The sequence below is a fragment of the Mobula birostris genome, chromosome 25 (genome assembly GCF_030028105.1).
Source record: "Mobula birostris isolate sMobBir1 chromosome 25, sMobBir1.hap1, whole genome shotgun sequence".
Lineage (NCBI taxonomy): Eukaryota > Metazoa > Chordata > Chondrichthyes > Myliobatiformes > Myliobatidae > Mobula > Mobula birostris.
This window is the reverse complement of record NC_092394.1, coordinates 12655950-13680088: the sequence shown is the minus strand read 5'-3', so window position 1 is coordinate 13680088 and position 1024139 is coordinate 12655950. Positions and strand designations below refer to the sequence as shown.

Genomic DNA, 1024139 nt, shown 5'->3' with positions numbered 1-1024139 from the left:
CCACTCTGCACAGTCACTTGATTCAGACGGACGATACTTCAATATTCAGGTCATTGTTATAATTTACCCAGTCTCATATTTACTGTTTACAAACTTGGTAGTTACTTGCACTAGGTTTAATGGAATCATTAGCAGTCTCAATATGTTGTATTTAATGTAAAAAATGAAAAGACATTGTATGGTTTATTCTTATAAATATTTTTTATTGTGAATAAGATTTATTTTGATAGTCAAATAATATGTTGTAGTAACAGTAGGGCTCAGGTCGCAAGCTAGGATCCATTAAACAGATTAAATTTTAGGCAGGCATCTTTAACCAACACCCTACTCCATCAGAAGCTTGATTTGCATGCCAAACCCTGTGATAAGATTCTTGATGTGTCTTGGTGAATACTTTGAGCATGAAATCTGATGAATAAAGGCAAATATTCTTTGAAGCAAATGATCTGAAATGTTCTGAGGGAAAAAAGATTAAAAACTGAAATCTATTTCCAAAAAAACTGCGTACTGGAAATAGGATCGATCAATGCAAATTTTGAGGATGCTTATTCATGGAGATATTGTTAAAGAAATTTGAATTGTTAATGTAAAGTTTAAGGGTAATGTAAGTCTCTGCAATCTATTCAAATTAATGTAAAACTCCATCGATCAAATAGATCAATAATGCAAACATTTAAGAGTAGTGAAAGTTTGCATTCTGAGTAGCATTCAAATTAATGCTAATGCCAATTTTTAAATTAAATCCTCATTTCATACTTAGGCAAATGCTGCCATCTCCCCTACATGAAATAGCCTGTTGCCGCCATTTTCGGGGGAGTTTTCATCATTGAAGCAACTTGAGCCTTAACTATTTTTCAAAGATGAAATTTTTGAAATACCAGAGAGCATTGTCACCTCTGCTTTATTCCTGTCCTCAACTCTCGATCAGCTCTGAACATGATAGCAACAGCTGTTTGACAGGTGCAGCAGTGAGTGGAAATTAATGAATTTAGAGGAACATGTGATCAGGTTCATAACTGCTCAATTTGTTAAGCAGAGGCTTATGAGCCAACAACAGAAACTAAGCACCTGGGACACAATGCAACAACGATAATTGACTACTCTCTTGCCATTGTAGTTGTGGCGCCTACCACACGGATTTCCTGTTTATTCAGTAGACTGTCAGAGGTGGAAATGTTTTCAAGTCAGAAAATTATGTGATTGGAATGTTAGATTTACAATATTGTAAGTGAATTATTCACTCTAATAGAATAGCCTGTTCACAATGAATAAGAACATTTTCAGTATGGTACTTAATTCAGGCAATGGTGATGTGCGTAACCATACAGATTTTATCAGGAATCTGTGATGTAATCATGATTTTCACAACATTTTAATGTGAAATTTCAGAATTTGAGCTTGATTCCTGTCACCTCTGATGACATTCATCCAGCAGGCTGACTGAAATCCTACTGATTTGGAGGTGTGGGTCTTCACACATGTCCGCTGCTGATATTGAGCTTGAAGTGTGCCTTTGGCTCTAAATCCAGAGCCGCACACACAAAGTGCTGGAGGAACTCAGCAGGTCAGGCAGCATCTGTGGAGAGCAATCAACAGTCCTGGTGAAGGGTCTCGGCCTAAAACGTCAACTGTTTATTCATCTCCGTGGATGCTGCCTGACCTGCTGGATTCTTCCAATATTTTGTGTGTGTTTCTGAGGATATAGACTGCCCCTTAGTTTATACAAGATAGCACAGTGACACAGTAATTAGTGGTGTAGCCTCACACCTCCCGGCATCTATGTTTAATCCTGACCTTGAGTCTTGCCTAATGTGGTGTTTGCATGTTGTCCACATGACTGTGTGTCTTTCCACTGAGTGCTCCAGGTTCCCCCCACACCCAAAGAAAAGCTGGCACTTAAATTGCTTTCTGTAAATTACCCCTTAGTGTAAGTAATTGGCAAAAAAAAAACAAAGGGTAGTTGGCGGGCATGTGAGAGGGAGTAAATTGCAAGGGGATGGAGAAGAGGTTGAGATGGCTCAATTAGGAACTGCTTCCTTCTTGGCATAATAAATAGATAGAGAGATAGATAGACAGACCGCCCATTCTGATCAAAGAAGCCAAATATCAGGAAGCAACTACAACAGGTGACAAATGGTCACATCTCTGTTCAGCATCAGTGACTGGACATGAATTCCATCCCTCAACTCTTTGATTACTTATTTATGATACATTTTGATTACTTGCCTCCAGCGAGTTTTATTAGCTTTTGATGGCTGCTATTGTTGTCAGTGTCACATGAAGAGAGCCAAAATGGCATAAGTGCTTCAGTACCCAGTAGCACTCAGCTTTTCTCATTTGGAATTGGTTTATTATTGTCACAGGTACCGAGGTTCAATGGACAGCTTGCTTTGCATACTGTTGCTATAGATCAGACCATTCCACAGTGCATTAAGGTAGTGCAAAGTAAAACAATAACAAAACGCAGGATAGAGTATAATAGCTACAGATAAATTACAGTGCAGGTGGACAATAAAATGCAAGATCATAATGAGTGTGAGGTAAAAATCCATCTCATCATACTGGGAAACCACTCAATAGTCTTTTAACGGCAGGGTAGAAGCTGTCCTTGAGCCTGGTGATACATGCTTTCAGGCTATTGTATCTTCTGCCCAATGGGAGACAGTGAGAAGCTGCTGCCCTTAGAAAGTGAAACCCTGGAAACAGCAGGTAGGAGCTGAGAATCACTTTCTTGGGTCTTCCCAATCACCAGTGCTTCTCCAGCCAGATGATATTATCCTCTGCTCCTTCAGCAACTGGACCTGAATGAAGAGCTCATGCTTTGCTTGACTATCCTCTTTATCATCGAGCCACTTTTATCCATTTAACAAAGGGAATGCCATCCTAAACAACAGAATAAATACTTATCTTAACCATGTTAGCAATAGGTATTTCAGAAATAACCAGTGCATTTTTGTTCTGATTATGTTCTTTATGGTATAATTATGTATACTATATGTTTAATTTATGTTTTTCTTGTGAATGTTGTGTCTCTAATGCATGTGCCAGTGCTACTACTTCAGTAAGATTTTCATTGTATGTGTGCATGCATGTACTTGTGCACCTGACAAATAATTTGAATAAAAGTAAAAAAGAGATAAATAACAAACTCCATGTTGAAGTTCTTCAAATATTATTGCCAAACTTGATGACCATAGTTTTCCCACCCTTGACACTGTCACGCCGGAGATCTTAATTTCATAAATACCTCATCTTTAATATTAGTCATTAAGCACCACAACACAGAAAAAGATCCTTCAGCTTCTCTATTTCATGCCGAACTATTATTCTGTGTCGTCCCACTGACCTGCCTAACCCCTCCAATCTATGTACTTAACCAAATTTCTCTGAAATTTTGAAATTGCATCTGTATCCACTACTTTTGCTAGCAGCTCATTCTATACTCACACCACTCTTTGAGTGAAGAATTTCCCCCTCATGTTCCCCTTAAACATTTCACCCTTCACCCTTAACCTAAGACCTCCAATACTAGTCTCACCCAGCCTCAGGGGAAAAAGCTTGCTTGCATTTACCCCATCTATCATCATTATGTGCTTTTTTGTATGACATAGTGATCATGGCCTTATGACCATGATTGTTCTTGACAATTTTTTCTACAGAATTGGTTTGCCATTACCTTCTTCTGGGCAGTGTCTTTACAAGATGGGTGACTTCAGCTATTATCAATACTCTTCAGCGATTGTCTGCCTGGTGTTAATGGTCACATAACCAGGACTTGTGATATGCACCAGCTGCTCATACGAACATCCATCATCTGCTCCCATGGCTTCACAGGACTAATCAGGTGCTACACCTTGGCCAAGGGTGACCTGCAGGCTAGCAGAGGGAAGGGATACTCTACACCTCCTTTGGAAGAGACCTATCTCCACCCCGACACCCAACACTATCTAAACTCCTCATAATTTTGCATATGTATTATTATTAGCTTTGTTTAAAAATATCTGAACATATATAAAAAAACCCTGATGCATGAATAACACACACAAAATGCTGGAGGAACTCAGCAGGTCAGGCAACATCTATGGAAAGGAACAAAAAGTCGACATTTCGGGCCAAGACCCTTCATTGGAATATGAAAGTTAATTTGAAAAAATTAAGAACAATTTTGAACCCAATGCTTGTTGTCTCTTTCTGTTTTTGATGTGTCGAATGGCTATGGTATTTTAACATTAATTCTTTGGCAAGGACTATGTTGGCATAAAAGGGATTTTCTGTTGCAAACATTGTTCTGGATGTTGAAAGAATATAGACCACTCTAAGATGTCAAATGGGAGAAAGCCTGAGTGACAGCAATGAGTGGTGTGACAAAGTGCAGACATTTTTCTCTGGTCCTGCTGTATCCCAAGTGGATTATTTTGGGGAGAATACTTCCTGCACACTATCCACAACATTTGTTCTACACAAATCCAAATCCTCAATGTCAAATGGTAACTCTACCTTTGAAATATTGTTGAAGTTTCACTGTGCCATTGCAAGAAAAAGCGGAGTTCTGAATTAGGGCTCTGGGAACTAGTCTTTTACTGATTGATCTCAAATGTGGGGCAGAAGGAACTTCTGGACTAGAGAGGAACAAGAGAACTAAGTTTCAAAAGATAGATTCAAAATTTCTTTGAAGCCTGGCTTTTCTTGTTATATCAGAGGAACATGTGCTTCAAAAACAAAATATCAATGTAATGCTACCTGACTGTAGGTTGTGGAGATAGATGTTGGTAGTGGAATATCTATCAATATTTTGCTAGGTGATTCAAGATAACAAATCACTTTAGAAACATTTATGTTAACAATTTGATTCTCTATCTTACTGGATCATATCTATCTGTAATAACCCTTCTCTACTGCAGTTTGCACTTCTTGTTGTCTCCATTTTTATGTCATGTCCATCTGATTATTCTCAGTGGGGCAGGGGCAGCAGTGTCAAAGTATTTGCAAATTGAAAATGAACTGCAGGTGCTGGAAATCTGAAATAAAAATTCTAGCATCTTTTCTGTTTCATTCAAGGTACTGGTATGAAATTAAAAATGCTGAAACATACTTATGCAAATTGAAAACAGGTGATAATGAATTGATGATTTGTTCTGCAGCTTGCCCAGCTATCAGTGTGAATGAAGTTCACAATGAGTAGTCAAATTACTGTTGCCTCTTTGCATAACCAACAGAAGTCAGCTTTCATTACAATGACTCTATATTGGTCCACAGCATGCTGCAAATTTGAATCAATAAATCTGATGGTGAAAGCTGATTGGATAAATGCCTCAAATGATCTTTCAAAAAACCAAACCCGTACCATCAGCCCTGTTGTGGATTATTTGACTATACCGTGCTGCTTCAATAGCTATACAACTCTTTAACAAGGAACCTTACCACTTTCCCAAGGCAATAAATTTCCAAGGTCACATATCCTGAGGCTTGCAAACATGCTGGAAATCCAATGCAACACACACAAAATACTGGAGGAACTCAGCAGGCCTGGCAGCATCTGTAGAAATTAAACAGTCGACGTTTCAGAACAAGACCCCTCATCGGTACTGGAAAAAAAGATGAGAAGTCAGTGTAAGAAGGTGGGGGGGGGGGGAGTAGAGGAAGAAGTGCAAGAGAGGGAAAGAGGAGGGAGGTGATGGGCAGGGAAGGACATAGGAGAGAGAGAGGGAAACGGAAATGGGGAATGGTGAAAGGGGTGGGGGGTAATTACCGGAAGTTCGAGAAATCAATGTTCATGCCATTAGGTTGGAGGCTACTCAACAGAATGTAAGGTGTTGCTCCTCCAACCTGAGTGTGGCCTCATCACAGCAGTAGAGGGAGGCCATGGACTGACAGGTTGGAATATGAATGAGAAGTGGAATTGAAATGGATCCTGCTTTTTCTGGTGGACAGAGCATAGGCGCTTGGTGAAAGGGTCTTCCATCCTGAAGCTGCTGTTTCTTTCATTTGTAAGCTAATGCAGTTCTGTGTATGCACACATGCATATGTGGGTTCAGATCTTCTGGGCATTGTTGTTCTTGTGTGCCTAATTGGTGTGAATTTATTTGTGTGCATGTGTGTCTGTGTGCTTCTCTTTAATTGTTTATGGCTGTGGGAGCCGCTACTCAAGTCGGCATTTATTCCTCATTAACACAAGAGATTCTCCAGATGCTGGAAATCCAGAGTACCACACAAAAAAATGCTGGAGGAATTCAACAGGTCAGGCAGCATCTGTGGAATGGAATAAACAGTTGATGTTTATGGCTGAGATGCTTCATCAGGACTGGGAAAGGAAGGGGGAAGAAGCCAGAATAAGAAGGTGGGGAAGGGGGATGGGGAAGGAGTACAAGTCAGAAGGTGATAGGTGAAGCCAGGTGAGGGGTAAGGTAGGTGAGTGGCAGAGGGGGAGAGAATGAAGTGAGAAGCTGGGAGGTGATAGGTGGAAAAGGTAAAGGACTGAAGAAGAAGGAATCTGATAGGAGAGGAGAGTGTACTATGAGAGAAAGGGAAGGAGGAGGGGCACCAGGTAGAGGTGATAGGCAGGTGAGGAGAAAAGAAGGGGTAAGAGGGAACCCAGAATGGGGAATGAAAAAAGAGAGGGGAAAAGGGGGAAGAAATTACCAGAGGTTAGAGAAATCGATGTTCATGCAGTCAGGTTGCAGACTGCCCAGACGGAATATGAGGTGTTGCTCCTCCAACCTGAGAGTGGCCTCATCATGATGGTCGAGGAGACTATGGACCGACATATCAGAATGGGAATAAGCAGTGAAATTGAAACTGGAACTGAGTTGGACTGGAACATTCTGCTTTTTGTAGATGGATCAGAGATGCTCAACAGAGCAGTCCCCCATTTTATGTGGGATCTCACCAGTTTAGAGGAGGCCGCATTGGGACCTCCAGATGCAACAGAATGCCCTGAAAGATTCACAGGTGAAGTGTGAGCTGGAAGGTCTGTTTGGAGCCCTGAATGGAGGTGAGGTAGGAGCTGAGTGGGCAGGTGTAGCACTTCTTCCATTTGTAGGGATGAGTGGCAGGAGGGAGATCAGTGTGGAGGGATAAGTGGACAAGGGAATCTTGGAGAGAATGATCCCTGTGGAAAGCAGAGAGTGGGGGGGATGGTAAAGATGTGTTTGGTGCTAGGATCCCTTTGAAGATGGTGGAAGTGGCAAAAAAATGGCTCCTTCACCCTTCCTTTTCCAATCCTGATGAAGAATCTCAGCCAGGAAAGTCAACTCATTCCTCTTTGTAGATGCTACCTGACCTGCTGACTTCCTCCAACATTTTGTGTATGTTATTTATGCCAATGTACCAAAAAAAAGTCAACTGTGTGCAAATATGAAAAGAAAGAGAAAAAAAGAAATAATAATAAATAAATGAACAATCAATATTGAGAACTTTCTTACAGGCATATATAGTAAATCCAAGAAACACAATAGAATCAATGAAAGACCACACCCAACAGGATGGACAAACAACCAATGTGCAAAGGACAGCAAACTGTGCAAATATTAAAAAAGGGGAAAAATGTAAATAAATAAATAAGCAATAACTATCAAGAACATGTGATGAAGAGTCCTTGAAAGTGAGTTGTACAGGTTATGGAAACAGTTCAGTGATGGGGCGAGTGAAGTTATCCCCTTTGGTTCAAGAGCCTTTTGGTTGAGGGGTAACAACTGTAGAATCTTTGCAAACTTCTAAGAAAGTAGAGGCACTGCTGCTCTTTCTTTGTAATGGCATTTGCATGCTGGACCCAGGATCAATCCTCTGAAATGCTAACACCGAGGAATTTAAAGTTGCTGACTAAATTGACCTCTGATCCCCGATGAGGACTGGCTCATGGACCTCAAGTTTTCTCCTCCTGAATTCATTAATCAGCTTCTTAGGCTTGCTGATATTGAGTGAGAGGTGGTGGTTGTGGCACAATTCAGCCAAATTTTCAAACTCGCTCCTATATCAAAGGATATAGAAATCCAATAATCCTAATAGAATCAATGAAGGAATGCACCAACTGGACGGACAACCGGTGTGCAGAAGAAACAAACTGTGCAAATACAAAAAGAAAGAAAAAAAGATAAATAAATCAGCAATAAATATACTGATTCATCACCACCTTTGATTTGGCCAACCGCAGTAAAGTCAGCAAACTTAGATATGGCATTCAAGCTGTGCCACACAGACATAGACAGACAGACAAGCTGTAACCTCACAGACATAGAATAAAGTGATTAGAGCAGGTGGCTGAGCACACAGCCTTGTGGTGCACCTGTGCTGATGGGGATTGTGGTGGAGATGTGGTTGCCATGCCGAAATGACTGGTGTCTGCAAGTCAGGAAATCGAGGATCCAGTTGCATAAAGAGTTACTGAGGCCTAGGTTTTGTTGCTTATTAATTAGTTTTGAGGGTGTTGAATGTTGAGCTGTAGTTAATGAGGAGCCTCCTGATGTAGGCATATTCACTGTCCAGATGTTCCAAGATTGAGTAAGAGCCAATAAAATGGCAACTATTGTTGAGCTGTTGTGTCAGCAGGCAAATTGGAGTGGGTCCATGTCACTTTTCAGGCAGGAGTTGATATGTTTCATGAGCAATCTCACAAAGCACTACATCACTGTGGATGTAAGTACTACTGGATGATAGTCATTGAAGGAGATTTTCACATTCTTCTCAGGCACTGGTATAATTGAAGCCTGCTTGAAACAGTTGGATACCTCAGACTGCCAAAGCGAGAGGTTAAGGATGTTAGTGAACACTCCAGCCAGTTGATCAGTACAGATCTTTAGTAATCGGCCAGGTATTCCACCTGGGCTGGATGATTTCCATGGGTTCATCCTCCTTAAAGTTAGCCTTAGAGACTGAAATCACAGAGTCAGCAGGGCTGTGTGTGTTTGTGAAGGTTCCTCCATATTTTGATGATCAAAGTGAACAAAAAAAAAAGGATTGAGCTTATCTGACAGCGAAGGAAACTCTCCTGGAAACATTTCACAAATTCCACCTGTCCAGGCCTTTAACACTCCTGGTGGTCCAGTTGATACGGGGTAAATTAAAATATTCCACGAATATAATACGATTATCCCTATAGTTGCTTATGTAGGTATACCTGGGAAGTGCAGGCTCAATGGGCTGGATGGGCCTGTACCGTGCTTTTTCTCCAAATAAAATAGGATAAAACTATAAGCAATTTATCTACATAGCTACTGTTTCTACTGACATTGAGGGGTGCATATACAGTTTCACAAGAGTTCAAAGTAAATGTACTATCAAGGTACATGTATGTCACCATATACTACCCTGAGATTCATTTTCTTCCGGGAAATCACAGAAAATACAAGAGACACAATAGAATCAATAAAAATCACACCCAACAGGGCAGCGAACAACCAATGTACCAAAAATAAACCGTGCAAGTACAAAGGAAAAGAGAAAAAAGGAAATAATAATGATCAATAAATAAACAAACAATAAATGTCGAGAACTTTCTTATGGGCATACATAGTAAATCTAAGAAACACAATAGAATCAGTGAAAGACCGCACCCAACAGGATGGACAAACAAACAATGTGCAAAGGACAGCAAACTGTGCAAATATAAAAAAGGGGGAAAATATGAATAAACAAATACACAATAGATATCAAGAACATGAGATGAAGAGTCCTTGAGAGTGAGTTGTACAGGTTGTGGGAACAGTTCAGTGATGGAGCGAGTGAAGTTTGGTTCAAGAGCCTGATGGCTGAGGGGTAATAACTGTTCCTGAACCTGGTGGTGCAGATTCTGAAATTCCTGTACCTTCTTCCTGATGGGAGCAGCGAGAAGAGAGCATGGCCTGGATGATGGTGTCCTTGATGATGGATGCTGATGGAGAGTGTCCCTCTCTTTCTTGTTTTTGACTTCTACCCATATAGGCTCAGAGGACAATATCCCAAGACTAGCATATCTAGCACTGCTGTTAACATCCTCCTTTATGAAAAATGCTACAGCACCTCCTGCCTTACCTGTACCTGTAGCATCTGTATCCTGGAATAAGCTACCAGTTCTGCCTGTATATTAGCCATGTTTCTATAATGGCTGTAACAACCCAATCCTCAGAGCCAATCTATGCTCTGAGTTTATCTGTTCAACATCAAGTACTGAAATAAATGCAGTTTAACTAGGTATTATATCTCTGGCTATCCTGATTACTAGACTTGCTTTCACTGACTACTGCTTTATCCCATAACTTGCTCCTGATCAGAGTCCTAGCCCTCTGTCAATCTAGTTTAAAGAGATTGTTGAGAGATATTTAACCATATAACCATATAACAATTACAGGACGGAAACAGGCCATCTCCGCCCTTCTAGTCCGTGCCGAACTCTTACTCTCACCTAGTCCCACCGACCTGCACTCAGCCCATAACCCTCCATTCCTTTCCTGTCCATATAGCTGTCCAATTTAACTTTAAACGACAACATCGAACCTGTCTCAACCACTTCTGCTGGAAGCTCGTTCCACACAGCTACCACTTTCTGAGTAAAGAAGTCCCCCCCTCATGTTGCCTCTGAACTTTTGCCCTTTAACTCTCAACTCATGTCCTCTTGTTTGAATCTTCCCCACTCTCAATGGAAAAAGCCTATCCACGTCAACTCTATCTATCCCCCTCATAATTTTAAATACCTCTATCAAGTCCCCCCTCAACCTTCTGCGCTCCAAAGAATAAAGACCCAACTTGTTCAACCTTTCTCATTATCTAATGGATTGTGCCAAGTTATGAAGAACCATGCTTATTGATCCAGAAACAGCCGCATCCCCTCCACCATCAGATTTCTGAACAGTCCATGAACCCATAACATGACCTCATAACACTATCCAGACTCTTCTGAGTTAGAGGTGGAGAGGCAGTCACTAAACAAACTGTTATCCATTATGGACAATCATGCCCATCCTCTCCATGACCTACTGAATAAGCAGCGGAGCACCCTTTCAAACAGGCTCATTTCATTACAGAAAACCTTCCTACCAGATGCAATTAGCATATACAACAGTTCTTCTCTGTGCGATAGGAGAACACACATCATAGTACAATAGTCTCTGTTTTATTATTTCATACATTATTATTGCACATTGGTAAATTATTATTGTGTTTACCATTATTCTGTACTTTATTATTTGTTAATATTATTATTATATTATTATTGCTAAGTTGTGTTTTTAAATGTTGCTCTGTAACAAAATAATTTCCCTCTTGGAATTAATAAAATACTTTTTTTTTTGCCTTATTTGTTTATTTCTGTAATTTATAATAATTTTATATCCATGCTCTGTACCGCTGCTGCAAAATAACAACTTCATGCCATGTAAGTCAGTGATAATAAATCTGAATCAAGTTCTGAATAGCATGAATGTTATTTGACACTTAACATCCATTTCCCAGTGTTATCCAGATCTTAAGCAACACCCACAAAATGCTGGGGGAAAACTCTGTTTATTCTTTTCCATAGACGCTGCCTGACCGGCTGAGTTCCTCCAGTATTTTGTGTGTGTCGCTTTGAATTTCCAGTATTTGCATATTTTCTTGTTTTTGCTATCCAGATCTTGCCATGTGTGGCTATGAATTGGTTTAAATTTAGTTTATTAACAAATGAGTTGTGAATGAAAATTATTCAGTTTTTGATCTGACAATGGAAGTTATTGATGGAACAGCTGGAGGGTAGGACAAAACTAAAAGGAGTTCCTGCAGTGATGCCCTGGGGCTGAGTTACCCCAGGCTCAACAAGCATCCTTCTTTCTGCACAGTCACTCCAGACTGAATAGAGTTTTCCTCTTCATTCTCAGTTCTCCTCAATACCTCTTGGTGAAATGCTGTATTGATGTCATGTTCAATCACTTCCACATTCGTCTGTATAGAGAGAGATTTGATGCTAACAACTTAAACAACCACGTCCAAGATCAGTCATGCCTTGTAACTTTGAGTTGCCTAATGCCACTCACTTTGTCATTCAGTATTTATTTAAATGGCTAGCATATCGCCCAAAGAATGTTACATCAAAGCAAATTTCATTCATTGTAGTGTTGTGGCTATGAAGATGTCAATCAACAAATGTCCTTGCAGTGACAGGTTTATGCTGCTGTAGGTGTATATGTACAACTGATCTATTTGAAAAGCCCTACTGCTTGGAGAGTGAGATTCTAATAAATAGGGTATGTAGGGCATGTTGGATTTAATGTCCATGATTTTGTTGCATTACTACAATGATTCCAAGTGCATTTATTATCAAAGTATGTGTACCGTATACAATCCTTAGATTCATTTTCCCCACAGGCAGCCATGAAACAAAGAAAAACCATGGAACTCATTCAAAGAAAAGCATCAAACTACCTCTGACATGTGCAAAAAAAGACCTAATTTGTGCAAGTGGCAACAAAAAGAATGAGCAAAAATCACGGAATATAAAACAGAAAATCAAAAGAGTCCATATTCAGTTCAACGCAACACACACACGTTATGTTGGAGGAACTGAGCAGGCCAGGCAGCATCTGTGGAAAAGAGTGAATAGTCGACGGTTCAGACCAAGACTTTTCTTCAGGACCGGAAAGAAAGGGGAGAAGCCAGTATAAGAAGGTGGGAGGAGAGGAGGAAGAAGTACAAGGTGATAGGTGATAGATGAAACTGGCAGGGGGGAAGGTGTAATGTATGGTTCTATTTCTTTTAGTGCAATGATATATATCTATATATCTAAAGCCGCACTGCCCAGCAATGCTTCGATCTAATCCGAGCCTAATCACAGAACAATTTACGATGACCAATTAACCTACCAACCGGTACGTCTTTGGACTGTGGGAGGAAACCAGAGCACACAGAGGAAACCCACACGGTCACAGGGAGAACATGCAAACACCTTACAGGCAGTGGCGGGAATTGAACCCGGGTCATCTGTACTATAAAGCGAACCACTATGCTAATGTGTCACCCTGATAATATTATAAATAATATTAATTATAGTTCAGCTCAAAAACAATCTAAAAACTGAGATACTCTCCATTATCATTATCATTGTAGTCTTCCTGAAACAAGCAACTAAGCTTTTTGTTTTAGTTGTGTTCTGTTATAAAAATGGGTAGAATTTATGTTTAATTTAAGTTTTCTTGTGAATGTTGCTTTTATGGTCTCTGTGCCTGTGATGCTGCTGCAAGTAAGTTTTTCGTTACGCCCGTGCCTATGTGTACATGTGCATATGGCAACTCGACCGACTTTAACTCTTTGGTTATGAATCACAAGGTCCTCCACCGTCTTTTATTTCACTTGAAATCTGGTGAGTGCTCATGTGAAAGAACATATTACAGGTACAAGATTTGTCAACATTTCCCAGGGTAAAAATGTCTATTATTATAAATGCACACAGTTATCTATCATTGCTGTTCACTCCTACAGAGCTGCTCTACTTTGTTGCACTTTAATATGGAACCTTTAATATGGAATTGCCTTTTTGTTTTCACGATGACCTTCTGTAGGTCATACCTGGGCTTCTTATAGGAGTTCTGGATCACTGGCTTTGAATGATAGGTCTTGATTGTCTCCATGAGCATGCCTGTTACACCGCTAGTATGTAGGACAGCAATGAAGGTCCTCCATCTCAGTCTGTCTTTGGCAACCTTCTCTATTGTTCCCCAGGCATAGTTCAGGGTCCTCATTTCTGCCTCTACAGTACGGCACCAGGTTGTATTTGGTGTCCCCCATTTCCTCTCCTCTTCAGGGGACCAATGAAGTGCTGACTTGATGATGGAGTCGGCATCCTCTTTTTACATCACATGTCCGATCTATTTCCAACATTTCCTTGTGATGATTATGGCCATGTCCTCTTAGTAACATATCAGTAGGGGAATGTCTTGATAAAATCTTTCAAATGAAGGGGAAGATCAAGTAACCAACGTCATCTTCATCTTGTAGGCCAACATCCCCAGCACTGAAGTTCTAATTACACCCACAATAACCTACGCTAAGCAGCTGCCTCGCTCACATGCTTGCCACCACTCTTCTGGAACAGATACTCGTTCAAGATCTGCAAGGGAGGTCATCTGAGAAAACAATGCAAGAAGTTATCAACACCTTGAAGAAACGCTGCATCGCTAATGACTACTCAATAGGTCTGAAAGGCCTAGACAGACAGGATATTTCCATTAGTAGGAGTGTCTAGTACCTGAGGCCACAGATTCAGAATAAAGAGACATTCCTTTAAAACTGAGATGAGGAATTACTCCATTGATGTTAAGCAGAGATGCTGTCTGCTGCATATTTACAATGGAGCTATGTTCTGGATCATAGTTATTCCTCATCTAAAACACCTACAAAAGATTGATCAAAATTTGCTACTCAGATCCCCTTTAAATCTTCTCCCTTCCACTTACACCCTCTGGTTTTAGACTCTCCTACCTTATGAAAAAGACTATGATCTATGCCCCTCATAATCTTAATTTGAGAAAAATCCAACCTCCCACATCTCCGATCCTCACGGTCTTGCTGTGCATATTTGGCTGCTGCTGTGTTTTCTATGTTGCAAGTGTAACTACATTTCTTCAAAAGTACTTCATTGATTGCAAACTGCTCTGGAACATCATGACAGCATAACAATCACTTTGTAAATGCAGCTCTTTATTTCTTTTCTCTCACACATTTGTTCACTTTATTCACAATTGCCAAAGAATCATCTTGTCATTATCACTTCAATGAAACTTGGAGAACTTGATGTGGGCAAAACTGGGTGTTGCATTTCCTTCATTACAATATTGATCACACGTTGAAAGTACTCTTTAGGTTTGAGGTTCTTTGAAACTCCCTGACAAGGATTTGCAAATGTCTATATATAGAGTGCCAGCTCTTTTCTTTCAATCTGTATTTTTAAAAATCTTTGTCTTCTCCTTTACCACTATAAAGCATTTATTTTGGGCTGCAGTAATACTCTATTCTCCACAACATAGCAATTTATTTTTGTGCTTTTTCCAAAGTTTTCCTCAGACCAAAATCCTCGGTAATGATTGCAGCCGTGCGGAGGGGTTGATTTCTCTCAGATCAAGTTTATCAGAGGAATATATAGGGTAGATAGTCACTGTCTTCTTTCCAGAATAGGAGAGTCTAAAACTAGAGAGCATAGATGCAGACATCCCACCTCTCCCGGAAGTTCCGGGAGTCTCCCGCGTATTGATGGCAGCTCCCCGACACCCGCAAATTATATACAATATCCTGGAAATGGATTTTTTTGAGAGGGAGAGCGAGAGCGAGAACAAGCATCCTGATTGGTCTCTTTTTGTGCTAAGTAGACCTATCAATTTTCTCCGTGAGCGGACTTTACAGTTGACCTCTGTCTCTCCATCAGTTCAGTTTAGTGTCCTGCACCGCCATGGCAGAGTGTTTAATAAAAAATAAAATGCACTTCACCCCAGACTACACTAAAGTGTACCCCTGCCTAATAGGGGTCAAAAATAATGACAGTGTTGCTCACTGCACTGTTTGACACAGTGACTTTTCTATTGCCCAAATGACTGTAAAAGACATGTTGAGGTGAGTTTAACAGGTGTCATTCGTTCATTAGCATAGCTAACGTTATTTAAACTAGCTGGCTAGCTGCTAAGGAGCTACTCTATTGATGTCCTACGTGATGAGGCCAAACTCCCTGTAGGCGTGCTTACAGTTGTAATAGAATAAAAAAACGACTCCATGATAAAGATAGCGGAGTCAAGTGATATGGGGAGAAGGCAGGAACGGGGTACTGATTGTGGATGATCAGCCATGATCACAGTGAATGGCCTACTCCTGCACCTATTGTCTATTGTCTATTGTCTATTGATAATATAATATAAGTACAGAAATAGCAAAAAACTATGCCTGCTCATCAACCAAGACAGCAGCAATTGTGAACATGGCACTGGAACCTGAATGTTCAGAGGATCTGCACAAGTTCATCCGGACAGAAAAAAGGCCAGACAGTATTTTGGTTGATGAAAGCAACGATATCATGTGTGAGAAGGAATGTGCCATTTTAGCCAGGTACTAGAATGAAACACAGGATAAGGTAACAGTTGGATTTGTAGACGTGCCAGTGTGCAATGATGACATAGCTGAAAACGTATTCAACTGCATTGCATCATCCATGCATGACAAAGGCCTTGAACGGTCTAATTATGTAGGATTTAGCAGTGATAACTGCAATGTGATGATTGGCAAAAACGACTCTGTCTTATCAAGAGTGAAAGCACAGGCCCCTCATATTTACAGCGTTGGCTGTCCAAGTCACCTGGTCAACATTTGTGCCAAAACTGCTGCTAAGGAGCTCTCAATGTCACCTGAAGAACTGCTCATAGACATCTACTACTACTTTGAGAAAAGTTCCAAACGAAGAGAAGACCTAAAACAGTTTCAAGAGTTCTGCAATGTTGCCCAGCAGAGAGTACAAAAGCATTGTCCTACACACTGGCTCTCTTTAGGAAAAGTTTTGGACGACCTGCTGCACCAATGGCCAGCCTTTATTTCATATTTTAAGTCAAAGAGTGAGAATCAAAAGTCATCTCATATTGAGAAGAGGCTGAAAGACCCCCAAATGAAGATATACACATGCTTTCTCCATAATGTCACACAATGTTTTGACAAATTCAATTTGATTTTTCAAAACAAGGCACCTATCCTCTTCAAGTTGGATCAGAGTGTAGGAGAGCTCCTGCATGACATAGCAAGCAGATTTATTGAGCCAAAGGTACTGAGAGAACAGAACATTCAGGAGATAGATGTGAGCAACCCTGAAATTCACCACCCAGTGAAGAGCTTTTTACTGAGTACCTGGCAAGGAGGCAGTTGCTAAGCGAGAAAGCACAAGAGATCCCCCTTACAAGACAAAGCAGTTCTTCAAAGATGCCAGAGCATTCTACGTCAGGTGCTTTCAAAAAATCTTGAAAAATCTGTCAGTGGTCAATACAGAGAGCCAAGATGAGGTCAATCCAGACCAGATTTTGACTCTGGCAGAGAGATTTCCAAATGTGATCAAGGCAGATGCAAGAGAACAGCTCTACTTGGAAGTCCTGGATTATGTCTCAACTAACCTTGAAGGACTGGTGCCAAACTACAAAAGTTTGCCAGTTGATGAGTTCTGGGGGAAGCTGTCCAAAGTAAAATCTGTGAGCACATGGCAGTTGAGATTCAAAGAGCTCTGCCAGTTGATGAAGCTGCTTTTGGTGCTGCCAAATTCTAATTGTGATGTAGAAAGGGCATTCAGCATGGTGTGTCACATTAAGACAGAATTCAGAAGTCAGCTGTCTCACAAAACACTTGCAAATCTGATGTCTTGCAAAATTAACAAATTCATTGACACAGACTGCTATGAGGTTGAGACTTCTGGCAAAATGCTCAAATCTGCCAAGCAAGCCACATCATAGTACAAGGAAAGTTTCCAAAAGAAATAGAAAAGCTATTTGTTAACGTTTAGCTATTAGCTTTGAGACTGCCATCAAAATACTCAACAAGGAATATATATATATATATATATATATATATATATGTATGTGTGTATGTGTGTGTGTGTGGAAATAGTTTCAATGTGTGATTAAATAAATTGTTGCATTCTTTCATAATCATATGTCCTGTATACATGCACCCTTGGATGTCGACTGGAGCGGGGGGGAGGAATATGGGGTTGCGGGGCGGGGGTGCTACCTCCCTGAAATGAGTTTTTGCAGGGTGGGATGTCTGTAGATGTAAGGTGTGAGTGGAAAGATTTCTAAAAGGTCAAAGTGGTAAATATTTTGCACAGGTAGGATATGATGCAGTAACACATGCAAAATGCTGGAGGAACTCAACAGGTCAGGCAGGGTCTTGGCCCAAAATGTTGACTCTTTATTCCTCTCTATGGATGCTGCCTTACCTGTTGAGTTCCTCCAGCGTTTGTGTGTGTTGCTGTGGATTTCCAATACCTACAGAACTCTTGTGTTTGATATGTAGTAGATGGAACAAAAAACACAAAGTGCTGGAAGAACTTAGCAGGTCAGGCAGCAACCATAGAGGAACATACACCAGTCCTCATCAAGGGATTAGCAATGTAAAGGGTGAGCAGTTTCAGGTTCCTTGGTGTCAACGTCTCTGAAAATCTATCCTGGGCCCAACACATTGATGCAATTACAAAGAAGGCACGACAGCGACTATATTTCATTAGGCATTTGAGGAGACTGGTATGTCACCAAAGACTCTCACAAATTTCTGAAGATATACCCCGGAGAGCATTCTAAGTGGTTGATTCATCATTTATAATGAAGGAACAACCGCAAAGGATCGGAACAACCTGCAGAAAGTTATAAACCTAGCCAGCTTCATCATGGGCACTAGTCTCCCCAGAGTCAAGGACATCTTCAAAAGGCGATACCTCAAAAAGGCAGCATCCATCATAGAGGACCTCCATCACCCAGGACAAGCCCTCTTTTCATTTCTGCCATCAAGGAGGAGTTACAGGAACTTGAAGACCCACACTCAACATTTCAGGAACAGCTTCTCCCACTCTACCATCAAATTTCTGAATGGACAATCAACCCACATACACTACCTCACTATTTTTTATTCTTTTTTCCTTTTTTTTGCTCTCTTTTTGAACTACTTAGTTAATTTAATTTTTTAATATATTTCTTAATTATTTTATTGTTTTTTTATTATTATGTATTGCAATGTACTGCTGCTGCATAACAACAGATTTCACAACATATGCCAGTGATTTTTAAACCTGATTCTGATTTTTATGTAGTTCTTGGTAGCATTCTATTTATTGATACACTCATGGTAATGTAGCAGTTTGTGCACACGCTTTACAGCGCTAATGATCACCGAACAGAATTATATCGCGCCACTATCTGTCAAGAGTTATCCCTGTGATCATGTGGGTTTTCTCCTAGTGCTCTGGTTTCTTCCCACATCCTAGGGGTGGTAAGTTGTGGGCATACCAACACGAGAAATTCTGCAAATGCTGGAAAGCCAAAGCAACACATACAAAATGCGGGAGGAACTCAGCAGGTCTGACAGCATCTGTGGAAAAGAGTAAACAGTCGACGCTTTAGGCCGAGACCCTTCAACAGGACTGGAAAGGAAGGGGATGTCAGAATAAGAAGGTGGAGGAGGGGAGGAAGAAGTACAAGGTGGTAGGTAATAGGTGAAACTGGGAGAGGGAGAAGGGGTAAAGTAAAGAGATGGAAGTTGATTGGTGAAAGAGATAAAGGGCTAAAGAAGGAGGAATTTGATAGGAGAGAATAGAAGACCATACAAGAAAGGGAAGAGGGAGGAGCACCAGAGGGAGGTGATGGGTAGGTAAGCAGATAGGATGAGAGAGGGAAACAAGAATGGGGAATGGTGAAATGGGGTGGACAATTACTGGAAGTTTGAGATTACCATCAGGTTGAAGCTTACCCAGACAGAGTATAAGGTGTTACTCCTCCAACCTAAGTGTGAGCTCATTGTGGCAGTGGGGAAGACCATGGACTGACATATTGGAATGAGAATGGAAAGTAGAACTGAAATGGGTGGCCACCAGTAGATCTCGCTTTTTCTGGCAGACAGAACGTAGTTGCTCGGCAAAGCTGTCTCCCAGTCTACGTTGGGTCTCATGGATATACGGGAGGCCACACTGGGAACGCTGGATACAGAAGATGACCACAACAGACTCACAGGTGAAGTGTCGCCTCGCTTGGAAGGGCTGTTTGGGGCCCTGAATTGTAGTGAGGGAGGAGGTAAGGAGTAGTTGTTACACCGGCAAGGATAAGTACTGGGAGAGAGATCAGTGAGGAGGGACAAGTGAACAAGGGAGTTGAGTAGGGAGCAATCCCTGTGGAAAGTGGGGGAATGGAAAGATGGGTTTGGTGGTGGGATCCTGTTGGAGATGGTGGAAGTTATGGAGAATTATGTGGTGGATGTGGAGGCTAGTGGGTGGTAGGTGAGGACAAGAGGGACCCTATCCCTGGCAGGGTGACGGAAGGAAGGGGTGAGAGCAGAAGTGCGCAAAATGGAAGAGCTGTGGGTGAGGGTAGCGTTGATGGTGGAGGAAGGGAAGCCCTTTCTTTGAAGAAAGAGGATATCTCAGTTGTTCTGGAATGAAAAGCCTCATCCTGAGGGCAGGTGCGGCAAAGACGGAGGAACTGAGAGAAGGGAATGGCAATTTTACAAGTGACAGTGTGGGAAGAGGTATAGTCCAGGTAGCTGTGGGAGTCAGTGGGTTTATAAAAGACATCAATAGAATTTTTTATCAGTAAAATATATCAGTAGCATGCTATGTTGGTGTCAGAAGCATGACAACACTTGCAGGCTACCCTCAGCACATTCTTGACACAGACTTTGCAATTCACTCTATGTTTCAACGTATATGTGATATATAAAGCTAACCTTTAATCTTTGCATTTGTCAAATGAGGAGGCTGATAAAAGAGAGAACTCTGAAATATTCAGATGAAACTATGTTTCTGGATAGTTTATTTTAGAAATAGAATTCACTGAGATATTCAGAGCCTTTATAAACTGCTTTTAAACATTTTAATGTTGTCAATTGAGTAGCTCAAACTAGCAAAAGAGAAAATGCTGATGGAGTGTAAAAATATTTCTTATATTAGTCAATACTTCTTCAATGTGTGCCAGACATGCCTTGATACAGTTTTAAGTGGTTCACAGGGCTCATATGTCCAAGGATAGGTTAGCACATTTTTATTGCCATATAAATCCTATTTGTGATAGAAGTAATCCTGAGGTAGCTTCCTTGACACATATGTTCTGGTCTTGTCCTCTTTTAGAAAAATATTGGAAAGATATTTTTGATATTATTTCAGCAGTTCTGTGTATTTATTTACAACCTCATCCTATTACTGCAATTTTTGGACTACCAGTGATATTCTCTAGTCTTTTATCCATGTCAGCTTGTCGTCTAATTGCATTTGTTAGCTGTGTACATACATCTATTGATGCTTCTGGACACATCTTCAGTGATGTTCCTGGAATCATCGGGTGTTTCGGGTCTTTCAACATCATACAACCTCCTCCAGGTGACCCAGACAGGGCTGATCAAACCCCAGCTTGTGTCCAGATGGCTAGCTACTTATGACTCCATGGCTCTCCTCTTCCTCTCTCCCTCGATGCCCAAAATGCTGAAGGCTCTAACTAAGGAACAGGCTACGAATCCCCTACAACCAACCTCCACTTACATTAATAGCCAGAAGATCCATTTTATCTAAATGGAAAGATTCTAATTCTCCACTACATTTCCATGGTTTTCCCAAACGATAGCATGCCTAAACTTGGAAAAAATTAGATCCTTCAGTTAACTTTGAAGAAACTTGGAGGCCATTTATTTAATATTTTCATATGATGTAAGTTGACCCTTTCTGAATCCTTGGTAGTAATTTTTTTTTTGTTCATGTATAGAGGAGTGGAGTTAACGACAAATAATTTTAGTCGAGGTAATATGACAGCCCAAGCTTTGTTTGTTTTTTTTTAGTTTAGTTTCTTTTTAGTTTAGGAGATTTTCTTTTTCTCTTTATAAAATATCTTTTTCATGGTCAATTACTATGAGGTTGGGAGGCTAAACTATATTTGCTACTTGGAATTTGTGCTTGTACATCTTAACTGTTATTATTGTAATCCCGGTCTCTATGTATCATTACTATTATTGTTATGTTTAATTTTGAAACTTAATAAAAAGATTGAAAAAGAAAGAAAATATTTCTTATAAAATTTCATAGTTTAGAGCTATGGTAAGAATGGCAAACTCTCATCAAGTCATAACAATCTGTGATTTTAGGTCACTATCTTCAGAATAGCACGATTCACATAGCCACCTGTGATGAAGATAATGATGGCACATTTTGTTGAATAAAAGAATATTCTCTTTCTATATCTTTATGTTTACAAGTGAGAGTCAGATTTAACATTGGGTTTGTAATTAATTGGTAGAGACAACAGTGCGATAATAAAGTCATAAAGACTAGGGTCTGGGCAGGAATTTATATTGGACAGCTTTGGAGGAGCATTTTAAACAAACATGTATTGAGTGGGGGTTCTTGTGCCACAGCTGTTCTCCAGCTCAAGTCAAATTAATGGAGTATGATCTTCTCACAGGGTTTTTTGTCTATTTGGGTAAAATATAATTTTATTTTTAAATACTGAATTGCAACTAATAGGGACCCTCTAATCTGTAACACAGTTACTGCAAATGTGCCTTTAATCTTGCTACCCATGCACAAGTCATAGAAGCATAAAACACTGAAATAGGCCTTCTGGAAGATCCTCTGTATTTTCTGGCCAAAAAAGATCTCCAACCACACTCTACTCCTTCAGTGTTATCATGGCCACAATCATCATGAACAAACGATGGAGATGGATTGGTATGTGATGAGAAGAGAGGTCAACTCTATCATCAAGACAGCACTCATTGGACCCCTGAAGGATAGGGAAAATGCGGTAGACCAAAGACAACTTGATGCCTTACCATAGAGTCAGAAATCAGGACCCTGAACCACACCTGGGACACAGTAGACAAGATGGCCAAGGACAGACAGAGATGGAGGACCATCATTGTTGTAAACACCAGCAGCATAATAGGTAGTAACTATGGTACATAGAGTCCATGTTGACCATAAAGTACCCATTTTGTTTTACAATAATCCTACCCTAACTCATTTCATTCCACTCATATTTTCATCAGCAGCGCCCAGAATCTGCCACTAATCAATATACACAAAACGCTGGAAGAACTCAGCAGGTCATGCAGCATCTACGGAGGGAAATGAACCCAAAACTTCAACAGTTTCTTTCCCCGCACAGGTACTGCTCAGCCCACTGAGTTCCTCCAACACAATGTTTGTTGCTCCAGATTCCAGCATCTGCAGACTTTGTCACACTCACAGCTTACTGGATAATAGTCACATTGTAGTTGGAGGGAGCCTGCTATATATATATATATTATCTACTCCATTTCATACATTAAAGCAGTATGAAAAGGCCTTCCTCAGTTGTAAAATGTCGTATAGATATTGATTGACTTGATTGTTGAAAAGGTACTTTAACTACCCCTTAAAGTGTTAAAATATGAACAGGACACTTGTACAATAAGCACTACTCTCAGACTGATAATTCTTAGTTAGTTGGTTGGCACCTAGAAGGGAAAGATGGTTTATCTTCCCCTCCTAGGACATGCATTGAATGTGAGAGGGATAAGTCTTTTACTCAGTGAGTGGTGGATGCCTGGACTGCGCTGCCTGGTTTTCTGTTTGTCATTTTGATTTTTGGCCTTAGGGGTTTATCTTCCAATTATAAGTTATAAACATAGTTGAACCCTACTGTTGTGGGATTCCTGTTGAAGAAAAGTCATTGAAAACTTCTGTGAAAAGGGTCACTTGTAACTCTGCAGCCTCTTTTGCAACCTCAAGGTTCTTTTATATATGCCCATAAAGCCCCCCTCAGTTTTCCTACCAGCAACCTACACTGGGGGCATTTTACACTAACCAATTAACTGAGCAACTAGATTCCTTTGAGGAGTGGGAAAAGCGGACCCACATATTTACAGAGTGATCACAAATTTCATACAGACTGCACTGGAGGTCAGGATCAAATCTGAGTTGCTAGAATTGTGAGCCAGTTTCACTACCTCCTCTACTTTACACTTTATAAGCTGGGATACTTTGAAGGTCAGCCGCAAATTTTTTATACAGCAAACTTGCAGGGACAGTAACAAGACCGTGGGTCAACCTGTTTCAGTAATACAGGTTGAGGCATTAATGTTGCCCAGTTTACCACAGAGAGCACTTCTGCTATTTTTGGATCTGACACCATGGACTCTTGCCCTAGCTGAGAGACCATGTAGTTTATTAGTTTGCCATTTAGGATACTTTTGATAGTGAAACTCACTCTCGTGCCTGTTTAGGATATAGACACAATACTTTTGAGCTAATAACTAAAAGGCACATCATTTGGTGGAAGAAACATACTCATCATCCTTGCTGTATATAGATCACATTTCTTCTTCCCGAGAAACTTATTTCTAATCTTTGTTATATTTCTACTTTATACTTTATTGTCGCCAAACAATTGATACTAGAATGTACAATCATCACAGCGATATTTAATTCTGCACTTCCCACTCCCTGGATTACAAATCGATAGTAAATATTAAAAAATTAAATTATAAATCATAAATAGAAAATAGAAAAGTGGAAAGTAAGGTAGTGCAAAAAAAAACTGAGAGGCAGGTCCGGATATTTGGAGGGTACAGCCCAGATCCAGGTCAGGATCCGTTCAGCAGTTTTATCCCAGTTGGAAAGAAGCTGTTCCCAAATCTGGCCGTACGAGTCTTCAAGCTCCTGAGCCTTCTCCCGGAGGGAAGAGGGACGAAAAGTGTGTTGACTGGGTGGGTCATTATTAATTAATAACTTCATTGTTATTAATCTTTGCTATTTTGTTTTGTTGCTTTTTGTGTTGTTTTGTTGTGCTCTGTGTTATTCTGCTGGGCATTGTGGGCATGCTATGTTGGCACTAGAATGTGTGGCGGAACTTGCAGACTGCTCCCAGGACACCCTCTGGTGCACTGGCTGTTAATACAGACAACCGTACTGTATGTTTCGATGTATGCTTGAGAAATAGATTTGAAGCTTGAATCTTGAATCTTAACTATCTATATCAGGTTGACCCTAAAGCTTCGATGTCTGGAGGAAGGAATCCCATAGGTTAATGTAGTTCATTGTCAGTGCTGTGTATAATAGCTGAACAACCCAGTTTCTCCCACCTCACATCATTGCTCAGCAGGATTTTTTTAGCTCCCTGCCTCCCCCGATTCTGATTGTGAGTAATGCTGGGGGTCTTCAGCTTATCTGTAATATGTCCTTGACAATCTAATCAAGGGGAACAATAACCAGATGGGAGATCTGGCAGGTAGAATAGATGTTCTATTGTAGAATAGATGGGAGACAGATAGAATGTGGGAGGTAGCATTCTATAGGAACTGAGGGTACCCATTCTTTAGTTAGGTCTCAATATAGTTGATGGTGAGTATTTCAGTTCAATCTATTGTGAACCTGAAAATATAAATGATAAATAAATCATACTTGCATTCACTGCTGCACTCAAACCCAAGGAAAAAAGGCACAACTTTCTGATTGATCAGAGAAATTGTACAAAAGGTCTGGCCAGCAGATTCAACGAAGTGTTAATGAACAGGATAAAGTCATTTGCTGATGGATTCTTGGTGAGAACTGTATTTCCTTAAAAGCAAGATCATCTGCATATAGGAGATGCTATATCATTGTGAGGGAAAGTAGGAATTAGCAGTACATGCACAGACTTCCAGACATTTACTACATGGTATTTGTACATAGAGGGTCTCATGAGCTTCATTTTCCAAATTTTAAAGATGTACAGTACTGTGCTAAACTCTTAGGTACATATATATAACTAGGGCGCCTAAGACTTTTGCACAGTACTGTATTTGTCAACACGGAGCAGAGAATGAGTTTGTAAATCTGGTGGGAATGAAGGATATTGGAAATGGCGAGGGTGGAGCGCTGTGGGAGGAGTGTACAACAGGTGGCAGAGATGGAGTGCCAGGGACAGGAGTTGGTGCGGTTGCAGATACCCCCAGTCCCAAGACATCAGGCAAGGTCATTTGATTCTAAACAATTGGTTTATTGATCATTATGGAATTTCTCTCTGGTGCTTCTCACTTCCTCCCCCCTCCCTTCTCATCTCCCTGCCCTTTTTCCACTTTCAGTCCACAAAAGAGACCCATATCAGAATCTGTTTTTTTAGCACTCACATATGTCATGAAAATGTCAGCAAATTTATAGATGGCCCTTGAGTTGTGCCTAACCATGCTGTCGTGGGTGTAGAGAGAGTAGAACATCCTTGAGGTGTTAATTGTCAGTGAGAAGAAGATTTTATTACTGATCCACACTGACTGTGGTCTCCCATTGAGGAAGTCAAGGATCCAGTTGTAGATGGAGGTACAGAGGCCCAGGTTTTAGAGGTTATTGATTGGAACTGCGGGTATAATTGTGTTGAACACTGAGCTGTAGTCAATAAACAGCAGCCTGATGTTGATACTGATACTGTCCAGGTGACCTAAGGCAGACTGGAGAGCTAATGAGATTGCATCTGCTGTAGACCTATTGTGGCGGTAGGCAAATTGTGCATTACAATGGGACCAGGTCCTTGCTTAGGCAGGAAATTATTCTGGCTAGGACCAACCTCTCAAAACACTTAATCACAGTAGATGTGAGTGCAACTGGGCGATAGTTGTTGAGGCTGCTCAGCTTACTCTTCTTGGGTACTGGTATGATTTTTTGCCTTTTTGAAGGAGGTGTAAACCTCCAGCTGCAGCACTGAGAGATTGAAGATGTCCTTGACTACTCCTGCCAGTTGATTGGCACAGGTTTTCAGTGCCTACCAGGTACACCATCAGGGCCTGATGCCTTCAAGCGTTCACACTCTTGAAAGACGTTCTGATATTGGCATCCGAGACAGAGTTGCAGCATATCCCCCCGCTCCTAAATTCAATCCTTCTAGCAATGAAGGCCAACATTCCATTTGCCATCTTGATAGCCTGTTACACCTGCAAGCCAACCTTTTGTGATTCATGCACAGCCACTCCCAAGTCCCTCTTCATAATAGCATGCTGCAATCTTTCACCTTTTAAATAATAATCAGATCTTCTGTTTTATTTTTAACACTCCAAAGTGGATAATCTTACATTTGCCAAAGTTGTCCTCCATTTGCAGACCATTACCCACTCACTTAACCTATCAATATCTCTCAGTAGACTCTCCACATCCTTTGCACAATTTTTCTTTTCCACTTAGTTTATTTAATTCAAATGCGTTGAGGTTATTTAACAGTCTGGCAGAACTTTTTGGTATTCATAATATTTCACACCTCAATCAGTTAGTTAGAGAATCATATGAAAAGGTGCAAACCCCATGTAACCTGCTGTAGGGGCATTCCAATATTCCATTAATGAATGATTTTAAAGGAATGCAGAGTCTTTTTGCTCATTTTTTTTTATTATGTCTGAGCACTTTAAAGCAAAGGACAAATATAACCACACAAGACAAGGATTTGAGAGAACTATGATAGAAGTTGCACTGGCTTCTTAACGTTTAATTTCTTAGATTGCTCTTTTTGTGAAGATGAAGCCATTTATTTTAGTATTTTAATGCGGGCAGAGTCCTAAGCATTGTCAAGGACCCCTCCCATCCACGCCCCAAGCTCTTTGACCTCCTACCATCAAGCAGAAGGTACCACAGTGTAAGAACAAGGACTGCTAGGCTGGGTAACAGTTTCTTCTCCCAGGCAGTGAGACGTCTGAATACTCTGCTATCACCCAGTACACATTATTTATGGCAGTGCCAGTTGCACTAACGCTGTTGTATATTTAACTATATGTTGTATATGCACTTTATATCAACTTGTACATCTATACTTTATTAAATCTGTTAATATGATTATGTTAATATTATTTTATATGCACCTCGGTCCAAAAATGATTCTGGAGAGGTAGTAATTGGGGATAAGGATATGGTGGCTGAACTAAGTAAGTATTTTGCATCCATCTTCACTGTGGGAGATACTGGGCTATCCAGGTTGGTAGACTGACTGATCGCTGTAAGTTCTCCTAGTGTGTTGGCCATGGTTTGTTATTGTCATCTATATTGAAACACAGTAGAAATCTCTTTGTTTTGCCTGTGATTGTGCCCTACAGAGTACATTGAGGTGGTAGGAAGAAAACAGAATGGAGAATATAGTGTTACATGCAAGGGACAATGAGGGAAGTTCGAGAGTGTCAGGGGCTAGAGGTGAGTGCAATTGCTATTATCAGGGAGAAGGTGCTTGGGAAGCTGAACTTGAATTGTATCTAGGCAGCTGAAAACTTGAATAACCTAAAGGGGTGTGGGATATGTTATCAATGGGTAAAGTACTCGTGGACACATTCTTGTAGGAAGGCAGTGCTGTCTCATTAATTGTTACCTGTAAGGTGTCAATGTAATAGTTCATTTTTAAAAAATAAATACTTAAAATAATGGATTTTCCCAACATAAGAATAGAGAAGGGGAACATCTTAAAATTTTGTTCCTTTTTCTTGTTTTATTATTGAAGCATTATGAACAAACAATGGCCTGGATATGGACTGGGCAAATACTTCCAGCTTCCGTAAGAAAATGAGTAAGTACCAGTTAATTAAAATATTTAGAAAATGCAGTATATTGGCTATATTGTACATGATTATGTTGTGTAACATTTTGAACCATTTTAAAAATATTGCTTACGTTACAAATATAGGCTGGCATTTATGTATTTTGCACATTTTATTCCATCTATACTGTAACCTCTAACTTTATTTTTTGTATAATTCTTTATTCTTTACAATTGTTGAATGTTGTTTTTTGTTGCATGTGACAAAAAAAAAGCAATATAACACAGCAAATTCCTAATACATGTAAATGTATATTGTGACTGAAGTTGATCCTTGAGGATCATTGGATTCTCCTCCCATTGTATCAAAGAGTCATACAGCACAAAATTAGAGCAAAATATCCAGATGTGGAACAGTATAAAATGTCCAGAATTGTATAAAGTACTCCAGCTGTGAACATCTTCTGTTTTCTCAATTGGTAGGACATTAACCTAAAGAAACTAAGGAGTTATTCATGGCAAATATACTTTCCTTGTCATTAAAAAGAGACTTTCATGTCGTGACTATATTATAGTTTGTAGGAGCTTGCTATGCACAAATTGTTATTTCATGATAAAGGTGACAACACATCAAATGTATTTCTGTGCCTTTAAGGTGTTTAAAACAAAACACTAGCCTAGAACTTCCTGGGAGTGGCAAGATATGCACTTCGTTATACACAAAACCTGCCTTTAGCTTGCTTTTGAATTCCCCATTGACTTATCTTGAACAAAACCAGCTGTGATCTTATTGGCAAAGCCTTGTGCAACCAATCGTAAATCCCACAGAAATCCTTAAACAGTCACTTAACCCACAAGTTGAGATGGCTGTCAAAGCTCACAAACAGCTTAAGTTCACAAATATTCAAAATCTGTTAAGAACTAAACATCCTATTAATGATATTTTAACAGTAAGCTACAATTTTAAGAATAATTAAAACATTTAACAACCATAAGAACTGCCAATAAATAATTTGGTACAGCGAATTTCTGTTAATTGGACCATTGGTTAATCGGGGCAGCCATTTATTTGGGACAATTCTTAAAGAATAGAACCTAATTGAGAAAATAGCTGGGATTTCCTTTGTTTTTTGGGACACTATGCTGCTTAGTTGGGATAGGAGACTGTTGTGGAACAGTTCCTAACTAGTGTCAGTCACATGCACTTGTTGTGACCATTAGACGCTACACCATGCTTAGAGTGAACAGTTTTTGAATGTCGTCTGTTGCACATGTTTGTGTTCAAAAGGCAGTGATTTTTGTTACTGAAAGTTAGCAAGAAATAAGTAGTGAGATAATTCAGATCTGTTTTGCTCACTGTGGTTTCAAACATTCAGGCTTGGAGATGTCAGAAATGGCCGGGAGTGAAAATGAAATAATTTCGCTACTTCAGCAAGTTGGGAACTACGAAGAATTTGAAGGTATTGACAATCATCTTGAATGTTACGATGAAAATGAAGATTTGGAGGATGCAATTGACAAAAAGATTGTATGAAAGCAATCCATTTTCTGCACTAGGTGTCTGTGCTGATAGTGTTAATTTACAGTCAGTCAAAAGAACAGGGCAGAGTACACTGGATGAATTCCTCCATCGATAACTATTCGGAATTAATACAGTTTTATAGTATTGTAGTAGTATTGATAGTGTTCTAATTTGTTCTGTGTTTCATTTAAATACATAAGTATTTAAGTCTTTAAAGTCTTTAAAACCTTACAAAAGGAAACCAAGAAGGTCATTAAGAGAGAAAAGATTAACTATGAAAGGAAACTAGCAAATAATATCGAAGAGGATACTAAAAGCTTTTTCAAGTATATATAGCTTTTTCAAGTAAGAGACAGGTGAGAGTAGATATAGGACCGATAGAAAATGATACTGGAGAAATTGTAATGGGAGATGAGGAGATGGCAGAGGAACTGAACAAGTATTTTGCATCAGTCTTCACTGAGGAAGACAGCAGGATACCGGACACTCAGTGGTGGCAGGGAAGAGAAGTGTGCGCAGTCACAATTACGACAGAGAAAGTACTCAGGAAGCTGAATAGGCTAAAGGTCGATAAATCTCCTGGACCAGATGGAATGCACCCTCGTGTTCTGAAGGAAGTAGCTGTGGAGATTGCGGAGGCATTAGCGATGATCTTTCAAAAGTCAATAGATTCTGGCATGGTTCCGGAGGACTAGAAGATTGCAAATGTCACTCCGCTATTTAAGAAGGGGGCAAGGAAGCAAAAAGGAAATTATAGACCTGTTGGCTTGACGTCGGTGGTTGGGAAGTTGTTGGAGTCGATTGTCAAGGATGAGGTTACAGAGTACCTGGAGGCATATGACAAGATAGGCAGAACTCAGCATGGATTCCTTAAAGGAAAATCCTGCCTGACAAACCTATTACAATTTTTTGAGGAAATTACCAGTAGGCTAGAGAAGGGAGATGCAGTGGATGTTGTATATTTGGATTTTCAGAAGGCCTTTGACAAGGTGCCACACATGAGGCTGCTTAACAAGATAAGAGCCCATGGAATTACAGGAAAGTTACATACGTGGATAGAGCATTGGCTGATTGGCAGGAAACAGACAGTGGGAATAAAGGGATCCTATTCTGGTTGGCTGCCGGTTACCAGTGGTGTTCCACAGGGATCAGTGTTGGGGCCGCTTCTTTTTACATTGTACATCAACGATTTGGATTATGGAATAGAGGGCTTTGTGGCTAAGTTTGCTGATGATACGAAGATAGGTGGAGGGGCCAGTAGTGCTGAGGAAACGGAGAGTCTGCAGAGAGACTTGGATAGATTGGAAGAATGGGCAGAGAAGTGGCAAATGAAGTACAATGTTGGAGAGTGTATGGTTATGTACTTTGGCAGAAAAAATAAACGAGCAGACTATTATTTAAATGGGGAAAGAATTCAAAGTTCTGAGATGCAACGGGACTTGGGAGTCCTCGTACAGGATTCCCTTAAAGTTAACCTCCAGGTTGAGTCGGTAGTGAAGAAGGCGAATGCAATGTTGGCATTCATTTCTAGAGGAATAGAGTATAGGAGCAGGGATGTGATGTTGAGGCTCTATAAGGCGCTGGTGAGACCTCACTTGGAGTACTGTGGGCAGTTTTGGTCTCCTTATTTAAGAAAGGATGTGCTGACGTTGGAGAGGGTACAGAGAAGATTCACTAGAATGATTCCAGGAATGAGAGGGTTAACATATGAGGAACATTTGTCGGCTCTTGGACTGTATTCCTTGGAGTTTAGAAGAATGAGGGGAGACCTCATAGAAACATTTCGAATGTTAAAAGGCATGGACAGAGTGGATGTGGCAAAGTTGTTTCCCATGATGGGGAGTCTATACGAGAGGGCATGACTTCAGGATTGAAGGGCGCCCTTTCAGAACAGAAACGCGAAAAAATTTTTTTAGTCAGAGGGTGGTGAATCTATGGAATTTGTTGCCACGGGCAGCAGTGGAGGCCAAGTCATTGGGTGTCTTTAAGGCAGAGACTGATAGGTATCTGAGTAGCCAGGGCGGGGCAGTGGGACTAAATAGGATCAAATGGATCAGCTCATGATAAAATGGCGGAGCAGACTCGATGGGCTGAATGGCCTACTTCTGCTCCTTTGTCTTATGGTCTTATGGTCTTATAATTTGTTACTCAATTAAACAATAGTTTGTGATTTTGGTATTTTTTAACCATTTCCATGAACCTTCAGCTAATTGGGGCAGCAGCTTAATTGGACCAACATGTACTGGTCCTGATGTGTCCCAATTAACCAGAATCCACTGTATATCTAAATATACACCAAGTGGCCACTTTATTAGGTGCACCTGTACATCCGCTTGTCACTGTGAATATCTAATCAGCTAATCATGTGGCAGCAACTCAATGCATAAAAACATGCAGACATGGTGAAGAGGGCCGATGGTTGTTTAGGCCCAAACATCAGAATGGTGAAGAAATGTGATCTAAGTGACTTTTACTGTGAAATGATTGTTGGTGCCAGATAGCGTGGTGTGAGTATTTCAGAAACTGCTGATCTCCTGGGATTTTTATGCACAGCATTCTCTAGAGTTTACAGAGAATGGTGTGATAAACAAAAAAAAATTCTGTGGGCAAAAACACCTGGTTGATGAGAGAAGTCAGAGGAGAGTTGTCAGACTGGTTCAAGCTGACAAGAAGGTGACAGTAACTCAAATAACCACGTGTTACAACAGTGGAGTGCAGAAGAGCACCTCTGAACGCACAACACGTCGAACCCTGAGATAGGTGAGCTACAGCAGCAGAAGACCACGGACATACAGGAATAGACTCAGCGGCCACTTTATTAGGCTCCTCCTGTACGTAGTAAAGTGGCCCATGAGCATATTTGAATCAATGACTTGTGAGTTTCCTGGAACCTGTACCACTTCCTCTTCATTGAAATGAATGATGTCAGTCAGCAGACAAACTTCCTTGTGTAACCACTGGGAGACTGCAAAAAGCTGATGTTCCACTGCCAATATCAGCATCTGAGTTTATAGCAGCAATGAGCTGTCAGGAGGTATGGGACTTCCATGAGCAGACAGTTTCATGTGGGAGCCCTAAACCGCTTTAGCAATTGCTGCAATTTCACAAAGAACTAATGGGATTTATCAAAGAGAAAAACACATAGCCCCATATTTATAGTCTTTTTCTCCTTGGAAAATTCAATGTAAACTTGTTTATCAGAATCAAACTTACTATGATAAAAAAAATTAGTTGTTTTGCGGAAGTAGTACAATGCGAAGACAGAAAATTTGTGGCCACTTCGGTGATGATATCTGTAATCTGTCAAGTAGGGGACTGTGCACAATTCTGATTTGATGGAGACAGACGTGAGAGCATGGAGGAACATCTGGAAAACTTCTGAAATGCTCGCTTCGCTGCCGCTGCTACTATGTGGTAACCGGAATCTCCGGAGCTGAAGGCCCCAAAATCCTCGGCTTTGCGTGTTTCAGCGGCCAAGGAGAGGTCGAAGGCGCTCGGCAGAGGATGGCGCTCAGGAGGCTGTGTCGGAGAGTCTGGTCGGAAGCTCGGAGTTTTCGGACAGATGGACTCAGTGTTGGCTGTGGTCGGCTGCTTCCAAAGTATTGGCAAGTTGACGGTACCTGCAGGTTTATGGCAGGGAGTTTCTCCCTTTTGCTGCCTGCTATCGGGGACTCAGGAGTCGATCGACTCAGGACTTTGAGGCTTTTTTTTACTGTGCCCATGGTCTGTTCTTCATCAAATTATGGTATTGCTTTGCACTGCTGTAACTATATGCTATAATTATGTGGTTCTGTCAGTGTTAGTCTTTGGTCTGTCCTGTTTTCTGTGATATCACTCCGGAGAAACATTGTATCATTTCTTAATGCACGTATGCATTTCTAAATGACAATAAAAGAGGACTGAGTGTTCTCATAATCTAAAAAAAAATTAGAGAAATACATAAATAGTGCAAAAAAGGGCATAATGAGTTTGTGTTCATGGGCTCATGGACCGTTCCGAAATCTGATAGCAGAGGGGAAAAAGCTGTTTTTGAGTCACTGAGTGTGAGTTTTCTAGCTCGGGTACATCCTTCCTGATGTTAGTAATGAGAAAAGGGCATGTCTTGGATGGTGAGGATCCTTAGTGATTTAGACATTTCATGTCTTTGAGGACAAGGAAAATCATAATCAATGACTGACACTATAAAGCATTTCAAAATGGAGTAGGAGGTATTCATTAACTGATAAAACATGGAATGATTGAGAAATCTTGGTGGTAATCATTGGCTTTATGTCAACCATTGAAGTTGACAGGTTTTAATCTGATTAGATTAGCCATCAGTACACAGCGTAATTACTTTTTATTTAGAATATTATTTTAGAATTCTTGGTACACACAAAAAAAGCCCTTAGATCAGTGCTGTGAGAACTGTTTCTGTTGTCAGATGTCGGGGCCTCAGTTACCACTAATGGTTCGCCAGATGCCTAAGGGTTTAAGCACATGACTTCAACTGAACAACGATAAAATAAAACTTTGCTTCCATTTGTCTTCCGTATTTTCACAAGTTGAAGAAAATACTTTAAAGAAAAGGAAATAAACTTCTTTTTCCGAGTGCTCCAATGATTAGATTCCCAATGAGCTTTTCAGACATGTCCTGAAAATAAATCGTTAATTCTAGGTGAGGCTTTAACTCCAACTTAGACCTCAGGTCTGCTGTGTCTTCAACAGTTCGTTCTCGAAATTCAAAAGCAAATATGATGGGAGGGTCCATTTCTTGAAAATTTATCAGGTGAATAGTTTCCTACTAACATACTTGGCAGGATGTAATGCTAAACAGATGAACCATATCTTTAAATTCGGCATGGCTAGAGATATTGATTTATTTTGCACTGGCTGAATATCTTAAGACCATAAGAATCGGAGGAGAACTAGGCCATTCGGTCCATCAAGTCTTCTCCATAATTTGATCATGGCTTATTTATTTTCCCTCACAACCCTATTCTCTTGACTTCTCTCTTCAGCCATTGACACCCTTACTAAACAAGAATCTATCAACCTCTGCTTTAAATATATCCAATGATTTGGCCTCCACAGCTGTCTATGGCAATGAATTCCACAGTTTTTCCACCCTCTGGCTGAAGAAATTCTTCCTCATCTCTGTTCTAAAGGGACGTTCTTCTATTCTGACGCTGTGCCCACTGGTGCTAGACTCTCCCACTATTGGAAACATCCTCTCCATCTTCAATCCATGTAGGCCTTTTAATATTGGTATGTTTCAGTGAGATCCCCCATCATTCTCTAAGCTCCATGAGTACAGGCCCAGGACCATCAAATGCTCCTCATACATTAACCCTTTCACTTCTGGGATCATTCTCATAAGCTTCCTCTCTGATGCCAGCACATCCTTTCTTAGATATGGGACACAAAGCTCCTCACAATATGCCAAATGTGCTGCCTTATAAAGCCTCAGAATTACATTATTCCTTTCATATTCTAGTCCTCTTTAAAATGAATGCTAACATCTTAAGAAAAGAACTGCATTCACAGAGGATATTTCAGGTGTTGAAATGTTTTAAAGTTGGTTGCACTTAATGAAAATCTATTATAATATATTGAAAACCTTGAGGCTAGGAAAAAGCCCTGTACAAATGGCAGCAGGAGAACTTTTGCCTCAAATGCTGGCCACCCGCCTGTCCGATCACACACCTCCTGTCCTATCTGCGGCAGTTCCCACATGCTCCAGCCTCAACGGCCACTTGAAGAATCCGCAGAAGCAGAATGAAAGCAAGTCTTCATTAACCTGAAGTTCTGCCTATAAGCAGAAGGAAGAAGAACGGAGGGAACACTGAAGCCGAAATGCATTTAGCAAGCTGTAATTCCAGACAGTAATTCATGAACAAACAGGAAATTCTGCAGATGCTGGAAATCCAAAGCAACACACACACAAAATGCTGGATGAACTCAGCAGGTCACACAGCATCTCTAGAAATTAATAAACAGTTGATATTTCGGGCCGAGACCCTTCTTCTGGAAAGGAAGGGGGAAGCCACCAGAATAAAAAGGTGGGGGGGGGGGGTAGGGGAAGGAAGATAGCCAGGTGGGTAGGAAAGGTAAAGGGCTGGAGAAGAAGGAATCTGATAGGAGAGGCAAGTGGACCATAGGAGAAAAGAAAGGAGGAGAGGGCCCAGGGGAGGTGATAGGCAGATGAGAAGTAGGCCAGGGGAGGGAAATTTTTTTATATACCTAAGGGAGAAATCAATATTCATGATATCAGGTTGGAGGCTACCTAGACAAAATATAAAGTGTTGCTCCTCCATCCTGAGGGTGACTACATCATGGCACAAGAGGAGGCCATGGACAGACATGTTAGAACAGGAATGGGAACCAGGGTTAAAATGTTTGGCCAACAGGAAGTTCTGCTTTTGGTTGATTCTGGGGAGAACTTCACCGCTCTACGTTGAAACAGTACCATGGGTTCTGCTCAGAATTGTGGGCATGCTATGTTGGCGTCAGAATGTGTGGTGACATTTGCAGGCTGCCCCCAATGCACCCTCAGGTTATGTTGGCTATTGAGACATATGACACCATTCACTGTATGTTAATATGTGCATGTAATTAATAAATAAATCTAATTTAAAAGCTACCTGAAAGGGCAGCCAGCACCTGAATTTAACATTTCTTCAGAAAGATGCCAGCCCTGACAATGCAGTGCTTCCTCAACTTTGCACTGGTGTGTATCTGTCAGGAAATGTTTAACTTTTTGCAATGAGACTTGGACACATAATCTCCAGATTTATGAGTGGAAAGCTCTGTAGGTTTAGTAAGGTTTTGTAATCATAAAATAGGAATGAATAAGAAAAAAAGAATAAAAGAAAAAACGATGGCACATTTAAAAATGCAGATTGTGGTAATCTGTGATTCCCCAGCAATGCACAGATAATGTTTTTGGAGCCGGAGAGGCAACAGCAGGAAATCATCAAGTCATCCCTTTACCAGCAAGGCTGCAAAGGTCATTAGAATAAATTGATAGCTAAGGGGGAAGCTTATTTTGCATCCTACTTCAGAGAGAAATTTCAGCATGAGAACACTCGGGGAATGCAGCTTCTTGGCAACTGAAACTAAGAATAGCCAATGTTGATTGAAGCCTAAAGTTCAAGACATTCAAAGTAAATTTATTATCAAAGTACATGCACCACACCATATACTACCCAGAGATTCATTTTCTTGTGGGCATTCACAGTATATACAAATAAACACACAGGATCAATGAAAAACCACACAGTTCAGGACAAACGACCAATGTGCAAAAGACAAAACACTGGGCAAATACAAAAAGAAAAGAAAAAATAAATAAGAAATAAATGTCAAGAACACAAGATGTAGAGTCCTTAAAATTGAGTCCAGAATCAGTTTAGTGTTGGGGTGAGAGAAGTTATCCACTCTGGTTCAGGAGCCAGATGGTTGAGGAGTAAAAACTGTTCCTGAACCTGGTGCTGTGGGACTTGAAGCTCCTGTACTTCCTTCTCGATGGCAGCAACGAGAAGAGAGCATGGCTTGAGTGGTGGGGTTCCTTGACGATGGATGCTGCTTTCCTGTGACAGCACTCCTTGTAAATGTGTCCGAGGGTGGGAGGGCTTTACCTGTGATGGACTGGTCCATATCCACTACTTTTTGTAGGATCTTCCATTCAAGGGCAATGGCATTTCCATATCAGGCTGTGATGCAGCCAGTCAATATACTCTCCACTGTGCATCTATAAAAATTAGTCAAAGTTTTAGATGACATACTGAATTTGTGCAGATTTCTATGACAGTAGAGGTGTTGCTATGCCTTCTTTATAATGGCAGTTACATATACTGGAAGACCAGTTTGGGGTCCTGTCAAGAGAAATGAGACAATTTGAGCTTGTATTTTTCAGAGTTTAGAAGAAAGAGGGCTTCAGTCATGATCCTAAGGGGTCTTGACAGGGTAGATAATGTGATGTTTCCACTGATGGGTGAGTCATGACACAGCTACAAAATAGTGCCACTTATTTAAAACCGAGGTGTGTAGAAATTTCTTCTCAAAGCTGGTGAATGTCTGGAATTGAGGGTGGTGGAGGTCAGGTTATACTTTAAAGTGGAAGGTAAATAACTAGATGAAAGATCAGGAATTGAAGGTTATGGGGAACTGGCACAAAAGAGGGGTTGAGGCCAGCAGAGATCATCAGGGATCATACTGAATGGTGGTACAGGCTTGATGGGCTAAGTGGCCTTCTGCCTCTGTTTTCTTGTGCATTCCCATAGTGTCATACTGCACAAAGGTGGCCCACCATGTCGAGATGATAGATGTTGCTGCATGTACAGTGTGTTGTTCTGCCTAGCAATGGAATTGAGTAATGCAGCCTACAGTTTCAATAATGTGGGCTATTGCTTATACTAGTATGCATTAATGTTTTATGGCCAGATAAAAGTAACTGCTGTTAAGTATATCCTGTCATTTAAATCATTGATTCCTTTCTCCCACAAAATCAAATCTTATCCCTAGGTATGAACTGAACTCAGTGCTGTCAGGTTCTCAGAAGAGAGATAAATAAAGAAAATGCTGAAAACACTTAGCAGGTCGGGAGATAATCTTTATTTCACAAGAGGAGAACCCTGTAAAAAGGGAATGCTGGTCATTGATCGACCTGTTAGTTGAAAAAAACAGCTACCTGGAGCCTGAAGACACTCACTCAATACTTTAGGAACAGTTTCTACCCCTCTACTATCAGATTTTTGAATAGACAGTAAATCAATCTTGAACGCTACATCACTATTTTTGCTCTCATTTTGAACTATTTATTTATGTTGATTTTTGAATATTTATTTCTTATTGAAATTTATAGTATTTTTATGTATTGTGCTGTACTGCTGCTGTAAAACAAATTTCACGACATACACTCAGCGGTCACCTGCTCGTTAGTGCAAATATCTAATCAGCCAATCATGTGGCATCAACTCAATGCATAAAAGCATGCAGACATGGTCAAGAGGTTCAGTTGTTGTTCAGACAAAACATGAAAATGGGAAAGAAATGTGACCTTAGTGACTTTGACCATGGAATGATTGTTGGTGCCAGTTGGGGTGGTTTGAGTATCTCAGAAACTGCCAGTCTGCTGGGACTTTCACGCATAACAGTCTCTAGAGTTTACAGAATCATGCAGACAAAAATCATGCAGTGAGCTGTAGCTCTGTGGGTGAAAATACCTTGTTAATGAGAGAGGTCAGAGGAGAATGGCCAGACTGGCTCAAGCTGACAGGACGGTGACTGTGACTCAAATAACACATTACAACAGTGGTGCACAGAAAAGCATCTCTGAATGCACAGTACATTGAACCTCGAAGTGAATGGGCTACGGCAGCAGAAAACCACTCCGGACTCCACTCCTGCACCTAATAAAGTGACCACTGACTGTATGGCAATGATATTAAACCTGATTCTGAAAAGAATGTTAACCCTGCTCCAGAAACTGTGACAAAGGTGCTGATGGAAAAGGCTAAAGAAAACTTGCTTATTAAGATTATTAGAGAAATTGAAACTGTAGAAGTTCATAGCACAAGCTTTAGAAAACAGAAAAAGCATCTGTTAATCATCAGTTGGAACAATTTTATTCATACAGGAAAAAATGGTTTAACTACATAACACCTCATAGGCCTGATTTTATTCTCACAAGTCAATGAATATGCTGTAAAAAAAAGATCACTCCCTACTCTGTACATAGTTTTCTTCTTTCGATTGTTCCTTCTTTCCTCTCCTTTCTATAAGTGTATACCTCAGATAAATATTATGTGGAGATTTGTGACAAATATGATTATATGATATGTATGTACAGTATCTGAAATACATTCACAATGCGCTGGAGGAACTCAGCTGGTTGGGCAGCGTCCGTGGAAAAGATCGGTCGACATTTCGGGCCGGAACCCTTCAGGTCCTGACGAAGGGTTCCGGCCCAAAACGTCGACTGATCTTTTCCACGGATGCTGCCCGACCTGCTGAGTTCCTCCAGCGCGCTGAGTGTTGCTTTGACCCCAGCATCTGCAGATTATTTTGTGTATCTGAAATACATCTTATGGAAATGTTTGTTTGATGATGAAATTCAATAAAAAATAAATTACAAAAAATCTTTTGCGTAGAAAGAAAAGTCATGAACATTTAATACACACATCTATGCTCAGAGAAGCGACTCTATGATCAGGAAATATAGAAACAACGGTAGAGAGCTAGAAAAACAAGTTGGAAAAAGTTCAGGAAGAGTTGTAAAGAGAGTAACATGGAAGAAAGTCTTCACATTATCTCAAGACCAACAATGAAGTAGCTGTTGTGTTGATGTCAGTAGTTTAGTAAAAAAACAGGTTAGTGGAATTGAGTGCAATTATAACACAACAAAAACAATTTGCAAGAGATATTTTAAGAGAAATGATTAACTGCCTGAATGGGGAGGTGGATCACAGAGTGCAGGCATAAATACTGTAACAGCAGGATTATCTCAAATGAATGACATAGGAATGAGAATTGTTTTGATCAGACTTGATGAAGATCTAAATCAAAAGATAGTAGATAAAGATAAATCAAACTTGAAACTTCAAATGCAACTGATGATCTATGGTAACCTGATGAAAAGATGAGATATGTACAATGTGTGAGCAAAATTTAACTTGTGGCCTTGGAAATAAAGAGGTAAGGGAACAGAAAATGTAACACAGGAATACAGCAGTGGGTGTTCATTAAAACTGTTAACATTTATCATCATTGTGGTTTAACAGTTTACAGGTCTAATCGGTTCTAATGAACATGTTGGAGAAATGGTGTTGCTTTGTAGAAGTATCAGTTGTGTGCAATACTGGATTTTGATTGGTTTTAGTTTATGAAGTTTGGTAGTTAGGAGAAGGGAAAATAAGCAAACTGCTGAAGGAATGCAGTGGGTCAGACAGCATCTGGAGAGGGAAATGTACAGTGGATACTGATGATGAGTCTTGACCCAAATTCTTGACCGTTCGTTTCATACTGCAGCTTAATTTTTTCCTCTGATTCTAGCATCTGCAATCTCCTGTCTCCACCGTAATAGGAGCATTAGTTGGAGAACAATTTTTTAATCAGGTTAAATTAATTGAGATTTAGCATTGCTGCAGTTAAATATATTATTTATATTTGTATGTATTGATATTCTTACTGCTTTATTAACATTTGAATACATAGTTTCCATCATTAACAATTTTTTATTAGATGATATTAAACGTTCTCTCTATGAAACTTGTTCCAATGCTCTGCATTTTGATTTTTTTTGTACCAATCCGTGACATTTTAAGTACCTGTTCGCGTACCCAATGATAAATGAACAGATCTTTAAGAGTGGGGTGGTAACATAGTGCCAGTGACCCAGGTTTAATTTCTGCCGCTGACTGTACATTCTCTGTGACCGCGTGGGTTTCCTCCGAGTGATCCGGTTTCCTCCCACATTCTAAAGACGTACAGGTAAGTAGGTTAGTTTGTCACATAGGTGTAATTGGGTGGCACAGTCTCACTGGGCTAGAATGGCCTGTTACCATGCTGTATCTCAAAGATACAAAGTACATTTATTACCAAAGTATACATGCAATATAAAACCTTGAGATTCGTCTTCCCCTAAATCAAAGTTTCAAAGGTTTCAGAGGTACATTTAATGTCAGAAAAATGTTTACAATATATATCCTGAAATTCCTTTTCTTCGCAACTATCCACAAAAATAGAGGAGTGCCCCAAAGAATGAATGACAGTTAAATGTTAGAACCCCAGAGCCCCCTACACAGCTCCCCCCTCCCATGCATAAGCAGCAGCAAAGCAACAACCCCCCCACCAGCAAAAAACAGCATCGCACCCCCCCACCGAGCACGCGAGTGTGCAGCAAAGCATCAATAAAGACATAGATTTGCAGTACCCAAAAGACTACTCTTTCACCCGGTAATTTGACATACCACAGGCTCTCTTTCTCCCTAATAAGGGAAAAAGAAATGTCCCCATTTCACAGCGAGAGGGGAGACATAACAAACAACTCGCTGATTTATGATGTTAAAAGTCTGTTGCGTCGCTTTTTCTGAGCTCTGTGCCCAAAGATCTCAGGTCTCTGGGCACACAGCCAGCAGCCAGTTTGCTGCTTTTGACTTTCTGTCTCCCACGACACACCAATTTCCTGTGGAGGCACTGATCTCGAGTCCACCCGCCTCCAGAGCCACTAGATCCTAGAACTCTGAAGGTGCACTTGTCTTTTAGGCTGCGTCCTTGATATATTGAATAGCAGCCAGTCGTGAGACCCCGAGACCAGGTCCCATTCACGCAAAGAACTGAAATCAGTGTGTAACTCTAGGTCAGGGTCTTCAAAGGAACCCTGAAAGGGAAAAATAGAGATATTAAATATAGAAATAAAATATCTCTAAATAAAAATAAATAAAATTATCCTTCGGTTCCAATTTGAATGCAATATTAGCATGCATTTTATTCAGAAACAATGGGTTTGTGACATGTTATTGAAGAAGCTACTTACATCTACTGGAAAAGGTTGCATGCATTGTTCTGGCGGGCTTTTCAGGTTAAACTGGCATTTAATTGCCCATCTCTAATTGCCATTGAGGTGAGCTGCCTTCTAGAATCTCTACAGTGTTTGAGAAGTGGGTACGTCCACATTGCCTCTGGGGAGGGATTTCCAGGATTTTGACCCTGTGACAGTGAAAGATGGTATGTGGCTTGGAAGGCAACTTCAGGCAGTGGTGTTTCCATGCTTTGGTTGTCTTTGATCTTGGGTTTAGAAGGTTCTGCCTGAGCAGCCCTGGTGAGTTGCTGGATTGCATCGTATGAGATTGAAGAGACGGGTTAGACGTCAATCAATATTGGCTCCTCTTCGTTTCTAGTTGCTCACCAGTTCTTAATTACATTAGCTATTTTACTGCTGTATAATTTTACCAAAGCAAAACAACAGATGACAAATTTCTTTCAGTCATAACTATCAATTTGTCCTGATAACTCTGGTCAACAATTTCATCCTTACTTGTAAGAGGAAGACTTGATGTGCTTTACTGCTGCTTCACTGCCTGTTGCAAGTGTTTTGAGATCAAGAAATCACACTTCACCACAATCTGCATTTTCAAGTATGTCATCTCTACAAACTTGGATTTCTGCATCCACACCATGACCATGAGACTCAAAAGCAGTTACTTCCCCCATGCCATCAGGCTGATAAACACCTCCACTCATTAACCCAACCCATGACTCCCCACCACGAACTACATATACATGACCTAAACAACAGGAATTCTGTGTCCTGACGAAGGGTCTCGGCCTGAAAAGTTGACTGCACCTCTTCCTAGAGATGCTGCCTGGCCTTCTGCGTTCACCAGCAACTTTTATGTGTGTTGTTGTATACATGACCTAATGTCACTTTATGTATGTACATACAATCAGTCTATATATATTACAGTTACGTGTACATGGAGTTTCATGAGATTGCTTTTATATTCATAATTATTGTGTTTTTCTTTCTGGTGTTCTTTATGCTTGTTCAGTTTTTGTATGCTGTATCAGACCAAGGGTAACAATTGTTTTGTTCTCCTTTATACTTGTGTACTGAAGAATGGCAATAAGCAATATTGAATCATTTCCCAGAATTGCATTCACCAGCTGCCACTTTATAGTTATAAGAATTCACATTGCGTGTTCTTTCAAAGGCCACTACTACCTGAATCTGTGTCACGGGGGTTCATTGCTACACTTTGAAGTCCTGTTTGTTTCAGGTTTTGATGTGGTGCAAAGACCTCTCTTTTCTTCTTTCAGGAACTGAACTATCAGAGGTTGATAGGGTTGTAAAAAACTTATGGCACACTGGCCTTCATAAAATCAAAATATTGAGTACAAGGGATACAATGTTATATTGAAGTTATATAAAACATTGGAGAGGCCTAGTTTGGAGTATTGTGTGCAGTTTTGGTCATCTCCGTACAGGAAAATGTAAATAAATTGAAAGAGTACAGAGAAAATTTACAAGGATGTTGCCGGATCTGGGGGACCTGAGTTATATAAAAGTTTGAATAGGTTTGGACTTTATTCCTTGGAATGTAGAAGATTGAGAAGTGATTTGATAGAGGTATACAAAATTATGAGGGGTATTGTTCGGGTAAATGCAAGTAGGCTTTTTCCACTGAGGTTGAGTGAGACCACAACTAGAGGCTATACGTTAAGAGTGAAAGGTGGAAAGTTTAAGGGGAGCATAAGGGGAAACTTATTCACTCAGAGGGTTGTGAGACTGTGGAATGAGCTGCTAGCACAAGTGGTGCATGCAAGCTCGATTTTAATGAAACAAAGGATCGGCTGGAGGCACCCCACGTGTGTCACCACACATTCATGCACCAAAATACCCACCACGCTCAACAGAAAAACACAGTACCCAACAATACAGAACATAATAAAATCTTTTCTCAATATTTATTGGCTGAACCTTCAGTTGCCTTGGGCCAATTTTTCAGCCCCTCCCTTTATTACCTTTCTACTACTCTCTTGCAGACAAACAATCTTAAGACAATTTTTCCCAACATTAATTTTTTAATATATAACTGCAAGTCACTGTAGTTGTTCACACCTTCTGTAGAATATAACAGGCAACTCTTTTTCAGAGAGTTTCATTTCACAGACTTTCTGTATTGAGCTCTTCAGGTTTGTGTGGAAAGCTGGAGAGTATCTTCTTCTGTATCTTGTTTTACGGTGTGTTAGGCTCTGAGGTTTTAAGAGGGCATGAATTGATTAATTGTTGTTTAATGAGAGTCATTAACCATTTAAAGTTCCTTTGTGTTTTTTTCCTCAAGAGACTCACTCAATGCAATCTCCTGGTGCTTCCTGTGTTACTTGTATTATTTAAGTGGATGGCCAATTAGCACTAATTCGGGGTCCTAGTTTTGAGAATGTTACATCTTGCAGTGTCGTTCAGCTGAGCCACTGACGTTCTGTTGGAATTATTATGAATAAACTCTGGTCACTGTCTCTATATTGGAGTCTGTCTTGCCTCCACACTTGGGTTCTGACATTACCAGCCCAAGTCGTGACTCTTTCTGTCCTTCTCTCTTGAAGGTGATGATGGCCACATGGTGCTCCATCGCTGGTGACAGTCTTCCCCTATCTCGCCCAGTAGAACACTCAGTGAGATGAGAACACGCTACATAGACATGGAGGACATCAAAATGAAACCTATTTCTGCCCCCAGTGGACCTCATTTGTTGGTGGAAATGGCAAAAGAAGGGAGATGACAAGGATAATGATCAGGAGTGGGTATACATGATAATTTTACTTTAATATGGAATTCTCAGAGTTAGTAATAACAGATGTGCCTTCTTAAATGATGATTCTACATAGCACAGACACAGGAACAAAGATCAAGTTCAAATTCAAATTCAACCAAATATTGTACATGTCTATCACCTCTCGACCAAGGTGCACAATGCCGTATGTATTACTCACCCACAACATATAGAGTAACACTACCACAAGTAAATTAAGAAATAATAATGTGCATTTACATCAGAAGCTAGAAGCTAAACAGTATAATGCTACTGCCGCTTTATTCATGGTGAGACTCGATTGGTGGCAAGGAGTTCAGTTGTCTCGGAACCTGGGGGAGGAAGTGGTTTCCCATGCTATGGTACCTTTTGCCTGATGGTAAGGGGTCAAATCTTGCTAACAAATGTTAGTTCTGCATGCAATAGTTCACTACATCCTCTGAGCCATTTAGTTTTCATCCATCCTTAACCAGTTTCAGGGTTATCTATGGAAAAATCAAGAATTAACTTGGAGACTGCCTGACTGTATGTGTTCCTTGAACTCCTAACTGGATTTAAGATGTTGATATAAGCTGGTGAAGCCACTGAAACAAATCCCTGATTGGCTTTCCTCCCACTGGGGAAGATTGGTAACGGAACGTGTTACGTCTGCGAGGACCAAGAATGACTGTGGAGCAGTAGGATTAAACGTTTTTACTCCATACTGTAAATTGCCCAATGGGCATGTGACACAGTAAAAACGTTTACTGCTCCGTTGTAGTTCTTGCTCCGCACATACATAACAGAAGGCAATGATTCATTGGTTTAATAAAGCTGTCCCACCTCAACCCCAATCAACCATTAATCAAGTTGGGCAAAAGCAAGCATCATATAGTACTAATACTGTGACTGCCGGTATTCCCATTTCAGAGGTACATTTTCCCTCATTAATTCACTTCTTTTCTCACTCATAGTCATAGAAAAGTACAGCACAGAAACAGGCCCTTCAGCCCATCTATTCCATGCTGAACCATTTAGATTGCCTACTCCCATCAACCTGCACCGGGATCATGGCCCTCCATACCCCTACCATCCACGTACCTATCAGTGTCTAACTAGACAGAGTGTTTCACAACCAGGCAAAACATTAGCTGGAAGAAGAAAGGCTTCATATCTGTTGCCACATTGAACAGAAATGTTTATGTCATAAAAATTTGAAACCAGGTGTAATTCTCTGTACAGGGACATTTTTATTAAGGCAGGGTCCATCACAGCATCAATAGGAGGGAGATGGAAAACCTGGGTGAGTGGTGCCACTTCAACAACCTCTCACTCAGTGTCAGCAAGACCAAGGAGACATTTAGTGACTTTGGGAGGAGGAAACCAGAGGTCCATGAGCAAATCCTCATCAGGGGATCAGAGATGGAGAGGGTCAGCAACTTTAAATTCCTCAGTGTTCTCATTTCAGAGGATCTGTCCTGGGCCCAGCACATAAGTGCCATTACGAAGAAAGCACGTGGTGTCTCTACTTTCTTACACCGTGCCTATAAAAAGTATTCACACCGCTCCCCCCAGCACCCCCCCCAGAGGTTTTCATGATTTATTGTTTTACACACCATTGAATCACAGTGGATTTAATTTGGCTTTTTTGACACTGATCAACAGAAAAGACTCTTTCGTGTCAAAGTGAAAACAAATTTTTACAAATTGGTCTAAATTTATTACAGTTATTAAACACAAAAAAACTGATTGCATAATTACTCACCCCTTTCAAGTCAGTATTTAGTAGGTACGCCTTTGGCAGCAACTACAGCCTTGAATCTGTATCAGCTTTGCACATCTGGACACTGCAATTTTTCCCCATTCTTAACAAAACTGCTCAAGCTCTGTCAGATTTTACGGGGATCGTGAGTGAACAGCCCTTTTCAAATCCATCCACAAACTCACAACTGGATTGAAGTCTGTACTCCGACATGGTCACTCCAGGACATTAACTTTGTTTTGTTAAGCCATTCCTGTGTAGCTTTGGCTTTATCCTTGGGGTCATTGACTTGCGGGAAAACAAATTTTCTCCGAAGTCACAGTTCTCTTGCAGACTGCATCAGGTTTTCCTCCAGGAATTCCCTGTATTTTGCTGCATTCATTTTACCCTCTACCTTCACAAGCCTTCCAGGGCCTGCTGCAGTGAAGCCTCCTTCAGCATGATGCAGCCACCACCATGCTTCACAGTAGGGATGGTGTGTTTTGATGATGTGCGGTGTTTGGCTTATGCCAAACATAGGTGTTTAGACTGATGAGGGTCAAAAAGATCAATTTTGGTTTCATCAGACCACAGAACGTTCTTAGAACCTTTGGAGGGCCAAAATACATCTCCGATCTCTTGTATTTTGCATTATGAACCTTCCTGAGCTCTCAGGTCATCTAGGGCAGGTCTGCTTACTGTCCCCAGGGTCAAAACTAAACATGGTGAAACAACTTTTAGTCTCTATGCTCCACATATCCAGAATAACCTTCCAGAGAATCTGAAGTCTGTCCCAACTTTAAGCTCTTTTAAATTAAGGCTTAAAACATTTCCTTTTGCTGTAGCTTTTAGAATCTCCTGAACTGTAACTTTTATTCCTTTATAAAATCTATTTATCATTTCTATTTTTTGTGTGATTTTATTCTGTTTTATATTGTATGAAATGTGATGTTTTATTTTTAAATCTTGTTCTATGTAAAGCACTTTGAACTGCCTTGTGTTTGGAAAGTGCTATACAAATAAACTTGCCTTGCCTTCTTCCAGCTGATTTCAGAGTCTCCCACATGCCTTCTGGCAAACTCTAGCCGAGATTTCATACAAGAGAAAATTTGCAGATGTTGGAAGTCCAAGCAACACACACAAAATGCTGGAGGAATTCAGCAGGGCAGGCAGCATCTATGGAAGAGAGTACAGTTGACGTTTTGAGCCGAGGCACTTCATCAGGATGGGTGAAGGGTCTCGGCCTGAAACATTGACTGTACTCTTTTCCATAGATACTGCCCGGCCAGTGGAGCTCCTCCAGCATTTTGTGTGTGTTGCCAAGATTCCACGTGAGTTTTTATCAACAGTGGCTTTCTCTTTGCCATTCTCTCACAAGGTTTCCCATGCAAAGCTCGTCAGAAAGTAAGGAGGCATGGGATCCAAGGAGACCTTGTTTTGTGGGTCCAGAATTGGCTTTCCCACAGAAGGCAAAGGATGGTTGTAGATGGTTCATATTCTGCATTGAGGTCAGTGACCAGTGGTGTTCCACAGGGATCTATTTCAGGACCCCTCCCCTTTGTGATTTTTATAAATGACCTGGATAAAGAAGTAGAAGGGTGGGTTAGTAAATTTTCTGATGACACAAAGGTTGGGGGTGTTGTGGATAGTCTGGAGGGTTGTCAAAGGTTATAGCAGGACATCGATAGGATGCAGAACTGGGCTGAGAAGTGGCAGATGGAGTTCAACCCTGGTATGTGTGAAGTGGTTCATTTTGGTAGGTCAAATTTGAAGACAGAATATAATATTAATGGTAAGACTCTTGGCATTTTGGAGGATCTGAGAGATCTTGGGGTCCGTGTCTATAGGACACTCAAAGCTGCTGTGCAGGTTGGCAGTGTTGTTAAGAAGGCATATGGTGTATTGGCATTCATCAACCATGGGACTGAGTTCAAGAGCTGTGAGGTAATGTTACAGCTATATAAGACCTTGGTCAGACCCCACTTGGAGTACTGTGTTCAGTTCTGGTCACCTCACTACAGGAAGGATGTGGATACTATAGATAGAGTGCAGAGGAAATTTACAAGGATGTTGCCTGGATTGGAGGGTGTACCTTATGAGAATAGGTTGAGTGAACTTGACCTTTTCTCCTTGGAGCAATGGAGGATGAGAGGTGACCTGATAGAGTTGTATAAGATGATGAAGGGTATTGATCATGTGGATAGCCAGGGGCTTTTTCCCAGGGCTGAAATAACTAACATGAGGGGGCATTGTTTTAAGATACTTGGAAATAGGTATCGAGGGGATGTCAGGGGTAAGTTTTTCCACACAGAGTGTGGTGGGTGCGTGGAATGTACTGCCGGCAGTGGTGGCAGAAGCGGATACTATAAGGTCTTTTACGAGCCTCTGAGATAGGTACATGGAGCTTAGAAAAATAGAGGGCTATGCGGTAGGGAAATTCTAGGCAGCTGCTAGAGTAGGTTACATGGTCGGCATAACATTATGGGTCAAAGGGCCTGTAATGTGCTGTAGATTTCTATGTTCTAAAGCTACGACTGGTGAAACACCCAGGCAATATTTGTTGTATGTGCAGTCTCTCCCATCTCAGCCACTGAAGCTTGTAATTCCTCCAGAGTTGTCATAGGTCTCTTGGTGGCCTCCCTCACTAGTCTCCTTCTTGCAGAGTTACTCAGTTTTTGAGGATGGCCTGCTCGAGGCAGATTTACAGCTGTGCCATATTCTTTCCATTTCTTGATGATTGACTTTACTGTACTCCAAGGGATATTCAGTGACTTGGACATTTTCTTGTATCCATCCCCTGTCTTATGCTTTTCAATAACCTTTTCACAGAGTTGATTGGTGTGTTCTTTTGTCTTCATGGTGTAGTTTTTGCCAGGATACTGACTCACCAGCAGTTGGACCTTCCAGATATAGGTATAATTTTTACTACAATCAATTGAAACACCTTAACTGCACACAGGTGATCTCTATTTAATGAATTAGCTGCACTTGTGATGATTTGGTGTGTCATATTAAAGGGGTTGAATTGCAATGCAATCAATTATTTTGTGTTTCATATTTGTGATTATATTAGATCACTTTGTAGAGATCTGATTTTACTTTGACACAAAAGAGTCATTTTCTGTTGATCAGTGTCAAGAAAGCCAAATTAAATCCACTGTGATTCAATGTTGTAAAACAATAAAATAAGAAAACTTACAAAGGGGGTGAAAACTTTTTATAGGCACTGTAGGTTTCTGAAGATTCAGCATGACATCTAAAACTTTGACGAAATTCTATAGATGTGTGGTGGAAAGTATATTGATTGGTTGCATCACAACCTGCTATGGAAACACCAATTCCCTTGAATGGGGATGCCAACAAAAAGTAGTGGATATGGCCCAGTCTATCAGGGGTAAAGTCCTCCCCACCATTGAGCACATCTGCATGGAGCACTGTCACAGGAAAGCAGCATCCATCAGCATGGACCCCCAACATCTATGTCTTACCCTCTTTTTGTGGTTGCCATCAGGAAGAAGGTGCAGGAGCCTCAGGACCCACACCACCAGGTTCTGGAACAGTCCGTACTCCTTAACCATCAGGCTCTTGAATCAGATGGAATAACTTCACTCAGCTCATCACTGAACTGTTCCCACACCTATGGACTCACTTGCAAGCACTCTTCATGTTCTCAATATTTATTGCTTATTTATTATTATTATTATTTATTTTTTTTACCTTTCTGTATTTGCACAGCTTGTTGTCTTTTGCACGTTGGTTGTTTGTCCGTCCTGTTGGGTGTGGTCTTTCATTGACTCTCTAGTGTGCGTTGTATTTACTCAGACCGCCCGCAAGAAAATGAATCGCCGGGTTGTTTGTGGTGACATATATGTACTTCGATAGTAAATCTACTTTGAACTGTGAACTTAAAGGGCTCTCAACATCCAGGACATGCCCTCTTCTCGTTACTACCATCAGGGAAGAGGTACAGGAGTCTAAAGACCCACACACAATAATTCAGAAACAGCTTCTTCTCTACCATCAGAATGGTCTATGAACCCATGGACACTACCTCGTTATTCCTTTTTTTGCACTATTTATTTATTTTGTTATTTATAGTAATTTTATATCTTTTTACTGTACTGTTACCACAAAACATTTCAGAAGGCAGTGATAATAAATCTGATTCTGTTTTAAAAACTAACACAATCTCAACTCAGTTTAAATTGATTTTATCTTTTAGTTCACTGTATGTCCATTTGATGTGTGGATTTCTGACTTGTTTATTAGGGTTTTGGACAGGAAGAGGTGCTCTAATTGAGGACAGTCAAATGTTTTTGGGTCAGGCTTGAACATAGTTGATTCAGTGTCTCGCAACCTGCTGAGAGAAGCTAAACTGAAACTGATTTGTCAGCAAGCTTGATCCTTGAGCATTTAGAACTAACAGTTGGAATCTTAACAGCAATGTGGTAAAATAAAACCACTGCTGGATTGCACGTGTTGAAATGCTGTTTTCATTGTTCAGTAAAATGGACAGTGGATGCTTCAAGTCAAAACCTTTCACCAGGACTGATCCAGTTGAAGGATTTTGATTGCCTATTTCCCTCCACAGATTCTGTCTGACCCACTAAGTTCTTCCAGCATTTTGTTGATCAACATGCTGGAGTCATCTTATGCTTGACTCAGGATATCTAAGCACTTGTCTCACTAATTCCCAACACAGCCAAAGAACATCGAACAATATAGTACAGAAACAGACCCTTCAGCCCATAATGTTATGCTGAATTAATTATTCTAGCCTCTTTTTGGGTATTTCAAAGAAGAGGCTGTGTGGGCAAAGCAGGAGATAAGCAATGATTTGTTACTGGAGCAGCAATCCAGAATCCTGAGCCTGGAAGTTGGCGAATACGCTGCTTATTTTTATGCAAAAATTGCACATAAAGTCTGCGTGGCACATTTTAACATAATGTTGCCCAGTTCCAATGGAAGTTTTGCCCTTTGGAGGGGGTCACTGCTGAGTATGATTCGCCTTGGTGTGCCTGACATTTCTTCATCATTATTCAGTTCACCACGGTAACATAACGGATGTAAGACCATAGGATATTGGAGCAGAATTAGGCCATTTGCCCATCAAGTCTGCACCACCATTTCATCATGGCTGATCCATTTTCCTTCTCAGCCCCGGTCTCCAGCCTTCTCCCCGTTTCTCCATTTAAAACTTGCGGTAAAACAGGAAGATCAGAATCAGGTTTAATAAAAGTTTTAAAAAAGTAGTGAGGTTGTGTCCATGTCCATTCAGAAATCAGATGGCAGAGAGGAAAAAGCTGTTCCTAATTCATTGAGTGTGTACCTTCAGGCTCCTGTACCTCTACCCTGATGGTAACATGGGGATGGGGGTCCTCAATGATGGATGTCGCCTTTTAGAGGTACTGCTCCTTGAAGATGTCCTGGATGCTAGGTAGGCTAGTGTCTACAATGGGGCTGACACAAGTCTCTGCAGCTTACTTCGATACTGTGCAGTAGCCCTCCCACTACCTCACACCACCGACCCCCCCATACCAGACGTTAATGCAGCCGGTTAGAATGCTCTCCATGGTACACATTTAGAAATTTGAAAATGGAAGCCATTTATCCACCTTTTTGCCTTTTCACACATTCAATGAAGAGACAGTGATTGTGATCAGGTGCTGTTCCATAACGTACTTGCAAAGGGCTGCATATTTGTAAGAGAAAACCTTTCTCCCGCTTAGACCACAAAGTCCATGGGATTTTACCTGAATGTACATGGAGCAGCCTGAAATTAAATTTAAGTTTTTCTTCTTGTAGGTGTTATCATTTTGGAGGTCCTGTCCTGAGTCCAGCACATAGGTGTAATTACGAAGAAAGCATGGGAGCACCTCTACTTCCTTAGGACCTTGTGAAGATTCGGCATGACCTCTAGAACTTTGACAAACTTCTATAGGTGTTTGGTGGAGAGTATATTGACAATACATCAAACCTTGAAGTGGGTGGACTACAGCAGCAGAAGACCACACCGGGTTGAAAGGTGTGCCTAATAAAGAGGCTGCTGAGTGTGGATCCGATTATTGAGGAGCATCCCAAGGAACAAAGCACACCAGAAGACAATGCTTCTATATCCATGTGAGTAGGAGGGAACATTGCAGAATCCTTAATGAGGCAGCTCTCTGGAGATCTAGTAGCTCAGAATTTTCAAATTAGTCAATACTGTTCACTTCACAATGCTTACCTCTACGTTGCAGAGGACAGAAACGATACCCTAAATTTAATGGGGGTCAATTGCAAGTAGATTGCATGTAATTGCTTTTCCTACACTTTACAGTGAGCCATAATTAATGACTCTCCAACCAAGAAGCACCTCAGGGCTGAAACATGAACACTCTACAAAATTAATTCACACTTAACAACTTGGAACCTGTATGATTCTCCCTGTCTGATCATATTTGATATTTAACAGTTTTGAGGAATGTTAATAGGTTCTTATTACCATCAAATTAATATTAGGAAGCTATGGGATGAAGTCTCAGCATTGAAAGAAATGGAATGTTACCACCATCACAGGTTTTTAATTGATGTAAGAGCACAGGTACTTACTTATCAAGACTGAATTGTTCTGTAAAGGGTAAAAAAGTTCCTTTACATGACAGTTCATTCAGTATCTTACTGTTAACTAGAAACGTTAATCAACCAAGCAACACACACAAAATGCTGGAGGAACTCAGTAGGCCAAGCAGCATCTAAGGAAAAAAGTACAGTCGACATTTTAAACATCGATTGTACCTTTTTCTGTAAATGCTACCTGGCCTGCTGAGTTCCTCCAGCATTTTGTGTGTGCGCGCGCACGTGTTCGTGTGTGTTACTCTGGATTTCCAGGATTTGCAGAATCTCTTGTGTTTATGTTTTTTGTTGTGTGTTTTATAGTTTTATTCTTTCTTGGATAATTTATATTTTACTTGTGAATCAAACACAATGTGCCTGTAATGCTGTTGAAAGGAAGCTTTTCATTGTAGCTGTACACTCAAGTACTTGAGCATATGACAATGAACTTGACTTGATCTTTATTTGTCAGTGCCTAAGACAACCTTTACAGTCCATCCTCAGCTTCCCTTGTAATGAACAGCTTGCTAGGCAGTTAAGGACAAGGACAGTGACTGCACATGGGCCAGATCAAACGAAGACAGCAGATTACTTCTCCTGAAGAACATTAATAAACTAGATGGATTCTTCAGATAGGTATCGTAGTTTCTTGCTTACCGTCACTGTTACAAGCTTTTTTTTATTCCAGGAATTGAATTTACATGAACTTAAATTCTCCAGTTCCCACAAGATTTGAATTTTTCAGTCCAAGCCAGAGTAGACGAGATACCCAATCCAATTACTTAGCCATTCTGTTCATGTACCCCAAAGTACGATGATTAATATAAGGCCCTGAAGGATGCTAGTGAATCAGATAGGGACATAGTGATTGAATTGCAGGCATACGTTCAACTTGAGAAATGTGATGTGGTATGCATTACTGAGACACAGCATTAATATGGTCAAGACCTGTACTGGATATTAAGTCATTGAGTTTACTGGGATGGTAGACGCAAGGCTAGGAAGGAGCATTATTAGTAATTTGATCATAAAACAGGGCAGGGAGGCAACAGAAAATTTATTCACAGAGACTCACAAGACAGCAGATGCTGTAATTCAGAGCACCAAACAAACCGCTGGAGGGACTCAATGGGTCAGGCAGCATCTGTGGAGGGAAATGGACATTTGACATTTTGGGATGAGACCATAAAATCATAACCATAAGATATAGGAGCACAATTAGGTCATTTGGCCCATTGAGTCTGCTCTGCCATTTCTTCATGGCTGAGCCATTTCCCCCCTCAACTCCCAATCTCCTGCCTTCATGCCCTGTCTAATCAAGAACCTGTCAACCTCTGCTTTAACTATACTCAATGACCTGGCCTCTACAGCCACCTGTGGCAGCAAATTCTTCAGATTCACCACTCTTTGGCTAAATAAATTCTTCCTCAGCTCTGTTCTAAAAGAACGACCCTCTATTCTGGGCTGTGGCCTCTGGTCCTTTCCACTCTATCAAGGCCTTTCACCATTCAATAGGTTTCAGTGAGGTCACCCCTCATTCTTCTGAATTCCAGTGAGTATAGGCTGAGAGCTCCTTATATGACAAGCCCTTCAATCCCAGAATCATTTTCGAAAACCTCCTTTGAACCCTCTCCAATGTCAGCATATCCTTTCATAGATAAGGGGCCCAAACCTGCTCACAATACTCCAAGTGAGGCCTCACCAGTGCTTTATAAAGTCTCAACATTACATCCTTGCTCTTATATTCTGGTTGTCTTGAGACTCTTCATCTGGAATGAAAGCTAGAGAGGAGTTAGCTGATATAAGAAGGTGAGGAGAAGGGGTGTAGCAAGAGCTGGCAAGCGATATGTGAATCCAGATGAGGTGGGTGATAGGCAGATGGAGGAGGGGTGGATAGAAATAGTGACGGAGGCTGCGGGTGGGTGGGTGTGTGTGATAGAGACAACAAAGATCTGCAGGTGATGGAATCTGACAGCAAAGGAAGGTGGTTCATATAGGATTTATTCATGTTTGCTTATGACTGAGAAGGCAGCTATTTGGCCCATCAAGTCCATGCTTGATCTCCGAGCAATCCCATCAATCCCGTTCCACCACTTATATTCCCGACGATCTATTCCTTTTCAGATGCAGACTGATTCTCCTAGCACCTGCTTACATTAACCAATTAACCAGCACATTACTGAAATGTGGGAGGAAACTGCGGCCTGCGGAGAAACTCCCCATGGTCACGGGGGGTATCATGCAAACTCCACACAGACAGCACTGCAGGTTTGGTTTGAACATCGGTTATTGGAGCAGCGCTACTTGCAGGGCCAATACATTTTCCGAGAACATACGTCCTGTAAAAGATCTTTGAATAAAATGTCTGGATATCTCCCTTTTCCCACTGCACTTACAAAAGCAAGAGAGTTTCCAGCATTTGAAGGTCACTTAATGTCATTTCCAGTACACAAATGTAAAGGAGAATTAAATAACTGTTACTCTGAATCTGATACAGCACAAAGAAGAAGGCCAAGGACACAATAAAAATCTACAATAAATATAAGTACATAAGAGTGCTGATATACTGAGACTGATTGTATGTCCATAAAGTGACGCTAGGTGCAGGAGCAGAATCAATGAAAAACTACACACACAGACTGACAAACAACCAATGTGCAAAAGAAGACAAACTATGCAAATGCAAAAGAAAACACACACAAATGATAATGAATAAATATATAAATAAATAGTATTGAGAATATGAGTTGTAGAATCTTTGAAAGTGTGTCTATAGGTTGTGGAAGCAAGATGTTTTGGGTCAAGGTCCTGCATCAAGACCTGGCATTTATTGCCCCACTATGAAGTCTCATTAAGTTATTGAAGATGTTCTCCTGAACTTGGCATGAGTTCTGTGTTTTCCTTTCTCACTGCTGCTTTGACTGCCAGTTCTGTTCCATGGTCTTGGTTTGAAATGCCGGCCATTCCTTTGCCTTTGGAGGCATCTTTGATGCTGCCTGACACATTCGGTTCTTCCAGCAGTTTATTTTTGCTTCAGATTCCAGCCTCTGCTGCCTCTAAACTCCCAATAAGGCCAACTAGATACCATTACCCAGACTTTACAACTTTTGTTATACATGACGCAGACAAAGGGCCTTAACTGCCCCGAGTTTTATTATAGACAATAAATAGACTTCAGTTAACTAGAACAATTAACAGAACGTAAAATAAAGAAGCACTTCCTTGTGTCTGCAATCATGAGGCCTCCACTGGACCTAATCTAGGAAGTGAATGCTGAAGGGTTACAGAAACTGGAATCCCGCATCTGTAAGTAAAAAAAAGTCCACCTATTTACAATGTTGATTCCTAGCTGAAGAGAAACAGAAAATTGTTTAAATGATAAAAAAGGGATTTAAAATCCCTTTGAGGTTTATATACCAGACCTCTAGCAGGAGAGGTGCATTCATAAGTACAGCAACTAGACAATTGTGTAGTAAGGGAACAGTGGGAATAACGAGGACTTTTAACTTTAATAAATGTTGGGAAAAGCAGATTAGAGCTTGTCTGAAATATATTGAATTTCTGTTTAATACTTGATAATTGACTGCAAGTAAGCCTAGAACCAATAAGAGAACACAACTTTTTAATTGTGTAGGCCAGGCAGCATCTATAGAAAAGAGTACAATTAGTGTTTTGGGCTGAGACCCTGCATCAGGACTTCGGAGGGCAGCAGAGATCACAGAGGGAGAGCAGTGAGAGAGGGTTTCATCGAACTCCCATTGAAGAGAAGATTTAAATTTCTTCAGAGTGGGCATCCCTGGAAGAGACTTTGCAGTAGAGTAGTCCAATCACAAACAAGAATAAATCTGCAGATGCTGGAAATCCAAGCAACACGCACAAAATGCTGGAGGAGCTCAGCAAACCAGGCAGCATCTATGGAAAACAGTACAGTCGATGTTTTGGGCCCGGTTCTGATGAAGGGTCTCAGATTGAAATGTCAACTGTGCTCTTTTCCATTGATGCTGCCTGGCCTGCTGAATTCCTACAGCATTTTGTGTGTGTTGCTTGGATTTCCAGCATCAGCAGATTTTCTCTTCTTCTTTTTGTTGTGTAATGACTTAGACCAAGCTAACTATTTTGCAGTGGGTGATTATTTATGAAGTTGATATAATTTGATTACATTCAATTTGAAAGGGAAATTGCAAAACAGCTGCCAGGTCTTAGCAGCAGCATGTTAGCATAGCAGTTGTAGGTTTTCGCAAATAAAAATGGCGGAGGTGTTTTATATTTAAAAAAAAGCCGTAGCAAGTCATTTTTTGCACTCCAAAACACTGAACGCAAAGCGTTGTAAAAACTCTACGTCATTACATCATCACATCAGTCCAGCCTCTTAAAGAGCAACTAAATGTAGCGGTTGTGAATGATGTACATTTCCATCAATTACATTACCCTACACAGTTAGTGCAATTGTGATCACTGATTGGGGTTTGATTCCCACTACTGTCTATGAGGAGTCTGTATGTTCTCCCTGTAACCCCGTGGGTTTCCTCCAGGTGCATCGGTTTCCTCCCACATTCCAAAGAAGTAAGGTTAGAATTAGCGAGTGGTTGGCATGCTATGTGGCACACTGGAGGCGTGGTGAGACTTGCAGGCTGTCCCGCATAATCCTCGCTGATTTGATATGGCACAGACGACACACTTCACTCTGTGGTTCGATGTGCATGTGACAAATAAAGCTAATCTTTATCTTTAATCTCTAGGGTCTGGATAAGGCTGATTTTCATGTGACAAGATAGAGCTTGTCTAGGATAAACTAGGTCAATCAGCTAAAGGGCAAAATCAAAGCAGTGGGAAAGGTTGAAAAAATAATTTTCTGCAAAACAGTGTGTGATAAAGCGCCATAGAAGGTAAGGTGTGATAAACAACTACAAGACAATGCCCACAGAGGGTGTGTAAATACTACTCCTGGGAGAGATATAACAAAGAATAAAAGATCACAGAACAGGGAAAAAAAACAGAAGTATGAAAAGAAATTCATAAGGGATATCAAAATCAACAATTGCTTTTACAGTTATAGTACCAAACAAGAGGATGGTCAGGAGCAAGGTGAACCTTTTAACAATAGGTAATGGTGACAATCAAGACCCCAGTTTGTGACGCTTGTTTGTACCTCTGGACCCGGACTTCTGAGGTTGAGAGAGTGAAACTGCCCCAATGCAACAGCTTTTCCGCTTTAAAAGCTCTCCCACACGGATCTCCAGTCATTGCCGAACACGACTGACAACTGCACTTATAGTGATGATAATGTAATTGAAGGTAGAATATCAAACCTATGGATCAATTACATTTACAACAATGACAAAAGATCATATCCATAACACCATAAGACATAGGAGCAGAATCAGGCCATTCAGCCCATCGAGTCTGCTCCACCATTCCATCATGGCTGATCCCGGATCCCACTCAACCCCATACACCTGCCTTCTCGCCATATCCTTTGATGCCCGGACCGATCAGGATATGATAAACCTCCACCTTAAATATACCCAGTCTGCAGCAGATCACCGCTCTCTGGCTAAAAAAAATTCCTCCTTACCTCTGTTCAAAAAGGTTGCCCCTCGGTTTTGAGACTGTGCCCTCTAGTTCTGGATACCTCCACCATAGGAAACATCCTCTCCACGTCTACTCTATCTAGTCCTTTCAACACTAGGTGGGTTTCAATGAGATACCCCCTTGCATTCTTCTAAATTCCAGTGAGTACAGGCTCAAAGCTGCCAAACACTTCTCATATGTTAACCCCTTTATTCCCAGAATCATCCTTGTGAACCTCCTCTGGACTCTCTCCAATGACAACACATCCTTTCTGAGATATAGGGCCCAAAACTGTTGATAATACTCCAAGTACGGCCTCACTAGTGTCTTATAAAGGCTCAGCATTATCTCCTTGCTTTTATATTCTATTCCCCTTGTAATAAATGCCAACATCGCATTTGCCTTCTTTGCCACAGACTCAACCTGTAAATTAACCTTCTGGGAGCCTTGCCCGAGGACTCCCAAGTCCCTCTGCACCTTTGATGTTTGAAACTTCTCCCCATTTAGATAATAGTCCACACTATTGTTCCTTTTACCAAAATGCGTTACCATACATTTCCCAACACTGTATTCCATCTGCCACTTTTTTGCCCATTCTTCCAATTTGTCTAAGTCCTGCTGCAAATGCATTGCTTCCTCAGCAGTACCTAACCTCCACCTATCATTGTATCATCTGCAAATTTTGCCACATTATCTAAACTGACATTTGGATAATATCAATTCCATTATCTAAATCATTGACAAACAATGTGAAAAGTAGCGGTTCCAATACTGACCCCTGAGGAACACCACTAATCACTGGCAGCCAACCAGAAAAGTCCCCTTTTATTCCCACGAGCAGCCTCCTGCCTGTATCCGTACCAGTATCTTTTCTGCAACGCCACAGGATTTTATTTTGTTAAGCAGCCTCATATCAAATGCCTTCTGAAAATCCAAGTAAGTGACATCCAGTGCCTTTGTCCTTTCTGCTTGTTACTTCCTCGAAGAACTCTAACAGATTTGTCAGGCAAGATTTCCCTTTACAGAAACCATTGAAGTATTTTATCATTAGTCTCCAAATACTCCAAAACCTCATCCTTAATAATGGACTCCAACACTTTCCCAACCACTGAGGTTAGGCCATCTGGCCTATAATTTCCTTTCTTTTGCCTTCCTCTCTTCTTAAAGAGTGGAGTGACATTTGCAATCTTCCAGTCCTCTGGGACCATGCTAGAATCAAGTGATTCTTGAAAGATCATAACCAATGTATCCGTTATCTCTTTAGCATCCTCTCTCAGGATGCTGGGATGAGGTCCATCTGGTCCAGGTGGACTTCTGAGTTTTGCCTAGCACTTCTTCCTTTGTAATAGCAATGGCACTCACTCTTGCTCCCTGACACTCACGAACCACTGGCACACTGCTAGTGTCTTCCACAATGAAGACAGCTGCAAAGTACCCATTGTTCATCTGACATTTCTTTGTCCTCCATTACCACATCACCAGTATCATTTTCCAGTGGTTCAACGCCAACTCTCACCTCCCTTTTACTCTTAATATGACTGAAAAAAATTAGTGTCCTATTTTATATCATTGGCTAGTTTGCCCGCATATTTAATCTTTTCCCTTCTTATAGCCTTTATATTGCCTTTTGTTGGTTTTTAAAAGCTTCCCAATCATCCAACTTCCCATTCACTTTTGATACCTTATATGTCCTTTCCTTGGCTTTTATGCAGTTTTTAACCTCCCTTGTCAGCTATGATTGCCTACCCCTGCTATTTGAAGACTTGTTCTGTGGAACATATCTATCCTGCGCTTGTGAACTATTCCCCCTGCTCTGCTGTCATCCCCACCGGTATCCTCCTCCAATCCACCTGGGAAAGCTCCTCTCTCATGCCTCTGTAATTCCCTGTACTGTATTCCATTGCAATACTGATACATCTGATTTATCCTTCTCCCTTTCAAATTGCAGTATGAATTCAATCATATTATGATCAGTTTCCTAAGGGTTCCTTTACATTAAGCTCCCTAATAAGATCTGGGTTATTACACAACACTTAATCTAAGATAACCTTTTCCCGAGTAGGCTCAAGCACAAGCTGCTCTAAAAAGCCATCTCGTAGGCATTCAACAAATTCCCTCTCTTGTTATCCACACCAACCTGATTTTCCCAATCTCCTTGCATATTGAAGTCCCCCATTACAATTGTGTAATTACCCTTATTACATACCTGTTCTAGCTTCCTTTGCAATTTCAACCCCACATCTTGGCTACTATTTGGAGGCCTATATATGTTTCCATAATTTTTTTTACTCTTGTAATTTCTTAACTCCATCCACAAAGATTCAACATTCCCTGACTCTATGTCACCTCTTTCTAAAGATGTAATTCCATCTCCTACCAACAGCTACACTTCTGCCCTTTGCCTTTCCTGCCTGTCCTTTCCATACAAAGATGTTAAGCTTCCAACTATGGCCTTTCAGCCACGACTCAGTGATCCTGGGCATTTTAAGAAAAATAATATTAAATCTGAGATAGATACTTGCCACAAAATAATATTAGCAAAATAGTGATGTTGCTAGAAATAATCACGAAAAGAAGGCACAAATCCCCAGGACCTGATGGTTTTAACCTAGTAGTTTAAATGAAGCATGTGAGAACATTGCAGCTAACATTCCAAACGTACCTTATTATTGTAACAGTTCTTTAGTTTGCAAAAAAGCACATGCCATTTATTAGAGAGAGCAAAATTGATAATTATACATCTACCATCCTAAAATCTGTTTTAGGGGAATTATGGGAGTTTACAAGGCTAGAATGCAAACTTCACAAATTTAAGTCAATTAGGGATACTTAGTATGGATTTATAAAGAGTAGTTTATGACTGATCAAACAGCTTGCAATTTTTCAATGTGGCAAAAACAAGGATATGTTTATAGATATAACTTACAGAAAAAGAACGATGAAGTTCTTCATAAGACACTGTCAGTCACAACAGAGGCTCACGGGACTGTAGGCATTTTATTGACTGCCTAGGAAATTGGCTAAGCAGTAAGAGACTCTGCTGGAGTCCCACAAAGATATATCTGTGGCTGCAGCTTCACACTTGATCCCCATGTCACGATCATTTATAAATAGGAAGCTATGTAGCCCAATTTGTCCATCATGAAGAGACTGATTGAAGGAAGGAAAGATCAACTTTATTCATGATATACATTCACATGTATAAATAAATTGATGTGGTTACATAGCACCCTATGTTCAAAGTGGGCACATGGCCAAGTGGTTAAGGCATTGGACTAGCTGCCTGAAGGTCATGAGTTCGAGCCCCAGCCGAGGGAACATGTTGTGTCCTTGAGCAAGGCACTTAACCACACATTGCTCTGCGATGACACCGGTGCCAAGCTGTATGGGTCCTAATGCCCTTCCCTTGGACAACATTGGTGTCGTGGAGAGGGGAGACTTGCGGCATGGGCAACTGCTGGTCTTCCATACAACCTTGCCCAGGCCTGCGCCCTGGAGAGTGAAGACTTTCCAGGTGCGGATCCATGGTCTCGCAAGACTAATGGATGCCTTTTTTAAAAATTTATGTTCAAAGTGAATTTATTATCGAAGTACGTATATGTCACTAAATGCCACCCTGAAATTCCTTTGCTTGCCGACATTGACAAGAGAACAAAGAAGTACAACGGAATCAATGAAAAACTACACATGCTGACTAAAACTAATGTGTAAAAGAAGACAAACTGTGCAAATACTGTACAAAAGTAATAAATAAACAACTAAGTAAACAAACAACCAACTGAATAAATGATACTGAGAACGTGAGTTGTAGAATCCTTGAAAATGAGTCCATTGGTTGTGTATAGTGTTGTGGTGAGTGAAATCGTCCATGCTGGTTCAGAAGCCTGATGGTTGAAGGGTGTTAATTGATCCTGAACCTGGTGGTGTTGGTCCTGAGGCTCTCGTACTTCCTTTCTGATGGTAGCAGTGAGAAGAGTGTATGGCTTGGATGGTGGGGGCCCTTGATGATAGATGCTGTTTTCTTGTGGCAGCGCTCAATGCCTGTGATGGACTGGGCTGTATCCACCACTTTCTTGGGCACTGGCGTTTCCATACAGGCCATGATTGAACCAATCAGGTTACTCTCCACTGTGTATCTGTAGAAGTTCGCCGAAGTTTTAGATAACATGCTGAATTTGTGCAAATGTCTAAGACGGTAGAAGTGTTGCATGCTTTCCTTGAAATGGTATTTACATGCTGGACCCCAGGACAGATCCTCAGAAATGATAACACCCAGGAATTTAAAGTTACTGATCCTTTCAAATGAGCACTGCCTCATGGACCACCGATTTCTTCCTCCTGTAGTCAATAATCACCATGTGTTGACTGGATTTAAAAAAAAAAGAGGAATAATGGTTGTTTGACTATATAGATAAAACTATGGCAAATGGATTTCTTTGTCTTTAACCTCATTTTTTCTATGAGACCATTCTGGGCACAGAGCTCTCTGTTGATCATTTTCTTATTGCTTTCCTGCAACGGTCCATACTCACTGAGTTACAATAATATACATTAAAACAATGGTTCCATTTTTAAAATTCTCATACTTTTACAATTGCTTCCCTATCTCTGTGAGCACTTCACTTTCACCTCTGAAATACCTCGGCTCCTCCAGGTTTATCCTCTTAAATTCTCCATGGCTTCAACTAGTCCATCACTGATATCCATGCCTTAAACTTCCAGGGCCCTAAGATCTGAAATTCATTCCCTAAAGTTCTCTTTATTGCAGGGTCTCAATATGATACATCATCATCATTTTTCCCCCGAACCGCCGAATTTCTCCAGCGGTTTATTTTATGGCTCAGTTTCCAGTTCCTTGTGTCTCCCTCAAATTCTCTACTTCTCTCTCTTCCTTAAGAACCTGACCTCAAGCCTTTTTCTTTGATTAAGCTGTTTGATCACTTGCTTTAATGTCCCCTTATTTGCCTAGTGTTAAATTATTTTTTGAAAAATCTTCTGGGATAAACCTTTATTATGTTAAAATGCCATCATTTTATTCCAGATTCTAAAATTGGGAAATTTCAAAATCATTCATTTTTGTGTAAATAATATTATCCCCTGCGTGCTGTATGTTGTACAATATGTTAATGAAACTTAAAGAATGTGATTAGGTTTTTTGCACCAAACCTCCACTCACAAAATGTGGTTCCCCCAGCCTCATGTTCAAAGTGACAACTGAACTTAATTTAGGGACAACAAGAACATTGATTCTGTCAAGGAAATCATCCTTTATCTCTTATCATGGGTAAAGCCACTTCAACCATTGAGCACATCTACATGAAACGCTGTCATAGCAAAGCAGCATCCATCATCAGAAATCCCCACCACTCAGGCCATGCTCTTTTCTCACTGTTGCCATCAGGTAGAAGGTACAAGAACCTCAGGACTTGCACCACCAGGTTCAAGAACAGTTAGTACTCCTCAACCATCAGACTCTTAACCATCCATTGAGATGTTCCCACAACAAATGATCTAACTTTAAGGACTCTGTATCCCATTAAGTCATGTTCTCGTTATTTATTGCTATTTATTTATAATTCCATTTGCACGGTTTGTTGTCCTCTGCATTCTAGTTGATCTTACATTGATCCTGTTATAGTTACCATTCTATAGATTTGTTGAGTATGACTGCAGGAAAATGAATCTCAGGGTTGTATGTGGTGAGGTATGTATACTCTGATAATAAAATTTACTTTCAACTTTATCAAAATTGATTCTTCATTTAAAGGATAAATGTAAATGGGGATTAAACTGATTTGAGTTAAGTGCAGCATGAGCTATTTGCTATAGAGAGCTTCAGGCTTTTCACTAGAGTGCCCTGGCAGTATCCTTTAATAGTTAATGCTATAAATACAAGAGATTCTGCTGATGCTGGAAATCCAGAGCAACAAACACAAAGTGCTGGAGGAACTCAGCCAGTCAGGCAGCATCTATGAACAGGAATAAAAAGACGACGTTTCAATCTGAGACCCTTTCATTAGGACTGGAAAGGAAAGGAGGAGAAGCCGAAATAAGGAGATGGGAGTCGGAGAAGGAGTAGAAGTTGACAACTAATAGGTGAAACCTGATGAGGGGGAAGGTAGGTGTGTGGGGAAGGGTGGATGGAGTAAAAAGCTGGGAGGTGATAGGTGGAAGGGATAAATGTCTGAAGAAGAAGAAATTTGATAGGAAAGGACAGTGGACCATGGGAGTGAGGAATGGAGGAGGAGCACCAGAGGGGAGTGATGGATAGGTGAAGAGAATCCTATCAAATTCCTTCTCCTTCAGTTCTTTACCTCTTCCACCTATCACCTCTCAGCTTCTATCTTCATCCCACCTCCCTCACCCCGGTACCTTTCTCCTCATCTGGTTTTGCCTTTCACTTACCAGCTTGTGTTCCTCTCTCTACCCCCACCTTCTTGTTCTGGCTTCCACCCCTTAACATTTTGGGCTGAGACTCCTCCATAGATGCCGCATGACCTGCTGAGTTCCTCCAGCGATTTATGTTTATTGTACTTAATACTATATTATTTTTGTTCTTAAAACAATTAATTCCCTGGTCTATCCAATGGACATTGTCTAATTGGAGCCAGTTATTGGCCCAAAATCAATATTTTTTTTGTAGGGCCTGATTAGTTCATTTCACTAAGGCTCTTTGCCAATTGCTGGAGCGAATGGTTTTGTCTCATCAGACTGGATCAAAACCCAGATTCTAGGGGAGGAAGTGAAATCCTCTCATTCACTCTGTCTACTAATAAAGATTCTTCTAAATTCCTCTATTTTCTTCACAGAAATTAGATTTTTAAAATCCCCATAGAAACTTAACGAATGTCCCATTATTGTTAATTTGTAAGAGGTTAAGATTAAATCAGAATCAGAATTAGGTTTATATTAACGACATATGTCATGAAATCCGTTGTTTTGCAGCAGCGGTGTATTAATATAAATATTATATAATTTCTATCGAGACAGTGCGGAATAGACCATTCCGCCCCTTCGAGCCGCGCTACCCAGCAACCACAGATTTAACCTTAGCCTAACCATCGGACAATTCACAATGACCAATTAATCTACCAGTCTGTACATCTTTGGACTGTGGGAGAAAACTGGAGCACCCAGAGGAAACCCACACTGTCACGGAGAGAACGTACAAACTCCTTACAGACAGCGGCGGGAAATGAACCTGGGTCGCTGATATTGTAAAGTATTCTGCTAACCGCTATGCTACCGAGCTGCCCCTACAATATTATTTATATTATAAATAATATAAATCACAATAAGAAATATATATTAATATTTAAATTATATTAAATTAAATAAGTGGTGCAAAATTAATTGTGCACAAGAGTTGGTAATGAGCTGTCCCCTTGGCTATTACAGCCTGTGTAGTGAATAAACTCCTGCAGTGCTGAGAAATATAGCATCTACACCCAGAAATGATAAAGGAATGGTGAACGGTATGTGACTTTGGAGGGACATTTGGAGCTGCCTTATCTGAAGCATGGCAGTCAGTCAGTGTGTGTGTAATTGAAAAACTATGCATGGAATCAAAAGCCTGCTCACGTGATCTGGAGTTCTAACAGATGGAAAATTCAACGATTAGGCATTGGCTATTCAGGTGAAAATAAGCAAATGTTCTTTTGTTAATGGAAGATATAACTGTACTTAAATATGACATTTCAGTGACTTACAGATAAGAAGGACTTTCTGTTCCATATTCTCCACTGTGCGCAGTTTTAACTGTAGCATGAGGCAGTTTTCCCATATTAGGCAGTGCCAATTTCACTCTGTGCACCTCCAGCTGGCTTCAATATAAGTAGGACATGAGCTGGTAAAGGTAGCTCGCTTAATAAAGACGAAACATCTTGCCCATCATGCTAGGTGGTAATTAAAATTATGTTGGTAACAGTTTTACCTACACAAGGCTGCTGGTTATTGATTACAGCTCAGCTTTCAGCACCATCATCCCCTCAGTTCTAATCAACAAGCTTCCAAACCTAGGCCTCTTGTGCCTCCCTCTACAACTGGATCCTCGACTTCCTCATCGGGAGACCACAGTTAGTGCGGACTGCAAATAACATCTCCTTCTCACTGACAATCAATACAGGCACACTTTAAAGATGTGCGCTTAGCCCACTGCTCTACTCTCTCTACACTCATGGCAGTGTGGCTAGGCACAGCACAAACACCATCTATAAATTCGCTGATGACACAACTGTTGCTGGCAGAATCTCAGATGGTGATAAGGAGGTGTACAGGAGTGAGATAGATTAGTTGGTTAAAAAGTGGTTGCACAACAGCCAATTTCTGCAAGACTGAGGAAATGATTGGGAATTTCAGGAAGGGAAAGTCAGAAGAACACAGACCAATTCTCATCAAAAGGTCAACAGTGAAAAGGGTGAGCAGTTTCAAGTTCCTGGGCATCAACATCTCCGAAGATCGATCCTGGGCCCAACATATTGATGTGAAGAAAGCACATCAGCGTCTATACCTCATTAAGAGTTTGAGGAGATTTGGTATGTCTGCCAGATTTCTACAGATGCAGCGTGCAGAGTGTTCTGACTGGTTACGTCACTGCCTAGTATGGGGGCATCCATGCACAGGATCGGAAGAAGCCGCAGAGGGGTGTAGACTCAACCAGCTTCATCATGGGCACTAGTCTCCCCACCACCGAGGAGATCTGCAAAAGGTGATGCCTCAAGATGGCAGCATCCATCATGAAGGGCCCTCACTATCCAGAACATTCCCTCTTCTCATTACCACCATCAGGGAGGAAGTACAGGAGCCTGAACACGCACACGTAACAGCTTCTTCTGCTCCGCCATCAAATTTCTGAACAGCCCATGAACCTGCGAACACCTCCTCACTAGTTTGCTCTCTTTTTTGCACTTTTATCAGAATCAGAATCAGGTTTATTATCACCGGCATGTGACGTGAAATTTGTTAACTTAGCAGCAGCAGTTCAATGCAATATATAATCTAGCAGAGAACAAAAATAAAAGATAAAATTAAAGTAGTAATAATAATAATAAATAAACAAGTATATAAATTACAGTATATGTATATTGAATAGATTAAAAAATGTGCAAAAAGCAGAAATACTGTATATTTTAAAAAAGTGAGGTAGTGTCCAAGGGTTCAATGTCCATTTAGGAATCAGATGGCAGAAGGGAAGAAGCTGTTCCTGAATTGCTGAGTGTGTGCCTTCAGGCTTCTGTACCTCCTACCTGATGGTAACAGTGAGAAAAGGGCATGCCCTGGGTGCTGGAGATCCTTAATAATGGACGCTGCCTTTCTGAGACACTGATCCCTAAAGATGTCCTGGGTACTTTGTAGGCTAGTACCCAAGATGGAGCTGACTAGGTTTACAACCCTCTGTAGCTTCTTTCGGTCCTGTGCAGTGCCCCCCCCCCCACCCCACCATACCAGACAGTGATGCAGCCTGTCAGAATGTTCTCCACGGTACAACTATAGAAGTTTTTAAGTGTATTTGTTGACATGCCAAATCTCTTCAAACTCCTGATGAAGTATAATCGCTGTCTTGTCTTCTTTATAACTACATCGATATGTTGGGACCAAGTTAGATCCCTAGAGATCTTGACACCCAGGAACTAGAAGCTGCTCACTCTCTCCACTTCTGATTCCTCTATGAGGATTGGTATGTGTTCCTTCGTCTTACCCTTCCGGAAGTCCACAATCAGCTCTTTCGTCTCACCGATGTTGAGTGCCAGGCTGTTGCTGCAGCACCACTCTACTAGTTGGCATATCTCACTCCTGTTACAATAATAATTTATTTATTATAAATTATTATTGTAATTTACAGTATTTTTTTAATATACTGTACTGTACTGCTGTACTGCCTACAAATTCCGCGGCATACATCAATGATAATGAACTTGATTCTATTTCTGAAGTTTTATGAAAAATGAGCTCCTGACAAAAGTATGGCACAATCCAAGTATTCCACGGAGCATTGCAGTTGCAGTGGTGAAGAGAAACTCCTACAGGTGTCTCAGAAGACATATGATTTGATATGATGTATTACCAAGGCACATGCAGCAGATAGATCCAGTCAACAACTGAACTGTTCTGTGTTAGCCCATTGCAGCTTCATGGTAATGGAGGAGCTTAAATTGATCAAGGTGACATTATGTTAGCATTTCTGGCACAGTTAGCTTCTCTCTCATCTGCAGTCAACTTCAGCTCAATACTGTATGTACATTCTAGTCAAAACATACGAGGGCAAGGGATTAAGTTTCTTGATTTCTAGCCTTTAGTGCTGCGGATATTTTCTTTTGGTTTATTTTTGAACAAACTTAAAACCCATCTGCCTGTTCAAAGTCATGTTTATTTTCATATGCACACGTACACAGGCACAGGTGCACTGAGAATTTACTTGCAGCAGCATCATAGGTGTTATGGTTTGTAAATCCAAAACATAAAATTAATTTAAAGAAAATTGCAGAGCTGGGAGATGCGTGTCTACTTTGTTTCGTTTTAATTTGGTGAGGTGCACAGATATGACATGGTGGTGTAATGAGATATGCCATTCACATACTTCTATATATAACATGTAATGAATTATGGTGACAACAAAGAATGCTTAATCAAACAATATTTTTACAATATTACTCGAACATTAAATACACAACAAGAGGCACATATATTATAGATTCAAATACTTCTATCATCAAATAATGTATAATTTAATTTAATCATAATAATACTTTATTGTTGCCAAACAATTGATACTAGAGCGTACAATCATCATAGCAATATTTGATTCTGCGTTTTGCGCTCCCTGGAGTACAGGGGAGAGGAGGGAGGGAACATCGACTCAGACCATGAGAGGCCTGCGTCGGGCATTTTCATGCCTTACAAGGCGCAGATTGGAAGTCTGTGTGGGGCGCCACTCCTCGCACAGACTAGAGCAGTGTGTGATTAAGTGCCTTGCTCAAGGGCACAAACACGCTGCCACAGCTGAGGCTTGAACTAGCAACCTTGAGGTAACTAGACGAACGCCTTAACCACTTGACCACGTGCCCAACACAAATCGATAGTAAATATAGTAAAAATTTAAATTATAAATCATAAATAAAAAAGGGAAAGTAAGGTAGTGCAAAAAAAAGTTATTAAAATAAGTTATACAACCTTGAGATTTGCTTGCTCACAGGTAGCCACAAAGCAAGAAACCTGAAAAACCCAATTAAAGAAAAAAAAATGAAAATTTAAAAAAGACCAAACGCTTGATGCACAAGAGAAAGAAAAAAAAACAAATCATACAAACGATTGAAGTGAACAACAGGAGCATTCTGAACCAAAACTGAGTCCTCATATCTGAACCCCAGAGCAGCCCAGAGCAGGCCCAAAGCCTTGCTTATCAGTTCATCATATTATGGGGCACGGAGCACAGCAGCTGGGGCAGTCTTCATAACCTCAGCACCATGCTGAAGACCATCGTGGAGGACGAGCGAAATTGGCTCTCGTTCCAACCTGTCTTTTCAGTCTATCTGGGCCGGCATTTAGATTGACCAAACAATAGAACAGCGAAAGGGTCCAGCGACCTGGAGAGAGGAGTGAAGATCACGGGGAGCTAGCGAAATTGGCTCTCACTCTGATCTGGGCTGGCGTTACATAAGAAACATTCAGAAGAAAATGTAAATTAGACATAAGTTATGTAGACATGAAAATACAAGTGAGCTGTTTCACTGAAGAGCAGAAACTCTGAGTCTCTCGGCCAACATTCCTCCCTTCATCCTTCAAAGTTGATGAATGCAAATCAATTGTAACTTTAAATAAGCACCTAAAGAGAAGGAAGAGGATATACGGAAAGAGTGAGGAATGGGATAAATTGGAAGAATTGGTTGCAATACAAGGAGTGGTTGATAAGTTCGTGGCCTAAGGTAGAAGGAGATGAGTTATATGGTTCTCGTTACATGCACATACAGTTCAACTCTTTGAGTGATTATGCAGAAAGTTTGAAGTTAATAACTCATCAGGGGTGATTGATAAGTTTGTGGCCTAAGGCAGAAGGAGATGAGTTATTCCCCCTCCCCCTTCCACTTTCAAATCTCTTACTATCTCTTCTTTCAGTTAGTCCTGACAAATGGTCTTGGCCCAAAACGTTGACTGTACTTCTTCCTATAGATTCTGCCTGGCCTTCTGCATTCCACCAGCATTTTGTGTGTGTTGCTTGAGTTATTAACTTCAAACTTTCTGCATAATCACTCAAAGAGTTGAACTGCACGTGCATGTAACAAGAGCTGTATTACTCATCTCCTTCTACCTTAGACCACAAACGTATCAATCACCCCTGCTGTGGACACTTTCTGGAGGTCCAAGATCCGTATGCTCCATGACCGCTGGACTAAGTGTGTAAATGTAGGAGGGGACGATGTTGAAAAATAAATGTGCTAGGTTTTCTAAAATTGACTCCTTCTACCTTAGGCCACGAACTTATCGATCACCCCTCATAAGCTGGGACAGGCTTCATAGCTCATTCTGTGTTGTACTGTAACTGTCCTATTACCTGACCAGATAATGTATAGCTAACTAACTTCTAAGCTTATAATTAAATGATGGCTATCTGTACCTTAGTTCTGTTTAATAGCTTTTTATTCACGTTCCTTAATATCCTTAATGAACCGAAATCTCTTTTACACTGGGGAGACCGAGTGCATGTGACATTACCACTTGCAGAATAGCTCTATTTAATCTACCAGTCTTTCCTGTCAACTGCTGCTTTAGCTCTGCATCTCACTTCTGTATCACAAGGCTCAAGGACAGCTTCTATCCCATTGTTATCAGAGTCTTGTACAATAAGATGGACTCACAACCTCACAATCTACCTCACTGTGATCTTGTACCTTATTGTTTACCTGCGGTGCACTTATTTGGTAGCCTGCATTGTTATTGTTTTACCTTACTGTGGATCAATGATCAGTGCTTGATCTTCTGGTCAAGATGGCACCAGCGAACAACGATTCCTTGGCCAACATCTTCCAGATAGTCCATCATTTCAGCTTTTCTACGTCTTCTACTTATTCTTTACATCTTAATTTTGTGTTTGAAACTGTTGGAGCCTGTGACTTATAATCTATAGTTCGATTGAGTGAGCTAGCGCTCTGCTGACCTTGAGAAAGCTCCAGGAGAGAAGCGCTAGCACGAACTACCACAAGGAGAATCACAGAGATGAGCTGTGGGCTATGATCAACTACATTTCTTGCCAATTAAAGCATCGTGGAAGATTGAAATATTGAGGCAAATGTGGAGGAGAGCGAGTGGTTCTCAGAGTGGCCGCTTATTTGAGTCGCTTCCCTCTGAGAGGCTGCAGGTTCGTGTCGCTTCTCTTGGAGGTGCCGCTGGTTCAAGTTGCTGCTGTCACAGGGGCCACTGGTTTGAGTTAACATTTGAGGAACGTTTGTCCACCCTTGGACTGTATTCCTTGGAGTTTAGAAGAATGAGGGGAGACCTCACAGAAACATTTCGAATGTTGAAAGGTATGGACAGAGTGGGTGTGGCAAAGTTGTTTCCCATGATGGGGAAGTCTAGTACGAGAGGGCATGACTTAAGGATTGAAGGGCGCCCATTCAGAACAAAGATGCGAAGAAATTTTTTTAACCAGAGGGTGGTGAATCTATGGAATTTGTTGCCACGGGCGGCAGTGGAGGCCAAGTCATTGGGTGTACTTAAGGCAGAGATTGATAGGTATCTGAGTAGCCGGGGCATCAAAGGTTATGGTGAAAAGGCGAGGGAGTGGGACTAAATAGGAGAATGGATCAGCTCATGATAAAATGGCGGAGCAGACTCGATGGGCCGAATGGCCGACTTCTGCTCCTTTGTCTTATGGTCTTATGGAGTTGCTACTGTCAAAGGGGCTGCTGGTTTGAGTTGCAGCTATTGGAGGTGCCGCCGTTTCCATTTGCTGCCCTTGGAGCGGCCATTGGGTCCCAGTGCTCTTGGAGATGTTATCAGAATTCTGAGATTTATGGATTGGACTGTAGTTCGTATTGGCCTCTTTCAGTTCTGTTTTTTTTTCATGTACTCGCCCATTCTTTCTTCTTGTGGATTGGCTGGCTGTGGGCTTGGGTGATCCATTAGTTTTTTTGTGACGGAGGTGTTGGGGGTCTTTGGGGTTTGTGAGTTTTAACTTCTTTTTACTAGGGAACAGCATCTCATCTTGTCAGGAGACAGGTTACAGAGATCCAGACTCAGTAATGAGTGAAGTAACTCCAGATGATCAGCATTCGAGTGATTAGTCCAGATTTTCTTTGTTAATTTCAGATAATTCTATTTTTTTAACCTTCTTTAGGTTCTTATTGCCTTCATAGTATCAACTCTTTTATCATCTATCCAGACAATGCTTGTCCTCACTCCCCAGCATCAAGGATATCTTCAAAAAGTGATGATTCAAAAAGCCAGCATCCATCATTAAGGACCCTCATCACCCAGAACATGCCCTCTTCTCATTAATACCATTGAGGAGGAGGTACAGGAGTCTGAAGACACACACTCAATGATTTAGGAAGAGCTTTTTCCTCTCTCTAAACTTCTGAACAGACAATGAACCAAGCCACAAAAACTATGTCACTATTTTTTTGCTCTCCTTTTACACTATTTACTTAACTGGATAGTTTTATTTTCTTATTGCAATTTATTCCTGCTGCAAAAACCAAAAATGTCACAACATACTGTATGTCAGTGATAATAAACATGATTCTGACTCTGATTCCTCTTTCTGTGCATCTTAAAACATGTATCTCTAAAATTCTGACGGCAGGTTATTGCTTTGAAACTTTCACTCTGCTCCTCTCTCAACTGATGATCAATGTTTCTGACCATCACTCTTTTTAGATTTCCAGCATCTGTAACTTTTTCCTTTTGCAAAACCTGTCAATCTTAGTTGTAAAAGTTGTTAGTTCTCTTCCTCCCAATATCTCCTACTTTCCTGTGCCCAATGTCATAGAAACTTCTTTTCCACTCCACCATCTACAGCCTTTTAAGCAAAAGAGCTTCAGTTTTGTGTGACAAAGGGGCTTCCAGATTGCACCCATAATGGTTGGGAATTAATTGTATTGTTGAACACTCCTGCCCTGGTTTGACCAGCAAGAGAAACTCTCTTTCTCTCTGGAGAACATGGAGTGGATATTTCCTATAGTGGAGGAGTCCAGGGCCAAAGGGCCACAGAATAGAAGGATGTCCCTTTAGAAAAGAGATGAAGAGGAATTCTTTTTGCCAAAGGATGGTGAAATTGTGGAATTCATTGCCACAGAAAGCTGTCGAGGCCATGTCATTGGGTATATTTAAAGCAGAGCTTGATAGGCTCTTGATTAGTAAGGATGTCAAAGATTACTGGCAGAAGGCAAGAGAATGGGGTTGAGAAGGATAATAGATCAGCTAAGATGGAGTGGTAGAGCAGACTTGATGGGCCAAACGGCATAATTCTGCTACACACATCAAAGTTGCTTGTGAATGCATCAGGCCAGGCAGCATCTCTAGGAAGAGGTACAGTCGACGTTTCGGGCTGAGACCCTTCGTCAGGACTAACTGAAGGAAGAGGTAGTAAGAGATTTGAAAGGGGGAGGGGGAGATCCAAAATGATAGGAGAAGACAGGAGGGGGAGGGATGGAGCCAAGAGCTGGACAGGTGATTGGCAAAAGGGATATGAGAGGCTCATGGGACAAGAGGCCCAGGGAGTTGGAAAAGGGGGAGGGGGAAAAAAACCCCAGACGATGGACAAGGGGTATAGTCAGAGGGACAGAGGGAGAAAAAGGAGAGAGAGAGAAAGAATGTGTGTATATAAATAAATAACGGATGGCGTACGAGGGGGAGGTGGGGCATTAGCGGAGGTTAGAGAAGTCAATGTTCATGCCATCAGGTTGGAGGCTACCCAGACGGAATATAAGGTGTTGTTCCTCCAACCTGAGTGTGGCTTCATCTTGACAGTAGAGAAGGCCGTGGATGGACATATCAGAATGGGAATGGGATGTGGAATTAAAATGTGTGGCCACTAGGAGATCTTGCTTTCTCTGGCGGACAGAGCGTAGGTGTTCAGCAAAACGATCTCCCAATCTGTGTCGGGTCTCACCAATATATAGAAGGTCACATCGGGAGCACCGGACGCAGTATATCACCCCAGCCGACTCACAGGTGAAGTGTCGTCTCACCTAGAAGAATTGTCTGGGGCCCTGAATGGTGGTAAGGAAGGAAGTGTAAGGGCATGTGTAGCACTTGTTCCGCTTACAAGGGTAAGTGCCAGGAGGGAGATCAGTGCATAATTCTGCTCCTAGTTCTTATTGTCTCTCATCCTTAAATTGCTTTGATGTTTCAAAGAGTTGGAAGAGATAATTTCTCAATGGGTACACAAACCAAGTTGTACAAAATGACTGGTGCATACATCCCCAACTCGATAACTGTACTTCATGTTGGGATGTCTTTGAAAATCTGTCTTATTACAAATATCTTATTTTTCGTCTTAGAAGTCAGTGCTTAGATGCATTTGTGGTCAGCTAGGAACCTGGTGTAAAAGAAAAATCTCTCACTTCATCACTCAGGAAGTATAAAGTGGCTTTCACAAGGTAGTGTGAACTAGTCGAGTTTATTGAAACTGAAGGTGAAGGCTGTGAACCATCTCAGATTACACCAGGGAAGTGAAACCCAGCCAAATACACGGAGTTCAAAAGTAAGTAAATGCCTAGGAGGTGGGATTTAATTCTCCCCCCCTCCCCTGGAGTTGAGCTCCAATAACTCCAAAGGTGATAAAAAAGGCTTTCTACTATGTCCGATTAGCATTAAACCCCTTTACACATTGGGAATCAGGAAGTCATGACATTAATCGAGACCAGTTGTCAGTTGATTGTCCAAAATTCAGGTTTGATTGCACTTTGCTGACTAATCCAGTGCTGGCTAAGCAGAATATAATAATTTTAAGAAGGGATAGGTTGTTAGGCCCTTGTGCCTGTTCTGAATTCAACAGGATCAAAGCTGCTTTATTTTTTTCCATTCCATTTTCTTACCCTCTGTGCCCAGATTCCACTGTTGTCCAAACAAAACATGTATCTATTTCAGCTTTGAATGGACTTAAATCACCAGGATCTCACTCATCCTTAAATCTCTAGCAATAAAGTTAGACAGTGCCAGCAATTAGTTACCTCAATGAGAAAGATTTAAAGATTAGCTTTATTGGTCATGTATTTTGAAACAGAGAACATTGAAATGCATCATTTGTGTCAATGACCAACACAGTCTGAGGATGTGTTGGGGGAGGCAGCCTGCAAGTGTAGCCATGCTTCCAGTGTCAGCATAGCTTGCCCACAACTTACTAACCCATACATCTATGGAATGTGGAAGGATATTGGAGCATCCAGAGGAAACTCACCCGGTCATGGGGAGAACTTAAATTTCCTTACAGACTGCGATGGGAAGTGAACCCTTGTTCCATTAGGTGGAAAACATGTGGCCAGGATAAACATTATCGAGTGAGGCTCCTCACCACAGAAAAGGCCTGAAATAAAAGCCGAGAATATTGGTAAGCCACTATAGTGTTACCTCCAAGAGGACCACAACCTTGTCAAAGGGCTTGGAGGCTTGCGTGCCGCAATTATCTGGAGAACTATGTTGTCTGGAGTCAGGGCCTTGTGCTTTGGCTCTTGGTAGGGTCACCCATGCCAAACAGATCTAAAGGTAGATGCCAGACTAAGAGTGGTCTACCGATCCTCCAGGTTTGGAGGTTCTGCTCAGGGCTAACAAACCTGAGTGGTCAGAAAAATAACTGTTACAGAAACAGCAATGAAGAATCCTTCTACACAGACAGAGATGGAGGAACCTTCACTGCTGCCCTAAACACCAGTGACATAACAGGCTGTAAGTATGACAGTGTTACGCTGTAAGGCTTCAAGTCTTGTCAGTACACTCCAAAACATTGCATTGCCAATGTTTTTCTCTTACTTTGATATCAACATCTTACAAAATACATCTTGTGAGGTGTCTGTGCCTCAGCCAAAACACACCCTAAAGCATCTGCCAGTGACACATACCCCAGAGACCACCGCTCCAAACATGACACAAGCTTTTGTGTCAGGCATTTCCCAGAAACAAGAGGTTAGTCGTGATGAAACTGATATACTGACACCACCCCAGCGCTATTCTGCTTTTTGAAGGTGAGAAAATAACTGTAAGATTCTGTTCCACACTAAGGACTGAAATGCCTGAGATATCAAGGATTCTCTCATCCAGGTGTCAATTGTCAGCTGCCTACCAAATTTCTCCTCCAACAATTGGCTGCTGCTTTTTATAGGCTATTTAGAATTTAGAACTAGAATTGATTTAAATCTTACATCCATCCCACAATGTGAGGGAGTAGAAATCTTAATTTTGGCTAGCACACCCCTATCAACTAACAGGGATTAAAATTCTTAAGGCTGACTCCTACATCTGTAAAGTCTGTCACTTTCTTCTTTCACAATTATTTTCAAGTAGGTCAAGTGTTTCAATTTAATAAAGGAGAATTTATACAGTATACATCCTGAAATTCTTACTCTTCATAGAGACATCCACAAAACAAGGAACCCCAAAGAATGAATGATAGTAACGTCAGAACCCCAAAGCCCCCCTTCGCCCCCACACACAAGCAGCAGCAGAAGCATTGATCTTCCTCCTCCGCCTGCCCCCACGCATCAGCAGATGCATCATATAAGCAATAACAAAAAACCCCAAAGAGACCTTGATCTAGAATCCATCAACTGCAGTCTATAGCCCAGCACTCTGGTATCTCAGACAGGCTCTCTCTCACCTGCAAGGGAGAGAGAGATGGCTTTTGTAACAACAACAGCGGGAGACTGGCAGCTCGCTGGTCTGATGTTACAATCTAATTTTCCTAATATAGCACTAATGTAATGCGAAGGCTTTAAGAGCACTGATGAGGTCTAATTTGGAGTATTGTGAGCCGTTTTGGGCCCCTTATTCAAGAAGGGATGTGCTGACATTGGTGAGGGTTCTGAGTAAATTCATGAGAATTATTCTGGATTTGAATGGCTTATCATGTGAGGAGTGATTAATGGCTTTGAGCCTTTACATGCTGGAACTTAGAAGAATGAGGAGGGATTTCATTGAAACCTATCGAATGTTGAAAGACCTCGATAGAGTGGATGTGGAGAGGGTGTTTCCCATGGTGGGGGAGTCTAGGACTTGAGGGCACAGCCGCAGAATAAAGGGACGTCCATTTAGGATGGAGATGAGGAAGAATTTCTTTAGCCAGAGGGTGGTGAGTCTGTGGAATTCATTGCTACAGATGGCTGTGGAGGCTAGGTCACTGGGTGTATTTAAGGTGGAAGTTGATAGGTTCTTGATTAGTCAGGGCGTGAAAGGTTGTAGGGTTAAGGCAGAAGGAGCGGGATTGAGAGGGATCTGGTTCAGCCATGATGAATTGTCTCATTCTGCTCCTGTGTTTTATTGGGCTTATGAGCTATCCAATAAACTCCTATCCAGTATTATTGGAGCAGAAATAAAAGGAATGAGAGCAATTTAATCACAAAGTGAGTGAAATCAAACACTTGCAGATGGGTCAAAGTTCCAATAGAAGGTTATTTTCCGATTATTATTTAAGAAGAATGCTCTAAAAGGTTGTCATTTTTGCAATAAGTATGCAAAAATGCTGAGAGTTCCTGGATGGCTTGTTCTGACATAATCCATGTAACAGTTGTTGGACCCTTTTAAAGTAAGGATGCAGTGAAGAAGGAATCTGACAATGAGCCTTATAAATCATTGGTCAATATTGGGCCAAGTGATCTTGGAAAGAACATTATTGGGATATCATCATTTGCTTTCGTGTGATCTAAGATTTGAGCCTTTTTTTCTGTAACTGCCCTTGCCCCATTCCCCAAACATTGCCATCTAATAGCCCCATTATTGTTTGGCTTGATGCAATATCTGCTCACAATGTACAAAAACTATGGTGAACTATCGGGACAGCAGAAGTGATTATTGGCTGCAGTCTACCATCACTGCAGTACCTGTATGTGTCCAGGACAAAGAAACAGGCAGGAAAATCCATGTGAATATTACCCACCCTGCAAACTGTCTTTCTAAAAGCTCTGAAAAATGCGATAGGATTATCAAAACAAAAACCTGAATTGAATTAACTTTATTTCTTACGTCCTTCACATACATGAGGAATAAAAATCTTTACGTTACATCTCCGTCTAAATGTGCATTGGGCAAACTATAGTAATTTGTAATAAATAGTATGTACAACAGGACAGTCAGTATAGCATAGAGGTACAATTGTATCAGCGTGAATTAAGCAGTCTGATGGCCTGGTGGAAGAAGCTGTCCTGGAGCCTGTTGGTCCTGGCTTTTATGTTGTGGTACTGTTTCCTGGATGGTAGCAGCTGGGATGACTCGGGTCCCCAATGATCCTTCGTGCCCTTTTTATACACCTGTCTCTGTAAATGTCCTGAATAGTGGGACGCTCACATCTACAGATGCGCTGGGCTGTCTGCACCACTCTCTGCAGAGTCCTGTGATTGAGAAAAGTACACTTCCCATACCAGGCAGTGGTGCAGCCAGTCAGGATGCTCTCAATTGTGCCCCTGTAGAAAGTTCTTAGGATCTGGGGGCTCATACTAAACTTCTTCAACCGTCTGAGGTGAAAGAGGTGCTGTTGTGCTTTTTTCACCACACAGCCGGTATGTACAGACCACGTGAGATCCTCGGTGATGTGTATGCCGAGGAACTTAAAGCTGTTCACCCTGTCAACCCCAGATCCATTGATGTCAATAGAGGTTAGCCCATCTCCATTCCTCCTGTAGTCTACAACCAGGCTCCTTTGTTTCTGCGACATTGAGGCAGAGGTTGTTTTCTTGACACCATTGTGTCAGGGTGATGACTTCTTCTCTGTAGGCTGCCTCACTATTATTTGAGGTTAGGCCAATCAATGTGGTATTGTCAGCAAATTTAATTAGCAGATTGGAGCTGTGGGTGGCGACACAGTCATGGCTATACAGAGAGTAAAGGAGGGACTTAGGACACAACCCTGAGGGGCTCCTGTGTTGAGGGTCAGAGGGGCAGAGGTGAGGGAGCCCACTCTTACCACCTGCTGGCGACCTGACAGGAAGTCCAGGATTCAGCTGCACAAGGCATGGTGAAGGCCGAGGTCTTTGAGCTTCTTGTCGAGCCTGATGAGAATTATGGTGTTGAATGCTGAATTGTTGTCTAAGAACAGCATTCTCACGTAAGCACATTTCTTCTCCAGATGTGTAAGGACGGTGTGTAGAGCTGTGGCTATTGTGTCATCTGTCGATCGATTGTGTCAGTAGGTGAATTATAAGGGGTCCAATGTGGGAGGCACGTGGCCAAGTGGTTAAGGCATTGGACTAGCGACCTGAAGGTCGTGAGTTCGAGCCCCAGCCGAGGCAACATGTTGTGTCCTTGAGCAAGGCACTTAATCACACATTGCTCTGCGACAACACTGGTGCCAAGCTGTATGGGTCCTATTGCCCTTCCCTTGGACAGCATTGGTGTCGTGGAGAGGGGAGACTTGCAGCATGGGCAGCTGCTGGTCTTCCATACAGCCTTGCCCAGGCCTGTGCCCTGGAGGGTGAAGACTTTCCAGGCGCAGATCCATGGTCTCACAAGACCAACGGATGCCTTTGAATGTGGGAGGACCCCCTAAAACTTCAGGCATCTTAAAGTTTTTTCCCCCAGGCAGTTCATCTGATCAACTATTTTAGTTGGTATACCCCAACCTCCTCTATCTATTACCTCAGTCACTGCACTGCACTGTAAACACTTCAAACCACTTTTTATACTGTTGTTTACATTGTATTTATGTATTTATGCACATTTTATTCCAAATCTGTACTTCTAACTTTATTTTTACAGCATGTAATTCTTTAGTCTTTATAATCATTGATTTTTTTAAAATGTTGTATGTGGTGCCAACACACAGAGCAAATTTCTAATACATGTAAATGTGTATGCAGATTAAAGTTGATCCTTGATATGGTAGTGCAGAGAAAATTTACAAAGATGTTGCAGGACTTGAGGACCTGATTTATAGTGAAAGGTTGAATAGGACTTTATTCCTTAGATCATAGGAGAGTAAGGGGAGATTTGATAGAGATATATAAAATGATGAGGGGTATAGATAGGGTAAATGCAAGCAGGCTTTTTCCACTGGTTGGGGAAGAGACTAGAACTAGAGGTCATGGGTTAAGGGTAAAAGGTGAAATGTTTAATGGGCAAATGAGGTGGAACTTCTTCACTCAGAGGATGGTGAGAGTGTAGAGTGAGCTCCCACCAAAAGTGGTGGATGCAGGTACAATTTCAAAATTTAAGAGAAATTTGGATAGGTACATAGATTGGAGGGCTACGGTCCGGGTGCAGGTCGATGGGAGTAGGCAGAATAACAGTTCAGCATGCACTAGATGGGCTGAAGAGCCTGTTTCTGCACTACAGTGTTCTATGACTATACTTAGATATACTACTACTACTATGTCAACTGAGGCGTCTCTATATTTAGATATAGTGAGATATTAAAAGCCATATGACATTTAAGAAAGCTTATAAAAGAAAGTTAACGCTCATTTAATGATAGCATAATCCCATTCAGGGAAGTGTTGTTGACTCCTGAGTGAACGGACACCAGTTTTAAACTTATTTGACTAGTACTGTGCCAGTATCATATTCCCAGATAGCTTAATCTGGTATTATACATAGAGAAATCTGTACAATTATAACAAACAATTGTACCTGAATTTTGCTTTACAAATCAGAATAACATTAAAAAAGTATTTTATTTGTGTCATACCACTCATCCTTGTGATCTCTCAGTGCGGCTGGGTGTTCCATGTCAATGTGGCCCAAGTTATTAACTTGCTGAATGTTGACTCTATAGAACTGACAGACGGAGGAATTTTTCATGCCATCGTAGAAATCCAGTGAAACATTTAATTACTTATTAACTTTTGTCTAAGGGAATACCATGCACGGGGGATGAAAGCGTTCCTTCACGAGTGGTGCCCAATCTATGCAAGGATGTCAGTCACCAGTTACACTCACCTCCACTCGTTCCATTCTGTTGCCTCAGAATCCCGTGGGCAGGGGGTGAGCACATCTGTGGGCTGACACTCCTACACATTTGTGTGACATAAATCAAGCCTCATTTCTCCCCTTATTTAATTCCATGGTACTAATCTGCTATCTGAAGGTCTTCTAGGAAATGTAATGTTTCCACCCAGGTGGAGAACAATATAACCACTGATTAATCTTTACCACCTGCTCCCATAGAAAGAGTTTACTTTGCAATTCTACTGAACTATCAGCTTAGTCATAAATCACTGATGTTTCTGTAAAAGTACAAGTTATGAACAAAGTACAATCACACTATGTTTAGGGAGCTTGAATTTGAATTTTAGCCTACTGTGTGCTGCTCACTGGGAAGAGCAGTTCCAACTTCTAAATATTTTAGATACATTCGATAAGAAAGCATATACCACGTATATCAACACAAGAGATTTTGCAGATGCTGGAAATCCAGAGCAGCACACACAAAATGCTGGAGGAACTCAGCAGGTCAGGTAGCAGCTATGGAAATGAATAAGCAGTCAAGGCTTCGGGCGAGACCCTTCATCGGGACTAGAAGCCAGAATAAGAATGGGGGGGGAGGGGAAAGAGTATAAACTAGAAGGTGATAGGTGAAGCCAGGTAGGTAGGGGATTGGGGGGGAGGGAATGAGGAAGCTGGAGGCGATACATTGTTGCAGAAGGTAAAGGGCTGGAGAACAAGGAATCTGATAGGAGAGGAGAGTGACCATGGGAGAAAGGGAAGGAGGAAGAACACTGGGTTGAGATGATAGGCAGGAGAGGAAGAGAGAAGAGGTCAGGGGGCAGAGTGGGGAATTGAAGAAGAGGGGAGGGGGAGGGGTAAATTGCCAGACGTCAGAGATGACATTCATGCCATCAGGTTGGAGGCTACCCAGACGGAATATGAAGTGTTGCTCCTCCAACTTGAGAGAGGCCTCCCTGTGGCAGTGGAGGAGGCCATGGACTGACATGTTGGAATGGGAATTGTAATTAAAATAGTTGGCCACCAGGAAATCCTGCTTTTTGCAGATGAAGCGAGGGTATATACTGTTTATTATCAAATATATTACTCCATTATACCTCAGGTGGAGGGAACTTTATTTTAATCCCCTCTGATTTCCTACAATCCTCCTCTCAGATAATGTGATTCCTATTATTTGTGCAATATTGGTGTAAAGATAGGGTTAAATCTAAGTAAGGGGAAAGGTTAGTGTGGAGCATAAATAATGGCAGAAATAGATAGACCAATAGGTTGGAAGTTCATTGCAGTACCACATTAACCAAGAAAGCATTGTTTCAGAATAAGAAGTTGCCTATTTATGATGTAGCTAGGGAATAATTTATTTTTTCCCAGAGTTGCAAATCCTGGGAACTCTGGATCCCAAAGAGCTGTACTCAATGCTAAGAAAGACTGGGGGTGGGTTAAGGATTATGGCAATCAGGCAAAAACAGGGAAGTTTTAAGTCAGGATCTGACCAGAATCAGAATTGGGTTAATTATCACTGACAAACTGTATGCCATGAAGTGTGTTGTTTTGCAACAGCAGTACAGTGCAATACTTAAAAAAAATACACAAATAAATACATGGTGCAATAAAGGTGAATAATGATGTGGTTAATAATGGTCTGTTCAGAAATGTGATGGCAGACAGGAAGAAGCAATCCCTAAAGTTGAGTGTGATCTCTTCAAGTTCCTATAGCTCCTCGTTGGTGATAATAATGAGAAGAGGGCATGTTTTAGATGGTAAGGTCTTTAATGATGGATCCTGCCTTCTTGAGGTACTGCCCCTTTAAGACGTCCTTGATGGTGGGGACAGTTGTGCCCGTGATGGAACTGCTTGAGTTTACATCCCTCTGCAGCCTCGTGCGATCCTGTGCATTAGAAGCTCCACACCAGACTGTGAAGTGACCAGACAGAATGCACCCCACCACATAGGTGTAGAAATTTGCAGGGGGCTTTTTGTGACATACTGAATCTCTAGTCACGAGCTTATTCAATAGCGGACAGGGTGAAAGAGTTGTTTGGCTTACTCCTGCGCCTATCTCTAATGACTTTACATTGCTAAAATAGGAAGCAATTCATCATTAATATCAAGGACAACATCAGTGCTGCTATGTCAAGATTCTGATGTGCCAAAGCATTTTACTAATTTAAGATCTTCCATGGTCTGGATATTAATATGACGTGATTAGAATAGCTTTTGTTTGTCACATGTATATCGGAGCATACGGTACAGTGAAATGTGTCATTTGTGTCAAATCAAATCAGTGTGGATTGTGCGAGGCAGCCCACAAGTGTCACTACGCTTCTGGCATCAACACAGCATGCTCACAACTCACTAACCTTAACTGTACCCCTTTGGAATGTGGGAGGAATCTGGAGCACCCGGAGGAAATCCATACAGTCACGGGAAGGACTTACAAACGCCTTACAGGCAAAGGTGGGAATCTAACCCCAGTCGGTGCTTGTTGGCGCTGTAATAGTACTATGCTAACCGCCTTCCCTAATTAAAAATTATACGAGTTATCAATTCAGAAAGCGGATGAAGTGGTGGGAGAACTCAGGATAAATTTCCTGGCAGGAAGTTTGAGAATCACATGTTGCCCGAGGCAACTGTTTGAAAGAGGTTGTCTGCTTCAAATGTGCAGGATGTTTCAATCAGAAAGGCTCTAGATGCCACTCTTGATCTGGTTTATTCCTTGTGGTTGCAGACACAGCTCTTTATCAAGGATAATGAGGACAGATGTATCTATCTAGGATCTCCGAGAGTAGTCCTGGCTCAGGAATACACACGTAAATCAATCACCCAGCATCATGTGTGTGGTGTATTGGTATCGGTTTATTATCATCACACGTTCCAAGATACAGTGAAAAACTTTATCTGCGGGCAGTCCGTACAGTTCATGCCAGACGATTTTTTTTCTCTTTTATTATGTATCGCATTGTACTACTGCCACAAAGTCAACAAGTTTCATGACGACATATGCTGCTGATATTAAACATGATTCTGATTCTGAAAAAGTTATGGGGAAAAAAGTGCAGATTTAGTATTATTATTATTATCTTCACATGTACAAGATACAGTGGAAAAACTTTTCTTGCATACTGTTTATAGAGATCAGATCATTACACGGTCAACGAGGTAGAATAAAGTAAAACAATGACAATGCCAAATGAAGTGTAACAGCTTCTGAGAAAGTGCAGTGTAGGTAAACGATAAAGTCATCGTCATTGTGTGTCGTGTTGTATGATGTGGGCGATCATGGTCTTTCCATGACCATGATTGTTCTAGGCAAAGTTTTTTTCTTCAGAAGTGGTTTGCCATTGCCTTCTTCTGGGGAGTGACTTAACAAGACGGGCCATCCCAGCCATTATCAATACTTTTCAGAGATTGACGGCTTGGCCAGGATTTGTGATATGTACCAGTTCCTCATACAACCATCCACCATCTGCTCCCATGGCTTCATGTGACCCTGATCCGGCGGGTGAGGGGGGGATTTGCTAGGAGGTGCTACAACTTGCCTAAGTGACCTGTAGGCTAGCAGAGGGAAGGAGCGCTTTACACCTCCTTTGGTAGAGATGTATCTCCACCCCACTAGCTAAACGATAAATTACAAGATCATAGTGAGGTAGATTGTAAGGTTCAGAAAGTTCATTCAAGAGCTTGATAACAGTGGGGTAGAAGCTATCCTTCAGCCTGGTGGTATGTACTTTAGTAGCCTCTGCCAATGGGAGTGGAGAGAAGGGAGAATGTCCAGGATGAGTGGGGTCTTTGATTATGCTCGACTGAGGCAGAGAGAAATACAGAGAGGGTTCATAGAATCAGAATCAGAATCAGGTTTAATATCACTGGCATATGTTGTAAAGTTTACTAACTTGTGACAACAGTTCAATGCAATACATGATAATATAGAAAAAATATAAGTAAATCGAATACAGTAAGTATATACATGTATATGAAATAGTTAAATTAAAAATAGTGCAAAAACAGGAATATTGAAAGTGAGGCAGTGTTCATGGGTTCAATGTCCATTTCAGAATTGGATGGCAGAGGGGAAGAAGCTGTTCCTGAATCGCTGAGTGTGTGCCTTCAGGCTTCTGGACTTCTTTCCTCACGGTAACGAAGAGAGGAGGGCATGTCATGGGTGGTGAGGGTCCTTAATGATGGACACTGCCTTTCTGAAGCATCACTCCTTGAAGACGTTTTGGATACTACAAAGACTAGTATCCAAGATGGTGCTGACAATTTTACAACTTTCTGTAGCTTCTTTCAATCTTCTGCAGCAGTCTCCTCATACCAGACAGTGATGCAGCCTGTCAGAATGCTCTCAACGGTACATCTGTAGAAGTTTTCAAGTGTTTTAGGTGACAAACAAAATCTCCTCACCCTCCTAATGAAACAAAGCCGCTGCTTTGTCTTCTTTATAGCTGCATTGATATGTTGGGACAAGGTTAGATCCTCAGAGATCATGACAGCCAGGAACTTGAAACTGCTCACTCTCTCCACTTCTGATCCCTCTATGAGGATTGATTCATGTCCCCTTGTCCTACTCCTCTGAAGCCCACAATCGGCCTCAACGTCTTACTGATGTTGAGTGCAAGGTTGTTGTTGCGACACCACTGAACTAGCTTGTATATCTTGCTCCTGAACGTCCTCTTGTCTGCATCTGAGATTCTTCCATAGAAGGAAAGCTGGATTGCAAAGGTTACAACAAGCTAGACTGGAAGCTCAAGATTTCCTCCTTAGCTTATGAGAGGTCGTTATGAGAGGATAATGGTGGAAAAGAAGCTGTCCTTGAGCCTGGTGTTTTATGCTTTCAAGCTTTTGTGTAAGACCATAAGACACAGGAACAGAATTAGGCCAGTTGGCCTATCGAGTCTGCTCTGCTATTCTATCATGGCTGATTTATTATCCCTCTCAACTGCTTGTCCTCCTGCCTTCTCACCGTAACCTTTGACATCCTTACTAATCAAGAACCTATCAAACTCCAGTGACCTCCACAATTGGCTGTGACAATGAATTCCACAGATTCAATAATCTCTGGCTAAATAAATTCCTCCTCATCTCTGTTCTCAAGGGATGTCTTTGTATTTTGAGGCTGTGCCTTCTGGTCCTGAACCCCCCCCCCCACTATGGGAAACATCCTCTCCTCATCCACTCTATCTAGTCCATTCAATATTCAATAGGTTTCCATGACATTCCCTCCTCATTCTTCTAAACTCCAGTGAGTATAGGCTTACAACCATCAAACATTCCTCATAAGTTAACCTTTTCATTTCCAGAATTATTCTTATGAACCTCCTGTGGACCATTTCCAATGCCTGCATATCTTTTCATAGTTAGGTTGACCCAAAACTGCTCACAATATACCAAGTGCAGTCTGACTAATGTCTTATAAAGCTTTAGCATTACGTCCTTGCTTTTATATCCTAGTCCTCCCAAAATGAATGCTAACATCTTCTGTCTGATAGAAGAGGGAAGAAGAGAAAATGACTGGGTGGGAGGTGTCTTTGGTTATGTTGGCTGCTTTCCAAAAGCAGTGGGAAGTGTAGAAGGAGCCAATGGAGCAGATGCTTATTTTTTGTGATGGCCTGGCCTATGCCTATAACTCTTTGCAATTTCTTGCACCAGTTACGAGCTGATTGAATGTAGAACTTCCAGAAATGGCACTCCTGAGCTACAGGGCATTTGGAAGGTTTCCTGTAGTGAGAGCATCACCAGCAATGAACCCCAGGGCCAGGAGGGATGTATTGAGAAGATATAAAAGCACATGAGCTTCTAGTTTCTCCTTCACTGCCCCTGTTTTTCTTACTAATTATCTTAGCTCAGTTCCTTTACATCAGTGGCTGCCTTCCAGCAGCAATAGCTTCTTCTGATTGCTCACAACTCTCTGGAACTTCTTGCAGTCTTGTGCAGAGCAGTTGCCATGCCGAGCTGCAGTGCATTGTGGTTCCATTGTGCAGGTGCATCGTGGGATCAGGAGAATCTGCAGAGGGGGTTGTAAGTTCAGCCAGCTCCATCACGGGCAGTAGCCTGCCCACCATTGAGGGCATCTTCAAAAGGCAATACCCCCAAACAGCAGCACCCATCATTAAGAACTCCCATCACCCAGGACGTGCGCTCTTCTCATTACTACCATTAGGGAGGAGGTACAGGAGCTTGAAGACACATATTCAATGTGTTAGGAAACAGCTTCTTCCCTTCTGTCATCTAAGTCCTGAATGGACAATGATCCCAGAACACTACCTCACTATTTTTGCTCTCTTTTTGCACTACTTATTTAATTTTTAAAATATATTTTGTAATATAATTTATGATATATATTATGTATTTCACTGTACTTCTGCAAAACAACGTTTCACAATGTATCAGCAATAATAAACCTGATTCTGATTATGATTCATAACTGGATGAATAATTGTGATCCCTGAACTTACGTTCTAAAGACATGAATCAAATCCCAACTCAGTGGACTGGCAGGGAAATTTGAATTCAGTTCATTGCGCAAATCTGGAATTAAAAGATTAGCATTTCCAGAGAAAAAAAAATCTAGCTTGCTAATATCTTGTGATCAAGGAAACTTGCTATGTCCACCTGTCTGGTCCTACGTGACTCCAGACCCACAACAGCATGCTGAGCTATGACTGGTCCAGAAAGTCAAGGGCTACAGGAGATGGGTAAGAAATGCCAACAGCTCCCACATCCTGTGAATTCATTAAAATTATTATGTTATGCGTGGAACACAACAGAGAGTATATTTAGCTCATTGAGTCTTGGAGCCTGTAGCTTCTGTTAAGGAAACCATGTCATGTTGACCTCAGGGCTTTGAGCAAAGTTCTGGAGATGTTAACTCAGATAAGCACTAAATTTTAGTTAGCATCATTAACCCTTTCAGGATAATACTAGGAATTTTACAGTGAAATAATAATCTTAAAGATTAGCCAGTTTTTCACCTGCTAATCCTCCATTTGATTCTCTTCCCTCCCTTCCCAAAGGCGTCGAGTTATACCCAAACACTGCTCGTCATAAGCCAGGAGTGAAGGGTGCGATCAACACTGTGTCACTGGAGCCTGGGACACCAGCTGAGACTGAATCCCTCACTTAGACTAATTTAAGAGCTGATTGAATACAGAACTTTCAAAAAAACAGGCTTTAGTGCCATGCACTCTTCAGCTACAGGGCATTTAGAAGGTCTCCTGTGGTGAGAGCATCACCAGCATTAGACCCCAGAGCCCAGAGGAGATGTAAAGACACACAGGGTTTGAGGTTGGAGGGGGGTAGGGCTGGAACATCTGTGCTGAAGGAACCTCAGCGGATTAAAGATTTACAAATGTCTCTGCTTTCTCCTTCTGAATGGTAACACGACTCACAAGAATATCCCTGAAATTAAAGATATACTTCTTGGAAATTTTTATGACAGCTGGATTTTATAGAATAAAATAGTTACGTTGAATACAATAGTGAAGACTGTCATCTGTAATAGCAGCAGAAATTTTCTTTGCCAAGACTAAGTATTATTAAGTTGACAAGACAAGGAATGAAGCCATACTAAAACAACCAGACTGACAAAGCCCTCACACAATAAAGCTCAGATCTGCCAGTTGTATTATGAGCCATTACGTTCTGACAAGCGTAAGATCTAAAGAGAAATCATAATAACAGCTCTTGGCCCAAACCAGGGCCGACAGTCTGGGCACTGATGTTAAGTGGATTTGTCAGCAGTAGCTGCGATGGGATTTGTTATGCTTGGCAAACAGAGGATTTATCTCTGTGCCTCTTTATAGATTATATAGGCAGTAACTTCAACAATATTCATCTTCTAATGCACAAAACCAGCCTCCCTAATGGCTTTCCACTTCCTTTGGTTGCCCAGCTACAGGCAAAATACCCGGGCTTCAGTCTGGATTTACAGCTGTTTATGTTCTAACTGTGATTTTAATGAAAAGCAAACTACTGTAGGAATACAAGGGTCTGCAAGTAAATCAGAGTTTGTCCCTCTTTCCAATTGCACCTCCTCCCCTCTTCCTTCCTTTACTACCAGATATTGAGGATACTACTGATGAGGAGAGGGATGGGGAGGAATTTAAAAACAGATTGCTAGCCAGATTGTTCAGCAACTGTCCCATTCCTTCCCACTTCCCAGACTGTCTCTTGTTAGATTCCTGAGAAACAGGCAGCTCTGTTGAAGCTTGTTTGATGCATTCAGGGCCGAACGCAGGAGTGAATCAGGTTCATTATCACTGATGTGTGTGGTGAAATTGCCAGAACAGTGCAATGTATAAAAGTTACTACAAGAAATATAACAAAAAACTAATAAAAGAGGGCAAAATAGGAAGGTAGTGTTCAAGGTTTCATGGATCAATCAGAAATCTAATGGTGGAAGGGAACAAGGTGTTCCTAAAACATTGAGTGTGTCTCTTCAACTTCTGGTATTTTACGTGTTCTGAATTCTGAATTCTGAATTTTAGGAGGTTATGTGCCTTTGTCCTGAATTTCAAGGAGCAAACACCTGTACAAGGAAGCATCCATGACCTCATGTTTTACATATTTTTGGATGCATCCATATTGCCAACCCAATTACTGCATTGCGTCGTTATAGCCCCTAATACGAGCAGGTCCCTGGCACCCTGGGTGCCACAGTAGTGTAGTTGTTTTTAGCGTGGCAGTATTATAACTCGGGGCATTGGAGTTCAGCGTTCAGTTCTGCTGCCGTCTGTAAGGAGTTTGTATGTTCCTCCCCGTAACTGTGTGGGTTTCCTTCGGGTGCTCCGGTTTCCTCCCACAGTCCAAAGACGTCCCAGTTAGTAGGTTAATTGTTCATTGTAAATTGTCCTGTGATTAGTCTAGGGTTAAATAGGTGGGGTGCTGGGCAATTTCAGCTTGTTAGGCTGGAAGGTCCTGTTCCGTGAGGTATCACTAAATAAATGAATATAAATAAACACAATAAGTCAATCAACCATACACATGTAAACATTGTTCCTCTGGGGGCCAAGGTGCAAAACACAGCATGTATAGGCAAAAGCATAACTTCCTGGTGGCCAAGCATTTTAATTCCAATTCCCATTCCTGTTCCGACATGTCGAGGCCACTCTCAGGGTGGAGGGGCAGCATCTCAAATTCCATCTGAGTAGCCTCCAACCTGATAGCATGAATTTTGATTTCTCCTTCCAGTAAAACAAATTCCCTCCCCCCTCTCCTCTTCTTCTATTCCCCACTCTGGCCTCACACCTCTTCTCACCTGACTGTCACCAGCCCCTGGGTCCCCTCCTCTCTTCCTTTATCCTGTGGTCCACTCTCCTCTCCTATCAGATTCCTTCTTCTCCAGCCCTTTAGCTTTCCTACCCACCTGGTTACACCTATCACCTTCCAGCTATCCTCCTTCCCCTCCCCACACCTTTTTATTCTGTCGTCTTCCCCCTTCCTTTCCAGTCCCGAAGAAGGGTCTCAGCCCAAAACAGACTGTTTATTCATTTCCAAAGATGCTGCCTGACATGCTGAGTTCCTCCAGCATTTTGTGTGCATTGCGCTGTATTTCCAGCAACTGCAGACTTTCTCGTGTTTACAATCCATGTAGTTACAATCCAGCGCCTACAGTCACCAAGTAAAATTAGCACAAATCCCTGAGTGCCATGGCCTGAAGATTGAAGGTTGCCATAAAGTGCGGAGGTGTATGTTTATGTAGGACAGTGTATAGTGTTACTGCAATTATTATAATAAAACAATCATATAAATATGTGACACAACAGCAATAAAAGATGAAACAAAGAGTTCTCCTGATTACACCAAACTGTGCCCTTCAACGTCCAGCTTACCAGAAAATGATAGCTTTACTTTCTCAAGCTGGCTACAGATATCCTGTAAGATGCTTAGAGGGAGAGGATGGGAAGAATCAGAATTAGAATCAAGTTTAATATCATCGGCTTATGTCATGAAATTTGTTGTTTTGTGGCAGCAGTACATTGCAATATATAATAATTTAAAAAACTATCTTACAATACACACACACATATATGTAATATATATATATATATATATATATATATATATATATATAAAAAATTATATTAAATAAGTAATGCAAAAAGAGAGCAAAAAAAATAGTGAGGTTCATTGTCCATTCAGAAATCTGATGGCGGAGGGGAAGAAGCTGTTCCTGAAACACTGAGTGTGTGTCTTCAGGCTCCTGTACCTCCTTCCTGACGGTAGCAATGAGAAGAGGGCAGGTCCTGGATGAAGGACGTCCGTAAGGATGGATGTCGCTATTGTGAGGCATCGCATTTTGAGGATGGCCTCGATGCCGGGGAGGCTTGTGCCATGATAAAGCCGGCTGAGTTTGCAAATTTCTGCAGCTTTTTCTCATCCTGTGCTGAGGCTATTACTCCATGATAGAGTGCAGGTTCTTTAAAAGAGCTATCTAATTTTCCCATGTAGTTTTTTTCCCCTGATGTATTGCAATTCACTTTGAAATTTACTACAGAACCTGCTCCCACCATAACACAATCAGACGAAGAGTTTCTCCTTCATCGCTCCTGTTTTTCTTGCTAATTATCTTCAAACAGTTTCTATACACCACTGGCTGCCTTCCAGCGGCATTAGCTTCTTCTGATCGAAGCCATCAAAACACTTCATAGTTTTGAACATCTTCATTAAGTCTTTGCTTAATCTTCTCCAAATAATTTCAGATTTCCTGACTCTCCACAGAAGCGCTTTGATGCTGGGGCCTTTCTAGTAAATCTCTTCGGCTTCCTCCAGAGCCCTGGCATCCTTCCTAAAGCGAAGAATCCAAAATTTGACTCAGTTCGGCTGAGGAATAATCTGTAATTTATAGCGATTTAGCATATCTTCGTTGCTGTGTACTCATTGTGTCTCCATCAATGAATTCCAGCAGCCCATATCTGTTTGTAACAGCTGCTCCTATGATGCTAAAAGCTGTCTTATTTCTCATCTTGTATGGCTCAGTGAGTGCTTATACTTTGATCTGCTCTAGGCTCCCCCCTTCACCAGTGCCTGTTTATGATGACTTCTCCAGTATTTATTCAGGGCTAGATAAAGTATGCTGGGGTATGTGTTTACAAGTAATTCAGTCTGGCTAAATATTCAAAGTTCAAAGTAAATTAATTATCAAGGATGTATATGACACTATATGCTACCATGAGATTCATTTGCTTGCAGGCATTCACAGTAGAACAAAGAAATAAAATAGAATCAATTAAAAATTACATACAAAGACTGAGAAACAGGCAAATAGTATAAACAGTGCAAATACAAAAATAAATACCGAGAACTTGAGTTGTAGAGTTCTTGAAAGTGAATTCATAGGTTGTGAATTCACAGAATATTTTGCTTTTGTACATCCAAAGCAACAAAGGGTGTCCCAACATTATGTTCCTAGAGTTTATGTTTCTGCACTGCATGTTCTGAACTACAAGAGATTCTGCAGGTGCTGGAAATCCAGAGCAAATGCACACAAAATACTGGAGGAGCTCAGCAGGTCAGGCAGCATCTATGGAGGAGAATAAACAATCGGATATTTGGGCGGCAACCCTTCATCAGGACTGGAAAGGAAGGGGGTAGTAGAATAAGGAGGTGGGGGGATGGAGCACAAGCTGGCTGGTGATAGGTGAAGCCAGATGAGGGGTAAGGTAGGTGGATCAACTGTATACTCCCCTGACCTGCTGAGTTCCTCCAGCATGTTAAGTGTGACAACACACCCAAAATGCTAGAGGAGTTCAGCAGGTTAGACAGCATCCATAGAGAGGATTAAACAGTTGACGTTGTGGACTGAGACCCTTCATTAGACTGATCTGATTAAAATATTTACCCCATCTTTCGTTTGGGACCCCTGCTTTATAACCATGGACTTAAAAAGACTGGTTACTTCAACCCAGCAACATATGATTTTTTTCACAAGTTTAAAGTTCAAAGTAACTTAATTATGAAGTACGTGTAGGTCACCATATACTATCCTGAGATTCATTTTCTTGCAAGCATTCACAGCAGAATAAAAAATATGTAATAGAATCAATGAAAAACTACACACAAAGACTGACAATGTGCGAAAGAAGACACACTGTGCAAATACAAAAATAGCAAATAATAATAATAAAAGATAAATAAGCCTTCCTCTTCCCCATTATCCTGCAGTCTCCAGGATATTGCCTTTACAACACATGTTTCTAAACACTTTCAGCAGAAGAATGCAGCTCTTATCTTGTGCGAGGCCATGGAAGCAGTGAAAAAGCCAATTTGCCCCGGGAGCTTCAGAGCTCTGCCTGTTCCTCCATCAGCACACCACGTGACCTCTCTCCTAATTAGCCGCTTTTATTTTGGAGACAATTTGGGGGAAAATGCTTGGTAATGAGCAGCGTGATTTGATTTCGAAAAGGTCAAAAGAAAATTTAGCTTACAGATGACTTAAATCACCAGAATGCATGAAGATGCAATGCTGATTTAATTTATCATATACATTATTCAACAGGAACACAACCCAACTAAACAAATTTCTGCATAAAAAGCCAAGGTCATCCAACCATAAGCCCTTGAAATGCTGCCAGAAAATGATTTAGGTACTCAGAAGTACAGTGCATGTTGAAACCCTTCACTAGAAGTCAAAAGCTTTCTTGTGGTTGGCCTGAAGTCCATGTGCGAACAGTCTAACCTGCTATAATAGATATTTAGAAGCTGAAAATGAAATCAATAAACTTTGAAGCTAAATCATGTGCCTGCTTCATATGTGGCATGCAGAAGTTTGGGCACCCCAGTCAAAATTTCTGTTACTGTGAATAGCTAAGTGAGTAAAAGATGAACTGATTTCCAAAAGGCATAAAATCAAAGATGACACATTTCTTTAATATTTTAAGCAAGAAAACTTCTTTATTTCCATCTTTTACAGTTTCAAAATAACAAAAAAGGAAAAGGGCCCGAAGCAAAAGTTTGGACACCCTGCATGGCAGTACTTAGTAACACCGCCTTTGGCAAGTATCACAGCTTGTAAAGGCTTTTTGTAACCAGATAAGAGCCTTTCAATTCCTGTTTGGGGGATTTTCGCCCATCCTTCCTTGCAAAAGGCTTCTAGTTCTGTGAGATTCTTGGGCCGTCTTGCGTGCACTGCTCTGTTGAGGTCTATCCACAGATTCTTGATGATGTTTAGGTCAGGGGACTGTGAGGGCCATGGCAAAACCTTCAGCTTGCGCCTCTTGAGGTAGTCCATTGTGGATTTTGAGGTGTGCTTAGGATCATTATCCTGTTGTAGAAGCCATCCTCTTTTTATCTTCGGCTTTTTTACAGATGGTGTGATGTTTGCTTCCAGAATTTGCTGGTATTTAATTGAATTCATTCTTCCCTCTACCAGTGAAATGTTCCCCGTGCCACTGGCTGCAACACAAGCCCAAAGCATGATCGATCCACCCCCGTGCTTAACAGTTGGAGAGGTGTTCTTTTCATGAAATTCTGCACCCTTTTTTCTCCAAATATACCTTTGCTCATTGCGGCCAAAAAGTTCTATTTTAACTTCATCAGTCCACAGGACTTGTTTTCAAAATGCATCAGGCTTGTTTAGATGTTCCTTTGAAGCTTTTGAATAGGGTCAAATTGGAGGCCAAAGAATACAGCCAGTCTTGGGGTTAGAAGAGTGTGTGTGTGTGTGTGTGTGTGTGTGTGTGTGTGTGTATAGTGGAGCTTGTTTTGTCATGGATTTGTCACTTGTTCTACTCTGTTTTGTTATATTCTGTGTTATTCTGCCAAACATACTATGTTGGTGACGGAATGTGTGGTGACAATTGCAAACCGCATCTGCACACCCACGGTTGTGTTGGTTGTTGACGCAAATGATACATTTCGCCGTATGCTTCGATATACACGTGATAAATAAATCTGAATCTTGAATCTTGATCTTGAACTCTCACTCAACAGCCCTTGTGCTTGCTGAGCCATGTTGGCTTCCAGTAAATCAGTGCCAAAGTTTTATCACTTTTATTCACGTTTTTTAATTCCTATGTCTTCTTGCTCCTACCAGCCTTTGTAACCTCCTCCAGTACCATAGCTGCCCAAAGATCTGCACTCATCCCATTCTGGTCCCTTGATCTTCCTTGAATTTCATCGGCCTATCAATAATAGCTTTGCCTTCTCCTGTAAAGGTACTCAGCTTCCTGGACTTACATATCACTCTGCCTCCATGAGCTCATACTTGAAAGTCTACCTCATTGACCAGGTTTTTGGAACAAAAATGTCTGTACGATGCTTGACATTACAGTTGGTTTTATATTCCTCTGTGATGTGCTGTTCTGTAAGACCATAAGAGATACTGTAGGAGCAGAGTGAGGACATTCAGCCCATTGTGGCTGATTTACACTCCATGTCCACTTTATTAGGTACACCTGTACAACTGCTCCTTAATGCAAGTATCTACTCAGCCAATCATATGTCAGCAACTCAGTACATAACAGCAAGCAGTTTTGGTCAAGAGGTTCAGTTGTTGTTCAGACCGAACATCAGAATGGGGAAGAAGTATGATCTAAGTGACTTTGGCATGGAATGATTGCTGATGCCAAGATGGGGTGGTTTGAGTGTCTCAGAAATTGCTGATCTCTTGGGATTTTCACACGCAGCAGTCTCTAGAGGTTACAGAGAAAGGTGCAATAAACAAAAAAAAATCATGTGATTGGCTATTCTATGGACAAAAAACATCTTGTTAATGAGAGAGGTCAGAGGAGAATAGCTAGCCTGGTTCAAACTGACAGGAAGGCAACAGATAACCATGCATTACCACGGAGGTGTACATAAAAGCATCTCTGAATGCACAACATGTCAACCTTTGAAGTGGATGGGCTACAGCAGAGCACCACGGACATTTACTCCGTGGCCACTTTATTAGTCACAGGTGCTACCTAATAAAGTGGCCACTGAGTGTACATATCCATTTTCCATTTGTTTGCCACACTTGAAGAACAAAGCCTCACCCAAAGAACCAAACAAATTTATTTCATTAAACATTCACAACTTTAAATGAACTTACAATTTCCTATTAATGTTTCATCTCTTTCCATAAACCAAGCACTTTTAAAAAAATCAGCTCACATTTAATTAGCTCTAAGCATGATTTTTGCATAATTTATAGTACAGCATACGTTCCAGACATTCATTTTGTAATCCTTTCTGAAATATTTGCTAAAAAAAAGTCAAAGGTAAATTAATACCAGTCCTTTCATTATAAACGTTCATCCATTTGATTCTGTGCTTTAATTCTGTATTATTAAAGATGGTACTTGTGGCATACAGTCTGGTCATTAATTTTGGTTCATCTGGTGGAAGGGAGGTGAAGTGCATGTTTAATCATCAGGAGGTTGTGTGAGGACGTTGGTGGTCCATTACAGGATATTTCCCTTTGTCTTATATAAAATGCATTTGCATAATAGCCATACCTTCAGAATAAAAAGTCATGTAATGAAAGTGAACAGATACAATTTCCAAGCCTGACCAGCCAGTGGACTAATGGAAAGTGTCAGTTTCATGAACTGTGAAACTAACATGTGAATCTGCTATCACACGTCCTGTATGTCTGCGAGTGAATATATCTGGCTGCTACGGGCAAGGTTGCAGAATGAGTTGAACCTTTCACTAGAGAATAATTTGAGCAGGGGGGTGTGGCGTGCAGCATGAAATCTGGTCCATTTAGCCGTTATTCGGTCATTTAACTTAGAGCTACCCATTCTGATCCCAGATCGCTGACCTGTGTCTTTACCCTTTCACCATCCTATCTGAATCCATTTCAAATATTTTCACCCTCCACCTCAGTAGATGGGTCATATTACAGTGCATGATCCAAAATACTCCGTGTGAGAAAAAAAATCTTAGATCCTTTCTTTTCTTTTCTGTTGGGAAGGGTTTAATGAACCAGAAGCTGGGAGATTGTTTGCCAAGTATTGAATTTGAGACTGTATTCTCAGAATAGGAGGTTGGCCGTTTAGGAGTGAAGCAAGCAGCAATTTATTTGCTCCAAATGTCCCAACTCTAAAAAAAGCCGTGGATATTCATGTGATGAATATATTCGGAACTGAAATCAATGCATGGAAGTGAAATAGAAGCTTAGCCGTGATCTTATTGAGTGGCAGGAGAAATTCATGATATCACATAGCTGATATTTGGAGCAACTCACACAAGACACTGGAGGAACTCAGCAGGTCAGGCAGCGTCTATGGAAATGAATAACAGTCGATGTTTCAGGCTGAAACCTTCTTCAGGACTGAGAAGGAAGAGGGAAGATGCAAAAATAAAATGGTGGGGGGAGGGGAAGAAGGTTAGCTGGAAGGTGAGAGGTGAAGCCAGGTGGGTGGGCAAGGTAAAGGGCTGGAGAGAAAAGTAGAGGAGGCTTCATTTGGGGCGTTAGACACAATAGACAACCCCAGGGTATTTGCAGGTGAAATGTTGCCTGGCTTGGGAGGAGTATTTGGGGCCCTGAATGGGGGTGAGGGAGGAGCTGTATGGGCAGGTGTAGCATTTAGACCGCTTACAAGGATAAGGGTCTGGAGGGAGATTAGTGGGGAGGGACGAATGGACAAGGGAATCATGGATGGAGCAATCCTTGCAGAAAGCTGAGAGGGTGAGGGAGGTAAAGATATATTTAGGGTAGGTTCCCTTTGGAGATGGCAGGAGCTGCGGAGGATAACACGTTGGATGTGCTGGAAGCTGAAATTTGTTTTTTTACAGGATTTTACATGGAGAACGGTGAGACCGTGTGATGGTGGTAGAGGCAGATACATCAGGGATATTTAAGAGCCTCTTCAGTTGGCACATGGATGAAAGAAAAGTGGAGGACTGTGCGGGAAGGAGGGATTAGATTGACCTTGGAGTAGGTTATAGGGCCGAAGGGCCTGAACTGTACTGTAGTGCAATCACTTTGGTTTTCTCCAAAGGGGTTGTCTAGGGGCTGTAGAGACCAATCTGGGATCCACGTAACTGGGATGTTCGGGTGGATTCCTTTAATAGAGAATGCCTGTGCGTGACTTTGTTTAACATGGGGTGGCTGATGCAAGGGCAGCCACCATACAGTCCTTGACAGATCAGGATCAGGGATCGGTGGCATGGAGCGCTTGTTAGCTATAACCTTTCTCTCCCTTCACTGCCTTTGTGATGTGTCTTCATCTTCCACTAGCTCCGCTGCTGAGGTCTTGATTGGACCACTGTTTGTCCGGACCCCCCTCCTTGACCATACCACCATGGGGCTAAATGCCAGATGGCATCACTGCATATAAAAAAAGTTAATGTAACTCTCTTTCAAATAACTCCATTAAAGCTTTTCAATATTCAATAGGTTTCAATGAGCTCCCCCCTGCCCACCCCCCCATTCTTCAAATCTCCAGCAAGTGCAGGCCCTGAGGCTTCAAACACTCCTCATACATTAACCCTTTTATTCTGGGATCATTCTCGTGAACCTCCTCTGGACCCTCTCCAATGCCGGCACATCCTTCCACAGATATGGGCACCAAAACTGCTCACAATCCTCAACTAAGGCCTTATAAAGGCTCAGTATTACATCCTTAATTCTATCATTACTTTAATAATACAGATTTTACCTTACTGAGGACAGAGTGGGACCTTCACTCAGCTTCTTAATTTTGACACGTTTCGAATTATAACTGGCTTGAGGCATGAATAAGCAGATTGTTTAACTTGGGACTGTCTGCACTTCTTTGATTTTCAACTGGATAATCTTATTTAATGTAGAAAGGAGATTAGGTTTGTATGCAGCCGTCCTATCGACAAAATACATCAGAAAATACGGGACTGTTGAGAATAATGCAGTCTCAGGCTACTGAAATGTAATGTCCCCACCATTGTAATGAAATTTTAGATAATGAATATTTCTGTTTTGTTTTGATTAATAGGAAGAACACAGCACACTGATTGTAAACACGTATTATAGAACCTAGAATAGTACAGCATGGGCCCTTTGAGCCGCAATGTTGTCCTGGATTAATTTAATTAATAATCAAATGCCCTAATGAACTAATTCCCTCTGCTTGTACACTGTCCGTATCACCCCATTATCTGTACATTCCTGAGCCTATCTAAGACCCTATTAAGTATTTGTCTCCACTACGAATCCTGGCATCACACTCCTGTCACCCACCATTCTCTCTGTGCAAAAGAAAACTTCCCTGCACATCTTCTTTGAATTTACGCCCTTCGGTCCCTTCAAAAATACCTGCCTAGCACAGTCTAAGTGTAAAGTAGTACTAAACTGAAGAATATTTCCTAATCTGGTGACCTCTCTGTATACGGAACAAGAATGGGAACGAATGGGAAGTGACTTATTGCTGAAATTCCATGCCATTGTGTTTTAAGGGTTACAGTGTTGAAATTCTGCCTAGTGGGACTAGAAGAGAAAGGGTTAATATATCTGTAATTCCATCTGTGGGAGACATTGGTAGTTCTTCATCATTGTGCAGAATCTCATTGGCCAGCTTATTTTCTGGGATGGTAGATGGTAGAGCAGAATATTTGCAATAGCGTTTGCAATCATTGTTAGGTCATGAAGGAGCAGAATACTCATTTCATAAATGACTGAGAAAATAAACGGAATCTTTAATTTTCTGATAATTAAATAAATGCAGTTGCTATATTGAAGTTGCCAGAAACTCAACTGCTGGCCTTTCAGCGGCTGTATAGAGATCAATGCCATCTATCAAAACAATTGATAAAATGTTAGAGGAACTTATTACTTAGTACAGTCTACTCAGCAATATTTCCATGTCATAACAGAGACATCACTTCACAATCAACATGAGATCTCATCCTGAGATTAGGAAAGGCTACTGTGTAGAACAAGTATTTCCATTTGAAATAAAGGGTAGACTACTTGGCCATACCACATCGAATTTGACATGTATATATGCATTGGGAGAACAAGTCACCTTGCCTTGTGGGCTAGGAATGCCACACATGAGGCCATACTCTAGATTTAAAAAAACATGATGGATCACCCTCTACTGGTAGGAAGTCTATACTGCAAGATGGAAATCCATAAGGTCCCTGGGCAGAAGTCACTGATATTTCCATGCCTCCATAAAAAAACCCATGATTAATTCCACCAGAGATCCATTAGATATCTTTCTTATTAAGTTGTTGGTTTCTTCTTGCATTCATGAATCTTTATCAAACATAATATTTCAGAGTTAATGTATCTGAAAATTAGAACACCTCATTCTTTTAAATAATATTCATACAGGTTGACTTTAGTATAACTATATTTAAGGGTTTAATTTTCCATGGATTTTCCAGATTATCAGCTGGTGGAGGATCTATGGCAACCATCGAGTATTTATGCATATGGGAAACATTTACTGAAACCTAATGGGCAACATCTTCATGAAAGTGTTTGGCAAGTCGCGTCATTTTGTTTGCAAGCACACTGCTGATTCCGTGACCAGACCATCCCAATGTCGATCTCTGGGAGAAAGAGCTCAAAGATTTTAAGATACACTATTCCCGAGTTTATATATCCATTGGGATTGGTCTTTAGGGACTGTGCACCAGAGGAAAGAATACAGAATGTCTGAAGGATCTTTCATTTCTTCAACACTTCCCAATATCTTACAGATAAGGAAGTGTGGATACTGCTGTCATGTAGTAAATGCTGTCCAATTTAGAGACAGTAAGATACCACAACATCAATGTGATAATTGTTTGCTTGTTTAGCCCAACACCCCTATTAGGGAATAGGCCACTGACAGGAGCTCAACAGCCCTATAGCCTAGGCCAGTCTTTCAAGATGTCCCCAGGTGTAGCCCATCTTTTTGGTGTAAGATCCTTCCTTTCCTAGGAATGAGGTCTTTGGAACTTCTGTTAAGATTTCTGTAGCTCTGGGTTTTTTTAGGAATGGGGTTGCTAGACTCCATGCCCAAACCTCCTCCTTCCACATCTGGGCCTGGCCATCCATGGCAGAGTTCAATGTGATAATGCCGAGCCAATATGCTTTAATATAGAACATACAACAATATAGCAAACGATTCAAGATTCAAGATTCAAGTTTATTTGTCATGTGTACATAGGAACATGCACGCATTAACCACCAACACAGCGGAGGGTCTGCTGGGGCAGCCCGTTAAGTGTCACCACACATTCCAGCACCAATATAACATACCCATATGCTTGGCAGAACAACACAGAACATATAAACAACAAAGCACCAACAGCAAACCAAGTCCTGTTCCTCCCTCCCACCCATGGACATGCACAACCTTTTAACCCCAGGTTAGGCCTCCAACTTCCACCGGACTTGGACGTGGGCTTGCAGGCATTGGGCTTTGATTTCCTCAGAGAACTTGCAGTGACTGGCAGACTTGCCTTTTGTACTTCTGATTTGACCGTCAGCATCGAACCCAAAGGAAAAATCTGGAGCTGGTGTCCCTAAGGCAGTCCTACTTTGAGCTCAACGCTAGCTGGCAATCCCTGTGATGCTGCTGGTGCCAAACTGTATTGGACTCTGCCATTCCTCTGGGTTCATCAGATGTGTGGAGAGGAGGAGCTTGCTACATGGGCAAAAAGCATGCTCTCGATATCGTACTGCCCAGGCTTGTGTATCTAGACAGTTGAGACACAACATCCCTGGTCGACTGTGACCAACAGAGGCTCATTCCTTACCCTCTCCTCCCAGAAGGTAGAAAAAGGAAAACAGAATGGCCAGGGTGGCAGGCATCCTTGATGAAACTGTTAGCCTTCCTGAAGCACGAATTGGGTGTCAGGAAATGCAGAGATGCACAGTCGTGGACAACACCCACGACCTGTTTATCACTGTGATCCAAGGTGAATGTCTTCACCTTTGACCTTCAAATTTACATGCATTTGCAAGCACATTAAATGTAAGAAATGCTAAAAAAAGATTTATTCTCAGCTCTTTAAAATCCTTTACAGTAGCTAAGCATAAGCCGTTAATTGTTCTGAACAGAACCCATCATCTCTAATAAGGCAAAAGGTGTTGGATAAAAAAAAAATGTCTTCAACAGTTTTGCTCAGATTCTGTGAAAAGCTTTATTTTTAGAAAAGATTAAACCTGATACTTAGGCATCTTTCATTTGGCTCACCATTACTCTTTCTTGCTTTTAATCCAAGTCTTGACAAGGTTAAATTATATGAATCCATTCAGTTAAAGAGATTGATTTGAATTGTCAGTTAGTCACTAACGTTTCAGAGGAGGAGGTAACGGAAAACTTGTAGATTCTACCTGAGCTGATTCCTTTGTTCAACAAAATGTTTATGTCAAGAAGGAAATGGGAAATTAAGAAGGTTTGATAAATTATCCTAAGTAAGATTAATTTAAAATCAAAATTATATATATAAAAGGTAATCTGATTGTACCTTAATCAATTTAAAATTCAATATAGAAACAATTTATTTAAAAATACTTTCAAATGCTTTTGATATGGAAATATTAGAATGTTCATTCATGGATTATGGGTTTGGTCTTTTTTTTAGGAACATATTGGATTGCTAATGGAATGAAAGCCATATGTATTGAGTGCTGTTTTTTTCTTAAACAAGGGGTCGAATCGGAATAATTAGCTCTGCCTGCAGGCAGCACAGTGCAGAGCATGGCCTCCTCCTGTACAGTGTAGCATCTGTAATCCTGCACATCCTGGAATAAAAACCAGTGCATCATTCAACCCCTATGACAGATGGTTCTAACAAATCAAATAAATCCTCGAGCTGACGGATTAAGCCTCAATATACCGACACGTCTGAGATGTGAGCGTCAGATCCCTGTGCTATTTGGGTCAAATCACTTAACTGTTTGAGAGCAGCAGGGCTCGCGGGGACTGGCCTGTTACCGAGAAATGGTACGTAGCTTTGCTTTCCTTGTTGATGGGCGGCCAGAGCTCACACTTCATGCAAGGCCGAAGAATATGGAAGACAGGGAGCAGAGGGTGAACTGAGATGCTCAGATAAAGTGAGCACCAGTCTTAGGTTTCACAAACTTGCATGTTTTGGAGAAAAGAAACACACCCTTGGGTGGGTTAGTGTTAATGTAAATAACACATTTCACTGTGCGTGTATGCTCGTGATCCTCAGCTGCTGTAGCCCAACCACTTGAAGGTTCGAAGTGTTGTGCATTCAGAGATGCTCTTTTGCGCACCGCTGTTGTTATGCATGGTTACTTGAGTAACTGTGACCTTCCTGTCAGCTTGAACCAGTCTGACCTCTCTCATGAACACAGCATTTTCACCCAATACTGCTGCTCACTGGATTTTCTTTTTGTTTATCGCACCATTCTCTGTAAACTCTGGAAACGGCTGTGTGTGAAAATCCCAGGACATCATCAATTTCTGAGATACTCAAACCACCCCATCTGGCACCAACAATCATTCTACAGTCAAAGTCACTTAGACCACATTTCTTCCCCAGTCCAATGTTGGTCTGAATACTAAACCCCCTTGACCATATCTGAAGCTTCTATGCATTGAATTGCTGCCGCATGATTGACTGATTAACTATTTGAATTAATAAGCCGGTGTATAAGTGTACCTAATAAAGTGGCCACTGAAGATGCATTTCAATGTACATGTTACAAATGAGCTTGAATCTTGAATCTTGGAAGGAAATTAGAGGGTCTTGTGGAGCTCTATTGCCATGAGTCCTAGGAACTACTAAACGAGTGTTTACAGGTTGCAAAGTCACAGTCATTGCATTGGGGGAAATGTGACAGTAGGAAATGGTTTGGTGGATAATAATTGACATTAATGCAAGAAGGAGATGGCAAACTATGAGAAGTAAAATATTCTCCAAAAGGAACCTCCTGCATTTCCCAGGGTTACAATCAGGCCTTGGCACAGTCAGCTAGGTCAATGTTCAAAGTTTGAAGTAAATTTAATATGAAAGTGCATATATGTCACTGTATTGCAGCTTCTGGATTTAGAAGAATTATAGATATCAGAGTCAAAACCTAAGGAGTCAAAAGTCAAAGTAATTTATTATAAAAATATACATATGTCACTATATACTACCCTGAGATTCATTTTCTTGCATGCATTGACAGTAAAACATAAAAATACAGTAGAGTCAATGAAATACTACATACAAAAACTGACAAGTAATCAATGTGCAAAAGAAGACAAACTGTGCAATAAATAAATAATACTGAGAACATGAGTTGTGGAGTCTTTGAAAGTGAGTCCATAGGTTGTGGGATCAGTTCAGTGTTGTGGTGAGTGAAGTTATCCACGCTTGTTCAGGAGCCTGATGGCTGAAGGGTAATAACTCTAAAATCAGAATCCGAATCAGGTTCAAATTCACTAGCATATTGTATGCAGTGAAATGTGTTGTTTTACACGGCAGTGCATTGTAACACATAATATATTTTTTAAAAACTATGAATTACAATAAAATAAAATTAAATTAAGTAGTGCAAAAGGGGAACAAAAAATAGTGCGGTAGTGTTCAAGCATTCATTGTCCATTCAGAAATCTCATGGTGGAGGGGAAGAAGCTGTTCCTGAAACATTGAATTATGTGTCTTTGGGTTCTTGTACCACCTCCTTGATGGTAGCAATGAGAAGAGGGTGATGGGGGCCCTTTGTCTTGGATGCTGCCTTCTTGAGATATTGTCTTTTGAAGATGTCTTTGATGCTGGGGAGGCTGGTGCCCATGATGGACCTGGTTGAGTTTACAACTTTCTGCAGCTTTTTCTGAACCTGTGCAATGGCCCATCCATTCCAGACAGTGATAGAGCCACTTAGAATACCCTCCGGGGTACACCTGTAGAAATTTGCAAGAGTCTTTGGTGACATACCAAGCCTCCTCAAATTTCTAATGAAATACAGCCGCTGTCGTACCTTCTTTGTAATTTGCATCAGTACATTGGAGCCAGGTTAGATCTTCAGAGACGCTGACATCCAGGAACTTGAAACTGCTTACCCTTTTCACTGTTGATCCTTCAATGAGGACTGCTGTGTGTTCCCTTGACTTCCTCTTGCTGAAGTCCACCATCAATTCCTTGGTGTTACTGACGTTGAGTGCAAGCTGTTGTTGTGATACCGCTCATCCAGCCGAGCTATCTAGCTCCTGTTTGCCTCCTCATTTCCATCTGAAATTCTGCCAACAATAGTTGATAGATGGCATGTGAGCTGTGCCTAGCTACACAGTTGCGGGTGTAGAGAGAGTAGAGCAATGGGCTAAGCACGCATCCAGTGTTAATTGTCAGCAAAGAGGAGATGTTATTGTTGATCTGCACTGACTGTGGTCTCCTGGTGAGGAAGTCAAGGATCCAGTTGCAGAGGGAGGTACAGAGGTCTAGGTTTGGAGCTTATTGATTAGAACTGAGGGTACGATGGTGTTGAATGCTGAAGTGTAATCAATAAACAGCAGTCTGACATAGATACTGGCATTGTCCAGGTGATCCAAGGCCAAATGAAGAGCCAGTGAGATTGCTTCTGCTGTAGACCTATTGTGGTGATAGGCAAATTGCTGCCAGTCCAGGTCCTTGCTTAGGCAGGAGATGGTTCCGGCTATGACCAACCTCTCAAAGCACTTCATCACAGTAGATGTGAGTGTAACTAGGCAATAGTATTTGAGGCAGTTCACCTGCTCTTGGTGGGCACTGGTATGATTATTGCCCTTTTGAAGCAGGTGGGGACCTCTGACTGCAGCAGTGAGAGATTGAAGATGTCCTTGAACACTCCTGCCAGTTGGTTGGCACAGGTTTTCAGAGCCTTACCAGGTATGCCATCAGGGCCTGACGCCTTGCAAGGGTTTACCCTCATGAAAGATATCCTGATATTGGCTTCTGAGACAGAGATCACTGGGTCACCAGATGCTGCGGGGATTCGCACAGGTGTAGTTTTATTCTGACTTTCAACTTATGCATAAAAGCTGTTAAGCTCACCTGGGAGTGAAGTATTACAGCCATTCATGATGCTAGGTTTTTCCTTGTAAAAGATAATAGCCTACAAATCCTGCCAGAGCTGACATGCATCTTTTTCCATCTATAACTCCATCGGAATTATTTATTTTAGCCTTCCATAGATTGTACCTGGACTTCTCGTATAGTTCTGGATCATCTGTCTTGAATGCCACAAATCTAGCCCTCAACAGTCTATGAATCTCTTGATTCATCCACGGCTTTAGGTATGTCTGGTATGTTCTTGACATTCATCCACACCGGTCTTGATGAAGTTGGTGACAACGGTGGTGTATTCATTGAGATCCGAAGATGAGTCTCTGTATATTGTCCAGTTCACTCAAAGCAGGCCTGTAAGTGCTCCTCTGCTTCCTTTGACCATACCTTCTTGGTCCTTACCTTTGACCATACCTTCCTGGTGCTGCTGTCTTTAGTCTTTGCCTGTATGCTAGGCGTATAAGTGCAGCCAGGCGATTGGACTTTCCAAAGTGTGGGCATGGGATGGCATGATAAGCATTTTTGATGGTGGTGTAACAGTGGTCAAGTGTGTTGGCTCCTCTGGCCCTACAGTTGGTATATTGTTGACTTCTTCAAGCTGGCCTGGTTGAAATCCCCCACAATGATAGGAAAGGGACCAGGGTGCGCTGTTTCATGACCGCTGATTATGATGCTCACCTCCTCCAGAGCCTGTCTGACATTGGCCTGAGGCAGAATGTACACCACTACCAGGATGATAGTGGGGAACCTGCTTTGCGTATAAAATGGATGAGACTTGACCGCTAGATGTTTCAGGTCGGGTGAGCAGGTCTGAAAACGAAACCACCACATCTGTGTACCCCAATAAGCTGATCATAAAGCATGCTGCACTTCCTTTACCTGTAAAAAACTGAGCTGTCCTGTCTTTGTGGAGAATGGTGAAGCCATCAGGCTGCAGAGATGCATCCAACATAGTAGGGGGAGGGGTGAATGTTTCCATAAAGCAAAGTACACAGCAATCTCTGATGTCCTTATGGTACTGCAAACTTGCTCTGAGGTCTTTATTTTTATTTTCCAGAGAGTGGACATTTGCCAATGGAATAGTCGGGAGTGAGGGATGAAAGCCTCTACGTTTCAATTGTATCTGTAGCTCAGCGCACTGTCCCGCTTCCATTTTCTTAAAGGGGAACTGCACTCACAACCTGAGTCTGCAATCCTGGATGCGCTGATGTCGCTAAATTAGATGTTTTAAATGTCTTAAAGCAATGTTGCCTACTGAAGTGCCCACGGCTGTGTCTGTGGATTTCAACTGTATTAGTCCTAAATGAGAATATTTAATGATTCCATTGGAGATACACACAAAGAGTCACCACTTAATGGCCACTTGTAGGTCCTTCCTTTCACATGAAAGACACTGCAGATGCTGGAGCAAGGGACACAAAATGCTGGAGGAGCTCAGTGGGTCAGGCAGCATCTATGGAGGGAAATAAAGAGTTGACACTTTGAGCTGAGATGAAGGGTTTCAGCCCAAAACGTCAACTGTTGTTTTCTCTCCATAGATGCTGCCTGACCTGCTGAGTTCCTCCAGCATTCTGTGTGTGTCGCTCTGATGTCATTAATGCCTAGTTGGGGTACTGCTTTTTAGGGGCAAGTGTCTTCCAAAACCTCAGGTCTCTGCAAACTATTTCTAAACAGTCACAAAATGCAGAGTGGGGAGTGCAGTGTAAAAACCCCAATTTGTGATGAAGCACACTCTACCCAATATAGTATTTTAATGGCAATCGATGTTCTAATGTAGGAGCCATGAGATAAGTTTCAAGATCACCCGAGCAACAACATGGTAGTGGCTTGATCATCTGGTTTTGAGATGTTAACTGAGTGTCCAAAAATTGGAGAAGATATCACTGATCTTCAGAACAGAGCATCAGAAGCTGTGCCAGCTCTTGAGATGGCGGACAATTTGACACCAACCGCTCTAACTGTGCAGCACTCTTGCATTGGTGTGTTAGCTTAGATATTCATAGTCAAGTGTCTGGTGTGGACTATGAACCCATAAGCTTCTGCTTTATCCAAAAAGGAAACCAAGTGTGACTTCCCTTTTCATCTCAGTTCTAAATGATCTTTACTGTACCTCTGACACTTCTCCCTTACTCTAGAGTCTCTTCAATCAGAGTACCACATTAACAGGATCCATCCTGTCAAACAGCCCTAAGAATTTTATAGATTTTATCTATTTTATATATTCAATAATTGTACAATTTCTCTTTATTTATTTATTATTTGCACAATTTGTTTTATTTTGCACACTGCTTGTTTGTCAGTCTTTGTGTGTAGTTTTTCATTGATTCTATTATATTTCTTTGTTCTACTGAAAATACCTGCAAGAAGGTGAATCTTAGGGTAGTATATGGTGACATATACAGTACGTTCTTCAATACTGTGACATTTGACTTTGGTTTTGACTGCTATATCCAAAGCTGTAATATCAAAGAATTCTGCTTAATCTCTCCTCAAAGGACAAGCCCTAATTCTTGGGACCTTACAGTGAAGCTTTATTACATCTTTAAGTCATATACATTCAGTGGCCACTTTATTTGCTCGTTAATGCAAATATCTAATCAGCCAATCACGTGGCAGCAACTCAATGCATAAAATTCAGTGCAGACATGGTCAAGAACTGTCTCATTCAGACCAAACATCAGAATGGGGAGGAAATATGATCTAAGTGACTTTGGCCGTGGAATGATTGTTGGTGCCAGATGGGGTAGTTTGAGTAACTCAGAAACTTCTGATCTCCTGGGATTTTCACTGACAACAGTCTCCAGAGTTTATAGAGAATGATGCAAAGAACAAAAATCATTCAGTGAGCATCAGTTCTTTAGGCATTAACACCTTGTTAATGAGAGAGGTCAGATGAGAATGGCCAGACTGGTTCAAGCTGACAGGAAGGCGACTGTAACTCAAATAACCACGCATTGCAACAGTGGTGTGCAGAAGAGTATTTCTGAATGCACATTACATTGAACCTTGAAATGGATGGGCTACAGTATCAGAAGACCATGAACATATACTCAATGATTACTTAATTGGGTGCAGGATGTATCTAATAAACTGGCCAATGGGTATATGTCCTTAGATTTGGAACTCAGAAAGCACACCCCTGGTAGGGCATCTCTTTATTTCTACCCAATTGCCGCAAGAGAATCGAAAGAACTACAGATACTGGAAATCTGTAATTGTTGGAAACACTCAGCAAATCAACTAGCATCCATGGAAAGATAAACAGAGTTAACATTTCAAGACCAAGACTTTTGAGAGAAATACGGCAAAAGTAACCCATTCAAAATGCTGGAGGAACTCAGCAGATCATGCAGCATCTATGGAAAGGAGTTAACAGTCAATGTATTGGGCTGAGACCCTTCTTCGGGACTCCGGAAGAAGGGTCTCAGTCTGAACCATCAGCTGTTTGCTCTTTTCCATGGACGCTGCCTGATCTGCTGAGGAATAAACAGTCAATGTTTTGAGCCAAGTCTCTTCATCATGTGCAGAATCTCTTGTGTTTATGATATGGCAAGACAAATTTTTTCTCACAATCCAAATCTTTGCATTGAAGGCTAATCAGTGAGGATTAAGTGCAGACCCTTCCCTACATAATTATTAGAGGCACTATACCATTTTAACCTCAAGTTATTAAAACAGTGGAGATTTCACTTTGAAAGGTGAGGTGCATAATTTGAGAGGTTAGTGCTTTCATTCCAGCATTTGTACTGGGTTTAAGTTGGCCAACACCATCAAACATGAGTTCCTCAATGCCATTCCGAATTATCCCTCTCTACTTTGGGGATTATAGTTTGACAGATCTCAGAGAAGGGTGCCCATTTCAGGGAGTCTGGTGTTGTACAGGAGAGGTGGGTTGTTAAAGAAACTTTGACCTGCAGGTATTAAGTTCAAGAGGCATTGTCTGGCATGTTTTGGTTCACAGTGACTCAGCAGCAAGAATAGTCACCAATTGGGGTTTGTAAACACAAAATAATCTGCAGATGCTGGGATCAAAGCAACACTCACAACACGCCGAAGGAACTCAGCAGGTTGGGCAGCATCCATGGAAACGATGAGTCGACATTTTGGGCCCGAAACATCAACTCATCGTTTCCACGGATGCTGCCCGACCTGCTGAGTTCCTCCAGCGTGTTGTGAGTGTTACCAATTGGAGTTTGATACCCACTGCTGTTAGTAAGATGTCTGTACATTCTCCCTGTGACCATGTAAGTTTCCTCCAGGTGCTCTGGTTTCCTCCTACATTCCAAGGACGTACATTTAGGGTTAGGTTTAGTAAGCTGTGAGTATGCTATGTTGGCACTGGAAGTGTGGCGAACTTGAGGGCTGCCCTCAGCACAATCCTTGCTGATTTGATTTGACACAAACGACGCATTTCACTGTATGTTCCAATGTACAAGTGACAAGCAAAGCTAATCTTTATCTCTTAGTTGAGGACTTGGCTGTGGGGGAGACAATCATGAAACACATTGGGGAACTAAGCCCCACTCTGTCAGTGTTCTGGTTGGTTCTTTCACAGAAAGGGTTAATGCTAAAGTACTCAGAGCTTTAATGGAAGGCTGCAATATGCAACTCTGGAAATTAGATTTGAAAGATAAATTCTAGTCACACAGCACACTCAGTAATACCCTGACCTACATATCTAATGATTCCCCTCTTTTCAGGAGGAAATCAGGCATTGGCTTCAATTAATTATTTGCAAAGATCAGATTTAAATGCCACAAATTAAAATGACATGTAGACAACTGTTCCCCTCCCCTGTCTATGGAATGTTATAATTTGCATTAACAGTGGTATTGATTGACACCCTGAACTCATTATTAATTGTCGCTAACTCATGGCCAATATTTTAGCTACAATGGCAGCATGTTCTGGGGGATATTAATGTCTTTCCATTACATTCAAATAGCTTCTGCTGAACTCAAGCATTCCAAGGCCATGAGGCTCACCCAGAGCAAAATTCCCCAGAACCTGTCACACATTCTTTTTATTTCAGGATTTCATTGTAAGAGTGATTTATTCCCCCTCCCTAAATGCTCTTGAGATATCCACAACCACCCTGAACCACTATAGTCCACCCTCAGCTTTGCTGGGTAAGGATTTCCAGTACTGATATTTCCAGTCACAAACAAGAGAAAATCTACAAATGCTGGAAATCCAAGCAACACACACAAACTGCTGGAGGAACTCAGCAGACCAGGCAGCATCTGTGGAAAAGAGTACAGTCGACGTTTCAGGCCGAGACCCGTCCAAGTCAGAACCTGATATTTCCAAGTCAGGATTATGTCTTCCTTAGAGGAAAACTACACCAACCAAGGTTCAAGGTTCAAGGTACATTTATTATCAAACTACGTATGCAGTATACAACTCTGAGATTTGCCTTCTCCAGGTTCAGGAGCAGTTATTACCCCTCAACCATCAGGCTTCTGAAACAGAGAAGTTAGCTTCACTCGCCCCATCGCTGAACTGATTCCACAACCTACGAAGTCACTTTCATGAACCCTACAGCTCATGTTCCCAATATTATTTATTACTTATTTAATGATTATAATTACTATTGTATCTTTTTTTTTGTATTTGCACCATTTGTCTTCTTTTGCACCTTGGTTATTTGTCCTTCCTTGTGTGTAGTTTTTGATTGATCCTATTGTTTTTTTGAATCTACTATGAATGCCAGCATGAAAATGCATCTCAGAGTAGTAGATAGTGACATATATGTCATTTGATGATAAATTTATATTGAACTTTGAACATTAGCAGGTGGCAGTCTTCCAACGTACGTATTGGCTGCCCTTGCCTTTGCAGTGGAAGAGGTCATGTATCCGGGACATGAAGTCAGATGGCACTCACTGCAGCTGTTTGCAACAATCGTGGAGGTATGGAATGTTTAGAATGGTGCCAGTCAAAAGGGGAGTTTTGTCCTGGGTCATCTGAAACCTCACGAAGCAGTTGCTTTCTCAGAAACGTGGTTGACGGATAAATATTTGACAACCATAGAAGGGATAATATATGAGTGGAAGAGCCTGCAGAAAGTAGTGGATACAGCTCAGTCCTCCCCAGCACTGAGCGTCTCTACAAGGAGTACTGCCACAGGAGAGCAGCATCCATCATCAAGGACTCCCCACCGTAAAAACTGTGCTCTCTTCTCACTGCTGCCACTGGGAAGGAGGTACAAGAGCATTAGGTCCCACGCCTCCATCTTCAGGAACAGTTATTACCCTTCAACCATGAGGCTCCTGAACCGGCATGGATAACTTCACTCAACTCAACTTTGAGCTGATTCCAGGACCTATTGACGCACTTTCAACAACTCTACATCTCATGTTCTCAGTATTATTTATTTACTGATTTCTTCTTCTTCTTATTATTGTTTTATTGTATTTGCTTAATTTGCCTTTTTTGCATGTTGGTTGTTTGTCAGTCTTTGTGTGTAGTTTTTCATTGATTCTATTGTATTTCTTTGTTCCACTGTGAATGCTTGCAAGAAATGTCGTCACCCACAGCCCTAATCTGCTAATTAAATTTGCTGACAACACTACATTGATTGGCCTAATCTCAAACAATAATGAGGTGGCCTACAAGGAAGAAGTCATCTCTCTGACACTGTGGTGTCAAGAAAACAACCTCTCCCTCAATGTCACAAAAACAAAGGAGCCGTTCATGGACTACAGGAGCAATGGAGACAGTCTAACCCCTATTGACATCAGTGGATCTGGGGATGAGAGGGAAAACTGCTTTAAGTTCCTCGGCATCCACATCATTGAGGACCTCATGTGGTCTGTACACACCAGCTGTGTGGTGAGAAAGGCATAACAGTGCCTCTTTCACCTCAGACAGTTGAGGAAGTTTGGTATGGACCCCCAAAGCCTAAGAACTTTCTACAGCAGCACAATTGAGAGCATCTTGACTGGTTGCATCACTGCCTGGTATGGGAGCTGTACTTCCCTCAATCGCAGGACTCTGCAGAGAGTGGTGTGGTCAGCCCAGCACATCTATAGATGTGAACTTCCCATGATTCAGGACGTTCAAAAAGACAGGTGTGAGAAAAGGGCCCAGAGGATCATTGGGGACCCGAGTCACCCCAATCATAAACTGTTCCAGCTGCTACCATCCGGAAAATGGTACCACATCATAAAAGCCAGGACCAAGAGGCTCCGGAACAGCCTCTTCCACCAGGCCATCAGACTAGTTAACTCACGCTGATCTGAGTGTATTTCTATGTTACATTGACTGTTCTATTTATTATAAATTATTATAAATTACTATGATTGCACATTGCACATTTAGATGGAGGTGTAACGTAAAGATTTTTATTCCTTATGTATATGAAGGATGTAAGAAATAAAGTCAATTCAAAATACATGTCAGGATACAATATAGTGACTTGTATGTACTTTGATAATACATTTGCTTTGAACTTTGAACTTTGAAATATAGTATTGCTAAGTACACCAGGGATAACTCTCTGTTCTTCCTCAACATGGTATAATAGGGTCTTTAACATCCTTCTGACAGGGCAAAAAGGGCTGGCTTAACACTTCTTCCAAAAGGTATCGTCTATCCCAATAAAGCATTTGCTTAGCATGACACTGAAATGTTACTCTAGAAAGAAGAGACTGGAATGTTTCCTATCTACACAATCAGAGCAGTGGTAATTGACTGTCAGAGTGTAACGACATTGACTGAATCATTTGAAACAGATCTTATTTGGAAGGGAAACCCTCCAGACATTGGTACAGACCAAAGATCCCCGCTGTCTGGGCCATGTCTTCATGTTGCAGCTACCAACGGGCAGGAGGTGCAGAAGGCTGAAGTCCTGCATAAGCGTGTGTGAGGTATAAGTGTGAATCTTAATGCTTTCTTTAATATGCAGTGCACAGATTTTCAGAACTATACCCCAGCATTGCTACTGCCCTGTAAATGGTAACACCCCCGTATATTGATTATGAATTAGATTTCAGTGGTTAGATTTCATTGGTTGTTTTAATTTTAATCTAAGTTGTTGCAGAATCAACTGATGTGCAAGTTAATGAGTTGCAAAAACAAAATCCATTTACTGGATACCCTCCTGCTTGCAAAGAAGTTGTTCTGTTTGACAACATGGTTATAAAGCGACAGTCTTTTCATGTGGGCCTCCCACACATGCCTTGCTGTTGTATTGCACTGTGGAGGACATTACTCACAGGAAACTGGTATTGAAAGCAGCCTGAAACCTTGCAGGCTGTTTGGCATTGAAGACAATGCCCACCATTTCACTAGCAAGCATTGCTTGTTTTTTGCCAAGATGGTTTTAGGTCCAATGGTCAATTGGTAGGAAAGTAATTTACCTTTACTGACCCTTATATCACTTAAAGTAGATGCTTTAAAGGTAATTAAGTTGGAGTTCTATCGCTGTGATTATGTAAACACTGGATAGACATTGCCATTCCTTCATTGTCCTTAGAATTCCTCACTACCCCCACTGTGAGACGACATCATAACAAGTATGGAATGGTAGAGCAGGCTTGATGGGCCAAATGGTCTAATTCTGCTCCTGTGTCTCTTGTCCTGTGGTCTAAATACTGTGGCAGTTCAGGGAAACGATTCACTGACAGCATCTCGATGCACCTTTTGGATGAGACATCAAAGTTGAAGTCAAAAGTCAAAATCAAAGTTGAACTAATTGTCGCATGCTCAAGTACCTGTATGCCCAACAGTTGAAGGGTAATGACTATTTCTGAAGCTGATTGTGTGCAACCTAAGGCTCTTGTACCTCCTTAGCATCCATTTCGAGAGGACTATAATACAAACGCAAAAATGTAATGCAGAAGCTTTATAAGGCACTGGCGAGGCCTCACTTGGAGTATTGTGAACAGTTTTGGTTATGCAGGAAGTTTGAAGTTAATAACTCATCTCCTTCTACCTTAGGCAACCAACTTATCAATCACCCCTGATGAGTTATTAACTTCAAACTTTCTGCATAATCACTCAAAGAGTTGAACTGCCATGTGCATGTAACAAGAGCTGTATAACTCATCTTCTTTTACCTTAGGCCACGAACTTATCAATCACCCCTGCTGTGGACGCTTTCTGGAGGTCCAAGATCCGTATGCTCCACGGCCACTGGACTAAGTGTGTAAATGTAGGAGGGGACTATGTTGAAAAATAAATGTGCTAGGTTTTCTAGAATTGACTCCTTCTACCTTATCAATCACCCCTCGTATATAAGAGTAAATACAGTGCAAATCCCTTTAAAGTTTGTGTGTTATTTGGTCAATGAATTTATTTGTGTTAACATCTATTTTAGCACCATTGCCACACAAGGCTCCCTGAAGTGATGAACCCTTGCCTTGTTAGAAGGGCTTCCCTACCCAGCTGAGCCCCTTAGTGTCCGGTTACAGAAGGAGCCTGCACTGACAGAGCCCATACTCTCTTTAACAGCTCACTTCAAAGCCAATGGAACTCTCTCTGTATAGATGTGGTGTCAAGTACTGAAATAGGCTGTACAACGCACAGGCTCATGAGGACTTTGCCAACAGACCCAACGTTGATGTCCCCCTGACCCTGCTTGCCTGGCAGGCGCTATGCTTCAAAGGAGACACGTCCACAACACTCCAGTGGGCCACTCTGTGCACAGAATTATAACCAAGATGGGCAACCTCAAATCCCACAGATACTTTGATACTTCAAGCAAATGATGGAAGTCTGAGTTTAGTGCACTTTGATGCCCAAGGCTCTCAACCTGTTGATTAGACGTCTCAGGTTATTGAGCAATATTGTTTTGCCAGGTTGCACTTCCTTTGTTTATTATGCCTATGTGTAAATTATGCATAATTTATGCTAATTTAAGTATATGTTAATTTATGTTTGTCCTCACCTTGTACTACTGCTGCAAAACGCTCTTTTTCACAGCATTTATTCCCAGTGTAGGCACACCCATGTCAACAATAAATTGGAATTTGAATGAGGCAGGAGGACAATCATGCCAATTTTTCTTTGCAGTTTGTCTTCTTCTGCACATTGTTTGCTTGTCAGTCTTTTGTGTACACTCAGTAGTCGCTATTAATTAGACCTTACACTTGTTCATTAATGCAAATACCTAATCAGCCAATCACATGACAGCAATTCAATGCATAAGAGTATGCAGACATGATTAAGAGTTTCTGTTGCTGTTCAGAGCAAATGTCAGAATGGGGAAGAAATGTGACCTATGTGACTTTGGCCTTGGAATGACTGTTGGTGCCAGAAGGGATGGTTTGAGTATCTCAGAAACTGCAAACCTCCTGGGATTTTCACACACAACAGACTCTAGAATTTACAGAGAATGGTGTGAAAAACAAAATAAAAACATCCAGTGTGTAGTGGTTCTGTGTGCGAAAACGCCTTGCTAATGAGAGATGTCAGAGGAGAATGGCCAGGCTGGCTCAAGCTGACAGGAAGGTGACAGTAACTCAGATAAACACACGTTACAACAATGGTGTGCAGAAGGGCATCTCTGTTTGTACAGCATGTCAAACCTTGAAGTGGATAGACTACAGCAGCAGAAGACCACGAACATACACTCAGTGGCCACAGTGACAGAGTAGTTTTTCATTGTTTCTATTGTATTTCATTGTTCTACTGTGAATGCCTGCATAAAAATAAATCTTAAGGTAGTATCTGGTATCATATATATACTTTGGTAATAAATCCACTTTGACTTTGATGGTATGTATCTCTTTGCGATGTGCCAGAGTAAACTTTGAAAAAAGTTTAAGTCCTGCAGCAAAACCACAGAGTTTTGGCTGATTTTTGCATGTCACAAATTGAACTGTCTTCATGCAGAAAGCTATTACCTATTCAGCTGAAGGACAGAGTTTGCAATTTGAAAAAAAAAATCCCAACAGCTGAGGTTTCTGTTGCTCAGTCACTTACGGACACTAGACTTTGATAAGATCAGTGATGTACTGCACATCCTTTGTGAAGCTTCTGCTCAGATGTGTCATGTGTGACTTGTTATCAGCGCCTTGAGTCAAAGTTATCTTTATCTTGGGATGATGACAAAAAAACAGGCGGTGTTTGAACAGAGTGACTGAAAATGAAATTTTGCAGTTAAGGTTAAAGAGTTGTTCCTTATCTGAGTGATCTTCACCTACTGCTGATAGTTTCCCACAGGTGGCTCACTCTCTGCTCCACCAGAGATTAGCTTTGTCTGCCTCATGTATACTGAAGCAGCGAAGCCTACGGTGAAATGCATTGTTCGCATCACCGACCAGCACAGTTTGATGAGTTGCTGGGGGCTGGCCTCAAGCATTGCCATGTTTTCAGCGACAATGTAGCATGCTCACAACCCACTAACCTAACCCTTTGAAATGGGGGAGGAAACTGGTGCCAGGGAGAATGTACTAACTCTGTATGGGCAGTGGCAAGGATTGAAGCCTCGATCTTACAGCTGGCACTGTAAAGCATTACGCTAACATGTATAGCAATTAGATTTAGCATTTGTAGAAGCTCTGTGAACCATTAGACAATAGCCTAGACATGATACATTTTACTCTAATAATACACGCATCATGTTATATCTATCCCATGGTATTACTGATGGATAGGTATACACTAAAGGTTGTATGCTATTTAAGTGTTCAATATAATAGGTTGAAGAAAGTTACACTTTCATCTCTGTCACAAATAAGAATAACAGGAGAATAAGCATTCCTCTCATAGCATAAGTAAGCATATAGGGGTAACCATATCTATCTAATGAGTCTGGCTTCTTCCTCCTTCCTTTCCTGTACTGATGAAGGGTCTTGGACAGAAATATTGACTGTTTATTCGTGTCCATAGATGCTACCTAACCTGAGTTCCTACAGTGTGTGTTGCTCTGGATTTCTAGCATCTGAAGAATTTCTTGTGCTTATAACCATTCCTAGGATCTTATAGACAGAAATATGGTTCTCAGCATATATATTTATATCATTGATTCAAAAGCGTGCAAGCTCTCTGCTTCCTCGACTTCCACAACCTGTGCGGATCAGAAATAACATCTCCACCTTGCTGACAACCAACACTGACACACCTCAGGAATGAGTGCTTAGCCCACTGCTCTACTCTCTCTACCCCCATGACTGTGTGTCTAGGCACAGCTCAGATGCCATCTACAAACTTGTTGATGGTACCAACTATTGCTGGCTGAATTTCAGATGGTGATGAGAGGGCATACAGGAGCGAGATAGGTCAGCTAGTTGAGTGGTGTTGTAGCAACAACTTTGCAATCAACATCAATAAGATCGAAGAACTGATTGTGGATGTCTGAAAGGGTAAGTTGAGGAACTCACACTAGTCTTCACAGACGGATCAGAAGGGAAGAGTGAGAATATCTCTGAGGAACTACTCTTCTCCCAACATATCAATGCAACAAAGAAAGTGTGATGGTGGCTATATTTCATTCATAGTTTTAAAAGATTTGGTATGTCACCAAAGACTCGCATATTTCTACAGATGTACCATGGAGAGCATTCTAACTGGCTGAATCACTGTCTGGTATGGGGGGGCGTGGGGGTGTTGCACAGGATCAAAATAAGCTGCAGAGAGTTGTAAACTTAGTCAGCTCCATCATGGGCACTAGCCTCCATAGTATCCTGGTCATCTTCAAGGAGTGATGCCTTAGAAAGACGGCGTCCATCATTAACGAACCCCATCACCCAGGACATGTCCTCTTCTCATTGCTACAGTCAGGGAGGAGGTACAGGAGCACTCAATGATTCAGGAACAGGTCCTTCCCCTCTGCCATCTGATTTCTGAATGGACATTGAATCCATGAACACTACCTCACTACTTCTATATTTTTAATTTTGCACTACTTATTTAATTCAACTATTTAATATATATAGTTACACTTACTGTAATTCACATTTTTTTCTATTATTATGTATTGCATTGTACTGCTGCCACAGAGACAACAAATTTTCACAGCATATGCCAGTGATTTTAAACCCAATTCAGTTTCTTATTGGCACTCCACCCTCCATCAAATGGACCGTGCTTTGACTCCGTGGTGTTCCTGATGGCTTTCCTCTTCGGGGCTGCTGATATGCCCACCCGGCTGTAGGCTCGGCAGAGGGATTGACTAGCAAATCCTCTGGAGCCCACCTCTATGGGCATGCAGTGTGCCCACCAACCCTCCACCAAATCTTGGTACTTTGTCGTTTTCCTTTCATGGGCCTCCTCCATCCGGTCTTCCCAGGGAATGATCAATTCCAACATGACCGCATGTCTAGCACTATGTCTGGCCTAAGCATGGTCGAGGAGATGGGCTCAGGGAATCTGAACTGTTTCTCTGGGTCAATTCTCAATTGCCAGTCCTTTGCTGTTCCTAGGAGGCCAGCATGCTCCTTGGATTGGGTATGAGCCTTCTCCCCTAACTTGATAAAGACAATTGCTTGCTTTGCACTCCGTTACCTGGTTCCATCTTGTCCAGGCACCTTTTTGCTGCCTGTGCTGGCGCGTACTGTAGCTTCTCCACAGCAGCTCGCACCTCCTGCTGGACCAACTGGCACCTCGCTCTTCCCTGTACCTTATCGTAGCGGACTGTTGGGAAGCAACTCGAGCTGCCCGTCCCAATGCCACTGAGCCCACCAGCACCCTGTGGCATAGCCATGCTTCGGCTTGTTCAACTGCATCCTGTGCCCTCCACGTCCTGTCGGTCCTCACCTCAATGCTAGCGTGTGAGACCTTTGGGTCGCTGGACTCTCTGTATAGCAGCACTGCTCTTGCACGGGTGACCATGAACTCCTCACTCACGCTGCTGACGGGGAGTTTCAGTGGAACAGGTCAAAAGCTTTAAGTTCCTCGGGGTCAATATCACAAATGACCTGACTTGATCCAACCAAGCAGAGTCCACTGCCAAGAAGGCCCACCAGTGCCTTTACTTCCTGAGTAAACTAAAGAAATTTGGCCTGTCCCCTAAAACCCTCACTACTTTTTATAGATGCACCATAGAAAGCATTCTTCTAGGGTGCATCACAACCTGGTATGGAAGTTGTCCTGTCCAAGACCAGAAGAAGCTGCAGAAGATCGTGAACACAGCACAGCACATCACACAAACCAATCTTCCGTCCTTGGACTCACTTTACACCGCACGCTGTCGGAGCAGTGCTGCCAGGATAATCAAGGACACAACCCACCCAGCCAACACACTTTTCATCCCTCTTCCCTCCAGGAGAAGGCTCAGGAGCTTGAAGACCCGTACGGCCAGATTTGGGAACAGCTTCTTTCCAACTGTGATAAGACTGCTGAACGGATCCTGACCCGGATCTGGGCCATACCCTCCAAATATCCAGACCTGTCTCTCGGTTTTTTTGCACTACCTTACTTTCCATTTTTCTATTTTCTATTTATGATTTATAATTTAAATTTTTAATATTTACTATCGATTTGTAATCCAGGGAGCGGGAAGCGCAGAATCAGATATTGCTGTGATGATTGTACGTTCTAGAATCAATTGTTTGCTGACAATAAAGTATAAAGTTTTTCTTCCTGTACAAGGCAATGCTGCTTAGTCTCCTAGGCAGACCCAGCGCCCATGTAGGTGTTGGCTGATTTTTCTCTCAAAGGTCTCAATTGTTGACAGTGGGACATCATAGACTAGCAGAGGCCACAGGATCCAAGGGAGAATACCATGCTGGTAAATCCAAGCCTTGAATGTATCTGGCAGCCCTGACTTGTCCACAGCAGCCAACCATTGCTGCAGCTCTTCCCCGGCTGCTTTGATAGATGCTGTGAGCTATTAAACACCTTGTCAAGGCTCTTCACCGGCTTCTCTGATGGGCTTGGAACTTGGGTGCTTCCCAGGTTTAAGTGGAATTTGTTAACCACCTTTCCTCTCTTAAGTACTAAGGATGTGAATTTCTTCGGATTGAAGCTCATCCTTGCCCAAGCAGTGAGTTCTCCAGACCGTGGAGGGTCCTCCTGCATCCTGTCACTGACATTACTATTACGGTCAGGTCATTCATAAACGCTCTTATAGGTGGTTGACAGATACCAGACCCGGACAACGGGTCTCTGCACTCCACCTCTGCTGACTTGGCCAGCATGTTCATCACCAAGGAGACGGTGATCACAGACACCGTACATCCTGTAATGATCCCCTTCTCGAGACAATGCCAATCAGATGTGACTGTCCCAGGGGTAACTCTTCGACTGAAATTACTGTCGTAGTACAGAATGAGATCCCTGGTCCTGATTGGGGCATGGTGGTGCTCGAGAGTTACTTTAACCAGCTTATGCAGTATGGAACTATAGGCATTTGTGAGGTCCAGTCAGAGTACAGAGAGATCTCCCTTGCCTTATTGTGCTTCTCTGATCAACTGAACGATCACTCCTGTATGCCCCAAGCACCCTGGAACCTGTGCTATCTCACCCCTCTTCACTGAGGTGTCAATGTAATGATTCTTCAGGAGGTACTCTGTTAGGCGTCAGGCAACGACACTAAAAAATATCTTCCCCTCAACAGTGAGCAGTAAGATGACTTGAACCTTCTTGATGTTCTTGGAGTTCTCCTCCTTGGGAATCCAGACATTATCTGTTTACTTTGCTGGAGTGTTTCCTGTCAAGCTGGAGTCCATGCTGCTCCCCAGTGTTCGCTTGGCAGAAGACAAGCTGTATTGTGGTAGATTGCAGATTTCTGCACCAGTCATGGACTCAGAGTCTTAGACTGTATTTTTTTGTGTGACTGTATTTTACTGATATCTTACACGTATTTGCTACCTTATATGCGCCTTGTCCTGTGTGTGACTGTTGGTACTGTGTTTTGCACCTAGGCCAGAGGAACGCTATGTCATTTGGCTGTATTCATGGGTATTCATGAATGGTTGAATGACAATTAAACTTGAACTTGAGCCAAGTAATGGTCTCCCTTTCCTTTTGATTCCACTTATGAAACCAAAAGTGTTCTGCAATCAATAGTTTAAGTTCTGGTGTAAATGTTCCTGCATTACTTCCACAATATCAGCAAAGCTCATTTCGGCTGGTTTTGCTGAAGCATTTAAACTTCTAAGCAAACTGTATGTTTTCCCACATATTGCATTCAGTGACACTGGCACTCACTTTTCATTGGCTGTTTCATTTGCTTCAAAATACTGCTTAATTCATTCAGAATACATCATCCAGTTATCTGTTGTGCAATCGAACATGTCTTTCTTTCTGATATAGGCAGCCATTTCAACTTTATTTATTTATTTATTATTTTAATCAAGTACTCACTGTTCATGAACCTGTGGCCATACTCGTCGCTTGTTGATTTCGTCCCTTTTCTGCCTTTTAACTGGACCGTCTCTCTCCCCTTCCATAGAAAAATGTGCTGTGCTTCAGCATGTTGATAGTTGTCTTGGGTTCATTTTAAAACTTCCTTGTCACCACTGTTATGCTTTGTAACTTCTAAAACAAATAGAAAGGAAAACCCAGGAGCCGAGAGACTTGTCTACTTAGTTTTTCTTTCTTTTGTTTTTGTGAGGTGCTCACATATGACGTGGCAGCATAATGCTGTACATCATTCACATATTTTTACATATTATGCATAATGAATTATGTAAACAATATATTTACAATATGAAACAAATATTATTGACATATTAAATACACTACATACTTATCACCCCTCTGAAGATGACGTGTGTGTGGGGAAGTAACAAAGTGCAAGGAAGTTACCGCCTTGAAACACATCCTGCAATTAGAAAGTAATAGGGAAGATTCATTTGCAACACACACAAAATGCTGGAGGAACTCAGATGGTCAGGCAGCATCTATGGAAAAAAGTACAGTTGACGTTTCAGGTCAAGACCTGCTGAAGGGCAGTTCTTCCATAGTTGCTGCCTGGTCTGCTGAGTTCTTCCAGCGTTTTGTGTGTGTTACTTGAATTTCCAGTACCTGCAAATTTTCTCCTGTTTGCAGAAATATTGCTTTGAGTGCTTACTGAAATAACATGTTTATAACATTCTGCTGAAGAGCCATGGTTGTTTTCCTGGTTCAAAGTCCCACATTAATGCATTCAGGAACAAATTTGAATCATTATGCCCTTGAGCTTCCAAAGAGTTTCAGTGACAGCCATGTCACCAAGAAAGTGTCATTCAACAAAGCAACAGGCCATTTAGCCCATCATGACTGCACTGGCCAGCAAATACCTACCTGCACTAATCTCAAGTATCAGCACTCAGCCTGTAGCCTTTTATATCATGGCACTCCACACTCTCATCTAAATATGTCAAGAATTTAATCAGACTACAGAATTCCACGACTTTCTTTGGTAGTACACTCCAGATTTCAACACCCAAAGGCAAAAAAAATTCTTCCTCAATTCTCCTCTAAATTTCCTACCCTTGAAATTAATTCTGCGCCTTTTGGTTTTAGACACCTCTGCTAAGGAGGAAACGTTTTGCACTACCTACTCTATCTATGTCCCTCACTCTGTAGTTGATAATGAAGTCCTCCCTCAGCCTCCTCTGTACAAAGTTTTAGGACAGGGGGTGGACCACAAAGTACTAACAAGCAGAGAAGTGTCTTCTCAGTGAAGGTGGGAGATAGAACATAGAACACTACAGCACAATACAGTCCCTTTGGCCCATGATGTTGTGCTGACCTTTTAACCTTCTCTAAGGTTAATCCAGACCTTCCCTCCTGCATATCCTTCCATTTTTCTATCATTCATGTGCTTATATAGGAATTTCTTAAATGTCCCTAATGTATCTGTCTCTACCACCACCCCTGGCAGGATGTTGCATAAACCCACCACTCTCTGTGTAAAAAACTTACCTCTGACATCCCCCCTATACTTTCCTCCAATCACCTTAAAATTATGCCCCCTTGTATTAGCCATTTCTGTCCTGGGAAAAAGTCTCTGGCTGTAGACTCCTATCATCTTGGATCTACCCATGATGAAATGGCGGACCAGACTTGATGAGCCAAGTGGCCTAAAGCTGCTACAATATCTTACGGTCTTAACTACCTCAAACTCCTAAGTTCACTCAAAAATGTTGATGAGAGTTTTCTGGATATTAAGTGAATCAAGAGATATGGGATCCTGTTCTGAGGTCTTATTGTCCAATGAGATGATGCTAGAAGATTGTGAAAGATCAGCCATGCTTTGATTTTGATAAATGGCAGAACAGGCTTGAAGGGCCAAGTGGCCTCTTACTACTTCCATTTCATATGTTCTTGGCATCCTGCATGGTATCAAAGTTATTCAACTTTATCTGAGGTTTAACTCACTCCATTCCAGCCTTATGAATTAAACAGTGAATTCTACAATATTTGTTAATGCTTCAATGATTCCCATTTATACCTCTTCTCAACTCACTTGTTGTTTCTTTACTTATCCCAATATCACTCCTTTTTTTAAAATTTAATTTCTCCTGTCTTCAGCTAACTCAGACTTTTCCTGTTCTCTTCCAGCTCTCTGGCTCTGCACTATAAAGCTTGCTCTGTCTCTAATATTTTCCCCCACCTGTGTTCATTGACCTGAAACATCAGTTTGGTTTCTCTTCCTGGCCTGCCATATATCTTCGTCAGTTTCTGGTTTTATTTCAGATTTCCAGTGCTTGCAGGAAATTGCTTTTGCAGCTCCTACTAGGAGGAAAGTAGCAATGATATTTGTGGTGATTCTGCAGGGAGAATCACCACAATGGGTGATGGCTGTTGGAAGGAACTCAGCTGGAATATTGGGACATTGGTAGCAGAGTTAGAAAAGGTCTGAGGGATCTTTTATCTTCATGCAAAGGGCGATTGCAATCTGGATTGTACTGCCTGAGAAGACGGTAGAAGCAGGTACTCTCACAACATTTAAAAAGGATCTGGACAAGCACTTTAATCACCAAGGCATAAAGGCCTCAGACCAAGTGCTGGTAAATGGGATTTGTATAGACAGGTACTTCATGGTTGGCAGGGATGTGATGGGCAGAAGGCCCTGCAGTATGACTCATTGTTGAGATGAGAATTTAAATACACTGATATTTATGAAAAGAGGAGGGTAATTGGTAAGTGGGGACCAAAATGATTGAAGTGTTAACAATATGCATCAAATGATAGTTATCCAGACAACTCTCTCACTTGAAGGGAATGTCTTTACACTGGGACTAAAGGGCCTGAGTTACAAGGAGAGACTGGATAGGCTGGAGTTTATTTCCATTGAGAGTAGTGATGCGCTATCAATTACTCCAAAAGACTGGAAGTAGAGTAAATACTGAAGGTTTTTATTAACAGTAAAATGGACCAACTTCCATGCTGAGTATCTGCCCTGGACTGAGGGAGGAGCAGTGACACAATCGGCTTTATTCAGGGGTCTGTGGGAGGAGCCACAGGAGCAGTCAGCAGAGGGGCGCATCCACAGGTAACCCAGTATATATATATATGGTTTACCATAAGTAGGAAGCTGTGGGGTGACTTCATAGATGTTTATAAAATCACAAGAGGTTTAAATAAGGTAAATAATGACAATCTCTTCCCCAGGATAAGGGAGTCTAAAACTAGAGGGCATAGATTTAAGGAGAAGGAAGAGAGTAATGACCTTTTCTCACAGAGGGTGGTGAATATGTGTAATGAGCTGCTAGAGAAAGTGACAATACAAGCTGGGTTGAAGGGTAGGCTTCCATGCAGTACCACTGTATGGCTGTATAACTTTATTGTCTCCTTTTCGGGTTGAAATAATGAATCTCTGAAATGAAAAGGAGGCGCAGAGGTGAAAATGAGTGCAAGCTCATGTCTGAGTGACATCAGTTGGCAGTTGAGGCTGGTCTGTAGATCAAGATTCAAGATTGTTTAATGTCATTTCCAGTTCACAAGTATAAAGGCGAATAAAATAATTGTTACTCCGAATATGTTGCAGCGCAAATGAAAGCACAATGAGATAAAGAACACAATAATAATACAAGAACCCACAATCAATATAAATACGCAAGATCGCTCAAGTACGTAGATTGATTGTATGCCCATAAAGTGACGTTAGGCACAGGAGTGTCTGTACGTAAGGCGACTGACAGGAAATGATAAAGTAGTGGTGGAGGGGTGGGTTAGTGATTGGAGGTGCTGATCATCCTTACTGCCTGGGGAAAGTAACTGTTTTGGAGGCTGATGGTCCTGGCGTGGATGATATGTAGCCCCCTCATGGTGGGGAGTGGGTCAAACAGCCCATGAGCAGAGTGGGTGAGATCCTTCATGATGTTACTCGCCCTTTACCAGCGCCTTTCTATATATGTCCTTGATAGTGAGTAGGCTGGTGCTGGTGAATCATTGGGCAGTTTTGACTACCTGCTGTAGACCCTTCCTGTCCACTGCAGTGCAGTTTCCATACCAAGCAGTGATGCAGCTTTTTAGGATGCTCCCTACTGTGTATCTGTAGAATGACATGAGTACGGATGTGCATAGTCCAGCTCTCTTCGGCCTCCTCAGAAAGTAGAGACGTTGGTGAGCTTTCCTGACTGTGTAGGATGTGTCTCTGGGACTATAAGAGGTTGTGCGAGATGTGCACTCCCAGGAGTTCGAAACTGCTTGCAATTCCCTCTGCTGTGTTGCCAGTGGAAAGAGGGGTGTGGGTGGTGCAAGTTCTTCTGAAGTCGATAATCACCTTTATCTTGTTGGCATTGAACGAGAGAAATTTCTGGAAGAGGAATTTGGCCCAAAATGCTCACCTGTCCCAAGAGTCTCAGGTGTCTTTTGTAATGATTGTTTCCTGATTGGTCAGGGCATCAAGGGATATGGCAAGCAGGCAGGTGTATGGAGTTGAGTAGGTTTCGGGATTAGCCATGATAAAATGGTGGAGCAGAATCAATGGGCTGAATGGCCCAATTCTGCTCCTATGTCTTATGGTCTAGTGACTTTTTTAAAGAAAGTAATTTGCTGTATTTATGTAGCATCTTACATCTATCAAACATGACTCAGGATGCTTCAGGTGCAGTGAGTCACATTGAAAGAAAGAAACTTGTTATACCATCAAAATTATTGGTCATTTTGCACTCAACCTCACAATGTCTTGTTGATGTTGAGTTAGAAGCACAATGCAGGAGACGAGGAAATTTTCCCTGCTCTGTTTATACATAACCATATTGTTGCCTTTGTGATACATGGAAACAAACACAGTAAATCAAGGACACGACCCACCCAGCCAACACACTTTTTGTCCCTCTCTCCTCCGGGAGAAGGCTCAGGAGCTTGAAGACTCATATGGCCAGATTTGGGAACACCTTCTTTCCAACTGTGATAAGACTGCTGAACGGATCCTGACCCGGATCTGGGCCGTACCCTCCAAATATCCGGACCTGCCTCTCGGTTTTCTTGCACTACCTTACTTTCCATTTTTCAATTTTCTATTTATGACTTATAATTTAAATTTTTAATATTTACTATTGATTTGTAATCCAGGGAGCGGGAAGCATAGAATCAAATATCGCTATGATAATTGTACGTTCTAGTATCAATTGTTTGGCGACAATGAAGTATAAAGTATAATAAATAGAATCTAAATACTGCTTATTAACCTGCATAGATGCTGTCTGGCCTGCTGAGTTTTTCAGCATTTTGTGTGTGTTGCTCATGATTTCCAGTATCTGCAGAATATCTTGTGTGTCAATGTAACCGGTAACTCCTTTTACAGTTTCTGCTCTAACCCTCAAGACTCTGACTCACTGCCAAGTGAGTTGCTGGACTGACTACTGTAGTGTGTATTATTCAGCAGCTTGTTACCCGCCACTTCTAGGGTAAAGCAGACTACTGACCCATGCTCGAAGTGTTAAAGCAATTATGCTCATGCATAACGCTATTTCAAAAGTACGAAGTACATTCATTATCAAAGTAATGGCAGTACACAACCCTGATATTCGTCTTCCTGCAGACAGCCATGAAACAGAGAAACACAATAGAACACGTTCAAAGAAAAAATCAAACACCCAATGCACAAAAAAAGAACAAATCATGCAAATGGCAAAATGAGCGAATAACACACAAAATATTAAACAACAAGCCATAGAGTCCTTTAAACAGTCTAGGAGTGTACAGGCTAGTTCAGTTCAGTTTAATTTAGTGCTGTGATGTTTGTTGACTACAGACTGCAGAGCCAGTCCACCCCGCTCAAAATCATGCAAAAGTAGCAAGAAAGAAAGGAGTAACCAGAAATCAGAAACTCTTAAAACATGAACTGCAGAGTCCCCTACAAACGACTCCAATCCACAACCTTGATCTCACCCAAGCCAACTTCCTTCAGAGACAGCAAAAACACCAGATTGCTCATTTGGCCCAAAAACATATTATCAAAATGTAAATTACAGGCTCCAATCTCACACAGATTAGTAGAAAAAAGTATATTTTAAAGAAGAGGAAGAAGAAGTAGTTTTGTGAACTGCCTGCAGGATGTCGCCGTTAGCTGTGTTGTTTGCTGGCACCACCTCGCAGGAATTAGGGCCATGTCTTAAATCTAGAGTCTTTAGTGGACTCCTATGTTGGGCAATTGTAGTTGGCCTGTAAAGATTTCAAAACAACCTTATCCTTGTCAAGCTATTGGCAAAACAAAATTTTGGACTGCAGTGCTATCAAAGTTTAACTCTAACCTTCAGGAGATATCAGAACGGATCAAAGAAACATGAAAACTGGAACTAATTTTAATATTTTACCTTTGCCAAAGCTGGAGCAGATGTGGATCAGTGTGCCCAGGACAGATCCGTGCTCAAATAAGGAGCTTTGTTTCAATAAGACCAAGTTTTCATTGCATGCGTTTTATAGACAGAAATCAGAACTTATCTTTAATGTAGAAAATTTCAAAGCCACATCAGAATTTGGCCCCGAGTCATTTAGAACAGAGAGCCTAAAGCTTCATGAATGCTTTTAAAGAATCTCTGAAGAGGGAAGTAACCATAATAGAGAATTAAGCCATTCAGCCCATCAAATCTTCTCCACCATTTGGTTATGGCTGACTTATTTTCCCTTTCAGCCCTATTCTCCTGGCTTCTCCCTGTCACATACTTACTAATCAAGAATCTATCAATCCCTGCTTGAAATACACTCAGTGGTCACTTTATTAGATACCCCCTGTAACCAATAAAGAAGTCAATGAGTGTATTTTCATGGCCTCCTGCTGCTGAAGCCCTTCCTCTTCAAGGTTTGATATGCTGTGCATTTAAAGATGCTCTTCTGCACACCAGTGTTACAACACATGGTTGTTGAATTACTGTCACCTTATTGGCAGCTTGAACCAGTCTGGCCATTGTCTTCTGACCTCTAGCATTAATAAGACATTTTCATCCACAGAAATGCCATTCACTGTATGTTTCTTTTTGCACCTTTCTCTACAAACTCTAGAGGCTGTTGTGCATGAAGACCCCAGGAGATCAGCAGTTTCTGAGATACTGAAACCACCCCATCTGGCACCAACAATCATTTCACAGTCAGAGTCACTTAGATCATATTTCTTCCACTTCTGATGTTTTGTCTCAACAATAATTTGAACCTCTTGGCTATGTCTGCATGCTTTTATGCAGTGAACTGAAGCCACATGATTGGCTGATTAGATATTTACATTAATGAGCAGGTGGATAAGTGTACCTAATAAAGTGGCCACTGGGTGTAGAAGAGGTTCATGGAGAGAATTACGATGTTTCACCGTAGTATTGGTCTAGAAGGGAAAATGGAGGGTTATGTAGGAGGGAAGGGTTAGATTGATCTTAGAGTAGGTTAAAAAGTTGGCACAATATCATGGCCAAAGTTCCAGTATTGAGCTATAATGTTCTATATTCCAGATTCTAAATCAGAACAGAGAAGAATGGACAAATTGGTCAGTTCATCCCTGTGTTTGTGTGTGTGTGTGTGTGTGTGTGTGTGTGTGTCTGTCTGTCTGTTAGGTCAGACCTGTCGCTATGTTTTAACTTAGATTTAAGTTTAAGTGCAACGTAATCTCAACTGGTTTGTACTGTTTACCCCTAAATCCCCTCTCTGGTGCTTGTGAGCCTTGTAAGATATATTTACCATCAAATAGTGCCTTGATATAAAATGTACACAAAGAGGAGCACTGGAGGCCGGAGACTGTTGTATACACACAAGCAGAGCGAGGTTACCGCTGAGCCCTGAGCATACACAGCAGGCACTTTCACTACAAGACATGGAGTGATTGCCCCTCCTGCCCGCCAGTTTGTAACTCCAAAGCATAAAACTGATTGAAAGGAAGACACAAAACTGGGAATAACGTCTCTACTTTGTTCCTTACTTTTAGTGAGGTGCACACAAATGATTTGGTGGCATATTGACATATACCATTCACACATATAACCCATAATGAATTACGTAAACAACAAAGAATGCATAATCAAACAATATTTTTAGAATATAACTCAAATATTACTGAACTATTAAATACATAACACAGCCCCTTTCCCCATTCCTGCTGTTCCTCACACTCATTACCATCCACAACCTTACTTAGACTTTACCAATAATTTCAGAGAAAGGCAAGAACATTCAGAATGCAGATTAATGCATGGTGAAAACCCAAAGATGAAGTTTGTTGGGAATCTGAACTTGAAACAGCAACTGCTGGAAACACACAACAGGGCAGGCAGCTTCTGTGGAGCAGGAAAGAAATAATAATAGGGTCATAGGCACTTTGTCAGAACTGGGAAAACAAGCTAGTTTTAACGTGCAGGGAATGTGGGAGAAGGATGGATAAGACAAAGGCAATAGGTGTAATAAGGCAAAGTTAGGGTTACAGTGATAAACTGTTGATGGCTATCTGGTTGATAGGTTAATGAAGGCTAATCCAGATAACAACTCTATCCTCATCTTACCGCAGATATTCCCTTTGTCCTGTCGACATCTCCCCCACTTCTCTGCAACTTATCCAAAATGCTCGGGGCCAGAAGTGTTTCGGATTTTGGAATATTTGCATCTATATAATAAGATGCCTTGCGGATGGGACCCAAGTCTAATCACAAAATCAGTTTACATTACATATAGAGCTTATACATATACCATAAAGTCAGTTTTAACCATTTTTAATAGCTATCATTACCTCAGCCACCCAGATGAACAGTCAGTGGCTGTTCGGCATTGCCATCATTCCTAACTCTGAATCTTTCTGCTACCGGTAACCAGTCTTTGTCTTATTCTTGGTCATCACACACGTGTATTGATGCAGCTGTTCAGTGTGTTAAGGTTTTCATCAATAACAACCTTGGCAAACTCATCAGTGAATGTCTCTGCTGCTTCGTGATCCCCAGATGCTTTAATATGACAAGTCTTTAAAAATTTAACGCTGTGCCTTTTCTTAAATTTCTGCAGCCAGCCTGCTGAATATTCACAGCTACCTTCAATTTCAGTTTGTCATGATAGATCTTTGCTTGTTTTATGATCAGCGTACCATTTAGGCAGCATATGTTCACTCTGACACTGAAAGATGCACTCTATCAATACACATTCATGATCTTCATTTTTCGCTTTATACACTGTTTTTCTATTTTTCATTAACTTCTGTTCTTTACACACATGAGCGCACTTTTCAGAACTATCTGCAGTGTGCAGAGGCCTGTGTATCGCCTGGGAATCTTCCCAGTGCCTTGTGACATCAAGTCAGCGCTCAAAAAAAGTTTGGATTCTGGAATTTTGGATAATGGATACTCAACCTATATGTGCACAAGTCCCTGAGTGGCATAACCTGAGGTCTGATGGTGCATGAAATGTTGTCCTGGAGCCATGCTTCTGCAAGAACAGGCACACAGCATTGATATATAGACATTGATGACTTCTTTCTATGTGTTTCTTAAATAAAGGTAATAAATACTTGCTTCATATTTATTTTTTCTACAAAAATTTGTTAACCTAGACACACTTATTACCATTGAATTGCAAAGTTGTTGCAAACAACTTTTCTGTGACTTTTTTGGTGTGGAATCAGTCTTAAAACGTGTGATCAAAGTGGAGAGTTCCTTCTGTCATCCAAATGCCCAAAGCTTTCACAAGTCATGGGCCCAGATTGACAGGTCTCAGGAAATCCCAGATATTCTGCCAGATTGGATGAAAGACGTCAACAGAATGGACATGGGAGAACCAGGAAAGAACCTTCACCATTTTCTGCCTGTTGAAATTACTGGAACGGCACTCATGGAGTGAACTCCATTATTATAGGGGGCGAGAATCTGTGCACATCAGCGTTTGTGGATCTCAGAGATCTGGCAATGAAGAATGCAAATCGTCGACCAAAGTAAGTAAAGAAAGCCTTGGTGTTCACAATTAATAATTATTTGTCCTTCCTATTTCATTACATAAAGTTGTTTTGCTTTCTTGAAATAAAATGTGACAGAGAGGAAAAGTGTCAGTCGTGGCTCAGTGGTGATGCTGTCACATGAAGTCACAGTCCAAAGTCTGGAGCACAAAATCTAGTCTGACATTTCAGTGCTGAAGCGTTGGAGGGGATTTCTTTTGGATGTAATATTAAACCAGAGCCAAGAGGTTCCTTTTGGTGATTGACATATCCAAACGCCTCCTTTCTCCCTATCTTATTCCTTGTTTTTTTTTTAAGTAATCCATTAAGCTAAGTCCATTATAAAGCTCATAAAACTGGTATGTCGTCCAAGCAAGATTTGCCAATAAAAACAAGACTTGTGTGAACAGCATCATTTCCAGTGAAATACCGTTGAAGTGCAGATTCAATTGTTATGTCGGAGATGTGGCAACTACTATGTGTATTAGAATTTCAACTGGTTTTATTGTAGTCACTTGTACCAAGTATCAGAGAAAAGCTTGTCTTGCAATCTGTTCATACAGTTCAGAACAGTATGTAGTGCATTGAGGTAGAACAAGTAAAACAATAACAATGCAGAATAAAGTGTACCTGCTACTGAGAAAGTGCAATGCAGGTAAACAATAAGATGCAAGGTCAGAATGAGGAACATTGTGAAATTGAGAGGCCATCTTATCATATTTAGTTCATTCATTGTATGCCATGTCATATGACGTGGATGATTGTGGTCCACCATAGCCTGGCCACCGTGTTCAGCAGAGCAACACAGAACAAAGCAAATCAGAACAGGACAAACAACAAAACAATACCACCTTTCCTCCTCCACACACGGACAGCCCTCCAACTCCAAGACAGGTCCCTGGGCCTCCAGTCTTCAGGCTTCGGCCATCGGGTTTCGACTTCCACACTTCCAGGATGGCTGACTTTTAAAGGCCCCCTGAAATGGCTCAGCAGGTCACTCATTTCAAAAGCAAAAAGGGATGGTCAATATATACTGGCATTGCTGTCAGAGGGAAGTGCAGGAGGCTTGGGTTCCATGCTGCAAGGGTTGACCAGCAAGGCTGTGGACTCATTTTGGGGTCCATGGTACATATACTTCTGGATTCTGGTCACTCTTTTTTTTGCTGTTTCTGAGCTGTTTGATCAAGGTGATCAATACGGACCGGGGCGCTTCTGTGAAGAATGGCTCTGTGTACAGCATGCAGTGGGCTAGCGGTGCAGCACTGGGCTGAACTGAACTGAATACTACTGGACTCCTGGTTTGATGTTAGACATTGCATGCATTCTGCACAATTTGCTCTTTTTTCGCACGTTGAGTGTTTGACGTTTCCTTGAATGGGTTCCATGGTGTTTCTTTGTTTCATGGCTGCCCGCGGGAGGACATGTCTCAGAGTTGTATTCTGTGGACATACTTCGATAATAAATGTACTCTGAATCTTCGGATCTTTGAAGTGCTCTGTCCTATAAAGGACTTTGTTTAAAGTGCAGGATTTTCAGAACACATCGGACTGTGATGTCTGCAATCAGTGCACATTATGCAAGAAAACATCTGGAGTGCAAGCACATCATAAACAGAAGCTCCGTCAATTATTAGCGCTCGTGAGCTTTTTCGGTTACTTGTGCTGCGAGTAATGAGGCTTGTCAGTTACAAGAACATGGTGTGGACCAATCTCGTCAGTTATAGGTGCAGAGAGGATAATGAGTAATGCCAGTCACTGGTGTACAATGACTGACAAAACTTGTCTTTTTCAAGGACAAAGGGAGCCTTGAACCCCTGCTATGAGCTTATAATAATAAATATCACCTCCAGACCAAAGGGCGGTAAGTGTCGTCCCTCACAGACAAAGCCCTCCCACCACTGAGCACATCTAAAAGGGGTGCTGTCACAGGAAAGTAGTGTCCACTATCAAGGGCCCTCCACCACCCAGACCACACTCTATGCTTGCTGCTGCCATCAGGAGGGAGGTACAGGAGGTACAGGAGCCTCAAGTCCCACACCACCAGGTTCAGGAACAATTATTATCCTTCAACCATCAGGCTCCTGAACCAGTGTGGGTAACTTCACTCACCTCAACATTAAACTTACCACTGAACACAACCTATGAACTCACTCTCAAGGATTCTCAGTATTATTTATTTACATATTTATCAATTATTACTATTAATAATTGTCTTTTTATTTGCACAGTTTGACTTCTTTTGCACATTGGTTGCTTAGTCTTTGTGTAGTTTTTCATTTAGTCTATTGTGTTTCTTTGTTCTACTGTGAATGTCTGCAAGAAAATGAATTTCAGGGTAGCATATAGTGTTTCACTGGTTGGCAATCAGTGGTGAGCAGTGTGCCTCAGGGGTCAGTGCTGGACCCGTAACTGTTTGCGGTATACATTAACGATCTGGAAGAGGGGACCCAGTGCAGTATATCTAAGTTTGCTGATGACACTAAATTGAGTGGAAAAGCAAATTGTGCAGAGGATGCAGAGAGTCTGCAGAGAGATATAGATAGGTTAAGTGAATGGGCAAGGGTCTGGCAGATGAAGAACAATATTGGTAAATGCGAGGTCATTCACTTTGGAAGGAAACATGGAAAATCAGATTATTATTAAAATGGTAAAAGATTGCAGCAGAAGGACTTGGGAGTGCTTGTGCATGAATCGCAAAAGTTTGGTTTGCAGATGCAGCGGGCTATCAAGAAGGCAAGTGGAATGTTGGCCTTCATCGCTAGAGGAATTGAATTTAAGAGCAGGGAGGTTATGCTGCAACTGTACAGGGTACTGGTGAAGTTTCACCTGTAATATTGCATGCAGTTCTGTCTCCATACTTGAGGAAAGATATACTGGTCTTGGAGGCGGTGTAGAGAAGGTTCACCAGGTTGATTTCAGAGATGAGGGGCTAGACTATGAGGAGAGATTGAGTTACCTGGGACCGTACTCACTGGAATTCAGGAGAATGAGAGGAGATCTAATAGAAACATATAAAATTATGAAAGAGATAGATAAGATTGAGGCGGGAAAGTTGTTTCCACAGGCAGGTGAGGCTAGAACTAGCAGATATGGCCTCAAGATGGCGATGAGGAGGAACTACTTTTCCCAAAGAGTGATGAATCTGTGGAATTCTCTGCCCAATGAAGCAGTGGAAGCTACCTCAGTAAATATATTTAAGACAAGGTGGGATAGATTTTTGCATCGTAGGGGAATTAAGGGTTACGGGGAAAAGGCAGGTAGGTGGAGATGAGTCCATGGTCAGATCAGCCATGATCTTACTTAGTGGTGGAGCAGGCTTGAATGTCCAGATGGCCTACTCCTGCTCCTATTTCTTATGTTCTTATACATGCTTTGATATAAATTAACTTTGATTATTATTATCATCCAGGATCCTCACCACCCAGGCCATGCTCTCTTCTCACAGCTGCCATCAGGAAGAAGGGTATAGGAGCCTCAGGACTCTCACCAGCAGGTTCAGGAGCAGTTATTACCCCTCAGCCATCAGGCTCTTGAACCAGTGGGACAATTTCATTTGCCCCATCACTGAACTGTTCCCACAACCTATGGACTCATTTTCAAGGACTCTTCATCTCATGTCCTTTATTTTATTTATTTATTTATTTATCTATCTACCTTTTGTATTTGCATAGTTTGACGTCTTTTGCGCATTAGTTGTTTGTCCGTCCTGTTGGGTGCACTCTTTTATTGATTCTTTTATGGTTCTTGTATTACTATGAATGTCCACAAGAAAATGAATCTCAGGGTTGTATATGGTGACATACTGTATATATACTTCGATAGTAAATTGACTTTGAACTTTGATTGTAATTAGACTCCAAGAATATACTGCTTGGAAAAGTATATTCTCAGTGGACCATCTACCAACAGAAGAAATGGTGGGCCATTCTGCCCATCGTGCCTGCTCTACCATTCTATAAGAATGCCATTGGTTGTTATATGGTTGTAAGACTATGGCTGATCTTTTAGCTTGGTGCTGCTTTCCAGCACTAACCCCCTCAGGCCTAAATTTCTACAAAGCTATTGATCTTTATCTTGAAAGTAATGCATGACAAATCCTCCATGGCCTTATGGGTAGAAACTCCCAATAATTACCAAGTTCTGGGCGCAGAACTGTCTCCTCATTTCTGTCTTGAATGGCCAATCATTTAGGTTGAGGCCGTGTTCCCTAGTTCTAGATGTGCCAGCTAGAAGATACATCAAATTCAGATTGACCCCCTTAAGTCCCATTAGATTATTGCATGCTTAAAAGATCTCACCTCTCATTCCCCCAGATGCTAGGCCCCTGTAAAGCTCTGCAGGACAGGCAGCACAGAAACATAGAAAACCTACAGCACAATACAGGGTCTTCTACCCACAATGCTGTGCCAAACATGTCCTTACTTTAGAAATTACCTTGGGTTGCCCATAGCCCTCTATTTTTCTAAGTTCCATGTACCTATCCAAGAGTCTCTTAAAAGACCCTATTGTACCCACCTCCACCACTGTCGCCGGCAGCCCATTCCACACACTCACATAAAAAACTTACCCCTGACATCTCTTCTGTACCTACTTCCAAACACCTTGAAACTGTGTCTTCTCGTGTTAGCCATAAACACATGTAGAAAGAGAAGCAGTCCACGTTTGGGGTTTGTGATCCTTTGTCAGAATTTCAAACTATGGAACATCTCTCCTCACATGGCAACGCAGCCACCAAGAGCTATCATGAGTTTAAAATGATCTTAGGTTATGAACTACTTCCTGATCTCCAATTCTGAGTCCTTTACATACATAATGACAATGGAGTGTGTTTTCTAATTGTCTGAATGAATACCAAAATCCAGTGATCAAGAATGAGATTTAGACTGTGATGCTTAGATTACAAGAACCACCACTTTGACCAGTGTTCCCTCTAATTTGTAATGACTAGTGTGTTTGTGTGTGTGTGTGTGTATGAGAGAGAGAGAGAGATGTTTCCATTAGTCACCATTCACCATACAATCCAATTCTGTCATAGTCCAGTCCGTGAAGTCCGCATTCCGGTTCACGGAGCGGTCCATCAATCCTTATTCCAGGTTTTCCAGTTTTCCCTTGTTCTGTTGTGTGTCTAAATTGAAGCACACGATTCTCATTTTGGGCTGGCTATATAAATAGCTCCTGGGTTCAGCTTCAGTTACTGGACTGTTCCCTCCCCTTCCCCTTCCTTCTGAAGCCTCGCCTGCTACCTTTGTCCGTGTCTTTGCTTGTAATGCCGTCAGGTTTAACCTCCAGGGCAAGATTGAGGCCTTGCTGTGTCTAGATAAGGAACTGTCTTTCATTGGTTGGAACTGTCTCTTTGTGTCCTTGCCTTCGCTAGGTAGGTCCGGCCATTTGCCGCTACCTTGAGTTGGGAACTGTCTCTGCGTCCATGCCTTCGTAGGTAGGTCTGGCCGTTTGCTGCTACCTTGTGTTGGAAACCATCTCTTTGTGCCCTCGCCTCTGCTGGGCAGGTCCGGCTATTAGCCACTACCTTGAGCGGAGATCTGTCTCTCAGTGTTCTGTGTATTAGTCCCGGCCCTATGTCCTGCTCCCAAGGAGGGGTCCCGGCTCTGTGTTCCATGTTCCTGTTCTCCCTCGACCAAGGCTCTGCGTTCCTGTTCTTGTCCTGTCCATGTGCCTCGCCCAGCCCGGTGCTGGGGTTCCCTCGTCCTGGGCTGGGTTCCCTCGTCCTGTCCTGGGTTCCCTCGTCCTGTCCAGGAGTCTCGCGTCCAGTCCTGTTGCCACTCCTCATCTTGTAGCCATGTCTTGTGGTCGCCGAGATCCGGGATCCGAGCCCAAGTCAAGACCCAGGTTCTGGGTTCCTGTCCAGTCTCTGGCTCAGAGTCCTCGTCCAGGTTCCAAGTTCCTAGTTCCTCATTGAGGTCCCGCTTTCTTAGTCTAGTCCTAGCCTAGGTCCTATATCCTAGCCTCATCCAGGGCCTGTGTCTTGTCCAGCGCCATTTCTTCCCCACTTCCCTTGCTTGCTTGACACACCTAGTCCTGTTCTTGGTACTTCAGCGTCTGTGTCTTGCATTTGGATCCGCTCCCAGCGCTCCCCTTATGACAAATTCTTGCTCATTTCTGTCATCTGGCACACCCTTTTTCCTCTCCCTGTGTTTATGATGAAACTCATCTCCACCTTATTACCTCCTGGATCAAACCTGTTGGACGTCTGCTCCCCCCCCCCCCCAGAAAAACAGTAAGTCAGCAATTACCCCTCATTGGGTTTTATTTATTTATTTAAAAATACAGCGCAGGACAGTCCCTTTGCGTCCAATAGCTGTCCACCAACCCACCTATTTAACACTTGCCTGAACACAGGACAATTTACAATGACCAATTAACCTACCAACCGGTATGTCTTTGGAATGTGGGAGGAAACCAGAGCACTCAAAGGAAACCCACACGTTCACAGGGAGGACATATAAACTTCTTACAGATGACATTGGAATTGAATTTCATACTCCGGCACCCCAAGCTGTAAATAGCGTCACACTAACTGCTATGCTACTGTTCTTTCCTCTAGAGCAAGGATTCCAATCGGGAGAACATGGACCCCTCGGTTAATGGCAGAGATCCACGGCATTAAAAAAAGGTTGAGAACCCCTGCTTCGAGCATCAAAGGTTGAGGAGGGAACCGATGGTTCATGAGAGGCACAGGGTGGCCATAGACTTTTTCCCAAGGTACAAATATCAGATACTAGTGGACGTGTATTTAAGGTGAAAGCGAAGGGCTTAAAGGAGATGTGTGGGGCATGCTTCTTTACACAGAGTTTGTGGTTTGTGCTAGGGGCGCACTGGAAGCAGATATCATAGTGTTGACTAAGAAACTGTCAGATAAACACATCAATGTGCAGGGAAAGGAGGGATATGGATCATGTGCAGGCAGAAGAGAAGTAGTTCAGTTTGGCATCGCGCTTACCGCAGAGTATGGGTCAGAGGGTCTGTTCCTGTGCTGTGATGTTCTGTGTTCATCAACGTGACTGAAACAGCTTATTTGCTCATTAGCACGGCTTGCTGTGTGCAAATTAATTGTTCAAGTTCCTGCATTGCAACCGTGAATCCACATCGAAGGTATGTCGTTGTCTGTAAAATGCCTGAGACTGGAAAATGGCACGTGAACACAACTCTAAAACGCTTCTAAAACCAGAAAACTAGCCTCTCCTCCGTGAAAGATGCATCACAAAAACTAGTCTCCTCCCCCATCCCACCCACCACCCAACACATGAACTCTGCTTCTTGCTGTCTTTTAAAGTAGCCAGTATGATCAAAGACCCAGCCCACCCTGGACACTCTCCCATTGTGTATGAGATACAAGAGCCTGAGAGCACATATATCAGCTCAAGGATGGCTTCCATCCCTTCGTTATAGGGCTATTGACCAGCTAGCATAATGAAATGGATCCTTAACCTTACAAAATTCAGTACCTCTTTATGACCTTGGCCTTTACTGTCTGCCTGCACTGCACTTTCTCTGTAACTGTAACACTCTATTCTGCATTTGTTATTGTTTTCTCTTGAACTACCTCAATGAACTGTTGTAATGAATTGATTTATAGGACTGGTATGCGTGACAACTTTTTCCACTGAGCTTTGATGTTTTGGGCCAAGACTCTTAATCAGGACTCTGTTTCTCTTCCCACAGATGCTGCCTGACCTGCTGAGTACTTCCAATGTATTCTCTTTTTTAAAAAAATATTTTAGATCTCCAGCATCCGTAGTTTTTATTCATTTCCACGGGTTTGTGAGTTGTTCAGTTTACCTATTATTTTCAGAATTTTTCATTCAATTGCAATTTTGATGCAAGTAAAAATAATTAATTAATTGAACTAAAAATACATTTCTCTCTCATTTTCATATGAGAGTAAAGGAGGCTGTTTGGCCCATCAGGAGGCAATGCACAAAGTTTTATCATTAGTTCCTTTCCTCCATATTTACTCAGAACCTACAGTACTGTGCAAAAGTCTTAGGCACATATATAAAGCTAGGGAGCCAAAGACTTTTACATAGTCCTGTGGTAATTTTACGTATTGCACTGTACAGCTGTCACAAAGACAAATTTCATGACATATGTGAGTGATGATAAACCTGATTCCAATATGGGTCTCTATTATCGACTGAGACTGGGAAGTGGGTAAGGAGAGAGGAATCATGGTTTGGAAAAGGGGAAGGGAGAGGGGAGGGAGCGGGAAGCACCAGAGAGACATTCTGTAATGATCAATAATGCAATTGTTTGGAATCAAATGACCTTACGTGGTATCTCAGGGCTGGGTGTGTCTGCACCCATGCCACCCCCCACCGCTGGCACTCCTTCTCTGCCACCTGTCCCACACCCCTCCCGCGGCGCTCCACCCTCGCCATTCCCAATGTCCTTTACTCCGCCAGATTTACAAGCTCGCTCTCCGCTCCATGTTGACAAGTACAGTACTGTGCGAAGGTCTTAGGCAACCTACACAGATGTGACAAGGACTTTTGCACAGTACTGTAGCTGGTTCTTCTACCACTCACCTACTCTTGGGTAAATCACAGCAGCCAGTTAAGCTACCAAGCAGCCACATGTTTGAAATAAGGGGGAGAACCTGGACCGTCTGATGGAAACCCATGCAGACAGGGAGAAGGTGCACAATCCACACGGACACACTGGAGACCAGCAATGAATGGGACTGTACTATCTTATTTATCAGCAGTCCTCTTTCTTACTGCCAGTATTCAAGATGTCGGAGTGAATATAAGAAGACAAGAGAACAGAGATGAGGAGGTTGGTGAATCTGTGGAATTCGTTGCCACAGGCAGCTGTGGAGGCCAAATCATTGGCTATATTTAAAGTCGAGGTTGATAGCTTCTTGATTAGTAAGGACATTAAAGGTTCTTGGAGAAGACAGAAGAATGGGGTTGAGAAAGATAATAAATCAGCCACAATGGAATAGCAGATAAGACTTGATGGGCCAAATGGCACAATTCTGCTCTTGTGTCTTATGAAAATAAAAATGGATGTGGTCAAATAGGAGTTGATTTTCCACAGAGATTCACTCAAGGTGAAATAATTTGTAGGGCAAACCTGGAAGCTGCTGTGTGTCATGTCAGACTAGGGCATAGATTGTGGAGTTACTTTTAAGATAGCTTTATTTGGTCTTCTGACCCCTAATCTGAGAAGTAGTACAGCAATGCCACAGTAACACCACGACTTTGATATCAGACATTATCCTCAGTTGGACTCTAGCAAATTCCCACAGATGCAGCGCAGAGAGAATTTGGGTTGGTTGCATCACTGTAGGAGAAACTGCAGAGCACTGGAAAAAATTGCAGAAGCTTGTAAACTCAGCCAGCTCCATCTCAGGCACTAGTCTTCCCATCATCTTCAAAAAGCAATGGCTCAAACAAGGTGGCATCCATCAAGAAGGACTCTTGCCACCCACAATATGCCTTCTTCTCATGACTACAATTATGCAGGAAGTACAGGAGCCTGAAGATGCACATTCAACATTTTAGGAACAGCTTAATGGACCGCTGGAAAATGATACTGCAGTGGTAGTAATGGGGGACAAAGAAATGGCTGACAAACTTAATGAATACATTGCATCAGCCTTCACTGTGCAAGACACTAGCAGTATGCTAGAAATTTGAGAGTGTCGGGGGCACAAGTGAGCACAGTTGCAATTACTAAGGAGAAGGTGCTTAGGAAGCTGAAAAGTCTAAAGGTTGATAAGTCTCCTGGACCAGATGAACTGCACCCCAGGGCTCTGAAAGAGGTAGCTGAAGAGACTGTCAGAATCAGAATCAGGTTTATTATCACCGGCATGTGACATGAAATTCGTTAACTTTGAAAGATTATGGAGGAATTAGTCATGATCCATTAGTACTGATGGAAAGTTGCAAATGTCACTCTAATCTTTAAGAAGGGAGGGAGGCAGAAGAAAGGAAATTACAAGCCAGCTAGCCTGACTTCAGTAGTTTGGAAAATATTAGAGTCAATTATTAAGAATGAGCTTTTGGGGTACTTGAGACATAATAAAGTAGGCCAAAGTCAAGATGGTTTTCTAAAGGGGAAATCTTCCCTGACAAATCTGTTGGAATTCTTTGAGGAAATAATGGGCAGGATAGGCAAAGGCGTATTAATGGATGTTATACACTTGGATTTTCAGAAGGCTTTTGACAAGGTGCTGCACATGATGCTGCTTAACACAATAAGAGCCCATGGTATTACAGGAAAGATAGTAGAAGATTGGCTGACTGGCAGGAGGAAAAGAGTGGGAATAAAAGGGTTCTGGTTGGCTGCCGGTGACTAGTGATGTGCCACAGGGGTCTGTGTTTTCCAGGATATATGTCAATGATTTGGATGATGAAATTGATGACTTTGGGGCCAAGTTTGCAGAGGATAGTGTTGAGGAAGCAGGAAGTGCTGAGGAATGGGCAAGAAAGTGGCAGATGGAATACAGTGGTGGGAAGTGTATGGTCATGCACTCTGGTAAAATGAATAAAGATGTGGACTATTTCCTAAACAGGGAGAAAATTCACAATCTGACGTGCAAAGGGACTTGGGAGTCCTTGTGCAGGATTCCCCAAAAGGTTAACTTGAAGTTTGAGTCAGTGGTAAGGAAGACAAATGCAATGTTATCATTCGTTTTGAGGGGACTAGAATATAAAAGTAAGGTTACAATGCTGAGGCTTTATAAGACATTGATCAGACCACACTTGTAGTACTGTGAGTAGCTTTGGGCCCTAATCTAAGAAAAGATGTACTGGCATGGGAGAGGGTCCAGCAGTGGCTCACGAGCATGGTTCCAGAAATGAAAAGGTTAACCAATGAGGAATGTTTGATGGCTCTGGGCCTGAATTCACCAGAGTTTAGAAAAATGGGGGGGAGGGGGAATTGATTGAAACCTATTGAATGTTGAAATGCTTAGATAGAGTGGATGTGGAGAAGATGTTTCCTACAGTGGGAGCAGCCTCAGAATAGAGGGTCGTCCATTTAGAACAGAGACGAGAAGGAATTTCTTCAGCCAGAGGGTAGAGAATCTGTGGAATTCATTGCCACAGGCGGCTGTGGAAGCCAATCATTGGGCACATTTAAAGCCGAGGTTGATAGGTTCCTGATTAGCCATGGTATCAAAAGTTACAGGGAGAAGACAGGGAAATGGAATTGAGAGGGATAATAAATCAGCCATGATGAAATGGTAGAGCAGACTCAATGGCTGACAACCTAATTCTGCTCCTCTGTCTATAGTCTCATAGCTTCTTCCCCTTCACTATCCGATTTTTGAAGGGCTGATGAGCCTCAAACACCACCTTGTTGTGTATTTAATGTTTCAGTTATATTTGAGTAATTTTGTATATATATTGATTGTTTAAGTATTAATGTTCATTTAAATAATTAATTCCAGGTTTTATGTAAGAATAGTTAATTGCATCCATCATCACGTTACCACGTGATAGGTGCACACCTTGCTTAATGTAAACTCGAACCTCACCCGTATTTTTGGACTCTCATGTTTCATTTGCATTAATTTAATGTTTTGAAGTTACAAAACATAACACACCTCACTATTCTACTCTATTTAGGCACTTTTATTTATTAATTTTTATATATTCTTTTTATAATTTATGGTCATTTTTTTATGCATTGCACTACCGCCGCCGCAAAACAACAAATTTTATGACATATGTCAGTGCTAATAAAACTGATTTTAAACATTCATAAATCAATGCTAGGTCAAATATTTTGACATCTGCTGCACAGTGGCCACATCATTAGATCAAGAGTTAACAGGAACTCAGGAGAAAGGACCTCGTCACTTTAGGCAAACAACTGGGCAATAAATGCTGGGGAAGACAGTATTGCCCAGATCTATAAACCAAATGAGAAACTTGTACAGATCAAGGCATTAACAGTAAAGCCCAGAGCATTTGTAAGATAATAACATGCCCATTAGCTGCACAGTTATAAACACACCAGGAAATAAGATGGGTTTGTTTTGAAGCATGAAATCCACCTGCACAGCTCTTGGAAATGACTGCCTAGCAACCAGCCACCGTGAACACTGAGGATCTCCATGTTGAACTACAAAGGTTTGAACATCAAAGCAAGGTGTATAACTTATCAATATATTACTCTGCAGATGAAAGATATGTAGAATAATCAGCCTAAGATCTATACTGTAGTGCTGCTTTCATTTGCAGAGATTTGCATCCTTCACAGCTTGACCTTATGGAGGAACATAAAATGGCTGATTGTGAATAGCTTAGTAGAATTTTATTTCTTTGGAAGTTCATCCTTTTGGGGATTCAAGTGAAGAACTTTATGAAAGAATAGCATGGTTTCCTTTCTTTGTTTTGGCTGTTATTGTAGTTAGTGCCACCAGAGACATGCAAATTGATCATTAATATGTGCAGAACTGGCTTATTCACTTGATAACATAGCCAAAAAATAGTACAAAGTAAATGGCAGGATACTTGATAGTGTGGAGGAGCAGAGGGATCTGGGGGTACATGTCCACAGATCCCTGAAAGTTGCCTCACAGGTGGATAGGGTAGTTAAGAAAGCTTATGGGTGTTAGCTTTCATAAGTTGAGGGATAAAGTTTAAGAGTCGCAATGTAATGATGCAGCTCTATAAAACTCTGGTTAGGCCACACTTGGAGTACTGTGTCCAGTTCTGGTCGTCTCACTATAGGAAGGATGTGGAAGCATTGGAAAGGGTACAGAGGAGATTTATCAGGATGCTGCCTGGTTTAGAGATTATGCATTATGATCAGAGATTAAGGGAGCTAGGGCTTTACTCTTTGGAGAGAAGGAGGATGAGAGGAGACATGATAGAGGTGTACAAGATAATAAGAGGAATAGATAGAGTGGATAGCCAGCGCCTCTTCCCCAGGGCACCACTGCTCAATACAAGAGGACATGGATTTAAGGTAAGGGGTGGGAAGTTCAAGGGGGATATTAGAGGAAGGTTTTTTACTCAGAGAGTGGTTGGTGCGTGGAATGCACTGCCTGAGTCAGTGGTGGAGGCAGATACTCTAGTGAAGTTTAAGAGGCTACTAGACAGGTATATGGAGGAATTTAAGGTGGGGGGTTATATGGGAGGCAGGGTTTGAGGGTTGGCACAACATTGTGGGCCGAAGGGCCTGTAATGTGCTGTACTATTCTATGTTCTATGTTAAAACATAGCTAACATAGCTATAGGGCGGCACGGTAGCGTAGTGGTTAGCACAACACATTTTCAACGCAGGCGACCCGGGTTCAGTTCCTGCTGCTGCCTGTAAGGAGTTTGCACCTTCTCCCCGCGACCGATAGGGTTTCCTCTGGGTGCTCCGGTTTCCTCCCACAGTCCAAAGCTGTCCGGGTTGGTAGGTTACTTGGTCATTGTAAATTGTCCTGTGATTAGGCTCAGATTAAACTGGGGGATTGCTGGGGGTTGCGGCTCAAAGAGACTATTCCACACTATATCTCAATAAATAAACTTCAAAATACTTCATTGAACACAAAAATTCTACGAAGGATCATGAAGGATGTTACACATCAGACAGATTAATTATGGAAGGAGGTTACTCAGGCCCATAAGTTCTAGCCCTTCAGCTGAACAATTTTCTATTATACCATTTCCCAGTCTTTTAGTTTTAAGTCAAGTCAAGTTTATTGTCATTTAACTTTTTACATGTATACCGCCAAACAAAACAACATTCCTCCGGACCAGGGACTGTAGTACATATAGCACACAATAAATTATGAAAGTAAGGGTGAAATCTACAGATGGATTATGCATTAATAAACAAACTAAAATGTATAAAGTAAATATTGTAAGGTATGGAACGGATTAACCGGTGACACCACGAATGCGATGCAGCAGGGAGTTTGGAAGCCTAATGGCCTGAGGGAAGAAACTGTTCCCCATCCTGACCGTTCTTGTTTTTATGCATTGGAGTCTCCTGCCTGATGGTAGAAAGCCAAAGAGGATGCTGGATGGGTGGGTGGAATCCTTAATAATACTAAGGGCCCTGTGTGTGCAGTGCTCCTGATAAGTGTCCCCGATGGATGGTAGGGAGACCCCTATGAACCTCTCAGCCATTCTCACAGTCCTTTGTAGGGTTAATTGAAAGGTCTATGCTTTAAAATAGCTTAAAATAAAGCAACCCCATAGCATGATGGTACTTCCACCGAACTTTACAGTAGGGATGCCGTTACCAGCTGTTGTGCAGTATTAGAGTTATGACACACGTAACATTAAAAAAAGCATATCTTTGATCATAAATACTTTGCAAAGCATCACTTAGAAGATACTGCACGGATGTGGAAGAAGGTCTTGTGGTCAGATGAGACTAGGAACTTTTTCACCTCAACACTAAGCAGTATGTGTGACATAAATCTAATACTGCACATCAGCCAGGTAACACCATCCCTACTGTAAAGTATGGTGGAGGTAGCATCATGCTATGGGGATACTTTTCAACAGCAGGGATCAGAAATCTGGTCAGAATTGATGGGAAGTTGAATGCTGCTAAATACAGCGAGATCCTGGGTTTTAAAAAACCTACTAGCCTCTACCAGAAAGCTTAAACTGGGGAGAAATTTCATCTTTCAGCAGGACAATGACCAGAGCAACCATGGACTGGCTTCAAATGAAGAAAGTTGATGTCCTTGAGTGACCCTGTAGAGTCCTCACCTTAACCTGATTGAACATCTCTGGCAAGACCTCAAGATTGCTGTCCACCAGCGCACGCCAACTAACCTGACACAGCTTGAGCAATTTTGTAAGGAGGAATGGGCAAATCTTGCTCTATCATGTTGTGCAAAGCTAATCCAAAAAGACTACTGGCTGAAAGAGGTGGCTCAACTAGGTACTGAGCAAAAAAGGGGGAGTGTACTTTAGAACTGTTGACATTTCAGCTTTCGAATTTTTAGTTTTTCATGCTTTACAATTTTCCCTGTTTTTTGGACTCTACTGTGAAAAAGGAGCATGTGTTTCAGAAACAACAGGAATTCTGCAGATGCTGGAAATTCAAGAAACACACATCAAAGTTGCTGGTGAACGCAGCAGGCCAGGCAGCAACTGTAGGAAGAGGTGCAGTCGACGTTTCAGGCCGAGACCCTTTGTCAGGACTAACTGAAGGAAGAGTGAGTAAGGGATTTGAAAGTTGGAGGGGGAGGGGGAGATCCAAAATGATAGGAGAAGACAGGAGGGGGAGGGATGGAGCCAAGAGCTGGACAGGTGATAGGCAAAAGGGGATACGACAGGATCATGGGACAGGAGGTCCGGGAAGAAAGACGGGGGGGGGGGGGGGGCGGACCCAGAGGATGGGCAAGAGGTATATTCAGAGGGACAGAGGGAGAAAAAGGAGAGTGAGAGAAAGAATGTGTGCATAAAAATAAGTAACAGATGGGGTACGAGGGGGAGGTGGGGCCTTAGCAGAAGTTAGAGAAGTCGATGTTCATGCCATCAGGTTGGAGGCTACCCAGACGGAATATAAGGTGTTGTTCCTCCAACCTGAGTGTGGCTTCATCTTTACAGTAGAGGAGACCGTGGATAGACATGTCAGAATGGGAATAGGATGTAGAATTAAAATGTGTGGCCACTGGGAGATCCTGCTTTCTCTGGCAGACAGAGCGTAGATGTTCAGCAAAGCGGTCTCCCAGTCTGCGTCGGGTCTCGCCAATATATAAAAGGTCACATCGGGAGCACCGGACGCAGTATATCACCCCAGTAGACTCACAGGTGAAGTGTTGCCTCACCTGGAAGGACTGTTTGGGGCCCTGAATGGTGGTAAGGGAGGAAGTGTAAGGGCATGTGTAGCACTTGTTCCGCTTACACGGTTAAGTGCCAGGAGGGAGATCAGTGGGGAGGGATGGGGGGGACGAATGGACAAGGGAGTTGCGTAGGGAGCGATCCCTGCGGAATGCAGAGAGGGGGGGGAGGGAAAGATGTGCTTAGTGGTGGGATCCCGTTGGAGGTGGCGGAAGTTACGGAGAATAATATGTTGGACCCGGAGGCTGGTGGGGTGGTAGGTGAGGACCAGGGGAACCCTATTCCTAGTGGGGTGGCAGGAGGATGGAGTGAGAGCAGATGTACGTGAAGTGGGGGAGATGCGTTTAAGAGCAGAGTTGATAGTGGAGGAAGGGAAGCCCCTTTCTTTAAAAAAGGAAGACATCTTCCTCGTCCTAGAATGAAAAGCCTCATCCTGAGAGCAGATGCGGCGGAGACGGAGGAATTGCGAGAAGGGGATGGTGTTTTTGCAAGAGACAGGGTGAGAAGAGGAATAGTCCAGATAGCTGTGAGAGTCAGTAGGCTTATAGTAGACATCAGTGGATAAGCTGTCTCCAGAGACAAAGATAGAGACAGAAAGATCTAGAAAGGGGAGGGAGGTGTCGGAAATGGACCAGGTAAACTTGAGGGCAGGGTGAAAGTTGGAGGTAAAGTTAATAAAGTCAACGAGTTCTGCATGCGTGCAGGAAGCAGCGCCAATGCAGTCGTTGTTTCAGACATAAAAATTCCCAAAATATTGATCAAAATGCCTGATTGTAATACTCATTTATGTGAACAAAGGGCTGGGGGCTGTATACTTTTTCAAGGCACTGTATGATGGCTAAGAGTTTTGCACGGTACTGTATTTGTCAAAGTGGAGTGGAGAGAGAGTTTGTAAACCTGGCGGGAGAAAAGAATGTTGGGAATGATGAAGGTGGAGCGCCTCGGGAGGGGTGTGGGACAGGTGGCAGAGGAGTACCAGGGGCAGGGCTGGCTCAGGTGCAGGCACGTCCAGCCCTGAGAGAACCAGACAAGGTCATTTGATTCCAAACAATTGGTTTATTGATCATTACAGACTGTCTCTCTGGTGCTTCCCACTCCCTCCCCTCTCCCTGCCCCTTTTCCTAACCATGATTCCCCTCTCCCTGCCCTTTCCCACTCTCAGTCCACAATAGAGACCCAAATCAGAATCAGGTTTACTATCACTCACATATGTCGTGAAATTTGTTAATTTTTTTTGCGGCATCAGTACAGTGTAATACATCAAATTATTACAGTACTGTGCAAAAGTCTTAGGCACCCTAGCTATATATATATATGCCTAAGATTTTGCACGTGCACAATACTGCATACATAGAAACACACAGATGAAATGCATCATTTTGCATCAAACCAAGTCAGCGAGATTTGAGCTGGGCAGTTCTCGAGTGTCGCTACACTTCCAGCGTCAACATAGCGTGCCCACAACACACTAATCCAAACTATATGTCTTTGGGCTGTGGGAGGAAACTGGAGCATCGAGTCATGGGGAGAACATACAAATTCCTCACAGGTAACGCTGGCAATTAAAGTGATCTGCTAACCACGACATTACTGTGCCATCCAAGACTACTTAAACTAGTTTGTACCTTAACAAACAAGTGTGGTTCTTACACATGGAAAAGACCATCTCAATATGGTTTGTGTTTTTCTTAATCTACATCTTTAATGGATGAACCCTCCATCACTCCCCACCCCATTCCACCAGTCCTTAGGTCAAATATTAAGCGGAACAGTAAGATTTCATCTTGAAGGCTTGTATATTTATACTCCTTTGGATATATAAAGATGAAGGATTTCGGTTATGTGATAAAGGAGCTGGGATGGCTATGAACGAAATACGATTTGCATATGTGACTGAGAGACATAACATATGACATACTGTATGTGTCCAGGCAGAGGGAAGCAGGTGAATCTGTGCCCTTTGATGGCCTCACAGGTTGAAAGTGTTTGATAAAAGACTCTGAACACAAACTCGCTCGTGCTGCAGGTTACTGCCTGATAAGGTGACGGGAAGGAATCCGACTTCCTTCCTTGCCTTATGAGGAGAGGCTGAGTGAGCTCGGGGCTTTCTCTTGGGAATGACGGAGGATGAGAGGTGACGACAGAGGTGTACAAGATTATAAGAGGCAAAGATCGAGTGGACAGCCAGAGACTTTTTCCAAAGGTGGAAATGAAATACAATATTGGAAAGTGTATGGTTATGCACTTTGGCAGAAAAAATAAATGGGCAGACTATTAATTAAATGGGGAAAGAATTCAAAATTCTGAGATGCAACGGGACTTGGGAGTCCTCGTACAGGATACCCTTAAGGTTAACCTCCAGGTTGAGTCGGTAGTGAGGAAGGCGAATGCAATGTTGGCATTCATTTCTAGAGGAATAGGGTATAGGAGCAGGGATGTGATGTTGAGGCTCTATAAGGCGCTGGTGAGACCTCACTTGGAGTACTGTGGGCAGTTTTGGTCTCCTTATTTAAGAAAGGATGTGCTGCCGTTGGAGAGGCTACAGAGAAGATTCGCTAGAATGATTCCGGGAATGAGAGGGTTAACATATGAGGAACGTTTGTCCACTCTTGGACTGTATTCCTTGGAGTTTAGAAGAATGGGGGAGACCTCATAGAAACATTTCGAATGTTGAAAGGCATGGACAGAGTGGATGTGGCAAAGTTGTTTCCCATGATGGGGGAGTCTAGTACGAGAGGGCATGACTTAAGGATTGAAGGGCGCCCGTTCAGAACAGAAATGCGAAGAAATTTTTTTAGCCAGAGGGTGGTGAATCTATGGAATTTGTTGCCACGGGCAGCAGTGCAGGCCAAGTCATTGGGTGTATTTAAGGCAGAGATTGATAGGTATCTGAGTAACCAGGGCATCAAGGGTTATGGTGAGAAGGCGGGGGAGTGGGACTAAATGGGAGGATGGATCAGCTCATGATAAAATGGCGGAGCAGACTCGATGGGCCGACTGGCCGACTTCTGCTCCTTTGTCTTATGGTCTTATGGAAATGTCTAATACGAGGAGACATAATTTTAAGGCGATTGGAGGAAAGTATAGGGGGTATGTCAGAGATCATTTTTTTTTACACAGAGAGTGGTAAGTGCGTGGAGTGCTCTACCAGGGATGGTGTTAGAGGCAGATACATTAGGGACATTTAAGAGACTATTAGATAGGCACACGGATGATAGAAAAATGGAGGGCTATGTAGGAGGAAATTGTTAGATTGGGCTTAAGGTAGGTTATAATGCTGGCTCAACATCGTGGCCTGAGGGGTCTGTACTGTGTTGTGTTCTGTGTTCTGTCTGACCTGCCTGAAACTGAACTTTGAGATATTGAAAAGATTAAAGGAGAGGAAGAGGCAGGAATGAAGAAACAGTACAGTAATGGATTTACCTTTGGAGAGGTAAAGTTGAGAAGTGTAACCCTTGTTATGTGGGAACATTGCAGATGTGCATCTGACCCAGACCATGCAGGGTCTCAGCACACGTGCCACCCAGTCACTGCAAAACACCTCGTGTAGTGCTATCACTCATCACTGCAGTGATTGGGAACGCAGTACTGTAACAGGAACAGAACTTGCTGAAGATACCCTGTCACTGAGGCTGCATCTGCGGGGAGAGAAAAATTAAACTGAACTTTGAGCTTGGTGATCTCTGGATAGAACTGATAAAAGTTAGGGTGGAACAGATCTGAAGTGAGTTCCGACACAGAGGAAGGACTATAGGGAAGAAGGCAAGAGTTACTAAGCAACAAATGGAATGTTTGTTCAGGGAGTTTGGAATACTGGCATTTAACTTTTGAAAAAGTACATATAAGAGTGCGTGAGCACCGTGGTCCAGTGCGGTGAGCCATAGAGCATTGGGCTCTGAGGTTTCTAGAGCACCTGTATTTGTTAATTGTTGTATTACCCAGAGTTGTTTAAGCCCTTCTGCTTTCTGTTTAATTTTATTAAGTTTATTTTGACTGGCATGGGTTTTCCACGTGCTGATTATTTAAACCAGACTCCGGATTAATGCTTCTCACGTAGTCCTTTTTTGAGTATGGTTTGTCTCGCAGTGTGGCTCGGGCTGCCACTGATGTTCTGCAGGAATTCCTCTCGTTTCCGTCTCTACGTGGGAGTCTGTCATTCCTCCGCACCTGGGCTCAGTTGTTGCCAGCGCGCGCTGTGACAGGCAGAGGTAGCAGAATTGTTTCTTGTTCAGGCCGTCTGTTGTTAAATCCAAGATCAGGACTTAACTGCGTGATTTAAGCTGACACTGCAGTGCTGAAAGGGAGGAGGAACTTATTCCAATGCCCTAAAAATTATAGTTCCTGCTCTACATTACAGAACTGCCAGGTATGACGTCAGACTCTCGTCATCTGGGACATGCCCTCTTCTCATTATTACCATCAGGAGCCTGAAGAAACACACGTAACATTTTAGGAACAGCATCGTCCCCTCTGCCATGAACACTACCTTACTATTTCATTATTTATCTATTTATTTAGCTACCTATTCTTTATATTGTAACTTACAGTAACCTTTTGATGTCTTGCACTATACTGCTGCCCCAAAACAAATTTCACGACAAAATAAACCTGATTCTGATTCTTAGACTGATGTTAGTTCTGTGCCTTTATTTTGTGATTCTAAGTAGTTTTTGTTAAAAGCCCCCTTATTGTTGGAACACAGTGCACTTTCTGATTGGTGATTCTATTGGGAATTGAAATAGTAACTAAATTTTTTTTTAAAACCTGTGGATGTTGGCTATCTGCAATTAAAACAGAAAATTCTGGAATGTGTTTTGGCAGCGTTTGTGGGCAGACAAACAAAACCTGTGGGACCTTCACAGAACTGGATTCAACTCGTCACTATTCAATGCTTGCAGGTGAATGAGTGAATTGCCACTACGCCCAGGTCCTGTAACACAGCTATTGAACAATCCAATAAAGAGTGTAATCACAGATTTGTTGCAAAAACAAACAATAACTGATAACAGTAAACATATTGAAGATGGGTGGTGTAATAGTGAAGAGTCTCAAATGATACAGTGGAACAAAAAACGGAACTTAGTGGGTCAAACCACATCCACAAAAGCAAAAAAAAATGAAGACAACATTTTCCAATGCATTAGCGGAGAGTTAATTATTTTTACATCTACACAGATTGTGATCACACAGACCAAATTTGATATTCTTTTCTCACGCTTCTGTGATGAACTGGAAGTTATTTTTTATATGGTGAATGAGAGTTATCAAGAACAAGTACAGGTTACATAAACAGATAGAATGATTCATTTAGGCAAGTTCTGTCATTGTCAAAGGCAAGGAAATACAGTTCAGAACAAGGATGTACCAAACCCATCCTTCCTTTCAATGCAGACATTACCAACTTGGGGTCCACAGACCCCTTGTTTAATGGTGTTAGTCCTTGGCATAATAAAGTTTGAGAATCCCTGATCAAGTGCCTCATATTTGGACAGTTTTAACATAGAACATAGATCATAGAACATTAAGTGTAGCACAGGCCCTTTGGCCCACAGTGTCATGTTGATCCTTTAACTGACTCAAAGATCAGTCAAACTCTTCTCACCTACAGAGCCTCCATTTTCCTAACTCTCATGTGCTGATCTAAGAGTTTTATTATTTCACTTTTATTTTAATGCAATACAGTGCTAAATAGGCCCTCCTGGCCCTTCGAGTCGTATCGCCCAGCAATCACCCGATTTAACCCTAGCCTAATCACAGGACAATTTACAATGACCAATTAACCTACCGACCGGTACGTCCTTAGACTGTGGGAGGAAACCAGAGCACCCAGAGGAAACCCACATGGTCACGGGCAGAACGTACAAATTCCTTATAGGCAGCGGCGGGAATTGAACCCAGGTTACTGGTACTGTAAAGCGTTGTGCTAACCACTACGCTACTGTCCCGCCCATTCTTAAATACCCCTAATGTATCTGCCTCTACCACCAGCCCCAGCAGGGTGTTCCGCACCCTCGCCACTCTCAGTGTAAAGGACTTGCCTCTGACATCCTCCCACTCTATACTTTACTCCAATCACCTTAAAATTATGCCCTCTCATACTCGCTACAGTACTTGAAAACTTCCATTCTCTGCCACAACTAAAATATCAGTTAAGATCAGCAAATTCCCTGCCTGGATAGGTAAGATGGCAGTGCAAATGCCTTCAATCTATGGTAGCATCTATGTTGAATGTTTACACAAAATAATCTGCAGATGCTGGGGTCAAAGCAACATTCACAACACGCTGGAAGAACTCAGCAGGTTGGGCAGCATCCGCGGAAAAGATCGGTCGATGTTTCGGGCTGGAAACCTTCGTCAGGACTGTAGAGGGAAGGGGCAGAGGCCCTATAAAGAAAACTGTAGAGGGAAGGGGCAGAGGCCCTATTCTTTATAGGGCCTCTGCCCCTTCCCTCTACATGTCAGACATCCCACCTCTCCTGGAAGTTCCGGGAGTCTCCCACAAATGAATAGTGGCTCCCTGATGCCCGCAAATTATATACAATATCACGGAAATCAATTTTTTTGAGAGCGAGCGAGCGAGAGAAAGCAAGAGAGAGCGCGCGTGCGAGGGAGAGCGAGAGTGCGAGAGGGAAAACAAGCGAGAGAAAGCAAGAGAGAAAGCAAGCAAGAGCGTGAGAGAGAAAGAGCGCAAGACAGCAAGAGAGAAAGCAAGCGAGAGAGGGAGAGAGAGGGAGAGCGCGCCATGGCTGAGTGTTCCAAAAAAATATAAAACCTACGTCACCCCAGACTACCCTAAAGTGTACCCCTGCCTAATAGGGGTCAAAAATAATGACAGTATTGCTCACTCACTTTTTGCAACAATGACTTTTCTATTGCCCATAGTGGGTTAAAATGTAAAAGACGTGTTGAGATGAGTTTAACAGGTGTCATTCATTCATTAGCATAGCTAACATTATTTAAACTAGCTGGCCAGCTGCTAAGGAGCTACTCTATTGCAGACATCCCACCTCTCCCGGAAGTCTCCCGCAAATTGATGGTGCTACCTCCCTGAGTGAGTTTTTGCAGGGTGGGATGTCTGACATGTTGAATGCTTCATGCTCATTAATAATAAATTTACCAGATCATGTTTCTTGGATATTGCACATTGCTTATTGTTATTGTTTTGGATTATTGATGCGGACGCATCAGCCTGCTTTATATCCGAAATCACCCGAAAGTTTCACAGGCAGGGGATCTGCCCAGGGAATACTTCTCTTTTGGGTAGCATGGGAAAGACATGGTCTGCAAGCTAATTGCCGAGCTCAACGGACACCACAATATCTATGAAACCCTAACAGCCAATGGAGTGCAAAGGTCAACTGAAGGGGTAGCCAATCGGGACCGAGGCAAGCAAACGGGTGGTGGGGAGGCTCTATAAACGTGAGCACTCCCAGAGAAAAACACCAGCTACTCCGCACTGAGGCTGTCATCTCAACTTGTGGTGAAAAGTCTGCAAGCTAATTGCCAAGCCCGGCAAACACTGCAACATCAAAAGGGATAGACGTCTCTGACGAGATTTCTGATGGTTTACTGCCTTGGTGGTTTCTGACAAAAGACTCTTGTCAAAAAAGGCCTTTCTCCTTAATTTTCCATATTTTCTAACTTTTCTTTACATGGATAGGATGTAATTAACAGCTGCAAACCCAGTCAGGTGCCCTGGGCAGAGTCTCTGCTTTATATCTCATTTTCTTTCTCATCTGGAGAGCATCTGGTAGCGTGGAATGGAATTTTTCTCCCGCAAAGGACCCACAACTAACTCTGTGTTCAGAGTATATCTTAAACGTGAGAAATTCTGTAGACGCTAGAAATCTAAAGCAACACATATAAAATGCTGGAGGAACTCAGTATTCGGGTAGCATCTATGGAAATGAATGAATAGTTGATGTTTTGGGCCGAGACCCTTCTTCAAGGTATATCTGATATCCTCAGTGCCGCAGTAGCCATGTTTCTCTCTGGGGGAGCTCGAGACCCTCCTTCAGGCTATATCTCACCTTTCTTCAACAAAGTATTAGAAATTGCAATGCTATTAAAACAGTCTTGTGGAGCGCCCTATTACTATTTACAGAAAGTTGCATAAAGATCAGGCTCCTCAAGTGTGAGGTTCACAGGATAGGACCTACTGGTGACGGTGTGAATCATCACAATATGAAACATTCTTCATCATGAAGGTCCCAGCAGCCCCAGGTCTGACTTTGAAAGGTTGGAAGACGATGTCCAAGTTCATATGAGGGTTTGCCGAATGGAATAGCGGGGTCTCAATCAGCTAAGGGAGTGGTCTGAAGATTGGCAGATGCCTTTCAATTCGAATAAGATATTTTACACTATTGCGCGGAGTCAACGTCTACATGGGCAGCTATTTCATATCTTTGTGCTTCCTAAATATGCATTGTATTCTCTTACTAAAACATGTGTTAAATAAATTCACCTAAACAGTAAATGAGAGTAGTGTAAATTCTTGTTGGTGCTCATTCTGAAAATGAGCCTCGCTCATGTTTTTGATTGAAGACAGTGTGGGACTTGTGCTTGGAAGATTTTCCTGAGGTTTCCAGTGAGGAATAGTACTGCAACATAGAAACATAGAGAATCTACAGCACATTACAGGCCTCTCGGCCCACAACGTTGTGCCAACTCTGTAATCTACTCTAGAAATTGCCTCGAATTTCCCTACTGCATAGCCCTCTATTTTTCTAAGCACCATGTAACTATCTAAGAATCTCTTAAAAGACCCTATTGTACCTGCCTCTACCACCTTTGCTGGCAGTGCATTCCATGCACCCTCCACTCTCTGTGTGAAAAACTTATGCCTGACGTCCCCCTTGTACCGACTTCCAACACCTTAAAACTATGCCCCCTCGTGTTAGCCATTTCAGCCCTGGGAAAAAGCCTTTGGCTAGCCACAGGATCTCATCATCTTAAACGCCTCATATACTGCCCGGAAAATGAGTACACACTGCTGGATTAAATGATGCCAGCCCATCTTGGTAACCCTTCAGTGATGGGGTGGCGCAGTAATGTAGCGGTTACCACAATGCTTTACAGCGCCAGCAGGCGGAGTTTAATTCTTGCCTCTGTCTGCGATGAGTTTGTACAGTCTCCCATGACTGGGCGTTCCGGTTTTCTCTAATATACAATCCAAAGACATACGGGTTAGTAAGTTGTGGGCATACGTGTTAATGCCGGAAGCAGGCCGACACTTCCCCAGTGCACCCTCCAACTGTGTTGGTCGCTGATGGAAAACGACACGTATTCTTACAGTGGATAAATAAAGCTGATCTTTTTTTCATATTCCAGGTGTAAATGGGAGTTAGAGAGTGAATGAAGTTAGACAGTGGGAAGCCACTGTGATTCCACAAGCGAATCATTCTTAACTAAGCAGGTATGTAGACATCTTCATTGTTTTTCATAATAGGTTCTGTAGCAGTGATTCCACACTCCCACGGTTTCTAGAGGAGGCGGCAAGGGTAACCTTAACAGACGGGAATATTATGAACATAATATTTTGATACTTGTGGAGTGCTTGAAACATTTTGCAAGGTTAAAAGCAACACAGAACAGCAAATTATTGTCATTAGTAAGGCCATCAGCCTTCTGTTGTGTGGCCTATGAAGTCATTTCAGAGAACATGTAGGTCCTGTCAGCTTTCTTACTATTGCCGAGTTACTCATAGGCCACGTGTAAGAACGGCAAGTTTACGTTCCAAAAACAGATGGATATATCTTGTGATATTTTGTGCACATATTAAATCTAATCGTACACATATTCCTAATTATGTGTACAATTAGATTTCCTGTACATTGACATTGAACGACCAGTTCATACAGTGTGCAAACAGGCCCTCCAGTACCTCAGGTCTACAATGACTATTAATCCTGATCCAAGTTCCAAGTGCTCCTGCCACGTTTTGTCACTCTGCAACCTTATCCTTCAATCTCTTTGAATTATGGAGGACAGCATGTGTATAAATGTCTCTCTCCAGCAGACTTCATCATGACTCCAGTATTTCTACTGTTTTTTAATGTTTCTTAATTGTACATATGATTTTTTTTTTGTGTTTTATCGCTGAGCAGCAGTGAACCATCTGATTGGCCTATCAGAGTTCTCTTTGGGAACTAGTTGACTTGATCAGCATTTCTGATCTGGCTATTGTTCACAATTGCACTTAATAAAAAAAAATACCAGATTCTGCAATTCATTCAATATACAAGTGGTAATTTACAGTGTCAAATGAACATAGCAATCTGAATGTCTTTGAGCTGTGGGAGGAAACCAGATCACTAGGAGGAAACTCACACTATCTGGAGGAGAGCCACAATGCCTGTAGTTGGGATTGAACCTGGTTCTTTGGTGGTGTGAGGCAACAGCTCCACTAACTGCCATACTGGTAAAGAACTCCAGATAGCAATAAGCCTTCATATGAAAGTTTCCCTTCACCTTTCCTTTGATTTGCCCATGAGAAGGCCATTCCACATTTTACTCTATTTTGGTACCCAATAAAATAACTGTTCTTCATCTTCTTTTTCAAAGCTATAGCAAATTTTAGATTCACCACTAAAATTTGAGCTTTCTGTCTTTTCTCGTAATTTTAACTTCTCACTCAGCCATATCTTTGCTGCATTCCAATGGGATAACTACAACTGCATAACTTAGCGGATCTCATTTAGTCCGGTCAAAACTCACACAAAAAAAAAAACAAGCTACGGGAGGAACTCAGTGGGTCCTGCAGGATCAAATAGTAAAAAAAAGTAACAAAAAAGGCATAAACCGCAGAGTCCTCCAAAAAACAAGTCTGCAACCGTGGAGAGCGTTCAGTGCTGAGGATATCAAACAACAAACCGGAGAGTTCCCCAAAAAAAGAGTCCCACAGCATCTTGCTCGTGTGATTAATTTCACTTGAGTAAATTCAATGTAATGAAATCTATGCTACAAATTATTATTATGGCAGGTTCCTGCTGCAAACTGTTACTGTGATAATTTTTATACACTAGGCTAATTTATCCATGTTGCGATAAGATTACATGCAATTTATTGTGACTGTGGCAGACTCTGTAGAAAAGGCTATGATGTACTCTGTATTTTATGCTGAGCAGATTCTTTCCAATAGCTGCTACTGTGACAGATTCTCTACTGTGAATGGTATAAATTCCAGCCGGTAAACACCACTGTGAAGATTCTGTGATAGATTATATACGGTCGAGTGTTACAGTGATTTCCTGCAGTAAGATGTTACCACGCTAGATGCCCTGCATAAACTGTTAGTGTTTCAGATTTTGTAGAGTAAGCTGTTTCTGTATGTAGCTGATTGCTCCTGTGACAGGTTCTCTATAGTGAGCTTGTTGTAGTGACAGATTCTGAACAACAGACCGTTATTGTGACAGTTGTACACAGCAAATCTTTTCCCTGGAGGGCTCTGTACATCAGCCAATTCAGGGCAGGAAATTGTTTCTGTGAGTATTTAATTACTGTTGCTGCTGTAAAGGTCTCACTGTAAAAGAATGCAAAGTACCTCAGTGGGTCTTATTTACTTAAGGAATCAAAGAAGGGAGAATGATGGAAATGCAGATATTGTGAAAACACACGAGGGAGAACATCCCCTGATACACCTTTGGACAAATTCATCTGCCGTTATCAGTTTCCATTTTTTTTAAAGATTATGTCTTTTCAAAACATTATTAAACAAACCAACAAACTCACAAAATATAGGAAGGACTCAGCAAGTCAGGCAGTATGTACGGAGAGGATTAAACAGTCAATGTGTCAGGCTGAAACCCTTCATCAATACTGGAAAGGAAGGGGGGGTTGAGAAAGACTGGAGAGGTGAAGGGAAGGGATAAGAGGTGAGCCAGAAAAAGAGAGGTGGGGGGAGGGGCAGAAATTACCAGAAGTTAGGGAAATCGATATTCATGTCATCATGTCAGACTGTGGTGGGATACTTCTGGGATGCTGCATCGGCAAGTTTGCGGTGCTGGAGGTTCACCATCTGCGTGAGATGTTGGGACTTTCGAGAGACTTTGAGACTTTTACCGTGCCCATGGTCTGTTCTTATCAAATTACGGTATTGCTTTGCACTGTTGTAACTATATGTTATAACTATGTGGTTTTTGTCAGTTTTTCAGTCTTGGTTTATCATGTGTCTCTGTGATATCATTTTGTATCATTTCTTAATGCATGCATTACTAGATGACAATAAAAGAGGACCGCGTGTCCTCATAATCTAATCTAATCTAATCTGGAGGCAAACCATACGGAATATGAGGTTTTGTTCCTCTAACCTGAGTGCGGTCTCATTGTGGCAGCAGAGGAGGCCATGGGCTGGCACGTCAGAATGGGAATGGGAAGTTGGTTTGAAAGGGGTGGTCTTTGGGAAAGCCTGCCTCTTGTGGTGGGCTGTGGATGTGACAGGCAATGACACTATTCATTGTCCATCCATTATTGCACCAGAACTGGGGAGGCACCTGGAGTAAACAATGCTAGTGGTTCTGGTGTTATGTCAAGGCTCGAGTGGGTAAGCACAAACAGATTTCCTTCCACAATTTAGTGAACCGACCAGGTTTTTAAAACGATCAGGAAGTTTCATGGTAATCATTACTGAGACTGGTCATTTTAACATCCCAAAGTTATTTTTGCCAACACACTTTTCGTCCCTCTTCCCTCGGGAGAAGGCTCAGGAGCTTGAAGACTCGTACAGCCAGATTTGGGAACAGCTTCTTTCCAACTGTGATAAGACTGCTGAACGGATCCTGACCCGGATCTGGGCCGTACCCTCCAAATATCCGGACCTGCCTCTCGTTTTTTTTGCACTACCTTACTTTCCCTTTTCTATTTTCTATTTATGGTTTATAATTTAAATTTTTAATATTTACTATCGATTTGTACTCCAGGGAGCACGAAGAGCAGAATCAAATATCACTGTGATGATTGTACACTCTAGTATCAATTGTTTGGCGACAATAAAGTATAAAGTATATTTAATCCCTTGAGTATAAATTGTCCACCTGTGATGTACAATTTGAACTCACATTGCATGAGGTTAGTGTTATGTTTTGTAACTTCAAAACATTAAACTAATTCAAACGAAGAAAACTGAGTCCAAAATGATGGGTCTAACCAAGTTTACTTTAAGCGAGGCACACACATGATTGCACGGTGACTCATGTAGTTCACAGATTTATACATATGACCTGTAATGAATTATTTCAATGACCAAGAATGCTTAATCAAAAATATATATGCAAGATTACTCAAATGTTAAATACACAACAGTTAGCTTTATCTTTCAATGGAGCTTGTTTGCCTCTGCAATTCTGCACCGAATCTGAGGAATGCATTTCCCTTTCTCCGTAAAGTTTTACAGAACATACAATCTGGCCTGTAGAAAGTTCAGAAGTGAGGTTGTGCAGACTGCCAATGTGCAACTCTCTGAATGTCAGTGATGTACCGGATACAGAAGGTGATGTCCTTCTGTATATGCTAAATCCCTACTTTTGAAATAAATTTCTTCCCAACAAGCCAGTTCCCCTCCTCCTCTCATAAAGGCATTGGAATCATGTTGTGTCATGTTTCCTTGTCCCCAGTAGTCACCCCACAATCCTATCCTCAAAGGGAGCCGCACAAACCTTAATTTTTACATCCACTTGCAAATTTAAAATAACCTCAATTCTTTCAAAAGCTTTTACCCTTGCAATGAAAAGATTTCAGATTGTCAGTGGGCACAGTGAAGTGCAGATGGCTAAAGTGATTCAGAACTTCAGAACGATGGCATGATTTATAGAGGCTTTGTTTAGCTGTAATCCAGCAGCCCGGAACCATAAACAGAAGGTGATAAATTGCTCCTTACAACTGCCACACTCAGATCAATTCACAGTAATGGGCAAGAGATCATCAATCTAATCTGAAGGTGCAGATGACCACCATAAACTGTTGAAGTTCGTTTCCACAGATTATGGTAGTGGATGAACCTCAAGATTACATTATCTCCTTGTAAACACCCTCAACTACCCATTGTTTCATGATAGTTCCTTCATTTGCCCTACCCTTTTCACAAGTTACTGTATTTAGAGTAACACAATGTCTATTTACTGAGCGCTGTCATCATGTACAGAAACTCAAGAACACTCGTTGAGTCTCTAAGACAATCAATATATTTAGGCTTCACAGTATTAACTATTTAGCACTTATTGAGAAATCTCAAGTTCTGTCCAACATTTCATTAGAGGTGTTGAGAATAGTGGTGGAGGTTGTCATCGATTACAATGGTGCTGAGCGGGGCTGAAAAGTGACCTATGGAGTTCAGCCTTGAAAAGAGTGAAGCGATACACTTTGGAAGGTTGAAATTGAAGGCAGAGTATAAATTTAAAGGCAGGATTATTGGAAGTGAGGAGGAACAGAGGGATCTTGGGGTCCAAGTCAATAGTTGCTGTGCAAGTTGATAGTGTGGTTAAGAAGTTCTATGGTGTGTTGGCCTTCATGAGTCAGGAGACTGAGTTCAAGAGCCATGAGGTAAAGCTGCAGCTCTATAGAACTCTGGCTAGATCACATTTGGAGAACCGAGTTCAGTTCTGGTCACCTCATTATAGGAAGGATGAGGAAGCTTATGGAGGATGCAAAAGAGATTTACCAAGCTGCTGCCTGGATAACAGGACATGTCTTGTGAGGAAAGGTTTAGCAAGCCAGCGCTTTTCTCTTTGGAGCAAAAGAGGATGAGAGATGATTTGATAGAAGTGTATATAATTATAAGAGGCATAGAGTGAACAGCCATTGCCTTTTCCCCAGAGTGACAAAGGCTAATACCAGAGGATGTTGTTTTAAAGTTATTGGAGGAAAGTTTAGAAGAGATGGCAGAGGTAGGTTTTTTCACACAGAGAGTGGTGAGTGTATGAAATGTACATCCAGAGTTGTTGGTCGAGGCAGATACGTTAGGGACATCCATATGACCCATATATAGGCATATGGATGAAAAGCAATGGAGATCTATGGGCTATGTACTCTAGACTGACCGTGGAATAGATTAAAAGATTGGCATAACATTGTGGGCTGACGGGCCTACACTATGTTGTACCGTTCTATATTTATCTACTGGCTGTCACGTAGGCAGTGAGTTCAGCCAAGGTACAGTATGAACTTAACCATATTCAGGGATTAACAAGAGATGCACATTACTCTTTATTATGTCTTTCCAGTTATCAAATAACACAATTCTATTGAGCTAATACAAAGCTAAATACGCTTACTTCTGTTTCCCCAACCACCTTTCTATTTTAACCAATATATAGTACTGTGCTAAAGTCTTTAAAAAGTACTGTACTGGAGAATTAGCTCCTGATCATTTGCTTAGCATGCGAGAGGTAGTGGGATCAATGCCTACGTTCTGCATTTCTTGTGGGTTTCCTCTGAGTGCTCCAGTTCCATACTACAAAGAAATGCAAGTTGGCAGGATAATTGGTCGTTGTAAATTGTCCTGTGATTAGGCTAGGGTTAAAGTGGGGGATTGCTGGGTGGCACGGCTAAAAAGGCTGGATTCAGTACTGAATCTCAATAAATAAAATAAAAAATATGTATAGCTAGGGTGCCTAAAACTTTTGTACAGTAATGTAGTAATAATATGTATTGTACTATACTGCTGCCACAAAAAAAATCATGACATATGTGAGTGCTGATAAACCTCATTCTGAAGTGGGAAGGGGACAGGGAGAGGGGAATCATGCTTGGGAAAAGGGGAAGGGAGAGGAGAGGGAGCGGAAAGCATCAGAGAGACATTCTGTAATGATCAATAAACCAATTGTTTGGAATCAAATGACCTTGCCTGTTATCTCAGGGCTGGGTGTGTCTGCACCTGCACCACCCCCCACCCCTGGCACTCTTTCTCTGCCAGCTGTCCCACACCCCTCCCACAGTGCTCCACCCTTGCCATTCCCCAAATCCTTTGTCCCCGTCAGGTTTACAAATTCGCATTCTGCTCCACATTGACAAATACAGTATTATGCAAATGTTTTAGGTGCCCTAGTTTTATATATATATAATATATAAGACTTTTGCACAGTACCGTCGATCATCGATCATTCCTGGAATCACTTCTAAATGGGCCTTGAAATATAAACTGCTTATGTTAGCTGCTAATCTGAAGATCTCCGCCCCCGTGATCTTCCAAAAAAAACTCATCCCTAAGTGGAGTGCTAAATAGCTGTCCATTGAGGAGCATCTTATCAAAGTATTCTCCAGTCACCAACTGGCTTCAAACTAAAACGGCTTCATTTGGAATATGCAATCTGTTTAAAAGATAAAGGTTGGCTTAATTTGTCACAGGTACGTCAGGATATTCAGTGAAACGCATCGCTTTGCATCAACGGCCAACACAGTCAAAGGATGTGCTGAGGGCAGCCCACAAGTGTTGCCAAGCTTCTGGTACTAACCCTACCTGGTACACTTTTGGAATGTAGGAAGAAACCAGAGCGCCCGGAGGAAATCCATGCGGTGTCAGGAAATGTAGAGGAGGTTTGACCCAAACCAGGGCACCTGGAGGACACCCATGTGACGTCAGGAAATGTAGCTTATCAAAACAAATACAAGTTACGCTTTTTTTGGAACCTCCAAAGCAAATCTGAAGTAGAACTATGGGTAGACCCACAAGTATGCAGATCCACTGATATCAGTCGGTGGCTGTTGAGCACACAGTAAATATGCCTACAAGTTCGTTCTCAAGGAAGCAGAATATGCTCATTGGCCACTTTATTAGGTTCACCTGTACGTCTGCTTGTTCATGCAAATATCTAATCAGCCAATCATGTGGCAGCATTTCAATTCATAAAAACATGCTGACATGGTCAAGAGGTTCAGTTGTTGTTTAGCCCAAACATCAGAATAGGGAATAAATATGATCTAAGTGACTTTGACCATGGAATGATTGTTGGTGCCAGATGGGGTGGTTTGAGTAACTCAGAAACTGCTGATCTCCTGGGATTTTCACACACAACAGTCTCCAGATTGTGAATGGTGCGAAAAATCTTAAAAAAAAATCTAGTGAGCAGAGGTTCTGTGGGCGAAAATGCTTTGTTAATGAGAGAGGTCAGAGGAGAATGGTCAGATTGGTTCAAGCTGACAGGAAGGTAACAGTAATTCAAGTAACCACGCATTACAATTGTAGTGTGCAAAAGAGCATCTCTGAAGGCAAAATATGTTGTACCTTGAAGTGGATGGGCTACAGCAACAGAGGATCACAAACATAAACTCAGTAGCCACTTTATTAGGTTCTACTTCAAAATGAATTCAGTGCTATTAATCAGGATAGATTTCTAAGCATTAGGTTCTCATTGGTGTAATATAACTAGTAGACATGAGTGTTGAACCATTTAATTCTTCATTTCTCTCAGTTTTATCAATAGATGTTAAAGGTTGAAGGATGATATCAAAAGGACAAAGCATTTTTCATGCTGCTTATCAGACAATCCTAAAGGCCTACAACGTAACCATTACTGATCATCGGTGTCTACTAGATTGGCATATCAGACTCACTGTAATGGGATAATGCTTAGAAAAGGAGATTCTAAATTTTAAATTGAGCATACATTTAAATTTGGGGCGACACAGTAGCGTAGTGATTAGCATAAGACTATTACAACACTAGCAACCTGGGTTCAATTCCCGGCACTGTCTGCAAGAAGTTTGTACGTTCTCCCCATGCCCACTTGGGTTTCAGTCAGGAGCTCCAGTTCCCTCCCACATTCCAAAGATGTACGATGTACTGGATGTACGATGTACTAGATGTACGATGTACTAGGTTACGATGTACTGGATGTACGATGTATTAGGTTAATTGCTTACGTGGATGTATTTGGGCAGTTCAGGCTTGTTTGTCTGGAAGGGCCTGTTACCATTGCTGGGAAGAAAACTTGATATAAACATTTTTGGAAGAAAGGAATAGTTAAGGTAGCAAAATAATTGAATGTTTACAATGCACTTAAGGCTGAATTTTGGATCAATTTGACTAGGAACCATGAAATAACACGTGTGTTTTAACACTGAGCAACAAATCATCTTCTGAACTGTGCTCAAGACATGATTAACTTTGTGATCACGGGACTGAGTGAGCAAAAGAAACCATTTAATGCACTTAAGTAAGGCAAATGGTAAAGTGATGGGAAATAAATTTACCACAGTAATCCAAGATGAGCTGTTAGTAGGTAAATTTATCAACAACTCACAGAGTCTATGTCAAAGTAAATTTATTACCACTGACTGTGTCAAAGTCTTAGAGGCACACATGTATATGTACAGTATACGTAACTCTCAGGCTTGCCCAGCTTATGTTCGTCTAAGGCAGGGGTGGTCAACTTCTTACATTCCATGCGTCATTTTTTTCACACACAAGTTCAGATGCGATTTTTTCACACGTGAGTTCTATACTAACATTTTTACAAGAATTGAATGGGGTTACAGGAGTTGTATGGCACACCTGAACTCGTGAGTGAAAAAATTGACGCATGGAATGTAAAAGGTTGGCCATCCCTGGTCTAGGGGAAACAGCCTTTGGCCTCGCCAAACTGGGAAATCACGTTTGTGTGGATGCTGTGTAATGTACCACCCAGTTACAAACCCACAATGCAAAATATCAGACAGTACACCATATGCAATTAGAATCTTAATCTGAATATAGGGTTAGTAACGAAAATTTTTAAAAGGCCCAATTCAAGGAAAAGTCCAAAGTTCACGTTGGAGCTCACTCAGTAATCATTCTTCCACCATCAGTCTCCTCCGAGCATTGCTGACCTTTGGACTCTCAGATCCCCGTCCACTCCGTCCGGTGGTCTACCAGCCCTCCCCACACGTGTCATCCCTCTTCATCTCTCCTCGACAAAAGACCACGGAAAGAACATCCTTCCAGATACACAAGACAAAGCAACAATCTCCGATTGGCTAACATGCATAACCACAGTCCTGTTATCTCCAGCCATAACCCAAACATTGCTGCTACAGAGAAACACCTCAGCAGTGAACATTACAGAGAAGTCATTACATTAGCCTTAGCAGTGAAACATTACAGAGAAGCCATTACATTAGCAGTAAATCCTTACAGCGTGTTACATATATACATACACACACACACACACACACATATATAGGGTACCTAAGACTTTTGCACAGTACCGTATTTGCCAACATGAAGCAGAGACCGCGTTTGTAAATCTGGAGGGAGCAAAGGATGTTGGGAATGGTGAGGGTGGATCGCCATGGGAGGGGTGTGGGTCAGGTGGCAGAGAAGGAGTGCCGGGGTGGGGCGGGTGGTGGGTGCAGACACACACAGCCCTGAGATACTAGGCAAGATTATTTGATTCCAAACAATAGGTTTATTGATGATTACAGAATGTCTCTCTGGTGCTTCCCGCTCCCTCCCCTCTCCCTTCCCCTTTTCCCAACCATGATTCCCCTCTCCCTGCCCCCTTCCCACTCTCAGTCCACAATAGAGACCCATATCAGAAGCAGATTTATCATCACTCACATATGTTATGATTTTTTTTATTTTTACAGCAGCAGTACAGTACAATACATAAAATTACTACAGTACTGTGCAAAAGTCTTAAACACCCTAGCTATATATATGTATCTAAGTCTTTTACACAGTATTGTATATGTCGGCATATACTACATTGAGATTCATTTACTTGCAGGCATTTACAGGAAAATAAAGAAATACAATAGAATTTATAAAAATCTGTATATAAACAAACACTAACAAACAACCGAAGTTCCAAAGTAGACAAATTGTGCAGATTAAAACAAACAAACAATTATATAAGTTTTACTGAGAACATGAGTTGTGGAATCAGTTTAGAGTTGTGGTGAGCAAAGTTATCCACACTGGTTCAGAAGCCTGATGATTAAGTACAATGTTTTTAATGCAGTGAAAAACTGGAGCCTATTCCTCAAAGGTAACCTCTACATTTGCAGTTATATTAGCCAAGCTGAATGAACATGATAGGAAACAATAGAGGTATTTAAGATGGTCTTAGACACATGAATATACAGAGAATGGAGGGATTTGGACCATGTGTACAGAAATAATTAGGTGTCATTAACTTAATTAGTTTAGCACAATATGATGGGCCGAAGGACCTCGTCCTATGCTGTACTTTCTATATTCTAATGTCAAGTTAAAGCAAAAAGTATACACCAAAAACAGGGAAGAGGGTGGAGGAGCAAGCTGGTGGAAAAGTAAATTAAAGAAAGTAGGGAATATGAAAAGAATTTTTAGGTGTGTATTAAGAAGATGAGAGTGGCAGAACAAATCTGTCTTTTTAATCCCCATTCACCACCCTTCCCCAGATCCTTTAATGCTCTTAGTTCTTAATTAAGCATTTCTTAATTTTAAACAGCTCAATTGTATTCGCCTTTGACCTTCCAACAAGTGCAGTCCGTGATTGCAAACCTCTTTGTGTGTGCTGGAATTAAAGGGGATTGAATTGAGTGATTTCCATTCATCCCTCCCAGTTTCCTAAATAGTCGGATCTTCTGCCTGATTTACCCTTTTCCTCTTTATTCCACTGACTTTCGCTGTTTCTCTACTTGCCTCAGAGATGTGAATCTGAATTCCACCAGGCTACAATTCAAGTAATGAAATGTATTTGGAATTAATGGTGGCTATGAACCAATCACACTGTTGTAAAATCCCGTCAGGTTTACTGCAGGCCCTCAGAGAAGGGCGTTCGCTATCTCTGGTCAATAACTTATACAAAATGCTGGAGGAACACAGCAAGCCAGGCAGCATCTGTGGAAGGGAATGAACAGTTGCTGTTTTGGGCCGAGACCCTTAATCAGGAATGGAAAGGAAGGGGGAAAATGCCAAAATAGATGGTGAGAGGGGCTTTTGGCATCTTCTAAACCTTGTTTTCCAGTCCTGGTGAAGGGTCTCCACCCGACATGTTGTTTGTTTATTCCCCCATAGATGCTGAGTTCCTCCAGCATTTTGTATGTATAGGTTTGTATTTCCAGCCTCTGCAGAATCTCTTGACTAAGTTTACCTAACTGTGTCTTCAGCTCAGGGAACATTAGACATGGGCAATAATTGCTAGAATTCCAATGATTCCTACATCCCAAGAAGTCTTAGGCAAGTATATATAGCTAGGGTGCCTAAGACTTTTGCACAGTACTGTAGTAATTGTATGTATTGCACTGTACTGCTGCCACAAAAAAAATTATGACATGTGAGTGATGGTAAACCTGAGTCTGACATGGGTCTCTATTGTGGACTGAGAGTGGGAAGGGGGTAAGGAGAAGAGAATTATGTTTGGGAAAAGGGGAATGGAGAGGGGAGGGAGCACAAAGCCCCAGAGAGACATTCTGTAATGATCAATAAACCAATTTGGAATCAAATGACCTTGCTTGATGTCCCAAGGCTGGGTGTGTCTGCACCCATGCAGCCCCTTGCCCCCAGCACTCCTCTGCCACCCACCCCACACCCCTCCTGTGGCACTCCACCCTCGCCATTTCCAACAGCCTTTGCTCCTGCCAGATTTACAAACTTGTTCTTTGTTCCACACCACAGATCACTCATCAGATTAGGGAAAAAATGTACGTTTTAAACTTTAACATGTAATTTTGTTTTAATTTATAGTACAGTGCGTAAGTCTTAGACACCCTAGCACCCTAGTTGTATACGCAGTGTATATGCCTAAGACTTCTGCACAGCACTTTAAGTTAAAACAAAAATGCACGTTAAAGTTTTTCCTAATTTGATGTGTGATCAGTGGTGTAGAACGTTCACCCGTCATGTTCCAAAATGGGGCTCTGTGCATCAGTTTTCCATCCTTTGTTTTTAGGAAATTTGCTGGTAACTGGATTTGTTCGATTTCCCTGGTTCCCTTATCCACTGCTACTCACTTTGAAATAAGTCAGATCACTCCTTAACCTCCTTCTCCCTGGGGAGCTCCACACTAATTTGCACAGTGTCTTGGAGTGCATTTCCTGCATCCCAGGGACATCCTGATGAATTGTGGCTGGATGTTGCTAGTTTTAATGTAGGCAAATTTGTGATCCTGCTGTGAAAGTAATTGATTATCCAGAGGCTTTCTTAATATTATTTTAACTTAACGGATTTGCTGTGCTTCTACTAAAGCGCAGGCTTGCGATTTGTCTTTGAAAGTCAGTGCTCCTGGCTATTTGCCAGTCTCAACGTCACTAACCATTGAGAATTCAGCTGGCGACCTGTACATTGCCCAGAGTGTGGATTATATCCTGACCCCTAGCACCTGTGTTGATGGCTGCATCTATCACAGCTTCCATGCTTTCCAAGGGTTCCTCTGTAGTATCCAACTGAACTGTACCAGCGTTTCTCCATTATGGCATCTAAACAAGGACAATAATGAAAGAATGCAGCTCATTTTAAGCCAGCGAGTGCCAGGAAAAGTTCAAGGCAGCTGGCTTGTAAAACCAAGATGATACAGATAGACGATGTATCATAGAAACAGGACTTCAACCAACTGAATCCAGGCCAGCCATCAACCACCATTTACAATCATCATACGCTAATTCTATTTCTAATTCTCTCCACATTCCCATAAATATCCCCTCTCCCATTCCCAGGTTATACTAGCAATCCTCACACTGGGAACTAATTTCAATCAATCTACCAATCAGATATTAGCTTTATTTGTCACATCTTCTATAGACGTCTGGTGGAGAGTATGTTGACTGGCTGCATCACAGCCTGATATGGAAACACCGACACCCTTGAACGGAAGATCCTACAAATGGATTCAGCCCAGCTAAAGCCCTCTCCATCATTGAGCACATATACGTGAAGAAAAGCAGCACCACCCATGACATGCTGTCTTCTTGCTGCTGCCATCAGGAAGAAAGTACAGAAGCCTTAGGACTCACATCACCAGGTTCAGGAACAGTTATTACCCCTCAACCATCAGACTCTTGAACCAAAGAGGATAACTTCACTTGCCCCATCATTGAACTCTTCCCACAACCAATGGACTCTTTTTCAGGGACTCTTCATCTCATGTTCTCAATATTTTATTGCCTATTTATTTATTATTATTAGTTCTTTCTTTCCGTATTTGTAGTTTGTTGTCTTTTGCACACTGGTTGTATGGCCAGCTTAGTGTGGCCTTTCTTTGATTCTGTTATGGTTATTATTCTATAGATTTATTGAAAGATTTATTGCAAGAACATGAATCTCAGGGTCCTGCTGAAAAGGTCTCGGCCTGAAACAGTGACTGTACTTTTTTCCATAGATGCTGCCTGGCCTGCTGAGTTGCTCCAGTATTTTGCGTGTGTTGCTGAGGGTTGTATATGGTGACATATATGTACTTTGATAATACTTGAACTTTGTACCTTGCAACATACCGCAAAATGTGTTGTGTCAAATCGAATCACTGAGGATTGTCGCTGGCAGCCCACAAGTGTGGTCACGCTTCTGCCGCCAGCATAGCATGTACGACACACGAGGAATTCTGCAGATGCTGGAAATCCAAGCAACACACATCAAAGTTGCTGGTGAACGCAGCAGGCCAGGCAGCATCTCTAGGAAGAGGTACAGTCAATGTTTCAGGCCGAGACCCTTTGTCAGGACTAACTGAAAGAAGAGCTAGTAAGAGATTTGAAAGTGGGAGGGGGAGGGGGAGATCCGAAATGATAGGAGAAGACAGGAGGGGGAGGGGTGGAGCCAAGAGCTGGACAGTTGATTGGCAAAAGGGATATGAGAGGATCATGGAACAGGAGGCCTAGGGAAAAGGAAAAGAGGGAGGAGGAAAAACTCAGAGGATGGGCAAGGAGTATAGTGAGAGGGACAGAGGGAGAAAAAGGAGAGAGAGAAAAAGAAAGTGTGTATATAAATAAATAACGGATGGGGTACGACGGGGAGGTGGGGCATTAGCGGAAGTTTGAGAAGTCAATGTTCATGCCATCAGGTTGAAGGCTACCCAGACGGAATATAAGGTGTTGTGGGCATGAAGGGAAACAGAAGCACAAGAAGGAATTCCACGCATCACAAGGAAAGTGTGCAAACTCCACAAAGGCAGCACTGGAAGTTGGAATGGGACCTGGATCAAAGGGACTGCGAGGCAGTGGCTCTGCTATGTGCACTATTGTCCCGGTTTGAGAAACTGCACTGATATCTCCCCAATATACCGAGTTTCAATGCAATTTTTTTTTTAACTCTACCATGGACAGCCCCAAGCCCAGCTGAGAGAGGAGGAGGGTTGGGCACGGGGCTAGCAACCCCATCCCATTAAAAACCAAGTGCTACATAAGTGCCAACAGAAGCTCCAAAGACTCCATCCCTGGAAGAGGAAGGATCTTCGCCCAGGACAAAGGACTCTGGCAAGCTGCTGTCGGTGGCCCATGCCCCGGTGGGTGTGATGGGATTAAGTCAGTAATGTGTGTTTTGCCCACCTTATTTTGACAGTTGCTGCCAATGTTAAAGTTGGTAGAACCATGGTAGCTTATAGCCCCAAAGAAGGCCACTCAGCCCATCATATCTGCATGCCCACTCAAAAGCCCCAACAGTAGCGATGTTGCTTTCCTATGTAGAATGCAATTCTCTGCCATCAGCACTCAGACATTTAGCTGGTGAACCCTAAGATCTGGAATTCTCTCCTTAAGCCTCTCTGCTTTTCTTCCTCTCTCTTCTCCTTAGCATTGCTCTGTAAGGATCTAACACTGACTAAACCTTTGCCATTCTGTCTGAAGCTCTTCTTTTGTGCTCACTGTCACCCTTTGTCGGGATAACCATCATATGGAGGATGGGTCAATATCACTAGGCTTAAATGTGCTACTGGAATGCAACACTTGATTAGGTAAAGCAATTCGCGGATTTGCCGGGGGCAGCCCACTAGTGTTGCCACGCTTCCAGTGCCAGCATAGGATGCCCACAATTTACTAGCCCTAACTCATTAGTCAATGAACTCCCTTCATTGTGGACTTCTATCCAGATGAATGATCCTGATCCAAAATATCGATTGCTCATTTCCCTGCAAGGATGCTGCCTGACCTGCTGAGTTCCTCCAACATTTTGAATCTTGCTCTAGTTTCCAGCATCTGAAGAATCTCTTGTGCCTCTAGTATTTTTTGTTTGAGTTTTGTGTTTATAATTAATTTAGAGTTTAATGTAATTAAATGTTTTAATGGAATGTATTTTGAGATTCCTTAAGATTGTTATATCTGGGGGTGCGAGTGGGGATAAGATTCTGCTACCTACTAAATGCTCCCAAAGGCTGCATCTCGAATAACCTCAGACAACCAAGTCCAGCTCAAGTGTGGCTTAGCTACTGACAGGAGAAGGGGCAAAGGCGGGTTACTGGTGCCCTAACACCAGTCACTTTGGACAGATGGTGTTCATCAGCTGTCATTGGCAGCTCACCTAGGAGAAGAAAAACTCTGATCTCCAACCTCCACTGCCTTGTGGCCATACCCACTCATGGGGAAGGCTTCGGGAGTAAACCCTGAGGAAAAATCCAGAGCTGGAGGCCCTAAGGCAGTCCTACATTGAGTTCAACGCTGACTGGCAACTCCTGTGTTATGCTGGTGCCAAACTCTGTTGTTCCTTTGGATTCATCAGCTGTGTGGAGAGGAGAAGATTACTGCGAGGGCAACAGCTTGCTCTCCATATTGTACTGCACTGGCTTGAATTGAATTGACTTTATTTCTTACATCCTTCACATACACGAAGAGTAAAAATCTTTACGTTACATCTCTGTCTGAATGTGCAATGTGCGAATTATAGTAATTTGTAATAAATAGTATGTACAGTAAGATAAACAACAGAACAGTCAATATAACATAGAAATGCAGTTGTGTCAGCATGAATTAATTCGTCTCATTGCTTGGTGGAAGAAGCTGTCCCGCAGCCTGTTGGTCCTGGCTTTTATGCTGCGGTATTGTTTCCCGGATGGTAGCAGCTGGAACAGTTTGTGGTTGGGTTGACTCAAGTACCCAATGATCCTTTGGGCCCTTTTTATGCATCTGTCTCTGTAAATGTCCTGAATGGTGGGAAGTTCACATCTACAGATGCGCTGGGCTGTCGGCAGCACTCTCTGCAGAGCCCTGTGATTGAGGGAAGTACAGTTCCCAAACCAGGCAGTGATGCAATGAGTCAGGATGCCCTCAATTGTGCCCCTGTAGAAAGTCCTTAGGATTTGGCTTTTGGCAGAGGCTTGCGTATCGACTTCGATGCAGACAGCTCGGATGAAACATCCATGGTTGACCCCGGCCACAAGGGAAGCATAATTTATTTTAAGCTTACTTTAGCTTTTCTTTCTCATCACGTTTGTAATGTACTGTGCTGTAGCACAGAAGTTCACTTTCATGGCATTCACACGCTGTGTATGCGTTCCTATGACAATAATCTTGAATTTCAGCTTTCGACAGTGTTGAAGCACCTTCAATTACTCCAAAAGACTGAGGTTTGGTAAAATACTGAAAGGCTTTTATTCGCTGTACAATACGACCTCCACAGTGAGTGTCTGCCCCCGGACTGAGGGGGAGGGGCAAGGCGAACACCTTTATACAGGACTCTGTGGGAGGAGCCACAGGGGCAGTCAGCAGAGGTGTGTGTCCAGACAGGTAACCGAGTTACAACATATATACATGGTTTACCACAAGTATGAACTGCCTATTCCATGCTGTATCTCAATCAATCAGTCAATACACGAGTAACAGCTTGCTCTGCGCATCGTACTGCCCTGGCGTGTGTACCACATTGACAGCTGGAACGCAGAATCCATGCTCATCGCCGACCAACGGTGGGCCTCATTAACTTTTGCCTTCAATTACTTTTAGATCATATTTTTGTAAATGTTCAAGTACAGCATAGAACATAAAACATTACAGCCTAGTACAGGCCCTTCGGCCCACAATGTTGTGCCTGCCTTATACCTACTTTGAGATTAATCTAACCCTTCTCTCCTACATAGCCCTCCATTTCTCCAGTATCCATGTGCCCATATAAAAGTCTCTTAAATGTCCCTAATGCATCTGCCTCTACCTTAGGCAGGGTGTTCCACACACCCCACACTCTCTCTCGCTGTCACTAAGCCCTGGCATTCCCACTGTACTATCCTCTATTGGACTTTTAATAGAGGATAGTAAATCTATTAAACTTTTTTTTAAAAATACAAAGACACTTAAAAGCAGCAAGTTGTCAAAAGTCACTAGGGGCAGAGTCTTGCATTCCATTGCCTGAGGCCTTTATTTTTACTTCTTTTTTTTATACTTTCTTGTCGCCAAACAATTGATACTAGAGCGTACAATCATCACAGCAATATTTGATTCTGCTCTTCTTGCTCCCTGGAGTACGAATCAATAGTAAATATTAAAAATTTAAATTATAAATCATAAATAGAAAATAGAAAAGGGAAAGTAAAGTAGTGCAAAAAAACCGAGAGGCAGGTCCGGATATTTGGAGGGTATGGCCCAGATCCGGGTCAGGATCCGTTTTATCACAGTTGGAAAGAAGCTGTTCCCAAATCTGGCCTCAAGCTCCTAAGCCTTCTCCCGGAGGGAAGAGGGATAAAAAGTGTGATGGCTGGGTGGGTCATGTCCTTGATTATCCTGGCAGCACTGCTCCAACAGCGTGCGGTGTAAAGTGAGTCCACGGACGGAAGATTGGTTTGTGTGATGTGCTGGGCTGTGTTCATGATCTTCTGCAGCTTCTTCCAGTCTTGGACAGGACAACTTCCATACCAGGTTGTGATGCACCCCAGAAGAATGCTTTCTACGGTGCATCTATAAAAATTAGTGAGGGTTTTAGGGGACAGGTCAAATTTCTTTAGCTTCCTCAGGAAGTAAAGGTGCTGGTGGGCCTTCTTGGCAGTGGACTCTGCTTGGTTGGACCAAGTCAGGTCATTTGTGATGTTGACCCCGAGGAACTTAAAGTTGACCTTTTAAAAAGCTTTTAAAGCTTTTGGTCGGGGATGAGCATAGATTCTGCTTTCCAGCTGTCAACATGATACACAAGCCTGGACTTGCAACTCTCCCTGCTTTATGGAAGGGCTGTGGTCTAGGGTCCCCTGGTACATGGAATCCCATAGATCAGGGATTCCCAAACTTTTTTATGCCATAGATCCCTGCCGTTAACCAAGAGGTCTGTGGACCCCAGGCTGGGAACCCCTGCCTAGATGAATAGGTTCCACTGCAGGGTTAATCTGGCTCTGAGTGCAGGTGGCGTGATTGGGCAAGTCGGAAACAATAAACTCTCACGAATGACATTGTTGTTGCAAGTGTTCAGCTTGAGAGAGCAGGGAGGCAATTTATCAGCTGAGACGACAATTTCCCCAAAGCGTCTCAGGTTGCTAACTGTTGCTTCACTCATCCTGTTCGCATTCAGTAAACCAGCTCACTTTATGGCGTTTAAACAAAAACTCATCCGGTGTTAATAGGAGAGAGACGTTAAGGATTATTGCGGTCCATTCCAACTCTTGAGAAAGAGCGCAGTCAATGAAGTTTGGAACTTAAAAGCAAGAACAACCCAGGATGTTAAAAATCTACCTTCATATATAAAAGCACACACCTGCCACAAGTGTATAACTCTCACAGTTGTTCTATTCATTAGGAATTCTTCAAGGATTCTCCTGATTGCCATGATAAAGCTGTCAGAAAGAAAAATTCCATGTTGTGGCTAAAATGGCAGCTGCTGACATGAAGCGCTTGGAGGCTATTACTTGGAACTTGTGCTTGGGGAGCACAGGGGTGGACTAGGGTGGCTAGTTGTTCTCACACACTCATTGGACCACTCGTTATTCTTGCACATTCATTGGACCACTCGTTATTCTTGCACACTCATTGGACTATTCGTCGTTCTTGCACACTCATTGTTCTTGCACACTCACTGGACCATTCGTTGAGCAGATCCCACACTGAGTTTCAGTGCAGCGCAAATTCAACATATTTGTCATCTTGTCAGGCTTGTTCATCCCACTAAATGTAGCATGTCAGCAGCTTGTACTTATTAGCTGGCTGACTTGTGGATTTAATTCTTTCCATGTGCTAATTACAAGGTAGCCAATAATCTTACAAATTACTGTCCTTTACACGGCTTGTCATCTGTGAAAAACCAATACAGAAGAATTTACTCAAGCACTTTTAATAAATGCAGTGATTCTCGTATTCATCGATCTATTCTTAAAATTCTCTACAAGAGTAGTATATGTTAAATCAAAGTCTATTGTAACAGACATCCCACCCTGCAAACACTCATTTTAGGGAGGTAGCACCATCAATTTGCGGGAGACTTCCGTGAGAGGTGGAATGTCTGCAACAGAGTAGCCAGCTAGTTTAAATAACGTTAGCTATGCTAATGAACGAATGACACCTGTTAAACTCACCTCAACATATCTTTTACATTTTAACCCACTATGGGCAATAGAAAAGTCACTCTTGCAAACAGTGCAGCGAGCAACACTGTCATTATTTTTGACCCCTATTACGCAAGGGTACACTTTAGTGTAGTCTGGGGTGAAGTACGTTTTATATTTTCTTTTTTTGGAACGCTCTGCCACTCTGACTTTTTTTGGAACTCTCTCGCTCTTGCTCTTGCTCTCGCTCTCTCTCTCGCGCACGCACTCTCTCGCTCGTGGTCGCTCTCACTCGCGCTCGCTTTCTCGCTCTCACTCTCTCTCTCTCTCTCTCTCGTGGTCGCTCGCTTTCTCGCTCTTACGCTCGCTCTCAAAAAAAAATCAATTTCTGGGACATTGTATATAATTTGCGGGCATCAGGGAGCCGCTATTAATTTGCGGGAAACTCCCGGACCTTCCGGGAGAGGTGGGATGTCTGTTGTAAGGCCAATCAGAAGTCCAGAAGTCCAGAAGTCAAAGGCCAATGGTTGAAGCCTGGAGAGTGAAGGCCCAGGGGCCTATTCTGGAGCCTGTGTGTGTGGCTGGGGCTGGGGGGGGGGGCTTGTTTTGCTGTTGTTTTCTTGTTGCTTGTTGTGTTCTGTGTTGTTCTGCCGAGCATTGTGGGCATTGTTGGCTCCGGAATGTGTGGCTGCTTAGGTAGTTAACCTAAACGAGTCATTTCACTGCATGTTTCCATGTACTTTATATGTGATAAATAAATCTTAACCTGAATCTAAGTTTATTGTCAAATATACGTATGCACAGGTGCAATGAAAACCCTACTTGCAGCAGCATCACAGGCATGTAGCACCAGAGACAATATTCTCAAGAAAAACATAAATTAAATATAAATTATACAAACTATACAAGAAAGAACACATAAATATGAGAAAATCTGCAGATGCTAACAATCTAAAGCAGCACACACAAAATGCTGGAGGAACTCAGCATGTCAGGCAGCATCTATTGAAATGAATAAACAGTTGATGTTTCGGGCCGAGACCCTTCATCAGGACTGGAAAGGAAGAGGGAGGATGTCAGAATAAAGAGGTGGGGAGAGGGGAAGGAGGATAGCTAGAAGGTGATAGCTGAAACCAGGTGGGTAGGAGAGGTAAGGGTTGAGAGAAGAAGGAATCCGATACGAACATGGGAGAAAGGGAAGAAGGACGGACATTAAGGCAGATGAGGAGAAGAGGTAAGAGGCTAGAGTGGGGAATAGAAGAAGAGAGAAGGGGGAAGGGAAAGAAAAAATAGAGACAGAGTAGGAAGAGGTATGTATCATCAAGATAGCCGTGGGGATCAGTAGGTTTATAAAAGATGTCAGTAGACGGTTTGTCTCCAGAAATGGAAGCAGAGAGATTGAGAAGGGGGAGAGAGGTGCTAGAAATGGACCAAGTAAATTTAAGGGCAGGGTGGAAGATGGAGGCAAAATCGATGAAATTGGTGAGCTCAGCACGGGTGCACGAAGCAGATTCCATTATATTGTAGTGTGGTCAAAGTGGTCATAGTTTTGTTATATCGAGGTAGTGATTAGGGTTGTGCCAGTTGGTTTAAGAACCAAACAGGTGAAGGGAAGAAGCTGATCTTAAAGCTGGTGGTGTTGTACTTCTGGCCTATAGGCCTCCTGTCCGATGATCGCAGCAAGAAGATGGCTTGGCACGCATAACGGGCATAGATGTTGCCTGATGTAGATACTAATGATGGTGGGGAGGGATGTGCCCAGCTGTACTGGGCTGAGGGCTGCGTCCACTACTGTCTGCATCTTCTTATGTTCCTGTGCACTCCTGTTGTTGTACTAGACCAGCCAGGACACTTCCACCAGTACAACTTTAGAAGTTTGTACTGGTTATGGTTATTTTTAGTTAGGATTGCAAATTGTGACAGCATTTCTCAGTCAAAGTTACCATGTCAACTACTATAACATTGGCTCAGTTCTGAAGTCTTCCAGCTCCAACAGAGCATTTGTCAAAAAGTTACTGGCCCAAGGCATTGAACATAGACCGTAGAACGTTACAACACAGTACAGATGCTGCGACCCATGGTGCTGTGCCAAACTTTTAACTTACTCTAAGAGTGATCTAACCTTCCCTTCCACATCGCCCTTCACTGTTTTTTTAAATCATAAATTCCCCTAATATATCTGCCTTTACCACAACACCTGGCAGGGTGTTCCATGCACCTACCGTGCTCTGTGTAAGAAAAACTGCCTCTGATATCCACCTGCCCCCGTACTTTACTCCAATCACCTTAAAGCTATGCCCCCTCATACTAACCATTTCCACACAGGGAGAAAGTCACTGGCTGCCCACTCAGGCATAGATTGAGTTAACAGCCAGAGACTTTTTCCTAGGGCAGAAATGTTAACACAAGGGGGTGTAATTGGAGGAAAGTAAAAGGGAAATGTCTTCTCTTACTAGCTCTTCTTTCAGTTAGTCCTGACAAAGGGTCTCGGCCCGAAACGTCGACTGTACCTCTTCCTAGAGATGCTGCCTGGCCTGCTGCGTTCACCAGCAACTTTGATGTGTGTTGCTGGGAAATGTCAGAGATAAGATCTTTATAAAGAGAGTGGTGGGTGTGTGGAACACGCTACCAGGGATAGTGACAGAGGCAGATACATTAGGGACATCTAAGAGACTTTTAGATCGGCATATGGATGATAGAAAAATAGAGGGCTATGTAGCAGGGATCTGAGAGTAGGTCAAAAGGTTGGCACAATGCCAAGGGGCCAAAAAGTCTGTACTGTGCTGTAATGTTCTATGTTTTACAGAATTTTTTTTTAAGAACGTACACAGAACAAAACACGCAGAGTGGCAAAAGTGGCTGTGGTGTTGCTGTACTGAGGTAGCAAGTGGATTCAAGAACCTGCACAGCTCTCGAACAGGAACGTGAATCTGCAGAGAAAACTGAGGACCAAATGATATTGCCTTAAGGGCAAACTTTCCTCCTGTGGATTAGAGATGAAGTGATATAAAAACATGAATACCTTCTCCTTCGTTGCCATACCGGTCACATCTCAGAAGGCAGCTGATTGTCCGTTAAGTGCTCTGGGTAATGATGATACCTTCCATATACAGTGGATATTTTCAGACCCTTTTTTTGGTATCTGGGCAACCTCCATCTCCAAATGTCCTCGGATGTAGTGGTGAGCAATTACCGTCAACAGCTGTGGTCCCCTGGTGGAAGTGCTCCCCCTGTGTTGTTGACTGTGGAGTTCCAGGACTTGGAGGCTGTAATGATAAAGGAGCTCTGAGTTATCTCCAGGTCAGGATGAGGTGAGCTTGGAGGGCAGCCTCCGAGTGGTGGTGTTTCACTGTGCCCTCTGCCTCTGCCCCGCCTGGTGGTGGAACTGTTTGGGGTTGTCTTTACCCAGTAATGTTCACTGCGGTGAACTGTGATCATATAGGCTGGTCACCCTCAGGTTAAGTGGGTGACTTCTTTCTTCCTCACCCAGGCTGGGGATAAGGAGTGAAGGGGTACAGACCACGTGCAGGCAGGGGAGATTTAGCTTCATTTGGCATTGTGCTCAGTGCGTGATCAGGGGCAGAAAGGGAGCGTGACGCTTTTACAGCACCAGTGGCCCAGGTTCAGTTCCGCCACTGTCTGCGAGGACTTTGTACGTTCTCCCCACGACCGCGTGTTTCATCTGCGTTTCCTCCCACATTCCAGAAACATATGATTTCGCAAATTAATTGGTCACATGGGTGTAATTGGGCAGCGCAAGCTCGTTGGGCCGGAACGGCGCTGTTTTTCTAAATAACATAGAAATTAAGTGAAAGGGTAGATTTCTACCTTAGGATAAGGATTAGGAAGATTCGGATCATTGGCACGTAGAAGAGACCGTTTAATTTGGCATTGTATTCAGCGCAGAGACCATACCTTGAAGAGCCTGGTCCTGCGCCGTACTGTTCTATATTCAATGTTCTTCGTCTGGAAATGGGACTGGCTCTGAGGCATGGAAAACAGAGCCTTTCTGATTTCCAGCCCTGCCCATTCTGGCTCCATGAATGAGCTCTCCATCATGTACTCTCTGTGATCAGTAAACAACTAATTCTTCCTAAAACATCAAAATTCCAGGAACGCTGAGCTGCCACTCCCATCCTTCTCGGAACCGTGTCTCTGTAATGGCCTCAACATCATAATTCCGTGTACTGATCATCTACATTCATCTGATACCAAGTTCATCTGCCTTACCCATAATAGATAGATAGATGGATAGATAGATACTTTATTGATCCCTGAGGAAATTACAGTGTCACAGTAGAATTACACTTGGGCATGCTATGTTGGCTTTGGAATGTGCAGCAACACTTGCAGCCTGTCCCTTGCACTCCTTGGGTGTGTTGTCGTTAACGCAAATGATGTATTTCGTTGTATGTTTCGCAGTTCATTGATAAATAAATCTGAATCTGAATACTCCTTACACTGAAGTTAACACACTCTAAACACGCTGGAGGAACTCAGCAGGTCGAGCAGCATCCGTGGAAATGATCGGTGGACGTTTCGGGCCGGAACCCTTCGTCAGGACCGAAATGTCGACCGATCGTTTCCACGGATGCTGCCTGACCTGCTGAGTTCCTCCAGCGTGTTGTGAGTGTTGCTTTGACCCCAGCATCTGCAGATTATTTTGTGTTTACGAAGTCAACACACTTCTGCCCATCAGTCCCACAGTATTCATTGTTCACAGTGTCTCTGCCTGTCCTTTCTTTCAGATTTACTTGTCATAACATCTACCTTCCTCTCAATCCTTCCACTATCTGACTTCCCACCTCCTAACATCCTAAACCCTCCTGAGTACCAATAATGAGTCTCCCTGCGAGGATATTGGTTATTATTAGAGGCGGTTTCCACAGATCTTTTCCTAATAAAGTCTCACCTGCATCTGACAATATTGAATGCCGGGTGTACATTTTTATTAATTATGGTCATTCTACTGGGTGATAACTATATTTGTCTTTAATCTGTGGTTGTGCTGTGGATTTAACCACAGCGAAAAAGATGGTATTTTCATAGCTTTGTCCCATGGGTGCTGTGCATATTTGTTCAGAAATAATTCTGAATTATAGAAAAATAATTACCTGTGTTAAAGGAAAGCTTGAATAGGTTAGGACTTTATTTCCTAGAATGTGCATGATTGAGGGAAGATTTGATAGAGGTGTTTTTTTGTTGTAATTCCGAAACATAAAACTAATTGAAGGAAAAACACAGAGCCAGGAAATGTATGTCTTAATTTCGTATTACTATACTTTTAGCAAGGCACGCACTTATGATGTGGTGGTTTAATGACGTATGCCATTCACATACTTTTACATATAACCCATAATAAATTATTTAAATGAACAAAGAATGCTTAATCAAACAAAATATTTACAATATTACAGAAATATTAAATACACAACACTCCTTCCTGCTTAGCTATAAACTCCAACTCAATATAGAATGCATCTCAACTATATACACAATATACTATATAATACAACTACTATATAAACATCCACAGCATAGTAAATTGTCCCATTCAGGCCTAAAGATTTAATTGCTGTGGAGGATTTTGCTGACATGGGGGGGTGGGGTCAGTCTGCTTGACAGGTGACACTTGTGGCTGTGAAACAATTTCGGATTCTGAGGTCTTTTCCGCAGTGGTTGTAGTAATTGACTCTGGGACTGCAGGAAGTGGTTCTGACAGCTCTGAATACCTTTCATCTGGAAGTGTTGGTATCCTGAGGAGTGCAAATCTCTGAAAAAGCAAGGGCACTGTTGCGCCTTTGGCACTTAAGGGCTGCCCTCAGGACAGATCCTCTGATTTGTTAATGCCAGGGAATTTAAAGTTACTGACCCTCTCCACCTCTGTTCCCCTAATGAGGACTGGCTTCATGGTCTTCCAGTTTTTTCATCCTGTCGTCCGTAATTAGCTCTTTGGTTTTGCTGAATTTGAGTTGCTGTGGTACCATTCAACCCTACTCCTCCAGTGATTTGTTGCACCGAAATGACAAACATAACCAAACCTAGTGATGTGCGATTCTCTTTCCGAGTCTGTTTGCTCTGATAACCTCTTTTACTGGCCTACCTCAATATTTATCACCGAACAATATTTATCACCATCCCTTCAACAGAGCAGTTTCGCGTTGCGTGATCGATCACCAGGTCACTTTCTGTGAGATATCATTTTGTCAGGTGAAATTCAATTTATGAATGAAGGACGGCCAGAGACTGACTCGTCTGCCTTTGTCAATTCATACGGGAAAGAATTACTTATTCAAAAATCAGAACTCGGTTCTGATTCTCATGAGAACAGGTGGTATTGCGGTTAGTACAATCACTTTACAGTGTCAATGATCATCGATCGTGGTTCAATTTCCACTGCTGTCTATAGGGATTTCGTACGTTCTCCCTATGACCGCATGGATTTTCTCACCCTCCAAAGGCATACAGTAAGGGTCGGGGTTAGTCAGTGGTGGACATGCTATGTTTGTGCCAGAAATATGGCGACACTTGTGGGCTGTGGCTAGCTGTATCCTTACTGATTTGATCCAACACAAAACGAAGCATTTGGTTCTGTTTTGTAACTCAGAACATTAAATTAATTCAAAGAAAATGCAGGGAGTCCAAAATTCGGGTGTAACTTCCCTTAGCGACGGGAGTTCAGTGAGACCCTCTCTCACTGCTCCCCCTCTGTGATCTCCGCCTCTCTCCGACTCTTCGACCAGATCCTGACCCAGACCCGCTACCACAGCCACGTCTCCTTCCTGGGAACGTGTCCTTCTCCTTCCCACCCTCCCCCCCACCTTCTTTATAGGGCCTCTGCCCCCTCCTTCTTCAGTCCTGACGAAGGGTTCCAGCCCGAAACGTTGACTGATCGTTTCCACAGATGCTGCCTGACCTGCTGAGTTCCTCCGGCGTGTTGCGGGTGTGACTTCGTCTTTTACCTTCAGCGAGGCGCGCACCTATCACGTGGTAGCGTGACAATATACTCGATTAATGTACTTTACATATAACCCATAATGAACTATTTTAAACAAGCAAGAATGCCTCATCAATATATTTACAAGATTACTCAAATATTATTGAAATATTAAACACACAACGCAATTCACTGCATGCTTTAGTGTTTCAATCTAAGTGTGACACATAAAGCCAATCTCTTTAAAGAGTTTCTGTTTATTGATGAATTCTGTTTTCTTTCAGCAACTGCTTTACCATATTGCTTATTTTCAGTCTTTTGAAGCTGAGGCATTTGTAGGGCTAGAAGAGAAAACTATAAAAGCGTCAGCTCCTACAGCAGTACGATTTGGAGGGGCCTCCATGTGCAGGACCACCCAGTGTTAAAAGATTTCTTGGACTTTATGCTTCCTTTCAGTAATTTGGTTATTTTCTCTCCTTTAGGCTTTCAATACCTGTTACCACTCCTTCCACTGTACCCCGCTCCCATCCTAACATTTACCTGAAGTCCATCCATCCACCCTCTGATGTCTCACCCACCAGCCCCGACCCCATCACCCAGTGACCGATTGCAGGCTCCAGATTCCAAGTTCACAAATTACTAACTCAGCAGCTCACTGACTGACCCCCCCCCCCCACCATCAACTCACGAGTGTACCCCAACTCAGCCAAGTCCCCGCTCCTTCGTCCGTGTGCCGCTCCATGCAGAAATGCCCGATGTAATGGCGTGAGAAGGCATTGCTGGTGAGCTCTGGCTTTAAGTGGACGGGATGGGAGACAAGTGCGGCTACCAGCGGCTCTCTCAGTTTCACACACATAAAGAGAAAGGCTTGTGGAATGTCCTAAATCCTGCAATAAAAGCCTTGTTTTGGCAAATGCTAACACTTCAACCAAGTCCCTTCAATTATTAAGCAGTGCCTTATGAAACATAGGTCTATTAAACACAAGCTAACGGCTTGTGCTTTCTCCCAGTAGATGAAGTGTGCATTTTATTACTTCCATTAATTCTGACAGTAGTTTCCTCCTTTCTGCACGTGCAGCTGAAGCTCTGGATCTCTGGGAAATGAATGGCTTTCTGCTGAGAGTCAGTGACCTGGAAGTACAGAACAAGACTGAGCTTCATGTTGATGTTAATCTGAAAACACTATTATCAATGAGGTAGATGTGCCTTGAGGCTTTCTTTTCAATAGACTCCTGCAATTTTAGCCTCTCTTCATCTCTTCTCCTCACTTAACCTCCTCAGAGATTGGCCTGGCAAGCTGGTGCACTCCTCTCCCTGGGTAGAAGATGTCTGGGAGGACATCTTCAGAAGGTAGTGCTTCAGGACGTCAACATCCATCATTAAGGACCCTCACCGTCTGAGGCATGCCCTCTTCTCATGACTACCCTCCAGGAGCAGATACAGGAGCCAGAAGATACACACTCATCTGTTTTGTTCTGTAACTCCAGAAACTAATCAAATGAAAAACATGGGAGCTGGGAAATGCATTGCTACTTCATTTTACTTTGGTAAGTTGCTCTCATATGAGGTATGTGGCATCTTCACTCTCCAGGGCGCAGGCCTGGGCAAGGTTGTATGGAAGACCAGCAGTTGCCCATGCTGCAAGTCTCCCCTCTCCACGACACCAATGTTGTCCAAGGGAGGGGCATTAGGACCCATACAGCTTGGCACCAGTGTCAATGCAGAGCAATGTGTGATTAAGTGCCTCGCTCAAGGACACAACACGTTCCCTCGGCTGGGGCTCGAACTCACGAGCTTCAGGTAGTTAGTCCAAAGCCTTAACCTTAACCACTTGGCCACGTGCCCACACTATATATATATATATATATATATATATACACACACACACACACACACACACACACACACACACACACACACACACACACACACACACACACATATATATATATATATATATATATATATATACACACACAGTATATTATATAGAACAATTTTTAAATAGTCCCATTCAGGCCTAAAGATTTAATCCTTTAATCACTGTGGAGGATTTTTTTCTCTTCTGGAATAACATCTTTCTTGACAAGCAGGATCACTTTGCTTGACAATTGAGACTTGTGGGTGTGAAACAATCCCAGGTTCTGTGGTCTCCTCCGTGGTGGTTGTAGGAATTGACTCTGGGACTGCAGGAGGTGGTCCTGACAGCTCTGGACACCTTTCTTCTCTAACAACTGACCCCGCTCTCCTCAGCAGATCAATGTGTCAACCCCAGATGAATCAGACACAATCTCCACCACGTAGGAGAGTGGTCCAGTTCTGTCCTTAATCTTTCCAAGAACCCACTTTTGATTATCTCTGCAGTCCCTCACTGGGTCTTCAGTGAAGCATCGAACCTCCTTGTTTGAGGAGCCCTCAGTTTGTCCCAGCTGTTTGTCCTGCGTATTCCTTCTGAGATTGGGCTTGAAGAAGTCCAAGCACAAGTGCAAAGGACAGCCTAGGAACACCATGGCTGGTGAGTTGTTGGCTGTGGAGCGTGCTGGATTGTGAAATGCAAGGAGGAAATTGGCGAGCTTCTGGATCAGTGTTTGTGTAGTGCGTTCTGCTGACGTTGCTCATACCACGTTCTTTAGACTCTGGACAAATCTTTCCACCAAGCCATTTGTAGCTGGGTGTTACGGGGCAGATGTAAAGTGCCTTATTCCATTCATTTTCAGGAATGACTGAAACTGTCTCGTGACAAACTGCGGTCCATTGTCACTGACTAAGTCTTTTGGAACACTAGTCCTTGAGAAATGGCTTCTCAACACATCAACAGTGTGCAAGGCTATAGTGAAGGATATTGGAAACATTTCTGGCCACCTTGTAGCTGCAACCAGAATCCACATGAATCCCCTGTCAGGGCAATGCTGGTCATTCCAGGAATGAAGAGGTGCCACTCTTTGCATCTTCCAGACGTGTTGGCATCCCAGACAGTGCTTGGCAAGCTGTTTGATCTGCTGATCTGTTCCAGGCTACCAGATAAAGCCTGGAGTCAATGTTTTCATTTTGACCATGCCTAGATGAACGGCATGTAGCTCCTCCGACACTTTAGCTCTCAGCTTGGATGGTACAACAATTCTCAATCCCCACATAAGGTAAATCCCGTCAAGGCTGTAAAAAATGAGGGAACTGGTATTTCTGCTGCACATTCCAACCATCTTGGGTGGCCATGTAGACGTGAGACAGTGTGGGGTCTTTTCTGTTTCTGCCTTGAACCATCTCTGCAGTGATAGGAAGACTTACAATTTGCATTAGAGAGACAATTCAGAAGGGTGCTGCCTGGATTGGGGAGCATGCCTTATGAGGATAGGTTGAGTGAACTCGGCCTTTTCTCCTTGGAGCGACAGAGGATGAAAGGTGACCTGATAGAGGTGTACACGATAATGAGAGGCATTGATCGTGTGGATAGTCCCTGTAACTCTTGTCACCTTTACTATCAAGAAACTATCAACCACCACTGAAAATATACCCAATGATCTGGCCTCCTCAGCTGTATCTGGCAATGAATTCCACCTGGAGCAGAAAGCCATCAAAGAGTAATAGGGAACTACACTTATGTGCAATAAAGTTGCATATCTCCTCCTTGAGAGAGTCAACCAGAAGTTTTATTCTACAGAATCAGGTTTAATATCAGTGGTATATGTTGTGAAAGTTGTCACCTTAGCGGCAGCGGTACAAAGCAATACATGATAATACAGGGAAAAAATAATGAAGTAAATCAATTACTGTAGGTATATATATGTGTATTAAATAGTTAAATTAAAAGCAGTGCCTTGGCATATCAAAAAATGACCAGTCATGAGACCCCAAGAACGGGTCCCATTTCTGCAAAGAAGGGAAAAAATAGAGATATTAAAGATCGATAATAATAATAAAGGTGAGGTAGTGTTCATAGTTTCAATGGAATCGGATGGCAGAGGGGAAGAAGCTGTTCCTGAGTCGCTGAGCGTGTGCCTTTAGGCTTCTGTACGTCCTACCTTGGTAACAATGAGAAGAGGGCATGTCCTGCTGATGGGGTCCTTAATGATGGACGCTGCCTTTCTGAGATAACGCTCCTTGAAGATGTCTTGGATACTACGGAGGCTAGTACCCAAGATAGAGCTGTCTAATTTTAGAACTTTCTGTAGCTTCTTTTGATCCTGTGCAGGAGCCTGCCCTCCTCCATACCAGACAGTGATGCAGCCTGTCAGAATGCTCTCCACAGTACAACTGTAGATGTTTTTGAGTGCCTCAGGTGACAAACCAAATCTCCTCAAACTCCTAATGAAATATAGCTGCTGTCTTACCTTCTTTATAGCTGCATCAATATGTTTGGACGAGGTTAGATCATCAAAGATCTTGATACCCCAGTAACTTGAAATCAATAGGTTTTCTATAGGGACGTTTAATAACAGAGGAATGTATACAATATACATCCTGAAATTCTTTTTCTTTGTAAACATCCACGAAAACAGAGTGTCCCAAAGAATGAATGACCGTCAAATGTTAGAACCCTAAAGCCCCTCCCCCCAGCTTCCCCCACCCACGCATAAGCATCAGCAAAGCAACGACCCCCCTCTCCTACTAGCAAAAAAGTATCAGCACCCCCCACCGAGCACTCAAGCATTCAGCAAAGCATCAATAAAGACACAGACTTGCAGTACCCCAAAGACTACTCGTTCACCCGGTAATTCGACATACCACAGGCTCTCTCTCTCCCTAATAAGGGATAAAAAGGTGTCCCCGCTTCACAGTGAGAGGGGAGACAGAACAAAAAAAAATCGCTGATCTACGATGTTAGAAGTCTGTTGCATCGTTTCTTCCAAGCTCTGTACCCAGAGAGCTCGGGTCTTTGGGCACACAGCCAGCAGCCAGTTCGCTGCTTTCAATCTTCTGTCTCCCACGACACACCAGTTGTCTGCGGCAGCACCGACCTCGAATCTGCCCGCCTCCAGAGCCATCAAACTCCAGCACCCTGAAGGCGCGCTAGTCTTCTAGGCCGCGTCCTTGGCATATCAAAAAATGGCCAGTCATGAGACCCCAAGAACGGGTCCCATTTCCGCAAAGAACTGAAGTCCGCGTGTAACTCCAGGTCAGGGTCTTCAAAAGAACTCCAAAGGGAAAAAATAGAGGTATTAAAGATAGAAATAGAGCTGTTTCCGAAGATACAAGCAAAGGAGTCGCCGTTCGGCGCCAATGTCTTCGTAAGCTCTGCCAGAATCAGCTCACTCTGTCTATTTCTGATCGCTCCATGAGGGACTTGTCCTACCCTTTCTGAAGTCCACCATCAACTCTTTGGTCTTACTGACACTGAGAGCAAGGTTGTTGCTGTGACACCTCTCAACTATCTGGTATATCTCGGTCCAGTACTCCCTCCCGTCTCCATCTGTGATTCTGCCAGCAATGGTTGTCTCATCAGCAAATTTATAGATGGCATTTGAGCTGTGCCTAGCCACACAGACATGAGTATAGAGAGAATAGGGCAATGGGCTAAGCACACATCCCTGAGGCATGCCGGTGCTGATGGTCAGCGAGGAGGAATTATTAATATCAATCTGTATGGATTGTAGTCTTCCAGTTAGGAAGTTGAGGATCCAATTTCAGAGACCCAGGGGCTGTAGCTTACTGATCAGGACTGTGAGAGCTGAGCTATAGTCAATGACCATCATCCTGATAGAGGTGTTTGTATTGTCCAGGTGATCTAAGGCCATGTGAAGAGCCATTGAGATTGTATCTGTCACAGACCTGTTGTGGCAACCTCTCATTTCATCATCATAGATGTGAGTGCTACTGGATGATAGTCATTAAGGTAGCTCACAATACTTTTCTTCGACACTGGTATATTTGTTGCCCTTTTGAAGTAGGTGAGAACTTCTGAATGTAGCAATGAAAGGTTGAAAATGCCTCTGGGTACACCTTCCATTTTGTTGGCACACATTTTCAGAGCTCTACCAGGGACCATCGGCGTCTTCACCTTACAAGGGTTCCCCCTCCTGAAAGACGGCCTGACATCAGCCTCTGAGACAGAGATCACAGGGTAACACTCACAACACGCTGGAGGAACTCAGCAGGTCGGGCAGCATCTTTTCCACAGATGCTGCCCGACCTGCTGAGTTCCTCCAGCGTGTTGTGAGTGTTGCTTTGACCCCAGCATCTGCAGATTATTTTGTGCTTAGAGATCACAGGGTGACCGGGTGTAGCAGGGATCTTCACAGCTGTAGTTACATTCTCCCTATATTCTTTGGTATATTTGTTCTAAAAAATTAAACATACAGTGTATGAGGGCACTCTGACTCTGAAAGCCTGGCTGATTGAGTTCTGTTTTCACTGTAGTTGGAGCTTTAATTTGTTGCTTTATTCTGTCTGAATGTGATTCCTTTCATGGGAAGTGATGGATGCCATGCTGGATGGGGGAGTAACAATGGAAAGGACTATTGTCTCTCATCATGAATCAGAGGATCAAAATCTGCTCATGTTAGCCACCTACAGCATGTACAAATCAACGGGGACATGGCATAGACTAGTCATAGTCATAGTCATAGTCATACTTTATTGATCCCGGGGGAAATTGGTTTTCGTTACAGTTGCACCATAAATAATAAATAGTAATAAACCATAAATAGTTAAATAGTAATATGTAAATTATGCCAGGAAATAAATCCAGGACCAGCCTATTGGCTCAGGGTGTCTGACCCTCCAAAGGAGGAGTTGTAAAGTTTGATGGCCACAGGCAGGAATGACTTCCTATGACGCTCTGTGTTGCATCTTGGCATGCAACTTGGACAGCATCCTCTTTTCAGACACCACTGTCAGAGAGTCCAGTTCCATCCCCACAACATCACTGGCCTTACGAATGAGTTTGTTGATTCTGTTGGTGTCTGCTACCCACAAATACACTTCCCTGGGTTCCTTGTAAAACACTGGATTGGACCAGGGAGATGAAATGCAAATTTCCCCTGTGGTGGACTGATATTCAAAACTTGCCGAGTTTGGCAAATAACTTTTTTCTTTAACTTGGTGATAATATGTAAGAGTCAATGCAGCGGTGAACTTGTGCAAAGGAATCTGTACTTCCCATTTGCAAGTTTAAAAAATGAACAGCATTTATTCCTTTCATACCCTGCGGATTGCATTGTGGACAATGAAATACACGCAGTGGCCACTTTATTAGGTACACTTGCTTGATAATGTAAATATCTAATCAGCCAATCATGTGGCAGCAACTCAGTGCATAAAAGCATGCTGACATGGTCAGGAGGTTCAGTTGTTGTTTAGATCAAACTTTCAGAATGGGGAAGAAATGTGATCTTAGTGACTTTGACCGTGGAGTGATTTTTGGTGCCAGATGGGGTGGTTTGAGTATTTCAATAGTTTACAGAGAATGGTATGAAAAACAAAAAAACAATCCAGTGAGTAGCAGTTCTGTGAGCGAAAACACCTTGTCAATCAGAGAGGTCACAGGAGGTTGATCAGACTAGTTGAAACTGACAGGAGGGTGATAGTAACTCAAATAACCACATGTTACAACAGTGATGTGCAGAAGAGCATTTCTGAATGCACAACGTGTCAAACTTTGAAGTGGGTGGGCTACAGAAGCAAAAGACAACAAACATACAGAAAGTATCTAATGAAGTGGCCACTGAGTATATTTTCAGAATCTGGAGTATGCATGCTAACGTTTAATGTATGAGACTTTATCAAAAGGGTATGCTTTTGATGGTGAGGGGCAAGCTGACCCTTTGACCAGTAAATCCACCAATTGCCTCCGACCTGCCACTCCTCCTACTGGGGAGAGGCACAAACTTTCCATCTGACAGTCATGTCTTTCAGATGCCTAACTCACGTCTCCTCAAACAGATCCCTTACTCCCAGCTGAAGGAAGGTCAGTGAGCCCCTGGTGGGCAAAGGAAACCCCTCAAAGATAACATCAAAATCAGCCTGAAGACACTTTAAGTTGGATACAGAGTGCTCCAGGACAGATTTAGTGTCATATATCTATGATAAATTAAACTCCCAGAATTATATGCCCACATCGGGAATGAAAGTCTGGGATAGGGACATATCTGAACTGGGACAAGACTTAGACTGGGATGCGATTTGGGATAATGCTGCCGGTGCTTTGAAAAACCCAAATCATCGGTATATACACCTGAAATTTTGTCACAGAGCATACTTAACACTGAGAATTAGACAATCAGATGGGACTGGTTCCTGACCCTTATTGCTCATTTTGCCCCCACGGAACCATTGGCTCTTTTATACATGTTGTATGGGAATGTCTAGGGGTTTTTGGTTTGTGGGGGAAGGTTATCAGTACTCTAACAGAACTAATGGGGGTACAATTACCAATGGACCCCGCTGTACATTTTCTAAATGATGACTCCCACCTTTCCCTTACGGAAAAAAACACGCAAAATCTGGCTGGCAGGCCTGACTGCAGCTAAGAAGATTGTAGTCCAGCGTTGGAAACCTCCCCATGATATTTCAAATACTCACTGGCTTCAGAGCTTTTTGGACATTTCTTACCTGGAACTTTCATCAGCAAGAGTAAATGATGCACGACCAAACACAATCTTAATGTGGACAAATTTGATATCTAACTTAAAAGATCTTTTGTTAAAATAGGAATGCTTTGTCTGTGTATGTACTACTATTCAGTTGGTTGGTGGAGGGGAGAGGGATGGGGGGAGAGAGGGGTGGAGGGGGGATGGTGATGAAGGTTGGAGGTGGCTGGGTTAAACAGTCAAAATGTAATTGGCAACTGGTTGCATTGAATGTAATTTGTTGGTGTTGCAATAAAAAATTAATAATTAAAAAAAAATCAGCCTGAGGAAATTCAACATTACATCTAAAAACTGGGAAGAGATTGCACTCAATGGATACACCTGGAAGAATCTGTTCAAGAGGGAGCTGCACTACGTGACAGCGATCACGCTGTGCTGCTGAGAACAAGCGATAGTTGTGAAAGGAGAGACTGAACAATCAAAAGACCCAGCCACTAACCACAGTCACCACTTACTCTTGTGCACTCTGCACCAGAATATGTGGATCCTGGGTCAGCCTCTACAGACACCAATAGACAACCCCTGAGGAGAACATCATACTCAACTTGAGTGATTGCTACAACAACTCTTAGATTGGTGGACGGATACAATGTGCAATAGGACCATTCACATGAGAGCATGCGTAATCTGTGTATATGAGATGAGATGGTGCCAATAAGACTTGTGTATAATGTGCTGTTCATCTGGTCTTGAATCCTACGTATACGTGTATGTGTAAAGTATCCAGAAACAGCTTTTCCCTGCCACTATCAGATTTCTGAACTGTCTTCGTTTATCCTTTTTTGGCACTTTTTTTTGTAATTTATAGTAATTTCATGTCTTTGCCCTGTACAGTTGCCATAAAACAACAAATTGCATGTTATATTAGGCAGTGATTATAGTCCAAAGCAACAGACACAAAATGCTGGAGGATCTCAGCGTACCGGGCGGCGTCTATGGAAAAGAGTAAACAGTCAACGTTTTGGCCCGAGACCCTTCGTCAGGACTGGAAAGGAAGGGAAGAAGTCAGGGTAAGAAACCAAATTCTGATTCCTCCATATGCGTATGTATTATTTGTGTCTACGTTACATGTCTCTCAGTATGGGTGTGTATCACTTATGTTTTTGCAACATATATTGCATCTGCATGTGAATACGTGTAAGTTGTGTATGTGTAACATATGTGGTTTTGTATAACTTGTGGTTGTATTGCACGTCTCCCCATAATTAGTTCCAGTGCACAGCTCTGCAGTAGGTGTTATTGTTACAATGCAGTAACTACAGTAACTGGTTTATGCAGAGCAAGATCCTGTAGACAGTACAATTGGAGAGGGTGCTTCCTATAGTGTCAGAGCCCAGGACCAGAGGGCACAGCATCAGAATAGAAGGACGTCGCTTTAGAACAGAGATCAGGAGGAATTTCTTTAGCCAGAGGGTGTAGAATTCATTGGCACAGGCCAAGTATATTTAAGGCAGAGGTTGCTAGGTTCTTGATTAGTCAGGGCGTCAAAGATTTTAGGGAGAAGGCAGGAGAATGGGATTGAGAGGGAAAATAAATCAACTGTGGTGGAATGGTGGAACAGGTTTGATGGGCTGAATGGCCTAATTCTGCTGCTCTGTCGTATGTCTTACAAGAACTTGAACCTCTTTTCGAGATGTTTTCTGACGATTAAATACTTCCGAGGGCATGGTATGAACATGTTACATTTGGGGAGCATTCATTCAAATCAGGCTCATGTTGCAACCTTTCTACAATAAACTTACACCATTTGAGGAGGAGCTGGTGAGGACAATGTCTGGTTTGATATTAGGAGCCAAATGATTTGCAGCAGTCAATTCGAGGAATACAATATTGTGTCAGATTACATTGCACCCGGGTCTTTTTCTTTGTCTAGAAATGAGCACGAGGTGCTATTTTGTGTAATTTATTAATGCATGGCTGAGACCAACTCTGATAGGAAATGTCAATAAAATAAAAGGCCTGGTTCTCACGCAGCTCATTCATCAACGCCGCCTATCTCCAAATGCAGTCAGTGTGCATAAACTGCAGCGACAGCAATGCAAGCATTATCTACAGTTTACCATCGCTCTTTGTTAATGATTGTCATATTGAGTTTATCAGAGAACATTACTGTCCTTGGGAAGTGACAGATTGTGAAAAGGCACGGCTACATCATGGCATTAGCACTGTAGGAGAGGCAATCTCGCCAGGCACACCCACGCTGCTCTGAAGGCAGCCTGTGCTCTTTCCTCATGTCAGGTTTGACCTTGTTAGACTAATAGATGGACAGATAAAAATTAGCGAGTAATGCAAAGAATCACACACTTCCAGTGTCTGACTTACAAATAATAACTTACCTACTAAATCTTGTCAAACGGCAAAAAGAAGTTAGATTGCAGACTGCTTCAGTTTAATTTTAGCTTTAAATAAAGCTTGCAGAAACTTTAATGTCTTTTCTTTTGGTAAAGACAAGGAGAAGCAAACCAATAGGTTGTGTCGTTACCTGTGCAACGTGCAATTCAAGCCAACAGATTCGTTGAGATCAATCAGAAAATATACTACTTGGCATACAAGTGTATTCCACTGCCCCTAATGCCTCCATTTCACTAAGACCATAAGGCATAGGAGCAGAATTATGCCACTTGGCCCATTAAGTCTGCTCCACCATTCCATCCCTCTTAACCCCATTCTTCTGACTTCTCCTCGTACCATCTTAAGCTCTCACTCATCAAGAATTTTTCAACCTCCGCTTTAAAAATACCCAACGACTTGGCATCCACATCCTTCTCTGGCAACGAATTCTGCAGATTCACCACCCACTGGGTAAAGAAATTCTTCCTAATCTCTGTTCTAAAGGGACGTCCTTCTGAGACTGTGGCCTCTGGTCCTAGATTCCCCCACTAAAGGAAACATCCTCTCCATGTCCGATCTATGGAGGCCTTTCAATATTCAATAGGATTCAATGAAATTTCCCACATTCTTCTAAACTCCACTGAGTACAGGCCCAGGGCCATCAAATGCTCTTCATACATTAACCCTTTCATTCCCAGAATCATTCTCATGACCTCCTTTGGACCCTCTCCAATGCCAGTACATCCTTTCTTAGATAAGGAGCACAAAACTGCTTATGATACCCCAAATGTCGCCGAACCAATGTCCTATAAATCCTCACATTAAGCATTTTAAGCATTACCTAAGAAAACCAAGCCACTCAATATCTAATAGACCTCAGATCGCAAGGTCCAAGCCGTCCAGAGCCAGTAGCAGCCTGGGCATTGCTCCTGCATCAACTTCAACTGCATAAAAGATTCTGCAGATGCTGGGGTCAAAGCAACACTCACAACACGCTGGAGGAACTCAGCAGGTTGGACAGCATCCATGGAAACGATCAGTCAACGTTTCGGGCTGGAACCCTTCATCAGGACTGAAGAGGGAAGAGGCAGAGGCCCTATAAAGAAGGTGAGGGAGGGTGGGAAGGAGAAGGCTGGTAGGTTCCAGATGAAAAACCAGTAAGGGGAAAGATAAAGGAGTGGGGGAGGGGAAGCAGGGAGGGGATAGGCAGGAAAGTTGAAAAGAAGGAATGGGGGAAGCACAATGGGTAGAAGGCAGAACCATAAGGGAGGTGGTAGGCAGCTGGGGGAGGGGGCAGAGTGAAACTGGGATGGGGAAGGGAGGGGGAGGGAATTACTGGAAGTTGGAAGTTGCCTACTACCTTCCTTATGGTTCTGCCTCCTTCTACTACCCATTGTGCTTTCCCCTATTCCTTCTTCACCTTTCTTGCCTATCCCCTCCCTGCTTCCCCTCCCCCACCCTTTTATCTTTCCCCTTACTGGCTTTTCACCTGGAACCTACCAGCCTTCTCCTTCCCACCCTCCTCCACCTTCTTTATAGGGCCTCTTCCCCTTCCCTCTTCAGTCCTGATGAAGGGTTCCGGCCCAAAAAGTTGACTGATCGTTTTCATGGATGCTGCCTGACCTGCTGAGTTCCTCCAGTGTGCTGTGAGTGTAACTTCAACTGCATGCTTTGTCAGCTGCACATCACAAGCTGTGCAGTCCTGCTTCTGGGCGGGGGGTGGGGTGGGGGGAAGCATAAAAAACCCACGCTGATTCTCCTTGACAGTACTGAGGAAGCAATGCTGGAACTGTTGCTTTCTGGGTAAGATGCCAAAACCAAGTCCCACTATAACACCTTCTGTTGTCTTCAGGTAGGAGGTGCAGGAGTCTTAGGTCCCACACCACCAGGTTCAGAAACAGTTATTACCCTTCAACCATCAGGGTTCTGAACCAGAGAGGATTAATTCACTAATCCAAACCTATGGACCTATGGACTCTCTTTCAAGGACTCTACAACTTGTCCTCAGTATTATTATCTATTTATGTGTTCGCTGATTACAGTGTGGAGTAGATCATTCTAGGCCTTTGAGCAATGTCATAACTTAATCCTAGCCGAATCAGGGGACAGTTTACAATGACCAATTAACGGACCAACCAGCACTTGGACTGTGGGAGGAAACTGGAACACCTGGAGGGAATGGGGAGAATGTACAATCTCCTTACAGGCAATGATGGGAATTGAACCCCAGTCGCCTGTACTGTAAAGCGTTGTGCTAACCACTACACTACCATGCTACCCGGTAGCATATCTATTATTCATCTATTATTATTATCTCCCGCAAGAAAAAGAACCTCACGGTCGTATATGGTAGCATTTATGTACTTTGACAACAAATTTGCTTTGAACTTTGAGCTTTTGGGTAAACATAGAACACAGAACCGCGGTAGCATAAAGTTTTGCATCAGGAAGTTTTGCAGTTTTGGGAATAAGTTTCACTTTGCTAGGGTTGGAGAATAACCCAGAACTGACCTGACATTAATTGTGATGCCCAAGTTATGTGCTTTGGTAAGACTTGTTTTTTTTATCATAAATTCATAAACAAAAAGGATTCGACAATCATTTTTCTGTGAAGGTGGTGCCCTTTCACTTTAGTTAACCATTACTCTGGGATTCACTGAGTTCTCCTGGCTGCTATTTAAGTGTGTCAGTACAGATCATGTTCCACCAAAGAATCAATCGCTGACTTCATGTTTTGGGCTCTTGTGTCTCTGTCTTCCTGTCTCATTCGCTCAAATTGCATAATTATTTCCTTCTCTGCAGGGAGAGATTGCTGGGTACTTGCAGGCTCAGGGAAGGACTCCAGCCAGCACACTGTGGGGTTCCCTGAGGTGAAATACATTGGGAGCCTGCATGGCAATGCAGTAGGAAGAGAAGCAATAAAGGTCAAATGAGAAAGCTGACATTTGTGCACTAGTGCGGAGGCACAAGCGCTGCTTTTCTCTCTTGTAATTCTTTTACAAGAGCTAGTTGTCTGATTATTCCACCATTTTAAATGAAACTATTCCCAAAAATTAAATTCGATGTTCCACTTTTCTTATTCCTTATTCTTTAAAACATTTTATCTAAACAGTGGGTAGTGATAGAAATTGCCAGAAGAACTAAACTGAGTTAGGGTGGCGAGCGAATACCCATGTTGCCATTTGTTTCGGGGCTGGTTTGTATTGTCTCAGGTCAATCAAGGGTAATTATTCAATTCTCTCTCTCTGCTCAGATCCATTCTACCTCCCATCCTGTGCTTCAGGGTGTTACCAACACTTACATAATCATGAATATTTCAGTTGCAACTCATCATTCTGGATAGGAGCTTAATCACTTTCCCAAATTTGTTGCATTTATGCAATAAAAAGTTCAAAATTCAAAGTAAATTTATTATCAAAATATATATACCATACACAATCTTGCGACTCTTTTCCTTGCAGACACCCACAGGAAAATAAAGAACTACAGCAGAACAGCTTCTGGTTAAGATGGCGCTACTGAATGTGTGCAACAGCTTTCTGGTAGTCTAAAAGCTAAGAAATTTGACTTAAACCATGTCTAAAAATACCTTTCCTGAGGTAAATTGTATTAAATGATCGCCGCTAACAGTGAAGGCGTGAGCAATGGCTGGGTGAGCTTGGTAGATGAGTCGAGATGATGTGTTGCAGAATTGTAGATGGAGTTCCGATGCCCGTACAGCTGGCCGCTCTGGGCACTGAAAAGAGAAGTCAGGGCACAGGCAGAGGAGATTCGGTGCCCGTACAACTGGCTTGGGTGCAAGGTTGGATCACTCTGGGCACCAAGCTGATTTGAAGAGCTTGAGATTGGCTTCGAGCTGGGTGTCAAAATCTGGGCCCGGAACGGGTCACTGGGCAGCGCGATCTGGGTCTGGAGCCTCTCGCTGCTGTTAGGTCCTAGTGCAAGCTATGATTTGCTGTTTAGACATTTTAAACGCCGGCCCAGATCTGAGGCGAGAACTGATTTCACTCGCTCTTTGCGATCTTCACTCCTCTCTCGAGGGTTGCTGGAGCCTTTCACTGTCCTGTTGTTTGGTCAGTTTAAATGCTGGCTCAAATAGACTGAAAAGACAGGGTGTTGGTCAGGATGAGAGCCGATTTTGCTTGTTCTCCATAACGGCCAACTCCATGGCTCTGAGGCTATGAAGGCTGCCCCAGCTGCTGTGTTCAGTGCCAGCTAATATGATGAACTGATAAGTGGGCTTTGGGCCTGCTCTGGGCTGCTCTGGGGTTTGCATCTGAGGGCTCATTTTTGGTTTGGACTGCTCCCGTTGTTTACATGATTTGTATTTTTTTTCTTTCTCTTGCGCATCGAGTGTTGGTCTTTTATTTTTATTTATTTATTTTTCTTTAATTGGCTGCTTTCGGATTTCTTGCTTTGTGGCTACACGTGAGCTAGCAAATCTCAAGGTTGTATAATTTATACATTCTTTGATAATAAATGCATTCGAGTCTTGAATCCACGACCAACCACACTTAACAAAGACTGACAAATATCCAATGTGCAAAAGATGACAAATTGTGCAAATAATAAAAAAAACAGAAATAATACATAGAACAGAGTCTATGAAAGTGAATCATGTTTAGTGTCTCCAGCATATGTGAGGAAATTTGATGTCTTTGCAGTAAAATAGTTAAATTAAATAAGAGCAAAATTAAAGTAATGGGTTCAATGTCCGTTCAGAAATTGGATGGCTGAGGGGAAGAAGCTGTTTCTGAATCGTTGAGTGTGTGCCTTCAGGCTCCTGTACCTCCTACCTGATGGTAGCAATGAGAACAGGGAATGCCCTGGGTGATGTGGGTCCTTAACGATGGATGTTCCATAGGCTGCGGAGTCAGTTCAGCGCTAACGCGAGTGAAGCCAGTCCAGGAGTCCGATGGCCACAGAGCAACAACTGGTCCAGAACCTGGTATTGTGGGACCCAAGACTCCTGCACTCCCCCCGCACGATGATAGTAGCGAGAGGAGATGGGGACGGGTTAAACGCAGGCAGACAGGCCGGACAGAACTTGGCCTGCACAAAGTAGTGGGGCTGAATGCCAGGTTCATTTTGAAAGAAATGATGCGAAGCTTTATGGCAAGTTATGATTATGAAGCACACTAACGTGTTTGTGATTTCCCAGGTCACCACATTCATTAAAATAGTGGAGGGGCTACTACCAATTTTCTCATTAGTAAGTTTTCTCATGAAGAGCAACCAGAAACAGATGTATAGGAAAATAACAGGAGTTACAGTAACATTTCTGAATTAAGATAGTTAACCTATTAATTTGATGAGAGTTTTTGTTACTAATTTGAATAATGGTGCAAGTCATGAGAAGTGCATGATCATCCACAAGCAGGAGTTTAATGCTGGAGGTGTTGGTTTCTAAAGGTAGCATTAGGACCTGGTAATGTGGACATTGTTCACCAAAACACACTTGACTTACACTTCCAATCCCCTCTCCACTTCGGAATATCTACTTCCCCCTACCCCCGTCCCAGCCATCCTAAACCTGACTGTAGACCTAGTCCTGCCCACACAGACTGGATGTGGAGAGAATGTTTCCGATAGTGTGGGAGTCTGAGACCTGAGGGCACAGCCTCAGAATACAAGACGTCCCTTTAGAACAGAGATGAGGAGAAATTCCTTTAGCCAGAGGGTGGTGAATCTGTGGAATTCATTGCCACAGATGGCCATGGAAACGAAGTCATTGGGTGTATTTAAAGCAGAGGCTGATAGGTTCTTGATTAGTCAGGGCATCAAAGGCTACCAAGAGAAGGGAGGAGAATAGGGTTGAGAAGGATGATAAACCAGCCATGATGGACTGGAAGAGCGGACTCAATGGGCTGAATGGCCTAATTTGCTCCTATATCTTACGGTCTTATGATCCAGAAACCCTGGGGAAGGATCAGATCTTGCATATCCAGGGGCCCCTCAACTGTCAGCTGTGAAGGTGTGCCAAAAGCTCTGGTAGAGTAGGGCTTCTGAAAGTTAGGGTTGCACAGCGATGTTAAAGCTGGGAGCTTCCACTAAGTGTGGAGGCTGTTTGGCTGAGCGGCCGACAGGCAGCTCTGTAACCTGATACCTTCTGATGTTTACCTCAGCCATCAATGATTTGGGCAATCCATCCCCCCCCCCCCACACACACACACCATGCCAATGTTATAGGCATCCGTTAGTCTCATGAGACCATGGATTTGCGCTTTGGAAGGTTTCCAGGGCGCAGGCCTAGGCAAGGTTGTATGGAAGACCGGCAGTTGCCCATGCTGCAAGTCTCCCCTCTCCACGCCACTGATGTTGTCCAAGGGAAGGGCATTAGGACCCATACAGCTTGGCACCAGTGTTGTCGCAGAGCAATGTGTGGTTAAGTGCCTTGCTCAAGGACACACACACTGCCTCAGCCAAGGCTCGAACTAGCAACCTTCAAATCACTAGACAAACGCCTTAACCACTTGGCCACGCGCCAACACAATGAAGTTAAAGATTAAAAATGATAGATTAGCTTTATTTGTCATACGTACATGGAAACGTACAGTCAAATGCATCGCTTGCGTCAAAGACCAGCATAGTCCGAGGATGTGCTGGGAGCAGCCCACAAGTGTCATCACGCTTCCGGCACCAACATAGCATGCCCTCAACCTACTGACCCTAACTGGTACGTCTTTACAATGTGAGAGGACACTGGAGCACCCGGAGGAAACCCGTATGATCTTGGGGAGGCCGTACAAACTCCTTACAGTCTGCGGCGGGAATTGAACCCCCAATCACTGGCACTGTAAAGCATCGCACCAGCCCACCACACTACCACACCATAAAATTCCTGCTCTAGAACCCCCTTCTGTGGTTCTGGGTCTGATAATGTTCTTGTAGATCATCATGCAAATGGTGCTACGCAATGCACAATATAGAAGCGGAAGGTGTGCAGACTTCGATGGCAACATCTGAGCCTTCTTCACTTTATTGGCTAGAAGATCAAAGCTCATGCAGGAACAGCAACAGGGCTCAAGGACAGCTTCTATCCCTCTGTTACAAGATTCTTCAGCAAACACTGAGCTGAGCTGAGCCTGGATTCTTCATGTTTGTGTTTTATATTCTGTGTTTTTCACTCTTTTTTTGTTGCCCTTTGCACAACTTGTTTTTTTTTGTGCTGGGGGCGGGGGGGGGGTTGCTGTTTTTTTCTTTGAATGGGTTCCGTGGTTTACCTGGTTTCGTAGCTGTCTGTAGGGCAAGGCAGATCTCAAGGGTGTATACTGCGTGCATGCTTTGATAATGCGGCACTAGTACAAAGCTTTATTGTCAGCAACCCAGGTTCGAATCCTGCTGCTGCTGCATGTACGTTTGTACGTTCTCCCCATGACCGCCTGAGTTTCCCCCAGATTGCTCCAGTTTCCTCCCACAGTATGAAGACATACCGGTTGCTGGGTTAATTGGTCATTGTAAATTGTCCCGTGATTAGGCTCCAGTTAAGTCGGGAGCTGCTGGGCAGCGGGACTCGAAGTGCCGGTAGGGTCTATTCCGCGCTGTATCTCAATAAGTAAATAAATGTACTTTGAATCTTTTTGAACCTTTGAATGAAAGATGAATTCTTGATTCCTCAATCTACCATATCATGGCCTAGTACCTCATCATCAGCCTGCACTGCACTTTCTCAGGAACTGTAACACGATATTCTACATCTCTGCAAACACGCGGAAACCTGATGAAGGGTCTTGGCCCGAAACGTCGACTGTACCTCTTCCTAGAGATGCTGCCTGGCCTGCTGCGTTCACCAGCAACTTTGATGTGTGTTGCTTGTTCTACATCTCTGCTTGTGTTTCCCTTTGCACTACCTTGACGTATCTATGTTTTGAAATGATGTGTCTTGATGGCATGCAGAACAAATTTTGTCACTGCATCTCAGTACACGAGAAAGTAATAAAGTAATTGCCATTTAGATGGGGTTAAGAGTGAGTGGTGCCTGAACCATGCTGCCAGGGGTGGGAGAAGAGGCAGATACATCAAGGGCATTTAAGAGACACTTGGATAGCACATGGATGAAAGAAAATGGGGGAAGGTGCTCTGTGGGAGGAACGGGTTAGACTGATCTTGGAGTGTGTTGAAGGGTTGGCACAACATCTTTGGCTGAAGGGCCTGTACTGTTCTAAGTTCTAAGATAAGTTCATCAAGGAAAAGTCCTTTGTTCTTCCACTGGGACACTCTACAGCCCTTCAGAAAGCAGAGGAGCTTCTTCCTGAAGACAGCACCACTCTCTGTGCCGCACCCCATTAGCATTTATTGAAATATTTATCTCTGATTAGGTTTGAACTCTCAACCCTCTGAACCAAAGGCAGGAGTGCCGACAGCAGAGCTGGGGCGGCCATTTCCAGCGGTCAATTCAGGTGCACGGCTGCCTACTTTGAGTGAGTGTTACTTTCTCAAACCTCTCCTCTGCCCCACCACTGAGTAAACACAGCTGATATGACCTTAGGCCTCAGCTCTGTTTCCAGGAGAGACTGTGGCTGCTAAAATCTGAAGCAAAAGAAAAACAAACTGCTGGAGCAATTCAGCAGGTTGAGTGGCAGCAGTGGAGGGAACTGGACAGTCAACGTTTTGGGTGGAGACCCTTCATCTCGTAGCCACAGAGATTCTGCTTGAGGCTGGAAACCTTGAGCGACTCACACAAAATGCTGGAGGGACTCAGAAAGTCGTGCAGCATCTGTGGAGGGGAATACACAGTTGAAGTTTCAGGCCAAAACCCTTCATCAGGAATGGGCCAGAAGCCAGAGTAAGAAGGACGGAGGAGTGCTTGCTGGCCGGTGATAGATGAGACCGGGCGAGGGGGAAGTGGGGGGAGAGCGGGTGTGGGAAGTGTCCGCCACAAAAAACAGGATCTCCCGATGGCTGCCCATTTCAATTTGACTTCCCATCCCCCTTCCGACATACTTCCCTTACTGCCACCTTGAGGCCAAACTCAGGTCGGAGGGCTAACACAGAATTTGCGTGTGGGGCCCCTCATTGGTTTTCTTGCCAGAACCCCTGCCTAAAAGTCTATCTCACCCTTGAAAACAGTAACTCAACCGCCATAGTACTGTGGGGTAATGGACCCTGAAGGTTCACAACCCTCTGAGGGAAGGAGTAACTCTCAGTCAGAGCCAACTCCTTATCCCAAGACTATGCACTATAGTTCTAACCTCTTCCACCATCCCAGCATCTACCGTCAGTCTCCTTCAAAACCTCATCTGTTTCAATGAGACCGCTGAACTCCAGAAGGCAGGCCCGCGCTGCTCAGTCTTTGCAGGTGGAAGTTCAGACTTGTTTCCTCAAGGTGAAGGGGCACAATGGTTTGCCGAGGCTCCGTGGCCGCGAGTGACGCATTAGACTGCCGTAACCTCTGAACGTTTGAACCCCCTGCTGATTTCAGCTGGAAGTCAGGCCCTCAGTGGGCACAGCTGACAAAGCAATTGAATAGCATGTGACCGGTGAACGGAGCCGGGGCAGCCCATTAGCGCGGACCCGAGGGATCAGGCCGAGCCTGGGTCAGAGCTCTGTGAATGCTGAGAGCCTGAAACAAAAGCTGATCACACTGGAAAGGACTGGCGAAACTCGGCAGTGTTGACAAGACAAAAGGTGCAGCGTGCTTTTAGAGTGACTTTTTTTGTTTTATTTTGATCACCCACCCCCCCCGGGTCAAAACATTACTTATGGGAACTGGAGTGGAAATAACAGTAACAGAAAAAAAAAGTCATTTATCATGAACCTTAAAATAAAAGGACAAGATTGCAACTGCTGCAAATCTATATATAAAAAGCATTGTGCAGCAGTACTGGGGATAGACAAGGAGAAGCTGACCCAGAGGGTTTAAAGCCTGTTCTGATTGAGTACATTTAGATTTAAGATACCAGATAGGAGGATTACAAGGGATAGTGAGGAAAAGTATTTTGCCCAGAGAGGAATTTCACCTTCTGAAAGGAGTTATTGGCAGAATGGTTTGCCCCATTTGAGAATGGGATGTTCCCAGCTGACAGCATGGAGAAGAAGGGGCCAGCCAACTCCCTGTGAATGCACTGCCATTCAGATCATCCTGTGTCTCAAGAACACATTCAAGTCAAGTCAAGTCGCTTTTTATTGTTATTTCGACCAATATCTGCTGGTGCGGTACACAGTAAAAATGAAACAACGTTCCTCCAGGACCATGGTGCTACATGAAACAACACAAAACTACAGTAGACTATGTGAGACAACACAAGGCTACACTAGACTACATAAAACAACACAAACTCTACACTAGACTACAGACCTACACAGGACTACATAAAGTGCACAAAGTGCAGGGCAGTACAATAAACAATCAACAAGACAATAGGCATAGTAGAGGACAAATTACAATATTATGATAAATGATGTAGATGTCAGTCTAGACTCTGAGTATTGAGGAGTCTGATGGCTTGAGGGGAAGAAACTGTTGCACAGTCTGGTCGTGAGAGCCCGAATGCTTCGGTACCTTTTGCCAGATGGCAGGAGGGAGAAGAGTCTATATGAGGGGTGTGTGGGGTCCTTCATAATGCTGTTGGCTTTACAGGTGCAGCGTGTAGTGTAAATGTCTGTAATGGCGGGAAGAGAGACCCCGCTGATCTTCTCAGCTGACCTCACTATCCGCTGCAGGGTCTTGCGATCCGAGATGATGCAATTCCTGAACCAGGCAGTGATGCAGCTGCTCAGGATGCTCTGGATACATCCTCTGTAGAATATGGTGAGGATGGGGTTGGGAGATGGACTTTTCTCTTCTTATCCCTGTATTCCTGAGTGAATGGTAATAACTGTTCCTGAACCTGGTAGTTGAAGCACCTTCAATTACTCCGAAAGACTGAGGTTTGGTAAAATACTGAAAGGCTTTTATTCGCTGTACAATACGACCTCCACAGTGAGTGTCTGCCCCCAGACTGAGGGGGAGGGGCAAGGCGAACACCTTTATACAGGACTCTGTGGGAGGAGCCACAGGGGCAGTCAGCAGAGGTGTGTGTCCAGACAGGTAACCGAGTTACAACATATATACATGGTTTACCACATTCACCCCTCCTTTTTTTAAAAAGAGTCCCGCGGGGTGAAGTGACTGACAATATTTACAAGAAGTATATTTACAGGTTAAGTCTATCAGGCGGTTGAGTCCGTCGCTGTGATCTATGTAGCACCGGCGATGGCGTTTGTGCTGGCTCCGGCCTGACTTCAGGTGCCAGCACGTTAGGCGTCGGTAATCCCTCGTGTGTGTGCGTCGCGCCCGGTATGGGAGTGTCGTGTGGTGTCTGTATAGGGTTTGGGGTGCATGGTGTCTTGTAGGTACATATATTGGTGGGTACGGGGTCAATAGTCACCACGAAGTGTTCAGGGTAGGGGCCCGGGGCTCCTGCGGGCGCCAGGTCGCGGATGGAGACCGTGTCCTCCCGCCCATCAGGTAAAACCACATAGGCATACTGAGGGTTCGCATGAAGTAAGTGAACCCTCTCGAACATTGGGGAGTACTTATTGCTCCTCGCATATTTCCGAAGCAGCACTGGCCCCAGGGACGTCAGCCAAGTTGGTAGGGTGGTTCCAGTGGTCGATCTTCTGGGAAACGAAAAGAGCCGCTCATGAGGGGTGGCATTGGTGGCTGTGCATAACAGGGAGCGGATGGAGTGGAGTGCCTCGGGAAGGACCTCCTGCCAGCGGGAGACCGGCAGTCCCTTTGACCTGAGGGCTAAGAGTGTGGCTTTCCACACCGTGCCATTCTCCTTCTCTACCTGTCCATTCCCCCGGGGATTATAGCTCGTGGTCCTACTGGTCGCAATTCCCCTAGCCAGTAGATATTGGCGCAGCTCGTCACTCATAAATGAGGACCCTCTGTCACTGTGGATATAGCATGGGTATCCGAACAGAGTGAAGAGCTTGCGCAGGGCTTTTATAACTGACGTGGTAGTGGTGTCGGGGCAGGGGATGGCGAAGGGGAACCGCGAGTACTCGTCAATTACGTTAAGAAAGTACACATTGCGGTCGGTGGAGGGAAAGGGTCCCTTAAAGTCAACACTCAGTCGCTCAAAGGGGCGGGTGGCCTTGATTACTTCTGCCTTTTCGGGTCGATAGAAGTGCGGTTTGCACTCTGCACAGACTTGGCAGTCCCTGGTCATCATACTGATCTCCTCAAGGGAGTAAGGCAGGTTCCAGGCTTTCAGGAAGTGGAAAAGCCGGGTGACTCCCGGGTGGCAAAGGCCTACATGTAGGGCATATAGCCGGTCGATCTGCGCGCTGGCACATGTTCCCTGGTATAGGGCATCGGAGGGCTCGTTGAGCTTCCCAGGCCTGTACATGGTGTCATAGTTGTAGGTGGAGAGTTCGATTCTCCACCTCAGAATTTTATCATTTTTGATTTTGCTCCGCTGCTGATTATTAAACATGAACGCGACTGAGCGCTGGTCAGTTAGCAGGGTGAACCTTTTGCCGGCAAGATAGTGCCTCCAGTGCCTTATAGCTTCCATTATGGCCTGGGCCTCTTTCTCTACCGCAGAGTGCCGAATTTCAGGGCCTTGAAGGGTATGGGAGAAGAATGCCACTGGTCTTCCTGCCTGGCTGAGGGTAGCAGCCAGCGCAAAGTCGGAGGCGTCACTCTCTACTTGGAAGGGAATGGCCTCATCCACCGCATGCATTGCTGCTTTGGGAATGTCCCCTTGGTCGGCAGAGAGGGGGATTGTGGTGGACTTGACCAGGGGGCGGGCCTTGTCTGCATAGTTAGAGACCCATTGGGCGTAATATGAAAAGAAGCCCAGGCACCTTTTGAGGGCTCTGAGGGTATTGGGAAGAGGGAGTTCCAACAGGGGGCGCATACGGTCGGGGTCAGGGCCAATGACTCCATTCTCCACGACACACCCAAGGATAGCAAGTCGGGTGGTCCCAAATACACACTTGTCCTTGTTATAGGTGAGGTTGAAAGATTTGGCCGCTTGGAGAAATTTTTGGAGGTTGTTGTCGTGATCCTGCTGGTCGTGACCGCAGATGGTGATGTTATCCAGATATGGGAACGTGGCCTTCAGTTGGCACTGGTCCACCATCCGGTCCATTGCCCTCTGGAAGACAGATACACCATTCGTGACACCAAAGGGGACGTGCAGGAATTGATAAAGCCGCCATCCGCCTCGAACGCAGTGTAAGGGTGGCCCTCCCGGCGGATGGGGAGCTGATGGTAAGCGGATTTTAGGTCTATGGTTGAGTACACCTTGTACTGTGCTATCTGATTGACCATATCCGCGATGCGGGGTAGAGGGTACACATCGAGCTGCGTGATCCTATTGATGGTCTGGCTATAGTCCACAACCATCCTATTCTTCTCCCCGTTCCGAACAACGACCACCTGCGCCCTCCAAGGACTTGTGCTTGCCTCAATGACCCCCTCCCTGAGCAGCCGCTGCACCTCTGACTTAATGAAAGCTCTGTCCCCCACGCTGCACCTCTTGCTTTTAGTTGCCACGGGTTTACAGTCAGGGGTCAGGTTGGCGAACAGCGGTGGAGTAGGGATCCTGAGGGTTGAGAGGCCGCAAGTGGTGTCGGTAGTGTGGCAGTTGGCATGATGTTGGGTGGGATGCGTGGGTTGGTGTGTGTGTGTGGTCAGTAGCGGGGTACGTGACATATCTCTACAAAACAGGGGATTTATGACAGTAATTGGCGGGAGGGGCCCATCATACTTCATTGTCATGCTTTTCAGGTGGCTCTGGAAGTCCAACCCCAACAGCACAGGGGCACACAGTTGAGGCAAGACCAGTAACTTAAAGTCCCGATATTCTGTGCCCTGCACCACTAGTGTCGCTACACAACCCCGCCGGATGTCTGTTGTATGCGACCCGGAGGCCATGGTGACCCTCTGACTTACCGGCTGTATCATGAGTCCACAATGCTGCACCGTGGCCGGGTGGATAAAACTCTCCGTGCTGCCTGTGTCAAACAGGCAGCTTGTCCTGTGCCCCTCCACCAGGATGTCCATCATTGACCTTGCGAGCTGGTGGGGAGCGCTTTGGTCGAGGGTCACGGAAGCCAGGGTGGGGTCGCTGTCTTGGTCCGGCGCGGTGGGGTGGCCCGTGAGCACCTGATGGTCGTAGGCAGTGGGAGGTGGCGCCGACCAAGATGGCCACCCCCATGTCTCGCACGTGGTGGTGCTGTGCAGGGAAGATGGCGGCCCCCATGTCTCGCACGTGGTGGCAGTGTGCAGGGAAGATGGCGACCCCCACGTCTCGCACGTGGCGCTGCTCGATCCCGCTCGCGGTTTTGACTTACAGACTTTGGCGAAGTGGCCCTTCTTTCCGCAGCTGGAACAAGTAGCTTGTCGGGCTGCGCAGCGTTTCCGGGGGTGCTTCTCCAGTCCACAGAGGTAGCACCTCGCGGACTCACGACTGGCTGCAGCCGAGGTCGATTCGCCGGCGGGTTGCGGGGTCTGCGGCACCCACGAGGCCATCGGGGGATCGCGTGCCTGGAGAGCCTCGGAGTTATGCAGAGCGGCCTCCAACGTATCAGCCAGCTCGATCGCCGAACTTAGGGTAAGATCGGCTTTTTCCAGCAGCCGCTGGCGCACGTACACTGACCTGGTCCCCGTGACGAAGGCATCTCTCACAAGGAGTTCTGCATGCTGCGCCGCCGTCAGCTCCTGGCAATTGCAGGCTCGCACGAGTGTCTGTAGGGCCCGGACAAACTCAGCACTCGATTCCCTGGACCGTTGTTGCCGTGTCACTAAGCGATGCCGAGCATAGACGCTGTTTATCGGCCGCAGGTATTGTCTTTTGAGTGCGTTCATCGCGCCGTCGTAGTTCGGCTGGTCTCTGATCAGCGAATAAACCCGTGGACTGACCCTGGGCAGTAGAACTCTGCACTTCGCTACGGGGTCGGTCGCTTTAATCTCCTCTAGATACGCTTCGAAGCAGGCCAGCCAGAGTTCGAAAGCGTTTCCAGCGTCAGGCATTTGCGGATCGAGGTCTAATTTGTCTGGTCTCAGGGCCTGTTCCATGTTTTAAAATGTACAGCGAATAAAATTGAAGCACCTTCAATTACTCCAAAAGACTGAGGTTTGGTAAAATACTGAAAGGCTTTTATTCGCTGTACAATACGACCTCCACAGTGAGTGTCTGCCCCCGGACTGAGGGGGAGGGGCAAGGCGAACACCTTTATACAGGACTCTGTGGGAGGAGCCACAGGGGCAGTCAGCAGAGGTGTGTGTCCAGACGGGTAACCGAGTTACAACATATATACATGGTTTACCACAGTAGTATAGGACCTAAGGCTCCAGTACCTCCTTGCCAATGGTAGCTGTGAGAAGAGAGCATTGTCTGGGTGGTGGGGGTCCTTGATCAAACGAAATCAGGTTGAATTATCATTCAACCGTACACAGATACAGCCGTGCAAAATTGCGTTCCACTGGGGCCAAGGTGCAAAACATAGACAGCACATTTAAAATAGCGAGCAAAAGATAAGTCATGTAAAAATAACACATATATCGTCCAAGACCCTGAGTGACATGTGCCACAAATTGATGGTCAGTTCCCGGCAATCCAGCCTGTTATTCTACCGATTGAACACTGGAGGGCAGCACCAACAGGAAAGGCCAGCTTCCAACAGAGTATGGACGCCACGCTACATGCGTCTCCTCACCTGGACTGCAGCACAAGGCAAGCCCACGGCTTAAGGCCTAATCCTTGCTACAACCGTGGCTTCACAGCTCCCACACTGCCTGTCACACCGCCAAACGAGGGAAATAGCATGTTACATTATCAATGTCCAGCAGGGTCTTGTGATAGCAAGACAAACATCCAAGACAATCACCTACGCTTTCACTGCACGCTGCCTTCATGCGCCGACTCTGATGCCTTCGAGTAGCAGTCTGCACACAGATCAGCTGCCCTGAACCCAGTCTGGCTCCTCCGATACTCTAGTCAGCTCCTCCAACTCACTGGTCGTCTCCTTCCCTGACCCATGGGCCGGCTTCTTCCTTTGTGGCAGTGCTCCTTATAGATGTGCTCAATGGTGGGATGGTCTATTCCTGTGATAGAAAAAAAAACACCTGATCTAATACTGTTGGCTTATTTACCTGATCCACTTGGAGTGTTAAAGGAAGCAATTGCACTCACCTGGGATTTTATCTCCACGTGCCAAAGCACTGCTCTCTATATGTGGGACCACGCTCACAAGCCCACCAGTCCTTCTTCCCAAGTGATGGAAGGCAGTTGGGGATGGACATATTCCTTGTGCACTTGCATAGGGTGTCTCTGCACAGAGCAGTTAGTGTAAAGCTATTACAGTATCAGCAATCCAGGATCAAATCTGCCACTCTCTCGAAAGAAGAGTTTCCCAACCTTTTTTATGCCTTGGACCCATTCTATCAAGCAAGGGGCTTCTGGACCCGGGGTTGGGAACCCTTGCAAGGGTTTGTACATTCTCACCATGATGGTGAGGCTTTCCTCTGTGTGCTGCAGTTTCAGAGGTAGAGCTAGATACAGGTTCATTTATTGAACACATGTACATCGGACCATTTATTGAAACGTGTTGTCTCTGCTCGCCACCAAGTGTTGCCGTGGGTTCAGATGCCGACGGGCGCCCACTATGCTCAGCAGAACAGCACAGCACACCAGCAAAGCAGGACGCAACAAGCAACAAAACGACGACATCAGAAACAAGCCCCGTTCCTCCCAGACACGCTTGCACAGCTCTCCAATCCCAGGACAGGCCATCTTTGGCCTCCTGCGCACTCACGGATTCACAGGCATCGGGCTTTAATTTCACCACAGAGAGCTGCGGACCCAGACTTATGCAGACCTCCGGACTTTGGACCAACCTTTGGGCTCCAGGAATCCCCCTATGAGGACGTCCAGGTCAGCAGGTTAATTGGTCACATGGGTGTAATTGGACGGTGCAGGCGCATAAGGCCGGAAGGGCCAGTTATCGTGCTGTATCTCTGAATAATGAAAAAAAAACTGTGGTCCCTGGGGAGAGTGGCTGACGGCAACTTACCAAGAGTTTGATCCAGTATTGACAAAATATTGTTGTAAGAAAATCATGTCTCTTGGCGTTGCTATGATGTTGCTGTTCTTTGGTCCTTCTTGATGGTGTTGGTCCCAGAGCTCATATTTCCCCAGGACACAGAAAGAGGCTATTTGGCCCACTGAGCCTATGCTGACCCATTGAGCCGATATGCCAATTATTATCACTACGACCCGTCAGCTCTCCCGTAACCACCCACCCCCGCCCCCCCACCAATTCTCTGGCCACTCACCTGGGATAATTTACAGGAGTCTGTTAATCTATTTGGAACAGCAGGTATATACCATTAAAGTGAGAGTTTGTGGTCCAAAGGGCAGCACTTTATCTCTGAGTCAATGGGTTCTGGGTTCAAACCCATGCCAAGAACTTCATTGGAAACATCTAGGCTGACATTTGATTGAAGCCTGGAGAGGTTGCTCTGCTGTCGGGATAAGAGTTCAAACAACATTGTTACCTCTTCATAGAATAGAATAGAGTCATAAAACTCTACAGCATAGAAGAGTCCATCTAGTCCATGACAAACTAATATTCTGCCTAGTCTTTTCAACCTGCACCTGGACCATAGCCTTACATACCCCTCCCATCCATATACCTATCCAAATTTCTCTTAAATGTTGAAATCGAGCCCACTTTTACCACTTTCACTGACAGCTCGTTCCACACTCGTGTCAAACTAGCAAGCTTGGATAGAGGAATGGCTGATTAGCAGGAGGCAGAGTGGGAATAAAGGGAACCTTTTCTGGTTGGCTGCTGGTGACTAGTGGTGTTCCACCGGGATCGGTGCGGGATCGCTGCTTTTTACGTTATATGTCAATGACTTGAATGATGAAATTGATGACTTTATGGACAAGTTTGTGGACGATGCAAAGATAGGTGGAGAAGCAGATAGTGTTGAATAAGCAGGGAGTTTACAGAAAGACTTTGACAGATTGGGAGAATGGGCAAAGAAGTGGCAGATGGAATATAGTGTCAAGAAGTGTATAGTCTTGCACTTTGGTACAAGGATTAAAAGCATAGACTATTTTCTAAACAGGGAGAAAATTCAATAATCCAAGGTGCAAAGGAATCCTTGTGCAGGATTCGCTAAAGGTTAACTTGCAGGTTGAATCCTTGGTGAGAAAGGTAAATGTAATGTTAGCATTCAATTCAAGAGGACTAGAATATAAAAGCAAGGATGTAATGCCAAGGCTTTAAGAGCCATTGGTGAGGCCTCACTTGGAGTATGTGAGCAGTTTTGGGCCCCTTATCTAAAAAAGGATGTGCTGACATTTCAGATGGTTCAAAGGAGGTTCAAGCGAATGATCCTGGAAATGGAAGGGTTATTGTTTGAGGAGCACTAGACCTGTAATCACTGGAATTTAGAGGAATGAGTGATGGGAGGGGGATCGCGATGAAATCTTTTGAATGTTGGAAGGCCTGGGTAGAGTGGATATGGAGAGGATGCTTCCTATAGTGAGCGAGTCTAGGACCAGGGGGCACAATCTCAGAATAGAGGAGCGTACATTTAGAATGGAGATAAGGAGAAATTGGCTAAAGGGTGAAAGGTGAGAAGTTTAAGGGGAACATGAGGGGCAACGTCTTCACTCAGAGGGTTGTGAGAGTGTGGAATGAGCTGCCAGCACAGGTGGTCCATGCGAGCTCAATTTCAACATTTAGGAAAAGTTTGGGTAGGTACGTGGATAGTATGGAGGGCTATGGTCCCAGTGCAGATCATTGGGAGTAGGCAGTTTAAATGGTTTTAGCATGGACTAGATGGGCTGAAGGGCCCAGTTCTGTGCTGTACTTCTCCACAACTCTCTGACTCTATGAATTTCTTTAGCCAGAGCATAGTGAATCTGTGGAATTCATTGCCAGAAGCAGCCCTGGAGGCCAAGCCATTAGGAGTGTTCAAGACGCAAAAACACAAGGAAATCTGCTGGTGGGGAGCAGTGAGAGATGGTTTCACTAAGCTCCTGTCGAAGAGAAGATTTAAACTTCTTCAGTGTAGGCATCACCAGAAGAGGCTTTGCAGTAGTGAATTTAAAAACGCAAACATGAGGAAATCTTCAGATGCTGGAATTTCAAGCTTCACACATAAAAATTGCTGGTGAACGCAGCAGGCCAGGCAGCATCTCTAGGAAGAGGTACAAATGACGTTTCGGGCCGAGACCCTTCATCAGGACTAACTGAAAGAAGAGCTAGTAAGAGATTTGAAAGTGGGAGGGGGAGGGGGTGGTCCGAAATGATAGGAGAAGACAGGAGAGGGAGGGATGGAGCTAAGAGCTGGAAAGTTGATTGGCAAAAGGGATATGAGAGGATCATGGGACGGGCTGATGGAGGTTAATCGGTTCTTGGTTAGTCAAGGTGTGAAAGGCTGTGGGAAGAAGGCAGGAAAACGGATCAGCCATGATGAAATGGCAGAGCAGACTTGGTCTATTTCTGCTCTTATCTCCCATGGTCTTATAGTCTTACTATCCTCTGAATGAAGAATGAAGAAGTTATTCCTCATGTTCCCCTTAAACATTTCACTTTTCACCCTTAACCAATGACCTCTAGTTCTAGTCTCACCCAATCTCAGTGGAAAAAAGCTTGCTTGCACTTACGCTGTCTATATCCCTCATACCTTTGGTGTACCTCTATCAAATCTAATTCTCCTATGCTCTAGGGAAAGTTCAAAGTTCAGAAGTCCAAAGAGAACAATAAAGTTCTGGCACAGTGAAATGCGTCGTCTTGTGACAACGACCAACAGTTGGAATATATGCTGGGGACAGCCTGCAAGTATCGCCTTGTATAAATGTGCCAGACAGTATCGCTCTTTGCCGATCCTTTGGGTTCATCAGCTGCGTGGAGAAGGAGAACTTGCTACATGAGCAATACCATGCTCTCTATATTGTACTGCCTAGGCTTGCGTGCTAGCGTGCGTATCAGACAGACAGCTAAGACAAAACATCCGTGGTTGACCCCGACCAACTTGTGACTCTGGCCACAAGGAAAGCATAATTTATTTTAAGCTTATATTCGTTATGCTTGTCACATTTGTAATGTACTGTGCTGCAGTAACAAAAGTTCACTTTCATACTCCGTGTGTGCATTCCTATGACAATAAACCTGAACTTCAACTTTTGACAGTGTGAGCTTATAAAGCTGTAGCTTGCCCTCATTTGATGATACATGCAGTATTTTCATCATCATCATTATGTGCTATGTTGTATGACGTGGGCAATCATGGTCTTTGAACATAATTGTTCTCGGGCAAATTTTTCTACAGAAGTCGTTTGCCATTGCCTCCTTCTGGGCAGTGTCTGTTCAAGACAGGTGAGCCCAGCCATTATCAATACTCTTTGAAAATTGTCCGCCTGGCGTCAGTGGTCGTATAACCAGGACTTGTGATATGCGCCAGCTGCTCATATGACCATCCACCATCTGCTCCCATGGCTTCACGTGACCCCGATCAGGGAGGCAGAGGGTACGGTGGCTAAGCAGGTGCTACACCTTGTCCAAGGGTGACCTGCAGGTTAGTGGAGGGACACCTCCTTTGGTAGGGTTGTAGCTCCACCCCGTCACCCAGGCATAATTATACCAGGTATCAAAAACAAGAGATCTTAGGCTTAAAGCTGAGAGGAAGGAGTTTTATAGGGGGCTCTGAGGGGTAAATTTCTTTAAAACAAAAAATGGTTGATATTTGGAATGCCAGAGGGAGTTGTGGAATCACACACTATCACCATGTTTCAGAGGCATTTAGACAGGTACTTTTGTAGACAAGGAATAAAAGGATATATCTACACAAATGGGATTACTGTAGATGGCCAAAAGGGTCAGCATGAACCCAGTGGGCTGAATGGCCTGTTTCTTTGTGATGTAATTGGGAAGTTGGTCTGAAGCCGTTACCTGTGTTTTCCCTGAAGAAGAAACAGAAAGGTTTCACAATTAAAAAAGAAATTTCATCTTCCGACTGCTGGCTTTGTTTTATTTATCTAATAAAAGTGAATTGTTTTTTTCCCCCTCCTCCAGCCATATATTTAAAGGTGACCTTTCCTGTGACCTTAGAATCAGTTTGCTTTACAGCATTTGCCGGGAGCCATCAGGGTCATTCTGCTCCTGACAGTCGTTCACAAGGGGCTGGGGAGACGGTGGGGCAGAGGGGATGCCGCTGTGAAAGGGAAGTGAGCCAGAGTAGCGAGACGGTAGGGAGGGGAATGCCGCTGTGGATATTGACGTGGGAGCAGCACCCTGCCCATTTGCAGCCGACTGGAAGGACTCCTCTCTTCCACTCTGACGGTCGCTGAGGACTCTAGTCGACAGCACAAACCTTGCAGCAAACCTGGCCAGTCTTTGGCTGAGAATGTGAGGCTTTGCACCGATGCCTTGCAGGGGTTATGAGCACACGATGGTGGCTCATTCAGAAGATGAGCCCTCACCTCTGTCTTCTTATTTATTTATTTATTGGCATAGACCCTGGTGTAGGCCCTTCCAGCTGCTCCACCCAGCAATCCCTCCAATTTAATTCTAGCCAAATCACAACTTACAGTGCCCAATTAACCTACACTGGACGGTGGGAGGGAACCGGAGCACCCGGAGGAAACCTACGCAGTCACGGGGAGAACGTACAAACTCCTTACAGGCAGCAGCGGGAATTGAACCCGGGTGGCCTGTACTGTAAAGCGTTGTGCTAACCACTGCACTATCATGCCTCCCTTCATGGGCGGTCTCTGGGGATCGAGGATGGCTTGCTGCCGCTCCAGTTCTGAGGTGAATGGCGCCTGGTAGACTGCCCCACTGATGGGGCAGAGGTGCTGGAGCGAGTGGGTGAGTGACTGGGAATGTGTGGGGTGGTGCCTTCCACTGGATATTTTTTTGACCAGGCTTCTTCTTGCTCCTGATGAACAGGTCCAAGTTTCTTAGTATTCCTTTTTCACTTTGAACCAGCATCAGGTCCTGATGAATTGACTCGGCGCAAAATGCAGACCCTTCTGGTCACCACACTACTGGGAAGATGCAATTGCACTGGGGAGTGTGCAGAGGAGATTCATCAGGATGTTGCCTAGGTCACAGGAGCTCAGTTATGGGGAGATGTTGGATAGGCTGGGCTTGATTTTTCAGGAGTGAAAGAGGATGAGGGGTGATCTATTGGAAGTATACGACATTATGAGAGGCATAGATAGGCTAGTGGGTGGTGGGGTAGAGATACGCCTCTACCAAATGAGGTGAAAGGCGCTCCTTCCCTCCGCTAGCCTGCAGGTCACCCTCGGGCAAGAAGCAGCACCTGTTTAGACCCTGATCAGGGTCACATGAAGCCATGCGAGCAGGTGGTGACTGGTCGTATGAGCAGCCGGTGCACATCACAAGTCCTGGTTATGTGACCACTGACGCCAGGCAGACAATCTCTGAAGAGTATTGATAATGGCTGGGGTCACCCGTCTTGTAAAGTCACTGCCCAGAAGAAGGCAATGGCAAACCACTTCTGTAGAAAAATTTGCCCAGAACAATCATGGTCATGTGACCATGATCACCCACGTCATGTGGCATGACACATAACGAAAAGGTGAGATAGGGTAGATAGTGAAAATCTTTCCCCATGATAAGGGTGTCAAAGCAACAGTAGATAAGTTTAAAGTGAGAGGTAGAAGTTTTATTAGGGGTTCATGGGAGATAAGTTTTTACACAGGGCATGCTCAATATGTGTGAGGTTATGGGAGAAGACGGGAGAATGCAGTTCAAAAATCAGCCATGTTTAAATGGGGTGCCAAGTAGCTTAATTCTTCTCTTATATCTTTTTGTCTAATATCTGGGAATGTGCTGCCAGAGGTATCGCTGCGGTGACATCACTGCAAAATCGCAAATTGTTTTCCCTCTGCAGAAATTTTTGGTAAAATTAGAAAGTCCTCCACATTTCAGTTGAAGCAGATGTGATCTTAGAATGGTGGCACAGGAGACCTCAGATGCTAGGACATGGAGCAACAACCAAACTGCCGGAGGGTCTCAATGGGTCAGGCAGCATCTGTGGAAGCAGAGAATGAGTCGATGTTTTGGGTTAAGACGATGGATCAAGACTTGGTCTATGTTAAGCAGTGGTATGTGGCAGGTGTAGGATCAGGAACCACAAAGTGCAGCCATGGCATGGATCCATCTAGTAGTATGTGGGTGGTTAGGATTAGTGAGAAGAGATTTATCATTTTTAACATTTTTATCACAGCTTCTGCTCAATTTTCCTGCCATAGAATATCTTGCCCACTGCCTAGAATCTCTAGTCTTGCCCCTCCAGGTTTCTACAATCTCCTCCAGTCCTGAAACTCCTAGAAGTCCCTGTGCTCTTTCTGATCTGTACTCCTGTTTCATCGCTGCCCTCTCAGCTGCCATTGTCCAAGTTTGGAATTCATTCCCTTGTGTCTGTGTCTGTGTGTGTGTCTGTCTCGCTCTCTCTCACCTTAAGAGAAAGATTAGCTTTATTTGTCACGTATACATTGAATCCTACAGTGAAATAGATTACTTGTGTCAAATCAAGTCAGTGAGCGTAGTGCCAAGGACGGCCCACAAGTGTCCCCAAGCTTCCAGTACTCACAACTTACTAGCCCTAACTGTACTGTCCATCTTTATAATGTGGGAGGAAACCAGAGCAGTCGACCTACAGGGCGAACATACAGACAGTGGTAGGAATCGAACCCTAGTCGCTGGTCACTGGCACTGTAGAGCAATGTGCTAACCGTTATGTTGCCATGCTGCCCCTATTAATAAGATATACTTTATAGATGACAACCTTGCCAAGCCTTTAGTAGCTTGCGGAACTCAGCACTGTTGTATTAATTTACCTGTTGAATGGTGAAAGGCCTTGATAGAGTGGATGTGGAGAGGACGTTTCCTATGGTGAAAGAGTCTAAGACCTGAGGACACAGTCTCAGAATAGAGGGATGTTGTTTTAGAATGGAGATTAAGAAGCATTTCTATAGCCAGAGAGTGGTGAATCTGTGGAATTCATTGCCACAGGCAGCTGTGGAGGCCAAGTCCTTATGTATATTTAAGGCAGAGGTTGATAGATTCTTGATTGGTCAGGGAATGAAGGGATACGGGGAGAAGGCAGGAGATTGGGGCTGAGAGGAAAATTAGATCAGCCATGATGAAATGGCGGAGCAGACTCGATGGGCCAAATGGCCTAATTCTGCTCCTATATCTTATGGTCTTATTAATTCTTGAGGATGCTTCATTTAGGCTATGCTTATTTATTTTAGAGAACCAGCGTGGAATAGACTTTTCCGAGCCAACAAGCCGAGATGCCCAGCAACCCACATATTTAACCCTAGGCTAATCACAGGACAATTTACAATGACCAATTGACCTACCGTCTTTGGACTGTGGGAGGAAACTGGGGCACCCGGAGGAAACCCACACGTTCGCGGGGAGACAGATGGCACTGGAATTGAACTCCAAAGGCTGGTGCCCGGAGCTGTAGTAGTGTCGCGATAACCGCGACACTACTGTGGGTCACTCCATGGCATCTTGTTGGTCTCAGACTTCTAGAAGTAAACATAGAACATAGAAATCTACAGCACATTACAGGACATTCAGCCCACAATGTTGTGCTGACCATGTAACCTACTCTAGAAACTGCCTAGAATTTCTCTACCGCATAGCCCTCTATTTTTCTAAGCTCCAAGTGACTCTTAAAAGACCCTATTGTATCCGCTTCCAACACCACTGCCAGCAGTGCATTCCACGCACCCACCACTCTCTGTGTGAAAAACTTACCCCTGACATCCCCCTTGTACCTACTTCCAAGCACCTTAAAATTATTCCCCCTTGTGTTAGCCATTTCAGCCCTGGGAAAAAGCCTCTGGCTATCTACACGATCAATGCCTCTCATCATCTTATACACCTCTTTCAAGTTACCTCTCATTCTTCGTTGCTCCAAGGAGAAAGGGCCGAGTTCACTCAACCTATTCTCATAAGGCATGCTCTCCAATCCAGGCAACATCCTTGTAAATCTTCTCTGCACTCTCCACATCCTTCCTGTAGTGAGGTGACCAGAACTGAGCACAGTACTCCAAGTGGGGTCTGACCAGAGTCCTATATAGCTGTAACATTACCTCACGGCTCTTGAACTCAATCCCATGGTTGATGAAGGCCATCACACCATACGCCTTCTTAACAACACTGTCAACCTGTGCAGCAGCTTTCAGTGTCTTATGGACACAGACTCCAAGATCTTGCTGATCCTCCACACTGCCAAGAGTCTTACCATTAATACTATATTCTGTCTTCAAATTTGACCTACCAAAATGAACCACCTCACACATACCTGGGTTGAACTCCATCTGCCACTTCTCAGCCCAGTTCTGCATCCTATCGATGTCCCGCCATAACCTTTGACAACCCTTCAGACTATCCACAGCACCCCCAACTTCTGTGTCATCAGAAAATTTACTAACCCACCCTTCTACTTCTTTATCCAGGTCATTTATAAAAACCACAAAGAGAAGGGGTCCCAGAACAGATCCCTGCAGAACACCACTAGCCACCATCCTCAATGCAGAATACAAAACTTCCACAACCACCCTTTGCCTTCTGTGGGCAAGCCAATTCTGGATCCACAAAGCAAGGACTCCTTGGATCCCATGCCTCATTACTTTCTGAATGAGTCTGGCATGGGGAACCTTATCAAGTGCCTTCCTGAAATCCATATACACTACATCCACTGCTCTACCTTCATCCATGTGTTTTGTTACACACAACAGATTTTCCAGATAACTCTGCAGTTCTGAGTTCCTCTGACCTCAGTTCCTTGTGAACGTAACTCCCACTGGGAAATACGGAATTTCTGATTAAGCGCAGAAGAGATCACAAGTAGTATACAGCATGAAAGGCCATTGGGCGAGTAATGTTTATCCAAGTAACCGATAAGAATACGACCCCAGTGCACTCAGCACTAGACATAGCTCACTTTGGGCCATTTATTATCTTTGTTACTGGGCAATTTAACAGTTTCAGGCTGAATTTCCTTTCCATCTTGCTCTCCCTCTGAGCTTGCTGTACATATTTTTTTTTCAGATAGCTTCCTTTCTATAAGTTTTGTTTCTCAACAAAGTTTATTTGTTAATACATTTTGCAGCCTGCCAGTGCAGGAGGGATCAAGGGTGTGTGTTAGTAGCTTGTGCAGCCACTCTGTGCATCAACAGGGACTCAGCACGTCATCTAAAACTTTAGCAAGATTCAGCAGGTGCAGAGTGGAGCGTGCACAGTAACCTGACAGGTTGCATCACAGCCTGGTATATAAACACCAGAGCCCAGCGATGGAAATGCCGACAAAAAGTAATGGATCCAGCCCAGTCCATCACAGGCAAAGCCCTCCCCACCATTGAGCATATTGACGAGGAGCGCTGCCACAAGAAAGCAGCCTCCATCTCCAAGGACTCCTGCTATCCAGGACATGCTCCCTTCTCGCTACTGTCGTCAGATAGGAGGTACATGAGCCCTGGGTCCCACACCGCTAAGCTCAGGAACAGTTGTTATCCTACAACAGGCTCCTGAACCACTGTGGGTAACTTCACTCATCTGAACATGGAACTGATTCCGCATTCTGCAGACACACTGTCAAGGACTGTACAACTCAAGTTCGCAGGATTAATTATTTATTATTTTTCATTTGCACAATTTATCTTCTTCTGCACATTGGTTGTTTGCTCGCTTTTGGTTATGTATAGTTCGCGTAAATTCTTTCGTATGTCTTTATTTTCCAGTAAATGCTTGCAAGCAAATGAACCTCAGGGCTGTATATGGTGACATACATGTACATTACTTTGATAACAAATTTACTTTGACATTAACCTTGACTTTCAGGCCTGCTGCCTCTCAGTGCGCCGAGTTCATGTTCTGATTCACAGTGAGTGAAGGCTGATCTACTAAATTTCGCTTTCAGCTGAAAGATGGAAGTATCTCCGTTACCCTTACAACATCCTCTCACCTCTCTCATTCTTGCTTTGTCCCGATGGCTGCATACTTCATTCACTTTCTCCTTCCTCTGTCTCTCCTCCCCTCCCTCTCTCCCTTCTCTTTCCTCCGTCTCCCCTCATCATCTCTTTTTCATCAAGTAACCTTTTCTTCCCACGCCCCCCCCCCCACACCCCTCTACCTGGCCTAACTTCGAAGTTCAAAGTAAATTTATTATCAAGGTATGTCACAATATACTACCCTGAGTTTCATTTTCTTGCAGGCATTCACAGGGATAAAAGAAATACAATAAAATTTACAAAAAAAACTGACAAATAATTAAAGTTCAAAGTAAAGTTATTATAAAAGTACATATGTGTTGCCATTTACTACCTTGAAATTCATTTTCTTGTAGGCATTTCTAGGAAAATAAAGAAATACAATAGTATTAACAAAAAACTATATATAGCAAAGACTGACGAAGCAACTAATATGCAAAAGAAGACAAGTTATGCAAATAAAAAATAACACTGAGAACAAGAGCTGTAAAGAGTCCTTGAAAACAAGCCCGTATATTGTAGAATCGGTTCAGAGTAGTGATTATTGTAGTTATCCATGTTGGTTCAGGAGCCTGATGGATGTAGTGTATAAACACTTCCCTCCATCTCTCCTCACATCCAGCTTTCCTCACCTCCCTCTACCATACCCTCCTCTCTCTTGCCTCATTTTTGTCAGTCTCCTCACCTTCCAGCCCCTCTCAGCTTCTCTTTACCTCCTTCACTATCTCTCTCTCACCTCCCTCAGCCCCCCCTTCCTGTGCTATCATTAATTCAGTATCGAGGTGCTTTCGTACTGCATAATCTGCTCTGAGACTCGCTTCTCCTCCTCTGCTAAATTAAAAAGATTTGTCGGAGTCCCACTATCGGCGGAGCATTTCCCGGCCTGGACCCCTGTTCTAAAATGTAAATCCTGCCTCCGGTCTCAAGTGAGCAGAGTAACTAATCCTCTTCAGCAGGGCCATTAAGAAGAAAAGAAAATATATTAAACATGTCCCCAACATAAAGTCTCATTAGCATTTCAGGCAAGAGGGGCCTTGCCTGAAAGCACTTCAGTTATTCACTCCCCACAATGTACAGCCCAGAAATGTTTAATTAATGCACTTATTATTTATTCTGTGTGTTTATGGGAGGTATTTATAATATACACCATTACAAGTGTCACCAAGATTCGCCAGCTTCACTTGGTGGGTTCTGACGACGAGGAGAGACTTGCGAAGAAAAGGAGGCTGTGTGAATAAACCGCGAGGCCGCCAGTCAAGGAGGCTGGTTTATTGTGGCTGCCAAAGGGGTGACGATGTTAACGGGGCACTGGTTCAGCCAGAGGGGACCTGCAACTGGCTGACAGGAAGAAGAATGTCCGGCCTCGGACCACAGCGGCTTAGGAGCTGCGCCAGTGAATGGCCGGAGGGGGGAGATAGGCGGGATCTGGGCTGGAATATAACAGAGGCCGATGGGAGGCGCGGAAGTCTGCAGATGCCTGCGTCTCTGAGTCCTGTGGAGAAGTCGAAGCCCAATGGCGGTGAACCCGCGAGTTCGCGGAAGTCTGAAGACGACCTGCGCTGGGGTTGGAGGTCTGTGTATGTGCGTGAGTGCGTGGGAGGGAGGGAGGGAGGCACGGACCTTGTTCTACCATCGTCGGTGTGTTCTGTGCTGTTCAGCCGAGCATTGTGGGTGTGCTGGAATGTGTGCTGACACTTGCCGGCTGCCCCAGCATATCGTTAGCTTGTGTTGGTTGTTAAAGCAAACAACAAATTTCACTCTATGTTTTGATGTACGTGTGATAAATAAGTGAATCTGAATTTGAATCTGGGCCAATGAAATGGGATTTGGTTTTCTGACACTCCACTAGTGAAGCTCAGTGGGATAATTTCACTAATACCTCATCTGACATCGAGACAAGATTTCTTTTCCTAAGGATGGACAATTAAAGGTAATTTAATTCCGATGTTAATGATACAGCAGGACGGAGAGAGTGAATTTATTGTCTCTAATCATGGTGAGTAGCTTCATGTTCTTGGGGGTCAGCATCTCTGAAGATCTATCCTCGGCCCAACATATTGATACAATCATGAGCAAAGCATTAGCGCCTACATCTCATTAGCGATTTGATTTGATTTGTCACCAAAGACTCCGGAAAAATTCTACAGATGTACCCCGGAGAGCATTCTGACCGTCTGCTGTGGGGCCGACTTCTGCTCCTTTGTCTTATGGTCTTATAGATCAGAAGAAGCCACAGAGGGGTGTAGACTGACCAGTTCTGTCATGGGCACTAGTCTCCCCACCACTGAGGTCATCTTCAATAGGTGATGCCTCAAGATGGCAGCATCCACCATCAAGAAGACATGCCCTCTCCTCATTGCTACCATCAGGGAGAAGGTACAGGAGCCTGAAGACACACACTCAATGTTTTAGGAGCAGCGTCTTCCCATCCGCCATCAGGTTTCTGAACAGACCGTGAACCTGTGAACATTGCCACCACACCAATTACTTTTTTATATTTCTTATTGTAAATCAGACTATATATTTTTATTTATTACACTGTATTGCTGCCAAAAAGCATCAAATTTCACAAACTATGTCAGTGATGATAATCCTGATTCTGATTCTAATGAACTCAAAATAAAGAGATTTCAAGATGAGAGGTGAGTGGTTTGGGTTAATGCTGGGAGCTTCATTAAAAAGGGCAGTAGAAATTTGGAGCTCCCTCACCTCCACCCCACCCCCAAGAAGCTGCTAAAGCTGGGGGAGGTCATACGGGAAATTTGGATCATTGCAAAGGGCAAGCATTAAGGAAGCACAGCAGGAAAACTGATTTGAGGGGAATTATAGTGGTGATCTAATTGAATGATAGGTGGGTGGACTGAATGAAGGACTCGTATATTCAATCCGTCCTCCAGGCTGAAACAGAAATGGTTTATTTGCTGATCATCACATTAACTTTGCATAATAATGCTAGTTAAGGCACTCTGAATGTCAGAGACAGAAGCTGGTCTGGGTTCAATAATTATTTAGTCCTCAGAGGGAGTACTGTGTCACGGAATGAGCTGCCAGCAGAAGTGGTCGACGTGAGTTCAATTGTAACATTTAAGAGAAGTGTGGATAGGAAAGGTATGGAGGGTTATGATCTGCGTGCAGGACTAGGTAGAAGACCAGGCTGACATTGATTAGATGGGCTGAAAGGCCTGTTTTTGTGCTGTAGAACTCTATGACCCATGACCACAGTAACTGTGCAACAGGAAGTATTAGGAATAGACATGGGCACTGGTCCACTGGACATATCAATGGATCAGAAACAGAGACTTGCACCAAGAAGTCAAAAGTAAGTTCCTTCGCTATGGCAACTTTCCCACCCCTTCAGATGGTCCCAAACCTCCACAATCAAGGGGTCGAGAGTCACAGCTACGGCGACTCCAGTTCAATCCAGACTTGATGAGAGAGGTTCAGAGGGCTGTGGTCTGGGTACAGTTAGGTGGGATTAGGCAGAAGATCAGGTTGGCATGGACTAGATGGGCCGAAGGGCCTGTTTCTATGCTGTAGCGCTCTATCACTCATGGATGGGAATTCACCTTCCAGCAGCTGTAAGGAAATTTGAACTCATCACTTTAAATTTGCTCCCAGGTTTGTCTGCCATCTAATGGCCCTTTCCTGAACTACAAGCAAAGTGGCACCCTGCCTTACTGATGGTAAATATACCTAATACTGTATATTTACATTAATGTTTCAGGAGCATATATTTCACCTTCAGCTGGATTATCCTATATGAATACTTAGTTGTATGAAATTCTTTGCCCCTTTGAGGCAGCCTTTTGTCAGTCTGGATCTGATATTAAAGTGTGTTTGAACTGCTGTGATACCCTATCCAAACGTGGATGGCAGATTCACTAGGCGTTCCAGCCCCTGTGTCTGCCTGATCCTGACACAGAAGGCAAAAACAACACTAAAGTGCTTGGCTGTCACTGCGTCACTGTCCCTCACACTGATATCCACAAAATAATAATTATGTTGAAATAAAAGGGGCATTGAGTGACTGCAGTAAACGTAAAATGGGAGCACAGAGCAGCCTCTTCATCTGCTACATTAATAACCATGAGCTGCTGGAGATAATTGTCTCCTGTCTGTTGCTTGGCCATCATCCCAGTTTTCGCTGATCCGGGCAGATGTGCTGTTCCACGAATGAGGCCATTCCTGTTACATGCACGCTCCCTGCAGCCATACATTACAACCATCAGGCTCGTGAACTGGCATGGATAACTTTATTCACCACAACACTAAACTAATTCTACAGCTTACAGACTCACTTTCAAGGACTCTTTACAACTCATGTTCTCAATATTATTTAATTTTGCACAATTTGCATTCTTTTGCACATTGGTTGTTTGTCATTCTTAGTTGATGTATGTTTTTTTTTATAAATTCTGTTGTATTTCTTTATTTTCTTGTAAAATAAATCAATCAATCTCAAGGCAGTGTATGGCTTTGATAATACATTTTACTTGAGTCCCGATGAAGGGTCTCGGCCCAAAACATCAACTGCTTATTCCTCTCCATAGATGCTGAATTATTTGAGTTTCTCAGCATTTTGTGTGTGTGTGTGTTGCTCTGGATTTCCAACATCTGCAGAATCTCTAGTGTTTACCATTGGCTTAACTTGACTTTGACTGTGGCCTCCTCTTCAATGTGTCCTTCACAATGAGAATTTGAAGGGATTTCCCATGGCTTCACGTGCTTGTCAATCTCCTGCCATATTTTGGTGGAGTTAAGACCAAGTCTACAGATCAAATGGGAATGAAAGGTAATTCAACCCAGGCTCAGATACGTCTTGACTTTACACAACTGCGCGGCATCTCAAAGTGCTTTATATTACAGTCAGGATTATAACTGGAGAATTTTGGCACAGCAAGCTCCCACAAATCACAAAGAGGTAATCAGGAACACTGGAAAAACATCCCTGATCTTTTTTATAAATTGCTTCTGTCCCCCTGCAGGAACTGACAGAGTCTTCAGTTTAATTTCTCAAACATAATTTTTCTACGTATTATGTCCCGAAATCTTAGAGTGGGGCTTGAACCCATGACTTTCTAACACAAAGGACCACCCCCTATCAAACAATGTTTAATAAGTTCAATAGTTTAATATTACCGGTCAACAATTTTTTCCAAAAGTGTTGCTTCCTCAGAATTTTTTTTGTTTCTGATTAGAAGCTGAACACAAATATAATTTCAGACTACTTATATCATGTAGGAACTTGGAGAAACAAGAAATTAACTTTTATTGAATATAATGTGTTTAATTGCATAATGGTGCTGACACTTTTCAATAGCTCAACTAAGCTAAAAATACTTTGTTGATGATCTTCATTTGTACTCAGTGCCTGAGGCTTCTCAGTTAAGTGTCCAACAATAAGCATCGAGCATTAATGGATTCCAATTGCCCTGATACAGTTTCTCCATGACTGTAATGTCCTGGTGAAACCTTTCACCATGCTCATCACCGACAGTGCCAAGACTGGCAGGGAAGAAGTCTAAATGGGAATGCAGAAAATGAATCTTTAGTGACAAGTTTCACTTCATGGTTTTGCATGCTAGAAGCATGTTGTCAACCAACTGCACGTAGTTTGGTACTCTGTAGTTGCCAAGAAAAATTTCAACCACATCCTTGATTGCCTTCCATGTGACATTTCTCTGGTCCCACGCAAGTTCTTTGAATTGCCTGTCATTGATAACCTGTTGATCTGTGGACCAACAAAAATGCCTTCCTTAATCTTGGCATCAGTTGTTCTGACTTGAATTGTGAATTGAAATGATAAAAATAGGTGATTTTTTTTTTAAAAAGCATGACAGGGAATTTTCAACGCAATTTTCATGATCAGCCGCCCAAAATCATAAGGTACACACAGAAGTATTCAGGAAGCAAAATCTTTGTTGTCCAGTGTAAGGTTGAGCAAACTATGGCTTTTCACTTTTTTTTTAGTTATTAGGGGTTTTCTCTGTTTTAGTTAGTAGGGGTTCTTTTTTTCTTTCTTTCCTTTTTTCCATAAAAAAAAGCTTTAATACTTTGTTTTTTGATTATTATTGATATACTGTTCAGCCTGGTTGATAGTTTAGCTCTTATTCTACATGTGGATATGTTATCTTGATTATTCTGATGTATTTTTCTCTGTTGTTGATTTTCAATAATAATTAATAAAAAGATTTAAAAGGAAAAAGAGAAGGAAGATGAGAGGTGTACAGGATGATAAGAGGCATAGATAGCATGGGCAGCCAGTGACTTCTTTCCCAGGGCGAAAATGGCAAATATGATCGGGGTATATCTTTAAATTGTTTGGAGGAAAGTATGTAAGGGCATCAGACATGGATACATGGAGCACAACACCAGGCTGGCGGGAGAGGAAGATAAATTAGAGACACTGACATAGCTATATGGATAAAAGAAACATGGAGAGAAGAGTTAGTAGGTTAAAGGATTTGTGCAACATTGTGGGCCGAATAGCCTGCACTATGATGCACAGTACTGTTCTATGTTCTGTGTGATTTTCAATACAAACTTCTATTTGGTCACTCTTCTTAAGAGAACAGAGAAGACAGATATGACCTAAAATGTGATCAGGTCTTCACATAAGTCCTAAACCTAGATAAAGAGAACCCAATTAAATAAATAACACAAAAACGTTATACTTGTTCATTTATTTATGTAGAAAAAGTATCCAATATGTTGTGGGCACGTGGCCAAGTGGTTAAGGCATTGGACTAGTGACCTGAAGGTCATGAGTTCAAGCCCCAGCCGAGACAGCGTGTTGTGTCCTTGAGCAAGGCACTTAATCGCACATTGTTCTGCGACGACACCGGTGCCAAGCTGTATGGGTCCTAATGCCCTTCCCTTGGACAACATCAGTGTCGTGGAGAGGGGAAACTTGCAGCATGGGCAACTGCTGGTCTTCCATACAACCTTGCCCAGGCCTGCGCCCTGAAGAATGAAGACTTTCCAGGCGCAGATCCATGGTCTCGCAAGACTAATGGATGCCTTTATTATGTTGGAGAAAGCATGGAAACCGCAGGAGTAATGCCTTCTACAAAAGATATTTGGAGTCAGGTGTTCCAATCAATGACATGAGATTGGAGGTGAGAGTTGTAGAGGTGCCCTGCCTTATAAAAAAGACACACAAAGTCAGGTTACTGACAGAGCCTGCTCTTCTCAAGAAAGATCCGTTTATGTGCACCATGACTCAATCAAAACAACTTTCAGAGGACCTTAGAAGAAGAATTGCACAGATGAATCAATCTGGAAAGGACTGCAAAACCATTTCTGAAGTCTATATTAAGAGAAATTGTCTACAAATGGAGGAAACTCAGTACTGTTGCTACTGTCCCTAGGAGTGGGCGTTGTGCAAAGATCGCACCAAGGGCACAATGTGCAATGCTGAAGGAGCTGAAAAAGAACCCAAGGGTCACAGCAAAGGACCTGCAGAAATCTCTAGAACTTGATAAAGTCTCTGTTCATGTGTCCACTATAAGAAAAGCACAGACCAAGAATGGTGTTCATGGAAAGACACCGAGGAGGAAACCACTGCTCTCCAAAAAAACATTGCTACGCGTTTCAACTTTACAAAAGACCACCTGGATGTTCTACAATGCTTCTGGGTCAATGTTCTGTGGACAGATGAGACAAAAGTTGAACTTTTTGGCAGAAATGCACGTTACTATGTTTGGAAGAATAAGGTCACTGCACACCAACATCAAAACCTCATGCCAGCTGTGAAGGAGCATCATGGTTTGGGGCTGCTTTGCTGCCTCAGGGCCTGGACAGCTTGCAATCGTTAAGGGAACAATGAATTCAAAATTGTATCAGGACATTTTACAGGAGAATGTCAAGGTAGCAATCTATTACCTGAAGCTTAATAGAAGTTGGATAATGCAACACGACGACGATCTGAAAGGCAAGAGCAAATCAACAACAGAATGATTTAAAAAGAAGAAATTTCATGTATTAGAATGGCTGAGTCAAAGTCCTGACCTTAATCCTATAGAAATGTTGTGGAAGGATCCGAAGCAAGCAGTCCATGCAAGGAAACCCACCAACATCCCAGAGTTGAAGCAGTTTTGTAAGGAGAAATGGCCTAAAATTTCTCTAAGCTGATGTGCAGGACTGATCAAGTTACTGGAAAAGTTCGGTTGAAGTTATTGCTGTACGAGGGGGTCACACCAGTCACTGAAAGTGAAGGTTCACGTACTTTTTCCAACAAATATATGTAATATTGGATCATTTTTCTCAATAAATGGACAAGTAAACTGACTTTTTGCGTTATTTATTTAATTGGATTCTCTTTATCTAATTTTAGGAATGTACATGAAGTTCTAATCATATTTTAGGTCATATTTCTGCAGAAATAGAAAAAAATTCTACGGGATTCATAAACTTCCTAGCACCACTGTATACTCATGCATTTCTGGGAATATCCTTGTAGATCTCTGCGATCTCTGTATACTTTCTTATAATCAGGCAGCCAGAACTCTTCTTCTGGGTGTGGTTTAGCCTAAGTTTCCAGTGTTCTACTAGAAATAAATATTACTTGCTTTTTATGACTTTGATCTCTATGATCCAACCTTTTACCGATGGGCGTATTTGTAATGTTCCATTACCCTTCTCTGACTCATACCTCCCTCCTAAAGTGCAACACCTCGCCTATTGATTCATGCTGAATACTGTTGACCCTTATCCCACTTTGACTCCTACCATCTGACTAATACATACTTCTTCAAGGTGGTGCCAGCAGCAGAATGCGATCAGTGGCGACACCCTTCAGATGGTTCATAAAACTGCTTCATCTCCTTTCAAATATGCTTCTACAACTAAACTGCATACAATTGGAGCCTGTAATTTACATTTTGATTACATTACAGTCTCCAGTAGAATTCGACGAGGTTGAGAGTGGAGTGTGCGGCCATGATCGGCTCCATTAATTCTCGCTGATTAAAGTGTCGAGCAAGATTGAAATCTCCCAGTGGCCACACATTTTAATTCCACATCCCATTCCCATTCTGACATGTCTATCCACGGCCTTCTCTACTGTAAAGATGAGGCCACACTCAGGTTGGAGGAACAACACCTTATATTCCGTCTGGGTAGCCTCCAACCTGATGGCATGAACATCAACTTCTCTAACTTCCGCTAATGCCCCACCTCCCCCTCGTACCCCATCTGTTACTTATTTTTATACACACATTCTTTCTGTCACTCTCCTTTTTCTCCCTCTGTCCCTCTCACTATACCCCTTGCCCATCCTCTGGGTCTCCCCCCCCCCCGTCTTTCTTCCCAGACCTCCTGTCCCATGATCCTCTCGTATCCCTTTTGCCAATCATCTGTCCAGTTCTTGGCTCCATCCCTCCCCCTCCTGTCTTCTCCTATCATTTTGGATCTCCCCCTCCCCCTCCAACTTTCAAATCCCTTACTCACTCTTCCTTCAGTTAGTCCTGACGAAGGGTCTCGGCCTGAAACGTCGACTGCACCTCTTCCTAGAGATGCTGCCTGGCCTGCTGCGTTCACCAGCAACTTTGATGTGTGTTGCTTGAATTTCCAGCATCTGCAGAATTCCTGTTGTTTGCTATTTCTATCTTTGATATCTCTTTTTTACCTTTTCAAGGTTCTTTTGAAGACCCTGACCTGGAGTTACACTCTGACTTCAGTTCTTTGCAGGATTGGGACCCACTTTCAGTGCGTCACGACTGGCCGCTATTTGATATCCCAAGGACACAGCCTGGAAGGCGAGCGCGCCTTCAGGTTTCCAGATTTTCATGGCTCTGGAGTCGGGCTGGTTCTAGGCTGGTGCCCCTGGCTGAGGCGTTGCAGGAGAACACGGAACATCGGGAGCAGCGGGTTAGCTGCCGGGGGTTGTGTGTCCAGAGAGCTGAACCTTTCTGGGGCCGACTCTCTGGGCACAGAGCTCGGGAAAAGTGACGCAACAGAATTTAAACATTATAAATCAGCGAGTTGTTTGTTATGTCTCCCATCTCGCTGTGAAACAGAGTCACCTCTTTTTCCCTTATTAGGGAGAAAGAGAGCCTGTGGTATGTTGAATTACTGGATGAATAAGTAGTTTTTGGGGTACTGCAAGTCTGTGATCCCGAGAGCAATGCCGTCTGGAGCTATGCTCCTGGTAGGGTCACCCATGGCTGTAAGGTCGAGGGTGAGGTCCCTGGCAAAGAACAATCCAACCAAGACCTCAACGGTGGAACAAGCGGACGAAGTTACTTCGAACTCAACGGCTGTGAAAGCGGATGAAGGCTGCAACAAATCCATCAGCTCCAATTGTCGTGGTTTCCATGCCATTGGAATCAGTTGGTTGATTTGTGAAGTATCATGTGCTTCTTGGAGTGCAACATCAAGTACACGTTAAACAAATATATGCACAGGCGTCTTCGCTCTGTGGGCCACTTCTTCAGAACGAAGACCATCATCCTCGACCTCGAGGGATAGTCACGACGACTGCAAGTTCGTGTCTTTATTGATGCTTTGCTGCACACTTGAGTGCTTGGTGGAGGGCGCTGCTGTTTTTATTGCTTCTGGGGGTGGGGTTGGGTTGTTGCCTTGTTGCTGCTTGTGCATGGGAGGGGGGAGATGGGCTTTGGGGTTCTAATATTTAACTGTCATTCATTCTTTGGGGGCACTCCTCTGTTTTCATGGATGTTTGCGAAGAAAAAGAATTTCAGGATGTATATTGTATACATTTCTCTGACATTAAATATACCTATTGAAACCTATTAAAATATTAAAATTTATTTGCCTGTTCTGCAAGTGCGTTTACTCCCAGCTGTAATTGACTTAAGTTTTTCGCTGCATTAACCAGCTCTCTCTAACTGTTGCTAACATCTGCAAACTTAGAAATTGTGTTCTTGATTGCAGTGTCTAGATCAGGGACTCCCAACCTGGGGCCCGCACACCCCTTGCTCGATGGTATTGGTTCCCAACCCCTGGTCTAGATGCTTGATGAATATTGTGAACAGTAGTTGGCCCAGCACTGACCCTTGTTGAGGTGGAGGGCAAAGAGAGGTCCATTGTATGTGGATGAGAGAGAATCCCAGAGCTGTGGCAGCAACTGGGCCAGGGACACCAGGTACCTCCTCATGGCGGAAATTATGACACGTAGAAAGTGACGGGAGAAGCAGTCAATTGACTGTGAATACCTGGGGTCCTCAGAGGGACTGGTTCTTGTTGAACTTCCTTCCACATTAAATAGCTACCTTTTACCTCTGCTTTCTGCCATGAAGACAATTGGGAGTCCATTCCTCCACTTGTTCCTGGATTTTGCATTCTCAGATTCTATACATTAGTCTGTCATGAGATACTTGATCCAAAAGCCTTCTGAAAATCAAAGATAAATTCAAGTTCTGTTTCAGCATGTAATACTGGTCAGGGACACTAGATGGCAACCCTGCTCTACAGTGGGGGATAGTATTGGCCTGGGCTTCTCTCTCATTTCCTTTAAGCTTGGAATCAAAGGTGTGTGATTTCAACACCAAGTTTTTCACAGCTGCCCCAAGAGCTGATTGATCATCTCTTGCACCCAGAGGCACTTCTTCCTGGTAACACTTTGATCTTTCTTATCAGAGCCCTTCTTTAACTTGCCATCCGGCGTGTGCAGGTGGCCGGGCAAGGACTGTGATTGCAAAGGGGCAAAAACACTGTATGTGGTATTTCCCAGAACTCAAGTGGTTTATGACGGTTTACTGAAATCTCTAATCTATAAGATTAGGGATTCAAGTCCAACTCCAAGCATTCAAGCACAGAACCTATATCCTGTGACGGAGAGCTACAGTATCAGAAGAGCTAATTTTTAAAAGAATCATTAATTTTTCAAAGAATCATCTACTTTCCTGGAAGGGATATAGAACTCCATATCACTATTTCAGAGATAAGCAGGGATGTTATTTATTTATTGAGCTACAGTACAGAATAGGCCCTTCTGACCCTTCAAGCCATAGTAACCAGCAATCCCCTGATTTTCATCCTCACTTAATCGTGGGACAATTTACAATGACTGACCAATCTACCAACCGGTGCGTTTTTGGACTGTGGGAGGAAACCAGGGCACCCAAAGCAAAGCCACACGGTCACACCTTCTTACTCTGGATTCTGCCTGCTTCGTTTGCAGCTCTGATGAGGGGTCTCAGCCTGAAACATCAACTGTCGGTTCAGAATCAAATCTGGTTTAATATCGCCGGCATATGTCATGAAATGTGTTGTCTTTGCGGCAGCTGTGCAATGCAATACATAATAATAGAGGGAAAAAATGTGAATTACGGTAAGTATAAATATATATTAAATAGTTGAATTAAATAAATAGAAATAAACAAGTAGTGAGGTAATGTTCATGGGTTCAATGTCCATTCAGAAATCGGATGGCAGAGGGGAAGAAGCTGTTCTTTAGTCATTGAGTGTGTGCCTTCAGGTTCTGTACCTCCTTCCTGATGGTAGCAATGAGAACAAGGCACGACCTGGGTGATGGGGGTCCTTAATGATGGACACCGCCATTTTGAGGCATCGCTCCTTGAAGATGTCCTGGAATCTATGGAGGCCAGTGCCCATGATGGAGCTGACTAAGTTTACCAATCTGTGCAGTTTGTTTTAATCCTGTGCAGGAGCACCCCTCCCCCCCCACACCATGCTCGATGATGATGCAGCCAGTTAGAATGCTCTCCACAGAACATCTGTATAAACTTTCGAGTGCTTTTGGTGGCATACCACATTTTCTCGAACTCCTAATGAAATATAGCTGCTGTTGTGTCTTCTTTGTAGCTGTATTGATAAGAACATAAGAATATAAGAAATAGGAGCAGGAGTTGGCCATCTGGCCCATCGAGCCTGCTCCACCATACAATACGATCATGGCTGATCTGACCATGGACTCATCTCCACCTACCTGCCTTTTCCCCGTAACCCTTCTATGCAAAAAAAGAGGATATGTTGGGTCCAGGTTAGATGAGAGATATTCCCCTCAATAGATGCTGCCTCATCTGCTGAATTCAAAAGTTCAAAGTAAATTTAATTTCAAAGTTGGGATATGTCACCAAATACAATCTTGAAATTAATTTTCTTGCAGGCACTCACAGTAGAACAAAGAAACACCAAAGAATCAATGAAGACAGACTGACAAACAGCCGATAATAACCGGGTAAACAAATGATAATAATAATTAAAATAAGTAAATAAATAAAACTGAGAACATTAGTTGAAGTGTCTGTAGGTTGCGGAATCAAAGGTTTCAAAGGTACATTTAATGTCAGAGAAATGTATACTATATACATCCTGAAATTCTTTTTTAGATTTAGATATAGATTATGAGGACACGCAGTCCTCTTTTATTGTCATTTAGTAATGCATGCATTAAGAAATGATACAATGTTTTTCCAGAATGATATCACGGAAACACATGACAAACCAACTTAAGAACTAACAAAAACCACATAATTATAACATATAGTTACAACAATGCAAAACAATACCATAATTTGATAAGAACAGACCATGGCACGGTAAAAATCTCAAAGTCTTTCGAAAGTCCCATCATCTCACGCAGACGGTGAACCTCCAGTGCCACCAACTTGCCGATGCAGCATCCCGGAAGCATCTGACCACAGTCCGACTCCGAGTCTGTCCGAAAACTCCGAGCCTCCGACCAGCTCTTCGACACAGAGCACCGAGTGCCATTCCTGCTGAGTGCTTCGACCCCGGCCCTGGCAACAGGCAATAGGCAAAGCCGAGGATTTGGGGCCTTCCCCTCCAGAGATTCTCGATCGCACAGTAGCAGCGGCAGCGAAGCAGGCATCTCAGAAGTTACTCCAGATGTTCCTCTGTGCTTCTCATGGCTGTCTCCATCAAATCCGGATTGTGCACGGCCCCCTAGTTACACAAAATCGATATCATTCGGTATGGCCGCGCGCGCTGCGTTGCACCATCTTCTCCTCCTGCCTCTTCGCAACCATCCATGAAAACAGAGGAATGCCCCAAAGAATGAATGAAAGTTAAATGTTAGAACCCCAAAGCACCCCCCTGCTCTCCCTCCCATGCATAAGCAGCAGCAAAGCAACGATCCCCCCTCAGTTCAGAATTGAGGTGAATGAAGTTATCCATGCCAGTCAGGAGCCTGATGGTTGAAGGGTAATAATTGTTCCTGAACCTAGTGGTGTGGGACCACGATGGCAGTGATGACAGAGTACTGTATGACTCAGATTGTAGAGATTCCTGTTGATGGATTTCCTCCAACATTTTGTGTGTGTTATGCTTGGGATTTGTCCAGCATTTATTGAACCCCAAATCACCAAATGAGTTAGTCGGACAGTTGTATGCGGGAGCTTTCTGCTTATGTGCTGACTCACATTGCCCCTGTGTTAAAACACTGGTTGCCTGTGGCCAAGCAACTGAAGGGAAACAAAGCCCGAGATAAGCTTTGGTGTTGGAGTTGCTGTTTGCAAGGACATATAACAAGTAAGACTAGCAACAAGACATTGCTTATTGAAGGTTGTAACCATCGCCAAGACAGCAGTGGCAGATGCAATAATGAATCATGGTCTTACTGCAAGATACACTAACAATGCACCCACTACTAAGGCACAATAAATACTGTAAAAGTTCATGAGGTATAGGAACAGAATTAGGTCATATGGCCTATCAAGTCGACTCTGTCTGAATTATTTGCCCTCTCAACCTCAATTTCCTGCCTTCTCCCCCATAACCTTCGACGCCTTGACTAATCAAGAACCCATCAACCTCTGCTTTAAATATATCCAATGATCTGGCCTCCACAGCTGTCTGTGGCAATGAATTTCACAAGTTCACCACACTGGCTGAAGAAATTCCTCATCATCTCTGCTCTAAAGGGACATCATTGTGTTCTGAGGGTGTGCCCTCTGGTCCTGGACTCCCCCTCTAGAGGAAGCATCCTCTGCACATCCACTCTATCTAGGCTTTGCAGTAGTCAGTAGGTTACAGTGAGAATCCCCTCAATCTTCTGCACTCCAGCGACTACAGGCCCAGAGGCTTCAAACACTCCTCAATACATTATACCTCAGACATCCCACCCTGCAAAAACTCATTTCAGGGAGGTAGCACCATCAATTTGCGGGAGACTTCCAGGAGAGGTGGCATGTTTGCAATACAGTAGCAACTTAGCAGCCAGACAGCGAGTTTAAATAACATTAGCTATGCTAATGAATGAATGACACCTGTTAAACTCACCTCAACATGTCTTTTACAGTCTTAACCCACCATGGGCTATAGAAAAGTCACTGTTGCAAACAGTGCAGCGAGCAACACTGTCATTATTTTTGACCCCTATTAGGCAGAGGTACACTTTAGTGTAGTCTGGGGTGACGTACATTTTATATTTTCTTTTTTTGGAACTCTCTCACTCTTGCTCTCGCTCTCTCTCTCGCGCGCGCGCTCTCGCTCGTGGTTGCTCTCACTTGCACTTGCTTTCTCGCTCTCTCTCTCACTCGCACTTGCTTTCTTGCTCTTGCGCTCGCTCTCTCGCTCTTTCTCGCGCGTTCTCTCACGCTCGCTCTCAAAAAAATCAATTTCCGGGACATTGTATATAATTTGCGGGCATTAGGGAGCCACTATTAATATGCGGGAGACTCCCGGAACTTCTGGGAGAGTTGGGAAATCTGATACCTTTCATTCCCAACATCATTCCCAGGAACTTCCTCTGGGCCCTCTCCAATGCCGGCACTACTAAGGCACAATAAATACTATAAAAGTTCATGAGACATAGTTTCGAAGACAAAAGTTCTTCGAAAAAGGGGCCCAAAACTGCTCACAATGCTCCAAGTAAGAGCAAAGTGAATCCTTGGCAGGGAGTGGGATCTTTGGATGATCTGAATTCGGAATGGAAGCCCTGCAGTAAGTCAGCTTCACTTGCTCGAGTAGAAGAGCAGGAAGAAGTGCAGAAGATGGGGGTTTTGGAGAACAAAGGGCGAGAGAGAGAGAGAGAGAGGTTTATAGAGTGAGGGTCGGAGGTAATGGTGTAGGGAGGGGAAAGTTTGAAGGTGATTTAATAAGATAAGAGGCAAGGATACAAAGTGTGAGGGACAAGATTTTTACACAGAGAGTGGTGGGTGTCAGCGGTGTGCTGCCCGGGATGGTGGTAGAGGAAAATGCATTAGGGGCTTTTAAGAGACATTTAGATAGGCACATACACGAGAGGGAAATGGAAGAACATGGACACTGTGTAGGCAGAAGGGATTAGCTTGGTTGGCTGTTTGGTGACTAATTTAATTGGTTCAGCACAACACTGTGGGCCGGACGGCCTGTTCCTGAGCTGTACTCTTCTACGTTCCATGGTGCAGGGTAAATCAAGGACACGGGCTCCAGGTTCACGGGACCGAGAGACGGAGAAGCATGCGGCGCAGTAGTGTAGTGGTTAGCACATCGCTTTACAGTACCGGCGACCTGGGTTCGATTCCCGCCACTGCCTGTAAGGAGTTTGTATCTTCTACCCGTGACCACGTGGATTTCCTCCAGGTGCTCTGGTTTCCTCCCACAATCCAAAGACCTACCGGCTGGTGGGTTAATTGGTCATTGTAAATTGGGCTGGAATTAAATCAGGGGGATTGCTGGGCAGCACGGCTCGAAGGGCCAGAAGGGCCTGTTTCACGCTACGTGTCAATAAATAGATAAATAAATAAGTGCTGGAGGAACTCAGCAGGTCAGGCTAGGAATAAACACTCGATGTTCTCATCTCTCATCAGGAGAGCTGCAGAATGTCCTACAGCCTGTATCCACTGACGACACATCGAAAAGCATCATTGAATGTACAGCATTGTCTGCAGCTCAAGAGATTCAGCAGCCTCTTCAGAAGGGTTTTTGTTTTTTTTTGTTCACGGTTTCTGGTGTCGCTTCCCACTTTGAGTGTTGATCTGAAAGATGAGTCTGAAAGATCCATTCCTAATCTCGGATTTGGTTTCTATAGCTCATCATCCCCTCTCAGCCTTGGATTTCTCTCTGGACCACCAAGGACTGGAATTAGCCATATGGAGCACGGGAGTAGATTAGCGACTGGATAGGACTTAGGGTAGGAAGGTCATTGTCCTGTCTTCTCTCTCCACAGGTGCTACCCGACCAGCTGAGCATTTCCAGATTAATCTCAGATTTCCAGTATCCGCAGTCACTCATGATCATCATCACATGTTGTGCCATATGAGGGCAACCATGATTGTTCTTGTCAATTTTCTTCTACAGAAGTGGTTTGCCATCACCTTCTTCTGGGCAGTGTCTTTACAAGACGGGTGACCCCAGCCATTATCAACACACTTCAGAGATTGTCTGCCTGGTGTCAGTGGTCACATAACCAGGACTTGTGATATGCACCGGCTGCTCATACGACCATCCACCGCCTCCTCCCTTGGCTTCACATGACCCTGCTTGGGGTGGGGGGGGGGGGATGCTGAGCAGATGCTACACCTTGCCCAAGGATGACCTGCAGGCTAGTTGAGGGAAGAAATGCCTTACACCTCCTTTGGTAGAGACATATCTCCACCCTGCCATACATAAATCACCCTTAGGCCAGAGTAAAGTCTTACATTAATGCCATATGACCTGACTTGGTCCAACCAAGCAGAGTCCACTGCCAAGAAGGCCCACCAGCACCTTTACTTCCTGAGAAAACTAAAGAAATTTGGCCTGTCCCCTAAAACCCTCACTAATTTTTATAGATACACCGTAGAAAGCATTCTTCTAGGGTGCATCACAAGCTGGTATGGAAGTTGTCCTGTCGAAGACCGGAAGAAGCTGCAGAAGATCGTGAACACGGCGAAGCACATCACACAAACCAATCTTCCGTCCTTGGACTCACTTCACACTGCACACTGTCGGAGCAGTGCTGCCAGGATAATCAAGGACACGAACCACCCAGCCAACACACTTTTCGTCCCTCTTCCCTCCAGGAGAAGACTCAGGAGCTTGAAGACTCGTATGGCCAGATTTGGGAACAGCTTCTTTCCAACTGTGATAAGACTGCTGAACGGATCCTGACCCGGATCTGGGCTGTACCCTCCAAATATCCGGACCTGCCTCTCGGTTTTTTTACACTACCTTACTTTCCATTTTTCTATTTTCTATTTATGATTTATAATTTAAATTTTTAATATTTACTATCGCTTTGTAACCCAGGGAGCGGGAAGCGCTGAATCAAATATCGCTGTGATGATTGTACATTCTAGTATCAATTGTTTGGTGACAATAAAGTATAAAGTAAAGTAAAATATAATATAGGTAGTCTGCATCATTACAGCAATATCCGGTCCAGTGTTAAGGTGCCAGAGCATCAGTGAATTAAATTAATTTAAATTATAATTAGTTATTGAATTAAATTATGGCCTTTGATCTAATGATCCTAATTTGTGCTCTGGCATGTTTCTGCTGGACTTGATATAGTTGCATTTATGCCTAGTTGCTGGTTCCCCAAATTACTGCATTAATGTAAGACTTCACTATGTACCATTGGTCAGCTGGCTTTGATTAGAAAGTGCCAAGCAAGATCAGCCATGAATTTGATGCCCAGATGGCAAGTTTGAGGCCTGGAGCTCAAAACCCCATGATCTGTGGGTGTCCTGGGATCAATGTCGAAGGTCGAAGCCCAAAAGTTGAGGTCAATGAGTTGGAAAGCGGAGGCCCAATATCTGTGAGTCCGAGGCCCGGTAGTATGTATGAAAGTCCTACGTCTCCAAGTCTGCGACTGGGGGCTGGGGACTGTAGGTGTGAGGCTCAGAGGCGGCCTGTCTGTGTCTGTAAGTGAGTGGATGGGTGGGAGGCAGGGAGGAGGGGGGCTTGTTTTCTATTGTTGTTTTTGTTTTGTTGCTGATATGTTGTTGTTTCACTCTGTATTGTTCTGCTGAACATCGCAACGTTGGCACCGAAATGTGTGGTGACACTTGTGGGCTGCCCCCAGCAAATCCTCAGATTGTGATGGTTGTTGGTGCAATTCGATGTACAGGTGATCAATAAATGAATCTGAATCTGCATCAGGTGCTGAAGGCCAATCGGAAGTCCAAAAAAGTCCATGCTCTATTGCTGAAGCCTGGAGACTGAAAGCCTGTCCAGAAGACAGTAGGACTGTTCTGAAGACTGGAGGACTGGAGACTGGAGGACTGTTCTGGAGACTGGAGGACTGGAGACTGGAGTACTGTTCTGGAGACAGGAAGCCTGTTCTGGAGACTGGAGGACTGTTCTGAAGATGTAACTATGAAAATGGACAAGGGAGAGCCAGTGGATGTAGTGTACCTGGACTTTCAGAAAGCCTTTGATAAAGTCCCACATAGGAAATTAGTGGGCAAAATTAGGGCACATGGTATTGGGGGCAGAGTACTGACATGGATTGAAAATTGGCTGGCTGACAGAAAACAAAGAGTAGCGATTAACGGGTCCCTTTCGGAATGGCAGGGGGTGACCAGTGGGGTACCGTAGGGTTCAGTGCTGGGACCTCAGCTGTTTACAATATATATTAATGATTTAGATGAGGGAATTAAAAGTAACATTAGCAAATTTGCCGATGACACAAAGCTGGGTGGCAGTGTGAAATGTGAGGAGGATGTTATGAGAATGCAGGGTGACGTGGACAGGCTGGGTGAGTGGGCAGATGCAGTTTAATGTGGATAAATGTGAGGTTATCCCTTTGGTGGTAAGAACGGGAAGGCAGATTATTATCTAAAGAGTCAAGTTAGGAAAAGGGAAAGCACAACGAGATCTAGGTGTTCTTGTACATCAGTCACTGAAAGCAAGCATGCAAGTACAGCAGGCAGTGAAGAAAGCTAATGGTATGCTGGCCTTCATAACAAGGGGAACTGAGTATAAGAGCAAAGAGGTCCTTCTGCAGCTGTACAGGGCCCTGGTGAGACCACAGCTGGAGTACTGTGTGCAGTTTTGGTCTCCAAATTTGAGGAAGGACATTCTTGCTATTGAGAGAGTGCAGCGTAGGTTCACAAGGTTAATTCCCGGCATAGCGGGACTGTCATATGTCGAAAGATTGGAGCGACTGGGCTTGTATACTCTGGAATTTAGAAGGCTAAGAGGGGATCTTATTGAAACATATAAGATTATTAAGGGATTGGACACGCTGGAGGCAGGAAGCATGTTCCTGCTGATGGGTGAGTCCAGAACCAGAGGCCACAGTTTAAGAATAAGGGGCAGGCCATTTAGAACGGAGTTGAGGAAAAACTTTTTCACCCAGAGAGTGGTGGATATATGGAATGATCTGCCCCAGAAGGCTGTGGAGGCCAAGTCTCTGGATGCTTTCAAGAAAGAGATGGATAGAGCTCATAAAGATAGCGGAATCAAAGGTTATGGGGATAAGGCAGGAACTGGATACTGATTGTGGATGATCAGTCATGATCACAGTGAATGGCGGTGCTGGCTCGAAGGGCCGAATGGCCTACTCCTGCACCTATTGTCTATTGTCTATTGAAGACTGGAGGACTGGAGACTGGAGGACTGTTCTGTGTGTATCTGTGAGTGAGAGGGTGGAAGGATGGGAGGGAGGAAAAGAGGCGCGTTTCCCTGTTGTTGTTTTGTTGCTTGTTGTGTTTCGTTTTGTTGTGCTCAGTGTTAATTTGTCAAGCATTGTGGACACATAATGTAGGCAGCAGAATGTGTGGCGACACCTGCACCCCACCCCCCACCCCCCAGCGCATCCCTAGGTTGTGTTAGTTATTAACAAAAGCACCGCATATTACTGTATGTTCTGATGTAATTGTGAGAAATAAATTAATCTGAAACTGATATTGGAGACAAATTGCTTTGTGTTTACATAGTCTAGAGCTGATGACGTCTCAGTCATTATTGCAGTTCACACAGAAGTTCAAATCTTCATCATTCCTTCTTAGAAGGTCCTTCAGGGCCCTACTGCTTGGATGCCAATCTACATTCTGGCTTGAAGTGGCTGATGAGTCACATCTGAGAATCTCGGTATTGTTGCAGAGAAAATGCTGTTCAAGTAGGCAAGTTTGTGCAGACAGAAAGCAGTGGACTCAGCACGATACATCACAGGCTCATCCCTCCTCACCATCAGTAGCATCTGCAGGAGGTGCTGCCTCCAGAAGGTCATCAAAGATGCCCAGCATCCAGGCCAAAGCATCTCCTCACAGCTGCTATCAAGCAGGAGCTGCAGAAGCTGATGTCCTACACCACCAGGTTCAAGAGCAGCTACATCCCGTTCAACCATTCTTTCCTTGAACTAACTAGCACAACCCTAGCCACCAGCTCAGTAGAACAACACTATGACCGCTTTGCTCTAAAACGGATCTTGTTTAGTTTTGCCCTAATTGTGCTCTTTCTCGTAAAAATGTGTATCTTTACATTTTTTTTGTGAATGCTGCCTGCTGTGTATGATACCATGTGCCTGTAATGCAGCTGCAGGTAAGTTTTCCCTTGCACCTGAACATATGATAATAAACTCAACTTTGACTTTGACTTTGATAAATAAAGTGAGAGGGCTGTGGTGAGGTAGAGCATTAAACGTTCATCTTTAGTGTGTGAAAATGGTGAGGTAGAGTATTAAGTGTTCATCTTTATTGTTTAAAAGGTCTGTTCAACAATTTCAGGATTTTCATATGGGGCATGTGGACAATGAAGTCTGCTCAGCGGGGTTCAGAATCAGGTTTAATATCACTGGCCTGGGTTGTGAAATGTTTTTGTTTCGCACAGCAGGACAGTGTGATACGTAATAACAAACTCTGTAAGTTACTGAGAGTGAGACGGGCGGTACGAGTGGAGGAAAACTGTTTGATGCAAAGCAGTCGATTCATATTCAGCAAGAGGAACGTCTTGATTCTTCAACGTTCAAACTAAATTTATTATTGAAGTGCGTATACATTCAGTGGCCATTTTATAAGGTGCCTCCTGTACCTAATAAAGTGGCTGTTAGAGTGTGCGTTCCTGGGATTCTGATCTGAAGCCAATCCATTTCAAGGTCCTTCATGTTCTTCAGCACACCACTGCTGTAACAGGAGCTGGTTTAATATCACTGCAGTATGTTGTGAAGTGTGTTGTTCCGTGGCAGCAGTACAATGCAATACATACTAATAAAAAGCTTATAAATTACAATAAGAATATATAAAAAATTAAATAAGTAGTGCAAGATGCGAGCAAAAAAAGCACGTTCGACTAGGCTTATACTCTCTGGAATTTAGAAGATTGAGGGGGGATCTTATTGAAACATATGAAATTCTAAAGGGATTGGACAGGCTAGATGCAGGAAGATTGTGCCTGATGTTGAGGAAGTCCAGAACGAGGGGACACAGTTTAAGGATGAAGGGGAAGCTTTTTAGGACCGAGATGAGGAAAAACTTCTTCACACAGAGAGTGGTGAATCTGTGGAATTCTCTGCTACAGGAAATAGTTGAGGCCAGTTCATTGGCTATATTTAAGAGGGAGTTAGATATGGCCCGTGTGGCTAAAGGGATCAGGGATATGGAGGGAAGGCTGGTACAGGGTTCTGAGTTGGATGATCAGCCATGATCATACTGAATGGTGGTGCAGGCTCGAAGGGCCGAACGGCCTACTCCTGCACCTATTTTCTATGTTTCTATCTATGTTTCTATGTCCATTTAGAAATCTGATGGCAGAGGGGAAGAAGCAATTCCTGAATTGCTGAGTGTGTGTCTTCAAGCTCCTGTACCTCCTCCCTGATGAGAAAAGGGCATGCCCTGTATAACAGGGGTCCTCAATGGCTGATGCCTCCTTTCTGAAGCATCAGCTTTTGAAGGTGTTCTCAATGCTGAGAGCTGGCTGAGTTTGCAATGCTCTACAGCTTTCTCCAAAACTGTGCAGTAGCCCCTCCATACCAGACAGTGACGCAACCAGTTAGAATGCTCTCCGCCCTGTAAGATCTCTCCTCCAGCCCTTACCCTTCCCAGTTGATCAGCTGTTGCACAACCTGTCCACTACAACGTGACTCCATCAGTCAGCCAACCGTGTCCACTCTGGTGGGTTGAGTGGTCCATTGACAATGGGTTTGAGGTAAATGTGATCCTGAGGGATGGAGGCAGCTAGAGACAGTAAGTGACTTATGTGATGTGATAGGTAATCTTAAAGAGACCAATGAAGCGGGGCAAGGGCTTACGGGAGTCGGTGCGCAGGGGCAGATCTCGAATTGTCTGTCTGGGCAACAGCATCAGATAGCCTGAAGCGAGTAGGCACATTTGTCACCGGCTGGGGACAGGTATGCTTATAGGAAGTTGCTCTGTAGTGAGGGTCATAAGTGGAGGGAGAGGAGGGGACATCGACTCAGACCATGAGAGGCCTGCGTCGGGCATTTTCATGCCTTACAAGGCGCAGATTGGAAGTCTGTGTGGGGCGCCACTCCCCGCACAAACACTAGAGCAATGTGTGATTGAGTGCCTTGCTCAAGGGCACAAACACACTGCCACAGCGGAGGCTCGAACTAGCGACCTTGAGATCACTAGACAAACGCCTTAACCACTTGGCCACATGCCCAACACAATGAGAGGAGAGCCAGTGCAGAGCCAGAACCTGTGATGTTCTCCAGATACCTTTGCTGGGGCAAAGTATCTCACACAGATGATCTTAAAAGCTTCTGGTGACAGAGATCTGAACCATCCACAGTTAATGCAGTGAGGACTGACTCTCTGAGGACACAAACATCCTGCTTACTTCACTTTACAAAGCTATGCCTCTAATTTCAAAATGATTGCAGCTTGCAAAAAATAACTGAGCAAAGAGTATTGATTAAAAGTTTAACATTATCATCAAAACTCTGACTTTTTGGAAAGGTCATTCAACTGCGCTGGAAAGCTGAGTTTAGCAATAAACTACAGACATGAGAAAATCTGCAAATGTTAGAAATCCAAAGCAACTCACACAAAATACTGGGGGAACTCAGCAAGTCAGGCAGCATCGATGGAAGTGAGAAAGTCTTTGACTTTTCAGGCCAAGACCCTTCATCAGGACTAGAAAGAAAGGGGGAAGAGGTCAGATTAAGGAAGTGGAGGGAGGGGGAAGGGGAGGAAAGGTAGCAGGCGACAGGTGAAACCGGAGGGGGGAGGGGGTGAAGTTGATTGCTGGGAGGTTGATTGATGGAAGAGATAAAGGGCTGGAGAAGGGGGGAATCTGATAGGAGAGGACAGAAGGCCAAGGAAGAAAGGGAAGCGGGAGGAGCACCAGAGGAAGGTGATGGGCAGGTAAGGAGATAAATTTAGAGAGAGGGAAATGGGAATGGGGAATGGTGAAGTCGGTGGGGGGGGGGAATGGGTTAATTACAGGAAGTTCGAGAAACTGATGTTCATGCCATCAGGTTGAAGGCTACAAGTATGGCATTTTTGCGAGTGATGGGGTGGGAAGAGGTATAGCCCAGATAGCTGTGAGAGTCAGTGGGTTTAATTAAAGATCTCAGGAGATAAGCTGTCTCCAGAGATGGAGATAGAGGGATTGAGAAAGGAGAGAGAGGTGTCAGAAATGGAACAAGTAAATTTGACGTCAGGTTGGAGGTTGGAGGCAAAGTTGATGAAATTGACGAGCTCAGCTTGAATGCAGGAGGCAGCACCAAAGCAGTCGTCAATGTAGCATAGGATGAGTTAGGGAGCAATGCCAGTGTACGCTTGGAACATGCACTGTTCCATGTAGCCAATGAAGAGGTAATGAGTTTTTCATTCTCCCTGTAACCACGTTGGTTTCCTCCAAGAGAACCAGAGCCTTGTCATAGGGTTTGGAGGCTAGCTTGACTCAGTGACCTCAAGACCTATGCTGGCTGGAGTCAGAACTTCATGCTTTGGCTCTTGGTAGGGTCACCCATGCCAAGCAGGTCAAAGGGTAGAGGCCTGACTAAGAGTGGTCCACTGGTCCGGGCTCAGGGCTAACAACCCAGACTAGTCAAAGAGAACTGTTGCAGAAACAGCAATGAAGAATCCTCTGTGGACAGCCAGTGATGGAGGACCTTCATTGCTGCCCTAAATGCCAGCAGCATAACGAGCAGTAAATGGGGGGGGGGGAGGTTCTGGGCGGGCCTGTTCCACGTTGTATCTTGAAATAAACATAAATAAGTAAACAAAAAAATAAACAAACCTAATTACGATTCTGCCAGATGGGAGAAGGGAAAAGAGAGAATGTCTGGGGTGGATGTGGTCTTTGATTATGTTGGCTGCTTTACTGAGGCAGCGGGAAGTGCAGACAGAGGAAACCCTGCGTCATTAAAAATCTTCCCACTGTGAGGTCTGGATCCAGGCTTTGTGGTGTCAACCCACAACGTCCTCCGTCAGCGGTCTTTCCTAACCTAATGTGCCTCGCAGTTTATAGCAATGGAAAGCCTTGATCCTCAGTACCAGAGAGTATCACACTGGCAAAGCTTCCAATGAGATGCCGCACACCAGGCATAATCCAGAAACGTGGGAGGCCACAGAAGGTGGAACCTGGAGCATAACGTAAGCTACTGGAAGACCTCGTTGGCCCAAGCAGCATCTGTGGAAGCAGAACTTAGGAAAGGAAGTTTCTCAACAGACTGACACAGCCACCTAAGGGGTAGAGAGAAGCTCCTACCCAATGGAGCCCCCTTCGTCAACTGTAGTCATCTCCTACCCTGTTGATACGTCAAAACCTCCACAGATGCTGCTTGACCCACTTTCTTCCCGAAGTCCCTTCTTTGCTCAGGCATAAATCCCCCCTTCCAAGCAGTAACGAACCTGGGATCTAAGTGTGAGAGAAGTCAGAGGCAGGCCAAGTGGTCTACTCTTGTTTTTCTTTAGTTGTTAACTGCTATAAAAAGTCGTCACCTCAACACTGTCCAACCCTCTTTAAAATTCCACCACAAGTTGCTTTACCTAACAAAGGCCAATAGTAAAAAGCCAACAAAATTCTGTACCTACAGTAACAATCCTCTCCACCTCGCCCCAGAAAACAAAGGCATCTCACTTAGCTTGTGTATATCTTAAGAATATTTGCAAGCCACTCCTGATACTGAATCCTCTGTGACAATTATTTTAGTATACCGCACAGATTTTATTTCCCCTTTAATGAATTTCCTTTTCTTCCACACTGACTTAGTGACCTGCATCAGTCAGGGGGAACAATGATTTATTGAGATACTTCCTCAATCTTCTGTTCACCAGGTGAGAGTCGGGGAATTGGGCTGGGACAATGACAATGGAGAGGCATAAACTTAATGCTGGAGCACATTTAGAAGTGGAAGAGAGACAATTATAAACTCCTCCAGGCAACCTGGAAGGAAACACTGTTGGTCTTGCAGCTGAAACTTGAAGACGTCTACTAGCACTTTGCCTGGATTATAGCCGTAGAGGTTGAACAAAGCTAGGTTATTTTCTCTCGCAGGTCACGGTCTGAGGGGAGCTGTCTTAAAAGTCCCGTTGAAGAGTCTCTGCTCAAAATGTCGACTGTTTATTCCTTTTCGTAGATGCTGCCTACACTGCTGAGTTCCCCCAGCATTTTGTGTGTGTTGCTCTGGATTTCCAGCATCTGCAGAATCTCTTGTGTTCCTGAAAAAAAGTTTATAAGGTTATAAGGCAGACAATCAGAATTTTCTTCCCCCCACCTCCCCCCCAGTGTCCAATACTTGAGGGGCAGGCACTTAAGGTGCGAGGGAAAAAGCGTAGTGGTTAGTCCTGCCGAAGGTCTCGGCCCGAAACATCGACTGTACTTTTTTTCCATGGATGCTGCCTGACCTGCTGAATTCCTCCAGTATTTTGTGTGTGTGTTGCAACAATTTACGGTACTGTACCAGCGACCTGGTTTCAAATCTTACCGCTGTCTATAAGGAGTTTGCATGTCCGGACCGTGACCATGTGGGTTTCCTCCACAGCCCAAAGATGTACCAATTAAACCAGAAATTGCTGGCTGGCGCACCCCACCCCAAGGACCAGGAAGCCTTATTGCATGCTGTGTCTTAATAAATATGTGGGGTAAGTTTTGTTTTACAGTGGTAGGTGTCTAGAATGTACAGCTGGGGTGGGGGGGAAGGGGTTAGTAGTGGAAACAGATACAATAAGTGGCGTTTAATAGGCTGTCAAACACATAATGTGCAGGGGTATGGACCAAATGCAAATTAGTTTAATTGGACAGTGTGCTGGCCGCAGACATTATTTGCCAAAGGCCCTGTCTATCCTATGGTATAAGCCCTACATTGTAACAGCCTTGGATGTTCGAGTAAATGTCCGTCCACCGGCTGTGCCAGTAACGACGGAAACAAAGATTGGACCATCTCCACGACCTTGCTGGCGGGTTTCAGTGCCTCCCAGACAGTTTGGCGTAAACCGCCTCCGTCACTGAGCAGTGCGGACCCAAACCCGGAAGCGTTCTTGCATTCTAAACTCCCTTTTCGTAAATCGTCGTAGAAATGCTCCGATTTTACGGGCGTTTTATATGCAAAGAGATGTATCTTTAAGGTTAGGAATATCACAGATCAGGTGCAAACAATGCCGTTGAAATGTAGTTTAGCGTTGCCCCCTTTGAAAGCCAAAGCACCTTGTATACTTTCACAAACAAGAGAGAATCTGCAGATGCTGGAAATCCAAACAACACACACAAAATGCTGGAGGAACTCAGCGAACCGGGCAGCATCTATGGAAAAAAGTATAGTCGAAGTTTCGGGTCGAAATCCTTCGATGTCCTGGCCTGCTGAGTTCCTCCAGCATTTTGTGTGTGACGTGTATTTGAAAACGTTTCATTAATGTTTAGATACAGGATGAAGAAATTATCCTCGTCATAGGAGCCTGAAGGATGGTCCCGGCATTTTTCGTAACAGACAGTACACGTTCCCGGTGTTTTCCCGATGCCGCCACTGTCCTCTGTTCCGGGTTAACTTTCCTGTAAGTGTAGGCACAACACGGGGCACGGCGGCTTCCTACTGGCCTCTGCATCCTCCAACGGGAAGTCTGAGGCGGCGGCACTCGGTTCTATTTTGAGGAGGCTGATCTCACGAGGAATGAACCAGAGCCGCGTGCGGTCGCGACTTCGCGGTGATAAGTGTCTTGATGATTGACATATTGAGCCCAAAAATCCTCAGAGCGACAGGGAGTCAGGGAGGAAATAGTGGCTAGGCAACGGACGATAAATACTCGGGGAGACTCAGCGTATCACACATCTACGGAGGGAAATGAACACCCTAAACATCGGCTGTTTATTCCCCTCTATAGATGGTGCCTGTTTTACCGAGTTCCACCAACAGTTTGTTCATATTGTTTAAGGCTTTCAGCGCTTGCAGAATCTCTCCTGACGCTCAAACTTGCAAGAGGAAGGAGAGCATGAAGGGTCATCAGCATCAAAATTCATGTCTATTATCACCGGCATATGTCGTGTAATTTGTTGTTATGCGGCAGCAGTACATTGCCATACTTAATAATAAAAACTGTAAATTACTTTAAGTAATTTAAAAAGTTAACTTAAAAAGAAAGAGTATGATATACTTTTAAATTTTAACTTAAAAAAAAGAGAAAAAAAGTGAGGTTTCTTTCCAACGTAGTAGAATTTTACAGTACAGAAGTAAGGTTATTTGGCCCAGTGGAGGAGCTTTACAGTTAAGACTTTTTCCTTTTCCCTTGTAATTCTCCCTACTTTTTACTTGATGTGGGTTTTGTTTCCTCTGGTGTCTGGTAAGCCACGAGGCCTCAGGAATTCCAGCAGTGCCCTGTTCAGGTTACAGACGAACTCTGCAACGTGACAAGTGCTGCGTCGACAGCGTCTGTTGGTGGTAGCGGGCGGAGAACTAAGGAAAAGTGTCCCAGCTCCTGCCAGAATCTGCATACAAGTCTTCCAACATGACAAAACAAAGAAAAAAAATATGACTGGTGCCCGATTTTTGGAACAGTTGCCAGAGCGATTCGACTTGAAGCAGAATTTCGGAAAAGCAGGCTCTATGCAGTCTGCCAAATAAGCAAGCAGGTGCCCAAGAGGTTGAGGAGCAGAGAGAATTACAGGGGAAAAGGAAAAAAGTCTTAACTGTATATCTCCTCCATTGGGCTGGCAGATATCTGATGGGCCAAAAAGCCTTACTTCTGTACTGTAAAATTCTACTACTTTGGAAAGAAATTACCTCATTACCTTTTTTCCCTTTTTGTTTAATTTAACTTTTTAAATATCTATCTATCAATATCTATATGTATCGATCTATATACATGGGGATGAAGTAAGAAGCTGGGAGGTGATAGGTGGAAAAGATAAAGGGCTGAAGAAGAAGGAATCCGATAGGAGAGGTGTGAGTACCTTGGGAGAAAGGGAAGGAGGAGGGGCACCAGAGGGAGGTGATGAACAGGTGGGGAGAAGAGAAGGGGTAAGAAGGGAGTCAGAATGGGGTATGAAAAAAGAGAGAAGCAGAAGGAAGGAGAAATTACTGGAAGTTAGAGAAATCAATGTTTATGCTGTCAGGTTGGAGTCTTCTCAAAGAGGGGAGTATTCCCTTTGGACTCTGTCTGTGCTTCTTGCTCCCTCAGCAAAGAAGACAGCAGAATCGAAGACCCCATCTATCCTAGACATTCTCTCTTCTCCTCTCTCCCATTTGCAGAAAAGTCTGAAAGCAGGCACTACCAGGCAGAAGGATAGCTTCTATGCGCTGTTATCAGAACCTTGAATGGACGTCTGATGCAATTTGATGGACACTTGGACTTCACAATCTACCTTGTTATGATCTTGCACCCTATTGTTTATCCGTGCTGCACTTCCTCTGTAGCTGTTACGCTTTATTCTGCATTGTTACTGTTTCAGTTTATTCTACCTCAATGCACTGTGCAACAATCTGATCTGCCTTACCACCTCTTCTCCTGACCGCCTTCCTCCACATTACTTTCCCCTCCATCCAACCCTCTCCCAACCAGCCACCCTCTCTGTGGTCCATTACACATAGCGCACGAAGACATTCTGCTAAAATGTGGGGTGGATTTCTACTGGAAGTTACTGAAAGCAATTGGAAAGGCAACCAGGATGCTGGCTTTAGTTACAATAGGATATGAATTCAAGATAATGATTCTTGCTTCAATTATACAAGGTTCTGGTGAGACCACATCTGGAATATTGTATACCTGTGCAGTCTTTTTTTTCCTAAAGAAAGGATATACTGGTGCCAGAGAGAGTGCAGTGAATGTGATTGTCCTGTGAGGAGATAAAAGGCAAACTGGGCCATCCTATTTGAACAATGAAAGATGATCTCCATCAAAACAAAGGAAATACTAAGAGTCTTGACAAGTTAGGTGCAGGGATGATATTTCGGACCAGTGCTGTGTTTAGAGTCTCAGAACAATCCTATTATTCAGGATAAGATAAAGGGGAAATTTCTTCCTTGAGAAGACAATCAATCTTTGGAATTTTCCACTCCAGCAACCCAGTGACTCAGTTCCTGAGCACATTAAAGAGAATGATTGATAGAGTTTTAGATATTGAAAGGTTAATGATCAGCTGTAATGTGACTTATAGAGCAGGGAAGTGTATCCCTCTGTCTCCGATGCATTTATGCTGCTATATCTGTGTTCTATATAATTATCCACTAATATGAATACCTTTCATTTTTTCCCCCACACCTGACCTGATTCATCTATCATCAGAAAACTCAAATAAGCTTCTGATCTGTTCAGAGTGAAAGACTGAATACTGATCAAGCAAATCATCTAATCACAAGCAAGAGAAAATCTGCAGATGCTGGAAATCCAAACAACACGCACAAAATGCTGGAGGAACTCAGTAGGCCAGGCAGCATCTATGGAAAAGAGTATGGTCAGCATTTCGAGCTGAGGCTCTTCGGCAGGATATGACAAAGGGTCTCGGCCCAAAACATCAACTGTACTCTTTTCCATAGATGCTGTCTAGCCTGCTGAGTTCCTCCAGCATTTTGTGTGTGTTCCAAGTAAATCATCCAAATCTGGCTGTATTTCAAATAGATTATTTGATTGCAAACATTTCTGTGTTTCAGATTAGAAAAGGAAATCATGTTTTGGGATCTACATTAGAGATACTGAAAGGCAAGAGCAAACCATTCAGTTCCTTAGCCATTATATCCTTGGCCAGCAAAATACTTATTGATATGAGATTTAAATCATTAATAGAACATAGAACAGTACCTTTTTGAACAGACTCTATCAGCTCCACTGTCACAATGATCGTTACAGAAAATCTTTCCTACCAAGTGCAATAGGCATATACAACAGTTCTTCTCTGTGCGACAGGAGAACACACATCATAGTACAATAATCTCTGTTTTATTATTTTGTACATTTATACTGCACATTGGTAAATTGTTTTTGCATATTATTATTCTGTACTTTATTAGTTATTATTACTATTATATTTATTATTATTATTGCTAAGCGTGTTTTTAAATGTTGCTGCCAAATAAACTAATCCTTTCTGCCTACAGAATGTCCATACCTTTATATTTCTGTCATTTCAGGTGCCTATCTAAACATCTTACAGTCCTTAATGGATCTGCCTCTCCCACCACCCAAGGGAGTACATTCCAGGCACCCGACACTCTGTGTAAAACAGCTTGTCCCTCACTTGTTGAAGATCCCCATTTGTTGGGCTTGACAATGGATATTGTGTCCTAGCTCTCTATGTGATACGCCAGCCAAGGCAGAACAACATGGAGAACAAGCTGTTGCCCATGCAGCAAGCTCCCCCTCTCCATGCAGCTGATGAATCCAAAGGAACGGCAGAGACCAATACAGTTTGGCACCAGCAGCATCGCAAGAGTTGCCAGTCAGCGTTGAACAGAACATAAGACCACCTTAGTGATTCCAGGTTCTGATTTTTCCTAAAGATTTACTCTTAAAGCCTTCCCCGTGACTGAGTATAGCTACAAGGCAGTGGAGGTTTGAGATCAGAGCTTTCCTTCTCCTAGATGAGCTGCCAACCACGGCTGACGAGCTCCATCTGCTTGAAGCAACTGGTTTTACGGCTTCTCTCCAGAAGATTGGTCACCTTTTTAGGTTTGCTTACTGAATTTAGGTCATGACCTCTTCACTACTTCTGTTCATCTCATAAGAACATAAGAAACAAGAGCAGCCATAGGCCATCTGGCCTGTCGAGCCTGCTCCATGGCTGATCTGACCATGGACTCATCTCCACCTACCTGCCTTTTCCCCATAACCCTTAATTCCTTTACTATGCAAAAATCTATCCAACCTTGTCTTAAATATATTTACTGAGGTAGCCTCCACTGCTTCGTTGGGCAGAGAATTCCACAGATTCACCACTCTCTGGTAAAAGCAGTTCCTCCTCATCTTTATCCTAAACTACTTCCCCAAATCCTGAGGCTATGTGCCCTAATTCTCATTCACCCACCAGTGGAAACAATTTTCCTTCCTCTATGTTATCGATCACTTTCATAACTTAATATGTTCCTATAAGATCTTCTCTCATTCTTCTGAATTCCAGCGAGCACAGTCCCAGGCGACTCAATTTCTCCTCATAGTGTTACTCCTTCATCTCTGGAATCAACCTGGTGAACTTCCTCTGCACCACCTTCAAAGCCAGCATATCCTTCCTCAAGTAAGGAGACCAGAACTGCACACGGTTCTCCAGGAGCGGCCTGTACAGTTGCAGCATAACCTAGCTGCTCTTAAATTCAATCTCTCTAGCAATGAGGGCCAACATTCCATTTGCCTTCTTGGTAGCCAACCTTTTGTGGTTCATGCACCAACACTCCCAAGTCCCTCTGCACAGTAGCATGCTACAATTTTTTACTATTTAAATAATAATCTGATCTTCCATTTTTCCTTCCAAAGTGGATGACCTCGCATTTACCAACATTGTACTCCATCTGCCAGACCCTTGCCCACTCATTTAACCTACCTATATCCCTCTGCAGATTCTCCGTATCTTCTACACAATTTGCTTTTCCACTCAGTTAGGTGTCATCAGCAAACTTAGATACACTACACTTGGTCCCCTCTTCCAGATTGTTAATATATATGATGATCTCCAGCCATAGTGCAGCCTGAAATTAGTAAATACCAAAGTGCTGGCTATTACTAGAGACCCATAGGCAGGCAGTCCGCAAGGATGTTACTATAATTCCCACCTGGCATTGGTTCTTTCCACTTAGCTCATGTTATGGATATGTTGATGCCAGGAACTGAGTCATTTCAACCACAGATTACAAATTTGCTTTCATTTTGTGGATCCAGTAGCTCCACCCTGCAGTATCTTGCTCCTGGCAGCCAGGCATACAGTCCAGATTGATGGAGTGGAAGTCCCCAACTAATACCAGCTGTAATAACAAAGGGGAAAAAAAAATGTAGCCCTCAAAATAGGTTTGAAAATAGTTGCCAACTCTCTGGGATTAGTTCTGGGAATTCTGAGCAGTGAAACAGCCACTACAGAGTGCCCAGAAGACATATCTTAGGAACGGTTAATTAACTTTTTTGTACTTTTCTCAGTAAGGTTTTAATTAATTAGTTTAGAAATGGTTAGAGAGGAGAATATGGACTCTTTAACCAACAGTCAAAGTAATTTTTTTATTAAAGTATGCATATGTCACCATATACTACCCTGAGATTCTTTTTTCTTGCAGGCATTTACAGGAAAGTGAAGAAAATATAATTAGAATTTATGAAAACTCGATTAAAGGACAAACAACCAAATAGTACAAAAAAGTAATTAAATAATACTGAAAGCATGAGTTATTGAAAGTGAATATACAGGTTGTGGAATCAGTTCAGTGTTGAGGTGAGTGAAGTTATCCACACTGGTTCAGGAGCCTGATGGTTGAAGGTTAATAACTGTTCCTGAACCTGGTGGTGAGGGACCTAATGCTTCTGTACCCTCTGTAATGCTTCTTCAACAACAGGTAGCATCCTTCAAACTGATGCATTGAGGCTGGGGAAATAGAAGGCTGACATAAAGAAAGAGATATATGACACAAAATGGACGGTTAATTTCAGCACACCGCCCAATGTTCGTGGTTTTGTTGGTTATTGCTCTCAAATACTGACAGACAGAATGAGTGAGTGTCTTCCCGACGTACAAGACACAAGTGGTTCCGCTAATGCTGGAAATCTTGAGCACCACACATAAAATGATGGAGAATTCTCTCCACATTACTCAACTATTAGTCTCTATAGATGCTGCCTGACCAATTGAGTTCCTCCAATACTTTGTGTTTGTCACTGCCTGTGTTCCGGGGTGGTGCCATAGTAAGGAAAGTCCAGAAAGTGTAACTCCTGCTGATGTGAATTAAATTCCATGCCATGATTTCTTTTCCAAACAATTGCCAGATCACATTTGGAAATGGAATTGTAATTGTAATTGGTGATTTGTAGTAAAGTACAGTGAAAAGCTTGCCTTGTATATTGTTCATACAGATAATCTCATTACACTGCATTGAGATAGGTCAAGGTAAAACATTTACAAGGTGCAGTATAAAGTGTAACAGCTACTGAGAAAGTGCAGCGCAGGTAGACAATAACGAGCTAAGATCATAATGAGGTAGATGGTGAGCTTGAATCCACCTAGTGTACCAGGTAATAATTCAATACCTGTAATCTTATAACAGTGAGCTATGTCCTTGAGCCAGGTGATACATGATTTCTGGCTTTTGTATCTTCTGGCTGATGGTAGGGAGAGAAGAAAGCAGGTCTTTCATTATGCTGGCTACTTTACTGTGTGACGGGATCCTGAATAACCCCTATGAACTGTGCTCGTTTACCCCTATTAACTGTGCTTTTGAAAAAAGAGAGAGAGAGAGAGAGAGAGAGTTATTTAACATCGATATCTTGTTTTGAGAGAGAGAGACAAAGACTGTCACTTTAAGGCACTGGAAGTAACTTCTGGATTTCTGCTGAGTTGGAGACAGCACCAAGCAGCTCGTAAGTTGCTATGGTGACCGAGGGCGTTATTTAATGGACAATTGATGTTATGATTTTTCGGCAGTGTGTTGATACTTTCTTCAAGGATTTTTGCCTGCTTGCATTTCTTACACAGAGAGAGGAAGGAGGAGTTATTTGAATGACAGCTGGTATCCAGTACGGGAAGGTAAAATAGGAGGTCAGATGATACAGACCTCATACACATGTTTTGGACACTGAATGAGCATTGTTGTTCCTGCAAGAAAAGTAGGTTTTGGAGGATCGATCAGGTGGATCGATCCGTCGCTCTTGCAGTGGAAAGGAAAGGAAAGGGGTTGACTGCTGGGGAGTTGTCCATGTGTCCACCCTCGCCTGGGGGATAGCTCCACAGAAAATTTGTCCCCTTTGTTAAAGTCACAGTTGGTGACTTTTAAAGGATTTCGAAGGACAACGAGAAGATTGGTGGCATCAGCTCACCTGAAGACTCAAATCTCTCCCTCTCTCTCTCTCCCCATCACTACTCAACTCAATATCATGAACTGAACTTTATTCATCATCGTAAGACTGTATTTTTTACCCCTAGACTTAAAGAAGCTTGGTTTCTCATACATATATTTCCACACTTACTGATATACTTACTTATATATATAAAATCATTGCTAACCTGTTTTGATTTATCTGCATTTATATTACTGTATTGCGTAGTTACTAATAAATATTATTAGTTAATAGCAATACTGGACTCCAAAGTGCTTTCCCATCTCTGCTGGTTCTTTATTGCCGTCACAGAGTACGTGACAAAATTGGGGCCTCGTCCGGGATATGACCAAATTGGTCGGGAGGCTTGTTTGAATTGATCAGGGGAAATTCCCTTTTGATTTGGTTGTGTGGAAATACAGCAGAAATGGATGTTAGTGTTGAGGATGAGCTTCAGCTTCAGTTGGAAAGGTTAAAGGAAGAGCAAAGACAGCATGAACTGAAATTAAAACAGCTCAAGAGAGAGGCTAAAAGGCAGCAAAACAGAGAGCAGAGGCAGAAAAACAGAGACAGCTCAAGAAGGAGAAATGGCAACATGAAGATCACGTGGCAGACAAGCAGAGGCGGTTCGAGCTGGAAAAGATAGCGATGTGGCAGCAAAGAGGTTTAGTGTCGGACCCTGATGATTTTTGTAGCTCAGAAGGGCTTATTTTGTGTGATGAATTGAAAAGTTGTGTTCTTGTTGGTGTAAGGGCATACCCAGATGCAGAGGATGCCGCTACCCTGCAGGGGTCTGATAAGGAAGCAGACGAAGAAGTTTTAACCCACGAGGTTGAGTTTACTCCAGGCGAGAGTTTGCCAGGGAATAGCTGGGAGATTCGAGGTGACCTTGAATTTGAAACTGGGGCAAGTGGTGACAGCCCAGAAGAGGCAGCTGTTCTGATTGAATGTGTTCAGGTTGTGGAAGCACCTGTGAATTCACAGGATTCTGAACCTTATGTTAAAGCTCAGTTAAAGTCTGAAATGTCTGACTTGGTTGAAAAGGAATGCAGTTTTTTTATGTCAGATGATCTGGGTTCAGTGAATAAGGGGTTAACCTTGGTACCAGTGGAATGTGAGGGTTCTCAGTTACTTGTATTAGACCGTGTTTTAAAAGTTGGTGATGAGGTAGAAATTGATGAGGTCAATGTTGCTGAAAATAATGGGAAAAGTGCTGTTCCTGGACTTTTGGATAAAGTGCTGGAAAAGGTTGGATTGGTTGCACGACCTTTGACCCTGCTTGCAGGACAAAGGCCTGCTGAGAAAGGATGTGCTACTCTGTTGAATTTTGTTTGGACATGTGGACATCTGCAAGGTTATGTTGTTGAGGAGAAGAATTGTTATGGTTTTGGGGTGAAAGTTGCTATGGAAGCAAGTCGAAGTGAAGGTCATAATCAGATGGGTGGATTGTTTGGTCTCTTTCATAATGTATACATGGTTCTCATAAGCCTGGTGATGGTGCTAAGTTTGGTAAACAATGTTGGGAGGTTGACAGCTCTCCAAGATAAGTGTTTCAGCAATTCAGCTGATGAGCAAGGCTGCTGTTGGGGCCTATGATAGCAAAACCAGAGGTTTAAATTATGATGATGTGTCACAGACTTTTCTACCTTCCAGATTTCCGCAGGATTTAGAGGGTGGTACAGCTGATGAGAATAAGGCGTATGAGAAAGGGTTGTCTTTATTGAGGAAGGAATTTATAGGAGAACAGAAGCGAGATTCGGAGATGGTGGCTTTAAGGGAGACAGATCTCACAGGAGAAGAGGTTCAGAGTGAGTCAGTGGGACATTACCTTAAGGATGGGGTGTTGATGAGGAGGTGGAGACCAGCCACAGTGCCTGCAAGACACGTGGTGGTTCTGAAAGTTTACAGGGCTGAAATTTTAAACATGGCTTACAGTATGCCTTTAGGTGGACCTCATGGAGTGAGAGAGACAGTGAATAGGATTATGAAGGAATTTTATTGGCCTAGTTTAAGAAAGGATGTTGTGAATTTTTACAGGACTGCCCATACCTGTCAAGTTGAGGGGAAATCTAATCAGGTTATTCAGGTAACACTACTTGAACCGATATCTGCTTTAAGTGAACTTTTTTCTAGGGTCATAGTGGATTGTGTAGGCCCATTGCTAAAGACTGCAGCTGGTTATCAGTATGTGTTAATAATTATGTGTGCTGTGTCTAGGTCCCCTGAAGCAGTGTCTTTTGAAAACACCTAGGCCAAGACTGTGGTAACAGCATTCGGTAAGGTTTGCACACTGGTAGGTCTGCCCAAAGGAATTCAATTTGACCAGGGTAGTAACTTTACTTCGAGAACATTCCAGGGGATAGTTAGGGAATTGGAAGCTAAGCACATGGTGTCATCTACATATCACACAGAGTCCAAGGGAGCCTTGGAACGGCTCAACTCAACTTTTAAGACCATGATTAAAGCACATTGTGTGAGAAATGGGAAAAATTGGAATGAGGGGGTTCCCCTCCTCTTATTTATTGTTGGAGATTCGATTCAGAAGGCATTGGAGGGTATTTTGTTGAAACCTGTATTCAGTTACAGGTCAAAAGGACCTTTGACCCTACTCAGAGAACTATGGTCTGATTTAGAAAAATGTGTCAGTGTGTTTAAGTATGTTTTAAGATTCTGGAAGAGATTTAGCAGGCTTTGTGACTTTGCCAAGGGAAGTTTACAAAATTGTCGAATCAAAATAAGACACTTGTTTGCTAGAATTTCAGCTGGGAGAATTGTTATGGAACAAAATGGAGTTGTAGAATCTGATAATGGAATAGAAAAACATGTTTACCCACTGAATCTATTCTCACCAGGATGTCAGAATTCCATTGTTTTGGAAAATATTACTGATAAGGTCCATCAGTTGGACCCTAAACCGCAAAAACAAGTGGAAGGACTAATTGACATTTTGAAATGGTGCATAGGTGCAGTGCATCACGTCATTATAAATTCAGCCCAGCCCATGAAACAGCATCTTCACAGAATGAACTTTGAAAAAAGTAAAATGGTTGAAGAAGAAATTAGAAACAAAAAAGAACAAGGAAAGAGAATGGATGACTGTATTGATAGAGTGGGCAAGGTTAAATACCTTATTAAGATTGACTTGTTAAAAGGATACTGGGGTGTTCCTTTAACAGAGAGGGCTAAAGAGAAAACAGCATTTGGGACATTCCAAAGAATGATCAATTCTGTGATTGGAGGGTTAGATAACACAGGGGCTTATAGTGATGACTTAGTGGTCTGGAATGACAGGTGGGAAGAGCAGATTGCAGCTGTAGAAAAACTGTTCGACAGACTTTCCAAGGCCAACCTTACTGTGAACCTTGCTGAAAGTAAGTTTGGACATGCTACTGTTATTTATCTTGGCTATGTGGTAGGCCAGGGCCTACTGGCTCCTGTACAGGTCAAGGTTCAAGCGATTGCTGAAGTTCCTGTTCTGACCGGCAAGGAAGCTTTAAGAAGGTTTTTGGGAATAGTTAGGTATTACTGTAAGTTATGTAAGAACTTTGCTGACATCGCTCTCCCCCTAACAAAACTGCTAGGGAAGAGTAAAAGATTTGTATGGAATGACCTTTGCCAGGAGGCATTTGAATGCCTGAAAACCGTCCTGTGCTCAAAGCACCCGATTTTTCAAAACCATTCTTGATAGCAACCGAAGCTAGTGACGAAGCTGCTGGGGCAGTTCTGTTACAGAAGGGTGTGGATGACATTAAGTACCCAGTCGCTTATTTCTCAAAGAAATTTAATGTGCACCAGAAAAATTATTCAACTGTTGAAAAGGAGTTGTTACCACTTATTCTGGCCTTACAACATTTTGAGGTTTAAACTTGTCCTGCTCAAAGACCCCTTGTGATTTACACGGATTATAATCCGTTGGTGTTTTTAACTAAAATGAAGGATAAGAACAGAAGGTTGTTAAATTGGAGTCTGATATTGCAAGAATGTGACTTAAAAGTCAAACATATGAAAGGTACTGACAATATTATAGCTGATTAGTTATCCAGATATTAAGTTAGAAATTGTACACATTTTTGCTCTGTCATCTGATGATTTTACCTGTATTGTTTCAAACTCTGTAATTTACATTTAGACAAAACAAATTCATCTTCGTCAAATTTTTTTTCCTGAGAAAGGGGAGTGTGACAGGATCCTGAATTACCCCTCTGAACTGTGCTCATTTACCCCTATTAACTGTGCTTTTGGGAAGAGAGAGAGAGAGTTATTTAACATTGATATCTTGTTTTGAGAGAGAGAGAGACGAAGACTAACTGTTGGACTGTCACTTTAAGGCACTGGAAGTAACTTTTGGATTTCTGTTGAGTTGGAGACAGCACCAAGCAGCTCGTAAGTTGCTATGGTGACCGAGGGCGTTATTTAATGGACAATTGATGTTATGATTTTTCGGCAGTGTGTTGATACTTTCTTCAAGGATTTTTGCCTGCTTGTATTTCTTACACAGAGAGAGGAAGGAAGAGTTATTTAAATGACAGCTGGTATCCAGTACGGGAAGGTAAAATAGGAGGTCAGATGATACAGAACTCAGACACATGTTTTGGACACTGAATGAGCATTGTTGTGCCCGCAAGAAAAGTGGGTTTTGGAGGATTGGTCAGGCGGATCAATCTGTCGCTTTTGCAGTGGAAAGGAAAGGGGTTGGCTGGTGGGGAGTTGTCCATGTGTCCACCCTCGCCTGGGGGATAGCTCCACCACAGAAAACTTGTCCCCTTTGTTAAAGTCACAGTCAGTGACTTTTAAAGGATTTCGAAGGACAACGAGAAGATTGGCAGCGTCAGCTCACCTGAAGACTCAAATCTCTCCCTCTCTCTCTCTCTCCATCACTACTCAACTCAATACCACGAACTGAACTGAACTGAACTTCACTCATCATTGTAAGACTGTATTTTTTACCCCTAGACTTAAAGAAGCTTAGTTTTTCATACATATATTTCCACACTTACTGATATACTTACTTATATATATAAAATCATTGCTAACCTGTTTGGTTTATCTACATTTATATTACCGTATTGCGTAGTTACTAATAAATATTATTAGTTAATAGCAATATTGGACTCCAAAATGCTTTCCCATCTCTGCTGGTTCTTTATTCCCTTCACCGGGTACGTGACAACTGAGTCAGTGGAAAGTACAGACAAAGTCCTTAGAGAGGAGATTGGTTTTACACTTGGCTCCACAAACAGGAACTCCAGTTGATGGTTATTACTGGAGAGAGTCTGAAAAACACTCAGTGGCTGCTTTATTCAGTATACCTGTACAGCTGCTCATTAATGCAAATATCTAACCAACCAATCATGTAGCAGCTACTCAATTCATAAAAGCAAGCAGACATGTTCAAGAAATTATTCAGACCAAATATCAGAATGGGGATGATCTAAGTGAATTCAAAAATGGAATGGTTGTTGGTGCCAGACAGGGTGGTTTGAGTACCTCAAAAACTACTGATCTCCTTGGATTTTCATGCACAACAGTCTCTAGAGTTGACAGAGAATGCTGTGAAAAACAAAAATAATATCCATTAAGTGGCGGTTCTGTGGGCGAAAATATCTTGTTAACGAGAGATCAGAGGAGAATGGCCAAACTGGTTCAAGTTGGCAGGAAGGAATCAGTAACTCAAATAACTATGCATTAAACAGTGGTGAGCAAAAGAGCATCTCTGAACACACAACACATTCAACCTTTCTTACTTTGACTCCTCATGTTTTTTCTCTAGTCCTGACGAAAGATCTCAGCCCGAAACAATGACCGTTTCCTCTTTTCTATAGATGCTGCCTGGCCTGCTGAGTTCCTCCAGCATTTTGCTTGTGCACCTGCAGATCTTCTCCTGTTTGGCATTGAACCTCGAGAGGGTGGACTACAGCAGCAGAAAACCAGGAACAGTGACTCACTGGCCACTTTATTAGGTACCTGCTGTAGATGCTACACCACTGAGTGGAGAATCATAATGAATACCTGAAAATAAGAAGGTGAAAACTGATAAAGGCAATGAGATGGCATAACATCTTCTGTGATAATGCTGGGGAAGCGATGTGTGAGTTCCACCGCGCTATCAGTGACTTGCAAACCACACACCCTGATGGTTTCTTTGTTGCTGGTGACTTCAACAATGCTACAAAAAACAGCCCTGCCTAGATTCTATCAGCAGGTTGACTTTGCTACCAGAGGAGAGAACACATTAGATATGGTTTATACCAACAACAATGGTGCATACAAGGCTGTTCCCGCATTTCAGATTCTCAGACCACTTATCCATTATGCTAAATTCCTGCATATTGACCACCAATTAATTGTGTCAACCCAGGCTCCAGGGGAGATAAAGACCTGACAAGAGGGAGCTACCACAGTGTTACAGGAACGTTTTGAAAACACCGACTGGAACACGTTAAGGGAGGCGGCTTCCCATGACCATTGCATTAATGTCGATGAATATACAGTATCTGTGACTGGCTATATATAGGAGTGCATTGAAGACATCTACTACTACTACTACTACGTCGGCTCAGGCTTAGGGGGCCGGCGTCGGGCACGATGACGGACTCTCCACATCTCCCTCTCCCTCATCAGTGTGTTCAGTTCATCTACATTAGCCACGCCGCTGTCTTCTAGGAGCGTGTTGACCATAGTCTTGGGAAGGTGCCCAGGGTTCATCCTCCCGTGCTTGGGCTCCCATATGATGATTAGGCTGGCAGGTAGCTCGGGGTGGCATAGACAGTGCCCTGCTAGTTGCAGTCTTCTTGCCTCGACTTTAGTGGAGAGCATCAGTAGGTTTTTATAGGGCTCAACGTTCGTCATGTGCTGTTGCCAACTCACATCAAGAGCCATCTGGAGCATTCGTGTATAGCAACCATCTAGAGACTTCCGCATCGTCTTGGTGAGTGTCCACGTCTCGCATCTGTACGTGAGATGGACTCTATGACTGCTATGAAAATCCTCTTTTTAAGCCCTCTGGTCAGGTTCGACTTCCAGATTTCCTTCATGTCGTTCATAGCCCTCCACGCCAGTGCCTTCCGTATCTTTATGTCCTTCTCCGAACTCAGCATTCTTGACCCAAGGTACTTGAAAACATCACCGTTATTAAACATACCTACAGTACGTGAAGCCATGGCTGACAGCAGAGGTCTGAGCACAGCAGAGAAGCCGGGATGCTGCCTTCAGATCGGGGGATGAGACAGCTCTCAGGTCAGCAAGCACTGCGTCCCCGCGCCATCAGAAAGGCAAAACGGGATTATTCACAGAGAATATACAGCCATTTCTGTGACACCAGGGACATGAGGCGCATGTGGCAGAGCATTCAGAAGATAGCACTATCAAGAGTGTCCTGACCAGCTGCATCCTCATCTGGGACGGGAGTTGCAAAGTATCTGATCACAAATCCCTATTAAGCATTACAAGGACTGCCGAGAGGATCATGGGGTCTCTCTTCCCTCGGAGATATTTATCAAGAGCACTGCATATGCAGGACCCTTAGCATTGTCAAAGATCCCTCCCATCCATCCAAAAATCTCTTTGACCCCCTACCATCAGGCAGTAGGTACCATAGCATTAGAACAAGGACTGTTAGGATGGGAAATAGCTTCTTCGCCCAGGACGTAAGACTACTGAACTCCCTGTCACCATCCAGGTCTCATCACCTAAGAAGCAACAGTAGAGTTATACTGTTTACTTTCAACCGTGTCATAAATGCACCTTATTATTTGTTGAGTTTTTTTGCAATCCCTGTGGAAAGCAGAAAATGGGGGGTGGGGAGAGGAAGATGTGCTTGGTGATGGCATCCCATCGGAGATGGCAAGGTTTACAGAGAATTATATGCTGGACATAGAGGCTGGTCTGGTGGCAGGTGAGGACAAGAGGAACCCTGTTCCTGGTGTGTTGGTAGGAGGATAGAGCGAGAGCAGACGTGTGAAATGGAAGAGATGAGGGTGAGGGCAGCATTGATGGTGGAGGTAGGAAATCCCCTTTCTTTGAAGAAGGAGGACATCTCGTTTGCTCTGGAATGAAAAGCCTCATCCTGAGAGCAGATGAAGCAGAGACAGAGCAATTGAGAGAAGGGGGATGGCATTTTTACAAGTAACAAGGTGGAACGAGGAATAGTCCAGGTAGCTGTGAGAATCAGTGGATTTATAAAAGGTAGCAATGGATAAACTGTCTCCAGAGATAGAGACAGAGAGATTGAGAAAGGGGAGGGAGGTGTCGGAAATGGACCAGGTAAATTTGAGGGCAGGGTGGAAGTTGGAGGCAAAGTTGATGAAGTCAACGAGCTTGGCATGGGTGCAGGACTCAGCACAAATGCAGTTGTTGATGTAGTGTAGGGAAAGTTGGAGAGTGGTACCAGTGTAGGCTTGGAACATGGATTGTTTCACGTAGCTGACAAAAAGGCAGGCATAACTGGGACCCATGTGAACGTCCATGGCTACACCTTTTGCTTGAAGGAAGTACAAGGAGCTGATGGAGAAATTATTGAGAGTGAGGACCAGTTCTGCCAGACGGAGGAGAGAGAGGGTGGAGGGGAACTGGTTGGGTCTGGTGTCCAGAAAGAAACAGAGAGCTTTGAGGCCATCCTGATGGGGCATGGAGGTATATAGGGACTGGACCTTCATAGTGAAAATAGGATGATCAGGGCCAGGGAACCTCCATCCTCCCTTAGGAAGGCCTCAAAGCACACTGTTTCTTTCTGGATCCAGTTATGCCTGCCTTTTTGTCGGCTACATGGAACAGTCTATGTTCCAAGCTTACACTGGTATCACTACCCAACTTTTCCTACGCTACATTGATGACTGCATTGGTGCTGCTTCCTGCCCATGCGGAGCTTATTGACTTCATCAACTTTGCCTCCATCTTCTCTGTAATTTCTGCCATTTCCAATGGGATCCCACCACCAACCATATCTTTCCCTACCCCCCCCCCACTTTTTGCTTTCTGCAGGGATCGCTCCCGACACGACTTCCTTGTCCATCCATCCTTCCCCACTAATCCTCCTCCTGGCACTTACCCTTGCAAGCTGAACAAGTTCTACACCAGCCCCTAAAACTCCTCCCTCACTACCATTCAGAGCCCCAAACAGTCCTTCCAGGTGAGGCAATACTTCACCTGTGAGTCTGTTGGGATCATATACTGTGTTTGGTGCTCCCAGTGTGGCCTCCTGTATATCAGTGAGACCCATTGTAGACTGGGAGACCGCTTCACCGAGTACCTACACTCTGTCCGCCGGGAAAAGTGGGATTTCCCAGTGACCACCCATTTTAGTTTAAATTCCCATTCCCATTCCGACATGTCAGTCCATGGCCTGCTCTGCTGCTGTGATGAGGCCACACTTATATTCTGTTTTGGTAGCTTCCAACCTGATGACATGAACATCGATTTCTTGAACATCTGGTAATGGCCCCCACCTCCCTTCACCACTCCCCATTCACATTTCCCTCTCTCACCTTATCTCCTAACCTGTCCATTGCCTCTCTCTGGTGCTGCTCCCCCTTCCCTTTCTTCCATGGCCTTCTGTCCTCTCCTATCAGATTCCCCCTCCTCCAGCCCTGTATCTCTTTCACCAATCAACTTCCCAGCTCTTAACTTTATCCCTCCCCCTCTCTCAGTTTCACCTGTCACCTACAACCTTGTATTTCTTCCTCCCCTCCCCTCACCTTCCTACTCTGACTTCTCATCTTTTTACTCCAGTCCTGATGAAGGGGCTCGGCCCAAAACGTCAACTGTTTACTCTTTTCCACAGATGCTGCCTGGCCTGCTGAGTTCCTCCAGCATTTGGTGTGTGCTGCTTGGATTTCCAGAATCTGCAGGTTTTCTGTTGTTTGTGATTGATACGTAGGAACATTGTTTTGTTTGGCAGTATGCATGTGTACAGTCGACTCGAACTTGAACTTGAGATATTGACTTATTGTAACTTGATAAGCATTTGCTGATTGCAATTGTTAATAGTGAGCCTGTGAAAATGGCCATACTCCACACAAACCCTTGAAGTGCAAAGGAATTTTTTTTCCACTCTAAAAGGTCTCTTAGCATTTGGCAGGACAGCTCTTTGGCCCCTTAACAATAACTTCAGTTCAAGTTCAAAGTTCAAAGTAAATTTACTACCAAAGTAGAGATATGTCACCATATACTACCTTGAGATTCATTTTCTTGCGGGCATTCACAGTAAATACAAAGAAACACAATAGAATGAATAGAACACCGCACACAACGAGACAGGCAATCAACCAAAAGACAACAAACTGTGCTAATACAAAAAGAACAAAATACAACAAACAAAAAATAATAATAGATAAATAAGCAATAAATATTGAGAACACGAGATGGAGAGCCCATAGGTTGTGGGAGCAGTTCATTGCTAACATAGAACATAGAATAGTACAGCACATTACAGGCCCTTCGGCCCATAATGTTGTGCCGACCCTCAAACCCTGCCTCCCATATAACCCCCCACCTTAAATTCCTCCATATACCTGTCTAGTAGTCTCTTAAACTTCACTAGTGTATCTGCCTCCACCACTGACTCAGGCAGTGCATTCCACGCACCAACCACTCTCAGTAAAAAACCTTCCTCTAATACCCCCCTTGAACTTCCCACCCCTTACCTTAAAGCCATGTCCTCTTGTATTGAGCAGTGGTGCCCTGGGGAAGAGGCACTGGCTATCCACTCTATCTATTCCTCTTATTACCTTGTACACCTCTATCATGTCTCCTCTCATCCTCCTTCTCTCCAAAGAGTAAAGTCCTAGCTCCCTAGCTCAACAAGTCATATTGTTGGGGCGAGTGAAGCTGAACAGTGTAAGGCACAACAAGCTCAAATAATGGGAAACAACTCAGATTTTTACATTCCTGTGACTTAAATACTACAGCAATATAGCCAGCCACGCAAGATTAAATACTGTAGTATTGTATGAAGGTATAGTCTGCGGATAGGGCGAGTATGCCGATTAAGAATGCCTCCTTTCAAGTCATATAAAGTTACCCAGAGGTACCCTGAAGACAGAACTGGTAAAGACCAAGGGTTGAATGATATTTGCAAATCTGCATTCTCATATTCACTTGTAACACAGTCTATGTGAAATGTGCTCATTCAGCTCCCTAAAGATTGCTACCAGGAATGTCTTGTTCAAAAAGCGTGCCAATATGTATATGGATCTAAAGGACGTGGAAATACTTCTCCACATTCGTTTCATAGAAACATAGAAAATAGGTGCAGGAGTAGGCCATTCGGCCCTTCGAGCCTGCACCGCCATTTATTATGATCATGGCTGATCATCCAACTCAGAACCCCGCCCCAGCCTTCCTTCCATACCCCCTGACCCCCGTAGCCACAAGGGCCATATCTAACTCCCTCTTAAATATAGCCAATGAACTGGCCTCAACTGTTTCCTGTGGCAGAGAATTCCACAGATTCACCACTCTCTGTGTGAAGAAGTTTTTCCTAATCTCGGTCCTAAAAGGCTTCCCCTCTATCCTCAAACTGTGACCCCTCGTTCTGGACTTCCCCAACATCGGGAACAATCTTCCTGCATCTAGCCTGTCCAATCCCTTTAGGATCTTATACGTTTCAATCAGATCTCCCCTCAATCTTCTAAATTGCAACGAGTACAAGCCCAGTTCATCCAGTCTTTCTTCATATGAAAGTCCTGCCATCCCAGGAATCAATCTGGTGAACCTTCTTTGTACTCCCTCTATGGCAAGGATGTCTTTCCTCAGATTAGGGGACCAAAACTGCACACAATACTCCAGGTGTGGTCTCACCAAGGCCTTGTACAACTGCAGTAGTACCTCCCTGCTCCTGTACTCAAATCCTCTCGCTATAAATGCCAGCATACCATTCGCCTTTTTCACCGCCTGCTGTACCTGCATGCCCACTTTCAATGACTGGTGTATAATGACACCCAGGTCTCGTTGCACCTCCCCTTTTCCTAATCGGCCACCATTCAGATAATAATCTGTTTTCCTATTTTTGCCACCAAAGTGGATAACTTCACATTTATCCACATTAAATTGCATCTGCCATGAATTTGCCCACTCACCCAACCTATCCAAGTCACCCTGCATCCTCTTAGCATCCTCCTCACAGCTAACACTGCCACCCAGCTTCGTGTCATCCGCAAACTTGGAGATGCTGCATTTAATTCCTTCATCCAAGTCATTAATATATATTGTAAACAACTGGGGTCCCAGCACTGAGCCTTGCGGTACCCCACTAGTCACCGCCTGCCATTCTGAAAAGGTCCCGTTTATTCCCACTCTTTGCTTCCTGTCTACTAACCAACTCTCCACCCACACCAATACCTTACCCCCAATACCGTGTGCTTTAAGTTTGCACACTAATCTCCTGTGTGGGACCTTGTCAAAAGCCTTCTGAAAATCCAAATATACCACATCCACTGGTTCTCCCCTATCCACTCTACTAGTTACATCCTCAAAAAATTCTATGAGATTCGTCAGACATGATTTTCCTTTCACAAATCCATGCTGACTTTGTCCGATCATTTCACCGCTTTCCAAATGTGCTGTTATCACATCCTTGATAACTGACTCCAGCAGTTTCCCCACCACCGACGTTAGGCTAACCGGTCTATAATTCCCCGGTTTCTCTCTCCCTCCTTTTTTAAAAAGTGGAATTACATTAGCCACCCTCCAATCCTCAGGAACTAGTCCAGAATCTAACGAGTTTTGAAAAATTATCACTAATGCATCCACTATTTCTTGGGCTACTTCCTTAAGCACCCTGGGATGCAGACCATCTGGCCCTGGGGATTTATCTGCCTTCAATCCCTTCAATTTACCTAACACCACTTCCCTACTAACATGTATTTCGCTCAGTTCCTCCATCTCACTGGACCCTCTGTCCCCTACTATTTCTGGAAGATTATTTATGTCCTCCTTAGTGAAGACAGAACCAAAGTAATTATTCAATTGGTCTGCCATGTCCTTGCTCCCCATAATCAATTCACCTGTTTCTGTCTGCAGGGGACCTACATTTGTCTTTACCAGTCTTTTCCTTTTTACATATCTATAAAAGCTTTTACAGTCCGTTTTTATGTTCCCTGCCAGTTTTCTCTCATAATCTTTTTTCCCCTTCCTAATTAAGCCCTTTGTCCTCCTCTGCTGAACTCTGAATTTCTCCCAGTCCTCAGGTGAGCCACTTTCTCTGGCTAATTTGTATGCTTCTTCTTTGGAATTGATACTATCCCTAATTTCTCTTGTCAGCCACGGGTGCACTACCTTCCTTGATTTATTCTTTTGCCAAACTGGGATGAACAATTGTTGTAGTTCATCCATGCAACCTTTAAATGCTTGCCATTGCATATCCACCGTCAATCCTTTAAGTGTCATTTGCCAGTCTATCTTAGCTAATTCACGTCTCATACCTTCAAAGTTACCCCTCTTTAAGTTCAGAACCTTTGTTTCTGAATTAACTATGTCACTCTCCATCTTAATGAAGAATTCCACCATATTATGGTCACTCTTACCCAAGGGGCCTCTCATGACAAGATTGCTAATTAACCCTTCCTCATTGCTCAAAACCCAGTCTAGAATAGCCTGCTCTCTAGTTGGTTCCTCGACATGTTGGTTCAAAAAACCATCCCGCATACATTCCAAGAAATCCTCTTCCTCAGCACCTTTACCAATTTGGTTCACCCAATCTACATGTAGATTGAAGTCACCCATTATAACTGCTGTTCCTTTATTGCACACATTTCTAATTTCCTGTTTAATACCATCTCCGACCTCACTACTACTGTTAGGTGGCCTGTACACAACTCCCACCAGCGTCTTCTGCCCCTTAGTGTTACGCAGCTCTACCCATATCGATTCCACATCTTCCCGGCTTATGTCCTTCCTTTCTATTGCGTTAATCTCTTCTTTAACCAGCAACGCCACCCCACTTCCCCTTCCTTCATGTCTATCCCTCCTGAATATTGAATATCCCTGAACTTTGAGCTCCCATCCCTGGTCACCCTGGAGCCATGTCTCTGTGATCCCAACTATATCATAATCATTAATAACAATCTGCACTTTCAATTCATCCACCTTATTACAAATGCTCCTTGCATTGACACACAAAGCCTTCAGGCGATCTTTTACAACTCTCTTAGTCCTTATACAATTATGCTGAAAAGTGGCCCTTTTTAATGCTTGCCCTGGATTTGTCGGCCTGCCACTTTTACTTTTCTCCATAGTACTTTTTGTTTCTACCCTCACTTTACACCTCTCTGTTTCTTACAGTTACTGCCCCTAATCCCAACTGTACTCACGGTAGGTTCTACATTCCCCCAACAACATTCCCCAGCATCCGGGACATCGTCAAGGAGCAAAGCCTCAAAAAGGCAGCATCCATCATTAAGGACCCCCATCACCCAGGATATGCCCTCTTCTCATTGCTACCATCAGGGAGGAGGTACAGGAGTCTGAAGACACACACTCAATGATTCAGGAATAGCTTCTTCCCCTCTGCTATCAGATTTCTGAATGGACATTGAACCTGTGAACACTATCTCAATATCTTTTTTTTTCTCTTTTTGCACTACTGATTTAACTTCAAAAATATATATTACTTATTACTGTAATTTATAGTTTTTTTATTATTATGTATTGCAATATACCACTGCCGCGTAACAACATATGCTGGTAATATTAAACCTGACTCTGATTCTTATTCATTGCACACATCGCTGTGGAGGCCAAATCATTGAGTATATTTAAAGTAGAGTTTGATAGGTATTTAATTAGTAAAGGCATCAAAAGTTTTGGAGAGAAAATAGGAGAATGGAGTTGAGAGGGATAATAAATCAGCGAAGAAACTCCCTCTCAGGTACCCCTTAAATATTTACCTTTCACACTAAACCTCAGACCTCTAGTTCTAATCTCACCCAACCTCAGAGGGATAACCCTACATGAATTCAGCCAATCATACCCCTTCTAATTCTGTATCCCTCTTTAAGATCTCCCCTCATTCTCCTATACTCCCAGGGATAGTCCTAACCCATCCAACCTTTCCTTATAACTCAGTTCCTCAGGACTGAGTTATATTATATCAAATTAGCATGTGGCAAAGGTAATGCTACAGTTGTTATGGGGGACTTCAACATGCAGGTAGACTGGAGGAATCAGATTGGTACTGGACCCCAAGAAAGGGAGTTTGTGTAGTCCCTCCGAGATGGATTCTTAGAACAGCTTGTATTGGAGCCTACCAGACAGAACGCAATTCTAGATTTAGTGTTGTGCAATGAACCGGATTTGATCAGGGACCTCGAGGTAAAGGAGCCATTAGGAGGTAGTGACCATAATATGATAAGTTTTAATCTACAATTTGAGAGGGAGAAGGGAAACTCGGAAGTGTCAGTATTACAGTTGAACAAAGGGAACTATGGTGCTATGAGGGAGGAGCTGGCCAAAGTTCAATGGAACAATACCCTAGCAGGGATGACAGTGGAACAACAATGGCAAGTGTTTCTGGGAATAATGCGGAAGGTGCAGGATCAGTTCATTCCAAAGAGGAAGAAAGATCCTAAGGGGAGTAAGGGGAGGCCATGGCTGACAAGGAAAGTAATGAACAGTATAAAAATAAAAGAGAAGAAGTATAACATAGCAAAGATGAGTGGGAAGCCGGAGGATTGGGAAACTTTTAAGGAGCAACAGAAGGTAACTAAAAAGGCAATACGCAGAGAAAAAATGAGGTACGAAGGTAAACTAGCCAAGAATATAAAGGAGGAGGGTAAAAGCTTCTTTAGGTATGTGAAAAGAAAAAAAATAGTTAAGACCAAAATTGGGCCCTTGAAGACAGAAGCGGGTGAATTTATTATGGGGAACAAGGAAATGGCAGATGAGTTGAACAGGTACTTTGGATGTCTTCACTAGGGAAGACACAAACAATCTCCCAGATATAATAGTGGCCAAAGGACCTAGGGTAATGGATGAACTGAAGGAAATTTATATTAGGCAGGAAATGGTGTTGGATAGACTGTTGGGTCTGAAGGCTGATAAGTCCCCGGGACCTGATGGTCTGCATCCCAGGGTACTTAAGGAGGTGGCTTTAGAAATCGTGGACGCATTGGTAATCATCTTCCAATGTTCTATAGATTCAGGATCAGTTCCTGTGGATTGGAGGGTGGTTAATGTTGTCCCTCTCTTCAAGAAGGGAGAAAGAGAGAAAATGGAATTATAGGCCGGTTAGCCTGACGTCAGTGGTGGGAAAGATGCTGGAGTCAATTATAAAAAATGAAATTACAACACATTTGAATAGCAGTAACAGGAATAGTCCGAGTCAGCATGGATTTACGAAGGGGAAATCGTGCTTGACTAATCTTCTGGAATTTTTTGAGGATGTAACTATGAAAATGGACAAGGGAGAGCCAGTGGATATAGTGTACCTGGACTCTCAGAAAGCCTTTGATAAAGTCCCACATAGGAGATTAGTGGGCAAAATTAGGGCACATGGTATTGGGAGCAGAGTACTGACATAGATTGAAAATCAAAGAGGAGCGATTAATGAGTCCCTTTCAGAATGGCAGGCGGTGACCAGTGGCATACCGTAGGGTTCAGTGCTGGGACCGCAGCTGTTTACAATACATATTAATGATTTAGATGAGGGAATTAAAAGTAACATTAGCAAATTTGCTGATGACACAAAGCTGGGTGGCAGTGTGAAATGTGAGGAGGATGTTATGAGAATGCAGGGTGACTTGGACAGGCTGGGTGAGTGGGCAAATGCATGGCAGATGCAGTTTAATGTGGATAAATGTGAGGTTATCCACTTTGGTGGTAAGAACAGGAAGGCAGATTATTATTTAAGTGGAGTCAAGTTAGGAAAAGGGGAAGCACAAGGAGATCTAAATGTTCTTGTACATCAGTCACTGAAAGCAAGCATGCAAGTACAGCAGGCAGTGAAGAAAGCTAATGGCATGCTGGCCTTCATACCAAGGGGAATTGAGTAAAAGAGCAAAGAGGTTCTTCTGCAGCTGTACAGGGCCCTGGTGAGTCCACACCTGGAGTACTGTGTGCAGTTTTGGTCTCCAAATTTGAGGAAGGACATTCTTGCTATGGAGGGAGTGTAGCGTAGATTCACAAGGTTAATTCCCGGGATGGCGGGACTGGCACATGTCAAAAGATTGGAGTGACTGGGCTTGTATACTCTGGAATTTAGAAGGCTGAGAGGGGATCTTATTGAAACATATAAGATTATTAAGGGATTGGACACGTTGCAGGCAGGAAGCATGTTCCTGCTGATGGGTGAGTCCAGAACCAGAGGCCACAGTTTAAGAATAAGGGGTAGGCCATTTAGAACGGAGTTGAGGAAAAACTTTTTCTCCCAGAGAGTGGTGGAAATGTGGAATGCTCTGCCCCAGAAGGCTGTGGAGCCCAAGTCTCTGGATGCTTTCAAGAAAGAGATGGATAGAGCTCTAAAAGATAGCGGATTCAAAGGTTATGGGGATAAGGCAGGAACTGGACACTGATTGTGAATGATCAGCCATGATCACAGTGAATGGCGGTGCTACTCCTACTCCTGCACCTATTGTCTATTGTCTATTGACCTGGCAATATTTTCTCTGTCAGTGACCAGAACTGCACACAATACTCTAAGTTTGGCCTCACCAATTTCTTTGTATAACTTCTACATTACACCCCAACTCCATCCTTAATGGTCCGATTAACTATGGCCAATAAGCTAAAAGGTCTCTTATGACCCTATCCACCTGCGATGAGATTTTCCAGGAATTATGGATCTGTATTTCCAGCTCCCTTTGTTTTACAGCATATCTCAGAGCCCTATCATAAGTCTTATCCTGGTTTATCCCTCCCAAAGTGCAACACCTCACACTTACTCACTATTGAAACGTATAGGGAGGCTTCTATCTTCAGACACTTTTGCTGCATTGACTAGAATGGAACTGAACTTCACAAGTGGAGTATAAGATATGGCCACAACTATAATGTTTATTTTGTACTTGGAAGCAAGAATTAATTTCTGCTCTAGTGCACTTTCTACAGTAATACGTTGCAGTAAAAACTCATTTGGTTCACTAATATCCTTGAGGAGATTAACTTACTTCTGCTCGCACTAACAGTAACTTTTTACATCATAAATTTCAATGTTTGTCTTTATAGTCTAATAAGGTTGTAAACAACTGGTTAATGTCACTTTTCTGTAAATGGAAGCCAGTAGATTTAGAGATCCATAATCAAGATATATTTGCCCGACAGTGCTGATCAGAATCACTAGGGTCAGAAAGTTCAAAATATAATCGAGGTATGTATATGTCACTGTATGCTACCTGGAGATTCATTTTACTGAGAACATGAGTTATAGAGTCTTTGAAAGTGAGTCTATAGGTTGTGGAAGCAGTTCAGTGTTGAGGTGAGCAAAGTTATCCATGCTGATTCAGGTGGGGAACAGCCGCTAAAACTGAAAAATGTCCTGGACTTGCACTTGCTGAGAAATATGGAAATATGCAAACTACTGATGGATTCAGATAGCTGATTTTCTCAGTTTATTTGCAGTCGGACTCCACGCAGTTTTGGGCTCTGGCTTTACTGGGAATCCTCGATGTTAATTGAGCATCAGAGTTCGGAGTTCGGTGCCAGCGTCCTCTGTAAGAAAGTTTGTACGTTCTTCCTGTGTGCCTGTCAGTTTCCTCTGGGTGCTCAGGTTTTTTCTCACAGTCCAAAGACGTACTGGCTAGTATCATTTTAAATTGTCCTGTGATTAGACCAGAGTTAAATACGAAGTACTAAGTTCGAAATAAATTTATTATCAGATTACATATATGTCACCATATATAACCCTGAGATTCATTTTCTGTGGGCATACTCAGAAAGCTATAGAATAGTAACTATAACAGGATCAATGATGGGGCAAGTGAGTGTGGTTATCTCTTTCTATTCAAGAGCCTGAGGTTGAGGGTTAGTAACTGTTCTTGAACTTGGTGGTGCAAGTCCTAAGGCTCTTGTACCTTCTACCTGATGGCAGCAGCAAGAAGAGAATATGACCTGGGTATTGGGGATCTCTGGTGATGGATGCTGCTTTCCTATGACAGCGTTTCATGTAGATGTGCTCAATGGTTGAGAGGGCTTTACCCGTGATGTACTGGGCCAAATACACTATCTTTTGTAGGATTTTCTGTTCAAGAACTTTAGTGTTTCCATAGAAGGCTATGAACACAGCCCAGCACATCACACAAACCAATCTTCCGTCCTTGGACTCACTTTACACCACATGCTGTCGGAGCAGTGCTGCCAGGATAATCAAGGACACGGCCCATCCAGCAAACACACTAGTTGAGGGAAGAAATGCCTTACACCTCCTTTGGTAGAGACGTATCTCCACCCTGCCATACATAAATCACCCTTAGGCCAGAGTAAAGTCTTACATTAACGCCATATGACCTGACTTGGTCCAACCAAGCAGAGTCCACTGCCAAGAAGGCCCACCAGCACCTTTACTTCCTGAGAAAACTAAAGAAATTTGGCCTGTCCCCTAAAACCCTCACTAATTTTTATAGATACACCGTAGAAAGCATTCTTCTAGGGTGCATCACAAGCTGGTATGGAAGTTGTCCTGTCGAAGACCAGAAGAAGCTGCAGAAGATCGTGAACACGGCGAAGCACATCACACAAACCAATCTTCCGTCCTTGGACTCACTTCACACCGCACACTGTTGGAGCAGTGCTGCCAGGATAATCAAGGACACGAACCACCCAGCCAACACACTTTTCGTCCCTCTTCCCTCCAGGAGAAGACTCAGGAGCTTGAAGACTCGTATGGCCAGATTTGGGAACAGCTTCTTTCCCACTGTGATAAGACTGCTGAACGGATCCTGACCCGGATCTGGGCCATACCCTCCAAATATCCGGACCTGCCTCTCAGTTTCTTTGCAATACCTTACTTTCCCTTTTCTTTTTTTCTATTTATGATTTATAATTTAAATTTTTAATATTTACTATCAATTTGTACTCCAGGGAGCGCAAAGCGCAGAATCAAATATCGCCATGATGATTGTACGTTCTAGTATCAATTGTTTGGTGATAGTAAAGTAAAGGCTGTGATACTCTGCACTACACATCCAAAGCAGTTTGTCAAAGTTTTAAATGTCATGCCAAAGGAGGATCTGCTGTGCTTTCTTCGCACTTGCCCTCACGTTCAGGGCCCAAGACTGGTCCTCTGAAATAGTAACACCCAGGAATTTAAAGTTGCTAGCCCTCTCCTCCTCTGATCCTCCGATGAGGACTGGCTCATGGACCCTTGATTTCCCTCTCCTGAAGTCTGTAATCAGTTCATTGGTCTGACATTAAGTGAGAGGTTGTTAATAAAACACCATTCATCCAAATTTTCAATCTCTTCCTGTATGCTGATTAGTGATGTCATCAGCAAACTTGAATTGGTGGGTTGCTGGGTGCAATACAGCTCTAGGGCTGGAAGAGCCTGTTCTGTGTTGTATCTCTAAATCAAAAAATAACTGAAATAAAAATAAAATATCGGACCTGATACCCCCACAGACCCAGTGGGATAAAGGTTTAGGAAGCAAAAATAACTCTTATTATTTTGCTTTTTAATATATAATGTGTTTTGGTTAATTCTTCATTCTTTAATATAATCAGTTTTTTAATTACAGTGCCTATAAAAAATATTCAACCCCCTCCTTGGAAGTTTTTATGTTTTATTGTTTTCTAATAATGAATCACAATGGATTTAATTTTTTTTTGACATTGATCAACAGAAAACAACTCTATCATGTCAAAGTGAAAACAGATCGCTACAAAGTGATCTAAATTAATTACAAATATAAAACACAGAATAATTGATTGCATAAGTATTCACTACTTTAACATGACACACCAAATCATCACTGGCAGCCGATTGCCTTTAGAAGTCACATAATTAGTTAAATGGTAATCTGTTTTTGGAGACCTGCGTACAGTCAAGGTGTTTCAATTGATTGTAGTAAAATACACCTGTATCTGAAAGGTCCAGCTGCTGGTGAGTCAGTATCCTGGCAATAACTACACCATGAAGACAAAAGAACACTCCAAGCAACTCTGCGAACAGATTATTGAAAAGCACAAGTCAGGAGATGGATACAAGGAAATTTCCAGGTCACTGGATATCCCTTGGAGTACAGTTAAGTCAATCATCAAGAAGTGGAAAGAATATGGTACAGATGTAAAGCTGCCTAGAGCAAGCCATCCTCAAAAACTGAGTGACTCTGCAAGAAGGGGACAAGTGAGGGAGGTCACCAACAGACCTATGACAACTCTGGATGAGTTACAAGCTTCAGTGGCTGAGATGGGGGAAACTGCACATACAACAACTGTTGCTCGGGTGCATCACCCTACCATGAAGCATGGCGGTGGCTGCACCATGCAGTGGGGATGCTTCACAGGCTCTGGAAGGCTTGTGAAGGTAGAGGGTAAAATGAATGCAGCAAAATACAGGGAAATCCTGAAGGAAAACCTGATGCATTCTGCAAGAGAAACATGACTTGGAGAAGATTTGTTTTCCAACAAAACAATGACCCCAAACATACAGCCAAACCCTCTGGTTCTAGACTCCCCACTATAGGAACTACCTTCTCCATGTCCACTCTGTCCAGACCTTTCAATATTCGATAGGTTTTAAATAGATTTCCCCTTATTCTTCTAAACTCCAGCGAGTACAGACCCAGAACCATCAAGCGCTCCTCACATTTGAATCCTTCCAATCCCAGAATCATTTTCTTGGATCTCTTCTGGACCCTCTACAATGCCAACACTTACTTTCTTAGATAAGGGGCCCAAAACTGCTCACAATACTTCCTAGTGTGGTCCGATCAATGCCCTATAAAGCCTCAGCATTACATCCTTGCTTTTATATTCAAGTCCTCTCGAAACGAATGCTAACATTGCATTTTCCTTCCTTACCACCAACTTTACTTTACTTCACTTTACTTTACTTTATTGTCACCAAACAATTGATACTAGAACATACAATCATCACAGCGATATTTGATGCTGTGCTTCACGCTCCCTGGAGTACAAATCGATAGTAAATATTAAAAATTTAAATTATAAATCATAAATAGAAAATAGAAAAATGGAAAGTAAGGTAGTGCAAAAAAAACCAAGAGGCAGGTCTGGATATTTGGAGGGTACGGCCCAGATCCAGGTCAGGATCCAATCAGCAGTCTTATCACAGTTGGGAAGAAGCTGTTCCCAAATCTGGCCGTATGAGTCTTCAAGCTCCTGAGCCTTCTTCCGGAGGGAAGAGGGACGAAAAGTGTGTTGGCTGGGTGGGTCATGTCCTTGATTATCCTGGCAGCGCTGCTCCGACAGCGTGCGGTGTAAAGTGAGTCCAACAACGGAAGATTGGTTTGTGTGATGTGCTGGGCTGTGTTCACGATCTTCTGCAGCTTCTTCCGGTCTTGGACAGGACAACTTCCATACCAGGTTGTGATGCACCCCAGAAAAACGCTTTCTACGGTGCATCTATAAAAATTAGTGAAGGTTTTAGGGGACAGGCCAAATTTCTTTAGCTTTCTCAGGGAGTAAAGGCACTGGTGGGCCTTCTTGGTAGTGAACTCTGCTTGGTTGGACCAAGTCAGGTCATTTGTGATATTGACCCCAAGGAACTTAAAGGTTTTGACCTGTTCCACTTGCGCACCATGGATGTAAATGGGGTCGTGCGGTCCGCTACTCCTTCTGAAGTCAACAACCAATTCCTTCATCTTGCTGATGTTGAGGGATAGGTTATTGTCTTCGCACCATGCCACCAGGTTCTTAATTTCCTCTCTGTACTCAAACTCATCAATACCTGAGATACGGCCTACAATTCAACTCAACTCAACTGCAAGTTAACCTTTAAGGAATCCTCCATAAGGACTTCCAAGCCCATCTATTCCTCTGATTTTTGAATGTTCTCCCCATTTAGAAAATAGTCCTCGTCTTTATTACTTGTACCAGTATGCATGACCATACACTTCCCTACATCAAATTCCATCTGCCACTTCTTTGCCCATTCCCCCAATCTATCTAAATCCTTTTGCAGGCATGCTGCTTCCTCAACACTACTTGCCCCTCCACCTATCTTCATACCATCTGCAAACTTGGCCACAAAACCATCAATTCCATCATCTAATTCACTGACATACAATGTAAGAACATAAGAAATTGGAGCAGGAGTAGGCCATCTGGCCCATCAAGCCTGCCCCGCCATTCAATAAGATCATGGCTGGTCTGTCCATAAACTCAGCTCCATATACCTGCCTTTTCCCCATAGCCCTTAATTCCCCTACTATGTAAAAATCTATCTAACTGTATCTTAAATATATTTAGTGAAGAAGCCTCACCTGCTTCCCTGGGCAGAGAATTCCACAGATTCACCACTCTCTGGGGAAAACAATTTCTCCTCATCTCCGCCCTGAATCTCCTCCCCTGAATCTTGAGACAATGTCCCCGAGTTCTAGTCTCACTTACCAATGGAAACAACTTTCCTACTTCTACCTTATCTATCCCTTTCAAAATTTTGTATGTTTTTATCAGATCCCCTCTCATTCGTCTGAATTCCAGAAAGTATAGTCCCAGGCGACTCAATCTCTCCTCATAGGTAACTGCTTCATCCCTGGAATCAACCTGGTGAACTTCCTCTACACTGCCTCCAAAGCCAGTATATCCTTCCTCAAGTATGGAGACCAGAACTGCACACAGTACTCCAGGTGCGGCCTCACCAGTACCCTGTATAGCTGCAGCATAACCTCCCTGCTCTTGAATTCAATCCCTCTAGCAATGAAGGCCAACATTCCGTTTGCCTTCTTAATAACCTGTTGTATCTGCAAGCCAACTTTTTGCAATTCATGAACAAGCGCTCTCAAGTCCCTCTGCACAACAGCATGCTGCAATCTTTCACCATTTAAATAATAATCTGCTGTTCTATTATTCCTTCCAAAGTGGATGATCTCGCGTTTACCAATGTTGTATTCCATCTGCCAGACCTTGGCCCACTCACTTAACCTATCTATATCCCTCTGCAGACTCTCCACATCCTCTACAATTTGCTTTTCCACTCAGTTTAGTGTCATCAGCAAATTTTGCTACGCTACACTCAGTCCCCTCTTCCAAATCATCAATGTAAATGGTAAACAGCTGTGGGCCCAGCACAACCCCTGCAGCACCCCACTCACCACAGACTGCCAACCGGAGAAACACCCATTTATACCAACTCTCTGCCTTCTATTGGTTAACCAATCCACTATCCATGCCAATACACTTCCTCCGACTCCATGCATCCGTATCTTATTTATAAGTCTCTTATGCGGCACCTTATCGAACACCTAGGGATTGGACATGCTAGAGGCAGGAAGCATGTTCCCAATGTTGGAGGAGTCCAGAACCAGAGGCCACAGTTTAAGAATAAGGGGTAGACCACTTAGAACGGAGTTGAGGAAAAACTTTTTCACACAGAGGGTTGTGGTTCTGTGGAATGCTCTGCCTCAGAAGGCAGTGGAGGCCAATTCTCTGGATTCTTTCAAGAAAGAGTTAGTTAGAGCTCTTAAAGATAGCAGAGTCAAGGGATATGGGGAGAAGGCAGGAAAAGGGTACTGATTGTGGATGATCAGCCATGATCACAGTGAATGGTGGAGCTGGCTCGAAGGGCTGAATGGCCTACTCCTGCACCTATTGTCTTTTGTCTATTGTCTATTGCCTTCTGGAAATCCAAGTATACGACGTCCACCTGTTCCCCCCTATCCACTGCACTCATTATGTCCTCAAAGAACTCCAGTAAGTCTGTCAAACAGGACCTGCCCTTTCTGAATCCATGCTGCGTCTGTCTAATGGACCACTCCTTTCTAAATGTTTCGCTATTTCTTCCTTAGTCACAGTTTCAAGCATTTTCCTGACTACAGATGTTAAGCTAACTGGCCTATAGTTGCCCATCTTTTGCCTACATCCTTTTTTAAAAAGTGGCGTGACATTTGCTGTCTTCCATTCGGCTGGGACCTGTCCAGAGTCTAGAGAGTTTTGATAAATGTTTACCAACGCACCTACTATAACCTCCACCAATTCCCTCAGCATCCTGGGATACATCCCATCAGGACCAAGGGCCTTATCTACCTTCAGGCCCTCTAGTTTGCTCATCACTATCTCTTTAGTGACTGATTTTATCAAGGTCCTCACCTCCCATTTCATCCATAACATCCTTCTTTGGCATATTAGACGTGTCCTCCACTGTGAAGACCGACACAAAATAGTTGTTCAATGCCCCAGCCATTTCTTTATCACCCATTATCAATTTCCCCTTCTCGTCTTCCAAGGGAGACCTACGTTGACTTTAGCCAACTTGTGCTATCTGTTTTTATATTTTGTGCTAATTTACCTTCATACTCTCTTCCCTTTCCTTATTTCTTGTTTAGTTGTTCTTTGTTTGTTTTTAAAGTTTTCCCAATCCTCCTGTCTCCCACTACTCTTTGCGACTTTGTACACATGAGCTTTAAATTTGATACTATCTTTTATTTCCTTAGTTATCCAAGGCTGGCTCTCCCCACATTTACTGTCCTTACTTTTGACTGGAATATACTTTTGTTGAGCACTGTGAAATATCTCTTTGAAAGTATTCCACTGTTCCTCAACTGTCCTACCAAATAGCCTGTGCTCCCATCCCACATTAGCCAACTCCTCCTTCATCCTGTTGTAGTCTCCCTTGTTCAAGCATAATACTCTAGCTTTAGATCTAACTATTTCATCCTCCATCTGTGTGCGAAATTCAGTCATACTATGATCACTCTTTCCAAGAGGATCCCTGACTACAAGATCATTAATCTTACCTGTCTCATTGCACAGGACTAGATCTAAGATAATATTTTCCCTTGTAGGTTCACTGACATGCTGCTCAAGAAAGCCATCACGGATGCATTCTATGAAGTCCTCCTCAAGACTTTCTTGACCAACCTGATTCACCCAATCTATGTGGAAGTTAAAATCCCCCGTAACAACTGCCGTTCCGTTCTTACAAGCCTCAGTTATTTCTTGGTTAATCGCCTCTGCCACTGCAATATTTCTATTAGGTGGCCTATAGACAACACCCACCAGTGATTTTTTCCCCTTTACTATTCTTAATCTCTACCCAGATGGACTCAATATTCTGCTCCATAGATCTTATATCGTCTCTCACAATCGCCCCAATCTCATCCCTAATCAAGAGCACCACCCCACCTCCTCTGCCTTCCTGCCTATCTTTCTGTATTAACCGATACCCTTGGATATTTAATTCCCAGTCAGCTCCACCTTGCAACCAGCTTTCTGTAATGGCCACTAAATCATATGCCTTGCTGCTGATCTGTGCCACAAGTTCACTAACCTTGTTTCTTATATTACGGGCATTTAGATAAAGTTCCCTTAGACTCATTGTCCTTTTAGAATCTAGTGACCTATGCAATTTTTGCTTTTTACTTTTATTCACTCTGCTCTTCATTTTTTCTTCACTAACTCTAGCTTTGGTCTCTGCATCACTTCCCTCTTCGTTTCTGTGTGGGTTCCCATCCCCCTGCCATATTAGTTTAAAATCTCTTCAACAGCACTAGCAAACAATCTCCCTAGGACATCAATCCTCGCCCTGCCCAGATGGAGACCGTCCGGACGGTATTGGTCCCACCTCCCCTAGAAACAGTTTCAAAGTCCCAAGAATCTGAAACCCTCCCTCCTGCACCACTGCTCAAGCCACATATTCATTCTAGCTATCCTGCTATTCCAACTCTGCCTAGCACGTGGCACTGGTAATAGTCCTGAGATTATTACCTTTGAGGTCCTACTCTTTAATTAATCTCCTAGCTCTCTAAATTCAGCTTGTAGGACCTCAAGCAACACACACCAAAGATGCTGGTGAACGCAGCAGGCCGGGCAGCATCTCTAGGAAGAGGTACAGTCGACGTTTCAGGCCGAGACCCTTCGTCAGGACTAACTGAAAGAAGAGTTAGTAAGAGATTTGAAAGTGGGAGGGGGAGGGGAGATCCAAAATGATAGGAGAAGACAGGAGGGGGAGGGATGGAGCCAAGAGCTGGACAGTTGATTGGCAAAAGGGATATGAGAGGATCATGGGACAGGAGGCCCAGGGAGAAGGAAAAGGGGGAGGGGGGAAAACCCAGAGGATGGGCAAGGGGTATAGTGAGAGGGACAGAGGGAGAAAAAGGAGAGAGAGAGAAAAAGAATGTGTGTATATAAATAAATAACGGATGGGGTACGAGGGGGAGGTGGGGCATAAGAGGAAGGACCTCATCCCACTTTCTTCATTAGTACCTACATGCACCACAACATCTGGCTGCTCACCCCCCACCTTTCAGAATGCCCTGCAGCTTCTCCGAGACATCTCTGACCCTTGCAGCCGGGAGGCAACACTCAATACGGGAGTCCCGTTTGCGGCCACAGAAGTTCTTCTCTATTCCCCTTACTATGGAATCCCCTACCACCACAGCTCCGCCACTCTTTTTCTTGCCCTCATGCGCAGTAAAATATAAAATGTAAAAATAAGTGGTCCCAATACTGACCCATGTGGAACACCACTAGTCACCAGCAGCCAACCAGAAAGGCCCTCTTTATCTCCACTCTTTGCCGCCTGCCAGTAGGCAATCCTCTGTCCATGCTAGTACCTTTCCTGCAATACCATGGGCTCTCATTTTGATAAACAGCTTCATGTGCAGCCTCGAGTCAAGGGTTTTCTGAAAATCCAAATAAGTAACATCCACTGACTCTCCTTTGTCTATCCTGCTTGTTATTTCCTTAAAGAATACCAACATATTTGTCAGGTAAGATTTCCCCTTTAGAAAACCATGCTGACTTTGGCCTATTTTACCATGTGTTTCCATGTTCCCTGAAAACACATCCTTAACGATCGATTCCAATACCTTTCCAACCACTGAAGTCAAGCTAACTGGCTTATAATTTCCTTTCTTCTGCCTCCCTCCATTCTTAAAGAGTGGAGTGACATTTGCAATTTTCCAGTCTCCTGGAACCATACGAAAATCTAGTGATTCTTGAAAGATCATTACTAATCTCTTCAGCTACATCTTATCCAGTATGTGTTCTATTTGGTCCAGGTGACTTATTTACCGTCAGACCTTTCAGCTTCCTAAACACCTTCTCCCTAGTAACAGCAATGACACCCAATTCTGCCCCTTGACACTCTATTCCATATAACATATAACCATATAACAATTACAGCACGGAAACAGGCCATCTCGGCCCTTCTAGTCCGTGCCAAACTCTTACTCTCACCTAGTCCCACCAACCTGCATTCAGCCCATAACCCTCCATTCCTTTCCTGTCCACGTAGCTGTCCAATTTAACTTTAAATGACAACATCGAACCTGCCTCAACCACTTCTGCTGGAAGCTCGTAACACACAGCTACCACTCTCTGAGTAAAGAAGTTCCCCCTCATGTTACCCCTAAACTTTTGCCCTTTAACTCTCAACTCATGTCCTCTGGTTTGAATCTCCCCCACTCTCAATGGAAAAATCCTATCTATGTCGACTCTATCTATCCCCCTCATAATTTTAAATACCTCTATCAAGTCCCCCCTCAACCTTCTATGCTCCAAAGAATAAAGACCCAACTTGTTCAACATTCTACTAGAGTCTTCCAACAAGAAGACTGACGGAAAATGCTTATTAAATTTGTTCGCCCTTTCTTTGTCCCCCATTACTACCTCTCCAGTGTCATTTTCCAGTGGTCCGATATTCACTCTCATCTCTCTTTTACTCTTCATATATCTGAAAAAATCTTTCTGTATCCTCTTTAATATTATTGGCTAGCTTCCCTTCCTATTTCATCTCTTCATTCTTTATGGCTTTTTTAGTTGCATTCTGCTGGTTTTTAAAAGCTTCCCAATCCTCTACCTTCCCACTAATTATTGCTATGTTGTGTGCACTCTGTTTTGTTTTTATGCTGTCTTTGACTTCCCTTACCAGCAGAAGTTGCCTCATCCTCCCTTTTGAATATTTTTTCATCTCTGGGATGTATTTTTCCCTGCACCTTCCAAATACCCCCCCAGAAACACCAGCTACTGCTGTTCTGTCATCACTTAGAGTCCCCTTTCAATTGACTTCAGCCATGCCTCTGTAATTCCCTTTACTCCACTGTAATACTGATACATCCAGTTTTAGCTTCTCCTTCCCAAACTGTAAGGTGAATTCTATCATATTATGATCTATGGCTCCTAAGGGTAACTTTACCTTAAGCTTCCATAATTATGGGTCATTACATAACCACAATCCAGAATTTCTGTTCCCCTAGAGGACCCAACCAGATGCTGCTCTAAAAAGCCATCTTGTAGGCATTCTACAAATTCCCTCTCTTGGGATCCAGCACCAACTGGATTTTCCCCAATCCACCTGCATGTTGAAATCCCCCATGTTTTTTGCATCATTGCACTTTTTTACATGCCTTCTCTATCTGCTGTTGCAATTTGTAGCCCACATCCTTTGTTACTCCCATCAGGGTATTTTTACCCTTGCACATTCTTAACTCCACCCACAAGGATTCTATCACAGGTGGTGGAGAATATAAATTGTTAACTAATCTGAAATGTAATGTTAGCGTCAGCAATGGTGATTATGAAACCGATGGATTACTGCAAAAACCCATCTCATTTATGGTAAACATGACTAATCTTCTTCAGTGAAGTTAGGGGAGCTACAAATGTTTACCTAAATATGACTGTAGTCCCCAGAAACATGCTGTTCTCTAAGCTGTCATCTCCTGTGATCCAGAAAGCCACCCAGTTCATGTGCAGTCAGGAATGGCATAAATTCCTACCTTGCTTAAGACACCTACAATCTGATGAAAAGAAATTGGAAACTTAATAGTAGGCAGGAATTCCTTGAATAATTCTGAGTGTTTATACTGTTGATGTTGCGTGAACAAAAGATCCACTGTCCAAAAGTGAATCTATTTCTTATTTATGTGTTATTTCTAAACATATTACGCTATACAGAATATAATTAATGTATTATACATTACATTATACAGAGTACTATTCAGAATTACATTAATCTGACATCATTTCTTTTCATATGCAATCCAGAAGCATTAAGTCTGAAAGGTCCATAAGACCATAAGACAAAGGAGCAGAAGTAGACCATTCGGCCCATCGAGTCTGCTCCGCCATTTTATCATGAGCTGATCCATTCTCCCATTTAGTCCCACTCCCCCGCCTTCTCACCATAACCTTTGATGCCCTGGCTACTCAGATACCTATCAATCTCTGCCTTAAATACACCCAATGACTTGGCCTCCACTGCTGCCCGTGGCAACAAATTCCATAGATTTACCACCCTCTGACTAAAAAATTTCTTCGCATTTCTGTTCTGAGTGGGCACCCTTCAATCCTTAAGTCATGCCCTCTCGTACTAGACTCCCCCATCATGGGAAACAACTTTGCCACATCCACTCTGTCCATGCCTTTCAACATTCGAAATGTTTCTATGAGGTCTCCCCTCATTCTTCTAAACTCCAAGGAATACAGTCCAAGAGCGGACAAACGTTCCTCATATGTTAACCCTCTCATTCCCAGAATCATTCTAGTGAATCTTCTCTGTACCCTCTCCAACATCAGCACATCCTTTCTTAAATAAGGAGACCAAAACTGCCCACAGTACTCCAAGTGAGGTCTCACCAGCGCTTTATAGAGCCTCATCATCACATCCCTCCTCCTATACTCTATTCCTCTAGAAGTGAATGCCAACATTGCATTCGCCTTCTTCACTACCGACTCAACCTGGAGGTTAACTTTAAGGGAATCCTGTACGAGGACTCCCAAGTCCCGTTGCATCTCAGAACTTTGAATTCTTTCCCTATTTAAATAATAGTCTGCCCGTTTATTTTTTCCGCCAAAGTGCATAACCATACACTTTCCAACATTGTATTTCATTTGCCACTTCTCTGCTCATTCTTCCAATCTAACCAAGTCTCTCAGCAGACTCTCCATTTCCTCAGCACTATCGGCCCTCCACCTATCTTCGTATCGTCAGCAAACTTAGCCACAAAGCCATCTATTCCATAATCCAAATCGTTCATGTACAATGTAAAAAGAAGAGGCCCCAACACAGATCCCTGCGGAACACCACTGGTAACCGGCAGCCAACCAGAATAGGATCCCTTTATTCCCACTCTCTGTTTCCTGCCAATCAGCCAACGTTCTATCCACGTATGTAACTTTCCCGTAATTCCATGGGCTCTTATCTTGTTAAGTAGTCTCATGTGTGGCACCTTGTCAAAGGCCTTCTGAAAATCCAAATATACAACATCCACTGCATCTCCCTTGTCTCGCCTACTGGTAATTTCCTCAAAAAATTGTAATAGGCTTGTCAGGCAGGATTTTCTTTTAAGGAATCCATGCTGAGTTCTGCCTATCTTGTCATATGCCTCCAGGTACTCTGTAACCTCATCCTTGACAATCGACTCCAACAACTTCCCAACCACTGATGTCAAGCTAACAGGTCTATAATTTCCTTTTTGCTTCCTTGCCCCCTTCTTAAATAGCGGAGTGACATTTGCAATCTTCCAGTCTTCCAGAACCATGCCAGAATCTATCGACTTTTGAAAGATCATCACTAACGCCTCAGCAATCTCCACAGCTACCTGCTTCAGAACACGCGGGTGCATTCCACCTGGTCCAGGAGATTTATCGACCTTTAGCCTATTCAGCTTCCTGAGTACTTTCTCTGTCGTAATTGTGACTGCGCACACTTCTCTTCCCTGCCACCCTTGAGTGTCCGGTATCCTGCTGTCTTCCTCAGTGAAGACTGATGCAAACTACTTGTTCAGTTCCTCTGCCATCTCCTCATCTCCCATTACAATTTCTCCAGTATCATTTTCTATCAGTCCTATATCTACTCTCACCTGTCTTTTACTCTTTATATACTTGAAAAAGCTTTTAGTATCCTCTTTGATATTATTTGCTAGCTTCCTTTCATAGTTAATCTTTTCCCTTTTAATGACCTTCTTAGTTTCCTTTTGTAAGGTTTTTAAAACTTCCCAATCCTCTGTCTTCTCACTAATTTTTGCTTCCTTGTATGCCCTCTCCTTTGCTTTAACTTTGGCTTTGACTTCTCTTGTCAAACACGGTTGCATCCTTTTTCCAGTCGAAAATTTCTTCTTATTTGGAATATACCCGTCTTGCACCTTCCTCACTTCTCACATAAACTCCAGCCACTGCTGCTCTGCCGTCTTTCCCACCAGTGTCCCTTTCCAGTCAACTTTGGCCAGTTCCTCTCTCATGCCACTGTAATTTCCTTTACTCCACTGAAATACCGACACATCAGATTTCAGCTTCTCTTTTTCAAATTTCACAGTGAACTCAATCATGCAAAAGGGATATGAGAGGATCATGGGACAGAAGGCCTAGGGTGACAATCAACTGTCCAGCTCTTCGCTGTCCCTCTCACTATACCCCTTGCCCAACCTCTGGGCTTCCCCCCTCCCCCTTTCTTTCTCCCTGGCCCTCCTGTCCCATGATCCTCTCATATCCCTTTTGCCAATCACCTGTCCAGCTCTTGGCTCCATCCCTCACCCTCCTGTCTTCTCCTATCATTTCGGATCTCCCCCCCCCCCCACTTTCAAATCTCTTACTAGCTCTTCCTGCAGTTAGTCCTGACGAAGGGTCTCGGCCCAAAACGTTGACTCTACCTCTTCCTAGAGATGCTGCCTGGCCTGCTGCATTCACCAGCAATTTTTATGTGTGTTCCTCACACCAGAAGCCCAGTACAGCCAGAGCAGGCCCACTATATTGGCCTCAGGTCTATACCCTGATCACAACCACATAAATCAAATGGCAGGAGGGCCTCACACTGTGAGCCTTTGCAGTGGCCAAACCACATCCCTCAGCAAGTCATCCTCAGACCTTGAAATGTGCCAGATTTTGGTTATGGACACCTTCCTACTTCAGAAGATCATCTAGTTTCAGGTAAACCAAATTGCATCATGGGGCAGCTTGGTGGCATTATGTTTTAGGGGGCCAGTGATTGGACAATCCAGGTTTAATTCCCACTGCTTTCTGTAAGGTGTTTCTCCCTGTGACCGCGTGACTTCTTTGCAGGTGCTCCAGTTTTCTCACATGTGTGAGGCTTGGAAAGCTGTGGCAATGTTATGTTGGCACCAGAAGTGTGGCGACTCTTGTGGGCTATCCTCAGCACATACCCAGATGTGTTGGTTGTTGAAGTAAATGACATGTTTCACTGTACGTTCTGATGTACATGTGACAAATATGATTATGATTATGAGGACACGCAGTCCCCTTTTATTGTCATTTAGTAATGCCTGCATTAAGAAATGATAAAAATGTTTTTCCAGAATGATATCACGAAAACACATGACAAACCAACTTAAAAACTAAGAAAAACCACATAATTATAACATACAGTTACAACAGTGCAAAGCAATACCGTAATTTGATAAGAACAGACCATGGCACATTAAAAATCTCAGAGTCTCTGGAAAGTCCCATCATCTCACGCAGACGGTGATCCTCCAGCGGCGCCAACTTGCCGATGCAGCATCCCAGAAGCATCCGACCACAGTCCGACTCCGAGTCCGTCCAAAAAACTCCGAGCCTCCGAGCACTGAGCACCATCTCTGCCGAACATTTCAACCCCGGCCCCGGCAACAGGCGATACGCAAAGCTGAAGATTTGGGGCCTTCGTCTCCGGAGATTCTCGATCGCACAGTAGCAGCGGCAGCGAAGCAGGCATTTCAGAAGTTTCTCCAGATGTTCCTCTGCGCTTCACGGCTGTCCCCATCAAATCCGGATTGACGCACGGCCCCCTAGTTACACATATCGATATTCATTGGGAATGGCTGTGCGCGCTGCGTCGTGCTGCCATGTTCTCCTCCCTCCTAATCTTTAATCTTTCACCAAGTTGCTAACTTCTCAGTCGCAGCCAATGTTTGTCTCACTGCTTGTCACAGGGAACAGCTGGTGGAAGACATAGTTCATTCAGCATGAATCTTGACAAAGACTAATGCTTTTATTTTCAGAATTTCTTCATAAGTGCATGCTCCAGAAGATGTGTGGCCACCTCATCTAAGTGCAGACATCTCAAGGATAGCTTGTGGTAGTGATTCTGACTAGAACATGAAATGTTTGACAGTGAGGGACCTTTTGTCCTCAAGCCAGGCAAGATCTTGATGCTTGTTTTAAAGTTCATCCATGATACCTTTAGGACATTCTGTGCAGATCACTGCCCTGTGAGGGTCAGAAAGTTCAGCGTGCCACCGTCAGGATTTTGAACAAGTTATTACCCCCTCAAAACCTGTCAGAACTTTGAATTACACCTCCCTTTAGTTTCCTCCTGCCATCAAGAAGAGCAGCCAGACAGGAACTAAGGGACGTAGCCTCAAGATTGGGGGGATAGATTTAGGACAGAGACGAGGAGAAACTGTATTTTCCAGAGAGTAGCAAATCTGTGGTCTTCCCCTGCCAGGGAAGCATTAGAGCAGGGGTTCCAAACTTCTTTTATGTCATGGAACCCTGCCATTAACCAAGGGGTCCGAGGACCCCAGGTTAGGAAATTTTGCATTAGAGGAAACCTCGCTAAATATATATAAAGACACAGAATCAGAGAGATTTTTTTTGCCTAGCAGGGGAATTAAGGGTTATGGGGAAAAGACAGGTGAAGCCGAGTCCACAGTCACATCTGCCATGATCTTATTGAACAATGGAGCAGGCCCAACAGGGCCTAGCTCTTAGGTTCTTATGCTCCAACTCAATTAAATGCTGCTTGCTGCACCATGCATTGTAAACTCTAGTGACAGTTGTGCGTGCACATCCCAGGAGATCAGCAGTCTCTGAGATGCTCAAACTTCCGCATCTCCATCTACAACATAGTAAACCGCCACTCTCCTCCTCCCATCACAGTTCTCCCTACTTCTTCCCACTTCTCCTTCACACTCTCACCAGTCCCTCAACAATACTTCTCTTTAATATCTTTTCACCTGATTCTCTGCCCCTTCACCATTTCCCTGTCCCACCATCTATCTGCTTTACCTCTCCCTCCCATTAACCCTACTCTCTCCCATTGTCCCTTCCTCTTCCCCTCCTTTCTCCCTTTTCTGATCTCCTGATGAAAGGTCCCAGCTTGAAACATTGACTCTTTATTCCTTGACATAGAAACTGCTTGACCTGCTGAGTTTCTCCAGCATTTTGTGTGTGTTACTCTGGATTCCCAGCTTCTGACGAATCTCTTGTATCAATGTCTTCCCTTTTGTTTTCCTTTTCTCTTCTACTTGCCTCCTACAACAGACTGCAAAATATTTGTTGCAATAGCTTTAGATTAATGAGACCTGGACTAAACTCATCTATTACCCCAAAACAAACAGGTACACTTTATAAGATATAAATGCAGGAAGGAGAAATGTATTTTCCAAAAACAGATGCAGGGGGGGTGAAACAGATTATGACCTAATACTTCAAAGTATTTTATAACAGATAATTGCAAGAGCTTTTCCCAAACAAAAGTAGTTTGTTTTTCCATTCCACCTGTCATCTGTGACAGTGAACACTAAGTTTTAGAATAACTTGTTTACTTACTGCATCAAATATTTAATGTTTAATATTTAATATTTAATGTTTAATATTTAATGCCACTGGAATATAATGAAATACTCCTGCACAACAATGTGAGGTGGATGCTTGTTTCTGGTTTTGCTTTCCGATAAATCAGGTGGAGAGATACGACAGACTCATTGGTCTAGTTTATCACCGGTCCTTTCAAAATGCAGCGTATACAGAATTTATTTTTGTAGGCTTTTCTGTTCATGGGCATTGGTGTTTTACACCAGGCTGTGATGCAGACAGTCAGGATACTCTCCACTGTGCATCGATGGAAGTTTGGCAAAGTTTTAGGTTCAAAGAATTGATGGGGCGATATAATAGGGACCATTAAATTGATTGGTGTGTACATGGTGAAAAGCCGGCCGGTGGTGTAGTGGCATCCACACTGGCGAGTGTGGTCATGGGTTCGAATCCGGCCAGACCTTTGTATGCTTTCCATCCGTGCTGGGTTGAGCATCGAGTAACAACTCAGCCTCATAAAAAAAAACAAACAAATGCTTAAGAAATGGCAACATTGCTGTCCGATGCGCCATGGAAAGGAACAGCAACATATGGTGAAAACGTTTCCATTTTAGGAGGATATGAAAGTAGAGACCATTGAGAGCATCTACCATAAACGCTGCCTGGGCAGGGCAAAAAGCATTATCAAGGATGCATCTCACCCTAACCATGGACTTTTTACTCTCCTCCCATCTGGTAGGCGCTACAGGAGCCTCTGCTCCCGTACCAGCAGGCACAGGAAGAGCTTCTTCCCTGAGGCTGTGACCCTGCTGAACCTCACATCACAGCGCTAAGCAGTATTGCATCCATATTGTACTGTCTCAGTACTTTTATATTTGTGTGCTGTAGCACTTACTTTTTATTCACAGTTATTTGGTAAATAACACTACTCTTTGCATTTCTGGTTCGATGCTAACTTTATTTCATTGGCTTTGTATCTGTACTCTGCACAAAGACAATAAAGTCGAATCTAATGTAATCTAATCTAAATATAACATCGTCACCATTAACTTCAAAAGGAACTTAAAGAAAATTTGTTTATCCAGACAAAAGTTCAAATGTGGAACCAACTTCCACATGAAGAGGGGTAGGTAACCAATATGAGGTGAAGGACTAGATATGCAGGTACGTTTTCATTTAAAACAGTTATGGAACACAGATAGTTGAACCCTTTTTTGTGCTTTTAATTCTACAAACAGCAATCATTTCTGAGCGTCAGAGCGTAGATGAGGTTTTTCCTTCATGTTGGTTCGTTTTCTTGCTTATAATTGTGTTCCTGTGCATTTCGCACCTTCTGAATTCAGATTGAATATGCCTGAATAGAATAAAAATGAGACCTGAGTTCTACTTGTCTTTACAAAGCACAATCTATTTTAATGGTATTCTGTAGTCTAACACTCTGCAGTGTATTTAACATAGAATGAAGAACTTAGTACAGGCCCTTCAGCCCACAACGTTGTGCTGATCTTTTTATTTTATTTATTGAGATACTGTGCAGAATAAACCCTCCTGACCCTTCGAGACACACCTCCCTGCAATCCCCCAACTTAATCCTAGCCTAATCACGGGACAAGTTACAATGACCAGTTAGCCTACCAACTGGTACATCTTTGGACTGTGGGAGGAAACCAGAGCACCTGGAGGAAACACACACAGTCACAGAGAGAACATGCAAACTCCTTACAGGCAGTGACAGGAATCGAACCCATGTCACTGCTACTGTAAAGTATTGAGCTAACCACTACACTACCATGCTGCCCCAGTCTAAGATCATTCTACTTCTTCCCTCCCATGTCACCCTTCCCTTTTCTATCATCCATGTGCCAATTTATCGTAGCCGGAAGCTGTGGTTTTGACATAACCACAGCATTTGAGGCTACCGTGTTTGCACGGAATTGACTAATTCAAGTCTTATGCAGTAGGTTAGTTTCACTTTTGAACAAGTGATTTCAAATGTCATTAATGCACTGACTTATACATTGTGATTTAGTTTCAGTTTGTACATTAAACCATATTTTAAAATGAAGTTTATAGACAATGCCATCTTGTTTGGTGTTGGGAAATTACTGCCATTTTAGAGTAGAACAGACAATAAGTTTACACAAACATTGCTGACATCATTACTGTGCAAGCTGTTGGATGCATGATCACCCAACTCTTTCCATTATCCACTTAGTAAATTGTGGTTCCTCCTAAACTATTTATAACCATATAACAATTACAGCACGGAAACAGGCCATCTCGGCCCTTCTAGTCCGTGCCAAAATGTTACTCTCATCTAGTCCCACCAACCTGCACTCAGCCCATAACCCTCCATTCCTTTCCTGTCCATACAGCTGTCCAATTTAACTTTAAACGACAACATCGAACCTGCCTCAACCACTTCTGCTGGAAGCTCGTTCCACACAGCTACCACTCTCTGAGTAAAGAAGTTCCCCCTCATGTTACCCCTAAACTTTTGCCCTTTAACTCTCAACTCATGTCCTCTTGTTTGAATCTCCCCCACTCACAATGGAAAAAGCCTATCCACGTCAACTCTATCTATCCCCCTCATAATTTTAAATACCTCTGTCAAGTCCCCCTCAACCTTCTACGTTCCAAAGAATAAAGACCCAACTTGTTCAACCTTTCTCTGTAACTTAGGTGATGAAACCCAGGTAACATTCTAGTAAATCTTCTCTGTACTCTCTGTTTTGTTGACATCTTTCCTATAATTCGGTGACCAAATTTACTGTACACAATACTCCAAATCTGGCCTCACCAATGCCTTGTACAATTTCAACATTACATCCCAACTCCTATACTCGATGCTCTGATTTATAAAGGCCATCATACCAAAAGCTTTCTTCACCACACTATCCACATGAGATTCCACCTTCAGGGAACCATGCACCATTATTCCTAGATCCCTCTGTTCTACTGCATTCTTCAATGCCCTACCATTTACCATGTATGTCCTATTTTGATTAGTCCTACCAAAATGTAGCACCTCACATTTATCAGCATTAAACTCTATCTGCCATCTTTCAGCCCACTCTTCTGACTGGCCTAAATCTCTCTGCAAGCTTTGAAAACCTACTTCATTATCCACAACTCCACCTATCTTAGTATCATCCGCATACTTACTCATCCAATTTACCACCTCATCATCCAGATCATTAATGTATATGACAAATAACATTCGACCCAGTACAGATCCCTGAGGCACACCACTAGTCACCGAAACATTTATGTTTCATTTACTTGTTTGTTGTGGTTAAAGAGTCCCTATCAACTGAGTCACGTTGATCAGGAAGAGAGGACAGAATTGGTAAAGCATTGAAATCCCAGAGTGGGGTTTGGGTGAGGAAGTTATAGGATGGGGGGGGGGGTCATAGAGTCATAGAATCAGAGAAAAATGTCCCTTTGGCCCATCTAGTCCATGCCAACCCATTTAAACTGCCTACTCCCATTGACTTGAACAGGATCATAGACCTCCATACCCCACCCATTCATGTACAATACCTATCCAAATTTCTCCTAAACATTGAAATTGAGCTTGCATGCACCACTTGCACTGGAAGTTCATTCCACACTCTCACCACCCCTGAGTGAAGAGGTTTCCCCTCATGTTCCCCTCAAACATTTCATCTTCCACCCTTAACCCCTGACCTCTAGTTGTAGTCCAACTCAACCTCAGTGGAAAAAACCTGCTTGCATTTGCCCCATTTATACCTCTATTGTATACCTGTATCAAATCTCCTCTCAATCTTCTACATTTCAAGGAATAAAGTCCTAACCTACATCAAAGTTGCTGGTGAACGCAGCAGGCCAGGCAGCATCTGTAGGAAGAGGTGCAGTCGACGTTTCAGGCCGAGACCCTTCGTCAGGACTAACTGAAGGAAGAGTGAGTAAGGGATTTGAAAGTGGGAGGGGGAGGGGGAGATCCAAAATGATAGGAGAAGACAGGAGGGGAAGGGATGGAGCCAAGAGCTGGACAGGTGATTGGCAAAAGGGGATACGAGAGGATCATGGGACAGGAGGTCCGGGAAGAAAGACGGGGGGGGGGGACCCAGAGGATGGGCAAGAGGTATATTCAGAGGGACAGAGGGAGAAAAAGGAGAGTGAGAGAAAGAATGTGTGCATAAAAATAAGTAACAGATGGGGTACGAGGGGGAGGTGGGGCCTTAGCGGAAGTTAGAGAAGTCGATGTTCATGCCATCAGGTTGGAGGCTACCCAGACGGAATATAAGGTGTTGTTCCTCCAACCTGAGTGTGGCTTCATCTTTACAGTAGAGGAGGCCGTGGATAGACATGTCAGAATGGGAATGGGATGTGGAATTAAAATGTGTGGCCACTGGAAGATCCTGCTTTCTCTGGCGGACAGAGCATAGATGTTCAGCAAAGCGGTCTCCCAGTCTGCGTCGGGTCTTGCCAATATATAAAAGGCCACATCGGGAGCACTGGACGCAGTATATCACCCCAGTCGACTCACAAGTGAAGTGTTGCCTCACCTGGAAGGGCTGTTTGGGGCCCTGAATGGTGGTAAGGGAGGAAGTGTAAGGGCATGTGTAGCACTTGTTCCGCTTACACGGATAAGTGCCAGGAGGGAGATCAGTGGGGAGGGATGGGGGGGACGAATGGACAAGGGAGTTGCGTAGGGAGCGATCCCTGCGGAATGCAGAGAGAGGGGAAGAGGGAAAGATGTGCTTAGTGGTGGGATCCCGTTGGAGGTGGCGGAAGTTACGGAGAATAATATGTTGGACCCAGAGGCTGGTGGGGTGGTAGATGAGGACCAGGGGAACCCTATTCCTAGTGGGGTGGCGGGAGGATGAAGTGAGAGCAGATGTACGTGAAATGGGGGAGATGCGTTTAAGAGCAGAGTTGATAGTGGAGGAAGGGAAACCCCTTTCTTTAAAAAAGGAAGACATCTCCCTCGCCCTAGAATGAAAAGCCTCATCCTGAGAGCAGGTGCGGCGGAGATGGAGGAATTGCAAGAAGGGGATGGCGTTTTTGCAAGAGACAGGGTGAGAAGAGGAATAGTCCAGATAGCTGTGAGAGTCAGTAGGCTTATAGTAGACATCAGTGGATAAGCTGTCTCCAGAGACAGAGACAGAAAGATCTAGAAAGTGGAGGGAGGTGTCGGAAATGGACCAGGTAAACTTGAGGGCAGGGTGAAAGTTGGAGGCAAAGTTAATAAAGTCAACGAGTTCTGCATGCGTGCAGGAAGCAGCGCCAATGCAGTCGTCGATGTAGCAAAGGAAAAGTGGGGGACAGATACCAGAATAGGCACGGAACATAGATTGTTCCACAAACCCAACAAAAAGGCAGGCATAGCTAGGACCCATACGGGTGAATTTCCAGCATCTGCAGAATTCCTGTTGTTTAAAGTCCTAGCCTATTTGATGTTCCTTATAACTCAGGTATCCAGTCCTGGCAACATCCTTGTAAATTTTCTTTGTACTCTTTAACCTTATTTACATCTTTCCTATAGGTAGGTGATCAAAATAGTATACAATACACCATCTCCTGTACTCAGTACTTTAATTAATGAAGGCCAATGTGACAAAGGTTTTCTTTATGACCATATTTACCTATGCTGCCACTTTCAATGAATTATGGACCCTTAGTCTCAGATCCCTTTGTTCCACAGCCCTACCTTTCAGTGTGTAAGACCTACCCAGGTTGGTCATATCGAAGTGCAAAACCTTGCACTTGTCTGCATAAAGTTCCATCTGCCATATTTCATCCCATTTTCCAGATGGTCCAGATCCTGCTGCAAGCTCTGATAGTCTTCCTCGCTGTCCACTACATCTACAACCCTAATCTTGGCATCATCTGCAAATCTGCTGATCCAGTTAACCATATTGTCGTCCAGATCATTGATATAAATGACAAGCAACAATGGAACCAGCACCGATCCCCGTGACACTCCACTAGACACAAGCCTCCAGTCAGAGAGGCCACCTTCTACTATCTCTTTCAGGATTCTCCCACAAAGCCAATGTCTTATCCAATTTACTACCTCATCTTTGAATGCCGAGGAACTGAAATTTCTTGATCAACGTCCAATGCAGAACTTAGTCAAGTGCCTTGCTAAAGTCCATGTAGGCAACATCCAATGCCTTGCCTTCATCAACTTCCTGAAAAAACTCTATAAGATTAGTTAGACATGACCTTCCACGCACAAAGCCATGCTAACTATACCTGATCAGTCCATGTCTATCCAAATACATATACATCCGGTCCCTTAGAATACTTTTCAATAACTTTCCCACATCTGATATCAGGCTCACTGGCCTATAATTTCCTAGTTTATTTTTACAGCCTTTTTTAAACAACGGGACAATACTAGCTATCATCAGTCCTCTGGTACCTCAGCTGTTGCTGAGGATGATTTAAATATCTCTGCTAGGGCCCTTGCAGTTTCTGCACTTGCCTCCCACAGGGTCCAAGGGAACACCTTGTCAGGTCCTGAGGATTTATCCAACCTAATTTACCTCGACAGCAAACACCTTCTCCTCTGTAATCTGTATAGAGTCCATAAAGTCGATGCTGCTTTGCCTCACTTCTATGGACTCTGGGTCTGTCTCCTGAGTAAATGCAGATGCAAAATCTATTTAAGATCTCCTCTATCTCTTTTGGCTCCATGCTTAGATTACCATTCTGATCTTCCAGAGGACCAGTTTTGTCCCTTGCAATCCTTTTGCCCTTAACATATTTGTAGAATTCCTCAGATTCTCCTTCATTTTGTCTGCTATGGCAATCTCATGCCCTCTTGATTTCTCTCTTAAGGGTTCTCTTGCATTTCTTATACTCTATAGGTACCTCATTTGTTCCTACCAGCTACATACTTCCTTTTCTTTCTTAACCAGAGCCTCAATATCTTTTAAAAACAAAGGTAAACGTCGACTGTACTTTTTCCTATAGATGCTGCCTGACTCTGCTGCGTTCCACCAGCATTTTGTGTGTGTTGCTTGAATTTCCAGCATCTGCCGATTTCCTTGTGTTCGCGTTCCCTAATCCTTTTATTTTTTGCTTTTATTTTGACAGGCACATTCAAGCTTTGTTCTCTCAAAATTTCACTTTTGAAGGCCTCCTACTTACCAAGTACACCTTTGCTAGAAAACAGACTGTCCCAATCCACACTTGGCAGATCCTTTCTGAAATCATCAAAATTGGCCTGTCTCCGATATAGAATTTCAACCCACGGACTAGACCTATCTTTTTGCATACTTACTTTGGAACTAATGGCATGTGGTCACTGGATGCAAAGCGTTCCCCTACACCAACTTCTACCACCTGCCCTGTCTCATTCCCTAATAGCAGATCAAGTATCACATACACTCTCATTGGGACTTCTATGTACTGTTGAAGGAAACTTTCCTAAGCATACTTGACAAACTCCATCCCATCTACACCTTCTTTAGTATGGGAGTCTCAGTCAATGTGTGGAAAGTTAAAATCATCTACTCTCACAACTTTATGGTTTAGGCTTAGGACTTTCTGATGGCGTAGATGGATCTGAAACCTAGGAAGAAACTTTGTAAATCAGTGAGCTGTGATGTGATAGGTGAATAGGTTAGCACAGGCAGCAGAATTCTGGATAACTTTATTAATATTGTGTGTCGTTAGGCAGGGGTATGTTGGAAACCCAAGTGTGCAGGTCACAAAGGCATGGATGTAGTCAGTTGAGGTGAGGAAAGAAAATTCTGCAGAGAGAAGATAGTAGCAGAATGGAACAAGAAAGAAAAACTCCACACAAATGGTGCTAAGCTTTCTTCAGCTTCAGACAGAAGCTAGGAAAAGTTGGAGAGAGAAAGAGAGATGACAGCTCTGAAATATAGTTCATCATAGGTAGCAAAGCAGCTGGCTTTGGTTTTCCCAATATTCCATGATTTGCTCTAATGCTGGAGAACTAAGGATGGAACTACATCAGCAAAGCTGTTTGCACAGTCTCACAATTTTCATTGAAAACAGAGATCTATGATGTTCAGTGCTATGAACTGGGTACTGATTGTGGATGATCAGCCATGATCACAGTGAATGGCGGTGCTGCCTCGAAAGGCCGAATGGCCTACTCCTGCACCTATTGTCTATTGTCTAATACATGGATAAGGACATAGAAAGGAAAGGTTTGAAGGGATAAGTGCCAAACACAGGCAAATGGGACTAGTTGAGGTGAACACCTTGATATGGATATGTTGGGCCAAAGGGCCTGTTTCCAAGCTACCTTATTGTATGACTATGTCTTTGTGCAAGAAACAGTAGTTGTTATCAGTACCTATTGTAGCTCTGAGTTGATCTCATGGAACATAAACTGGCTGCGTGGTGTGCCGACAGCAAACTGGCCCTTAACACCCAGAAGACCAAGGAGATCATTGTGGACTTCAGGCATGCCAGGAGTCACACTCACGTCCCCATCTACATCAACGGAGCTGTAGTGGAGCATGTATCAAGCTTCAAATTCCTTGGTGTCCACATTTCCGAGGATCTCACCTGGTCCCTGAACTCCTCCATCCTGATCAAAAAGGCGCAACAGCGCCTTTATTTCCTGCGGAGCATGAAGAAAGCTCACCTCTGTCCCAGGATACTGACGGATTTTTACCGCTGTACCATTGAGAGCATACTCAGCAACTGCATCTCAGTGTGGTATGGCAATTGTCCCGTATCGGACTGCAAAGCACTCCAGCATGTGGTGAAAACTGCCCAGCGGATTATCGGCACCCAATTGCCCACCATTGAGAACATCTACTATAAACGCTGCCTGGGCAGGGCGAAAACCATTATCAGGGATGCATCTCACCCTAACCATGGACCTTTTACTCTCCTCCCATCCGGTAGGTGCTACAGGAGCCTCCACTCCCACACCAGCAGGCACAGGAAGAGCTTCTTCCCTGAGGCTGTGACCCTGCTGAACCTCACATCACAGCGCTAAGCAGTATTGCACCCATATTGTACTGTCTCAGTACTTTTATATTTGTGTGCTGTAGCACTTTTTTATTTGCAGTTATTTTGTAAATAACACTATTCTTTGCATTTCTGGTCAGATGCTAAATGCATTTCATTGGCTTTGTATCTGTTTTCAGCACAATGACAATAAAGTTGAATCTAATCTAATTTAGACACCATATAGAATGGACATTTGCATGCTTTGGACTAAGTTAAAAGTTAGCTTTATTTGTCACATGTACATCAAAACATTGAAACATACATTGAAATGAGTCATTTGCATCAATGATCAATATAGTCTGAGGATGTGCTGGGGGCAGCCTGCAGGTGTTGCCATGCTTACACGGCATGCCCACAACTTACTAACCCTTACTAAACGCAGACGCCTTGTGGAATGTGGGAGGAAACCGGAGCACCCAAACGAAATCCATGCAGTCACAGGGAGACCTACAAACTCTTTATAGACAGCGGCAAGAATCGAACTCTGATCGCTGGCGCCATAAAGTGTGATGCTAGCCACTATGAAGGGGTTGGGAAAGAAATTCCCTGCCCAGCCCTTGAATTTGGAGTACACATGAGGGGAGGGGAGTAGACAAGATGGGGGAGTTGTTGGTGGGAGTCAGAATTAATTTAATAACTACTCTGATCTGACTTAACAGCTCAAAACTTTTAAAAATTTTACAATGGGTGTGCCACTTTGACACCAAGTGATATTTGATACCATGAAATACTTGTAGAGTGTTGTTTGGATACTGTACACTTGAACTCAGTTTAACCCATAGATTTTGACACCTTCATGTTATAAAGAGAGTGGATAAACAGATAAGGCTAATAAAATGTGCACCCTGTGCCTGTCTTTTGTTTTCACTCGTGATAATAGTCAGCTAGCTCAGTTTATTTGTTGTTGAGTGCCTTTGGGTCATCATCCATAGAGTTTTCATGGCAAGGTACGGAAGCAGTTTGGCAGTCTTTCTTTCGCGCGGATACTCCTGCTGCCCAGGTTGGGACCTGGCCGAACTTCCAGTAATTGCCCCCCTTCACCATTCCCATTCCCGTTTCCCTCTCTCACCTCACCTCCTCGGAGGAAATCAGGACCATCCGCCTCAAAGTCGAGTGCTGATGTCACTACACAACAGGCCGTGTTCATTTAGGGAAAAGTATCAGCTGAAGTCATTAAAGATTAAGTCCTCTGACCTTCTTCAAAATGGTGACTTGCGGGCTTATGCACCGACAGTATCTGGCTCACTTCACCTGTGGAAAGAAGTTTGATTCCATTGAATTCAATCTGACTCATGTGAAATTAAAAGGTAAGGAAGGGCATTGTTTTAAAAATTGCTAATGTGAGCAAACAAGACCATAACACACAGGAGCAGAATCAGGCCATTCAGCCCATCGAGTCTACTCTGTCATTCCATCATGGCTGATCCCAGATCCCACTCAACCCCATACACCTGCCTTTTCACCATATCCTTTGATGCCTTGACCGATCAGGAAATAATCAACTTCAGCCTTAAATACACGCACGGACTTGGCCTTCACTACAGTCTGTGGCAGAGCATTCCACAGATTTACTACTCTCTGGCTAAAAAAAAAATTCCTCCTTACCTCTTTTCTGAAGGGTCGCCCCTCAATTTTGAGGCTGTGCCCTCTAGTTCTGGATACCCCCACCACAGGAAACATCCCCTCCACATCCACCTATCTAGACCTTTCAACATCTGGTGGATTTCAATGAGATTCCCTACATTCTTCTAAATTCCAGTGAGTACAGGCCCAAAACTGCCAAACACTCCTCATATGTTAACACCTTCATTCCTGAAATCATCCTCATGAACCTCCTCTGGACTCTCTCCAATGGCAACACATCCTTTCTGAGATATGGGGCCCAAAACTGTTGACAATACTCCAAGTGAGGCCTGACTAGTATCTTATAAAGGCTCAGCATTATCTCTGATTTTATATTCTTATCCCCCTGAAATAAATGCCAACATTGCTTTTGCCTTCTTTACCACAGACCCATCCTGTAAATTAACCTTCTGTGAGTCTTGCATAAGGGCTCCTAAGTCCCTCTGCACATCTGATGTTTGAACTTCCTCCCCATTTTGATAAAGGTCTGCACTATCATTCCTTTTACCAAAATGCATCATCATACATTTCCCAACACTGTATTTCATCTGCCACTTTTTTTGCCCATTCTTCCAGTCCTGCTGCAATCGCATTGCTTCTTCAGCATGACCTACCCCTTCATCTATCTTTGTTTCATCTGCAAACTTTGCCACAAAGCCATCAATTCCATTATCTAAATCTTTGACAAACAATGTGGTGTAGTGGTTCTAATACTCTCCCCTGAGGAACACAACTAGTTACCAGCAGCCAATCAGAACAGGCCCTTTTTATTCCCAGTCGCTGTCTCCAGCCTGCCAGCCATTCCACTATCTATGCAGTATCTTTCCTGTAATGCCATAGGATTTTATGTTGTTAAGCAGCCTCATGTGTGGCACCTTATCAAACGCCTTCTGAAAATTCAAGTAAATGACATCTACTGCCTCTCCTTTGTCCAACCTGCTTGTTACTTCCTCAAAGAACTCTGACAGATTTCCCTTCACAGAATCCAAGCTGACTTTGACTTATTTTATTATTAATCTCCAAGTACCTTAAAACCTCATCCTTAATAATAGACTCCAACACTTTCCCAACCACTGAGGTTAGGCTAACTGGCCTATAATTTCCTTTCTTTTGCCTTCCTCCCTTAAAGAGTGGAGTGACATTTGAAGTCTTCCAGTCCTCCAGGACCATGCCAGAATTAAGTGATTCTTGAAAGATCATGACCAATGCATCCATTACCTCTTCAGCAACCTGTCTCAGGTCTCTGGGATGTCGTCCATCTGGTCCAAGTGACTAATCCACCTTAAGACCTTTGAGTTTGCCTTGTACTTTTTCCTTTGTAATAGCAATGGCACTCACTCCTGCTCCCAGACACTCACAGACCTCTGCAACACAGCTAGTATCCTCCACAATGAAGACAGATGCACAGTACCTATTAAGTTCATCTGCCATTTCTTTATCCCCCACCAGCATCATCAGCATTACTACCTCACCATCATCATTTTCCGGTGGTCCAATATCAACTCTCACCTCCCTTTTACTCTTTATATAACCAAAAAAGCTTTTGGTGTCCTGCTTTTTATTATTGGCTAACCTGCCTTCATATTTAATCTTCTCCCTTCTTATAGCTTATAATTGCCTTTTGTTGGATTTTAAAGGCTTCCTAATTATCCTACTTCCCACTCACTTTTGCTACCTTATATGCCCTTTCATTGCAGCCCTTAACTTCCTTTGTCAACCACGGTTGCCTATCCCTGCCATTTGAGAATTTCTTCCTCTGTGGGACATATCTATCCTGTGCCGTGTGAACTATTCCCAGAAACTTCAGCCATCTCTGCTGTCATCCCAGCAGTATCGACCTCCAATCCACCTGGGCAACTCTGCTCTCATAGCTCTGTAATTCCCTTTATTCCATTGCGATACTGATACATGTGAGTTATGCTTCTCCTTCTCAAATTGCACTATGAACTATCATATTATGATCATTGTCTCCTAAGGGTTCCTTTACATTAAGCTCCCTAATAAGTTCTAGGTTATTACACAACATCCAATCTAAGGTAGCCTCTCACCGAGTAGGCTCGAGCACAAGCTGCTCTAAAAGGCCATCTCATAGGCACTCTACAATTTCCCTCTCTTGTGATCCAACACCAACCTGATTTTCCTTGCATATTGAAGTCTCCCATTACAATTGTGTCATTATCTTTATTGCATGCCTTTTCCAGCTCCCTTTGCAACCTCAACCCCACATGTAGGCTACTATTTGGAGGCCTATATATGATTTCCATAATGATTTTTTTACCCTTGCAATTTCTTAACTCCACCCACAAAAATTCAACATTCTCTGACCCCATGTCGCCTCTTTCTAAAGACGAAATTCCATTTCTTACCAACAGAGCCACACCACCTCCTATGCCATCCTGCATGCCCTTTTGATACAAAGTATTTTCTATGATGTTAAGCTCCCAAATATAGCCTTCTTTCAGCCACGACTCAGTGATGCCCACAACGTCAAACTGATCAATCAGTAACTGCGCCGAGTTCTCCACAGTATGCGCATCCGAATGTAATGCGCATTTAAGTACAGCACCTTCACCCTATATTCTTCACCCTTTTGAATTTTGCCTCTGTGGTACAACTTAACTCTTTGCTCTGTCTGCATTTGTACCCAATCATTGGCTTGTCCTTCTTTACATTCATGTTATATCCATCATCTACTTGTAAACCTGCTGGCTCATCCTCAGCTCCATCATACTGGTTTCAAACCCCCCTGCCATATTAGTTTAAACCATTCTCAACAGCTCTAGTAATCTGCTAGCAGGAATATTGGTCCCCCTCATATTCAAGTGCAAACCATCCCTTTTATACAGGTCCCATTTGCCCCTGAAGAGGTCCCAATTATCCAGAAATCTGAATCCTCTGCCCCCTACTCTAACTCTTAAGCCACACATTTACCTGCCACCTCATCCTATTCCTGTCCTCAATGTCACATGGCACAGGCAGCAATCGTAAGGCACAAAGACAAGAAAGTCTGCAGATGCTGGAAATGCAAAGCAACACACACAAAATGCTGGAGGAACTCAGCAGCCCAGGCAGCATCTATGGAAAAGAGTAAACAGTCAACATTTCATTCCCCTATTTCATTACAATCCTCATTAGTAGACATTCCCCTATTCCATTACATCCCATTCAACCATTCTACACTCAACCGATAATCCAAAGATTCCTGGGTTGGTAAGAAATCACCATCACCCTAACATAGGACACCTTTGTTTGGTTTGGGCATAGTCATTGGTTTATCCCCACTAATTGCTCAAACATGACATTTTGCTCTTTTGACACGCATCTCATCCTTAATCACACCAGAACTCCTCTTCCTCTAGCTCCCTTTAGTGGCATATTAACCCTTGATCGTATCAAGATCTCCAGCTCTCTAAGTATTTTATAGGTTTATCATGCTTCCACTAACCCGGGAGGGTTGTGGCCGGGACTCATAGTCAAGTTGGTACCACCCTCTACTTCTCTCATTTACCGGTCACTTCTCGGTCAAGATAAGTTATATATATATATCAAAGTGTTAGGCAAGTAGTTGTAACTTTAAACCTCTAATTGCGTATGATTAATCAAATATTAATTTAAGAAAGACATAACATTTTTATTCATACTGTTATAAGGACAACCTTCAATAAATTGGAAAGTAAATGAATTTGTATCACACATTAACCTATAAATTTTACCCCCTGTGCGGCTGAAGAAAAAAGATACATAAAATTTTTTGGACCCCCCCCCCCCATATATACTTGATTATCCTCAAAAAAACCCTAAAATGAGACCCTACATCAGGATGAGAAACAAGATGAGAAGTTAGAACAAGAAGGTGGGGCGAGGGGAGGGGAGGAAGAAGTAGGGGCAGAAGAAGGGCAGGTAAGGAGATGAGGTGAGAGAAGGAAACGGCAATGGGAATGGTGAAGAAGTGGCAGTGACTGGAAGTTCGGGAAATTGATGTAGCCATCGTGTTGGAGGCTACCCAGATATAACACAAGCTCCTCCATCCTGAGTGTGGTCTCCTTGCGGCAGTAGAGGAGGTCGTGGACTGACATGTTGGAATGGGCATGCTAGGTAGAATTTAAGTGGGTGGCCACCCAGGAGATCCTGCTTTTACTGGCAAAAACGCACAAGAGCTTCAAGTTCCTAGGTGCTCAGCACATCACAAGATCCACCCTCCCCTATGGACTCTGTCTTTCCTTCCTACCACCTCAGTAAAGCAACCAGCATCACCAATCCCCCATGGACATTCTCTCTTCTCCCCTCTCCCACTGGGCAGAAGAAACAAAAGCCTAAAAGCACATACCACCAGGCACAAGGACAGCTTCTGTCTCACAATCATTACACTCTTGAACAAACCTCTTGTATGATAAAATGAACTCTTGAACCCTCGATTTACCTCATTATGATCTTGCACTTTTTTGTTTACCTGCATTGCTCTTTTTCGATGGCTTTTATATTTTGTTCTGCTTTGTCATCGTTGTAACCTTGTACTAGCTCAATGCATTGTGTAATGATTTGATTTGTATAAACAGATGTGAGACATGCTATTCATAGTATCTTGATACATGTGACAATAATGAACCAATAGCATTACCAAAGAGTTAGTAAACTGATCAAACACTTGCTCTGGGTTTAATCAGTTTAACACATAGGACCACAGACAGGGCTTTATAACTTGTACCCAAACCCTTTCATACTAGGGATTGGGAGAGAAGGGTTAATCAGACAGCAGGGTCAGGTACAGATGGAATGTCCTTTCCATTCTGCCAAGGCTGACAACTAAACAGTAAGCATTTGTCTAAGCTATCAGGAAGTAGTCACTGTGTCAGAAGCATTCCAGAGTAGAATGAATTTCTCCTTTATGCCAAAAATCTCATGGGATGACTAATGTTTGGTATGTATTTCATATGAAAGTCTGATGCATATTGTTCTGATTTCTTCAGATTGCCATCTGCCAACGATAGCCATACCCTTTAATGGCAACTCACCCTATCCACATGGCATAGAAAGTGTGTTTTTTTCTCTGAAAAGGACAGGAAACTCATTTAGACCCAATCAGACATCATCATCAAATTTGTAAATACAACTCTGAAACTTTGAGAGCAACACACACAAAATGCTGGAGGAACTCAGCAGTTCAGCATCTATGTAAAGGAATAAAAAGTCTACATTTTGGGCCAAGACCCTTCATTAGGACTCAAAAGGAAGGGGGCTGAAGCCAGGATAAGAAGGTGGGGCAGCAGAAGGAGAGCAAGATAGAAGGTGTTAGGTGAGGAAAGATGAAAGAGAGGGAAGGTAGTTTGGCTGGAGGAGGTGGGGAATGAAGTGAGAAGCTGAGAGGTGATAGGTGAAAAATGTAAAGGGCCGAAGATGAAAGAATCTGATAGGAGAGGAGCGTGGACTGTGGGAGAAAGGAGAGGAGGAGGGCACCAGAGGGACGTGGCAGGCAGCTGAAGATAAGGGAAGGGGTAGGTGGGAGTCAGAATAGGGAATGGAAAAAGAGAGAAGAAGGAGGGGAGAAATTACAAGATGTTAGAGAAATTGATGTTCATGCCATCACATTGGAGGCGACACAGATGGAAAATAAGATGTTGCTCCTCCAACATGGAAGTGGCCTTGTGTGTGTTCCTTGGATTTCAGGCATCTGCAGAATATTTGTGTTCATAATTCTGAAACCATTCTGCTTTCTGTATTGATGTGATTATTGAAGACAATCAATGTGGAATATTGGCTTTCTACCATCTCAATTCAAAGATTAGCAAAATAAGTTAGGCTTATAGAGTCTTGGAGTCTTCAGTATTGCTTGCTTTCATTTCATCAGGCTCTTGAAGCAAAGGGGATAACTTCAACCAGCTTCACTTGCCCCTTCACTGAACTGTTCCCACAACCTATGGATTCACTTTCAAGGACTCTTCGTCATACTTAAGATATTTATTGCTTTATTATTACTATTGTTGTTGTTGTTATTATTATTTGTCTTGTTCTTTCTTTTTATATTTGCACAGTTTGTTGTCTTTTGCCCATTGGTTGTCTCCCTTGTTGGTGTGGTCTTTCATTGATTCTGTTATGGTTATTGGACTCATTGAGTATGCCTGCAAGAAAATTAATCTCAGGGTTGTATATGGTGGCATATATGTACTTCAATAATAAATTTACTTTGAACATTGAATTTAAAAAATCTCAGTATGCAGAGAAGGCCCATCAGTCCATTTGATTTCACCCTCCAGAATACAAAATAAGAGTCCAGTGTCCAGACCTCCAGCTCTTTCTCGAGTTGGTGATCACTTCTGCACAAGCGCTTCTCAATGATTGACCTACACTTGTCCACCAACACCTGAACTCAATGCTCAAAAGGAATTATCTACTATTTTACTGGTGTCTCTCAGAAATGAAGATTTTTGAGTAGTACTCCCAGAACTTTAATGTTCCATTGGGCATTACACACAAAATTCCTGCACAGGTAACCACAAATTTCTCAGATTAATAATATTTTTAAGGATATTACTGGAAACTGTCATCAGAGTAAGTGACTGAACGCTTGAGTAACGTGGATGTAAGAAGATCCCATGATGTTCCGCCTAATTTTCAGAAAAGGATCATGAATGCAATAGTTTGAGAAATCCTATTTGTGTATTTAACATGCTACTGTTGTACTTCTGAAGACAATTCTACATAAAAATATGATAAAATATGATTGGAGTTGGCCAATGTCGCTTTGAGACAGCTCCATCATTCAGTAAGATCCTGTTAATTTCCATCTGACTGTCATCTCTCTGCACTATCTCCATACCTTTAGGTTTCCTTCATGTTCAGAAATCTAGCAATCTGTATTTTGAACAAATACTATGACTGACCCTCCAGGGCCTCGAGAAGTAAAGAATTTAACACCCACTCTGTGATAGAAGTTCTCCTTACCTCAGGACCTACATTCCTCAGCCAAGAGAAACAGCCTCCTTGAAGTTAACCCGTCAAGGCTTTTAACAATTTCCTTTGTTTCAACATAAACTCATCTGATTTTTGTTAAGCTTTAGAAAAATTCTGTTCCTGTATGCTCAATCTCTTCTCCAACAGGAAACTCACCATTCTTGGAACTTGGCATATGAATCTTCCCTGCAATCACGCAAGGAGCAGTGCATCCTTTTGGAGATAAGGAAAGAAAACTGTCCACAATATTCTAGGTCTGGTCTCACAAAGACCCTGTATTATTGTAATAAGATTTCCTCATTCCTGCATTTGTCACATCTCTTATTTGTTTGTTTATTTATTTATTTAGTAATACATCGTAGAATAGTCCCCTCTGGTTGAACAAGCCACACCACCCACTGTCATGGAAACACTAACTAAGAACACCAGAGTGACTTTGAGTTTTGAGTTTTGTTTTAAGAGTTTATTAACATGATATCGTGGAGAATCTGCCACAGTCTCCACCACCACCAGGAGGTCCGGGGAGAAAGACAGCGGGGGGGGGGGGGGGAACCAGAGGAAGACAGCGGGCGGGGGGGGGACCAGAGGATGGGCAAGGGGGACAGAGGGAGAAAAAGGAGAGTGAGAGAAAGAATGTGCGTATAAAAATCTGTCCCTCTGACTATACCCCTTGCCCATCTTCTGGTTCCACCCCTCCTTGCCTTTCTCCCCGGACCTCCTGTCCCATGATTCTCTCATATCCCTTTTGCTAATCACCTGTCCAGCTCTTGGCTCCATCCCTCCCTCTCCTGTCTTCTCCTATCATCTTGGATCTCCCCCTCCCCCTCCCACTTTCAAATCTGTTACTAACTCTTCCTTCAGTTAGTCCTGACGAAGGGTCTCGGCCTGAAACGTCGACTGTACCTCTTCCTAGAGATGCTGCCTGGCCTGCTGCGTTCACCAGCAACTTTGATGTGTGTGGCTTGAATTTCCAGCATCTGCAGTATTCCTGTTGTTTGCATTCTCTTTGTTCCCTGTTATCAGGACTCACGATTTACCTCTGAATGCGAGTCTAACAGTTCTTTCTGATCCCTGTATTCAGGACTTATAATTTACCCCCAGACGCATCCTCCATCCTGGTTCTAGGGACCTAGTATCTTGTTTATTGGAGTTCCTGGTACTGCACTTACCATCCAAAGTTATTCTCAACTCTCATGAGCAGTCTTAAGTCCAGCTGCTCCAGAATGGTCAAGTATCCCATCATATACTAGTTTTAACCATTTCTACCACACCCACCCATTTAACCCTAGCTTAAACAGAGGACAATTTAAAATGACCAATTAATCTCCTAACTGGTACATATTTGGACCGTGAGAGGAAACTGGGTCACCTGGAGGAAAGCCACACAGTCATGGGGAGAACATACAAAACGCTTACAGACGATGTCGGAGTTGAACTCTGGACTCCAACACCCCAAAGCAGTAATAACATCGTGCTAAGCACTACGCTGCTGCAGCTCTTCCTGCACAGGAGTGGGGGACTCACAAGCTGGATTGCAAAGGTACTTTGGCTGGCCCAGTGGCACAGCTGATAGAGCTGCACTCTCTCATTGTGCCAGAGTCACAGGGTCATCGTGTCATACAACTCAGAAATTAACCCTTTAGCCCAATTAGTCCATTCCAACCAAGATTTTCATCTTAGCTAGACCCATTTGGCAGTGCTTCAAAGTTCAAAGTTCGAAGTAATATATGCCACCATATACATCCCTGATATTCATTTTCTTGTGGGCATAATCAATAAATCCATAATAGAATAATAACTACACCAACTTGGGTTTCCAACCAATGTGCAAAAGACAACAAACTATGCAAATAGAAAAAGAAAGAAAGAATAATAATAAATAAACAATAAATACCGAGAACATGAGATGAAGTGTCCTTGACTGTGAGTCCATAGGTTGTGGGAATATTTCAGTAATGGGACAAGTGAAGTTGAGTGAAGTTATCCCTTTTGGTTCAAGAACCTGATAATTGAGGGGTAAGAACTGTTCTTGAACTTGGTGGTGTGAGTCCTGAGGCTCCTAGACCTTCTTCCTATGTCAGCAGCGAGAAGAGAGCATGTCCCGGGTGGTGGGAGTCCCTGATGATGGATGATGCTTTCCTGCAACAATGCTTCGAGTAGAAATGCTCAATGTTGGGGAAGCCTTTACCCATGATAAACTGGGCCGTATCCGCTACTTTTTGTAGGATTTTCCGTTCAAGGGCATTGATGTTTCCATACCAGGCTGTGATGCAACCAGTCAATATACTCCCCGCCTCACATCCATAGAAGTTTGTCAAAGCTTTAGATGCCACGCTGAATCTTCGCAAGCTCCTACGGAAGTAGAGGCGCTGTGGTTCCATATCCCACTAAATATCTTCTATCCATGTGTCTATCCTATTGCCTGTTATACTTCGTTAATGTACCTGCCTCAATTCTTCTGACAGCTCCTTCCAAATACGGACCATCTTCTGGGTGAGAAGTTATCCTTCAGATTCCTTTTAAATCTCTGCCCTCTCACCCTAAATCTACATCCTCTAGTTCTTGTTTTCCCACCCCTGGGAAAAAGACTGTGCACATTCACCCTATCCAGCCTTTCATGATTTTATACACCTCTCCTTCCCTGATGTTCCAATGAATGAATTCCCAACCTCCTGAACATCTCTTCAGAACACAGTCCTGGAAATATCCTGGTAAATCTCCTTTGCAGTCATTCAAGAGTTCAGCCCTGACCTGAAATGGTGCCTGTGTGGAATTTGCAGGTTCTCCATGTGACTGCATAGTTCCCCCCCCCCCCCCCAGTGCTCTGGTTTCCTCTCACAGCCAAAAACATGCAGGTTCTTAGTTTAATTGGCCTCTTTAAGTTCCACCTAGTGTGTAGAGAAGTATGGAATCTGTGGACAGTTGCCAAGGAAGTGGGGAGTATAAAAATGGAATTAGTATAAGTGGATGCTTAGTGGTCTTTGCAGAGTCAGGACTGAAGAGCCAGTTTTCATAGTGTATCTGTCTATGACTTTCAGGGCATGGAGCTGTGATAGGCGGGGAGAAACAAGGGAAAGAACAATATTTTAGAAATAGGAATTGGAATTGGTTTTCTATTGTCACATGTCCCGAGGTACAGTACAAAGCTGGGGTCTTGCATACTGTACATACCGATCTCATGATTACACAGTGCACAGAGGTAGAATATCCCTGCAGCACAGGAGGTGATCGTGGGATGTAGATTAAAAATAAAGACACTCTACAGATGCTGAAAATACAGAGAAACACAAACAAAATGCTGGAGGAGCTCAGCAGATCAGGCAGCAACTGTGGAGAGGAATTAAGAGTCGATGTTTCCAGCCAAGGCCCCTCATCAGGAATTTGATCCAGGTTCTGATGAAGGGTCTCAGCCTGAAAGGTCAATTTTTTTTATCCCTCTCCATTGAGGACCTTTATTTTAAATCCTCAAATGAACTGGCTACAAATAAGCGCCCTCGGTTTTGGGGGGGGGGGGGGGGACAACATTGCAGGCGCAGGCGCATGCGCAGCTTCGAAGGCTCTGTGGCGGAGCGGTGGAGGCGCGGGTCCTTTAAAGCTGCAGCGAATGCGCCGGCGCTGCTGTGGGAAGGTGAGGGGAGGCCGGGTGCGGGGAAGCGGAAGTTCAGCGCCATCCGAGGCCGGGGAGAGATAGAGGGGGGTGGCAGGTTCGTGTGCGCGGATTGTGCCAAAGATCGGGGGACTTCGGCCTGGTACAGCGGGGTTGGGTTCTCCCGGTGGCCGAGGCCCGGCCGCCCCGCCGCGGCATTAACTATGGGGCATTAACCGGGTGCAACGTCTATGGGAAACCCTCCCTAAACATCTTCGTTAATATGCTCCTGAAACCTACCCCTGGTTTTTGAGCATCGGACCCATTACTTCCAATAGCTTGGTCTGCACTTTGGCCAGTATTGCTGCTAATTGTTATAATGGCTCAATATCGGTGCTAGGACATAGAACGTTATAGCACAGGAACAGGCCCAACTGACCATGATGTTGTGTCAAACTAGTAATTAAGTGGAACTCATTACTCGAGGCAGTACATTCCAGGCACTTTAAAATAAACTTGCCCAACTTAATCTCTCCTCGGAAACACATTAGCCATTTGAACCCTGGGAAAAAGATATTGGTTGTTTGTCTACCATGTCTCCCATAACCTTCTAAACTTTTTTCATATCTCTCCTCAGCTGCTCCAGAGGAGACAACCCAAATCTGTCTGACCTTTCCTGATAGTAAATGACCTCTAACCCAGGAAGCATCTTGATAAACCTCTCCAAAGCCTCCTTATTAGTTATTGCTATGTCAGTGCAATTTGTTGGTACTAGAGGTGGCACAGAAAATATTCATGCTTAGCAGCTTTGATCCATGTCTCTGGTGCAGTTTAGTACCCCCTTTGTGAGATTCTTTTCACATCCCATAAATGTGCTGTTTGCTGTGCTGGTTGGCCACCTGGATGCACCTGGAGAGTAGAATTAGGGGAGAGAATGGGCACGGACATGAGAGAGAAAGAGGTATAGGGAAATGAGTGGGGTAATATGATGGGGAGGGTGGGGGGTTCCCTCTGAAATGCTGCATGGATTCAATGGGCCAAACAACAATCTCTTGCAAGGAAGGTGTCTTTTTTGTACTAGCTGTGGGGTCTGAGTTGCACATTCCACTCATTAAGTCCTAAAGAGATTTTTCAGTGGTGCATATATTCATCAATATATTTTTATTGCATTTCTACAACATCATGGTTTCAAGTGTTCAAAGGTGCTTTTAAAACCAAGTTGTTTACAGGCAATGAAATTCTTAATGGGCTGTAGGTGTTAATTAAATGTTGCCTGGGATGGGGAACTGCATTTATGAGGGGAAATCTGATCATGTTGTGATCAGATATTGAGGATTGATCAGGCAGAGCTTTATAAAATGACGGATGAAAAGACGGCTTTCTCTTGGCAGACACATCTTTAACTCGGGGACATGGGGCCTAGTTAATTAGGGAAAGGACCAGAGGGATGTTGAGGATTTTTTTTTTGCAGCTTAAAGAATCTCAAACTTTGCTGATAGAGCCAGAATCTCAAACTCCTTGGCGATAGAGCCAGAAGCCTTCATCACAGTTAAAATATACTGGAATGAGTACTTAGAGATGTAACCTACAAGGACTTGGGTCAAGAGCAGGGAAGTGGGAATAATTTCCATTGTGGACACTGATATGAATGCCCTCTCTGCAGTCTTCTATAATTCTACGACTTGTTTTAACAGTATTGTTACTACTGGAATTCAGCAGAACTACAGTTAGTTAATGTGTAGCCAAATTTCTCAAGCATTAATGGGGGTGATCTCTTAATGTATTAATTTAGACAAAAACAAAATGCCAGGCCATTAGGACAATTTCTCAACACTTCATGATAATGTCGTGAGAGTAGGTAGCTTGGATTTAATATCTGAGCGGAAATCTGACTCCTCTCATATGAAATCACTAGCTTTGGTTGCATTTTTGTTCTAGTATCTGAAGTAAATACTTATATAGAACATTATGGCCTTTCAGCCCACAATGTTGTGCTGGGCTTTTAACCTACTCAAAGGTCAATCTACCACTTCCCCCTATGTAACCCACCATTGATCATGAAAGAAGCATATTCTGATTTTGCCACCAAAAAGATAAATCTGTTAGAAAAGTTTGGATCTATCTTTGGTTTTAAAACCTTTTTGGTTTATTATCCTGCATTGGTAGCATTGCTGGTTAGAGAGGAGATTAACGCAATAGAAAGGAAGGACATTAGCCGGGAGGATGTGGAATTGATATGGGTAGAGCTGCATAACACTAAGGGGCAGAAAACGCTGGTGGGAGTTGTGTACAGGCCACCTAACAGTAGTAGTGAGGTTGGGGGTGGTATTAAACAGGAAATTAGAAATGTGTGCAATAAAGGAACAGCAGTTATAATGGGTGACTTCAATCTACATATAGATTGGGTGAACCAAATTGGTAAGGGTGCTGAGGAAGAGGATTTCTTGGAATGTATGCGGGATGGTTTTTTGAACCAACATGTCGAGGAACCAGCCAGAGAGCTGGCTATTCTAGACTGGGTATTGAGCAATGAGGAAGGGTTAATTAGCAATCTTGTCATGAGAGGCCCCTTGGGTAAGAGTGACCATAATATGGTGGAATTCTTCATTAAGATGGAGAGTGACATAGTTAATTCAGAAGCAAAGGTTCTGAACTTAAAGAAGGGTAACTTTGAAGGTATGAGACGTGAATTAGCTAAGATAGACTGGCAAATGACACTTAAAGGGTTGACGGTGGATATGCAATGGCAAGCATTTAAAGATCGCATGGATGAACTACAACAATTGTTCATCCCAGTTTGGCAAAAGAGTAAATCAAGGAAGGTAGTGCACCCTTGGCTGACAAGGGAAATTAGGGATAGTATCAATTCCAAAGAAGAAGCATACAAATTAGCCAGAAAAAGTGGCTCACCTGAGGACTGGGAGAAATTCAGAGTCCAGCAGAGGAGGGCAAAGGGCTTAGTTAGGAAGGGGAAAAAAGATTATGAGAGAAAACTGGCAGGGAACATAAAAACTGACTGTAAAAGCTTTTATAGATATATGAAAAGAAAAAGATTGGTAAAGACAAATGTAGGTCCCCTACAGACAGAAACAGGTGAATTGATTATGGGGAGCAAGGACATGGCAGACCAATTGAATAACTACTTTGGTTCTGTCTTCACTAAGGAGGGCATAAATAATCTTCCAGAAATAGTAGGGGACAGAGGGTCCAGTGAGATGGAGGAACTGAGGGAAATACATGTTAGTAGGGAAGTGGTGTTATGTAAATTGAAGGGATTAAAGGCATAAATCCCCAGGGCCAGATGGTCTACATCCCAGAGTGCTTAAGGAAGTAGCCCAAGAAATAGTGGATGCATTGGTGATAATTTTTCAAACCTCTTTAGATTCTGGACTAGTTCCTGAGGATTGGAGGCTGGCTAATGTAACCCCACTTTTTAAAAAAGGAGGGAGAGAGAAACCGGGGAATTATAGACCGGTTAGCCTGACATCGGTGGTGGGGAAAATTCTAGAGTCATTTATCAAAGATGTGATAACAGCACATTTGGAAAGCGGTGAAATCATCGGACAAAGTCAGCATGGATATGTGAAAGGAAAATCATGTCTGACGAATCTCATAGAATTTTTTGAGGATGTAACTAGTAGAGTGGATAGGGGAGAACCAGTGGATGTGGTATATTTGGATTTTCAAAAGGCTTTTGACAAGGTCCCACACAGGAGATTAGTGTACAAACTTAAAGCACACGGTATTGGGGGTAAGGTATTGATGTGGGTAGAGAATTGGTTGGCAGACAGGAAGCAAAAAGTGGGAATAAACGGGACCTTTTCAGGATGGCAGGCAGTGACTAGTGGGGTACCGCAAGGCTCAGTGCTGGGACCCCAGTTGTTTACAATATATATTAATGACTTAGATGAGGGAATTAAATGCAGCATCTCCAAGTTTGCGGATGACACGAAGCTGGGCGGCAGTGTTAGCTGTGAGGAGGATGCTAAGAGGGTACAGGGTGACTTGGATAGGTTGGGTGAGTGGGCAAATTCATGGCAGATGCAATTTAATGTGGATAAATGTGAGGTTATCCACTTTGGTGACAAAAACAGGAAAACAGATTATTAACTGAATGGTGGCTGATTAGAAAAAGGGGAGGTGAAACGAGACCTGGGCGTCATTATACACCAGTCATTGAAAGTGGGCATACAGGTACAGCAGGCGGTGAAAAAGGCGAATGGTATGCTGGCGTTCATAGCAAGAGGCTTCGAGTACAGGAGCAAGGAGGTACTACTGCAGTTGTACAAGGCCTTGATGAGACCACACCTAGAGTATTGTGTGCAGTTTTGGTCCCCGAATCTGAGGAAAGACATCCTTGCCATAGAGGGAGTACAAAGAATGTTCACCAGATTGATTCCTGGGATGGCAGGACTTTCATATGATGAAAGACTGGATCGACTAGGCTTATACTCATTGGAATTTGGAAGATTGATGGGGGGGGATGTTATTGAAACATATAAAATCCTAAAGGGATTGGGCAGGCTAGATGCAGGAAGATTGTTCCCGATGTTGGGGAAGTCCAGAACGAGGGGTCACAGTTTGAGGATAAAGGGGAAGCCTTTCAGGACCGAGATTAGGAAAAACTTCTTCACACAGAGAGTGGTGAATCTGTGGAATTCTCTGCCACAGGAAACAGCTGAGGCCAGTTCATTGGCTATATTTAAGAGGGAGTTAGATATGGCCCTTGTGGCTAAAGGGATTGGGGGTGTGGGGGGAAGGCTGGTACAGGGTTCTGAGTTGGATGATCAGCCATGATCATACTGAATGGCGGTGCAGGCTCGAAGGGCTGAATAGCCTACTCCTGCACCTATTTTCTATGTTTCTATGTTTCAAGTTCTCAGGTCTTCTGCTGGTCTCTTAACAATCTCTCTCAAAAGATATTTGGCAGGTCAGCTTTTTTGAGTTATGTTCCTAAAAATTGTGGAACTCAATATCTAAAACTACAGGGGATGCAAATTCAATTGACACTTTTAAGCACCAACTCAAAACCAACCCTTCTTTTAACTAACTTTTGTCTTTTCATGTTTATTTATTTTTTATTTTATTTACACATTTGCACTTTATTCCATTTTAAAGCACTTTGAACTACAGACCCCATTTCCAGAAAAGTTGGGATATTTTCCAAAATGCAATAAAAACAAAAATCTGTGATGTTAATTCACGTGAACCTTTATTTAACTGACAAAAGTACAAAGAAAAGGTTTTCAATAGATTTACTGACCAACTTAATTGTATTTTGTAAACATACGCAAATTTAGAACTTGATGGCTGCAACACACTCAACAAAAGCTGGGACAGAGGCATGTTTACCATTGTGTTACATCACCTTTCCTTTTAATAACACTTTTTAATCATTTTGGAACTGAGGATACTAATTGTAGTATATTTGCAATTGGAAATTTTGTCCATTCTTGCTTGATATAAGACTTCAGCTGCTCAACAGTCCATGGTCTCTGTTGTCTGATTCTCCTCTTCATGATGCGCCATACATTTTCAATAGGAGATAGATCTGGACTGGCAGCAGGCCAGTCAAGCACACGCACTCTGTGTCTACAAAGCCACGCTGTTGTAGCCCGTGTAGAATGTGGTCTGGCATTGTCCTGCTGAAATAAACATGGAGGTCCCGGGAAGAGACGTCGCCTTGATGGCGACATATGTCTCTCTAAAATCCTAATATACGCCTCAGAGTCAATGGTACCTTCACATACATGCAACTCACCCATGCCCTGGGCACTGATGCACCCCCATATCATCACAGATGCTGGCTTTTGCACCTTTCGCTGATAACAATCTGGATGGTCGTTTTCATCTTTGGCACGGAGAACTCGACGCCCATTTTTTCCGAAAACTAGCTGAAATGCGGACTCATCTGACCACAGAACAGGGTTCCACAGTCTTTCGGTCCATCTGAGATGAGCTCGGGCCCAGAGAACTCGCCGGCGTTTCTGCATAGAGTTGATGTATGGCTTCCTCCTTGCGTAATACAGTTTCAAGTTGCATTTCTGGATGCAGCGACAGACTGTGTTGAGTGACAATGGTTTTCTGAAGTACTCCCGAGCCCAGGTGGCTATAATTGTCGCAGTAGCGTGATGGTTTCTTAGGCAGTGCCGCCTGAGGGCTTGAAGATCACGCGCATTCAACAGTGGTTTCCGACCTTGCCCTTTACGCACTGAGATGTCTCTGAATTCTCTGAATCTTTTCACAATATTATGTACTGTAGACGTTGAAAGACCTAAATTCTCTGGAATCTTGCGTTGAGAAATGTTCCTTTTGAACTGACTAACAATTCTGTCATGAATTTTGGCACAAAGGGGTGAGCCACGACCCATCCTTGCTTGCAAAGACTGAGCGTTTGATGGACGCTACTTTTATACCCAGTCATGATACCTCACCTGCTACCAATTAGCCTGCTTAATGTGGAGTCTTCCAAACCGGTGTTACTTGAATATTCTGTGCACTTTTCAATCTTATTTTAACTCTGTCCCAACTTTTATTGAGTGTGTTGCAGCCATCAAATTCTAAATTTGTGTATGTTTGCAAAATACAATTAAGTTGGCCAGTAAAACTATTGAAAATCTTTTCTTTGTACTTTTGTCAGTTAAATAAAGGTTCACGTGAATTAACATCACAGATTTTTGTTTTTATTGCATTTTGGAAAATATCCCAACTTTTCTGGAAATGGGGTTTGTACATTATCTGTATGAAAAGTGCTCTGTAAGTAAGTTATTACTTGGACCTCTAACACTTCTGCATGTTAATGAAATTAAGTAGCAATGTATTTCCCACACTTGCTGCTTTCAAATGTGAATGTTCTGGATGCTGACACATTGCAGAACTTGTTCTAAATACCCGTCAGGCTAGGAAGCATCCACGTGTGGTGAGAGAAGTGGTTCATATTGCTGGTCCATGATCTGTCATCACATCTCAGCTGGTTGTGTCTTAGCTGATTCAAACAAAAACCTGTGGTTCTAGCATTGTTTTTTTAAATTGGAAGCATTGATGGTAAATCATTTCCTTGGTTTCTAAAAGTGGAAGGTTGCTTACACAAATGGAATCTGAAAGTGAAAGTATCATTGGCCATCTGGTGTGTGATTTCAGTACATTCAATTGAGTGATTAATGGGTGGGGGAGTATAGAAATTGCAAAACTAGGTGTTGCAGAAACTAAGATTTTAGAACATAGAACACTACAGCACAGTATGGTTCCTTTGGCTTACGATGTGGGGCTGACCTTATAACCTACTCTTTAAGATCAATCAAATCCTTCCTTCCTACATAGGCCTTAATTTCTCTAGCAGCTTTCCTAAGAGTTACTTAAATGTCCATAAAGTATCTACTTCTACCGCCACCCGTGACAGCATGTTCCACATACTCGTCACACGCTGTAAGAGAAACTTAACTGATATCCCCTCTATGGTGGTGGCATCCGTTAGTCTCGCGAGACCATGGATCTGCGCCTGGAAAGTCTTGCTTCAGTCTGTGTTAGAGCAGCGTCTGTTGTGGCTGTAGAGGCCCACACGGGAGTGACAGTCTCGGTTGCAGCAACTGCACTTGAAGGCACTGTCCTCCAGTGTTGTCTTGGTGCTGTTTTTCCGACGAGTGCGCTTTTCTTCACCAACAAGCCTCAGCTTTTCTTCTCCTCTTTTTAGACCTCTGCATAGTTCCAGCCTCCAGTGAGAGCGATTGCTTGCGCTGTCCTCCCACCTCTCAACGTTCATTTGCAGTGACTTCATGTCTCTCTTGCAGACGTCTTTGAAACGAAGATACCCCCTCTATACTTTCCTCCAAACTCCTTAAAATTATGCCCCCCTTGATATTGGCCATTTCTGCCTGGGTAAAAAAGTCTGTCTATTCACTTAGTCTATACCGCTTAACGTCTTGTACACCTGTATCAACTCACCTTCCTTTGCTCCAAAGAAAAAAGCCCTAGCTCGCTCAACCTATTCTCATTAAGCATGCTCTCTAATCCAGGTAGCATCCTGGTAAATCTCTTCACCCTCTGACTCTTCCACATCCTATAATGACATGATCTGAACTGAACACAATATTCCAAATGTGGTCTAACCAGAGCTTTATAGAGCTGCAACATTGCCTCACAGCTCTTGAACTCAATCTCCTGACTAATGAAGGCCAATGTACCATTCGCCAGCCTTAACCAACTTGTGCAGCAAGATTCTATTGTATTGTTATAGTTACACTTACATACACTCAGTGGCCACTTTATTAGGTATATCTGTATACCTGCTTGTTAGTGCAAATACTTAATCAGCCAATCATGTCGCATCAACTCAATACATAAAAGCATGCCTACATGGTCAAGAGGTTCAGTTGTTCAGACCAAATATTAGAATGGGGAAGAAATGTGATCTAAGTGAATTTGGCTGTGGAAAGATTGTTGGTGCCAGACGGGGTGGTTTGCGTATCTCAGAAACTGCTGATATCCTGTGATTTTCACACACAACAGTCTCTAGAGTTTACAGAGAAGGGTGTGAGAAACAAGAACGTTCAGTGAGTTGCAGTTTTGTGGGCGAAAGTGCCTCGTTAATGAGAGAAGGCAGAGGAGAATGGCCAGATTTGTTCAAGCTGGCAGGAAGGTGACAGTAACGCAAATAACTATGTGTAACAACAGTGCTGTGCAGAAGAGAATCTCTGAATCAATTGAACCTTGAAGTGGTTGGGCTACAGCAGCAGAAGACCACAAGGTACTAATAAAGTGGCCACTGAGTGTATATTATATATTACATTGATATTCTTGAACTTTAAAGAAGTTTGACTACAATAATGTACTGTACATAAGACTAAGCTTGTACAAGATTTCTGATGTAAAAAAAAATTGCTGATAGAGATTTGGCTCGGTATCTTTGGGTTCCTAAGTTAATACATATAAATGTGTATTTCAGGTTTGGTTATTGGCTGATGAAGGAGATTGTACATATATGAAATGGCCCCTTTGCCAGGTGCAGAACTAGTGCGGACACCTCTCCAGTTGTATCGGTATCTCTTTCGATGTTGTAGACTGCTTCCCACGGAAAGCATTCAGCAGCATTACATGCATGCAATAAGACAGGTTTGTGTCATGTTGAAAGCCAAAATGCTTAAATATTTTGCAGCGATTCCTTATTACTGTAAGTCTTTGAGCTTGTTACTGTTTTTCTGCATGTTTTTAAATACTAAATTAATCAATTAAAATATTGGAAGAGGATCATTGAATATTAAACATGAGAAAGTCTGCAGATGCTGGAAATCCAAAGCACCACACACAATATGCTGGAGAAACTCAGCGGATCAGGCAGTATCTATGGAAATGAATAAACAGTCGATGTTTCAGGCCAAGACCCTTCTTCAGGACTGGAAAGGAAGGTGGAAGATGCCAGAAGAGGGGAAGGAGGATAGCTGGAAGGTGACGGGTCAAGCCGGGTGGGTGGGAAAAGTCAAGAGCCTGGAGAAGGAGGAAATTGATAAGAGAGGAGAGTGGACCATTGGAGAACTGGAAGGAGGAGGGAACCCAGGCAGGTGTAATAGGCAGGTAGAAGAGATAATAGGTCAGAGTGGGTATAGAAGAAGAGTTGGGGAGGGGGTAGTTTGTTTTCTGGAAGGAGAAATTGATATTCATACCTTCAGGTTGGAGGCCACTTAGATGGAATATAAGGTGTTGCTCCTCCACCTTGAGGGTGGCCTCATCTTGGCACATAGAATATTTCAGCACAAATAAAACACTAATGAGTTGGCTATTTGGTTTTTCAAGCCTGCTGCACTGTTTCATAAGACCATTAATAATATGATTGCAATTTCAACCCCACATTCCCAGTAACCCATAATAACCTTTCTCCCCCATTGTCTTTCAAATATTTATCCTATCTTTGCCTTATATATTTCAAGTTCTTCAAGGAAGAGAGTTTAAAAGACTTACAACGCTTTCAAAGAAAAAGCTATGTCTTTTATTTCAAACGGACTACCCTTTTATAACCAGTGACCACTACTTCTACATTTTCCCACAAAAAAATAAACATCCTTTCATACATTCACAAAATACTGGAAGAAGGGTTTCTGCCCAAAACATCGACTGTTTTATGCTGCTCCATAAATGCTGCCTGACTTGCTGAGTTACTCCAGTATTTTTTGTGTGTTGCTTAAGATACACAGTATCTGCAGAATTCCTTATGTTTAACTTTCTACATTCACTCGGTTAAAGCCTCTCAAGATCGTGCATACTCTATTTCAATCATCTTTTCCCACCGTTTAAAAACTGATTTGTAGCATAGTTAGCTACGAAAACACTGTAATTGCATTTGCTTCCACAGCTCTTTCTGGCATTCTATATTCTAAATTACCTATTGTTTTTTTTAAATTGTATTCCAAATTTTTGGTGATCTTGAGCCATATTATGGAAGCTTATGTCTGTGGATGCTGTGGAATCGAAGTTAGTCATTGGAAGTAGTCAGGGATTTGGGTAAAATTAGTATTGGCATCTGTTTATGATTGTCATGTGTACCAACGTTAATGAAAGTAAAACTAGATGATGTTACATTAATGAGTTTTCATCAGAACCATTGTCTGGAAATAATAATTTGGTTACAGTTTTCACATGTAAAGTACCCTTGATGCTGATTGATATTAATGAAATATTTTGCTGCTTTTTACCCACAATTTGACTTTTGACAATCTACACCAGAAGTCTACAATTTTTCTAGTTATCCACCCGTGAAGAATCCTGCACCTACCTAAATCTGAAGAATTTTAACTCAGTAAATGTATTCATTTTTGACACTTTTTCCATTATTGCGCACTCAGAACCAACTGCAATAACTTAACTGAGACTTGCAGCAGTAATTGGACAATGAATCAGTAGCCTTACTTACCCAGTCTTGACATTGTACCATGAACTTTGGTGGATTTAAAATCAAAACTTATTTCCATTTTGTTGGTACAGGAAATTCTTAGCTCATGGTGTTCTCACTCTGATGTTCTTGCTAATAGTCATAGTCATACTTTATTGATCCCGAGGGAAATTTGGTTTCGTTACAGTTGCACCAACCAAGAACAGAGTGTAAATATAGCAATATAAAACCATAAATAATGAAATAATAATATGTAAATTATGCCAGGAAATAAGTCCAGGACCAGCCTATTGGCTCAGTGAGCTACATAAAGTCACTTTATGCTAATAGGATTGGCTTAAGTGCTGTGGCTATTTTAATGGATTGATAAAGATGGTCTCCACAATTATTCCAATGGTATGCTTTCATAAGCAAAGAATTTGACTTGAATTAAGAAACCCCCCCCCCCCACCACCACCACTGTCTCCCAAACTGTGGCTGAAGTGCCCCAACCAGCACTCCTGCATAATGGTAGCGGAGTCTGCCATTCCCATAGTGACTGCCTCAGAATCCATCGAACCGGATTGGAAGCAAGTCGTTATAGAATTTGAGGAATTTCCCCAGGAAGAAAGAAGTTTATTATACAATGTTCTTTTAATTAAATACTGATAACTGGGTAGTTGTCAATATTTGAAAGCTATATTGCTTGCACCTCAGTTTTGGAGATTGTGTTCAAATTAATTTTGGCAGAATACAACTGTGTTTTCATTCTCTTTCAAATACCCTCGGGGAAGGAATGTTCATCCTTGATAGCACCTGGATGTCTTGTAGGATGGGCTGTACAAGAAGTATTTTTTTAAATTGACAGGTTCTAAGTTTCTCGTCCATGTAATACCAATCACTTATCATTTTATTTACTTTTAACCTTCCTCTTTTAAAAGTGACTTTTGAGTTGCTGGTTCCTGTTGAAATTGTTTTTTTTAATCGCCATTAATAGGAACATCATAACAGACTAAATCACATTAATGTTTGCATTTTAATTTGAAACATTTGCATTGGTATGACTAATGAGCATTTCCAGTAAGACCAGAGGTGACAGAATAATTGTAGGTTTGGAAGCAGTGTAATACAAGGATCTGATAGACTGAGGAAGCTAAAGCAAGGAACAGCGTTGTGTTTAGAACACAAATAGAACAATGTTGTAGTGGAAAAATCAGAAAGTATCCAAAGACCAGGATTTTTACACTATGGAGTGAAGCAGCCTAAAAATCCCATCTATTAATTGAAGCTTGTCTTAAGCTGTTCTGATTTAAGATTTAATCATAAGGAGGTTGCATGGATTGGTTTGGATATTCAAGTTCAAATTTATTGTCATTACGCATGCACACGCGCGTACACGCGCACACACACACACACACACACACACACACACACACACACACACACACACAGCTAAATGAAATGCAAACACGAAATCTGCAGATGCTGGAATTTCAAGCAACACACATAAAAATTGCTGGTGAACGCAGCACGCCAGGCAGCATCTATAGGATGAGGTACGGTCGACGTTTCGGGCCAAGACCCTTCATCAGGACTAACTGAAAGAAGAGCTAGTAAGAGATTTGAGAGGGGGAGGGGGAGATCCGAAATGATAGGAGAAGACAGGAGGGGGAGGGATGGAGTTAAGAGCTGGAAAGTTGATTAGCAAAGGGGATACGAGAGGATCATGGGACGGGAGGCCTAGGGAGAAAGAAAGGGGGAGGGGGGAAGCCCAGAGGATGGGCAAGGAGTATAGTGAGAGGTCTTTCCAGCTCTTAGCTCCATCCATTCCCCTCCTGTCTTCTCCTATTATTTCGGATCTCCCCCTCCCCCTTCCACTTTCAAATCTCTTACTATCTCTTCTTTCAGTTGGTCCTGACGAAGGGTCTCGGCCTGAAATGTCAACTGTACCTCTTCCTATAGATGCTGCCTGGCGTGCTGCGTTCACCAGCACTTTTTATGTGTGTAGCTAAATGAAACATTGTTCTTCTGAGGCCAAGGTGTAAAACACAGTGTATACGGTCACCCACAACACATGTAGTTACGATCCAGCACACACAGTCACAAAGTAATATGAACTCAGGCTCTGAGTGGCATGGCCTGAAAAGTGGGTGCACATGTAGGTAAGACAATATAATGTTACTGGCACTGTATAATAAAACAAGCAGTTTGTATAGATATGTGAAAAAGCAGCATTGAAAGATGGAAAGTGACCGGTGCAGGATGAGAGTGCGTCTGTGAGTTGGGAGTGGAGAGGTGGGTTGGGCGGAAGGGCATTCAGACAGAGTGAACATATAACTACACTCAGTGGCCACTTTATTAGGTATACCTGTACACCTGCTCGTTAATGCAAATATCTAATCAGCCAATCGTGGCAGCAACCCAATGCATAAAACCATGCAGATGTGGCCAAGATGTTCAATTGTTGTTCAGCTGAAACGTCAGAGTAGAGAAGAAATGTGATCTGAGTGACTTTGACTGTGGAATAATTGTTGGTGCCAGATGGGATGGTTTTAGCATCTCAGAAACTGCTGATCTTCTGGTATTTTCACATATAACAGTTGCTCGTGTTTACAGAGAATGGTGCAACAACAAAAAAAACATTCAGAGAGTTGCAGTTCTGTGGTGAAAAGGCCTGGTTAGAGAGGGATCAGAGGAGAATGGCCAGACTGATTCCAGTTGACAGGAAGGCGGTAATAGCTCAAATAAGCATGTATTACATGTAACTATGTGGTGTGCAAAGAGCATTTCTAAACCGAAGCCTGAAATGAACGGGCTACAGCAGCAGAAGACCACAGATATACACTCAGTGGCCACTTTATTAGTTACAGGATGTATCTAATAAAGTGATCATTGAGTGTATAACAATGCAACTAACTAAGCTGATCGCGATGAATCAGACTGGCTGAATTTGTAAATATGATTGCCTCAGAATTAATTAAACGCAGTGAAATTATTAATGTTTTGAACAAGTTTCACTATGAAACTTGGATGACTCAGAATTGGCGTAAGTAATTGTTCTAACTTCATCAGTGACACCCTATTAACATGTAAAGTTTTGTTATTTTGAAGGGTAAGTTTTTGAATGATTGAGTTATAAATACTATTTTAAATTACTGGAAGTGTTTACATTTGAGAAAATTTCTTGTATCAGATGTTAATAATCTCCCAGAGTGTTCCTCCAGAGTTTCAGCAATCCTGTCTGTATTTGTTTAAGACTGCCTCATAATTTTGTGCAAGTTGAATTTTAATTTTAATCAACCTTCAGATTTGTTTCCCAAAGCGTTTTATAGATAAGCTTTCAATTCATCCTTTCATGGAAGGAAGTTGGTGAAAGCAGCCGCACACTTTATCTCCAGCAATCTTGATCTAATAGAGCCAAGTTTTCTGGAATTCTAAAATTAACATGAGCTGTTTGGTTCAAGCCTTTCTAAAGATATGCGTGCTAAAAATGGCATCTGTCCAATTGAGATTAGTATCTGTGGAACTTAAATGTTATTGTCGGGCATGACAGCTTGGGTGAAGTCAATTAGGAATTGTAGATTCAGAATTCAGATCTATTAGTTACCTGAATTATGGTTCTTATTTTAAATTAATTTTGTAGGATGTGAGTGCCTATGTTTAGGTGAGCATTTATTGTGTTTTGTTTATACCCTTAAACCACTACTGTCCTTCTGGTGAAGGTGATACTTCAGTGCTGCTAGATAGGGAATAGCAGGATTTAGGCACCACACATTTTAATTCCACGTCCCATTCCCATTCTGACATGTCTATCCACGGCCTCCTCTACTGTAAAGATGAAGCCACACTCAGGTTGGAGGAACAACACCTTATATTCCGTCTGGGTAGCCTCCAACCTGATGGCATGAACATTGACTTCTCAAACTTCTGCTAATGCCCCACCTCCCCCTCGTACCCCATCCGTTATTTATTTATATATACACATTCTTTCTCTCTCTCTCCTTTTTCTCTCTCTGTCCCTCTCACTATACCCCTTGTCCATCCTCTGGGTTTTCCCCCCCCTCACCCTTTTCCTTCTCCCTGGGCCTCCTGTCCCATGATCCTCTCATATCCCGTTTGCCAATCACCTGTCCAGCTCTTGGCTCCATCCCTCCCCCTCCTGTCTCCTCCTATCATTTCCATTCTCCCCCTCCCACTTTCAAATCTCTTACTAGCTCTTCCTTCAGTTAGTCCTGACAAAGGGTCTTGGCCCGAAACGTCGATTGTACCTCTTCCTAGAGATGCTGCCTGGCCTGCCGCGTTCACCAGCAACTTTGATGTGTGTTGCTTGAAATTCCAGCATCAGCAGATTTCCTCGTGTTTGAGAATATATTTCCAGGTCAGTATGGCAGCTAACTTGGGGGATGTCTGCAATTGCTAGTCTTCCCCTACATATATTCTCCTGTCCTCTTAGTGGTAGACATCATGGGTTTGGGGCAAGCTTTTGTAGCAGTGCTTTTTGTAGACAGTATACACTGTAGTTAGGTGCACTGCTGGTGGAGGATGTATCAAATAACGCAGTCTGCTCTGTCTTGGACGGTGTTAAGCTTCATGAGTGTCATTGGAGCTGTGCCCATCCAGCCACGAGTTCTCTAATACCTGTACTTTATAGAGTATGGAATGACTTCCTGGAGCATCAAAGCGTAAGTCACTTGCCACTGAATGACCAGCCTTTGGCCTATTCTGACCGGTTCCCACAACCTATGGACTCACTTTCAAGGACTGTTCATCTCAAGTTTTCGATATTTATTACTTAATTATCTATTATTATTATTTTTTCCTTTTGTATTTGCACAGCTTGTTGTCTTTTGCACATTGGTTGTCTGTCGTGTTGGGCTCAGTCTTTCATTGGTCCTATTACGTTTCTTGGATTAACTGTGTATGCCCGCAAGAAAATGAATTTCAGGATTGTATATAGTGACATATGTGCTTTGATGATAAATTTGCTTTGAACTTTTGAACTATTCTTATCATATAATGATAGAGTTGGCTGAGTTGGTCCATGCTGACCACGATGCCCATCCAAGGTAGTCCCATTTGGTCCATATTTGGCACAGTAGCTTAGTGGTTAGCACAATCACTGCAGTGCCAGGCATAATCGACTGGAGTTCGAATCCTGTCCGCAGTCTGTAAGGAGTTTGTATATTCTCACTCTCACCGTGTGGGTTTCCTCCAGAAGCTCCAGTTTCCTCCCACATTCCAAAGATGTACAATTAGGGTTATTAAGTTGTGGACGTGCTATATTGCCACTGGAAGTGTGGAGATACTTGTGGTCTGCCCACTTAGTCCTCGCTGATTTGATTTAACGTAAATACCAGATTTCACAGTATATTTTGAAGTACATATGACAATTTTTTTGTATTCTTTTATATTCTACTGAACCTTTCCCATTCATAAACCTGCCCAACTGTCCTTTTAGTCACAGAATTTATGTAACTGGTGCAAGTTCTGAAAATGGTGTTAATGTTGGATGACCTCAGGCATTCTGTACCTTGCAGAATTTTAAGGTTCATTCGGATGAAGATGATCCAGAACGAATTCAGCAGATAATCAAAAGGGCAATTGAAGATGCTGACTGGATTCTGTCGAAAGTGAGTGTTGTTGGATTGTCTGATTCCCAGCTCATGTGCCATCAGAATTGAGAAGCACTATTTCTTCACTCCAACCCCAGGTCTCTATAGGATCGTGAGACGTAAGAGCAGAATTAGACCTTTTGGACCATTAAATCTGCTCCGCCATTCCATCATGGCTGATTTATTATCCCTCTTAACCCTATTTTCCTGCCTTCTCCCCATCACCTTTGATAGCCTTACTAATCAAGAACCTATCAACCTCTGCTTTAAGTATACCCTATGATTTTGTCTGTACAGTTGGCTGTGGCAATGAATTCCACAGATCCATGACTGTCTGGATAAGGAAATTCCTCCTCATCTTTGTTCTAAAGGTATATTCTTGTATTCTGAGGCCATGCCCTCTAGTCCTAGACTCCTCCACTACAGGAAACATCCTCTCCATACTCATTCTACCTTGGCCCTTCAATGTTCGATAGGTTTCAGTGAGATTAGATTCCAGCAAGTACAGGCCCAGAGTCATCAAATGCTCCTTGTACATTAGCCCTTTTCATTCCTGGGAATATTCTCGTAAAGCTCTTCTGGACCCTCTCCAGTGCAAGCACATCTTTTCTTAGAAAAGGGGCCCAAAACTGTTCACCAAATTCCAGTTGTGGTCTGACCAATGCCTTGTAAAGCCTCCGCTCTCCCTTCCTGAATCCCTTAGTCATCCAAGTTCACAGGAAATCTTCTCGCTAGCATATTTACATTAAATCTATCATTTTTTTTGTATGTCTGCTGGAATTTCACTACCTGAGCTTTTATTATTTCTCTTCCCATAATATAAATAAATGGCATAAATTACCTTATTTGAAGCAATTCAAGGGCTAATTCAGAAAACATATTGTTACTTTAAAATTATCTTTTAGGAAAGGCTGTTCTCCCAAAAATAAAAGCTTGAAGATGATTGTTCTGATACAAAGAAGTTCACCATGTAAAACCATGTAAATTGATACTCTCCCATTCATTTATTGATACTCTCCCAATCATGAAGTGAATAATAAACTGTCAGAGGTGGATAAGCTTTTATATTGGGGAGGGACGGTAGCGTAGCGATCAGCACAACGCTTTACAGTTCCAGAGGCCCGGGTTCAATTCCTGCCGCTGCCTGTAAGGAGTTTGTATGTTCTCTCCGTGACCGCGTGGGTTTCCTCTGCGTGCTCCAGTTTCCTGCCACAGTCCAAAGACGTACAGGTTGGTAGGTTAATTGGTCATTGTATATTGTCCTATAATTAGGCTAGGATTAAATCAGGGAATTGCTGGGCAGCGCGACTCAAAGGGCCAGAGGAGCCTCTTCTGCACTGTATCTCAATAGATAAATAAATATCACTACTTGGGTGGATATAAAAGATCCTGAGATACAATAGTAAGAACTTTGGGAATTCTGGGTAATGATCACTTGGTGATGATCACATCAATAATGAACCTTTTGTTATTATCACTATGCTGGAAATAAATTGGCTGCCTTTTTTTCCCTAAGTAACACATGCAAAATGCTGGAGGAACTCAGCAGGTCAGGCAACATCTTTGGCGAGGAATAAAAAGTGGACATTTCGAGCCGAGACCCTTTTCCTGTGTTAATCAGAACAAGTTTGCTGTTGGGGAGTTCTGATATGCAAGGTGCCACAGATGTGCAAGTTTCATTCGTATTTTCTGAGGCATTTTTATTGCACTCCAAACTGGCCTTGCAACTTCCACTGCATAAACATGTGTTCATTCAAAGTTCTGCCAGTATCCGAAATGGCCTACTGAGCAAGAGTGATCCCTATATTTCTGTATACATTAGTAACATTACATCTACTGCAAAGCACTGGAGAAGTATCACTGGCACTATTTTTTATAATATCCTCCATATCCACTAGCAGTGCAGTGAACAAATGTTAGCATCTACTCCCAGGTCAATGTACCCGATATCAAGGCTCTGATCGCAATCACAAACTGTGGTAGGTTGGGTCCTGTTGAAGGGTTCTGGCCCGAAACGTTGATTGATCGTTTCCACGGTTGCTGCCCGACCTGCTGAGTTCCTCCAGCGTGTTGTGAGTGTTGCTTTGACCCCAGCATCTGCAGAGTATTTTGTGGAGCAGGTTCTTTGGCCCAGCTGGCTCATGCTGACCTTGATGTCCCATTCAAGCTAATCTCATTAACCATTGTTTGTCCCGTAACCTTACAAATATTTATAATCCATGTGCCTGTCCAGCTGCCTTTTTAAAGATGTTCTTGTTTCTCCCTCAGCCACTTCCACAGGCAGTTCATTCCACATACATGCCATCTTTCATGTAAAACAAAAAGTTGCTCCTCAAGTTCCTATTAAATCTTTCTCCTCTCTCATTAAACGTCTGTGCCCTAGTTCTTAATTCCATAACCCTGGAAAAAAGACTGCATTCATCCTATCTATGCCTCGCATGATTTTTTTTATACCTTTATAAGATCAACTCTCAGTTTTCTACACTACAAGGAATATAGTCCAGGCCTGTCCAATCTCTCCCTATAAGACATAGGAGCAGAGTTAGGCCATCTGGCCCTTCGAATCTGCTCTACCATTCAATCATGGCTGATCCTTTTTTTAATCTCCTCCTCAACCCTAGTTCCCGGTCTTCTCCCCGTAACCCTTGATGCCATGTCCAATCAGGAACCTATCAATCTCTGCCTTAAATACACCCAGTGACCTGGCCTGCACAGCTGCATGTGGCAACAAATTCCACAAATTCACCATCCTTTGGCTAAAGAAATTTCTCCCCATCTCTGTTTTGAAAGGGTGCCCCTCTATCCTGAGGCTGTGCCCTCTTGTCCCAGACCCTCCCACTATGGGAAACATCCTTTCCACATCTACTCTGTCTGGGCCTTTCAACATTAGAAAGGTTTCAGTGAGATTCCCTCCTCATCCTTCTGAATTCCAGCAAGTACAGACCCAGAGCCATCAAACGTTCCTCGCATGATAACACTTTCATTCCTGAAATCATCCTTGTGAACCTCCTCCAATGCCAGCACATCCATTCTAAGATGAGGGGCCTAAAACTGTTCATAATACTCAAGGTAAGACCTCACCAGTGATTTATAAATCACATCACATCAGCATCACATCCTTGCTCTTGTATTCTAGACCTCTTGAAATTAATGCTAACCTAGCATTTGCCTTCCTCACCACTGACTCAATCTGCAAGTTAACCTTCAGGGTGTTCTGCACAAGGACTCCCAAGTCCCTCTGCATCTCAGATTCTGGATTTTCGCCCCGTTTAGAAAATAGTCCGCACATTTATTTCTACGACTAAAGTGCACGACCATGCATTTTCCAACAGTGTATTTCATTTGCCACTTTCTTGCCCATTCTCCTAATCTCTGCAGGTCCTTCTGCATCCTACCTGTTTCCTCAACACTACCTGCCCCTCCACCAATCTTCATATCATCTATATCATTTACATACAGCATAAAAAGAAGTGGTCCCAACACCGACCCCTGTGGAGCACCACTAGACACTGGCAGCCAACCAGAAAAGGATCCTTTTATTCCCACTCGCTGCCTCCTACCAATAAGCCAATGCTCTAACCATGTTAGTAACTTTCCTATAATACCATGGGCTCTTAACTTGGTAAGCAGCCTCATGTGTGGCACCTTGTCAAAAGCCTTCTGAAAGTCTAAATATACAACATCCATGGCATCCCCTTTATCTATCCTACTTGTAACCTCCTCAAAGAATTCCAACAGGTTCGTCAGGCAGGATTTTCCCTGAAGGAAGCTATGTTGATTTTCTCCTGTCTTGTCCTGTATCACTAAGTACTCCATCACCTCATCCTCAACAATAGACTGGAACACCTTCCCAACCACTGAGGTCAGGCTAACTGGTCTGTAATTTCCTTTCTGCTGCCTTCCTCCCTTCTTAAAGAGTGGCGTAACATTTGCAATTTTCCAGTCCTCTGGCACCATGCCAGAGTCCAATGATTTTTGAAAGATCATTTTTAATGCCACCACAATCTCTAATGCTACCTCTTTCAGAACCCTAGGATGCAGGTCCTCTGGTGCGGGTGACCTTTAGATCTTTCAGCTTTTTGCACCTACTACAACATCAGGTATACTGCTAGTGTTTTCCACAGTGAAGAATGACGCAAAATACTCATTTAGTTCATCAGCCATCTCCTTGTCTCCCGTTATTATCTCTCCTGCCTCATTTTCTAGCAGTCCTATATCCACTCTCATTTCCCTTTTATTTTTAACATACTTGAAAAAGTTTAACTATCTACGTTGTTATTATTTGCTAGCTTGCTTTCATATTTCATATTTTCCCTTCTAGTGATTTTCTTAGTTGCTCTCTGTAGGTTTTAAAAAACTTCCCAATCCTCTATCTTCCCACTAATTTTTGCTTTGTTGTATGCCCTTTCTTTTGCTTTTACAATAGCTTTTTCGGCCACGGTTGTACTATTTTACCATTTGAGAATTTCTTTATTTTTTGAATACACACGCAGGCACCTTCCTCATTTTTCCAAGAAACATACGCCATTGCTGCTCTGCTGACATCCCTGCCAGTAGCTCCTTCCAACTTACTTTGGCCAACTCCTCTCTCGTACCACTGTAATTTCCCTTACTCCACTGAAATATCAGACTTTATTTTCTCCCTATCAAATTTCAAGTTGAACACGATAATATTGTGATCATTGGTTCCTAAGGGTTCTTTTACCTTAAGCTCTCTAATCGCCTCTGATTCATTACATAACACCCAATCCAGTATAGCTGATCCTGTTGTAGGCTCAACGACAAACTGCTGTAAAAAGCTATCTCTTCGGCATTCAACAAACTCAGTCTCGAGATCAATTACCAACCTGATTTTCCCAATCGACCTGCATGTTAAAATCTCCCATGACTACTATAACATTGTCCTTTTGACATGCCTTTTCTATTTCCTGTTGTAACCTGTGGTCCACCTTCCAGCCACTGTTGGGAGGCCTGTATATGACTGCCATCACTGTCCTTTTACCCTTGCAGTTTCTCAACTCAGCCTACAAGGATTCACTGTCTTCCGATCCTGTGTCCAATCTTTCTACTGATTTGATGCCATTCTTTACAGTAGAGCCACACCACCCCCTCTGCCTACCTTCCTATCCCTCCGATATAACGTGTAACCTTGGATATTCAGTTTCCAACTACAACCATCCTTCAGCCACGATTCGGTGATGGCCACGACATCATACCTGGCAATCTGTAATATTGCAACAAGATCATTCACTTTGTTTCTTATACTACGTGCATTTAGAATCAACACCTTGAGTACTGTATTTGCTGTCCTTTCTGACTCTGCATCCCTAATGATTTGATACTCAGCCTATTGGCTGCAACTAGTTCCCATCACCTGTCTGCTCTTCCTGACAATCTGACTGCACGCTATCTTTACTTTTTTTATCATCCTTCCTTTCCTGAGTCCCTTCACTCTGGTTCCTACCCCCAACCAAGTTAGTTTAAACCCTCCCCAACAGCTCTAACAATCCTGCCCGTGAAAATATTGGTCCCCCTCGGGTTCAGGTGCAACCCGTCACTTTTGAACAGGTTATACCTCCCCCAGAAGAGATCCCAATTATTCAAGAACCTGAAGCCCTGCCCCTTGCACCAGCTTCTCAGCCACGCATTTATCTGCTAAATTATCCTGTTTCTACCCTCACTGGCGCGTGGCACAGGCAGCAATCCAGAAATTACCACCCAAGAGTCCCTGCTTCTCAGCTTTCTACCTAGCTCTCTAAATTCTCCTTTCAGGACCTCATTGCTTTTTCTTCCCATGTCATTGGTAGCAATATATACCAGGACATCTGGCTGCACCCCCTCCCTCTCCAAAATGTTGTGGACGTGATCTGAGGCATCCCTGACCTTGGCACCTGGGAGGGAACATACCATCCGGGTGTCCCATTCTCGTCTGCAGAATCTTCTGTCTGTTCCCCTCACTATTGAGTCCCCTATCACTACCGCTTCCCTCTTCTCTCTCTTTCCCTTCTGCACCACGGACCCATGCTCAGTGCCAGTAACTCGGTGGCCGTGGCATTCTCCCCTGTAGGGGAGTATAAGGGACTATAACTCAAGTCCCTTAAGTCCTGACAATATCTTTGTAAATCCTTATGCACTTTTATCAGTTAATTACATCTTTCCGACAGCATGGCAACCAAAACTGAACAAATATTCCAAGAGCAGTCTCAATAGTATCTTGTATAACCTCATTATAACTTCTGGATTTTTATATTTACTGTCCTGGCTTATGAAATCCAACATGTCTACCCCTGACTCCATTTATTTGTACTCCAAGTTAATTCTGTTTGACAGTACTCCCCAGGCGCTGCTGTGAACTGTGAAAGTTCTACTCGGATATGATTTCCCAATATGCAATACCTCACACTTATCCGAGTTGACCTCTTTTTGTCTTTGCTCAGCACACTTACTCACCTGGTCATGATCCCCTGCAATGTTTGAGAACCTTCTTCATTGTCCTATTTTAGAGATACCTGAAGACTTACCAATCATGTCTTGTACATTCCTACCCAAATCGCTGTTACAGATGGCAGCTATAGGCCTAGCACTGAACCCAAGGCACACCACTAGTATTGGGTCTCCAGTCTGAGAAACAACCTTCCACCATCACCCGCTGCTTTCTACCATCAATCCAATTGTGTATTTAGTCAGCTCTCCTTGGATTCTATGTGATCTAACCTCCCAGAGCAGCCTACCACGTGGAAACTTATCAAAACTTTTACTAAAGTTCATATAAAACATGTCTACTACCCTGCCTTTGTCCACTTTCGTAGTCACATAATCAAAAACACTTGAATCCAGTTCATAAGACATGGTCTCCCATGAATAAGTCATGCTGACTATCCGTCATCATCTCCTATATTTCCAGATGCACATATTTTTAGTCCTTCAGAATCCTCTCTGGTAACTTACAATGGATGTTGGATTTATTGGTCTATAGTTCCCAGGTTTTGTTTCGTTTAATGAAGGCTCAACATTCACTACCCCCTAGTCTACTGGCACCTCAGCGGTGGCTAACAATAATTCAAATATCTCAGGCAGGGCTCCTGCAACTTCTTCTATAATCTCCCACAGTCTTCTTGAATATACTTGGTTAAGTCTGAAGAATTGTCTGTCTGCACATCTCTTAAGACATCTAGTACCACCTCTTACTGTAATGTGAACTATCTCCATGACCTCCTCATCTACTTGTCCTAGTTCTGGTATTCATTTCTTTATCCATGTTTAATACAGCAGAAATATTCATTATGGACTTTGACCATTTCTTGCTGCTCCACATAAGGATGTCCCTTTTGGTCTTTGAAGGATCCTACTTTCTCTTTCAAGTTACTCTTTTCCCCTCAATATGCTTATCTTTGGATTCTTATAGATCTTCTCAGCCAAAGATACCTCATGACCCCTTTATTACCTTCCTGATTTCCTTCCTGAGTACACTCCGGCAACCCTGGTACTCCTCCAGGGACTCTCGTAATCCCAACTGACTGTACCTGACCCATGCCGCTACTCCAATGAGCCCTTGCATGCTCCTGTCTTATACTATCAAAATTCACCTTTGCCCCAGTTTAGAACTTGAACTAATGTACTAGTACTATCTCTTTCCATAGCTAGTTTAAAACTAAAAGGATTATTAAAGGAAATTGAATTCAAGAAATGAATCACTTAGGTTGTTACTCAAGGTCGTTTCCTCATTTCAATAGAAAAAGTCACCATATTTACATCAGCTCTCCCACGCAAGTAATCTCTCAGTTTAGTAAGTTTTCTCAGCAGAACAGGTGATTGGATGTACCAATATTTTGGTGCTTAGACAGAAAGCATGATTCAGGAGGAATGTCTGGCCACTGGCAGCCACATTTCAGCTAGTTTAGCATAATGATTTAATTGATGAATAACCATGGCACAGTGCCAGCACAGAAAGTTTGATCTCTTTATAACACATATATTAAATGTGAGCTAGAAACAAATGCTTATTGAGATGCAGTTCTCATTAATACCACCTCCCATTCACTAGGTCCCACCTATCAGCTGCTAGCTTGTACTCCTTCCCCTCCCCTCACTTGTCTGTACATTGCAACGGCGTCATAACGTGAATCTTTTTACTCCCTCACATTGTGGGATGGACGTAAGATTTAAATAAATTCAATTCAATTCCTTATTCTGGCTTCTGCCCCACTCCTTTCCAGTCCTGATGAAAGGCCTTGGTCCAAAATTTCGATTGATTATTCCCCTCTATAGATGTTGCCTGGCTTTCTCAGTTCCTCCAGCAGTTTATATGTGTTCATATTTTTCATTGGAGAATATTCGGCCCATCAAGTCTGCCAGCTTTTCTGTCCATCCTATCCTCCACTTCTAGGTAACCAATACTCTATAACCATCTTACTCAGCAACTCCTTCCCAATTCTCCTACCACCCTTCGACTCCAGGGACAATTTGCAGCAGGCAGTTAACCCATCAGCAAAGCTGAGATGTACATTGAAACTAGAGCCACCAAAGGAAATGCACACAGTCACAGGGAGAACATGCAAACTCCGCACAGCATCTGAATTCAGGATGGAAGCTGGATTTCTAGAGCGGTGAGGTACATAAATGCTATAAATTCATTGCGCAATCAGCATTGATAAAAGTTAAAGACTGCAAAATCTGGACTAAAATAGAACTTAAGAGATTTGGGCTAATGTATAGCCAATAAACACACGAGATTTTACAGATGCTGGCAATTCAGAGCAACACACACAATACTGGAGGAACTCAGCAGGTCAGGCAGCAGAATAAGCAGTCAACATTTCAGCCCGAGGCCCTTCATCAGGACTGGAAAGGAAGGCAGAAGAAGATGGGAGAGAATGGAAGGAGTATGATCTGCCAAGTGGTAGGTGAAAGCAGGGGAGGGGAGATGAAGTGAGAAGCCTAGAGGTGATGTCAAAAAAACAGGGCTATGAATAACTTCCTATGCACAAGATTCTGATAATGGCTTTCTGTCTAAAGCTGAAGACATGAAAATTAATGTATTACCTAGACAACAAATGGAGATAGATGGTGTTTTTGGTAATTCTGCATGCATCAAGGAAATAAGGTATAGGAGCGGAATTAGGCCATTTGGCCCATCAAATCTGCTCCACCATTTCATCATGGCTGATCCAATATTCCTGTCAGCCCCAATCTCCTGCCTTCTCCCAGTATCCCTTCATGCCCTGACCAATGAAGAATCTTATCAACTTCTGGCTTAAATATACATAAAGACTTGGGCTCCACAGCTCTTGTGGCAAAGAATTCCTCAGAATCACCATTCTCTGGCTGAAGAAATTCCTCTTCATTTCCATTCTAAAGGGGATGTCCTGATACAGGGTCTCAACCTGAAATGCAGACCGTCCCTTTACCTCCATTGATGCTGTTTGACTCGTTGAGCTCCTCCAGAAATTTTGTTCTGGATCCATGTATCTGCAGTCTCTTGTGTCTGAAGAAATTGTTTTTGTTTGGTTCAATCCTTATTTGGGATAATCTTGTACATTATATTTTTACAGTATAAAAATATGAAACAGAAGTAGTGAAGACCAAAAGAAAATAAGACTAGGACCCACACTACAAGCAAAATAATGAGGAAGACAAGATGTTGGCTGGTACCAAGCGTGTAAAATTAATAGCATGCAGTGCCTAAATATTCAATTAGTTATTTAACATTGAACACTCAAGATCAGTAGGAACTCTATCACTGTAAACATACAAGAATGTAAATGGAGAACAAACGTGAAATAGAGGAATGGACAGATGATTCAGCCTTGGAATGTAGTCTGTTTCAGACATTAATGAGGCGCATTTTATAAATTTTTATTTTCAGTTTAGAATATTTGTATTTCAACTTTTTTTGAATTGTGGTGTTACAACTGATATCCATGTTCACACCAAAATACAGTTTGTTTTCAGATCTCTTCTAACCTTGGCAAGAGGTTCAATGGAGACATACGAGATTCAGTGGTATCTTTAAGTTATTTTCTCTTGTTAATCTGAAGTACAGTAATAAAAGGAAGTGTGTATTCATCTGAATTCATCCAAAGATGTTTAATATAAAACAGGTACAAGATATACGGCAGTCAATCATGTTGATTTATTAGATAAACTAATGGATAAACTCTTGATTTTATCACAGAGGAGGTATGTTGTGTACCATTTATATAAAAAGCAATGTGCCATATATTTTTAAATGTCACACACTCTACCTTACTGAAGTTCTCTTCACTTTTTCTTTGAAGAGTATTTATATGCAATCTACCATTTCTGGAGGGCCAGTACCCTCCACCCCATTTCAAAAGTATGCACATTTATGCTGTAATTTGCATAATTTGTGTGAGACAAAATAGCAGAGATCTAAAGTGAAAAAAAAGTCAACCTTGTACTGAGAATGTGTCGTATCTTTCTCCTTTTTCTATTTTTTTAAAATTTAGAACATTTTGGTTTGTGGATCAGTGCAGGGAATGGTACAGTCTTTTTGAAAGTATCAAATTCTGCTAATTTCCCACAATAATAACCTGTTTTATTGCATACAGTTTGCATGCAGTTGTTTTCCCTTGCTTTACCAAGACGTATAAACCAATTTAAAGCAGTGATAAGTTCTGGGACCCCATGAGAAACAAGAGAAAATCTGCAGATGCTGGGGCCCCGTGAGCCTGCTCTGCAATTTTAAACGTTTATGGCTGACTTGATGAGATGCACAGTCTTATCTATCTCTGTTAATATTTTACCCTCTTCCTTATCAAGAATCTAGTTACCTCCACCTTAAGAATATTGAAAATCTCTTCTCATACTGCCCTTTGAGCCAGAAGATTCCAAAAAGTTGGCTAATTTAAAACTTCACCTCATCTCCATCATGGTTACTTGAAAGCGGCTAATCCTAGATTAAAACTTTGCACTTCACTTTCTCAGTTTTTTTAAAATTATATACTTACCAGGATCATCCATGGTTAGAGCCATGTATAAGTTTGGTTGCTGACCTAGTCAAAATTCAACATTCAGTCATACCACCAGAATTGGAATCTTCATTGATATGTAAAGGATTGCACTTGTATGGAAATTAGTAGTTGTCTGTGTGTAATATTAACTTCTAAAGTTCAAATTCCCATTAGTTGTGACTAAGAGTTAAAAATTCTTTTGCTCAATATTTCAATGTTAATGTAAATTTTTGAGTCCTTGAGTTGGGTTGCTTGTGTGTGCGTGTACACATTTGCACTGTTCATGTGAATCTGTATCTCTATTCAATCAGAATCAGATTTAATATCAGTGGCTTCTGTCATGATATTTACAGTATTGACTTTATGGCAGCAGTACAATGAAATACATGATAAATAAATGTAGAGAAAAAAAACTGAGTTAGGTCCTCAGCGATATTGACAACCAGGAACTTGAAATTGCTCACTCTCTCCACTTCTGATTGCTCTGAGGATTGGTTTGTGTTCCCTTGTCTCACCCTGCCTGAAGTCCACAATCAGCTCTTGTTTGCTGATGTTGAGTGCAAGTTTATTGTTGCCACACCGCTCAAATAACTGGTATAGCTTGCTCCTGCATGCCCTTTCGTTACCATCTGAAATACTGCCAACAGTGGTTGTATCATCAGCAAGTTTATAGATGGCATTTGAGCTATGCCTAGCAACGGGTGTAGGGAGAGTAGAGCAGCGGCCAAAGCACTCATCCCGTCAGTGAGGTGGCAACCGACACTAGCTCAACACAAGAAATGAACGAGACTTGGACCAATTGGACTGAAATGGACCAATTAATCTAGCATTTGTCATTCGGTAAATACTGGAATATATTACCTGGGAGGTAATCACAGGACATTTGGAAATGTCTTAATTCAATTGAGTAAAGTCAACATAGTTTTGCGAAAGAGAAGTGTTAGTTGAGAAACTTGTGGGAGCTTTTTGAGGGTGGAACATACAGTTTGGATAAAGGAAAACCAATGGAATGAGTCAGTTTGTGGATTTTCAGAATCCACTTGATAAAGTGTTATGTAAGAAGACACAGCACAAGATAAGCACACAAAATTGGGGGTAGGGCTTGGATGGGGAGTGGCTAACCAACAGAAAAGAGAGTTGGGTATCCTCATCTTTTTTTCTAGTCTTGATAAAGGATCATAGCCCAAAATGTCAACTGTACTCTTTTCCATAGATGCTGTAGGCCTGCCGAGTTCCTCCGGCATTTTGTGTGTGTTGCAGAGATTTGGTTTTGATGGGTTTTAGGATGAAAGCTGATGTGAAAAGATATTGACTCAGAAATTTAAGATGTAGTATCACTCTGGCTGGAGCTAAGAAGCAGTAAGGGATAGGGAACATAAGACATAGGAGCAGAATTAGGCCATTTAGCTTGTCGAGTCTGCTCCACCATTTCATCGTGGCTGATCCATTTTTCCTCTCAGCCCCAATCTCTTGCGCTCTCCCTGTATTCCTTCATGCTCTGACCAATCAAGAATCCATCAACTTGTACCTTAACTATACATACAGACTTAGCCTCCACAGCTGCCTGTGGCAAAGAACTCCACAGATTTACTACCCTCTGGTGAGGAGGAAATCCCTCCTCATCTCCATTCCAAAAGGACGACCCTTTATCCTGAAGCAGTGTTCTCTGGACTTAGACTTTCCCGCCATAGGAAACATGCTCTCTACTCTATCAAGGCCTTTCACCATTCGATAGGTTTCAATGAGGTCACGTCTCATTCTTCTGAGTTCCAGTGAATACAGACCCAGAGTCATCAAGCACTCTTCATATGACAAGCCGTTCAAACCTGGAATCATTTCTATGAATCCCCTTTGACCCCTCTCCAGTTTCAGCACATCCTTTCTAAGATGGGGCCCAAAACTTCTCACAATACTTCAAGTGAAGCCTCACCAGTGCTTTATAAAGTCTCAACATTACATCCTTGCTTTTATATTCTAGTCCTCTCGGAATGACTGCTAACATCACATTTGCCTTCCTCATCACAAACTCAACCTGCAAATCAGAATTTTGTATTTTCTCTCCATTTAGAAAATAGTCAACCCTTTCATTTCTTCGTCCTAAGTGCATAACCATACACTTCCTGACACTGTATTCCATCTACCACTTCTTTGCGCATTCTTCTTATCTATCCAAGTCATTCTGTAGCTTCTCCATTTCCTCAAAATTGCTCCCAACACTGACGTCTGTGGAGCACCACTAGTCACTGGCGGCCAACCAGAAAAGGCTCCTTTTACTTCCACTCAATGGGAATTATCAATGGTAATATGGGGATTGGCGTCAAGAGGGAGATTGGAAATGCAAGTAACAATATTAATGAGTGAGTTAAATTTGTGTACACGTGTGTTGTGTATACTGTGTTGCAAACTGTGGTGCCTTTGCTTATTGTATGTGTCTTTATGTATTTGTGAGGAGTCCTGCATTGTGGAAGGAATGCCATAGTGTTAGAAGTGCCAGTCATTGTTTGCACATTAAATTGAAGTGGTGCGTGGTGAATGGAGAGATTCCATGGCAAACTTGATTTTGAAAAAGCGCTAAGAAGTTATTCTCCAGTGTCCTAGCACTAATACCTATTCTTCAATCAATGTCACAAAAAGTACAAAAATATTTTAGTGATTGTCAGTTTGCTTTCTGAACACCCATTTGCAATATCTTGATTGTTCTATTATAGTTACCCCTTATAAATCCTCCTGGACCTGTATGCTTCCAATTTCTAGAACTAAGGAGATGGCTTCCTTCTTCAAAGAAAGGGGCTTTCCTTCCTCCACAATCATGCTGCCTTCAACCTCATCTCTGCATTTCGTGCACGTCTGCCTTCACCCCATATTCCTGTTACCCCACCAGGGATAGGGTTCCTCTTGTCCTCACCTACCACCCCACCTGCCTCTGCATCCACCAGCACATAATTCTCCGTAGATTCTGCCATCTCCAACGGGACCCCACCATCAAGCACATCTTTCCCTCTCCCCCCCCGCCGAACTTCCTGCTTTCCGCAGGGATCACTCCCTATGCGACTCCCTTATCCACTTATCCCTCTCCATTGAACTTTCTCCTGGCACTTATCCTTGCAAACGGAACAACTGCTGAACCTGCCCCTACACTTTCTCCCTCACTACCATTCAGGACCCCACACAGTCCTTCCAGGTGAGGTGGTACCTCACCTGTGAGATTGTTGGGGTCATCTACTGTATCTGGTGCTCCCAGTGTGGCCTGCTGTAGATTGGGAGACCGCTTAGCCGAGCACCTGCACTGCATCAGCCGGAAAAAGCAGGATTTCCCAGTGGTCGCCCATTTTAATTCCACTTTCCATTCTCATTCCAACATGTCAGTCCGTGGCCTCCTCTACTGCCGTGATGAGGCCATATTCAGGTCAGAGGAGTAACACCTCATATTCCATCTGGGTAGCCGCCAACCTGATAGCATGAACATCGATTTCCCAAACTGCTGGTAATGCCCACCCACCGCCCATCACCATTCCCCATCCCCTTTTCCCTCTCTCAAATCTCCTTACCTGCCCATCACCTCCCCCTGGTGGTCCTTCCCCTTCCCTTTCTTCCATGGCCGTCGCATGGAATCTCATATCAGAATCCTCCTTCTCCAGTCCTTTACCTCTTTCACCAATGGACTTCCCAGCTCTTAACTTCACCCCTCCCCCCTCCTGGTTTCACCTATCACCTACCACCTTGTACTTCTTCCTCCCCTCCCCCCACCTTCTTATTCTGACTTCTCATCTTTTCCCTCCAGTCCTGATGAAGGGTCTCAGCCGGAAACATCGTTTGTTTACTTTTTTCCATGGATGCTGCCTGACCTGTTGAGTTCTTCCAGCATTTTATGTGTGTTGCTTTGGATCTCCAACATCTGCTGATATTTTTGCATCTTTGACCGTGTTTTTGGTTGTCTCACCTAATATCCTTTTTGTAGCATGTTGTGAAACTGAATATTTCTCCACAGATGTCTCAGGATGTTATGCAGCATCAATGTCCCAAGTAGGTGGAAATCTTTCCATTTAACAAGACAATCTGTATAATTGAATGCCAAGTATCACAAAGTGTTCTTCTTTTTCTCATCACATACTGAGAATATGTGTGACTATTTAAATGGAGATTGTCTCACCTTACCCATGGATGGCTTATTGAAAAGTCAAATAATTATTTTGCTATGGGTTGCCTATGTCATATGGAATAATTTCTTTCCTTGCATGTGGGTGGCAATTAAAGGAATAGTGTCCCTTATTACCTATGAGTAGTTACAGCACCAGATACTGAAGGGCTCCTGTGGGATTTCATTCTGCTGTAATGGGACGTTTCAACCTTTGCTGTTTAAAGTAGGCATCTCTCTGTGTGAATGTGCAGTACGACCATGAAGCTATCTGATTTGGGGTCAATATCCTTTTAAAACCAGGCGTCTGGGGTTCACATCCACTCCTCCTGCAACTGACAATGCAGGGTGCATTTCACCAGCCTGCAAAGATCCTGATTCTGTTTTTTCTTAGTCTGGGATAGCGGAGGATGGGATGGTGTTGGAGCTGCTGAGATCCTGGTTTGAAACCTCTGCATCTCTGTCAGTTACGACACAGTAGCGTAGCGATTAGTACAATTGCTTTACAGCACCAGCTATAAGATTGGGCTTCCATTCCTGCCACATTGTATAAATATTATTAGAACAGCTCTATGTCGTAGATAACACCAGCTCTTACAGTACTGTGCAATAGTCTAAGGGACATATATGTATATATATCTAAGGCTTTTGCACAGTACTGTATTTGTCAACATGGAGTGGAGAAGAGAGTTTGTAAATAAAGGATATTGAGAATGGTGAGGGTGGAGTGCAGTGGGAGGGGTGTGGGACAAGTGGCAGAGAAGGAATGCCATGGGTGGGGGAGGGCACACCCAGCCCAGAGACACCAGGCAAGGTCATTTGATTCCAAACAATTGATTTATTGATCATTACAGAATGTCTCTCTGGTGCTTTCTGCTCCCTCCCCTCTCCCTTCCCCTTTTCCCAATCACAATTCCCCTCTCCCCTTTTTCCCAATCACAATTCCCCTCTCCCTGTCCCCTTCCCACTCTCAGTCCACAATAGAGACCCATATCAGAATCAGGTTTATCATCACTTACATATGTCATGAAATTAGTTTTTTTTTTTGCGGCACCAGTACAGTGCAATACATAAAATTACTACACTACTGTGCAAAAGTCTTAGGCACCCTAGCTATATATAGTGTATGCACCAAATATTTTTGCACAGTACTGTATGTTGTGAAATCTGTTATTTTATGGCAGAGGTATAGTGCCTGACAGGGTGGAAATACATCTCTACCAAAGGAGGTGCAAGGCACTCCTTCTCTCCCCTGCTTAGCTCCCAACCCACCTGATCAGGGTCACGTGAAGCCATGGGAGCAGGTGGTGGATGGTTGTATGAGCAGCTGGTGAATATCAAAAGTCCTGGTTATGAAACCACTGATGCCAGGCAGACGCTGCCCAGAAGAAGGCAATCTCAAACCACTTCTTTAGAAAAAAAAATACCAAGAGCAATCACGGTCAAGACAATGATCGCCTGCGTCTTACAACATGGCACCTAATGATGATGAAGGTAGTGCCAGTCATAAAAAGATTGCAAGTTACAAAAAATAATTAATGCAAAAAGTGATATAATAGCAAGGTGGTGTTTATGGATTAGTCTGATGGTGGAAGGGAAGAAGCTGTTCCTAAAGTGTTCAGGCTCTTGCATCTCCTTGCTGGTAGTAATGTCCCGGATGGCGAGGGTACTTAATAATGGATGCCACCTTCTTGAGGCATTGCCCTTTGAAAATGCCCCTGATGGTGGGATGGCTTGTGCCCATGGTGGAGTAAGCTGGGTCTGCCACACTCTGCAGCCTACAACTACAACTAGAGATACAGTCGCACAATTAGAACTACAGTTGTCTGGCCTCCTTCCATGCCGTGAAATATGACTTTATGATAAACTTATTGAACAGGTTTCTTTTGGTCTTTTTCTTTACTTTGATGATCCTTGTTTCCTGTAGCTAAAAGCTAATTAGTTCTGCATTTTAAAAAATCTTTGCTGAGTTGCAAAGTGTATATTTATCATATACTAGTTGTGTCAAGATATCATGAGATCCGATGTGTGGGTGTGGGCTGGTCCAATACTGCTCACCAGCTCAAACTGTTACCCAAATAAGTTAGCTACTTCCTCTTAATGCTTATGCATTTATCATGTGATCATGCCTATTCATTTCGCTTCCATTGTGATACAGCATAAAATTTCAATATGGTATAAATCTTAAGATAAATAACCAGGAATTGGGTAAAGTTCTCATTCCTTCTTTAAAACATTTTCAAAATGGAGGTAATTAGTTTGCAATTCAGGTAGGGACAGTTTTATCAGTCTTGAGCCTCAGGTGTAGTTTCTAATAATACAGTGGAAAGAATTTTAATAGAATCACAAACACAAGGAAATCTGCTGATGCTGGAATTTTTTTGCAACACGCATAAAATACTGGAGGAACACAGCAGGTCCGGTAGCATCTATGGAAAAGAGTAAACAGTCAACATTTCAGGCTGAGATCCTTCTTCAGGACTGGAAAGGAAGGGGAGCAGTCAGACTACATAAGAACATATGAAATAGAAGCAGGAGTATGCCATCTGGCCCTTTGAGCCTGCTCTGCCATTCAATAAGATTTTAGCTGATTTGACCATGGACTCATCTCCACCTACCTGCCTTTCCCCCATAACCTTAATTCCCCTACTATGCAAACATCTATCTAACCTTGTCTTAAATATATTTACTGAGGTAGCCTCCACTGCTCCATTGGGCAGAAAATTCCACAGATTCACTACTCTTTGGGAAAAGCAGTTCCTCTTCATCTCCATCCTAAATCTATTCCCCTAAATCCTGAGGCTATGTCCCCTAGTTCTAGTCTCACCTACCAGTGGAAACAACTTTCCTGCCTCTATCTTACCTGTCCCTTTCATAATTTTACATGTTTCTATAAGATCTCCTCTCATTCTTCTGAATTCCAGAGAGTGCAGACCCAGGCGACTCCAGTGATGATAACCCCCTCATCTCTGGGATCAACCTGATGAACCTCCACTGCACTGTCTCCAAAGCTAATATATCCTTCCTCAAGTAAGGAGACCAGAACTGCATGCAGTACTCCAGGTGCAGCCTCACCCTACACAGCTGCAGCATAACCTCCCTGCTCTTAAATTCAATCCCTCCAGCAATGAAAGCCAACTTTCCATTTGCCTTCTTTATAGCCTGCTGCGCCTGCAAAACAACCTTTTGTGATTCATGCAGAAGCACTCCCAAGTTCCTCTGCACGGTGGCAATATTTTTACCATTTCAATAATCAGCTCTTCCACTTTTCCTTCCAAAGTGGATGACCTTGCATTTACCAACATTGTACTCCATCTGCCAGACACTTGCCCACTCAGTTAACCTATCTATATCTCACTGCAGACTCTCCATATCTTCTGCACAATTTGCTTTTCGACTCAATGTAGTATCATCAGCAAACTTAGGTACGCTACATTTGGTCCATTCTTCCAAATTGTTAATGTATATCGTGAACAGTTGTGGGCTCAGCACCAAACCGCTCACCATTGATTGCCAACCAGAGAAACACCCATGTATACCTACAACCTGCTTCCTATCAGTTAACCAATCTTCTACCCATGCTAATACATCACCCCCAACTCTATGCAACATTATCTGATGGATAACATAGAAACATAGAAAATAGGTGCAGGAGTAGGCCATTCGGCCCTTCGAGCCTGCACCGCCATTCAGTATGATCATGGCTGATCATCGAACTCAGAACACTGCACCAGCCTTCCCTCCATACCCCCCGATCCCTTTAGCCACAAGGGCCATATCTAACTCCCTCTTAAGTATAGCCAATGAACTGGCCTCAACTGTTTCCTGTGGCAGAGAATTCCACAGATTCACCACTCTCTGTGTGAAGAAGTTTTTCCTAATCTCGGTCCTAAAAGGCTTCCCCTTTATCCTCAAACTGTGACTCCTCGTTCTGGACTTCCCCAACATCGGGAACAATCATCCTGCATCTAGCCTGTCCAATCCCAAGTTTTTTATGCAGCACCTTATCGAACGCTTTCTGGAGTAAGAAGGTGAGGGGAGGGGAGGAAGAAGTACAAAGTGGCAGGTGCACCCCTCCCCCTCTCCTGATTTCACCTATCACCTGCCACCTTGTACTTCTTCCTAACCTGTCCCCACCTTACTCTGACTTCTCCCCTTCCCTTCCAGTCCTGAAGCAGAGTCTCAGCCCAAAGCAGCAACTGATTACTCTTTTCCATAGATGCTGCCTGACCTGCTGAGTTCTTCCAGCATTATGAGTGTGTTGCAAAGAATTTTAGTGTTGACCAACTGTAAAGGGGATTGGTATTTAGTTTCAGGGATGAAGTTTACTAGTTTTCTATGAACTCCCCTCTTATCTCGGATGTCGGAGGTACAGAAATGCGCTTAGCAACTGAGAAGAATGTGCTTTTGTGCATAGAAATGGATAAAGCTGATAAAGTTATCTGCCTTCCCATTGTAGTTTATACAGAGCTGCCTCCTTTTTAAAATTTGGGCTTTTGTTTACAGTTGTACAGTCTGTTGACATTGGTTCAACCTGAAGTAAGTGTCGCAACAGTTGGTAATGAAGAATATGTGCAATAATAATTCAGTGCCAGCCAGTACTGAGAATTTTTTTTTAGAAGTTTCATATTAAATGGAGGAAAATAGATTTAATTTTAGGTGAGGAAATATTCTCAGACTTTTGTGATATTTGGCATCAAAGTCTCAGATAAATCAATAGTGTGGCATAGAGGGAGAGCACAGATTTTCTTCCTTTTTTGTAAGTAACCATGGCCGAAGAACTTGGATTAAACAGATAATACTGAGTAAATTTGGCATTTGTAGATATGAACATTTAGATCTTTAGGCTAGATTGCATGTTGCTGTTGTGCCATTTGTCCTCCTGTTGTGATTCATCGTAGCTGAAACTTGCCTGCCCTGGGTGATTGGTACTGAAAGATGTTACCAGGGGATTGGACGTACAAAAATACGTTCACGTCCAGTCCCTTCTTGGATAGGGTTGTATAGACATAAGCAACTCCCTACTTCCACCAAATGGTACAGATAAACAACTATCATGTGTAGTGCAATGATTAAGAAGATGGTAGCAATGTATCCACGCATTTACTGGTGAGCTCTGCTGTCTACCGGAGTATAAGTCAGAAGTACCTGATCATGTTGAAGGATGAGTCATTAGAAATATTGGATTGCTTTAATCTGACAGGTGATAAGGAATGTCAGTAGTAACAGAGGACACAGTTTCTGATAGATTATCAACTAGTATGATTCATTGATTGAAACTTGAAGAGAAAACTGGAGATTGTGGTTCATAGAGTCAGCTTGGAGGAGTAATACCCCATATTCTGACTGGATTACTCTAACCTGCTAATTTCACCGTCCTCTCCTTTCTCTCATTTTCCATTCTCCATTCTGGCTCCCCTCTTACCTCTTCTCCCCTCAGCTGCCTATTTCCTCACTCTGCTGCTCTCCTCTTTCCCTTTCTCCCATGGTCCACTCTCCTCTCCTATCTGATTCCCTCTCCTTCAGCCTTTTCCACAATCACCACCCAGCTTCTTACTTCATCCTCTCTCCCCCACCCACCTATCTTCCCCTTCACCTGGCTGTACCTATCACTTTCTAAATTATACTCCTTCTCTTTCCCCCATCTTATTCTAGCTTCTTGCCCCTTCCTTTCTAGTCCCGATGAAGGGTCTCAGCCCAAAATGCTGACTGTTTATTCCTTCCCATAGATGTTGCCTGATTTGCCGAGTTCCTCCATCATTTTGTGTGTATTACACTGGAAATTGGGGTTTAATTATCAATATTTAAGACAGCTTAGCAAAACAGTGCCCTAACCACTGTAAACCTAGCTGTACAATCTGTATTAAACACTTGAAAGTTGAATAACGTGCTGGTTAATTACTCATCACCTATTTATACACAGAGATACCAGAACCAGCTTTGCTAACATGACCTCAAGTTTTCTTGGTTAATAATAGACCAGTGTTAAGAACACACTCTTCAATAACCCCAGAATTGACTGCTGCCTTAACCCATCTTGCCACCACCCCAATGATAAACATTCTGCTGTTGTCTGATGAAGTTTAGCAAGACTCCATTTATCATTCTGTCTTGGGTGAATGCAGAAGTAAAGAAATGATTGGTTAATTGAAGAGTTTCATTCCTTTACCTACAGTTCTGAATTGAAAGAAATTTTTGGCCATTTCCCTCAGATCATACAAGGGGACAATACTTTTTTTGAAAAGAATAGATACCATATATAAGGCAATGGAGAGTCAGTCAGTGATTACTACTGTGATCTGTCCACATTTAAATTCAGATTCAGATTCAGTTATTTATCACAAGCTCACCAAAACACACAGTGAAATGTATCGTTTGCATTAACAACCAATACAATCTATAAGGGTGTGCTGGGGGCAGCCCACAAGCATTGCCACATATAGCATACCCATCACGTTCTCAGAAGACTCGAGCAACAGTAACAATAAAACAAGCCGCGTATCTCCCTCCCACTCACCGACCCACATACACACAAGCAGTTCTCTAACCCTAGACAGACCTACTTTTCCTTCAGCCAAGCAGAATGAGGCAGTGTAGGTGTTGGGAATTTGTAAGTATCAAAGGCTTCCTAAAACCACAGGCAATAAAACTGTGCTCATGTGGTCACACAAGGTTCCTTTTAAAACTTGTCCCTTGCTCTACCCTTTTATATTGGCTATCTCCCCTCATCTTTCAATCCGGCTGAAGGGTCTCCAACCAAAAAATGTCTAACCATCCATTTCCCTCCCCAGGTGCAGCCTGACCCACTGAGTTCCTCCAGATTCCAGCATCTGCAGCTCACTTTAAAGATGCCAATTGTAAACTCCTTGTATTGGCCTGGCTTTCATTATAGTGTGCTGATCTCCAGCAATAAGCTCACAGAAAAATGGGAAACCATTGTAGGAGAGGATAATCACCCGATAGTCATCCTTCGGGAGAGATTGGCCATAAAATACACACTCAGTGGCCACTTTATTAGGTACAACTGTTCATTAATGCAGATGTCTAATCAGCCAATCATGTGGCAGCAACTTTATGCATAAAAGCATGCAGACATGGTCAAGAGGTTCAGCTGTTGTTCGGACCAGATATCAGAATAGGGAAGAAATGTGTTCTAACTGACTTTGACCGTGGAATGATTGTTGAAGCTAGACGGGGTGGTTTCAGTATTTCAGAAATTGCTGATCTCCTGGGATTTTTGCACACAGCAATCTCCAGAGTTTACAGAGAATAATGCAAAAAAACAAAAAACATCTGGTGAGTGGCATTTCTCTGGGTGAAAATGCCTTGCTAATAAAGGAGGTTAGAGGAGAATGGCCAAACTGTTTCAAGCAGACAGGAAGGTGACGGTAAGCCGACCACGTGTTACAGAAGAGCATCTCTCAATGCAAAACACATCAAACTTTGAAGTGTGTGGGCTACAGCAACAAAGACCATGAACGTCCATTCAGTGGACACTTTATTAGGTACAGGAGGTATCTAATAAAGGGACCACTAGGTGTAATGTATAGCTGCAGTTGCCTATGATGGATTAAGTAAGCAGCCAAGCAACCTTGAACAGATCTACATACACAAAAGGCTGGAGGAACTCAACAGGTCAGGCAGCATCTATGAAGGGAAGTAAACAAATGACGTTTTGAGCCAAGACCCTTAATCAGCACTGTTGTAGGAATCATTTGTGTCTCGAACTTTGAATAGATTTTGTGTGCAGGCCTTAAAGTCCTTGAAGGTTGCAGCACAGGTGGATAACACAGTTAAGAGGGCATAGGGGATACTGGTCTTCATAAGACAGCACTGAATGTAAAAGCAGAGAGGTGATGCTTCAACTTTAGAACTTTGGTGGGACATCAGTTGAAACTGCGTTCTGGCTGTGATCACCATATGGTTGGCAAGAAGTGACAGGAAAGGCGAAGGTGCAGAGGAAGTTCCCCACGGCATTGCCTGGGATGGAGGGTTAGGTCCACTTTTCTTGGAGCGGAGGAGGTCAAAAGGACTTGTGATTGAGATATATGAGGGGTGATTGATAAGTTTGTGGCCTAAGGTAGAAGGCGATGAGTTACACAGCTCTCGTTACATGCACCTGCAGTTCAACTCTTTGAGTGAAAATGCAGAAAGTTTGTAGTTAATAATTCATCTCCTTCTACCTTAGGCCACGAACTTATCAATCACCCCTGCTGTGGACCACTTCCACAAAGAAGGGATCCATATGCTTCACGACCGCTGGACTAAGTGTGTACATGTAGGAAAAATAAATGTGATAGGTTTTTGTAAAATTGACTCCTTCTACCTTAGGCCACAAACTTATCAATCACCCCTCGTATAAACCATAGGTTAAACTGCAAGAAACATTACCTCATATAAGAGGTAGAAAACACGAAAGGGCACAAATGTAGAATAATGGGCTGAAGCCTGGCTGGCCCCTTGCATGCTTTCCATTTGTGCTGGGTTGAGCATCGAGCGAGCAACTCGGCCTCGTAAAAAAGAGTAAAATGCTAAAGAGACAGCAAGGTTTCCGCCCGAGGTGCCACAAGGCACGGGGAGGAACAACAACAACAACAATGGGTAAGAGACTTAAAGGGGATCTGAGGGAGACCTTTCTTACACCCTAAAAGTGATGAGTTTCTGGAATACACTGCCAGAGAGTCACGAAGACACTGACAGAATTTGAGAAGTATGCAGACAAACACTTGTATCACCTCAGCACGGTAGGCTATGGGCCAAGTGCAGGAGGATGTAAGTAATCCAGCTAGGTCCTTACTTCTCAGCCTGGTTGTTGTGAGCTGAATGATCTATCCCTTTGCTGTGCCTCTAGATCAGTGGTTTCCAAAATTGGTGGTATCAACCGGGGGGAGGGGGGGTGCACCTAAAGGATGACAGAGCTAATTTAAGAAATGAATTACTTATTAGTGCTCAGTGCCTCGTAATAGACAATAGGTGCAGGAGTAGGCCATTCGGCCCTTTGAGCCAGCACCGCCATTCACTGTGATCGTGGCTGATTATCCACAATCAGTACCCTGTTCCTGCCTTTTCCCCATATCCCTTGACTCCGCCATCTTTAAGAGCTCTATCCAACTCTTTCTTGAAAGAATCCAGAGAATTGGCCTCCACTGCCTTCTTAGGCGAAGCAATAATCACCCCATCTGTTGCTAATCCAGTAGCGTGATGCTATTACATCACCAACAACATGGGTTTGATTACTGCCACTGTCTGTAAAGTGATTTGACATTCCCTCTGTGACCACGTGGGTTTCCTCTGGGTGCTCCAGTTTCCTCCCACGTTTCAAGGGCATACAGGTTAGTAGGTTAATTGGCTGCCTGAGAATAATTGGGTTTGTTAGGCCAGATAGGCCTGTTACTATGCTGTTATTATTTGCGTGCCACGTTAGTGTAGCGCTATTACAGCTTGGGGCATCAGAGTTCAGAGTTCGATCCCAGCGTCCTTTGTGAGGAATCTATGCATATCCTTCCCATGGAATGTGTAGGTTTTTTCCGGGTGCTCTGGTTTCCTCCCACAATCCAGAGATGTACTGGGTAGGGTAATTGGTCATTGTAAATTGTTCCATGATTTGGTTAGAGTTAAATCAAGGCTGTTGTAGGATGGTGGGTGTTGCTGGGCGATGTGGTTCAAAGAGCTGGAAGGGCTTATTCTATGCTGTATTTCTAAATAAATAACTCAGTATTCTCCAGGACTTTGCTTGAAGCACGTTATAGTTGTTGAAAAGCAATGTGACACTTCTGTATCTGGCATATCATGGGAAATCTGGACTGAAGAAATTGTGTTATTTCTGGGTCTGGCCTGCGCATTATTGTTGTCCTCTACAGTAGTACTGTGTTAGCTAGTACAATTTCCATGCTCTAATGATAAAATGACGCAGTTCCTGTGAATTAATATATGGCATTCAATACGGTAAAGTTCAGAATCTGCCTTTCAAATGGTCTTGACCATGTTTCTCTAGTCCATGGCTCAACCGAGACATAGTTGCCCTGCTTAAGTACCTTCGGGCAGAGGGTCAAGTTTTCTGTCAGCTACAATGACATCATAACTTAATCCCTTTTTCGGTTGCAGCATTTGATGTTGGACTTCCAAACAATAGATGATTGACTGTGGTCATTAATCCATAAGCAAAATCGCAGATGCAGACTAAATGAAAAAGAAGTGCAGACAGTGTAGTGTGGAGTATCTGAAATACGGATTTATTTCAGCACCAAGCAACGAACAGCAGCCAATGTGCCTGTGGTGTGAAAAGGTTTTTTTTAAATGAGGCACTGAAATTGTCCAGCTCCTTGAGCATTTGAAGAGAATACACTCTGATAAAGAAAACAATAATTTAGCTCATTTTCACTTGCTTTGTGAAAACTTTCAGAAACGGCAAACACTTCAAAACGTTTGCCAGCTCTTCACAACAAAACAGTGAATTGTGATTCCATGCAGTGACAACTCTGTTCAAAGACGAATAGATAAATTGTCTGAGAATGTGGAAAACATTGAGCAACATACTTAGAACAACAGAATTTGCCCTGCGGTTGGATGAGTCAGCTTTGTCAGGCAACAAATCTTTGCTCCTTGGTTATGGTTGCTTCATAAAAGATGAAAACATGTTTCAAGAGATGCTGTTTGAAAAGGAACTAGAAACAGATATGAAGAGTAGTCAATATTTTGGTTGTTAAGCAGTTTTTCAAAGAGAAAGACATTCTGCTTACCAGCAATCTTGCTTGTGCAACAGATGGGACACCACAGTGACAGGATACCACATGTCATTACTTTCTTGAAAAAAAGCTGTATCTAACATATTTACCATTCACAGACAGCATCTTGTTGCAAAAAACCCAAGTGATCAGCTGCACAAATCATGCTCTCAACTCTCAACTATTTTGAGAGCTTTGTATAAGGGTGATGAGCAGTTTGAATGCTTGTGGTTGCAGAGGTCAGATGGTTCTCAAAAGGAAACTGCTTGAGATACTTTGATGTGAGTTTTGAAAGTGATAAAGTTCTTCAAAGACTCAAATTCTTCGTTCAGTAATCATCTCAAGAATATTATGCATGGCATTGCTTATTTGTCAGAATTATTCGCACTGTTTAATGAAAATCTTCAATTTCAAGAAAATGATGTGAATCTTACCAGAGTCAAATCAGTCACCTCCATATTTCTAATCAAGTTAACTGTATTTAAATGCAACGTTGGCCTTCAGGATCCTTGCCATTTACCAAACCTCTCTGAGTTGAAAGAGACAGAACACAAGATGATGATCTTCAAGTATACGGTGCCTACCTGGATGAGCTACATAAAGACATGTCAGAGAGATTTCAGGATCTTCTCTCGATCCAAATTCCAGTTTGGGTAATAACTCCCTTCCTGAACACTTGTAATGAGGAATTATCAGGAAGCATGGAGTTAGAACTGATCTCACCACAAAATGACTTTGAGCTCCAAAAAAGAAATTGTGTCAGACTTTTGGACGCAGAAAGACATCTCTGAATGCTATCTTGCACTGCGGAAAAAGGTCAAGATGTTCTTTACTGCTCTTCCAACAACATGGTTAGTGGGGTGTGGTTTTGGTGCAGTCATCCAACTTCCTTAAAGGTAACAAAACAGACTGTAAATTACTGAAGTGGGGATCTGAGACTCCTGAGTGACATTCAGCCTGATGTTGAGAAGCTGATATCACTGCACCAAGCCCACTCATTTCATCGAAAGCTGAGAAAACAATGAAGTAGTGAATAGTTGAACTACTAATGTACACTAATTGTTTTTACCGGATTTTTATGTGATGTTTAATTGCTTAAGTTTTAATTGTTTAAGTTTTAATTGTCTTTTTAGAATTGTGACCTCTGATTATCTTGCGATTTCATCAAACCCTGTTTGCATAGCATACTAATAGTAAAGTTACTCTTCCACAGGCACCACTCTCTCTTTAGAGAAGACTAAGTTGGGTTCTGTCAGTTGTACATAGGCATTATTCCATGAAGATTTTCCACCCATACTTTCCCTCATCTTTGTAACTCTGTACCATGTACAAAAGGAAACAGACCTAATAAAAAACAGAACTTTGAGTGGTGAAATGAAGGGTTTACAGAGGATCATGGACATCAACATTTTTCTCCAATTATCCAGAAGACCCATAAGATAAACCAAAGAGCTTAAAGTCATAGAGGTATAATCACAGGAAATATTACGTAATTGGCGATGCAGATCTCCAAAAAATCGAGGTGCGTGATACTTATGCATTTTAACAAAGGAAGATTTGTTCAAAAAACTTGTCACATGTACATCAAAGCATGCAGTGACATGCATTGTTTGAGTCAACAACCAACGCAGTCCGAATATATGCGGGGGCAGCCTGCGGGTGTTGCCATGCTTCCAGCACAAATATAGCATGCCCCCTAATCTGTATGTCGTTTGTATGTGGAAGGAACATGGAGCTCCCGGAGGAAACCCATGCAGTCACGGAGAGAACATACAAATACTTTACAGATGGGAATTGAATCCCGACTGCTGATCACTGGAGCTGCAAAGCATTGCTTTAAGCCGGTGAATGACTACCTAACAAACTTGGAATTAAATGGCATTTTCCTATACTGTAATAAGTTACAGATTTTATTTCTGTACTTATTTTCAGTGTCAATCTTTGACTCTCCGTGCTGTAGTTCTTGTTACATACCTGGTGTTAATATTTATCCATTATAACATCCACATCCACACTTGTGATGAGGTATTCCTTTGCAATAAATTTCTCACTGCCCCACAAATTTGTAATCTCACTGTATTTACACAACCCAAAAGAGACAGGGGAGATCTTAAATGTTTTTTTTTGCAACTATGTTGACTCAGAAGGTGGATACAGAGTCTATAGATGTGATGAAATGCAGCCATGAGGTTATGGACCCAATACAGGTTACAGAGGAGGAGGGTTTTGCTGTCTTGAGGCAAATTAAGTTGGATAGATCTACAGGGCCTGACAAGGCATTCCCTTGGAACCTGTGGGAGATTAGTGCAGAAATTGCAGGGGCCCTAACAGAGATACTTAAAACATCTTTAGCCACAGGTGAGTTGCCAGAGGATTGGAGGATAGCTAATGTTATTCTGTTGTATAAGAAAAGCTCTAAGAATAAGCCAGGAAATTACAGGCTGGTAAGCCTGACATCAGTAGTGGGAAAGTTATTGGAAGGTATTCTAAGGGACCAGATATATAAGTTGTGTTCGTCCATCATCGACGTCAATGAGGACCTCGACACCATTATGATGGTGTCAAGACTAGCGCATGATTTGGATTTAAGTGAGGGAGAGTTGCGCAGCGTCAGCCTCACTCTCTCTTCCCAATTCCCATCTGGATCGAGTGGCAAGACAGAGTCAAGACGGTTGGAGATGGGACTAGGTGCATTGGATGACCAGGATGTCTTCTGTGTCTTGTCCTGCTCTACACGTTCCACGACACTTGCAGAGACCGCCTTCTTGACCATTGAACCTTCCATTGGTCTCGTCCGCTCAGTCCGTCTTCACATGCTGGGATAGACAACTCCCTATGTCACCGAGGGTTTGAGACCCATTGGCTACCCTCACCTGGTTTAGCCAGCTTGTCGAAGCCATTGCCCCCCGGTGTGGCCACTGTTGCATGCAAACAACTACGGGGAGCCACAGGTGAGAGCTGAGTGCCAGGTGGGGACCAAAGGTGGACTAACTGCCTTGAAAAAGATGCAACATGTTCCCCCACCAGAGGAGCTACCCCTCCCTGACACCCTATACACCCCAGATATATAAGTATTTGGATTGACAGGCACTGAATAGGGATAGTCAATATGGCTTTGTGTGTGGTAAGTTGTGTCTTACCCATCTTACAGAGATTTTTGAAGAAGTTACCAGGGAAGCTGATGAAGGCAAGGCTGTGGATGTTGTCTACATGGACTTTAGCAAGGCATTTGACAAGATCCCACATGGGAGATTGGTCAAGAAGTTCAGTCACTTGGCATTCAAGATGTAGTAGTAAATTGGGTTAAACATTGGCTTCACAGAAGAAACCAGACATTGGTTGGAGATGGTTGCTTCTCTGACTCGAGGCCTGTCACTAATGGTGTGCCACAGGGATGGGTGCTGGGTCCCTTGTTGTTTGTCATCTACATCAACGATTATGATGATTATGTGGTAAACTGGATCAGCAAGTTTGCGGATGATACCTAGATTAGGGGTGTAGTGGATAGCAAAGGAAACAATCAAAGTTTAGAGTGGGATTTGGACCAGATGGAAAAATGGGCTGAAAAATGACAGATGAAATTTAATGCAGGCAAATGCAAGGTGTTGCACTCTGGGAGGACCACCCAGAGTGGGTCTTACACAGTGAATGGTAGGGCACTGAGGAGTGCAGTAGAACAGAGGGATCTGGGAATACAGGTCCATAATTCCTTGAAGGTGGCATCACATAGGTTGTAAAGAAAGCTTTGTGGCACAGTGGCCTCCATAAATCAATGTATTGAGAACACGAGTTGGAATATGATGTTGAAATGGTATAAGATGTTGGTGAGGCCTAATTTGAAGTGTTGTGTGCAGATTTGTTCACCTACCAACAGGAAAAATACCAATATGATTGAAAGAGTGCAGAAAAAATTTACAAAGGTGTTGCCAGGACTTAATGACCTAAATTCTAGGAAAAGGTTGGACAGGTTAGGACTGTATTCCCTGAAACATAGAAGGTTTGACAGGGATATACAAAATTATGAGGGCCATATATAGGGTAAATGCAAACAGGCTTTTCCCACTGAAGTTGGGTGAGGACAACTAGAGGTCATGGGTTAAGGGTGAAAAGGGAAATGTTTAAGGAAATCATTAGGGGGAACAACTTCTCTCAGAGGGTGATGAGAGTGTTGAATGAGCTGCCAGTGCAAGTGGTGGATGCAGGGTCGATTTCAACATGTAAGAGAAATTTGGATGGATACATGGATGGCAGGGGTATGGAGGTCTATAGTCCGGATACGAGTCAATGGGACTGGGGAGATTAATGGTGTGACACAGACTAGATGGGCCAAAGGGCCTGTTTCTGTTCGGTAGGGCCCTATGACTCTATATCTCCAGAAATCCTTCCATAAATTTAATTTCTCTTATCCTTAATCAGTATTTGAAATCCATGTCCAAACTAGGAGGTTAAACAAAAGACTTGCATTTCCATAAGGTGATGACATTAACCTACCAAAAACACAGGATTTTTTCTGGGGTCTCTTGGCATTTATGTGTTACTCTGAGGTTTCCTGCTTAGCCTTGATTGTTGTTGAAACAATTCACATCAAACACCCACTGGTAGGCATTTATTTCCAAATCATACATCGTAAATAAAATATCTCTTTGTGTTCTTTGCATCTAGAAAATAGTTTAAAAGAGTAGACCAGGATTTTTTTTTGTTATTACAGGATTTGAGTGGTGGGATGGAGATACGTCTCTACCAAAGGAGGTGTAAGGTGCTCCTTCGCTCCACTAGACTGTAGGTCATCTTTGGACAAGGTGTAGCACAAGCTTAGCTCCCCAATCATGATCACGTGAAGCCATGGGAGCAGGAGGTGAAGGGTCATATGAGCAGCTGGCCTTTAACACAACCCCTGGTTAAGATTTCTACTGCTATGCTGTAGGTATTTCATTTTAGCAGTTCTGTAAAAGCAGTGTTTTCTGCTTTTAGAATGTTTTGGATTTGGCTGCAGGATAAGGGCTATAACGTTCACCTTAGGAATGTTGTGTCAGCCAATCAGGATGGTGGAATTGGGAGAAGGTTCTACAGAAAGCTGGGCAGAGAGAGATTTGTGACAGGCAGTGTGGTTCGCGAGTTTATTTTTGGCAGGAGCTGCGGGGAGGACAGGAAGGAAGATGGCTGGGGATGCTGTGGGAAGAAGCATCCCTGTTGCATGAAGTGCTTTGTGCAGACGATTGGCTCCAAGGAGGAAGGGCCAATACTCCTGAGAAAGAGCCTATGGTTCGAGATGGATTTTGAGTAACGTTCGGAATGTGATGCGTGTTTTCACACAGACCGTGGGTCCAGCGTGTACATAAAAAGATAACTTCAAGATGAGCTCCAACGCATGTGCACGTTTGGACTGGGTGACAGGCAGGTAAGGAGATAAGGTTCAGTTGTCAGGATCCATTCTGACACTGATAGTAAATACAAGAAGTCTGACTAAAGATTGACTGACTCATTTCTGGTCATCTCATTGTAGGAGGGATACGGAAACTTTAGAGAGGGTGCAGAGGAGATTTACCAGACTGCTGCCTGAATTGGAGAGCATGTCTTATGAGGATAGGTTGATAAATCTAGCGCTTTTCTCTTTGGAGCGAAGGAAGATGAGAGGTGGCTTGAGAGAGGTCTGGGAATGGGGTGGTAGGAATTCCTTATCTTAATATAACAATGGTCTAGTGTGTTGGGACCTCTGGTGCTACAGGTTATATTCTGATGGTAATTAGGCAGGGATTTCTTCAAGTAAGCCTGGCTGAAGTCCCCAACTATGGTTTGAAATGCTTGGGGATGGACTGTTTCTTATTTGGAGACTGCATCATGCAGTGTCTCAAGCACTTGATTATAGTTGGCTGGTGGTGGTATGTAAACTCTGGTGAGGATCATAGATGACAACTCCCTAGGTAAGTAGAATGGACAGCATTTGATCATCAGGTGTTCAAGGTCAGAGGAACACAAATTTCACAAAACCACCACGTCAGAGCACCACTGAGAGTTTCTCATGAACAGTCATCTCTGCCTTTTCCCTTTTCTGGATCAGCAGTTTGGTCCATCCTGTGAATCAAGAAGCCTTCAGGTCTGATTGCTGTATCTGGCATGCTGGGAGTAAGCCATGTCCCGATCAGACATAGAACACAACAATCTCTCATTTCCCTCCAATACAGCAATCTTGACTTCAGATCCTCAGCTTTGTTCTCCAGAGACTGCACATTTGCTAACAAGATGCTGGGTAGGGTGGGGGTCTCATTCCTCAGTTTTTCAACCTGAATTGGAATTCCCCTCCCCCACTTCTCCTGCCTCAGCCACGGTGATGAACCTTCATCCACTTAAAGGTGCCATAGAAAATCATGAAATCTGTAGTTCATTAAGTTGATTTGAAAGTACATTGCTTAAAGGGAAATTACGTGCAGCAGGTTGCAGTGAGAGTAATTCAAAAGAGATATGTTTAGAAGTATTGTTCGTAAACCGCAGAACATTGCCATGGTTCACTGGCAACAAATACAGTGATAGAACAGAAGTGTAATAACAGTGGACAAAAAACATGGAAGACATACAGTGGTGCTAGAAAGTTTGTGAACCCTGAGAATTTTCTTTATTTCTGCATAACTATAACCTAAAATGTGATTAGATCTTCACGCAAGTCCTAAAGCTAGCTAAAGAGAGCCCAATTAAATAAATAACACAAAAAAATCCTAATTGTTCAGTTATTTATTGAGAAAAATGATTCAATGTTACATTTATTTGTTGGAAAAAGTATGTGAACCTTTGCTTTCAGTGACTGGTGTGACCCCCTTGTACAGCAATAACTTCACCGGACATTTCTGGTAACTGTTGATCAGTTCTGTAAATCGGTTTGGAAGGACTATAGGCCATTCCTCCTTACAAAACTGCTTCAACTCTGGGATGTTGGTGGGCTTCCTTGCATGGACCACTTGCTTCAGGTCCTTTCACATCATTTCTATAGGATTAAGTTTAGGACTTTGACCAGGCCATTCCAAAACACGACTTTTCTTTTTAAACTATTCATTTGTTGATTTACTCATGTCTTTTGGATCATTATCTTGTTGCATTATCCAACTTCTATTAATCTTCAGGTGACAGACTGGTACCCTGACATTCTCCTGTAAAATGTCTTGATAGAATTTTGAATTCATTGTTCCCTCAATGATTGCAAGCTGTCCAGGCCCTGAAGTAGCATAGCAGCTCCAAACCATGATGCTCTTTCCACCAAGCCTCTCAGTTGAGATGAGGTTTTGGTTTTGGTGTGCAGTGTTTTTCTTCCAAGCACAGCAATGTGCATTTCTGCCAAAAAGTTTAACCTTTGTCTCATCTGTCCAAAGAACATTGCCCCAGAAGGATTGTAGGTGTACTTTTGCAAACAGGAGATGTTCAGCAATGGTTGTTTTTGGAGAGCAGTGGTTTCCTCCGTGGTGACCTTCCATGAACACCATTCTTATTCGGAGCTTTTCTTACAGTGAACATATGAACAGAGACTTTAACAAGTTCTAGAGATTTCTGCAGTCTTTTGCTGTGACCCTTAGGTTCTTTTTCACCTTCTTCAACATTGCACGTTGTGCTCTTGGTGTGATCTTTGCACAATGCCCACTCCTAGGGAGAGTAGCAACAGTACTGAGTTTCCTCCATTTGTAGACAATTTCTCTTACGGTGGGCTGATGAACACTCAGGCCTTCAGAAATGGTTTTGCAGCCTTTTCCATCCCTACAATTCTTCTTCTAAGGTCCTCTGAAAGTTGTTTGGATTGAGGCATGGTGCACATAAACAGATCTTTCTTGAGAAGAGCAGGCTCTGTCAGTAACCTGACTTTGTGTATCTTTTTCATAGGGCAGGGCACCACAACCCACACCTCCAATCCCATCTCTTTCACTGGAATACCTGATTCCAAATAGCTTATCCTAGAGGTCCACATACTTCTTCTAACAAATACATGTAATATTGGATCATTTTACTCAATAAAATAAATGAACAAATATCAATTTTTAATCTTATTTATTTAATTGGGGCCTCCTCATCTAGTTTTAGGATTTATGTGAAGATCTGATCACATTTTAGGTCATATTTATGTAGAAATAAAGAAAATTCTACAGGGTTCACAAACTTTTGACCACCACTGTAATTGATAGAATAAATAAATAAAGAAAGAAAGAAAGAAAGCCCATCAATGCCACTACTTTCTGAGAAAGCTGAAGGGAGGTGGACTATGCACATCTAAACTCACATCATTCTATAAATGCGTAGTTGAGAGCATCTTAACATACTGTATCATTGTATGGTATGAAAACTGAACTGCAGCAGGCATGAAGGCTCTACAACTGCCCAACACATCATTGGCACTAACCTACCTATCAGCAGGGATACTTACACAGAAAATACTACTACTACTACGTCGACTTTGGCCTAGGGGGCCGGTGTCGGGCACGATGACGGACTCTCCACTTCTCCCTCTCCCTCATCGGTGTGTTCAGTTCATCTACATTAGCCGCGCCGCTGTCTTCTAGGAGCGTGTTGACCATAGTCTTGGGAGGGCACCCAGGATTCATCCTCCCATGCTTGGGCTCCCATATGATGACTAGGCTGGCAGGTAGCTCGGGGTGGCGTAGACAGTGCCCTGCTAGTTGCAATCTTCTTACTTCGATTTTAGTGGTGAGCATCGGTAGGTTGTTATAGAGCTCGACGTTTGTCATGTGCTGTTGCCAACTCACATCCAGAGCCGTTCGGAGCATTCGTGTATGGGAACCATCTAGAGACTTTCACATCGTCTTGGTGAGTGTCCACGTCTCGCATCTGTACGTGAGAATGGACTCTATGACTGCTATGAAAATCCTCTTTTTAAGCCCTCTGGTCAGATGCAACTTCCAGATTTCCTTCATGTCGTTATACAGAGAGGTGCCGGAAAAAGGCCAGAAATATTATGAAGGATCCCACCTGCCCTGCGCAGGGACTCTTTGTCCCACTCCCATTAGGGAGTCGACTACTTAGCATCCAATCCTGGGCCACCAAAGTTCAAAGTAATTTATTACAAAGTTCAAAGTCAACCAGACTCAAAAACAGTTGCTTTCCCCAAGCAGTAAGGCTGATCAGCATCTCCTCCCACAACCCCCCCCCCCGCATAACCCCCACCTCCACTGCTTTATCATTTCCTGTCAGTCACCTTATGTACAGACACTCCTGTGCCTAGTGTCACTTTATGGACATACAGTCAACCTATGGATATAAGTTAGCTAATGTATTTATATTAATTGTGCCTTTTATTATTGTGTTCTTTATCTTATTATCTGTTTTTATGCTGCATCCGATCTGAAGTAACAATTACTTAATTCTCGTTTATACTTGTGTACTCGAAATGACAACAATCCTGAACTTGAACTTGTATTAACTTGACTATACTAATGTGCACAGATTGGCATCCATCTGTCTCGAAGGACAATGGGTGATGATGATCATCATCACAAGCCTGGGCAGAAGGTATGGAGATCCTGAGATGCCCAGTCGTCACGATCCCCCTCTTGACTTCACCAGTGTAGTCCAAAGGAAAGCTTATGAAGCAATACATTTGGCTCCAGTGGCTACAGGAGTTGCCGGAAGGATTTCAATGACGTCCAACCGCCTTAGGGGCTCCACTGCAGATTTGCTGTCTGGGTTTACTCCCGTAGCCTTCGTCTCTTCCGAGGCTGCCCACAAGGCAATGGAGCTATTTAGCCATAACTGTGGATCTGGTTCACGAGCACCAGGGCAAGTTTCCACAGTGGTAGACCTGCATGCCACGTGTGCAGGGGCCAGACCTCCACCTCGTCCTCTGTAGTTCAGCCCGAGTCCAAAAGGAGTTCAGTTCCCGTGTGTCGCCGGCGAGGAGGCACTACATGAGGCTTGCTGTTGGAGAGGCTATGTACTGGCAGGGAGAGACTTACACACTCAGCTCGCCTTTCCGCAAGTCAGCGGTGGAAGCTGAAAGTGAGAGCGACAAGCCCTACCCACTGCACTACCATATTAGACGCTTCACATCTTTTGTGCACACCATTCAGATAAAACCTGAAGGTAGTAATTTACAGGAAGGAGTGAGATGCAGTTGGGATAACTGATACTTATCTACATAAATTACAAAACAAGCAGTTAACTATTGCAAAGAAGAAAGTATCAGGAAACGATGGGAAAGAAAAAGTGGGTGGATAGATGGGACTGTAATAGAAATAATAACGCTGTGGTAGTAGCAACTGAGTCATGTTTGGTACGAAACTAAAAATAAAATATGCCTGGTTTGAGGAAACTGAGTTAATCCTGCAGATTATATGTCAGTAGAAGGTAGATGAAAGAAAAGGTGGAGTGTTTAAATGAATAAAATGTGTAATCAACATTGAATAACAGAAATGATTGAAATTCTCTGTAATTGAATTGGAAATGGAACAATAGGCTGAAATTTAAAATGGTGTGGTCTTTGAATGTCTTATGGTTATTATTCTATTATTGATAAAAAAATGAATCTCAGGGTTGTATATGGTGACATATGGGTATTTTGATAATAAATTTACATTGAACCTTGAATTTAAAATGAGAAGGGGATGAAGGTTCAGTTGTCAGGGTCCATGCTGACACATGGTAATTATGAGTCCGACTAAAGAATGACTTGACTCATTTCGGGTCATCTCATTATAGGACGAACGTGGAAACTTTAGAGAAGGTGCAGAGGAGATTTACTAGACTGCTGCCTGAATTGGAGAGCATGTCTTATGAGGATGGGTTGAGAAATCTAACGCTTTTCTCTGGAGCGAAGGAAGATGAGAGGTGGTGAGAGAGAGGTGTAAAAATGATAAGAACCCTAGATCAGGTGGACCGCTAGAGACTTTTCTCTCAGGGAAGAAGTTGGTAATAGGAGAAGGCATAATTTTAAGGTGATTGGAGGAAAGTTTAGGGGAGATGTCCGAAGTAAGCTTTTTACACAGAGAGTGGCGAATGGGCAGAGCGGACTGCTAGGAGTGGTAATAGAAGTAGATGCATTAGGAACATTTAAGGTACGCTTAGAAAGGCACTTGGATGATAGGAAAATGGAAGACAAAGTAGGAAGGAAGCATTAGATTGATTTTAGAGTAGGTGAAAGGATATGAACAACATCATGTACTGTAATAGACAATAGACAATAGGTGCAGGAGTAGGCCATTTCGCCCTTTGAGCCAGCACTGCCATTCACTATGATCATGGCTGATCATCCACAATCAGTACCCTATTCCTGCCTTCTCCCCATATCCCTTCACTCCGCTATCTTTAAGAGCTCTATCTAACTCTTTCTTGAAAGAATCCAGAGAATTGACCTCCACTGCCTTCTGAGGCAGAGCATTCCACAGGTCCACAACCCTCTGTGTGAAAAAGTTTTTCCTCAGCTCCGTTCTAAATGGTCTACCCCTTATTCTTAAACTGTGGCCTCTGATTCTGGACACCCCTAACATCGGGAACATGTTTCCTGCCTCTAGTGTGTCCAATCCCTTAATAATCGTATATGTTTCAATCAGACTCCCTCTCATCTTTCTAATTTCCAGTGTATACAAGCCCAGTCGCTCCAATCTTTCAACATATGACATTCTCGCCATCCCTAGAATTAACCCAATGAACCTATGCTGCACTCCCCCCATAGCAAGAACGTCCTTCCTCAAATTTGGAGACCAAAACTGCACAGAATACTCCAGGTGGGGTCTCACCAGGTCCTTGTACAACTGCAGAAGGACCTCTTTGCTCCTATACTCAACTCCCCTTGTTCTGAAGGCCAACATGCCATTAGCTTTCTTCACTGCCTGCTGTACCTGCATGCTTACTTTCAGTGACAGATGAACAAGGACACCCAGATCTCGCTGTACTTCCCCTTTTCCTAACTTGACACCATTCAGATAGTAATGTTCTATGTTCTATGAATAATAGAAATTAAGAACCAAATTTTGATTTACAAATGGAATCACTTACTGACTTTATCTATTTTATTTAGTGATGCAGTGTGGTAGAGGCCCTTCTGGCCCTTCAAGCTGCAATGCCCAGCAACCCCCATCAACCTCGATTTAGCCTAAACCAATCATGGGACAATTTTACAATGACCGATTAACCTACCCGGTATTTCTTTAGACTCTGGGAGGAAACCAGAGGACTCAGAGGAAACCCCCACATTCCGTAGGGGAGGAGGTCCAGAGACTGCTTACAGAGGATGCTGGGATTGAACTCTAAACTCCGACGCCCAGAGCTGTAAGAACGGCATGCTAACCACTATGCTGCCATGGCGCCCAACTGATGGGGTGAGCAAAACACGAAAGGCAATGTGAGATGTATGATCAAAATGAAATTCATTGCGTAGAGAATACAAGAGGTGAATGTGGTAGATCAGTAGGGGAAAGAATTGAAAGAATATCTAAGAGTTTAACTGGAATATTTGTCTGAGGGATGACAAGGATGGATGGGTTGGAAGAATGCTAGCTAATTATAAAAGATCACGGTTGAATAAAGACAATAAGTAAAATTAAAACTAAAAGAAAATGCATCTTCAAAACAATTAAGATGGGGACAACTCTAAAGGCTATGAAATTAGAGAAGAATAATGCAGGCATTTAACTGTAAGAAATTATGCTGAGCTAATTTTGTAACCTCTGGATCACTGAGTTGACCCTTATGGAATGGTACGTGAACCCACAACCTTGCGGTTCAGAAGCTGGAGTGTAAATAAGTGAACCACAACTAGAATTGAAAGGAGTCCTTGTGTGTAGTTATCATTGATTCTATTGTATTTGTCTGCTCTACTGTAAGTGTCTTCAAGAAAATGAATCTCAAAGTTGTATATGGTAATGTATACATATTTTAGTAATAAATTTACTTTGAACTTTAAGAAGTAGAAAGGATGGTCACCTTCGCCTAAAGGTAAGTATTTATCTAAATAGTTTAGAATCTGATTAAAGTCTTTCCAGGAGTTGAATTGAATTGAATTGGCTTTATTACTTACATCCTTCATATACATGAGGAGTAAAAATCTTTATGCTATGTCTCTGTCTAAATGTGCAATATGCAATTTATAGTAATTTATAATAAATAGTATGTACAACAGGATAGTCAATATAACATAGAAATGCAGTTGTGTCAGCATGAATTAAGCAGTCTGATGACCTGGTGGAAGAAGCTGTCCCGGAGCCTGTTGGTCCTGGCTTTTATGCCGTGGTACCATTTCCCAGATGGTAGCAGTTTGTGGTTGGGGTGACTTGGGTCCCCAATGATCCTTCGTGCCTTTTTTACACACCTGTCTTTGTAAATGTCCTGAATAGTGGGAAGTTCACATCTACAGATGCGCTGGGCTGTCCTCACCACTCTCTGCAGAGTCCTGCAGTTGAGGGAAGTACAGTTCCCATACCAGGCAGTGATGCAGCCCATCAGGATGCTCTCAATTGTGCCCCTGTAGAAAGTTCTTAGGATTTGGGGGCTCATGCCGAACTTCTTCAACCGTCTGAGGTAAAAGAGGCGCTGTTGTGCCTTTCTCACCCCACAGCCGGTACGTACAGACCACGTGAGATCCTTAGTGATGTGTATGCTGAGGAACTTAAAGCTGTTCACCCTCTCAATCCCAGATCCATTGATGTCAATATGGGTTAGCGTGTCTCCATTCCTTCTGTAGTCCACAACCAGCTCCTTTGTTTTTGCAACATTGAAGTCGTGGTTGTTTTCTTGACACCACTGTGTCAGAGTGATGACTTCTTCTCTGTAGACTGCTTTGTTATTATTTGAGATTAGGCCAATCAATGTAGTATCGTCAGCAAATTTAATTAGCAGATTGGAGCTGTGGGTGGCGACACAGTCATGGCTATACAGAGAGTAAAGGAGTATGGTTAGGACCTGTGTTGAGGGTCAGAGGGACAGAGGTGAGGGAGCCCACTCTTAGCACGTGCCAGCGATCTGCCAGGAAGTCCAGGATCCAGCTACACAAGGCAGGGAGAAGGCCAAGGTCTCTGAGCTTCTTCCTCTGGAGAGAATTATTGTGTTGAATGCTGAACTGTAGTCCAAGAACAGCATTCTCACATAAGCATCCCTCTTCTCCAGATGTGTAAGGGCGGTATGTAGAGCTGTGGAAATTGCGTCATCTGTCGATTGGTTGTGTCGGTAGGTGAATTGTAAGGGGTCCAGCGTGGGTGGTAGCATGCTGCAGATGTAATCCTTGACCAGCCTCTCAAAGCATTTGCTTATTATTGAGGTGAGTGTGACAGGACGCCAGTCATTCAGACATGTTACCTTTGTCTTTTTAGGTACAGGAACTATGGTGGATGTTTTGAAGCAGGAGGGCAGAGAGATAACAAATGTCTGTAAACACACCTGCCAGTTGAACTAAAGCTCTGTGTGATTGCTTAATTATCAAACTTGTTTATGTACAGATTTGTATTAGGCAGGGCTTCTCATCAACCAGCAGAATAGCTACACCCAAAAAATTGAACTGTACCTCATGTGTGTGAATATCTAATTCCATTTTAATATTTCCCTCAAGGAAATTTCTGCTAATTATCTCCTTTAACCACCTCCTGTTTCTGAAGGTGCAAGAAATGTGCCAGAACTAGTATTGTACTTCATGAGAAAAAGGAAAATATTTGTTAATATTAATTGCTGATGAACTCAAGTTGTATAATAATAGATCAAAAGACGTAGAAGCTCCTTGATGTGTCACGTTATATTCATGTTAAAATATTGCTTTCATGTAAGAACTTTGGTTCTAATTATTTTTACACATCTTTATTAGTTTTGGGTTGACTATTACAGGAGAAACACCCTTCAAAGCTGAACTCTGAAACATTGTAGTCATGTATGGATGGCAGGGTGGAGATACGTCTCTACTGAAGGAGGTGTAAGATGCTCATTCCTTCTGGCAGGCTGCAGGTCACCCTTGGGCAAAGTGTAGCACCTGCTGCACCCCGATCAGGGTCCCATGAAGCCAGGGGAGCAGGTGGTGGCCGGTCGTATGAGCAGCCGGTGCATATCACAAGTCCTGGTTATGTGATCACTGACGCCAGGCAGACAATCTCCGAAGAGAATTGATAATGGCTGGGGTCACCCGTCTTGTAAAGACACTGCCCAGACGAAGGTGATGGCAAACCACTTCTGTAGAGAAAATTGCTGAGAACAATCATGGTCATGGAAAGTCCATGATCTCCCACGTCATACGACATGGCACAGGATGATAGTGATAATACTCATGTATCTTGGAACCTTAAAATTGTTGTGTAAATAAGAATTTTGCTCCTCATTCAAGCATTCCTGAGATGCTTCAATCTCTTTGTGAATTTCACAGGATCTCTAACAGCTCTGCAGACAAACCAGACTTTTTAGTCTCAAATGTAATTCAGTTTTGGAATTAAGTGAAGTGATAATGATAACAGACACAACACTTGGTACGGACGTCTTGTTTCTACCTAAATTTCTTCAAATGTATTTTATAAGTACATAACTCTTATTTGTTGTAGTTATTAGAGGTTAGACTATGTGCAATATTCTGTTATACTAGCACAGGCAGTCCCGAGGTTACGTTCTCTATTGCTGAGAACTATCTATAAGCCAATTTTTCTGTAAGTAAGAAATATTGATTTTCTACGCTAACCCATATTGTATCGCTCTACAAGCACCTGTTATAACTATATTTCATTGAATAATCACACTAACTCTACCAATATTTAAACTAATGGACTATATTTGTATCTAATCATTACTAAATACCATGAAATGTTTTACTATTACTACTAGTTTGAAAGTTGCACGGGAGAATTTGAAATTTATGTAATTTCGGCAATCTGTAACCTGAAAAGCCCATAGATTATTTCTGTGTACTAAAGTTGGAACACTTACTGAAAGGAAGGAGAACCCAACAGTCTGCCCCAGTTCTAAAGTCAGTCCACCTGTATTTAAATCAAGTAACAAAAAATTTCACAACATCAAGTTCTTGTCATTTCAAACATACACATGTATGCTGCCAAACGAAACAGCATTCCTCCAGACCAAGTCACAACACAGTACATATAACTCACAGGCAATATATGAAGTAATATTACTACAAATAAATTAACAAATAATTATGTCATTTATGTCATAAGTTCAAAAGTAAACAGCATAATGCTACTGGAGCTTCATACGTGATGAGACCTGTGTGGTGTCAGGGAGTTCAGTAGCCTCACAGCCTGCAGAAAGAAGCTGCTTCTCACCCTAACAGTCCTTGTCTTAATGCTGCCTGATGGTAGGGGGTCAATGAGATTGTGGGACAGATGGGAGAGATAATTGACCATGCTAATGGCCCTGTGTACGCAGCGCTCCTGATAAATACCTTGCTCAGATGAAGGGAGGTTCGGATGACCCTCACAGTAGTCCTTGCAATCCTTTGTAGGGCTTTGCAGTCAGATGCCTTGCAATTTCTTCCAAATCATATTTATTATCACTTACACATATTAGCGCAGGAGTTAAATGTGTAGGTACTTAATCTGTGACACATCAGTTTATGAAATACCACTTTGTTAGGCTGAAAGAGTTTATTTGATACCCTGATTTCTAATAATCTTTCATTTGTGTTTTAATGTTTCAAATTTGTTGGAGCAACATCATTGGTGAAGCCTCCCTTGAGTAGGTGCCTTAGTCACTTTGAGCATTTGTTTAACTACTATCAACATGTTTAAAAGCAAATTTGTTTCTCAGGAGGAAGGCCAAATAAAGCCGAAGTGACATGGATTTTTTTTACCAGCACTATAATACATTATAAGATAAAATACGGGATAACTCACAATTATGAGGAGTCGGTGGGTTCTTAATCACATAAGGCTATAAGATCATTAGACCATATGTAATAGAAAAAGAAATAGGAAAAATAGGCCATTTGGCCCATTGAGCCTGCTCTGCAGTTTGAAAATGGCTGATATTTTTTCCCTCACAACCCTATTCTCCTGCCTTCTCCCCACACCTTTTGACCCTCTAACTAATCAAGTACCTATCACCCTCCACTTTAAATATACCAATGACTTGGCTTCCATAACCATCTGTGGCAATAATTTCCACAGACTTACTGCCCCCTGGCTAAAGAAATTCATCCTCATCTCTGTTCTAAAGGGACGTCTAAAGGTGTGTTTACTGACATTTTTAATCTCTCTCTCTCCCAGTGCAGAGTGCCCTCCTGCTTCAAATTATCCAACATTATCCCTGTCCAAAAAAACCAAGGTAACATGCCTGAACAACTGGCGCCCTATTGCACTCACCACAATAATAAGCAAATACTTTGAGAGGATGGTCAAGAATGACATCTGCAGCTTGCTACCACCCAAACTGAACAGTTTTAAGTTCCTCGGCATCCACATCACCGAGGACCTCACGTGATCTGTGCACACCAGTTGTGTGGTGAAAAAGGCACAACAGCGCCTCTTTCACCTCAGACGGTTGAGGAAGTTTGATATGGGCCCCCAGATCCTAAAAAATTTCTACAGGGGCACAATTGAGAGCATCCTGACTGGCTGTATCACTGCCTGGTATGGGAACTGTACTACCCTCAATCGCCGGGCTCTGCAGAGAGTGGTGTGGACAGCCCAGCACATCTGTAGATGTGAACTTCCCATGATTCAGGACATTCAAAAAGACAGGTGTGAGAAAAGGGCCCAAAGGATCATTGGGGACACGAGTCACCCCAACCACAATCTATTCCAGCTGCTACCATCCAGCAAACAGTACCGCAGCATAAAAGCCAGGACCAACAGGCTCTGGGTCAGCTTCTTCCACCAGGCCATCAGACTGATGAATTCATGCTGATTTGAGTGTATTTCTATGTTACATTGACTGTTCTATTTATTATAAATTACTTTGATTGCACATGGCACATTTAGATGGAGATGTAACATAAAGATTTTTACTCCTCACATATGTGAAGGATGTAAGAAATAAAGTCAATACATTTCAGTTCAAACATCCTTATATTCTAAGGCTCTTAAAGGGACCTTTTGTATGTTAACAGATGAGTTCTTGATCTCCCAGTCTACCCTTCATGACTTTTGCACTTTACTTGGCTGTATGCACTGCACTTTTACTGTGTCTGTAACCAGACGATAAGACCATAAGAGATTGGAGCAGAAATAGGCCATTTGGCCCATTGAGACCATGCACCATTCCATCATAGCTGATTTATATTTCCTCTCACCCTCATCCTCCCTGTAATCTTTAATGCCCTTGCTAATCAAGAGCCTATCAACCTCCACTTTAAATATACCCATATTCTATTTTGTGTTTTCTTTTTACCACCTCAGTGTAATTATGTATGGAATGATCTGTCTGGATGGCACAAAAACAAAAGCTTTTCATTGTATTTCAGTACACTTAACAATAATAAACCAATAGCTATATACCGTCCTCCTCTCTAATATGATCAATGTTTATGACCAGAGGTCACAGCCTCAGAATACAAGGGTGTCCCTTTTAGAACAGAGAAGAGGAATTTCTTTAGCCCGAGACTAGTTAACCTGAGGATTTTATTGACCCAGATAGCTGTGGAAGCCAAGTCATTGTCCTTAACTTTGGTGATATGTTTTCTCAAGTTTTGTATCACCTATTAAACAAGAGAGGGGACAAGAGGGAATGAGGGGTTGATTATGTTGATTGTCTTCCCGAGGCAACAGGAAAGTGTAGAGAGAGTCAATAGAGAGGAGGCAGATTCCGCAGTGGTGATCAGCTTCAAGAAAGGGAGCAGATTCCGAGTGGTATTAAAGAAGCATCTCCCTCCTGTCAGCCATAGGGAAAGGCATCTCCGGGGTCCTGCTCGACTGTCTCCACCCAGTGGCCAAAAAGCTGTTCTCCATATCACAGGATGGGTTCTGCTTTTCCATAGTCACTGCAGACGTGATCTTCATCAAGTGACATCATCAAGGGAAATGTTGGCCACTGCGTATGGCCTTTTCATTCATCCTTTTAGCTGCAAAGGACTGTGGAGCAACTTTATCAAATTCACCCTCACTTTATATTTTTCTCATGGCACCATGCAAACTAACATCCTAACCAATGGGTCCACAGCAGTACCAAGCCAGAGTAAATCAAGGCTGCAACCCAACATGTTTTCTATTTTTCTCAACTCACTGCTTCATCTCACTTCCAACAAATTCCACGTGGGGTGGGACTGGAGAGGTTGCTACAAGAAAGTAGCATCTATCATCAAAGACCCCCACCATCTAGGCTATGCTTTCTTCTTGCTGTTACCATCGGGCAGGAGGTACAGAAGCCTTAGGTCTCACACCACCAGGATTAGGAACAGTTATTACCATGGTGCATATCGCAAGTCCTGGTTATGCGACTACTGACACTAGGCGGACAATCTCAGAAGAGTATTGATAATGGCTGGACTCACGCATCTTGTAAAGACACTGCCCAGAAGAAGACAATGGCAAACTATTTCTGTAGAAAAATTTATCAAGAGCAATCATGGTAAAAAGACCATGATTGTCCATGTCATATGACACGGCACATAATGAATTTGATGATGATGACTTTGATAAATAAAGCTTTTCTTAACTTTGACTTTGGTTGCAAAGGAGATGTTCCCAGGACTAGAGGGCTTGGGTTATAAGGAGAGGCTGAAAACACTTGGACTGCTTTCTCAGGAGCGAAGGAGGCAAGGGTCTCCTTATAGAAGATTATGAATCCAGAAGGGTAAAAGATAAAGTACATTGCCAAAGTCTTTTCTCAAGGGCAGGAATTCTAAAAGCTCCACCAGTTCTGACTGTGGAAGGAGGATGGTTGGGCATGGTGAGAGGGGAAAGATTTAATTCAAACCTGAGAGAGAACCTTTTCACACAGAAGCTGACAATTAGATAGAATGAAATGCCAGAGCAAATAGTAGAGGCAGGTATGTTTAAAAGTAATTTTGATAGTTACATGGAAAGCTTTAGAGAGATATGAGCCAAACACAGTCAAATGATCAGAGATTAAGGGAGCTAGGGCTTTACTCTTTGAAGAGAAAGAGGATGAGAGGAGACATGATAGAGGTGTACAAGATAATAAGAGGAATAGATAGAGTGGATAGCCAGCGCCTCTTCCGCAGGGCACCACTGCTCAATACAAGAGGCCATGGCTTTAAGGTAAGGGGTGGGAAGTTCAAGGGGGATATTAGAGGAAGGTTTTTTACTCAGAGTGGTTGGTGCGTGGAACGCACTGCCTGAGTCAGTGGTGGAGGCAGATACACTAGTGACGTTTAAGAGACTACTAGACAGGTATATGGAGGAATTTAAGGTGGGGGCTTATATGGGAGGCAGGGTTTGAGGGTCGGCACAACATTGTGGGCCGAAGGGCCTGTACTGTGCTGTACTATTTTATGTTCTATGTTCTAAATGAGGTAAGCTCAGACAGGTAACTTGGTTGGCACAGACAAGTTGAGTTAAAAAGCTTGTTTCCTTGCTTTATAGCTCTCTGACTCAATAGCTGTATAATTAATTTTAAAAACTAATCTGAAACTACATTGCAAAACCAAGGTCACCCGAAGGTCAGCAGCAGAGCTGCATCTGTAAATTCTCAAGTGCTGGTCTCCAGCTACTGTCCACCCATTTACTGAGGCTAAAAGGATGAACCTTAATCTTAAACCCCTCAAGTTAAAAGGTCTGTACTAACCTGCCTCCACTGTGCAACACTGTCCTGAAATAATAACGCTTTACAGCAAGACTCAAGAAAATTGAACCAGAATTAGGTTTATTAGCAGACATAAGTTAATGATTTTTTGTTCTGTGGCAGCAGTACAGTGCAATACATAAAATGTACTTGAAAGTGATCATATTGTCATTCCTTCTTGTTGCCAGTTGGTGTGTTTTGTTACTTTTGTTGTGTGTGTGTGGTGGGGGTGTTGTTTGGGTGATGTGATGATGTTCTGCTTTGAATAACATCAATGGTTTTCTTTGTTTCATGGCTATCTGGAGAAGACGAATCTCAGAGTTGTGTACTGCATAATACTTTGATAATAAATGAACCTTTGAACCTATATATATAGAGCTAAGGTGCCTAAGAATTTAACACAGTACTTTATACAAATATAAATATACTTTATACAAATATAAATCTGCTGAACCGATCCTGACCCAGATCTGGGCCATACTCTCCAAATATCCGGACCTGCCTCTCGGTTTTTTTGCACTACCTTACTTTCCATTTTTCTATTTTCTATTTATGATTTATAATTTAAATTTTTAATATTTACCAATTTTTACTATTTTTAATATTTAATATTTGTAATCCAGGGAGTGTGAAGCACACAATCAAATATCGCTGTGATGATTGTACGTTCTAGTACCAATTGTTTGGCGACAATAAAGTATAAAGTATCTATAACTAAAAGATAGCACTTGTAAGGTTGCTTAAGGCTGTTATAGCCGGGGGTGGTAATGGAGACAAGCTCCCACTACCTATTAAATGCTCCCAATGGCGTATGCCTCAAGTAGCCTCTGACAGCCAAGTCCAGCTCCTTCATGTGTGTCTTAGCTACTAAGCCTGGTGGAACCATTTATACTGACAGGAGAAGGGGCACTGGCACCTTAAAACTAGTCACTTTGGGCAGGTGGGGCTTGGTAGCTCATCTACGAGAAGGAAAACTCTGATCTCAAACATCTGCTGCCTTGCAGCTATATCCATTCATGGGGAAGCCTCTGGGAGTAAATCCTGAGGGAAAAATCCAGAGCTGGAGCCCCTAACATTGAACATTGAGTTCAATGCAGACTGGCAACTCCTGCAACGCTTCTGGTACCAAACTGTCTCGGTCTCTGCCGCTCCTTTGGGTTCATCAGCTGCGTGGAGAGAGGGACCTTGCTACGTTGGCAACAGCTTGCTCTCTGTATCGTACTGCCCAGGCTTGCGTATCTAGTCAGCAGGGACACAATATCCATGGTCGACCCTGACTGACGGAGGCCTCAAAGCAACAGTAAGGTAGTGCTCATGGGTTCATGGACCTTTCAGAAGTATGATGGCAGGGAGGGAAGAAGCTGTTACTAAGACATTGAGTGTGTGGCTTCAGGCTCCTGTACTTCCCCTCTGATGATAGCAATGAGAAGAGGCCATTTGCTGGGTAGCGAAGGTCTTCATTGTTGGATGCTGCCTTCTTGAAGCATTGCTTTTTAAAGGCTGGAGAGGCAAGTGGCCTTGGTGGAGCCTGCTGAGTTTACAGCCCTCTGCAGCTTTTTCTGACCTTCTGCATTGGCCCCTCTGAACCAGATGGTGATGCAATCGGTTAGAATGCTCTCCACAGTACTTCTGTAGAAAGTTGCCAGAGTCTCTGGGGCACACCTAATTTCCTCTGACTTTTACTTCTCCTATTTCAAGAGGGTGGTCACTGATGATGAAATTCACCACTTCCATGTGCCAGTTTGGGAAATTGTGCAATAGGGCGCCCGGAGGAACGAGACCTCGGGCGGAAGGAACCATGGTACCCCATCTGGACCAACTATACAAGGCATCTCAAAGCACAGGAAAATGCTTCTTCAATTACTGGAAAGAAGAAGGAACCAGATGTTCTAGCCCAGGACAACATATTCAGCATGTGGCACCCTAGTTACATTCAGGGGGTTGTGTCTTTGGAAGGCCATGTCATTCACATAAATAAAAAAGGAAAATTCTAGGAACGTTCAGCATGTCAGGCAGCATCTGTAGGAAGTGAAAGAGATTTGATGTTTCAAGTTGACACCTTCAACAAAATTGGAGAGATTCGCACACACATCACAGCAGAGGTGCAAATGACAGCATTCCAAACCAAACTGAGCCTTCAGGTCTGCTCGCCGGAGCAGGCCCAAGCCTCGCTATCAGTTCATCGTATTAGCGGGGCAAAAAACACGCGCAACTTGCCAGAGACGACAGCCGCCGGAGCAGTTCACAGCCTCAGCGCCCCAGAGAAGAATGAACATCACAAGTGAGTGAGCGAGCGAATTCAGCCCGACCCTCAGACTTGCCGGTCTCTCTGGGCCGGCGTTTAGGAGAGAGAAGAGGCTTGTAAAGCTACAAGGAGGATAAGGGAAGGGCAAATTTTATGACAAGTTCAAACCAGGGTGTGTGATGTTTCGTGTAGATGTGCTCAATGATGGGGAAGGCTTTGCCCGTGATGGACTGGGCAGTTAGGGTTGCCAACTGTCCCATATTAGCTGGGACATCCCGTATATTGGGCTAAATTGGTTTGTCCCATACGGGATCGCCCTTGTCCCGTATTTCCCCTGCTAAGGTAGAGCGTTTCTATGAAACCTTTCATGCCGAAATGGCGTAAATCGAAGAAGCAATTACCATTAATTTATAAGGGAAAAATTTTTGAGCGTTCCCAGACCCAAAAAATAACCTACCAAATCATACCAAATAACACATAAACCTAAAATAACACTAACATATAGTAAACACGAGGAATTCTGCAGATGCTGGAAATTCAAGCAACACACATCAAAGTTGCTGGTGAACGCAGCAGGCCAGGCAGCATCTCTAGGAAGAGGTACAGTCGACGTTTCAGGCCGAGACCCTACGTCAGTCCTGATGAAGGGTCTCGGCCCGAAACGTCGACTGTACCTCTTCCTAGAGATGCTGCCTGGCCTGCTGCGTTCACCAGCAACTTTGATGTGTGTTGCAACATATAGTAAAAGCAGGAATGATATGATAAATACACAGCCTATATAAAGTAGAAATAATGTATGTACAGTGTTGTTTCACTGAACAGAATCGGGAAGATTAAGCCAAAATGGATTTGTAGAAAAAAAAAATTGGCACATACGCGCATGTGCACATCATGTTTGCATACGTCACGCATGTGCACACAGGTGCTAGCGCAAGGCTTCATGGTCATGGTAGTCTTTCTCAGGGTAAACACAAGTGTCCCGTATTTGACTGCTACTTTTGTACCTTATTTGGAAGTGAGAAAGTTGGCAACCCTATGGGCAGTTAACATTACTTTTTACTAGTATACAGCTTCTCAGAGTGGGGAAGAAACATTCAGGGTGGCACACAGAAGCATAGTGTGAATGGTGGGAGTAAAGGACAAAACACCTACTCTACACCTCTGTGGAAAAGTCTGCTAATTCTATGTTGGCCTTATCAGTTTCTTCCAAACCCACAAAACTGGAGAGAAAGCAGGTTATTCTCTATCCAAGAGACTGCCTAAGAAGGAGAAGGATACTTACTGGCTTTGGGAACCTTCCCAGAGTATTCTGATTGAAGGAGAGGTTGGTCGGAAAATATCAACCCAGTTTGCAAACTCAGGTTGGCACAGTCCAGAAGGCAAAGAAGACATCAGAGGCCCAGTGGTTGTAAGTCCAGGCAATGAACTGGAGGTTGGAGGCCCGATTCCTTCGAGGTTGAAAGTACGGGGCTAAGGACTGGAGGCCTGGAGGTGACCTGTCCTGAGGCTGGAGGCCTATCTGTACGGGAGGGTTGGAAAGAGGCTTGATTTGCTGCTGTTGACTTGTTGTTGCTGCTTGTGTTGTTTTGCTGAACGTTGTGGGCATGCTGCACTATGTTGGCACTGGAACGTGTAGTGGCACTTGCAGGCTGATGGCTGTTAAAGCAAATGATGGAATCCGCTGTATGCTTCGATGTACCTGTGATAAATTTATCTATCAATTAATCTATTAATTAATTTTTTGAGATACAGCATGGAGTAGGCCCTTCCTGCCCTCTGAGCCACACCGCCCAGCAATTCCCCAATTTAAATCTAGCCTAATCACAGGACAGTTTATAATGACCAAGTAACCTACCAGTTGATATATCCTTGACTGCAGGAGGAAACCGGAGCACCCAAAGGAAACCCATGTGGTCAGGGGGAGAACGTACAAACTCCTTACAGGCAGCAGTGGGAATTGAACGCAGAATATCTGTACAGAAAAGCGTTGAGCTAGCAGCTACACTACCATGCCGCGATGACTATTAGCTTTGTTTGTCACATGCACATTGAAACATGTGTTATTTGCGTCAAATCGGCCCAAACTGTGTTGCTGGCAGCCCATGAGTGTCGCCACACTTCCAATGCAACATAGCATGCCCACATCTGAATAACTCTACCCCATGCATCTTTGGAATGTGGGAGGAAACTGGAACACGTGGAGGAAATCTGGGAGTATTTAGGGCAGGGGTTGATGGATTCGTGATAAGTCAGGGGAGAAGGCAGGGGAACGGAGTTGAGAGGAAACTGGATCAGCCATGATCAAAAGAGGAGCAGACTTGATGCCCTATGGTCTTATGGTCTTATAGAAACCCACGCAGCCATGGGGAGAACATACAAACTCCTTACGGACAGCAGCACCTTGAATGCATGCATTGAAGTACACCAAGGCACCAAATGACAGAAGAAGCTTCACATTGGTCTCATTGTTTACCTCACAGCCTGCCCAACAGGAAATGGAAATAGGTTCTCGTCAGTCCCTGCAAGTCATGAACAAGAAGTAAGATGTGTGCATCTTTTACAATTTCTTGTAAAACAGATTGATATCTAATCTAATCTCTTGTAAAACACAACAAGCCTCTTACAACACTGAAGATGTTTGGTTGCCAAGTTTTCAGCCTGTGATTGATGGGGAAGTTGCACTGTAACCAGCTCTTTATCTTCGACAGCCAATACTTGTAGAATTTGTCAGTCAATATTATTTGCTGCTGTCAGCAGTCATACTGTACATTAAGCATAATAAGATTTGAAATGAATGAATAAATTCATAAATTAATATTTGCATTATCTTACTTAAGTATCCATGCTACATAACAGGAAATTAATTATTACATGCCTAAATGATTCCAGGAATGAAAGGCTTATTATATGAGGAGCACTGGATGATCCTGAGCCTGTACTCATTGAAATTTAGAAAAATGAAGGAGGATCTCATTGAAACCCAACAAATGTTGAAAGGAACACACATCAAAGTTGCTGGTGAACGCAGCAGGCCAGGCAGCATCTCTAGGAAGAGGTACAGTCGACGTTTCGGGCTGAGACCCTTTGTCAGGACTAACTGAAGGAAGAACTAGTAAGAGATTTGAAAGTGGGAGGGGGAGGGGGAGGGATGGAGCCAAGAGCTGGACAGGTGATTGGCAAAAGGGATATGAGAGGATCATGGGACAAGAGGCCCAGGGAGAAGGAAAAGGGGGAGGGAGGAAAAACCCAGAGGATAGGCAAGGGGTATAGTCAGAGGGACAGAGGGAGAAAAAGGAGAGAGAGAGAAAGAATGTGTGTATATAAATAAATAACGAATGGGGTACGAGGGGGAGGTGGGGCATTAGCGGAAGTTAGAGAAGTCAATGTTCATGCCATCAGGTTGGAGGCTACCCAGACAGAATATAAGGTGTTGTTCCTCCAACCTGAATGTGGCTTCATCTTTGCAAGGGAGGAGGCCGCGGATAGACATATCAGAATAGGAATGGGATGGGGAATTAAAATGTGTGGCCACTGGGAGATCCTGCTTTCTCTGGCGGACAGAGCGTTGTTGAAATGTTGAAAGGCCTAGACCAGGGGTTAGAAAGGTCTAGATAGAGTGGATGAGGAGAGGATGTTTCCTATAGTGGGGGGGTCTAGGACCAGAGGGCACATCCATGATCAAATGGCAGTGTAGACTCAATGGGCCAAATGGACTAATTCTGCTCTCATGTCTTAGCATCTTCTGGCCTTGTATACTGAAATTTGTAGCTGCATCTGAGACCAAGTCCCCTAATCCTAGTCCTGATTTCTGTGTTTCTATAAGGTGTTCTGGTTGATGCATTTTCCATCATTAGTATAGTGTGCGTTGATGGAAATGTTTTTAATTGTGTAGTAACTTGTGCTAGTATGTCAAACCCTCTGGTTCCATTGATGATAAAGTGAATATAATGTGGTAATATTAAGCACAAGTAGTAAGCAGTCTGCCAGAAGAACTCAGCAGGCCAAGCAGCATCTGTGAGGGGAAAGGAATTGTCGCTGCTTCTGGTTGAAATTCTGCATCAAAGTCAAATTAAATTTATTATTATCAAAGTATATATCTGTTACTAAATAGTACCTTGCAATTCATTTTCTTCCAGGTGTTTACGAGAAAATAAAGAAATACAGTATAATTTATGAAAAGCTATGCATAAACAAAGATTGACAAACAACCAGTGTGCACAAGAAGACACATTGTACTAATCAATAAATAAATAAATAGATAAGTATTGATTTATTACTGAGAACGTGTATTGTAGAGTCCTTGAAAGTGAGTCTGTAGGTTGTGGAATCGTTTCAGAGTAGTGATGATTGAAGTTATTAGATTAGATTATGAGGGTACTCAGTCCTCGTTTATTGTCATTTAGTAATACATGCATTAAGAAATGATACAATGTTCCTCCAGAGTGATATCACAGAAACACAAGACAGACCAAGACTAAAACTGACAAAAACCACATAATTATAACATATAGTTTCAACAGTGCAAAGCAATACCATAATTTGATAAAGAGCAGACCATGGGCATGGTAAAAAAAAAAGTCTCAAAGTCCTGATAGCCCCATCATCTCACACAGACGGTAGAAAGAAGAAAAACTCTCCCTGCCATGAACCTCCAGCTCCGCAAACTTGCCGATGCAGCACCCTGGAAGCACCCGACCACAGCCGACTCTGAGTCCGTCCGAAAGCTTCGATCCTCCGACCAGCCCTCCGACACCGAGCACCGAGCACCATCTCTGCCGAGCGCTACAACCCCACCCCGGCAAAGCCAAGGATTTGGGGCCTTCCCCTCCGGAGATTCTGGATCACACAGTAGCAGCGGCAGCGAAACAGGCATTTCAGCAGTTTCTCCAGATGTTCCTCATGTCTGTCTCCATCAAATCAAGATTGTGCATGGTACCTACTTAACAAATACCAGATATTCATTCCGGAGTGGCTGCTGCGCGCTGCGTCGCGCCGCCATCTTATCTTCATCTACGCCGATTCAGGAGCCTAATGGTTGAAGGTACCTAAGGTTGTAGACTCCTGTACCTCCTGCCCGATGGTAATAGCGAGAAGTGAAGGTGGCTTGGATAGTGGGGGTGGGAGTGTCCTTGATGATGGATGCTGCTTTCTTGTGGCAATGTCCCATGTAAATATGCTTTATGGTAAGAAGTGCTTTGCCTGTGATTGACTGTAGACTGTAGACCCCGACTTTCTGAAGACTTTTCTGTTCCCAGGCATTGGTGTTTCCATACCAGGTCATGATGCAATCAGTTAGGATACTCTTCACTCTGCATCTATAGAGGTTTCTCAAAGTTCCCATCGGCCCACCACAGATGCTGAGATCCTCCAGGAGATTGTTGTTCCAGATTCCTGCATCTACAGTGGTAACATTAAAATTAAAGTCTGTCCCGAGCCTTATAGGCTCATCAGGCCGGTGCTTATGCCAGTTCCCATGGTGTGAAGTGACTGAGAGTACGAGACTCCCCCTCGGCTAGGACACCAGTCTATCGCAAGGTTAACCCCTAACACTTTTTTGCTGGTACCCATTTTCAGTTTGGTAGACTGGAGCAGTGTGTAGTTAAGTGCCTTGCTCAAAGACACAACACACTGTCTCGGCTGAGGCTCGAACTCACGACCTTCAGATTGTCAGTCCAACGCCCCAACCACTTGGCCACGCGCTACACATTAAGCACTGGTTTTGAGTCGGGCTTGATTAGATTAAAAAAATGAGAGATTCCGCAGATGCTTCTAATCCAGAGTAACACACATTAAAAGCTGGAAGAACACAGCAGATCAGGCAGCATCTATGGAGAGGAATAAAGAGCTGACGTTTGGGGCAAAGACCCCGCTATCAGGACTCGAAAGGCAGGAGGAAGAAGCCAGAATAACAAGGTATGTGGGGGGTGGGGGGGAAGGACTACAAGCTAGAAGGTGAGGAGGGAGGTAGGTGGGAGGGAGGGGGGAAGATGAAGTAAGAAGCTGAGATGTGATAGGTGGAAAAGTTGAAAGAACTGAAGAAGGAATCTGATAGTAGAGTGGAAGAAAGGGAAGGGGGATGGGCAACAGTGGGAGGTGACGGGCAGGTGAGAAGAAGAGAAGGGGTAAGAGGGGAGTCAGAATGGGGAATGGAAGAGCCAGAGTGGAGATTGGAAGATTAGATTATATTTTTCTCATTTCATTGGATTTACATTCTGGATCTATCATCTCACTTCTGCCATTTGGCTGGAAATACATTCGATAATATAATAAATATTTCTTACAATACAGAGCACCAGGAATGCCAGGGGAATATGCGGGAAAGAATTCACTGCCAATAGTAGCAAGTTCAGCTGGAAGTGTAAATGAAGAGTAATTAGAATACATTTTTTCTTATATGAGTGCATGCATTTAAGATGGTGTAAGATTCGAGATTCTAGATCCAAAAATTTTCAAGATTTGAGATTCAGATTTATTGATCACACATACATACAGGGAAACACTTCGTTTGCACTAACAACCAACCCGTCACAAGTATCACCACACATTCTGGTGGAAACGTAGCATGCCCACAAAGATGAGCAGAACGACGCAGAACACAACAAACAGCGAAACAACAGCAGCAAAACAAGCTCCGTGTCTCCATCCCACCCACACGTGTACACTCTACTGATAGGAATGCATCACGCAGAATACTTCATAGAGCACAGAAATAACGAGCGAGAGTAGGCCACTCAGTCTCTTGTATCCACTCTACAGATCGTTTGTTGGATATGTGATGTGCCATATCATGTAGACGATCACCGTCTTTCCATGACCATGATCGTTCTTGGCAAATTTTTCTTCAGAAGTGGTTTGCCATTGCCTTCTTCTGGGCAGTGCCTTTACAAGACGGGTGACCCCCAGCCATTCTCTTCAGAGATTGTCTGCCTGGCGTCAGTGGTCGCATAACCAGGATGTGATATACACCAGCTGCTTGTACAGCCATCCACCACCTGCTCCCGTGGCTTCACGTGACCCTGATTCGGATGTGGGGGAGGATAAACAGGTGCTACACTTTGCACAAAGATGATCAGGCTAGCCAAGGGAAGGAGCACCTTACACCTCCTTTGACAGAGACGTATCTCCACCCTGCCACCCGACCCTACTGACAGGCCAGTTATTATGCACTTCCCCATCCCACACAGGCTAAAGCACAAGACGTGGCGATTAAACATTTTTAGGTAACCTCAATCACACTCTTCTGTTTGCTGTTAGTTACCATTCACCCTCATGCCAAACAACTTTCTACGAAAGTCCACCATAAAAACAGTAAAAAAAATATTGCTACCACAGTCCTCTGAGGAGGACAGTTCAAGGAGAATTCGAACAATCAACTTAATGCACATTGAAACATACAGTGAACTGCGTACTTTCCTTTAATGACCAAAACAGTCCGAATATCTGCTGGGCTTTCAATGCCAATGTAGCATGCCCATAATTTACTATCCCTGATTAATTAGATTAGATTATGAGGACACTCAGTCCTCGTTTATCGTCATTTAGAAATGCATGCATGCATTAAGAAATGATACAATGTTCCTCCAGAGTGATATCACAAAAAAAACAGGACAAACCAAAGACTAACACTGACGAGACCACATAATTATAACATATAGTTACAGCAGTGCAAAGCAATACCATAATTTAATAAAGAGCAGACCATGGGAACGGTAAAAAAAAAGTCTCAAAGTTCCGATTGACTCCCAATAGTCCCCGATAGCAAGCGGAAGAAGGGAGAAACTCTCTCTGCCATAAACTTCCAGGCACCGACAACTGTCGATGCATTGGAAGCACCCGACCACAGCCGACTCTGAGTCCGTCCGAAAACTTTGAGCCTCCGACCAGCCCTTCGACCCCGAACACCGAGCACAGAGCACCATCTCTGCCGAGCGCTTCGACCCTGTCCTGGCCACCGAGCAACAAGCAAAGCCGAGGACTCGGGGCCTTCCCCTCTGGAGATTCTGGATCACACAGTAACAGCAGCAGCGAAAAAGGCATTTCAGAAGTTTCTCCAGATGTTCCTCTGTTCTCTCACGTCTGTCTCCATCAAATCAGGATTGTGCACGGCACCGTACTTGACAGATTACAGATAACATTCACCGGAGTGGCCGCGCGAGCTGCGTCGTGCCGCCATCTCCTCCTCCTCCTTTGTATGTCTTTGGAATGTTGGGATGAAACCAGAACACTCAGAGGAAACCCACACGGTCACGGGGAGAGCACAAGCTCCTTGGGATTGAATCCCAACCGCTCGCGCTGTAAGGCGTTACTGTTGCTGCTGCGCTACCATGCCACCCAGGTATTTTGCCACCTTTCTTAAATAACGACACAACATTCACTCCCTCCAGGTTACCAGTCCAAGACTGGTAGAAAGAACAAATATTGCAATATATTGAACTTTATAGTGCAGTGATCCCAAATTCTAGATCCATCCCAAGAAGAAATATCCTCCTCATAACCACCCTGTTGAAATACTCCAGGATCCTAAGTGCTTCTATCAATTTGCCCGTTGACCTGCCATACTCCATAAGCCTAGCTTGTCCAATCTTCTTCATAGGACAACCCAACCAGTCCAAGAATCAGTCCAGCAATCTTCTCTCAACTACAGTGCTGTGCAAAAGTCTTAGGAACATACTGTATATATAGCTAGAGCGCCTAAGACTTCTGCACGGTGATGTATTTGTCAGTGTGGAGAAGAGAACGAGTTTGCAAATCTGGTGGGAGCAAAGGATGTTGGGAATGGTGAGGGTGTAGAGCCACTGTGGAGGCATAATTTCCCCCCACCCCTTCACCATTTCCCATCCCCTTGTCCCCCTCTCATGTTACCTCCTTGCCCACCCATCACCTCCCTCTGGTGCTGCTCCACCCACCCCGCTTTTTTCCTTTCTTCCATGGCCTTCTGTCTCTTTCACCAATCAACTTCCTAGCTCTTTGCTTCATCCCTCCCCCTCCAAGTTTCACCTATCGCCTGGTGTTTCACTCTCCTTCCCTCCACCTGTCAAATCTACTCTTCAGCCTTTTTTTCTCCAGTCCTGTTGAAGAGTTCCAGCCCAAAATGTCAACTGTACTTTTTTCCATAGATGCTGCCTGGCCTGCTGACCTCCTCCAGCATTTTGTGTGTGTTGTTCGGATTTCCATTGTCTGCAGATTTTCTCTTCTTTGTGAAGCGATCTTATTAAGGCATATAAATTCATGAGGGCATAGATAGGGTGAATACACTCAGTCTTTTTCATAGTGTTATGTTTTGTAACTTAAAAACATTAAACTAATTCAAAGGAAGACACAGGAGTCCGGAATGCGGGTCGAACTTTGTGTTTACTTTAAGTGAGGCCCACATGTATCATGTGGTAGTGTGATAACAGGTGCAATTCATGTATTTAAGCTTAATGAACCAATATGACTACAAGATTACTCGAATATTGCTTAAACATTAAATTCACAACACCTAAGGTTAGCAAGTCAAGAATTAGAATTCTAAGGTGAGTGGGAAAGATTTAATAGGGGCTTGAGGGGCAACTTTTTTTACAAAAAGGGTAGTGAGGTGGAATGAGTTGCCAGAGGAACTGGTTGAGGCATGTACAATAACAACTTTTAGAAGACAGTTGGACTGGTACGTGGATTGGAAATGTTTGGAAGATTTAGGTCAGATGCTGGCAAATTGCACTAGCTTGGATGGGACATCTTGGTCAGCATGGACTGGATGATGGGCCTGCTGCTGTGCTGTATAATCTTCTGATACTGAATGTTTCAATGATTCGTTAAGGGTACAGAGGACTGCCATGCAAAGGAATCTTAATCAAATTTTTCGTATTGGGTTTGATTTTCTAGGCATTATGCCTTCCAGATTACATTTGGCTAACAGTGCCCTCCGCACTCTTAATGAATCATTAGAACATTCAGTGTCTGAAGGTTATATTAAATGAATAACACCTTTCAAGCTGTTCGTCATATGTGGTTGCATTGCACACCCTTCAACAATGTAATTCTGAAATTAATATCCTTTAAATTGTAAAAGTAAGATGTAGTTAATTTGTCTCATGTAAAACTTCCTTTTAGTTTGCATATGAATTTGCAAAACATATATGATGGCTAAGTAATTCAAGATTGTTTAATGTCATTCCCTATACACAAGTGTAAAGGAGAACCAAATAACTATTACTCCAGATCTAATGCAGCACAAAAGATAAAGGTTTCAAAGGTACATTTAATGTCAGAGAAATGTATACAATATACATCCTGAAATGCTTTTTCTTCACAAACATCCACAAAAACAAAGGAGTGCCCCCAAAGAATGAACAACAGTTAAATGTTAAAACTCCAAAGTACCCCCCCCAGCTCCCCTCCCTCCCTCCCCTGCTTAAGCAGCAGCAAGCAACAATCTCCCCTCCCCCCACGGGCAAAAGAAGTATCGGCTCCCGCCACCGAGCACTCAAACGTGAGAAAAGCAACAGCAAAGACATAGACTTGCAGTACCCCAAAGACTACTTGTTCACCCGGTATTCGACATACCACAGGCTCTCTCTCTCCCTAATAAGGGAGAAAGAGGTGTCCCCGTTTCACAGCGAGAGGGGAAACATAACAAATAACTTACTGGTTTACGATGTTAAAAGTCCGTTGCGTCGCTTTTTGTTGAGCTCTGTGCCCAAAGGTCTCGGGTCTCTGGGCACACAGCCGTAGGTTTTACGACTCCCCCGATGACACATAGATCTTCAAAAGAACCCTGAAAGGAAAAAATAGAGATATTAAAGATGGAAATAGAGCTGTTTCTGAAGATATAAGCAAAGGAGTCGCTGTTAGGTGCCATTAACCCTCCTAAAGAACACAATAATAATAAAAAACACAATAAATGTAAATACATAAGATAGCTTATATATATAGGTTGATTATAAGTCTATAAAGTGATGGGAGGCTGTACATAAGGTGACTGACAGGAAATAAAGTACTGGCAGAGTTAATGGTTGGAGGTGTTGCTCAGCCTTACTGCTTAGGGAAAGTAACTGTTTTTGAGTCTGGTGGTCCTGGCATGGATACTACTTAGCCTCCTCCCCGAGGGGAGTGGGTTAAACAGTCCACGAGCAGGGTGTGTAGGATCCTTCAAGATGTTATTAACCCTTTTCTGGCACCTTTCTCTATATATGTCCTTGATGGTGAGTAGGCTGGAGCCGGTGACGCATTGGGCAGTTTTGACCACCCGTTGTAGAGCCTTTCTGTCCTCCACCGTGCAGTTCCCGTACCAAGCAGTGATGCAGTTTGTTAGGATGCTCTCCAATGCACATCTGTAGAAGGACCTGAATATGGATGTGCAAAGTCCAGCTCTCCTCAGAAAGTAGGAATGTTAGTGAGCATCCTTGATTGTGTAGGATGTGATCTGGCACCGTGAGAGGTTGTGTGTGATGTGCACTCCCAGGAGTTTGAACCGGCTTCGGTTTTCACTGCTGTGCTGCTAATGGAAAGGAGAGTGTGAGTGCTACAAGTTCTCCTGAAGTCGACACCCGTCTCCTTTGTCTCGTTGACATTAAGGAAGAGGTTATTTGCCTCATTCTGTAAGCCATCTCATCATTAAGATCATCAGTCTTAACCTATATCAAATTACTTCACAAACACTTATCACTGTTCATAACAGAGGTAAATATGATATAGTCTAATTTGGGAAACTCCTATAACTTGATTCATTAGCTTTTACTCTCTTCTGGCTTTGATGGACTTTTCAAGAATTCCCACTAGCTATTATTAACAGAAAATATTTCAATACCAGATTTCATAACTCCAGCAGTAGAAGATTGTAAATATTTACCATTTCATCTCATGAAGGCACACAATCATTCTCATCAGCAAATTTACCAGTTAGCGTTCATAAAACCGCAATCAATGATAACAATATATGAACATGTTAACCACTCTCTCTAGATTTGGTTTGCAAATAAACATGACAACAAGGATTTTTCTGGTGGTAAATCAAACCTGTGACTTCATGAAATGCTAAATCAGTGGAAACCCGAGAGACTGCTGAAGCTGGAATCTGAGGGGGAGAAAAAAGCAAGTCGAGCATCATCTGTTGAGGGGAAAGGAATTGTTGATGTCGCTAGTCGAGATCCTGTGTCAGGACTTAATAGAAACATAGAAAACCTACAGCACAATACAGGCCCTTCAGCCCACGGTGCTGTGCCGAACATGTACTTAGTTCATAAATTACCTAGGGTTACCTATAGCCCTCTATTTTTCTAAGCTCCATGTATCTATCCAGGAGTTTCTTAAAAGACCCCATCGTATCCGCCTCCGCCACCATTGCAGGCAGCCCATTCCACACACTCACCATCCTCTGCATAAAAAACTTACCCCTAACATCTTCTCTGTACCTACTTCCAAGCACCTTAAAACTGTGTCATCTCATGTTAGCCATTTCAACCCTGGGAAAAGGCCTTTGACTATCCACATGATCAATGCCTCTCATCATCTTATACACCTTTATCAGGTCACCTCTCATCCTCTATCGCTCCAAGGAGAAAAGACCAAGTTCACTCAAACTATTCTCGTAAGGCATGCTCCCCAATCCAGGCAACATCCTTGTAAATCTCCTCTGCACCCTTTCTATAGTTTCCACATCCTTCCTGTAGTGAGGTGACCAGAAATGAGCACAGTACTCCAAGTAGGGTGTGACCAGGGTCCTATAAAGCTGTAATATTACCTCTCGGCTCTGAACTCAATCCCACGGTTGATGAAGGCCAATGTACCATATGCCTTCTTAACCACAGAGTCAACCTGCGCAGCTGCTTTGAGTGTCCTATGGACTCAGACCCCAAGATCCCTGTGATCCTCCACACTGCCAAGAGTCTTACCATTAATACTATATTCTGCCATCATATTTGACTTACCAAAATGAACCACCTCACACTTATCTGGGTTGAAGTCTATCTGCAACTTTTCAGCCCAGTTTTGCATCCTATTGATGTCCCGCTGTAACCTCTGCCAGCCCTCCAGACTATCCACAACGCCCCCAACTTTGGTGTCATCATCAAACTTACTAACTCATCCCTCCACTTCCTCATCCAGGTCATTTATAAAAATCACGAACAGAAGGGGGTCCCAGAACAGATCCCTGAGGCACTCCACTGGTGACCAACCTCCATGCAGAATATGACCCATCTGTAACCACACTTTGCCTTCTGTGGGTAAGCCAATTCTGGATCCACAAAGCAATGTCCCCTTGGATCCTATGCCTCCTTATTTTCTCAATAAGCCTTGCACGGGGTACCAGTCAATATTTCCAGTCAAGATAGTGCCAGTGAACAATGAGTCTTTGGGTGACATCTTCCAGATAGTCCACAGAGCTGTTTATTCCACTTCCTGTACATCTTATTTTTATCTTAAATATGTTTCTGGAACTGTTATAGGTTGTAATTTATAGTTTGGAGATGAAGTGAGTGATCTAGAGCTCTGCTGTCTCTGAGAAGATTCCAGGAGATGAGCATGGACCTCGAGGCGAAGCTTAGAGATGGGGCTTGAGCCCATGATCGACTCCATTTCGCTGAATAAAGCATCCATTAATCGCCCATCGAAGCGTTGAGGAAGATTGAAACATTGAGGCGAATGCAGAAAGCAAGCAAGTATTCAGTGCTGACTACCCGCCTCTTGCTGTGCTGTGATAGATCTCTGCCAGATAAGGTGTCTGTGAGTGGCCGCCTGTCACTCACTGGTACCAGATAAGGCGTCTGTGTGTAATGGCTTATCTCTCATTCTGCTATGCCTCTGTGTTTGAGTGGTCTTCCTCTCTCGAGGCTGTTACCGAAGTTCTGCAACTTATGGAACGGACTGGACTCTTTTCGGTTTTGTGTTTTTTATATTCTAGGTTTTTCATCCGTTCTTTCTTGTTGAGATTTAATCTGGCGTGATCTGTAGGTTTTTTTGTGTGAAGTCCGGTGCTGATGCCACTACACCACCGGCCAGCTAATGTGTTCCTTGTATGCAGGTTAACACCTGAGGTATCTGATGTTCTTGCAGTTTACACGATTTGTTTTTCTGCAAAGGGGGTGTTTGTTGCTCTTGTTGCCGTTGCGCAATTTTTTTTCTTCTTGCATGGGCGGGGGATGTGGTTCGATGACCGTGTTGCCTTTCTTATCTGCGGTTTGTTAGCTTTTTGTGGGGAGAGTTGGGGGGGGGGTATTGCTTTTCTTTGTTTTGTAGTCATCTGGAGAAGATGAATTTCAGAGTTGTATACTGCATGCATACTTTGATAATAAAATGAACCTTAAACCTTTGAACCTTTAATGCAAGGTCACAGCCGGAAATATTGACAATTCCACACCATCCCCCCCACCACAGATATTGTTGACTTGCTATTCCTCCAGCATTATGATTTTTGTTCCAATCAGTGATTTCCAAGGGAAGGACAAACTTTAGTTGTCTTAACAGTTAAAGATATAAAGATTAAAGATTAGCTTTAATTGTCACATATACATTGAAACATATAGTGAAATGCGTTATTTGAATCAACAAACAACACAGTCCAAATATGTGCTGGGGCCAACATAGCATGTCCACAACTTATTAACCCTACCCATACGTGTTTGGAATGTGGGAGGAAACCAGAGTACCTGGAGGAAACCCATGTAGTCATGGGGAGAATGTACAAATTTCTTACAGACAGTGACGGGAATTGAACCTAGATCACTGATTGCTGGTACTGTAATAGTGTTACACTAATTGCTAAGTTGGCGCGTGGCCAAGTGGTTAAGGCATTGGTCTAGTGATCTGAAGGTCACTAGTTCAAGCTTCAGCTGAGGTAGCTGTTGTGTCCTTGAGCAAGGCACTTAACCACATATTGCGACAACACCAGTGCCAAGCTGTATCGGCCCTAGTGCCCTTCCCTTGGACAACATCGGTGGCATGAAGAGAGGAGACTTGCAGCATGGGCGCCTGCACCCTGGAAACCTTACAAGGCACAAATCCATGGTCTCATGAGACTAACGGATGCCTATATTAATCTACTGTTGCACCCACTAGGTTAAGATCTTCAGGCTCTTTTTCCGGCACTTGCCTTTATAAGATAGTGTTTGGAGACCTTACTGTTGTTTTGAATAATGAGCTCATCACATGGTATTTGTTGCTGCTTTGAAGATGCCACTTTGGAATGTGTTCCTTCTTGTTGTTGTTCCTGTCCGCATGTCGGACGGCAACCCGGCTGTTTCTTTAACATTTTTTGGGTCTGTTTTTAACTAAGCTCAACGCTCAACCCAGCACGGATGGAAAGCGTACAGGGAGCCAGCCAGGCTCGAACCCGGGACCACTCGCCCCGAAGTCCGGTGCTGATGCCACTACACCACCGGCCAGCTAATGTGTTCCTTGTATGCACGTTAACACCTGAGGTATCAGAGAATATGTCCCGCTCGGTGACGCAATAATATCAGCGCCAGATTCCAGAGTGAAGGTTCCCGAGTTCAAATCCAAGTTGGGTTGAGTGTCGAGCTAGCAACTCGGCGTCGTAAAACAAAAATAGCTTGCTACAGGAACACCATCAAAAGATGGTGCCCCGATAACTCCACTGCCGAGTTAAGGGCCATTCTTCTTCTTTTATCAGAGAATATGAAAGGAGAGGTGTTATCCCCTGCTATTCTAAGACTATTGAATGATTTCCTTGTATGGTAGGATGGACATTCAGACAGCTTGTTGCCACTTCTTGGAATTTCTGCAGGAAGTGTAAGTGAGGGATATATTTAGCGTGTGGGTGCACATCCTGCTCACGACCTTCTCGTGAGCGTTTCACGACCTTGAACAGAAGCACAGCTGACAGCATCCTAACATGCTGCATCGCTGCATGGTACGGAAACTGCGCTGCGGCGGACAGGCAGGCTCTACAACGGTGCTCAGTGTGTCACTGGAGCCAGCCTGTCCGCCTTCAAGGGCACACAGTATATACAGAAAGGCGCTGAGAAAAGCCCAGCAGTATCAACACACATCAAAGTTGCTGGTGAACGCAGCAGGCCAGGCAGCATCTCCAGGAAGAGGTACAGTCGATGTTTCAGGCCGAGACCCTTCGTCAGGACTAACTGAAGGAAGAGTGAGTAAAAGATTTGAAAGTGGGAAGGGGAGGGGGAGATCCAAAATGATAGGAGAAGACAGGAGGGGGAGGGATGGAGCCAAGAGCTGGACAGGTGATTGGCAAAAGGGATATGAGAGGATCATGGGACAGGAGGCCTAGGGAGAAAGACAAGGGGGGGAACCCAGAGGATGGGCAAGGGGTATAGTCAGAGGGACAGAGGGAGAAAAAGGAGAGTGAGAGAAAGAATGTGTGTATAAAAATAAATAACGGATGGGGTACGAGGGGGAGGTGGAGCATTAGTGGAAGTTAGAGAAGTCGATGTTCATGCCATCAGATTGGAGGCTATCCAGACGGAATATAAGGTGTTGTTCCTCCAACCTGAGTGTGGCTTCATCTTTACAGTAGAGGAGGCAGTGGATAGACATGTCAGAATGGGAATGGGACGTGGAATTAAAATGTGTGGCCACTGGGAGATCCTGCTTTCTCTGGCGGACAGAGCGTAGGTGTTCAGCAAAGCGGTCTCCCAGTCTGCGTCAGGTCTCGCCAATATATAGAAGGCCACATCGGGAGCACCGGACGCAGTATATCACCCCAGCCGACTCACAGGTGAAGTGTTGCCTCACCTGGAAGGACTGTCTGGGGCCCTGAATGGTGGTAAGGGAGGAAGTGTAAGGGCATGTGTAGCACTTGTTCCGCTTACAAGGATAAATGCCAGGAGGGAGATCAGTGGGCAGTGGTATCAGGAAGGATCCCACCCACACATGCTTATGGACCGTTTGTCCCACTGCCATCGGAAAGAGACTACCAGACTGAAAAACAGTTACTACCCCCCAGCCATCAGGGTGATCAACGCCTTCACAATAACCCACCCCAAAACCCCTCATCACCACCACTGTCATATCACCTAGTGTCACTTCATGTACATACAATCTGTGTATATAACAGTTACTTGGACATTGTGTTTTATAGGATTGCTTTAACATTTGTATTTATTTTTGTTTTTTTATTAAGTTCTTTGAGCTTATTGTGTTTTTTATACTGTGTCAGATCCACAATAACAATCATTTCATTCACTTGTGTACTGAAGAATGACAATAAACAATAATGAATATCGAATCTTGAAAAGAGAATGAAATCATAGTGACAGGAATACTCTCTGTGGCCGCTTTATTAGGTACACTTGCTCATTAATGCAAATATCTAATCAGCCAATCATCTGGCTGAAACTTGATGCATAAAAGCATGCAGACATGGTCAAGAGGTTCAGTTGTTATTCAGACTAAACATCAGAATAAGAAAGAAAAGTGATCTAAGTGACTGACTGTGGAATGATTGCTGGTGCTAGATGGGGAGGTTTGAGTATCTCAGAAACTGCTGATCTCCTGGGATTTTCATGCACGACCGTCTCTAGGATTTGCAGAGATTGGTGCAAAAAAACAAACAAAAAGACATCAAGTGAGGGGCAGTATGGGCAAAAATACATTGTTAATGAGAGAGGTCAGAGGAGAATGACCAGACTGGTTCAAGAGAACAACAGTAACTCAAATAACTTGACGTTACAACAGTAATGTGCAGAAGAGCAACTCTGAGCACAAAACACATTGAACCTTGAAGTGGTTGGGCTACGGCAGCAGAAGATCATGAATGTACGCTCAATGGACATTTTATTAGGTACATGAGGTACCTAATAAAGTGGCCACTGGGTGTAAAGCTATATCGTATATGCCTTCCATTTTCTCAGTTCCTTGAAAGATTTCTGCATATCATCCGTAAACTTGAAATGGAAGTGATAGTTTGCATTGAACCAATCTTAAGTTTAAAGTAAAATTTATTGTCAAAGTATGCATATGTCACCATATGCAACACACACAAAATGCTGGAGGCACTCAGCACATCAGGTAGTATGTATGGAAGTGAGTAAACAGTCAATGCTTCAGACCGAGACCCTTCTTCAGGACTGGAAAGGAAGAGGGATAAAAAGGTGGGGGGAGAGGAGTGAGGAGAGGTGGTGAAGGCAGGTGGGTGAGAAAGGTAAAGGGCTGGAGAAGAATCTGAAAGGAGAGTAGAGACGACCCAAGGGAGAAGTGATAGCCAGGTGAGAAGAGGTAAGAGGCTAGGATGGGGAATAGAAGAAGAGGGGACAGGGAGGGAATTTTTTTTTTTAACCAGAAGGAGCAATCAATGTTCATGCCATCAGGTTGGAGGCTAGCCAGATGGAATATAGGTGATGTTCTTCCGCCTTAGAGTAGATGCATCATGCCACAAGAGGAGGCCGTGGACTGACATGTCACAACAGGAACGGAAATGGGAATTCAAATGTTTGACCATCAGGAAGTTACACTTCCGGTGGATAGAGTGGAGGCACTCGACGAAGCTGTCCCCCAGTTTACGACAGGTCTCACCAACGTCGAGGAGGTTGCTTCAGGATCACTGGACACAATATGCATTGGGAGCACCGGATGCCGGTCACCATATACTTCCATGAGATTCATTTTTTTTCATGCATTTACAGGAAAAATACAGAAATACAATAGAATCTTAATGATCCTCTTGTGATCAGCTGTACTCCAGTGGTAAGTATAGATGCGACAATTTATTGACTGGTAGAATGTTGAAAGCGCATCAATGTGGACCAGGAGTAAAGAGGAGATTGTGGACTCCGGGAAGGTGCTGGCTGAGCACTTTTACTGCTTATAAACAGAACCTCCGTGGAGAGAATTAGGAGCACCAAGTTTCTGGGAGTGAACGTAATGGGCGATCTCACCTGGTTCTTCAACAGCATCTTTTTAATCAAGAAAGCACAGAGGCATAGCCACTTCCTGAGGAGATTGAGGTGAGCGAGCCCCCCCCCCCCCCATTCTAACCAGTTTTACATATGCGCCAGTGACAGTGTCCTGACCAGCTGTATCACCATCTGGTACAGGAATTGCAAGGTATCTGACCACAACCCCCTAAAAAAGGATTGTGAGGACTGCTGGGAGGACTATGGGGTCTCTCTTCCACCTATATACTTACCCGGACTGCTGTATACACTGGGCCCTTAGCATTGTCAATGATCCTTCTCATTAGTTGTGTATTTAATACTCAAAGGTTTCAAAGGTACATTTAATGTCAGAGAAATGTGTACAATTTACATCCTGAAATGCTTTTTCTTCGCAACCATCCACAAAAACAGAGGAATGCTCCCAAAGAATGAATGACAGTTAAATGTTAGAACCCCAAAGCTCCCCCCAGCTCCCCTGCTTCCTGAACATAAGTGGCAGCAAGGAACAAGCCCCCCTCCCCCCACCGGCAAAAAAAAGCATTGGCACCTGCCACCAAGCACTCAAACGTGAGCAAAGCCACTTGTTCACCCGGTATTCGACATACCACAGGCTCTCTCTCCCTAATAAGGAAGGAAGAGGTGTCTCCGTTTCACAGCGAGAGGGGAGACATAACAAGCAACTCGCTGGCTTACGATGTTAAAAGTCCATTGCATCATCTTTTTCAAGCTCTATGCCCAAAGATCTCGGGTCTCTGGGCACACAGCCTTAAATGTTCCATCTCCCACAACACACCGATCTGCCCGGACACCGACCTTCGATCCACCAGTCTCTAGGGCCACGAGATCTCGGCCCTCTGAAGGCAAACTAAGTTCTTGGGCTGAGCCCTTGGTGTGCTGAATAACAGCCAGTTGTGAAACCCCCGTGAGCTGGCACCATACCTGCAAAGAACCGTAGTCAGCGTGTAGCTCCAGGTTAGGGTTTCAAAAGAACCCTGAAATTGGAAATATAGAGATATTAAAGATGGAAATAGAGCTGTTTCCGAAGATGCAAGCAAAGGAGTTGTTGTTAGGCGCCATTAATCCTCCTAAGCTTCTCCACCAGATTTCAATTGTGTCGCCTCTGATCTTGACCGACATTTACGTGCCGGGTGGCACCTAATTAATTAGCTTGTTTATTTCGGCTTTTTTCTTAAAGATGTGCTGGGTGCGCCCCGGCCACCGCTGTACCCCTGCATGCTTCGCAGATCGGTATCGGGTTGCTGCCCGGAGGGTGGGGGTCACTGCACCACCCCAATCTCCAACGACTCAACCTAACACACCATCATTGGTGTGCTCAATGTCTTCCCGATTCCTGTAAGTGATACGACACTGTACATACATTATTTCTACTTTATATAGACTGTGTATTTTTATGTGTTATTTGGTATGATTTGGCAGCTTCATAGCTTAAGAGTTTCTACCGAGAACGCTTGCGTGAGATTTTCGCTACGGAGAACAGTGCGGCAATGATTGTAGAAAAGTATTTCTACTTTATATAGGCTGTGTATTCATCATATCATTCCTGCTTTTACCATATGTTACTGTTATTTTAGGTTTTATGTGTTATTTGGCATGATTTGGTAGGTTATTTTTTGGGTCTGCGAACACGCACAAATTTTTCCCATATAAATAAATGGTAATTTCTTCTTCAGTTTACGACATTCTGGCTTATGAACCATTTCATAGGAACGCTCTACCTTCGGATAGCGGGGGAAACCTGTATCCTGGTTCATTTAAATAACTCATTACGATTTATATGTAAAAATACATGAATTGCATATGTCATCACTCTACCACATGATACGTGCACACCTTGCTTAAAACAAACTCGGAGTTAGACGCACATTTTGGACTCCTGTGTCTTCCTTTGAATTAGTTTAATGTCTTGAAGTTACAGAGCATAACACTATCCATCCAACAATCTCTTTAACCTTCTACCATCAGGCAAGAGGTACCTAAGCATTAGGACAAGGATTGTTAGGGTGGGAACAGCTTCCTCCCCCAGTCCGTGAGACTACTCATCTCCCTGCCACCAACCATGTCTCATCACGTATGAACCGCCAGTAGCATTATACTGTTTATTTTTTAACTTGTGTCCTAAATGCACGTTATTATTTGTTAAATTATTTGTAGTGATAATACCTTATAAGTTGTGTGTGAGTTATACATACTGCGGTGTGCACTTTAGTCCAGTGAATGTTGTTTCATTTGGCGGTACACATGTATATGGTTGAAATGACAATAAACTTGAACTTAAACTTGATCTATTGCAATGAAGACCTCCCCATAGTTCTTTTGATTCTTCAGGTTCACCACCTACAGAGAGCACCTTGGAGTCAAATTCAATTAGTCTTCCTTTGTCAACAACAATTTACAATTAATTTCTTTTAACTGCAGCATCTGAAAACCCATAGCTGACTTTGGCAGGACATTACACATTGTTCCTGAATGTCACTGGTCTCCCTTGCACCAAGAGCTTTGTGTAAAGAATTAAAGGTCTTTTAAAAGTTAGCTTTATTTGTTACATGCACATTGAAACGCACTGTGAAATGTCTTGCTTTTGTGTCAAATCAAGTCAGCGAGGATTGTTCTGGGGGCAGCCCTCCAGCACCATCAACTTACTAACTCTAACCCATCTGTTTTTGAAAAGTGGGAGGAAGGCAGAGCATGCAGAGGAAACCCATTTTGTCATGAGGTGAAGGTATAAGCTCCTTATGTGCAGCCGCAGAAATTGAACTCCGATCGATGATCACTAATCTCTACACTACAGTGCATTGATGTATCTAATGAGTGTTCCTTCCACAGAACAGATCTCAATTGACACCAGTACCATGTGTTTATTAATTTATTTACAGATCCAGTGCGGAACAGCCGTTCCAGCCCATGAGATGTGCTGCCCAACAACAAATTTCACGACATATGCCGGTGGTATTAAACCTGATTTTGACTTAACCTTGGCCTAATCACAGGATAATTTACAATTACTAATTAACCTTCTTACCGGCACGTCCTTGGACTGCGAGAGGAAGACAACTCACCGACGACAATGTGAGGTTGACATCTCAAAGTTGACCTCATGATGGGGAGATCTTTAATGATTCAGGCCTTCCTCTGTCTACACTTCTCACTGCCTCGGTAAAGTAGCCGACATAATCAAAGAGCACACCCACCCTAGACATTCTCCCTTCTCCCATTTGGCAGAATCAGGTTTATTTCTTTATTGATTTATTTTGAGATACAGAGCAGAACAAGCCCTTCTGGCCCAAATGTGCCATGCTGTCCAGCAACCCCAGATTTAACCCAGAACAATTTATAATGACCAATAAACCTACTAACCGGTACACCTTTGGGCAGTGACAGCAAACCAGGGCACTCTGAGGAATCCGACGAGGTCACGGGGAGAATGTACAAACTCCATACAGACGGCGGTGAAATTGGACTCCAAACTCCGGCGCCCCGGGCTGTATTAGCATTGTGCTAACCACTATGCTAACATAGTGCCCATCTGGTGCTCAGAAGCTGACCCTATCTCTGTCATTCCAGGACTCTATCTCATCCTCACCATTTGATTTTGATGCCCTCTTCATTGTGCACAGTAGAAATGATTGTTGAACCCACATCGAGCATTTTCCTCTGACACGAGAGGTTTGTTATCTAACTCCTTGTGTTACCATCCATGCACTTGCATTGCCTTAGCAACCTCATCAGCATTTTCCCTTTTCTGCCCTTTCATTCTTCAGGTTCTTCAGAAAAAGTCTTAAGCTCTAAGCCAGGTGCAGGGGTTTTGGCAAGGGTGTAGACACACCCAGCCCTCAGACACCCAGGCAAAGTCATTGATCCCAAACAATTGGTTTATTGATCAATACAGAATATCTTTCTGGTGCTTTCCACTCCCTCCCCTCTCCCTTCCCCTCTTCCCAGCCATGATTCCTCTCTCCCTTACCCATTCTCCCACTCTCAGTCCACAATGGAGACCCAGATCAGTATCAGGTTTATCATCACTCACATCGGTCATGAAATGTTTTTATTTTTGTGGCAGTAGTATGGTGCAGTACATAAAATTACTACGGTACTATGCAAAAGTCTTTGCCATTCTGGCTATATATATGTGTGTCTAAGATTTTTGCACAGTACTGTATCTAAAGAGTCATCTGGTTGTGTGCATGGAATCCACGAAGGTCACTTATAGCCGGGGTACAATATATTCTCAGTAGCCACTTTATTAGATATCTCCTGTACCTAATAAAGTGGCCACTGAGTGTATGTTCACGGTCTTCTGCTGCAGTAGCCCATTCATTTCAAGGTTTGATGTGTTGTGCGTTCAGATGTGTTCTTCTACACACCATTGTTGTAGTGTGTGATCATTTGAGTTACCGTCAGCCTAAAGCAGTCTGGCCTCTCTCATTAACAATCCATTTTTGCTCATAGAACTGGATGTTAGTTTTTCTGTTTCTCGCACCATTCTCCGTGAACTCCAGAGGTCATTGTGGATCAAAATCCCAGGAGGTCAGCAGTTACTGAGATACTCAAACCACCCCATCTGGCACCAACAATCATTCCACAGTCAAAGTCACTTCGATTATGTTTCTTCCCCATTCTGATGTCTTGTCTGAACAGCAACTGAACTTCTTGGCTATCTCTCCATGCTTTTATGTATTGAGTTGGTGCTACATGATTGGCTGGTTAAATAGTTGCATTAATGACCAGGTGCATAGGTGTACCTAATAAAGTGGCCTCTGTGTGCACATGTAGTGCACCAGGGCTTTAGCTCAGGACTTTTGACTGCCCTTTATGAAATCATTAATATCTTTGCTTTCACTTTGTCTCATTCATCAACAAATTCCAGTTAGGTACAGGCTGTGAACTCTCCAGACAACGTCTCCATTCTCTGCATGACTGGAAACCCAGCAGCCCGAGTGGCTTGCTGCATGGAGTACTATCTGAAGTGAAATAAAGTTACTTCTTTCTTTCTCAGGGCACACCCGATTGTTCAGCTGTGTGGAGTTGCACCCAGATTTCAAATTTCACAATCTCCTCACATCTCAAAGTGTTTTCAGTAGCTTCCCTCCCTCATTCACTCTCGAAGATATTGGAAAATAGCTGGTAATTTCACAGAAGTACTTTATAAAAGAACTTGCATAAAGTGAGGCAGCAATTCTTCTCATGGTTTTCTTTACACAGAAAGACCCCTTCAGGAAGCTTTGGCTGAATCAGAATCAGGTTTATTATCTCTGACATACATCGTGAAATTTGTTGTAGTACAGAGCAATACATATTATCATCTTCATCTTCATCATCATTATGTGCCGAGTCGTAGGACATGGGCAATCATGGTCTTTCCATGGCCATGACTGTTCTTGGCAAATTTATCCACAGAAGTGGTTTGCCATTGCCTTCTTCTGTCTTTACAAGATTCTCTTCAGAAATTGTCTTTCTGGTGTCAGTGGTCGTGTAACCAGGACTTGTGATATGCACCAGCTGCTCGTACGACCATCCACCACCTGCTCCCATGGTTTCACGTGACCCTGATCCGGGGGTGGTGAGGGGAGGGGGCTTCCTTATTAGCGCGTCGCGCCAGACAGTCAGCCATTCTTGTCTGGCGCGTGGTGTCAGGATTGGTCTCCTTTCGGATTAACCGGGTCACGATATGAACGTTCCTGACTCGACCCCTGTTTTTTACAAGGCCGAGTGGCTAGCTCGACGCTCAACCCGGCACGGATGGGAAGCATGCTCAGGGGGGTGGGGCCCAACTTGGATTTTGAACTCGGGAGCCTTCGCTCCAGAGTCCGGCACTGATACCAGTGCGCCACCAGCCGGCCTGGGGGGGTGGTGGGCTAAGCAAGTGCTACACCTTGCCCAAGGGTGACCTGCAGGCTAGCAGAGGAAAGGAGCACCTCACACCTCCTTTGATAGAAATGTATCTCCATCCCTGGTATATTTTATGCATACCCCAGTATACATAAAATATACTGTAAATTACAGTAAAAAATATACAGATGTATAGCAAATTAAATAAATAGTTCAAAAAGAGAGCAGAAATAGTGAGGTAATGTTCATAGGTTCATTGTCTGTTCAGAAATCTTATAGTACAGGAGAAGATGCTGTTTCTGAAACATTGAGTGTGTCTTCAGGCTCCTTTGCCTCCTCCCTGATGGTAGTAATGAGAAGAGGGCATGTGCTGGATAATGATCATCCATAGTGACGGATGCCATCTTTCTGAAGCATCGCCTTTTTGAAGGTGTTCTCAATGGTGGGGAGCTAAGTGCCCATGAAGCAGCTTTTTCTGGTCCTGTGCAGTTGTCTCTCCATACCAGATGGCAAAGCAACCAGTTAGACTACGTCTGTAGAAATTTGACAGAGCCTCCTCAAACTCCTAATGAAATGTAGGGCTGTTGTGCCTTCTTCGTAATTGCATCAGTACGTTGGACCCAGGGATGGATCCTCAGAGATGTTGTCTCCCAGGAGCTTGAAGCTGCTCACCCTTCCCATTGCGGGTCCCTTGTTGAGGGCTGCTGTGTGTTATCCTGAAGTCCACAATCAACTCCTTGGTCTTACTGACCTCATGTGTGACGTTGTTGTTGCAACATCACTCAACCAGCTGATCTACCTCACTCCTGTATGCCTCCTTGTCGCCACGTCGAATTTCTGCTGACAACAGTTGCGTCATCAGCAAATTGATTGATGGCATTGGTTCTGCACCTACCCACACAGTCATGGGTGTAGAGCAGTGGGCTTACAGTCTCTAGCAATGTACAATGCGCACGGTCACATGCTATATTTCTTGAAAATTTATTAACCAATGTAAAATTTGTGGTAAATTCTGACAAAAAAAAGAAGACTGCAGATGCTGGAATCTGGAACAACACACAATCTGCTGGAGAGACTTAGTGGGTCAAGGAGCATCTGTGAAGGGAGGGAATGGGGAAGTAAACACAAAATAATCTGCAGATGCTGGGATCAAAGCAACACTTACGGTACTCTGGAGGAACTCAGCAGGTCGGGCAGCATCCGTGGAAACGATGAGTCGACGTTTCAGGCTGGAACCCTTCGTCAGGACTGAAGAATGAAGGATGGGGAAGGATTTGAAGAAGGCTTGTAGGTTCGGTTGAAAGGCCAGTAATTTGAAAGACAAAGGGGTGGGGGAGGGGAAGCATCGACATCATAGGCAGGAAAACAATGGGTAGTAGAAGAAGGAGGCGGAACCATGAGGGAGGTGATGGTGATAGGCAGGTGGGGGAGGGGGCAGAGTGAAATAGGGATAGGGGAAGGGAGGGGGAAGGAATTACCCGAAGTTGGAGAATTCTATGTTCATACCAAGGGAGCTGGAGACTACCTAGAAGTTGTCTACAGTTCTTTTCTCCCAACAGATCCACCAAGTCCTCCCAGTAGGTAACCTGTTGTTAGTTACAAATGCTCTTCACTGATATCCATTCCACATGCTAAAATTTTGAGGAAACCTGTGAAATACCGGTTGCTTGGCAGAAAATACAATTAAAAAGTGTCAGTGTGCAGTAGGGACTCAGCGTTGAGGCAGCATCTGCAGATTGGGTGGGAGGGAAGGAAAGATCAGTATTTCGGATGGGACCCTTCTCTGAGTCCTGACGCAGGGCTTCAACTTGAAGCATCGACATTTCCAGTTCCCCAACAGATGCCAGTTGGCCTCCTGAGTTCCTCCAGCAGATCGCTTGCTGCTCCAGATTCCAGCATCTGCATTTTTGTGTGCTTCAGAAACAAAGATCGTTGCTTACTGTACTGTAAACAATAAGAATTGTTTCACCTTACATTTCTGGAAAGAAAAATTACGCAAAGGCAAATTCTTGGTATTTTTGGCAGTCATTTCTTCCTTCTGTGACTGTAAACTGTTCTTTGCTTTACAGATTATGAGATTGGCATGTCTGTGTATTATATATGGAAGTTCATTATGTGCCGAGACAAATGTGCCCTTTTATGGAAACGGTGCCTGGAAATGGAGTACAATAAAAGCTTTTCAGCTATTATTTGGCTTATTTTCAGGTTATCGGTTATGTAGCAACCACCTTAATGGATGACTTTGATAATTGACGCCTGCTAGTATTACTTGTTGTGCCTTCTTTGAATTTTCATAATTAAAAATGATAGACAGTGATTAATGCTGATATTCATTATATTATTAAGTTTCATGAACAACTAGCCAGTTTCTAGTTATACTCTTTTACAAGGATTCAGTGTTCTCTTGGTAATGGCTTCCTTAAAGGTGCAACATCATTTTTTTTATGTAAGTGCTTCCTCAAACCAAAGGGAACATAGAAGAGTAGAGCACGTGGACAGGCCCTTCAGCCGATGATGCCTGTGCTGAGCATAGTGCCTGATTAAACTTATCTCTTGCGCTTTATTTTCACTTATTGGGAAACAGCACAGGGCAGACCCCTCTGGCTGTTTGAGCCACGTCACCTAGCAACCCCCAGATTTAATACGAGCCTAATCACAGGACAATGACTGATTAACCTACCAACCGGTATACCATTGGACTGTGGGAGGAAACTGGAGCACCTGGAGGAAACCCACGCGGTCACAGGGAGAACGTACAAACTCCTTACGGGCAGCGGTGGGAATTGAACCTGTACTGTAAAGTGTTATACTTACCACTACCCCACCGTGTGTGCCTCTTACAGGGCAGCATGGCAGCACAGCAGTTAACATTACACTTTACTGCACCAACTGTAAGAATGGGGTTTGATTCACACCGCTATCCGTCAGGAATTTGTACGTTCTCCCTGTGACCGAATAGGCTTCTTCCAGCTACTCCAGTTCCCTCCCACTTTCCAAAGACGTATGGCTTAGGGTTAGTAAGATGTGGGCATGCTATGTTGGCGCCGGAAGCATGTGGGCTGCCCCGCACAAACCTCACTGATTTGATTTGATGCAAACAGCACAGTCACTGGATGCGTCAAATACACATGACAAATAAGGTTAGTCTTTATCTTTATGCCTGCTCTTGATCTATCCCTCCATTCCCTGTGTATGTATATTCCTATCTTAAAGCCTATTAAATGCCATTTTCATATCTGCAGTAATAGTGATTATGGTCCCACAGTTTGCAGACTAACACTTGCAGAGTATTGTCGTGGTCAGAGGAAGTGCCTTTCAGCACAGGCTGTTAGCCTTCCTTCATGATGTTAAAAGGTCTCATGCCACCATTCTGAAATAAAACAGAAGAGATTTCCTGGTGTCTTATTCAATGCTCGTTCCTCAGCCAGCGTCAATATAAGGGCATAATGGCAGTATGCTTTCTGTAAACTGGCAACTGGCATTTTCTATTGCTGCAAACGTTACACAATAAATACAATTTATAGTCATTATTTGTCTGCTAAGATCAGCTGCCAAGATAAAAACATTTCCATTTCATTCTTGAACCAAGTAATACTTGTTGTTCTTCAGAGATGGTTAGTAAAACTTCAATATTGACATGCTAAACCCAGGGTCACTTATGGCATGGTCACGTACACATTAAACATGCAACGGCATTAGGATGTTATTCGTATGGGAGAAGTATGATTCCCTTAACCAATACAGAGGGCGGAACAATAGCGTAGTGGTCAGCACAACGCTTTACAGCACAGACAATCTGGGTCAATTCCTGCCACTGCCTGTAAGGAGTTTGTCTGTTCTCCCTGTGAGTGCGTGGGTTTCCTCTGGGTGCTACAGTTCTCTCCCACAGTCTTAAGACTTGCTTTTGGTAGGTTAATTGTTCATTGTAAATTGTCTCGTGATTAGGCTTGGATTAGATTGGGGGATTGCCAGGCAGCGTGTCTTGTAGAGCTGGAAGGGCCTATTCCTTGCTGTATCTCAATAGATAAATATATAAATGATGGAATCTCTATCTTTACAGAATCTCGCAAAGAAATAAATGACCATCTGGAAGAAGTTAAATCTTTCACTTTTTGGGCTTTCATTCAAGTATTCAAAGAATTCGAAAATTAGCTTTCCTAATTTTCTGTAACTTGAAGACTTCTTATTATCACTCACAACATTCTAATGTAGATTAAATAATTGTAAAATATTTACTGTCGTGATTTTTTACAATACTATTAAGGGTAGCTGTTAGTGCAATGCTTTACAGTGTGAGCAGTCAGCGATCAGTGTTCAATTCCTGCCACTCACTGTAAGAAGTTTCTACGTTCTCCCCACGACTGTGTGGGTTTCCTTTGGGTGCTCCCGTTTCCTTTTTATTTTCATTAAGGAAATGGTCTAAATTTTCATCAATTAAAATTGGAAATTGCTTTCCTGCCATTTGTTCCACTTTGTGTCATCTACATTTGCCTGCAAGAAAGAATGTAAATTCAAGCCATTGAATCATCAAAACAAGATTTTCTTGACGTGAGTGTCTGGATCTCAGTGAAAAGTTTGTATAGTTGGAGTTTCCCACTAAAGACATAAAGACTGCTGGAACAACATTTCACGTCTGCTTGGATGGTGCAATCCTGAAGTGTTTGGTGACTCATAACCACCTCAGCAGTCTGACTATGTTTGTGATTGTATTGCCAGACTAGAATAATAATTTGGAAACTTGAATTTAAATACTGCAATGTAGCTGGCAAACTTAAATTCAATTACATAAAGGATCAAGGATCACACATCAACTTTATTCACTCAGTGGCCCTTATTAGGCACCTCCTGTATGTTTATATATTACGGTCTTCTGCTGCTGTAGCCCATCCACTTCAAGGTTTGATATGTTGTGCATTCAGAGATGCTGTCCTGCACACTACTACTGTTGTAACATGTGGTTATTTGAGTTACTGTCAGCTTGAACTGCTCTGTCCAATCTCCTCTATCCTCTCTCATTAACAGAACTGCCACCAGATGCTTTTTCAAGTTTTTTGCACCATGTCCTAATACCTGATTATTTTAGTTCCTCGCAAACGCGAGGAGATCTTCTCAAACTTCCACTAATGCCCCACCTTCCCCTTGTACCCCATCCGTTATTTATTTATTTATATACACACATTGTTTTTTCTCTCTCTCTTTTTTCTCCCTCTGTCCCTCTCACTATACCCCTTGCCCATCCTCTGGGTTTTCCTCCCTCCCCCTTGTCTTTCTCCCTGGGTCTCCTGTCCCATGATCCTCTCATACCCCTTTTGCCAATCACCTGCCCAGCTCTTGGCTCCATCCCTCCCCCTCCTGTCTTCTCCTATCATTTCGGATCTCCCCCTCCCCCTCCCACTTTCAAATCTCTTACTAGCTCTTCTTTCAGTTAGTCCTGACAAAGGGTCTCGGCCCGAAACGTCGACTGTACCTCTTCTTATTTTAGTTCCTATCGCTTTCCTGCCAGCTTGAACCAACTGGGCCATTCTCCACTGACTACTCTCATTAACAAGCAGTTTTCGCCCACTGACCTGCCACTCACTGGATTTTTGTTTGTTTCGTGCACCATTCTCTATAAGTTCTAGAGACTGTTGAGTGTGAAAATCCTAGGAAATCAGCAGTTTCTGAGATACTCAAACCACCATGTCACATTTCTTTCCCCATTCTGATGTTTGTTCTGAACTACAGCTGAACCTCTTGACCATGTCCGCATGCTTTTCTGCATTGGGTTGCTGCAGCATGATTGGCTGATTAGATATTTGCATCAACAAGCCGGTGCACAGGTGTACCTAATAAAGTGGCCACTGAGTGTACATTGACACATATGAGGAATTTGCTGCAGTGTGTTGGCACAACATGTGATATTAAACATTCAACGATTATAAAAAAAATATAGAATTATATAAAATAATGGTAGAAGGAAGGGTATGGAGTAAAACGTGCATAAATGCCAGTATGTATTTACAATGTCAACAGCATCATAAAAAATGGTCTAAAGTGTTTACAGTGCAGTGCAGTGACTGAGGTGACAGACAGAGGGAGTGTTGGGGGAAAATCACAAAAGTTAATCCAATTAGCTGCCTGGTGGAAGAAATTTTTTAGATGGCATGAATTTTTTTAAGAGCCCTATAGCTTCTTCAGAATGAAAGATTTGGAAAAGGTAGTCTGCAGGGTAGGTATTGTCCACAATGATTTTTCCTGGCAGCTTCTTTGTCCCGGACAAGTCCTGCAGTGATGAATGACGCAGCTAACGACCTTTACTGATGTTACATTCAAGTTTAATTATTATTCAACCATCATGAAGATTGCAAGTGAAACAGTGCTCTTCTGGGGCCAAGGTGTAAAATGCAGAGCACCTAGCACAAATAACACACATGGTTATGAAAGCAGAAAAACATAGAGTCACTAAAAATAATATGAATGGCATGGCCTGTAGACTGATGGTGCATCAGATGTTGTCCTGGTCCAGCTCGTTCTCCCACTGAGCGAATACTAGAGGGCAGCACTGAGTGAACATGGCGAGCACACCGATGGGAACGGCCAGCCACCAGCCCTATATGGATTCTAGCCTCTGCTCCCACACTACCTCCGGGCGGCTGGAACAGGCAACCCATGGCATGAAAGCCTAATACTCGCCACAACTGAGGCAATGCAGCTCCCCTGCCGTCAGCCTCACCAATGAACCAGCGAACTGGACTTGCAGCATTCTACATTGCCAATGTCCATCAGGGTCTTGCGATTGCAAGAAAACCGTACAAGATGATCACTGGCATCGTTTGTTGGACCGCACACCGCCTCAGCACAACAGCGGTACTCAGGTCCAGACAACAAAGCAGCAATGGTACTCAGTAAATCCAGTTCCATTGCTATTGATCAGCTCATTGACGGGGTAGACCCACAGCACTTAATGTTCCTAGCATTCAATGGTCTTGTGATCACAATAAAGCTGATGTGTCTGAGTGTGCTACTGTCTTGCCATAGTCAACAAATCCAGAATGAAAAAAGTGTATCAATAAGTGATAATGAAACTGCTAGATCATGGTAAAAAATCTACCTGGTTCACTATTCTCCTTTAGGATAGAAAGGTACCATTATTTGATCTGCTTTGCATGTGACTTTGGTCCCATTGCAATGTGATCGACTGAACCACTCTTTGAAATGTCCTAGCAAGTTGTTTCTTTGAAGAGCAATTGGTGTTGAGTATTAAATACCGGTTGTTGAAAGGCTTGAGCTGATCGGTGGTGTAGTGGCATCTGCACTGGACTTCCAGGTGAGTGGTCCCAGGTTCAAATCCAGCTGGTTCCTTGCATGCTTTAATTCCATGCTGTGTTGAGCATCGAGCTAACGACTGAGCCTCGTTTAAAAAAAACAGACAAATGCTACAGAAACAGCAAGGTTGCTGCCCGTTGTGCCAGAAGGCGCAGAGAGGAACAGCAACTGCAAGGCTTAAAGGAACAAATCCCATCTGCCCACTTGATGCTATTTAAATGTTCACAAGGCGTGCAGGGTATATGAATGGGGAATGCCAAATGACTGCATATTGATATATTCTGCTATTTCATTAAGCTATTGTAAAGGTTATAAGTAAGTGTTATTTTTAGTCCTTGGGTGTAGAAATTTGAGTTTTGGAATATGACATACAGTATAGCTCTTTCGTATATCTACAGCCCTGGGTGTGGATGTTTGAGTTTAGGAATGGAACATACAGTTCTTTTGAATTTTCTTAAGGTTAAAGACTGGAAGGCAGTTGATGATTCTGGGTGTGGGACTTCAAAGATGAAAGGTAGAAATGGAACATACAAAATTGGGACAAGCAACAGCCTGTAATTAGTCAGTAGCTAATGACTAGATGAAATATTTTCATCAGTTTCATTGGCTGCCTGTTATGTGATGGAACTAACAGCAATTGTTATTGGTTGAATTCATACAACTTCAAAAAAAATCTGGCGTGGACAACTGATTCAATATCCTTTCCTATTTCCTTATTTTCTTTCATATTTAAAGTGGAAATTCATGGGCTGTTGATTAATCAGATGTTAAAGCTTACAGGGAGAAGGCAGGAGAGTGGGACTGAGAGATAGAATGGTGGAGCAGGTTTGATGGTCCAACTAGCCTAATTCTGCTCCTACAAATTATGGTCTTTGCTTTCTGGGACTCAGTCCACCTTGATTTCAGTTGATCTGTCTTATCCTTCAGCTCCATACCTTTCTGAAATTTCCTCCCCCACAACCTTCACCATGCTAATTCTCTCCCCTCAACAGCAACTGCCTTACTGCCACTCAGTAGAAGTTTCTCCCAGTGAAGAAACATTTATCTATTTACTGTGCTACAGTGTGCAATCATAGATGTATATTTATGCATTTGATCTGCTACTCATTTACATGATTGAACTTCATGCCCACCCCAACAACATCTAGCTAATAGCACCAGGCCACCAGGACTTCCTGGCAATGCCTTCTATATTTGCGGCTGCCACTCAGAAGGGCAAGGGCAGTAGCATGGGAACATTGCTACTTATGAGTTTCTCTCTGCTGTAAACCATCAGCTTAGCCATGTGTTGGGGTTATAGGTTTGAAGTCCCAGCATAGCCTCCTACGAGTGCTGTAGGAAACATCTTCACCGAGTGAACTGCACTGGCCGACAAATGAAGCTCATTGCTACCTTCTCAAAAGCAACTTGGGATGTACAACAAGTTATAAACACTCGAAAGTCAGCAGATGCTGGCAATCCAAGGCAGTGCACACAAAATGCTGGAGGAACTCAGCAGGTCAGGCAGCGGGTACGGAAATGGATAAACAGTCGACGTTTTGGGCCGAGTCCCTTCTTCAAGACGTAACACTTGTACAAGTGTTGGGCTTGCTGGCAATACCAGTAACCCACCAGTTAATATGGTGAAAAAAATTCTCATTGAGCTCTCCAGTGACTCAAAAGCAGAAAATATATGTATATTGATGTTTGTTCTCAACAAGCCTTCATGACACCCTGAGCCGATTAACGCTGATAACACTGCAACCAAAAATCTGTCCACACATCATATATTTTATCAGCTTTGGAGGTTTTTATATAGCACTTTATTCAGTCATAGAGCATAGAACCTGGCCCCTTGGCCCATCCCATCCATGCGAGTCATCCACAACAAATTCGTAATACATGGAAATGTATACGGCAAATAAAGTTGATTCTTGATCCTTGATCTTTGATGACCCCTTAACAAGGATCCAGGCCATGCCCTTTTCTTACTACTACTGTTGGGTAGGAGGTACAGAAGCCTTAGCTCCCACAACACCAGGTTCAGGAATAGTTATTACCCGTCAACCATCAGGCTCCTGAACCATAGTGGACAACTTCACTCACCTCAACACTGAACTGATTCCACAACCTATGGACTCACTTTGAAGGATTTTATAAATCTTGTTCACAGTATTTATTTACTTGTTTGTTTATTATTTGCGCACCTTGTTTTGCACATTATTTGTTTGTTAGTCTCTGTTTATGCATAGTTTTTCAAAAATTCCATTGTATTCCTTTATTTTCCTCCAACCACCTGCAAGAAAATGAATCTCAAGGTGGTATATGGTGACATATTCGTAGTTTGACAATAAATTTGATTTGACTTTGCTTCATTGTTGCCCAGCCTGTTTGTCCCTTCTGCCTGTAATTAGTCCATAGCCTGCTAACTCCCCCCTAACTATTCACTTATCTAGATCTACTTATCCATCGTTTTAAAAGCGAGGGGCTACCTCCGCTCACTGCTCTTTGCACCCACCTGAGAGGTCACTATAACTCCACTTTCAGGTTCCTTTGAGAACGTGGTGCTCACCAGTAGAGGGAAGTAAATAATTTACAATTATGATGGTATTTCTTTGAAATAACGTTTATGATAATGAAGAATTTTAAACAAGAATTAAAGTTTGTGAAGTAGTATATTGAAAAATGGAATTGGATTTGCAAACTGCATCAGGTCTTCCTCCAGGATATCCCTGTATTTTGCTGCATTCATTTTACTCTCTACCTTCACAAGCCTTCCAGGGCCTGCTGCAGTGAAGCATCCCCACAGCATGATGCAGCCACCACCATGCTTCACAGTAGGGATGGTTTGTTTTTGATGAGGTGCAGTGTTTGACTTATGCCAAACATAGTGTTTAGTCTGATGGCCACCAGACCATAGAACCTCCTTCCAGCTGACTTCAGAGTCTCCCACATGCCGTCTGGCAAACTCTCCCCCAGATTTCACGTGAGTTTTTCTCAACAGTGGCTTTCTCTTTGCCACTTTCCCATAAAGCTGTGACTGGTGAAACACCCAGGCAACTGTTGATGTATGCACAGTCTCCCCCATCTCAGCCTCTGAAGCTTGTAACTCCTCCAGAATTGTCATAGGTCTCTTGGTGGCCTCTCTCACTAGTCCCATTCTTGCACGGTCACCCAGTTTTTGAGGATGGTCTGCTCTAGACAGATTTACGGCTGAGCCATATTGGTTCTATTTTTTGATGATTGACTTAACTGTGCTCCAAGTATATTCAGTGACTTGGAAATGTTCTTGTGTCCATCTCCTGACTTGTGCTTTTCAACAACCTTTTCACAGAGTTGCTTGGAGTGTTCTTTTGTCTTCATGGTGTAGTTTTTGCCGGGATACTGACTCACCAGCAGTTGGACCTTCCAGATATGGGTGTACTTTTACTACAATCAATTGAAACACCTTGACTGTACACATGTCTCCAAAAATAGGTTTCCAAAACAGATCTCCACTTAACTAATTATGTGACTTCTAACACCAATTGGCTGCACCACTGATGAGTTGGTGTGTCATATTAAAGGGGTTTGAATACTTAAGCAATCAATTATTATTGGTTTTATATTTGTAATATGTTTATATCACTTTGTAGAGATATGTTTTCATTTTGGCATTTTGAGGCTGGAGGAGAAGATGGCGGCATGACACAGCTCGCAGCGCCCACTCTGGTGAATGATATCTGTTATCTGTCAAGTAGGGTGCCGTGCACAATCCTGATTTGATGGGGACAGACGTGAGAGTATGAAGGAACATCTGTGAAACTTCTGAAATGCCTGCTTTGCTACTGCTGCCACTGTGTGATCCAGAATCTCCGGAGGGGAAGGCCTCGAGTCCTTGGCTTTGCTTGTTGCTCGGCAGCCGGGGTGGGGTCGAAGCGCTCGGCAGAGGATGGTGCTCGGTGCTCGGTGTCAGAGGGCTGGTCGGAGGCTCAAAGTTTTTGGACGGACTCAGAGTCCACTGCAGTCGGGTGCTTCCAATGCATTGGCAAGTTTGCGGCGCTTGGAGTTCATGGCAGGGAGGGTTTCTCCCTTCTTCCGCCTGCGTGAGATGATGGGGCTATCGGGACTTGAGACTTTTTTTTACCGTGCCCATGGTCTGCTCTTTATCAAATTATGGTATTGCTTTGCACTGTTGTAACTATATGTTATAATTATGTGGTTTTGTCAGTTTTAGTCTTGGTTTGTCCTGTGTTTCTGTGATACCTTTCTGGAGGAATATTGTATCATTTTTTAATGCATGCGTTTCTAAATGACAATAAACGAGGACTGAGTGTCCTCATAATCTAAAATCTAAGAGTCTTTTCCTGTTGATCAATGTCAAAAAAGCTAAATTAAATTCACTGTGATTCAATGTTGTAAAACAATAAACATGAGAACTTCCAAGGGGGTGAATATTTTTTATAGGCACTGTAGGTTGCAAAATAAAAGCACACTACAATTATGCAAAACATTATCGGGTATCTGGACTATAGCTTTCCAAGGTGAATCGAGTATTTTTCTAATTCTATTTCCTCCTCGGCTTAATAAGTAATCCAGTCTGATAATCAGTTTTATTGAAATAAAATTTCCTTCTACCAGTGTTTGAGAAGCTACACCTTTTCTCAATAATTGGAGCAAGTGGTTACTTAAGACCCACGCAAGACAATGTAATCAACTCCTTTTGAAATGTATTGCCAACTTCAAAATTCAAAGTTCAAAGTAAATTAATTATCGAAGTGTGAAATTTTCACCATGTACCACTCAGAGATTAATTTTCTTTGGCCATTTATAGAAGATACAAATAAATATAATATAATTATTGTAAAGCTACACACAAGCAAAGACAAACAACCAATGTGCAAAAGCAGACAAATTGAGCAAATAGAAAAAAATATTAACAATAAGTATTAAATAATACTGAGAACATAAGTTTGAGAGTCATTGAAAGTGTGTCTGGAGGATATGGGATAGGTTCAAGAACATGGTGGCTGAGGGGTAAATAACTGTTCCTGAACTTGGTGGTGAGTCCTGAGGCTCCTGTACCTCCTCCTGATGGCAGCAGTGAGAAGAGAGCGTGACCTGAATTTGTCAGTGTCCTTGATGCTGGAGGCTGCTTTCTTGTGGCAGGGCTCCTTGTAGATGTGCTCAATGGCGGGGAGGGCTTTGCCTGTGATGGGCTGGGCCGAACCACAGGATTCAGGACTTTCCTGAATCTTGCAAATAGGATTTTCCATTCTTGCACTTTGTTGACTCTTTCCAGCACCTTGAATCAGAATCAGGTTTTATTATCACTGACATATGTTATGAAATTTGTTGTTTCGCTCATACAGTATCTGTGAACTTCATTATTTTTTCCTGCTAATCTTCATTTTTGAATGATTCATCTCTGAGCCTTCCCTTTCTGAATCTCTCCATCTCCTAGTCAGGACAATGTATCCACAATATAGGCATCCGTTAGTCTCGTGAGACCATGTATTTGCAGCCTTGGAAGATTTCCAGGGTGTAGGCCTGGGCAGGGTTGTATGGAAGACCAGCAGTTGCCCATGCTCCAAGTCTCCCCTCTCCACGCCACCGATGTTGTCCAAGGGAAGGGCACTAGGGCCGATACAGCTTGGCACCAGTGTCATCACAGAGCAATGTGTGGTTAAGTGCCTTGCTCAAGGACACAACACTCTACCTCAGCTGAGGCTCAAACTAGCGACCTTCAGATCACTAGACCGACACCTTAACCACTTGGCCACACGCCAACACTGTATCCACAAACATTCATTATAAACCCACAGACTTGTTCAGTTATCCGTCCTTTCTGTGGGCCTCCTGTAGGGACTCCATTCCGTTCTGCCAGATCTTCCATTTCCATCACATATGCTCCAATAATGTATTTGCATGCAGATTCTCCAAAATTTTCCCTTTTTTTCTGAACTTCATTTACCCCTGTATCATTGTGGTTGGAGCCCTTAATTGATATCTTTCTGTTCCCCTTGTCCCTGCTCTCACTTCGTTTCCCCAGATACAGTAATGACAGAGCTCCCCGGTCCAGTTTCCAAACAGAATGAGATATATTACACAAACACAACATGAATCCTGGCTAGGGAATCCGTGGTTACAGAAGCCCGTGATTCATTATTTCCTTGTTTCCAGTCATGTTCCAATCCATTGCTTCAGTTGTAATCTTGTCCCTCGCCAAGTCATTTTACACTACCACGCGTATTCCTACTTTGAAAAAGGAAAACTCAAATTAATTCATGTTGCAACAGATTGGTACACAAAACAAATGACACAGGAACAATTGTAGTAGCTGAACCGTGCATAATTCGTTTTTATAGAAAATGCTCTTTTAATGAAATTTAAGCTGCCAATACCACTTGCAGGATTGTTAGTTCATTACAAGGAGGCTTTGATACATTTTTACAGGGTGTTGGCGAGGACAGAACTGGAGCATTATGCACAGTTTTAGTCCTCTTCCCTAGAAGAGGATAGTGGTGTATTCGAGGATCTCCAAAGAAGATCCACCAGTCTAATTCCCAGGAGAAGCTGCTAAGAGATGCTGGACACTTTAAGTTTGTGTTCCTGGGAGTTTAAAAGCATAAAGGGTGACCCAATTTAAACATATAAGATCTGAAGGGGGTTTGACGAGGTAAATGTTGAGATGCTTCCACTATTGGCAGAGTCACAAACAAAGGAACGTAACTACAAATATACTCATTTAAAACTGAGATGGGTAGAAATTTCTTTCTAGGGGGTAGCGAATTTCTGGAATTTTATGCCCCCAAGGGTGCCAGATCAGACCAGCATAGAGTACCCATAAACTCAAGTCAAGTGGTTCATTCATGCTCCCATTTTCCTGTATTTTTGTGTAAATGCAAATCATTTGTACGTCCTTCTTTACTGCATTGCCAGTCTATTTTGTTGGGTTTCTGTTCAGGCACCAACCCTTCTGACTAGCTTAGTACAACATCTATCCCTTCAAGGGAAATTTGCAGAATGTTCCTCATATCCTTTGTCTCTCAGTTCCCATAATTCCCGTGCGAAACTCAACTTAACTTACAAAACATTCCTCCTTCGCACTATTTAGTTATTATTGTAACTTGCAGTAGTGTTTGTGTTGTTCATACTGTACTGCTACCACAAAACAACCAACTCCATGATATGTGTCTGTTGTTGCATGGACGAAATCACCAGAGAGACAGAGTCATTAGTAGATACAAAGCAGCTTCTTTATTCAACACAACAAGCAGGCATCATACGGATGGAGAGGCTTTCGGGAGAAAGGTCTGCTCGCTCAATGTGGGCTCGATGTTTATATGCTAAACATAAAGGCAATCGCTACTTAAAAAGTTATAGACAATGCTTCCTGTTGAAGCTACATACAAAACATCACACCTTCGGACTTCATCCTTTCCTCCCAATGCCAACATGTCTGGGTTGGTATCCACAGCCTTGAGGAATGCAAGTTAAGTCTACGATACACTTATTTGGCATTTTCCGTGCTAACATAGAAGACAATTAATATTTATAATGTATAGATAATACATCTTCGAAAGTACAGCATCAGGTCGAACTACGGCGCCTGAAGCATCTGGTATTCACACCTTTTTAGGAAGCGCATTGTTGTGGACTCAATCCACAGCACTTGGTCAAATAGAAGTCTGGTGGCCAAAGTCACTTAAGTGTAAACAAATCATCTACCCAAAAAAAACTCACTCTAACATGTCCATGATGATAAACCTGATTCTACAAGGTTCATGAATGTCTACTTCCCTTCAGCCATTCAGGTTTTGAACCAGCCAGCACAGAAGCAACCACTACATTTGCTTTTATTTACTTATTTCATTTAGAGGTACAATGCAGAACGGGCCCTTCCGGCCCAGTGAGCCTCACCACCCAGCAACCCACTGGCTTAACCCTAGCCTCATCACAGGACGATCTACAGTGATCAGCTAGCCTTCTGACCGGCAAACCTTTAGAATGCAGAAGGAAACGGGAGCACCTGGAGGAAAGCCCACACATTCACGGTGAGGAGCGTACAAACTCCTTACAGGTGGCATCAGAGCTGAACTCCAAACTCCAATACCTCGAGCTGTAATAGTGTCACACTACCCACTACGTTACCACGGCAACACTCTGACCACTTTGTTAATTTTGCATTAAAATCGACCTCTTTTTCCTGCTATCTGTTTTCTCCTGTAGAAATTATGTCAAATTCATACTTGATGCGTCTTTTGAATTCCGTTTACGGTATGCGCCTGAAATGCTGCTGCAAGTAAGTTTCTGACTCCACTCACACATAATGTACTTATGCATACGACAGTAAACTTAACTTTAGTTTCACACCTGGGTATGCAAAAAGGATAGAGGGCAAACTAGTCTGTCATTATTATAATCAAACAAGCCAGTTCCTGCCAAAACTTTGAAATTCACTGTTTAATTACATGCATTACTTAGTTGAGTACTTAGTTGCACTCTTTGTTTCGCTTGCCACCAGCAAGTAGCCGCTGGGCTTCACCTGCACCATCTTAAACCATTTAACAGAAGCGGAGTTAAGACGTGGTTAATCCAGCTCTACCCAGCAGAGCTCCCCCACTGGAATGGCCATTTAATTTGCGCCACAAAGTAATGTTGTCCCTGGGCCTGTCAGAGAGAGTTAAAAGCAGGCAACAATGCAAATCAGAAATGTTTTTAGGGCTCTTATTATATAGCAGGATATTTGATCCAGAAAGGATCCCTCAGTGTGTCAAGGATTGTGGTTTCCTTGTTTCAGTGATATAGCAGGAAATAATTAATTCATTTCTTCCAGCACATTTACGAGAAATGAAAACTCCAGTTCTGGGACTGAAACCTCTTGCGCCAATCACAATAAATGCTTTGGGTTTCATTATGAGAAAACTGAGGTGATATATTACAGTTCCTGAATATATTGAACACGCAGGGCCCATAATCTTGTGTTGACCTTCTAGCCTACACTGAGATCAATCAAACCCTTCCTACTCACATAGCCCTCCTTTTTTTTCATCCAATTGCCTATCTACCACATTCCTAAATGCCCCTAATGTATCTGCCTTTATCACCACCCCTGCAACATGTTCCACACTCCCACCACTCTCTGTAAAAAAACTACCTCTGACATTTCCCCTCTACTTTTCTCCAATTACCTAAAATTATACATGGAAATCTACAGCATATTACAGGTCCTTAGGCCCACAATATTGTGCCAACCATGTAATCTACTCTAGTAGATGCCTAGAATTTCCCTACTGCATAGCCCTCTATTTTTTCTAAGCTCCTTGCACCTATCTAAGAGTGACTTAAAAGACCCAATTGTATCCACCTCTACCACAATCGCTGGCAGTTCATTCCATGCACCCACTGCTATCTGTGTGAAAAACTTACCTCTGTCATCCCCCTTGTACCAACTTCCAAGCACCTTAAAATGCCTCTTGTGTTAGTCATTTCAACCCTGGGAAAAGCCTCTGGCTATCCACATGATTAATGCCTCTCATCATCTTATACACCTCTATCAGGTCACCCCTCATCCTCGCTCCAAGGAGAGAAGGCCAAGTTCTCTCAACCTATTCTCGTAAGGCATGTTCCCCAATCCAGGCAACATCCTTGTAAATCTCCTCTGCACTCTCTCTATTGTATCCAAATTATGCCTTCTTTTATTAGAAGTTTCTACCCTGGGAAAAAGTCTCTGGCTGTCCACTCTATCCATGCCTCTTATTATCTTGTATATATCTATCAAGTCACCTCTCATCCTCCTTCCCTCCAAAGGAAAAAAACCCTTGCTCACTCAAACTTTTCTCATTACACATGCTCTCTAATCCTGACAGCATCCTGGCAGGTTTCCTCTGGGCTCTCTTTAAAGCTTCCACGCTCTTCCTCCTCTTATGAATTGACCAGAACTGAACGGTAGACCTTTGTGACAAGCTGCAGAACGCTGGGCTTCTGAAACCCTTCTATTTACTCAGTGTTGTATAACTAGAGTCGATAAGCCCTGCTGCTTTCAGTTCAATCTGGTCAAGTTAATTGTGACTGGCACGGGTTTTCTGCATCCTACGATGACTTAATTCGGACTCTCGATTAGCGCTGTTCATGGGGTGCTTGTGCGTGTAGAATGATTTGTCTGGTGGTATTACTCCATCATGCCATCAATGCTCTGTTGGTATTCCTATGTTTATCCTCTTGTTTCCACTTGGGCGCCTGCTGTTCTTCTCCACCTGGGGTCAGCCATTACCAGCACTCACCGTGACAGACTGTCATTCCTCCACACCTGGGGTCAGTCATTACCGGCGCTCACCGTGACAGACTGTCGTTCCTCCGCACCTGGGGTCAGTCATTACCGGCGCTCACCGTGACAGACTGTCGTTCCTCCGCACCTGGGGTCAGTCATTACCGGCGCTCACCGTGACAGACTGTCGTTCCTCCGCACCTGGAGTCAGTCATTACCGGCGCTCACCGTGACAGTCTGCAGTTCCTCCACACCTGGGGTCAGTCATTACTGGCGCTCACCGTGACAGACTGTCATTCCTCCACACCTGGGGTCAGTCATTACTGGCGCTCACCGTGACAGTCTGCAGTTCCTCCGCACCTGGGGTCAGTCATTTATAACGTACACCTAATATGTCATACACATCTCCCTGGTGAAACGATGACCAGTGACACACAGGCATTCAGTAATACTGGCTCAAAGCACGTCATGGGCAGTTCGGCCTCACTGGGCAGCAGTTGTTAGCAATGCCTGGGTGGGTTGAGTCAGGTAACCAAAACTAACCACATCTTCTGACTCAGGTTGAATTCCTCTGGCCGCATAGGTCAGGTGCATGTAGATTTTAATTCTGTAGCCTAGTTGGTGCATGGTTTCCACGTGCCTTTCGCTTACTAGGTCAGTATCTTTCTTCTGGGAAATACTTAAACCAGAAAGACTGGTGGTAAGGAAACATTAGAGGTGTTTTTATAAGCCCAGGATAAAGCCTACATGAATACAACTCAGCATTAAGTTCCACACACAAAAAAAAGTGTCATGTTACTCAGTTTCTTCCTTCCTAGAATGCCGTCTCCTACGCCTTAATTATAGCACTGAAGTAAGATTCAATAAACTTTTGATGGCTACACCTTATGATGGATTCAAAGCACTTGATGCCTCTGTACCCATTTCTGGAAAATGGTTTGTTGTTTGTTTCTTTTTTTTCCAGGAGCAAGGGCAGTTTGGAGAAGGCAGTTTGGGAGTGTCCGCGATACCCACATCTTTGTCCTGGACGCAGATCAGTTCTGCTGTGGTGATATAAACTGATACAACAATACCTTAAAAGGAAAAGAGGGGGAGAAGTTCATGAACTGTGTTTGGGAGAGCTTCCTTAATCAAGAAGTTTTTACCCCAACAGAAAGGAAGCCACTCTTGCTGAACTTGACATCAGCACATGGAGAAGTTACACAAACCTTAATTAGGCAACACCTAGGAATAAGTGATCATGATATCAGAAGGTTTATGAAAGGCATGGGAAAATATATAGGTGATCTAAAGTAAAGTGAATTATTTTAAAGAGATAAGAACAGATTTGACCTGACCATATTGGAATCAAAGCTGGGTGAGCAAACTAATAAACAGTCAATGTTTCGGGCCAATGTTCTTCATCAGCAGCTCCTGATGTAGGATCTTAGCTCAAATTATCGACTGCTTTTTTCCCCCTCCTAGTTGCTGCCTGACCTGCTGAGTTCCTCCAACATTATGTGTGCGTCACTCTAGATTTCCAGCATCTGCAGAGGCTCTGGTATTTGTGACTGTTGGATGAAAGTGTATTTAATTATTGGGTGGCATTATTTAAGAAAGGATGTGCTGACGTTGGAGAGGGTACAGAGAAGATTCATGAGAATGATTCCAGAAATGAGAGGGTTAACATATGAGGAACGTTTGTCCGCTCTTGGACTGTATTCCTTGGAGCTTAGAAGAATGAGGGGGGACCTCATAGAAACATTTCGAATGTTGAAAGGTATGGACAGAGTGGATGTGGCAAAATTGTTTCCCATGATGGGGGAGTCAAGTACAAGAGTGTATGACTTAAAGATTAAAGGGCGCCCATTCAGAACAGAGATGTGAAGAAATTTTTTTTAGGCAGAGGGTGGTGAATCTATGGAATTTGTTGCCACGGGCGGCAGTGGAGGCCAAGTCATTGGGTGTATTTAAGGCAGAGATTGATAGGTATCTGAGTAGCCAGGACATCAAAGGTTATGGTGAGAAGGCTGGGGAGTGGGACTAAATGGGAGAATGGATCAGCTCATGATAAAATGGCAGAGCAGACTCGCTAGGCCGAGTGGCCGACTTCTGCTCCTTTGTCTTATGGTAATATCATAAGATTCTTCAAGAAGCAATATTTAGGGCAGAATTTGAATTATTTGGACGAGAGTGGATTGATTAAAGAAAGCCAGCATAGATTTGTTAAAGGTAAGTAATGAACAACTACCACACTAGAATACTGGATGAAGTAACTGAGCGGGCCAGACAGGAACGCTATTTAGATATGGTTCACATGAACTTCCAAAGACTACTTGATGAGGCACCACATAATGAATTTCTTGTTGAGACTGAGGACCGTAGAATAATTAAGGTAGATGGAGCAAGGAGAAGAGATTAAGTATGCAACAGGAAACATTAAAAGTGGAAATTTGTTTCTAGACTTAATATACAGAGGGGTTCCACAGAAGTCAGTACAGGGACCATTGCTGTTCTTAATATAGATATTTTAAACTTAAGTTATAAAGCACATTATCTAAATTTGGAAATGACATATGATGCAGAGGTATAATGAATTGTGATAAAGGTAATATTAATTTTCAAAAGGATGTAGAGGGCTTGATAGAAGGGGCCCATAGTGAAGTTCTCATCACAAACATCAGAGACTGGTCACTAAACCAGATGTGCTGCGTGGACAATTCAAACAATAGCCTGATATGGTTGTATTTACAGATCCAGAACTTACTATGTGCCAGATCCCAGTATCACAATGCCTGGCTACACCCTGTTCCACCAGTAAGACAGAAGTAGTGTGTAATGAAAATATTTTAAAATTTGTCTCTTGTTCTTTTCTGATTCTGCATCAAAAGGCATCTACAAACAATGGAGGTACTGCACACATGTTCAAGGTTTTAATAAAGTACTATAAAAGGAATAAAATACAGAAAGAAAGAAAAATGGTTATAAGTAGCAAAAGAGAAAATAATATTCTCTCTCTCTCTCTCTCTCTCTCTCTCTCTCTCCCGATGTCCTTGTCTCTACCTCCAGCCCAGCTTTAGTCACTGCTGTGTATTTAATATTTCAGTAATATTTGAGGAATATTGTTTGATTAAGCATTCTTTGCAGGATTACATAATTCATTACGGCTTACAGTATACGTAAAAGTACATGAATGACATACGTTATCATGCCACTACATTATAAGTGCACGCCTCACTAAAAGTAAAAATGAGCTACAGATGTTTATCATTTTGGGCTGAGACCCTTCAATAGGACCCTGCCTGACCTGCTGAGTTCCTCCAGCATTTTGTGTGTGTTGCTTGGATTTCCAGCACCTGCAGATTTTCTCTTGGTTTTTTTTTTTTTTTTTTTTTTTTTTTTTTTTTTTTTTTTTACACGCATTTATCCCTGGGCTCCCCGTATTTCTCATTCGATTAGTTTTCAGAGTAACAAAACATAAGTCATGACTCAGTCGAAAATCAGATGCCCCACTGCACAAGTAAATCACTTCTGTTGCTGTAATAATTCTAATAATACTTTCCCAGACAAACAAGATTTTCACCATTATTTGCTCTCAAGGCTGCAGACTGGTACACACCTAAGTCTTCAAAACATGGCTGTGAACTAGTTTCCTTGTACTTTCTCAAAACATTCCCACATCCCAGACTAACACCATTTTGTCTTACAAACATCCATTAATCCAAGGAGGGATTAAACTTAACTCTTTCCTTACACTCCAACCTTTTGATTCCTTATTGATACATTATACATGAGCAAAATACACGATTAAGTACAAATTAACCATACTATAGTAATAATATAATTTTATTTAAGTAGTTGGATTATCATAATGACATTTCATATATCATTTACTTTATTTAGAGATACAGTGTGGAACAGAGCTTCCCATCCCAATGAGCCACACTTCCCAGCAGCTCACCTATTTAACACTAGCCTGATCAGAGGAAAAATGACCTACTAACCAACCAACTCATATGTCTTTGGACTGTGGAAGGAAACAGGAGCACTGGCAGAAAGTCACATGGCTCATGGCGAGAAGGTACAATTTCCTTAGAGACGGCACCAAAATTGAACTCAGACCTGTGGAATGACCTGAGCTGTAATGGAACCATGAGAACCATGGAATCTCCAAGTATAATAGGTAACAAGTCACTCAACACAGGAAAAACATATCGAACATCCTCCTGCTGAAAGCAATCAGCTAAAATAAACTGCACTAGAGACATAACAAATATTGCTATATTAGCAAGATGCCAAGGGTCTTGCCAGAGGTGTATTACAAAGTTCCAAGTACAATTATTATCAAAATATACATTAAAGTATATGATGTTATGTCCCTGAAATGCTGCTGCAAGTAAGCTTCTGTCTCCACCCACACATAATGTACTTGTGCATACGACAATAAACTCAACCTTTATTTCATATCTGGGTATACAAAAAGAATAGAGGGCAAACTAGCCTGCTGGGCTGATCATAAACAAACAAACAAACCAGTTCCTGACAATCCTTTAGGTATGGAACTTCCTGCCATAACTCAAATTCACCACCTTATTACATGCATTACAGGGCTGTTCCCAGCTGGAAAATTTGAAGTTCAGAGTACATTTATTATCAAAGGATGTACACGTTATACAACCTTGAGATTCGTCTCCTTACAGACAGCCACAAAGCAAAGAAACCCAAGAGAATCTATTTAAAAAGGAGGACGGTCAAATACCCATGGGGGGGGGGGGAAGAGGGAGAGGGAGAGGGAGAGGGAGAGGGAGAGGGAGAGGGAGAGGGAGAGGGAGAGGGAGAGGGAGAGGGAGAGGGAGAGGGAGAGGGAGAGGGAGAGGGAGAGGGAGAGGGAGAGGGAGAGGGAGAGGGAGAGGGAGAAAAGCTTGCAAACAGTAAAAGTAAGCAACAGTATTCAAAGCAAAAGTGAGTCCGTAGTCACAAAGCCCGGAGCAGACAAAGCAGGCCACAGCCTCGACCTCAGTTCAGAGCAGAGCTGAGTAAATGTCACGGAGACCTCAGGCACACAGCCATGATTTGACTGTTTCTTCCCAATCCCCTGCTCTATTTTGTATAATGTGAACCCAATTGTGGTTAATCACAGTCAGATTCCATAAATGTGTGTTGGGGTGGGAAGCAGAGAGTGCTATATCATCGAAGCACATCTCCTTCCATAATAAGTCATTACATGTCCTTCCGAAATGTCCAAATGACACTATCTGCTTGAAAGAAGGTGTCATGTTGCTGATAGGAATACTTCCAGTACTCTCATTCCACTTAAAACAGAACAAACCCTCTGTTATTATCAGTTTTCCAAAGTTTTAAAATCATTCTGATTTTGTCAACTTCTCCCCTTATAAATACACCAAATGGTCTTTCCCCTGTACCGATACCCAGTATGTGTTCCCATCGCCATTTGCCAGTCTCCCCTTGCAAACCAGAAAATTCAGACTGTGTACCCATATTTTCCCATCCTATCTGATAGGCCTTTCTACAGTGCCCAATTCTTCCTCTAGTTCCAAAGTGCATTTGATCAGGAACAGCTTCTTCCCCTCCACTTTCAGATTACTGAACAGTCATGAACCCATGAACATTACCTCACTAATTTTGCTCTCTTTACATCCAAGAGGACCATAACCTTGTCATAGGATTTGGAGGCTTGAGTGTCTCAGTGACCCGGAGAGCTATTTTTTGCTGGAGTCAGGGCCTTGTGCTTTGGCTCTTGGTAGGGTCATCCATGCTAAACAGGTCAAAGGGTAGAGACCAGACTAAGAGTGGTCCACTGGTCCTCCAGGTTCGGGGGTTCAGCTCAGGGCAAACAACCCTGACTGGTCAAAAACAATTGTTACAGAAACAGCAATGAAGAATCCTTCTATACAGACAGAGATGGAGAACCTTCATTGCTGCCCTAAATGCAAGTGACATAACAGGTAGTAGGTAAATATTTAAAAAGAGCAACTTAGTTAATTAGTTGCTGTGGGGGTCCACGAGAGGTACACACAGCTAATGGGTATATTATTTTAAAATATACCTATTATCTGAATATAACTCAGTGGCCACTTTATTAAGTACCCCCGTAGCTAATAAAATGGCTACTGAGTGTATGTTTGTGGTCTTCTGCTGAAGGTTTGATGAGCTATGCATTCAGAAATTATCTTCTGCACACTATTATTTTTTTATTAATTTTTTTATGCATTTCTACAGTGAAACTACAAAGAGGAACCCAACAATAAAATGGAGATTATACAGTGCAAAACAAACAAATCCAATATATAATTCACAACAGTAAGAAAAAAAACACCCAAAAGAGAATTATGTAAAATTAATATCCACCCCAACCTCCCACTGAAAAAAGAAAAACCCAGGCCAACCACTTTACATATGAAAAGAAAATCAATCAGAACATTCAACCCCAGAGAACTGTAAATATATATAGTATAATGCCGACTACTAAAAGTATAATATAATTCATAACAAAAAACCGTATAACTTTCAAGAAAAAAGCTGAAAGTAAGGGATTGTAGCATACTAAAAAAAAGATAAACTTACCCTGAAGAAGCACTATGGAAATATTCAAGAAAACGTCTCCACACCTTATGAAACTTTATGTCTGAATTGAGAAGTGAATAATTAATCTTTTCGAGGTCCAAACAGGCCATAATATCATTAAGCCATTGAGCGTGAGTGGGTGGGGCAGCATCTTTCCACCTAAGAACAACCAACCATCTAGCCAAAAGAGAGGCAAAAGATAATGCTGGGCATTTAGTTGTACTCAAGTGCATATTTACGTCACCCAAGGTGCCAAAAAGAGCAACCAGAGGATTAGGTTCTAAATGTCAATTAAGAATATGAGATAGGGTTGAAAAAACTTCTCTCCAGAATTTCTCAAGACTAGGACAGGTCCAATACATATGAATAAGGGACACCATTATTTTAATGCATTATTATTTGAGTTATTGTCGCCTTCCATTTACCCATGAATTCATCTGGCCTCTCCTCTGTCTTTTCTCATTAACAATGCACTTTCACCCTCAGAACTTCTGCGCACCGGGTGTTTTTTTTCACCATTCTCTGTAAACTCCAGACCTTTCCCCTCTCACCTGACTTCCCCTATCACCTTCCTGCTAGCCTCCGTACATACCCCCCACCTTATTATGCTGGTGTCTTCCCCCTTCCTTCTCTGTCCGGAAGAAGAGGCTCAGCCTGAAACTTTGACTGCTTACTCATTTCCATAGATGCTGCCTGACCTGCAGCATTCCTCCAGCATTCCGCATGTGTGACTCTAGACACTGCTGTGCGTGAAAATCCCAGGAGATCACAGTTTCTGAGATACTCAAACCACCTCATCTGGCGCCATCAATCATTCCAAGGTCAAGGTTACTTGGATCATATTCTGATATTCAGTCTGAACAACAACTGAACCTCTTGACCGATCTGCATGCTTTTATGCATTGAGTTGCTGCCACATGATTGGCTGATTAGATACTTGCATTAATGAACAGGGGTACAGGTGCACCTAATAAAGTGGCCACTGAGTGCGATGTAATTTATAGTATATTTTATGCATTGCATTGTATTGCTGCCACAAAACGACAAATCTCATGATACATGTCAGTGACAATAAGCAATACTCTGATTCTGTACATTCTGGTCAACAGTGATCCTTGGTGTAAGGGTCTGTTGTTCAGGTTGTACAGCTAGTCACAACCACCTCCCCCACCCGCCCCCCCCCCCCCCGTAAATTGAAGGTGGTGTTAATGGACAAATCAGTTCATTAAATGGTTCATTCTTCCTTTCAATTTGCTCTGACACCAAGAGAAAATAGATTCTGTGATACACCCATGAATGCCTTTGCCTATGGCCCGGTCATTCATGGCTTGTCCTGAAAAATTAGACCCATTATCCGATTGCATCTCTCGAGGGTAAATTCCTTCTGCAGTCTCTTCAGAGTATGACCCCGATCATCTTTTGTACAAGAAATTCAGGAGGAATTCAGCAGGCCTTGCAGCGTCAATGGAAAAGAGTACAGTCAACGTTTCGGGCCGGGACACTTCACCAGGACTGGAAAAAAAAAGATAAGAAGTCAGAGTAAGAAGGAGGGGGGAGGGGAGGAAGAAGTACAAGGTGTCATGGTCTGGTCCGTGAAGTCCGCATTCCGGTTCACGGTCCGGTCCGTGGACTCAGGACTCCAGGTCTTCCAGCTGTCCCTTGTTTGAGTTAATCATAGACACCTGATTCCCATTTTGGGGCTTGGAATATAAGTAGCTTTGGGGTTGAGTGTGAGCTGCTGGTTTGTTTTGTCAAGATATCCTGGGAGTAACCTGCTGGTGGAAGGCTAGAGTAACCAATTGCCATCTTTAGGCTGTGTTGGGGGACCATCCCCTCATGGACCCTTGCTGTCAAGGAGTTGGAGTTGTCTGTGTGGTATGGATTTGGCTGTTTCCTGTAGCCAGCTAAGGTTGCTGGCTGAACTGAGCCTTGGAGCTACCCTGGAGAGAGGTGGAACTGTCTGTTGTTCTTTGGTGTTGTCACTTGTTCTTGCCTCTGTGGGGTAAGTCAGGCTGTTCTGCCATTGCCCTGTGGGGGGAATCTGTCTTGTCTTTGCTTCTGTTGGGTAAGTCTAGCCATTCTGCTGTTACCCAGCAAGTGGACCTGTCCCATCTCGGTGTGGAGAGGTTGAGTCCTGGCCTGTCTAAGTATAAGTCCCGGCTCTGTCTATGTACTGTCCTGTCTCGTGTTGGTGTTGTGTTAATGATGAGTCCTGGCTTTTTGAAGGACAAGTCCTGGCTCTGTTGATGTTCAGTTCCCAGTCGGTCTCTCAGTTCCAGCCTCCAAGTTATCAGCCTCTGCATTCCAAGACCCAAGACCCTGGCCTGCAGCCAAGCCCAAGACCCAAGATCCCAGCCTCAATCCTCGAGTGAATACCTCAGTCTATCTCCAAGCTCAGGCCTCTAGACCCCAGCCACGTCCTGTCCTGAAGCCATGTTATGTCCTTGCCTGGTTCTGGGGTCTGAGCCCAAGGCAAGACCCAGGTTCTGGGTCCTCGTCCAGTCTCGGGCTTGGATTTGAAGCCTTGTCTCCTAGTCCATGGTTTCTAGTCTTGGTCCTGCTTTCCCTAGCCCAAGTCTGTGTTCTTGTCCCTGCTCCTGGTCTGAATCCTGTCACGTCCCTATTCTAGTCAAGTCCTGTTCCTTGCACTTCAGTGTCTGTGGCTTGCTTCTGGGTCTGTTCCCAGCGCCCCACTGTGACACAAGGTGGTAGGTGATCAGTGAAACCGGGAGTTCAGCTGGCAAGGTAGAGCTCCTCCAGTGTGTGTTGCTTAGATTTCCAGTGTCTACAGATTTTCTCTTGTCAGTCATAGTGAGCAAGGTTCCTCCTTCAGCCCTGTATCTCTTCCACCTATTCCCCCTCAGCTATTACTTCACTCACCTCCCCTACCCCCCCCCCCCACCCACACATTCCCTCTCACCTGGTCTCACATGTCACCTGCCAATTTATACTCCTTCCTTCCCCTTCTTACACTGCCCCTTACCTTTCTAGTCCCAATGAAGGGTCTCAGCCTGCAGCATCAGCTGTTTATTCCTCTCCACAGATACTGCCTGACCTGTGGAGCTCCACCATCATTTTGTGTACGTTACTCTAGATTGCCAGCACCTCCAGAAACTCTTGTGCTTAAACCATCGCTGCTGTGGCAGGGGTCCAATGGAATCATGCTGCCATGTCTAGGCTGGGCCAGTCCTCCTCAATATGGGAAACTGATCTTTCAGGTTATTCAAAGCTGCTGGGTGGGGACTTTCAAATGCCTGGAATGCTTGAGGCTGATGACGTTGAAGAAACTCTTAGATAGGCGCATAGATGTAGGAACAATAGAGGTTTATGAGTGATGTAGGAGGGAAAGATTAGATTGATTGTGAAGTAAATAAACATTGCAGGTCAAAGGGCCTACACTACATTCTGTTCTTTGCATTAATATTGCAGACTCTCCCCACCATCAATATTCTTGGGATCGCCATCGAACAGAAACCCAACAGATCTAACCACATTTCCTCATGTCTGAGGTCTAACCACATGAATTTGTAGCTACAGCAGCAAATTTGAGGCTTTTTTTTTCCTTTGCTAATGATTCACTTCCTGATATCCTAAAACCCTTCCACAACCTACAAGGTATAAATCAGAAGTTCACAGAATACTCTCCATTGCCTAGATGTATGCAGTCCTAATAGCTCTCAGGAATCTAAACACATTTAAGACAAAGCAATCCATTTAGGGGAAAAAAAAATCACTACGAGGAAGAACTTCAGACAGAGAGTGACCAGGACATGGAACACACTTACTGGTGAGGAGTGTATTTAATTGTAGTGATCAAGAGAGGGCTGGATTGGTATTAGAAAGGAACATTCTAGATGGGTTGGCTATTGAATATTGAAAGGCCTCAATAGAGTGGATGTGGAGAGGATGTGGGACAGTCTAGTACCAGAGGACATGGCCTCAGAATAGAAGGGTATCTCTTTAGAACAGAAATGAAGAGGTATTTCTTTAGCCAGAGGATGATGAATCTGTGGAATTCATTGCCACAGACAGCTGTGGAGACTAAGGGTACATTCAAAGTGGAGGTTGATAGGTTCTTGATTAGTAAGGGATGTTATGGGGAGAAGGCAAGAGAATGAGGTTGAGAGGGATAATAAATCAGCCATGATAGAATGTTGGAGCAGTCTTGATGGGCCAAATGGCCTAAATTGGCTCCTACTATCTTATGGGTGTTTTGTCCTCGATCCCTGTTATCATTCCAGGATTTGGATTCTGTAGGGTTCCCGGCTATGGGGCTGCCCGGTTGCACGCTTAATTGGCCATTAGTGGTTGCTAACAGTTTGTAGCGGAGTGGTGGAATCTGGGGAGAGCTGAGGGGAATGTGAGGAGACTAAAATGAGATTGTGCGGATGGGTACTTTGTGGCTAGCATATTCTGGATGGCTGACAGACCATAACTTTATCCAGAGATACAACATGGTAACAAGCCGTTTTCCATCCCAACGAACCTGCATGGCCCAATGGTGCCCATGTGACTAATTAACCTATGTCTTTCGAATGTGGGAGGAAATCAGAGCACCTGGAGGAAACCTACATCGTCATGGGGAGAACGCACAAACTTACAGGCAGAGGAGGAAATGAACCCAGATTCCTGGTGCTGTAAATGTGTTTCACCAACTGATACACTACCTGAATTTCCAATGAATTAGGGGAAGCACCAGTAAGGTCTTTGTTGGATTGGAAATCAGTACCCGAGACAGTTCATGATCATACTTCAAGGGGACCTAGGATTGTGACACTGGGAGCTGGCATGAGTTTCCCCACCATCCTCTGAGCAACTTATTGTTAGGAATGGATACAAGGAAGAGTTCAGAGACAAACAAGGGTATAATAAAGTTTATCAATAATCCTTATTGAAGTCATATATGGGAACACTGAAAACATCTTACAACACCTCAGAGGCTGTTTGTTTAGGATTTTGTATTATCGCCAGATAATTGCTGCTGTTAATTTTGTGATGAGTTCCTGATGACACCTCATTTGGAGAGAAATGTATTTCAAAGCTGCAGAAATGACAGTGGATGGAGACTGTAATTGGGGCCAGTCACTGATCAGATAATTTCCTTGCTGTTTGTAATTGAAATGTAAAATGACATTCTATATTTGCTCCTTCATTGAATTCACAACAAGGAAGATGAAATTCAATATTCCAAAATATGGCCTGGATTCTAATCTCCAGGCCATATTTTGTGAATATTGAATTTCATCTTCTTTGTTGTGAATTCAATGAAGGAGCAAATATAGAATGTCATTTTACATTTCAATTAATAGGTGTTATGGCTTCCAATCTAAAAACATTTGTGAGGAATGTATGTATTTCTGCTGCTAATTAACCTTGCCCCAATTACCCTTGGTGGAGTTGAGCCATTTATATGGATTGCTGTATGCCTTCTGGTGAAGCTGCCTCCTGCAGTTAGAAAAGGAGCCGCAATATTAAACAGTGATGTTGAAGAAATGGCAATATATTTTCCAGTGCAGAATGGTGTGTGACTTGGAAGGGACATTACTGATGCTCAGTTCTACCTGGTAAACTGGATTTTGGGAGATAGTACAGCATGGTACTGGCCTTTCAGCCCATCAAGTCTGCACTGACCATTAATCATCCATATACTGTACACTAATCTTACATTAATCATTGCCAGAGCATAGCAAGATGAAACTTATAGGAGCACCCTCTCAGATTCCACCTTGTTTGTTAGTCTGTGCTGTTCATTCTACTGTATTTATTCATTTTACAGTAAAGACCACAGGAAAATGAATCTCAGGATACTATATGGTGACATATATGTATTTGACAATAAATTTATGTTGACTTTGACATTGACCAAGGTAGTCTCCAACCTGGTGAGATGAGCATCAACTTCCCAGTAACTGCACCCTTTCCCTCACTTTTTTTCCTCTTACTGATCCAAATGATCCCCATCAACCACACCCTCTGCCCATCACCCACAAACCCCTCCCACTAGTTTACCTCCCTACCTCCCTCCTTTTATTCCATGTTCCACTGTCCTCTCCCAGCAGATTCCATCATCTTCAGCCCTTTGTCACTACATCCTATCACACTCCCCACTAACTTTTGATATCATACCCTCAATCATCTACCTATCAACCCTCTCACCTGGACCCACCTATCACCTACCAGATCTTGTTCCACCCAATTGCTTCATCTTTCTGTATTGGCTGCCTCCCTGTTTCTTTCCAGTCTTGACCTGAGACATTGACTGTTCACTACCCTCCATAGATGGTGAGTTCCTCCAGCACATTCTGTGTCGTGCCAATGTCTGCCTCCAAGTTCTACAACCCACTCACACACTAGAGACAACCTGCAGTGGCCAGATAATCTACCAGCCCGCACGTCATTGGGATGTGGGAAGAAACCAGAGCTTCCATAGGAAACCCACATGGTCTGGAGTGGAGAACATGCAAACTTCACACAGGCAGCATTGAACCTGCGCCTCTGGCGGTTCTGTTAGCTGTGTTATTCTCCGTGGCAGTGTGCACTCATGTATGTTATAGAAAGCACTCATTGTACCCATGAGGTGCTGCAGAAAGTGAATATTTACTGGGTGGGGGGGGGGTGTCATTGCAAGCAATGTAGATTCCTCCTGGATGGTGAAGACCAGGGATTTCCAACCTGGGGTGTTCCATGGCATATATAAAAAAAAAAAAAAAGTTGGGAATCCCTGGTGTAGGTGGAAAGTATTCACAGAGTCCAGTGTTTACCATCAGAACAAGCTTTCTCTTTATTACATGTTTAGATTAATAAGGGAGTCACTTGTCCTAGTATGAATGCTCCCTGATCCAAAGTTTTCATTATTCCTATTGTATTATTTCTTATTTATTTTTCCCCAACTACCTGTGTTTACATAGAACGAGGTAAATCTTTGGCGTGCCAAACTTTTAGCACTTGTATTCTATGTGAGTTGTATACAGTCCTGTTTTTATCTTATACAGTATGTACAAGGGCAAGGTTCCCTCCAGGAGATTGAAGCTGTTACTAGGCTGCCAACCAGATGTGATCTCACTATAGTTTACTTTAGTCTACAGATTGTGGCTTGAGGTGGTTGGGCCTCTGACGGACTTTCATGCTCTTCTATCGCTCTGCTATATTTTCATCCCCTATCTCTCGCTGCTCTGTACCAAGAATTCATTATTTCTTACTACAATGATTCTTTAAAGATTAGATTTTTATTGCATCAAAACATGGAATAAAATGCACTGTTTGTGTCAATGGCCGACACGGTCTAAGGATGCACAAGGGGCAACCTGCAAGTATCGCCATGCTTCCAGTGTAGCATGCTCACAACTTACCAATTCTAACCCATACGCTTTTGGGATGTCGGAGGAAACTGGAACAGCTGGAGGAGACGCGCGCAGCCACAGAGAACATACACACCCTTTACAGACTGTGGCAGCAATCAACCCCAATCAATGACGACAAGCTTTTGGAGCCTGGTTGGAGCCACACTCACCCAGCAGTTGCGAAGCAGGGTTAACTGCTGGCTGTGACGTTAATTGCCGCGCGGCGTAAGTGTCAAGCACTGCATAAAGTGCAGACGTCAATGTGCATTCAACAATAAAGCTGCCCAAGGAAATTAAAAGCTGAACAGCAAGTTCTCCAGTTTACCTTGCTGTGCTGGAGTGGGGGCCCAAACAGGGGAAGTTTAACTGTGACTGTAGTGATTTGGAGACCATCCAAACCTACACTCAGTGGCCATTTCATTAGGTGATTCCTGTACCTGATAAAGTGGCCACTGAGTCTATGTTCGTGTTCTTCTACTGCTGTAGCCCACCCACTCCAAGTTTCGACATATTGTGCATTCAGAGATGCTCTTCTACACCCCGGTGTTGCAATGCCTGATTATGTGAGTTACAGTCACCTTGCTGTCAGCTTAACCCAGTCTAGCCATTCTGCTCTGATCTCTCTCACTGATAAAGCATTGTTGCTCACAGAACTGCCATAACCATTGTTTCTCTCACCATTCTCTGTAAACTCCAGAGGCCGTGGTGTGAAAATCCCAGGAGTTCAACTTTTTGAGATATTCTAACCACTCTCTCTGCCGCCAGCAGTCCACAGTCAAAGTCACTAAGATCACATTTCTTCCCCATATTGCTGTTTGGTCTGAACAACAACAGAACTTCTTGACCATGTCTGCATGCTTTTATGCATTGAGTTGCTGCCAGATGATTGGCTGATTGGATATTTGCATTAATGAGCAGGTGCACAGGTGACCACTGAGTGTGATGTAATCTATAGTATATTTTATGTATTGCACAGTACTGCTGCCACAGAACAACAAATTTCATGGCATATGTCAGTGATAGTAAACTATTCTGAACATTCTGGCTATCGATGATCCTTGCTGTAATGGGCTGTTGTCCGGATATTACAAGGCTTAAGTTGTACAGCTAGTCACCCTTGCAAAAGTGATCTTGTGACCTACCTCAGCACCTGGAATTTCTCCTGATAAATCAGCCACAGACTGGCTTGAGCTCCTACCTTCTCCTGTAACACCACAATAATCAGATTCAGATTTACATTTCCTTACCTCATTACATGGAGACATACAGTGAGATGTATTGTTTAGAGTGAGACCAACACACCTAGGGATGTCCTCACTGTTATTACCACAGGATATGGCACTAAGAAAAACATTACACGCCTGCTCCAGTACATAGTTTTCAGAGATTTATACGTATGCTGACAGACACATTTTGAGTCCAAGGTGTTTTCCAGCATGAATATGATCTTCCTTATGCCATTTTTCCACCACTTCTATGGCCCTCACTTCCTTATTACTTGCTGTTGCAGACTTTGAAAGGCTATAGAGAAACTGGCAGATTATTAGTTACTTTTTAATAAACTTTGCTTTCTCAACTCAATCTAATTATAAAATCAATGAATGTACTCAGGGCATTTCTTCTGCTGTTACATTGTTGTAACAGTAGAACAAGTGCTGAGAACATACACAGATGCTATACACAGCTTTGAAATTTTTTTGTAATTTATTTTTTATTGAACTTCAAACAAATTTAAAGGTTTTTATATTGCACTTTAATGCTCTTTTCAAAGCAAGGTCATTGAAAACCATTTTAAAATATGCTCTGTGGCACTTCATTAAGAATATCTTTACACCTGCTTGTGAATGCAAATATCTAATCTGCCAATCATGTAGCAGCAACTCGATGCGTAAAAGCGTGCATACATGGTCAAGAGGTTCAGTTATGTTTTTCACTCATCGACCGGAGCTGTGAAAGTGGCAAGATCTCACTTTAAAGGTGCCAATTGTAAACTCCTTATATTGGCCTGGTTTTCATTACAGTGGTGCTCAACTGTAGAATCAAGCTCACAGAAGAATGGGAAACCATTGTAGGAGAGGATAATCACCCCATAGTCAACCTTTGGGAAAGGCTGGCTATAAAATATACACCCAGTAGCCACTTTGTTAGATACACCTGTTCTTTAATGCAGGTATCTAATCAGCCAATCATGTGGCAACAACTCAATGCATAAAAGCATGCAAACATGGTCAAAAGGTTCAGTTGTTGTTCAAAGCTAACATCAGAATAGCGAAGAAATGTGATCTGTGATTTTGACCGTAGAATGATTGGTGCCAGATGGGGTGGTTTGAGTATCTCACGCTGCTGAACAAAAAAAAACACCTACTGAGCAGCAGTTCTGTGGATGAAAACACCTTATAATGAGAGAGGACAAAGGAGAATGTTAAAGCTGACAGGAAGGCAACAGTAACTCAAGTAGTGTTACAACAGTGGTGTGCAGAAGAGCATCTTCGACAGCAGCAGAAGACCAGGAACTTACAATCAGTGGCCACTTTATTAGGAACCTAATAAAGTGGCCACTGAGTGTATATTTTTAAGATTGGTTTAATTTGTCACATGTACATTGAAACATTCAATGATCAACAGTTTGAGAATTTGCCGGGGGCAGACCACAACTGTCACTATAGTCCTTGCACCCATAACTCACTAACCCTAACCTGTGCTTCTATAGAATGTGGGAGAAAACTGGATCACCTGGAGGCAAACCAAGCAGTCACTTATGAATAGTCATAGTAGTCTTAGTCATACTTTATTGATTCTGGGGCAAATTGGTTTTCATTACAGTTGCACCATAAATAATAAATAGTAATAGAACCATAAATAGTTAAATAGTAATATGTAAGTTATGCCAGTAAATTATGAAAGTCCAGGACCAGCCTATTGGCTCAGGGTGTCTGACCCTCCAAGGGAGGAGTTGTAAAGTTTGATGGCCACAGGCAGGAATGACTTCCTGTGACGCTCTGTGTTCCATCTCGGTGGAATGAGTCTCTGGCTGAATGTACTCCTGTGCCCAACCAGTACATCATGTAGTGGATGGGAGATATTGACCAAGATGGCATGCAACTTGGACAGCATCCTCTTTTCAGACACCACCGTCAGAGAGTCCAGTTCCATCCCCACAACGTCACTGGCCTTACGAATGAGTTTGTTGATTCTGTTGGTGTCTGCTACCCTCAGCCTGCTGCCCCAGCACACAACAGCAAACATGATAGCACTGGAATAGAACATACACTGAGCATACAAACCCCTTACAGACTGCAGTGGGAATTGAACTTGGGCCACTGGTGCTGTGAAACATTAAGCTAACCGCTGCACTACCAATCTGCCTTATGATATTTGGCATAAGATGACCAATTCAGCAGTGAATTTGAGCACTGCAAGTTCCCAAACAACAGCACAGAGACATGTTTTAATGATATTGATTGAAGGATTAAGAATTGCCAGGAAACCTGAGGTAAATATTCTACTCTCCTTCATACTTTGCAAAGGAATATTTCCGTTTCCATCCAGGAAGGGAAGTGTGGCCTTGGCTTAACATCTCGACTGAAAGGTTGCATATCCAATGGCACAAAGCACCCTCAGTGGGGAAGATGTGCTGCGGAGTTAGGGGAAATCACACTGATCGCACAACTAAGTTCAGAGAAAAAGCTGCTGCAAGTCCAAAAATCACACTCCTGAGTACAGGCAATGCATACTTTCTCTTTGTTCATTGTGTGTCCTCTTACTCTCAAAATCGCGTCTCAGTTCTAGTCTTGGATGCTCCAACACTTGGGTCCTTGTCAATTTTGCCTAGGCCTCTCATCACAGCTGGCTGACCTTGCAAACTTCTGTGGTTTTTATTGATCCTGTGCGTTGGAGCTTCCATACTAGACTGTGATGCAACCCGTCAGAATGTTCTCCACAGTTCCTCTGTAGAAACCGCCAGAGTCTTTGGTAGCGTAACAATCTCCTCAAACACATAATGAAGTGCAGCTACACGGTGAAATGGGGAGCATTTGTTAAATTGGGAAGGATTATGTAAAGATGTGCTCATGTACAAGTCACTTAAGGCCTATATGCTGATGCAGCAGGTAGTCAAGAGAGCAAAGAACTCAATCTCCCAAACTACCTCATCATTGCCCCTTTCCCCTATTTATCTTCCTGCATCACAATTAATCTGTAACACTTTAGTCTACCTCTTTTTAACTACCACAATGTAATATATGATGAATGACTCTCCTAGCTGGCATGCAAAGAAAGGGTTTTCTGTCTTTCAGTACCTCTGCCAATAACAAATTAATACTAAAATATGCACTTGCCTTTATTACAGGAGGATTTGCATACAGGAATAAGGAAGAGTTATTGAAATTTCACTGAACCGTGGCGGGACAGTACCTACGAAAGGTTGTACTTGCATTGAGGGAGTGCAAACGAAATTCATTAGACTCATTCCAGGAATGGCAGGTCTGCCATATGAGGAGCAACCGAACACACTGGGAGTGATATACTCCAGAGTTTAGAAGAACGAGAGGAATGCAGAATTTCTATAGGGTTTGATAGGCTTGGAGCAAGAGAAGTCTAGAAACAGAGGGCAGGGTTTCAGAATAAGGGGGAGGCTGTTTAGAATAGAGATAAGGAGAAATGTCTTCAGTCAGAGTGGGATAAATGTAGGGAATTCTCTCCTCTGGAAGGCTGTGGAGGTTTAGTCACGAACTTCATTCAAAATCGAGATGGATCAATTTCTGGATATGGAAGGAATGAAGAGAATTGGGTTAGTGGTGGAAAATATCTCTGAGACATGATCTTAACAAACAGCAGATCAGGCGCAAAGGCCTTTCCTGCTCCTGTTCCTAACCTTCACATGGTGACATCAGACTGACAAGTTACCGACAGAAACAATCAATAAAATATGGAAGCAATTAGGCAGAAACTTAGGGATGAAAGGCACTTAGGAATAAATGCGTTCTGAACCCCAGCTGAGGGAGTTTGGCCCCAAATTTTGACGATTCCTTTTCTCCAACAGAGGCTGAATGACCTGCTGAGTTCTTCCAACAAATTTTTGTTAAAGTGAAACTGTAATTGTTGTCATTAATATCCAGTCCGCCAAGTGCATGCACACTGATATCATCTGTGCAATTGTTTTGCTCCCTGCCTAACCAAGCAACTCATTGTTTCTATGAGCTAACAGAGCACAGGATGTTCCTCTTGCGTTATCATAGTGTCTCATCCCAACTGACTCCAAAACGTTGAAAAATCCAAGGCTCTAAATGTTGGTTCTGAATTTTGGCCATCGCAATCTGATAAGGTGATATCATTGTGGTTGGACTTATGAATAACTGTTTTCATGATATCTTAATTTAAAATTTTGAGTTAAAGATTGGCAAGACCAAATTTTTTTAGCATAATCATTTCCCAGAGGCACTTACTCAAATATAATGATTCTAAGTTAAACTGAGTCCAAAATACTTTCAAAACTCTAATTCATTCCAATTGTTTACTTCACGTTATTGCACAAATCTAGCTTCTACCCCCACAAATAACTAAAAATATCAAGAATAGAACATCCTTTGTTCCCACTGATAAGTTAAGGAGAGGATGCACGAGCATTTGTCCTTGAGGTCTGCATGTTTGTCCACTGAGTGATTTGGTGCATACTTATTCATTTGTTTATTTATTTATTTGGAGATACAGTGTGGTCCAACGAGCTGCACATCCCAGCCACACACCAATTTAACACTGGTATAATCACAAGACAATTTACAATAACCAATTAACCTACTAATGGTACATCTTTGGAATGTGGGAGGAAACCAGGTCACCCTGAGGAAACCCAAGCAATCACAGAAAGGACATACAAACTTCTTGAAGGCAACCAAGATATGAGGAAAAGAGAAAGCAGTTGGAGAGTCAGGCAGCATCTATTGAAGGACATGGTCAGTTCCAGGTCAGCTCCCAAAACATCAGTTGTCCATTGCCCTCTATAGACCCTCTGAGTTCCCCTAGTACTTTTGTGTGTTGCTCCAGATTCCAGCCTCTATAGACTCCAGTGTCTCCATGAGGTAATTATTGTGCAAAAGTCTTAGGCAGATATATTTGTACTTGTTAAGGTGGAGCAAGGAGCGAGTTTGTAAATCCTGTGGGAGCAAACAATGTTTTCCTCCTTCTGCAAGTGGAGCCTGAATTGCCTCACTTGCTGTGTCCTAAGCCCCCTCCTTTACTCTCTGTGTACCCATGACTGTGTCACCACCCACAGCTCCAATCTGCTAATTGAATTTGCTGATAACACTACATTGATTGGCCTAATCTCAAATAATAACGAGGCAGCCTACAGTGAAGAAGTCATCACCCTGACACAGTGGTGTCAAGGAAACAGCCTCTCCCTAAATGATGCAAAAACAAAAGAGCTGGTTGTGGACTACATGAGGAATGGAGATGGGCTAACCCCTATTGACATCGATGGGTCTGGGGTTGAGAGGGTGAACAGTTCTTAGTTCCTCAGCATACACATCACCAAGGATCTCACGGGGTCTGTACACACCAGCTGTGTGGTGGAGAAAGGCACAACAGCGCCTTTTTCACCTCAGACGGTTGAAGAGGTTTGGTATGGGCCCCCAAATCTTAAGAACTTTCAATAGTGGCACAATTGAGAGCATCCTGACTGGCTGCATCACTGCCTGGTATGGGAACTGTACTTCCCTCAATCCCAGGACTCTGCAGAGAGTGGTGCGGACAGCCCAGCACATCTGTAGATGTGAACTTCCCACTATTCAGGACATTTACAAAGACAGGTGTGTAAAAAGGGCCCGAAGGATCATTGGGGACCTGAGTCACCCCGACCACAATCTATTCCAGCTACTACCGTCCGGGAAACAATACCGCAGCATAAAAGCCAGGACCAACAGGCTCCGGGACAGCTTCTTCCACCAGGCCATCAGACTGATTAATTCACACTGATACAATTATATTGCTATGTTATATTGACTGTCCTGTTGTACATACTATTTAATATAAATTATGATACATTGCACATATAGAGAGAGACGTAACGTAAAGATTTTTACTCCTCATGTACTTGAAGGATGTAAGTAATAAAGTCAATTCAATTCAGTCAGTTTGGATTAAGCATCTACTCCACTATGTCCATCAGCACAGATGCACATCAGAGCAGTGTGCTTCATCTCCTGCTCTACTCCTTTACACCTGTGACTGTGAGGCTAAGTACAGCTCCAAGTCTGATGATGACTCCACTGTTGTGGCCCATATCAAAGGTGGTGATGAGTCAGTATACAGGAGGGAGAATAAATACTTGGCTGGGTGGTGTCATAACAACAACCTCTCACTCAATGTCAGCAAGAGCAAGCACGAAGTTCATAGACTTCAGGAGAGGGAAATCAGAGGCCCATGAGCCAGTCCTCATCGGAGGAGCAGAGGTGGAGAGGGTCAGTAACTTTAAATTCCTGGGTGTCACTATCTCAGAAAACTTGTCCTGGACCCATCATATAAATATTCAGTGGCATACAAAAGTTTGGGCACCCCTGGTCAAGATTTCTGTTACTGTGAATAGTTAAGTAAGTAAAGAATGAACTGATCTCCAAAAGTCATAAAGTTAAAGATGAAACATTCTTTTCAACATTTTAAGCAAGATTAGTGTATTATTTTTGTTTTATACAATTTTAGAGTGAGAAAAAGGAAAGAAGCACCATACAAAAGTTTGGGCACCCCAAGAGATTTGAGCTCTCAGATAACTTTTACCAAGGTCTCAGACCTTAATTAGCTTGTTAGGGCTATGGCTTGTTCACAGTCATCGTTAGGAAAGGCCAGGTGATGCAAATTTCAAAGCTTTATAAATACCCTGACTCCTCAAACCTTGTCCCAACAATCAGCAGCCATGGGCTCCTCTAAGCAGCTGCCTAGCACTCTGAAAATTAAAATAAATGATGCCCACAAAGCAGGAGAAGGTTATAAGAAGATAGCAAAACGTTTTTAGGTAGCCGTTTCCTCAGTTCGTAATGTAATTAAGAAATGGCAGTTAACAGGAACAGTGGAGGTCAAGCTGAAATCTGGAAGACCAAGAAAACTTTCCGAGAGAACCGCTCGTAGGATTGCTAGAAAGGCAGATCAAAACCCCCGTTTGACTGCAAAAGACCTTCAGGAAGATTTAGCAGACTCTGGAGTGGTGGTGCACTGTTCTACTGTGCAGCGACACCTGCACAAATATGACCTTCATGGAAGAGTTATCAGAAGAAAAACTTTCCTGCGTCCTCACCACAAAATTCAGCATCAGAAGTTTGCAAAGGAACATCTAAACAAGCCTGATGCATTTTGGAAACAAGTTCTGTGGACTGATGAAGTTAAAATAGAACTTCTGGGCCATAATGAGCAAAGGTATGTTTGGAGAAAAAAAGGTGCAGAATTTCATGAAAAGAACATCTCTCCAACTGTTAAGCACAGGAGTGGATCGATCATGCTTTGGGCTTGTGTTGCAGCCAGTGGCACAGGAAACATTTCACTGGTAGAGGGAAGAATGAATTCAATTAAATACCTGCAAATTCTGGAAGCAAACATCACACCGTCTGTAAAAAAAGCTGAAGATGAAAAGAGGATGGCTTCTACAACAGGATAATGATCCTAAACACACCTCAAAATCCACAATGGACTACCTCAAGAGGTGCAAGCTGAAGGTCTTGCCATGGCCCTCACAGTCCCCCGACCTAAACATCATGGAAAATCTGTGGATACACCTCAAAAGAGCAGTGCACGCAAGACGGCCCAAGAATCTCACAGAATTAGAAGCCTTTTGCAAGGAAGAATGGATGTAAATCCCCCAAACAAGAATTGGAAGACTCTTAGCTGGCTACAGAAAGCTAAGCTGTGATACTTGCCGAAGGGGGTGTTACTAAGGGGGGGGGGATGACCATGCAGGGTGCCCAAGCTTTTGCATCGGGCCCTTTTCCTTTTTTGTTATTTTGAAACTGTAAAAAATGGAAATAAAAAAGCAATCTTGCTTAAAATATTAAAGAAATGTGTCATCTTTAACTTTACGCCTTTTAGAAATCAGGTCATCTTTTATTCGCTTAGCTATTCACAGTAACAGAAATTTTGACCAGGGGAACCCAAACTTTTGCATGCCACTGTAATTCCAAAGAAAGCACAACAACACCTCTATTTCCTTAGGTGTCTGCAAAGATTCAGCATGACATCAAAAACCTTGACAATCCTCTATAGATGTGTGGTGGAGGGTGTATTGACTAGCTGCATCACATCCTGGTGTGGAAACACCAATGCCTTTGAATGGAAACTCCTGCAAAAGGCAGTGGATTCAGCCCAGTACATCATTGGCAAAGCCCTCCCAAACAGTGAGCACAACTACATGGAACACCGTTGTAAGAAAGCAGCATCCATCATCAAAGATCCTCACCACCCAGGCCATATTCTTTTCTAGCTGCTGCCATCAGGCAGAAGGTATCAAGTACAACCATCAGGCTCTCGCACAAAAGAGGATAACTACACTCATCTGTTGAGATGTTCCCATGAACATTTATCTCACTTTAAGGACTCTTTGTCTTGTTATTTCATGTTCTCATTATTCATTGTTGTTTATTTATGTTTGCATTTGCACAGTTTGATGTCATTGATCCTGTTTACAGTTACTATTCTATAGATTTGCTGAGTATGCCCACAGCAAAAAGAACCTCAGAGCTGCACGTGATGCCAGATACGTACTCTGATAATAAAATTTACTTTGGATGTTGCTAATGGTGAGAGTAGAGTGCTGTAGGTGGGGTGTGGGACAGGTGTCAGAGAAGGAATGCCATGGGTGGAAGGGTGGTGTGGGTGCAGACACACCCAACCCTGAGACACCAGGCAAGGTCATTTGATTCCAAACAACTGGTTTATTGATCAATACAGAATGTCTCTCGCCTGCTTCCAGCTCCCTCCCCTCTCCCTTCCCCTTTTCCCAACCATGGTTCCCCTCTCCCTGCCCCCTTTCCACTCTCAGTCCTCAATAGAGACCCCTATCAGAATCAGGTTTATCATCACCCACATGTTTTTTAGTAAGCCTAGTATTTTTTCTAGAAATTACTGGGCTCACCCGTAGCCCTCTATTTTTCTAAGCTCCATGTACCTATCCAAAAGTCTTCTAAAAGACCCTATCGTTTCCGCCTCCACCACCGTTGCCGGCAGCCCATTCCACGCATTCACCACTCTCTGTGTGAAGAACTTACCCCTGACACCTCCACTGTACCTACTTCCAAGCACCTTAAAACTATGCCCTCTCATGCTAGCCATTTCAGCCCTGGGGAAAAGCCTCTGACTATCCACATGATCAATGCCTCTCATCATCTTATACACCTCTATCAGGTCACCTCTCATCCTCCGTCGCTCCAAGGAGAAAAGGCCGAGTTCACTCAACCTATTCTCATAAGGCATGCTCTCCAATCCAGGCAACATCCTTGTAAATCTCTCCTGCAATCTTTCTATGGTTTCCACATCCTTCCTGTAGTGAGGCAACCAGAACTGAGCACAGTACTCCAAATGGGGTCTGACCAGGGTCCTATAGCTGCAACATTACCTCTCAACTCTTAATCTCAATCCCACAATTTCTTTGTTCTACTCTGAATGCTCAGAAAATGGATCTCAGGGTAGTATATGGAGTGCCTCGATAGCATAGCGGTTAGTGCAACAGTATCACAGCTTGGAGTTCAATTCCAGCGCTATCTCGAAGGAGTTTGTATATTCTCCCTGTGACTGCAAGGGTTTCTCCAGGTCCTCCAGTTTCCTCCCACAGTCCAAAGACCAGTTAGTAGGTTAATTAGTCATTGTAAGTTGTCCTGTGATTAGGCTATTGTTAAATAGGTGGTTTGCTGGGTGGTGCAGCTTGTTGGGCCAGAAAGGACATATTCTATGCTGTATCTCTAAATAAATAAAATAGACTATGCTGACATACACATACTTTGATGATAAATTTACTTTGAACTTTTAACTTTTGAACTTTGCACAATACACAAAAACCCAGAAATTGCCGAGACAAATAGTACATTAGCGTTTGAAGCTCAATCTGGAAACATCTACAACATATCCCCTGTCATGAATCTACAACATATTCTGAACAATTTTATTTCAAAATGTCATATTAATCCTTCAAAATATGAGATCTGCCCAAGCGGGTGTGCAAGTTGATTGGGTGGTTACAAAGGCATATGGTGTGTTGGTCTTTATTAGTTGGGGGACTGAATTCAAGATCTATGAGGTAGTGTTCCAGCTCTATAAAACTCTGGTTAGTCCAACAAAGTATTGTCAAAGTAAATTAATCATCAAAGTACGTACTGTGTATGTCACCATATTCCACCTTGAGATTCATTTTCTTGCCAGCATTTAGATTAGATTATGAGGACACTCAGTCCTCGTTTATTGTCATTTAGAAATGCATGCATTAAAAAATGATACAATGTTCCTCCAGAAAGATGTCACAGAAACACAGGACAAACCAAGACTAAGACTGACAAAACCACATAATTATAACACATTGTTACAACAGTGCAAGGCAATACCGTAATTTGATAAAGAGCAGACCATGGGCACGGTAAGAAAAAGTCTCAAGTCCTGATAACCCCATCATCTCATGCAGATGGTAGAAGGGAGAAACTCTCCCTGCCATGAACCTCCAAGCACTGCAAACTTGCCGATGCATTGGAAACACCCGACTGCAGCCGACTCTGAGTCCATCCGAAAACTTCAAGCCTCTGACCAGCCCTCCGACACCAAGCACTGAGCACCATCTCTGCCAAGTGCTTCGACCCCGCCTCAGCCGCTGAGCAACGAGCAAAGCCGAGGACTTGGGGCCTTCCCCTCCGGAGATTCTGGATCACACAGTAGCAGCAGCAGTGAAACAGGCATTTCAGAGGTTTCACCAGATGTTCCTCCATGCTCTCACGTCTGTCTCCATCAAATCAGGATTGTGCACGGTACCCTACTTGACAGATAACAGATATCATTCACCGGAGCGGTCGCTGCAAGCTGTGTCATGCCGCCATCTTCTCCTCCCGCCGGGAAAATAAAGAAATACAATAGAATCTACAAAGAAAAACTCTTCATAAACAAAGACCGACAAATAACCAACATATAGAAGTAAACAAGTTGTGCAAAAACATTTTTAAAAGACTAGGAAACATGACTTGCAAAGAGCCCTTGAAAGAGTGTCTGCAGGTTGTAGAACCAGTTTAGAGTTGTGGTCAGTGTAGCAGAGTTATGTGCACCTCATTATGGGAAGTATAGGGAAGCTTTAGAGAGGGTGTAGAGGAGACTCATCTGGATGCTGCTTGGATTAGAGAGCATTTCTTATAATGAAAAGTTGAGCGAATTCAATTTAATTCAATTGACTTTATAACTTACATCTTGAGGAGTAAAAATCTTTACGTTATGTCTCCATCTAAATGTGCAATTTATAGTATTTTACTATAAATAGTATGTACAACAGGACAGTCAGTATAACATAGAAATGCAGTTGTGTCAGCATGAATTAATCCGTCTGATGGCCTGGTGGAAGAAGCTGTCCCGGAGTCTGTTGGTCCTGGATTTTATGCTGCGATACCATTTCCCAGATGGTTGCAGCTGGAACAGTTTGTGGTTGGGGTGACTCGGGTCCCCAGTGATCCTTCGGGCTCTTGTTACACACCTGTCTTTGTAAATGTCCTGAATAGTGGGAAGTTCACATCTACAGATGTGCTGGGCTGTCCACACCACTCTCTGCAGAGTCCTGGGATTGAGGGAAGTACAGTTCCCATACCAGGCAGTGATGCAGCCAGTCAGGATGCTCTCAATTGTGCCCCTGTAGAAAGTTCTTAGGATTTGATGGCCCATACCAAACTTCTTCAACCGTCTGAGGTGAAAGAGGCGCTGTTGAGCCTTTTTCACCGCACAGCCCGTACGTACAGACCACGTGAGTTCCTCAGTGATGTGTATGCTGAGGAACTTAAAGCGGTTCACCCTCTCAACCCCAGAACCATTGGTGTCAATAGGGGTTAGCGTGTCTCCATTCCTTCTGTAGTCCACAACCAGGCTCCTTTGTTTCTGCGACATTGTGGGAGAGGTTGTTTTCTTAACACCACTGTGTCAGGGTGATGACTTCTTCTCTGTAGGCTGCCTCATTATTGTTTGAGATTAGGCCAATCAGTCTAGTGTCAATGGCAACACACATCAAAGTTGCTGGTGAACGCAGCAGGCCAGGCAGCATCTCTAGGAAGAGGTACAGTCGACGTTTCAGGCCGAGACCCTTCGTCAGGACTAACTGAAGGAAGAGTTAGTAACAGATTTGAAAGTGGGAGGGGGAGGGGGAGATCCAAAATGATAGGAGAAGACAGGAGGGGGAGGGATGGAGCCAAGAGCTGGACAGGCGATTGGCAAACGGGATATGAGAGGATCATGGGACAGGGGGCCCAGGGAGAAAGACAAAGGGGGGTGGAAACCAAAGGATGGGCAAGGGGTATAGTCCGAGGGACAGAGGGAGAAAAAGGAGAGTGAGAGAAAGAATGTTTGTATAAAAATAAAATAACGGATGGGGTACGAAGGGGAGGTGGGGCATTAGCGGACGTTAGAGAAGTCAATGTTCATGCCATCAGGTTGGAGGCTACCCAGATGGAATATAAGGTGTTGTTCCAGGTGAGGTGACACTTCACCTGTGAGTCGGCTGGGGTGATATACTGCGTCCGGTGCTCCCGATGTGGCCTTCTATATATTGGCGAGACCCGACGCAGACTGGGAGACCGCTTTGCTGAACACCTACGCTCTGTCTGCCAGAGAAAGCAGGATCTCCCAGTGGCCACACATTTTAATTCCACGTCCCATTCCCATTCTGACATGTCTATCCACGGCCTCCTCTACTGTAAAGATGAAGCCACACTCAGGTTGGAGGAACAACACCTTATATTCCATCTGGGTAGCCTCCAACCTGATGGCATGAACATCGACTTCTTCCTTCAGTTAGTCCTGATGAAGGGTCTTGGCCCGATCGTCGATTGTACCTCTTCCTAGAGATGCTGCCTGGCCTGCTGCGTTCACAATGTGTGTTGCTTGAATTTCCAGCAACTGCAGAATTCCTGTTGTTAGTGTCAATGGCACTGACTGCACCAGACCCTTTCTCTTTGGAGTGAAGCAGGACGAGATAAAAGTGTATAAAATATTAAGAGGTATGGATAGGATGGACGTCCAGTGTCTTTTTCCCCCAAGGAAGAAATAGCTAATACAAGACAGCATAACTTTAAGGTAATTGAAGAAAAAAATGTCAAAGGGAGTTTATTTCTTAGGCAGAGAGTGGTAAATGTGTGCAATATTCTGCCGGGGGTGGGGTGGTGGGGGTGCTTGTTGAACCAAATAAATTAGGAACCTTTAAGAGATTCTTATGGATGAAAGAAAATTGGAGGGTTATGTGTGAGGGAAGGCTTCGATTGACCTTCGAGTAGTTTAAAAGTTTGGCCCAACTTCATGGACTGGATGCCTCTATGTTCCAAACTCTATGTTTCAATACATTGAAAGTATTTTATTGCCAATTTGCATGGACCTTTGCACACATGGAACTAGTTCACAGGTTAATTTTATCAAATATATATTATGGAATGCTTTTACCACAGAATAATAGAATAACAGAAAAAAAGAGGCACTTTGAACCCAAATTGTCCACGCTGAGAAAGCTATTTACTTGAGGTAATCCTATTTGCCTGCTTTTGGTTCATAACCCTGTATCCCTCTCTATCCATGCGGCTGTCTAAAAGCCTTTGGAACATTGTTATTGTACTCACCTCAATAGCTTCTGCTAGCAGCTTGTTCTGTATACACACTGTGTGAAAACGTTTCCTGCTCACCTTAAACCTTTGTTCCCTAGTTCTATAACTTCCCTACCCTGAGGAAAGGACTGTAGCCTTTCTCATGTGTTTCTCATGACTTTATAAATGTCAACCTCCCTATGCTCCAAGGGAAAAAGTCCCAGGATATTCAATGTATGTGGGTATCCCACTATTGATGCTTATCAGTTCAGAGGATTTGATGATGTGATGTTATATTGAATAAATACATCATTGAATGAAGTACTTAGGCTCCACACCATCAGGTTCCCCCAGCATCCAGGCCATGCATGCTTCTCTCTACTACCACAGGGCTGGAGATACAGGAGCTTGAAGCCCCACACCACAGGTTCAGGAATAGTTATTACCAAACAACCATCAGCCTCTGGAACCAATGTGGATAACTTCACTCACCTCCACACTGACCTGATTCCACAAGCTACAAGCTCACTTTTAAAGATTCTACAACACATGATCTCAGTATTATTTATTTATTTTATTTACACATTTTATCTTCTTTTGCACATTGGTTGTTTGTCACTCTTTGTTTATGTGTAATTTTTCATAAATCCTTTTGCATTGCTTTATTTTCCTGTAAATGTCCGTAAGAAAATGAATCACAAGGTAGTAAATGGTGACATACACATACTTTGATAATACATCAAATTTGACTTTCACTTTGAAGTAGTTAAAAGTCTATATGATTAATTTTATAAAAGAACTTATGTGTCACTGCCATTCTTACCAATTTGTATTTTATCTCTTTCACCATCATCGCAGTGACCGCCATCTGAGTGGACGCAGTCAGAGTGGTAATCTTGAGGCTTTAGCGCTTCGAGGCTTCAGTGCGAGAAAGCAAAGAAAAGCTCTAGGTCAAGTTTTTTTCCTTCCCTTCTTTATATCTGCACAGTCAGGACAATGGAGATGCTAGGCAGGATAGTTAAGTGGTCTTCTTGCCAGATGTGAGAAGGTAGGGAGACCGCTGGTGTCCCTGATGGCTACTACTGTGAAAAGTGCATCCAGCAGCAGCTTCTAACAATCCATGTTAAGGGGTTAGAGCTTGAACTGGATGAACACCAGATCATTCTGGAGGCTGGAGAGGTGTTAGATAGCGCCTCTATCTATGAAGAGGGTTGAAAGGAAACTAGGAATAATCAAATGGGATTAGTGTAAATGGGTCAGTTTTATCGCCTAAATGGTCTTCTTCCAAGATGTATGATTATATACCTAAGAGTATTTACAGTACCTCCATAATTTGCTTTCAATGAACCAGCAAATAACAAGTTATATTTACTTCCATAATCCACTTTCAATGAACCAGCAATTAACAAGCTATGCGTACAACAAGATTAGGTTGTTTTTGTGGAGCAGGTTGGTTCAACCAAGTGACATTCTTATGTTCTGAGGCATAAGCAACTTCTACAAATATCATTAAATTCCCAGAAACTCTTGCATTCCTGACAATGAACTTCCAGTCTTTGACAGTTATTTTAATACTTTACCTTCCTTATTTTGTTTTTATAATTTCTGGAAAGTAAAGAGTGGGTTTTATCTTGGGTTGTGGTTCTAATATGTCTCTCAAATGTTACGTCCCATACTGAGAAGTGACCAATCAGACATTCAAAGCGTGAGAAGGTCTAGCTCACGTAGGTACACCGATCGAGCATACAAGTTATTGATTCACAGCAGTTTGGTGTTTAGTGCAATGGCCAATTAGCAATTGGAAGAGATTGTCAAGAGCGAATAAAAGTGAAGAAAGGGCAAGCAGAGTGGCCATTGTTGGAGTGATTATTTGAGGCTTTGGCTCTTCCAGGCTTCAGTGAGGAAGAGGCCTGAGTGGGAGAAGGCGATTTGTTTTCTCCCCAGTTTAATTATGACTTTTCTTCTTTGTATGTACAAAGCTAGAAAGGTAGGGGATACCAGGCAGGGTAGTTGATTGCTCCTCTAGCGGGATGTGGGTAGGCAGGGAGACCTCCGGTGTCCCTGATGACTACACCTGCAAGAAGTGCATCCAGCTGCAGCTTCTAACAATCCACGTTAATGAGTTGGAGCTGGAACTGGATGAACTCCAGATCAGTCTGGGGTGTGAAGAGATGATAGATAGGGCATACAGCGAGGTAGTTACACCCAAGGTGCAGGATAAAGGAAAATGGGTGACAGTCAGAAAGGGGAAAAGGGTTAAGGAGCCGGTGCAGAGTATCCTTGTGGCTATCCCCCTCAACAAAAGGTATATCACTATGGATACTTCTTTGGGGGGGGGGGTGGGATTGACCTAACGGAGGAAAGTCACAATGGTTGGATCTCTGGCACTGAGTCTGCCTCTGTGACTCAAAAGAGAAAGGGGGAGAAGAGGCACACTGTGGTAATAGGGGATCTGTTGGTTAGGGGAACAAACAGGAGGCTCTGTGGGCGAGGACAAGATTCCTGGGTGCCAGGGTCTGGAACATATCAGATTGAGTCCTCAGCATTCTGAAGTGGGCGGGTGAACAGTCAGAGATCTTGGTCCATGTAGGTACCAATGACATGGGTAGGACGAGTAACAAAGTTCTGCATAACGAGCTCAGGGAGTTAGGTGCTAAGTTAAAGGGCAGGACCTCCAGGATTGTGATCTCAGGATCACTACCCATGCCAGAACTAGGAAGATTATACAGTTCAATACGTGGCTAAAGAGTTGATGTGGGGGGTGGGGTGGTAAAATATTCTTGGATCATTGGACTGTCTTCCAGGGAAGGTGGGACAGGTACAGAATGGACAGTTTGCACCTGAACTGGAAGGGGGACTAATATCCTAGGGGGAAGGTTTGTTAATGCTTCACCCTGGGGGGAAGGTTTGTTCATGCAGCATGGTGGGGTTTCAAGTAGAATTGCAGGGGGGTAGAAACCAGAGTGCCAGAACAGTTAGTAGAGAAGTTGTGGAGGCAAATGTTGGTAAGGCCTCAAAGTCAGGAATCATAAGCTTGAGCCTGATGCGATTAGCGTCCTGAGCTGTGTATATGTCGACGCAAGAAGCACCGTAGGCAAAGCAGAAGAGCTCAGGGCAGGGATCAACACTTTAAATTATGATATTGTAGCCATTAGTGAGACTTGGCTGCAGGAAGGGCAGGACTCGCAGCTCAATATTCTGAGGTCCTGTTGTTTCAGACATGACACAGCTCGAGGATTTAAAGGAGAGGGGTGGCATTATTAGTCAGGGAAAATGTCACAGCAGTTCTCCGCCTGGGCAGACTGGAGGACTCAACTGGTGAAGTATTATGGGTGGAGCTGAGAATTAAGAAAGGTATGACCACGTTAATGGGACTATATTACAGACCACCCAACAGTCCTAGGAATTTAGAGGAACAAGTTTATGAAGAGATCACAGACTGTTGCAAGAAACATAAGGTTGTTATGGAAGGTGATTTTAACTTTCCACATATTGACTGGGAGCCCCAGGCTGTAAAAGGACTAGAGAGGATAGAGTTTGTCAGATGTGTTCTTGAAAGTTTCCTGCATCAGTACATAGAAACCCCAATGAAAGAGCATGTGATACTGGATCTGCTCTTAGAGACAGAGCAGGTGGCAGAAGTTTGTGGAGGGGAACACCGCATCTAGTGACCATAATGCCATTATTATCAATGTAAATATGCAAAAGTGAAGGACTGGTCCACAGGTTGAGATTTTAAATTGGAGAAAGGCCAATTTTGATGGTATCAGAAAGGATTTGGTAAGTGTGGATCGGGACAGGCTTTTTTAGGGCAAAGGTGTACTTGGAAAGTGGGAGGCCTTCAAAAATGAAATTTTGGGAGTACGAAGTTTGTATGTGCTTCAGAATAAAAGGTGAGGATAGCAAGCGTAGGGAAGCTTGGTTTTCAAGTAACCCTGCATAAGAGGGAAAAGGAGGTGCATAGCAGGTACAGGCAAATAGGAAAAATGAGATGCTTATAAGAAATGTAGGAGGACACTTAAGAAAGAAATCAGGAGGGTTAAAAAAGGCATGAATTTGCAAAGTGGAGGAGAATCCTAAGGGATTCTACAGATACGTTAAGAGCAAAAAGATTGCAAGGGACACTGTTGGTCCCTGGAAGACCGGAGTGTCAATCCATGTGTGGAGCCAAAACAGATGGGGGAGATCGTAAATGAATTTTTTGCGGAGAATGGCCAATGTCGTTCCACTGTTTAAAAAAGGCTCTAAACAGAAACTAGGAAATTATAGGCCAGTGAGTTTGACATCGGTTGTCGCAAAGTTATTGGAAGGTATTCTAAGGGACCCGACATATAAGTATTTGGATAGACATAGCAACACTCACAACACGCTGGAGGAACTCAGCAGGTCAGGCAGCATCCGTGGAAACGATGAGTCGACGTTTCGGGCTGGAACCTTCATCAGGACTGAAGGGGGAAGGGGCAGAGGCCCTACAAAGAAGGAATGAGAGTTAGTGGGCTTGTAGAAGATGTCAGCCACAACAGACAGGATCTCCCAGTAGCCACCCACTTCAACTCTGCTTCCCATTCCCATTCAGATATGTCCATACATGACCTCCTCTACTGCCATGATGAGGCTAAACTCAGGTTGGAGGAGCAACACATCATATACCGTCTAGGTAGTCTCTAGCCCCTTGGTATGAACATAGAATTCTCCAACTTCCCGTAATTCCCCCCCCCTTCCTCTATCCCTATTTCACTCTGCCCCCTCCCCCAGCTGCCTATCACCTCCCTCATGGTTCCGCCTCCTTCTACTACCCATTGTTTTCCTGCCTATCACCTCCCTGCTTCCCCTCCCCACCCCTTTGTCTTTCAAATTACTGGTTTTTCAAGTGAACCTACCAGCCTTCTCCTTCCAACCCTCCCCCACCTTCTTTATAGGGCCTCTGCCCCTTCCCTCTTCAGTCCTGATGAAGGGTTCCAGCCCGAAATGTCGACTCATCGTTTCCACGGATGCTGCCTGACCTGCTGAGTTCCTCCAGCCTGTTGTGAGTTTTGCTTTGATCCCAGCATCTGCAAATTATTTTGTGTTTTGGATAGACATAGACCGGTTAAGGATAGTCAGCAGGGCTTCGTGCATGGTAGGCCATGTCTAACCAATCTTATAGACCTTTTCAAGGAAGTTACCAGAAAAGTGGTTGAAGGCAAGTCGGTGAATGTTGTAAGGCACTTGTCAAAGTCTCTCATGGGAGGCTGGTCAAGAAAGTTCAGTTGCTTAGCATTCAAGATGAAGTAGTAAATTTTATTAGACATTGGCTTTGTGCGAGAAGCCAGAGAGTGGTAGAAAGAGGGCTACCTCTCTGACCGGAAACCAGTGACTAGTGGAGTGCCTCAGAGAACGGTTCTGGTCCTGTTGTTATTTGTCATCTACATCAGTAATCTGGGTGATAATGTGGACAATTGTATCAGCAAATTTGCAGATGATAACAAGATTAGGGCAGAAGTGGACAGTGAGGAAGACTATCAGAGCTTGAAGCAGGAGCTGGACCAGCTGGAAAAAGGGGCTGAATAATGGCCAATGGAATTTAATGCAGACAAATGCGAGGTGTGCACTTCACTGGGACCAACCATGGTATGTCTTAAACAGTGAACGGTAAAATAAAGGGATTTAGGAATACACATCCATAATTCGTTGAAAGTGATGGCACAGGTAGGTAGGGTCCCAAAGAAAGCTTTTGGCACATTGGCCTTCATAAATCAAACTATTGAGTAGGGAGATGGGATGTTACACTGAAGTTGTATAAGATTTTACAGAGGCCTGATCTGGAGTATAGTGTGTAGTTTTGGTCTACAGGAAAGATGTAAATAAAATTGAAATAATAGAGAAAATTTACAGGGATGTTGCTGGATGTTAGGGGTATGGAGGGCTATGGTCCAGGTGCAGTTTGATGAGAGTAGACTGTTAAAGTGGTTTGGCATGAACTAGATGGGCTGAAGGGCCTGTTTCTGTGCTGTACTTTTCAATGACTCTGTGATCAATGTTCAATTGCCTAATGCTGAAAAATCTGTACAATTGAATTCATTGCCAATAGTACTTTAAGATTCAATAAACCTATATCGGCCATGGCGTTCCTGTACTCAAAGAACTTCATGAACTCACATCACTGCACTGAGACCAGAGGAAGGAGCTCAGAGATGGACAGAGGGTGGGGGGGGATGGTGGGGGCACATGCCGAGGCTCCTGCCCTGGCAGACAGTCGGATCATTCCAGAATGAGGAGCTCAGAATGCCGTTCGCCAGCTCTAAGAATGGATCAATACAGACCTGACCTTTGCTATGGAGAGGGACTGGTCGGGGACAACTCAACAAGCGCCAGACCTCATCAGATCCAAGACCACAATAACCAAAGCCCTTCCGAGAGTCCTTCCCATCAACTCGAAACACCAAGAGGAACAGGACAAATGGCTGTTACCAGAATCCAGAGCAAACCACAGACCACTGGAGGGACTCCGTGGGTTAATTGGCATCTGCAGAGGGAAGTGAAATTGAAAGGCTTAGGTAGAATGGACATGGACTGGATGTTTCCTATAGTAGGGGATTCTAAACCCAGAGGAGACAGCTTCAGATTAGAGGTACGACCATTTAGAACACAGGTGAGGAGGAATTTCTTTAGCCAGAGGGTGGTGAATCTGTGGAATTCGTTGCCACAGATGGCTGTGGAGACCAGGTCATTGGGTATGTGCAGAGGCTGATAGTTTCTTCATTAGTCAATTAGTCTGGATATCAAAGGTTACAAGGAGCAGGCAGGAAAATGGGGGTAAGAGGGAAAATAAATCAGTCATGAGAGCAGACTGGCTGGGCTGAATGGCCTAATTTGCTTCTTTGTCTTATTCATGAAGGAGGTGGATTTTTAAGGTTCACTCTTCAGGGCAATTTTGTGGCTTTCACTATGAGAGAGGCCAGTAAGTCATTTTCCAAAGGAGAGAATATTCAAATTTGGATGACTATCTCCTCCATTCTGCCAGAGGGTTTCGGCCCGATGTTACTTTTTCCTATAGATACTGCCTGGCCTGCTGAGTTCCTCCAGCATTTTGTGTGCGTTGCTTGGACTTCCAGCGTCTGCAGAATTTTCTCTTGTTTGTGATGTGATTACTCCTCCACTCTCACTGGGACTAAATCGTAATGAGCACTGATTTTCCATCTGTGCTTGGTGACTGACTGCACTGGGAGGAGTGACTGGATCCAGTATGTGTCCCTGCCCTGCTCTGTTTTCATGCAAGTGAGTTATTCCTTCTATGGTGTAGCATCCCACTTGAAAAGACTTCCTTTCTCCGCCTCTGCATTCCCTGAGTTGCAGGTAGGATCCACCCAGCCTTCTTTGCCAAGCAGCAGATCTTTGTGTGCCTTGCTTGTATTTCATCCGAAACACAAGAGTTTCCGCAGATGCTGCAAACCCAGAGGACACACATGCCGGAGGAACTCAGCAGGCCAGGCAGCATTTATGGAAAGAAAAGTAAACAGTCGATGTTTCAGACTGAGACCCTTCTTCAGGAGTCAATGATTTGGGCCTTTTACCCTTACATTTTCCACCTATCATCTACCAGCTTCTTACTTTATCTCCCCTCCCCTACCTACCTGGCTTCACCTATCAACTTCTAGCTTGTCCTCCTCCCCTTCTCCTCACCTTCTTATTCCTACTTCCTTTCCAGTCCTGATGAAGGGTCTCGGCTTAAAACCTTGACTGTTTATTCCCCTCCATGGATGCTGCCTGACCTGTTCGTTTTCTCCAGCATTTTGCATGTCTTACTCAGTATTCCATCCTGAAACTTTTCCAGCTGCTGACCCAAGTCTGTAAGCCATGGACTCCAAGTGTAGCCTGCAGAGTTCCACTACCTCAGTGGGATGTTTATACAGTCTATGATGTTTATGAGTAAACAATGTGCTTGGAGATTTGATCGCTTTCACAGATCACCAAAGGATATTGGCCGCACCCAGAGACTTGCTTGGTTTGTTGTGAGCCTTTCTAATCCATGTTCAGTTGGCAAACAGCTCAAAAGGCCCTTAGCTGCCCATAGCCAAAATCTGGACAGGGGAAAAGTATAGCAACACACATCAAAGTTGCTGGTGAACGCAGCAGGCCAGGCAGCATCTCTAGGAAGAGGAACTGTCGACGTTTCAGGCTGAGACCCTTCGTCAGGACTAACTGAAAGAAGAGCTAGTAAGAGATTTAAAAGTGGGAGGGGGAGGAGGAGATCCGAAATGATAGGAGAAGACAGGAGGGGGAGGGATGGAGTCAAGAGCTGGACAGGTGATAGGCAAAAGGGATATGAGAGGATCATGGGACAGGAGGCCTAGGGAGAAAGAAAAGGGGAAGGGGGGGAAAAACCCAGAGGATGGGCAAGGGGTATAGTGAGGGGGACAGAGGGAGAAAAAGGAAAGAGAGAAAAAGAATGTTTGTATATAAATAAATAACAAATAGGATACAAGGGGGACATGGGGCATTAGCGGAAGTTTGAGAAGTCAATGTTCATGCCATCAGGTTGGAGGCTACCCAGACGGAATATAAGGTGTTGTTCCTCCAACCTGAGTGTAGCTTCACCTTTACAGTAGAGGAGGTCGTGGATAGACATATCAGAATGGGAATGGGATGTGAAATTAAAATGTGGCCACTGGGAGATCCTGCTTTCTCTGGCGGACAGAGCGTAGGTATTCAGCGAAACGATCTCCCAGTCTGCGTTGGGTCTCGCCAATATATAGAAGGCCACATTGGGAGCACTGGACGCAGTATATCACCCCAGCCGACTCACAGGTGAAGTGTCGCCTCACCTGGAAGGACTGTCTGGGGCCCTGAATGGTGGTAACGGAGGAAGTGTAAGGGCATGTGTAGCACTTGTTCCGCTTACAAGGACAAGTGCCAGGAGGGAGATCGGTGGAGAGGGATGGGGGGGGACGAATGGACAAGGGAGTCGCGTAGGGAGCAATCCCTGCGGAAAGCTGGGGGGGGGAGAGGGAAAGATGTGCTTAGTGGTGGGATCCCGTTGGAAGTGGTGGAAGTTACAGAGAATAATATGTATATATTGCACAGAGGCTTTATATTAAAGTCATAGAAGCATGGAGAAATACAGCGCAAAAACAGGCCTTTTGGCCCATCTAGTCCATGCCACAACCATTTAAATTGCCAACTCCTATCGACCTGCATCGTGACAATAGCTCTACTATCCACGTACCTATTCATAGTCATAGTCATAGTTATACTTTATTGATCCTGGGGGAAACTGGTTTTCGTTACAGTTGAACCATAAATAATAAATAGTAATAGAACCATAAATAGTTAAATAGTGATATGTAAATTATGCCAGTAAATTATGAAATAAGTCCGGGACCAGCCTATTGGCTCAGGGTGTCTGACCCTCCAAGGGAGGAGTTGTAAAGTTTGATGGCCACAGGCAGGAATGACTTCCTATGAAGCTCTGTGTTGCATCTCGGTGGAATGAGTCTCTGGCTGAATGTACTCCTGTGCCCAACCAGTCCATTATGTAGCGGATGGGAGACATTGACCAAGGTGGCATGCAACTTGGACAGCATCCTCTTTTCAGACACCACCGTGACAGAGTCCTGTTCCATCCCCACAACATCACAGGCCTTACGAATGAGTTTGTTGATTCTGCTGGTGTCTGCTACCCTCAGCCTGCTGCCCTAGCACACAACAGCAAACATGATAGCACTGGCCACCACAGACTCATAGAACATCCTCAGCATTGTCCGGCAGATGTTAAAGGACCTCAGTCTCCTCAGGAAGTAGAGACACCTCTGACCCTTCTTGTAGACAGCCTCAGTGTTCTTTGACCAGTCTAGTTTATTGTCAATTCGTATCCCCAGGTATTTGTAATCCTCCACCATGTCCACACTGACCCCCTGGATGGAAACAGGGGTCACCGGTACCTTAGCTCTCCTCAGGTCTACCACCACGACCTTAGTCTTTTTCACATTAAGCTGCAGATAATTCTGCTCACACCATGTGAAACTTCTCTTAACTTCACTTGTGCTGGCACCTCATTCTATACTCTCATAACCAATTGAGTGAAGAAGCTTCCCCTGACATTCCCCTTAAACTTCACACCTTTCACCCTAAAACAGGGGTAGGCAACCTATGGCCCGCGGGCCAGATCCAGCCCGCAAGCAAATATTGGGATACTATGATTATTCAGTCTGTGAGCGATTTTTCCTTATTCTGAGTGTTTCATGCGACCACACTAATGGACATGCATGGCGTCTTGTGACACTGGCCCCAGGTTCCGTTTCGTTCCAAAACAAACACTGGTATATACGAATGATGGGAGGACAATCTACCTTATTAATATGTATTAGATACTGTCCGTGCACATGCAGCTTTTCAGATGGAATTGTTCAAATTTGTAAATAGAAATACTGTGTCACTGTGTTTTAACAAGAAATCCATGCTAAATATCCAGGTATTTACATGTGCTACGATACTCGTTGAATAACTCACGTTTTGAAATAAAATCAAAGATAAAAATTCCAATGGCAATGAATGCAAAACACAGGAAGGTGGACATTGAGTGCGGAAATTTCCAAGACACTTGGACACTAGATTACTTCTTCATCAAGCAAGTTGGGAAACCAGTTTTTCTTTGTGAATATGGTCCAAGAATTGAGAAAAGAGTTTTCATCTCGTTTTGCTGATTTTCGCTTGCATGCACATGAGTTCAGGCTGTTTGCTACTCCACTTGGTGTGGAAGTGGACACTGCATCAGAAATCTTTCAAATGGAATTGACTGAGATGCAGTGTGACGACATATTGAGATCGAAATTTCATTCTGAAGATGTGTCAGTGCTTGACCTCTATAGAAAATATATTCACCCAAGTGGGAAGTATCCTAACTTAGTGGATCATGCAGAAAAGATGGCATCATTGTTTGGCAGCACTTACCTATGTGAGCAATTATTTTCAAAAATGAAGTACACCAAGAACCATTTGAGAACAAGATTGACTGATGCCCATCTGGACAACATCTTGCTCTTGGCATCAACAAGTCTGACACCCATTATTGAGAAGCTTTCAAGCACCAAACAGCATCGTTTCACATTGATTTATTGACTATTTGTATTAAAATTTTCTTTTTTATTATACTTAATTTACCACCATTCAATGCATCATGTTTATGTGTTTTATGTTTAAAGATTCTTTGTGTCCTTTTAATAGGTTCAAAAGATGCCTTGATTGAAATAAATTGCAAGTAAACTGAGTTCCTTGATTACTAATTGGCATCCTTGGTTGAGCACAAATGATTTTCTATCATGCGTTATTCATTAATTTGAGGCAAAACATAACTAGATGTATTTAAATGGATAATCCCCATATTTCAAGTTTTTATGGCATTTATCTGGCCCACTGTCTGCTCATTAATACACAATTCAGCCCACAGAGGCAAAAAGGTTGCCAACCCCTGCCCTAAAACCATGACCTCTGGTTGTAGTCCCACCCAACCTCAGTGGAAAAAGCTGGTGTGCATTTACCCTATCTATACCCCTTATAATTTTGTGTAGCTCTATAAATCTCCCCTCAATATTTTACATTCCAAGGAATAAAGTCCTAACCTATTCAATCTTTCCTTATAACTCCGGTCCTCCAGTCCCAGCAATATGCCTCCCTTGCTAAAGACCATGTAGGTAACACCCAACGCCTTGACTTCATCAACTTTCCTGGAAGAGGAGAAGGTGGCAGTGTGACGCAGCGCACGCGGCCACTCCGGTGAATGATATCTGTAATCTGTCAAGTAGGGTACCGTGCACAATTCTGATTTGATGGAGATAGACGTGAGAGTACAGAGGAACATCTGGAGAAACTCCTGAAATGCCCACTTCGCTGCCGCTGCTACTGTGTGGTAACCAGAATCTCTGGAGGAGAAGGCCCCGAATCCTCAGCTTTGTCCATGGTCTGCTCTTCATCAAATTATGGTATTGTTTTGCACTGCTGTAACTATGTGTTATAATTATGTGGTTCTGTCAGTGTTAGTCTTTGGTTCGTCCTGCTTTTCTGTGATATCACTGGAGGAACGTTGTATCATTTCTTAATGCATGCATGCATTTCTAAATGACAATAAACGAGGACTGAGTGTTCTCATAATCTAATCTAACTTCCTTGAAACACTCTATAAGATTGGTTGGACATGTCCTACCACACACAAAACCATGCTCAGTCAGTCAGTCAGTGGGTGCCATCCTGAATCCCGGGTTGGCGGCTATGCACCTCCATCTTCTTCGATCTTGCGACAGCACCGAGTACAGCCTCTCCTCCAGTTTGTTCTCGCTGGCTGCCTTGGCACCGCCTGCCGAACTCGAGTCCGAGGCCGTGTCGGCCTCCAGCCGTGGCCGCTTCTTTGAGCTCAGCCCTTCCTTAGGCGGAGGCCTTGGGCAGGTCCAGGCACAAGGTGCAGCGCCCAAGCTCATCATGTCTCTTCTAACTAGGTGCATAGCATACGATTCGTAGATACATGGTGAGGCTTTAATCTCTTCCACGGAAGATGGCCGTCGACTCACAGGGAGCTCATCCGCCCTTTGTCAGGTCTTGTTTTTTTTTAGTCCTGCTGGGTGTCCTCACACCCTCCTCACCAGATTAAGTCCGGTGGGGGAGCCGGCCCAAGTCACCGACCACTCGACCACAGCCCCATTGTACTGCTGCCATAAAGTTAGCAAATCTCATGACATGTACCATTGATATTAAACCTGCTTCTGACTCTCTCATGGTCCACTGTCCTCTCCTATCAGATTCCTTCTTCTTCAGCCTATCCACCTATCACCTCCCAGCTTCTTACTTCATCCTTCCTCCCCCACCCATCCACCTTTCCCCTCACCTTGAACTCCTTCCCGTCCTTCCACCTTCTTATTCTAGCCTCTGGCCCCCTCCTTTCCAGTCCTGGTGAAGGGCCCCCGCTGGAAACCTCGACTCTTTATTGCTCTCCACAGATGCTGCCTGATCTGCTGAGTTCCCCCAGCACTTTGTGTGTGTGTTACTGAGAGAAGTGAATTAGTTCCACTCTGCTGCCTTTAGCCCCTGGGCCCGCAGTTTCTTTTTGTCCTTTTCAAGTTCGTGTATATCCAGTTCCTTTTCAGAGGTTGAGTCAGCTTCCGACTATATATTCCAGATGATCAAAATGTTTCCATAGCGCTGAGATTTCTCCAGGATGGAGGGAGATAAGCTCAGTGGCCACTTTAGAAGGTATATTAAGCTGTGATACCAAAACACCAAAACTCACACCTTAAAATAGGCTTATGAATAGAAAACACATTCGGTGGCCACTTTATTAGGTACACCTGAAATGGTCTGTACTAAAATATGCCTTCTGTGTTTCATATTCTGTGTTTTTGGTCTTTTTTAGTTGCTGTTTGCTCAATTTTTTTTGTGCATGGACTGGGGGGGGGGTTGATGTTTGATGTTTTTCTTTGAATGGGTTAGTTCCATGGCTCTTCTTTATTTCGTGACTGTCTGTGGGGAAGACAAATTTCAGGGTAGCATACTGCATATGTGCTTGGATAATAAATGGACTTTGAACTTTGAAGCTGTACACCTGCTTGTTATCTAGTCAGCCAATCGCATGGCAGCAACTCAAGGCATAAAAGCACGCAGACGTGGTCAAGAGGTTCTGTTGTTGTTCAGCCCAAATATCAGAATGGGGAAGAAATGTGACCTAAGTGACTTGGACCATGGAATGATTGTTGGTGTCAGATGGGGTGGTTTGAGTATCTCAGAAACTGCCTAACTCTTGGGATGTCAGCAGTCTCCAGAGTTTACAGAGAATGGTGTGAAAAACAACAAAAAAAACATCCAGTGAGTGACAGTTCTGTGGGTGAAAGCACCTTGTTAATGAGAGAGGTCAGAGGAGAACGGCCAGACCGGTTCAAACTGACAGGAAGGTGACAGTAACTCGAATAACCGCACGTTACAACAGTGGTGTGCAGAAGAGCATCTCTGAAAACACAACATGTTGAACCTTGAAGAGGATGGGCCAGAGCAGCAGAAGACCATAAGCATGCGTTCAGTGGTCACTCTGTGAAGTACAGGAGGTACCTCATGAAGTGGCCACCGAGTGTAGTTTGCCCTGCACAGGAGCCTGAGTAGCAGGCAGAGACGGATGTGTTGAATGTCTCTTTCCTATTCCTGCCTTAAGTTATGTAAATCAATGCTGTTGTGATTTTATTTCCGACTGAACAAGGGAATCACGTGCTTCACAGGCAATTATAATAAAGAAATTATTTTGCAGTTCTGAAGCAACATTCCTCTTTGAACTGAATGCCTAGCTCAGCCTTTTTAAGACAGCCAGCCACTTTACTGTGGGCTCGCAGAGATACCTGGACCGGGCTGGGTGCCGAAAGCAGGTTTCTTTCCCAATGCGTCATCTTTTCTTCCCTTTACAACAATCTAGAACTAGATTTTAATTTTGCAAACACGAGGAAATCTGCAGATGCTGGAATTTCAAGCAACACACATAAAAATTGCAGGCGAACGCAGCAGGCCAGGCAGCATCTCTAGGAAGAGGTACAGTCGACATTGCCTGCTGCATTCACCAGCAATTTTTATGTGTGCTCGAAACGTCAACTGTACCTCTTCCAATAGATGCTGCCTGGCCTGCTGTGTTCCACCAGCAATTTTTATGTGTGTTGCTGGATCTTAATTTAATTCACGACATTTAACTCGTTGTGGGACTTGAATGTGGTTCTCCAGATTTATTAGTCCGTGCCTCTGGTTTACTAGAAAGGCACCAATCCCTTGTACGCCGCAGATTCACAGTGGGGAATGATGAAGGGAGACCATTTGGCCCACTGACAGCATGAACATGGATCTTTCCCATGCCCGGTAATTCCTCCCCCCTCCCCTCCCCATTCTCTTTTTTCCCATTCCTTGTTCCCGCTCCCTCCTCACCCCTTCTCTTCTCATTCCCTCCCTCTGGTGCCCTTCCTCTCTCCCGTTCTTCCAGGGCACCAAACATGGACAGCACAAAATTGCAGCTCTCACTGAAAACGATGGAAATGATCAAACATTCTCATTTTAGTCACACACTCAGTGATTCAGGAACAGCTTCTTCCTCTCTGCCATCTGATTTCTAAATGGACATTGAACCCGTGAACACTACCTCACTACTTCTTTATTTCTGTTTATTTTGCACTGCTTACTCTAACTTAACTATTTAATAGACATATATATTTACTGTAACACAGTTTTTTCCTCTATTTATTTATCATGTACTGTATTTCATTGTCAGTCAGTCAGTCAGTGGGTACCGTCCCGAATCCAGGGTTGGCGGCTATGCAACTCCATCTTCTTCGATCTTGCGACAGCACCGAGTACAGCCTCTCCTCCAGTTTGTTCTCGCTGGCTGCCTTGGTACCGCCCGCCGCCGCCCCTGCCGAACTCGATCCCCTCGTGTCGGCCTCCAGCCACGGCCGCTTCTTCGAGCTCAGCCCTTCCTTAGGCGAAGGCCTTGGGCAGGTCCAGGCACACGGTGCAGCGCCCAAGTTCATCATGTCTCTTCTAACTAGGTGCATAGCATACGATTCGTAGATACATGGTGAGGCTTTAATCTCTTCCACGGAAGATGGCCGTTGGCTCACAAGGAGCTCATCTGCCCTTTGTCAGGTCTTGTTTTTTTTCAGTCCTGCTGGGTGTCCTCACACCCTCCTCACCAGACTACGTCCGGTGGGGGAGCCGGCCCAAGTCACCGACCACTCAACCACAGCCCCCGGCCGAGCACTGGGTGCCCACCCCCCGCCAATTCTCTCCATACTAGTTATTCCTAATTAGTCTATTTTTATTCAAATGCTCATAAATCTGTTCACTTAGAATACCTTCCAATAACTTTCCCACTACTGATGTCAGGCTTACCATCCTATAAACTCCTAGTTTATTTTTAGAGATTTCTTGAACAGCGGAACAACATTAGTTGACCTCCAATCCTTTAGTACCTCGCCTGTTGCTAAGGATATTTTAAACATCTCTGTGGGAGCCCCTGCAATTTCAGCACTTGCTTCCCACGGAGTACGAGGGAACACCTTGTCAGCCCCTGGGGATTTATTGACCCTAATTTGCCTCAAGACTGCAACTACCTCCTCCTCTCTAATCTGTATTGCTCCGTGACCTTGCTGCTGTTTTGATCACTTTTATAGACTCTGTGTCCACCTGATGAGTAAATACAGATGCAAAAACCCATTTAACATCTCCCCCATCTCTTTTGGCACCATGCATAGATTACCATTATGACCTTCCAAAGAAGCAATTTTGTCCCTTGCAATTCTTTTGATTTTAACATACCTGCAGAAGCCTTTAGGATTATCCTTCACCTTGTTTGCCAGGACAAACTCACACCTTCTTTTAACCCAGCTGATATCTTTCATAAGTGTTCTCTTGCATTCCTTACACACCATAAGTACCTCATCTGTTCCTACCTACCTATACCTACAATGCATCTTCATTTTTTTCTTAACCGGAGCCTCAATATCGCTTGAAAACCAAGGCTCCCTAAATCAGTCATCCTTGTCTTTTATTCTGACAGGCACGTACAAGATTTGCACTATCAAAATTTCACTTTTGAAGGCCTCCCACTTACCAAGTACATCTTTGCCAGAAAACAGCCTGTCCCAATCCACACTTGCCAGATACTTTCTGATACCATCAAAATTAGCCTTTCTCCGCTTTAGAATTTCAACCTGAGGCCCAGACCTATCTTTTTCTATATTTACTTTGAAACTAATGACATTATGATCATTGGCTGCAAAGTGTTCCCCGGCACTAAATTTCTGTCACCTGCCTTGTCTCATTCTCTAATAGCAGATTAAGTATCACACACTCAGTCTTGGGGCTTCTCTATACTAATTAAGGAAACTTTCCTGAGCACATTTAACAAACTCTGTCCCAACTGGTCTTTTTACAGTATGGGAGTTCCAGTCAATATGTGAAAAATTAGTGTCATCTACTCTAAAAACTTAATGAATCTTGCAACAGTCTGCAAGCTCTCTCAAGATTTGTTCCTCTAAATCCTGCAGACAGCTGGGTGGTCAAAATATAATCCCATTAATGTGGTCATACCTTTCTTATTCCTCAGTTCCACCCATAAATTGAATTGAATTGACTTTATTACTTACATCCTTCATATACTTGAGTAAAAATCCTTATGTTACATATCTGTCTAAATGTGCAATGTGCAATTTATAGTAATTTATAATAAATAGTATGTACCACAGAACAGTCAATATAACATAGAAATGCAGTTGTGTCAGCATGAATTAATCAGTCTGATGGCCTGGTGGAAGAAGATGTCCTGGAGCCTGTTGGTCCTGGCTTTTATGTTGTCGTACCACTTCCTGGATGGTAGCAGCTGGAACAGTTTGTGGTTGGGGTGACTCTGGTCCCCAATGATCTCTTGGGCCCTTTTTACACACCTGCCTTTGTAAACGTCCTGAATAGTGGGAAGTTCACATCTACAGATGTGCTGGGCTGTCCGCACCACTCTCTGCAGAGTCCTGCGATTGAGGGAAGTACAGTTCCCATACCAGGCAGTGATGCAGCCAGTCAGGATGCTCTGAATTGTGCCCCTGTAGAAAGTTCTTAGGATTGGGGGCCCGTACCAAACTTCTTCAGCTGCCTGAGGTGAAACAGGTGCTGTTGTGCCTTTTACACCACACAGCCATACATACAGACCATGTGAGATCCTCAGTGATGTTTATGCCAAGGAACTTAAAGCTGTTCACTCTCTCAATCCCACATCCATTGATGTCAATAGGGGTTAGCCCGTCTCCATTCCTCCTGTAGTTCACAACCAGCTCCCTTTGTTTTTGTGACATTGAGGAAGCCTCACTGGACAAGTTCTCCAGGCTGTCTTGATTGAGCACTACCATGACATTTTCCCTGACTAGTAATGCCACCCCTCCCCCTTTAATCCCTCCCATTTGGCACATCTAAAGCAACGGAATATTGAGCTGCCAGCCCTGCCTCTCCTGCAACCAAGTCTCACTAATGGCTGCAATATCATAATTCCAGGTGTTGATCCATGCCCTGAGCTCATCTGCCTTTTCTACAATACTTCTTGCACTGAAATATATGCAGCTCAGAACATTAGATTCACCATGCTCAACCTTTTGATTCCTGACTTTGTCTGAAGTCTTAACATCTCGCTCCACAACCTCTTCACCATGTGTTCTGGACCCCATCACCTTGTAACTCTAGTTGAAACCCTCCCCTCCAGTACAGCACTAGCAAACCTTCCCGCTAGGATATTACTCCCCCTCCAGTTCAGGTGCAAACTCTCTCTGCTGTTCAGGGCCAACCTACCCCAGAAGAGAGCCCAATGATCCAAAAATCTCACACCCTCTCTCAGACACCAGCTCCTTAGCCATGTGTTAAAACTGTATGATCTTCCTATTTCTGGCCTCACTAGCATGTTGCATGGGTAGCAATCTTGAGATCACAACCCTGGAGATCCTGCACTTTCTCTCTGAACTCACTTTGCAGAACCTCATCACTCTCCTACCTAAGTGATTAGTACCTACATGGACTACAGCCACTGGCTGCTCACCTTCCCACTTAAGAATGCTGAAGACTTGATCTGATATGTCCCAGACCCTGGCACCCAGGAGGCAACCATCCAGGAATCTCATTCTTGTCCACTGAGCCTCCTGTCCATTCCCCTGACTAACGAATCTCCTGTTACCACAGCTTGCCTCTTCTTCCCCCCTTCCCTACTGAGTCACAGAGCCAGACTCAGTGCCAGAGACCTAACTGCTGTGACCTCCCTCTTCTAGATCAGCCCCCGCCCCACCCAAAAGTATCCGAAGTGATATACCTGTTGTTGGGGAAGGGGCTGACAACAGATGGTCTCTCAACTGGCTGTTTAACACCATTCCCCTTCTGGACTGTCACCCATTTTCCTCTGTCCTGCACCCTGGGTGTAACTACCCCTCTATATGTCCTACCTATCACCTCCTCAGCCTCCCGAAAGATCTGGAGTTCTTCCAGTTCCAGCTCCAACGTGGAGTGTTAGAAACTGCCGCTGGATGCACTTCTCACAGGTGTAGTCATCAGGGACACCGGAGGTCTCCCTGCCTTCCCACATTCCGCAAGAAGAGCATTCAACTACCCTGCCTGGTATCCCTACTGTTCTAACTTTGCAAGTACAAAGAAGAAAAACAATAAGAAAACTGGGGGGAAAACAAATCGCCTTCACCCACTCAGGCCTCTTCCTCACTAAAGCCTCGAAGAGCCAAAGCCTCAAATAATCACTCCAACACTTCCCACTCCTACAATGGCCACTCTGCTTGCCCTTTCTTCACTTTTATTCACTCTTGACAATCTCTTCCAATCACTAATTGGCCATTGCACTAAACACCAAACTGCTGTGAATCAATAACTTGTATGCTCAATCGGTGTACCTACGTGAGCTAGACCTTCTCACGCTTTGAATGTCTGATTGGTCGCTGCTCATTGAGGGATGTAATCATTTGAGAGACATATTAGAATTGCAACCCAACGTAAACCACTCTTTACTTTCTGGAAATTATAAAAACAAAATAAGGAAGGTAAAGTATTAAAATAACTGTCAAAGACTGAAAGATTGCTGCCAGGAATGAAAGAGTTTCCAGTACGTTAAAGATATGTATTAGAAATTGCTTATGCCTCAGAACATAAGAATGTCACTTGGTTGAAACAACACATTCCACAAAAGCAGGCTAATCTAATTGTACGCATAGCTTGATACTTGCTGGATCATAGCTCCCCAGATCCTTCTCATTCATGAACTTACCTAAACTTCTCTTAAATAATGCTTTTGAACCCATTCTTACCATTCCCAGTGTGAAAAAAAATCTACCTGTAGATCTCCTTCTCCTCACCATGCATTAAATCTATGCCTCTAGCTTCTGACATTTCCACCATGGGAAAAATGACCCTATCTACCGCATCTTTACCGCTCACTATTTTACAAACTCCCATTAGGTCTCCCTCAGCCTCTAATGGTCCACAGAAAATAATCCAAATTTATCCAACCCCTCCCAATAGCAAATACACTTTAATCCAGGCAGAATCCTCGTGAACCTCTTCTACACTCTCTCCAAATCCTTCACATTCTTCCTGTAACGAGGCAACCAGAACTTTGCACCATACCCCAAATGTGGCCTAACCCTGTGATCCCTGTGGACCACCACTGATTACCGACCACCAGTCAAAATAAAACTCTTCCACCAACACTCTCTGCTTTCAATGCCAAAGCTAATTTTGAAACCATTTACTTCAAGACTATTGATCCCATTGCATCTTAATCTTCTGGATTAGCCTACCATGAGGGAATTCTCAAATGCCTTACTGAAGTCCATGTAGACCATGTCCATTGCCCTAGTTTCATCTAGTCTACAAAGAATGCTGGAAGAACTCAGCAGGTCAGGCAACATCAATGGAGAGGAAAAAAGAGCCAATATTTCGAGTCTAGTCTCATCTGTCACCTTCACCAACGCCTCAAAGAACTCCATCAATTTTGTAAGGCACGATCTGCCAAGCACAAAGCCATGCTATTGCTAACAAGCCCAGGCGAGGCAATTCTGACATTGAGAATCCTCTTTAATAGCTGCCTCATATAAAAGTTGCTGGTGAATGCAGCAGGTTAGGCAGCATCTCTAGGAAGAGGTACAGTCGACGTTTCGGGCCGAGACCCTTCATCAGGACTAACTGAAAGATGAGCTAGTAAGAGATTTGAAAGTGGAAGGGGGAGGGGGAGATCAGAAAAGATAGATGAAGACAGGAGGGGGAGGGATGGAGCCAAGAGCTGGACAGTTGATTGGCAAAAAGGATATGAGAGGATCATGGGACAGGAGGCCTAGGGTGACAATCAACTATCCAGCTCTTGGCTGTCCCTCTCACTATACTCCTTGCCCAACCTCTGGGCTTCCCCCCCCCCATTTTCTTTCTCCCCGGACCTCCTGTCCCATGATCCTCTCATATCCCTTTTGCCAATCACCTGTCCAGCTCTTGGCTCCATCCCTCCCCCTCCTGTCTTCTCCTATCATTTCCGATCTCCCCCTCCCCCTCCCACTTTCAAATCTCTTACTAGCTCTTCTTTCAGTTGGTCCTGACGAAGGGTCTCAGCCCGAAACGTCGACTGTACCTCTTCCTAGAGATGCTGCCTGGCCTGCTGCGTTCAACAGCAACGTTTATATACGTTGTTTGAAATTCCAGCATCTGCAGATTTCCTCGTGTTTGTGTTTAGCAGCTGCCTTACCGGTTATGCAAGGCACGGTGGCTTATAGGCTCCAGAAATATCCCTACTGGCCTTCCTGAGCAAAGGAATAGTATTGCGTATTGCTAGTGTTCTGGGGCATTACGGTAATTGTGGCAAAGAGAATATAAAGACCTTTGTCGGGGCCCTGGCAATTTCTTGTGCTACCTCCTTCATCCACCTGGGAAACATCACATCAGGCCCAGGGGACTTAGCCAGAATCAGAATCAAGAGTCGGGTTTAATATCACCAGCACCTGTCGTGAAGTTTGTTGTCTTTGCGGCAGCAGTACATTGCAATTAATAATAATAGAGAGAAAAAAACTGTGAATTACAGTGTGTGTGTATATATATAAAAGAATTAAAAAGTAGTGAGGTAGTGATCACGGGTTCAATGTCCATTCAGAAATCAGATGGCAGAGGGCAAGAAGCTGTTCCTGAATCACTGAGTGTGGGATATAGGCTCCTGTACCTCCTTCCCAATAGTAGCAAAGAGAAGATGGCATGTCCTGGGTGATGGAGGTGATGGGGGTCCTTATGGATGCCCCCTCTTTGAAGCATCGATCCTTGAAGATGTCGTGGGTACTATGAAAGCTAGTGGCCGTGATAGAGCTGACCAAATTTACAACTCTCTGCAGTGTATTTCAATCCTGTGCAGTCCCCCTCTCTACATACCAGGAGATGATGCAGCCAGTTAAATGATGCAGCTCTCTCCATGGTACATCTGTAGAAATTTGTGAGTGTCTTTGGTGACATTCCAAATTGCCTCAAACTCCAAATGAAATACAACCACTGTCGTGCCTTCTTTCTAACTGCATCGATATGTTGGGCTCAGGATAGGTCCTTAGAGAACTTGAAATTGCTCACTCTTTCCACTTCTAATCCCCCGATGAGGACTGCTGTATGTTCCCTCGTCTTAACCGTTCTGAAGCCCACAATCAGTTCTTTGGTCTTACTGACATTGAGTGCAAGGTTGTTGCTCAACTAGCTGATATATCTTGTTCCTGTACACCCACTCGTCACCACCTGGATTCTACCAACAATGGCTGTATCATTAGTAAATTTATAGACGGTATTTGAGCTATAGCTGGTCACATAGTCATGGGTATAGAGAGAGTAGAGCAGTGGGCTAAGCACACACCCCTGAGGGGCGCCAGTGTTGATTGTCAGCAAGGTGGAGATTTTATTTCGAAACTACACAGATTGTGGTCTACCACCTTAATATTCTTCAATAAATCCAATATCTTCTTGGTCACAACATGACCTGGATTATTGTCATATGCCATTCTGATCTTCTTTGTAAATTCTGACGCAAAATATTTGCTTACTACTTCACCTACATTCTCTCGTTTGAGGAAATAATTCCCTCCTTTAATTCTGAGTGTTTCTGCCCTAAAGCCATTGTGTACACAGCCTCACATGTGTAAAAACATGCCTTTAAATTTTCTTTAATTCTGCTCACCTAGGACATTCCATAGGGATCAGGGGGTATGGGGAGGAAGCAGGTACAGGGTTCTGAGTTGGATGATCAGCTCATATGATAAGCCTTTCGTTCCCAGAACCATTCTCATTAACCTCCTGTGAACCCTCTCTAATGTCAGCACATCCTTTCTTAAATAAAGGGACCAAAGTTGCTCACAGTACTCCAAACAAAGCCTTAGCGTGACATCCTTGCTTTTATAATTTAGTCCTCTTGAAATGAATGCTAACATTGCATTTCCCTTCCTCACCACAGACTCAACCTGAAAATAAACCTTAGGGAATCCTGCACAAGGACTCCCAAGTCCCTTTGCGCCTCAGTTTTTAAAAAAATTTTCTCCCCTTTTAGAAAATAGTCAATGTTTTTATTTCTCCTCCCAAAGTGAATGAACATACACTTCCTGACACAGTACTCTATTTGCCACAGCTTTGCCCATTTTCCAAATCTGTAGAAGCCCTTCTGCAGCCTCCCTGCTTGCTCAACACTACCTGTCCCTCCACCTATCTTTGTACCCTCCCCAATCTTGGTCACAAAGCCATCCATTCCATCATCCAAGTCGCTGACATACAACATCAAGAAAAAGGGTCCCAAAATGACTCCGGCAGCCAATCAGAAAAGGCTCTGCCCCCTGCTAATCAGCCGATGCTAGTATCTTTCCCGTAATACCATGGGCTCTTATCTTGCTAAGCAGCCTCATATACAGCAACTTATCAAAGGCCTTCTGAAAATCCAAGTACACAAAATCCACTTTTATCCTGCTTGTTATTTCCTCAAAGAATTCTAACAGATCTGTCAGGCAATATTTTCACTTCAGGAAACCATACCAACTTTGGTCTATTTTTTATCATGCGTCTCCAAGTACTCCAAAGCCACAATCTTAACAGTCTACTCCAATATCTTCCCAGGTCAGGCTAACTGGCCTATAATTTCCTTTAGCAACACACATAAAAGTTGCTGGTGAACGCAGCAGGCCAGGCAGCATCTATTGGAAGAGGTACAATCAACGTTTCAGGCCGAGACCCTTCGTGACGAAAGGTCTCGGCCCAAAGCGTCGACTGTACCTCTTCCTATAGATGCTGCCTGGCCTGCTGCATTCACCAGCAACTTTTATGTGTGTTGCTTGATATTCCAGCATCTTCAGATTTCCTCATGTTTGCGTTATAATTTCCTTTCTTCTGCCTCCCTCCCTTCTCGCAATTTTCCAGTCCTCCAGAACCATTTCAGGATCTAGTGCACCCACAAACTGTTCCGCACTGCTCCCAAAACCATCCTTATGAACCTAAAAAGCAACTAAGTCTGAGGCATTGACCTGATGGACTTCACAGCTCAGTGCCATCTTGACTTGAAAGGTAAACCCAGGGCAGTGGAACTACTTGGGGACATGGGCAAGTCTTGGTCATGAGGTGAGAGATAAAAACCTTGAACAAAGGGAGGGAGAATCTAGGTGGACTGGTGAAAATGAGAAGGGAATGCAGGGGAGTGGGTTATCCAAACCTGGGAAATTCGATATTCAGTGCTACAGGTAACCCAAACAGCATCTGAGGTTTGTATTTGGCCTCAGTCTGTCACTGGAGAATGCCAAGAACTGAATGCAACTGGAAGCTTGTGGTTGCCCAGCCTACACATGGTCTTCTCTATACTGAGGAGGCCACAGTCCACAAAGTATGTGGAGGCTTTGGAGAGGTGCAAAAGAGGTTCACCAGGATGTTGCCTGGATTAAAGCGTGGTCGCTATAAGGAGAAGTTCAACAAACTTGAATTGTTTTTTTTTCCCTGGAGCATCAGAGGCTGGGGGTTGGGAGGTGTGTGGGCAACCTGATAAAAGTATATGAACTTAAGAGAGGCACAGGTAGCCAGTGTGGATATGTCAAATTTCAGAGGGTATAAGTTTAAGGTGAAAAGGGGGAGGTTTAAAGGTGATTTATCAGGTAAGTCTGTTACACATAGAGTGGTGGGCACCTGGCATGGCCTGTTGTGGTGGAGGTGGAGGCAGATATGATAGGAAAGTTAAGATGCACTAAGACAGGTATATAAACAGGCAGGTATTGGAGAAATATAAACCATGATCGAGTAGTAGAGATTAGTTTAAATCGGCATTAGGGTGAGCATTGATATTATGGACGAAAGGGCCCTTTCCTGTGCTGTACTATACTCAGTGTTCTAATAGACAAAATTAGAGGATGTGTACTTGAATCTCTGCCTCACCTGGAAAGGCTGGTTAGGTTACTAGACAGTTGGTGATGGAGAAGACAAAGAGACAAGGAAATACCTTCGTCAGGTGCAGGGCAGAGTACCAGAAGGTGAGGGGGGTGGGTGGGAAAGGATGAGGAGGGATAGAGAGCCTGCGGAATATGGAGCAGCAAGAAGTGACTGGTGGTGGAATCCCATTGGAGCTGGAGGACACGGCAACAGACGACACGTCGGACGCAGAGGCAGGTGGGCAGAAAAGTGAGGGCTGTGGGAACTCTGTTCTGTCCGATGAGAGGAGGATGAGGGCAGATCTGCAGGAAGCGAAGGAGATGCATGTTAGAGCTCCCGCTCAACAGGAAGATCATATTTTTTGAAGAAGGAGGACATTTCAAAATCCTAGAATGAAAGCCTCAACTTGAGAATGGATGCAGCGGTGACAGAGAAATTGAGAAAAAGGTATGGTGTTTTTATGCCTGGGATGGCGGAAGGTGTAGTAAATGCAATGCTGGGAGTCCATGGGTTTATAGTAGCTATTGATGATTGGTTTGATTCCTCATATGGAGACAGAAAGACCAAAGAAAAGGAATAGAAGTGCCAAAGATAGTCCAGGTGGATTTGAAGACAGACCACAAGTTGATGGTAAGGGTACCAAATCTTCCCCCCACACCGCACCATCCTCTCCATCTCAACACTCTCTCTCACTACAGTACACTGGCTATTCTCCCTCTATGCTTTCAGTACTGATGTAGGAACATGATCTGAAACATTGTCCAGTCCTTTGCCCCCGTAGATGTTGCTTAATCCATTGAGTTTCTCTAGCAGTTTGTTTTTTCATTATCTAGCACATTGCCAGATTGGTTCATGGTGGTGTCTGCCTGCTGATCAACACTGCATGGTGCTCAGACACAGTGGCACTGACAAGCTCCTGCAGCCCGGACCCAGAACATCTGTCGGTGAAGTGTCATCCCTACTATCCGCCACGGGAATTCACCTCAGTCATACTGACAGTGGTCTACATTTCCCCCCCCCCAGGTGGACGTGGAGTGTGCTCTGAACATACTGTATGCCAACATCAGTGAACTTGAGACCAGGTATCCGGAGGCTTTGCTCAGTACAGCCGGGGACTTTAACCAGGCCAACCTCAGAAAGGCGCTGCCAAAGTTATACCAACATGTCTCCTGCCCCACTGGAGGCCCGAATATACTTGACCACTGCTACACAGCAGTCAAGGATGCCTACCGTTCTGTCCCACGACCTCACTTCGGAAAATCGGACCATCAGGCCGTCCTCCTCCTCCCGGCATACAAACAGAAACTGAAGCAGGAGGTCACGGTGTCAAAAGTAGTGTTGCGTTGGACGGACGAAACGGATGAGGTCCTCCGTGACTGCCTTGAATCGGTGGACTGGTTAGTATTCAAGGACTTGGCAGCTAACCTGGATGAGTATGCCTCAGCTGTCATGGACTTTATTTGGAAATGCACAGAGGACTGTGTGTCTCGCAAGACGATCCGGGTATTCCCTAACTGGAAACCTTGGATGAATTATGAGGTCAAGTCCCTATTAAAGGCTAGAGCTGCGGCTTTTAGGTCCGGGGATACCAGTCGCTACACGGAATCCAGGCGTTAACTCTGGAAAGCCACTAAGGGTGCCAAGAGGCAATATTGAGTCAACTTGGAAGCCCAGGCTAACCAGAGGGATGCCAGTAGACTATGGCAGGGTCTAAATGAGATCACTGGGTGCAAAGAAAAGGCTGGGAATATCAATAACTGCGGTGCTTCTCTTTCTGATGAACTTAATGTATTCTACGTAAGATTCGAACAGAAGAGGAGCGTCCTGATCCCTCCGGATGAACCGGACCTGGTGGCATCGAGATTCATCGTCACCGAGAACGTTAGAAGGGCCATCCTGAAGATAAATCTAAGGAAGGCGATGGGCCCAGATGGCATCCCAGGACGGGTTCTCCGGGCCTGTGCAAGCGAGCTAGCTGGAGTGTTTGCTGACATCTTCAACTGCTCCTTGCTTCAGTCTAAGATCCCCTCGTGCTTTAAGAAGGCAACGATAATCCCAGTGCCGAAGAAGAGCAAGGTGGCATGCCTGAATGACTATCCACCTGTGGCTCTGACATCAATTGCTATGAAGTGCTTCGAGAGATTGGTTATGGCACACATCAACTACAGCCTACCGGTCAACGTTGACGCTTTGCAATTTGCCTACTGGAGCAACAGGTCAACAGCAGATGCCATCTCTCTGGCCCTACATTCCTCCTTAGAACACCTGGAGAATAAAGACGCATATGTAAGGCTCCTTTTCATTGACTACAGCTCTGCCTTTAATACCATCATTCCAAATAAACTGATTCCTAAGCTCCAGAACCTGGGCCTTAGCACTCAGATCTGCAGCCGGATCTTCAATTTCCTCACATCAGGACCCAGGCTGTAAAAATAGGGGACAAGCTCTCCTCTACAATCACTCTGAGCACCGGTGCCCCACAAGGCTATGTACTCAGCCCCCCGCTGTACTTACTGTACACCCATGAATGTATAGCCAAGTTTCCATCAAACTCAATATATAAGTTTGCTGATGACTCAACAGTTGTAGGCCGTATCTCGGGTAATGATGAATTTGAGTACAGAGAGGAAATTAAGAACCTGGTGGCATGGTGCAAAGGCAATAACCTATCCCTCAACGTCAGCAAGACGAAGGAATTGGTTGTTGACTTCAGAAGGAGTAGGGGACCACACGACCCAATTTACATAGGTGGTGCGCAAGTTGAACAGGTCCAAAGCTTTAAGTTCCTTGGGGTCAATATCACAAATGACCTGACTTGGTCCAACCAAGCAGAGTTCACTGCCAAGAAGGCCCACCAGTGCCTTTACTTCCTGAGAAAACTAAAGAAATTTGGCCTGTCCCCTAAAACCCTCACTAATTTTTATAGATGCACCGTAGAAAGCGTTCTTCTAGGGTGCATCACAACCTGGTATGGAAGCTGTCCTGTCCAAGACTGAAAGAAGCTGCAGAGGATCGTGAACACAGCCCAGCACATCACACAAACCAATCTTCTGTCCTTGGACTCACTTTACACTGCACGCTGTCGGAGCAGTGCTGCCAGGATAATCAGGGACACGAACCACCCAGCCAACACACTTTTCGTCCCTCTTCCCTCCAGGAGAAGGTTCAGGAGCTGAAAGACTCGTACGGCCAGATTTGGGAACAGCTTCTTTCCAACTGTGATAAGACTGCTGAACGGATCCTGACCCGGATCTGGGCCGTACCCTCCAAATATCCGGACCTGCCTCTCGGTTTTTTGCACTACCTTACTTTCCATTTTTCTATTTTCTATTTATGATTTATAATTTAAATTTTTAATATTTACTAATTTTTACTATTTTTAGTATTTAATATTCGTAATCCAGGGAGTGGGAAGCGCAGAATCAAATATCACTGTGATGATTGTACGTTCTAGTATCAATTGTTTGGCGACAATAAAGTATAAAGTAAGTAAAGTAAAGTAAAGAGAGATGCTCACAGAGACATGACTCTGATCCAGTTACTATCCATAAAGTTTATAGAAACACAGGCACAAGTCTGCCCCTTAATGTTAAGGATAAGCATGTCTTCCTTCCAAAATCCTGCATGCTCCCCAGTGCTTCAGTGAAACCAAAATTTAGCTGCTGATATTCAGTTCATAGTCCTTCTTCAGAAATTCTTCCTTTGTTTCCTGTGGGGTTATCTTTAACAAACACGAGAGCTGCACACTTTTTGAGATACTGCGCTAGAAGGAGTTGGCAATATTGGTCCTTTTCAGTTTTCTCAGAGTGTCTTAACACAAGAGCAAGAATGGAGAGGCTTTGAGGTGTAGGCAAGAACTCCAGACCTCAAAGTTATGGTAGATGAAGGCACGGCTGTTAGTGGTGGACAGGTATGCTGAAGGAGCCAAGTATGGATAACGAAGCGAGGACACTGGAGTGGGAAGAGAGGTCATTGCCGGTTCAGTCTGGATAAATAAGAAGTGGACAAGGCAAGCGAAGTCCCACAGAGGTCACAGTTCAAAACTAAGTCATTGGCTGTAATACATTTTTGGGGAATGCTCTGAATGGTATTGGTTTAACATTTTGTGTGGAGAAGGGAGAATGTCCAGGCCTGGTATGGATTTTGATTCTATTGGATGTTTCACCAAGGCAGCGAGAAGTGTAGATGGAGTCCACGGGTGGGGGGGGGGCTCATTTCCTTGATGTACTAGGCTGTGCCCACAACTCTCTGCAGTTTTTTGCAACCTAGGGCAGAGCAGTTGTCATACCAAGCCTCGATGCATCCTGACAGGAAGCCTTCTATAGTGGATTGATAACATTTGGTGAGGGTCAAAGACGACATGCTGAATATCATTAGTCTCCTGAGGAAGTAGAGGCACGGGTGCACTTTCCTGGATGTGGCATCAACACGGTTGGACAATGTCAGAGTTTTGGTGATTATCCTAGATATTGAAACCTCTTGACCTCAGTACCAGTGAAGTCAACAGGAATGTGTGCCCCTTCCTCTCCCCCCCCCTTCCTGAAGTTAATGACCAGCTCTTTCGTTTCGCTGACATTGAGGGGAAGGTTGTTGCCATGGCAACATGTCAAACTAGGCTCCCTGTCTCCTTTCTTTTCTCCAGCTCCCTGTGATTCGAGATTTGGCCCACTTCAGTGGCATCGGCACACCCGCAGGTGGAGTTAGAGCAGAATCTGGTGATGCAGTCATGAGTGTACAGGGATTGAGGGTATACCAGTCGACGTGTTGCTGCCTGTCCTTGATGATTATGTCATGATTGGTGTTGTGTAAGTGCAAACTTCTTTTTATTAGTAAGATCCTGACACAGGGTAGTGCAGAATCCAACAGATCCCATTGCATGTGATTATTTCCCCCAAGGCACAGTTGAGTAAATAAAGGTGGAACCAAACATCAACTTGGAAAATTCCAAACCCCAAAGAAATTTCCACAACAAAAGGTCTGACAAAGCAAGTTAGCTCCACGTGAGATTCCCTCAGTGCATTACTCAATGCATTATGTTCTATCCTTGTCAATTAAAAACATCTAAAGAGGGAAATGGAAAATTGCCCTAAAACCTCCCCCCAGAAATGCTGCCTGACCCTCTGAGTTCCTCCTACTTCACTGACTGTTGCTCCAGATTCCAGCATTAAGATGGCATGAACGTTTATTGTCATTGAAACCTTCACACGTCTCCGACATTCCTCAAGACCAAGTTGCACAACACAGTGCATATAACTCACACACATACACAGCACATTAAGCAATATTACTGCAAATAAATTGACTAATTATAAACACCACAAGCAAAATGTTGGAGTAACTCAGCAGGTCAGGCAGCATCGATGGAAAAGAGTAAATAGTCAACATTTTCAGCCGAGACCCCTCATCAGGCCAGAATAAAAGCTAGGGGGAGGGTAAAGAAGGTAGCTGGAAGGCGATAGGTGATGCCAAGTGGGTAAGAAAGCTCAAGGGATGGAGAAGGAGGAATCTGATAGGAGAGGAGAGTGGACCATAGGGGAAAGGGAAGGAGGAGAGGAGCCAGGGGGAGATGATAGGCAGATGAGAAGAAGTGAAAGGTCAGAGTGAGGAATTGGGGAGGGGGGCAAGTTCTTTCCTCACTGTAAGTTTGGAGTCTCATGACCTAGGGGAGGAAGCTGCCTCCCATCCCAACAGTTCTTTTCTTAATGCTACAGTACCTCCTGCTTGATGGTGGGATGGGGGGGTGGTCAAAGGGATTGTTGGACAGATGGGAGGGATCATTGACAATGCTAAGGGCCCTGCGTATGCAGCTGTCCTGTTGAGTATGTCAGATGGGCGGAAGAGAGACCACACATACACAGTATCTGCAGTGTCTTGTGTCTCCAAGAGGTATGAAGATTGACTGGATTAGTAGGAAGCTCGTTGAACAGCAGGGTCCACTTGAAGGTGTCTGTGGTTGACTCCTATTTCTTCTATTTTGTGATCTCATCTATCAAGGAGCCATGTCTAACAATAGAAGCAAAAGCCACTGCAGACCATTACAAAGAAAGTCACCAACGCGATTAGTACAGTGGTCAAATTGCCAACGTTTGCATTACCACTGTAAAAGAACTCAGTAGGTCAGGCAGCATTTAAAGGGGGAGCTGGACAGTTGAAGTAGCTGGGTAGCCTCCAGCCTGAAGGCATGAATCAATCCATGGCCTCCTCTACTGTCACGATGAGACCACACTCATGTTGGAGGAACAGCACCTTATATTCTGCCTGGATAGCCTCCAACCTGATGGCATGAACATTGATTTCTCAAACTTCCAGAAATGCCCCATCCCCTCTCCTTCACCATTCTCCATCCCCTTTTCCCTATCTAACATTATCTCCTTGCCTGCCCATTATCTTCCTCTGGTGCTCTACCTCTTTTTCTTTATTCTATGTCCTTCTGCAGCCCTGAATCTTTCACCAATCAATTTCCCAGCTCTTTACTTCACCCCTCCCCCTCCCGGTTTCACCTATCACCTCGTCTTTCCCTCTCCCCCACCTCTTAAATCTACTCCTCATCATTTTTACTCAAGTCCTGCTGAAGGGCCTCGGCCCGAAACATCGACTGTACTCTTTTCCATAGATGCTGCCTGGCCTGCTGAGTTCCTCCAGCATTTTGTGTGTGTTGCTTGGACTTCCAGCACCCACAGATTTTCTCTTGTTTGTCATAGTAAAAGATTGCTACTTTCATCCGTCAGTTACAGATACCAATTCAGTTGGCTGCCAGTGATTAGTGGCAATCTGCAGGGGTCGGTGTTGGGACCACTTCTTTTTATTTTGCATATGTCAATGATTTGGATGACGGAATTGATGGCTTTGCAGCCAGGCTGCAGACGATACAAAGATTGAGGGAGAGGCAGGTAGTGTTGAGGAAAGTGGAGTCTGCAGACAGAGATAGACAGATTTGGAGAAGTGGCAGATGGAATATAGTGTGAGTAACTGTACAGTCATTCATTTTGATAGCAGGAATAAAGGCGTAGACTATTTTCTGAATAGGGAGAAAATTGAGAAGGAGATGCAATAGGACTTGGGAGTCCTCATGAAGCATTCCTTAAAAGTTAACTTGCAGGGTGAGTCAGTAGCTAGGCAATGTTGGCATTCATTTCATGAGGACAAGAATATAAAAGCAAGGATGTAATGTCAAGCCTTTATGAGGCATTGGTCAGATCGCACGTGGACTATTGCGAGTAGTTTTCCAATCCTCATCACCAATTTGTCGTGGTCGCTCAGCTATAACTACTGATGAGACCCAAAGTCAGACTGTAGAACAAGCTAGAATTCAAAATAACCCTTTACTTGGTAAAACTACATCAGTCTCAAAACTCAACTCAAACTCACACCACAAACAAGAGAAAATCTGCAGATGCTGGAAATCCGAGCAACACACACAAAATGCTGGAGAAACTCAGCAGGCCAGGCAGCAGCTATGGGGAAAAAAAGTACAGTCGATGTTTCGGGCTGAAACCCTCTGGCAGTACTGTCTGCCTGCTGAGTTGTACAATTATTTAAATGGTTTACCCCAGAACAATTGAGTCCTTGATTGGGACAGTGACCAATCAGTGAAAGTCAGCCTGGGATTGGTTTCAGCTGACTACAAGGACTGATTGATTTGGCTCGCCGTAACACTAAGAAAAGACGTGCTGGCATTGGAAAGGGTCCAGAGGAGACTCACGAGAATGATTCCAGGAATGAAAGGATTAACATGTGAGGGGTGTTTGATAGCTCTGGGCCTTTACTCGCTGGAGTTTAGAAGAATGAGGAGGGATCTCACTGAAACCTATCAAATATTTCAAGCCCTAGGTGGACTGGATGTGGAGAGGATGCTTCATGTTGTGGGGGAATTTGGGACTGGAGGGCACAGCCTCAGATTAGAGGAACAGCAGAGATGAGGAGGAATTTCTTTAACCAGAGGCTGGTGAATCTGTGGAATTCATTGCCACATACAGCTGTAGAGGCCAAGTCATTGAATATATTTAAAGCGGAGGTTGATAGGTTCTTGATTAGTCAGGGCATCCGCGGTTATAGGGAGAAGGCAGAAAAATGGGGTTGACAGGACTAATACATCAGCCATTATGGAATGGCGGTGCAGGCTGGATGGGACAAATGGCCTAATGTTGCTCCTATGGTCTTAATATTTGTTTACCAATAAGCTAATGGAACAAAGAACAGCACATTCCTAAAATTGAAGTAAAGAGGCAATAAACCTTTTTTATATGGGGACACAAGAGACAGAATCTGGAACAACAATCTGCTGGAAGAATGCAGCAGGTCACGTAGCATTCACACTCAGCGATTCAGGAACAGCATCTTCCCCTCTGCCATCTGATTCCTAAATGGACATTAAATCTTTGGACACCACATCACTTTTTTTAAGTATACAGTATTTCTGTTTTTGCACGTTTTTTTTTAATCTGTTCAAAATACATAATGGATTTACTTGTTTATTTATTTTTTTTCTCTCTGCTAGATTATATATTGCATTGAACTGCTGCTGCTAAGTTAACAAATTTCACATCACATGCCGGTGATAATAAACCTGATTCTGATTCTGAAATTCTGAGAGTGTGAAGGAGGAACAGAGACTTGAAAATCAGCAAATTGGGGACCAGATGAAGAATCTTGAACCAAAACATCAACAGTTCATTTTTCTGCACTGTAGATGCTGCCTGGCCTCTGAGTTCTTCCAGCGTCTCACGCATTGCTCTTTGACAGTCCTGAAGAAGGGTCTTGGCCTGAAACATTGACTACTTAGTGATAGTCATAGTCATACTTTATTGATCCTGGGGGAAATTGGCTTCCATTACAGTGGCATTATAAATAGTAAATAGTAATAAAACCATAAATAGTTAAATAGTAATATTCCTGCCACAGGAGTGCTCTGTGCACTTATTCATTTCCATAGATGTAGTCTGACTTGCTGAGTTCCGCCAGCATTTTGTGTGTGTTGCTCTGACAATTAGCAGTTGTGATCAATGAATATCTAGAAATAAGTTCAGAGTTCAAAGTATCAAAGTACATCTACTACCCTGAAACTACGCAGAACAAAGGAATCAAGTAGAATTAATGCAAGACTGCATACCAACAAACAGCCAAAGTGCAAAAGAAGACAAACTGGGTGCAAGTAGAAAGTATTAATAATAGTGCTAGATTCTATAGTTTGTGGAATCAGTTCAGTGTTGGGATGGGTGAAGTTACCCACACTCGTATTGTTTTAGTGGAGAGTAGGTGTATGTGAGAATGGTATGAAGGGCTGAGGAAACAACATGATTCACTACCGTTACTGCACCTCCTGCACAAATCCAGTACAAAGTTCAATGTGGAATCCAGCAGATCATGTTGCTCCTGATCACTTCCCCTAGCTGCAGCTGACGCAATAAGGCGGGACCAAAAATGAGCTTGAAACCCTTCCAACTTTCCAAGACACAAACAACAGGAATTCTGCAGATGCTGGAAATTCAAGCAACACACATCAAAGTTGCTGGTGAACGCAGCAGGCCAGGCAGCATCTGTAGGAAGAGGTGCAGTCGACGTTTCAGGCCGAGACCCTTCGTCAGGACTAACTGAAGGAAGAGTGAGTAAGGGATTTGAAAGTTGGAATCCCTTACTCACTCTTCCTTCAGTTAGTCCTGACGAAGGGTCTCGGCCTGAAACGTCGACTGCACCTCTTCCTACAGATGCTGCCTGGCCTGCTGCGTTCACCAGCAACTTTGATGTGTGTTGCTCAACTTTCCAAGAGATTTAACAGCAATTGGCATGAGCAAGCGTGTTAAATTCATGTGAGATGCTGTCAAATGCATTATCTCTGGGCTTTGACAATTAAAAGCTGGAAGCAGTACATACAATATATATAGCTAGGGTGCCTAGAACTTTTGCATAACACTGCAGTAATTTTATGTATTGCACTGTAGGGCTGCAAAAAAAAAAAAACAAATTTCATGACATATGTGGGTGATGATAAACCTGATTCTGATATGGGTCTGTATTGTGAGCTGAGAGTGGGAAGAGGGCAGGGAGAGGGGAATCATGGTTGGGAAAAAGGGAAGGAAGAAGAGAGGGAGAGAGAACTAGAGAGACATTCTGTAATGATCAATGAACCAATTGTTTGGAATCAAATAACCTTGCCTGGTATCTCAGGGCTGGGTGTGTCAGCACCCGCGCCACCCCCCTGCCCTGGCATTCCTTCTCTGCCACCTGTCCTACTCCCCTCCCACAGTGCTCCACCCTCACCATTCCGATATCCTTTGCTCCTGCCAGATTTACAAACGTGCTCTCCACAGTGTATATGTACTGTATACAGTATATGCCTAAGACTTTTGCACAGCACTGTCCAAAGAGACAAAAAGTTTGTCGGAACAAGTAATAATAATATGCTTCACACACTCAGTGACGACTTTATTAGGTACACCTGTACACCTGCTCGTTAATGCAAATATCTAATTAGCCAATCATGTGGCAGCAACTCAATGCATAAAAGCATGCAGACATGGTCAAGAAGTTATTCAGACCAAACATCAGAATGGGGATTATCCAAGTGACTTTGACCATTGGGATGATTGATGGTGCCAGAGAGGGTGATTTTGAGTTGCTCAGAAACCGCTGATCCTCTGGGATTTTCACAAACACAACAGTCTCTAAAGTTTACAGCGAATGGTGTGAAAAACTAAAGAAACATCCAGCGAGAAGCAGTTTTGTGTGTGAGAAGGCCTTGTTAATAAAGAGATGTCAGAGGAGAATTACCAGACTGGTTCAAGCTGTTAGGAACATAGAACATAGAACATAGAAATTTACAGCACATTACAGTCCCTTCGGCCTACAATGTTTTGTCAAGCATGAAACCTACTCTAGAACCTGCCTAGAATTTCCCTACCACATAGCCCTATTTTTCTTTCTTTCACTTTCAAATCCCTTACTCACTCTTCCTTCAGTTAGCCCTGACGAAGGGTCTCGGCCTGAAGCGTCGACTGTACCTCTTCCTAGAGATGCTGCCTGGCCTGCTGCGTTCACCAGCAACTTTGATGTGTGTTGCTCCTATTTTTCTAAGCTCCATGTACCTATCTAAGAGTCTCTTAAAAGACCCTATTGTATCCGCCTCTACCACCATCGCTGGTAGTACATTCCACACACCCACAAGAAGGTGACAGTAACTCAAATAACCAGACGCTATCGACAGTGGTGCAGAATTGTATCTCTGAATGCACAACACGTCGAACCTTGAGGTGGATGGTCTACAACAGCAGAAGATCACAAACATACAGAACTACACTCAGTGGCCATTTTGTTAGGTACTTCCAGTATCATGAAGAGATGCAGCTCAGAAACAAATGTTTATCCAAGCTGCTTCTAATTTGACTCATAACCTTCTAAACCTTTTCTCTCCATGTACCTGTCTAAATATCTTTTAAACATTGTAATTGTACCCACCTGTGCTGCAGCTTCCTCTTTCAGCCTATCCCTTTGTGCGAAAAAAGCTTCTCTTTAGCTCCCTCTCATCTTAAGCCTCTGTTCTCTCGTTTTTCCTGCTAGTGACTGGGAGAAGAAGACAGGGTGGGCCCTACCTGCAGCACAGAGAATTCAGAGGTGGAGAAGGGAATCCTTTTCAAGTGAAATGATGCAGCTGTGAATGCATGATTCACACATGAAAATAGATCAGGGTGGAATGTAATCACTTGGGAGGCGTATTACAACCGGAACCCTATAGAAAAATCGCTTCTCAGCTTTCTGGAAATTATGCAAACAAAAGGAGGAAGCAAAGGTATATAAAAAAAAATAACCATCAAGGACTGGAAGTTTGCTGCAGTGAATGAAATTTGAGGAATATGCAAGCATTCTGGGATTATAATGTCATATGTATTTGCAGAAGTTTTTTATACATATAATGTCCTTTGGCTGACCCAAACCGTCCCACAAAAGCAAACAGTTCATATTGTATACATTGCTTGTTAACTGGTGCCTGATTTAAAGGGGATTATGGAGGTAAGTAATGTACTTATACAGCTTGGAAATAGACCCTTCAGTCTTCTGTAATAATACTAACCCATCAAGCACACATTCACACAAATCCTACACTGATTCCTTGCTATCATTCCCATATACATTTCTGCCCAACCCCCCACCCGATTCTACACTCAGCATATGCTAGGGGCGATTTACAGGACCCAATTAGCCTTCCAACTTGCATCATCCTTGGGATGTTGAGAAAAAGGGAGCACTTGGGAGTAATCCATTTGGCCATAGGAAGACTATGCAAACCCCACATAGGCAGCATTTGCAGTTGGAATTGAACCAAGGAGCTGTGACGCAGCAGCTCAACATCAAACTGATTTATTATCAAAGTACATATACACCGAGATTGGGGTGGCATGGTGGTGTAGAGCAGCGGTCCCCAACCACCGGGCCACAAAGCATGTGCTACCGAGCCGCAAGGAAACGCTATGAGTCAGCTGCACCTTTCCTCATTCCCTGTCACGCACTGTTGAACTTGAACATAGGGTTGCCAACTGTCCTGTATTTGCCGGAACATCCCGTATATTGGGCTAAATTGGCTTGTCCCATACGGGACCGCCCTTGTCCCGTATTTTCCCCCGATAAGGTAGAGCGTTCCTATGAAACCTTTTGTGCCAAAATGGCGTGAAGCGAAGAAGCAATTACCATTAATTTATATGGGAAAAATTTTTGAGGGTTCCCAGACCCAAAAAATAACATACCAAATCTTACCAAATAACACATAAAACCTAAAATAAACAACACTAAAATATAGCAAAAGCAGGAATGATATGATAAATACATAGCCTATATAATGTATGTACAGTATAGTCTGGAAGATGAAGGCAAAACTGATATGTGGGGAAAAATCGGCAAGTACGTGCATGCGCACATCACATGCACATGTCACACACGCGCACACAGGCTTCATGGTCATGGTGGTCTTTCCTGGGGTAAAGTGTCCCGGGATTTGACTGTTGCTTTTGTCCCTTATTTGGGAGTGAGAAAGTTGGCAACCCTAACTGTAAAAAGACATGTTGAGGTGAGTTTAACCCTACTTGAACACCCTCCCCTGGTCGGCCGGTCCACATGAATATTGTCAATATTAAGCCGGTCCGCGGTGCAAAGAAGGTTGGGGACCCCTGGTGTAGTGGTCAGCACAACGCTTTACGGTACCGGTGACCTGGGTTCAATTCCTGCCACTGTCTGTAAGGAGTTTGTTCGTTCTCCTTGTGAGCGTGTGGGTTTCCACTGGGTGTTCCGGTTCCCTCCCACTTTCCAAAAACCTACCGCTTGATAGGCTAATCGGTCACCGTAAATTGTCCCATGATCAGGCTAGGATTAAGTTGGGGATTGCTGGGTTGACAAGCAATCATTGTGCAAAAGAAGACTAATTATGCAAATAAATTAAAAATAAAAATAAATAAATAACACTAATTACATGAGCTGTAGAGTGCTTGAAAGTGAGTCTACAGCTTGTGGGATCAGTTCAGTGTTGAGGTGAGTGAAGTTATCCACACCAGTTCAGGAGCCTGGTGGCTGACGGGTAATAATTCTTCCTGAACCTGGTGGTGTGGGACTTAAGGCTCCTGTACCTCCTTCCCGGTGACAGCAGCAAGAAGAGAGAGTGGCCTGGATGGTGGGGGTCCTTGATGATGGTTGCTGCTTTCCTGTGGCAGTGTTTCTTGTAAGTGTGCTCAATGTGCAGGGCTTTACCTGTGAGGGACCAGACTCTGTCCACCCCCTTTTGTGCACTTTCTGCACCATCATGCCACTCCTAATCTGATGCGTTATCATCAATCATACAGCCCAGGCAATCAGGAACACCACACAACGGGAAGCAGACTGGAAAATAAGGAAACTCAAGTGGTAGCTCAAACGGAGTGGCCTGTGGAAAGCGGCCAGTGAAGGAGTGGAGCTTTGAGGCTTTGACTCGAGAGGCTTCGACGAGAAGAGGCGGAGGACGAGCTTGTTCCCAGCTAGTTTTTACAATGCCTCCTGAGACGGTGATGTGCCTCTCGTGTGAGATGTGGCAGTCTTGGGGGAACTCCCCTCTCCCGCAGAGTCACATCTGCCAGAAGTGCATACGGCTGGGCAATCTGGAAGACCGTGTAAGGAATCTGGAGCAGCAGCTGAATGACCTTTGACTCATAAGGGAGAATGAGGCAGTCATAGATGAGAGCTACAGGGAGGTAGTCACACCTAGGCTACCGGAAGCAGGTCATTGGGTGACAGTCAGAGGGGGGAAAGCGAAGGTGAGCAGACAGGTAGTGCAGAGCACCCCTGTAGCCATTCCCCTGAATAATAAGTTTACCGTCCTGGATACTGTTGGCGGGGATGACCGACCAGGTGTGAGCCACGGTGGCAGGGCCTCCGGCACTGAGTCTGACCCTGTGGTGCGGAAGGGTGGGACGGAGAAGAGGAGAGCTGTCATCATTGGAGACTCTATAGTCAGGGCAGCTGACAGGAGATTCTGTGGACATGAGAAGGACACCCTCATGGTTAGTTGCCTCCTGGGCGTCAGGGTCCAGGATGTCTCTGACCGGGTACACAACATCCTGGTACGAGAGGGAAATCAACCAGAAGTTGTAATACATGTTGGCACCAATGACATAGGCAGGAAGAGGGATGAGGTCCTGAATTGTGAGTTTCAGGAACTAGGCAGAAAGCTGAAGAACAGGACCTCAACAGTGGCGTTCTCAGGAATGCTGCCAGTGCTACGTGATAGTGATGGTAAGAATTGGAGGAGATGGATATTGAATGCGTGGCTGAGGAGTTGGTGCAGGGGGCAGGGTTTTAGATTTTTGGATCATTGGGATGTCTTCTGGGGAAGGTGGGACCTGTACAGGTTGGATGGGTTTCACCTGAACTCAAAGGGGAGCAATATCCTTGCAGGTAGGTTTGCTAGCATGGTTTGGGAGGGTTTAAACTAATTTTCAAGGGGGATGGGACCCAGAGCGATAGAGCAGTGAAAGAAGTGCATGGAGTAAAGCCAGATCTAACATATAGAGAGGCTTTGAGGAAAGAGAAGCAGAATAAAGGGTGTAAAGGTAGTAAGGTAGAAGGGCTAAAGTGCGTGTATTTCAATGCAAGAAGCATCAGGAACAAAGGTGATGAACTGAAAGCTTGGATACATACATGGAATTATGATGTAGTGGCCATTACAGACACTTGGCTGGCACCAGGGCAGGAATGGATTCCAAATATTCCTGGATTTCAGTGCCTTAAAAGGGATAGAGAGGGCAGAAAAAGGGGAGGAGGGGTGGCATTACTGGTCAGAGATATTATTACAGCTACAGAAAGGGTGGGTAATGTATCAGGATCCTCTTTTGAGTCAGTATGGGCAGAAGTCAGGAACAGGAAGGGAGCAGTTACTCTACTGGGGGTATTCTATAGGCCCCCTGGTAGCAGCAGAGATACCGAGGAGCAGATTGGGAGGCAGATTTTGGAAAGGTGCAAAAATAACAGGGTTGTTATCATGGGTGACTTTAACTTCCCTAATATTGATTGGCACCTGATTAGTTCCAAGGGTTTGGATGGGGCAGAGTTTGTTAAGTGTGTCCAGGACAGATTCCTGTCACAGTATGTTGACAGGCCGACTAGGGGGAATGCCATACTAGATCTAGTATTAGGTAATGAACCGGGTCAGGTCACAGATCTCTCAGTGGGTGGACATCTGGGGGACAGTGACCACCACACCCTGGCCTTCAGCATTATCATGGAAAAGGATAGAATCAGAGAGGACAGGAAAATTTTTAATTGGGGAAGGGCAAATTATGAGGTTATAAGGCTAGAACTTGCTGGTGTGAATTGGGATGATGCTTTTGCAGGGAAATGTGGTCGATGTTTAGAGATCTCTTGCAGGATGTTAGCGATAAATTTATCCCAGTGAGGAAGATAAAGAATGGTAGGGTGAAGGAACCATGGGTGACAAGTGAGGTGGAAAATCTAGTCAGGTGGAAGAAGGCAGCATACATGAGGTTTAGGAAGCAAGGATAAGATGGGTCTATTGAGGAATATAGGGAAGCAAGAAAGGAGCTTAAGAAGGGGCTGAGAAGAGCAAGAAGGGGGCATGAGAAGGCCTTGGTGAGTAGGGTAAAGGAAAACCCCAAGGCATTCTTCAATTATGTGAAGGAAAAAAGGATGACAGGAGTGAAGGTAGGACCGATTAGAAATAAAGGTGGGAAGATGTGCCTGGAGGCTGTGGAAGTGAGCGAGGTCCTCAATGAATACTTCTCTTCGGTATTCACCAATGAGAGGGAACTTGATGATGGTGAGGACAATATGAGTGAGGTTGATGTTCTGGAGCTTGTTGATATTAAGGGAGAGGAGGTCTTGGAGTTATTAAAATACATTAGTCATAGTCATACTTTATTGATCCAGAGGATGGATAAGTCCCCGGGGCCTGACGGAATATTCCTCAGGCTGCTCCACGAGGCGAAGGAAGAGATTGCTGAGCCTCTGGCTAGGATCTTTATGTCCTCGTTGTCTACGGGAATGGTACCGGAGGATTGGAGGGAGGCGAATGTTGGCCCCTTGTTCAAAAAAGGTAGTAAGGATATTCCGGGTGATTATAGACCAGTGAGCCTTATGTCTGTGGTGGGAAAGCTGTTGGAAAAGATTCTTAGAGATAGCATCTATGGGCATTTAGAGAATCATGGTCTGATCAGGGACAGTCAGCATGGCTTTGTGAAGGGCAGATCGTGTCTAACAAGCCTGATAGAGTTCTTTAAGGAGGTGACCAGGCATGTAGATGAGGGTGGTGCAGTGGATGTGATCTATATGGATTTTAGTAAGGCATTTAGTAGGCTTATTCAGAAAGTCAGAAGGCATGGGATCCAGGGAAGTTTAACCAGGTGGATTCAGAATTGGCTTGCCTGCAGAAGGCAGAGGGTGATGGTGGAGGAAGTACATTCGGATTGGAGGGTTGTGACTAGTGGTGTCCCACAAGGATCTGTTCTGGGACCTATACTTTTTGGGATTTTTATTAACGACCTGGATATTGGGGTAGAAGGGGGAGGTTGGCAAGTTTGCAGACGACACAAAGGTTGGTGGTGTTGTAGATAGTGTAGAGGATTGTCGAAGATTGCAGAGAGACATTGATAGGATGCAGAAGTGGACTGAGAAGTGGCAGATGGAGTTCAACCCGGAGAAGTGTGAGGTGGTACACTTTGGAAGGACAAACTCCAAGGCAGAGTACAAAGTAAATGACAGGATACTTGGTAGTGTGGAGGAGCAGAGGGATCTGGGGTTACATGTCCACAGATCCCTGAAAGTTGCCTCACAGGTAGATAGGGTAGTTAAGAAAACTTATGGGGTGTTAGCTTTCATAAGTCGAGGGATAGAGTTTAAGAGTTGCAAGGTAATGATGCAGCTCTATAAAACTCTGGTTAAGTCACACTTGGAGTACTGAGTACAGTTCTGGTCACCTCACTATAGGAAGGATGTGGAGGCATTGGAAAGGGTACAGAGAGGATTTAGGCTGCCTGGTTTAGAGAGTATGGATTATGATCAGAGATTAAGGGAGCTTGGGCTTTACTCTTTGGAGAGAAGGAGGATGAGAGGAGACATGATAGAGGTGTACAAGATATTAGGAGGAATAGATAGAGTGGATAACCAGTGCTTCTTCCCCAGGGCACCACTGCTCAATACAAGAGGACATGGCTTTAAGGTAAGGAGTGGGAAGTTCAAGAGGGATAGTAGAGGAAGGTTTTTTACTCAGAGAGTGGTTGGTGTGTGGAATGCACTGCCTGAGTCAGTGGTGGAGGCAGATACACTAGTGAAATTTAAGAGACTACTAGACAGGTATATGGAGGAATTTAAGGTGGGGGGGTTATATGGGAGGCAGAGTTTGAGGGTCGGCACAACATTGTGGGCAGAAAGGCTGTACTATTCTATGTTCTATGAAACAAGTCCCACTCTGGACAGCAACACTCAAAGGAAAACCAGAAACTGTCTTCAGTCTGAAAACATCTGGGATGACAAGAAAGGTGAGCCTTGTGTGTTCCATATTTGGTCTGAAACCTTTTGCGTGACAAAGCCCATCCTTACCGATTGTGTTATGATTGCTGTGGCTAGTGCAGTCTAAACGTAAACTGCTTTTCATTTATAAGATCTTGACAGAAGTTTCAAACATTCAAACAATATCCAATGGGTAATCAGATCTTAACCTTTCTGTTGACTTTCATCATTGGACGTTGTAGAAAGTGCCAGCTGCAAATGAAACTGTTGAATCACCCGCTGCAAGCAATTGATAACATCTTCAAAGTACTTTTCTCTATTCTACAATTTCTCGATGTGGGTATGTTGGACTTTGATGCAGGTTACTGCTGACAGACCAGCTGGCCAGCTTGTAACCAGCCCATTGAGTTCACTTAATTGAAAAGAGGTTAGTGATGACATGTACTGAACATCATTAACATGTGATGGTATTTGTGCTCTCAAAGAGGGTGAAAAACAGTGAGGGTAACAATTGTGTAATTGTTAGAGGTCTGCACCGCACTGCCTGAGTGTAGTGATAGCAAACTGAAAAGGACATTTCAGAAGGCAGAGACCATTCAAATACCTCGAACTAGACAGCTTTTTCCAGGACAACAATGGGTTGAATCACTTCTTTCTGTGCTGGAGGATTCAATGAATTAAATAAGGCCAGACAATGCTGAAATTACTCAGCATACCAGGCTGCATCTGTGGGAAGAGAATCAGAGTTAACGTTTCCTCCAGGAAGCCAGTCCCTGAAGAAGTTCAGATTTTCTCTCTGAAGAGATTTCCACCTGTCCCTTGCCTTGTTCACCCTCAGTGCTTTCCTTTCTCCCTTCTCTTCTTCAATAAGGTGTTTAACGAAAGCCCTTAGCAAACATTTCATCTTGTGGATGAATCTGGAAGCAAAAGCTGACAGATTTTACAAAAGGTTGTGACTTAAGACAGAGGTAAGGCGTGGTAGCATAGTGGTTAGCACAACATTTTACAGTACCAGTGATTCAGGTTCAATTCCCACTGCAGCCGATGAGGAGTTTTACATTCTCGCTGTGACTGTGTGTCACTTCCTCCAGCTGCTCCTCCCACAGTCCAAAGACATACCCGTCGGTAGGTTAATTGGCCATTGTAAATTGTTCTGTGATTAGGCTAGGATTAAATCTGGGTATTACTGGGTGTCATGGCTCGAAGAGGCAGACGGGCCTATTCCATGCTATATTTCTGAGGGTAGCCAGGTAGTACAGCTTAGCAGTTAATGTCATGCTTTGCAGCACCAATGATCACCAATTAAGATTTAATTCCCACTGCTGTCTGTAAGGAGTTTTTACTTCCTTCCCGTGACCGTGTGGGCTTCCTCCCACATTCCAAAGACGTAGAGGTTGGAGTTAGTGAGATGTAAGTTGTGTGCATGGTATGTTAGCACTGAAAGCATGGAGTCCCCAGCGCATCTCAGACTGTGTTGGGTCTTGGCCCGAAACATCTGCTCTTTATTCCTCTTCATAGATGCTGCCTTACCCGCTGGGTTTTTTTTTGTGTGTCAAATTGTAGTTAATTGGTTATTGTTATCTTTGCATTGAAGAAATTTTAAAACTATGTGTCGGGAGAGTGATTTTCTCTGGGTTTTCTTAGACTCTCTCCTGGAGGCGTGCCGTCCAAATAAAGATCTATATTTCCCAGTTACAGCTTCTGTGTGGCTCAGGCAACTACAGAGTAGCAGAACCAGTCTTAGTTTTAAGGCAGAGATGAATGCTATATATCCTACTTGCAATCTCCTCAAACAATTCCAACAGGTTCGTCAGGCAAGATTTTCCTTTAAGGTGTCCACGATGACTTTGTCCTATCTTGTTCTGTGTCACCAAGTACTCCATGACCTCATCCTTAACAATTGACTCCAACATCTTACCAACCACTGAGGTCAGGCTAACTGGTCTGTAATTTCCCTCCTGCTGCCTTCCTCCTTTCTTAAAGAGTGGAGTGACATTTGCAATTTTCCAGTTATTTGGCACCATGCCAGAGTCCAATGATTTTTGAAAGATCATTGCTAATGCTTCCACAATCTCTACCGCTACCTCTTTCAGAACCCTAGGGTGCAGTTCATCTGGTGCAGGTGACTTACGTACCCTTAGATTTTACAACTTTTTGAGCACCTTCTTCCTTATAATAGTAACTGCACTTATTTCTCTTCCCTCACACCCTTCAACATCTTTATTTTTTACATACTTGAAAAAGCTTTTACTATCCACTTTGATATTATCTGCTAGCTTGCTTTCATATTTCATATTTTCCTTCCTAATGATGCTTTTAGTTGCTCTCTGTGGGTTTTAAAAAGTTTCCTAATCCTGTCTTCCTGCTAATTTTGCTTTGTTGTATGCCTTCTCGTTTGCTTTTGCATTAGCTTTGACTTCCCTTGTCAGCCATAGTTGTACTACTTTGTCATTTGAGTAGTTCTTTGTGCTTGAAATACATCTGTCATGCACTTCCCTCATTTTTCCCAGAAACTCACACCATTGCTACTCTGCTGTCATCCCTGTCAGCATCTCCTTCCAATTTACTTTGGCCAATTCCTTTCTCATACCACTGTAATTTCCTTTACTCCACTGTGTCACATACCCCGTGACGGGTCAAAGAACCAGCAGAGATGGAAAACATCTTGGAGTCTGGTATTGCTATTAACTAATACTCGTTTATTAGTAACTACACAATACAGTAATATATAATTAGGTATATCAAACAGGTTAGCAATGATTACATATATAAGTGTGGAAATATAAAAACCAAGCTTCTTTAAGCCTGGGGTAAATGAATACACTTACGGAGATGAGTAAAGTTCAGTTCAGTTCATAGTAGTGAGCTGAGTAGTGATGGAGAGAGAGAGAGAGAGAGAGAGAGAGAGGTGTTTAGTTCTTCAGGTGAGCTGATGCCGTCGATCTTCCTGTTGTCCTCCGAAATCCTTTAGAAGTCACCAAATGTGACCACAACAAGGGGACCGTTTTTCTGTGGTGAGGTTATCAACCCAGGCGAGGGTTGGACACACAGATAACTTCCCACCGGTCACACCTTTTACCCACTGCGAGAGCCACTGATCGATTCTCCTGATCGATCCTCCAAAAACCCACCTTTCTGTGGGCACAACAAAGCCCATCCAGTGTCCAAAATCATGTGTCTGTGTGTCTACCAGCTGACCTTCTATTTATCTCATCATGCTGAACACCAGCCATCCATCAAATAATGCCACCCTCAGTTACCATGACGACTTACGAGCTGTTCATTTCTCTCTCTCTTCCTCTCTCTTTCCATGGCAACCCAGAAGCTGACAGCAGTAGTCAGTGTCCTTGTAACAGTGTAAACACGTTGCAGAGAAACCATAACACCATCTCAAAGCATGCTTCGTCCCTCTCTCTCTCTGTAATAGCTCAAACAGTGTCCAAAAGTCAGTCGCATTCCTCCCGATATTTTGAAGTGACAGTCCACAGAAAATATGACACCTAGGGGTACATAACAACTGAAATACTGCTATATTAGACTTTACTCTCTCCCTATCAAATTTCAAGTTGAACTCAATCATAATGTGATCACTGCCTCCTAAGGGTTCTTTTGCCTTAAGCTCCCTAATCATCTCTTGTTCATTACATAACACCCAATCCAGTATAGCTGATCCCTAGTAGGCTCAACAACAAAGCCATCTCATAGGCATTCAACAAACTCACTCTCTTGAGATTCATTTCCAACCCAATTTTCCCAATCGACCTACATGTTGAAATCTGCCATGACTATCATAACATTGCCCTTTTGACATGCCTTTTCTACTTCCTGTTGTAATCTGTGGTCCACATCCAAGCTACTGCTGGGAGGCCTGTATATAACTGCCATCAGGGTCCTTTGACCCTCGCAGTTTCTTAACTCAACCCACAAGGATTCAACATCTTCTGATCCTATGTCATATCCTTCTACTGATTTGATGCCACTGTTTATCAGCAAATCTACACCAGCTCCTCTGCCTACCTTCCTATCCCTCTGATACACTATGTAACCTTGGACATTCAGTTCCCAACTACTACCATCCTTCAGCCATGATTCGGTGATGGCCGCATCATACCCAATAATCCGTAATAGTGCAACAAAATCATCCACCTTATTTCTTATACTTTGTACATTGAGGTACAACACCTTGAGTACTGTATTTGCTTCCCTTTTTGATTCTGCATCCCTAATGCACTGATACTCATTCTGTGGGCTGCAATTTTGTCTTACCGTCTGCCTGCCCTTCCTGACAGTCAGACAGCACACTATCTTTGATTTTTACCATCCTTCCTATCCTGAGTCCCTTCACTCTGCTTCCCATCCCTCTGTCAAATTAGTTTAAATCCTCAGTTTAACCCCAACTGCCATGGGTTACAATAGTGGTGTGCAGAAGAGCATGTCTGTAGGCACCTAACACGTTGACTCTTGAAGTGGATGGGCTACAGCAGCAGAAGACCATGAACGCACACTCAGTACCCACTTTATTGGGTACAGGAGGCACTGGTAGACTAGAAGTTGAAACCAGATGTTCTGGCAAGGATGATTAATGGCAGTGTCCAAACAGATTTCAAAGAAAAACCAAAAAAAAAAGGCCATTCATAAACTAAACTTACATTTCAATTGCATAATAGGAAGAACTCAACAGCGTGTAATTCAATTTCCAGGCAAACCATTCTACAAATAAGGAAGCACATGCAGAAGCAAGTATAAATAGCATAGGAGTAGTGAAGAAAGCTAAGATGTGGTCAGCCAAAAAAGAGAATTGAGATAAACTAAGAAAGGATTATTCGTATTTACTTCCATAATTAATAATAAAGGGGAAAAAATCTCTGAGATATAGATCCTTAATGCACTGGAGAGTCCACCTTAGAACTAAACAGCTGGAAAGCATTTCTTTCTGCAAAGTGCTTGTTCTGAGTTAGCGTCCCATTTTCTTTCTGGCAATACTTTATTCTGAGTTGGCCACCAGATTCTAAAGCGATATCTAGGATGCAGGTCCTGAAGAAGGGTCTCGGCCCGAAATGCCGACTGTCTGTTCCTTTCCATAGATGCTGCCTAGCCTGCTGAACTCCTCCAGCATTTTGCAGGTGTTACTCCAGATTTCCAACACCTGCAGGATCTCCTGTGTCTAAGATTTTTTTTGGGATGAGTTTTGCCTCATTTAAGCCCAGGCAAATTCTCAGTGGGAGGAAACAGTTCTCAGGAGCCCCTCAGGAATCCAGAAAAAAAATCTTCATTCCCTCTTTGCAAATCTAGATACTTCCTTTATTCAAACTATTAATTTTAATTTGAGCCTCAAATGCTGAGGATCATTCTGAGAGAAATATATAAATAGGGAAGAATTTAGACTCTTTTTCCCAGGGTAGACATGTCAAATACTAGAGGGTGTCTAGGTGCTTGGAATGCACTGCCAAAGGAAAGTGGTGGAAACAGATACCTTTAGGCAGGTCCAGAAACAAACAGAAAATCGAGATATATGGACCATGAGCAGGCAGATGGGATGAGTTTAAATTGGCACCATTGCAGTACAGACATCTAGAGCTAAAAGGCCTGATCCTGTCCTGTATTTCCTGAGGAGACTGAGGTCCTTTAACACCTGCCGGACGATGCTGAGGATGTTCTACGAGTCTGTGGTGGCCAGTGCGATCATGTTTGCTGTTGTGTGCTGGGGCAGCAGGCTGAGGGTAGCAGACACCAACAGAATCAACAAACTCATCCGTAAGACCAGTGATGTTGTGGGGATGGAACCGAACTCTCTGACGGTGGTGTCTGAAAAGAGGATGCTGTCCAAGTTGCATGCCATCTTGGACAATGTCTCCCATCCACTACATAATGTACTGGTTGGGCACAGGAATACATTCAGCCAGAGACTCATTCCACCAAGAGGCAACACAGAGCGTCATAGGAAGTCATTCCTGCCTGTGGCCATCAAACTTTACAACTCAGACACCCTGAGCCAACAGGCTGGTCCTGGACTTATTTCCTGGCATAATTTACATATTACTATTTAACTATTTATGGTTTTATTACTATTTAATTATTTATGGTACAACTGTAATGAAAACCAGTTTCCCCCGGGATCAATAAAGTATGACTATGACGATGACTGTATTACCTTCTGTGTTCTACGCTGCAATAGTTTAACTCTTAACTTAAAGAAAAATTGTGATGTTCACCAACTATTTACTTAGCTGATTTACGCACTCATGTGGTAAAACTTTTCAACTTCCCTCTGTAATCGAATACCCAGACAGACCTTGGGTTATGAATGAGTTCACACATAGATATAATATCTGACGCAGCACAAATTATCCCATTCATTTCTAAAGCATTTTTCAAAACAGTAACATTAATGATAATAAAATATTATGTGGTATTCTTTATGATTGGGTGCAGCGATAACCTAACATTCAACATCAGCGGGACCAAGGAATTGGTTGTGAACTTCAGGATGGGGGACACCTACCAACCCACAGTGGGGGGTCAGAAGTGGAAAGGGGGAGCAGTCTCAAGTGCCTGGGTGTCAACATCTCAGAGGACCCATCCTGGGCCCGACAGCCCTTTGTCATTAGGAGTTTGGAGAGGTTCAGTACGTCACCAAGGACTCCAGCAGATTTTTACCGAGTGCCGTGGAGAATATTCTGACTGATTGCTTTGCTGCCTGGACGCACCAATGCACAGAATCGTACGAAACTTCAGAAGCGTTGAAGACCCAGCATCTCCGTCGTGACCACCATCCCCGCCTCCATCGAGGGCAAGGATCAGTAAACACAAAATATTCTGCAGATGTTGGGGTCAAAGCAACACGCACAACACGCTGGAGGAACTCAGCAGGTCCTGACGAAGGGTCTCGGCCCGAATCTGTTCGTTTCCACGGATGCTGCCCGACCCGCTGAGTTCCTTCAGCATGTTGTTCAAGGATCAGTGTCTAGGGAATGTGGCATTCATCATTAAGGATCTTTGAGATTCGGGATATGCCCTCTTCTCATAGGGAGGAGTTCAGGAGCCTGAAGATCTAAGCTCAATGTTTTAGGGACAACTTCCTCTCTTCTGTTATCAGATTTCTGAATAATCCGTGAGCCCATGAACAGTGCCTTGTTATTCCTCTTTAGTTTAAGTTCAAGTTCATTGTCATTCAATCATACACATGTACAGTACACAACTAAATGTAACACCGTTTCCCAGGGACCAAGGTGCAAAACACAGTACATATATTACAAACCCCATTTCCAGAAAAGTTGGGATATTTGCCAAAATGCAATAAAAACAAAAATCTGTGATATGTTAATTCACGTGAACTTTTATTTAACTGACAAAAGTACAAAGAAAAGATTTTCAGTAGTTTTACTGACCAACTTAATTGTATTTTGTAAACATACACAAATTTAGAATTTGATGGCTGCAACACACTCAACAAAAGTTGGGACAGAGGCATGTTTACCATTGTGTTATATCACCTTTCCTTTTAATAACACTTTTTAATCGTTTTGGAACTGAGGATACTAATTGTAGTAGATTTGCAATTGGAAATTTTGTCCATTCTTGCTTGATATAAGACTTCAGCTGCTCAACAGTCCGTGGTCTCCGTTGTCTGATTCTCCTCTTCATGATGCGCCATACATTTTCAATAGGAGATAGATCTGGACTGGCAGCAGGCCAGTCAAGCACACGCACTCTGTGTCTACAAAGCCACGCTGTTGTAGCCCGTGCAGTATGTGGTCTGGCATTGTCCTGCTGAAATAAGCATGGAGATCCCGGGAAGAGACGTCGCCTTGATGGCAACATATGTCTCTCTAAAATCCTAATATACGCCTCAGAGTCAATGGTACCTTCACATACATGCAACTCACCCATGCCCTGGGCACTGATGCACCCCCATATCATCACAGATGCTGGCTTTTGCACCTTTCGCTGATAACAATCTGGATGGTCGTTTTCATCTTTGGCACGGAGAACTCAATGCCTGTTTTTTCCAAAAACTAGCTGAAATGTGGACTCATCTGACCACAGCCCAGGGTTCCACAGTCTTTCAGTCCATATGAGATGAGCTCGGGCCCAAAGAACTCGCCGGCGTTTCTGCATAGAGTTCATGTATGGCTTCCTCCTTGCGTAATACAGTTTCATTTCTGGATGCAGCGAGGGACTGTGTTGAGTGACAATGGTTTTCCGAAGTACTCTGGAGCCCAGGTGGCTATAATTGTCACAGTAGCATGATGGTTCCTTAGGCAGTGCCGCCTGAGGGCTCAAATATCACGCGCATTCATCAGTGGTTTCCGACCTTGCCCTTTACGCACTGAGATGTCTCTGAATTCTCTGAATCTTTTCACAATATTATGTACTGTAGATGTTGAAAGACCTAAATTCTCTGCAATCTTGCGTTGAGAAATGTTCCTTTTGAACTGACTGACAATTCTCTCACGAATTTTGGCACAAAGGGGTGAGGCACGACCCATCCTTGCTTGCAAAGACTGAGCCTTTGATGGACGCTACTTTTATCCCCAGTCATGATACCTCACCTGCTACCAATTAGCCTGCTTAATGTGGAGTCTTCCAAACCGGAGTTACTTGAATATTCTCTGCACTTTTCAATCTTATTTTAACTCTGTCTCAACTTTTTTTGCAGCCATCAAATTCTAAATTTGTGTATGTTTACAAAATAAATTAAGTTGGTCAGTAAAACTACTGAAAATCTTTTCTTTGTACTTTTGTCAGTTAAATAAAGGTTCACGTGAATTAACATATCACAGATTTTTGTTTTTATTGCATTTTGGCAAATATCCCAACTTTTCTGGAAATGGGGTTTGTACATACAGACATAAAATAATATTAACATAATAACATTAACAGGTAAAAAGAAATATTCTGCAGATGACATGAAGTACATATATGACACATAGTTAAACATACAACGGTATGACTACTACTGGTGCTGCCCTAAATGAAGTGTACTGGGTAGGCAAAGGGTTTAGGTGTCTGTGTGTCTGAGGGAAGAACCTGTTACCCAACCCAAAAGTCTTTGTTCTTATTCGGAGCTACCTTCTGCCTGACAGTAGGAGGTCAAAGCAATTGTGCTGGATGCATGAGAGGGGTCTTTGACAATGCTGAGGCTTCAGGTGTGTGTCCTGGATGGGAAAAGGGGGTGAGTGGGAGAGCTCGCTGATTCTCTCAGCAGTCCTCACAACTTGTTGCAGGCATAGTTCCCTCTAAGCTGTGCGCGTGTGCGCACGCACACACGTTTTTCAACCAGCACACAAAGGAAATTAATGTGCGCACAAAAAGTTAGTTACCTAAAATAATGTAGTAGTTAATAATTACACTTATTGAAAATAATCTTTTAGCTAAATGTTTCTGTTAACTAGATAGTCGGTTTTTCAAATACCACAATGCACGTCACTAATCTATGTCACCTCACCTTTCCTGTTCCGGTTTGTACAGCTGCATCACGGCGGCAGCCACGTTTGGCTGACAGTGTTCATAATGTAAAGTTTACAAAGATCGGTTTCAAATCCTGTAGATAGCTTACTAAGTTTTTATTGGAAAAAAATATTGATTCACTATGTCGAATTCAAAAGAAGCAAAGGGCGTGAAGCGCAAAAGACAGCAAATTTGTTTAAAGTTGAATGGCTTAACAAAATAGTAGAAACTGCTACACCGAAAGCTCATGAGGTCATGAACGTTCAGCTACGAGAAATATTTATGTATGATTCGGAAACTGGAGTTATCTGTTTGTATTGTTGTGATGCGAAAGTTGCTGGAGAATTTGCCAGTGGAAAGAAGTGGGATGATATTTGGAAACTTGACTTTTTGAAGCGTCATTTGGCAAGTAAATCGCATTTGGACGGTGTACAAAAGCTCAGGCAACAGAACCCGTCATTACCCGTTACAGGAGTGCTACGCATGTTACAGTTGAGTGCAGATGAGTGAGAGCGAAAACAATCAAACTCAGAGGAGATCAAAGTTGAGGTACAAGAATGGTCAGCTTTTAATTTCTCCACAATTGCAGATTGTGACTTCACATTTGGCGATGAAAAAGTTAATGCCTTATGTCTAAAATATCATGATTTTCTAGCTGAAAATATTGTAATAGTTAGACAGTTTGATGATTTCAAATTTTCTGTGCAAGAAAAAATTAAATCCAAACCGATTTCAAACCTTGCTCAAATGGTGGCATTTGTACTTCAAAATGAACAGTTTTGCGATCTTGCACAGTTGATGGACATTGGGAGAACCTTTCTTGCATCCAGTGCGGACTGTGAGCGAGGTTTTAGCCTAATGAATCAACCCAAAAACAAGCTGAGAAACCGTTTAGGTGAATGTCATTTGGATATGTTAATGAGAATCAGAAGCTATCAATGGGATGGAAGTTCTATTATTTGAGATAGAGTTTACCAAGAATGGGTAAATGCCAAAAAGAGGAGAGAGAAAAAATAACTGAGTGACTTAAATATGATACAAATTAAATATCTCTGACCTGATGGCATGAACATTGACTTCTCTAACTTCCATTAATGCCCCTCCACCCCTTCGTACCCCATCCCTTATTTATTTGTTTGTTTGTTTGTTTATTTATTATCATTATTATGATTTTTTTTCTTTCCCCTTTTTTTCTCTCTTTTTTCTCCCTCTGTCCCTCTCACTATAACTTCTTGCCCATCCTCTGGCCTTTCCCCCTCCCCCTTTCTTTCTCCCTAGGTCTCCTGTCCCATGATCTTCTCCCTTCTCCAGCCTTGTATCTGTTTTGCCAATCACCTGTCCAGCTCTTGGATCCATCCCTCCCCCTCCTGTCTTCTCCTATCATTTTGGATCTCCCCCTCCCCCTCTCAAATCTCTTACCAGCTCTTCTTTCAGTTAGTCCTGACGAAAGGTCTCGGCCCAAAACTGTACCTCTTCCTAGAGATGCTGCCTGGCCTGCTGTGTTCACCAGCATTTTTGGTGTGTGTGACTTAAATATGTATGTTATTTTGTTGTTATTCTGGGCAGTTTTATGTCAAATATTTTGTAAACCTACATAAACTGTCCCATGTGTGCATTCAGTGCGCACATACTTTTGTCACAGAAAAAAATGTGCACAACTTAAGAGTTTTGTGCACACTGACTACTAAAAATTAGAGGGAACATTGGTTGCAGGGTCTTGCGGCCAGATGCTTTGCAATTCTCATACACCTGGTCAGGGCACTCTCGATTCACTCTCTTTAACGCTATTTGTTTATTTATTTTTATTGGAACTTATAGTAATTAGTACTCCTGCTACTAAACAAAGTTCACTGACATATGTCAGTAACGATAAACTTGGTTTTTATTCTGCATTAACGTTCCAGTCATTTACGTCTTGGCAGCTTTAGAGAGAATGTAAGATGCCTCCAGAAAGCACAGATCAATCTGATTTGTGGGTAATTTAGTAGGGACACTGGCATATGGAGCTGACAGCTTAATTTTTATATTCAGCATTGTTGCCAATATACCCCCCTGACCCACTCAACACCTAAAACAGGGTTTTTAATGTAGGTGCAGAATATAGATGACTATGGTTCACAGACATTTCTTGGGAACCCTTACATAACCTAGGGACTGTCTGTGCTCCCTCATCCTCTCAATCTGCCCTTTATACTTTATACTGTCCTTTATTAATTTAAATTTATTAAGCACTCCCAGCAACCTTTTTCCCTTCATGACTCTTAAAACTTCCATTCGTGGTGTTTTGTTTGCCCACTTCCTTTGAGCTCAGCTTAAATTTAATGGTTTAATGGCTCCTTCTGATATCAGAGAATGTACACAGTATACAACCTGAAATTCTTACTCTTCACAGGCACCCGTGCTCGGTTTGCTTGGTACTTGTGCGGGAGGACGGAAATCGGGGTTGATGTGTCTGTCTCATTTTTATTCGTGTTTTTTTGCAGGGAGGTGGGATATCGGGGTTGATGTGGCTGTCAGCAAGAAGAGATCGTGGCCTGGATGGTGGGGGTCCTTGATGATGGTTGCTGCTTTCCTGTGGCAGTGTTTCTTGTAAGTGTGCTCAATGTGCAGGGCTTTACCTGTGAGGGACCAGACTCTGTCCACCCCCTTTTGTGCACTTTCTGCACCATCATGCCACTCCTAATCTGATGCCTTATCATCAATCATACAGTCCAGGCAATCAGGAACACCACACAATGGGAAGCAAACTGGAAAATAAGGAAACTCAAGTGGTAGCTCAAACGGAGTGGCCAGTGGAAAGCGGCCAGTGAAGGAGTGGAGCTTTGAGGCTTCGACGAAAAGAGGCGGAGGACGAGCTTGTTCCCAGCTAGTTTTTACAATGCCTCCTGAGACGGTGATGTGCCTCTCGTGTGAGATGTGGCAGTCTTGGGGGAACTCCCCTCTCCCGCAGAGTCACATCTGCCAGAAGTGCATACGGCTGGGCGATCTGGAAGACCGTGTAAGGAATCTGGAGCAGCAGCTGGATGACCTTCGACTCATAAGGGAGAATGAGGCAGTCATAGATCAGAGCTACAGGGAGGTAGTCACACCTAGGCTGCCGGAAGCAGGTCGTTGGGCAACAGTCAGAGGGGGGAAAGCGAAGGTGAGCAGACAGGTAGTGCAGAGTACCCCTGTAGCCATTCCCCTGAATAATAAGTTTACTGTCCTGGATACTGTTGGCGGGGACGACCGACCAGGTGTGAGCCACGGTGGCAGGGCCTCCGGCACTGAGTCTGACCCTGTGGTGCAGAAGGGTGGGACAGAGACGAAGAGAGCTGTCGTCATTGGAGACTCTATAGTCAGGGGAGCAGACAGGAGATTCTATGGACATGAGAAGGACACCCGCATGGTTAGGTGTCAGGGTCTGGGATGTCTCTGACCGGGTGCACAACATCCTGGTACGAGAGGGAAATCAACCAGAAATCGTGATACATGTTGGCACCAACGACGTAGGCAGGAAGAGGGATGAGGTCCTGAATTGTGAGTTTCGGGAACTAGGCAGAAGGCTGAAGAACAGGACCTCAAGGGTGGCGTTTTTCAGAATTGCTGCCAGTGCTACGTGATAGTGATGGTAAGAGTTGGAGGAGATGGCAGTTGAAAGCGTGGCTGAGAAGTTGGTGCAGGGGGCAGGGTTTTAGATTTTTGGATCATTGGGATGTCTTCTGGGGAAGGTGGGCCCTATACAGATTGGATGGGTTGCACCTGAACTCGAGGGGGAGCAATATCCTTGCAGTTAGGTTTGCTAGCATGGTTTGGGAGGGTTTAAACTAATTTTCAAGGGGGATGGGACCCTGAGCGATAGAGCAGTGAAAGAAGTGCATATTGTAAAGCCAGATCTAACATACAGAGAGGCTTTGAGGAAAGAGAAGCAGAATAAAGGGTGTAAAGGTAGGAAGGTAGAAGGGCTGAAGTGCGTGTACTTCAATGCAAGAAGCATCAGGAACAAGGGTGGTGAACTGAGAGCTTGGATACATACATGGAATTATGATGTAGTGGCCATTGCAGAGACTTGACTGGCACCAGGGCAGGAATGGATTCTCAATATTCCTGGATTTCAGTGCTTTAAAAGGGATAGAGAGAGGGGAAAGGGTGAGGAGGGTGGCATTACTGGTCAGGGATACTATTACAGCTACAGAAAGGGTGGGTAATGTATCAGGTTCCTCTTTTGAGTCAGTATGGGTGGAAGTCAGGAACAGGAAGGGAGCAGTTACTCTACTGGGGGTATTCTATAGGCCCCCTGATAGCAACAGAGATACCGAGGAGCAGATTGGGAGGCAGATTTTGGAAAGGTGAAAAAATAACAGGGTTGTTATCATGCAAACAACAGGAATTCTGCAGATGCTGGAAATTCAAGCAACACACACAAAAGTTGCTGGTGAATGCAGCAGGCCAGGCAGCATCTCTAGGAAGAGGTGCAGTCGATGTTTCAGGCCGAGACCCTTCGTCAGGACTAACTGAAGGAAGAGTGAGTAAGGGATTTGAAAGTTGGAGGGGGAGGCGGAGATCCAAAATGATAGGAGAAGACAGGAAGGGGAGGGATGGAGCCAAGAGCTGGACAGGTGATAAGCAAAAGGGATATGAGAGGATCATGGGACAGGAGGGACAGGAGGTCCGGGAAGAAAGACAAGCCGGGGGGGGGGGGACCCAGAGGATAGGCAAGGGGTATATTCAGGGGGACAGAAGGAGAAAAAGGAGAGTAAGAGAAAGAATGTGTGTATAAAAATAAGTAACAGATGGGGTACGAGGGGGAGGTGGGGCATTAGCGGAAGTTAGAGAAGTCGATGTTCATGCCATCAGGTTGGAGGCTACCCAGACGGAATATAAGGTGTTGTTCCTCCAACCTGAGTGTGGCTTCATCTTTACAGTAGAGGAGGCCATGGATAGACATGTCAGAATGGGAATGGGATGTGGAATTAAAATGTGTCGCCACTGGGAGATCCTGCTTTCTCTGGCGGACAGAGCGTAGGTGTTCAGCAAAGCGGTCTCCCAGTCTGCGTCGGGTCTCGCCAATATATAAAAGGCCACATCGGGAGCACCGGACGCAGTATATCACACCAGCCGACTCACAGCCGACTCCCCTTATTCAAAAAAGGTAATAAGGATATTCCGGGTGACTATAGACCAGTGAGCCTTACGTCTGTGGTGGGAAAGCTGTTGGAAAAGATTCTTAGAGATAGGATCTATGGACATTTAGAGAATCATGGTCTGATCAGGGACAGTCAGCCAGGGGGTTGATGTGGCTGTCCCATTTTTAATCGGATTTTTTGCCTGGAGGTGAGGGTTGATGTGTCTGTCCCGTTTTTATTCGGGGTTTTTTGCAGGGAGGTGGGATTTGGGGGTTGATGTGTCTGTCCTGTTTTTATTCGGGTTTTTTCTGCAGGGAGGTGGGATTTGGGGGTTGATGTGTCTGTCCTGTTTTTATTCGGGTTTTTTGCAGGGAGGTGGGATTTGGGGGTTGATGTGTCTGTCCTGTATTTATTCGGGGTTTTTTGCAGGGAGGTGGGATTTGGGGGTTGATGTGTCTGTCCTGTTTTTATTCGGGGTTTTTTGCAGGGAGGTGGGATTTGGGGGTTGATGTGTCTGTCCTGTTTTTATTCGGGTTTTTTGCAGGGAGGTAGGATTTGGGGGTTGATGTGTCTGTCCTGTATTTATTCGGGTTTTTTGCAGGGAGGTGGGATTTGGGGGTTGATGTGTCTGTCCTGTTTTTATTCGGGGTTTTTTGCAGGGAGGTGGGATTTGGGGGTTGATGTGTCTGTCCTGTTTTTATTCGGGTTTTTTGCAGGGAGGTGGGATTTGGGGGTTGATGTGTCTGTCCTGTTTTTATTCGGGTTTTTTGCAGGGAGGTGGGATTTGGGGGTTGATGTGTCTGTCCTGTATTTATTCGGGTTTTTTTGCAGGGAGGTGGGATTTGGGGGTTGATGTGTCTGTCCTGTATTTATTCGGGTTTTTTGCAGGGAGGTGGGATTTGGGGGTTGATGTGTCTGTCCTGTTTTTATTCGGGTTTTTTGCAGGGAGGTGGGATTTGGGGGTTGATGTGTCTGTCCCGTTTTTATTCGGGTTTTTTTGCAGGGAGGTGGGATTTGGGGGTTGATGTGTCTGTCCTGTTTTTATTCGGGTTTTTTCAGGGAGGTGGGATTTGGGGGTTGATGTGTCTGTCCCGTTTTTATTTGGGTTTTTTTGCAGGGAGGTGGGATTTGGGGGTTGATGTGTCTGTCCTGTTTTTATTCGGGTTTTTTTGCAGGGAGGTGGGATTTGGGGGTTGATGTGTCTGTCCTGTATTTATTCGGGGTTTTTTGCAGGGAGGTGGGATTTGGGGGTTGATGATCATGCCTTTCATTCTTTCTTTGGTTTCAAATTGAAGAATTTCAGATTTGTATAGTTTGATAATAAAATGAACGTTTGAAACAGAAGAAAACTCCAAAGAAGGATTGACAGAAAATCATTAACACCCTGAAGGTCCCCTCACTCCTCCCACGCACAAGCAGCAGCCTATGAACCTACGTTCACAGACTCTACAACTCATGTTCTCGGTATTATTTATTTACTTTTTTTTATATTTGCACTGTTGGTTTTCTTTAGCACTTTGTCAGTCTTTTTGTGTAGTTTTTCATTGATTCTATTATATTTCGCTATTCTATTGTGAATGTCTGCAAGAAAATGGGTCTCAAAATGATATATGGAGAAACATACATACTGTGATAATATATTTATGTTAAACTTTGATTTTGAAATCTGTGAGTGAGCATTGTCAGGGTCGGGACAAAGAGATTTGAAATTCTAGCAAACTGGGATTTTAGCATTAAACGGTTGCCAGCCTGGAAGCCAGCAACCATCCGAAGAGCCTCTGAAGTATTCCATCGCTGATAGTTTAATAGTATTGCGATAATTCTTCAATGACATTGAGGTATTGTAATAGTGGGACGTTGTTAAGATCAACACTCCACAGAAGATTCAGGAAATTTCACCAAAAGTATGGTTGCTCACTTGTTTGTGGACTGTGAGTTTGCAAGGAAGGTGTGAAGAAAGATGTAAGGGCTTGTGTCACTGTTCATCTTAAACAGATGTGTGTGACAGGGGGTTCTCCGATTTACAGCTTGTTCCCACAGACATACATACAGACAAGCATCAAGCCCCGCTGGAAGATTATCAGTGCAGTGAAAGACACCTTTTGGTCCGCCCAAAACTTGTTAGTCAGCCAGCACATCAAGATGTCCATGGAGGAAGGCAGCCAGCTGGCTGCAGGAGTATGGCCTAAGGGACACACTGATTCAGAATCCGGTTTATTATCACCGGCATGCGTCATGAAATTTGTTAACTTAGCAGCCGCAGTTCAATGCAATACTTAATTTAGAAGATAAATAAATAAATAACAGTACATGTATACTGAATAAATTAAAAATTGTGCAAGAACAGAACACTGATTCTTGAGAATTTGGATAAAACAGGTTTTAATTTTGAAAAGAAAAAATTTTAAATGTTAAGAAATCTAAACTTAAGTAATCAATAAACATGTTTATTGAACAAGGTCTCAGCAATCAAGCAATATTTCAGTGCAACCTCCTGATTTTGTAATTTTTTCATAAAATATGCGTATCTCCTGCCATTACTTAGTTTCTGTCAACACAGTCAGACACAATAAAAAGCTAATTATTCCTATTTATTTAGTCTTATATAGATTTAGAGCTTTTAAATCATTCTCTCTATACCATAGGTACACATATATGCTGTTAAATGTTGAACATTCACTTCTGTTCATTTTTTATACTATTTCACGTGTACTCCTTTAAAAACTCTTACATCATGTAACTTTTATCATTAGCATTAAATATACAAAATAATAATTTTGGACATAAAAAACACATTTTTAATTTTAAAGAGACAATTAATTTAATAAATCAACTGCGTTGGAGGAACAGATTGTAAGCATATTAATTTAAAACAAAGAAAGTTCCATCTGACGGTGGTGGCAGTGGCCTAATTACAACAAACAATTCCAACCTTTTCACCACTCAAGTCAATGCTTCCTTGCTTAACAACTTTATTTAACAATTTGGTACAACAAATAACAATTTGTCATGTACATTTTATCCTTCTGTAAATATTAACAACAACAGTAAACAGCAAAATAAAAACTACAGTACAACTTCAATGTTTAAGCATAAACATCAGAAAACACACGAAGAACTAAAAAAAAAATTCCATCTATACTGGGCTTGAAAATCTTCGAAAACATTCAGTCAGCTTTATCAGGAAGAAGACGATTAATATGCTCCTCCTTTCTGAAGTCCATGACTTCAGCAGATAGGTGGTAGATCTCCCTCGTCCTGCTTGCACGACCCAGTGATGATGGCTCCATCAGTTGGACCAGAATATCTTCAACTGGTACGAAGCACATATCCTTTCCACCTGATTTTGGATGGAAGCACGTGTTGGGCCCGTGAGGGTGGAAAAACTCCTTTTGACCATCTTGATGATGAGCATCCAGTGACAGCCTTTGCTAACCACCAATTTTGGTCATAAATGACTGCAAGCCAATCTCCACAATTAGTAGCACCAGCATATATATCTGTCGTAGTCCCTTCAGGACCACTCTGGGGTTCCTGCTCCATTTCCTCCATCAGCATTGCCAAAGGTCCTCTGTTCTTTCCCATTGTGGTAGGGCCATCTCTGAGGACTGATTCCATGTGAGTCCAAATGGCAGAAGCATCCTGGCGCTTGGATTCTGATATTGTACAAAATCCTGCTTTCTCTTCTTTTGTGTAGTACATGCCAACGTGCAGATTGAGCTGTGGGAGGTTCTGACCAAAATGGCATGACTGTACCTCAGAACAATATTTGCATTTCCATGCCTCAGACAAGTCCACATGCACAATTACAGTGCTTTCATTGCAGTTCTGTATCAAGCTCCTGTATTCCCTGAACTGGTTCTGAACCAAGCACACATGTGTTGTTTCACTCTTTAGTTTGTCTTCATACAGTTTGATGAGCTCTGCCAGTGTGCCTCACAAGTCTTGTATTGAAGTGAATTCCATCTGCTGCTTGGTCCTGAACTCATTCCCATTGCTGCCACTCAACATCGGTCAACTCTTGCTGTGGGGTGGCAAGTGTGTGCTTGTGGAGACACCGGGTGCAGGAGTGCAGAGACATGCCTGGCTTGTCTGAGAACAACACACAACTTCAAAACTATCTTCCAATCTGCTAGACTTGACAACACCATATGCTCTTAGGACCTCAAACATCAGCTTTGTATTTTCATGGTATTGGCATTGGCATGTCTTGCATAGAAACATAGAAAACCTACAGCACAATACAGGCCCTTCGGCCCACAAAGTTGTGCCGAACATGTCCCTACCTTAGAAATTACTAGGCTTACCTATAGCCCTCTATTTTTCTAAGTTCCATGTACCAATCCAAAAGTCTCTTAAAAGACCCTATGGTATCTGCCTCCACCACCATCGCCGGCAGCCCATTCCAGGCACTCACCACTCTCTGAGTAAAAAACTTACCCCTGACATCTCCTCTGTACCTACTCCCCAGCACTTTAAACCTGTGTCCTCTTGTGGCAACCATTTCAGCCCTGGGAAAAAGTCTCTGACTATCCACACGATCAATGCCTTTCATCATCTTATGCCTCTATCAGGTCACCTCTCATCTTCCGTTGCTCCAAGGGGAAAACGCCGAGTTCACTCAACCTATTCTCATAAGGCATGCTCCCCAATCCAGGCAACATCCTTGTAAATCTCCTCTGCACCCTTTCTATGGCTTCCACATCTGTCCTGTAGTGAGGTGATCAGAATTGAGCACAGTACTCCAAGTGGGGTCTGACCAGGATCCTATATAGCTGCAACATTACCTCTCAGCTCCTAAATTCAATTCCACGATTGATGAAGGCCAATACGCCTTCTTAACCACAGAGTCAACCTACGCAGCTGCTTTGAGTGTCCTATAGACTCAGACCTCAAGATCCCTCTGATCCTCCACACTGCCAAAGGTCTTACCATTAATACTATATTTTGCCATCATATTTGACCCACCAAAATGAACCAGTTCACACTCCTCTGGGTTGAACTCCATCTGCCACTTCTCAGCCCAGTTTTGCAACCTATCAATGTCCCGCTGTAACCTCTGACAGCCCTCCACACTATCCACAACACCCCCAACACCCCCAACCTTTGTGTCATCAGCAAACTTACTAACCCATCCCTCCACCTCCTCATCCGGGTCATTGAAAAAAATCACGAAGACTAAGCGTCCCAGAACCTTTCGATCTGATAGTTTTGGTGCTGTGACATAGAATGAACGTAAAGCACAGAAGGATGAATAACTGAGTTTTACGGTTGGTTCCTTTTAGATGAACTCCCTGTGGAGGTTGAATATTGTGTCAGTCAGAATCATTCTCTGATGCTTTATATTCTTCCATGTTATCGTGTCTTGTTTGTCAGTCATCATTTGTGCAGCATTATGGTAGAAATCCTGAACCATCTGGGTTATTTTTTTAAATGTAAGTGGGTTTCTTGTCAGTAGTCCTTCTCTTTTGCAGAATGTTGTATGTCAGCCCGAACTGCTTTGTCTGGTGTATTAGGCAATAGTTTTTTAGAACCCTGCCTGACAGAGTCACATTCTTTGATTTTTGAGCAAACTGTACATTATTTTCATCTTGATTAAATTCTTGAATGAGACAGTTGTGGAAGAGCGGGGTTTTCTTGATGGAGGGGTTCTTGAGTTTCCTTCCCTGCAGCATCTGCTCTTTTTTTCCTTGGTGATTCTTGTGTTTTTTTATTTCTAGTTTGCTCTCGTCGCCAATGCTTTTTCAGTTTGTTCCTATCTTTTATTATCTCTTGAAGTTTATTTTTCAAAGCTTTCATCTCTCTCAAGTATCGTGCTCTTGTTTTCTTTCTTTCCCTTTCCCCTGCTATAGCCTGCCTACTGCGGCTGGCTCCTGTATAGTCTGATCGAGTGGACTATCTGGGTGAGTTTTTGGGTGTTCTGGGCCCATTCTCTTAAGCTCTCTTGACTCTTGCTGTCTACGTTTCCACGCCTTTCTCTTAAACTCCTCTTTTCCCTTTCATTCAAATCACTGACAGTTTTTATCTTCCCATCCTCTACTCTCTTCTTCCATCTTTGCTTTTCCTTTCTCAGGTATTCCTCCTTTAACCCTGGCTCACTATATATTTTCTCTCTCCGTTTTTTTGGTATTCCCTGTTTCTTCTTCTCCGCTCCTCCACTGATAGCTGCTGCCTAGCCATAACTTCCTAAAATACATAAAAGGTCCTCTTGAAGATCAGAGTGGTCGGCTTTGTGCGGAACCAAAGGAAATGGGGGAGATCTTAAATAGGTTTTTTGCGTCTGTATTTACTAAGGAAGCTGGCATGAAATCTATGGAATTGAGGGAATCAAGTAGTGAGACCATGGAAACTGTACAGATTAAAAAGGAGGAGGTGCTTGCTGTCTTGAGGAAAATTAAAGTGGATAAATCCCCGGGACCTGACAGAGTCTTCCCTCGGACCTTGAAGGAGACTAGTGTTGAAATTGCGGGGGCCCTGGCAGAAATATTTAAAATGTCGCTGTCTACGGGTGAAGTGCCGGAGGATTGGAGAGTGGCTCATGTTGTTCCGTTGTTTAAAAAAGGATCAAAAAGTAATCCGGGAAATTATAGGCCGGTGAGTTTAACGTCAGTAGTAGGTAAGTTATTGGAGGGAGTACTAAGAGACAGAATCCACAAGCATTTGGATAGACAGAGGCTTATTAGGGAGAGTCAACATGGCTTTGTGCGTGGTAGGTCATGTTTGACCAATCTGTTGGAGTTTTTCGAGGAGGTTACCAGGAAAGTGGATGAAGGGAAGGCAGTGGATGTTGTCTACATGGACTTCAGTAAGCGCATGGGAGGTTAGTTAGGAAAATTCAGTCACTAGGTATACATGGAGAGGTGGTAAATTGGATTAGACATTGGCTGGATGGAAGAAGCCAGAGAGTGGTGGTAGAGAATTGCTTCTCTGAGTGGAGGCCTATGACTAGTGGTGTGCCACAGGGATCAGTGCTGGGTCCATTGTTATTTGTCATCTATATCAATGATCTGGATGATAATGTGGTAAATTGGATCAGCAAGTTTGCTGATGATACAAAGATTGGAGGTGTAGTAGACAGTGAGGAAGGTTTTCAGAGCCTGCAGAGGGACTTGGACCAGCTGGAAAAATGGGCTGAAAAATGGCAGATGGAGTTTAATACTGACAAGTGTGAGGTGTTGCACGTTGGAAGGACAAACCAACGTAGAACATACAGGGTTAATGGTAAGGCACTGAGGAGTGCAGTGGAACAGAGGGATCTGGGAATACAGATACAAAATTCCCTAAAAGTGTCGTCACAGGTAGATAGGGTCGTAAAGAGAGCTTTTAGTACATTGGCCTTTATTAATCAAAGTATTGAGTATAAGAACTGGAATGTTATGATGATAATGGTTCCATCAGTTTGACCAGAATATCTTCAACTGGTACAATGCACATATCCTTTCCACCTGATTTTAGATGGTAGCACATGTTGGGCCCGTGAGGGTGGAAAAACTCCAATTGACCATCTTCATAATGAGCATCCAGTGACAGCCTTCACTAACAACCCCAATTTTGGTCATAAATGACTGCAAGCCAATCTCCACAATTAATAGCACCTGCAGATATATCTGTCGTAGTCCCTTCAGGACCACCCTGGGGTTCCTGCTTGATTTTCTCTATCAGCATTGCCAAAGGCTCTGTTCTTTCCCATTGTGGTAGGGCCATCATTCTCCTCAGCCTGTACCCTGGCATGTGTATTTTCAGTCAACTGAAATGTTGTTGGGCTGAAACACTGGCACATCTTTAGCTCACTGCAGAAACATTACAATGATCTGCAATGGATGCTGTTTCCATAAGGTATGACCTGAGGGATCTTCCTCATTGCTGGTACAGGTTTTAGTGGTTGAGAAAGGAGTGCATCATATGTCTGTATGTCACTTTCAGCAGTCTTAGGGCTGAGTACTGCAAAGGCTTCTCCCAACCATCTCATGAAAGATCTTGCTTCCCTGCAGCATCTGTTCTGTTTTTTTCCCTTGGTGATTTTTGTTTTTTTTATTTCTAGCTTGCTCTCGTCGCCAATGCTTTTTCAGTTTGTTCCTATCTTTTATTATCTCTTGAAGTTTATTTTTCAAAGCTTTCATCTCTCTCAAGTATTGTGCTCTTGTTTTCTTTCTTTCCCTTTCCCCTGCTATAGCCTGCCTACTGCGGCTGGCTCCTGTATAGTCTGATCGAGTGGACTATCTGGGTGAGTTTTTGGGTGTTCTGGGCCCATTCTCTTATGCTCTCTTGACTCTTGCTGTCTACATTTCCACGCCTTTCTCTTAAACTCCTCTTTTCCCTTTCATTCAAATCACTGATAGTTTTTATTTTCCCATCCTCTACTCTCTTCTTCCATCTTTGCTTTTCCTTTCTCAGGTATTCCTCCTTTAACTCTGGCTCACTATATATTTTCTCTCTCCGCTTTTTTTTGGTATTCCCTGTTTCTTCTCCTTCGCTCCTCCACTGATAGCTGCTGCCTAGCCATAACTTCCTAAAATACATAAAAGGAAGGTTAGAATTTAATGCAATTACTATGAAATTGTGCAAAATCACTGAGAATTTAATTATGCTTATTTGGTGAAATTTTATAAAATGATTATGAAATGGTGCAACTAAATTCATTTATGGTTTTAGTCATTGGGGATACATATATTGGGGAAATATTGTAGGCCTGTGTGTGGAAGAAATAAAGGGGAAGTTATGTATATAAAGTGTGTATACCTCAACGCAAGAAGCATCAGGAACAAAGGTGATGAACTGAGAGCTTGGATACATACATGGAATTATGGTGTAGTGGCCATTACAGAGACTTGGCTGGCACCAGGGCAGGAATGGATTCTCAATATTCCTGGATTTCAGTGCTTTAAAAGGGATAGAGAGGGGGGAAAGGGAGGAGGGTTGGCACTACTGGTCAGGGATACTATTACAGCTACAAAAAGGGTGGATAATGTAGGAGGATCCTCTTTTGAGTCAGTATGGGTGGAAGTCAGGAACAGGAAGGGAGCAGTTACTCTATTGGGGGTATTCCATAGGCCCCCTGGTAGCAGCAGAGATACAGAGGAGCAGATTGGGAGGCAGATTTTGGAAAGATGCAAAAATAACAGGGTTATCATCATGGGTGACTTTAACTTCCCTAATACTGATTGGCACCTGATTAGTTCCAAGGGTTTAGATGGGGCAGAGTTTGTTAAGTGTGTCCAGGATGGATTCCTGTCACAGTATGTTGACAGGCCAACTAAGGGGAATGCCATACTAGATCTTGTACTAGGTAACAAACCGGGTAGATCTCTTAGTGGGTGAGCATCTGGGGGACAGTGACCACCGCTCCCTGGCCTTTAGCATTATTATGGAAAAGGGCAGAATCAGAGGGGACAGGAAAATTTTTAATTGGGGAAGGGCAAATTATGAGGCTATAAGGCTAGAACTTGCGGGTGTGAATTGGGATGATGTTTTTGCAGAGAAATGTACTATGGACATGTGGTTGATGTTCAGAGATCTCTTGCGGGATGTTAGGGATAAATTTGTCCTGGTGAGGAAGATAAAGAATGGTAGGGTGAAGGAACCATGGGTGACGAGTGAGGTGGAAAATCTAGTCAAGTGGAAGAAGGCAGCATACATGAGGTTTAGGAAGCAAGGATCAGATGGGTCTATTGAGGAATATAGGGAAGCAAGAAAGGAGCTTAAGAAGGGGCTGAGAAGAGCAAGAAGGGGGCATGAGAAGGCCTTGGCGAGTAGGGTAAAGGAAAACCCCAAGGCATTCTTCAATTATGTGAAGAAAAAAAAACGACAGAAGTGAAGGTAGGACCGATTAGAGATAAAGGTGGGAAGATGTGCCTGGAGGCTGTGGAAGTGAGCAAGGTCCTCAATGAATATTTCTCTTCAGTATTCACCAATGGGAGGGAACTTGATGATGATGAGGACAATGAGTGAGGTTGATGTTCTGGAGCATGTTGATATTAAGGGAGAGGAGATGTTGGGAGTTGTTAAAATACATTAGGACGGATAAGTCCCCAAGCCTGACAGAATATTCCCCAGGCTGCTCCAAGAGGCGAGGGAAGAGATTGCTGAGCCTCTGGCTAGGATCTTTATGTCCTCGTTGTCCACGGGAATGGTAGTGGAGGATTGCAGGGAGGCAAATGTTATCCCCTTGTTCAAAAAAGATAGTAGGGATAGTCTGGGTAATTATAGACCAGTGAGCCTTACGTCTGTGGTGGGAAAACTGTTGGAAAAGATCCTTAGAGATAGGATCTATGGGCATTTAGAGAATCATGGTCTGATCAGGGACAGTCAGCACGGCTTTGTGAAGGGCAGATCATGTCTAACAAGCCTGATAAAGTTCTTTGAGGTGGTGTCCAGACATATAGATGAGGGTAGTGCAGTGGATGTGATCTACATAGATTTTAGTAAGGCATTTGACAAGGTTCCACACGGTAGGCTTATTCAGAAAGTCAGAAGGCATGGGATCCAGGGAAGTTTAGCCAGGTGGATTCAGAATTGGCTTGCCTGCTGAAGGCAGAGGGTTGTGGTGGAGGGAGTACATTCAGATTGGAGGATTGTGACTAGTGGTGTCCCACAAGGATCTGTTCTGGGACCTCTACTTTTCGGGATTTTTATTAATGACCTGGATGTGGGGGTAGAAGGGTGGGTTGGCAAGTTTGCAGACGACACAAAGGTTGATGGTGTTGTGGATAGTGTAGAGGATTGTCGAAGATTGCGGAGACATTGATAGGATGCAGAAGTGGGCTGAGAAGTGGCAGATGGAGTTCAACCCGGAGAAGTGTGAGGTAGTACACTTTGGAAGGACAAACTCCAAGGCAGTGTACAAAGTAAATGGCAGGATACTTGGAAGTGTGGAGGAGCAGAGGGATCTGGGGGTACATGTCCACAGATCCCTGAAAGTTGCCTCACAGGTGGATAGGGTAGTTAAAAAAGTTTATGGGGTGTTAGCTTTCATAAGTCGAGGGACAGAATTTAAGAGTCGCAATGTAATGATACAGCTCTATAAAACTCTGGTTAGGCCACACTTGGAGTATTGTGTCCAGTTTTGGTCACCTCACTATAGGAAGGATGTGGAAGCATTGGAAAGGGTACAGAGGAGATTTACCAGGATGCTGCCTGGTTTAGAGAGTATGGATTATGATCAGAGATTAAGGGAGCTAGGGCTTTACTCTTTGGAGAGGAGGAGGATGAGAGGAGACATGATAGAGGTGTACAAGATATTAAGAGGAATAGATAGAGTGGATAGCCAGCACCTCTTCCCCAGGGCACCACTGCTCAATACAAGAGGACATGGCTTTAAGGTAAGGGGTGGGAAGTTCAAGGGGGATATTAGAGGAAGGTTTTTTTACTCAGAGTGGTTGGTGAATGGAATGCACTGCCTGAGTCAGTTGTGGAGGCAGATATACTAGTGAAGTTTAAGAGACTACAAGACAGGTATATGGAGGAATTTAAGGTGGGGGGGTTATATGGGAGGCAGGGTTTGAGGGTCGGCAGAACATTGTGGGCTGAAGGGCCTGTAACGTGCTGTACTGTTCTATGTTCTATATTATAAAGAGGTTAATGAAACAGTACAAGCCATATTACTATTTATTGTGATCACAAATTATATTCAAGCTTCCATTAAGGATGATTTGGATGTTTTTGTCAACACCGTCAAACTATGTCACCACTGTCAGACAGAAAACCTGACGGTGTTGATGAAAACACACTCTTTTTACAAGACATGTACGAGTTGTATACAGGAGCCATCTTCTTTTCCCTCTGTTGCTAGCTGCCTCTGGCCTCTAAAAATGCATAAATTTATGTCATAATTTAATTCTATACAAAAGAGACAGTGTTGACACATCATGGTTATAACAGTAGCAACATCAATATGTAAAAATTTTGAAAAACAGCAAACTTACAAGAGCTTGTTTGACCTTGTTACATTTAGTAGATGTGGAGGGTGGAAAGGGGGTCCTCAGGAATATAGTTGAACATGTGGTTGCCTGATTTTATTGCTTTTTTATAAATATCTGATGGTGTTGAGAAAAACTTGGGACACATTTTGAGCAACCACAAAATAAGAGTAAATATTGCTGAAAATTCACTGCTTTTAGTTTTAAAGAGGTTTTTCACTCTACTCTTGCATCTGGCATATATATTATACATTTTAAATGATTTTTTCACACTTTTTTATCAAATTCAAATGATAATCTCTTGTCTGAGGACAACTGATTTTATGGGTACTGGACTATCATATAATCATATAATTTATAAAATTAAAAACAAACATATGAAAAAATGTTGCATTTGTGCCAAAGACCCTCAGATGATCAACCCTGATTATTTTAAATAAGAAAATGTCATTCATTTTCAACCGAATTAGCACTTTTCTTAGTGGGGCATGTTTTTGCCGAAGTCTCAAGAATCAGCGAGAAATAATACATATTTAAAAAGTGAGGTAGTGTTCACGGGTCAATGTGTCCATTTAGGAATCAGATGGCAGAGGAGAAGAAACTGTTCCTGAATCACTGAGGCTTCTGTACCTCGCCCCTGATGGTAACAGTGAGAAAAGGGCATGCCCTGGGTGCTGGAAGTCCTTAATAATGGACTCTGCCTTTCTGAGACACCGCTCCTTGAAGGTGTTCTGGGTACTTTGTAGGCTAGTACCCGAGATGGAGCTGACTAGATTTACGACCCTTTGCAGCTTCTTTCAGTCTTGTGCAGTAGCCCCACCCACCATAACCAGACAGTGATGCTTGAGTGCTCTCCACGTTACCTCCACAGAAGTTTTTGAGCCACTGTAAGAGTTAACGGGGAAGGATCACAGTCTTGGGTCTTCTCTACTAGTGGACAGGCAGGGGCCAGGTTGGGTGAGGAAGCCCTTCAACTGCATGTGGGGTACCACCATAGGGGGGCCACATGAGTAGCAACAGTCCAATTAGCTTTAAGGAATGCGATCTCACAGGCTCTTCACTCAACCCTGGAACAACTAGACAGCAAAAATGCATACATCAGGATGCTCTTTAATTCCAGCATTCTCCTCAGAACTAATTAATAAGCTTCAAGACCTTGGCCTCAATAACTCCTTGTGCAATTGGATCCTTAATTTCTTCACTTGCAGATCCCGGTGAGTTCATTTTGGCAACAGCATCTCCTCCACAGTCTCCATCAGCTCAGGTACACCACAAGGCTGTGTGCTTAGCTCCCTGTTCTGCTTGCTTTGCACTTATGATTGCGTGGCAAGGCCATATTCAAGTTTGCTGATGACACAAATGTCAGTGGCTGAATCAAAGGTGGTGACTGTTATGTTTTGTAACTTCAAAACATTAAACTAAATCAAAGAAAGACATGGGCATCTGAAAATATGGGTGTAACTTTATCTTTTACTGTAAGCAAGGTAACTGTACGAGGTAACGTGATGATGCATGCAATTAATGTACTTTTACATATAACCTGTAATAAATTATTTTAAATGAACAAGAATGCTTAATCAACCAATATATATATACACACAAGATTACAAAATATTATTGAAATACTATAATACACAACACTAACTCTAACTCCATATAGAATGCTTCTCAACTACATACACAGTATATTAAATAATACAACTACTATATACAGACATCCACAGCATAGTCATTTTTTAAATTGTCTTATTCAGGCCTAAAGATTTAATTGCTGTGGAGGATTTCTTACTCTTGTGGGATAACGTCTTTACTGACATGGGGGATCACTCTGCTTCACAGGTGAGACTTGCAGCTGTGAAAACAATTTCAGGCCTCCTCCATGTTGCAGGGGTTGACTCTGAGAATGCAGGAAGTGGTTCTGACAGCTCTGGGATCTACTTCAATCCCTTTCTTTTTCTTTCTCACCATTCTCTTCCTTGTTCACCTTCCTTCTCCCCATCTCTTCCTTCCTTTTCCTTCTTCTAGTTTGTGCGTCGTGATCTTGGGAAGATCCATTTAGCTCATTGGAGACCAAACAACTGAAAATCTGCAGATGCTGGAAGTCCAAAGCAATGCGTACAAAATGCTGGAGGAACTTAGAAGGCCAGGCAGCATCTATGGAAAAGACTAAACAGTCAATGTTTTGGGCCAAGACCATTCTTCAGGACTGGAAAGGAAGGGTAGAAGTTGGAGGACCCCTTTCTTTTTGGCCTTCCATTCATCCAGCTGGACTGTGGACTTTGCATGTCCTTTCACAAACAGTTTTTTGTTTCTCACTTAAAGTTCACGTAATCATCATAAAGCACATTCTGGTTCCGGTTCTTTATACTCACAAAAGCTAAGTGCTTGCATCTTTCCTAAATCTCTTTGAACCCTCTTCCAGCTTAAGTTAGGAGCTGTTTTTGAATTTGTTCTTGTAAGATTCCACAAACTAAACAATCTCTTAGTGTATCATTAAGCCCATTTATGAACTGACAATGATCAGCCAATCTCTTCAATTCAGCCATGTACGCTGAAATGGACTCCCCTTCCTTTTGATTATACTTACGAAACCTAGATAATTCTACAATCAACAATGGCTTTGGCTCTAAGAGTTCCTGCATCATTTTGACAATTTCAGCAAACCTCATTACTGATAGTTTGGTTGGAGTAGCCAAACTTGGAAACAAGCTGTATGCCTTTAACCCCAATTAACTCAGCAAAATTGACACTTGCTTCTCATCGGCTCTTTCATTTCCTTCAAAATATTGTTCCATGAGCTCACTTCCATCAGCCAATTGCCCATTGTGTAATCAAACTCACCAGTCTGTCTGACATACCAGCCATTTCTGCTTTTTTTCTAGTGATTATTATCACCGGTATTCATTGTTTATGAACACTAAATTCTTCCATTTATGGCCTTTTTTTAAACGACATTGACAATGGATGCTGCTCACTTGTAGCAGTGCTCCTGATACAAAATAATACAAAACATTGTATCATTTTTTAATGCATGCATTTCTAAATGACAATAAACGACGACTGAGTGTCCTCATAATCTAACCTAGTGGTGGGGAGGAGTTTTCCTGTGATGGACTGAGCTGTTGTTTATTTATTTATTTTGAGGGCTTTTCCATTGTTGTGTCTTCGTGTTTCCATACCGGGCCACGGTGCAAACTCAGGTCATCTCCTCAGCCTCCGGAGCTCCAGAGAAAACTGTCCAAGCCTGTCCACTGTCTCTGGTGTGACTGTGACTAAGCCCCGAGAGAAAATGGAGAAGCCGGTGGACATGAAAGTCATCATTCATCATGAGAAGCAGATATTCTCTCAGGGACTCTGCCTGCTGGAAATCCAGAGCAAACCCTTCATGTCCTGATGAAGGGTTTCAGCTAGAGGAACTCAGCAGGCCGGGCAGCATGCGAGGAAGAGAATAAATAATCAACGATTTGACCTGAGGCCCATCGCCAGGACTGGAAAGGAACGGGGAAGATGGCAGAACAAAGAGGTGAGGGGAGGGGAAGGAGGGTAGCTGGAAGGTGATAGGTGAAGCCAGGCAAGTAGGAAAGGTGACGGGGATGGAGAGAAAGGAATCTGATAGGAGAGGAGAGGGATAATAGGAGAGAGGGAAGGAGGAGGGGACCCTGGGGAAGTAATAGGCTGGTGAGAAGAAGTGACAGGTCAAAGTGGTAAATAGAGGGGAAACTGGAAGGAAAAATCGATATTCGTGCCATCAGGTTGGAGGCTACCCAGATGGGATATAAGGTGGTGCACTTCCACCCTGGGGCTGGCCTCATCATGGTACAAGATGAGGTCATGGATCGACAGGTTTGAATGGGAATGGGAATCGGAATTGGAATTAAAATGTTTGGCCACCGGCAAGTTCCGCTTGTGATGGATGGTGCTGAGATACTTGACAAAGCGGTTCCCCTACTTGTGAGTGGCCTCACCAGCGTAGAGGAGGTCACACTGGGAACACCGGACACAATAGACAACCCCAGCAGATTTGCAGGTGGAGTGTTTGGGAGCCCTGAATGGAGGTGAGGGAGGAGGTGTATGGGCAGGTGTAGCACTTTGGCCTCTTACAGGGGTAAGTGCTTGGAGGGAGATTAGTGGGGAGGGATGAATGGACAAGGAAGTTGCGGAGGAAAGCAGACAGTGAGGATAGGGAGGGATAAAGATATGTTTAGTGGTAGGATCTCTTTGGAGAGGACTGAAGTTAAGGAGGATAATGTGTTGGGTACAGAGGCTATATATACACAAAGACTGGGATAAGGAAAGTCTTTCATTGTCATGACAGTATGGTAGTTGAGGAGATTGTCAACACATTATTGGTCTTGATTTCCTACTTTACAACACAGACCACAGTTCTGGAGTACTGAAGTCTGAAGCTTAGACGTTAAAAAAGGACTTACTGAAACATAAACCTTTTTTTTTTCTTTTCAGAGGCTATGTCAATGTCCAGGCCACTGAACGGTGTCCATTTCCAGTAAATAGAAAAATTAATGCTTTATTATAGGAACAAGAAGTGCCAAGAGTGGGTAAGGCAAGTACATTTCATACTTGTTCATATATGGACATTAAGCAAACATCACAGGCAATAACATTTCAGCAATGATTCTATTAATGACACAGGAAAGAGATCGTTAGTCTAGTGTTAGATGACTGCTTATTGCAACTAAGGAAAATCTGCAAGTCACTTGGTTAAGAAATGTCCTGATGTCATCAGGCACACTGCCACCGTTAGCATACATGATATGGAACCAAGCTTCCCTTATTGATGGAGCATCATCTCAACCTTCCCTTATTTTAACTGTGAACTGCTTCCCACTCTGAGCACTGACATAAACCGAGGACTTTAGTCAGAAGGTGCCCGATTATTATTTTGCAATTCTAGAATTTCAGAGTGAGATACAAGTGGTGAAAGTGACATATTCCCATTAGACTTTGGTCTTAACAGTGATTAAAATAGGCAAGATTTGAAGTTCAAAACAAAATTCGGGAATCCATAGAGCATAGAACAGTGAACTGAACCGATTCCTGAACTGGTGAGCTGATTCCACAACCTCTATGGACTCACTTCCAAGGACTCTACAACTCAAGTTCTCAGTATTATTTATTTATGTATCTTTTTATTATTTGTTTTGTTTTGTATTTGCTCAGTTTTGCCATCTTTTGCACATTGGTTATTTGTCAGTCCTTGTTCAATGGTTCCATTTAATATCAGAGAATGTATACAGCTTTACGGCCTGAAATTCTTGCTCTTCACAGACATCCACAGAAACAGAACCCAAAAGAATGAGTGACAGAAATGTTAGAACCCCGAAGCCCCTTCTCACCCCTCCCATGGACAAGTAGCAGCAAAGCATCAACCATCCCCCTCCCCTCCCCACAGCAGAGAGCATCCACACCCACCACCCACCAAGCAAGCAATATAGCAGAGCCCCCAAAGAGAGACTGTGATCAGTCATCCAACAAAAACTATTGTTCAGCCCACAATTTGACATGCCATAGACCCTCTCTCTCCCTAAAAGGGGACAGAGAGGTGTCATCACAGCGAGAGGGGAGACTGACAAAACAAACCAGCCTTGTGTGTAGTTTTTCATTGATGCTAATCTACTTTACTTCCTTATTCTACAGTGATGGATTCATAGAAAAGTACAGCACAGAAACTGGACTTTCGGCCCATCTAGTCCATGTCGAACCAATTAAACTGCCTACATCCATTGACCTGCACCAGAACCACAGCCCTCCATACCCCTACCATCCATGTACCTATCCAAACTTCTCTTTAATGTTGAAATCAAACTTACTGGCACCACTTGTGCTGGCAGCTCATTCCACACTCTCACCACCATCTGAGTGAAGAGGTTTCCCCTCGTGTTCCCAGTAAAATTTTCACCTTTCACTCTTAACCCATGACCTCTGGTTGTAGTCCCACCCAACCTGAGTGGAAAAAGTCTGCTTGCATTTACCCTATCTATACCCCTCATATTTTTCTATACCTCTGTCAAGTCTTCTACATTCAAGGGAACAGAGTCCTCCCTATTCAGTCTTTCCTTATAACTCAGGTCCTCCTGACCCGACAACATCCTTGTAAATGTTCTCTGCACTCTTTCAACCTTATTTACATCTATCCTGTAGGTAGGTGACCAAAACTGCACACAATACTCCAGATTAGGCCTCCCCAATGTCTCCTATAACTTCAACTACCATGAATAGCTGCAAGAAAATGAATCTCAGGGTAGTATATGGTGATATACAGTATATGTACTATGTTACTTTGAACTTTGCATTAGAAAAGATCCTTTGGACAAAGGTACTTTTGTGTTCATGGTGTCAATCTAAACTGCATGCCATGATCATACTGAATGGCGGTGCAGGCTCGAAGGGCCGAATGGCCTACTCCTGCACCTATTTTCTATGTTTCTACATGAATTAGCATCAGATTTATTAGAACATAGAACAGTACAGCACAGTACAGGCCCTTCGGCCCACAATGTTGTGCCGACCCTCGAACCCTGCCTCCCATATAAGCCCCCACCTTAGATTCCTCCATATACCTGTCTAGTAGTCTCTTAAACTTCACTAGTGTATCTGCCTCCACCACTGACTCAGGCAGTGCATTCCACGCACCAACCACTCTCTGAGTAAAAAAACCTTCCTCTAATATCCCCCTTGAACTTCCCACCCCTTACCTTAAAGCCATGTCTTCTTGTATTGAGCAGTGGTGCCTTAGGGAAGAAGGGCTGGCTGTCCACTCTATCTATTCCTCTTATTACCTCATGTCTCCTCTCATCCTCCTTCTCTCCAAAGAGTAAAGCCCAAGCTCCCTTAATCTCTGATCATAATGCATACTCTCTAAACCAGGCAGCATCCTGATAAATCTCCTCTGTACCCTTTCCAATGCTTCCACATCCTTCCGATAGTGAGGCGACCAGAACTGGACACAGTACTCCAAGTGTGGCCTAACCAGAGTTTTATAGAGCTGCATCATTACATTGCGACTCTTAAACTCTATCCCTCGACTTATGAAAGCTAACACCCCATAAGCTTTCTTAAGTACCCTATCCACCTTTGAGGCAACTGACATCGTGAAATGTGTTGTTTTGCAGTAGCCGTACATAAAATATAAATGACAATAAGAAATATATACATAAAATCAAGTAAGTTGTGCAAAAAGAAAGAAAAAATTGCGATGTCGCGTTCGTGGGTTCATTGTCCATTCAGAAATCCAATGGCAGAGGGGAAGAAGCTTCTCCTAAAACTTTTGAGCCTGTGTCTTTGGGCTCCTGTACCTCTTCTCTGATGGTGGTAATGAGAAGGTGGCATGTCCTGGCTGCTGGGGGTCCTTAATGATGTATGCTGCCTTTTTGAGGCATCGCCTTTTCAAGATGTCCTCGGTGGTGTGGAGGCTACCGCACGCGAAGGAGCTGGCTGAGTCTACAATCTTCTGCAGCCTTTTACCATCCTGTGCAGTGGCCCTTCCATATCAGACCCTGACGCAACCACTCAGAATGCTCTCCACGGAACATTTATAGAAATTTGCTAGCCTTTGGTGACATACCAAATTTCCTCAAACTCCTAATGGATTATTTGTATCTTTGATATAATAGTCTACAGTATACCAGCATATGAGCGCAAGAGGCTATGCTTTTCAGATCTAGCAGCTGAAGCTCAGTGATAAGGCGCTGGTGAGACCTCACTTGGAGTACTGTGGGCAGTTTTGGTCTCCTTATTTAAGAAAGGATGTGTTGACGTTGGAGAGGGTACAGAGAAGATTCACTAGAATGATTCTGGGAATGAGAGGGTTAACATATGAGGAATGTTTGTCCGCTCTTGGACTGTATTCCTTGGAGTATAGAAGTATGAGGGGACACCTCATAGAAACATTTCGAATGTTGAAAGGCATGGACAGAGTGGATGTGGCAAAGTTGTTTCCCATGATGGGGGAGTCTAGTACGAAAGGGCATGACTTGAGGATTGAAGGGCGCCCTTTCAGAACAGAAATGCGAAGAAATTTTTTTAGCCAGAGGGTGGTGAATCTATGGAATTTGTTGCCGTGGGCAGCAGTGGAGGCCAAGTCATTGGGTGTATTTAAGGCAGAGATTGATAGGTATCTGAGTAGCCAGGGCATCAAAGGTTATGGTGAGAAGGCGGGAGAGTGGGTCAAAATGGGAGAATGGATCAGCTCATGATAAAATGGCGGAGCAAACATGATGGGCCGAATGGCCAACTTCTGCTCCTTTGTCTTATGATCTTATGGACAAGGCTGGAAAACCAAAGTTTGTTCTGTGGAAGTGGGTTGTTGGGGATTTATAGCCACATCCACCTTCAAGTTGCTGAAGGAGCTGGGGATTCATGGTCAGACTCCACAGCAAACCATAAGAGGCGCATCAGAGGCAGCAGAAAGAAGTAGTCACTGGCTTTGGATCAAAGACCTCTCCTGGACTCTAAGGTATCATTAAGTGAGCGGGAAGACACAACGGGGGGTGGGGGGGGGTGACTCTGGGATGCCAGAAGTCATCACCGTCAAACCCTCCAGAGATGTAGCGGGCCATTCGATGAAACATTGAAGAAGGAGGGTGCCCACTTGAAAACCCCTGTGTGCCAACCCTGTGCCACTCACAGCATCAAGGCAGTCTCGAGCAAGTGCTCACGACCCACTGGCACGAGGGATATTAACATCTTATCCTGTGTTTTTTTGATTTTTCATCCACTGTTTATGTACCTCTCTAAATGTTGCTGTCGTATCTGCTTCTACCACCTCCCTTGGCAGCACATTCCAAGTGCCTACCACTCTCGGCATAAGAAGCTTGCCTGGTGATTCACCTTTACACTTTCCCTCTCTCTGTTAAAGCTATGCGCTCTGGCACTTGACAAGTCCACCCAGGGAAAAAAAGACCTCTAAATGTGTACCCTATTTACCCCACCCACAGATTCATATACCTCTCTCAGGACAACTCAGTCTCTGAGGGTCAAATTAAAATTAATTGAATAAATAAAGTATCTAGATCTGCAAAGAAGGAATGGAGATGTGATACTGATTGTTCAGGGATTTCTGAGAACAATTTCCTCCCACTTCTTCACCATGTGAGAATTTGCCTTGGCTTAAGGGAGATAAAAAACATCTTAAAAAGCTTTTTTAGAATTTAGATGCCAACTCAGAATAGGCATTTGACAAAAAGTACTCACTTTTGTTCAGATATTTATGAAAACATAAATAAATACAATAGACTTTATGAAAAACTATGTTTACACAAACATGAGAAAGTCTGCAGATGCTGGAAATCCAAAGCAACATGCTTTGGCATGTTGACACTTTTGGCGGATGGAGCAGAGACGCTCGAAGCAGCGATCCCCCAATTTACGATCGGTCTGACCAATGTGGAGGAGGTCGCCCTGGGAGCGCCGGACACAGCAGGCGACCCCTGCAAATTCTCAGGTGACGTGTTGCCTCAACTGGAAGGACAGCTTGGGGTCCTGAACGGAGATGAGCGGGGAGGTGGATGGACAAGTGTAGCACTTTGCCTCTGGCAGGGATAAGTGCCAGGAGGGATGAATGCACAAGGGATTTCAGGAGGGGGTGATCGCTGTGAAAAGCGGAGAAGGGAACATAGTGCTGTAGATACAGAGAAAGTGCAGTGCCTGTAGGCAAATAAAGTGCAAGGGCCATGGAGAGATAGGTTAGGAGATGAACAGTTCTCTTGAAGTACAAAAGGTCCATTCATGAGTCTTACAACAGCTGGATAGAAGCTGCCCTTGAGCCTGATGGTACGTGCTCTCTAGTTTTTGTATCTTCTGCACAATGGGAGAGGGGAGAAGAAAGTCTAACTGAATTACTGAGTATACATAAACTGAGTATACTGATTATGAGGGGTATAGATAGGATAAATGCAAGCAGGCTTTTCCACTGAGGTTGGGTAGAACTACAACTAGAGGTCATGGGTTAAGGGTGAAAGGTGAAATGTTTCTGGGGAACGTGAGGGGAAACTTCTTCACTCAGAGGGTTGTGAGAGTAAACGAGCTGCAAGCTCAAGTGATACATGCGAGCTCCATTTCAGCATTTAAGAGCCATTGGGATAGGTACATGGACGATATGTAATTGAAATAGTTTGGCACGGACTAGATGGGCCAAAGGGCGTGCTTCTGTGCTGTACTTTTCCATGACTCTGTGCAAGAGGTCCTTGAATACGTTAAATGACTTCCCAAGGCAACGGGAAGAGTAGCGGGAGTTAATTTATGGAGTATGTAGTTATTTGCATGTTAGTCTAGGTTGCGTTCACAACTCTTCAACTCCTTGTGATCTTTGGCAGGGCAATTGCAATACCAAGCTGCTCACATCAGGATCAGATGCTTTCTATGGTGCATCTGTAAACATTGATAAGTTTCATCAGGAGCAATTCATGGAGGGAGAAGAAGAGGAAGTGAATGGAAGAAACAGCAATATCAGTTCTATGTGACTCACGAAACATTTGCAGAGCTTTCTGTTTTTATTTCAGGAAGTCATTGTGATGCTCCTCAAATGATAAAATGCATCAGAGCATCTCATTGCCCTTCTAGGAGCGAGATTCACTCCATGGCTGTTTTATTAGGTGCGCCTGTGCGCCTGCTTGTTACTGCAAATATCTAATCAGCCAATCAGGTGCAGCAAATCAATGCACAAAAGCATGCAGACATCGTCAAGAGGTCCAGGCGTTGTTCAGACCAAACTGCAATATGGGGAAGAAATGTGATCTAAGTGACTTTGATCATAGAATAATTGTTGGTGTCAGACAGGGTGTTTGAGTATATCAGAAACTGCTGATAAATAATTCATAAATAATATGAGAACGTAAATTGTAGAGTCCTTGTGAGTGAGACCATAAGATGTGGAATCACTTCGGTGGTGAAATGAGAGAGGTCATGCTGGTTCAGGAGCCTATGGTTGTAGGGAAACAGCTGTTCTTGAACCTGGTGTGTGGGGTCTAAGGTTACTGTAGCTCCTTGCTGATGGCAGCAGTGAGAAGAGAGTGTGGTCTGGATGGTGCGTGTCCTTGATGACGGATTCTGCTTTCTGCTAACAGTGTTCCTTGTAGATGTGCTCAGTGGTGGGGAGGATGTTTCCTGTGACGGACCAGGCTGTATCCACCACTATTGTTTATTTATTTATTTTGAGGGCTTTTCCGTTGCTGTGTCTTTGTGTTTCCATACCAGGCCACGATGCAAACTCAGGTCACCTCCTCAGCCTCCGGAGCTCCAGAGAAAACTATCTAAGCCTGTCCACTGTCTCTGGTGTGACTGTGACTAAGCCCCGAGAGAAAATGGGGAAGCCGGTGGATATGAAAGTCACTATTCATCATGAGAAGCAGATATTCTCGCAGAGACTCTGCTGTTACTGGAAACCCAGAGCAAGTGAGGAAGTGCATTTACAGTGGTCCTGATGAAAGGATTCAGCCTAAAACATCAACTGTTTATTCCACTCCTGCCTAATGTGCTGAGTTCCTCTGGCATTTTGTGTGGGTCGTAATGAGGCCTATTGAATCCTAATCAGTTTTCCAGCAGAACCAGTTATCAGACTTGCCATAATCTGAGAAAGATGGGATGCTGGAAACAACAGTTGAGTCCATCCAGTTCACCTATCATCCTATCAGTTATGTCATATTATTATAATGGTCGTGGTATTGTTATTGATAATGTTTACGACTGTCACTTGTACCAGGTTACAGTGAAAAGCTTTTGCATTGCATGCCGTTCAAACAGATCATGCGTCAAGGTAGCATAAAGAAAACAGAAAACGCTGGAGGAACTCAGCAGGTCAGGCAGCATCTATGGAAATGAATAAACAGTCAACGTTTCACACCAGGGCTTCAGGACCGGAAAGGAAGGGATGGGTGCCAGAATAAAAAGGTAGGAGGAGGGGAAGGATGGCTAGAAGGTGACAGGTGAAGCCAGATGGGTAAGAAAGGTAAAGGGCTGGAGAGGAAGAAATCTGGTGGGAGAGGAGAGTGGACCATGGGAGAAAGGGAAGGAGGAGAGGACCCAGGGGGAGATGATAGGCAGGTGAGAAGACAGAAGAGGCCAGAATGGGGAATAGAAGAAGTGGAGAGGTGACAGGAATGAGAATGGAAGGAGAAATTCATGCCTTCAGATTGGAGGTTACCCTGATGGAATATAAGGTATTGCTCCTCCACCCTAAGGGTGGCTTCATCGTGGCACAAGAGGAGGCCGTGGACCAACATGTCAGAATGGGAATGGAAATTAAAATGCTTGGCCACCGGGAAGTTCCACTTTTGGCGGATGGAGCAGAGACGCTTGAAGCAGCGATCCCCCAATTTACAATCGGTCTGACCAATGTGGAGGAGGTCGCACTGGGAGCGCTGGACGCAGCAGGCGACCCCTGCAAATTCTCAGGTGACGTGTTGCCTCACCTGGAAGGACAGCTTGGGGTCCTGAACGGAGATGAGGGGGGAGGTGGATGGACAAGTGTAGCACTTTGCCTCTGGCAGGGATAAGTGCCAGGAGGGATGAATGCACAAGGGATTTCAGGAGGGGGTGATCGCTGTGAAAAGCGGAGAAGGGAACATAGTGTTGTAGGTACAGAGAAAGTGCAGTGCCTGTAGGCAAATAAAGTGCAAGGGCCATGGAGAGATAGGTTAGGAGATGAACAGTTCTCTTGAAGTACAAAAGGTCCATTCATGAGTCTTACAACAGCTGGATAGAAGCTGCCCTTGAGCCTGATGGTACGTGCTCTCTAGTTTTTGTATCTTCTGCACAATGGGAGAAACATGGAAACATAGAAACATAGAAAATAGGTGCAGGAGTAGGCCATTCGGCCCTTCTTAAACATTATTTAAGAAAGGATGTGCTGACGTTGGAGAGGGTACAGAGAAGATTCACTAGAATGATTCCGGGAATGAGAGGGTTAACATATGAGGAACGTTTGTCCGCTCTTGGACTGTATTCCTTGGAGTTTAGAAGAATGAGGGGAGACCTCATAGAAACATCTCAAATGTTCAAAGGCATGCACAGAGTGGATGTGGCAAAGTTGTTTCCCATGATGGGGGAGTCTAGTACGAAAGGGCATGACTTGAGGATTGAAGGGCGCCCTTTCAGAACAGAAATGCAAAGAAATTTTTTTAGTCAGAGGGTGGTGAATCTATGGAATTTGTTGCCGTGGGCAGCAGTGGAGGCCAAGTCATTGGGTGTATTTAAGGCAGAGATTGATAGGTATCTGAGTAGCCAGGGCATCAAAGGGTATGGTGAGAAGGCGAGGGAGTGGGACTAAATGGGAGAATGGATCAGCTCATGATAAAATGGTGGAGCAGACTCGATGGGCCGAATGGCCGACTTCTGCTCCTTTGTCTTATGGTCTTATGGTCTAATGCACTTACGTACTGGCCCAAGACAGGTCCTCTGAAGTGATAACACCCAGGAATTAAAAGTTGCTGACTCTCTCTACCTCTGATCCCCTGATGAGGATTGGCTCATGGACCTCCGATTTCCTCCACCTGGTCAATAACCAGCTCCTTGGTCTTGTTGGCATTGAGTGAGAGATTGTTGTGGCACCTCTCAGCCAGACTTTCAATCTCCCTCCTATGTGCTAAATGTTGTGGAATCAGTTCAGCGTTGAGCTGAGTGAAGTCATCCACACTGGTTCAGAAGTCTGACGTTTGAAGGGTAATAGTTGTCCCTGAACCTGGTGGTGTGGGCCCAAATTAAAGCAATGGGTTGATGTCTGATGCTACTGGTAGGACATACTGCCAAATCCTCGCCCCATGTCCGAGAGCTTGGTTACAATGTGAGACCTGCTAAGTCTTTTTATGGGCACCATTGGGTGTGAAACCTTTGAAGCCACTTTAGCCATTTTATAAATAAATATATATAAATGAAGGACAGAGTTTGTGTCACTCTGCCAGGAATATGATGCTTGGCACTTATGCTGGCATCTTGAAGTCATTATGAAGGCAAGCTGCTTGTTCTGAATAGGAGTGCCACTTACTTGTGAGACCTGGCCGAGCAGTTGGATGGTCAGTAGACCATTCTCCTAGTTGTACCGGGGAGCTGATAGGGAAAATTAATAAAAGGAATTGTGAGAAAAGATCTAGCATACTGCCAGACAAAAAAATGCAGGGGCATTTGTGCTAGTACAGAAAGAGGTCCTAATTTTTATGAAAAACAATTTTTGTTATTTTTCTAGCAATTTGAGTTCTTAGTATGACAAAGTTATCAGCTTTTTAATTGCACTATAATTTTTTGGTAGGTCAAATATGATGGTAAAACTCTTGGAACTGTGGAGGATCAGAGGGATCTTGGGGTCCGAGTCCATAGGATGGTCAAAGCAGCTGAGCAGGTTGACTCTGTGGTTAAGAAGGCATATGGTATATTGGCCTTCATTAATCGTGGAATTGAATTTAGGAGCTGAGAGGTAATGTTGCAGCTATATAGGATCCTGGTCAGATCCCACTTGGAGTACTGTGCTCAGTTCAGGTCGCCTCACTACAAGAAGGATGTGGAAGCCATAGAAAGAGTGCAGAGGAGATTTACAAGGATGTTGCCTGGATTGGGGAGCATGCCTTATGAAAACAGGTTGAGTGAACTTGCCTTTTCTCCTTGGAGCGACGGAGGATGAGAGGTGACCTGATAGAGGTGTATAAGATGATGAGAGGCATTGACCATGTGGATAGTCAGAGGCTTTTTGCCAGGGCTGTAATGGTTGCCACAAGAGGACACAGGTTTAAGGTGCTGGGGAGTAGGTACAGAGGAGATGTCAGGGGTAAGTTTTTTACACAGAGAGTGGTGATTGCATGGAATAGGCTGCTGGCAACGGTGGTGGAGGCGGATACAGTAGGATTGTTTAAGAGACTTTTGGATAGGTACATGGAGCTTAGAAAAATAGAGGGCTATGGGTAAGCCTAGTAATTTCTAAGGTAGGGACATGTTCGGCATAACTTCATGGGCCAAAGGGCCTGTATTGTGCTGTAGGTTTTCTATGTTCCTATGTTTCTATTGGAACTGGGGAGATCGGATAAGCTCAGTAAGACATTCTGTGAAAAGAAAACCAGAAGTTTCATAGACGATGACTCAGAATTCTGTCTTTACAAGCAGCCTCTCTCAGAATGCTCTTCAGGGGCACCTGTATGCCCAGTGGTTGCTGTGCTGTGTGCAGTTGAAACAGTGCTCAGGAACGCACGTTTAAATGCAGAAAATTCACAGACATCGGCAAAGTTTTAAAAAATGGCTTCAAGGGTTGATGCTTTCGATTTTAGATTTAGATTTAGAGATACAAACATGGTAACAGACCCTCCCTTCCAAGTGAGCTCCACTGCCCAATTGCACATGTGACCAATTAACCTACCAACCCGTATGACTTTGGGATGTGGGAGGAAACCAGAGCACCTGGAGGAAACCTAAATACAAAAGAAAGAAATAATAATAATAAATACATAAGCAATAAATATCAAGAACATGAAATGAAATGTCCTTTAAAGTGAGTCCACAGGTTGTAGGAACAATTCAATGATGGGGCGAGTGAAGTTATCCCTTTGGTTCAAGAGCCTGATGGCTGGGGGGGGTAATAGCTGTTCATGAACCTGGTGGCGTGAGTCCTGAGGCTCCTGTACCTTCTTCCTGATGGCAGCAGCGAGAAGAGAGCGTGACCTGTGTGGTGGGGTCTCTGATGAAGGATGAGTGAATAAGATGGGTTTTCACAACAATCTCGTAGTGTTGTGCTTATTGTTACTGATACTGGTTTTCATTAAAATACAGATTTATTTAATTGAATTTAATCTACCCAGCTACCAAAGTGGGATTCAAACTGTCAATCAATTGTCTAGGGTTCTGACTGCCAATGCCATAACTTACAGTGCCTATAAAGAGTATTCATTCTCTTTGCAAGTTTTTGTTTTATTGTTTTACAACATCAAATTACAGTGGAATTAATTTTGTTTTTTGACACTGATCAACAAAAAAAGTCTCTGTGAAAATAGATCTCTACAATGTGATCTAAATTAGTTACAAATATAAATTATAAAATAATTGATTGATTACGTATTCACCTCCTTCAAGTCAGTATTTAGTAATTGCACCTTTGGCAGCAATTACAGCCTTGAGTCTGTGTGGATAGGTCTCTATCAGCTTTGCACATCTGGACACAGGTAATTTTTCCCCATTCCCCTTGCTAGAAAACAGATCTTCTCCAAAGTTGCAGTTCTTGTAGACTGCTTTAGGGTTTCCACCAGGATTCCCTTGTATTTTGCTGTATTCATTTTACCCTCTACCTTCACAAGCCTTCCAGGGCCTGCTGCAGTGAAGCATCCCCACTGCATGATGCAGCCACGGCCATGCGTCACAGTAGGGATGATGTATTTTTGATGATGTGTGGTCTTTGGCTTATGCCAAACATAGTGTTTAGTTTGAAGGGCAGAAAGCTCAATTTTGGTTTCATCAGACCATAGAACCTTCTTCCAGCTGAGTTCAGAGTGTCCTGCATGCCTCCTGGCAAACTCTAGCCAAGATTTCATTTTTTTCCACAGTGCCTTCCTCTTTGCCACTCTCCCGCAAAGCTGCGATGGGTGAAGCCCCCCAGCAACAGTTGTACATGCAAATTCTCCCATCTCAGCCACTGAAGTTTGCATCTCCCCCAGAGTTGTCATAGTTCTCTTGGTGGCCTCCCTCACTATTCCCCTTGCACGGTCACTCAGTTTTTGAGGACAAACTGCTCTGCGCAGATTTACAGTTGTGTCATATTATTTCCATTTCTTGGTGATTGACTTAACTGTACTCCAAGAGATATTCAGTGACTTGGGAATTTTCTTGTCTTCATCTCCTGACTTGTGTTTTTCAATAACCTTTTCATGGAGTTGCTTGGAGTCTACATGGTGTAGTTTTTGCCAGAATACTGACTCACCCGCAGTTGGACCTTCCAGATACAGGTGTATTTTTACTATAATCAATTGAAACACCTTGACTGCACACAGTGATCTCCATTTAACTAATTATGTGACTTCTGAAACCAACTGGCTGCATCAGTGATGATTTTGTGTGTCATATCAAAGGAAGTGAATACTTACGCAATCAACTATTTTGTGTTTTATATTTGTAATTAATTTAGATCACTTTGTAGAGATCTGTTTTCACTTTCACACGAAGGAATCTTTTTCTGTTGATCGGTGTCAAAAAAGGCCAAATTAAATCCACTGGGATTCAGTGCTGTAAAACAGTAAAACATGAAAACTTCCGGGGGTTGGGGAGAAGGTGAATAATTTTAGAAGGTATTGAAATTAACCTTGAATTTTCTCCTTTCAAAATGCGGTCTGTGCCTTTCTGTCTTACTGTTCACCACACAGCAGGGCTGCGATAAGCGTAATGCTATAACGGCGCCAGCAACCAGGTTTATTTCTCACTGCTGTCTGCAGGGAATTTGTCCGTTCCCCTCCCTGTAACCATGTGGGTTTCCTCTCAGTGCCCCTGTTTCCTCTCACATTCCAAAGGCGTACAGGTCAGTTGGTTAATTGGTCACACGCATAATCGGGCTGCTCATACTCATTGGGCTGGTAGGGCCGGTTACCATGCCGTGTCTCTAAACAAATACATTTTTAAAAAGTTGAAACAATTGGCATGGTCCAGATGGTTTTGTCCATCTAGAGTCCTAATCCATTATCATTATGGACCATTTATTGATGTACCATAGAAAATATCCGATCAGGATGCCCCACGGCTCGGATCGCAAGAAACTACAGAGAGCGGTGGACACAGGTCAGCGCACACAGAAACCAGCCTCCCTTCCATTCTACACCCCTCTCTGCCTTGCTAAACTGGCCAGCGTAGTCAAAGCCCCCACCCACACCAGGCATTCTCTCTTCTCCCCCCTCTCATAGGAGATACAAAAGCTTGAAAGCACGTACCACCAGCCTCAAGGACAGCGTCTATCCTGCTGTTATAGGACTATTGAGCTGTTCCCCAGTATGACAAGGTGGACTCTTAACTTCACAATCTACCTTGTTGTAGCATTCCACCTTGTTGTCTGCCTGCATTGCACTTTCTCTGTAACCGGAAGTCCCGACAAGGGACTGTGAGAACAGCTGAGAGGTTCATAGGGGTCTCCCTACCATCCATCGGGGATATTTATCAGGAGCACCGCACACACAGGGCCCTTAGTATTATTCTGGATCCCACCCATCCATCCAGCATCCTCTTTGACTTTCTACCATCAGGCAGGAGACTCCGATGCATAAAAACAAGAACGATCGGGATGGGAAACAGTTTCTTCCCTCAGGCCATTCCAAACTCCCTGCCACATCGCATTTGAAGTGTCACTGGTTAATCTGTTCTGAACCTTACACTATTTAATTTATGCACTTTGGCTTGTTTATTAAAGCGTAATCCATCTGTAGATTTCGTCCTTACTTTCATAAGTTATTATGTGGTATGCATACTACAGCGCTTTACATCCTGGTTCAGGGAAATGTTGTCTCGTTTATCGGTATACGTGAAAAACTTGACTTAACTACTGTGCTTTATTCAGCACTCTGCTATTATACTTCTGTATTTGTAAGAATAATAAGTGAGTTTACCAATTTCACTCATCCACTTACCCTTCTACTTCCTCAGTTCATTGTTATAATGAAATAGAAAACATAGAAAAACATAGAAAATAGGTGCAGGAGTAGGCCATTCGGCCCTTCGAGCCTGCACCGCCATTTATTTTGATCATGGTTGATCATCCAACTCAGAAACCCGCCCCAGCCTTCCCTCCATACCCCCTGATCCCCGTAGCCACAAGGGCCATTTCTAACTCCCTCTTAAATATAGCCAATGTACTGGCCTCAACTGCTTCCTGTGGCAGAGAATTCCACAGATTCACCACTCTCTGAGTGAAGAAGTTTTTCCTAATCTCGGTCCTTAAAGGCTTCCCCTTTATCCTCAAACTGTGACCCCTTGTTCTGAACTTCCCCAACATCGGGAACAATCTTCCTGCATCTAGCCTGTCCAATCCCTTTAGGATTTTATACGTTTCAATCAGATCCCCCCTCAATCTTCTAAATTCCAACGAGTACAAGCCCAGTTCATTCAGTCTTTCTTCATATGAAAGTCCTGCCATCCCAGGAATCAATCTGGTGAACCTTCTTTGTACTCTCTCTATGGCAAGGATGTCTTTCTTCAGATTAGGGGACCAAAACTGCACACAATACTCCAGGTGTGGTCTCACCAAGGCCTTGTACAACTGCAGTAGTACCTCCCTGCTCCTGTACTCAAATCCTCTCGCTATAAATGCCAGCATACCATTCGCCTTTTTCACCACCTGCTGTACCTGCATGCCCACTTTCAATGACTGGTGTATAATGACACCCAGGTCTCGTTGCACCTCCCCTTTTCCTAATCGGCCACCATTCAGATAATAATCTGTTTTCCTATTTTTGCTACCAAAGTGGATAACTTCACATTTATCCACATTAAATTGCATCTGCCATGAATTTGCCCACTCACCCAACCTATCCAAGTCACTCTGCATCCTCTTAGCATCCTCCTCACAGCTAACACTGCCACCCAGCTTCGTGTCATCCGCAAACTTGGAGATGCTGCATTTAATTCCCTCATCCAAGTCATTAATATATATTGTAAACAACTGGGGTCCCAGCACTGAGCCTTGCGGTACCCCACTAGTCACCGCCTGCCATTCTGAAAAGGTCCCGTTTATTCCCACTCTTTGCTTCCTGTCTGCTAACCAATTCTCCATCCACATCAATACCTTACCCCCAATACCATGTGCTTTAAGTTTGCACACTAATCTCCTGTGTGGGACCTTGTCAAAAGCCTTTTGAAAATCCAAATATACCACATCCACCGGTTCTCCCCTATCCACTCTACTAGTTACATCCTCAAAAAATTCAATGAGATTCGTCAGACATGATTTTCCTTTCACAAATCCATGTTGACCTTGTCCAATGATTTCACCGCTTTCCAAATGTGCTGTTATCACATCTTTGATAACTGACTCCAGCAGTTTCCCCACCACCGACGTTAGGCTAACCGGTCTATAATTCCCCGGTTTCTCTATCCCTCCTTTTTTAAAAAGTGGGGTTACATTAGCCACCCTCCAATCCTCAGGAACTAGTCCAGAATCTAATGAGTTTTGAAAAATTATCACTAATGCATCCACTATTTCTTGGGCTACTTCCTTAAGCACTCTAGGATGCAGACCATCTGGCCCTGGGGATTTATCTGCCTTCAATCCCTTCAATTTACCTAACACCACTTCCCTACTAACAAGTATTTCGCTCAGTTCCTCCATCTCACTGGACCCTCTGTCCCCTACTATTTCCGGAAGATTATTTATGTCCTCCTTAGTGAAGACAGAACCAAAGTAATTATTCAATTGGTCTGCCATGTCCTTGCTCCCCATAATCAATTCACCTGTTTCTGTCTGTAGGGGACCTACATTTGTCTTTACCAGTCTTTTCCTTTTTACATACCTATAAAAGCTTTTACAGTCAGTTTTTATGTTCCCTGCCAGTTTTCTCTCATAATTTTTTTCCCCTTCCTAATTAAGCCCTTTGTCCTCCTCTGCTGAACTCTGAATTTCTCCCAGTCCTCAGGTGAGCCACTTTCTCTGGCTAATTTGTATGCTTCTTCTTTGGAATTGATACTATCCCTAATTTCTCTTGTCAGCCACGGGTGCACTACCTTCCTTGATTTATTCTTTTGCCAAACTGGGATGAACATTTGTTGTAGTTCATCCATGCAACCTTTAAATGCTTGCCATTGCATATCCACCGTCAATCCTTTAAGTGATGTATAAATGATCTATAAAGATGGAATGCAAAACAAAGGTTTTGATGGTACCTCGCTTATTCAACAATAATAAACCAATTTATCAGATTGGTAACCATCTCCTGTCACTGCCCACCCTTTCCAGTAAGGGCACACCCTAATTATGTAATCAGTCATCACAGCCCCTCAGTCCCTCTGGTAGAGGATTTTTTCCTCCACAATAGCAAGTGGAACTCTGCACAATGCCTGGAATACAGTCACACCATCAGTTTTAAACTGGGAGGCAATCTTCAGTGATTCTATTTAATATTGACCTTCGAAATCTGACTCTCTCTTTCAAGTCACTGAGCAGTTTTGGTTTCAGCAGTCCATGTGAGTTCTTGTCTACAGGTGCATTTTCTTTCTATTTAAGTAACACTCCATTGGTAAGTTATGTCTCTATATAAGACACCCTGCCTCCCTCTGTATTGATTTTCACACATCTCCTTTCAAGGTTCAAGGTGCATTTATTATCAACGTATGTATGCATTCTACACCTCTGAGATTTGTCTTCTCCAGATAGCCACAAAGCAAAAAACCCCAGAAGCCATTCAAATGTAAACAACACCCCTCACGGACCGACAAAATAACAAATCGCACAGACAGCAACAAGAACATCAAACCTCAAACTCCCCCATTATGCAAAAAAAAACAAATCCAATTCCTGAATATAGTTAAAATCTCCTGTTTATCCAGGAAGTCTGCCCCCTTTATTGTCCAAGTGTATCCCTTGTGAGAAGGATTCCTAACTCCAGGACAACTACAAAGCAAATGAAGAAAAGAATGGTCTCACAAAAAGGTCATGTGCCTTTTCAATCTTTCAATCTACCAATCACATGGCCACTTCTCCAGGGTTTTCTTTGTTTTAAACCCTCTCCCACCCCACCCCCCCCGAAATATGAGTTAACCAGAGGATTGCGTCATCATGTAGAGGACTGACACATCGGACTGGGAATGGGATTTCCAGTCTGACATGTGATGTCTGGGCTTTTGTGGCAGACGGAGTGAAGGTGCTCCAGGAAGCAGCTCCCCCAATCTGGGCTGGGTCTCGCCAACGTTGAGGAGGCTACACTGGAAGCACCGGTTACAGGAGGGTGACCCCCGATGGGCTCGCAGGTGAAGTGTCGCCTCAGCTGGAAGGACTGTTCGGGGTCCTGAATGGGGGGTGAAGGAGGAGGTGTAGGGGCAGGTGTAGCTCTTGTCAGGCCTTGCAGGGATAAGTTCCACGAGAGAGATCTGTGGGCAGGAACGAGTGGACAAGGGAGTCACATAGAGGAAAAGATATACTTAGTGGTAGGATCCCATTGTAGATGGCAGAACAGGGTGCCAGATACAGAGGCCCATAGGATGGTAGATAAAGACAAAGGGAATCCTATCCCTATTATAGCGGCAAGAGGACAGGATAGGGGCAAATACACGGGAATCGGTATATTGCTTTGGAAGTAATTAGTGGTTGGCTGTCTTTGTCACTGTAAGTCAATTCAACTCAAGTTTAATTGTCATTCAACCTTACACGAATACTCATGAATACAGCCAAACGAGACTGCGTTACTCTGGGATCAAAGTGCAAAACACAGTACCAACAGTCTCACACACAAGATAGCTAACACAAATGGTATTACAGTCACGCCATAAAAGGCTCCCAAAAATTTGTGCCATCAATCCACAGCCAACCACAATAGAGACCGTCTCCTGCCAAGCAAACACTGGGGGGACGGGCGGCAGCACCAACTCCAACTGAGCATGGTATTGACCATATCCATGTAAGGCCAGGTATCTTGGGCTTATAGTTAGAAGTTAGGTGGAAGTAATTAGAGTAAGCCACCCTTAAATAATTAGGCATATATCACTATTGGGAACAACTGAGACAGAAAACGAAATGAAGAATAAATCACAGCAAAGTGTGTATGCACAAAACCCAACCAACTATTTCCTTGTCAGATGGTTCTTAATGAAAGGAAGTTGTTAGATTACAACAATTTATTCATGGAAAATACACTGTGGCCCGTTTATTAGGTGGCCACTGAGCATACGTTTGTGGTCCATCCATCTCAAGGTTGGATGTGTTGTGCATTCAGAGGTGCTCTTCTGCACACCACTGTTGTAACACGTGGTTATTTGAGTTACTGTCGCCTTCCTGTCAGCTTGAACCAGTCCAGCCATTCTCCTCTGACCTCTCTCAAGGTATTTTCAACCACAGAATGCCACTCACAGGCTGTTGTTTTCAGTTTTTGTTTTGCACATCTCTCTGTAAACTCTAGAGACTGTGTGAAAATCCCAGGAGATCTGCTGTTTCTGAGATATTCAAACCACGCCATCTGGCAACCACACTCAAAATAACTTAGATCACATTTCTTCCCCTTTATGATAGTTGGTCTGAACAACAACTGAACCTCTTGACCATGTCTGTATGCTTTTATGCATTGAGCTGCTGCCACATGATTGGCTGATTAGATATTTGCATTTACGGGCAGGTGTACAGGTGTACCTAATAAAGTGGCCACTGAGCGTATGTTATTCCTGAAAGTTAACGAGAAGCTCTGACTTATTTCTGAAATTAAAACAGCAACTACTGCAAATGTTTGATGAGTTAGATAGAACTGATGCTATTGTTCCCTCTATTTACACGAAGTTCAAAGTTCAAAGTACATTTATTATCAAAGAGAGTATAAATTATACAACCTTGAGATTTGTTTGGTTACAGGCAGCCACAAAGCAAGAAACTTGAAAGAAACCAGTTTAAAAAATAAAGACCAACCCCCAGTGGGCACGGAGAAAAAAAACACAAATCATGTAAACAATAGAAGCAACAAAAATTGCATCCCTCTTCTTTATCATCCACAAGTTGCTCTCCTTCACTTTCCTTCATTCAGCTTCATCCTATCGTTTCCTTCTCTCCTCTTCCCTCCTTCTGTTTCATTTCCATTTTGCTCCTGTTTCATCCTTCCTCCCCAATCTCGTCTTCATTTGGCTATTTCTCTACCCTATTTCCCTTTTCTGACCTGTTTTTTGTCCATTATTTCCTTCTCATTTGTTGTTTGGTGCTCATCAAAGGTTCAAAGTACATTTATTGTCGAAGTAAGTCTGCAGTATACAACCCTGAGACTTGTCTTCCCACCGACAGCCACAAAGCAAAGAAACACCATGGAACCCGTTTAAAGAAAATATCAAACACCCAAAAGCACACAAAAGAAAACAACAAATCGTGCAAATGGCAAAAAAGAGTATAAAACACAGAATATAAAACGTCAAGCCGCAGAGAATTTGAAACAGTTAGGAATGTTCAGTATAGTTCAGTTCAGTTTAATTCAATGCCGTGTTACTCATTTAGAGCCAGCCTGCCACAATCAGAATTGCACAAAATAGCAATACAAAAAAGGAACACCCAAAAATCAGGAAGAAAGAGTTGTCAAACACAGGTAGACAGCACTTATAGAGCATAGAACAGAGAGCAGAACAACACAGTCTGGGTTCTTCAGCCCATGATGATGAGCTGGCCTATATAACCCACTCCATGACCAACATAATCCTTCCCTCCTACACAGCCAATAACCCTTCATGTTTTATACATCCACATGCCTATCCAAAAGTCTCTTAAATGTCCCTATTGTACCAATGTCCTACCACCACTTGCCCTGGCAGTGTGTTCCAGGAACCGACCACTCTCTGTGTGAAATATCTGCTTCTGATATCTCCCCTAATCTTCCCCCCACTCACCTTTGCTGCCCCGTGAAAAATATGCCTGCTGTCCACTCAGTCTATACAGTACCTCTTTATCATCTTATACACCTCAATCAAGACTCCTCTCATCCTCCTTTGCTCCAAAGGGGAAAGCCCTAGCTCACTCAAGCTTTCTTTATCTGACATGTTAACTGATCTAGGCAGCATCCTGGTAAATCTCGTCTGCACCATCTCCAAGGCTTTCAATCCTTCCTATAGCAGAACTGAACTCAATACTCAAAAGTGTGGTCTAACCAGAGTTTTACAGAGATTATCTTGCCATTTCTTTCTTTATTTCCAACATTAAAATCTCACTTTTCGTTTTCTTCTTTACCCTCTGGTTCTCTTATACTTAACTTTGTTAATTTTCAATTCCATCTATAACTTCATGGAGACGGACATGAGAGCACAGCGGAACATCTGGAAAACTTCTGAAATGCCTGTTTCGCTGCCGCTGCTACTGTGTGGTAACCAGAATCTCCGGAGCAGAAGGCCCCGAATCCTCAGCCTTGCGCGTTTCAGCGGCCGGGGAGAGGTCGAAGGCGCTCGGCAGAGGATGGCGCTCAGGAGGCTATATCAGAGAGGCCGGTTGGAAGCTCAAAGTTTTCAGATGGATGGACTCAGGGTCGGCTGGGGTCGGCTGCTTCCAAGGTATCGGCAAGTTGACAGTGCCTAGAGGTTTATGGCAGGGAGTTTCTCCCTTTTGCCGCCTGCTATCGGGGACTCGGGAGTCGATTGACTTGGAACTTTGAGACTTTATTTTTACTGTGCCCATGGTCTGTTCTTTATCAAATTATGGTATTGCTTTGCACTGCTGTAACTATATGTTATAATTATGTGGTTCTGTCAGTGTTAGTCTTTGGTTTGTCCTGTTTTCTGTGATATCACTCTGGAGAAACATTGTATCATTTCTTAATGCATGTATGCGTTTCTAAATGACAATAAAAGAGGACTGAGTGTTCTCATAATCTAAAAAAAAACTTTACCATAATGCAGTGGTCCTTTCAGACCAATGCAGTTTACCCATTAACCTTTAGTTATTGCAATGTGTTGACACTTGGGAAGTTTTAGTATTAACTTCATTACGTGATTAACCAATGCCCATTGTGATTATTGATTGTGACATATTCAAACACGTTAGTTCAACAGTTTCATCTTGTCTAACATCCTACTGATGACATCACTTAAAAAGTTAAACTAAGAACAAATAGCTTCTTTGCCAGTACTAAATTGGGAAATGTTGATGGTAGCAGTGGTCCATCGAATCAACTTTTGTTTTACTTTAGCTTTTCAATCCAAGTTCAAGTGAGTTGATTGTCATTCATCCTTCAAGTCAAGTCAAGTTTATTGTCATTTAACTACCATCAAACAACACAACATTTCTCCGGACCAGGCTGTAAAGCACAGTAGTATACAGAACATAAATCTACAAAAAAATTACACATAGATGAAAGTAAAGTGCATAAATTAAATATTGTAGGGTACAGTGCAAATTATCCGGTGACGCCTCGAATGTGATGTAGCAGAGAGTTCAGAAGCCTAATGTACTGGAGGAAGAAATTGTTTCCCATCCTGACCATTCTTGCTTTTATGCATCAGAATCTCCTGTCTGATGGTAGAAAGCCAAAGAGGGTGCTGGATGGGTGGGTGGAATCCTTGATAATACTGAGGACCCTGCATATGTAGCGCTCCTGATAAATGTCTCTGATGAATGGTGGGGAGATCCTATGAGCCTCCCAGCCACTCCCACAGTCCTTTGTAGGGACTTCCAGTCTGATACTTGGCTGTTCCCACACCAGGTGGACATGTAGCTTGGTCAGGACCCTCTCAATGGTGCTCCTGTAAAATTCAGTTAAGATGGGGTTGGGGGGGAGGGAGCCTCAATCTCGTCATGAAATGGAGACGTTGCCTTACCTTCTAATTCTAATAGGCATCCGTTAGTCTCATGAGACCATGGATTTGCACCTTGGAAGGTTTCCAGGGGGCAGGCCTGGGCAAGGTTGTATGGAAGACCAGCAGTTGCCCATGCTGCAAGTCTCCCCTCTCCACGCCACCGATGTTGTCCAAGGGAAGGGCATTAGAACCCATACAGCTTGGCACCGGTGTCGTCGCAGAGTAATGTGTGGTTAAGTGTCTTGCTCAAGGACACACAAGGCTCGAACTAGTGACCTTCAAATCACTAGAGAAACGCCTTAACCACCTGGCCACGTGCCAACACACCTTCTAATTCAGGTTGGTGATATTAATGGACTAGGCACGGTCACCCATGATGTGAACTCCCAGAAATCTGGTGCACTTAACTCTGTCTACGGAGGAGCCATGTATGCACAGAGGGGGCTGTTCATCTGCACCTTCACATGTATACAGCAATATGAAACACGGTTCCTCTGGATCCAAGGTGCAAAACACAGTACATATAGGTCACACGCAGTACATATAGTTACGATATAGAACATATAGTTATGACCTGGTACATGCAGTCACAAAATAATATTAGCACAAGTCCCTGAGTGGCATGTCCTGAAGCTTGATGGTACATGGGATGTTGTCTTGTAGCCACATTTCTGCAAGAACAAGCACACAGCAGTTCCTCATCTCGCTCTGGGTCAGTTTGCAGGTCAAGAAAATTCAGTTTGTTTTTGAGGGAGCCAACATTGGAGAGCAGGCCTGTAGGATTTAGCTTTTTAAAGTACCATGGATTCCAGAACACTCTCTCACACCGCTCGCAGTGCCTCCTCCCTTGGGCAACATTTGTGAACTGAACTGAACTGGTTGTCAGTCCACAGCTCCATGACCAAGGAGAAAGCTGCTCAAATCATCGTTCCTGCTGAGGCAGAAGTGGTGGGAATTCTGACTGATTACAGGGCTAGGGATTATTCTGGAGATGCGCTGTGCTCCGAGTTTGGGGTCTTCTACAGAAATGGTCTCCAGGAGAATGTCTGCTTATCAAGACTTTCACCTCACCAGCTTCAGTGCCTCTTTGTTAACTTCAATCACAATCGCAACAGCAGTACTCTTCCTCTGTTTCACTTTCTAATCATTCTCTGGATAAAGGAACTTCTGAACTTGCTATTAGTGGCAGACTAAATCTGTGGCCTCTGATTTTTGACACACCCACTTGTCATATCTTTTCCCTGCGTCTACCCGACCAAACCACTTCATTATCTTCAACAATGCACAATAGATGCCAAAGGAGGGCAGCAGGTCAGGTAGCATGTATAGAAGGGGATAGACAGGTGACGTTTCCAGCTGAGACCCTTCATAAGACATAGGAGCAGAAATAGGCCATTCGGCCCATCATGTCTGCTCCACCATTCCATCATGGCTGTTCCCAGATCCCACTCAACCCCATACACCTGCCTTCTCGCCGTATCCTTTGACGCCCTGACTAGGACTGTTCATTCTCCTCCACTGATGTTGCCTGACCTGCTGAGTTCCTGCAGTGTTCTGTGTGGGTTGTTCAACATTTCCAGCATCTGTGGAGTCTCTTGTGTTCATCATCTCAAATGTCTCTATCATGTCATTGCCCAACCTCGAGGGCAGCAGAGCCCCAGTCTTTCCAGATAAATCTCTGAATTGGGTTTATTGTCACTGACATCCTGTATGTCCTGAAATTTTTGTGCCAGAATACAGTGATACAGTGCAATATATAAAACAATAAAATGAGAAATATATATATGTAGCCCCCGGTAAGCCTCAGGCTCGCTCAACTCGCTGTCGTCTAGGGAAACAGCCCTTGGCCCTGCCAAACTGGGTAATAGTTTGTGTGGATGCTGTGTGATGTACCCCACCCCACCCAAATAACAGACAATACACCAGATACGATTAAATGATTACAATTTATAGATATTACTGGAAATATATAATTAATAGAGATAAAATATAAAAGGAAAATAAAAGACGCCAGACTTATCAAAGTTCAACCTCTTCGTGCACAAGCAGTTGGAGCTCTAGTAACAGTCCTCTTTTCACCATTCGATCCCCTCTGACCACTTCGACCCGCCGTCTGGGACCAACCACGGTGGTCGACCAGACGCTCCACACGAGTCTGTCTTCGTCTGCTCTCCTCACCGAAGACCCTGGACCTCGGACTCCAGCTCGGGGTCTGTCCTGTCGGCCAGCTCACTGCATCGTGTCCACTCTCTCTCTCTCCCCATCACGCCTTCTCCCCAAAAACCCGCACATCACAATAGCTTACAGACACACAAAAAATAACATCCATCCCAATTGGTTAGCAACAGAATACAACTCCCTCTATAACCCAAGCAAGCTGCTAGTGAGAGAACTTTCGCAGCAGTTAACATAACAAAAAAGCCATTTTAATTAGAATCTGGTTTAATACCACTGGCATATGTTGTGAAATTCGTTGTCTTTGCAGCAGCAGTACAACACAATACAGAATAATATAAAAATGTGAAGTACAGTAATTATAAATATATATGCTGTGTACATACATCTATTGATGCTTCTGGACACATCTTCAGTGATGTTCCTGGAATCATCGGGTGTTTCGGGTCTTTCAACATCATACAACCTCCTCCAGGTGACCCAGCCGGGGCTGATCAAACCCCAGCTTGTGTCCAGGTGGCTAGCTACTTATGACTCCATGGCTCCCCTCTTCTGAGCCACAGCCATCTTGAGGCCCTCTCTGCCGCATCGGTGCTACTGCGGATGGCTCTCCTCTTCCTCTTTCCTTCGATGCCCAAAATGCTGAAGGCTCTAACTAAAGAATGGGCTGTGAATCCCCTACAACCAACCTCCACTGGGAGACACCTATTAAATAGTTAAATTAAATAAGCAGTGCAAAAGTAGAAATTAAAAAGTAGTGGGGTGGTGTTCATGGGTTCAATGTCCCTTCAGAAACCGGATGGCAGAGGGGAAGAAGCTGTTCCTGAACTATTGAGTGTGTGCCTTCAGGCTCCTGTACCTCCTCCCTGAGAGTAACAATGAGAAGACAGCATGTCCTGTGTGTTGGGGGTCCTATAATTGTATTATGGTTACAGAGAAAGAGCAGTGCCAATAGACAAATAAATTCCAAAGGCCATGATGTGGTAGATTGGGAGATCAGGAGTTCATCTCTTAGCGTGTCAGCGGTCTGTTCCAGTGTCTGATTGAAGCTTGAGCCTGGTTATGTTGTAATGCCTTTGTATCTTCTGCCCGGTGGGAGAGAGGAGAAGACAGAATGTCCTAGGCCGCGTGAAGTCTTTGATTATGTCGGCTGCTTTCCCAAGACGGCAGGAAAACGTAGACATACCCAGTGGAGGGGAAGCCATTTGGCATGGTGGGTCGGGCTGAGTTTGCAGCTCTCCGCGATTTCTTGCAGCCTTGAGCAGAACAGTTGCCGTACAGAGCTGAGATGCATCCAAATAGGATGCTTTCTGAGGCACATCTGTGAACATCAGTAAAAGTCAATGGGTGGACACGCCAAACTTCCTTAGGTCAAACTGCTGAAGTGTGGTGTGGAACTGGTATTCATGGAGAGGGATGGCAAAATATTAGAAAAAAATTTTCTCCCCTCCTCTTTGTCTTGCATTTTTATTAGCTGTATTAATAAATGGAACATGACTCATCCATCACTGTCAGTATGTTTGCCAGAGTCAAAACAAAATGGGTTTGAGGTACTTTCATCAGCATAGGGCAGCCCTGAAATCATTTGTAGCTAATCAGATTTACTCCTCTGGCCCTTGTTTGCTTCTCTTTCCCTTCCCCCATTCTCACCGCCTGCCTATCATGCACACTATCCTCCCACTGTTTTCCCACCTTCTTCTCCCAATTACTGCCCTCTCCTACCCCGTTCAGCCCTTTGCCCCTCCCAGCGTCTCACATGATTCCCACTTCCTCTGCCCCTTTCCCCACCTGACTACCTTTCAGACGCAGAGCTCCCAAACTCTGGAGTTCTACCCCTCTCCCTTTCCACCTCTCCTCTAAGAGACTTTTTTAAAGTTTCCTGCTGAGCCTCGAGACCAGTTTCTGTCTGAGGGCACTGCCCCTTTAATGTTAAAGAGCTAGTATGAAGAAATTTATAGCATCCATTTATTGGACTAATTTCAGAAACAAAACACATCTAAGTTGACATGGTGACAGAGAGCTGAGAGATGGGCCACACTGTCCAAATCACCTTTCAACAGCTGTTGAATCCTCCAACCCATTGGAGAGCTGACAATGGCAAGCATTGCACTGAAGAAGAGCAGGGGCGTTCCCCAGTGGTCTAGTAGAGTCTATACTTATCTACGTCCCAACAACATCCCAGATATACAGAAAACATCATGACAAATAAGGCACAGCATCTCTTACTAGCTCTTCCTTCAGTTAGTCCTGATGAAGGGTCTCGGCCCGAAACGTCGACTGTACCTCATCCTAGAGATGCTGCCTGGCCTGCTGCGTTCACCAGCAACTTTGATGTGTGTTGCTTGAATTTCCAGCATCTGCAGAATTCCTCGTGCCTCTACTTTCTTAAAAGTTTTTGCAAATTTGGTATGTCAGCAAAGGCTTTGACTAACCTCTATGGAAAACCAACACCAGTGCTGTTGACAAGAAGGGGACGAGCAGACTCTATTTTCTAAGGAAGCCAAGATACTTCAATGTTGGAGATCTTTTACCAGTCTGTTGTAGCGAGTGCAGTCCTCTTTGTGGCATCGGTGCTGGTGAGGCAAAAAGACTAAATAAACTCATCAAACAGGCCGGATCCGTCCTTGGCGACAACCCAGACTCTTTTGGGTTGGTGGTGGAGAGGAGGTCACTAAACAAACTGTTATCCATTATGGACAATCTGGCACATCCTCTCCATGACCTACTGAATAAGAAGCAGAGCACCCTTTCAAACAGCCTTATTCAGCTCCACTGTCACAAGGATTGTTACAGAAAATCTTTCCTACCAGATGCAATAAGCATATACAACAGTTCATCTCTGTGCACCAGGAAAACAGACTTCATACTACAAAAGTCTCTGTTTTATTGTTTCATACATTGTGATTACACATTGGTAAATTATTATTGTGTATATTATTATTCTGTACCTTATTATTAGTTAAATCTGCACACTGCTAAGTGTGTTTTTAAATGAAGCTGCTGTAACAAAATTATTTCCCACTTGGGAGCAATAAAGTATTTATTATTATTATCATTATTAAATGCACAGTGGAGAGTATCTAACCAATTACATCATTTCCTGGCATGGAGACACCAATGCCCAGGAATGGAAAAGGGTTGTGGGGGACTTATAGCCGCATCCACCATCAAATTGCTGAAGGATCTGGGGGTCTATGGTCAGATTCTACGGCAAACCATCAGAGGCGGCAGAAAGAAGCAGTCAATGGCTTTGGATCAAGTGTAAAGACCTCTCCTGGGATCCAAGATATTAAGAGAGTGAGAGGACACAATGGGGGGGGGAGGTTGACTGGGGTGCCAGAAGTCATTGGCGAGCCCTCCAGAGAGATAGTGGGTGAATCGATGAAACGTTGAGGAAGGAGAGTGCCCACCTGCAAACCCCTGCGTGTCAACCCTGAGCCATACCCAGCATCAAGGCAGTCTCGAGCGACCGCTCACAACCCACTGGCGTGAGTGATATTAACATCTCATCCTGTGTTTTCATGATTTCTACTGTGAAACTCTGCAATGGGGAAGGCTATGCTGGGAACATGCGTCCCCAAGTGGCGATTTCTATTTATTGCAGATAATGAACGAACTCTTGGAGATTCGAGAAAACTGCAAGTTAAGTATAGGTACTGGGGAGCAACTTGAGCAAGGACCAATACAAGTCATCAGCCTATTATTTTCTATACCCTCCACTATCAAAAATATCACAGTTTTGTTACCATTCTTTAGATTCAGACTCAGATTCAAATTAGTTTATTGTCATATACACCAGGATGAAATATGATTATATTGCTCAATATGATGATCTCACTTTTGTGTGGGTTTTAAAGTCAAAATCAAGGTTGAGTTCATTGTCGTATGCACAAGTCCATGTGATGATGCAATGACAAACTTAACTGCAGCAGCACAAAGCATCAGATAAATGGCATCCAACGAGGAAATCATAAATAAATCATAAACACAAGAGGTTCTGCAGATGCTGAAAATCCAGAGCAAAACACACAAAATGCTGGCGAAACTCAGCAGGTCAGGCAGCATCTGTGGAGAGGAATAAACAGTCAACATTTCAGGTGAACACAAATTATACACAATTTTACAAGAAAGAACACAACTTGAACAAAAATAAACCATTTTAGTGCAAAGTGATCCAAGAGGTCACAGTGTTGCTAAACTGTAGTGATTAGGGTTGTGCAGTTTGGTTCAAGAACTCAACGGTTGAAGGGAAGTAACTGTTCCTAAACCTGGAAGTTTGGGACTTCAAGCTTCCGCACTTCCTGCAGGATGGTATCTGCAAGAAGATGGTGGGGATCTATGATGATGGATGTTGCTTGTTAAAGGAGGAAAGAGGAAGAGAAAAGGAAAAGTTAATGGAATTATGTTTCAGGGATCAAGAACTGGATGTCCACCAATGTTGGAATAATTAGAGTTGAGTATGATCAGAAAAATGAGCCTCAGAGCACTGAAGGCCTGGGGAAGAAAACAGACATAAAGAGAATGTAGAACTTGAAGGGATAATCTATGGTCTAGTGATCTCCAGCAAATGCAGGGTTAATAGTGCTCCATTGATCCTGAACTTGAACCAGGGAATGCCAAATCTACGCAGGAATTTCATAAACCCTGTCCCTCAGTGAAATGAATGCATGGATATTAATGAAAATAGGGCTCAGAGTCAACCCTGATCTCTTTCAAAAGTGAGGACTTGCCTCAAATAAATTCAATCCCAAGATGTGTGAAGTGATACACTTTGGAAGACCGAACCTGAAAGCAAAGTACAAGGTTAATGACAGGATTCTTAACAGTATAAAGGAACAGAAGGATCTTGGGGTCTACATCCATAGGTCCCTCAAATTGGCCACACAATTTGATAGGATGGTTAAAATGGCATATGGTGTGTGGGCTTTCACTGGAAATTGAGTTCAAAAGCAATGAGGTAATGTTGCAGGTCTGTAAAACTCTGCTTGAAATACTGTGTTTGGCTCTGGTCGCCTCATTATAGGAGGGATGTGGAAGCTTTAGAGAGAGTGCAGAGGAGACCTACCAGGATGGTGCTTGGATTACAGAGCATGTCTCATGATGAGACGTTGAGAGAGCTGGGGCTTTCCTCTTAGGAGTGAAGGAGGATGAGAGCTGACTTGATAGAGGTTTATAAAATGATAGGACTCATAAGGAGAATGGGCATCCAGATCCTTTTTCCTGTGGCAGCATTGGCTAATACAAGGGCATAATTTCAAGGTATTTGAAGGAAAGTATAGGAGGGATGTCAGAGGTAGTTTTTTTATATACAGAGAGTGCTGAGTGCACAGAACATACTGCCAGGGATGGTGGAAGAGGCAGATGCATAAGGAACATTTAAGAGACTCATCCTGATTCTAATCCTGATCTTGATCCTGATTCTAATTCGTATTCAGGTTCTGATCCTGATCCCAATCCTGATTCTGATGCTGATCCTGATCCACATCCCAACCTGGATAACCATTCTCCTTGCTGCCGAGGACAGCTTGAGGGAGCTGCATCAGAAGTTGGTTTACTGCATTCCACATGCAAAGCTCCTCTCTAGGATATAGGAATAGGAGGGAAGCCATTTAGCTCCTCAAGCTTTACTGTCATTCAACTGGGCAAGGACTATTCTGAATCTTAGTGAGTGGAGTCCCTTCGAGTTACCTTGTTCCTGCTAACAGGGTAACTTGTCATCCTGTTAACGGGAACAGGGAGCTTACTTCTTGTTTTGACTTCAGGAAGACTATAATTTAAGGTGATGCATTCTTAAACTATTTGATAGAAGGAAATAGTTCTTAGATGTACACCTTTGTAATTATGACTGTGTGGCTCAGCATTGTTTCAATGCCGTATTTAAGTTTACACCGTTGTCATGGGCCGAACGAAAGGTGGTGATGAATCAGCCCACAGGAGGGAGGTTGAAAATCTGGCTGAGGGGCACCATGACAACAACTGCTTACTCAATGCCAGCAAAACCAAACAGCTGATTATGGACTGCAGGAGGAGGAAACAAGAGGTCCACGAGCCAGTCAGTCCTCATCAGAGGGTCAGCGGCGAAGAGGGTTTTCAACTTTAAACTTCTTGATGTTATTATTTCGGAGGACCTATCTTGGGACCACCACATAAGTGCAATAATGAAGAAAGCAAATAAATACAACCAATAGACTCACTTTGAAGGACACTTCATTCCATGTTCTTTATATTTATTGCTTATTTATTTATTTCTGTTTGTATTTGCACAACTTATTGTCTTTTGCACACTGGCTAAACACCCAAGTTGGTGTGGACGTTCATTGATTCAATTATGATTATTATTCTATTATGGATTTATTGAGCATGCCCACGAGATAATGAATCTCAGAGTTGAGTATGGTGACATGTATGTACTTCGATAATAAATTTACTTTGGACTTTTGATCAAATACTCCCCTCAGTACGAACAACGTGACAGGGTGCACTTTTCCTGGGCTTGTTTCCACTGAGAATTCCAGGTAGTAAAATTGATCACAAACACAAGCAGTTCTGCAGATGCTGGAAATCTGGAGCAACACACTCAAACTGCTGGAGAAACTCAGCAGAATGGGGCAGCATCAAAAGAGGGAAATGAAGAGTCAATCTTTCAGAAGGAGACCCTTCCTAGTGAGGTGTCTCGACCCAAAATCTTGACTGTTCATCCCCCTCCATAGATGCTGCCTGACCTGCTGAGATCCTCCAGTATTTTGTGTGTGGCCATTACTAACACAGGCTGGTGAAAGCGTGAGTTCCAATAGGTTCACTTTATGTGGTGCAGTGTTTTTTTAGGCTATAACATCTCCTCCCCACTTCTACCCTGAAGTCCCACCAGCCATCCTAGGGCAAGCATATTTGTAAGTTCCTCCATTCTAGCCATCATTCTGCTATGAAGTTGTAGAGTCATACAGCAGAGAAATAAGCCCTTCAGCCCAGCTGGTTCATGCATTCCCATCTAAGCTTGTCCCATTTGCTCATACTCCATTAAAGTTTTCCTATCCTTGTCCCATGTGAATAACACATTCATATTCATTGAGTGGTGGGTGGAGATATGTCTCTACCAAAGGAGGTATAAGGCATTCCGTCCCTCCACTAGCTTGCAGGTCACCCTTGGGCAAGGTTCAGCACCTGCTTTAGTCCCCTGATCAGGATCTCACGAAGCCATGGGAGCAGGTGGTGGATGATCGTATGAACAGCCGGTGCATATCACAAGCGACACACATCAAAGTTGCTGGTGAACGCAGCACGTCAGGCAGCATCTCTAGGAAGAGGTACAGTCGACGTTTTGGGCCGAGACCCTTCATCAGGACTAACTGAAGCAAGAGCTAGTAAGAGATTTGAAAGTGGGAGGGGGAGGGGGAGATCCGAAATGATAGGAGAAGACAGGAGGGGGAGGGATGGAGCCAAAAGCTGGACAGGTGATTGGCAAAGGGGATATGAGAGGATCATGGGACAGGAGGCCCAGGGAGAAGGAAAAGGGGGAAGGGGGGAAAAACCCAGAGGATGGGCAAGGGGTATAGTGAGAGGGACAGAGGGAGAAAAAGGAGAGAGAGAGAAAGAATGTGTGTATATAAATAAATAACGGATAGGGTACGAGGGGGAGGTGGGGCATTAGTGGAAGTTAGAGAAGTCAATGTTCATGCCATCAGGTTGGAGGCTACCCAGACGGAATATAAGGTGTTGTTCCTCCAACCTGAGTGTGGCTTCATCTTTACAGTAGAGGAGGCTGTGGATAGACATATCAGAATGGGAATGGGACATGGAATTAAAATGTGTGGCCACTGGGAGATCCTGCTTTCTCTGGCGGACAGAGCGTAGGTGTTCAGCAAAATAATCTCCCAGTCTGCGTCAGGTCTCGCCAATATATAGAAGGCCACCTGTCCCATGATCCTCTCATATCCCCTTTGCCAATCACTTGTCCAGCTCTTGGCTCCATCCCTCCCCCTCCTGTCTTCTCCTATCATTTTCGATCTCCCCCTCCCCCTCCCACTTTCAAATCTCTTACTAACTCTTCCTTCAGTTAGTCCTGACGAAGGGTCTCGGCCTGAAACGTCGACTGTACCTCTTCCTAGAGATGCTGCCTGGCCTGCTGCGTTCACCAGCAACTTTGATGTGTGTTGCTTGAATTTTCAGCATCTGCAGAGTTCCTCATGTGTGCATACCACGAGTCCTGGTTATGTGACCACGGACACCAGGCAGACAATCTCAGAAGGGTATGATAATGGCTGGGGTCGCCGTTTGGTGAAGACACTGCGCAGAAGAAGGCAAAGACAAAGTACTTGCGTAGAGAAATTTGCCAAGAACAATCATGGTCATCGACCACATCGTACGACACGGTGCATAATTGATGGTGATGAATCATGCCATCCATTTTCATGCCTTGACACGAACATGAAATGTAACATAGCAAGGCTTGCTATATGCAAAGTTCGAAGTAAGTTTATTATCAAAGAACATTACAGTACTGTGCAAAAGTCTTAGGCACATAACTAGGCTGCCTAAAACTTTTGCACATATTGTACAGCATTTATCAACACGGAGCAGAAAGTAAGTCTGTAAGTCTGGTGGGAGCAAAGGAAGTTGCCAATGATGAGGGTGGAGTGCTGTGGGAGGGGTGTCAGACAGGTGGAAGACAACTAGTGCCAGAGGAGGGGGTGACAAGGGTACAGACACATCCAGCTCTGAGACACCAGGCAAGGTCATTTGATTCCAAAACTCTTAGGCACCCTAGCTATATATAGGTGCCCAAATCTTTTTGCAGAGTGCTGTATATTATCATAGATTACCTTGCAGCCATTCAAAGTAGAACAAAGAAATACAATAGAATCGATGAAAATCTGTACTGCTGGTGCTGGAAACGTGGCAACACGTACGGGCTGCCCTGAGCACAATCCTTGGACTGTGTTGGTCATTGACACAAATCAATGCATTTCACTGTATGTTTTGAAGCATCAATGCATGTTTGACAACTAAAGCTATTCTCTTTAAATCTTTTTCCTGACCACTCTCCGGGTGAAAAAGTTGTCCCTCCGGTTCCTATTAAATCTGGTTTCGGCACTCTCACCTTAAACCGGTGTTTTCTAGTTGCTGATTCATGAATCCTAGGGAAAAAGACTGTGTGCCTTCAGCCTGTCTGTGTCCCTCGTGACTTCATACACCTCTGTAATATCACTCCGCGTTCTCCTGTGCTTCAATGAATAAGTTCCATTGAGGTTAGTGTGTGGTACGGGGGGATAATAGATCAGGCATGATCAAATGGCGGAGCAACTTGATGGGCTGAATGGCATGATTCTGCTCCTGTGTCTAATGACCCTATGGTCTTAGTGGGTCTCTCACTCTAATTATAACATGCTGCATTGCACATGCCAAGAGGAAGCATTTCCCCCAGGAACAGATAGCATTCCCTCTCCTCCCTCCAGCATTGCTTGCTGCAGTTAAGGATCATTGAAGGTATAGCTTCCTCTCGCCTGGAGCCCACAGAGGCTGCATCTCCCTGCTCCCTCCTTGTCCCTCACAGGCAAAGCCCTCCCCATCACTGAGCGCATCCACAAGAAAGCAGCATCCATCATCAAAGACCTCCACCATTCAGGCCAGGCTCTCTCCTCTCTGCTCTAAACGGGCAGGAGGTACAGGAACCTTAGATCCCACACCAACCACAAGTTCAGAAACAGTTCAACCATCAGGCAGGATAACTTTGCTCACCACCGCTCTGAACTGATTCTGCAGACCCCCCCCCCCCCTTTAAAGGTGCTCTACAGATCATGTTCTCAGTGTTATTCTTTTTTATCTGCACAGTTTGTCTTGCACATTGGAGTTGGTCAGTCTTTGACAAACTGGAACACAGAAAGTACAGGTCCTATGGCCCACATGTTGTACTGACCTTGTGCTGACCCTTACTTCCAGCTTAGCGCACCATTTGCCAATGTGAGAGTCTCTTAAATGTCCCTCTACCATCACCCCTAACAGGGCTTTCTAGGCACCCATCACTCTCTGCATAAAACATCTTTGACATCCCCCTAAACTTTCCTCCAAACACATTAAAGCTACGCTCCCTGGTATTAGCCATTTCCTCCGTAGGAAAAAGACCCCGGCTGTCCACTCCGTCTATTTCCCTTATGTATAGTTCTTTTTTCCATAAAATTCTATTCAAGCAGGCGTGATAAACCTTTGTTGGACGCTTTACAACACAGGTGACCCGGGTTCAACCTGTAAGGAGACTGTACATTCTCCCCATGGCTGCGTAGGTTTTCTCCCGGTGCTTCGGTTCCCTCCCACGGTCCAAAGATACGTCGGTTGGTCGGTTTATTGGTCACTGTAAACTGTCCGGTGATTAGGCTAGAATTAAATCGCGGGGTTGCTGGGCTGGAAGGGGCAATTCCGCGCAGGTTCTCAATTAAGTACATTAATTCCGTGGACTTCCGGTTGAGAACCCTGTTTACTGCAAACACCTGTCAGCAAACGAACCTCATAGTAGAATATAAATCTACTTCAAGCTTTGCACTTTGAACTTTTTGCATGGGGGATTTATTAATTAACTTCATTTGTTTCGCAATAACTGGCAATATAGTTATTGCCCTGATGCATGGGTCAGAAGGGCTCCCAACAGGAGATATTCTCCACTGAATAATATTAGTGAATTGGTCAGCTCTGTGACAAAGTGGCGATTTCTATGTCATCGCTACTGAGGTTAGGTGTTCTAATTCTACCGTCAATAAAGTCCTTGAATTTTAATTCTCCGGTTTGGGATTTGAAGTCTCTGCCTGGAACTGGTGCTAGGAGTGGTTACTGTCACCGGTCGAAGGTGGGTTGGGGTATGGGGAAGTCCCAGACTGGTCCCAAACACTTCGTTTCACGTCCCATGCATATGACACCCAACGGACGCGTTTCCTGTCACGGCGCGTTCACGTGACACCAAACCTCATTCAAGATTAAAGATTGTTTAATGTAATTTCTAGTGCAGAAGTGTAAAGAAGAACGAAATAATTGTTATTTTGGATCCGATGCAGCACAAGAAAACGCAGTAAGATAAAGAACACAATAATAAAAAGTACAATAAATACAAATACATAAGATTTTTTGTACTTAAGATCGGTTGCATTCCCATAAAGTGACGCTAGATACAGGAGTGTTGGAGCTTCGGGATGAAATGATAGAATAGTCGTGGCTGGCGCATTGTAACCAAACATTTATTGACGGAGGTAGGAGAGGGTCGTGTTGAATTTCTGTCTGGGTAAACTCCCCTGCCTCCTCCTTCTGAATAGCCCACGGGACGCGGGGGCACTGTTTACACACAAGGAGAAGCGATATTCCAGCGTCCGAATGTTTTGGTATTTGCTTGTCAAGTTAACGTCACAGCGCTTTGAGCCAATCGCACGAAACCTACATTGAGGAAACTTCGCTTAAGTTTACCGCGATGTTGCAATTGGCGTGCTTCTGGTTTGAAATCAATGGGATTTTCCTACATTACAATAATTTGCATGTGTTACAAAATGGGCTGGACGTAATGACCACAGCAGGTATATAAATACCAGGACCATTCGGCAGCGGCAGTGAGCTCTCTGAAAGCAGCTCGGGGAAGAGGTTTTAAACTTCACCGACTGAGAAAGCTGTGCATTGTTGTCCCCTCTGTCTTTCAGGGTTCGTTCAATAAGTTTCTGCTGTTTACCGGAGGAGCCGTTGTAGCGGAAGGGAGGCCAAGATGATGTGCCCATGGCAATTTCTAATGAAACCCAAGTACAAGGGAAAGTATGAGACCGGTGTCACGACGGATCTTAACAACAACGAGGAAAAAAGGTCAGAGACGACTTGAACGAACAACGAATTTGGGGAAAGGTGGGATGGGCGGATTGATTTCTCTGGGGAAGTGCGCGATTGTTTCCAGAACCCTTCACCTCTAACCAAATCCCAATGCAAGCAGCGCCATATCCTCGAAACTGGCAAGGCGTTTGTAAATGTTTTGTTTAAATTATATCCGTTAGTTCATGTTAAGTTATCGGAGATCGCTACGCAATTTAGACAATTCAGATGTCTAGATGTCAATGCAACATTGCGATAACAACGAACGAATAGTTAAATACATTGACCCTCAACGAAATTATCCCGGGATTTAAATCGTTTTGCCGCGCATTTCTGAGATCCTCACATTAGGATGAGGAAATATGTTGAAGATAAACATGTCTTGTTTTAAATTATTCAATTTTTGAAAGAGTTTGCAAGGATTTTTTGTTAGAAACGATAGTGTCCAGTGTGAAGAGGCAGCCTTCTAACGATCTTCCACTGATTTCTTTCCCCAGCCTCAGCAATGGGTTCATCCACGATTTGAAGGACAAGTCTCCCCCTGAGGTTAGTGACAGACCGATTCTTACAGAAATTTCGTTAGCACAAACACCGTTTGCCAGAATACCATCAGGTTTCTTAACGAAATTGTCTTGTGATTTTCGACTCTTTCCCGTCCTAAATCGCTAGATTGGGAACTGCCCACAAAATGGGGAGGGGGGGATAGACTATTGAACGAAAGATTGAAGAGGTAGTCCAGACTCTATTTTAAAGTTGGATACTTGTGTTTTTTTTAAACTCCAAAGCGAAAAACTTTTTTTTCATTCGTTTACTTGTAGAGGTAGATTAAGTTAATGAATTTAGAATAAATGCAAGTTTATTGAAAAGACGAAGAGCGTGCCCAGAAAAAAATTAAACTGAAATATGCTCTCCAATTGTCAACAGCCGCATGACATCAAAGAGATGAAAACGGCCGGGCACTGTCCTTACGCACCCAAGTTTGTGCGATTGTACAACATGGAAAATGGAGCGATGCTGCAGGACACTCTCCACCAGAAGGCTGTAACGGTAAAGATTCAGGCAGCACGGGGTGAACTGTAGATGCTGGAAGTCCAAAGCAACACACATGAACTCCTGGAGGAAGCCAGCAGGTCGGGCAACATCGATGGGAAAGAGTGAACAGTCGCCGTTTCGGACTGTGTCCCGATGAAGAGCGTCGACTCCATCGAAACTGCCTGACCTGTTGAGTTCCTCCGGCGTTTTGTAGATTATGTTGTGTTACTTCACTTTCGCTCCGTCGTGGAAGGCACCTCCCAAACCCGGGGACCCGGGTTCGACTCTTAACTTTGGGCGTCGCCTTGCCCGTTGTTATTTAGACCCCTGTAAATCTTACCGTCCCGTTCCCCCCTCTCCACCCCCCCCCCACACACACACACACACACGTCTACGCGGACAGCCACTCTGCAGCCCGAGGAAGGGTTGGGGAGCCCCGCCCCCGACTACTGGTTCGAGGTCCGATCAAATAGACTTCTGCCATTCGAGGAATGGGGAGAAAGGTCGAGGGAAAGGGGGGGAAGGGTGCAGAGCATGTGGGATGTGTGGTGGAACCGGGGGGAAAAGGGGAGTGTTAAGAATGTGGGAAGAAGTCAAAGGTGAGATTATTGTTATATACATAGGAGCAACGAAAAATTTATTGGCAGCAGCATCGCGGGTACATTGCATTTGATAAGCAGTGTTCTCAAGAAACATATACGCTAAACGTCACAAGAGATTTTGCAGATGCTGGATATCTCGAGCAACACGCGTAAAATGTAGGGTCTCGGCCCGAAACTTCAGCAGTTCCTGTCTTTCCCCACCCCAACCCCACAGAAGATGCTTGAACTGCTGAGTTCCTCCAGCATTTTCTGCGCGTTGCATGAAATTAACATAGATTGTAAAACAAAGATAGGGCGAAAAGAAACAGTGAGAACTCCTGTTCTTATTGGATGGGTTGGACCTCATCCCGCGGGTGGTAAACACCTGAACCGTGATCAGCAGGGCAGTGCACCTGTAAAAATGAGATTAAGGCGGGATTAGTGTAAATAGGTGCATGATGGCACGGAACCGATGGGCCGAAGGGCTTATTACCGTACTGCGACTGAGCGTTCACTTTCACCGCCCTGGGAGGTAAAACTAGATCTATTCCCGGAGGGTAAAAGTCAGGGACACACTGCTAGTCAGGCGAGTAAACCGAAGCAATGCAGCTAATTCGCCTCTGTTGTGTCCTGTTCAGAAAATGCCGTGCCAATCGAACGCTTGCAGAGGGTCTCTCATGACCCCGAAAGCAATGACTCGAGGACCTCGCGATAAGCCTGTCTCTCCTGAGGAGCTCCTGCCGCAAGCTTTGGAGTTTGTTAACCAGTACTACCAATCCTTCAAAAGGTAAGGGCGGCGGTGCTGCGAGAATGGCCGACTGATCTCCCCTCCTCCCCCCGCGCATTTTATCCGCTGTAATTTGCGCGAGTCAGGCAGATGTGAAAAACTATTACTTCACAGAAGATCGGGCAAAGCGCGGTTTGGGACTGTCCTCCAAAGTCGCTGCAGGCCCACCACTGCGGGACGGTGCCGTGACTAAATGTGTGCACCGCGGAGAGTTCCCACGAATCACTTTATCTTGTTCAGAGTTCGGAGGGAGAGGCGCGGGATTTTTAAGGCGTCATTAAGATTTTTGTAGTAGAGCCACTGAGCGATGTGGCGCGGAAACAGGCCGTTCGGCTCGACTGGTCCCTGCCGACCAACTTGTCTAACAGAGCTAGTCCCATTTGCCTGTGTTTGGCCCATCTCCCAACCTTTCCTGTTGGTGTACCTGTCTACACAAACCCGTGCCTAACGGACCGAGCAGATTGACCTCTTAAAATACCTTTTAAAGGTTCTAATTGTCCCCACCGCTACCACTTCTTCTAGCAGCTCGTTCCATATACATACACCACCCTCTGCCCCTTTAAATCTTCCCCCATTCACTTTAAAACTACGCCCCTAACGTTTTGGGCTCCCCTAACGTGGGGAAAAGGACTGTCACCTTCCACATTATTTCATGTGAATGCGAGAGGATTTCACTGTGGAGTGGAAACTCACCCAGAGCGTGGTAAACGTCTGACAGCCGGGTCCTGAAGGAATGGGACGGACACAGAAAACTTTTGTGTTCCCAAAGAGCCGTGATCAGCAGGGCGATGGTCCTGATGATCAAGATTGGGGCAACAAAAAATAGGTCGGAGAAACTCAGCGGGTCAGGCAGCATATGGGTGTGTGTGTGGGGGGGGGTGGAGCAACAGAGTGTTTAGTACTATCGGTTAATATTATCGAACTTGTATTATTTCATGTGCTGTGTTTTGCACCTTGGTCCGGAGGAACGTTGTTTTGTTTAATTTGCGTACATGGTTGAATGACAATAAAATTAAACTTGAATAGTTAACATTTTGGGTTTAAATCCTGCCTTGGTGGGATTGCGCCGGATGGCACTTTTCCAGCTAGCATAGACCAAATGACACCCCACTGTGCTGCAAAGTGCCAATGGTTATAGCTAGCTGTGATTTACGTTGAGTTATTTTGAGTGAACAGTCCCAGCGATAATCGAGTTTCTGAGTTAATCATAGCGATCTCGCCCTCCCACAGCCCCAGAACCGAAGAGCATCTGGCGCGCATTGAGCAGGTGACACAAAGCATCACCGACACGGGCACCTACGATCTGACCATGGACGAGCTGGTATTCGCCTGCAAGCAAGCTTGGCGGAACGCTCCTCGGTGCATCGGCCGTATCCAGTGGAACAATCTTCAGGTAGGAGCCTTCACCGCACCCCCCGAACTGCGCACTCGCGCCAGGAGGCTTTTGTAATGGTTCCAGCTTCCTAGCCAACTAACGGGCAATGTCCAACTGAGGGACCCTATGTGCGTTTCTGTCTCTGCAGGTGTTTGACGCCCGCAAGTGCACCACCGCGAAGGAGATGTTCGAGCACATGCGCCGGCATTACAAGTACGCGACCAACGATGGCAACTTGAGGTACGGCCAGGCGAGCGTGTCAATGCCATTGCAACATCACTGGACGGCTTCCCTTTGCACACAGCTCTCTTGCCTGTTCTCTTAAATGCACCACATAAGTTTAAAAACTGCCTTTGATAAAGGAATGGTGTCGAATATTCTGTCCCATTTCTTGAGAATTCAGTAAAAAGCCTTGTGTTCTTCTGCGCAGCATTCAGACATAACTTTCAGATAATTTATCCAGTGCTTATTTATAAAGTGAAGCCCTTACAGGAGGGACAGGAGCCTGAAGACACACACACTCAGTGTTTTAGGAACAGCTTCTTTCCCTCTGCCATCAGATTTCTGAGCGGTCCATGAACACTTTCTCGTTATTTCCGCATTTTTTTTTTGCGCAGCTTCGCTACTTATTTATCTTGTGTGTTTACCTTATTGTAACTTATTGCTGCTGCCTCAAAACAACATATATCAGCGATAATAAACCTGATTCTGTTTCTGACACATTCTCTGTAGAAATCTGGGAGAAGTGGTTCTCGCCCTAGGTTAATGTGCCCGCTGGATATCATTCAGCAAATACATTTTCCTCCTAATAATTTTTTTTTTGTGATTGAAACAAAATTTATCATTGCTTCAAAAAGAACTTTCAAATCCGTGTACCATTCAAAACAAGCAATTCTGGCGCTAATACAAAGTCATTGAACCTATGTTGCAGACACAAGCACTAAATGAATTGTAGTCGCTAAGGTTATGTCCGACAGGGTTTCTCTGACCCACCTTCCCGCGCACTCATCTGGGAGCTTATAGAAGTATTATGAGGGGAATAGATAGCATAGGTCGTGAGAGAATATTTCCCAAGATGAAAATGTCAAATCCTTTTCTTCCCCCCAGGCAGTTAATCTGATCAACCATTCTGGTTCTCTGTTAGTCAGAACCATCGTCCCCCTGTATTACCTCATCCATTGCTTTTTATAATGCTGTTTACATTGTAAATACATACTGGTATTTATGACCTTTAACCTCCAAGTATATTTTAATCTAGTTGTTATAATTGTTGAGTGTTATTTTTTGTTGCATGTTCCACCAACACACCACGGCAAGTTCCTAATGCGTGTGAGTGTATATGGTGGATAAAGTTGATCCTTGGTCCTTATTCGTGTGATCGTTTTGACCCATAGATCGACCATCACCGTCTTCCCTCAGAGGGGCGATGGAAAGCACGACTTCAGGATATGGAACAGCCAGTTAATCAAATACGCCGGGTATCAGATGCCAGATGGCACCATCATTGGCGATCCGGCTGGAGTTACTTTCACAGAGGTAAAGCACGGTGCCGGTTCACTCACTGGTACCTTCACATTGCTGCACTGAATCACTGAGGATTGAGGAGACCAGATCCCACGAGTCAGACCCCCCCCCCCGAGAACCTAAAGCTATTTCAAACCCATCCATCGTTTTCAGCACCAAGAACAGCAACCACCTCTACTTCGTAAAAAATTTAGAGATCCAAACCAATCATTCTTTCTGATAACTGTTTGTAGAGGAGCTACATGTTGAAAATGTGAAGGTTCAGGAATAATTCCAGCTAGTTCATGGTGTGTTGATATCTCTTTTCTGTGTTATCCTGTCGTCTTATGGTCTTAACATTACTCCATGCCCCTTCCTACCCAGGTCCATCTACTTGTCTTCCGGTATCAACCTCACACTTTTGATCCAAAAGAAAGAATTATCTCTATGCAGGTTGATTAATAATGCAGATCTGATGTGGCTGTGTAGCTGTTGCACTTAGTTCTGCATTGTTATACAATGAGGCATAAGTTGAAGGTGATTGGAGGAAAGTATAGGGGGGAATGTCAGAGGTAGGGTTCTGTGTAGAGTGGTACATGCATGAAACTCACTGCCAGTAGTGCAATTAGAGGCATATGCAAGAAGGACATTTTAGAAACTTAGGTAAGCACATGATTGATAGAAAAATGGAGGGCTATGTGGGAGGGAAGGGTTAGGTTGATCTTAGAGTAGGTTAAAAGGTCAGCACAACATCATTGACTGAAGAGCCTGTACTGTATTGTTCTATCTTCTTGCTGTTATTGTTTTACCTTGTTTTACCTCAAAACACTGTGTAATAATCTGATCAGCATGAACAGTATGCAAGACAAGCCTTTCACTGTACCTTGCTACACGTGACAATATACCTAGTCCAATACCAATACATCTTAAGGTTCTCTGCCAGGTGTTGCATCATCTTATGAGTTTCATTCTGAAGAAATTTGTCTGCTTCCATCTTAGGTGTGCATAAAACTGGGCTGGACACCTCGCTACGGCCGCTTTGATGTGCTTCCATTAGTGTTACAGGCCAATGGTCAAGATCCCGAAATCTTCGAAATTCCACCAGAAATGGTTCTTGAAGTGGAGCTCGAGCATCCAACGTAAGTTTCCTCTGGTCTGCAGAACTCATGTAGAATGGTCTCAAATTTCATACTGTCTATATACACGCTAGAGCTCAACACACACAAGGCTCAGTGGGTCAGGCAGCATCTATGGAGGGGAATGAACAATTGATATTCCAGGCTGAAACCCTTCATCTGGACTGGAAAGAAAGGGGGAAGGAGCCAGAATAAGGAGGTGCAGAGGGGAGGGGTAGGAGTACAAACTGGCAGGTGAGTGGGAAGGTAGGTGGATGATATATAGAAGCCTTTATTCAGCATAACAAGCAGGCATCATTCTGGAGGGACTCTCGGTAAAGGCTCACAAACTTATAGTACATCACATTTTATAACCTTAAGATCAATGGTGAGACTAGGTGATTCAATGCACCTTCATAACTACAATGACATCATTTACTTCAATACTTTGGGTTGACAATGCTTCCTTTGAGTTACATATCCACATCTTCTGAATGTTCAAATACCTTTGCTGGGACACTTTCTGAACTTACACAATACTGTAGTGCAAATTCCTTAAAGGAATCTGTTCAAAGTAAATTCATTATTAAAGTACATGTATATCACCAAGAGATTCATCATATTGTGGGCAATGCCGGTGAATACCAGAAACACAGTAGAATCAATTGGGGGGGGGGGAATGAAGGGAGAATCAGGAAGAAGTGGGGGCCATAATGAAAACAAGAAAAGGGGGTAGTGCAAGAAATCACCAGAATTTAGAAAAATCAATATTCATGCCATCAGGTTGGAGGCTACCCAGATGGAATACGAGGCATTTGTCCTCCAGCCTGAGAGTGGCCATGGACCGACATGCCAGAATGGGAATGGGAAGTAGAATTAAAATGGATGGCCACCAGGAAATCACATCTGTTATGGCAGACAAAGCAGAGGTTCTCAATGAGGCACCTTCACTGAAGATTACTTGTGCATCTACAGACAGGCCAGAGATTTGCTTCGCCTACGAAAACATGGCTTCTATAACTGACTGAACTTTATCTTCTCCTTGTGCTTGCAGATATGAGTGGTTTAAGGACCTAAACCTCAAATGGTATGCTCTTCCTGCCGTGGCCAACATGTTGCTTGAAGTTGGAGGACTGGAGTTTCCCGGATGCCCTTTTAACGGCTGGTACATGAGTTCCGAGATTGGTGTTCGCGACCTCTGTGATGTTCAGCGCTACAATGTGTTGGAGGTACAATTATTTAGATTTGCTCAGAACAGAGCTGCCTGATTTTCTGTCTAAGATAGGAGATCATCTGACAATGGTTTTGTGGGATGAAGAAATGTGGCGTTAACTAATTAGGAAACAGTTGTGGGTGTGATTCCCCAATGGTCTCTTTAAAACCAACATAAACACTTAAATACTAGCATATAGAGTACTGTGCAAAAGTCTTGCACTTTCCAGAAGGGAGCTTTTGGAAAAAGGTAGATTGCAAGGTGGGTAGTGTCCTCAATTGGTTTTCTTTCTGCCCAGTTCATTGTCCTGGATACATACAAGTCCTGCAGTGATAGCAGACTGTACCCAGTCAAGTTACAATATTCATAACCCTGTATTATTTCTATTGGGTGATATTGAAGGGATAAAACTGAAACTTAAATTGAATAAATATCAGAAAGAATTCATAAAAATTGTATTGGCAGTAGCTAAGAAGGCTATAGCAGTTACTTGGAAATCCAATTCGTATTTAAGTATGAATCGTTGGAACAATGAAATGGCTAGTTCTATTCCACTCGAAAAAATTACTTATAATTTAAGAGATAAATATGAAACACTTTTGAATATTTGGCGCCCTTATTTACAAAAGATAGGATGGCATATTTAGTTGCTCCGATGATAAAGACCTTGGTCCCTTGGGGAAAGTAATAAATAAATATACTAAATTTATTTTGAATCCCATGGAGCATGTGGAAACCTTCCAATATCCAGGCAGTTCTCTTTCTTTTTCTTCTTTCTTTCTTTTTTTTTCAGGTAGGGGTATATATCGGGGGGAAGGGTTAAGGGGAGGGGGGAGTGTAGATATTATCTTTTCATGTATTCACTTTGAGAACTCAATAAAAATTATATTTAAAAAAAAAGTTACAGTATTCATCAATTGATTTATTTTTCTCAGTATCAACATGGAATTTGTCTGTTTTTAATCTGGCTGAAACTAATTTTTAATTACTTTGCATTGTAGGAGGTGGGGAAGAAAATGGGATTGGAGGTAAATAAGTTATCATCTCTGTGGAAGGACAAGGCTGTGGTGGAGATTAACGTCGCTGTGCTCCACAGTTTCCAGGTGAGGGAATTAATGACGTTCACTATCAAATCTTTTCACAGAGAGTCTACATAATAAAAAAAAAAGTGTAATTCAACCATGGCTGATTTATTTTCTCTCCCAACCCCATTCTCCTGCCTTCTTCCCATAATCTTTGCCATTTTTACAAATCAAGAACCTATCAACCTCTACTTTAAGTATGCCCAATGAGTTGGCCTCCACAGATCCACCATCCTCTAGCTAAAGTTTGTTCCTTGGTTATTCTCCACACACCAGGGCTTTAGAACTTTAACCTCATAATGTTCTGCTTTCAGAAAAAGAATGTCACCATCATGGACCACCACACTGCCTCCCAGTCCTTCATGAAACATTTGGAGAACGAGTTCCGGCTCAGAGGAGGTTGCCCTGGAGACTGGGTCTGGCTGGTGCCACCAATGTCCGGAAGCATCACGCAGGTGTTCCACCAGGAGATCCTGAATTACATCCTCAGTCCTTTCTTCTATTATCAGGTAATTGACAACCTAAAGAACATCACTCCTACCAGTATGTACACTGGGTATGAAAAGTGGAACCAAGGTAATCTTGCCCTTGACTTAGCATAGTACTGGTGTCACTTGGGATACTATGACTAGCCCCACTACCTCTGAGAGTACAAGAAACCATAATTTCACAGTCTGTTAACTCCAGGCTAGTCTGCAATTGAAAGATCATTTTTGTCAATGTCAAAGAAACATATCTTATGAGGAAAGGCTGAGTGAACAAGGACTTTTCTCTTTGGAGCAGAGGAGAATGGGAAATGACTTGATAGAGATATATATGATTATGAGAGGCATGAAAGACTGGACAGCCAAGGTCTTTCTCTATCAGGGTGGCAATGGCCAATACTAGACAGTGTCCACTCAAGGTGAGTGGAGGAAAGTTTAAGGGAAATATCAAAAGTTTTACACAGAAAATAGTAGGTGACTAGAACATACTGCCCGGGTAGTGGTTGAGGCTGATACTATAGAGACATTAAGAGATTCTTAGTGCAGGGATGTAAGAAAAATTGGAGGGTTGTGGGCTGTGAATGGTTAAATTGATCGTGGGTTATGTGTATATAGGTCAACTTAGCATCGGTGGCCACAGGGTCCATACTGTGCCATACTGTTCCATGGTCCATAATAGATCTCACCTACCACTGTCCTGTATTCACAGATTGATGCTTGGAAAACACACGAGTGGAAAGATGAGAGACTGAAACCAAAGAAGAATGAGATCAAATTCAAACATTTAGCAACGTAAGCTTGTCAAAACATCCATTCTTTCTTCTGCAGCGTAGAGGCTTTGAGAACCCAATGAACCATAAGGGCTTCTTGTTTTGTTCGTGAATTCTGTTCTCTTAATCCTTGAAGTTTTGAGGTGGCGGGGCAGAGGGGTGGTGGGCAGCAAATGTGTGGAAACAAGGAGAAACGGTCATTTTCCTAGAAATACCTTCAGCGAGGATATTTGTTAATGCTGCTGCTTTCTCTTTAGGGCGGCACTATTCACTTCTGTTCTGATGAAGAAGACCATGGCCAAGAGAACAAAAGCAACAATTCTCTACGCCACCGAAACGGGAAAATCTGAAACCTTTGCCAAACGGCTGTCCACGCTGTTCAACGGTGCTTTCAATGCCAAGGTAAGTAAAATAAAATGAAATGCCACCACATATTTTTATTTTAGCGGCAGGGGGCTTATATATCTAAGGAAGCAGTTATGTAACAAGGTCACTGTTGTAATGTGACAGGAGCAACAACAATGTATCCCAGGGAAACACTGACCCTTCACCTAAATCATCACCAATGTATCAAAGTAAACTTGGGGCAATTGGCTTTGTATCACATGACCTGCTCCTAACTCATCTGAAATTGACAAAGTCTGTGAAAATGACTGAAAAGAAATGGAAAACTCATCCTAGAGGAAGAGTATGGGAGTGCAGTGGTTAGAGTGACTCGGGCTCAGTTCTGCTGCAAGTTGTACGCTTTCCCCATTACCACGTGGATTTCCTCTGGAGATGTACAGGTCAATAAGTTCATTGGTCACATGGGTGTAATTGGGCAGCGCGGGCTCATTGTGCTGGAAGGACCTGTTACTGTGCTGTATCTCTAAATAAAAACAAAATTTGGGAAGGACTGTGTTGTATACTGCTTGTTGAATGCTGGAGGAACTCAGCAGGCCTGGCGGGGTCTATGGAGAGGAATAAAGCGCTGATATTTTGAACTCAGACCCTTCATCAGCACCCAGCAACATATTCCAGCTGAAGCTGAGGTGCCACAGGTTTAGTCACCTGCTTTCAGGTGTGTTCAAGGGTGCTGGCTCTACTTTGATGTGCTCAATAATTAGGCACAAAACAAGATGTTTTAATTTAGAATGAACCTCTGCATCCATCATGACGTTAATGGATGTTCTACTGTGATTGGTTCTCACCTTCAGGTTGTCTGCATGGATGACTACGATATGAATGATCTAGGCAAGGAGTCTCTGGTCTTGGTGGTCACCAGCACCTTTGGAAATGGAGATTCACCTGGAAATGGAGAGGTAAGCAGAGTGTTTTTTGGAAGAGCTTCTGACTGATCGAATCCCCTCGCCAGGGCTAAGTAAGTAGTGCCAAGTCCATTCGTCCCATCTGGGCCCAGGTTAGATAATAAAATCAACATCAGTAAATCAAGATCAATAACCCAGGTCACAAAGGTATCTGCCATTTGTAGTGCGATTGATGACAGATTGTGCAGTGGAGGCAGAGAACTTGCAGTACTATGCAAAAGTCTTTGGCACATATATATAGCGAGGGTGCCTAAGACTTTTGCACAGTACCGTATTCGTCATCATGGAGCAGAGAGCGGGTTTGTAAATCTGGCGGGAGCAAAGGACGTTGGGAATGGCGAGGGTGGAGCGCTACGGGAGCTGTGTGGGACAGGTGGCAGAGAAGGAGTGCCAGGGTGGGGTGCAGATACACCCAGCCCTGAGACATCAGGGAAAATCATTTGATTCCAAACGATTGGTTTTTTGCTCATTATAACAACACAGTGCAAAAGGCTGAGGTGCCCTAGCTATATGATTGTAAAGAGTTGACATTCCAAGCTGAGACCTTTCACCAGAACCCTTCGACATGTTCCAGCTAAAGCTGAGATACCACTGACTTGTGCACAATATTGTAGAACATTGAACAATACAGCACAGGCCCTTTGGTAGGAGTCCAAGGAACACAGAGGAGGGAAGGGCAGGAAAGATCGGTAAATCCAACACTACAGAGTAGGAAAAACCTTGAAAATGAATTCCATCTTGGATTAGAATTGGAAACTAGTATTGAAACTCTTGAGAACATGATGTAAATTCTTTTTAAATAAAAATAAATTATTTTCTCACGATGCAACATCTATTATTTTGATTAAACAATATAATGCTTTGCCTGCAGATATTTAAGAAAGCCTTGCTCACCACGAAGCTGTTGAAAGCATACAAATTCAGGTAAAACTTTACATCATTTGGCTTGATAAGCTCTGCAGTCTCCCGTTTTCGTATTTCCTTACAACAGGGAAGGGGCCTATTCCATCCATCCAGTCTATGCTAGCTCTCAGGAGAATCGCATTTCCCCCCCATTTATATCCCTGTAACACGTTCACTCTCAGATACCCATGAGCACAGTCTGAATTCCCTTTCACTCAGTTTGATGAGGAGAAATTTACAGATCTTCGGGATGTGGAAAGGATACCTACACAGTCACGGGGAAGATGTGCAAACTAAACACAGGGAGTGGAGATCTGAACTGAATGCCAGTCTCTTGAGGTGTGGGGAAGCAGCACTACCTGAAGCATCACTATACCCTTTGCCACCTGAATCAACCAAATCTAGTCAGGGGCAGTCTTGTTATTTACATATAAGGTCATAGCTCCCCCTGCTGACTTCAATACTTGAGATGTCAGTACCACAACAGATACTTTGTACCCTGTACTTTAGCCAGTACTTATCTCTCAGTCATCTCCTGTCCTGCACGCTGAACATTTCCATTAAGCCATAATTCAAAATCCTTTCGTAACATTTCTGCCTTAATACTTGCTAAAACTTGTTAACAGCAAAATCAGATTCGGAATCAGGTTTAATGTCACTGTACCCAGTGTGGAATTTATTCTTTTGCAGCAACAGTACACATAGTACATTCAAAAATCTATAAATTTTATATATATATATATATATATATACACACACACATATATATATATATATATACACATACACACACACACACACACACACACACACACACACACACACACATATATAAACACAGTGTATATATAAAATTAATTATTAAATCCATTCCTGCCTGTGGCCATCAAACTTTACAACTCCTCCCTTGGAGGGTCAGACACCCTGAGCCAATAGGCCGGTCCTGGACTTATTTCCTGGCATAATTTACATATTACTATTTAATTATTTATGGTTTTATTACTATTTATTATTTATGGTGCAACTGTAATGAAAACCAATTTCCTCCGGGATCGATAAAGTATGACTATGACTAAATAAGTCATTCAAAAAGAGAGATAAATACTAAAGTAGTGTTCATGGGTTCATTGTCCATTCAGAAATCTGAAGGCAGAGGGGAGGAATTTGTTCTTAAAACATTGAGTGTGAGTCTTCAGGCCCTGAACCTCCTCCCTGATGGCAGCAATGAGAAGAGGGCATGTCCTGGGTGATGCATTGAGGTATTGCCTTTTGAAGGTCCTGGGGAGGCTAGTGCCCATGATGGAGCTGGCTGGGTTTGCAAACCTCCTGCAGCTTTTTCCAACCCTGTGCAGTTGCCTCTCCGCACCAGGCAGTGATCAACGGGCAAAATATAGAACAGAAGTGAGCAGCTTGGGTCAGGAAAAGAGCATTAAGAGAACCAAAGCTTATAAAGGGACATTTCATATTGAAGACAGGAAGTGACCCTTCAAAGCTAATGGTGGAACTGTTTTCCCCCTCAGGTACTCCATCTTTGGCCTAGGTTCTCGCATGTACCCACAGTTCTGTGCTTTCGCCCACACACTTGATAAGAAGCTGGAACAACTTGGGGCCATCCGCTTGACATCGACAGGAGAAGGAGATGAGCTTGGCGGCCAAGAGGAGTCCTTTGTGGATTGGGCCATTAGCACGTTCAAGGTAAATTACAAATGCATGGAATCAAGTGCGGGGGTAGGGGGTGGAGAGGGCAGATGGGAACAGTGGACAGGGGAGTGGGAGGAAGCCCGTTGGAGTCATTGCATTTAATGGAATTTTAAAACTAGTTTCAAATTCCCTGGGTGGCCTGATGTGATTTGAATGTAGGAACCCACACAAACTTCTGGAAGAATAAAGCATAGAGGGAAGTATTCCAGCTGTACACCTAAAATGCTGGAGGAACTCAATAGGTCAGACAGCATTTATGAGAGGAATAAAGAGGCAACGTTTTGGGCTGAGACCCTTCATCAGGAGGTCAGTTCTGCCTGACCTGCTCTCCCAGCATTTTGTGTGTGTTCCTTTTGGATTTCCAGCATCTGCTATTCCACCTGGGTAGCCTCCAACCTGATGGCATGACTATCAATTTCTCCTTCTGGTAATTTTCTTTCCCTCTCCCTCCACACTCTGGCCTCTTATCTCTTCTCAAGTGGATCTCCTCCTCGTTCCCTTTCCCCTATGGTCCACTCTCCTCTCCTATCGGATCCCTTCTTCTCCAGCCCTTGAACTTTTTCACCTATCATCTTCTAGCTATCCTCCTTCCCCTCCCTCCTCCCACCCCCGCCAACACCTTTTTATTCTGGCCTCTTCCACCTTTTTTCCCGGTTCTGAAGAAGGTTCTCGGCCAGAAACATCGACTGTTCATACGTTTCCATGAATGCTGCCTGACCTGCTGAGTTCCTCCAGCATTTTGTGTGTGGTGCTTTGGATTTCCAGCATCTGCAGGATTTTATGATCTGCAGAACCTCTTGTGTTTGACGTGTGAACCTGGTGTCTCTGGGTTTCAAGCCCACTATTAGGGTGTTGCACCCTTCCCTTTGTTACCTTGAGGAGATCAGTTTAACCCTGGACTGGTCTAATGGACACACTTAGCAGAACAACCCTGCTTTCCCACACTGTGACTTGGTGATCAAACATTCACCTTGTACCTGGACTCTCACAACAAATGTACCTGTGCTCCCCTCAAACTCCCGGCCATAGTTGTAAACCACATTGTCTAGGGAAATGATTACCACCCCTTCTTTACTATTAAACAGATGGCATGCAAAGTCTTCAATGTGCGGGGTAAGGTGGAGCTTGGGCAGTTCAAGGAGGCCGCTAAAAGCAGCGTGTGGGACCCCAGCCGCTACCGATTCGTAATGGAGTCCAGCTCACTGGATCTATGTTCAGGTATCCATCCACACACAAAGCCTCTAACAGCCACCTTTTGGCACCGCATTGCTTTTGGTATTTCCATTATAGGCTGTGAGTAATCGCTCTCTTTTTAAAATTTCCTCAGTTATCTCCAAAATGCAAGGGAAGAAAATTCTGCCGATGAAGTTAAAATCAAGGAAGAACCTTCAGAGCTCAGAATCCAGGTATGCCACAGCTACTGTAAAGAAAGACCAACCTCTTTCTTCCCAATGACCCTTTGAGTGCTTACCTGGCTCTCTCTGTTCGCAGCCGTTCTACCATCCTGGTTGAGCTGACGTGCGAGGATCCCAATAACCTGCAGTACCTGCCCGGGGAGCACGTTGGAGTTTTCCCTCGCAATCAGGAGGCCCTCGTCAGCAACCTGATGAAGAGGCTGAAGGAGATGCCAACTCCACATCAGTGTGTCCAAGTGGAGGTCAATAATGGCAACAGTGCCAAAGGTAAGTGCAGTGTTGCAAACCATTGCTAGTTCCCTTCGACAGATATAATTAAAAGTCCTCACCGGCTCTTTTCATAACCTTCCCATTTCAAGAGGACTGGAATATTAATGTGAAGATGAAGGTTTAGAAGGCATTGGTCAGACCATATTTGGACGATTGTGAGTAGTTTTGGGCACCGCGTTGAAGAAAGGATCTTCTGGTTTTGGAGAGGGTCCAGAGAAGATTCACGAGAATGATCCAAGGAATGAAAGGGTTAATGTATTTGATGGCTCTGGGCCTGTACTCACTGGAGTTTAGGAGAATGAGAGAGGATCTCATTGTAAACTGTTGGATATTGAAAGGCCTAGATAGAGTGGACATGCAGAGGACGTTTCCAATAGTGGGAGAGTCTAGTTCCAGAGGGCACAGCCTCAGAATAAAGGGACATCAAGCAGGAATTTAATTAGCCAAAGGGTGGATAGTCTGTGGAATTCATTGCTGCAGATGGCTGGGGAGACCAAGTCATTGGGTATATTTAGAGCGGAGTTTGATAGTTACCTAACTGCTAAGTGCATCGAGGTTATGGGGAATGGGGTTGAGAGCGACAATATATCAACCATGATCGAACGGCACAGCGCACTCAATGGGCTGAATGGCCTAAGGCTGCTTCTTTGGCTCATGATCTAACCTAGGTTTCTACATTCAGTTACCACTGAGTACAATTTTCCACCTTCCGCTACAATGAGTGAAATCTGGGTTTCCTGTGAGCAAACTTCATCCAATTCTGCTCAAAGTACTGAACATTTTTGAAGGGATTGACCCTCAAGTACACCTACCCAGCTTGGTGGGATTCCTACTAATTTCGTTGTTCAGTTATCACAATTCTCCTGTCATTCAGAGGGATGATAGCTTCAAACCAGCTTCCATCTTGGGGACTTTAGACTGATTGACCTGGTGTCCATTGCTTTGTGCAGACTGGAAAGCTGATGAAAGGATCCCAGCGTGCACTCTCGAAGAGGCATTTACACATTTCTTGGACATCACCAGTCCACCTTCTCAACACCTCCTAAAGAAGTTTGCCCAGCTGGCGAAAGACGAATCGGAGAAGAATCGAATACTAGAACTGAGTCAGGTAAGCACAGGGTCCCGCCCTGCCAGAGTTGTGTCTGTCCACGTAACCAGGGGAACCGAGGGAGACGGCGGAAACAGGATGGTCATTGTTCACCCTGGTTCTACAGGTACACGTCGCCCTTGAAGTGTGATGACTGCTGTATTGTAGGGAAACATGGGCACGAGCTGCAGCAAGACCCAGATACACCAATGACACGGCCAAGTATGAGGGCCACTTCTCTGAAGGACATCAATGAACCAGTTGAGGCTTTTACCGTCCAGAAGTTTGTCTGACTGTGTGATGGTGGGGTGGGGGGGGGGCTATCAAAATTAATCTTAGCCCATGTAATGTGGATAAATTGACAAAACTGGATGCAATATACGCATATTTCCTGTCTGCCCCTACACTGAACTGGGAGACGATAATGATCGGGATCCAATCAGATTCTATAGCGAATCCAATTAAAACTGACCCCCTTTGTTCCAAATTACCAGAGTTGTCGAATTCTGTTTCTCAATTTGTAGCAACGAACTCCTAAATTATATTTAGAAAAGAATTCTAAACGCCTATCATGGATGTGGATACCCCCAACCTCTCTTAAAGGTTCCAACTTCCACTGGTTACGATCATTAAGTTTGCCACAACGGTCACCAACATCAGTGTCCCTTGCACCAAAGGACATGCCTCCTTCTGAAAGTGCTGACAGTGTTTGGAGGGAGTGAATAGTTGCCTCCCATCCCCCTCCACCACTCCCTACTCTAGACATCCACTCAGCCAGGTCAGCTGACATATCAAAAAAAGAGACAATTTATTGAACCTAACAATATTCTGGTTCTTTAGTTAAAGATTCAACAAGTATTAGAGGTTGTATTCTAAATTATTTCCTATCTAATCCCGGTTTGCTCTTTCTTTGCAGAATTCCCAGGAGTATGACAAATGGAGGTCCTTCTACAGCCCCAACATCCTCGAATTCTTAGAGGAATTTCAGTCCATCCATTGCCCTGCCATGTTCCTCTTCACTCAGTTAATGTTGCTGAAGCCCAGATATTACTCCATCAGTTCTTCATTAGATATGAACCCAGGAGAGGTCCACCTGACTGTTGCAGTTGTGAACTACAAGACTAGAGGTAAGGAGTATTGCATGACGTCTAGTTGATCGATTTAAAAATGTAGGGCTGCCTTACGAAGGATAAACCTTAAACATTAAAATTGACCAATCTTTAGAACTTGGACTCCAGCTGCCGAGCACTTAACATGTACTGGGGCATTTTATTGGTTCAGTGGACGAGTACAATTATAGAATATGTCTCTATACACTACAATTATAGAGTATATTGTGGGCACATCAAACAATATCAGTAACTTAACCCTTAGGACATGAAAAGAGTCTACTGGGTCTCGATGACCAGCAGGCACACATTTACACTAATTCTATTTTATTCTCCCTCAACATTCCCACCAATTTACCTCAGATTCTCCCATCCACTAGGGGGCAATATACAGTGGCCAACCCTTTCACTTAAATGGGAGAACAAATCACGTAAGAGTCCCTGTATAGTGAAGATGTCAAGGGATTGCATTCCCACTTGAGTTATGACCCACATTGCTGAGATGGGGACATAGGAACTGCACTTGACTGACACTTTTCTTCTTGTATTTAGATGGACAGGGCCCTATGCATCATGGTGTCTGCAGTACCTGGCTCAACACTGTCAAGAAAGATGATGTGATCCCATGTTACGTGCGAAGGTAGGTTATTTTCAACTCGTTCTTTGAAACAACGTCTTTCAAGCTCAGAAATGAACGTAAAGCAACAAGAAGGCCAAAAGTGAATAACTGATTCCATGTTACGATTCCAGCACTGCGGGATTCCATCTTCCAAAGAACCAGTCGAAGCCCTGTATACTGGTGGGCCCAGGAACAGGAATCGCCCCCTTCAGAAGCTTCTGGCAGCAGCGGCAGCATGACTTCGAGAAAAAAGGTGCGTTCCGGGACATTCCTTTGATGGCCAAGATGTCACCTACATTAGTCTGACACAGAGTACAGGCACTCCCTGTGTTACAGATGGCCCGATCTACAAAAATCAAACTTTATGCAAATTCTCCCATGCCTTTTTAGAATTGGAATTGGCGTTGGTTTATTACTGTCAGAGACACAGTGAAAAGCTTGTCATGCAGGTTGTTCGTACAGATCGGATCTTTGCATGTGTATTGAGCTAGAACAAGGTAAAACAATTTCAGAGCAGAATAAAGTGCAGCAGCTATGGAGAAAAATCAGAAACCGGTTTACTTTCACTGACGTGTGTCGTGAAATTTGTAGTTTTGTGGCAGCATAAAAAGTTAGAACAAGTTAGAATAAACAAAATAAGTCAGTGCAAAAATGCTGCTGTGTTCATGGACCAGGTAAATCATAAGGCACAAGATGATAATGAGGTAGATTGTGAGGTCAAGAGTCCAACTTAAAACATTTTGAAATTGGTAATGTTTCATGGGTTTCGTTAATGACTGTTCTGGTATGTATTCAATTAGTTCAATTATGGAAATTATTCAATTAAAATGAACAATTATAGTAAGCACATGTAGCACGATGTGATGTGGACAGGTATAGAAAACAGACGTTTCGGACTTGCGCCGAAATCATCTTCTAGACAGTTCTCCGAAAGGAGACCCCTGCGTAACACAGGGGCTGCCTGTACCAATGTCTAACGTCACCTCCTGTACACATTTACCAATGGCAATAACAAGGAAAGAGCAAGGTTCAGTGCAATGGTCTCTGTCTTGCTTGGGCAGGTAACAGGGATTTCTCGGTCCCTGGTTTTTATATAAAAAGAGAAGAGGAACTGCATAAACATTCGAGGGAGGAAGTTGTTAAAAATTGCCTCCTGAACTGCAGTCTCTAACTGAGCAGTTCAGAGTTGGGGCCAATCCACGCCCTCTCTCACTGCTCACCAGTCACCCACCCAACTTCCCCAATCTTTCTGGGCCGACTTGACATCATGCGAAAGACAACGTTAGATTCATATTTGGCTGCAACACACACACACACACACACACACACACACAATGCAGGAGGAACTCAGCAGGTCAGGCAGCAGCTACAGAGAAGAATAAAGAGTTGATGTTTTGGACCGAGATCGTTGTATTCAATTGGAATCTTCGTTTTATTTAGGAATCAAAGGCGGATCCATGACTTTGGTGTTTGGATGCAGAGAGTCACAAAAGGATCACATTTATAAGGAGGAAACGCTGGAGCTTAAGGCCAAAGGCATCCTGGAAGGTGTTTACACAGCTTTCTCCAGGGAGCCGGGTATGAAAAAGGTAAGTTAACCCTCTGAATCGACGATGATGGTGCGTTTTGCTTTTCCAGCCTCCTATTTCCTGGCTGTTCTGTCACCCTCTTGTAGCACTGAGGCATATCGTACCCCAATTCCCCAAGGACAGCCCGTCAATCAGCCATGAGCATAGGTGATTGGCAGGTGTCATTCCTAAGAATGAAGAAGAGAGAATTTTCAACGCTATTATCCAGTGTTCCTCTGTAGAAATCTGATTACTCACCTCACTCCCAGAGAGTCGGGCTGCCCATTTAAATAACTTCAAAGTACCTAGTGACATGCTGAAAACTGCTACCCAGGGGGTGGTGGGCCCGGGTTTGAGATCCATAGAAAGCATTACCAACACTAAAACAATATCTCTGTTGGAGCGCTTCATTGCCCTGGAGACTGGGTGAGAACATGGTGCCGGGGGTGACCCTGGGCCCCCATGTGAGGCCCCTAATTTTTGGATGGGTGGGGGCTATGCAGCTGCAGAGTTTTGTTGTTACTGCATTCCAAAGCAAGGTCAGTGTATCCTCATTTCTGCATCCGCTCCTGTCCCAACCAGACTTACGTGCAAGATATTCTTCGGGAAAAGCTGGCGGCTGAAGTCTACAGGGTACTGCACGAAGAGAAGGGCGATATCTACATCTGCGGCGAGATCAAGATGGCACAGGACGTCACCGATACCCTGAAGGCCATCGTTGCCCAGCAGGGAAACATGGACATCGAGGATGCTGATGTATTCCTCACAGAGTTGAAGGTAGGTCTGATACGTCAGACTTATCACCTGTACTGCGAAACGCATCATCTGCATTAACAGCCAACACAGCTAAGGGTGTGTTAGGGGCAAGCCATAACGTCACCACACATTCCAGCACGTCCATCATGTTCAGGAGATCAACACAAACAGCAGCATTAACAACAAAACAAACAGCAGTAGTATAACAAGGGTTATACAGTAGTATTCCCCAGAGGCCAATAGAAAATGGCTGTCAACACTCCTCCGCTTTAAGATGAGATTTGAGGCATGCACATGAGGTCCCCAGCAATACAATTGTAACTCAATTTCACAACTTATCAGTATTGTCCTAAATGGTTATCCTAGACTGTGTTTTAACTCAATATTTCTTTAATTTCTCAGAACCAGAAGCGTTATCACGAAGACATCTTTGGGGCAACGTTTCAGAAATGATGACACGGTGGCACAACTGACGCCAGAGACGAGTCTGTCACAAACATTATCAATGAGGGAAAAGACTCGATGACAGAGGAGGTTCTTCGCGCTGCTTTTTTGTACTCCAGATGTCTGCTTGCTACTCTAAGGACCAAAAAGGACCTCGTTTCCACTGTGATACATAGCCTTCAACTTCACACCCACATCTACAAGCATAAGTGGAAATCAAGAGATTCAAAACAGTCCTTTGCACTTAAATATGAAACTTGTTCCAATCTTCTTTAATAATTGAACAGTTAAATAGGACAAAGGTCGAAATGGAGATTTTTACATGCACTTTATTAAAACCCCTATGCAACTTAATTCTATGTTGGATGTAAATAGCAGCTGGCTGCTGAGTATAATAATTGATGTATAGCAGTAAATTATCAATTTTAATAAAGCACGTTGAACTGTATTTCAGATTGTGGGTGTCTTATCTGTTTTGCACGAGAGATTTGGCGGATGCTGGAAATCCAGGGCAACACGCACGAAGTGCTGGAGGAACTCAGCAGGTCAGGAAGCATCTATGCAGGGATCCGATCGGAACCTGGTGAAGGGCCCGCGACCCAAAGCATCGACTGTTGATTCCTCTCTGCAGATGCTGCTGACACGCTGAGTTCCTTCAGCATTTTGTGTGCCATACCCTGCTTTGTTTGGTGTTTCTGACAGCTCTTCAGATGCTTCTGTAACCACTAAGGTCAAACTAAACAGTCCTTCTCCTGGTGCGGACTAAAGGGAGCAGAAGGACAGCCACAGGATTGAACAGGTTAAAATATGAGGAATGTTTGATGGCTCTAGACCTGTTTTCACTGCGGCTTAGAAGAATGTTTTGGGGGAAAGGGTGAAGTTCTTAATGAAACCTATGGAATATTGGAAGTCCTAGATAGAGTGGCTGTGGAGAGGATGTTTCTTATACAGGGGGAGTCTAGGACCAGAGGGCACCGCCTCAGAATGGAAGGATGTCAATTTAGAACAGAGATGAGGAGGATTTTCTTTAACCAGAGTACGCAAAGTCTATGGAATTCATTGCCACAGATGGCTATGGAGGCCAAGTTATTGGGTATATTTAAAGTGGAGGTTGATTCTACATCAGTAAGGATGTCCAAGAGTACGAGAAGGCCGAAGAATGGGGTTGAGAGGGATAATAGATCAGCCATGATGAAATGATGGAGCAGACTCGCTGGATCGATTGGCTTAGTTCTGCTCTTATCTTATGGTCTGACTAAGATTGTGAAATGGACCTGGACCTCCCAAATTGACCTGAGAAGGTAATTTGCTTTGAGGTGCTTGTGGCTCTGTGGTAATACTGAGTTGGAGATCATGGAATCAGTCCCATTGATCCATTGGGGCAAAACAAAACGGCAGACGCTGGGGATCTGAAACAAACCCAGATAAAGGTTCAAATGCTCAGCAGGTCAGGCAGCATTGATGGGGGGAGGAACAGCTGATGTTTCATGTCAATGTTTCAGATCCTACCATCAGAACTGGAATCACAATAAGACAAGCATAAATTGTGGAAAGGGGTGAAGAGTAAAGGGAGCGTTGGTGATAAAGTGCAGACAAAAATTGTCCAGGTAATAATTATTTTAAAAACTGGCCATTGAAGAGAGAAAAAAAGAAGAAATGAAATAAAAGCCACATGCATGGAGAGAGCAAGAGAGGAAGAAAAAGGAGGTTTACCAAAATTATTAAATTCAGTATTGAAGTCCCAGGAGCTGTCTTGAGACCATAAGAGATAGAGTAGAATTACTACTGTCCATCTATGATAAGCCCACAGACTCTCACAGCTACCTGGACTATTCCTCTTCCCAACCTGTTACCTGTAAAAATGCTATTCCCTTCTCTCAATTCTGTAAACCCTCTGACAAGGTTTGACGTGGCAGATTAATTTGAAAGATTAAGTCACATAGGATTCATACAGGTACAATTACAGCATTTAAGAGGCATTCGTACATGGAGGGCTACAGGCCAAACACAGATAACTGGGACTATCAGGGCAGCATGGCCCAGATGGGTTGAAGGGCCTGTTTCATGCTGCGTTAGTCTGTGACTCTAGATCCACACAACACAAGATCAGGAAAATCCTCTACAACAACACACAAGATAATTTTATTTGTTTATCCAGGGGACACAGACTTCACCCACGTTTCTTACCCTTCGTACTGTGGTGGTGAGCCGCTTCCCACAGCCATTCCAGGCATGGGTATGGGTTAGAACCAGCAGTCACATAGATGGAGGGAAAAAGGGACAGTTCCTTCCCTTAAGGGGCCTTTACTGAACATGCTGGCTTTTTGGAACCATTCAATGGTACCACAGTCACCAAGCAAGCCCCCCCAGATTTAAAAAAACCTTCAGTACACCACCGCGTTTGGGGAAAATGACATGGAACATTGGCTAGTCGTCAGCCAGAGAACCGGGTACAGTCAGGTCTCTGCACTACAGGGTGCGATTGCATTAGGCAGGAGGGAGGAGATTCACCAGATCGTTACCTGGGACAGAGAGCACTTCAGTTATGAGGAGAGCCTGGGTAGGTTGTGTTTGTTTTCCTTTGAGCATAGGAGGCTGGGGCACTTGACAGAGGGATACAAAAATTACGAGGGACAGAGAACGAACAGATGGCAAGAAGCATTTCCCCTTGCTGCGTGACTTCAGTGAGGGAACAGTCAAGATGAGAAGCCGACAGAGGCAGTGTTCAGACATTATGCAGTCACCCAGGCTAAACACAGCCCTGAAGGCCCAACTCCCCTTTGTACAGCCTTTTTGTCCAAGAAACTGTTGTCGCCAATTAACCAGACTCTGACAACTCACACATCTTCCTCCGTCACACTTCATGTGCTTGTGGACAAGGAGAACCACCCGGCTCCTGTCACCAAATTGTTCTGAAGTTTGAACAAAGAAATGGCATTTTTTTAATACAGAAATTGACTAGTTGGATATACAAAGGTAGATATTGATCTGCATCAAACTAGTTTCTGTATCTGTATAGACTGAATCCTATAATTTACATATTTAATGATCAGTCATAATAGATATTTCAGCTGTTAATACCCAATTAAATATATACTTTATTGTTGCCAAATAATTGATACTAGAGCATACAACCATCACAGCGATATTTGATTCTGCGCTTCACACTTCCTGGAGTATAAATCGATAGTAAATATTTAAAAATTTTAAAAATTTAAATTATAAATCATAAATAGAAGATAGAAAAGCGAAAGTGAAGTAGTGCAAAAAAACGGAGAGGCAGGTCCGGATATTTGGAGGGTACGGCCCAGATCCGGGTCAGGATCCGTTCAGCAGTCTTATCACTGTTGGAAAGAAGCTGTTCCCAAATCTGGCCGTATGAGTCTTCAAGCTCCTGAGCCTTCTCCCGGAGGGAAGAGGGAGGAAAAGTGTGTTGGCTGGGTGGGTCGTGTCCTTGATTATCCTGGCAGCACTGCTCCGACAGCACGCGGTGTAAAGTGAGTCCAAGAACAGAAGATGGGTTTGTGTGATATGCTGGGCTGTGTTCACGATATGTGTTAAAGGCCAAGAATTCTTGAGAATTAGTAAAGCAATTGTCCAATAGTAAGAGCTGTCCTAAATTCACTTGCTTGCGTCTTTATCTTGCCCTGGTCTGCTCGGTGACCCTGGTCCTCAGGCTTGAGCAGAAAGGCTGTACAAAGGGGAGTTGGGCTTTCAGAGTTCGTGCTCAGCCTGAGTGACCACACGGTGTCTGCAGACAGTCTCTGTCAGTGTATCATCTTGACCCTGGCTTCACTGAACCTCCACACTCAGAAAAGGCTGCTCAAAGGGAGAGTCCAGCTCTCAAAGGGCTTGTTCAGCTTGAAACTACTCTGTGTCTGCTCTCGGTTCTGTACACTCACCATTTTAACCCTCGCCTTGCTGCAGCTTCCACAACGGCCCAGGTTTAAGGAGGGAAGGGGTACAGAGAGAATCCAAAGAGGAGGGTTGCAATCTGGAATGCACTGCCTAAGAAGGTGGTAGAGGGAGAAACTCTCACAACTGTGAGGCATCTGGACAAGCCAAGGCTGCAGACCAAGTGCTGGTAAAGGAGATTGGTCCAAATAGTTGCTTGATGGCTAGCACAGATGTGATGGACTGAAGGGCATTCTATGACCCTACCTCTGCCTATGATTTCCTGGCAGACAATATCAGGTATCGGTCTGCACACTCCCACTTTAAAACCAACCCTTGCTCAGTTAGACCCAGAATGCAATAGTCTGGGTTGGGTTTGACAAACACTTGGATTTTGACAGAACCATCCCTCCATCAATCCAAGCTTTGAATGGAACTTTCTGGAGACAGAGAAACTTATTAAACATCAATCATTCATATTCTGGCCCAAATCCACAATCAGCATTCAAATGGCCCTCACCTTCTAGAACATGCCCTCTTCTCATTCTCATCAGGGAGGAGGTACAGGAGACTGAAGACTCACACTCAATGTTTTAGGAACAGCTTCTTCCCCTCCACCAACAGATTTGAAGTTCATGTTCACCGTCATTCGACCACTTGTGTACAGTTAAACAAAACAGCGCAAAACCAGGGCCAAGGTGCAAAACACGGTGCATTCATTCACACATGGAACACAGCAAGATAGCAGATCCAGTCACAAAATAATTTCAGCCTAAGTCCTTGAGTGTCATGGCCTGAAGACTGATGGTGCAAGGGATGTTGTCCTGGAGCCACGTTTCTGCAAGAACGAGTACATAGCAGTTCCTCATTATGGCCTGGTATGGAACACCAATGCCTTTGAGTGGAAAATCCTGCAATAGTGGATTCAGCTATCTACATCATGGGTAAAACCTTCCCAACCATTGAACACATCTACATGAAACACAATCATAGAAAAACAGCATCCACCCTCATCAGAGATCCCCACCACCCAGGCTGTGCGCTTTACTCGCTGCTGCCAACAGGTAGAAGGTACAACTGCCTCAGGACTCACACCACCAGGTTCAAGAACAGTTACTACCCCTCAACCATCAGGCTCTTGAACAAAAGAGGATAACTACACTCATTTAAGGACACCTTCATCTTGTTATTTCATGCTTGTTAGTTATTGCTATTTATTCATTATCTGCATTTGCATAGTTTGTTTACAGTTTACAGTTACCCGATGTTTACAATTTACAGATCCTCCTTACGGTTACTGCCCTATAGATTTGCTTCGCATGCCCGCAGAAAAGGCATCCCGGGGTTGTATGTGGTGATATGCACATGCTCTGGTAGTAAACTTCACTTTGAACTCATCTCCTGCAGCCGCAGACAAAGGCAATCCAGCTGGTTTTCCAGGAGCGAACACTGGAGAGCAGCGTCGATGAGGGGGAGTCAGCCCCCAACCCGGTATGGATTCCAGAGTGCCCGGTGCACCTCACGTCCTCTTCCACACCACCTCCAGCACTCCAACACCTCCTACCATGGGTGACTGTTCTGAACAGTCCGTGAACACTACTCCACTATTTCGCTCTTTTTGTACTTTTTAAAAAAGATATATTTCTTATTATCACATAGTTTTTAAAACGTATTGCAGTGAACTGCTGCTGCAAAACCACACACTTCACTATATATGCCAGTGACAACAAACTGGATTTTGCTTCATGTGAGGGGCTGTCCAAACAGGAAAATTCTGGCAAATTAAAGTTATTCAGCATGGATAAGCTGGGCTGAAGGGCCTGTTTCGATTCTGTATAACTCAATGACTCTTAAGGTTATCTTAATAAAAATTAAGATTCAGAGAGGCTTGACAGACGATTCCTTGCCATTTCCCTTGCTATATAACTCTGGTGAAGCTTAAATGGCCGTTTCCCGTAGAGTAGCAGCTGCTAAATATTTTATAGCATCTTGCATTCTCTTCAGATACTTGCTGCTCTTACTTTTGAGAAGAAATCTAATTTAATTGCCTTCCGGATCCATTTGGAAAGTGTTCAGGTCTCGCCCCCTGCTGGCTGGCTAGGCATTGTGCAGACAGGAAATATTTAAATAATAAACATGAAAAATTCTGCAGGTGCTTGAAGTCCAAAGCAACACATAAAATGCTGGAGGACCTCAGCAGGTCAGGCAACATCTATGGAAATGAATAAACAGTCGATGTTCTGGGCCGACACCCTTCTTCCCAATTTGTAACAGGGACAGGTCGCTAGTCAAAAATGCAGTCATGATAAAGATCACCTGAGGAAGGGTCTCAGTCTGAAACATCAACTCTTCAGTTCTTTCTATAGACGCTGCCTTGCCTGCTGAGTTTGTGGGTGCTAATCAGGATTTCCAGCATCTGCAGGCTCTCTTCTGTCTATTTTGGAGCTTTGTGGTGCTGACTCCTATAGGGCACAGTTCAGAGAGAAAGTTAATTGACAAGTTCACGAGGGCCAAAGTAACAGCCCATAGGGGTGGGGAAGAGAGGGTAATGAGCCACCAGCAATTGACAGAGCGCTATAAAATGGATGGAATTTGGCACAACTATCTGGTCTCTAGGGCTTTCCCTCTCTCTCCAGCAGGGGGCGCCATCACACCTCGCTCTCCCAGTGAAGTTTCCCATCAACACTCCTTGGGCTCACCATGGTCCCTCAGGACAGCCTACAGATCGAGGGAGGTCACTACAAAGGGGGTTGTTTACCCCAAATCCCCATGAACCCATCATCTAGCAGCGACTGGGTAACGTCCCTTGTGCAGTGTATCACTGTACTGCAGCATCTGGGACAGTATCTGATTCAATCCCCAGCCCTGTAGCAAGATCGGGATACATACCAATCTCCAGTCATTCTTGAACTCAGAATCATAGTCAGCTTTTAATATCACCGGCATATGTCGTGAAATGTGCTAACTTAGCAGCAGCAGTACATGATAATATAGAAAAAAAATAAATCAATTATATTAAAATGTGTGTGTGTGTGTGTGTGTGTGTGTGTGTGTGTGTGTGTGTGTGTGTGTGTGTATTAAATAATTAAATTAAAATAGTGCAAAAGTAGAAATAATAGAAGTGAGGGAGTGTCCGAGGATTCAATGTCCATTTAGGAATCAGATGACAGAGGGAAGAAATCCTTCCTGAGTTGCTGACTGCCATTTAAGATATGGGCACCATAATTCATGGGGAAGGGGTCTGTGGATGGCAGGGTCGGGGTGGTGGTGGGGGGCGGGGGTGTTTCCAGTCAGTCTGCTGAGGAAGAAGCAAGAACTCAATGACTTTCCAGATGAAAGGGCGTCATGGTAGCATAGTTCAGGACGTCAGACTTCATTGTTCAATTGCGGGAGTTTGTCCGTTCTCCCTATATCGGCGTGGGTTTCCTCTGGGTGCTCTGGTTTCCACACACAGTCCAAACAAGTACCGGTCGGTAGGTTAATTGGTCATTGTAAATTGTCCCATGATTAGGCTCGGGTTAAATTGAGGTTGCTGGGTGATGCAGCTCGTTATGTCAGAAGAGTGCTGGGTCGCAAAATAAAACGAATGCAGAATTTGTCACAGGTAGTGGTTGTGAAGTCACATTTTGTTCATTCAGAGATGCAGCAGTTCTGACCTCATTTTGTTCAATTAGTGACCCTCTAGCCCAAAGAGCCCAATTATACCCATGTAACTAATTAATTTATTAACCCGTACGTCTCTGGAATGTGGGAGGAAACTGGAGCACCTGGAGGAAACCCACACGGCCACGGGTAGAACCTACAATGTCCTTACAGACTGCAGCAGAATTGAACCGGGGCCACTGGTGCTGTAATTGAGGAGCAGACAAGGAGACAGATTCTGGAAAGATGTAATCATAACACGGCTGTCATGGTGGGAGATTTTAATTTCCCATATATTGATTGGCGTGTGAACACGTGGCCAAGCGGTTAAGGCATTGGACTAGCTACCTGAAGGTCGCGAATTCGAGCCACAGCTGAGGCAGCGTGTTGTGTCCTTGAGCAAGGCACTTAATCACACATTGCTCTGCGACAACACTGGTGCCAAGCTGTATGGATCCTAATGCCCTTCCCTTGGACAACATTGGTGTCGTGGAGAGGGGAGATTTGCAGCATGGGCAACTGCTGGTCTTCCATACAACCTTGCCCAGGCCTGCACCCTGGAGAGTGAAGACTTTCCAGGCGCAGATCCATGGTCTCGCAAGACTAACGAATGCCTTTATATATTGATTGGCATCTCCCTAGAGCAAGGGGTTTAGATGGGCTGTAGTTTGTTAGGTGTGTTCAGGAAGGTTTCCTGACACAATATGTAGATAAGCCTACAAGAGGAGAGGCTGTACTTGATCTGGTATTGGGAAATGAACCTGGTCAGGTGTCAGGCCTCTCAGTGGGAGAGCATTTTGGAGATGATGATCACAGACAAGTTAGGGAAACGTTTAATGGGAGTAAGGGAAAATATGAGGCTACCAGGCAGGAACTTGAAAGCATAAATAGTAAACAGATGTTCTCAGGGACATGAACAGCAGAAATGTAGCAAATACTCAGGGGATATTTGCATGAACTTCTGCATAGGTACATTCCAATGAGACAGGGAAAGGATGGTAGGGTACAGGAACTGTGGTGTACAAAGGCTGTTGAAAATCTAGTCAAGAAGAAAAGAAAAGCTTATGAAAGGTTCAAAAAACTAGGTAATGATAGAGATCTATAAGATTATAAGGCTAGCAGGAAGGAACTTAGGAATAAAATTAGGAGAGCCAGAAGGTGCCATGAGAAGGCCTTGGCGAGCAGGATTCAAGAAAACCTCAAGACATTCTACAAGTATGTGAAGAGCAAGAGGATAAAACGTGAGAGTCTAGGACCAATCACGTCTGACAGTGGGAAAGTGTGTATGAAACAGGAGGAGATAGCAGAGTTATTTAATGAATACTTTGCTTCAGTATTCACTACAGAAAAGGATCTTAGCAATTATAGGGATGACATACAGCAGATTGAAGAGTTTGAGCATATAGACTTAAGAAAGAGGATGTGCTGGAGCTTTTGGAAAGCATCAAGTTGGATAAGTCTCTGGGACTGGATGGGATGTACCCCAGGCTACTATGGGAGGCGAGAGAGGAGATTGCTGAGCCTCTGGCGATGATCTTTACATCATCAATGGGGACGGGAGAGGTTCTGGGGAGGATTGGAGGGTTGTAGATGTTGTTCCCTTATTCAAGAAAGGGAGTAGAGATAGCCCAGGAAATTATAGACCTGTGAGTCTTATTTCAGTGGTTGGTTAGTTGATGGAGAAGGTCCTGAGAGGCAGGATTTATGAACATTTGGAGAGGTATAATATGATTAGGAATAGTCAGCATGGCTTTGTCAAAGGTAGATCGTGCCTTACGAGCCTGATTGAATTTTTTGACGATGTGAATAAACACATTGATGGAGGTAGAGCAGTAGATGTCGTGTATTTGGCCTTCAGCAGGGCATTTGATAAGTACCCCATGAAAGGCTTATTGAGAAAGTAAGGAGGCATGGGATCCAAGGGGACCTTGCTTTCTGGATCCAGAACTGGCTTGCCCACAGAAGGCAGAGGGTGGTTGTAGATGGGTCATATTCTGCATGGGGGTCGGTGACAAGCGATGTGCCTCAGGGATCTGTTCTGGTACCTCCTACTCTTCGTGATTTTTATAAGTGACTTGGATGAGGGAGTGGAGGGATGGGTTAGTAAATTTGCTGATGACATTAAAGTTGGGGGTGTTGTGGATAGTGTGGAGGGCTGTCAGAGATTATAGCAGGACATCAATAGGATGGAAAACTGGGCTGAGAAGTGGCAGATGAAGTTCAACCCAGTTAAGTGTGAGGTGGTTCATTTTAGTAGGTCAAATATGATGGCAGAATATAGTATTAATGGTCAGACTCTTGGCAGTGTGGAGGATCAGAGGGATCTTGGGGTCTGTGTCCATAGGACACTCAAAGCTGCTGCACAGGTTGACTCTGTGGTTAAGAAGGCATACGGTGCATTGGCCTTCATCAACTGTGGGATTGAGTTTAAGAGCTGAGAGGTAATGTTGCAGCTATATAGGACCCTGGTCAGACCCCACTTGGGAGTACTGTGCTCAATTTTGGTCACCTCACTACAGAAAGGGTGTGGAAACTATAGAAAGGGTGCAGAGGAGATTTACAAGGATATTGCCTGGAATGGAGAGCATGCCTTATGAGAATAGGTTGAGTGAACTTGGCCTTTTCTCCTTGGAGCGTCAGAGGATGAGAGGTGACCTGATAGAGGTGTATAAGATAATGAGAGGCATTGATCGTGTGGATAGTCAGAGGCTTTTTCCCAGGGCTGAAATGGCTAGCACAAGAGGGCACAGTTTTAAGGTGCTGAGGAGTAGGTACAGAGGAGATGTCAGGGGTAAGTTTTTTTTATGCAGAGAGTGGTGAGTGTGTGGAATGGGCTGCCGGCGACGGTGGTGGAGGCGGATACAATAGGGTCTTTTAAGAGACTCCTGGATAGGTACATGGAGCTTAGAAAAATAGAGGGCTATGGGTAACTCGAGGTAATTTCTAAAGTGACATGTTCTGCACAGCATTGTGGGCCGAAGGGCCTGTATTGTGCTGTAGGTTTTCTATGTTTCTATGTAATTATGTTATGCTGTTTGCTGCACTACCATGCCACCCACAGAGCAGATAAAGACAGCCTAAAGAGTGACTGAACCAGGTAGGTTTTTTACCCCCACAACATTCTTATTCCCCTGTGTAGCTTTGACTGTTCTTGCTTTTTCCAAATTCGACACTGTCATCTGATCCTAATTTCCATGGTTGCCAAGGCAGGATTTGAACTCAGCTCTCCAAATTACTCGTCCTGGGGGGATGTGGGCTCCAGCATTTATGGGGAGGGGGCAGTGGACAGCAGGGGCGGGCTGGGGATGTTGCTGCTGGTCAGTCAGCTGAAGAAGTAAGGATGGGTGATATGGTGGGTCTGCAAACTTAACTCTGCTTCCAAAGAGGGTTCAGAAGATGCTGACTGTAACTGCACTGGTCCAATGAAATAATGCCCACGCAACATACAGATGTCCTTAAAGATTTATTTTTATTTCTCTCTCTCTCTTCAGCAGGCACTGTGAAAACTACACGAAAATAAAGGACATAAAGTTTGAAACATACATCTCTCAGTCTTTTAAAGTCTCTCAAGCTAGTGTCCGCCAATAAACAGGCCCAAACACGTTAGCACATCAGAAATGTGTTGAAATCAAATAAATCACTAAAACGTATCACACTGTTCATATAAAAACACCTCAACAACATTATATAAAACCAATTAAGGAAGACAATGACCCTGTGCGCCTCTTGGACCACATGCAGAATGAGGTCATTTTCGGGTCATGTGTCTTTCTCCACTTCCATATTGGTTCTAACCCATAATGCCACAGTCATGCTTTCATTGACTCTGGTCATGTGACCTGTTAACTCTGGTCATGTGACCCATTGCACTCTGCATTAAATAAACCTTGCATAAAATACTTTAAGGTGATAAATTAATCATGAATTTATGACAAAAACATATAAAATAAACATTTCACTGAAACCTGTCCCTGAGACAGTTACACCGACCATCTGCCAGGATGGATGCTGGACCTGGTGGCTATGGTCTACCCAATACTAAACTAAAGGATTTCACCTTTTCTCTGGTTCCCCTCCTCATTCCATTTCTCCCATGGCCCACACTCCTCTCATATCATACTCTTCTTCAGCCCGTTAACTTTTCCACCAATCACTTCCCAGAAACTCAATTCATCCCCCTTCCCCCACCATTTACCTTTCCCCTCAACTGTTACCTGCCAACCTGTACTCATTCTATTCCCCCCCCCATCACCACCACCTTTTTGTTCCTTGTCTGTAGACCTAATGAAGGGTCTCGGCCCCAAGCATCGACTGTGTATTCCCCTCTGTACGGCAGGATCTCCCAGTGGCAACACATTTTAATTCCATGTCCCATTCCCATTCTGATATGTCTATCCATGGCCTCCTCTACTGTAAAGATGAGGCCACACTCAGGCTGGAGGAACAACACCTTATATTCCGTCTGGGTAGCCTCCAACCTGATGGCGTGAACATTGACTTCTCTAACTTCCACTAATGCCCCACCTCCCCCTCGTACGCCATCCGTTATTTATTTATATACACACATTCTTTTTCTCTCTCTCTCTCTCTCTCCTTTTTCTCCCTCTGTCCCTCTCGCTATACCCCTTGCCCATCCTTTGGGTTTTTCCCCCCTCCCCCTTTTCTTTCTCCCTGGGCCTCCTGTCCCATGATCCTCTCATATCCCTTTTGCCTATCACCTGTCCAGCTCTTGGCTCCATCCCTCCCCCTCCTGTCTTCTCCTATCATTTCCGATCTCCCCCTCCCCCTCCCACTTTCAAATCTCTTACTCACTCTTCCTTCAGTTAGTCCTGACGAAGGGTCTCAGCCTGAAACATCGACTGTACCTCTTCCTAGAGATGCTGCCTGGCCTGCTGCGTTCACCAGCAACTTTTATGTGTGTTGCTTGAAATTCCAGCATCTGCAGATTTCCTCGTGTATGCTGCCTGACCTGTGGAATTCCTCTAACATGTTGCTCTGGGCATCGCTATTCAGTGGTACCAGGCGCGAGACAACCAGGGGGAGCTGAGCGGTTGGGATTCGTCGACACAGCAGGTTAGGACAACCGACCAGCTCGGCTGGAGTAGCTGCACCCGACCTGGCAGCACCCTGAAACTGAACAGAGATAACCGCAGCTTCACAGAAACGAGGCGGCAATGAGGGGTTTCTGAAGGTTGGTTGGGTGTAACCACAAACTCAAGTTTACCGGACCGGTTCGCTTGAGTAGATTATGCAATGTAACGGAGACTTGTTAGACATGAAAAGGCCATCTGTCAGGAGCTAGTTTACGTGGCCCTAAAACCAGAAGCAGAGACAAACCACCAGTCCCCTGCAGCCAACATCTCCAGCCTGTCCACTTCCCCGCTTCCCCAGTCACCAGAACCATGACGCTCTTGTGTCCAGCAACTTTTCATCTTAGCCTTGAACGTTTCCCTCTGCAAATATGTCAGGACTTACCATGTTAGAGGGAATGTAATTTGCCTGGAATTGAACAATTTTAAAATAAAATCATTTTGCATCCTTGGAGTTACTAGGACTTAAGAGCACAGAACAGGCCATTCAGCCTATGATGTTATGCTAACATTTCAACCTACTCTATGATCAATCTAACCCTTCCCCCCAATAGAACACTCCATTTTTCATTCATCCATGTGCCTATCTAAGGGTCTTTTAAATTTCCCTTATATATCTACCATTACCCCTGATAGGGCACTCCACACACCCACCACTCTGTGTAAAAAACACTACCTCTGACAGCCTCCCCCCCCCCATACGTTCCTCCAAAACCTTAAAAGGTTGGCAGCAGCAAGATAGGAAAAACATATTGGATTGGCTCCAGGAAGGATAAATAGGGAACCAGCCTAAAATTCAACAAAGAACGTCATTGGGTTATTGAACTTTGTTGGAGTCAATAAAATTGGGTTTGATTGTTATTGGCGGTAGTGAGGCAGATGGAACTTACTGGATTGGCTCCAGGACGAAACATGCATTAGGCCTAAAATTGAATAGAGAAAATAAAAATTTAAACAACTTATCAGTACCCCAGAAATAAATCCAAACCAGAAAATGCTCGAAATACTCAGCAAACCAAGCAGCATCTGTGGGGAAGAGATGTGACAAATTCTGACAAAAGGGTCTTTGCCCTGAAACGTTGACTGGTTGTGGTTCTCTTTCCGCAGATACTGCCAGGCTTGCTGAGAGCTTCCAGCTTTCTCTGATTTTGCTTCATATTTTCAGCATCTGCAGTTACTTAAGTTTTAATGGGAAAATCTGTTCGAAAACTTTAAAGAACAACTCAGTTATTGATCACTATGGCGGGAATTCAGAAACTGAGCAGGAGAAACCAGCTTAAAAGTCTCAAGTGGATGAAGGAACCAGAATTAAGAGATCACTTGTGAAGAAACTTACTTTATTTTAAAAAAAATCTTGCTCTTGCTATGACAGGAGAAGGTAATCAAAGGCATTCAAATTGACGATAGCTTTTGAGGAGTTAATACTGGAGATGTCCTTTACTTATCAGAAGAAAATATGTTAGGGATTATGACTAAATATATATTCACAGGAGATGCTTTACAGTGGGGAAGGGGCATTTATAAAGTGGCTTATGAACCAGACACTATAAAGTTATTTGAAAGGGAATTGAATGGGGTCCGGTGGAATAAAGTGAACACAAATCAGAATGATGCTAAAGAGCACCAGTCCAGGTAAACACAAAATAATCTGCAGATGCTGGGGTCAAAGCAACACTCTCAACACGCTGGAGGAACTCAGCAGGTTGGGCAGCATCCGTGGAAAAGATCAGTCGACGTTTCGAGCCGGTCCCAATGAAGGGTTCCAGCCCGAAACGGTGACTGATCTTTTGCACGGATGCTGCCTGACCTGTTGTGAGTGTTACCAGTCCAGGTAATACGTGATAGTTCAGTCTTTCTCTCAACCACAAGCATTTGTATGTGTAAAAGTTCAAAGCTCAAAGTAATTTTATTATGAAAGTATGTACATATATGTCACCCATATACCAGCTTGAGATTCATTTCTTGCCGGCAGTCACAGGAAAATAAGGAAATACAACAACATTTATGAAAAACTGTAAATAACGAAGACAAAAAATCAATGTGTAAAATGTGGGCGCCACGGTAACGTGGCAGTTAGCACACCTCTATTACAGCTCCAGGAGTTCCGGAGCTCTGAGTTTGCTTCCAGCTGTGAGGGGTCTCTGTTCGTTCTCTCTGTGGAGTGCTTGGGTTTCTCCCGGTGCTTCAGTTTCCTCCCACAGAGACATACCTGGTAAGTTAATTGGTCATCATAAAGTGTCCATGATTAAGTTAGGATTGTGGGGTTGCTGCAAGGGTATGGCTGGGAAGGCCAAGGGGGCCTACTCTCCTCTGTATCACTAAATGAGTGATGAGTGAGTAAAAGACAAATTGTGCAAATCATAATAAAGTAAGTAAGTAATACTGAGTTGTAGGGTCCTTAGAAGTGTGTTGATTTCTCCTAGGGTCCAGGTAAAGGTTTTCTCTGAAGTATCTGACTATGCCCTCACCCATGCCTTTCCCACAGTTCTCTAGTGACCCTCTTCAGCTGACATCGTGCGATCACGAGGAAGATGATTGGTGTAAAGGCTGCAGAAAATTTGCTCTGGACCTGTAATCCAAACAAAGCAGGTTCAGATCCTACAGTAGCAGATCAGGGGAGTGAAATTAATTCAAGAATTAATTTCACCAATTGCTGTGGTGAGCAAAAATCACTATGAACTCTCCGTATGGTCACCAATTTCCACCAGGCCATACGTGTCCTAGAGGGAATGAAAATAGCCATGTTTCCCTTGACCTATTTGATACGCCAGTCTCACAGCCCTTAACTGCTGACTAAAATATCCGAACAAACTATTCGGCAGCACCAGGCACCAGATCACAGAGACACAGTCTTGTTCAAGGCCCAGGGTGAGTTCTTTTATTTACAGCCACCAAGGCAAGATCGTGGGCTTTCTCCAGGTGCTCCTGTTTCCTCCCACGTTCCAAAGACAAACCAGTTGGTGGGTTAACTGGTCATTGTAAATTGTTCTGTGATTAGGCTCGGGTTAAATTGGGGATTGTTAGGCAGTGCAGCTCGAAGGGCCAGGAGTGCCAATTCTGCACTGTATCTCTATAAATAAATAAACCATAGCACGGACAAGGATGAGAAGCAGGCGCTATTGAACTCTCCTCTTGATAAACACCAGAGATTCTGAAGATGCTGGAAATCCAAAGCAACCCACACACGCAAAATGTTGAAGGATCTCAGTAGGTCGGGCAGCATCTAAGCAGGGGAATAAACAGCTGACATTTTGGACTGAGACCCTTCATCAGGACTGGAAAGGAAGGGGGAAAGAGACAGAAAAAGGGTTGGGGGTGTACAAGCTGACAGATAATAGGTGAGACCAGGTGAGGGGTGGGGAAGTTTGATTTTCCTACTGATGGCATTCAGTGGATGAAGTAAAATAACTTATCTCAACTTTTGAGTAAATTGTTATCTTCAAATAAACCAGGACAATGATGGGTGAAGCCCTCCACACCAGTGAGCACATCTACATGGAACGCTGTCACAGGAAAGCAGCAGCCATCATCAGGGACCAGCGTTACCCAGGTCACGCTCTCTTCTCACTGCTGCATCAGAGAGAAGGTCCAGGAGCCTCAGGATTCACGCCACCAGGTTCAGGAACAGTTATTACCCCTCAGCCATCATCCCTCAAAGGGGTAACCACTCAACTTCACTTGCCCCGTCATTGAAGTGTTCCCACAACCTATGGACTCACTTTCAAGGACTCTTCATCTCATGTTTTCAATAATTAGTGCTTATTGATAATTATTATTTCTTTCTTTTTGTAACTGCACAGCATGTTGTCTTTGCAGATTGGCTGAACATCCAAGCTGGTGCAGTCTTTCATTGATTCTATTATAGATTTATTGAGTATGTCAGCATGAAAATGAATTTTAGGGATATGTATGGTGGCATATATGTCCTTGATAATGGTGATGGTTACAATTAACGATTATGTAGATTATTTCCATAACTAACTAACTCTGCCCTTGAAGAAGTTTGGTATGGGCCCCCAAATCCTAAGAACTTTCTACAGGGGCACAATTGGGAGCATCCTGACTGGCTGCATCACTGCCTGGTATGGGAACTGTACTTCCCTCAATCGCAGGACTCTGCAGAGAGTGGTGTGGACAGCCCAGCGCATCTATATATGTGAACTTCTCACTATTCAGAACATTTACAAAGACAGGTGTGTAAAAAGGACCTGAAGGATCATTGGGAACCCGAGTCACCCCAACCACTAACTGTTCCGCCTGCTACCAACCGGGAAACGGTACCGCAGCATAAAAACCAGGACCAACTGGCTCCGGGACAGCTTCTTCCACCAGACCATCAGACTGATTAATTCGTGCTGAAACAACTGTATTTCTATGTTATATTGACTATCCTGTTCTACATACTATTTATTTTAAATTACTATAAATTGCACGTTGCACATTTAGACGGAGACATAAGGTAAAGATTTTTACTCCTCATGTATATGAAGAATGTAAGTAATAAAGCCAATTCGATTAATTCACCTGATAGTCCACTTCTCATTCCCCACACAGAACTACCAAATATTTTCCTTTCTCCGTCCATACTATCATTCTGGGATCATTCAAAACTCAGCGGTCCGTGTCCCACCACACATTGTCTCTTACCCCACTATTCGGTCCCACACTTTTGGACCTGCAGTCAACCATATTCTCCAGTTTATAATCCACATCCTTGATCTCAAAACCTCTTGTGGTCTCTTGGAAAGGCAAGTGACTGCAGACATTGGAATTAGGGGCAAAAAACCGATCTGCTGGAGGAACTCAGCAGGTCGAGCAGTGGATGCGGGAGGAATTGTTGATGCTTTAGGCCCTGCATCTTGATGCAGGCTTTCAACAAACAGCATTGGCAATTCCTTCACCCCCACAGAAGCTGCCTGACCCACGGAGTTCGTCCAGCGGATTGTCTGTTGCTCCATTTTCTGCGGTCACTTGTGTCTCCATCATACTAGCCCACTGCAAAGTCTCTTCAAGTTATCGGCCGACTTTAATGTAGCTTTCCTCCTCTTTCTTTTTTTTAAAAATACTTTATTTTCAAAATTTTCAAAAAAAAACAATGAAATCAACAAAAACATACCAGCTCAGACATGTATAAAAAAGAAATAAGCAAAAAAAAAAGGGACATAACATTAGAGGGATGCCTATTGTACAAAATGCTCAAAAATACTAAACATTAAATCTCAAATGAGGGCCGTGAGAAATCACCTGGGGGAAATCGCTCCTCCGTCCCCAGCCTCATCCAGGTAGGCAAGAAATGGATCCCAGATAGCCAAAAATTTTTTGATTGAATTGGTTCTCAAGAACCTAAGTTTCTCCATCTGTATGACTGAGATCATGTCAGCCATCCATCTCCGAAAGGAAGGGGGAGAAGGTGATTTCCATTCCCTCAAGATAAGTCTTTTGGCAACAATCATCCCCAGCATCAGAGATTGTTGTATGGCTGCAGGGAAACAAATAGTAGATTGCGAGCAGCCAAATACAGCGAGACCAGCTTCCAAGGGGAAGGATCTTTTATAGGCCTTTGAGTACCAGTCGAATATTTTGGACCAAAATCCAGTCAGTAATGGGCAAAACCAAAAGGTGTGTGACAACGTGGGCTTTCCTCCTCTTTCTGATGGGAATTCTGTGAGACCCTCTCACTCTGCTCCTCCTCTTTGCTTTCCAATGCTCCCCGGCTCCTCGACCACATTCATACTGAGTCTCATTACCACAGCAATGCCCTGAAGCAGAGTTCATCCCAAAACCTCCACCACCCACTGCCCCACAGATGGTGCTCAACCCTCTGAGTTACTCCAGCAGATTATAGAAACATAGAAAACCTACAGCACAATACAGGCCCTTCGGCCACAAAGTTGTGCCAAACATGTCCCTACCTTAGAAATTACTAGGCTTACCTATGGCCCTCTGTTTTTCTAAGCTCCATGTACCTATCCAAAAGTCTCTTAAAAGACCCTATCGTATCTGTCTCCACCACTGTTGCTGGCAGCCCATCCACGCACTCACCACTCTCTGAGTAAAAAACCTACCCCTGACATCTCCTCTGTACCTACTCCCCAGCACCTTAAACCTGTGTCCTCTTGTGGCAACCATTTCAGCCCTGGGAAAAAGTCTCTGACTATCCACACGATCAATGCCTCTCATCATCTTATACATCTCTATCAGGTCACCTCTCATCCTCCGTCGCTCCAAGGAGAAAAGGCTGAGCTCACTCAACCTGTTTTTATAAGGCATGCTCCCCAATCTTGGCAACATCCTTGTAAATCTCCTCTGCACCCTTTCTATAGCCTCCACATCCTTCCTGTAGTGAGGTGACCAGAACTGAGAACAGTACTCCAAGATTGTTTGTTGCTATTGTGGTCTCTAACCTCCCTACATCAATCATTTCTTCCAGCCCTACGTCTTTTCAAGAAAATTGCATTAATTCAAGGCCAGCCTCAGCCATTCTCAATTTTAATCATTGCAACAGCTTTGTTGCTTTGTTATGTCCTTGCTGTGAAATAGGACACCTCTCTTTCTTTTTCCCTTATTAGAGAGAGAGAGCATGTCGAATTACCAGGTGAATGAGTAGTCTTTGGGGTACTTCAAGTCTGTGTCTTTATTGATGCTTGAGTACTTGGTTCAGGGGTGCTGATGCTTTTTTTGCTGGTGGGACTGGGGAGGGGGGTTGTTGCTTTGCTGCTGCTTATGCATGGCAGGGGGAGCCGGGTGAGGGGCTTGGTGTTCTAACATTTAACTATCATTCATTCTTTGGGGCACTCCTCTGGTTTCATGGATGTTTGTGAAGAAGAAGAATTTCAGGGTGTATATTGTATACATTTCTCTGACATCAAATGTACCTATTGAAACCTATTGAAATAGCTGCCAAGACCCTAAACTATGGAAATCCCTCCAGAAATCACTTAACCTTCCTTTCCTTTTTTAAGAAATTCTTAAAATCCATCTGGCCAGTTTTGTTCATCCAATATAATATCTTTCTCCCCCAACGGTGTTTAATAATATCTCCGAGGGTCTCAAATATTTACCCACATTGAAATGTTTTTACCCCTTCAACAGCGTTCACCCCGTGAATGATCCTTTTTAAAGCTGGCCTGGATGACTGAGACAGAAATTCAAAGTAAAGACATTTTGTGCTTTCTGTCTGGATGCATAACAGCTTGGTCTGGTAACGGCTTTGCGCCTGAACCACAAGAAATTGCAGAGTTGCGGACGTTCTCCCCATGAGAGCTTGGGTTTCCTCCCACACCCCAAAGACGTACCGGTTAGTAGGTTAATCGATCATATGGGTGTAATTAGGTGCCGCAGGCCTGTTAACGTGCTGTATCTCTAAATAAATCAATTTTTAAAATTCTAAAGGGCACTATAAAATCCTGATTTTGGGACTGTGGGTATTTGTGACCTCAGGTCACACTGATAAACTTCACCGCAGAATCTGTCCCAGCCACACCAGAGGAAGCAGGATTAGATTAGATTATGAGGACACGCAGTCCTCTTTTATTGTCATTTAATAATATGGATATGGATAAATTGAAGATACTCATGTTAGCCTCAGGTCACCTGCTCCGAGTTGATCCACATTCAACTGTGAACAGAATCGTCTTGAAATCACACCAAAATATTTTGTTAAATGCACAAGATAGTGGTGCCGTTTCAATTTTTTGAGACATTAACAGTATCTACACAGTTGCCACTAAAGGAGTCACATTTGCTGAATACTACAAATTTAATTTTTACAAAGTTTCTTTTTGTTTGTAATAATTACCTATTTTGGCAAAGTTCTTGCATATCATAGTTTAATTCATAGATTTTCCAGTCCTGTAAACAAATATAAAAAGAAAGACAAAGCCTTTGCTATTTGTGGAATCAGTAAAATAAATGTATTGGGATTTAAAGTTACTGACCCTCTCCACCTCTGATGCTTCAATGAACCTCTGGTTTCCCTCTCCTGATGTCTACAATCAGTTCCTTGGACTTGCTGACATGGAGTGAGAGGTTGTTGTTATGACAACACTCAGCCAGATTTTCAATCTCCCTCCTATATGCTGACTCAATCACGGTAAGACCATAAGACACAGGAGCAGAATTAGGCCATTCAGCCCATCGAGTCTGCTCTGTCATTCCATCATGGCTGATCCCAGATCCCACTCAACCCCACACACCTGCCTTCTCGCCACAACCTTGATGCATTGACCAATTTGCACTTCTTATTTAACTATTTAATATGTATATATGTATACTGCAGTTTAAAAAAAACTCTGTGGCCAGTGCTAGCAGTGTCTTCTTGCAGTATATGTATATATGTATACAGTCACTGTAATTCAGTTTTTTCTCTATTATTCTGTATTGCATTGCACTGTTATCCCAAAGTCAACAAATTTCATGACGTATGCCAGTGATTTTAAACCTGATTCTGAATCGTAGGAGCCAAAGTTAGTAAGAAGTGACAAAGAAAATGAAAGAAAATTGTAAATTTTCCGATATATACTGGTGATATTAAACCTGATTCTGATTGTGATACACGTGGTTACACGAGATTCTGATACAAGGTCCATGCGGTTAAGAGTTCAATAAATGGGAGTCAAGAACACTGGCTTAGGAGAGTCGAGCGGCAAATAAAACATAATGAGAAATATATACCTGAAAGAATTTCCATCATCAAACCAACCTACCTTATAAAGGGGAGAAGGATAAGTTCTCAAAGAGATGTGTGAGGCAATTACAACAGTGTGCGTGGGGGTTGTGTGGAATACACTGCCAGGAGTAGTGGAGGTAAGAATGTTTGACATGTTTAAGGGCCTCTTAGATAGGTACTTATATTTATTTGCACAATTTGTCTTCCTTTGCATGCTGCTTGCTTGTCAGTGTTTGTTATTCATAGATAAGTCTGGTCTGCAGATTGAGATTCTAAGTTGGAGAAAGGCCAGTTTTGATATCGGAGAATGTGGAATTGGGACAGACTGTTTTCTGGCAAAGGTGAACTTGGAAAGTGGGAGACCTTCAAAAATGAAATTTTGAGAGCACAAAGCTTGTATGTGACTGTCAGAATAAAAGATAAAGATTACAGGTGTAGGGAGCCTTGGTTTTCAAGAGATATTGAGACCCTGGTTAAGAGAAGAAAGGAGGTGCCTAGCAGGGATATGCAAGTAGGAATAAATGAAGAGCATATGGAGCACAAGAAATGCAAAGGAATACTTAAGACAGAAATCAGGACAGCTAAAAGGAGGCATGAATTTGCTCTAGCAGGCAAGGTGAAGGAGAATTCTAAGGGTTTCTACAGATATGTTAAGAGCAAAAGGATTGCATGGGACAAAATTGGTCCTCTAGAAGACCAGAATGGTAATCCAGGTATGGAGCCAAAACAGATGGGGAAGATCTTAAATGCATTCTTTGCATCTGTGTTTACTCGGGAGACAGATACAAAGTCTATAGAAGTGGCATCAACTTCATGGACCCAGTACAGATTACAAAGGAGTGGGTGTTTGCTGCCCAGGGGCAAATCAAGTTGGATAAATCCCTAGGGCCTGTCAAGGTGTTCCCTTGGACCCTACAGGAGGCAAGTGCGGAAATTGCCAGGGCCCTAGCAGAGATATTTAAAACATCCTTAGCAACAAGAGAGGTACCAGAGGATTGGAGGGTAGTTGATGTTGTTCTGCTGTTCAAAAAAGGCTCTAAACAGAAATCAGGAAATTATAAACTGGTGAGTCTGACATCAGTTGTGGGAACGTTGCTGGAAAGTATCTAAGGGACCAGATATATAAGTATTTGGATAGACATGGACTGATTAAGGATGGTCAGCATGGCTTCATGTGTGGTAGAACATTTCTAACCAATCTTATAGAGTTTTTCAAGGAAGTTACCAGAAAAGCTTATGAAGGCAAGGCAATGGATGTTGTCTACATGGTCAAGAAGATTCAGTGGCTCAGCATTCAGGATGAGGTAGACATTGGCTTTGTGGGAGAAGCCAGAGAGAGGTAGTAGGGAGGTTGCCTCGCTGATTGGAGGCCTGTGATTAGTGGTGTGCCGCAAGGATTGGTGTTACACACATCAAAGTTGCTGGTGAACGCAGCAGGCCAGGCAGCATCTCTAGAAAGAAGTACAGTCGACGTTTCAGGCCGAGACCCTTCGTCAGGACTAACTGAAAAAAGAGCTAGTAAGAAGTGGCAGGGGGAGGGGGAGATCTGAAATGACAGGAGGGGGAGGGATGGAGCCAAGAGCTGGACAGGTGATTGGCAAAGGGGATATGAGAGGATCATGGGACAGGAGGCCCAGGGAGAAAGAAAAGGGGGAGGGGGGAAAGCCCAGAGGATGGGCAAGGGGTATAGTGAGAGGGACAGAGGGAGAAAAAGGAGAGAGAGAGAAAGAATGCGTGTATATAAATAAATAACGGATGGGGTACGAGGGTGGGGCATTAGCAGAAGTTTGAGAAGTCAAACCAATTTGACCTGTTTTTCCAGTAAGAGTGAAGTAGAACAGTTTACTTTTAATACCGAGAAATTCCCGATGGGGAGTACTTAAAAATCCTAGTCGTGTTGAAGGAAGGGGTTTAATCCAGAATTTACTGCCTATGAGGCTGCAGAGTCAATCAGGTTTTTCAAAGAGTAATTTGAATTGGTGCTAGGTCCTTTGTCATCTACATAAATGATCTGGATAATAATGTGGTAAACTGGACCGGCAAATTTGCAGGTGACAGCAAGATTGCGAGTGTAGTGGACAGTGAGGAAGGCTATCGTGCATACAGTGGGATGTGCATCAGCTGGAAAAATGGGCTGGAAATGACAGATGGAATTTAATGCAGATAAGTGTGAGGTTTTGCACTTCAGTAGGTCTTAACTCAGTAAACGGTGGGGCACTGAGGAGTGTGGTGGACCAAAGGGATCTGGGAATACAGGTCCATAATTCATTGACAGTGGCCTCACAAGGTAGATGGGGTCATGAAGAAAGCTTTTGACAATTTGGCCTTCATAAATCATTTTCTGTATTAAGTACAGAAAATGAGATGTTATGTTGAAATTGTATAAGACATTGGTGAGACCTAATCTGAAGTACTGTGTACAGTTTTGGTTACCTACCTGCAAGGTTGAAAGTGTGCAGAGAAAATTTACAAGGACGTTGCTGGGTCTGAAGGACCTGAATTATAAGGAAAGATTGAAGAGGTTAGGACTGTATTCTTTAGAACATAGAAGACTGAGAGGAGATTTGACAGAGATATACAAAATTATGAGGGGTATAGATAGGGTAAATCCAAGCAGGCTTCTTCCGCTGAGGTTGGGTGGGACTACAACCAGAGGTCATGGGTTAAGGGTGAAAGGTGAGAAGTTTAAGGGAACATGAGGGGAAACTTCTTCACTCAGAGAGTCGTGAGAGGGTAGAATGAGCTGTCAGCGTAAGTGGTGCATGCGAGCTTGATTTCAATGTTTAAGGGAAGATTGGATAGGTACATGGATGGTAGAGCTATGGAGGGCTACAGTCCCAGTGCAGGCCGATGGGAGTCGGCAGCTTAAATGGTTTTGGCAGAGATTAGATGGGCCAAAGGACCTGTTTCTGCCCTGTACGTCTCTATGACTCTATCGTTTTTCATACATTTAATTGTATTTATTATCTTGTAAGTGCCTGCAAGAAGATGAATCTCAAGGTAGTATACGGTGACATACACGAGGGGTGATTGATAAGTTTGTGGCCTAAGGTAGAAGGAATCAATTTTAGAAAACCTAGCACTTTTATTTTTCAACATAGTCCCCTCCTACATTTACACGCTTAGTCCAGCGGTCGTGAAGCATACGGATCTTGGACCTCCAGAAAGTGTCCTCAGACGGGTGATTGATAAGTTCGTGGCCTAAGGTAGAAGGCGATGAGTTATACAGCTCTCGTTACATGCACTTGCAGTTCATCTCTTTATTATGTGATTATGCAGAAAGTTTGAAGTTAACAATTCATCTCCTTCTACCTTAGGCCACAATCTTATCAATCGCCCCTGATGAGTTATTAACTGATGAGTTAAAGGCCATGGAAGCATCACTAACAATACATGCTGGGTTTCAATATCAGTTTCAAGTGAGTATTGCGTTCCTTGCCTTCAGGGATCAAGTATCTCTCTAGGCTAGAATGAAGCAATGCTGGACTTTGCTGCATTTTGGATGGGAATCTATCCCAACTGTTCAGCGAATACTCTAAATGTGGACACATGATAGTCGACAAAGCTGATGCAAGATCCCAAAATGTCTTCAGCTGATTTTCACAATCCTGTGTCAATTTTACCTAAAGGTGTGTGATTTCTTTTCTAGCTCCAAAAATTATTTCTTGGAGCTGAGTGGTGCATGGTGCTAGATTTCCAGCATATTTATTCCCAGCCTACAGACCCGCCTGGTAATAAAAAAAATCCTTTGTGCTTCCCATATACTCAGACAACCTTTGAGGAGACAGAAGATGCCCAGCTGACTTGCCCCATTGTACAGACCATATTATTCTTGGCAATATTCAGTTCCCACCTCAACCCGGAAGAGTTTGTAAGTTCTCCCTGCGACCATGTGGGTTTCCTCCCCACATCCCAAAGACGTACAAGTTAATAGGTCAATTGGTCACATGGGTGCCTTTGGGCAGCACAGGCTGATTGGGCTGGAGGGGCCTTTTACCATGCTGTTTCACTGAATAAATAAATGAATCGACAAATAAATATTCATCCAAAAATAGCAGTTCAATTTCATCAATTGCATTTGGCAAATTTAAATACAGTTCACTAAATCAAATAATTAATATTTTAAAATAGCTTTAGCAATATTTGTAAAAACCCATTTGTAAAAACCTAAACAAAAACTAGTTTGCAGCTTCCAAACCTTAAACTTCTGAAACTGCTCTGACCTCAGAGTAACTCAGGACATGGGTGAGTACGGAGAAAGCACTGGTCACACACCCGCTGGCGCAGTGGATCTGCACCCACTGGGAACTGTACCTCCCTTAATCGCAGGACTCTGCAGAGAGTGGTGCGGACAGCTCAGCGCATCTGTAGTGCTGAACGTCCCATGATTCAGGACATTTACAAAGACAGGAGTGAAAAAAGGGCCCGAAGGATCACTGGGGATCTGAGTCACTCCAGCCACAATCTATTCCAGCTGCTACCATCTGGGAAATGGTACCACAGCATAAAAGCCAGGACCAACAGGCTCTGGGACAGCTTCTTCCACCAGGCCATCAGACTGATCAACTCACGCTGATCTGAGTGTATTTCTATGTTACATTGACTGTTCTATTTATTATAAATTATTATAATAAATTATGATTGCACATTGCACATTTAGACGGAGACGTAACATGAAGAGTTTTACTCCTCATGTATGTGAAGGGGGAACGTCTACTCAGACCATGAGAGGCCTGCGTCGGGCATTTTCATGCCTTACAAGGTGCTGGCATGTATGTGAAGGATGTAAGAAATAAAGTCAGTTCAAGGTAAAAGCCCAACACCAGCTTCTGAAGAGCAGCCAGGAAAATCGGCTTATTGTCGTCACATATACCAATTCACCTTGAGACGGCACAAGGTAAATCAAGTGCGGAATGAAGTGTTACGAAGATGAAGAGAAAGTGCAGTGCGGCCAATCAATAAGATGCAAAGTCATAATGAGGTGGAGTTTAAAGGTCAAGAATCTATCTTATTGTACTAGGGAACTAGCTTTTGTATCTTCTGTTTGATGCAAGGGGGAGAAGAGAGAATGGGTGCAGTGAGTGGGGTAGTTGATTATGCTGACTGCCTTACCGTGGAGGCAAAAAGTGTACACAGCCTACAGGTAGGAGACAGGTTTCTGTGACATACTGAGCAGTGTCCACCATTCTCTGTGGTTCCTTGCATAAGGACATTAAATGCAGTCTTTCTCAGAAAGATAGAGTCTGTCAGGCATAATCAACATCTCCATTCCATCCCCGCAGTTCCCATGGGTCATTGGATTTGTGCCAAAGGCAATAATTTCCATAGTGGGCAACTTCCTTTCTCATTAATCACAACTTCCCCTCTACCATAATTGAGCTGTCAAAAGCTCCTCAAATGTTAACCCTTTCATTCCTGGGATCATTCTTGTGAACCTTCTCTGGACTCTCTCTGATGCCAGAACACTTTCTTAAGTAAGGGGCCCAAAACCGCTTACAATACTCCGCAAACAACAGGAATTCTGCAGATGCTGGAAATTCAAGCAACACACATAAAAGTTGCTGGTGAACGCAGCAGGCCAGGCAGCATCTCTAGGAAGAGGTGCAGTCGACGTTTCAGGCCGAGACCCTTCGTCAGGACTAACTGAAGGAAGAGTGAGTAAGGGATTTGAAAGTTGGAGGGGGAGGGGGAGATCCACAATACTCCGTCCTGCAGAAGGGTCTCGGCCCAAAACATCGACTGTACTCTTTTCCATAGATTTTGCCTGGCCTGCTGAGTTCCTCCAGGCATTTTGTGTGTGATGCCCGGATTTCCAGCATCTGTAGATTTTCTCTTGTTTGTGATTGGATTACTACTCTGTGAAGTCTCTTCCAGGGGTTCCTACCCTGAAGAAGTTTAAATCTTCCCTTCGGGAGTTCAGTGAACCTTCTCTCACTGCTCCCCCTCTGTGATCTCTGTGGCTCTCTGTCCTGCTGAAGGGACTCGGCCTGAAACGTCGACTGTACTCTTTCCCATAGATGTTGCCTGGCCTGCTGAGTTCCTCCAGCATTTTGTGTGTATTGCTACAATACTGCAAGTACAGTCTGACCACAGCCTTCTCTAAACTACCTGCCCCTTGGTATCACCCGTAAACTTGGCCATAGAGCCGTCAATTCCTTCATTGAAATCATTGACATACAACATGAAAAGAAGCAATCCCAACGCTGACCCCTGTGGAACACCACAGGTCACCGGCAGCCAATCGGATAAGGCTTCCTTTATGCCCACTCTTTCTATCCTGCCAACCAGTCAGTGTTCTATTCCATTCTAGCATCTTTCCTGTAACACCATGGGTCTTAATTTGTTAAACAGCCCCATAAGACCATAAGGTAGAGGAGCAGAATTAGACCATTTGACTGATCCTATTTTCCTCTCCTGCCTTCTCCCCGTATCCCTTCATGCCCTGACCAATCAAGATTCTATCAACCTCTGCCTTAAATATACATAAGGACTTGGCCTACACAGCTGCCTGTGGCAAAGAATTCCACAAATTCACCACTCTCTGGCTAAAGAAATTCCTCCTCAACTCCATTTTAAAAGGACATCCCTCTATTCTGAGGCTGCGTCCTCTGGTCTTAGACTCTCCCACATAGGAAACATCCTCTCCACATCCACTCGATCAAAGCCTTTCACCATTTGATAGGTATAATTGAGGCCACCCCTCGTTCTTCTGAATTCTAGTGAACACAGGCCCAGAGCCATCAAATGCTCTTTATATGACAAGCCATTCAATCCTGGAATCATTTTCATGAACCTTCATTTGAACCCTCTCCAGTTTCAGCATATCCTTTCTCAGGTAAGGGACCCAAACCTGCTCACAATACTCCAAGTGAGGTCTCACCAGTGCTTTATAAAGTCTCAACATTACATCCTTGCTTTCATATTCTAGTCCTCTTGAAATGAATACTAACATTGCATTTGCCTTCCTCACCGCTGAATCAACCTGCAAATTAACCTTGGGGGGATCCTGCATGAGGACTCCCAAGTCCCTTTGTACCTTAGTTTTTTGTATTTTCTCTCCATTTAGAAAATAGTCAACCCTTTCATTTCTTCTTCCAAAGTGCATGACCCTATAACATAAAAAGAATGCATCCCAACACAGCCCCTGTGACACATCACTAGTCACCAGCAGCCAGACAGAAAATGCTCCCTTTATTCCCACACTTTGCCTCCTGTCAATCAGCCACTGCTTTATCCATGCTAGAATCTTTCCTGTAACACCATGGGCTCATAGCCTGTTAAGCAGCCTCATGACCAGAACCAAGGAGATGATCGTCAATTTCAGACGGTCCTAGCCTGAGCACACACCCCTCAGCACCAGCGGCTCCACAGTGGAGAGAGCGGAAAACATCAAGTTCCTTGGGGTGCAGATCTCGGACAATCTCACCTGGTCCAGGAACACCACTGGGATTGTGAAACGGGCTCAGCAGAGATTGCACTTTCTGAGGAAGCTTAAACAAGCATCACTCCCCACTAACATCTTAACTACATCCTACAGAGGCGTGGTTGAGAGTGTGCTGACCTTTTGCATCACAACCTGGTACTCCAGCTGCAGTGCTGTCGACAAAAAAGACTTACAGTGGGTGGTTAGGGGAGCAGAGAAGATTATTGGGGTCTCCCTACCTTCTGTCCAAGACCTCTTTCAGAGTCAATGCCTCCAGAAGACACAGTACATCATTAAAGACCCCTCACACCCTCTCCATGAACTGTTTGTTCTTCTGCCATCAGGCAAACGTTACAGGAGCATCAAAACTAAAACAACAAGGCTACTAAACAGCTTCCTCCCACAGGCAGTCAGACTGCTAAATAGCTGCTCTACCTGACTCTGCTTTAGACACTTTTAACTTACACTGGACACTTATAACTTGATTTAACTGACATGTGGCTGTTGTGTTTTACTATTTATTGTTATGTTTATTATTTAGTGTTGCGTTTGTTATGTTATGATTGCACTGCCCCTGAGAAACGCTGTCTCATTCTGCCCTGCAGAGCTGTTGTATGGTTAGAATAACAATAAAGTTTTTTGAATCTTTGAATCTTGAATGTATCCTGAGACCTCATCCTTAATAATCAACTCCAACATTTTCCCAACCACTGAGGTCAGGCTAACTGGCCTATAGTTTCCTCTCTTCTGCCTCTCTCCCTTCTTGAAATGTGGAGTGACATTTGTAATTTTCCAGTCTTCCGGAACCATTCCAGAATCTAGTGATTCTTGAAAGATCATTACTAATGCATCAACGATCTCTTCAGCCACCTCTTTCAGAACTCTGGGGTGTAAACCATCCGGTCCAGGTGACTTATCTACCTTCAGACCTTTCAGTTTCCCCAAGAACCTTCTCTCTAGTTATGGTAACTTCACACACTTCTGCCCTCCAACACTCTCGAACTTTAGCAGACTGCTAGTGTCTTCCGCCATTCCTTGTCCTCCATTACTACCTTCCAGCATCGTTTTCTAGTGGTCCAATATCTACTGTCACCTCTCTTTTACATTTTATATATCTGAAGAAACTTTAATGTTATTGACTAGCTTACCTTCATATATCTTTTGCTTCTGTATTACCTGTACTTTTTAGTTACCTTCTGTTTGTTTTTAAAAGTTTCCCAATCATCTAACTTCCAACTAATTTTTGCTCTATTATAGTCCTCTCTTTTGCTTTTATATTGGCTTTGTCTTCTCGGTCAACTGGAGTTGTGTCATCCTGCCTTTAGAATACGTCTTTGGGATGCATCTATCCTGCGCCTTCCAAATTGCTTCCAGTAAGTCCAGCTGCTTTGCCACTATCCCTGCTAGCAGAAGCATAGAAACATAGAAAACCTACAGCACAATACAGGCCCTTTGGCCCACAATGCTGTGCTGAACATGTACTTACTTTAGAAATCACCCAGGGTTACCCATTGCCCTCTATTTTTCTCAGCTCCATGTACCTATCCAGGAGTCTCTTAAAAAACCCTATCACATCTGCCTCCACCACCATTGGCGGCAGCCCATTCCACGCACTCACAATTCTCTGTGCAAAAAACTTACCCCTGGCATCTCCTCTGTACCTACTTCCAAGCACCTTAAAACTGTGCCCTCTCAGCCATTTCAGCCCTGGGAAAAAGCCTCTGACTATCCACACGATCAATGCCTCTCATCACCTTATACGCCTCTATCAGGTCACCTCTCATCCTCTGCCGCTCCAAGGAAAAAAGGCCGAGTTCACTCAACCTATTCCCGTAAGGCATGCCCCGCAATCCAGGAAACCCTAGAGCGAGGGGATTAGATGGGTTGGAGTTTGTTAGGTGTGTTCGGCAAGGTTTCCAGACACAATATGTAGATAAGCCTACAAGAAGAGAGGCTGTACTTCATCTGGTGTTGGGAAATGAACCTGGTCAGGTGTCAGGTCTCTCAGTGGGAAAGCATTTTGGAGATAGTGATCACAATAAGAACAGACAAGTTAGGAAAGTGTTAAATTGGAGTAAGGAGAAATATGAAGTTATCAGGCAGGAACTTGGATGCATAAATTGGGAACAGATGTTCTCAGGGAAATGTACGGCAGAAATGAGGCAAATGTTCAGGGGATACTTGCGTGGCGTTCTGCATAGGTACATTCCAATGAGACAGGGAAAGGATGGTAGGGTACAGGAACCATGGTGTACAAAGGCCATTGAAAATCTAGTCAAGAAGAAAAGCTTATGAAAGGTTCAAAAAATTTGGTAATGATAGAGATCTAGAACATTATATGGCGAGCAGGAAAGAGTTTATAAGAATAAAATTAGGAGAGCCAGAAGGGGCCATGAGAAAAAACATAGAAAACCTACAGCACAAATCTGTGCCAAACATGTCCCTACCTTAGAACTACCTAGGCCTTACCCATAGCCCCCTATTTTTCTAAGCTCCATGTAGCCACCCAGGATTCTTTTAAAAGACTATTGTTTCCGCCTCCAGCACCGTCGCCGGCAGCCCATTCCACGCACTCACCACTCTCTGCGTAAAAAAACTTACCCCTGACATCTCCTCTGTACCTACTTACAAGCACCTTAAAACTGCGCCCTCTCATGCTAGCCATTTCAGCCCGGGAAAAAGCCTCTGACTAGCCACATGATCAATGCCCCTCATCATCTTAAACACCTCTATCAGGTCACCTCTCATCCTCCGTCACTCCAAGGAGAAAACGCCGAGTTTACTCAACCATAAGGTGTGCTCCCCAATCCAGGCAATATCCTTGTAAATCTCCTCTGCACCCTTTCTATGGTTTCCATGTCCTTCCAGTAGTGAGGTGACCAGAATTGAGCACAGTACTCTAAGTGGGGTCTGACCAGGGTCCTATATAGCTGTAACATTACCTCTCGGATCTTAAACTCAATCCCATGGTTGCTGAAGGCCAATGCACCATAAACCTTCTTAACCACAAAGTCAACCTGCGCAGCAGCTTTGAGTGTCCTATGGACTCATTCCCCAAGATCCCTCTGATCCTCCACACTGCCAAGAGTCTTACCATTAATGCTATATTCTGCCATCATATGTGACCTACCAAAATGAACCACCTCACACCTATACCCTTTCTATCATTTCCACATCCTTCCTGTAGTGAGGTGACCAGAACTGAGCACAGTACTCCAAGTGAGGTCTGACCAGGGTCCTATATAGCTGTAACATTACCTCTCGGCTCTTAAACAGACTTGAAAGAGTTTACCAGTAATCAGGCCTGATCTGGCTTAATATCCAAATCTGCTGACAGTTCTGGATCAGTGTGTGCGCACACTGGAGATTCTCTGCAGCACAGCCTTCCTCTTCAAAGCTGTTTGGTTTCCCTGCTTTCTCTCAGGCTTCAGATTTCCTGTCGTGGCCACAGAACTAACCAGCGTTCAGCTAATAACTGTCAGCAGCAGTCTGCATCTCTGCAGGCTGTTGAAGACCGGAATCTGCAAACGGAGTTCCTCATTTCGAGGAACCAGAAGTAAAAGCTGAAGCTGCCTGCGTTCATTTTGGGTGCCCGGGTTACAGACTGTCCCTTTGTGCATCAGAACAATCCAACTCAACAGTGAGTTCACCCTCCCTGACAAATAGAAATTTCTACATCTTAGCTATCCCTACTTTATGACAATGATTATAGTTCAATAAAAACAACTTCCATTTATACGGAGCCTGCATTGTCCCAAGGTACCACAAGAGAGCCTGTAAAAAAAAATGAGACCAAGTCACATCAAGAACCATTGAGACGATCAAAGATAGGGGTTCTGAGGAGGGTTCATGAAGATGGGGAGGCTGAGAGGTATAAGAAAGGGAGGCTCAACTGCCAGTGGCCGAGTGAGAGGAATCATGAGACGGGAAACAGGGGGGATCAGAGATGTCAGCTAAGTTTCCAATCTCGGAAGGGGGCAGGACAAGGAAGGATGCGAAGGGATGAGAATTTTAAAACCGAGGTGCTGCCAGGCTGGGTAGGACAGTAGCACAGGGTGACAGGGCTCCGTGCAAGTTAGGGCGCACCAGGATTATCGAAAAGTGGCGTGTTGGCTGTGAAGCACTCTCAGAATTCCCAAGGCTATGAAACTCATGCGAGCGAAGTGCTAAATAAATAAAGCTGCAGTTGCTGGAATGTGAAACTAAACCTGAGGTCCTGGAACAACTCATCCAATCAAGCAAGTTCTTCCAGCATTTCTGTTTCTGCTATCGGAATACCAATCCTTTCTTTCCTTTCATTGCCCCCTCATTTGGGAAGTTGCAAGAGGACAGCCAGTTCAAATAATATTTAGTGCAATATTCAACTGTTCCCAATCATCTTAGTGAAGTTCAGGATTTACAAAGCATCCCGCCTCATTTTGTACACTCAGACCTTCCCCTTTGCCCTGGCGTGGGGTTTGGATTTTTGGGTACCCCTTTACATCCTTTGTGAGCAGAGTCAATGTTCAGTAAGGATTAAATAGGAGGCAGTCACTGGTCACAGATACTGCTCTGATCTCACCAGAGTGATCTCACTTCAATAGAACCAACCTGCCTCCAAAGCATAATGAGACAACGGTGGAAAACATTGTGCAAAGTAGGCAGTTTAGAAGGAAAAGCACTGATTACAAGCCCCACAGACAGCGAAGGATCCCAGCTGTTATAACCGGTCAGCACCGATATGATCAGCAAAAGGTCAACTGTGACTGGAGAAAGCATCTATTCCTGGTCATTACCCACTGACCATTATGGGGATCAATGTAACACCATTCACGGCCAACTAGCTCACAGCCAAACAATGTCATAATTTCACAGTGAAGTAACCACTAGTAGAATCACTTGCAACATGAACAGAAACTCACACAAAAATTGCTGGTAAACGCAGCAGGCCAGGCAGCATCTATAGGAAGAAGTATAGGCAACGTTTCGGTCCGAGACCCTTCGTCAGACCCTGAGTCCTGACGAAGGGTCTCGGACCGAAAGGTCAACTGTACCTCTTCCTATAGATGCTGCCTGGCCTGCTGCATTCACCGGCAATTTTTGTGTGTGTTGCTTGAAATTCCAGCATCTGCAGATTTCCTCATGTTTGCGTTTTTAAATGAACAGAAACTATTTAGTTCACTGAGCCTGTAGTGGTCTTACTGAGGCCCCTCCATTTGAATCGTGGCACAGTGGACAATATTCCTCTGGTCAAATTCAAGGCCCCTCCAGAGTCTTGACTTGCACAAATCAAAAACACCAGAGATTGTGCAGATGCCGGCAATCTAGAGTAACACATACAAAATGCTGGAGGAACTCAGCAGGTCAGGTAGCATCTATGGAGAGGAATAAACAGTCGGCATTTCAGGCTGAGCCACTTCATCAGGACTGGAAAGGAAGTGGGAAGAAGCCAGAAAAAAAACTTGGGAGGAGGGGAAAGGGGGACAAGGCAGAAGGTGATGGGTAAAGCCAGATGCAATCAGTGCCGCCAATCCATGAGTCATTGATGATGCCTGGGCACGTAAACTCTGCGCTGACTTGAAACACTGCATGTATCACGAGATCTGGGCAACGTATGGACTCAATGTCGATCAAGTGTTTAAGGGAGGTAACGGCTTTGTGCCTGGCTCTCAGTGTTTGCCCCTTGTAGCTTGTCCAAATAAAATGGGGAAAGGATAAATGTAAAACCAATCCTCTCACATTCCTTCCAGGACAAAAATGCATTTCGCCAACAGGGAGATATATTGGAATTTAGAATCTTTGTAATGTGGGAAACATAGCCACCAGTTTAGACACAGTAGGGTCCCACGAACAGCAGTGTAATGCAGACCTAATTGTATATTTTAGTGGTGAACATTGGCCCCAGGATACTATGGAGAACTCCTCTGACTTTTTATTTGTGACAGGATCTGAATGTGCAGACAGAGTCTGGTGTAATGTCTTATTTGGACCTCCACCCTCAGCAGAGCATTAGCCTTGATCCCACCATCTTCAATGGGCTCCTATCTCCAAACCCATCCTAACGCCCCTCTCCCCTGCTCTCCACTTTCCACAGCGATCGCTCCCACTGTGGTTATCTTGATGGTTAGTGTTCCCTTCCAACTAATTTTGGTCAACTCTTCTCTCATGTCTTTGAAAGTGAGTCTGTAGTGGTGAAGTGATGAGCCCCACCACCCTCTCTCACCTACCACTACTTGCAAGTATGAGGAAATCTGCAGATGCTGGAATTTCAAGCAACACACATAAAAGTTGTTGGTGAATGCAGCTGGCCAGGCAGCATCTATTGGAAGAGGTACAGTCGACGTTTCTGGCCGAGACCGGAACATCGACTGTATCTCTTCCAATAGATGCTGCCTGGCCTGCTGCCTTCACCAGCAACTTTTATGTGTGATACTTGCAAGTATGTTCTAGACACTCCTTTGTTTTTTTCAGTCCAATCTAAAACACATTGGTTTCCGGACACTGGCCCTGACTGCGTCCTTCCCCGCAGATGCTGTCCGACAGGCTGGTTGTTTCAGATTTCCACCATCTCTGGGGGTCTATTTTGCATTAACCGTGGGGCTGCCCAGAAAAAAAAAGTGAAAACGGAAACTGGCGCACGTAAAGACAAACACCAAAATTTGTGGCGATAAGCCAATTCGATCTCTAGTTTTAAAAATATTTACTCACACTCTCCACGCACGGCCCGTCCCGTTGATCACATACACAAACTGTCGGGGGGAAAAATCCGGTTGGAAACCGCAGGATGAATGTTATAATTACTGAATGATCACAGCCACTCTCAGAACTTGGATAATTGCCTGCCTTTCGAATCACATCATTAACGGGTTAAAACTGAGTCGATGGTGTTCAGCCAAAAGCCAGAATGTACCTGGGCTGTTTTCCTGTAGTTCGTGGGGTACCCACCGCTCCTCAGACCCTGCGGAGGCGGGGGGGTCCTTGTATTGAAGAAGATTTTTTTTTTAAGTTTCTAAAAAATGCAAAGAGATAAATTAACCTCTGAAAGGTAAGGTGGGTCTGAGGAGCTCGCTAGGCTGTAGAGGCGTAGTGAGCAATACCAGTGGCTAAATCTCGGAGGAGTCCTTACCGGGTTGAACACAGTTGGTGAGTCAGTAAAGAGCTCCATGTTCCACGGTAGGTGGGAGAACCCCACACGACAACCGACCTGAAATACCAGTTGCTGTCGTAATTTTCTATTGGGACGCACCGAGATCCGGAGAGGGCGAGTGCTCAAGTTTGGATTTAAACTGACGTCTACTTTTAATTGGGAGAGCGGCCGGGAATTGTCTCCACATGACGGACCGTCCGTCATGTGCGGAAGCGGCGTGGTTAGCGACTACCATTCACACCGAGATCGTAACAAGGTGGGTTAGCTTCACCCGAGCTCTCAGATGGGTTCAGTGAACACCAAAAACTGATGTTGCTGGGCATCTGACGTACAAACAAAACAGGCTCGAAGTACTTAGCAGGTCAGGCACCATCTGTCGAAAGAGAAACGGTTACAACGCGTCAACTGGTGCGGGTTGACCTACTGAATTGTTTTCAGAACTTCCTTGCTTTATCTGTGCCATTCGCCGAAGAACAATTGGAAGATTTCCTGTTCGGATAGTTTCGGAAATAAAAGCTCCCAACAAAAACACAAGAGGTTCTGTAGATGCTGGTAATCTTGAGCAACACGCACAAAATGCTGGAGGAACTCAGCAAGTCGAGCAGGCACCTAGGGAAGAGATTTGGCCCGAAACTTCGAATTCCAAAATACCCCTCCATGGATTTTAAAACGCAAACACGAGGAATTCTGCAGATACTGGAAATTCATGTGCTCCATGGATTTTGCCTGACTCGCTGAGTTCCTCCAGCATTTGTGTCTGTGTACACTCTCAATAAGCGACTGAGACACGTTGGAAGGCTTAATGGACGTGGATATATAGAACTATTGTAATATCGGTTCGAACGACGATGGAATGATTAAAAAAAACAGAACAAACGATAACACAAAATTTTAATTACGAGCTTCATTATGCAAGGGTTAATAAATTTGTATTGAAATTTTTATTACATGAAATCGAATGGTTATCTGTTTTTTTTCCCCCTAACGTTTCTTGGCCGTTCCTAAGGATCATAGTCCGAAGAATACCCCTTGTTTCGGCAATTACCTTTATTTTAGATCTTGAGAGACTGCGACACTTTCTGGAGACTTAGCGAGCGTGGTTAAATTGTGGCTCTCGCTGTGACGCAGCTGTTTTGGGAATCTAGGGTCAGGGTCGGTGTGCCCAGTGACCTGTATTTAGGGCCTCAAGGTCGGGGAGGTTGGCCCGCGAGGGGACAGCGGCATTTTACTGATCCCGCCCGTGAGGTGATTAGTGGAGCCCAGTCAGTGTTTTGAGGTGCCTGGTGTAGTCATTCTTTGATTCAGACATGCAGAGGGAAATGGGGAAGGCCAGCGTAAGTGAAGTCACTCACAAGGACTCCCCAACTCGTTCTCAGTATTATTTATTTACTTATTTATTACTATTATTTTGTATTTGCTCAGATTGTTTTCTTTTTCACATTGGTTGCTTCTCAGTCTTTGTGCATTTTTCCATTACATTTATTCAAGAATGTATACAAGAAATTATCTCCGGGTAGTAGAGTGACATATAGACTTTGAACTTCGACAAAACCTACTGTGGGCATCATCCCTAGCCTCGTCAGTAACTTCAGAGTCCAGAGGATCAAAGAAGTAGCAAGTCATTCCCGATCCAAAGGCGTGACCTTCTGTAAGAGTGAACTGTGTAACTAGTTCCCCCTCTATGCCAGAGTACTGTACGTAGAACAGTTGTATTGAGAAGTTGGTCCTTCAACCCACAATGTAATGCTAAACTAAATACTGTAAGCCAACGATGGTCCACATTCCTTCATTCTTTGCACATTTGCGTGCCTATTTAAGAACCTCTATCTTATCTTTCTCCAGCACCACCCCTGCTGGTGCACCCCAGGCACCCACCACTGTTTTAAAAAAAAACCTTGACCTTAAATGCACGCCCTCTAGTAATACACATTTCAAATCCGGGGGGAAATCTGTCTACTCAAATAAATGATTTGCAGAACAGTAATAAGACTTGGAGTAGTAAAATAATATTTGAGAAATTTCAGCTGCAAATCTGCATTAAGAGTAAAATGTGCCCGCCCAACAAATTAAGGAAAAGGGTTTGTGTGAAGCAAGCAGTAGGTCAGGTGCCCTGGAACACTATGCCAAGATTTCTTCGAGAGCCCCTCTCACACCCACCTCCCTCAAGCCAGGAAGCTCTCCTACCTAAAATGCTTAAGGACAGGAGGCGCAAGAAATGAAGTCACTTGTGGGTTCCCCTTTGAATTAAGTACAACCCTGATTTGGAAATGCATTGTGACTTCATCATTCTATGACTGTTAATCAAGAGGAAGTGCTTTCATCACACATGCTGCTATATTTCAAGACAAAATATCCAAGATTGAATTTAAAACTTTCCATATACATATAGCTTATGATGTAGCTCCTAATCCTCTAAATCTTCCAGGTGATTGGCATAATAATATATCATTAACACTTTTCCCTTCCCAGTCAGGTTTGACTGAATAATTCTTCATTCTACAACGAGTTTTGGCATGTACCTTAAATTATTCTACCTGCTGGTTGCTTACAATGAAATTAAACCAAAACAGTATTTGACTTTTGTTGTAAAATACTCTCTGAGTGGAAGGAAATGATTGGGAAAAACAAGTATTCAATTATTATCCTAAGGCAGCTGGCAACGTCAGCCATCACAATAAATGGAAAATTATATATTTTGGGCAATGGAAATAATGGGTCATACTCTACCATGGATGGTCCCAAGACTGCCTGCAAAAGAGGGAGGTTTGGGCACGGAACTAGCAACCCTATCCTGTAAAAGCTCAGCACTATAAAAAAAAACAACAGGAACTCCGAAGAAGGGAGAGGAAGAATCTTTGTCGAGAAGGTGTATGAAGTCATGTGGTGTAAGTGGAAACCACAGGGCCGATCAACCTTTGGCCCAGGACAGAGGACTCTGGCGAGTTGCTGTCAGTGGCCTACACCCCAGTACGGGTATTGAGCTTAGGGAGAAGTGGCCTCCTTTTACATTGTATGGTTGTATCATTGCCACTGTGACTAAGAGTGGAATAATGTTCCTTTTAACAATCCACTTCCTCTCTGCACTGTATAAGGTCAGATTAAATATTGTTTTTGCATGAGAATGATTGTTCACAATTTCCCAATCAGACATCTGATCATACTGTAATGTCAAACTCATCAGCTGCTTTGCAGTTTTATAAATGTTTTAACACATGACCAATTGTTCACATGATCACAAAATGTTATTAAATAGTAGTCTTCTGGCCAACGTAGTTCAAAACAATGTTGTGTTGCATCCCAGATACAAAAACTCAAAAGCCAACTCCCCACATTCTCATCAACATCTACCTCACCACCACCCAGCTCTTACCACTCACCTCCTTACTAGGAACAATTTACTGTGGCCAAATAATCTACCGATCTACAACAAAATGCTGGGGGAGCTCAGCAGGTCAGGGGACATCTATGGGGAGGAATTTAGAGTTGATGTTTCAGGCAAGACCCTTCATCAGAACGGGGCCATTGGTGTTGCCTGACCTGCTGAGTTCCTCCGGCAATTTGTGTGTGTTACGCTGGATTTCCAGCATCTCATGTTTATAACCTGCCAACTTAAATGTTTTGGTGACATGGAAGGAAACCAGAGCACCCAGAAGAAACCCTTGCAGTCCCTTAGAGCACATGCAAAATCCACACAGTACTCAAGGTTAGGATTGAAGCTGGGTCTCTGGCGTTGAGAGCCATTGTGCTGCCTCTTGTCTCTTACAGCAAGGGTGGTGAACCATTTTAAGAGAACGTGCCTTATGTGTACTCGCTCATGTGCCTTGGCAACTTTGAGCAAAGATCATCATTGATTAACAAATTAGTAACAGTGATTATGGACTTTAAGAAAAATATGGCTTCTGAGGAAAAAGGATTGAGTTCATTTATTTGCATGTAATCATTCTTTTATCTATTAATAGAAAATAACATTTCTAAAGAGTTATTGTATCCACTTACTGTCCAAATACTGATGTGCATACCAGGTCTATTAGAATTTCAAAACATATTGAACATCAGGTGCTCCTGTATCAGACTAGCTTGCTCCAAGCCAGCACAAGACATTTTCTGTGAAAGCATCTCACTGCCCTTGGGCTCATTTGGCAGAAAAGATAATCAAAATGGGTCTTTTATTATGGTGGGGTTTGTCCAATTGCATAAAGAGGTATTGAGGCCAAGCTCCAAGACCTTGGCCTCAATACCTCCTTGTGTAATTGCATCCTAGATTTCCCTACTTATAGACCCCAGTCAGTTCGGATTTGCAACAAACTCTGCCTCAGTCTCCATCAACACGGGTGCACCACAGGGCTGTGGGGGTAGCCCCCTGCTCTACCTGCTTTACACCTATGACAGTGTGGCTAAGCACAGCTCCAACGCCATATTCAAGTTCACTGACGACACCACTGTTGTGGGCCGAGTCAAAGGTGGTGATGAATCAGCATACAAGAGGGAGAATGAAAATTTGTCTGAGTGGTGTCGTAACAACCACCTCTCACTCAATGTCAGCAAGACCAAAGAGTAGGAAACCAGAGGTCCATGAGCCAGTCCTCATCAACTGATCAGAGGTGAAGAAGGCTAGCAACTTTAAATTCCTGTGTCATTATTTCAGAGGACCTGTCCTGGACCCAGTAAATAAGTGCCATTACGAAGAAAACAGTGTTTCTACTTCCTTAGGAGTTTGCGGAAATTTGGCATGATATCTAAAACTTTGACAAACTTCTACAGATGTGTAGTATATTGGCTGGCTGCATCACGGCCAGGTAGGAAAACATCAATGCCTTTGAACGGAAAATCCTACAAAAGGCAGTGGATTCGGCCCAGTACGTCATGGGTAAAGCCCTCCCAACCATTGAGCATATCTACATGAAACACTGTCATAGGAAAGCACCACCCAGGTTATGCTCTATTCTTGCTGCTGCCATCTGGGAGAAGGTACAAGAACCTCATGACATTCAAGAACAGACATTGTTACCCCTCAACCATCAGGCTCTTGAATAGAAAGGGATAACCACATTCACTTGCCCTATCATTTAAATGGTCCTACAACCTATGATCTCACTTTAAGGACTCTATCTCATTATCTCACCTTCTCATTGTTTATTGCTATTTATATCTGCATTTGCACAGTTTGTTGTCTTCTGCACTCCGGTTAATCTTTCACTGAGCCTGTTATTGTTACTATTCTATAGATTTGCTGAGCAGGCCCACAGGAAAATGAATCTCAGGGCAATGTATGGTGACATATGTACTTTGAACTTTAAAAAAATGAGTCAGCACTGCATGCTGTGTATCAACAAAATTTTTGCATGTGCCATAGGTTCACAACCCATTTGGCACTTGGAGGGGTAAGGAGGATGTTGAGGGGTAATATGTTTTATTGTTTTATTAAAATATATGATGATGATTATATATCAGCAGCCTGCTACCTCTGATCTCCATCAGAGTCATGACCTTCCTTGACAGCAGTACTGTTCATTAAACTGTGACTAAACCAGGGTTTCACAATTTTTTTTAATGTCATAGACCAATACCTTTAAGCAAGGGGCCCAGATTGGGAACCCCTGGACTAAACAAAAGGATACCAACTTCATGTCCCCCATCCCTGGGATAATGAATTTCACCTGCTAAGGATTGTTGTTATCATAGACAAGCTAAGTGTTAGTATAATTAATGAAGCGTTTTGTGCAAGTCAATGGCTGGTGTTGAAACATTCTTGATTGGCATCAGGTCAGCCCAGAGGTTTCTTCCAGAGGAATTCCGTATTTCTTTATTGCATTAGAGGCCTTTCAACACATAAAGACTCTACTTTCAAAGCAATCTTACCAATCATCAAAACACAACTTCTCATATGCTCATCAGCACTCTCCCCTAGCCCCCAATGACATTAGAGGCAATTTACAGCGGCTTATTGACATACACAGCATGGCTTCAGGATGTTAGAGGGAATAGGAAATTAAAGTGCACAAATGTGGAGACAACAACTAGACATCATCAAGGATCAGGACTGAGCCTGGATCTTTGACGTGAGACAACAAGACTGATTACTGCCCCCACTGCACTGCCCTTTTACCTGATGCATACATAGCTGATGTCAAGGCAGCTCCCTATTGCAAGAGTAAACTGGTCCTAAAACATTTAAGGTAGTTTCAACACTAATGGGAAATATATGATAACAACAGTCAACTTTTGTATAAACTATCTTCAAGAACTGTCATTCTCCCTCTATACCCATGACACACACGACAAATTAAGTGTCTGGCTAGGTAATTTGCACACCATGAAGCGATATTCCAAATGTCAGGATGCTGTTCAACTATAGCTTAACATTTAACACCATCATTCCCACAATCCTGATTGGTAAGTTACAGAACCTGAGCCTCTGTACCTCCCTCTGCAACTGGATCCTCAATTTCCTAACCGGAAGACCACAATCTGTGTGGATTGGTGATAATATCTCCTCCTCGCTGACGACCAACACTGGTGCACCTCAGGGATGTGTGCTTAGCCCACTGTTCTACTCTCTATACCCATGACTGTGTGGGCCAGGCAGCTCAAATACCATTTACAAATTTGCTGATGATACAGCCATTGTTGGTAGAATCTCAAATGGAGATGAGAGGGTGTACAGGAGCGAGGTATACCACCTACTGGATGGTGTCACAGCAACAACAACGTTACACTCAACGTCAGTAAAACGAAAGAGCTGATTGTGGACCTCAGGAAGGATAAGACGAAGAAACATATACCGATTCTCATAGAGGGATCAGAAGTGGCGAGAGTAAGCAGTTTCAAGTTCCTGGGTGTCAAGATCTCAGAGGATCTAACCTGGTCCCAACATATCGATGCAGCTATAAAGAAGGCAAGACAGTGAATATACTTCATTGGAGTTTGAAGAGATTTGGTATGTCAAAACACTCAAAAACTTCTACAGATGTACCATGGAGAGCATTCTGATATGCATCACTGTCTGGTATGGGGGTGGGGCCACTGCACAGGACCGAAAGAAACTGCAGAGGGTCATAAATTTGGTTGGCTCCATCTTAGGTACTAGCCTACAAAGTACCCAGAACATCTTCAAGGAGTGGTGTCTCAGAAAGGCAGCGTCCATTATTAAGGACCCCCAGCCCAGGGCATGCCCTTTTCTCACTGTTACCATCAGGTAGGAGGTACATAACCTGAAGGCACACACTCAGCGATTCAGGAACAGCTTCTTCCCCTCTGCCATCCAATTCCTAAATGGACTTTGAACCCATGAACACTACCTCACCTTTTTTTTAATATATTTCTGTTTTTGCACAATTTTTAATCACTGTCTTAGAACAACAATTCGATTGGAAAAACCAGTTCCAAGAAAATAAACATGGATGGTTAAGTTCATTGACAGCTCTCCCTCCTACCTATACCTTTATTCCACCATGTCCTACAGAGATGGGTCTCTCTTTTAATAAAATGCACGATGGTTAAATGGAAAGTTTTATTATGAGCATTAAGACAACATTGTCTGCACAAAACCTACATATCTGATACAGAATTCATCCAGCATACCAAGATTCTTGAATTGCATAACTAAACATAGACCTTGGTTAATACTAACAGATTCTCATAAATTAATTACAGTTTCCTGGAAGACAACCCCAGTTTATAGAAAATATAATTTTATGTACAAATTTACATAACATTCAAATCTAATCAAGTTGCTTACACAAAAGTTCTTTTACTAGCCACCATTTACATATAGTATTGCATTTCAACTAACGCTGTATTTTTCTATTATCAGCACAGCCACTTTTCACATTTTAATTTATTTTTTGGAGTGAAAATCTATGTTCTATCCACCCCCTCGCAGAACCATCTTATAAAACTAAAAAAAAATAAAGAGGCACCACTTATTGCAGAATACAGAATTGTGCCTTCCACTATTACAGAGTATCTTTCAATGGAAGCGTTATACTCAAACAACACCTGTGTATAAGGTGCAAACATCCAATGCTAAAATGCCCTATCCTTAAAGTTCAAGCCACCAATAAATTACTGAAATTCTTTTTTAAAAAAAGCAAGAGAATCCATGTACAGAAGTTTTGAAGTACCAAAATGCTACACCTAGCTTCAGAAGTCAATATAAAATGTAATTTACATTCGTAACACATTTTCAACATTGCATTGAAACCAGCGGGTTTACCATATTACTCTACTTCAATACACTTCGGTGCCACTGTAATACATCTGCATTACATTCAGTCTCAGGTGCAAGACAAAAGTCTGAAGGAATCATCCACAGCTGTTACAAAACAAAATATACACACCTTGTGTGTGTAACTGAGAAAATCTCTGAATCACAGAAATGAACACATTTATGAAGAGATTGTTCAAGGAATAAAATTCACTGCAAGTTATAAACATTTGTTAAATATCAATTTTGCTTCTTTCCTTTATAATCTCTATTATTTTTGCATGTGATAATTTATTTTAGATATCTGAAAGTCATATGTTATTAGCATGTTAACACAAGTAAATGAATGAAATACTCATTTTTTAAAAACGTAATTAAGAAAATCAAATACTGGAGTTGCCCAATGACTGAATCAATGTTGAGGAAACATCATTCCATTATTCCATGATGTTTGATCAACAGAAACCTATTGATTTTCTATCAGACGCTCCCATCCCATTTCCTGTTTAATGTACAATTCAAGGGAAGCTGAACACCAGCAGTGGGAATGTGTCAGCGTCAAACTGAAACTATCAATGGGTTATGTTTCTAGTTCCAATAGGTGAGGAAAGAGTGTAAGGCTGGGTTGAGGTAAAGAGTAGGAGACTGCTTAAAACATTATTCTGTCTTACATAAACATGCACCTCACACTTTATGTCAACCTGTTAATCTTTAGGCTACGTCACTCAAGGACTTGGGCTAATATTGTTTTATGATTGTATTTGCTAGATTGTAACTATATGTGCTATGTTTACACCTTGGCCCCAGTGGAACGATGTTTTGATTAGCTGTATACACGTGTATTGTTGAATAACAATACTTGAACTCGAACTTGCCACTGAAGGTATTTGCAAAACCTTGATGGTACAGGGAGTAGCGTACAAAATTGAGACTAGGGTTAGTGGACAGGGGAAAATAACTTAACAAATTGTCCTTTAGATAGCAGTTTTCTCATATTTGGAATATTCTGAACTTCTTGACAGCCTTCAGCATTTAAGTGTATTGTGTGGCATAATGTAAGGTAATGTGGTAAGCAAATGTAAGGTAATGTGGTAAACAGCAACAGGGGAAGTGAGCAGCTAATGTGCTCCAGTAACATCTAGAATGGGTGCTGGGTTAGATTCACTTACAGCCTTGGTTTAATACCTCGGCTGCAGCTCTCTCAACAGAACAGCATTTCGGCTGTCATACATATGCTTTTAAGTCTTGAACCAACCAATCTCCAAGGCAATATCAAATTCACTAAGAAATATGGTAAACACATTCAAAGTCACTTTAAATATTTCATTTGGATAAGTGAGGATGGGGTCAATGTGGAGTTAATGGGTGCAACTGGGAGGCATCCAGAGATAAATGAAGTAAAATGAATACTTACTTGAAACAAATGCTCATTATGAGAATGAACAGAACATAGGAATTTTAATGGGTAGTTATAAATGCAATTAAAATGGGAGGGAAATGGTAGCATAAATATTTGACAATAGTATAATTATCTAGAAACAGTTCTTCACTAATCTTAAACTAATTTGGCAGGGGGATGGGAACCGGAATGATAGAGCGGAGGAAGGGGAAAACAGAAATAAATCTAAGATAGTGAGCAGTAAAGATGTCAGGAAAGACAAGCAGGTGATGGGGCAAATGTGTAGCCATTGGGATGAGTTGCAGTGCAATAAAGTTGCAGTGAAATCAAAGCAAAAAGTATCAAATACTGGTCTTAAGGTGTTGTACTTAAATGCACGCAGCATAAGAAATAAGGTAGATGATCTTGTTGTACAGCTACAGATTGGCAGGTATGATATTGTGGCCATCACTGAGACCTGGCTAAAGGATGCATGTCTCTGGGAGCTGAACGTCCAAGGATACACGGTGTATCGGAAGGATAGGAAGGTAGCCAGAGGGGGAGGCATGGCTTTAATGGTAAGAAATGATATTAAATCATTAGAAAGAGGTGATATAGGATCGGAAGGTGGAGAATCTTTATGGGTTGAGCTAAGGAATAGCAGGGGTAAAAGGACCCTGATGGCAGTTATTTATAAGCCTCCAAACAGCTGCAGGGATGTGGACTACAAATTACAACTGGAAATAGAAAAGGCTTGTCAGAAGGGCAGTGTTATGATAATTGTGGGGGATTTTAACATGCGAGTAGATTGGGAAAATCAGGTCAGCACTGGATCTCAAGAGAGAGAATTTGTAGAATGTCTGCGAGATGGCTTTTTAGAACAGCTTGTTGTTGAGCCTACTAGGGGATCGGTTGTACTGGATTGGGTATTGTGTAATGAACCGGAGGTGATTGGAGAGATTGAGGTGAAGGAACCCTTAGGAGGCAGTGATCATAACATGATTGAGTTCACTGTGAAATTAGAAAAAGAGAAGCCGAAATCTGATGTGTCGGTATTTCAGTGGAGTAAAGGAAATTACAGTGGCATGAGAGAGGAACTGGCCAAAGTTGACTGGAAAGAGACACTGGCGGGAAAGACAGCAGAGCAGCAGTGGCTGGAGTTTATGCGAGAAATGAGGAATATGCAAGACAGGTATATCCCAAAAAAGAAGAAATTTTCGAGTGGAAAAAGGATGCAACCGTGGTTGACAAGAGAAGTCAAAGCCAAAGTTAAAGCAAAAGAGAGGGCATACAAGGAAGCAAAAATTAGTGGGAAGAGAGAGGATTGGGAAGTTTTTAAAACCTTACAAAAGGAAACCAAGAAGGTCATTAAGAGAGAAAAGATTAACTATGAAAGGAAGCTAGCAAATAACATCGAAGAGGATACTAAAAGCTTTTTCAAGTATATAAAGAGTAAAACACAGGTGAGAGTAGATATAGGACCGATAGAAAATGATGCTGGAGAAATTGTAATGGGAGATGAGGAGATGGCAGAGGAACTGAACAAGTATTTTGCATCAGTCTTCACTGAGGAAGACAGCAGTATACCAGACACTCAAGGGTGGCAGGGAAGAGAAGTGTGCGCAGTTACAATTACGACAGAGAAAGTACTCAGGAAGCTGAATAGGCTAAAGGTGGATAAATCTCCTGGACCAGATGGAATGCACCCTCGTGTTCTGAAGGAGGTAGCTGAGGAGATTGCAGAGGCATTAGCGATGATCTTTCAAAAGTCGATAGATTCTGGCATGGTTCTGGAGGACTGGAAGATTGCAAATGTCACTCTGCTATTTAAGAAGGGGGCAAGGAAGCAAAAAGGAAATTATAGACCTGTTAGCTTGACATCCGTGGTTGGGAAGTTGTTGGAGTCGATTGTCAAGGATGAGGTTACAGAGTACCTGGAGGCATATGACAAGATAGGCAGAACTCAGCATGGATTCCTTAAAGGAAAATCCTGCCTGACAAACCTATTACAATTTTTTGAGGAAATTACCAGGATGTTGTATATTTGGATTTTCAGAAGGCCCTTGACAAGGTGCCACACATGAGGCTACTTAACAAGATAAGAGCCCATGGAATTACGGGAAAGTTACATACGTGGATAGAGCGTTGGCTGATTGGCAGGAAACAGAGAGTGGGAATAAAGGGATCCTATTCTGGTTGGCTGCCGGTTACCAGCGGTGTTCCGCAGGGATCGGTGTTGGGCCGCTTCTTTTTACATTGTACATCAACGATTTAGATTATGGAATAGATGGCTAAGTTTGCTGACGATACGAAGATAGGTGGAGGGGCCAGTAGTGCTGAGGAAACGGAGAGTCTGCAGAGAGACTTGGATAGATTGGAAGAATGGGCCGAAGTGGCAAATGAAGTACAATGTTGGAAAGTGTATGGTTATGCACTTTGGCAGAAAAAATAAACAGGCAGACTATTATTTAAATGGGGAAAGAATTCAAAGTTCTGAGATGCAACGGGACTTGGGAGTCCTCGTACAGGATACCCTTAAAGTTAACCTCCCGGTTGAGTCGGTGGTGAAGAAGGTGAATGCAATGTTGGCATTCATTTCTAGAGGAATAGAGTATAGGAGCAGGGATGTGATGTTGAGGCTCTATAAGGCGCTGGTGAGACCTCACTTGGAGTACTGTGGGCAGTTTTGGTCTCCTTATTTAAGAAAGGATGTGCTGACGTTGGAGAGGGTACAGAGAAGATTCACTAGAATGATTCCGGGAATGAGAGGGTTAACATATGAGGAACATTTGTCCGCTCTTGGACTGTATTCCTTGGAGTTTAGAAGAATGAGGGGAGACCTCATAGAAACATCTCAAATGTTAAAAGGCATGGACAGAGTGGATGTGGCAAAGTTGTTTCCCATGATGGAGGAGTCTAGTACGAGAGGGCATGACTTAAGGATTGAAGGGCGCCCTTTCAGAACAGAAATGCGAAGAAATTTTTTTAGTCAGAGGGTGGTGAATCTATGGAATTTGTTGCCACGGGCAGCAGTGGAGGCCAAGTCATTGGGTGTATTTAAGGCAGAGATTGATAGGTATCTGAGTAGCCAGGGCATCAAAGGTTATGGTGAGAAGGCAGGGGAGTGGGACTAAATAGGAGAAAATGGATCAGCTCATGATAAAATGGCGGAGCAGACTCGATGGGCTGAAAGGCCTACTTCTGCTCCTTTGTCTTATGGTCTTTTCATCCTTTATTTTAGGAATAAGGAATCCAATCAATTGAAGTTAGATCAGCCTAAAACTGGGAGCTACTGGAAGAACTAGAATTATCTAGTCACGAACAGAACTCCATGATGCAGAAAGATGCTTTATCCAGCCTAATTATATATCAATTTATAATTAAGCTCTGCATTTGAAACCACGCCCAATATCCAAACACACAAAAGTCCCACTGTTTTATTACTTTTCTCAAACTGCTCAACTTAAATTACCCAAAATTTCCTTTGTTTATTTTCCTATCTTCAACAATAGTCTCAGTTTTCACATACCAACTCTCAACATGCTATTTCCTAATTCACCAGAACTGAATGGACTTGCCAGACAGTTACAACACATTTATAGGTAATATTCATATATTTTACAATTTAGCTTTCTGATTTCAGAGTCATATTGGTTCCCTATTAGGAGAAAGGAACAGGTTTCTTGGTGATCATCTATACTGGATGTTTCCTATAGAGGAAGAATCTCAGATCTGAGGGCACAGCCTCACAATATAAATACATCTCTTTAGAATAAAGATGAGGAGGAATTTCTTTCGCCAGAGGGTGGTGAATCTGTGCAATTCATTGCCTCAGATGGCCGTGGAGGTTAATAGTTATATTTAAAGCAGAGGTTGTTAGGTTCTTGATTAGTCAGGCTGTCAAAAGCTACATGAAGAAGGCAGGAAAATGGGGTTGAGAGGAATAATAAATCAGCCATGATAGAATGGCAGAGCAAACTCAATGGGCCAAATGGCCTAATTCTGCTCCTGTCTTATGGCATTACATTCCGAACACAAAAGGGTTTTTCTTTTAAAAAAGGGCTGGGGGAGAAGTTAGAATCTCCACCATGCATTTCAGAAAGTTTTTACAAGCTTTTCAAGTCACCCAATGAAGATGCAATCCCAATTTAGACAGAAACTTGATTAATCATGTATTTTGCTACAAATCACAATGCTTAATCCTAGTTAAAATCTTTAATTCTTTTAAACTGTAAATCTTAATAAAATGTAGTACTGCAGGATTGTTGAGAATATACTTAATATCCCTTGCAATAATTTCATTGCTTAAGTAAAAAAGGAGTTTGATTTAATTCAGTTACCTAAATTTTGTTTTACTGTGAGAAATTGCATCTTATCAGTTATTCACCTTGTCCACAGACAGTTAGACAAATGGAATTACTATATATTATGAGAATGCTATGTAAACTGACTTGTAAAGTTTAAAGAGGCTCCATTTTTTCCAGAGTGTTTGGGAGCATCAGCCAAAATTTCAGATATTTGATCCCTATCTCACGGACAGGGTAAGAATACCACTAGTTATACAAAATCTAAATTATTAAGAAACATTAATTATCTCAGTTACACACACTTCTCAATGCAAATCCCACCCAAAGATTTCATGCAAACATAGGAGAAATTAAACATCAGATTCTGTAATCTTCATGACAAATTAGTTTAAAATAGGTCTGTTTTCTAATTACTACTTTTGTTGTTCGAAGTTTTAAAAAGATATTTTAACAGTTGTCTGTTTCACATTAGAAAGAATTTAACTTGTATGTAAACACTCATAGAACATGGCTCTATTTACACAGTAGTCATCAGCATCAGCCTTGACCTCAGATACAGGATGCAGTTTATACGCTTTTCTTGGGTATTTGAATTAAATGCAGGTTTTTTGAATGAAACTTTGAGTGTGCAATGAATAGAAAAGGACTTAAATTAGGATGCAGAGCTTTTATGTTGTAAGTCAAGGGCTGAGAATTCATGCAACCTCGTATTATCCAACTGCTGTATCAAATGTACACGAAAGGTACAAAATTACATAATGGATTTCTTGGCCCCTCTTTCCTCTTAAGCCTAAGTGGTTTGGAAAGAGGACAAAATTTGAGCAAGTGTCTTTTCAGGAAACTGGAAAAAGAACAGGAACTTCCCTTCAGTAGCTGGATAGGCATAAATATTTGTTTTAAATCACAGATTAAAAATATGGAAAACAAAATTAGTTTTCTCACTGCAGCTTGTATCAAAGGAGAAAGCCCTTCATGCACTCTCTTCATTTTTATAATAACTGAAAATAATACACTATAACATTTGGTGATCATGTTGAAAATGTACAGGTTTACAAAAACACAACTAAAAATGTTAATTAAGTAGAATGTGTCAAAATAATGCTTCATCTTTCGACAACATAGCTTACACATAACAACAGTTAAAAGGTTATTTAAACAAAGAATCAGTAATGAAACACTGGTAGTCAGAACCTGTCATCCGACTGGAGTCAATTAAGCATTCTAGGGTTTGGGTTACAAGATTTACGTCCTCAAACTTTAGTCAGGTTCATACCAGCCATAATAGAGTCAGATTTTAATTTTGTACATAATTAAAGTAATGGATAGAATGCTGTCAAAAAGCATTTCTAGTACATTCAGCAATGTGCAAACTTTCTACATACTGATACATTAAACACTGCCATCAATAGGTTTGTGTGTAGAAAGTACAAGCAAGTTTTTGTGAATGAATATAGTTTACTTAGAACCAACTTTTATTTTCTTTCTTTCCCTCTGACATTAACTCTGACTCTCTTCCCACAGATGCTGTTGACCTACTGTTAATAAACATTTTTGTTCTATTTCAGATCTCTAGTATTGGTAGCTGTTCTTTATTTCCATTAACCTCCTCTCAAATGTAGGACAATGGATGAATCTCTTGCAACCTTGTATTAATGACTTTCATCCTAATTTTGTTCCATTTGCATAAAAGTCATAGCTGTTGTTAATTTTGACTTTCTATCTACCTTCTTTCAGCCTCACATTCAAATTATGGATTTCAATACTTCCTTCCCAATTCTATGCCATAGTATCTATAAATTTTTTTAGGATAAATACATCTATCTGGACCCACTGATAAAAATTCCATGCAAACAATTCACAACCAACCTTCTTTACTTATCATAGTCAGCAGCACAGTATAACCAGCAGGTAAAGTTCTTCACTCGTCATGAGGCAGCTTTGTATACAAGTTTCTATTTTTTGATTCAATTATTTATCTTTGGCCTATACAGGGTTTTCAGTGACACTGCATAAGCATTCTGATGTTTATTCAATCAAGTGAAAGATACCTTTTTGCTGCCAGTTACACTGTGACGTGTACTTTTAATGCATATCTTATATAACATAGGAGCTGAATTAGACCAATTGCCAATCGAGTCTGCTCTGCTAGTTCATCATGGCTGATCCATTTTCCCTCTCAGCCCTAATGTCTTACCTTCTCCCTGTATCCCCTCATGCCCTGACGAATCAAGAATCCATCAACCTCTGATTTAAATATACCAATAGGGAACTAATATATGTAGGGAACAAATACTCAATTTCCATTCTTTTGATACTCAATAGTCCTTCCCTCTTTCACTAGCTAACTCAACTGCCGTGCAAAAAAAAACTTCGAAAAACTGAACTTGGACAAACTGAGGAATTTTAGATATAACATCGCTGCCACGCAGCCCATGAAAAAAAAATAAAGCTTTTGATTGCTTTGCTGTTCCAGAATTCCCAGGTCAAGTCTTTCAAACCTTCTAAGATCTTAGTTATTATAACTGCTGAAAGAGAACAGGAGAAATATATAGGTTAACATCCATTTCAAATTTCATCATAGCGGGGAAAATGACAGTACAAAAAAATTAGCATCCAAACAGCCTCAGAACATTCAAGCTACAAATAAAATGTTGTACCATGGCTAATCATCAATTAAAAACCGTGAAAGTACAAAACCAACAGAGTGCAAATAATCTGTATGCTTCGTCAGCATGTGTAGCATTAGTATAGTCAGTGGTAAAAGCAGACCCAGTTCAGTGGCAGATTTTTGTTTGTTTGAAGTATATCCAAGTAACCAAGCTCATTCTATTAGTACAGTGATTTTCCACAAACAAGGTTATCCTTGAAATCATTAACCCAGAGAAAGGAGGTTAGACAGGCCAAGGAGATTGGGAAGGTTAGGGCTAATAATTAGGTTGCCTCCAAATGTTACTTTTGGATAATTTAACGATGTAAATGACTGCCGGAGCTGTTGTATCACAGGGGAGAGAATTTGGATGCATGCAAGGCAGACCCAGATTTTGCACCGACAGCTACAACCTGGGAAGAAAACAAAACAGGAGAATTCAATGTTAATCAGAGTTAAGTAAAATAAACCAAATCATGCAGCGAAGAACTACAAATCACAAGCCTCCAATAGTAATTTTCTTTCATAGTGCAGGCAGAAGGAAGCGTTCATTCCTAAATACAGTATATCACCAAATACAGCAAGTTACTGCAAAAACAGGTAATTTTAACTCAGACGGTAATTATCAGGAATACAGAAAGTCTCTGAGATCGAACCATCTATTTTGCATAGAGCATCTAGATTTCCTTTATATTTGTTATAATGCTAGAAATGCGTCTTGCAATAATGTACTATCATGTTATATTTTTGTAAATGAAAAGTGGATAGAAGAATTAAAACAATCATAACTCTTAAAAAACTTCAAATTAAATCTGGCCTTCTCCGCAAACCCAATAAGCTCTTGAACAAAAGAAAGATCAAAAAAACCCTGGAATTGATTCATTAGTTGGAATATCAAATACACATGTTCTCACTACTGATGGAATGTTTCGCTGCAAAGTGCTCACTTAATGGGAAAGTATTTGGCTGATGGGCAGCAGAAGGCCATGGAAGTTTGATAATATTCAGATTTAGTATTAAACAAGTGGCTTCAACTATACTTCCTGCCTGTTCCCCCCAACCTTTAATCCTTTTATAATCTAGATACGAGAATCGAGGGTTTATGATATTCAAGAAATGGTCCTCCATAGCTCTCTGTGGTAGAGTTCCAAAGATTCACAATCTTTAGAAAACAATCCTCCTCATGTGACTTAAATAGCAACTTATTGTGTACACTAAGCTCTAGATTATCCTGCAAGGGAAAGCATTCTCTCAGCATCTGTCAAGCCCCTCTGAACCTTGACTATTAGAATTTTGACCACAACTGAAAGTATTCTGAAGTGAAAACTTTGGTCCACAATCATAAGGGTAGGGCAAAAGGCTTTTGTATTAATGTGGTTCTTATTGTTTAACAAAGCAAGTCTCATGAGTTGCCTTAAAAATGGACTATTTTTACACTAGTTGAACATTGATATGCAATTTTGGTTGTTACTACGCAATTAGAGTTATATGCAAGACAGTAGATTTGCAATATTGAGAAGTTCATTTTCACTGGAAAATGTCTGCCTACTAATTATCAGCAATCATTAAAGATATTGTTGCAAATCAATAAAAAAGCTGCTTAAATAACTATTTACTGTAATAGATATTTGAATAAGTTATAGATGTTAGATTGCATGTTAGGAGGAAGAATTGGATGTGTTAATATTCATTAAAATTTTGAAGCTGGGAAGGAAGTTAATATATCTGAAGGTGAAAGCAGTTACTCACTACTTGATGCGGTCTCTTTTTCAGAATGACAACCTAAATGAGACACAGCATATTGTTAAGAATGAGAAAACAAAATCTTAGAAGCCAAATGTAATAAGCACATTTTAAACCTTTCCAATTACAAATGCCATCGAATTAAAACCAGTCATGTGCTGATTACTGACTTTGGAAACAGTTCATAGTTCTTTACTTGCAGCTTTCCAAAATATTGATCAGTACCATGTTCAATTTCACTATTTCTTAATACCTGCTTCTTACAAACCAGTAACAGCTTTGTGAAACAATAAGATATCCTATTTACATCAGAGATTCTGTACATACAAAAAACATGAAATTTTTTTTTGAACAACTCATGTTCTCAATATTTTTTTATTTGCGCAGTTTTGTCTTATTTTGCACATCGGTTGTCTTTGTTTAGTTTTTCATTGATTCTATTGAGTTTCTTTGCAGCCACTGTGAATGCCTGCAAGAAAATGGAACTTGGGGTAGTATGTGGTGACACCTATGTGCTTTGCTAAACAATTTACTTTGAATTTTGAAGTAGCACTAAGCAGAAAAAGCTATGGACTTGCATTATATTGGCTTACATTACTTTAATGTCAAGATTACCCAGAACCCATCTTTTCTGCCATAAACTCCAGGTTCCAATACTTGCTCTGATCCCTGATGAAAACCTCTGAATGAAAATGATTTGCAGAGTCAACCTCACTATTCAGTGATTTATAGTAAGAAAATGATGAATACATTCAGCAAGTGTACATGTTAAAGTTTCCACTAACCGGCAGTAAAAATATTTTAAAAGCTAGTGACTTTGCAGTAATTCCTTCAGATTTGAGTTACCCATATCACTTCAGCAAAGATGGCATCAGAAAAGCAAGCTGTTGTGCAATTCTGATGCATTTTCTAGAAGTGAACTTCACATGTAAGATTTTCTTCTTCTTTGGAATCTATCTAAATAAACTTTACTTAGCCTGATTCCTAATCCCATTTCAAGTTCAAGATTATTGTTATCTGACTGTACAACCAAACAAAAATGTTCCTCCAGACCACAGTGCACCCAGAAAACATTTATCACACACAGCACATAAAACAAAATATTACCACAAATAAGTTAATAAATGTAATTCAAAATGCATACCGTGTGCAGCACAGGTAAACAGAAAACACTCAACAGTACAATAAACAGTTCCTCATTTTTATGAACAGGAACTACTCTGTAATTATGGAGGAGCACCTGTGCTTTGCCAAGAGCTTCTCTGGACTCAATGGCATTATTTGTTCAAGTTTTCACTGAGGTTGGGTGAGACCAGAACTAAAGGTCATGGATTATGAGTGAAAGATGAAATACTTAAGGGGAACCTGGGGATGGGGGCCCAATTCACTTAGGGTGGTGAGAGTGTGGAACAAGCTGCCAGCAGAAGTGATGGATGAGAGTTTGATTTTAGTTTTTAAAGGAAATTTGGTTAAGTACATGGATGGGAAGGATATGGAGGGTTATGGTTCAGGTGCAAGTCAATGAGATTAGGCAGAATAATCATTTAGTATGGACTAGATAGGCCAAAGGGCCTGTTTCTGTGCTGTAGTACACTATGACTCTATCTGTAGGCGCAAACCAACCCAAACATTCTATCAGTAAACCTTGCTGTATCTTGTTACTGGGGTACAAGAGTTGGCCTGTTAGCCCAAAGTTCATCCCTCTGGTCAATTAGTGTCTAATTTGCACTCTACCTCTCGAATTTGTCCTAGTTTCATAAACCTGAGTATCAAAAATTTGGCTCAATTTTGAAAATTTCAACTGATCTAGTAAGGCCTCGACAATATAGTTCTAGGTTTCCATTAGCCCAAATGTGAAGTGGTTCCCAGTATCGCTCTTTAAAAGTTGAACTTTTCCTTTTAGTTCGATGCTCCAATGTCTAAGGAAATAGCTTCTCTGCATCTTCTCTACTAACTCCCTTAATCATTTGAAACAGCTGAATTTGGTCAACTCTCAGTTCTCTACACTCGAGGCAATACAAACCTACACTATGGAGCCCTTCACAGCTCCAGATTTGTTCTGGTGACATGCTGCCGTAGCTCCTCCAAAAGCAAAATGACTTCCATGAATTATATTTCATAATAACATAGGTTTTACTTCAGGCCAGCGAGTCTTTGCTGGCCCTTAGAGCAATCTACCTCCCTTCTTTCTCTCACACATGCCCATTTACACATCCCACATACCTTGCCCCCCAATTTTCCCATCACCTACCCACACTAGACCAATTTACAATAACCAATTCATCTAACCATCAGCGTGCCTTTGGAAAATCACACAGTCATAGGGTGAACGCACTAACACCATATACATAGGCAGCTCCAGAGGACAAAACTGAACCTGAGTCACTAGAGCTGACAGACAGCTGTGCTAATAGCATTGCTATGCTGCTCAGAACTGAATGTACAATTCTAAATTCTAAACACCAGAGCATTTGATGTACCAAAATATCCACTCCATGAGAGTTAGGCAGGTAATCCATTAGATTTTTAAATTAGTTTTCTTATCTTACAGACAAAAGATAAATATCACTGGTAACCTCTTTCAATACAATTTACTTTGACCTTCTTCAGCTCTTTTTCCTCCTCCTTCAGTCCCTTACCCTTCCATCAATCACCTGTCAGCTTCTCACTTCTTCCCCCCCCCTCACCTGGTCTCACCTATCACCTTCCAGACTATACTACTTACCCTCTCACAAGAGAAAATCTGCAGACGCTGGGAATCAAGGCAACCCACACAAAATGGTGGAGGAACTCAGCAGGCCAGTCAGCATTTATGGAAAACAGTCAACGTTTTGGGCCGAGACACTTTGTCAGGACCTTCTTCAGACCCACCCTGATGAAGGGTCTTGGCCCAAAATGTCGAGTCTTTACTCTTTTCCATAGGTGCTATCTGGCCTGATGAGTTCCTCTAGCATTTTGTGTGTGTTACCCCTTACCTTCTGCCCACCTTCTTATTCTGGCTTCTTCCCCCTCTTTTCCAGTACTGATGAAGGACCTTAGACTGAAACGTCAATTTATTCCTCTCCATCGATGCTGCCTGGCCTACTGAGTACTCCAACATTTTGTATGTGCTACCATGACACTCTTAGAGCAATGCATTAACTGTGAAGTGTATAATGATAACGCCGAACCCTCCCAAGCTGAGTCAGGGTAAAAATAGATCTGTAACTGCTAGATATGTATCTTGGATGCAACATCTTATCTACTCCTGCCAACAGAAAAATTAAACTCAGCAAATGGAAGACTACTTTTATTCAAAAGAGAACACTACAAAAAGTAGAAGGTAGCACACAGATTTAAGATAATCTTGCAATGATTCCATTGAAAATAGCAGAGCAGAATGTTGGTGCAAGGCTTGATGCCAGCGATTATCAAGGAGGGAATACGGATGATAACACCTTAGACAAGACGATTCAGAAATACCAGATTTCAAATGTTAGAGGCCAAAATGACATTCACAGTGTTCAAAGTTTAAATAAGGGTGAATGGTAAAGTTTTCAAAATAAAAGTTCAGTTGTAGAAGGATAGTGGCAAGGTGGCTGGAGCTTTGAATGTCCAAGGAGTTACAACAGCCTCCAAGGATACCAACCAGTGTTCACATAAGAAGTGGAAGAAAAATTAAGAAAGATGAACAGAACAAAAAAAAGTATTAAAAAGCACAGTTAATAAAATATACTACTTCTAAATCACATTTTTCGTATTCATACAGTCATGTATTCAGAAGTGTAAACCACAATAAATGTTAACTTTCAAGCAATTTGGTAAAGGCTTTCTCATCTATATCATTTGGAAACGAAAACTTTTAGTTTTTGAAGAAAAGCACTTTGTATGGCACTTGTAGATGGGTAGCTCATTGTTAATTCACACTAATAACAAGTCAATTCTGGACCCCTCTGGAATGTTTGAAGGTGGTATTTTTTTTCAAACAATAAATTAATTGGACAATTTTGAAGCTGACCTCAATATTGGTCAACAATAAAAAACAACAAAAAAAGGCAAGTCTGGTTGTCAAAGTTACAGCTGTGGTGTTTACCTAGGCACAGAGTCAATTCAACAAATAAAACCCAATGGCTGAACGAGCCACTGTTTAAAAGGGACCTCTGCAGAGCACTGCAATGGCTCTTAAAAAGTCTACTTCTTATGGGGCCAGGTCCTCTCAACCTCAAAAATTCTACTACCTCTGGTCTGTTCTTGTTACCTCCAGAAGCCATCAGCCTGGACCGACTCTTACCATGTGACAACTGGTTCCCAAAAAGGCCAATGAAAGGAAAATATGAAAAATGGTTTGTGTCTGAGTGCATTTGTCACAGTATAAATTAATTTTTGCCTGTTCATGATTTTTGTGTGTATTTAGTGAAAATGTATCTTCAATATTTGACACTTAAATTTTGTGGGGAAGATTTATCAGATTAAAAGTGAAGTAGTTGATATATTTTTCTGTCAGATAAGAATGCGGTCATTCAACACAGAGATCTTAAATTTAAAGACAAGCCTATTTTATCTACATTTATTTTTATTTTTAGAGATACAGTGCAGAAAAGGCCCTTCTGGCCCATCAAGCCACACCACCCAGCAACCCCCAATATAACCCTAAACTAATCATGGGGCAATTTACAATGACCAGTTAACCTCCTAACCAGCAAGTCTTTGGACTGTGGAAGAAATTCAGAGGTCCTGGAGAAAACCCACACACTCCATAGGGAGAATGTACAACCTCCTCACAGATGATGTCGAATTGAACTCTGAACTCCAATGCCCTGAGTTGTAATAATATTGTGCTAACTGCTACACTACTGTAGCGCACATGCTCCAGAACCATTAATGAAATGATGAAATGCCAGAGAAAAGAATTGGGTTAAAGGCCAATGAAATGGCAGTGGATACTACAAGTATTTGTACCAGAGATCAGTGCTTATACACATAACAATACTGTTACAGAGAGAAAATATCGGAGAAATTCAGTAAGTCAGTCAGTATCTGTGTAAGAGAATAAACAGTCAATGTTTCAGGCCAACACCCTTCATCAGAGCTTAGTTAATCCCACTACAGATGCTGTCTGACTTGTTGAGGTCATCAAGCATTTTTGTCTGTGCTGCTCAGGATCTCCAGCATTTCCAGAATCATCAGCGTCTAACAGTGAATTAGCCTAGTAGTGTTTGTAATAATCTTCTGCACAGGTATAAAACATAATTATAAGTGAGAAAAATAAACCATTTAAAAAGAAAAATGACATTTTGAATAGGTGGCAAGTTCAGGTATAATAAAAAAAACTAGTTACAAACACTAAGGTTCTCAGTAAATTGTTTTTGGTGCAAATAAAATAACATATATCTCAATGACTCAACAATACAAAAGTAAGAACAGAGGCAATGTTAACACTTAAAGAATAAACTGTTAACCGTAACCAAATATACTGAAGTACCACAGTACATAGCACAAAATTGAAAGCAGTGGAATACTAACTCTGCAGATTTCCAGAAGTGACCTGGATGGGAAAGTCGCCTGTTCAGCTTCGGCAGTTTTTCAAGCATGTCCATCAGCTGAGAAAAAGTTGGTCTTTCACTCTGACTACAAGACCAACATGCAGCGAGAATTTCCTATGGAATAAGCAGGACAGGTCATCAGTGTTTCAGGTCTTCCTTCAGTGGCAGGGTTTTGGTCTCTGGATACAGTTTCAAGTGGAAATTTGTCATGCACCCTAGCTGTACCCAGACTTGATGGGTGGATAGCTTAATTTTGCTTTTATGTCTTATGGTTTAGTAAAGATTAAAAAGCTGATTTGGGCTTGTCAATTTTGACTTGCTTTATATTCCATTGCCTCATCAACCTTAATATTTACCCTGTCCATCATCATTGCATCCTGGACATAATGGGACAAAGGGCCAATTTCCATGCTGATGAGTCTAAAATGTGCTAACAAATTGGCCAAAGCTATTCTATCAATTGCTTTAAAACCTGCAACTGTCAAAAGAGGACCAGGGCAGCAGGTTCCCCATCAAGTCACACATTTTCCAGTCTTATATCACTGACCCACCACTGTCACTAGATCTAAATCCCTCAGCATTCCACCCAAAAACAGTTACAGTTGGATACTCAATGCCATCACTTCTAGTGCAATCTATTTTTGTAAATAAATAGTTTTAAAACTCTGTAGAATACTGTCATCATATGTGTGGCATCAGTCCAAAGTATTACAAGGCCAACCAGAGACGAGAAATTAATGCAGCCCTTGCCAACATCATCTATAATTCTATACATGACTAAACATGGTCCACAACTTTAAAAAGTCTTGAATATCACTTCAAGCTTTCAGTCACCTCAATCTTCATTTCAGTGTGCTTTCAGAGTCCTCACACCAAAACTTTGACTATACTCTTTTCCATAGATGCTGTCTGGCCTGCTGAGTTCCTCCAGCATTTTATGTGTGTTTCAGTGTGCTTGTTCATTTCTTTACCCACTCCTCTTTGACCTAAACTTTCAATTTACATTCAACTTGGCAGCTGTGATAGACCACTGAACTCCTTGGCCTGACTACAGCCTCAACTCTGCATTGCTGTCAACCCATAATAATTTTTCACCCTTGTTTTAAAATATTCAACTCCTGTTTCAGTTGCTTATGCTCAATACATGCAGTTTGCAAGCCTTCTCTGCAATCACAGGTTTCCTGCTGATGCTCAGCATTCTTCCTACACCACAAAGTCTCTCTGAAAATTGGTATTTGATGTATATTGTTTCCATGTGTTGGTGAGTAGTAATATCTGGAGAGGAACGGGTGGATGTTAAAATAAAGGAATCAGTTTAGGAGTAAGGTAAATGTGGTAGCACAGGTGGGCTATTGAACCTTGTTTTTGTACTGCATAATTCAACAACTATGAAGAGAATTTTATAGACTCATGGTTCTAAAAGAAAAAATATCTTAAATGGGCAATCTTTCTTTTAAAACACTGATCCCTAGTTATAGATTCTCCCTTATGAAAATATCTTTTCCACAACATATTATCATGCTTAATTAAGGAGACCAACACTATAAAAAGGGGTTGCAAATGTGGTCTGATCGAAGCTCTAAGTAACTAAGTAACTGAGCATGAGCTCCCTACTGATACTCGGAAGTTCTCCTGGAATAAATAACATTCTGTTAATTATCCAAATTATTGTTATGCCGACATAAAGCCCTTTTCAGAGTCATACACAAGGATGCCACACCTCTTTCTCTCCATCTCAGAGTTCTGTAATCTTGCACTATTTAGAGAAATATTTATTTTATAGTTTTCCCGCTAAATTGGAAAATTTACTATTTTCCCATGTTATTCTACATTGGTCAGCTCTTTGACCAGTCACATTATGGATTAATTTCTATTGATCCATAAGTATTTTCAGATTGATTGTTTCCTTTATTAGAACAGGAGAACTGACAAACCAACCAAAACTTGTTATTTTCAACAAACTAATGATGAAGATAAAGTTGCATCACTAAGACAATTGCAATGATCCAGCCTGGAGCTCAAACAAACTATGTATCATATACATACAAAATGGTGAAGGAACTCACCAGGTCAGGTAGCATCTATGAAAGGGAAAAGATTTTTTCCACAGATGCTGCCTGACCTGCTGAGTTCCTTCAGCAATTCACATGTGTTACCCTAGATTTTCAGCATCTACAGAATCTCCTGTGTTTATATGTATAGAAACAGAATATTGGCTACTCTGCTCTACAAAGGTATAAGTGTCAGCTAATTAATCTATTGATAAAGACATTTTGTGTTTACTATTAGAAATCTCTAAAACTACAATTGCTACAATTTTAAAGAACCCTAAACAATAAGAGCAGCATTTTAATTATAAAATATAGGGTCACAAATACCACAAATATGTTTATCAAATTTCCTCAAACAAAAGAACACTGATAGTTTGAATTCCTGTTAATTTTTTAAAAAGTGTGGTTGGTATCAAAATATTTTAAAATTAAGGTATCACTGCGCAATCTTTAGCACTTTGACAAACCATTAGCTGTCCTATAATTATACTCACTCACCGTTATTTCTTTTCCAAATGAAATCTGAGCCAAAAGATTATTGACTCCTTTCCCACTGCCAACTTGCCAGATGATTGCCTCTACTGGTTGATTCTTAAATGGCCAATCCCTTGCTTGAAGTTCATACCAAATAGTTCTGCAAAAGTAAGGAAGCTAAATGAAAATCAAAAACTATACATAAATAAATTCAACATTAAAAAGCCCAGTTTAAAACAGGCTGTAAATTCAAACCATCCACATATATTCAGTACCCTCTTCATAAGGTACTCCTGCTCGTTAATGCAAATATCTCATCAGCTAAGCATGTGGCAGCAATTCAGTGCATAAAAGCATGCAGACATGGTCAAAAGGTTCAGTTATTGTTCAAATCAAACGTTAGAATGAGGAAGAATTGTGATAAATGACTTTGACTATGGAATGATTGTTAGACCATAAGACACAGGAGCAGAATTATGCCATTCAGCTCCTCCACCATTCCATCATAGCTGATCTCAGATCCCACTCAACCCCATACACCATATCCTTTGATGCCCTGACCGATCAGGAAACTATCAACTTCCGCCTTAAATATACTGATGGACTTGGCCTCTACCACTGTCTGTGGTAAATTTACTACTCTCTGCTAAAAAAAAAAAAAAATTCCTCCTCATCTCTGTTCTAAAGGGTCACCCCTCAATTCTGAGGCTATGCCTCTAGTTCTGGATACCCCCACCATAGGAAACATCCTCTCCACATCCACCCTCTCTAGTCCTTTCAACATTCAGTAGGGTTCAATGAGATCCCGCCCCCCTACTGCCGCAGCGCATTTTTCTAAATTCCACTGACTGCAGGCTCAAAGCTGCCAAATGCTCCTCATATGTTGGTGCCAGACAAGGTGGTTTGAATGTCTCAGAAACTGCTGATCTCCTGGGATTTGCACAGTCTCTAGAGTTCACAGAGAATGGTGTGAACAACAAAAAAAAACATCCAGTGATGGCAATTCTGTGGGCAAAAATATACTGTTTGTGAGAGAGGTCATAGGAGAATGGGAAGACTGTTTCAAGCTGACAGGTAACTCAAATAATCACGCATTACAACAGTAGTGTGCAGAAGGGCATCTCTGAACACACATTTGAACCTTGAAGTGAATGGGCTATAGCAGAAGACCACAGCGGGTTCCACCCCTATGGCTACTTTATTAGGTATGATCCTGTACCTAATAAAGTGGCCACCGAGTATAGATTGTAATGACCCATCTGATTAAATAGTTCAATTGAATCCTCTTAAATTAAAAACTATATGGAGAATGAGGATTGATAAAGCCTAAAAAAATGGAGCACTAAATGCTTTTCTAAGAAAATAAAAACCTTGGAATTACACATCTAAAACAAAAATACTTATTTTCATACCAGTTATTATGTACAATTAATAGACAAGCATCGATAACTTTAAAATCATACCCAAATGCATATACATCTCCTGCCTTTGAAAATGGCAGCTTGTCTTCATCCTTGCCTGGATACATTTCTTGGACTATTTCAGGAGCTACATAGCACAACCATCCATTTGGCAGTTTCAACTCATTTTCTCTTCTGTCATGATTTTAAGGACAAAATTAAAGACATCATTAATAACTTAATTGAAAAATTAGAAACATAATTCAAATTAAATAGCTTTGTAAAGATTTACCATATTTTAAAAGTACAGCCATCAATGGTCATACACAGTCCACAGACATTTAGTTCAAGAATATTTTACTATTTGGACTATCAGAGGCAAATATCATCATATCTCTACCTAATGCTTAAGCAGGGATTTTTAGCTACGACAGCAATTCTGAAAGATCACTATTCTACTTTCCAGATCAGCAATAATAGTGGCTCCCTTTACAATTAAAGCAATTTGAGCAACTGATGTGGGAACAATGCTGTCTGATTTAGTACAAAGTTACATGGTTCTTTTCACTAGAACAAAAAACGTTTTCTCATTAAAATACAACAACATCACAGCAGGACACCAAGAAATGTACACGTGCAAGACAAATTGGCAGAATTTACTGTGGGTACTTCTGTGAAACTCCTCAAATCAATGAGATGTACACTCGGTGGCCACTTTATTAGGTACAACTGTTCATTAATGCAAACATATAATCAGCCAATCATGTGGCAGCAATTCAATACAGAAAAGCATGTAGACGTGACCAAGAGGTTCCATTATTGTTCAGTTCAAACATCAGAATGGGGAAAATGTGACTTCTGACTATAGAATTATTCTTGGTGCTAGATGGGATTGCTTGAGTATCTCAAGTTGCTGATCTCCTGGGATTTTCACATACAACAGTCTCTAGAGTTTACAGAGAATAGTGTGAAAAACAAAAGAATCATCCAATGAGCAGTAGTTCTGTGGGTGAAAACTCCTTGTTAATGAGAGGGGTCACAGGAGAATGGTCAGACTGGTTCAAGCTGACAGAAAGGTGACAGCAACTCAAAACAACAGTGGTGTGCAGGAGAGCATCTCGTGAGTGCATAGTATATTGAACCTTGAAGTGGATGAGCTACCACAGCTGGAGACTACACCAGGTTCCATTCCTGTACCTAATAAACACTGAGTGTATACTAAGCTTGGAATACCCAGCCTTTTATAGAAACTCAATTTAGGAATGTTATTTCCTTCAATGCAGAGTTAACAGGATTAACCTCTCATTCACAAGCAGAATATTGCCATATGTCCATCACATGGCTATGATTCATGGTCAATTGATATAGAGGAAACTAGCTATTAACTATGAAAAGTCTCTCTCTTCAGTTTAAATTAAAATTTGTATTTTAAATTGTGTTTAATCAAAAAAGATGCACTCTTCATTAATTTCAGCTTTTCAATATTTTATTTGCATACTAATCTTAAACTGTCGAACCTTTTAATAAAAAAAAAAATTAAAGGTTGGCCTACTTAAGTTGTCTCCTGTTTATTTTGGTCACTTAGCTTTCTGATGGCCGAGCAATGTCAATCTTTCCAATTGAGTCAAGATACCTTCCTCATGGAAGGGGCTCTAATATCCCTGTTTGGGAAATTATGCAAGTTTAATGCTACGAATCAACTTTATCAACCATCTAAGATTGAGTATATATCTATTGATTAATCCATCCACACAGTTGTAAGTGGAGAGAATGAAACTCACTCAAAAGCAGCATACACTTGATAAGGAGTAAAGCAGTAATTACTGCAATTATACAGGCCCTTGTTGGGAACACAAGTTGAATATTGTCTGCAGTTTTGCCATCCTCATCCAAGGAATGACCTTGGCATGGAGGGAGTACAATGAAGGTTCACCAGACTGATTCCTGATTTGCCAGGACTAATGTACAAAGGTAGATTGAACCAGTTTGTGCTTATAAATTGCTGAGTATATAATAACCATTGAGTGTACACTAACCTTGCAAAAGCCAGCCTTGCGTAGAAACTCAGTTTAGGAATGTTTAGCAGGGGACCTTATTGAAACTTATAAAATCCTGTGGAATTGATCAGATTATATGCTGGGCAACACAAAAATCAAGTGTCTCTGCCCATTTTAATAGGTAAGTTATTCAAGACTGAAGTGAGGAGAAATTTCTTCACCCAAGGACTACTGAACTTGTGGATTTCTTTACCACAGGTCAAATATATTCAAGGAGGAGCTAGATATACTACTTAAAAGTTTAGGGGATTAAGGGAGAAAACAGGAACCAGGTTATAAATTTGGATAACCAGCCATGATCACACTGAATGATAGTGAGCTTGAAACCTCTGTAAAACCTCACAGCCACATAGTAACAGGGACAAAGCAACCAGTATTCCCAGAAGGAAACAACACGAGGGAAGGAGGAAAAGAATAGCAAATAAAGTTTTCAAATAAAACAATTCTTTAAACAATTCTTAACCGTGATTGCCACAGTGTATTCATGTCTTACCTGTCTTCCTGTACTACACCAGATATACCAAATAGCCCAAAATCTGTGATAACAACTTTTCCATTGTCATAAAAGATATTCTTTGACTTCAAATCCTTATGCACAATCCCCCTTGCATGAAGGTATCCCATTCCCTAGAATTAAAAAAAATCTCTGAAGTGTGGTAAGCAGATTTAAGAGAAAAACTTTTCTGCACAAGTACAATAAAAATAAGACTAACAGAGAATTAATATGTTAAAATACAAAAGCAAGATCAAAAATGGCTGCAAAATGAAAAATTGGTGGATGTTGCTCAGTCCTTCAGCTACAAGGATCAGAAAAAATGCAAACAATATAAAACTTTTAAAAGTAGTTTGTTGAATTTGAAATTTTTTCCTGGACATTTTATATTAAGGTTCAAAAGTTCAAAGTAAATTTATTTTCAAAGTATGTATATGTCACATATATTACTCTGAGATTTATTTTCTTGCGGGCAAACACAATAGGATACATGAAAAGCTAGACACTAAGAATGACAAACAACAAATGAGCAAAAGGAGAAAAAAATGAATAAATAATTAAATTTAAAAAATAATATTTAGAACATAAGTTTAGTGTCATGGAAAGTGGGTCCAGAGGTTGTGGATTCACTTCAGAGTTGAGGTGAGTGAAGTTAGCCATGCTGATTTAGGAGCCTGATCCTGGTGATATGGGACCCAAGGCTCCCATAACTCCTTCCCAATGGCAGCAGTGAGAAGAGACCATGACCTGGATGGTGGGGGTTTTTAACGATGGATGCTGCTGTCTTGTGACAACACTGTTTGTGGATGTGCTCAATGGTGGAAGGTACAGGGGAGAACATGAGAAAACAAGAATAGGAATCAGCCACTTGGCGCCTCAAGTCTGCTTTTAGCGTTTAAGATCATTAGACATAGGAGCAGAATTAGGCTACTCCACCCATCGAGTCTACTCTGCATTCCATCATAACTGATTTATTATCCCTCTTAACCCTATTCTCCTGCCTTCTTCATGTAACCTTTGATGTCCTGACTAACCAAGAACCTATCATACTCTACTTGAAATACACTCAATGACTTGGCCTCCACAGCCGTGCATGGCAATGAATTCAGACAGAGTCACCTCATCTCTTCTCATCTCTGTTCTAAATAGACACCCCTCTATTCCGAGACTGTGCCCTCTGGTCCTAGACTCACACACTAATGTAAATATCCTCTCCACATCCACTCTGTCTAGGCCTTTCAATATTCGATAGGTTTCAATGAGATCTCCATTCCCCCCCCCCCATTCTTCTAAACTCCCGTGAGTGCCGACCCCAAACCATCAAACCCACCTCATATGTAACCCTTCATTCCTGGCATTATTCTTGTGAACCTCCTCTGTACCCTCTCCAATGCCAGAATATCTGAGATAAGGGACCCAAAATTGCTCACAATACTCCAAGTGGAGCCTGATTAATCCCTTATAAAGACTCAGCATCACATCTTTGCTCTTATATTCTAATCCTCTCGAAATGAATGCGAATATTGCATTTGCCTTCCTTACTACCACCTTAATCTACAAGTTAATCTTTAAGGAGTCCTGCACAAGGACTCTAAGAAATATTCAAAAAATAAATTTGTACTGAAACGCTCTTTTATAGTGTCAACGATCACCAATCATGATTCGAATCCTGTTGCTGTCTGTAAGGAGTTTGTTCATTCTCCCCATGACTGCATGGATTTCCTCCAGGTGTTCCAGTTTCCACCCACATTCCAATGACGTACGGTTAGGGGTTAAGAGATGTGGGCATGCTACGTTGGCACTGGAAGCGTGGAAACACTTTCAGACTGCCCCCAGAACAATCATCAGACTGTGTTGGCCATTGATGCAAAACAACACATTTCATTGTATGTTTAATATTTCTATTTGCATGTGACAAATAAAGCTAATTTTAAAAAATCTTTCTTTATATAAACTTACTTTTATAATTTCCTGTGCAATCAGTCTCGTCTTGTTAATATCCAGTGTGGTTTTGGAATCTCTTACAAATGAGAAGAGTGTTCGTCCTTTACAGAAACTGTAAAAAGTACATTTGGTCACATGCTGAAAATATCTAACCACATTTAATGTTTAGACTTAGGATTTCTGGGAAAGCAAACTAGAAGAGAAATTATGAACGAAAACAGCATATTTAGCCAAACAACAACCCCTTTAATTATCTTCTAGACTTTTAAATGAGCAAGTGAGAGAAGGTAGGTGAAAACAGGCTAGCTGGCCAGTGTGCCAATGTATTTTGAGAAAAAGCAGAATATGCAAAGTGCCAAGTTCTTCTGCTGAACCTCTGTGGATAACTGAATCATAAACCAGAATTCGATGAAGAACCTGGAGCATTTCTTGCTTTCTATCAATCTCCATTTGTCTGTTTATATAAGTTTTGCATCAAGACAGGGCCAGCATAATGCATCTATTTTGCACCAACATACCACAATGCAGAACTTCAATTACTTTGTTTTTTTAAATCCTGTTCAAATAATTACTACTTTTTAAAGAGAAAAATAAAATAACTTCAGCTTTACACGAACTCAACTGTTCAGCAAGTTGATCTGGACACTGTTGAACAAAACATGGATATGATACCAAGATATAAAGGAGCACTCATACTTTACCTACCTTGTAATAATGGCTAAATGAGGTGGGTGCATACAAGCTCCCATGAAAAGTACCACATTTTCATGCCTTGTTTGACGATAAGTCATCACTTCTTTTTTAAATAATTTCAGGTGATCCTGATTATTTCCATCAATCTCTAACAACCTAATTGCCACTTCTCCATGCCAGCGTCCTTTGTGAACTTTGCCCCATCTCCCTTGGCCTATCAGGTCTCCAACTTCCAATTCATGAAAAGGGATGTCCCACTCTTGTAAGAAGACACTTGTCTGGCTGGCTTTGCGAAAAATTGGCCCTTTCCAGTACGGTCTACAGCTTGGCAAATCATCAACCTCATCAGTTTCATATTCCAATTCTGACTTATTAGCCTCGTCTTCAAGTGCTCGCTCTTCATTCTGAAAAGAAAACAGAACAATGGGAATGTAATTGTGCAAACGAAATTTTGATCTGATCATTAAACAATTATTTTAGTGTTATTTTCACCAATGTCCCACCATAATTCAACTCACTCTTATAAATTGTACCTAGTAGGTAATTCGATTCAATGGTTCCTTTGATTTCAGACTTGAGCCAGACCAAGATTTGGAGCACTGTGAGGGTCATATTTTTTGACTTCTCCAGTGCGTTCAACACCATCTGCCCTGCTCTGCTGGGGGAGAAGCTGACAGCGATGCAGGTGGATGCTTCCCTGGTATCATGGATTCTTGATTACTTGACTGGCAGACCACAGTACGTGTGCTTGCAACACTGTGTGTCCGACAGAGTGATCAGCAGCTCTGGGGCTCCACAGGGGACTGTCTTGTCTCCCTTTCTCTTCACCATTTACATCTCGGACTTCAACTACTGCACAGAGTCTTGTCATCTTCAGAATTTTTCGGATGACTCTGCCATAGTTGGAGGCATCAGCAAGGGAGATGAAGTTGAGTACAGGGCTACGGTAGGAAACTTTGTCACATGGTGTGAGCAGAATTATCTGCAGCTTAATGTGAAAAAGAATAAGGAGCTGGTGGTAGACCTGAGGAGAGCTAAGGTACCGGTGACCCCTGTTTCCATCCAGGGGGTCAGTGTGGACATGGTGGAGGACTACAAATACCTGGGGATACGAATTGACAATAAACTGGACTGGTCAAAGAACACTGAGGCTGTCTACAAGAAGGGTCAGAGCCGTCACTATTTCCTGAGGAGACTGAGGTCCTTTAACATCTGTCGGACGATGCTGAAGATGTTCTACGAGTCTGTGGTGGCCAGTGCTATCATGTTTGCTGTTGTGTGCTGGGGCAGCAGGCTGAGGGTAGCAGACACCAACAGAATCAACAAACTCATTCGTAAGGCCAGTGATGTTGTGGGGATGGAACTGGACTCTCTCACGGTGGTTTCTGAAAAGAGGATGCTGTCCAAGTTGCATGCCATCTTGGACAATGTCTCCCATCCACTACATAATGTACTGGGTGGGCACAGGAGTACATTCAGCCAGAGACTCATTCCACCGAGGTGCAGCACAGAGCGTCATAGGAAGTCATTCCTGCCTGTGGCCATCAAACTTTACAACTCCTCCCTTGGAGGGTCAGACACCCTGAGCCAATAGGCTGGTCCTGGACTTATTTCATAATTTACTGGCATAGTTTACATATTACTATTTAACTATTTATGGTTCTACTACTCTTTATTATTTATGGTGCAACTGTAACGAAAACCAATTTCCCCCGGGATCAATAAAGTATGACTATGACTATTTACCCTCAGGAAATTTTGCTTCCTATGAATTCTGGTCTATATGTCGTTTAGAAAGAGCAAAGCTACTGGAACTACTCAGATTGACTGAAAATAAATTCCAACCACAAAAAAGCTGCAGGAACTAACACAAAGCCACTGCGTCCTGATGGAAATTTCTCATTTAAAATTTTAACAAGTGCACCTTCTTCTCAATAGTGCACTATCAAGTGAGATCAGCCTTGATAGCTATACTCAAATCTCTAAGAGTGCAACTCTGATTTAGCACTGACAATCAGGCCCAAAGACCCACATGAATGCTCTAGAGCTGTCTGTGAGAAGGTCTTGTTGGGAGGTTTCCAAGAGTTGTTTCCTATTTCGTGGTGTAAGTGGAGATTGTGGAAGGAGGGAATAAATAGAAGGTTAGGACTTTATTCCTTGGAGCGTAGAAGAATGAGGGGAGATTTGATAGAGGTATATAAAATTATGATGGGTATAGATAGAGTGAATGCAAGCAGGCTTTTTCCACTGAGGCAAGGGGAGAAAAAAACCAGAGGACATGGGTTAAGGGTGAGGGGGGAAAAGTTTAAAGGGAACATCAGGGGGGGCTTCTTCACACAGAGAGTGGTGGGAGTATGGAATGAGCTGCCAGACGAGGTGGTAAATGCGGGTTCTTTTTTAACATTTAAGAATAAATTGGACAGATACATGGATGGGAGGTGTATGGAGGGATATGGTCCGTGTGCAGGTCAGTGGGACTAGGCAGAAAATGGTTCGGCACAGCCAAGAAGGGCCAAAAGCCCTGTTTCTGTGCTGTAGTTTCTATGGTTCAGCAATCATGGGAGTTTATCAAGAGAAAAGGTGAGAATCTGTAATGCAAGTATTTATTGTTTTATATACTTTAAAGGGCTTAATGTTGGAATGTTCATTATTTATAGCCATTTCAGATCTCAATAGGTTCAATTTAATGTCAGAGAAATGTATACAGTATACATCCAGAAATTCTTTCTCGATCAAATTGGTTACCTTAATTAATCTTCCACAATTGTCAAAATGCCTAGGTGAAGTATGTGCACTTTTTGGCAGCTAATGTTACTTAGGCAATTTACGATTTTGTCTGAAGAAAATAATCAAAAGTTGTATTTATACCTCAAAAAGGATCCCATTAACTCATCGTTAAGGATCCCCATCACCCAGGATATACCCTCTTCTCATTGTTATAATCAAGGAAGTACAGGAGCCTGAAGATACATACTCAACATTTTAGGAACAGCTTCTTCCTCTCCTCCAACAGATTTCTGAATGGGTAATGAACTCACTAACTCACAACTTTTTTTTCCTTTTTTTGCTTTCTTTCACACACATACATACACACACACACACACACACACACACATATATATATATATATCTTATTGCAATTTATAGTTTTTTATTATGTATTGCTGCTGCAAAACAACAAATTTCATGACATGCCAGTGATACAGTGATATTAAACATGATTCTGATTCATCAGGTTAAAGTTTCATTCTTAAGTGCATGCAAGTAGCTACACCGACTTCAAACACAAATCTAGAGCTTTGAATCACAAAACTGTACTGCAGTACTGCAGTATGCAACAAAAGCATATTCAAGATAGTTTAATGTCACTTCCAGTACGTGTAAAGGAAAATGAAATAATTGTCATTCCAGATCCAATGAAGAATAATAAAAAAACACATCAAAATAAAGAACACAATGAATATAAATATAAATATATATATAGAGAGAGAGAGAGAGACACACACACACAAAATAGAAGGATGGGCATATAGTTGCACTTAGTCCAGTTATTTTCAGCCTCCTCAGAAACTAGAGGCTTTGGTGAGCTTTCCTCATTATGTAGAATGTGCTCTGGGACCATGAGAGGTTGTGCAAAATGTGCACTCCCAGGAGTTTGAAATTGCTTGCTACCGATGTAAAGGGGGTTTACTGTGGATTCAGGAAATACTTGCATCAGACAGCACATGAGGAAAGAAACATAGATAACTCTTCCCACTGGTCTCCCAATGTTCACTTAGCTTCTCTGTCCACAATTGCTGCATAACCCACACAGTACAGTTCATTTATGGTCAACGCACCTCTGCATCTAGTTCTTCAACAGCATCTGGTTCAGTTTCCTCTACAGTACTGCAAAAGCAAGAATATATTCCATTATAACCATATTGTTGAAAGTATAATTATATTCAAATGTGAAGGTAAATGGCCAAGAGTAGCAAAATTAATTCTGATAGGATGTTTTGAAGATGAATGTGCTTAGGAGTAATATCTATGATCTAGAAATTGGAGCGTTCTGGTGGATGCAGAGGATTTAATCACTCATTATAGAGAAATGGACAATGTGTAACAGCCTTAAAAAGCAATATAAAGAACTTGAGAATGTTTAAAATGACATTCAGTCATCAACACATCCATATGGTAAAACTCATATGAAACTTGCTTTCCCGCCGGTAATAACACCCATGTCTAGTCCCAGAAGGAGCAGAGTAGAGCATTATTGTCTTTTACAGGCTGGAAACAAACCATAGTAAACTCTGCTGGATCCTTAAAACAAATTATTAATAAAAACTTTTAAAACTCTAAACAAAGAAATAAAACTGTTTAGTAAAATGTAAAACCCAAAATCGTAAATCATTCAAAATACAAAAATGTGAAAACTTTCACACCTCAAAATGACACCATATTTCGATTTTGTTAAATATCATCAACATTACTTTAATGCAAGGGTTCCCAACCTTTTTATGCCATGGACCCTACCATTAAGCTAGGGGTCTGTGGACCCCAGATTAGGAACCCAGCTCTAACTATAACTAATGCAAGTAACCAGAGCAAAATTAAATCAGAAAATCTCATTTAGCAATATAATTGTTACAAAGAACTTGGCAATGCTGGAGATTTTTTTTTATATACAATATAACAGCGGGAAATAATATTGAATAAAGCGGGGAAAGGAAATTTTAAATATATATAAAACAGAAAAATTAACTGAAAATTATTGACTTCAAGAAAAGATTAGACAGACAATTAGACTGTTACTATGCCACACAGATTTCCCTTAAAAAGTACAACACCTTTTAATAGAAAATCTGGCTTTTTGAAAGTAAAGTACATTTTCTGTCTTTCAATGAAGCACCTCTATGCCATCTCCCCAGTGACAAACCCCAACCCACCCTCAAATTTTAACTTCATTGTTCAACCATCATCTGTCACTGAAGATCATGGGTGAGCCATTATAGTGGTGATGTAGGGCTCTTAATATTACATCATTGATGGAAGAAACATAGCCTAGGAGATGCCAATGAACTGATCCTGTTATATAAAATGTTAAACTTGCACTTCGTACTGTATGGAAATAAAGACAAAATAATGCTTACTTAGTGTCTTCAGAGCTTTCAGGCTGTGAAGTGACATGCAATGTCGGGCTAGGCACATCTAGACAACAGAAAGTTACAATTAGCATTGATCATTTACATGATCGTACTATATAAAAACTAACCCACTAAAACTGCCAACTAAAAATAATCAAGTGGTTAAAGTCTCTACACAGGGTGATAGGGTATTAAGAGTCATTTTTCCTCAAGAAACAGTGTATAGCTGAAAAAATAGAAGAAGAAAGAAATATTTGAAGAAAAGACTACTCACCTGGGAAGATAAACTGTTGTCTATGATGAAAGTAGTACGCAGCTTGGGGAGAAAGATCACACAGGCAGAAGAATAGATAACGAATCAGTAAAGAAATCACAGGACAGTAGTCAGCAAACACTACTGCTATTAAATAGAATTAATATACATTTTTACTGATCTCCAGAAAGATAATCTTTTGTTTGAAGAGCACAAAATACCCAGAAACAACAGAAAGGGACAGACAGATTTTTTACAACCAAACAATATGCCTCTGAGCAATCCAATATTCTTACAATAATTATCAATAGGGTTTGTAGCACCTTACTTTTCTTCCCTTACTTTGGGAAAAGAGCAATTAAGGACAACTACATCATTCTTGAAAGAGGATACATATGCTTGCATAGCTTAAACATAAATCACTGCAATGCAAAATGGAAATGTACTACAAAATAATAGGAACTGTAACTCTTGCAGTACACCATTACTTCTCTTTGAAAGCATTAATGTGAATCTTAGTCATGATTAACAGCAACATTTTACATTTTCTCAGGCATACCACCCTTTGAAGACTTAAGTGATAAAAATCTATTTTCTGTGTGTGTAGGCAAGGATTTAAAGAAATAGAAACAAAAATTTAAGGACAAATGACATACAGAACAATGGAAGGCATTTAACAGGGAGATTTAAGTGGTTCAGAGTGAACATGTTCCATAAAGGGAAGAATAAGGCAAAATGGACATACATGTCTGACACCCAGAGGTTAATACACCAGTAAGTGTAGATGACAGCAGGAAGTGTAGGAGCAAAATTAAAATGCAAGGAAGGGTAGGAAAAAGTAAAATCCAAATGTTTAACTAGCATACAAAGAGCAAGTATAAACAAAGGAAGGCATTTGGCCTGTTAGGGAATAAAAAGGAAACCTGGTTATGGGCAAGATTTTAAAGATTATTTTGTGATTGTTTCCTCAAAGGTAATCTGATGCCAAATCTTAAGCCAAGGCAAACAAGCTGGAAAATTAGGTGGGATAAACGGAAAAAAGACAAACTATTCAGGTGTTTATCATCTTTAAAAGTTGATAAAAATACCAGACTATGTGAAACATAACTAAGACTATTAAAAGAAACAAAATAGGAAACTGCACAAGTTTTGACTCCAGTTTTTCTAATCTTCTCTGGTGTTTGAATAGTGCCAGTATATAACTAATGTATTACTGTTGTTACAGGTAGAAGGTTTGGGCATATGAAATAATAACAGGCTAGTTATTTTGATTTTGGTGGTAGACCAATTATTAGAACACATTCTAAAGGATAGCATGCACGTTCAGTTGCAAAGGTACACATTAACCTGGGACAGTCAGCACGGATTTCTTAAGGGCAAGTCCTCTAAGAGTAATATCATCAATTTCTTGAGCTGGTACAAGGCTGATCAATGAGGTCTGTGTGTTTTTATGAACACTACAAAGATTGCAAAAATAAATCCCACCTGGTTGGCTAAAGTAAAAATCCAACAAAACAGGCTCAATATCAGAAAGAGTAATTTGTAAAGGGCATTTTTGTGACTAGAAGACTGCTACCAGGAATTCCAAAGGCCTTATACATAGCAGGGATTGAGAGCAAAATATAGGGGGATTGATAAAGTAGCTGTAGATGATACAGAAATCAACCACACAGTTGGCAGTGAGGAGAAACGCTCAAGATCGCAGGAAGACAGTGGTCTCATCAGTTGAGCAGAAAATAGCAAATGGAAGTTGATTCATACAAGTAATGCATCTGGGAGGTGTAAGAAGGGAAGGGAATACAGATAAATAGTAGGACTTCATCGTGGAGGGACCTAGGAGGGGAAGGAGGGAACAGGAGGGGAGGACATAACTAGGAGATTGTGCACAAATTGTTAAAGATACCAAAAGGCCAACAATGTTATTAAAAAGACAAACGGGATTCTATCCTTTGATAGCCAAAGACAAAAGCAGTGGAATTAAAATGGAACTATATGGAATAGTACTTAAGCCATGGAACAAATCCTGCTTAAAGTTCTGGTCATCACATTACAGGAAGAATGTGACTGTACTGATGAGGTGCAAAGAAAATATACAAGGGGGTGTTTGTGACTACACCTCATCAGCACACAAGTTATGAGAAAAAGATCGATAAGTTTGGATTAGTTTCTTTAGCATACAGGAAAATATAACAGAGTAACTGGGAAGGTTCTACTTTCCATAGCATCTAGGTTTAAAAAAAAGATAACTTTTAAGGAAAGAAAAAGATTTCATTTTCTACCCACAGAGCGCTGGAGGTCTGGGACTTAGCTCCTGAAAAGGCAGGTGGAGAGTCAGGTAGCGTTGAGAAAGCAGGGAGTCTGCAGAAAGGTTTAGACAGATTAGGTGAATGGGCAAAGAAGTGGATGTTAGAGTACAGTGTGGTCATGCACTTTAGAAAAAGGAATAAATGTGTAAACTATTTTCTAAATGGGAGTAAATTCAGAAATCAAAGAGGCAAAGGAACTTGGGAGCCCTTGTGCAGGATTCCCTAAAGGTTCACTTTCAGGTTACATCTGGAGTAAGGGAAGGTAAATGCAGTGACAGCGTTCATTTCAAGAAGTCTAAAATATAAAAGGATATAATGTAAAGACTTTAAAAGGCATTAGTCAGTCTATGATTGGAGTACTGTAAGCAGTTTTGAGCCCTTTATCTGAGAAGGATATGCTGGCATTGAAGAGGAGATTCACAAGAATCATCCTGGGAATGAAAGGATTAACATATGAAAAGTGTTTGATGCCTCTGGGCCTATACTCTCTGGAGTTTAGAAGAACAAGGTGTGGGAGGGGTGGGGGCTAAGGACTGCATTGAAACTTAATGAATATTGAAATACTTAGCTAGAACGGACAGGGAGAGCATGTTTCCTATAGCAGGGGAGTCTAGGACCAGAAGCCACAGTCTCAGAATACAAAGACATTCCTTTAGAACAGAGATGAGGAGGAATTTCTTTAACCAAAGGGTAGTGTATCTGTGGAGACAAAGCCATGGGATACAATTAAAGAAGAGGCTGATAGGTCCTTGATGAGTAAAGGCATTAAAGGTTTCAGGGAGAAAGCAGGAAATGCAGTTGTAAGATGTATTAATCAGCCATGATGGAATGGTGGAGCAGTCACAATGGGCTGAATGGCCAAATTCTGCTCCTACATCTTACAGTCTAACAGTAGTTAGAGGGAGAAACCTTAACATCATTTAAAAAGCATGTGGATGCATTTTGAAGAATTATGATCTGCAAACTGTGGACCATTGGTGGAGGATAGGACTGGGCTTTATTGAGGGGCACAGACGTGGACAAAATAGCCTCCTTCTACTTGTAAATTCTCTATTATTTAGTGCAATTTCTACTAACAAAGGTTGAGAGAGGGCACTAGCATGTTTTGTGGATGGGGAGGAAATAGTAATAGCATTATTTTTAAAGAGAACATGAAAAGAATTAACTATGGGTACATCTTATTAAATAGCTTAATTTGAATTTTACGATTTCACAAAGGAGCAGTGCTCTACAACAGGTAGTTAAAACTGCCCAATGCATCGCTGGCACCAGCCTACCCACCATCAAGGGTAAGAAAGGTGCCAGATTAAGGCCAACCATATCATGAAGGATTGCAGACATTCTGCTTATGGATTGTTTGTCCCACTCCCATCAGGGAAGAGGCAATGCAACATCAATGCCATGGCCACTACTCTCAAAAACAGCTACTTCTTCCAAGCAGTCAGGCTGATCTACACCTCCACCAATTAACCCACCCCAGCACCACTACATCCACATATCTCCAAAGCCTCTCAGCATTCTTTTTCCACACTCCCCACCCCCACTGTCCACTTTACTTGTGCATTGCCTTTTATAGGTTTGCTTTTATATTTATATTCATTGCACTTTTTAATGCTTAGTATTCTTTATGCTGCAGCAGATCCAGCATAACAATCATTTCATTCTCCTTTACACTCTGAGTAAGGACAACAAACAATCTTGAATCTTTTCTAAAAAGATCTGGGTATAAGTTTCCACTACAATACATTCTATCCATGCCTTTTTATCTTAAATACTTACCTGGAAATTTAAATCTGTCTCTATGACCTTTTGGTGAAGGATTTGGGGGTGGAGTTGCACTGGGAGGATTGGAAGATGGAAAAGGTGCTGGAGAAGATGGAGTTGAAGAGGTGGTTGAAGATGGATTGCTGCTGGAATCTAACGGAACTGGTGCATGATCCTTTTAGGGAGAAAAAGCCATAATTGTGATCACTTGTCCATTTATTAATTGCAACACAATGAGCAACAACATATAATACAACCTCAAGTTTTTATTTCATGTTTATGCTCACTGAAGTTCCATGATATCACATTACTCTCACATCATATGAAGTGGAATGCTGCATATCCAGGGCCACAATTAAAGGTAATAACAAGGATTAATTGTTTAGATGTACAGAAATGATATCATATGTTTTCATACACTCAGTTACCACTTTACTAGGTACAGCTGTATACCTGCTTGTTAATGCAAATATCTAATCAGCCAATCACGCAGCAGCAACTCAATGCATGAAAGCATGCAGACATGGTCAAAAGGCCCAGTTGTTGTTGTCAGACCAAACATCAGAATAGGGAAGAATTGTGACTTTGACCGTGAATGATTGTTGGTGCTTGTGCTGTTTGGGTATCTCAAGATCTGCTGATCTCTTTCGATTTTTACACACAACAGAGTTTAAAGAGAAAGTTATGAAAAACAAAAAAATCTGGTGACTGGCAATTACACCTTGTTAATGAGAGAGATCAGAGGAGAATAGCCAGACTAGGTCAAGTTGATGTAGGTGCCTGTAACTCAAATAATCATGTGTTATATCAGTGGTGTGCAAAAGGGCATCTTTGAATGCCTAATATGTCAAACCAGGAAATGGATGGGCTAAAGCAGCAGAAGATCACAAACGTGCAGTCAGTGACCACGTTATTAGATACTGGAGGTTCCTAAAAAAAAAAGTGACCACTGAGTGTATATTTGAAATTCTTCTGAGCCTTACTTTAGGCCCCGGGGGGGGATAAGCATTAGGAAAAACATTAAAATAAACTGCAGATGTTAGAAACGTGAAATAAAATCCAGTAAATGTGGGAAACACTCAGCAGATCAGGCAGCATCTTTGAAAAGAGAAACATGGTGATGATTCAGGTTGAATGCCTCTCATTAGTAGGAAAGAGAGAAAATCACTTCGTCTTAAGTTGCATAGTAGTTGGAGAAAAATTGAGCCAGAAATGGCATTGTGGTATGCTATCTGGCTAATAGATTAATGAAGGCCATTAGAGCAAAAAGAAACAAAGCAACATATTCAAGCTATATAATACCAGTCACACAGGTACAAAATATGTGGCAGTGGACAAAGAAAAACTAAGCAAAATAGCTACAAACAAACACTCTGATCAAAGATCTACAAATTCATGTCTCATGTACTGACTACTTTGATCATATGGACAAAAAAAACCTGATGGAAAAAAATTGAAGTTCTGACTTTTTTCTTTTTAGAAAGTTAGGGTCTGTTACAAAGGATATTGACCATTTTTAGTCCCATGTTTCCTCAACCTCCTTATTACTTGTTGGTGCACAGGCTATAATTACAGAATAAAAGGGAATTATTTAACTTAAATCAGCGTGCTAAAAAGAGTCACAGTGAAAATAAACACTATATAAACCAGGGGTTCTCAAACTGGGACACACAGACCCCTCAGTTAACGGTAAGGCTCCATGGCATAAAAAAATGTTGGGAACCCCTGATATAGACCATCGAGCTCCCATAAATAATAATCCCATTTTATTCCCCCCCACCCCATATCAACTCCTCCCAGATTCTACCACTTACCTATAAACTGCAGACAATTTATAGGGGCCAATTAACCTGAGAACCTGCACACCTTTGGGATGTGGCAGGAAGCTGGAGTACCCAGCAGGAAGCATAACTTAATAGAGAGAACATGAATATTTGACGAAAAGCAATGGAGGTGAGGATCTAATTCAATTTCACTTGAGCTGAGGTAGCAGCTCAAGTAATTGCCATCCACATGTTCCAAGTTTGTTTTTTTGGTGCTAAGATAATTTTACTTGAATACATTTATAATTCAAATTAAAAGCTATGAAGTTTTATTGCAGTTAAATCTACAAAACTAGCTTGTGTTACCTTTTTATGTGGTGTCTTTGGAAGGGTAGCAAACTGAGGCTCCCCAGGCCTGTCCACAGAATTATTTATATCAGATGGTACAGACTCAGTTCTTCGTATTTTTGTAACTAGTTAACAAAGAAAAATATGAATTGTTGGTTTTCCCAAAAAAGCAATATATTATCATATGAATTCTATCTTTGACTTTAAATTGCAAATCACAAACCCACAGGCTCACCAACTATCTCACATATACCGTCGTCCACCCTCCCTCCATTACACTCAACCTGTTCCTCCATCTCCATCGTACCTGCTCCAATGATGAGACTTTCAACATGGGTACCTCTGAGATGTTTTCCTTGTTTCTGATCCATGCTTCCCCTCGATCACAGTTGACAGAGCCCTTTGCTGCATTTCACCTACTACCCACAACTTGGCTCTCACCCATTCTGCTCCCAGATACAGCAAGGATACTGTTCCCTGGTCCTCACGCTCCACCTCACCAGTCTCCACATTCAGTGATTCATCCTTTACAATTGATGGCAGTTCCAATGAGATTCCACACCAGACATACTGGTCTCTCCTCTCTCAGTATTCTCTGGAGATTGTTTCCCTTTTTGTCCCGCCAGTCTCCCCCGTTCTGTTCACAAACCCATTCCCTTTCTCATGACACATTCTCCTGTTATTGCGGGAGATGTAACACGCATCTTTTTTAAGTCTTCCTGTTTAACCATCCAGGGACTCAAACAGTGAGGTAGTGATTCACTTGGAACTTTTCCCAATCTAGTCCATCGCATTTGTGCTCACAATGTGCTCTCCTCTATTAGGAAAAGCCAATTGCAAGCTAGGTGGCCACTTTAGGGAGCACCTACTGTACATTAATTCTGCAGAGCTTCCAACTCAATAGGCTTTCATTCTCTGTCCCACTCACTCAATGACCCATCTATCTGTGACCCAACACAAGGTTGAGGAAAAACATCTCATCTTTTAACAGGGCAGAGAGCAGCCCTCCCGACACTGCACTGAATTCAACAGTTCTAACGGGTTGTATGAGAACTGGCCACATCATGACACAGTAAAAGGCTCTGGGGTGTAAAACTTACAACTCCAGCTATGACAGGTACTAAAGCTAATCCACAAAACGTCTTACAGGGAATAATGCTGTGCACTCTATATTATGATCTGAAATCTTACTTTGGGGAAATGAAATCCGGCACGGAGGAGCTTCTTTTGTGCATTTGTTGTGGCACTTTAATCTAAGAGGAAAGCAAAATACAGTACCAAAATGCATTCAAATTTCAAAACTGAGGTAAGCAAAAGCTTTCATTGATCCTTAACAACAATTCAACAGGAAGAATGGAAACAAGGGACTTGCCATGAATATTTTATGAATGAAAGCTGCTGATGCCTATAGGATATCTTGTTTGAAAACAACATCCTGGCATTTACTTTCAATATTGCCGCTGATCCTTTATATGTGCTCATCACTTCAATTTGAAACATTTAAAGATTAATTTTTGACTGATTATACATATAGGTTGAGAGAATAACAAAAACTCGTTAGAAATAGTATCTTTCCCTGATGGATGTTTCCGCAGAATTTACTTTTAGGAAATGAATATATTCAGATTTGAAAACTAAGCACTCACAAAATTTGTCCATTTGCTTTTACAAACCACCCCCCCAAAAAAATCACATATTCTGCAGATGATGTGTGATTAAAGATTAATATTTATTCCTGAGAGCATGTCACCAATGTGGTTTGGTCCAGCCTTTATTAGAAGCCAAGTGCTGGATGGATATCGGTAGCAGACACTGATGAAGATTGCTACCTTCAACACACACAAAATGTTGATGGAACTCAGCAGGCCAGGCAGCACCTATGGACAAAAGTACAGTCCAACAAAGAAGTCGAGTGTACTTTTGTAAATAGATGCTGCCTGGCCTGCTGAGTTTCTCCAGCATTTTGTGTGTGTTGCTTGGATTTCCAGCATTTGCAGATTTTCTCTTGTTTGTGGTTTGACTACTACCTTGCTGCCCAAGCCAAAATCAGATTAGCCAAAGCAAAGATTGGGGATTAAATTTGTGTTGTTTTTTTTTTTAATTTACTTTATTTAGAGATACAATGCCAAACAGCCCTTTCAGGCCCAATGAGTCGTGCTGCCCAGCAACCACCTATTTAACACTAGCCTAATTATAGAACAAATTACAATGACCAATTAACCGACTAACCGTACATCTTAGGACTGTGGGAGAAAACAGAAGCACCTGGGGAAAACCCACACAGTCATGGGGAGAACACACAAACTCTTTACAGACAGCACTGGAATTGAACTCTGAACTCCAATGCCTTGAGCTGTAATAATGTTACGCTAACTGCTACGCTACTGTGGTACCCCAGCTAGCTTGACCAGCTAGTGTCAGAAACAGATGTTTATTCAGGTTGTGTCACTCATTATGTAGAGTTGGGTGCTTGTCTGTGGCACTAGTTTATATAGTTATAAGTATAACTTCTCCAGTAGGACCTACCGACAGTGTTTGCACTTCACGCCGAACATCATATTTTTTTGACAAACTTGACATGTCTGCGAAAGCCAGGATTTTGTTGAAAACCTGGAAACAAATATTCAATAGGTCTTTTAGTCCAAAAAATGCAAAACTAATCACAGCTAAGTGGATTATCGGTTCATTCAATGGTAAAAGACAACTTTACAGCAAAATGGAATGTAAATTATAGCAAAACCTAGATGGCTATCTGTATCCAAAGAAAAAAAAAACATGCACAATTTTTGTTAAAAGGCAAATAAAAATCACATGATGCACTTACACTGTTTAATAATAAGCAATTTTATCTTCTTTGAATGTGATGCAGCTGTGTGTTAGTGAATCTCTAGACTAGGGGTTCCCAGCATTTTTAAGTCATAAACCACTGGTCTAGAGATTCACTCATTTTTGAGTCCACTATCACACAGCTCCATTTTAATGATAACCTGTTCTAAAACTTCAAAAACCACCACCTCTGCTATAATAACTACAATATCCTTCTCCTTGGTGAATACAAATGAGAAGTATTCATTTATGGCTGTACGCCCTATGATTCCACACACAGATTGCAATTTTGGACACTAATGGAACCCACTATTTACCTGGTTCCTTTTCGCCCTTAAAATGTTTTGTAATTTTCTGTAGTCCTATGTCTACCAGTAGTCCCTCCTTGTCTACTTAATGTCTCTTTCTAAGAGTACTTTTTATACTCCTGAAATGGCCCTCCTCCCCACCACTACTTTTAGTTCCTATATCTGCCACATGCTTCTTATTTCATTCTTTACCTAGCCCTCAATGTTTCTTGCTGTCCAAATCTTTCATCCTCCTGGGTCTGGTTTCTCATTCTTTCACTTTTGAATGATTCTCACCTGTACTTCCAAGTAGCTGTTCCAAGTCTACTTCTTCCAGGACGTCAAAGTCAGCTTTCCTCCAATTCAGGATTTTAACATCAGGATCATCCTTACCCCTTTCCATAACTTATAAGTTATGAAACTTGTATAAGCTGAAATTTACATGATCATTCCCTCTATAATGTTCTCCCATGAACTCTCCAACCACTTGCCCTTCTAAGTGCAGATGCAGTGCCACACCCGCTGTATTAATGTTAGCTACATACGGACTCAAATGCTCTCTATAATCACTTCAAAAAATTCCACTACCCCTCCCCAACAAAAGCCTTTCAATGTTAGAGGCCTTGCAATGCCATCTCCTCTTTTACATTTCACTGCCCATTCCTATATCATGCCTGAAGTGTCAAATCATCTCCAAGTGTATATAAGAAAACATTATTGGTTCCATCAAAATAAATACCATTACAGTAGAAGTTGCAAGCTGTACTTCCAATGAATTACATTGCCAAAATGCTTTCCTAGAAAGCTGCAAGACCCAACCTCATCTTTCCATAAGAAAACCTGATTTCAAATGTCTTTTTAAGTTAGTGGCAGCTCCAATAGGCAAGGAGAGGATATTGCAGAACCTGGATTCACTTAATAGCTATTTATTAGGCAATGACCTGCTCTGCTTTGGTATGGAGATTGAGATAATTATATTTTACCATTATATTCTACATCTGCCCCTCTTTGTTGGAGACAGATGTACAGGTTGTAAATGAAGTGCAAGATTACATAAAGTAAGAACTGATACTATTGCATTGAACATTTAAAAAAGCAGAAAATATTCGTGTTTCTCACATGTCACTTACCTATGTGTAATAGAAAGCCCAAAATCCCTGTGTTGCATCTGAGGGGATCCTCGCGGTACGCGTAACGAATCTGTAATTGAAAAGATGAGATAAATGTATTTTTAAAACAATTAAAACTGTCACACAGTTGACAAAATGTTAAACATAAAAATAATCCAAATTATACATGATTATATAAGCAAATTTTACCTTGTATGACCATTATGAACATACTTATTTAGAAGAAGCACATTTTTAAACTCTAAAATTAATGTCTATGAAACACCAAATATTTCCAACAGGTTTAATAGATCACTGAAGTCCAGGTACTGAACAAGTTTTGGGGTAATTATACTAAAAAGCTCCATGCATAAAATTCATTTAAAAATAAATCTCCAATAAAAAACTGGCTGGTAAAAATAATTATAAAATTGCACATAAAAAAACTTTCCACACAGAACAGCTTTTGTCAAAGTAAAGTATAATGGGTAGTCTGAAGTAACTACACATCTGCAATAAAACATTTGAAATGCTCAGCAATTCAGACAGGGTAACATTCTGTGGATAAATAGTTAATGTTTCAGGAGAACTGTGGCAGAGAGACACCAAGCTGAATGAAGCCTGCATGGCCTTAAAAATTGCACAGTCACAGAGGATCATGCTGGGTGCTAATACAATGCACAGACTGAGGACAGTCTAGTTTGTATTTTGCTATTATATAGGATATTATCACTAAGACTATCCTAATGAAGAGATTAATAAAAGAATTTATGCAAGTATCAAATACAGTAACACACATCAAAATTGCTGGTGAACGCAGCAGGCCAGGCAGCATCTGTAGGAAGAGGTGCAGTCGATTTTTTCATTCCGAGACCCTTCCTCCCATTGAATGGCCGAGTTCTATGGTACTGCCAACACATTCACTCCGTCAGCCAGTCTTTATATACAGGCACAGGCATGGACATTGGATTTATCCTTTCATATGTCACATCATGACCACTAAGCCCATTTTTTTGTCTTCTCACATGGCATCCACTTTGTACCCAGAACCAACATGGGCTGTATACCGGTTGATGCTCCTCCTCCTTTCCCACCCACTAACAACTATTCTCTTCAGTCAGCAGCAAAGAACCAGCCTGCACCAAGGTTCACAGAAATATTTTTTAAAATGCTTTGAATCTAAATTATCATAGAAAGTGAGAGTGGAGATAAAATTGTGGCAAAATAGAAATTAGCAAACAAAAAAGGGGAACAATGAAAGAACATTTCAAATTTGAGTTTACAGAATGCACAATAATGTGTTTGCTATTATTTTCTCCAATGATAGAGAGAATAAAAAATAGTGAATATTTATGGGTTTTTTTTGGCAGCTGAATAAATTATTCCATGTGGTTAAAAAGAAAGTGGCAAGATGAATCATAATAGCTCTCCAGGATGACTCAGTCAGTTCTTACTGTCTGGGCCAATAAGTGAAGTGATGTTGTTAAATTTAACAACTGTACTACTGAAGTTGATCACCTATCCAGAACAAACAGTTTCTGTACTTGATGCAATATATAAAAGCAGCAAGTTACCGCATACAAAAATTAGGCATTGTCATACTCAAGTAATAGAGCTGGCAACAAAAAGCAAAGGTTCTCGTAACAATTACATTTATTGTTGGTGTTTTACTATAGTTGTAGAGGGGGAAAATCAGCAAATGTATGACAGGGACTTTTCACAGGACATCGGGCACTTGGTCTAAGCAGTCCATATGGTGCTTACTCTCCACCGCAGCCAACTTCTGTTGTTCTTCATCTAAGTTTATCCAAAGTCCTCTATTCTCTTCTTCCTAATGTTTACACAGTATCCGCTCAAATGCATCAGCACTTGTGTACTCCAACCCCTTCCTGCAAGCTCCACACATTCACATTCACTGCATAAAGACATTTTTTCCTCATTTAGTCCTAGATGATGTATTCCATAGATTAAGACTATAAACTCTAAATAGACTCCAAAGTCAGGTGATACATCCTGTATCTACATATTCAAGCTCTCCAAGAATTCTGTGTTTCAATGAGGTAATTTCTTATTCTTTAAGTTAAAAAAATGGAGACCCAATCAACTAGATTTTCACCCCATCTAACAGACCTGCCATTCCTGAAACCAATCTGGTAAGTTTTCACTGTATTCCCTCTATGGCAAGTATTGTTTATTAAGCAGAGTGACTAGAATTACATACAATACTATATAGAATTCTAGTAACCTTTACTAATAAGGATCAACATTTTCATTCTCTAAAAATATCCTCAGCTTCCCTCTTTTCTCTTTCAAAGTGGACATTCTTACATTTTTCCATCTGTCGTTCGGCATGACCACATCTAGTTAAAGCCTCATTGCATCTTCATCACTTGCTTTATTTTCCCACTTAGATTTATATCAGTAGGAACCTCGAAAATGTCACATTTTGTCCCTTCAGCCAGATCATCAATATAAATTCTGAATGACTGGAGCAATCCCTGTAGAACCCCAGCAGTTACCGTCTTCTAACCCAAAAAGCACTAATTGATAGAGACACAAGAAATTATAGGTGCTCAAATCTGGAGCACCAATCTGCCGGAGGAACTCAGCAGGTTGGGAGCATCTGTGGGGTGGGAGCAGGGCAGAAATTGTTTGTGTTGAAACCCTGCATCAGTGCTTGTAAGCTGTTCCTGCTCTGTTTCCTATTCCCTGTCCACACTGGCTCTGACTTTCCTCAGCTATATCTGTAGATATGAAACCTGGGTACTTGCCATTGGTTCTATACCAAAGACTGAATAAAGTCAGAAACAGGAGCTGACTACCCAACCCAAACCCACTTGGATTTGATTACATTTGGGGAGTCATGTCAGGTCAGCTTTCAGAAAACACTCAAAATCACTTGGCTGGATTGGTACCAAAAATTAATTTGCTAGTCTTGGCATTTGACTGGTCATGATGGTGGAAGGGCAAGTAGTGATGAGGAAGCAGGAAGACTGCAGAACTTAGATAGATTGGGAGAATTGGTAAATAAGTGGCAGATGTAATATAATCACGCACTTTGGTAGAAGAAATAAAGGCATAGACTATTTTCTAAACAGGGAGAAAATACAGGTTGACATTCTAAATTGGATGAAGGCCAATTTTGATGGTATCAGAAAGGAACTGGCAAGTGTGGTTTCTGACAAAGATGTACTTGGTAAGTGGGAGGCCTTCAAAAGTGAAATTTTGGGAGTACAAGATTTGTATGTTCCTGTCAGAATAAAAGGTAAGAATAACAGTTTTAGGAAACCTTGATTTTCGGGATATATTTAAGCCCTGGTTAAGAAAAAAGCAGGTACATTGCAGTTAGGAAAAAATGAGGTATTTGAGGAATGTAAGAAATGCAAGAGAACATTTAAGGAGAAAACCAGGAGGGCTAAAGAAGGCATGAGGTTGCTCTAGCAGACAAGGTGAAGGATGTCCTGCTGAAGGGTCTCAGCCCAAAACGTCGACTGTACTCTTTTCCATAGATGCTGCCTGGAGTTCCTCCAGCATTTTATGTGTATTTGATTAACATTTTTTATATAATTATTCTTTCAAATCCTGCCCAATTTGACACATAGAGGTTTCACATACAAACAACTACATGAAGGTTATACTTTAAACACTTGAACTTATTTTTCCCCCAAGCTTTTTGCTCTCGTGTTTCCTCCCAGACAAAAGAAGGCTTATGCTGTTCAGCTATGTACTTTCTTCAAGTCAGTGGTGGGTACAAAAGCATTCCCACCACAAGAAACAGCCACGGTTGGAGAAAGTCAACAAGGGTTTCCACGTGAAATCACCTTTGAAGGTGAAGTGAGATTATCAGCCTGTGCAAGAGGAGTGGCCACAAAACTCTCTGCCTGTTGATGAATATCCAGTGGCTAAGTGTACACGAAGGAGTTATCCAGTTGAACTCAGTCAGGAGTTAAGCAGGCACAAAGATTGCAGAGCATTAAATATTATGGCTGCAGCTAGCCAGTTATGTATTAGGCAGATATCTGGTCAGATAATGCATTATCAATGCAAGTTAGTTTTGTGTACCCAATGCAACCATGGACTGTATTATACAAATCACTGAGGCATGGGTACAGTTAGACAGTTGCTGGTTCTTTACAACACTATATGGATAATCTAAATTATCGAAAGGTGCTTGGGCTGCTCACACCCCTGACAGTGATTTGCTCAAGAATCATATTAGTCACACCATTTGTACAACAAGCTTAGTTGCTTTCTCAGCTACACTGCAAAACGGTTATATGAGAAAGAAAGTGGAATTAATTATGTTTTCAAACAGATGATGAAAATAGACATGAGACATGCTTCATTAAATGTTTCATTAAAAACATACGATTTGAATCAATTCTGCATCAATTAGGTTTAGGCTACAGATGAGTTCCCTAGTCATTCCATCCACTTAGATAAGTCATGCAAGAGAGAAATACAAGCACGCCATGCCATGCAGCAAACTAATCTGAGACATGCAAAGCTTCCAGACATAGAGCTTGGCTCAGCAGCATTACTAATGTTTAAATACCAACTTTTAGGAGAACTGTGGTCATCAGATGCACAAGGTGTTGAGGGAAGACAGTAAGAACTTCCAATAGATGGAGGAAAGAAAGGCCTACATGGTAATAAGGGGGATCGGGTCACGATATCATCACAGTTGGTGCCACTGCCATTGATGTTCAGATTGAGAAAAAACTTGTTTTTCTTACCGAACCTAGGAAGGAAAAAAAAATGTACAAGCAGTTACAATGAGAGGCAGAATAAACAGCATGAAATAATCACAACTGCACAGCAAGTCACAAATTCTATTAGCATTAGCAGTAACATTAAGACTATTAATGATGGAGCAGAATATAGTTATGTGATAACCTTTTGACAAAGTGGCTAAGTGTCGAGGTAGTTTCTGTGTGGTTTATGGGGCATATTCTATATATTCCAGCACCCTTAACCACTGGAATATACACTCAGTGGCCAGTTTATTAGGTACACCTACTCATTAATGGAAATACCTAATCAGCCAATCATGTAGCAGCAACTCAATGCATAAAAAGCATGTTGACATGGTCAGACCAAACATCAGAACGGAGAAGAAATGTGATCTAAGTGACTCTGACTGCGGAATGATTTCTGGTGACAGACAAGATGGTTTGAATATCTCAGAAACTGCTGACCTCTTGGGATTTTCATGCACAACCATTCTACCTACCAAGTGCTGACCATTCTACTTACCAAGAGAGTTCTCCTCCATGATCATGACCATAATTTATATAACACAAAAGACCGATGGCAAACAGACACACGAAGTACTGATTTCTGCTATCAGCAAACAAGAAACAGCTTGAAGCCTTTCAAATCATGGTCAGGGATTTCAATCAGGTTTGTTTGAAGAAATTTCTGCTCAATCATCATCAACGTACCACCTGCAGCACCAGGGGTCCCAATACACTCAAACGCTGCTATATCATGATTAGGCATGCCTAGATCAGATCTCTGGAAATCTGATCACTTGGTTGTCTTCCTTCTACCTGCGTACAGGCAGAGGCTAAAGAGCAAGGCTCCGGAAGCAAGGACAAGGAAGAGGTGGTCGTGGGGGGCAGAGGAGTGGCTAAGGGATTGCTTTGAGTCAGTGGAGCGGGCCATGTTCAAAGGCTAGGAGGATCTGAACGAATATACCACATTTGTCACAGACTTCATAAAAAACAGTCGAAGACGAGTGTGTCCCCACAAAATCATTCAGAGTCTTCCCCAAACAGAAGCCCTGGATGAACCATGAGATCTGCGATCTACTGAGGGACAGATCGGGAGCATTCACATCAAGTGACCAAGCAAAATACAAGTGATCCAGGTATGATCTCTGGAAAGCCATCTCACATGCAAACTGACAATTCTGGACCAAACTTGAATCACTGAAGGTTGTTTTGACAGCTGTGGCAGGGCTTGAATGCTATCATCTCCTATATAGTGAAACCAAGCAACATAGGTGATAAGGATTTGCTCTGAGAGGAGCTCAGTGCCTTCCATGCTCGCTTTGACCGTTAAGATGTACAGGCAGCTTCACAAACTCCCACAGCCCCCAGTGACCCTGTGACTTCCAGCTCTGAAGACAAGATGAGAGCATCCTTCAGGAGGATGAACCCGCGGAAAGCATCCAGCCTAGACAGGGTACCTGGCCTAATACTGAAGACCTGTACTGATCAACTGGCTAGAGTGTTCACTGATACCTTTAACCTCTTCCTTTGGCAGTCTGAGGAACCCACCTGCTTTAAACAGGCTTCAGTTATACCAGTAGCTACAAAGAGTGTGCCAACCTACCTCAATGACAGTCATCTAGTAGCACTTACATCCACTGCGATGAAGTGCTCTGGGAGTCTGGTAATGAAACCTATCAACTTCTGCCTGAGAAGCAACTTAGATCCCCTCCAATTTGCCTATTGTCACTAGGCCTCAATATCTCCTTGTGTACTAGATCCTCAATTTCCTCACTTGCAGACCCCAGTCAGTTCGGATTGGCAACAGCATCTCCTCCACAATCTCCATCAGCACAGGTACACCTGTGTACTTAGCCCCCTGCTCTATTTGATTTAAATTTATGACTGTGAGATGAAGCACAGCTTGAATGCCATATTTGTGTTTGCTGATGACACCATTTTGTTGGCTGAATCAAAGGTAGTGATGAATGAGCATATAGGAGAGAGAATGAAAATATGTCTGAGTGGTGCCACAACAACCACCCCTCACTCAATGCTAGCAAAACAAAGGAGCTGAATATTGACTTCAGGAGGATGAAACCGGAGGTCCATGAGCAAGCCACCATCAGAGGATCAGGAACCTTAAGTTCCTTGGTGTTATCATTTCAGAGGATCTGTCCTTGCTCCAGCATGTAAATGCCATTACAAAGAAAGCACAAAAACATCTCTACTTTCTTAGAAGCTTGTGAATATTTGGCATGTCATCTGAAACTATAACAAACTTTTATAAATGTGTGGTGGTTGTGGACTTGCTTTTTAAGAACTCTACAACTCATTTGCTCAATATTTACTGCTTATTTATTTATTGTTATTATTTTGGTATTTTTTCTCATTTTGTATTAGCACAGTTTGTTGCCTTTTGCACATTGGTTGTTGTCCATCCTATTAGGGATTCTATTGTGTTTCTTTTATTTACTGTGAATCCTCACAAGAAAATGAATTTCAGAGATGTGTATGGTAATATATACTCTATGTACTTTGCTAATAAATTTACTTGGAACAGTCTCTAATTTACAGCGCAGTATGAAAAACAAAAATCATCCAGTTCTGTGGGTGAGAGGTCAGAGGAGAATGTGCAGATTGGTTCAAGCTGACAGGAAGGCAATATCAACTCAAGTAACCACACGATACAACAATGACGTGCAGAACAGCATCTCTAAACACACGTGTAAATCTTGAAGTGGATAGGCTGCAGTAGCAGAAGAACAAACTGGGTTTGACTCCTGTACCTATTAAAGCGGCCACTGTATGAGATTTTAAGTGTAACACAGCTGTCAATTTTTTCAATTATACATCTACTGTAAACTGAAACTGAAGAATACTTGGAATGAGGATTGGCATACTTTAGGGAAATAAAGCAACAGATTGTACTGAGTGTGGTTGACTGAAGATAACAAACTCTATAAATATGATGGACAGGAACATTATTGCTTACAAAGCAATTTCATTATGAATAAAACTCAGCTACTGTTAATTGCAGGAATTCTTGCAAAATGAAAGCAACGTCATTTGTTCAATCAATTTATTTTAAAAAACGATCTGTCACTCAAATGTTATTCAATTAAAATTCCACCCAGTCATTAGACTCAAAATAAAACAAATAAATGTTACAGTTTTAATAACTCTTGTGCTTCCTGGATAGTGATCTAGAATCGCTACCTTAGTCAATTTACCCTTGTAGCACAAGAACAAAAAGGCTGAGATAAGGAAGCCTGTTACTGACTGTGAATGAAACATCATGATTTTGTGGCCGAATCTGCTAATAAAAATGATTATTTAAATTATCAAGAACTTTTCTACTGATTTTTGATAATCTTGGATCTAGATCTTTGGAGGTCTGAAGTGAAATTTATGTTGTTAGAAAAGAGCAATATTCTTTGAAGGTATTACACAAACACTTTGGCCAAATTCCAATTCTCATCCAAAAGTACGATTGTAGAATGCATGAACTTTAAACTCTGTTTTGTAGAAGATCATACCATCTTTTCCTTCACAACTTTTTCTTACCAATCAGAACATTTAGTATTTACTTCAAAAACCTGTACACCTTCCTCTACACTATCCAGAAATTAACATTAAAAGGCAGATGTGAGCAACTTGGTCCTAATTAATTCTGCTGAAAGGTCATGTGCTTGAATCAACTCTATTCCCCTCTTCATTGATGCTATCTGATTTCCTATATTTAATTTTATCGAATCTTTCCTCTTGGGATTAAGAGAAACTGTTATGAATTTCAAATATGGTAAGAAATTGAAAAAATATAGACAGCTGTTAGCATCAAGCAGTCTTACTTCACTCCTCCTAATACAGCCCGACCTAACAGACATTATCTTAGGTCATTGCCACAAATTCAGCTCAACCAATCATTAACAAAGTTTGAGTGAAACTTGTGAAAAACATTTCAAAATTATAATGCAATTTCAGAGTTACAAACAATGCAATAGAACAGGTTTAATGATTACAAAAATGAAAAATTAAAAGCTAAACTAGCAGTTCATATTTTAAGAGAATGGCAAATATTAGCAGATAACTGCTAATTCGTCATTCGTCTTCCTTGCATGCTAAAAGGTATGTACTTTCTTAAAGAAGGAAAAATTGCAAATTGAAAGGTACCCACTATTAACTTGAGTTCCAACAAATTATTAGACTTCGCCTGTGTGCAAAAGGCACTTAAATAGATTCTCAAAGCAAACTGATCTTCAATTAATTTTTAAACCAGTTATTCAGAACCTACAAAAACTTAATAGATCTTCCTAGCCAGCTTTTGATCAGAAAGCCCTGTAATTGGCATTAATTAAAAAGTCACTGCAATTGCATATAGATGAACCCATTTGTTGCAATGAAGCAAGCTATACTTACTTAATTGCTGGTACCTCATCTATTCTATTGCCCAGTTGAGATTCATGAGATTTACTTCTGGTAAGTCCTGAGAAAGCAGGAAAAAGCTGAATAAGTTTCCGTGAAGGTGGTGGTGGAGTTCGTGGTGGTTTAAATCTATTTTTCTTCTTTGCTGGAGGAGTGGCCGGTGGTGTAGTTGTAATGGTTTGAGCTCCAGACATTCGTCGACCTGGTTGAGGGGACTGTGAAAAGGGGTCCACTAAATTATCTGACCGACTTGGCAAGTACACATAATCTGAAGTAGGAATAACTGAAACAGAGACTGAACGTGGTTGTGGATGAATTAGTCTGGAAACAGGTGAAGGACTGTGTGGCAGTCTGGAGCCAATAGAAAACATCAACTCTGGAGGTGGTACAGGGTTGCTTTCTCGTCTTGTTTCAGTTGAAGTCCAAAGAACAGCATCATCTTGTAACTCTCCACCTGTTCAAAAGTAAAGCCAAAGACAAAAGCATTTATCAATTCAGAAACAATACTTTAAAGTTCCTTGGTTCACACCAAATTCATGGTGACAAAAAAATTAAATTAGAATAAGGGTAATAATGAAAAATTATGAAGTAATATTTACTATTCCCCAAGTCAAGGGTTCCCAACCTTTTTATGCCATGGACCCCTACCATTAACCAAGGGATCTGTGAACCTTAGGTTGGGAATCCCTGCTCTAAGTAGACAGACAATTAGACAGATATCAAATTATAATTGACACTTACTAAATTCACAAATTCAGACATTTCATTAACTTTGTCCTAGACTTGTTAATTTAGAAGATTTTATTGTTTTAGGGAAGAGCAAAGAAGGAAAGTATGAGATCAGTCATTAAGAATAAAACAAATTAATGCAAAAAAATTAAAGTAAACTATTCAAATTTGATGGACAGAATGACCAATTTCATTGCTGTTAACAACTCTTGACTTTGCATCACTTGTTTAAATTAGCCAGAAAATGTGTTTCTTAATCATAAATGACAATAATGGCCTGTCTGTATTGAATTAGCTAATCAAAGCCTAAATTTCAATTGGTAAGCTGCAATAATTTCATATTCAATGGTTGAATTCGTACCTTTGAGAGACAGTGATCATAACATGATAAAATTCACCCTGCAGTTTGACAAGGAGAAAATAAAATCGGATGTATCGGTATTACAGTATCATAAAGGGAATTACAGAGGTAAGAGAGAGGAGCTGGCCAAAGTTGATTGGAAAAGGAAACCAGCAAGATGACGGCAGAACAGTGGCCGATGTTTCGGGGGAAACTTGGAAAGGACAGGAAAGATACATTCCAAAGAAGAAAAAATGTTCTATAGGGAGGATGAGGCAACTGTAGCTGACAAGGGAAGACAAAGACAACATAAAAGAAAGAGAGGACATGTAATATAGCAAAATTGAGTGGGAAGGTAGAAGATTGGGAAACTTTTAAAACCCAAGACAACAACTAAGAAAAGCCATAAGGAGAGAAAAGATTAAATATGAATAACCAATAATATTATAAAGGATACAAAAAGATTTTTCAGATATATAAAGAGTAAAAGAGATGAGAGTGGATATCGGACCACTGGAAAATGATGTTAGAGAGGTAGTAATGAGCAACAAAGAAATGGTGGACAAACTTAATAAGTATTTTGCGTCAACCTTCACTGTAGAAGGCACTAACAGAATGCCAGAAATATGAGTGTCAGGACGCAGAATTAAATGACATTGCTGTGACAAGCCTTGGGAAGCTGGTAAGTCTGAAGGTAAATAAATCACCTGGACCAGATGGACTACACCCCAGGGTTCTGAAAGAGATAGCAGAAGAGATTGTGGAGGCATTAGTAATGATCTTTCAAGAATCACTAGATTCTGGAATGGTTCCAGTGAACTGGAAAATTGCAAATGTCACTCCAATTTTTAAGAAGGGGGATGCAGAAGAATGGAAATTATAGGCCAGTTAGCCTGACTTCAGTGGTTGGGAAGATGCTGGAGTTCGTTATTAAGAATGAGGTTTTGGGTACTTGAGAAGCACATGGTAAAATAGACCAAGGTCAGCGTGGCTTTCTAAAGGGGAAATATTGCCTGGCAAATCTGTTGGAATTTTTTGAGGAAATAACAGACAGGATAGACAAAGGAGAGTCAGTGGACGTTGTCTATTTGGATTTTCAGAAGGCCTTTGACAAGGTGTTGCACATGAGGCTGCTTAACACAATAAGCCAATAGTATTACAGAAAAAGTACTAGCCTGGACAGAAGATTGGCTGACTGGTAGGAGGCAAAAAGTGGGAATAAGTGGGGCCTTTTCTGATTGGCTGCTGGTGATTACTGGTGTGCTACAACAGTCGGTGTTTGGACCACTTGCTTCTTCTCACATTGTAAGTTAGTGATTTAGATGAAGGAATTACGGCTTTGTTGCCATGCTTGCAGATGATACGATGACAGGTGAAGGGGCAGATAGTGTTGAGGAATCAGGGTGTCTGCAGAAGCACTTAAATTGGGGGAATGGACAAAGAAGTGGCAGATGGAATATAGTGTAGGGAAGTGCATAATCATACACTTTAACAAAAGGAATAAAGGCATGGACTGTTTTCTAAACGGAGAGAAAATCCAAAAAAATCCAGGGCGCAAAGGGACCTAGGAGCCCTCAGGATTCCTTGAAGGTTAACTTACAGGTTGAGGTGGTGGTAAGGAAGGCAAATACAATGTTAGCATTAATTTTGAGAGACTAGAATACAAAAGTAAGAATGTAAGGCTGAGGCTTAATAAGGCATTGGTCAGACTGCCCTTGGAATATTGTTTTGGGCCCCTTATCTAAAAAAAGATGTGCTGGCATTGGAAATGGTCCAAAGGAGTGTCACAAGAATGATGCCAGGAATGAAAGGGCTAACATATGAGGAGCACTTGATGGCTCTGGGCCTGTACTCACTGGAGTTCAGAAGAACGAGGGAGGAATCTCATCAGGGTTGCCAACTGTCCTATATTAGCCGGGACATCCCGTATATTGGGCTAAATTGGTTTGTCCCGTATTTCCCCCGCTAAGTGACTTTTTACTTTCAGCATTAAAATGCCAAACAATAGAATGTTGTGGAAATGAATACACAACCCCACTTTAAAGGCCTTAAAATTTAGGAAGAAGTAACTACTATTTAAACAATTCTGGTACCATGTTAAGATGGTTAATTCATGGTCAGAATAATAAAATCTCAATTCTATATACCATCACAAAATCATAAATAATGTTCATATTGCATAATGTGATAAAATATATGCTACTGACTGGAGTTTTGTCTACTACCATCAAACTTTATATCTTAAGTAATACATTTTGAAGCTAATGTATATAACATCCACCCATTTTAAATTAAACTGTTAGATTTATAAACCTTGGATTTATTTCAAATTTGAAAGATACACTAAGTACTGCAAACAAATTACAAAACTGTTAATGAACAGTAAGACACGAGGGAATATGAAGAATAAATTTCAACTTGAATGGCATTGACGACTAGAATACAGACAGTGGCAGACTCGTTCAATTGTCCATTCCACTCATTTCCTGATTGGAGACTTAACAAAACAATACCTCCCATCCTGGAAAGAAGGGGTTTCCAGACTACATGGGAACTTATGTTTTTTATTAGCCAGCCAAGCTGGTTTTATTATGCCACTCCACCCTAAGAAAAACAACAACTAAAGACTTCAGATAACAAGCCACATCAAAATGAAAAGTCACAAAACTGGTTGACACATGACACATTCCTGTAAAGTTTCTTTGGAATAAAGCACTAAAACAAATACTTGAAGAAGAAGAAAGCCCTTAACTCCGAGTGGAGTCATCGGGACGCCGTCATGACGGTGTTTTGTTTTTAGCAGGCTTTCTTATTTTTACGAGGCTGAGTTGCTAGCTCGACGCTCAACCCAGCACAGATGGAAAGCGTGCAAGGGTGCCGGCTGGATTTGAACTCGGGAGCCTTTGCTCCGAAGTCCGGCGCTGAAAAACAAGTATTTACCAGAGTGAAAAAACTACAGTACATTAAATCACAAAGCCCACACAAGATAATTAAAACAAGCATCATTCATTTTAGAGAAAGAAAAATGGAAGTTATTTTAGAGCCTCAGACCAATTTAGGAGACTCACTCAAGATATCGTGCTTCTCTTGTAATCAATCTGTCACAAATCATTTACGAGCTAGTCAGGAATAATTACCAGAATCATTTATACTTCTTAAACACGAGAGGGCAGCATTCAATCGGCAACATTCCTCAGGGTTAGCTCCATATCTCTTCATGGCTTCACAGACTTTAGTATCCGACATACTCAGCAAGATATCTAGTGTTAGGTTATCTGGAATCTCCTGGAGCAGAACAAGATATAAATTTCAGAGTTGAACTCGGAACATTACAAAGGCATTCATTCTTATTGAAACTCAGCTGCACTTTACTAGAAACTTGATACGAGTTTGTTTCCAAAACAAAATCAGCATAAAAAGTTTTCCCTTTGAGCTATTCAGCTCAGTTGTACCCACACAAGAAAAGTGACAACAAAGAGGAATAAAGAAAGCAGCAGACAGCCCCAAAATTATCGCACTACATAAAGCTGCATCACTAAGTCACCAATTTACGGGAATTCAATCAAAGTTTGGTACTGATGTTTAAGAATGCAGGAAGTAAATTCCATGTCCCAACCCAGTGTAATGCCAGTCATTTCATTTCCAGTAATGCAGCCCTTAAGCGCCAGATGAAGGGAACAATCAAGAGGCAAAACTTGAATGACCTCACCTCACATGTCCCAGCAGCCCAGATAATGCAGCAGACTTTTTTTTAAATACAGAAAGTCTTCCAGTCTGAGTAAAATAGTTTGAGAATTGTGTGGAAGCCTTCAAAAAAGAAAGCAGATTGAGAAGACTATTTGAGGCTGACTGCTGTTCTGCTTCAACACCATGTTTTATGAAAATGGCATTAGCCACCAATGACATTTTAAAAATTAAATTCTATAAATTCTCAACATTCCCTGGCTTCTGTATATCTTGCTTTCAGTTAGTGAAACATCGAGAGAAGCAGAATTTCAGGCTTAGCCACTAGAAAGATGAGAGTGATAGCTATTTCACATACATGCCATAGGCCTTGGGAGTATAATGTTTCCTGATAAAATGCAAAATGTTTTCTAAGGCACAGTATGCTACAGACTAAATGATTGTAAATAGGGTTAGTTCAGATGGTTTAGCTTAGATCAATTAATTCAGTTTTGATTACTTGGTGGTCGGCATAGATGAGCCAATGGGCCCGTTTCTGTGCTGGATGATTGCAATATAAAGCTCTAAAGAATGCACATTTCAAAACATTTTACGTTAGTGTATCATCTTACATTGGTCAGGGATCCCTCATGCAGGATATCATCTGAGTTTGCTACTGCAGCATGCAGTCCTTGGAACAGAACTTCGGCATGCAAGACAAAAATAAACCTAACAATTCCCCTTCAAAATAACTCAATATAAAGCAATTTAAGCTGCATATAATTGTAAAACCAACTTTATTTTTTTTAAATATACTGTGTTTCTGTCCTTTGTTTCATCCAAATAGGTGGACATCAAGAAAAACTAAAGCTGACCTGTACAGAATTCAGACGTTCAATCCATTTCGTATTTATTTTTGTTCTATTATATGAAATTTACAAGGTATATGTAAACTACTCAGGCCAGCTTATCAACAACACAAGGTACTATGCTGAGAAAAGGACTAACAAAATTGAAGGTTGAATGGCATTAACTTCAAGATTCCCTGGCCATTTTGTAGAATTTTTATGCCAATCATGTGTGTGATAACCACAAAAAAATTGGTCACGTTTTAACAACAATGCAAACTAAACAGTACTGTGCAAAAGTCTTAGGCACATATATAAATGGCTAGGGGACCTGTATTTGTCAACTTAGAGCAGACAGTGAGTTTGTAAAACTGGCAGGAGCAAAGGATGTTAGGAACGGCAAGGTGGAACACTGTGGGCAGGGTGTGGGACAGGTGGCAGAGAAGGAGTGCCAGGAAAGGGGGGTGGCATGGGTGCAGACACATCCAGCCCTGACACACCAGGCAAGGTCATTTGCTTCCAAACAATTGGTTTATTGATCATTACAGAATGTCCTTCTGGTGCATCCTATTCTCTCCCCTCTCCATGCCCCCTTCCCACTCTCAGTCCACAATAGAGACCCATGTCAGAATCATACTTATCACTACTCACATACATCATGAAATATGGTCTTTTGCAGCAGCAGTAGTGTAATACATAAAATTAATACAGTACTATGCAAAAGTCTTAGGAACACTAACTACTTTGTATAAATGTGGCTAAGACTTTTACACAGTACTGTATATGGTACACTGACTACATGGGCCAATCAACAGCGCCAAAAATCTAGTTACATAATATTCCATGTGCTCGTTGATCAAAAATTATTTCATCAACACTATCTCTCTCAGCTATCTACTAATATAAATTTTCCACACCAAAGATGGATTTTTAAATACAACTTTATTTTTAGTTTTTTTAAATTTTTGTTAAACTAATCAAGAGTCACAAATCTGAAACTTTCACTGTTTAACCACATTGGCAGTACTTGTGTGTTTAGATCAGAATTTACCTTTCAACCAAGATTATCAGAATGCTTTGGTCCATTACTTAGCCGGGGTTGTTGAACCTTGGTATGCAAACTGTTTGTCATGATTTCCCTACATTTACAACAGTGATAATTCATCAGGTATATATTGCATTGGGACATTATTTGATTATGGAAGGCAAGTGCTCTTCTATTTAAATCTAAACCAGAGGCCAGTGAACTCACCTTTTCCTGAAGAGTTAAACTTCCTGACTGAGGTTTCTTCATTCATGGCCCACACCAGTAGCAACATGAAACCTTCATTGAAAGACCAATTTTTGATACAACTACTCACCAGAGGCTCAAAGTAAAACTGGAGTACCACCCTCCATGTCTGTCCAGCCATTGCACCAAGTAATTCCACCTCAAAACTACAGATCAGTAAGTAAATTCAGTAAATTGGTTTATTACTGTCACATATACTAAGGTACAGTGGAAAAACTTTGCTCTGTATGCCATCTAACAGATCATTTTATTGCACTGAGGCAGTACAAAGGATAACATTAACAAAATGCAGAATTAAGTGTTAGAGAGAAAGTGCAGTGTAGGCAGACAATAAGATGACAGGCCATAACAAGGGTCAAGGGTCCGTCTTAATGTTCTAGGAGACCACTCAAAGGTCTTATAATATAAGCAGGATAGAAGCAGTCTGTGAACCTGGTGATAAGTGATTTCAGGCTTTTGTATCTTCTGTCTGATAGGAGCAGGGAAAAGTGAGAACGTCTGGGTGGCAGGGATATTTGAATCATCTTGGCTGCTTTACCAAGACAGCAAGAAGTGTAGACTGAGTTCACGGAGGGGAGGATAATGTCAGTGATGTGTTGCTGAGCAATATCTATAACTTTCTGCACTTCTTGAGGTCACAGACATATCAAGCTATGATGCATTCAGATAGGTGCTTTCTATGGTGAATCAGCAAAAACTGATGAAGGTCAAAAGGAACATGTCGAATTCCTTTAGCCTCCTGAGAAAGCAGACGCACTAGAGAGCATTTTTGCCCATGGCATCTACGTGGCTGACCAGAAGGGCTATTGGTGATGTCTTTCCTTGGTGAAAGACACTTGAAGCCTTCAATCCTTTTAACCTCCCCACCTCTGAAGTTCAAATTTAATTGTCATTCAACCATGCGTGAACACCCATCTATACAGCCAAGTGAAACTGCGTTACTCTGCCAGCAAGCTGCAAAACGCAGTACTAACAGTCATACACAGCACAAGGCACATATAGCACATATAAAATACCAGTAAAATACAGTCACACAGAAAAAAAGTCCAAGTCCCTAATTCCATGAATGTTGCAACAGTATGTAGTAGAACACAATACTTTAAAATTAAATTCCTCCGTGTTATCATTTCTGAGGACCTCTCCTGGGCTCAGCACGAGCCCAATTAAGAATAAAACACAGCAGAGCCTCTACTTCCTGAAGAGTTTGCGAAGATTCATCACGACATCTACAACTCCCACCAATTTCTATGTAGATAGATGTGTGGTGGAGAATATATTGACTGGCTGAATCACAGCCTGGTAAGGAAACACCAATGACCTTGAAAGGAAAATCCTACAAAAAGTAGTGGATATGGACCAGTCCGGCACCAACTCTGACACCCCACTCCTGGACGGCTGCAAACAGTCGAGTGCAGCTTGAGGCCTAGTCCTTGCTATGACGAAGGTCCCGCAGCTCTTCCACTGTCCACACCCACCATTCACCAATAAGCCAGGTTACTGGACTTGCAGCATTCCACATTATCAATGTCCAATTGAGTCTTGTGATCACAAGAAGAGTGACTAAGACCACCACGTTGCTACAAATCAAAAGTGTTTGTACCCCCCTCCTTCCTGAAGTCAATGACAAACTCGTTTGTTTTGCAGATATTGAGGGAAAGGATATCGTTATGACACCAAGTCACAAGGCTCCCTATCTTCTTCCTGTATTTATTTGAGATTCAGCACACTATGGTGGTGTCATCTGCAAACTTGTAGATGGAACTAGAGCAAAATCTGGCAATGCAATTTTGAGTATGTTGAGAAGGGGGCTGAAGTCAAAGCCTTCTGGGACCCAACTCTGAGATTAATCAAGTCAGAGGTGTTGCTGCTTATTCCAACTGACTGTGGTCTGTTGGTCAGGAACACAAGGATCCAATTGCAAAGGTGGCAGTTTGCAAAGATTCAGCATGTCATCTAAAACTTTGACAAACTTCTATCACTGTGTGGTGGAGAGTATACTGATTGGTTGCATCACAGCCTTGTACTGAAATAGCAATGCCCTTGAAAGGAAAAGCCTACAAAAAGTAGTGGACGCAGCCCCATCCATAACAGGGAAAGCCCTCCCCATCCATGAGCACATCTACAATGAGCTCGGTCGCAAGAGAGCAGCATCCATCATCAAGGACCCCCACCAGCCAGGTCACGCTCTCTTCTTGCTACTGCCATTAGGAAGGTGGTACAGGAGCCTCAGAACCCACACGACCAGGTTCAGGATTATTAATTACCGCATAATCATTAGGCTCTTGAACAGGAAGGGATAATTTCACTTGCCCTATCACTGAACCATTCCCACAAACTATGCACTCTCTTTCAAGGACTCTATAACTCATTTTCTTGATATTTATTACTTAATTATTATTATTTAGTTTTTCTGTATTTACAGTTTGTCTTTTGCATATTGGTTGTCGTCTGTCCTTTTAGGAGCAGTTTTTCCACAGATTCTATTGTGCTTCTTGTATCTACTGTGAATGCCCGCAAGAAAATGAATCTGAGGGACATTTGAATATGGGACATATAAGAACTTTGATAATAAATTTAATTTGAACTTTGAACATAAAGCAGAATGATGTGCAATTATGCTAATTAGAGTTATGTTATTGGGAAATGGCTTTTTCCCTAGATCATAGGAGTCTTGAAGTAGAGGAGAACGGTTAAGATGAGAGAGGAAATATTTAAAAGGAGATCAGCAGGGTAAATAATTCATACAGAAGGTGATAGTTATCTGGAATAAGCTTCCTGAGGAGGTGGTAAAGACTAACGGAATTACAACAATTAAAAGACATTTGGTTACTTAGAAAGGAAAGGCATGGGGAATATGGGTCTAATGCAAGAAAATGGATTACTTAGACATGCATTCTATCAGCATGGAGAAGATGGGATGAGAGAGCTCTTCTCTGTGCTGTATGATCCTATGATGAGCTGTAAATGTGATAATGCCTTTGTCACCAAACTTAAAAGTGCAAAATGTCAAATTATTTCTTTAAAAAGTACTTCCTTTTTATTTTTTAAACTTTAGTGATTCATCTACATAAATTTATTTTTGCAGTGCTCAAATTGCTCGTTGTATTTTCTTTGTCTCCTGGATAGCTTTCCAGTTTCTGATCAAAATAAACTAATGGAACATTTAATCCTACTACTAATCCGCAAACTTTCAGACCAAACTCACAGATTGGATTGGATCTTGAAACTGGCATTACACAGAATAAAAAGTGGCTCTATTTGCTGATGCACAAAACAGGATTATAAAGAATTATTTTTTGTGAATATTTAATGCAAAGTGACTGATGAATAAAGCACAAGGGAAAGAGGCAATGATATCATAATTGATTGGGTCAAGATTAGAATCTGTTCAAGTGAAGTTTGCAGCAAAATCTGCTCCAAGGAACCTAGCAGTATCTGATGTTGATACTGAGTATCTGAATCAAAAGAGTTCAGTCTCTCAGTACTAAGTGCTCTCTCCATATTGCGGCGGGAAAAAAAAATTGACATTGAAACAAAACAGAAAGAGTTTTAAAAGGTAAAACTGTATGGAACTCATGAGCTCTCCTATTGGAACTGTTCAAAATACCAAAACTAGCCTTTGTTTTAATTTTTGTGCTTGTCACATCAGGAATTACTACGCAAATTCTCATTTGTGTTTTCTGATATTTAAAGGAAATTTATCCTCAAATCAGCCCAAGGTCAATGTCATTAGCGTGCCACAGTATCATGGCAGTTAGCACGTTACAAAGTGCGTGAGAGTTCAGAGTTCAATTCTAATGCCATCTGTAAGAAGTTTGTACATGCTTCTTTCGTCCAGGTGCTCCAGTTTCCTCCCACAGCCCAAAGATGTACTGGTTAGTAGGCTAATTGTTCATTGTAAACTGTCCTGTGATTAGGTTAGGTTAAATAGGTGGGCTGCTGGGCGGTGAGGGCACATTTCACACTGTACCTCTAAATAAATAAATCTCCACAGAAGTGAAGCTCAATATAAATGCCTTTAATGTAACCTTCTGGTGCGTTGCAGATGAAGACCATTTATCAAAGAGGAAGGGCATTGGTGAGACCATCTCTCTGAGTTGGAAGTGGCAGTCGAAGTGATGTTACAGAGCCTGTAGGTGGCTTGCCACAATAGTTTGTCACTGAACACTGCTACTAACCAGCACTGCACACAAACACATACCGTCAGTGCTGGGTCCATTGTTATTTGTCATCTATATCAATGATCTGGATGAGAATGTGGTAAATCGGATCAGCAAGTTTGCTGATGATACAAAGATTGGAGGTGTAGTAGACAGTGAGGAAGGTTTTCAAAGCTTGCAGAGGGACTTGGACCAACTGGAAAAATGGGCTGAAAAATGGCAGATAGAGTTTAATGCAGACAAGTGTGAGGTATTGCACTTTGGAAGGTCAAACCAAGGTAGAACATACAGGGTAAATGGTAAGGCACTGAGGAGTGCAGTAGAAGAGGGATCTGGGAATACAGATACAAAATTCCCTAAAAGTGGAGTCACAGGTAGATAGGGTCCTAAAGAGAGCTTTTGGTACATTGGCCTTTATTAATCAAAGTATTGAGTATAAGAGCTGGAATGTTATGATGAGGTTGTATAAGGCATTGGTGAGGCCAAATCTCGGGTATTGTGTTCAGTTTTGGTCACCAAGTTACAGGAAGGATACTAATAAGGTTGAAAGAGTGCAGAGAAGGTTTACAAGGATGTTGCCGGGACTTGAGAAACTCAATTACAGAGAAAGGTTGAATAGGTTAGGACTTTATTCCCTGGAGTGTAGAAGAATGAGGGAAGATTTGATAGAGGTATATAAAATTATGATGGGTATAGATAGAGTGAATGGAAGCAGGCTTTTTCCACTGAGACAAGGAGAGAAAAAAACCAGAGGACATGGGTTAAGGGTGAGGGGGGAAAAGTTCAAAGGGAACATTAAGGGGGGGCTTCTTCACACAGAGAGTGGTGGGAGTGTGGAATGAGCTGCCAGACGAGGTGGTAAATGCGGGTTCTTTTTTAACATTTAAGAATAAATTGGACAGATACATGGATGGGAGATGTATGGAGGGATATGGTCCATGTGCAGGTCAGTGGGACTAGGCAGAAAATGGTTCGGCACAGCCAAGAAGGGCCAAAAGGCCTGTTTCTGTGCTGTAGTTTTTCTATGGTTTCTATGGTCATTGGCATCTTCCCAGGGAGGAGCTGAACACAAAGCCATCCAAGGGTCTACACATGGCGAACAGAATCTCTCTGTGAGAGAAGGTGAAAGCAGTTCCAACGCAAAGGGTCCTCCACTGTCCCCAGGCTCTCAAAACCAACTAAACTAGTCGATGGGGCTAGACAGAATAACAGTTCGGTACAGACTACAGGCTGAAGGGGCTGTAGCGCTCCAGGACTCTACCTACCGCTCAATTATACCTTTTTTTTTTGCAAAAGAGATGAGTGGGAAAAAAGTAACTAAATATTTTATTCAGTAGTAACACAAACTTCACTAGCACTCACCTGCATAATTTACCTAATTTAAAGGCACGCAAATGAAAATGATGAGATAGCAATTTTAAAGATTCAGGAAAACTGCTTCAGACATATTGGGGAAATTTTGTACCTGGAAGAAAGGTCATTCACTAATTTTCTACAGATCTAGCTTCCTGACCTATCAGATATCTCTCATAAAAAGCAATGGTATAAACACTTTTGAAAAAGGATCACCATTCGTATCACCATTCCTTAAGTTAGCCTCTCTCTTCTAAATGTAATTTTTCTATAAGTTATAAGTGCAATGTTGCTTAACAATTCTGAAAATTATACACTTAATATAGAAGACAAAACACACTGCTTCATAACCAGTAAGTCCTCCAGGTCAAAGAGCTGAAGGTATGTTTTCCTCAAATGAACACTGAAAGCTTTGCAACATTGGCACATCACCAGTAACCCTGAATTATCAAACTATTGGTTGCCAAGCCACTTCTAACAATCTTCTTAGCAGCCTATTTAAAAAGGCGCCATGGAGTGATGCACAAAATTAGAACTAACTAGCCTGCATTTGGTCCTGAAAACTTTCTACAGAGATCACCTAGAGCTGAAGTAATACACCTAGAAAAACTACAAACATAAACACGAGGAATTCTGCAGATGCTGGAAATTCAAGCAATACACATCAAAGTTGCTGGTGAACGCAGCAGGCCAGGCAGCATCTCTAGGAAGAGGTACAGTCGACGTTTCAGGCCGAGACCCTTCGTCAGGACTAACTGAAGGAAGAGTGAGCTACATGACACTTGGCATTAATGGTGCCACCATCCTACCTCACCTTATTTTGATTGAGAATGAAATGATTCATCAAGCTGGATTTGTCCTACCTTTCGCTGACAGAATGTACTTACGCAATTTTCCACCATATCATTTGAATACCTGTATTGTAACTACATTACTGCCACGGTAGCCACTGCTGGAACAGAGTTTGGGCCAGATTAAAGCAGCGGGCCTAGGCCAGAGAGTGGAAAATGAGCTGATGTTTTGATAACTTAAGCACCGAGCCAGGTCCCCCAACTGAGCCTGTCCCACCTGCCTGCATTTGCCATCTCCCTCTCTTCTTGCTGCAACCATCTGGTAGGTGTTGGGCCCACCCATCAGGTTCGAGAGCAGTCATTGCCCTGAAGCCATCAGGCTCCTGGACTGGCTTTACTTGCCTCTGTGCTGAACTGACTCTGCAGTTGTGGCCTGCAGCTTGGCTCCTGGACTAGCTGCACTTGCCTCTGTGCTGAACTGGCTCCATGGCTGTGGCCTCACTTTTGGGGAGTCTGCAGTTCATGTTCTGTGTATTACCTGTTTACTATTTTTATTGTTCATATGATTTGTTCTTTTTTTGCACATTGGATGTTTGACTGCGCAAACACGAGGAATTCTGCAGATGCTGGAAATTCAAGCAACACACATCAAAGTTGCTGGTGAACACAGCAGGCCAGGCAGCATCTCTAGGAAGAGGTACAACTCTTCCTAGAGATGCTGCCTAGCCTGCTGCGTTCACCAGCAACTTTGATGTGTTTTGGATGTTTGACTGTCTTTGTTGTGTGGGGTTTTTCATAGATTCTACTGTGTTTCTTTATTTTGTGGCTGCCTTTAAGACAACAAACCTCAAGCTTGTGTATGATATGTATTTAATAAATCATTCAGTACTTTGAACTTTGAAAGTAGTATCCACTGCAGAGGTCTGTGACATTACTGGTTCCACATTAAGGACACCCTCCATTGCATTACATGACATTGCAGAGGTGCAGCTAGTTCTATACCACACATGTACAATACTAAACTGGGATAACATCTGGTCAAATAACCTTTACTATATTGAGTGCTCTCAACTGAATTTTGTGATTTCATGGAATTAGCTGGCTTTGAGACAGGGAGGTCCTCAGGAGGTCTAGCCGAAGATGCACGGAAAAATTATGTTTTGCCATTAAGGAGGGGAGATGTTTACGGAGTCTCTTCCCATTACCCTTAAATTATCCATCATACATAATTAGATGCTGGAGATCTATAATGCTGATCTAACCTACAAGTTAAATCATCACATAGTTCAATTGCCTCTTCAATTCAGAACTCATGTTACAAGATCAAAGATTAACTTTATTTGTCACATGTGCATCGACACATACTGTGAAATGTATAATGTGTTAATAGCCAACACAGTCTGTGGATGTGCTTGGAGCAACCTGCAAGTATCACCAATGTAGCATGCCCACAACTTACTAACCCTAAACCATACATCTTTGGAATGTAGGAGAAAACAGGAGCACCCAGATGAAACCCACACTGTCACGGGAAGATCATAGAAACCCTACAGCACAACATGTTCTTACCTTAGAAATTACCTAGGGTTACCCATAGCCCTTTATTTTTCTGAGCTCCATGTACCTGTCCAGGGTCTTACGAGACCCTATCGTATCTGCCTCCACCACGGTCGCCAGATTTACAACAGCCTTTGTACACCACAGTTCCTGTACCCTACCATCCTTTCCCTGCCTCACTGGAACAAACCTTTGCAGAACTCCACGTAAATATCCCCTGAACATTTGCCACATTTCTTCTGTACATTTCCCCGAGAACATCTGTTCCCAATTTATGCTTCCAAGTTCCTGCCTAATAGCCTCATATTTCCCCTTACTACAATTAATCACTTTCCTAATTTGTCTGTTCCTATCCCTCTCCAATGCTACGGTAAAGGAGGTAGAATTGTGATCACCATCTCCAAAATGCTCTCCCACTGACAGACCTGACACCTGGCCAGGTTCATTTCCCAATACCAGATCAAGTACAGCCTCTCCTCTTGTAGAGTTATCTACATATTGTATCAAGAAACCTTCCTGAACACACCTAACAAACTCCACCCCATCTAAACCCCTTGGTCTAGGGACATGCCAATCGATATTTGGGAAATTAAAATCTCCCACCATGACAACCCTGTTATTATTACACCTTTCCAGAATCTGTCTCCCTGTCTGCTCCTCGATGTCCCTGGGTGGTCTATAAAAATCACCCAGTAGAGTTATTGACCCCTTCCTGTTCCTAACTTCCACCCACAGAGACCGAGTGGACAATCCTTCCATGTCTTCCTCCTTTTCTGCAGCCGTGACAGTACCTCTGATCAACAGTGCCACACCCCAACCACTTCTGCCTCCCTCCCTGTCCTTTTTGAAACATCTAAAGCCTGGCACTCGAATTAAGCATTCCTGCCCCTGCGCCATCCAAGTCTCTGTAATGGCCACAACATCATAGCTCCAAGTACTGATCCACGCTCTAAGCTCATCCATTTTGTTCATAATACTCCTTGCATTAAAATAAACACATCTCAAACCATCAGTCTGAGCACGTCCCTTCTCTATCACCTGCCTATCCTCCCTCTCACACTGTCTCCAAGCTTTCTCTATTTGTGAGCCAACCACCTCTTCCTCCATCTCTTCAGTTTGGTTCCCTAAGATCATACAAAACTCCTTACAGCCAACGGCATGAATTGAACCCTGATCACTGATACTGTAATACCGTTATGCTAACTGCTATGTTGCCATACCACTCCCACAAGATGATTGGTATCTTAATTTTCTTATATCGCTGGTATGGTCTAAGAATAATCATCTACTCTCTTCACTGAACCAGGGGCTAGATTTCTGACTTGATTTAGGTTTAAAGTAAATGAAAAGGGAAGCAATAATTATAAGTGGAAAATAAATGGTGCTACTCAAATCCAACATTACTTCATGAGTGTCCAGTTGTCAGCAACAACATATTCTGCCTCTTACCACAATAGTAACAATTACAAACACCAAGCCACTGAAAATTATTGTTATTAGTGCATGGGAGAATGACCCAGGACATCATTAGTTTTTAAATGCATTATTCTACAAAGGAAATCCTATTGCTTCTATACCACACTGTCAAGAAAGAGTGGCAATGTTACAAACTTTCTGACTCTCATTTTTGTACCCCTTTCCCCAACCCTTTCACAAAATATCGATTTAAACAACACAAATGTCGCCAAAGTAGAGGTGCCATACAATGCAAGTATCATAAAGGCAAAATAATTCATCAAAATCAATTACTTTTGAAATACCCTTCACATCACACAGTTCAACAACATAACCTGCAGTTTCTGTCACCATTCTTTTAAATATACAGAACATACAGTGATTTACAATCGTCTCTATCAATTACACAGGTCCTTTATTTGTTAACTACCTAGCCAAATGACAGACTTCAATTTAAAGAATTCTGAGCTATTTGGTCAATTATACATGTTCATTTCATTACTGACCAAAATCTCAGTTTCTAAAGTGGAATACTGAAAACCATACCCAGCATTAAATGACCCATCAAGTGTCGCGAGGAATTATGGTTACTATGAAGATGTATTGTTGTTTAGTTTACATATATGGAGACAATTAATAATATTTTTTCAAAATAAATTATCAAAATCAAAGATTATCTCATCACCAAGGCCTCTGAACCTGTGTTGAAAAGGGGGAGAGAAAAGTTTAATAGGATTGCTGATTAGTAACCAGGATCTACTGCCATCACATGGGACTCAAACAAAAACATGCATTTTGTGGTGACTCCCAACAATTATTAAATAAACTTATTGTTTGTGGTCTGTTCCATCAAATGAAGAACAAATCCATTTTTTCACCAATGCCCCTCTTTGCAAGAGACGCCAAAGGATCATTAGCTTGAGTCAATTGTTTAAGGAAATCTTTGGAAAATAAGATTGAAGACAAAATAAAACCCTGAAGGTTCGATTTCCACTTATGTTAATACTAAATATAAATACTGCACAAGTCTGTATTAAACCTAGCAATGCTGCGCAAGTGATCGAGATTTAAACTTATTTACAATGGCTGGCAAACAACACAAAAGCAAATAATTAAAAGATTATATTTACACGAGGATGATGACCTTGGTCTAAGAGGCTCAGACAGATTTTGGGATCTGCAGCCAATCCCCATAACACACGACAAATGAAACTAAATCGGGAGAAACAAGAGGCATTTTTTTTTCCTAGCTTTTACACTCATGCTTTACATATGTGGCAGCTTAAAATAAAACCCGTCAACATGATCCCTTCAAGCTTGGCTTTAAAATAGTTACTCTGATATTTGGTCAATGCTTGACCATCATTCATTATTGACACTATATGGTTTATTTATCCCTCATCCGATGTAATAATCCAATGTACAGTTGAATCTTTTGAAACAGAATTTTCCACTGAAAGAGTGTCATCTTCTCCAAACATTGAATGGATGAAATAACCATATAATAGTTTGACTCTGAATGCTAAAGCATTTAGCATCTTTGGAAAGGAATAAAGAGTCGACATTTCAGGCCAAGACCCTCCAACAGGACTGGAAAGGAAGGGGAAAGAAGCCAAAAAATTTAAAGGAATTGTACCTTGCCATTCCATAGCTGGACTCAAAGAGACTTGCAGGACTCCTGACGAAGGGTCTCAGCCTGAAACGTCGGCTGTGCTTCTTCCTATGGATGCTGCCTGGCCTGCTGCATTCACCAGCATTTTGTGTGTGTTGCTTGAATTTCCAGCATCTGCAGATTTCCTCATCTTTGCCCTGTACATCTAGTTTGAACTCCTCCCTTCTCTCATCTTGTCTATTAGTATTTAATACTACTTAATTAAAGTATGATATTGAAAGCTGAAAGGCCCTAAAAGTCAATTTACATAAGGTAATTCACAGAATGCAGCAGGTTTCACTTTCCTGAATAGTGGTAAGTTATACAATGCTTCTATTTCCAACCATTATCCAGTGTGAATTGTAATACTCACTATTGAAGCAGACAACTTAGAATATAGTACAGCATAAGAACAGGCCTTCCAACTCACAATGATGTGCCACATTAATTAAATTAATAATCATGGTAAGAGATTTGCAGGTAGATACAGAAAACACCAAATTAATTTGGTGTTAATTTTCAGTTTCCTTGTAAAGAAATGTAATATTCTTATTAATTTTTGAGAATCCTTGGCTCATGACTGCTCAAAATGGAGTACTGTCATCAGGAAAATGTTAAGCACTTTGAAGCACTACAGCAGCATCACTCAAAGGCCGATTCTGTACAACACACAATGTCCCAAACAAGCCATGTACCACCTCAATTAACCTGTGATAAAGTTTGGAGTTAATAACAACCTTCTTCTCACTATTCCACAGTAAGCTAACAGATGGCAAAATACAATATAATAATTTCTCGTTTACCTTAATAAGGAAGCATTCTTTATATGCACTTAGACATACTGGACTGGAATATTAGATAATTTACCCAGATGAATGTCCATAAATTCAAGGGCAGGAAACCCAGTGCCCTCCATTCCCCCTGCACTGTCACTTAACACTTGCACTTCATAACTGACCCACTGTGTTTTCACATGCCCTGCTGCTACCTCGAAGAGTTCTTCTTACCAAGAGACACTTTATCACTCTCTCATTTCCTGTCAGAGTCAACTTATGTTCAGATACTCCTGCAACTAGGAACACTTTTTGTACACATTTAAACTGTTACTTGTACAGTATTTTATAAGATTGTTTTTATATTTGTGTTTTATTGTTTGTATTGTGTTCTTTATGCTTATTTTTAAGGTTGCGTCAGATCCAGACTAATATTTTCATTCTCCTTTACACTAGTACACTGACAAATGGTGTTATCATTTCAGAGGATCTGTCCTGAGCCCAGCATGCAAGAGCAATTATCAAGAAAGCACAGCAGCACTTCTACTTCTTTAGGAGGTTGCAAGCATTTGGCATAACATCTAAAACTTCAACAAACTTCTAAAGATGTATGGTGGAAGGTACACTGACTGACTGTATCACAGCCTTGTAAAGAAACACCAATGTCCTTGAATGGAAAATCCTACAAAAAGTAGTGGATTTGGCACAGGTCCATCATGATTGCAACACTGAGAAGAGAGCATGACGTGGTGGGGGTCCCTGATGATAGATGCTGCTTTATCACAGGAAAGCAGCATCCATCATCAGGGACCCCCACCACGTCATGCTCTCTTCTCAGTGTTGCAATCAGGAGGGTGGTACAGGAGCCTCAGGACTCACACTGCCAGGTTCAGGAACACTCATTACCCCTCAACCATCAAGCTCCAGAACTAAAGGGGGATAACGTCACTTGCACCCATCACCGAACTGTTCCCGCAACCTATGGACTCACTTTCAAGGACACTTCATTTTATGTTCTCTATTTATTGCTTATTTATTTATTATTATTATTACTCTTTTTTTCTTTCTTTCTGTATTTGCACAGTTTGTCATCATTTGCATATTGGTTGTCCACTCTGCTGGTGCAGGCCTTCATTGATTCTATTACGACTAATGATTTTATTAAGTATGCCCGTAAGAAAATGAATCTCAGGATTGTATATGGTGACATATATGTGCTTTGATAATAAGGTTACTTTGAACTTTGAAGAATGACAATAAACAATCATGAATGATGGAAATTTTAAGAGGCACTTTTACACTGAGCATTCATATTAGAGTAAAACATCTGCTCACCCTGGCATCCAGGTTAGATGGATAATTCAGAGCAGCAAGTCAGAGGGGCAAATGGTCTGCTCATTTGCCTGTTTTGGTGGTGGCTGGAGGAAGAGGTTTGTTACGATCATCAGATTCACAGCTGAGCCTGATCCAGCTGACACTTGAAAGTCAAATGCTCAATCATGCATACAGCTGCTGCAAGATGGACCTAAAATGTGAATGGTTTATTTCTTTGCAACTACTGCCCCATCTACTGGTTTTACTTACATCATTCAAAACTGCACTGAACATCTGAATTCTCACCTAAACCTCTTGACTGATCACCCTTGGGATTCCTCACTTACATAGATTGAAACCAAGGCTGAGAATTAAGCTGGAGCCGAATCATCCTAGTGAGAATTATAAAGAATTAATCTCACTCTTAAAGACCAACTTAATTTGTCATATGTACAAGGAAAGATACAGTGAAATGTGTAGCTTACATCAAATTAAATCAGTGAGAATTGTGCTGGGCAGCCGACAAGAGCTGCTATGCTTCCAGCGCCAACATAGTCTGCCCACAACTCACTAGCTGTAACCTAAGTCTTTGAAATGTGGGACGAAACTAGAGCATCCAGAGGAAACCCATATAGTCACAGGGAGAACATACAACTCCTTACAGACGGTGTAAGAATTGAACCCCAAAGACCATAATGTACAAGCAGGTAACTGATGTGTAATTGTATTGAATCCCAAACAGGTATGACGTACAAGCAGATAATTGGTGTGTAATGGTATTGGTAGCCCTTGATGACTCTATTGACTGCTGATAAATCATCTAATTGGCATGTCTGACTGAATGTGATAGCAATTACTTCAACCTCACCTTCACATTTAGATGCTAGGCTCTGCCATTCAAAAAGCTCAAAAAACTGAGTTCAAAAAACTCAGGTCCGAAAGGAAAGTTACAGGCTATTGATTGCAGTGATTTTTTTTAAAGAAAAAGTGTAATTAATAGAGTAGTAAGTCGTTTTGTTTGCTGCCAGTAAGGCATGGCTGTGTTTCACCAGCATCATCTTCAACCAGTAGAAACCAAAGATGGCACCTGGCAGAATAACACTTCCATTAAAATTGCTCAAAAATTCCGATCAACGTGCACTCAGATGTCTAGAGGCTTTTCTAGCTACAATCTTCTAAATCAGATAAAGTCCGCTATCATTGATCCAAGAGAAAAAATAAGTAAGACTTTATCAGTGCTAACACATAAAAGTTTTGCAGACGTTATCAGAACAATCAACCATAGAAAAGGGTCAATTTACATTTTCTGTACAGCTGCAATTAGAATGGAAAGCACAGGCACAAGAGATAAGATAAAAAGCAACCACAATGAAAAGATGATAAGCTTAATTAACTGAAGGAAGTAGTAACATTGGCAACTGACTGGTGTAAAGAGAAAAACCACTCAAATGACAGGATAGCACCAAAAACTCTACACTGCCTTCCCTCTCTCATCAATTTTCAATATATTTTCTCCACAATTTTATTGCAAAATATTTCAATGTTTACTGATTCCTTTTGTTTGCATTTATTATGTTTCAAAGAGTGTGACAGAGACCTACCACCTCACAAGCCTTCACGGCTAACACATAATTCATTCACTGTAAAACTTCAGCCATCTCAAACAGGATCCTGCCACCGAACACACATTTCCCTCCCCCTCCCCGACCACTTCCTGCTTTTCGCAACTGCCTTGTCCATTCATCCCTCCCCACTGATCTCCCTCCTGGCTCTTACTCTTGCAAATGGAACAAGTGCTATCTGCCCCGACCCCTCCTCCTTCACTACCATTCGGAGCCCCAAACAGTCCTTCCAGGTGAGTATGTTGGGGTCATATACTGTATTCAGTACTCCTGGTGTGGCCTCTTGCACATTGTGAGACAACATAGAATGGGAGACTCCATCACCGAGCACCTACATTGCACCTGCCAGAAAAAGCAGGATCACCCAGTGGTCAACCACTTTAATTCCACTTCCGATTCCCATTCTGACAACTCAATCCATGGCCTCCTCTACTATGGCAATAAGGCCACACTCAGGTTGGAGGAACAGCACCTAATGTTCTGTCTGGGTAGCCTCCATCCAACCTGATGGCATGAACACTGATTTCTCAAACTTCTGGTAATGTTTCCCTCCACCCCCCCCCCCCCCACCATTCTCCATCTCCTTTTCCTTCTCTCACCTTATCTCCTTGCCTGCTTATGGCCTCCTTCTGGTGCTCCTCCTCCTTTTCTTTCTTCCATGGCCTTCTGTCCTCTCCTATTAAGACTCCCCCTTCTCCAGTCCTGTCCCTCTTTAACCAAATTAACTTCCCAACTCTTTACTTCACCCCTCCACACCGACCCCCCCCCCCCGGTTCATTCATCACCTTGTGTTTCTCCCACCCCTTCCCCCCACCTTTTAACTCTGACTCCTCAGCGTTTTTTCTCCAGTCCTGCTGAAGGGTTTGAGCCCAAAACGTCTACTGTTTATTCTCTTCCATAGATGTTGCCTAGCCTGCTTAGTTCCTCCAGTATTTCATGTCTGGGGCTTGGATTTTCAGCATCTGCAGATTTTCATGAGAGACACAGAGACATACAGCGAGACACAGAACTGTCATATGAGGGATCAAAATATTATTTATCAAGACATGCTATGTAAATAGGAAAGCGAGAAGTAGGAAACCAAATTACACAAGAGCAAAAATAAAGGAAAAAAATAAGATGAAGAGAGTATTAACATGACTAAGCTTGCATTAAGCTAGAAAGGTGTGGCATTAGGCTAACAGTTTTCAGTTCCATCCCACAGAACCATACTTCCTGTATAACAATTAGACATTAGGAACAATCAAGACGATCCCACCCTCCAACCTAATAAGTTCAGTAAACAGATAAGGAAAGCAAAAGAATGAGAAACACGTGAATAGTCGTGAATGGATTAATGAATAACATTCCCAAAAATTACATGTATAAAAACAATGAAATAATGTATAAATTTAATATCAAATAGACTTTGACTCTATAGCATAGGGTCAAAAGTATGGAGGAAGAAAGCCATTTGCTTCCTGATGTTTTTTCAGACCTAATTTCTCCAAAACAGGAGGCAATTACTTATGACCAGATCATATCAACAGAAACTTCACCTAGCATTTAACCTCTCATTAACTCTGGGGAGTTTGTTAAGAATACCATTAGCCCCAAGGGTTCTCTGAACAATGGCTATAAAATTTCAAAGTACATTTACTATCAAAATATGGATACAGTATACAACCCTGAAATTTGTCTTCCCCCAGGCAGCCACGAAACAAAGAAACACCATGGATCCCAGTTAAAGTACACATAAAACACCCAATGCGCATAAAAGAAACAAACACAGTTTTGGAAAATTATGAATAGAAACTAAATTTGGAAAAAAACACTATTTGAAATGAGTGATCTTCAGTAAACAGCAATTTCATCTCACACTCAAAGCTACACAAAAATTATTCACACTTCTAATTATCTGCATTCATTAATAAATGGAGAATCAGAAAAACCTTTGCAAATGTCACTACACTTTTAAGAAAGGAGGAAGGCAGCAGAAAGGAAATAATAAACCAGTTAGCCCGACCTCAGTGGTTGGGAATAAGTTGGGAGTCAATTGTTAAGGATGAGGTTATGGAGCACTTGGTGACACAGGACAAGATAGGATAAGGTCAGCATGGTATCCTTAAGGGAAAATCCTGCCTGACAAACCTGTTGGAATTTTTTGAGGAGATAAGTAGGATAGAAAAAGGAGATACAGTGGATGTTGTATATTTGGACTTTCAGAAGGCCTTTGACAAGGTACCACATATGAGGCTGCTTATCAAGCTAAGAGCCTATGGTATTACAGGAATGTTACTAGCATGGTTAGTGCATTGGCTGATTGGTAGGAGGCAACGAGTGGGAATAAAAGGATCCTCGTCTGGTTGACTGCCAGTGACTAGTGGTGTTCCGCAGGGGTCAGTGTTGGGACCACTTCTTTTTATGCTGTATATCAAAGATTTAAGTGATAGAATAGCTGGCTTTGTTGCCAAGTTTGCAGATGATACGAAGACTAGTTTAGGGGCAGGTAGTGTTGAGGAAACAAGTAGGCTGCAGAAGATCCTAGACAGATTAGGAGAATGGGCTAGAGAGTGACAAATGAAATACAATGTTGGAAAATGCATGGTCCTGCACTTTGGTAGTAGAAATAAATGTGCGGACTACTTTACAAGTGGGCAGAAAATGCAAAAATCTGAGATGCAAAGGGACTTGGGAGTCCTTGTGCAAAACAAGCTAAAGGTTAACTTGCAAGCAGAGTCGGTGGTGAGGAAGACAAGTGCAATGTTAGCATTCATTTCAAGAGGCCTAGAGTACAAGAGCAGGGATGTGATGCTGAGGCTTTGTAAGGTATTGATGAGGCCCCACCTTGAGTATTTTGAACAGTTTTGGGCTCCTCATCAAAGAAAAGATGTGCTGACATTGGAGGAGGTTCAGAGGAGGTTCACAAGGATGATTCCAGGTATGAATGGGTTATCATACGTAACAGTTGATACCTCGGGGTCTGTACTCGGTGGAATATAAAAGGATTGGGGGGAGGAAATCTCATTGAAACCTTTTGAATGTTGAAAGGCTTTGACATGGTAGACGCGGAAAGATGTTTCCCATGGTGGGGGAGCCTAGGACAAGAAGGCACAGCCTCGGGATATATGGGCGTCCATTTAAAACAGAGATGCAGTGAAATTTCTTTAGCCAGAGAGTGGTGAATTTGTGCAATCTATTACCACAGGCAGCTGTCGAGGCCAGGATGTTGGGTGTAATTAAGGCAGAGCTTGATAGGTTCTTGATTGGACTGCATCAAGGGTTACGGGCTGAAGACTGCGGAATGGGGGAAAAAAAAGGATCAGCCATGATTGAATGGCAGAGCAGGCTCAACGGGCCAAATAGCCTAACTCTGCTCCTATGTCTTACGGTCTACCCGAGGCCATTTGCTTTATTTTCCTTCTTCAGTTTAAAGCAGATAAGATTCTCATTGGTTTAGCCATAGCCCATACTGAAAGCTTTTAATACTACACCATAAATGATAAATTATTTCTCCCTCATATCATGTAATCCCAAAATTTCAAATCCATAAAAATATTTTAGTCAAATCCTAATCAATTTGATGATGATAATAACATTGATTTTAATAATAGACCCCACAGCAAAATAATTCTCAAACCATGATCATGATTACATGAGTTATGACATAGTGGACCATTTAGTTACTAAGAATTTTAGAATTCAGCATCCAAAATATCCAAAGTCTTCCCAATCATAGTTTTAAGCAGTTCCTAGTACGCTGACATATCAGAAAACCTGTTTTGGGCCCAGCACATAGATGTAATCATAAATTGCCAGTGCTTTTACTTAAGAGATTAAAGAATTTCAGCTTGTTACTGAGTACACTAATAAACTTCTACAGATATAAAGTATCCTGACAGATTGCATCATGGGCTGGTATACCATCTTGAATGCGCAGGTATGCAAGATGCTGCACAGTAGTGGACCTGCCCAATACATCACAGGGACATTTGTTCCCACCATTGATAGTATCTATTGAAAGTGCTGCCAAGAAGGCAACATCTATCAAAGGTCCACCATCCAACCCATGCTGTCTTCTTGCAGCTATCATCAGGAAGGAGGTACAAAAGCCTTAAGTCCTATACCAGTAGATTCAAGAAAAGCTACTTCCCTTCAACCATTACGTTCTTAAACCTACCAGCAAAAATCTGATCATTACTGTCTGGTAACACTATGGCCACTTTGATTATTTTACATTAAAATGGACAGTTTTTTCATTTTTGTTGTTTTCTTTATTGCAAAAATTGGGTATAGTTTATGATAATTTCTTTTTTTTCTTGTGTATGCTGTTACATAATGCTACGTGCCTATGATGCTGCTGCATTTTTCACTGCACCTGTACATACGTGTACTTGTGCATACAACAATAAACTCAACCTTTACAAACAAAAACATTTTTTCCATTGTCTCGAAGAAATTATTCCCTGTTGAAACATGGCTATCATTTCAAGCATTTGTTTTGTGCATAAACAAATATTCTTCACTTCAAGCAATCTGCAACTCAATCATTCCGCCAACTAACTTAAGATTCCAAAACAAATCCTATAAATAACTCTTTTTCTTCATTGAAAAAATCTCGGGGACTTTGTTAAAGTATCAAACATGACAATTTGTGACAAAAACAAACATGGAGGAACCCAGCAGGTCAGGAGAATCTGTGGAGGGAAATGGATATCCAATATTTTGGTGGACTGGGGTGATTACCAGTATAAAGAGGAGAGGGGAAGAGATAGAGTCAAGTTGGCAAGCGATAGGTAGACCTAGGTGAATGGGTGATAAATAAAGGGATGAGTGGAAACATTGACAGAGACTGGAGGCAGCAAAGGGTTGCAGATGTTGGAATCTGATAGGTAAGAAAGGTCCATTTTCTCCACAGTTGCTGTCTGACCCACTGACTTACTCAAGCAATTTTTTGCTCCAGATTCTTCAGATAGTTGTGTCTCCATCTGACAATTTGTGAATTCTGACATATGAAAATTTCACCAGCAAGATATATAAATGCAAACATTCAATTAATTCAGATATTTATTTTTTTGATAGTGGATTGGTGGATATGCCATATAAGACAACCTTAAGTATTATAATTTACTATCACAATGGGATAAGCGTCCTTTGTCTAAGATTAAACAGGATTGGGAAAAGGAACTTAATTTGACTTTTATGACGGAGGATTGGATGCGGATATTGAAGTTGGTTAACTCTTCTTTAATTTGGGCTAGACATTCATTGATTCAATTTAAAATTGTACATCGTTATCATTTGACAAAGGAGAGATTTTCTAAAATCTTTCCTAATGTTGATAGTCATTGTGATAGATGTAAAACTGAGATAGCTTGCTTTATATTGGAACAGTTCTGGAAGTCGGTTTTCTCAACAATTTCTAAAGCACTTAAAATTAATTTACAACCTAATAAATTAACTGTGCTTTTTGGAATAGTTCCTCAAAATATTCATGGTATTTCTGCGTCTGACCAATACGTTATTGCATTTGTTACATTGATAGCTAGGAGGGCCATTTTGTTGAAGTGGAAGGATACATCAGCTCCCACTTTGTCACAATGTTTCTCTCAAGTGATGTTATGTCTTAGTTTGGAGAAAATTAGAATTCCAACCTTTGAACCTTTATTTGATTTTGAGAAAAGATGGGGCTCATTTGCTCGTTATTATCATTTGAGTTAATTGATATAATTTTTCCACGATCTAATTGTAAATTCTTTTAGTATATTTTCTTTTCTTGCTGGCGGTTTGATGTTTATTTTTAGAAGCTTTTTGTATGACGCATGGTTCCAGGGTTGTGCACCTAATGGGTTCTCTTTTTTTTCTCACTTTTCTGCTCAGTAGGTTTTTTTTTGTTATCACAAAATTTTGTTTTCAATCTTTAAGATGATGGTTTTTCTTGAGGCATTGTAAGTGTTGTTACTTCGATGTACTCATGTTATTTTTCCTATATATATATATATATATATATATATATATATAAAATAAGAAGATTTGAAAAGAAAAGAAAGACAACCTTAAAAACACAGAATGGAGAAGACTCATCCCTGATCATCTTGGGCAATTGATCCAAACCATACAATGTAAAGCAGCAGACTTTGACAGCTCTTTACTGGGTTAGTCCAAATCTTGAGCTACCAGACTTACATACAATGCACTCCTCATTCCAAAAGCCAGTTGTCCAAAGAATACTGACTCCCACATAACACATCACGTTCAAAAAACAGGAAACCGATTCTTTAAGCAACACACGCAAAATATGCTGGAGGAACTCAGCAGGCCAAGCAGTATCAATGGAAAAAAAGTACGGTCAACATTTCGGGCCGAGACTCCTCGGCAGGACTGAAGGAAAACAAGATGAGTAGATTTAAAAGGTAGTGGGAGAAGAGAGAAAAATACAAGGTGATAGATGAAAATGGGAGGGGGAGAAATGAAATAAAGAGCAGGGAAGTTGATTGGTGAAAGAGATACAGGGCTGGCGAAGGGCAAGTCTGACAGGAGAGAACAGGAGGCCATGGAAGAAAGAAAAGAGGGGAGGAGCACCATAGGGTGGCAACAGGCAGACAAGGCAAGGTGAGAGAGGGAAAAAGGGATGGAGAATGGTGAAGGAGAGGGAGGTTGGGCCATTACTGGAAGCTGCAGAAATCAATGTTCATGCCATCAGGTTGGAGGCTCCCCAGACGGAACACGAGATGTTGTTCCTCCAACCTGAGTGTGGCCTCATTGCAAGAGTGGAGGAGGCCATGGATTGACATATCGGAATAGTAATGGGAAGTGGAATTAAATTGGGTGGCCACTGGGAGATCATGCTCCTTCTGGCAGATGGATTGTAGGTGCTCGGCAAAACGGACTCCCAATCTACATCAGGTCTCACTGATATACAGGAGGCCACACCAGGCGTACCGGACACAGTCTTTGACCCCAACAGACTCATAGGTGAAGTGTTGCCTTGCCTGGAAGGATCGTTTAGAGACCTGAATGGTAGTAAAGGAGGTGAAATAGGGGATATCTGATTCTTTAACTTCACCATGAGCTTCAGAATTCAAAATTCAAAGTACTATTTTTAAATCAAAGTATGTATATGGTACAGGTTTCCCCCGTCATCTGAAAGTACAGCATTCCTATAAAATAGTTCGAAAGCCGGAATGTCGTAAAGTGAAGAAGCAATTACCATTTATTTCTATGGGACCCAAAAAAATAACCTACCAAATAACACATAAAACCTAAAACAACAGTAACATATAGTAAAAGGAGGAATGATATGATAAATACACAGCCTATATAAAGTAGAAATACTTCTCTACAATCATTGCCGCACTGTTCTCTGTAGCCAAAATCTCACGCACGCGCTCTCAGTAGAAACACACTCTCCAGTAACCCTTAAGCTATGAAGCTACCAAATCATACCAAATGTAGTATCACTTACTGGAATTGGGAAGACAGCACCGAGCACACTGATGATGGTGTGTTAGGCTGGGTCGTCGGAAGTTGGGGTGATGCAGTGGACCCCAACCTCCAGGCCGCGGACCGATACCGATCCACAAAGAATGCAGTGGTGGCCAGGATGCACCCAGCATATCTTCAAGAAAAAAGCCGAAATAAACAAGCTAATTAATTAGGTGCCGCCTGGCACGTAAATGTCGGCCCAGATCAGAGGTGATTGCTGATTGTGTCGCCTCTGATCTGGGCCGGTATTTACGTGCCGGGTGGCACCTAATTAATTAGCATATTTATTTCAGCTTTTTTCTTAAAGATGTGTTGGGTGCGTCCCGGCTACCACTGAATTCTCCGTGGCAATGTATGGTCTGCGGTCCGGGGGTTGGGGTGGTGGGACACTGGGGTGTCATCTCATCGTCGTCTGTTTCCACCAGGGCAGGCAGGTCATCTTCTTCTATGTCTGCGTGCCTCGATGTCGAAGGTCGAGGTTCGTCGTCTGCTGTGGAAGGCTTGAAGAACGACAGTATGCTTGACCGCTTAGCCTTGCGCATTTTTCTATCATCTCACACAGTTGCTTCACGTTTAGTTCCTGGACGACTTCACTTTCGGTCTGTTCGCTACTGCATTCGGTTTCGATTGTTATCCTTTCCTCCAATTGCATCAGCTCTTCATCTATCAGTTCTGGGTCATGGGATGCCAAAACCTCTTCAACATCATCTTCGTCAACTTCCACAAGCCAAACTCACTTTGTCCTTACTTCGTTCACCACAATCAAAACGCTTAATTATGTCTAGTTTTACACTAAGTGTAACACCCTTACGAGCCCTTTTAGGCTTTTCCAATACCGTAGAACACATCTTGCTAACGGCTGCTCACAGGCATGTGTTTAAGCAATGCCGGCTAGAATGCAGTTGCGGGGGAGGAGCTTGGCTGCTCGGGGCACGCGCACTGCCTTTTTTCATAACAGTGAAAACACCTTCTGTTAGGGAAAACAGGTAACTAATGTAGGTCTTTCAAAACAGCGTGGTTTCATAAAGCGAACGTTCGAAAAGCGGGGGACACCTGTATACAACATTGAGATTTGCCTTCTTGTAGGCAGTGACAAAAAAAAAGCACAATAGAACCCATTCAAAGAAAAGACCATCAAACACCGAATGTGCGAAAAAAGAACAAATCCTGTAAACAATAAAAAGTAAACAAATACCATTAACCAAATTGAGCCCAGCACTGTGCCGGTGGCTGCAGGTCACAGCTGCAAAGTCTATTCAGCGCTGAAGAGCTCCGATCAAGTTCCGCAAAAGGTAAGTAGTAAACAAAAAAATGAACTGCACAGTTCCCGAAGCAAGTCCACTACTGCGGAGTGCATTCCAGCACTAAGGTAAACCCATTGAGAAGCCCAATGCTTGCAGACAACAGGCACTCCTGAATCTGGCGGCTTGGGACCCAAAACTCCTGCATCCTCTTCCCACCGGCAGCAGCAAAGGAGACTGATCAAACACAGGCAGACGGTGCTGACCAGCTGCGTGTTTCCCAGTCTCATCTTCAACAATTTTAATCTTGCTCGATGCTTTAATCAATGTAGAGTAATGGAGCTGATCACGGGTTCGTGTTCCGCCATTAGGAATCGACATACAATCTCATCCACGCTGAATTCCCAGGACATCACAGAAGCACAAGTTCATTCAGTCTGCCCAAATATACATTCTTAAAAGGGAAATTACAGGCTGCAATCGATCCCAGTTCAGAAGAAGTAGTATATTTAGAAGAGTATCCAGTAGTTTTGTAAGCTGTCTACAAGATGGTGCCAGTAACCAATGGCGACATCCTGCATACATCTTGCAAAACTACTGGAATTATACATCATAGTGCACTCTAGATTCTATCTGCAAGGCCTGGCCTATCTTCAGACTGATAATTTGCATACTCTTTTATAAAGGTAAAGACTGTAAAGCAGGAAAAATGCTGTGGGTAAGTAAAAAGTTGGTAGATGAATAGAAAGTGAAATGACATTAAATTTATTTTCAATGGAACCTGTATATACCTATTTAACTACATTGTAACATGGAAAAGTATCATTTCTTCATTACCCTGGATCAAATTAAATTGCTGGGAGTCCTTCATGCAGGTAACATCGGTGGGGCAGTAAATGAAAAAAGCATAATGTATTTTATAGAAATTATTCCCAAGAAAAATTACAGGGTGACTAAGTTGGAGGTCCTTTTGTCATATCTGATACGAGACATTTTACACTGTGGTCACGTCTCTCTTCTCAAAAAAAAGTCCCCCAAACACTATTTCTAGGAAGAGCAGAGGAATTCCCTCCAGTGCTGTAGCTGATATATTAGCAATACCACCATAATTTAAATATCAACATTAATATTGACTGTTTGATCTTAACCAAATTGCTATCAGCTTGGGACCACAATACCTTATTGACTCTAACATGCTTTTGAAACTTTCTAAGTTGTGAAAGACAAAACTTACAAACTCTTTTAAGTTTTTTGGAAAGGAACATAGCAATCTCCTGCAGTAACAACCAGCACAATCATGCCATCTAAACAATGATTTACAATATTTTTCCATTAGCAAACTTGGCAAACATTGCAATTTCAATAGAAAAGCACCTTGGTTTCTGGCCTATACTAATGCATGAGGTCATGATTGAAAGTACAGTATAATATTCAAAATCTGTACAGTTTTCTGAAACCACAGCAATATTAATACCCATTTACTCAAGTAAATTGTCCACTTTTAATATTGTTCAGTGGAAAATCCAATTTCCCTTAAATTTTCTGCCAACTTTTATCCATTTAGCAGATTCACAGAAATTACTTCAATCTAAAAATCCTTTCATCTTCTTGCTTACAGATCAGGGTTTCTGCCTTGCTTATTTTATATACCCGTTTTAACATCTTGATTATGTCCAAAAGATCATTTGAGAGTGTACTCCTACTTAAACGTCTACTTAATAAATAGTTGTTATATGTTTCAACATGTAAATATTTTAATTAGAGATGGCCTGAGATTGAAGACTATTGGAAAACAACACTTTATCTATTAATGTTACATATAATTATATAGTATATTGTTATATATAGATTATATATATTATGCAGTATGTGTTATATGTGCAATGAAATATTTAACCCTACCTGTAATATTTCTTTTCTTAAGTTAATTGTGTGGAACCAGTCACTCAGTCGAGGATAGCTCTCCAACTCAGAGGTTCTCTCACTAGGCGGTACCTTGCGCTTGCACTGTAACTGCTTGCTGATGTATTTGACAAGTTTCACCTGTAGAGAAAAAAAGGTATTTGAACTAGTCAGTATAATGTATAAAACAAACAGCAGCTAAAAGGATCAATTAACTGTTTGAAATTATACATCTATTAAATCAAGCTCAATTTTTGAGACCTGGATATTACAGTAAACTAAACACTTAAAATATATATGTGTGACTATTGAATGCTGGAAAAAATAATTTTGGAGCAAAAATTATATCATAATTATCCAAAAAATAAGTGGAGAGACAGATTAAAGCAGTTGATTTTAATCTTTACAGCTGGTTGTCATGTTAATCTTTCACTTCTGCACTAAACAAATCAATTTTGATAGTTTCAAGCACAATCTCACTGGCACAACTGACCACAACTCAATTAGCAAATACTGTAACTTTCTGAACAAGCACCAAGATGCATTAATATACCGTGTCAAATGTAATCAAATGTCCCTAAACACTATGGAGAAGAATCATCAAACAAAAAAAAAACATTTTTGACATTAATTCACATACACACAAATGAGCAAAGTCTCATCAAATTTAGTTTTATGGAAAATGAAATGACGGTGAGTTTAAGGAGATGAATTGCAAGAATTGGTGAGCATTATTTCAATCTAATTCTACTTCATGTGAATATAGCCATTTTATTAAAAGACAAGTGGTTGTGCAAACTGGCCAAATCAAAACCTTTATTTTGGGATACTTTGAATGAATTAAGCACTGCACCATGTTTTTTTTTAAAAGAAAGCTCAACAGAAAATATTTCATGAATGGAAATGCTCAAACCACCAATTCCCAAGCAAGAAGAAAAACAAGGTTGACTTTATTAACCGCCTAGTTTTGTGCAGTTTTGTGCCAAATCATCATGTTAGAATTGGAGTCACAAAAATACAAAACATCACTAGTTTTTATTGAACAATATTTAAAATATTACTGAAACCACCAACCTTTCAAAAATATTAGTTTAATACCTCCAACAGATAGCACAGAAATTGCCACAAAGTAAGAATCAATATCTGAACTGCTGCCATTTTGCTCACTCATATCCTGTATAGTATTCAAAATTGGTACCATCAGCAAGGAGGTACAGGAGCCTGAAGGTGCACACTCAACGATTCAGGAATAGCTTTGCCCCTTGGTCATCTGATTTTTCAATGGACATTGTACCCATAAGTACCAACTCACAGTTTTTTTGCGTTATTTAACAATTATATATAGTGTACACACACACACACACACACACACACACACACACACACAGAGTAATTCAAAGTTTTTTCATCTATTATGTATTGCAATGTATTGCTGCTGTAAAAACAAATCTCACAACACATGCCAGTGATTCTGAAATTTCAATTTTGAAAGCTTTATTTGATCCTGTCATAGACATTACTAACAAATTCCCTCTTTTTGTAGCAATATGTAGGATCAAAGTATTTCTGAGTGGAATGGACATTTACTCTGCAGGACTTAACTATATTAACATCCTAAGTAGCAAAAGAACACAGCTTTGTACAGCAGTATGCTCTACCTTCACTCAAACACTGGCCTTAAATTGTCAGAATAGAAGCAATTGATATTAAACCAAAGAGAAGGTCATCCACAATTTAACCCAAAATGTGAATGGTTTTTCTTTCCACAAATGCTACTTGACTAAAGGCTGCTTCTAACCAGGGGAAAAAGGAAGTTTTGTTAAAAGTGGTCAATCTTCAGGAGGAGATGGGGAGGGAAATAAAATGGAATGATATCCCGAGGCTTTATTTGAATGACTTCAAGAGTACATTACTTATATCAGTATACTCTGAAGCCAAACAAAAGACACAAAATTCAGCTCTCTATTCAGGAGGTTAAATAAAACACTCCAGAATATTTCAAAAAGTCAAAACTCTATTTATCATCAAGTACATACCGTAAAAATATTCAGGTATATGTTGACGATGACCAGTGAATCACTTATATAATTACCTTGAATTTTCACCTTATACTCTGTTGTCACTGAGCTTTAAGACTAAGAACTCCTGACAACCTCACAGACTTCAGCCTCATGATCTCGACAAACATGGTGCCAATGTCAAGGGATTGCTACACTCTCAAGAGTATCAGCATTGAACAACAGGACAATATCAGAAAAATTTTTAAATCAGAACTTGCTGAGCACAAATTGTTTGCTGAGCTTTCTGCACTACATGAGTAACAGATCACAAGCACATTTCCAGGGTCACATAATTCTGTTATTTCAACAGTGTTGTGTAAAAACAATTTATTTGGTCAGAGATAATACAAATTTCAATACAAGGACAATATGCTGCTGCTTCAATGCTGTTGATAGCACAGTACCAGGGAAGCTCTTCCAGATTTGGGAACTGTACCTCCCTTAATCACAGGACTCTGCAGAGAGTGGTGCAGACAGCCCAGCACATCCGTAGTTGTGAGCTTCCCATGATTCAGGACATTTACAGGGACAGACGTGTGAAAAGGGCCCATAGGATCATTGAGGACCCAAGCCATCGCAACCACAATCTATTCCAGCTGCTACCATCTGGGAAGCGGTACCACAGCATAAAAGCCAGGACAAACAGGTTCCAGGACAGCTTCTTCCACCAGGCCATCAGACTGATGAACTCAAGCTGACTTCAGTGCACTCTATATTACATTGACTGTTCTATTCATTATAAATTACTATGATTGCACACTTAGATGGAGATGTAATGTTAAGATTTTTACTCCTCATGTATGTGAAGGATGTAAGAAATAAAGTCAACTCAATAATCTATCTCTATTTCCCTTCCCCAATTGATGCTTAATGTCACCAAACATGTGTTGTCATTGAAAACAACATAATGTCAGTAGAGAATCACAGGCACTTGACAAGGTATTCAAACCTGGAATCAGTTTTGTGAATTTCCTTTGAACCCACTCCAGTTTCAGCACATCCTTTCTAAGATGATGGCTTTATGGCAAAGTTTGCAAATGATAGATGGACAGGTAGGTAGTGCTGAGGAAGCAATGCAATTGCAGAAGGACTTGGACAAATTAGAAGAATATGCAAAAAAGTGGCAGATGGAATGCAGTGCTGGGAAATGTACATTAATACAGTTTAGTAAAAGGAACAAAAGTGCAAACTATATTCTAAATAGGAAGAAAACTCAAACATCACAGGTGCAAAGGGACTTATGTCCTTATGCAACACTCCCAGAAGGTTAATATACAGGTTTAGTCTGTAGTAAAGGCAAATGCAATGTTGGCATTCATTTCAAGGGGAATAGAATACATTGGGGAAGTCCAGAACAAGGGGTCACAGTTTGAGGATAGAGGGGAAGCCTTTTAGGACCGAGATTAGGAAAAACTTCTTCACGCAGAGGGTGGTGAATCTGTGGAATTCTCTGCCACAGGAAACAGTTGAGGCCAGTTCATTGGCTATATTTAAGAGGGAGTTAGATATGGCCCTTGTGGCTACGGGGGTCAGGGGGTATGGAGGGAAGGCTGGGGCGGTGTTCTGAGTTGGATGATCAGCCATGATCATAATAAATGGCGGTGCAGGCTCGAAGGGCTGAATGGCCTACTCCTGCACCTATTTTCTATGTTTTTTCTATGTTTAATATAAAAACAAGGAGATAATGCTGTGGCTTTATAAGACACTGGTCAGGCCGCACTTGGAGTATTGTCAACAGTTTTGGGCCTCATATCTCAGAAAGGATGTGTTGTCATTGGAAAGAGTCCAGAGGAGGTTCAAGAGGATGATTCTGAGAATGAAGGGGTTAACATATGAAGAGCGTTTAGCACCTTTGGGGCTGCACTCACTGGAATTAAGAACATGAGGGGACCTCATTGAAAACTACCAAATGTTGAAAGAACTAGTTAAGGTGGATGTGGAGAGGAGGTTTCCCATGGTGGGGGTGTCCAGAACTACAGCACACAGCCTCAAAACTGAGAGGCGACTCTTTAGAACAGAGGTAAGGAGGAATTATTTTAACCAGACAGTAGTGAATCCTTGGAGGCCAAGACCATTGGTATATTTAAAGCAAAAATTGATAGCATCCTGTTTGGTCAGGGCACCAAATGTTATGGCGACAAGACAGGTGTATGGGGTTGAGTGGGATCGGGGATCAGCCATGATGGAATAGATTCGATGAGTTGAATGGCCTAATTCTGCTCCTTATCATATGGTCTTTTAAGGGGCCCAAAACTGCTCACACTACTCCAAGTGAGGTCTCAGCCAGCAGTGCTTTATAAAGTCTCAACATTGCATCCTTGTTTTTATTATCTAGTCCTCTTGAAATGAATGCTAACATCACAAATGCCTTTCTCACCAGACTTAACCTGCAAATTAACCTTTAAGGAATCCTGAACAACCCCCTTAATGCCTCAGTTTTTGTATTTTCTCTCCATTCAGAAAATGGTCAACCCTTACATTTCTTCTACCAAATTTCCTGACCATACACATCCCAATACTGTTTTCCATCTGCTGCTTCTTTGCTCATTCTCCTAATTTGTCTGTCCTTCTGTAGCCTCTCTACTTCCTCAAATCTACGGCCCCTCCAGCTATCTTCATATCACTGCAAACTTTGCAACAAAGACATCAATCCCATCATCCAAATCATTAACATATAACATAAAAAGAAATCGGTCCCAACAGAGATTCCTGTGGAACACTACCAGTCACCAGCAGCCAACCAGAAAAGGCCCTGACACCTGGAACTTCCACCATACTGCGAGGGTCTTCCACAGTGAAGAGTGATACAAAATACGTATTCAGTTCATCCGCCATTTTGATATCCACCATTACTACCTCTCCAGCATCGTTTTCTTGTGGTACGATATCCACTCTCTCTTCTCATTTACACTTCATGTATCTTAAGAAACTTTTGGTATCCTCCTTAATATAATTGGCTAGCTTACTTTCGTATTCCATCTTTACCTTCTAAATGACTTTTTTAGTTGCCTTCTGTTGGTATTTGAAAGCTTCCCAATCCTCTAATTTCCCACTAATTTTTGCTCCATTATATATCCTCTTTGGCTTTTATGATTCAACACCTCCCCATCCTATGTCGCCTCTAATGATTTAATTTTATTTTTTAACCAACAGAGCAATGCCATTCTTTCTACCTTTTGCTTGTACTTTCAATACAATGTGTATCCTTGGACATTAAGCTCCCAGCTATAATCTTCTTTCAGCCATGATTCAGTGATGCCTACATCATACATGCTGTAATTGTGCCACAAGTTCATCAATTTTATTCCATATATTGCATTCAAATATAACATCTTCACTCCTGTATTCACTCTTTCCAATTTTCTCCACCTTTTACGATGCAACTCATCCTGTTGACTGCAATTTTGCCATATCATCAGCCTCTCCTTTCCAGGAGTCTCACCACACGTTGCCTTTGTTTGTAAACCAACTACCTCATCTTCAGCACTAACACAGACCTCGTGGAAATTTGTTGTTTTGCAACAGCAGCACAGTGCAATATATAAAAGCTATACATTGCAATCAGAAATATAAGAGATTAAATTAAATAAGTAGTGCAAAAATAATGAGATAACATTCACAGTCCCTTCAGAAATCTGATGGCAGAAGGGAAAGAAGCTGTTCCTAAAACATTGAGTGTGTTTCTTCAGGTTCCTGTATCACCTCCTCTTTGATATAGTAATAAGAAGAGAGCATGTCCTGAGCTCATCAGGTTTATTATCACCGGCATGGGTCATGAAATTAGCAGCAGCAGTTCAATGCAATACATAATATAGAAAAATAATAATAAATAAATAAATTACAATATATTAATACTGAAAAGATTTAAATCATGCAAAAACAGAATATATATTTAAATATATTCATATATATTTAAAAAGTATTCACAGGTTCCATGTCCATTTAGGAATCACATGACAGAGGGGAAGGAGCTGTTCCTGAATCGCTGAGTGCGTGCCTTCAGGCTTCTGCACCTCCTACCTGATGGTAACAATGAGAAAAGGGCATGCCCTGGGTGATGGGGGTCCTTAATAATGGACGCTGCCTTTCTGAAACACCACTTCTTGAAGATGTTCTGGGTACTTTGTAGGCTCGTACCCAAGATAGAGCCAACCAAATTTATGACCCTCTGCAGCTTCTTTCAGTCCTGTGCAGTAGCCCTCCCACACCAGTGATGCAGCCTGTCAGAATGCTCTCCACAGTACATCTACAGAAGTTTTTGAGTGTTTTTGTTGACATACCAAATCTCTTCAAACTCCTAATGAAATATAGTCGCCGTCTTGCCTACTTTATGTTGAGACCAGGTTAGGAACTCAGAGATCTTGACACCCAGGAACTTGAAAATGCCCACTCTCTCCACTTCTGATCCCTCTATGAGGATTGATATGTGTTCCTTCATCTTACCCTTCCTGAAGTCCACAATCAGCTCTTTCATCTTACTGACATTGAGTGCATGGTTGTTGCTACAACACCACTCCACTAGTTGGTATATCTCGCTCCTGTATGCCTTCTCATCTCCATTTGGTTGTATCATCAGCAAATTTATAGATGGTATTTGAGCTATGCCTAGCCATACAGTCATGGTTTAGAGAGAGTAGAGCAGTGAGCTAAGCACACACCCCTGAGGTGCACCAGTGTTGATTGTCAGCGAGGACAAGATATTATCATCAATCCGCACAGATTGTGGTCGAGGATCCAATTGCAGGGGGAGGTGCAGAGGCCCAGGTTCTGTAACTTATCAACCAGGATTGTAGGAATGATGATGTAAAATGTTAAGCTATAGTCAATGAACAGCATCCTGACATAGGTGTTTGCATTGTCCAGGTGGTCTAAGGCCGTGTGAAGAGCCATTGAGATTGCGTCTGCCATTAACCTATTGTAACGATAGGCAAATTGTGCTGGGTCCAGGTCTAACTGCAATAGGATCATTACTCCATGGCTTAATGTGATAAACAATAACCTGAGCACTGCAAAGTAGACACCATGGTTTCTGATAATTATCGAATAATCTAATATTTGTAAAGCTGACCCCTGTTTGAGGTGGTATTAAAAGGTTTACAGGATTCATTTAAATACATATAAAAAAGACACATATGAACCATAACATATTTCACCAGTAAAATGAAAGCCCTTACGATTAATTTAAACTCAAATCCCCTTCCCACTTTTGGTAATTCATATACAGTGGATTCCAGTTGATTGGGACACATCAGGATCAGTATATTTTGGCCCAATTAAGCAGATGCCTCAATTAGCCTGTTTCATGGACATAGTTAAAAGGCGTAACAAAGACAAACTACCTTTAACTGAATAACAAATTATGCATTTAAATGAAATACAGAAACAATTAGAACACTACCAATACTACTATGGTATTATAAAACAGTATTGTTTCCGAATGGTTATCGACAGAAGAATTCATCGCTGCTGTGTTCTTTTGATTGACTAAATAAACAACATCAACGCAGACTCCTAGTGTAGATAATGGACTACCTACATTGCTACTGTGTTCTGGTCACCTCACTACAGGAAGGATGTGGATATTATAGAGTGCAGAGGAGACTTACACAGATGTTGCCTAGATTGAAGAGCATGCCTTATGAAAATAGGTGGAGTGAACTTGGCCTTTTCTCCTTGGAGCAACGGAGGATGAAAAGTAACTTGATAGAGATGTACAAGATAAGGAGAGGCATTGATTGTGTGAATAGCCAGAGGCTTTTTCCCAGGGCTGAAATGGCTAACATGAGGGGACATAGCTTTAAGGTGCTTGGAAGTAGGTGCAAGTGGGGTGTCAGAGGCAAGTTGTTGTTTTATTTTACACAGAGAGTAGCAGATGTGTGGAATGCACTACCAACAACAGTGGCAGAGGCGGTTACAACAGGGTGTTTTTTAACAAAGACCCTTAGATAGGTACATGGAGCTTAGAAAAAATAGCGGGCTATGCGGTAGGGAAATTCTTGGCAGTTTCTAGAGTAGGTTACATTGTCGGCACAACATTGTGGGCTGAAGGGCCTGTAATGTGCTGTAGGTTTCCACATGTTCTTTCCCAGATAAGGTCAAAATGAAAATAACGAAATTATCAAAAATCATTGCTTTTTAAACCGGCACTGTTGGCTTAAATGGATAACATAATACAAGCACGTGCAATTGACGCTATTTAAAAAGCGCTCTGCAATGTATAACTGCAATTACTGTCATCTTCAAGCCTGAATGTTGAAACCACAGTGAGCAAAACAGTTCAGAATTGTCTTACTGCTTACTTCTCGTCAATCATCACTGACAAAATTCACTGCTTTTTGAACACAAACACATGCAACTGACATTATTCAAAAATTGTTCACTCTAAGCATGGTGCAGAGTATGGCTGCCACACAAGTACGTGCGACTTACACTAGTTAGAAATTGTTCGGTTATAGTCTTCTGCCCCAGTTAAACTACACAATGTCCCAAATAAACAAAAGGAATCCAGTCTATTTTCTAGACTAATTTTTGTTCTTTAAAAGTTGTCCCGACTTTGAAATAAGCAACTGCCCCAATTAACTGAACTATATTTCAAAACTCTGATTTTTTTCTAAAAACAATTGCAGAATCCTGTCATAAATAACATTGGCCAACTCAGTTTATTTTGCAACTTGCTATTTTTAGGACTGGGTACCCTGCATTTCAAACATTAAGTGGCTGGGGAACTTTCCATTTCATTCCCCTGAGGATGCAGATGTACTTAAAACAATTTATTTTATTTTTTGTGTATTTAGTGATACACACAGAGTTAGGCCCTTCAGGCCCTCCGAGGCATAACAACCCACCAAGTCCTGGCAAACCCGATTAAACCTAACCTAAACACCGGACAATTTGCAATGACAAATTAACCTACCCAGTACGTCTTTGGACTGTGGAAGGGAATTGGAGGAAAACCCATGTATTCCACAGGGAGAACATACAGAGACTCCTGACAGGACAGCACCAGAACTGAACACTGAATTCCAGAACACCCCAAGCTATAATAGCATCATGCTAGCCGTTACATTACTGTGGTGCCCAAGGTGGTAATAGAATTTCAAGGAACAAGAAAACAAGTGACTCATATTTTAAAATAAAATCGCCCCAGAAAAAAATTATTTGAGGTGGTTGGAAATACTTTAAAAAGCTTTACAAATAGCACAGAAAAATGGGAGATGCAAAATTGGAAAGTGAAAATATTTATTTAAAATTTTTATGGAGTATTTTAAAATGACAAAAAAATTAAAAGTTGTTCTTAAAAACTTTTGAACTTACATAGAACAGTTCAGCACAGAAATATGCCCTTCTTGCCCACTACACCTACCCTGGTCTGGGTGCCAATCTAACTACTCCAGCAACATGCTCCAGGCACCTATCACTCCTCGTGTGGGAAAAAAACCTCCCCACAAATCTCCTTTAAACTTTTCCCCTCTCACCTTAAATATATGCACTCTTGAATTTTCATTTTCTGCCCTGGGAAAAAGACTGAATACTTACCTCATCTATCTTTCATGATGTTTTACACTTTAATCAGCCCCTCAGCCTTTGATACTCCAGAGAGAAAAAAAAATCCAAGTTTGCCCAAACTCTCTTTATGGTTAATACACTTTAAGAGTTAACATCCTGCCGAACATCTTCTGCACCCTCCCCAAAGCCTCCACACCTTCCTGGAGTGCAGCAATCAGAAATGCACAGAATACCCCAAATGTGGCCTAACATTGCAACATGACTTCCTGACATATATATTCGATCCCTGACCAGTGAAGACAAACATGCCATAAACCTTCCTTACCACCCAAACCACTTGTGTTGCCACATTCAGGGAGCTGTGAACTTGCATCCCAAGATATTTTAGTTTTTTCAGTGCTCCATGCATCGTATACTTTCCTCTTGCATGGTAGACCTCCCAAAATGCTTTATCATATTATATTAAATTCCACCTGACATTTCTTCCCTCAGATTTCCAACCGATCTACACCCAGTGGTCACTTTATTAGGTACATCTTGTACCTAATAAAGTGACCAAACAGTGTATATCCATGGTCTTCTGCTGCTGTAGCCAGGAGCAGAAAACCACGAACATTTATGAGTGTGCATTCAGAGATGCCCTTCTGCACACCACTGTTGTAATGCGTGGTTATTTAAGTTACTGTTGGCTTTCTGTCATCTTCACCCAGTCTGGCCATTCTCCTCAGACCTCTCTCATTAACATGGCATTTTCACCCACAGAACTGCTCGTTACAGGATTTTTTTTTTTGTTTTCACACTATTCTCTGTAAACTCTAGAGACTGTTGTGCATGAAAATCCCAGGAGTTCAGCAGTTTCCGAGATTCTCAAACCACCCCATGTGACACTAACAATTATTCCACGGTTAAAGTCACTTATATCATATTTCTTCCCCATTCTGATGTTTGGTCTGAACAACAACTGAACATCTGTCTATGGCTGTATGCTTTTATGCATTGCGCTTCTGCCACATGATTGGCTGATTGGTTATTTTGCATTAACAAGCAGGTGTACTACTGAATGCATATTCCACTGTAACCTTCTTCATAATCCAAACAATACATAATCAGGCAATGTTGGTTAGGGGATAGATTTCTGAATACCAAGACAAAAAATTGCAACATGCATTAATCAAGTAACTTTCTCAGAGGCAATTAAATCCAACTTCACTGATAAAAACATCTTTATGATGTTACTCCAAACGCTGTGCACATTCTTACCCAAAACATTAAGAAAAAGAATGGGAATACATGAAAAGGACAACATCTCAATGAGGACAAAAGTTTCCCTTACTTATAAATCACAGTTCGAAGGAATTGGACTGTTAGATCAAGAGATATCTATGAATACCAAGTAACATATTTTACCAAAAAAGAACTTGGATACAAAAGTCTTTTTTGAATGGATGGACAAGAGGAAGAAAACTGGAAGTAACAAAATATCTTTAAATGCTTTTTCAATACATAAAAAAACAGGAAACTGCACAGCATAGCTTAAGTTTTACTTTTTGTGGTCAAAACATACTTCCCTAATCTTCTGCAGATGAAACCCAATCTCTAATAAGCAAATAACATTAAATATATAAATACAATCAAATTATTAAGGTAAATTCTGCATTTAAACCTCTTCTCATTATAGTTAATAACTAGATTGACAATAAGATTGGAAAATTACATAGCCACGTTAGTTAATGATACAAAAAAATAGCAGCATCAGCAGAGTCAATTCGACCATGAAACTACAAAGAGCTATTAATAGATTAAGTGAAGGGTAGAAAAGCAGCGAACTTATTTCAACATAGGTGACACAAGGCCTCTCAATTTAAACCTAAACAGGATGGAACAAAGTCCCCTCCAGATAATAAGAGCCATACAAAACCAAATGCTCAAAGAAAGGGGAGGGGGAAAGGAGGAGGCCTACGTATGAAGATCATTAAAACATCATTTAGAGGCCCGAAGGAAAAGAAATCTAAACAAAGAGCCATTAAGTTGTTAACCTATATATCCAGAGGATTTAGGTGTAAAGATCCGAAGCCATACTACAGTTTTATAAAGCCCTGACTGGACCCCATACGAGGAGTACTATAATCTCTCTTGGGTACCACACTTCAGAAAAATATTCATCCACATCAAATACACAAAAAAAAACTGCACAACCCTTCCCTTCCATTTAGAAGCTGATAGCACAATTTCATAGTATTGTCAATATATTAATGGAACTGTAAGGCCAAATCAAGGGAAACTATCAGCTAGACTTAGTCTGAGAGAGGAACTTTGACCTTATTCCAATTGTTAAGTTTTTGAGAGCGAAGATTGAAAACGCTATTTCAAATGAAGGTGCTGTGATGGGTGGGGAAATACAAAGTTTGCCACTTTGCTTTGGCAAATGATTGTTAATACTAGATATTATAAATCTAAGATTGATGCAAAACTACTGAGGAATACAGGGTAGCTGGTACTGCAAACAAAGAGAAAACCTGCAGATGCTGGAAATCCGAGCAACCCACACAAAGTGCTGGAGGAACTCAGCAGGCCAGGCAGCATCTATGGAAAGGAGTACAGAAGATACTCCTGTCAAAGGATTTCAGCCCAAGATGTCAACTGTACTTTTTTCCATAGGTGCTGCCTGGCCTGCTGAGCTCTTCCAGCATTTTGTGTTTGTTACCTGGTGCTGAATGGATTTTGGGTCATGGATTATTAATGACTTCACTGAATGGTAGAAATGGCCTAATGAGCTAAATGCCCCATTCTAATTTCTATTTAAGTACATTCTGCCATTTAAAATATTATGGCATATTGCCACTTGAAAAGTTGATGTAAACATCTAAACAGGCTGAAATAAAAACACACGGATGGAGATCAGGACAGATAGCATCTGTGGAGAAGAAATAATGATTCTGCTTCTCTCCCCATGCCTGATGTCTAATCAAGTATCTTCAGCAATTCCTGCTTTTATTTCAGATTTCCTGCACCTACAGGTTTATTTTGGTTTTTTGAACACAGGTGAATTGCTTTTAGGTGACAGTTCATCACCTGATTAAATCACTTTGCAAACTGTTTTAGTGGAGCTTTTACTATCTTTTAGTATATTACTCCTTAGATCACAGTTAATAAATGGTAAGGATCAAAGCTGATTAACATTCAGTATCAACATTTAGATAATGCACAGAAGTGATTAGGAAGGCCAGTAGAATATTGGGCTATAGAATGTGCTCAGTGGAGTTCAAGTCTAGAGACGTTCTCCTTAAGTTGTATAATGCGCTTGTGAGGCCACACTTTGAGTACTGTACACAATTTTGATTTCTATATTTTGTGAGGTGTGTGAAGACACTGGAGGGAGTTCAGAGAAGGGCGACCAGACTCATTCCAGGTCTGCAGGGTATAACCTATGAAGAAAGATTGAAATAATTAAATCTTTTTAGCCTAAGTAGATGTAGAATAAGAGTAACATGATAGAATTATTCAAATTCATTAAGGGTATAAGTAAGGTGGATGTCAGCTGCTACTTCAAAATTAATCCATCCACAAGGATACGGGTGCCATAGGTGGAGACTAGTTAAAGGGAGATTTCAGACTAACATCAGGAAGCATTACTTTATACAGCGAATTATGGACACATGGAACAAACTACCCAATTGTGTAGTTGACAGTAGTACCTCAGAGACTTTTAAATCTAAATTCAATAGTTATTTCAACACACAATGTGAAAAGGAATTTGGCAAGCTATGTTGGCCTGAATAGCCTGTTCTTGTCAAAAACCTTCTAATGTTCTAATACTTCTCTGAAGACAGTCAATTGTGAATGCTTTTGAAACTTGCACATCACTGCTAACCCCACATAATGGCAGATGTTGGTACGTGCATACTCAAAACCTTAGTTTCTCATCTCTTCAACCTGTGAAGCGTGCTCTCTTGTTGAATTCTTCCAACACCTTTCAAACATCCAAATGGCTTTCAGTGCATGCTCCTCCCAAAGGCAGGCATGCCGGCTCATATCTGCTTTCTCAAACTTTCTGTATAAACTTTCAGTCTCATTGCTTCTACCCCGTTTATAATATCTACTTATTTATCCTTTCAATCAGACTTTCAATCATTTTTTCCAATAATGGCTTCTAAACCATTTCTTTATTCCATTAAGCTAGATTATTCTTCTCCCCTTGATGTATTTTTGTAGCATGCTTTCTACAGCAGGAAAACAAATTTGTTGTTACTATCGCTCACAGCATAGTCACTATATTTAATTACTATTGTGACAAAAGGATAGTGGCCCACTTTCATCAGCAGCTGATGCTGAAGTAGTTTTTCATCCTCTGTTTCCTTTCTTGTTCATTTTTCAATCAGTTGCCTGTCTTTTGAGAGCCAATAATATTACTATATTTTAAACAGAAAAGTTTCAAATGCAATCCACAAATTATTAAAGAAGCTGAATTACGAAAAATTAAAAGCAGGATTCACAATTTTAAAAGGATGGTTACAAATGGCACTCTAGAACATGTTGTTAAGTCCTGAAGGAATGGAAAGACCCATTTAATTTTGATTCTGCCCGTCAACATGGAATAATGAGAAAAGCCAACCTGAAGTATGAAGCAACACACAGGCAGCATCTCTAGGAAGGGGTACAGTCGACGTTTCGGGCCGAGACCCTTCGTCAGGACTAACGAACGAAGGGTCTCAGCCCAAAACGTCAACTGTACCCCTTCCTAGAGATGCTGCCTGGCCTGTTGCGTTCACCAGCAACTTTGATGTGTATTGCTTGAATTTCCAGCATCTGCAGAATTCCTCGTGTCTGAAGGTATGAACATTGATTTCTCTAACTTCTGGTAACTTCTTCCACCCTCCCTTTTCTTTCTTTTTCCATTCCTCATTCTGGCTCCCCTCGTACCCTTACCCTTCTTCTCACCTGCCCATCACCTCCCTTTGGTGCCCCTCCTCCTTCCCCTTCTCCCATGGTCCACCCTCCTCTCCTATTAGATTCCTTCTTCATCAGCCCTTTACCTTCTCCACCTATCACCTCCCAGCTTCTCAGGTCATCTCCCTACCTTCTTATTCTGGCTTCTTTCCCTTTCCAATCCTGATGAATGGTCTCAGCCTGAACGTCAACTCTTTATTCATTTCCATAGATGCTACCTGACCTGTCGAGTTCCTCCAGCTTTTTGTGTATTAACATGGAGCAATGGCTATGTTATGATTGCATCATGAAAAATTGTTCATACTTCACAGGCTAGGTAAATTAGATTTATCTTAAGGTAACACAGATCAGAGAATACTGGAATTACTCAGCAGGTTTGACAGCATTCTATGGAAAGAGTAGAGAATCAACGTCCTTTCATCAGAAAGGTGAGGTGAGATAATACGAGTGAAGAGAACACGAGAATACCTGTGATAGGACAGAACCTCAGGTGTGTTCAGTTAACTCAATGTTTTCAATTCAGATAACCAGTTGTTCCTGCTTACTAGTTCTGATGTAGTCACCTGCCTTCGCTACACAGATGTTAATCTACTGCATTTTCCAACATTTTGGTTTTTTTCATATCTCCAACAGCTTTCACTATGTTTGTGTGTTACTTACCTCTGATTACTCGCTTTCATCTATCAAATGGATAGCTCTAATAGTATCAAGTCACCTAGACAACCTTTATCAGCACACTGTAACAACCTTCCTCTGTTCCCACTTGCCTTCTCACTTGTCCTTTTCCAATAAAAAGTCACTGAAGGACTAACCTGCTCCACCTTTTCACAGAATTCTGCTAACTGCTGAATATTCCCAGCACATTTACATTATAATTTTTTTAAATTTCCAATCCGCAATCATCGGCACTTCTTTGATTTTCAAAGATAACTGCACTTCAGTAATAAACGTTACTACCTGTAACTACATGATCAATTGCAATCTATTCATTTAAAGTTTCCCCAAGCCTAATGAAAGTTTGCTGTGAAGTTTAGTAATTTGCTTAGTGCAATGACAACTCAGTGCTCAAATACAGACGGAAACAGAGAATCAATTACACACTTTCAACTATTTTTTAAAAAGTTACACCACATTGATTAAACTGATGTTCTATTTCAAGAACTATTAAACCCAACCCCCTCCCCCACTTCACTCACAATACTCAAATACAACAGAAGGGTTTTTCATTCTCATTTTATAAAGTATAAACCACAAGGCAATGGCTGCATACAAGTGACCGCTGTTGAAATTGAATCCATACAAAATTGTTGCATTTTAATTACTAACTTATGTCGCCACTTTTGCTACTCGACTGCAGCCAAATATCTGGGGTCCCACATACAAAAGCATACCTTCACACTGTGCCATGGGTCAGTAATTATATTGTTCTTTTCTTAAAATTACAGTTAATTTTTTTTAAGGACTTATGTTTTATATTTAAGTAGTTAAACATATGTTACTCTTAAAAGATGAAGCACTGAACTTTACAAATATATAGCAAAAGCTATGGTTTTACAATCAGATAAAAGCAACAGTTTGTTTTTAAAGTTCACGTCAATTTTCTTGCTAACGAAGGATAAGTTCTATACTCCATACTGCGATGGCTACATTTACAGTTCAAATAAGATTAAACGGTCATTAAAACAACAATAACTTTAGGCCATATTTTAATCAATGATTAAATGTGACAGAATATAAAATGTATATTTTTGCTGGTTTCTATATTTTCAAGCAGGTATTATTAATAAATAGTTCCTTACTATTTACTACACTGCAACATAAGACATCTGCAGGAGGTCTTCACGAAAGCCTAGATAATTTAAGTCAAAATCTCAATGTAAGTTTAATGCACAGATATTTCCATACTTCTTAAAAACATACCTTTCAAAATAAATGTCTTTAGCTATGCCGCATGCCTCCCTTTTTCCTCTATTTTCCTCATTTTCCTTTCCTCACTAGGAAGTATCTATACCCTAATGAGGTTTAATTATACTGGAATCTCTGTTCCCTCCAAGTGGATCTTCTTCATCATTATACTCTTAGCAGACCACTGACTCACAGAGTGAGTGAGTGACCGAGCGATTCAATTCACACTATGTATTTGCAGGATTATTAAGGCCTCAAATTGTTGGATGACTTTTAAACAAAAGATTTGCAGCCATTCTGCAGACAAGATTGGCAAAGTTACAGAAAAGTCACATTCACTCATATTTGTTATTGTGGTTTTCGAATCAGTTCCGTTTTGGGGTAGAGGGTAAAGACAAGCAGTTTAAGGTAAATAAACATTTAAGATCACAGACTGCTCTGCTGAGATAAAGGCCAGATATCTCAGCAGGACCTGGTCCTATTTAGAAGAGGACTGACAGTGCATAATACTCAATAATCCATTTTAAAGATTATTCATTCATTCTTACTGGATGTTCCTACAAATAACAAATACTTCTACCAGGAGCACATCAGAGATGTGAAGGCCAAATGTTGAAGCTTACAGCTAGCCTGACCACAACCAGTTAATTTCAAGATAGGTCAGACAGTTCCTGACAGTAACTCCACCAACAGCAATCAGAATCAGGATGAATATCACCAGCATGTGTTGGGAAATTTGTTTTTGTTGCAACAGTTGAATGCAATACATAATAATTTTTTTTAAAACTGAATTAAGGTGTGTGTATGTGAGTGTGTGTGTGAGAGAGAGAGAGAGAGAGAGACACACACAGACAGACAGAGGGAGAGGGGGAGAGGGGGCGAGGGGGAGAGGGGGAGAGGGGGAGAGGGGGATGTTGTTCCTGAATTGTTGAGTGTGTCCCTTCAGGCCCCTGTACCTCCTGGTATGAAAAGAAGGCATATCCTGGTGATAGTGGTCCTTAACCATGGAGGCTGCCTTTTTGAGGCATCGCTCCTTGAAGATGTCCTGGATGCTACTGAGGCTAGTGCCCATGATGGAGCTAACTGAGTTCACAACTTTCTGCAGCTTCTTTCGATCCTGTGCAGTAGCCACCCAGCCACTACCTTCCTCCACCCCCACCCCCATACCAGACAGTGATGCAGTCAGTTAGAATGCTCCCCACAGTACATCTGTAGAAATTTGCGAACGTCTTTGGTGATATACCAAATCTCCTCAAACTCCTAATCAAATATAGCCACTATCGTGCCTTCTTTGTAGCTGTATCGATATGCTCGGCCCAGGACAAATCCTCAGAAATGCTGACGCCCAGGAATTTGAAATTGCTCACTCTTTCCACTCCTGATCTCTCCATGAGGACCATGTGTTCCCTCATCTTAGCCTTTCTAAAGTCCACAATCAGTTCTCCGGTCTTACTGACATTGAGCACAAGGTTATTGCTGTTGGCTTCAACATGTATGAATGTACTTTCTTCATAACCTGACAAATTTTCTTTATTTTGTCACTGTTTTTCAGGTAATTGATGGACTTTAAACTGTTTGTGATTATGGCCTGGGTACACATTGTTTAACATTTGAACAAAATATGTGAAGAATACTCCAAAAATCACACTAAGAATAGGTTTGTTTGAGCTCAGCTGTTCTTATAGTTTCAGGTGATTAATCAGGAAAAAAAATTCACTTTGGGCACCAACTTGCTATTTCCTAAGGAATAAAAGTGTACAACAGTGAGTTACCCTTTACTCTTTGACAGAGGGAGGAATTATAGAAAACATAATGAATGAGAGTCAGTGACTGAAAATGATGACCATTACGACAACAATTAAGAAAATGGCTAAGCAACTGGGCAGGTTTCCAATGATCATTTCATTGGACATACAACTATTAAGAACAGTTGACTGAGCACATATAAAAACTCTTTCAATTAGATAGCACATTTAAGGTATACTTGTCAATTTCATAGAAGATTTTACAGCAAAAAAAACACTATCACAAATGGAGCTATTGCTAAAAAAATGAGGATTCAGAGATGCGGTTAGATCTCAGGGCTTCACAACTGATGGTATAACTGCTAATAGTGAAATTATAAATCATGCATCTGCAAGAGGTCACAATTAGAAGAATTTTCAAGGATTTAGGTCAATAGATTGTAGGGTTGAATGAGGGCAGAGGAATGAGGAGGGGAATAATCAAGTCTAGAACTTTGAACAGACCAGGTTCACCTGAATGATGAAGCACTAGGAAGGTGCAGATGAACCCCCCCCCCACCCACCCCACCCCCGCGAATACATGGCTTCTCCACAGACAGAGTTAACTGCACCAAGTTCCTGAGAGTTCACATCATGGATTACTTCATCTGGTCCCTTAATATCACCTCCTTGAACAAGGCACAGTAGACCTCCACATTTTAAGGAGATTGAGGCAATCAAGGTTCCCCTTCACCACCCACCCATCTGAACTACATTTTATAGAAGCATCATTGAGAGCATCCTGACAAGTTGCATCTCCATCTGGTATGGAAGCAGCCAAGCATCAGGTCAGAAGTCCCTTCAAAGGACTGGGAGAAAGGCCAAGAGGATCATAAGGATCTCCCAATCATCCATCAGAGATACCCAACAGGAGTAAGGATCCACCCATCCATCCAACTTCCTCTTTGACTTTCTACCATCAGGTAAGAGACTCCAATGCATAAAGACAAGAACGGTTGGGATGAGAAACAGCTTTTCCCCCTCAGACCATTAAGCTTCTGAATTCCCTGCCACACTGCATTCAAAGCATCACTGATAAATCTGTTCTGTACTTTACAATTTTTAATTTATGCCATTTAGTTTGTTTATTTATGGGTAATTCATCTATAGATTTTATCCTTCCATAAATTATTGTGTTAGTGTACTACAGTGCTTTACACCCTAGTTTGGAGAAACGTCTCATTTGATGGCATACATGTATACAGTTAAATGACAATAAACTTGACTTGACTTGGCTTGGCTTGCCTGACAGGAGAGCCTGGAAGGGCCTAATTCAAGGGAACAAAGATGTGAACAGCTGAAGGATGGGATTTGGGATATTATAGAGATGAAATCAGGCCACCTTTTCAGCAGTCTGTAGTCTGCAGCTCACCTACGGCCCAATTCCGACATGGCTGCAAAAATACAATTTCAGGCTTAGTTGCCATGGAGAAGATAGATCATAAGTTGGTAAACATGAAAAGTGAGAGTGTTTGACAAGGTTGATGCTAGTGAGGTAGTGGTTGGATGTTGTGAGTGTAAATGTGGAACTTGGTTCATGAATAAGATAAAGTTTGTTTCTGATCTGGTTGTGAAAATAAACCTGCACAAGTTTACATTTCTGGATGCATTTGGGAAATACCAAGTTCGGAAATAGCAACTAAAGAATGTGAAGGACTCAAGTTTTATTACTCATGCCTCCAAGGCAGGTGACTGTACATTCAAACCCACCCAAGCACTCAACATAAATAGCTCTGACCCAGCTTACATCACCCAGATCAAGTGAATGTTAAAAGTCACAGTCCAAAGAGAAGTAGGAAAATCTCCTGGAATCCTGGCTGGCACTCCTTCCTTAATGAATAGTACCATAAATCAGATTTATTGGCAAACAACTCATTCTTGATTTATGGCATGGCTGCACGCAAAATAACCAGCTCTTTTGTTTGCATTCTTACTGAATTTTAAAACAATAATTGCAATAACAATTTTCTTTAAAAATTTCATCCATATAAACTGCATCAAAATTATCACTATTTATCAAATCACCCAAATATAAAAGTGCCCCAGTTTAGTACTGCAGCAATTTTACAAAACAAATCCCTACACCCCATCATTGTTGAAAGAAACTGGTTTTTAAACAAGACAGTAACATAATCCGCAGATATTTCCTCAAAAAATTTAATTTCACAGTTTACAGTATAACCTTAATCTTAACTAGACAACCGGGTGACTCCATGGGGCACCCTTTGGGAGAAAGGTAGTGCAGTCTGATGTGATGTGCTTTGGAAATTAACGAAGAAAAACTCAGTTTATTAAAAAAGAAAGACGTGTAGCAAGACAAATATAGCTCCTCCTCGTTTAACGAAGGACACGTTTGATGACAACATTTCTGGTTGATCTGCCACCCTTCAAGAATACTCTTATCATTCTCATTTTTTTCTCCCCGGCTTAAAGCCACATACAGCTGACCAAGCTGGAAGACCAGTTTCTCCAAATAAATCAACACATTCTGCATGGTTTGGCCTTGCACCTTATGTATAGTCACAGCACAGCATGACTGTGTCGGGAACTGGCTCCACTGAAGAGGGACATCTTCCCCTTCTGATAAACTGACAGTAATTCTTGGGATCATGACAATGTCATTTTTGAACTCACCCATGTTTATCTTTGCTACAATGAGATTGTCGTGCAGTTCTTCCAACATCATTCGCATTCCATTGCAAAGCCTTGGTGGATCCAAGTTCCTCACTGAAATGATGGGAGATCCCCTCTTCAATTCCAGTTTATGCGGTGGCAATCCAGAGAGTTCGACCGAATCAAGGAATTCTGTTGAAAAATGAGTGGCATTAGCTCCTTCACTTATGGCATTGAAGGAACAGTATTCTTTCATGATTCCAGGGAAGCATCTAATGCATGTGAAGTTTATTTTTCGCATCATTTCATTGAGAGGAACCAAGATAGAATTCCTTGAGAACAGTTCTGCAGGATTGTCAAATGTCAGGTAGATGAAATCAAAGCATTCTTCCATAGTTTTTGCTGGCAGAATCATATCTACAGGTAATTTAATTTCATTGTTTTCATTTTTCTCGATCTTGTCTTCTCCAACATCCAATAAGAGCTCAGAATATCGTCCTTCTCCCTTACTGAATCGCATGTTTCTCTTCAATTGAAACTTGATGAAGCTTCTCCTTAAGTAGGATTTTTTAATGCATGAATTCTCCACATCAGCATCATTTCCGCGTTTCACAACTGCTAGAAGCTGACAGAAATTGCCACAGCAAATGGCTAAAATACCCGCGAAGGCCTCATTCTTGCCGCATACATCACGAAGAGTCCGGTCCATGGCTTCAAAGCTCTCCCTCCTAATCATGGGGCACTCATCCCAGGTGTTTTTATTGATGTTACAAAGGGCACCTTCATTAACTCTTGAGGGGTATTTTGAATCTTGAATGTGCTGTCCTACCACCGGGCATCAATGTTGCTGCAATACCTGATGATGCTACAGCAATAGCAACATCTCCATCTCTCCTATCTTTAGCGAGGATCAAGTTGATGATAAATATCTTGCCTGTTCCCTCCTGGTGCATCAATGAAAATCATTGAAGAGAGATTCCTTTCCAAGCAGTCGCACACATATTCATACACCTCTCTTTGCTCATTATTCAATAGGGTATTCTTTGCCGCATATTCTCGAGTTGATCTTTCCTTTTCTGCTCTGTCTCTTCCTCTCTCCTCCTCCCTCTCTACCTGTTTTTGTCTTTCTGGAGACGTGCAGCCCTTTCATCCTTCGTCTCTTCATCTCTTCTACCATTTGTTCTTTCTCTCTGATCCTGGAGTTGCGCGGCCCTGGCCTGATCAGATCCTTGTTCTCTCCTCCTTCTGTGCCTATTGTTGTCATTTTGGAGACGTGCATGCCTCTCCTCCTCCGTCTCTTCTTCTCTCATCTTTTTTGTCCTGACTCTTTGATCCTGGAGTCGTGCAGCCCTGGCCTCATCCGATTGATGTTCTCTCCCTCTCCTTGCCACTTCCCGACAATGTTTGCCATCATCACTTGACCATAATGCCTCCCTTCTCTTTCCAAGCGGCATAATTAGGCTGTCCATATTTCTTTTACCCTAATGCTTGATAGAAGATAAGAAGCAGTAACACCAAAGCCTCCAGGATGCTGATTTTTCTTGATGATAGGGTTGGCGCTCTCTTAAATGGATATGATAGCCCTGCCCTTTTGCTGCAGTTGGTGTCGCTGCTGTGAGCATCGTGAGGTGCTGCTGAGGCTGGCCGTGCACATGCGTCGTGGTGTCACGTCGCGGTTTCTATTAAAGCTGGAATCGGCTTGGGTTATGGAAAGCGGGGCCTGTTGATTGACGAGTGAGCAATTTTATACGAATATATAACCCTGAACTTTCATGCATTCTGTAAGTTAGTGCATTTTAAGTCGATTTAGTCAAAAAAAGTGCCGCTGTAATGCACCGTTTGGGCTAATTGGAGGTCACAAATAGACAAACAGAGCATGAGAATTTTAGTAGTAGATAGATAACTATTTACCAACAGGCTCCAAATCCTGTCACCTGAAGTTCCTTTTCATAAAGAATCACTCACTCAAAAATTTTCTATGTCAAACATCATACAAACATGAAATAAGGTACACAAGGAATATTAGTCATCCATGTAACGGTCTGAATGCTAGCCAAAACAAGCTATATAACGCTTGTATTGTTATTATTAATATAGTAATATTAAGCATGATTTCTTTATATTGTTTCAGTTTTTAAGTCTCTCATCTTTACTTAGAGACAACTAGAAACAGATTCTAAATTCGTTTCTAAGCACAGAATAAATAATTACAGAACCAATGTGTGAAGGTGATGCTAAGGGAGACAGAAAATTTGTTATAATGATTAACAGCAGTGCAGGCTGGAAATACTAAATGGCCTATGCATGCTGTGTTATATACCAATAAGTGAGATAGGGTATGGTCAAAACTATTAAAATATTGATTCTGAATTTCTCAAATTTGGTGACTTCCATTAAACGGCATATTTTCAACTCACGTCCATAACAAACACAAAAATTGATAGAAAATGATCAGCCAGAATATCATAGAAAATCTTTATATTCTAAACTCAACCATCTCCAGTTACTCCAGCAATGACTACCCTTCCACAATAGAGTGAGAAGACTATGTTGGCACCGTTTGAATTGATACTACAGTGCGGACCTCTTATAAGATGACGGCATGCTTGGATGCAGTGCCCACTCTGGGTTCTGTTTGTTAGTCTTGTGTATCGATCACACGGCACTGCTGGATACCAAGAGCATCAGGTACTGCAGGACTATCCCATCAGTGAGTTGATCGATAATGATGGAGCTGGACTTACTGTGTAACACTGTTGTGTTGCCATCTGGACTTGTTGTGTACTGCTGGTTGGTGCGTGGTCCAAAAAAGGTGTGAGTGATTGTCATAGACATTTTTTATTGTGACACAGAACCCTGTTCGACATTGGTAACATAGAACACTGCAGGTCCAGTTCACTGGTTCATTGGCAAGACCAATGGCAGAGGAGATGCATTGCTTAGTTGTGGTGAGGACTAGGCCTAGGCCAAGGGGTCGCTTGTTGCAGATGCCCAGAGGTGGAAATGCCGAGGTGGTGTAGGAGAGCCTTGCTGGGATGTGCTAGAATCTGTACTGTGTTGGGTCTTGCCCCTCCTGTTGGTGCTCAGTGGAAGAACAAGCTGGACACTCAGGGACATGGGCTATACTTTTTACTTTGTGACTGTATGTTTCTCTGAAATTATAACTATGTGTGCTATTTCTGCCATGTGCAGTGTGCTGTGTACTATTGATAATGTGTTTTGCACCTTGGCCAGGAGGAATGCTGTTTTGATTGGCTATATTCATATATGGTCGAATGATAATTAAACTTGAACTTGAACCAACAAATTGCATATGTACAGGAGTTCAACAATATTCTGTGATATTTGTCCCTGTGATAGCTGCCTCAGAGGATGATGTCAGAACACCTTTCAAGAGAGTGAACCCTTGCAAAGTACCAGGTCCCAATACTGTACTTGTTAGGGCACTGAAAACATGTGCCAACCAACTGGCCTGAGTGTTCAAGGACATCAATCTCTCACTGCTGCAGGCAGTAGGTCTCACATGCCTTAGAAGAACAACACGAGTTGCACTCACATCTACTGTGATGAAGCACTTCGAGAGGTTGATCATGGCTAAAACTAACTCCTTCCTAAGCAAGGACATGGACCTGCTACAATCTGCTGACCACCACAATAGGTTTATAGCAGATGCAGTCTCACTGGTTCTCCACTTGGCCTTGGACCACCTGGATAACGGTAATACTTACATCAGGCTGCTGTTTATTGATCACAGCTCAGTATTCAACACCATCATCCCTCTGTATGAATCAATAAGCTTCAAAACCTGGGCCACTGCAAATGGATCCTTGACTTCCTCATTGGGGAACTACAGTCAGTACACAAAAATAGCATCTCCTCCTCACCAACTATTTACACTAGCACACCTCAAAGATGTATACTTAGTCCACTACTCTACTCTCTCTAGACACATGACTATGTGGCCAGGAACAGTGCAAAGGCCATCTATAAACTAGCTGGTGATACAACTATAGTCAGCAGAATCTCAGATGGTGACGAGGAGGATTTCAAGAGTAAGGTAGATCGGCTGGTTGAGTAGTGTCACAACAACAACCTTGCAGTCAACATCAGTAAGGCCAAAGAATTGATTGTGAACTTGAGGAAAGAGAAATCAAGGGAACACACACATCACTCATCCTTGAGGGGTCAGCAGTGGAAAACGTGAGCAGTGTCAAGTTCTTGCACGTCAACATCTCCGAACATGTATTCTGGGCCCAACATACTGATGCAATTATGAAGAAGGCATACCAGCTACTATATTTCATTAGGAGTTTCAGGAGATTAGGCATGTCACAAAAATTTCCAATAAATTTCTGCAGATGTACCGTGGAGAGCATTCCAACTGACTGCATAACCATCTGGTATGGGGGTGGGGGGGTTGGCAATGGACAGGATCAGAAAAAGCTGCAAATGGTTGTAAACTCAGCCAGGTTGTAAACTCAGCCAGCTTCATCATGGCCACTAAATTCCTCAGTATTGAGGACATCTTCGAAAGGCACTTCCTCAAAAGGGCATCATCCATCGTTAAGGACCCCCTTCACCCAGGGCATGTCCTCTTCTCATTACATTCTTGATGGTAGTAATGGAGCATGAATACACACACTCAGCATTTGAGGAACAGCTTTTTTCCCCTCTGCCAAAAGATTTCTGAATCATCCATGAACATTACCTCACTATTTTTACCTTTTTTTCATGACATATGTCAGTGATAACGAAACAGATTCTGATTCATGGTCAGGTTAAAACATTGCAGGCAATATTCACACCATACAAGTTGAATGCTGAACATTATTCCAAATGCCTTCTCTGATCTCAATCACAACAACAACATTTTGATTTTCTAGAATTCTGGGAAAGCAGGAATGAGAAAATAAAATGTAACTCTTGATCTCAGTGTTGGACACAAAGATAAGATTAAACAATAAACAGCCACACAAGTCTCCATTCATCAGCAACAAAAAGGATTTCCCAGGTTTATGTGAAAATGGTGAGTTGTGCCACATATCCATGGATGGTTGCGCCTATAAAACAGAATTTCATTGCTTCAAGTTTTTTGTCATTGAACTGTATACGTGTATATCACTAAACGAAACAATGTTTCTCCAGACCAAGATGCATAACACAGTACATATACCTCACACACAACACAAAATAATATTACCACAAATAAATTAAGAAATAATATGCTCCAGAAGACTAGCATTTAGCATAAAGTGCACTTACGGCACAAGTTGAAAAGTAAACAGTAACATGCTATAGGGGTTTCATAAGTGATGAGACCTGGGTGGCCAGAGGGAGTTCAGTAGTTTCACAGCCAGGGGGACAAAGCTGTTTCCCCATCCTAAGAGTCCTTGTCTTAATGCTACAGTACTTCCTGGCTGATGGTAAGAGATCAGAGATTGTGGGACAGATGGGAAGGATCTTTGACAATGTTAAGGGCCATGCGTACATCGAGCTCCTGATAAATATCCCGGATGTGTGGAAGAGAAATCCCAATAATCCTTTCAGCAATCTTCACAATCGTTTGTGGGATTACCATCTATCAGAGAAGAGAAATATCACACTTCAGTAACAGAACTACTGAATCCTTTCCTCCAAGCACAGCAGTAAATTTTTGAAGTAGACTTCCTGTCATTTATGCAACTGGTTGTGCTGTTTGAAGGAAGAATGATTGTTGGAATACTAGAAGAACCACCCGTTCTTAATAATATACCACAAAATTTACATCAACCTTTACAAGTATACAGGGCCTCTATTAAAACAATACCTTTGACAACAAATAGATTGAAACTACACTGAAGTGCTACTTGGATTAGCCTTTTCAAAAAGGGACTTCAGTCCACTATATTCTAATCAAACGTCTCCAATTGATCAAAGCTGATAAACGAGAGGGGATCAGAATGGTACACAATTATCCAGGTCCAGCTAGCTAGACCAATGTTTTGCACAGCTGTAACATGGCATCCCAACTCTTTCATTCAGTAGTTTAGATCAGAGGTCCCCAACTTTTTTTGCACTGCGGACTGGTTCAATATTGACAATATTCTTGCGGACCGGCTGACCAGGGGGGAGGGGGGGTGGTGGTGTTCAACTAGGGTTTTACAGTTAGGGACCCTTGCGTTTACCCCAAGAAAGACTACCATGACCATGAAGCCTTGCGCGGGCACTTGTGTGCGCATGCGTGACGTGCGCATGTGTGACATGCACATGTGCATATGTGCCTTTTTTTTCACAAATCAGTTTTGGCTTAATCTTCCTGACTATACTGTACATATATTATTTCTACTTTATATAGGCTGTGTACTTATCATGTAATTCCTGCTTTCACTATATGTTAGTGCTATTTTAGGTTTTATGTGTTATTTGGTAAGATTTGGTATGTTATTTTTTGGGCCTGGGAACGCTCAAAACTTTTTCCCATATAAATTAATGGTAATTGCTTCTTCGCTTTACGCCATCTCAGCACGAAAGGTTTCATAGGAATGCTCTACCTTAGCGAGGAAATACGGGACAAGGGAGGTTCCGTATGGGACAAACCAATTTAGCCCAATATATGGGATGTCCCGGCAAATACGGGACAGTTGGCAACCCTATGTTCAAGTTCAACAGTGCATGACAGGGAATGAGGAAAGGCGTCGCTGACTCATATCATTTCCTCGCGGCCCGGTAGCACACTGCTTTGCGGCCCAGTGGTTGGGGACCGCTGGTTTAGATTATGAAGGCAAGCATGACTAATGACTTATTCACTACTTTATCCATCTATGATGCCATTTCATGGCATTTTGAACATGCCCCTCAAAGTCCCTTTGTACATCAACACTCCTGAATTACCTGCTATTTACTGTACATCCTTTGGTATTTGATGTCTCACAACACATCATGTTTGTTTGGATTAAATTCCATCTCCCTGTATCCTTCCATAACTTCTTCATTACAGTGCGTATTCACCCCTGCCCCTGGAATTTTTCATGTTATATTGTTTTACAACATTGTATCACAGTGGATTTAATCTGGCCTTTTTTGACACTGATCAACAGAAAAAGACTCTTTTGCTCTTTTGTATCAAAGTGAAAACAGATCTCTACAAAGTGACCTGAATTAATTACAATATAAAACATAAAATAATTGATTGCATAAGTATTCATCTCTCTCTCCTCCCCCCCTCCCAATATGACACACCAAATCATCAATGATGCAACCAATTGGTTTTAGAAGTCACATGATTAATTAAATGGAGATCTGTTTTTGGTGACCTGTGTACAGTCAAGGTGTTTCAAGTGAATGTAGTAAAAATACACCTATATCTGGAAGGTCCAACTGCTCGCGAGTCAGTATCCTGGCAAAAACTACAAGATGAAGACAAAAGAACACTCCAAGCAACTCTGCGAAAAGGTTGTTGAAAAGCACAAGTCAGGAGATTGATACAAGAAAATTTCCAAGTCACTGAATATCCCTTGGAGTACAGATTCACTGCTCTCTAGCTAAAATAATTCTTCCTTACCTCTGTTCTAGAAGGTCACCCCTCAATTTTGAGGATGTGCCTTTTAGTTCTGCAAACCCACCATAGGAAACATCTTATCCACATTCAGGCTATCTAGCCCTTTCAACATTCGGTCGGTTTCAATGAGATCCTCCCACATTCTTCTAGATTCCAGTGAGTACAGGCCCAAAGCTGCCAAATGCTCCTATGTTAACCCTTTCATTTCCAGAATCATCTTCGTGAACCTCCTCTGGACTCTCTCCGATGACAACACATCCTTTCAGAGGAATGGGGCCCAATACTGCTGACAATACTCCAAGTGCAGCTTGACTGGTGTCTTATAAAGGCTCAGCATTACCTCCTGGCTTTCCCTTGAAATAAACGTTAACATTACATTTGCCTTGCTTACCACAGACACAACCTGTAAATTAACCTTCTGGGAGTCTTACACGAGGAATCCCAAGTCCCTCTACACTTCTGATGTGAACCTTCTCCCCATTTAGATAGTAGTCTGCACTATCGTTCCTTTTACCAAAATGCATTAGCATACATTTCCCATCAGTGTATTCCATCTGCCACCTCTTTGCCCTTTCTTCCAATTTGTTAAGTCTTGCTGCAATCACATTACTTCTTCAGCATTACCTACTCCTCCACCCATCTTCGAATCATCCGCAAACTTTGCCACAAGGCTATCAATTCCATTATCTAAATCATTGACAAACTGTGAAAAGTAGTGGACCCAATACTGACCCCTGAGGAACACCACTAGTCACTGCCAGCCAACTAGAAAAAGCCCCTTCTATTCTCACTCACTGCCTCCTACCTGTCAGCCATTCCTCTAACCGTGCCAGTATCTTCCCTTTAACACCACAAGATTTTATAATGTTAAGCAGCTTCAAGTGTGGCACCTTATCAAATGCCTTCTGAAAATCCAAGTAAATAACATCTACTGCTCTCTTTTTTCCACCCTGCTTGTTACTTCCTCGAAGACAGATTTGTCAGGCCAGATTTCCCTTTACCTCCAAGTACCCCAAAACTTCATCCTTAGTAATAGACTCCAACACTTTTCCAGCCACTGAGATTAGGCTAACCTCCTTTCTTTTGCCTCCTCCCTTCTTAAAGAGTGGAGTGACATTTGCAATCTACCAGTCATGCCAAAATCAATTGATTCTTGAAAGATCACGACCAATGCAATTGTTATCTCTTCAGCAACCACTCTCAGAACTCTGGGATATAGACTTTTCCATCTTAAGACCTTTGAGCTTGCCTAGCACTTTTTCTTTTGTAATAGCAATGGCACTCACTCCAGCTCCCTAACACTCACAAACCTCTGGCACACTGCTAGTGTCTTCCACAGTGAAGACAGATGCAATGTACCATTAAGTTAATCTGCCATTTCTTTGTCCCCTATTACTACCTTAGCCAGAGGCATTGAAGCCAGTGCACTCCACTGGATTGTCAGAGACGGTCTATGCTCAAGTCTGTGCTGCCCCCAGAGTTCACTCAACAGAAGACAAGCCATATTGTGTTTGACTGTAGATTGCTGCAACAGTTATATACTCAGGGACTTGGACTATAATTTTTTTTGTCTGACTGTATTTTACTGCTACTTTAGATGTGTTTGCTATCTTCCTTGTGTTGTATATGACTGTCAGTATTGTGTTTTGCACATTGGCTCAGAATAACTCCTGGCCGTATTCATAGGTATTCATTTATGATTGAATGACAAGTCAAGCTGAACTTAAACTTAAATTTGAACATGAAGGATTAGAAGGTAGACAGCTTCAAGTTCTTGGGCATCAACATTTCAGGGTCTATCTTGGGCCCAAAATATTGATGCAATTACAAAGACACATCAGCAGCTCTATTAATTTTGGAGTTTGAGGAGATTTGGTAGGTCACCAAAGATTCTAGCAAATTTCTACAGATGTACCTTGGAGAGCATTCGGACATGTTACGTCACACCCTGGTATGGAGGCTCCATTGCATAAAATCACAAGAGGCTACAGAGAGCTGTAGATTACACAAGTTCCATCACAAGCACAATCCTTCTCACTGTCAAGAACATCTTCAAGAAGAATTGCTTCACGAAGGTCACATTCATCAGCAAAGATCCCCGCCATCTAGACATGCCCTCTTCACACGTGTATCTGGCTGGAAGCCCAAGAAGAGTTTATTCATGCCCTCTTCATCTTACCACCATCAGGGAGGAGGTACAGGAACCTGAAGACCCACACTTAATGTTTTAGGAACAGTTTCTTCCCCCCTCCCCCCACCAGCATCAGATTCATGAGCCCCTGAGCACTACCTCATTACTTTAAATTACAAAAATAGTGCAAAAGACAAGTAATTTATGTCTTGCACTATACTCTAACCACAAAATAACATATTTCATAACTTATGTCAGTGATAATAAACCTCATTCTAAAAAGCTGTTAGCTTTACACAGTGACTCTATTGTCTGTTTGCAAGTTACCCAAAGTTGTAGAATTCAATACCGTGTCCAGAACACTGTGTGCCCAGATGGAAAATGATGCGTTATTCCTCAACCGAATTCCAGTTAACTTGATTTCTCAGATTGTTTCACTCAATATCTGTGATATTAGCACAGCTTTTTTCCCCCTCCTACTTTGGTTTTAATTCCCTCTGGTAGTGGCGGACATACCCAGCCTGACCTGCTAGGCATGTCCCCCTGTTCTGCATTCTGCAACTCCAATATCCTTCAGTAAGTGTTCTCATCACTGGCTGGAAGAATCAGAATCAGGTCTGATATCACTGGCATATGCCGTGAAATTTGTTGTGTTGCAACAGCAGTACAGTGCAATGAAGAAACTGTTCCTAAAATGTTGAGTGCGTGTATTCAGGCTCCTCTACCTCCTCTTTGAAGGTAGCAATGAGAAGAGAGCATGTCCTGGGTGATTAGGATCCTTAATGATGGATGCCATCTTTGTTTTATCTCCATAGTCACCCTGGTTTTACCCCCTTCCCCTCTCTGCAGCCATACAAACTCTTGTATCCTTTTCAATTCTGACAAAGAGTCTCTGACCCTGAAATGATGACTGTTTCCAGTCCCACAGATGTAGCCTGACCTGCTAAGCATTTCTAGCAGTTTCTGTTTTTGCTGGACTAAAACATGTTTTTTAATGGCTTGCATTCTTGCAAAGTTAAGAGCCCTAGTAAACAATAAATGAGAAACATTCAGTGCTTCACCCAGTCTGATAGATTTAGCAAGAATATATTCTACATTCCACTGAAAAGATCAGATGTTGCCTGACATAAAGTTGGTTGCTTTACAATATGGCTTCATCAAACCTTATTACAAAATGCAAAGTAAATCCATGCAACCTGAACATTAAATGGTCCGAATTCTACACAAAAAATAATTATGCATTAAAATAACATACATATACAGTTCTTTTTAATTAATAAGGGACAGAAAAGATAGAAAATGATTCAGTATTCAAAACACAAACCTTATTTGAAAAGTAAACTTAATTGCTAATTGTCTTGCATCTGTGCTTTACTCGCACACGTAGTATGCTGCAAAGCCCATGCAGCATATTGCATAATCTATATTGCAGCTTTTCCCCAACCCAGTACAATGTATATTATCACAGCTTTATAATAATATATAATAATCACACCAAGCTTCAATTCATGGTCTACATGGTGCTTTCAATCCAAAAAGAGTTTTGGAACTAATACTGCACAAACGCACATAGGTACCACATGCTTTTAAAGATGGCAGTGGGTTACAGCCACATTATTCAAAAATTCTGCAGAAACTACCAACTAAAAATACAATTGTAAATGCTAGTACAGATGCAGAGAAAACTACCCAACATGTAGGTCTCTATTTGCTCATGGAACTGGTAGGTTGATTATTTAAGCAAAGTTCTTTAGAAATAAACTAGAAAATTAGTATTCTTAAGAGAATTATAAAGAAGCAGGGAGTTGCAGCAAATAAACCGAACACAGAAAAGGTGTTATATTAGAGATGATAGTGTTAGGGTAGCCATCGTTATCATACAATTATCAATCACGATAGTCAAATAAATCAACATACAAGTCTTCATACTTCCTTTATATACTGTTATAGTTATACTTCTTTTATATAAATTGTCTGCAAATATTAATGAGATTATAAAGAAGGGGAAGAGACTGCTCATAACGAGGCGGAACCTTTGAGCCATGACACAATGTAACAGATTGTGGTATATGTGTAAAATAATTTTCACATCATAGTACATGAGAAACGGGTTGGGGGCCAAAAGTATTCATTTATACTGTATTTGATACAATCAAGTAGGAGATTTGCAAGAGGTATAAAGTAAACTAATTTGCAACTCATAGTAGTAAGAATAATCAATCAAACATAACTCCGCCTAGAGTATTCCAATGTAATCCGACTGCTTCTTCAGAACCACGTAGGCTGCAGCTGACAGTATTTTCAAAATGCAAGAAAACAAGAACCCTGTCTTCAAAACAAATATACATCCTGAATTATAGGCAATCACCCCCTTAGATTGGAGTTACACTCTTAGAAAACAATCGCAGTACAATTTCCTATAATGCTAAGCTGTATCATCTGTACATGTGCTGAGAAACAAGAGAGATGAGAGAAAAAAAAATCAGGCGTTTATAAATTCCACGAAAATATATTTTATTCTACGTCTCAAGTTTTTGGATGGTGATTTGTGAAATCTATAAGGGCACATTTCTACTATCCAAATAGCCATGTAATCACATTTTTTGCAATTACATGTTACCTCTACATAAATTTAGTCAAAATTCCTTTCGATATGAAGCACAACCCTACTCTAGAAAAGGTAGCAGCCATTGTTAACTGGAATATAAAATCTATCCTTTATAAAGTTGCTCCCTGGAAGGATTGAAAAAGTGCAGAGAAAATGAACAATGATATTGCCAGGACTAGAGGACCTGAGTTATAGAGAAAGGTAAAACAGGTTATAATTATACTCTCTGGAGCACAGGAGAATGAGGGGACATTTGATAAAGGTACAACGTTTATGAGGGGTATATACAGGTTAAATGAAATCAGAATTTTTCCATTGAGGTTGGGTGAGAGTACAACTAGAGGTCATGGGATTAAGAGTGAAAAGTAAAATGATTAAGGGGAAAATGAAAGGGAACTTCTTCACTCATGAGGGTGGTGAGAGTGTGGAATGAGTTGCCAACGGAAGTCGTGGATGCAGGTTCAATTTCAATATTAAAAAGAAACTTGGATGGGAAGGGTACGAAGGGCTAGCCAGCTTAATAGTTCAGCACAGATCAGAAGAGCCAAAAGAACTGTCTCTGTGTTGTAGTGTTCTATCACCCTAAGGGGAAAAATGAGAAGATTTCAAGAGTGAAATAATGTAGGAGTATTCAAGGGGAAAAGAAAAAGAGAATTTAGGAGCACTGTTGCTGTCAATAACTTTGATGGACACGTTTTCAACATTCTGAGAACATACATGGAGAAACTGATTTTGTCTTCAGATGACGTTACAGGTCGACCTTCACCAATCCGGCACCATTGGGACCTGAGGAGTGCCGGGTTAGTGAAAATGCCGAATTACAGAAGGATCACATTAAGCATAATCAGTGCTGAATTACCGAAGGAACCGGATTACAGGTAGTCGGATTAGTGAAAGTCGACTGTACTAAAAAACAGCAATTCATGAAGAGATTTTTTTTTGAAGATCTCTCGAATTAATTTTCTTAAGGCCTCAAGCAATGTGATTTTCCTGTGGAATTGACAAGTACTTTCACTAAATACTAAAAGCATAGTAAAGAAAAAAAAACAGAGCTTGCTGGAAATACTCATCTGATTAAAACAGCATCTGTGGAAAGAGAAATAGTCAAAATTTAAGGTTGATGACCTCGCCAATTCTGGAAAGACTTGTTTACAAAACTGTTGAATTTAATGTTAAATCCTGAAGGATGCACAGTGGCATATCAAGAGACGCTATTCCCTCAAGCTTAAAATGAGTTTCAGTGGCATTCTCCAAGAGTCCAAAGGCAAAGGTTAGAATAGTCATAGTCATACTTTACTGATCCCGAGGGAAACTGGTTTTCGTTACAGTTGCACCATAAATAATAAATAGTAATAAAACCATAAATAGTTAAATAGTAATATGTAAATTATGCCAGGAAGTAAGTCCAGGACCAGCTTATTGGCTCAAGGTGTCTGACCCTCCAAGGGAGGAGTTGTAAAGTTTGATGGCCACAGGCAGGAATGACTTCCTATGACGCTCTGTGTTGCATCTTGGTGGAATGAGTCTCTGGCTGAAGGTACTCCTGTACCCAACCAGTACATTATGTAGTGGAGGGGGTTGAGAATTAAAGCTCAGGACCAATTGTGCACCCTTAAAAGCTGATCTACAAAGTATTCATTCAATTTGCCTTGGTTCTTCAAAATAGTGACCAAATTCTAAGCCCAGAATGTATAACACCATATAACAAGCTTTAGAAGTCACAGACTCAAAAAGTACGTATACACACCCCTTGGCACAACAAGTCCGTATCGATCAATATGCCCGCCCAGCCAGCCTCAATTTCTATCATTCAGCCCATATCCTTCTAACCCCACTCCCCCATGTACATATCTAACTGCTTCTTAAATGGTACTACTGCACCTGAGCAAGTGAAATGCTATTTCATATGGGTATAATCTTTAGATCCCTGGATATCCTGAAGGGAAGAAGTATAATTAAAAAAACAGGTGTTGGATTTTCCCATGTTTGTATCCAAAATGTTGGGCAGAGCTAAAGAAAGTGCCAGAGGGCAGCTTCTCCCAGCTCATCAGCGAAACAGTTAAATTCTTCCTATTCTAATGACTCTAGTTTTCCTTTTCAGGGTAGCTGGGGTCCTTTCAGTATCTTTAATCTACAGCGGCATTCAAAAATGATGGCGTGTTCCCATTCTTGGAGCTCATTGATCAACCATGTTTCAGTATGTCCAGGTTCAGCCTGAAGTTGGTCGATTTCAGGGCCTGCACACCTTGTGGACACTAACTCTCCCTGGTCTCGTGTACTGAAGCACAATGGGAGACGGAATGTCGAAGACAGCGAGAGTGGCAGCCAGAGGGCTCTGCACTCAGTAATCGATTTGCCAACTCTTCAGTCGGGGAATTCAAAATTTTAAAAAAGCAATGCTTCAGAATGACTGTAACATCAAAATAGCGACTGTTGTCTCCCGTCTCTGTGGAAGAAACGATATCTGTTTCTCCCTTGTTAGTGACAGAGCGCCTGTGGGTGTCGAAATGTTGGAGTGAACAGTTAGCTTTTGATGGACTGTAGACCATGGTATCTCTTTGGGGGCTTTGCTGTTGCTTGCACGGTGGGTGGTGGGAATGCTGATGTTTTACGAGAAAATAATTTGGTGGAGGGGGAGAGTTGATGCTGCTTGCACATGGGAGGGGCGACAGGGTTTTGGGTTCTTACGTTTATTTTCGGTCCTTCGTTCTTTGGCGTTTTGCTTCTGTTTCGAGGATGTCTGTGGGGAGTAAGAATTTCAGGTTGTATATTGTATGTATCCTCTGATATTAAATGGAACTTGAACAACTGAGGAAGTGGCATAAGGGTAGGAAGACAAATTAGATGACTGTGTGGCTAAAGGTCAAGTATATGCGGATCGCCTTAGATTTTTGAATCACTGGGAATATTTGAGGTAGATTGGACCTGTATTGAACTGAAAAGTGTCTAACATCCTTGCTGGGAAGTTTGCTCATGCTGTTGGAGAGGTTTTAAACTGATTTGGCAGGCTGATGCAATACAGAATAGATGCACAGTTGTGGGCGAGGTTCAGTCAAACATAGTTGAAAAACTAGGTTAGTCCAGAAGGCCTAGCAGACACGGGCATCATCAGACAAACTAGAGGATTGAAAGGCCAAACTGCGTCTTTCTTTAATGTAGTGCTTAGAGCATTGATCAGCACATGGCAATATGACAATGATGCATTGATAGAAGAGCTGTTCTGGATATAGATATAAATATTTTAAGTGCAAGAGGGAGTGTAATAGGCAAGGTAGCATCAAGGAGACAATTTTAGATTTTATTTATTAATTACACATACATAGAAACATAGTGAAATGCGCCATTTACATTAACAACCAACACAATCTAAGGATGTGATGGGATATGAAACTTTCTGGTGCCAACATGGTATGCCCACAATCACTGCAGTACCAAGAGAGTTTCAGAGCTTCTTGTGCCAGTATGTATATAATCCTACAAGGGATGGGTCAGGGAGAGACGTAATCTTAGGGAATTAAACTGGCTAAGTGGATGAGGCAGCATTGGCAGGCATTATGGGGACACTGACCTAACTCAGTAAGTTTCAAAACATCAATAGTTATAAACAAAGTCTTGAAATTAAGGGTATGATTTCAGTATCATAAAGCAGGAGCTGGCAAACAGAAGGAGCAGCTCTTGCAGGTAAACCTACACTTCACATATAAGCAACACACATCAAAGTTGCCAGGCAGCATCTCTAGGAAGAGGTGCAGTCAACGTTTCAGGCCGAGACCCTGATGTGTGTTGCTTGAATTTCCAGCATCTGCAGAATTCCTGTTGTTTGCGTTTAATTTCACATATAGAAGTCTTTTCAAATACAAGTTTTTTAAAAGGGGAACAATGTAGTTCAGATCCAATGTGTTCCCCTAAGGATGAAGGGCAAGGACAGCAATTACAAAGAACCTTTAATGTCAAATATTTGATAAGGAAAATAAAGGAAGGAAATGGCAGTTTGCAGCACTGAAAGTGGATGAGGCCATTCAGAAGTATAAGGTCGGGGGGGCATTAGCACATGAAAATAAGTTGTCAAAGAGCAATGAAACAATCACTGGCAGTTAAGATCAAGACATCTTATAAATATGTGGGTGATTGAAAAGTTTGTGGCCTAAGGTAGAAGGAGATGAGTTATACAGCTCTCATTACATGCACGTGCAGTTCAACGCTTTGCGTGATTATGCAGAAAGTTTGAAGTGAATAACACATCTCCTTCTACCTTAGGCCACGAACTTATCAATCACCCCGATGAGTTATTAAGCTATTAAGTCCAATGTAGGGAAGCTTTTGGAATCAAATCCTGAGACAAAATTAATCCACTTTTGAGGCAAAGACTCAAAGTTGGAGGGGGGAGGGGGAGATCCAAAATGATAGGAGAAGACAGGAGGGGGAGGGATGGAGCCAAGAGCTGGACAGGTGATAGGCAAAAGGGATACATCAGGATTGTCAGCATGGATTTGTTGATGAGAAATCCTGTCTGACCAATTTGATTGAGCTTTGCTGTTTGTCATATACAAATAACAAAAACTTAGAAGTGAACGCAGGATTTCTGAGTTTGTAGGTGAGATGAAAAATGTCAATGATATTGGACAAGTTAGTTTTTGACTACAAAATGATATTAATCAGCTGACAAATTGGGTAAGGTGATGACCAGTGGAATTTAATCTGGTTAATGTGTGGAGATGCATTTTTAGGGATCTAATACTAGAGGGACATAAAAACAGACAGGGTGGAAGATGGCAAGGTTAAAATATTTGAGCTCCATGAAAATAGACAACATGCATACAGACAGCCATGTACCATAAAGGTAATGAGGGAGGATCCTGAGGAGTCCTGGAAGGACTTTAAAAAGCATTATCCCACATATTCCATTAAGATTCAGAAGTAACAAATCAATGCAAGCTTCTACAACTACATCTTTGATCCTTATGAAATAACTGAGGTTAAAGGGGAAAGTTTTTCCAGAGCTAAACCTCCCAATGTTTCAGATGAAGCATCCTGACTCTAACGTTGACTGTCCCTTTCCCTCCCCAGGTGCTGCCTGACCCACTGAGTTCCTCAAGCAGTTTATATTACAGTGGCATGCAAAAGTTTGGGCACCCCAGTCAAAATTTCCGTTACTGTGAATAGCTAAGCGAGTAAAAGATGACCTGATTTCCAAAAGGCATGAAGTTAAAGATGACACATTTCTTTAATATTTTAAGCAAGATTACTTTATTTCCATCTTTTACAGTTTCAAAATAACAAAAAAGGAAAAGGGCCCAAAGCAAAAGTTTGGGCACCCTGCATGGTCAGTACTTAGTAACACCCCCATTGGCAAGTATCACAACTTGTAAACGCTTTCTGTAGCCAGCTAAGAGTCTTTCAATTCTTGTTTGGGGGATTTTCACCCATTCTTCCTTGTAAAAGGCTTCTTCTAGATCTGTGAGATTCTCGGACCACCTTGCATGCACTGCTCTTTTGAGGTCTATCCACAGATTTTCGATGATGTTTAGGTTGGGGGACTGTGAGGACCATGGCAAAACCTTCAGCTTGTGCCTCTTCAGGTAGTCCATTGTGGATTTTGAGGTGTGTTTAGGATCCTTATCCTGTTATAGAAGCCATCCTCTTTTCATCTTCAGTTTTTTTACAGACAGTGTGATGTTTGCTTCCAGAATTTGCTGGTATTTAATTAAATTCATTCTTCCCTCTGCCAGTAAATGTTCCCCGTGCCACTGGCTGCAACACAAGCCCAAAGCATGATCAATCCACCCCCGTGCTTAACAGCTGGAGAGGTGTTCTTTTCATGAAATTCTGCACCCTTTTTTCTCCAAACATACCTTTGCTCATTGTGGCCAAAAAATTATATTTTAATTTCATCAGTCCACAGGACTTGTTTCCAAAATGCATCAGGCTTGTTTAGATGATCCAGAGAATCGAAGAGTATTTCAACTCCTCGGACTCCCAGCGCATGTGGCATGGCATACAGGTCATTACAGACTTCAAACCACCTAATACTGTGTTGCCTTCCAGCTCTGCTTCCCTCCTTGATGAGCTTAATTACTCCTACGCTCGCATTGACTGAGAGAACAAGGAGGTCACCCTCAAAGCGGATCTCCCACCTGGTGAACTGCCTCTCTCACTTTCCACCTCCGATGTTTGCGACACCCTGAGCAGGGTGAATGTATAGAAGGCAGCTGGTCCAGATGGAATACCTGGCCGTGCGCTCAGAGTCTGTGCAGGGCAGATGGCCGGGGTATTCGCAGACATTTTTAATCTGTCCCTGGCCCAGGCAGTTGTCCCCACAAGCTTCAAGATCGCCACCATTGTGCCAGTGCCGAAGCATTCCAACGCCACGGGCCTGAATGACTTCCACCCATCATTGCAAAGTGCTTTGAGCGATTGGTTCTATCACATCTGAAATTCTGTCTGCCCACTACCCTGGACCCCCATCAATTTGCCTATCATACCAATAGGTCAACAGAGGACGCCATCTCCATGACACTTCACTCTGCCCTGACCCACCTGGACAGCCCCAATTCTTACGTCAGAATGCTGTTCATTGACTTTAGCTTGGCATTCAATACTGTGATTCCCTCCAAGCTGATTGCCAAACTTCACCAGCTTGGTATCAGCTCATCCCTCTGCAATTGGACCTTGGACTTTCTAAGCAACAGACCCCAATCAGTTAAGTTAGACAACCTCTCCTCTTCCACTCTCACCCTGAACACCGGCGTGCCTCAAGGCTGCACACAAAACCCTCTTCTGTACTCCCTTTTCACTTATGACTGCGTTCCTGTACATGGTTCTAACTCCATAATCAAGTTTACAGACAACAACACGGTGGTTGGCCTGATCAGAGGGAATGGCGAGACGGCCTACAGGGATGAGGTCCAGCACCTGGCCACGTGGTGTGCCAACAACAACCTGGCCCTTAACACCCAGAAGGCCAAGGAGATCATTATGGACTTCAGGCATGCTAGGAGCCACACTCACGTCCCCTTCTACAAGAGCTGCAGTGGAGCGTGTATCAAGCTTCAAATTCCTTGGTGTCCACATTTCCGAGGATCTCACCTGCTCCCTGAACTCCTCCATCCTGGTCAAAAAGGCACAACAGCGCCTTTGTTTCCTGCAGAACATCAAGAAAGCTCACCTCTGTACCAGGATACTGACGACTCTTACCGCCGTTCCATTGAGAGCATACTCACCAACTGCATCTCAGTGTGGTAGGGCAATTGTCCCGTATCGGACCGCAAAGCACTCCAGCATGTGGTGAAAACTGCCCAGCAGATTATTGGCACCCAATTGCCCACTATTGAGAACATCTACCATAAATGCTGCCTGGGCAGGACAAAAAGCATTATCACAGATGCATCTCACCCTAACCATGGACTTTTTACTCTCCTCCCATCCGGTAGGTGCTACAGGAGCCTCCGCTCCCACACCAGCAGGCACAGGAAGAGCTTCTTCCCTGAGGCTGTGACCCTACTGAACCTCACATCACAGCGCTAAGCAGTATTGCACCCATATTGTACTGTCTCAGTACTTCTATATTTGTGCACTGTAGCACTTAATTTTTATTCACAGTTATTTTGTTAACAACACTATTTGCATTTCTGGTCAGATGCTAACTGCATTTCATTGGCTTTGTATCTGTACTCGGCACAATGACAATAAAGTTGAATCTAATCTAATCCTTAGCAAACCTTTGACACTGAATTTTGTGGTGAGGACGCAGGAAAGGTTTTCTTCTGATGACTCTTCCATGGAAGTCATATTTGTGCAGATGTTGCTACACAGTAGAACAGAGCACCACCACTCCAAAGTCTGCTAAATCTTCCTGAAGGTCTTTTGCAGTCAAACGGGGGTTTTGATTTGCCTTTATAGCAACCCTACGAGCAGTTCTCTCAGAAAGTTTTCTTGGTTTTCTAGATCTTAACTTGACCTCCACAGTTCCTGTTAACTGCTATTTCTTAATTACATTATGAACTGAGGAAATGGCTACCTGAAAACTCTTTGCTATCTTCTTATAGCCTTCTCCTGCTTTGTGGGCATCATTTATTTTGATTTTCAGAGTGCTAGGCAGCTGCTTAGAGGAGCCCATGGCTGCTGATTGTTGGGACAAGGTTTGAGGAGTCAGGGTATTTATAAAGCTTTGAAATTTAAATCACCTGGCCTTTCCTAACAATGATTGTGAACAAGCCATAGCCCTAACAAGCTAATTAACGTCTGAGACCTTGGTAAAAGTTATCTGAGAGCTCAAATCTCTTGGGGTACCCAAACTTTTGCATGGTGCTCCTTTCCTTTTCAACTCTAAAATTGTACAAAACAAAAATAATACACTAATCTTGCTTAAAATGTTGAAAAGAATGTTTCATCTTTAACATTATGACTTTTGGAGATCAGTTCATCTTCTACTCACTTAACTATTCACAGTAACAGAAATTTTGACCAGGGGTGCTCAAACTTTTGCATGCCACTGTATGCTCCTGATTCCAACATCTGCAGTCTCGTGTCTCCCAAAGTTCAGCATTGCACACTATCGCTCTAGAACGTCAGCCTAAATTTCTGTGTTTATATGGAATGAAACTTAATGCCAGAAGCTCCGAGACAAAGAGAATCACTACCAGTTAGGCTACAGTTCACAAATTATTGAGAACCAATTTTAATTAAGAAAACACCAACTGAAAAAAGATACAACAGAAGTAGAATTTAGGTGCCAAAGTTAACTACCTACTAATAGACCTTTACCTACTACACTCTCTTCCACTCTACCTCAGCATTTATTTTTTGTATACTGGGACTCTCCTTTAATAAGACTTTTGTAAAGTTACAAGATGAACACATTTCTGTATCTTGCACCTAAACCAAATTAGTGAAGAGTGGTATGGAAGTGGTTAAGGATGAGAAGTGTTACAAGCTAAATTGACCTTTTCACATCATTAATTGAAACTGATACAATAAATAAGGAGAAAGTACTTCTACATGTAGGAAGTCTACAACCAGTGAAGAACGTCTACAAAAATTGAGACAGGATAGACTTTTACATACAAAATAGTGAGAGGAATTTGGAGTTAAGTTTTCTAATCCAAATATCATTTTCATGTAGGTTGTTATTCTTAAACTGTGATAGCCAAAGTGACAAATAAGACATATAATGACAGGTAACAAAGCAGCCACAAGCTCAATGAACAGCTGAAACACCTCAATGTTTTTTTTTCCATTTTATTGAGAGCGCGCAGAACAGGCCCTTCAAGCTACGCTGTCCAGCAACCTCCGATTTAACCCTAACCTAATCACAAGACAATTTACATGACCAACTAACTTACTAACTGGTACATCTTTGCACTGTGGGAGGAAAGCAGAGCACCTGGGGAAACCCACACAGTAACAGGGAGGACGTTTAACTCCTTACAGGCAGCAACAGGAATTGAACCCCATAACTTGCTCATAACAGTACATTTGTTGCCTCCAAGCTATGGTACAGCAAAAGTAATTCTGTCCTGAAAAGTATCTTCTTCTATCTTTAACCATAAACTCGCAATTTGGCTTTTCAATTTCATACTTTGAGTCCAAAGTTATTAACCAACTTCAATACAGATAGTGGACTGAATAACAGTGGAGCTGCTCACCACAAATTGCAATAGAATTAATATGTGGATCTCATTTTTGTTTTTTTAATTCCCCATCATATAATTGTAACACTTCAAGGAAAGTGCATGTTTGAATTTAACTTGCAATATCAACTCTTTAAAAAAATGAAAAGGTTTTCAACGGAACATTAATATTTTAAAACTTGGGTTACAATCAGTAATAAATTATTTGTCTTAAGCAGTCTTCCACACGCTATAAACTTAAACACTAGAACTTTGGCACCTATTCGTTTTTCCTCATGAAGTATTATGTCACAGAATTCATCGTGCAGTTTTATTCTCTTTATTGAGCACTGTGGAATCCACTGTACACAAGCTTTAATATTAGAATGTCATTCAAAATGCAAAACTTAAAAGCCAATTTTCACTTGACATTCCAAAACTGGTTAATAATTTACCTGTTAATAAACGACTTCTTAGCAAAAGAAACTTAGAACTTGCGTTGCGGTATCTGACTGAGCCAATACATTCAGATGCAACTTCAGACTTTCCAATGAAATAAAATACAAACCAATTAGCAGAGGGGAATTCAGTCTTCCGCAATCAATAAATCACAAGATCTTGTAAATATCACTCTGCTACAGAATATCATTTAATGCTAAACATTTTATAAGATTACATTTAGATCTGATAGTTCAATAACAAAATAAAAATTAGCATTTAAACAGTGGAATTGCGCCTGGCCGTGCAGTTGCCTCAAGATGAGCAAGGAAGTGTTTTCAAATAATTCAGCAGCTTTCCTTTTGGCCACATTTTAAGAAAATGGCTACTTCAATTTCCCCAGAAAAGCAGAACTGTACATGCAAAGCTTTGCATATGAGCAATTCAAGTCTTTAAATATAACTTTCCACCATGTGCTACCATAATCTAAAAACAGATGCATGCACTTTCTAAAAGGCTACAAACACTTATTTCCTTAAAACCAACAAAAAAGCAGAGGCACTCTGAATAAAGCTAGTAGAATTTCACACAGTTCACATTAAATACCCAGAGGTTCAAGTAATGGGTTGCAAGTTCAATTTCATGTTTTATCAGCCAGATGAACAATAACATTTTGAAGTCCAGACCCAAATTAATCAAGAACATCAGGAGCTACATTGCATGCAATTTCACGCACCATTAGGGGATAAACTAATTTTGTAGTGGTACAGTGTAAAAATTTCAATCTAGCAAGTTTTTTTTATTGCTGAGGACAATTCATTCAAACCAGCTTTTCTTGCTGCATCAACACTAAGGAATAATTTGAAGCCTAGGTCAGCTCATACAATTCATACAGCAATGTTAAGGGTGGGGGGGGGGGGAATAGTTTATTCCACAGGGTCAACATCCCAAGATTCAGATTCCTTCTTATTTGCCACCGGCACACAGAAACACCCAATTTTGTTTCAGTATGACGCAAGCTACGCTGTAGCCTCATAAGATCCTGCTTAGTAAACAGAACTGGCCATTTATAACCTAAAAGGCATCACATACAAACTACAATACACAATGCAAGTTATACAGTTATTATCCAAAATTTGTCAGTATTCAAACACAGTTCTTTAGAAATTTTAGTTTATAAAAGTTAAACATACTACTTATGAAAAGAGGTCAGGGTTTCAGACATCAAGCCTGAGCCACTATTTAAATTGCTGTTAATCACAGAACTTCCATTTACTTTCTCCAATCCATCTTGTTTCACGCTATACCCAATAATGTCTGTCAATCATAGTTATAAAAATTTTCAAATGGCTGATTATTCCTTTTAGAAAAAATGGTTTCAGTTGTCCTGCTCATCAGATAAAAATATATGCTTCCTGAATTCACTGCACTTGACAAGATCCCTCATGGGAGGTACCTCCAGAATATAAAGATGCTTGAGATCAGTGGTGAATTGGCCATTTTGATTCATTACTGGCTTGCCCACAGAAGACAGAAGGTAGTGGTCGAAGGAACTTATTCTAGCTGGAAGTCCGTGGTGTTCCGCAGGGATCTGTACTGGGTCTTCTGCTGTTTGTGATGCATATAAAAAACCAGGATGAAAATGTAGCTGAGTAGATTATTACTTGTGCAGATGATACAAAGATAGGAGGTGTTGAGCAGCGTAGATGACTGGCAAAGAATACAACAGAACATAGATCAATAGCAGGTATGGGCAGAGAAATGGCAGATGGAATGTAATCCAGTCAAATGTGAAGTGTTGCACCTTGGTAAGTCAGATTTAAAGAACAAGTACACTGTTAAGGGCAAGACCCTTAAGTGTGTGGAGCAAAGGGATCTTGGGTCCATGTTCATAGCTCCCTGAAAGTGGATACACAGGTTGATAGTAGTTAAGAAGGCCCATTTTTAAGATCAGGGTTTTGTGTTCTGGAATTCCCCTTTGAACAGCAGCAAATTCATCCTTAATTATGTTTTTGAGTTTTTGAGGTAATTTTGTTGGTCCTTAGAATCAGATGCTTTTTGGCTTTTGTTAACCAACAGGAATATTCAAAGTCAATCACAAATTAGCCGGATCTTTCTAGTTATAGCTCCTTAAGGCAGCCTATTCCACGCACTCACCATTCTCTGCGTAAAAAAACTTACCCTTGACATTTCCTCTGTACCTGCTTCCAAGCATCTTAAAACTGTGCCCTCTCGTGTTAGCCATTTCAGCCTCTGGCTATCCACACGATCAATGGCCTTCATCACCTTATACACCTCTATCAGGTCACCTCTCATCCTCCGTTGCTCCAAGTAGAAAAGGCCAAGTTCACTTAACCTATTTTTGTAAGGCATGCTCCCCAATCCAGGCAACATCCTTGTAAATCTCCTCTGCACCCTTTCTATAGTTTCCACATCCTTCCTGCAGTGAGGTGACCAGAACTGAGCACAGCACTCGAAGTGGGGTCTGACCAGACTCCTATATAGCTATATACTGTGCCTAAAACATTTGCACAGTACTGTATATCCAACCAAAAGAAACATCATTCCTCTGAACCACAGTGCACCCACAAAATATATCACACATGGCACATAAAATATTTCCATAAATAAGTTAATAAAATATAGTTCAAATGCATGTAGTGTGTGGAACAGGTAAACAGTAAACAGTTCGCTGTCCTAATGATGAGACCTCGGTGGTGGTAGGGGTATTCATTAGTCTCACAGCCTAAGGGAAGAAGCTGTTACCTATTCTGGCAGTTCCAGTCCTGATACTCCTGTATCTCCTTACTGACTGTACTGGCTGAAAGAGATTGTGGGATGAGTGGTAGGGATGCTCACAATGTCTCCACCCCTTCACATGTAATACTTATTATAAATGTCACGAGGAGAGAGGAGGGAAATCCCAGTGACTTCCTCAGTGGATTTTACTAAAATACTATGTCTGTCTGTCTAGGTACCATATCCGATGCGGACGTTGGTGACCATGGTTTTCCATATAGATCTATCCTTCGTTTTTTGGATGACTTCCATTTCCTCGACGTGTAGCCACCTGGCTATGCTTTTGATGTACATAAGCTGAGGTCTTCCTCTAGGTTATTAGGAAGGCAAATAACTCATCATACTACAACATCAAATGAAATTGTTTTAATATATAATTTGTTGTGCAGAATCAAGTGTGGATAAAGGGATTGTTTGTGCATTGTAACTCTAATCCAGAGGTTCTCAACATGGGCTATATGCCCCCCATCGAGCAGGTGGCTATGCCACACTTCGTGGGGGCCACAGGTAAGAAACAAGAAACTGGGAGTTACAGTTTTTGAACGAGCCATGATTAAGTTGACCATTTTGATTAAATATTACTAAAATATACAAATAAATAAAGAAATAGATGTAATTATTTGGAACCCTAAATGAAATGAATGGGAAAATATGGCAATGATACAAATGAGAAAGCTCTGTGCGTGTGTATGTCTGCTGAGGTATGCCAATCATTATCTCTGCCCCACTTGACCACGCACAAATCACAGTTCATACCCTGCAAGGCGGCCCACTGAGCCCTGCTCCAAATCCACCCCCAAATCAGAAAATACAGACTGGGTGGGGCTGTCTGCAGCAAGGCCAATCAGCATCAATATTCATATGCTTCAGAAATGGCCAATATGATAGACTAGATGCACATGGAGTAGAGCAGTAGTTCATAACCTTTTTCTGTTCGTGGACCATTTGTGACTTCCATTTATCTCTATGGCCCCCACCCTCCATTGTCTCCATTAGTTGCTAAAGTTTTTGTTGGCAACTGTACTAATTATTCTAATGTATAGTCAATATTTGTTTTAACAGGTTACTGGTATTATATGTTAAGTATAATGTTATAAGTATACTGTATATGCAAAATAAAACTATTTCAAAACTAGTTCTGTTTGCCTTCCACTGATCCATGCAAGTTATTATATTCAACGTGCCATGAGGGCTGCAGTTACTGCAGTGGGCTCATCGGCCAGCTCAACTGCAGAGAGAACACAGGAAGTCTACCACTGCATTACTATCTACCACAACTTCCATTAAATCCCTGATACTTATCATAGGTTGAAAGGAAGTTCAGTTTGCTTTTCTTGATAGTATTTCTAAGCTATAAGCAGCTTGGGGAACAAACTGTCACCAAGTTTGACATATTTTACCTGTCGCATACATTTGAAAAACTGAATTTATTAAACAGCTATAAGGAAAAAAGCTGCAAATGCATATCATGCATGTAAGTTATTAAAGCTTTCCTTGGAAACCTCAAAACTTTTCAGCAGCAATATTGGATGTTGCAAATTTATGCAACTTCCTTCCCTGGCCATTCTTAAATAGAATTGCAAGATGATGATCTAATTGTATACCTTGATAATCTGGAACAATTGCACATTGATATGGAATTTCAGTTCAGAGACCTGCTGACGATGCATATTCCAAATGGGGTGGTGGATCCACTTGGGGTGAATGTGAATGATGTGGACACCACATTGCAAGAAATGTCTTACTGAGCTGCAGAGTGATATAACAGCTCAAGCAAAAATTCAAAGGCAGCAAGCAAAATTTCTGGATTACTACTGATATTCAAAATAAGTTTCCACAGCTCTAGGAGAAAGCAAAGTTGTTTCTAATTGGATTACCCACCTCTCATTTCATGGAATGTGCTTTTAGTCAGGCTCTTCATCTGCTTTCAAAAACTCACAACTGTCTTGATATTGTGAAAAGAGGTGATCTTCAATTATCTTTAACCAAGTAGATAAGAACTCACTAGTCGCAAAGATCTCACTAAAACTCATCCATGCATTTATTTTTAGTAGGCTTAACTACTGTAATGGCATTTTCACAGGTCTCTGTAAAAAAAAATCCTTCAGACAGCTACAGCACATTCAGAACGTTGCTGCTAGAGCCCCAAGACCTAGAACATATCGCTCCAGTTCTCAGATCACTACACTGGCTTCCTGTCCAATAGAGGATTGACTATAAAATATTACTACTGATTCGTAAAGCACTGTATGGTCTACAGCCAAAGTACATCTCCGATCTCTTACTGCATTATGAACATTCCCAAGCTCTCAGGTCATCTGGGGTGGGTCTGCTTACCGTCTCCAGGGTCAAAACTAAACATGCTGAAACAGCTTTTAGTTACTATGCTTCACAGAACCTTCCAGAGGATCTAAAATCTGCCCCAACTTTAAGCTCTTTTAAATCAAGGCTTAAAACTTTTCTTTTCTCCGCAGCTTTTAATTAGAATTTCCTGCACTGTAACTTCTATTTATCATGTCTATTTTTGTATGTTTTTTCCTCTTACATATTGTCTGAAATTTGTTGTTTGATTTTTATATTTTGTTCTACGTAAAACACTTTGAATTGCCTTGTGTTTGAAAAGTGCTATACAAATAAACTTGCATAATAAATACCCAAAGTAAAAATACTAAGTGCTTTTTCGTTGCTGATTGGAAGATTATATATATTATAAATGAAGTATCCTATTCACAGTTCTTAATATAGTTTTATTTTTCATATACACCTGTAACATTATATTTAACATATAATACCTATAACTTGTGAAGACAAATATTGACTGTACGTTAGAATAATTAGTACAGTTGACAGGACCTGATGAAGGGTCTTGGCCCAAAACATCGAATGTTTATTCCCATTCATAGATGATGCCTGGCCTGCTTCTTCCAGCATTTTGTATGTGCTCTTTGGATTTCCAGCATTTGCAGATTTTCTCCTGTTTATAACGTTCATGTTAACTGACCGTGTTCAACATTATTCACGACAGTACAGTGGAGGTATGGTTTCCATGTCAGGTGAACTTGTGTATTTTACAACTTATGCAGGTTGTAAAGGTTAAGAATTTCAGAAGGTTGGAAACTTTAACACTCCAATAGCTCCTTTCTCTGATGCTGCCAGTCACCTCCACTGGTCACTTCAGATTTCATGCAAGCATCTGAAAGAGTAATTGCCATTACATCATCCATAACTGTCCTGCTAAATACCACAACATCTGATAAGGACTGAAACTAAGTAATTTGCTCACTAGTCCAGAGGCAGGAAGTAGAGAAAAAGAACGAAAATAAAAGGAAATTCACATGTTAAAACCACATTCACTCTCAAATGTGAATTTGCACCACCCTTAAATTTACATATAAACACTGCACTAATCGAAAAGCAGAAATACTTGTTGCAATGACCAATTCCTTCGGTGATATCATTTATAGAGCTTATAGAAAATAGGTGCAGGAGTAGGCCATTCGGCCCTTCGAGCCTGCACCGCCATTTTTTATGATCATGGCTGATCATCCAACTCAGAACCCCGCCCCAGCCTTCCCTCCATACCCCCTGACTCCCGTAGCCACAAGGACCATATCTAACTCCCTCTTAAATATAGCCAATGAACTGGCCTCAACTGTTTCCTGTGGCAGAGAATTCCACAGATTCACCACTCTCTGTGTGAAGAAGTTTTTCCTAATCTCGGTCCTAAAAGGCTTCCCCTCTATCCTCAAACTGTGACCCCTCGTTCTGGACTTCCCCAACATCGGGAACAATCTTCCTGCATCTAGCCTGTCCAATCCCTTTAGGATCTCATACTTTTCAATCAGATCCCCCCTCAATCTTCTAAATTCCAACGAGTACAAGCCCAGTTCATCCAGTCTTTCTTCATATGAAAGTCCTGCCATCCCAAGAATCAATCTGGTGAACCTTCTTTGTACTCCCTCTATGGCAAGGATGTCTTTCCTCAGATTAGGGGACCAAAACTGCACACAATACTCCAGGTGTGGTCTCACCAAGGCCTTGTACAACTGCAGTAGTACCTCCCTGCTCCTGTACTCGAATCCTCTCGCTATAAATGCCAGCATACCATTCGCCTTTTTCACCGCCTGCTGTACCTGCATGCCCACTTTCAATGACTGGTGTATAATGACACCCAGGTCTCGTTGCACCTCCCCTTTTCCTAATCGGCCACCATTCAGATAATAATCTGTTTTCCTATTTTTGCCACCAAAGTGGATAACTTCACATTTATCCACATTAAATTGCATCTGCCATGAATTTGCCCACTCACCCAAACTATCCAAGTCACCCTGCATCCTCTTAGCATCCTCCTCACAGCTAACACTGCCACCCAGCTTCGTGTCATCCGCAAACTTGGAGATGCTGCATTTAATTCCCTCATCCAAGTCATTAATATATATTGTAAACAACTGGGGTCCCAGCACTGAGCCTTGCGGTACCCCACTAGTCACCGCCTGCCATTCTGAAAAGGTCCCGTTTATTCCCACTCTTTACTTCCTGTCTGCTAACCAACTCTCCACCCACACCAATACCTTACCCCCAAAACCGTGTGCTTTAAGTTTGCACACTAATCTCCTGTGTGGGACCTTGTCAAAAGCCTTTTGAAAATCCAAATATACCACATCCACTGGTTCTCCCCTATCCACTCTACTAGTTACATCCTCAAAAAATTCTATGAGATTTGTCAGACATGATTTTCCTTTCACAAATCCATGCTGACTTTGTCCGATCATTTCACCGCTTTCCAAATGTGCTGTTATCACATCCTTGATAACTGACTCCAGCAGTTTCCCCACCACCGACGTTAGGCTAACCGGTCTATAATTCCCCGGTTTTTCTCTCCCTCCTTTTTTAAAAAGTGGAGTTACATTAGCCACCCTCTAATCCTCAGGAACTAGTCCAGAATCTAACGAGTTTTGAAAAATTATCACTAATGCATCCACTATTTCTTGGGCTACTTCCTTAAGCACCCTGGGATGCAGACCATCTGGCCCTGGGGATTTATCTGCCTTCAACCCTTCAATTTACCTAACACCACTTCCCTACTAACATGTATTTCCCTCAGTTCTTCCATCTCACTGGACCCTCTGTCCCCTACTATTTCTGGAAGATTATTTATGTCCTCCTTAGTGAAGACAGAACCAAAGTAATTATTCAATTGGTCTGCCATGTCTGTCCTTGCTCCCCATAATCAATTCACCTGTTTCTGTCCGCAGGGGACCTACATTTGTCTTTACCAGTCTTTTCCTTTTTACATATCTATAAAAGCTTTTACAGTCCGTTTTTATGTTCCCTGCCAGTTTTCTCTCAATCTTTTTTCTCCTTCCTAATTAAGCCCTTTGTCCTCCTCTGCTGAACTCTGAATTTCTCCCAGTCCTCAGGTGAGCCACTTTCTCTGGCTAATTTGTATGCTTCTTCTTTGGAATTGATACTATCCCTAATTTCTCTTGTCAGCCACGGGTGCACTACCTTCCTTGATTTATTCTTTTGCCAAACTGGGATGAACAATTGTTGTAGTTCATCCATGCAACCTTTAAATGCTTGCCATTGCATATCCACCGTCAATCCTTTAAGTGTCATTTGCCAGTCTATCTTAGCTAATTCACATCTCATACCTTCAAAGTTACCCCTCTTTAAGTTCAGAACCTTTGTTTCTGAATTAACTATGTCACTCTCCATCTTAATGAAGAATTCCACCATATTATGGTCACTCTTACCCAAGGGGCCTCTCACGACAAGATTGCTAATTAACCCTTCCTCATTGCTCAAAACCCAGTCCAGAATAGCCTGCTCTCTAGTTGGTTCCTCGACATGTTGGTTCAAAAAACCATCCCGCATACATTCCAAGAAATCCTCTTCCTCAGCACCTTTACCAATCTGGTTCGCCTAATCTACATGTAGATTGAAGTCACCCATTATAACTGCTGTTCCTTTATTGCACACATTTCTAATTTCCTGTTTAATACCATCTCTGACCTCACTACTACTGTTAGGTGGCCTGTACACAACTCCCACCAGCGTCTTCTGCCCCTTAGTGTTACGTAGCTCTACCCATATCGATTCCACATCTTCCCGGCTTACGTCCTTCCTTTCTATTGCGTTAATCTCTTCTTTAACCAGCAACACCACCCCATCTCCCCTTCCTTCATGTCTATCCCTCCTGAATATTGAATATCCCTGAACGTTGCTCCCATCCCTGGTCACCCTGGAGCCATGTCTCTGTGGCCACGGCACATTCAATTCTTTCACAAAGAGGAAAATATGACTACCTCAAGTTATTCACAATTGATCAAGTATGCCTTTGCAAAAATACAATTAAACACAAATATATGAAAAAGTCATATTTCCTGCTTTTGTACAATTATAGTCCTAATATTTCCAAATATGAAGGAGCAGTCAAAGTAAAATTTATTATCAAAGAACACATATATCACCATATACTACCCTGAGATTCATTTTCTTGCAGACATTCACAGTAGAACAAAGAAAAATAGTAGAATCAATGAAAAATCACAAAGAGTGACAGGTAACCAATGAGCAAAAGACGACAAACAGCACAAGTAAAAACTAAACAAATAATAAACAAACAAATAAATATTGAGAACATGAGTTGCAGAATCCTTGAAAGTGAGTCCATAGGTTGTGGAATCTCCGTTGAGGTGAGTGAAATTATCCACACTGGTTCAGGGTAAGCCAAGTAGAAAGTAAACTGCTGGAAGAACTCACTGGGGTCAAGCAGCATCATGGCAGCCAAAGGAATGGTTAGTGCTTTGGATTGAGCGCTGATGCAGTGTCTCAGTCTGAAATTTCAACCATCCCTGCATACACAGATGTTGCCCGATCTGCTGAGGTATTCTAGCAGTTTATTTTCTGCTCCAGGTTCTATAATCTGAAGTCTTGATTCACCACAGCATAACTAGAACATTAAGATAATGGAAAAATGAAGTCCAAAAGGGTAGATTTTTAAAGTCCTCAACTCCAGCCAGGACTTGGTGCAAGAAAAAGCTGTCTAGATTTTCTCTTTAATAAATCCAATGAGTCTGCAAAGTACTAACTAAATAGTGCATAAAAAGATCAGGAGTTGTTACCTATATGGACCAGCAAACTTTGATTAAAATCTTGAATCATTGTAAAGACAAAAGATAATACAAAAGTGGATTTTTTTAAAAACTGCATTTACTGGAAATCCAAATGAAAATCCTGGAAACAGCAGGAGGTCAAGCCACATCTGTGGGATATTATTAACTACTTCCCCTCATTCAAAGTGCAGTTTATTTTTTTGCTATAGCCCCTACCTGTTTAGCCTCTCTAGATAAAACAATCCTCTCTGTATACGAAGGGCCTGAAGCATTGTTGAGGATCTCTACCACCATCCCACAATCCCTTTGACCCATTATCATCAGGAAGATACAGGAGTATCTGGACAAAGGCTACTAGACTGTGAGACTAATAAATACCCTGCCACCACAGAGGTCTTGTCACTAGGACAGCGGGCTGCTTATTGAACTGTTTACCTGTGCTGTGCACTACATGCACTTTGAATTATATTTTATTAACTTATTTGCGGAAATATTTTGTTTTATATGCTGTGTGTGATACATGTTTGGGGTACACCATGGTCCAGAGGAATGTGGTTTTGTTTGGTTGGACACACGTACAATCAGACAACAATAAACTTGAACTTAGAAGACGCACAACCAAATACCCTAATGAATCACTCTTGAATGACGTCCAATGCTACTATACCCCTTCTTAATGGAGCCAAAATTCTGTAATACTTCAGGTGTGACCTCACCTACACCATGTACAACTGTGGCAATCTTTCCCCATTACTAAACTCCAACTTGTTTGCAATAAAGGCCAATATGCCACCTTCCTTCTTAATTTTTTTGCTGCACCTGCCTACCAACTTTGTGATTCGTACACAAGAATTATACATCCCTCTGAACTTCACTTATATGCAAACAACAGGAATTCTGCAGATGCTGGAAATTCAAGCAACACACATAAAAGTTGCTGGTGAACGCAGCAGGCCAGGCAGCATCTCTAGGAAGAGGTGCAGTCAACGTTTCAGGCCGAGACCCTTCGTCAGGACTAACTGAAGGAGGAGTGAGTAAGGGATTTGAAAGTTGGAGGGGGAGGGGGAGATCCAAAATGATAGGAGAAGACAGGAGGGGGAGGGATGGAGCCAAGAGCTGGACAGGTGATAGGCAAAAGGGATACGAGAGGATCATGGGACAGGAGGTCTGGGAAGAAAGACGGGGGGGGGACCCAGAGGATGGGCAAGGGGTATATTCAGAGGGACAGAGGGAGAAAAAGGAGAGCGAGAGAAAGAATGTGTGTATAAAAATAAGTAACAGATGGGGTACAAGGGGGAGGTGGGGCATTAGCAGAAGTTAGGGAAGTCGATGTTCATGCCATTCGTCCCCCCCATCCCTCCCCACTGATCTCCCTCCCGGCACTTATCCATGTAAGCAGAACAAGTGCTACACATGCCCTTACACTTCCTCCCTTACCACCATTCAGAGCCCCAAACAGTCCTTCCAGGTGAGGCAACATTTCACCTGTGAGTCGGCTGGTGTGATATACTGCGTCCGGTGCTCCCGATGTGGCCTTTTATATATTGGCGAGACCCGACGCAGACTGGGAGACCACTTTGCTGAACACCTACACTCTGTCCGCCAGAGAAAGCAGGATCTCCCAGTGGCCACACATTTTAATTCCACATCCCATTCCCATTCTGACATGTCTATCCATGGCCTCCTCTACTGTAAAGATGAAGCCACACTCAGGTTGGAGGCACAACACCTTATATTCCATCTGGGTAGCCTCCAACCTGATGGCATGAACATCGACTTCTCTAACTTCCGCTAATGCCCCACCTCCCCCTCGTACCCCATCTGTTACTTACTTTTATACACACCTTCTTTCTCTCACTCTCCCTTTTCTCCCTCTGTCCCTCTGAATATACCCTTTGCCCATCCTCTGGGTCCTCCCCCGCCTTGTCTTTCTTCCCGGACCTCCTGTCCCATGATCCTCTCATATCCCTTTTACCTATCACCTGTCCAGCTGTTGGCTCTATTCCTCCCCCTCCTGTCTTCTCCTATCATTTTGGATCTCCCCCTCCAACTTTCAAATCCCTTACTCACTCTTCCTTCAGTTAGTCCTGACGAAGGGTCTCGGCCTGAAACGTCGACTGCACCTCTTCCTAGAGATGCCGCCTGGCCTGCTGTGTTCACCAGCAACTTTTATGTGTGTTCACTTATATGCAATCTCTTTTTTCCATTTTGCTAATAATCTGCCTTTTGATTCCATTTACCGAAGTGGCCTCACACTTCTCCACTTTAAACTCCATTTGCCAAGTTTCCATCTATCTATCTCTATCCCGTAAGAGATTCATAATACCCTTATCTCAACATATCCTTTCCCTAATTTTCATTTTGGCAACTTTGAATAATTTAACTTTAATTTATTCCAAGTCTATTTTCTTTATCGTAACCACATTCAGATTTAAATTTATTTATCATCTAAGCATCCAGTTAAACATGACATTTGTATTACCAACCAACACACCAAGGATGTGCTCGGGACAGGCCACAGTGTCGCCACATATTCCGGCACCAATATAACATGCCCACCATGCTCAGTAAGTCAACACAGAAGACTACCAAAACAGAACATACCAAGCGACAAAGCAACAACAGAAAGCAATCCTTGTTCCTCCGTGCCATCCACCCACACACATACAAAGTCCTCTAACTCAAGAACAGGCCATCTTCCGCCTCAGCCTCAAGTGGACTCATGACTTTGCAGATACTGGGCCTTTGACTTCCCCAGTGGACTCACAGAGATACGTAGATTTAGAACTCCGACCATCAGGCTTCGATGTGGACTTCCAAATGAGTTATCATTTGAGTTATTATGATCTTCAGTATTAACACAGGATTCACTGACGACGATCAATGAGGACCCAAATTCCAGTGCTTGGAAGACACTAGGTGTCAAAGGCTAATCATTTCAACCCCAAGCAAAAGATCCTCAAGGTAGTCTCCTACTGCCAATAACCTTTAGCTGCTTTAGTGGCCTTCTTTACATCTCAAGATCATATAGTTCAATTTCATTCACACTTTCCCAGAAAAACAGTCTACGCCACCATACTGTAAGACCCAGACACCTGTCAGGTACAAGATAATAAACCACAAGCAACAACTTTGCCACACAAGCATTTTAATCATTAATAAAATTGAGTCTAACTACCTACCCAATAACCACTAACCAAAACTTTAACCAGTGTAGCCACACAAAATCAGTTGAGAGAGAACAGTCTTCACGACTCCCTATATATGTAACTTATCATCAGCCTGGGACAAAGTGACCTGTCTAATTGGCATCCCATTCCTCACCAGAAACCATTCCTACCACACCAACACTGAGCAGTAACCATAGTCTTTCTCTCAAAGTCATTCTGTCTTGTAGCTCAGTAAATGAACCTTCACCAATGGGGCATGATGGCAGCAGTGTGCGATGCAAAATGAACTACACTTATTTGTCATGCCTATTCCAATGGCAATGCCCAAAAGCACGTCTGACCTGGGAGTAAGATAGGATCAGAAAACGCATGGAAATTACACCCTTTATATGCTCCACTCCAAGTCACACAGGATTGTCAGTGAGAAATATACTGCTATTCTTTTGTCATGCTGGATCTAAATCTTGAATACAACAGTAGGGGTACCATCAGCAGGAGTGCAACACATTCAAGGAACACACATCAAAATTGCTGGTGAACGCAGCAGGTCAGGCAGCATCTACAGGAAGAGATACAGTCGATGTTTCGGGCTAAGACTCTTCGTCAGGACAAACTGAGATAGTAAGAGATTTGAAAGTGGGAGGGTGAGAGGAAGATCCGAAATGATAGGAGAAGACAGGAGGGGGAGGGATGAAGCCAAGAGCTGGACAGTTGATTGGCAAAAGGGATATGAGAGGATCATGGGATGGGAGGCCTAGGGAGAAAGAAAGGGGGAGAGGCGGAAGCCCAGAGGATGGGCAACTAGTGAGAGGGACAGAGGGAGAAAAAGGAGAAAGAGAGAAAAAGAAAAACAAATAACAATAATAAATAAATAATGGGTGGGGTACGAAGGGGAGGTGGGGCATTAACGGAAGTTAGAGAAGTCAATGTTCATGCCATCAGGTTGGAGGCTACCTAGACGGAATATAAGGTGTTGTTCCTCCAACCTGAGTGTGGTTTTATCTTGACAGTAGAGGAGGCCGTGGATAGACATGTCAGAATGGGAATGGGATGTGGAATTAAAATGTGTGGCCACTGGGAGATCCTGCTTTCTCTGGCAGACAGAGCGTAGGTGTTCAGCGAAACAGTCTCTCAGCCTGCGTCGGGTCTCGCCAATATATAGAAGGCCTCATCGGGAGCACCGGACGCAGTACATCACCCCAGCCGACTCACAGGTGAAGTGTTGCCTCACCTGGAAGGACTATCTGGGGCCCTGAATGGTGGTGAGGGAGGAAGTGTAAGGGCATGTGTAGCATTTGTTCCACTTACAAGGATTAAGTGCCAGGAGGGAGACCGGTGGGAAGGGATGGGGGGGCGGGGGGAGAATGGACAAGGGAGTCGTGTAGGGAGCGATCCCTGTGGAAAGCAGAGAGAGGGGGAGGGAAAGATGTGCTTAGTGGTGGGATCCCATTGGAGGTGGCGGAAGTTACGGAGAATTATATGTTGGACCCGGAGGCTGGTGGGGTAGTAGGTGAGGACAAAGGAAACCCTATTCCTAGTGGGGTGGCGGGAGGATGGGGTGAGAGCAGATGTGGGTGAAATGGGAGAGGTGTGTTTGAGAGCAGAGTTGATGGTGGAGGAAGGGAAGCCTCTTTCTTTAAAAAAGGAGGACAACTCCTTCGTCCTGGAATGAAAAGCCTCATCCTGAGAGCAGATGCAGCGGAGACGGAGGAATTGCGAGAAGGGGATGGCATTTCTGCAAGAGACAGGGTGAGAAGAGGAATAGTCCAGGTAGCTGTGAGAATCCGTAGGCTTATAGTAGACATCAGCAGATAAGCTGTCTCCAGAGATAGAAACAGAAAGAGCAAGGAAGGGGAGGGAGGTGTCGGAAATGGACCAGGTAAACTTGAGGGCAGGGTGGAAGTTGGAGGCAAAATTAATGAAGTCAACAAGCTCAGCATGCGTACAGGAAGCAGCACCAATGCAGTCGTCGATGTAGCGAAAGAAAAGTGGGGTTCAGATACCAGTATAGGCCTGGAACATGAATTGTTCCACAAAGCCAACAAAAAGGCAGGCGTAGCTGGGACCCATACGGGTGCTCATGGCTACACCTTTAGTTTGGAGGAAGTGGGAGGAGCCAAAGGAAAAATTAAAGCAGCAGCTCACTACTTTCTGAAGGATAATGAACAGAAACGCATTGAGTACTGCTTTCTCAAGAAAGGCCACCTGCTACACATCAAATACATTAGCTCATACTGAACACAATAGGTGCAATATTAAATAAAACATCAGTTAACTAATTACACACATCAAAGTTGCTGGTGAACGCAGCAGGCCAGGCATCATCTGTAGGAAGAGGTGCCATCATCTGTAGGAAGAGGTGCAGTCGACGTTTCAGGCCGAGACCCTTCGTCAGGACTAACTGAAGGAAGAGTGAGTAAGGGATTTGAAAGTTGGAGGGGGAGGGGGAGGGGGAGATCCAGAATGATAGGAGAAGACAGGAGGGGGAGGGATGGAGCCAACAGCTGGACAGGTGATAGGCAAAAGGGGATACGAGAGGATCATGGGACAGGAGGTCCGGGAAGAAAGACAAGCGGGGGGGACCCAGAGGATGGGCAAGGGGTATATTCAGAGGGACAGAGGGAGAAAAAGGAGAGTAAGAGAAAGAATGTGTGCATAAAAATAATAAGTAACAGATGGGGTACGAGGGGGAGGTGGGGCCTTAGCAGAAGTTAGAGAAGTCGATGTTCATGCCATCAGGTTAGAGGCTACCCAAACGGAATATAAGGTGTTGTTCCTCCAACCTGAGTGTGGCTTCATCTTTACAGTAGAGGAGGCCATGGATAGACATGTCAGAATGGGAATGGGATGTGGAATTAAAATGTGTGGCCACTGGGAGATCCTGCTTTTTCTGGCGGACAAAGCGTAGATGTTCAGCAAAGCGGTCTCCCAGTCTGCGTCAGGTCTCACCAATATATAAAAGGCCACATCGGGAGCACCGGACGCAGTATATCACCCCAGTCGACTCACAGGTGAAGTGCTGCCTCACCTGGAAGGACTGTTTGGGGCCCTGAATGGTGGTAAGGGAGGAAGTGTAAGGGCATGTGTAGCACTTGTTCCGCTTACACAGATAAGTGCCAGGAGGGAGATCAGTGGGGAGGGATGGGGGGGACGAATGGACAAGGGAGTTGCGTAGGGAGCGATCCCTGTGGAATGCAGAGAGAGGGGGGGAGGGAAAGATGTGCTTAGTGGTGGGATCCCGTTGGAGGTGGCGGAAGTTACGGAGAATAATATGTTGGACCCGGAGGCTGGTAGGGTGGTAGATGAGGACCAGGGGAACCCTATTCCTAGTGAGGTGGCGGGAGGATGGCGTGAAAGCAGATGTACGTGAAATGGGGGAGATGCATTTAAGAGCAGAGTTGATAGTGGAGGAAGGGAAGCCCCTTTCTTTGAAAAAGGAAGACATCTCCCTCATCCTAGAATGAAAAGCCTCATCCTGAGAGCAGATGCGGCGGAGACGGAGGAATTGCGAGAAGGGGATGGCGTTTTTGCAAGAGACAGGGTGAGAAGAGGAATAGTCCAGATAGCTGTGAGAGTCAGTAGGCTTATAGTAGACATCAGTGGATAAGCTGTCTCCAGAGACAGAGACAGAAAGATCTAGAAAGGGGAGGGCGGTGTCGGAAATGGACCGGGTAAACTTGAGTTAACTAACTAGTGGCTCTGCCCACTTTCAAAGGCTGTAATAAAAATATTTAAATAGCATGATTGATAATAAAAGAAAATGTAGATTTTAATGCAAAGAAGTCACATGAAAATGTTTTGTGTATAATAGACAAATAGCAGAGCCAATGATACCAATTCAATGTATCTATTAATTAAATAACCATATGCTTCTGGTTTACATGGTCTTCAGTCAGCACACACACCCCTACATCAGTAATCTCTAATCATTTATATTCCTCTGCTTCTAAAGATTATATCACTGAAAGACAATGCATCAGTTAATCCGCAAAGTTACTGCATTATCTTACTTATATAAAAGAGAATCTTAATATTTTATTTGCTAAGCTAGAGTCTATGTAAGATGTGTTATTCATAACCAATTCAGACACTGGAAAGTAATAAGCCTTAAAACTGATAGTTTTTTTTCTGAAAAGGAAGCTGCAGGCAAGTTCTCAAAAACCTTTTTATCTTTTGTTTACACGAGTCTATTTCCTATACTGTAAACCCTACCCTTCCTGACCAACAGGAATCACTTTTCATTCTTTCACAGAATGCTGATATGCAAGGCAGTGTCTAGAACCAAGAACTTATCCCAGAATAGAAGCTTGATTAATTATGACAAGACATTGGCAAAGTATTTGAAAAATTCTTGCATGATTAAGCATGGCAAGATGGTGCCATGGTATTTCAAAAAAATCTGTGATGTCGGCAGCTAAAAATGTGATAATAAACTTTAGCCAGATGCCTTTCACACAAATTAACTTTTTCATGTTTAAAGTTATATCGAGAATAGAAATCATTTAAAGTACATAACAATTCAAAACTTTGCTTTGCCTTAGAATTAAAAAATATAGTGAAGTTCATGGAAAAAGAAATAAGTTATACAAGCAAGAAATCTGAGATAAAAAAGGAAAATGCTAGAAACACTCAGATGGTCAGGCAGCATCCATGCAAATAAGAAACAGTCAATATTTCAGGTCAAAGGCATCACCACAACTTAAAATTAGCATGTGCTCTGTCTTCAGGTGAAGGAATGGTTGGGACAAACCAAATATCCATGAGGTCGAGGCCAAAGCTGCTACGGTGACAAACTGCAAGATGGAGCTATCCAGTTGAAAGATCAAAGGGAAACTGGAGAGAGAGAGCAGTCAAAGAAACATGCAAAAGCTATGAAAAGCAGATCATTTCCATAGAAAAGAACAAAAATCCTATCTTTTAAAGATGTTCAAACAGTCTAGATCAGTCTTACAGCAGTAGAAGAACCAAGACGATCTGAACATTCATAACTGAAAAAAGGGTCATTTTAAACACTCATTGTATTTGAACAAGAATCTTAAGACAGGGAAAAGTATGAAATAATTCATAGAAACATAGAAAAACTACAGCACAATACAGGCCCTTCGGCCCACAATGCTGTGCCCAACACGTACTCACTTTAGAAATTACCTAGGGTTACCCATAACCCTCTATTTTTCTAAGCTCCATGTACCTATCCAGCAGTCTCTTAAAAGACTCGATCGTATCCGCCGCCAGCAGTCCATTCCACGCACTCACCACTCTCTATGTAAAAAAAACTTACCCTTAACATCTCCTCTGTACCTACTTCCAAGCACCTTAAAACTATGCCCTCTCACGATAACCATTTCAGCCCTGGGAAAAAGCCTTTGACTATTCACACGATCAATGCCTCACATCACTTTATACACCTCTATCAGGTCACCTCTCATCTTCTGTCGCACCAAGGAGAAAAGGCCAGGTTCGCTCAACCTATTCTCATAAGGCATGCTCCCCAATCCAGGCAACATCCTTGTAAATCTCCTCTGCACCCTTTCTATGGTTTCCACGTCCTTCTTATAGTGAGGCGACCAGAACTGAGCACAGTCCTCCAAGTGGGGTCTGACCAAGGTCCTATATAGCTGCAACATTACCTCTCGACTCTTAAACTCAATCCCATGGATTGATGAAGGCCAATGCACCATATGCCTTCTTAACCACAGAGACAACCTGCGTAGCAGCTTTGAGTGTCCTATGAACTCCAACCCCAAGATCCCTCTGATCCTCCACGTTGCCAAGAATCTTACCATTAAATACTATATTCTGCCATCATATTTATAATTGGCAAGGAATAAGCCGTAAGACAATGCAAAACTGTTTTGCTCATAGTGGTTTCATGCATTCAGGCTTGGAGATGCCAGATATGGCCAGGAGTGAAAATGATTTCACTGCTTCAGGTTAGAAACTACAAAGAATTTGAAGGTATCAACAACCATCTTGAATGTTACAATGACAATGAAGATTTGGAAAATGTAATCATTGATAGCATTGTATGAAGGTGCCTATACAAGGTGCGCTGATTTTGTTCATTTACAGTTAATCAAAACAAAAACAAACATACTGGATGAATTCCTCTGTCGTTAACTATTAAGAACTAATATTGAGTTTTATAGTACTGTAGTAGTGTTGATAAGAGTTCTAATTTGCTCTATTTCATTTAAATGCATAATTTGTTAGTCAGTTAAATGGTAGCTTGTCTTTTTTATACCTTTTTATTGCATCAAACATCAGCTAATTGGGCCACTTAATCGGCCGCTTAATTAGACCAAAACATACCGGTCCCGATGTGTCGCAATTAACCAGAATCCACAGTATTGAAAAAGTTGATCAAAACTCTGCTCAAATAAACAGCAAGAGGCAGAGTGGAAAATAAATATATAGCTAACGAAGAAACAGCAACTGGCAGATTATCCCACTAAGATAGAAACTGGAAGTGAATAGATATGGAGAGGTTATGGAGGGGCTTGTAAAGAAGGGGAGAAAGTAAAACCTCAAGTAGGAATGGAAATGGCCAACTTATACAGCATTGCACTCAATTTCAATGTTTTTTTAAAAGTATCTTTCTGAAGTGCAGTTACTGTTACACAGAACAAGTTTGCTCATTTCAAGATTTCAAAAAACAATGGGAAAAAGACTAGTTGAGTCAGTTGACTGAGAAATAACCATCAGACATAACACTGGTAGTTGGCTTCCTGCTCTTTACATGCCACATTATCTTGTTTCCAGCTCTAACTACTTTGCACTTTCCTGATTCAACAGTGAAGTTTCAGCCATGCTCTCTTGAAATGTAACTTGAACGCAAATCTCCACTTCAGGAACAACAGTGCCATCACTAACCCAACGAAATCATAAATCATAAAAGGTTGTGACTAAGTGTCAGTTGACAAATAGTCACAAGTAAATAATAGCCAATAATACAAATATAATGCCTCTTAAATAATTTTCAGATAAAAGTACAAAATGCTTCAGCGAGTTCTTTCCTGCTGTGGTGAAGCAGCTACTATATAAAAAGATTACAGATAAACAAACAGCACAAAAAGAGTGCATTTTAATTCTGCTAACCAATATAGATGACCACATTCTTCAATGCAAGACAATGTAAATTCCATTATACTTGGTACTCAGCCCACAAAAGCAAATCACTGACCACAAAGTACAAAGGTTATAGAAAACCAAACTAATGTAGATTCCAAAAGGTTATATGTCACATTCAAATTTTCTTCTTCAATAGCAGGATGAATTTTTTTCCTTAAATCACAGAGACAGGAAGTCGAGGGATAGTTAGATAAAAAAAAACACCAGGATTTCTAACAATACTGCTTTGAGTTAGTTACCATAAGTTGAAAGTATTTAAAATAATGTCATAAAATTTGTAAACATTGAGGTTGGTTCTAAAGTGAATTTCATGTTGCAAGTTTATTTACAAAGCCAGAATTTAACAAAAAGCAAGGAAATACATAACTCTTGAGCTTTATTTAATGAATCCAGCTTCGTTCCAGAGCAAGTTTCACTTAAAAGGTTTTGCAACAGGGGTTTCTGAAGCAGGCTGGTCAAGGCTAAACAATACTATAGATATCCAAGGACAACAGGAGACACAAGAGACTGGAGACACAAGACTGCAGGTGCTGTAAACAGAAGCAAAACAAAAACAAACTGCCAGACAAACTCAGCATGCCAAGCAGAATGTATAGCAGGAAAGAGATGTTTCAGGTTAAGATGATGCATCGGGTATCCAGAAGGTTATAGACAGTCTGAGAACTCAAACGGTCTTCTGTATTCCTTGTCAGCTGCATACCTTTTGGAGTTAGGAGAATCTCAGTCCAAGTCAGAATCTTCAAAAGGAACAAAACTTTTGTAAATCTGTTCTCTTAATTGTAACTTAGAGTGAACTTTGCATTTGACACTGATATTTTGGCACGCTCAGAAGGTTGTATTCTGGTCCTGTACTGAAAAGTTGGAAATACTGAACATTCATATCATGAATTCTACTGAAGTAACTCAAATGCACATGGAGATAGACAATCCTGTGACATTTTAGATAACGTTATATTGTAATTTATAGACTCACTGTTAAAACAACAGTCAAATGCTGAAATACATGAAAAAAATTCAAATGTCATCTAACATCTAGTACTATAGTACTTCAAATGTCTGAATACAAATGACTAAATACAAGCTTCCTGTGTGAAAATAAACTCATCTCATAACTTTCAACACTCCACTACGATAAATTCAACATTCACATACTGGATCACTTCATATGTAATATGAGAACATGTTCTGCAACTTTTTCCACTATTTTTCACTGCTTTTCAAAATCTCATTCCAAATGATTTCTTCAATCTCGAATATTCCAGGCCTAAAGATGATTTTCCCTCAACTACTAAATGCAGTCTTTCCTGATTTAAAGGGGTTATTCTTTGTAAAGTTTATATAATAATCAACACCTGGCATAAATGTACTTCAAACACATCTTTAACTATAGCACTTCAAATTAATCTACTTTAAACCAATTAAACTATCCCAATACTCAATGCTTATAAATCAGAATCTTAAAAAACTGACCGTTCATTTAAATGCAACTTTTTTCAGTGAGCAAAATAAATCTTCAAATAGATTGGTGGTCTCCACTATCAAGTTAACAAATTGATTCCATCCTATTTCGCTGCTCTACTGTGAATCCCTGCAAGAAAATGAATCTTGGTTTGGTAGTATATGGTGACATATATGTATTTAGATGATAAATTTACTTTGAATCTTATTTATTAAAGCTCAAAAATCAAGGTGCTAAACTATACTGACAGTCAACTTCGTCCATATTGAACATCTTAAAGTGACCCACCAAATAATGTAAAAATTGCTGGTGAATGCAGCAGGCCAGGCAGCATCTACAGGAAGGGTACACAGAACATAGAATATAGAATAGTACAGCATAGTACAGGCCCTTCGGCCCACAATGTTGTGCCGACCTTCAAACCCTGCCTCCCATATAAGCCCCCAACTTAAATTCCTCCATATACCTGTCTAGTAGTCTCTTAAACTTCACTAGGGTATCTGCCTCCACCACTGACTCAGGCAGTGCATTCCACACACCAACCATTCTCTGAGTAAAAAACCTTCCTCTAATATCCCCCTTGAACTTCCCACCCCTTACCTTAAAGCCATGTCCTCTTGTATTGAGCAATGGTGCCCTGGGGAAGAGGCGTTGGCTATCCACTCTATCTATTCATCTTATTATCTTGTACACCTCTATCATGTCTCTTCTCATCCTCCTTTTCTCCAAAGAGTAAAGCCCTAGCTCCCTTAATCTCTGATCATAATGCATACTCTCTAAACCAGGCAGCATCCTGGTAAATCTCCTCTGAACCCTTTCCAATGCTTCCACATCTTTCCTATAGTGAGGCGACCAGAACTGGACACAGTACTCCAAGTGTGACCTAACCAGAGTTTTATAGAGCTGCATCATTACTTCATGACTGTTAAACTCTATCCCTCGACTTATACATAGAACATAGAATAGTACAGCACAGTACAGGCCCTTCAGCCCACAAGTTGTGCCGACCCTCAAACCCTGCCTCCCATATAAGCCCCCACCTTAGATTCCTCCATATACCTGTCTAGTAGTCTCTTAAACTTCACTAGTGTATCTGCCTCCACCACTGACTCAGGCAGTGCATTCCACACACCAGCCATTCTCTGAGTAAAAAACCTTCCTCTAATATCCCCCTTGAACTTCCCACCCCTTACCTTAAAGCCATGTCCTCTTGTATTGAGCAGTGGTGCCCTGGGGAAGAGGCACTGGCTATCCACTCTATCTATTCATCTTATTATCTTGTACACCTCTATCATGTCTCCTCTCATCCTCCTTCTCTCCAAAGAGTAAAGCCCTGGCTCCCTTGATCTCTGATCATAATGCATACTCTCTAAACCAGGCAGCATCCTGGTAAATCTCCTCTGTACCCTTTCCAACGCTTCTACATCCTTCCTATAGTGAGACGACCAGAACTGGACACAGTACTCCAAGTGTGGCCTAACCAGAGTTTTATAGAGCTGCATCATTACATCGCGACTCTTAAACTCTATCCCTCGACTTATGAAAGCTAACACCCCATAAGCTTTCTTAACTACCCTATCCACCTGTGAGGCAACTTTCAGGGATCTGTGGACATGTACCCCCAGATCCCTCTGCTCCTCCACACTACCAAGTATCTTGCCATTTACTTTGTACTCTGCCTTGGAGTTTGTCCTTCCAAAGTGTACCACCTCACACTTCTCCGGGTTGAACTCCATCTGCCACTTCTCAGCCCACTTCTGCATCCTATCAATGTCTCTCTGCAATCTTTGACAATCTTCTACACTATCTACGACACCACCAACCTTTGTGTTATCTGCAAACTTGCCAACCCACCCTTCTACCCCCACACCCAGGTCGTTAATAAAAATCACGAAAAGTAGAGGTCCCAGAACAGATCCTTGTGGGACACCACTAGTCACAATCCTCCAATCTGAATGTACTCCCTCCACCACCACCCTCTGCCTTCTGCAGGCAGGCCAATTCTGAATCCACCTGGCCAAACTTCCCTGGATCCTATGCCTTCTGACTTTCTGAATAAGCCTACTAAATGCCTTACCAAAATCCATATAGATCACATCCACTGCACTACCCTCATCTATATGCCTGGTCACCTCCTCAAAGAACTCTATCAGGCTTGTTAAGACACGATCTGCCCTTCACAAAGCCATGCTGACTGTCCCTGATCAGACCATGATTCTCTAAATGCCCATAAATCCTATCTCTAAGAATCTTTTCCAACAGCTTTCCCACCACAGACGTAAGGCTCACTGGTCTATAATTACCCAGACTATCCCCACTACTTTTTTTGAACAAGGGGACAACATTCACCTCCCTCCAATCCTCCGGTACCATTCCTGTGGATAACAAGGACATAAAGATCCTAGCCAGAGGCTCAGCAATCTCTTCCCTCACCTCGTGGAGCAGCCTGGGGAATATTCCGTCAAGTCCCGGGGACTTATCCGTCCTAATGTATTTTAATAACTCCAACACCTCCTCTCCCTCAATATCAACATGTTCCAGAACATCAACCTCACTCATATTGTCCTCACCTTCATCAAGTTCCCTCTCATTGGTGAATACCAAAGAGAAGTATTCACTGAGGACCTCGCTCACTTCCACAGCCTCCAGGCACATCTTCCCACCTTTATCTCTAATCGGTCCTACCTTCACTCCTGTCATCCTTTTTTCCTTCACATAATTGAAGAATGCCTTGGGGTTTTCCTTTACCCTACTTGCCAAGGCCTTCTCATGCCCCCTTCTTGCTCTTCTCAGCCCCTTAAGCTCCTTTCTTCCTTCCCTATATTCTTCAATAGACCCATCTGATCCTTGCTTCCTAAACCTCATTAATGCTGCCTTCTTCCACTTCACTAGATTTTCCACCTCACTTGTCACCCATGGTTCCTTCACCCTACCATTCTTTATCTTCCTCACCGGGACAAATTTATCCCTAACATCCTGCAAGAGATCTCTAAACATTGACCACAGTCGACGTTTCGGGCCGAGACCCTTCGTCAGGACTAACTGAAAGAAGAGCTAGTAAGAGATTTGAAAGTGGGGGGGGGGGGGAGAGATCCGAAATGATAGGAGAAGACAGGAGGGGGAGGGATGAAGCCAAGAGCTGGACAGTTGATTGGCCAAAGGGATATGAGACGGGAGGCCTAGGGAGAAAGAAAGGGGGAGGGGTGAAGCCCAGAAGTCCTACGCTCTGTCTGCCAAAGAAAGCACGATCTCCCAGTGGCCACACATTTTAATTCCACGTCCTATTCCCATTCTGATATGTCTATCCACGGCCTCCTCTACTGTCAAGATGAAGCCACACTCAGGTTGGAGGAACAACACCTTATATTCCATCTGGGTAGCCTCCAACCTGATGGCATGAACACTGACTTCTCTAACTTCCGTTAATGCCCCTCCTCCCCCTCATACCCCATCCGTTTTATATACATATATATTCTTTTTCTCTCTCTCCTTTTTCTCCCTCTGTCCTTCTCACTATACTCCTTGCCCATCCTCTGGGCTTCACCCCTGCCCCTTTCTTTCTCCCAGGCCTCCCGTCCCATGATCCTCTCATATCCCTTTGACCAATCAACTGTTCAGCTCTTGGCTCCATCCCTCCCCCACCTGTCTTCTCCTATCATTTTGGATCTCCCCCTCCCCCTCCCACTTTCAAATCTCTTACTAACTCTTCCTTCAGTTAGTCCTGACGAAGGGTCTCGGCCCGAAACGTCCACTGTACCTCTTCCTAGAGATGCTGCCTGGCCTGCTGCGTTCACCAGCAACTTTTATGTGTGTTGCTTGAAATTCCAGCATCTGCAAATTTCCTCATGTTTGCACCAAATAATGTGACCTTTTGAGAAAGCACTTGAAAAGGTAAAACACCATGTTGCATAATTTTTTTTAAAAAACCTCATGGTGTACAGAGGGTAATATACCAGCAATGATAAAAGATTGACTAACAAAGGAGTAGTCAGCATAAAGGCTTTTTCATGTTATCAAAAAGTATCTAGTAGCATGCCACAGGGATCAGTGCTGGGGTCTTAACACCTTAATATTTAAGTGATTTAGAAAAAAGTGCTGGTGTATTAGTACGGATGATAAACCGTAAAGAAAAAAAATCAGAGGTTATATAAAAAAGGTTATAAGATGCATTAGGTGAATGGGAAAATATCTGGAAAATTGAGTTAAGGGCAAAACAGTCCATTTCAGCAGGAAAAAAAAGTGTTTTCAAAATGAAACATTGTGGTATTCAAGAAGCAGAGTGATCCATATGGCCTAATAATGTACATGATTCACAAAAGACTGGTGTATAGGTACTACAAGTAATCAAACACTAATAAAATGCATTTGTTCATTTAAAGACTTAAGTACCATAAAAGGAAAGTGATGCTTCAGTAAAACATCTACATCTATAGTACTGGGTATGGAATTGGTGTCCTTAGTTGAAAATACTAATCTATTGACGGCAATTCACATTTGAACTTTTCTGATGATGGGAAACAGACCTGAGAAAGATAACCATTTCTCTGTCCATGAATACTGCCTGATCTGTACTTACGGCATTTTTAAAATTTTAATATCTAGGGAGACACCTGTAATGGACGAGTCGTCATACATGCCAAATTAGTACAGGATATTTCCAATAATTACGTAAGGCCCTGAATGATCATAACCAACTGGATACAGAGAGGTTGTTTCCTCTGGTGAGAAAACCTAGAAATAAGGCCAAGTGTTCATTCATTTAGAGATGAGTTGAAATTTATTATCTCTCAGAGTCACGAGTCTTTGAATCCTCTTCCTGAAAGGTTGCCAGGAATCTTTTAATATTTTTAAGCTAGAGGTTGACAATTCTCTATAGACAAAGATTACTATGGGTAAATGGAATTACAGAATTGAGGTAACAATCAAATTGAATGGTTGAAGAGGTGGGGGGGAGGGCAAGTAGTTTACTCCTGATCCTAATTTGCATGATCCTACATTATCTTTAGCTCTTTAATAGAATATTCTAAGTAGTAAATTTGTCTGCTTCTCAAAAGTTAAAAAGAAGCCACGATACATGTGTAACACATACAAAAATGAAGGAACTCAGCTGGTGAGGCAACACCAGTAGAGGGACAGTCAATGCTTCAGGCAAGGCCCTTCATAAGGATACTTGTGAATGGTCTTTAGGATGCTTCACCATGCTTTTTAATCAATATAGGTTGCTTGAAATCAGTCCAAAACCAAACATAAATTAGCCCAAATCTAGTTTCTCAAATATTTTGCACTAATTAAAAAAAATAAAAACTTTCCCTTGCCTCTAGTTCCAATTTCTTCGGTCTTGCAAGTCTCAGTAAACTGCACTATTTGCAACTTTTATCTAAGGATGTTAAAATCAATCTTTAAGGAATTAATCGGCAACCTTCTAAGAAAGGAGACATCAATTTTCAAATATACTCAAACTGACCTGTACATCAGTGGGGCCAACTGATTCTATACACCTTTGTGAAGTTATTTTCAATTATTGAAACATTAGACTGCCCAAAGGATGTGAAATAGGCATTCATAAAGTCTTAGTTTTTTTTGGTGATAAACTTTTAATCAGTATTAATAAAATGGTAAGAGGAAGTTACTAATCTCAACATCTTTTTGTAATTTATTTTACTACATTTAAACAAATGCCCTACTTCACTGCATCATAGAAGATAATAGTAAACATAGTTCTGCTATGAATCATTAATTTCATTCCTAAGAAACCTTGTGTTATAGGAAGTTGAAATATAGCAGAACAGCTGATAGTGCCTTTTAAAGCACAGATTTTAACAGGTTTTCCTGATCACAATTATGCAATAACCTATGTGGCCTGCATAATACAAATAGTATACCTTAATCCATCAATTTCATTACAACCAATTAGCATTACAATAAAACTACCTGTATAATAAACAGCAAGAAACAAAAGCACAATTTGTGCTCTGAATCCAACTGTGCCTGAAGTGTGAACTCTTGTTCATGCTGTTGCCACATATGATTCTTCAGATGAAAAATAGCTGCTAGTTAAAGACTGATTTTCTTACCATTATTTTTACACAATAAAAATTGCTTGTACTTTCCAACGAAGGCGACCACTTCACAAAGCTGGTTAATTTTTCCTGCAGATGCCAAATGAACAAAAGCTACCTTGAAATTTCAGATCACATCAACAAGTGCAGAACTGAAGTGCTCATCTAAAAATTAAAGTACTAAAGCACTTATTTTTGTAATAATGAATGGAACATGATACAGATGACAGTGCATTGCTAATATTCAACGAGGTAAAAAAAAACTTTACAATTGCAGTTTCTCAAAAACCTCTCATGCCAAAATGATACTTGCATTACAGTAATTAATTCTAATTTTATAACTCATGAAGCAAACTGGATAAAATATTCAAATGCTGGAGCAGAATAAGATGAGAAGCTGTTTACCCAGTGAATCAATGATTACTTTAAAACAATCTGCAGATTCAGGCAAATTTCCACAGGGGAATTTACATTGGTAGTGAATGCTTCCTGAAACTATCTTTCAACACAGAACAGAGACACAGAGTCTAAAATGATTAGGCTCCTAATCATGTTCTCCTCCCTATGGCTATAAGTTCCTTTCATGGCTAACATGAGATTTGATTACAGTGAATCACATTATGGAGAGGTTGCATTCCTAAAAAAAAAATCCATATCTCTATTTTCTACAATAAAAATCCAATTTGTCTGCTGAACCTTATGTTATAAAACAGAAATGTGCACTGCAGGATGGTCTTCCATCATACTAAGCCATTTAAATCAGTGATTACAAAGTGACCAACATTAGACTCAGTGGATGATCAAGGCTTGTGGATTAGGAAAAGGTTTAGGAAATGGGAATGACAAGGAAAGGGAAAAAATTAAAAGAGCAAGATTCTTGAGAAAAAGGTGGCGTAGGAGTTCATGGTATGGTGTAATGGGTTAAAATGTAGTGACTTAATAAGCATGAGGGATTACTTGAAGGAGCTGGTGTAAGACTTGGCTATGGTTATTTCAGCTCCTCACCATGCAGCCTGTAAGGGAAAATGTCTTGCAGATGGAGAACACAGCAGCACTGCACTGAGACATCTGTTTACATATCCTTGGACCAGAGAAAATGTGGCAAAGGAGGGATTGCCAACCCAATTGACAATGAGATGCCATATCCAAATCTTATTGCCCCACAATACTGAAAAACTGAAAATATAAATTGACAAAATTTATTGTTAATTTATCATGATGTTTCCTTTTTTCCCATATCATTTCTGGAACAGCAAATATTATTCCAAGTCCACCATGGACAGTCCCAAGCCCAGATGTGTGAGGAGAAATGTTGGCATGGGGCTAGCAACCCCATCCTGTAAAAATTCAGTGTTACAGAAATGCCAGAGGCTCTGGAGAACTTATTCCTGAGAGGGGAAGGATCTTTAATAGGCTACACCTGGGTGTAGCTTGAAGGATCAGCTCAGGACAGGGGGGCTCTGGCAAGCTGCTGTTGGCGGCTAAGCCCCAGAAGGGGTGCTGTGCATAAGTAATTAAATAAATTTTATTCTGTACCTCAAAATTTTTAGTATGCTTCTGTGAATTCTGCAAGGGCAAATTTTTGTTACCTGAACTGCCGTAATGCAGGGATTGCCAAGATACTGATTTTTCTTTTTTTTTGAAAAGAGTAGTAGAAACAACAAAGTAGCCTGCTGTGAGCAACTTTAATACAAGTCTAGCATGTTTCTATCTATGCATGCATTTACTGTCATTTTCAGTGAGGTCGAAGATTATTTTTTGTCTACTCAAATACTGTACTTGATGTGGTAGTAATACATAGTCTGGGTGCCCAAAATATTCAAATAGAAGAGCAGCTTGGAAAAGCCAAAGCAATCTGGCTGAGAAATAATTTGAGAAACTCTGATGCATCTCCTCCAGCTATGCTTCAAACCAACTTCAATAAAATGCATTTACAGCTGGGTTACCCCAGAACGCTAATTTAAATTAAATGAATTATAAAAATTAATTGCATGACACCATGACTTTATCCTTTGGATGAGGATGTAAATATTTCCCCAGCATAAATTTGTTTATTTGCTCAGGCCCTAAGCTATGTGCAAGTAATTCACATGAAAGAAGCGCTTACTGAAAAAAATACAAATCTGCAAGGGTGAGTAAGACCATCATGCACAGTGGAAGACATTAGGAATTTAAACTATTATGACTCTTCCAAAAGAAAGCATTTTAAACAAATAAAATCTAATTTTATTCCAAAACTAAATACATACACATACAAAACACTCCCAAACTTCCAATTTTGAAAACAAGTAAATCTTCTTTCTTTCTTATTAAATCTTTTTATTAGTTTTTCAAAATTATAAACTCAATAACAAAGTTGGTACAAAGAGATTGGAAAAATGTTCATCAGCATATATAAAATGAATTTTAAGTAACATAGAAATAAAAGACTTCCAAACTCATAATGAGATTAAACATTAACAAAGAAATAAAAAGAAAACAAAATATATAAACAAAAAAACCCCAAAAGAAAAAGAGGGGAAAAAACCCAAAAAAGGCAAAACAGGGCTAGACCAACAACTTGTATCAGACATGATCAATAATGTCGTTAACTCCGCTCCTCTCATCATATAATTTTAGAAAAAAAGATTCGGAAAGGTCAAGTAAATCTCAAATTACTTCTCACTTTTAATATACAGAACAATCTATTTGTCCAAAAGTAAATCTTCTGTCTCAGAGTTCAGCTCCAATTATTTTTAAAAACACATCATACAATATTGCATATTAAATATTAATTTGAAATCAGATTTTACTCAGAAAGAAACAAATACTAAATTATACCAAATACAATATTTGCTGAACCATGTTCAAATTCTATCCTTTAGAATATTTTAGAAAATTGTTAAGGTTGGCTACTTGGCAAAGTAACTTTGCAGAGTTCAGCAACAGCAACTCAGTGCCAAGCTGTAATAACAGAAGAGGGAAGTACCTTCTGCTCAGGTTTGAAGAAGATGGGCAGAGATCTGGAAACTCCCTTAAATTAGACGCCCTTACAGCCATACATGGAAAACTACTGGAGATGCCAAATAACTGGAACATTTTCTTTATTCACAAAACTAAACTTTCACAAGAAAAGTGAAGTTTCCTGGATTTTTTTCCTCAAAATTTCCTGGGAGTATGCACAATATTACACCAATAAGTAATCTTAAATACATGCAGTCCTAATGCTGCTTGCTTAAATGATCTAACTACCATTTAATGCAAAAAAAAAGTTGGCAATATTATAAAACTGGACGTAATAGATATAAAAGTACAACCTTGAATGGTACAATTTATACAAGTGAAACAATTTCAGCATTTTACTGCACAGTAGTTCAATCATTTGGATGCTCAATGCTTGCTACTTTTAGTCTTTTCATCCTTTTTTTAAAACCAATTATGAAACTGAAAATACCAAACCACACAATAAGGAATCAAATAAATACACAGTTAAACAAATAATACTCTTGATATCCTCTGAAATCAAAAACTCTAAAGAAACCACCTATTAACCAAGGAAACAGGCAGACAGACTACTGGTATAGCTTTGTACTTTTGTGTCATATTCCAGGTACTATTCGGGAGGACCTCAAGGTCTCACAGCATGTGCAGCTCAAATTTACTAAATTATGTCAGGAATGCATGATGCCAGTTAAAGAAGACACTAGTAAACCTACTGTCACTCTTAATGTGACAGTGGAGGTTAATGCAAAGTTTAATTATTCAGGATCAACAAGAGTTTAGATGAAGTCACTGAGTAACTGTCTTCATTAACAGAAGAGCCAATAACCAAAGTACACAAATTTAAGTGAAAATGAAAATAATCCACAGGCCTTCGCAAACAATAATACTGGACAGCTCCTTCAATTAGCTCCAGTGTTTATCATTTTATGAATTTATGATAACTATTTTCAAATAATGAAGAAATATCTATACCCATACATGCTACAAAAATTAGGTCACATGAGTTTGAGTAATTGAACATATTGCTTTAAGCATGACATCATTCTCTAGATTTTTCAAGATATAACTTGCCAAACGCTTCAAAAACAGGTTTTACAGTGTGAATATTCTACACCCACTATTTGATCACTGAACACAGAGTGCATAGAATGGCAGTTTAAAGCAAAGATAAACATCAATGCATCAAAGAACATAAACTACGGCAAATCTGGCATAATAGAACTCAGCCACAAACAATGAAAGGCCTTAATGCAATATGGAAAATTCAGGAGACTGCATGTATAGAACAGTTTATTTACTATGGCCATATCCCATGTCATTTGTTTCATGGTGACTCCCATCTGTACAATCTTATCAGTTCCAGTCATCCCTCTTATCTTCCTGAAACCATAAGACATAGGAACAGAATTAGGTCATTTGTCCCATTGAGTCTGTTCTGCCATTCCATCTTGACTGATTTATTATCCCTCTCAATCCCATTCTCCTGTCTTCTTCCCATAACCTACGACACACCTACTAATCAAAACCCTATCAAACTCCGCTTTAAATATACCCAATGATTTGGCCTCCACAGCCGTCTGTATCAATGACCTCCACAGATTCACCACCCGCTGGCTAAACCAATTCCTCCTCATAACTGTTCAAAAGGAACGACCTTCTATTCTTAACCTGTACCCTCTGATCCCAGAGCTATCAAACATACATACATCCTCATACATTAGCTGTTTCATTTCCAAGGTCACTGTCATGAACCTCCTCTGGACCCTTTCTGGCAATGCACCCTTCCTCCTCATCACATGTTCATCAGTCTTATGATCAATATTTGCCACTTGGACAAGTTTGGAAAGTAAATATAGAGCAAATGGGAACAAATCATTAGGGCCAATCAACAACTGCTGAAGGAAGAAAACTGACCAAATCAGTTTGAACATAAAAATACTAATTTTTTTAAAAATCAAAATCTATGCAAAACGACCTTATAACATGCATTAGAAAGAGCCAGATATATACACTGTACACAATTAACCAGTCAGTTAACTATTGTGAAATCTTTGATCAAAATTGAAGCAGTATGAAATGCGTTCACATAAATTATGATCAGTTCTAACCAAGAAAGTCTGGGTGGAAATATTAGTTTCACAAATTGGAAAGCAGACCAAATTCATTAAGATTTATTCAAACACAGAACATAAAATAGTACAGCACAGTACAGGCCCTTCGGCCCACAATGTTGTGCCGACCCTCAAACCCTGCCTCCCATTTAACCCCCCACCTTAAATTCCTCCATATACCTGTCTAGTAGTCTCTTAAATTTCACTAGAGTATCTGCCTCCACCACTGACTCAGGCAGTGCATTCCACGCACTAACCACTCTTTGAGTAAAAAACCTTCCTCTAATATCCCCCTTGAACTTCCCACTCCTTACCTTAAAGCCATGTCCTCTTGTATTGAGCAGTGGTACCCTGGGGAAGAGGCACTGGCTATCCACTCTATCTATTCCTCTTAATATCTTGCATACCTCTATCATGTCTCCTCTCATCCTCCTTCTCTCCAAAGAGTAAAGCCCTAGCTCCCTTAATCTCTGATCATAATCCATACTCTCTAAACGAGGCAGCAACCTGGTAACTCTCCTCCGTACCCTTTCCAATGCTTCCACATCCTTCCTATAGTGAGACGACCAGAACTGGACACAGTACTCCAAGTGTGGCCTAACCAGAGTTTTATAGAGCTGCATCATTACCTCGCGACTCTTAAACTCTATCCCTCAAATTACGAAAGCTAACACCCCATAAGCTTTCTACCTGTGAGGCAACTTTCAGGGATCTGTGGACATGTACCCCCAGATCCCTCTGCTCCTCCACACTACCAAGTATTCTGCCATTTACTTTGCACTCTGCCTTGGAGTTTGTCCTTCCAAAGTGTACCACCTCACACTTTTCCGGGTTGAACTCCATCTGCCACTTCTCAGCCCACTTCTGCATCCTATCAATGTCTCTCTGCAATCTTCGACAATCCTCTAACATCTCCACAGTATCCCAGGCAAGATAATCACATTGAAAAAAGCTAACCAATTGACTCAAGCAGAATAACAGAACTACGCGCGGATTTTATACAAGATTTTGGTATTGTATAAATGTAAAACAATGATCCCAGGAATGAAAGGTTTGACATATGAGGAGCATTTGAATTAGGCCATTCAAGCAGATCAGTTTGTAGCAGCATAGAATTTCTTAAACAACTTTCCCAGGTCTGATCAGGTTTTCAAACTGAAATGTTAATTGTTTCTTTTTCTGTGAATGCTGCCTGACTTATTAAGGCTTTCCAGCATTTTTAATTTTCATTTATACATTAGTATCTGTAATAAAGAAAAATAACCAAGGTCGCAAGAGTACTGAAGAAGATAACTGACACAGAGGAAACAAAGGGTTGATGACAAGATATTTGGTCCAATAAGTCAGTTCTTTACTATGAAGAACGAGAAGTAAAAAGGCAAAGTTTAGGAAGGGAACTCTAAAGGCACATTGGCAGCACTCAACAATTAAGCAATTCATTGAAAAATAAGATAGAGGCCAGAATTAGAGCAGCACAAATTGTTGGGAGAGTCACAGGGCTCTGGAATGATTTGAAATCAAATGAGAATTTAAAAATTGGCTCCTAATTAAAGAACATTTCAATGTCGGTCAAAGCATTAGATCATGGCTGAATTGGATACATTATAAGTTAAGATATGGATGAGCTCAAGACTATGGACAGTCAAACAAAGGAAGACAAAGAGTACATTATTAATAGAGATAACAGTTCAGCAATAGATTAATTAAATTCCTAATCTAAAGCAAATTGTGAAGACGAGTGATGAGTTGGGCTACCGTAGATTCTTAACTTTATGCAACAATCATTTATTCTTTCAATTTTAGCCATTGTTTACAACCAAAAAATATAGCTATTTAAGACACAAATGGCTCATTTCAATTAAATTTAGAGATGCAATTTTTAGTACTAGGCAATGGCAGTTCAATTCTACTTTGCTTCAAGATTTAAATTTGGTAATTTTATTAAAGAACAGATTGCATTTTTCTTTTCATCTAACCCTCAATGGAAGAAATTTCCAGTGGGATATTATGGGATACCTTTAAAGCATATATTCACGGGCAAATTATTTCATACTCGGCTGGAGAGAAAAAACGTATTAATAGTGAAATATGTACGTTAGTTGATAAGATTAAAGAAATTAATAAAAAATATTCCATTGCTCCTAATTTGGAGCTTTACAAAGAGAGAGTTGAACTTCAGATGCAACATAGTTTGTTATTAACAGCTCCGATTGAAAATCAATTACTTAAAACTAAGAGTCAATTTTACATACATGGTGATAAGTCGGGCAAATTACTGGCTTATCAATTGAAAGCTGCTTTGGCAAAACGTCAGATTAATAAAATTCATAGATGGGATGGTAATTTGACGATTGACCATGATGAAATTAATAAATCTTTTCAAGAATTTTATACCAATTTATATCAATCAGAATTTCCTGTTGATCCTACCATAATGCATGAAATTTTAAGGAAACTAAATATTCCGAAATTACCGATTTTGATGAATACTTAACATTAGATGCACCCATTACTGAAGAGGAAATAAGGAAAGCAATTCTTTCAATTAATTCCGGTAAAGCACCTGGCCTGGATGGGCATACAGTTGAATTTTATAATTTTTTTTCAGATTTACTTTCTCCCTGGTTATGTAGAATTTTTAAAGATGCCGTATCTGTAGGTAAATTACCACAATCCTTTTATGAAGCATCTATCTCATTAAATCCTAAAAAAGATAAAAGATCCCACTGAATATGCATCATATAGACCTATATCTTTGTTGAATGTGGATTCTAAAATCTATTCAAAATTATTAGCAATTAGAATAGAGAAGGTACTACCACAAATTGTCTCTGAAGATCAGACAGGATTTATTAAAAATTGTTACTCACATTTTAATGTTAGGAGGCTAATGAACATTGTATACACTACTTCAGTTAAAACCCCAGAATGTGTTATTTCCCTTGATGCTGAGAAGGCATTTGACAGACTTGAATGGGAATATTTATTTGATATACTTGAGAAATTTAATTTCAGCTCAAAATTTATATCCTGGATTCAACTGATATACCGTACACCTCTGGCTGCTGTGTTTACCAATAATCAAGAGATTCCCGTTTTTTTTAGGCTTTTTTGAGGTACTAGACAGGGCTGTCCTTTAAGTCCCTTACTTTTTGATATTGCCCTGGAGCCTTTGGCAATTGCTATTTGTGACTCAGCTAATATATTTGGCATTATTCGTGGGAATAGGATGCATAAAGTATCACTATATGCAGATGACCTGTTACTATATATCTCTAACCCAGAGAAATCTATCCCTGAAGTAATAACCTTATTTACTCAGTTTAGTAGTTTTCCTGGTTATAAATTGAATCTTAATAAGAGTGTGCTTTCCCAATTAAATATGCAAGTTCCAATATATAGATAATCACCATTTAGATTAGTTACTGATTATTTTACTTATTTGGGTGTTAAAATTACTAAGAAGCATAAGGATCGATTTAAAATTAATTTTTTTTTACCCTTAATCGATCATGTTAAACAACTGTGTACTAAATAGTCCCCTTTGTCCTCATCTTTGATTGGTCGAATTAATACTATTAAGATGATTATTTTACCTAAATTGTTGTATCTATTTCAGGTGGTATCAATTTTTATCCCTAAATCTTTTTTTGATATTATTGATACTAAAATTTCTTCATAATATATGGCAGAATAGAAATCCCAGGTTGAGCAAGAAATGTTTACAGAAATCGAAAAAAAGGTGGTTTGGCTTTGCTGAAACTTAGATTTTACTACTGGGCAATTAACAGTCAACATTTAACGTTTTGGACACAAGAATTGGATGAAACTCAAAGTCCACAATGGATTAACCTCAAGTGGGAGTCTGTGCAGGGTTTTTCGCTGGCTTCTATTCTTGGAGCTGCGCTTTCCTCTGCACTTACTAAATTAAATAAACAAATGATAAATCCAATAATTAAACATGCAAAACAAATATGATTTCAATTTCGTAAATTCTTCGGACTGAACAAATTTATCCTGTCAAGTTTTATTATATCTAATTTTTTCTTTCAACTATCTAGAATTGACCAAGCTTTTTTTCTATGGAAAACAAAGGGAATAACATGTTTTTGTGATTTATTCATGGATGACTGTTTAATATCTTTTGAACAGTTGTCTGATAAATATAATTTGCCGTGATCACACTTTTTCAGATATTTATATATTTTTGAACACTACTTTATCTACCTTTCCGATATCACATCAAATTGAAGTTACAGAAAAAAAATGTAGGTTTAAACCCCTTTCAGAAGAGTTTAATGGCAATTATTTATGATCTGATTACAAAAATACGTGTAGGTACATCTGATAAAATTAAGTATCAGTGGGAAAGAGACCTTCAAATATCTTTACTGTCTCTACAGAGAAATGGGAAAAAATTCTTCAATTAGTCAATACTTCTTCAATGTGTGCCAGACACGGTTACAGTTTAAGGTGGTTCACAGGGCTCATATGTCCAAAGATAAGTTAGCTCATTTTTATTGCCATATAAATCCTATTTGTGATAGATGTAATTCTAAGGTAGCTTCCTTGACACATATGTTCTGGTCTTGTCCTCTTTTAGAAAAATATTGGAAAGATATTTTTGATATTATTTAGTCATAGTCATACTTTATTGATCCCGGGGGAAATTGGTTTTCGTTACAGTTGCACCATAAATAATTAAATAGTAATAAAACCATAAATAGTTAAATAGTAATATGTAAATTATGCCAGGAAGTAAGTCCAGGACCAGCCTGTTGGCTCAGGGTGTCTGACCCTCCAAGGGAGGAGTTGTAAAGTTTGATGGCCACAGGCAGGAATGACTTCCTATGATGCTCAGTGTTGCATCTCAGTGGAATGAGTCTCTGGCTGAATGTACTCCTGTGCCCAACCAGGACATTATGTAGTGGATGGGAGACATTGTCCAAGATGACATGCAACTTGGACAGCATCCTCTTTTCAGACACCACCGTCAGAGAGTCCAGTTCTATCCCCACAACATTACTGGCCTTACGAATGAGTTTGTTGATTCTGTTGGTGTCTGCTACCCTCAGCCTGCTGCCCCAGCACACAACAGCAAACATGATAGCACTGGTAGTTCAGTAGTTCTGCATATAGATTTACAACCTCATCCTATTACTGTAATTTTTGGACTACCAGTGATAGACTCTAGTCGTTTATCCATGTCAGCTTGCTGTCAAATTGCATTTGTTACATTAATAGCCAGAAGATCCATTTTATTTAAATGGAAAGATTCTAATTCCCCCACTATATTTCAATGGTTTTCCCAAACGATAGCATGACTAAACTTGGAAAAAATTAGGAGTGTTACTATGGATCCTTCAGTTAAATTCGAAGAAGCTTGGAGGCCATTTATTCAATATTTTCATATGATATAAGTTGACCCTTTTTGAATCCTTTGTAGTAATTTTTTTGTTCATGTACAGAAGAGCGGAGTTAACCACAAATAATTTTAGCCGAGGTAATATGACAGCCCAAGCTTTGATTAACATTTTTTTTAGTTTAGTTTCTTTTTAGTTTAGGAGGTTTTCTTTTTCTCTCTTTATAAAATATCTTTTTCATGGTCAATTACTATGAGATTGGGAGGTTAAACTATATTTGCTACTTGGAATTTATGCTTGTACATGTTAACTGTTATTATTGTAATCCCAATCTCTATGCACCATTACTATTATTGTTATGTTTAATTTTAAAACAATAAAAAGATTGCAAAAGAAAGTAAAATATATTGAAGAAATTAAAGAGTAAAAGTTATTAAAAACCCTAGGAACTGATACTCACATCTCAATGAGTTTGAAGGAGATAGATTTGGAGATTTAACAGTCTATCACATTCCAAAACTCCATAAATTCAAAAAAGAAGTTCCTGCAGAATGGAAGGTAGTAAATGTAACTCCACTGTGCAAGAAACGAGAAAGAAATAATATGAACTATTTATCATCTATCCTGCCATCAGAGAAAAATACCAGCATCTATTTTCAGGGAAGTGATAATAGGATTAGCCAAAGTCAAATGGATTTTTTTAAAAAAGAAAATCTTGAGTTGAGCTTGCAATTAATATAGCAGATAAAAATGAAACTTGAGTATACGTGCACTTTCTGGAGGTCTTTAATAAAGGTACTACACACAAATTTAACTGAACAAAATTAGAATACGTGGGAGTGGAGATAACATGTAGATTGAGGATTGGTTTGTGGAAAGAAACTACAGTAAGAATAATTGGGTCATTCCCAAGCTGGCAGGAGGGAGCTGACAACTGTTTGGGTTCATAATGAACAATCTGGTAGACACCCAGATGTCTAAAATCTATACAATTACAAACTCTGCAGATCTGCAGATGCTAGAAATCCAAGCAACACATACAAAATGCTGGAGGAACTCAGCTGGTCAGGCAGCATCTATGGAGAAGAGTTAACAGTCGATGTTTTGGGATGAGACCCTTCATCAGGATTGGAAGAAAAAGTTGAGAAGTCAGCGTAAGAAGGTGGGGGGAGGGAAGGAAGAAATACAAGGTGGTAGGTTACAGGTGAAACGGGGCTGGGGGAGGGATAAAGTAAAGAGCTGGGAAGTCGATTGGTGAAAGAGATGAAGGGCTGGAGAAGGGATATCCGATAGGAGAGGACAGAAGGCCACAGAAGAAAGGAAAGGGGGGAAGGAGCACCAGAACGAGGTGATGGGCAGGTAAGGAGATAAGAGAGGGGGAAATGGGAATCGGGAATGGTGAAGGGGCAGAGGGTAAAGAGACATTACCAGAAGTTCAAGAAATCAATGTTCATGCCATCAGGTTGGAGGTTACCCTGACAGAATACAAGGTGTTGCTCCTCCAACCTGAGTGCGGCTCATCACGGCAGTAGAGAAGGCCATGGACTGACATGTCAGAATGGGAAATGGGGGTAGAATTAAAACGGGTGGCCACTGGGAGATCCCACTTTTTTTTTGGCAGATGGAGCATAGGTGCTCAGCAAAGTGGTCTCCCAATCTATGTTGGCTCTCACCAATATATAGGAGGCCACAGCAGGAGCATCAGATATAGCAGATGACCACAATAGACTCACAGGTGAAGTGTTACCTCACCTGGAAGGACTGTTTAAGGCCCCGTATGGTAGCGAGGAAGGAAGTGTAGGGGCAAAAATAGCATTTGCTAACCTGTTGTACTTGCAAGTATAAGTGCCAGGAGGGAGATCAGTTGGGAGGGATGAATGGACAAGCGAGTCATGTAGGGAGTGACCCCTGTGGAAAGCAGAAAGTCGGGGGGGGTGGGGGAGGGAGAGGTGTGCTTGGTGCTGGCATCCCGTTGGAGATGGCGAGATAGCGGAAGTTACGAAGAATTATACGCTGGACGCAGAGGCTGGTGGGATGGTAGGTGAGTACAAGAGGAACCCTGTCACTGGTGGCATGGCAAGAGGATGGGTTGAGGGCAGACATGTGTGACATGGAAGAGATGCAGGTGAGGGCAGTGTTGATGGTGGAAAAAGGGAAGCCCCTTTCTTTGAATGAGGACATCTCCTTAGTTCTGAAATGAAAAGCCTCATCCTGCGAGCAGATGCAGCTGAGACGGAGGAATTGAGAGAAGGGGATGGCATGTTTACAAGTAACGGGTGGGAAGAGGTATAGTCCAGGTAGCTATGGGAATCAATGTGTTTATAAAAGACATCAGTAGATAAGCTGTCTCCAGAGATAGGGACAGAGGTGTCAAAAAAGGGGAAGGAGGTGTCAGAAATGCACCAGGTAAATTTGAGGGCAAGGTGGAAGTTGGAGGAAAAATTGGATGAACTCGACAAGATCCACATGGGTGCACAAAGCAGCACCAATGCAGTCATCAATGTAGTGTAGGAAAAGTTGGAGAGTAATACCAGTAACACACATCAAAGTTGCTGGTGAATGCAGCAGGCCAGGCGGCATCTCTAGGAAGAGGTGCAGTCGACGTTTCAGGCCGAGACCCTTCAGTTAGTCCTGACGAAGGGTGTCGGCCTGAAACGTCGACTGCACCTCTTCCTAGAGATGCTGCCTGGCCTGCTGCGTTCACCAGCAACTTTGATGTGTGTTGCTTGAATTTCCAGCATCTGCAGAATTCCTGTTGTTAGAGTGATACCAGTGTAGGCTTTGAACACAGACTGTTCCATGTAGCTGACAAAAAGGCAGGCACAGCTGAAAGGCATGCAAGTGTCCATGGCTACACCTTTTGTTTGGAGGAAGTGTGAGGAGCCAAAGGAGAAATTAACGAGAGTAAGGACCAGTTCCACCAGATGGAGGAGAGTGGTGGTGGAGGGGAAATGGCTGGTCAAGTTAATTAATTTGATTTAATGTAATATACCCAAGTTTGGTGCTGATATGAAACCAAGTGGCATTTTGGGTTACAAAGAAGGTGCAGGGTGACTACAGACAGGTTAAATGAATGAGCAAGTACAAGGCAGGTTGAAATATAAAGTGGAGAATTGTGAAGTCATCCACCATTGGTAAAATAATTAGCAAGGAAAGAGAATGACAAATGTTGTTCAAAGGATGTTGAATGCCCTTATACATAAATAATGGGGAGTTAATGTGCAAGTACAGCACTAATTAGGAAGGCAGGAAGATAGGAGCACGAATTCAGACAGCCTACAAAAATTATGCAGTCCTAATGAGGCAGTTTCTGCAGTACTGCAGGCAGGTTTAGTCTCTCAACCTAAAGGGAAGATTTCCTTCAAATAAAAAACCACATGAGATTAAGCAAACTGGGTCTATAGCCTTGAGTTTAAAAGAATGAAGGGTAAACTCACTGAAACAAAGTTTTATGGGGCTTAATAAGGTTGATTGAGGGCTGCCTAGAACCCAGCAGGGGTCATAGTTTCAATATAATGGGAGGACCTTGTAGGATAAAACAAGAAATGGCTTCACCCAACGGGGTGTGAATTCTTGAAATTTTCTATTCATGATGGCTCAGTCACTGAATGCACTCAAGACTGATGTCAGTAAAATGTTTGGATAATTAAGGGAATCAATGGACATCAGATTAGTAGAGAAAAAAAGAATAAGATTAAAGATCAGCTATGATCGCAATGAATGGCAGAAAGGGGGAAGGGCCTGTAAGGCCTATTCCTGTTCCAATTTCTAACATTGCCTATTCATTGCCTAAGAATTTAAACTGAGAATATCTATTTATATCCTTCACTGCCAAAGTTACATTGGAGTGTCATGGCTGGAGTGCTATTGCCAACTGATGGATTCAAATGTTCCCCTTGTGAATTTTTTGGTGATTCAGGTAGCTTAGTCCATACTAATCGATTTACCTATCCACTAATTCACCACATTTTTGTTTCATTTAACAACCTTATGGTTTCCTATAAACTCCAATTGACAAAAAATTTAAGAAAACATATGGAAAATAAATAGTTTTAATAACTTTTCTGCATTTTTCACCAGGATCAGTGTTCTTACAAGGACACATTAAAATCTGATTGTGAAAATGATATGTGCCTTAATGTATAGCAAGCATAAAACATTGAAACCAAAATAACAAGATAGCATACCAAACAACAACTCATTAAGAGTGTCAGCTAATTGTAAACTAAGCTATTTATTTTTCCAATGTACACAGAATAAAGGATCTGAATAAAATCTCAGGTATTCCAAGTTCATTTTCAAAGCAGTTACATTGTGATGTAGTCAAAAAAAAGTAACCATTACCCCCTCTTCTCCCACCCCAGCTTCAGCACTTCTCCCAGAATATGCCACAAAGTTCCAAGTAAATTTATTATCAAAGTACATACATGTCATCATATACAACCCTGAGATTCATTTTCTTGCAGGCATACTCCATAAATCCACACTAGAATAATAAGCATAATGGAATCAATGAAAAACTGCACCAACTTGGCATTCAACCAGTGTGCAAAAGACAAACTGTGTAAATACAAAAATAAAGAAGTAATACCAAAACATTGTTTCAATGTAATCACTCACCTATGAACTGCGACAGCTGCCTCAAAAAGGTGGCAAGATAACCTGCCAAAAAATTGTCTCTCATCACCAAAGGACTCTTACTACCAAACAATATGTCTCACATAAATCTGCCAAATGATGATGCAACCCAAGCCCAACAACAAAGCAAGAAGTAATCAGCACAAACAATAAACATCAATACTGCAAAAAAAAGTATTCCAGAGGAATGTGCAGTCCGACATTTACTACCAAAATGAACACAAAAATAAACTCAAATCTCTAACATGCTTTTACCAATGGTTTTGTGTGCCTGCAGTTTACTTTAAAAGGCATTTTTTTAAACTGCTCAGGTGTGTCTGATACACTCACGGTATGATGGATGTGGAAAGTCAAAGAGATGTTAAAAAAAGCTTGAAAGAGGAAAAACACTATTTCCAGGGTGTACTTTCCAGAGCTCAGTCTGCAACATTCCACAGAATCTAACACAGACAAACACAGCAAATTATAATACAATACTAATTGCGCTTACATTGAAATAAAAATTTGAAGTAATAATTTGATAGATCTGATTGGTGGCCAGATTGTTTACTGTTTACTAAAACTGAAACAAAGTATTTACTGAAATGGAACAAATGAGTTATCTGCTTTCCCACTTTACAGTTCTAAGCCAGATTCACTGGCTTTACTGGTAGGTTGGTTGATATTATTCCACCCACATAAGATGATAGATTTATGGCAATCAAACTCCTGTGAAGCTTTATCATGCACAATCTTTTCAATGATAATAAATAAGCAAATTCTGGGAAGACAAATGGCCACGGGTGCCGCAACTTAAATGTCACTGGACTTTCCTACACCAGCGTCAACTGTAGCGCTGTTGAAACCACTGATCATCATTATAGTGATACATGCAATGATTAAGCAATGTAAACAAAAGGAATCGATGTGACAAGTGGGCTTGCAAGGAGAAATGTATTCATACTGACCGGTTTCTTTCTTGTCACAAACATTTTGAATGCTTTCATATTTCTTTTCCCACTACAGATGCCCTCAGGTTATAAACACCCTACATATGAATGAGCTCCCATAATATTATTAAATTCAGAAGTCCAACATGTACTATTCCTAGGAACTGTATAACTAGTTTCCTCACCACCCCCCCCCACCTTTTTTTGTATGTTTTTTTCTTTCCTGTGCTTCTAGTGCCATTTGTAACAATACTGTGGAGGCATGGTTACCCTCGTGGACTTCCCAACTCAAAGACAACAATTAATGGTAAAAAAAAACTATCATTTCTTCAAAACTAACCAATAAGCTTCAAGACCTAGGGCTCAATACCTCCTTGTGCAACTGGAGCCTCCACTCCTCACTTGCAGACCCCAGTCAGTTCGGATTGGCAACATCTCCCCCACAATCTTCCTCAGCACAGACAAACAAGACTGTGTGCTTAGCCCCAGCTCTACTCACGACTGTGAGGCTAAGCACAGCTTCACTGCCATTTAAGTTTGCTGACGACACCATAGTCATTGGTTGAATCAACGGTGGTGATGAATTAGCATACAGAAGGGATATTGAAAAGCTGGCTGAATGGTGCCACAACAACAAGCTCTCACTCAACGTCTGCAAGACAGAGGAGCTGATTACTGATTTCAGGAGGAGGAATCCAGAGATCCCTGAGCCAATCCTCACTGAGAGAACAGAGATGCAGAGGACCAGCAACATTTAATTCCTCGATGTTATCATTTCAAAGGATCTGTCCTGGGTTCAGCATGTAAGTGCCAACATGAAGAAATCACAGCAGCGCCTCTACTTTCTTAGATGTTTGTGAAGATTCAGCATGTCATCTAAAATTTAGATAAACTTTTATAGATAGATGGTGGAGAATATATTGACTGGTTGTATCACAACCTAGTATGGAAACACTAATATCCTAATACAGAAAAGCCCACATAAAGTAGTGGATATGGCCCAGTCCATCATGGTTAAAACCCTCTCCAACATTGAGCACATCTACATGGATCACTGTAGCAGGAAAGCAGCATCCATCATCAAGAACCTCCACCATCTAGGCCACACTCACTCCTTGCTGCTGCCATCAGGAAGGTACAGGAGCCTCAGGATCCACATCACCTGGTTCAGGAACAGTTATTACCCCTCAACCATCAAGCTCTTGAACCAGAGGGAATAACTTCAACTTCACTCAACAGGAGGAATGGAGACAGGCTAAACCCTATTGACATCAATGGACAGCGCAGCACATCTGTAAGATGTGAACTTCCCACTATTCAGGACATTTACAGAGACAGGTATATAGAAATGGTATCGCAGCATAAAAGCCAGGACTAACAGGCTCCACGACAACTTCTTCCACAGGCCATCAGACTGATTAAGTCACGCTGATACATATTGACTGTCCTGTTGTAAATACTATTTATTACAAATCAATATAAATTGCACATTTAGACAGAAATGTAACGTAAAAATTTTTACTCATGTATGTGAAGATGCAAGTAATAAATTCAATGCAGGTCAACTTCAATCACCCCATCACTAAACTGTTCCATTTGAACTGGACTCACTTTCAAGGATTCTTCATCTCATCCTCTCAATACTTATTACTTACTTATTTACTATTTCCTTTTTTTCCTCTTTTTTTTTGTATTTGCACAGTTTGTTTTTTTTTTGCACATTAGTTGTTGTCTGCCCTGTCGGGTGTAGAGTTTCATTCCATCGTGTTTATTGTATTTTGTGATTTTGCACAAGAATAGGAATCACAGGATAGTATATGTACTTCGATAATAAATTTACTTTGAGCTCTTTGGAGAGTGTATTTACAGCATCACATCAGTAGGAAAAGTAGCTATGTAGATAAATTGCGCATAGTTTTATTTTATTTTGAGATACAGCACAGTAGAGACCCATACCAGCCCAATGAACCTGCACCACCCAGTTATATCTATGTGAGAAACTGTAAGGATAATCGGGTTGTATTAGTGGAAGACTTTAATTTCTCCAGAATTAACTGGATCATCCAGAGTGTTAAGGACCTGGACAAGGTGGAATTTGTGAAATGTATCTTGGAATATTTCATTCACTCCCAGATGAATTCAATGCCTTTTATGTTCACTTTGACCATCACAACACGGAGATACCTTGATGAACTCCCAAGCCCCTGATGACACTGTGATTTCAGTTTCTGAGGCCGAAGTGAAAGCAGCTTTAAGGAGAGTGAACCCACTGAAAGCACCTGGCCCAGACAAGGTACCTGGCCAAGTACTAAAGACCTGTGCGTATCAACTGGTTGGAGTGTTCACTGAGATATTTAACCTTTCAGCAGTCTGAGGTACCCACCTGCTTGCCTAAGAAGAAAGTGGTAATCTGCCTCAATGACCATCATCAAGTAGCACTTACATATATGGGGTGTATGGGGTGTCAGGGAGGGGTAGCACCTCTGGTGGGGGAACATGTCACGTCCTTTTCAGGGCGGTTAGTCCACCTTTGGTCCCCACCTGGCACTCAGCTGTGGCTCCCCGTAGCTGTTTGCATGCGACAGCAGCCACACCCTGGGCAACGGCTTCGACAAGCCGGCTAAACCAAGTGAGGGTAGCCGACGGGTCTCAAACCCTCGGTGAGATAGGGAGTTGTCTATCCCAGCACGTGAAGACAGACTCCGGTGGATTGAGCGGACAAGACCAATGGAAGGTCCAACGGTCAAGAAGGCGGTCTCTGCAAGCGTCGTGGAACGTGTAGAGCAGGACAAGACACAGAAGACGTCCTGGTCATCCACTGCGCCTAGTCCCATCTCCAGCCGTCTAGACTCTGTCTTGCCACTGGATCCAGAAGGGAATTGGGAAGAGAGAGTGAGGCTGACGCTGTGCAACTCTCCCTCACTTAAATCCAAATCACACGCTAGTCTCGACACCATCATAATGGTGTTGAGGTCCTCATCGACGTCAATGGTGGACGAACAGCAACAACATATATCCACTGTGATGAAGTGCTTTAAGAGATTCGTGATGAAACACAACAACTCCTGCCTGAGAGGTGACTTGGATCCACTCCAATTTGCTACCATCACAGCAAGTCAACAGCAGATGCTATTTCATTGGCTCTTCACTCAATCCTAGAACATCTAGACAGCAAAGACACACAAAGCAGGATGCTCTTCATTGACCACAGCTTAGCATTTAATACTACCATCCCCTCAAAACTAATCAATAAACTTCAAGACTTGGGCCTCAATACCTCCTTGTGCAACTGGAGGCTCCATTTATTCATTTACTTATTCACAAACTTATTCACAACTGACCCCAGTCAGTTCAAATTGGCCACATCTCCTCCACAATCTCCTTCAGGATAAATGCACCACAAGGCTGTCTGCTTAGAACCCTGTTCTACTCCCTTTATACTTATGACTGTGAGGCTATGCACGGCTCCAATGCCATATCTAAATTAGCTGATGACACCACAGTCATTGGCCAAATCAAAAGCTGAAATCAGCATATAGAGGGGAAAAATCTGGCTGGTTGGTGTCATAATAACAAACTCTCTCTCAAACCCAAAGCAGCTAAAGCTTCTTGACGTATGCTGGAAGGTTTGGTATCTCTGATTCTCAGAGGGTTAGTGTGTTGGAACTACTATAGTGTATTGGACTATTGTACTTGTGTGCATTCATTACTGAAGAGTCAACAACTTGGAATTGTCTGTGCAGTTCCAGAACAGCAATAACTCCAAGAATTTGGACCAATATTTTTCCAAAAGAATATATTTGCTTCCATTGGGGAAATGGACTTTAGATTATCTGAAGTACATTCACAAAAACTTAAAGAAAAGATCAAGATTAGCTTTATTTGCCATATGTACATTGAAGTGTACAGGAAGTGTACAGAATAGTGCATTGTTTTGTGTCAAATCAAATCAGCCAGGCTTGAACTGGACAACCTGCAAGTGTCGCCACACTTCTGTTGCCAACATAGCATGCCCACAACTCACTGACCCTATCCATGTGTCTTTGGAATATGGGAAAAACTGAAGCACATGGAAGAAACTCACAGGATCACAGGGAGAATGTACAAATTCCTTACAGACAACAGTGAGAATCAAATCCCAATCCTAATACCTGGTGCTGTAAAGCAATTGCACTAATCACTATGCTGACCTCGAAATACTTAGCCATGAGTTCATTGTTGCTGTGTCGAAACTACAAGGGACCTCCTATATAAGGATTGCAAGGGTTATAAGTGGGCAACTGGAGATGACCAATAAATGCCAGCCTTTCCAGCGATGCCCACATTCCACGAGTGAAGACCCAGAAGTACAATAACAATTTCAAGGGTTTCATTTCAAACCTACATTGGGTTTAAAATACAACCGCAAAACTATGAAATCCACTTTGATACCCAAGAACATTCACAGCACGTTTAATTTCATTGTTAAGACAAAATGTAGAGCTAAAGCACTGCAATACCAAACTTCAAAATCAAGAAGACCTAGAGTCATCAATCACTGGTCTCATTTTTGATAATAGTTTTAAAATGAAACTGTTGTATTTAAATTATTTCTCTTAGCCTCTCAAGCTAAAGACAGGCTTCCTATGGATTATATCTAATACTGAAGTGCAAGGGTGTTGAGGGGTGTTTTCACCTGCGGCATTATACTCAACATGTCTTGCAGATATTGGCTCTATTTGTACACGGGAATAGATAAAACTCAGAAGGCTAAGATTCATGACAAGAGTCTTTGTTCTGAAATCATTCGATTATTTTTGTAGTATTTCTTTAAATAAAAGGAATGGCAAAAATAAATCAAGATGGGTGCAAGTTTCAGTCTTTATTCTTTAAAAATGCATAAAAGTTGGAGGCAAAATTTAATACAAAAAAAACTGAAAATTTCAGGTGTGTTATACAAGTATTACAGCTTAAAATCTTTATTTTAATCTGATAGCTATTAAACCTTGTCCCTTATTAAAAATCATTCATGACCTTCAACCAAAATTTGACAATGTGACTTGGCACCTTTTTCCATCAATGGGAGAACATTGTGTTACTCTGTATTCTTCCCAACATGCATCTTGGCAACAAGATCCTATAACAGTGTTTGCAATCCCAGAGATGGACCAAACAGTCATTTTTTGATTCACAGAGTAAAAACAGTTATTGTAGCTAGGCATCCAGGAAAAAAAGTAGTTTGAAGAAAAGTCAAATCACATCATCAATGAGAAAACTTTCAGAAACCATTGCCGTGGTCAAAAATCAACTTATTTGGAACAGTAACTTTTTTTAAAATTCAAAGTGTCTAAAAAATCTGATTTAAGCTCTCTAATGAAGTGACAGGCTTATAATATTAATACAGCAGAGAATATACACAAGGTCTTTCCAAGTACAACAAAGCAGATACTGTGGAAGCTGAACGAAGTATAAATGAAAGGGAGCTAACTATTATATTAGAAGAGTGGTGATAGAATATATTTTCTTAACTGTAAAATATGTTGTGGAATCTCTCAAGGGCTCAATCGATATTTTACTTTTCTTGTCACAAATAAGTGACCTGATTTAAGCTTGGCAGATACATTTTTTTTAAGTTTTCATAATGATAGAATCTGATAGAATTATGAATTCCAAGCAGCAAAGTGACCCAGGCAAAAAATTTTATGTAATCATATAGCCTTGAAAATGCTATGGCGGAGGTTTAGCAAGGATTATGGGTTTTAATTGTGCACAAATAACCCATCCACCTACCCTGTCAATTACAATCTGCCTCACTGGAGGAAGACTGTGGCTCCCACATTGACCTCATTAGCCATGTCAGAATGCATAAAACCCTAAGTGGAAATGTCCTCCTCATTCTAAAACAATTGGCTACGGAGAAGAAGAATAGAGATTTGAGAAATTGGTATTTTGGTGGGAAGCATACTTGCACGTTAAAACTTTGGAACATAGTACCTGAAAGGATGGTGGCAGTCAATTCCATCAGAACTTTCAGAAGGCAGTTATATAGTTGAAAAAAGGCTTGTTTGCAAGGTTAAAGTACAAGATCAAATTGCAAAGCTCTTCTACAGATTCAGTACTACCACAACCCCTCAAAAGTATTCAGCATTAAATGCTTCAATGAAAAATTAAGTTTCATGGTCAGGTTTTGAGCAATTGAGGACATGAAAGTATAAAAGTGCAAAACTATCATCATTGTAATTTTTTACTCTCTGAAGTTTCAAGTTGAATCAGATAACCTGCAACTTAGTTATCTTATTTAGACCAAAATGGAGCTACTGACCCAATATCTTCCACTTACATATCCAACTCAGTTATATCAATGAAGTTAAGACAAACAGTGAAGGTTTATTCACTCCAAACTCAAACTCCCCAAGGGCATCAATTATTTTACAAAAACCAACACATCATTACTTCTGCTGCCCTTATCCTACCCTACATCAAGAATCAAATTTCACATCACATGCCAGTGATAATAAACCTGATTCTGATTCACTCATTACACCTCATCTTATTGATCTTCCATTCGCTCTGCCTGGGACTCTATTCTGGAATCCCTGCACTAAACCAATTCCATTCTAAACTTTCTGTTTTCTCCCCTCAGTGTATCGCTTAAATCAAGATTTTAGTCAGTCTTCCTAAACGTGTTTCATTTATTACCTATTTTTAAATTAGTACTTTTCTAAAGCTAAGACAGACATATCAAAACAAGCAATCGTTGCTCAAAGGGGCCTCCTTGCCTCTAGGCCAAGGCATTATGACATACTATGATTGCCCTCCCTTATCTTACACCTTAACAGTGTGGATATACAAATGCAGACTCACTGTTCAAGAATCGATTCCATTACTTTGCTCCACACAATAACAGAATCTCATTTCGCTTTGACACCAAGGAAGTTTGCTGTGTCTTATTTTTAACATGGTTTATTTTTAGCTTCTCCTATTTACATTTAGAGCATTAATGGTTCAATGGATTACTGTATCCATCAAATTTTTAAACTGTTAGTCTTATATCCACAAAACACAGGACAGTACACAAGCTACTTCCAACAGGATAATTTCAGCTAAATGAAAACCACTATCTGTTTACCCAATCACAAGGCACCATTTTATTCACTGGCTTGTTCAAAAAACAGATGAATGCCATAAGCCAAATAACCCATAGCAGGAGAACCTAATTACAGCCATAAAAATTAACTCATCTACAAACATTAAATAAAGTTTATGTAATCAGTTTCAGCAAAAAAAATTAAAAAACCAAACTGAAAATCTGTTAGTTTTCAGACAATGGCCATAAGCATCCATGTACCAATATGGTACATCTTAAAACAATTTTTAAAATGTTTTTAAGTCTGAAAGTTGCATGCAAAGTTTTGGTATAGCTGTTCTGAAGGGGCATTCCACCCTCCCCCCCACCGCTCCTTCTTGATATTTCTAAACTTTTCTCCAAACTAAACAGTTGAGAGTTTCTGTACTTCTCCAATTCTAGCCTCTTCGTCTTTCACAAATTTTATCTATCATTGGTAACTTTGCCATTAGCAGTCAAGGCCCAATAATGTGCAATTCCTTTGTCAAACCTCCCTGCTTCTTTCCTCCTCGAAGACACTCCTTAAAACCGGCCTCTTGCAATGTTTCTGGCTGTATGCCCTTACATGACTTGAAGTCAATTTTACGTTTGGGAATGCTCCTGTGAATGCGATGTCAAAGAACCTATAAAGATGGAAGTTATTGTGTAATAAAAATAAATAGCATTACACGAGATTTTCAATGCCTAGAAATATGCTGCTCACCATCAAAATCATACTCGAATACAACTACAATGGGAAACAGATGGCATTTTTGGATTTGTGAGGTCATTTACTGCAATTTGAGTCAGTACAGTACTGGTTAAACCAGAAAGGATGTGAAATGGCATCACCTCACTTCTAAATCAGCTGAGAACAGCAATGGGGAACAAATTGACCTGAGGCATTTCAGTCCTTCAACAAGATTAAGAAATACAATTATATGTGTAAATGTTTCCAAAAAGATAATTTCACAAAATCTGCATCTGCACAGATCTCTTCAGGATCCATAATTATCATCTAAACTTTTCTACATAATCGCCCACAAAGGTTTCAATTCATAATTACAACCTTAGCTACTTGCAAATGGTTGGGGGAAGAAGAAACACATGTACTGCTTCAGCAGCCCAGATCATTTTGAATCTACCTTATGGCATTTTCTCATTATCTTTGGGAACTTTGTTTCTACACTTTCGCATCACCCTATCAAAGAAGCAGAGGTACAAACTTGCTGCACAACATGTTGGGACACCAAGTTTACAATTGACTCTCTAAGCTTTCAGAGGTAACCAGGGAGTTAAAACAGTCCAAAGTATACCTGCTGCCACAAAAGACACTGCTGTGTGTTTGTTCTTGCAGAAACGTGGCTCCAGGACAACATCCTATGCACCAATCTTCAGGCCATGCCAATCCGCAAATTGTGCTAATATTATTTGGTGACTAAGTGCTATCATAACCATATGTGCTGTGTGCTTTGTGTGACTGCATGTACTGTGTTTTGCACCTTAGACTGGAGAAACAATGCTTCATTTAACTGCATACATATGTATGGTTGAATGACAATTGAACTACCGGATACCAGATTCCGCGGATGCTCAAGTCCCATATATAAAATGGCGTAGTATTTGCATATAACCTACACACATCCTCCCGTATACTTTAAGTCATCTCTAGATTACTTATAATACCTAATACAATGTAAATGCTATGTAAATAGTTGTTATACTGAATTGTTTAGGGAATAATGACAAGAACAAGAAGTCTGTACATGTTCAGTACAGACGCAACCATCGTAGCTCTTCCATGAACCCCAAGTGGCAAAAAGCGAAAATAGCATTCAGCGTTTGTTTTGCTCTCAGTGCTGCAATGATTACAGAAAAGTATGACTTTAATTTTTAAAGGGCACGTAGGTTTAGGGCACGTTTGCAGGATGTTTTGAGTGCTTACAAAGAACTGTATGATAGAAAAATGCATGAACCTTCCAGTGTGCTCGCTGTCTTCCTGATTCTGGTAAGTGAAACTACACTGTACATACATTATTTCTACTTTATATAGGCTGTGTATTTATCATATCATTCCTGCTTTTACTATATGTTAGTGTTATTTTAGGTTTTATTTGTTATTTGGTATGATTTGGTAGGTTATTTTTTGGGTCCGGGAATGCTCAAAAATTTTTCCCATATAAATTAATGGTAATTACTTCTTCGCTTTATTTTCAGATAGCAGGGGAAACCTGTACAATGGAAATGCTATGTAAATAGTTGTTACACTGTATTGTTTAGGGAATAAGAAGAGAGAGAGAACTTCCAGGTTTTTTTCCGATCCCGATCTGCGGTTGGTTGAATCCGCGGATGCCGCAGATACGGAGGGCCAACTGTAATGCCATTGAGGGTAAATGAAACAGAATATCCAGTTGAGCATTCAACAAAGAGGTGCATTTTGTCTGTTTCCAAGTTGAATTGCATTTAGTTCATAATTCTGAAATTACATGAAGCTACTCTTTTGCAATGAAATAATGAGTAGCCTAGGTCAGCTGGGGAGAATTTCATTCAACCACTGTGAATGTGCAGTCTGCCCACACTGAAGTTGCTAATTTCTAATTCTAATTCACTAACAGGGTAGTGTGAGTGTGGAACGAGCTGCCGGCGGATGTGGTGGATGCAAGTATGATTGCAAATTTGGATAGGTACATGGATGGTAGATGTATGGAAAACTACGGTCTAGGTGTGGGTCAATGGAATAAGCTTAGCATGGACCAGATGGACAAAGGGCCTATTTCTGTGGTGATGCGCTCTATGATTAATTTTTTAGTTATCCTGCAACTTCCCTGCATCTATTAATATTTTACTACCTCTTAATTTGGGGCAAAGTTTGCTACATATTTGTATTTTGATGTTTAAAATCCTGCCACTGCCTGAAAGGAGCTTGTACCTTCTCCCCATTACCACATGAGTTTCCTCCAGGTGCTCCAGTTTCCTCCCACAGTCCAAAGATGTACCAGTTAGTAGGTCAATTGGTCATCGTAAACTGTCCTATGATTAGGCTAGGAATAAAATTGGAGGATTGCAGGGCCTATTCTGTGCAGTATTTCAGTAATTAATAAATAAATAACCAGCCACCAAAACCATCTATTTTCAGGCAGTTTATTAGCATTGAACCTGAAAAACAGCTCACATCCAAAATCTGATTTTACAGCATCCCTGGTTACATTCGAATTATGTAAAGTCTATTTTCATTAGATCCTAAAGTCCATATGTATTAAAATTTTGCTCTTCAATTTATCCTTATCTCTATAAATATACCCTTTAGTTTATAGAACCAAACACTGAAACAAGCCCTTTGGCTCGCTGAGTCTGTGCCAACTATCAAGCATGTAGCTAAGCTCATACTGCAACATTTACAGAGAAATATGGATCTACAAAAGTTGTCTGTAAAATTTCATGTATTAGCATCTAAGCTTCTGCTCTGGGTGGAGAAAAAAAAACACCTGCAAGAATTAGACATTTGAGTTGGTAACACCAATTTGAGATGGTAACACCATCCCTACTGTAAAGTATGGTGGAGGGAGCATCATGCTATGGGGTGACTTTTCAGCAGCAGAGACTGCAAATCTGGTCAGTTTTGATAGGAAGATGAATTCTGTTAAATATAGAGGGACCCTGAATAAAAACCTGCTAGCTTCTGCCAGAAAGTTTAAACTGGAGGCGAAAGTTCATCTTTCAGCAGGACAACAAACCAAAGCACACCGCCAGAACAACCATAGAGTTGGCTTCGAATGAAGAAAACTGATGTCCTTGAGTGGCCCAGAGTCCTGACCTTAACCTGATCAAACATCTCCGGCAAGACCTCAAGACTGCTGTCCACAGTTGCTCCCCATCTAACCTAGCACAGCTTGTGCAATTATGCAAGGAGGAATGGGCAAATCTTGCTCCATCACATTGTGCAAAGCTAACAGGGACTTATCCAAAGAGACTACTGGCTGTAATAGCAATGAGAGGTGGTTCAACTAAGCTTTTGAATTTTTATTTTTTCATGCTTTACAATTTTCCGTTTTTTGAGCTCTAACTGTGGGGAAAAATAAACATGTGATCACAAATAAAAATGCTCAGTTAAATTGATCAAAATCCCTGCTTGTAATACTCATTTATGTGAATAAAGAGTTGAGGATTGAATATTTTTTTCAAGGCACTGTAAATCAAAAGTTCACCGTTATTACAAATTTCAAAATGATGGAAAATTGAACCTTCCCCAACGATATCAAGTCATGAAGTATATGAACAAAGGAGAAACACATATCCATCAGGAAATAAAAACAAAACAGCTGGACCTCCTCCAATTACAGACATAGAAGATAGCCATGAAGGTTACTGGACTTATGAACCTCTTAAGGGTGCTTGGGTTGGAAGATAACAATAGGAGAACAGGGACCAAGCCCTGCCTGACACAGATAAAACAGCATGAAAGATTCTGCCAATTCTCTGCCAACATGATCATGCACAAACACAACAACGCTGTTTATCGTTACAGTGAACAAAAACATGCTGTTGTTTGTGAGCTGGCTGGGGGGGTGAGATCAACTGCTCAACCAGGCTCATCAAATTCAACAAACTTCTATTGTATTCCAGTTCACTCACCCAGTACTCCTGTTCAAGGACAGCTAACAATCATTTATTTTAACACCTTGAGAAAAAGAGTACTCGAATACCAGCCTCAAGTGCATAGTCACTTAATAACAATCTCAAGATGTGAAGTATTTCAAACTGTGCTCTCTCTCAAAGATCCCGGGGGAAAATGAATCAAAAGGATAAGTGAATGCTTTGACAGGTTACATAAGCAACAGCCTTCCACCTCCAAAAAAATGTATTCAAACTCAGCTGGAGCTGCAAAATTAATGTCATGACATGTAACAGTGAAGATCCCATGCAAAATATGAGTGTGTTATATAATTAACATAAGAAAAACAGAAAATGATGGTAACACCCAGCAGATTAAACAGCATCTATATAAAGTGAAGCAGAGTTAATATTTCTGATCCAAGCTCCTTTTGTCAGTATTGGAGAAAAGAAAACAAGTTAGTTTTAATAGGCAAAGAGGATGGGTTGGAATAGATAGACAAAGGGAATCTCTCTGATGAAGTGAAGCCAAGGATACCACAAGGATGAGTTGTAGAAATCATCTGGTTGATAGACTAAAGAGGGAAATTTGAATCACAGAATACAGTAATACAGCATAAAAACAGGCCCTTTGTCCCAACTGATCCATGCTGACTACAGCATCCTCCTTGCTAGTTCCAGTAGCTAGCGTTTGGCCCATAGCCCTCCAAGACCTTCCCTTTCATGTACCTATCCAAATACCTCTTAAATGCTGCAACTGTACTCACCTCAACCACTTCCTCAGGCAGCGCATCCCAGGTAATCACTACTTTGTGTACTGAGTGAAAATACAAATGTAAACGTTGCAAAATAAAGGTTGTGGGGCATGCTCAGCTGTTCAGATTTTGCTGATGAAAGAAAAACTGAGCCGATATCACTGATGAATGACCTACCGCAGAAATGGCCTGTTGTGATAAAAACAGAAAGCAGGTTATCTGAAGTCACAGAAGTCCATACTGAGTCTAAAATGCTGCACCATGTCCTCATGGACTGCAATATTTGATCCCCTCAGCCAAATTGCTAATACAGATCATGAATAGCTAAATATCAAAGTACCAGTCACTGTGTTACCCAACTACCCAGGGAGAGAAAACTTCATTTATTCCAACTCTTTGCTGTTTCTGTGTTAGCCAATCCTCAAATAATTCCTGTAAATTACACCCAGATTCATGTCCACCAACCTCCTGTATGGAATCTTATTGAAAATCTAATTACACCAAATTCTGCTCCTTCTTAGCTATTCTATTATTCCTATCTTCAAAGAAATCCAGTGGATTAATTAAACATGATTTCCCTTCCAGAAGTCCATGGCAACTCTGCTTGAACTCATTCTTTTGCTAAGGGTTCTGTTATTATATCATAGATTCAGCAAGTTCTCTGCCAATGATGTTTGGCTAACAAGTCAGCAATTTCTCTCTCACTCTCTTTTCAAAGAGTAGTCACATTTGCTACCCTCAAATCTGCAGGAACCATCTCAGAATCTACAAAATGCAGTTAGGTAACAGCCAATGCATCCACCATTTCTACACAAATCTAGAACGTAGGCCACTGACTGTGGGACTTCTTGGCTCTCAATCTCACCAACTTAACTACTACCATTTTTGTTTAAGTTTCTACCATTTCTTTATTCCCTATTATAAATTTACTTGTTTCTGTTTACAAGTGATCTATATTTGTCCTTGCTATTCTCTTCCTTGTTATATTTCTATAGAAACACCTACCATCAAATCTTAAATTCCATAAGAGTTAATTCTCATACGAGAGGGCATACAGGAGCGAGATCTGCCAACTAGTGGAGTGGAGTCGCAGCAACAACCTGACACTCAATGTCAGTAAGCCGAAAGGGCTGCCTGTGGACTTCCGGAAGGGTAAAATGAAGGAACACATACCAATCTTCATAGATGGATCAGAAGTGGAGACAGTGAGCAGTTTCATGTTCCTGGGTGTCTATATCTCCAAGGATCTAACCTGGTCCCAACATATCCATGTAGTTATAAGGAAGGCAAGACAATGGCTATACTTCATTAGGAGTCTGAAGAGATTTGGTATATCAGCAAATACACTCAAACTTCTATTGATCTACCGTGGACAGCATCCTGACAGGCTGCATCACTGTCTGGTAAGGGGTGGCTACTGCACAGGACTGAAAGAAGCTGCAGAGGATTGTAAATTTAGTTGGCTCCATTTTGGGTACTAGCCTACAAAGTACCCAGGACATCTTCAAGGAGCGGTGTCTCAGAAAGGCAGCGTCCATTATTAAGGACCTCCAGCACTCAGGACATCCATGCCCTTTTCTCACTATTACCATCAGATAGGAAGTACAGAAGCCTGAAGACACACACTCAGCAACTCAGGAACAGCTTCTTCTCCTCAGCCATCCGATTCCTGAATGGACATTGACATTGGACATTGAGCCCTTGGACAGTATCTCACTTTTTTTTAATATATATTATTTCTGGATTTTGCACAATTTTTAACCTATTCAACATACATATACTGTAATTTATTTATTATTCTTATTGTTTTATTTCTTCTTATTACGTATTGCATTGAACTGCTGCTGCTCAGTTAACAAATTTCACAACACATGCCGGTGATAATAAACCTGATTCTGATTTTCTACCTTCCCTCTTTCAAATGTTTGGTTTTCTTTGCCTAGTTTATAAATGCTCTCAACCCTCAGGCCAACTGTTACTTTTGTTGAAGAAAGTTACTTTAGTCTTATTGCAGGTTGCATACTATAGAATTACCTCAAAGCCCTTCATCTGCACTGAATTATTAAGAAAGCAGTGACTGGTTATGCAATAAATACACATTATATTCTCAATACATGGTGTGCTAGAAGACCATATATTAAATAGAACAAAATAAATCTTGCATCCTAAAGATTTAGGGCTAGAAATTGTGAAAAGGGACCTCTTTTTTATCATATTATGCATTTCATGTTGTAAAACATCTGTCACTTCACTGAACATACTAAACCACAAGAATTCCAAATAACAAAGCCCATGGAAGTAAAGATATGGCCAGAGATTGGGGATATTGCACATGTACATAAACCTCAAAGTATTAAAGGGATGGAGGTTACAAAGAAATGGAATAGCAGGATCATGGAAATATTTGAAGCAAATACAGAACTGTGTTTTTAAAAGACCAAAATATTGTCAGGGTAAATAGGTCAACAGATACAGGAGTGATAGACAAAAGGGACATGGTGGCAGTTAGTTCAAGTAGTTCAAAGTTGTTTAATACCATTTCCAGTACATGTGTAAAGGAGAACAAAATAATTGTTAATCCAGATCCAGTGCAGCATAAAACATAGTAAAATAAAAAAACACAGAAATAGAAATATACAAGATAGCTTATATACAGAGATTGAAAATAGGAACAATTTTTGGATGACTATGAACAGAGATCACGAAGGTGCAGATTAGGGTTCCTGAAGTACTGAGTGGAGGGCAGCATTGAACAAGGATGCCAAGCTGTGATGAGAATGCATAATCTAGAGATCATAGAGTCAAACATGGTATCCAACACAATATAAATTTAATTCAGTTTCTGAAGGCACATAGGTAAAATAAATTGAACATTGTGAACATGTGGAAATTCTTTACAGGTTACATTGTTCCGAAGAGCAAAAAACTGATGATAAGCACTGTTTCTCTATATTTCCAGAAATACCATTGTACCAGAAATACCTTTTTTTAAAAACTGAGTGAACAACATGACTCTGGGCTATTTAACAAGTTTACATTACCATGAGTGACAAGTGAGATGGAAAATCTAGTCAGGTGGAAGAAGGCAGCGTACATGAGGTTTAGGAAGCAAGGATCAGACGGGTCTATTGAGGAATATAGGGAAGCAAGAAAGGAGCTTAAGAAAGGACTGAGGAGAGCAAGAAGGGGGCATGAGAAGGCCTTGGCGAGTAGGGTAAAGGAAAACCCCAAGGCGTTCTTCAATTATGTGAAGAAAAAAAAAGGATGACAGGAGTGAAGGTAGGACCGATTAGAGATAAAGGTGGGAAGATGTGCCTGGAGGCTGTGGAAGTGAGCGAGGTCCTCAATGAATACTTCTTTTTGGTATTCACCAATGAGAGGGAACTTGATGATGGTGAGGACAATATGAGTGAGGTTGATGTTCTGGAGCATGTTGATATTAAGGGAGAGGAGGTGTTGGAGTTGTTAAAATACATTAGGACGGATAAGTCCCCGGGGCCTGATGGAATATTCCCCAGGCTGCTCCACGAGGCGAGGGAAGAGATTGCTGAGCCTCTGGCTAGGATCTTTATGTCCTTGTTATCCACAGGAATGGTACCGGAGGATTGGAGGGAGGCGAATGTTGTCCCCTTGTTCAAAAAAGGTAGTAGGGATAGTCTGGGTAATTATAGACCAGTGAGCCTTACGTCTGTGGTGGAAAAGCTGTTGGAAAAGATTCTTAGAGATAGGATCTCTGGGCACTTAGAGAATCATGGTCTGATCAGAGACAGTCAGCATGGCTTTGTGAAGGGCAAATCGTGTCTAACAAGCCTGATAGAGTTCTTTGAGGAGGTGACCAGGCATATAGATGAGGGTAGTGCAGTGGATGTGATCTATATGGATTTTGGTAAGGCACTTGACAAGGTTCCACACCGTAGGCTTATTCAGAAAGTCAGAAGGCATGGGATCCAGGGAAGTTTGGCCAGGTGGAATCAGAATTGGCTTGCCTGAAGAAGGCAGAGGGTGGTGGTGGAGGGAGTACATTCAGATTGGAGGATTGTGACTAGTGGTGTCCCACAAGGATCTGTTCTGGGACCTCTACTTTTCGTGATTTTTATTAACGACCTGGATGTGGGGGTAGAAGGGTGGGTTGGCAAGTTTGCAGACGACACAAAGGTTGGCGGTGTTGTAGATAGTGTAGAAGATTGTCAAAGATTGCAGAGAGACATTGATAGGATGCAGAAGTGGGCTGAGAAGTGGCAGATGGAGTTCAACCCGGAGAAGTGTGAGGTGGTACACTTTGGAAGGACAAACTCCAAGGCAGAGTACAAAGTAAATGGCAGGATACTTGGTAGTGTGGAGGAGCAGAGGGATCTGGGGGTACATGTCCACAGATCCCTGAAAGTTGCCTCACAGGTGGATAGGGTAGTTAAGAAAGCTTATGGGGTGTTAGCTTTCATAAGTCGAGGGATAGAGTTTAACAGTCACGAGGTAATGATGCAGCTCTATAAAACTCTGGTTAGGTCACACTTGGAGTACTGTGTCCAGTTCTGGTCGCCTCACTATCGGAAGGATGTGGAAGCATTGGAAAGGGTACAGAGGAGATTTACCAGGATGCTGCCTGGTTTAGAGAGTATGCATTATGATCAGAGATTAAGGGAGCCAGGGCTTTACTCTTTGGAGAGAAGGAGCATGACAGGAGACATGATAGAGGTGTACAAGATAATAAGAGGGATAGATAAGAGTGGATAGCCAGCGCCTCTTCCCCAGGGCACCACTGCTCAATACAAGAGGACATGGCTTTAAGGTAAGGGGTGGGAAGTTCAAGGGGGATATTAGAGGAAGGTTCTTTACTCAGAGAGTGGTTGGTGCATGGAACACACTGCCTGAGTCAGTGGTGAAGGCAGATACACTAGTGAAGTTTAAGAGACTACTAGACAGGTATATGGAGGAATTTAAGGTGGGGGCCTATATGGGAGGCAGGGTTTGAGTGTCGGCACAACATTGTGGGCCGAAGGGCCTGTACTGTGCTGTACTATTCTATGTTCTATGTTCTATTAAATGCAGATTATTAAATCTGGGCTTATTAAAAGTTGTCTAGACTGTTTAAACTGTCTAAAATACTTTTGACAATCACTTATTTTACAGTTGCAAAACACAAACACGACAAAAGTCAGCTTTAGATCATTACAAACTGATAAGGTAGGAGAGGATGGGAAAGAAACCATAAAAGTTTTAACACTAGATCTCAAGACGTGAATGACAGGTTCATCAAAAATATTTCACATAGTCTCATGGTCAGAATCAAATGCACCAATGATAAGATACTGAAGAACCATGAGACTTTCATTCAATAAAAATATCAAAGCTGATATGCTGACTCAAAATTTTTATACAAAGATTATATCCAACATATTTTCATTCCATTGTTCTCAAAGTGAATCACATCCTGTTCTCAAGTCAATGACTATGTAAAATTTTAAATCTCTACACACGTCATGAACTGTACAGTTTGTGTACAAACCACTTCATTAAATTTAAGGCTCAAAACACATGCAAAATTGGATAACCTTTAGAGGAAGCACAGATGCAGAAAAATTTCTTCAACATTTGTTCAGCACATTCTAAACTAATGAGGCACATGGAGGAAAGAGAAACTCTTTCCAATTCTTAGAGGAATTTAGAAAAGAGAAACTGACAGCATACAAAAGATCTGCTTGCTTTGGTATTGAATACATAATCTGTCTGCTATGAGAAATGCATATCAGAAAATGATTATTGATATATTGTTGATATATTACTGATAGACTGCTTTCCAAGCAATTCTACTTTTGCATTCTCTTGGCAAGTCAGGGCTCAAGATGATCTGGCTGTTTTTACCCAATTTAGGTTATTTTTTTCTGGAAAGTTTGCTCTGTGTGGAAATAATCCTCACAAACCAGAAAACACTGTAAATTAATCAAAATACAAAAACAGTGTTTGCCTCCAGTTTTATACTTTGGCATTACATTACCCCACAACCAGAACTGCAATCCAAATGGTGGCTTTTTTTAAAGACTAAATAAATAGATGGTTGATATTTATGTCTTCATAGAAGTACCATAGTTAACATTTCAAATTTAACACAAATAAATGCAAGAACTAAAAAGTAGGATATAGACTAAGTCAACATAGGTTGAGTGAACTTGGCCTTTTCTCCTTGAAGCGACGGAGGATGAGAGGTGACCTGATAGAGGTGTATAAGATGATGAGAGGCATTGATCGTGTGGATAGTCAGAGGCTTTTTTCCAGGGCTGAAATGGCTAACACGAGGGGATATAGTTTTAAAGTGCTTGAAAATGGGTACCGAGGGGATGTCGGGGGTAATTTTTTCACACAGAGTGTTGGGTGTGTGGAATGCACTACCAGCAGTGGTGCTGGATCTAAGACAATAGGGTCTTTTAAGAGCCTCTTAAATGGGTACATGAGGCTATTAAATTAGAGGGCTATGCGCTAGGGAAATTTTAGGCAGTCTTTAGAGTAGGTTACATGATCGGCCCAACATTTTGGGCCAAAGAGCCTGTAATGTGCTGTAAATTTCTATGTTCTATGACATGAAAGATAAGGAGCAATGAAATGTTCAGTAACCACTAACAGCTAAAAACAATTATGTTGACCATATAACTAATATAATATATTTCATTTTTATTTATTTAGATACAGCACGGTAATAGCCCATTCCAACCCAACAAGCTCACCCACCCAATTACACCCATAACCAACTGACCTACTAAACCATACTGCTTTGAAATGTGGGAAGAAACTGGAGCACCCAGAGGGAACTCACACCGTCACAGAGAGAATGTATAAATTCCTCACAGACAGTGGCAGGAATCGAACCTGGGCTGCTGGCTCTGTAATAGCATTACTCTAACCACTACTCAACTGTGCCACCCCAAGTATTCAGGAAATAATGGGCACCTTTGACACCACTACAGGGTCACATAATGCCACCTGCAAATTATAACCATTATTCATTATTGACCAAAGTGCATAAAACAATTCAATTAAAACATGGAGCTTTCAGATTATCTTTCAGAAGAAAACTTACTCTGCATAAATCAAAATGTGGACAATTCAAAGTTCAAAGTAAATTATTATTCCTTCAACCTCCTTAAGTGTTATTCGTTGAGCACTGAACAACTAAAAAGGAGAAATGCCAAATCTAGCAAGAAATGCAAATACAACCATTTGTCATCCAGATATGTCACAATTGCACTATACTAGTGCAATGGGACACATGCCATAGGGAGATAACCAGAGGTCAAGGAAAAGCAACATGGCACTGTATTTACATCACATCTCTTTACAGTAAACAGATCTCCCAGCAACAGTCATCCTAATTTATTTGGTATTAGAATACATCTACACAGAATACAAGTCAACATTTTGGTTGGTGCAGCTGTAACGAAACTAAATTTCCCTCGGGATTAATAAGGTATATCTATCTATCTATCTAGCAATTTTATTTACTCTGACGGGAACAGTATTTAATCAAATGTCTAGCTAATCAGTCCTATTGAATGTAGTCATTGATTCCACCTCACTCCAACACAAGTATCAACTTCCCCTAAAAAACTTACCTAACTGATTCAAACAAAGTTAAAAAATACTAGAAGAAACAGATTAGAAAATACATCGACTTTATTTTACTCAATAATCACTATCATTAAATAAATATTTACATAGTACTTAAGGATGTTGAAGTAAAATTCATTTTCAGCAGCCACACAAACAATGCAGGCTATACTTCAGCTCTGATGAAAGAGCATAGACTTGAAGTGTTAACTGTTGCTTGCCGAAAATACTTCCTGAATCTTACCCTTGTATTTCAAATCTTCAGCATTGATCAGACTTTGGTTTAACGTTTTGTGCTCAACTTAAACGGTCATGGTAGACGCTGAAGAATATCAAGAAAATAAACACAGTACAGGGTGGAGTTTCGTAAATTTGGGTAATCCTGGGTCTTTGAGACCTATGTCCCAGGTTCCATTTCAAAAGAACACTGTTAACCTGGACAACTACAGGTCAATTATAATAACATGGAATGAATGACTTCAGAAGGGATAATCATGCTGTTGAAGTCCTGTTTCTGTGCGGTACTGTTACATGTTCATAAAAGATACACACACATACAATGCCATAGACAAGGCATGACAAGGTACAATTTTGAAATTACCAAGGAGTATAAAAGTAGTATGGTATTAAGTAAGGTGAAGGGGTGGGGTGGAAGTCAGCCAGAAATAATTAAAAATTAGTTCGGAGAGATATATAACAAGCAGCATTTAGAAATAGACCCAAGCTTTCATTAACTGCTGAAATAAGTGACAGCATACTATTGAAGAGGCAGCACAGGTTATTTAGAAAAATAATGGACTAGATGTTCAAGTAATTCAAAGCTCAGGCATTAAAAAAAGAAAATGAGTGAAGTGTACTTCAGAATGAGTGGTTAAGAATGCAGAACTAAACAGGGGCAAAGCAAGAAATTGTCCATACATGAATAAGTTGGTGATTTCTCCACCTTGTGTGCAATGGTGTTGCCTGAAATTGTGTAACAGATGATTGCCTCCAAAAAGTTCAATCAAAAGAACAAATTTCTTGTCCTAAAGCAATACTGAAATACTAAAAATTCTGGAAAATATTTAACAAATTAGGTAATCTGTGCAGAGTTAACTTTCATCTTGACACATCCTGTCACATGATACCAAAATTCCAGACCATCCACTTCCAAGGGACTAAGTTTTATTTTAAGGATTCTACAAGTGGACAAATTTAACAATATTGTTTCAAAATTTGTCCATGAATCACATCAAGTTTCCGACAGTCTCTCTTTAACCCTTGAAGATATTTGTCCACCTCAGATTTTGGCCTCCAGAGCATCTCTAGCTATAACCACATCACCACCAAAAAATAACATTGTTTAGAGGTTCAGAGGAGACCACTCAGCCCCTCGTGCCTGCTTTACTATTCAATAAGATCGTATACTTGGACAATTACCTGACTCAAATACACAGGAACACTCCCAACCCGGAGTTCAACAAGTTTACCTCTGGGAATCAATGTGTGCTAACACTGGAATCTTTCCCTGCCCATTCATTTTAATACATTTTAAGTCATCTGTATTGTACAATTTCTACCCACTTTCATTAAGACAAGAAAACATAGATTGTTCTACCCTGGGAGCCACATCTTAACAAATATAGATATCAATAATGAAATTTATTGAGGCTTTAGCACACCAGGAAAAGTATTTGAAGACCAAGACCTCAAACCAGGCCTCTCTCCCCTCCTGTATGCTTATGAAATATAAACTACCTCAAAGCACTGCTTAAAGACCACATTAGTGATATATGAAGTAAGGTAATGTAGCCAAATTTGCAAATGAACCAAACATAAGGAATGAGCAGTTTGTGGAGAGAGTGGCCAAAAAAGTAGAAAGTTAAGGTATAATACTGGAAAATGAACAAACAGATTACTTAAATAAGGACTGCAGAAAGCTGCAGCACAAAGGAAAACAAGAGCTCCTTTTCATGAAACACAAAGCTAGCATACAGGTGCAATGAGCAATCAGGAAACACTCCCAAAGGGTTACAAGCCCAAACAATTGTTTGCTCCAGAAGTTGCTGATGCTAAATCCTTGAAGCTGTTCAAAATTGAAAAAGACAGACTTTCAATCTGTGAGGGAGTTACGGGTGATGGTGATAGAGTGGGGTCATGAACTTGAGAAAAGTTATATCAATTATAATCTTACTTAATGGTGAAGCAGGTTCAAGGGACAAAATAGCCAACATCCTGCAGTGGTGGCATGTAGTTACATTTCTATTTCTTATGGTCTGAAGACTACCACCACCATTGCTGCAGAACCCTCAAATCTCTAGATGAAATAAGCAATCTAAATGTCAGTATCCACCTCCAGGCCAATATTCCCAGCACTAGGACCTTAATTGTATGAAATCAGCTCTAATGCTCAGGCCACATTATTCTCATGCCCAAAATCAAACTCCCAGAAGAAACTCTATTCCCAGTTCCATCTATTAGCAGGTGGACAAAGGAAACAATCCAATCACCTTCTCAACTCCCCGAGAAAAGGGATTCATGGAATCTCAGTTCCAGACAACTCAAAATGGAGGAACAGCATTCAGATCCTGCAGTCCATTTGTCAGAAACATAAAAGATTCGAAGTACGAGCCAGAGGAAGCATATCACCTCCCAAACTGCTACTGATAGGCTCTATCAAGTGACTTCTGTCCCATCAATTACACCAACTGCGGGGTCCCACACTGGGTTCTGACGTGGCTGAAGAAGTCAAAGAACTGGGGTAGAAGGAAGTCATCCTCAATCCCAAGAGTACGGAAGAGGAAATGATCAAAAATAAGTTCTGATGGGTAATTAGTATGAACGTTTACTGTAAATGAGGCAGCTCAAAGCTGGTCTTCTCACCCTCTGCTCCAGAATTTACTTCACTAACATGAATACAATCAGGGCTAAATCTACACTAAGAAGTTTAGTACTTTGAGCGAGAAATATCCTCCACAACACGTGAACCAACAGGATACAACTAAGTTAAACGATACAGGAATTCCCACCCAGCACATGCAGTCACTCTTCAATCACCAACCTGGTTTATCAACAAACCCAGGGTTACTTTGAGAAAATAGATCAGAATGCTTATTCACGTCAACTCCCTGTTTTTCAGCCATATTATGAAGTGCCACACGCTTTGCTAGTATTGAATCAGCCTTCTACCTTTGTGCGGCGGTGTATTTATGTTCACTAAACGAGGAGGAGTTGCGATCTATTTTTGGGAACAGCCGCAGCAGTACACGCAACGCACCACAACTGAGACCAATATTACTTCATGGCTCAATAATCCAGAAAGGACTTTCGTTCCGCTACCACCCAACATCCACAAAGCAGATCGCGACTCAAAGAAAACTTCCATTACTTAATGACGTTAATTTTGATTGTCCTTTACAGGTTTATATTTTTTAAAAATCACACAAATCGACACATTAAAATTAGTTATCCTGCTAAGGACACTGACCGTGGCTCTTAAAAGATAAAAATGTTTCATTTCAAGTGAATTGCTTACAAAGGGCAATCGAGTCCTCCTGCTATGTTGCGCCGCCTCATTTTCTGTTGAAGTGGGTTATGCTGATCTCATCCGTGAGGACGCGTTTGTCTGTACAACACAGGCCCGTCGCTTGCACAGTGACCGGAGAAGAAGGGAAAACAGCCTTCAAATCGCACTTACACGAAAAAAAATAATCAACAGTGATCCTAACGCGCCGGGACACACTGCGATCCTACCCCTTTTCAAAAACTGACGACATGACTAATGCCTGTCTGAACATGCTTAAACATTTCCAAGCGAGTTGTGACAGCGGCTTACCAAGATCAAACAAAAATGCTGACAACCGTAATAGTACAGCGCACACACCCCAGAAAAAAAAATTAAGCCATCTCGGTAAAAGTTCTGCGAATCCCTACGGTTAGGTACAAAGCAGCAAGCCTCTTTGGCCGCAATGCAGCCTAAAAAAAAAGTGTATCTGCTTACCAACATGTGTTGCTTTGCGATTAAGGGTTAACGCCAGCTGTTGTTCCTAGTTAAACCCACAGCCAAGACAAGAAATAATAATTTAATGCCTAACCGTGCGTAAACTTTAAATTATGTCACACGTAATATTTGAAGATTAGATACACCCTTCACTATATAGTTTTATTGCGTACCCAATACAGCTGGGCTGACACAGAAATAATGCTTCGATTTTGCTAGGCACAAGACGAAATAAAAAGTGCGTACATTTCAACCTTGTAATAATTTACAGCCTTGTTGCAATTTATATGCATATTAGCTCTGAGCAAAAGCAATTGGTTGAGGTCAGACAAGAGACAGCTATATGTTGTGCGCTCAAAAAAACGCAGACAGCAGTTTGCTTGAGAAACTGCAATGGCAAGAGCAGGTGCAAAATTTATGGATTATCACTTGAATCGGAAAATCATTTATAAATACCCAAGTTCGTTAGGAAAAAAAAGACCCGGCTAGCTGGCACATATTTCCGTGTTTGGTATCTATGTTTCGTAAATTTTAAAGGAGGTGGGCTAGTTAGGTGGGACTCTTCCCCACAACCCCCTTCCCACCACCCCAAAAGCACATTAGGAAAGCAGACAGGGCTGTTTCACATCTAGAAGCTGATCCTGATCTATTCCTTTTAGTGTCCTTGATTTAAAACTGCGGGAGGGGTGTGGGGGCTCTGCAGAGTGAGGGCATTGCCCCCTTTTCATTTGATCCCTAAATGCACTGGCTGGATTTGGAAGTAACCCTGCGGTGGAAATTGCAGATGGGTGACCAAGACCACCCAACATCTCCCAATGCACTTTGACCGACCCACCCACCCACATTTAGGATCGGGATTGACAACTGGTCAGCACAGCCGAGTCCGGCTACCAAAGCAAAAGAGGCACCATGTTACCTCCAGCATGCGAATCTCCTGTTGCGTCAGATCGTTGGACGCAGCACATTTGGTCCTGAGCCCCTCCAGACTGGAGATGCTGATGTCGATCATGTCCTGGTTCAGCTCGCACTGCTGCATGGCTTTGCCTAAACTCAGCTCCCCTTCCTCTTCTTCCTCCTCGTCCTCCTCCTCCTCCTCCTCCTCTTCTTCTTCCCCTTCCTCTTCAGCAACTGAAGCCTTCTTTATTTTACCACTGGGCTTGGGTTGTTGACCCTTGTTGTTCTCTTCAGCCATTCCTAAACATTCGGCCTGCTTTTACAATGCAATTCAACCTCCCTCTTAAACAAAACTGCAAAATAAGTTTTCTTCACGCGGGAAAATTAATATAGTTTTCTTTTTCTAAAATGCAAATACAAAAATAGGGCAGCGCAAGTGCGTTAATTTGCAAATCTCTCCTTCAGGAGCACATCCGAAGCTCGACAGAGGACCGGCTCCTTTTTCCTTCTGCTTCTTCTTCTTTTCCCTTCAGTGGATGGGGGAGGGGAGAAGAGGCCCAGCGGTTGCTAGGGTCACGCGCAGCGCTTTCTGGGACTTGTAGTCGCGTCGCTCTTCGGGCAGGGCGGCGGGAGAGCAAACTACAACTCCCGCAAGGCGTCGCTCGCCCTCCTGCCTCCCGGGCCCGCAACCCGGCCCAATTAGGCACTTTGGTCTCTGCCTTAGCAGATTCGTTTCATGTTACTGGGGCTTCCCTGGAAACTCTCCTGCTTTTATTCTTTTGTATAATGTACTTTAAAAAAAACAAAAAAAAATTATTTCCTTCACTGAATAAAACTACAAAACAAATGCAATGACAACAATAGCTAGCAGGTTATCTGATGATGCTATTTTACTGGTTTTAGGACATTGCTGTGTACAAATTGGTTGCCATCTGTTTGACTGCAGCTTAAATAACCATATAACAATTAACTATATAACCATATAACAATTACAACACGGAAACAGGTCATCTTGGCCCTTCTAGTCTGTGCCGAACTCTTACTCTCACCTAGTCCCACATATAACCATATAACAATTACAGCACGGAAACAGGCCATCTCGGCCAAAGCTCCTCTCCTGGTTACTACATCTTTTGGGAGGCTGACAGGGGGGATAGGGATAGATTTGTTGGCTGCAGGCTTCTTCCGCTAGGTGGGAGCCTAGCAGGTTGGCATACCTTCTTCTAGACTCCATTTGGAAGGTGGTTATTGTAAAATGATACCTATTGTAAGTGAGCCAGGGGAGAATCTGCGAATGTAATGGGCATGTACAGGAAAATAAGATACAGAGAAATAAGTAGAGGAAATGGGATTGATGCAATCTGGTATTGACCCAAATGGGTTGAATGCTCCCTGTGTTCTTAAACAAAAAGAGAAAAATATGAACTTGAAAATTAAATCCTGTTTTCTTTTTAAAAGCTAAGTCATAAAGTCTAGGAATATCTAAGGAACTAAAGAATATTTTTTTCATATGTCCCATATGATCAGTATTCTTTGTTGACTGCAACTCATTGGTCATAGAAAGTCAAAAACAAGGTTTCCAAAAGGTAGCTGTAAAAACGTATAGGTCATTTGTTGCTAATGTAATGCAAAACAAGAATAATTTCAGATACAACAATTTTTATTCATGTTACTGCACTAACTTAAGATGTCCAAATCATTATGTTAATAATTCATCCATTATAATTATTTTGATATAATACAATGTGGCATATTTCCCTAAAAATTGGGCTTCCTCCTATATATAGAATTACAATAGGATAACAAAATTTTCAGCTTCTACTCAATTTTATCTTTAAGTTATCTAAATGTTCACTTACTCAATTATATAATTTTCCCTCAAACATCAATCTAAACAAATCTTCAGTGTTAATAATCATTGTTATATCTGCTATACTATGTTAAGTTTCTAAAATTTAATTTTATATTTACTTCTTGTTCTAAATCCTTCAATCACTAGAAGTAGACTTCTATTTTGAAATATCATTTCATAATTTTAAAAACCACTATCAAATCATGCTATAATCTTCTCTACTCGAACATAAAAAGACCTAATTTTTGTTGTTCTTTTATTAGCCTGTAATGCCAGTGAATCTCCTCTATGTACCTTTCATTATCTCAATTTTTCTTCCCACGCATTATTCCACCCAATGGTTGAAATAAAATATAACGTGTTATATAGTTTCACCTTCTTAGCTGCTATTTTTATGCCTCTTACCATAAAACCATTATGCCAATAGCTTTTAGAGTCATGAATAGCTCAAAATAATGCAATCAAAGTGTCGGTAATTTATTGTCTGATAAATCTCTAACAGGTATTCAAGTATGTTTTGAGAATTTTAATCAGTCATAGAAAAACTGAAGTGAGAAATTTATTCAAAATTGTGTTTGATTATAATATGTTATGTTGCATATTTTAATATATTTATCACAACTGTTTACCTTTTAATTTCCTTTTATGAACACATTGACCCAATGCTATTATGATTCCATGTATGAATCAATGCCTCAATTCAGGACCTTTTGAGTGTTTTTTTCTTATTTATTTATTCCTCACCTGGTCTCACCTATCACCTTCTTGCTTGTACTCCTTCCCCTCACCCACTTTCTTATCCAGGCCGCTTCCCCTTTTCTTTCCTGTCCTGATGAAGGGTCTTGGCCCGAAACATCAACTGTTTATTCCTTTCCATAGATGTTGCCCCACCTGTTGAGTTCCTCCGGAATTTTGTATGTTTATTACACCATTCACATATTGTTCAGGCATAAGGGTCAACGGGCTATTTTAAAATAACAATATTCATAGCCTGGCTTTTTACATGTCTAACTCAACAATCTCCAGATGTTGATTAGGAGATGGAATATAAGGTAACTTTTCAATACTGCCAAATGTGTGCACTGCCAAACACTGCACATGACAATAAGCAGTTTAAATCTGCTAACTCAGTTGGGAAGCTTTTCTGTGTGTATTACCCAGTTACCCATTACTGCTCATGCACTGAGACAGAGTATTTTGTCCTTTATGATACATGGCCTTCTCAATGGAAATCATCACATGTATTAAAGGGCATCAGGTACCTAGAAACATGTGCGTCAGAAACACCTTCACCTCCAAGCAGTACTCCATCCTGACTTAGATATAAATCAGATTCAGAATCAGAATCCACTTGCATATGTCAGGAAATTTGTTGTTACGCAGCAGCAGTACATTGCAATACATAATAAGAAATATAAATATAGTAAGAAGTGTATATATATTTGAAAAGTTAAATTAAATAGGTAGTGCAAAAAGGGGAAACAAAAATAGTGAGGTAACACACATAAAAGTTGCCGGTGAACGCAGCAGGCCAGGCAGCATCTCCAGGAAGAGGTACCGTCGACGTTTCGGGCCGAGACCCTTCGTCAGGACTAACTGAAAGAAGAGATAGTGAGAGATTTGAAAGTGGGAGGGGGAGGGGGAGATCCGAAACGATAGGAGAAGACAGGAGGGGGAGGGATGGAGCCAAGAGCTGGACAGGTGATTGGCAAAAGGGATATGAGAGGATCAAGGGACAGGCGGCCTAGGGAGAAAGAAAAGGGGGAGGGGGGTAAACCCAGAGGATGGGCAACGGGTATAGTGAGAGGGACAGAGGAAAAAAAAAGAGAGAGAGAAAAAGAATGAGTGTATATAAATAAATAACAGATGGGGTACGAGGGGGAGGCGGGGCATTAGCGGAAGTTTGAGAAGTCAATGTTCATGCCATCAGGTTGGAGGCTACCCAGACAGAATATAAGGTGTTGTTCCTCCAACCTGAGTGTGGCTTCATCTTTACAGTAGAAGAGGCCGTGGATAGACATATCAGAATGGGAATGGGACGTGGAATTAAAATGTGTAGCCACCGGGAGATCCTGCTTTCTCTGGCGGACAGAGCGTAGGTGTTCAGCGAAACGATCTCCCAGTCTGCGTCAGGTCTCGCCAATATATAGAAGGCCACATCGGGAGCACCGGACGCAGTATATCACCCCAGCCAACTCACAGGTGAAATGTCACCTCACCTGGAAGGACTGTCTGGGGCCCTGAATGGTAGTGAGGGAGGAAGTGTAAGGGCATGTGTAACACTTGTTCCGCTTATTGGCGAGACCTGATGCAGACTGGGAAATCGTTTCGCTGAACACCTACGCTCTGTCCGCCAGAGAAAGCAGGATCTCCCAGTGGCCACACATTTTAATTCCACATCCCATTCCCATTCTAACATGTCTATCCACGGCCTCCTCTACTGTAAAGATGAAGCCACACTCAGGTTGGAGGAACAACGCTTTATATTCCGTCTGGGTAGCCTCCAACCTGATGGCATGAACATTGACTTCTCAAACTTCCGCTAATGCCCCACCTCCCCCTCGTACCCCATCTGTTATTTATTTATATACACACATTCTTTTTCTCTCTCTCTCCTTTTTCTCCCTCTGTCCCTCTCACTATACCCCTTGCCCATCCTCTAGGTTTTCCCCCCTCCCCCTTTTCTTTCTGCCTGGGCCTCCTGTCCCATGATGCTCTCATATCCCTTTTGCCAATCACCTGTCCAGCTCTTGGCTCCATCCCTCCCCCTCCTGTCTTCTCTTATCATTTTGGACCTCCCCCTCCCCCTCCCACTTTCAAATCTCTTACTAGCTCTTCCTTCAGTTAGTCCTGACGAAGGGTCTCGGCCCGAAATGTCGACTGTACCTCTTCCTAGAGATGCTGCCTGGCCTGCTGCGTTCACCAGCAACTTTTATGTGTGTTGCTTGAAATTCCAGCATCTGCAGATTTCCTCGTGTTTGCATCTTTAAAAATAGTGAGGCAGGTTTCATGGGTTCAAAGTCCATTCAGAACTCTGATGGCAGAAGGGGAAGAAGCTGTTCCTGAGTCATTGAGAGTGAGTCTTCAGGCTCCCGTGCCTCCTTCCTGATGGTAACAGTGAGAAGAGGGCATGTCCTGGGTGATAAAACCACTACTGCGAAGTCAAAATCTGAAAATTCCCTTTCTAAGTGGCACTGCGGGAATATCTTCTGTGGACTACTGTGTTTCAAGTGCCAAGTGATAAATGCTGGCTTGGCCCACAATCAAAGTTTGAAGTTCAAAATACACTTCATTATCAAAATTTGTCTACTTTATACCGTTAGAGTGAGTTTTTTGGGTAGATGATTTGTTTACACTTAAATGACTTTGGCCACCAGACTTCTATTTGACAAAGTATTGTGGATTGAGTCCACAACAATGGGCTTCCTAAAAAGCTGTGAATACCAGATGCTTCTGGTGCCGTAGTTTGACCTAATGCTGTAGTTTCAAAGACAGTATTATCTATACATTATAAATATTAATTGTCTTCTATGTTAGCACGTAAAATGCCAAATAAATGTATTGTGGATTTAACTTGCAACCCAGACATGTTGGCGTTGGAAGGAAAGGGTGATGTGATATTTTGTATGTAGCTTCAATAGGAAGCAGTGTCTATAACTTTTTAAGTAGTGATTGCCTTTGTGTTTAGCATATAAATATCGAGCCCACATTGAGCCAGCAGACCTTTCTACAGAAAACGTCTCCGTACGTAGATGCCTGCCGTACCTTGTTGTGTCGAATAAAGAAGTTGCTTTGTATCTGCCAGTGACTGTCTCTCCAGTGATTTCATCCACCCTACAACAATACAACCTTGAGAATTGTCTCCTTACAGGCAGCCACGAAACAAAGAAGCCCAAAGGAACCCATTCAGAACAGAAGACTGTCAAGCACCCAGTGTGCAGAGAAAGAGAAAAAAAAACAAATTAAACAAGCAAAAGTGTTCTGAGCTGAAGTTCACAACATCAAGCATCACTACATCCTTATTATAAGAAAGAATAACAAAAGACAGGCAGTATTATGCATGGTCTTAATCCACCATGTCTCAGCAATAAAGTCTTGTGCTTCCTTTGCTTTCTGACATTGCTCGCTTGCAAACTCTCGACATCTGTCTTACAGAGCTTCTTCCCTCCTCGGTAACGCAAACCCCTTTTCCTTGTTTCTTTGCTTCATCTCTTCTTCCTTTCAAATTCCTTGATTTTTTTGGTTCGTTGTCTGCACTCAATCAACTAATTCTCTGTGAAACACCTGGAGGATAACCATTGCTTTTCATGCAAAGTGCAAGGATAGGCTGTTGCTTACATTAATTATGATAATTACTTTAACAGAATCAGGTTTATTATCACTGACAGATGTTGTGAAATTTGTGGCAGCGGCAGAGTGCAACATTACTATCAGTCAATCAACTAATAAATAAGTAGATAAATAAACAAGTAAGCAATAAATGGATAGGTAGGTGAATAGATAGATAGATAAATTGATAAATAAATAGTGTGAAAGATAAATATTTGATATGCTAAAACTTAAAGTTGACCATTAGATCAAACTTTTCAGTCATTGATAAAATTAATCAAGTCAAGTCAAGTTTATTGTCATTTCGACCATAAGCTGCTGGTACAGTACACAGTAAAAACAAAACAGTTTTCCTCCAGGACCCTGGTGCTACATGAAACAACACAAAACTACATTAGACTATGTGACGCAACACAAGGCTACACTAGACTACGTAAAACAAACATAAAAACTACACTAGACTGCAGACCTGCACAGGACTACATAAAGTGCACAAAACAGTGCAGGGCAGTACAATAAACAATCAACAAGACAATAGGCACAGTAGAGGACAGATTACAATATAGTAATAAATGATGTAGATGTCAGTCTAGACTCTGAGTATTGAGGAGTCTGATGGCTTGGAGGAAGAAACTGTTGCACAGTCTGGTCGTGAGAGGCCGAATGCTTCGGTACCTTTTGCCAGATGGCAGGAGGGAGAAGAGTTTGTGTGAGGGATGCGTGGGGTCCTTCACAATCCTGTTAGCTTTGCGGGTGCAGCGTGTGGTGTAAATGTCTGTAACAGTGGGAAGAGAGACCCTGATGATCTCAGCCAACCTCACTATCTGCTGCAGGGTCTTGCAATCCGAGACCCTGTTGGAAATGTTGGAAAGGAGAAACTACTTGCAATTCTTCTTAAATAAGTCAGGATAAGAGCTTGCATATTCGAATAATATGTCTCCTTTGATCCAGTCATCACAAACATCCACAGATATCTTTGCTTCCATCTCAAACCTACAACAGAAATGCTGGGGAGATGCAACAGGTTAACCAGCATCAGTGCAGAGAGAAACAGTGTTAATGTTCCACAGTCAATGCCCCTTCATCAAAAATGGAAAAGTGAGACATAGATGTGTTTTGCATATCCTTCTTTCCTTCTTCTATCTTTGCAAGGTTTCATCAGAATAATCAATATTTATGAAATCCAATCACAAACAATAGAAAATCTGTAGGTGCTGGAAATCCAAGCAACTCACACCAAACCAAATGCTGGATGCACTTGCCAAAGGGTCTCAGCCGGAAACGTTGATGCTGCTGGGCTGCTGTTTCTCCAGCATTTTGTGCGTGTTGCAATATTTCAAAGTCACATTACAGCTTATAGCAAGGGGAACAGCAGTCCAAGATGAATCCACCAATGAAAATCAAGCTAGAAGCCTAAAGATGCTAGAAATCTGACACAAAAGTCCCAGCAAGCCAGTTAGCATCTGTGGAAAGAAACTCCAGTTCTTTAACTCTTCATCCCAGTCTCACATTGACCTGCAACGAGGCCCATTACAAGTTCCAGGAGAGAACCTTCACTTCTCTCTGGACACAGTATAGCCTTCCTGTTTTAATATCGCATTCTCTGATTTCCAGTAACCCCCTTCCTCGGCCTATATCTGAACTGGCCATTTTCTGTTGCAAACTAACCTTCAGTGATACTACCACTCTCAGGTTGAAGGAACAACACCTCATATTCAGTCTGGGTAGCCGCTAACGTGATGGCATGAACATCGATTTCTCTAACTTATGGTAATTTTCCTCCTCTCCCTTCTTCTATTCCCCACTCTGACTCCCCTCTTACCTCTTCTCATCTGCCTATCACCTTCCCCTCTGGCCCCCTCCTCCTTCCCTTTCTCCTATGGTCCACTCTCCTCTCCTCTCGGATTCCCTCTTCTTCAGAACCCATCTATCACTTCCCAGTTTCTCACTTCACCAACCCCTCCCCAACCGCTTGGCTTCAGCTATCACCTTCCAGCTTGTACCCTTTCCCCTGCCCTCCTCCTTTTTATTTTGGCTTCTTCCCCCTTCCTTTCCAGTCCTGATGACATCGATGGTTTATTCCTCTCCATAGATGCTGTTTTGACCTGCTGCGTTGCTCCCCATTTTGTAAGCGTTACTACGGTGACACCGGCCCAGTTTTCTTCCCCCCTCTCTGACCCATTATTTGCAATGCCTCGTAATTCCTTGTCACTGTACAATTAATGACCCATCACCACCATCATCCTAGCCTCAATCTTTGACAAATATTTCCCACCCACCTCACCTTCCATCCTCTCTAACCAACTTTCACCTCTCTTCCCAATTCTGACATAGGGTCTCTGATCTGAAATGGTTACTCTGCTCAGTCTGTCCCCTGTTAGTTTGTATTCCTTCCCCTCCTTCCTATTCTGGCTTCTTCCCCCTTATACTCCATGTAATCAGTTAACATATTCGCCTACTTAATCATATGTCTTCAAGATGTGGGAGGAAACCAGAGCATCTGAAGGAAACTATGCCCTCGCTCCTTATAGACAGTGGCAGAAACTCATCCCTGGTTGCTGGCACTGTAACGTGATGTACTACTCCACTGTGTTACCCCAGTGAAAGTACTATTAATAACTTGCTGGCTCGAAACTTGTGAATAATGAGGAAAAATCCATCCCAAACTAGCTTATATGTTCCAGACCTCCTTTTAATTGCCAAAAGAAAATATTGAAAGCACACAGCAATAACTGTATCCACTCAAAACCACATTCCACATACTTATTTTCCCAATCTGGAGATTGTTTACTGTGCTTAGTTCAATGTGTTTAGATATATTAAAGTATTTAATATTGGTGATAAAATTCTACATTACAAAACTCTACCTCCACAGTTTCAGCTGCTGAATATGTTAATACTTTCCTTATATAGGGAACATAGCATGTTTCCTCTTCATTAATAAAATATTTCACATCTTCATATTGAATCTGCTGATTATTGAAATGCCATTCAACTTAGACTGAAGTCTCTACCACTAGGCTCAAGGATATCCTCTATTCTGCTGTTTTAACACTATTGAATATTTCCTCACCTCTCGGCCCGAAACATCAACTATTTATTCTTGTTCCAAGGTGCTGCCTGACCTAATGAGTTCCTCCAGCATTTTGTGTGTAGAAACATAGAAAACCTACAGCACAATACAGGCCCTTCGGCCCACAATGCTGTGCCGAACATGTACTTACTTTAGAAATTACCTAGAGTTACCCACAGCCCTCTATTTTCTAAGCTCTATGTACCTATCCAAGAGTCTCTTAAGAGATCCTATCATATCCGTCTCCTCCACCGTCGCCAGCAGCCCATTCCAGACACTCACCACTCTCTGCATAAAAAACTTATCCCGACATCTCCTCTGTACCTACTTTCAAGCACTTTAAAACTGTGCCCTCTCATGATAGCCAGTTCAGCCCTAGGAAAAGGCCACTGATTATCCACATGATCAATGCCTCTCATCATCTTATACACCTCTATCAGGTCGCCTCTCATCCTCTGTTGCTCCAAGGAGAAAAGGCCAAGTTCACTCAACCTATTCTCATAAGGCATGCTCCCCAATTCAGGCAGCATCCTTGTAAATCTCCTCTGCACCCTTTCTATAGCTTCTGACCAGAGTCCTATATAGCTGCAACATTACCTCTCGGCTCTTAAACTCAATTCCATAGTTGATGAAGGCCAATGTGCCATATGCCTTCTTAACCACACAGTAAACCTGCACAGCAGCTTTGAGCGTCCATGGACTCGGACCCCATGATCACTCGGATCCTCCACACTGCCAAGAGTCTTACCATTAATACTATATTCTGCTTCATATTTGACCTACCAAAATGAACCACCTCACACTTATCTGGGTTGAGCTCCATCTGCCACTTCTCAGCCGACTTTTGCATTCTATTGATGTCCCGCTGTAACCTCTGACAGCCCTCCATACTATCCATCACACCCCCAACCTTTGTGTCATCAGCAAATTTCCATTTCCTCATCCAGGTCATTTATAAAAATCACGAAGAGAAGGAGTCCCAGAACAGATCCCTGAGACACACCACTGGTGACTGACCCCCATGCAGAATATGACCCATTTACAACCGCACTCTGCCTTCTGTGGGCAAGCCAATTCTGGATCCACAAAGCAAGGTCCCCTTAGGTATCATGCCTCCTTACTTTCTCAATAAGCTTTGCATGGGGTACCTTATCAAATGCCTTGCTGAAATCCATATACACTACACTTACCACTCTACCTTCATCAATGTGTTTAGTCACATCCTCAAAAATTCCAGTCAGGTTCATAAGGCACGACCTGCCATTGACAAAGCCATGCTGACTATTCTTAATCATATTATGCCTCTCCAAATGTTCAGAAATCCTGCCTTTCAGGATCTTCTCCATCAACTTATCAACCACTGAAATAAAACTCACCGGTCTATAATTTCCTGGGCTATCTCTACTCCCCTTCTTGAATAAGAAAACAACATCTGCAACCCGCCAATTCTCCAGAACCTCTCCCGTCCCCATTGATGATGCAAAGACCATCGCCAGAGGCTCAGCAAACTCCTCCCTCGCCTCCCACAGTAGCCTGGGGTATATCTCGTCCAGTCCCAGTGATTTATCCAACTTGATGCTTTCCAAAAGCTCCAGCACATCCTCTTTCTTGATGTCAATATGCTGAAGCTTTTCAGTCCGCTATAAGTCATCCCTACAATTGCCGAGGTCCTTTTCCATCATGAATACTGAAGCAAAATATTCATTGATTACCTCCGCTACTTCCTCCGGTTCCATACACACTTTTCCACTGTCACATTTGATTGGTCCTATTCTCTCACATCTTATCCTCTTGCTCTTCACATACTTGTAGAATGCCCTGGGGTTTTCCTTAATCCTGCTCGCCAAGGCCTTCTCATGGCCCCTTCTAGCTCTCCTAATTTCATTCTTAGCCTTATATTTTTTCTAGATCTCTATCATTACCTAGTTTTTTGAACCTTTCGTAAGCTTTTCTTTTCTTCTTCACTCGAGTTTCAACAGCCTTTGTGCACCATGGTTCCTGTACCCTACATTCAGTTACATTCAGTTTAGAATATAGTTCTAAGAAGGAATAAAGAGCAAATATGTATTTCAACAGCTCTTTACACCTCTTTCAGAATGAATTAAATGCTTTATATCTAATTCTGTCAAGCTTTTTATATTGGATGTAGAGCTTCACACTCAATACTGTAAAGTCATTGACAAAGTTCTTCCTACTTAATAGACTGACCAAGAAAATTAAAGCACAAGGGATCTGAAGTGAGTTGATAAATTAGTAAATTGGTTTATTATTCTCAACTGTACGGAATATAGTGAAAAACTTTTCTTGTATACCTCTCATACGGACCAATTCATTACAACAACACATTGAGGTTGTACAAGGTAAAACAATAACTTCACTCACCTCAACACTGGACTGATTTTATAATCCATGGACTCACTTTCAAGGACTCTACAACTTATGTTCACAATGTTTTTATTACTTATTTATTCATTATTAGTAGTTTTTTTTGTATTTGTTTTCAATTACGCTTTGGTTGTTTGTCTGACTTTGTTTCTGTGTATTTTTTCATTGCTTCTATTGTATTTCTTACTATTATACTTACTGTGAATGCCCGCAAGAAAATGAACCTCAGGGTAGTATATGGTGACATATATGTACTTTGATAATAAATTTATTTTGAACTTTGAACTTTAGCATGCAGAATAAAGTATGAGGGTCCAGAGAAATGCAATGCATGTAGACAGTAAGGTGTAAGGTCACAACAATGCAGATTGTGAGGTCAAGAGTCCATCTTATTGTACGAGAGAAACATTCAATAATGTTCTAGCAGCAGGATAGAAGCTGTCTTTGAACCTAGTGGCATGGACTTTCAGTCTTTTGTATCTTCTACCAAGTAGGAGGGGCAAGAAGAGAGAATGGCCACCGTAGGTGGGATCTTTGAACCGTTCTTCCAGGTGAGGCAACATTACACCTGCGAATCTGCTGGGGCCATTTATTGAGACCACGGCTCTCGGTGCAGTCTGCTCTACAGTGGTGAGACCCGTCATTAATCAGGGACTGCTTCGTCAAGCACCTCCACTCCATCTGCCAAAGGCAGAACTTCCCGATAGCCGAACACTTTACTCCGGACTCCCATTCCCGTTCTGACAATGTCAGTCCATGGCCTCCTCTCATGCCACGATGAGGCAACCCTCAGGGTGGAGGAGCAACACCTTATATTCTGTCCAGAAAACCTCCAACCTGGTGGCAAGAATATCAATTTCTCTCTCTGGTAGAAAAAAGTTTCCTTCCTCCTCCCCTATTCTTTTGTTCCCTACTCTGGCTTCTTAAGTCTTTTCACCTGCCTATCATCTTCCCCCAGTGCCCCTCCTCCTTCCCTTTCTCCCATGGTCCACTCTCCTCTCCTATCAGATCCCTTGCTCTTCAGCCCTTTACCTTTCTTACCCAACTGGCTTCCCCTATCATCTTCCAGCTAGCCTCCTTCTCCTCCCCACACCCTTTTATTCTGGCGTCTTCCCCCTTTGTTTCCACTGAAGAAGGGTGTCAGCCCAAAACATCAATGGTTAATTCATTTCCATAGATGCTATCCTGACCAGCTGAGTCCCTACAGCATTTTGTGTGCTTTGCTTTGATTATGCCAGCTGCTTTACTGAGAGAAGTGTGGTTAGAAGATACCAGAGTTGGTAAAATGACTCCAAAATTGGCTTGGTGATAAGAGGCAAGGGTCGTGGTGCATGGGCACTTTGCTGATTAGAAATCTGTAACAAGTGGTGTACCTCAGAAATCTGTGCAAGGATCTTTTACTTGCAGTGTAAATAAATGACTGGGATAATAATATAGATAGTCTGATTAGCAAGTTTGCAGACAGTATGAAAACTGATGAATTTGTAGATAGTGAAGAAAGTTCACTGTATCTGTGAAATTTACTCCAGGTAAGTGTGAGATAATGCAATTGGGAAGTCCCGTTCCTGCGGGACATATTAAGTAAATGACAAGAACCTTAGGGACATTAATGTACAGAGGAACCTTGAAGGTGCAAGTCCATAGCTCACTGAAAATATCAACACATGGATAAAATAGTGAGGAAGTCACTTGGTATGTTTGCCTTCATAGGCTGAGGCACTGGGTTATAAGAATTAAGAGATCGCATTACAGCGTTCAGAACATTGTTTTGACCACATTTGGAGCCTTGTGTACAATTCCAGTTGTTCATACTACAGGAAAGATGTGGTAGCAATTGACAGTACAGAAGACATATACCCAGGATGTTGCCTGGAATATAAAAGACTTTTGTTATAAGGAGAGAACTATGGGATTTTGGGGGCTGAGGGGAGACCGTATTGAGGTTTATAAAGTTATGAGGAGTATAAATAGGATAAATAGTCTTTTTCCCAGGACTCTAGAACTAGTGGGCACAGGATAAAGGGTGTCGGCCCGAAATGTCAACTGTTTATTCATTTCCAGAGATGCTGCCTGACCTGCCGAGTTCCTCCAGCATTCTGTGTGTGTGTGGCACAGGATTAAGGTTTTAAAGGAGATCTCGGGGTTAGGGTTTATGCACAGAGGATGGTGGTTATCTGGAATGGGCTGGTAGAGGAAGATACATTTATAGCACTTAAAAGGCAATTGGACAGGTCCTTGGATAGGAACAACAAAGAATAATACTGATCTAATGCAGGGAAATGGGAGTAGAGTGGGTAGGCATCGTGTTTGGTGTGCATGAGATGGGCTAGAAGGGTTCATTTCAGTGCTGTACACTTCTGTGATTCTACACTCACTGGACACTTTATCAGGTAGAGGAGGTACCACTGGGTGTATAAAAGGGCCACTGAGTGTATGAATACTGTTGAAGTGCAGTCACGGTTATAACAGAAGAAAAAGAACAGTCAGTTTGCACACTCTCAATGCCACTTGGCCACCAAATATCCACATCTTTTCTTTCATCAATTACACATTCAAAGAATTAAACTCTGAAAATATTTATCACTTGTTACTTAAGTGAATATAAAAAATGCAGAAACATACCAAAAGTAAATTGGAATTAGAAATTATAATACCAATTCTGAGTCGTAACAACAGTGAGCAAGAAATGAGTCAATGTAATGCACAATTAATTAAGTGGAAGTGCAACAATTTATAATGTAAACACACTCAAAACTAATTGGAAGTCTGCTAAATGATACAAGATTCACAATGGGGAGACAATCTGTTCATTACACCTTGGTGTTACTGACTAGCGGTAGACAGATAATGGAGGGTAGGCTTAGATAGATAAATACAGGTAGATGCTTTATTGATCCCAAAGGAAGTTACAGTGCCACAGTAGCATTACAAGTGCACAGAAATACAAATATTAGAAGAGAAGTAAGAAAGAATAAAAATAAGTTACCTCAAACACTCTAACAGGAGGGGGTCATCACTTTCCTGGTTATGGGTTGACTCATTAACGGCAGACCAATCGATTCAAAGAGAGACATAGAAACATAGAAAATAGGTGCAGGAGTAGGCCATTCAGCCCTTCAGTATGATCATGGCTAATCATCCAACTCAGAACCCTGTACCTGCCTTCTCTCCATACCCCCTGATCCCTTTAGCAACAAGGGCCATATCTAACCCCCTCTTAAATATAGCCAATGAACTGGCCTCAACTGTTTCCTGTGGCAGAGAATTCCACAGATTCACCACTCTCTGTGTGAAGAAGTTTTTCCTAATCTCGGTCCTAAAAGGCTTCCCTTTATCTTCAAACTGTGACCCCTCATTCTGGACTTCCCCAACATCAGGAACAATTTTCCTGCATCTAGCCTGTCCAATCCCTTTAGGATTTTATATGTTTCAATAAGATCGCCCCTCAATCTTCTAAATTTCAGCGAGTATTAGCCTAGTCGATCCAGTCTTTCATCATATGAAAGTCCTGCCATCCCAGGAATCAATCTGGTGAACCTTCTTTGTACTCCCTCTATGGCAAGGATGTCTTTCCTCAGATTAGGGGACAAAAACTGCACACAATACTCCAGGTGTGGTCTCACCAAGGCCTTGTACAACTGCAGTAGTACCTCCCTGCTCCTGTACTCGAATCCTCTTGCTATGAATGTCAGCATACCATTCGCCTTTTTCACCGCCTGCTGTACCTGCATGCCCACTTTCAATGACTGGTGTATAATGACACCCAGGTCTCGTTGCACCTCTCCTTTTCCTAATCGGCCACTATTCAGATAATAATCTGTTTTCCTGTTTTTGCCACCAAAGTGGATAACTTCTTGGATAATCTCTTAGAGAGAGGGAGCTTCGCACGGGTCAGGGAGAAAAGTTTAAAAAAGGAGTGTTTTGCAGGGCTCGGCGCATTAGCAGCTGACCAATCGATTCGTGATTCATTAGCAAGAGCAAATAAAAGTAAAGGAGGGTCAAATCAGAGCAGCCATTTTGTGAAGGGACCAGTTTAGGAGTGGGAATTTGAGGCTTTGGCAAGGAGGCACAGGTAAGTAGCAAGTAAGGCTTTTGTAGTGGTTGAATAAAAAGTCACTAAATCACAGCTAATTAAATAAAGTAGGGATGATGCAGGTTCAGGAGATGCGCTGTAGCTGCATGATGTGGAAGCTGGTGGACCCCATTGTGGTTCCTGGTGACCACATCTGCAGCAAGCGTTGGCTGCTTGAGGAACTCAGGCTCAAAGTTGATGACCTGGAGTCTGAGCTTCAAACACTGTGGCACATCAGGGAGGGGGAGAGTTACCTGGATTCTCTGTTTCAGGAGGTCATCACACCCATTAGGTTAGCTGCCTCAAATTCAGTCTGTGGTCAGGAACAAGAGGGTATGACCATGAGTGAGGTGGATAAAGATAAAGAAAAAATAAAAGATAAAAAAAGGGAAAAGTAAGAGAGGAGTGAAGAAAAGTCAAGTGCAAAAGAGTAAAAGGTTACAAGATTTTAAAAGCACAATGAGTGTAAGGGCACTTTATTTGAATGCCTGCAGTATTTGAAATAAGGTCAGTGAACCTGTGGCTCAAATCAGTACAAAAGGGTATGATTTAGAGGCCATTACAGAGATTTGGTTGCAGGGTGGAGAGGATTGGGAACTAAATATCCAAGGATATCAGGTAATGTGGAAGGATAGGTAGGAAGGTAAGGGAGGTGGGGTAGGGCTCTTAATTAAGGATGAGATCAGGGTGATAGTGAGAGATGATATAAAATCTAAGGAGCAGAATGTTGAATCCATCTGGGTAGAGATTAGGAATAGTAAAAGGAAAAAAATCACTGGTGGGAGTTGTCGATCGGCCACCGAATAATAACATTACAGTGGCACAGGCAATAAACAGAGAAATATCCAAGGCATGTAACAATGGAACAGCAGTTATCATGGGGGGCTTTAACCTGCACATAGATTGGGTGAATCAAATTTGTCGAGGCAGTCTTGAGGAGGACATCACAGAATGCATCCATGATGGCTTTCTTGAACAGTATGTTACTGAACCTACAAGGGAAAGTGCTATCTTAGATCAGGTCCTGTGCAATGAGACAGGTAAAATTAATGATCCTGTAAGTTAGGGATCCTCTTGGAAAGAACAATCACAGTATGACTGAATTTCTCATACAAATGGATGGTGCAATAGTTCCTCTCACGGCTGAGAGGAAAGATTTAAAAAAGACATGAGAGGCAACATTTATCAAACAGAGATTGGTGAGCATGTGAATGAGCTGCCAGAGGAAGTGGTTGAGGCAGGAACGATAGTATCATTTAAGAAGCACCTGGACAGGTACACGGAGGGTCAGGATTTAGAGGGACGTGGATTACATGCAGGAAATTGGGACTAGCTATGTAGGCACTAAGGTCAGCATAAACTGGATGGGCTGAAGGCCCTGGATCTGTGCTGTATTGCTCTATGACTCCAGTTGTGTTGGGTTACAATTGACTGTGAGCCCAGTGGAACCCAGGCCAGCAACTCTTCCCAAGCCAACAGATCCTGAGACAGAGGTCCTTGTGAACAGGGGGCCAGTAACCCACTGAGTACGCAAGTCAGCAAGTCCAGAGTTTGGGATCGCATCATCGGCAAAAAGACACAGAGGAGGTTTTTTGATACAGGGGTGCAAGGCTTTGGTAATTTTAGCCAGCCAATATCGAGGGAAGCTGTGTTCTATGAAATGAGATCGAAGAACCAAAAGGCACTGATCTGAGGCACTGAGCAAAAGATGCAGTGAGGACACAAGGAAAATACTTATTAAGCAGAGAGTTATTTTCTGAAATTCACCTTTGAAAGGATTGTAAATACAAAAATCAGCACTTTCAGAACAGAATTAGATAATAATCTGCAGAGAGAAAATGGCAGTGACTGGATTGGTCTTTGAGGAGCAACATGGGCTTGAAGAGATGAACAACATCTTTGTATCACAGCCTGGTGTGGAACACCAATGTCCTTGAACGTAAAATCCTACAAAAAATTGTGGATAAAGTCCAGTCCATCATGGATAAAGCATTCCCTACCGTTGGATTTGTTATAACAATGTAGGAGGTCTTGGACAGATCTGTTAGAGGAGGAGAGGAAAGCAAAATTAAATTGGCCAGTAACTGGGAACACAGGGTCCAGGCCATCAGATGTAAAACCCTCCCCACCATTGAACACATCTACATGGAGTGTTCACAGGAAAGCAGCATCCATCACCCGGACCCCCACCAGCCAGGACATGGTCTCTTCTCGCTGCTGCCATCAGGAAGAAAGCACAGGAGTCTCAGGACCTGCACCACCAGGTTCAGGAACAGTTATTACCCCTCAGCCATCAGGCCCTTGAACCAAAGTGGATAACTTCACTCAACTTCACTTGCTCCATCATGTTCCCACAACCTACAGGCTCACTTTCAATGCCTCTTCATCTCATGTTCTCAATACCCATTGCTCATTTATTTATTATTATTATTTCTTCATTTTTGTTTTGCACAATTTGCTGTCTTTTGCAGATTGGTTGAACACCCAAGTTGGTGCGATCTATCATTGATTCTGTTTTATGGTTATTATTCTATTATGGATTTATTGAGTATGCCCACAAGAAAATGAATCTCAGGACTGTATATGGTGACATACATGTACCTTGATAATAAATTTACTTTAAACCTTCAACTGTGCTCTGACCTTCTATAATACAACCCAGTTCTTAACATCAAATCACTTCTACAACCAAACACCCTTGGTGATATTTAAAGAGGTTCTGTAAATCATGCTTATTATGGTAATTAACGTATCAAACACAGCGCTGATCAAATAACACACTGTCAGCTAAATCTAAAACCCACAAATAAGCTACAGCTACATATAAGTACACTATAGAAAGCAAACTCAGGATTTTATAATCATGAGAAAGTCTGTAGATGCTGGAAATCCAAAGCACACAAACACACACCAAAAGCTGGAGGAACTCAGCGGGTCAGGCAGTATTTATGGAAATGAATAAACAGTCGACATTTCAGGCTGAGACCCTTCTTAAGCGCTGGAAAGGAAGGGGGTATATGCCAGAATAAAAAGGTGGGCGGTGGGGGGGAAGGAGGATAGCTAGGAGGTGATAGGTGAAGCCAGGTGAGCGGGAAAGGTAAAGGGTTGGAGAAGAAGGGATCTAATAGGAAAGGAGAGTGGATTATAGGATAAAGGGAAGGAGGAGGGGACCCCAGATGAGGTGTTAGGCAGGTGAGAAGAGTTAAGAGGCCAGAAGCAGGAATAAAAGAAGAGGGGAGGGAGAGGGATCATTTTTTTTTACCGGAAGGAGAAATCGATTTGCACAGGAGGAGGCCATGGACCAGCATATCAGAACAGGAATGGCAATCGGAATTAAACTAATTTGGCCACCGGGAAATTCTGCTTTTGGCGGATGGAGTGCTCAGCGAAGTGCTTCCCCCAATTTACGGTGCCTCTCACCGATGTAGAGAACCATACAACACAGAAACAGGACCTTTGCCCATTCAGTCTACACTGACAATCGAGCACCCGTTTACACAAAACCTGTGCTAAAGCTATTTTACTCTCCCCACATTCCCAACAGCCTAGTCAAAGGGACTAGGCAGAGTAACAGTTTGGCACAGAACGGATGGGCCAAATTGCCTGTTTATGTGTTCTGCAGCTCTGCCCACCTGGATTTTACCATTCACCTATTCACTGGAGGCAAATAGCATACCAACGTACACTTGTTCAGGATGCAGAGGAAACCCATGAGGGTGGGGGAGGATGTGGAAATCCCACACAGACAGCACCAGAGCTCAGGATCGAACCAGGGTCAATGGAGCTTCAGGCAGTAGCCTTACTACAGTAAATGGAAACCCGAGAGATTCTGCAGATGCTGGAAATCCAGCACAACGCACACAGAATGCTGGAGGAACTCAGCAGGTCAGGCAGCATCTATGGAAATGAACAAACTTTGCCTCAAGTCCTGAAGAAGGTTTCGGTCCGAAACATCAACTGTTTGTGCATTTCCACAGATGCTGCCTGACCTGCTAGGTTCCTCCCGCACTTTGGGTGTGTTGTTATAAATAAACACTAGTGCTCTATTAATAAAAACAGCTAAGTTAGTCAGCAAAGGGGTTTGTCTGCAGAAGATCCAGTGGGCTTATCAACACTGACAACTGTTCAAAGTATCTTTTGGTTAAAACAGCCTTTGCTTGAAACATTTCAAAATTTAAAATTCAAAATACCTTTATTATCAACATATGTATACATTATGCAACCTTGAGATTTGTCTCCTTACAGACAGCCGCAAAACAAAGAAACCCAAAAGAACCAATTACAAACAAGAAGACTGACAAACACCCAATGTGCAGGAACAATACATATTGTGCAAACAACGTGCGGAAAGAGAAAAACAAATTGTGCAAATCGCACTTAGGACAAAAGTGAGTCCTCAGACACAAAGCTGAGAGCAGGCAGAGCCAGCCGCAGCCCCAGCCGCAGTGCAGCATGGAGCAGACTAATCATCGTGGATTGGTGTGCAGGATGGGCCTGGTTCTTGCCTCTGGACCTGACACGCTGTCTTTTCAATCCATCTGGCTCGATGCTAAATTGTCCAAACATCCTTGCTCTGTGACCTGGGTCCTGTTGCGTCGATATACTCTGGGGCTGGACCCTGCCACCACGTTTCGGCCCGTACCTGGCCTTTCCAAATCAGTCCGACTTAGATCAATTGATTCTCAGCTAAGCTGCACTATCCGAAGCCTCTTCCAACAGCTTGTATCAGATAACAAGGATGCACACCCCCTTATTATAACTGTTCAACGTGGTAAATCTATGGAATTCGTTGCCACATGTGGCTGTGCAGGTCAAGTCATTGGGTACACTTAAGGCAAAATTGGATAGGTTCTTGATTAATCAGGGCGCCAAAGGTTATAGGGAGACGGCGGGAGAATAGGGTTGAGAGAGATAATAAGTCAGCCATGATGGAATGGCAGACCAGACTCGATGGGCTGAATGGCCTAATGCTGCTCCAATGTCGTTTGGTGTTATGGTCTAATTCCCATTTGTTAGTGAAAGTAAATGAATAAATGGAGGTGCTGATAATCTGAAACAAAACCAGGAGGTCACAGACAGATATGTTAGAGGAGGAGAGGGATGGAAAATTAAACTGGCCAGCAACTGGGAACCCAGGGTCCAGTCCATCACAGATAAATCCCTCCCCATCATTGAGCACATTTATATAGAGCACTATCTATCACAGGAAAACAGCATCCATCATCAAGGACCCCCACCATCCAGGTCATGCTCTCTTCTCTCTGCTGCCGTCAGAAAGAAGGTACAGGAGCCTCAGAACCTGCACCACCAGGTTCAGGAACAGTTATTACCTCAAGCATCAGGCTTCTGAACCAGAGGAGATAGCTTTACTCACCCCATCACTGAACCGTTCCCATAACCTATGGACTCACTTGCAAGGACTCTTCATCTCATATTCTTGATATTTAATGCTTATTTATTTATTTGTCATTTTTTTCTTTTATATTTGCACAATTTGTTGTACTTTACACACTGGTCGTTTGTCCGTCCTGTTGGGAGCGGTCTTCCATTGATCCTGTTATGGTTCTTGAATTTACTGAGTATGCCCACAAGAAAACAAAGCTCAAGGTTGTATATAGTTGTTGTGCTCTTTATACTTATATGTACTGTGGGTTACTAATAAAGAATCATGTTCTGGAAGGCATAGAACTTCTATTTACAGCAACAACCAAACCACATTTCTTACAGTACCATGTTCTGGACAATTCTATCATTTCTGCGCATGCTCAGAACTCTCTCCAATCACGTCTTACACGTGATATCACCACAATAGTGACATACATGTAGTTCGATAATAATGTTACTTTGAGCTTTAAACACAGGTGAACATTTCGGTCCATACTCAATCTCCAAAAAAGGTGCTCCACAAAGCAATCACTCAATCTGCATTTGGTTTCAAGATTATCATGAGGCAGTTGGTAAATAAGTAGCTTGTTAAGTCATTATGAGAGTGGTTAAGGGTCTACCGTAGTGATGTGGACCTACAGTCACATATAGACCATACCATGCGAGGATATCAATAAGATAATGGCCACTAAAGGATATTAGTAAGCTGGACATGTTTTTTTTTCAACAAAACTGTAGTGCCAAAGTCACCATTCCTATGAATAATTGAGAGTTTTAAAAATCTAGGTAATAAATTGATTTGCTCCATATCGGGCTTGGTGGGATTTGAATTCATGTTGCTGTTTTGTCAGCCTAGTCACACCACCAATAGCAAAACTCACTGATGATCCATCTGATGGTTGAGTATTGACCCAGGCAGAGAATATGAGAGTGAGGAGGTCATGCTGGGGATGTACACTCATTGGCCACGTTGTTAAGTATAGGAGGGTACCTAATAAAGTGGCCACTGAGAGTATGTCCGTGGTCTTCTGCTGCTGTAGCCCATCCACTTCAAGGTTTGACGTGTTGTGTGCTCAGAGGTGCTATTCTGCACACCACTGTCGCAATGTGTGGTTATTTGAGTTACTGACGTCTTCTTGTTCGCTTGAACTAGTCTGGCCATTCTCCTCTGACCTCTCTCTCTCGTTAACAAGGGAGTTTTGTCTACAGAACTGACGCACACTGGCTGCTTTTTTTTTTGTTTTTCACCTCATTCTTAAGCATGAAAATCCCAGGAGATCAGCACCCTGTCTGGCATCAACATCACTTAGATCACATTTCTTCTCTGTTCTGATGTTTGGTCTGAACAACAGATGCACTCCTTGGCCATGTCAGTATGCGTTCCAGGTCCACAGGGCCTCTGAATGACAACTGTAAAAGTTCCTGGTGGTATTTCCTTTGGCCAGGCCCACGATCACTGTTGCAAATTCTTCCGCTTCTGAGATTCACCAGCCTGGTTTTGCAAAAAATGAAAATATGTTACAAAATCAGCAGAGGGTAAACTGGAATTCTGAACATTATGAATTCTTAATTAGTTTTTTCCTGTGAGTAAGCTGTGAGAAACGTCTGTGGTTAAGTGTTCTTATTGTTGCTTCATACTTCTTTGTGCCAATGTAAAACCATATTTTTTGAAAGTGGAGGATCTTCCATTTTACAAGAGGAAATTTAAAAAGTCAGTAAGCTCCTGCTCCTGTGTCTGTGCCTGTCCGTTGAAAGGTTCATTTTATTGTCAAAGTATGCATCTGCAAGATTGTCTTTCTGTATGCGCATGTGTATGTGTTAGTGTGTCTGTCTGTCTGTCTGTGTGTGCTTGTGTGTGTGTGTGTGTGTGTGTGTGTGTGTGTGTGTGCCTGTGTTTGCTTGCGTTTGGATGTGTGTGTATGTGTGTGTGTGTGTGTGTGTGTGTGTGTCTCTGTCTGTCTGTCTGTCTGTGTGCCCATGTGTGCTTGTGTCTGGGTGCGCGCGTGTGTGTGTGTGTGTGTGTGTGTGCGTGTGTGTGTGTGCTTGTGTCTGGGTGTGTGTGTATGTGTGTGAATGTGTTTGTGTGTGTGTGTGTGTGTGTGTATGTGTGTGAATGTGTTTGTGTGTGTGTGTGTGTGTGTGTGTGAATGTGTTTGTGTGTGTGGGTATGTGCACGCGCGGATCTGTTTGTGTGACTGTGTTTCTCTTGTATATAAGTCTATGTGCATTTGTGTCTTCTCTTTGTGTGCTTGTGTGTGTTTCTCCTGTATGTATGTGCGAGTGTATGTTTGTGTATGTGTAAGTGCTCTATTCCGATGTCCTTGGGCATGTTCGTGTGTGTGTGTGTGTGTGTGTGTGTGTGTGTGTGTGTGAGTGTGTGTGCGTAAGTATGTGAGTGTGTGTGTGTGTGTGTGTGTGTGTGTGCATGCGCACACGTATATGGTGTGCATTCATGTTTTGCCTCCACCAGAATTAACAGGAGTGGGAGTTCACCATACCTGCCAAATACCAGTTCACAGACATTAACTCATTTAGTCAGCGATCTATCCTAAATACGCAACCACAGTGAAATACAAAAGACGTTTTTAATGATTAGTTGGATCTCACAAAAATAAATGAGCTGGAATTTGCAAAAGAAGCGTGAAACGTGTTTAAAAAAGCAAGCCTGCAATCAAATTCATTCTGTTCTTTAAAGCTACTCAAGGTCCCCCGTGGTTCAGCTGGCATCTGGAAGAAGGAACAAGAAATCAACAGAGCAACACACACACAATGCTGGAGGAACTCAGCAGGCCAGGCAGCATCTGTGGAAAAGAGTAAACAATCAACGTTTCGGGCCGAGACCCTTCATCGGGACACTGATGCTGCCTGGCCTGCTGAGTTCCTTCAGCATTTTGTGTGTGTTGCTTTGGATTTCCAGCATCTACAGATTTTCTCCTGTAAGAAATAAACAGACACTTTTCAACAAGAAATCTTGGACTCAGGAGTATTAGATAAATTATAACGACAAGAAGAAGCAGATTAGACAGGTAGTTTGAGAAGCCAAGAGAGACTGAGTGGCCCCATAAGATTGTGAGGAGCATATCAGGAAACAATAATGTGTGTTTTCTTGCAGTGAAGCATTGGCCCATCAGCATGGTACTGGTAAACTGGATCTAAAATCACAAACAACATAAATATCCAACTTGATGGCATGAATATCGATTTATCCTTCCCATTAAAAAAAAATCCCTTCTTCCTTCCTCTTCTATTCCTCACTCTGGCCTTTTATCTCTTCTCACCTGCCTATCACCTCCCCCTGGGTTCATCCCTCCTTCCCTCTCTCCTATGGTCCACTCTCCTCTCCTATCAGATTCCTTCCTCTCTAGCCCTTAAAACTTTCCTAGCCACCTGGCTTCACCTATCACCTTCTAGCTGCCCCCCTTCCCCTCCCACCCCCCACCTTTTTATTCCAGCATCATCCCCCTTCCATTCCAGTCCTGAAGAAGGGCCTCGGCCTGAAACGTCAACTGTTTATTAATTTCCACAGATGTCGCCTGACCTGCTGAGTTCCTCCAGCATTTTGTGTATGCTGCTTTGGATTCTCAGCATCTGCAGAACGTCTCATGTTTATAAAGTACTTTAGTCATGACAGGAAAATCTGCCTTATTTCCCAATAAAATGCAAAAATAACTTGCATTTATTTAGCTCCTCAGTTGTCCTCAGGTACTTGACAGCAATATTATCGACATCAAATTTAACAGGAAATTTTAACCAATGTCTCAGCAGAGGTGAGAGCAAGGTAACAAGACCAAGAGCCTGACAAAGGGTATTTCAAAGATTAGTTTCTAAGGAGCTGAACACACTGCTAATGGAGGGATGGGGAACTGAGGTCAGGGAAACCTTTGATACACGTAGGAGGAAATGTAAATTTTGTGTGTACCCAATTTTGATTAGATCCTCTTAAAATGGCAAAATATTGGAGCTGGTAACGTCAGGCATTGCTCCATCATTGACATGAAAGCAGAGAGAAACATGACCCTCAGCACAACTGGCCCATGACGACCAAGATCCCCAGTAAAGCTAGCCCCATTGACCGCACTGCAACCAAGGAAGACTCCAGTTTGTGATGCTTGTTCGTACCACTGGACCTGGGCTTCTGAGGTCAAGAGAGACGAACTGCCCCAGCACAACGGCTTTCCCACTTTAAAAAAACTCTCCTGCACAGGTTTCCTGTCATCGTCTGATATGACGGACAACCACCACAAAATTTGCCATCTTTGGCCCGTATCCCTCTAAAACTTTCAGATCCATAAAGCTGTTCAATTGCCTTTTACATGTTAAAGAACCTGCCTCAACTCCTCTAGCAGCTCGTTCCACATTGGGACCATCCTGTGGCTGAAAGAATAGCCCCTAAGGTTCCGATGAAATCTCTTCCCTTCATCTTAAATCTATGCCCCCTAGTACTTGATTCTCCAGTCCTGGGAAAATGACACTCACAACATGCTGGAGGAACTCAGCAGGTTGGGCAGCATCCGTGGAAATGATCAGTCAACGTTTTGGGCTGGAACCCTTCGTCAGGACTGGGAAATGATAGCGCTCATTCACCCAATCTATGCTCCTCATTATTTTATACACCTCTGTAAGATCCTTCATTATTTCTACTGATCAACTTAGCAAGTCAGTTTTACATACAGTCATTGTCACAGCAGGCCCATTGGCCCATCTGGTCTGTGCTGAGCCATTTAAACTACCTACTCCCATCAACCTGCACAGCCTTCCATACCCCTACCATGCATATGCCTATCCAAACTTCTCTTAAATTTTGAACTAGAGCTTACAGCTCATTCCACACTCTCACAACCTTCTGAGTGAAGAAGTTGCCCCTCATGTTCCCCTTGAACTTTTCACCTTTCACCCACAGCCCATGACCTCTAGTTATAGTCCCACCCAACCTCAGTGGAAAAAGCCTACTTGAATTTACCCTACCTATACCCCTCATAATTTTGTATAACTCCATCAAATCTCCTCTCAATCTTATACATTCCAAGGAATAAAGTCCTAACCTATTCAATCTTTCCACATACCTCAGGTCCTCCAGCAACATCCTTGTAAATTTTCTCAGTACTCTTTCAAACTTATTTACATCGTTCCTGGAGGTAGAAGACCTAAACTGCACACAATACTCCAAATTCTACAAAAGTTTCTTTTAGTTTCCAGTGGAATGTTTATTGGTAACCTTGACTCTAATATCTAGAACAATGGATAAGATCCTTCTTTATTTGTACTGATTAGCTTAGTCAATTGTTTTTACTTTCTATGAAAAATTCCTTAAGTTTCCAATAGAATTTTTCTTGGTAACCTTGACTCTGATACCTGGAACCATCTTGTTAGTGCAGTATCTGAACCATCTTCAAATTCAGTAAGATCCTCCCTGCAATTCGGTGACCAGAATGCAGACAGTGCTCAGAACTGGTTACAAACGTCACTGCATGTTGAGAGCGTAACAAATGTTGCGAAACAGATAAGACAATTGGTAACCAGGCATCATCGTACAAGGCTCAGCAATTTCAGCAGTGAATGCTATCAAGGGCTATGAGACAATGTCTTTGATGTCTATGAGAACGGTAGGAAACAGAAGCCAGTTGTTTTTTATTAACAGAAGTAATGTTAGTCTTCTATAAGAGACAAATAAATAAAATAATTTTAATCTGAAAAATTATGCACTCATTTATAATGTTCGATGCCTGCCTATATTGAGACAGAATGGACCATTCACTCATAGCAAGATAAATATCTCTGGTGTTGTTACAGTGACAGAGACTGACACCCAGAGCCATTTACAACCTGGCTGTCTGCATTCAGACCAAGCATTGTCACCATTCCTTTATTGGCCGGGATAAAAACAGCCAAAATTAACTTTGCTTTCAGAAGGAATAAACATAATCCCTGGATCTAGCCTCAGTTGTTTGTTGTGGAATTACAGTACTGTGCAAAAGTCTTAGGCTCAAATATGTAGCTAGGCTGCCTAAGACTTTTGCACAGTAATGTAGTAATTTTATGTATTGCACTGTACTGCTGCTGCAATAAAAAATAATTTCATGATTTATGAGAGTGATGATAAACCTGATTCTGATATGCGTCTCTATTGTGGACTGAGAGTGGGAAAGGGGCAGGGAGAGGGGAGGGAGTGGGAAACGCCAGAGAGACATTCTGTAATACCCTAATCAATAACTCAATTGTTTGGAATCAAATGACCTTGCCTGGTGTCTCAGGGCTGGGTGTGTCTGTGCCTGCGCCACCCCCCACACCTGGCACACCTTCTCTGCCACCTGTCCCACACCCCTCCCGCGTAGCTCCACCCTCACCATTCCCAACATCCCTGGCTCCCACCAGATTTACAAACTCGCTCTCCGCTCCATGTTGACAAATCCAGTACTGTGCAAAAGTCTTATGCCTAAGACATTTGAACAATGCTGTATATCTATGAACACCATCTTTAAAATTCACGGACTTAAAGTTTTAAAAACGGGGGTAGCACGGTAGCATAGAGGTTAGCGAGGTGCTTTACGGAGGCAGCAATCGGAAGATTGGGGTCTGATGCTGGACCAGTAACCGGAAGTGGGGATAATTGATCCTGATACAGAACTCCAGCAATTAAGTAAACTTGGAAATAAATCTGAAATAAATTAGCATTGGTAACGGGAACTGCGATGCTGCATAATTGATGTAAAATTGCAGTCAGAGCCTTAAGAGATGGAAATCCTAATTTAACATGGTCTGTGTGTTATTCCATGTGTGAACATAGTTGTTTGCCAGCTGCAACTTCAGTTCAGGCAGAACAGGGACATGGCGATATACACTTGTAACCCCAACCCTCATACAGCTGCTGCAAAACAATGAAGTTCACGACATACATCAGTGATGATAAACCTGATTCTGACTCTGATGCTTGTAACGAGACAGAAGGAAGCCTTTCATTGCCTCCATGCTGGCCCATGTTGGTCCCTTACACCTTTTTGTTACCTCGCTGTACCCCAGCGACTTAATTTCTCCCATGCGTTGTCCATCAGCTCCCCCTCTTGAAAAAGGGTCTCAGCCCGAAACATCAACTGTTTGTTCACTTCCACAGATGCTGCCTGAACCTGTGAGTTCGTCCAGCATTTTGTCTGTGTTGCTTTGGATTTCCAGCATCTGCTGAATCTCTTGTGTTCATGAGTTGTGGCTTCCCTTTGGCTCTTCTTTTATTGCATGGGCATAATTGACAGTAATGAATTAACCCACCAGCAGCTGGAGCAGCGGAGAATGCCTTTGAGTCGTGGAGAGAATGTGAAACCTCCACGCAGGCACCAGCTGAGGTCAGACCTGGGGTCCTTCGAACTGAGGCTAATTGCTAAACCACAGTCTCACCAAGAATGCCTCTTCTTCTTCTAGTAAGATGCTATTAATATGGAGATGATCTCGTATATTCAAGAACCAGATGGAATTAAGAGGCTCACAGATAAAAAAGCAAAGGACAGGATAGAGGTGCGGCTTCACCAGGACGATAAGGGACAGAGACTGATGTGAAGGATGGGACGTAAAGACTGGGCCAGGAGATAAGACTGTAAAGAAACAGGATGTATGGAGATTCTGGTGGCAGAGAAGGAGAGAGTAGCAAGGATGTGATACAGAGACCAAAGTGAGACAGGAAACACGGGATAATCTGAACGGGAAGACTAACCCCGTGAGGGATTTGGCAGCAGAGGAAGGGAAAAGGGAAACAGAACATTTTGTAAAGGAAAAGCTGTAAGATGGGGAAAAAGTTCAGGGGCTGTTGCTGGTGTCAGCCTCTCAATGCAAATCGTTTTTCGCTGAATTCTATTGGAAGAAAATTTCCTGTATTTCAAATTGATCAGCTTTTATAAACAGTCCACTCAAATCCTGACCCAAATCCTTACCTGAGTAGACACCCTACTGATCAGCGTCTGCCTGTGCAAAATGCTTTAACACTGGGGGAGAAGATACTTTCTGCTTCTTTGCGACAGGTCCTGATGAAGGGTCTCAGCCTGAAATATTTACTGTTCAATTCCCTCCGCAGATGCTGCTTGACCTGCTGAGTTCCGCCAGCATTTTGTGTGTCCTGCTGTAAATTGTCCATGGAGTAAGTGAGTGGTAGAATATGAAAGGAGTTGACAGGAATTGGATTATTTATTTATTTGTTTGTTTGCTTAGGGATACAGCATAGGAACAGGCTCTTCATCCCAATGAGCCCATGTCACCCGCTTACACCCATGTTCAGTTCAAAGTACATTTATTATCGATGTATACTATATACAACCTTGAAATTCATCTCTTTACAGCCACAAAACAAAGAAACCCAATAGAACCCTTATAAAAAAAAGACTTTCAAATACCCAATGTGCAGAAAGAAAAACCAAATCATGCAAACAATAAAAGTACAAAAATAGCATTCAGAACTGAAGTTCACGAAAGTGAGTTCACAGCCACAAAGTCAGTCATCACCACAGCCGATCTAGGAGCCTGTTAGTTGCAGGCCACAGCCTCAGTTAAATGCAGAGATGAGTAAATCTTGTGGAACAGCAAGCTGAATGCCAGCCCATCCCTCTCCTCTGGCCGCGATACCCTGGCCTTTTCACTCTGGCCCGGTGGCTTAAAAAGGCCAAACAGTGGGTCGTTCCTTCCTCTCAGACCCAGTCACAGCTGCTTCAATATGCTCTCGGGCCTGGGCCCCGTCAACTCGATTCCTGACCTTTCCAATCTGGGCCGCTCTCGGACCTGGGCCCTGCTGCCTCACCTCTGCCTTGTCTCAGCTCAGCTCGCCTCAGTTCTGCGCTTTGAATCACCTCCAAGTCCGCTTCGGTAATGGGCAAATATTGGCCCATTTTCTGCTCTCAGGCCTGGGCCCTGCCAGTTCAACTTGGCCCATACCTGCCATGCCACAACCATCCTGTGCCTTCGTGCTTCGGTTTTCACCGCAAAATGCCAGGTCATACAGGCGGTTCAAAAGCTCAGCTCCAAAAGGGAAGTTACAGGCAGTGATCATTTTCGAGAAAAAGGTGTGATTAATAATGTAGTTAATAGTTTTGTTTGCTGCCAGCAAGTCGTTGCTGTGATTCACCAGTGCCATCTCAAACCGGAAGCACTGCAGGGCTTGAGTACTATCACCTCCTGCAAAGTAAAACTAAGCGACATATGCAACAACAATATTTCACTCCCAGATGAGCTCAATGCCATTTGTGCTCACTTTGACCAAAAAAACAGGAAGGCACCTTCACGAACTCCCACGGCCCCCAAAGACCCTGTAATTTCATTCTCTGAGACTGATGTGAGAGCATCTTACAGGAGGATGAACACATACAAAGCATCTGGCCAAATGGGGTTCTTGGCTGAGTACCAAAGACCCGGGCTGATCAACTGGCTGGAACGTTCACTGAGACCTTTAACCTCTCACCTCGGCAGTGTGAGGTACCCATCTGCTTCAAGCAGGCTTCAATTATATCAGTGCCTAAGAAGAACATGGTAACCTGTCTCCGTGTTCAGTAGCAATACATCTCCTGCGATGATGTGCTTTGAGAGGTTGGTGATGAAACATATCAACTCCTGCCTGAGAAGTGACCTGGATCTGCTCTAATTTACCTACCGTCACAACAAGTCCACAGCAGAAGCCATTTCATTGGCTCTTCGCTCGACCCTGGAATATCTATACAGCAAAGATGTATAAATCTGGATGGTCTTCATACACCTTGGCATTCAATGCTATCGTCCACTCAAAACTAATCAATAAGCTTCAAAACCTTAGCCTCAGTACCTCCTTGGGCAACTGGATCCTCCATTTCCTCACTCGCAGACCCCAGTCAGTTTGGATTGGCGACAACACCCCCTCCACAATCTCCATCAGCACAGGTTGTCCACAGAGCTGAGTGCTCATGCCCCTGCTCTACTCACTTTATGCTTATGACTGTGAGGCTAAGCACAGCTCTAATGCCGTATTTCAGATTGCTGACGACACCTCGGTCACAGGCCAAATCAAAGAGTCACCATGCAGAAGGGAGATTGGAGATCTGGCTGAGTGGTGCCACAACAGTCTCTCACTCAGTGTCAGCAAAACCAAAGGTCTGACCACTCACTGCAGGAGGAAGAAGCCGGAGGAACACGAACCCGACAACATCAGAGGTTCAGAGATAGAGAGCATCAGCAACTTTAAATTCCTCATGTTGTCATTTCAGAGAATCTGTCCTGGGTCCATTAAATGTCATTACAAAGAAGGCACAGGAGCACCTCTACTTTCTTAGAAATTTGCTAAGATTTGGCATGTCATCTAAAACTTTGACAAACTTCTATAGATGCACTGTGAAGAATATACTCTGTGGGGTGACTCAGCAGGTCGGACAGCATCCGTGGAAACGATCAGTGAACATTTCAGGCCGGAACCCTTCGTCAGGACTGAAGAGGGAAGGGGCAGAGGCCCTATAAAGAAGGTGGGGGGAGGGTGGGAAGGAGAAGGCTGGTAGGTTCCAGGTGAAAAACCAGTAAGGGGAAAGATAAAGGGGTGGGGGGGGGAAGCAGGGAGGGGATAGGCAGGAAAGGTGAAGAAGGAACAGGGGAAAGCACAATGGGTAGTAGAAGGAGGCAGAACCATAAGGGAGGTAGTAGGCAGCTGGGGGAGGGGGCAGAGTGAAATAGGGATAGGGGAAGGGAGGGGGAGGGAATTACCAGAAGTTGGAGAATTCAATGTTCATACCAAGGGGCTGGAGACTACCCAGACAGTATATGAGGTGTTTTCATACCATTTCCTTCCCCCACCCCTTTATCTTTCCCCTTACTGGTTTTTCACCTGGAACCTACCAGCCTTCTCCTTCCCACCCTCCCCCCACCTTCTTTATAGGGCCTCTGCCCCTTCCCTCTTCAGTCCCGCCGAAGGGTTCTGGCCCAAAACGTCGACTGATCGTTTCCACGGATGCTGCCTGACCTGCTGAGTTCCTCCAGCGTGTTGTGAGTGTTGCTTTGACCCCAGCCTCTGCAGAGTATTTTATGTTTACTCTGTGGGGTGTGAAGTTATCCCCTCTGGTTCAAGGTGTTGATGGCTGTGGAGTAATAACTATTCCTTAACCTGGTGGTGTGGGTCCTGATGCTCCTCTACCTCCTTCCTGATGGCAGCAACATGAAAAGTGCATGGCCGAGGTGCTGGGGGTCCTTGATGATGGATGCTGCTTTCCTGCAACAGTGCTCCATGTAGACGTGCAGGGCTGCATCACGGCCTGGTATGGAAACACCAATTCCCTTGAATGGAAAAGCCAACAAAAGTAGTGGATACGGCCCAGTCCATCGCAGGAAAATTCCTCCCTACCATTGAGCACGTCTACATGGTGTGCTGTTGCAGGAAAGCAGCATCCATCATCAAGGAGCCCCAGCACCTCGGCCATGCTCTCTTCTCGCTGCTGCCGTCAGGAAGAGGGTACAGGAGCCTCAGGACCCGCACACCAGGTTCAGAAACAGTTATTACCCCTCAACCATCAGGACCTCGAACCAGAGAGGATAACTTCACTCAACTTCACCTGACCCAGCACTGAACTGTTCCCACAACCTATGGACTCACTTTCAAGGATTTCATCTCAAGTTCTCAATATCTCTTCCGTATTTATTTATTATTATTATTTTGTTTGTCTTTTATCTTTTTATATATTCACAGTTTTTTTTGTCTTTTGCACATTGTTTTTTATCTGTCTTGTGTGTGATTCTTCATTGATTCTATTGGATTGCTTTGTATTTTCTGTGAATGCCCATAAGAAAATGAATCTCAGGATAGTATATGGTGACATATATGTACCTTAATAATAAATTTGCTTTGAATGTTGAACTTAAAATGCGTTTTCAGGCAGGAATAAATGGAACAGGGCTGAGTGATGGCTTTCCTTGCGATGGCCTCACCGTTAAACTCTTTGGGCCGGCATGGAAAAAGGCCGGTTGTGTTCAGAAACGGCAGCTGCTAGACTGTTTCCTGCACAGGCTGGAAATTGGCAGGCTACTAAAATCTTCAGGAAAGGTCAGGGGATCAAGAGGTGACATTTAACAGCAATCTCTGGGGGGAGAGCAGCTCGGACTGTAATCTGCAGTGTTGCTGGGAAACTCGAAGCTTCAGATAAACAAAGCAAGAGGCTGTCGTTTCCACATGGCTGGAAGCTGTGTTCTGAGCAGCCCATTAACTCTGTTCTCCCAGGCCGACGAGACTGCTAATCCATATTCCCAGAGGGAATCGGGAAAGCTGCACCTTTGTCTCTATATTTAGTCTAATCGCTACACTAGCTCATCACCCTGTGTGACACTAATGCACGGTTCACTGGGCTAGAAAATGGCCTTTAAGCAGGCTTTCACATGCTTCAGTTGTTAGGGGGTTGTGAAGGGCTTGGGAAGGATACTACACAAAAAAAGGGGGTGGGAATTAATGCTTGTAAGTTATGAGAACAGATTCAGAGTCATATTCAAATTTACTTATTACACATACATTAAAACTTAAAGAGAAACGCATCGTTTGTGTTTAACGACCTTGGATGTGCTGGGGGCCGCTCACGAGTGCCACCGCACATTCCAGCGCCAACATAGTATGCCCACGATGCTCGGCAGAACAACGCAGGATGCACCAAGGGACAGAGCAACAACAGCAAAACAAGCCCTCGTTCGTGCCTCCCGCTTCCTTCCACGCACGTACACAACCATCCATCCCAGGATCGGCCACCTCCTCCAGCCTCCTGCCTTGAGCAGGCTTGTGGATTTGCTGACGGGAAGTGCAGGGCTCACGCGTGGCACTTCCACACACACGTTCGGGCAGGACTGTCCAAAGAGAAACCTCCCCCGATCCGTCTGCAAGTTTAAGGGTCTGCTTTAAGCCTACCTCTTTGACCAAGCTTCTGGATGCCGACCCTAACACCTCCTTGCATGATAATCACTCATATGACAATCACTGTGGCAGAGCTGTTAGACAAATGCTGGTGATCGTTGTAACTGCAGGCTTCCATAATGGAAAAGGAACAAGAGCTGGTGCAGCTGATGTCTCACAGCTCTGGTGGCCCACGTTAGATTCTGCCCTCTGGTCCTGTCTGTGTGGAGTTTGCATGTTCTCCCTGTAACAACATGTGTTCCCCCTGGGTGCTCTAGTTTTCTCCCAAAGATGTACAAGTTGGAAGATTAATTGGGCATGGTAAATTGCCCTTAGTGAATAAGTGACTGGTAGCATCTGGGGGTGTGTGAATTGATGGGAATGCGGAGGGAATTAATTGGGGTTAATGTAAATAGGTGGTTGATGGCAAGAACAGACTCAGAGGGCTGAAGGGCCTGTTTCTGAGCTGTATGTCTCTGTAGTTCTACAATTTTTATCAAAGAATTGATGCTAAGAAATACATTTTCTACACTTAGAAATAGTTCTGCATATAATCATTGTGCAGTTTGTGTTCCAAATAGCCATTACCAGGACTGGTCAGAAACATGGCATATTTAGTGGGAAGTAGCAAGGGGAGAGGGCAAAGCCTAACCTCTATGGGCATCATAAGTTATAGGAGCAGAATTAGGCCATTCAGCCCATTGAGTCTGTTCCAATATTCGATCATGTCTGATTCATTTTCCCTTTCAACCCGATTCTCCTGCCTTCTCTCAGTAAATTTTGATGTACTTACTAATCAAGAGCTTATCAATCACCGCTTTAAATATACCCAATGACTTGGCCACCGCAGCTATTGGTGATAATGAATTCCACAGATTCACGACTCTCTGGCTGAGGAAACCACTTCTCATCTCTATTCTGAAGCCGTGCCCTCTGAGCCTAGAATCTCCCACGACAGGAAACATTCTCTCCATATCCACTCTATCTAGGTCTCTCAATATTCAATAGGTTTCATAGAGATCCCCCCCTCATTCTCCTAAACTCCAGTGAGTGCCGATCCAGATCAATCAAACACTCCCCAGATGTTATCTCTTTCATTCCTGGAGTTATTCTCATAAACCTCCTCTGGACCCTCTCCAATGTCAGCACATCCTTTCTTATCATCCTGACCATGTGATTCACTTCTGATTTACAGAAGGCTCCTGACGTGTGAGCAGATCCTTGTGCTTCGGGTTGCAAAACAGTCTCATACTCCAACGCGGTGGGTGGGCTGTGGAGGTTGATGGAACCTAAGTCTCATATTTTAGAAGAACGACCTTTCTTTCTACTGAGGCTTGTTTTGACCATGGTGCGCTACCAGTTGAACTCCACAAGTATTAAATCGTCCTCTAATCATACCACAAAAACAACAGAAAAAAAAAGACTTGCATTGCTGTAGCACCTTTGATGACCACAGGCTTGACAAGATCTTTGGATGCCATGAGAAAGTAGTGCACAAGATGGGTAGGCTACCGAAGGAGAGATGTAGGGAGGGAACTCCAGAATTTAGGCACTAGAAAGATGAAGGCATAGTTGCTAATGGTGGAAAGATTAGGGGTGATCAAGAGGCCTAAAGATGTGTCAGAATCATGGAAAATGTAAGGAGGAAGGACATTCACTCCACGTTGTTTTTGCTTTACCCCTACATTCCAGTGGTTCACTTCTCCCTTTTCTTCTTCTCCCCCACCCTCATGACATGCCCATCACTTCCCTCGCTTCCCCACCTCCTTCCATTTATTCCACTGTCCTCTCCTGTCAGATTCCTTCTTCTTCAGCCCCTTCTCTCGTCCACTTATCACCTGCCAGTTTGTACTCCTTCCCCTCCTTCCACCTGCTTGTTGTGACTTTTGCCCTCTTCCTTTCAAGATTCAAAAAACTTTATTGTCATTCTAACCGTACATCAGCTCTGCAGGGCAGAATGAGACAGCGTTTCTCACGAGCAGTCCGCTCCTGACGAAGGGTCTCGGCCTGAAACGTCGACTGCTCATTCTCCGTCACAGATGCTGCCTGGCCTGCTGAGCTCCTCCAGCACTTCGAGTGTGCTTACACCGCTGTATCTGCATTAATTGAGAAAGAGCTATCAGCATAATTCCATCTTTCAAAACTTGATCATTGCTCCCTGCGCGCATCCAAATTCTCTTTAAACAAAATGAGGGTTTCTGCTTTTCTCACCCTTGTATGGAATGAGTTCCAGATCTCCCAAACCCTATGGGTGAAGCCATTTTCTTTGTTTCCCTTTTCCTTGTAGACCTTTTCCAATTTACTTTAAGCCTCGAGTTTTGTTTATCGCCCCTTTGCAAGGATATAAAGCTCATTCCCATTTACTCTTCATAGGACCTTTGTCATTTTTATTCTCAGCCATTCCCTCTATCTCCCTATTCCAAAGAAGACAACCCTAACTTTTAAAGATTTATGGATACACCCTCTAAGCTCCCTGCTTTCAGAATCAGAATTATGTTTAACGTCGTTGGCATATGTCATGAGATTTGATGTGCACATGGGTCCATTGTCCATTCAGAAATCTGATGGTGGAGGGGAAGAAGCTGTTCCTGAAATGTTGAGCGTGTGTCTTCAGACTCCTGTACCTCCTCCTTGATGAGAAGAGGGTGCATCCCGGGTGATGGGGGTCCTTAATGATAGATGCCTCCTTTTTGAGGCGTCGCCTTTTGAGGGATCTCCTTGGTGTTGAGGAGGTTAATGCCCATGATGGAGTTGGCTGAGCTTACAGCTTTCTGTGGGTTTTTCGATCCCGAGCCCCTCTATACCAGTCGGTGACGCAATTAGCTAGAAAGGGGCTGTTTTTGCTGCTGTTGTTTCGTTGATTGCAGTACTGTGTGTTGTTCTGCTCAGTATTGTGGGCATGCTGTGTCAGCATTGGAATGTACGCTGTATGTATCCTTGGGTGTGTTGGTTGTTAATGCAAACGACACATTTCACTGTATGTTTCAAAGTAATAAACGAATAAAACTGATACTGAATCTAAAGTTATTGTGCTTCGTTTGTTGGACTTCCTCAAATTCTCTGCCGCACATTTATCCGAGTGTCCCGGAGGAGAACTGATATCCATGTTATTTATTTATTGATTGAGATACAGCCCTTTGAGCTGTGCTGCCGAGCAGCCACTTGATTTGATCCTAGCCTAATTGCGGGACTATTTACAATAAACAGTTAACCTACCAACCAGTACATTTTTGGACTGTGGGAGGAAACCGGAGCACCCGGAAGAAACCACAGTCACTGGGAGAACATACAAACTCCTTACAGGCAGCACCAGGAATTGAACCCAGGTCGCTGGTACTGTAAAGCATTGTGCTAACCACTGTGCTATGGTGCTGCCCCTGATTAACATGCAACATAGAACAGTAGAGACAGGAACACGTCTGCACACAATCGGGATTTGGATTTGGCCCGCAGTCTTAACTGGTGCTATCATGTGTGCTTCTGTCCCTTTTCTTAGCATTGCTTTCTGAGGTACAGGATAGGAAATGTTGGAGAGATGCACTGTGGAAGGGTTTGTAAATGAAGATGGGGACTTTTGAATTAAAATTTTCCGATAGCCATCGCAGTTCAGCAGACATAATCAGGGTAAACAAAATCAGGTGACAGCGGTTTTGATGGCTTTAATTTACAGAGAGAGACTAAGGAGGAGGCAAAGGGTAGACGAGAATACTTCAAGTCCAGAGTCATAGAGTCGTAGAACACTACAGCACAGAAACAGGCCCTTCGGCCCATTTAATTTGTGCCAAACTGTTATTCTGCCTAGACCCACTGACCTGCACCTGGACCAGTGCCATCCGTTCCCCTCCCACCCATGTACTCACCCAAACTTCTCTTAAATGTTGAATTCAAACCCACATCCACCATTTCCTCTGGCAGCTTGTTCCTTAATCAGATCACTCTCTGAGCGAAGAGGTTCCTCTTAAATATTCCACCTTTCACCCTTAACCTATGACCTCTAGTTCTAGTTTCACTCAGTCTCAGTAGAAAAAGCTACCTGCAACTCTCAGTTGTCAAAGGATTCCAGACTGAAAGTTTTGGCAGAAGATAGATAGGGGGGCTAACTCAGCTGAGGACATAAGACTAGAAATGGTGATGGCAGAAGTGTGTGGGCAGAATCTTTCGGGGTTCACCAAGCCTACAGATGCTGTTAGGCCGTTTCACACAGTCACCAGGGCTGGCCAGGGAGCATAGCTTGTGACAGGATGGAAGACAATTATTGCAGTCTTCCCATGGTTTAACTGGAGGAAGCTCCAGTGTGATACATTGGGCAAACACTGTGTCAATGTAAAGCCAGCACAGGGGGGAGAAAGACCTGGGCAACAATTTATGTGGAAATGTGTGTAAGTGAGTGAGTGGGAAAAGCTGTGGACAGGCTCTGTAAGTTCATTCTTGGTGGGAACTTGCTGTGTTAAGTTAGCCTCCGTACGTGTTACAGCAGTGATTACATTTCAGCAGTGCACAATTGACTAGAAGGCATTTTAGGACTGCCAGAGGCGGGATGAGAAGTCGTGTCTATCAGAACTTCTCTTCTATTAGAAATTAGCCTTTATAGCTGACTGCAGGGCAAGTGATGAAATATCTCCAGTGTCGTTTGCAAGTAGTGCACAGTGCTCGGAGATACAAAACAGTGTTAAAGGCACTATGTCAATACAAGTGTGTCGCTTTGTTGAGGGTTCCCAGCTGTCAATCAGCAGCATGAGACCAGGTAAGATGTTTTTGATAAGAGCACAGAATGCCGGGAATGCCAAATGAAACAGGCCGTGACAGAGAGAGAAAGAAAACTGATGTTATGGATCACTGACCGTTCTTTTATAATTTAGTAATCACATTCTTGGGTTGTGATAGTTAAGAAATTTAACTTTAAGAGAAGTTTGGATAGGTACATGCATGGGAGAGGTGTGGAGGCCTGTGGTCTGCATACAGGGAGATGGGACAAGGCAGAAGATTGGGCTAGTATGGACTAGATGGGCCAAATGGCCTGTTTCTGTGCTGTAGTGCTCTATGACTCTATAAAACACCAAAGGGAACATCTCAGAAGTGAAACTGTTGTTAATAAATCTTTGACCAGGTAACAAGGTAAAAAAATGAAATGGTCCCATCCACCTGAATATCAACGGTGAAGTTGCTGCAGAAAATAGCTGACAAATCTTGAAGATTAACTTTATTGTGGTTTTGCGGAAATTTAAGACTGATATGGCAAGTAGGCCAATCAGACAGGAGGGGCTCGATCAAAGACTTCCAGGAAGAATGGTATCAATTGTGCTATTTTTTAGGAGATGGGAATGGCGCCTGAGGAAAGGGTAAAATTAACAACATGTGCTAACAGAGGGGTGCGGGAAGGGGAATTCAGTGGGATGCAGTAATTGGGGAGTGGTTAGATGTGTGTCTTGTTCACTAGATGAGCAGGCAGAGGGGAGAGAGTACAGAAATGGGAGAAGGATGGGAGTGCGGAAGAAGCGCTAACTGAAGGCTCCCTTGTCCCCGCAACAGGCCACAGCAGCAGGACTTTATCAAGGTCTCTAAGGATCTAACCTGCTCCCAACATACCGATGCAGCTATAAAGAAGGCAAGACAGTGGCTATGTTTTATTAGGCATTGGAAGAGATTTGGCCTGCCAACTAAAACACTCGAAAACTTCTACAGATGTGCGGTGGAGAGTACTCTGACTGGCTGCATCACTGTCTGGTATGGGGGGGAGGGCAGGGCTACTGCACAGGGTCGAAAGAAGCCACAGAAAGTTTTAAAATAGTCACCTCCATCTTGGGTAATGCCCTCCGTAGTACACCTTCAAGGAGTTGTGCCTTAGAAAGGTGACGTCCATTATTACGGACCCCCACCACCCAGGACACCCCCTCTTTTCATTCCTACCATCAGGAAAGAGGTACAGAAGTCTGAAGGCACATAGTCGCCAATTCAGGAACAGCTTCTTCCCCTCTGCCATATGATTCCTAAATGGACATTGAACCCATGAACACAGTCTCACTTTTAAAGAAATATACTATATATATTGTTTCAGTTTTTGCACTATTTTAATCTATTCAATATACATATATATACTTAGCTTGGAAGAACAACACCTTATATTCCACTCCAACCTGATGGCACGAACATTGATTTCTCAAACTTCCAGTAATGCCTCCCCCCTCACCATTTCCTATCCCCTTTTCTCTCTCCCATGTTATCTCCTTGCCCGCCCATCGCCTCCCTCCGGTGCTCCTCCCCTTTTTTTCCTCCATGGCCTTCTGTCTCTTTCACCAATCAACTTCCCAGCTCTTTGCTTCATCCCTCCCTCTCCAAGTTTCACCTATCGCCTGGTGCTTCTCTCTCCCTCCCCCCCACCTGTCAAATCTATGCCTGAGCTTTTTTTCTCCAGTCCTGCCGAAGAGTTTCGGCCTGAAACGTCAACTGTTTTTTTTTCGATAGATGCTGTCTGGCCTGCTGAGTTCCTCCAGCATTTTGTGTGTGTTGTTCGGATTTCCAGCACCTGCAGATTTTCTCTTGTTTACACATAATATACTTACTGTAATTGATTTTTTCTTTTTTCCCTTTCTATATTATCATGTAATGCATTGAACTGCTGCTGCCAAGTTAGCAAGTTTCACGACACATGTCGGTGATAATAAAACTGATTCTGAAAAGCAGAGCATACTGGGAATTCTGTTCTACGCGCTGAATCTTCTGTCCTTGGACTCACTTTACACCGCACGCTGTCGGAGCAGTGCTGCCAGGATAATCAAGGACACGACCCACCCAGCCAACACACTTTCCGTCCCTCTTCCCTCCGGGAGAAGGCTCAGAAGCTTGAAGACTCGTACAGCCAGATTTGGGAACAGCTTCTTTCCAACTGTGATAAGACTGCTGAACGGACCCTGACCCGGATCTGGGCCGTACCCTCCAAATATCCGGACCTGCCTCTCGGTTTTTTTGTACGACCTTACTTTCCATTTTTCTAATTATGATTTATAATTTAATTTTTTAATATTTACTATTGATTTGTAATGTAGGGAGTGGGAAGCACAGAATCAAATATCGCTATAATGATTGTATGTTCTAGTATCAATTGTTTGGCGACAATAAAGTATAAAGTATGATGCAGGTTTTGTGGGTGCACTGCAGTCCGGAGGAACGTCGTTTTGTTTGGTTGTATATAGGTGGTCAGTTGACAATAAATATGAACTTGAACTGAAATTCACAAAAGTGCAGCCAGCATCTATGGAGAGTGAAATAGCTAAAGCTAACAATGGAAGTTTTTCTTTGGGTTTCCAGTATTTACATTTCAATATTTTCTAAGATGCAATATCTATCCACTGGTCCCTCAATATGACCTCACTGAATAAGAAGGCATCGCAAAGCCTCCACTTCCTGAGGCAAGCGAGGCTCCAGCCTTCCCCCTCCACCTCCTCGCACCCGATCCTAACTGAATTTTACAGGAGCACCATTGAGAGCATCCTGACAAGCTGCATCTCCATCTGCTGCGGGAGCAGCTGAGCGTTGGACCATCTATCGTGGACGTTTATCAGGAACACTGTGTACGCAGGGCCCTTCATACTATCAAGGATCCCAACCGTCCATCCAGCATCCTCTTTGCCTTTCTACCATCGGGCAGGACACTCTGATGCACAAAGACAAGAACGGTCAGGGTGGGAAACAGTTTCTTCCCTCAGGCCATTCTGAACTCCCTGCCGCATCGCATTCGAAGTGTCACCGGATAATCCGTACTGTACCCTACGATATTTAATTTATGCACTTTACTTTGTTTATTTATGCATAATTCATTTATAGAAAACTTACAGCACAATACAGGCCGTTCAGCCCACAAAGCTGTGCCAAACATGTCCTTACCTTAGAAATTACCTAGGGTTACCCATAGCCCCCTATTTTTCCAAGCTCCATGTACCTATCCAGGAGTCTCTTAAAAGACCCTATCGTATCCGCTTCTGCCCCTGTCACCGGTGGCCCATTCCACGCACTCACCACTTTCTTGCGTAACAAACTTACCCCTGACATCTCCTCTGTACCTACTTTCAAGCACCTTAAAACTGTGCCCACTTATGCTTGCTATTTCAGCCCTGGGAAAAAGCCTCTGACTATCCACACGATCAATACCTCTTATCACCTTATACACCTCTATCAGGTCACCTCTCATCCTCCATCGCACCAAGGAGAAAAGGCCGAGTTCACTCAACCTATTCTCATAAGGCATGCTCCCCAATCCAGGCAACATCCTTATAAATCTCCTCTGCACCCTTACTATGGTTTCCACATCCTTCCTGTAGTGAGACGACCAGAACTGAGCACAGTACTCCAAGTGGGGTCTGACCAGGGTCCTATATAGCTGCAACATTACCTCTCGTCTCTTAAACTCATTCCCACGGTTGATGAAGGCCAATGCACTGTACGCCTTCTTAACCACAGAGTCAATCTGTGCAGCAGCTTTGAGTGTCCTATTTGTAGATTTAATTCTCACTTTCAGAAGTTATTGGGTGTTATGTGTGTGTTACATGTACTACTGTGTTTTACAACCTGGTCTGGAGAAACATCTCGTCTGATCGTATATATGTATGTTCTGTATACAGTTAAATGACAATAAACTTGACATGACTTGGCTATGGAAAGGACATGCTCACCACCTCCCTCTCCCCATAATTTGTCCTGCAACTATCTGAGCTCATTTCTCATTTAAAATGAATGTTGCTTTCCTTTTAAGAGTTGTCCTAGATACTCTGGGATCAGGAGATTCATCAGCCACCCTTCCTGCTCTCTAGCCCAAGCCTGTTACTGTCAGGTATACCAGCAGATACATGTTGGACTTGCTGCTTCACAGCTGTCTGGGCACGCCTTGAACTGAATAGGAATTGAACTGAACTGGATTTCCTCCACACAACGAAATCTACTGAAATTTCTTTATTATTATTTATTAAAAACCTGTTTAAATGTGTTTGTTATTACTAGGCAAGACATGAAGAGATAAGGGAAGAAGGCAGAAGAATGGAGCTGAGAGGACAATTGCATCAGCCATGATGAAATAACAGAACAGCCTCGATGGGCCAAATGGCCTAAGTCTGCTCCTAGATCTTATGGTCTTATTATTATAAGATACAGTGAAAATCTTTTCTTGCATGCTGTTTCACCATTATCGTGATGTGCTGTATCCTATGATGTGGGTGATCTTGGTCTTTGACCATGATTGTTCTTGGCAAATTTTTCTGCAGAAGTGGTTTGTCATTACCTTCTTCTGGGCAGTGTCTTTACAAGATGGATGACCCCCAGCCATGATCAATTCCCTTCAGAGATTGTCTGCCTGGCGTCAGTGGTCACATAACCAGGACTTGTGATATGCACCAGCTGCTCATACGACCATCCACCACCTGCTCTCATGGCTTCACGTAATCCTGACTGGGGGGCAAACTAGGTGCTACACCCTGCCCAAGGGTGACCTGCAGGCTAGTGGAGGGAAGGAGCACCTTGCACCTCCTTTGGTGGAGACGTATCTCCACCGTGCAACCCTTGCATGTACAGATCAAATTATTACACAGTCTATTGAGCTAGAATAAGGTAACATGATAACAAAAACAACAGGAATTCTGCAGATGCTGGAAATTCAAGCAACACACATCAAAGTTGCTGGTGAACACAGCAGGCCAGGCAGCATCTCTAGGAAGAGGTACAGTCGACGTTTCAGGCCGAGACCCTTCGGGAACATGATAACAATGTAAAAGCTACAGAAAGAGTGTTGCGCACGTAAAAGATAAAGTGCAAGATTATAACGAGGAAGACTGTGAGGGCAAGAGTCCATCAGTCGTTCAATAGGTCTGTTCAAGTGTCTAATAACAGCAGGGTAGAAGATGCCCTTGGGCCTGGCAGTACATGTTTTTTAGGCTTTTGTATCTTATGTCCAATGGGAGAGGGGAGAAGAGAGAATGTCTAGGGTGGGTGGGGTCTTTCATTAAGGTGGCTGCTCTACTGCGACAGTGAGAAGTATGGACTGAGTCCATAGAGAGGAGGTTGGTTCCTATGAGGTGCTGAGTTGTGACAATGACTCTCTGCAGTTTCCTGAAGTCATGTGCAGAGCAGTTGCTGTACCAAGCCCTGAAGCATCCAGGCGTAAAGTGTCTCATTCCCACAACATTGACTGTACTCTTCTCCACAGGTGCTGCCTGGCCTGCTGAGTTCCTCCAGCATGTTGTGTGTGATGCATCTAGACATAATGCTTTCCAAGGTGCTTCGATAAAAATTGGTAAGAGTCAACGGGGGACGTGCCGAGTTTCTTTAGCCTCCTCAGCTTTCTCTGCTGTGACATCAACGTGGTTAGACCAGCAGAGGCTATTGGTGACGTTTACACAGTGAACTTGGAGCTCTCAATGATCTCACCCTCAACTCTCACTCTCAATCAGAGCGTGTGCACTGCCCCCCTCCTTTCTGAAATAAATAACCAGCTCTTTTGTTTTCTGACATTGAGGGAAAGGTCATCAAGCTCTCAAATCCCCTTCCTGAACCCTGACTTGTGGGTATTTGAGATACGGCCCTTGGTGGTATCACCTGCAAATTTGGAAATGGAGTTCGAGCAGAATCTGCTCTTGCAGTAGTGAGTGTACAGGGGACAGAAATGAGTGTACAGGGAGCAGAGTCAGGGGTCTGAGAGCACATCCTGGTGGAGCAACAGAGTTTAGAATAATCGTGCGGCTGGCTATCACTGATTGAAGTCTTTGGGTCAGGAAGGCAAGGATCCAGCAGCAAAGGCATTTCAAATGATGCAAATGTAAGTCAAGGAAAAATGACAAACAAAAAATGTTTTGTTCTTTATTTTATTATTTGTTCATTTGTCGTGAGTGCCTCGGTAGTGTAGCAGTTAACACAACGCTCTCTCAGCTAGGGGCATCGGAGTTTGTACTTCTATTCCGAAACCATCTGTCAGAAGGTTGTACAACCTTCCTTTGAGTGAGTGGGTTTCCTCTGGTTTCAGAATCAGAATCAGAATCAGGTTTATTATCACCGGCATGTGAGGTGAAATTTGTTAAATTAGCAGCAGTAGTTCAATGCAATACATAATCTAGCACAAGAGAAAAACAAATAATAATAATAAATAAAATAAAACATAATAAATAAACAAGCAAATCAATTACGTATATTGAATAGATTATTAAAAAATGTGCAAAAACAGAAATACTGTAAATTAAAAAAAGTGAGGTAGTGTCCAAAGCTCTGGTTTCCTCCAACAGTCCAACAACCCGTTAGCGGGTTAATTGGTCATTGTAAATTATCCTGTGATTAAGCCAGGGTTAAATATGTAGATGCTGGGCAGTACAGCTCATTGGGCTGGGAGGGTCTGTTCTGCACTGTATCTCAAACTACATAAATTTATTTAGAGATCCAGCCTTTGGATCACAAAAGTATCAAAGATTCAACACTTGCTTTTTGTACAGTGTCACTTGTTCACCTATATGAACTTATGGTACAGTGCTAAAGTCTTAGGCACATGTAAAAATAATTCTGTAAAGCGGAGATGCTTTCAAAAATAATGAAATGAAAAGTTTGTAAATATCAAAAAAATTACAATAAAGAGCAGTAAACAGTAAAAACCTAAGTCAAATCAATATTTGGTGTAACCACCCTTTAATACTGCATCAATATTCTTAGCTACGCTGTTGTGCAGTTTTATAAGAGAATCGGCTGGTAGGTTGTTTCAAGTATCTTGGAGAGCTTGCCACAGTTCTTCTGCAGACTCTGGCAGTCTCTCTTGCTCCTGTCTCTCCAGGTAGCACCAGACCATCTCGATGATGTTGAGATCAGGGCTCTGTGAGGCCCTATAAAAAGTCTAGGGTGCCTCAGACAATGCAAAAGACTAGTTTGCAGAAAAGGGGATGAGGTGGTGGCCATGGATGGGGTTAAGAGGAGTATGATGAAAGCATCATGTGAGGGCAAGGTGGGACATTAGATGGATTGCTGGAGGTTAGGGTCAGTGTGTGACCATGTGAAATAATATCCATTTTGCAATGACACAGCCATTCCAGTGAGAATTCCTGGCTCTATTCTATTTTATTTTTGTGTTTCTCCTCATTATAAAGACAGAGGCTCTTCAGTCCATCCAGTCTATGTTGGCTGTCAAAGCAATGCCATCAATCCCCTTCCTCTACTTCCCCTTCTCCCTCGCACTGCCCCTAGTTCTCTCACCAGCCACACCAGGGTGTAGCCGATTAACCTGGCAACCAGCTCATCTTTGGAAACCAGCATACCCTGGGGGAAATTTGATTCAAATACATACGGTGAAATAAACCATGTGCACTCATCAGCAACAAACACAGCCCGGAGTATGCTTGAAGCAGCCCGCCGTGTCACCGCACATCCTGGCACCAGTATGGCGTACCTACAAAACCAGTCTCTTTTCCAGCCTTCGACCCACACGCACAGGCAGGTCTCCTGCCCCAGGCCAGGTGGCGGTGGTCAACGTTGCCTGGAGGAGAACATGGAGGCTCCCCACAGTGCCAGAGGCTGGAAATGAACCAGGATCACTTGAGTTGTGAGGGAGCCGCAGCTCCTGTCAGCGGGTGTTCCGTCGATCCCAGGGCATGGAAGGGCAGGGAGCCCATCCCACTCTGTGCTGCATCTTCTCTGTCCATGCATCTTGCCCCCTGTGAAGGCCACAAGCTATTATAGCTGATATTCAGTTATTTCCTCTTTTGTTCTGTTGAACGGTATGAAAGGTAAAGGGGTGTGGAACTCAGAAACTGTCCTCCAGGCAAGGCCATAGATGTAGGTGCAGAATTAGGCCATTTGGCCCACCGTGTCTGCTCCCCCATTCAATCATGCGTGTTTTTTTTTCAACCCTTCTCCCACCTTCACCTTGTAATCCTTAGCCCTTTACCAATCAGGAAACCTGTCTTAAATACAGGTCACTGTATTAAATACTTCTTAAATACTGTCTTAAATACTTCACCGCTGTCCATGGCAATGAATTCCACAGATCTATCACCCTCTGGCTGAAGTAATTCTTCCTCATCTCAGTTTTAATTTATTTATCTGCTCTCTCCAGACCTTTCTGTACTCAGTATTCACGTGCAGATGAGAACAGTGAGCCTTGCCCCTATTGAGAAAGCTTTACCTTTGTGTTTATTCTCCCTGCTGAAGCAGGATACAGATGTGCTCAAGTGATTGTAGACTCCGTAAATAAATGAAGCAGAGTGCCAGTTCAAGACAAGTTGGCTCATGGTTCTGAGGAAATCAAGGTTGGTAGAACAGAGCTTATGAATCAGTGGTAGTCATTTTGGGATTGCGAGGTGGGACGTGATATGGGTATGACTTGTAGGGTGTGCGTGCATGTGCTACAGAGACTGCTGACCTGATAGTAGTTTCACACGCCGTTTTCCCAGGTCTGTCTGCACACATGAACTCTGTTAGTTCAGAGTGTCTCCAGATTGCCTTGTACCTTATAGAAACTGTGACTCAGACGATGGATTCAAGGCACACTGCAAAGGTGGGCTGAAGAAAGTGATGCTGAGATACATCCTAGGACGCGCTGAGACTCATCGTTGGGGATGTAACCTGCGGTCACCAGGTGGTTTCGGGTCTTTCGATGTCAAACACTCTCGCCCAGGTGACCCAGCCAGGGTTGATCAGGTCCCAGCAGCCACTGGTTCACCTGGTGATCCACAGCCATCTCAGCAGTCTTTTGTGACAGTCCTGAAAGCTCTTTGCAGCCCCCATAACGCTAAGGAGAGAGTAGGTTCTGCAGAGTGAGCAGCCAGCAAAACCTCCACACCCCACCTCTACAGGCTGGCATTGTGCTCTCCAGCCCTGTCCCTGGCACAGCTCTACCAGCTCCTGGTATTTGGAAACGCCTCCACAATCTGCTCGTACCAAGGAACTGTCATTTTTACCATGACCACTCCTTTAACTTTCTGACAAAGGACCATGTCAGGCCTCAAAGATGGTGATGCGATGAAGTTAGAGAACTTTAATTGCTTGCCAAGATTAACTTTCTGTTGCCAGTCAGACATCGTAGCGAGCAAGCCTGCTGGAGATCTGGGCTGAGGCTATGGTTGGTCTCCAGCTTTGACAAAGGCAATGTCCTTTCTGGGTCGGTGGAGGTGCTTATATTTATGATTATGAGGACACGCAGTCCCCTTTTATTGTCATTTAGAAATGATAACATGTTTTTCCAGAATGATATCACGAAAACACATGACAAACCGACTTAAAAACTAACAAAAACCACATAATTATAACATATAGTTACAACAGTGCAAAACAATACCGTAATTTGATAAGAACAGACCATGGGCACAGTAAAAGTCTCAAAGTCTCTCGAAAGTCCCATCATCTCACACAGACGGTAAACCTCCAGCGCCACAAACTTGCCGGCGCAGCATCCTGGAAGCATCTGACCACAGTCCGACTCCGAGTCCGTCCGAAAAACTCCGAGCCTCCGACCACCTCCTAACTCTGAGCACCGAGCACCATCTTTGCCAAACACTTCGACCCCGGTCCCGGCAACAGGTGATGCGCAAAGCCGAGGATTTGGGGCCTTCGTCTCCGGAGATTCTCGATCCCACAGTAGCAACGGCAGCGAAGCAGGCATTTCAGAAGTTACTCCAGACATTCCTCTGCGCTTCTCACGGCTGTCTCCATCAAATTTGGATTGTGCACAGCACCCCTAGTTACACATATCGATATCATTCGGAACGGCCGTGCGCGCTGCATCACGCTGCCATCTTCTCCTCCCTCCCTTTTACTGTTGGTAATGGTGGAGGAGATATCTTCTGCCATTGCCTTCAGCACCTGGTCATGTCACCAGCGGCAGCAGCCTTCTCACAGAGCTTTTAGGCAGCTGCTGATGATATGTTCCAGAGACCCTCTGCCAGGGCAAAGGGGACAAGATGGTGTCTCACTTTTGCCCCAAGCAAAAAAGATTCGCTGGACTGGGCGGGACATCAAACACAGCCTGGATCAGGAACTTGATGTGCTGGCATTCCAGGATAGCAGTGGGACATAAGCTGATGAAGAAGTTGGTGATTGGTAACTGCTAATCCTAGCTGGTTCAATTCTTGGCACCTTCAGCTGAATTAAGGCCCAAGACCTATCGATCAAGTGAACAGGACTTATGTTGGGACTGTGGTTGGGTTTAGGAATTGTGTTCAGAATCAGAATCGGAATCTGGTTCATTATCACTTACGTACATCGTGAAATGTGTTGTTTGTCAGGGATGGGTATCTCAGTGGCATAGCAGTTAGTGCAACACTTTATCGCGTCAGCTCTAAAATCAATCAGGGTTCAATTCCTGCTGTTGTTTTGTATATTCTCCCCATGACCATGTGGGTTTCCTCTTGGTGCTCTGGTTTCCTCCCACAGTCCAAAGACCATAAGACCATAACAGATAGGAGCAGAATTAGGCCATTTGGCCCATCGAGTCTGCTCCGCCATTCAATCATGGCTGATCCTTCTCTTCCCTCCTCAGCCCCAGTCCCCAGCCTTCTCCCTGTACCCTTTGATGCTGTGTTCTACCAAAAAGCTATCAAACTCTGCCTTAAAAACACCCAACATGCTGGCCTCTACAGCTGCATGTGGTAACAAATTCCACAAAATCACCACCCTTTGGCCAAAGAAATTTCTCTGCATTTTAACTGGATGCCCCTCTATCCTGAGGCTGTGCATTCTTGTCCTCGACTCCCCCATCATGGGAAACATCCTTCCCACATCTACTCTGTCTAGGCCTTTCAACATTCAAAAGGTTTCAGTGAGATCCCCCCTCATCCTTCTAAATTCCAGCGAGTACAGGTCCAAGGCCATGAAACATTCCTTGTATGATAACCCTTTCATTCCCAAATAATCCTTGTGAACCTCCTCTGGACCCTCTCCAATGCCAACACATCCTTTCTCAGATAAGAGCCCAAAACTGTTCACAACACTCATGGTGAGGCCTCAGTCAGACGGTGCCAGCTGCAGACCTCCTGGGGCCTTGCTCACAGGGAGATGAATGATGGAGTTTACCCACCTTTCACGGGGCGTCACTCACAGTCTGGCATGGCGTATGGTTGCAAAGACCTAGTCCCTTAAAGTCACGGAGCTCTAATTACGACAAAAAGCCCAAAAGTAATCTTAGTTTGATCACAGCCAAAGAAAGGTTTGCGGGTTGGCAGGTAAATGCAGAATTTCCACTGCAGACTTGAAAAGATTGTTGGAAATGACTTTGCTGACAAATGATTGATGTCAAGAGGTGTGGCTCTTGCAAAGTGATGGACGTTCTGGAAAGTTCTGCCGTGTAAGGTGACAGACCCAGGTTCTTTACAATTAACCGGGCACGACCAGCTGAAGAAAGTAACAACGTGCCGGGCCTAAAGTCCGGGAGATGAAAGGACAGTGGAGCACCTGCTAACCCCTGCATAGTATTCATCATTTGTCTGCAAGGTGTCTGTGTGTAGGCTGCACTGTGTTTCACTGAGTCATTTCTGGGTTCTGTAGATGACTGTTAAAACATCATTGAATCCCAGTGATGTTATTGAGGAGGAGATGACTCAGAGTGAAGGGACTGGGTGGCATGGAGCTGGGGAACAAGTCTACGTGGGCGTGAAACTTCAACCTGCAGAGAGACCTGACCCTGAGCATCGTGTGCTCCTGATGTCAGGCCAATGCCCCTCACGTCCATTTGGCTTTCGAAGGCTATAGTCGAGCTCCTGACTGGTTGCTCTCCTCTGCTTGTATCTTTTTATAAAGTTTTATTTATTGAGATACAGCCCAAAGTACTGCCGGTAAGATGGCAGCGCATTCGGACGCAGCGGCCTCTCACAGGGCAACCAAAGGCGTTTGTTTCTTCTTTAAATGTGTTTTTTTTATGATTACTAGACTATACTGGATTATAAGAACTTTGGGTACAAGAGGTCTACTGCATCAGTGAGCTCCTCGTTGATCAGAGTGTCGCAGGAGGAACCGGCCAGCATGGCGGAGGAGGAGAAGCCAGCCGGTGGGTCAGAGGAGCTGGCAAGTGTGTTGGAGAAACTGGATTGGGTTCAACGGAGCTGGTCTGGGTGCTGACCATGTCGCTGCTTGCTGCTCGAACGCGTCGGAGTTGGTGCACGAAGACGGCGGGAAATGTAACCGTGGGCAATTGTCCTGGACGTTTCTCATGCGATTGATGTTGGACGTTGGTAGTGTGAGATGCTGCAGGCTTGATTCCCTTACTTGGTGGTGAGACAGGTGGTGTGGGAGCAGTGTGGCCTCAGTTGTTGCAAGGACTAGGCCTCAAACTGCCAGCTTGCCTGCTGCAGCCCAGGTGAGGAGACGATGGACGTGGTGCAGCATGGTGTCTGCACTCGGCTGGGGGATGGCTGCTCCCATCAGGGTTCCCTCCAGGGTTCGATCGGTGGAGTATCAGGCCGGATCGCCGGGAACTGTACCGTCAACGTGCAGGATATGCCACTCAGGGTCATCGACCTGTGTTTTTTTTTGTGTGTGACTATGTTTTTGAATTTTTGTTTGCTATTTTGAATGTTTTATACCTTGGCCCCAGAGGAACACTGCCTCGTTCAGCTGTGTCTATGTACTGTTGAATGATAATTAAACTTGATTTGATTTGATTTAAGTTGATTTGAAAATAGGCCCTTCCAGCCCTTCGAGTCACACCACCCAGCAACACCTGATTCATCCCTAGTCTAATCACAGGACAATTTACAATGGCCTTTTAATCTACCAACTGGTACGTCCTTGGACTGTGGGAAGAAACCAGAGCACCTGGAGGAAACCCATGCAGTCACAGGGAGAACGTAGAATCTCCTTACAGACAGTGGCAGGAATTGAACCTGGGTTGTTGGTACTGTAAAGTGTTGAGCTAACCACTACGCTACTGTGCTGCCCCAACCTCCGGCAAAAATATTGTTGCTTCTTTACTGAGTTGGGAACTCCATACGCATTTACACAGATCACACAATTCACTCCGGGAAGCTGATGTTGCATGTTAACAGGAGGAGAGACTAGATGGACTGGAATGGCCTGTGCAGCATAGGGCCATAGAGCACTAGAGCGCGGAAACATTCCCTTCAGCCCATATAGTCCACAGCAAACTGTTATGCCACCTCGTCCCACTGACCTCCACCCGTGCCTTTGCCCCTATATACTTATCCAAATTAATCTTAAAGGTTGAAATCAAACCTGCATCTGCCACTACCACTGGCCTCTCATTCTATACTCTCCCCACCCTCTGAGCAAAGAAATTCCCCCTCAGGTTCCTCTTAAATGTTTCACTGTCACCCTTAACCTTTGACCTCTAGTTCTGGGCTCACCCAGTCTCAGTGAAAAAAACTTGCTTACATTTACCCTATTTATTCTCCTCGTAGTTTTTTTTTATACCTCTATCAAGTTGCCTCTCATTCTCCCCTACTCCAGGGAATGATGTTATAACCTATTAACCTTTCCCTGTTACTTGGATCCCCAATCTAGGCAGCATCCTGAAAAGTTATGCCCGCAATGTGAGGTTTGTGCCAGCACCAGATCTCTTCAAAAGATCTCAAACATCATGGGCCTCTTGTGCAGGATGAAGGTTCCCAGCCCGCCGATTGTTTGACCATCAGCTCCTGGGACGACCAGGCTGCTGCAGGCCAGTTCCCCACGCTGCCCCTGGCCGCACTCACCCTGCGGCCAAATCCACCAACTTCCAGCGATACCTCAAGGAGAATAGGCAACGTGAGCCGACAGTGAGGAAGGACACACAATGTCGGCACTAAGCATGTGGAAGAGAGTCCAGCCAGCTGGTGGGTGCATTGGCCTAGTGTCGGGGAGCCGGATACATCACCAGCAGAGCTGCTCCAAAACGGCATCCAAGTCCCCTTCATTCTTCCTACTTCTCCTGATTTTTCAGAACACTTGCATTTTTAATAATTCACCCCTTCTCATGCCCATTCTGATATCTTCATCTTCAGAATCCTCCACTGTTCTATACAGAACATGCCCTCTTCTCATTGCTACCATCAGGGAAGAACCATCAGGTTCCTGAATGGACGATGAACCCATGAACACTCCCTCACTAATATTGTTCCCCTTCCGCACTACTTTTTTTATACAAGTTAATTAATAAAATATAAATGTATATGAAGTTGAAAGTTCAAGGTAAATTTATTATCAAAGTATGTATCTGTTACCATATACAACCCTGAGATTCATTTTCTTGCAGGCAGACTCAATAAATCCATAATACAATAATAATCATAATAGGATCCAGTGAAAGACCACACCGACTTGGGGTTCAATCAGTCTGCAAAAGACAACAAATTGAGCAAATACAAAAATAACTAAATAATAATAATAATAATAAATAATAAATAAGCAATAAATATCAAGAACATGAGATACAGAGTCCTTGAGAGTGAGTCCATGGGTTGTGGGAGCATTTCAATGATGGGGCGATTGAAGTTGAGTGAAATTATACATTAAGTATAAGAAATAAATAATAAGAAAATATATTCAGCTATATATATATATATATATATATATAAAACGGCGGGAGGAGAGAGAGCAGCGCGCTGCGCGTGCGCAGCCCTCCGGTGAAAAATGATATCATATCCATTAAATAGGGGCCGTGGACAGTTCTGAATTGATGGAGAATGGACGTGAAAGCACAGAGGAACATCTGGAGAAATTTCTGAAACGCTCGTTCGCTGCTGTCGTTACTGCGCGGTCGGGAATCTTCCGGAGGGTAGGCCTCAAAATCCCCGGCTTTGCCTGCTGCTGGCAACCGAGATTGAGGTCGAATCGTTCGGACAGAGATGGCGCTCAGTACTCGGTGTCGGAGAGCTGATTCGGAGGATTGAAGTTTTCGGACGACTCAGACGCGGATTGTGGTCAGGCATGGCAGGGAGAGTTTTTCTTCCTTCTTCCGTCTGCGTGAGATGTGGGACATTTGAGAGACTTTGAACTTTTACTGTGCTCATGGACTTCTTCATCAAATTATGGTATTGTTGCACTGTTGTAACTATATATTATAATTATGTGGTTTTTGTTAATTTTTCAGTCTTGGTCTGTCCTGTGTTTTGTGATATCACACCGGAGGAAATATTTTATCATTTCTTAATGCATGCATTCCTAAATGACAATAAAAGAGGACTGCGTGTGCTCATACTCTAAACTATATAATATACATACAGCTGCAAAACAACAAGTTTCATGATACATGTCAGTGATCATAAACTGGATTCTGATTCTGATTCATGTTGAACATTAACGTAAGGAACAGCACCTTATTTTCTGAATAGGCACATTACAACCTTCTCGCATCAACCCTGAGTTATTCCACTTACTCCTAGTTTCCTCTTCTGCCGTCTACCTGAACTTCTAGCTCATTAGGAGTTTGAGGAGATCTGGAAGTTTCTCCAGGTGTACTGTGGACAGCATTCTGACTGGTTGATCACCGCCTCGTATGAAGGCTCCCGTGCACAGGATCACAAGAGGCTGCAGAGGGGTTTGTTTTAGAGATACGGTGCGGACCAGGCCTTTCCAGCACAATGAACCGCGCGGCCCAACAACCCACCTTTTTAACTCCGGCCTAGCCCGGGACAATTCACCCACTAACCAGTACGTCTTTGGACTGCGGGAGGAAACCCACGCGGTCACGGGAAGGGAATGCACAAAACTCCTCACAGATAGTGCTAGAAACAAACCTGGACTCCAACACCCCAAGACGTAATGGCATCGTGCTAACGGCTATGCAAGCGTGGCGCATAGAGTTGCTGACGCACCAGCTCAAATCCTCCCTACCAAGGTGGGCATCTTCAAGAGTTGTTGCCTCATGAAGGCAGCATCCATCATTAAGGACCCTCTCCATTGGGGACATCCCCTCTTTAAACTTCTACCATCAGGAAGCAGGTAGAGGAGCCTGATGAACCCGTACTCAACATTTTAAGAACAGCTTCTCAGATTTCTGATCAGTCCATTAGCTCACTTACACAACCTCATTATTCATCTTTTGAGCTACTTATTTATTTGCGTACCTTAAAATTATTTTTATGTCTGGCACTGTACTGGTGCTGCCAAACAAATTTTCACACCATATGTCAGTGATGATAAACATGATTCTGATTTGATCGTTTAATCTCTTCTGCTTTCCTCCCTCGACACAATTTTCCTTTCTTTCACATCCTGTCCGCCCCACCCTATGTCTGCATTTCAAAACTTACTCAGGTCTAACTTCTTCCAGATCCGACGAAAAGTCATGAATTCAAAAGATTAACTCATGTTTCTTTCTCCTCTGATGCAGCCTGAACATCAGGGTATTTCAAGTAATCTTTCATTTTCCATTTCACAATCCCAGCTTTGTGAGCATATTGCCTTTAACTAATTTTGTTTCATTTATGAAAATACCTCAGAGGAGATGTTGCAATAGTTAAATAATTCCCCTTGTCCTGAGTGAGACTGTAAATGGAGTCCCTTGTGAAATGAACTCCAGACAATATTATGACACACCAAGCAGAGCCACTACGTTATATTCCATCTGGGCTGCCTCCAACCTGATGGCATGAACTTCGATTTCTTGAACTTCCAGTAATTTTCCCCACCCCTTTCTCCTTCACCATTCCCCATTCCCATTTCCTTCTCTTAACTTATCTCCTTACCTGCCCATCACCTCCCTCTGGGGCTCCTCCCCTTCCCTCTCTTCCTTGGCCTTCTGTCCTCTCCTATCAGATTCCCCCTTCTCCAGCCCTTTTTCTCTTTCACCAATTGTCTTCCAGGCTCTTCACTTCACTTCTCCCCCTCCCGGTTTCACCTATCGCCTACTACCTTGTACTTCTTCCTCCCCACTCCCCTACCTTCTTACTCTGACTTCCAATCTCATTTTTCCAGTCCTGCTGAAGGGTTTCAGCCCGAAACATCGACTGTTTACTCTAAGTAACCGCTGTAAGTTTGCCCTAGTGTGTAGAAAGCTCCAGAAAATCTTCCACAGGTGTACCAAGGAGAGCGTTCTAACTGGTTGCATCATTCTCTGGTACGGAGAGGCAGGATAGGAAAAGACTACAAAAGGATGTAAATTCAGCCATGGCCTCTAGCCTCCCCGCCATCAAGGGCATTTTCAAAAGGCGATTCCTCAAGAAGGAAGCACCCATCATTAAGGAACCCATCCACCCAGGACCATATGCCATAGGCACAAAATTAGGCCATTCAGCCCATTGAGACTGTTCTGTCTTTTCATCAGGGCTGATCTATTTCCCACTCAAACCAATTCTCCTCCTTTCTCTCCATAATTTTTCATGCCCCGACTAATCAAGAACCTATCAACCTCCAGCTTAAGTGCATGTAGAGACTTGGCCTCCACCGCTGCCTGTGGCAACAAATTCCACAGAGTCACCTCCCTCTGGTGTGGCAACAAATTCCACAGAGTCACCTCCCTCTGGTGAAAGAAATTTCTCCTCATCTATGTTTTGAATAGACACCTCTCTATTTTGAGGCTGTACCTTCTGGTCCTAAATTCCCCCACTAAAGACAACATCCTCTCCACATCCACTCTATCTAGGCCTTTCAACATCTGATAGATTCCAATGAGATCCCCCCTCATTCTTCTAAATTCCAGCAAGTACAGGCCCAGAGCCATCAAACGCTTCTCATATGTAATCCTTTCACTTCCTGAATTATTCTCACGTACCTCCTTTGGATCCTTTCCAATACCAGCACATCTATTCTTAGATGAGGGACTCAAAACTGCTGACAATACTCCAAGTTCGCTCCAACCAATGCCTCCTAAACCTTCAGCATTACATCTTTGCTTTTATATTCTAGTGCTCTTGAAATGAATGCTAACTGCATTTGCCTTCCTACACCACAGACTCAGCCTGCAAGTTAACCTTCAGAGAATCCTGCACGAGGATCCTGATGTAGGTGCTTGTGTTGTCCAGGTGGTCTAAAGCCGTGTGGAGAGCCATGGAGACTGCGTCTGCTGTTGACCTATTGTGCCAATAGGCAAATTGCACTGGGTCCAGGTCCTTGCTGAGGCAGGAGTTCTGTCTAGTTATGACCAACCTCTCAAAGCATTTCATCACTGTCAATGTGAGTGCTACTGGGCGATAGTCGTTAAGGCATCTCACATTATTCCTCTTAGGCACTGGCATAATTGTTGCCTTTTTGAAGCAAGTGGGAACTTCCACCCGTAGCAGTGAGAGGTTGAAATTGTCCTTGAATACTCCCGCTAGTTGGTTGGCATTGCTTTTCAGAGCCTTACCAGGTACTCCATTGGGACCTTCTGCCTTGTGAAAGTACCGTCTACCAAAGTACATGACCATACACTTCCCTACGCTATATTCTACCTGCCACTTCTTTGCCCATTCTCCCAACCTGTCTACAGAATTGTGCGGAAACCTTAGCCACATATACAGTATATAATGTAGGTAGGGTGCCTAAGACTATTCCACAGTACTGTACCTCCCTATCTCTAACTGCTCCATAAGATCAGCTACATTATTCCATATACGATGTGCATTGAAATATAACACCCTCATTTCCATTTTCATCACTCTTTTCGAGTTCGCTCCCATGTTACACTCCAACTCATCCCACTGGCTGTAATTTTGCCCTCTCATTTGCCTGTCCTTCCTCACAGTCACACTGCACACAGCACCAACTGCCCTAGCCTCAACTCTATCACTCCAGTTCCCATCTCCCTGCCAAACTAGCTTAAACCCTCCCCAGCAGCTCTAGCAAACCTGCCCACAAGTATATTGGTCCCCTTTGGGCTCAGGTGTAACCTGATCCTTTCGTACAGGTGATACCTTCCCCCAGAAGGATCCCAATGACCCAGAAATCTGAAATCCTGCCCCCTGCATCATTTCCTCAGCCATGCATTCATCTGCCAAATCATCCTACTCTTTTCCTCATGGGCACATGGCACAAGCAGCAATCCAAAGATTACTACCTTGGATGTCCTGCTTTTCACCTTTCAACTTAACTCCCCATATTCACCCCTCGGGGAGATCGTTTACAGGTACTCTGCACTAGCTTCCTATTCCCTATCCCCCTCCTGACAGTCTCACAGTTACCTGTGACCTGCAGTTGGCATGGGTAACTACATCCCTGTGTGACCTGTCAGACAACGCTTTAGCATCTCAAACGATCTGGAGTGCATCCAGTTCCAGCTCCAATTCCTTAACACGGTCTGAAAGAAGCTGCAGGTGTAGTCATCGGGGACACTGGAGGCCTCCCTGTCTTCCCACATCCTGCAAGAGGAGCATTCCACTTAGGATTTCGCAAGTAAAGTAATGTGAAGCATCTTAAGTTTAAGAAAAACCGCAACAATTCATTTATTGAAGACTGAACACAAGAAACTTGGTAACAGAACTTCACGTAATACACTGTCATGTCAGACCAGCCTCTTAAAGTGAGCCCCAACTCAAAGTGGATGGTTGTGAATTACGTATGCTTCCACCAATTACATCACAGCCCCGGCTGCTGTGCTTCCTGTCTGCAAACTTTGTGTTGATTTGCCCTGCCAATATGATGAACTGACTGTCAAGGCTTTGGGCCTACTCCAGGCTGTTCCAGGGGAGGGTTTGGATCTAAGGACTCAATTTGGTTTGGGCCTACTCCTGGCTGCTACAGGGGAGGGTTTGGATCTAAGGACTCAATTTGGTTTGGGCCTACTCCTGGCTGCTCCAGGGGAGGGTTTGGATCTTAGGATTCAATTTGGTTTGGGCCTACTCCTGGCTGCTCCAGGGGAGGGTTTGGATCTAAGGACTCAATTTGGTTTGGGCCTACTCCTGGCTGCTCCAGGGGAGGGTTTGGATCTTAGGATTCAATTTGGTTTGGGCCTTCTCCTGGCTGCTCCAGGGGAGGGTTTGGATCTCAGGACTCAATTTGGTTTGGGCCTACTCCTGGCTGCTCCAGGGGAGGGTTTGGATCTAAGGACTCAATTTGGTTTGGAATGCTGTTATTGTTGCTCGCCTTGACCGTTTGCATGATTTGTTTTTTTTTCCTCTTTCTCTGTCCGTATTGGCGGTTGGTCTTTATTTTTTTATTGTGCTCTTTCGGGTTCCTTGCTTTGCGACTGCCTGTAACAGACATCCCACCCTGCAAAAACTCATTTCAGGAGGTAGCACCATCTATTTGCGGGAGACTTCCGGGAGAGGTGGGATGTCTGCAATAGAGTTGCTCCTTAGCAGCCAGCCAGCTAGTTTAAATAACGTTAGCTATGCTAATGAACGAATGACACCTGTTAAATTCACCTCAACATGTCTTTTACAGTCTTAACCCACCATGGGCAATAGAACAGTCGTTGTTGCTAACAGTGCAGCGAGCAACACTGTCATTATTTTTGACCCTTATTAGGCAGGGGTACACTTTAGTGTAGTCTGGGGTGACGTACGTTTTATATCTTTTTTGGAACACCCTGCCACTTTGACCTTTTTTTGGAACTCTCTCGCTCTCACTCTCTATCGTGCGCGTGCGCGCTCTCACTCGTGCTTGCTTTCTCGCTCTCTCGCTCGCTCCTTCTCTCTCGCTCTCGCTTTCTTGCTCTCTCTCCTGCTCTCGCGCTCTCTCTCTCGTGGTCGATCTCACTCGCGCTTGCTTTCTTGCTCTTGTGCTCGCTCTTCTCGTTCTCTCATGCTCGCTCTGAAAAAAATCAATTTCCGGGACATTGTATATAATTGGCGGGCATCAGGGAGCCACTATTAATTTGCGGGAGACTCCCGGACCTTCCGGGAGAGGTGGGATGTCTGTTGTAAGCAAACAAATCTCAGGGTTGTATAATTTACAAGTTATTTGATAATGGAAGTACTTTGAATATTTTGAACACACCTCTATCCTGCCTGGGATCCCCATTGCATTAACTGTGTCAATAAGCAAGGATGAAAGAAAAATTAAATGATAACATCCATATACAGCCTTCACCTCTCTTAGCTGAAGTCTCTCTTAGCTAGAGCCTGAGCTCCCCACTCTAACGCCGGCTTCAGCTCTGGGAGAGCAGCTCACTCTCAGTAACAGAGTATCTGCTTTCGTGTTCGTACCCAATTATGTGGAGTGAGACTTGAACCCACAAACCACTGACTCAGATGCAAGAGTTCAACCCACCAAGCTGTAGCTGACACCTGGCTGGATTCAGGCCAGCATCTGCACTGTAAGGTGCAGCGTCACAAACCAAAGAGCTCTCCACACTCACCTCACCGTTAGAGCGAAACCACAGCTGAAGCTACAGAGATGCCCAAGTGAAACAACACCCCACTGTATCTTGTACAATCCCGTTGTTACAAGACGGTAAGAGGCATAGACCGAGTGGACAGCCAGGAACTTCTCCTCAGGGCTGAAATGGCTAATAGGAGGGGCATAATTTTAAAGTGTTTGGAGGAAGGTATAGTGGGGGGTATCAGTGGTAGATTTTCAGCAGGGGAAGGTTGCTTAGCTCAGACAAGGGAGCATTGAAGGTATCTGTGGCACAGATAGATAGATAGATAGATATACTTTATTAATCCCGAGGGAAATTTGGTTTCGTTACAGCCGCACCAACCAAGAATATAGCGTAAATATAGCAATACAAAAACCACAAACAATCAAACAACAAAATACAAACTATGCCAGATGGAAAATAAGTCCAGGACCAGTCTATTGGCTCAGGGTGTCTGACCCTCCATGGGAGGAGCTGCACGTTCGATGGCCACAGGCAGGAACGACCTCCCGTGCCGCCCAGTGTTGTATCACGGTGGAATGTGGCCGAAGCCCAACAGTAAAAAGTTCAATATCCAGTCTGCAAACACGTTCCTCGATTGTAATATACCCCGGATTGCACCATCCGTTGTTAGCCAGATCAGTAAGCACCCAACTCCTTTACGCTTACCGCTCTCAGTGCACTTCCGGTCAGCTGGAACGGTATTACCCATCGAACTCCTCTTCTCCAAAAGTCTCTTAGATCCCTCAAAGTCAGCGTGCAAGTTCATGGGGTGTTTAAGAAGGCAAGTGGTCTGTGGGCCTTCATTGGTCGGGGGAAGAGCCGCAATAAAACCATGGTTAGACCACACTTGGAGTGTTGTGTTTAGTTGTGGTCACCTCATTATAGAAAGGATGTGGAAGCTTTAGAGAGGGTGCAGAGGAGTTTTACCTGGCACTGCCTGGCTGAGAGAGCATGTCTCATGAGGATAGGTTGAGCGAGCTTGGGTTTTTCTCTTTGGAGTGAAGGAGAATGAGAGGTGACCTGAGTTGTACAAGATGATAAGAGGCATAGGTCGAATGGACAGCCAGAGGCTTTTTGCTAGGGCTGAAATGGCTAATACGAGAGGGCATAACTTTAAGGTGATTGGAGAAAAGTGTAAGAGGAATGTCAGAGAGAGACTTTTTTTTACACAGAGAGTGGTGGGTGCAAAGAATGCACTGCCAGGTGTGGTGGTAGTGACAAATACATTAGGAACATGTAAGAGGTTCGTAGGTAGGTACATGGATGATAGAAATATGTAGATGAGAAATGTCAGACTAATCTCAGAGGAGGTTAAAGGTAGTCACAACATCGTGAGCCAAAGGGTCTGTCCTGTGCTGTGGTGTTCCTTGTTCTATGAGGAGGAGGAGAAGATGGCGACACGACGCAGCTCGCAGCGGCCACTCCGGCGGTAATGTCTGTTATTTGTCAAGTAGGGTGCCATGCACAATCCTGATTTGATGGAGATGGACGTGAGAGCACGGAGGAACATCTGGTGAAACTTCTGAAATGCCTGCTTCACTGCTGCTGCTACTGTGTGATTTAGAATCTCCGGAGGGAGGCCCCAAGTCCTCGGCTTTGCTTGTTGCTCGGCGGCTGGGGTGAGGTCGAAGCACTCGGCAGAGGATGGTGCTCGGAGAGGCTGTGTCGGAGGGGCTGGTTGGAGGCTCGAAGTTTTCGGACGGACTCAGAGTCTGCTGTGGTCGGGTGCTTCCAATGGTGCTGCATCGGCAAGTTTGCGGCGCTGGAGGTTCATGGCAGGGAGAGTTTCTCCCTTCTGCCGCCTAAATGAGATGATGAGTTGATCGGGGCTTTGAGACATTTTTTTACTGTGCCCATGGTCTGCTCTTTATCAAATTATGGTATTGCTTTGCTACTACGTCGACTCAGGCCTAGGGGGCCAGCGTCGGGCAAGGCAAGGCAAGGCATTGCTTTGCACTGTTGTAACTATATGTTATAATTATGTGATTTTGTCAGTATTAGTCTTGATTTGTCCTGTGTTTTCTTGTAATATCGTTCTGGAGGAACGTTGTATCATTTTTTAATGCATGCATTTCTAAATGACAATAAACGAGGACTGAGTGTCCTCATAATCTAATCTATGTTTTTTGACTCCTCACTCATTCTCAGCGTTGCAGGGTGACCCAGGCGTGCTTTTCAGTTATTTTGTATTTTGAGATCTGACAAGGTCAGTAAGTATTGTCCTTCCTTAGAAGTCCCTTGAGAAGGCGATGGTGTGCCACCTTCTTGAGCACCAGCGGCTTCTGATGAAAATATGACCACAGTTATGTAGGAGGCTGAGATCTGGGATTTCAGTGGGTAATTGGTTTATTGTTGTTATGTGTATGAAGATTCGGTGTAAAACCTTGTTCCTGCCTTCCTTGTAGAATATTTCAACACATAAATATATTAGGGTAATACAAAGGGAAAAGCAATAACTGGATGCAGAATATACAGAACTGTACAAAAATCTTGGGTGTGTACATATAACTAAGACGTTTGCACAGTACTGTAGTAATTTTATGCATTGCACCGTACTACTGCCGCAAAAAAAAAGAATTTCACAACATATTGAGTGATGATAAACCTGATTCTGATCTGGGTCTCTATTGTGGACTGAGAGTGGGGAGGGGGCAGGGAGAGGGGAATCATGGTTGGGAAAAGGGGAAGAGAGAGGGGAGGGAGTGGGAAGCACCAGAGAGATATTCTGTAATCATCAATTGTTTGGAATCAAACGCCTGGTATCTCGGGGCTGGGTGTGTCCGCATGCGTGCCACCACCAGCCTCCGGCACTCCTTCTCTGCCACCTGGGCCACACACCTCCCATGGCGCTCCACCCTCACCATTCCTAACGTCCTTTGCTCCCGCCAGATTTTAAAACTTGCTCTCTGCTCCACGTCGACAAGGACCGTACTGTGCAAACGTTTTAGACAGTGTTACGTTCACCATTACGGAGAAAGTGCAAAGAAAACCAGTGACCTCCTCCTGCCCCTGTCCCCTAAATTCTTCAGATATTTCTCCCTCCGTACACTGACGAGCGGTTTTGTTAGGTCTGGCCTGAGTCCCAGTCCATTGGAATCTGAAGTGCAAGGGAAACCTTTTGAAAACAAGCCCATTGGCCCAACTGCTCCATGTCAACCAAGAAGCTTGTGTATACTAGTTCCATTTGCCTGCATTTGGCCCATTTCCCTCTGAACCTTTCATGTCCATTTACCTGCCCAGACGTCTTTTATATGGTATAATTGTACCAACTTCTTCCATCTCCTCCGGCAGCTCGTTCCACATAACACCCACCCACTGTGCGGAAACCTTGCTCCCAGAGTCTAAGAGCAGGAAGAGGTCTTTCACCTTTCTCCATGTAACCCCCACCTCCAATCGAGAGCTCTACCCACCTTCCCTCTTGGTCCCTTTTCCTGACTCCCCCGCTTTGGATTTTCTCCATCTCTGGGCTTTGCACAGCGAGGCTGAAAAATGCCTTAAATCTGCTGTTCTTCAGCCAACAGAATCCAGATGGAGCACAAACACCCTGCAGGCCATGATTTCCTGAAAATTCCAAGAACTCGTCTGGCAGAGCAGTAAACACGACCACATGCCTTTGAAGCCAGTTCCAAGCCTGGCCTCAGGGTACAAGCTGGTGTGCTTGAATGGCCGAACCAGTGTGTGTGACTGAGGCTTTGATCAACAGTCTCAGAGCGTCTACCAGCCACATCGAGCAGACAGTGTGTAAACTGCCGCTCCCCGGGGGTGGACCTGTCCTCAATCAAGGTGCAAAAGCCATCTCATACACTGTGCCCCGTGGACCAAACCAGAAGTAACAAGATCTTGGGTGTGGTAATATGGCTCTTGTTGCTCCATAAGAGGAATCACCAAATAACGTTTGGTCCCTCGATGACACTACGATGAGGGCACTCTCAGGGTGGAGGAGCTACACCTCATTTTCCATCCAGGTAGCTTACAACCTGATGGCATGAACATCAAGGTCTCCAACTTCCGCTATATTCCCCTCCCTTTCCATCTTTATTTCCCTACTCTGATCTCTTACCTCTTTCCCTCACCTGCCTATCACCTCTCTCCAGTGCCCCTCCTCTTTCCCTGTCTCCCATGGTCCACTGTCCTCTCCAATCAGATTCCTTCTTCTTCAGCCCTTTGCCTCTTCCACCTATCACCTCCCAGCTTCTCCCTTCATTCCCCCTTCCCCACTCATCTGGCTTCACCTATCACCTTCCAACTTGCCCTCCTTCCCCTTCCTATTCTGGCATCTTCCCGCTTCCTTCCCAGTCCTGACGAAGGGTCTTGGCCTGAAACACAGACACTGCCTCCCCTGATAAGCTCCTCTAGCATTCTGTGTGCGTTGCTTTGGATTTCTGGCATCTGCAGAATCTCTTGTGCTTGTAAACAATATCTGGCCACAGGCCACTTAAGGAAGACCAAAAGACTGGTTATGCCAAGGAAAGTAGAGAGAGAGAGGCAGAGAGACAGAAAGGTTTACCGAGGCAGATCTAGAGCATAGGGCTACAGGTCGCAGCCCGTGAATGAATGTGAGTGTTAGCACTTAAGACCCAAAAAGTGACCACAGTAAATCAGAACAATCACACTTGTACATGTCGTGTCAAGCCAGCTTGAGTGTTTGCAGGGATTACAGCTTGTCTCTCCAATGGCTCTCAGGTGGTTCAAGAGGTAGTCAAAGATTAAAGATCAGCTTTATTTGTCACAGGTACATCAAAACACCAAAATACAGAGTGCAAACAACAGGAATTCTGCAGATGCTGGAAATTCAAGCAACACACATAAAAGTTGCTGGTGAACGCAGCAGGCCAGGCAGCATCTCTAGGAAGAGGTGCAGTCAACGTTTCAGGCCGAGACCCTTCAGTTAGTCCTGACGAAGGGTCTCGGCCTGAAACGTCAACTGCACTTCTTCCTAGAGATGCTGCCTGGCCTGCTGCGTTCACCAAGATACAGAGTGAACAGCTTTACTGGCGTCAACAACCAGCACAGTCCGAGGGTGTGTTGAGGCTAGTTTCCATGTCCTCAACTTATTAACCCTAACCTGTACATAGGCCAGCTGGCGGCGCCGTGACATCAGCACCGGACTCCGGAGCGAAGGTTCCCGAGTTCGAACCCAGTCGGGCCGCTCCCAGGCACGCTTTTGTCATGGTTCCGTTTGGCTGTTCCCCTTATCGTTCCTTTCTCCCTGAATATGCCCTAATTTCAGCCATTAGATTTCCAGTTGCTGCTAGTTTACTTAATTACGGTACACCTGGTTTGCATCAGAGACTGTGAAATAAGTACAATGGCGTCAGTACGCAGGTTGCCAGTTTTTTGGTCTATTCTTGTGTGATACTTTGTTGTCTCGTCCGCTTAGAACCGTTAGTTCTAAGTTCAGTTCCAAGTTCTGCTCTAGTTTCAAGATAGTCCCTGTAGATCCCGTCTCCTTGTCAAGATTCCTCTGGTTTGCTGTTCTACATTCACGTCTACGCCAGCATCCCCAACTCAGTCGACGTGCCGGTGTCCTGCACTTGGTTTCTCCTCAGTCGCCCCGTGCAACGGTTTTCCATCCGTGTCGAGCTTGCAACTTGGCCTCGTTAAAAAAAAAGACTGCGCTGTAAGAAGGACGTGGGGGGCCACTCACAGAATCTTTCCTCCAAGACAACCAGTGGAAAAAGTGGTCGCCGAGGCTCTGGCAGAGTATGGCACACAAAAAAACCCATACGTCTTTGGAATGTGGGAGTAAACTCACATGGTCATGGAGTAATTGTATAATCTCTTTACAGACAGCGGCAGGAATTGAACCCTGATTGATATAAAGCATTACATAAACAGCTTCACTACCATGTCGTTCTTTTACCCCCATCTGGAAGTATGGCATGGAGAGTGAGAACTTTCTGAGTTTCAGAATCAGGCTGATTATCACCGACGTACATCGCGAAACTTGTTTTTTTCTTCTTTGCGGCAGTAGGACAATGCAATAAGTTGCAAAATAAGCACCTGGTGCAAAAGACAAGTAACAAGGTAGTGGTAGCGGTTTCAAGAACAGATGACAGAGGGGGAGGAAGTTGTTCCTAACACGTTCAGTGTGGATCTCCAGGTTCCTGTAGCTCCTCCCCAATAGTAGTAACACGAAGGGGGCATGTCCTGGATGGGGAAGGGGGCATGTCCTGGATGGGGATGTGAGGGACCGCCTCTTGAAGATATCCTCATTGCTGGGGAGGTTTGTGCCCCTGTTGGAGCTGGCTGAGTCTACAGCCTTCAGTTGATCTTCTCAATTTTTTTTATATGCCATGGACCCCCTACCATTAACAGAGGGGTCCGTGGATTCAAGGTTGGGAACCCCTTGCTCTGAAGCCCGTTGTGATACAGTACATTGGAGCCTGCAACCCAGACTGTGACGCCACCTGATCAGGTCTCCTTGTTAGCAAGGAAGCAGTCATACTTGTTAAGAAACAAGTCCAGTTGTTTGCAGATGATGGGCAGGGTGCTCAAGCCCTGGTCTTGTAAATGTCAGTGCGGATTCAAGAGGATGAATGCCCTTTAGCTCCCTCCCATGTGGCTTGTGGGCTGTGAGTTGGCATTGGAGGATTGTGTGGTGGCTGGTATGGTGGGCCAATGAAGGCCAACAACCACCTCCCCCTCAGCAACCGCACCCACCTCAGCTGAGTCCCTGCCGCTGGGAAAGTTGCCTCTTGGCACTTGGCAGCGGATCAAGGAGCTGCTGGGGTTGGTGATAGGATAGAAGAAGTAAGGGGCTGAAGGAGGAGGATTCTGATGACAGCATGGAAGAAAGAGAACGAGGAGGTAGTGGGCAGGTGAGGAGAAGAAAAGGGTAAGAGAGGAACCCCCAGTGTCGTGCCAAGCTAATTAAACTAACGGACCTTAATCCCTTCTGACTGCACATGGTCCGTATCCCTCCAATCTCTGCTGGAGGGTAGTGCAGCAATTAATGTAACACTTCACTGCGCCAGCTGTAAGATTGCGGTTCGATTCCTGTCGCTGTCTGTTACGAAGCTTGTACGTTCTCCCTGAGTCCCCAAATCAGCACTTTCTACAGGGGCACCTTCGAGAGCATCCTGACTGGCTGTGCCACTGCCTGGTATGGGAACTGTACTTCCCTCAATCGCAGGGCTCTGCAGAGAGTGGTGCGGACAGCCCAGCGCGTCCGTGGATGTGAACTTCCCTCTGTTCAGGAGATTTAGGGCAGCAGGGTGCATCAAAAGGGCCCAGTGGGTCATCAGGGACTCCAGCCACCCCAACCACAAACTGCTTCAGCTTCTTGCGTCTGGCAAACGGTACTGCAGCATTAAGGCCAGGACCATTAAGGCAGAGATTGATAGGCATCTGAGTAGCCAGGGCATTAAAGGTTATGGTGAGAAGGCAGGGGAGTGGGACTAAATGGGAGAATGGATCAGCTCATGATAAAATGGCGGAGCAGACTCGATGGGCCGAATGGCCAACTTCTGCTCCTTTGTCTTATGGTCTTATGACCAACAGGCTCCGGGACAGCTTCTTTCACCAGCCCATCAGATTTATCAATACACATTGATCTGATTGCATATCTGGCTGTGCGTACGTGTATGCAAAACAATTACATATACAATCGGAGTGTTTGGGCAATATCCTCCCACATTTCCCTTCCTTATTCCTTGTACACGTCGACGGAGGCGTAACATAAAGATTTTTACTCCCTCGTGTTGTGAAATGGATGTAAGAAATAAAATCCTAATCCTAATTCTGTGTGGGTTTCCTCCGGGTGCTCTGGTTTCCTCCCACATTCTAAAAGACTTATGGTTAGGTTTAGTGAGTTGTGGGCATGCTATGTTGACACCACTTGCAGGCTGGCCAGAACAGTCCTCTCTTAAATGCCTCTGTTGTATCTGTCTCCACCAGCACCCCGAGCAGAGCATTCCAGGCACCCACCACTCTTTGTCTAAACAAATATTTGCTTTTCATAATTTTGTTAATTTATGTCAGGTTCCCTCTCAGCCTGTGCTGCTCCATTGGTCCAACCTCTCCTTGTAGAAAACACTCTCTACTCCAGAGTAAGTTTTCTCTATACCCTCTCCAAAGCCCCCACATTTGGCAACCAGCAGTGAATGCGATATTCCTGAAATGGCCCAGCCAGAGCTTTATAAAGTTGTATCCTAACTTCCTGATCTGTTCCACGCACGTACCCACGCCTCCAGGTTCAGACCTGGTATGGAAACACCAATGCCCTTGAAAGGAAAATCCTGCAAAAAAGTAGTGGGTACGGCTCGGTCCATCGTGGGCAAAGCTCTCGCCACCATTGAGCACATCTACATGGAGCATTGTCACAGGAAAGCAGCATCCACCATCAGTGAGCCCTAAAACCCAGCTCATGCTCTCTTCTCGCTGCTGCCATCAGGAAGGTGGTACAGGAGCCTCAGGACTCACACCAGCAGGTTCAGAAACAGTTATCACCCTTCAACCTTCAGGCTCTTGAACCAAAGGGATAATTTCACTTGCCCCATTCTTGAAATGTTTCACCAACCTATGAGCTCACTTTCAATGAATGACTCATTATCTCATGTTCCGATATTTATTGCTCATTTGTTTATTATTTATTCTTCTTTTGTATTTTCACTCCGTTTCATTGATTCTATTATGTTTCTTGGATTTACTCACAAAAAAATTAATCTCAGGGTTGTAAATGGTGACGTATATGTACTTGGATAATAAATTTACAGCACTGTACAAAAGTCTTAGGCACCTAGTTATATACGGTATATATGTACCTAAGACTTTTGCAAGGTACTACACTTTGAATTTACTTTGAACTTGGAAATCCCTGATTCGTGCTCTCTTGTTCCTAATACATGATCTGTGATGTCCCGTGGTCCTGTGCCCTGGTTTCTTGACCACCTGCACCATGTCCTTTCCATTCAACGACCAGCACAGTCCAGATACGTGCTGTGGGCCGCCCGCAAGATTCACCACGTTTCTGGCACCAACGTAGCATGCTCACAGCTTACTAAACCTAACCTGTACGTCTTCGGAATGTGGGAGGAAACCGGCGTACCCGGAGAAAATTCACACAGTCACGAAGGGAACGTACGGTCAGTAGCGGGAACTGAACTGTGACTACTGGCGCTGTAAAGGATGATGCCGGCTACTATGCTCCCGTAACACACACACACACACTCACACACACACATACTCACTCGCACAAACGCACACAAACATACACACACACACACACTCACACTCACACACACACACACACTCACTCACACACACACTCACTCACTTGCACACACACACACACACTCACACACACACATACTCACTCGCACAAACGCACACAAACATACACACACACACACTCACACTCACACACACACACACACTCACACACACACTCACTCACTTGCACACACACACACACACTCACTCGCACAAACAGACACTCACACAAACACACACAAACACGCACACACACAAACACACATACACACACACTCACACTCACACACACTTGCACAAACACACACACACTCACACACACACTCACTTGCACACACACACACTCACTCGCACAAACACACACACACGCTCACACAAACACACACAAACACGCACACACACAAACACACATACACACACACTCACACTCACACACTCACACTCACTCGCACAAACACACACACACTCACACAGACACACACACTCACACACATGACACACACACACACTCACACACTCACACTCACTCACACAAACACACACACACAAACACAAACACACACACACACACACACACACACACACCTGCTAACCTGACATGTCACCCCTCTACAAGACAGAAAACTGCAGCGAAAACCCGGAGACATCAACTGAAAAGGAGAAAAGTATTGAAAGTTAGAGAAAAGAGGTATTCAAGAGCAAAGTCAACATTGAGGTGGCTTCTGGCTTGTGGCAGAAGCAAGTGGGGTGTCTGGGTCTGCGTTATTTAAGCTCTGCCAAGCTCATAATTTGTCTGATACAACTTTCCCATGGGAAAGAGCCACATGCTGTGATTTCTCCCCAGCTCTGTCAGACCTTTCCCTTCCCTCTCTTAAAGCAAAAGGCTGCTGAGTGCCAGGGCCAAGTAACGCCTCCTCGAAATGATCTAGGGGAGGCACGACCTCTGACCCACCAGAAATAGGTATGGAAAACCGGCTGAAGCAGGTAGTACATGCCGACTCTCAAGATATTTGTTCAAAATTCAAAGTTCAAAGTTTACTTATTATCAAAGTGTGTATATGTCAATATACACTACCTTGAGATTCATTTTCTTGCAGGCATTTACAAGAAAATAAAAAATTACAGTAGAATTTATGAAAAACCATACATAATTGAGTTGTAGAGTCCTTGAAAGTGAGTTGTGGAGTCAATTTAGTGGTGAGTGAAGCTACCCATGCCAAATGGATGTAGGATAGTAACCGTTCCCGAACCTGGCGGCGTGGGACCTAAGGCTCCTGTACTTCCTGCCTGATGATAGCATTTGTCAGTCTGACTGAAACTCAGGGTGGGTGAGAAGTTCAGTCACAGCTCCAACCTCCCGATTATGTGGCCCCAATCATGGTTCTGGGAAATTTACCATCAGGACATTGCTCACACTGTGAAACAAGAATGGAAAATTCTGGAAGAACTGTGAGAAGAAGAGCATCAATGCCCGTGTTTCAGCTTCAAAGTCCCTGTGACACTGGGGAGCTGTGCTTTAGGGCAATAAGTGGTCTAACCTGGTGTACTGAGAGGTTGTTAGATTCCATATAAAATACCATTCATCCACCTCAACCTGTACCCTAGCAACAGAGGGAACTCAACAGAGGGTCAAGCACCTTCACTCGTCTGATACAGAAAGTGGGATTTCCCGGTGGCCACCCATTTTAATTCTAGTTCCATTCCCCTTCTATCATGTCAGTCCACGGCCTCCTCTACTGTCACGATGAGGCCACTCTCAGGTTGGAGGAGCAACACCACATATTTCTTCAGGGTAGCCTCCAACCTGATGGCATAAACATCGATTTCTATAGCTTGCAGTAATTCCACCCCCCACCCCGCTTTTCTCTCTTTCCCCATTCTGGCTCCCTTCTTAGCCCATCTCTTCTCTTCACCTCCTATCTCCTCCCTCTGGTGCCCCTCCCTGCCTCCCTTTCTCCCATGATCCACTCTCCTCTCTGTCCAGGTCCTCCTCCTTCACACTCTTTACTGTTTCCACCTATCAGCGGCCAGATTCTCAGTCATCCCCTCCCCTCTCCGCTCTCGTCCACCTTCCCCCTCACTTGATTTCACCTATCACCTGCCATCTTGTACTCCTCCCACCTTCTTATTCTGGCTTCTTCCCCCTCCCTTTCCAGTCCTGATGCACGGCCTCGGGCTGAAATGTCAACTGTTCATTCCTCTCCACAGATGCTGCCTGACCTGCTGAGCTCCTCCAGCATTTTGTGTGTGTGGCACTGGATTTAGACCATAGGACCATAATACATAGGAGCAGAATTAGGCCATTCAGCCCATCGAGTCTGCTCTGCCATTCCGTCATGGCTGATCCCAGATCCCACTCAACCCCATCTGCTTGCCTTCTTGCCATATCCTTTGATGATAAGACCATAAGACATTGCAGCAGAATTAGGCCATTCAGCCCATCGAATTTCCAGCATCTGCACAATCTCTTCTGTCTAAGAGAATCTGATTGGCTTTGGGAAAGGACTGTGTCAATCTCTCATTAGTTTCATTTTTATGGCAAGAGAAACCATTAGACCTCACTCATATGCTGTGGTCGGCTGTTAATAACACTGCCACTTTCCCACCGCAAATACTTGCATTATCTCAGGGACTTGTTGAGGAATCTGATGTTTAATACGGGAGAGCTAGGAATGGCTATTATCAAGGAAAAGAATGCATTCTGTGGGGTGTCAAAGTCCATTGTTTGGTTTAGCTGTCTAATTCTTTAAAATCCAGGAATTGTTTGGTAGTTTTTTTTATATATCTCGCAAAGGATAACAGAATAAAGCACGATAGCTGGATGGAATTTCTGGACTGCTAAATGCACGGCCAGTAACTGAGTGGGGCTATATTTTCCACAAGAAGATCAAGGATCAATTTTATTCACCATTTACGTACACTTACACATAACAGGAGTGTGCTGGGGAGTGGTGGCATGACATACAACAGGCAGTGGGGGCTGATACTTTTGATGAAAAGGAGAGGTGGGGAGGGTTGGTGTCTTTGCTGCTGTTTGCATGAGGGAGGTGGGAGGGAGGCTTTGGGGTTCTAGCATTCCTCTGTCATTCATTCCTTTGTTATTTTTTCCCTCTGTTTTGTGGGTGCCTGCGAAGAGCAAGAATTTCAGGATGTATATTGTACACATTTCTCTGATATTAAATGGAACTATTGGACTATTAAATTATAAAAAAATAAAGAATTATATTTTTAAAAGAACTATATATAAATAAAAAAGAAGAAATGATAATAAAGTTAGGAGTTAAAGGACGGAAATGCAATAAAATGTGCATGAATAAATAAATACCAGCGATGTAAACAGCATTATAAAAAGTCATTTAAAGTGTTTACAGTGCAGTGCGGTGATGGGATTAATAGACAGAGGGGGTAACTAGAATGGTTGATTGGGTTGACTGCCTGGGGGAAGAAACTTTTAAGATGGTGTGAAGTGTTTTATTGTTTTAAAAGTCTTATAGTGCTTTTGGAGAAGGCAATTTGCTGGGTCAGTTTAAAATGTGAGTATAATGGTGTAATACATATTCATGAACCAATCAAGCACAGCAGATGCCTCCTGATTGACATCATGGGAACGGGAGGAAATCGCTTCACCCAGCAATACCACTTAGTGAGATCACAAACTTTACATAAACATGTAAATCAGCAGAGTGTGTGTAAAGAGCATTTAATTAAATAAAATATAGAGCAGAGAACAGGTCCTTCACCACACAAGGTTGTGCCAACCATTTAACCTACATAGTCCTCCATTTTTCTATCATCCATGTGCCTATATAAGAGTTTTTAATGTATCTGTCTCTACCACCACCCCTGAAAAAAGTGCTCCACACACTTGCCACTCTCTGCATTAAAAAAAACCTACCTCTGACATCATCTTTCCTTAACCTTCTTCCAATCACCTTAAAATTATGTCCCCCCTCCATCCCTCATATTAGCCATGTTTGCCCTGGGGTAAGGTCTCTGGCTGTCCACATGATCTATGCCAGTTTTATGCTCTACGCTATTAGAACTGAAGGATGGGTGTCAAAGACTGCCTAGAAAAGATGGCACAGGGACGTACCCTTGGCACAGCCTCACCATTCCAGGGATCTGGGCTCCTTCCCGATTTTCAATGGAGTTTGGACATTTTCCCTATGGCTACCTGGGGGTTTCTCCTAGGTGATCCAAATTAGCCTTCCCCCATCCCAAAGGTAGGTAGATTAACTGGCCACTGAAGATTATCCCCAGAGTAGGTGGGGATAGAATCATAGGGAAGATTAGTTGGGGAATGGGATTACTCATGGACTTGATGGACCAGGTGGCCACTTTCTGAGTTGTAAGAAATATGGGATTTGGAAACCAGAAGTCAGGTAGAAATCAGCCACCATTTGTAGGAATGGTGCAACAGGTTTGATGGTCTGAATGGACTAGCCTTGTTTGTATAAAGCATGAGACAGGTCAGTGAGACGATGCACTCACAGAATGGTAGAGGAACTCAGCAGGTCATGTAGTATCTATAGAGAGGAATAAACAGTTGACGTTTTTGGTCCAAGTCCCTTCATCACAAACTGAATCATCAGCTCTTTATTCCTCTCCGTAGATGCTGCCTGACCTGCATCATTTTGTGTGAGTAACCCTGCAGAATCACTTGTGTTCATGAGATGATATAATGCTTTCATCTACTAGAGGTCCATGCAAGTGCTCCTATACTAACAGACATCACATATCAGGTCTTGCAACCAACAGTGTAGTGCAGTTTTAGGGGTTGACGCATTATTGGTTGGACCGTGAGGCAGCAGGAGTGTTTAATAGAGAGAAGATTAACGGAGCGGGCGACGGAGTAGAGGGAGACAGAGTGGGAAGGCTTTGGCTCCTAAGGCTTCGGCGAGCAGAGGCTGAGGAAGAGCTTCACTCCAAGTGAGGTAAGGCCGGGTAAGTTCCTTTAATAAATCTAATTACCTTAAGAGTAGGTAATGGAGGCAGCAGTTAGGGCAGTTGAGTGCTCCGTTTGCAGGATGTGGGGAGTCAGGGCGAGCACAATCGTCCCTGATGACTACAACTGCAAAAGGTGCATGCAGCTGCAGCTCCTGACAAACCGAGTTAGGGAACTGGAGCTGGAGCTGGATGAACTTCGGATCATTCGGGAGGCAGAGGCAGAAATAAACAGGAGTTACATGGAGATAGTCACCCCTAAGAGTCAGGAGACAGGTAGCTGGGTGACTGTCAGGAGAGGGAAGGGGAAGAGACAGAACGAGCAGAGCACTCCTGTGGCTGTTCCCACCAATAATAAGTACATCGTTTTGGATACTGTTGATGGGGACGACCTACCAGGGACAAGTTGCAGTGGTTGCGTCTCTGGCACCGAGATGGGACCCCCAGCTCAGAAGGGAAGGAGGGAAAAGAGGAAAGCAGTAGTGATAGGGGATTCGATAGTTAAGGGGACAAATAAGAGGTTCTGTGGAAGAGGTCGAGAATCCCGGATGGTCTGTTGCCTCCCTGGTGCCAAGGTCCGCAATATCTCAGATCGAATCCTCGGTATTCTCAAGAGGGCGGGTGGAGCAGCCGGATGTCGTAGTCCATGTAGGGACCAATGACGTGGGTAGGAAGAGTGAGGAGGTCCGGAAAGGTGAGCTTAAGGAATTAGGCGCCAAGTTAAAGGACAGGACCTCCAGGATAGCAATCTCAGGATTGCTACCAGTGCCACATGCAGGCGGGTTTAGAAATAGTAGGATAGCGCAGATCAACAGGTGGCTGAAGACATAGTGCAGGGGGGGGGGGCTTCAGATTTAGAGATAATTGGGCAGTTTTCCAGGGAAGGTGGGACCTGTTCCGGTGGGACGGTTTACATCTGAACTGGAGGGGGACAAATATTCTTGCAGGTAGGTTTGCTAGAGACGCTCCGGTGGATTTAAACTAGATACAAGGGGGGAGGGGAACCAAAGTGTAGGAACAGATATAGGGGAGAAGAAAGAAAAAGAAAATACTAAAGTTGTTTGCACCGTTAGTGATAAACAGAGAGTAAGAGGTGGAAAATTTCTTAAATGCATTTAGTTTAATGCTAGGAGCGTTATAAGAAAGGTGGATGAGCTTAAAGCATGGATTGATACCTGGAAGTGTGATGTGGTAGCTATTAGTGAAACATGATTACAGAAGGGGTGTGACTGGCAACTAAATATTCCTGGATTTAATTGCTTCAGGTGTGATAGAATCGGAGGGACAAGAGGAGGAGGTATTGCATTGGTTGTCAGAGAAAATATTACAGCGGTGCTTTGGCAGGATAGATTAGAGGGCTCATCTAGGGAGGCTATTTGGGTGGAATTGAGGAATGGGAAAGGTGTAGTAACACTTATGGGGGTGTATTGTAGACCACCAAATGGGGAGTGAGAATTGGAGGAGCAAATTTGTAAGGAGATAGCAGATATTTGTAGTAAGCACAAGGTTGTGATTGTGGGAGATTTTAATTTTCCACACATAGACTGGGAAGCCCATTCTGTAAAAGGGCTGGATGGTTTGGAGTTTGTAAAATGTGTGCAGGATAGTTTTTTTTGCAGCAATACATAGTGTTACCAACTAGAGAAGAGGCAGTGTTGGATCTCCTGTTAGAGAATGAGATAGGTCAGGTGACAGAGGTTTTTGTTGGGAAACACTTTGGGTCCAGTGATCACAATGCCATTAGTTTCAATATAATTATGGAGAAGGATAGGTCTAGACCCAGGGTTGAGATTTTTGATTGGAGAAAGGCTAACTTTGAGGAGATGTGAAAGGATTTAGAAGGAGTGGATTGGGACAATTTGTTTTATGGGAAGAATGTTATAGAGAAATGGAGGTCATTTAAAGGTGAAATTTTGAGGGTACAGAATCTTTATGTTCCTGTTAAGTTGAAAGGAAAGGTTAAAAGTTTGAGAGAGCCATGGTTTTCAAGGGATATTGGAAACTTGGTTCGAAAAAAGAGAAATATCTACAATAAATAGAGGCAGCATGGAGTAAATGAGGTGCTTGAGGAATATAAAGAATGTAAAAAGAATCTTAAGAAAGAAATTAGAAAAGCTAAAAGAAGATACGAGGTTGCTTTGACAAGTAAGGTGAAAATAAATCCCAAGGGTTTCTACCTTTATATTAATAGCAAAAGGATAGTGAGGGATAAAATTGGTCCCTTAGAGAATCAGAGTGGACAGCTATGTGTGGAGCCAAAAGAAATGGGGGAGATTTTGAACAATTTCTTTTCTTTGGTATTCTCTAAGGAGAAGGATATTGAATTGTGTAAGATAAGGGAAACGGGTAGGGAAGTTATGGTAACTATGATGATTAAAGAAGAGGAAGTATTGGCGCTTTTAAGGAATACAAAAGTGGATAGGTCTCCGGGTCCTGACAGGATATTCCCTAGGACCTTGAGGGAAGTTAGTATGGAAGTAGCAGGGGCTCTGACAGAAATATTTCAAATGTCATTAGAATCGAGGATGGTGCCAGAGGATTGGCGTCTTGCTCATGTTGTTCCATTGTTTAAAAAGGGTTCTAAGAGTAAACCTAGCAATTATCAGCCCGTGAGTTTGACGTCAGTAGTGGGTAAATTGATGGAAAGTATTCTTAGAGGTGGTATATATAATTATCTGGATAGACAGGGTCTGATTAGGAACAGTCAACATGGATCTGTGCGGGGAAGTGTCACAATGGGGTGCTGGGAACAGACCCAAATGTGAGACACAGACACTGAAGCACAAGGAACAGGACTTGACTAGAGTAGGGACGTGACAGGATACAGACAAGGAGCAGGGACAAGAACGTAGACTAGGGCTTGGACCCCGAGCCAGAGACTGGACAAGGACCCAGAACCTGGGTCTTGCCTCGGGCTCGGGCCCCAGAACCAGGCATGGACATGACATGACTGCAGGACTGGAGGCTGGGGTCTTGAGGCTTGAGCTTGGAGACAGGCTGGGGTCTTGGGTCTTGAGGCCTGCAGGCTGGGGTCTTGGGTCTTGAGGCCTGCAGGCTGGGGTCTTGGGACTTGAGGCCTGCAGGCTGGGGTCTTGGGACTTGGGTCTAGGGTACTTCAAGGCTTGGGTATGGACTCCGAGCCAGAGACTGGTCGAGGACCCAGAACCTGGGACTTGACTAGGGCTCGGACTCCAGAACTAGGCGAGGACAAGACGAGGCCAGAGGACTGGACATGGCTTGGGTGTGGAACTCCTGGGTAGGGCGAGCCACAAGGACAGGTAAAGGCACATGGACAGGACTCAGATAGGACTGGGCTAGGTACGGACTGGATGAGGGCCTTCAGTAGCACGGAGCCTTGGACAAGAAAAGACAGGAGCACGGAACACAGAGCCGGGACCCCTCCTTGAGAACAGGACATAGGGCCAGGACTCACACACATAACACAGAGCCGGGACCCCTCCTTGAGAACAGGACATAGGGCCAGGACTCACACACATAACACAGAGCTGGGACCCCTTCTTGGGAACGGGACGTAGGGCCAGGACTCATACACAGAACACTGAACATGAAGAGACAGATCCCAACACTAGGTGGCGGCAAACGGACAGACCCACCTAGCAAAGGCGTGGACACACAGAGACAATTCCATACAATGAAAGATAGTTCCTTATCTTGACCTAACAAGGCTCTAGTCTTGCTCCAGCAGTAAAACTTCAGTGGTACAGGCAGGGTATACAGGCGGGTTATCCAGGTTAGGTGAGCAGGTAGAGAGTCAGGCGAGGGGGGAAAAGACAGGGAGGGGAACAGGACAGTCCAGCAGGGAATCCATCATTTGCAGAGATATTTATGTCTCAGCCCCAAAACGAGAAACATGTGCCCACAACAGAAACTGGGGAAACCAGAAACCCTGGAACAAGAAACCATGAACCGGAACACAGACTTCACGGACCGGACTATGACAGGAAGGTCATGTTTGACAAATCTTATTGAATTTTTTGAAGAGGTTACCAGGAAAGTTGACGAGGGTAAAGCAGTGGATATTGTCTATATGGACTTCAGTAAGGCCTTTGACAAGGTTCCACGTGGAAGGTTATTTAGGAAGGTTCAATCGTTAGGTATTAATATTGAAGTAGTAAAATGGATTCAGCAGTGGCTGGATGGGAGACGCCAGAGAGTAGTGGTGGATAACTGTTTGTCAGATTGGAGGCTGGTGACTAGTGGTGTGCCTCAGGGACCTGTACTGGGTCCAATGTTGTTTGTCATATACATTAATGATTTGGATGATGGGGTGGTAAATTGGATGAATAAGTATGCAGATGATACTAAGATAGGTGGATTTGTGGATAATGAAGTAGCATACAAATTAGCCAGAGAAAGTGGCTCACCTGAGGACTGGGAGAAATTCAGAGTTCAGCAGAGGAGGACAAAGGGCTTAATTAGGAAGGGGAAAGAAGATTATGAGAGAAAACTGGCAGGCAACTTAAAAACGGACTGTAAAAGCTTTTATAGATATGTAAAAAGGAAAAGACTGGTAAAGACAAATGTAGGTCCCCTGCAGACAGAAACAGGTGAGTTGATTATGGGGAGCAAGAACATGGCAGACCAATTGAATAATTACTTTGGTTCTGTCTTCACTAACGAGGACATAAATAATCTTCCAGAAATAGTAGGGGACAGAGGGTCCAGTGAGATGGAGGAACTGAGGGAAATACATGTTAGTAGGGAAGTGGTGTTAGGTAAATTGAAGGGATTGAAGGCAGATAAATCCCCAGGGCCAGATGGTCTACATCCCGGGGTGCTTAAGGAAGTAGCCCAAGAAATAGTGGATGCATTAGTGATAATTTTTCAAAACTCGTTAGATTCTGGACTAGTTCCTGAGGATTGGAGGGTGGCTAATGTAACTCCACTTTTTAAAAAAGGAGGGAGAGAGAAACTGGGGAATTATAGACCGGTTAGCCTAACGTCGGTGGTGGGGAAACTGCTGGAGTCAGTTATCAAGGATGTGATAACAGCACATTTGGAAAGCGGTGAAATGATCGGACAAAGTCAGCATGGATTTGTGAAAGGAAAATCATGTCTGACGAATCTCATAGAATTTTTTGAGGATGTAACTAGTAGAGTGGATAGGGGAGAACCAGTGGATGTGGTATATTTGGATTTTCAGAAGGCTTTTGACAAGGTCCCACACAGGAGATTAGTGTGCAAACTTAAAGCACACGGTATTGGGGATAAGGTATTGGTGTGGGTGGAGAGTTGGTTAGCAGACAGGAAGCAAAGAGTGGGAATAAACGGGACTTTTTCAGAATGGCAGGCGGTGACTAGTGGGGTACCGCAAGGCTCAGTGCTGGGACCCCAGTTGTTTACAATATATATTAATGACTTGGATGAGGGAATTAAATGCAGCATCTCCAAGTTTGCGGATGACACGAAGCTGGGTGGCGGTGTTAGCTGTGAGGAGGATGCTAAGAGGATGCAGGGTGACTTGGATAGGTTGGGTGAGTGGGCAAATTCATGGCAGATGCAATTTAATGTGGATAAATGTGAAGTTATCCATTTTGGTGGCAAAAATAGGAAAACAGATTATTATCTGAATGGTGGCCGATTAGGAAAAGGGGAGGTGCAACGAGACCTGGGTGTCATTATACACCAGTCATTGAAAGTGGGCATGCAGGTACAGCAGGCGGTGAAAAAGGCGAATGGTATGCTGGCATTTATAGCAAGAGGATTCGAGTACAGGAGCAGGGAGGTACTACTGCAGTTGTACAAGGCCTTGGTGAGACCACACCTGGAGTATTGTGTGCAGTTTTGGTCCCCTAATCTGAGGAAAGACATCCTTGCCATAGAGGGAGTACAGAGAAGGTTCACCAGATTGATTCCTGGGATGGCAGGACTTTCATATGAAGAAAGAATGGATGAACTGGGCTTGTACTCGTTGGAATTTAGAAGATTGAGGGGGGATCTGATTGAAACGTATAAGATCCTAAAGGGATTGGACAGGCTAGATGCAGGAAGATTGTTCCCGATGTTGGGGAAGTCCAGAACGAGGGGTCACAGTTTGAGGATAGAGGGGAAGCCTTTTAGGACCGAGATTAGGAAAAACTTCTTCACACAGAGAGTGGTGAATCTGTGGAATTCTCTGCCACAGGAAACAGTTGAGGCCAGTTCATTGGCTATATTTAAGAGGGAGTTAGATATGGCCCTTGTGGCTACGGGGGTCAGGGGGTATGGAGGGAAGGCTGGGGCGGTGTTCTGAGTTGGATGATCAGCCATGATCATAATAAATGGCGGTGCAGGCTCGAAGGGCCGAATGGCCTACTCCTGCATCTATTTTCTATGTTTCTATGTTTCTATGTTTTCAAAGCTTGCAGAGAGATTTAGTCCAGTTAGAAGAGTGGGCTGAAAGATGGCAGATGGAGTTTAATGCTGATAAATGTGAGGTGCTACATTTTGGTAGGACTAATCAAAATTGGAAACACATGATAAATGGTGGGGCATTGAAGAATGCAGTAGAACAGAGGGATCTAGGAATAATGGTGCATAGTTCCCTGAAGGTGGAATCTCATGTGGATAGGGTGATGAAGAAAGCTTTTGGTATGCTGGCCTTTATAAATCAGAGCATTGAGTATAGGAGTTGGGATGTAATATTGAAATTGTACAAGGCATTGGTGAGGCCAGATTTGGAGTATTGTGTACAGTTTTGGTCACCGAATTGCAGGAAAGACGTCAACAAAATAGAGAGAGTACAGAGAAGATTTACGAGAATGTTACCTGGGTTTCATCACCTAAGTTACAGAGAAAGGTTGAACAAGCTGGGTCTTTATTCTTTGGAACGTAGAAGGTTGAGGGGGGACTTGATAGAGGTATTTAAAATTATGAGGGGGATAGATAGAGTTGACGTGGATAGGCTTTTTCCATTGAGAGTGGGGGAGATTCAAACAAGAGGACATGAGTTGAGAGTTAAAGGGCAAAAGTTTAGGGGTAACATGAGGGGGAACTTCTTTACTCAGAGAGTGGTAGCTGTGTGGAACGAGCTTCCAGCAGAAGTGGTTGAGGCAGGTTCGATGTCGTCGTTTAAAGTTAAATTGGACAGCTGTATGGACAGGAAAGGAATGGAGGGTTATGGGCTGAGCGCAGGTCGGTGGGACTAGGTGAGAGTAAGAGTTTGGCACGGACTGGAAGGGCCGAGATGGCCTGTTTCCATGCTGTAATTGTTATATGGTTATATGGTTATTATTGGAGATGCTGTATGATGTGAAAATAACGAAGGCCCTATCTTTCTGCTCAGCTCTGCTTACTAGTCAAATCAAGTTTAAACTACAGTATGTAGACATATATAACATATATAACCGTATAATGTATATAGAAATGAGACAACATTTCTCCGAATCAGGGTGTAAAGCACAATAACATAATAAAGTCAGGATAAAATCTATAGATGAATCATGCATAAGTACGGAACAGATTAATCAGTAACACTTTGAATACGATGCGGCAGGAAACCCTCATATAAATGGGCTAACACCTTCCTCTCAAATTTATTACATAAAACAGATTAACTTCTCACATTTTAAATGCAGTCTGTGGGCCTTGCTGCGTACGAATTGGCTGCTGCATTGGTCTACAGATTAACACGCACAAAATGCTGGAGGAACTCAGCAGGTCAGGCAGCACTTATGGTTCTGAATTCCTGCTTGGCACGCATTACCCTATCTGTGGTATAACAGTGGAACAATTTAAGTGGACCTCATTTGCTTTGGAACAGCCCATGGCGGCGAAACTCTTTGTATAATGTTTCTCAGCACCGTGTGCAGAGGCCATTAATGTCTCACAGAAGATTAAACCACCAGAGAGTTAATCCATTGTTGTCAATAATTGAACATCAAAGAACAAAAGAAGACATCTTCACATCGAGCAGTACTGTATGGTGTCAGCTTTCAAACCCTGTCTGGCAGACTGTGCAGTCAGAACAAACCAGGCAGCCTACTGAGACTCCAGTTGTCAATAAATCGTGTCTCAGGGTCCTGCACTATATTTTCTGTGTGACTGTATTTTGTTCATATCTAATGTACATTTGCCTGGTGCTGTGTGTAACTGTTGTACTGTGTTTTGCACCTTGGCTTGAGAGTAACGCTGGTTTTTTGGGTTGTATTTTGCTCATTACAGCCGGGGACTTTAACCAGGCCAACCTCAGAAAGGCGCTGCCAAAGTTATACCAACATGTCTCCTGCCCCACTAGAGGCCCGAGTATACTTGACCACTGCTACACAGCAGTCAAGGATGCCTACCATTCCATCCCATGACCTCACTTCGGAAAATCGGACCATCAGGCCGTACTCCTCCCGGCTTACAAACAGAAACTGAAGCAGGAGGTGACGGTGTCAAAAGTAGTGTTGCATTGGACGGAGGAAACGGATGAGGTCCTCCGTGACTGCCTTGAATCAGTGGACTGGTTAGTATTCAAGGACTCGGCAGCTAACCTGGATGAGTATGCCTCAGCTGTACATGGACTTTATTTGGAAATACACGAAGGACTGTGTGTCTCGCAAGACGATCCGGGTATTCCCTAACCGGAAACCTTGGATGAATTATGAGGTCAAGTCCCTTTTAAAGGCTAGAGCTACGGCTTTTAGGTCTGGGGATACCAGTCGCTACACGGAATCCAGCCATGAACTCTGGAAAGCCATTAAGGGCGCCAAGAGGCAATATCGAGCCAAGTTGGAAGCCCAGGCTAACCAAAGGAATGCCAGTAGACTATGGCAGGGTCTAAATGAGATCACTGGGCGCAAAAAAAAGGCTGGGAATATCAGTAACTGTGGTGCTTCTCTTCCTGATGAACTTAATGTATTCTACGCAAGATTCGAACAGAAGAGGAGCGTCCCGCTCCCTCTGGATGAACTGGACCTGGTGGCATCGAGATTCATCGTCACTGAGGAGGACGTTAGAAGGGCCTTCCTGAAGATAAATCCAAGGAAGGCGATGGGCCCAGATGGCATCCCAGGACGGGTTCTCCGGGCCTGTGCAAGCGAGCTAGCTGGAGTGTTTGCTGACATCCTCAACTGCTCCTTGCTTCAGTCTAAGATCCCCTCGTGTTTTAAGAAGGCAACGATAATCCCAGTGCCGAAGAAGAGCAAGGTGGCGTGCCTGAATGACTATCCACCTGTGGCTCTGACATCAATTGCTATAAAGTGCTTCGAGAGATTGGTTATGGCACACATCAACCACAGCCTACCAGTCAACCTCGACGCTTTGCAATTCGCCTACTGGAGCAACAGGTCAACAGCAGGTGCCATCTCTCTGGCCCTACATTCCTCCTTAGAACACCTGGAGAATAAAGACGCATATGTAAGGCTCCTTTTCATTGACTACAGCTCTGCCTTTAATACCATCATTTTAAATAAACTGATTCCCAAGCTTCGGAACCTAGGCCTTAGCACTCAGATCTGCAGCTGGATCTTTAACTTCCTCACAGACAGGACCCAGGCTGTAAAAATAGGGAACAAGCTCTCCTCTACAATCACTCTGAGCACCGGTGCCCCACAAGGCTATGTACTCAGCCCCCGCTGTACTTACTGTACACCCATGAATGTATAGCCAAGTTTCCATCAAACTCAATATATAAGTTTGCTGATGACTCAACAGTTGTAGGCCGTATCTCGGGTAATGATGGGTTTGAGTACAGAGAGGAAATTAAGAACCTGGCGGCATGGTGCGAAGACAATAACCTATCCCTCAACGTCATCAAGACGAAGGAATTGGTTGTTGACTTCAGAAGGAGTAGCGGACCGCATGGCCCAATTTACATCGGTGGTGCGCAAGTGGAACAGGTCAAAAGCTTTAAGTTCCTCGGGGTCAATATCACAAATGACCTGACTTGGTCCAACCAAGCAGAGTTCACTGCCAAGAAGGCCCACCAGCGCCTTTACTTCCTGAGAAAACTAAAGAAATTTGACCTGTCTCCTAAAACCCTCACTAATTTTTATAGATGCACTGTAGAAAGCATTCTTCTAGGGTGCATTACAACCTGGTATGGAAGTTGTCCTGTCCAAGACCGAAAGAAGCTGCAGAAGATCGTGAGCACGGCGCAGCACATCACACAAACCAATCTTCCGTCCGTGGACTCACTTTACACCGCATGCTGTTGGAGCAGTGCTGCCAGGATAATCAGGGACACGAACCACCCAGCCAACACACTTTTCATCCCTCTTCCCTCCGGGAGAAGGCTCAGGAGCTGGAAGACTCGTACGGCCAGATTTGGGAACAGCTTCTTTCCAACTGAGATAAGACTGCTGAACGGATCCCGACCCGGATCTGGGCCGTACCCTCCAAATATCCGGACCTGCCTCTCGGTTTTTTTGCACTACCTTACTTCACATTTTTCTATTTTCTATTTATGATTTATAATTTAAATTTTTAATATTTACTAATTTTAACTATTTTTAATATTTAATATTTGTAATCCAAGGAGTGTGAAGCACAGAATCAAATATCGCTGTGATGATTGTACATTTTAGTACCAATTGTTTAGCGACAATAAAGTATAAAGTATAAAGAATTCATGGGTATTCGTGTGTGGCTGAATGACAATTAAACTTCAAGTTGAACTTAAAGGTAGAAATTGATGCTTGTGATTAAATTGGATCTGAATCTGGATGAACTTAATTTGGGGAAAAAAAAGCAAATTGTGGATTAAATGCCAAACCTGTCCCCTTCGCTGGAGAAGTCTTGTCCCCAATGAATGTCCAGTAGCTAGCTGGCACAGCAACAGCAAGCCAGTACAGGGCAAGGTCTGAACCATGGGACAGTCAGCCCATGAGGACGAGATTCAGTCAGCCAAATAGGTGCAGACATCTGGGCAGAAATCTTCTCTGGTAGATGGTTGACCAACACTCTCCCCACCCACATCCCAGACACAGATCTTTTTCTTAGTCAGGACCGAGAATGACTTACTTTAATTTTTGTTCTGTGGGTTGTGAGGTGGTTGATGAGGTCACAATGGGATGCCTGGACTCAGCTCTAAGTGGACCAGAAGGCACCCGAGAGGATGGGCTGGTAGCTGGTCTGGGTGGCGCTGTGCTTCTGTTCTTCTCCCGAATCAAAACCAGGTTTATTATTGCTGACTTAGATGATGTGAAATCTGTTGCTTTGTGGTAACATTAAAGTGCAAAGACATAACATTATTATAAATTACAAAAATACATAATGCAAAATTTGAAAAAACAATGAGGTAGTATTTGTGGGTTCACAGACCATTTAGAAGAATGAAGGAGGATCTCATTGAAACCCACTGAATATTGAAAGGCCTGGATAGAGTGGACGTGGAGAGGATGTCTCCTACACTGGGGGAGTCTAGGGCCAAAGGACGCAACCTCAGAATAGAAGGACTTCCCTTTAGAATAGTGATGAGGAGGAACTTCTTTAGCCAGAGGATGGTGAGTCTGCGGAATTCATTGCCACAGTGTCTATGCAGGCCAAGTCATTGGGTGTATTTAAAGCAAAGGACGACAGGTTCTCGATTAGTAAGGGCATCAAAGATTTCAGGGAGAAGGCAGGAGAATAGGGTTGCGAAGAGTAATAGATCAGCTGTGATTGAATTGAGGAGAAGCCTCGATGGGCTGAGTTACCTGACTCTGCTCCTTTGTCTTATGGTCATTTAGAAATCTGATGACAGAGAGGAAGAAGCTGTTTCTGAATCATTGAGTGTGCGTCTTTGCGCTCTTATACGCCCTCCCCAGTTGTATTAACAAGTGGCGGACATGTCCTGGATGGTGAGGGTTCTTAGACATGATGCTCAGGGCTGGATTAAGCTAGTGCGGAACCTGTAGCACATCTTGTAAAGGGGCCCTAAATTTTAAAAATATGCATAAGTATTAAAACATAAATTATTTACTTGCATAGTAAAGTAATTCAATTTTTTCATTTGCTATACAGCCAGATAATACGACTAATGTCTGACACTTCAGTAATAGTATTACTTACATGTAGGTATCAATTTCAAATGTCAGAAGTTTCAAAACTACAACTTAAAAGTTACATTTTCTAGATTTAGCATGAGCAAATTTGTTGATGATACTGGAAATGTCTATTTCACACAGAAGTTCGTGTTCAATGCTCATTAGAGTGAGATTCTTCAATCTGTTTTGACCCATGGTGCTCCTTAGTTCATTTTTAATCCTTTTCAGTTTTGAAAATGAGCGTTCTCCACTGCAGTTGGTAACCATGAGTGACAAATAGATGCACAAGGCATTTTCTACATTTGGAAAACATGACTCCAAAGAATTGTCAGTTATTAAACGGTACAACTGTAATTCCACACAGTGTCTTGTTTGGCGCCACTATGAGAAGCAAGATCAGTTTTCAACAGTTCAGTAAACTGCACAAATTCTTCATTAAGACTTTCTTCCAGATCTTCCGAATATGATTTAATAAGATTTGATGACCTCTTTACGATCTCTTCAGGTGTAAACGACTGTAACTGATGAAGGAATCCAAAAACACCATTCACCTTTAGATAAGCTTTCTGCCTTGTTGACAGGGCAAAAAGCAAATTGTCAATTATGGCAAGAAATGTTTGGCTTTTAAACTTCTGAGGAGGCATCTGAGATTCAACAAGTGGATCAAGAGTGCTGGAACCACTGAAATCTTCATACGCATGATTTTGCTTGTGTTTTCCTCAAGTTTGCTGTTGATAATCTTCACACTTAGTCAGATCCTTGGCTTTTTCCTCAATGTCTGTAAAAGTAGACCACATAGCTTGAACATATTCATGCAAGGATTCATAGAGTGCACAAGCTGTGTTCAAGTCTTGGCCAGAAGATTGCAAAGGAGCGCTGGTCATTTGAAAACGCTGTATACTTGATCCCACAATATGACCATTATTTCTGTTTCCAACTTCATCATGGTTGAAAGTAGTCCACGAGCCTGTTGTCAACACTCTGCCTTCTGATCATTATCATTTGAAATGTCATCTGAGACTTATTTTACTGCAGAAAAGCTGTGTAAGTGCTTTTGTTGCATCTGCATGAGCTGGCCACCTGGTATCTGACATTCTTTTCACAGTGGGCAAGTGAGCAGAACCATCAGATAATGCAGCAGAAAGGAGATCCCACCAACAAGTAGAAGCAGAAAAAAATGTGTACAGGCTTTCTACAAATTGAAAGAAAATTAATGCTTCTTGACAACATTCAGCAGCACATTTTCCAACCAAATTTAGTGAACGTGCAAAACGTGGAATGTAATCCGCAAACTCATTCAGCTCTTTAACTCGTGCTTTAATTATTGTCATAACTTTGACCCCGGCAGTCCTTTATATCAACGTCATTTTCCTTTAAAAAGTCAAGTAAACTTTGAGCGAGCTGTTCAGTGCTATGACCTTCCATATCCAAAAACTTCACAAATCTTTCAACTGGTCCAGACGGCAAAACATGGCGCACAGTCAAAGTCAGCTGGTCCACACTAGATATATCTGGAGTAGAATCCAATGAAACAGAATAATAGTTGTATTTCTTCACTTCACTGATAACGTGATCCAGTACGCTGGATCCAATCAGATTGATGAATTCCTCACGTGTTGTTTTAGATAGGTATGACTTATGTCCCCTTCCTTGGTTTGCATGAGCATTTATACCATGACACAGCAAGGAGCCAACACAGGCCTGCACACACATACTGTACCATGCAGCTCCCCCGACATGAAAACAACAGCGTTGCCAGATCATCGTTGTTGTGGCATGGATGAAATCACAGAGCATTGCGTTACCGGTAGGTACAAGGCAGTTTCTTTATTCAACAAAGCAAGGTTACAGCAGGCAGAGCCCCCTGGCAGAACAGGTCTAACCACCTTGTGATTGAGGCTCGATATTTATTTGCTAAACACAAAGGACCATTCATAGTTACAAATATAGACAATTCTTTGAAGTTTTCACATCTTTTGATTAAATTCATTCTACTGGCGCCAGTATGCCTAAACTGGCATTCATGGCCTTTAGGAATTCAAGTTAAGATCCATAATACATTATTTGGTATGTTACGTGCTAACATAGAGGACAATTCATATTCAAAAAGCATAGATATGGTGTCTTCGCAACTACCTGTAAACTTAGCATTCTTGTCTCAGAGGCGCCAGAGATGCATTGTTACAAATGAAACTGGGTTCACTGGGTTCACAGCTTTTAAGAAATGCATTGTTATGAACTCAATCCTCAATTTGTCAAAGAACAGAAGACTGATGGCTGAAGTCATTTATTTAAGTGGAAATGAATCGTCTACCCAAAACTCGCTCTAACAGTCGTGAGAATACGGTGAGATGCCGATTTCACCAGACTGCAGCTGGCAAGCATTTAGTGCGGGCGGGGCCCTCGAAGATGCGGGGCCCGTAGCATATGCTATTTTTGCTACTAGGTTAATCCGGCCCTGATGATGCTGCCTTCTTGAAGACGTCCTTGGTGTTTGAGAAGATTGTTCCCATGATAGTTTGGTTCTTCATTGTACAGCTATAGAAATTTGTAAGAGTCTTCAGAGGCACACCAAATCTCCAGTGTCCACCCTGGAATTCTGCCTAATCCTGACACATGGACTCAAGGTTTGCAGTGCCATTCATAAATTAGAATGAGCTTGGACAAGGGATCCCACTGTTTGGTGGGAATGTTGCATCTTTTCAAGGAGGATTTGAGAGCATCCGTAAGACAAAGGAGCAGAAGTCGGCCATTCAGCCCATTGAGTCTGCTCCGCCATTTTATCATGAGCTGATCCATTCTCCCATTTAGTCCCACTGCCCCGCCTTCTCACCATAACCTTTGATGCCCTGACTGCTCAGATACCTATCAATCTCTGCCTTAAATACACCAAATAACTTGGCCTCCACTGCTGCCCGTGGCAACAAATTCCATAGATTCACCACCCTCTGACTAAAAAAATTTCTCCACACTTCTGTTCTGAATGGGCGCCCTTCAATCCTTAAATCATGCCTTCTCGTACTAGACTCCCCCATCTTGGGAAACAACTTTGCCACATCCACTCTGTCCATGCCTTTCAACATTCGAAATGTTTCTATGAGGTCTCCCCTCATTCTTCTAAGCTCCAAGGAATACAGTCCAAGAGCGGACAAACGTTCCTCATATGTTAACTCTCTCATTCCCAGAATCATTCTAGTGAATCTTCTCTGTATCCTCTGCAACGTCAGCACATCCTTTCTTAAATAAGGAGACCAAAACTGCCCACAGTACTCCAAGTGAGGTCTCACCAGCACCTTATAGAGCCTCATCATCACATCCCTGCTCCTATACTCTATTCCTCTAGAAATGAATGCCAACATTGCATTCGCCTTCTTCACCACTGACTCAACCTGGAGGTTAACCTTAAGGGTATCCTGTACAAGGACTCCCAAGTCCCGTTGCATCTCAGAACTTTGAATCATCCATGAATCATTCCCTCTGTCTGTCTGGTAGCGTGCCACGATAAAGCTTCAGATGAAGTTCGTGGGACCTTAGGCTCCTGATGGCAGCAGCAAGAAGGGAGCATGGCCTGGATAGTTGGGGTCCTCAGTGATACTTGTGGCAGCGCTCCACATAAATGTGCTTAATGGTGGGGAGAGCTTTGCCTGTGATGGACCGGATGGTACCCACCACTTTCTGTGGACTTTTCCTTTCATGGGCATTGGTGTTTCCATATGAGGCTATGGTGCAACCAGCTGGGATACTCTCCACCATGCATCTATAGAAGTTTGCCAAAGTTTTTGGTGACATGCCAAATCTACACAAACTTCTAAGAAAGTAGAAATGCTGTCGTGCCTCCTTTGTAAAAGGGTGAACGGTGTCCAGGGTCAGTTACGGATGCATCAGCAATTTATCAACAGAAGTAGAACAACTCTGGACTTGTAGCTCCACAACCTTGTAGCAACACTGCATAGCTCACGAGCTCACTGTCCCAGATTCTGCTCGGAGTTACTTAGTGGGACGTATCTGCAGGAAGAGATTAGCGAGTAGGAGAATGTGGGAGGAGGAGCTATGGGTGATCGTGAGGCTGGGAGCTGGATTTTGTGTGGCCACTGTTAAAAATGTCCCTGAAGCAAAATGTCTTGGATGCTGCAATCCTGAAATTAAAACATAGAATGGTGGAAACAGATCAGGCGGCGCCTGTGGAGGGAGAAAAACAAGACGAACATTTCAGACTCGTGGCCATTCACTGGAACTTTAGTGACGTGCCCAATACGTCAAGTTCCTGGGTGCCAACATCTCAGAGGATCTGTCTTGGGCCCAGCATATAAATGCAGTCATGAAGATGGCGTGCCAGTGGCTCTGCTTCATTTGGAGTTTGAGGAGATTTGGTCTATCACCAAAGTGAATTTCTACAGCTGTACGGCGGAGAGCAACCTGGATGCATCACCATCTGGTACAGAGGCTTCAAGTGACAGGATCATTGGAGCCTGCAGAGGGTTGCCGACTCAGACAGCTCCATCGCGGGCCTCCCCCGCCATCGAGGACACCTTCAAGAAGCTGTGCCTCAAATGGCCATTAAAGATTCTCACCAGCTGGGACATGCCCCTTCCACATTCGTACCATTGAGCAGGAGGTACAACAGCCTGAAGAGCCACTCACAACGTTTTAGGAATAGCTTCTTCCCCGCTGCCTTCAGATCTCTGAGTGGTCGATGAACTACCCCCGCGATCTGCCCGTTCCTCTTTTTCATGTTTATTTATTTTTATGTTATGCAATGTTTTGCTGCTGCAAACAATCCATTCACAATGTATATCAGTGATAATAAACCTGATTCTGACTCCATTCAGGAAAGGATTGCCAGAAGTTCAGATCAGTGTGGATAAGACAGGTCAAAGCAAACATATTATCACAGTACATACAGGTCACACACTGTTCCCTCTAAGCTGCACAGCTGCCCGGCCGCACAGTAACTGAAATGCTCCCGCGCACATAGCCTTTGTTGCCACGCAGCTGGAAGTTTCTTTCATGTAATGTTTTATTAAAGTGCTGCACAGTTTTCAGGCCATGTAAAAATTTTCTGCTCAGAGCAATGGTTGGTCGGTGCAGCCGTAAAAAAAAATTAGACAGAACATTGATGTCACCATGTACTACCCTGAGATTCATTTTTTGCAGGCATTTAGAATAGAACAAGGAAATATAATAGAATCAATAAAAAACTACACACAAAGACTGACAAAGAACCAACGTGCTAAAGAAGACAAACTGTGAAAATACAAATAAAAATAATAATAATAAATAAATTATACTGAGAACATCAGTATTATTTAAGATTCAAGATTCAAGATTGTTTAATGTCACATCCAATACACAAGTGCAAAGGAGAACGAAATTGTTGTTACTCCGGGTCCAATGCAACATATAAAAAATACACTAAGATAAGGAGCACAATAATTGCAAAAACATGGTAAATATAAATACTTATATGCATAGCTTATATACATAGGTTGATTATATGTCCATAAAGTGACTCTAGACACAGGAGTGGCTGAACATCAGGTGACTCTGACAGGAAATGATAATGTAGTGGTGGAGGAATGGGTTAATGGGTGGAGGTGTTGATCAGCTTTAGGGAAAGTAATGGTTTTTGAGTCTGGTGGTCTTGGCATGGGTGCTATGTAGCCTCCTCCCTGAAGGGAGTGGGGTAAAGAGTCCATGAGCAGAGTGAGTGGGATCCTTTATGATGTTACTGACCTTCCTCAGGAGAGGCAGCCAGCAGTCGGATTGTGATTCAGACTACAGTGGAAGAAATGTTCAAGTTAGGACAGAATTAATGTCACTGTGTCGGACCATCTGGTCGGAAGGCTGGCGTGCTTGCCTCTCTGTCGCCCTCTGCTGTGGGGAGGTGTGATGGTCACATCCTTTAAAAGGAGGTGATGTCATCCTCAGAAAGGAAATGACTCAGTGGCCAGGCCTGGTGACTCAGGGGTTCAGAAAACAGGAACAAACCACAATGGAAGGAAAGGCCCCCATTGAATCCTAGGGAGCACCGGGTCTCATCTCCCAATTTCACAACAACTTTGTTATTTAAAATAAGAGAAACTGAATGAACAGCAACTATGGTGCAAAGCAAGAGGATGTGTCAGAACATATGCTGTGCTTGCTTTGCCTTGTTGAGTCATAGTATATATTCCGGTCCTTCCCTTCCTCCTCAAACTCGCAGCATGAAGAGGCAGATGTTCTTAGAAAGTGATGAACTCTTTTAAAATTCCTGACCTCAGCTGCAAATGCTATTCCCCTGGCGACCAATTCCCCTTGCTCAGCTGCCATGCCAGCCTGTTAGTGACCTGTCCCACATTCCACCCTCCCCAGCATCAGACATCGAACAGTACAGGCCACAGGAAAAGGCCATTCGGCCTGCAGTATCTGTGCTGTCTCAGAACAAGGAGCACACAACAGCGCAGCACAGGCCATTCAGCCCACAATGTTGTGCAGACACTCTAACCTGCTCCAAGAGCAATCTAACCCTTCCCACACGCATAGCCCTAATTTTTTTTTCAAACACGTGCCTACCTTACAACCTCTTAAAAGTTCCTCATGTATTAGACTCAGCCAACACCCCTGGCAGTGTGTTCACGGCACCTACCTCTCTATGTGCAAAAAAACTACCTCTGATATCTCCCCAGTACTTTACTCCACTCACCTTAAAAGAGTGTCCCCTGGTATTAGCCATTGCTGCCCTGGGAAAAAGTCTCTGACTGTCCACTCTTATCCCTTATAATCATATGAACCTGTATCAAATCGCCTCTCATCCTCTTTTGCTCCAAAGAGAAAAGTCCAAGCTTGTTCAACCTTCCCTGGTAGCACGTTCTCTAATCCAGGCAGAATCCTGGTTAATCTTCTCCGCACTCTCACTAAAGTTTCCACATCATTCCTGTAATGAGGCGACCAGAACTGAGCACAATACTCAGGGGGATCCAGCGAACATCTCAGCATTTGCAGAACCTCTGGTGCCTGTATAAATGGTTGTTGTTTTTGGCAGAAGTAGGAATCTCCCATGCTCCAATCTAGAAGATAGGAGATTCATCTTTCTGCCAAAAATATCATCCAAATATATAGACACAAGAGATTCTACAGACGCTGGTTCCTTGTTCTTTGATTTTTTTTCAATAACAGCACAAAATCTGGAGGAATTCAGCAAGTCCTGATAAGGTTTCTTGGCCCGAAATGCCGACTATTTATTGGGCTCCATGGATGCTGCCTGACTTGCTGAGTTCCTCCAGCATTATGTGTGTGATGTCCATCCATTTATACGACATCTTTCCAAAAGCAGTATGTCCCAGGGCGTTGAGATGAATTGTTATTGGACAAAATCAAAGTACAAGGAAACACAAAGAAAGATATTAAGGCAGGTGACCAAGAGGTAGGTCTGACGGAGTGTTTTAAAAGAGGGGGTGGAGAGGCAGAAACGTTCAGGGAGAGAACTTCAGAGCTCAAAGCACATTGGTTGATGTTGGAGCCATTAAACTCAAATTGAGGTGGAGCCTAGGATCCCAGACAGTTGGGTAAGAAGAGGAGACTTGGGCAGCACTATGGTGATACAGTTCCAGTGCTGTCCACGTGGAGTTTGCATGCTCTCCCTGTCGCCACGTGGGCTTCCCTCATTCCATTTCTGGTTAGTTTATTGTCACATAACCAAGGTGCAATCAAATCCCTTGCTTGTGTGAAAGCCCACAGAGTAAACTAGATTCAAGATTGTTTAATAAAATTCCCAGTAAACAACTGTAAAGGAGAACAAAAAGTTGTTACTCTGGATCCAAACACACAATAATAATAAAAAAACACAATAAATATAAATATGTAAGGTAGCTAATACACATAAATTGTTTGTATGTTCATAAAGTGATGGTAGGCACAGGAGTGTCTGTACGTACAGTCCATTAACTCTGGGGGTGTGTGGTGGGGGTGGATTACTGGGTGGAGTTGTTGATTAGCCTTACCGATTGAGGACAAACCTTCTACACTAGTGGCCATTTTATTAATGCAAATAATAATATTTGCATTTATTTGCTTACTATCTAAACAGCCAATCGTGTGGCAGCAACTTAATATATAAAAGCATGCAGACGTGGTCAAGAGATACACCTGAAGTTCAGACCAAACATCAGAAAGGGGAAGAAAGGTGATCTAAGTGACTTTGACCGTGGGATAATTGTTGGTGCCAGACAGGGTGGTTTGAGTATCTTAAAAACTGCTGATCTCCTGAGCCTTTCAAGCACAACAGTCTCCAGGGTTTGTAGGGAATGATGGGGAAAACAAGAAATATCCAGTGAGTGATAGTTCTGTGGGTGAAATGCCTTGTTAACGAGAGAGGTCAGAGAGAATGGTCAGACTGGTTCAAGTGGACAGGAAGGCGACGATAATTCACTACGTTTTACAACAGCGCTGTGCAGAAGAGCATCTCTGAATGCACCACATGTCAGATCTTGAAGTGGACGGGCTACAGCAGCAGAAGACCACGAACATAGACTCAGTGGTCACTTTATTAGGTACAGGAGGTACGTGGTCTTTTTCCCAAAGAAGGGTAACTACAAACTACAGGTGAAAGGTTTAAAAGGGACCTGAGAGGCAACTTCTGCACGCAGAGGGTGGTGGGTTTATGGAACAAGCTGCTGGAGAAAGTGGTTGAAATAGAGCCAATAACAGCATTTAGTCGATAGTCAAAGGGGCAGAACTGAGGCGAGGCAGAGCTGAGGCAGTGTGGCCCAAGCCCGAGAGTGAGGAACAAGCCAATGTGTCACTGATTTAAGCGCTGGGCCGGATTGAAAAGATCAGGGTGTCGGGGCTGGAGACGAGGGACAGGCCGGTGCCTGCAGGGTTCACTTGTTTCTGCGCTGAACTGAGACTCTGTCCTGCAACTGGCGGGCCCCTGTAGCGATGAACTGCCTCGTGGCTGCAGATTCACCTTCATGAACTTCAGTTCTGAATGCTTTCTGCTTTCTTTTATTGTTTGCACGATTTTTTTTGCATATTAGGTGCCCGGCAGTTCTATTGGATTTCTTTGTTTTGCGGCTGTCTGTAAGGAGACGAATCTCAAGGTTGTATGGTGGTTGTCCATCGTGTCCAACGGTGACAGGAGATCTGTGCAAGAGAGTCTTTAAAGTGGAAAAGCTGTTGCACTGCAACCTGATGGCATGAACATTGACTTCTCTAACTTCCGCTAATGCCCCACCTCCCCTTCGTACCCCATCCATTATTTATTTATTTATTATTATGATGAATTTTTTTCTCTCTCTCTCTCTCTCCTTTTTCTCCCTCTGTCCCTCTCACTATACCCCTTGCCCACCCTCTGGGTTTTTCACCCCTCCCCCTTGTCTTTCTCCCTGGGCCTCCTGTCCCATGATCCTCTCATATCCCTTTTGCCAATCACCTGTCCAGCTCTTGGCTCCGTCCCTCCCTCTCCTGTCTTCTCCTATCATTTCGGATCTCCCCCTCCCCCTTTCAAATCTCTTTCTATCTCTTCTTTCAGTTAGACCTGACGAAGGGTCTCGGCCCGAAACGTCGACTGTACCTCTTCCTAGGGATGCTGCCTGGTCTGCTGCGTTCACCAGCAACTCTTATGTGTGTTGCTTGAAATTCCAGCATCTGCAGATTTCCTTGTGTAACAGTTCCACCCTCTTGACATCAGAAGTCCAGGTCCAGTGGTACAAACAAGAGCCACAGGCTGGGGTCCTCCTCAGCTGCAGTGGATGACCATGTTGGCTTCTGTGCCTCGTCAGGCCCTGCGGCCTCCGCAGAGCATTGCAGTACCGCTGCCCTGGCTGTTGGATCTCACTGTGGATCCCGTCCCACCCAGTCGACCAGTGGGTTCCATGGTTAGCATGGCTGAGTGGGGTCGAAGGGCCTTTTCCATGCTGTATGACTCTATGGCCTCATGTGAAGGGTGAACAAGGAAGCCTGTTGAACCATTCTACACTGCCTTCACATGAGAGTATCTACATATCAGCTGTTACTGTCTAGTTAGTATGGCATCCTCTTACAATACACAAAAACTACAGTAAACCTTCAAGTTGAAAGAAAAGGTCATTGGATGCTGTCCACCATCACTGTATTTGTCCAGGACAAAGAAGCCAGCAGGAAAGATCTTTGTGGACACTACCCATGCTGCAAACTGCCTTTTCCAAAAGCTCCCTTCAGGATAGCATTATAGGGCTATCACTGAACAAAAAATTCACACCATCTTAAGTGTTTCTTCCACCAGGCAGTTAATCTGATCAGCCATCCTAGTTAGCACCCCCACCCCCTCTATTTATTACCCATATCACTGGTCCCCATCCCTCTGAATGAGACCAAATACTGGGCTCAGAACCAATCCATCATGAACTTGTCAGCTATGACTATTGATGTAAAAGAGGGTCTGTTTAAGAGATGGTTCATATGATCAGAGTAAGACCAAAGTACCATCCTTGAATGTAATACCATGATCCGGGAATACCTGCCTTTGCAGTATGATGGGCAGGTTCCAAAGGGGATTACCTCGTGTACCTTTATGCACCTTAATGGTAAACTGTAAGCACTTTAAACCCACTATTACAATGCTGTTTGCATTGTAAATACAGTAGAGTGCAAAAGCCTTAGGCACATATATATAGCTAGGGTACCAAAGACTTCCACACAGTACTGTAGCAATTTTATGTATTGCCCTGTACTGCTGTGAAAAAAAAATAGTAACATATATGAGTGATGATAAACCTGATTCCGATCTGGGTTTCTACTGTGGACTGAGAGTGGGAAGGGGGCAGGAAGAGGGGAATCATGGTTGGGAAAAGGGGAAGGGAGAGGGAAGCACCAGAGACACATTCTGTAATGATTAATAAACCAGTTGTTTGGGATCAACTGACCTTGCCTGGTGTCTCAGGGCTGGGTGAGTCTGCATTTGTGCCACCCCCTGTCCCTGGCACTCCTTCTCTGCCACCTGTCCCACACCCCTCCCGCGGTTCTCCACCCTCGCCATCCCCAACATCCTTTGTTCCTGCCAGATTTACAAACTCGCTCTCCGCTCTGTGTTGACAAATACAGTACTGTGCAAAAGTCTTAGGCACCCTAGCTATCTCTGTCTGTCTGTCTGTCTGTCTGTCTGTCTGTCTGTCTGTCTGTCTGTCTCTCTCTCTCTCTCTCTCTCTCTCTCTCTCTATATATATATATATATGCCTAAGACATTTGCACAGTACCGTACATCCGTACATGCTGGTATTTATGTATTTAGACATATTTTATTACATATCCATTTTAACCTCATTTTTATGTAATTCTTTATTTTTTATATTTGTTGAATGCTGTTTTTTTTTGTTGCGTGTCGCCCCCGGACCAACGCATACAGCAAACTCCTGATACACGTGAATATGTATGTTGAATGAAATTGATTGGTGATTGTTGATCCCCCGATCCTTTTGGAAAAGTCAGGGCCATGTGTCATATTTTGTCCATTCTAGCCGGAGAGACCAACTGAGATTTGATCACAGCTCTGCAGGTTTCGACATTTTTAACACCGCAGAGGAGCAGCAGAAACACCAGTGATTTTCCACGGTTTGTTCTGCGGTCCAAAAATAGATTACTATTTCCATAGCACCCTTTGCTCCAGCAGCTGGGGCTCCGCCAGAACTATGCAGGCCCGAGCTGGCATCCATAGCAACCCAACTGCGGTGGCTGGATGAGGTCAGCTCAGACTGACCCTGAGGGCCCGTGACCATCTCCTTAACTAACGCAAACAGGAAGTGAGTCTACAACAGTTCACGCACAGCGAGGAAAGATTTTTCACCGGAATGCATGAATAAATGCTGGTTTTCTCCTATTAAAAGTTAAATTTGCAAGTACCTTATTAAACTGACTTTCTGCTTAATTGTGTCCTTGATAGATCCTTTCAAAGCAAGTCAAGTTCATTTTCATATGGGCAAATAGGGTGAGGTGCAAGCAGATTGAAAAAACATGGGGGGGTAGTGTAGTGGTGCGAGTAACACTTTACAGCACCAGCGATCAGTGATCAGTGATCCGAGTTCAATTCCCGCCGCTATCTGTAAAAACAAAGGAGCTGGTTGTGGACTACAGGAGGAATGGAGACAGGCTCAGCCCTAAAGACATCAATGGATATGAGGTTGAGAGGGTGAACAGCTTTAAGTTCCTTGGCACTCACATCACCGAGGATCTCACTTGGTGTGTACATACCAGCTGTGTGGTGAAAAAGGCACATCAGCGCCTCTTTCACCTCAGATGGTTGAAGAAGTTCAGTATGAGTCTCCAGATCCTAAGGACTCTCTACAGGGGCACAATTGAGAGCATCCTGACTGGCTGCATCACTGCCTGGTATGGGAACTGTACTTCCCTCAATCGCAGGGCTCTGCAGAGAGTGGTGCGGACAGCCCAGCGCATCTATAGATGTGAACTTCCCACCATTCAGGACATTTACAGTGATAGGTGCATAAAAAGGGCCCGAAGGATCATTGGGGACCCGAGTCACCCCAACCACAAACTGTTCCAGCTGCTACCATCCGGGAAACAGTAATGTAGCATTTAGGCCAGGACCAACAGGCTCCGGGACAGTTTCTTCCACCAGGCCATCCGACTGACACAATTGTATTTCTAAGCTATATTGATTGTTCTGTTGTATATCTTACTGTACAAATTTATTACAAATTACTATAATTTGTACATTGCACATTCAGACGGATACATAATGTAAAGATTTTTACTTCTCATGTATGTGACAAATGTAAGAAATAAAGTCTATTTAATTCAATTCAATAAGGAGTTTATAAATTCTCCCTGTGACTGGATGGGCTTTCTCTGGGAGCTGCCGTTTCCTCCCACATTCCAAAGACGTACAGCGAGGGCGTAAGTTGTGGGCGTGCTATGCTGGCGCCAGAAGCAACCAACATAGCACAGGTGATACTTGCATATTTTCAGACTGTGCTGGTCGTTGACGTACAATGACACTTTTCACAGCGAGTTTTGATGTTTGGATATACATATAACAAATGAAGCTAATCTTTAATAAATTTGCTCAGAGCAATATATGAGATTGAGAGAGAGAGAGAGAGAGAGAGAGAGAGAAAGAGAAAGAAAGAAAAAAACATCTAAGTGGAGTTCAGGGACCATCCTAATTCTCCTTCGATACCTCACGGTCTCTAGTCCAGAAACCTGATAGCAGAGAGGAACAAGCCGTTCCACCAGGCCCATGTTTAGCTTCGACTCTTTTCCTGGCTGAGAGAAGGCTCAGAAGTTTGCCCTGCCGAGCATTCTCCCGATGCCGGGGAGCGATTATTCAGACCCTCCCTGCCCCCTCCCATCCATGTGGACTCTCCTGACAGTCTGGGAGGCCGGAGGTCAGGGGTGGACAAGTTCCCAGCATCAATAATAGTCAGCGGCCTCATAGCAGAAGGGAGGAGGGGGAGCACTTTCCTGCAACCAGCACTTGGTCCACCATTAAACCAAAGCGGCCACTCCCTCCCCGTTGCCACGGAAGCTCAAACTCCCAAGGCATCGAGGTGCAATGTCCGACTGTCAGCTGACAAATCCGAGCCGACGAGCTCACTGCCGACCTATCCGCACCCCCCCCCCACCCCACTGAGTACATCTTGAAGTGGAGCCTGAGAGGAGAGAGAGCGGCCTCTTCCCATGCTGAGGTACAGGTGGGGTCAGGGCATGAGGGCAGAGTGGCCAGCTTGGTGCAGGTCCAGGCTCAGGCCGTGCCAGAGCGGGCATGAAGCAGCTGGAGACCCGGAGTGCCCGGGGTGGGGTGCAGGCTGGTACAGAAACACCAGCGTGTAACACAGCCAGGAGAATGCACCCTCACCCCATCACGCACACCACACTTTACACACCCACTGTGCACACTCCACCCTGCACAACTCCTCACTTCACTACACACTGCGCACACACATCACACCCTGCACACTCCCCTGCCCCAGCATACACACACACACACACACACACAAAACCCCTAACCTACATCACACACAGCCCCAGGGGAGATGGAGGAAGGATGGGAGGATGGAAGGATACACTTTGGCGAGCACCTTCGCTCCATCCACCACAGCAGGCAGGATGACCCGGCGGCCACCCAGTTCAATTTGACTTCCCGTTGCCATTCCCATTCCCACCACACTATGATGAGGCCACTGTAAGATTCCACCAGGGTAGCTTCTAACTTGACTGAACAATTGTCGATCTGTCTTAATTTCCGGTTATTTCTCCCCCCACCCCCATCTCTCTCTTTCCATTCCTCATTATCCTTCTCTTCTGCTCACCTGCCGATCACCTCACTCTGGTGCCCCTCCCTTCCTCCCGTGGTCCTTTCTCCTCTCCTATCAGGTTACTTTTTCTTCCGCCTTTTCCTCTTCCACCTATCCGCTCCCAGCTTCTTACTTAACCCCTCGCTCCCTACCACCCACCTTCCCTATCACCTGCCTGTGTACTCATTCCCCTCTTACTCTGGCTTCTGCCTCTTTCCTTTCCAGTCCTGATCATGCATTTACGAAAAGCGCTGCCGTAAGACCCACCATCAAAACTCCCCACCAGCCAGACCATGCTCTCTTCTCGCTACAACCATCAGACGGGAGGCACAGAAACCTTAGGCCCCACAAAACCAGGCTCCTGAAATGGTGTGGATAACTTCAATCACCATAACTGTGAACTGATTCAATGACCTACAGACTCACTTTCAAGGACTGTTTACAACTCATGTCCTTGTTTACTTATTTACGCAATTTGTCTTCTTTTGCACGTTTAACACACATCAAAGTTGCTGGTGAACGCAGCAGGCCAGGCAGCATCTGTAGGAAGAGGTACGGTCGACGTTTCGGGCCGAGACCCTTCGTCAGGTCTAACTGAAGGAAGAGTGAGTAAGGGATTTGAAAGTGGGAGGGGGAGGGGGAGATCCAAAGTGATAGGAGAAGACAGGAGGGGGAGGGATGGAGCCAAGAGCTGGACAGGTGATTTCATTTGCACATTGGTTGTTTGTTCATCATTGTTCATCCTTTATGGGTTTCTTTTACAATTGCAAGATACTGTTGGATATTAGAGTCATCAAGTACTGCAAGTCTACCCTCTCAGTGAGCTGCTCGATAGCAGTGGAGGTGGACTTGTCGTGCACCGTGTTTCAGCTTGCTTCAACCACCCAAGGAAGAAGGCGACAGGGGCAGTGCGCAATCCAACAATTGGATCTTATTGCGATCGCAAGACACTGTTGGACATCAGTAATGTAGAAAACTGCGAGTCCAGTTCACGGTTTTGTTGGCAGGGGAGCTGTGTGGCCTTGGTTGTCTCGCGGACCAGGCCCTCGTGGATTCCAGGCTGTGTTGGGTGCTGGCCCCTCCCAGCAGTGCTGCCCTCCAGTGTTCACTCAGTAGAAGACAAGCTGGATTGTGTTCATCTGCAGCGAGATGAGGAACTACTGTGGGCTTGTTCTTACAGGAACATGGCTCTAGGACAACATCCCATGCACCATCAATCTACAGGCCATGACATTCAGGGATTTAGACTATATTATTATTTTTTAGATTAGATTAGATTAGATTATGAAGACACGCAGTCCTCTTCTATTGTCATTTAGTAATGCATGCATTAAGAAATGATACAATGTTTTTCCAGAATGATATCACAGAAACACATGACAAACCGACTTAAAAACTGACAAAAACCACGTAATTATAACATATCGTAACAACAGTACCGTAATTTGATAAGAACAGACCATGGGCATGGTAAAAGTCTCAAAGTTTCTCGAAAGTCCCATCATCTCACACAGACGGTGAACCTCCAGCACCGCAAACTTGCCGATGCAGCATCCTGGAAGCATCCGACCACAGTCCGACTCTGAGTCCATCCGAAAACTCCGAGCCTCCGACCAACTCTCCGACACCGAGCACCGAGCACCATCTCTGCCAAGCATTTCAACCCCAGCAACAGGCAATAGGCAAAGCCGAGGATTTGGGGCCTTCGTCTCCGGAGATTCTCGATCGCACTGTAGCAGCGGCAGCGAAGCAGGCATTTCAGAAGTTACTCCAGGTGTTCCTCCGTGCTTCTCACGGCTGTCTCCATCAAATCCGGATTGTACACGCCCCCCTAGTTACACATATGATAATCATTCGGAACGGCCGCGCACGCTGCATCGCACCGTCATCTTCTCCTCCCTCCTGATATTATTATTTGTTTTTGTGTCTGCATGTTCTTCTGTTATCATAATTATATGTGCCATGTGTGTTGTGTGCTGTGCATGACTGTTGGTTCTGTGTTTTAAACCTTAGATTCTGTCATTGTTAGATATGATGGTCATCCAACATTCACATGTGTAGTTGACTGACAATTAAACTTGAACTTTACATACAGGTTTTTTTTGTAAATTCTGTTGTATTTCTTTATTTTCTTGTAAATGCCTGCAAGAAAATGAATCTCAAGGCAGTATAATTATTTTGATAATAAATTCACTTTGAACTTTGCTGAGTTCCTCCATCGTTTTGTGTGTTGCTCCAGGTTCTAGCATCTACAATCTCTTTTGTCTCCAGATGATGGTGTTGAAAGGTTTTATTTTTAAATTTATTTATTGAGATACCGCGTAGCCCTTCAAACCGTGCTGCCCAGCAAACCCCAATTTAATCCTAGACCAATTACAATGATCAATTAACCTGCCTATTGGTAAGTCTTCGGTCTGTGGGAGGAAACCAGAGCACCCGGAGGAAACCCATGTGGTCACGGGGAGAATGTGCAAACTTCTTACAGGCAGCAGCGGGAATTGAACCCGGGTTGCCTGTAATGTAAAGAGTTATGCTAACTGTGACACTACCGTGTGACATTCCTTTGCAACACTTTATACTTTATTGTCATCAAACAATTGATACTAGAACGTACAATCATCACAGCGATATTTGATCCTGCGCTTCCCGCTCCCTGGATTACAAATATTAAATATTAAAAATAGTAAAAATTAGTAAATATTAAAATTTTAAATTATAAATCATAAATAGAAAATAGAAAAATGGAAAGTAAGGTAGTGCAAAAAAACCGAGAGGCAGGTCTGGATATTTGGAGGGTACAGCCCGGATCCGGGTCAGGATCCGTTCAGCAGTCTTATCACAGTTGGAAAGATATCACTTAATACTTAAATATCACTTAATGCCAGGTTTATTTAAAAACTAGAATTGAAGTGCCCACCTGCACTGGGGGTTAGCATTACTGGACCTGGTTGAATCATCCAGTTTCCTTGCTACAAACCCAGCACTTTGACCACCATGACACGGCACTTAAATTATATTCTCACCAACACCGCATAGTGTGCCAAGAATCATCTGTCGCCCTGAGACTTCCACACCATCTTCCATTTGACCCCAGCATCTGCAGATTATTTTGTGTCCTACATTATCAACAGGGATTGTCTGGTTAATTGGCTCATAACTCATTTAATATCTTTCCATTTCCACAGCAACCATTCTACTCTGCCAAGCAACTTCTGCAAAGAGCTTGCTGGATATAAATCAACTGTGGCGTTCCTACATTCCCACAGCTTTGACCACCGAGACGTCCTAAAGTCAAGGTACGCACAGTCAAAATGTGAGTCTAGCACATCAGCCACAAATGAATCGATGTAAGAGCCTGGAAACAAAATCATGAAGGCCCGTTTCCACACTCTATAACTCCATAACTCTCTGACAAAGGCCTTAATGTTGAAATGAGAACAGAGGACTGCAGAGATAGAGGCTAGGACATTGTTTTCACTGGTAGACGAGACTAGAACTAGGAGACTCAGCCTCAAGATTCAGGGGAATAGACTTAGGATGGAAATGAGGAGAAACGGCTTTTCCCAGAGAGTGGAAAATTTGGAATTTTCTGCCCAGGGAAGCAGTAGAGGCTACCTAATTAAATACACTTAAGGCACATTTATATATATTTTTGCACAGCAGGTGAATTAAGGGTTATGATGGGAAGACCATAAGACTTTTGGGCAGAGATAGGCCATTAATCTCTTTGAGTCCATTCTGCCATTCCAACTTTGCTGATTTATTATCTGTCTCAAACCCGTTCTCCTACCTTCTCCCCATGAGGAGCAGGAGGAGAAGATGATGATGCGATGCAGCGTGCGCGGCCTCTCCGGTGATGAATATCTGTAATCTGTCAAGTAGGAGGCCGGGCACAATTCTGATTTGATGGAGGCAGACGTGAGAGCACGGAGGAACATCTGGTGAAACATCTGAAATGCCTGCTTCGCTGCCACTTCTACTGTGTGATCCAGAATCTCCGGAGGGGAAGGCCTGTTGCTTGGCGGCGGGGGCCGGGGTCGAAGCGCTCGACAGAGATGGTGCTCAGTGCTCGGTGTCGGAGGGCTGGTTGGGGGCTCGAAGTTTTCAGACGGACTCAGAGTCGGACTGTGGTTGGGTGCTTCCAGGATGCTGCATCGACAAGTTTGCGGCGCTGGAAGCTCATGGCAGGGAGAGTTTCTTCCTTCTACCGTCTGCGTGAGATGTTGGGGCTATCGGGACTTTGAGACTATTTTTACCGTGCCCATGGTCTGCTCTTATCAAATTACAGTATTGCTTTGCGCTGTTGTAACTATATGTTATAATTATGTGGTTTTTGTCAGTTTTAGTCTTGGTCTGTCTTGTGTTTCTGTGATATCATACCGGAGGAACATTGTATTATTTCTTAATGCATGCATTTCTAAGTGACAATAAACGAGGACTGAATGTCCTCATAATCTAATCTAATAACCTTTAACACTTTTACTAATCAAGAGCCTACAAAGTTCAAGTTTATTGTCATCTGACTGTACATATATACAACCTAACAAAACAACTTTCCTCTGGACCACGGTGCACCCACAAAACATATATCACACACAGCACATAAAACAAAATAGTACCATATATAAGTTAATAAAATATAATTCACACTCATCTTTTTTGCTTTGTCCACGTTGAAGCTCGGGATGTCCTGACACTGTCTGACAAGCCTCTCCACCTTCTCTCCGTATCTGACTCCTCACTGTCGCTGATGAGGCCGACCACTGTGGGATCGTCAGCGAACTTGATGATGCACTTGGGCTGATTCTGCAGTGCAGTCACGAGTCAGCAGCGTGAGCAGCCACACAGCCCTGAGGGCGCCAGTGCTCAGCGTGATGGAGCCTGAGAAGTTGCTGCCAACTCAGGGTGACTGAGGTCTTCCCATTAAAATGTCACTTCATTCAGTGGGTCAAATAGTGCTCAGAAGGCATCCAATCTATCAGGAAGGGAAGGGTCACTGTCGTTGACGTGCGGGGGAGGGGAGATGAAACGGTTATGGTTTGCATACCCTGACACGTGCGCCGCATGCCCCTGCTGTAACAAAAGTGTGGATTTTACGTGTGTATTCACGCTTGCCTTCCTGATGGCAGAGGAGAGCAGGGCTTGTGCTGACCTTTGAGTCATCCTGTCCCCAGTCTGTAGGCAGCATCCCAATCCCCAAGCAGTGCACGAACCTCAGCTGTCAGCCATGAATCTTAGCCACCCCTTTAAATATATCCAATGACTTGGCCTGCACACCCATCCGTGGCAATGAATTCCACCCTCTGGCTAAAGAAATTCCTCCTCATCTCTTTTCTAAAGGGACATTGTTCTATTCTAAGGCTGTGCCCTCTGGCCCTGGACTTCCCCACAACTGGTAACATCCTCTCTACATCCACCCTATCGATTGAAACCTATTCGATCGGATCAATAGTATCCCCCTCATTCTTCTAAACTCCAGTGAGTGTAAGACTAGAGCCATCAAACATGCCTCACACGTTAACCCTTTCGTTCCCGGAATCATTCTCGTTACCCTCCTCTGGATCCTCTCCAATGCCCGCACACCCTTTCTCAGATTCAGGGAAGCCGTGGTCGCGATCCAAGATGACAAGATGGCAAATAGGTGGAGCTGAGTCCACGGATAGATCAGATGTGATCTTACTGAATGGCGGAGCAGGCTTGATGGGCCAGATGGCCAACTCCTGCTCCTAATTCTTATTGAATAAGAGGTGTCTCACCCTCCGTCGAGGTTCCCACCCAACATGTAGTGGCTCTGTGCACACATATCATCCCCTACTTATCTCTAAGACAATGACTCTGTGTGAATCAGTCAGGAGGGAGATTCGCAGTGTTGGTTTGCTCGCCTGTCACAAAGCTATTAGCCTCAAACCTGGTGTCTCCATGGCAACACATTCCAAAGTTCAGAGGTTGCATTGGAAACAAGGAACTCAAAGATAAAAATGCTTCCACAGCAGAGTTAACTCACGTTCCTGGCAGAGTGACAGCTCACTCGACAGCGAGCATTGTCTCGCAGGCCGGCAGGAATTCGGACGCAGCTGCATCATCGTATCATGATGGTGGGGATTTTGGTGAGTGATTGTTTTGTAGACCCCGTGCTACAGCAGCTGAGAGCTGTTCCTAAGTCGGAAAAAGTACCTGAGAGAGGGTCACAGTAACGGCTGTGATGGAAGAGCGAGCAGGCGCGAGGAGAGCGGCCGCCAGCCAGCCTCACTGACTCAACGAGGGAGTGAGTCCGTTCAGTGCTCCCGGCTCTGCGGGGGGTCCACCCAGCCCTAGGTGGTGAGGCTCGGGATGGGAGGGCGGTGGTGGAGACAGAAGGCGTGCGGAAGTGCCCTGTCCAGGCCTGGCAGAAGATGCAGCAGCGGCTGGCAAATCAACCCCCATCCATTCCAGCGGCCTTCAGACGCTCGACTGCACGTGCATGGCGTCCACAGGTCAGGTGATCATAGCCCGGGGGCAACCTCTATATAGGACCCTTAATGTAGTGAAAGATTCCGGCACGCTTTACAGCACAGAGAGAATGTGGCTCCTACCTTCATGAGGTAATGCTAGGACAACTGACCAAAACCTGGACCTAGTTAAAGAGTCTCTCTATCAGGCTCCTGAACCACCATGGGTAACTTCACTCACCACAACGTTGAACTGTTTCAACAACTTACAGACTCACCTTCAAACTTAAATTCTCAGTATTAATTTTATTTTTTATCTGCACAATTCGTCTTTTTTTTGCACATTGGCTGTTTGTCAGTCTTTATGATAGTATTTCATAAATCCTACTTTATTTCTTTATTTTCCTGTAAATGCCTGCAAGAAAATTTAGAAAAATGGGGGTGGGGGGGGGGAGATCTCATTTAAACCTATCACATGTTGAAAGGCCTTGATAGAGTGGATGCTTCTAATAGTAGGGGAGTCTAGGAGCAGAGGGCACAGCCTTAAAATAGGGAGACGTCGATTTAGAACAAAGGTGAGGAGGACATTCTTTAGCCAGAGAGTGGTGAATCTGTGGGATTCATTACTAAAGACAGCTGTGGAGGCCAGGTCACTGGGTGCATTTAAGGTGGAGGTTGATAAGTTCTTGATTAGTCAAGGCGTGAAAAGCTATGGGGAGAAGGCAGAAGAATGGGGTTGAGAGGGAAATGAATCAGTCATGATTAAATAGTGGGCAGACTTGATGGGCTGAATTGCCTAAATCTGCTTCCATATCTTATGGTCTCAAAATGACTCTCAAGGTTTTATATGGTGAAATATAGTATACCTACTTTGATAATAAATTTATTTTGAGCTTTGAGCGAGGTGCCAAGAGGTTTTGAGGAGGAGTTTCCAGGGGCTGCAGCTGGCAGATGGGGAGAGATTACCATTAAAGGCAAGTGCCGGGAAGGAGGTGGAGCAGAGGTCTCTGTGAGCACAGAAGATACAAAACCACCAAACTTAAGGACAGCATCTACCCCACTATTGTGAGACAATTGAATGGTTCGCTCTCATGATAAGATGGAGTCTTGACCTCGCAATTTACTTTGCTTTGACCTTGCACTATGTTGTCCAAAGCAGGGGTTCTTAGTCTTTTTTATGCCATGGACCCCTTTGGCAGTCCGGTGAAGCCTATGGACCCCTTTGTAAGTTCAGTGAAGCCTATGGACCCCTTTGTAAGTCCAGTGAAGCGGATGAATACCTTCTCAGAATTTTTTTTTGTGTGCCATACTCTGCCAGAGCCTCGGCAAACACTTTTTCAAGTGGTTGTCTTGGAGGAAAGATTCTGTGAGTGGTCCCCCACGTCCTTCTCACAGCGCAGTCTTTTTCTCAGAATAATGTATTTAAAAATATAAAATAAAACACATTTGATTACAAAAGAAATACAGTTATCAAAATACTACTGTTGTTTGTTGCTTACCATACTTGAAGGAAATGCTAAATTTCAGTTAGAGGTTAGTGATAAAAATGATGTAAATGTTTTCCCTTACAAGTTCACAGACCCTCTGGAATCTATCTGCAGCCCCCGAGCAGTCTGTGGATCCCAGGTTAGGAACCCCTGGTCTACAGGAACAGATGCAAACTGCTGGAGGACAAATAAAGCTAATTTAATCTTTAATTTTTAACATTTTCCCAGTATTTTTGCTCCGTTCTTTCACAAATTGGATGGTGCTACAGCGAAGGCCATTTGGCCTGTTGTACAGCTTCTGGCTCTTGGATCTCCAGTTAGTCCTCTCCCTGATAATTTTGTCTTATCCAATTCTCCTTTGAAAGCTCTTATTGATTTTCTCCCCACTCAGCATTTTCCACACCACACCGAAACGTCAACTGTACCTCTTCCTATAGATGCTGCCTGGCCTGCTGCATTCACCAGCAATTTTTATGTGTGTTGCATGAAATTCCATCATCTGCAGATTTCCTCGTGTTACTGTTTCTTTTTCCAATTACCCTCCATCACCTGCCAACTCAGATAGGACGGGCTGATTGGCCTTCAACTCCTAAGATTCAAAGATTATGCCTTTGTGGATTTGAGCTTTCCCTGGTCTAAAGAGAGTGATCCCAGCACAGATCTATCTATCTATTTGACGCCCAAGATTAGTGGGAGCTCAATCAGCTTAACGAATGATGCCTGTGACATCTTTGTTCATTCTGTGCCGTGTCGTATGACGTGGGCAATCATGGTCTCATAACCATGACTGTTCTTGGTAAACTTTTCAACAGAAGTGGTTTGCCATTGCCTTCTTCTGGGCAGTGTCTTTACAAGACAGGTGACCCCAGCCATTATCAATACTCTTCAGAGATTGTCTGCCTTGTGTCGGTGGTCGCATCACCAGGACTTGTGATGTGCACCGGCTGTTCATACGACCATCCACCAGCTGATCCTGTGGCTTCATGTGACCCTAATTGAGGGTGGGGGGGGGGGGCGCATTCAGGTGCCATACCTTGCCCAATGGTGAGGTGCAAGCTAGAGGAGGAAAGGAGCGACTTACACCTCCCTTGGTGAAGACATATCTCCACCCTGCCACACATCTTCAACCATTAGCTGCCTGTTAATCATCATTGGAAAAATGGAATACTGCAGCCAGGCATCTGAGATTCAGTTGGCCAAACAGAGAAAGAAGCAACACCCACAGCACAATCACAAACTCCCTGACGTCTCCCTCGTGGCGATGGGAGCGTGAGCGCACTACTGATCCTCTTCAAGGAAACTGGTGGGAAACTTGGAGGCCAGAGCACGGGGACAATTGGAGCAACTGTGGCAGCTGAGCAGCTTCCTGGGGAGACAGCGGAGGGGATGGATGATCCATCAACATTCCTCCCCATCTCGCACCCCTCATCACCCCTCCCTCACTCAAAGCCAGTGAGATGTGTTACAGTTTTGATCCTCATAAAATTTCTGAGTTTGTAAAAAAGACTACTATATTAGAGAATGAAATTACCAAAGTTACTTTGGCTCCTAAGTTATTGGGTGGCATAGTAGCATACCAGTTAGTGTATTGCTTTGCAGCGCCAGTTTTCACCAGTCAGGGATCAATTCCAGCCGTTGTCTGTAAGGACTTAGGACATTTGCCCTGTGACCTCACAGTTCTCCGGTTCCCTCCCACGTTCCAAAGATGTACAGTTACGATTAGTGTGTTGTGGGCAAGCTATGTTGGCGCCAGAAGCGTGGCAGCATTTGCAGTGTGCCCAGCACAATCCTCGACGATTTGATTTGATGCAAACAATGCATTACGCTGTATGTTTCAATGTGCATTTGACAAATAAAGCTAATCTTTAGAGAAGATCTTTATCTCTCTCCTGGCCCGACGTTTCAGCTTCTTACTTCGCCACAGTGTGGCAGCAAAAGATCTTTACAATGAGGATCAAGAAGAAATCCTTTCCGTGGCTCCAGTCCACGTCTATAACCCTTTCCCTCCCTAAACCTACAAACACCTTCTTCAAACCCCTCCCCCCGCCCCTCAAAGCTGTACCTCCTTATATAAATGCTACCACCCCAAGTTCTTGTCCATCTGTAACCCATTATAGTCCCTGAACCCCTCCTTATCTGTAACCTGCCCCCACCCCTTGACTCTGCCTATCCCGTGGATGGCTGGTAGCCCCTCCCACACTAATAGCGATTGTATTTCTGCTGGCTCTTGGAAAGAGATTTCTGATTAGTTCTTTTCCTGGTGATTTATCTGCTTCTCTTTTGAAAGTTATTATTGATTCCCTCCCTGCTCAGCATTTTCCCGATCGCAACAAAACCTCACAGGAAAATATCCTTCACTGGTTCATTTTCTCCGTCACCTTCCAGCTTATATATGTTTGGCTGAATGGCCTTTTAACTCCTATGATTCCGTGATTCATCCCGAGTCTTCTGATTACTGCCCCCCTCGCAGGAGAAACAATTTATCCTTCAGTATGTCTTCGTGGATTTGAGCTTTTCTCAAACTTTTCCTGCTCTAAAGGGAATAATCCCAGCTCCAGTCTGTCCATCTAACTGAAGTCCCAGATGAATGGGAGCTCAGACCCCTCAATAAATGTTGTCTCTGACATCTTCAAATATTAGCTTTCCCTGCCTTGTAGCCCCCTTCCTGCCTTAGACCCCTTCCTATCTCTGTAATATGCTCCTGCATCTGGCCACTTCTTATCTCAGAAACACCCCACTTCCAGCTCCAAACAATTTCCACTCACTGCTCCAGATCCCCCAGTCACTGTAGTCCCCACTACCCCAGATCTACCCCTCTCTCTGTAGCCTCCTCCACACCAGATCCCCCTATCTCTGTAGCCCCCTCTACCCCAGACATCCCTCTCTCTCTGTGGCTTCTTCCACCCTGCGTGCATCCAACTTTTTCCCAGTTCTGGCCCCCTTGTGTGCTGTAGATTTTTATTCCTTTGCCTTTGGCGAGTGCCAAAATACTAACTCCTAAATTAATTTAAGCTCGGACTCCTCACTAAAACTTCACAGGAACATCCTCAGATAAAACTTAATAATGGCACCCTTGGAGCAAGTTCGGACAGGTGACCAGAAACCCCTAGGATTTATAAGGAGCATAGTACCAGATACAGAGAGAGACTTAAGAATGTATTTCCAGAGTTTAGGTTCCTGGAGTGAATCGATTCTGAAAACGGATGGCTGAGGAATTAATATTGTGTGGAATAGCTGGCAAGCCACATGATATCACTGGAATGTTTACAGGCAGAGAGAGAACCTAATACATACAAATAAAGGGCAGAAACCATCCCCACCATTTAGTGAGACCATGGTTGAGCAGAATGCAACTTCAGCTTTGCACAGGGCCCACGAGACTGCACAAGCTGGAATCTGGAGGTAAGAAACAACTGTTGCAGGAACTCAGCGAGTCAAGCAGCAACTGTAGTGGACCAGAGTGAGCAGCCTCAGAATACGAAGACAGAGATGAGGAGGAATTTCTTCAGCCAGAGGGTGACGAACCTGTAGAATTTATTGCCTCAGACAGCTGTGGAGGCCAAGTCATCGGGTGTATTTAAAACAGAGGTTGATAGGTTCATGTTTAGTCAGGGCGTCAAAGCTTATGGGGAGAAAGCAATAGAATGGGGATTGCGAGCGATAATAAATCAGCCATTCTGGAATGGCAGAGCAGATGATGGGCCGAATGGCCTGATTCTGCTCCCACGTCTTATGGAGGGAAATTGACAGTCAATGTTTTGGGTTGAGGTTCCCTCTACAGTTGCTGCCTGACTCACTGAGTTCCTCCAGTGCTTTCCTAATCCTTTGACTCAACTCTGTACTCCCTCTTACCGACAGTTAACCTTTCACCGCTTGCTTATCAGGAATCTATCTGTCCCTGCCTTAAAAACATACAAGAACTCTGCTTCCATTCATCTCGAGGAAGAGTTCCAAACATTGACCATAAGACATGCAGTAGGCCATTCGTCCCACCGAGAAAAATTCGGCATTCCGTCATGGCTGATTTATTATCCTTCTCAACCCCATTCTCCTACCTTCACCCTGTAGCCTTTGTAAACCCTTACCGATCAAGAATATATCAACCGCCACTTTGAATATACCAATGACTTGGCTCCCACAGCTGTCTGCAGCAATGAACCACCTTCTGGCTAAAGAAATTCCTCCTCATCCCTATTCTAAAGGGGCGTCCTTGTATTCTGAGGCTGTGTCCTGTGGTCCGAGACTCACCCACTATTGGAAAGATACTGTCCACATACCTTTCAACATTTGACAGGTTTCAATGAGATCCCCTCCCCCATTCTTCTAAACTCCAGCGAGACATGCCCTGAGCTCCTCATACATTAACCCTTTCATTCTCGGGATAATCGTCATGACCTTCCTCTGGACCCTCTCCAATGCTGGTACACCCTTTTTAGATTAGATTAGATTATGAGGGCATGCTGTCCTCTTTTATTGTCATTTAGTAATGAATGCATTAAGAAATGATACAATGTTTTTCCAGAATGATATCACAGAATCACATGACAAACCAAGACTGAAAAACTGACAAAAACCACATAATTATAACATATAGTTACAACAGTGCAAAGCAATATGGTAATTTGGTAAGAACAGACCTTGGGCACGGTAAAGTCACAGAGTCTCTCGAAAGTCCCATCGTCTCACGCAGACGGTGAACCTCCAGCGCCGCCAACTTGCCGATGCAGCATCCTGGAAGCATCCGACCACAGTCCGACTCCGAGTCCGTCCGAAAACTCCGGGCCTCTGACCAGCTCTCCGACACCGAGCACCGAGCACCATCTCTGCCGAGCGCTTCGATCCCACCCCGGCAACAGGCAACAGGCAAGGCCGAGGATTTGGGGCCTTCCCCTCCGGAGATTCTCGATCGCACAGTAGCAGCGGCAGCGAAGTGGGCATTTCAGAAGTTTCTCCAGATGTTCCTCTGTGCTTCTCACGTCTGTCTCCATCAAATCAGGATTGTGCACAGCATCCTACTTCACAGATACGATATCTTAGATATAGGGCCCAAAACTGCTCGCAATACTCCAAATACAGTCTGACCAATACCTTATAAAGCCTAATTTTTTGAGAGGAAATGTCTTGCCTTGTCTGCCTCTGTGTAACCTTCAGATTGCTCAGTGCCTACGTGACGGTCACATAGAACTAACTGGGTGACCAACTCACTCTTAAGCATCCCATCCAGCTTTAACAATCCATCATAAGGCTGGCTCTCGTCATGTACCAATCTGCCTGCTAGATAACACTGCAAGTCCAGGACTACTTGCTGAATAAGGATATTGCGGGCTGAGACGGCATTTATCGTCCATCCTTAACTGGCCTTGAGTCGGTGCTGAGGAGCTGAGCCCTTGACAGCTGCGTTCCTGGTGAAGATGCTCCCACAACACCGCTGGGTGAAGAGCTCCACTGTTTAGACCTGGCAGTGATGAAGGAAAGCAACTTCAACACATCGAACCAACTTTCCGGCACTGTAGTAAGCTAACACTGAGTGCACAGCAACTGCTTAGATGCCAATGAAATCCAGTTTACAGCAGTCAATGAAAACTTATCCATTCAAGCAGAAAGTGCTACACCTGCCATTCACCTCTTTCCTCACTACCATTAAGGATCTGAAGACCATAAGGCATAGAAGAAGAATCAGGCCATTCAGCCCATCGAGTCTGCTCCCTCACTTCATCATGGTTAATCTACAGTCCTTCCAGTTCGACCAACACTTTCTTTTAAAATGGCTTATCAATATATTTGCACTTTATGAAGAAAGTTTTACATCTCTGTGGTCTGGGGACTTCAGAACCAACTAAGTGTCTTTCAACACAAAACATAGAAACGTAGAAAATAGGTGCAGGAGTAGGCCATTCAGCTCTTCGAGCCTGCACCGCCATTCAGTATGATCATGGCTGATCATCCAACTCAGAACCCTGTACCTGCCTTCTCTCCATACCCCCTGATCCCTTTAGCCACAAGGGCCATATCTAACCCCCTCTTAAATATAGCCAATGAACTGGCCTCGACTGTTTCCTGTGGCAGTGAATTCCACAGATTCACCACTCTGTGTGAAGAAGTTTTTCCTCATCTCGGTCCTAAAAGGCTTCCCCTTTATGCTTAAACTGTGACCCCTCGTTCTGGACTTCCCCAACATCGGGAACAATCTTCCTGCATCTAGCCTGTCCAAACTCTTTAGGATTTTATATGTTTCAATAAGATCCCCCCTCAATCTTCTAAATTCCAGAGAGTATAAGCCTAGTCGATCCAGTCTTTCATCATATGAAAGTCCTGCCATCCCAGGAATCAATCTGGTGAACCTTCTTTGTACTCCCTCTATGGCAAGAATGTCTTTCCTCAGATTAGGGGACCAAAAATGCTCACAATACTCCAGGTGTGGTCTCACCAAGGCCTTGTACAACTGCAGTAGTACCTCCCTGCTCCTGTACTCGAATCCATCAGCTGAAAGATGCTGAAAGTCTTGGGTAACACACACAAAATGCTGGAGGAACTCAACAGGTCAGGCAGCCCACACTGAGCTCCTCCAGCATTCTGTGTGTGTCGCGCAAGTGACTTTGAGGTGTGGTGGATGCTGTGCTTTAGAAAAACAGGGCAGCCAATGGACACTGAATCAACGACACTGGAACAGGCCAGTAACACAAGGGATTCAGCAGATGCTGGAAATCCGGAGCAAGCAGACAAAATGCTGGAGGAACTCAACAGGTCAGGCCACGTCCATGGAGGGGAATAAACAGTAAACGCTTTGGGTTGAGACCCTTCATCAGGACCGGAAAGGAAATGGGAAGAATCCAGAACAAGAAGGGTGGGGGAGGGGAAGGAGTACAAGCTGGCAGGTGATTGGTGAAGGGGAAGGCGAGTGGGAGAGGAGGGATTAAGTAAGAAGCTGGAAGGTGATAGGTGGAAGATGTAAAGGACTGAAGAAGGGGGAATCTGATAGGAGAGGAGAGTGGAGAAAGGAAAGGAAGAGGGGCACCAGAGGGAGATGATGGCAGACCATCCAACCAACTTGTCTGCATCGCTCTGCAATTTGGGCACATCGCGCATGCGCACACACCTGCCCGTGCAAGGTTTCATGGTCATGGTAGTCTTTCTCGGGGTAAACAAGTTTAAAGTGAACGTCTTTTTTCGTAAAAGCAAAATGTGTCCTCCATAATTTTGGAGGTCTGTAAAGCTTTATGGAAAGCATTGCAGCCAGAATTCCTTCCCTGCCCTTCAGCCAGCCAATGGGAAACTATTGCAGTGTAGGAGGAAATGCGATGCTACCAAGTGGACCAATCACAGTTGTTGCGGTTTGCGTTGCCGCGCCGCGTAGTTACATTTTGGGAGAGGTGTGCGTCAGGCTACGGTGTAGGGATCCGCGTAGGCACTGTGTAAGGTTCGCGGCAACGCCATACCTACAGCGTCAATTTGACGGACAAGTATAAATCAGCCTTAAGTGATTGAATACCTGATGAAATGCTGACAGGTTTGGACGCCAGGGACACATCCCCTGGCTTCTTGAAACATAGAAACACTATGCAGTATTGCTGTGTATGGTGGTACAGTTAGTAGATCTGTTGCCTTTTAGCACCAGTAACCTGGCTTTAGACCTGACTCCCAGCACCATCAATGCAGAGCCTGCATGTTCCCCCTGTAATAGAGCTAATGAAATGTGGAGAGAATAATAATGGCGCGGGTGACCAGTGGTGACATCTCACAGGCAGCGTACAAGCTATTGGATACTCTTCTTCTGAACTGGGGTTGATTGTAGCCAATAGCTCCTGGACTGGTTTTGCTCGCCTCGGCAGCTCGTGGCTATGGACTCACTTAGGGAACTCTACGGTTTGATGCTTAATATTCTGTTTGCTTTTTGCTTGTTGGCCCGATTTCTTCTTTTTTTTCTCACATTTGATGGCCTTGTTGTGTGGGGGTTTTCTTTAAACAGGTTCTGTGGTTCTTCTTTGTTTTGTGGCTGTTTCAAGTTGTATACTGTAAACATACTTTGATAATAAATGTACTTTGAACTCTGAATGTAAACAGGTGCTTGACGGCTGGCATGGATCAGTGGGTTGAAGGGCTTGTTTGCCTCTGGAACCTGATCCTATGACCACACGTTGGTCTAACTTTCTGCTTCTGACTCACAACTAATGACTCTGAAAGAACGTTTCTGGAAATACCTCGTTCATGCTAAGCTTATCACTTCTGGTTCCTTGGGAAACATCTTTATCTGTGAGAAGTCGATACATTTACTGTGTCTGAACATGATGAAGGTCACACAAAGACAGAACAGCTCCTTAATCTGGTCGTGACTCAGCTGGCTTCTGCAATCTCAGTCACACCTCCACAAGAGCTGGTGAATTCACTTAACCATTTGATGGCCATGAACTTCCTTTATTCTGTTGTGGTTATTCTCCAGCTGTCTCCCTCCACCAGCCACCTGAGAACATATTCTTCTGTTCCTCATTACAATGGTCGGACAAAAGTCTTCTGCCCTTGTTCTGCCTCACACCAAGGTTTTCAGTGCTTTGACTTTAAGATAGAGACACCGGGGACTCCAGGTACCAGAATCTCGAGCAAGACACAAAGCGCTAAGGTTGATCTTGACATTGGGAGAGAAGATGCCTTAATTAAAAGGTTAACAATTAGATAGGCATGATGCAAGGTGATAGGGTCATTAAGAAGGCGTATGTTCATTAGTCAAGGCACTCAGTTCAAGAGCCACAAAGTAATTTTGCAACTCTATAAAACCCTGGTTAGACCGCACGTGGAGTATTGCATTCAGTTCTGGTCACCTCATTATAGGAAGGATCTGGAAGCTTTAGAGAGGGTGCAGAGGAGTTTTACCAGGATGCTGCCTGGACTAGAGGACCTGTCTTATGAAGGTAAGTTGAGTGAACTGTGTTTTTTCTCTTTGGAGCAAAGGAGGGTGAAAGGTGACTTGATAGAGGAGCTCAGATGATAAGAGGCATAGATCAAGTGGGCAGACAGAGACTTTCCCACGGTGGAAACAGTTAAATTGAGGGGACATAATTTTAAGATGTTTGGAGGAAAGTATAGAGGAGATATCGGAGGTAATTTTGTTTTACACAGAATGGTGGGTGCATGCAATGCCCTGCCAGTGATGGTGGTAGAGACAGATACATTAGGGACACTTAATAAGCTCTTAGATAGGCAAATGGAGGAATGAAAAGCGGACGCTATATAGGAGGGAATGATTAGATTGATCCTAGAGTAGGTTAAAAAGTTGGGACACTATCGTGGGCCGAAGGGCCTGTACTGTGCTGTGATGTTCTATGAATTCAATGGGCCAGGCAGCGTCTAATGAGGGAAATGGACAGTCGACATGTCAAGTCCAGGTCTCTCATCTGGACTGAAGGATCTTAACCGGAAACATTGGCTAACCATACCCTTCCATAGATGCTACCTAACCTGCTGAGTTCCCCCAGTGGTTGATTTTTAGATGGTTACTCCTGTTTGCAATCTAACTCAACATTCTTGTTCAGCACTTCTACCCTCTCAGAAAATACATTCTTCTAATTCTGATTTCCTGCTCACCCATGAGCTGAAACGTTACCATTCCCTGTGTTAACTGTGTTGAACAAGTCCCAGTTTAGTCGTTGTACACCTCTGCAGGGGCAGCACACAAAATGCTGGAGGAAATCGGAAGTAAACAGTCGACTTATTGAGGGCGAGAGCCTCCGTCAGGACTGGAAAGGGAGGGGGCAGAGTGTGGGAGTTAGAGGAGTACAAGCTGACAGGTGATAGGTGTGAGGGGGGAGAGGGGATGGTGAAGTGAGACGCTGGAAGGTGAAAGGTGGAAAAGGTTGAATAGCTGAAGAAGGAATCAGATAGAAGGAGCGGGTGGACAGCAGGAGGAAGGGTGCCAGAAGGAGGGGAGGGGAAGAAAGGGGGTAAGAGGGGAGCCAGAATGAGGAATTGAAAAGGAAAGAAGGGGCGGGGGGAGAGAAATGTATCTGCACAATGTCTTGTGTTTATTATTTCTCTGATGGGACTGCTTCCTGACGACCAGTACTTGTCTGTGTCCGTGTTGGAAATGCTATGGCTGTCACGTGTCGTGGTGACAGCAAAGTGGCAATTGGAGGGGAAGGGGAGAGGAAAGAGATTTCCTGTCCACAAGTAGAATCTTTCTCTCTCCAGATAGAAATCAATAGAAGGCTGTTGATTCCTTTCCTAGCCCTACAGCAGAGCTGCTGACGGCACCTCATTACCACCTCGTTATCTTTAATTCAGAACTACAGGCCCGGTGTAAGGTTTATCTGTAATAAAACCATAAGACCATAAGATGTAGAAACAGAATGAGGCCATTCGTCCCATCGAGTCTGCTCACATTTCCATCATGGCAGCTTAGTCGTCCCTCCCAACCTATTCTCCTGCCTTCTCCCTGTGACCTTGGATGCCCTTACCAAGCAAGAATCAACCAACCTCCACTTTAAATATACCCAATGAACTGACCTCCACAGTGATGAATTCCACAATTCACCACCCTCTGACTAAAGAAATTCCTCCTCATCTCTGACCTAAAGGGATCTCCTTCTATACTGAGGATGTAAGATTGTCCTGAGGAAGGGTCTCGTCCTGAAATGTTGACTATTCATACATTTTCATCTCTACTCTGGGTACATGGGATACTATTCAAAAGCATGAAAAATTTATTGAATAATCAGTAGAATCTGGGAGGGGGGAGTTAAGGACTGTTGGTGCCAAACTGTATTGGCATTTGCTGTTCCTTGGTATTCATCAGCTGTGTGGAGGGAGAAGCATGCTGTACGGGCAACAGCTTTCTCTGTACTGTACTGCCCTGGGTTGCATATCACATAGGCAGCTGAGTTGCAACATACATGGTCAACCTGACCAACAGAGGGCCTCACATATGATAAATAAATCTGAATCTGGATCTGGATCTAGATCTAGATCTGAATCTGGATCTGTACCTGGTTCTAGATCTGATTCTGAATCTGGATCTGTACCTGGTTCTAGATCTGATTCTGAATCTGGATCTGGATCTAGATCTGGTTCTGAATCGGAATCAGATTCAGGATCTGGATCTGAATATCTAAAAATGATGATGGGCTCTATTTATTTATCTATTGAGATACAGTGCAGATTCTGGCCCTCTAGCAACCCTCAGTTTAATCCTAGCCCAATCACAGGACAATTTACAATGAGCAATTAACCTGCCAACTGGTCTTTGGACTGTGGGTGGAAACCGGAGCCCCCGGAGAAAAGCCATGTGGTCACAGGGAGAACGTACAAACTCCTTACGGACAGCGGCAGGAATTGAACCCGGAACACACACACAAAATGCTGGAGGAGCTCAGCAGGCCAGGCAGCATCTATGGAGAACAGTACGATCAGCTAGGTCCTGCAGAGGGGTCCCAAAACGTTGACTGTACTATTTTCCGTAGATGCTACCTGGCCTGCTGAGTTCCTCCAGCATTTTGTGTGTGTTGCTCGGATTTCCAGAACCCGCAGATTTTCTGTTACTTGTGATTGAACGGGGTCACTGGTACAGTAAAAGTGTTGTACTTACCACTATGCTACTGTGCCCTGGATCTGAAAACCACCTAGGTTTGCCTGCTGAATGACTGCCTCTTCCTGCTACATTCTACTGACTGTAACCTCTTTTCTTTCTGGCCATCCTTTCTCTTTCTTTCTCTCACTAATCTCACACTCTACACATTACTTATCTTAGATCCAAACTGCTTACTTTAGATTTCCAAAGTTACCTTACCTCTGTTCCTTTCTACATTAAGTGTATTTCTTTCCCACTCTCTTTTGCAAGTCGAGCATTCCCGATCATCCTTGTTTAGTCTCTCACATGTAGAGTGACTCCCCTGATGGTACCTCACACCAGCAGCTCTGTCACAAACGTTGCTGGCTTCAACAAAATGGCCCCTTTGAGTGTTTCATAAACACAAGAGGTTTTGCAGATGCTGGAGGAGAGCACCTATGGAGGGGAGGGAACAGTTGATACTTCAGGCCAAGACCCTTCACCGGAACTTTGGGTGTTTCAATCCTTTCTTTGTGGGAGAGGGCGAGCTAGTGAATGTTTGGGAGAGACAGGGAAATAAGAAGAAGGTAAAATACGATTGTTCTTGTGTCCGCTGTCACAATACTTAGAAAAGTATAAGATTTTCTAATGTCAAGCAACACATACAAAATGCTGGTGGAACGCACCAGGCCAGACAGCATCCGTAGGAAGAAGCACAGTCGACATTTCGGGCCGAGACCCTTCGTCAGGACAGGTCAGATTTTCTAATGTGTTCTGATTACTTAAATTTTTCACATAGTGTACCTCATTAGCACTTCTTTGCTCTTTCAATGCCCTTGTTCTTATCCTTGGCTATCCATCAATATCAAACTTAACAGCACAGATTAAGTGTATGCTCTGACTTTTATTCCCTGCCAACTTTAAACATGACTGTTCCAGCACATTCCTTGCTATTAACATTGCCTTTGGCCTAAGTGACGATCGTGCCTTCTCCTTAACCTTACACCCATTTAATTCAAAGTTAATACTTGAGGCATCTGCTTCATTGAAATGGTGATACCAAAACTCTAAAACCATCCCCTTAAAATAGATTTATAAATATAAAATATTTAGTAGGTACATCTGTGGTCCTGTGTGTTAATGCAAATACTGCATCTAATCAGCCAATCATGTGGCAGCAAATCAACGCATAAAAGCATGCAGGCAAGGTCTAGAGCATATGTTCCCAATCTTTCTTTAATTCCATGGACCAATACCATAATACCATTAAGCATGTTCAGGCCAAACATCAGAGTGCAGAAGAAATGTGATCTCAGTGACTTTCACTGTGGAATGATTGTTGGTGCCAGATCGGGTTCAAAGGTCCGAAGGTCCAACTTAATGTCAGAGAAATGTATGCAATATGCATTCTGAAATGCTTTTTCTTCGCAAACATCAACGAAAACAGAGAAGAGCCCCAAAGAACAAACGACAGTTAAACATAAGAACCCCGAAGTCCCCCTCAGCTCCCCTCCCTCCCGCGTGTAAGCAGCAGCAAGCAACAAACCCCCCTCCCCCCACTGGCAAAAAAAAAAGCGAGCATTGGCATTGGTTTGAGTATCTCAGAAACTGCTGGTCGCCTGGGATTTTCACACACAACTGTCTTTAGAGTTTACAGAGGATGGTGTGCAAAACAAAAAAAGGAAATCCAGTGAGCGGCAGTTCTGTGGGTGAAAATGCCTGGCTAATGAGAGAAGTCAGAGGAGAATGACCAGACTGGTTCAAGCTGACAGGAAGGTGACAGTAACTCAGATAACCATGTGTTACAACAGTGCTGTGCAGGACAGCCTCTCTGAATGGACAACACATCAAATCTTGACATGGATGGGCTACAGCAACAGAAGACTGGACTGATTTCAACTCCTGCACATAATGAAGTGGCCATTGAATGCACATTTCTACTTATCGGATTTATCTCTCTTACACTGGTACCTTGCCTATACTTCAGAAAATGGCACAGGTGACATTGCTCATTTACAAGCCATTCAAGATTCAAGAAGATTTATTACGTGGACATCGAAACGTACAGTGAAATGCATTGTTTGCATTAACAACCAACACACCCGAGGGTGTGCTGGGGGCAGCCCGCAAGTGTTGTCATGCATTCCAGCGCCAACAGAGCATGCCCACAATGCTCGGCAGAACAACCCAGAACACAACAAGCCTCATTACCCCCTCCCACCCACACACATACAGTCCTTTAACCACCACACAGACCTCCAACCTCCAGCAGAATTGGGCTTTGACTTCCCCAGCCGGCTCTCAGAGATTCGCAGATTTGGCTCCAGCCAAGTCTATCCTTGTTTCAAGTACTATTTTTTCCCCAAATATTATGGACGGTCAGACAAAGGCTTTCACTCATTGTTCATAAGACCATAAGACAAAGGAGCAGAATTAGGCCATTTGGCCCATCGAGGCAGCTCTGTCATTCAATCATGGCTGATCTTTTTTTCCTCTCCTCAGCACCACTCCCTGGCCTTCTCCCCGTAACCTTTGATGCCATGTCTAATCAAGAACCTATCAAGCTCTGCCTTGAATACATCCAACAACTTGGCCTCCATAGCTGACCGTGGTAACAAATTCCACAAATTCACCAGCTTCTGGCAAAATAAATTTCTCCACATCTTTTTTAAATGGATGCCCCTCTATCCTGAGGCTGTGCGCTCTTGTCCTAGACTCTCCCACCATGGGAAACATCTTTCCACATCTACCATGTCTAGGCCTTTCAATATTCAAAAGATTTCAATGAGATCCCCCCTCATCCTCCTAAATTCCTGTGTGTGGAGACCTAGAGCTATCAAACGTTCCTCCTATGATAACCCTTTCATTCCCGGAATCATCCTTGTGAACCTCCTCTGAACAACTCTCCAAAGCCAGCACATCTTTTCTTAGATGAGGAGCCCAAAACTGTTTACAATACTCAAGGTGAGGTCTCAACAGCACCTTATAAAACCTCAGCATCACATCCCTGCTCTTGGATTCTGGACCTCTTGAAATGAATACTAACTTTGCATTTGCCTTCCTCACCACCAACTCTACCTGCAAGCTAACCTTCAGGATGTTCTGCACAAGGACTCCCAAGTCCCTCTGCATCTCAGATTCCTGGATTTTCTCCCCGTTTAGAAAATAGTCTGCACATTTATTTCTACTTCCAAAATGCATGACCGTGTATTTTCCAACATTATATTTCATTTGTCCATTCTCAATGGGCCAAATGGCCTACTTCCGCTCCTATATCTTATGGTCTTATGGTCCTAATCTGTCCAAGTCCTTCTGCAACCTACCCGTTTCCTCAACACTACCTGCCCCTTCTCCAATCTTTGTTTCATCTGCAAACTTGGCAACAAAGCCATCTATTCCATCATCTAAATCATTGATATACAGCATAAAATGAAATGGTCCCAACACTGACTCCTGCAGAACACCACTCGTCACTGGCAGCCAACCAGAAAAGGATCCTTTTATTCCCACTTACTATCTCCTACCAATCAGCCAATGAGCTAAACGTGCTAGTAACTTTCCTGTAATACCATGTAATAGCTTGGTAAGCAGCCTCATGTGTTGTCACATGAGTCAAAGGCCTTCTGAAAGTCCAAATATACAACATCCACGGCATCCCCTTTATCTATCGTACTTATCATCTCCTCAAGGAATTCCAACAGGTTTGTCAGGCAAGATTTTCCCTTAAGGAAACCATGCTGACTTTTAGAATCCTTTTAGGATCTAGTAATCTTTGTGTCTCTTTCTGTATTTCACTCTTACTTCTCTCTTTTCTAACTTCTGCTTTTGTCTCTGCATTATTTCCCTCTGTTTTTCTGCCTGGATTCCCATCCCCCTGCCGTATTAATTTAAACCCACCCCTTCTGCGTGAGCAAACAATCCCTTTGGGACGTTGATCCTAGTCCTGCCCAGTTGTAGGCCGCCTGGTTTGTACCTTTCTGAACTCTCCCAGAACTGGTTCTAGCGCCTAGGAATCTGAAACTACTACTGCTCATGCAACATATACACACTAACTACTCTGCTATTCTTTGTCTGAAAAGCACATGTCACAGGAAGCAATCCTGAGATTATTATCTTTGAGGTCCTATATTTAAATTATCTCCTAGCTCCATAAATTTAGCTTGTAGGAGCTTGTCCCACTTTTCTTCTATATCATTGGCACCTATGTACATGCACCATGACAAGACCATAAGACATAGGAGCAGAATTAGGCTATTTGGCCATCAAGTCTGCTCTGCCATTCCATCATGGCTGATTTATTATCCTTCTCAACCTCATTCACCTGCCTTCTTCCCATAACCAGTGACACCCTTACAAATCAAGATCAAATCAACCTCAGCCTTAAAGGTGCCCAATGACCTGGTCTCCATCGCTGTCTGTGACAATGAATTCCACATATTGACCACCTACCGGCTGAAGAAATTCCTCCTTTTCTCTGTTTTAAAGGGACATCCTTCTATTCTGATGCTGTGCCTTCTGGTCCTAGATAATCCCACTATTGGAAGCATCCTTTCCATGTCCACTCTATCTGAGCTTTCAATATTCAACAACTCTTCATTGACCCTTCCTTTAAGAATGCCTATAGCCACACCAAGATATCACAGACCCCTGCACCCAGGGGGCAACACAATAACCAGGATTCCAGTTTGCACCCACAGAATCTCCTGTCTATTCTCCTTACCATAGAATCTCCTACTGATATACTCCGTCACATTTTCCTGTCCTCCTGCACGTCAGAGCCAGTCACAATGCTATGATCTTGGCTACTGCTGCCTTCTCCTCATGAGCCAGCTGGCCCTTTAAGCCTGTTTTACTAGGTAGTCAACAGTGACAACCTCACTCTGAGACAGACAATTGTGAATTCAAATCCTGCTCCTGGTAACTTTAAACAAAATACTAGCCTAACACGCTCCATCCCATGGGAAGCTGCACTGCCAGAGGTGCATTTCTTCAGATGAAGCCTTAAACTGGTTTATTTGCTCTCCCAGCTGAACTTATACGTCCAAACCTAAGGTGATCTAAATGCATTACTCTTGAGTTTATGTTGTCAAAGTTGTTGTTTTGCAGCAGCAGTACAGTGTAAGATTTAAAAATTACTGCAAGTTAAAAAATAAACAGTGCAAGAGATGAATTAATGAGGTTCAAGGACTGTTCAAAAATCTGATGGTGGAGGGGAATTAGCTGTTCCTAAAACATCAAATTTGGGTCTCTGGGCTTCAATTTTGCATTCTGGTATTATTTTCCCTTATACTAAATCAATGTACTTATGTTCTGAAATGATCGGTCTGGATGGCATGCAAAGCATGTTTTCACTCTACCTCGGTGCACAGGACAATAATACAAGTGACAAATTTAATGACCACTTGAAACCAACTACTTTGTCCAAGCTTTATTGAGATCTCACTGAAACCTATTGAACATTGAAAGGCCTAGATAGAGTGAGTGGTGGGCTGGAGTTAAGTCTCTACCAAAGGAGATGTAAGGCTCTCCTTCCCTCCGCTAGCAGGTGGTGGATGGTCGTCTGAGCAGCCGGTACATATCACAAGTCCTGGTTATGTGACCAATGACGCCAGGCTGACAATCTCTGAAGAGTATTGATAATGGCTGGGATCATCAGTCTTGTAAGGACACTGTCCAGAAGAAAGTAATGGCAAACCACTTCTGTAGAAAAATTTGCCAGGAACAATCATGGTCAGAGACCATGATCGCCCATGTCATACGACGCTGCAGGTAATGATGATATTGATGAAGAATAGGTAGAGTGGAGGCAACACTCACAACACGCTGGAGGAACTCAGCAGGTCGGGCAGCATCCGTGGAAACGACCAGTCAACGTTTCGGGCCGGAACCCTTCGTTCTGCATCTACATACCCCAGAATCTGCAGAGTATTTTGTGTTGTAGATAGAGTGGATATGGAAATGATGTTTCCTGTAATGGTGGAGCCTAAGGCCAAAGGGCATAGCCTCAGAATATAAGGATGTCTCTTTAGAACAGAGATAAGGAGGAATTTCTTTAGCCAGAGGATGGTGAATCTGCGGAATTCTCTGCCACAGACAACCGTGGAGGCCAGGCCATTGGGTATCTTTAAGGTTGAGGTTGATTTGTTCTTGATTTGTAAGGGTGTCAAAGGTTATGGGGAGAAGGCTGGAGAATGGGGTTAAGAGGGATAATAAATCAGCCATGGTGGAATGGTGGAACAGACTAGATAGGCAGAATGGCCTAATTCTGCTCCTTCAGCAGGGGTTCCCAATCTGGGGTCCACAGACTCCTTGCTTAATTGTATTGGTCCATGGCATCAAAAAAGTTGGGAATCCCTGGCCTACAGTATGTCTTATGATCTTTTGTTTCAGGTGATCTATCCCATTGTCAGATAGACTGGTGCCAAATCTTAAAGTAGTGAAATAGTTTATTATGTTCAGGCATGTTTTGCTTTTTAAATAGGAGTTGTTGTAGGTCAGGATCATTTCCAATCTGTTGTGTCCCCACTTTGTGTTCCAATGCTCCCACGGCTCGAGCTCATTGTGTTAAGCAAGGCCTGCAGAAGCTGCTGATTTCTGTAATCTTGGCCCAGGCCCCTCAAGAGTCGGGAAAAAAAACTTGGCTGTGATCATCAGTGACTGGAGCAAACCGGCTGCAGCCTGTTTCAGCTGGTTGTGCTGTCATTTAGTACTTGTTGGCCGACATTAGTGTGGCTGAATGCCAGCTGGACTCAGTAAGTAGCAATGCAAAGACAGCATGAAACACTTGTCAGGCAAATGAACTCCTGTTTTAATCCGCCCTGTCCTTAAAGGAGAATTACGGCCCCTATTCTGCACCTTCCCTTTTAGGTACAGTAATTCCAACTGCCTTCTGCTGTTTTTGGTGAATGCCACAGTAAATGCAAACATCTTACAGATACTGTTGCAGCCTTATGATGTGGCTAATTTGCTGGCAGAATTCTTAAGCTGTTTGCCCATCGACTCCAGCTGAGTGCGGGCATTTTGCTTCTTGTCCTGATCTTTGCAAATTTTTTTTGTTCTCTTTAAGATGGTCTTTGATGCAGGGTGATTTTTCTTCCTGAAAAGTCTCAAGATAAAGAACACCCACCTGAATTTATCCATCCTGGGCAGGGGAGTGTGGGGTGGACACTCTTCATCTTTTTAAATACACTCAGTGGCCACTTTATTAGGTACACTTGCTCATTGGTGCAAGCATTAAACTGGCTAATCATGTGGCAGCAACTCAATGCATAAAAGCATGCAGACATGGTGAAGTGGTTCAGTGGACTTGAGGTGTGAGTGTGTTTTGGAACTTGTTGAGGGAAAGAGAGTGGGGAAGGAATGGAAATTGCTGGGAGGGGGTTGTGTGGGTCTGGTAATGGTGGACAAGATAAGAGGTGGGGTTGAGGGAAAGAAAGTGGAGAAGGAGAGGGATAGAGACTTGGGACCAGAGGTAGGCAGCTGGCGAGAGGTGGATTATTGTGAAGGGAAAAATAAAGGGAATGAGGAGGTAGTGAGGGTTGGATGAATAAAAACCAAGACAAAGGGAATAAAAGAATAAGAGATGATAGTGGAGAAAGCTCTGAAAGTGAGGAAGATGAACAAGCTCAGAGAGGAGGTGTTGTCATAATTAGGTTTAATGAGAAGGCTCAGGGACAGATGAAGAAAATTAACCTGTTTGTGCTAACAACAACTCTGACAAATAAGATAGGGGAAATAGTATTTGCAAAAGTCCTTGATGGCAACTTATTGGTAAGATGTGTGAATGAGGAACAACTTGAGAAAGCACTCAAGCTAAAAGAGATAGGAAAATGCAAGGTGGAATACACTGGGAGGGTGGGAGCACAAAACAGTGGTTGTAAAGGAGTGATCATGGGAATACCAATGAGTATAAATATGGAGGAGATAAAGAGGAATATCAAAGGAGGGAAAGTAATGAATGTTCAAAGACTGAAAACAACAAAGGAGGGAGTGAAAAAGGAAAGTGAATCAGTATTGATTGAATTTGAAGAAGAAAGAGTGCCAAGGAAGGTGTTCCTGGGTTTCATGAGTTACCCAGTAAGGGTGTATGTGCCAAAGCCACTGAGGTGCTATAATTGTCAAAGGTTTGGACACGTGGCTAAAAACTGTAAAAGGCAGAGGAGATGTGCTAGATGTGGGGGTGATCATAAATATGGAAAGTGTGGAACAGGAGTTCAACCAAAATGCTGCAATTGTGGAGGAGCTCATAATGTTGCATATAGTGGGTGTGCGGTTGTCAGACGGGAGACTAAAATTCAAGAAATAAGAGTGAAAAGAAAGATCACTTATGCAGAAGCTGTAAGAATGTCAAGAGAACAGAATAATGTTCCTAATGAACAGGGAGCAATAGGGATACGAGAGATGCAACAAAGAACAAATGACAGGATTTATGTAGACAAAAAGGCTCTAGTAACATTCATTGCAGGAGTGATTAATAGTACTGCTGAGGTAAAGTCAAAAAGTGACAAAATTCAGCTGGTGGTAAAAGCAGCAGTAAACCATTTAGGGTTAGTAGGACTGACATGGGAGGAAGTGAGGGAGAACCTCAGTAATCAGTCAAGCCAGGAAGTGTCATGTGTTGGTTAATACTAATTATGGTGATTCTTTTACAATGGAATGCAAGGAGCTTACTGGCCAATAGCCAGGAATTCAAGTACTTTATTAAAGAAATGGTTGTAAAACTGGATGTAGTGTGTATTCAGGAAACTTGGTTGAAACCAACTTTAGACTTTATGGTATATGGGTATACAATGATAAGGAAAGATAGAAATCTAGGGGGAGGAGGGGGTTGTGCTATGTTAATCAAGCAAGGTATACCATATAGAGTACTGGAAAAAGGAGGTGATCAGGAATACATAGTGGTGGAAGTGTGGGAGAGAGGGGAGGGAGTGGTTCTAACTAACTACTACAATCCATGTAAAAGGTTGGATTTGGACGGCCTATTAAAGATACAAGGACAAAACAGACATAAAGTAGTGTGGTGTGCAGATTTCAATGCTCATAGCACAATATGGGGGGATCAGATTACAGATCCAAATGGAAAGGTAATTGAAGATTTGGCGGAAGGAAGGGATTTGGTGTGTATGAATGATGGTAGGGGAACAAGGATAAACATAACAACAGGAACTGAGTCAGTATTAGATATTACATTAGTGTCTAATACCTTGGTATTAGTAACTGAGGAGTTTGGACTGCTTCAGCAGTAGGCAGTGATCACTACCCAGTTTTGTGTTCAGTGGGTGAAAGAGTTGAAGTAAGACCAGGTGGCGGAACCCCAAAGTGGGTGTTTGGAAAAGCAGATTGGGGTAAGTTCCAGAAGTTGAGTGAAGGGTTGACAAAGATTGATATTTCTGGAGATGTAGATGAATTAAACAGTCAGGTGACTTCAGCAATTATCATGGCAGCAGAAGGATCTATACCTAGGAGTGAAAATAGGATGAATAGAAAACTGGTACCATGGTGGACAGAGGAATGTTGTCAGGCTGTAAAAAACAGAAATAGAGCATTCAGGCTAGTTAAAAGAACCCATAATATGCAGCATTTGGTTCAATATAAGAAAGCACAGGCAGTGGTGAGAAGAACTATACGTCAAGCTAAAAGGGCAAGTTGGAGGAGTTTTTGCGACAAGGTAGGAAGAACAACACCTGTGGGAGAGATATGGGGAATGATTAAGAGGATGGGAGGAGATAGAAGGGAATGGGAATATCCAGTAATGATATCTGAGGAGGAAACTGCAGTCTCCAGTAAGGATAAGGCTGAGGTCATGGCCAAGTCATTTGTACTGATACACAGTTCAGAAAATTTGTCTGAAGAAGGGAAAGAATAATGAGCCAACACCCAGGTGTGTTAAGCAGGAGGGAAGGAACAGATGATATAATTGATGATCCATTTACATTAGCAGAAATGGTGAGAGCAATAAAGAGACCGAGACCAACCTCCCCAGGGAAAGATCTGATATGCTCTGTGATGCTAAAAAATCTAGGAGAAGGAGCGCTCTTGAAGTTGCTGCATTTTTATAACAGAGTATGGGAGGAGGGAAGATTACCAAGTGCATGGAAAGAAGCAGTAGTAATTCCAATAAGGAAGCCTGGCAAGGATCTGTCAAAACCCACTAGCTACAGACCAATTGCATTAACATCAAGTATATGTAAGATAATGGAAAGGATGATAACAAAGGTTATCATATGAGCTTGAGAAAAGGGGAATGCTGGCAAGTTATCAGAGTGGTTTTAGAAAGGGAAGGAATTCCATGGACTCAGTGATTATGTTAGAGACTGAAATAAGGAAGGCCCAGGCAAATAGAGAGTCAGTAGTGGCAGTGTTCTTTGACATTGAAAAAGCCTATGATATGATGTGGAATTAATTAAACTGCACAAGATGGGGGTTGGTGGGAGAGTTTTTAATGGATTAAAGATTTTTTTGTTTGGTAGGAAAAATTCAAGTTCGGATTGGATCAGAATTATCAAAACAGTACATAGTGGAAAATGGCACACCTCAAGGTAGTGTGCTTAGCCTGTTACTTTTCATGATTATGATCAATGATGTCTTCACAAAGGTACCAGTGGATATAGGTAGGTCACTGTTTGCAGATGATGGGGCCTTGTGGAAAAGAGGCAGGAACATGGACCATATAATCAGGAAACTACAAGAAGCAATTGATGAAGTGGTGGAGTGGGGTTATGATTGGGGATGTAGATTTTCAGTAGACAAAACTCAATCCGTATTTTTTACCAGGAAAAGGGTTGAGGTAGGGAAGAAGTTAAGGATATATGGGGTTGAATTAGAAAGGGTTGCATCATTTAAATTTCTGGGAGTTATATTTGATTCACGATTAACATGGGCAGACCATATCAGGAAAGTTGAGGAGAAATGTAAAAAAGTAATAAATGTGATGAGATGTTTGACTGGTAGGGAATGGGGAGCAAGTTGTTCAGCTTTGAAGAGAATGTATGTGGCTTTAGTAAGATCTGTATTGGATTATGGAAATATAGTATATAGATCAGCAGCTAGGTCTCTTATAAGGAAACTGGATGTGATTCAGGCTCAGGCCTTGAGAGTGTGCAGTGGGGCTTTTAAAACGTCACCAGTGTCAGCCCTACAGGTAGAAATGGGAATAATGCCTTTGGAACTAAGAAGGATGCAACTGATGGCAAACTACTGGGCTAACTTGCAGGGGCACAATGATTCTCACCCTACTAAAGGAGTGTTGCAGGAGTGCTGGGAAAATGGGAGGTTTCAGAGGGATACCTTTAGTCGGGTAGGGAATGATATCGCGAAAGAATGTGGAGTATTTGATCTGAGGATAAGTCCTTCAGTAGTTTATCCGGTTGTAGCTCCATGGAAGCTTGTATGGCCTGACATAGACTGGCATTTGTTAGAGGTAAAAAGGAAAGAAAGATATAAAACAGATTTGGTAAATGCATTTAACTGTCATGTGATGGAAAAGTATAGTGATTATACTCACATTTATACGGATGGTGCGAAGGAACCTGCAACAGGAATGACAGGGTTTGGGGTGGTTATACCAGCAAAAGAAATTGGAATCAGCAGAAGAACATCTAATAAGTTAGGAGTGTTTACAGTGGAGATGCTGGTGGTGTTGGTTGTGTTGCAATGGGTGCAGAAAGCCAGACAAGTCAAAGCATTGATATGTTCAGATTCATCCTCAGTTCTGGCAAGTTTAAGGTCTTTTCACACAAACAGTCGGCAAGGTGTACTTTATGAAGTCCTTCAGTTAGTTACAAGCATTGCAAATCAGGGAGGTCAGGTAAAATTTCTATGGGTTCCAGCACATGTAGGGGTGAAGGGGAATGAGAGGGTGGATGAGTTGGCAAAGAGGGTGTTAAAGAAAGAAAATGTGGAAATGCACATTAGTATCAGTAAAGCAGAGGTTAAGTGTGTAATCTGGGGAAAAAGTCAACCGAATGTGACAAGAAAGATGGGACAGGGAGGGGAAAGGGAGGCATTTATATCAAATACAAAAGAGTGTTGCAGTTACTAGGGTAGGTAATGGAAACAGAAGAGAGGAAATTGTGTGGACTAGGTTAAGGCTGGGGCATTGTGCATTAAACAAAACATTGAAAATGATAGGGAAACACCAGACAGGATTGTGTGAGGAATGTCAGGAAGAGGAGTCAGTAGAACATGTAGTTCTGAGTTGCAGGAAGTATGGAATACAGAGAGAGATGATGAGAAATAAATTAAGGGAGTTGGGGATGCAGGAATTCACATTAAAAGGGTTGCTGGGCATGGGTGAGAGCACAAGTCTGGGTATTTTTAGCATTTTTAAGGGGTACAGGGGTTTTTTATAGAATATGATGAATAAACAGGAATAGGATACTAGGGGTGTGTGTGTGTGTGTATATATATATATATATATATATATATATATACCCACCCTTAACAGAATTCATAAGACTGTTGGGTTTTTGGGAGAAGGGGGTAAAACAAGAAGGGAAGAAATTACATTGACACAACATAGAATTGGGCATACGATGCTTATTCCTTCTATCTTGTTGGATAACATCATTCTGGGTTGTGTAGGTTTTGTCATTATGAAACAATTGAACATATACTATTACAGTGTGAAGCATATAAGGTTGAATGAAATCAAATGAAGGCTTCATTACAATCTTTCTATGCGGTTGATAGTTTTCATTTTAAAACTTTGTAAATTATGAGAGTGACTTTAATTCACAGTATCATATTTCACTACTTACAATCTATAGGGCTTTTGGGTAATTTAACTTTCATTTGAAAAGTGAAGTAATGAGGGTTATTTTTCCCCAATTCTGTACACCACACTCCAGTCCAGTTGGTGGCGGTAATGCATTTTCAAGTCGGACTGCCAATGGCCATTAGAAATCAAAGAAGAGGAAGAGGTTCAGTTGTTCAGACTGAACATCAGAATGGGGAAGAAATATGAGCTAGGTGATTTTGAGCATGGAATGATCGTTGGTGTCAGATGGGGTGGTTTGAGTATCTCAAACTGTTGATCTCCTGGGATTTTCAGTCCCTAGAGTTTAGAGAATGATGCGAAGAACAAAAAAAAAAAAAAAAAAATCCAGTGAGCCACAATTCGATGGGTAAAAATGCTTTGTAAATGTTAGAGGTCAGAAGAGAATGGCCATACTGTTTCAAGCTAACAAGGAGACGTTAACTCAGATTACAACAGTGGTGTGCAGAATGCACAATGTGTCATATCTTGAAGTGGATGGGCTACAGCAGGAGGAGACTACGAGTATACACTTAGTAGCACTTTATTAGGTTCTTTCTTACAGGAATTTGTGGTTCTTACAGGAACTTGTGGGGTTTTGTTTTGGTTTTACTGTTGTACTTGGAAATCAGTCTCATATATCACTTCGTTGTAAAAATAAAACCTCTTCTACCAAGGCAATGGGAAGAGTCTGCTGTCTGCTTGACAGTGTAGCTGATATTATGTACCTAATAAAGTGGCCACTGCATGTATATATGGGATGTGGCTGCAATTATGAAGACTAATACAGTACTGATGTCTAAAAAGGTGTGAAGATTCAAGTTATCTCCTGAACCATTGAGGTCTATGTGATCAGAGTAAACGATTCAACTTTATGGTTTCTCTAGTTAGAAATCAACCCAAATTGTTGCAGGTCTGGAGTTACAAATTCATCAAAGAGATTAAAAGACAACAGTCACCTTTCCCGAAATGGTGTTCTTGACTCAGACAGATTTTCACAACAGTCCAGTTGTATCACAATCACTGTTAGTGATGCCAGCTTTAGGAGCAAGACTTATTAACCTTATTGCCCTTATGCTTATTTAGTTGTCTGAATTTATGTTTGTAAATCCCCCTGCTGCTGTGATAGTCACTGGATCGTTAAAAGCTGCCCTCTGCATTTTCTTTTCCACTACAATAAACATAGTGTATTCTCTCTAAACCCACACACAGCTACATCTCTTTTATTCTTACAGGAGTTTGTGGGATTTTGTTTTGGTTTTACTGTTGTATTTGGAATTCAGTCCCATATATCACTTTGTTGTAAAAATAAAACCTCTTGTTTTTTGTGGCTGGTTTACACAGGACCTGTGGTTTTTCCACCAAGGCACTGAGAGGAACTTTGCCTGACAGTGTAGCTGATATTGATTAATATAAAACCCTCCTGACCTATACTCAAGTGGGGTTTCATAGTTCATACAAGCAGAGACTTACAGATCAGACTCAAATCCAAAAACTTCATTTATTTAAAATTCATTTTGGTTATCAAATTGAAAAGGGCATTGCCAAATAATTTTGGATGATATCTGTTGCTCACCAGTCATACAAGAGGTCATTATTAGGTGCGTCTGTTAGGGCGTATTCTGGAGTTATGGTACATAGCAAGTATTAATTTCAACAGCAACCAGTCTCCAAACCTGAATGTGGATTGTAGATTGAGCTGAAAATGCAGCTCGGAACAATGGTGTTCTTGGAGCTGCATATTGGGATCAAATTGCAAACCAAAAAACTCTCCATTGACTTGAGATGTCTGCATATGCATAAATTCAGCCCAGAGTCAGTGATGATTAACATTCATTTTGGGTGGCTGGAGTGTTGATATGAAGATCTAGGTGTTTGAAAATTATACGTAATTCAAAGGAAGCATTGCGGATACATTGCAACTGTAGAATTGTCCTGCCATTACTTTTGATCTTTAGTATACAAAAATATCATGTGATATTTGGTCTGAAGGCTTCCAGTATAGTGCCTGCTTCTTCTGCTGAATAAACATTTCTATATCACCAGCTTCAGTGTCTTCTGGTGACTTCGATCACAATCAAAACAGCACCTATTCAACTTTATTGTCCAACTTTATCAACTATGGCTAGGAGATGTGTATAGAAAGATTTTTACAGAGTGGTATGTATCTGGAACATACTGCCAGGGAGTTGGAGGAAGGGTGCTGATACAATTGTAACATTAAAATGCATTTAGAGAGGCATATGAACATACAGGGAATAGATAGATGATGCCACAACTGGTCTACAACAAATGGTTCTCCACTGAGCTTTGGACCATCCGGACAGCAACAAGTCTACAGTTGGGCTGCTGTTTATCGATTTCAACTCGGCATTCAACACCATCGTCCCTGCAGTACTAATCAGAATGCTTTGAAACCTGGGCCTCTGTAGCTATTCCGCAACTAGGTTTTTGACTTCCTCATCATGGGACCACAGTCAGTATGGATTGGTGATAATGTCAACACAAGCACACCTCAAGGATATGTGCTTAACCCATGGCTCTATTCACTATTTGCCAATACCTCCATCATTGGCAGAATCTCAGAAGGTGACAATGAGGCAAACAGGAATGAAATCGTTTACACGAGGAATTCTGCAGATGCTGGAAATTCAAGCAACACACATCAAAGTTGCTGGTGAACGCAGCAGGCCAGGTAGCATCTCTAGGAAGAGGTACAGTCGATGTTTCGGGCCGAGACCCTTCGTCAGGACTAACTGAAGGAAGAGCTAGTAAGAGATTTGAAAGTGGGAGGAGGAGGGGGACATTAACTTCATAAATCTGATGGCAGAGGGGAAGAAACTGTTCCTAAAATGTTGAGTGTGGATCATCAGGTTCCTGGACCTCCTCCATGATAATAATGAGAAGAGGGCATTCCTTGATAGTGGGAGTCCTTCTTGAGGTATGACCCTTTGAAGGTGTCCACGATGGTGGGGAGGCTTGTGCCCGTGGTGGAGCTGGCTGACAACTCTCTGAAGCCTCTTATGATTCTGTGTTTTGGTGCCTCCATGCTAGTCAGAATGCTCTCCGTGGTACATTTGTAGAAATTTGCTTGTCTTTGATGACATACCAAATCATCTAAAACTAACGAAGTTTAGCTGCTGGCATGCCTTCTTCATAATTGTATCCGTCTGTTGGGTCAAGGATAGGTGTTGATGCTAATGAATTGGAAACTGCTCATTCTTTTTTTTAAACCCCTGATGCCTCAGTGAGGATTGGTGTGCATCCTCCCGACTTACCCTTTCTGAAGTCTGCTATCCTTTGATCTTGCTGCTACTGAGTGCAAGGTTGTTATGTTGACACCACTCAACCAGCCAATTTTGCCAATCAACTGTCTAGCTCTTGGCTCCATCCCTCCCCCTCCTGTCTTCTCTTATCATTTTGGATCCCCCCCCCCCTCCACTTTCAAATCTCTTACTAGCTCTTCCTTCAGTTAGTCCTGACAAAGGGTTTCGCCCAAAACGTCGACTGTACCTCTTCCTAGAGATGCTGCCTGGCCTGTTGCATTCACCAGCAATTTTTGTGTGTGCTAACCCATTCCCGTTATTGAAAGTGTTGATGGAGTGACAAGTGTTACACACAAAGCGACTTTCAGGACAGGAATCCATTATCTGAGTCACATGAAATAAGAACCCACTTCTATCAAATTCACTGTTAGATTTGCTTCAGAATACAATCTGTAACTAAAACCACTTTTATTTTTTGACTGAGGAGCATGTGAGAGACGATGACAGGGTCTGGCACCTTTGTTACATTGCTTGCCTGTATACGCTACTTTCGCTCAGGCTGACTTGCTTGAGGAATGAAGTCAACTGTCATTCCTTGGCACTAAGTGAGGAGTAAAGATTACAGTACAGTGGAGGTGGGAGGAGAGGATTTAATGGACAACTCCATCTTAGTAAACTGGCCTGGGACTATGGATCTTTAAGATACCTCAGAACCTTGCTTACCCAATATTCAGCTTTGTCCCAGAGCACTGAACAATAGCTTTTTATTTTTCTCTGGTAATGACTGTATGCTACTTCAGTTACCATGGCTTTGCAAGTTGGAAATTCCTCTTGCTAATGAAAATTATCATTAAGTTGTGAACATTGAGACACCATGTACTTGTAAGTTTCAATTTGCATGAAATTCTTCAAGGGAAGAAGTTTCATTAATTAAATCAATGCTTGGGATTTAATCATTTTCTCTCAGGAATAATAGGGCCAAACTTGTTTAGAAAAGCATGCAACTCCAGTACCACTGATCTACACAACTGACATCCACAAGCCTATTACGTAACTGCATTACTAGTGTATTTTTCTCTGCCTTAAGTTGAGCTTGGCTGGATTCCAATTATGCCAAAGTTGTCAGTGTTCCGCTTTGTCTTGCTTTTTACCTCACACCCGTGTTGTCTCTTTCCCCTGCACTCTTCCTTGTTCCAAATAATCTGTTTCTCTTATCTGTTCCAACAGATTTCAGCTACTCTATTTGACTTTAAGCAGAGTTTCATAGTTCATATGAGCAGAGACTTGCAAACAGATTCAAACTGGAGCTTTTTAATCCAACCATTTCACTTATTTGAAATTCATTTAGGTTGTCAAATTGAAGAGGTGTCGTCAGTGAATACAGACACATCACAAGGCTGCTATCTTGACCTGGCACTGTAAAAACAGCTACTTATGAAAAAAATCATCCCAGACAGTGGTTCTAGATACTTGAACACTTCTCTTTCAGGCTGGGTTAATTAAGTTCAATACACTTCAACTCTTGAATTCACACTAAACTTGGACTTCGGGCACCAATTTTTTACATTGATACTTTGGAAGAAGAATTCATGTACTATGAAGGATATTGAAGTGACTTCTAGATAAGCACCTGAATGAAAGAAAAAATGGAGCGTTGTGAGAAGGAAGTGTTAGATTGATCTTTGAGTAAGTTGTGCTGACCCTTTAACGTGAGCTGAAGGGCCTGTACTGTTCCATGTTCTGCTGTTATATTACTGCTAAAACCCAAAAAGGAATTTGATTAGCAATGCATCAGTGTTGGTGGTGGGGTGAAGGCTTGAATAAGCATACTAATCAGCAATGAATTATCTATTCTTGATTCAATGCAATTAGGAAAATTCTAATGGCAACATTCCAAAGGCACTAACGAGTCTGCTAGAAGAGAAAATTGTGGAGGTGGGGGAAGTAGTAGTATGATAAGGGAAGGGAGGAGAGGAGGAAAACTGGTTCATGTACAGTCAATGGCGCCTTTATTAGATACCTAATAAAGTGTCCAGAGTGTATATTCGTGGTCTTCTGCTGCTGTAGCCTATCTACTTCAAAGGTTTGACATTTTGTTTGTTCGGTCATGCTCTTCTGCACGCTACTGTTGTACCACGTTGTTATTTGAGATATTGGCACCTTCCTGTCGGCTTGAACCAGTCTGGCCATTCTCCTCTGAAATCTCTCATTAACAAGGTGTTTTCGCCCACAGAACAGTTGCTCACTGGATGTTTTCCTTTTCTACCCCATTCTCTGTAAATGCTAGAGACTGTTGTGTGTAAAAAACCCAGGAGATCAGCAGATTGAGATACTCAAACCACCCGTTCTGGCACCAACAATCATCCACAGTCTAAGTCACTTTCTTCCCCATTCTGATATTTGGCCGGACAAAACTGAACCTCTTGACTATGTCTGCATGCTTTTGTATATTGAGTTGCTGCCATACAATTGCCATACTATATGTTTGCATTGACAAGCAGGTGTACCTAATAGAGTGGCCACTGAGTGTAGGTAGATCTATGGTGGCATGACAAACAGATACCAAGGAAAATAGGGAACATGGACTTTTGAGTACAGAGCATTAAAAAATTATACTAAGTTTTCATAATGCTCTGGTTTGTGCACAACTACAGTTCTGCAGGCAATATACTTAGCACAACTAAAGATGCAAAGGGTCTTCAAGATCACAAGAGATTATCCACAATGATGCGATGGGTATACAAGACGAACACAAATGGAATGATTCTGAATTGTAGATCAATTCAGACCTGTGCAGAGCCTGAAACAAAACCTCAGGACAGAAATGCTGACAGACAAAATTTAGCTTTTTAATACTTAAAAAAGGAACAAAAATAAATTCACATTTGAAATACAGTAAGGTTGCATTTGCAAGTGTTCAAATCTTTGGCAGTTGACAGTTTTTCCTGCTGCGGACTGGAGCAAAGACCAAACAAAACTTTGTGCCCACTTTCCCAATACCACAAATTGACCTGAAAAAAATCACCAATCTGTAGTAATAGATTGGACCATCAACAGCAAAGGAACATAAAATAATCACTGTACACAGCTATATATAAAAATGGTACAAGTTTACAGAGTATGTACAGTTTAAAAGTCTGTACGAGCTGTCCATGCACTCTCTTGCTTTACAAAGGCAGCAAAAATCACCTGCTTTAATACACTCGAATCATAAAAGCAACTTGTTCTTAAGCCTTTGAAGTTAAGCAGCTCAAATGGATCAGACTATGCGATATGTCAAGTAGTTAACTATCTGTGATGGGATAGGCAGTTTCTCAACAGTCCTGGTAGCCATCACTCTTCGTAGAGCCATGCGGCAGAGATGCTGAAGACTTGAGACTTGTTTGGGGGTAGTCCAGAAGTGAACACTTCCATCTCGTGATCTTGGAGGAGGAATGAGAAAGCCAATAGTTTATTAATACAAGATCTTAGGCTAAAGTGCTGCATACACTATTTTTGGTAAGATTCTGACACATAAAGTAGGGATTGAAAGCAAGAAGACATTATAATCTATGCCACTGGAATAATATAACAAAGAACTGGTACAAGTTAAGCCTTTATTTGCCTCAAAGCTTATACTTCTCTGCAACAGTTTCAGATATAATGTAAAGAACAAATATTCTTTCACTGACACACTTGTGAAAAGATGCACTTACAACACAAATCCAGCTTAATGTAGGAAACATCAGTATCTATTCCTATATGGCTGGCAGAACAACATGCAGATGTGCAGAGCAAACTGCAGCCGCAGTTAAAGTGTATTAATGCTATTATAAGGCACATTAGAAAGCTACTTAACATCAAGGTAAAAGTCACAGCTTCAAGGTTTTCTGATAAAAATCACTTCACTGGATTAAAACTACTTACCCTGTAGCAAGGACATGACCATCTGGAGAAAAGCCACAGGATATCCCATTATATAAAGGAGCAACCTCTACTGGACAATCAGAATTAATGCTCCAAAATCTTAACATTCTGAAAAACAAATAAGCACCATTACTGGTAGACACCAAACAGGTATTACTCATCCTACTCAGTATCTCGTCTCAATTGTGTACCTACATTAAAACCATAAGACATAGGAGCAGAATTAGGCCATTCGGATCACAATCTGCTCCAGTATTCAATCATGGCTCATTTACCTCAACCCCATTCTCCTGCCTTCTCCCCATAACCTTTCACATCCTTACTAATAAAGAACCTACCAACCTCTGCTTTAAATATATCCAGTGACATTCTCCACAGCCATCCAGGGCAATGAATTTCACAGATTCACCACCCTCTGGCTAAAGAAATCCCTTATCTTTGTTCTAAAGGGACGTCCCTCTATTCTGGGACTGTGCCCTCTGGACCTAGCCTCTCCCACTATTGGAAACATCCTCTCCATGTCCACTCTATCTAGGCCTTTCACTATTCGATAGGTTTTAAGCGATCCCTTTCATTCTTCTAAACTCCAGTGAGTATAGGCCCAGAGCCACCAAACATTTCTCCTGTGTTAACCCTTTCATTCCTGGGATTGTTCTTATGAACCTCCTATGGATCGTCTCCAATATAAGCACATCTCTTCCTAGATAAGGGGCCTAAAGTTGCTCACAATACTCCAAGTGTGGTCTGACTAATGCCCTATAAAGCCTCAACGTTACAATCTTTTCTAATCTTCTAGTCCTCTCAAAATGAATGCTAACATTGCATTTGCCTTCCTTACAACTGATTCAATCTGCAAGTTAACCTTTAGGGAATCCTGTACATGGACTCCCAAGTCCCTTTGCACAACTGATTTCTGAACTTTCTCCCCATTTAGGAAATAAGACTCTTTATTCCTTCTACTGAAGTGCATGACCATTAACACTTGCCTATATTCCATTAACCATTTCTTTGCCCATTCTCCCAATCTAAGTCCCTCTGCAGACTCCTGCTCCCTCAACATTACCTGCCTCTCTACCCATCTCCATATCCTTTGCAAACTTAGCCACAAAGCCATCAGTTCTGTCAACCAAAATCATTGACATATAATGTGAAAAGAAGTGGTCCCAACACTGACCCCTGCAGCCAACCAGAAAAGACCCCCTTTATTCCCACTCTTTCCCATCTGCCAGTCAGCCAATTTTCTATCTTTCCTGTAACACCATTGTCTTTAACAGCTTCATGTGCGCTACCTTGTCAAACTAAACAGCATCCACTGACTCTCCTTGTCTATTGTGTGTTAGTTCAAAACGTGTATTTAATTTATTGCCAGAATCACTTACTTGTCATCAGCAATGCTAGCAATGTGCATACCATCATGGCAAAAGGCAACTGAGTTCACCCAATGATCATTTGCTCCACCAGCAAATATTGGAGTAGGAGGTGGAAACAAGTGCCTGTTACACAAACAAAAATGCAATTATCAATACTTGTGCATAAATAGAAAAGGCCGAGATTAACTTAAATTGGGAAAAAAAAACTCCACCATATGAAAGTACAAAAAACCTGACCTACAATTTCATTTCCAGACCTCAGCAGAAATGCCAGAAGAAAAACTTGTGGATTGAACTCTCAAAATCTGAGTAAACAGATTAAATCGTTCATCCGGGGATATCAATTTTAATGACAGAACTTTGAGAAGCAAGTGCAGTGGTGAAATATAACATGCATCTTATTCATTCATTTGACATGGAAATTCAATTTTGAAAAGCTAACTAGTCCATAGATTGCTTAGAATGGCATTTATGATTTTTGTCCATTATAGAGATAATTTAGGTTTAACATCACCGGTATATGTCGTGAAATTTGTTGTCTTTGTGGCAAGTGAATTACAGTAAATATATAATAGTTAAATTAAATAAGCAGTGCAAAAATAGAAGTAAAAACAGTAGTGAGGTAGTGTTCACTGGTTCAAAATTCATTCAAAGGAAGAGGCTAAAAAAGCAATGTACTTTAGGACATTGTTGATTGTGGTTAAGCTGATGTTGCTTTACAATAAAAACATTTGAAACAGAAAGGAAGAAGCTGTTCCTGAATCACATCTAATTCTCACATCTCTCAATAAAACTACTCAATTATACCACACAAAAAAGTCTGCACTCACATAAATAAACTCCTCTAACTGTGCAGGGGTGGTGCAAGATGGAGAAGGCACACAATTATAAAATCTACTACTGTCCCATTTACCAGCATCAGGCCCATAGCTTCTATGCTTGGAAACTCAAGTACTCATCTAGATCCTTCTTAAAGGTCAACGGAGTATTGACATAACCAGCTCTTTAAGCATTCAAGATTCTAATCATTCTTTGGGTTAAAAAAAAACAGACTCCTTCAGATTCCCTCCAATGTCTTGCAATCCTCCATCTAAACCTATGCCTTTATGATAAACAAAGATTTATCACCTACCCCATTTATCATTCTCAATTTTATGTACCTCCATTGTTGTTGTTTCTTTTCACACCTTGTGGTGTACTGGGCTGCATTTTTTGCCGTTTCTGTAGTATTTGACTTCTTTTTTTACAAGGCCAAGTTGCTAGTTCAACGCTCAACCCAGCAAGGATGGAAAGCACACAAGGAGCCTGCCAGATTCACACCCAGGACTATTTGCCTCAAAGTCCAGTGCTAATACCACTACACCACCAGCTGGTTAATATCTCTGTTAGGGCTCTTTTACCATTAGTCTCTTCTACTCCAGGGAAAACAAACCTAGCCAACTTCTCCAAACAAACACCAAACTAAGATGAATCAATGTGCCAGGAGAGGATAAAAAAAAGAAATTTGAAAAAAAAGTCCTATTGCATTAAGTTAGGAAACACTGCTGATTCACACTAGTCAAAGCTAAAACTGTTTACTTACCCCAGCTCCAACAAAATTCTGCCTATGTGTGGATCCCAAACAATAACTCGTGTGTCATGAGAGGCTGTAGCCAATAATGCTCCATCAGGAGAGAATTCACATGATACAACGTCATTCAGGTGACCTTCAAGTTTACGAATCATGGTGTATTTTTCCATGTTCCACAGAAAAACCTGCAATGAGAGAGTCATGCTTTACAGCCCCAGTTTGTGGTTATTCTTCCCAGCAAACATACGTCCACTATTTTATAACTTAAGGCCAATTTAGCACAAATTCTGATAAGGCTGTTGAATTATACTTAAAATTGTTCAATTTAACAACAAGAAATTTATAGATAATATTTGAAAACATGCTAGCAATAGTTAATTTTAAATAATACATCCAATATTTACTTTCTAAACATCCTCAGAGGACGCTAATACTTTAAACTTTACAACTTTAAACATTTTAATTACGTTTCCCAGTTGAAATTTAACTCTTCAGCAACATTAAATATATGTAGAAAAATACTGTACAGGTAACTTAAGCATAACATTTTGTTACTCCAACGGAACCTCCATTCAGAGTTAAAGTTCACGTGTGTTTACAAAACGTTTTCACTCGGAGCGAGAGCCTATGAAACAGCAGATACTGCAAGAGAAAAGAACATTTTTGACGGCCTAAAGGAACAATCCTTCGGCAAGCAGCACAAAACTGAGGCAACAACATTACATTTATGGTTACATTATTAATGTCACGATATATTAACCAGATGATTCAACTAGAGACAAAATACACTGAATGCTAGATATTACAACGTTTGTTCCAAACTATTATTGTATGTAAATTCTGAGGGTATAATATTCCCCCAAGTTTGTTCTTCCCGCCCCTGGACCTATTGAGCCCTGCAACTCTCCAGAAGCTATTTAGGACAGGTGACCTGCTCCCAGGCCTCTCCCTTTTCAACTTGTGATCAATTACAACTTGGATGCCACTTATCATTCAACATGGAGCCATTTCGTCCATCTGTGGCACTTCCACAGTCAGATAGAAGTCACAGCATTAGAAGTACTAAAGCAATGCCTTCATCTGAAAAATATGGTAGCACAGTTACAGCAATAGTATACAGCATAGACAGCCTTCAGAATAGGTCACATACAGCAATTCTCAATTATCAAGGTCAACTAACTTAAAAAACAGAATTTAAGATACATGTGGCTTCAGTGGACAAGCTTACAAAAATCTCCACCTGGCAAATTTAGTATGCTACATTACTAAATCATTTGGCCTGTTAAAAATTAATCTGCTGGATGGTCTTAAATTTAAAACTTACAATTAAACATGTAATGTATGAAGTTAGATGTGATATTATTACCATTAAGTACTACTCAGTTTTAATTTTAAAACGTTAGTTTTGTACTTATTCCAAATTCACTAACGCAAATTAGTAAGTTGATTTCAAGTCCAGAAGTTACAAACTTTTTTTTTTTTATTAACAGTTAAGTCTTAACTTTGTACCCCCCCCCCACCTCTCCTGAAAACTAACTTTGCAGGGAGGCATTGGCCATCCACAGTCGTGGATAGCAACTGCTCAATTATTATTAAATCTGATCACAGCACACAAGTGATGCTACTATTTATTGGCCAACCCTGACGCTCAACTAACAGGAACAAGCTGGAGGGGATTACGGCAGAAAATAATTAGGTTTCTGGCTTAACTGCACCTACTTGCCCTTGATGTATAGATTGTGACTGAAAGGGAGGCTAAAATGACACAGGAAATTGGGACTAGCTGGGTGGGCAGTGGTCAGCATGGAGTCATTCAGCCAAAGGGCGCTGTCTGTAGTGTACTGCTATGACTCTAATTAGTAAGGAAAATGGAGAAATTAATGGGGTGAAAGCCAAATCCACAGGAAATTATGAACTGCATCCCGAGGTTTAAAACAAAAAAGTGGCTATGGAGATTACAGGTTTTGAAATACTGGAGAGTGGCAAAAAGTACCCCCACTACTTAAAATGAGAAAAAACAACTATAAATCCAGGAAATACAAACTAGTAAACCTGGTATTATAAAGGTACATGAATCCAGAGACAAGAGCACTTAAGATACAACAGGACTGGCCAGTAACAACTTTACTTATGTGGGAAATTAAGCTTGACAACTTGAGATTTGAGATTAAAGCAGTAAATATAGAATAGGGACATGAATGTGTGGCATACTAGATTATCTGAAGAGATTATCAAACAGAATCAGAACATATGGGATTGGTGGCAATAAATGTATGTGGATCAAGAACTGACTCACAGTTAGAAACTAGGAGGAATAAGACTAGTAATTCTCAAGAGTGTTAGTAGTTAGGTGCCACAGGGATCAATGCTAGGGCTCTAGCTGTTTGCAATCTCTATCAAGGTTCTGAGCAAGTGGATGAAATGCAAAATATTCACTGATGATATAAAACTGGGTGTCAGAAAAGGTCGGAAGATGTAGAGAGGCTTCAAGGCGATACAGTTTCAATCAACAGACAAGAATGTGGAAAAATCCAATGCCGTTCATTCAGTTGTAAAATGTAAAACGAAAAGCTGAGCAGGTAATGAATGGTTAGACTGAAAGACACGAGTGTTCAGAAGACACATGGCCTTATACACAAATCAGTGAGTAAACTAGGAAAACCAATGATTACAACATTTAAGGATTCTTACTGGAAGTTACACAGGTTCCTGATGAGGCTGCATCTAAAATACTAAACATGGCATGTGCCCTCCTTGCACAGAATAGGGCAGTTGCAGGGGAACTGCAGCGAAGGCTCAAGAGTAATGATAGCATGGGGAAAGGGTTGGTCTATTTGAAGAAATTGAGCACACAGAATCAATCTTCACTGATTCAGTTGACAGGATTGATCCAAATGAAACATACAAAATTCTTCTGGGACTCAACAGGGTAGATGTAGAGTGGTGCCCTTTCCCAAAACTCAAAATGTCTGCACAGGGGTCAATCTCAAAGTATGGGACCTCCCATTCAGGATCACTGACAAGAGCTTCCCTCCACTACATCCCACCGGAGTGTAGTGAGCCCTTGAAATTCTGTAACAAAGTGGGCATATTTAATACTCAGACTAATGATTATCATTAGGATGGAGACATACATAAGGAGGTGGTGGTACTTGATTAAGATCAGTCATCATCTTACTGAAGAGTAAAACAAACACTAATGGCCCACTCTGCTTCAATTGCTTGTTCTTGAAGAGCTAACTTAGTGAACCAAAGACTGAATCCCAACATTACTTATGGCATCTGGTTCAGCTACTCTGAGTAAACTCACATGAGGCCTACAGACTTTAGGAGAATGGTGGTACTACAGAAATCAGCTCATGATTGATATTAACCAGTTCCCAAATACAGTATAAAGATGGTCACGGTACAACACTGTCTATTTCGTCATTCCTTGAAAATACAAGTAAAGACATAAAAAGAGTCTACCATACTGCACAACATGGAATTGATAGCAGGCAGCTCAGTGGTGCAGCAGGTTGGTGCTCCATTGAGTTTACAACATAGGTTCACGCTTGTGATCCTCCATGCAGAATTCCACATCTTACACCAGGTGGTCTGGGGAAGGACCAAGCTGAAGCCAAGTACTTCCCATTGAGGAAGAGGGAGAAAAAAGCCAATAAGTAAGTTATCCTGGACTGCTCACACACACCTTCTGGTAACATTGTCAGAGGCCAGGGAGCAGGTCGCCTGCCCACCCTCTGCCAGGAATGGTACATGCTGTGGGAGATCTAAAGAGGAAAAAAATACTTGGTAAAATGGAGGGAAAAGGTTAAATTTTTTTTATTCAAACGTTTAGCAGCTTGTTGCTATCCATAATTATCAAGACAGATTAAAAACTGGGTAATTCACAGTTTAAAAAAAACACAATCCAAGGCTCATAATAATAAAAGTAACTGAAGTTCTACAAAATCTTTTCAAATTTACAACAATACAAGCTAAGGTATGCTCATCACATGTTTTGACAACATACAATATTTAAAACTTTCAACTGGTAGAGAAACTATGGCTTTCAAGTGCAGAAGCCAAGTACTCCAGCCTGATAGTTTTAAAATACTAGTCACTAAGTCACAAAATCACTATCTGCCAAACAAGGGCATGGATACACAGCCTAACCCTGAATAATTACTGACCAGAATAGCAAGTCTTCCAGCTATGTAATGGGTGGTCCACATCTGAAGAAACTAGAATTTTAGTGGACGGAGGAGTATCAGTGGATGTTTCTTAGACGGACTTCAAACAAATGCTTGATAAATTCCCTCATAATTTATTTGAAGGCAAAGTATCAATCAGATGATAAAATTAGCTGAGCAACATGAGACAAGGAGGGGGATAACTGGGAAATGCTCAAATTCACAAGACCAATTACCACCTGGACAAATCTGTATAGGGACTGCAACTTTCACACTTTAAACCAGTGCTTTAGAAGATGGGACAATACCACATGCAGTTTTCTATTGATATGAAAAGAGACAGAACTGTAAGCAATGCAAACAGAAGTCAAAAGGATAAAAGAAACAGGGCAAAATAAATAAAACTGTGGCAAACAGACTGCAATGCAAGCGATCATAGTTATCTTTCTAAACTGAAAAGCCAAAAGCAATGGGGTTCTAAAGAAGCGTCACAGACAGGTACAGAACAACATCGAGAAGACCCAGTGTTGATCTTGGTATCTTGAGGACTGGAAAGCAAGGTACTGCAAGTTATAATGCAAATTCTGGTCAGGCCACATCTGGTACATTAGGCATCATGTGTAAGGAAGGATATTTGCTTATAGTGATACCTGGATACCAAGTTTAACTTATAAAGAGACCGCACAAACTTGAGTTGCATTCCCTGAAGTTTAAATAAAGATTAAAATCAGTAAGTTTGAAATAAATGGGGAGGAAAAGTTGGAGAGAACTCACCTACCCTCGGGCCAGAAACTTCAAGTTTTAAGGTTTTAAGTTTAAAAATGCTTCTGCATGCAGTGGTAGAAATATGATTCAACTTCACTATTAGGTTATCAAGACCTACCAAACATGGATTTAAAACGTAAGAGTCTAACAAAAATTAGTTCAACATTACCAGCATCATTTGTGACCAATTTTAAGCGAAAGCACAATGATAAAGGCAATTCAAAAACCCATTAAATACTCTGGTTCTACAGTAGCATTGTTGTTCTTGCTTTTACTTTGTTATTATGCTATGTTTTAATAAAAGAGCAACTCAAGGACAACAAAGGGGGAAAGCATTCAAATCTAAACAGCAAGATTTAGTTTTAGTAATCATTTTATTGTGTTTGGGCCAAAATACCACCCTAGTTTTAATTACCCACTGCCCAGGTGCTGTTAATGGTTACAGGGTAAGTCACTCCAGATTCAGTTACGCATCAAGTGGAGTTTTAGCCTTTCTATTTAGTGGAATAATTAATTTAATTGCAGTGTAATTACTGTTTAGTAATGCCTTATGCAAACTCAATTATCATCGTATCAGTATCAAAAGATCCAGGAGCAGACATTTATGGTTGAAACACACAAAATAGGCAGTAAAAATCTAAAGGGGTACTTTGAAATTGTTCAGAAGAAATGACTAGAAATGCACATACGCAGTGCACAGGATAAGGTTTACTGTGCTTTCCTGTGCTAGGGTCAAGACAGTAACTCAATAATTGTAGGGTTTAACTGCTGCCATTTGCCTCCTTCTGCATAAGCTTATTATTTTGATTAACTGAAGATCCAAGATCTCACACTTATGTCTTATTTTATACAGATTTGTTCACTGAATTTCAGAAAAGACTTTACAACCTTGTGTTATTAGTCATAGTAGAATTAAACACACAACACTGAAGGAAAATGAGAGATCAAGTACAATGAAGAAAGGATACCAAAAATTGCAAATGCATTATTTATAGATATAGATATGATTGAGCAGTGAATACATGCTGCTTTTGTGAATGTTGTAGTGAGAAATAAAAATGAATAAATAAAACAACTAAAGTGGTGTCTGAGCAGGATTAGAGGAGGAAAATGCATTAATATTCTGAGTAGCTTTTGTGTCCAGTTGTTCAGCTGTGCCCAACACAAAGGCTTGAAACCAACTGGAACTAGGTTTTCTTTTGGCTGCCAATATCACAAGTCAAACAAACAAATGAGGAAAATGTCTTATCAGACCTCTTTTTGCCTTGGGATGTCCAAAGGAGATAATTTCTATAGAGGCCATCAGATTACAGATATAATGTTAGAATTTTATGATTTTAAACAAGCACTCAAATTCAGCATTTAATTCCAATTATGACATCTAAAGTGTCCATGAAACCCTAATCATTACCCACAGGGATGAGGCTAGAGAAAAATCACCCAGATATATAATCTTACATAAACTTAACCACTCACTTCTCCTGTTTATGCTTGTAACTATGAAGTGCCATGAAAAGGATAGGTGTCTGTCCCCTTAACCAGAAGCAAATTAAAGAGAAATAAAAATTCAAGTTTGTTGTTGTCTACTGGGATTGTTTGGGAGGGTGGGAAGCATAGAAGGACAAAGCAAAGAAATTTTCAACCAATTTTGGGGTACAGTGCAATTTACTGGTAACGTGATTGAAAAAGTTAAATTATTCCTCACTTTCCAGTTAACATAGTGGCAAAGTCATGCTTACAGTTACTGTATCCAAACAACAGTAATTCTGATGAAATTAGTTCAATAGGACTACTTTTTATATCAAAAGACATAGATTAAGTCATATCCAAGAGTCAAACATCTTCCTACACATATGATCTCTAGTACAGTGCTGAAAACATTACGAAAAAAAAACATTTAGAAACTTTCAATTGTGGCCATGTGCTGATATACACCGGACTGTATGTCATTATTAAAGGCCAGCCTAATTTTTGGAACGTTTCTCATGTGGCAATGTTGTGATGTACACAGTGCTTCTGTATCATCGTAGCATCTAGCTCTAACAAGTCATAATTCATTCAATGTGCAATAGAAAACAATACATGCAATCTCACAATCACCAATTAATAAAACTTTATTTGAAATGAGAGAAGAGGAACTTCAACACATACCGCTTTTCCAGCTCCAACAGAGCAGAGAATGTTTGAATCTGGGGAGAAGGCACAGCTGTACACCCAGTTGTTATGGCCCCTCAGTACGGTTACCATATTGCCTGTAAAGATAGTCAAGTCTAATTCAGGATAAATGTAGATACATTTCCCTCCTTCCCCAATTTAGCACAAAGCTCTCCTCACCTCTTCAGCTTTGAAAATGTACAAGATTGCCTACACACCATTTGCTTTCCTACCACCCAACTACACTACATTAATTGGCTGCTATAGGTCACCCATGAACCAGCAACCTTTGTAATGCTGGAAGAAACTACAGCACTTAAAAGGAAACCCAGAGGAAGGAACCCTACACAGATAGTACCAGCCACGAGGAAATCTGCAGATGCTGGAAATTCAAGCAACAAACATAAAAATTGCTGGTGAATGCAGCAGGCCAGGCAGCGTCTATAGGAAGAGGTACAAGTTGACGTTTCAGGCCAGGACCCTTCGTCAGGACTAACTGAAAGAAGAGATAGTAAGAGATCTGAAAGTGGGAGGGGGAGGGGGAGATCCAAAATCATAGAAGACAGGAGGGGAGGGGTGGATGTAAGAGCCGGAGAAGGGAGAGGATCATGGGACAGGAAGCCTGTGAGAAGAGAAGTGGGGGGGGGGGCAGGGGGAGATAGTACCAGGTCGGGATAGTATGGGAGCACAAGGGTTAGCACAACGCTTTGGCACACCAGCTTTCAGATTAGGGTTCAATCCCTGCCATTGTAAGGAGATAATACATTCTCCCCAGTACCACACAGGTTTCCTCCCACATTCTAAAGGTGTACAAGTTAGGATTAGTAAATTGTGGACATACTTCATTGGCACTAGAAGTGTATTGACACTTGAAGGCTGCCCAGCACAATCCTCGCTGAAATGATTTAATGCAAAACGTTACATTTGTGTTTCAATGTGCATGTGTTAAATGAAGCTAATCTCTTTAAAACAACCAGGGTTGAGCCTGGGTTGCAATGGCTTTGAATCTACAACAGGACTAAGTACCGTACCACTGGGAAATGGTGGCATCTCTGGTGGCAGTGAAATTGACTCATTTGATTAATTATTTGCAAGGAATTTAAAATTAATTTATCGAAACTGAAACAATAACATTAAACTTATTTCCAATTCTTCACAGCCAGAGCAAAGCTTCAAGTTTACCTCACTTTATTATTTTAGGAGACTCCTTTAACACCTTGTAAACTTAGTATTTCAAGTCTATAAACCCAAACCTCAATTCTGACCGCAAGTCTAAAATAAATCTATTATAGTGCGAAACTCAAGAGAGTTCTTACAAAATCCCAAAAGGTGAGCACTCAAAACTGAATACAGAACTTTATTTTTAACCAGTGCTATACCACTGATTCATTTTGCACATTAGTTTCTTTGATGCGAGAGCCAACATGCTTTGTCATTTTCATTATTTCAACTATTATGAATAAGGCCGTTATTGTTGAAAATTACAGCCGGACATATTTCCATGGAATACATGTCACAGAAAAGTGTTTTTGGTTATTCCAAAAAAAGGACATACCATCATCATTAAGGTCCCAGACCCTCAGAGTTTTATCTCTTGATGCAGAAACAAGGATAAGGCTGCCATCAGGTGCAAAGGTCAAATCACGAACAACTTCATTATGGTCCATCAAATTAAGAAGGAATTTACCTGAAATAAAGCAGATACCCAATAATTGACACAGTGCAAAGTCATGTTAAGATGAGTACATTTTAAATATTTAGCAATTATTCTGCAAAAAAGGCATATGGTAGCAGAGGCAAGATTTCATTAGTGTAGATGATTAGGATTGAATAAAAATGATCATTTCCATGAGCAACGAAAAAAAGCAACAGCATGCATTTTAATAAAACAGACTGTTTGGGTAGGAGAGGAGAGAAAACAGGAGAAGGGGGCAGAATGTGGGAAATAGGAACTTCATCCAAAAAGAACACAATTTTTTCCTTACTAAAATAATAGCCTCACCCTTCATGTTAGGATTTTCTTCAATTCCACCAGTCAATTAGCGACAAGTGTTAAGGACCAGGCACAATTTTAACATATCAAAATTACTTTTGTTCCAAGGAATATGGTAAACAAAAATGAAAACAAGAACACTTGCTTGATGGCTAAACTAGCAGTTTCTTCTCAGTACACAATCAATACAAAATTGATTGTATGGCAAGAAAAAGGAACTACCTTTATATGTAAAAAAAAACCATGTTTCAAATCAATGACTAGTCATCAGATTTGAGGTGCGAACTTGACAAAGTTGCTGAAAGTAGTAAAAATATAAATTTACAGATCTGTATAATACCTGTGTACACATCCCAAATTTTGATACGCCCATTGCTCAAGCCAGTTGCCAACAACAGCTGGTCTCGGCCAAACTTGAATCGGTGCCATTCAATGTTCACAAAGCGACTACGTTTCTCAGGTACAGAGGAACCAAAAGCAAGGGACCACACAATATCTCCGCAGTCTATTGTATGCTCTTCTGGTGTATTCTTCTGAGCATCAGAATTTTGTTTTCTGGGGCTCTTATTCACAGTATTATTATACTCATCAAAACACAATCTTTTGGGAAGAAATAAAGTACAGGGTTAGTAAAAACAAAAAGAACTAGACAACGTAGAAGTCAATGTAAAGCAAGTTAAAGTTAATTGCAATACATTTCATCCTGGAAAACACAAACAGGAATCAGAACCACAGTATGTACAGCATTAAATGACCAAACCACATTTTTTTTTTTTTTTTTTTTTTTTTTTTAAATTAAAGGGAGCAGTGAGGGTTAAATATCGCAAAAACCACCATCTTAAAATGTTAATCATTTTCTAGTCATACGAACCAAATTGCCCTCAATCACGATTTAGAAAACAACTTTCCAGTAACAGCCCATTTTCCGCTTATGATTTCAAGCAAACAACTTTAGCTAACCCAATATATTCAATGTGAGTATATTGCTTGCTGTGCATTGTAAATGTTAATCCCACTGGGTGCAAAATAGTGTCATTGGAAGGCCAGTACCTATTATCAAAGGCAAATTATCCACAAGATAATCGTAGAGAGCCAGCTTCTTTAAATCCTGCAGTCTGTGGGAAACATTCCCACAGCACTGCTGGAATTTCAGGATATTTTACAAAAACGTCTATAATACTTCACCGTTGCTGTACTGCCAAGCTGGAATTGGAATGATTTACTGCTGTAGGTGGTAGACACTACAGACAATGTGCTGCTGGAGGAGTGAGTTCACAGATGCCTCTGATCTAACATGCTGCTTTTTCTCACTGTCTTAAAATGTTCTTAAATAGTAGTAGACTGCAACTCACGCAACTGAGTGCAAAGTATTCCCTCACATTTCCCAATAGAAGATGATAAGATTGGGGGCCAAGGAAGAGATTTGCTGCAAAACACCCTTTTTGTGATTTACTCTTATGCACAGCTAGTCCATTCAAGTATCTCAATAATGATGACCAAGATGGCAGACAGTCAGGGGTTTGATCAGGGCTTTTGTCACCACAATTCAGGAGGATAAATCCTCGCAGGAGATGTTACTGCCTGCACTCATATGTTAATTGCCACATCAGCCACAAACGAAAATGACCCAGCTATTCCTGCATCCTGGTGTGCACCATTATATTGTTTAAACAGCCACAATTGGAAAATGTTATAATTGGCAGCGCCATCCTTTATGTAGCTGCACCAGGTAGTCTGAATGTTGGAAGTTCTGCATCAAATGGACATCCAGCCCATGGAGTTACTTCCAAGTAGGATCCAATTCCTCAACTGAGGCTAGTAGATATTCAGACTCATATTTACCCAGCAAAACCCAACAAATTCTATTCCCAAATTACAACCTGTTTTACTAATTGGAACTATTTTCCCAGTTTATTGTGTACAGAAATAATGTGCACATTAACAAAGTAGATTTTGCATAATTCACTGATCCAAATATGTCTCTTGTCATCTCCAAATCAGACACCATGGTCAATATGGCTTTTTTTAAGAATATACTCTTTATTAACTATTTGGCATAACAGGCTTCCAAAATGGTCTAGCAAGCCCGTTTCATCATTCACAGTGCTGTGGCTTTAAAGCTATAACAGAGCAGACCACAGAAGTCTAGCAGATTCAGTTCAAAAATGACATTTTGTGAACAGAACTATTCAAGGCCTCTGTAGTGATTCCAGCTATTTTGTGCAAGTCTTAAATTCCCCAACTAGTTACAGATTAACAATTCTGAATCATTTGATCACACCAATAACACAATAAAAATTGGTGCTACTACATTTAATCTCATTAACTTTCCTTTTATTTCTCTCCGGAATATTGTCAAGGTCTTTGTTGTCTCAGCTACTATATTTGCAAGCGGCGCAAGGCAATATATTGCTAGCAGACACTCTGAAAGAAGATCCAATCTGTTATAATTGCTCAAGCACAAACTTTGTCCACTATTCAGAGCAAGACAAAGGCAACTTGTGTAATGCAGCAGCTGTCAATAAATGGCCATCTTCACACAAGTGACACGTGGGTTGTGAACCCAGACTATTCCAACAGCGGCATAGAAACAGTTGGCATGGGTTCGTCCTGCACTCACTTAATCACTGACCAACTGCATCTAATTGCAAATCACAGCAATTAGAATCTAAATCACTTTGTTTTCATCCATAATTCTCCACTCTCAGGTCATAAAACAAAGCAGATCTCACAGAAATTACTCGAAACAGGTACACATTCTACAATTAGGGTTGGGCAATAGCACAGTGAATTTTCACATCTTGACAAAGATTTCTTCTTGTGGATTACATTTCTCTTCAAAATCCATGTTGTGAAATAATACTCACTTATTTTGGCACAGAGACCAAGGGACTAGTTTCACTATACGATGACCTTGAGACCAAGCAAAGTATGAGCCATCAGGTGCAAAGGCAACAGTCCAGGTTTCACAGCCAGATTTCTGTTCAAATGGAGCACTGGGTGCCCAAAGATCAGCAATTAGCCGGGCTTGTGCTGCAGAGGGGAAAAAAATTACAAATTATTAAAAACAGGAAAGGCAAAACTTCAGAAAATGTAAATTTCTTAAACAATTTAACAACTAGAAGCTGGGAAGGATTAAAACTAATCTGTAGTAATGGGTGATGTAACATCAGGACAGACTGCTTCAGCAAGTCCAGCTTCCCATTAAACTACAATTTATCTGACTCACTGCAAAATCAAGGGAAATTAACTGAAAATGTTACACTGAACAAGTTACATTTACTACAACCTCAATTTAAATTCAAAATAAAGATCCCAAAACATGCAGTTTTGACATTCCAAGCAAATGATCATTAAAAAGTCATCTCAAAGGTCAGCAAACAAGAAAAAATTTAAGCAGAGTTTACACTGTTCTAATACTTCCGTCACAATCAATGTTATGCAACTCGAGTAGCAACAAAGCACTTTGAACATTACTACAGCAGTTCAACTTTGGCCTGTGCACTATCTATCACCATCCTCACCATCCAAGCCTATTAAGATGCCAGGAGGAGTAAACAACAAAACTGCAGATGCTGGCAATCCAAACTAAAAACAGAAAATATTGGGAAAACCTCAAGGAGCCAGGCAGCAGAGAAAAAGGATCCAACAGTCCCAAACTTGAAACAACAATAATAAGTTATTTATAAGCACTTTTCATACAAACAATGTAGTTCAAAGTGCTTTAAAATGGGATAAAGTTCAAACATGAAAATAAAAGGCAAAATGTTAATTAAAACAAGGTTAGATAAATAGGTCAAATGACAACTCTATCTTTGCATGGATGCCCCTTGATCTGCTAAGTGTGTCCAAAATGTTATTTTATAATGTACACTGCAATGGTAACATCTGAACACTGTTTCGAGGTCAAAATTACACCAAGTAACTAATGGCTCATTCTGCAGGTTTTCAGATTAGAAGGGAATTTTTAGGGTTGCATTTTGCAGTTCCTATTCAAATAACCAAATGCATTTAGAGCAATTAATCACCTCCAAAAGTCTTTGAGGTAGCACAATGAAACTACAAGAATTTCCTTCTTGTGGGCTTAATTTTGGGAACGAGAACATTTTCAAAATATTTATGCGGCACAGTAGCATAGTGGTTAGCACAATGCTTTACAGTACAGGCGACCTGGGTCCAATTCCCATCGCTGTCTGATGTAAGGACTTTGTACGTTCTCCCAGAGACCACATGGGTTTCCTCCGGTTGCTCTGGTTACCTCTCACAGTCCAAAGACATACCAGTTGGGAGGTTAATTGGTCACTGTAAACTGTCTCATAATTAGGCTAGGATTAAATCAGGGGTTGCTGAGCAGCGTGCTCAAAAGGCCAGAAGGGCCTATTCCGCACTGGATCTCAATAAATATATTTTACTACACAGGTTAGACAACATAGAGCTTCAAAATGGCTCAATCAACATTGTACAGTTATATAAAACAAATCAGCTGAAGCCTATATAATTAAATTTGAACTGTTTAGTTAAACCATGCTTTGTCTTCTTCAGAGGTTGTATTAAAATCACATGGAAGCATATTGTTACAATTCAATTGACAAAAAAAATGAAACCACTTACAGTGCAACCATTCCATATTGAGTATAGTAAGAGAAAATTTATATAAAACAGACATGAACAGAGCATTTGAACTCTAATAACAACAACCAAAGGGTAATAAGTCACAAGCAAATGATAAACAACACAAACATGTGCTGGGCAATCTCACAATTCAATTTTGTAAAAGTTAATCCCACAAAATTACTAGGCTGAGACGGGATAGGATGAAAATGGATTCTACTAGTAAAATATCAACTATGCAAAGTTTGTATCTTCCAGGAATATTTTGCCCCCCAGTTTAAATATAAAAACATAGAAAACCTACAGCACAATACAGGCCTTTCAGCCCACAAAGTTGTACTGAACATGTCCCTACCTTAGAAATTACTAGGCTTACCCATAGCCCTCTATTTTACTAAGCTCCATGTACCTATCTAAAAGTCTCTTAAAAGACCCTATCATATCCACCTCCACCACCGTTGCAGCAGCCCATTCCACACACTCACCACTCTCTGAGTAAAAAACTTACCCCTGACATCTCCTCTGTACCTACTCCCCAGCACCTTAAACCTGTGTCCTCTTGTGGCAACTATTTCAGCCCTGGGGAAAAGCCTCTGACTATCCACACGATCAATGACTTCATCTTATACACCTCTATCAGGTCACCTCTCATCCTCCGTCACTCCGAGGAGAAAAGGCTGAGTTCACTCAACCTATTCTCGTAAGGCATGCTCCCCAATCTAGGCAACATCCTTGTAAATCTCCTCTGCACCCTTTCTGTGGCTTCCACATTCCTTCCTGTAGTGAGACGACCAGAACTGAGCACAGTACTCCAAGTGGGGTCTGACCAGGGTCCTACATAGCTGCAACATTACTTCTCAGCTCCTAAATTCAATTCCGCGACTGATGAAGGCCAATACGCCTTCTTAACCACAGAGTCAACCTGCGCAGCTGCTTTGAGCATCCTATGGACTCGGACCCCAAGATCCCTCTGATCCTCCATACTGCAAAGAGTCTTACCATTAATACTATATTCTGCCATCATATTTGACCCACCAAAATAAACCACTTCACACTTATCTGGGTTGAACTCCATCTGCCACTTCTCAACCCAGTTTTACATCCTATCAATGTCCCACTGTAACCTCTGACAGCCCTCCACACTATCCACAACACCTCCAACCTTTCTGTCATCAGCAAACTTACTAACCCATCCCTCCACTTCCTCATCCAGGTCATTTATAAAAATCACAAAGAGTAAGGGTCCCAGAACAGATCCCTGAGGCACTCCACTGGTGACCGACCTCCATGCAGAATATGACCCGTCTACAACCACTCTTTGCCTTCTGTGGCAAGCCAGTTCTGGATCCACAAAGCAATGTCCCCTTGGATCCCATTCCTCCTTACTTTCTCAATAAGCCTTGCATGAGGTACCTTATCAAATGCCTTGCTGAAATCCATATACACTACATCTACTGTTTAAATGCAGAGTCTTATATAATGTCACAAATAAACACTTTGACCAACTCTGACATACAATTACAGATCTCTATAACTTTCATGTGCAAGATGCACCTGAGGAGATACGGTATTTGAAAAGAACCACAATTCCAGTTAGCAAGTAAAGCACAATGCAAAGACGGTGACAGGACTATTAAAATGCCATTGACACAACACACACACAGCTGCTCAGAGAACAGTGGCTCCATTTACATCCATGACACACCTGAAGCCTTCACCAAAATGGTGACCTGGTGCTGCAGGGAAGAGTGCAGCTTTCTCTTAGAGATTGGAAGCCATTTTGTTTACTCTGCAACGGTTCAATTTTCACTGATCCACAATTTGTTTTATCATATTGTGGAATAATTTCAAATATTACTCTATACAAAATAAAAACACAAACCTGAATGCAAGGATCTTATAATTATAGAGCAGATTTTTAAAAATTTAATAAAATGAAGTTCTATACTTCAGATTCAAGGCACATTTTTCTAATCTGATGGAAGGTTCAAGGGACTAGAGCAGCAACCAAATGTTTTCATTACCCAAGGTGACCTGGGCTAGCATGAAGAGATTATAGTTTTGATGTCTGCTATTGATACAGATAATGTAGCCTCTAGAGAGCATGATAGTGGAAAACTTCAAGAGGCTTGGATAGCTCTCCAAAATAAACATAAGCTGCACTTTAATGCACCCTGGAATTAACAAAAGTCAGGATGCAATTTTAACTCAATCAAAAACAAAAGTTTCAAATCCAGAAATTTTCCCAATGATTTAAGGTTGGAGATAATTGAAACTATTAAAATCAACTCAACACATAACACTACTACCTCTTCTCTTCCCCCCCAAAAGAACAAGCAAACATGAAGATTTACTGATCAATTCATGATATGCCTTCCACATTCTCCGTGCCTTTTACATGCTGGCAAAGAATTAGACAAGCTCCTTAAATAACAATTTGCAGACCAAAAGGGAGGAAGGAGAATGGAACTATTGAGATGCAGAAAAGACAGGCTGAATATTCACCTTCAATTCAATCTCCAAATATTTGGCAATAAAAGAAACACAGATCCTAATGACAGGGTGTCATGACCTTTTCCTCAATCTTGTTTTTTATAAACACACAAAATTTTGTAGATATTGGAAATCCAAAGCAATGCACACAAAATGCTGGAAGAACTCAGCAGGCCAGACAGCATCTACAGTTGATGTTTCGGGCCGAGACCCTTCTTCTAGACCAGAAAGGAAGGGAAAAGGTGCCAGAATAAAAAGGTGGGGGGGGGGGCAGAAAGAGGGATAGCGAGAAGGTGATAGGTGAAGCCAGGTGGGTAAAGAGCTGGAGAGGAAGTAGTCTATCTGAGCCTGAAATGTTGACTGTTTATTCACTTGCATTGATGCTGCCTGATCTGCTGAGTTCCTCCAGCGCTTTGTGTATGTAGCTCTGGATTTCCAGCATCTGCAGACCTTGTGTTTATAATTATTATTGACTGTTTTTAAATCATACTAGGAAAACATTCAATAGTGTTGTTATATGGTTATATGTTATATGGTTAAAACAGCAGCATAGAAGCTGCCCTCGAGTCTAGTGGCAGTACAGCTAGATAGGAAGATGCAAGGTCACAACACGCTAGTTTGGTGAGGTCAATAGTCCATCTTACACACTTGGCAAAAATTAACAGTATTAAAACAGCAAGCTTAAACAGTACAGCAAGATGGACTCTGGACCTCTCTACTTTGTTGTGACATTGCACGTCACTGCCCTCCCTGTACGGTAACACTTTATTTGGCACTCTTATTGTTTCCCTTGTTAACAATACACCATTATAATGTATCAATCTGTACTGACAATATGCAAGGTGCAAGGCAAGATTTTCCACTCTACTGTAGTACGTGACAATAATTCCAAAGAGTAGCCAATTAGAATTGAAATAATAATAATTTCAATTTTAATTGGTTACTCTTTGGAATTTGAATCAAACACCAACCAAGAACAAGGACACAAGCAACAAGACTTACTAGACATACACACATTTAGAATTTATTTTGTGCCAATAAGACCAAAGACATTGATTTTCTTTCCATTCTGAAGGCAACTGTAACAAATACAAATTCCCCTTCAATATTCCCATGGGATAATCCTCACTCATTTGAAGCAGCCGAAATGGCAAAAATCCAGAACCTGGGGAAACCCCTACAACAGAGGCATGTACAAAGTATTTGGATCATCAAGATAAAGCTTGCATACAAGTAGAAGGATCATGCTTGAACTGTATGCCTCAAAGCTTAAAACCCATCCTCTAAGAATAATCACTCAAGTCAGCAGAGGACACCCAGTACTTCAAACTTGGCTCGCAAGGACAAGGATCATCAAGAAACACATAGTCTTCCAACTATACCAAATGCAAATATTAGCTGCAATATGGAAGTTGCCAAAAGAATTCTGATGTAATTCTACATTTTTCACAACGGTAAGATGTCCCAAAGTGCTACATAGAAACATGTGTATTGGAAATTACATTAAACAATCTTGAATCTGATATTGTCTCCCTGAACTAGGAGAGCAAAAATCACGGAGCCTACTCATCAGTTTCATGTTCAGACAGACAAAATCAACCACCGTCACCATGACAATACGATACCTTAGAGTACCTTTGGTGTAACTTATGAGACATTGGGATGAGAGACAAGCAATACTTCAAAGTAAATCAAGTCTGAGGGACTTAAGAGAATGGAAGCAAGGCAACTGTAAATAAAGAAATGAAGCTGGGTGTATAGCATTTAAGGATTTCTAACTTCCCTTCAATGCGAGCGAACTTGTTGGATGGAATCCAGATTCGTTAACAAAGTAATTCTAATTACAACAAATAGCAATGCAACTCTATAGCGGAACAACAATTTTTGTTTTGACAGTTCCAAAATACTACATCTCTACAAGTCATCAATGCCAGTACGTGCTTTCAAAAGTTGTTTCAGGAGGTAAGGTTGGGTACAGAGCATTTAACGTAGGTTCAAAGCAGACAAAAGGTATCACCCGGGGCCACAATGCAATTACAATTAATGCACTACTTTAAAACTCACTTTTTTTTTGAGATTCAATGCTGAATTTAAAAATTGATTAGTGAAGTGTCTTTAAAATACCAAAGTGAGCATGCATAACTTCTCAGTATTCAGCAATAGCAAATAAATGCAATATTGAGTAAAATAGACCTGTCCCAACCTTTATTCGGTTACAATACTGCACTACTGTACACACATACAATGAAAAAGACAAATTAATAAATAAAGTGCTGAAATCAAATTGCTGATCAATCTCTCCAATATAAAAGTCCACTGCGGGGGAAAAAAATTATGCAGAAGGAAAAATATCTGCAGTAACGTGGCTGCAGCCCCTGCAAGGGGCACTGAGACAACCCGTCAGCCCAGCCACCTCCCCCGCCTTCCAGCTTCTCCCACCGCAGAGACCGACCCCCCCCACCTCCCCCAGCACCCGGCCCAGCTCCTCCGTCCCCTCACACCGCCGCCGCCGCCGCCGCCCCCGGCACCGAGCGCCCAGGCCCCGCACCCTCACCTATTTCATTCTCGTTGACAGATCCTGGGAAGCTGGCCATCTAAGGACTCACGATCCGAGTTTCCAGAAACCGCGGCGGGGAACGAACGAGCGGACACGATCGGCGTGGACCAGGAAGAAGGAGAAGAAAAAAAGCCGGCGAGCAGCCGAGAACGGGCGCTAATCGCTCGGGTCGTCTCCCTACCTCACCAACAGACTGAAAACACGGTGCACTTTATTCAGCACAATGAGTATTCGGCGATTGAGGGAGCAAACGCACCGCACCGCCACAGACTGACGTGGACGCCGTGAATACGCTCCCCGCTCTTGACAAGCCCTAAAATGGCCACCACGGGAGGGGCGTGGCCTCTGCGTCATCGCGCCCCGCCTCTGCCTTGCCCCGCCCCCTCCCCTGGTGTCCGCACCTGCGGACGTGCACGTATTCCCGGGTCTGCTGTGGGAGTCCTCGCTCTACCTTGTCCTCTTCTCTCTCTCTCTCTCTCTCTCTCTCTCGTCAAGTGGCACATTCATCACGTGTGCGGCAGCATTTCCCAGTTTGGATGGATAGGGTCTTGTTGTTTATGTAGCGAGATATGGCGGGGAGTTTTTCATTGAGCGCAACCGTTAAGCGCTTTTGCGGGACAGGGCGTTCACAACCACTGGGCTGTGTTAATTATTTAACAGAAGTTGCGCTCACCTCACTACAGGGAGGATGTGGATGCTATAGAGAGAGTGCAGAGGAGATTTGCACTCTGCTTCCCACTCCCATTTGGATATGTCCATACATGGCCTCCTCTACTGCCATGATGAGGCTAAACTCAAGTTGGAGGAGCATCACCTCATATACCGTCTAGGTAGTCTCCAGCGCCTTGGTATGAACATAGAATTCTCCAACTTCTGGTAATTCCCTCCCCATCCCTTCCTCTATCCCTATGTCACTCTGCCCCCTCCCCCAGCTGCCTATCACCTCCCTCATGGTTCCACCTCCTTCTACTACCCATTGTGTTTTCCCCTATTCCTCCTTCACCTTTCCTGCCTATCCCCTCCCTGCCTCCCCTCCCCCACCCCTTTATCTTTCCCCTTACTGGTTTTTCACCTGGAACCTACCAGCCTTCTCCTTCCCACCCTCCCCCCACCTTCTTTATAGGGCCTCTGCCCCTTCCCCCTACAGTCCTGACGAAGGGTTCTGGCCCGAAACGTTGACTGATCGTTTCCACGGATGCTGCCCGACCTGCTGAGTTCCTCCAGCATCTTGTGAGTGTTGCTTTGCAAGCATGTTGCCTGGATTGGGGAGCATGCCTTATGAAAACAGGTTGGATGAACTTGTCCTTTTCTCCTTGGAGCGACGGAGGATGAGAGGTGACCTGATAGAGGTGAATAAGATGATGAGAGGCATTGATTGTGTGGATAGTCAGAGGCCTTTTCCCGGGGCTGAAATGGCTAACACGAGGGGGCATAGTTTTAAGGTGCTTGGAAATAGGTACAAGGGGGATGTCAGAGGTAAGTTTTTCACACAGAAAGTGGTGGGTACTTAGAATGCACTGCCGGCAATGGTGGTAGAGGCGGATACAATGGGGTTTTTTAAGAGACCCCTTGGATAGGTACATGGAGCTTAGAAGAATAGAGAGCCATGCGGTGGGGAAATTCTAGGCAGTTTCTAGAATAGGTTACATGGTCAGCACAACATTGTGGGCCAAAGGCCCTGTAATGTGCTGTAGATTTCTATGTACAATGTTAAGTGCATGAGAGGGTATGGGGGGTCCTGAGTAAGGGTCTTCGCCTGAAACGTCGACTGATTATTCCTTTCCGTAAATGCTGCCTGACCTGCTGGGTTCCCCGGTATTTTGTATGTGTTTCTGTGGATTTAAGCTGCTGCAGAATCTTTTGTGTTTGGAGTATAGCGGGTTTTGGTCCAGGTGGGACTAGGCAGAATAACAGTTGGGCATGAACTAGATGGGCTGAAGGACCTGGTTCTGTGAATCATAGAATGTAGTATTCTATGATTCTAAGCACTGTGTGTGGCTAAACGCAGCTCCATTACCATATTGAAGTTTGCTGATGACACCACAGTAGTGGACCAAATCAAAGATTGTTACAGGAAAGATACACTGGCATGGATAGTGGAATGGCAGGAGGCAGCAACTGGGAATAAAAGTGGGCCTTTTCTGGTCGGGCTGCCGGTGACTGGTGGTGCTCCTCAGGGGTCAGTATCGGGACCGCTGATTTGGATAATGGAATTGATGGCTCTGTGGCAAAGCTTGTGGATGATACGGAGATAGGTGGAGGGGTAGGTAGTGCTGAGGAAACAGTGATTGCAACAGGACATAGACAAATTGGAAGAATGGGCAAAAATGTGGCAGATGGAATACAATGTTGGGAAATGTATGGTGATGCATTTTGGTAGAAGGAGCAATAGTGTGGACTATTATCTAATGGGGAGGAGGTTCAAACATCAGAGGTGTAGAGGGACTTAGCAGTTCTCGTGCAAAACTCCCAGAACATTAATTTACAGGTTGAGTCTGTGGTAAAGAAGGCAAATGCAATGTTGGCATTTATTTGCAGGGGACTAGAGTATAAAAGCAAGGAGATAGTGCTGAGCCTTTATAAGATATTAGTCAGGCTGCACTTGGAGTATTGTCAACAGTTTTGGGCCCCACATCTCCGAAAGGATGTGTTGTCATTGGAGAGAGTCCAGAGGAGGTTCAAGAGGATGATTCCAGGAATGAAGGGGTTAACATATGAGGAGCATTTAGCAGCTTTGGGCCTGTACTCACTGGAATTTAGGAGAATGCAGGGAGATTCCTTTGAAACCTACCGAATGTTGAAAGGACTAGATAGGGTGGACGTGGAGAGGATGTTCCCTATGAGGGGGGGTATCCAGATCTAGAGAGCCCGGCCTCAAAATTGAGGGGCGACCTTTTAAAACAGAAGTAAGGAGGAATTCTTTTAGCCACAGAGTAGTGAATCCGTGGAATACTCTGACACAGACTGCAGCAGAGTCCAAGTCCGTGTGTATATTTAAGGTGGAAGTAGATCATTTCCTGATCAGTCAGGGCATCAAAGGATATGGCGAGAAGGCAGGTGTATGGGGTTGAGTGGGAACCGGGATCAGCCATGATGAAATGACAGAGCAGACTCAATGGGCTGAATGGCCTGATTCTGCTCCTATGTCTTATGGTGATGAGTCAGTATACAGGAGGGAGATTGAAAATCTGGCTGAGTGGTGTCATAACAACAACCTCTCACTCAATTTCAGCAAGACCAAGGAACTAATTATAGAATAAGGAGAGGGAAACCAGAGGCCCGTGAGCCAGTCCCCATTAGAGAATGAGAGGTGGAGAGGGTTAACAACTTTAAATTCCTAGGTGGTGTTATTTCAGAGGTCCTGTCCTGGGCCCAGCAAGTGAGGGCAATTACCAAGAAAGTACGGCAGTGCCTCCACTTCCGTCGGAATTTGCGGAGATGCGGCATGATTTCTAAACCTCCGACAAACTTCTATAGATGTGTAGTGGAGAGTATGTTGGTATGGAAACACCAATGCCCTTGAACGGAAAACCCTACAAGGAGTGGTGGATAGGGCCCAGTCCGTCAGGGGTAAAGCCCTCCCAACCACTGAGCACGTCTACATGAAATGCTGTTGCAGGAAAGCAGCATCCATCATCGGGGACCGCCAGTAAAAAAGCCATGGTGGACAGAGCCTACTCATTTGGATAAGCAGGGCAGTACTGTGACCATCATGTTTTTTAGATTTCTCAAGTGCCTTCAATACCATACAGCCCTCGTTGCTGGGGGAGAAGCAGATTAGCATTTCCATTGTAGCCTGGATAATGGACTACTTAACTGGCGGACCTCAGTTTGTGCGGCTTCAGAGCTGTGTGTCAGACATGGCTGTAAGCAGCACTGGGACCCCACAGGGGACAGCACTGTCTCCCTTCCTGTTTACTGTGTATACCTCAGACTTCAGATACAACACTGAGTCATGTCATCTGCAGAAATTCTCCGATGACTCGGCAATAGTTGGCTGTGTAAAGCGACGATGGGAGGATGAATACAGGGCCCTGGTAGTCAAATGGTACAAGGTGAATCACCTGCAGCTCAACATGAGTAATACAAAGGAGATGGTGATGGACTTTAGGAAGACTAAGCCTGCATTGCTTCCTGTTGCAAACAAGAGAAAATCTGCAGATGCTGGAAATCCAAACAACACACACGAAACTCAGCAGGCCAGGCAATATCTATGGAAAAAAATACAGTCAACCTTCAACAGGTCTCCCTGTTACTATTGATGGAGAAGGTGTGGATGTGGTGAGGACCTACAAGTACCTGGAGATGCACTTGGATGACAGACTTGAGTAGGGCACCAACACAGAGTCACCTTGACTTCCTGAGGGGACTGAGGTCCTTAGGAGTATGCAGTCCTCTCCTTCACGTGTTCTACCAGTCTATTGTCACCAATACAATCTAATACGCGGTGGTGAGCTGGGGCAATGGCATCAACATGGGTGATGCCAACAGGCTCAATAAACTGATTAGAAAGACTGGCTCTATTATAGGAGTCAAACTGGTCACACTGGAGGCTGTGATAGAACAATGGACCCTGCAGAAAATCCTGGCAATTCTGGACTATGTTTCTCACCCTCTCCGTATCACCTTGGCTGAACAGAGGAGCGTTTTTGGTAATACACTAAGACAACTGCGCTGCTCCAATTTGGACCAATGAACCAGTGCAGCCCAATTACGCCCATGTGACCAACTAAACTACTAACCCATATGCCTTTGGACTGTGGGAGGAAAACAAAGCACCCACAGGGGACCTATGTGGTCACGGGGAGAATGTACAAACTCCTTAAAGGCAGAAGCAGGACTTGATCCCCAGTCACTGGTGCCGTAAAGCATTACACTGATCTCTATGGTACCATGCTGCCCCCCCCCCCAAATTAAACTGAGGGTGGAGTGGAGGGAAGGCAGTATAGACAGGCCAAAAGGAAGATCTGGGACATCTGGACGGGTAGAGGGATAGGAAAGGTTTAGAGAGATATGGGCCAAGTTCAGGAAAATGGGCCTGGCTCAGGAAGACATCTTGGTCAGCATGGACAATTTGGGCTGAAGGGCCTGTTTGCATTCTGTATGAGTGTGATAAAGTGAGGCCAGCATTGCTGTAGGGGTGAGCAGTTAATGGGGGACAGTTGGAGACAGGCGAAGTTGCGAATAGGAGGTCGGGATGTATTGTTCGGAGAAAAAAAACTGAGCCAATATTCAGAACTGACCGGTTCTGATGCAGATTGAGAATGAGTTGGAGAATCCAGTCATGAGTTTGGAATGCTGCAAGGTGCCAGTCAGAAAATGAGGTGTCATACAGTGCAGCGGGTCACAGACTGATAGGTCAGGATGGGATGGAGAATTAACGTGACAATAACAGAAAGCTTAGCATCACCACTGTGGACTAAGCAGAGGTATTCTGCAAAGAACTCACCCAATGTATGTTTGATTTCCCCAAGCTAGAGGAGATAACATTGTGTGTTTTGCTATGGTCGAAGATAGTGTTAACAATTGCATCAACAATTCAAATATCTATGGTGCTATGCAATGGTTGCAACAAAGAGCTTGGCCCTTTCGGTACAACCCTATAGTCCTTGAATTCTTTTCTCCATAATATATGTATCCAATTCCCTCTTGAAGGCAGATACCCTGCTACCATCCAGAACTCATTATCTATGATGGCACCAGCAACATTAAACTGTTTTCTATTTGACTATATGTCATAGTGTATATGCACTTTATGTCAAATTGTGCACCCACAGAATATCATTTATCATCTGTTAATATTATTTAATGTGCTGTATGTAATATATGTACTGTGCTTTGCACCCTGGTCCCAGAGGAATATTGTTTCGTTTAGCTATGTACGTGTGTATGATTGAACTTGAACTTGGAATCTACCCCCCACCATATACAAAACTTTGAAAACACGTGTCACCAGTGTATGGAAAAAAGTACAGTTGACTTTTCAGACCAAGACACTTTGGGGTCTCAGTCTCGGCCTGAAATGTCGACTGTATTTTTTCCCACAGATGCTGCCTGGTCTGCTGAGTTCCTCCAGCATTTTGTGTGGTTCACCAGGCTCAAAGACAGCATGTATCCCACCGTTATCGAGGACACCTGCGTGATAAAGATCAACTCTTGATGTCTTGGTCTATCTCCTCGTAGATCTTGCCTCTATTTGTCTACCTTCGCTGCACTTTCTCTGTAACTATTACATTATATTCTTTTTTGGCGTGTGCATGTGTGCGTCCATGCCTGTGCACTGTTGGCGGGACGATGTCTTTTTCATGCCTTTACAAGGCGCGGAGCGAGAGAGAGAGAGAGAGACTGTGTGGCGCACCACTCCTCACACAGACATTTTGCAGTACTTTTCCCCTTATTTTACGAGGTTGAGTTGCGATCTCGACACTCAACCCCGCACGGATGGAAAGCGTACTTGGGAGCAGAGCCAGCTGGGTTCGAACCGGGGAACCTCTGCTCCCGGGTCCGGCGCTGATGTCATTGCGCCACCAGCCGGCCCTATATATATTCTATATTCTGATGTTGCTTTTCCCTTTGTACTGCCTTGATCTGTGTGGGTGGCATGCACAATAAAATTTTCACAATATCTCAGTACATGTAATAAACCATTTACCAATTACCACCTGTGGGGCAATAATTTGCAGATTTCTACCATATGCATATCACTTATAAAAGTTTTCCAAGAAAATTTTGAAGCACAGTTATGAAATGAGACAGAGAAGTGGCAATCATTTGATGAGTGTATCAGTTGTTTAATTGGCCACTGTAGGTTGGCCTATATAACCATATAACAATTACAGCACGGAAACAGGCCATCTCGGCCCTTCTAGTCCGTGCTGAACTCTTACTCTCACCTAGTCCCACCAACCTGCACTCAGCCCATAACCCTCCATTCCTTTCCTGTCCATATATCTGTCCAATTTAACTTTAAACGACAACATTGAACCTGCCTCAACCACTTCCGTTCCACACAGCTACCACTCTCTGAGTAAAGAAGTTCCCCCTCATGTTACCCCTAAACTTTTGTCCTTTAACTCTCAACTCATGTCCTCTTGTTTGAATCTCCCCTACTCTCAATGGAAAAAGCCTATCCACGTCAACTCTATCTATCGCCCTCATTATTTTAAACACCTCTATCAAGTCTTCCCTCAACCTTCTACGCTCCAAAGAATAAAGACCCAACTTGTTCAGCCTTGTAGGTAATTGGCATAATCTTGGAGGAGTTGAGAGAACGTATGAAGAACAGGCGACATTTAAGAAACTCTTAGATAGGCATAGGGATGATATACAAACATAAAAATGGAAGCTATGTAGGAGGGAAGGGTTAGGTTGATCTTCAAGTAGCTCATAAGGTTGGCACAACATCCTGGCCTGAAGAGCCTGTGCTGTGTTGGAATGCTCTCTATTGTATTTTCTAATAAGTTACATGGAAAATCAGTGCCAGAACTGGATTGCTCCCCGAGCCAGCACAGAAGTGATGTGATAAATAGCCTCCTATGTCTTCAGAAACACATGGAACTTGGAGAACTCTCAAAGATCAGATATAGCCCCAGCCGACTGAATGGCTCCCTTCTGTGTTTTAAGACATTTTAAATTGGTACAGAGGGACTGTATTTGCTCCAGGGCAGGGTTGATTGAATTGGCATAAAAGGAAATATTTTGCAACTGTGAAAAATGCCGGACTTTGTTGGACTTTGCAGTCACATTGGTTATAGATTACTGTAGTAAACAGGAAGCAGAACTCATTGTAAAAATAGGTAGCGTATAACTTTATTCCAAACAAATAAAACACATTAGTTTTCAACTTAGACTGGGAGAAATAATTACCCAGCAGAGTCAATAATGCACAAGACACAAAATTAAAGTGGTAACTTTGATTCAAAATAGAAAAGATATTAGCTGAAACAAACAGTGTTGTGTTTTGGTCAATGGTCAGTTAGCCACCAACGATAATAAACTCGAGATTCTGCAGATGCTGGAAATCAAATCAATACACATAAAATGCTGGAGAAACTCAACAAGTCAGGCAGCATCTACTGATGGCAATAAAGCGCTGATGTTTCGGATCGAGACCCTTCATTGTCAGAATCAGGTTTAAAATTACCAGCAAACATGAGGAAATCTGCAGATGCTGGAATTTCAAGCAACACACATAAAAATTGCTGATGAACGCAGCAGGCCAGGCAGCATCTATAGGAAGAAGTACAGTTGATGTTTCTGCAGGGATCGGTCCCTACGCGACTCCCTTGTCCATTCGTCCCCCCATCCCTTCCCACCGATCTCCCTCCCGGCACTTATCCTTGTAAGCGGAACAAGTGCTACACATGCCCTTACACTTCCTCCCTCACCACCATTCAGGGCCCCAGACAGTCCTTCCAGGTGAGGCAACACTTCACCTGTGAGTCGGCTGGGGTGATATACTGCATCCGGTGCTCCCGGTGTGGCCTTCTATATATTGGTGAGACCCAACGCAGGCTGGGAGACAGTTTCGCTGAACACCTACGCTCTGTCCACCAGAGAAAGCAGGATCTCCCAGTGGCCACACATTTTAATTCCACATCCCATTCCCATTCTGATATGTCTATCCACGGCCTCCTCTACTGTAAAGATGAAGCCACACTTAGGTTGGAGGAACCACACCTTATATTCCCTCTGGATAGCCTCCAACCTGATGGCATGAACGTTGACTTCTCTAACTTCCGCTAATGCCCCACCTCCCCTTCGTACCCCATCCGTTATTTATTTATTTTTTATTATTATTAATTTTTTCTCCCTCTCTCCTTTCTCTCCCTCTGTCCTTCTCATTATACCCCTTGCCCATCCTCTGGGCTCCCCCCCTCCCCCTTTCTTTCTCCCTGGGCCTCCTGTCCCATGATCCTCTCATATCCCTTTTGCCAATCAACTGTCCAGCTCTTGGCTCCATCCCTCCCCCTCCTGTCTTCTCCTATCATTTCAGATCTCCTCCTCCCCCTCCCACTTTCAAATCTCTTACTAGCTCTTCCTTCAGTTAGTCCTGATGAAGGGTTTCGGCCCGAAACGTCGACTGTACCTCTTCCTAGAGATGTTGCCTAAAATTAGCAGCATATGTCGTGAAATTTGTTAACTTAGCAGCAGCAGTAAAATGCAATCTATGATAATATTTTTAAAAAATAAATCAATTACAGTAAGTACTTGTTTCATACACCTGTTAGGGTGCATTCTCCAGATACCTTATAAGGTAACTGTAGCCTTCATCCAGGAGCAGATGTCATCAGGTGCTTCCCAACCTTCAGAGAGTGTTCCAACCCTTAACCATGACGCTCTCCAGTTGGTGGGCCGGCAGTGGTGGCCAAATCACTGCCCATCTGCTCCTGACTTCCGGCTTCCCTCCTCTCGCCTACTCCAAATCCAGCAAGAGGCTCGTTCTACCTCTTCCCCCATCCTACGAGCTGCTTGTTTTTTGCTCCTTTCATCTGGGCCCAGAGCTGACAACAACCGCCATGCTGATTTGGCTGGGAAACCTCTGCAGCCGATCTCCACAGGAAACAACCATGCCTGCCATCCCTTGTCTTTACACTCCTGCACTAAGGGCTGGTACTTCAAGGCCTTTCTCTTGTGGGCCTCTTCCCATCCCTCCTCCCACGGCACAGTCAACTCGACCAGAATTACTTTCCTGTCTTCGGTTGACCACAGTACAATGTCCGGGCGTAAGGTTGTGTGCACCACATCCAGGAACTGCAGCCTCCTTCCCACATCGACCCTCATCTCCCAGGACCTGGCCGTTACCAGCAGATTGGGCTTTAGCTGTTTGGTTACGAAAGGCCTGGCTCCCTCTTTGATGAAGGTAATGGGCTTCCTCAAATCTGTGACAGCCGTACTCTTCTTGCATCTCTCCCGCTCTAGTGTGTCAGCAAGAGCCAGAAGCACCTTATCATGGCGCCACCTATAATGTATACTAAATAGTTAAATTTAAAAATAGTGCAAGAACAGAAATAATGTTAAATAAAGTGAGGTGGTGTTCATAGGTTCAATATCCATTTAGGAATCAGACGGCAGAAGGGAAGACACTGTTCCTGAATCACTGATTGTGTGCCTTCAGGCTTCTGTACCTCCTACCTGATGGTAACGATGAGAAGAGGGGATGTCCTGGGTGATGGGGGTCCTTAATAATGAACGCTGCCTTTCTGAAACACCGCTCCTTGAAGATGTCTGGGATACTACAAAGGCTAGTACCCAAGATGGAGCTGATTAATTTTACAACTTTCTTTAGCTTCTTTTGGTCCTGGGCAGTAGCGCCCCCCCGCCCCCCCATACCAGACAGTGATGCAGCCTGTTCAGAATGCTCTCTATGGTAGGTCTGTGGAAGTTTTTGAGTGTTTTGTGTCCACATTAAGGGTCTCGGTCCAAAACGTCAACTGTTTTATTCCTCTACATGGCCGCTTCCTGATCTGCTGAGTTCCTCCAACATTTTGTGTGTGTGTGTGAGCCAACAGCAACATAGTTTGCTTGTGACTATACACAGCCACACTGATAAGATCCAGGGCGAAGAAATTATGGGTGTAACAGCAGAGTGTAAAGGCAACCTTTGTGACGGTGAAATAGCTCAGAGCAGAAGAGAGATTTTGAGGATTATTCCCTTTGAAGGTTGTTAAGAATCCTTCAGACTTGTTGCTCTGAAGTTTTTCAGCTAATTTGCTGGGATTCTGAAATGAGAGGTGTCTGAGTTCCGTCATTTTCTGTAAATCGCTTCCTGATTACTCAGCTTTTAAAAATAACGAGGAGGTTTGGAACATCATCAAATTTCTACAGATGTACTGTGAAAATTATCCAAACTGGTTGCCTCACCATCTGGAATGGAATGGCCAGTGCACAGGATCAGAAAAAGTTGCAGAGGGTTGTAAATACAGGCAGCTCCATCATGGGCACTAGCCTCCCCAGTATTCAGGACATCTTCAAAAGGTTTAAAGTACATTTATTATCTAAGCATGTATACCATATACAAACTTGAGATTCGTCTCCTTACAGGCAACCATAAAGCAAAGAAATCCAATTGCATCCATGAAAAAAAGACCATCAAACACTCAAAAGTGCAGGAAAAAAGCCAAATCATGCAAACAATAAAAGTAGCAAATAACATTCAGTCCTGACGAAGGGTCTCGGCCTGAAATGTCGACTGTACCTCTTCCTAGAGATGCTGCCTGGCCTGCTGCATTCACCAGCAACTTGTGACGTGTGTTGCTTGAATTTCCAGCATCTGCAGATTTCCTGTTGTTCATGAATGTGAGTCCACAGCCACGAAGTCAGTCACAGCCAATCCAGGAGCCCGTTCGTTGCAGGCTACAGCCTCAGTTCAGCACGGAGACGAGTAAACCTTGCTGAGCAGTGAGGGGAAAACTGGCCCGTCTCTCCCCTCCAGCCCCGACACCAATCTGGCCCAGGGTTTAAATCGGCCAAACGTCAGGTCATTCCCAAGTGATGCCTCAAAAAGTTGGTGGCATCCATCATTCACGATGCCCATCACCCAGGACATGTTCTCTTCCTATTACTACCATCAGAGGGGAGGTACAGGAGCCCGAGGACCCACACTCACCATTTAGGATCAGCCTTTGACCCTCTACCATCAGATTTCTGAACCAACAATGAACCAACCTAAGTCACTATTTTTTTTGCAATGCTCATATTTAATTTATTTAATATATATACTCATCATAAATTATAGTATTTTAATGTAATGCACTGTCATGCAAATATCAAATTATGTCAGTGATATTAAACCTGATTGTGATTCTGAAGCACGCCCATTATACACCCACATGTTATTACTGAGCCAAGAAAGCCTGAAGTTGGGTTCATTTGTCTGTACAGTACTGACTGCTTATAGGGTTTCAAGTGCTATACTTTAACAGTGTAATCCTTTCCAGTTTACTTGGAGGAATCGCCAATGAATCAGTGTCAGTTCTTGATTTCCCCTCCGGTGCGAGAGACTTATAGACATGTTCAGCTAGAAGTGCCAAGTATTATTTGTCTTGGCTTTCTCTTCAGACCCTCCCCCCTCACTGAAGAGTTCTTTCTTCAGCTGGTTCATTTCGCACCACATACTGTAGGAAGCTGCCAAGACCACTGGATAGAGCTGAGGCTGTGAACTGGACAACGTCCACATTGTGGCACTCAGAAACTAGCTGCACTCCTAACAAAACTGTTCCTGTACAGTCACACCAAAGAGTCAGAGAGTCCTGGAGAACTACAGCTCAGAAACAGGCCTTTTGGCCCACCTAATCCACGTCAAGCTATTATTCTGCCTAGTCCCATCAACCCGCACCTGGATCATAGTCCTCCATACCCCTCCCATCCATGTACTTACCCAAATTTCTCTTAAATGTTGAAATTGAACCCCCATCCACCACTTCCATAAGCAGCTTGTTCCTCACTTGCACCATCCTCAGAATGAAGAATATCCCCCTCAGGTTCCCCTCAACAATCCCCTTAGGGGCTAACGCAACGCTTTACAGTAACAGCGACCCGGGTTCAATTCCCGCCGCTGCCTGTAAGGAGTTTGTACGTTCTCCCCGTGACCACGTGGGTTTCCTCCGGGCGCTCCGGTTTCCTCCCACAGTCCAAAGATGTACCGTTGGTAGGTTAATTGGTCATTGTAAATTGTCCTATGATTCGGATAGGATTCGGAAGATTGCTGGGCGGCGCATCTCAAAGGGCCTGAAGGGGATATCAGGGCTGTACACCAATAAGTAAGTAAATAAATAAATATTTAACCTTTCACCCTTAACCTATGAGCTCTAGCTCTAGTCTCAACCAACCTCAATGGAAACAAGCCGGCTTGCATTTACCCTATCTTCTCTTTTTTCTTCTTCTTCTTCTTACAGAAACATCTGCACGATGCTAAGCTAGGGAACATCATCAGTGATGTTACCTGGGGTCGTCAGGTGTTTCGGGTCTTTCAACATCATGCACCCTCGCCCAGGCGACCCGACCGGGGTTGATCAGACCCCGGCCTGTGTCCTAGCGGCAACCCATGGATCTGCCCTCCTTATCCAGAGCCATCTTGATGCTTTCTCTGCTGCAGCTGTGGTGGTAGAAATGACTGTCCTTCATCTCTCTCCCGTGATTCCAAGCACAGTGTATAATTTTGTATGCATCTATGAAATCTCCCCTCATTCTCCTACGCTTCAGGGAATAAAGTTGTAACCTATTCAACTCAAGTCCTCAAGTTGCAGCGACGTCCTTGTGCAGTAACAAAACAGCATCCTTCTTGAATGCTGACGTTTTTGTGTTCATGGCGTTGTTTGGCATGATCTTCATGTGGTTACCTTGTTTCTGGTCCTGGAAGGAAATCAGATGAAAACCTGTTGTGGTGGTTCATTTTGTGCTGATGCTTCTAACTCTGTGCATTGTGGTGAGGGAGTGGCACAGTGGTATATCATGTTTAACAGCAATTGGTTCACAATCAGACATGCTCTATGTCGTGGTTTGCTGTTTTGTGGCAGCAGGATAGTGCAATGCATTTTAAAAAGCAATACATTACGTTAAGAAATGTATACACGAGGGGTGATTGATAGGTTTGTGGCCCAAGGTAGAAGGAGTCAACTTTAGAAAACCTAGCACATTTATTTTTCAACATAGCCCCCTCCTACATTTACACACTTAGTCCAGCGGTCGTGAAGCATACGGATCTTGGACCTCCAGAAAGTGTCCACAGCAGGGGCGATTGATAAGTTCGTGGCCTAATGTAGAAGGAGATGAGTTATTAACTTCAAACTTTCCGCATAATCACTCAAAGAGTTGAACTGCACGTGCATGTAATGAGAGCTGTATAATTCATCTCCCTGTACCTTACGCCACAAACTTATCAATCACTCCTGCTGTGGACCACTTTCTGGAGGTCCAAGACGCCGACTTCTACAAAGAAGGGATCTGTATGCTTCACGACCACTGGACTAAGTGTGTAAATGTAGGAGGGGACTATGTTGAAAAATAAATGTGCTAGCTTTTCTAAAATTGACTCCTTCTACCTTAGGCCACGTATATACGCACAACTCTGTGCAAAAGTCTTAGACACATACAAAAAAATTTTGTAAAGTGAAGATGCTTTCAAAAATAGAGATAAAATGTTTCTAAATATCAAAAAGTTACCATAAAGAGCAGTAAACAGTAAAATACTAAATCAAATCAATATTTGGTGTGACCACCCTTTCCCTTTCACACTGCATCAATTCTCTTAGGTACACTGTCGTGCAGTTTTATAAGAAAATCAGCTGGTCGGTTGTTCCAAGCATCTTGGAGAACTTGCCACAGTTCTTCTGCAGACCTTGACCGTTTTGCTCACTTCTGTCTCTCCAGGTAATCCCAGACAACCTCGATGATGTTGAGATCAGGGCTCTGTGGAGGCCATACCATCTGAAACCATATAAAAATCTAGGCTGCCTCAGACTTTTACACAGTGTGTACATCTATTTAAATTAAACAGGTAATGCAAAAAGAGAGCAAAAATAGTGAGTTAGTGTTCATGGGCTGGTTCATTGTCTGTTCTGAAATCTGATGGCTGAGGGAGAGAAGCTGTTCCTAAAACATTGAGTGTGTGTCTTTGGGCTCCTGTATCTCATCCCTAATGGTAGCAACGAGAAGAAGCCATCTGCTGGGTGATGGGGCCAATATCAATTTTCCTTTCTCGTTAAAACATTTGGTTTCATACCTTCAGTTCATAATTCAGTAATGTTACTATTACCTATAAAATTAACACAGGGCTTCTCATTCTTTAGTCTGGGGAGTAACCAGCACAGTGATCAAGACACAGGTTGTGTATTCTGCAGGAAGCCTCAGCCTGGGCTTGCAAGAACACCACGTGCATTCCTCACTGTGACTGTGTGTAGTCTGACTATGGCTATCTGAAGCCATAATCCAGCAATAATACACACAGCGTATGTTGGGAGACCAATCTGGCGTAGCAGTTAGCGCATCCGTCACAGCGTCAGCAATCACCCATCCGGGTTCAATTCCTACCACTGTCTGTAAGGACTTCCCACGTTCTCCCCATGACCGCATGGGTTTCCAAGTGCTCCTGTTTCCTCCCACAGTCCAAGGGGTGCGCAGGGTAGGGTTACTAAGTTGTGGCCGTGCTATGATGATGGCAGAAGCATGGGGACACTTGCGGGCTGTCTCCAGCACATCTTTGAGCTCTGCTAGTTGTGGATGGAAAATGGTGCACCTCGCTGTACGTTTTGAATGTATCCATCTTGAGGGCACCCCACAGCCCAGGACATGCTCTCTTCTCGAAGGTACGGGAGCCTCAGGACTCAAACCGCTAGGTTCGGGAGCAGTAATTACCCCTCAACCATCGGGCTCTTGGACGAAAGGGGATAACTTCTCTCAGCTTCACTTGCCCCATCATTGAAATGTACCCACAACCTACGGACACACTTTCAGACACTCTTCATCTCATGGTCTCGATATGTATTGCCTATTAATTAATTGATTATTATTATTTCTTTCTTTTTGTATTTGCACAGTTTGTTTTCTTTTGCACACTGGTTAAGCACCCAGGTTGGTGCAGACTTTCATTGATCCTGTATTGGTTATCTTTCTGTGGATTTATTGAGTATGCCCACAAGTTAAGTTTGTACATGGTGACAGATATGTGCTTTGAGAATAAAATTTACCTTAATGTGCATGTGACAATTAAAGCTAACCCCTCTCTTAAATGTACTGAGTTCGAGGTTTTCTGGGATGTATCTGCTGCAGTTAGAGTAACATTCCAGACATCCCTCCTTTCTAATGTGATGATGGGTCAGTCCGGGTTATACGTGCAATTCCACAAGATGGAGTAGTATCAACTGGCAAACTAATGCAACTATATTCCCCCTGTACACATTATCACTGTCAGTGAACTAGTGAGAACAAACAGCCTCAATGCCAGGGCAGCTACTCTCGGTCTTATTGTTAATAATGTGGGTGGCAGGGTGGAGTTCTGTCTCTGTCAAACAGGGTGTAAGGCACTCCTTCCCTCTGCCAGCCAGCAGGTCACCCTTGGGCAAGGTGTAGCACCTGTTTAGCAACCTCCACCCTCGGATCAGCATAACATGAAGTCATGGAAGCAGGTGGTGGATGGTCATATGAGCAGCTGGTGCATATAAATCAGGTTCAAAGTCAGCAAATTTCATGACATTTGCCAGTGATGTTAAACATGATTCTGATACCACAAATCCTGGTTGTGCGACCACTGACACTGGACAACCTCTGAAGAGTATCCATAATGACTGGGGTCACCCGCCTTGTAAAGTCACTGCCCAGAAGAAGGCAATGGCAAACCACTTCTGTAGATTTCCAAGAACAATCATGGTCATGGAAAGACCATGATCGCCCATGTCAAACAATACAATTCGACACATAACGAACAATCATTAATAAGGCCAACGAGTTCTCATAAAACCTGGCACGCTGCAGCCTCGTGTGAAGACAAAATAAAAAGAGAACACAGGAACAGGCAAATGGGTTGTGGCATTTCCGTTCTACAAGGCTATTATATTCTTCAGATAGTCTGTGGATAATCTCTTTCTTACCTGTATTCAGTCACTTTGCTTCTAAAACCCTTAACACCCTCTCATATTAAACATTCTCTATGGATTACAACCACAAAAGTTTCCTGAGGGAGATGGTTCCTCAGGATTTTATGTAAAGATCTGTTTTTTATTCCTGGATAACTGAACTCAAATTCGACGACATATCCCATTGCAAGCAACTTTACACACATTACACCTGTACAATGTTTGGCGACGTGGTAGCCTAGAGTTTAACGCACTGCTTTACAGTGCCAGAGATCACCGATCAGGGTTCAATTCCAGCCACTGTCTATGAGGCGTTCTCCCTGTGACGGTGTGGGTTTCCTCTAGGTGCCTCGAGTTCCTCCCACACTCCAAAAATATATTGTAAGGGTTAGTAAATTGTGGGCATGCTATGATGGCCCAGCCCTTCCTCAGACTGTGTTGGTCATTGATACAATTGGCACATTTCGCTGTATGTTTCGTTGTACAAATACCAAATAAAACTAACCATTATCTTTATCTGTACCTCACATGCACATGACAATAAGCTCGATGTCAACTCGATACTATGAGGAGTTCCCCTGATGCTGCAGGACAAATCTTCCCATTTGAATTGTCATCGCTCAGATCACTTGTCAGCCTTCAGGAACCTGAGCTGAATGATCTACAAAAAAAAACACAGGCCCTCTGCTGATACTAGCTTGATGAAACTGGTTAGCTTGTTTGGAAAGACAACTTGCTGTGTGATCTGAGTGATGAGAGAGTACATGGTTCTGACAAAAAAGCAATATTAAAGCAACTAACATCATGCCAAAGAAGTCCGAATGCAGTTTGCTATCTTTAGTCAACATTTGAGCCATTTCCCACCTCTTAAAGTTCAAAATAAATGTATTATCCAAATGTGTGGAGCATATGCAACCTTGAGATTTATTTTCTTGCAGGCATCCACAGGAAAATCAGAATCAGAGTCAGATTTAATATCAGCGGTATATGTCGTGAAATTTGTTGTTGTGCAGCAGTAGTACATTGTAATAGATAATAAAAACTGTAAATTACTGTATATATGCTATATATATACAGAAAAAGCTATTCCTGAATCATTGAGTGTGTGCCTTCAGGATCCTGTACCGCCTCCCTGGTGGTAGCAATGAGAAGAGGGCATGCAAACGCGATGAACTCTGCAGATGCTGGAAATTCAAGCAACACACATCAAGGTTGCTGGTGAACGCAGCAGGCCAGGCAGCATCTCTAGGAAGAGGTACAGTCGACGTTTCAGGCCGAGACCCTTCGTCAGGACTAACTGGAAGAAGAGCTAGTAAGAGATTTGAAAGTGGGAGGGGGAGAGGGAGATCCAAAATGATAGGAGAAGACAGGAGGGGGAGGGATGGAGCCAAGAGCTGGACAGGTGATTGGCAAAGGGGATATGAGAGAATCATGGGACAGGAGGCCCAGGGCACCAACTTTGTTGGAGGAATACAAAACTTGGAGTATCTGCAGAATGCTCTGTGTTGACTTGATAGAGGAAGATGTTGGGAGGGGGGGATGTCAGAGGTTTTTGTTTTACAAACAGTGAGTAGTGAGTGTGTGGAATCCATTGCCAGCGGTGGTGGGAGCAGCAGATACACTAGGGCAGGGGTTCCCAACCTGTGGTCCACAGACCCTTTGCTGAGGAGGGCATGACCTGGGTGATGAGGGTCCTTAATGATGGATGCTGCCTTTTTCAGGCATCGCTCCTTGGAGATGTCCTGGATGTTGTGGAGGCCAGTGCCCAGGATGGAACTCACTAAGTTCACAACTTTCTGCAGCTTATTTCGATCCTGCGCAGTAGCCCTCTCCCCACCAGCCAGTGATGCGGCCAGTTAGAATGCTCTCCACAGTACTTCTGTGCAAATTTGCAAGTCTTTCATCACCGACCAAATCTCCTCAAGCTCGGAATGAACCCCTGATGAAAACAAAGAAATGCCATAGAATCCATGACAAGCCACACACAGGAAGGACAAACGAGCCTCCACTGTGCAAATAATAGCAAGAAGGTAAACAAACAAAACACAGAAGGTGATCAGCAGAGTTGCCGAAACTGAGTCCACAGGCTGCAGAATCCGTTCAGTGCTGAGGAGAGTGAAGCTGATGCAGGAGCCCGATGGCTGCTGGACAACAACTGCTCCCGAACATGGTGGCGTGGGACCCAAGAATCCTGCACCTCCTGCCCAGTGGTAGCCGTTGTTGGCACATATCCAATTGAAACAAAACCATGCTTTGGTAAAGCAGATTATAGTGACTTTCTGTGGCAAACCCTTGTTTTAAGAATGTAAGAAATAGGAGCAGGAATCGGCCATCTGGCCCATCGAGCCTGCCCCACCAGTCAATAAGATCATGGCTGATCTGACCATGGACCCATCTCCATCTACCTGCCTTTTCCCCATAACCCTTAATTCCCCTACTATGCAAAAATCTATCCAAGCTTGTCTTAAATATACTTACTGATGGAGCCTCCACTGCTTCATTGGGCAGAGAATTCCACAGATCCACTATGCTCTGGGAAAAGCAGTTCCTCCTCATCTCCATCCTAAACCTACTCCCCCAAATCTTGAGGCTATGTCCCCTAGTTCTAGTCTCACCTAACAGTGGAAGCAACTTTCCTGCCTCGATCTTATCTATCCCTTTCATAATTTTAAATGTTTCTATAGAAGTCCGCGCAGATTCTTTTCTTAGAAGTCTGCACAGATTCAGTATGTCAGGTAAAACTTTGACAAGCTTCTATAAGATGCACAGTAGAGAGAACCCTGACTGGTTACGTCACAGTCTCTATGAAAACACCAATGCCCAAGTACAGAATAGCTTACAAAACGCGTTGGACACAGCTCAGTGCATCACAAAACAAGCTCTCCCCGCCTGGAGCACATCCGCAAGGAGCCCTGCCACAAGAAGGCAGCATCCGTCATCAGGGACCCCCCCCCCCCCATCCAGACCAGGCTCTCTTCTTGCTCCTACCATCGGGGAGGAGGTACAAGAGCCTCAGGTCCAACATCTCCAGGTTCAGGAACAATTATCACTCCTCAACCATCCTGAACCAGCATGCATAACTTCACTCACCCCAACACTAAACTGATTCCACAACCTGGGGACTCATTCTCAAGGGCTTTACAACTCATATTCTCAATATTATTTATTGATTGATTGATTTTTTTTGTATTTGCCCAGTTTGTCTTCATTTGCATGTTGGTCGTTGATCAGCCTTTGTATGTAGTGGATAACTTCACTTCCTCAACACTGAACTGATCCATGAACACAACCTATTGACTCACTTCCAAGGACTCTACAACTCACTCTCTATTATTTACAGTATTTACTTATTTATTGATTTATTCTGATTATTTGTTTTATCTTTGAATTTGCAGAGTTTGTCTTCTTTGGCACATTGGTTGTTTGCCAGTCTTTGCGTGCAGTTTCTCATTGATTCTGTTGTATTTCTTTATTCTGCTGTGAATACCAGCAAAAAAATGAATCTCAGAGTGCAACTGTAACAAAAACCAATTTCCCCCGGGATCAGTAAAGTATGACTATGACTATGACTATGAATATACATATCTTGATAATAGATTTACTTTGAACTTGGAAATCTGTAAGTGTTAGCTTGCTGTTGACCACAGGTGGGCTGCAAGCTCAATAATAGAATATAGTCAGCAGAGTCTATAGAAAGCTCTGGATCTCGGGTGAGGGTGAGAGTAAGAGTTCGGCACGAACTAGAAGGGCCAAGATGGCTTGTTTCCGTGCTGTAATTGTTATATGGTTATATGGTTATCTAACAGTGGGAGTAATTGGTTTTGCACATCACAACGTGGAACTGATAAGAAAGAAATAGGTACAACTTTCTGAAGGTCCAGAGATAATCCAGGAACAGCTCTGTGTCTACGTCTATTTGTTGCAACTTTGCATTTCCAAAGTACAGTGCATAAACTGAGAGAGAAAAAAACATATGGAACACTTTATATGTTAAACGTTCCTGGAAAACGTTGTCATGTCTCAATGAATTATTAATTAGATTGCACTTCTCAATGGGAGATCAACAGAGCACCACGGCAACCAGCATGTATGCAGGGCAGTCACAAGGGAAGTCCAAATGAGAAGAGGCTCCTTTGAATTTGTTTGTCTTCAATGGGAACCAGGCTCAATGTGCAGATATTGAACCCTGATTTTATACCTGGCGCTGTAAGAGTTAACACCTGTGCTGTCGCGCTATTGACATTGCTTGCTTTTCTGTCACAGGACTTTCTAGCTGTTACTATCTCTATCCTTGTTATATGCTGACAGGAACTTTTTGCAGACTCTGTGTGTTTCTCACTGGATTTGAATGGCTCAATTTAATATCAGAGAATGTGTACAGTATACACCCTGAAATTCTTACTCTCCACAGACATCCACAAAACGAGAAACCCCATAGAATGAATGATAGAAACATCAGAACCCCAAAGTCCCCCTCCTATCGCGTAAGCAGCAGCAGAATTATCACCCCCTCTTGCCATCACCCCCTTCCCATCACCCCCTTCCCATCACCCCCATTCCTGTCACCCTCACTTCTCATCACTCCCCTTCCCATCACCCCCCATTCCTGTCACCCTCACTTCCCATCACCCCCTTCCCATCACCCCCCATTCCTGTCACCCTCACTTCCCATCACCCCCCTTCCCATCACCCCCCATTCCTGTCACCCTCACTTCCCATCACCCCCTACTTGCCCCAGCAGAAGCACCCTGGTCACCCCTCTCGGAGTGTATTCTTCCTTCCTCTTTTCCTCCAAGAGGAACACAACCTTGTCGTGGCTTGGAGGCCTGCATGCCTCAGTGACCCAGAGAGCTATGCTGGCTGGACTGAGGGCTTTATGCTTAGGCTATTTGTAGGGTCTCCCTTGCCAAACAGGTCAAAGGATAGAGGCCAGACTAAGAGTGGCCCACTGGTCCTCCAGGTTCGGGGGGGTTCAGCTCAGGGTTAACAAGCCTGACTGGGTAAAACAAAATTGTTACGGAAACAGCATTGGAGAATCCTACTACGACTGAATGCGACGGTATTCCTGAGTCTCCACCCGGGGCTTGAATGGCTGACAGTAGTGAGAACCGAGAGGGCTCTTCTGGCACGATGAAGGAAGCCCTGAACACTGCCAAGCAGAGATGGAGGACCTTCATTGCTGCCCTAAACGGCAGCAGGCGGTAAGTTTCCTCTTTTGCTGCCATCTAAAATTTGCCCAAACCTTAACCCTCCAGCTCTTTATGACAGCACTTTAAGTCTTCCTTTTGATCTAAGACTATCTTTAAATCTTCTTACTCGCCACAGTTGGTGCATTTTTCCTGTTGGGTTTTTGTTTCTTCAGGGGAGATACTTCTGTTGTGTATTAATTCTTTAAATGTTTGTCTTTGGTTTATTTTCACATCTCTGTAATACCATCACATATCTCATACCTTTATTGTTCGCTTTGCTTAGTTTTATCAGGTCAGATTATCTTTATTTATACTGTGAAATATGCTGGAAATCCAAGCAACACATGCAAAATACTGGAGGAACTCAGTAGGTCAGGCGGCGAATATGGAGAAGAGTAAACGGTTGACATTTCAGGCCGAGACCCTTCCAGTAATGCCCTCCCCCCTCTATCCCCAATTCCCTTTTCCCTCTCTCACTTTATCTCCTTGCCTGCCCATCACCTTCCTCCGGTGTTCCTCCTCCCATTGTCTTCTGTCCTCTCCTATCGGACTTCCCCTTCTCCAGTCCTGTATCTCTTTCACCAATCAACTTCCCAACTCTTTACTTCACCCCTCCCCTCACTCCCAGTTTCTCCCTCCCCTCCCCCCACCTTCTAACTCTGACCCCTTACCTTTGTTCTCCAGTCCTGATGAAGTATCTCGGCCCAGAATGTCAACTGTACTCTTTTCAGTAGATGCTGCCTGGACTGCTGAGTTCCTCCAGCATTTCGTGTGTGTTACTTGGAGTACTGTATGCAGTTTTGGTCACCTACCTACAGGAAAGATATAAATATGGTTGAAAGAGTACAGAGAAAGTTTACGAGGACAATGCCAGGATTGCAGGACTTGATTATCTAGAACATAGAAGATTGAGGGGAGATAGGATAAAGGCATACATAATAATGAGGAAGCTTGTCGAATGCTTCACTAAAATCCATGCACACCACATCCACGGCCCTCCCTTCTTCAATTTGTTTTGTCACTTTCTCAAAAACGTCAATCAGGCTCGTAAGGAATGACCAGCCCCACCCCTCACAAAGCCATATTGACTATCCCTAATCAGATTAAACTTCACCAAAGGCTCGTAAATCCTTTCTCCAAAAAATCCTCTCCAAAAGTTTGCCCACCACTGACATAAGGCCCACTGGTGTATAATTCCCAGAGTTATCTCTATTATCTTCCTCGAACAAAGGAACAACATTTGCCACTCTCCAATCATCTGGTGCTACCCCTGTGGCCGGTAGGAAAACAAAGATCTTCGCCAAACCTGCGGCAATTTCTTTCCTTGCTTCCTAGGGTATATTCTGACTGGCCCCAGGCTCTTATCTGTACTAATGTTTTTGAAAAGTTCCAGCAGATCTTTCTTAACGTCAACATGCTTCAGCATATTAAACTGTTCTATACTGATCTCACATTCCTCAAGATCCCCCTCACTTGTGAATATTGAGATAAGTATTTATTAAGGACTTCCCCACTTCTACTGACTCCAGGCACATGGCCTGATTGGTCCTACCCTCACACTGGCCGTCCTTCTGTTCTTCACTTATGTGTAGAACACCTTGGGGTTTTCACTAATCCTGATCGCAAGGTCTCCTCATGTCCACTTCTAGCTCTCCTAAGTCCCTTCTTATGTTCCTTCCTAGCGACCTTAGAGCTTTCAAGCACCCTGTCTGATCCTTGCTGCCCAGATCTTAAGTATGCTTCCACTTCTCTTGTCAACCATGGTTTCTTCACCCTACCATCCTTCCTCTGCCTCAGTGGGACCATCATGTAGTGCTTCCTAAACAACCTTTTTCCTCTCTGCCATCAGATTTCTGAATGGCCAATGAACCTATGAACACAACCTCACTACTTTGCTTTCTCTTTTTGCACTACAAATTTAATTTAGCTTTTTAAATATGTATATATATATATACTTCTTAGTGCAATTTACAGCTTTTATTATTATGTATTGCAATGTACTGCTGCCACATAACAAAAAATTTCATGACATATGCCAGTGATATTAAATCTGATTCTGAAGTGAAGGAGATGGAGAGGATTGCTCTGTAAGGAGGAGGCATAGAATTAATGATTTGGAGAACTATTAATATGTTGTAGCATTAGATAATTCATGAATTCTATTATTGTGAAATGAGCATCATGGAATGTTTTCAACTGGAGGTGGGAACACCTCAAAGACCGAGACAGAGACAAACTGCACAGACACGAGCATTAACACCCTGAGGTGTTGAAACTGTCTGAACTTATCACCACTAATTGGTACTTGGGACCATGATCACACACATTGAGATACCAATATACCTGTGACTGTGTGGCTAAGTACAGTTTCAACACCATATACCAGTTTGCTGATGACACCGCTGTTGTGGGCTGTATCAAAGCTGGTGGTGAATCAGTATACAGGAGAGAGACTGAACATTTGGCCGAGTGGTGTAATAACAACAACCTCTCACTCAACGTCAATAAGACCAAGGAGCTCTCACAACACCCTGGAGGAACTCAACAGGTCGGGCAGCATCCGTGGAAACGATGAGTCAACGTTTTGGGCCGGAACCCTTCGCCAGGGCGGAAATGTCGACTCATTGTTTCCACGGATGCTGCCCGACCTGCTGAGTTCCTCTAGCGTGTTGTGAGTGTTGCTTTGACCCCAGCACCTGCAGATTATTTTGTGAGACCGAGGAGCTGACTGCAGACTTCCAGAGAGGGAAAGCAGAGGTTCATGAGCCAGTACTCTTTGGAGGATCAGAGGTGTAGAGGGTCGGTAACTTTAAATTCGTGGGTGTCACTTTCTCAGAAGACCATCATATAAATATTATTGCAAAGAAAGCATGACAGCACCTCTACTTTCTCACGGGTCTGCGGAGATTTGGCATGTCATCAAAAACCTTGGCAAACCTCTATGGATGTGGTGGGAGGTGTGCCGACTGGCTGCATTACAGCCTGGTGTGGGAACGCCACTGCCTTTGAGTGGAAAACCCGACAAAAGGTAGTGGATTCAGCCCAGTACATCACAGGTAAAACCCTCCCAACCATTGAGCACATCTACGTGAAACGTTGCCGTAGAAAAGCAGCATCCATCATCAAAGACCCTCACCACCCAGGCCATGCTCTTTTCTCGCTGCTGCCATCAGGAAGAAGGTACAGGAGCCTCAGGACTCGCACCACCACGTTCAAGAACAGTTACTACCCCTCAACCATCAGGCTCTTGAACAAAAGAGGACAACTACATTCATTCTGTTTCTGGGATTCACACAGCCAATGGTCCCACTTTAAGGACTCTTTGTCTTGTCATTTCATGGTCTTGTTAGTTATTTGCATTTGCACAGTTTGTTGTCATTGATCCTGTTTACAGTTACTGTTCTATAGATTTGCTAAGTATGCCCGCAGGCAAAAGAATCTCAGGGTTATATGTGGTGACATGTATGCACTCTGATAATAAATTTTACTTACTTACTACTGGGCAGTGGTCGGGGCAGATGCTTTAGGGACATTTAAGAGACACGGGTGATAGTAAAATGGGGGGGCTATGCAGGAGGGAAGTGTGAGACTGCCATTAGAGTAGGTCAAAAGGGCAGCACAACATCATGGTCTGAAGGACCTGTGACGTTCTATCTTCTAGCGACCATTGGGTCAGCAAAATGTAGCTTTGCTGGTAATCTCATCAACTGAGAATGTAAAGACCGTATTAAATTCATGCGCTGGTGGATCTACTGTGACTGGTCTCCGGGTGGGCACCAGTTTTCAATAAATCACCAGTTGTTTCAACCACCTATTCCACATGGTCTTTCACGTTGCTCCCTCACAGGGGGTCTCCAGAGAAAGTCAAGATGGATCAAAACCAAGGAGGTCCAATTTTTGGAAGTTTCTTCCTTGAAGTTCAATGGATCCAAGAGAATATTTTTCAGAGTGGTGTGGCTAGAATTGTCATGAGCCAGGAGTGAGTGGTTGTTGTGAGGGGAATGGAATGCAGAGCTGAGGTTACAATTGGATGAGGCATGCTGTTGTGAAATCATGGAATAGGCAGGACAGGCTGATCCAGCTTTGTATGTCTGGCTTTTTTTAAATTTGAGTTTCCAGCGCATTTAAAGTTAGCAGCTGCAAAATCTTAACAGTGAGGAGTACAGACCAGAGAACATAGAACACAGCACAATACAGGCCCTTCAGCCCACAATGCTGTGCCAACCCATTAATCTACTCTGAGATTAATCAAACCCTTCCCTCCCACACAGTCCATTTTTCTGTCATCTATGTGCCAATCTAAGAGTCTTTTAACTGCCCTCAATGTTTCTGCCTCTTCCACCATCCCTGGCAGGGCTTTCCACACACCCACCACTCTCTGTGGGAGAAACTTAAACTCTGAAATCCCCCTCGGCACCCAATTGCCCACCATTGAGAACATCTACCATAAACGCTGCCTGGGCAGGGTGAAAAGCATTATCAGGGATGCATCTTTCCCGAACCATGGACTTTTTACTCTCCTCCCATCCGGTAGGCGCTACAGGAGCCTCCGCTCCCGCACCGGCAGGCACAGGAAGAGCTTCTTCCCTGAGGCTGTGACACTGCTGAACCTCTCATCACAGCACTAAGCAGTATTGCATCCGTATTGTACTGTCTCAGTACTTTTATATTTGTGTGCTGTAGCACTTTTTTATTCACAGTTATTTTGTAAATAACACTATTCTTTGCATTTCTGGTCAGATGCTAAATGCATTCATTGACTTTGTATCTGTACTTGGCACAATGGCAATAAAGTTGAATCTAATCTAATCTAATCTATACTTTCCTCCAATCACCTTAAAATTATGCTTCCTCGTACTGGCCACTGTCACCCTGGGGCTAAGCCTCTGAATGTCCACTCTGTGCCCGCCCCAGGTGTTGCCAAAATTTCCAGCATCTGCAGAATCTCTTGTGTCGATGATTTAATTTTATGTTTCTTTTCCCTTATCTTCCTTTTTGTTGTATCATCAACTTACTCAGTGACCATATGTGGGCTAATTATCCCATAGCTGTTCATCCGCAGATACTTGCTGGGTAATCCATGATACTGGCAACAATATGCTCAGACACAGCGGCTTCTATGTGGCCGATCAAAGGTGAAACTGTCTTTATTTTAAAGCATTTTTTATGATCGTAAGATGCTGCTGGACATTAAGAATGTAAAGTACTACAGATCTACCCCATTGGCGAGTTGCTTGTTGGCGGAAAAACTGAAGGAGCTGGACTTGAAGTGGACCTTGTTGCTGGAGAGGCATCGGAGTCAGTGCACGAAGACGGTGTGCAGACTAACAGCAAGTGATTCTCTTAGTCGCCTTTCTTGTGATCACAAGACCCTTTTGGACACTGGTGATGTGAAATGCCGCGAGTCTGATTCCTGGGTTTATTGGCGAACGGAGCGGGTGGACAGCGGGGGAGCTGCGTGGCCTCAGTCGTAGCAAGAGCTAGGTCCCCGAGCTGCAGTGTTGCCTGTTTATAGCCATCCGGGGAGACACATCAGAGTTGGTGCTGGAGGTGGTGTGGCACAACATTCAGGCTGGCAACGTCCGTGCTGACCTTCAGTCTTTGCTCGGCCAAAGACAAGCTGGATTGTGTCTGACTGCAGACTGCTGCAACACCCATGGACTCAGGGACTTGCACTATATATCTTTTCTGTGTGACTGTATTTTACTGCTGTCTTATATGTGCTATGTGTGCCTTGTGCTTTGTATGACTGTTAACCATATAACCATAACAATTACAGCACGGAAACAGGCCATCTCAGCCCTTCTAGTCGGTGCCGAACTCTTACCCTCACCTAGTCTAACCGACCTGCACTCAGCCCATAACTCTCCATTCCTTTCCTGTCCATATAGCTGAATAATTTAACTTTAAATGACAACATCGAACCTGCCTCAACCACTTCTGCTGGAATCTCGTCCCACACAGCTACCACTCCCTGAGTAAAGAAGTTCCCCCTCATGTTTCCTCTAAACTTTTGCCCTTTAACTCTCAACTCACGTCCTCTTGTTTGAATCTTCCCCACTCTCAATTGAAAAAGCCTATCCACGTCAACTCTATCTATATCCCTCATAATTTTAAACACCTCTATCAAGTCCCCCTCAACCTTCTATGTTCCAAAGAATAAAGACCCAACTTGTTCAACCTTTCTCTGTAACTTAGGTGATGAAACCCAGGTAACATTCTAGTGAATAGTTCGTACTGTGTTTTGCACTTTGGCCCCAGAGTAACCCTCGGCTGTTCCACTTGGCTCACGTCTGGTTGAATGACAAATAAACCTGAACTTGATTTCCACTTTCAGGTGGCATGACTGAAGGAGTGCCACAGCTTACAGGTATTTCGAAAGGCAAGTGATTTGACTAATACATTATTTATAACATCTTTCCTGAGGCAAATTGTGCTGAGCTATGGCCGCAGACAGTGAGAAGGTGGGCGGAGACGAGGCTAGTTCGGGGGATGAGCCGTGCTGGGGCACTGTGAGGCGCCATGTGTTTCAGCCGGGGTCGCAGACAGAGTTGGTACCGCTGTCGGAGATGGCGTGAGCAATTAGGAGAGCAGTCGATGCGGAAGAGCTTTGATGCCCGTCCACCTAACCCGGGCGCGAGACTGGATCATTCCAAGCACCGAGCCGATTTGGTGAGATCGAGAATGGTTCTGGGCTGGGCGACCCAAGCGTATTGTGGTGCCGGAGTCCGGATCCTAGAGCGAGGCACCACCCGGTGCTTGGACAATTTAAGCACTGGCACAGATAGACTGGAAACCCAAGCGTTGGAAACAGAAGAATAGGTCGGGCTGATTTCACTTGCTCTCTCATGAATGTTCATTCCCTTCTCCACAGCACTGAGGCTGTGAACTGATCCAGCTGCTGCGAGTTTTTGGCCCCGCTAAACTGAGACCAAGGCCTGGGCCTACTCCAGCTCTTCCAGGAATGGATCTGGGTGAAGAGTCTGGTTTGGAATGCTGCCTGCTTCTATTGTTTGCATGATTTGTGGGGTTTTTTTCTCTCTTTCTCTGTGCAGTGGGGTTTTTTTGGTCTTTTTTAAAAATTGGGTCACTTGGGTTTCTTGCTTTGTGGCAGAAAAATCCCAAGGTGTATAATTTTTACATTCTCTGATAATAAATGTGCTTTGGATCTTTGAAAGATGAACAATGCAAATTATCTTTTAACTCAAACTCCCTTACAAAATGGCACTGCAGAGACATCTCGTGGCGAGGACAGGCATTGCAAACACAGGAGACATCATGGATGCTCTCCTGATTCATGTTTATGACCTGAAACGTCTCCGTTTCCTTCTCCACTCACAGATGCTGCCAGACCCATTGAATTCTTCCAGAAGATTGGGGTTTTTTTGGTTCCTATTTCCAGTGCACCCTGGAGAACCTGCCCAAATTTGAGTGCATCCAATAAGCAAAGGTCATAGACACAAGACTTTCATCAGATGCTGGAAATACTGATCAGCAAGCACAAAATGCTGGAGGATCTCAGCAGGTCAGGCAGCACCATTGGAGGGGAATAAACAGTCGATGTTTCTGGCAAAGACCCTTCATCAGGGCTAGGTTCAGGAACAATTCCATCAGGCTCCTGAACTGTCGTGGGTAACGTCACTCACCACAACTCTGAGCTGATTCCACAACCTACAGATTCACTTTCATGTTCTCAGTGTTATTTATTTATCTTTTTTTATTTTCACAAACTGCCTTCTTTTGCACATTGGTTGTTTGTCGATCTTTGTTTATGTATAACTTTTCATAAAATTCTAGTTTTTCTTTTTCCCCATGAATGTCTGCAAGAAAATGTCTGTATCACTGCCTGGTATGGGAACGGTGCTTCCCTCTATCACAGGACTCTGCAGAGAGTGGTGTGGACAGCCCAGTGCATCTGCGAATGTGAACTTCCCACTGCTCAGGACATTTACAGTGACAAGTGCATAAAAAGGGCCCAAAGGATCATTGGGTACTTGAGACACCCCAACCACAAACTGTTCCAGCTGCTACCATCCGGGGAACGGTACCGCAGCATAAAAGCCAGGACCAGCAGGCTCCGGGACAGCTTCTTCCACCAGGCTATCAGACTGATTAAGTCACACTGACACAATTGTATTTCTAAGCTATATTGACTGTTCTGTTGCGTATCTTACTGTACGTACTATTTATTACAAATTTCTATAAATTGCACATTGCACATTCAGATGAAGACTCAACATAAAGATTTTTACTTCTCATGTATGTGAAGGATGTCAGAGATAAAGTCAATTCAATTCAACAGATCTCAAGGTAGCATTTGGTGACCATATATGGTCACCAAATGCTACCTGGATAATTAATTTACTTTGAAATTTGAACTGGTGGTAAGGCTTTGGCTCTACTATTTGTGCCTTTGTGTCGTCCTGGTCTTCTAGCAAGTTTGTGAAATAGGTTTGATATGGGCATTGGCACCAATGCTGAAGAATATGGACTGTCTTGGGGTTGGAGAACTGTGAATGTGTGCGGGAGAGGAGGAGGAGGAACAGGGGGCTTGATTTGCTGTTGCCGTTTGTTTCTCGTGGACTGTGTCAGTCTGCCAAGCATCGTGGGCATGCTACGTTGGCATTGGAACGTGTGGCGACACTTGCGAGCTGCACCCAGCATGCCATTGGGTGTGTTGGTTGTTAACGCAGACTACACATTTCACCGTATGTTTTTAATGTACGCATGATAAATAATCTTGAAGAACAGTCTGTATTGCAAAGTGTATACAGAGGGCATATTCAGAGTCCCAGCATCTTTAGAAAGGTATAAATTTATAAAATTTATAAAAAGGTATAAAAGTCAGATAAGTGGATCCTAGGTCTCTAAAAAGTAGCCCAGACTACAATATTACAGTGTCTTTGACTAGAGTGCTGATAGACTGAACGTTTGCTCATTTCACTTGTTGCGGAAGAGAAAGAGAATTGACTATGTTAACTATTGGTCCGTTTCATGTTGGTAACATTGGGAGAAAATTAAGAGGAGCAACACTAGTCAGCAACTACAGAGAGGCACAGTTTGAAGAAGTAAAGATTAGCTTTATTTGTCACACGTACATGGAAACATACAGCGAGATGCATCATTTGCAGCAACAGTCAACGCAGTCTGAGGGTGTTTCGGGGGCAGCCTGCGAGTATTGCCATGCTTCTGGCACCAACATAGCATCCCCACAACTTACTAACCCTAACCCATGTGTCTTTGGAGTGTGGGAGGAAGCTAGAGCACCCGGAGGAAAGGGACGGGACATGAACCCCGATCGCTAATCACTGGCGCTGTAAAATGTTGCTCTAACCGCTCTGCTGTCCCAACTATCCTATTTGCCAAATTGCACTTTGATGCCAGGACATCATTCACTATCATCCTAACCCCAACCGAAACCTAAACCAGTAATCACCAATTCCTAATGGGGAGGTTAACTTCTCAAATCAATGCTGGAATTTCCTCACTGATTCTACTGCAAACATCAATGGTCTTCAGCAGAAAAAAAACTGCCATGATATAATAAATACAAACATTTTTATTTCAATAATTAAAGCGACAGTAATTACAGCAAAATTTAAAATAACAATATTGCATCATCTGGATATCCTTTAAAGGCTAATTTTTAAATTTAGAGATACAGCACAATCTGGTCCAATGAGCCACGCTGCCTAAAAACCTGTTGATTTTTAAATTTTAATTGCCCGTTACGCTGCTGGCATTTAGAGCAGCAATAAAGGTCCTCTATCTCTGTCTGTTCTTCGCCGCAAAGAAGGATTTTTCATTGTTGTTTCCATAACGATTTTTTTATGGCCGGTCAGGGTTGTTAGCCTTGAGCTGAACCCCCGAACTTGGAGGACCGGTAGACCACTCTTACTCTAACCGCTACCCATGTGACCATAGCAAGAGCCAAAGCCGACTCCAGCCAACATAGCTCTCTGGGTCATTGAGGCACACAAGCCTCCAAACCCTATGACAAGGCTTGGAGAAACTCAACTATTTAACCCTAGCCTAATCACGGGATGATTCACATTGACCAAATAACCCACCAACTGGTACATCCTTGGCTGTTGCAGGAAACCGGAGCACCCGGAGGAAACCCACGGGGTCACCGGGAGAACGTACAAACTCCTTACAGACACCGTCTGAATTAATGTGCAAACGCTGGTGCCCCAACTTTTACTTTGATCACAATTATACAGCAAATTCAAAACTCCAGGTATAATGGCGTGATAAATTGAGTGCTTTTAGAACATTTTAATTGTATACCATAGCGAACATTGGTGCAAGATTTTGCTGTTTTAATTAAGAACTGTGTACATGGATTGATGAGGGGAAGATCCAGGTCTGAAACTCCTACTTTGCAGCAATATTGATACTTCCTGAGCACTTTGGGGCATCTTTGGTCTGTTTCTCTTCCCCCAAGATTCAAGATTCAAGTTTATTTGTCAGGTGTACATCGAAGCATACAGTGAAATGTATCATTTGGGCTAACAACCAACACACCCAGGGATGTGCTGGGGGCAGCCTGCAAGTGGTACCACCTATTCCAGTGCCAGCATACCCACGATGCTCAGCAGAACAACACAGAACACAACAAACAATAGACAGCCACAGTAAAAACAAGCCCTGTTCCTCCCTTCCAACCACACCCACACATACACAGTTCTTTGACCCTAGGACAGGCCTCCAACAGACACAGACTCAGGGTTTGACCTCCCCAGAGTACAGTCGTCCCAGATCAACGCCCTCCCCCAGCTCTGGCCTCTCACAGACCCGCAGCCTGCATTGCTCCATGATAGAAATGTGTGCTTTCAGGAGCTCAAGAATTCTATCCCAAAACTTCTCCAGCCCTCATCTCTTCTCCTTTAAAACCCTCCATAAAACTGACCTCATGACTTTATATGCAGCCTTGTATAAACCAAGTCAAGTTAGTATCCACGTCTCCATATACTACCTTGGGATTCATTTTCTTTCAGGCATTCAGAGTAAAATAAAGAAATATAATACAATTTATAAAAACTATAAAAACTGAGAAATAACCAACGTGCAAAGGAATTGTGCAAGTCATAATAAAAGTGTAAAATAATAAGACTGAGAACATGAGTTGTAGAACCATTGAAAGGGAATCTTTCAAATCTCTTACCATCTCTTCTTTCAGTTAGTCCTGATGAAGGGTCTCTGCCCAAAGCATTCCCAAATCTCTTCCTAGAGATGCTGCCTGGCCTGCTGCGTTCACCAGCAATTTTTATGTGTGTTGCTCTATAGGTTGTGGAATCAGTACAGTGTTGATGTGAGTGAAGGTATCCACACTGGTCCAGGAGCCTTTTTATGTTGTGCGTTGTGCTGCTGCTAAGCAACACATTTTACAATACTGTATACGTCAGTGATAATAAACCTTCTTTCTCCCTTTTATTTATTCCTTTCTTTCTCTCCTCCTCTCTCTCTCTTTTCTTCTTTCTCTTTCTCTCCTTCATTCATTCTTTCTCCTTTCCTCTCTGTCTCTCCTTTTCACACAAGTAATGCTCAAAAATAATGTTTGTTTTAAAGTGCCCAGTCATTGCAATGAATTGTACAAGAGGGTGGTGACCTCCAGAGGGCGCTCTGCAACCTTTTATTCTGCATCTGACAGTACCCAAGTTTCAAACTCTAGGCATCTCCCCTGTCCAATCCCGTCACTCGGCTGACCTCAGTCAAACCAGACAAAGGGACCCTTAAGTTGCCTCCGTGCACACGGTGAAAGAGCAGCATTAACAATCAGAAAGGATTTTTTAAAAGATTTACATTTAGAGACCAAAGACCATCAAGTGCGCTCTGTCATTTGATCATGGGATGAAAAGCCTGGCTCTGTACTGTATGACTCCATGATTCTATGGATCTCCACAGCAGGAAGTACAGGATTTTATGCATCATCTGGATGCTCCCCGCTGAGGTGTCAAGGTAGCATTATGGTGTTACTTGCTCAAGGAGATCTGTTTCTTTTCTGTGAGAATGACGTAATGTTCTTTTGGAGGTCACCTGATGTGACTTTCCCACCGATGTGAGGTCACGTGATGACATGTTCACCAGGACTATATAAGGGTCGACCCAGGTGACGCAGTGGGTTTTTTTTAGTTTGTAGATTTCCAGGTAGAACGTGCTGTATCTCCGTTTTGTTGCGTGTTTGTTTTTGTGACGCAGTTTCATTTTTAAAATGGTTTTGTGTTCTTTTGCAAGATATCATATTATTGGACTGGAAATTTTTGGTTAGATGTGTTGATTTATTCAATTCCAACATTAGAAGGGAGAGTGAAGAATTTATCGAAGTGCAGGATCGAGGGATCGAGAGGAGTCGGCATTGTTTGGCAGTTTAATAAAGGATCGACCTTATTGAGTCTTCGTTGGAGTAGCAACCTGCATCGGAGATAACTCTTGCCAAAAAGAGCAAAGAGTTCATGCAACGGTTTGTGCTCTCTCTCTAAAAGGATTTAAGGTCAGTTGTTTTACACTGTTTATTTACCTCCACGTGGATTCTGTGGACAGAACCAGCAGGAAAGTTGCATCTGTGAAGAAAGCCTTCTCCAGAGAAGTCTCTCCCAATTGAACATATGGATCTGTTGGACTTTCGAATTTATCACTTTAAGAACTATATCTGACTGTATTGCTTTAAGAACTGTTTTTGCATCTAACGCTTTAAGAACCAGAGCCGAGTGTTGATTCGTTGAACGGCTGCATATCGGTTAACTTCCGGTTAAAGTTTTCGTTTGTTTTTTTTTACCTTATCGTTTATCCGTGTTTAATAAATGTTTGGTTATTTTTATATAACCCGTCTCAATTGATATTCATTGTTGTTGTTTACGTAACAATGGTTAATGCAATTGCTTTACAGCACCAGTGGTCACTGATTGGGGTTCAATTCCTGCCACCACTGGCAAAGAGTTCCCACATTCTTCCTATGACCATGTGGGTTTCCTCCAAGTTCTTCAGTTTCCTCCCAAATAACAAAGATGTATGGGTTGGGGGGAGTAAGTTGTGGGCATGCTACGTTGGCACCGGTAGCATGGTGACAGTTATGGGATGCCCCCAGTTCACCCTTGGGCTATGTTGGCCGTGACACAAAATGGCACATTTCACCATATATTTAGAAGTTTACATGTGACAAATAAAGCTAATCTTTTTAGCTAACCCTTTAAAGCTAAACCATTGTTTTTTTGTTTTCTGGATCGATGTTATTTGCCATATACATTTGCATGTACTGTATTGGGAATTTGCTGTAGTGTTTTGGTGTGAACAACAATATTCAGCAATTATGAGGAACAATGGATTATATAAAAAATAAAGTTGGAGGTTGAAGGACAGACATGGAATAAGATGTGCATAAAAACTTAAATACCAGTAGGTATTTACAATATAAACAGCATTATAAAGTGTAGTTTAAAGTGTTTACAGTGTCACACAGTGGCTGAGGTAATAGACTGAGGGACTGGGGATATGTTGGTATTAAGGATTAGTGAGTGGAGAAATTTACTTCATTTTCCTACATTTTGCCGAATCCTAATTGTCTCTCTGTCAGGAACTTCCTGATGTCCCATGCAGCTAATGGCTGCTCCATGTAATCAGCAGAAGATAACCAAGGACATCCCGCTGGTAGCCCCTTGTTCCTGCTGTTCCTTTTGTTCCCAGTGCTCCCAGTCTCTGCCTGTGGACCCTCAGATTCCAGGACTCCTTGCTTCTCTTCCTCTAACTCAGACTACCGCCTCCTGTTTGCTCATTTGAGCAGCGTGAAGGACAAGGCCAGGGCGAAGCCACCCGCCCACCCCAGACATTCTCCCTACTCCCCTCTGCCATCGGGCAGAACATGCAAACACCTGAAAACACGTAGCACCAGGCTCAAGGACAGCTTCTACCCCAGCAACACACACAAGACGCTGGAGGAACTCAACAGGCCAGGCAGCATCTATGGAAAAGAGTAAACCGGCAACATTTTAGGCTGAGACCTTTCACCAGGACACTCAGCCGAAACGTCGACTGTTTACTTTTTTCCGTAGGTGCTGTCTGGCCTGCTGAAACCCTCCAGCATTTTGTGGGTATTGCTTGGATTTCCAGCATCTGCAGACTTTTTCCTCTAACTGCTTTTCCCTGTTGTCCATCACAGGTAAAGCCCTCCCAACCATTGAGCACATCTAAACGATATGCTGTCATAGGAAAGCAGCATCCATCATCAGGGATGCCTGTCACCCAGGCCATGCTCTCTTCTCACTGCTGCCATCAGAAAGAAGGTACAGGAGCCTCAGGACTCGCACCACCAGGTTCAGGAACAGTTATTACTCCTCAACCATCAGGTTCTTGAACCAGAGGGGCTAACTTCACTCAACTTCACTTGCCCCATCACTGAAATGTTCCCACAACCTATGGACTTGCCTTCAAGCACTCTTCATCCCATATTCTTGATATTTATTGCTTATTTATTCATATTATTATTTCTCCTTTTGCATTTGCATATTTTGTTGTCTTCTGCACTCCGGTTGAATGCCCTAGTTGGGTGGCCTTTCATCGATTCAGTTATAGCATAGATTTGTTGAGATTGCTCACGAGAAAATGAATCTCAGGGTTGTATATGGTGAGCTATACGTACTATGATAATAAAATTTACTTTGAACTTTGAACTTTATTATCTGTCACATACCCCGTGACGGGTTAAAGAACCAGCAGAGATGGAAAACACTTTGGAGTATGGTATTGCTATTAACTAATATTATTTATTAGTAACTACAGTAATATAAATGCAGATAACTCAAACAGGTTAGCAATGAATATATATGTATAAGTGTGGAATTATATGAAAATCAAGCTTCTTCAAGTCTTCGAGTCTAGGGGTAAATAGATAGTCTTATGATGATGAGTAAAGTTCAGTTCAGTTCGTGGTGTTGAGTTGAGTAGTGATGGAGAGAGAGAGAGGGAGAGATTTGAGTCTTCAGGTGAGCTGACACCGTCGATCTTCCCGTTGTCCTCCGAAATCCTTTAGAAGTCACCGACTGTGACCAAAACAAAGGGGACCATCCTTCTGTGGTGGAATTATCAACCCAGGCGATGGTTGGACACAAATAACTCCCCACCGGTCATGCCCTGTTCACATTGTGAGAGCCACTGACCGATCTGCCTGATTGATCCTCCCAAAACCTACTTTTTCTGTGGGCACAACAAAACTCATTCAGTGTCCAAAATCATGTGTCTCGGTTTATCATCTGACCTTCTATTTATCTCCCCGTGCTGAGTACCAACTGTCTCTCAAACAGCTCCTCCCCTCTCCCTCTGTAAGAATACAGAAGCTGAAACCAGCGTCCTTGTAGAAATGTAAACATGCTGCAGAGAAACCATAACATCATCCAAAGCTGTCTTCATCTCTCTCTCTCTTAAAAACAAGATGTCGGCATTAAATAACTCTCTCTCTCTCTTTTCAAAAGCACAGTTCATAGGGGTAATTCAGGACCCCGTCACATATCAGACTCTTGAACTGACTTCTTGCATGACAGATGGACACTTGTCCTCATCACTTGCCTCATTATGATCTTACGTGTCATTGTTGACCTGAACTGCACTTTTTTGGCAGCTTTTACATTTTATTCTGTATTGCTGTTGTTTTACCTTATTCCAGCTCAATGCACTGTGTAATGATTTGATCTGTGTAAAAATATGCAAGATATTTTCATTGAATCTGGATAAGGTGATGTCAGCAATAAAACAAACCAAACCATCATGGACTGACGCTGGAAATTCTTCCTTCAGGAGGTTGGTGGAGTTTATTACGTCCCTCATGCTTGCAGGCCTGCTGCTGTGTTAGATGCTCGGATTGAAGTGAGTAGACTGGTGTGAGGAAACACACAGAGGCGTTGGGTTAGCCCTCATTCTCCAGGATCCATCCCTCCAGTCAGAGTAAATTTCCTGTCAAAGTACCATATTCCACCTTGAGATGGATTTCTTTGCAGGCATTTACAGGAAACAAAGAGTGGGGATTAACGGGTCCCTTTCAGAATGGCAGGCGGTGACCAGTGGGGTACTGCAAGGCTTGGTGCTGGGAACGCAGCTATTTACAACATACATTAATGATTTAGATGAAGGGATTAAAAGTAACATTAGCAAATTTGCAGATGACACAAAGCTGGGTGGCAGTGTGAAATGTGCGGAGGATGTTGAGATAATGCAGGATGACTTGGACAGGTTGGGTGAGTGGGCAGATGCAGTTTAATGTGGATAAATGTGAGGTTATCCACTTTGGTGGCAAGAACAGGAAGGCAGATTACTATTTGAATGGTGTCAAGTTAGGAAAAGGGGAAGCACAACGAGATCATGGTGTCCTTGTTCATCAGTCACTGAAAGTAAGCATGCAGGTACAGCAGGCAGTGAAGAAAGCTAATGGCATGTTGACCTTCATCACAAGGGGAATTGAGTATAGGAGCAAAGAGGTCCTTCTGCAGCTGTACAGGGCCCTGGTGAGACCACACCTGGAGTATTGTGTGTAGTTTTGGTCTCCAAATTTGAGGAAGGACATTCTAGCTATTGAGGGAGTGCAGCAGAGATTCATGAGGTTAATTCCCGGGATGGCGGGACTGTCATATGTTGAAGGATTGGAGCGACTAGGCTTGTATACACTGGAATTTAGAAGGATGAGAGGGGATCTGATTGAAACATATAAGATTATTAAGGGATTTGACACGCTAAAAGCAGGAAACATGTTCCCGATGTTGGGGGAGTCCAGAACCAGAGGCCACAATGTGAGAATAAGGGGTAGGCCATTTAGAACTGAGTTGAGGAAAAACTTTTTCACCCAGAGAGTTGTGGATTGTGGAATGCTCTGCCTCAGAAGGCAGTGGAGGCCAATTCTCTGGATGCTTTCAAGAAAGAGTTCGATAGAGCTCTTAAAGATAGTGGAATCAAGGGATATGGGGAGCGGGCAGGAACCGGGTACTGATTGTGGATGATCAGCCATGATCACAGTGAATGGCGGTGCTGGCTCGAAGGGCTGAATGGCCTACTCCTGCACCTATTGTCTATTGAGAAGTAAACAAATACAATAGAATTTATAAAATACTAGACATAAGCAAAGACCGACAAACAACCAATGTACAAAAAAAAGACAAAAGTGTGCAAATAGTACTGAGAACATGAGTTGTGTAAGAGTCCTTGAAGATGACCCTGTAGGTTGTAGAATCAGTTTGGAGTTGTGGTCAGCGGTTCAGGAGTCTGCTGGTTGTAGGGTAAGGTAGGGTTGATGGCTCTGGGCAGTGGCAGCAGCTGGAAATGTCTAGTGACGCTGTCTTCCATCCAACATGTGCTTCCCGGAAATGGCTTTCACTGTGATCAAACTCTTCTTGTGATGCACAACTTCCTCTCCACTGAGTGGGTGGAAAGCTTTCCTGTTTGTGAACAGACCCAGTCGCTGCATTTGGCTGCTGCACAGGTGGGAAGCCACAATGTCAGTAGTGATCAAACTCGGTGAAATCATTTCTGGTCCTTACTGCGCCTGGCTGACCACTCTGATATAGCACAGAGCAATGACTTAGGAAAGAGAGCAGAGATCTGGTGCTGCCACTTGGAAAGGTCCGGTGGTGAGGGAATTGAGAGTCACCGTGACCCTGAAATTGACAAAGGGTGGAGCACAGGCAGAAGACCATGGCTGAAGATCTTTCCTCAAAGTGCTACAGACCAAGCAGGAGGTATAGCAGCCCATGGACCCAGACCACCAAGTTCAGGAACAGTTATTACCCTTCAACCATCAGGCTCCTGAACCAGAGTGGATAACTTCACTCACTTCAACACTGAACTGATTCAGACTCTCTTTCAAGAACTCTATAACCCATGTCCCTGGTATTTTTTTTTATTTATCATTTGCACAATTTGTTCCCTTTTGCACATTGGATGTTTGTCAGTCTTTGTTCTTTTTCACTTTTTCATAAATTCTATTGTATTTCTTTATTTTCTTTGATAATAAATTTACTTTGGACTTTAAACTTTTTGAACCTCACTGATGGAATTCTTGGGAAAACCTGAGGTAATGAGCATATGATTCATCGGACAGGACACACTATCTCAGAAGAATATACAGGAATAGACTCCATCTCCTGGCCTCCTTCTCCAAGATCCCCATTGCACCCCAGGAGAGCAGCATTGCTGTAATCACAGCTCACATAATGAAGTGCTGCTGGAAGTGTCACTCACAAGGAACTTATGGAACGAGTGTCTCAGCAGTGAAATAATGGAAACAAGCACTCTCTGTTAGACGTGACAGATCCTTTGGACCGTGCAAGTGTCTATGAAGCTTTCAGTGACTTCTGAAGTTTGCTTATCAGGAAGGTTGGTAATAAATGAGTATCCTTCTAAACAGAGAATAAAGCAGGGTGGCCCTGTGACTACTGTGGTGTTATCCAGATCCAGATCCTGATCCTGATACAGATTCAAATTTAGATTAAGATCTAGCTTCAGATTCAGATTAAGATTTAGATTTGGATTTGGATTTGGATCCAGATTCAGATTAAAGTTTACATCTAGATTAAGATTTAGATTCAGATTCAGATTCAGATTTAGATTTAGATTTAGATTTGGATTTGGATTTAGATTTAGATTTAGATTTAGATTTAGATTTAGATTTAGATTTAGATTTAGATTTAGATTTAGATTTGGATTTGGATTTGGATTTGGATTTAGGTTTAGATTCAGATTCAGATTCAGATTCAGATTCAGATTTAGATTTAGATTTAGGTCTGGATTTGATTTAGATTTGGATTTAGATTTAGATTTAAATTTAGGTTTAAGTTTAGATTCAGATTCAGATTCAGATTTAGGTTCAGATTTAGATTTAGATTTAGGTCCAGCTACAGATCCAGATTCAATCCAGATTTTAGCTTCAGATACAGATTCATTTATTTAACACATGGACATCAACCATATGATAAAATATTTCATTTGCGTTAACAACCAACAGGACCTAAGGTCACCACATATTCTGGCACCAATATAATAAGTCCAACGTATCCATAGAACACACAAATAGCAAAAGCAACAACAACCAATAAGGAGGGGAGGAGAAGATGGCGGCACAACGCAGTGCACGGGGCTGCTCCGAAATGGTATCGTATTTGTTAAGTAGGGGCCGTGCACAATCCTGATTTGACGGAGACAGACGTGAAGAAGCACAGAGGAACATCTGGAGAAACTTCTGAAATGCCTACTTCGCTGCCGCTGCTACTGTGCGATCGAGAATCTCCGGAGATGAAGACCCCAAATCCTCGGCTTTGCCTATTGCCTGTTGCCAGGGCCGGGGTTGAAGTGCTCGGCAGAGATGGTGCTCGGTGCTCGGTGTCGGAGGGCTGGTCGGAGGCTCGAAGTTTTCAGAAGGACTCAAGAGTCGGCTGTGGTCGGGTGCTTCCAGGGTGCTGCATTGGCAAGTTTGCGGCGCTGGAGGTTCAGGGCAGGGAGAGTTTTTCTTCCTTCTACCGTCTGCGTGAGATGATGGGACTTTCAAGGGACTTTGAGACTTTTTTTTACCGTGCCCATGGTCTGTTCTTTATCAAATTACAGTATTGCTTTGCACTGTTGTAACTGTTATAATTATGTGTTTTTTGTCAGTTTTTCAGTTGGTCTGTCTTGTGTTTCTGTGATATCATTCTGGAGGAACATTGTATCATTTCTTAATGCATGCATTACTAAATGACAATAAAAGAGGACTGCGTGTCCTCATAATCTAATCTAACAACAGAACAATAACAACAAGACAACAATAGCAAAACAAGCCCCTTACTTCACTCCCACCCACCCACCCTCATAGACACACACACAGTCCTCTAACTCTTTTGCCTCCAGGCCCCCAGCCTCCAGGGTACTCGGACTTACAGACGTTGGCTCTTTGACTTCCCTAGTGGATTTGCAGAGCTCTTTGAGCCTGGCCAAAATAGGTGTGATGGGAAGAATAACTCTCGAGAAACATTAATGTGAAGAGAGCAAAGAAACGCCCTATCCAGTTTCTCACTTGGTGAAACTTTGTTCAGAAATGATCTGCTCCAGACAAGGTCAAAATTGGACAACATATTTCCTGAAAGCTATATTGTCCAATATCTCGGCTTACCTAAAAGCAAGGATGCAATGCCCAGTCTTTAGAAGGCATTGGTCAGTTGAGCAGTTTTAGGCCCCTGTCTAAGAAAGGATGTTCTGGCATTGGAAAGAGTCCACAGGGGGTTCACGGGAACTATCCTGGGATTGAAAGAGTTAACGTATGAGGAGTTTTTGATGGCTCTGGGCCTGTACTCGCTAGAGTTTTGATGAACGAGGGGGAACCTCATTGAAACCTATTGAATACTGGGAGGTCACGATAGAATGGAAGTGGAGAGGATGTTTCCAATAGTTGGGGAGTGTAACCCAGAGGGGTTCAGCCTCAGAATTAATAGAACAGAGATGTGGAGGACTTTCTTTAGCCAGAGGGTAAATCTGAATCTATGGAATTGATGGCTGTGGAGGTCAAGTTACTGTTTATACTTAAAGTGGAGATTCATAGGTTCTAGATTAGGAAAGGTGTCAAAGGTTACAAGGAAAAGGCGGGAGAATGGGGTTGGGGGGAAAATAAATCAGCCATGATGGAATGTCAGAATAGACTTGATGAGCTGAATGGACTAATTCTGCTCCTATGCTCTTATTTATCAACATGTTACATGAATGGCAAAACATAGAGCCCATAACCCAGACCAAATATTAACTATACAATTCTTCATTGTAGATTTTTATTTTAAATCTTTAATAACACCAAGTACTGTCTGTTCACAGAGCTATTCACTTCTAAACCTATTTTGACCATTTTCTGCTTCGCACTTCAGGACATGTCCTGGGAACAGTTGCTCATTAAACTTAAGGATCTGTTGGCTCTTAAAAGGGTCTAGGGTAAATTTTGAGGCTGCACTTGGAATACAGTGTACAGTTTTGGTCATCCTGTTATAGGAAAAAATTGGTTTGACTGGAAGGAGTGTAGATTTACAAGGAAGTTGCCAGGTCCAGAGGGCCTGAGTAATAGAAAGAGGTTGGTTAGGATAGATCTATATTTCAAGGTACAAAGAAGAATGAGGCAGCAACTTACAGACATGTTTAAAATTATGAGGGACTTAGGTAAGATAAATAGTAACAACCTTTTCATTGTGGAAGGTGAGTCCAAAACT

At 42.7% G+C, this 1024139-nt stretch overlaps 4 protein-coding genes and 1 long non-coding RNA gene across 17 annotated transcripts; 3 read left to right on the top strand and 2 right to left on the bottom strand.

Annotated features, from left to right (window-relative positions):
• Positions 1-28128: 28128 nt before the first annotated feature.
• On the top strand, positions 28129-44907 carry LOC140187735 (uncharacterized). The gene is made up of 3 exons (XR_011883144.1): positions 28129-28196; positions 29543-29626; positions 44776-44907. It is a non-coding gene; the product is annotated as an uncharacterized lncRNA (long non-coding RNA).
• A 227081-nt stretch (positions 44908-271988) lies between these two features.
• Positions 271989-820156, bottom strand: LOC140187802 (kinase suppressor of Ras 1-like). 13 transcript variants are annotated; one of them, XM_072243559.1, is made up of 21 exons: positions 819658-820156; positions 707821-707961; positions 679873-680020; positions 675661-676120; positions 671086-671267; positions 666548-666617; positions 664831-664914; positions 663496-663557; positions 662323-662429; positions 660209-660368; positions 656145-656186; positions 655877-655934; positions 654584-654632; positions 650757-651148; positions 650067-650163; positions 648108-648241; positions 645621-645752; positions 644182-644317; positions 641613-641746; positions 636117-636149; positions 271989-271999 (listed from the first exon to the last, which is right to left on the bottom strand). In XM_072243559.1, exons 1-20 carry the CDS (start codon positions 819931-819933, stop codon positions 636137-636139), a joined length of 2877 nt encoding a protein of 958 aa, XP_072099660.1. In that variant the 5' UTR covers positions 819934-820156; the 3' UTR covers positions 271989-271999; positions 636117-636136. The 13 variants fall into 13 exon arrangements, with proteins under 13 accessions (XP_072099660.1, XP_072099657.1, XP_072099658.1 ...); XM_072243556.1 differs by lacking the exon at positions 271989-271999 and adding an exon at positions 625326-634780; XM_072243557.1 differs by lacking the exon at positions 271989-271999 and adding an exon at positions 625326-634245.
• On the top strand, positions 314936-342822 carry lyrm9 (LYR motif containing 9). Its single transcript, XM_072242922.1, has 4 exons — positions 314936-315021; positions 323921-324087; positions 331375-331467; positions 341001-342822. The coding sequence occupies exons 2-4, from the start codon at positions 323962-323964 to the stop codon at positions 341022-341024; spliced, it is 243 nt and encodes an 80-aa protein (XP_072099023.1). The 5' UTR covers positions 314936-315021; positions 323921-323961; the 3' UTR covers positions 341025-342822.
• Positions 560632-582434, top strand: nos2b (nitric oxide synthase 2b, inducible). Its single transcript, XM_072242959.1, has 26 exons — positions 560632-560861; positions 561362-561410; positions 561789-561911; positions 563116-563264; positions 564495-564657; positions 564788-564879; positions 566034-566175; positions 567142-567281; positions 568312-568486; positions 569472-569573; positions 569867-570061; positions 570747-570829; positions 571065-571209; positions 572004-572108; positions 572986-573038; positions 574538-574712; positions 575804-575936; positions 576046-576124; positions 576210-576400; positions 577354-577511; positions 578407-578617; positions 579152-579239; positions 579350-579471; positions 580659-580807; positions 581369-581563; positions 581945-582434. The coding sequence occupies exons 1-26, from the start codon at positions 560767-560769 to the stop codon at positions 581993-581995; spliced, it is 3363 nt and encodes a 1120-aa protein (XP_072099060.1). The 5' UTR covers positions 560632-560766; the 3' UTR covers positions 581996-582434.
• Positions 820157-958419: 138263 nt separating the features above from the next.
• wsb1 (WD repeat and SOCS box containing 1) lies at positions 958420-981500 on the bottom strand. The gene is made up of 9 exons (XM_072243663.1): positions 981180-981500; positions 974389-974554; positions 971862-972121; positions 971084-971215; positions 969526-969626; positions 962450-962622; positions 960877-960990; positions 959498-959605; positions 958420-959013 (listed from the first exon to the last, which is right to left on the bottom strand). Exons 1-9 carry the CDS (start codon positions 981217-981219, stop codon positions 958851-958853), a joined length of 1257 nt encoding a protein of 418 aa, XP_072099764.1. The 5' UTR covers positions 981220-981500; the 3' UTR covers positions 958420-958850.
• Positions 981501-1024139: the final 42639 nt, after the last annotated feature.

Bases quoted from the DNA above. Each gene is read 5' to 3' on its own strand.
- lyrm9 (XM_072242922.1), top strand. From the start codon at position 323,962: ATGGCCCCTTTGCCAGGTGCAGAACTAGTGCGGACACCTCTCCAGTTG. The intron at 324,088-331,374 runs GTTTGTGTCATG...TGTACCTTGCAG, and splicing joins ACATGCATGCAATAAGACAG to AATTTTAAGGTTCATTCGGA. The intron at 331,468-341,000 runs GTGAGTGTTGTT...ATATTTTTACAG, and splicing joins CTGACTGGATTCTGTCGAAA to TATAAAAATATGAAACAGAA.
- nos2b (XM_072242959.1), top strand. From the start codon at position 560,767: ATGATGTGCCCATGGCAATTTCTAATGAAACCCAAGTACAAGGGAAAG. The intron at 572,109-572,985 runs GTAAGCAGAGTG...CTTTGCCTGCAG, and splicing joins ATTCACCTGGAAATGGAGAG to ATATTTAAGAAAGCCTTGCT. The intron at 574,713-575,803 runs GTAAATTACAAA...ACTATTAAACAG, and splicing joins GGGCCATTAGCACGTTCAAG to ATGGCATGCAAAGTCTTCAA.
- LOC140187802 (XM_072243555.1), bottom strand. From the start codon at position 819,933: ATGGCTGAAGAGAACAACAAGGGTCAACAACCCAAGCCCAGTGGTAAA. The intron at 663,558-664,830 runs GTAGGTCCTACT...CTTTCCTCTTAG, and splicing joins GTGAAGTGCAAACACTGTCG to ATTAAAGTGCCACAACAAAT. The intron at 644,318-645,620 runs GTATGATTTTAA...TTACTTTTGCAG, and splicing joins GGAGATGTATATGCATTTGG to AACTATTTGGTATGAACTTC.
- wsb1 (XM_072243663.1), bottom strand. From the start codon at position 981,219: ATGGCCAGCTTCCCAGGATCTGTCAACGAGAATGAAATAG. The intron at 960,991-962,449 runs GTAAGTAAACAG...TTTGTGTAACAG, and splicing joins AGAATTTTGTTGGAGCTGGG to GCACTTGTTTCCACCTCCTA. The intron at 959,606-960,876 runs GTAAGTGATTCT...TTTGTTTTTCAG, and splicing joins GCTAGCATTGCTGATGACAA to AATGTTAAGATTTTGGAGCA.